At 49.0% G+C, this 1,084,988-nt stretch overlaps 341 protein-coding genes across 341 annotated transcripts; 155 read left to right on the forward strand and 186 right to left on the reverse strand.

The window, feature by feature from the left end:
- Window positions 1–1,933: 1,933 nt before the first annotated feature.
- T069G_08914 (uncharacterized protein) lies at window positions 1,934–3,944 on the reverse strand (the record flags this gene model as incomplete). The annotated part of the gene is made up of 2 exons (XM_056176124.1): window positions 1,934–3,619; window positions 3,702–3,944. The coding sequence occupies 2 exons, from the start codon at window positions 3,942–3,944 to the stop codon at window positions 1,934–1,936; spliced, it is 1,929 nt and encodes a 642-aa protein (XP_056024602.1).
- A 1,328-nt stretch (window positions 3,945–5,272) lies between these two features.
- T069G_08915 (cytochrome p450 domain-containing protein) lies at window positions 5,273–6,988 on the reverse strand (the record flags this gene model as incomplete). The annotated part of the gene is made up of 3 exons (XM_056176125.1): window positions 5,273–5,420; window positions 5,628–5,911; window positions 5,975–6,988. The coding sequence occupies 3 exons, from the start codon at window positions 6,986–6,988 to the stop codon at window positions 5,273–5,275; spliced, it is 1,446 nt and encodes a 481-aa protein (XP_056024603.1).
- Window positions 6,989–8,985: 1,997 nt separating this feature from the next.
- On the forward strand, window positions 8,986–10,466 carry T069G_08916 (uncharacterized protein; the record flags this gene model as incomplete). Its single annotated transcript, XM_056176126.1, has 7 exons — window positions 8,986–9,203; window positions 9,282–9,484; window positions 9,539–9,635; window positions 9,724–9,834; window positions 9,889–10,116; window positions 10,176–10,374; window positions 10,446–10,466. The coding sequence occupies 7 exons, from the start codon at window positions 8,986–8,988 to the stop codon at window positions 10,464–10,466; spliced, it is 1,077 nt and encodes a 358-aa protein (XP_056024604.1).
- A 518-nt stretch (window positions 10,467–10,984) lies between these two features.
- On the reverse strand, window positions 10,985–12,190 carry T069G_08917 (pyridine nucleotide-disulfide oxidoreductase domain-containing protein; the record flags this gene model as incomplete). The annotated part of the gene is made up of 1 exon (XM_056176127.1): window positions 10,985–12,190. The coding sequence occupies one exon, from the start codon at window positions 12,188–12,190 to the stop codon at window positions 10,985–10,987; it is 1,206 nt and encodes a 401-aa protein (XP_056024605.1).
- A 454-nt stretch (window positions 12,191–12,644) lies between these two features.
- Window positions 12,645–18,970, reverse strand: T069G_08918 (AMP-binding enzyme domain-containing protein; the record flags this gene model as incomplete). Its single annotated transcript, XM_056176128.1, has 2 exons — window positions 12,645–18,512; window positions 18,575–18,970. The coding sequence occupies 2 exons, from the start codon at window positions 18,968–18,970 to the stop codon at window positions 12,645–12,647; spliced, it is 6,264 nt and encodes a 2,087-aa protein (XP_056024606.1).
- Window positions 18,971–20,088: 1,118 nt separating this feature from the next.
- On the forward strand, window positions 20,089–21,199 carry T069G_08919 (uncharacterized protein; the record flags this gene model as incomplete). The annotated part of the gene is made up of 2 exons (XM_056176129.1): window positions 20,089–20,148; window positions 20,204–21,199. 2 exons carry the CDS (start codon window positions 20,089–20,091, stop codon window positions 21,197–21,199), a joined length of 1,056 nt encoding a protein of 351 aa, XP_056024607.1.
- A 100-nt stretch (window positions 21,200–21,299) lies between these two features.
- T069G_08920 (ABC transporter transmembrane region domain-containing protein) lies at window positions 21,300–25,343 on the reverse strand (the record flags this gene model as incomplete). Its single annotated transcript, XM_056176130.1, has 5 exons — window positions 21,300–22,031; window positions 22,089–23,194; window positions 23,249–23,788; window positions 23,888–24,352; window positions 24,410–25,343. The coding sequence occupies 5 exons, from the start codon at window positions 25,341–25,343 to the stop codon at window positions 21,300–21,302; spliced, it is 3,777 nt and encodes a 1,258-aa protein (XP_056024608.1).
- Window positions 25,344–26,296: 953 nt separating this feature from the next.
- T069G_08921 (acetyltransferase (GNAT) domain-containing protein) lies at window positions 26,297–27,730 on the reverse strand (the record flags this gene model as incomplete). Its single annotated transcript, XM_056176131.1, has 3 exons — window positions 26,297–26,668; window positions 26,765–27,124; window positions 27,170–27,730. 3 exons carry the CDS (start codon window positions 27,728–27,730, stop codon window positions 26,297–26,299), a joined length of 1,293 nt encoding a protein of 430 aa, XP_056024609.1.
- A 416-nt stretch (window positions 27,731–28,146) lies between these two features.
- On the forward strand, window positions 28,147–29,026 carry T069G_08922 (enoyl-CoA hydratase/isomerase domain-containing protein; the record flags this gene model as incomplete). The annotated part of the gene is made up of 2 exons (XM_056176132.1): window positions 28,147–28,375; window positions 28,437–29,026. The coding sequence occupies 2 exons, from the start codon at window positions 28,147–28,149 to the stop codon at window positions 29,024–29,026; spliced, it is 819 nt and encodes a 272-aa protein (XP_056024610.1).
- A 1,281-nt stretch (window positions 29,027–30,307) lies between these two features.
- Window positions 30,308–32,235, forward strand: T069G_08923 (major facilitator superfamily domain-containing protein; the record flags this gene model as incomplete). Its single annotated transcript, XM_056176133.1, has 6 exons — window positions 30,308–30,477; window positions 30,545–30,815; window positions 30,907–31,249; window positions 31,304–31,550; window positions 31,608–31,828; window positions 31,898–32,235. 6 exons carry the CDS (start codon window positions 30,308–30,310, stop codon window positions 32,233–32,235), a joined length of 1,590 nt encoding a protein of 529 aa, XP_056024611.1.
- A 401-nt stretch (window positions 32,236–32,636) lies between these two features.
- Window positions 32,637–33,478, reverse strand: T069G_08924 (uncharacterized protein; the record flags this gene model as incomplete). The annotated part of the gene is made up of 3 exons (XM_056176134.1): window positions 32,637–32,937; window positions 33,000–33,274; window positions 33,335–33,478. 3 exons carry the CDS (start codon window positions 33,476–33,478, stop codon window positions 32,637–32,639), a joined length of 720 nt encoding a protein of 239 aa, XP_056024612.1.
- Window positions 33,479–34,733: 1,255 nt separating this feature from the next.
- On the reverse strand, window positions 34,734–35,831 carry T069G_08925 (glyoxalase/Bleomycin resistance protein/Dioxygenase superfamily domain-containing protein; the record flags this gene model as incomplete). The annotated part of the gene is made up of 2 exons (XM_056176135.1): window positions 34,734–35,257; window positions 35,378–35,831. The coding sequence occupies 2 exons, from the start codon at window positions 35,829–35,831 to the stop codon at window positions 34,734–34,736; spliced, it is 978 nt and encodes a 325-aa protein (XP_056024613.1).
- A 656-nt stretch (window positions 35,832–36,487) lies between these two features.
- T069G_08926 (fumarylacetoacetate (FAA) hydrolase family domain-containing protein) lies at window positions 36,488–37,444 on the forward strand (the record flags this gene model as incomplete). The annotated part of the gene is made up of 2 exons (XM_056176136.1): window positions 36,488–37,029; window positions 37,096–37,444. The coding sequence occupies 2 exons, from the start codon at window positions 36,488–36,490 to the stop codon at window positions 37,442–37,444; spliced, it is 891 nt and encodes a 296-aa protein (XP_056024614.1).
- Window positions 37,445–37,449: 5 nt separating this feature from the next.
- On the reverse strand, window positions 37,450–39,354 carry T069G_08927 (uncharacterized protein; the record flags this gene model as incomplete). Its single annotated transcript, XM_056176137.1, has 6 exons — window positions 37,450–37,458; window positions 37,683–38,376; window positions 38,428–38,492; window positions 38,547–38,633; window positions 38,696–39,043; window positions 39,109–39,354. 6 exons carry the CDS (start codon window positions 39,352–39,354, stop codon window positions 37,450–37,452), a joined length of 1,449 nt encoding a protein of 482 aa, XP_056024615.1.
- A 720-nt stretch (window positions 39,355–40,074) lies between these two features.
- On the forward strand, window positions 40,075–41,895 carry T069G_08928 (x-Pro dipeptidyl-peptidase (S15 family) domain-containing protein; the record flags this gene model as incomplete). The annotated part of the gene is made up of 2 exons (XM_056176138.1): window positions 40,075–41,118; window positions 41,176–41,895. 2 exons carry the CDS (start codon window positions 40,075–40,077, stop codon window positions 41,893–41,895), a joined length of 1,764 nt encoding a protein of 587 aa, XP_056024616.1.
- A 453-nt stretch (window positions 41,896–42,348) lies between these two features.
- Window positions 42,349–44,826, reverse strand: T069G_08929 (FAD binding domain-containing protein; the record flags this gene model as incomplete). The annotated part of the gene is made up of 6 exons (XM_056176139.1): window positions 42,349–42,715; window positions 42,767–43,358; window positions 43,434–44,298; window positions 44,359–44,433; window positions 44,505–44,630; window positions 44,698–44,826. The coding sequence occupies 6 exons, from the start codon at window positions 44,824–44,826 to the stop codon at window positions 42,349–42,351; spliced, it is 2,154 nt and encodes a 717-aa protein (XP_056024617.1).
- Window positions 44,827–45,470: 644 nt separating this feature from the next.
- Window positions 45,471–46,037, forward strand: T069G_08930 (uncharacterized protein; the record flags this gene model as incomplete). The annotated part of the gene is made up of 1 exon (XM_056176140.1): window positions 45,471–46,037. The coding sequence occupies one exon, from the start codon at window positions 45,471–45,473 to the stop codon at window positions 46,035–46,037; it is 567 nt and encodes a 188-aa protein (XP_056024618.1).
- A 1,259-nt stretch (window positions 46,038–47,296) lies between these two features.
- On the forward strand, window positions 47,297–50,075 carry T069G_08931 (fungal zn(2)-Cys(6) binuclear cluster domain-containing protein; the record flags this gene model as incomplete). The annotated part of the gene is made up of 6 exons (XM_056176141.1): window positions 47,297–47,356; window positions 47,640–48,227; window positions 48,282–48,761; window positions 48,817–48,885; window positions 48,956–49,098; window positions 49,154–50,075. The coding sequence occupies 6 exons, from the start codon at window positions 47,297–47,299 to the stop codon at window positions 50,073–50,075; spliced, it is 2,262 nt and encodes a 753-aa protein (XP_056024619.1).
- A 732-nt stretch (window positions 50,076–50,807) lies between these two features.
- T069G_08932 (catalytic ligB subunit of aromatic ring-opening dioxygenase domain-containing protein) lies at window positions 50,808–51,795 on the reverse strand (the record flags this gene model as incomplete). Its single annotated transcript, XM_056176142.1, has 3 exons — window positions 50,808–50,873; window positions 50,928–51,596; window positions 51,646–51,795. The coding sequence occupies 3 exons, from the start codon at window positions 51,793–51,795 to the stop codon at window positions 50,808–50,810; spliced, it is 885 nt and encodes a 294-aa protein (XP_056024620.1).
- A 731-nt stretch (window positions 51,796–52,526) lies between these two features.
- On the forward strand, window positions 52,527–54,017 carry T069G_08933 (uncharacterized protein; the record flags this gene model as incomplete). The annotated part of the gene is made up of 3 exons (XM_056176143.1): window positions 52,527–52,925; window positions 52,973–53,657; window positions 53,704–54,017. 3 exons carry the CDS (start codon window positions 52,527–52,529, stop codon window positions 54,015–54,017), a joined length of 1,398 nt encoding a protein of 465 aa, XP_056024621.1.
- A 216-nt stretch (window positions 54,018–54,233) lies between these two features.
- On the reverse strand, window positions 54,234–55,169 carry T069G_08934 (ketopantoate reductase panE/ApbA domain-containing protein; the record flags this gene model as incomplete). Its single annotated transcript, XM_056176144.1, has 1 exon — window positions 54,234–55,169. The coding sequence occupies one exon, from the start codon at window positions 55,167–55,169 to the stop codon at window positions 54,234–54,236; it is 936 nt and encodes a 311-aa protein (XP_056024622.1).
- Window positions 55,170–55,448: 279 nt separating this feature from the next.
- Window positions 55,449–56,624, reverse strand: T069G_08935 (uncharacterized protein; the record flags this gene model as incomplete). Its single annotated transcript, XM_056176145.1, has 1 exon — window positions 55,449–56,624. The coding sequence occupies one exon, from the start codon at window positions 56,622–56,624 to the stop codon at window positions 55,449–55,451; it is 1,176 nt and encodes a 391-aa protein (XP_056024623.1).
- A 2,109-nt stretch (window positions 56,625–58,733) lies between these two features.
- Window positions 58,734–61,157, forward strand: T069G_08936 (fungal specific transcription factor domain-containing protein; the record flags this gene model as incomplete). The annotated part of the gene is made up of 1 exon (XM_056176146.1): window positions 58,734–61,157. One exon carries the CDS (start codon window positions 58,734–58,736, stop codon window positions 61,155–61,157), a length of 2,424 nt encoding a protein of 807 aa, XP_056024624.1.
- A 265-nt stretch (window positions 61,158–61,422) lies between these two features.
- Window positions 61,423–63,299, forward strand: T069G_08937 (x-Pro dipeptidyl-peptidase (S15 family) domain-containing protein; the record flags this gene model as incomplete). The annotated part of the gene is made up of 4 exons (XM_056176147.1): window positions 61,423–61,616; window positions 61,671–62,083; window positions 62,132–63,155; window positions 63,215–63,299. 4 exons carry the CDS (start codon window positions 61,423–61,425, stop codon window positions 63,297–63,299), a joined length of 1,716 nt encoding a protein of 571 aa, XP_056024625.1.
- A 752-nt stretch (window positions 63,300–64,051) lies between these two features.
- Window positions 64,052–65,809, forward strand: T069G_08938 (FAD binding domain-containing protein; the record flags this gene model as incomplete). Its single annotated transcript, XM_056176148.1, has 7 exons — window positions 64,052–64,225; window positions 64,301–64,412; window positions 64,488–64,780; window positions 64,844–65,034; window positions 65,104–65,351; window positions 65,426–65,647; window positions 65,709–65,809. The coding sequence occupies 7 exons, from the start codon at window positions 64,052–64,054 to the stop codon at window positions 65,807–65,809; spliced, it is 1,341 nt and encodes a 446-aa protein (XP_056024626.1).
- Window positions 65,810–66,035: 226 nt separating this feature from the next.
- Window positions 66,036–68,056, reverse strand: T069G_08939 (amidase domain-containing protein; the record flags this gene model as incomplete). Its single annotated transcript, XM_056176149.1, has 10 exons — window positions 66,036–66,211; window positions 66,260–66,451; window positions 66,507–66,626; window positions 66,672–66,765; window positions 66,853–67,251; window positions 67,305–67,401; window positions 67,457–67,473; window positions 67,531–67,575; window positions 67,632–67,733; window positions 67,787–68,056. The coding sequence occupies 10 exons, from the start codon at window positions 68,054–68,056 to the stop codon at window positions 66,036–66,038; spliced, it is 1,512 nt and encodes a 503-aa protein (XP_056024627.1).
- Window positions 68,057–69,987: 1,931 nt separating this feature from the next.
- Window positions 69,988–70,976, forward strand: T069G_08940 (lactonase, 7-bladed beta-propeller domain-containing protein; the record flags this gene model as incomplete). Its single annotated transcript, XM_056176150.1, has 2 exons — window positions 69,988–70,046; window positions 70,130–70,976. 2 exons carry the CDS (start codon window positions 69,988–69,990, stop codon window positions 70,974–70,976), a joined length of 906 nt encoding a protein of 301 aa, XP_056024628.1.
- A 1,484-nt stretch (window positions 70,977–72,460) lies between these two features.
- T069G_08941 (GDSL-like lipase/Acylhydrolase family domain-containing protein) lies at window positions 72,461–73,950 on the reverse strand (the record flags this gene model as incomplete). The annotated part of the gene is made up of 5 exons (XM_056176151.1): window positions 72,461–72,671; window positions 72,714–73,070; window positions 73,149–73,259; window positions 73,353–73,798; window positions 73,906–73,950. The coding sequence occupies 5 exons, from the start codon at window positions 73,948–73,950 to the stop codon at window positions 72,461–72,463; spliced, it is 1,170 nt and encodes a 389-aa protein (XP_056024629.1).
- Window positions 73,951–74,676: 726 nt separating this feature from the next.
- On the reverse strand, window positions 74,677–77,169 carry T069G_08942 (glycosyl hydrolase family 67 middle domain-containing protein; the record flags this gene model as incomplete). Its single annotated transcript, XM_056176152.1, has 1 exon — window positions 74,677–77,169. One exon carries the CDS (start codon window positions 77,167–77,169, stop codon window positions 74,677–74,679), a length of 2,493 nt encoding a protein of 830 aa, XP_056024630.1.
- Window positions 77,170–77,803: 634 nt separating this feature from the next.
- On the forward strand, window positions 77,804–79,326 carry T069G_08943 (o-Glycosyl hydrolase family 30 domain-containing protein; the record flags this gene model as incomplete). The annotated part of the gene is made up of 3 exons (XM_056176153.1): window positions 77,804–78,246; window positions 78,302–78,448; window positions 78,525–79,326. The coding sequence occupies 3 exons, from the start codon at window positions 77,804–77,806 to the stop codon at window positions 79,324–79,326; spliced, it is 1,392 nt and encodes a 463-aa protein (XP_056024631.1).
- Window positions 79,327–80,891: 1,565 nt separating this feature from the next.
- T069G_08944 (sugar transporter domain-containing protein) lies at window positions 80,892–82,502 on the reverse strand (the record flags this gene model as incomplete). Its single annotated transcript, XM_056176154.1, has 1 exon — window positions 80,892–82,502. One exon carries the CDS (start codon window positions 82,500–82,502, stop codon window positions 80,892–80,894), a length of 1,611 nt encoding a protein of 536 aa, XP_056024632.1.
- A 1,213-nt stretch (window positions 82,503–83,715) lies between these two features.
- Window positions 83,716–84,915, reverse strand: T069G_08945 (dienelactone hydrolase family domain-containing protein; the record flags this gene model as incomplete). The annotated part of the gene is made up of 3 exons (XM_056176155.1): window positions 83,716–84,054; window positions 84,196–84,583; window positions 84,866–84,915. The coding sequence occupies 3 exons, from the start codon at window positions 84,913–84,915 to the stop codon at window positions 83,716–83,718; spliced, it is 777 nt and encodes a 258-aa protein (XP_056024633.1).
- A 624-nt stretch (window positions 84,916–85,539) lies between these two features.
- On the forward strand, window positions 85,540–87,614 carry T069G_08946 (fungal specific transcription factor domain-containing protein; the record flags this gene model as incomplete). Its single annotated transcript, XM_056176156.1, has 5 exons — window positions 85,540–85,781; window positions 85,849–85,876; window positions 85,928–86,401; window positions 86,448–87,230; window positions 87,330–87,614. The coding sequence occupies 5 exons, from the start codon at window positions 85,540–85,542 to the stop codon at window positions 87,612–87,614; spliced, it is 1,812 nt and encodes a 603-aa protein (XP_056024634.1).
- A 258-nt stretch (window positions 87,615–87,872) lies between these two features.
- Window positions 87,873–89,554, reverse strand: T069G_08947 (uncharacterized protein; the record flags this gene model as incomplete). The annotated part of the gene is made up of 3 exons (XM_056176157.1): window positions 87,873–88,645; window positions 88,701–89,088; window positions 89,144–89,554. The coding sequence occupies 3 exons, from the start codon at window positions 89,552–89,554 to the stop codon at window positions 87,873–87,875; spliced, it is 1,572 nt and encodes a 523-aa protein (XP_056024635.1).
- A 946-nt stretch (window positions 89,555–90,500) lies between these two features.
- Window positions 90,501–94,906, reverse strand: T069G_08948 (ABC-2 type transporter domain-containing protein; the record flags this gene model as incomplete). The annotated part of the gene is made up of 4 exons (XM_056176158.1): window positions 90,501–93,026; window positions 93,081–93,763; window positions 93,823–94,086; window positions 94,144–94,906. 4 exons carry the CDS (start codon window positions 94,904–94,906, stop codon window positions 90,501–90,503), a joined length of 4,236 nt encoding a protein of 1,411 aa, XP_056024636.1.
- Window positions 94,907–96,951: 2,045 nt separating this feature from the next.
- On the reverse strand, window positions 96,952–97,648 carry T069G_08949 (uncharacterized protein; the record flags this gene model as incomplete). The annotated part of the gene is made up of 2 exons (XM_056176159.1): window positions 96,952–97,275; window positions 97,562–97,648. The coding sequence occupies 2 exons, from the start codon at window positions 97,646–97,648 to the stop codon at window positions 96,952–96,954; spliced, it is 411 nt and encodes a 136-aa protein (XP_056024637.1).
- A 1,722-nt stretch (window positions 97,649–99,370) lies between these two features.
- Window positions 99,371–101,256, forward strand: T069G_08950 (uncharacterized protein; the record flags this gene model as incomplete). The annotated part of the gene is made up of 9 exons (XM_056176160.1): window positions 99,371–99,638; window positions 99,729–99,960; window positions 100,044–100,212; window positions 100,293–100,403; window positions 100,490–100,564; window positions 100,648–100,710; window positions 100,784–100,876; window positions 100,953–101,060; window positions 101,140–101,256. 9 exons carry the CDS (start codon window positions 99,371–99,373, stop codon window positions 101,254–101,256), a joined length of 1,236 nt encoding a protein of 411 aa, XP_056024638.1.
- A 3,450-nt stretch (window positions 101,257–104,706) lies between these two features.
- T069G_08951 (galactosyl transferase GMA12/MNN10 family domain-containing protein) lies at window positions 104,707–105,715 on the forward strand (the record flags this gene model as incomplete). Its single annotated transcript, XM_056176161.1, has 2 exons — window positions 104,707–104,965; window positions 105,033–105,715. 2 exons carry the CDS (start codon window positions 104,707–104,709, stop codon window positions 105,713–105,715), a joined length of 942 nt encoding a protein of 313 aa, XP_056024639.1.
- A 195-nt stretch (window positions 105,716–105,910) lies between these two features.
- Window positions 105,911–107,245, reverse strand: T069G_08952 (arginase family domain-containing protein; the record flags this gene model as incomplete). The annotated part of the gene is made up of 4 exons (XM_056176162.1): window positions 105,911–106,494; window positions 106,552–106,884; window positions 106,936–107,062; window positions 107,117–107,245. 4 exons carry the CDS (start codon window positions 107,243–107,245, stop codon window positions 105,911–105,913), a joined length of 1,173 nt encoding a protein of 390 aa, XP_056024640.1.
- Window positions 107,246–107,755: 510 nt separating this feature from the next.
- T069G_08953 (amino acid permease domain-containing protein) lies at window positions 107,756–109,276 on the forward strand (the record flags this gene model as incomplete). Its single annotated transcript, XM_056176163.1, has 1 exon — window positions 107,756–109,276. One exon carries the CDS (start codon window positions 107,756–107,758, stop codon window positions 109,274–109,276), a length of 1,521 nt encoding a protein of 506 aa, XP_056024641.1.
- A 450-nt stretch (window positions 109,277–109,726) lies between these two features.
- T069G_08954 (fungal specific transcription factor domain-containing protein) lies at window positions 109,727–111,394 on the forward strand (the record flags this gene model as incomplete). The annotated part of the gene is made up of 3 exons (XM_056176164.1): window positions 109,727–110,207; window positions 110,268–110,862; window positions 110,944–111,394. The coding sequence occupies 3 exons, from the start codon at window positions 109,727–109,729 to the stop codon at window positions 111,392–111,394; spliced, it is 1,527 nt and encodes a 508-aa protein (XP_056024642.1).
- Window positions 111,395–111,876: 482 nt separating this feature from the next.
- Window positions 111,877–113,140, reverse strand: T069G_08955 (glycosyl hydrolase family 10 domain-containing protein; the record flags this gene model as incomplete). The annotated part of the gene is made up of 4 exons (XM_056176165.1): window positions 111,877–111,969; window positions 112,027–112,229; window positions 112,319–112,553; window positions 112,628–113,140. 4 exons carry the CDS (start codon window positions 113,138–113,140, stop codon window positions 111,877–111,879), a joined length of 1,044 nt encoding a protein of 347 aa, XP_056024643.1.
- Window positions 113,141–115,907: 2,767 nt separating this feature from the next.
- On the forward strand, window positions 115,908–117,627 carry T069G_08956 (uncharacterized protein; the record flags this gene model as incomplete). Its single annotated transcript, XM_056176166.1, has 3 exons — window positions 115,908–115,999; window positions 116,087–117,121; window positions 117,189–117,627. The coding sequence occupies 3 exons, from the start codon at window positions 115,908–115,910 to the stop codon at window positions 117,625–117,627; spliced, it is 1,566 nt and encodes a 521-aa protein (XP_056024644.1).
- Window positions 117,628–118,255: 628 nt separating this feature from the next.
- Window positions 118,256–138,881, reverse strand: T069G_08957 (AMP-binding enzyme domain-containing protein; the record flags this gene model as incomplete). The annotated part of the gene is made up of 9 exons (XM_056176167.1): window positions 118,256–118,432; window positions 118,484–118,639; window positions 118,723–118,900; window positions 118,967–121,881; window positions 121,947–125,303; window positions 125,425–130,014; window positions 130,079–130,894; window positions 130,937–133,432; window positions 133,488–138,881. The coding sequence occupies 9 exons, from the start codon at window positions 138,879–138,881 to the stop codon at window positions 118,256–118,258; spliced, it is 20,079 nt and encodes a 6,692-aa protein (XP_056024645.1).
- Window positions 138,882–142,594: 3,713 nt separating this feature from the next.
- On the forward strand, window positions 142,595–143,356 carry T069G_08958 (aflatoxin regulatory protein domain-containing protein; the record flags this gene model as incomplete). Its single annotated transcript, XM_056176168.1, has 1 exon — window positions 142,595–143,356. One exon carries the CDS (start codon window positions 142,595–142,597, stop codon window positions 143,354–143,356), a length of 762 nt encoding a protein of 253 aa, XP_056024646.1.
- A 1,943-nt stretch (window positions 143,357–145,299) lies between these two features.
- T069G_08959 (KR domain-containing protein) lies at window positions 145,300–153,284 on the forward strand (the record flags this gene model as incomplete). The annotated part of the gene is made up of 10 exons (XM_056176169.1): window positions 145,300–145,518; window positions 145,662–145,803; window positions 145,859–146,490; window positions 146,559–147,010; window positions 147,059–147,384; window positions 147,430–147,648; window positions 147,710–149,028; window positions 149,095–150,282; window positions 150,463–153,067; window positions 153,130–153,284. 10 exons carry the CDS (start codon window positions 145,300–145,302, stop codon window positions 153,282–153,284), a joined length of 7,257 nt encoding a protein of 2,418 aa, XP_056024647.1.
- Window positions 153,285–153,694: 410 nt separating this feature from the next.
- On the reverse strand, window positions 153,695–154,708 carry T069G_08960 (uncharacterized protein; the record flags this gene model as incomplete). The annotated part of the gene is made up of 3 exons (XM_056176170.1): window positions 153,695–154,090; window positions 154,143–154,264; window positions 154,336–154,708. 3 exons carry the CDS (start codon window positions 154,706–154,708, stop codon window positions 153,695–153,697), a joined length of 891 nt encoding a protein of 296 aa, XP_056024648.1.
- Window positions 154,709–155,793: 1,085 nt separating this feature from the next.
- T069G_08961 (uncharacterized protein) lies at window positions 155,794–156,408 on the forward strand (the record flags this gene model as incomplete). Its single annotated transcript, XM_056176171.1, has 1 exon — window positions 155,794–156,408. The coding sequence occupies one exon, from the start codon at window positions 155,794–155,796 to the stop codon at window positions 156,406–156,408; it is 615 nt and encodes a 204-aa protein (XP_056024649.1).
- Window positions 156,409–156,898: 490 nt separating this feature from the next.
- T069G_08962 (AMP-binding enzyme domain-containing protein) lies at window positions 156,899–177,084 on the reverse strand (the record flags this gene model as incomplete). The annotated part of the gene is made up of 12 exons (XM_056176172.1): window positions 156,899–158,202; window positions 158,271–158,456; window positions 158,523–159,402; window positions 159,469–160,361; window positions 160,413–160,461; window positions 160,513–160,596; window positions 160,654–163,167; window positions 163,237–167,227; window positions 167,393–173,136; window positions 173,227–175,629; window positions 175,760–176,103; window positions 176,175–177,084. 12 exons carry the CDS (start codon window positions 177,082–177,084, stop codon window positions 156,899–156,901), a joined length of 19,302 nt encoding a protein of 6,433 aa, XP_056024650.1.
- Window positions 177,085–178,788: 1,704 nt separating this feature from the next.
- Window positions 178,789–183,127, forward strand: T069G_08963 (ABC transporter domain-containing protein; the record flags this gene model as incomplete). The annotated part of the gene is made up of 7 exons (XM_056176173.1): window positions 178,789–179,097; window positions 179,187–179,571; window positions 179,644–179,861; window positions 179,937–181,260; window positions 181,328–181,640; window positions 181,753–182,726; window positions 182,850–183,127. The coding sequence occupies 7 exons, from the start codon at window positions 178,789–178,791 to the stop codon at window positions 183,125–183,127; spliced, it is 3,801 nt and encodes a 1,266-aa protein (XP_056024651.1).
- A 634-nt stretch (window positions 183,128–183,761) lies between these two features.
- On the reverse strand, window positions 183,762–189,249 carry T069G_08964 (ABC transporter domain-containing protein; the record flags this gene model as incomplete). The annotated part of the gene is made up of 17 exons (XM_056176174.1): window positions 183,762–183,981; window positions 184,099–184,557; window positions 184,653–185,271; window positions 185,330–185,451; window positions 185,506–185,556; window positions 185,638–185,709; window positions 185,773–185,896; window positions 185,961–186,347; window positions 186,417–186,579; window positions 186,644–187,078; window positions 187,127–187,374; window positions 187,448–187,681; window positions 187,755–187,794; window positions 187,849–188,034; window positions 188,094–188,314; window positions 188,398–188,935; window positions 189,028–189,249. The coding sequence occupies 17 exons, from the start codon at window positions 189,247–189,249 to the stop codon at window positions 183,762–183,764; spliced, it is 4,341 nt and encodes a 1,446-aa protein (XP_056024652.1).
- A 1,293-nt stretch (window positions 189,250–190,542) lies between these two features.
- On the forward strand, window positions 190,543–191,443 carry T069G_08965 (uncharacterized protein; the record flags this gene model as incomplete). The annotated part of the gene is made up of 4 exons (XM_056176175.1): window positions 190,543–190,659; window positions 190,720–190,839; window positions 190,889–191,336; window positions 191,397–191,443. 4 exons carry the CDS (start codon window positions 190,543–190,545, stop codon window positions 191,441–191,443), a joined length of 732 nt encoding a protein of 243 aa, XP_056024653.1.
- Window positions 191,444–193,920: 2,477 nt separating this feature from the next.
- Window positions 193,921–194,442, reverse strand: T069G_08966 (uncharacterized protein; the record flags this gene model as incomplete). Its single annotated transcript, XM_056176176.1, has 1 exon — window positions 193,921–194,442. The coding sequence occupies one exon, from the start codon at window positions 194,440–194,442 to the stop codon at window positions 193,921–193,923; it is 522 nt and encodes a 173-aa protein (XP_056024654.1).
- A 762-nt stretch (window positions 194,443–195,204) lies between these two features.
- T069G_08967 (uncharacterized protein) lies at window positions 195,205–195,580 on the reverse strand (the record flags this gene model as incomplete). The annotated part of the gene is made up of 2 exons (XM_056176177.1): window positions 195,205–195,395; window positions 195,466–195,580. 2 exons carry the CDS (start codon window positions 195,578–195,580, stop codon window positions 195,205–195,207), a joined length of 306 nt encoding a protein of 101 aa, XP_056024655.1.
- Window positions 195,581–198,305: 2,725 nt separating this feature from the next.
- T069G_08968 (TAP-like protein domain-containing protein) lies at window positions 198,306–200,189 on the forward strand (the record flags this gene model as incomplete). Its single annotated transcript, XM_056176178.1, has 4 exons — window positions 198,306–198,953; window positions 199,029–199,148; window positions 199,221–199,702; window positions 199,769–200,189. The coding sequence occupies 4 exons, from the start codon at window positions 198,306–198,308 to the stop codon at window positions 200,187–200,189; spliced, it is 1,671 nt and encodes a 556-aa protein (XP_056024656.1).
- Window positions 200,190–202,101: 1,912 nt separating this feature from the next.
- T069G_08969 (uncharacterized protein) lies at window positions 202,102–203,540 on the reverse strand (the record flags this gene model as incomplete). Its single annotated transcript, XM_056176179.1, has 3 exons — window positions 202,102–202,255; window positions 202,341–202,969; window positions 203,040–203,540. The coding sequence occupies 3 exons, from the start codon at window positions 203,538–203,540 to the stop codon at window positions 202,102–202,104; spliced, it is 1,284 nt and encodes a 427-aa protein (XP_056024657.1).
- Window positions 203,541–205,799: 2,259 nt separating this feature from the next.
- Window positions 205,800–206,809, forward strand: T069G_08970 (nmrA-like family domain-containing protein; the record flags this gene model as incomplete). The annotated part of the gene is made up of 3 exons (XM_056176180.1): window positions 205,800–205,835; window positions 205,887–206,297; window positions 206,366–206,809. 3 exons carry the CDS (start codon window positions 205,800–205,802, stop codon window positions 206,807–206,809), a joined length of 891 nt encoding a protein of 296 aa, XP_056024658.1.
- A 506-nt stretch (window positions 206,810–207,315) lies between these two features.
- On the reverse strand, window positions 207,316–210,236 carry T069G_08971 (subtilase family domain-containing protein; the record flags this gene model as incomplete). The annotated part of the gene is made up of 6 exons (XM_056176181.1): window positions 207,316–208,622; window positions 208,680–208,913; window positions 208,962–209,025; window positions 209,107–209,465; window positions 209,531–209,800; window positions 209,882–210,236. The coding sequence occupies 6 exons, from the start codon at window positions 210,234–210,236 to the stop codon at window positions 207,316–207,318; spliced, it is 2,589 nt and encodes an 862-aa protein (XP_056024659.1).
- Window positions 210,237–212,204: 1,968 nt separating this feature from the next.
- T069G_08972 (fungal specific transcription factor domain-containing protein) lies at window positions 212,205–212,897 on the forward strand (the record flags this gene model as incomplete). The annotated part of the gene is made up of 4 exons (XM_056176182.1): window positions 212,205–212,337; window positions 212,464–212,511; window positions 212,590–212,782; window positions 212,855–212,897. 4 exons carry the CDS (start codon window positions 212,205–212,207, stop codon window positions 212,895–212,897), a joined length of 417 nt encoding a protein of 138 aa, XP_056024660.1.
- A 1,284-nt stretch (window positions 212,898–214,181) lies between these two features.
- T069G_08973 (aldehyde dehydrogenase family domain-containing protein) lies at window positions 214,182–215,274 on the reverse strand (the record flags this gene model as incomplete). The annotated part of the gene is made up of 3 exons (XM_056176183.1): window positions 214,182–214,514; window positions 214,755–214,916; window positions 215,023–215,274. 3 exons carry the CDS (start codon window positions 215,272–215,274, stop codon window positions 214,182–214,184), a joined length of 747 nt encoding a protein of 248 aa, XP_056024661.1.
- A 4,166-nt stretch (window positions 215,275–219,440) lies between these two features.
- T069G_08974 (uncharacterized protein) lies at window positions 219,441–220,478 on the forward strand (the record flags this gene model as incomplete). The annotated part of the gene is made up of 1 exon (XM_056176184.1): window positions 219,441–220,478. The coding sequence occupies one exon, from the start codon at window positions 219,441–219,443 to the stop codon at window positions 220,476–220,478; it is 1,038 nt and encodes a 345-aa protein (XP_056024662.1).
- A 3,200-nt stretch (window positions 220,479–223,678) lies between these two features.
- T069G_08975 (AMP-binding enzyme domain-containing protein) lies at window positions 223,679–236,317 on the reverse strand (the record flags this gene model as incomplete). The annotated part of the gene is made up of 12 exons (XM_056176185.1): window positions 223,679–224,893; window positions 224,939–226,656; window positions 226,726–229,762; window positions 229,823–230,349; window positions 230,413–233,748; window positions 233,842–233,882; window positions 233,952–234,624; window positions 234,704–234,909; window positions 234,989–235,241; window positions 235,346–235,525; window positions 235,616–235,929; window positions 235,995–236,317. 12 exons carry the CDS (start codon window positions 236,315–236,317, stop codon window positions 223,679–223,681), a joined length of 11,823 nt encoding a protein of 3,940 aa, XP_056024663.1.
- Window positions 236,318–237,404: 1,087 nt separating this feature from the next.
- T069G_08976 (zinc-binding dehydrogenase domain-containing protein) lies at window positions 237,405–238,565 on the forward strand (the record flags this gene model as incomplete). The annotated part of the gene is made up of 1 exon (XM_056176186.1): window positions 237,405–238,565. One exon carries the CDS (start codon window positions 237,405–237,407, stop codon window positions 238,563–238,565), a length of 1,161 nt encoding a protein of 386 aa, XP_056024664.1.
- A 571-nt stretch (window positions 238,566–239,136) lies between these two features.
- On the reverse strand, window positions 239,137–240,082 carry T069G_08977 (hpcH/HpaI aldolase/citrate lyase family domain-containing protein; the record flags this gene model as incomplete). The annotated part of the gene is made up of 4 exons (XM_056176187.1): window positions 239,137–239,256; window positions 239,329–239,630; window positions 239,690–239,942; window positions 240,026–240,082. 4 exons carry the CDS (start codon window positions 240,080–240,082, stop codon window positions 239,137–239,139), a joined length of 732 nt encoding a protein of 243 aa, XP_056024665.1.
- A 2,051-nt stretch (window positions 240,083–242,133) lies between these two features.
- On the reverse strand, window positions 242,134–243,744 carry T069G_08978 (aminotransferase class I and II domain-containing protein; the record flags this gene model as incomplete). The annotated part of the gene is made up of 5 exons (XM_056176188.1): window positions 242,134–242,192; window positions 242,262–242,367; window positions 242,429–242,831; window positions 242,914–243,404; window positions 243,586–243,744. The coding sequence occupies 5 exons, from the start codon at window positions 243,742–243,744 to the stop codon at window positions 242,134–242,136; spliced, it is 1,218 nt and encodes a 405-aa protein (XP_056024666.1).
- A 752-nt stretch (window positions 243,745–244,496) lies between these two features.
- On the forward strand, window positions 244,497–245,618 carry T069G_08979 (o-methyltransferase domain-containing protein; the record flags this gene model as incomplete). The annotated part of the gene is made up of 1 exon (XM_056176189.1): window positions 244,497–245,618. The coding sequence occupies one exon, from the start codon at window positions 244,497–244,499 to the stop codon at window positions 245,616–245,618; it is 1,122 nt and encodes a 373-aa protein (XP_056024667.1).
- Window positions 245,619–246,172: 554 nt separating this feature from the next.
- Window positions 246,173–247,069, reverse strand: T069G_08980 (hpcH/HpaI aldolase/citrate lyase family domain-containing protein; the record flags this gene model as incomplete). Its single annotated transcript, XM_056176190.1, has 2 exons — window positions 246,173–246,928; window positions 247,013–247,069. The coding sequence occupies 2 exons, from the start codon at window positions 247,067–247,069 to the stop codon at window positions 246,173–246,175; spliced, it is 813 nt and encodes a 270-aa protein (XP_056024668.1).
- A 1,570-nt stretch (window positions 247,070–248,639) lies between these two features.
- T069G_08981 (fungal specific transcription factor domain-containing protein) lies at window positions 248,640–251,346 on the reverse strand (the record flags this gene model as incomplete). Its single annotated transcript, XM_056176191.1, has 5 exons — window positions 248,640–248,809; window positions 248,977–249,404; window positions 249,453–250,261; window positions 250,424–251,138; window positions 251,198–251,346. 5 exons carry the CDS (start codon window positions 251,344–251,346, stop codon window positions 248,640–248,642), a joined length of 2,271 nt encoding a protein of 756 aa, XP_056024669.1.
- An 819-nt stretch (window positions 251,347–252,165) lies between these two features.
- T069G_08982 (major facilitator superfamily domain-containing protein) lies at window positions 252,166–253,878 on the forward strand (the record flags this gene model as incomplete). Its single annotated transcript, XM_056176192.1, has 3 exons — window positions 252,166–252,843; window positions 252,907–252,984; window positions 253,063–253,878. The coding sequence occupies 3 exons, from the start codon at window positions 252,166–252,168 to the stop codon at window positions 253,876–253,878; spliced, it is 1,572 nt and encodes a 523-aa protein (XP_056024670.1).
- A 1,081-nt stretch (window positions 253,879–254,959) lies between these two features.
- On the forward strand, window positions 254,960–256,331 carry T069G_08983 (glutamine synthetase, catalytic domain-containing protein; the record flags this gene model as incomplete). Its single annotated transcript, XM_056176193.1, has 6 exons — window positions 254,960–254,980; window positions 255,034–255,126; window positions 255,187–255,521; window positions 255,591–255,673; window positions 255,731–255,817; window positions 255,892–256,331. The coding sequence occupies 6 exons, from the start codon at window positions 254,960–254,962 to the stop codon at window positions 256,329–256,331; spliced, it is 1,059 nt and encodes a 352-aa protein (XP_056024671.1).
- A 2,013-nt stretch (window positions 256,332–258,344) lies between these two features.
- T069G_08984 (pyridoxal-phosphate dependent enzyme domain-containing protein) lies at window positions 258,345–259,289 on the forward strand (the record flags this gene model as incomplete). The annotated part of the gene is made up of 1 exon (XM_056176194.1): window positions 258,345–259,289. The coding sequence occupies one exon, from the start codon at window positions 258,345–258,347 to the stop codon at window positions 259,287–259,289; it is 945 nt and encodes a 314-aa protein (XP_056024672.1).
- Window positions 259,290–260,919: 1,630 nt separating this feature from the next.
- T069G_08985 (FAD dependent oxidoreductase domain-containing protein) lies at window positions 260,920–261,402 on the forward strand (the record flags this gene model as incomplete). The annotated part of the gene is made up of 2 exons (XM_056176195.1): window positions 260,920–261,014; window positions 261,072–261,402. 2 exons carry the CDS (start codon window positions 260,920–260,922, stop codon window positions 261,400–261,402), a joined length of 426 nt encoding a protein of 141 aa, XP_056024673.1.
- Window positions 261,403–261,680: 278 nt separating this feature from the next.
- On the reverse strand, window positions 261,681–262,218 carry T069G_08986 (uncharacterized protein; the record flags this gene model as incomplete). Its single annotated transcript, XM_056176196.1, has 2 exons — window positions 261,681–261,982; window positions 262,047–262,218. The coding sequence occupies 2 exons, from the start codon at window positions 262,216–262,218 to the stop codon at window positions 261,681–261,683; spliced, it is 474 nt and encodes a 157-aa protein (XP_056024674.1).
- A 3,395-nt stretch (window positions 262,219–265,613) lies between these two features.
- Window positions 265,614–265,961, forward strand: T069G_08987 (uncharacterized protein; the record flags this gene model as incomplete). The annotated part of the gene is made up of 1 exon (XM_056176197.1): window positions 265,614–265,961. The coding sequence occupies one exon, from the start codon at window positions 265,614–265,616 to the stop codon at window positions 265,959–265,961; it is 348 nt and encodes a 115-aa protein (XP_056024675.1).
- A 1,072-nt stretch (window positions 265,962–267,033) lies between these two features.
- Window positions 267,034–268,763, forward strand: T069G_08988 (sulfatase domain-containing protein; the record flags this gene model as incomplete). Its single annotated transcript, XM_056176198.1, has 2 exons — window positions 267,034–268,667; window positions 268,721–268,763. The coding sequence occupies 2 exons, from the start codon at window positions 267,034–267,036 to the stop codon at window positions 268,761–268,763; spliced, it is 1,677 nt and encodes a 558-aa protein (XP_056024676.1).
- A 73-nt stretch (window positions 268,764–268,836) lies between these two features.
- On the reverse strand, window positions 268,837–270,438 carry T069G_08989 (glycosyl hydrolases family 28 domain-containing protein; the record flags this gene model as incomplete). The annotated part of the gene is made up of 8 exons (XM_056176199.1): window positions 268,837–269,159; window positions 269,221–269,326; window positions 269,386–269,436; window positions 269,494–269,556; window positions 269,612–269,670; window positions 269,730–269,812; window positions 269,868–270,124; window positions 270,175–270,438. The coding sequence occupies 8 exons, from the start codon at window positions 270,436–270,438 to the stop codon at window positions 268,837–268,839; spliced, it is 1,206 nt and encodes a 401-aa protein (XP_056024677.1).
- A 958-nt stretch (window positions 270,439–271,396) lies between these two features.
- Window positions 271,397–274,620, forward strand: T069G_08990 (alpha-L-rhamnosidase domain-containing protein; the record flags this gene model as incomplete). The annotated part of the gene is made up of 3 exons (XM_056176200.1): window positions 271,397–272,018; window positions 272,093–273,312; window positions 273,367–274,620. 3 exons carry the CDS (start codon window positions 271,397–271,399, stop codon window positions 274,618–274,620), a joined length of 3,096 nt encoding a protein of 1,031 aa, XP_056024678.1.
- Window positions 274,621–275,688: 1,068 nt separating this feature from the next.
- Window positions 275,689–277,426, forward strand: T069G_08991 (sugar transporter domain-containing protein; the record flags this gene model as incomplete). Its single annotated transcript, XM_056176201.1, has 4 exons — window positions 275,689–276,034; window positions 276,089–276,189; window positions 276,254–277,211; window positions 277,296–277,426. 4 exons carry the CDS (start codon window positions 275,689–275,691, stop codon window positions 277,424–277,426), a joined length of 1,536 nt encoding a protein of 511 aa, XP_056024679.1.
- An 814-nt stretch (window positions 277,427–278,240) lies between these two features.
- On the reverse strand, window positions 278,241–278,579 carry T069G_08992 (uncharacterized protein; the record flags this gene model as incomplete). Its single annotated transcript, XM_056176202.1, has 2 exons — window positions 278,241–278,344; window positions 278,396–278,579. 2 exons carry the CDS (start codon window positions 278,577–278,579, stop codon window positions 278,241–278,243), a joined length of 288 nt encoding a protein of 95 aa, XP_056024680.1.
- A 3,225-nt stretch (window positions 278,580–281,804) lies between these two features.
- On the forward strand, window positions 281,805–283,044 carry T069G_08993 (fungal specific transcription factor domain-containing protein; the record flags this gene model as incomplete). Its single annotated transcript, XM_056176203.1, has 2 exons — window positions 281,805–282,134; window positions 282,187–283,044. 2 exons carry the CDS (start codon window positions 281,805–281,807, stop codon window positions 283,042–283,044), a joined length of 1,188 nt encoding a protein of 395 aa, XP_056024681.1.
- Window positions 283,045–283,130: 86 nt separating this feature from the next.
- T069G_08994 (uncharacterized protein) lies at window positions 283,131–283,910 on the reverse strand (the record flags this gene model as incomplete). Its single annotated transcript, XM_056176204.1, has 1 exon — window positions 283,131–283,910. One exon carries the CDS (start codon window positions 283,908–283,910, stop codon window positions 283,131–283,133), a length of 780 nt encoding a protein of 259 aa, XP_056024682.1.
- A 1,805-nt stretch (window positions 283,911–285,715) lies between these two features.
- Window positions 285,716–286,753, forward strand: T069G_08995 (NAD(P)H-binding domain-containing protein; the record flags this gene model as incomplete). The annotated part of the gene is made up of 2 exons (XM_056176205.1): window positions 285,716–285,971; window positions 286,020–286,753. 2 exons carry the CDS (start codon window positions 285,716–285,718, stop codon window positions 286,751–286,753), a joined length of 990 nt encoding a protein of 329 aa, XP_056024683.1.
- Window positions 286,754–287,065: 312 nt separating this feature from the next.
- On the reverse strand, window positions 287,066–288,717 carry T069G_08996 (flavin-binding monooxygenase-like domain-containing protein; the record flags this gene model as incomplete). The annotated part of the gene is made up of 4 exons (XM_056176206.1): window positions 287,066–287,803; window positions 287,868–288,016; window positions 288,077–288,441; window positions 288,575–288,717. The coding sequence occupies 4 exons, from the start codon at window positions 288,715–288,717 to the stop codon at window positions 287,066–287,068; spliced, it is 1,395 nt and encodes a 464-aa protein (XP_056024684.1).
- Window positions 288,718–289,734: 1,017 nt separating this feature from the next.
- T069G_08997 (major facilitator superfamily domain-containing protein) lies at window positions 289,735–291,622 on the forward strand (the record flags this gene model as incomplete). Its single annotated transcript, XM_056176207.1, has 8 exons — window positions 289,735–289,868; window positions 289,926–290,080; window positions 290,130–290,483; window positions 290,567–290,621; window positions 290,667–290,873; window positions 290,941–291,252; window positions 291,312–291,383; window positions 291,466–291,622. The coding sequence occupies 8 exons, from the start codon at window positions 289,735–289,737 to the stop codon at window positions 291,620–291,622; spliced, it is 1,446 nt and encodes a 481-aa protein (XP_056024685.1).
- Window positions 291,623–292,256: 634 nt separating this feature from the next.
- T069G_08998 (major facilitator superfamily domain-containing protein) lies at window positions 292,257–293,858 on the forward strand (the record flags this gene model as incomplete). The annotated part of the gene is made up of 3 exons (XM_056176208.1): window positions 292,257–292,422; window positions 292,555–293,664; window positions 293,737–293,858. 3 exons carry the CDS (start codon window positions 292,257–292,259, stop codon window positions 293,856–293,858), a joined length of 1,398 nt encoding a protein of 465 aa, XP_056024686.1.
- Window positions 293,859–295,746: 1,888 nt separating this feature from the next.
- Window positions 295,747–297,279, forward strand: T069G_08999 (alpha galactosidase A domain-containing protein; the record flags this gene model as incomplete). The annotated part of the gene is made up of 2 exons (XM_056176209.1): window positions 295,747–296,297; window positions 296,346–297,279. The coding sequence occupies 2 exons, from the start codon at window positions 295,747–295,749 to the stop codon at window positions 297,277–297,279; spliced, it is 1,485 nt and encodes a 494-aa protein (XP_056024687.1).
- A 337-nt stretch (window positions 297,280–297,616) lies between these two features.
- Window positions 297,617–298,837, reverse strand: T069G_09000 (alginate lyase domain-containing protein; the record flags this gene model as incomplete). The annotated part of the gene is made up of 1 exon (XM_056176210.1): window positions 297,617–298,837. One exon carries the CDS (start codon window positions 298,835–298,837, stop codon window positions 297,617–297,619), a length of 1,221 nt encoding a protein of 406 aa, XP_056024688.1.
- Window positions 298,838–299,528: 691 nt separating this feature from the next.
- T069G_09001 (fungal specific transcription factor domain-containing protein) lies at window positions 299,529–302,376 on the reverse strand (the record flags this gene model as incomplete). The annotated part of the gene is made up of 7 exons (XM_056176211.1): window positions 299,529–300,633; window positions 300,689–301,063; window positions 301,113–301,133; window positions 301,188–301,393; window positions 301,444–302,039; window positions 302,092–302,169; window positions 302,235–302,376. 7 exons carry the CDS (start codon window positions 302,374–302,376, stop codon window positions 299,529–299,531), a joined length of 2,523 nt encoding a protein of 840 aa, XP_056024689.1.
- Window positions 302,377–302,924: 548 nt separating this feature from the next.
- On the reverse strand, window positions 302,925–304,607 carry T069G_09002 (sugar transporter domain-containing protein; the record flags this gene model as incomplete). The annotated part of the gene is made up of 3 exons (XM_056176212.1): window positions 302,925–304,044; window positions 304,100–304,325; window positions 304,385–304,607. The coding sequence occupies 3 exons, from the start codon at window positions 304,605–304,607 to the stop codon at window positions 302,925–302,927; spliced, it is 1,569 nt and encodes a 522-aa protein (XP_056024690.1).
- A 1,203-nt stretch (window positions 304,608–305,810) lies between these two features.
- T069G_09003 (uncharacterized protein) lies at window positions 305,811–307,697 on the reverse strand (the record flags this gene model as incomplete). Its single annotated transcript, XM_056176213.1, has 1 exon — window positions 305,811–307,697. The coding sequence occupies one exon, from the start codon at window positions 307,695–307,697 to the stop codon at window positions 305,811–305,813; it is 1,887 nt and encodes a 628-aa protein (XP_056024691.1).
- A 556-nt stretch (window positions 307,698–308,253) lies between these two features.
- Window positions 308,254–309,850, forward strand: T069G_09004 (glycosyl hydrolase family 88 domain-containing protein; the record flags this gene model as incomplete). The annotated part of the gene is made up of 4 exons (XM_056176214.1): window positions 308,254–308,484; window positions 308,558–309,032; window positions 309,086–309,290; window positions 309,343–309,850. 4 exons carry the CDS (start codon window positions 308,254–308,256, stop codon window positions 309,848–309,850), a joined length of 1,419 nt encoding a protein of 472 aa, XP_056024692.1.
- A 1,876-nt stretch (window positions 309,851–311,726) lies between these two features.
- On the reverse strand, window positions 311,727–313,167 carry T069G_09005 (polysaccharide pyruvyl transferase domain-containing protein; the record flags this gene model as incomplete). Its single annotated transcript, XM_056176215.1, has 3 exons — window positions 311,727–312,219; window positions 312,307–312,699; window positions 312,767–313,167. The coding sequence occupies 3 exons, from the start codon at window positions 313,165–313,167 to the stop codon at window positions 311,727–311,729; spliced, it is 1,287 nt and encodes a 428-aa protein (XP_056024693.1).
- A 683-nt stretch (window positions 313,168–313,850) lies between these two features.
- T069G_09006 (uncharacterized protein) lies at window positions 313,851–315,200 on the forward strand (the record flags this gene model as incomplete). Its single annotated transcript, XM_056176216.1, has 1 exon — window positions 313,851–315,200. One exon carries the CDS (start codon window positions 313,851–313,853, stop codon window positions 315,198–315,200), a length of 1,350 nt encoding a protein of 449 aa, XP_056024694.1.
- Window positions 315,201–316,613: 1,413 nt separating this feature from the next.
- Window positions 316,614–317,792, forward strand: T069G_09007 (triose-phosphate transporter family domain-containing protein; the record flags this gene model as incomplete). Its single annotated transcript, XM_056176217.1, has 2 exons — window positions 316,614–316,841; window positions 316,980–317,792. The coding sequence occupies 2 exons, from the start codon at window positions 316,614–316,616 to the stop codon at window positions 317,790–317,792; spliced, it is 1,041 nt and encodes a 346-aa protein (XP_056024695.1).
- Window positions 317,793–319,103: 1,311 nt separating this feature from the next.
- On the reverse strand, window positions 319,104–320,853 carry T069G_09008 (cytochrome p450 domain-containing protein; the record flags this gene model as incomplete). Its single annotated transcript, XM_056176218.1, has 5 exons — window positions 319,104–319,516; window positions 319,576–320,187; window positions 320,243–320,396; window positions 320,454–320,579; window positions 320,641–320,853. The coding sequence occupies 5 exons, from the start codon at window positions 320,851–320,853 to the stop codon at window positions 319,104–319,106; spliced, it is 1,518 nt and encodes a 505-aa protein (XP_056024696.1).
- A 981-nt stretch (window positions 320,854–321,834) lies between these two features.
- T069G_09009 (capsular polysaccharide synthesis protein domain-containing protein) lies at window positions 321,835–323,085 on the forward strand (the record flags this gene model as incomplete). Its single annotated transcript, XM_056176219.1, has 1 exon — window positions 321,835–323,085. The coding sequence occupies one exon, from the start codon at window positions 321,835–321,837 to the stop codon at window positions 323,083–323,085; it is 1,251 nt and encodes a 416-aa protein (XP_056024697.1).
- Window positions 323,086–324,243: 1,158 nt separating this feature from the next.
- On the forward strand, window positions 324,244–325,917 carry T069G_09010 (terpene synthase family, metal binding domain-containing protein; the record flags this gene model as incomplete). The annotated part of the gene is made up of 8 exons (XM_056176220.1): window positions 324,244–324,485; window positions 324,538–324,664; window positions 324,741–324,759; window positions 324,815–325,045; window positions 325,107–325,192; window positions 325,275–325,424; window positions 325,549–325,775; window positions 325,830–325,917. 8 exons carry the CDS (start codon window positions 324,244–324,246, stop codon window positions 325,915–325,917), a joined length of 1,170 nt encoding a protein of 389 aa, XP_056024698.1.
- Window positions 325,918–326,131: 214 nt separating this feature from the next.
- On the reverse strand, window positions 326,132–328,615 carry T069G_09011 (glycosyl hydrolases family 31 domain-containing protein; the record flags this gene model as incomplete). The annotated part of the gene is made up of 5 exons (XM_056176221.1): window positions 326,132–326,568; window positions 326,631–327,894; window positions 327,955–328,158; window positions 328,228–328,389; window positions 328,442–328,615. The coding sequence occupies 5 exons, from the start codon at window positions 328,613–328,615 to the stop codon at window positions 326,132–326,134; spliced, it is 2,241 nt and encodes a 746-aa protein (XP_056024699.1).
- A 2,148-nt stretch (window positions 328,616–330,763) lies between these two features.
- Window positions 330,764–332,666, forward strand: T069G_09012 (sugar transporter domain-containing protein; the record flags this gene model as incomplete). The annotated part of the gene is made up of 6 exons (XM_056176222.1): window positions 330,764–330,983; window positions 331,050–331,166; window positions 331,228–331,893; window positions 331,958–332,295; window positions 332,350–332,435; window positions 332,486–332,666. 6 exons carry the CDS (start codon window positions 330,764–330,766, stop codon window positions 332,664–332,666), a joined length of 1,608 nt encoding a protein of 535 aa, XP_056024700.1.
- A 632-nt stretch (window positions 332,667–333,298) lies between these two features.
- T069G_09013 (uncharacterized protein) lies at window positions 333,299–334,267 on the reverse strand (the record flags this gene model as incomplete). Its single annotated transcript, XM_056176223.1, has 3 exons — window positions 333,299–334,026; window positions 334,089–334,200; window positions 334,256–334,267. The coding sequence occupies 3 exons, from the start codon at window positions 334,265–334,267 to the stop codon at window positions 333,299–333,301; spliced, it is 852 nt and encodes a 283-aa protein (XP_056024701.1).
- A 2,374-nt stretch (window positions 334,268–336,641) lies between these two features.
- Window positions 336,642–337,669, reverse strand: T069G_09014 (alpha/beta hydrolase fold domain-containing protein; the record flags this gene model as incomplete). The annotated part of the gene is made up of 3 exons (XM_056176224.1): window positions 336,642–336,798; window positions 336,863–337,126; window positions 337,203–337,669. The coding sequence occupies 3 exons, from the start codon at window positions 337,667–337,669 to the stop codon at window positions 336,642–336,644; spliced, it is 888 nt and encodes a 295-aa protein (XP_056024702.1).
- A 3,971-nt stretch (window positions 337,670–341,640) lies between these two features.
- T069G_09015 (metal binding domain of ada domain-containing protein) lies at window positions 341,641–342,297 on the reverse strand (the record flags this gene model as incomplete). Its single annotated transcript, XM_056176225.1, has 1 exon — window positions 341,641–342,297. One exon carries the CDS (start codon window positions 342,295–342,297, stop codon window positions 341,641–341,643), a length of 657 nt encoding a protein of 218 aa, XP_056024703.1.
- Window positions 342,298–345,973: 3,676 nt separating this feature from the next.
- On the reverse strand, window positions 345,974–346,663 carry T069G_09016 (carbohydrate-binding family 9 domain-containing protein; the record flags this gene model as incomplete). The annotated part of the gene is made up of 1 exon (XM_056176226.1): window positions 345,974–346,663. One exon carries the CDS (start codon window positions 346,661–346,663, stop codon window positions 345,974–345,976), a length of 690 nt encoding a protein of 229 aa, XP_056024704.1.
- Window positions 346,664–347,798: 1,135 nt separating this feature from the next.
- T069G_09017 (nmrA-like family domain-containing protein) lies at window positions 347,799–348,954 on the reverse strand (the record flags this gene model as incomplete). The annotated part of the gene is made up of 2 exons (XM_056176227.1): window positions 347,799–348,502; window positions 348,567–348,954. 2 exons carry the CDS (start codon window positions 348,952–348,954, stop codon window positions 347,799–347,801), a joined length of 1,092 nt encoding a protein of 363 aa, XP_056024705.1.
- A 1,201-nt stretch (window positions 348,955–350,155) lies between these two features.
- Window positions 350,156–351,910, reverse strand: T069G_09018 (serine carboxypeptidase s28 domain-containing protein; the record flags this gene model as incomplete). The annotated part of the gene is made up of 2 exons (XM_056176228.1): window positions 350,156–350,633; window positions 350,691–351,910. The coding sequence occupies 2 exons, from the start codon at window positions 351,908–351,910 to the stop codon at window positions 350,156–350,158; spliced, it is 1,698 nt and encodes a 565-aa protein (XP_056024706.1).
- A 4,113-nt stretch (window positions 351,911–356,023) lies between these two features.
- On the forward strand, window positions 356,024–356,983 carry T069G_09019 (uncharacterized protein; the record flags this gene model as incomplete). The annotated part of the gene is made up of 2 exons (XM_056176229.1): window positions 356,024–356,502; window positions 356,578–356,983. The coding sequence occupies 2 exons, from the start codon at window positions 356,024–356,026 to the stop codon at window positions 356,981–356,983; spliced, it is 885 nt and encodes a 294-aa protein (XP_056024707.1).
- Window positions 356,984–357,596: 613 nt separating this feature from the next.
- On the reverse strand, window positions 357,597–358,133 carry T069G_09020 (uncharacterized protein; the record flags this gene model as incomplete). Its single annotated transcript, XM_056176230.1, has 1 exon — window positions 357,597–358,133. The coding sequence occupies one exon, from the start codon at window positions 358,131–358,133 to the stop codon at window positions 357,597–357,599; it is 537 nt and encodes a 178-aa protein (XP_056024708.1).
- A 787-nt stretch (window positions 358,134–358,920) lies between these two features.
- On the reverse strand, window positions 358,921–359,779 carry T069G_09021 (alpha/beta hydrolase fold domain-containing protein; the record flags this gene model as incomplete). Its single annotated transcript, XM_056176231.1, has 2 exons — window positions 358,921–359,076; window positions 359,150–359,779. The coding sequence occupies 2 exons, from the start codon at window positions 359,777–359,779 to the stop codon at window positions 358,921–358,923; spliced, it is 786 nt and encodes a 261-aa protein (XP_056024709.1).
- Window positions 359,780–360,537: 758 nt separating this feature from the next.
- Window positions 360,538–362,493, reverse strand: T069G_09022 (major facilitator superfamily domain-containing protein; the record flags this gene model as incomplete). Its single annotated transcript, XM_056176232.1, has 8 exons — window positions 360,538–361,087; window positions 361,151–361,379; window positions 361,431–361,498; window positions 361,552–361,645; window positions 361,699–361,786; window positions 361,840–362,004; window positions 362,066–362,167; window positions 362,224–362,493. 8 exons carry the CDS (start codon window positions 362,491–362,493, stop codon window positions 360,538–360,540), a joined length of 1,566 nt encoding a protein of 521 aa, XP_056024710.1.
- Window positions 362,494–363,136: 643 nt separating this feature from the next.
- T069G_09023 (2OG-Fe(II) oxygenase superfamily domain-containing protein) lies at window positions 363,137–364,418 on the forward strand (the record flags this gene model as incomplete). Its single annotated transcript, XM_056176233.1, has 4 exons — window positions 363,137–363,215; window positions 363,283–363,384; window positions 363,439–363,599; window positions 363,657–364,418. The coding sequence occupies 4 exons, from the start codon at window positions 363,137–363,139 to the stop codon at window positions 364,416–364,418; spliced, it is 1,104 nt and encodes a 367-aa protein (XP_056024711.1).
- Window positions 364,419–364,436: 18 nt separating this feature from the next.
- Window positions 364,437–365,592, reverse strand: T069G_09024 (2OG-Fe(II) oxygenase superfamily domain-containing protein; the record flags this gene model as incomplete). The annotated part of the gene is made up of 2 exons (XM_056176234.1): window positions 364,437–365,126; window positions 365,206–365,592. 2 exons carry the CDS (start codon window positions 365,590–365,592, stop codon window positions 364,437–364,439), a joined length of 1,077 nt encoding a protein of 358 aa, XP_056024712.1.
- A 3,704-nt stretch (window positions 365,593–369,296) lies between these two features.
- T069G_09025 (glycosyl hydrolases family 18 domain-containing protein) lies at window positions 369,297–370,829 on the forward strand (the record flags this gene model as incomplete). The annotated part of the gene is made up of 6 exons (XM_056176235.1): window positions 369,297–369,429; window positions 369,487–369,505; window positions 369,565–369,670; window positions 369,723–370,283; window positions 370,347–370,682; window positions 370,740–370,829. The coding sequence occupies 6 exons, from the start codon at window positions 369,297–369,299 to the stop codon at window positions 370,827–370,829; spliced, it is 1,245 nt and encodes a 414-aa protein (XP_056024713.1).
- Window positions 370,830–372,948: 2,119 nt separating this feature from the next.
- Window positions 372,949–373,335, reverse strand: T069G_09026 (uncharacterized protein; the record flags this gene model as incomplete). Its single annotated transcript, XM_056176236.1, has 1 exon — window positions 372,949–373,335. The coding sequence occupies one exon, from the start codon at window positions 373,333–373,335 to the stop codon at window positions 372,949–372,951; it is 387 nt and encodes a 128-aa protein (XP_056024714.1).
- A 174-nt stretch (window positions 373,336–373,509) lies between these two features.
- Window positions 373,510–374,094, reverse strand: T069G_09027 (uncharacterized protein; the record flags this gene model as incomplete). The annotated part of the gene is made up of 1 exon (XM_056176237.1): window positions 373,510–374,094. One exon carries the CDS (start codon window positions 374,092–374,094, stop codon window positions 373,510–373,512), a length of 585 nt encoding a protein of 194 aa, XP_056024715.1.
- Window positions 374,095–376,097: 2,003 nt separating this feature from the next.
- Window positions 376,098–377,093, reverse strand: T069G_09028 (AAA domain-containing protein; the record flags this gene model as incomplete). The annotated part of the gene is made up of 3 exons (XM_056176238.1): window positions 376,098–376,574; window positions 376,640–376,852; window positions 376,893–377,093. The coding sequence occupies 3 exons, from the start codon at window positions 377,091–377,093 to the stop codon at window positions 376,098–376,100; spliced, it is 891 nt and encodes a 296-aa protein (XP_056024716.1).
- Window positions 377,094–378,038: 945 nt separating this feature from the next.
- T069G_09029 (AAA domain-containing protein) lies at window positions 378,039–379,493 on the forward strand (the record flags this gene model as incomplete). The annotated part of the gene is made up of 4 exons (XM_056176239.1): window positions 378,039–378,480; window positions 378,931–378,987; window positions 379,043–379,238; window positions 379,307–379,493. 4 exons carry the CDS (start codon window positions 378,039–378,041, stop codon window positions 379,491–379,493), a joined length of 882 nt encoding a protein of 293 aa, XP_056024717.1.
- Window positions 379,494–379,964: 471 nt separating this feature from the next.
- Window positions 379,965–380,576, reverse strand: T069G_09030 (uncharacterized protein; the record flags this gene model as incomplete). Its single annotated transcript, XM_056176240.1, has 2 exons — window positions 379,965–380,219; window positions 380,277–380,576. 2 exons carry the CDS (start codon window positions 380,574–380,576, stop codon window positions 379,965–379,967), a joined length of 555 nt encoding a protein of 184 aa, XP_056024718.1.
- A 3,708-nt stretch (window positions 380,577–384,284) lies between these two features.
- T069G_09031 (uncharacterized protein) lies at window positions 384,285–386,343 on the forward strand (the record flags this gene model as incomplete). Its single annotated transcript, XM_056176241.1, has 3 exons — window positions 384,285–384,522; window positions 384,616–385,958; window positions 386,023–386,343. The coding sequence occupies 3 exons, from the start codon at window positions 384,285–384,287 to the stop codon at window positions 386,341–386,343; spliced, it is 1,902 nt and encodes a 633-aa protein (XP_056024719.1).
- A 96-nt stretch (window positions 386,344–386,439) lies between these two features.
- On the forward strand, window positions 386,440–387,633 carry T069G_09032 (AAA domain-containing protein; the record flags this gene model as incomplete). The annotated part of the gene is made up of 1 exon (XM_056176242.1): window positions 386,440–387,633. One exon carries the CDS (start codon window positions 386,440–386,442, stop codon window positions 387,631–387,633), a length of 1,194 nt encoding a protein of 397 aa, XP_056024720.1.
- A 466-nt stretch (window positions 387,634–388,099) lies between these two features.
- Window positions 388,100–389,167, reverse strand: T069G_09033 (uncharacterized protein; the record flags this gene model as incomplete). Its single annotated transcript, XM_056176243.1, has 1 exon — window positions 388,100–389,167. One exon carries the CDS (start codon window positions 389,165–389,167, stop codon window positions 388,100–388,102), a length of 1,068 nt encoding a protein of 355 aa, XP_056024721.1.
- Window positions 389,168–390,906: 1,739 nt separating this feature from the next.
- T069G_09034 (aldehyde dehydrogenase family domain-containing protein) lies at window positions 390,907–392,433 on the reverse strand (the record flags this gene model as incomplete). Its single annotated transcript, XM_056176244.1, has 1 exon — window positions 390,907–392,433. The coding sequence occupies one exon, from the start codon at window positions 392,431–392,433 to the stop codon at window positions 390,907–390,909; it is 1,527 nt and encodes a 508-aa protein (XP_056024722.1).
- Window positions 392,434–394,619: 2,186 nt separating this feature from the next.
- On the forward strand, window positions 394,620–396,251 carry T069G_09035 (GMC oxidoreductase domain-containing protein; the record flags this gene model as incomplete). Its single annotated transcript, XM_056176245.1, has 1 exon — window positions 394,620–396,251. The coding sequence occupies one exon, from the start codon at window positions 394,620–394,622 to the stop codon at window positions 396,249–396,251; it is 1,632 nt and encodes a 543-aa protein (XP_056024723.1).
- Window positions 396,252–396,583: 332 nt separating this feature from the next.
- Window positions 396,584–411,320, reverse strand: T069G_09036 (AMP-binding enzyme domain-containing protein; the record flags this gene model as incomplete). Its single annotated transcript, XM_056176246.1, has 3 exons — window positions 396,584–396,829; window positions 396,905–410,315; window positions 410,368–411,320. 3 exons carry the CDS (start codon window positions 411,318–411,320, stop codon window positions 396,584–396,586), a joined length of 14,610 nt encoding a protein of 4,869 aa, XP_056024724.1.
- Window positions 411,321–413,928: 2,608 nt separating this feature from the next.
- Window positions 413,929–415,670, forward strand: T069G_09037 (l-lysine 6-monooxygenase (NADPH-requiring) domain-containing protein; the record flags this gene model as incomplete). The annotated part of the gene is made up of 3 exons (XM_056176247.1): window positions 413,929–414,911; window positions 414,962–415,541; window positions 415,593–415,670. The coding sequence occupies 3 exons, from the start codon at window positions 413,929–413,931 to the stop codon at window positions 415,668–415,670; spliced, it is 1,641 nt and encodes a 546-aa protein (XP_056024725.1).
- A 3,001-nt stretch (window positions 415,671–418,671) lies between these two features.
- On the forward strand, window positions 418,672–420,927 carry T069G_09038 (fungal zn(2)-Cys(6) binuclear cluster domain-containing protein; the record flags this gene model as incomplete). The annotated part of the gene is made up of 4 exons (XM_056176248.1): window positions 418,672–418,781; window positions 418,832–419,664; window positions 419,839–420,010; window positions 420,066–420,927. The coding sequence occupies 4 exons, from the start codon at window positions 418,672–418,674 to the stop codon at window positions 420,925–420,927; spliced, it is 1,977 nt and encodes a 658-aa protein (XP_056024726.1).
- A 705-nt stretch (window positions 420,928–421,632) lies between these two features.
- Window positions 421,633–423,215, forward strand: T069G_09039 (initiation factor 2 subunit family domain-containing protein; the record flags this gene model as incomplete). The annotated part of the gene is made up of 2 exons (XM_056176249.1): window positions 421,633–421,754; window positions 421,844–423,215. The coding sequence occupies 2 exons, from the start codon at window positions 421,633–421,635 to the stop codon at window positions 423,213–423,215; spliced, it is 1,494 nt and encodes a 497-aa protein (XP_056024727.1).
- Window positions 423,216–423,310: 95 nt separating this feature from the next.
- T069G_09040 (WW domain-containing protein) lies at window positions 423,311–425,008 on the reverse strand (the record flags this gene model as incomplete). The annotated part of the gene is made up of 1 exon (XM_056176250.1): window positions 423,311–425,008. The coding sequence occupies one exon, from the start codon at window positions 425,006–425,008 to the stop codon at window positions 423,311–423,313; it is 1,698 nt and encodes a 565-aa protein (XP_056024728.1).
- Window positions 425,009–425,428: 420 nt separating this feature from the next.
- On the reverse strand, window positions 425,429–426,700 carry T069G_09041 (uncharacterized protein; the record flags this gene model as incomplete). The annotated part of the gene is made up of 1 exon (XM_056176251.1): window positions 425,429–426,700. The coding sequence occupies one exon, from the start codon at window positions 426,698–426,700 to the stop codon at window positions 425,429–425,431; it is 1,272 nt and encodes a 423-aa protein (XP_056024729.1).
- Window positions 426,701–427,125: 425 nt separating this feature from the next.
- T069G_09042 (phosphoenolpyruvate hydrolase-like domain-containing protein) lies at window positions 427,126–428,038 on the forward strand (the record flags this gene model as incomplete). The annotated part of the gene is made up of 2 exons (XM_056176252.1): window positions 427,126–427,359; window positions 427,433–428,038. 2 exons carry the CDS (start codon window positions 427,126–427,128, stop codon window positions 428,036–428,038), a joined length of 840 nt encoding a protein of 279 aa, XP_056024730.1.
- A 512-nt stretch (window positions 428,039–428,550) lies between these two features.
- T069G_09043 (PAP2 superfamily domain-containing protein) lies at window positions 428,551–429,690 on the forward strand (the record flags this gene model as incomplete). The annotated part of the gene is made up of 4 exons (XM_056176253.1): window positions 428,551–428,622; window positions 428,711–428,767; window positions 428,828–428,921; window positions 429,005–429,690. 4 exons carry the CDS (start codon window positions 428,551–428,553, stop codon window positions 429,688–429,690), a joined length of 909 nt encoding a protein of 302 aa, XP_056024731.1.
- Window positions 429,691–430,035: 345 nt separating this feature from the next.
- On the reverse strand, window positions 430,036–431,012 carry T069G_09044 (proteasome subunit domain-containing protein; the record flags this gene model as incomplete). Its single annotated transcript, XM_056176254.1, has 4 exons — window positions 430,036–430,163; window positions 430,227–430,645; window positions 430,728–430,912; window positions 430,989–431,012. 4 exons carry the CDS (start codon window positions 431,010–431,012, stop codon window positions 430,036–430,038), a joined length of 756 nt encoding a protein of 251 aa, XP_056024732.1.
- Window positions 431,013–432,526: 1,514 nt separating this feature from the next.
- T069G_09045 (SPOC domain-containing protein) lies at window positions 432,527–435,345 on the forward strand (the record flags this gene model as incomplete). The annotated part of the gene is made up of 3 exons (XM_056176255.1): window positions 432,527–433,210; window positions 433,288–434,941; window positions 435,005–435,345. The coding sequence occupies 3 exons, from the start codon at window positions 432,527–432,529 to the stop codon at window positions 435,343–435,345; spliced, it is 2,679 nt and encodes an 892-aa protein (XP_056024733.1).
- Window positions 435,346–436,144: 799 nt separating this feature from the next.
- On the reverse strand, window positions 436,145–436,973 carry T069G_09046 (MED7 protein domain-containing protein; the record flags this gene model as incomplete). Its single annotated transcript, XM_056176256.1, has 2 exons — window positions 436,145–436,660; window positions 436,734–436,973. 2 exons carry the CDS (start codon window positions 436,971–436,973, stop codon window positions 436,145–436,147), a joined length of 756 nt encoding a protein of 251 aa, XP_056024734.1.
- Window positions 436,974–437,653: 680 nt separating this feature from the next.
- Window positions 437,654–438,802, forward strand: T069G_09047 (uncharacterized protein; the record flags this gene model as incomplete). The annotated part of the gene is made up of 1 exon (XM_056176257.1): window positions 437,654–438,802. The coding sequence occupies one exon, from the start codon at window positions 437,654–437,656 to the stop codon at window positions 438,800–438,802; it is 1,149 nt and encodes a 382-aa protein (XP_056024735.1).
- A 452-nt stretch (window positions 438,803–439,254) lies between these two features.
- Window positions 439,255–440,274, reverse strand: T069G_09048 (f-box-like domain-containing protein; the record flags this gene model as incomplete). Its single annotated transcript, XM_056176258.1, has 2 exons — window positions 439,255–439,776; window positions 439,954–440,274. 2 exons carry the CDS (start codon window positions 440,272–440,274, stop codon window positions 439,255–439,257), a joined length of 843 nt encoding a protein of 280 aa, XP_056024736.1.
- Window positions 440,275–453,530: 13,256 nt separating this feature from the next.
- T069G_09049 (late endosomal/lysosomal adaptor and MAPK and MTOR activator domain-containing protein) lies at window positions 453,531–454,176 on the reverse strand (the record flags this gene model as incomplete). The annotated part of the gene is made up of 3 exons (XM_056176259.1): window positions 453,531–453,822; window positions 453,889–454,034; window positions 454,123–454,176. The coding sequence occupies 3 exons, from the start codon at window positions 454,174–454,176 to the stop codon at window positions 453,531–453,533; spliced, it is 492 nt and encodes a 163-aa protein (XP_056024737.1).
- Window positions 454,177–455,194: 1,018 nt separating this feature from the next.
- T069G_09050 (uncharacterized protein) lies at window positions 455,195–456,745 on the forward strand (the record flags this gene model as incomplete). The annotated part of the gene is made up of 1 exon (XM_056176260.1): window positions 455,195–456,745. One exon carries the CDS (start codon window positions 455,195–455,197, stop codon window positions 456,743–456,745), a length of 1,551 nt encoding a protein of 516 aa, XP_056024738.1.
- A 359-nt stretch (window positions 456,746–457,104) lies between these two features.
- On the reverse strand, window positions 457,105–457,786 carry T069G_09051 (hem-degrading domain-containing protein; the record flags this gene model as incomplete). Its single annotated transcript, XM_056176261.1, has 2 exons — window positions 457,105–457,590; window positions 457,658–457,786. The coding sequence occupies 2 exons, from the start codon at window positions 457,784–457,786 to the stop codon at window positions 457,105–457,107; spliced, it is 615 nt and encodes a 204-aa protein (XP_056024739.1).
- A 1,759-nt stretch (window positions 457,787–459,545) lies between these two features.
- On the forward strand, window positions 459,546–460,667 carry T069G_09052 (uncharacterized protein; the record flags this gene model as incomplete). The annotated part of the gene is made up of 1 exon (XM_056176262.1): window positions 459,546–460,667. One exon carries the CDS (start codon window positions 459,546–459,548, stop codon window positions 460,665–460,667), a length of 1,122 nt encoding a protein of 373 aa, XP_056024740.1.
- A 1,690-nt stretch (window positions 460,668–462,357) lies between these two features.
- T069G_09053 (dynamin family domain-containing protein) lies at window positions 462,358–465,379 on the reverse strand (the record flags this gene model as incomplete). The annotated part of the gene is made up of 3 exons (XM_056176263.1): window positions 462,358–463,840; window positions 463,906–465,112; window positions 465,199–465,379. The coding sequence occupies 3 exons, from the start codon at window positions 465,377–465,379 to the stop codon at window positions 462,358–462,360; spliced, it is 2,871 nt and encodes a 956-aa protein (XP_056024741.1).
- Window positions 465,380–466,996: 1,617 nt separating this feature from the next.
- Window positions 466,997–467,986, forward strand: T069G_09054 (RNA recognition motif domain-containing protein; the record flags this gene model as incomplete). The annotated part of the gene is made up of 3 exons (XM_056176264.1): window positions 466,997–467,048; window positions 467,105–467,582; window positions 467,653–467,986. 3 exons carry the CDS (start codon window positions 466,997–466,999, stop codon window positions 467,984–467,986), a joined length of 864 nt encoding a protein of 287 aa, XP_056024742.1.
- Window positions 467,987–468,774: 788 nt separating this feature from the next.
- On the forward strand, window positions 468,775–470,388 carry T069G_09055 (nucleotidyl transferase domain-containing protein; the record flags this gene model as incomplete). Its single annotated transcript, XM_056176265.1, has 4 exons — window positions 468,775–468,846; window positions 469,041–470,123; window positions 470,187–470,282; window positions 470,362–470,388. The coding sequence occupies 4 exons, from the start codon at window positions 468,775–468,777 to the stop codon at window positions 470,386–470,388; spliced, it is 1,278 nt and encodes a 425-aa protein (XP_056024743.1).
- A 667-nt stretch (window positions 470,389–471,055) lies between these two features.
- On the reverse strand, window positions 471,056–472,640 carry T069G_09056 (nucleotide-sugar transporter domain-containing protein; the record flags this gene model as incomplete). Its single annotated transcript, XM_056176266.1, has 4 exons — window positions 471,056–471,340; window positions 471,410–472,096; window positions 472,155–472,493; window positions 472,569–472,640. 4 exons carry the CDS (start codon window positions 472,638–472,640, stop codon window positions 471,056–471,058), a joined length of 1,383 nt encoding a protein of 460 aa, XP_056024744.1.
- A 1,291-nt stretch (window positions 472,641–473,931) lies between these two features.
- T069G_09057 (glycolipid 2-alpha-mannosyltransferase domain-containing protein) lies at window positions 473,932–474,441 on the reverse strand (the record flags this gene model as incomplete). Its single annotated transcript, XM_056176267.1, has 1 exon — window positions 473,932–474,441. The coding sequence occupies one exon, from the start codon at window positions 474,439–474,441 to the stop codon at window positions 473,932–473,934; it is 510 nt and encodes a 169-aa protein (XP_056024745.1).
- A 9-nt stretch (window positions 474,442–474,450) lies between these two features.
- T069G_09058 (glycolipid 2-alpha-mannosyltransferase domain-containing protein) lies at window positions 474,451–475,454 on the reverse strand (the record flags this gene model as incomplete). Its single annotated transcript, XM_056176268.1, has 3 exons — window positions 474,451–474,849; window positions 474,927–475,094; window positions 475,146–475,454. The coding sequence occupies 3 exons, from the start codon at window positions 475,452–475,454 to the stop codon at window positions 474,451–474,453; spliced, it is 876 nt and encodes a 291-aa protein (XP_056024746.1).
- A 1,336-nt stretch (window positions 475,455–476,790) lies between these two features.
- Window positions 476,791–477,915, reverse strand: T069G_09059 (uncharacterized protein; the record flags this gene model as incomplete). Its single annotated transcript, XM_056176269.1, has 2 exons — window positions 476,791–477,306; window positions 477,373–477,915. 2 exons carry the CDS (start codon window positions 477,913–477,915, stop codon window positions 476,791–476,793), a joined length of 1,059 nt encoding a protein of 352 aa, XP_056024747.1.
- Window positions 477,916–479,993: 2,078 nt separating this feature from the next.
- Window positions 479,994–480,464, forward strand: T069G_09060 (putative necrosis-inducing factor; the record flags this gene model as incomplete). Its single annotated transcript, XM_056176270.1, has 1 exon — window positions 479,994–480,464. One exon carries the CDS (start codon window positions 479,994–479,996, stop codon window positions 480,462–480,464), a length of 471 nt encoding a protein of 156 aa, XP_056024748.1.
- A 1,502-nt stretch (window positions 480,465–481,966) lies between these two features.
- On the forward strand, window positions 481,967–488,240 carry T069G_09061 (TPR/MLP1/MLP2-like protein domain-containing protein; the record flags this gene model as incomplete). The annotated part of the gene is made up of 5 exons (XM_056176271.1): window positions 481,967–482,258; window positions 482,332–486,521; window positions 486,615–486,708; window positions 486,781–487,629; window positions 487,687–488,240. 5 exons carry the CDS (start codon window positions 481,967–481,969, stop codon window positions 488,238–488,240), a joined length of 5,979 nt encoding a protein of 1,992 aa, XP_056024749.1.
- Window positions 488,241–488,817: 577 nt separating this feature from the next.
- T069G_09062 (DEAD/DEAH box helicase domain-containing protein) lies at window positions 488,818–491,247 on the forward strand (the record flags this gene model as incomplete). Its single annotated transcript, XM_056176272.1, has 3 exons — window positions 488,818–489,039; window positions 489,139–490,299; window positions 490,369–491,247. The coding sequence occupies 3 exons, from the start codon at window positions 488,818–488,820 to the stop codon at window positions 491,245–491,247; spliced, it is 2,262 nt and encodes a 753-aa protein (XP_056024750.1).
- A 342-nt stretch (window positions 491,248–491,589) lies between these two features.
- Window positions 491,590–493,340, reverse strand: T069G_09063 (cytochrome p450 domain-containing protein; the record flags this gene model as incomplete). The annotated part of the gene is made up of 3 exons (XM_056176273.1): window positions 491,590–491,761; window positions 491,816–493,056; window positions 493,119–493,340. 3 exons carry the CDS (start codon window positions 493,338–493,340, stop codon window positions 491,590–491,592), a joined length of 1,635 nt encoding a protein of 544 aa, XP_056024751.1.
- Window positions 493,341–494,323: 983 nt separating this feature from the next.
- Window positions 494,324–496,628, reverse strand: T069G_09064 (beta-lactamase superfamily domain-containing protein; the record flags this gene model as incomplete). Its single annotated transcript, XM_056176274.1, has 10 exons — window positions 494,324–494,558; window positions 494,715–494,838; window positions 494,900–495,249; window positions 495,304–495,671; window positions 495,721–495,909; window positions 495,985–496,025; window positions 496,079–496,184; window positions 496,243–496,369; window positions 496,423–496,528; window positions 496,583–496,628. The coding sequence occupies 10 exons, from the start codon at window positions 496,626–496,628 to the stop codon at window positions 494,324–494,326; spliced, it is 1,692 nt and encodes a 563-aa protein (XP_056024752.1).
- Window positions 496,629–497,273: 645 nt separating this feature from the next.
- T069G_09065 (pyoverdine/dityrosine biosynthesis protein domain-containing protein) lies at window positions 497,274–499,489 on the reverse strand (the record flags this gene model as incomplete). Its single annotated transcript, XM_056176275.1, has 4 exons — window positions 497,274–497,745; window positions 497,815–498,470; window positions 498,577–498,959; window positions 499,024–499,489. 4 exons carry the CDS (start codon window positions 499,487–499,489, stop codon window positions 497,274–497,276), a joined length of 1,977 nt encoding a protein of 658 aa, XP_056024753.1.
- A 557-nt stretch (window positions 499,490–500,046) lies between these two features.
- T069G_09066 (FAD binding domain-containing protein) lies at window positions 500,047–502,149 on the forward strand (the record flags this gene model as incomplete). Its single annotated transcript, XM_056176276.1, has 6 exons — window positions 500,047–500,098; window positions 500,171–500,236; window positions 500,299–500,418; window positions 500,483–501,037; window positions 501,258–501,593; window positions 501,740–502,149. 6 exons carry the CDS (start codon window positions 500,047–500,049, stop codon window positions 502,147–502,149), a joined length of 1,539 nt encoding a protein of 512 aa, XP_056024754.1.
- A 1,688-nt stretch (window positions 502,150–503,837) lies between these two features.
- Window positions 503,838–505,063, reverse strand: T069G_09067 (FR47-like protein domain-containing protein; the record flags this gene model as incomplete). Its single annotated transcript, XM_056176277.1, has 4 exons — window positions 503,838–503,883; window positions 503,960–504,132; window positions 504,224–504,332; window positions 504,444–505,063. The coding sequence occupies 4 exons, from the start codon at window positions 505,061–505,063 to the stop codon at window positions 503,838–503,840; spliced, it is 948 nt and encodes a 315-aa protein (XP_056024755.1).
- Window positions 505,064–506,406: 1,343 nt separating this feature from the next.
- On the forward strand, window positions 506,407–506,856 carry T069G_09068 (uncharacterized protein; the record flags this gene model as incomplete). The annotated part of the gene is made up of 1 exon (XM_056176278.1): window positions 506,407–506,856. The coding sequence occupies one exon, from the start codon at window positions 506,407–506,409 to the stop codon at window positions 506,854–506,856; it is 450 nt and encodes a 149-aa protein (XP_056024756.1).
- A 308-nt stretch (window positions 506,857–507,164) lies between these two features.
- Window positions 507,165–508,275, reverse strand: T069G_09069 (short chain dehydrogenase domain-containing protein; the record flags this gene model as incomplete). The annotated part of the gene is made up of 6 exons (XM_056176279.1): window positions 507,165–507,355; window positions 507,419–507,683; window positions 507,747–507,789; window positions 507,856–508,094; window positions 508,157–508,177; window positions 508,234–508,275. 6 exons carry the CDS (start codon window positions 508,273–508,275, stop codon window positions 507,165–507,167), a joined length of 801 nt encoding a protein of 266 aa, XP_056024757.1.
- Window positions 508,276–510,470: 2,195 nt separating this feature from the next.
- Window positions 510,471–511,364, forward strand: T069G_09070 (nmrA-like family domain-containing protein; the record flags this gene model as incomplete). The annotated part of the gene is made up of 1 exon (XM_056176280.1): window positions 510,471–511,364. The coding sequence occupies one exon, from the start codon at window positions 510,471–510,473 to the stop codon at window positions 511,362–511,364; it is 894 nt and encodes a 297-aa protein (XP_056024758.1).
- Window positions 511,365–511,816: 452 nt separating this feature from the next.
- Window positions 511,817–512,642, forward strand: T069G_09071 (short chain dehydrogenase domain-containing protein; the record flags this gene model as incomplete). The annotated part of the gene is made up of 3 exons (XM_056176281.1): window positions 511,817–512,054; window positions 512,114–512,384; window positions 512,444–512,642. 3 exons carry the CDS (start codon window positions 511,817–511,819, stop codon window positions 512,640–512,642), a joined length of 708 nt encoding a protein of 235 aa, XP_056024759.1.
- Window positions 512,643–512,827: 185 nt separating this feature from the next.
- On the reverse strand, window positions 512,828–514,414 carry T069G_09072 (major facilitator superfamily domain-containing protein; the record flags this gene model as incomplete). Its single annotated transcript, XM_056176282.1, has 1 exon — window positions 512,828–514,414. The coding sequence occupies one exon, from the start codon at window positions 514,412–514,414 to the stop codon at window positions 512,828–512,830; it is 1,587 nt and encodes a 528-aa protein (XP_056024760.1).
- Window positions 514,415–515,781: 1,367 nt separating this feature from the next.
- On the forward strand, window positions 515,782–516,794 carry T069G_09073 (nmrA-like family domain-containing protein; the record flags this gene model as incomplete). Its single annotated transcript, XM_056176283.1, has 2 exons — window positions 515,782–516,380; window positions 516,446–516,794. The coding sequence occupies 2 exons, from the start codon at window positions 515,782–515,784 to the stop codon at window positions 516,792–516,794; spliced, it is 948 nt and encodes a 315-aa protein (XP_056024761.1).
- A 4,013-nt stretch (window positions 516,795–520,807) lies between these two features.
- T069G_09074 (AMP-binding enzyme domain-containing protein) lies at window positions 520,808–524,033 on the forward strand (the record flags this gene model as incomplete). Its single annotated transcript, XM_056176284.1, has 2 exons — window positions 520,808–521,814; window positions 521,879–524,033. 2 exons carry the CDS (start codon window positions 520,808–520,810, stop codon window positions 524,031–524,033), a joined length of 3,162 nt encoding a protein of 1,053 aa, XP_056024762.1.
- A 1,649-nt stretch (window positions 524,034–525,682) lies between these two features.
- Window positions 525,683–527,938, forward strand: T069G_09075 (major facilitator superfamily domain-containing protein; the record flags this gene model as incomplete). Its single annotated transcript, XM_056176285.1, has 10 exons — window positions 525,683–525,992; window positions 526,062–526,082; window positions 526,153–526,216; window positions 526,272–526,396; window positions 526,450–526,486; window positions 526,559–526,689; window positions 526,746–526,789; window positions 526,841–526,889; window positions 526,943–527,548; window positions 527,604–527,938. The coding sequence occupies 10 exons, from the start codon at window positions 525,683–525,685 to the stop codon at window positions 527,936–527,938; spliced, it is 1,722 nt and encodes a 573-aa protein (XP_056024763.1).
- A 284-nt stretch (window positions 527,939–528,222) lies between these two features.
- T069G_09076 (major facilitator superfamily domain-containing protein) lies at window positions 528,223–530,259 on the reverse strand (the record flags this gene model as incomplete). Its single annotated transcript, XM_056176286.1, has 4 exons — window positions 528,223–528,668; window positions 528,737–528,882; window positions 528,949–529,298; window positions 529,369–530,259. The coding sequence occupies 4 exons, from the start codon at window positions 530,257–530,259 to the stop codon at window positions 528,223–528,225; spliced, it is 1,833 nt and encodes a 610-aa protein (XP_056024764.1).
- A 2,854-nt stretch (window positions 530,260–533,113) lies between these two features.
- Window positions 533,114–534,690, reverse strand: T069G_09077 (FAD binding domain-containing protein; the record flags this gene model as incomplete). Its single annotated transcript, XM_056176287.1, has 5 exons — window positions 533,114–533,471; window positions 533,553–534,002; window positions 534,099–534,275; window positions 534,331–534,488; window positions 534,547–534,690. The coding sequence occupies 5 exons, from the start codon at window positions 534,688–534,690 to the stop codon at window positions 533,114–533,116; spliced, it is 1,287 nt and encodes a 428-aa protein (XP_056024765.1).
- Window positions 534,691–535,936: 1,246 nt separating this feature from the next.
- On the forward strand, window positions 535,937–537,534 carry T069G_09078 (cytochrome b5-like heme/Steroid binding domain-containing protein; the record flags this gene model as incomplete). Its single annotated transcript, XM_056176288.1, has 4 exons — window positions 535,937–536,049; window positions 536,124–536,369; window positions 536,723–537,164; window positions 537,226–537,534. The coding sequence occupies 4 exons, from the start codon at window positions 535,937–535,939 to the stop codon at window positions 537,532–537,534; spliced, it is 1,110 nt and encodes a 369-aa protein (XP_056024766.1).
- Window positions 537,535–537,694: 160 nt separating this feature from the next.
- Window positions 537,695–538,678, reverse strand: T069G_09079 (amidohydrolase domain-containing protein; the record flags this gene model as incomplete). The annotated part of the gene is made up of 1 exon (XM_056176289.1): window positions 537,695–538,678. One exon carries the CDS (start codon window positions 538,676–538,678, stop codon window positions 537,695–537,697), a length of 984 nt encoding a protein of 327 aa, XP_056024767.1.
- A 1,376-nt stretch (window positions 538,679–540,054) lies between these two features.
- On the forward strand, window positions 540,055–541,197 carry T069G_09080 (aldo/keto reductase family domain-containing protein; the record flags this gene model as incomplete). Its single annotated transcript, XM_056176290.1, has 3 exons — window positions 540,055–540,474; window positions 540,547–540,722; window positions 540,945–541,197. The coding sequence occupies 3 exons, from the start codon at window positions 540,055–540,057 to the stop codon at window positions 541,195–541,197; spliced, it is 849 nt and encodes a 282-aa protein (XP_056024768.1).
- A 2,548-nt stretch (window positions 541,198–543,745) lies between these two features.
- On the forward strand, window positions 543,746–544,615 carry T069G_09081 (alpha/beta hydrolase fold domain-containing protein; the record flags this gene model as incomplete). The annotated part of the gene is made up of 1 exon (XM_056176291.1): window positions 543,746–544,615. One exon carries the CDS (start codon window positions 543,746–543,748, stop codon window positions 544,613–544,615), a length of 870 nt encoding a protein of 289 aa, XP_056024769.1.
- Window positions 544,616–545,644: 1,029 nt separating this feature from the next.
- T069G_09082 (NAD dependent epimerase/dehydratase family domain-containing protein) lies at window positions 545,645–546,697 on the forward strand (the record flags this gene model as incomplete). Its single annotated transcript, XM_056176292.1, has 1 exon — window positions 545,645–546,697. One exon carries the CDS (start codon window positions 545,645–545,647, stop codon window positions 546,695–546,697), a length of 1,053 nt encoding a protein of 350 aa, XP_056024770.1.
- Window positions 546,698–547,115: 418 nt separating this feature from the next.
- On the reverse strand, window positions 547,116–549,515 carry T069G_09083 (tetratricopeptide repeat domain-containing protein; the record flags this gene model as incomplete). Its single annotated transcript, XM_056176293.1, has 8 exons — window positions 547,116–547,283; window positions 547,337–547,581; window positions 547,647–547,993; window positions 548,057–548,316; window positions 548,367–548,517; window positions 548,578–548,625; window positions 548,678–549,034; window positions 549,085–549,515. The coding sequence occupies 8 exons, from the start codon at window positions 549,513–549,515 to the stop codon at window positions 547,116–547,118; spliced, it is 2,007 nt and encodes a 668-aa protein (XP_056024771.1).
- A 720-nt stretch (window positions 549,516–550,235) lies between these two features.
- On the reverse strand, window positions 550,236–551,751 carry T069G_09084 (uncharacterized protein; the record flags this gene model as incomplete). The annotated part of the gene is made up of 4 exons (XM_056176294.1): window positions 550,236–550,383; window positions 550,450–551,233; window positions 551,286–551,377; window positions 551,450–551,751. 4 exons carry the CDS (start codon window positions 551,749–551,751, stop codon window positions 550,236–550,238), a joined length of 1,326 nt encoding a protein of 441 aa, XP_056024772.1.
- A 918-nt stretch (window positions 551,752–552,669) lies between these two features.
- On the reverse strand, window positions 552,670–553,790 carry T069G_09085 (alcohol dehydrogenase groES-like domain-containing protein; the record flags this gene model as incomplete). Its single annotated transcript, XM_056176295.1, has 3 exons — window positions 552,670–552,924; window positions 552,986–553,446; window positions 553,508–553,790. 3 exons carry the CDS (start codon window positions 553,788–553,790, stop codon window positions 552,670–552,672), a joined length of 999 nt encoding a protein of 332 aa, XP_056024773.1.
- A 1,730-nt stretch (window positions 553,791–555,520) lies between these two features.
- Window positions 555,521–556,540, reverse strand: T069G_09086 (nmrA-like family domain-containing protein; the record flags this gene model as incomplete). The annotated part of the gene is made up of 3 exons (XM_056176296.1): window positions 555,521–555,863; window positions 555,935–556,283; window positions 556,342–556,540. The coding sequence occupies 3 exons, from the start codon at window positions 556,538–556,540 to the stop codon at window positions 555,521–555,523; spliced, it is 891 nt and encodes a 296-aa protein (XP_056024774.1).
- A 1,616-nt stretch (window positions 556,541–558,156) lies between these two features.
- Window positions 558,157–560,087, forward strand: T069G_09087 (uncharacterized protein; the record flags this gene model as incomplete). The annotated part of the gene is made up of 5 exons (XM_056176297.1): window positions 558,157–558,205; window positions 558,263–558,766; window positions 558,867–559,126; window positions 559,200–559,315; window positions 559,373–560,087. 5 exons carry the CDS (start codon window positions 558,157–558,159, stop codon window positions 560,085–560,087), a joined length of 1,644 nt encoding a protein of 547 aa, XP_056024775.1.
- Window positions 560,088–560,223: 136 nt separating this feature from the next.
- T069G_09088 (uncharacterized protein) lies at window positions 560,224–560,940 on the reverse strand (the record flags this gene model as incomplete). Its single annotated transcript, XM_056176298.1, has 1 exon — window positions 560,224–560,940. One exon carries the CDS (start codon window positions 560,938–560,940, stop codon window positions 560,224–560,226), a length of 717 nt encoding a protein of 238 aa, XP_056024776.1.
- A 1,364-nt stretch (window positions 560,941–562,304) lies between these two features.
- T069G_09089 (uncharacterized protein) lies at window positions 562,305–564,508 on the forward strand (the record flags this gene model as incomplete). The annotated part of the gene is made up of 6 exons (XM_056176299.1): window positions 562,305–562,408; window positions 562,469–562,540; window positions 562,625–563,155; window positions 563,213–563,398; window positions 563,453–563,730; window positions 563,781–564,508. 6 exons carry the CDS (start codon window positions 562,305–562,307, stop codon window positions 564,506–564,508), a joined length of 1,899 nt encoding a protein of 632 aa, XP_056024777.1.
- Window positions 564,509–564,605: 97 nt separating this feature from the next.
- On the reverse strand, window positions 564,606–565,817 carry T069G_09090 (nmrA-like family domain-containing protein; the record flags this gene model as incomplete). Its single annotated transcript, XM_056176300.1, has 5 exons — window positions 564,606–564,677; window positions 564,741–565,085; window positions 565,170–565,432; window positions 565,487–565,703; window positions 565,776–565,817. 5 exons carry the CDS (start codon window positions 565,815–565,817, stop codon window positions 564,606–564,608), a joined length of 939 nt encoding a protein of 312 aa, XP_056024778.1.
- Window positions 565,818–566,591: 774 nt separating this feature from the next.
- T069G_09091 (enoyl-(Acyl carrier protein) reductase domain-containing protein) lies at window positions 566,592–567,513 on the forward strand (the record flags this gene model as incomplete). Its single annotated transcript, XM_056176301.1, has 3 exons — window positions 566,592–566,892; window positions 566,954–567,201; window positions 567,268–567,513. 3 exons carry the CDS (start codon window positions 566,592–566,594, stop codon window positions 567,511–567,513), a joined length of 795 nt encoding a protein of 264 aa, XP_056024779.1.
- Window positions 567,514–568,297: 784 nt separating this feature from the next.
- Window positions 568,298–570,395, reverse strand: T069G_09092 (amidase domain-containing protein; the record flags this gene model as incomplete). Its single annotated transcript, XM_056176302.1, has 3 exons — window positions 568,298–569,331; window positions 569,410–569,837; window positions 570,127–570,395. The coding sequence occupies 3 exons, from the start codon at window positions 570,393–570,395 to the stop codon at window positions 568,298–568,300; spliced, it is 1,731 nt and encodes a 576-aa protein (XP_056024780.1).
- A 2,351-nt stretch (window positions 570,396–572,746) lies between these two features.
- T069G_09093 (uncharacterized protein) lies at window positions 572,747–574,099 on the reverse strand (the record flags this gene model as incomplete). Its single annotated transcript, XM_056176303.1, has 3 exons — window positions 572,747–573,209; window positions 573,302–573,810; window positions 573,884–574,099. 3 exons carry the CDS (start codon window positions 574,097–574,099, stop codon window positions 572,747–572,749), a joined length of 1,188 nt encoding a protein of 395 aa, XP_056024781.1.
- Window positions 574,100–579,070: 4,971 nt separating this feature from the next.
- On the reverse strand, window positions 579,071–583,860 carry T069G_09094 (ABC-2 type transporter domain-containing protein; the record flags this gene model as incomplete). The annotated part of the gene is made up of 7 exons (XM_056176304.1): window positions 579,071–579,844; window positions 579,911–580,460; window positions 580,536–580,815; window positions 580,878–581,943; window positions 582,013–582,679; window positions 582,735–583,006; window positions 583,084–583,860. The coding sequence occupies 7 exons, from the start codon at window positions 583,858–583,860 to the stop codon at window positions 579,071–579,073; spliced, it is 4,386 nt and encodes a 1,461-aa protein (XP_056024782.1).
- Window positions 583,861–585,502: 1,642 nt separating this feature from the next.
- T069G_09095 (heterokaryon incompatibility protein (HET) domain-containing protein) lies at window positions 585,503–587,687 on the forward strand (the record flags this gene model as incomplete). Its single annotated transcript, XM_056176305.1, has 3 exons — window positions 585,503–585,827; window positions 585,973–586,817; window positions 586,911–587,687. 3 exons carry the CDS (start codon window positions 585,503–585,505, stop codon window positions 587,685–587,687), a joined length of 1,947 nt encoding a protein of 648 aa, XP_056024783.1.
- Window positions 587,688–590,985: 3,298 nt separating this feature from the next.
- On the reverse strand, window positions 590,986–593,781 carry T069G_09096 (peroxidase domain-containing protein; the record flags this gene model as incomplete). The annotated part of the gene is made up of 7 exons (XM_056176306.1): window positions 590,986–591,470; window positions 591,542–591,731; window positions 591,797–592,122; window positions 592,191–592,433; window positions 592,499–593,083; window positions 593,160–593,387; window positions 593,457–593,781. The coding sequence occupies 7 exons, from the start codon at window positions 593,779–593,781 to the stop codon at window positions 590,986–590,988; spliced, it is 2,382 nt and encodes a 793-aa protein (XP_056024784.1).
- A 2,542-nt stretch (window positions 593,782–596,323) lies between these two features.
- On the reverse strand, window positions 596,324–596,680 carry T069G_09097 (uncharacterized protein; the record flags this gene model as incomplete). The annotated part of the gene is made up of 1 exon (XM_056176307.1): window positions 596,324–596,680. The coding sequence occupies one exon, from the start codon at window positions 596,678–596,680 to the stop codon at window positions 596,324–596,326; it is 357 nt and encodes a 118-aa protein (XP_056024785.1).
- Window positions 596,681–599,265: 2,585 nt separating this feature from the next.
- Window positions 599,266–600,216, reverse strand: T069G_09098 (uncharacterized protein; the record flags this gene model as incomplete). Its single annotated transcript, XM_056176308.1, has 1 exon — window positions 599,266–600,216. One exon carries the CDS (start codon window positions 600,214–600,216, stop codon window positions 599,266–599,268), a length of 951 nt encoding a protein of 316 aa, XP_056024786.1.
- Window positions 600,217–601,055: 839 nt separating this feature from the next.
- T069G_09099 (uncharacterized protein) lies at window positions 601,056–606,026 on the forward strand (the record flags this gene model as incomplete). The annotated part of the gene is made up of 2 exons (XM_056176309.1): window positions 601,056–604,306; window positions 604,415–606,026. The coding sequence occupies 2 exons, from the start codon at window positions 601,056–601,058 to the stop codon at window positions 606,024–606,026; spliced, it is 4,863 nt and encodes a 1,620-aa protein (XP_056024787.1).
- Window positions 606,027–606,722: 696 nt separating this feature from the next.
- T069G_09100 (heterokaryon incompatibility protein (HET) domain-containing protein) lies at window positions 606,723–608,786 on the reverse strand (the record flags this gene model as incomplete). Its single annotated transcript, XM_056176310.1, has 2 exons — window positions 606,723–608,287; window positions 608,378–608,786. The coding sequence occupies 2 exons, from the start codon at window positions 608,784–608,786 to the stop codon at window positions 606,723–606,725; spliced, it is 1,974 nt and encodes a 657-aa protein (XP_056024788.1).
- A 1,401-nt stretch (window positions 608,787–610,187) lies between these two features.
- T069G_09101 (uncharacterized protein) lies at window positions 610,188–610,703 on the forward strand (the record flags this gene model as incomplete). The annotated part of the gene is made up of 1 exon (XM_056176311.1): window positions 610,188–610,703. The coding sequence occupies one exon, from the start codon at window positions 610,188–610,190 to the stop codon at window positions 610,701–610,703; it is 516 nt and encodes a 171-aa protein (XP_056024789.1).
- A 510-nt stretch (window positions 610,704–611,213) lies between these two features.
- On the reverse strand, window positions 611,214–612,484 carry T069G_09102 (uncharacterized protein; the record flags this gene model as incomplete). The annotated part of the gene is made up of 3 exons (XM_056176312.1): window positions 611,214–611,459; window positions 611,523–612,004; window positions 612,070–612,484. The coding sequence occupies 3 exons, from the start codon at window positions 612,482–612,484 to the stop codon at window positions 611,214–611,216; spliced, it is 1,143 nt and encodes a 380-aa protein (XP_056024790.1).
- Window positions 612,485–613,335: 851 nt separating this feature from the next.
- T069G_09103 (uncharacterized protein) lies at window positions 613,336–615,135 on the reverse strand (the record flags this gene model as incomplete). The annotated part of the gene is made up of 1 exon (XM_056176313.1): window positions 613,336–615,135. One exon carries the CDS (start codon window positions 615,133–615,135, stop codon window positions 613,336–613,338), a length of 1,800 nt encoding a protein of 599 aa, XP_056024791.1.
- A 1,935-nt stretch (window positions 615,136–617,070) lies between these two features.
- Window positions 617,071–620,286, reverse strand: T069G_09104 (TUP1-like enhancer of split domain-containing protein; the record flags this gene model as incomplete). The annotated part of the gene is made up of 2 exons (XM_056176314.1): window positions 617,071–617,177; window positions 617,232–620,286. 2 exons carry the CDS (start codon window positions 620,284–620,286, stop codon window positions 617,071–617,073), a joined length of 3,162 nt encoding a protein of 1,053 aa, XP_056024792.1.
- Window positions 620,287–621,000: 714 nt separating this feature from the next.
- On the reverse strand, window positions 621,001–622,721 carry T069G_09105 (major facilitator superfamily domain-containing protein; the record flags this gene model as incomplete). The annotated part of the gene is made up of 3 exons (XM_056176315.1): window positions 621,001–622,412; window positions 622,491–622,536; window positions 622,632–622,721. The coding sequence occupies 3 exons, from the start codon at window positions 622,719–622,721 to the stop codon at window positions 621,001–621,003; spliced, it is 1,548 nt and encodes a 515-aa protein (XP_056024793.1).
- Window positions 622,722–623,790: 1,069 nt separating this feature from the next.
- On the reverse strand, window positions 623,791–625,122 carry T069G_09106 (ankyrin repeats (3 copies) domain-containing protein; the record flags this gene model as incomplete). The annotated part of the gene is made up of 1 exon (XM_056176316.1): window positions 623,791–625,122. One exon carries the CDS (start codon window positions 625,120–625,122, stop codon window positions 623,791–623,793), a length of 1,332 nt encoding a protein of 443 aa, XP_056024794.1.
- A 509-nt stretch (window positions 625,123–625,631) lies between these two features.
- T069G_09107 (oxidoreductase family, NAD-binding rossmann fold domain-containing protein) lies at window positions 625,632–626,829 on the reverse strand (the record flags this gene model as incomplete). The annotated part of the gene is made up of 2 exons (XM_056176317.1): window positions 625,632–626,173; window positions 626,235–626,829. 2 exons carry the CDS (start codon window positions 626,827–626,829, stop codon window positions 625,632–625,634), a joined length of 1,137 nt encoding a protein of 378 aa, XP_056024795.1.
- A 1,662-nt stretch (window positions 626,830–628,491) lies between these two features.
- Window positions 628,492–629,193, forward strand: T069G_09108 (heterokaryon incompatibility protein (HET) domain-containing protein; the record flags this gene model as incomplete). The annotated part of the gene is made up of 1 exon (XM_056176318.1): window positions 628,492–629,193. The coding sequence occupies one exon, from the start codon at window positions 628,492–628,494 to the stop codon at window positions 629,191–629,193; it is 702 nt and encodes a 233-aa protein (XP_056024796.1).
- A 536-nt stretch (window positions 629,194–629,729) lies between these two features.
- Window positions 629,730–630,926, forward strand: T069G_09109 (uncharacterized protein; the record flags this gene model as incomplete). Its single annotated transcript, XM_056176319.1, has 1 exon — window positions 629,730–630,926. One exon carries the CDS (start codon window positions 629,730–629,732, stop codon window positions 630,924–630,926), a length of 1,197 nt encoding a protein of 398 aa, XP_056024797.1.
- A 236-nt stretch (window positions 630,927–631,162) lies between these two features.
- Window positions 631,163–632,121, reverse strand: T069G_09110 (nmrA-like family domain-containing protein; the record flags this gene model as incomplete). The annotated part of the gene is made up of 2 exons (XM_056176320.1): window positions 631,163–631,511; window positions 631,571–632,121. The coding sequence occupies 2 exons, from the start codon at window positions 632,119–632,121 to the stop codon at window positions 631,163–631,165; spliced, it is 900 nt and encodes a 299-aa protein (XP_056024798.1).
- A 991-nt stretch (window positions 632,122–633,112) lies between these two features.
- On the reverse strand, window positions 633,113–636,154 carry T069G_09111 (AAA ATPase domain-containing protein; the record flags this gene model as incomplete). Its single annotated transcript, XM_056176321.1, has 2 exons — window positions 633,113–635,621; window positions 635,700–636,154. The coding sequence occupies 2 exons, from the start codon at window positions 636,152–636,154 to the stop codon at window positions 633,113–633,115; spliced, it is 2,964 nt and encodes a 987-aa protein (XP_056024799.1).
- A 499-nt stretch (window positions 636,155–636,653) lies between these two features.
- On the forward strand, window positions 636,654–637,736 carry T069G_09112 (asparaginase domain-containing protein; the record flags this gene model as incomplete). The annotated part of the gene is made up of 1 exon (XM_056176322.1): window positions 636,654–637,736. One exon carries the CDS (start codon window positions 636,654–636,656, stop codon window positions 637,734–637,736), a length of 1,083 nt encoding a protein of 360 aa, XP_056024800.1.
- A 507-nt stretch (window positions 637,737–638,243) lies between these two features.
- On the reverse strand, window positions 638,244–639,969 carry T069G_09113 (uncharacterized protein; the record flags this gene model as incomplete). The annotated part of the gene is made up of 2 exons (XM_056176323.1): window positions 638,244–639,740; window positions 639,898–639,969. The coding sequence occupies 2 exons, from the start codon at window positions 639,967–639,969 to the stop codon at window positions 638,244–638,246; spliced, it is 1,569 nt and encodes a 522-aa protein (XP_056024801.1).
- A 2,497-nt stretch (window positions 639,970–642,466) lies between these two features.
- T069G_09114 (f-box-like domain-containing protein) lies at window positions 642,467–645,742 on the reverse strand (the record flags this gene model as incomplete). Its single annotated transcript, XM_056176324.1, has 3 exons — window positions 642,467–642,574; window positions 642,644–645,310; window positions 645,383–645,742. The coding sequence occupies 3 exons, from the start codon at window positions 645,740–645,742 to the stop codon at window positions 642,467–642,469; spliced, it is 3,135 nt and encodes a 1,044-aa protein (XP_056024802.1).
- Window positions 645,743–649,242: 3,500 nt separating this feature from the next.
- Window positions 649,243–651,417, reverse strand: T069G_09115 (uncharacterized protein; the record flags this gene model as incomplete). The annotated part of the gene is made up of 2 exons (XM_056176325.1): window positions 649,243–650,273; window positions 650,343–651,417. 2 exons carry the CDS (start codon window positions 651,415–651,417, stop codon window positions 649,243–649,245), a joined length of 2,106 nt encoding a protein of 701 aa, XP_056024803.1.
- Window positions 651,418–654,346: 2,929 nt separating this feature from the next.
- T069G_09116 (o-methyltransferase domain-containing protein) lies at window positions 654,347–655,868 on the forward strand (the record flags this gene model as incomplete). Its single annotated transcript, XM_056176326.1, has 4 exons — window positions 654,347–654,622; window positions 654,712–655,062; window positions 655,118–655,297; window positions 655,359–655,868. The coding sequence occupies 4 exons, from the start codon at window positions 654,347–654,349 to the stop codon at window positions 655,866–655,868; spliced, it is 1,317 nt and encodes a 438-aa protein (XP_056024804.1).
- A 194-nt stretch (window positions 655,869–656,062) lies between these two features.
- On the reverse strand, window positions 656,063–657,154 carry T069G_09117 (thioesterase-like superfamily domain-containing protein; the record flags this gene model as incomplete). The annotated part of the gene is made up of 3 exons (XM_056176327.1): window positions 656,063–656,681; window positions 656,736–656,970; window positions 657,043–657,154. The coding sequence occupies 3 exons, from the start codon at window positions 657,152–657,154 to the stop codon at window positions 656,063–656,065; spliced, it is 966 nt and encodes a 321-aa protein (XP_056024805.1).
- An 801-nt stretch (window positions 657,155–657,955) lies between these two features.
- Window positions 657,956–659,631, reverse strand: T069G_09118 (major facilitator superfamily domain-containing protein; the record flags this gene model as incomplete). Its single annotated transcript, XM_056176328.1, has 4 exons — window positions 657,956–658,302; window positions 658,359–658,956; window positions 659,017–659,299; window positions 659,366–659,631. The coding sequence occupies 4 exons, from the start codon at window positions 659,629–659,631 to the stop codon at window positions 657,956–657,958; spliced, it is 1,494 nt and encodes a 497-aa protein (XP_056024806.1).
- Window positions 659,632–661,113: 1,482 nt separating this feature from the next.
- Window positions 661,114–662,390, reverse strand: T069G_09119 (uncharacterized protein; the record flags this gene model as incomplete). Its single annotated transcript, XM_056176329.1, has 3 exons — window positions 661,114–661,319; window positions 661,373–661,787; window positions 661,857–662,390. The coding sequence occupies 3 exons, from the start codon at window positions 662,388–662,390 to the stop codon at window positions 661,114–661,116; spliced, it is 1,155 nt and encodes a 384-aa protein (XP_056024807.1).
- A 537-nt stretch (window positions 662,391–662,927) lies between these two features.
- Window positions 662,928–665,733, reverse strand: T069G_09120 (peptidase family m20/M25/M40 domain-containing protein; the record flags this gene model as incomplete). Its single annotated transcript, XM_056176330.1, has 2 exons — window positions 662,928–664,625; window positions 664,708–665,733. The coding sequence occupies 2 exons, from the start codon at window positions 665,731–665,733 to the stop codon at window positions 662,928–662,930; spliced, it is 2,724 nt and encodes a 907-aa protein (XP_056024808.1).
- A 1,936-nt stretch (window positions 665,734–667,669) lies between these two features.
- Window positions 667,670–668,323, forward strand: T069G_09121 (uncharacterized protein; the record flags this gene model as incomplete). Its single annotated transcript, XM_056176331.1, has 2 exons — window positions 667,670–667,885; window positions 667,982–668,323. The coding sequence occupies 2 exons, from the start codon at window positions 667,670–667,672 to the stop codon at window positions 668,321–668,323; spliced, it is 558 nt and encodes a 185-aa protein (XP_056024809.1).
- Window positions 668,324–668,845: 522 nt separating this feature from the next.
- On the forward strand, window positions 668,846–670,333 carry T069G_09122 (uncharacterized protein; the record flags this gene model as incomplete). The annotated part of the gene is made up of 1 exon (XM_056176332.1): window positions 668,846–670,333. One exon carries the CDS (start codon window positions 668,846–668,848, stop codon window positions 670,331–670,333), a length of 1,488 nt encoding a protein of 495 aa, XP_056024810.1.
- Window positions 670,334–670,535: 202 nt separating this feature from the next.
- T069G_09123 (uncharacterized protein) lies at window positions 670,536–671,224 on the reverse strand (the record flags this gene model as incomplete). Its single annotated transcript, XM_056176333.1, has 3 exons — window positions 670,536–670,628; window positions 670,694–670,822; window positions 670,889–671,224. 3 exons carry the CDS (start codon window positions 671,222–671,224, stop codon window positions 670,536–670,538), a joined length of 558 nt encoding a protein of 185 aa, XP_056024811.1.
- An 863-nt stretch (window positions 671,225–672,087) lies between these two features.
- Window positions 672,088–672,585, forward strand: T069G_09124 (nucleoside 2-deoxyribosyltransferase like domain-containing protein; the record flags this gene model as incomplete). Its single annotated transcript, XM_056176334.1, has 1 exon — window positions 672,088–672,585. One exon carries the CDS (start codon window positions 672,088–672,090, stop codon window positions 672,583–672,585), a length of 498 nt encoding a protein of 165 aa, XP_056024812.1.
- Window positions 672,586–673,405: 820 nt separating this feature from the next.
- T069G_09125 (uncharacterized protein) lies at window positions 673,406–674,761 on the forward strand (the record flags this gene model as incomplete). The annotated part of the gene is made up of 1 exon (XM_056176335.1): window positions 673,406–674,761. One exon carries the CDS (start codon window positions 673,406–673,408, stop codon window positions 674,759–674,761), a length of 1,356 nt encoding a protein of 451 aa, XP_056024813.1.
- A 533-nt stretch (window positions 674,762–675,294) lies between these two features.
- On the reverse strand, window positions 675,295–676,175 carry T069G_09126 (uncharacterized protein; the record flags this gene model as incomplete). Its single annotated transcript, XM_056176336.1, has 2 exons — window positions 675,295–675,744; window positions 675,819–676,175. 2 exons carry the CDS (start codon window positions 676,173–676,175, stop codon window positions 675,295–675,297), a joined length of 807 nt encoding a protein of 268 aa, XP_056024814.1.
- A 453-nt stretch (window positions 676,176–676,628) lies between these two features.
- On the forward strand, window positions 676,629–678,500 carry T069G_09127 (gpi16 subunit, GPI transamidase component domain-containing protein; the record flags this gene model as incomplete). The annotated part of the gene is made up of 2 exons (XM_056176337.1): window positions 676,629–677,379; window positions 677,431–678,500. The coding sequence occupies 2 exons, from the start codon at window positions 676,629–676,631 to the stop codon at window positions 678,498–678,500; spliced, it is 1,821 nt and encodes a 606-aa protein (XP_056024815.1).
- Window positions 678,501–678,785: 285 nt separating this feature from the next.
- T069G_09128 (fungalysin metallopeptidase (M36) domain-containing protein) lies at window positions 678,786–680,868 on the reverse strand (the record flags this gene model as incomplete). The annotated part of the gene is made up of 3 exons (XM_056176338.1): window positions 678,786–679,390; window positions 679,483–680,431; window positions 680,506–680,868. 3 exons carry the CDS (start codon window positions 680,866–680,868, stop codon window positions 678,786–678,788), a joined length of 1,917 nt encoding a protein of 638 aa, XP_056024816.1.
- Window positions 680,869–684,184: 3,316 nt separating this feature from the next.
- On the reverse strand, window positions 684,185–685,424 carry T069G_09129 (uncharacterized protein; the record flags this gene model as incomplete). The annotated part of the gene is made up of 2 exons (XM_056176339.1): window positions 684,185–684,584; window positions 685,147–685,424. 2 exons carry the CDS (start codon window positions 685,422–685,424, stop codon window positions 684,185–684,187), a joined length of 678 nt encoding a protein of 225 aa, XP_056024817.1.
- Window positions 685,425–687,370: 1,946 nt separating this feature from the next.
- T069G_09130 (WD domain, g-beta repeat domain-containing protein) lies at window positions 687,371–691,666 on the reverse strand (the record flags this gene model as incomplete). Its single annotated transcript, XM_056176340.1, has 7 exons — window positions 687,371–687,417; window positions 687,551–689,356; window positions 689,417–689,546; window positions 689,607–689,884; window positions 690,155–690,841; window positions 690,914–691,203; window positions 691,254–691,666. The coding sequence occupies 7 exons, from the start codon at window positions 691,664–691,666 to the stop codon at window positions 687,371–687,373; spliced, it is 3,651 nt and encodes a 1,216-aa protein (XP_056024818.1).
- A 1,852-nt stretch (window positions 691,667–693,518) lies between these two features.
- On the forward strand, window positions 693,519–694,187 carry T069G_09131 (uncharacterized protein; the record flags this gene model as incomplete). The annotated part of the gene is made up of 4 exons (XM_056176341.1): window positions 693,519–693,684; window positions 693,744–693,944; window positions 694,001–694,065; window positions 694,116–694,187. 4 exons carry the CDS (start codon window positions 693,519–693,521, stop codon window positions 694,185–694,187), a joined length of 504 nt encoding a protein of 167 aa, XP_056024819.1.
- A 657-nt stretch (window positions 694,188–694,844) lies between these two features.
- Window positions 694,845–696,680, forward strand: T069G_09132 (heterokaryon incompatibility protein (HET) domain-containing protein; the record flags this gene model as incomplete). Its single annotated transcript, XM_056176342.1, has 3 exons — window positions 694,845–695,176; window positions 695,225–695,584; window positions 695,648–696,680. 3 exons carry the CDS (start codon window positions 694,845–694,847, stop codon window positions 696,678–696,680), a joined length of 1,725 nt encoding a protein of 574 aa, XP_056024820.1.
- Window positions 696,681–697,402: 722 nt separating this feature from the next.
- Window positions 697,403–698,534, forward strand: T069G_09133 (glycosyl hydrolases family 18 domain-containing protein; the record flags this gene model as incomplete). Its single annotated transcript, XM_056176343.1, has 3 exons — window positions 697,403–697,495; window positions 697,555–698,302; window positions 698,359–698,534. The coding sequence occupies 3 exons, from the start codon at window positions 697,403–697,405 to the stop codon at window positions 698,532–698,534; spliced, it is 1,017 nt and encodes a 338-aa protein (XP_056024821.1).
- A 381-nt stretch (window positions 698,535–698,915) lies between these two features.
- On the reverse strand, window positions 698,916–699,752 carry T069G_09134 (alpha/beta hydrolase fold domain-containing protein; the record flags this gene model as incomplete). Its single annotated transcript, XM_056176344.1, has 1 exon — window positions 698,916–699,752. The coding sequence occupies one exon, from the start codon at window positions 699,750–699,752 to the stop codon at window positions 698,916–698,918; it is 837 nt and encodes a 278-aa protein (XP_056024822.1).
- Window positions 699,753–701,704: 1,952 nt separating this feature from the next.
- On the forward strand, window positions 701,705–703,050 carry T069G_09135 (uncharacterized protein; the record flags this gene model as incomplete). Its single annotated transcript, XM_056176345.1, has 5 exons — window positions 701,705–701,712; window positions 701,790–702,136; window positions 702,207–702,511; window positions 702,740–702,827; window positions 702,893–703,050. 5 exons carry the CDS (start codon window positions 701,705–701,707, stop codon window positions 703,048–703,050), a joined length of 906 nt encoding a protein of 301 aa, XP_056024823.1.
- Window positions 703,051–705,316: 2,266 nt separating this feature from the next.
- Window positions 705,317–706,667, forward strand: T069G_09136 (uncharacterized protein; the record flags this gene model as incomplete). Its single annotated transcript, XM_056176346.1, has 4 exons — window positions 705,317–705,460; window positions 705,519–706,097; window positions 706,155–706,449; window positions 706,501–706,667. The coding sequence occupies 4 exons, from the start codon at window positions 705,317–705,319 to the stop codon at window positions 706,665–706,667; spliced, it is 1,185 nt and encodes a 394-aa protein (XP_056024824.1).
- Window positions 706,668–707,515: 848 nt separating this feature from the next.
- Window positions 707,516–708,010, forward strand: T069G_09137 (uncharacterized protein; the record flags this gene model as incomplete). Its single annotated transcript, XM_056176347.1, has 1 exon — window positions 707,516–708,010. One exon carries the CDS (start codon window positions 707,516–707,518, stop codon window positions 708,008–708,010), a length of 495 nt encoding a protein of 164 aa, XP_056024825.1.
- A 747-nt stretch (window positions 708,011–708,757) lies between these two features.
- T069G_09138 (dienelactone hydrolase family domain-containing protein) lies at window positions 708,758–709,881 on the forward strand (the record flags this gene model as incomplete). Its single annotated transcript, XM_056176348.1, has 3 exons — window positions 708,758–708,807; window positions 709,109–709,493; window positions 709,564–709,881. 3 exons carry the CDS (start codon window positions 708,758–708,760, stop codon window positions 709,879–709,881), a joined length of 753 nt encoding a protein of 250 aa, XP_056024826.1.
- A 471-nt stretch (window positions 709,882–710,352) lies between these two features.
- T069G_09139 (eukaryotic membrane protein family domain-containing protein) lies at window positions 710,353–713,347 on the forward strand (the record flags this gene model as incomplete). The annotated part of the gene is made up of 2 exons (XM_056176349.1): window positions 710,353–712,620; window positions 712,679–713,347. The coding sequence occupies 2 exons, from the start codon at window positions 710,353–710,355 to the stop codon at window positions 713,345–713,347; spliced, it is 2,937 nt and encodes a 978-aa protein (XP_056024827.1).
- A 588-nt stretch (window positions 713,348–713,935) lies between these two features.
- T069G_09140 (HEAT-like repeat domain-containing protein) lies at window positions 713,936–717,624 on the reverse strand (the record flags this gene model as incomplete). The annotated part of the gene is made up of 3 exons (XM_056176350.1): window positions 713,936–714,881; window positions 715,085–717,389; window positions 717,579–717,624. The coding sequence occupies 3 exons, from the start codon at window positions 717,622–717,624 to the stop codon at window positions 713,936–713,938; spliced, it is 3,297 nt and encodes a 1,098-aa protein (XP_056024828.1).
- A 583-nt stretch (window positions 717,625–718,207) lies between these two features.
- T069G_09141 (lysM domain-containing protein) lies at window positions 718,208–718,729 on the reverse strand (the record flags this gene model as incomplete). The annotated part of the gene is made up of 1 exon (XM_056176351.1): window positions 718,208–718,729. One exon carries the CDS (start codon window positions 718,727–718,729, stop codon window positions 718,208–718,210), a length of 522 nt encoding a protein of 173 aa, XP_056024829.1.
- A 1,049-nt stretch (window positions 718,730–719,778) lies between these two features.
- T069G_09142 (uncharacterized protein) lies at window positions 719,779–723,024 on the reverse strand (the record flags this gene model as incomplete). The annotated part of the gene is made up of 1 exon (XM_056176352.1): window positions 719,779–723,024. The coding sequence occupies one exon, from the start codon at window positions 723,022–723,024 to the stop codon at window positions 719,779–719,781; it is 3,246 nt and encodes a 1,081-aa protein (XP_056024830.1).
- Window positions 723,025–723,820: 796 nt separating this feature from the next.
- Window positions 723,821–724,960, reverse strand: T069G_09143 (short chain dehydrogenase domain-containing protein; the record flags this gene model as incomplete). The annotated part of the gene is made up of 4 exons (XM_056176353.1): window positions 723,821–724,454; window positions 724,539–724,707; window positions 724,785–724,837; window positions 724,926–724,960. The coding sequence occupies 4 exons, from the start codon at window positions 724,958–724,960 to the stop codon at window positions 723,821–723,823; spliced, it is 891 nt and encodes a 296-aa protein (XP_056024831.1).
- A 900-nt stretch (window positions 724,961–725,860) lies between these two features.
- T069G_09144 (uncharacterized protein) lies at window positions 725,861–726,820 on the reverse strand (the record flags this gene model as incomplete). The annotated part of the gene is made up of 1 exon (XM_056176354.1): window positions 725,861–726,820. The coding sequence occupies one exon, from the start codon at window positions 726,818–726,820 to the stop codon at window positions 725,861–725,863; it is 960 nt and encodes a 319-aa protein (XP_056024832.1).
- Window positions 726,821–728,872: 2,052 nt separating this feature from the next.
- On the reverse strand, window positions 728,873–730,609 carry T069G_09145 (c2H2 type zinc-finger (2 copies) domain-containing protein; the record flags this gene model as incomplete). The annotated part of the gene is made up of 2 exons (XM_056176355.1): window positions 728,873–730,385; window positions 730,485–730,609. 2 exons carry the CDS (start codon window positions 730,607–730,609, stop codon window positions 728,873–728,875), a joined length of 1,638 nt encoding a protein of 545 aa, XP_056024833.1.
- Window positions 730,610–731,498: 889 nt separating this feature from the next.
- On the forward strand, window positions 731,499–735,636 carry T069G_09146 (HECT-domain (ubiquitin-transferase) domain-containing protein; the record flags this gene model as incomplete). The annotated part of the gene is made up of 3 exons (XM_056176356.1): window positions 731,499–731,767; window positions 731,871–734,104; window positions 734,159–735,636. The coding sequence occupies 3 exons, from the start codon at window positions 731,499–731,501 to the stop codon at window positions 735,634–735,636; spliced, it is 3,981 nt and encodes a 1,326-aa protein (XP_056024834.1).
- Window positions 735,637–735,969: 333 nt separating this feature from the next.
- Window positions 735,970–737,123, reverse strand: T069G_09147 (2OG-Fe(II) oxygenase superfamily domain-containing protein; the record flags this gene model as incomplete). Its single annotated transcript, XM_056176357.1, has 2 exons — window positions 735,970–736,745; window positions 736,847–737,123. 2 exons carry the CDS (start codon window positions 737,121–737,123, stop codon window positions 735,970–735,972), a joined length of 1,053 nt encoding a protein of 350 aa, XP_056024835.1.
- Window positions 737,124–737,662: 539 nt separating this feature from the next.
- T069G_09148 (50S ribosome-binding GTPase domain-containing protein) lies at window positions 737,663–738,949 on the forward strand (the record flags this gene model as incomplete). Its single annotated transcript, XM_056176358.1, has 2 exons — window positions 737,663–737,711; window positions 737,925–738,949. 2 exons carry the CDS (start codon window positions 737,663–737,665, stop codon window positions 738,947–738,949), a joined length of 1,074 nt encoding a protein of 357 aa, XP_056024836.1.
- A 293-nt stretch (window positions 738,950–739,242) lies between these two features.
- On the reverse strand, window positions 739,243–740,806 carry T069G_09149 (c3HC zinc finger-like domain-containing protein; the record flags this gene model as incomplete). Its single annotated transcript, XM_056176359.1, has 3 exons — window positions 739,243–740,072; window positions 740,126–740,209; window positions 740,272–740,806. The coding sequence occupies 3 exons, from the start codon at window positions 740,804–740,806 to the stop codon at window positions 739,243–739,245; spliced, it is 1,449 nt and encodes a 482-aa protein (XP_056024837.1).
- A 796-nt stretch (window positions 740,807–741,602) lies between these two features.
- T069G_09150 (uncharacterized protein) lies at window positions 741,603–742,868 on the forward strand (the record flags this gene model as incomplete). Its single annotated transcript, XM_056176360.1, has 1 exon — window positions 741,603–742,868. One exon carries the CDS (start codon window positions 741,603–741,605, stop codon window positions 742,866–742,868), a length of 1,266 nt encoding a protein of 421 aa, XP_056024838.1.
- A 597-nt stretch (window positions 742,869–743,465) lies between these two features.
- T069G_09151 (uncharacterized protein) lies at window positions 743,466–745,046 on the reverse strand (the record flags this gene model as incomplete). Its single annotated transcript, XM_056176361.1, has 1 exon — window positions 743,466–745,046. The coding sequence occupies one exon, from the start codon at window positions 745,044–745,046 to the stop codon at window positions 743,466–743,468; it is 1,581 nt and encodes a 526-aa protein (XP_056024839.1).
- A 1,577-nt stretch (window positions 745,047–746,623) lies between these two features.
- Window positions 746,624–748,792, reverse strand: T069G_09152 (adenosine/AMP deaminase domain-containing protein; the record flags this gene model as incomplete). The annotated part of the gene is made up of 4 exons (XM_056176362.1): window positions 746,624–746,843; window positions 746,925–747,315; window positions 747,381–747,760; window positions 747,876–748,792. The coding sequence occupies 4 exons, from the start codon at window positions 748,790–748,792 to the stop codon at window positions 746,624–746,626; spliced, it is 1,908 nt and encodes a 635-aa protein (XP_056024840.1).
- Window positions 748,793–753,097: 4,305 nt separating this feature from the next.
- On the forward strand, window positions 753,098–755,572 carry T069G_09153 (uncharacterized protein; the record flags this gene model as incomplete). Its single annotated transcript, XM_056176363.1, has 5 exons — window positions 753,098–753,327; window positions 753,396–753,522; window positions 753,580–753,763; window positions 753,822–753,989; window positions 754,071–755,572. The coding sequence occupies 5 exons, from the start codon at window positions 753,098–753,100 to the stop codon at window positions 755,570–755,572; spliced, it is 2,211 nt and encodes a 736-aa protein (XP_056024841.1).
- Window positions 755,573–756,469: 897 nt separating this feature from the next.
- T069G_09154 (FAD binding domain-containing protein) lies at window positions 756,470–758,366 on the forward strand (the record flags this gene model as incomplete). The annotated part of the gene is made up of 2 exons (XM_056176364.1): window positions 756,470–756,556; window positions 756,648–758,366. 2 exons carry the CDS (start codon window positions 756,470–756,472, stop codon window positions 758,364–758,366), a joined length of 1,806 nt encoding a protein of 601 aa, XP_056024842.1.
- Window positions 758,367–758,744: 378 nt separating this feature from the next.
- T069G_09155 (uncharacterized protein) lies at window positions 758,745–759,898 on the reverse strand (the record flags this gene model as incomplete). The annotated part of the gene is made up of 4 exons (XM_056176365.1): window positions 758,745–758,805; window positions 758,876–759,353; window positions 759,403–759,663; window positions 759,859–759,898. 4 exons carry the CDS (start codon window positions 759,896–759,898, stop codon window positions 758,745–758,747), a joined length of 840 nt encoding a protein of 279 aa, XP_056024843.1.
- A 690-nt stretch (window positions 759,899–760,588) lies between these two features.
- On the reverse strand, window positions 760,589–762,490 carry T069G_09156 (uncharacterized protein; the record flags this gene model as incomplete). Its single annotated transcript, XM_056176366.1, has 2 exons — window positions 760,589–762,250; window positions 762,365–762,490. 2 exons carry the CDS (start codon window positions 762,488–762,490, stop codon window positions 760,589–760,591), a joined length of 1,788 nt encoding a protein of 595 aa, XP_056024844.1.
- Window positions 762,491–763,711: 1,221 nt separating this feature from the next.
- Window positions 763,712–767,966, forward strand: T069G_09157 (uncharacterized protein; the record flags this gene model as incomplete). The annotated part of the gene is made up of 4 exons (XM_056176367.1): window positions 763,712–764,964; window positions 765,020–765,738; window positions 765,796–766,494; window positions 766,552–767,966. The coding sequence occupies 4 exons, from the start codon at window positions 763,712–763,714 to the stop codon at window positions 767,964–767,966; spliced, it is 4,086 nt and encodes a 1,361-aa protein (XP_056024845.1).
- A 1,048-nt stretch (window positions 767,967–769,014) lies between these two features.
- On the reverse strand, window positions 769,015–775,033 carry T069G_09158 (proteasome-substrate-size regulator, mid region domain-containing protein; the record flags this gene model as incomplete). Its single annotated transcript, XM_056176368.1, has 4 exons — window positions 769,015–769,077; window positions 769,144–770,665; window positions 770,717–774,502; window positions 774,570–775,033. The coding sequence occupies 4 exons, from the start codon at window positions 775,031–775,033 to the stop codon at window positions 769,015–769,017; spliced, it is 5,835 nt and encodes a 1,944-aa protein (XP_056024846.1).
- A 1,508-nt stretch (window positions 775,034–776,541) lies between these two features.
- T069G_09159 (uncharacterized protein) lies at window positions 776,542–778,206 on the reverse strand (the record flags this gene model as incomplete). Its single annotated transcript, XM_056176369.1, has 1 exon — window positions 776,542–778,206. One exon carries the CDS (start codon window positions 778,204–778,206, stop codon window positions 776,542–776,544), a length of 1,665 nt encoding a protein of 554 aa, XP_056024847.1.
- Window positions 778,207–783,931: 5,725 nt separating this feature from the next.
- On the forward strand, window positions 783,932–785,161 carry T069G_09160 (complex 1 protein (LYR family) domain-containing protein; the record flags this gene model as incomplete). The annotated part of the gene is made up of 2 exons (XM_056176370.1): window positions 783,932–784,147; window positions 784,211–785,161. 2 exons carry the CDS (start codon window positions 783,932–783,934, stop codon window positions 785,159–785,161), a joined length of 1,167 nt encoding a protein of 388 aa, XP_056024848.1.
- Window positions 785,162–785,544: 383 nt separating this feature from the next.
- Window positions 785,545–787,957, reverse strand: T069G_09161 (protein kinase domain-containing protein; the record flags this gene model as incomplete). Its single annotated transcript, XM_056176371.1, has 2 exons — window positions 785,545–787,687; window positions 787,821–787,957. The coding sequence occupies 2 exons, from the start codon at window positions 787,955–787,957 to the stop codon at window positions 785,545–785,547; spliced, it is 2,280 nt and encodes a 759-aa protein (XP_056024849.1).
- Window positions 787,958–789,865: 1,908 nt separating this feature from the next.
- On the reverse strand, window positions 789,866–790,776 carry T069G_09162 (uncharacterized protein; the record flags this gene model as incomplete). Its single annotated transcript, XM_056176372.1, has 2 exons — window positions 789,866–790,107; window positions 790,176–790,776. 2 exons carry the CDS (start codon window positions 790,774–790,776, stop codon window positions 789,866–789,868), a joined length of 843 nt encoding a protein of 280 aa, XP_056024850.1.
- A 1,545-nt stretch (window positions 790,777–792,321) lies between these two features.
- T069G_09163 (uncharacterized protein) lies at window positions 792,322–792,900 on the reverse strand (the record flags this gene model as incomplete). Its single annotated transcript, XM_056176373.1, has 1 exon — window positions 792,322–792,900. One exon carries the CDS (start codon window positions 792,898–792,900, stop codon window positions 792,322–792,324), a length of 579 nt encoding a protein of 192 aa, XP_056024851.1.
- Window positions 792,901–801,973: 9,073 nt separating this feature from the next.
- Window positions 801,974–803,980, forward strand: T069G_09164 (bZIP transcription factor domain-containing protein; the record flags this gene model as incomplete). Its single annotated transcript, XM_056176374.1, has 3 exons — window positions 801,974–802,186; window positions 802,404–803,808; window positions 803,871–803,980. 3 exons carry the CDS (start codon window positions 801,974–801,976, stop codon window positions 803,978–803,980), a joined length of 1,728 nt encoding a protein of 575 aa, XP_056024852.1.
- A 927-nt stretch (window positions 803,981–804,907) lies between these two features.
- T069G_09165 (asparaginase domain-containing protein) lies at window positions 804,908–806,351 on the forward strand (the record flags this gene model as incomplete). Its single annotated transcript, XM_056176375.1, has 3 exons — window positions 804,908–805,054; window positions 805,140–805,451; window positions 805,524–806,351. The coding sequence occupies 3 exons, from the start codon at window positions 804,908–804,910 to the stop codon at window positions 806,349–806,351; spliced, it is 1,287 nt and encodes a 428-aa protein (XP_056024853.1).
- Window positions 806,352–807,006: 655 nt separating this feature from the next.
- T069G_09166 (tim17/Tim22/Tim23/Pmp24 family domain-containing protein) lies at window positions 807,007–807,668 on the reverse strand (the record flags this gene model as incomplete). Its single annotated transcript, XM_056176376.1, has 3 exons — window positions 807,007–807,199; window positions 807,272–807,474; window positions 807,600–807,668. The coding sequence occupies 3 exons, from the start codon at window positions 807,666–807,668 to the stop codon at window positions 807,007–807,009; spliced, it is 465 nt and encodes a 154-aa protein (XP_056024854.1).
- A 1,235-nt stretch (window positions 807,669–808,903) lies between these two features.
- On the forward strand, window positions 808,904–809,598 carry T069G_09167 (acetyltransferase (GNAT) family domain-containing protein; the record flags this gene model as incomplete). Its single annotated transcript, XM_056176377.1, has 2 exons — window positions 808,904–809,288; window positions 809,348–809,598. The coding sequence occupies 2 exons, from the start codon at window positions 808,904–808,906 to the stop codon at window positions 809,596–809,598; spliced, it is 636 nt and encodes a 211-aa protein (XP_056024855.1).
- A 565-nt stretch (window positions 809,599–810,163) lies between these two features.
- T069G_09168 (uncharacterized protein) lies at window positions 810,164–810,822 on the forward strand (the record flags this gene model as incomplete). Its single annotated transcript, XM_056176378.1, has 2 exons — window positions 810,164–810,303; window positions 810,378–810,822. 2 exons carry the CDS (start codon window positions 810,164–810,166, stop codon window positions 810,820–810,822), a joined length of 585 nt encoding a protein of 194 aa, XP_056024856.1.
- Window positions 810,823–811,322: 500 nt separating this feature from the next.
- T069G_09169 (tim44-like domain-containing protein) lies at window positions 811,323–813,001 on the reverse strand (the record flags this gene model as incomplete). The annotated part of the gene is made up of 3 exons (XM_056176379.1): window positions 811,323–811,998; window positions 812,064–812,801; window positions 812,898–813,001. The coding sequence occupies 3 exons, from the start codon at window positions 812,999–813,001 to the stop codon at window positions 811,323–811,325; spliced, it is 1,518 nt and encodes a 505-aa protein (XP_056024857.1).
- A 322-nt stretch (window positions 813,002–813,323) lies between these two features.
- On the forward strand, window positions 813,324–814,055 carry T069G_09170 (ribosomal protein s11 domain-containing protein; the record flags this gene model as incomplete). Its single annotated transcript, XM_056176380.1, has 1 exon — window positions 813,324–814,055. One exon carries the CDS (start codon window positions 813,324–813,326, stop codon window positions 814,053–814,055), a length of 732 nt encoding a protein of 243 aa, XP_056024858.1.
- A 336-nt stretch (window positions 814,056–814,391) lies between these two features.
- On the reverse strand, window positions 814,392–815,249 carry T069G_09171 (PPPDE putative peptidase domain-containing protein; the record flags this gene model as incomplete). The annotated part of the gene is made up of 2 exons (XM_056176381.1): window positions 814,392–815,027; window positions 815,142–815,249. The coding sequence occupies 2 exons, from the start codon at window positions 815,247–815,249 to the stop codon at window positions 814,392–814,394; spliced, it is 744 nt and encodes a 247-aa protein (XP_056024859.1).
- Window positions 815,250–816,133: 884 nt separating this feature from the next.
- Window positions 816,134–817,677, forward strand: T069G_09172 (50S ribosome-binding GTPase domain-containing protein; the record flags this gene model as incomplete). Its single annotated transcript, XM_056176382.1, has 4 exons — window positions 816,134–816,208; window positions 816,305–816,376; window positions 816,429–816,914; window positions 817,126–817,677. 4 exons carry the CDS (start codon window positions 816,134–816,136, stop codon window positions 817,675–817,677), a joined length of 1,185 nt encoding a protein of 394 aa, XP_056024860.1.
- A 567-nt stretch (window positions 817,678–818,244) lies between these two features.
- Window positions 818,245–820,136, reverse strand: T069G_09173 (uncharacterized protein; the record flags this gene model as incomplete). Its single annotated transcript, XM_056176383.1, has 2 exons — window positions 818,245–820,060; window positions 820,129–820,136. 2 exons carry the CDS (start codon window positions 820,134–820,136, stop codon window positions 818,245–818,247), a joined length of 1,824 nt encoding a protein of 607 aa, XP_056024861.1.
- Window positions 820,137–823,911: 3,775 nt separating this feature from the next.
- On the reverse strand, window positions 823,912–828,020 carry T069G_09174 (vacuolar sorting protein 9 (VPS9) domain-containing protein; the record flags this gene model as incomplete). Its single annotated transcript, XM_056176384.1, has 3 exons — window positions 823,912–824,582; window positions 824,665–827,625; window positions 827,690–828,020. The coding sequence occupies 3 exons, from the start codon at window positions 828,018–828,020 to the stop codon at window positions 823,912–823,914; spliced, it is 3,963 nt and encodes a 1,320-aa protein (XP_056024862.1).
- Window positions 828,021–828,907: 887 nt separating this feature from the next.
- Window positions 828,908–830,700, reverse strand: T069G_09175 (amino acid permease domain-containing protein; the record flags this gene model as incomplete). Its single annotated transcript, XM_056176385.1, has 4 exons — window positions 828,908–829,267; window positions 829,340–829,590; window positions 829,650–830,363; window positions 830,415–830,700. The coding sequence occupies 4 exons, from the start codon at window positions 830,698–830,700 to the stop codon at window positions 828,908–828,910; spliced, it is 1,611 nt and encodes a 536-aa protein (XP_056024863.1).
- A 4,036-nt stretch (window positions 830,701–834,736) lies between these two features.
- Window positions 834,737–837,107, forward strand: T069G_09176 (GMC oxidoreductase domain-containing protein; the record flags this gene model as incomplete). Its single annotated transcript, XM_056176386.1, has 8 exons — window positions 834,737–835,132; window positions 835,226–835,299; window positions 835,402–835,477; window positions 835,618–835,810; window positions 835,935–836,344; window positions 836,413–836,676; window positions 836,754–836,914; window positions 837,014–837,107. The coding sequence occupies 8 exons, from the start codon at window positions 834,737–834,739 to the stop codon at window positions 837,105–837,107; spliced, it is 1,668 nt and encodes a 555-aa protein (XP_056024864.1).
- A 1,843-nt stretch (window positions 837,108–838,950) lies between these two features.
- T069G_09177 (hemolysin-III related domain-containing protein) lies at window positions 838,951–840,052 on the reverse strand (the record flags this gene model as incomplete). Its single annotated transcript, XM_056176387.1, has 3 exons — window positions 838,951–839,112; window positions 839,171–839,401; window positions 839,465–840,052. The coding sequence occupies 3 exons, from the start codon at window positions 840,050–840,052 to the stop codon at window positions 838,951–838,953; spliced, it is 981 nt and encodes a 326-aa protein (XP_056024865.1).
- Window positions 840,053–841,355: 1,303 nt separating this feature from the next.
- On the forward strand, window positions 841,356–845,372 carry T069G_09178 (ankyrin repeats (3 copies) domain-containing protein; the record flags this gene model as incomplete). Its single annotated transcript, XM_056176388.1, has 3 exons — window positions 841,356–841,688; window positions 841,734–843,662; window positions 843,729–845,372. 3 exons carry the CDS (start codon window positions 841,356–841,358, stop codon window positions 845,370–845,372), a joined length of 3,906 nt encoding a protein of 1,301 aa, XP_056024866.1.
- Window positions 845,373–845,600: 228 nt separating this feature from the next.
- On the reverse strand, window positions 845,601–849,173 carry T069G_09179 (ankyrin repeats (3 copies) domain-containing protein; the record flags this gene model as incomplete). The annotated part of the gene is made up of 4 exons (XM_056176389.1): window positions 845,601–846,195; window positions 846,394–847,959; window positions 848,012–848,789; window positions 848,864–849,173. 4 exons carry the CDS (start codon window positions 849,171–849,173, stop codon window positions 845,601–845,603), a joined length of 3,249 nt encoding a protein of 1,082 aa, XP_056024867.1.
- Window positions 849,174–850,525: 1,352 nt separating this feature from the next.
- Window positions 850,526–851,356, forward strand: T069G_09180 (uncharacterized protein; the record flags this gene model as incomplete). The annotated part of the gene is made up of 1 exon (XM_056176390.1): window positions 850,526–851,356. One exon carries the CDS (start codon window positions 850,526–850,528, stop codon window positions 851,354–851,356), a length of 831 nt encoding a protein of 276 aa, XP_056024868.1.
- Window positions 851,357–851,445: 89 nt separating this feature from the next.
- Window positions 851,446–854,442, reverse strand: T069G_09181 (subtilase family domain-containing protein; the record flags this gene model as incomplete). Its single annotated transcript, XM_056176391.1, has 5 exons — window positions 851,446–852,066; window positions 852,127–852,484; window positions 852,537–853,643; window positions 853,695–854,128; window positions 854,197–854,442. The coding sequence occupies 5 exons, from the start codon at window positions 854,440–854,442 to the stop codon at window positions 851,446–851,448; spliced, it is 2,766 nt and encodes a 921-aa protein (XP_056024869.1).
- Window positions 854,443–855,355: 913 nt separating this feature from the next.
- Window positions 855,356–856,457, forward strand: T069G_09182 (hemolysin-III related domain-containing protein; the record flags this gene model as incomplete). The annotated part of the gene is made up of 3 exons (XM_056176392.1): window positions 855,356–855,901; window positions 855,995–856,225; window positions 856,287–856,457. 3 exons carry the CDS (start codon window positions 855,356–855,358, stop codon window positions 856,455–856,457), a joined length of 948 nt encoding a protein of 315 aa, XP_056024870.1.
- A 657-nt stretch (window positions 856,458–857,114) lies between these two features.
- On the reverse strand, window positions 857,115–858,515 carry T069G_09183 (ATPase family associated with various cellular activities (AAA) domain-containing protein; the record flags this gene model as incomplete). The annotated part of the gene is made up of 2 exons (XM_056176393.1): window positions 857,115–857,760; window positions 857,821–858,515. 2 exons carry the CDS (start codon window positions 858,513–858,515, stop codon window positions 857,115–857,117), a joined length of 1,341 nt encoding a protein of 446 aa, XP_056024871.1.
- A 1,264-nt stretch (window positions 858,516–859,779) lies between these two features.
- On the forward strand, window positions 859,780–862,017 carry T069G_09184 (amidase domain-containing protein; the record flags this gene model as incomplete). The annotated part of the gene is made up of 9 exons (XM_056176394.1): window positions 859,780–859,854; window positions 859,907–860,292; window positions 860,350–860,783; window positions 860,836–860,935; window positions 860,992–861,094; window positions 861,148–861,228; window positions 861,283–861,461; window positions 861,513–861,772; window positions 861,842–862,017. The coding sequence occupies 9 exons, from the start codon at window positions 859,780–859,782 to the stop codon at window positions 862,015–862,017; spliced, it is 1,794 nt and encodes a 597-aa protein (XP_056024872.1).
- A 215-nt stretch (window positions 862,018–862,232) lies between these two features.
- T069G_09185 (ankyrin repeats (3 copies) domain-containing protein) lies at window positions 862,233–867,367 on the reverse strand (the record flags this gene model as incomplete). The annotated part of the gene is made up of 5 exons (XM_056176395.1): window positions 862,233–864,387; window positions 864,436–865,884; window positions 865,960–866,548; window positions 866,780–867,180; window positions 867,258–867,367. 5 exons carry the CDS (start codon window positions 867,365–867,367, stop codon window positions 862,233–862,235), a joined length of 4,704 nt encoding a protein of 1,567 aa, XP_056024873.1.
- Window positions 867,368–868,764: 1,397 nt separating this feature from the next.
- On the reverse strand, window positions 868,765–869,250 carry T069G_09186 (uncharacterized protein; the record flags this gene model as incomplete). The annotated part of the gene is made up of 1 exon (XM_056176396.1): window positions 868,765–869,250. One exon carries the CDS (start codon window positions 869,248–869,250, stop codon window positions 868,765–868,767), a length of 486 nt encoding a protein of 161 aa, XP_056024874.1.
- A 575-nt stretch (window positions 869,251–869,825) lies between these two features.
- Window positions 869,826–870,833, reverse strand: T069G_09187 (peroxidase, family 2 domain-containing protein; the record flags this gene model as incomplete). The annotated part of the gene is made up of 4 exons (XM_056176397.1): window positions 869,826–869,939; window positions 869,989–870,286; window positions 870,353–870,638; window positions 870,698–870,833. 4 exons carry the CDS (start codon window positions 870,831–870,833, stop codon window positions 869,826–869,828), a joined length of 834 nt encoding a protein of 277 aa, XP_056024875.1.
- A 960-nt stretch (window positions 870,834–871,793) lies between these two features.
- On the reverse strand, window positions 871,794–873,301 carry T069G_09188 (phosphotransferase enzyme family domain-containing protein; the record flags this gene model as incomplete). The annotated part of the gene is made up of 2 exons (XM_056176398.1): window positions 871,794–873,050; window positions 873,167–873,301. The coding sequence occupies 2 exons, from the start codon at window positions 873,299–873,301 to the stop codon at window positions 871,794–871,796; spliced, it is 1,392 nt and encodes a 463-aa protein (XP_056024876.1).
- A 1,316-nt stretch (window positions 873,302–874,617) lies between these two features.
- Window positions 874,618–879,563, forward strand: T069G_09189 (uncharacterized protein; the record flags this gene model as incomplete). Its single annotated transcript, XM_056176399.1, has 4 exons — window positions 874,618–874,920; window positions 874,984–876,582; window positions 876,630–877,442; window positions 877,506–879,563. The coding sequence occupies 4 exons, from the start codon at window positions 874,618–874,620 to the stop codon at window positions 879,561–879,563; spliced, it is 4,773 nt and encodes a 1,590-aa protein (XP_056024877.1).
- A 684-nt stretch (window positions 879,564–880,247) lies between these two features.
- T069G_09190 (uncharacterized protein) lies at window positions 880,248–880,628 on the forward strand (the record flags this gene model as incomplete). Its single annotated transcript, XM_056176400.1, has 2 exons — window positions 880,248–880,353; window positions 880,429–880,628. The coding sequence occupies 2 exons, from the start codon at window positions 880,248–880,250 to the stop codon at window positions 880,626–880,628; spliced, it is 306 nt and encodes a 101-aa protein (XP_056024878.1).
- An 8,341-nt stretch (window positions 880,629–888,969) lies between these two features.
- T069G_09191 (uncharacterized protein) lies at window positions 888,970–889,415 on the forward strand (the record flags this gene model as incomplete). Its single annotated transcript, XM_056176401.1, has 2 exons — window positions 888,970–889,348; window positions 889,408–889,415. 2 exons carry the CDS (start codon window positions 888,970–888,972, stop codon window positions 889,413–889,415), a joined length of 387 nt encoding a protein of 128 aa, XP_056024879.1.
- Window positions 889,416–889,942: 527 nt separating this feature from the next.
- T069G_09192 (heterokaryon incompatibility protein (HET) domain-containing protein) lies at window positions 889,943–892,306 on the reverse strand (the record flags this gene model as incomplete). The annotated part of the gene is made up of 4 exons (XM_056176402.1): window positions 889,943–890,926; window positions 890,984–891,083; window positions 891,174–891,805; window positions 891,899–892,306. The coding sequence occupies 4 exons, from the start codon at window positions 892,304–892,306 to the stop codon at window positions 889,943–889,945; spliced, it is 2,124 nt and encodes a 707-aa protein (XP_056024880.1).
- Window positions 892,307–893,312: 1,006 nt separating this feature from the next.
- T069G_09193 (CFEM domain-containing protein) lies at window positions 893,313–894,305 on the forward strand (the record flags this gene model as incomplete). Its single annotated transcript, XM_056176403.1, has 2 exons — window positions 893,313–893,640; window positions 893,701–894,305. 2 exons carry the CDS (start codon window positions 893,313–893,315, stop codon window positions 894,303–894,305), a joined length of 933 nt encoding a protein of 310 aa, XP_056024881.1.
- Window positions 894,306–895,184: 879 nt separating this feature from the next.
- Window positions 895,185–896,899, reverse strand: T069G_09194 (diacylglycerol kinase catalytic domain-containing protein; the record flags this gene model as incomplete). The annotated part of the gene is made up of 3 exons (XM_056176404.1): window positions 895,185–895,529; window positions 895,592–896,586; window positions 896,764–896,899. The coding sequence occupies 3 exons, from the start codon at window positions 896,897–896,899 to the stop codon at window positions 895,185–895,187; spliced, it is 1,476 nt and encodes a 491-aa protein (XP_056024882.1).
- A 1,087-nt stretch (window positions 896,900–897,986) lies between these two features.
- Window positions 897,987–900,587, reverse strand: T069G_09195 (NMDA receptor-regulated protein 1 domain-containing protein; the record flags this gene model as incomplete). Its single annotated transcript, XM_056176405.1, has 3 exons — window positions 897,987–898,435; window positions 898,499–899,599; window positions 899,684–900,587. The coding sequence occupies 3 exons, from the start codon at window positions 900,585–900,587 to the stop codon at window positions 897,987–897,989; spliced, it is 2,454 nt and encodes an 817-aa protein (XP_056024883.1).
- Window positions 900,588–901,441: 854 nt separating this feature from the next.
- T069G_09196 (caffeine-induced death protein 2 domain-containing protein) lies at window positions 901,442–902,106 on the reverse strand (the record flags this gene model as incomplete). Its single annotated transcript, XM_056176406.1, has 2 exons — window positions 901,442–901,980; window positions 902,040–902,106. The coding sequence occupies 2 exons, from the start codon at window positions 902,104–902,106 to the stop codon at window positions 901,442–901,444; spliced, it is 606 nt and encodes a 201-aa protein (XP_056024884.1).
- Window positions 902,107–904,125: 2,019 nt separating this feature from the next.
- T069G_09197 (oxysterol-binding protein domain-containing protein) lies at window positions 904,126–905,427 on the forward strand (the record flags this gene model as incomplete). The annotated part of the gene is made up of 2 exons (XM_056176407.1): window positions 904,126–904,167; window positions 904,246–905,427. 2 exons carry the CDS (start codon window positions 904,126–904,128, stop codon window positions 905,425–905,427), a joined length of 1,224 nt encoding a protein of 407 aa, XP_056024885.1.
- A 558-nt stretch (window positions 905,428–905,985) lies between these two features.
- On the reverse strand, window positions 905,986–907,282 carry T069G_09198 (fructose-bisphosphate aldolase class-II domain-containing protein; the record flags this gene model as incomplete). Its single annotated transcript, XM_056176408.1, has 4 exons — window positions 905,986–906,075; window positions 906,141–906,914; window positions 906,993–907,103; window positions 907,175–907,282. The coding sequence occupies 4 exons, from the start codon at window positions 907,280–907,282 to the stop codon at window positions 905,986–905,988; spliced, it is 1,083 nt and encodes a 360-aa protein (XP_056024886.1).
- A 2,194-nt stretch (window positions 907,283–909,476) lies between these two features.
- On the forward strand, window positions 909,477–911,818 carry T069G_09199 (BTB/POZ domain-containing protein; the record flags this gene model as incomplete). Its single annotated transcript, XM_056176409.1, has 4 exons — window positions 909,477–909,583; window positions 909,651–910,445; window positions 910,858–910,998; window positions 911,158–911,818. 4 exons carry the CDS (start codon window positions 909,477–909,479, stop codon window positions 911,816–911,818), a joined length of 1,704 nt encoding a protein of 567 aa, XP_056024887.1.
- Window positions 911,819–912,520: 702 nt separating this feature from the next.
- T069G_09200 (uncharacterized protein) lies at window positions 912,521–912,934 on the reverse strand (the record flags this gene model as incomplete). Its single annotated transcript, XM_056176410.1, has 2 exons — window positions 912,521–912,722; window positions 912,834–912,934. The coding sequence occupies 2 exons, from the start codon at window positions 912,932–912,934 to the stop codon at window positions 912,521–912,523; spliced, it is 303 nt and encodes a 100-aa protein (XP_056024888.1).
- Window positions 912,935–914,195: 1,261 nt separating this feature from the next.
- T069G_09201 (uncharacterized protein) lies at window positions 914,196–915,269 on the reverse strand (the record flags this gene model as incomplete). Its single annotated transcript, XM_056176411.1, has 1 exon — window positions 914,196–915,269. The coding sequence occupies one exon, from the start codon at window positions 915,267–915,269 to the stop codon at window positions 914,196–914,198; it is 1,074 nt and encodes a 357-aa protein (XP_056024889.1).
- A 258-nt stretch (window positions 915,270–915,527) lies between these two features.
- T069G_09202 (SET domain-containing protein) lies at window positions 915,528–917,114 on the reverse strand (the record flags this gene model as incomplete). Its single annotated transcript, XM_056176412.1, has 5 exons — window positions 915,528–915,655; window positions 915,932–916,366; window positions 916,429–916,561; window positions 916,631–916,969; window positions 917,070–917,114. 5 exons carry the CDS (start codon window positions 917,112–917,114, stop codon window positions 915,528–915,530), a joined length of 1,080 nt encoding a protein of 359 aa, XP_056024890.1.
- Window positions 917,115–918,887: 1,773 nt separating this feature from the next.
- Window positions 918,888–919,931, forward strand: T069G_09203 (ubiquitin-binding domain-containing protein; the record flags this gene model as incomplete). Its single annotated transcript, XM_056176413.1, has 3 exons — window positions 918,888–918,890; window positions 918,961–919,734; window positions 919,809–919,931. 3 exons carry the CDS (start codon window positions 918,888–918,890, stop codon window positions 919,929–919,931), a joined length of 900 nt encoding a protein of 299 aa, XP_056024891.1.
- A 939-nt stretch (window positions 919,932–920,870) lies between these two features.
- On the reverse strand, window positions 920,871–923,962 carry T069G_09204 (coatomer beta subunit appendage platform domain-containing protein; the record flags this gene model as incomplete). The annotated part of the gene is made up of 4 exons (XM_056176414.1): window positions 920,871–921,019; window positions 921,101–923,099; window positions 923,152–923,572; window positions 923,658–923,962. The coding sequence occupies 4 exons, from the start codon at window positions 923,960–923,962 to the stop codon at window positions 920,871–920,873; spliced, it is 2,874 nt and encodes a 957-aa protein (XP_056024892.1).
- Window positions 923,963–924,492: 530 nt separating this feature from the next.
- T069G_09205 (mago nashi protein domain-containing protein) lies at window positions 924,493–925,256 on the forward strand (the record flags this gene model as incomplete). Its single annotated transcript, XM_056176415.1, has 5 exons — window positions 924,493–924,530; window positions 924,595–924,632; window positions 924,698–924,793; window positions 924,897–925,048; window positions 925,116–925,256. 5 exons carry the CDS (start codon window positions 924,493–924,495, stop codon window positions 925,254–925,256), a joined length of 465 nt encoding a protein of 154 aa, XP_056024893.1.
- Window positions 925,257–927,028: 1,772 nt separating this feature from the next.
- Window positions 927,029–928,328, forward strand: T069G_09206 (vacuolar import and degradation protein domain-containing protein; the record flags this gene model as incomplete). The annotated part of the gene is made up of 4 exons (XM_056176416.1): window positions 927,029–927,556; window positions 927,618–927,768; window positions 927,847–928,204; window positions 928,262–928,328. 4 exons carry the CDS (start codon window positions 927,029–927,031, stop codon window positions 928,326–928,328), a joined length of 1,104 nt encoding a protein of 367 aa, XP_056024894.1.
- Window positions 928,329–928,718: 390 nt separating this feature from the next.
- On the reverse strand, window positions 928,719–930,238 carry T069G_09207 (uncharacterized protein; the record flags this gene model as incomplete). The annotated part of the gene is made up of 4 exons (XM_056176417.1): window positions 928,719–928,891; window positions 928,942–929,147; window positions 929,210–930,057; window positions 930,125–930,238. The coding sequence occupies 4 exons, from the start codon at window positions 930,236–930,238 to the stop codon at window positions 928,719–928,721; spliced, it is 1,341 nt and encodes a 446-aa protein (XP_056024895.1).
- A 625-nt stretch (window positions 930,239–930,863) lies between these two features.
- Window positions 930,864–932,177, forward strand: T069G_09208 (ribonuclease P 40kDa (Rpp40) subunit domain-containing protein; the record flags this gene model as incomplete). The annotated part of the gene is made up of 5 exons (XM_056176418.1): window positions 930,864–930,944; window positions 931,024–931,165; window positions 931,236–931,400; window positions 931,460–931,588; window positions 931,681–932,177. 5 exons carry the CDS (start codon window positions 930,864–930,866, stop codon window positions 932,175–932,177), a joined length of 1,014 nt encoding a protein of 337 aa, XP_056024896.1.
- Window positions 932,178–932,191: 14 nt separating this feature from the next.
- Window positions 932,192–932,833, reverse strand: T069G_09209 (ankyrin repeats (many copies) domain-containing protein; the record flags this gene model as incomplete). The annotated part of the gene is made up of 1 exon (XM_056176419.1): window positions 932,192–932,833. The coding sequence occupies one exon, from the start codon at window positions 932,831–932,833 to the stop codon at window positions 932,192–932,194; it is 642 nt and encodes a 213-aa protein (XP_056024897.1).
- A 937-nt stretch (window positions 932,834–933,770) lies between these two features.
- T069G_09210 (RNA ligase domain-containing protein) lies at window positions 933,771–936,216 on the forward strand (the record flags this gene model as incomplete). Its single annotated transcript, XM_056176420.1, has 3 exons — window positions 933,771–935,690; window positions 935,748–935,909; window positions 935,968–936,216. 3 exons carry the CDS (start codon window positions 933,771–933,773, stop codon window positions 936,214–936,216), a joined length of 2,331 nt encoding a protein of 776 aa, XP_056024898.1.
- Window positions 936,217–936,679: 463 nt separating this feature from the next.
- On the reverse strand, window positions 936,680–937,465 carry T069G_09211 (uncharacterized protein; the record flags this gene model as incomplete). The annotated part of the gene is made up of 3 exons (XM_056176421.1): window positions 936,680–936,734; window positions 936,803–936,964; window positions 937,053–937,465. 3 exons carry the CDS (start codon window positions 937,463–937,465, stop codon window positions 936,680–936,682), a joined length of 630 nt encoding a protein of 209 aa, XP_056024899.1.
- Window positions 937,466–938,316: 851 nt separating this feature from the next.
- T069G_09212 (uncharacterized protein) lies at window positions 938,317–939,327 on the reverse strand (the record flags this gene model as incomplete). The annotated part of the gene is made up of 1 exon (XM_056176422.1): window positions 938,317–939,327. One exon carries the CDS (start codon window positions 939,325–939,327, stop codon window positions 938,317–938,319), a length of 1,011 nt encoding a protein of 336 aa, XP_056024900.1.
- A 543-nt stretch (window positions 939,328–939,870) lies between these two features.
- On the forward strand, window positions 939,871–941,504 carry T069G_09213 (ATPase family associated with various cellular activities (AAA) domain-containing protein; the record flags this gene model as incomplete). Its single annotated transcript, XM_056176423.1, has 4 exons — window positions 939,871–940,172; window positions 940,277–940,692; window positions 940,771–941,405; window positions 941,484–941,504. 4 exons carry the CDS (start codon window positions 939,871–939,873, stop codon window positions 941,502–941,504), a joined length of 1,374 nt encoding a protein of 457 aa, XP_056024901.1.
- A 1,145-nt stretch (window positions 941,505–942,649) lies between these two features.
- On the forward strand, window positions 942,650–944,445 carry T069G_09214 (putative stress-responsive nuclear envelope protein domain-containing protein; the record flags this gene model as incomplete). Its single annotated transcript, XM_056176424.1, has 4 exons — window positions 942,650–942,734; window positions 942,805–943,167; window positions 943,235–943,437; window positions 943,504–944,445. The coding sequence occupies 4 exons, from the start codon at window positions 942,650–942,652 to the stop codon at window positions 944,443–944,445; spliced, it is 1,593 nt and encodes a 530-aa protein (XP_056024902.1).
- Window positions 944,446–944,982: 537 nt separating this feature from the next.
- Window positions 944,983–947,355, reverse strand: T069G_09215 (uncharacterized protein; the record flags this gene model as incomplete). The annotated part of the gene is made up of 2 exons (XM_056176425.1): window positions 944,983–946,620; window positions 946,681–947,355. 2 exons carry the CDS (start codon window positions 947,353–947,355, stop codon window positions 944,983–944,985), a joined length of 2,313 nt encoding a protein of 770 aa, XP_056024903.1.
- Window positions 947,356–948,303: 948 nt separating this feature from the next.
- T069G_09216 (acetyltransferase (GNAT) family domain-containing protein) lies at window positions 948,304–948,837 on the forward strand (the record flags this gene model as incomplete). The annotated part of the gene is made up of 1 exon (XM_056176426.1): window positions 948,304–948,837. The coding sequence occupies one exon, from the start codon at window positions 948,304–948,306 to the stop codon at window positions 948,835–948,837; it is 534 nt and encodes a 177-aa protein (XP_056024904.1).
- Window positions 948,838–950,355: 1,518 nt separating this feature from the next.
- On the forward strand, window positions 950,356–952,839 carry T069G_09217 (uncharacterized protein; the record flags this gene model as incomplete). The annotated part of the gene is made up of 5 exons (XM_056176427.1): window positions 950,356–950,424; window positions 950,535–951,513; window positions 951,598–952,021; window positions 952,100–952,391; window positions 952,480–952,839. 5 exons carry the CDS (start codon window positions 950,356–950,358, stop codon window positions 952,837–952,839), a joined length of 2,124 nt encoding a protein of 707 aa, XP_056024905.1.
- Window positions 952,840–953,005: 166 nt separating this feature from the next.
- Window positions 953,006–956,302, reverse strand: T069G_09218 (uncharacterized protein; the record flags this gene model as incomplete). Its single annotated transcript, XM_056176428.1, has 3 exons — window positions 953,006–955,350; window positions 955,570–955,667; window positions 955,737–956,302. The coding sequence occupies 3 exons, from the start codon at window positions 956,300–956,302 to the stop codon at window positions 953,006–953,008; spliced, it is 3,009 nt and encodes a 1,002-aa protein (XP_056024906.1).
- Window positions 956,303–957,082: 780 nt separating this feature from the next.
- Window positions 957,083–958,366, forward strand: T069G_09219 (kinetochore complex sim4 subunit fta1 domain-containing protein; the record flags this gene model as incomplete). Its single annotated transcript, XM_056176429.1, has 1 exon — window positions 957,083–958,366. One exon carries the CDS (start codon window positions 957,083–957,085, stop codon window positions 958,364–958,366), a length of 1,284 nt encoding a protein of 427 aa, XP_056024907.1.
- Window positions 958,367–961,322: 2,956 nt separating this feature from the next.
- On the forward strand, window positions 961,323–962,132 carry T069G_09220 (NAD(P)H-binding domain-containing protein; the record flags this gene model as incomplete). The annotated part of the gene is made up of 2 exons (XM_056176430.1): window positions 961,323–961,543; window positions 961,679–962,132. 2 exons carry the CDS (start codon window positions 961,323–961,325, stop codon window positions 962,130–962,132), a joined length of 675 nt encoding a protein of 224 aa, XP_056024908.1.
- A 5,290-nt stretch (window positions 962,133–967,422) lies between these two features.
- Window positions 967,423–968,754, forward strand: T069G_09221 (fungal chitosanase of glycosyl hydrolase group 75 domain-containing protein; the record flags this gene model as incomplete). The annotated part of the gene is made up of 3 exons (XM_056176431.1): window positions 967,423–967,585; window positions 967,652–967,986; window positions 968,047–968,754. 3 exons carry the CDS (start codon window positions 967,423–967,425, stop codon window positions 968,752–968,754), a joined length of 1,206 nt encoding a protein of 401 aa, XP_056024909.1.
- Window positions 968,755–968,985: 231 nt separating this feature from the next.
- On the reverse strand, window positions 968,986–971,125 carry T069G_09222 (uncharacterized protein; the record flags this gene model as incomplete). Its single annotated transcript, XM_056176432.1, has 4 exons — window positions 968,986–969,542; window positions 969,600–970,659; window positions 970,725–970,780; window positions 970,843–971,125. 4 exons carry the CDS (start codon window positions 971,123–971,125, stop codon window positions 968,986–968,988), a joined length of 1,956 nt encoding a protein of 651 aa, XP_056024910.1.
- Window positions 971,126–972,222: 1,097 nt separating this feature from the next.
- T069G_09223 (major facilitator superfamily domain-containing protein) lies at window positions 972,223–973,943 on the reverse strand (the record flags this gene model as incomplete). Its single annotated transcript, XM_056176433.1, has 3 exons — window positions 972,223–972,351; window positions 972,425–973,708; window positions 973,794–973,943. 3 exons carry the CDS (start codon window positions 973,941–973,943, stop codon window positions 972,223–972,225), a joined length of 1,563 nt encoding a protein of 520 aa, XP_056024911.1.
- Window positions 973,944–976,461: 2,518 nt separating this feature from the next.
- T069G_09224 (polysaccharide lyase family 8, super-sandwich domain-containing protein) lies at window positions 976,462–979,251 on the reverse strand (the record flags this gene model as incomplete). Its single annotated transcript, XM_056176434.1, has 8 exons — window positions 976,462–977,829; window positions 977,886–978,035; window positions 978,095–978,190; window positions 978,245–978,343; window positions 978,406–978,579; window positions 978,640–978,682; window positions 978,747–978,942; window positions 979,032–979,251. The coding sequence occupies 8 exons, from the start codon at window positions 979,249–979,251 to the stop codon at window positions 976,462–976,464; spliced, it is 2,346 nt and encodes a 781-aa protein (XP_056024912.1).
- An 829-nt stretch (window positions 979,252–980,080) lies between these two features.
- Window positions 980,081–981,520, reverse strand: T069G_09225 (acetamidase/Formamidase family domain-containing protein; the record flags this gene model as incomplete). Its single annotated transcript, XM_056176435.1, has 4 exons — window positions 980,081–980,271; window positions 980,360–980,722; window positions 980,775–981,371; window positions 981,430–981,520. The coding sequence occupies 4 exons, from the start codon at window positions 981,518–981,520 to the stop codon at window positions 980,081–980,083; spliced, it is 1,242 nt and encodes a 413-aa protein (XP_056024913.1).
- Window positions 981,521–983,440: 1,920 nt separating this feature from the next.
- On the forward strand, window positions 983,441–984,515 carry T069G_09226 (uncharacterized protein; the record flags this gene model as incomplete). The annotated part of the gene is made up of 2 exons (XM_056176436.1): window positions 983,441–984,060; window positions 984,128–984,515. The coding sequence occupies 2 exons, from the start codon at window positions 983,441–983,443 to the stop codon at window positions 984,513–984,515; spliced, it is 1,008 nt and encodes a 335-aa protein (XP_056024914.1).
- Window positions 984,516–985,215: 700 nt separating this feature from the next.
- On the reverse strand, window positions 985,216–986,775 carry T069G_09227 (glycosyl transferases group 1 domain-containing protein; the record flags this gene model as incomplete). Its single annotated transcript, XM_056176437.1, has 1 exon — window positions 985,216–986,775. One exon carries the CDS (start codon window positions 986,773–986,775, stop codon window positions 985,216–985,218), a length of 1,560 nt encoding a protein of 519 aa, XP_056024915.1.
- A 4,451-nt stretch (window positions 986,776–991,226) lies between these two features.
- Window positions 991,227–992,204, forward strand: T069G_09228 (hpcH/HpaI aldolase/citrate lyase family domain-containing protein; the record flags this gene model as incomplete). The annotated part of the gene is made up of 2 exons (XM_056176438.1): window positions 991,227–991,286; window positions 991,353–992,204. 2 exons carry the CDS (start codon window positions 991,227–991,229, stop codon window positions 992,202–992,204), a joined length of 912 nt encoding a protein of 303 aa, XP_056024916.1.
- A 353-nt stretch (window positions 992,205–992,557) lies between these two features.
- T069G_09229 (amino acid permease domain-containing protein) lies at window positions 992,558–994,424 on the forward strand (the record flags this gene model as incomplete). The annotated part of the gene is made up of 8 exons (XM_056176439.1): window positions 992,558–992,739; window positions 992,806–992,927; window positions 992,981–993,108; window positions 993,163–993,350; window positions 993,407–993,517; window positions 993,569–993,876; window positions 993,935–994,135; window positions 994,192–994,424. 8 exons carry the CDS (start codon window positions 992,558–992,560, stop codon window positions 994,422–994,424), a joined length of 1,473 nt encoding a protein of 490 aa, XP_056024917.1.
- Window positions 994,425–995,020: 596 nt separating this feature from the next.
- Window positions 995,021–996,572, reverse strand: T069G_09230 (aminotransferase class I and II domain-containing protein; the record flags this gene model as incomplete). Its single annotated transcript, XM_056176440.1, has 7 exons — window positions 995,021–995,180; window positions 995,233–995,279; window positions 995,341–995,422; window positions 995,486–996,126; window positions 996,180–996,269; window positions 996,327–996,365; window positions 996,420–996,572. 7 exons carry the CDS (start codon window positions 996,570–996,572, stop codon window positions 995,021–995,023), a joined length of 1,212 nt encoding a protein of 403 aa, XP_056024918.1.
- A 968-nt stretch (window positions 996,573–997,540) lies between these two features.
- T069G_09231 (CFEM domain-containing protein) lies at window positions 997,541–997,860 on the reverse strand (the record flags this gene model as incomplete). Its single annotated transcript, XM_056176441.1, has 2 exons — window positions 997,541–997,584; window positions 997,641–997,860. 2 exons carry the CDS (start codon window positions 997,858–997,860, stop codon window positions 997,541–997,543), a joined length of 264 nt encoding a protein of 87 aa, XP_056024919.1.
- A 4,092-nt stretch (window positions 997,861–1,001,952) lies between these two features.
- Window positions 1,001,953–1,003,972, forward strand: T069G_09232 (UDP-glucose/GDP-mannose dehydrogenase family, NAD binding domain-containing protein; the record flags this gene model as incomplete). Its single annotated transcript, XM_056176442.1, has 3 exons — window positions 1,001,953–1,002,067; window positions 1,002,166–1,002,632; window positions 1,002,701–1,003,972. 3 exons carry the CDS (start codon window positions 1,001,953–1,001,955, stop codon window positions 1,003,970–1,003,972), a joined length of 1,854 nt encoding a protein of 617 aa, XP_056024920.1.
- A 567-nt stretch (window positions 1,003,973–1,004,539) lies between these two features.
- On the reverse strand, window positions 1,004,540–1,005,551 carry T069G_09233 (uncharacterized protein; the record flags this gene model as incomplete). Its single annotated transcript, XM_056176443.1, has 4 exons — window positions 1,004,540–1,004,806; window positions 1,004,878–1,005,133; window positions 1,005,206–1,005,341; window positions 1,005,410–1,005,551. The coding sequence occupies 4 exons, from the start codon at window positions 1,005,549–1,005,551 to the stop codon at window positions 1,004,540–1,004,542; spliced, it is 801 nt and encodes a 266-aa protein (XP_056024921.1).
- A 1,383-nt stretch (window positions 1,005,552–1,006,934) lies between these two features.
- T069G_09234 (interferon-inducible GTPase (IIGP) domain-containing protein) lies at window positions 1,006,935–1,007,942 on the reverse strand (the record flags this gene model as incomplete). Its single annotated transcript, XM_056176444.1, has 3 exons — window positions 1,006,935–1,007,294; window positions 1,007,351–1,007,711; window positions 1,007,773–1,007,942. The coding sequence occupies 3 exons, from the start codon at window positions 1,007,940–1,007,942 to the stop codon at window positions 1,006,935–1,006,937; spliced, it is 891 nt and encodes a 296-aa protein (XP_056024922.1).
- A 1,319-nt stretch (window positions 1,007,943–1,009,261) lies between these two features.
- T069G_09235 (uncharacterized protein) lies at window positions 1,009,262–1,010,337 on the forward strand (the record flags this gene model as incomplete). Its single annotated transcript, XM_056176445.1, has 3 exons — window positions 1,009,262–1,010,021; window positions 1,010,082–1,010,101; window positions 1,010,179–1,010,337. The coding sequence occupies 3 exons, from the start codon at window positions 1,009,262–1,009,264 to the stop codon at window positions 1,010,335–1,010,337; spliced, it is 939 nt and encodes a 312-aa protein (XP_056024923.1).
- A 2,257-nt stretch (window positions 1,010,338–1,012,594) lies between these two features.
- T069G_09236 (uncharacterized protein) lies at window positions 1,012,595–1,015,813 on the reverse strand (the record flags this gene model as incomplete). The annotated part of the gene is made up of 1 exon (XM_056176446.1): window positions 1,012,595–1,015,813. One exon carries the CDS (start codon window positions 1,015,811–1,015,813, stop codon window positions 1,012,595–1,012,597), a length of 3,219 nt encoding a protein of 1,072 aa, XP_056024924.1.
- A 1,901-nt stretch (window positions 1,015,814–1,017,714) lies between these two features.
- T069G_09237 (uncharacterized protein) lies at window positions 1,017,715–1,018,479 on the reverse strand (the record flags this gene model as incomplete). Its single annotated transcript, XM_056176447.1, has 1 exon — window positions 1,017,715–1,018,479. One exon carries the CDS (start codon window positions 1,018,477–1,018,479, stop codon window positions 1,017,715–1,017,717), a length of 765 nt encoding a protein of 254 aa, XP_056024925.1.
- Window positions 1,018,480–1,019,598: 1,119 nt separating this feature from the next.
- Window positions 1,019,599–1,021,612, forward strand: T069G_09238 (amidase domain-containing protein; the record flags this gene model as incomplete). Its single annotated transcript, XM_056176448.1, has 9 exons — window positions 1,019,599–1,019,952; window positions 1,020,011–1,020,055; window positions 1,020,114–1,020,130; window positions 1,020,196–1,020,298; window positions 1,020,371–1,020,763; window positions 1,020,826–1,020,952; window positions 1,021,014–1,021,133; window positions 1,021,196–1,021,387; window positions 1,021,455–1,021,612. 9 exons carry the CDS (start codon window positions 1,019,599–1,019,601, stop codon window positions 1,021,610–1,021,612), a joined length of 1,509 nt encoding a protein of 502 aa, XP_056024926.1.
- A 458-nt stretch (window positions 1,021,613–1,022,070) lies between these two features.
- On the reverse strand, window positions 1,022,071–1,023,538 carry T069G_09239 (amidase domain-containing protein; the record flags this gene model as incomplete). Its single annotated transcript, XM_056176449.1, has 3 exons — window positions 1,022,071–1,023,038; window positions 1,023,107–1,023,208; window positions 1,023,280–1,023,538. The coding sequence occupies 3 exons, from the start codon at window positions 1,023,536–1,023,538 to the stop codon at window positions 1,022,071–1,022,073; spliced, it is 1,329 nt and encodes a 442-aa protein (XP_056024927.1).
- A 4,640-nt stretch (window positions 1,023,539–1,028,178) lies between these two features.
- T069G_09240 (alpha/beta hydrolase fold domain-containing protein) lies at window positions 1,028,179–1,029,223 on the forward strand (the record flags this gene model as incomplete). Its single annotated transcript, XM_056176450.1, has 2 exons — window positions 1,028,179–1,028,343; window positions 1,028,414–1,029,223. The coding sequence occupies 2 exons, from the start codon at window positions 1,028,179–1,028,181 to the stop codon at window positions 1,029,221–1,029,223; spliced, it is 975 nt and encodes a 324-aa protein (XP_056024928.1).
- A 650-nt stretch (window positions 1,029,224–1,029,873) lies between these two features.
- T069G_09241 (cytidylyltransferase family domain-containing protein) lies at window positions 1,029,874–1,031,553 on the reverse strand (the record flags this gene model as incomplete). The annotated part of the gene is made up of 5 exons (XM_056176451.1): window positions 1,029,874–1,029,909; window positions 1,029,983–1,030,441; window positions 1,030,514–1,030,860; window positions 1,030,923–1,031,301; window positions 1,031,392–1,031,553. 5 exons carry the CDS (start codon window positions 1,031,551–1,031,553, stop codon window positions 1,029,874–1,029,876), a joined length of 1,383 nt encoding a protein of 460 aa, XP_056024929.1.
- A 1,461-nt stretch (window positions 1,031,554–1,033,014) lies between these two features.
- Window positions 1,033,015–1,035,390, forward strand: T069G_09242 (uncharacterized protein; the record flags this gene model as incomplete). The annotated part of the gene is made up of 2 exons (XM_056176452.1): window positions 1,033,015–1,034,076; window positions 1,034,137–1,035,390. The coding sequence occupies 2 exons, from the start codon at window positions 1,033,015–1,033,017 to the stop codon at window positions 1,035,388–1,035,390; spliced, it is 2,316 nt and encodes a 771-aa protein (XP_056024930.1).
- A 3,370-nt stretch (window positions 1,035,391–1,038,760) lies between these two features.
- T069G_09243 (uncharacterized protein) lies at window positions 1,038,761–1,040,143 on the forward strand (the record flags this gene model as incomplete). The annotated part of the gene is made up of 3 exons (XM_056176453.1): window positions 1,038,761–1,038,825; window positions 1,038,891–1,039,071; window positions 1,039,145–1,040,143. The coding sequence occupies 3 exons, from the start codon at window positions 1,038,761–1,038,763 to the stop codon at window positions 1,040,141–1,040,143; spliced, it is 1,245 nt and encodes a 414-aa protein (XP_056024931.1).
- A 1,313-nt stretch (window positions 1,040,144–1,041,456) lies between these two features.
- T069G_09244 (sulfate permease family domain-containing protein) lies at window positions 1,041,457–1,043,962 on the forward strand (the record flags this gene model as incomplete). The annotated part of the gene is made up of 4 exons (XM_056176454.1): window positions 1,041,457–1,041,902; window positions 1,041,978–1,042,610; window positions 1,042,682–1,043,192; window positions 1,043,261–1,043,962. 4 exons carry the CDS (start codon window positions 1,041,457–1,041,459, stop codon window positions 1,043,960–1,043,962), a joined length of 2,292 nt encoding a protein of 763 aa, XP_056024932.1.
- A 7,384-nt stretch (window positions 1,043,963–1,051,346) lies between these two features.
- T069G_09245 (transmembrane amino acid transporter protein domain-containing protein) lies at window positions 1,051,347–1,053,225 on the forward strand (the record flags this gene model as incomplete). The annotated part of the gene is made up of 2 exons (XM_056176455.1): window positions 1,051,347–1,052,661; window positions 1,052,720–1,053,225. The coding sequence occupies 2 exons, from the start codon at window positions 1,051,347–1,051,349 to the stop codon at window positions 1,053,223–1,053,225; spliced, it is 1,821 nt and encodes a 606-aa protein (XP_056024933.1).
- An 882-nt stretch (window positions 1,053,226–1,054,107) lies between these two features.
- T069G_09246 (uncharacterized protein) lies at window positions 1,054,108–1,056,405 on the reverse strand (the record flags this gene model as incomplete). The annotated part of the gene is made up of 1 exon (XM_056176456.1): window positions 1,054,108–1,056,405. One exon carries the CDS (start codon window positions 1,056,403–1,056,405, stop codon window positions 1,054,108–1,054,110), a length of 2,298 nt encoding a protein of 765 aa, XP_056024934.1.
- An 802-nt stretch (window positions 1,056,406–1,057,207) lies between these two features.
- T069G_09247 (ahpC/TSA family domain-containing protein) lies at window positions 1,057,208–1,057,858 on the forward strand (the record flags this gene model as incomplete). The annotated part of the gene is made up of 1 exon (XM_056176457.1): window positions 1,057,208–1,057,858. The coding sequence occupies one exon, from the start codon at window positions 1,057,208–1,057,210 to the stop codon at window positions 1,057,856–1,057,858; it is 651 nt and encodes a 216-aa protein (XP_056024935.1).
- Window positions 1,057,859–1,058,985: 1,127 nt separating this feature from the next.
- Window positions 1,058,986–1,060,008, forward strand: T069G_09248 (glycosyl hydrolase catalytic core domain-containing protein; the record flags this gene model as incomplete). Its single annotated transcript, XM_056176458.1, has 2 exons — window positions 1,058,986–1,059,602; window positions 1,059,660–1,060,008. The coding sequence occupies 2 exons, from the start codon at window positions 1,058,986–1,058,988 to the stop codon at window positions 1,060,006–1,060,008; spliced, it is 966 nt and encodes a 321-aa protein (XP_056024936.1).
- A 2,128-nt stretch (window positions 1,060,009–1,062,136) lies between these two features.
- T069G_09249 (heterokaryon incompatibility protein (HET) domain-containing protein) lies at window positions 1,062,137–1,063,620 on the reverse strand (the record flags this gene model as incomplete). The annotated part of the gene is made up of 2 exons (XM_056176459.1): window positions 1,062,137–1,063,521; window positions 1,063,596–1,063,620. The coding sequence occupies 2 exons, from the start codon at window positions 1,063,618–1,063,620 to the stop codon at window positions 1,062,137–1,062,139; spliced, it is 1,410 nt and encodes a 469-aa protein (XP_056024937.1).
- Window positions 1,063,621–1,065,870: 2,250 nt separating this feature from the next.
- T069G_09250 (e1-E2 ATPase domain-containing protein) lies at window positions 1,065,871–1,069,420 on the forward strand (the record flags this gene model as incomplete). The annotated part of the gene is made up of 6 exons (XM_056176460.1): window positions 1,065,871–1,066,071; window positions 1,066,138–1,066,337; window positions 1,066,394–1,067,002; window positions 1,067,059–1,067,245; window positions 1,067,303–1,067,895; window positions 1,067,938–1,069,420. The coding sequence occupies 6 exons, from the start codon at window positions 1,065,871–1,065,873 to the stop codon at window positions 1,069,418–1,069,420; spliced, it is 3,273 nt and encodes a 1,090-aa protein (XP_056024938.1).
- Window positions 1,069,421–1,070,459: 1,039 nt separating this feature from the next.
- On the reverse strand, window positions 1,070,460–1,071,341 carry T069G_09251 (carbonic anhydrase domain-containing protein; the record flags this gene model as incomplete). Its single annotated transcript, XM_056176461.1, has 1 exon — window positions 1,070,460–1,071,341. The coding sequence occupies one exon, from the start codon at window positions 1,071,339–1,071,341 to the stop codon at window positions 1,070,460–1,070,462; it is 882 nt and encodes a 293-aa protein (XP_056024939.1).
- Window positions 1,071,342–1,072,998: 1,657 nt separating this feature from the next.
- Window positions 1,072,999–1,073,641, reverse strand: T069G_09252 (uncharacterized protein; the record flags this gene model as incomplete). Its single annotated transcript, XM_056176462.1, has 2 exons — window positions 1,072,999–1,073,561; window positions 1,073,629–1,073,641. 2 exons carry the CDS (start codon window positions 1,073,639–1,073,641, stop codon window positions 1,072,999–1,073,001), a joined length of 576 nt encoding a protein of 191 aa, XP_056024940.1.
- Window positions 1,073,642–1,075,503: 1,862 nt separating this feature from the next.
- Window positions 1,075,504–1,077,938, reverse strand: T069G_09253 (beta-lactamase domain-containing protein; the record flags this gene model as incomplete). Its single annotated transcript, XM_056176463.1, has 3 exons — window positions 1,075,504–1,076,091; window positions 1,076,349–1,077,522; window positions 1,077,577–1,077,938. The coding sequence occupies 3 exons, from the start codon at window positions 1,077,936–1,077,938 to the stop codon at window positions 1,075,504–1,075,506; spliced, it is 2,124 nt and encodes a 707-aa protein (XP_056024941.1).
- Window positions 1,077,939–1,079,442: 1,504 nt separating this feature from the next.
- On the reverse strand, window positions 1,079,443–1,081,874 carry T069G_09254 (uncharacterized protein; the record flags this gene model as incomplete). Its single annotated transcript, XM_056176464.1, has 4 exons — window positions 1,079,443–1,079,764; window positions 1,079,810–1,081,409; window positions 1,081,466–1,081,649; window positions 1,081,830–1,081,874. 4 exons carry the CDS (start codon window positions 1,081,872–1,081,874, stop codon window positions 1,079,443–1,079,445), a joined length of 2,151 nt encoding a protein of 716 aa, XP_056024942.1.
- Window positions 1,081,875–1,084,988: the final 3,114 nt, after the last annotated feature.

The following is a 1,084,988-nucleotide window of genomic DNA, read 5'->3' on the forward strand; positions in this document are numbered from 1 at the left end:
TCCCTAACCCTAACCCTAACCCTAACCCTAACCCTAACCCTAACCCTAACCCTAACCCTAACCCTAACCCTAACCCTTAAAGGTAAAAGTAAGGTTAGTAATTAAGGTAACTTCTTTAATATTAATATTTAATTCTTTAGCTATAATAGTTTATTACTTAAAGGAACTTAGTATTTTTTTAAATAAACGTTATTAATATATAATGTTTTAATTTAATATTTAATAATATAAGGTAAGTTCTTAAGGTAATAAGCTAAGGTTAATTAGTTTATATTAGTAAAGAAAATAAAAAGTAACTTTAAGTAAGTATAATTATAAAGTAAATAAAATATAATAAAAATATAGTTTATATTTAATTTTAATACTTTATTAACTACTATTTATCTAAGTTATTTAAAAAGCGTAAGGAATAAAATCTTATATATTTAGTTATTCCCTTAGATTATTATTAAATTATAGTTTAATTAAATTATAATAAATTATAGTAGTGATTTATTAGGGGTATATTATATAAGTGATTTTTTTTTAATTAGCTCTTTAGTTTATACTTTAACTAAAGTATATACCTATGTTAGATTAGGTTATAATAAAAAATAAGCTATAATCTAAGATTACTAAAAAAAAAATACTTATAAAAAGTTACTATAGTACCTTTATTATAACTTTTTTTTTTTAAAATATATTATTAATAGTAAATAAATCTACTACTAAACTTATATTTACTCTCTTTCTCTATAGTAATATAATAAAAATAAAGTATTTTAATAGTCCCTGTAACTAACGTTTAATTAAATAAACCTTCTTAATTAATATTTACTTACTTTTACTTTTCCTTAATAAAATAAAAAATAGTATATACTTAAATATAAAAATAATACTTTATTAATATTTTATTAATATAATAATATAATAAAATAATAAAAAAAGTAAGTTATAATATACTTTATAATAAAAATAATATAAGTTATATATAAAATAAAAATATAATTACGCTAATATATAATTATTATAATTAACCTTAAAGATAAAATTAATAAAAAAAGAATATTATATTATAATTTAATATCTTATACTACCTTAGGAGGTATATACCCTTAAAAAAACTATAAATTAATATTTAATTAAATTAAATATTATTAAGAAGCTAACTTAAATATTAAGTTGCTTTTATATAAGACTAACCCTTAGTAATAGTTAACTTAGGTTACTTACGAAAATATAATTAAATATATAAAATTTAACTAAAATATTTATTAAATAGCTTAAATAGTTAGTTATTAATATAATAATAAAATTAATCTTTATATTTAACCTACTAGCTATATAATAAAATTACCTAATTTATATCCTACTACCTCTATTAATATAAACTGCAACTAGTTTATTACCTTAAGAACTACCTTATATTATTTAGTATAGACCGGTTTATTATAATAAACTTAAGTAAGCTTTATATAATATATTTATTTTATAATACTTATTTAAAATAATTAAATAATTAATTATAAATATAAAATAATACTTAATTATATTATAAATATATTATTTACTAATTATATAAATAAACCCTTTACTTTTGTTAATTACTTATTAATTTAGCCTAGCTTATTTACTAATATAAACCTAATATAAGGTTTATCCCTTAGGAATCCCTTTTATACTAACTTTATATAAGCTTAGTTTATTATATATTAAAAGAGTTTTATAAAATAGAATATAATTTATAATCTTTTAAAAATTTTAATGCATTTGCTATTTTGCATAATTGACTTAAAGTGGACTTCGTACTGTTCTTGCGGCAACTAGAAGTATATTGCTAAATAAAGTATTACATAGTTTTACTCTATACTAATAGTAGAATAGTATATTTAGGAAGAACTCTGCGTTAGTATTGTAATTATAAATGTTGGGTTGTAATAATTATAAATTTTCCCTAATAATACTTGCGGTCTTTTTGTTGTAAACTCCTACAGCTATTACCCTTGGTATTTTCAGCAATAGCAATAAAACCCACTGGCTGTTCTGAGTGTACATCCATAAGTCTTAAGCGTATTGAGCCATATACTCTGGCTCTCTCCGCACCACCCATTACGCTTTCCACTCCGCGCCCTGTATGAATATATTCTGAGTTTGCAACAGTTGTCGAAACATAACCCAGCACGTCCGGTCCACGGACTTTAAAGGTAAGGAACAAGCTCACCAGTGCACACAGCGCCATAGTAGCTGCTGTCACGACGAAGAGCGCTAGCCATTTCCAATGCACTGTATATCTGACATGCTCTATAGAGATAACAGCGGCTGCTGTTTGATTGGAAGCTGGTGCCGTGCCCGATACAAAGCCTCCCATGGTTGACGATGGATTAAAGCTGCCGTACCAATAGGTGTTGATGATTTGTTGTAGACGCGCGGGAACTTCATGCACATCGATATTGGTAAAGTCCAAGCCAGTGGAGCCTCCGAGGCCAGCTTGGTCTGGGTTGAGCAAAAACGCCTCCGTCGTGCTGCTCGAGCTTGCGTGTATACTTTGCCCAACCGACTTCGCCAGCGCCTTGCCAAAATCCAAAAAGGCATCGCCGAAGCTAAGCCCTGTGTAGTTGCTTTCCGGATGCGGCAACTTGGACGGTCGCATAGCCACAACCGTACAGTTTGTGCCGTTGCAAGAGATGGAAGATTCTACGTAGACGGTAGTGATGGGACATTGGGCAACCAGCTTAGCGGAAGCCGTATTTGGGAATGTCTGGAAAGACAGAGTGCGGGCAGGGAAGAAGAAGTCTGTACCGTTGCCAAACGAGGACACGCTGCCAAAGCCACCAAATTGTGTTACGTTGTAGAATCCATCCAGACAGATGTTGAAGCTGTTGGGCGTGGTTGCACAAATCGTCTGGTTGATCCAAGGTTGCGACACCTCAGCACTGGTCGAGACGGTTGAATTTGTGCCAAAGTTTGTTATTGGGAGCCTGCTGTCATTGATAGTGATGTTCTGACAGAACAGCGACAGATACGCTGTCTCAACGTGGAACGTTGTGTTAAGGGCTGCTTGAAGCCCAGAGATTGGAATGCCCAGTAGCGACGAATACACGATGCCGCTTGCGTTTCCTACAAGCAGCCAATCGTCATCTCCATTGGTAAGCTGCGACTTGACAATATCTGGTATCTTGACATTGCCCCAAAGATCGTTATTCGAATTTCGAGTCAGATTCGACTGAAGTAGACATGCATTGTACAGTCCATTCAACGAAGCCGCAAACGTAACCTCCGAATTACTCCCTATAAATGTAGTCCCGGAAGTGCCAGATATGCCGCTACTTGCATTTCTGATAATTGTGTCGAAATAGACCAGCTGGGTATGATTCGTAGCCGCAACTGGCTCGGTTGTGATCATGAGCAGCGCTGCTTGGCTACCCAGTGGCGACATTGCCCAAATGATGGCAAGAATAGCCGTTAGAATATTCAGAGCCTGCAGACTGTAGGTGGTCAACAGAGCACTCCCTAGGGTCAGGCTTCCCATCATCTGCTCAACAAATGCGAGCCGCGTGCCATGCTCGAGGCGCCATGCTGTAAAAGTCCTGATTGCCCGTCCGACGACAGCGGCAAACACGATCGGGAATATGGTGCCAAGCTGTGGAGATCAGCCATCTTGCAAACCTATTGGTAACACGAAGAAGGGAGCAAACCGAACAAGGCTTGCAAAATTTACTGACCTTGAGGGATATTCCATGGATGGTGTTCCATGTCGGCTGGTAGACGATCTGTTTGTCTTTGCGGGCAACAACTGCGCCAAAACCGAGAAGCAGAAGTGAGAAGCATATGAAGAATATGCTTGCTGAGATTCCCTCTAATAAAGCCTTTGTTCTCAAGATGGGAGTAGGGTTACGCCTCAATGGTGTGCCAGGCAAAGGATCCGGGGCTCGCATCTCCCCTCTCGAGTTGTTTCCCTTACCCATTTGCCAAGTCTTTGAGACCTTGGTCAAAATATGTGTCGTGTGTTGATTTTTCTATGACTGCTGATTAGATCATACAAAAGGTGTCCAGATATATATATGCATTACCTTCTCGCTACGAATGCTGATGGCGATCAGTCGTGTCTGCACCACACCTGCCATCGGTACATGTATTGCGTCGAGACAGTTCTAAGATCTAGAAGCGATATAAGGCTCCCCCGGCCCTGGTCCCGATGCAACCCACAGCTCCATTTAAGGGTCAAACGCCGCGAGAGGCTGCATGGCTCCTTCAAGCAAGGGGTAGGTACTTTAGCAATCCTTCCCCAGCACATACATCTGGGTCGCCCTTACGTGAAACGTATTGCCAATGCAGCTACGTATTAATCGACCGAGATACGACGGTTAACACTACGTTCAGCTCAGGAGGCTATGATCGCTGCCTCGCTTAGGATGTCAATCCCGTTGGTGACAACATTCACGGCGAAAAAGAGTCAAGTCCGCTATTAGCATCATAGTGGAGAGGCTGAGCCACAATAACAGGATGTCTATGTAGGCAGAGAAGGAAGTAAAGTAGACTTTGAATAAGTAATATAGTCTCAGTATGTTTTGGCATTCGAAGCTTTCTCTGAACATATTCGGAGTACTGTACATATTGATACAACTTTTGTTACTTTGGTGCTGGGCAGATATTGTTCCTTCCTCCTGCAGACAGGCTCATCAGATCTGTCCGTGCGGACATCAAGACTCAAGCCTAGCAATTGGTCCGGCTCCTACCTATAGTTTGTTATGTACCGATATAATAATACAATCTACCCCAGAGTATCACGCGCATAGAATAGCCGTCTGATGTTGTATTTCCAGCTGACACGTGCAAGGATGGCGAGCTTATGCAAGTCCTCGCTGATGTTGTCCCGATTCGGAGAACACTCTACCCACTCATCCCCGCCTATGACGCTTCCGTGAGTAGGATAGGCCACATTTCCAGCTATTTTGGGCTGTCGCTTGACATGGCATTAGCATACGATACTCGCGGGTTGTTTCATAACATGCAATAGGTTGCAAAAGCTATGAGAAATATGGAAATAGCATGCTTCGACGTCAAAGCTTTTCAGCATTCGTTATGTCCCATGACGAAACGCATTAGTCAATATGGCTAGTCTCTAGTATCACATTTCTTGCTTATTGCAGCATTTGCAATAGGATCTGTGTATTTTGCGTGCCGTGCCGAGGCTGAGCGCGTACCTTTTATTGGAAAAAAGTCATTTCCGTTTTCTTCCTTCTAGTAGCGGCGCTTCATCCTGTCACGTCTTAGTCCTTCTTGGATAAATACATCAAAATTGCGATGAGTCGAGATAAATAGCAGTGGAGTAATCAGGTAAGTCAAAGTCCTCCTGTAGTGTGCCGTTTCGCTGAGTAGCGCTCTCTAGGAACCTCTGTTCAACGTCGCCATGCTCAGTGACGATACCAATTTTGTAACTCCTAGAGATGAAGATTAGAATTCCCTAGTCTATAGGCTTATTTTCGAGATGATAAAAGCTGGTTTGTAACCCTGTTATAATAAAGTTCTATCCTCCAAGCTCTTCTATCGTTATTACATGTACTTAGTCAGAAACACTGTATGGATATCATTATTCACGCAAGTGTACCGCAAGATACAAAGGACCTTTTGCCCAAACAGTAAAAGACCGCTGGTCGTGATGCCATCCACTTTGTTCTGGACAAAGTTCGTAATCAAAGCGGAAAAAAAATCGCGCAACAATAAGCCTCATCTCTGCGTATGCGAGGTTCTTGCCAATGCAGTCTCGTGGACCGTTACTAAAAGGTTTGAAGGCCGATTTGTTATCATTGTTGAATTGGGCATCGTAGTGTGGATGAGCCGGAAGCAACCAACGCTCGGGCACATATGAAGATGCATCTTTGAAGTATTTGGGATTGCGATACGTAGCCCACTGGGAGACGGAGATGTGTGTCTGTCAAAGAACCATCTTGTTAGCATTTCTTTCCCACAATCGCGCGACTACTGATGCACATACTCCGGCAGGAACAAACTGGTCTAGAAGCATGTCGCCGGGGGATACTCGCCAAGGTGTCTCAGCAGCTGGAGGATATATGCGTAATGCTTCTTCGAGACAGGCCTGCAGATATGGCAGCGATGATGCACTACGCATGTTGATGTCATCCTCACTGTTGAAAGTTGAGCGGATTTCCTCCGTTAGTCGCCAGTACGCGGTTGGATTGGATGGCAAATAGAAGAAAAACCCCGAAAGCAGCGTGGCGGTTGTCTCGCTGCCTGCAGTCACAAGAACAGGCGCGGTGGCGAGAATTTCCTCTTGTGTCATTCCTTCTTCTCCTGTCCGTGTCTTGCGAAGCATGTATGTCATGAAGTCGCGACGTCCATCTGCGGGCTCGGGCCCCAAACTCATGCGAGCCAAGGCCTTTTCCACTGCAAGTTGTTGGTTGTATTGCGATATCTTTACCGTTTCATTGCTCGTGAATGTGCGCATCACCGTCTGCAGCGGGGGGTAGTTGGTGGCAAACCAGGTGTAGGAAGCAGCCTGGATGTTCTTGAAGATGTTTCGAACCCACGGATGATAGCCGCTATTTCGCAAACTGTCAAACGAATCCGCGAACGTTAAGTCCCCAATGATGTCAAAGGCCGCGAAATTCAACCAATCTACAATGTTGATCTTGGATCCCTTACCCGCCCGTTCGGACAGACGAGCCATGAGCAAATCAATGTATGAAGCGATGATCCCCTCTTGTTCGACCAAAGCTGACTCGCTAAAGGCGTGACTCAAGTGACGGCGAAGACGGCGATGAACATCACGAGGTGCGGCCAAGATACTCGTCTCATCGCCGTTGAAGAAAAAACCTCTCGGCTTAGGGTATTCGCTTTTACCTGCGCCTCGGTTGGCATAGATTTCAGTCCAGGCGACGGATCCGTCAACAGCTAGGTGATTTGGTCCAACGCGAACAATAGGGCCATATTGGACATGTAGTCTCTCGGCTGTCCGCATCCATTTACCCCGAATGCTGTACGTGTACATGAATGGAAAGTAAGAGACAGAAAGCAGGGATGGGCCAGGAAATCTGGCCAAAGGATGAAACCACAGGCGATAAATACTTATGCTGAGGCAGTACACGAAGATCTACACGGTTTAGTCACGCGAGAAGACACCCTGATCGACTCATTAGAGAGACGTACCAAGAAGAGAGAGAGCCCAACGGCGTCTTTAACGGGCACATGAGAAATGTTTTCCATTACACTCATCACAAAAGAAGTGTTCGTTGTCGGAGGCATGTCGGCATTGAGCATACGCTCTGCTTTTTTGCGCGAGTGGATTATGAAGTTTGGAGGTCAACGATCAAAGAGACAGGTGCCCTTTTCAAGTTCAGAGTCTCTGCTTTTTAATACAGTCAACATGAGTAGTAAATTGGTGGCCTGATGTTTGAGTTTCACTCGCTCGTGCCGCTCATTTAATCGCTGTCCCCTTTAGGCCACGCATCCCAGACCCCGGAGCCAAGAGTCGTGGCACTTTGCTCATCTGTATACAGGGAAGGAGGCATCTCCTTTATCCAGCATTCCGAAGCTCGTTCGGACTGAACGAAGACTGCGTTATCGCCATTGCTATATCATTGCGTTATTGTGTATACAGGAACACGGACTCATCCGGACTTTATGTATTCTAAGCCCGCCTGTCCGGCTAGCGGCATGTCCGCCAGGCATTGGCCGTCAGTTCTGCGGATGATTTTCACAAGTCATTGGCTACTGGTGCCAAAGCCCTTGTCCAGGCAGCTTGGTTGTAGATAGCGGAATCCAAAGTTGTGGCATTCCGTGGCAATCATCTTCTGGAATATCGCGAGCACTTAGTGCGGGTCGGGTCGTCTCTGTGGATAGCGGGTAGATCTACTAGAGCAAGTTCAGACTTCAGATTTACGGAATGCAGACACAGAAGGTAGGTGTGAAGCGCCCAGATATGCAGGGGAATCTGAAGGGGCAGCGGCGAATCGTCCAATAAACAACCTTGGAACCCAAACCTCAATTGTTCATCGACAGACGCCCGTAATATCTAAGCGAGCTCCGTCTAGTTTGAAGACAATACTATCATTTCTCTTGTGAGGGCGCACCTGTCATCACATGTCCGCACCGTGTCTCAACCAGTGATATCCAGCGCCTTGACTAAGAGCTACCTCCTTCGAAGGTGATGGATCCAACGAGAAGTGGCGCTACAAAATCCCTCCTTGCTTATCTTCTAATATGTCCAACGTAGAATCGGAAACGTACTTCCTTATACTATGCCCATCTTGCATACTTGACTCCGCTTGGAAACGACAACATTTGAAAATATCTTTTTGTGGAATCTGGATCTCGTGTAGATATCCTGTTTAAACATGAGCTGCTCAAGCTGTTTCAGGGTAGTACCGTATTCCCTCGCAAAAGTCGACTGTGGATCTCCCATAGTTATACCCAGTTTTGATCGAAAAAAGCAATAAGCTAACTTCCTCACGTTAGCATGTCACCCACTAAAAAACTGCTCACAATCCAGTTTTGCGAGGGGATACGGTAAGGGGAGAGCCGAAGCAGGAATAAGCCCCGGTTTTAATGCGGGTTGCGGACGCAAGGTGCGGACGCAAGGTGCGGATGCAAGGTGCGGGTGCAAGGTGCGGACCTAGATCGTGGAGAAAAGGATCTGACGCCATATACTCGTACATAAAGGTACACGCGGATCGCCCGGCAAGGAATGCAAGTTGCGGATGCACAAAGCGGTGAATTTCCTTATCGTCTCTCCTTGACCCAGCAACTATCATCGCTTGTATTCGTCAAGGCGCGGGGACACCGTTTCGTCACCTACTCAGACTGAGGTCTGCTTCGCGGAATGTTCATTAGCCCTATAACCTGTCTGGCAATGTAGAGACGATGAACCAACCACGAAGAGACTCTGTGAAGGCCCCCGTTGTCTGTCTCCCCTGCCGCAAGCAAAAGCGTAAGTGCGATAAGGCGCTCCCTAGGTGCTCGCTCTGCGTGAGGTAACGTTGGCCTGAAATGGCGTTGCCTCGGGATGAATTGCTAAACAAGCCATTACCTAGGCTCTGTCGAGAATGTAACTACACTGAGGCGGCACCCCCGAACTCTGAACATCTGACGCTATTACGCTCTTACCAGCTTACCCCATTCGCCCCAGCACTAATCCAGGAGAACATTAAGCAGCAGGCGTTTGGTCTTACCGGTGGAGAGAGCGGCTGCCGTGCTTGCTGCATAAAGTATTTCGAATCTATTCACCATTGGTTTCCCGTTTTGTCTAAACCGAAGTTTATGGGGAGACTACCAGAATTGTGTAGAGCTCCCAGTGCAGGGCAGAGCCTTCTTGTGCTGTGCATGCTTCTTCTCAACACTCCTCCGACTGAATCTGGAATATCGGGCCAAGCAAAGTCGCTCTACACTTTAGTAAAAAGCTCAATCGCTCTAATCCAAGCGGGATATGAGGCTTCACTTGAGCTGCTACAGTCTCAGGCACTTGTGAAGCTATTTGAAGTCAGCCACGGTATATATCCAGCGGCTCATGATACAAATATAGCAAACACGATAAGATCATTAGCGTCAACGAGCTATGTGTGGGAGAAGAATCATGAGGGCGGCTTAGTTACAACAGAAGAAGTTGCTCGAATCTGGCAGGCTGTTGTGATACTGAACAGGTCGGTAGATCCTTCTCCGTCACATCTTCTACAATTGAATCAGCTATAGATCAGAGTCTGTGAGTCCCTAAGATTAACATTTGGACAGGTATCTTGGTTTGCGGAACTCGCCAACCATATATCGAACAACAGAAGTACCATCACTCACTCAGTTGTTTGCTACCGATGACTTGAAGAGCGGTATGGTGGGAGCCACGAGGTATGATAAGCAGTTGTTCTTTAAATGAACCTGCACATTGACATCATTGCATAGCGCGGCCGATTTGTCTGCCAGTAAAACACCTCTTGCCAGCCTAGTCGAAGCTTCTCGTCTGCTCGAACAAGCCTTAACTCATGTCAATAATCCCACCATACGCCAGGACTTCAACGCGGCCGAAGCTATTCAATTGATAAAAACCGTCATTGCCTACAAACATGTTTTGACAGAGTCCGAAGTCACATCTCCTAGTCGACTTGCTAGCCAGGTCGATATCTGCAACAGGTAAGCATCTCCTAATACCTTCTCATATGGCGATCATGAAGTAATGTGGCATATCATAGTGCCCTCCTCTCCGTCTTCGAGCTTGGAAATCACCTCAAAATACCCCAGGATATCTCTTGTCACTTTTCTTCGGGATTGTTCCGAGATGCCCTGATAGACGAGGTTGTCAGCGCGGCTAAACAATTTGAGGGAAGCTTGGCGTCTACGAACCTCTCGGATCTCTGTCCATTTTCACTCCACCCGGTCCTCAAAGCGGCAGTAATACTTGCTTCCAGCTCAAGTAATTCTGATGAGTTTCATCGTCGTCAGTCTATAGAGTCTCTCAAAAGTGTCCTACATCACTCAAGTAAGAGGTGGTATATAGCAAGTAAGTTGGATTATCTTGGAGTCTAAACTGGGTGCGATCCGCTGACAATACCAGAGCACTACTTCATGGAATTACAAAGCGTAGACTCGGGAATAGTAACAACATAGTTGCATGCGTGCATCCTAAATCTTTCAAAGAAATCGGCCAAATATGAATGCAGTAAGTATACTTAGCATGCGGACATTATGTCAAACCACTTCTTCACATTGGTATACTTGTCCGTGATGTCCTTGTAGCCAATATCTCTAGCCACCTGGTTGTACGACAGGTGGAAAATGTCAGCAACAGTGAATTCATCACCGCCGATAAAAAAAAATCAAGCTTGGGAGGCCGCAGGTCGTGAAATGGAATGGCGTCGAACGGCGCGAAGTGCAAGCATCTGGAATTAAACGTAGCCCTGTCGAGATAAAAACGGAGCTCCGAGAACACGAGAACAACAGGGCTCTATGGTCTAACGCAAAAAGATAAATCAACAGATAAAACAAATCCGAAAGTACCGCATTAGCTGGGTATGGAGGATACATCGATGTTTGTATAGCTAGCGCCAGCGACATTGGCGGGCACCTTTTCAATGAAGAAGGTCCTCGACTTTGCAAGCCAAACCATGAAGCTTGGCACAGACCAACCAAACGCTGTTCCGACACCACCCTTTGGACCAATGGGAACAAACTGGAAGTCTCCAGGGTCCTGCTTGTATACCTTCTCGGTTAGGGGTGCTTTCACCTTGGCCTTCTTGGTCATGTCAGCCCAGAGCGAGTACCCGAGGGGGGCGATAGCTCGATGAACATCGAGGACGTTTCTCTTCGAGTACGATGCCACGTCGCCAATGGCATAAACGCCAGGTGGAGCACTTGTCACACGCAAGGTCTCAGGGTCGGTGATGACGGATCCCCGGGTATCAAGCCATTCGGCTGGCAAGAAGCTCGTATTAGGTGTACCACCCGTCGCGTCAATGTATAAATCAACCTCCCTGGTGGTGCCATTGTTCAATTCCACCAGCGTGGTACCATTCGCCGTCTTGGACGCAGAAGTAACCTTGGCCATATGCACTGTCTTAACCTTCAACCTGCGCAGGTGTGATTCCGCCGACGTTCCAACTCCCTTGTTCGATAAATTGGAGAGGAGGCGAGTGCTGCCGGAGAATAGGGTGATATCCTTGCCGTGCCAATGGTAGGCAATTTCGCCGGCTGTTTCGACGCCTGTGGGGCCACCGCCGGCGATTAGGATCGTATTTGCCTTGGAAATAGCTGCATTGGTGTCGCAAATAGCGTTGCTTGTGACTGTGTGTGGTCCTTGGAGAGTCCAAAGGGGACTGGCGCTTGTCATCCCTGTGGCGATAATAAGTGAGTCGTATGGGATCTGTATCCTGTTCTCATCGGTATCGGTGACACCCTTGACCGTGACTAGCTTCTTTGAAGGGTCAAGTGCTATGGCTTCGCCTTGGACAAATGCATATAGGTCGCCATAATCTTGAAACGCGCCCGCGAATGGCATTGAGACCTTGCTGACCAGTTCAGGCCGGGCAATGGCGCGAGGGGCACCGACTTTGAAGAAATAGTGAGTCGATGGCGATACAATAGTCAACTTGCACTTCTTGTCGGTGTTGCTCGCCACTGACGGTATAATGTGTCTCAGAATGTAATGACTGATAGCCAACCCGGCAAAGTTGCTGCCGAGAACTACGATGTGATGGGTTGACGAGGACATGATGATAGTGAAGGAAGGCAGATCAATGCATATAATGAGAGTAATGTGGAATTGAAATGCTGGATGGATAGCTATTTCGACAAAACAGCAATAGTAGAGTTGGTATTTATGCCAACGGCTTTGCCTGCCGAACCAACGCATCAGCCCTCCAACGACCCGTTGGTATGTCCCAAGCAGTGATGGTCCGAATTAGAGGTGCTTTGAAATGCTCTTGAGATTGAGAGTTTGTTCCAGAAGTATTAACGTACTGTAGATATCGGCAAACTAAGCCCGCACCCTGCATCCGCATTTTAGGTCCACCCCATGGTGGCGTCATCGCCGACAGTCGGTTGGCAAAGAGATACCACGCGTTACATAGAGATTACTTGTAGATTATTAATATTTAACAAGTAATGATAACCAAAGGGAACCCAAGGTTACAAATTTTATAATAGTGAGGTGGTTTTGATTACCATTATCCTTCAATACTAAATCCAAAATCAATGGCTTTCCCAACTAAAGTAGGGTTGACAAGCTCCTCGACAGCATTGACTAATTCTGTCAGTAAAGAGTCAATGAATGCTATATCTGCCTGATTTCCAACCAATCCAGCATTCAGTCTCCCCTGTCTAAGGAAAGAGACTGCCTTAAGGGGATAAGCCGCGTCACCGTGTGGATTGGAAATATCGACTCTGCAGCTTCCATTGGCAAAAGGCATATGATCAAAATCCTCAAAATCTTGATGGTGAACAATGGAGTCAAAAAAGTTTGCTCCCGAGGACCACTCTGCACACTGTTTAGCTATTTTTTGGAAGCCAACAAAGTCATGAGCAGCAGATTCGGCTGTTTGATTCTGAACGAATCGTAAGAGATCCATTGCGGACCATCCGGGTTTCAAGATGACTCTAATGGGTGCGAACTGATAGCATGGACCCATCACATTCTCTGTGTTCAGTTGGTCAATGTTTCGACCAGATGTTACCCCTCCAAAAGAGACGTCTGATTTGTGAAGTCTACGAGCTATCACCAGAGCAAATGCTGCAGTAAGCACACTAGCTGTGGTAATGCCCTCAGGTGCCTTGGAGACACTGGTTTGTCGTGACAAGAATACGGCTCTGTCTGTATTTGTTGTCGACTGGTCAGGAAGAATTGAAAGCATCGAGCCACTAAGAAGATTACTCCAGTAGTCCAACGATCTTTTTTGTAATCCCTTGTTCTGGATTCGTGCAACATAAGAGCTGAATGGTTCAAAGTTTACCACTTCTTCTCCAGCGTACAATATTTCCAAATCTCGAAGCAATCGAGGCAGGGATACTCCGTCGTATTGGGCATGAGATAAACCTAGGACAAGGCAACCTTTGCCATCTCGGGTTTGGATATAAAACATCCTGACGAAGGACGATCCAAGAAGAAAATCAGACTCGATATCATTAGTGCAAAGGTTCGTGACAAACTCATCGAGGTCTGCATCTGTTGTCTTCATCGTCACTGGAACGTTAATCTCGTCCAAGACAACCTGAAATAGAGTTGAGTTGTGCTCGACAAATACTGTGCGCAAAACCTCATGAGTTTTGACAAGATTTGCACAAGCACTCAGCAGTTTGCTTTGGTCTATTGAGCCCTGGTCGAAGTACAACATCGTGTACTGTATCGATGTGCGTGGCCTCTGAATGGTTGCTCTAACGTCTAATGCCTGTGAATCCGTCACGTTGAATACATCTTTGATGCTCCAGTTGGGATTAGCAAGCTTTGGGCGAATACATTCAGAGAGAAAGAGATCTATGTCGATAGATCCCAACATTGAAAATGGTCTGTAAGACCATGTGTCCTCTTTGAACAATTCGTTGACCTTTAAAACCGTGGCAGCGTCGCGAAGGCGCATGTGCCGAAATACATCTGCTACACTCATTCCATGTCCATTCTTGCGAAGGTTCGACGTCAGTTTCATAACTGATACTGAATCGCCGCCTAGGCGGAAGAAATTATCGTCAACGTCAATTTGATCCAAATTGACATTAAGCACTTCTGCCCACGCGGATCGCAGAATATCTTGCGACGCCGTAAGATTTGCCGGGCTCACGATTTTCGACCATTCTTTCGTGAGACTTTCGCGTAGCTGAGAAGTTATATTCTCAGAGATGTTGGACGCAAGCTGGTTAACTAAGCTGTGATCGACTTTGCCCTGTGTGATGGGCATTTTCTCTACAACGACGTACGCATAAGGCACCATATGCGACGGCAAAGAATTCCGAATGTGTTTGTCAAACCTCTTCAATACCCCAGCAAAGTTGGCAGATATAGTTGCACAGATAGCAGTTTCAAAAGGTTGTGAGCCAGGTACTGCACAACTCACTTTGCACCCTTTTGGTAGCAACTCAACATTGTCCTTATCCAAGGGCTGTTGTTCTATAAACACAATCAGCCCTTCATCTACAGGCTGCTTTTTCTCAATAGGTGACGGGTGGTATAAAGCCGCAGCAGCGATGACAGATGGGGACAGTAACTGAGCGAAATGCGCCTCAAAGTCTGTGATGTCCACCGAATGACCATTGACAGGTACAATGTTTTCAGTTCGACCCACAAACACTAATTTGCCATTGTCTTGTAGCTGAACTATGTCTCCTGTTGCTCGAACTTGACCTGATCGACCGGAAAACTGAGAGCTCCCAGCTAAGAGCCAGGCAGGAGACTCGATCGCTTCAGTGGTGAACAAATGTGGTCCTTCAAGCCAAAGTTCACCAGGGCAACCGATGGGTGATAAAAGGGATGGGTTTTGTGGAATGCACACCCAAGGAACTAGAAATGGAGGATATGTAGATCCTGGTTGTGTTTCTGCGCCTGCCCTAATCTTCCCAGACGCCTGATCGAGAGATACCGGTGGGAGTTGATTGAAGCCCCAAATATTATTCAATTCAGCTTCTGGGAGGCAAGATATCTGGTCGACCCTTTTCCCGAGATCGCTCATAAGGTGTGAACAAGCTGTCTCTAGTTGTGCCATCATTCGTTTCATTTGGCTGATATCTATCAGGCTGCTATCGAAGCTTGCACAGATCCTGAATCCATCAGGGTTCATACCACATGCTAGCATAACGGGATAAGGGTTGAAATATAACGCTTCTCGAACAACATCTCCGTGGGCAAAACCAAGATCGGTGCCGTCGTATTCCAATTCCGGTTGTATAACCAGACCTGTTCCTGCTTCACAAGCATGTTGGGCATCTGGGTGAACCTTTCTGATGTTTTGCATGCCCATGTGTTGATATGGAGTACGAGAGAGAATAGCTTGCTGGACAGCCTTCAAATAATCATTGACGGATTTTGTCCGGTCAATGCGTATTCGGATAGGGACAGTAGCAATCAATGGACCAATAACGCCCTCCACACCAAGCAGTGGAATGTCTCGACCCGTGAGTGTCTCTCCAAAGACGACATCATCGCTATGAGTAAACTGTGAAGCGACTAGGGCCCATGCGCCACGGATAACGGTTGCCAGAGTAAATGGAAAGCCGATAGTTGACTTTATGGTTATTTGATACTCGAAGATGGTGTCCGGGTTTGGTAAAAAGTCTCTGGAGGGTAGACGAGGGAATTGAGGGCCTATTGCACCATCAAGCTCTCTGCTCCAAAACTCTTGCATCGCAATCTGATCGGTGTCGCGAACATACTTGACAAAGTCTCGCATAGTTATGAGTGCTGGATGGTGAGGCAAAGCACTTCCGTGTTGTAATGCTTCGCGAACCTTTCCAAGTATGATCGGTTCTGACCATCCATCGTAGAGTACGTGATGCACAGTCCAAACCATATATTGTTTGCCATCCCCATTGTTATTCACAATAGCATATCGAGCCAGCCTTTGCCCGAGATCCATCCCAATGGCTCTATCGTCTACAAGATACTGATCAAGATCTGTGGGATGTTCCCACGATATCTTCTCTTTGAGAACAACTTGCTGAAGCCCAGGGTCTTGGAGTTGAGCTAAGCGTGTGCGTAAGATGGGGCTCACATCAACAACCGACTCCCATGCTTTTTTCCACTGTTCCAAGTTTACATTAGGCGGGATACAAGCAACACGCTGGGCGATATAAGGCTTCGTCGATTTGAGAGAAAACGTAAACAAAGATTCCTGAGTTGGTGTACAGGGGTAAATATCCTCAATAGCGGCCTCATTTATCCCACAAATGCGTGATGCCTCTAGTCGGGCACTGTCAGCAAGCTGAGATATCATAGAAAACTCCGGAACTGTGATGTTCGCGTCGTAATCGCATATGAAGACAGCATTTGCCATTTCCGAGAGGGTTGGATTGGCAAATGTTCCAGTCACGCTAAGATCCAACCCTCGATCTCTACATGTAGACACCAATCTCATGGCTGCCAGAGAATTGCCACCTAACGCAAAGAAATTGTCTTCCTGGGTGATTTCGTCTGGGTTCAACTTCAGGATGAAAGCCCAAGCCTGTCGTAGGCGTTGCTCAAGGTCACTAAGCGCCCGAGTTGCCGTGCTCTTCGCGTTTTTATCAAGCTGCTTCAAGTCCACTGTGGAACCAAATTCTCTCAGACGCTTTCGATCAATTTTTCCTGATATCAACGTTGGAATAAAGTTGATCGGTATGTATGCGGTTGGAATCATATACCGGGGCAATACTTTCGCCACATCGGTGTTGGCTTTCAACGTTGTTTCGCCCAAATCTCCAGAGAGGCAGGCCAATTCTAACTGGCGATTGTCCCTTGCCTTTCCGACGTGTTGTGTAATGAATACCACTAAAGTCGGTTGGGCCGCGGATCCGGCTGGCGTAATCACCTCAGATATCACGCTGATCTCCGAGGGGAGCCTAGCTTTCAGTTGGCTCTCTATTTCCCCCAACTCAACCCGCTGGCCACGCAACTTGACCTGAGTGTCTTTCCTGCCCATGAAGATGATCTCGCCAGAACTGTCAGGAGCATACTTTCCAAGGTCCCCAGTCTTGTACAGACGGCCTTGGCGGCCGCTATGTTGACCGTGGCCTGATACAAGCCATGACGGATCTTGAATGAACGCAGCGGCAGTCTTTTTGGGATCATTAAGATAGCCTTGCCCAACAATCGGGCCTTCCACAAGCAGCTCACCCACTGCGCCTACCGGCATTAGTGACTCGTGGTCATCTGGGTCCACAATCCAAATAGCGGCGCCATTGCCTGGCCCAATGGTGATGTAGTCCCGATTCGCAGCTGCATTGCTATTCACAGTACAGCCAATGGTGCATTCACAGGGGCCATATCCTATGATAATCCTAGCATACTGGCCCCAAAGCGCAACATCACTGACGGAAGCCGCTTCACCCCCAAGACCCAGTCCTTCGAGCGACGCAATGACGTCCAAGTCTAGTATTCGAGCAACTGAGGGGGTGAGACCCGCGTAGTTCACCTTCATACTTCGCATAGCTGTATTTATGTCGTTGAGTCTGTCTTCATCCGATGGAATGCAGAGACAGCCGCCGTTAGCCAATGTTAGTATCATACTGTCAATACTAACATCGAAGGCGTAGGACGCGAAATCGAGAACCCGGGAATTATTGTTGTAACCAACTGCTTTAGCCCGAGGGAAAGCACTGCTGGAATAGCTGCGGTGGGATACTTGAACTCCCTTGGGAGTGCCTGTACTTCCAGAAGTGAAGATGATGTACATGAGCGTTGATGGATGCACAACCGGTAGAGCGGGAAAGTTTACAAAGTCCTCAAAGCAAGCAAATGTCTCCGCCTCCAAAATAATAAATTCCCCATGTGGGAGGATGTCCGTAGCTAAATTATACTGGTTTCGAGAGACAACCATTGTCTTTGCATTAACTTGTTCTGCCATATTTCGCAAGCGGGCAATCGGAAGTGCTGGGTCCATAAGCACCATTGTTCCTCCGGCTTTCATTACAGCCAGCACAGCAACAACAGTCCATTTTGACTTTTCGAAGCACAGTGGAAGGAATTCGTGTGCTTCAACACCCCGTTCTCTGAGTAAAAGGGCCAGAAGAGACGAGAATCGATCAACTTCGGCGTAAGTCAAGCTGCCGTCCCAAGATAGAATTGCCACCTTGTCTGGAGATTCTTGAGCTCGCCCGGAAACTATATCATGCATGCAGCAGTCGTACGTCTGCGGAAGAGAATGATTCCACTGCCATATTTGATCCATATCGTGCGGGAATGGATGAAGAAAGTCCTCAATAACCGCATCATGATTCGAGATGCACATTCTGATGGTATGGCTCAATGCTTCGGCGTATTGCGTTATTACATATTGAGAAACATTTTCGGAGGTGCGTGCGGGGAGTATCCGGAGATGGCCGTTCATATAATATGTTTCGAGGTATAGGGTACTCTGTTCTCACTCGTGTTAGCTATATGAGATCTCTTTCAACTAGACGCAATTCATTGTCTTACATCATCTTTAGCCTTGTTATTTTCATTGAGCCGGTATTCTGTACTCAATAAGAGAGAAACGGGAGTCGAATATCTCTCAAGAGACTGTAATACGGCCCCAGTCATATACTTGGAGATGGCAATGGTGGCTTGGCCGACAGTACTTTTCAAGTTCCCCAATACTTTATTCGTTGAGAGTTCCCCTCTGGCCAATTCGCCCTCAATCTCAGGCTCTCGTGTTTGATATATCCAGCCACAGTTAGCTTGCCTATCTTCCTTCATCCTCAAAAGGACAATAAGCCATGATAGGACAAGGTATTCATCCTTCATCCCTGTCGGAGTTGATGACTCTTTCGCGGAAAGATTAGGAAGCGCAAAGCTCCCAGGTATGCAGACATTCTCTAAACTGGGCGGCATAATGTGCTTGTATGTCCAGTCTGTAGCTGGCTATAAAATTGTGAGGAAGTCAGATTAGAACAAAGTGATGAAAATGGAAAGAAACAAGCTAATATTCCCTTTAGAGTTATTAGTATAAGATGAATAAAAGATTGAAGTAATCCAGTTGCGCGCCATATAGTTGTGGCTTTGAGCGCGTCTCGCGGCTTTGGAAACAGGGTATTATTACCAAAGTAAACAAGCGGCTCAGCTGAGAACGGCCGAGTCTCTTTGCATACAGCTGCGAGTTGATTCTAGGCGAGCAATCAAAGAACGAAGAGTACAAGTGCCAGTGTTTCTCTCGTAACCATTAAAAAAATACCGCAGAAATACAGAATACATCGCATAGAGTTTCCAGATATACACCTTATACGCCTTACATGGTTGCCAAATAATTCTCACATTTATTCTGCCTTAGTATTTTGACTGATAAAATTCCACAGTACTGTACGCTATTGACACATAACATGGACATCGGCATATTCTTAGCGCTTGCTTTAGAAACTTGTTCTCATGGGAACGGAGCACGCATGTAACAACAGCCAATGTCGCCACACAGTTGATACTAAACTGTAGTATCCACAATGTTCACTAAAACACAGTATTCGGACATTCATCATGCCCCTCCTGCACTACGAGTACTTTGTATGTGCCGTTGGGTCACAGAACCAGACTCTGCGCTGGCTTTACCCGACTCTTGCCGGTAATCCGTGTGTTGGCGGCTTGGCGGGACACGAGATAATCTAATCAGATCCGCCGAGTCTCGTGTTCACGAAGCTAACCATTCCATCTTATCAGATGCAGTAGGCCGGCAATAGTTCCCAGGTTGCCAGGATTTATCACGCCAGCAGTAGTAGATTGCTGTTAGTTTCATCTAGCCATTTATTAACCGGTGAAAATTTTTCTCTAGAGGATCCCGTCCACGGAGCAGACAGATGCATGATGCGATGTCGGATTGTTGCAATGAACCTCGTAACGTATCGGAAACAAGACTGTACAAATTGACCTCTCACATTTCTTTGACACTTGAAAGGTGGAAATTGCAAACGAAAAAGCCCAGACAGTAGCACTCTAGCATTCGACATACTGTCTATTACAAGATGTACATGTACTCAAAATTCTGGTCCAAAGGGGGGCATTCTGGGATTTTACACCATTATGTAGGTATTCGTGCCTGATAAAGTAGCTATACAGGCTAATGGATGCGAATAACAGACAGAAACTCTCGTCACATTTGAATATACATCTAGTGCTACGCGCCAGCCTCATAGCATTCTGTTTGTTGGCGGCCTTGGAGATGGCCTTGCTACAACGTCCTACACCGCAGACATAGTGCGGGCGCTACAGCCAACTGAATGGTCATTCTTCACCCTGAATCTCACATCGTCCTACCAAGCATGGGGTCTTGGACATCTTGACAGAGACACCGATGAGATTGCTCAATGCATAAGATATATCAAGTCTTATAAGAATGCCAAATATGGGCATAGCAAGCTTATCCTTATGGGTCATTCAACGGGTAGTCAGTGTGTAATACACTACCTCAGCAAGCCAAATCCTCACACCTTTGAACCACCCTTTGATCCCGAACTTCAGCATGTCGAGCGCCTAGCTCTTGATGGAGCAATCATGCAGGCAGCAGTGTCTGATAGAGAAGCTATTCAATGGGTCTTGCATCATGGAATTGGCGGCAGGTCACCAAGCCAAGTTAAAGCTGTCTATGAGAAACTAGCAGCGATGGCTAAGGAAGCTGCCGTCAGCGACCCATCTTCTGATACCATGCTACCCATCTCGATGACTTCACAGATTGGATATCCGGCCAATACTCCTCTCAGCAGCCGAAGATTCCTGAGTCTTACCAGTCCGGAAAGTCCCAAGTCACCTAGCGACGACGATTTATTTAGTTCAGATTTGACTGATGAACAACTGGGGAAGACATTTGGAATGATCAACCAACGAGGGCTGTTGAAGCATAAGCTGATGGTCTTATTGTCTGGGGCTGATCAGTCAGTGCCGGATTGGATTAACAAGGAGGAACTGCTGGCTAGATGGAAGAAAGCCACTAATTTGAACAGTTCGGTGGAAATATGGGATGAAGAGCATAGTGGATTGATACCTGGAGCATCCCACGCCTTGAGCAATGATGACCAAGCAGAACCGCGAAAGTTCCTTGTTGGAAAGGTCCTTGGGTATTTGGAGACACTGAACTAAAAGTAAGGGGAAACGATAGTGAGAAAAAAGTTATTATTTGTACCTGAAAAGCTATCCATCCAACGTGAAATACCCATCTTTCTAGGAAACAAGCTCTATATTACTCGGCAACAGACTGGTGCATCACGTTCAACCTATACGTTGGTGATCTCTTGAACAGTTCTTCATGTAGCCCGTAATCGACACATTGACCTGACTCAATAAGGAAAATACGGTCTGCTTTTCTTATTGTGTATAAGCGATGCGCAATTGCGATCACGGTGATTCCTTTCGTTGCCTTCTCAAGACCATCTTGCAATAGCCTTTCTGATTCAGCATCAAGCGCACTCGTCGGCTCGTCTAAAATGAGAAGCTTAGGTTTACGAACGAGAGCCCTTGCGATCGAAAGCCTTTGTTTCTGACCACCCGAAAATTGGTTACCATTAGGTCCACAAAGAGTCTGGTAGCCATTGGGTAAATCTTGAATAACATCATGGATGTTGGCGAGTTTACACGCCTCTTCAATCTCCTTTGCCGAGACGACTTGTCCTGGTCTAGCGCCAAGAGCGATGTTGAACTCGATAGTTCCTTCAAACAGCACATTTTCTTGTGGCACCAAAGCGATTGTATCACGGAAGGATACACCACGGCTAGCTGTCACATCGAAGCCGTCTATTACAACGGATCCGGATTGCGGTGTGTACAAACGTTCGACCAGTGAAATTATTGTAGACTTGCCCGCTCCGCTTGGACCCACGAGAGCACAAAAACTACCGGCAGGAATTTCCATGCTCAATCCTCTCAGCACCTCGACATTTGGACGAGCAGGATATGAGAAGTGTACATTGCGAAACTGTACGGTCGAGGCGATATTGGAGCCTGATTGGATGCTATTCGCCTCAGTTATTGCCTCGAGATCTTTCTCTGCTGAGGGCCCCGTGCTTGACTGCATAAGTTGAGGATCCCCTTGCATTTTTGCCGATCCCATATTGATAAGGCTCAAAATCCTTGCCATTGCAGCCCTGCCACTAGAAAGCTCCGGAGCAAGGGCAAACATTTGACTCCATAGCATTGCGCTGACAAGAAGAGAGAAGACGACGATGAGGAATTGGGTTTGTGTATAGGTACCTGCGAGAATCTGTTTTGATCCCCACCAATAGGCCAATGCATTCACGCAGTTTCCAAGGAAGTAGGTAAGGGCTTGCCAAAAGCTTGCTTGCAGAGTGACTTTGAAGGTCTCTTGACGCGGGCCTTTGAGTGATCGCCGATAAACATTTAGCGTCTCGTGTTCAAGAGACAACGACGAGATTGTCTTTATGGATGCAATTGCTTCCGTGCCAATATCGACAGATTTGCTGTACGCGTTCTCGTGGCGCTCCTCAAAGTTGCCAAGAACGCGGAGCTCCATTAGGCCGGCTCCGAGAAGAAGAGGCACCAATGCTAGGCAAACAAGTGCAATTTTCCACGCAATAATATGCGTCAAGACGATTGCCGCGATGAGGTTAATCGTAATCGAAAATAGGGTGCCAATGACAGAGCCACTAAGTCCAGCTAATGCACTGCCATCCCTGGTAATATAGGAGAGAAGTAAAGCAGGTGTCCGCCCGTTAGATTGGTGCCACTGGAGATCTTGCTCGAACAGCGAGCGGAATGACAAAACTCGCGCTGAGTAAACAATTTGCTCAGAGACCCATCCAAATCCAGTCCAACTGACGATGTTGGCAAATAGCTCGATGATGGCGAGAACAAAGAACATCAGCCCATAAAAGTTGCCGCTTGATCGAATACTCGACGGGCTTTTGCAAATGTCCAAGCTACCCACAGTGTTTCCAAATATTACGGCCTCGCCAGAGAATGCACCACCGACGATAGTAGAGCCGACAAGTGCAGCTGCCACCATAAGAACGTGTGGCCTCAATGCCGGCGCGTATCCTTTGAGTAGTGCCCAGAAAGACATGGGTGGAGTTTCGGGTTCATCTTCTGTCCGGGGGGAAGAGGTTTCTGCATCCTGAGTACCTGAGAGCCGGGAGTCACCCACCTCGTCAAGATCATCGTTTGATACAGTTGCACCACCCTTTTCAGAGACGACATCGAGATCAGTGACTGATGTGCCATCCAGTTTGCCAGAATCGCCTCTTAAGCTGGCGGCTTCGTTCCCATCGGTTGTAGTTGCCAGTGTTTGCAGCTTAACCAGGTCGGCATAAGCGCCACTTTTCTCCATTAAGGCCGAATGGCTTCCCTCCTCCACAACTCGTCCCTTGTGCATGACTATGATGTTGTCTGCATTTTTAATAGTTGACAAGCGATGTGCAATGGTGAGTATGGTCCTGCCACCCGCAATCTTGGAAATAGCCTGTTGGATTTTCTGTTCGCTTCGTGAATCTAAAGCCGCGGTAGCCTCGTCCAAGATCAGAACAGCAGGGTCCTTGACAAGGGCTCTTGCTAGAGCTACTCTCTGTTTTTGGCCACCACTAATGAGTCGACCACTCGATCCCACAAGTGTAGCATATCCATATTGTAGCTTTTCGATGAATGAATCTGCATCTGCAAGGACTGCCGCGTTTCGAGCTAAGGCAACGATTTTGACAACTTGAGGGCCACGTTCCTCTGCTGCAGCCAACAAATCTTTGCCCTCTCTCACTTCGCTTGCAAGATCAGCAAGGCTGGAGCCAAGAAGTATCGACTTCAAATCTGAATGGTCGGATTTGCTGGAATTAACCAAGCCATGCGCAATGTTTTCTAAAATCGAACGATCAAGTAGGGATGGTTCCTGCTGGACCAGGCTTATGAAGCTTCTCATAGTGCGGGTATTGAGATCTTTAATGTTGTAGTTGTCAAGTAAGATCTCTCCTTCGGTAGGGTCAAACAATCTTGTCACGAGACTCGCAACTGTAGACTTGCCACTACCAGAAAGACCGACAATGGCTGTATGCTTCAGGGCGGGAACAGAGATGTTGACTTGGTCGAGGACGATAATCTCTGGCCTGGAAGGATAAGTGAACGATACATTCTTGAGTTCAAAATACCCCGCCACTTGGGTTGGTGTAAGACCGGAAGTGGAAGTGCCATCGATCAACGGTTCACGATCCATATCCTCACGAAGCTTCTCGAAAGAAGCAACAGCCGCCATGAAGAGGTGAACAAACGGCGCAACCTGACTCAAGAGTAATGTAGCTATGAATGCGTGTCAATATTTTCTTCCGCAGCGCCCTGTTAATGTTGATGACGAACCTTCGACTAGAATGAAAATCACTGTGAATGTGGAACCGACTGTGACACCGCCAGACTTGTGGCTGACCAAATCCGCGATACTTTTACTTCCCTGCCAAAAGGCCAAGGCATTTGCAGAATAAGCGACAAAATACAGCACTCCAGATTGAATTCCGATAGCCAGAGCCTTCTTCAAGCCTTCTCGTTTTGACGATTTAAGAGCATCGGAGAACTTCTCTTCCAGGCGGGCGTTGGCACCAAAAGCTTGCACAACGGTGATATTGGAAAGGGCCTCCGAGGCAATTGAAGCAGCTGTGGCGGCATAATCGGACATCAGCCCGGCGTATTTCTCGATGAAGTGGCTTCCAACAAAAGACATCAAGAAATACGCCGGAACTAGTGAGATCAACATGGCAGCCAGGTCATGGTCTTTGACAAAAGCAACGATGTATGCCGTTACAAAAAAGGATACACTCGCGAGACATATTCCCACCTTCTCAGATGTGCCTGAGCGTATTGTCTGGATATCTGCGCTTATTCGAGAGGCGACTTCTCCGGGAGGTAAATTGTCGAAATACGAAGGCTCTTGTCGAAGGAGGTTTTGGAGATAGCGTTCCCTAAGTCTTTGCGCCAACCGAGCACCGTACGTACTCCAACAGAAGAGATGGGCACCTATTAGGACAAATTGCGCAATTGCCAGATAGAATATTGTGAGTATCTTGCTATTGATCCCACCCTGGAGATCTGAGGCAGACCCAGACTCTTCAGTTTCGGCACACGTCGCTGCATTAAAGTCGTTGAGGAGTTGACCGAAGATAACCCCAATCAATGGGAACGGAACACCGGAGGCTATTGCGCACACTGTTCCACAGAAGAGCATCCCAGCATCAAGCCGTGTAGGATTTCCAGCCAATATGAGGCGAGGATAACCTCCAAGCTTGTGTATCAGCCCCATGGCGCCTAGAAGCGAACAATGGTCCCGTAAAACAGAGACTCTGCCACCATTCGCATTGAGCGTGAGCAAACAAAATCACTACTGAGAAAGTGATACAGGGTCAGTGATCAGATAGAACTCGATTATTTATGGAAGATTTTTCTCCTCAATACCTTTTGATTCGAGTCCACTATGCGTTGCGCTTCGAGAGTGATGACATCGCCTCAATAGCACTCCTAGATTCTGAGTTGGTTGTGAAATGTGACACCAGGCCAAGGATGTCAAGACATTAGAACGAGCTCGGAAATTCTTCAGTTATCAACCGATATCGGCTTCTCAAACCCCCTAATTAGATGTAGCAGCTCAACAAGTCAAGCCGCAAGAAAGCGTGAAGAGCTCGGTACTTCCGACGGAGTTCACATGTACGTAAATCGCGAATTTTAGATAGTGCCGCCAAGCAACTTCGTACAGGCCCACACCTCGCGTTAAATTACACCAGCACACGGGCAATGCTTGCTGCATTAGCCAAAATACAGTTGATCCACGCAGCGCGCGACAAGGGGCGAGGCGCATCAGGTTTTCTTCTAGCGCGCGAGTTAGTGGGCGGAGGCGAGACTTGGGTAGGAGAGCAACGTTATGATACCATGGCGAGTATGATGACCTAGGAACGGCGAAAGCGGAGGGTAGAACACGTCTCAGTAAACAAATGGCGGCAATGCCATTCAGTATCTAGCAATATTATAACACAGTTTTCTTCTCCTCTCTTTCTTCAAGGTCAAGACTACGACAGCTCATGAAATGGAGTCATATCATCTTGTGCAATATAACCACGTTGCTACAATACTTGATCAATAAAAAAGTAATTATTTTATTTTAGACAAAACATCTATAGAGTAGGTACGTCGGGGAAGAATGGGCATCGGAAGCAATGATCAGCCTCAGTGGTATGTACTATCCGTAGCGTAAACCTTCACTCAGAGCTTGGCATTCCACGCAGCACGATCAGCGGATTCAAGTGGCCGCTCACGTCCGTCCCAGAAGAGAGGACATAGCTGGAACCACTTCTCCCTACTGCATATAGAGTGCACCGATCGTTTGTGGCCAAGATCGACATATTTGCCAATAGTGAGGCCCTGAGAGTTTTCGTAAGATAAGATAGTCGAGCCAGTTGCTTTGGGTTCCCCAACAACGTTTTCTGTTCGTGGATCATCTAAAAAGCAGTAATGAATGCAACTGGAATACCACGCATTGACACGCTGGGCGCCGCGGAATGAAGCATCGCCAACAAGGGAGTGCCGTCCTCGATCATAGTCCCCCGCATCCCAATGGGCGCCGTAGTGATCCTCCTATAGAAATATGAGAAACGATGAAGAGAAAGATTGCCGGGGTTAATCATGGTCCAAGATAATTCAAATAACGAAAGTACAAAAAAGGATACTTACTTTTGCCCAATACAATTCGTAGTAAGCGAAGCGCGACTCGTCAAAGCGGCCGAATAAGCAAAGAACGTGAGGGTCAAAGTGCAATTTGCGTAGATACTCTCGGTGTTGCTCCAGCGTCCCCGTTTCATTCCATCCCTTGGCAACTCGGGGGTCGTTCTGCCATGTGTTGAAGAGCCTCAAATGTTCATCATCCTGCCAATTGACAGCTTCCAGAGAGAAATGGGCATCAATCTCTGGTATGTACCGACTATAGACTATTGAGCCCGGGCACGGCTTTGGTCGACGTGTCGGATGGCGAGTATAAACGGGCTCGCTTGGAAACTTATTCGTGATTTGGTAGTGCTCAGGCATAGGCGGGTACTGGGCCAAATTTATTCTCAAGGAATCATCAGTACGATCTCCTACAACCCAGATTGGTCGAGGGCCTGTCGGAGAGCCTGCGCCTTGCCAGAATGCACTTCGAAGAATCACTAGCTCGGTCAAAGATGCATTGTCCCCATCTACGCCAATCCGTGGCTTCGGGTGTTCTATTCCAAGACCGGTGTAAGCCAGCTCCCTCGACACCACTTCTTTCCCCTCTCCCAACAAGGTGAGCCTGAAGCATTCCAGTGTCGGATAGGCCAGAAAGATTGCGTGGATCACGTTCCAAATCTGGCCCAGAGTGGGAACTGTATCACCTTTCCACTGGAAGGTAGTCGCCGGACTTCGACGCGCTCTGGCCCATGGGCTGTTGTCGGAAGGGGGTGGGCACTGATCGTCAGGTATTCTTGTCAAGTCTACCCACGAGAGAGTAGCGAGATGCAGCGGTTGCGACAGCGGTTGGCCATTTGTGGGCTCATTATCCAGTATCAAGGCAAGCTCGGTTGGTGCTGTATCGCCAACTGATCGTACTCGGTATGTTGTTAAGAACGGATGCGGGAGTTTTATAAGAGGGTAATTGGTCTTTGCAACAGCAGGGGATGCCATGGCCACTGTTGAAGAGCTTTTGTGGTAGCTTGGTACAGTTTTGGTCCGGGAAAGTTCAACTGCAATAGCGAGGCAAGGTGTATATAAGTAAGGTAGGTACTCAAAGCTAGGTAGATAATGCTAGAGGCGGATACAGCAATGAGACAACGTTGATTATTGACGCCCCAACCAGCTAATTACAGTCAGTCTTTTGTAGAATGCCGGCCTTCTTTTCAATAGTCTTCCATTCGATACGGTGGCTTGGCACTAGTCGGTGACACCAACGATGGCACTAAGGGGCGTCGATTTGTTCGGAAATATAGGTACTGGAATACGAAAGAACATATAAAGTCAGGTAACGGCTGTATATATCTTGCAAAGTTGTATATTCTCCATGGATTGCATCTTTGTGGTCTGTTTAAGAAGATTTCTCTACAATGTCTCTCAAATCTAGGCTTCTGCGATTTGAATATTTTGAGGTCTCTTTTCCTGATGACCACATCATTCAAGTCACGATAAACAGGCCGGATAAACTGAATTGCATCAATAAGTCCACCAGCCAAGAGATTGCGGATATATGGCGGCAATTTGACCAAGATGAAACCTTATGGGTTGGCATCATTACGGGAAATGGAAGAGCCTTTTGCACCGGAGCCGATCTACAGGGTAAGCCTCTTCCATAACTTGCTCAGAGCATGAAGGGAAACTAATGATGGTTGTTGGTCAGAATGGAACGAGATGAACAAGAAAGGGATATTCAACAATATGGCTGCCCCCGGTCTTGCCGGCCTTCCACGTCGGGATGGGAAAAAACCCATCATAGCGGCTGTGAATGGCTTATGCATGGGAGGTGGGTTTGAAATGGTGGCAAACTGCGACATGGTGCTTGCTTCGTCTTCAGCAATATTCTCGCTGCCCGAAATAAAGCGAGGCATCGTCCCGGTCGCTGGATGTTTGCCGCGACTAACACGGACTCTTGGCCTGCAGCGAACCTTGGATCTTGTCCTGACCGGCAGAAGTGTGAGCGCCAAGACGCTGCATGAATGGGGTCTTGTCTCTCAGCTGGTGGATACATCAGAAGATGTGGCTCGTGCCGCGATCCGAGTTGCGCAAGAAATGTGCAAAAACAGCCCGGATTCTCTAATCATTGGCCGTCTAGGTGCTCGGCTAAGTTGGGAAGTGGGCAGCGTAGAGGAGGCTGTATCGATGCTGGCCAACGAGTGGTATCCTCGTCTGGTCAATGGTCCTAACTTTGCCGAAGGAATCCGGGCGTTTGTAGAGAAGCGGGAGCCAAAGTGGGTTGCGTCGAAGCTGTGAGGAGCTATCGTTTCATATTCCTTGATTTTTCCTTTGGACATTCTACTCGTGGAGAATACCTCCTCGTATTTCCGTTTTGCAATGGGATGATTTAGATCTGATAAGATGGAATAAAAGCGGTATATCTTATCAGATGCCCCGCTGCCCCGCCTCAGCAACATTGGCATTAGATCATATATACACCAGTTATGAAACTATTGAAAAGGCGCACGTTGCTAGCTTTATTTCAGTCTAGTACATTGAGACTTGACTGGCTGCGTTGTGTGTAGGCCCACGTTTTTCCGTTGGAAAATTTGCACAGTGAGCCCGAAGGCTTTTCACTGTGTGGCTAGCTCGCACAGTCTCTCACACAGTAACACTTGTTGTCGGGGCTACATTCAAATTGATCCCCACGACAGCGGATCTGATAATTCTTTTCCCTTACTACTGTTAGGTCTGGACCTTTTACGATGTATGAGTACGTAGCCGAGACAGCAGCCTTCCCTTGAGGCCCACCTATAGTATCTTTGCCACTTAATTTCACTCAAGTTAGACCATCACTTGGTTGAGCCAAACTTGCTTGTTCCTGTTGTACTAGCTCGAAAACATCAACTGATCAGATAATTGACGGAACTCAAGCGACGGCAAAAAACGGTGCAGCGTGGACCACACAAAAGGATTTTTCCCCCTCTGCCTCTAAGTCATGACTAACAGAAATTAGGTATTGTGACTCCATCCGGACTTACAGAATGACACGGCAGATGGACCATGGCAGAGGGTTCGTAGGAGTCACAACACGTATTTGTCCACAATTCCAAGCTAGGTGACCCATTTAGTGATGAAATGGTAAATTTTATGGTCATACGCACAAGAATGACGATATTTGCAAGAAGTGTTTACTCCAATGTGTTACCATTTGTCATTTAGAGGCTATATCGTTCAGAACATTCCGACGATCGGTCCTTCGGGGGCTACGTTTTATCACTTGCCAAGCCTCGGAGGAGATGGCCGAAGATTGACGAAAATTTGTATAGCGTCTAATTAGGAATGGAATCCTTCAAGGTCCGCAAAAAGTTCAGCTAGTAATTTATCACAAGCACTCTACGTACTATACTATTTCCTGGGCATGTTCTATGCTGTAAAAGGTTAAAGACCTGCATGCGCTATTTTCTCCGATTTGTGATTTCTGGTCGATGCTCCCTCATCTGAACCAACTTCAAAAACGTTGTTCCTAAGATCTCACACATACTCTCTATCCAATTAGGTACAACTGACAGCACAGACATCTGAGCTGCCACCAAGATGGATGACAAGAACGTCGCAGTCCTTGCGACTGACTCTGCGGCTACAAACAACGACAATGGCGATCCTCAACAAGACTTGCCGAATGAAGAAGCGCAACGAGGTGTTCAAGATGTCGAGGCTATGGCTCTCACTTGGTCGAAATTGACACTCATCGGTATCTTCCTCAAGTAAGCCTTCTTGAATCACTTTATTTAGGTCCTATAAAAACATAGCTAACATGTACGGCTGCTAAAGTATCTGGTTGCTCTACTTTGTCAATGCATTTCAGTCTACAATTCTCTCCAATCTGCTTCCCTACGCCACGAGCGCTTTCGAATCTCATTCGTTATTGAATGTTATCTATGTCGTAGCCGGTTCTATGTCTGCAGCCACTTATATGCCCCTGTCAAAGATTATGGACGTCTGGGGAAGAGCTGAAGGCTTTCTCATCATGACCGTCTTTGCTACCCTGGGCCTGATTCTCATGGCTGCAAGCAATGGCATCGCCACCTTCTGTGCAGCATATGTAAGACGAACCGATTTCACACTTCATATTAATTACCCACCTATAACATACGCCTTTGTGTGAACGAGTTCTAACAACCGACATGAAACAGGTGTTTTATAGCATTGGATTCGGTGGTATGACATACGCCGTAGATGTTATTACGGCCGATGCATCGCAGCTGAAGAATCGAGGGTTAGCTTACGCTTTCACATCTTCTCCTTACATCATCACCGCATTTGCCGGGGCCAAAGCATCAGAGGGTTTCTACAACGACATCAGCTGGCGATGGGGCTTTGGCGTCTTTGCCATCGTCTTTCCTATTGTGGCTGCTCCACTATACTTCATCTTGAAGATTAACCTTCGCAAGGCCGAGAGGCAAGGTCTATTGAATAAGGAGCCAAGCAACCGAACAATATTGCAAAGCATCTGGTATTACAGTGTAGAATTCGATGGTAGGTGATGCTTGATGCTTGAGACAAAGATAAGAAGTACTAATTTCGCAATAGCAATGGGAGTGTTTTTGTTCTCCGTCGGTCTCACGGTGTTTCTTCTTCCTTTCAACATTGCCGACTCTGCCCCTAATGGGTGGTCATCAGGATACATAATTGCCATGATTGTGGTTGGCTTCGTTATGCTTATTATCTTTACCGTATACGAGACCTTCCTAGCGCCAATTCCTCTACTCGACTGGAACCTCTTGATTGATCGGACTGTCATCGGCGCCTGTCTTCTCGATGCTACATATCAAATCTCGTATTACTGTTGGGCGAACTACTTCACCTCTTTCTTACAAGTGGTGAATGATCTAAGTCTAGCAGAAGCGGGATATGTCAACAATACCTTCAACGTGGTTTCGGGAGTACTCCTGTTGATTGTTGGCTTCCTGATCCGTAGGACTGGTCGGTTCAAGTGGCTTCTGTATATAGCCGTCCCGCTTTACATCTTTGCGCAGGGGTTGATGATCTATTTCCGCCGACCGAACCAAAACGTGGGCTATCTTGTCATGTGTCAAGTCTTCATATCGATTGGAGGTAGCATTTTCATTATTATCGAACAACTGGCTATTTTAGCTGCTGTTGATCATCAGCATATTGCTGCAGCCCTTGCATTGCTAAATGTGGTGGGTACGGTTGGAGACGCCATGGGCGCAACGATATCCGGAGCCATCTGGACAAACACGTTCCAGAAGGCGCTTGAGCGATATCTTCCGGAATCAGCGCTTCCGGATTTGGACGTCATTTATGAGGATTTGGACACGCAGCTGAGCTACCCTGTCGGAAGCGCCGTCAGGTTGGCAATCCAGAAAGCATATGCGTACTCACAAACCCGCATGCTTGCTGCCGGAACTGGTGTCATGGGCCTTGCGATAATTTGGATGCTTATGATTAGAAACATTAATCTTGCAAAGGTGGCTCAAGTAAAGGGCATGGTCTTCTAAGCTAGAAAGATATGGGGTAATAGAGAGTTGATATATGTGAGGCATGTATTCCTGGTTGGGGGACTTAGTCCACAACTGCAGAGTAAGTAACGTCTAAAATAAAAATTAAGTACACTAGTTTTTGTTTTATTCTAAACAAAAAAGTATTGTAACACTCGGACTCGGTCACATTATCTCGAATACCATAATATTGAAACTCATTTTCCCCAAAACTATTATTAAAGAGTATACTACTATCTTCTAGTGTTAGCAAGCCTAGTTTACATCATCTCCCTTTGCTTCGGCATTATGGAAAAGACCAACATATGATGTCTGTCTTAGATTCCTATACTGTAGTCCTAAATAAACAATAATTACATATGGAGTAAATGCTTGTTTCAATTACTATGGTAATAGTAATTTTATTTACCTATTTCTGGGTTCGTCCCTCCCTGCACTACGTTTTTCCACTCTGCCATATTTTGCGCGGCAGCAGCATATGTCAAGAGCGACTGAGGAACCAGGTCACCTTTGTTGATGTCCTTCAATCGGGCAATAAACGTAACCAAGTGTGCGTCGAGGGCAGTAGGCGTCTCCAAACCAAATAGCCACTTTTCTCCCTCCACTAGATGCTCGCTACACATCTCCAATATACTGACTGTACGCTTCGTCATTTCTTCTAAATCATCAAGTCCAACACAGTTTATCTTCTCTTTTCGTTGACTACAACACGTATTAGTGGCACTCATGGAGTCAATATGTGGCAAAAGGGTGAATTTACAGACATTTCAAGTTTATATTGTAGAGCCTCCTGATACTGGGGTGATACGTCGCTGTCTATAAGTCGTAGTATCCTCTCTTCAATGATATTGGCGACGCCTGATCTTCCCGTAAAAGTCAAGGTGAAAAAGTTAATGCTATGAAGTCTTTCGAGTAAAGAGGATATAATGGCCGCATGTGAAGGTGGCATAAGGCTTGGAAACAAGCGGGCAAGATAGTGCGTAATCTTCACGCTATCATAGATTGGTTCCGGAAGAGATGGGCTAGTCAGTGCTGGAACCTAATTATTGTCAGACTATCGATGGGGTGTAAGGAATCTCTTCTGACTAGGCTCAAGTACCTGTCCTTTAGGGTTGACGTAGCATAGATATTCCTCGGACAGCTGTTCCAATTTCGATGTAATGTCCATCTCGTGCTCGGAAAACTCGATCGCCAAGGTCTCGTCTTTGGGTTTTCCACGAATAGCTATGCAGTATCTTACCATTATTGAACAGATAGAGTACTGATAATGATAAAGCTTGTAGGTTTGAATAGCCATACTGTCGGATGATGAGCGGAGCTTTTGAGAAGTCAAATCAGGTCGATGTAGGTTGTTGAAAATTTCGATTTCAAGTATCACATGCCTTTAATAATATTGCGAAGATATAATCGTATCATGAGAAAAAAAAACGCGATGGTATTGTAGGGTTGAAAGTCAAACCCGGTTTAAATAACCTAAGCTCGACAAAATCTATGGACCCGGGTAGTAGGCTTTAACTTGTATTGCAAATTATTCACCATACTGGGTAGTTGCTGCGTCTCTTGATGGGACCATGGGGTAAATGAGATGCACTGAGTGCCCATCTCCAGCCTTTTACCCCAAAAGTGGTACCTGCTGTTTCACATCATGCTGCATTGCCGATATGCAGGCAGATTCTTAAGTTTCCGCATCAGGTCTAGCTAGAATGCTTCATGGGGTAAGCCGGGGTAGATGATGTAGCGCGCCACCCTACAGTACACACTTGTACCTCCGCCTCGTTTTCGTTTCCGATTCTTTCTCTCTGTTCTCTTCTTTTCAGACAAATATTAACTGAAATCTTGTTCCTGTTGTTAACATTGTATATGGGGATTATATATGCAGTTATTATCGTTGAGTGGCGATAATAAGTTCAGTATTCGTATTACACATATCTTTCTAATGACAGATTCCTAAAACTTATTAACATTCGACCTGTAGCTATTAGAGGAGAAGTTATATAAAAAGCATCATCTTCAACACGATGCGACGCTACCTTATGATCAGGACTCATCTACGGGGGTTTGCATTGCGAAAATACAAGAAATAGAAAACAGATTAACCTAGCATCAAAATTTGCATTGTTCTTCTCCGGACCTCACCATTATGGGGTTAGTCTTTTGCTAGCCACGACCGCCGGACCTTGAAGATGATCGGCCTCACAATAACTCAAACAGCGGTCGCCAAACCAAGACAAACTAGAAATGATTCGACCTATCCACGGCTCCTTATATAGTTACTATTGTCATATGTCAATATTATTTTCGTGACGTGTATGGTTGCTTGAACAGTCCTCGTTCTTATGAGTACAATCATTGAAAGCTTTGTAGCAGGACGAAACTTTAGGTTCGCAGACCTATTCAAAGACAGGATACTGAGCTATATATGGAGAAATTGAGTCAGAAAAGGCCAAAGATTATCATATACATTTACTTTGTAATACTAATTAAAACCAGAAGGATTCTTAATCCCATTTGGTAGGTAGTGGCGGACCCCAAATCGCGGCAGGAGTTCCGGCAGACCGAATGGTAGGGCATTCCTCATTGACCACGTCGCCATCTGAGTAGTGTTCAATTATGAAGCCCGTAGTATCATACCAATAGTCAAAGAGCTGTGATCCCATGACGTGCCTGCCAATTCCCCACATCGGTTTATACCCTTTGGACGCCAGCCACGAATGACCCATCATCTCGGTATCCAGGTCTTCCACCTCGAAAGATGAGTGGTGAATACTCGTGCCGCTGCCGCTACCGTGATGGGCTGCCACGAGAAGACAATGGTGGTCTGTATACTCTGCACCTAGGTCCACGTGAAAGAAGGACATAAATTCCGTTGAAGGGTCACCTTGCTTGTGGACAATGTCAGAAGCTTTGAAATTGAAGTTGCTGCTGTACCAGGAGCATGTTTTCGCGTAATTATCTGTCGTGTATCCGAAATGGCCGAGTTTGTGAACCTTGGAAGGACCGCTGGTCATGCGGTTGAAAACACCTTGTCGTTGTGCAACCTCTTGGTCAGCGAATGTGTCCGTCCATCTTGCAGGGCCATGACATAAAAGACGAAAAAAAAAGAAGAAAAAAATCATGGGAGCTCGTTCATTGGTATACTAACCTTTGCGCGTCTTCTGAACTGCCCCGTTTACCTGCGGCCTTCCACCAGCCACAACAGAGATGCCTTCTTGTGGAGCAAACCGCTCTTCCTGGCCATGCACAATCTCGACAACGTATCCATTAGGATCTGTTATGCGGACCATCTTGCCACCGCCGGGGCGGTGAGAGACGTCTACCAATTGCGCACCGGGGAAGTTGCAGGCTTTTTGAAAATCGATCGCTGAACGCGCGACAAACCCAGCCCCGTGAAACTTTGGGGCACTGCCAGAAGCGGGACGGGCCACATAGAGAAAAGGATCAGGCCCGTAACCACGGAAGAAGACTTCTTCGTTCTCTGACTTTGCTGCAAGTTCGAACCCAAAGTCTTCCGCAAAAGTCAAGAACTTTACAACATCAGGGTGCTCGTAGATGACATACGAGAGTCGCTGAAGCGAAATCTTTGACCCAATTGCCATGATGTATTCAGCGGAAAGAATTCAACGAACCCTAAATGGATATAGGTACACGATTTAGTAGCCGATTGAGAGGATTAAAAGCACAGGTAGCTATAATGTGATGGCAGTTCGTCTGTTGGATGTTTTTTTGGAAAGCTCTTGCAGTGTTGCTGACATACTTCAAAATCATGAAGCTCTTTTGTACTTCCACAACGAGACTAACTACACCATCCCCCTTACCTCCGCAGGCTCATTCAGTCTGGGGTAGAGCTTATACATCCGGACGGTCCGATCTGATCGTCGATGCTTGTCTAGTCTCTATGGAGTCCGAGCTGCATATGCATGCTGATTGCTCAATGGTGAGCAGTCATATACGCACCTGCAGGTGATGGTATAAGTTGCGTGGGACAGAGATGGGGTTCCGGCTGGAGAAGCCAGAATCACTGATTTCGTCGGAAAACCCCACCCAGGCCAACGCATGAGATCGGAATTCATCGGAAGACCCCACTCGCGCAGCAAACACAAACCATTCCGCATTCGAACATGGCTTTGGAATGGGAAACATTGAGATGTGAAACCCATACATCGAGACGAGCATCTTTACAAGAATCTTCATATTCGTTAGACACCGATGAAGATTTCCTCATCAGCTTTCCCGGCCCTCAAAGAACGCCAGCATGAAGTATCGTCGCCTCCAAGGACAAATTGTGGAGGTGAAAGATGGTGATTCCAGTGGCATCGTACCTACGGTACGTACTCCGTTGTTGAGTGTGTTGCAGGATAATCCTCCTGATCACTCTGATCCCTTGAAACGAGGGTTACCATTCCAACCACGCTCATATCGTGACTTCATGCTTTTCGAGAACCATTACTCTGCATCACTCGCAGGCTTCACTCAGATTCATCGTCCGGTGATTAGTTGGATTGCGGCGGCTTACACGGGCATCACCGGCTGGCGGTATCCTGGCTTCAAACCAGGCATACTATGGAGCCAGCAGCCAATCTTTTACCAGTCCAATCATCTGGCCTTCTATGCCGATGAAGCTCCGATACAATATCCGAAATATTGCAAATATCTGGATCTAGAGCTTGAGCTGGGTGTACTGCTCGGTGGCCACCTCTTCAACGCCACAGCCGAAGAAGCCAAATCTGCGATAGCAGGCTTTTGCGTTTTTAATGACTTCTCTGTGCGTAACGTACAAGTTGCGGAGATGAACAGGTAGCCCTTCGATTTGCCGAGGCATTTTCTCAAGTCGATTGCTGACTGCAAGCAAACACACTATAGTGGCTTCGGACCACAGCACTCGAAATGCTTCGCTAACAGCGTATCATCCACTGTCGTCTCCGCAGACGAGATCATGCCCAGAATCGAGAGACTCACTGGCCGCGTCATTATCAATGGGCAAGTTGTCCAGGAGTGCAGTACTGATCGGTGGCAATTCACAGTAGCTGAGGCTATTGCTCATGTATCACAAAGTACTCGACTCTACCCTGGAGAGTTTTTCGGCACAGGGACGTTTCCTCTGGGTGCTGGAATTGAGCATGCGAGATTCCAATTGAAGGTTGGAGATGTTGTGCGACTGGAAATTGACGGGATAGGCAGCGTGACGAACAAGATCATAGCGGACGAGTGAGGCAATCAATAGATCTGTTAAGCATTTAGTTAAAACAAAATACTACCTCGTCTTCAGGACGAATGATCCTTTTTTGTTGTTTGTCTTCTTGCATTATGCGCGCTAAAGTGGCCGACATCTCTCTGCAACAAGGCCATGGCATCTCGTCCAACTCTCTACAGAACGACGACAGGATCTTCAGTGAAGTGTACCGGCGACCCGCTGCTTCCACCCGTGAATGTACCATGCTGTGCCATACTATCAGAGCAGAGTAGAAGACGACGATGGGGAACCAGATTGAGCATTTGTCCTTCTGCGTGCGCACATTCACGTGGTCAAGCACCCTCCAAGCTGCATCTAGGGCTTCTTCTGTAATAGGTAAATCCTTGTCTTCACTTCTCTCCATATTATCCTCAGTTCGAAAGCGCCATGCGCCTTCGACCTGCGGAGTATATCCGGCAGACTCAGCAAGACGCCCCAAGTGCGGGTAAAATAGGCAAACCCTGCAGAAGAAATAGTAGGCCAAGATGTTGGACGACATCAGCTCGCCGAAATGTTCGTGCCATCGATCCAGAGCATATAGCAATGCCAATTTTTGACGATGATATTCACCGTCGGGCGAGAGAGTGGCATAGGGGTTGGATTTTCGCGGCATTTCAGCATGTCGGTGGCTGCTAGAGTTCTCAGAGACAGTGATGGAGGCTAAGTTTCTCTGTATAAATAAGGTGTCCGAGAGTATGGCCGTTAGCAAGAGAAGTCCATCTTCTGGGCTATGTACATCTTCCGGCAGAGTCGCGCTGGTGAATAGCCCGTCATAGACTGTTCTAAAACTGTGATTTGATGAGAGCATGGGAACCTTTAGGTCATTGCTTGAAAGACCCGGTGGTAGGTTAAAATGAAGTGCCGCTACAGTGTCGACCAGAAATCCAAAACGGAGAAGTATGGAGTAGTGACTGTGGACGAAAAGGGTCAGTAGGTTCTAAAGGTGACTCGATGAGCCATACCTTGTGGCAGTCTTGAAGAAGCCGCTCGGAATAACAGGAATTGCAGGCGCCAATCGTCTCGTAACCTTGAACTCATGTCAGGAGGCGTGAAGTATTCGTGAGGCAATGGGAAGAACTACCGCCGTGAAGAAGGCCAACATGTTCGTGGTAACTCTCCACTCTGATGGAGGGCCGGTTAACAGCCCATAAACCGCTAGCAGCACTGCCTTTACAATACATTGTTAGCTAGGACGTAACTAATGTTTGTTTCTTTACTCAATGGACTCACAGCCAGTGCTCCCTCAACTCTGCGTGCCTCTCGGTTGTCCAATTCAAGCGTCACAATGAACAACCTCACCGCAGTCATAAACAAAGAGTGGCCTCGAGAGTCATTTTTGTCCTCGGACATGAGACAGGTCAGGCCTGCGAGAGCGACGTCAAGATATGGTGGTGTAGCGGTGTTAGAACCCCAGAGCGTGTGTACGTCAAGCCGATCCAGGTAGATGTAGCTTTGAAGTGTGGAAGGAAACGTTGGGCGTAATTGGTCTAGCTCGGCTTCCAGATTGAGAGTACAGGCATCTGAGCTGCTGAGCACTGACTGCGGGTATGGAGTGGCAGATGGGCTCTCCGGCTGTGTCTATGTGGCTGCTATAAGCCTCCGATACGGAACAAATCAGAGCATTCCAAGCTGAGAGACCTTACGTGAAATGATTCATCGCTGCCGGGTTTGTTTGGCCAGCTGCCTTCGATGCCGCGCAGATTGAAGCTTAGCTGAGATTGGTCAACAACTCCCCTCGCTTCTTCACTGCGAAGCAACCTTTGCGTGAAATCATCAAGAAACTGCTTGTCGGGAATCCTGTTTGCTTCTGACGTTATCCACTTGGTTGGTTGACCTAGCGACAGTAGGACAGACTCTGACAAATTGTTATTTTGCTCCTCGTTCGCCATTGAGTCTTGCAGCTAAAGGACTGCCGGGGCATTGACAGGATGTGGGTCGGGGAAAGGTAGGATTTCAGGATTACAAACTGATGATGAAGAAGAATGAAGGTAGAGATCGTTTTTTGACACAAAAACTAATCACATATTTAAAAAAAGAAGAATGCCCAAGATGCTAGCTGTCAACCAAATTTTTTTGGAAGTCTTCAGCTAGAAGACAGCTCACGTGCATCCAGTGATTCAAATTCAATCCGACCGCCACTCCTTAGCGATAAAGTTCGAACGCAACAAGTGGGGCATACATTTGGCAATGCTGGGATGAGATAGAGACAAATGGGGTGGCAGTCCAATGAGACTTGGTAAAAAAACATTAGCGAGCAAGATTTTCTGAATGGGCCATTCACCTTCTGTAGAAGCCGTACCCTGCTGCCCAAATGGCACTTCGGGAGCCATGGCTCTTCTACAGACGACCCCATCTGACGTGGGGGAAGCCTTCATGCTGCTGTATGGGGTGATCCGGCCGGCCCTCCCAGACATCCGAGCTTACACCCAGATATCCCCAAACGGGAGATGCTCGCGTTTTCTCTGCATATTGCCAATGAAAACTTATATGAGCTCAGTGATGACATGAAAAACTGACTCCGGGTCTTGTGTTTCTGTTCTGCACATCCCATCTGTATAGCCAAGCAACTGTTCTCGACGCGTTCCTCGACATTTACCACAATATCCAGTATGGCCGCCAACCAAATCAGGGATATCCAAACGACCTTCCACGATGAAGAAAACAACCTTCTTTTCGAGAAGAATGTCAGCATTCCCATCCCCGATTCCGAATATCCTGTCCGATGCAACATCTATCGACCGTTGAGCTCCCTCACCGCGGCAAAGCCTGCCCTCCCGGTGATTATGACCTATGGGCCTTACGGAAAAGATATCGAATATAGCAAATTTCATCCACAGTCATTCTCAGAGGTAGATCCGGAACAGAAATCGAAATATTCCGCATGGGAAACGCCTGATCCCGTCTTCTGGACCTCACACGGCTATGCAGTTGTGCGTTGTGACGAGCGGGGATTTGGACAGTCTCCTGGTTTTCTTGATTCCATGTCTAAGGATACAGCCGCTGCTTTTTGCCATGCTATTGAGTGGGCGGCACAGCAGCCGTGGTCCAACGGCAGGGTTGGCCTCCTCGGCGTCAGTTACTTTGCTGGCACCCAATGGCGTGCCGCGGCTGCGCAACCACGCGGACTCTCTTGTATCATTCCCTGGGAGGGCATGTCCGACTATTATAGAGATCGCTGCCGACATGGTGGAATTCTCTCCGACGCATTCATCAGATTCTGGTGGGATCGTCAAGTCATCACAAACCAGTATGGGCGGCCAGGTAGGGCAGCAGCTGGGCGAGGTGATGATACCATCGAGGGGGATCTATCAGAGGAAGAGCGCCAGAGAAACCGGCGGGACCAGAATGTCGACAACGAAGTGCATCGTTTCCGGGACCAAGACTACTACAAGAGTCGCGACTTCAAGTTGGAAGGCATCCAGGTTCCCTTATTGTCGGTCGCCAATTTAGGCAATACCGGACTGCACCTGCGTGGAAACGTGCTGGGATACATGTTCTCCAGCTCAAAGTTCAAGTATCTACGATTTTTAGCCGGGAGACATGATTTGCCATTCTATTATAAAGATGAGGTGAAGCTTCAGCTGAGCTTCCTGGATGCGTGGCTCAAGGACCAAGACCAGGTTGGCTGGACCGTTCCTGGAAAGGTAGCCCCTGTCAGTGTTCTTTTACGTAAAGGCAACGTTGGGTATAACAATCCAGATGGAGAGAAGCTTTTCCAGCGTCGGGATGAACAGGAATGGCCGATTGCTCGCACGGAGTATGTGCGATACTATCTCAACCCTCAACATGAGCTCACGAACGACGGAAACGTGACGAGGCTTCCTGAATCGAAGGTCACTTACAAGGCACTGGGGTCACTTGACGATCCGCAATTCGTGACATTCTCGACTATATTTCCCAAGGAAACAGAAATCACTGGCCACATTGTGGCGCATCTGAACGTCTCCGTGGAGCCCTCGGTAGAGCAACAGCAGTCAAACCCAGTAGCGGAGGCAGACTTGGATCTGTTCGTGACATTACGACATCTTGACTCCCAAGGACAGGAGATCCTGTACACAGGTGCTGTTGGTGACCCAGTATCTCTCACCAAGGGCTGGCTGCGCTGTAGTTTGCGGAAAGTCGACGACAAACATCCTCAACATCGCAGCTATTTGCCCTACCGCCAATACTTCTCTACTGACGAAGAGCTTCTTACGCCTGGTATCATCTACGCGGTCGATGTCGAGATCTGGCCCACTAACGTCGTAATGAACGATGGCGACACTCTGGTTTTAGAGATTGCATCTGGTGACACTGCAGGTAGCGGGTTGTTTAGACATGAAAGTAAAGTAGACAGGGACCCGGCGCGGTTTGGTGGTTGGAACAACATTCATTTTGGCGGAGGGAAATCGAATTACCTTGAACTGCCCATCATACCTCAGAAATATTAGGTTTATAGTCATATGTATACTTTTCCATTTGTAAGGACTTAGCTAGTATAGGTAGGAATAACAAACTGGTCTGCATATCTCTCTATAAGACTACTCCGGTGTACCGTTCATCCTAAACTGCGTCTCTTAGGAGTGACGCTCATGATTCCCATTGTATAGTAGTACCTTTCAGAATATGTTGTGGTGGTTACTTGCACCAAATTTAGCCGCGGCAGGGACACAGGGCTCAGCTCGCTGCAGTACTGTGGTTGGGCTAGATTTGTGATGTACAGTGCTCTCAACAGTCTCTCTGAAGAGGGCTGAAATGTAGTGAATATGAGGATGAATTCGACTGATGTTGAAGCTAATGGATACTTATATCTACTGGATAATCATCTAATGATATGTAAGTTATGCATCTCGAGCAATGAATGTTAAAAATCAGTACTGCTGCTCATTGACAAGCTACCAGTCTCAATCGAGTCTTTTTGCTCCCATGAACTGATCCTGTCCGAGCACTTTCTTCACAGATGCTTCGACAATACTCAATATTGGTAGCTCTGATAATCGGTTGACCACATGGTGTAAAGTAGGGAGCTGCTTATTTGTCCGCTCTAGAATTTGAAAGCCAGCAGCTGACGCCTCCTGGCTCATCAAAACTTTGGGCTTGGTCGAATGAAACAAGACATCATAATCTGCGTCAGCCGCTTCTCTGCAAGGGGAGCCAGTGGTTGCTGGTATGTACTTGTGTACGAACAACGCATCCTCGCCGGAGGAACCAAAGCTCTGTACGGGTTCTTCACCAGCCCCAGATCCATTTGTGAGATTGCCACTGTTGACACTATTGACGCCAGCAGTATGGCTGGATCGTGGCGCATCATTTGCATCCAACCGGCCCCAAGAGAAGAAGGCCCACTTCACACCACCCCAAGAAAGCTCAACATCCAAGTTGCCCCCAACACTGGTATCGTTCTTGAACTTGATTTCGGAATACAATTTTGGCCAACCAAGGTCTTCGCGACCAGATATGATTGGATCAGCCAGATTTTCCAGAACAACGGGAATGTAAATACCCTGGCGAACGCTGCCGTCTTTACTACGGTGCTGCACCCCGTGAATTTGGAACACGACCAACTCGTATCCTCTACCTCCCAGCCAGCTCAAGTTTTGGATGGACTGAAATGTAAAGCTTGCCTCAGCAACCGTGTCAGTCTTAGCGAAGCTGTACGCAGTAGAAGGAAACATATTTCGCAATAGAGTCGCGCTTGTGCGAAATCGAACCGTGGCAGTCGTCGACACCGCGTCAGATAATCCGTCGGGGCGAGGACAAGAGAGAGCATCTTGTCTAGGACTATCCATTGGCCCGAATCCAAGTGGCTGTCGCCAATAGAGTCTCGGGGCCTTAGCCCACATATATTCTCGGAGGATCTGAGTTGAGTTATGCACTTCGTCGTGGCTGAAACCGTATGTGAGATAATCATGAACTGCGAAGGCATTCATATCAGCATCATACCATTCTCATAGCCTGTGTAAGATGGAGAGATTTCTCGGTTTCTTACCTTTCCATTCCTCCATTTCTGCGCTTGAATTTGATCGTGTGGGCTCATTACCCGTTACGCGGCTCATATCCTGGATCAGAGTCGCCCTTGTATATCGCGCTTTATTGAACAATCGTAGTCGTTCCGGTATGGTGTCCTTGGAGTCTAGGTAAGACAACATTACGCCGAGAGCCGCCGCATCTTCGATGGCTTGGGCGGCTCCTTGAGCTAGATGTGGCGTGAAGGGGTGTGCAGCATCTCCAATCACGGCCAGTCGGTCATTTGCAAAAGCAGGAAGGGTGTCCATGTCCAACAGCGGATAGATTCTCACGTCCTCATCGGCTACCTTAGCCATAACAGCTAAAAGGTCGGGCGAGAAACTTTGGTAGACGTCTAGCAAAGACGCCTTGGCAGCTTTGTGGTCATAGCCTTGAGAAAAGCTCTTACCACTAAGCGATGCAGGGTGGCAGCAAACGAAGTTGAGCGAAGTGCCGTGTTCACAGAGGTACATGACCACTTTGCGGTCATCCGCATAGTACATGTCCATAGAGTCTACAGTATCCAGGAAAGATGCTGTAGCTGGATCGTCTTGGATCTTCGCAATGGAGATCATGAAACGGAAAGCATTCTGTGTGGGTGCATCGGCAATATATTTCCTCTCTTCACATACTGATAAGCGAGCAACAGATCGGACCCCATCTGCGCCAATTATCACATCAGCTTGAATGACGTTGCCGTCGTCAAGTGTTATCGTAGCTTTGTGAGCATCGACAGACACTGTTCGAGACGAAGTGTGCAACTGAACGGGCATGCCCACAGCATAATTCGAAATGGCGGTCTCCTTGAGATGGCGGTGCAAATCCACCCGATAAGTTTGGAGCCATGGCTGACAAGGAGTAAGTAAACAATTAGAAGAACATCCTATAGCCGGTTATAATGGACTCACCTTCTGCCAGCGATGTCTCTGCTCCGTTACCGATATGCTCTTCAGCAGTTCTCCGGTATGCTTGTAGAATCGAACCTGGGTAACATCGTTAATCTCCTGGGTACACAAGACATCACTTTGAGGACGAAAGTCGCATCGTCACTTACCATACCTAAACAGCTTCCCCCACCGTCCTCATGGTCAATTCCAAGGTGGTGAAGGACGCTGTTTGCGTTCGGCGTGATGTGAATCGCAGCACCAACTTCGCTCAGGAACGCTGACTGTTCGTAAACCTAAGCAGCGCATAAACAAGACTGCAGTTTGAAACGTATATGACGTTTAAGTATTGTATTTGCTTACATGTACTTCGTGCCCAGCTTTGCGCAACGCAATAGCAGCTGCGAGTCCCCCTATGCCTCCGCCAACAATGGCGACTTTGCAGACAACATGGCGCTGCGAGATATTTGTCAAATTTACCAAGGATCCCATGTTGGAGTTCTTGAAGACGAGTTGTAACAGTTTAAAATCTCGACTTAGTGAGTCTTGTAAGAGTAAGGCAGGATAAAATGTATGTGTACATCTTCAGGCAGGTTAAAGCTTCTATTCATCTGTAGACTCAGAGCCATATATCTAGCCAAACTATGAGAGAGCGCCACTGCTGCTTTCCTTCAGCCTTCTGAGGAAATGACGGTAGTAACCAATGTGCCGAGGCCGGTAGCTCCATGCTGGTCACCGGTGTCTCCGGTTTAACTAACTACCATCATACGAGACACTCTACCAATCGGAATGGCTTCAAAAGAATGCTAACATCCCCATAAGGTCCGGCCTTAGGTGAGGCAAGACTCATGGGGCACGATGCTAGCAACGCCAACGCCACCACGTTATCGCTGATATTGAGATTTGGGGTTGAGAATCCGTCAAAATCCGGAGCATTTGGTGTATGATTTGAAATGGGAGCTCAGTGTCGGATGACCCCAATCCTGTAGGGACCTCCGAAGTTTATTCTGATGCGGGCATGGCCGATATAAAGTCTGGGAATGGGACCACGACACGTTGTCAGTTCTTTGCCATTCGGCTTCACAAGGTTAATACACAAAAACACCCTTTGCTCCTACCTTCACGACTAGTTCAAAATGGCGAGCGCCTCAGACACACAGCAGCTATCCCAAGGGCTGCCAGAGGTTCGTATCAACGTCACTGGGCATGACAAGTCGGGGAGAGAACTATTTTTGTCATCGGCTCCGGCGCAATGGAAGGCGTACCACAGCAACACGATGAGCTTTGCAGTTGTTTACACTACATCCGAAAGCCCTCCGTCTCTCAATAACGACGAAGATGTCAAAAAACACGACGATGTCATGAAAGGCAACAAGCTCGGCCTAGTGAACCCTGGAGGCAGCGTTTGTAGAATTGTTGATTTTGCTCCAGGGCCAGAGAGCATGATGCATCGTACGCAAAGCCTAGATTATGGAATCGTCATATTCGGCTGTGTGGAGGCAATTCTCGAGTCTGGAGACAAGAGAATAATGAATCCTGGAGACGTGTGCGTCCAACGGGGAACATCCCATGCGTGGAGAAACACGTCCAACACGGAATGGGCCCGAATGGCATTTGTGTTGCAGGACTGCCAGCCCCTTACATTTGACGGTGTAACACTGAAAGAGGACCTTGGAAACAATACAGACATTCCAGCGAGCTAAAACACCGCTGACGGAAATGTCGGCAGCCATGAGGCGAGGCGGAAATCTACGAGCATTGGCCCCCCTAACGACTGCAGCAAGCAAGATTGCTTTAGCTCTGGGGTTCCGAGGAGCCAACCCCATCGCACAAAGCATCCCGTTTTGGTTAGAAACTTCGGAACCGCTCCCGCGACTGTTGGCGTACAATAGTAATATAGTACATTAATACATCGCTTTCAACAGGTGCATGTGTTGTGCAGGACTGTTAGGTATCAGACAATCTTGTCGATAGAATGTTAGAAGTTCGATTTATTATGATTGACTGCTATCCAACGTGCTTGTTGGGGCAGCAGTAACCCAGAGTTTCAGGTGAAAATGGACATTTTGGGCAGAAAGAGCTCACAAGGCAGTTCGCGGTATGGTCAAGTTATCCTCACATCGATGTGCACAAGTAAAGCTCTCCATTAGCCAGTATGCGCGACAAAAATTTACAAGTAGCTGGTAGCTTCGGTACATCCAATGGAGATGGCATAACGAGGGAGCGCAACTCCTCGAAAAAAAAAAAGGCCTGTGGGACTCTTCAATTTTCGGCTTATTCGTCTATACTATTACTAGGTAGTTACCTACCTATTATTAGTTTTTAGGTATTCGTAAAAGGAGAATCACCAGGCGGAGGCTTATTTCTGGTGAATAGTGGTCCAAAGGCTGAAGAGACCCGCAGTCCCGTTCTTTGAGGGAATCAAGGGGTTTACAAATACTAGGACAAATGATCAGCACGCAGAAATACACAATCCGCACATATCTGCTGTGCTAAGCTCTTTGTAACAGTACTCTTATTACATCTTCATATCCACGTATTCGTTTTGCGGTATCTGTTTCTTTCGCAACTTGCTTGAGAATATACGCAAATACGTCCACTCCTAGACTTAGCAGTTACTGCCTCTGTCTCATACCAAGTATGGAATACACAATAATCGGACTGTGGAGTGCCACTGCCGAGGCAGCAAAACACTGTGCTGGGGGAATACGCTCCATATGCGGGGGTTAGCGTTCCATCTCGGCCCATGGCATACATGCATGTACATAATCTTTCCGGGGCCCCGTTACCATTTGCGAGACTATAAACACCTCGTCCTCCACGGCCGTAAGTCAAGAGATTCGTCGTTGCCTTGTCTTGGCGTCATGCCCTCGCCATACCTCTGTTCGGGTGGCAGAAACAAATCTGAAATGATCGTCCATTGCTAACGACATCCAAAAACCAGCTCTGTTTGCGAACGGAGATGCAGCCCAGCATTCCGGTCAGCACAGTCCAACCCACACACATTGTCAAAAACAAAACGGTACGGCACCACTCCATAGGTGTTCCTCACGCGTGTATCTTCGGAGCCGTCCATCAATACGTAGGCAAGCCATTGACAGTCCTGTAGTGCGATATCTGCCACGCACGCTTCGCGCGCTCTGAGCATTTACAACGGCACCGAAGAACCCGTATGTTTGTCAAGCTTATCGACTAGGGATAACAGTTCCAGCCATTAGGACTCTCTTGCTGACCGTTGCCTGTATATAATGTGATGTGTCGTAGACACCAATGAAAGGCCCTTCCGGTGCCCTTGCTGCGATCAGGCCTTCCGCCGTGCTGATGTGAGGAAGCTCCATCTGGAAGCTTGCCACGCCGACGATGAGCGCAGCCACGGCGACCTGCAAGCCTACGGCAGCATCCGTCGCAAGAAGGTGCGCGTGGCCTGCGACTCATGCCGCAAACGCAAGACTAGATGCAGCGGAAGCCAGCCGTGTCCATCTTGCAAAGCCATTGGCATGAGCTGTACGTATGAGCAGCCGAGGCATGAGGAGCCGCCCGCTCCCCCGACGCCGAAGAGCGCTTCATTAGATGATCAGAGTTCGCACTCTCCATCTTCCGCAGAAGCAGCTACTGCCTTCCAAGCAGATGCGGACCGACTATCTGCAAGAATTCAGCACGGCAACCAAAGTTTCCAGTGGTCTTCAATTAATCCAAGTCACCACTTAGGACTACCACTAGCACCCGCTGCCCAGCCTCTTCATGATGCTGTCGCCGAGCCACAGCGAGAGAGCGTTGGTTTGGGCTTTCAGCCCATTGAGGCCACTCCTCTCGACCCAGACCCGATGGTTATGTGGCTCGGTGACTCTGCCTTCGCTCCAGACTCATACTCGCATTACTTTCCTCTAAACTCTGTAAGACTGGCTCCTGAACCAATGGCGCTGACTTGTGTTCTGATCATCGAGTAGATCTCGGAGGCGTTCATGGATCATTCCGATCCCTACAACTTCACCCGCGACCCTTTATTGGACATCCTGGCGCCCGTACCTCCCTGTGTCCAGCTGACTTCCAACTTCGGCTCCCCGTCGCATCATGAGCTGCCATTTGACCACCAGCCCTTATTTTCCATGATACGCAAATACTTCAACCGTCGGTACAGCGCATCTGATCTAAACGAAATGGACGAGGCATTTGGACAGGTCTGGACCTCTGAGCTGCCGAGCTTGGCAATATACGATACTCAAGTCCTCGACGTGTTTATAGGCCTCGCCTTGAAACACTTACTGGCGACCTTTGATCTCTTCCATGAAGTATCTCTGGATAGGAACACTGATGCGTCATACATCTTGGCGCTAGCAGCCGTCGGGGGGCTGTTCAGCTCCGTGGAGGGCAGCTTCAAGTTGGCAATGGCCATTTATAACCATTCGAGGAAACTAGTTCTAAAGAGAGTATGTATCGTGCCATCTCTTTGATGCCGCGTGAGCCCTCCTAACCTCATCCCAGTTCAATTGCAGTATGAAAGACGACGAACTTTCTACTGACCCGGCAGAATGGTTGGTTGTTACCAAGACTGTACAATATGCCCCTCACCTCCTGACTATCGGGCCCCGTGGATGCTTTATCCTACTAACACGCGTCGCAGTTAATGCTTTTGGAGCTATACGGTTACTGCAGCGGAGACAGACGGAGTCACGAGCTTGCCGAGGCTTATCATGGCCAATTGCTCGAAGCGGTGCAGCACTATGCTATGTTCAGGAAATCGGCTCCTGCACAGATCGACTATCAGTCAGTTGTTCGCCTTCTAAAGAGTCATCGATGCTTGAATACTGACCGCGGCTAGATTGTTCAAAACGCTTGCTGTCCTTGACCTGTATCGCGTTCTCCTGTTAAGACGACCACCATCACTGTCATTGAGATATGTAGACATGCTGTGTCCGAAGCCGGCAGCTCTGCAAGATCAGTGTGAATCTCTGGCAGCCGGCTGGCCAGAAGTTTTGAGCTCCATGCTTACGCCTGGATGCAGCATCCCATCGGCATCTTCAAAGTCGGATTTGCTTGGTGGCCTAGCAGCGCTTAGCCCCTATGTGTGGCTCGTTATTTTCGAGTCCACGTCGCCTGCCACGCCAGGACCTACAATGCGGCGGCCTCGAGACTTCTTGAAACGCGACTATGTCACTTGTGCGAGTGACAAATGGTTAGAGGCCGAGATCCGACTAGATCCGGTCGCCCCATGCAACCTCATCCTATATCATTGCATGAATCTGGTGATACATGCGGATCTGGAGCTTTTGCACCGCTTCTTCTTACACAGCCCCGGGAATAGCACCTCGAGCAGCAGCAATCTGCTCCGTGACTTCTCAAAGGTGATGTGTAACGTGCAAGATTGGGTGGCAAGCAGCGACAGCTCCATCGCTTCGTGGCATGCTGCCTCTGTCATGACCCTAGTACGTTGGACATATGGGCAGGGAGCTGATCATCTGGATTCCATCTCGATCGACAGGGACATTCCTCACTCGTATCTATCTTCTCAGGATGGGCAGAGGATCAAGCTTGCATGCCAGCAAGCCATGGTGGAACCTCCTCATGTTGCTTACGCAGTCTTTTTCGCCACACTTGTTCTTTGGTGTAGGGATACCTTGCAGCCTAAAGGAGGCAGCGGTAAAGCAGCACTTCTCCTGTTACAAGGCAGCCAATTCCTCCTAGCTTTTCGCATAAGCGTGGCACACCGACTATACCAAATTCTCAATTACAGAACTAAATAAAGCCAATTGTTTTTTAGCACATAAAAAATTGCGTATGTTCAAGACTTCTGGGGCGGACGAAACTATCCTAGGCGCCGGTCGTGAACAATCACAGTAGGGAGGCTCGTCAAGAAATAACCCAGCGATATATTTCTATTGATCAAAACAGGAACTTCTTCCCACCATCCCTGAGCCCTGCCCACCTAGACACCCACCATCTCCAACCACGGCTATTATTTTGAAAGTCGGCAGAAGATAAACAAAAACAATCACGGTAGAAATCACTATGACTGGCAAGATGGACCGGTAGTAGAGGTTCATAAGCGTCATACTAAATAGCCAAGCTGGCACAAGGTACGATGGTTTCTAGTTGAATCAACGCATCAAAGTCCGCACCGCTTATCTCTGTTTTCTTGCTTGATATGGACGATTTAAGTGTATTCCAGCCAGCAACAAGTCTACGGATGAAGAAGAGCAAGCAAGATGGGTCTCCTCAGCAAAGACTCTATTCATGTATACCTGGGGAAAGCGTAAGTTCAACAACAGACACAGGGGCAGAGAAGACGCTGTATTCACTCTAAGTCGGGGAAATCTTGCCGGCCATCCAGTTTGTCGGCGAGTCGCTAGAGCCTAGGGACGTTACTATTACTTTTCGCTATTTTAGTCCATCGTCGAAAGACCATTTAATATTGTTTGCAGATATCCAGAGATGTCCTAAAAAATGTCGTCTACCTAGGAAGCTTATGGGCATACTTATAAGATTCGGATCGCAACATCTGGCCAATCTCCAATAGCAAACTGAGTTTCACCTTGGTTGCGCTATTGTAAATTAGCTATAATGTCCATTTTTACATCAGTGGCAAAAGGACTCACCAACTCCCAAACTTCAGCTCCCAATGTCGCAGGATCCCCACGGTCCTCCTCCTCGCCCACTATACCCGCCACAAAACAGGTGGGCATATAATGGTCATCAGTCCCATGAGCATCGCGGTAATTCGGATGCTTCATTAGACGAACAATTCCCCGCTTCAAATCAGGCCCTCCTCCATTCTTGCAAATGACATCCTCCAGTGCCTGTCGAAACTCGAGATGGGTTTCATCAGGCGGCCTTTCCTGCGCGAAGTTGTCTCTGTATGTGCGCATGTACTTCCAATCTGTGCGATATAGATTGTGCACGCCACCTCCAGATCCAATAAAAAGATAGCCCTCCTTTCGAAGCGGGCGCAACACTCTACCGATCTCAAGATGGTAGTGGGGATCAAAGTACTGGTTCTGCGATATAATTGTTACGGGTGGACAACCCTTAGGGAACATGCGGAGGAGTACGGGAAAGGTATCAATCAGCCAATTGAACTTGGGGTCTTCCTCTGAATCGAAGCCCGCAGCTCTGAGCATCTCAAGACATCGTTTTGCGGTCTTGACATCAGCGGTGCACTTGTAATCAACGTATTCTGACCGTCTCACGAGTGGAATATTCTGGGGTACAGGATTTGTGTTGGTGGCAACGCGCACTTTTCGTCCCCGAATATTCCAATGGGCCCCCTTGTCGTTTAATCAGACGGAGTTTTATGATCTTTGAAACCTAGCTCACCATGATGATGACACCTTTTATTCCATACTGGATGGCCTTGTCCCCGTGGGATAGCCAGTAATCACGGATATGGGATTGTTCCCCAGTGAGAAGGGTGGTGCCGTGGCTAAGGAGAAGAACGGGAGGCTGTTGCACTTGACTCATTGTCATAGTGTCTTGGCTATCTTGATTGGTTAACCAGTGCTTAACTTAGATTAGAATGAACCTGGGGTGACAGAAATTATGTATAGAGTATGTCGGGCAGTCCCAAAGCATCACTGTCATCGTCATCTCGCTCGGTTAACCGACTACACTCGGTTGACAGACCCCACTCGGAAGTGAAAGTGTCTTGAAGATGGATACACCTCGTTGAACATTCCCCATTACAACGACCAGTTGTTACTTTTCATAAAGCTAATTGCAATAAAGATGATGTATACTTGCGAACTAAATAAACTTCCTTCATTCGCCAATGCATACCGGGACTGTTTGCATGAGAAAAAGGCAGTAAAGAGACAAATCGAAGGGCGGCAACAGCGTTACGTTGCGAGAGACATTGTCTCTCCAGGTAAGTGCGTGTCCTTACCCGACCCAGCGGTTATGTCTGTTCTTCTAGCTTTCGACACCAAAAGGGCGGGCCCGGCTGTGTCGCGGGTTACTTCGGCAGCCGAGGGTGCAGAGAACGGTCGTTTGGTCGGTTCGGTAAGGTGGAGAGGCCATCGGAAAGCAAGCAAATCCATTAGAGGTAAATCAATGTTTACTTCCAAGTCCAAATACCTCGGAATGAATTAATATTATCAATTTATCAGCTAAAAAGCCCTTTCTGGCCATCACGGTAGTATTTTGGGACCTATCTATGTTAGACAACGTCCTCGTCCTTCCAGATATTCGCCTAATTGGTCATGACTTCTCGTATAATTGAATCAGTCCTTAGCGGGGTCTCAGACCGTCGTGCCACCGATTTTCGATACCGGCAGGGGCAATTCATCTCCCTACACTCGTGGATCGTAAACCATTTAGACGAGCTCCAAGAAGCTATTTGTGAGACCAATGCCGCATCTGTCGATGAAGCGAAATTTCTTATTACAGCAACACTGAACCATCTGCGAGCACTATACGAGAGCCTTGATCTCAAAGAAGAGCTTACTCTGGAATATAATGTTAAGAAAGGCCACAATAGCCCAGAGAGAAGAATTCCACGGGAACTGGCGTATCTCATTCCAGAGAGGTACACCGTATTCTCCAGTGTCATCAACACAGTTTGCTCATGTTTGACTGCTGGGTGTTGCTGTCTTGTGGAAGTAGGTCTCCTACGCCATTGTTTCTTGATATCGTACTCACAAAGTAGATACCCGACACTTTGACGGCAGAGACTACTATTTTGAAGAAATGCATCATCGAAGCACTAGATGGGGCAACCGTTGGAGTGGTCAGCTCACGACCAGGAGAAGAATTCCTCCAGAAGTGCTTCATAATAGATCAAACAGGACGTGCAGAGTTGGGAAGTGTTCCCGCTTTATGGTCCAGGCCTAATTTATGCGCGGTCGCCATTGTTGACCGTACCGCGGATGTCAATAAAGCTGCTGGGGAAATCTTTCACGCGAATACCTTCTTCTTGGGAAGAGGCCCATACGCACCTGACTTGATCCTGGTTAACGAGTTTGTTGGGGACGAGCTAATAAATCAACTGCACGCGCTCTCGCTTCAAAACAAACCGAAGACAGGTGGCAATTCCAAGGCCAATGGAAAACTAGATGCCAGGCCGAGAGCCGAGAAGCTGAGAGCCAGGATGTTTATTAGCGAGAAAATGTCTGCAAACTTCGACATCAAGTCGCCAGTACACAAGGAAGCCTCGACTATTCCAGTCCTAGCTGTTACAAGTCTCGATTGCGCAATTGACTTTCTTCTTCATGCTTATCCAAAGGGAATTAGTGCTCTTTACCTTTTCGGGACACCTGCTCAAACCAAATATCTTGGGCAGTTCATTCCGGCGCAAGTCAACTTCATTAACTACATTCCCGCAACTCTCTTAGGTTAGTTTTGTTCTCCAAAGCTGGATACGAGCTGATTGGAAAGCAGTTGGACCTACAGCTCCGGAAGGATATCCTTTACATCCAACGTTACGATATCGCCGTGAGATGATGGAGATTCCTAGCCCGCAGTTCTTCCAGGACAAAGAGAGTTCCATCACGAGTATCACCTCTGCTTGGAAGGCTGGAGATTCAACGTATGAAGAGGCGATACAGCCACTCAAACCAGATGGTCAGCCTATCGCCGGCGAGATCAACTTCTTTTTGCAGGGGTTCTTGGCCAGTTTTGTCGTCTATGTGGTGCCTTTGCTGACCGCTATTGTGGGCGGTGGTATCTATGCTGTAAAACTAACCCGATATTAATGACGGGAATCTTCCTATGATATATTATACTTTTACTATTGATACATTTTCTTGTGGCATTCAATGTTCATACATATCACTGCGTGATCTGTTTTTGTCAAATATCTTCTTACAATTGCCGATAACTACACGTCCTCATGATTCAGCGAGCCAATATGAACAAATCTGATCTCTTAATCCTTCAGAAATATTCTACAAAAGCCACACTCGTACGCCTCATTTCGATGTAGCCTCATCGAGCGCCCAATCCAACCCAACAAGCAAGACATGTAGAGCCTCAAGTCTAGGAATAGATACCTTATACTTGTGACCCAACCTTACCACCTCACCAATAACAGTCTGCACCTCCATTCTACGACCCATGCTCATATCCATCATCATAATTGGCCTCACACCTGGAGAAGTTCGCGATTCTGCCCGATTCATATGCATCTGCACGGTGTCAAGGCCGACGTGTCCCTCATAACCCATTGCGGCTGCCACCTCGACAACTTCCACCATTGCCTCTCTTACAAAGCCTCGAGAGTAATCGCTTGTCTTCAGAAACTGTAGGTCTGTACAACGTGTTAATGCGCATACAGGATTCCAAGCTGCATTCGCAACGAGTTTCTTCCAGCGCTCTGCCTGCACGTCCTCGTGCGCGACGGCCGTTCCCCCGCCTTTTGCGACCACTCGGACAAACTTGTCTGCAAGCTCTCTAGCTGAGGCATCTGATTGAGAAGGATATGTCCCGACGTGAATTATTCCAATTTCTTGGTGAAAGACCACGCCAGGTTCTGTCTCAACAGTAGGCATGTAGACGACTGCTGACAGAATGACATTTCCAGGGAAAGCCTTGTGATAGACCTCTTCTATGCCAATACCATTCTGCATGAGCACGAGTGCAGTCTTCTTGTCTTTCATGGCGGGAGAGATGGCTGATATGATTGCATCTGATGTATTGGGGAGCGACTTTGTGGCCAGGATGACAAAGTCAAAGGATTGGTCATCGTTGATAGCTTCAGACACCAACCGGACGATAGATGTGCGGAAAGTCTCCTTCCCGAAAATGGTTGATTCCACGTTGAATCCTCTCTGCTTGACTTCTGCATAGTTTGATCGACATACACACGTTACTTTGACGCCGGCACGGTGCAGAATCATGGCACACATGATGCCTATGCTGCCGGTTCCGAATATCAATACTCTTGTCATTTTTAGTAGTTGAGTTGACCGTATTGGGACAGAACTTTTCTTCAACGCATATAGCGTATTATATTAATCTATGACGACCAATCCAAGCAGTCTTGTCTCATTCTTGCTAATGTATATAAGTCTAGACAGATAGACTAACATGAAGAGTACCAATCATCCAGAAGTTTAAACGGTTTTGTCGCCCCTCATTCCCGAGCCTTCGGGAATGAATGTTTTACTAAAAGTGCACACTGATCTCTACTGATCCACTATAAATCCGTCCTCGTGCTTCCGCATAGTCAAAGGCTGTACAAGGGGAGGTCGAATATCACTCGCATTCGGCAACAAGTTGATGCCCAATCCAGGACCACTGGGGATCTCAACAAAGCCGTCCTTGACCTCTGGAACATAATCTACCACATTAGTCCCGAGGTGCTGGGCTGTGGACGAAAATATACCACCCTCAAAACCAGTCGAGTACTCTTGAATGGCAAAATTCGGAATACACGCGTCAAGCTGCAAACACGCCGCCAAGCCAATAGGTGATAACGAGTTATGAGGAACGACTTGCACGTTGTGCGCTTCGGCCATGGCAGCCACCTTTTTTGCACCAGTGATCCCCCCACATAACGCAACGTCGATACGCACGTACTCGACGGCTCGTCTAGATAATGCCGCCTGGAATTCATAGATAGTACAATACCGTTCCCCTGTTGCAATAGGCACCTCTATCTTTTCGGCCACACGAGCCATGGAGTCGATATTTTCTGGACGGATTGGATCTTCTATGAACATGGGGTGATCATCCTTAATCATATTGCCAAAAGTGATGGCTTCCGCGGGGGTCAGCCGGCGGTGCAGTTCAATGAGGAGATCAACCTTGTCTCCCACAACAGCACGCATGCGGTGCACATTCTCAGCAGCATCCTGCATCTTCTTGACGTGAGTCTTGAAATAAATCCTATCATGACCCTCGTCAAGGAAGGGATTGATATGTCCAAATGCCGTATATCCGAGATCCATCTTGTGCCTACATTCGGCGAGGACTCCTTCTATAGTCTTTTCGTAAATATGACCATAAACTCGTGCCTTCTGTCGACATGCACCACCCAGTAATTCGTGTATAGGTACGCCGAGAGCCTTTCCTTTGATATCCCACAAGGCGATATCAATGGCAGAAATGGCAGCGTTGATGACCGTGCCCTGGAAATAGCTGAACCGATGCATTGTATTCCAGTGGTGCTCTATTATGAATGCAGGTTGACCAGTCAAGTACTCGGCAAAGCGGTTGACAGTGGTGACGGCGGCTTCGATATGTCCCCAAACGCCGCCTTCTCCATAGCCAATGATGCCATTATCAGTTGTGATACGGACAAATAGGAATTGTCCGACATGAAGGGGTGTGACTTCTATGATAATGGGATTAAGGATCATGGTAGAATGGTCAGCTACACGGAAGTTACAGTAACGAGGGTACAGCGTGGTAACCGTTGTGTTGATTCGTGTAATTTGGACTTGTGTATTCCGTACCGTCGTTGGAACCTTTTATGCTATCTTGTAACTACAATAGAGCTAATTACTTACTTTGTCTGTCCGCGGAAAAATTTATTGTCTTCCTTTCGGTGTTCGGAAATGCAGGGTCTCCAGCCGCGTGAAGCCAGTTCGGGAATATGGAGGCAAGCTGCCGAGTTCAGTAAGCGAAACGGACGGAAGCGAGTTGTAATGAGGGCGTTACTGAAGTTTGCTTTGGTCGAGGCGTCTTAGTCTGCAATGTACGATCTCTCGAGTGAGGTCGTAGGTTAATCAAGTGTTCAGATATGGCGATAAACTTGAAGTAAGTGCTCATAATGGGTGAAATTTAAGCACGTTTATAATTTCTCTCTGTGTTGTCTAGGGTAACTGGATTCAATTGTTGACTACTCAAAGTGAATGCCACTGATGGCGGGGTTCTATACTGGCTTGCTAACCAGGTATCAACCTAGACCTGCTCAACGTCTATAACATTTGCAAGAAGCCGAGGTGTATCGATTTATTTCCGCACCCGCGATAATAAATGTTGTACCTGCTTCTTGAATGAGAACATTTCGGGTTGTTCGGTCATTGCCCCCCACTCCTATCCCTCCCCGGAGGTGAAAGCAGCAGAACTAAAAGGCATAGCTGCTAAAATCCACTTTCGCTTGCACTAAACCATTCACTCAAAAATAATAATAATAAACCTCGAAAGGTACTCAATTCTTATAAGTCACCCAGCTATTATTTAATAGTGAGTCTACCTGCAATTGAACTGCACTATCAGCAGATACTTCGCGTTTGGTTTGCATGTTCTTTCGTAGCTCTCATCACAACGACCCGATTCTGTCAAGGTGTGGCGGTGGAGCAAATGTGTGATACGTGGTTCACTTTCCGAACCTCTCCACCTTCCCGAGTCAAGTCGGATGGCCACACTGCTCCATATGCATGAGTTGCCTAATACATACTGTGATATCAGGCATGAAATCCATACACATAACTACATATTCTGTGGATGGCAATTTTGAGTCTCCACAAAACCTGCTATAGTCATCTCAAGCACGCACGTCAGTTTCAAGAATTTCCAAAATGTCCGCCACTACAAGCCCTACTGAACAATCGACATTGGCTGGGATCTCTCTTGCGGCTTCGCCTCCAAGTAATATCATCCCGGACAACAGCTTAGCCCGCACTGGTGTTCCATTAAGACCTCTTGTAAACGGAGACGACAACCTTCACAGGTCATCTAGCAACCCCTCATGGTGGAGAGTGAATCATCGACGAACACCGGATTTTCGAGCTGCTCGCTATCACTCAACATGGAGGGAGCTCACAGGATCCCTAAGAGAAGATGCTCTCGTGATTATGATGTTCAGTGGCTGCGAAATCCTGGTGGTCAGTCAGACGGCGAACTCCCAAGTCATGGATGTTTAGTTACTGAAACCATTTTAGAGAGTATCGGCAATTGGACGTTGGTTTGGAATGGACTATGACTACTTTTCGTATAGAATTGCTGGAGAGTGGTGAGATGACGAATGCACTTGGTATTATCTAGACGCAATATGATGTTGATCTAGATTCATTATTGGCATGCTTAGCAAATGCCAACTTAGTGGTCTGGTAGTTTTGGAAAAATCTAGTCAAACTTTAGGAACGGAACCTTGTTACGTTACCTGTCCTTTCCTTGCAACTTGGTAGAATACCGTACATCTGAGACTAAATACTAATTCCGTCATTAATCAACATCGACTGACTGGTGTAAATGAAAATTTTATGTAAGTTGTACCAACTCCATCTAGCGACGTCCAACTTTACACTGAACCTAGCCAGGTTGCCGTTCCACCAAACGCCACTGCCGCACCCCATGGGGATGTGACCCCGCCTTCTCCGGACACCCGAGGCTCTTCCTGGAGATAGCGGTAGCGGACCTTCTTTTATCACAACAGCTATGTAATCTCACCCTTCCATGATCGTTCTGCTAAGTTGGATTGTCTCAATAATCAGCGACGCTCTCTTCTGGAAACACGAGTTAGCATGCCAGATGCTACAGAGATTGGTATTTACCAATGCGGCTTCTGCAAAGCAGAGTACAAGCGGGCAGACCATCTTGTTCGCCATGTACGAAGCCACACAAAACAACGACCCTTTCTCTGTTTGGTGTGTGGCAAGGGCTTTAGTAGGCAAGATTTGCTGAAACGCCACGCCACAATTCATCATACACAAGTATTAGCAGGAGGAGAGCCCTCAAGGAGCGCTCGAAACGGCCCCCGTGTTCACCAGGCTTGTCGATCTTGCGCGGCCAAGAAGCTAAAATGCACTGATGAGAAGCCGTGCAAGCGATGCCGCGAGAGAGGCGTGTCCTGCAAGGAGCAAAGTGAGGAGACATCTGGAACCCTCCCGCCTGGACAGCCTGCCTTGTCGGACCCAACTACGCCGACGTCTGCCATGGAGTTTAACTTACAGACAGACATCCTAATACCCTCCGGGACTGATGATACAACCATTACAGAAACTTTATTAGCATCTAATTCTCAGAAACTGGCAGACATCATTCAAGATGTCTTAGGGGTCCCCGATGTCGGCCACTTTAGGCAGGATGATTCGGCGTTTCCCCCCTTCGACAATACGGATTTCTCATTCCTCGATGTCCTGGATATGTCAGACAAAGTGCCGTCCAACATTTCTCCATCCAGAATCCCCAGCGCTCCCGAGTCTAATATTGGAGTCGGGTCAGAAGCTTTCCAAAAGTCTTCTGTTATCTCTGGTTGGGATCCTCATGGGGAAGTTGACATTAGGTCTCCCCACGAGGATTTGGTCTTGCCGAACAACAGTATCAGACCAGAAGATCTGTCGTCTCCAGGCACAGTATCAGGGTTAGAGACTACAATTATGTCCTTGGCCACAAGAGATCAAATAATGCACATGATTCTGCGAAGAGCACCCAAGAATCTTGCTTCCTGTATAATAGAGACATTTCCGACTCCTGAAATTCTGACGAGCATCATCCTATATGGGTTGACTCACATGAGAGAAACCATGGCGTCTTCTTTTATCCATGAACCATCATTTGACATCAACAATGAGAGGCTTGAGTTACTGGGGGCTTTGATTGCTTATGGGTCTGTCTGTTCTCCATCACCTGCACTACGCCATTTTGGGTACGCTGTCCAGGATATGTTGCCAAGAGTCATCAATGATCTAGTCGAGGAGGACGATACGGCAAGGCGTGACCTTGGTGTTGCTCAAGCATTTTACATCCAGCTCTACCTCGCCTACTGGAGTGCTATATGTCGAAAAATCGAAGTCGCAGAGACAAGCACACTTTTGGGGGCTACATCTCTTCGCAGAGGCCACCATTTTCGCAATGAAAGCTATGAAGCCCCGGAAACTTACCTGTGCATGTCAGAACTATCCTTAGATCAGAAGTGGGCATGTTGGATAGCAAAGGAGTCAATGAAACGGCTTGCATACTTTGCCATGACACTCGATGCCAGTATGACCCTGGCGAGAAAGATGCCTCCTGTCTTTTCGTATGCGGAAATGTCTATTCCACTGCCTGCTTCGATGGATCTCTGGGCAGCAACTACGTGCCAGGAATGGCAGAAACTTCTTTTACAGAGAGACAATTTGAGATTGACTCAACCTCCTCCACTGTCTAGAATATTACGACATCCGTATGCGGTAGGAGAACACTTCGATATGGTGGATACCCAGTTCACCATTCACATCTTTCTGTCTGGCTTCTGGGCCTTGGTCCTAGAATACCAACAGTTAAGTTCTCTTTCTAAAGACGCAGGGATGCACGATTTTGTGCTCAATTCTAGACACTCCGAGCTGGTATCGACATTGGAACAGTTTAAAGCCGAAGTCAAGGCGCGGTCAATATTGTGTCCGCAAATGGAGATCCTTCGGGAACTATTCTGCCTGCACCTGCATGTCTCATTTGATAAGGTTGCCAGTTATGCGGGCCGAGGCAGTGAGGAGGATACTCGATCGGCCGTGCCATATGTGCAGCGATGGTTCGACAATCCCAAGGCTCGAGATTCATTGTGGCACGCGGGGCAGGTTTTCAACGCTGCTAAGAAGCACGCCAAAAAGCATTTGGCTGACATGGGTGTCGTTGCTCTGTATCATGCCGCGGTGGTTCTTTGGGTATGGGCGCTGTTACGGAAGACCCAACAACCGCACGACGAGGTCGCTTTGCCTCAGGTGGCCATCGATGGAGATGATAATCTAGCTCTGTTTAAACTACACAATGGCTGGCAAGGCCAGCTAGTATTAACGGATCGGGCAGGCCAATTGATTCCTCTGACCGAGCCTGCCCTGGTGACGGATCTTGCCCGGGATATTATCCTCTCCAATTGGGGTAATGAGCCGGTGCCAATCACAACCCAAGAAGTCCTATGTATCATGGAGCGATTTTCGGATATAACGAGAAAACGATTCAGCCATATCTAGGTTGCGTATTGACATTAAACTAGATGATAGCTCAGTAAATGGTAGATGCCCTAAGTCTTAGGAACTAAGATGATACACTCTACCGACTTCGTTCCCGAGAATCTCCACATCCCGAACAGCCCGATCATTCGGCGCCTACGGTAGGGGAGACATGAATTGAGCATCACGTTCAAATATATTTGTGATTCCACGATTTCTTTTTAATCTTCGTGATGAATGTTTCAACTCAGCTCAGCGTAATTTAAATCTTTGTCAAATCACCACAATGCCCAACCGAATTCGTGACCTGTACAAGGTTGACTCCACCTCTTTTCCTTACCTATATGAAGAAAATGTCACCATTACGCTTAAGAGCTTACAAGGGCTCGTCCGATGCAACATCTACCGGCCCAAGAGTGAGAACAAGGTGCCCGTGTTAGTGACATATGGTCCATATGGAAAGGATATCCCTTACGAACAGTAAGATCATCCGACACTACTCAAATATAATTTAATATCTGACCTCCAGTTAAGCTTTAGCGCCAAATCATTCGCAGACATTAACCCTAAACACAAGTCTGCACATTCCTCATGGGAAACACCTGACCCGGCATTCTGGACGGCCCATGGTTATGCAGTGCTACGAGCCGATGAAGTTGGCAGTGGTCAGTCTCCTGGTGTCCTAGATACCATGTCCAAGTCCACCACGGATGCCTTTGTGGATGTCATTGAATGGGCGGCCGAGCAGACATGGAGTAACGGAAAGGTAGGCCTGGTCGGCATCAGCTATTTTGGTGGAAGCCAATGGAGAGTCGCAGCTCGCCAGCCAAAAGGTCTAGCAGCCATGATTCCATGTGACGGGATGGCCGATTACTACCGTGACCGTTGTCGACATGGTGGGATTCTCACCGGGTTTCTGAAATGGTGGTTTAGCAACTCTGTGGCCAGTAACCAATAGGGCCTCCCAGGAAAGTCAAAACGGAATTGGGGACCAGATACAATCGAGGGTGATTTAGACGCTAACGAATTGGCTGAGAATTTGCGCGACCAGGCGGTGGATAACAGTCAACATTTCTTCCGCGACGATCCCTATTACGCATCGCGGGATTATAATTTGGAAGATATAGTCACTCCGTTGCTCTCTCTTGGGAATTGGGGGAGTATCATGATTCATTTGCGTGGTAATTACGAAGGATTCAGGCTTGCGAGCTCAGAAAAGAAGTTTCTCCGTATGAATGTCGGACGACATGATGTCCCATTTTACGAAGATGAAACAGTACAAGTACAGCTCAGCTTCTTGGATGCTTTCCTCAAGGGACAAGATAAAGGTGGCTGGATAGATGGTACTAGGCCCCCTGTTGACCTGATTCTGCGCAGAGGTAACGTGGGAGTCAATAATCCGGAAGCTGAAAAGGCATTTCAACGAAGATTCGAGACTGAGTGGCCATTGGCTAGAACGCAGTATACAAAGTACTATCTGACGCCAGAAGGAAATCTCATCACGACTATTCCTAGTATACACTACAACAGATTGTCGTATCCAGCTCTTGGAAACGTGGAAGATCCTCAGTTTGTTCACTTTTCAAGCTATCCATTTTCTCAAGATACAGAGATCACGGGGTATATTACGGCCCACCTCAATATCTCTGTTACGCCTCTTTCGGGTGGCCCAGTCCCAACAGATATCGACCTCTTTTTGACACTACGGCACTTTGGTCCCAATGGCAAGGAGATCCACTACACTGGCATCACTGGCGAGCCGGTGCCATTGTGCAAAGGTTGGCAGCGGGTAAGTCTTCGCAAGGTTAATGACAAGCACCCACGACACAGAGAATGGCTTCCATATAGAGATTATATCTCGTCGGATGTTTTGACCGTCATTCCAGGCGAGGTGTATCCCGTGGATGTTGAGGTTTGGGCCACCACTGTGATGGTTGAGAAGGGTGAGTACCTTGTTTTTGAGGTCAGCAGTGGCGATACTCAGGGAGGAGGTCTATTCAACCATGACTTGAATGAGAGGTAAGCTGAGACTGATCAACTGCCTATATGTTGATACAGCTGATGTCTAACAATTACAGGTCCTATGAGAGGTTTGCTGGAAACAACCATATTCATTTTAGCTCTGAGTTTATAAACTCTATTACCCTGCCAGTTATTCCCTAAGGCTAAATAATGGAATCAAAACTTTTTAAATCGAAGCATCTGAACCCAATAATAGTTTTGCGACAACATTTAGAAAGGGTGCCAATAGACGCAACAGATTAAACGATTTATTGATGCAAACAAGCTGTGCTAAGTGCTAGTCTTTTCAGCAGCGTATTATAGAATCCTGCCACAGTTATAGTATACATATTGCAACTTGGCCCTTTGTACATAACATGATGCTTGATATGTTCGGCTAGGTATTTTCAGTCGTCGCCGAGGTGTGCCCAACGAATGTTGTCCTTAAGCCTAGAGACTATAGAATGAGACGAGCGTGGTAAATGCTAGGCTTAGTAAACCTGTCTATTTTGGATATAGGTTTCGATATAACACCTATACTCTTTGTGCTTTGACTCTCCAAAATACTTCTCAAGAGGAGACCGTTTCGATGGTATGCCATTTACCTATCTACGTCTCTAGTCTCGGCCTTAAGGTTCTTGGTTCTCCATACTACCCGCAAACCGCCACCGGATAGGTTCTCCACCTTGCCGATATCACTACCACTATCCGCTGCTCGGACAGTGGGGGTTGCTTTGTTCCGGTGATCTCGAAGATGGGCGCGACAGTTATTCGGCTTTAGGCTCTACGCCGAAACAGGGGCCTTATTGTCACATCATGTATCTGTTCTAACAAGAATAGGTTTAAAACAATAAATATATAGTAAGGCTAAACATGTGCTTGAAAGTCATCTTGCTAATCCGAACTATCCGATCATGGCAATGACTTTACAGAACAAGGATGCAGACGGTGACCGTTTCTGGTTACCACACCGCCAAGACCTTGCGCCAAAGAAGGGAGCCAAATCACTCAATGTTGGAATCATAGGCGCCGGCATCGCCGGTTTGACGGCTGCTATTGCGATGAGCCAAAGTGGTCATGACGTTGAAGTCAGTGAACGAGCAGCCGGACGCGATGAAATAACCCAAGTATTGCGTCATCATGCTAATGACAATTGCCTTTAGATTTTCGAACGATCCGAATTTAAGAGTGAAATGGGTGCTGCCATATCTTGTCCACCAAATTCGTTTCGAATTCTTAAGTTCTATGGGATTGACGTCGCTTCAGCTAGAGGAGGTGAGTATGATAGTGTAAGTAGCATCTGTTAGCTGTGTATTAGGCAAGATGATTCTTCCCAAGCACTTTTCAAAGTCGTTAATCCCATACAGGCGGTATATTATGACTCCAAGGAACCGGGGACCAAAGATTACGTGGACTTTTCGGGCTACCGATCAAAATACCAAGCGCCTTGGGCATTTTTCCACAGGGTCGACTTGCACAATGAACTCAGGAGACTCGCAGTCCAGCCTCCGGATGGCGATCGTAAACCTTCAAAATTACGGCTCTCTTCCTCGGTCAAAGATGTGCAGCTTGATGGTATAATAGTGTTCCAGGACGGCAGAACCATAAAAAAAGATCTGGTTATTGCGGCAGACGGTATCCGCGTAGGTATCTCCAATTACATATCAACTATCATCTATCTAATACTAATTGTTTTCGATCCAAAGTCTGCCTTTTTATCGCAAGTGGTTGGACATGACGTCTACCCTGAGCACTACATGTCTATGATTCGATTCCTTATTCCCTCGCATGAGTTTCTGAGCTTGCCCGAAGCTCGCTGCCACTTTGAAAGCGGCATGACATCACTTAATATTGTCAAAGGTGGTAACAAGAGCATCGTGTTTTATCCTTGTAGGGAGTATGTCGCCGACAATTGCTCAGCATGAAGGTCGCTAGAGAATCCCCTGCGCTGACACTATAATTTTAGGGGAACACTTCTGAACGTTGGCGTTCTCACCCCACCGGAAGTGTGCAAGAGTGCTGACGGAGATGATCTGCCTCTAACCCAAGACCTAATCGACAATGCCACTGAAGATTTTCATAGCGTGTATAATGGGCTCTACAGGCTCAAGGATACATTTGGCCAGTGGAAGCTTTTCAGGAGAGCGCCACTGAGTATCCTAGCAAAGGGGAAAATCGTGCTAATTGGAGATGCTGCCCACCCTATGCCACCCTGTCAGTTTATCATCATCACTCAACATGGCTAACGGGTACAAATTAAAGACTAACTCTGTTCTTAAAAACAACAGTACGAGCACAAGGTGCAGCCGCTGCCATCGAGGATGCTGCGGCTCTGGGTGTACTCTTCTCCGACCTTGAATCCGCCAACGAAGTACCTGATCGACTGGAAGCTTTCAACAAGCTTCGCGTCCGAAGAGTTGGAGGAACTCAAGTTTTGTCATCATTGCACGAATGGGATCCGCTAAAACTTCCACAAGAGCACACAAAGTATTTTGATGGGAAAGTACCATGTTAGTCTCCTCTATTTTAACCCAACCGATACTCGCAATGGTTCATTAATACACCAGGCAGATACGCATCAGGAAATTGACGATTGGTTTTATGACTATAACCTCATTACCAAAGCCCTAGAAGTCTTACAAGAATGCCAGATATCTAAAGAGCCTAATTGATAAAAACAATGACAGTTTGAGGCACCGCGAAGGTCTGGCACCGACAACGTGTCAGTCTGGATCACAGGTTTTGGTACTCGGATATGGAAGAACAGGCTTAAGGAGCAACTGAATCATAAAATCGTGGGACTTACATATGGATTCTTTGTGCTAGCTGCGTAGTGATATGGTTATACATATAGCACCCCTCCACCTTAGAAGCCGTGCCTCTGATGTGATTTTGGGCTCATGCATGATCATCTTGAACGCGGGATGGAACAGCACGTGGTGGAAAGTGGGCTTCGAAAGCACTCATGAACTGTAACATCAAGTCCTCCCTACCAGTTTGCGCCATTATACCTAGTCCATATGGTCTCCCGTCTGCTTGGATGACTCCAGTGGGCATCGTTGCAATTGGGTACCCTATGAATCAATTAGAAGAGCCTTACGGGTTGCCTCGCTGAACCGTACCTGATGCAGCCGACATGAACACCATAAGGCTATCCATTGGAAATGCGAGTATATTCAAATTTTCCTCTCGAAATAGTTTGTCTATCCCGTTTTCTTTTGAGACTGTCTTAATCCGCTCCTTGACACCCTCATAAATCTCTCGCGTGGGGGGATCTCGGGTGGCCTTCAGCAGCTGGTTCTGGTCCGGGTGGCCTTCGATTTGTAATTGCTCGTCAGTATAGTACAAAAAGATTACGATAGTACATACCCGCGGGCAGTTCTTTCTGTCGATGGTCCAAGTTAAATTTAATGACGTCTTCTATCGTATTTAAACCTGAAACTTTAGCTTCGTCTAGCCAGGCCTCGAGTGCTTTTTTGCCTTCGTATGCTTTTAACAGTTAGCATTCAGTCATGGCTGTATCAATGTACCTACATGTAATCACGTCGATTGGATTTTGCCCTTCATACCACATGTTCGTGGCGAGTGGTATTTCGACCGGATAGGTCACGGATGCTTCGATAGCATGCTTTTTGATACGTTCGATAGCGGTGAAGTAGATGTCGTTTTTTACAAAGCTAAGTTTGGATTATACTAACGGAATTGAATAACTCACCATTTGCTTCAGTGTACCCTCGTCTAACTGTACAATGTCGGGATGAAGAGACAATTTGGTAGGGTCAAGAAAGCCTATCCGGAGTGAATCGAAAGTTTTGGTCAGGTATTTCCGATAGCCCTCTTTTGGCAAAAGTATTCGTTTCTCCTCTGTCAAAGCGGCCTCACTCAGAAGGGCCAAGTCTGATGTCGATCTGGCAAAGCCACTGACAACATCTAGCTCCACGGAGCTTTTGAAAACTCCGTCCATATTCACAGTATTAAGCGCAGGCTTGAGGGCATACAAACCGGCTCTGGAACCCGGCATGACTATAGATCCAATCGACTCAGTGCCCAAGGCTAATGGAGCATAGCCCGCTGAAACGCCCACCGCAGAGCCTGTCGAAGAACCACATAGGTCCTGACAAAGTATGTAGTCAGCTTGGAGCGTCAAAGGAGGATGAGAGATCGTACACTTTGCCCTAGGCCACATTCGTCAGGTTTACGAGCAATATAAGCAGATTGTGTTTGTCCTCCAATTGCCGACCATCCGTTCGAATTAGCATCGGCCCTGCGTGTAGGTCCTGTTAGACTTGTAGGAATACCGGGGCGTTGTGATAGCGCACTTGAAGTTGCAAAATTCCTAAATGTCTCACGTTAGCCAAACGTCCCACTTACGCAACGATATTACTTTTCTTACGTTCAAATTCGTTTTGCCTAACACGATGACGCCCATTTCTTCCAGCTGGGCATCGCGTCAGAGCTTCCAGCCCACTCCATGCGATACCTCCATTCACTGACCTTATCAACTATGCCCGCATTTTTGGTCATTATTGAATCCTTCAAGGCAAGACTACCCAATGTTGTTGCAAGTTCGAGCGAAGGTCTTGTTGCAATGGCATCCTGTATAAAGTTAATGATTTCAGATTGTAATGTAACGCCTCAGAACGACAGACTTTGATGAGTATTGGTATACCGTGGAACGGGCTCCGAATAAGACCTGCCGCTCGCTCACGGTCAAGCTGTGCTGAGCGCTCCATTAAAATGCGGTTTGGAACGATTGAGATCATGGCATTCAGTTTTGCGCCCTGCTGATCATGTTTGCTGATTTGTGCAAGACATGCCTGGACCAACTCGACGCTGGTGAGAAGACCAGCCTCAAACTTTTTCTGCAATCCTGCAGAGTCCAGACTTAGCAGTTCAGCGGTTGATAATCTTGCAGCCATCTTGACCATAAAGTTGAGTAATGGTGAAAGAAAACACCACGGGGTAAACTTAATGTTAAGTGAGCTTTTCAAGGTTGCGGGGTCGTAGATTTTTGAAGTCCGTACATGTAGATAGATGTATGCAGTCAAGCACAGATGCACTGGCCATTATGTTACGAAAACTCCAAATTTCCCCGAGCCTGCCAAGTTTTCCGACACAATGTCTTTGTCTACAGCTAGTGAATCACTGGTCCTCGTTCTCCCAACAAACGTCTCTCGCCAAATTGTTTGCAAAGTTGGCCAATAAGATAAAACCACGTTGAACGCCGCATGCCTCTCAATGGCGAGAATGAGTTGCGGGCGGGTGCAGCAAAGGCTCGTGCACAATTCACAACATGCCCTGATGGTGCCCAAAGCATCTGCGTAATGGAATGCTGCAGCTCTTTTCGAGGACGACCTTGAAACTTTTGCTGTTTTATCCCCCCCTCCCAAACTAGCAATCATACGCCTAACGCCATGACCATGGCGATCTAATTGTCTTTCTTTTCTCTTCAGCACGATGAGAAGTGGTATAAAGAAAAGTCTCATAGACCCTTGTGCAATCCCCTAGAGTTTTAGAAAAGAGCAACTTGAATCTAATAGCTAGCAAACGACTTTGTCGTGAGCGACGTTTGAGAGCTTGGCTCTACACCCACAATCGAGAAGAACAAGTTTACGCTGATTAAAACAGATCCTGTACTTTCAATATCTGAGGGGTTAGACGACAAGCAAAAAGTTGCAAGCCTTTTGCTCTACGAGCGGCTACCACTGTCAATGAAGCACTTGGTGCACATGGAATCCAGTTTTTAATACCACAGTACGCCAGCGACTTCTCTCGTAATCTTTTTGCGCAATCTACGCCAAGGATCGAAGACGACATCCTGAATCCCCTAATCACGCAGGAGAAAGCCCTGCTCGCCTACAGCTCACCTCAATCGATCACATTCGGTAAGAGATCATCCTGACCTGCATGGATTAAGCCTTTCAAACTTTACAGACGCAACTGAAGTTCATGTGGGGAGCAAAATGTTCAAGTGAGCCCTCGTGAGAGTGCTGAGCTGAGCAAAATAAAATAATAATGGTTCAAGTACGACGAGGGTGTGTTTTAGTCAAAGTATTGCGCTGCAAGGTTCTGATGCCGCGACTGTCGATATTCGTCATTTACCTTGCCGTGAGGCTGTGATGCAGGCGTTGCTATGGTAGACCTAAAAATGCGGCATAGAGAATGACGAGGCTTGCTAGCTTTTTTTACATTAGCGCCACAACGTACTGCTTGGCTCAATGACAGTTATTAGTATTAGAGTCGTAATCCTAGGGTGGCTCATTTCGACAGTGTCCCTATATCAGCGATCTTCCATAAGCGACTTTCGGCAAAAGAAGCGATTTGCGGCAAGGCTTAACTAAGTTGTAGCCTGTTGGTAAATATATAGGTTGTAGTTGGTAGTTATTATATCGTTTTCTAATTGAGTTTTCAGTCTGCAACATCAGACGCTTAACTATCTCATTGCCCTCAAAACTTCTATTTCCTGCTCACTTGTCATTTCGCCTCCCCATCACCAATGTTTCACATAATGTTTAACGTAGGCCTGCTGCTTCTTACTGTAGGCTCAGTCTTATCCGCCTCTATCAATCACCGGGAATTGTCGATGTTACGCATTGCTCACCAAGAGCGAGGCATCCTCACTTTCTCATTTGACCATAGCAAATCGTCATCCAGAAGTCTAGACCTTCTTGGCACAACCCAAGCCGGATTCAGACCAGGCTGGCTGCACTTGCGCGACAATCTGCTTTACTCTGTATCGAGAACGAGTTACCCTAATAATTGTTCAAGCTCTGGAGGGGTTTTTTCTTTCAATAAAAACACCGAAGACCCTGACGCCTTGAGTTTTGTTTTATCTCAGTCCTCGAATGGTATGGGAGGCGTTTTTTGCGATGTTGCCAGGGACGGTAGGACTTTATCTGTCGCAAACATGTGAGTATTATATTCTTCTGTCTAGCTAGGAAGAAGCTTTTTTCTTTCTTTCTTTTCTTGGACTCACTCGTTCGTTTATCTAGCGATGGTTCGACTGTATCTATCTATCCTTTGTCGTCGCATGGCATTATTGGCGACGCTACTTTTGTCTTCAAGTACAATCTCACCAATCCAGGGCCAGGAACAAACGAGTCGCAGATCCAGAGCAATCCACATGCTGCTGCTTTCGATCCTACTGGAGAATACATGATAGTACCGGACCGAGGCGCAGATCATGTCTACGTCTACCATATCGACGGACCAGAACGAGTAACTCAGATTAACAACATCACCCTCGAGCCAGGAACGGGACCTCGCCATGTCACATTCCGAAAGTTCAATCGTACGCGAACATTTATGTATCTTGTTAGCGAGCTGGATAACACGGTCAGAGTATTCGCTCTCGACGGCGTCAACAACGATAGCCGTGGCCCTCCACATTCGTCCTTGAGCATCACCCTGGTCCAAATTATCTCAACCCTTGGCCCTGGCTCAAACCGCTCAGAGCCAAACAATATCAACCTGGCCGCGGAAGTGGCCCTCTCGAACGATGGGATGTTTGCTTATGTGTCCAACCGTAATACAGTATCGTACAGCACAGACACACTGGCCATCTATTCAGTCCACCCGGATGAGTTGGAGCATCTGGTCTATATTGGGAGCACCCCAACCTACGGCAAAATTCCAAGACATTTCTCGCTTTCTCCCGAAAATCGGTTTATTGCAGTCGCCAACGAAGTATCCAACAATGTGATTATATTAGAACGCAACCAAACATCTGGACTTGTGAACTCAATGGTCGGGAACGTGACCCTGGGTGAGTTTGATGTTACACAAAACAATGGACCGATGGCTGTGGTTTGGGATAGCAACTTCAAAAACTATCTTTAATATGTTGAGGAATACATTTGCTATAACAAGTTGGGGTTTTGTAAGTTAGTATAGATACAACGTTCTCAGGAGATTAATGATAATTATATAATACGCTAGGATTTATTAACTTAATATAAATTTCTTGTCTCCATTATAGGAGACAACTTGGCGTTGCTTTGTAACTCACTCAACAATTCGCGTTATCGAAATCACCACTCCGACAACCTCCACAACGTTGACAATTGATCCTCACTCGTTTTTCTACACGGCGAAGTATTGCCTTTCCTCATCACCTCAGAGGCCTCGTATCACAACACGCGGGCAAAATTCCCTTCCCGTGGCCCTTGCCAGGCATCCAAGCTGGCTTGCGACAACTTACAGCAAGTATGAACCTGTTACTGAGACTCAAACCGTCCAAACCGATGCAAATATCGGTAGTTACACTTGGAGGAAAAGGGGAAATGCGACACTGGTGATCTGTGTGCAAATATTACTGAGAGATAAGACCACATCCGATATACATCGTTCACTCCAACTATTGCTATGTCGTTACTGACCCCCAAAGACCCTCCGCTGAGCCTTTTGACCCGGATATGAAAGTGGAAGGTATGATTACAAAGGCTCGCAAGTACTCAAATCCAGAATGCATATATATTCAGCTATACAACGATCTTTGATCACACTCTTCTCGCGCAGGCCGGCCGGTTATTTGTGATACCTTAGCTCATGGCCAGGATCAAGACAGCCACGGCGGGAACATTCTTTGTCGATCCAGTATCCCTATAGAATCAAGACGATGCAACAAACACATTGTCCGTAACTATCCTCACCTTGTTACTCGACCATCTAAACATTGAAGATCAAGAACACCTACCTTGCCCTAATGAGCGCTCTCGTGCAAATTTGTGTCATGACGGTCAAAGTTCGAGATAGATAGAAGTTCAGATCTTCGCTACGAAAAGAGGAAAAGTCGCACCACTATAGTTTGCCTCCTTCGCTACTCTTGTCCTTGATCCAAACCTCCAATACGCAATTGCTTTTGTTCTTATCAATTGCCTCTCACGTGGTTCTGGCGCCCTCAGCCACAGTTCCCTCTATTTCCCCGTCTACTGAGCACTCATCTACTGAATCACACCATTTTCATTAAAATGGGGAAAAGGTGCGCATCTGCTATTAAGATGACTTTAAGAGTTATTAATCTCGTTGTCATCAATGGTGGAAAGATGGGCTATGTGGCCGACGCTGATTCTTCCAGCGCCAGGGTGACGAGTGACATATCACACAATAATATCCAGTAGTCATACTTGACAGGCTAAATCTCTAAATTTTAATTTAATCAGCGGTTACCAATTTCATGCATCTGTGTATTGATTCTGGATTATGAATTGAAAGCTGGGACATAGCATCCCTCTAAACTGGTTACTACGGCTGTACAGGCTCTCTTATCTTAAGCATAAATGTAACCTCCAGGATGGAATAGATCGTAATATAACTCAGCATATTTAAAATAGTTTCTCGAAAATGTCGATCGGAAAAGAGTCTGCCATGGCGTAAAATGCGCTCTGATTAGGGTGTAATCCATCGCCTGAGTCATATTCTCTTTTTAGTAACGAATGGTGTGCTGGGTCCCGTAAGATCTCATCGAAGTCAATGACAGCGTCGAAGATACTGCTTGTGCGAATCCAGTTGTTGACAGCCTGTCTCGTTGACTCCCTAATTGGGTTCCAGTAAGAGTTTGGGGATGTATTCCCACACTCTTTAGGGTCCACTTGCGAAAGGCCAAAAGGCGTCAACGTCGCTACAAAGATTGCAATGCCCTGCGATCTTAGTCGGATAGCAATTTGCTTATACGATGCAATTAGCCGATTGCTAAGGGCCCCTTGACTACAGGAATCGGCGGGTTCCATGCCAATATCGTTTATGCCTTCAAATATCATAACGCAGCTGACACCAGAAAGAGATATAATGTCTCTATCAAGTCTACTCAGCACGCTGGGTCCAAGACCATCATCCATAACACGATTACCTCCGGCCGCTTGGTTCACTATCGCCAAGGAAGTATGTAATCCGGATGTACTGGCTTGTAGTCGCCTAAATAAGATATCCGGCCACCTTTATGTGTAGCGAGTCAGCACTCAAACAAATACAGTAAAGCTTTTTGGTTCGAGAGTATCGAGAGTATCAACACACCGGGTATCGCCATTCGTGATGCTGCATCTGCCGTCTGTAATGCTGTCTCCAATGAGGGCAAAGGCTCGCGTATCTCGAGGTGCAAACACTTCGACACCACTAATGTAGTACCTGTGTTAAGGTCAGAATATTTCAGAACAAGACGCAAAAGTGAATATTATATCTCTGAGTAGAATTCTTCAATCCACGAGAATCTTTACCTACCAGTGATCATTCTGCTTGACGGTAAGGTGATTGAAGTCACCCTCAGACACATGATTGCCTTTAGTGAAATACGAGGTAGTGCGACTACCTGGGTGCGTAACTATGCACTGTGCGTCATGACCAGTTTCAAAGAAGATACTGATACTCAATACAGTATTAGAGTTTAAGGGAAACCCAAAATTTACGGCGTCAGAAACCATAAGCGCTCCGGCTGGAATAATAGAAGATTCGCTTCCGCCAAATCTGACGCTCTGTATGGTTTCGGAATGAATCTCTGTGGTCCCCGACTTATCCTTGGTCGCTAGTGCCAGCGTTGTTTGTGATAAGGTAATGGGCTTAGACCCAAACGCATTCGATAGCCTGACTCGCAAGAATTTCTCGGTTCCAATTGATAGTCGTACGGTTTGACGAATAGTGGTGTTACAAAAGGCCACACCATCTTGTATCTGCGACGGAGGTTTTATTGTGAGTTTGTGTAGGGTATTTAGAAAGGCGCTCAAACTTGATGCGGTTGGAAGTTACAGCTTTTGCCAAACTACAGTGTTATACTCACAAAGTCATCTGGGGGAAGGTTATCACTATCTGCAAGCATTGGCATACTAGCCCAGGTGTGAACCCAATGCCCTTGGCTGTTTGAAGTTGAACTCATAGTAGCTGGACTGTCGTAGTTAGGAGCGATAATTCACGAGTACTTGCTATGGTTGATCTGTAGTAGTAGGAAAATACTGGCTTAAACAGCCTTTCATAGGGACACATGAAGACTTGGTGCTCTACCGGGTAAATTTGCAAACAAATGTGCCCACCAATCATCAACCTAGTAATCTGAGTAGCCTAAATGCAGAGGGGGTAACGGACCACAGAAGTCAGAAGTTCTTTTAGCAGGTAGTGGGTTTACTTTCAAAGAAGGAAACAGGGAGGCTTATGCTGAACCTATTGAACAGTGTCTCAACCTATTACTATTGAAGCTTCTGATTGCAACTAGGGCTCTTCGCTCTCTAAGTTTTCCTTGCATTGTGAGCACACATCTTCTCTACTTGACGTTATTTACAGTCTACATGAACTATTAAAAACTGTAGAGTGTGGCTGTACCTATGCGCGCAAAAGTAGAGGCAAAAACTTTTTCACGGAATACAGTCCTCCGGCCAGAACGATTCCGAAATGTGTTCCGTTCAAAGCCTGAGACCAATACCAATGATCCAATGACGACTCATGAATCAGATGTAGCATTAATATATATGTATTTTTGTCTTCAAAACCTAGAAATGCGTCTTCGGATGCTTCTATCTATATTTCCATGTAACCTTTTCTAACCAGCTGAACTGCTCTAGTCCACCACACCTCGTGGCAAGAATGAAACGTAGTCTACCGGGGCGAGTTCGTTCCCATCTGGCTTACCAACGATCTTCAGTGAATCGCCTTTTTCGACATTCACACTATTGAAGGTGACTCGAGTAGCAGAATGACCGTCAATACGATCCGAGAAGTCATGGCTCAGTTTGTCCTGAAGATCACCTGTCCAAGCACCAACTAACTTTTCATTCAAAAAGACTTGATATTGAGATCTGCCACCCAGATGATCGTAGTAGTTAATTGCAACGTCGTAAACCCCAGAGGGAAAAGTAACAGTACACTGTGCAGTACCGATATTCGCCCCTGGGATCGTCGCGATCGCTTTTCCTCCAGAGGCAGCCTCGAATGGCGTGACAGGAACCACTGCATATCCTTCAAGCGTCATATCTTCCGCCTCAATTCTCCATGCATGGTTACCAACTCGGTTATGTTCGTCTTTAATGCCACACTTGGCGTAGTAGAAATTGTTGATGGAGTCTCGCCATACCAGTGCATGGCCTGCTTGATACCGTAAACGGAAAGCCACATGGTCAAATCGATCATTGTCTATCAATCCCCGCAAAGCTTCCCACTGCTGCGGAAATGTCTGGGCGACAAGAGCTCCGGCATAGTGGGAGTCATAGAAGTGCTGAATGACGGTTTTACCAGACTTCAGACGATGAGTGTACGGAACATGGTGAAACCATAAGAGAAGCTCATCGGGAGTGGTATCAATGCGCTCAAACCGCTCAGCAACAACTTGAGGATATTGCCCAGAATTTCCTGTTCCAGTGGCGACAGTTCGATCCATGCCAATCGAATGTGCATTAGCACGAGTCCACTGACCCCATCCATTGCCGTCCTGCGACGCTGGGCAGGGACCATAATGGCAATGTGTGACAATATCGCACAAAGTTTGAATGCCGAGATTGCCACTGTAATCCTCATATGTTGGCCATGAAGCCATGGAAATACTTGTTATGGTATCCACGATGGTTTTGTGTAAACCGAAGGTCAGCTGTGTCCAGCTTTGGATTATATCAATTTCGCTTTGCTGAGGGTCCCAAGTGCACAGTCCATATGCATACAGGTTAGCCATAGCAAGATGGCTTCCCAACCATGTAGGGTCGTTTCCTACATTAACCACAGCCGCGTAACCACTTCTAGTCCAGTTGAAGCGTTGACCAGATACTATATCTCGGACCAAGGACTGCTGACCATCTACATGGAGATCAAAATTGAAAATGGTCTTCCAAAGCGGTGGTAAATACACAACGTGATCTTGTTGGCCAAGATACTCTTGTGTCACTTGCAATTCGAGAATAATAGGCGTTTTCCGCAGGTGAGCAAGAAGGGGCGACGGTGGTTCCCGGATCTGAAAATCAATGGGGCCGTATTTGATCTGAATAATGACATTATCTTCGAATTGAGTATCCAGCCCATCAAAGTACTCAACCGCAGCGTTCGCCCTGTCATTCTTCCAGTCAGATTCATCAAGGTGGTGGTTGTAGACGAAGGCCCGATACATGACGACGCCGTCACCGTGAGGCTGCAGGGCTCTGGCAAACATGTTCGCACCATCGGCAAGAGTGCGACCATATGTCAGTGGACCTGGCTGTCCTTCAGAATTCGCCTTGATCAGATACCCTAGCATATCAGGGACATGACGATATAGCTCAGACGTAATGCTCCCCCACCAAGCAATAACGTCGGGATCCAGAGGATCAGATGTGCGCAAACCTCCGAGGCCTTTTGGTGTATCAAAATACAGAGAGATGCCAATTCGAACTCCCCATGGTCTCATTATGTCCGCAATCCGAGCCAGTCCTTGCATATTTATGGGATTAAGAAGATTGTAATTGGAGTTGACGTTATTCACAATCAGGCCATTCAGCCCAACAGATGCCAGAAGCCGCGCATATTGTTGAACACGAGTCAGATCTTCGAGCACGTATCCGTCCGCAAAAAATATCGAAGGGCCTGCATATCCTCTCTCAATGGTACCGTCCAGGTTATCCCACTGATTTACCCACCGAATTGGAGCGCTGGGGTTGGATATATGCATATTGGGCAGCGGCTGGTTCCGGGACAGAAGCCTAAGGAACTCAAAAGCGCCGTATAGTGCACCTTGTTCGTTTTGGCCGATGATCTCTGTAGCCTTCCCATCTTTACAGATGAGACAGTATCCATCCTCTTTGAGAGACAGTGTATCAGGAGTGTCCCGGCCAGCAGATAAGAATGTTTTCACAGTTCCTACAACAATAGAGGAGACATCTGCGATTCCCGGGAGCTTCGTCTCCAGGTTGACACTCTGGCCCAATATTTTAGACAGACCGACTTGCAGCTCTCTTGCGGCAGTGAATACAGGACTGCTTTGGTTGCCCGTAAGGGAGATAATTGTTGAGTATCGGGAGCGTAGGTTGGCAAACTCGTCAGGAAGTGCGGCATACCGCAACCAGCCGTCGAGGCCAGTCTCAGACGGGAGCATACTCAGAATTTTGACCACGAAGGAAACAAAGGGAGAAATTCGGAATATTTCAGGCTGAAGATACAAATGTGAGCAGTAAGGTAAGCTTCATCGACTCTGTGGTCAAGTTTTGGGAGCTGCAAGACACTAAATAACCATGGATGCTACCAGCAACTGTTATCTAAGTAGCAACTCAATCCCCATGTTTATCCAACGCATTTTCGACAATGCCGATTACCATTAGACGGCAAATTCACTTCAGCCTGAGATACTCAATGTGCAAAGTTTTGTTCAATATGCGGGGTAGTTGCTCCGTAAAATCAGGGGAAATGCAGCAGTGGAGCAAGTAGTGATTGCTAAAGGGCCAAAATTGGTTTTGCCAATTTAACAGCCACTAACGACAAGTTGCGCAAGCTGAGATCAGCGTTAGGGATTGAAAATGCACCGGCTAATATGCTTGACAAGGTCTTGGGGACATGGCAGGCGTTATGTTTTCTGAGAATCGTATAATTATCCAGAATACCTATCTTTCAATCAAGCAGGGGGGATACACGTATGTATATAAGAACTTTAGTCCCTACTGTAAAACAAAAGACATTGTGCTTAGCAAATTATAGGAAGGTCTCTCTTGATAGTTACCCGACACAGAAAAGAGATGAAAGCGATCGCCCTTGTCACCGTGGGGCTCGTGGGGTCGATTGTGCCAACTGCCACAGCAGCCAAAATTAAGATCAATACCAGTTCAAAGCTGCAGCGCATTGACGGTTTTGGCTTCTCCCAGGCATTTGGGCGAGCTTCTGAATTTCAGGCTGCAGACCCTGAATTGCGAAAGAAGGCACTCGATCTTCTCTTTGACACAAAAACAGGTGCTGGATTCAGCATCATCCGAAATTGGATCCCTTCCACTACTGCGCTTTCCATTGAGCCAAACAGCCCTGGCTTGGCCTCCAATAAGCCCAATTACACGTGGGATGGCGACGATGAAGGCCAAGTTTGGTTCACCAAGCAGGCCGTCAGCTATGGTGTGAAGACTATTTATGCGGATGCATGGAGTGCACCTGGCTATATGAAGACTAACGGAGATGAGGCTACGCCTGGGTATGTATTGTTAGGCTCTTGGACGTAAAGGATCACAGCTAATAGCTTCTTCCAGATATCTCTGTGGAACAACTGGCCACACTTGCTCAACTGGTGACTGGAGGCAAGCTTTCGCCAACTACCTTGTTCAATACGTGAAGTTCTACAAGCAAGAAGGCCTTGACATCACCCATCTTGGATTCTTGAACGAACCAGACATCGAGTATGTGATTTCTTTGTCTTGCATACAGGCTCGTATCAAAATGTTCTTGCTGATGCTGATATTTACGTCTTCACAGGGTTGGATACTCGCAGATGCAGATTAGTCCCAACGCCCAAGAGGCCATCTCCTTCATCCCAACCCTCTACGAGACAGTCAAACGCGCACGATTGGATCTGAGGCTTACCTGCTGTGATGCAGTGGGCTGGGATTCCCAAGCCAATTATACTAATCATCTAATGGCCACCGGAATGCAGAAGTACCTCGACATTATATCTTCCCATATGTACTCAGGTGACGCTACATTTCCGATAAAGACGAACCTGCCCACCTGGCTCACAGAGGCAGGTGTTGAGACGAGTACTGCCCCCTTTACTACGACATGGTACGATAATGGTGCTCTGAATGAGGGTATGACGTGGGCGAACAAACTAGCAACAGGATTTGTCGATGCTGGACTTTCTGCATATTTGTTCTGGGAGGGCTTTGAGATTGGTCAGAACCAGTCCGCAAGCCATCTTGTCGATGTTCTTGGAGATGAACCCGAGCCCTCCAGCGTTTACTATGCTTTCACCATGTGGTCTCGATTCATTCGTCCCGGCGCAAACCGCATTGCCGTCAGCGGTGCCTTGCCAAATGTCATTATCGCAGCGTTCCAGAACATTGACAAATCTGTCATCGCCATTTTTACCAACAACGGCAGTTCGTCACAGCTTGCTGATATTGCTATTCCTGCCGGGAAGAAACCTAGTGCACAAGTCTGGTTGACCGATAACGATCACAAGGTGTCTGAAATCAACTTTAAGCGGCGGGGCTCGTCTATCGAGGTTGCAATTCCTCCCAACAGTGTCATTACCGTCAAGTTTATTTCGCGATTATAAGCGGTCTAACGACCCATGTGGCAGCACATCCGACTAGATAGCTGGCAATAATATTTATTGCAGATTAATTTTATTACTGCTTATTTGCAAATACTTTTGCCTTATTTCTGAGTAATGACTGTATTCTAGCAGGAACAAATTCTGTAACAACACCTAACTGACTTGTTTAGTTTGAGGGTAGTGACTAAAATATGCTACCGGGTCATTTCATCACTATTATTTGTAATTCCCAATTAGATCACCTAGGAGGAGAGGCTCTATCCAATTGCAGCACGCGTTACAATAATACCCTATACTTTGTGCACTTGGGTGCGCTTGTCCAGAGGCTCCTTTGGAAGCTGCTACATACCGCAACAACTATCTTTTTTGGCTAATGCTAGAATGTGGTTCCCAACTTCCCCCTCCCCACTCGTTAGTGTAAAGGATCCATCCCAGGGTCCCTTCCCCTCCTCTTCTGGAAATGGAAACGCGGGGAGGGGTTGCGACGCCTGGGATTCTACCCCAGATGCTAATCACGGCATCTTTCTTTTGTTTTTTTACGCTACGCTTAATGTCCTTTTGCTCTCACAAGGGTAAGAATCCTCAGCCTGTGGGCCCTGAATCATATCTTTCTCCATTTGAGCTTTTTCATTATGTCACTCCAGGAGCATACGTCCTATATTTCTGGTAAAGATAGGATTACAAAGTTATTGGTACAGCGATATTACTCAGTCAGGCCCCTCTCTCCTCAGCCATCAGCTTATAACACTATTATCGCACCATCTTGGCTTCCTCTTAACCGATCAGCTCGTTACAGTTTGTGGAATCCTCTGGTTAATTTTTCCGGCATCTGACGCCCTTCTCCATTCGAGACTAACCGTGCCGGTTCTCCGGAGGATAGGAAAGTCCAGGTCACTGGAGCATTTACCCTAAATTCAATGACGAGGGTGTCGACATCCAACACCAAAATGGTTTTGTCGCGACGTATCGCCAAAACGGCACTGAATGATTGGTCGGAAAAATACCTTGACGGGTAAATCCTTAAAATTTGTACCAAGCGGGCTCCTCTTTCGGTTCGCGAGACTGTGGAGTTGAAGGATCTTCTATAGCGTTGACGGGACAAAAGTCGCGAAGCTTGTTACAAATGGAATAGAATATAGTGAATAAATTACATATTGGGTATTCATAATATAATATCATTTGCTTGATCCACTATGGCCAAGAAAACGGCCCATTCTCATGATAAAACAAGAATAATATTGGAATACTGTAATATATTTTGATCAATTGGTTTAAAAATCGTTAGCTTGCAATATAAGTTTTGTTTCATAGTGGCACGTAGACTTTACTATGAGACTAGATATATTACACGCCAAGTGAAGCAATTGCTTTTGCAACAATACGATAAATTTATTTGTGTCGATTTTGCAGGGGAACCGGTTGCGAGCGATCACAAGAATTAGTATATGACGACTCAGCTTCAATTCAAACAGAGCATTATATTAGATCTGACCATGATAATAGTATTACTAGTTCCATACCTCCATTCAATACTCGGAGAGTTGGAATCACGTCAGGATGTGTGTTTAATGCTGTTTGTGAAATTCAGGCATATCCGTGCTGTCGACAACCGCATCTTTGAATTCCCGGGCTTTTATATTCTGGGAAAACAAGAGATCCAGTTCTTCGTAAGTCCTACCTTTGCTTTCTGGGAGGCGAAAATAGCCCCACAACAAACAAAGCAGAGCAAAAGCGGCTGCCAAAAAGGCAGTCTTGCCCTTCAAATTTCCCGCGGTAGGGTTCAGAGTATAGGGAGCCACAGTGGCGCTGAACACATTCGCAACGTTGTATGCGTTACGAGCCAGAGATATACTCTTGGACCGAAGGCGGGTGGAAGATATCTCGCCAACAACGATGAAGGCTGTCGGACCAATAGTCAACTGGTAGACGACATACCAGACAAGATACATAATTGCCTGGCCGTAACCCAATCCCGTGGTTTGGTGAGCAAGTGCTAAAAATCCAAGGATAAACATAGAACAAGACATGCCGGCATATCCACAGAGCATGATTCCACGTCGGCCAAATCGTGCAGTCACAAATACCGAAAGTAGAGTACACAAGAAATGGATGCCGCCTTGTCCAATGGTCATTTTATAAGCGTTTGCCGCCGGTAACCCAGCCTGCTCGTAAAAGTAGGACGAGTAATTAGCTATGGCAAAACCGCAGAGAACCTGAGACGCCCAAACGACGCATCCGATTTCGGTACGCCACAGGTTTGTTCCGCGAAAGCAGTCCCTGTATGAAGCACCTTCCGTCATGGCCATCTCTAGGTTGGTGGTTTGAACCATCAATGCAACGGATTGCTTGCTGGTTTCCGATCTCTTGGACGAAAGTCGCTTCATAGACTTCTCAGCTTCTTCGATACGACCTTTGCGAACAAGCCACCATGGAGACTCTGGAGCAAACAGGAGTGGGGGAATGACAATAACAGGCCAAATCCACTGGATGGCCAGCGGGATTCGCCAGGACCATTCGCCAGTGCGATTTACCAAGCCGTAGAGAACGCCATACGAAACGAATTGGCCAATTCCCCAGCAAAGGACAACGAAAGTCTCGAGGTATGCCCGAAGAGCTACTGGAGCAACCTCTGAGGCATATGCTGGAGCCAAAGTGGTGAAAACGCCCCACGCCAAGCCACACAGCAACTCGCCGGCAAAGAGCACTTCAATGGTCTTGGAAAAGAAGGGGATAAATAGAACCCCAGTGAGGAATACAAGCGTTCCCAAAACGGCTTTCTTGTGGCCAAACCACTCGGTAATAAGACCGTTGAGATAAATGCCAACGATATTACCCAGAGGGCTAGCCAGTCCTAAAGCAGTCTGCCATTTTGCCTCCAATTGGTATTTCCCTTGTCCTTGGGTATGCCCAAATTGCTGTTGAAAAGCGGGATAGGCGAACAGAGAGCCGATAAGAGCCGTGTCGTATCCGTCCATAATGACTACGATTGAGACAATCATGGACCACATGCATGCTTGCGGGTACATCTTGACTGCCTTGAGAAAAGTCAAGCTATGTTCTTCTTCCGTTGCATTGCGAGCATCTTCGGCGATGTTGGTCCAGCTGTCGGCTGTTTCGAAGGCTTCAACTTGCGGCATATGCTCCGCCGCTATTTTCTTGTTTGTCTCTTGAGACATCTCCAGAGATTGGGTATGAGCCATGTGCTCGTTTAACGTAAATGAACCGCTTGTAAGTGAAGAAGTAGTCAGATTCAGCGGCACTATGATGTTGAATATGAAATCTCGGTCCTTGAATTCTGCCAGTAATACCGTTGGCTTTATACCCCACGCTCTGCTACCTCTAACCAGATATTAACAGGGTTGGACGGTGAAAGCATTCATATCCCGTGTCTCTTTCGCTACCAATTTAGCCTACGATACACGATTCGCTATTTGTTAAGCTGAGAAACTTTACCCTACCAATCGGCTAAATCTCCCGATGACGGGTAAATCCTCTTAGAGTCAAGCAGGAATGTAGAAGTCATCAGAATCGTTGGATGAGAGAGCTAACCAACGGTCATAGGATTTCTACAGCCCGAATCTTTGAACGAGAACTGCCACATATCCATTTGGTGGCGATATGCGGGGTTGGAAAGCAGGGGAAAACTTAACCGTTGTTGGTGGTCGCTGATCTTGGAAGTGGGTTTACTGTAGCAGACATTAGGCGATTGACAGTCGATCAGCTGGGAAGAATATTCCGTCTGGGTCTGTGTTGCAATCGGCAACTGTGCTTCCCAACCTAGGTAAATCATGTTTTACAGGGTTCATGATTTCGATGTCGTAATCTAATGTAAAATTTAGGGTCTGTAGTGTAACAGCCATACACTGTAACAACGACTGGGGGTTTATATTTGACACTTGTTAATTATCGCAGCTGAAGAAATCGTCACGTTAAATGCCAAACGCGCAGCTCCTCTGGCAGGTGGGTGCTCTACCCTGCCTACGGCAATGACTATGCCATTTGTTTATGCAACGATTCTAAGTCCCCCTGCTACTATTACCACAGATACATAGCTCTAAAACATTATGGTTCTACAATTACGAGAGCTCATGGGAAAGGGGAAAAGGTGTAGCTCTCTTGGCGCAATTCATGTTAGGAAAGTATCCGGAGTCCGTGGTTATTCTTGTTATTCACTGCAATTATGGAAGGCCTTTGTTGGGAGAATCGATTTCTCAAAGCTTGGAACAAGTCTCACTGGATGAAATATATAGATATACACCTATATTACTTCCATAATGATTAAACCTAGCTGCCATAGGTTCAACGTACAGGTTCTATCTTCTACTAATTTAAGAATACATAAACCTCATGACATAGACTATATTTATCTAAATAGAAATCATTATCTATTTAGACGAGAGGACCTTTATTAAGATATTGATCAAACCAAGCAATAGCCTGGAAAAACGCTTGCTCCTTAGACCACTTGAAAACCGGATTACTCAAGTCACCACGAACACCAAAGCCATGTGAGACGCCGGAGAATAAATTGATTTGGTATGGAAAGCTTTTCGTCTTGAGAAGATTCTCCGTCTTGTAGCGCAGCTCTTGTGGGAAAAGGTCGTCATACTCAGCGGCCGCTATAGATAGAGGACCTTGAAAGCCTTTAATCTCATCGTCATCAACGTTGGAAGGGTGAGCCATATAGCCAACGTTAATCTTTTCTGCGCCAGAGTGACGAGCAACATACTGTACAACCGTGTTAGTGTACTGCTCTTGACGTCTTTCAGAAGGAATTTTTATAGGTAGTAGATGCTTCAAATAATGTGCAGAACATCTGCCGGTCTGGAGATCAGGAACAAAGCATCATAAAATAAACTCTCATGTTACCTTTGCTCCAAAACAATATCCAACTGCACCAATTGCAGTAATGTTTAGCTCAATCCTCATGTATTTTATTGCTTCTTCGACAGCGGGATCCACATATTCATTAGTATGAGGAGTGGAATCATTTCGGAAGCCACCCATCAACCATTTCATCCAGTCAAAGTTATGACCAGGGATCTCCGTCAATCCATCTCCGTTGAGAATGTCGATGATCAAAGTTGTGTAGCCATTTGCCGCATATTGATCAGCCAACAGCTGCGAATTGGTCCAGATGCCGAATACATCACTAAGATATAAAATACCGGCGCCTTGATGGTTATTGGTATCTTTAGGAGTTGCGAGATACGCATCGTAGTTGCCAATTTTGAAAGACTTTCCAGTAGTCTCGCCTCTAAGAAGACCAAATAGTTAGCATAGCAACCTTTGGAGTCCTGATAAAGGAAGTGAGTGGCGAGCCCTCCGCTGTTGGTAAGACACTGAACTAGAGCAGGATAGTATAACTCTTCACACAGAACAGAAGGGCTTGCAGAGACTACATAAGCTGCAGGTGGGCTGAGTTGTGTATTTGACTCAATTTTTGTTCATCTTGCTTTGGAAAGAAACAATTGAAAAGACTCTACTTCAGTTGTATCTGTTGCTATAGCTGTTGCGATAGACAATGTGATGTACTTACTCATGCTTGACACCCTTAAAGCAACAAGATGCAAGAGGACGAGAGGCCATTTTATAAGCTAAGAGTTGTTTCTCTGCGGCGCAAATATAGAAAATAGAACGATTTCCGAGTCTCCTTGATGTTGGAATGCCTCCATGTGTTCTGACTCGAAACCTTCCATCATACTTTATACTCTTGGGGATATTGTCTATTGTTGACGATAACCTGCACGCTCTCGGCTGCTCTAACGAATGGTCGGGACCGATATAGTTTCGGACGTTATAGAATGTCCGGAAATCACATGACTGATACTGCAATTAGCGCACGGCAATCTTCTCAAACTTGCGGACTCTTCACATCGTCCGGTTGTGAAGTTTGCGGCCTCTTATGCGCAAATTACAGGTCAATTTGGATGAAATCGGACATTTGAAGTTTTATTTCTTTCCATTTTTAACAGGCTATCGATGGATCGACAGGCTGAGAATATGGAAAAAGCGGAGCCGAAGCTGGATGGAGAGACACCGTCCACAGACGCGGGTCCAGGTGCGCCACTTAATGACACTCCATTCTCCCAGCAGTTCGTGAAGTCGCAGCGCATCCTCGCATGTGTACTTTGTCATCAGCGCAAGATCAAATGCAATCGAAAGTTCCCTTGCAATAATTGCATCAAAACTCAAGCGGATTGCGAGCCAGCCATGTTGGCCCCGCGCCGAAGACGCCGCAAAATCCCGCCGCCAGAGTTGGTGGATCAGCTACGCGTCTACGAGAGCCTGCTTCGGGCAAATAATATCAAATTCGATCACCTGCGCAAATATAGAATTCCAGGTGATGATTTCCCAGTTATAGACGATGCAGATTACTTATATCAGGAGAATGAGAGTCTGAGCAATGCGAACTCTGCAGCAAGAGCACATTCGGACATAGTTTACGAGGCAAAGTATGCTCTGCTCAAATTGGCCATATCGCAAATATGCTAACAACTATTTGGTGTGCACCATCGGCAGAAACTATTGGCATGCCGTGAACCGCAGCGTACGTTGGCCCTTCAACCAATCAATCCCATATGGCTACTTATGGGAATAGTATCGAGATAATGATAGCGATACATCATACGATGATGTACGTGATAACCCCATTAAAAATACATGGGATTTGATATACCACGAAAATGATCAACTTCTTTTTGGCGCACGGCAGGAGCCTGCTGATCTGTCCTCGCTGCATCCAAATGCCGTCCAAATCTTCAGGCTTTGTCATCTGTTTATTGAAAACGTCAATCCTCTCTTGCAGGTCGTACATGCTCCCAGTCTCCAGAGTCGCATCATAGAAGCGGCGGACAACATACCGAACATTGAACCAAACTTTGAAGCGCTCATGTTTAGCATCTACAGCATGGCCGTAGTAAGTTTGACAAATGAAGACTGTATTAAACTGTTTGGCACGACAAGGAGCATTCTTCTCCAGCAGTATCATCGTGGCTCCCAAGAAGCCCTTCTCAACGCTCGCTTTCTCAGGACAGATAATCGCAATTGTTTAACCGCTTTGTTTCTCCATCTGGTAGGATCTTGTCGCCCGTCATTGTTCGAATGCTGACCAATTTCAGCTCTCAATAAGACCAAAAATGGATCCTCGTTCTGTTTCGTCCATGCTTGGAATTGCACTACGCACGGCACAGCGCCTTGGGCTTGATAATGAATCGGATTTAGCCAAGTGCGATATTGTTGAGGCCGAGATGCGTCGACGTCTCTGGTGGGCTTTAGTTCTATTCGACACCCGCATTTGCGAATTGATTGACACTAAGAAGACTTCGCTGACTCCCACGTGGGATTGCCGCATACCTCTCAATGTCAATGACTCTGAGCTCCGAACCGGACTGAGAGATGGACCCAGAACTCAAACAGCGATCAGCGACTCCATTTTCGTCGTCGTGCGTGGTGTAATCGCAGATTTCATCAGACACTCCTCTTTCTATCTTAACTTTACCAACCCGGCCATGAACGCTGCAACGAAGAATCCTAGCACCAAGTCTGATGTCAAGGGTGGTGAGGTTGACACTCTCGAAAACGAGCTGGAGAACAAATATCTGCAGCTCTGCAGTCCAGAGATCCCGCTACAGTTCATGACCATATGGACTGCACGAGGCTATATCGCCAGATATCGCATCATAGAGCGGCTTTCAACGCTGGATGGTCTAGTTGGAGACACTCAGCGTGACGCTCTAGGCCTAATGGCGGTGGACATGATTGCTTGTGATAGTAGAATCATGACGTCGTCTATCGTAAAAGACTTTCTCTGGCTGATTCAAATGTATCATTTCCCATTTACTGCATATATACAGCTTTTGCAAGATCTGAAACGGCGCCCTACAAGCAGCATTGCGGCGCAGGCTTGGTCGAAAATCGACGAGAATTTTACAGCTCGCCTTCTCTTTCAAGAAAATGCAAAAAGCCCTTTCTACCAAATGGTATCTAAAATGATACTTCAGTCCTGGGATGCTCGACAAGTGATACCAAACGACCAAGTTGGGCTTGTGACAACACCGGGCATAGTGTCATATCTTAAAAACAACACTAACATACACCAAACAGAGAATCCGAAATCTCTTGACAATATACCCATATCAATGGCAAACTTTACCAGCTTGAACAACACTACGGCGGACAATCTTCCTCTTAAGATGCTAGAGATGGGTTTCGACGATATATACACATATCCTTTCATGGAACTCGACCCCAATCAGATACAGTGGCTGAGTAAAGATTGGGATTAGTTGAACACGCTATCTGGCGATATATTATACACTGCAAGCTTCGTAACGTTATTTCCGCATACTACAACTATCTCCTAAATCTGCAATAAACTTACATAGCTCTACCTGTATTACGTCTCTGCTCCAAGCAATAATTCGACTATTATCCTACCACTACTTTTGAATGACACAATGAAAAGAATTTGTAATGACCTGACTTGATTAAAAAACAATAAAGTATATACCAGTTTATTGAACTTATAAATAAATATACAGAAATTACCGACCCGTATATCTCTTCTCAAAAAACCTGCCTATGGTGTATACAAGAACCGTAATTACCGCGCTCATATATATACCCACATCACCTCCATCACCACCAAACTTGGCTGCAATCGGTCCCACGTACCACGTCTGGCTCATGCCAGGTACACCTCCCGCCAGATACCCTGCAAGTAAAGCTGTTACAGCCGCAACTCCCCAAGGGAGCAGATGTGGTTGGTCCCAAGCCTCAAGATCGTAGCCATCCTTGCGGCGAAAGACGCGATCCTCAAGTAGTAGTACCATGGTGAAACTAACAGTCCAATACCCCAGCAGCGATACGAAATTGTTGACGACATTGGACAGATTCTGCTGTCCTGCAATGGCTAGCACTGCCACTACAATGGCAAAAGCCAGGGACCAGATGAAGCGAGGCACGGCGTGGAAGTAATGGCCTAGAAGCTGCATACTTAGGCCAGACGAATAGTTGATGGCAATATTGTTGCCGAGGACTGAAAAGGTAAGCAGCACGAGGCAGAAACGGGACCAAGCCTGTGGGTGGTAGATTTCACTAATGAGGCCTCCCAAGCCATGGTTGGTGTAAGCATCGGCGTATGGGGGGTAGGCGACCGTAACAGCAGCGTTTCCAAGGCAGCAACCGATAGTGACGGAAAAGGTGGTGGGAATAACGATGCCCCAGAAGGTGAGGAAGAAAGTCTTCCAAGCCGGAGTACTAGCGGGGAAGTTGCAATAATAATCTGCAGCGATCGAACACCAACCCGATGCGTTCGCTAGCAATGCGGAGTTAGGATATGCGTAATGAGGGGATGGGGTTCAATAACTCACAAAAGTTGATCGCAACAATGGTTAAAAATGTTCCTGAGTATACTAGGCCTGAGTTGCCGTCTTCGCCCGGGAAGTCGGTTTTCACATGAGGCGCCGCCTGTCCGATGAGAACACAGATGAGGATAAACGTGTAGATCCACGAGTATTTTTCGAAAGTATGAATCAGTCTGAAGCCAAAGATGGACACCACATAAGATATGATGGCAATAATGACGATACCAACAGTGATACTCATGGTGTAGCCCGAGACAGCGCTAAGTATCTGGCCAACAACGACATAATTGACGACTGCAAAGCCACCACCCACGACGATGTTGAGAACGCTACACAGTTTGGCGCCCCAGAAACCAAAAGAGTATCGTGATGTGGCGATTTGTCTCATGCCGAGCTGCCTTTATTAGAGCTATATTCGGAGAACATGAACTGGATCGATCTTTTCTTACCTTTGGTCCCAATGTGCCCGTAGTGGCCGTCATCAATGCACCCAGTATAATGCCAATAATCGAGGCCGCGATTGACTGTTTCAGGGAGAGGCCAAACTCTGGTCCCAGCAACCCCAAGGGCAAAACGCCAACATGAATGTTGAGCGACCACCACATGAGGAAGATGTTCCATACCGACGGTGGACGCTTCTCCTCCTCTGGGATCCGATCCACACCCTGTGTCTCGACGCCTAGTTTACGATCGAGCCATGATTCGAAAGCGTTCAAGTACCGCAAGATAGCCCAGCGTGCTTGCAATTTGTGTACGCGATCTGCCGAGAGAACGATGGTTTGACCCGCTTCGACGTCGGATTGAATATTGCCTTCGGGAGTCGAAGGCCCCGATTCGAGGTCGCGCTTCTCAATCGACATGGTGATGAAATTGATGGCTCGGGCGGCTTAAAGGAAGGACAAAGCAACCAATACCAATATGGTTTCACATCACACGACAGCAACGCCGACGTGTGGACAAGGGGTCAAAGAGAAATAAAATCGTGCGCAACATATCTTTAAAGGGTTATTTCAATTTTTTTTTTCTTATCTCCTTTACATCATCTTATCAACAGTCAGTTTCCAGACGTAAAAAATCGATATGCCGTCTTTTCCGTCCATTCCAGTGTACGCAGATGAGTGATAAGAAATGGTGTTCTGTAATTGGCTCGCTTTAAGGACTGGGGTGGGTTAGCTTCCCGATATGGACATCCACCTTGCCCTTCTAGTGGCGATGTTCCGGGTTTATTGGAATCTTTGGGATTCTAGTCATGGCTTTCGGCCTTTGTATCTCGCAGGAGGGTGATGTAACCAGCTTATTAACGCTACTCTGCTACAATGTAGATAACTTTATGTATGTATCTAGCTTGTCCGAGAACTCGTGTGAGATACAGCTGAAGACTTAGCCTCATATTGGCTTATATGTATGCATCAAACATGTGAAACCATTGCCACAATCTATACCGAAGGACTCCACCAACCGCTAGTGTAGCCTACAATGCCTATCTATATGGTCCGTGCCATTCCCTGACAGAGTGTAGGAATACTCGCAAACTCGTTTCTCTTTAGGACCTTCCCAAAAATAGTTCTTTCAGCGATAGCCTTGGTTAGCTACCCTGGGGAAGAACGCAAGCCTCTCTGCATTCACATTAGATGCAGCTTACATGATGAAGTAAAAGATGAAGGGTTCATTGAGATACTATTTTACTGCCAGTCTATATGATTCTATGCCCAAAACTAAAGTGGTAACGTTCTAATTTGACCTCATTAATTGCGTAACACTTCGTATGTAAATTACCTCCCACACAACACTGCATTATTGACTCAGCTACTCAGCTTTCTTGGATGCCTTAGTTCGGAGCTTCATCATTCCAAATACCAGAGCATATCCGGAAATAGCGAAAATCACCGAGATTCCAATATCCCTCCAGCCGTAGAAATAGTGGTTAATGTTAAGCGTCGTCAAAAAGTCGCTGCCATTCTTAAACTCGCAAACTCGGCAGCCCGAGGTAGCATCCGGGTTTGTCAGGTTGATCCGCCAACCGTCTCCGGCAATGTAGTCCCGGAGGTATTCCGCACATGTCCCATTGGCCGGGTCAAAGATGGCAAATTCCTCTTCCTTGCAGGAAACCTTGGAACCCCAGATGCCGAAAGTCAACATGCCCGAGACAACGTAGTTGAAAGGGTTCAGCCAGTAAAGCCAGTACTTCCAGAAGACGTTCAACTGTCTATAAGGTACAAAGATTCCGCAAAACAGGGTAAGTATACTGATAATGAGGGGATTGACTAGAGCCGCGAACGTTGGGTTGGGTGCATAGGCGGCGACGAATTGACCGATTCCCGTGTAGATGAATTCGTATATCAGCATAATGAAGAAGACTGCACCTGAGCGGTTCGAATTATCATTCAGACGCGCGGTATAGTACCAGCAAGCGAAATAGAGAACTGCACACACGCAGAGATAGGGAAACTCAGACACAATGAGACCGACAACGAAAGAAACCCAGGAGTACATCTTTGACTTTTTCTCGCGTGCGTCATAAATATCGCGTCTTTGGATGAAAAGCGGTTGAAGCTGATTGATCACGCCAGGAGCAACGAAGACGAAGTTGAAAGTTGTGAACATCTTGAGCTCTAGGTCGGAAACGCTGTGGCCAACCCTCCAGAATGAGAATCCATTCAACAATGCAGAAATCACGTGCAATGAGAATTTATTATTGACGTAATTAGTGTTTCGGAATAGGGCAACATTCATTCTCTGTGTCACAATCTTGATTTGTTCCCATAATGGCATTGAGAATTCGTAGCCATCATCAACAGTCCCGGGCGGGCTGGAGGCAGCTTCAGAGATCATGTTGTCAAGTTCAGTCATCATTTGACCATATTCGGAAGATTCGAGCCAGGTTTGATGCCAGTCTGTATCTTTGACACTTTCAATGCCCCCAGTGACCACGTCAATCATGAACTCAGCAGGATTGGCCTCGATAGGGCATACAGCACCGTATTGTCCAAAATAGTTCTTGATAGTCTTTGCATTGTCACCGATGTCCCCAAAGTAGACGGTTTTCCCTCCGCGTGCTAGAAGTAGTAGAGTATCAAACTGGGCAAATAATTGAGCCGACGGCTGATGAATTGTTACCAGCACAGCTTGGCCAACATCGGCTAATTTGCGTAGGAAACGAACAGTGTTATATGCTGACTGTCCGTCTAGGCCAGACGTAGGTTCGTCAAGAAAAATTAAGATACTTGGCTTAGACACAAGTTCAACACCAATCGTAACACGCTTTCTCTGCTCCACACTGAGTCCATTTCCAACAGTGCCAATGAGCGTATCAGCCAAATCGTGGAGTTCCAGAAGATTAATGATAGTTTCGACATATCTGAGCTTTTCCTCCCTCGGAACAGTTCGGGGCTGGCGTAATAGGGCAGAAAATTCAAGAGCTTCACGGACTGTGGCAAAAGGCTCATGGACATCCAGTTGCTCACAATATCCAGCCATTCGTTGAAAGGACACAGGCAAAGGGCGGCCATCAACCAAAATACTACCTTTGATAGTGCCATCCGTTTTCCGCTGAGCGAGGACATCGAGCAAGGTAGTCTTACCTGCGCCAGAGGAACCCATCAGTGCTCCAAGCATACCCGGTTTTACCCATCCATGGATGTTATCCAAGAGCACACGATCGCCTGATGGTGTTTTGACGGTATAAGTGAGGTTCTTCCAGGTAAAGATGGATGTGTTGCGGACCAAATTGTCATCTGCCTGCTCCATTACATTCTCAGAGGCAGCGTCTTTAGCTCGCTCCGTGATTTGATTCTGTGATTCCTCGTCAAAAGAAGCATGATGCTTCTTGAGCTTTTCGCGAGGAATCAACAGCGAAGCGCCGCCGCCGCCGCCAGCTTTCCAAAAGCACGTGCAAACGATGGTGATGACAGCGAAAAACCCCCACCAGCCCCATACAACACCGTAGTTCCTCCAGAGCTGAGAATGCTTGTAATGCAGTGACAAAAGGTACTGGTCACCTGTCACAAAGTCCGCACCTGGTAAAGCACCGCCGACTCCAGTGCAGGCTCTGTTGGCGGAATCGACATTTTCGTACCCTGGTCCACTCGGAACGAGATTGTCTCCCACACAGGGAATATGCTGGTCGTGGAATTCGTTCGATAGGGCCGCTTGGAATGCATAGGCAAATGGGTTGACATAGTACAGCTCCAGGAACCAGTTTTTCATCTTGGGCTTCGGGATCATATATCCGGCGTACATGACGATTCCCTTGATGGCTGTACCCGAGATCTTAGAAGCGGCCTCAAAGGTACTGAATGCGGCGCCAATGCATCTAAATAAGGTCGTGACACACTTTGATTTATCAGTTAAAATTACTAAAAGTCGCTCGCAGTAGTTTTCACTCACCAGTGTAGTTATGAACAGAATGGCCCAGAAAGTAAAGAATGCTGCAGCGGTAGCCTTGAGTCCAGCCATCCAGTATATTACAACAGTGAAAATCGTGCACTGTAACAATAAGACTGGGAAATCCGCAGTAATCTGCGCCAGGCAAAAAGCTGCAGGATGATAGAATCCGAAGGACTTCTGTTTCACCAAGACAGGTCGTCCCTTGAATGACTCTGTGACTTCAGACATGGCAACAATGCAATTATATAGAAGGGAGAAGAAGACGGCGCCACCCTTGGTAAAAAGACCGGCAGAGGTAGCGGGGGAGTTATAGAAGCAGGCACCAGCGATCAAAGACATGGCGAGTGACAGGACCTGTTTGATCAAAAATGTCGACTTCTCACCCCATAGAATCTGATATTGGCGGACAGTGCACGCCTTGAGTTGGGCCATAAAGCTGGTCGTAAGGACAGTGTTTTTCGGTAAATGCTTATTTTTCTCAAAGGCGACGGATTCCTTGAATGATTGAGTTCGGTCGCGGGCAACATCGGTGTTTGGGTAGTTGTATTCTGACACCATAGAGCCATGGATTGAAGACTGGTTGTACTCCGCCAAAATGGCATCGGCGTTTCTTGGAAACTTATTTTCAAAGCTAGGTCGGATTTTTCGCTCAGTGGGAACCGTTACGCCCGTCAGGAAATCACCTTGACTTTGTCAGCATTGTCCTTACTATGAGCATCGACGGGGATAGGAAAGTAAGTACCAATGTTAGCGCCTTCGGCATACACAAACCCAAGGTCTTCCATGAACGGTTTGGCTGCGGTAGAAGGGCCATAGAATATCTGTTTTCCCTCGTCCAGGACCAAAACTTTATCAAAAAGATTATAGATGCCGTTTCCTGCCTGGTATAGGGTGACGACAGTCGCGAGGCCTTGGATGTTGGTCATGGCTCGAAGAGCCTTGGCCCACTCCAAGGCCGTGCTTGCATCAAGACCACGCGTACTGTTATCCCAGCAAAATATTGATCCTCGGGTAGCGAGGCATTCGATAATTGATACACGTTTCCGCTCGCCACCGGACACACCACGAACAAACTCATTTCCGACTTTCGTCTCAAATGTATGCGCAATTCCCATGGACTCCAAAAGAAATTGTTTTGTGTCGGCCACATAACCCTTTTCTGACTCAGTGCCGTCTGGGAGATGAGAAGGAACTTTAAGCTTTGTGGCGAAATCCATTGTCTGTCCGACAGTCAACCGTGGATAAAAGAGCTCCTCTTCTGTATTCATCACAATCTGGGCTCGATACTGAGCAGCTTCTTGCTCAGTCATGTTTCCGAACCGCACATCACCCTTAATTGTATGGTATCCTTCGCGACGGTTGGAAAGCATTTTGAGGAGGGTGGTACATCCGGATCCAGGGCGGCCTAGGACCAGTAGCATTTCTCCTGGCTTCACACAGCCATGACTGTCCTTCAAAATACATTTCATTGGTGGCTTCTGGCGCCTGTCTCTGATGAGTTGAGGTATGTTGTATTGAGAGAACTGATTCTCCTTGACGGACGCCGAAGCAGCGGGGACTTCCACGGTGAGGTTCTCCCAGGTGACACCGAGCTCGCGTTTCTTGAAGCCTGCTGCTGCTTCACGTTCTTGTTGTTGAATCAGTTGGGGTGTCATGCTCCATTCGGCGCCCTTGCTCGGAGGAGATGTGATTCCTGCATGGCGAAAAGCGAGAGTCTCTGCACTGGAGGCTTCTCGCATTTCGCGAAGACGAATAGGCGCGGCTTCATGTTCTTTTCCTTCTGGTAAACCAGGATCAGAGTCGTCGGTGAAATCGTTATATTCCATGGCGTTTGTATCTTCACTGACTTAAAAGATGTAAACAAACGACTCTTATGATCAATTAAAAGGACCTAATTGGGTAGGGGAATCAAGCATGTTATATCTTAATCCTCGACGGGGCCGGAATATCCGGTATATACTATGAGGTACGCTTTTATTTGGATCTTTCTTTGAGTCAAGTATCACGAGTGGAGTGAGATAGCCTCAGATAGGGGTGGATAGGGAGTTGTTATTTTTACTTTTTATTTAATCTCTCATACACATGCAAATGTATCCATCCATTGCCAGTCATTCATAGTCAGGGGGGATTCAATTGTTATCTGATGACGCAATAAAAGCTCCAGACCATCTTCTAAGCCCCCTATCGACGTTGGAGATTATTAGTAAAATCGCGGTCTTTCGGCATCCGCTTTCTTCGTACAGTTATGAAGTTGATGCACATCTACTGTACTCGTCATGAACTCAAGTAGAACACTTGCAAATTACAAATATTTGAATCAATCACATGAATCAAACTGATAACAGGAGAGAAATTATGCACGTATAGTTATATACCCAAGGACTGGGGCGTATCCTTCCTCTCAACCAGATATTACTGACCAATCCATAACATCGGATACATTGTGAGCCGAAATCCTAATGTATCCAGTTCTTCTCGTATTGTGTTTTTACCAATCCCTATCTCTGCGTTCCTCGGCTGCCCACTTATACGCTCCTCGGTATTTACAAGGTCGGCATTTGTGGGTACCAACTACACCGGGACGGCCGGGTGCAGATTTCCATGGACTCAAGCGGAACCGGACTAGGGACCTGATCGGTAATACTCCTCGGGAGCCATCAACGTTGGCCACAATTTGTTTGGTGAGATGACTACGGGTACCTGAAGAGATAGGGACGCTTTCTATCTTTAGATGGGGATTACTAATAGCAGCTGCATTTTTGTCTTAATTCAACCCTCATTAGTTTATGTATGTAGGTATATACTATCTCCTCCCTCATAGTATCCTCTTTCAGCAACTTCTTTTATATAACATGAAACTTATCTCTATCAATACACAATTTTTGGAATAAATCGAAACATTTATGACTATCAGCGCTTTGCGTTTTAACATCAACGACTCAGGGGAAAAGTTCCATAGGCTAGTGTACTCCATACCGTAAGAAAGTCTAAGGGGGAGCTGGTTGAAGCGCCGGAATCGGAATAAATTTCTCAAAACGCCGGAATCGGTTTTTTGTACGTACCCTGAACTGAAAACCCCTTATTTGCCAATTTACTCGCAGTTTATAAGGATGCGAACCCCCCATATAAACCAAGCTCCCTTGACACAACGGCATGGTCAGGCATCTGTGAAGGAGAGGATTACTCTAGATTATTATAGGTTAGTTTTCTCAGGGGATAAATTTTTATACTCAGATTTATATTGGTAGCACGGTTAGGTCGGTGGATAGCGGATAGGTATTATGTAGCTGACAAACTGGTATCTGAATTCCGCTGTGATTGTCAGTGTTATCGACCAGCTATCTCAGCTGTCTAAGCGAGTGACGTGAAAGGTACTTATAGACCTTGTTGGTCTGGAAGAAATCGGATGAAGCTAATTCGAGTGCATCTGATTGGATTGAAATGAGTCGAGTCGACCGAACGTGGATCAGGTTCTATGGGCCGGAACATCTGGGGTTTCTATGAGAATGTCTACCCTGAACGACCGTTCTCAAAGCAATAAGAGTTGGCACTTGTGCTTAGGTATCTGGTACAATAGGCAGCAAATACGCTGCTTTCGTATTTATTTGTATCTCTTCTTGTGGCTTGTGTGATCCTTCTTGTTGAGAAGATTCTCAAAGATAAGTAGGATAGTAAGAAAATGGAATATCTTTCATTGCAGACTTCCCCTACCTGCGTCCCCCATTCGACGTCTGAGCGGTTGGTATCCGACCAGCCCTTTGGTGTCAGTAGTGAGTCCTTGATATCCTCTTCCATACCATTCATTACTGGTCCGGCTATTTTTTTTTTCACGTATGGATCTCGAAATGGGACAAACGGCCAAATTGTAGCACTAAATCTCAGCGTACACACCCCTTTTTCTAGGAGTGCAAATAGCCCAGATGACGATTCCGGGTGCCGTCAGCTCCAGGACCCCAACGACAACCACTGCCCACCAAGCATAACGCATCTGTATACACATAGCAGAAAAGCTGCCTACTGTGTGTGTAAGAGTATCGTCGCTGGTGCGTGTGCAGACGTAAGACGGCATGTCGTAGTGCTCTAGCTCATTGAGGTCATCCACCTTGTACAAAATACCAGCCGTCAGCCAGAGGATAATAGCAATAGTAGAGACAATGACGGTGGCAATGTTGCCGACTTTTGTAACGTGGCGCACCTATGAAGTGTTAGAACCTCCTTTATCCAAAATGCGACTATAGCCCTGGCATATCGGTTCGAATGTCAGGCGGGAAAAACAGAGGAGGAGTTATGTGGGAGTAACCAGTGGGGGGGGGGAGCTGGGGGTTGGGGGTTGGGGGTGAGAAAATGGTACGCGGTAGGTGAAGAGCACTCATAGTAGATGAGAAACTGGCAGTGCAGAGAACTAGATTTAGAAAAGTCGCCGTTGCCGATACTCCGAGCAACACCAGCATCGGCTGCGATTTCAAGCCAGACGGCCAGACTCTCATCTTAAACCCACTGCGATCATCTGTCACGCTCATGTGCTGGGTTTTTAGGTACTTGGCGATGGCATATCCCAGTACAATCATGATAGAGGCAGTAAAAAGCAAAGAGAACACGCGGATGACAAGCCTCGTGCGTCCAACAACACGTTCAAGGTATGGATCTCGTGCCTTTCGTCCTCTCTTTGCCTCTCTTTTCTTACCAACATTCCTTAGGGGCGACGGTGCAAGTGGAGCCGATGCTGAAGGATCATATGTCGTGTAAACGGCGGGTAATAGCATAGGGGATCTGTCGGACGCTTTTTCATCCCGTAAATGCTCCATTGCAATTAGCAAGTTTTCTGCAAAGGATACAGCGATGCCAGGGAAAATGATAAAGAAACCAGAGAACAAGGAATGAATACGGCAAAAGAAAAGAAGGTTATGCAGAAGGGATAGAGAAAAATAAGATGGAGTCGTCGGGTCTGAGTCGAGTGTATGATTGAGATGAAAGGACATTGGCTAATGAGAATGACTCGATATTATATTGTCTACATAGGATCTGAGTAGATAATCTTGATATATAAACTTATACGGCATGACTTGATGGGTGCTTTGGCGCACACTTGCGACTTACTACTATTACTAACGTCCGGGGTCATCTTTTTTCATAGCACACAAGGACAGGGAGAGAAACAGGCCGGCCACTCGGGGTTCTGTGCTAGCTGTGCCCGAAACTTGCCTCACAGACGCCGGCCTCCAGCTGTCTCTGGCGGTTGTCGGCGCCAATCGCATAGACGCCCGGTAATGGGGAAGATGCGGTTGTCGGTTCCCGTTCTAATGGGCTTCTATCTTGAGACAGTGGAAGAGGGATAGCCCCGGAGAAAACGACGTCACCTGGGAATTAGGGAGACTTGGAGGGGATTTGGAATTCTTTAGTGCTCCTAGTGACTCTTTTCCTAAAGAGATTTCCCACTTTTTATAGAGTACTTTTGACAGGAAGGACCCTGGCGGCTGCTGTGTTTTTAGAACATCAGGGTATTGGCAGCAGACTAGCAACTTGCCCTAACAGCCGGATGTCTTTGCTCCCGTACTATACGATCAACTGTCTTTATATACGTAATATGGACACAGCCACTTGGGCAGTTTCTGTTGGGCTCAAACATGCGTGAAGATTGTCCTTAGGAAAATGCAGCTTACTGGCAAACATTGTCGGGGTAGCAACTTAGCAAGCTTAGATCAGCAGCCTGTTTCGTCTCTGCTCAGTGCTACTGGGTAGTACTATTAACTTGCCACACAAACCCTGAGAGTCAAACCCCAATACCTGGCAGCACTAAGATTAGTTTAATTATGCTTATATCAATGCACTAGAATGCTAGGTCTACGCACTATGTCGTATGGTCATGCTTAATCAATATGTAAGCTCACTGATAGAGTTTTGGACCCTTCAGTTATAATGGACCCCTTCCCAAATGCAAGGACCTCCTTACTAGCTTTTTTAGCTTGCATTAATAAGCCCTGTTTATTATAACCCCTCCATGCTTGAATTTAGCTTTGTGGTGGCTATTTGAGTCCTCCATGACTAACGTGAGCGTGTTATACTGATTTTACGGTCCGCTATGCCAAGAGGTGAAAACGGAGCTTTGAAGTTGAGAAAGACCCTCAAATGCCCTCGTTATATATGAAGTTGTCAGTTGGCAACAAGAGAGACTCATCATTCCAATCTCTTTATCCAGTCATTTCTTATTTTCCTACAGCCGACACTCTATCACCATTTTTATATCCCTTGCCCCTGGCGTTTAGTCTCTTCCACCACTTTTCTGCAGAACCATGGCTCGTTCCTTAGTGGCCGTCGTGCCACTGTTAGTTGGGTGTGTCATTTGCCAATCGCTCATCACAGATATTAGCAACGAGACATCCCTCGTCGAACGCGATGGTTTTGGTCCCGCCTTCACCGTTGATACTTCACAGAACGGCGTGTGCTCATCAATTCTACCAGCAGGAGGCATCAAGTCTGGAAATATTATTTGGGCCAATCAAGGTGTAGACCTGGCTATGATACAGGAACTGACTGCCTTTCCCGTCGGCAGCGGCGCTAGTGAGTAGCTCTTTAATCCCCAACTTACCTATGATTGAAGTGTTGTAGTTTGGCTAGTACCGTCAGTGTACTAACTAACTTGGCCCCAAGCGTTCATAGACGGTGGGTGGACACACGCTTTCCTCCAGGAGCGCGCTTCGGTCGTACCGGACCAAGCAGTGGATTGCCGGCGCACCGATACTTTCTGTACCGTCAGGAAGACTTGTGCCGACTATAAGAGCGTTCCATTCTTGTTGGCTGCGATATCGATTGAGAATATCCACCGGTCATTATCGGCGCAGATCAATGCTTATGATCGCGTCATTGCTCAACTCGACGCCGGGTCAGTGGCCCCTTGGCGGTCTCTCTTCCTGCTAATTAGCTCGGTTAACACACTCTACGGTAGCTTGCTAACTCAGACAATAGCAACCAAGCGAGTATCAGGGCTCTCCTTAGGGATATGTCATTCCCCAACACGAGGGGCTTCAGTTTCAGCGCTTTCCTCGATGGCTTCCTCCTTGGTGTAGACCTCATTGGCGGTATCTCGGAGACGTTGCTAAAGTCCATTGGGACAGCAATTAAAGAAGGAATCGAGGTAAGCAAGAATAATTTATCTTCCATCATACCATAAGCAGAGAGGTAAGCTGGAGGAGAAATGCTAACACTTGGATATAGGCAGCCATCGATTCCGCCATCCAGCCAGCAATTGATGCGAAACTCGACATTTTCACAGACGCCAGCCCAGTTGTTAATGGTTTACGAGATGTACAGAACTCTCTGAAGGCGGTACTCTTTAGCTGGAACGACCGCGGCGTTGACGACTCAAAATTGGACCGCGGCACCCCCGCAGAGACGGTGGCTTTTTCCAACAGGGTTCCTTTCTCGAGCCTCTCCCGAGTGATGAAGAGATGATTTCTACCGCAGCCGCCGACATCTTCAAGCAAACAGTAAGTCTCAAACACGCTGGTGGCCACCAAAGGCTGCGTGCGCAGTCCCAAGCCTCCTCAATTTACTGATTTGTTACCACCAGAAGGCTCGTCTCCTTGCCGGCTTGTGGATGAGCCAAGATGTTGAAATCATCATCAGCGAGCCCGTAAGTTGAAACCAGCCTGGACTTGGATGTAATTGTAATTGTGACCTATGACCGACACTGACGGTTACGGCAGGTGTTTTGCGACCGATCGAAAGGCACTGCAGGCGGTGGCAACTGTGCTACTAATGGCTGCAGTGAGATCAGATTCTTGGGCAACGTCAATGGTGTAAGCTTTTTCTTTTATCCTGTTTTTATCTTTTGAAAAAACAAGACCGTGTCATCTAATCTGTCGATAATATTAGAAGAGTCTATGTCTCGAAGTTGGCGCCGGCAAGGATCTTCCGCAGGCGCTGGTCTTTGGTGAGCTACAAAAGTTTGGTCTCAACATCCAAGACATTTCCCAGAATGCAGTGAGTCCCGGATCTATCATCAGATTCCTTCTTCCCTTTTTCAACCTATCTACAATAATTTGCTAATATATTGGCTCAGGCAGCATGTAATGATGCTGGCGGCTCAGGCATATTCCCACCTGCAGATAGTGACATCCTAGAATTCGGCTTTCCTCGTTGCACTTTCCCATTCAAGAAACTGGAGAATAGACAATAAGCTTACATCTTCCAAAATCAGTTACTCCCCTATCTCTTTTAGCTTCTTTAGCAATCAGTCAAGCGAACAGCATGCTCAAACCATGTAAAACATTTCGTATAATGTGTATCCTCGGTGGCATCCGAAACGTTTGGCCTATATTCTTCATTCTTGATACATATTGCATAACTGAACTCTTATTGCTGTTATTATTGCATTACACGTTGTGACTACCCTCTGTCTCCTCTTTACTCTCTTTTCTCTCCAGCGCTATACGTCACTTTATTTAGCAGCTGGACAATTAATCTCATCCCTTTTAACCCTCATTAAACCGTGATGTGCCTGCCCCACACCGCACCATCTTGGTTTCCATTCTCTCATGGTTTAGCAAAGTAGTTAATGTATAATAATTTCTGCAGATGCTGGCAATCTATCACGTAGTGTTATAACATCTAACTTATCTTTTAATAGTGTGTACTATGTAATAGTAGAAAATATCACATCAATCTACCATGATTGGATGTTTTTTTTTCCGCTGCATAAATGACCCAGCAAATTTTAATTATAGCCCGACTACGGCGGCCCCGTATCTTCCTTTTCCTGCGTCCAATAACGATGATGGGCCACTCTTATTTTTCAAGCCTGTTTCGGCTCTGTTATCTAGAGGCGGGAAATTGTGCAGTTTGTTATGAAATAATGTTTTAACATAGACTGAACTAGCAACGTGTTCTCGATAACACAAAGTCGAATATTGAGGTCACAGCTGTCAACGCTTAACAGCAAAGTTCACAACAGCGTGTACGTCGTCTCCAAAATGCAAAGAAAAAAAGCATACTATTATTAACCAGTGATTGGGAACTGAAGAATGACTAGTAATAAAGATGGCCAAGCGAAGAATGGCCAACCACCAAATAAGGAGAGAAGACACACAGAATATGGAAATACTATGATTGCTGTACAATTTTGGCAACACGCCAAATGTGATGGAAAGAAAGGAGGGGCTGTAACTACCATCAGAAGGTTGCTCAGGTGGTCTCAGGCTTTATATAGAACTGTTCTGGCATTGAGTGAGTAGTGTTCATACACTGCCAAGGATTACAAACACTGAATACACAAAGAAATATGTGGAATGATATATCAGCCAGTCTAAAAATAAGCTTCTATGAAAGTTTTTCCCGTGCTTCTTTAGCCGAAACGCGAAATGTTCAAGCGGCTCTGGCAGGAGAGGGTTGAACACGTCGGCACGGATATATCCCCCTGTCATACCCGGGAGCAGTACCCTCAACTACGACATCACGACATCAGCCTCCTTTACTCGCTTTTCCGTGTAGCTCCTATTAGTGAAGTTAATCCTGTGACTGACTCAAATCACGATTGTAGAATGATCAAATTTGGCAGTCGCCGGAAGCACTGGCGGTCTTTATTCATACTATCAAGCATTAAGAAGACGATGATGTTACAATAAGAACATAGATAGCAAATAACGAGCGATTGCAACATCTCCTGGAATGCGAGACAGAGACTACGTTGGTCCTTGATTATAGTGTATTACAGGGGTGTATCTGTCAAGGCGGTGACCCATGCTTAGGAGAGCACTTCTATATCATAAGCTTGTATGGATACAAAGCACCGTAAAACGACCAACGAGAAGCGACCAGACAAAGAGAGGCCACGTGGGAGCCATCCGGCTGCTGTACGCCAAGAGTAAATAAGGTGCAAATTTGGAGACCGGGAAACAAGACCCACAACGGGTTAGCCAACGGATTAGCTAGCCAGCGGCGTAGTGATTTTCGTATCGATGGAAAGCTGACACAGCAGAGATAGGCGGGTCTCTCGGTTACGGGAATTCTCGCTGTCCGGCCGGTGCCGAATTACGAAAGTAGAACTTATAGCTACTTCCAGAAAGGGGTTTTGGTGTAACAACCTCTCGTTGTTGACCCATCACTACATTGTGCAAAACTCCTACGTAGGTCGTATAACTGTCAGGTAAGCGTTTCTTGAAAGCAGAGTTGATGGCACTAGCTATAGCGACTCTACAAACAGGGTCCGACTAACATGTGATGCCACTTTATAGGTCTTTGATATGGCCAATGATATCTCCAGTTGATATCACTGCTACCCATTAGTCCTATTAACAGTGCTCGTATTACCGTTTACGACAAGGGACGATTCAAAAGATATAATAACGTGCTACTTACGAAATGCTGGTGGGTACGCCGTACTACCAATGGCTGTACGCGAGGATGGCACTAAGATTGATACGATAGACGGCAACGGGATGGCCGCATTAGGTGCTGCTGCTCACGAATATCTGGAATTGGTACATATTCTCTCACCCACCGTAAAGTTGGACTCAACCTAAAAGGTTGACCGGTTAATGCATTACTCTTTTATCACTACTTTGTCGGCTTCTTATTGATCTGATAATAGCTGTCGACTGTGGCAAAGTGCTCTAATGTAATTTGTCTACCAAGCTTTGTTAAGCATAACACCACCGCTTGTCACAATTCTAGCGCCTGCAGGGATCCCAGCCCTACTACAAAAGTCGTCACCCTCCACTCCATAACTGCATTGCATACCAGGTGAATACGAGAATTTTGATACTCCACTGCATATCCAAAAAGGTCCCAGCTCGCTTTTTGAGCGACATTTACAACTACGGCTTAGCAGTTACGAGTTTATCAGCCTACTACTATTTCACTCAACCAAGCGCTAACATCAATGTATCCCTAGTGGGAGAGAGCAAAGGCCACGGGCATTACGTTCTTAGTTACGTGTGCAAAAGAGGCGCAGACTTATTGGTGGATATTGTTGGTCCATATCTTTCATGTTGAAGTTATCACACCTTACTCGTATGTGTTGGTTGTGAAAGAGCAAGTTAGAAAAAAGGCTGTTGCAGGGTTGCAAGTAGCTGCTTCTTACCGACATTCCTCACTGCAGTTAATTGCTCCACCTACTCAAATGGTAAAATTGTATCTCGTATCTGCTTTGCAGCTGTTTCTAGAAAGGAAAGCCACTTTGGCTTATATATATAGTCTCTCGTAGAAATTGTCGAAAGATTATACTGTAAGAAATTTGCAAACCAGCAGCCAGTACGTCTCGAGAAGGAAAAAAAGAATTCAGGCAGCAAATTTTTCTTGACATGCGTGCCGGATGGACAGCAGCTGTAATAGAAGGACATGTCACTCGAGGGATCACCTTTTTCAAGTTTCCAGAGCGAGAACAGTGGCACCACAGATGGCGAAAGCTCAAAATACCGCTGGCGGTAGGAAGTTTCTTACTTGTGTACGGCATTATCGTTTATACAGCCACGCTCTACACAGCTGACGTGACTTTGCCATCACCGTGAGTCATCATTTTTTGGCTCTTAACGTCAGAGATGGGATGGTGATGCCAAATGAGCATGCAGCTGATTTACGATGCTAAATTAGATTGTGCTTCGGAGACGGAACGCCTGCAAATTGGACAGATATGTCGTACCTAGCGAAACACCTATGGAGACCATACTTGCACAACATTGCTTCCAAATCATTCATTGCCGACAATGGCGAGCATTACAAAATTCCGAGCGATTCATATCGATGGACAGAGACTTTTGGCAAGAAGCTCATTATCCTTGACGTCGATAGTCGGCCGAATACAAACACTGGCGAGATATTGAATGGGGAGAAGCCGGATCTGTCTAAGATTACAGGTCGGACTGCAGGATTTATGAGTCATTATCTCTATTGTATGGTATACCCAAGTTCCTTCTCTTTTATTCTCCAATCCATATTAACAAAGAGACTCCTCCGCAGCAATGATCCATGGATACGACTACCGACTCGTGCGAGCCCCTAATTACAACGATCGTCACGGCACCTGGGTGAAAGTCCCTATGATAAAAGAAGCTCTTAAATCCCATGATATTGTAGTTTTCCTCGACGCGGATGCTGAGTTCGTTCACCCTCATCTCCCACTTGAATGGTTGATGAGTTTTTGGAACATAACGCCACGGACGCTTGTCGCCATGGCTGAAGATCCTGACGAGAGCTACAACAAGGATGACAAGGGCCGACTGCTTTGGAATACCGGGTTCATTATTGCGCAACAGAGTAACCGTACACAAGAGATGTTCGATGCCTGGGAAAACTGTCCGACTGGCGATCGCTACCCCGGCTGTGATCGTTGGTTAAAAGAATGGGCGCATGAGCAAGCGGCATTCGGATATTACCTACGTTATAATTACAACGGACCAGAAGAATTACGCACCATACCCTGCGATCAAGGTAATGGAGCGCCATACATCGGTAACAACAAATGCCGCGGTGTGTTTGTCCGCCACCACTGGTGGGAGAAGGACCGTACGATTCGGAGTTTATATGACTCAATTCTCAATCTGTTTGTTCGGAGACTTTATGGACAATTTCATGGAGAAAAGAGCCGCTACTTTCTGGATGCCAGCAAATACCAGTATCCGATACATGATCTAGTTGTGTAGCATGTCTCTCGCGCTCTTTACACGTGGAGTAAACATGTGGATTCATTTGCATTTATATCCTATAGTTTATAGAGATCAGCTTGCAGTTTACTTTGTTTCATAATTATACTTGGCATGGTAATATTTGTTTTGTGGCAATAACATATTAGAAAAGCCTGTTTGTAATAGTAAAGTACATTCTAATTTCGCGTTTTGTTACAGCTCATCCTTTCCATTCCCTTCCTTTCCTTTAAACCCATTCTCCAACCCTTTCTTGACAATAGAGCTTAGAATCTCATAGACGACTTGTGCTGCTGCTAACGCAGTCTCCTCACCTCTTCCCTGGTACGCTGGACTGACTTCGACTATATCAGCACCAACAATATTCAAGCCCTCGATGCCTCTCAAAATCCTAATAAGCTCCCGGGTAGTCCAACCACCAGGCTCCGGAGTTCCAGTACCCGGTGCGAAAGCAACATCCAATACGTCGATGTCAACCGACAGATATACAGGGTCTTCAGTTCCTAACACCGACATAATACCATCAATGATACCTTTGGTGCCAATATCGTCAATCTCATCAGCCGCAAAGCGAACCCAATTCTGAGCGGTATCCGATTCATGATCTGCCCAATCCGTACCGCTGAGACGGGTTCGTAAACCAGCATGAACAGACTGGCCAGTTGATGAATTAGATAGCAGACCTTCTTGGTTAGCCATCCAGAACATTGAGCCATGGGTGAAGTGTGTTGAGCCCCAGGCGGATGGGTACGCAGCAGGATCCCAAGTGTCCAGATGAGCTGTCGTGATTTAGCCTTTTGCTCGTTTGTCTCAAAGTTTACGGGAGATACACATACCGTCAAAGTGAAGCACGCGAACAGGCCTACCATAAATCTCATTCAAGGACCTCAAAGCGGGAAGCGCCAAACTGTGATCACCACCAAGAGTAATGAGCTTCGGTTTACCTTGACTCAAGGAGCTTATAGGCCGAGCTCTGCCAAGATTCTTAAATGCCTGAGTCATTTGCTCTGTTGCAATATTGTTATCAAAGGGAGTTATAGGAATATCTCCGCAGTCAACAATCCTTGCCCAATTTTGGTACGGGTTGATGTTGGCGCGAGGGTTGAATGCGCGTAATGAAGTCTGGCGCGAAGACGCTTGTCTGATGGCTCTGGGGCCAAATCGGGCGCCTGAGAAAGAATGAGTAAGATTCATCGTCTGGACAATGCGAAAGCCCTTACCCGGTCTGAAAGAAACGGCGTTGTCAAACGGCGCTCCGATGATGGCAATGTCATATTTCTCTTGAGGATTGGTGAGACATTTGACATAATCTAGGTGAGCAAATGACCCGATGCCATTGAACGACCACTATATGTGTGAGTTATTAAAAGTTAATAACATCGATTTCAACTCAGTACATACCTCGTGCCCCCATTTCGCCTCCAACTCTGCTAATTCCTCACTACTCCATTCCTTTTCATCATGATGACCGCCACAGGCATACCCTGAGCCGATAAAAGACAGGAGGTGTAACAACGACACGAACTTCATTTCTAGATAAGACTTGCTCAAGAATGCTCGTAAAGAAAGGTATGATAGGAATGACCATATCCAGCACATTTGGCCTTTAACATCTCTATTATATAAGGCCGCTGTGTCTGAGTTTCCGGATTCGCCTCCCCCACAATCCCCACACCCGGCGTTAATGGCGGGGATGTTGTCTAAGTGAGATGCGTTTCAACAAAGCCCGAGATCGGCCAAGTAGAGCCGCCTAGTTCGACCCACCTCCAGGTTGTGCCGTTATCAGTACGTCGTATTCAGAGTATCAACTCTCACCGCGATGAGGGTTTCCCAGATATATAACACCTCCAAATACATGTCCGCCGCGCGATGTTATATAGGATGGCTCTCGCGGACTGTTTCTTGACATACCCAAGTCAGACCAGTTGTTGGTCATAACGCCCCCAACTTTTCGTCTTCTTTCTTCCCTTAACCCCAACTCTTTTCACCATTCTTCTTCTCAAATTTCTCGACGCCAAAGAGCGAAAGCCGTTTTTCGATATGGCTCCAGGCAAATCTGACATTCCGGACACCGCGTCCATTTCCCAGTCACATGTGGAAGACAAGTCACCATATATGCATCCCGACGAACACCTCAAGAAGCGCTTCACCCTCCTTTCGGTCATCGCATTCGGTTTCACCACCATGAATTCCTGGGTAGCATTCGCCTCTGGTGTCGCCGTCCCGCTTTCATGTGGTGGTGGCCCAGCCCTCATCTACGGCCTCATTGCCGCCGCAGTTGTTATGGTCATCATCAACATTGGCTTTGCAGAGCTTGCTTCTGCATTCCCATCTGCTGGTGGCCAATATCATATCGTCTACATGACTTTTCCGCCGTCTACACGTCGAGTCGCCGCGTTCTTTACAGGATGGATTTCTGTGATTTATATCATGGCAGCGACGGTGTCGTGCAATCTCTTTGTCGCCGGCTCTATCCTCGACGTCGTGAGTCTGTGGAACGAGGGATACGAAATACAGGCTTGGCATACATATCTATTGCATATTTTGCTCTGTATCATTGCCTTTGTTGTCACTTCTCGATTCCCAACCGCGATTGGCAAGCTGGGAGTGACCATTCTGGTACTTTCCCTTGTTGGATTCGTCGCCTCTCTTGTAACGTTGCTTGCTGTCAAAGACGTCAAACAAACCGCGGATTTTGTGTTCAGAGACTATCAGAATGTCAGCGGGTGGCCAGATGGATGGGCTATCTTCATTGGCATTACAGGCTGCTTATGGGCATATTCTGGAGTTGACGCCGCTACCCACGTCTCTGAAGAAGTACCTAACCCAAGCCGAAATGTCCCTATTGCCATCATTACCACCATGGTCTTGGGTGTCATCACGGTTCTTGCATGGAACATTGCGCTCATGTTTGTTATTACGGATCTTCAGGCCCTCATCGAGTCCGGGGTTCCGATTCTGGAGGTATACAACCAAGCGCTGAACTCAAAAGTGGCTACAACCATCTGGGCCGTGTATTATATGGTCATGTTCTACGATATCGTCCTCAATCTCTTCATTTTCGCAGGGCGAACAATTTGGTCTCTTTCTCGTGACGGCGGGGTGCCTTTCTCCAGCTTCATCTCTCGCCTCAACTGGGCAAGTCCTGTTCGCGCCACCGCGGTTATGCTCGTCCTGCAGATCATTATTGGAGTCCTCTATGTTGCGTCATCTACGGCCTACAGCAGTTTCATCAACCTCACTCTATTTGCGCTCAACATCACGGTCGCATTACCTCAGGCTGCTCTCTTGTTCCGAGGCCGCGGCATTCTCCCCGAGCGAGCCTTTTCTCTGGGCAAGTTTGGCTACATAACCAACGCAGTTGCCACCTTGTTTGTCATTTTCTTCTCAGTCTGTTTCTGCTTTCCCGTGGGTTATCCTGTCACAGCTAGCTCCATGAACTATCTGATTGTAGTTATGGCTGTCGGGCTAGCCGTTACAACGGTTGCATGGGTTGCCAAACTGCGGAAAACCTTTACTGGGCCTAGGTTGGACAACTATGAAGGCGAGTCCGTCCATTAACGTTTCGACTAGACGAACATTTCCTTCTATACGTTTTGGGCTAGATAATGCACTATTAATTCCCCTTATGGTTATTCATCTCTTCTCCGCGAGTGCTAGTTTGCCTCTCACAAACTATTTCCTACAACTTCCAAATCGCCCCCCCACGTTTGTGATTCCCCGCGCTCTTGGCCCACCCACATTTGCTCATGACTCGCTCCGCCTCTTTCCAGCCAATGGACGCTCAATTGCTATCTTCAATCATCCACTAGTAAGATAGCAATCTCGTGCCGCCATTGACGCCGTGCATGAACTCTTTCCGAGACTCTGGATCTCCGCTCTCTTACTACTTCACTTCCTTTTGAGCATCTCATCCCATCTATTCGCAGTGTATATTGTATTGCACAACGTCCCACATTGGAATCTCTTGCCGCCTGTAACGCCCATCACGCCGACATATGAGTTGTCACCATGTCAACTTTGGCCGTTCCGCTAGAGTCTTCTCCACAACCGCAGGTCACACAACGCAAATCGACGAAGAAGGGCGGCTACACGCGACAGCGTCGCGGTTGTTTGACCTGTCGCCAGCGCAAGAAGAAATGCGACCAGGGTTTGCCCATATGCGGGCACTGCTCACGACTTAACCTTGTTTGCAAGCATGAGAAGCCCCGGCAGCTGTCAAGTGCCTGGAGCGAGGATGCTGTGGAGGAGGATTCCGGGATGTCCCAGGCACAGCCATACTGGGCTTCTCAACGCTCTATTCTTTCGCAGAGCGATCATATCTCCGAAGTGTTGAGGCTGACTAAGATCCATGAGCCTCTGGATCTTGTGCGTCTTGACAGCCCCGCTGGTTATGATTGGAGCTCCAGTCGAAGGTCCATGATGCGGTATTACACTTCCACTCTCGCTATTATGCTATCCGCAACCGCGGAAAACAATTGTTTCTTATCCGGTTAGTTCACTTCAGTCATTCTTTTCATTTTCTAGAATTCCTTTTTAATAGTGGACCTAGTCTTATTGCCAATGGCATTCGATTGCCCTGCCCTCCTTGATGCAATGGCTGCATGGTCTTCGGCCCACCTTGCCCTTCGGGACCCCAATTTTCACGATGCGTCTCTGCAGTATCGTGGGCGGGTGCTTGCCAATCTTAGCGCTGCCCTTCAAGAAGGTAGTCTTAATGGGGAAATGTGTCTAGCTGTAGCTATGGCCATGTGCTCCATGGAGACCATATCCGATGCAACCAGCAGTAGTTGGGCACACCATCTCGCAGGTGCTGCGGCGGCCTTGCAGTCCAAGGGTTCCGATATGCAAGTAGGCCCGCTACAAACGTCGCGGTCTGTTTTGAGCGACTACTGGCTAAAATCGGTTGAAAGAAGGTGGCTCGTGAGGAACTTTGCCTATCATGACATCCTGATGAGTGTTTCCCTAGACAGGAGGCCACTGATCACGGGCGACTATTGGATGTCTGCAGACGATGCCATGGCAGATCCCTACTTTGCCTTTGCGTCTAGGATTATGATATTGATATCTGAAATCAGTGTTTTGAACGCAGACTGCGCAGAATACAAGGCGTCCATTGGCGGTGACTTGACTTTAGAAGAAGCCGAGTTTGCCCTCATCTTCGAAAAACTACCCTTGGATTGCAACTACCAAACACCACTTCAACGGGCTCACAATATCGCGTTTAGTCTTCGAGAATGGAAATGTCCAGCGTCTTCCGCCAACACGCCGCTTGCCTTCCTTAGCGAAACATATCGAAGTGCAGGCCTCATATACCTCGATCGTGTCGTACGCCAATACTTCCCACAGCGTGCGGTTGAGATATTGCCAGAAGGCATCTCGGTATATGTTGAGTCGGTATGCGACGTTGCACAAAAAGTACCAGAGGGATCTCTGGCTGAGTGCTCGTTGCTTTTCCCTCTTTTTATTGCTGGTGGGGAGGCAAAGGATGTAACGCATATCGAGTGTCTTAGGAACAGACTTTGCACCATGAACAAATGGAGGCAATTTAGAAATGTTAATGCTTGTAGGGAGGTCTTGGAAGATGTTTGGAAGAAGAGGGATGAATCCAGCGAGACAGAGAGGGTCGATTGGAGGGATATCGTTCGACAACGAGGCTGGCAGCTCGCACTGTCGTAAGGGGTGATGACTTGATGTGCTCTTATGAGGATCTACGAGCGTAATGGTATTTAACGAATCACGAATGAAGGCATAATTTCTCATGTTCCGGCCCTGGTGGTTGAGTTCAAGCCAGATGCTGAGGAAACAAAATATGAGAGACAAAGCTACGAGGTCTTGACCTTCATTTGTGGAAGAGAGTGATCAGTGTTTGACTTTTGGATTTGTGGTTCGCGCTTTGGAACGTCTAGAAAGTAGGGAATGCATCCCAAAGACACTTCAAAAGTTCGTATAGCGTGAACAGAGGCGAATGCCCCATGGGAGCCGAGAAATTGGAAGCAAAGCAATATAATAATATGTCATCTCGAAGGTACAAGTGTAGACCTATAGCTCATGTATATTTCTAAGCATTTACAATTGAACTGGTATTCCGCATCTGAGGTAATCCTTTTTATATTTCGAGCTTCTGAGGCACGCTTTTCCCTTCACCATATGCAGGGAGTTTATTGTAAAATGCTTACAATACTGTTGTACGCTGCTTTGGGATTGAAGTTGCTGTCGAATAGAAGGGGACTGGAGCCTGAACGCCACGAGTCCTATGGATACGTCAATGAGGTTCTCTGCTTAGAATGGTAAAAGCGCGATGTACTCACTTTGTCGCTAATACCCCACACGGTGATTCCCAAGCACTTAGGGACGTTCAAACATCCTCGAACAACTGCGCTGTAATCGTTCGACGGTGCGCCCACGATGTCAAGTTCAGTAATGGCCAATTCAGTGACTGGTGCTGTAGCTAGCTGCTGAAGTGCACTTTGTACAGAGGCACCTCCTCCAGCACCGATGTGGGTTTGAGTTCCTGTACAGAGCGTCTTATGTTAGTTCTAAATATTCTAAGCTATTAACCGCGGAAATGAGGTCAAAGGGGGTTAAGCATTGCTGGCTGACCGATGCCGTCAATGGGGACTCCTTGAGAGATCCATTTATCCACATAATATCTCATTAAGTTGACTTTACTAGACCCGGCAACATCGAGATTGTAATCGTTGATGTAGAGACGAGCAGACGGATCAGCTTCTCGAGCAGCACGGAAAGCAATCGAGACAAACTCTTCGCCTAGCAGTCTAGAAAACACAGAAGAGCGTAGTGTTCCATCCTCGTTGAAGATCTCGTTTACTACATCCTATTGGCATCAAAAAAATACATACATTTAGCAGCCCCCACCAAAAGGAACGAATTGAGATTTTCACAACTTACCCAAGCGCGAATCTTTCCTTTATATCTTCCGACAACAGTGAGAACATGAGTACGGATAACCTGGCGCAAAGTATCTGCATTATTGATGTTATTGACCCAATTAGGTAGCTGTGAGTGCCAAATCAGAGTATGTCCACGTATCGTCTTGCCGTTTTGTTGAGCGAAGTTGACGAGGTAATCTGCATCTCCCCAATTATACTGGTTTTGATTAGGCTCAAGGGACTGCCATTTCATGCTATTCTCTGGCGTCACTTGGCCAAGATTAGCCTGGATAATGGCCGCATTTCGTTCTCGTTGGAGTAAGCCACGGTCAGTCGCAGTTCCAAAATAAACTTTGCCTTTCCTTTTGAAGAGCTGATCAATGCTCACAGAGGCTTGTCGATCCTCCAAATCAGCCATTCTCTCAGTAATATTAACGCGGCGGGCGGCAAGTTCAGGCTCCAATTGAATGAATCCGGCCGGGAGAGCGGCTACCAGAGGCGCCAGAAGGCAAAACATTATATTTGCTTTCATATTTGCTGATGTTTACTGGTTCTATTTCAGAGAGTCAGCAACATCATGGAGAGCTTCAACACTGTAATTACCACAAAATATACCTGTTTTCTGTTCAAATCTTCGTACAACAATGGCACTCCACAAGCCGTCTTGGACTTTGATGTTCTCTTTACTTTTTCGAATAGAATCCAATAGTATAGCTTATCTCAACAGCGGGTATCGCAAGAATTTATAGTTGTAGGGCATTGGTAATCTTGATACAAAGCCTTATAATGAAATGTTATATGAATAACTCGCGGATACTTCATCATATTCGGATATGTGAGACTCTTCTATAGCCACCCCGGATAAAGATAAAATGTTACTGTAACTCTCCTATTGAAGAATGGAGCAAAGACTGAAGTATGTGCTCTGTAATAGCAGCAGTTTAACCCTGCCTTGGCAGAAGTAAAGGAATGCAAGTCTGGCCCCAGCAAAGATTGGCCGCAGTAAAGATTCTAAATGCTTATTCAAGCTTTCTGCCTATGAGCGCCCAGGGAAATATTTTGCCGTAATCAACCGCATAAAGAAAGCAATAGAGGAGAACTGAATTAACCGTTCTGCCAAGAGTATCTTTTGAAGATGCCATTCGCTAGGTATTACACTGTCGTGCTTTTTGCTTTTATTACCTTTGCGGGGTCACATAGCTTGGCATATCAATAAACAGCAGAGTATAAGTAGCTCGGAGATTTATTAACCATAAATACTAAGTGTTTTAAATACCCGGATTGAAATGGCAAAATTGCTCTCATTTTATAATAGCCTTATTGTAGCTTCAGTAAATTAATTGGCCTTGGACACCATATGTACGTAAAGCCTGAAGATGTGCAGGTCCCTACCAGCAGCTGCATAGACACCATCGTGAGATTATTGAATCCTTTTGTAAGCTGAGGGTTATGGACCAGATGGGCAGGATACTTAGGGATAGCAGAACAATAGGAATACCTTAAACGGGTGATAAAAAAATGTCAGCACACCGAGCGAAGTTATATGACATAAAAGCATTCGGATCCAAACTTGCGAGTGTTATGTATTGAATACTGACTACTTATGGGTAGTTTCATACCTTCTTCTACACTCTATTTCCTCCGATTTTCTTATTTCTTGATGTATAAACAGCGCACTAAGTAATAACTCCTTGATGTAGCGGCCTGTTCCATTCTACTCGCCACGAGGTCACATATGACCACTTAGGTATTATGCTAATGCTAAATGGAACACTACCTGTATAACCGGCTGGGCACGATTATTGAACACTTATGAATTTAATCAATAAACCCCTTTTTTAAGCACGTGAAATATTTACATATGGACTGTTACATCACGCCGTTATGTATTACAACAGCATATTACGGAGTAATACTGTCTTCATGTAATTGGTGTGCGCAGACACAAGCCACCCTACACTGCGAAGAGTGCAGCTTGCAAGTGACACATAAAGCGAGCGACAATAACATACATGGTGTATTGCCGCAATCTCTCGCACAAGGTCAGGCAGGGGATATCAGTCGAGCCAATAGGTAGCATTAAGCAAACAATTAGAGATTAAACTGGACCGACCTTAGGGGACAAAAGTAAGAGTACATACCTTATTCAATCTCCTAGATGCTCACAGAAGCAGAATGCGCTGGCCTCTCTCGCTAAACGTCTAGCCTGGACTGATAAGTCACGGGAACCAAAGATCGGCTACACATGCACCGTTTGTTCACACCGTCTCTTCGCTCAATTGCGCGCAAGTGACCAGGCTGCTCGAGGGATTTTGGACAAGACTGATACTGGTTAATGCCGAAGCGCCACGCTAACTGCGTCGCTCATGAGATACATTGCATCAGCGCTTCCTTTTGTGGATATTCTCGTCCCGTCTACGGTGAAGTAGGCCATGGCATACACTGTCGGATAGATCACATCTTAAGAATGTGTATTTGAAAGAGATTCCTCAAAAAACCGGACTGGATGCTGGAAGATCTGATTGGATCGGGATCAGCTGGTGATGCAAATTCCCTTCAGCAAGATTTCTTGGCACAAAGCAGTCGCATCATGAAATGAGAAAAAGTGATTAGTGGCTGGGCTTGCTGGTGTTGGCAAAGCTCATAGAAACTGCTACGGTAAAGATTACTAGCTCAAATCATCGTTCTATTGCCACCTAATAAGATACACAAAGGATTTCCCGTGTTTCACATGAAACAAGCTTGAATCCTCCTGAGGCATACTTCCACAGGGGCAAACGCCCACTCCATGATTGGTCCCCGCTTCTTGTAGCAGGTGCTGAAAGCGCTTCAAGGTTAAAGGCTACTTTAATTGTGCTACGGAGATGAACAGCTTTCCATTACATAGACGATCATGCAATTATTTTCATAGAACATCCTTCGATAAATCTGCACCGCCTCAGCAGGCTGATACTGCACTGTGCCTCTTCTCTATGCGATTTAGATGAATTGTCTGGACGAATTCGCCGCACGCTCCTCCGAAGATGGCGCTATTTAAGGCACACTGGGCCGTACCGAGCTCAATGATCGGTTGTCTTTTGTGCGGTATAGCTTTTGCGCTCGGCCACCATTTCTTCTACGCATCTCTGAATGCCAAAATTGTACGAAGCAACATCGAACAAGAATGGAACATTCGCATCGGAACTGGCATGGCTTTTCTAGTCAAAACTTGTCTGACAGCAGCTGCTGGATTTGCCTATACACAACTACTGTGGACAACCTTACGATCCCGTCATGCAACCTTGAAAGGAGTAGACGCCATGTTCAGCGTCACTACTAATGCGTGGGAATTTTTAACTCTAGAGCTCTGGCGAAAGGGGTTTGGGTTGGTGCTGATTGCTGGCATTTTATGGTGAGTTATTTGCCTTCTATGATCAATATCCCGATATCCTCAATGGCTTTATATTGGCTAATATGTCTGTATCTTCGTACCGAGTAGGGCGCTACCCATTGTTGCCGTTTTCACCCCCGCGGCGCTGACAGTTCAACCATCTAAGCAACTGAATGAGACAAAACACATTAAGCCCTTGCCCACAATAAACTCAACTAGCCCGTATGCGTTTGCGCAATGGGGCAACGAAGGTGGCGGCGGATATGTTGCCCCTTCCGTTGCGGTCGCCCGACTGGTCTCGTCTGTGGCATCTCAAGGAACTATTCTTCCCATACAGGCACCGTATGCGAATAGTTCATACTCTCTAGACTTTTACGGTCCTTCTCTATCATGCGGACCATTGGGGGGCAATTCTGCATTCCATGCCGCTTATGATGAAACTTTCCAAGAAGCATATGGATCAATCTGGGGAATGTCTAATCAAGTAGTTACATACTTCAGTTTTGTTCCCCAGACGGCACGAGATAACAAAACAGGAGATACCATCATCAACTGGGAGAATAGAACATTGAGTGGTTTGCGGGCAATTTTCGACCCCCAAACCATTCTTGACTTAAGTGGGAATTTGGCCACTATTGACGACACGGCGAGTTCCGCAGACCACCAAGCTCGCTGCCGATTTTTCGTTGGATTTCCAACATACGGCTCATTCGCAAATAGGACTATAGAATGCGGGCTCTATAATTCGTCTTACAGCGTCGATTTAGGATTCGAGAACGGCAAACAGACCATCAACATCCGCAACCTGACAAGGCTCAACCCTGTTAGTGTTGCCACCGTAGCGGGCCAAGGCGACCATACACTCCCTGAGGTCGCCTATGTATCTATTATGGACTCATTGGGCGGCATCCTAATGGGTAAAATTATCGCAACGCGTTATGGCTCCCTTCAACCAGTACGAACTCAAGTTCTGTCTACCGTACTCACCCAGGCTCACGATATGCAATATTTGCAAAATGGTTTCGGCCAGACAGGCATCCTGGGTGAGAAATCTGGGAACGGCACCAATCTCACCATGGCAGAGACGTTGGAACAACTTGTATCCAACATCACCTTGAGTCTCTTCAGCAACCCAGATCTACTGTAAATCTCATTTCCAACCATACAAGAGACGAACGACCCCCTACAAACAGTCACTGACAATAAACAGGCGTAGTCTTGATAACAGTACAACCGGAAATGTCACGGAGTGGACTTCTCTAAATGAATATTCCTATAACCCACGCAATCTTTACGCCGCATACGGGACTGGTATATTCGCTACTTTCGCAGTTGTGCTGGTTGGACTGGCATGCATAGGGGCATCATCCACTTCGTATAGGTCATCATTTTCCACCATACTACGAACAACCCGAAATGAAGAGCTGGACATGTTGGTGCCCCGTGGAGAGACAAGTGGCGCGGAGCCATTATCAAACCATTTAGCCAAGTCCAATCTCAGCTTTCAGTACCATGCCGCTGTTCAGGGTGCCAACTCATCTTTTGACGAAAAACCATCGGCAGCATTTATGGTTGTGAAGGGAGAACGTCCCAATTATGAGCAGTTAGACCAGATACAGAATCATTCTAGTTTACGAGTTGCCAGCTGAGTTTCAGGCAGACATACAAGAGATCTTAAAGACCTACCTATAATTGACATTGATGAAATATATATAAGAAGCAAATATTTTTTAAGAGGAATGATCAATTCTTTATCGATGCGCCCGACAGCTTTGTCAGCATTTTAAAGCCGCGATAGAGAGAGAGCTGATTTATCGCTGGCATCTCCAAAGATGGACCAGCAGAAATAACAAGGATCCATCTCTTACCTGGCTATCAAATGCTAAAAAGGATGATAATGACTGCATCATCATAATAAAGAGAAGGTGGGTATCAATCTTGGCTTGAGGTGCAGTTATCGTCAAGGCAACATTGAGATAATTACAGAATAGAACTAACTGAGCACAGGCCTATCATGAGTTATTTTGGATGGTCTTGGTTTCACATACAAAGTCTATGGCAAGACCTATACTATTTACACAGTCTACGAAGCGCGTATAGATAGATTGGCCCGGTGTCATATATACGTCAGTCACGTTGTGTGTCGATAACGTAGAAGTAGATCGCGACAAGTAATATTCTCGGGACATACAACTCAGTGAGTTAATGCCTTAATAACTAACTGTCCTATATTCATGCAACGACCGTGAACCTGGATTCCAACGACCCCTAATTTCATCACAACTTGAGACTCAGCGGACTATCCGTTGAGTCAGCAGCGAACAAGACATCTAGTGCTCGAAGTATAGCTTGGCCTATCATCTGGGCATCTTCATCCGTGAGAACCGATGTCCAATATGACAATTCCATGAATATGTCATCACCGACATCCGAAACGTAAACGGAGATAGCATACTATAACTGGTTAGCTTTGATGCGAGTTCTTGGATTTAGAGAACGGCTTACCTCGTCTGTCATAAACGCATCAACTTCATTGAATTGGACACTACTCTGAGAGCAAGGCGATTGTTTGGTCACGCGTTGCATATTCAGAAATGTGTTATACATCGGCCCGTCAATCCCAACGGCTGCGCGGATTTCTTCTAGAGAGCAATTTTGGCTCTTTTTCATGAGTTAGCATGCCATAAGGTTAAGAAAAGAATTGGTGCCTCTATTTGCACCGAAGTGATTGATTAGCCACTCACCATCAATGTTTCAGCATAGTTGGACTGCAAAGCCCGTAACATAGATTGCAGTGTCCGGTGGCCACTAGCTTTAACCGTGCAAGGTAGAAGGTTGATTAGGGGACCCAGGATGGTATCGACTTCGGGCAGGGGAGCATCGCGTCCGGAGAGCATGAATCCAAAATTCACATCGTCAGACCTGGTAAAATGGCGGAGTACAATAGCCCAAGCAGCCTGAAATAAGTTGGCAGTTGTAGCAGCCTGCTCTTTGCAAAATGCGCGAATCTTACTGGTCCGATTAATCGGGACAGCGATGCTATTAAATGATCCATGAAGAGGAGGATTCGACGTAGATGTTGTGCTTGTCATGTTGATGCCTCTATTTGATCGTTCATCGGGCAGGGATGGGAAAAAGCAGGGTGAAGTGCCCTCTAAGTGATTCTTCCAGAAGCTGACAGCGCTTGGCTTGGGCAGACCTTCAATGTAGGAAATGAAGGCACGATAAGGAGAAACAGGCATGCTGTCCAAAGCAACGCCGTCTCCTCGAAGACTTGAGTATGCCATTTGGAAATCGTGCCATAGCACTGATATACCCACAGCGTCATACAAGGCGTGGCTGATCTGCAGCTGAATGAAGACACGCTTCTCCGACATGGTCTCTGCAAGAACCATGCGATGTGGTGGCAGTCCATAGTCCGGAATATCAGGCGAAATATTGAAAATAGACGTGGGATCAGTTGATAAAGCATCCGTGATATAGGAAACAGGAGCTGTAAAGTCTTTCAGCACGATTTGGTATTGCCGACCGGTCTGCTTTCCAGCTCTGAAAGCTGTGCGAAGTACGGCGTGACGATTAACCACCATTTGCCACCCCATAGCGAGGTCCTCCATCTGAGTCGATCTGTGTTGAGATGGCAGTTCGGCCTCTACTATGAAGCTTGCAAACCATGCATTCTTTTGGGTTTCTTGGATTGCGAGAATACTGCTCTGCATAGGTGAGGAAGGGTAGACGGCTTCGATGTTTGACATGTCGTCAAAGTCGAGGTCCCCATGCTCAGCTTCAATGAGAGTTGTTTGCGGTATATAATCATCTGATATAGAGTTTGGTCCACCCACATCACGAGTACATCGAGGTGCCAGGGCTGCAATTGTTGTGTACTGGAAGATATCCCGCACTTTCACTGTCACACCTTCAGCACGACAGCGGGCCATGAGCTGCATAGCCAGCACAGAGTCGCCAGCAAGCGAGAAGAAACTTTGGTCTGTACTGATGCTCGTCGCATCGAGATGGAGGATATCTCCCCAGATTCTTTGAAGCATTGCTTCCATGTCGGACTTTGGCGGAACAACTCTCGACTGGGAAGACGTAGTCAGGTCTGCGTACAGCTGTTCGTCAATTTCATCCAGCCATTGGTTAATGAAGCGACGATTGGTCTTGCCAGAAGGGAGTTTGGGCACATCATGGACTGGTACCCAAAGGCTGGGTACCATGTGCCGTGGCAAACTCTTCTTCACCGATTCAATAATATCGGCAATTTCTGCCAATGATCTCGATTTAAGGTCAACATCGTCAATAACAGAAACTCCACCTCCTTGATGTAACTTCTGGTCGCCAAGAGACATAAGAGCTACCAGTCGCTGCTTCAGTCTGCCATCCTTGGGGACGGCCGCCACAACAGCCTTGAAAGCAGATCCTGCTTTCTCTGCGATGCGATACTCCACTTCGCCCAACTCAATCCTCTGTCCATGAATCTTGACCTGAACATCCTTACGTCCCAAATAGTGTATGCTGCCATCAGAAGTCCAACGAGCCAGATCTCCCGTCTTATAGAATCTGCCAGCGTTCGAGGAGGCGGTAGCCCATCGTGGCATTTCCATGAAAGCAGCTTTGGTCCTGTCGGGATTGTTTAGATAACCACGTCCCACAATTGGTCCATTGACTACCAGTTCACCAACGGCTCCTGGGGGAACCAGCAGTTGGTCGTTTTCGGGATCGACAATCCAGAGCCTCGACTGTAGAGGCTTTCCGATTACAGCGCCCCGAGCACCAGCCTTGAGCAAATCGCTCCCGGTCGAGTTGATCGCGCACTCACAGGGCCCATACGAGTTGAATAGTCGAACTTTGTCGGTCCATTTGTTAATAATGTCGTCTGTCAGAAGCTCACCAGCTGTCACTACCGTTTTCATGTACGGCAGTTCGCTCGGCTCCAAGGTGCGCACCACAGTTGGGGTCAACTGTGTAAATGTCGCTTGGAGTCTGTTTAATGCTGCCGTCAGGTCTCCAAGACGATCTTCCTCCGATATAATGCACACACATGCGCCGTGTGTCAGAGCGAGCATCGTCTCTCCGATGCTAACATCGAAAGCATAGGAGGAGAAATGGGCGACTCGGGATTCGCTGTTCATTCCAAACGTACCAAATCCTCTAGAGGATGCGTATAGGTTACGATGTTCAAGTATAGCACCCTTTGGAGTCCCCGTACTTCCAGAAGTGTAGACAATAAAGGCTTTGTTATCAGGCTTGACACCAGTGCTGGGAGCAGAGGCACAAGGAGGGAGCTTGTTGAGTGTCTCCTCTGTGACAACAACCGCCTGTAGACCGGTCTGTGCCACGAGAGGAGTTTGAAGTGAAGAGGAGAGCACAAATGGTGCCTCAGTATCCTTCAAAATTGTTTGCAGTCGCTCCAGGGGATGAGCGGGATCGAGAGCGGCGCATGCAGCACCTGCTTTCAACACACCCAACATGGCAACAATCGCCCAGATAGACTTCTCAAAGCAGCACGGGATAATAGTTTCAGGGCCTGCTCCTAATTGTTTGAGATGATGCGCAAGTTTGTTAGCCATGCTATCCAATTCCTGAAACGTAAGAGAGCCTTCGTCAGAGACCACAGCAACGGCCTCGGGTTTAGAAGCAACTTGCTCCTCGATAACTTCATGAAGACAACGCTCCTCCTCGACCAGTGGAGCATTGTTCCAGCTTTGCAAAAGAGATGCATCATTGCTCGTGCATAGCTCAAGCTGTCCGACAGTCTGCATCGGGTTGTCTAGAAGACTTTCAACAACGTCAAGAACAAGATCGATAAGCCGATCGGCTTGCTCCTCTGATAGAAGGGAAGTCCAGTAGTTCATCAAGATAGCAATTGAACTCTCAAAATTTTGAATGTCAATGCTCAATTCATACTACATTTGCAGAAGTTTATGTTAGCACTATACTTGTAAGCAGACGACAATTCGGGAAGACGTACCTCAGTAGGGTCATGGAAGATGCGACTACGAAGATCGATGGTCCGATGGGCTGTTGAGTCTTGTTCATCGGCAAAGAATGCAGTTACTCCCTTCTGCACATTCACAACTGTGTTGAAAAGGGCGGCAGATTGTCCAGGTCCCCGAACAGCGTGTAAAATCTCTTTGAGCGAGCATTGTTGATGTGGTAGTGCCTGGAGATACGAGTCATTTGCTTCTTTACAGAGTTCAATGAGGGACTTGGATTTATCAACATGGGCATAGAATACCAGCATATTGATGAGAGGTCCCATAATGTTGTGAACGTCCTTGATGGGAGCATCGCGACCTGAAGCAAGGTATCCGAAGCAAACAGAATCGGCGCCGACAAAAGAGCGCAAAACGATGGCCCAAACCGTCTTGAATACATCTGCAATCGTAATGTCGTGCTCTTCGCATAACCGAAGGAGAGAGCTTGCCTTGTCTCCTTCGATCCATCTCTCGACGATACCATCCTCAGTTGGATCAGCTGAGGCACGCGTCGTCAATGCCGGGAAGTGAGAGGTTGCAACCCCACCAAGATACGATTGCCAAAACTTGAGGCCAGCATCTTTAGACTGCCGCTGAATATATGAAATAAAATTGCTGTAGAGCGGTGGATCACCCGATGGGAGCAGGTCGTCATAAGACAGGCAAATATCTCGCAGCAGCGCGCGCATTGAAGAGCCATCATCCAGGGCATGAGTCATGGCTAAGTGGCAATAGACCACCCCAGATGGCAGTTTGCAGATGGAAAAGCGGTATGGGGGACCATCCTTGGCATATTGGTTCACCTCGATGGATTCGGTGAAGTCTTCGAGTTTTTCGCATTCCAGCTTCAATACTGGGACGGTGACTCGGTCCAACACAACTTGAAGCATGTTCTCTCCACCAAAAGATTCCTCTAAGAATACGGAGCGCAATGCCTGGTGTCGCTGAGCCACCTTAATCCAGGCTTGTTCAAGTCTGTCCACGTCGACTAATTCCGTAGACTGGACTAAGACCTCGAACAAAGCTCTAACATGATAGCGATCTGGTGACCTAGCCTGGCTGATTAAGATACCTTCTTGCATAGGAGAACAGGGGAAGATATCTTCGATACTAGCGCCAGTTCCATCGAGATGTAAAATTGATGCGCAGCTATTCACAAGTCGAGTAAGTTGTTGTGGTCCCTTGGTTGGCAGGAGTCCAAAACGGCCAGGCGTAGCGATGGGCTCGTCAACTCTTCCTGCCACACCAGCCTGTTCAGCCAATTTTCGGATTGTCTTTAGCCTGAAGATATCCTGAACAAAAATGTTCAAGCCAGCGGCGCGTGCCTTGGAAACCGCCTGCATTGCAGAAATAGAATCGCCTCCCAAGCCAAGGAAACTGACTGTCACGCCAATAGTCGAAGGTTTACACTTCAATACCTCGGACCAGACCTTTTGCAAAAGAAATTCGACGTCATTTTCAGGTGGCGATAATTGCGACACCGCATCCGAAGTTGACATTGCTTTTATTTGGCTGAAACTCTCTTCGTCCATCGAATCCAACCAAGCTTTAACGGTGCGCTTGTCCAGCTTGCCAGAGGAGAGCAAAGGCATCTTCTGAACAATAACCCACACAGTCGGTAACATATGCTTAGGCAGCTGTTTTTCTAACTCGGATCTGATCTGTCCAAGCTTGGTAGATACCTGCGGCATGTGGCGAGAGTCGCTGATAATCTTGAGAATTTGCTGAGGAGAACTAGCCAGGGGTCTGTCTTCTTTCAATGATGCTACTGCAACCAGACGACCTTCCAGTGGCCCTGAACGTGGAAGTTGAGCCATTGCATGTTCAATTAGCGGGATACGAGCCATATTATGATTAATATCGTCAAGTTCAATTCGGTGTCCGTGAACTTTGACCTGGGTATCCTTGCGGCCTTGAATAGAGAGGGATCCATCCAAGTTATAATACACAAGATCACCCGATTTGTAAAGTCGTTGCTCTGTACCACTGTCATCGGCGAACCAGGCTGGCGGTTGAATAAAAGCTGCATCTGTCTTGACTGGGTCGTGAAGGTAGCCTCTTGCCAGAGTTGGCCCACCAATGACCAGTTCACCTCGGGCGTACATTGGGAAAAGACGACGGTGATTGCGGGGATCAACTACCCATAATGAGCAGCCGAGTCGGCGCCCCAGGTTGGAAATATCTGACGTCGGTTTGACACCAACATTGGCATTTGTCCAGATAGAACACTCTGCTGGGCCGTAACTGTTGATGAGACATATGCCCGGCCTACCACCCCAGGTTGAGAAGTTGTTATGGGTCGCATGCTCTCCTCCAAGAACAAGAGTCCTCACTGTAGGGACTTGTTCGGGCGTCAGCAAAGCTGCTACAGTCGGTGTAAGGAACATCCATTCCACCTCCATTGAGTTAATGGCAGCGGCCAACCGATTCAATCTGTCATACTCAGAAGGCACGCAGATGCACCCGCCCACCATCAGTGTTGTGAAAGTCTCAGCGATGCTCAGATCATATGTGTAAGATGCGAATTGCAGGACCCTAGTACCGCTGTGTAGGCCCAAAATTGGGGCATGAGATCGGGCACTTGAACAAAAAGCACCATGTTCAACTACGATTCCTTTAGGAGTTCCTGTGCTCCCAGAAGTGAAGATAACAAAAGCTGGGTTGTTGTGATTTGCTGGGGAAACTGCTGCAGTAGGCTGAAGAGCCTTAGCGGAAACTTCAAGGTTGCGTAGAGATTCCTCCCCAACGAGGACGATATGGGGGACAATGTTGGCAAGCAGGTCCTTGTGCTGCGGTGCTACCAGTACCACTTTGGCTCCTGAAGCTTCGATAATGCTCCGAAGTCTTTCAATTGGCTGGTTCGGATCAAGGGCAACGCAAGCGCCGCCGGCTTTGAGAATCGCGATCATGGCTACCGGCGTCCATGGGGACTTATCCATGCAGAAAGGGACAAGAGACTCTGGTCCCACCCCAATCTCTCGCAGACAGGATGCCAGATTATCGGTCATAGAATCCAGTTGCTTATACGAGATCGATATCTTCGGATCACTGGAGCAGACGGCAGGAGCTTCTGGTTGCAGTTTTACCTGCCTCTCGAAGGCATGGTGGATACAGTCAAATACTGGCTCAGGGATATCCGCATTCCAAGACTGCATCATTTGAGTGTGGAAATCATCCACCAAATCCACAGCAGAAATACACTGTTCTGGCTTTTCGAGAACAGATGCAATCGCTGCCTGGATAGTATGCGAAAGGACGATGGCCTGTGCCTCAGAAAGGCAGCGATCCCAGTAACTAAGTGTGAGCCAGAATCCTTCGTCAGAGTCCAGAATGTTGAAAGCAATATCGTACTATAAAAGACGCAAGAATCAGTTAGCAATTTTCTATCAATTTTATTTTCATTTTCTTGCAAAGCAGTGGGACAGATAAATAATATTTTTCTGACGCGCGCATTAAAATCAGTAAACTAACCTCGCTGCGGCTCTGAACATTTTCAGGCACAAAGAGAATATCACCTGGCATGTCCTGGGGCTTTTTGAAGCCACCAGCATGGCCCAGGTTGACAATGGTATTAAAGAGCGGCGTACCACTAAGTCCCAAAGCGTGATGAATCTCGCCGAGGGAGCAGTGTTGATACGGCCAGCTTTTAATGAAGTCTTGCTGCATTTCCTCAATGAGGCCTAAGACTGTGGTTTCGGGGCTAACATTGACGTTGCGAATCAGCATGGTTATCATCGGACCCAGGATATCATCGACTCCGGGAAGTGCAATATCGCGACCCGATGCCAGGTAACCAAAAGTAGCCGTATCAGAAGACGCATCAGAGAAACATGGCAGAACCATTGCCCAGATTGCGGACATAAAGTTTGCCAACGTCGTGCTATGCAACTTGCAGAATTCTCGCACTTGGTCCTTTTGCTGAATAGAAAGCGGCACATCGGTGCTCCGGTGAATAGGTGAACTGCCAACCCCGGATTCGTTAAGCAGAGGGAAATGGCATGGTGTTGCGTCTTTGAGATTGTCTTGCCAAAACTGAAGCGTCAGTTCTCCGGACTGAGACTCAAGATGAGATATGTAGTTTCTGTAGGATGGTCCTGCTGGCAAGAGTTTATCATCGTAGGCCAGCAGAAGGTCCCGCATCAGAATTCCGGTTGAAACGCCATCAGAAAGCGCGTGGCTAATGTCGAGACGCAAATAAACGTCACCAGTTGCCAACTCGCATAGTGTAAAGATGTATGGAAGGATGCCTGCTTCGTGTAGTTGTGGCAGTGGCTGATGCGTCAAGTCATCAAAATCGTCAAAAGTCGCCAATTGAACTGGATGATTCACTGCTCGAAGAACAACTTGAAGGAAAGCTGAACGTCCGTGGTGAGCCTCAACGAAATGGGTCCTGAGTATATCGTGGCGGGTAATGACGCTTTCGCAGGCTGCTTTAAGCCTGAGTATGTCCAAGTCTGCGCTGGGAGATTTCGGGAGCACCTTCCAGAACTCTTGCCCATCGTAAATACTAGCTGATCGTAAAGTACTCAGTAAAATTCCTTCTTGCATTGGTGAGCAGGAATGAATAGATTCAATCAATGACATATCAGAGATCTGCGCCTGAGACTTGCAGCGCTCTACCAAATTGTCAAGAGACGCATAGTCCTCGACGTCCAAAAGAGGGAAATCGGATAGTGTAGGCACAGGATAAGCTTGAGCCAAGACCGAAGCAGAGGATCGAAGTAGATCTTCGAATGCTCGGATCCAGGCAAGGATGTCGCTTTGGCGTGCCATGTTCTCATGATAATGGAATCTGATATCTATTTGTCCATCAATGACTTCCGCAGATACCTCGAACAAAGATTTTCTTGTCTGGTGCTCAGAAATATCGTTGCCTTCGACACAAGGCATCTCCTGGAACAACGCGGTTTCAAGACACGATTTTTTAGTATAGGCCAAGAATACCTCCACATCTTCAAGTCCCGTAACGTTGTGATGGGCGAAGCGACGCTGGTCTTTGACGCATCTCAGAGTTTGAACTATCCGTGTTTCAAGATCGCTGCTGACAGGCGCTGTCGTGTAATTCTCTTCTGCGCATACAGCCGATATGGTCGTAAAACACCCAACAGCGCTAGAAATGTTACTGTCATCGGCTTCTCCATCTCTATCATTACTAGCACAGAACACCTTCGGTGGAGGGCGGTCAGTGAAGGTGTTTGTGAAGGAGTGACAGAGTGCAGCCAGTAGTATTTCAACAGCTTCTGTTCTCAGTGTCAGATTGGCTTTTCCGAGAAGAAGTGATGCTGTGTCGGGATCAATTGAGATGTCTGAGGTTTTGATACCACTGTGAGTATTGGGATGATGTTGCATGCCCCAGTAATCCATAAAATTAGTCTGAGCTGTGCCTAATATTGTAGCAAAGCTATTGTTAGAAAGCTTTCGCTGAGATTTATTGAACTGTGCAAGAGCCCAATCTTGGAATGACGTTGAGCTACAGCCAGCAGGTGCATGCAATAGCAGAGTTTCCAGATCTTCTAATATGACCCGTAATGATGCATCATCCGCGATAAGAGGGTGCATGGCCAGGATCAGTAATTGACTGCTCTCGGTGTTCACTGATTCAATGTCGACCAGACTTGCCGCCACAAGGGGGCCTTTCGCAATATCCAAATCAGGTTGCGTGGACAACAATAGCGACTGTGCCTCTTCAAGCGATGTCGCATGCAGATGGCCAAGCTCCAAGGGATTTCCTGGCGTGTCCACCAATCTTTGCGACCAAGCACCGCTCGAATCGCGCTCAAAGTGAGCAGTTAGCATGGGATGCCGCTCATTAAGTGTCTTGAAAGCAGCGTTCATTTCATCGAAATCTACTCTGCTTTTGAGTTTCGCGATTACTTTCTGAGCAACAGTGTTGGTCGTTCCGGCATGGCTTCTGAGCTGCATGAGCTGTGACGGCGTTAAAGGGAAGGGCTGGATTTTGCCAATGGCTCCAGCTAAATTGGGATTTCCACTGCTAATAAGTTCCGCCAGTGCTGACACGGTACGATGACGGAAAATATCATGAACAGCCAGATGTATACCCTGAGATCTCAGTTGCGATGCCACTCGTATGGCAGAGACACTGTCTCCTCCGAGGCTGAAGAAGGGCTGGTCAACATCAATCATGCTTTTGGGAAGGCCTAGTGCTTCTGACCAGACAGAGACTAGGAGTTTCTCGATGTCTGTAAGCTCAGAGGCCGGTTTGAGAGAGTTACCAAGCGCAAGAATGCGCTCGCAGGCTTCTTCGTCCAATCTCTCTAGCCACTGCCCAACCGCGCGACGGTCCAGCTTTCCATTTGGATTTAGGGGGAGAGCTTCAACTGGAACCCATACGCGAGGTAACATGTATCCGGGTAGGGCAATTTGTAGACCTTTTCGCAGTTCTGCCACGTGAGTTGCAACATCGTCATCCGTCATGACCTCGAGAATGCGCCCAGAGGCCGAGGAGGCATTGCTCTTTGAGAATACCACGACCAACTTCTTGGTAAAATGTCCATTTTTGGGAACCATTGCAGTTGACTGGCTCACTCCATGACTCGATAGGGCTGTCTCAACCTCACCCAAGTCAACTCGTTGTCCGTGGATTTTGACTTGGGAATCCATTCGTCCAAGGTAGATGATGGATCCGTCGGGCTCATATCGGGCCAAGTCACCTGTTTTGTATAATCGACGCTGATCACCAGCACCAGAGACAGGGCACATTTGCGTCCAAGAAGGATCAAATATGAAAGATTTCTCTGTCTGGTCCTTGTTGATATATCCACGCGCCAGCAGAGGTCCTTCTATAAGAATCTCGCCAGCGCAGCCAATAGGAACGAGCTTGTTGTGGTCATTGGCATCAACTATCCACATCAGGGTACCAGCAGGCTTTCCAAGAGTACCATTTTGGACATGATTCGGGTCAACTAGCATTCCGGAGCTGATGATGGAACACTCTGCAGGTCCATACGTAACAACCAAGTTTGTATGGGTCGCCCATTTGCTGGCCAACGTTTGGGGAACCACCTCACCAGCTATATCAACTGTCTTCAGCGGGAGCTCTTCTGGATTAAGTAACGACGCCACAGTAGGCGTCAAAGCAGCGAAATTGACACCATGAGCCTTGATGAACGCTGGCAACTCGTTCATTCTCTCGTACTCGGTTGGAACGCAAATTGTACCACCAAAGGCAAGGGTGGTAAATATCTCTTCCAAGCTGGCATCAAAGGTGTACGAAGAGAATTGGAGAACACGGCTAGATTCAGACATTTGAACTAGAGGTCCGTGGGCAAACATGCTGGTACTCATTGAAGCATGAGTCAAGATGATACCTTTGGGTGTTCCGGTGGAACCTGAAGTGAATGCTATAATAGCTGGGTGGTATGGCTGTGCCTGCGACGGAGTCTTGCTAGAAAGAGCTTCGAAGCGACTCATCATAGCACTGGCTGTAGAAACCGATGTGTCAATGGGTACCGCAGTTGGTATTAATGTTTGGAGCCTATCCACGTATTTTGAGTCGCAAAGAGCAAGCGTTGCCTCGGTAGCCTCAATCATATTAGTAAGTCTTGAATCAGGAAACTCTGGACTGAGGGCCACGCAAGAGCCGCCTGCTTTCAAGATGGCGTACATCACCACTATAGTCCAGGGTGATTTGTCGAAGAAGAAAGGCACCATCACCTCAGGTCTGACACCTAAGAAAGCAAGGTGGGCTGCAAGAAGAGAAGAGAGTCTCTCCAATTCGCCGTATGTGATGCTCAGACCCGATGTGACGATGGCGTCTACATCAGGTTGCATCTTAGCCCTTTTCTCCACGTGCTCATGGACACAAGAGTAGTTTGTCGGAGGCATCTCACTAGCCCACTGCATAATATGAGACCTATGAGCTTCGCTCAGTATATCGAGGTCGCCCACTCTGCCAGAGGCTCCCTGGACAAGACTTTCAAGAACATGTAACAAGGTTTGCTGCATGAGCTTGGCTTGTTCGTTCGATAGACAGCTTGTCCAATAGCTGAAACTCAAAGAGATGTTTGTATCCGTATGTACAACGTCTAAGGAAGCATCGTACTATGATTTAAAAAACCGACGTAAGTAAATAAGAATCGACTGTGCACACATGGGGGAAACTTACTTCAGTTGGACCGCTGGCGTCCATAACTTCAAGCTTGATGCTAGATGGCGATTCTTCAGCAGCTGCGACGTCACCTTTAAGCACGTTCACCACAGTATTGAACATTTTACCGCGTTGCCTGCCCTCATCAAAAGCTCGTTGTACTGCGGCGAGAGAAGTATGCTGGTGCTCTAATCCGTTTAGGAAACCATCGTGTATGCTGCGTATCATTTCCAGAATTGGCATCTCTGCATTCATATCGACTCGCGAGACCATCATAGTAATCAAGGGCCCGATGATGGATTCTGCTTGTGGTACCGGAATTGCTCGTCCAGATGTCAGTAAGCCAAAGCAAACTGTGTCCATGCCCACGTATGCCCGCAACACGAGTGCCCAAACAGCACTGATCACAGTGGCAATCGTGGTGTCATAGTTCCTACAAAATTGGAAGATCAATTCTGTAAGGTGTGGATCCAAGATTTCATCAATTTCATTGCACATATTTTGATCTTGCAAATTGTTAAGTGAGGGTAAGATGCAAGGCTCAAGGCCTCGTATAACAGAAGTCCAGTATTCCAGTGACTTCTCCGTCGAGAGTTGTTCAAGGTACTTGATGAAATCTCCGTAAAGTGGTGGGCTATGAGAGAGAGGTAGCTGCTCATCATATGCTAACAGAAGGTCTGTGATGAGGACTTTCATGGATTGTCCATCGATCAAGGCATGGTTGATCTCAAGTCTACCGTAAACGTCTCCCGTGGGTAAGACTTGACAGAGGACGAACCGGTAGCCAAGCCCATTTAGTGGAATGGAATCCACGACCACATCTTTAAAAGGCTCCTGTGAGTTAGAGGAACTAATGCAAACAACGGGAGCCTCTACCGTTCTCTTAACCACTTGCACATACGGGGTTGCATCGTCGCCTTCAACGAAGAAAGAACGAAGCGACTGATGCTGCGCTGTGACAAGGTCGATAGCACGGCGAAATCGCTCCAGGCTGACAGGCTCAGTGCTTGTGCAGGAGACGATTTTGAAATCGTTGATCAGATCGTAAAGGCCGTCCTGCCTAGCACGGCTAAACAAGATACCTTCTTGCATGGGTGAGCAGGGATAAATATCCTCGACACTGTCCATATTTGTGCCAACATCTTCGAGATTGGATGCAACCTTGGCCATTAACTTCTCAAACTGTGAATTGGATAAACGTCGCGATAGCAGTGAGAATAGTGCATCGGTTGCACCAACTTGTGCTTGAACGCCGCTGGGAGCCGAGCTGGCCCGTGTTGCTCTTTTGGCGATTTCGGCTAGGGTACGATAATGTAGAATATCATGCATGGATACTTGGATATCTTCGTTGAGCAATCTGGAAGATACCTTAATCGCGGAAATGGAATCTCCTCCAAGGCTGAAGAAACTTTGGTTGACACTAATTTGTCCCTCTGGAACATTGAGAACATGGCTCCATGCTTTGGCCAGACTCTCTTCCATTGGGCTCAGGGAGCCTGACGAGGCCAATGCATTTGTTTCGTCATCATTGTTGAGCGTCAGTATGCTCTCGTATGTGTCGTTATCCACAGATTCAAGCCATTGCAGAAGAACACGGCGGTTCAATTTGCCATTCAGCGTGACGGGAATCTTTTCCAGCAAAATCCACGACCGCGGCATCATGTAGCTCGGGACGCGATCCTCCAGCCAACGGCGAAGATCTGAGATTTTCTCACGCGCCTCTAGGCCATCCTGAAGGTTCAAAGGCTGATCAGCGAATCCCAATATGGCGTCTGCCAGATCCATAGAAGAGATGATTGCCGTCAATCTGTTAGCAAATAGACCTTTCTTCGCAACGAAGCATACCGCATGCTTGATCATATCGCTCGCGGTGATGTGATGGCTGACTTCTCCCAGATCAACTCTCTGGCCGTGAATTTTGGCCTGGGCATCTTCAGCTTTCCTGCCCAACATTGTCATTGATCCATCCTTGTTGAAGCGGACAATGTCTCCCGTCTTGTACATGCGTCGTCCAGCTTGTGCGATGCCAGACACTGGGAAATCTTTCGTCCAAGCTGGATCTACAATAAAAGTAGTCTTCGCCAAGGTCGCGTCCAAGTAGTCTCTACCCACCAGCGGTCCTTCAATGAGCAGTTCGCCAGGAGCTCCAAGAGGCACCAACTTATTATGGTCCACTGGATTGACGACCCAGAGAAGACCACCCGAGGCGGGACCGAGCTGTCCATTCCCGAAGCCACGCACTATGGATCGAGAGATGGCGATTGAACATTCAGAAGGACCATATGTCGCGACCAATGTGGCATTGTTTATCCACTTCGTCACCAGAGTATCAAGTACCGGCTCTCCGCCAAGGCAAATAGTCTTCAAACTTGGAACTTCCGATGGGTCAAGAAGACTCGCAACGGTGGGGGTAAGATAAGCCCAATTGACTTCGAGCTTGTTTATCGTAGCTGCCAAGCTGTTAAGGCGTTCATATTCGGTAGGTATGCAGAGGCAACCCCCAGAACAGAGGACCAACAGAATCTCAGCGAAACTCATGTCGAAAGTATAGGACGCAAAATGCAGACCCCGTGCTTGTCTACCCAGCGGGTCTATGACACGATGGTGCCAAAGAGCAGAGGCAATAGATTTATGCTCGAGAATATTTCCTTTTGGCACTCCGGTACTTCCAGAAGTGAAGTTGACGAAGGCGGGATCACTCGGTGTAACTGATGAGGTGCACCCGTCAACCTGTGGGATGCGATCCCAAAGGTCTGGGCTGACCGAAACTATCATTAGGTCTGGCAAACCTTCAAATAGCTCAGTATATTTGTCCTCACAGACGACTATTCTTGCTCCCGTTATTCTGATGATGTCTTTCAGTCGTTGGATCGGATAGGACGGATCAAGAGCTACACAAGCTCCTCCAGATTTGAGAATGGCAAGCATGCTAGCAACAGTCCATGGTGACCTGTCGAAGCAAAACGGCAAAGCCATTCCCGTTCCCACTCCACAAGTTTGAAGATGGGCAGCGAGTCTTGTCGAAACATCGTTTAGCTGCGCATAGGTCCAGTTTGCTTCTGCGCTTGTAGTACTAATTGCTGCAGCATCTGGGTGAATGGCAACTTGCTCTTCGAATAGTTGATGTAGACACGACTCCACGATGTGCGGGTTATGTGCGTTCCAAGAATGGAGCTGACGGCCGTGGCTTTCTGAAAATACTTGAATCTCACTGACCGTTGATTTGCCCGAGCTCTCTAAAAGAGAGCTTAGAGTCTGCAACAAAGTCGCTCGGAGATCTACGGCTTGCGCTTCAGAGATGCATGATGTCCAGAAAAGAAGATCGGCCATGATGCCCTCATCAGAGTCCACAACGCCGAAAATAACATCATACTACGGCTTATGTTAGGCAAAGCTTCTAGTAATATCTTGGGGGGCTTCATCTTACCTCAGCTGGGCCTCCCTCTCCAACAAGTTCCCAATTAATAGCAGGCAACGTGTCGGTCTCGTATACTGAAGAGACCTTTTGTACATTTACCAGTGTGTTGAAGAGACTTTGTCCTCCAAGGCCCAGGCCACTCTGAATCTTTGCCAACGAGCAATTTTGGTGCGGTAGGTTACCCACAATGCCATCGTAAACACTGCGGACAAGAGATGCGATTGTCGTAGACGGCTGAAGGTCGACTCTTTGGACAAGCATGTTCAGAAGAGGTCCCATCAATTCATGGACATAAGGTACCGGAACATCTCGACCAGACGCCATGTAACCGAAGCAGACTGTCTCTGTATCGTTTCCAATGTAGGTCTGAAGTACCAGGGCCCAGACGGTGTTCATAACGGCGGCAATAGTAACACCATGCTCTCTACAGAAGCTCCGCAGCGCAGCAACCTGGTCGTCAGGGATTGCAATGTCAAGCCTACCAGGTGTAGAGCCGGATTCATCAAAGTCATTCAGGCTTGGGAAGTGGGATGAACTTATTCCATCCAATCGATAGTTCCAATAAGCATATGACTCGTCGGTGGGGTTTGTTAATAAATAGTTAATGAAGCTGCTGAATAGAGGTGGCGTTGGTAGGGATATCTGGTCGTATACAAGTGACAACTCGCGTATCAAGACTCTCAGACAAGAGCCATCAAGCAAGGCATGATTGATGACGAACTTGCAAGAAACGCCATCAGGAGACTCGCAAACAGCCAAATGATAGGGAAACCTGGCGGGATCAACGACTTTGGGTGCTGGGATTGCGGTGTCGTAAGCCGAGAGATCCGACCTAGAGACTTGAATCTTGAGCGAGGCAGCATCTTTGAAGACAACCTGGACAAAGGGTACATGTTGTCCCCCGGCCTCGCAAAAGACTGTTCGCAATATTTGGTGTCGCTGGATGACAATACGACAGGCTGCCTCCAGTCTGCTAGGGTCCACAACCCTTCCATCAGACGGGGTAACTTTCCACGTAGTCTCGTGATTGTAAAGGTTTCTGTCGGGATGTCGAATCTGACTAATGATCATGCCCTCTTGGCAGGGTGAGCAAGGGTAAATGTCTTCGATCTCGTCCACGCCCAGGAGCTTCCATTGAGGCGCAACTTTCTGTATTACGTTGTCCAAAATCTCATAGTCGTATGGCAGAAGTGGATAATCGCTGAGGCATGCCAGCGGCTTTAGCGTACCGACTTGAGCGCACACTCGCGTCATAGACTCGAATTCTTCGATCCAGGTACGGATTTTCTCTTGATGAGCCATGTCAGGCGACCATTGAATGGTACATACAAGCTTGTCGCTCTCAACGATAACAGAAATGTGAACAAGCGATTGCCTGGAAGTAGTAGACCTGTTGTTCTCCTCTGACTTGTTCTCGCTAAGCATTCCACGGTATTTAAAGAGTATCTCCATCTCTTCGTTATCGTCATCGTGATAAGCAAGGCCTGTGCCATAATCGAGACTCTTGAGGAGTATTCGTCGAGCATCTTTAATTTTTCTGATCGTCTGCGAAATGTCAGTACAATCATCAGAGCTAACACTTACCTGGATTACTTCAGAAGAGCGATCGTCGCTCTGTCTCGCTGTTCTATCCTCTTCAGCAAATATAGTTGGTAAATCTCGGTCCGTGAAGGTGGCTTTAAAAGCATGCAGTAAAATTCCCATCAGAAGTTCTGCAGGCTCGGTACGAAGAACCTCGTTAGACGTTCCAAGAAGAGTTGATGTTGTCTCCTCATCCAGCTCAAAAGCTGTTGAAAGGGAATCACTCTGTAAATTTGGTCGACCAGTCATGTTCCAGTAGTCAAAGTCGGCATGATGTCGTTGATAAGCCGAAATAGAAGTGATATCTTGATGCGACTGTTCAATTCGTTTTTGAGCAGCTGGTGATTCAACGGACAACTGCTTTGTCTGAAGATGATCAACTATAGCGGAGATGGTGCGGTGCTGGAGAATCTCCTGAACGGTGACAAAAATGTCTTGAGCTCTAGCCTTCGCAACGACTTTCATTGCTGAAATAGAGTCTCCACCAACAGAGAGAAAAGCATTCGAAGCACCGATACTAGTTTCCGGAATATTGAGGGTTTCGCTCCAAATCTTCCGAAGTCGCCGGCCTGTTTCGTTTTCCTGAAAGAACGCCTCATCGTCTGTGTTTCTCTCGATACCACTGGTCTGAAACTCGACTGTGTCCTTCAGCACGTCTTCATCGACAGTAGTCAACCAAGTCCGTATCTGCCGCCTATCTAATTTACCAGAAGGCAGGAGAGGCATCTTCTGAACAGGCATCCAAACCGTTGGTACCATGTATGATGGCAACGCTGAGTGCAGCTTGTCCATCAGACGAATGCACATATCGGCTGCTGCATTCCAGCACTCTCTGTTGACGAATTGCAACTCCACGGCATCTTTATTCTCCTTTGGTCCTGTGAGGCCGTTGAGAGACAATACTGTTACCAAACGTCCCTGGAAAGGGCCAGATTTGGGTACTTCGGCGAGCGCGTGGATGGTGAAATCATCACTCAGCAGATGAGTTTCGACTTCCCCGAGTTCCAGTCTTTGTCCGTTCACTTTAGCCTGACTGTCTCCACGACCGCAGAACTTGAGTGAGCCATCACTGAGCTGTCGTACCAGATCGCCCGTCTTATAGAATGCAAATGTCTCTTTCGCAGCCCCTGCAAAGCGGGACACCCATGACGGTTGGGAGATGAAGGACTTTAATGTCTTTTCAGTATCCCCCAAATACCCCTTCGTAATATTGGGCCCTTCGATAACAAGTTCTCCCACAGCCCCAATTGGTGAGAGAATATCGTGATTAACAGGGTCTACAACCCAGGCTCTGCATCCAACTGGTTTACCGATGACGGTTGGGTCGGGCTCATAAGTCTGAGGAAACTGGCAGGCGACGCAGATGACAGTCGTCTCTGTAGGTCCGTAACCGTTGAATAGTCTAACTTTTCCGAGCCACGTATCCAAGCAGTCTTTGTCAACCGCCTCGCCAATGAGCACCAAAGTGTGAACTCCAGGAATTGAATCGGGGGCAAGTGTTCGGACGAATGTCGGCGTTAACATAACCCAGTTGACACCAACGCGTTCAATAAAGCTTGTCACGTTGTTCATACGCTCTTCATCAGAAGGAACGCAAACGCATCCACCGTGCACAAGCACTGTGAAAATTTCGGCAATGATGGAGTCAAACGTATAGGCACCAAATTGAAGTGCTCTGGTGTTTTCGTCGATCCCTGTGGCTGGTCCGTGGGCATACATACTGCAACAGAGAGACTGGTGAGGAACTACAACTCCTTTCGGCTTGCCCGTAGATCCTGAAGTAAAGAGAACATATGCTGTATCCTGAGATTGCGCAGATGTGTGGGTTCTGAGACCTGTGCTAGCAACATCCTCGTTCTCTTCAAGAGCCGCGACAAATGCCTCGTCGATGACGACGACATGTTGGCTTCTCTGTAGCTGGCTCATTCTTTGTGAAGTAGAAGTGGAGGCTATGACAATCTTGGCATTTGTATCCTCGAGGATGCCTTCAATGCGACTAGTGGGTGAAGCAGGATCTAGGGGAACGAAGGCTGCGCCAGCCTTCAGAACACCCAACATGGAGACAATTGCCCAAACAGACTTCTCCATGCACAGCGGGATCATAACACCTGGGCTTGCGCCTAAGGATCTCATGTGCGCGGCCAAGCGTGTGCTCAGCATACTTAACTGCGCGTAGGTAAAGTTGTTGTCGAGCGAGCATACTGCAATTTTTTCGGGGTGACGAGCAGCCTCGGCTTCAAAGAGGTCATGGGCGCATGCGTCGGTCACTGGAAGTTGATCCTGGTTCCACTGTAAGAGTTGATTACGGTGGTCCTTTGTGAATAGATCTAATTCCGCTATCCTGCGATGGGGGTTCTGCAGTATTTGATCGATGATCGATGTGAAGCAGCTGATGAGGTTTTCGGCATCGGCTTCTCCAAGAAGATTGGACTTGTAGTCAAGCACGAAAAGTAAGTCGTCGCCAGTATCCTCGATATTGACAACAATGTCATATTCAGCAACAGTGTGCACATGGGTGAGGTTTAGGCTGATCTCATCAGATGTGCGCCGAAGTTTTGGTCGCCTTTGGACGTCAACCAACGTGTTGAAGAATCCGCCGTTGATTTGCATTTTGCGCTGAATTGATGCCAGCGAGCATTGCTCGTGAGGCAAAGAATTGGCAATGTTCTTTCGGAGCTGGCTTGCAAGGTCGACCAGAGTTGTAGTTTCGTCCATTCGAGCTCGGGCTACCATCATGCTGATGTAGGTGCCGAGTGCCTCCTGGATTTCTGGCAACGGCACATTATGACGGCCTGAGGAAATATAGCCAAAAGCTACGTCGTCTCTCCCCAGATAGGCCCGTAGTAGTACTGACCAGGCAGCATGGAAAAGCACAGAAAAGCTAACTTTTGAGCTTTTCACCATATCCAAAATACCATCCCGGTCAAGGTTGACTTGTCGACGACATCTCTGTGGTAGTTCTTCATTCGTCCTGTTGACGCGAAGTTTGGGAAACATGGATGGCTGGGAGCCCTCCAGAAACGTTTGCCAGTATTTCAGTTTTTCTTCCTCAGAGTTGCTCTGGAGGTGTTGCACAAAGCTACGGAAAGGAACCCCCATAAGTTGGCGAGTTGGGTCATCGTAGAGACGCATGAGCTCGTGAAGAATTTTCATGCTGGAAATCGCGTCAGAGACGCCATGGTGTAGTTCAATCCTGAGACCCTCGGGCCCATTTAATGGCTTGCAGAATATTAAGCAGTGAGGGGCAACACGACCATTTTCCCATGATGGTTCCCTCGTTGCAATATCGTTGAGAGTCTCGGCTTGGATTTGCTGAATTCCTGTAGGTACATTTCTCAAAACAATCTGATGGAATAACCCATCTCCAGATGTTGATTGAACAAAGACTGTTCGTAGAGCAGCAGACTGTCGGACAATGCTGTCCCAAGATTTTTGAAGGCGCTCCAGATCAAAAGTGGCGCCATTTACTGAATGCAGTTCCATAGTGGCACGAATAATGTAATCCTCAGTGCCTTGCGTCTGACTCGTTAAAATGCCCTCTTGAAGAGGTGTGCAAGGATAGACATCCTCAATATCGTCGAGGCAGTATTCAGGGAACTTGACGAGAAATGCATTTTTGACATCAGTGCTTCCAAATTCAAGGTCTTCGGAGGTTGAGTCTGCTGATGTGATGCCTTCTGACATGGTATCTGTCTCTGTGGTCTCGTGAGACGCAACAGAGATTGGGCCGCCCTTTGCCTCCATTCCTTGAGGGCTACCGGAGATCATAGACCTTTCCACTTCGATTCGGCCTATGACCACAGTGTCAAAGTTTTCATTCATGGTGGATGAAGTGTTAAGAGATGATTGATGAATTTGGGTACAACGTTGGCTGTGCTAAGCAAACGTTGGTGTATATCGGGGTTGAGCGTGATTAAACACTGCTAACGATAGAGAAATATCGTAATTTGACTAAGAAGTAGCAAGCTACACTAATTTCAAACAACAAATACCCAACTGCTAGAATTGCAGTATGTGTGATCAATATCTGGATATATATCTACTACTCATTACATCCAGTTTTCGGAGGATATCTGGTGGCTAAGCAGTTTAATGAGACTGGAGAGTTAATTCTCAGATTCCTGACGCTCACTAGTCTTCCTGACGCTTACTAGTCTAATCAGGCCGTACTCCGTACGAGTATGCATACCCTTACCAGAGATTAGGAAATAGGATTCTGTATCCACAGCAATCGCTAGGAAGAAACGGCAAGCTGGGGTTGATTAACCGGAATCCGGATCTGGCATCCTCAATAGTGGCTAGCGTGAGCGAAAGCCACGACCGAGATCTGGAGAGATCAAGCAGGCACTGGAGTCCGAAAGTGTGGGCCTAAAAGCACCATGTTTCAGCCCATGAACGGCTCTAACTCAGCCGAGGCGGAATAAGTACGAGGAACGACTAAGACATCAAGTGTCCCTTGCTCAGCATCGACATAGGTTCCGGGCATTTCGATGGGATTATCAAGGTTCCCGCGAGTTAAAACGTTAGTGATAGGCTGAGTGGCGTGATGGCTAGGATAAGAGCTAGACCATGTGAGATGTTGGCTTGCGGCACTGGTGGAGAATTGCCAATCCTCCGAACAAAAGACCACAGTCGTTGGCCAACCAAGTCAGAAGCTACCCAAGCCACCAGACCGGGTGACAGCTTAATTGAGCCGGTCGCCTAGTAACCCCCACTGCTATCGTCGGACACCGAATCCAACGGGAAATATGCGCTCCTGGCCTCTACAAATGCTGGCGTGCTGACGAGAGCTCAAACATTCAAGAGCTTACGAATCGGCTGTTTGGTTGTTTTGTCCTCCTTTCATACAATGCAGGGTCCAAAGTGTTGATGGTTTGGGTTGCGGCCGAGGCTGATTCCCTGGTAAACACCTCGTGCTCCATCTCCACCTGGCACACGGCAAGTCACCTGCCATATTCAGCAAGGCTGGCTTTTTTAAGTTGTTTTTTAGCGATGTCTCCCCGATTCCGAAAACTCCACGTTGCTGATTGTCAATTATGTCTCTGAACTTGTGAATATCGGTATTATTCCGAATTACCGACTTTGACGACTTAGGCCGTCATATGAGCCCGTTCGATCTTATCGACCTTATTTTGCATACTATAATATTATTATTTCTTATCTCGGACTCTTCCAATATTAGGTAATTTTAGCTGCATCGTATCGTCATGATTCCACATAGTATATGGGTATTGCTATACTTTCATCAAGTCGGTGCGCGGTTTTTCGTGATGTGCTTTATCCTGTAGTCACTCTTCCAGTAACTCTCGGGGAGAACTTGCTGCATATTCGCAATTTTTTCAGCAATTGTATGTGAGACATGGTGTTGTAGTTAGTGGAGCCCAATACGAGACGAATAACCTACGCAGATCTGATTTGATAGATTCGCTAGCTTCGCAGACAACATCTACGAAGTATTAGGTACTTAATCCAAGGCCAAAATATTCGAGTAAGCAGTCTGCAAGTCAAAGACTATCCGTAAACCATAGACGAATTACTCAAAAAAGTCGATATATTGTGATGGTGATTGCTCGAACTCGACAAATTTCACGCGTAAAGCCATAAAAAGACATTTACTATGATAACCACGATGGTAAGAAAACTTCAAACGAATAGTGTCGATGATCGTACTTGAGATTCTACCACAGTTTGCGCGTTTGATGTATCGTATGGGTATGGAGTATATACGACGGTATGGGGGATGAGAATATCGCCGCAATCTTGCTAGCGTATGTAGGGTAGCCCACCAACACCACCACCACAAACACCAACTGCTCGCACATCACGAGATTCTGTGCATTTCTATATCATCAGCAAGCGAGAAAGAAAAAAAAATAAAAGTTCCAACATCTACATCGCGAAGGAAGTCCTGAATTGTGACACTCTGACATATCCCCGAGGCATCGTTCCCCTATAGACACTTGGGCGTAAAAGTTCTGTTGTGGGTGGTCAACAGCTTTCAAAGTAACCTGACTCGGTGCTTCTCCAGTCGGAGTGCGTTTGCTAATCAACCGAGGGTGCTGGGGGTGCTTAGGATCCGTGGGACTTTAGTATCTGTCGTGTACACGTTTGAATGTGTTGCAATTTGACGGTGGCGACTACTGGACAAGAGTCCCTCCGGGTTCATTGCACAACTTGGATCGCGATGTACATACACAACTGAAAGCTCAATTGAGCTTGTGCAGTTGAATTCACATGCCGTACTAATGTTTAGCTTCAATCTGATGGCATCATCTCAACCAACTAACTCCGCTTCTCGTTGCCAGATGTGCTTGCTAGCTGCGCATCAGTTGCCGGTTGGCAAGCCCGTGATTAACGCTACAGACACGGTTGCTTATTTTGTCTCACAAGCGCCCTGGGTTGATGAAGGATGCAATTCCTCGTAGAGCTAAATGAGGGGTATTTCGGATCTTGTGAGCTACGCTATACTAGTAGAGTACTAGCAGGCCATGGACGGGACATGCCACGCAGCAAGTGATACTGACAATAATACGAGTGGCGACATTGGAAAATTAAACAGACATGGAACTATTTTCCCACCGAGATGATAACACACCACATGTAACGAGTACTTGCAACGGAGTTCCTTCGGTACGTGGTGGTGGGATCACCAAAGCCCCACACGGCTTCAAATCTGTGCCTCGATTACTTTACCGCATTTTGGGCGAGTAACTTCCCAAATAGTTAACAATATTACATGGCGTTTATTCCGTAATTAATTAGGAACCTATCAAAAAAACAACTAGAAATAAAAGAGAACTAATTGGTACCTGTCTCAAGCCATTGGCCGCTGTCACGACCTGTATTATTACCCTAGTTGCCTAGGCATCTTAACTACCCTTAGGCGCCGCACGGGAATAAGTAAAATGATTGCTGCTAGGGGTGTTTTGTCAGGTACTTAGCTGCCCTTTGCAATTTAGTGAGGGAGGTACCCCCATACCTCGGAGCAATGGATGAGATCCCTTCATTGGACTGGAGAAATTGGAATCGTACTCCGTGCATATGCTGAATTAGTGCAAAGGTGGCCCTGGAGCCGTATCTCCAAAAATTCAAGGGTCCTTTTTCTCCTTCAGGCTGTGTGCGCTGCTGGCCCGACAAGGACTCTGCATGCCGTAGGATTTGGGTAGCGCATCCAACAGCCAGCGCGCATGCAAGCCGACAACTGCTTATTAAATAGCTACCCGACGTTCCTTTCTACCTTTCGCCCTCACCTTCGGCCTTGTTGAGTCTCGGTATTCGAACCCAATTGCACAAGACTGTTGTTGACAATGTCTGAACAACCGAAAACCCGCCAAAAGTTTCGCAGCAGTTGCACCAACTGTGCCACGGCCAAAGTCCGCTGCAGCACAACACGGCCTGAATGTGCCAGATGTGTGGAGCGAGGACTCGAGTGTTTATATGCTCCATCGAACCGCTATGGGAGACCCCCAGCTTCAGCGTGCAATCAGAAAGCAACATCATTACGGAGTCCGCAAGTAGATGGATGCGACTTGACCATGAACGATTATGCATCCGACAGTGCGACGTGGGACTTCAATTCCTGGGTGCCCGCGTCAGCGTGCAACCTAACCACGCGGGACGTCCACTGCGAGATCGATGCGTTCTCGGCGGCGGCATACTATGAGGAGTGGAACCTGGAGGACATACCACAGCTCGTGGCCGCGAGCAGCCACGGCGGCAGCTCCATGAACACCAACAGCCCGAAAAACAGCTCTAGCGGCGCCTCCGACGCGTCAGAGTCCGTCCACAGCTGCCTGGCCCAGGCGGCCGCCATCCTCGTCGATATCCGAAATGACAGCTGCACAACCGACTTGACCTGGGCTGCGGCCAACGTCGATGTGAAGACCATCGTGGGCGATGTTATCTTCGCAAACCGAAGGGCTACGGGCCAGGTGTCGAGAATCATGGAGTGTGCATGCCTAGCTGCAGATTATCAAATCTCCGTTGTGGTGTCATTGATCTGCTTCCACATGATTGACAGGTACGGCAAGGCAGTGGCTGCCGCAAGGGCGACGTTGGGGGGGAGTATGCTGGGAAAGAATCATGTCATTGGCTCTGTCCAGATTCTTCTCGACGAGCTACGCCGGATAATACCCTTGATTGGAAAATCAACGATGCGGATTGGGGAGCCTCCCGGATCAGCAGGGGCCATGGGGATTCCGGTGTCCGGTTTTGACCAGCTCCAGAGAGATCTGGAGCACCACTTGTTCGCCGTATTGGGAGACGCGGAGAGTTTCTTGCATCAAGCATCAGAGTGATCTAACCAATAACGGATCTTCGGAGAGCGTGGATTGGTCCGGAGTATGGGAGTCAATATAAGAGGGTGGTGTTGGTGGTCTACGGACTTCTATTAAAGCGGAACCATGGCTATTTGCAGGACTAGGCGGACATATATTTAGCTCAACGATAGCTTGGCGATTTTTGAATGACTGTTTATAATGAATTGGAATTAGGTTTTATGGAGTACACACATTTTAGATGCCATCTAAACCGATGGGTTAGGATATTGACAGTATATGTGGTTCTTAAGGGCGTAGCATCCAAGTAAGGATAGGCTGTATTACTCTAATGTATCACACTAGACACGCCAGATCACAATACAAGGTGATCATGGCATGAACTACGCTATAGCAACCAAGAGAATCACATTTATGTTATAATACAACTGAAGTTGAATCAATTCGACGCAAAACTCCATGACGTAATCGTCGTCGTGGTGATCTCGACCTTTTTTTGGATATCCACAGTTGAGATCCACGAGGAAATCGCTAGCGAAAAATGGAGATTTTGAGGGTCGATCTGGGGATTTTGGAGTGGGAATCGCAAACTACTGGGAAATCGGCCACGGATGGACCCCTGTCAAGCTCTGTCAAGGGAGTGGTCTTAGCTGTGATTTCGCTCTCCGATGTGGATCTGACGTGCGTCAGGCAGCTTCCGGTGCCGACGCCTGGGGTGCGGTTAAAGAATTTGGACTCCGAAGGAAGCAGCCTAGCCGGCTAGTCTTGATATCTGGATTGAGCAGAGTCCGTTAACCTCTCTGGGAGAGTATGTAGGTACCTATTGGTCGGTAGATCTCAGGAGATCCCTTTGCGTGATCGACATCCATATGAAAAAATCAATCAAACGGTTAGCTAAGTTTCTTGTGGGTGAGTGACTATGGTCCTGCTACTTGTCTTTTATTTGCAACCCATTTGTCAGAAAGGGTTCTATAGAGAATCCGTTATTGCGAAACATGTCAAAAATAGGAGCGCTTGATTACCCATCTGGACAGCTTATGGTAATTCGAGTAGGTACAAGCCCTTTGCCGCCTTTGAATCGTCGCTCTAAACTGACTATAGTATTATTCGGTGACCGATTTGAAGGCTTTGCACGGAGTACGGAGCTGATTTCTTTAGCACCTATTCAACGCCGGAGAGAACAAAGGGTCCTGGAATGTTTCTCGTCTGAAGCCTGTCCTGGACTGGGTCTCAGACGCGTCTTTCTGTGACACAGCAACGCACATCCTTGCCATAGAGTAACACGATTCAGAGATCATTCTATGAATGGGGTCATCTTGCTCCGGGAAGGATTATCAATCATCACAACGATGTCAGTAAACTTCTCCGGCTTCGGTATCCGAATTACTGAAGAGAAACAGCAAACGAATTCTACGGCTACTCCACTGTCTTCTGCTTGCCAGGTTTCTGATGGCCAACTCTTGGCAGGAAAAGGAGAGAGGTGTATCATTGTGTACGACGAGACTTTCTGGTTACCATGCTGATGTTATCATAGTGTTAGAACTGAGGTGTTGGAGTGATGTACCGAGATTGAGTGGAGTAACGTCGACGATACCAATGTTTTCAGCAAAAATAACAACAAAGGCATGTACCTACGACTTGGTTTCAGCATATTAGTACTAACAATTCCATTGTACAGCAAATGTAGTAAGGAGTAACGATACAATAATGTTCGGAATTGCGTTAACGCCTTGAGCATCAAGGGTTTACCCCCTAAGTGGCTACTGGACTTTGCTCGTGAGGTTCACGGAGCGGCTATGGTGATCAGAGAACCAGTATATAAGATGCAGAGCAGCTCTCACACGGCCATGGCAAATTTCACGACATTAGACAACAATTACGGAGCCGGAAGCGATTCGCAGCAACTTCAATCCTCGATAAAAACGTCCCAAGTTACATAATCATCTGCTTATCTATTATTCAAGATGGAACAAAATAAGGCCAACTCACAGCCAGACACTCTTACAAACCTGGACGATGGATCCATTGCGATCGTGGGCATGGCATGCCGCTTTGCCGACGTAGCATCTCCAACCCAGTTTTGGGATATGATCGAGAAGGGTCGGAGCGGCCATGGCAGAATACCTGAGCGGTGTTTTGATGCTGACGCCTGGTATCACCCTTCGAGAGGTCGACGTGGAGCGGTAAGTGTCTTTTATAAAACAGAAAAGAAAAAAGAAAACAGTTGCCCTTTGGATGTTACATTGATCAATCATTGCGAGTTCCTCTTCTTCTTTAGAGAGTATATCAATGATGTTGCAGTAATTAACATTTTCATCCTCACCAGGTCATCACCAAATCTGGATTCTTTCTTGACGATGTCTCACATTTTGATGCCCCCTTCTTTTCCATTACGGCAAGTGAAGCGGCCGCTATGGATCCAATGCAAAGGTTGGGGCTCGAAGTAGCATACGAGACGTTTGAAAACGGTATGTATCATTCACTCAGGGGATGCCTTTAGATCACTGACTGAACTCAACATAGCGGGTATTACAATGCAAAAGCTGTCAGGGAGCAGGACTGCGGTTTATAGCGGTGTCATGACTGCTGACTATCAGGAAATCGCCGAAGGGGATTTATTTTCTCTAGGAGATCATCCTGGGTCTGGAACTGCAAAGTCGATCTTGGCTAACCGTATATCATGGTTCTTTGATCTTCGTGGCCCTAGCCTGTCACTGGACACGGCTTGCTCTTCTGCTCTCTACAGTCTTCATCTTGCTTGCCAGGCAGTCCAAGCTGGAGAATGTGACCAGGCACTAGTAACTGGCACGAATCTCATCTTGCATCCTAATCTCATGGCCCAGTTTACTGCGATGCACATGATCACCCCTGATGGAATTAGCCACACATTTGATGAGTCGGCTAATGGATACGGTAGGGGTGAAGGAGTGGCTGCCGTGATGGTTAAGCCCCTCAAGGATGCCATTAGAGATGGAGATGTGGTTCGGGCTGTTATTCGTGCTACGGGCGCAAATTTCGACGGCAAGACTACCGGCATGACCGTTCCAAGCGGAGATGCCCAAGCTGAATTGATTCGTGAGACGTACAAGAAAGCTGGCATTTCCATGAATGACACTTGTTATTTCGAGGCACACGGTACTGGAACGCCACTAGGGGTACGTGAAACGCACTGGCATCTTCATCTCTTATTTATAAATAACTAACCCCGTTCATCTTTGTCTAGGATCCAATTGAGATGCAGGCTATCGCCCAAACCATTGGAGCCGAGCGAAAAGCCTCGAATAATGGCCCTCTCTATGTCGGCAGTGTCAAGCCCAATGTTGGCCATACAGAGGGTGCAGCTGGTCTGGCCGGCCTCATCAAAGCAGTACTGTGTCTCGAAGCTGGCATGATACCTGCCGTGACTCGCTTGAAAAAGCTGAATCCCAAGCTACACATGGACGACTGGAATCTGATTGCGCCGATGGAAAACGTATCGTGGCCCCAGGCGGGTGTTCGACGAGCCAGCGTGAATTCATTCGGCTTTGGTGGCGCAAATGCTCATGCGATTCTTGATGATGCATTGCATTATCTCTCCTCACGTGGGATTCATGGACGCCATATCACACATCCAATCCCTCTCCTGGGCCACTTGTCCATTAACCTGGAGCATGGATCATCCTCATCATCCGCAACGTCTTCCTCAGATTTTTCTTGTTCTGATAGCGAGGATAATTCTACTAGCATTGGAGATGACACCGCCAGCGAGGATACCCCAGATGTAGAGCAGCAAGACCATCTATTTGTTTTCTCCGCCCAAGACCAAGGTAGCTTGGACAAAGTTGCTTCAGGCTACGCAGAGTTTCTCAAAGATGAGCCCCAGAAAGACAACATTGCTACCATGCAGTCACTGAGTCACATTCTTTCAGAAAAGCGGACCAGACTGGATTTCCGAAGTTTTGTTGTGGCACATAGCTTGGCCGATCTAAGTGCCTCTCTTGAGGCAAACCAACTTCCCCGCGAGCGCTCGTCTCCCAAGGACAAAGCCATCTTCGTCTTCACCGGTCAAGGTGCTCAGCGAGCCGGCATGGCTCGTGAGCTATTCTCTGACCCAGTGTTTAGCGAGAGCATTCGGCGCAGTCAGAAGGTAGTGACAGCCTGCGGTGGTGATTGGGACATAGAACATATGCTCATGACGGGGTCGGCACAAGAGCTAGGAAACCCGCTGTACTCACAGCCTCTTTGTACAGCTATCCAGATTGGTTTGGTGGATATGCTATCTACTTGGAATGTACAGCCAGCTGCTGTTATTGGTCATTCATCCGGCGAAATAGGTATGCATCTCCCCCCTCCCTAAAAGTTGCTAATATGGCTAACGCCTTCACACTCGACCAGCTGCCGCCTATTCTTCAGGTGTTTTATCTCATGAAGATGCTATGTACGTGGCATACTACCGTGGCACACTTTCCAGCGTCGTCTCGTCACGAGCCGGAATTCAGGGCAGCATGCTGGCCGCAGGAATTTCCGAGTCTGAGGCCGCCAAATATATCGATGGCACGGATTCGGTCTCAATTGCCTGCATCAATAGCCCGTCTAGTGTAACACTCTCTGGCGAGAGCAGTGCAATTGCAGAAGTACATGATGCTTTGGTAAAGGATGGCAAGTTCTCTCGCCAGCTGCGGACGGGGGTGGCTTACCACTCTCATTACATGGCGGTCGTTTCTGAGGATAGCAAGCGCTTGTTAGCTGGCCTAGAAGATAGGCTGAGACCAGCGCGAGTGCCGATGTTCTCTTCTGTGACGGAGGAGCGCATTGAGGGCAGCAGACTCGGCGGAAATTACTGGATGGAGAATATGCTGTCCACCGTCCGATTTGCTGGAGCACTGCGCAATCTTGTAACTGGTGCGGATATCCATGGCGACGAACTGCTAGACACTGAATACAGCGCGATTATCGAGCTAGGACCCTCCAAAACGCTACAGGGCCCGATTAAGCAAATTTTAACTGCTATCAGCCCTCGATTAGCAAAGAAGCTGCCATATCGCTCCATGCTGGTGGCTGGGAGCCACGCGCGCAAGACATCACTCGAGGCCGCGGGATTCCTTTGGTCGACGGGACATTCAATTGACCTGGGAAAAGTCAACGGAATCTCAGCAACATCCGAGTTAGACCTGTGCATGCTCCCCCACCTCCCGAGTTACCCTTGGAATCATGAGAATAGCTTCTGGCACGAGCACCTAGCCAGCCACGCTGTCCGTGTCCGTAAAGAGCCCAGAACGGATCTTTTAGGAATGCCGGTTGATGGCCAGAATCCTTTCGAGCCTAGATGGCGCAACATTCTCAGCTTGGCCGAGAATCCATGGCTAGCGCATCATCGTGTGGCCTCGGCTTGTTTGTTTCCTGCTGCTGGATATCTTGTCATGGCTATTGAAGCCGTGTTGAAGTTGGCAGCAAAAGATGTACAGAAAGGTCGAGTACTCAAAGGTATTGAACTTACAGACGTGACCTTTGAGACGGGACTTGCTCTTCAAGACGATGGGTCGGCCACCGATATTTCTATAACTCTCAAACCGCATGCGGCTATGGACGCAGTGTATACTTTCAGCATTTACTCTGACTCTTTTGACCAGCCTGTACGCCGCCTTGTGGTTGGCTCTGTTGCTGCTACTTATGAGGGCCAACATCAACAAGAAGACCACGGGTTTGAACTGGAAGTACAAAAACAGGAGTGGGAGGCGACGAGAGTCAAGTTACTGAAGACACAAAGACTGGCCGTCCAGCCTGTTGATGTTAAAGAGTTCTATGCAAAACTTGCATCCATTGGGCTGGAATATGGCCCGACTTTCCAGGCTCTAGAAAGCATTGATACTGTTTCCTCAGAGAATGGAGCCTTGTCTGATGGTGCTGCCTGCGGTACTCTCAAGGTGCCTAACACCAAGTCAATTATGCCCATGGAATATGAGTTTCCGCATCTCTTGCATCCTGCGACGCTGGATTCTGCGTTCCATCTGGCCTTCGCTGCACTCGAGACCCAGGAGGAAATGCTGCGCCCAGCAGTACCAGTTTCTATTGAGCGTGTTTTCATCTCAGCTGATTTGCCTTCCAGTCCTGGTTCCAAGTTTCTCGGCATGGCCTCAACCAAACGCACCGGAAAAGCGTCGCTCGTCGCCGATATCCTCTTTGCCGATACGGAGGTTTGTGGTCCGCAGATTGTCATTGAATCGATGGGATTGAGCGACGTGGGAGAGGCATCCCAAGACGCTGGATATAATGCCACAAATTCAGTCGCCAGCAATCTGCGAACAGCTGACATCGTATGGAAAGAGGACATTGCCATGATGGAATTGCCCCCCAATACTAATATCCAAGATGGCCCATCACTGCTTACCTCATGGCTCGAATGCTACTTACACAAATATGCCAACGCGAATGTCTTATTTGCCGGAGCTGAAAAGGACATGGATCTTCTAGAAACTCTCCGGTCCACATTTGCATCACATCAGAGGGCTGGTGGCCGGGGTAAGATGTTTTCCTGCCCAATTCCGCAGTCGGACACAAGTGAGGACAACACTACACTCCCAGCATACATGCAAAAATCTCTTGCAAATGGCCCTTATGATGCAATCATACTGGTTGCTTACGGAGGCCGAGGAAACAGTCTCTTTTTGCATTCCATTCCACGCCTTCTTAACCCCGGTGGCCAAATAGTGAGGCTCGATGACAACGGCCGCATATATATGCAGAAGGGGGATGAGGTGAGTATTACTGTAGATGGCAGCGAAACTAGCCACTCTGGCATGGCCAACTCGAAACAGTCATCGTCAATGTTGTTGAGTACGTTAATGCCAGAGGGTGTGATCATACTCGAGCGCGGTGTCAACGACCAGAATCCGGAAGCCCTGCGGCTACGCGATGCTTTGACTGACATTCTAAGCCAATATGGAGTCCCAGTGACTATTCAGGGCATGGTAAGTGGCTTCTGTTCTCTATGGCCGATAGCAGTTTGTCGAGCTAAGCTTTTCCCTATTGCTGCCTTGCTTTGTGATATGAATATTATCGTCGATGAACCCAATCCCCTGATTCTTTTCTTCTTATTCCCAAGAAATGTGTGATTTGGATATTCACTAATAGTGATGTTCGATTTTTAGGGTCAAACTCCTATTGAAACCACCAATTCGTACATCATCTCGCTGGCAGAATATGGCCAAAGTCTTGTCTACGATTGGGGCAAAGAGGATTTGATCCAGTTCCAAAGTATGGTGGCCAGCGCACGCTATGTGCTTTGGTTGACTACAGGCGGCTTAATGGCTCCTGATGAAGACGGCCTGAGGTATAGCCTTACTCAAGGGTTGTTGCGTACGGTTCGAGCAGAGTACCCCCAGCTGGTGCTGCCGCATCTGGATATTTCACCGAACAGCTCAAGCCTTTGCGAAGGCGTGGCGTCTATTGTGACCAAGATTCTGAGTATGACTCTACCCGGCATTGACTCCGAGGTCTTTGTAGAGACTGAGTATGCTGAGCTGGACAACAAAATCTTCATTCCCCGTCTCGTTCGTAATGCGGCTATGGATGCTGAAATCGAATTGCTGGCGTCCAACACCACATCGATTGACATCGGGTTGAATGAGTGTTGCCAGCCCTTGAGATTATCCACGGCGGAAGGGTCTGTACAATGGACGCCATGCGAGCCTCACAGCTCCGTAGGCCCTGGCAAGGTTATGGTAGAGACCAGATACGTCGCTGGCTCAACTTTGGAAGCGGCTCCTATGCCGTGGGCCGTTGTCGGCATCGTCCGCAAGGTAGGAGCCTGCGTGTCCGATTATCACGCGGGCGACTTCGTTATACCCCTTGACGTCTCCATGGACCTTGATGTGAAAACTAGCTTCATTGCCAGTACTTCTGATCTTCTTAAAGTACCCGAAAATATCTCGGCTACGCAATTAGCATACTGGATAACCCCGTTCATTGTGGCGCACCAAGTTCTTATTAACCAGCAGCAAACAAATCCATCAGCTTCTTACGGATTGCTGTCTAATGCGAAGATGATGAACCAATTTACATCTGATCTGGGCAAGAAACTACAGCCAAATCTTACACCTCCAGACAGTGCAGGCCACTCGCCTCTCCGGAGTTCAACACCAGAACTCCCAGAGCGGCAACATGCCGATACCGGGGGTGTCTTAATTGATGTGGAAGATTCAGCTTTGAGAGCTGCTCTGGGACAAACCGCACATTGGCTTGGCCTAAATGTGTTTATCGTAGTACCCGAAGGTGAAAAGGTCGACGAGGACGAGCTTGCAGGTTGTACCATTCTGCATCAGATGACCCGTTCATTCAGCAGGATGATGCGAAACAAAACTGGTGCTTCGGGTATACAACTTGTATTGTCGTCGCTTCAGAATCCGGCAACTGTACAGCATCTGATGGCTAGTCTCGGGCCAGGTGGCCGCTTCGTGGCAGTCAACCCTTCAACTAACCGTGAGAACAACCTGAGAGCAGCTACGCCTCGTTTCGATGTTACGCTGGAGCGTCTCGATACTGCAGATATGGATACATCCAACATGCGGATTTCCATGCGCGCCGTATTCGCATTATTCTCTAGCAAGACTTTGACTCTCCCGCTGCTACCGCCCTCCAGCCAGAAGCCCATATCAGAGATTGGCCAATTTTTAGATCAAGCACAGGATCACCGACCCCTGGTCTTCTCACTGGGGCCTCAATCGTTCGTTCCAATGCTTGTATCTGGGCTCCCTACTCTGCAACAGAGTGGGCTGGATCCCAGTGGCACATACATCATTTCTGGTGGCATGGGTGCATTGGGTCTTGAGATGGCAGACTGGCTATGCGAACAAGGGGCCCGCCACATACTTCTTCTATCACGATCTGGGAAACCAAATGACTCTGCCCTCTCCGCAATCCATCGTCTTTCACAGCAGGGTTGTCGGTGTGATGTGGTACGCTGTGACATCATCTCGGCTACTGATGTAGAGTACGTGGCAAGTCAAGCGAAAAGGGAGAATTGGCGCATTCGTGGTATCATACAAGCTGCCATGGTGCTGGCTGATTCTCCGTTTGAGTCTATGACAAGCGAGCAATGGACTACAGCCACAGCACCGAAAGTCCAGGGTTCCTGGAACTTGCACCATGCTTTAGGCTGCCATAAGAATCTTGACTTCTTCATTCTGCTTTCATCTATTTCTGGAATCATCGGCAACAGCGCCCAGGCTAACTATAGTGCCGGCAATACGTTTGAAGATGCACTAGCTGCTCACAGACGCCATCGGGGTTTCCCTGCCACCAGTCTGAATCTGGGTCTTGTCAACATGGATACGGGCAACATCGGTTCAGTGGATGACTTCGTCAAGAAGTTTCCGCATCTTGCATCCGTTCTGGTCAGCAAGAAGGAAGTGAAGGCTGCATTGCAGCTTGCTATCCGTGGCATCGGCCTGAACGGTTTGCAAATCCCTAGCCAAGTGGTAGTGGGTATCTCGGGCTCTATCCAACTTGACGACAACGGAGGCAGCAGCTGGTCTACTGACCTTAAATTTGTCCATCGACTTGATCGACAGCTGCAAGGCGATACTGCAGGCGAAAAACAACAAAAGGTAAACTACGAAAAAGCCATCAAGAGTGCTAAAACAACCGAAGAAGCAAGATTAATTATCGAGGATGCATTGCGCGTCCATGTTGCTGCGGCTATGTCGTCTGATGCATCCAACATTGACGTGGATAAATCGGTGACAGCTTACGGAAGTAAGTGAAGAGTGTTCCATTACCCATGTCGCCAATGAAATGTACTAATCTGTATTTTACAGTTGATTCTCTTAAGGCTACAGAGGTGCGGAATTGGTTCTTGAAGGAGTTTGATAGCCGCTTGTCCATATTCGAGATTCTCAGCCCAATGCCCATCTCGCGTTTGGCGCTGAGTATTTTCAAGAACTCTTCATATAGCAATATGGCAACTAAATGAAGTGAAGCTTGGGATAAAAGTTGATTGTATAATTTGTTTTAGCTTAATTTTATTCATTTTATAAAAGTTCTCATATTACTCTTCGCAACTAACTCAAGATTACGAGACCTGAATACTTCTCCCCGAGAGTACGTAAAGTGTATCGAAGTGTCGACTAGGATTCCACCTTCCAAGCGATAGGCCAATCCTTCGATCTTACGGATTAATTTCAACTAGCAATTACCTTTCGTCTCATCAATCTTGAATGTGTAATCCAGCCAGAGAGAATCTCAAAATTGAGTAAAAGACTTCCAACTACGTCCGTGTCTTTTCACGAGTTCCACTTTGTGATGCTTATGCTATGGGATCACCTTACTATCTCATTAGAATCACACGCCAAGTTATAATCTCTATATTTCTATTTTAGAATGTCATGGATATGTCGGTATATCAAACTGCTGCGGTATTTCAACATCGTCGTCAAAATCCCACCGTATCTTGCGCTTTTTAGCCCAGTCACGGATACGGTCGAAATCGCGACACGTATGTAGAACAGTGAGCCAGGGCTTGTTTCTTACTGGGTTGGGAACAGAGTAGTCCCAGTGCCAAACGGCTGGAGTAATATCGGCGTGACACATGATCGATTGCCGTAGACTTTCGAGACAGTGACCGATGTGCCATGGGTTGATACTGTTTTTGACTCGATTTTCTTCAAACGCTTCATATGGATATGTTTTGGGAACCGTCCAATTCAAGGAAACTTCTGCATCTTTAACATATTCCCAATCTGAGAGATAAATAGGCGTGAAAGCTTTACGGAAGATATTCTAAAGGTCAGGTGTCAGTATTTCATTCATGTAGTATGATATGAGAACGTACAAGGCAGTGGAGTTGATGAAATACGTCAAGCTCAACGATATATTCGTCTTCGTGACCAGGTACTGGTGATGTATAGTTTGGGAGTAATTTTGCTTGAGCTTTAGGGATTGTAGATATACCAACTGATCGAGTATTAACGTTAGGTCATCAAACATGTGACATTGGAATATGGTATCATTTATGAGTGACTGACAATTAAACAAACCATCCCATGCCTTGTTCAGAGTTTCTGAAGGGCCTCCTTGAAATTCATCGGGGGCATCGACAATATTGGTATGGAATTTCGTTAATTTGTATTCAATCTCATGTTGGGCCGGAGAATAAGCTTGGTGTGAAGCGTATAGTTTGTGTTGGCGAAATCGATCCCAGCCGTTAGTTCTGTCGTATATAATGATGGTCGCAAGTATGAATGACAGAATCCATGGGAATATCTTGGCAACAGTTATTAAATATGATGATAGGGAGTTGCGCCGTGTGCTCCCATGAGAAAGACGAGAAGTATTTTCAAGGATGGTGTCCTCTCCATAGTCACCGGTCAACAAAGGATCGTACGAATCTTTATTCATGACGAAGATCCAGCAATGAGACGCAATAAATGAACATATGGAAGATGAGTCCGACAGAGGGGAGCCGTCAGTAGATACTGACGATTCAAATCGGCTGAGCTTATCGAATTCAATATAGAATTACAATAGACTCCCTCTTCGCAAAGTCTTTCCTCCTCTGGTCGGGCGGGTAGTTCGTATGCATCTTAGTGTCCCTATAGTTAGAGAGCATACAGCGAGAATTGCTATACGAACGAAATTTCTAGTGTAAGATAGGCAAATCACAAAAGTGGTTCCAACGCTGCATACTAGAACCCATACGTTATAAGCAGTAACTGAAAATGGATGACTGAGATAAAAGAATTGAAAAGAGCCACCTCCATGGACCCTTTTACGGAATTTCTATGTCAGCAGTAACTCCAAACGGCAGGTGTCTGAAGATTACCCCGCGAGATTGCAGTACTATCACGACGACTTTCTTCGTCTGGACCATTTTTAGATCCGAAAGAGGTGCGAAAAATTGCTACTTTATACTAATAAGAAACCAACATCCGTATTTATTTGGTTGAAGCTGGCCAGGGAAACCATACATTTTACGAGCTAAGAAAAAAGTCTTTGGCGTGATGGATGCCCCGCATGACGTATCACAGCCTAGGTTATCATAAGTTCGTGACAATTATCCCAAAGTGTACGATCGAGCGGTTTTTTCATTTGGAACTTTTGCACCACGATGTCTTTGTTCTAATTATGATGTGATAATAGTAAATGCTTCATAAGACGGTCTATTCTATTTCCTCGATATTATGACGGGAACGGAATAAACATTAAACTTGTTTCATAAAATTATATCTTATCTGGGCCGAAATGACAAAGCTACTCTTGAGAGCATCATTGATGTATTTCCAATCACAATGTGGATTGCGCGGATGCCAAGATGGGGTATCAAGGGGGAAATTGACTGGGCATGAAATGACGGAGCCTAGTATACGATATTCGAAAATATATAAAGTCCTCCTAGGCTTCTAGTCTTGACTCCTGTGATATCACGTCTTCTTTTACCTATAACCTACCAAGAACACACTTGTCACACTACTTATACTTTCAACATGAGGTTTGAAAACGTCTTTTACTTGGCAGTTGCCACTGTGGCTGCTGCCGCACCAGTAGAGCAGACAAAAAATGTTGTGGACCCTCACAACAGACTCTGGAAGGATAGTGAAGAGTCGGTCAACGTTGTTGATCCTCACAACAGGCTCTGGAAGAAGAGTGAAGAGTTGGTCAACGTTGTTGATCCCCACAACAGACTGTGGAAGGACAGCGAAGAATCAACAAATGTTGTGGACCCTCACAACAGACTGTGGAAGGACAGTGAAGAATCAGTCAATGTTGTTGATCCTCACAACAGACTGTGGAAGGATAGTGAAGAGTCGACCAACGTTGTGGACCCTCACAATAGACTGTGGAAGAAGAGTGAAGAGTTGGTCAACGTTGTTGATCCCCACAACAGACTGTGGAAGGACAGCGAAGAATCAACAAATGTTGTGGACCCTCACAACAGACTGTGGAAGGACAGTGAAGAATCAGTCAATGTTGTTGATCCTCACAACAGACTGTGGAAGGATAGTGAAGAGTCGACCAACGTTGTGGACCCTCACAATAGACTGTGGAAGGACAGCGAAGAATCCACCAATGTCGTCGATCCTCACAACAGACTCTGGTAAAGGTAAGAGAGTGTGGTTCTACTAAGTTGGCGAGCCTAAGATATCTAACTGTTTGGATCACATAGCATCACTCAAAAATTTTGGTGTCATTAGAGGATCCAGTGGGTTTAAAGAAACTTCAGTATAAAAGCGATACTTTACTTTTGCTACTTATAGAGTAAATAATGTCCATAAATGGAAGAAGCTGGATTACAATTAAATAAATATGCATTGTGTCTATATTTATATCCGCTCTTTTATTCAACCTGATTTATATTTTAGCGATATAATTGTATGAGATAGAAAATGTCTACAAGAGTAATCTCTTGTCTTATCTCGAGTAGGTTGTTGAAAGATTGTGCTGCTTCTTTGGGAAAGATTTGTTTTTTAATTCTGATTAAATTGTAGACAAAGAAAAGTATTGAATGCTATCTTAAGCCTCAGGTTTTACTAGCTCCACACCATTCTACCTGACAACGCCACTGTATTCTGCGCATATGCTCTCTATATATTAAAAACCAGCCATAAACTCCTCAATAAATTGTCCAACCTTGCGCAAAGACTGCTCTTCCTCCATGACGGCAAAATGGTCAGCTGCTATTACGGTCTGTACCTGTAAACGAGCCTGCGGTACGAATTCTGCGTAACCATTGGTTTCGTCACCATCCCAGCTCTCGCCTTGGTTTGGTAAGCGCGGAATAATGAGTGCGTTGCCGTTGAAGGGGCGTGGCACGTATTCGTTGTGCAGGGTTATGTTGTGGCGGATTTGGTTAAGAAGGCCTTGACGATACTCAACGACTTCGGGCCCAGCCGCTGTAGCTTCGAGAGTGGTTGGCACCTTGAAGAACTTTTCGCATTCGGCATCGGTTACACCACCAGGCCTCGTCGGAGCACGCTCTCTGGCGGCTGAGTCGATCAGGACCACACGAACATCGTGCTCCCCTAACTGGCGCAGCTCATTGGCCACTTCATACGCTAACTGGCCTGCAAATGAGAAGCCGGCCAGCAGATACGGTCCGGTGGGCTGTTGCCGCCGTATGAGCGCAGAGTGCTCTACTGCCATCGCCTGCAATGAATTGTAATAATCGGGTTGGTGAAAGAAGATATTCTCAACTCCAATGAGGTTGAATGAAGGCAAATAGGGCGCCAAGATGCTGTGCTGCTTCGACGTGCCAGTAATAGCGAAGAACGCGAAGATTTGGCGCCGCGGCTGCGTGCCCAATGGTGCCTTGGGGTTGAAGTACGGAAGCAAGTAGTCGCTCCAATCATCCTCGCGCAGCGACCAGTCAATGTCTTGTGGTCGCCCATGTTGTTGAGGCAGCACCTGTTGTTCATATGTTGACTTTTCCGGTGCTTGGGCCGTGGGTCGTAGTGTCAAAGCTGTTGCATCATGAACTGGAATGCTGCGCTGTGCTTTCCATTGTTTGTAGATTTCATGCAGCTTAAGCTGATCTACCTTGCTGTTACCCGTCAACGGTATTGCCGAAACAGGGACAAAACACTTTGGAATCATGAAACTTGGTAGCATCTGGTGGGCTTGGGCTTCCGTGCTTGCGAGTGTCTGAGCCATGTTGTCATTGAGCCCGCATCCAGCTGTACCATCTGGGTCCGTGAGCCCATCATTCGATGAATCCAGTTTGCAGCAGAAAGCAACAAGATTTGAATCCAGTAGAAGTACCACTACGCTGTGGTTTCGAGTTGTAAGAGTTCTCTCAATTTCTGAAAGCTCCAGACGGCGACCATTAACCTTGATCTGGCGATCTTTCCGCGCATGGTACATTATCTCCCCATTAGAGTCGTATGCTCCTAGATCTCCTATGCTCTCATTATAAATTAGCCAATGTTAATAATAAGGAATAAGGGAAGAGATTGGTTGTATTAACCTGTGTTATATATGAGACCAGGCCCATATGGGTTCTCTCGGAAGGCCTTTGTTGTTTCTTCCGGTCGACCGTAATAACCATCTGACAGTTGTCTTCCAGAGCACCAAATTGTCCCAATACTACCCATGGGAACACGGCGCATGTGGTCATCCAAGATGTGTATTTGTATTCCAATACTTGGGCGTCCTATGCATCGTGGGTCACTCGAAGCGGTGGCGTGTTTCCACGAGATTACAACGGCCTCAGTAGGACCGTACGCGTTGATGACTCTGACATATGGTGTCCATCTCTCATACACAGCCTTTGTAGCCATCTCACCTGCTAGGCAGAGAGATCGAATGCGAGGAAGGCTATCTGGGTATAGGAGAGAAGCAATAGAAGGCGTTGTGTTCAGGCTTGTGGTACCCGATTCTCTTAGCAGCGCTGGAAGCCTTGATACTGTCTCTGTTTGAGGAGCGAGAACCAGTGTAGCACCAGAATAGATGGCTCCGAATATGTCACTTTGCGAGACATCAAAGACGAGACGCGCAAAATTGAACACTCGATCGTCACTGCCATATCCAATGGCTTCTGCCATCATTATACCATAACCAACAACTTGACGGTGTGGCATTATCACAGCCTTGGGGGTCCCCGTAGTTCCACTTGTGAAAAGAATGGCTGCAACATCATCTGAAGTGGCCGTGGATGGAGGCAGGTAGTAGCTGTCGTTTGAAGATTGCGTAGCTGGGTTGAAGAGTTGTTCAGCTACTATGAAGGGGCATTTGTCATTCCCCAAGAATGTTTGTGGGAGCAACTTTAGAGTACCCTTTGAGCAGATAATGGCAGATGGGCTAATCTGCTCAAGTAGCAGTTTAGTACGAGCCTGTGGGTTGTCTATGTCCAGTGCCACATAGGCACAATCCGCTCGGTGTATGGCATGTATAGCGCAAATGAGTTCAGTGGATTTATCCAGAAAGATTGCAACCCGCGATTTTGGCTCTAGGTTAGCTCCAGCTCGGAGTCTCTTAGCACCTAGCTCGACGATGGTTGACAAAGCTTTGTAAGTCATGACGACCGGTTTCTGTCCCTTCTTTCGGTATAATTCCACAGCTGATTGATCTGGAGATCTGCTCACACGGCTATGAAGTAGCTGCGAACAGGTGAGGCCGTCATATTCGATGGGAAAGCGTGGACCAGAAACTAAGTCATCAATCACACGATGATGAGTGGTTTCGAGCAAGTCCATGCTTTGAAGCGGTCGGGTAGTATCGCGCCTGGCATCTGCAACATACTGGAGCACAATGCCCAGCGTCCCCATCATACGACAGAGTTGTTCTTCATCAATGTCTTCTCCATGCACACGCGCATCGACTACTATAGTACTTTCCTCACAAGACATATTCAGGAGCACAGGAACATCAGTCACCTCATCCATGTCTTTGAGGGTGAGATGAAATCCAGACTGAACGATGTTTTCTGATTTGAGTGGCGTGTTGGTAATCAGTGTTGAGTTGAAGAGAGTTTTCTTTCCAGAGAGGCCTTGAATCTGCTTTAAGGAAAGCAAATCTTCGTGCTCGGCCATGTCCAAGAAGATATCTGTAACGTGTTCGATAAATTGACACATGTTTTGGTTCCAGTCAACGCACACTCGCAGCGGGACAGTGTTGAGGCATGGTCCTACTACGTTTTGTATGCGCTCAATGTCTTCTCCACGACGGCCAGAGACGACACTACCAAGCACAACGTCTCGAGTAGATAGATAAGTGGATAGAGTGAGGGCCCAGGCAGCGTGGAACAGAATCGGAATTGTCGTATGATTGTAGTGGGCAGCATGTTTGAAGTGTTTGGGGCTTACAGGGAAACAGAATTGCTGGTGGCGGTCAATAAGAGTTTCGTGGATCGCCTTTTGCATCTCCGTTGGCACCTGGTCCGCTCTCAATGGATTAACCAGAATGCTTGGTTCAATATCACGCATCTGTGATTGCCAGAAGTCGTTGCTTGTTGGATCCTGGCGTGCCTTCTCATACCTGGATACGACGATGTCGCTGAATTGAGTAATTTGGGGCGCCAGTGCCTGACCATTATAGACACTGCGAACCTCATCTAACACTAGACGCATAGAGAAGCCATCTATGAGAGCGTGATGGCAAGTCCAGGTACAGATAACTTTCTCCGTGGTTGGGGATTTGTGGATGCGAAGTCTGCATAGCTGCTTTGCGAAACCTGGTTGCATGGGCTTCAACTTTTTGCCTGTTTGTACGAGAGGAGTAGGCAGCGCGGTTGCTTTGAGAATGACTTGCACCAACTGTATGTCGCTATGATGACTTTTCTCATTGTAGGTTGCCTGCGGGGAGAGCGGCATGAAAATTGTACGAAAGATGGAATGACGCCCCAAGACGACATCCCAAGCATGTTGTACTCGTTGAATGTCAGTATTTGTGTCACTCGCCTCATAGTTATATGAATGCATGTATGACCGAGATCCAAGGCTGGCTAGAAGCATCGCCGCCTGTCCATCAGTGGCAGGCGCCATTTTTTCGATGTCTTGGATGTTGAGCTTCCATGCTACAATGCTTTCTTCAATAGCGTCTTTTTGATCTTGCATGCACTCAGGAATGCTGTAGGTGCTATGATCAATAGGCGTCCCAAGACTCTCAGTAGGCGGCCCGGAAGTGCCACGACCTACGGCGATTCTCTGCACACCGGCAATATCAACCTGTGATTCATCAGCCACGCTGCGTATGCAGTAGGACCAAGAATCCAGCAGCTGGCGTATCTCATTGGCAGTGTGAATTGCAGTGCTGTAAAAAACGCCAATGTCCAGCTGACCCTCATGAGTCAAACTGCATTCAATGTCCAAGATGGAAAACCGTTGATTTGTGGGTGATTGGTACATGCCGAGATCCATCTCTACATTCTCAAAGGAGGTGTAGGACGATGTTCGCGCTCTCTGCCCCAGATAGTTGAACGTAACCATTCCATCTACAGGAGCTGTTTCAATTGCTGAAGCAAGATTGACGCTGGACATTGCATGTTTTCGCGTCTGCTGGACCATGGTAGTAAAGTCGTTCACAGATCCTTGTAATGGTACATTGAATGCAATAGGAATGATGCGAGTAAACCACCCAACCGTCCTGGTTAGGTCAAGCTCCTCCAGCTCCAAGTCGCGACCGTGTGATTCAAAGTGAAGCTCAACCTGATTCATCGGAGGTCTCCGTCTCTGCCAGGTGCTAAGCGCTAGAACTAGGCCGGCAAGCATCATGTCAACGGGCTCTGTATCTTCACGTCTCAGGTCGAGAGTAGAGACATCTACTTTGACATTCATAAAGCTGCCTGATGCTTCTGTATTTTCTGGAAGACGCTTCATCTGTTCCGTGGTAAGGAAGGAGTTATATTCGCGGGCGTGAATTTGAGCTGGAATCTGCCCAGCGATTTGACGCTTCTTGGACAAATATTCAGCCCACTCAGGGAAGGATGAGAACTCCGGTTCAATGGAGTCCCCCTGAAGTAGATCCTCTAGGTCGCTCCAAATGACGTGCCAAGAAACCACGTCCACGGCCAAATGGTGAGCAAATATCGCACAGTAGAGTTCGTCACCTATTTGAAACCCGCCAACGGCGCAAATCCGCCCGCTGGAGAGATTTAGGCACGACTGTAGCTTCGAAAACTCTTCAGGAAGCTCCTCCATAGACGATAAACGCTTTCTCAGGAAAAAGGTATGATTGGTGCTATCATTGGGTATACCGATGAATTTTCCATGTTCATGGGTGGCACTTTTCGACACCACTAAACGTAACATCGGGTGGGCTTCGACGATATTAGACCAAGCCCTCTGGAAGTCCTCGTATGTGTGCTTCTTGTTCAGCTTAATGATGTGACCTTGATTGAACCAATTTTCATTAGCTCTCTGGGAAGCAAAGAACCAATCAATGATTGGCGTGGGAGGGACAAGGTTGCTGACCATCTGACTCTTTGTCTTTGGCAATGACTGTACAGAGCTCTGCAACATACTGCCGTTGTCTGTACTATTCCTGGTAAACCTGCTTGGGTCTAAAAAATCTGCGAGCGCCGTGATGGTAGGGTTCTGATAAATATCTTTTACTTTAAGCGTAAATCCAGCCTTTGTGAGGACTGATCGAAGCCTAATAACAGATATAGAGTCACCGCCCATTGAGAAAAAACTGGCATCCATGGGGAACTGCCGATCTCCGAGGATTTCCTTAAAAGCGCCTTGTATCCTAGTCTCGGTTGTTGGTGCTGGTGTTGTAATAAGCGGCCGTTCTGTAGGGACCTGTGCTACAGTGCTACTCGAAGCGGATCTCCCTGTAGCGTCAATCCCATTAGGCGATTCTTGTGATATCGTCCCGCCAAAGAATAGAGTGAGGGCGCCAATTGTTGGATTTTGGTAGATGTCTTTCACCTTACACTTGAGTCCGGCTTTTGTAAAGGCTGAACGGAGTTTGATGACAGAAATTGAGTCACCGCCCATAGAAAAGAAATTGCTGTTGTTCTCTAGGGATTTGGTGCCAAGAACTGTATGGAACGCAGCACGGACAGCCATCCCGGTTTGGTCACAGGTATCCTGCTCTCTTTTCCCCGGAGCTTGCATCACAATATCTTGAGTTTGGACGCCGATCGTGTTGTCTCGAATGAGTTCACTCTGATCGACTCGCGATTGTTGAAAAGGCAATGAACTCGGCAATTCTCGACTTAGGTCGTCAATTTTATCAAGCTTCTCATCCGTTGCTGATTGGGGAAGGTAACCATCGAGAGCTTCTTCTGATAGTTCTCCGATAAGACTCTTGATCATTTTCCTGTCCAGTTTTCCATTGTTATTCATCGGGATATCGTTGACCGGAACCCATAAAGAGGGCATAAAATATGCTGGCAATTTATCCTTGACCGAGGCCTGTAACTTTTGTATGAGAGGGCGAAGACCGGCCAATGAAAGAGGTTTCAAGCTGCCTTTCGTTTGTAGACTTGCATCCGCAAAAATGGCTACAAGGCAATCGCCTGATGGCCGCTTAACCATGATGACAACACTTTTGCCCTGGTCGAGCACATTGTTCACGGCACTCTCAATGGCTCCCAGCTCAACTCGCAGGCCTCGCAAATTGACCATAGTATCCATACGGCCAAGACAAACTATGCTGCCGTCCGGTTCGAAACGCGCACAGTCTCCAGTTAGGTAAATGCGTCCATAATCCTTTGTGTCTACAAAAGCCGCGGCACCCGCCGGTGGCTTCAGATAACCGCGCGCAAGCTGATGGCCTCCTATAGCTAGTTGGCCAACCTCTCCTATGCCGACTTGCCTCAGTTTATCATCAAGAACATAGACGAAAACGTTCTCCAAAGGCCGGCCAATGTTTGATATGTCCGTATCGGGGAAGCATTGTCGACCAAGGACATCGACGGTGGCCTCTGTAGGGCCATAGATATTGAAAAGCGTGGCCTTGGAAGCCCACACATCTCGACACAGCTCTGTCATGGGCTCTCCGCCAATATCTAGACACTCAACGTCTGGAAGTGCATTTGCATCCAGAGCGCCAGCAATAGTGGGGGTAGTAGCAATGTGTGTGATTCTCAGCATGGCCATAGTGTCCTGAAGATCGTCCAGCATCCATGACTTGCGACCAATACAAAGAGTCGCTCCAACAGTCAAGGTGCCAAAAATATCAATGACGGAAACATCAAAAGTCCAAGGTGCCAGCTGTAGGAGCCGCTTGTTCGGAGCCAGACGGTATAACGGGCGTAATGAGACTGTAGCATTCCGAAGTGCATGATTTTGGATGGCTACTCCCTTCGGTTTTCCTGTAGAGCCGCTTGTGTACAGGACGTAGGCTAAATGTTCCGGTAGCCGTTTTGTGGTCAATTTGAATGGTTCCGATGACATTGGTAGCGGAGTATCGATATCAACACAGAGTATGCCCTTCGCCTTGAGTTGAGCTCTAAGCTGTGAAGCTTGTTCAACACGTAGGGGTTCCTTTTCTGGGATAAAAACTACAGCAGCTGGCTCACAGTCTGCTATGATGGTGAGGTTCCAGTCGATTGGATTGTTCAGTTCGATGGGTACGTAAGCACCACCAGCCGTCATAATCGCCAAGATTGTAATGATTCGTTCAATGGACGCATCGCCCACAATACAGATAGCTTGGTTCAGCATATTTTGAGGGCCAATACGCGTCGACAGGTAGCTAGCCAAGCCTGATATCATATCTACCATCTCCTTGTATGTTATCGAGATTTCATTCTCAAAAATCATGGCAGTGGCGGAAGGCCGGGCTTTAGCTTGGTCAAGGATTTGGACGTCGGCAAACGGGGTTGTTTCCACTATGGGATTAGGCATGCCATGGAACCAAGAAGGGACCTTTGAGACAGGCTGCAGTTCAGACCGAGAGTCTCTCTGAGTCACGCTGGTATCTTTGTGAGATTCACTCTCGCCAGTCGTTCCATTTGTGGCAACTGTAAGATGATTGAAGGTATTATTATTAGTATAAGCACCTTCAATATCGTTCAAGGAAGCATATGCTCCCAGCTTTTGGATATGACGCAAGAGGCATTCGTATTCCTTGCATATCTCCAAGACTTCGACTTCTGAGATGCGATCCGGATTGAACTCAACGCTCATGTCCAACTTTGACTTCCCATCTTTTGTCATTTCTCTTGTGATGGTGAAAGCCAACGGGAATTTTGCAGAGAGACCAGGTAGTACTTCTGGGAGAATTCCCTTGCAAGGTTCAACAGTTCTGGCTTTTTCTCGTGCTCCAACCGGTACATTATGATACGTGAAGATCGTATCGAAGTCGTTGGCACCCCAGCCTATGGACTCCAAAAGTCTCTCAAATGGGATACTGGAGTACTCAAGAACCTTGGCGAGGCAATCCTGAAAGTCTCGCAGAGTTTCGGTCATGGAGCATGTGCCCGCCAGTTTTGTGAATCTCACTGGAAGCGTGTTAATGAAGCATCCGTACAAGTTCTGCTCCCGAGGCCCTCGGCAAGTGGCGGGGATCAAAACTGATGACCCTTCGGTGCCTGACTTGAAACTGAGAAGAAGTTGGAAAGTAAACAGATAAGCAGCAAAAGGAGTCGATCCCGACTTGTAAGCCCACTGCACTGGATCGTAGTCGAAAATCGTGCTGCGGTTGATTGTAATAGCATCGGGATAGCTCTCTGTCTCTGGTCCTGGTCTCAGAAATAACCCATGCGAGTTTTCAGGACCAACTAGCAAATTCTGGAAGAATGTTTGAGCTTCTGCAAGCTTGTTGGATTTGAGCATCTCGTGGTGTCGAGTGGAAAAGTCGATGTACGAACCAGCGTCGACGTTAGCCGTCTCCTTGGAACAAGACTTGTCTGTCACAGCAGAACACAGCTCTTCCCAAACGCCGGTGATGGTTCGTTCATCGGCGACACAATGGTGAAAATTGATGATTATATACTGTTCACCGTTAGGGAGAATAATAGCAGTGCATCGCACAAGATGACCTTCGGCAAGGTTGAACTCGCGCATGCATTCTTCGTGGCTAATCCTCGTAACCTCTTCAGCGGCTGTCACATCGCTATGGCTGCTAATATCATGGATGGTATATTCCAAGCACTCTGTTTCATCAACGATTTGCAGTAGTTCACTTTCATCTGTGAAATCAAAATGTGTTCTGAAAATGTCGTGCTCAGTCACAATATCTTGGAGAGCCGCAATAACGCGAGATAAATGGACACCATGAACACGATATGCACTTGGCAGACTGTAAGTTGAGTCTCCGAGCTGTTCCTGGAGTAGATAGAATCTTTTTTGCATTGAGCTTGCCAAACCGTGTTGTGGACGTTGGAGCATGTCTTTTCCCAATGCCACATAGCTTCCGTCGTCAGACTTGTTGTCGCAAGTCTCTGACAAAGCTCTATGAGCGAAATGTTCCACAAGTAATTCCATCGTAGGGCAGCTCATAACGTCGCGCATGCTGACACTGATATCTGGCTCGTGCCTAATCATATAGGCCATGAATGCCATACATGAAAAAGAATCTAGGCCAAGTTCACGCAAGCTGCTTTGGCCGTCAATCGACGCGATGCCCAAAGATTTGCATAAAGACTCTCTTATTAATGACTCAAATCTCGCTCTGGCTTCATCATACTTGGACTGTGGGCCATCCTTTTGGACGAGAGTGTCAACTAGCAGTCGAACAGATGGGCATGCAGTAATGTCTCTCAGGCTGATTTCCAACTCTGGCTCGACGCGAAGTATGCTGGCGATAAATGACATTGCAGCGAATGAATCGAGACCAATTTCGCGGAGGTTTTGATCGAGGTCGACAACTGTAACGCCTAAAGCTCTACATAGCGAATCTGTGACGAGTGACTGCAGCTCTATAGCGCGCTGATTGAGCCCACCAGAGATGTCGATGGGCGTTGAAATGGCTCTATGTTCGTGGCTTGATGTAAGATCCGAAGGAGGTGGGACTTGAAGCTCGCATGCTTGCTTTGTCAACTTTGTGTTGGAATCAGTTTTCTTGAAAAGTGAGTCCTCGGGAATTATGGTAGATAATATCGAAGATATCGATTGACCACCCTGGCAATTGCTCTTGTCGATGACTTTCTCCCACGCCTGTACCAGAATTTTAATATCGTCTTTGGCATACTTCTGCTCATTGAATTCAACCAAGACATCCAAACAATCTTTGTGAGCGAAAACATGCCACATAAGGTCAAACATTGGTTTTTCTGAGGTGATGAGGTCCAAAGTCATATCAGTCATATCGGATGACATATCATCATATGACTGAGCATCGTGCATGATAAATTGAATCATGAAATTGGCTGTGTCCAGGCCACAAGCAGAAGCCACCTTGTTGATGGCCATGTCTGACTCCAAGGCAAAATCCACTCCTTCGCGGATCTGCTTTGTGAAGTCCTCAAGTGAATCTTCACTACCTAGCCGACTGCGTAGGAACGCTGTATGAGTGAGGTTGCCCAATACGCTCCTACAGAGATGGGGTGGTAACATCCCACGACTTGAAATGGGAATTATGGTGGTAACATCATCAGATTGTGTATAACGGTGAAGAATCGCGTGAAAGCAGCTGAGAAGATGTACAAATGACACATTGTCTTTCCCTCCTTCCACCGTCGGCAATGACAGAGCATACCTTAGTTGATCGTAAGAGCCCTCATAGTGAGATTCCGTATCAATTCCTATTGCTCCGGACATCCGCTGTTTCCATTCGCTAAGGTGGCTTTCGTCGTGGCAGTTTGTTGTTTGAGCAGCATGGAGAGCGATGGAAGAAGTGCCTTCAAAAGCACACGGGTCGGAACTGCCTCTACCGGCGCATCGGATGAGATTAAATAGCTGGATGCTAGTAAACTCATCCACAATAATGTGGTGTATTGTTGAGTGAAGGACAGTAGTCCTGCCATCAGCGATGAGATGGAATATGGCCAGAGGACCATGTCTTAGGTCAATTGTTGCACAGTTATGTGGTATAAACCTTGCTCGCAAGTCGTCTATATCGATATGTGAAATCCGAGAAATTTGTACCGCAACGAGAGTCTTATCATGAACGACTTGGTACAGCTTCCCTGCAGAGAGATCAAACTCGAATGTCGTCCTGAACATCTCAAGGCGGTGGATAACGTCTAGGAGTCCAGACAACAGGGCGTCTGCAGTGACATCTTCGAAGCGCCATACGCGCTGAACATTGTACGTCGTATCTTGTAAGCGTTCCTGAGCTACCCACATAGCCAATTGACTCGGAAGGGCCAAAAGTCTACCAGTACGCCTGATAGGTGTCTTCGTAGACTTTTCATCCAAGGCCCGGGTCGGCGACACATTTTCCACATCTGAAGCCACACTGACAACGTCGTGGTCAGATGAGACGGCCGACGGTGAAGCCGTGCCAACCAGATCAGCGATTCCGGCCGCCGTAGCGATGTTGCGTAGCTGACGATATGTTAAATCAGGAAGATGAAACTTGGTACATAGTGAATGCTTAAGTCGCATAAAACCGAGTGAATCCAAGCCCAAGTTTGCCAATGGCGCGTTTACATCGAGCACCTTTGTCCCAAGAACATTCTCAATAATCGCAGTAACTGCGGATATCTTTGCTGAATCATTTTGAGACACATTGCTTGAGCAACGGCCGCCAGGTTTCGATGCAATAACATTATCCAGAAGTGTTGACAGTCTTTTTCGATCAACTTTGCGGCTTGCTAAGAGAGGGATCTCTTTCACTTGGTGGATAACTGGGCGTAACCGTTCGGGGAGCCTTTCTCGACACAAAGTCATGAGCCGGTTCACATTGAGATTATTGTCCCGGCCAACGACCAGCGCGTCTATAGATCTCCCATAGCTCGCGACAACAGCAGAACATACAACATCCGGGTCTGCGTTCAGAACTTCCTCAATTTCTTCAGGCGCTATTCTCATGCCCGAAACCTTCATTTGATGGTCTACGCGGCCAAGGATGCGTATATGTGGCTTCCCATCTTCCCCTATATGAGAATAATAGGCGCGATCTCCTGTTTTGTAGAATTTGAAGTCACCAAATCCATGGACCGTCGTAAGAGCCGCCTGGGTGGCAAGGCTATTGCCTTCATACCCGACGAAAAGCTGTTTCCCTGCAATCACAATCTCACCAGGTTCATTGATATGGCAGATTTCGCGGCGTTCGTTGACAACCACTACCAAGTTTCCTGGAAGAGCTGTATAGGTAATTTCGTCGATAGGGTAACGACTCGGGCGGAAAGTGAGGACTTGGATTGCCGCTTCTGTTGGACCGTATGCAGCAACGATATCAACTTGCTTCGCCCAGATATTAAGAAGATCTGGAACCATCATTTCTCCTCCAAGGATGATAGTCTTGAGGCTGGGGACTTGATCCGGTGATACAGTTCGGAGGACTGTTGGAGTGAGATGAATCCAATTAATCCGGAGACGGTCTATGTGCCCAATGAGGTCCGATTTCAGTTCATCGTCGTGGAGAAGAAAGAGACAAGAACCGGAAGAGAGAGAGCCCCAGATATCGATCGCGCTAGCGTCAAAGACATAGTTTGCAAATAACAGGATGCGAGACGATGGTTCAAAGTTATACAGTAGCTGAACCGCTTGAACTGCGCTGGCGACAGCACCGTGTGTGAGTGTACACGCCTTTGGGCTACTAGTGCTTCCAGATGTGAACATAACGTAACATGCCATATCAGGATGTAATGTAGGCAGCAAGGATACCGCATCTTTAGAAGTACGAGTCTCAGCGTTAGCCAGCAGAGTTTGGATGTTGTCAATCACGAGTATTTGTGGATGACCCCAGGCGGATAGGCTCGCCAACTTTGGGAAACCGTTCTCGTTTGTGATTATTAGGCCTGCTCCGAGCCTCTTAATTGCGAAAGATATCCGGTGGCTTGGTGCGTCGAACTCAAGTGGGCAGTAGGCACGCCCACTCTTCAAGACTGCAAGCATGGCAATGACCATCCATGGACTCTTCTCAAGAACAATCGGAACAATTTTGGAATTGCTATCGTCTTGACGTGAGAGGTAGATAGCCAGTCGGTCGGTAAGATCATCCAACTCCGCAAAGGTCAACCATGACGAGTGAGTTGCTAAAGCTTTGCGTTGTCCATGTTTAGCAACACACTGGCGAAAAAGTGACACCAGGGTCTCCTGCGGTCCAGACTGCTGGCTCAAATTCACTGCTTGTTGTAAGACCAACTGCTTCTCTGAATAGTGATAATCGCAGCTTATACTAGACAGGCTGCATTCATCGAGAGTCGGATGTGAAACAATGTTGCTCAATATGGTGGAGAAACGATCAAGAACTCGTCTAACTGAGCCAGAGTGATGTCGTGCTTCATCAAACTTGGCAATAATCTTGACTTCAGTCTGTCCAGGCTCGACAACAACAACGAATGGAAGACTCGATACTTCTCGTCCATCCACTGAATTAAGCCGAATGTTGCTGCCGAAGTGGAGTTGTGGCTCGCTAGCATCTGGGTGATTCTCAAACACCAGGAGAGCGTCGATGTCGCATTCGGGCTTTTCGAAACAGCGCAAAATGTCTGTTGTAGAAACACAATCGTGCTCTGACATTTTGGTGAACATTCTATACGTAGCTTGGAGGCTTTTATGGACGCTAGTAGTCGAGGAAAGAGCCACAACGCATGGAATTGTGTTCAAGAAGTTTCCAATAGCGTTGATATCGTCTACTATTTGTGATCTTCCGCTGGTGACCGTCCAGAATCCGACACGAGTAGACGGCCTGTGACCAATCCAAGAGCCTTCAAGAGCAAGCGCAAAGGCCAATTGTACGATAGTAAAAGGGGTCACACCAAAAGCTTCAGCGCGTGCTTGAAACTCACTGCTCAAAATAGCAGTTTGAAGAGCCGCTTCTATCCTTTTGTGTGACGGCCTTTCCATAACGTGTTCTCGCTGTGGAAGCTGTGGCAACTGAACCCCTGCAAGGTATTGTCTCCATAGGTCCTCAGACGCACCCCTATCACGCGTCAATTGCTGCGTGAAGTATTCAGCATTCGATCTGCTGGTTTTCAGCGGCAAGGTTCCCGAATAGGCCTCGCCAAGCTGCTTCAACAGAGTAGTTGTGCTCCAACCATCGAAAACAGCGTGGTGACATGTAAAGATAAGTGTATACTCGCAAGGACCTCTCTCAACTAGGGTCATTTTGTGGATATTCGTAGTGGCTCCGATTCCTACTTTTCTATCATGATCCAGGAGGTCCTCAAACATTTCCGATGACGGGAGGGGAAGCTGACGGCTTTCGAACAAAGGAATGCGTGCGTTTTGCTTCAGCTCCACCGCCAAATATGCCACTCCGGGTACATGACCACGTTCCAAGGGCACAAAAATGGTGCGGAGTGAAGGATTTGCATTGCATACTGCACTCCATGCTTTTCTCAATTTCATCTCTTGTACTGGTCCTTCGAGGTGGAGGATAAGTTGACTATGGTATACGCCTGAATTGGAGTCTAGTAAAGACTGCTGAACCATGGATGACTGCATGGCAGTAGGCGGATATACAACGTCCACCTCGCTCTCGTTGATACCTGCTGCCGCAATCTCTTGTGATAGTTCTAAGGTATTCATAAAGGATTCCACGTGTCGAAATATGCCAGTAAATTCTTCATCATCAACATCAGTAGTGGAGACAGATTGTCCGGATATACTGAGAGCAGTGAATTCGGTAGCTCCAGGCAATTTCACAAATGAGGATCCTGAACTTGTTGGCGTAGAGGGCATCGAAGAGGGCGGCGTGAGACCGGAAGCTTCATCTGTCGGTTCGTCATCCGATGATAGCACGTTTGACAGCAGAGAAGAGTTATCATAAGCAAGGACATCGTGAAGTTGTGAGAGGCTGGGATTGGATCGCATCTTCGCCACAGTACAACCTCGAATGCCTAATTTCCGCGCTCGGGCACAGAAACGAATAGCCGACACGCTATCGCCGCCCGTCTTGAAGAATGACCTATGAATGTCAACTTGTGCCTCATCGATAGGTAAAATCTCCGTCCAGGCGATGATGAGGGATTGCATTAATTCATCGTTCAGTCTCTCTCTGTAGGATGAAACAGGTCCGCTAGCTGGATATTGTAGGCTTCGAGAGCTCTTAATGACTTCCTCGTCATCTCTAGCTTCATGGAGATGAGAAATTTGGGCGACGAGGCTGCTGTATGCTTCAATGTTTGTGCCGTGGCGATGAGCGGATGCCAATTCCTCATTTAATCGCCGCCTATCAATCTTTCCCGTACGAGACACGGGCAATTCCTTGACTGGGATCCAGTATCTGGGGATCATAGCAGTTGGAAGCGCTTCAGACACCCGATCACGCAGTGCGGCCAATTCTTCTCGTCGCGCATTGTTGAGCAACAGGATGATAGAGGCTGTTGTAGCGTGGCGCTCCGGTGGGTTTGTAATCGAACCATCTGTGTCAGAAAACTCGATGAAGCATGTTAGAGCTTTATTGCCAGGCTGAGTCTCAGAGATAACCACTGCACATCTCCGTCGAGCACCCACGAACACATCGATGGTCTTTTCAACATCGCCAATATTGAATCGAACTCCGGATATCTTAACCTGGTCATCAGTACGACCGATAAGGGTGAAAGCCCCTTGGAGGTCGTATCGTACGATGTCACCAGTGTCATAGAGCCTGCCCAATTTTGGATGGTCCACCAGACGCTTATTAGCAGAGAGCGGCGAGATATAACCAGAAGTTAGCTGATCATATTTACCATCTTCCGCTGCCCCAATGAATAAACGCCCTGGAATACCAGGAAGAACAGGGTTGTGTTGTGCATTTAGAACAAAGGCCCGCACGGATGGGGACGGTCTGCCGATATTGCAAGAATTGGTGGTCGGCTTGGTTGTAACGATGAAGTCGTGGGTAGCAATCGTTGTTTCAGCCGGCCCATACGAGATTCGAATGTCCACATTCCCCCACCATCGTTCGTACAAAACACTTGGGATCGGTTCTCCTCCAAGGATGATAGACTCTAACGAGGGGACTTCTGATGGTGAATCAATGGCAGCAAGCATCGTCGGCGTGGCGATCGCGTGAGTTACAGCCATATTCCTCAGCGTATCTGCCAGTGAAGTAATGAATTGATCGTGTGGAGCCACAACAAGTGTCGAACCCGCAACAAAGGTACAGAATATCTCCATTAAAGAAACATCAAACGCAAGGCTAGTCAGCATAGCCACCCTATGTCCGGTTGAGATATTAAGAGCCTCAACTTGGCTGCAGATAGAGGATGCCAGGGCGCGATGTGATATGCGAAAGCATTTTGGTTCAGCCGTAGAGCCAGAAGTAAAAGCAATGTATGCATCAGCTGACAGCTCTGTTGTGGATGTCTTTGCTTCGTGGACATTGTGATGAAGCTGGTCAACCTGAGGAGGGGTTGATATGGCGATGCGTCTAACTGATGACGCATCAAGTTTTCGATAATAGTTCTCATCTTCGTAAACAGTCCCATTTACATGTCGACGAGTAAGTATCAGTGTAGGGGCAAGGACGGCCAGCTTTGAGTTATTCACGGCCAGTGTGCTCGTAATATCGAGGGGGACAAAGCAAGCACCGATACGAATGAGAGCAAGTACGGAAACCAAGTATTCGACACTCTTATCCATAAATAAGACAACAACGTCGCCAGTCTTGACTCCTTCTCGGCGCAGCTTGCTTGCGACTCCTGATACCAGCTCAAGAAGTTGCCGATAAGTCACATTCCGCTCAGCTGTCGCAATTGCAATTGCGTTTTGGTTTACTGACGCGGTCATGTAAATATGGTCCATGATGTTGAGATTTTCGCCTCGTCTTCTGAGCTCTTGTAGCACGGGCCCAGCTTGTCTTGTTGAAGCTTCCACTGCAAATTGAAGAGCCTGAGACGGCGCTGTTGAGACAATTTCCCCGACTGAGCGCTGCTCATCGCTGCATGACAACTCAACCACCAACTCTGTAAAGGCCTGTGCCAAAGCTTCAATGAACTTTGTGCTGAATGACTCTGTTCGGTATTCAAATCCGACCCTAATAGAGGGCCCTGAGTTATCCAAATGCAGGATAAGATGATAGTGGCTCCCACCAGTCGCATCGGCAAGTTTCTTGTAGTGAAGCCCTGAATTTCCCAGGTCAAGAGACGAATCCAACGGGTCGTGATAAACGAACAGTGCGTCTACGTTGGCAGTATTTTCTGTCTGATTCTCCTCTACAAGCCAACTCAAGATGTCTTCAACTCGCTGATCGTGGGTGACGCATTGGCGATACTTTTCCAGCGTGGCTGCCTCGAATACCAGACTGTCTTGGTCCAAATCGAGAGAGACAGGGAGAACTGCAAGTGTCATACAATATCCCATAACACTAACAAAGCGAGGATCAACCGACCGAGTTGATGTTGGGACACCGAGCAAGTATTCCGTTTTTCCCGTCACCCGAGAAAGAAATAGCTGCGCAAGTGACAGCCAGGCACCAAAAGTATTGGCGGCGTTTCCCCTTCGCGCTGTCAGTCTAGTAGCCTCCCTTTGAGGCAATGTTTTCCAGTAAATGTCTGCTGCGACATCGTATCCGGATAAACGTTCGCTGTGATTTCCGATGGCATCTTGAAACAGCGGCTGCGGCCGGTAGCCTCGAAACACATCGCGCCACCAGTCGCCATCGGAAGTCCCACGCGACTCGAGTATGGCTCGGTAGATGGTGGCGTACTGGCTATAGTCTATTCGTTTGGTCGGAGTTATCATGGCTGTGGGGTTTTTTGCTTGATACAGATCTATGAGTTCAGACCAGAAGGTATTGCTCGAATACTCGTCAATCACCATATGGTGAAACGTTAGTATTACAAGCCATTGATTGGCGTCTTTATCAGTCTGATAAAGAGCAGCGCTTGCAACGGGTCCTTCTTCAATGTCCAAGTCTGTTTCTTGGCTCATTTCCCAGTCATATACAGCCTCCAGCAAAGAAACGCCAGTCGATGTAGCAGAAGAATGAGTACGACGCGACTGTTCGAAGGCAAAGAATGACACACGAGGTCTGTTGTAAGTATCTGGCTTCACTCGAGCAACGATATTTCCTTCTTTAAAGCCTGTTTCGTCTTCCACAAAAGACGTGTTGAATATCGCATGCTGGGCATATTTTTCCGTAAGGCAATCCAAAAATCGACTCGGATCTAAGCTTCCCGCAATCTCATAGGCAATTTTGCAGGTGTACACCTTGTTCCCGAAAACCTTTGTGGCTCGGAATAGACTATGTTGTCCTGGTGAAGCAACATACCAATCCCTTGGCATAGGCGTAGGCTCCCTGGCGTGAGAGGTGCGGACCACAGAAACTGATTCTATCTGGTTTGCAATCGACTCAATCGTGGGGTGGCTTAGCAGCTCGGTGATCGAAACTCGGTGGCCAGTCTTTTCATGCAATTCCTTGATAACCCAGACAGCGTCCATAGAATTAAATCCCCATTCTAGGAGGTCGTCCTTTGAAGGAACAAGCTGTTGCAGTCGCTTCCGGATGATACTGGCGACTTGGTGGCCATATTCCGACAGTTGCTCCGACTTGTCAAGCCTCATTTCGTCCAAAGTATGACGAGAGCTCAAGAAGGTCCGAATTTGGCTAACGTCGACCTTGCCGTTGACATTCCGAGGGAGCGACTTGACAATTATGACTTGTGGGACCATATAAGCAGGTAAGTTGGCTCTGCAAGAAGCAAAGATCTCCTTTCTAAGATTGCCATGTCCATCTGCTATCACAATCGTGTTTCCTGGCTGGCCAAATCCAGGATCGGTGGATACTACTGCATAGAGACCAGCACGCTGGTTAACAGTATGAGCAAGTACCACACAACGTCCGCAGCCGGGGATCCCATGGATGACCTGATGAATATCTCCAAGTTCGATGCGCTTGATTGATGAATTATACGTTAGTATCGTGTTTTTTCCATTTGAAGCCAAAAAGAAGGCTAAAAGAAGGCGACATAAGCCAGCGACGTATGTACTTCCAGCGAGACGGGTGCCATGAGACTTTTCTTACCTGTCCACTAATTTTTATTTGGTCATCCGCTCTTCCGCGCAGGTGCAGCTCTCCAATCTCATCGATCAGCCCGAAATCCCCAGTTGCATACCATCCACTTGATTGTGTCGCGCCCGTTGTAGAACGTACTGTGCGCGTAAATTTCTCCTGAACCTCGCCATTGAAGTATCCTTGGGAGACAGTCTCGCCATATGCTAGTACTTCGCCAACATGGTTTGGGGGAAGAGATTGTCCTTTCTCGTTGACCACAGCAATATTTGCATATGACGGAGGTTTTCCAACACAACTGGGTGAGGTTCCCGGTCGTAGCCTTTTAGTGCTCGTCGTAGGAGCTTCACAAGGGCCTTTTGAGAAAACACTGTATTAGCTCAGAGTCAAAAAGATCTAAATGGGTGGAGTTAAGCTCAAGAAATACCGTATATATTTAATAATACTATTCGGTTACCCCAGGTGTTGACAATCTCTTCCGTACACGCCTCTCCACAAGTCACCATGCATCTGATGGATGGAACGTTGTGTGGCTGCAGTGTCGAGATCACACTCGGGGTTAATTGAATAGTGTCTGAGTTGAAGCTCATAATTTGTCCTTCAAGATCTGATAAAATAGCGCTCTGAGACGCTTGATGGAGCTGTGCTCCTGAGAGGAGAGCCGACAGAATGTCAAGGAGATGAACGTCAAAAGAACAAGATGAGAACTGGAATACTGATCTTGAACTATCAAGACCCAACTCTCTCGCCAAGAATTTAGCTTGTGGAATCAAATTCTTGTGTGTTAGCTTGACGGCCTTGGGCTGCCCTGTGCTACCCGAAGTAAACAGAATTGTTGCAAGGTCGTCTGTTGTAATTCGTAGGCAATTCTTTGTGTCCCGGTGGCTGTTGGGGAATTTCAGCCTGGATTCATGTCCATATTTGCCGCTGAGCGTCAATGGCAGTACTTTGTGCGGCAATTGATGTTCAGTTTCCGCAAGGCAAATGGCAATTTCAATCGGCACCGAAGATATCAAGCTCCCAATCCGGGCTTTGGGTAGCTCTGGATTGATTGGAACATAAATAGCGCCCAGTTTGAGAATGGCTAGGATGGCGATCACTTGGGCCGGTGATCGTGGAAGAAGGACGGCGACGAGTTGTCCATGCGAAATATGATATTTGAGTTCGTCAGCGAGGAAGTCAACATATTTACTTACCTGTCTATAGGTCAGTCTATCCACATTTTCGAAGTTAATGGCCAGATTGTTGCCATATTGCGCTACAACGACAGTGAAAAGGCTGTTGATGCAGAGATCCGACGCCAAAGCTGCATTGTTGTCTATTATTGTTGAATACATTCTGAATGAATCTTTTTCTCAAACTCTAGACATGTGTGTTTTTGTCAGCTTTTGGTACAGGTCAAAGTTCGGCGAGAAATATTTTGCAATGCTCTAGTCGCGGTTGCACAACTTATCATCCAAAGAGAAGGCATAAAACTCATTTTACATTTTAAAGAAACTGACTTTTCTAATAACCTAATACTGAGGGATCTGTAGAGGCAATCTCCATAGGAAATTTGCTAATATTGGATACCGGAGCTCTCTACGCCTCGGTCCAACCGGAAGACATCTCCTCCGGATTCCCGGGGACCTTTCTAAGTTCGGTCCGCGCCTTTTTTTATTTGAATGGAGCGATATAAAGTGAATGGATTTACTACGCCGGATGCCGGGTTCCATAATAGCTTCGGTTAGTAGTACCCATCATGGGCCTGTTTGTAAACTGGGATATGCCCATCATATCTGATAAAGTAACGGGCACATACGAGTACATGGGCTCCTCCGGAGCTTATAGTCATCCGTATTGGTACAGGCATTATTGGTTACTGGCTTACCAACTACTGCTCTCTTGGCTCTACGTTCAGGATTCCGGAGTCCGGCTTGGAAGAGCCGTGCCCACGCCTCTTTCAAGCTGGTGCATTAATCTACGCTTTTCTTCCGATGGCACCCCCTGTTCATACTCTCCATAAAGCATACTACATAAGATTCGACCCCATATAAAGAACCCCGGGATGCAATCCAGATCTATTCCCAAGTACCGCAAGTGTGGCAGCTCATCCACTGACGGACACCGTCAATAGCCCAAAGCTGCTTACATCGGATGCGGCATGCGGCATAAGGTGCAAGGATAATGAAATCTGTGCGCCGCAAGACAGGGCTTCCTCGTGTAGTTAAACAAAAGTGGTTGCCGATGATCCTTCTGAATTTTAATCTCCTTGAGTGGTGGGATTCCGTATGAAGCTGCGAAGTAAGTCCATAGCCTGTAGTTCACATCCAAACTACCCGTGTATGAGGATGACGATGTGCGGTTATAGCGGCTGTGCTTACACCATACTCTCGGAGGAAAGTCCCAGGCAACACCAACTTTTCTTCTGACAGGTTTTCTTCCGTCTTTCGTGTAATTGGAATTAAATAAAAATGAATCAATGGATAAATCAATAGCAAAATCTGACCATAGAGAGTTTCTATATCCTAGATACTAATACACATGTATAAAATAAATGACCTCATTTCTTGTAGGGTAAGTTGTCCCTACCTACCAGGCATTGTTCGGCGGCAAGCGACCATGCAGCTGAATCTTGGTCAGATAAGCATACGCGTAGTTGGCGTGTGTCTAGTGTGGCGTCTCCCTATTCAGGGGTGATCCTGGTAGGTCCTTTTGTAGTAAACTCGCCCCAATTTTTACGGATTCCGATGCGGCCCACTCCGAGGACAACCTTGAAGCTTTGTTGATTTGTTGGTTCGTCGGTTCGTTGGTTCGTGTTGGTTCGTTCAAGATAGATTTGAGTCGCAGTAATGTAGCACAAAGTACCCTGAGGGTGTCTTTCTTCTGCAGTCATTTTTTAGCCGTAGGATTCATTCTTTCCTCAAACAAAATAATATTCAAGATCGAGCCTTTTAACCAGTTTCATTAAACAGCAGCTGGTTAGCGCCTTTTGCCTTCGCTGGTGCCGTCAACATCATTGACGCTCTGTAAACACCAGATTTTGGCACAAGTCTCTTATCATGGCGACTCAAAGCCAGGCGCCTAAGAGAGACGACTTGAATCTCCAAGGTCCTGTGCTTGGCGAGAGTGTCGCTACCGATCCGCTGCTTTACAGCATCTCCCCTGTCCAGCTGTGGATCGGTCGACTGGTGTCGCGAGTGTGCAAGGCCAAAACTCTGGAGGATGGATGGCTTCCCGTCTTCTCTTGCGCTTCAGCTCATTTACGCGGTGTAGCTGCGCCGCTATATGCGAAGCGCCCAGCAGCAGCACTGAGCTTCTTGATGCAAAAGGAAACAGGAGGCATGCTCTTCTGCGGAGCAATTTTGGAGGTTTGTATTGTCTTGTCTTGTAAACACCTGATTTCGGTAACCCCAAACCCCGCTTGAAGAATTCCAGTCGCTAATTTCATCACATCTAGGCATTATCTGCAGCGGCTACCATAGGATCGCCTCTACTGCTTCACAAGCTCTTAGAGAAGCCTCATGATGCGCCTCTCGCCTGGGGTCTAGTAATTGTGACCTTGGCTGCCACAGTATTTGGTCGCGCAAAAGATCAATTATGCAGGGTTCATTATGCGTGGATGGAGCTGATGCTCCGTGCGGCTATATTCGAAAAGAGCATCAAGCTATCACCACAAGCCCGCGTTGAGTATCCTCCTGAGCGCATCATTAACATGAGCTCCGTCGATGCGGACAACCTTGCAAACTATATGCTGAAGGTTCATGACGTATGGAGTGCGCCCTTGCAAATCGTTGGTATTGGTGCCCTCACTGTGACCATCATGGGGCCAACTGCGCTTTTTGGTAAGTAATCAGTTCATTTCTCATTGACGAGCTTCCTGTTGGGCAAACCTGACTGAATTCATTACAACTTAGGATTTGCACTTGTCCTGGTGGTATTTATATCTCAATCTTGGGCAAATAAAGGAATGCGAAATTCCCAAAGGGCTTATATTATGACTAATGACGGGCGTCTTGGTGCGTTACGAGAACTTCTCTATGGCATCGGCAGCGTCAAGGCTCTTGGCTATGAAATGGTGTTTAGGAAGCGAATTAGCCAATTTCGGGCCAAACAGGCTGGAGCGCTGCGGAACGTAAGCTCATGTCCCCTTTCTTGGTCGTGATGGCCGTTACCAAAGGCTAGACTTTACTGACCATCCAACTCTTAGTATCTCGTTCTTTGCTTCGGGTACTTCACAGCTGTTAACCAAGCTGTGAGTGGCTTTGCTGCTGGCGTGGCGTTTCTAGCCTACTTCCTCATGGGCCACGAATTGACGGCAGCAGTCGTATTCCCTGCATTGACGTATTTTGGGATGTTGTATCAACCGATATCCAACGCCTCTTTGGCCTTTACTAGACAGTTTGCTACTTGGCCAAGCTTTAGCAGGGTACAAGTATTCTTAACGGCAGACGAATCGGAGTTGGCTGAGGACACAAATAGTGAACAAGAGGCGTTGGTTACCTTCAAAGAGGCCTCCTTCTCGCACCCAGTTTCTGATCCAAACTCCTCATCAGCCAGCACTGGTCTCGAAGTAGGAAACCTCACTCTTCCTTCCCGCAGACTGACCATCGTCGTGGGGCCTACTGGATCTGGAAAGTCAACATTTTTGCGGGCTATTCTTGGGGATGTCACCACGACGTCGGGATCATGCAGCGTTCGGGGATCTGTGTCCTACTCTTCCCAAGATGCCTGGGTTTTCTCTGGTACGCTGCAGGAAAACATCGTATTTGCGGCCCCCTTTGATGCTGCTCGCTACCATACCGTCATGAGTGCCTGTGGCTTGTATCAAGATTTCCCAAGAGACAATACATCTATTGGCGAATCAGGAAACAACCTCAGTGGTGGTCAACGTGCGCGAATCGCATTAGCAAGGGCCCTCTATTCGGAATCTGACATACTGCTCCTTGATGATCCTTTTGCAGCTGTCGATGCTAAAACACGGGCATTGCTATTCGATACTATCCGAGCCCTAGAGAAAACTGTGGTTCTGGTGACCTTACATCACTCATATATTCCCAGGAGCGACAATGTTGTTGTTATTGAAGACAAAAAGATTGCCTGGGCTGGCACGAGTAGCGAATTTGCAGCTACTACCGAGCTATGCGAGAAATATCTGCAATCCGCCGATACACCCGATAGCGAGTCTGATTTCAGTGACGAAAGCGAGGAGAACCTCAGCACAGATGATAAGGCGCCGCCTGAAGTAGCAGTAACCAGCGTGGGCGAATCATCTTCTCCAGACGAGGACGTCTTTGAAGAAGAAGACCGGGCCGAGGGTACCGTGAGCTTCGCTGCACTGAAATTCTATGCTGCTTGTGCTGGCGGTCTTCTTGACGTTATAGCAATTGGCGCATTGGTCTGCCTCTTGACGGGTGCCAAGACAATGTCATCATATTGGTTCGTTTGGTGGATCGACGACGCATTCCATCTGCAAGGAAGCCAATATCTTGGAGCCTTTATAGGCTTGACCGTCTCTCCCGGTTTCATTGCGGGTAAGTAACTGTACTACTAGTACCACCAGGTTTTCACGTCCCTCAACTTAAGCTAACGGGCTTTCAGCTCTTCTTGGTATCGTATTGGTCTTTTCGAGTCTTCGTGCGAGCGACACCATCCACAGCACCATTGTAGACAACGTCCTCAGCGCTCCAATTGCCTATTTTTCTCGTCAGCCTGTTGGCAGAATCTTGAATAGGTTCACACATGACGTTATGTCGATGGATGTGTTCATTATGAATTCTGTTGATGGCATCATTGCCGCTGGAAGTGCATTGATTGCAGCCATTGCCCTTGTGGCAGCCGCTGCCCCTATCACCTTAGCTGCCGCCATTCCGTCTGTGTTGATCGCAGGCTGGTATCAGCTACAGTTTGCTGTGTATGTTTATTTCATTACCCATTCTCTCCATGAGAGCCTGTCTTTACGAATCCCGGAAATGAGTCGCCTGGGCAATGTCTATTTGCTCTTGCTAACTGATATATAATCACAGTGCTGCGAGAGAAGTGCAACGATCGGCTTCTATCTTACATTCACCAGTCCTAAGTATCGTCAGTGAAGCACTTCGAGGTATGAGCTCCATCCGGGCTTTTGGAGCACGCGACTTTATGAGCAGAAAACATGATCGAGCGCTTGATACTTACATGTCGGCCGTGATCTGTCGGAAATCTCTTGACACCTGGGTAACCTTTCGCGCCGAGTTGTCGACGATACTGCTTCTCTTGGTTACTGCCATGCTTGTGGTGTACACCGACCAAGACAGTAGCGTGGGCCTCTCCGGTACACAGGCTGGCTTGGCTCTCAGTAATGCTACAGCTATTTCTCAAAGCATTTACCTCTTCACCTGGTCCATTACTGAACTACAGATTGAAATGAACTCCATCGAACGACTGAAGAAATACTATGAAGGTATTCCGCGGGAGCCAAACCACTCAAATGATGCAGCACCCAAACCTCCGGTCGACTTCAATTCGATTGAGTACAAAAACGTCTCTGTTATTTACAAAAGACGGCAAAATCCTGCTCTTGATAGTGTCAACTTAGTGCTGTCTCGAGGTGAAAGGGTGGGCATCATTGGCCGAACAGGCAGTGGAAAGTCGACGCTGATATCCACATTGGCTCGACTTGTGGATGTAACCAGTGGCAGTATCTTGATAGGTGGTGCCGACATCTCGGAATTGGACCCCAAGAAGCTAAGAACGGATCTTGTGTGCACCCTATCGCAACAGCCTCTATTATTCAAAGGCACTTTTCGCGAGAACTTGGACCCCGCTGGCCGCCACAGTGACGAGAAGCTTCTCGAGACACTGAAGATATGTCAGCTGAGTCCATCATTGATCGGCTCAACAGAAGATTTGTCCAAGGAACTCACCTCTGAGGCATCGGACATTTCGGCTGGACAGCGGCAACTTCTTTGCGCAGCTCGTGTGCTATTAATGGAGCCTCAGATTTTGCTGGTTGATGAAGGTGAGTGATTATGTCAAAGCCCCCCCCCCCCCCCCCCCCCTCTATTACCATCTATTCTGTATCCATGAGCACAGATGAATTGTCCCTAGACATGCGAAACTGACATGAAATTTCTTGGAATAGCTTCGGCAAATGTTGATTTCACGGCTGAAGCAGCCCTTCAGGACGCGCTGGGAGCTTTACCTGCCGAGACAACTGTGGTATCCGTTGCTCATCGTGCTGCCACCCTCGCATGGATGGATCGCATCATCACAGTGGATGCTGGACGGATTGTTGAAAGTGGCGTACCAGAAGACCTGCTACGCCAGCAGGATAGCCACTTTTACCAAGCTATTGCTCGAGACGGAGAGGGAGCAATACGCTCTGCATTGGCTGCGGCGCGGAAACATAACAGGCGCTGACCTATTTCACCGTCAAAGGTAATTGTTACAACACCAGCCTGGTAACAAATATTTATTTAAAAAGAATTATGGCTACATTGCTATCGTCAAATTAGCCGTCGCCACGCGGCCTCATCAAGATCTTCGATCAAGAAGAGTTTCCTTCAAACACCAGGACAAACCACACATGACCAATAGTGGAAGTCACCTAGGAGGGATAGAACCTACTTCATATTTAGAGGCGACTTAAGGGAAACACTGTCTTCATTAGGTAGGCAATGCGAATTCTCCATCCTGGCTCATAAAAGACGGGCGAAGATATCGCGCCAGTAAAGTGAGCGCGGCTGAATGAAGGATATAGCTTGACCTTGTTGATATATACACATATATAAGAATAAGAAGAGCTTTTGATCCCTATGCTGGCAGTATTTCAACCGTGACTTGTGGAGTATGATTGGAGAGGAAAATACGACGAAAGTTAATGAATGTCTATTTCTAACACGCTTATATATATATGCTCCATTGTCCGGCGTATTTAACTGCCGCAATGTTGATACATCGTACTATTCTAATTGCGTATGACTCGAAACCGACGGGACAAGTGCCCCAATACCAGCACTGAGCAATTCTCTTACCACTATCTTTCCACTAGTCTCTATGTATGATTTCCAGAATGATACAGTTCTGCGAACCTCGAATTTCGAGATAATAAGGCTGTTGGCGTATCGAATTCAACCAAGACACCCGCATCGAGCACGGCCACTCGATCATAGCGCTGAATGTATCGTAGCCGATGCAAAACTGATAACACTGTATGAGTTGCAAACTCCGACTCTATGATATCTTGTATCGTTTCTTCAGTAGCGTTATCAACACTATAAATCCGTATAGAGCAGTTAGAAATCGTTTCTCAATGATAGATTCAACGGAGCAGGTTGCCGATGCCTGGAAAGAGCACGCCGCCTTCGCGTATGTGGTAAAGAAGACCTTACCTGCTAGTAGCTTCATCAAGTATAAGTACTTTCCCCCTCCGTACCATGGCACGCGCCAAGCATAGAAGCTGCCTTTGGCCAGCAGACCATGAAGTAGTCTTCAATGGCATATCGAGGCCGCCTTCGTTTTTCATCGAGTCCCAGAGCCCCAATCTCTGCAATGCTGCAACCATGGACTCATCTGATGCGTTTTGGAGCGGGTCAATGTTGAAACGGACGTCTCGAGGCATGATGAACGATTCCTGCGTGACAACATTCAATCTCTGCCGAATTTCGGCGCGGCTATGCATTGACAGATCGACTCCATCAATCTCAATGCTCCCTTGCTGAGTTTCGACCATTCGGAGAAGAGAAAGAGCTAATGTTGTTTTCCCACTACCTGATGGACCACATATAGCAATTTTCTCTCCAGGGTTGATGGACATTGTAAGACTTTTTAAGACGGGAGCCGAAGTCATCCTGTGCGGCATAGATTAGCATCCCAACCAATATACCATTGAATCTGCCACCTTATAAACTATCCGGTGTAGACAACACGTCCTGAATGAACTTACGAGTGACCCGCTTCGAGATGGGAAAGTTTGATCGATCCGGTGGAAGGCCATTCAGCAGGCAGTGGTTGCATGTCTTCAGCGATCTCCTCTGGCTTTGTTGTGGCCACATAGCTCTTAATTCGTGAAATGGCACCTATTGAAGTCTCCATAAGAGTCCAAAACCGGATAAGAAGCATCAAGTTGCTGTTAAAAGTCATGACCATGACTAACGCAACTCCGACAGATCCCGGATCGAATGAATCGCGCATAAAAACAACCATGGCCATTAGGGAAATAGTCACTACTGCCACCATCATGTCTAAGAAGAACTGAAGGCATTGTTGGATGCAATTAAGCAGATAGACAGGTCGCTGAGAGAAGTTGAGCAGCGATACACATGCATCATCGAAAGCGGCCTGCCAGCCGAAGGCTCGAACTGTCACCGCTCCGCTCACGAGTTCTAAGAAATGAGTATATAGAGGCGCCTTTGCTTCGATATCCAAAAGTCGCAACTGTCGCGAAGTCCTAAGATAAAACTTTTGCGTTATGTAGACAAGACAGGCGACAAAAGGGATGGTGATTGCCAAATATTTGGCATATACAGCCAGTATAACGATCTGGGCTGTACATGTACCAGTTGCTATCCCAACACACAGTTAGACCTGACATTAGGAACACTACCAACGATGAAAACGTACCGGCAACGAAATTTAGTGCCTGCATGGGGAGATCCATATCGATCAGGTCCATGTCTCGACTAAACCTAAAGTATCCAACATCCAAAGTCAGAGATTTGGAAAGACCAGTAAAGTGGAAGCAGCTATGAATGGAGCAACAATTTATGGAGAAAAATATGATTGTGAAGCTCTCTTACCTGTTAGTAATATTACCAATGTCGACAAGTTGGAAAAACTGAAAAGGTGCTCTGCGTCCTATGTTAGCTGGCCATCCTAGATATGAGCTGCAGGAAGCATGTCGTCATGAGTGAATGGAGAGGATAACCTACTTTAATGTCGCATGCAAAACATCCTCGTGTAGTCGTAATGAAGATTTCGATACCATGTTGATAAACATAAGCCTATGCTCGTAATCATCCAGGTTAGTGTATGTGACGTGAATATTGAGCAAGAAAACGACGAACCAGCAAGCGCAAGTCATGAAGACCACACCAATGACGCCGAGAAATGCGTATATACCCAGGTACATGCCGACTCCAGCCTCAGGGTTTCGTTCATTTGCTGCTGTCCACCAGTCTACCCATACAGCTACATATGAAATTAGTATGGCCCTAATCATAAGTAATAGAGACGATATCACCGCTAGACGTACTTGGGAATTGTCGACAGAAAGCCCAGAAAGCAACCGTTCCTAGGAAACCAACAACCACAGGAAAGCCTGTAGCTCTCAGGTAGTATATGTAGTCAGAGAAATCACCCTTCTGACGGGCGGTATCGTCCTCTGATAGCTCATTCAATGTTGATTCAGCTGAGTCCGGAACACTCTCTTCTTCTTCATCGACGCCAATAATATGAGAGAAGCCACGGGTTGAAGCTTTCTCGTCAGACGCCACGATCTCTTCGTTGCATGCAGAGGACGTTTTAACGTTCATGGCTTGAATGTAAGAACTGCTAGTTATTAGATCCTTTAGAGCACCTTTCTCAGAAACCCGACCGTCGGCCAAGACGACAATTTGATCTGCGTATGGAAGGAGAAGGCCTATCAAAAAGAGCGAGTCATTAGAGATTACACACATGTACTTCATTTTGGATGTAAACTTTTCCTTACTTGAGTGTGTTGTAAAAACAACGGTGGTTCTCATATTCCGAAAGAGTCCATTTGCTTCAAATAAACGTGAAGCGATCTTCTCCGTGGCTGTAGCATCAACCCCACTGAACACGTCGTCAAGAATAACAACTCTGCATCGTGAGTATAAAGCCCGCGCCAAGCTCTATTCAGCTTCAATTAGTGTCCGAGTCCAAAAACAAATAGTCAGACACTTGTTCCGAACTTACAATTCTTTGCTTCTGCCCACCACTCAATTTTAAACCGTTGCTGCCAACAGGTGTTTTATCACCCTGGGCAAGTCGTGATAGATCGTCTTCAATTCCGCATGCCCAGATCACTGTTTTGTACCAATCTTTGTCAAAATCCATGTTGCCAATAATATTCTCACGAACCGTATGGCTCTGAAGCCATGGTGTCTGCGAACAGTAGCCAATCGTGGCAAAATTCCTCTTTGTGGAACCTTCGGTAGCCAAAGACTCTCCAAGAATACTCTCCAGAAGAGTTGACTTTCCGCTGCCGACGGGACCGACGATGGCAGTAAAAGCCCCGTGCTTGATACTAAGATCGATGTTACGCAAAACAGGATTTTTGACATCTTTCCATCCAAAGTTTTGGTTGTGAAACTCCACGAGATCTTCATGTGGGTGTGATCCTATAGATACCTTCTCAAGGTCCACAGAGGGCCCGCCGAAAGATTCCGTACTATTTACCTGTAAATCAGAAACATCAGATGCGTATGGGACACTGCAATATTCTTGCATCCTATCGAAACATCCCATGCACTGGATTACGGCGGGTATTGATTGGATAAGCGTCAAAACAGGCGTCGTTAGCAGAGCCACCAATGACAACGATGTGAAAGCCTGGGCAGCGAGTAGAGAATTGTCCTTCCGAATCAACGCAATAACTACATATAAAGTGAAGGTCGCTATTGGAGCAAGATCAGTGGGAGATTGGGCTATTTACGGTCAGTTATTCCTGGCGATGGGTCCACCATGTTGGATAGATGGAGGTAATCGGGAAATGCTTACAGAGCACAATTCTCCAGATCAACAACTTGCGAAAAGCAGCAGAAGCCACTATTTCGGCGTGACGGAGCCCTTGAATTATAGACGACAACTTTTCAGAAAGTCCCAGCATCTTGACAGCCTTGATATTCTCTAGAACATGTGAGGTTAGGCGCAGCCGGTCTTCCACTTTTTCCACCCATAGTCGCTGCGCGGTGCTAGTAGAAGCAGAGAGTGGAAGAGTGGCACCGATGAAAACTGTATGATGCAGAAACGCAGAATTAGTTATGTCTTCCGAATTTCTCGAAAAGCTTTAGCAATCTTTACTTACCCAAGATGATGACAACAGGCATGACGCAAGCCACGCCGACCTGTCTCTCTAGAAGGTAGATTGCTATCGCGATATCGATGCAGCAAGCCCAAACTTCATGGATGTACCTGAAAGCAACTGTGATACGCTCTACATCTGTCCCCATCAAAGCGATTGCCGTGATATTGCCAAGATCCACGCTTCTGGCGCGGGCAGTTTGGCCATGGATGAGAGAGATTAGCCCACCACGCAATCGTATTACAAAACGGATCGTGCGATACTCATACAGGGCTGTCGATATCTGCGTGCTGGTCAGTATCTAATCCCAATGACTGCAGATTCTTTCTCGTGATAGCTTACAGCCATGCCAATGTAAGTGAGAGCGGTAGCTCCTATTAGGCCCTTACCAAAGGCCATGGAGGCATCCGCAGAGCCAACCCAAGTGACAATTGCGTTAATGAGAAAGGGCTGGCAGAAGGTGAAGGCAGTGAGGCAGAGGCGTGGTAACACTCCGGATAGGAAAGGGGCAAGGTATGCATTCAAGCATACTCGAAAGAGCGCATATTTCGCAGATTTGTCTCCTAGACATTATCTGTGTCAGCGTTTATGTTCATTATGTCTTCATGGCATAATGAAGCAACAAATATGTAGCCCTTTGACATACTGGTTTTGGCCCAAGTGTTTGCCAACTCCCTCCCGATAATGCCACTATCGAGTTTTGGATCTAAGTCTGGAAGGTCTTCTACGGAGAGTACCTGAGTATAGCCGCGGCGAAAAGTTGTAGCAAGCCAGGCAAATGTGGCTTGTTTCCAGAACCCGCTGAATGGTTCCGGAGTACCTGGCTTTTTAACTGATCCTATAAGGATATCATCCTTTTCCATTGACTCTGAGACCAATGCGATCAGAGTAAAAACGAGGCTCAGCGTGAGGACGATGCTCGAGTTCCTCGCTTCTGGGATCAGCCATAATGTTCTTACACGAACTATATCTGCTATGGTACGCGCCGATAAATACAGGACTAGTATTGTCGAGGGACGGATTGAACGGCAGTGGTTTATGTAGGACAAGACAAGGGCGCTGAATACTGTGAGAATCTGTAAAATATCTGCTGCGAGTGAGGCAGGGGCTCGGTCATGATGAGCGCCTGATGCCCTCAAGACGAGGAAAGCAATTTGGTATGCCAACAAACATCCGATGGTTACCTGAGCACAAGGGTACCGATAAGTCAGAGTGAATCGGAAGCGTATTTAAAGAAGCAGAGGATGTAAATTTAAGAGTCACTGGATAAACATACGAGCTTGACAAACAACAATGTAGATCTCTTAACACAACGATGCGCCTTCCATAACTGCCATGCAGGCAATGGAAGTAGAAGCAAGAATAATGATGATGGTAAGCAAGCTAGTACAATATCTTCAAATTGTATCGTAAAGTCGAAACCGCGACAGGCAGCATTCACTCGTGGACCGAAAGAGGCGTCGGCGCCGCTTGGACAGGTCGCTGTTATTAGGTCCATATCTCGACTGATTCAGCAAAAGTGTTGAAAGGGTCGACCCCAGATCAATTACATGTCTATCTATTTGACGTTGCAAATGAAGGACAGTCATTATAAAGCGAAGAACAATGCGGAACAGAGCCTGAATTAAGGCTTCTGACAGCACTTCGGTAGTATTTAATTTCGGAGTCCGAAATTCTATCTGAACCTGACATCTAATTGCATATTCACCTACATACCATTTTATATACATGAACTTCAGATACAAAAGCTATACAAAGATAAAAGGCGCAGAATAGATTCCGAATAAAGGCTTCTGATAACACTGTGGTGGCGCCTGATTTCGGAGTCCGAAATTGTGCTTCGGCCCACCCGGTGCTACTATTCTAGCTGGAGGGACAACCACGATCACTGCATGGGATTTCGAACACGCTAGACAAGTATTTAAGGAGAAACTCGACGGACTGAGATCAGGACAGACAGAGAAATGTGTTGAAACGTAAGAAAAAGGAGGGGATACTGACCAGTACTTAGAGTCGACTATCCAGCACCCGGCGACTGTGCGAAGTTTTAAGTCTTGGAACAGAATGTAAAGGGCGGCCTCTTATTGTTTTACCAAGTACTTCTTTTATTAGTACTAAACCCAGGTAGAACTCGTAAATACTCGCTAGTTTAGGTATCTGCTACTATCATTACTATCATTTACTGTTAATATTATAATTAAGTATCTGCTACTATTGGTATTACATTCTAGTATCTGCTACTATTTACATTTTCACCTAGTTTCTGCTACTAGTTGGTACTTTCTTCCAGCACCCGCTACTACCTACTAAGGTACCTAATGAGCTAACTGAGTGACCATATTGCTCAATGTACCTACCTTGCACTCATTCATTTTGCGGTCGCGCTTTTTCTCGTCTCTGCTTGCCAGGCACTTACCCAGCAGGTAGGCACGGTGGTTGTACCTGAGGCAGCCGGAATCTGCAGGTACCTCTGAATACATGTCAACCACTGTATCCAAGTACCTAACCAACGTACTGCATGTGCAAGCAGGATTGAGTAATCTGTACCTCTAGGATACTGAGACCGAGAACATCGTCCGGTGAAGAAATTCTGCCGTGTCACGAATGTCAAGTACTACCGAAGTCTGCGCAAAGTTTTTGCCAAGTTTTGTTTTCTCTTCTCCATCGCCATCATCACCCACCGTGCATACTCTCGTCGTCATGAATTATTCAGTGTCACCGATGGATGCCAGTCAGATTTTTCATCCAAATAACCTACCTCTCGACAGCTTGCCCTAAAGGCAATCCCGCCATGCGTAAGTTTGACGCACCCCACATGCTGCACATGCACATGGCCGACCCATTTCTTTCGGATCGCTTCCAGCCCTTGTTCCTGGATTTGCGACTACAGCCCGTCCGATCTCGTACGGTGCCTGTTTTAGGTTGTCCAATCAATCTTGTCTGGTTCCTGGCTGATCTTTGTCTTTAGCTCGTGCCGCTGCTGCTCCCACCCCTCGTGCCGTTCCCCTCGTCCACGCCGCCAACCGGCCGTAAGTCGAATGCTGTCCCACATACCCAGCACTTATGCGCCACGAAAGCTGACAATACGGTACAAGACCACCCGCTTCCAATAGATCTGTGCGACCCTAATGTTTTAGGGCTTCCTGCTGTTCTTGGCCTGGTTCTTCCAGGCGTTTTTCGACTACAAAGTCCGGCTTCGTGCCGCGACTGGCGTTTGCCCGGCCCCGGCCCCGGCCCCAGCCCCAGCCCCCGCCACCACCACCAACGTTGCCATCACCGATGGCGGTTCTGCCGGGCGCCTTTTGGCGGAGTTTTCTTTGTCCGTCCGTGGGCTTCTTGCCCAAAATGCTGCCCCCCCTGCTGCCGCCGAGAATGGCCCCCTCCTGCCCACCCCCCCCCCCCCCCCTGCCGCCGATACTGCTGTGGTGCCCTTTGGGGCGGTGATGGCCCCTTGTCTTGGGAGTGATGGCCTCGGCCATAAATGCCTTTGCCGGCGTAGGACGCCCCGTGGCCGAGAACCAGGTAAGGCTTGTCGGCCTTATGAATTTGATGTTCCCGAACGCTGGCCCCCTGGTGACGTTTGGCGTATGTACTCACTGCGTTTTTATTTATGTATCCTTTGTAATTGTACTAACTGTTTCATAGGCCCAAGCTTTTTATGTGTTGTTGTATGGGAGGGCCTAATGCCCTAGACGTTTCTTTGTTGTTTGACCTGGAGGGCAGTTTTTTTTTTTCGGGTTAATACATTGCTCTGTGTGGTTCGGTGTCAATCCATTCGTTTCTCAGATTTCAAGATGAATAGACCGGTAGTGATAATATCAGAACATACGGAGTACCTGTATTGAGAGAGCGGTGATAGTAGTATATACTACAGCAATATATCACTAGTAGCGGATACTAGAATATAATATAATAATAATAGTAGCAGATGCTATAGAAATATAAATATAGTATTAGTTATTAGAGAAATATAGCTATAGTAGCAGTTACTAAAAATAGAGATATAATAGCAGATACTTGAAAGAGAAAGTTGTATAATTCAACGCGTGGGTGTTTATCATCTTCTCGCCCTCGGTTTTTCTGTCCTCCGCCTGCCTGTATATCGATAACACGGATCCAAACATCGCCATTGCAATCTTTTGTCTCGGCTACGATATGAATTGTGAGGAGGAGAGGAATAGGTTTGCCTAAATGGTTCATGATGTATATACCCAACGTGAGGATCTTATTCAGCAATACTTGAGACTAATCCGTTATAGACCATCCAACCCGGCCATACTGCCAACATGGTCTTGGATTTCATCGACAATGGCGACGACGACAACTCCAGCCAACAATCTTTCCACACCGCCAACGACTACCTGGATGGCGACGACAATGGCAGCGAATATTTGTGGCATTCGGCTCTTACCCAGTAAGTTTGCTTCCTCCTACTTCAAGGTGTAGTGATGCTTACAGTCTAAAGGCAGGAGACCTCAGACCAGGAGAATGATGGGATCCAGGCACTTGGAATTTTGCCGTAAGTGTACCATTCCCTGTGTTTGGCGGGTAACTAACATAGAACCTAGTGTCGAAATGCCGAACCCTGATTCCCACCCCTTCTCTTCCCTCATCTTCCCCTTCTCTTCCCTCATCTTCCCCATCTTGTCATCTATGTGTTTCCTACCTCTGCCCTTGTAACACCCTCCCCCCTATCTATCTACTACACTGATTCTCTCCTACCTCTTCCCCTCCTTCCTTTCTCAGGTGGCCCTTGGCACACGTTATCGTGATAAGAAGTCATGGCATGTGATGTCCGTATTCCCTCCCCCATCCTCTCTCCAGTGGCCCCTGGCTTACGCTATCGTGATATATCATCATGGCGTGTGATGTCAGTATTCTCTCTTACCTTTCACATCCTCATCTCTGACCGCTGGCCAGCGTCTACGCGCGTTGAGTCAGTAGAGTTCCCTTTCCTTTCATCTCCCTCTGTCTTGATATATAGTGGTGGCGCGTGATGTCAATTGCTTTTCTCTTCTCGTATCACCCCCAATCTCCTCTACACCCTGGCTAAGGCTGTCTCGACTCTTTATCGCGGCGCGCAAAGCCAGCCCCCATATCAGCTACTAACAAGACACATAGGACGTAGATATCGAAACTAACCTCAAAGACTTCAATGGCGGGCAGATTTTTTGATGCCGATGTTGGGTGGAATGGCGTTCTATGTAGGCGGCGATAAAGGGTACGGGAGTTGTATCGGTATATGGGATACGCATTGTTTCCAGTGATAGCTATTGTAAGTGCGTGGTAGGGCCGTGTGTGTCTGAGATACCAATATTTATCTGTTCATCAAGCTATTATTGTGCCTTGATTATTACGATTGCTGCAAAGATCGACCAAGACCTCTGTAAATTTGTGTATCTAGATACCTCATATCTAAGACGCCGCAGCCCGCTTCCCTTTGTAGTCGGCACTGCCTCAGTACTTACATATATCTAGTACAAGTGCATCGTACAATATCTTTACCGATTGTAATGTCTTCAAGTTGCTCAATATCTACATTTTCTACGCATAGGAATCTATTGATAACCGGTGCTGCTGCACATATGTGCTGCAAGCATGATGCACGCAAGATGCAGGCAGGTACCGGGTATCACCAGAGGGTGAAATGGTAGATGGCGGTGGCCTCCCGCTTAGTGCTTCATAGCCTACGGAGCTTCCAAAAGCCCTGAGATGTCCGTTGCCATAATGAGTATTAGTTATTTCAGCTAAGGACGGGACTGTTCCAAGATGCGATATTCCGTTCAGCCGCATTAACTCAGGATCATCCAAGCCTTGGCGGTCACACTCGACTGAATCTCGCCCTCGTATCAATTTCGGAGACCGAAATTCTTGGGCACAAGTTAGAATAGCCTAGGAGGCATTCCGTATAAAGGTCTAATGGTACGCTAAATTTGCTGCACAGCAGTACTTTACTAAGTCCCCAAAATATGGGAGCAAAATTACATATAGACCGCGCAGGAGAATGCGGTAATACATACATGTAAGTAATCAAAGGTAGAGTATTAAATTACTTGAATGGTAGAATATGTACAATATGGACTCTTAAAAGTATGAATTGAACCTAATTTCTGAGCCATATTAATGACATATTAGCACAGTTGGACAGCTTATTTAGAGAAGAAGATACTCACAGTAGGGTCAGAGTGATATCTCCGTGGATCTTCGCCTTGAGTTCAATCTCTATATCGAGGTTTAGGTCCAGCCGCAACCTTAGTGCACTATTGTCATTGCCTTTCTTTGGCTCCGGCTGCTCGTCATGCTGCTGCCGTAACTGCTGCCGTCGCCGCCGCCGTGGAGGCGGAATCTCTTGCTGGCTCAAGGCCGTCTTTGCCCCAGAATTATCCTCTTGGGTCAAGATGTCATCATGGGATCTCTGTTCCCCTTCCCATGCCAGCACAGTGGACCGACTCTTGGTGGTTTGAGGCAATGCGGACCTAGCTTGGTCAGGGATCTCAGGCGGCTCGTCCTGGTTCTTCCCTCCATCTTCATCAGGGCTCAAATACTTGGGTCCTACATTGCTCTCGGCGCCTCCAGGATCGCTCTCTTCTCTGCCAACGCCTTTTTCCCTCTCTCTAGCTTTATCAGCTCGCGGCTGCGCTGTCTGGTCTGTATCCTGTAACAACGTGCGGTCTCTGTGTTTTTCCTCCATCTTATTGTAGTACTAACAGTCAGTCCAACGTGTGCGAGTAAGTTTCTACTTATAACTCTGACCTTGGGTGGCGTGGGTTGCTATGGGGGGTTTTTTTTTTTCCCCTTTGCAGAGGTGCTTGGGGCATGGGAGAATGTGGGAATGGTTCCTACCGGGATGCAACGATAACAAAGCGGGGGTGGCTTTCCACTCTATGAACCGCGTGTTGAGCGTACGCAATGGTGTCAGGCTAGAATCAAGGCCGATACACCTAACAAACGACGTCACCATTTAGCATCACTACGTATTAGTACTGTGTGCGGAGTAGCGAAGAAGCTGATCCTACAGCTACTTCGCCCTGCCCGCCCTATAATGCTCCTGTGCCTGAACCAGGCACCGACCCTCTCTTTTATCGCGCTCTTAAAAACGAGTCAACTTTGAACTTTGACCGCCATGTCAGTCGTTTTCCTCTTCGGCAGAATATAGTTTGGATCTACAAAGTAGCAAAATATGTATCCTCTGAGGCAGGATAGCATTTGGCCTAGCTGGCGTAATAAACTATATAATGTAAAGATTAAGAATTATTAAGATAGGCTAATATCATTCATTCCGTGTTCCTTGCAAAGTATTGTTCAATCTTGTCAAGATTCCTTATTTGCTCCTTCTCTGGCACTCCTCTTACTCTCTTACTCCTGTGAGGTTACCAACGTAGCCAACTACCTTTGGTGGCGGCCAGGCTAACCCTTCGACAGCCCTGGCGATGGTCTTGACTCCAGGAACACATCAATTTACGTATCCGCCCTGGTCGTCCTTTCCTTGGCGCTCAGCGCGAGTCAGACCATGTTTTGATACCAAGTCTCCAGCCGATTGCAAGAGACCACCCTGGCCAATCTGGGAAGCCCCAAGGTCGTTAACACTGTCTTGTAGGGAATCAACTTGCTCAATATTCGTGACTTTGGTCTTATCCAAGTTGCCTGAGTAGATATCAACGTTGGCGTGGGATCCATGTGCTGTTAGATGCAAGGTTTGCAGAATCCAACTCACTCTTGGTCGTGTAGCTGGCTTTATTGTCTTTCGTGAACCATCGAAGATAGATATCCTCTAGCCACGGTACCCACGACTCGTATTGCTCGTTGAATGTCTTCTTAGCCCACTCCATCGCGCCGATGGGAATTATTTTGGATGTGGCAGTTCTAAGATGTACTGATGTGGGAGATTATGGATTGTTTACGGATGATCCAAAGCAGGGCAGTTGACATGACATGTCGATTTCTGGTTTTATAAGTTTTTTTTAACGTCGGCAGTTTCGCCACGCCGTGTCGTCAGAGACTGGGAGTAAGCCCGCTTCACAGAACCATGTTTCTCAGAACCATAAGGTAATTAGCATCAATCCTGTACTCGTACGTCACCATCACCTAAAGCAGCGCATGTCTCCTTAGGTCGAGCCAATCACATCTAGTGGAGACTCTCCTCCGAGTCTCTGGTAAAGTGGAACGAACCCCTAGCTTCCTTAGTTCCCGAACGCTGCGCCTGCAGCCATTTCTCTGAGCACTCGTTCAACGTGCGTCATTGAGAACAGGGACCTGCAAAGCAAACCAAATGCCGTGTAAATGGTCACCTTTAGCTAATGACTTGGGCCAATCGGTGCAACTCCGAACAGCGTCTATGCCTTTGCCACTTGAGATTGCAAAACGCTTCGTGTATCGGATCATAATGTCCAAGGATTAAAACCTAGTGCAACTGCATGTGCGTGTCGCTTGTACGGCGCGTAGAATAACGATAAACGTTTGCTCTTCATTATCTGTCGTCTTGTTCCCACCTAGCTTTATACATATAATAGATCTCCATGCTGTGAACAGGGCAACGTGCACGAGACTTGGAGCTTCATGGCCAATCTATCTCTTGACATAACCAATACTCTGAGCAACCTCGACGCCCATAACGTGACGTGTGCCTCTCCCTCCTGGCCTCGGCGAGCGGCCCTCTCCATTTCAGATGTGCGGCCTTCTGTCAGTTCCCTTCTCTCCAACGACGACCTGTCCCTATGTGGCTCCTTTGATGGCCATACACATAGCGAGATCAGCCCCGATATGGCTGCGGCCACCTCGTATGAGACATGGCCGGTTTGCTGTTTGGCAAGCGACAAGAACCCTCTCCCCGCAATAGAGATAGAACTAGGCTGTGAGAAGGAAGGGAGGCTACAGGTGATGGAGAGATTTGGCACATGCGGGATATTCAAGATGAGACAAAAGGGCAAGATTACCTACATGCCACGCATAACAAAATAAGAGGAATTATGCCAGCTAAATGAAGATCGCATCCACGATAACGGCAGTAAAGACTCTTTTATATGCCAACGTCAGCCGGGATAATAGCGACAATGGCAGCGAAGATTCTTTTCCTTCTACCTACACCCAGTAATCTACCTCTAACTTTCTAAGCTACAGCAATACTTACAGTCTAAAACTAGGAGACCTCTAATTGATAAGAAGAAGGGATTCAATAGAGTACCTAACCCTATAGGCTTACCGTGGGATTGCCGTTCTATGTCTATGACAATAAAGCTAATTTATAGTTTAGTCTTGAAATGCCCAACCCTAATTCCCACCCCAGCTCCCTCTATTAATCTATAGCAGTCCCATCCTCTCCTCTACAGAACTCCAAAATGTCGCGAGAGATGCCCGTTATGATAATAGCCCTCTCAGCTAAGGGACTGTTGTTACACGCGATACTCTGTACTCAGTCAGACTAATTCATCCGTTTCTGACCAAAGAATCCCGACCAACCGACTATTCATCATCCGAGCCCCAACAGTGACACCCTCTAACAAAATCTCCACCGGCCGACCGAATCTCACCACTGGTAGTGAATGAAAGGGCCAACATCAATTTCGGAGTCCGAAATTCTTGAGCAGCCCCGCTCGAAATCGACCAACATCTCAAGCTGGAGATGCGAATCAGACCAATCAAATTGGATCTGACATGCTCCTGGGATATGGCTGTCGCTGCCCCAGCCTCAATGAAGCGCCTAATACTCCGTACAAAGTCGACTGGACTCAAGCCATTGGCGATCGTGCCCCGGTCCGAAAGCACTAAATTGTAATTGTTACAAGGCCACCAATCATTTGGTATCGCTGAAAATTCACCGTTCAGTCGTTATCACAAGCTTGCCTCAGACGAAAACGAACTTTTGGCACGCTCTTGTCTATGGCCTAGGCACGATGGCACGGTCTGGAATAGTTCGAGTGGCATGGATTGCATATAATGTGATGCACCATGATTCGCCACACAAAAGTACCTGACCGTGTTGCATGCCCAACACATGGTTGTCGCAAAATTACAGCTGGTGACTACAGGTACCTGCATTCGTACCGCACTAGGGAAAGTGGCCACGGGGTACTTATGTGAAGCAAGGTGCAACCAGATGAACCAAACCAAGAGCAGAAGAGAGGGATTTTTTTGTGCAAGAAAGAATTACAATATAAAGATTGATGGCTACTATCCAATAACGCAATCCATAGGTGGAAGCAATTTGGCGGAGGAAACGCCCATCATTGCTGGCAGGTTCTACCGTACCAGCATACATGGACGCACCTAAGTACAGGTACATGTACCAGGGGTCGGGTTGGTTTGGGCGTGCCGTCCCCTGTAGTGCGCTATCAAAAGTGGACCATCCGCGCTGTAACTCGAATCAGCTGCTGTCAACAGAAGATGGATCGAAGCCCAGATTGATGAGCCATTGGATCCCTCAAGCTCTCACCCCGCAACTTTCACGACTCGCAAGCCGTCGCGGATCTCGTCGTTCGTTATACGGTCTGTCAATTCGTTTTCCCTTTTCTTACTTTTCCCAACTTGCGGGAAGAGAAAGAGACTTGCACTGGAAGCATGCATCTTGCATCTCAATCAGTATTGATCGCCTTGTCCCTCGCTTTGGCCGATGCAGCAACTTTCGACTGGGATACCAAGCCGAGTCGTAATTTGGAATATCACGACTGTTATGATGGATATCAATGCGCACGCCTAGAAGTGCCTCTTGACTGGACCAATAACACCGACACTCGCACTGCCGTCATTGCCATTGCCAAACTGCCTGCTGTAGTCTCTGACGATGACCCCAGTTTTGGAGGAAGCATCTTTGTGAATCCGGGCGGTCCAGGGGCATCAGGTGTTTCTTTCGTTCTCTCGGATGGGCATGATTTGCAGCAATACGTCGATAAGCCTGGTCGCCGCCACTATGAGATTTTCTCATGGGATCCCCGTGGTATCGGCCGCACGACGCCAAGCTCCAACTGCTTCCGCTCCGACATCGTGTCTCGAAGTGCGTGGCAGCTGGAGGCTCGTGGAAATGGCGGGCTCGATAAGGGCATCGACTCAATCAAATATGGCCTCGCAATGTCAAAAGCTTTGTCTCAGCGATGCAAGGATTCAGAGAAACAGTGGGGAGATGCAATGGCGTTTGTGAATACCCCTAGCGTGGCTCGAGATATGGTCGAGATGGTGGATAAAGTCGATGAGTTGAGAAAACGCGAGGGCGTCAGTAAAGCACAGGATGACCCCCGTCAAGAGCTCAGGAAACGGACTGAGGAAGATGATGTACCGCGGCTGCAGTACATTGGATTTTCCTACGGCACGGCCCTCGGTAACTACTTTGCAAGTTTATATCCCGGCCGTGTTGGCAGGATGGTGCTCGATGGAGTGGTTCATGCAGATGATTATGCAAATGGTCCTGTAAGTTCATCGCGTTGTTTTCCGAGCTGCGGAATTTGATCAATTGCCATACATCAAACTAACCAATTCCAGGGCTGGCTTACGAATCTTCACGACACGGATGAAATCTTGGAGGAATTCTGGCGAGGCTGCCACCAAGCAGGTCCATCTATTTGCACCCTCGCCTCTGACTCAGACGCCTCGCCTTCTGAGATTAAAACCAGATTCTGGTCTTGGGTGGCTGACCTGGACGACATCCCAATACCCGCACTGTCTTCTTCAGGCACTATAGTTGTCATTACCGGCGACGATATCCGTAAACTTGTTGGCTCTTCCCTCTACAATCCCATTCGGACCTTTAAGCTCCTGGCAACAACGCTTCGCGAGGCCATGAAGGGCAATACGACCGAACTCGTCAGTAACTTGATGAAGTTTGGCCATGTGCCGAATCTGGACACCGTCTGCTCCGATAATAACAGCACCAAGCCCGCTGCTATTCTCCCCGAGTCTCAATCTGCTGTTATTTGCGGTGACGGTGACGATATTACTGACAAAGATGCTGGCTGGTGGTCCAAGTATGTCCAGCGCCAAATGAGCAAGTCGAAGCTGTTTGGAAGCTATTGGTCCAATATTCGCTTCAGCTGCTCCAGTTGGCCGTTTCGCCCCAACCTATCCTTCAAGGGCCCCTTCACAACCCCCAAAGCGCACCCCAATTTAGTTGCAGGGCATCCGGCTGCTCCTCTACTGTTTCTGAGTCCTCGTCTTGATCCAGTCACACCGCTGAACTCGGCCCGCGCAATGGCTGCTAACCACCCTGGCGCGGCAGTTGTTGTTCAAGGATCCATGGGTCATTGTGTCATTGGCACCGCTCCAAGTGATTGCACTAAAAGTATTGTGGCCGACTATTTTGAGTCTGGAACTGTTCCATCGGAGGAAGTGACATGCAAGACACAATGTGGGCCATGGGACGACAACTGCAGTGGCTATTCTCCCGCAGCCGCAAGCACCGGCGAGTCTGCAAGTTGGCAACTCCAGGGCAATCCGCTCCTCTTTAGACAGTGACTCAACATTTGAGAGATCTCCCGGCGTAACATAAAGAAAAAAAATTTCGTGCATCTGGTGCCGATTTCGCATCTTGGCATAGTGAACAATCGACGCCAACATGCAAACCAAGAGACATTTTCGAGTACTGGAGAGTTGGGAGACATGATACCAAAATTTGCAGTTAGTTCGAATAGAATCACAATTATGATAATCAGGCTATGCGTTTCCTTTTCTATTGTTATTTTCTTTAATTCTAGTTTGCGAATATGATCAAGCATTGCCGTCCTTCACACAAAGTTATTTCTATATGGCGAACAAGGGCGTGAAGTGAATCGGACCACTTAATCACTTCGTATTGAGAGAAGCCACAGTTAAATAATATACTAGGTGACAAGATAATTCTATTGCTGCAATACTATGGTAATAAAATATTCCATGAACTAAGAAAATGCCTCTCAACCGTCAAGGTAAGCGCATGTCATATAGCTGCCTTGCTATCAAAGCTAGCAAGAATGCATGCATACACGGTGTGAGGCGAAATCAGTTGAATTGAAGTTCAATTGAAGTTGAGAATTCGGAATACATTTACACCAAAATAGTTTTTTGTTCAATCTTGCTGTTTGTAACTCGTAAGATCCTCCGAGTAACACGATGATGCCGTCTTAGTGCAAGGTCGCGGAGGACTTCCGGACTGCGAAACTCGCCGCACTGGCAGGATAAATGCTTGTGAACTTTGATATCTATGGGAAACAACGGTTTTGGTAAGATTATAGAAATGGCAGTTATGTGTTGATGGATTCTAGATAAGCTACTTCCGGGCTCCGAAGAAGATGTCTTCCGGATTCCGAACATGTTCCTCCGTGATGACCTCTTTCCGGATTCCGGCCAAAATAATGTATGGATCAACGGCCACTGTTCGAGTACCTAGGCGTGTTAGAAGATATCCAACTTCAAACTCAAGAAGTAGATGATCAAGGTTTGATTGCGAATGGTTTGTGACGACTCAAGTATAAATATGAATCCAGCCTCCCGTTTATTTCAGATAAAATTCACTCAACAAGCTTCCATTGACAACTCGTTCAATAAAACAATACTCTACTTACTATATACATCACAATGGTGACCTCCAGTCTAATTGCTTGCCTCGTCGTGTTGGCGGGTGTCGCTGTGGCGTATCCAGGTAGGTTTCCAACCTTTGCAGCGCATCACTTTGCTAATACAACATGCTCCAAATCGCAGCTCCCCCGGTGGCTGAAAGCCACGCAGTTTTTCGACGATGTGGACCTCTTGAGGTATGCCCTGACTCAAAACTGTCAGGTGAGACTATTGTTACCGTATGGTTGAATTCAGCTGATCAATTGCTCATCTCCTTCAGCGGCGCAAGAACCTGCACCCGTTCGAAGGTGCGGACCTCTAGAGATTTGTAACGATGCAGAGCCAGTGGCTCCTGTTCGTAGGTGCGGACCTCTGGAGCTTTGTACCGATTCAGAGCCAGTGGCTCCCGTCCGAAAGAGGTGCGGACCTCTGGAGGTTTGTGTTGATTCAGAGTCAGCAGTGGAACAGTAAACGTGATACCGTATATAGAACAAGATATAGGCTAGGAAGTATTTGTTCTTGATATGGCACCAATTATGGACTGGGTTTTATTGTAGCGTAGCAGAGTTGAAGAGAGAAGGTATGGATGCAAAGTTGTGTTTGGAGATGTTGATATTTTTATAGCTTACAGAATGGACTATGATGGGGTAACTCTCTTGTTTTGTTCATGTTCGGCGACTTCCACAGGTGAAATACTGACTCCCCGAAACCAACCAAACACAACTACTTTCCGCATGCCTTCGTTCTTTTATTCAACTCCATAATGCCATTAAACTTTTAGTAAAAGTTATCGTTCAATCTTATTTAGGCGTAACTCCATCAATAATCTTCCCTTTCACCACAAACTCGCCCATGGTTGGTAGTCTTCAGCCTGCATCAGCTGTTGAAGCTGCCTCCGCCGAACTCCAATGTTACCACCATCAAAGAGTGAAAACACCGTCGCATCATTCAATAGTCTCGGAAACACTGTATCAGTTCGGTAAGATGTCCTATATGTGCATCAGCCTAATGACCTTATTGGAGGGGTAAATGGGTTGGAGAATTTGGACATCTTTCTCCCCGGGAATAACTCACATTCCCACCAACTGCATCGTGTCCCAGACAGCACTGACAGCCTGATCGGTGCAATAAATTTTGGCCTGCAAACAGGCTTCATATCGGCTGCTGTCATCTCCAGTTCCTTTTTCAACGCCATCGAGAGCCTTCCAAGCGAGGAGACGAGACGTATCAATCTTGATCTTAGCGTTGATCAACAAGTCGGCTGGGCTTTGCCTCTCTATAATCGGGACGGTGCCTCTGCGGCTGTCTTCTTTGGCAAACTTCAGGGCTGCTTCAAAGGCTGCCCGCATCGTCCCAACTGCCATAGCACCCGCTAACGCAGCGGACATGCTGAAGGCCCGCAGGATGATGGAAGCTCCAGTCCCTGGAGCCCCTAATACGTCTGCAGCCGGAACTTTGAAGTTAGTGTACCTGGTTAGTGGCCCAGAGGCCGCAGTATGACCCATAAGATTCGGTTCTGAAATCTTTTGATACGCATTGGGCTCATTCTGAGCTATCGTATCTCTTGTAACTAGAAAAACGATGATGTTTGACGCGGGATCATCGTTTGGGTCTTGAGGTCCACCATCCTCTGACAACCGGCAGCAAAGGCAGGCGAGCGCAGCACCTTTTCCGTCCCAACCAGCGCTGTTGGTAGTCCATAACTGCGCGTAGTTGCAAAGCATTAGTGAAACAAGGAACTAATTCATTAATGAATGGGTTGGACTTTCTTACTTTGTCGCCATTTATAATGTAGTAGTCACCCTCTTTTCGCGCAGTAGTTTCCAATCCTTGGCCACCCTTTTCAAGCCAATTGGCAGTACCACCCGGTTCGGAATGGGCCAAACTAGCAAGTGGTTCACCTTCGCAAGTGAGAAAAGGAGCAAGAAACTTCTTTTGCTGCTCCGGTGTGCCGCCTAGAATCAGGGGCATTAATCCAAGTCCAGTGCCGAGCACATGAAGCATAATGCTCGAATCGATTGCATAAAGCTCTTCCGCAACAATTGCGCCATCTATAAACGACTCATTGCTTCCACCGAGTGGGACTGGGACCTGAGCTTTTACAAAGCCAGCTTTCACAAGCTTTTGGTAAAATGGCAGAGTGGCTTGGAATCGGGATTCCTGGTCGCTGTATTGAGAATATATTTCTCTAGCAGGTAAAAGAATTTCTTGCCCGATCTTGGCAGCTCCCTCTCGAAGAGCCTTTTGTTTATCGGTTAAGCTAAATCCGATCATGTTGAATGTTGATCAAAGAAGGAGAAGCTGTGATATCGGTTCTCAATCAGTAGAAACCAGAGATATATGGCCTTGTGGTAGAGTGACACGACATAGTCGAAAACAGAGGGAGAGGCCCTAATTAGATGTTATATACTTAATAATACAAATAGTTCTTTGATCATTACATATGAGTGATTAATATTTTATAAGTGACTTCCCAACTTCGAAACATTACTGGGTAGCGATGTTCGAAGAGGGGCACTCTTTAAATCCTGCAGTGTTGCGGCCGCCCTCCACGAGTCAACGGTTGGGTCGGGCGGTTGGGTCGGATCATGTCGCTTATGCATCGGCTTATACACCATATTAAGAAGAATTTGCCGAAATATATTGCACTTAATATGGAAGATAGGATGTGTAGTTTGTTACTTAGTTCATGTACCAGCTATAAAACATACTGTCTTCATTTGCTTTTGTCAATTACCTTATGCAATGGATTATCGTGTTCTATTGGATTCAAGGTTGAATATAATTGCCTGATGAAGTCCTGCAGTTTCAGATAGTAGGCTACCTTAACTAACTCTACTGGGGAATTTGGCTTCCATTACCATACGGTCCTCTTGCCTGTCTATCTACAATTTCTTTCAGCTCAATACCCACTAAAGTAGTTGACATGCATCAGGTGAGTAGTGTGGGTGTTTCTTTGTGCTAATTACACTCTTAGTTCAACGCTATACTGACACGAACACATTAGCCACTTCGACCTGCATCTCTTGAATATCGTCTATTCAGTGCATCTGGATGGATAAGCGTAAAATTACTGACGTAGATTAAGTTGATCAAATAAATACACCATATAAAACTTTTATTCATGTGAAATACAGCATGAGACCTCATACATCAAAGACAGTGACTTTTAAGCATAGTCTTCAGAGCGTAAACTCGGACATACCAAACATCGTCAACCCCGCGGCTGACAACAATGAGCCAACTACGGAGTAGACCAGAGAGAGATATGCTGACCTGACCAGTGTTACCCACTGCTTACGAACATGTATAGTCACCACCATGTGGGGTTTTCCTACTCGGCAGATAATTACGCAGAAACGATTGGTGTTCCAACAAATAGTCATGGCCTGAAGGAATGATAGTCGTGAACAAATTGCCCATTAGCGTTGCTTTCTTCTAAAAATATGTGACGAGTGGGTTGCATTCTTGAAAGCTGATTAGTGATTTCGTAGGAACAGTTGCCCACCGCTCAGCACTGACTCGTGGGAATTTTACCCCTCAATGGGGAGATGTGAACACCACACCTAATCTCTAAGAGTCTCTCAGCCAGACTATTCTTCTAAACTACCGCAATCACATGCCATCACTACTTGGCTGTGAATGCTCCCCAGAGCGCATTTACATACTCAAGACGCTGAGTAAACATGTCATCTTCAGTAAAGAGAGGCTCGTTTATGACAAGAATATGATGATATTGCAACGTACTAACCATTCAGAGTATTGTCATACAATACAAATACTCTTGACTAGTAAGCTGGCGTTTGGTTATTTGCTGAACAGCAATGTCTTGATGAATTAATTTTATTGAATGTATCGTGGTTTACATCGTAAATTTGATCCGGGTTGCTTGCTATTAATACCTCATACCTTTCAATGTTATGGAAAACCCATTTCTGGTCCTTCAACCACAAGTAGACAGAATCAACAAGTAACTATTGTTTAGAAAATAATTGTCCACCAATAGGAATGAATGAAGGCGATATTAGTGCGAACTGTATCTCACTGTCCGTATTGATGCAATTGGGTTCGAATAGACGGAAACTCCCGATGTTAGATGGAAAATCCCAAACTCATCGGAATAGTACTAAGTAAAGAAATAAATCTGGTAGAGTTTGGCATTGAAAAGGCGGCGGGGAGCTTGAGAAGAGACAAACGGCCGGATCGGATTTTGGGGACTTTGCGGAACTTACCGCGGTAGTGAACGGCGATGTTATTTCGGCGTTTAGAGGTTCTTCAGGTTGCTGTGTCATCCACCCGCTAAAAAGTGCCGCATTGCCGTTTTGGGCATTGAATGAGATGACCATAGGCGGAAATCACGTGTGCATGGTGGTATCTCTGAATATGACCGATGTATTGCGCTGCATATGGTGTAGAACCCTCACTTGGTTGATATAAAGAGGACGTTGCCAATGGGATGATTAAATATGAAAGGAACGGATAACTACACCATATTCTACAAGAAGATTGGCACCGGCCTCATATCATCTTATAATGTCACAGATCTTGAAGAATGTTATGCTCGTAGGGGTAGGTTGATGCTCTTGACGAGATTGTTGTTTTGTAACTGACGTGAAATAGGCTGGGGGGAATCTCGGAACACACGTGCTGCAGTCCCTTCTTGAGGCAAAATTTAATGTCTCTGTAATGAGCCGAGCATCAAGCAAAGCTACCTTCCCCGAGAATGTACGAGTATACAAGACGGACTATTCAGAGTCATCACTTATAAGTGCACTCGAGGGACATGATGCGGTGGTGAGCACCATCAGTGGCAGCGGGCTGAAAGAGCAGCAAAAAATAATTGATGCCGCCATTCTTGCTGGAGTAAAAAGGTTCATTCCATCGGAATATGGCATTGACGTCTGCCATCCGAAAGCTATGGAAATTGTTCCCTTCTTCAACCAAAAGCAGCAAATCAATGCCTATTTGAGGAGCAAGGAATCTCAAGGCATTACGTGGACCAGCGTGGCCACAGGGCCTTTCCTGGATTGGGTGCGTTTATTAACACCATCTTTGAGAGCATTAACTTTACAGAGAAAGCTTTCTAACAAATTGAATAGGGCCTTGGCGCTGGGCTGTTTGGATTTGACTTGAAGAATCGGTCCGCCACTTTTGTTGACGAAGGCACTCAGCCATTTAGCACCACAATTCTTCCTACGGTCGGCAAAGCTATAGCGTCTGTTCTTACACACGCCTCTGACACCGAGAACAAAAGGATCTTCGTCCACTCATTCAGGACTACCCAAAAGCGGATATTGGAGATAGTAGAGAAGCAAACAGGTACACCATGGAAGGTACGACACGTACCGGCTGATGAAATGATATCTGCAGGCAGACAGAAGATGGCAAGTGGCCAAGGCGGTATATTTGAGCTTCTCCAGGCAGCAATGTTTAAGGGAGGCTGTGGATCCGATTTTGAGACTGAGTTTGAAGTGCATAATCAACTTTTGGGATTACATCCAGATAATCTTGAAGAGTCCATAGCCTCTATACTCAGCCTCTGATAGTAGTTGTAGCTGGGATGTACAACGGTTTTAACAATTGTTTCTTTTTATTTAAATTGCCCGGTTCGTACTAGTTATAAAAATATCGATGTCGAAAGGGTGGCAAGGAAAAAGGGAAATGAAAGCCATGGCTTTAACTGAACTATTTACGTTCCTCAGATTGCCATCACCCCCTTCTAGATATCTCGCTTTTGTTTCTCATTTACTATTGTTCAAATGGAAATATTAGATCATAGCCTTTGACTTGATCACGATCTCTCAGTGTTTCTCTTCTTCGTGTCTTTCTCAAATGCAGGGTCCACTACTGGGACATTGGCCTACCGAAACGCAACACCATCAACAGTGACATAATAATTCATGAATAGAGAAACATACCCAAAGGACTGAACAATAAATGTGAGTGCACATTTGTCCATGACACTATATATGGCCTCTTTAGATACATTCGATTGTGCCCCTCCATCTGATAAACCGTTATGAATGACCTAGCACACAATTACTCAACTTCAGCGACTGGGAAATACATCTGCAGGAATATTTGCCCTTATAACTGGTCCGAGATACGACTCGTAGTCATCAGGATTAGTCTCATTGCCATTCCACTTCAACGCGCGAGCAAGAGGTCGGTAATCTCCAGAGGTGAAGTTGTAAGTTACGCCATTGTTCGATAGCGTCGGAGTATGAAACATATAAAAGAAGCCAGTTGCAGAAGACCCTTCAACGTCAGTCAGATTATACTCCTGAATTGTGCCATACGTTGGTACACCAAGGAAGCCAGGCAAGATTGGCTGCGGTGTGTCTTGGTAGTCAATCTTGACGGAAGGATCAAAACCATAGATGGTTGGGACAAAAGTGGTGTTAGCGGGGACAAGTTCGTAGAGAATATGTGCTGACGGCAAGCCGATATCGATTCTTAAGAATGGGATAACAGAGTCTGACGCATTTGCTTTCCAAACATAAGTGTCGATGTTGGGTGTAGTTGCCTGAGCTGAGAAGACGTTTTGTTGATCACCTGGAATAGACAAGACTTGCGGACTAGCGTAAGGTATTGTCGTCGTGGCATTCTGAGTTATCGGGCCAACAGCGTCCCTGCTGTATGGCAAGCCCATATAGGGAATTGTGTAGACGTTATTATCGCTGGAAATCTTAATGAATCCGCTATAGACCGGCGTCGAGTACGGATATTTGTCCGGCTGAGGTGTGATATGCACTGTAATAGTGGTTGACTCGCCGGGCTGAAGAGTCAGCTTGGTCGTTGAGAATTGAGCAGACGCAGGGACAGAATGCGGAGTATAGGCGCTAATGGTGTCAAAGTTTGGTTCGCCGGCCAAGTAATTTTCATGGGCTCGAAGAAATGCAGCGGGGTCGTGGCTGAAAGTGTAGTGATTTGGTTTCTTTGAATCGTTTGTTATGGTTATCTTCTGCGGTGACGGATTCGGAGAGTCCCTTAAGCTAAATTCCGAAGGACTTATTGTTGAATCAGCCTTGACAGCAGCATAAACGTCCAGCATTCCACCTCCTTGGCGAAGTGTGGAAGTGAATGGTATCGTAGAGTTGTATTCTGGGAGCGGAGAAGCAGCAGTCTTGAGACGATCAAAGAGTTGTGCCACAGTTAGATGAGGGAATTGGCTCTTGAGAAGCGCATAGCTGGCAGCTGCGAGCGGCGTTGCCATGGATGTTCCCGATACAACGGCATAACCACCCGCGGCAAGAGGCCATGTTGATAGAATTGTGCCTCCGGGCGAAGCGACCTTCGGATGCAATGTCATCTCGATGGTAGGACCAAGGCTCGAGAATGAGGTCACAAAATTTCCTAGTGGGTCAGCAATAAGCTGCTGAGATTGTGAAGCTGTGGAAATGAATTGCAGGCCATATGTCTCGTTAGGTGATAAGCCTTGAATAGCTTCCACAATTGCTTTTGAGCTATCGTAGGTCAAATATAATGTGTCGGGGGAGCCGTCGTTTTCAGGTTCATCTAGCTCGACGAGCTGATCTTCGCTTGTGAGGTAAGCCATAATAGTTGTGACGCCCAAATCCTGAGCTTGAAACCAGCCAGTGCCGCAATTATCCGCCCAGGACACCAACAATATAGTTGTGTTCCAATCTATAGTTGCATTAGCCGCTGCATCCCATGCCGGCTGGTAACAGCCACTAGCGACAGTATCATTGATCGGTATTCCAAGCCCAGTTCCAAGCACGAAAATGTCCTGCTTGCTCTTTCCCGGAAAAGGCAGTACCGATATATAATCTAGCGATTTGCCTTTCTCGTCGTGAGCTTGGAAATGAGTCTGATATACCGAATTCTCCACGGCCCCTACACTGAGCGCGTCTTGGCAAATACCAGGAATCGATGCACTATAGATCCCAGGGCCAAAGTTGCCAATGGCTGCCACAACCGCTACTCCCTTCTGTGCGAGCTGGGTGACCACTGGGTCGAAAGGGTTGAGAGCTTCCCATAATTCGCCGATGATCCCAAGAGATATGGATAGCACGTCTGCGCCGTCTTCAGCGGCTCGAAGCATTGCGCTTATAATAATGTCGTTGGGTGTGCCAGAGCCTGGACAGCTCAAGACTCTGTAAGCTCCTATTGTCGCATCAGGAGCCCCTCCAACAAGGCCAAAGCCTACATCGTCGGGATCTTCCATAGCCAAAATTCCTGCCACGGCGTTAGTCTTAATGCCAATATAGTTTAGAGATTTATTACTCGTCGCCAATACTTACCAAGAGTGTGAGTGCCATGTCCACCTTCAGGACATGTTGCCAGTGGATCAGGGCTAGGCATGGGAGTATTGGTGCCGTCGTAATTATCACCCACGAAATCATAACCGAAAGCAATTTTGTGGCCAGGTCCGAAGCCTCCGCCAAGTGCGGGGTGACGATAATCGACACCAGAGTCAATGATGCCGATCTGGACCCCTTTGCCTCTGATGCCTTCGTCGTGAAGCTTCTGAATGTTGACAGAAAGTAGGGGCTGGTTCACTCCGCTAACACCTCGTAGGTTGGGCAAAGTCGTATTGCTGTTGCCAGCGGTCGATTGGCTACTGCCGCTGGCCGACTTGACTTTTGGAGTACCGTTTCTATAATATGGCTCCGGCGGAGGGACAATCGTCACATGCCAGGCGTTCTTCACTCCATTGGCCTTCCTGACAGACTCAAGGTCGACATCTGTGTGAAAGGAGACCGATATTCCTGAGAAGATATCCAAGGAATTGAATTCATGGCGAAGTTGGTAGCCCGCTTTGGTGCCTACAGGGGTTTGGGCAAAGCGTTGCTGAGGTTGCAAAGAGGGATGGAAATCTGGCTCAAACTCAATAATGTATGCATTGGGAACAATGGTGATGTTGGGCTTCTGTGCCGGTTGCACAGTTGAGAGCGATGCCGCGCTGCCAGTTACAGCCAGCAGGCTAAAGGCGGCCTTGACCTTCATTGTTCTAGGCCAATAGGAGGCTCAGGGGAATCCAATCAGGTGAAACTGAGTTGCAAGCGAGACAACTTAATGCCTTGTGGCTTAACAAATAAGCGCCCAGAGAAAATCAACTCTCGTTCGCTCTCATTTATATATAATATGGTACAAGAGAAAGATGGACGCGTCTAGTGACACATGCAGCGGATACTTTGGCAGAGATTTGTGATAGAATTTTGTGACACGACGCCGATCGAAATACGAGGTAGCATCACGTTTACGAGGCTCCCATTTTTGGGATCAAAATCCATCTCAGTATGTGCAAATCCACTTTTGATTGCGATGGGCGAGGTAAGTTGGGGGAAAAGTGGGCGTAATTCATGCCGGATTGATCTTCACTGTTACAGCAACTTATCATCTTCTCCCAGAGATCACACGAAGAAAATGATAAGGAATTACCAGGAGCTTGGCAGAATCGGTGAGTTTTCCGTATCCGAAAACAGTGGCAGCGTATCAAGACTTCAAATATAGCAACACATTGCGCGGTTTGGACTCCGGGGTTCCGGAATCACAAGCGTTTTACCCCAATATCGTCTCGTATCGGGCGCTAGCCTCATGCCGCTGACCGGCTGTTACGGTAAAATGACATTAGTCGAGTTCTGAGACTGGGATTGTGCATGATACGAAGCTTTGTACAGCTAGGATCGGAGGTATCGTCTTTTGTATCTGCTTTGGAATTAATGGAGTTATGAGATTCGAGGCTCGGGTACTTTTTTGGGATTGGATATAAACTTCACAGCCATGTATGAGCCTGCTATTTGGCTACGTGAACAATAACTACGGATGGAATGCTTCATTTTCAGCAACATAATTCATGTATTCATACAGCACAGGCTGTTGAAGTTTTCCTCCTCGAGCACTTGGTTTCTCTTCTGGAGTGGCCTCCTTACAGCCCCGATACCAACCCCATAGAACACGTCTGAAATCTACTTTGAATTACCTTTCAAACAATATAAATGGCTGGTTTTTCCTAGTTGTGTGGCTTGAGATAAATGTATGTGTATTTGTTATGTTTTAATTCCGGGTAGCCTCAAATTACGTTTGTGCACAGACTTTTGACACCCCACTGTGCTATTACTCAGGTTTCATGAAGAATGTGTTTTGATAGGGGAATTTGACGGGCCCGTGATCGGTAGCGGCTAGGATAGATGACTAAACCCTGCTCGGCCTTAGTAGTACATGTATAAAGGAGGAATATTTCCTCCAGCTAGATGAAAGAAACAAGACAAGTTATCTCAACGGAATGACCCCTACCTGTGACGGCGGCTTCGTTCTAGTTGGAACAAAGCTACGGAGTACAGTAGCCAGATCGAATGGTTCCTTGAGCTTATTCTCGCGCCGTGGTCCTCGTAGTGGCTAGACGAGCTAGGTTTCTTGTGATGTGTTTAGGTGTTATTGGCGAAGTTCAAATGTGTCTACTCGCAGCCGTCGTCCACGGGCCTCGCGGGAGGGGCATCGACATCCTCTGTCCAGGCGGCGGCCGGCAGCGTCACCGACAGGCTTTCGGCCATTAAAGAAACGCTGCAGCTGCTCCTCTGTCGGGCGCAGAATCTGCAGACGGGCCGGCTGCTGCCAACCATCATAGCCACGAGGACAGTCGCGGTGACGATGGCAGTCCCTCCATCGAGATCCCTCTACCGCCTGTCCATCACAACGGAGATGGCGAGGAATTGGCGACGCCGGACGAGACGCTGTCGGGAGATGTGGAAGGCGTCATAGACGGCCTAGGCACCATGGGCGGCTCTGAACCGCATGAGGCTGGCTTCTTTGTTCTTTGGGCCGTCGTCCAACATCACCTTCTTCCGAACCGTCTCTGAAGTCGCGTCTGCTCTTCTCCAGTCCAGTGGTTCCAGCACGCTGCCCAGCGGCATCACCTCTTCCACAGTCCAGCGCTCCTCCTCCACCACCGCTGCAGGCTGGTAATCAGCCAACATGTTTTCTCTGCCTCCTCGGAACAAATCTCTCCAGCTGATTATGCTCTTCTTCTCCGATGCCAGCATCATCTTCCCCAAGGTCGACCGTCCGTCTTTCATCCAAAGGTACCACGACGCGAAGCGCAACGAGCGTAAGGCCGTTCAGAGGCCGTGACTATGTCTCCTCAACATCATATTCGCAGTCGCATCCCACACATGTAAACCCGAGGCTTCGTCGGAGTAGAAAACCGAGTCAGAGCTGTTAATTTGGAGAGCAGAGAGTTTGTGGGAAGATACGGAACCGAGCGCTGCCAATCGGGAGTCTGGTGAGTGAGTACCTTGCATGCACATCCAGCACTCGCGTCCCAATATATCGTTGTACTGATTGATGGACTGCTGCCCAGTGCAATCCTTGCTGCTCATGACGCACTATAATCAAGGCGCCCAACAACCGGAGCGTGCGTGGAATGCACACGGTCTTGCCGTTCGAACAGCCTACAAGATCGGCTTGCATTCCAAGGCAGCCTTGGCCGATCTGATGCGGTCCGAGATGGAGGCGCTCAAACGCACATGGCACGGCTGTGTGGTCCTGGATCGGTGAGAGAGAGAGATACTGTCTGCATCTTTGTACCTGCTCCTTGCCAGGTGATTTAACATGCGCACGTCTAGGCTGCTCGCCATGACCCTCGGCCGACCTGGCAATTCCTCCTAACCTCGTCGATATGGATCTACCCGCCTGTCACCAGTTTCCGCCAGCAGCAGAAGCCATCAGAGATGGAGAGAGCACCTCCGATAGCATTTTCCTCTTCATCGAAACCATGTACGAGTCGGCATCGAGCGTCTGCAGTGCTACACTCATTTCTGACCTGGTTGTCTCCCGTCTTGGACAATGAGCAGACGACTATACGACATACTGGGTGACACAATCTCTGATGTGTACGGCTCAAATTTGAACAATGATATCCAACTCCTAATGTCGGACATGCTTGCTTGGATTGTAGTTCACGAACAGAGGCTCGCAGAGTGGAGGCATAGACTATCGCCTCAGCTTACATCGTAGACCGTGGGAGGCGACGGTCGATGATACAGACCCGAGGAACCTCGTCTTCGATAAGCTGAGCATCGTCATAATCTTACGATACTTCAACACTCGCATTCTTCTGCATCGACCCATTCTCAGCGCATCTCTCCATGGCATCCGCCAAGCGCAAGATTTCCCCCGGATTGTCAGGCGCCAGTGAGCCCACAGAGCAAACAGTGTCTTTTTTCTCTCGAACTGGCTGAGCTCAGCATCAAAACTTGCGAGCAGACTGCCTGCGAAATGATCAGCATCATTCACAAGACGCGCCATTCGCCGCAACGCTCGGCAACATGGTGGTTTGCTGCTTACTATGGTTCGGGAGCATGCTGCCACTTGCCATGTTATTTTGGGAGGAATTCATCCTCCCCAAAAACTCTCAGTTTCTAACCAATCCTTGGTTTGTGTAGCTTTTAATGCGTGTCTCGTTGTGTTTAGCTGTATTTTGCTCGAAGTCAACTCGTCTCAGAGGGCACCCGGCCCATCCGGAAACGAGTTGGCGAGATTGTCAAGTTAAGGTCGTACAGGAAGCTCGAGATGCTTAGGCATCTGCAAATAGCCGCAGGGGCTCTACATGAGATCAGTGATGGCACGAAATCAGCTGTCAGGGTGCGGGCCACACTAACCAAGTACATCCAAATGTGTATGACCCTTCTTAGGGACAATCCCTTGCGCTCTACTGGCGCCATCGCCGTGGAGAAGCTGCTCGAAAGGGCCACCTATTCAAGGGAGGAAGTCCCACATGCAGAGGACAGGAATGTGGTCATGGCAGACAAGCAGAGCAAGCCCAGGATGTATTCTCGTTCGCACTTAGTGATTCCTCTGGTGATGGCCACTATTATCTGACCACCGGGGCATGCATGTTCAATTTCTATGATGCTGACCTTCAATGGTTAAAAACGACTCATGACTATATGATCAGATCATTTCCTTGCTAGGTGGTATCGCAACCAGCAATGACACGACCGGTCCGAAGCATTCCTTGTAGTAGATGTCCATGTCCTTTCGGACGCCCATGATAATGGTTAGTCGCAGCTTAGAAGCAGACTCGATACCGTGGCCCATGTCGTCGGCTAAGAGTTGAGCGCCCTTGGACAGGGCATCAGTAATAAGCTTCTTATTATTGATAACGGCTACATCGCTGACCAGCTGAGCTACGTCCCAGCCTTGAGTGTCGGATGAGTCCTTCAAGGCAAGCAGGAGCGCCTTGCAGAACTCCTCAGCGACCTTGGAGTTGGCCGATGATGCGTTCTGTGGACATGTAAATCTGACCCGAGTTGATAAAGGCGCCATTGACACATCCCAAATCTCACATCGCCTCGCGGCCTTGGCGAGATCGACATCTTCACAGACAATGGCAGGGGCCTTGCCGCGGAATTCCATGGGGGTGGGATTCAGGTACTTGCCAAGCCTCGGCGGCAATGATGGATCCAACGCGGGTCGATCCGGTAAAATTGATCTTCTTGATGGCGGGGTGGGCAATCAGCTTACTGGTGATGATATGATGATACCAGTATCCTTTGGAACATGGTACAGGGTGTTGAGGCAGCCAGCCGGAAGGCCGGCATCGTGAAGAGCAGAGGCAATTCTCCACATGGTTCCAGGAGCAGCCTCGGGACCCCTGAGCACAACGGTATTACCCCTGCAGTGTCCCTGTTAGTGAACATGAGTTGGGCCTATGGGGACATATAGCAGGACGGAATAGGTACTAGTGGACATGGTGATGAAAAAATGCAGGAGTCGAGCCTTGCTTACTTACATAGCAAGCGGCTGCAGGCAAGCCCGTAGCGCCAGGACGTGGGGAATGTTCCGGGGAGAAGATACCCAACACGACACCGTACGGCTCCTTGACGACCAGGGCACTACGACCAGAGGCAGCAATAACAGGGCTTGTTGATGTGGTGACCACTTGGATGAGGTCGGCGATGCTGCGGCAGGCGCTGGCCACGCCATGCTCGTGGTTGAACACTTCTCTATTGACACCAATCTCAGTGTGGCTAAAGTAGAACATGTCGTCGGCTCTCTCTCTCCATTAGGTCGGCCTCACGGAGGAAGATGCCTCTCCGAAAGTCCGGCTTGGTCTGAGACTAGCTCTCCAAGGCCCTCTCGGCCGAGTTGCCAGCTCGTGTCGTATCCTCCTCTGTGACAGCAGACCTATTGTAGAGGACCTGGTGGGTGACGGGAGAGACGGCGTCAAAAGTCTTGGCCAGTGTGATCTGCTTACCAACCAGGAAAAGGGGCAGCGTGGAGGTTGGGTTGAAAGTCGGCTTTGGGTATCAGATGGATCCCATGGCAATGGTTGCTTAGATGCTCTTTAGAAAACAAAAGCTTGAGATACCAAATTGGGAGTTGGCGTATCTATGACTCAAAGAGCTAAGAAAGGGATCTTTTTGTTGAAGAAGGGTGCTTTTTTCAAAAGATATTTTGAGCAGAGTAGTTACGTATGTGTTGTGTTTTATCAAGCGATGTTGAATGATTGTGATATTTTCCGATGATGCTTGTTAAATGATGTTGGGAACTCCATCTAGTTCAACTTTGAGTTTCCAAGGGCACAAAGCTTACCCCTTTTATGTTAAAATCCCCCTATACATGGCAAATCTGCTGCATACCCGTTTGCAAACACGTAAATCAATCTTCTACAACAAGTAGCTTTTCCGGAGCCGAAGCTTTCCATCCCGTGTTGTGCCTTCCCCCGATGGATCTCTCCCACCGAAACGGAGGTTGTTTGATATCGTTTGGCCAAAGAGACTTGACGTGGATGGTAGAATGTCTAAGGGTGCTGGCGAGCCAAACAGAGGCGGCCGGTATTTTGGATGTCTGTTTTAAAGCTCCTTGATCTTTGTTGCAAAGAACAGACATAGATATAGTTTACAGACAAACTCTATTAAAGAGCATACTTAAAACAACCTCTTACAACGTTATTTAGTCTAGATCCTACAATAACAACTCATGAAGTTTATCCACCTATTCGTTCATCATAACAATCTTCTCGTCTCGCGCTTTCATTAGGTGATTTCTGCCAACTATGTCGTGGTGAATAAGCGAAAGGCCGAGGTTGACGATTTGGCCACCTCGGCTGACATGTCTGCATTATCTCTGTGGCCGACATGGTAAATGCAGCAAGACAATAAATTCAACTGCATCACAATGCACACGCATACGCATACGGAGTAAGGCGATAACAGGTAGGGACCTGGGACTAGGCGGCTTCAGAATACCAAATGCCTCCAAAAAGAGCATGTCGTGCGAATGCTCCATAGCGAGTGTCTCACACTGGCTCACGTGCCTCCATACAAGTAACGATTTCAGTCACATATTCCTTGCATGGCCTGGCTTCTACTGTATTATTCGCATGCAAGATAGAAAGTGGGAAATCAACCTGAGACACCAAATAATGCCAACTCTTCTACATGCTCAGTGCTGATGTGTTCTACAATATTCATCAATTTTATAAATGGACATGTCCGGCTACTGGTAAGGTCGGGTTCAATAACCAGGTAACAGCAAGACAAATTGAAGTACTCGGTGGATTCTGTCTGTAATGATACTAATCTAATTACCCAGGTAGGTAATTGTCTCGCCAGAAGATCGGCCGGAACTGGACAGCGTAATACGACGGGAGTATAAGAGCAAGCCTCCACTCCGGTGATAGTGCGATTACGTACCTGTACGGAGCACGGAGGTCGCCGTTAAACGTCTTGTCATGGCCGCCGACCACGAATGTAGCTATCCTAAAGAGTCTTTAGCGACCTCTGCGGAGTAGCTCCATGTCCCTTGTTGATACTATTATCGGGAGGTTGCCCTTGAAACTGTAGTGCTTATAGGTAGTTTACGTTCTTACCTACTAAGGTAGGAACTTATTGCGATATAATGCATCTGTACCTTACCTACCTAGTAGTATGCATCTGTATACAGGTACCCTTGTATATGCGATAGAGGAACCCTGTTAGCCTGGAGAAAACTTTAGTCGCGACCTCCGTAGTGCGAGATCACTATGTAAATACCGTATATTGCGTATTCCCTCGCAAAACTGGACTGTGGGTCTCTCCAGATATGACTCCCGGCGGCTATTAATTACTAGGGGTAGTCAAGTAATCGTCTAACTCTGTGCAGTTCATTAAGCGAAGAAAGCGGACAAATCCACAGTCCGGTTTTGTGAGGGATTACGATCTCCCACTCCATTTTGCCATATTCATACAGTAGTACACTTTGTTGATCAAGGTTCCAATTTTCTCAATGTGCTTGTATATCCTCATGTCATCCCTATGCTTCAGCGCAATTCTCCGATCCCTCACCTAGCCAATGCTTGGACCGGTGCCTGGTATGACGATAGTTCCCCGTTCAAGAATCGTACCTTGTGAAAGGAAGGAGATGATCGTCTTGATCCCTGGAGATCAAGGCTAGTGTAGCCGTTGGTGCTGACAAGCAGGATTCTGAGGCTTATGTACTTCGTGTTCGAATCATGCGCTGCCGCGCCATTAAGGATTCCTTGGATTACCAACTGCTCCGGGTGTCCGATAGCGCAAGGGTTGACCAACACTAGGCCGATGGGATCGAATTCCTTGGACAAAGACCACTGGTTCTTGAACTACTGCACTGGCGCAGACATCGTTACCGCAAGTGTTGCCTAGGACGGAGTCTTCTCTGATGTGGCGCCCATCCTTCGAGATCGCAAAGGTCATATTCGGCCTCATAATCGCCCGAGCCGTCCTGGGCAATCTTGGGAATTAATAATGGTGGGATGCGGGCCGCTTATCGATCTCCGCGGCGGAATTCGGAAAATAGTGGTGGTGTTAGTGTAAAATTCTCTCGTGTTAACATCAGGGCGTACATCGATTGAATGATCATATACATTAATTAGTGAGAGGTACAGCAAGTAGCCTCTGATGACCAGGAGGTTTCGGATCGCTCACTACTACCCCAGTTGTTATTATAGTAGGAACTTTTGCAGTTGGATCAAAGTTACGCTGTTGGACCAACGTTATACAGTTGGATCGAAGTCATCCAAGTGAATCAAAGTGATCTAGCCAGATCAAGTTCGTTGAGTTAGATCAAGTTCGTTGAGTTAGATCAAGTTCGTTGAGTTAGATCAAGTTCATTGAGTTGGATCAAAGTCATCTGGCTAGATCAAAGGCATCTAGCTAGAACAAGTTCATTGCGTTCGATCAAAGCCATCTAGTTGGATCAATGTCATCCATCTAGCTAGATCAATATTATCCGGCGAGACCAACACCACCTCATCCAATTAAGGCCATCGAGCCAGGTTATGCTTATTAAAAGAGAGATAACAAGAAAACAGTTTGTATTTTTACCAATAATTACTATGCAGGCACACCTTCCTAATGTGATTTAGCAGGGTAGTGGATTTTGACTTTGGGGTGTGGAAATCGAAGGCCCCGTTTGCCCAGGTTGCCCAAGGGAGGTCTGGATCGCAGCAATGCATCGCGCATCTGCATTCTAATTAGGCCAAGTCTCTGTTGTCAGCATCGATATTGTCAGCCGAGTATGAGTGCAATGGCCAAAAGAAGGATCAAGCGGCTGATGTTGAATACGACTGACATGTTGTCGAAGTAGGTAGGGGTATTAATTGCAACCATGGCACGCAATCTTGCCAAGAGTATATAGGTAGGAACCATTGCCTGCCATCGGCCATGGTATTACAAGAAATGGAACCTCGTGGGCGCCTTTATGTTTACAGCAATGATCAGAGTTCGTGACCCATCCACTGCTGCTATGGCATCGCCCCAAATGCTACCCAAAGTCAACATGCGTTACAGTAACAGCTCGCCTCTCTCTCTACGCATGTCGTGCGACCGCTGTCGCGTCCAGAAGCTTAAATGTTCTGTACCGGACGGAGCAAAAGCTTGCCAGCGGTGCATGCGGGCCAGAGTCTCTTGCGTGTTTGGACGACGGACGCCTTCGAAGCGCTCAAGCCGGACAGCAACACGCCCGCCAAGTCCGCCCAGCCCGCCCACACAACATGAACAACCGCCATCCAGCCCCCAACGGGCCGTTCCCCCGGCAGTAACCTCCGGGTTGATAGCGGCATCAGCATCGGCATCGTCATCATCCACATGCTCGTCACTATCGCCAACGATAGCGCCATCCGGCTGCCAGGCTGGGACTCCAGATACGGAGCTGGATACATGTACGCTCATACATGGAGTCTCTGAGCCCATGCCGTCGGCGGCCCCAGAGCCAGAGCTCGAGCCCAGATCGTGCGATGGTCTCCATCTCCATGCCTCGTGGGATGGCTCGGCTGTGGACCTGGACCTGTACGAGTACGGTTTCGCCTCCACCATTCCCCAGCGTGATAGCGACATGGACATGGCCGGTTACGACTGGCTGGAGCAGTCAGGATTTGCCTTGGATGACGGGAGCACGTTTGAAATGGGCCGATTGGACCTGGCGCCATGGTCCCATCTACCACCCCCGACAGCCGAGGCGAGACGGCCCCCTGACGACATGGCCGCGATCAATAACACCTTGGCCAGTCATATCATCAGGAGCAGCAACGCTGCCACTGCCACGACCGGCCAACGACTCACAGCCCTGGTATCCGAGATCCAGCAGCAGCTACGGAGATTGGAGGAGGGTCCGTGGCACACGGACAGCACCCACAGCCTGCACGACTACCCAGTTGGCACCATTCTCGAGCTCTCGCAGCAGTTCAGCGCCATCGCAGGGTCTATCCTAAGTAGCACCGTCTGCACCAGTGGTGGGATGGAGGAGGCCGTCAGCGACGAGGACAATGACAACAGCGAGAGGACGGCTGGCTGCGCCACTGCAGACACGCCGACGATGCTGCTCATCATGTGCGGCTACATTTGGCTGGTACGAATCTACGGCATCGTGATGGGCCACTTTCACAAGCACCTGGACCGAATGCCTACCGGCGATCCCCGCCATCTTATTAGGACAACTGCGGGTGTTATCAGCCCCATCGCCAGTGGTGTAAGCACCAAGCTTCGGCTAGGCGAACTCCCCTGTACAGATGTGGCCCTGAGTCTGCAGCAGATTCACACAGCGGTGCGCATGCTGCTTGACGTGCTACATGAGATCGAGGGCCACTTGGGGCGTGGGGCCGTAGCAGCTTGCGACATGGCCGTGGCGTTGCTGCTTAACTCTGGGAGGCCCCAAAATGGCAGCTCCCGCGGCCTGGGCATCAAGGCAGCCGCAGTGAAGAAGCTTCTGAGGGAGAAGATGGGTCTTTGAGGGAATATCGACCCACTACCATACTGCCCCGATACTACCTACGTGTATAGATGTCATGTTATTATAGAACCATACCTAGAGTGGCCTTGCACACCTTCCTATGGAGCGATTGTAAGCGGAGTTTACTATGTTCCAGATCTTTGAATAGAATCTTGCTATTACATTGAGTTATGAGTCAAGTTGGGGCCTGTTTATTTATTCTCCACGGTAGTGCATTTACTATTCTAAAAAGAGAGCCTTGTGGCTCTGTATGGCTAAATGTTTATTTTGGCTAAAGAGCAAGCAAGCATGTTATGTTATAGTAGTTTATATATTAAATTATAAAACGTTTTTCCCAAATAGAGTTATATTTTCATTAAATACCAACAGGCTATAATATTTATATAGTAAAAAGAATGTATTAAATTATAAATTTAAAATATAGTATCAATGTACACTATGTATCTTGGAGGAAGCGGTAGTTGGAAGAACACTAGCCTAGCTTGAGTCCTAGTCAGGTACTCCTTCGTACAGTACGTGACGCTGCCGACACAACCGATCCTCGTCCATGTTGGGAATAATGTACGAGAGCAATCACCGTCGCAGATTATCAAGCCCCACAAACGTGGCATGTCTTATGGTCTTATACTATGGAACCCCAAAGTCCCTAGGCTACCATTTGCCGTAAGATAGTAGGGATCTGCAGGTCCTGCCGAGTTTGCCGTGTCGGGCCGCTCGGCAGCAATCCCGGGGTTGCGGCAACGGAGCAGTCGACGGAGCAATCGACGGCGCAGTTGACGGAGCAAATCGAGGGACGTCCGGAGATATTGTTGCTCAAGCATCCAGATCCAGTTCCCTGCCGGGGGACGTGGAGACAATGACTCGCGAGGCTCGTACAACCACGTGTTGGCCCCTCCTTGAGTGGCAACCTTCCGACAACTTGGCAGAAGCTTTCGGCCGAAAAGGACATGGAGTCTGCAGTTTTTTGTCCGTTGATAGCAGTCCGTAACCTTTTTGCCTCATGCAGTAAGCTCAACCAGCCGAAGCCCACACCCCCAAGCCCCCCTTTCTCAACTGGGAGCAAGGATAAGGATCCATGCAGGACGTTGAATCCCGCACTAATATGCACATGGCGTACGCCGAGACCTGCCAGAAAGCTTAGCTAGCCAAATCCTTAGCGGGCGCCAGTCACAGTCAGGGTCAGGAACACGCATTTTTGCAGCTGTTTAATTGGTGGGGGATACGGTGGTGGCATTTGTGGCGAAAGGTGGTATACCGCTTGACGTGATCTGATTCCGCAAAATGGCCTCAAGGACATCCGCCATACTGGAGTTGCACTTTGGACATATCCAACGATCGCAACAGCGTTCAACTCTGGTCGTTATTTTTCTTGCTGGCGAGCCGAGAGTGAACTCCTGCCTCTTTTCCATTCTCACCTACCGTTAGTCGTCTTTGTGCCTCTAGCTAGCGATTCATCTCACCATAACAGGTAACCCCCCTTGACTGCTTCGTCACCGATAGGTGTATGGGTAGCGCCTTGTTGTTGTTTCGAACAACTTTTGAATGAGACGGAGATGGATTGCAAGTTACCAGAGTACGACACGGAGAAGTGGAAGCCGGGAGGCCGTTATTTATAGGCTCATGGCTGGTGAAGACTCTCTGATGGATTTGGGGTCATGTGTACTCGTCTCGTCTGTGGGTGTGCAATACTACCACGCCAATATTTGAAATGCCGCCGTTAGCCACACTAATAATAGAATGATGCGACCAACTTCACCAGTTTCGCCCGCTTCGCAGCTGAGAACCCATAGAAGATCCAAGAACCCGGACCCAGCAAACAAGCTCTCGTCACATCTACCAAACTCCCGGCCCGATTCTGCGCCTGCTGGTAGAGATGCCATGTATTTTGCGTCGAAATAACCGAAATCAGAGTGGTTAGAGGAGACCTTTCAATGGTTATCTAACGGCAAAGGTCTAAATCTCTGGAATCCGGTTTCTGGCTACCCAGAAGGTGATAGACTTCGGTTTAGAGGGCTAGCTGGTTTTGAAATTCACGATCCAAGAGACGATATGAATATTATTCAATACCTTTTATTCCTCCATCAAAGGATGGAAACTGACAGCAGCGGGTACGGCGCATAGTCAATGCTCCGGCACTCATCCGCTGAAGGCAGCGGTGTAAAAGCCGAGCCGAGCCGAGCCAGCCTCCTACTGCTCCTGTCTGATTGTTTCCTGGAGATCTTCTCATCGCGGGGAGTGGCACCGGCACTATGTGCCGTGACTCCTCTCCACGATTCCACCCCATCTGCATCGGTTACGGTGCCGAGGCAAATCCGACGCAACTCCGTACAGGATTGCCCACTTGGAGGTGTGTGATTCTGCACGAACCATACACGAATAGGTACGTAGCGTTGTGGCAGGATACGTCCTCGGGTATACTCAGAAATGCCCGAGCCGAGAATGCCTGAATAGGGCCAAAGATGAAGTTGGTGATTCATATCCGCGGAGCATCGGGGGAGGTACGGACTTTTAGGAGGTTTTGCTATATAGAGGGAAGAATTTCACACGGGGTTTGCCCATCGTTAAGCACTTAAAAGCAAGTGGGCCTCGGTTGTAGCTGAAGAAAGCCGTATCTGAACTTCATAATGTTACTCTCTTTGACAGCTATCCCTCCAACATGCCTGACATCGAAGCAGGTATTATGGGAGAAATACATGTAGACAACACCATGTAGACCGTCTGCTTTTCTTTTTGGTCATGATCAGGATTATAAGGAGAGGCCTAAAACATACTGGCTAGCAGATGTCAACAAGTCAGTGGTACAGCATCCCTTTGAGTGGCATAAGGTGCCACTTATGTACCACATCCACTTATCTTCTATATTGAGGGGAGAATCTCCAATTTCTGACTCTTTGATTGGGTACGGCTGTTAATAGTACTTAGTTGGCACCTTATGGCGCTGAAAGGGATAGTAAAACAGATCTCGAATACACTCTTGTTACTACAATTTGACATTAACATGGATGACCAAAAGAAGCAACTAGAACAAGTAACAAGTAGATACACGGTGAGTGATGTAAATGGTATTAAAATATTGAAATAATTTTGCTCCGAGGGAGCCTATATATCTGTCCCTTGCCCGTTCCTACCCTGCATCAAGTCTCTATTCTATTTATTTAATTCTTTTTTTTCTTATGTAGCTGCTAACCTTCCAGACTAAACTACCGCTTTGAAACAACTCTTCGCCCCTCGTCATCAGCTACTACCAATTCCTGAGAGGTAATAAACCACTCAAACAGTCCAGCGCGTTTCGCCATACCAACCCAGTGCAACGCCGGGACGGTTGGCAGCTTCAGCACAGCCTCATTCTCAGGTCTCCTAAACAACTCCTCCGCATGCGCCGAAGTGACGTCAGTTCGAAGGGTCGCTGTGCCAGGGTAGCTGATAAAGCGTAGCGCCTTCTCTTCCGACTTCTCGTGATGACCTGCGGTGACGGCGGCAGCTACAGCGGCAGCCACGTCGTTGACCGGCGCAACGTGAAATGTGCCGCCGAGTTTGGCAAAATCGGGTCGTACACCGAGACGCAGCGAGTTGACAAGATAGGCGCGAACCAGAGCGTCTTCGCCCGGCGTCAGCTGGTCGACCGGTGCATCACCAGCGGAGGGAGCCGGTGTGGGCCGATGCGCCGTGACCCGCAGACCGGCCCGGCGCGCCGCATCGGCGAGGTACCGCTCGGCCACCCACTTGGACGCGACGTAGCCGTGGGCAGGGTCCGGACGTGGTAGGCCACTACTGTCGCCGTCAGCCTCATAATCCGCCAGGGCACCTGAGCTCAAGACGTGCAGCGTGGCGCCAGTGCGGAGGGCCAGCTTCGCGAGCGCCTTGGCAGAGTTCACGTTGACGGCTTTGAGAGCACCGTAGCCGTCCCAGAAATTGCGGTCGGCGGCCATGTGAAGGATGACATCGATCTCTTCCAGCTCTGAGGCGTCATCAACAGGCAAAGACGGCAGCTCGGCTTCCACCACACGTATTTTGCTCGAGAGGCCGGGGAAGAGGTTTGTCAGGTCCCTACCCTCGGCAGGCCGAGCTAGAACCAAGATCTGTGCGACGCGCTCATCAGCTACTAAATGAGGGACTACGCTCTTCCCCAGAGATCCCGTTGCGCCGGTGACCAGGACGCGGAGTCCGTGACCGGCGCTGTTTGAATCGCCTGTCCGCTGCACCGTTGCTCCGACATCATCATCTAACAAGTCCAACGCAATCTCTTTGTCCCAATCAGGGGCGGACCCTTGGCTCTCCAGCAGTGTCGCCATGCTGCCAAGCTCAGACGCTTTCATGAGTAAGCCTAGGCGCGGTGCGTCACCAAACACGCGCTTAATGACGGATTGCAGTTTGACCAGCAGCAACGAGTTGCCGCCGACGCGGAAGAAGTCGGACTGCGACGACAGCGGCTCGGCCGCCAAAGAAAGCTGCGGGAGCACCTCAGTCCAAAGGTCAGCAAGGCGGCGCTCGGCGGGTGTGAAGTTCTTCTGCTGCTCTTGCTGTTCAGCGCTGGACGTCTTAATCTCTGGGAGAGGGAGAGCCTGCACGGCCTTGCGGTCGACCTTGCCGTGGGCAGTAAGGGGAACCTCGTCAACAGGTACGATGATGGCTGGGACCATGTAGTTCGGGAGGGAGTTGGACAGTTGCGTGCGGAGCTGGTTAATCGTCTTGGTAACTTGCGTCTCGCCCATGCCCTTGTTCTCGAGCACCACATGCGCAACAAGGAGTCCATCATGGTCGCCCTCGCCAGCACGCAGAGTCACCACGGCGTGGGCAAACGTGCCGGCAGCTTCCCTCATGATGATTCCCTCAATCTCTGCCAGCTCAATGCGGAATCCGCGGACCTTGACCTGGGCGTCACCGGCGACGCGGCCCTCGATGGCGATGTAGCCGCGGGTGTCAAGCCGCCCATAATCGCCAGTAAAGTACATGCGGCCCCAACCGGTGGCCTTTTTATCCTGGGGTGCGAACGGGTCCGCGTGGAACTGCTTCGCCGTCACGTCCGGCCTGCCAAGGTATTCATTCTGGCCAACACCGGCGCCGCCGATGACAATCTCTCCCGGCACACCGATCGGCACGGGTCGCGATTCCTCGTCCATAATGTAGACGGCGTAGTTGGGCAGGATGCGACCCGGGATGGGAACGGTCAGGTTAGGATCATGTACATCGGCAACGCCCTTCATGGTAGACACGGTCGCCTCCGTAGGCCCGTATGTGGTATAGAAGCGCAGATTCGGCAGCACACGGCTCAAGCCGCGGAACGAGTCCAGGAGACTCTGGGGCGAGCGTTCGCCGCCAAACCAGGCAGAAGTCCAGGCCGTGCAACGGCGCAGACCATCTGGCGCAAAGCGGAACCACATGCTGTACTCGGAAGGCGTTGCTACGGTCATGGTCACGCCGTGCTCGGCCATCAGACGTGTCAGCTCGGCCGGGTCGCCGCGGGCGTCGGCGGGAGCGACAACAAGGCAGCCGCCCGTAGCGATGGCGGAGAAGATCTGCTTCAACGAGCCATCAGAGGTCAAGGCAAACTGCTGGAGCACGACGCGGCCAAGGGTGGCAATGTCCCACTCTCGCACGAAGCCCTCAACCATGGTGCGGATGCTGGCATGCTTGACAGCGATGCCCTTGGGTTCGCCGGTCGACCCGCTGGTGAAGATGATGTAGGCAGTGCGATCCTGACGGGCTACCGTTGCGATTCTCTCCGAGCTCTCATGAGCCGTGGCGGGGAGATCAGATATGTTGATGACAGCTACCCCGTCTTCAGCTCCAACCCCAATCTCCGGCGTGCGTGCTGCCGTGTCACTGTCGGACAGGATGACCGCCGGCCGCGCCGTTTTGACGTAGCCCTTCAGGCGCGGGATGGAGACTTTCAGATCCAATGGCAGATAGACGGCACCGACACGAAGGATAGCAATCATGGAAGCAATCCAGTCGGCAGATGGAGTCTGGAACACGCCAACAACGGACTGTTCGTTGCTTTGATCAGGCAGCTTCTCAACAAGGGCACGCGCAATGCTTTCAACCCGCTCATCCAACGCAGCGTAGGTATATACATGGCCAAAGCCATCTTTAACAGCGACGCTATCGCGGTTCTGGGCGATGACCTGGTCAAGACGGTGGGCGATGGTGACAGGCCATTCGAGTGGCATGTCAGTGCCTATGTATCGAAGAAAGTTAGCCAGATGATCAAATTAGAGACGAAGAAAAAAAAAATACATATACATACCCTTGCCGAGTGTCAACGCCTTCTTCACATCAGCCTTGTCCCATTTGTCCACCTTTGCTATGTCGCCGCCCTGCTTCACAAACTCTCTCAAGACATTAACATAGCTTCGCAGGAACAAGTCCGTGGCCTCCTGGCTGTACAGAGCCCCTTGCATATGCAAAGCCAGCAAGGCTCCCTCGCCGTCATCGACAATCTCTAGTGCAATGTCGTATGGGCCTCTCGCCGCATGCCACTGGTGCTCGCCGACCCTGCATCCAGCCCAGGGCATCTCCGCCTGCTCTTTGGTAAATAGCTTATAGTCCATCAGCACTTGGAATACAGGTGGGTATGCATTGGAGCGCGGTGCGGCCAGCTCGTCCAGCAACAAATCAAAGGGTAGGGCCGAGTGTTCCAGCGCGCTGTACACGTTCTTGCGTGTCTCCTCGACGGCCTGCCCGAACGTCTGGCCGCCGGGGCTACGATTGAACACCAGGGGGAGCACGTTCAAGAAATTCCCGATGCTGCCCATGAAGTTGCTGTCGAGCCGGTTGGCGTCAGCGACACCTATGACAATTTTGTCCGTTGTCTCAGCGGGCAGCAGCCGGAACAGAAGTGCCTGTAGAATGGTCAAGTAGCCATGAAACGACGTGGCCTTGCTGCTCCGCGTGAGCTGCTTCAACTTGGCGACTGTCTGGGCGTCGAGACGGATCCGAGCAATGTTGATCTTGTAATCCTGGAGCGGCTGGCGAACTTGGGAGCGAGCAAAGGAGAGTAGCTCGATGGGACGTGCGAGGTCTACGGCCTGGAGTGTACGGCGGAAGTAATCGATGGCTGGCTGGAGCTTGCCGGTCTTGTACGCGAGGAGTTGCTGCTTGCCAAAGGAACGGGCCTGTGAGGCATCGGGCAGCGGTGCCAACGGTCGGCCGCGGTTGCTGTAGACTTGGTTGATGTCGAGCATCAGCATGTTCATGCTGTGACCGTCCATCGAGATGTGGTGTGTTCCCATGAGCAGGTAATGCCGTGTGTCAGAGAGCGAGAGCAGTCGTAGTCGAAGCTGGCCCCAATCGCCGAGATCCCACTTGTGGTCACGCATGGCGTCGAGCTCCTCGGCCGCCTGGGCCTCTGAATGGATCGTGGCTGTCTCCAGACGCACAAAGGATTTCGACAGGATACCCTGCATGGGCGTCCTGCTGTCGTCGTCGGACCAGAAGAAACGCGTGCGCAGGGCCTCGTGCCTCTGCGCTACCGACTCGACGGCCTTGGCGAGATCGTCGATGCGGATGCGGCCTGTGAGCTTGAATTGGTAGGCAATATTGAACGTAGTGGGATCATCAATATAGTGGCTCAGGAACCAGAAGCGCTTCTGCCCAAACGTCATGGGCTCGGTGTGTTCCGGCAGCTTGATGGAGGCGATGATCTTTTCGCGCCTCGCTTCTTCAAGCTGTCTCTCCAGTGACTGGGCCGTAGGTTTCTTATGGTCGACATCGTCTCCCAGAGGTGTCTCCAGAGGCGTGTCAAGCGGCGATCGGGGCGTCGAAGTGGCTGGCAGACTACCTGACTCTGAACTATACGAGGTCTCCGTCGATTTCTTGGTGGGTGGGAAAGACGCTTTAGCTGGAGCTGGAGCAGGAACAGGAACAAGAACAGGAGCAGGAGTAGGGGCAGCAGCGGTAGCAACAGGAGGATTGCCGCCGTCACTGCCCACCTTTTCTAAGTCCAGGATGTCGGCGGGGATGCCGCTGACCGCATCATCAAGTATAGACTCGAGAGTCGACCCAGCGCCCAGAATCTTGAGCACAGGAAGGTCGATGCTGAACTCCTGAAGGAACCAGGTGCGGACCTCAACCGCCATGATGGAGTCCACTCCCTGTTCCACGAGCGTCACCATCTCGTTGACGCTCTCGCCTTGAGGGATCATGAGGATGCGCTTCAACCGCTCGATAAAGGCTTCTCTGATGATGCTCTTTGCCTCAGTAGCAGACTTGGCAGCAGCAAGACGGGCGCGTGGACGCTCCGTCTTGCCAGCACCACCACCACGCCCGCCCCGGATGGCAGCGGCGTCGTGTAGCAGGAGATGGCTGAAGCAGGGGTTGGCGAGCAATGTGGCGCCCTCGCGGAAGGGCGACACGCCGGTGCACACCTCGGAGCCGCCCTTCTGACCTGGCCGGCCGGCGAGGATGCCCTCGGCGAAGAGCCCGAGGAAGTCCTGCTCAGAAACGTTGCGGTAGCCTATACGCGTGAAGTGGTCCTTGTCCAGGTGGTTGGCGTGCTCGAAATAGCCCAGGCCCTGGATGGAGCTGATGGCAATGTCAGAGCCCGCGACGCCTCTCACATTGCGCCTCTGGGCTGCGAGCGCGGCCATGAACTGGTTGGCCATGATGTAGGCCGACTGGCCCGTGTTACCAACGACGTTGGCCAGCGAGGTGAATAGGATGAAGAAGTCGAGCGGCGTGTCATAAAAGAACTCGTCTAGGACTACGGAGCCTTCAATCTTGGGCGGGGCTGTCCTCTGTAGGGACTCGAATTTCATGTCGTCAAACAGGGCGTCGTCGATCATCATGGCGCCGTTGGCGACGCCGATGATGGTCGGCAACTCGGCGCGGATCTCGTCAAGAGCCTGGCGTAGAGACTCGCGGCGTGTCACATCAATCGACATGACCTTGATAGTCGCTCCCTCAGCCGCGCACGAGTCCATAAACCGCTGGCTCACCTTGGGCCGCCGGCTAGAGAGTACCAGGTTCCGCGCCCCATGGGCTACCATCCAAGCGCACAGCGACTGGCCTAACTCGCCGGTCAGGCCGACAAGCAAGTAAGTGCCATCAGCGCGGAAGATGGTGCCATGGTCGATGGGCCGTACAAGAGCTCGCACCGATGAGGTCGTGGCCCAGTAGACGACGCTGAGCTTGGTGTGCACGGCAGGTGAGGAGGCGACATCCTGGAGTGCCAATACGGGAACCTGCTCGTTTGTCGATGATGATCCTCCCTTCTTCCAAGCCTCCTTGAGCGCTCGACCGACCTGCTCCACGTCGTCTGCGTCTGCGTGGGGAGACAGGCCGGGCTGCGTACGCAAAAAGTCAACTGCCTTGGCCTTGGCTGTGTGCGGCGGGAGAGATCGGACCAAAAGGTCAGAACTGGCAGACGCAGGCTCGGGAGACAGGTCGATCAGGAGAGAGACATTGCGCGGCAAAAGCGTGCGTACCAGCCGCGTAGGGAGCTTCTCATGGATAAAAATGTACGGTGAGGAACCATTGGCATCTGCGTGATTCTTCGTCGCTGTTGTAAAGACAACTTGCAGGTCCTGTCTGGCTGCCTCTTTGACCAGGGCGTCCTTGAGGAGCTGGTCGGCCTCATGCACCAGCACAGTTCCGGAGCGTGGTGCGGTGGCGAGGATGGTCTGCGCAAGGAGATATGCGGCAACACCGCCGAGAGAGGTGCTACTATTAATATTCCCATTCTTGCTAGCCGGTAGAGGCACCGTCCATTCGGTGGGCACACGTACTCGGGACTCGACAGCAGTGTCGGCCAGCGCGAGGAGCCGTTGACCCGTCTCGGCCTCGGTGCCGACAAACAAGGTGAAATAGCCAACCTCGCGGATCTTGAGGACTTGTAGCAGCGACTGCTCGACTCGGAGAGTAACGGTATTGCCTGTAGTTGGAGGTGTGGGCAGTACACGCAGCGGCGACACGGTGGCAAGCTCGAATGACATGCCGTCAGCTGCTGGCTCGAGCACCATGGTCGTCTCGCGCGGATCGAATTCATCATACACAGCGCGGCGGTAGGTGTTGTACCGGTTGTTGGCCTCTGTGTAAGGGAGCAGTCGCGGGATGAACAATTGGCCGTTGACGTAGTGGTACTCGGGCTCGATGGTCCAGAGGACATTGGTTTCCTCCTCCTTCTTGAAGCGTGCGCCCAACTCAAGGCGCAGCAGGGCATCGGCGAGAACCTCCGACGTTGGTTCCGTGGCGGCGTCGAAGTCGAGTAACTGCAGAGTGATGGTCGGATATTCGTGGCGGAGAACACGGGACACTCCGAGGATGATGGACGAGTATGGACGCTCAGCGCGGGCCTCACGTGTGGCCCAGAGGATAGCATGGCCGTTCCGCCAGAGTGTCTTTAGGCCCTCAATCTTGGGCTCGGTTCGAGTCTCGAGGAGCTGCTCCTCCAGCTCCGTCAGGCAGAGAACAGAGCTCCCAGAGGCCAGGTCGTACCCGTCGAGTTCTTCAATAGACTCGAGGAACGTGACGGCTGCGTAGCGCGGGCTAATCAGGGCACTTACACCCTTAGCCAGCTTGGCAATGGCTTCTGTGCGTCCGCCTACAATGACCAGCTGGCCGGTGCCCTGGGTCGGAGCGGGAGCGGCTAGGGGAGCACGCAGACTATTAACACGGTCATCGACGGCCTGGCTGGCAAAGGCGGAGAACCATTGCAGCTTGTTCTTGCTGCCGGTGGAAAAGGGGGTGGTCGTGTCGATGCCACTGAAGCCGTGTCGGCGTGTTAGTGAATCCCAATGATCCAATGGCAGAGATGGCCCATTGCTGTCGGCCCACCACCCGGGTAGACCGCCGAGAATGGTGCTTAGGCTCAGGGAGTCGTTGCTGTTGATCTCCAACGCAACTAGATAGCCGCCAGGCCTCAGGAGCTTCCTCACATTGGCAAGCGTCTCGTCCAAGTCGACGGCGGCATGCAGGGCTGCCGACGCCAGCACGACATCGAATGAGCCTTCCCCTAGTCCCTGCTCCGCTGGTGGTTGGTTAATATCGTATGTCGTGACCACCAAGCGATCGGCCAAGTCACGGAAACGGTGCTGGACGCCCTCCAAGGACTCGGCCGAGACGTCAGTGTAAGTGTAAGAGGAGAAGGCATCGCCAAGGGCGGGTAGGATCGAGGTAGTCGAACCACCTCCAGTTCCCGCTCCAATCTCGAGGATATGCATGCGCGGGAACCGGTGGGCGATCTGGGCGGCAACGCGGGCGTACCACACGTTTGCGTTCTCCTGTCCCGGCTGCGCCGTCAGCTGCTGGTAGAACCGGCTCAGCAGCTCGTCCTTGGCCAGGTGCTCCAGGATGCTGCCACCAGCGCGGATCTCATCAGCCAGATGGCTGCCCGCCACCTCCAACAGCCGCATGTAGTCGTGCTTGTGGTGCTTGGCGATGAGAGAGTTGACAAAAGCTGCCGTGTCCTTGAGCGCCTCCTGCGGCACGTAGGGATGATCCCCTCGCGAAACAGTTTCTACCGTGCGAGCAGCAAAGTCCAGCAAGTTCTGGTGATGGCCCAGGGCATCGGCCTTCTCCCACTGCGTCATAGTCTCGTGGAGGCGGCGTAGATAGAAGAAGCCCACACGCTCGGCTGCCAGCAAGGCTGTGTCGTTTTCAGATGATGACACTCCCTTATCGTCGCTCTCTTCGCCCTTCATGGCCACATTGGCATCAGGGGCAGCCAGGCGGTAGTCGTAGCGGGTGTAAATGACAGCATCGTCACGAGGTGTTGGCGCCGCAAACGGTTGGAGCTCAACCGACTCAAACTGAACAAACGGGTGCGCTTGTGCTGACCCGCCAGAGTACACGTCAATATCAACCATCATATGGCCCTCAGGCGTCGCACGAGTGGATGTCTGGTACTGTAGGGTGCGGTCACGAGCCTCGCTAGTGTTGCAAAAGTATGGGTTTATGACGATGGAGCGGAAGGTCGTTGGCACGCAGAGAGTAAAGAGACGGTTGTCGTGCGGGTGGCTGTAGGCGGCGAAGCCCGTCTGGATGGCCGAGTCGAGCCAGCCCGGGTGGACCAAGAGCTTATCCTCCCAGCCGTTGCCAGACTCGTCCTCGATCTCGCCCATGGCCCAGCCCATCTTGCGGTGGATCGCCCGCACACCTGTGAACGGCGAGCCGTAGGTATAGCCCAACTTGGTGAACTGTGAGTACAGGCGTTCGGGCTCCGCCTCCACCAGGTTGATCTCGTCATGGCGAACTGCAGGCAGCGTGTCTGACCCGGCTTCGAACAAGGTAGCCGTGATAGTAGCGCTGAAGTTGAGGGTTAACGGTGTGCCACTATCAAACGGCCGGCCAGAGTGGCAGGTAATGCGGCCGGAGAGTTCGTCGTCGGTGGACCGCACCAAGCTCAGTGTCACCTTGGTTTCCATGCCAGCACTTTCGTCATCAAACGAGAGAGCGCGGCCAATGACGGCGTTTTCAATGGAGATGAGCCCCAGCTTGCGGCCAGCAGCAGCAGCGGCGACGGCTTCTACGGCCAAGGAGACAAAGCCCATCGCGGGGAAGACACTTTGGCCCTGTAATGCGTGGCCCTGGAGCCAGCTGTTCTCGGAGGGACGCAGGACATTGCGCCATGAGACCTCGTCGGCCGTCTCCGTCTCTACCAACCGTCGCCCCAAGAGCGGGTGTGGCAGCGCATGTAGGTGTCGGTGGGCGCCCGAGAAGCGGGTGAGCGAGTAGAAAGAACGGGAGTGGTCAAAGGGATAGGTCGGGAGGTTGGTCAGGGGCTGCTTGGGCAACGACGCAGCACCAGAAATCAGCTTCTCAAACTCGTCAAAGTTCACCGACGAGGCACCCAGGTGCGTCCAAATGAAACCGACAGCCAATGCCAGAGTTTCTACGTCGTCCTTTTTCCGGGCTAGCAGTCCCGTATAGGGAATTTTGTGCCCGGTTGCATGCTCTATCGTATCGAGGGCCGGACCCTTGAGCGCGGGATGGGGACCGTACTCAATGGCCAAGTCCATCGGCCCGGCTTCAGTGACTGCCTGCGATACGGCCGGCTCGAACAAGACGGCGTTGGCCATATTTTCAACCCAGTACTGGGGAGACTGGACGTCCTCTTTAGTCATGACACGACCGCCCTCGACGACACTGGAGAACCACTTTGTGCCGTTGCCCTCCTCCACAGCGTAGCCAGCCCTTGCGAGGCCAGCGAGATAAGGCTCCGCACACGGCTTCATGTGGGCAGAGTGGTATGCCGTGTCGACTTGTAACCGGCGCGCAAACTTGCCTTCGTCCTTGAAGATGGCGACAGCCTCGTCGATGGCATCTTCGTCACCTGATAGGGTGATGCTGGTCAGGGAGTTGCGTGCGGCGACCTGGATCCCTCCAAGAAGTTCGCAGAGCTCTTGAGCATCTTCAAACGAAGTACCGGCAGCCATCATAGCACCAGGGCCTCCAGCGCGGGCCAGCCTGGCATAGAGGCCACGATAGTGAGCAACGCGGATCGCAGTGGCCGCCGACAGGAAGCCGGCGGCATACGCAGCGCCGATCTCGCCGGATGAGTGACCTACTACAGCACGCAACTGGATGCCCGCGGCCCTGAGTAGGTCCACGAGTACGATCTGTACGGCTGTGCATATCGGCTGAGATATGGTTGCTTCGGACATCCGAGAGGACTTGGGGTTGGCAAGGAGTTGCCCGCTCAGCGTCCAGTCGGGTCGGTCGCCATCGGGGAGCGTGGCCAGGGCTCGCTGAAGCTCGGCAATGCGCTGGGCAGCAAACGGCGATTCCTCTATGAGCCTTGCTCCCATTCGCGCCCACTGGGCTCCTTGGCCAGTGAACACGCCGAGAATAGAGGGCTTGGATACGTCGAAATAACGAGTAGTCAGTTCGCTACCGCCGGCATCGGCGTCGGCGAGCAGCCCATTAATCCTCTTGACGGCCTCGTTAATGTCAGCAGCAAAGATGGGCTTGCGGAAAGGGAGCGTCGACCGGCGTGTCTGTAGTGTGTAAGCCAAGTCGCGCATGTTAGTGTCCGGATTCCCCTGGAGGTAGGTCCGTAGGTCATCGAGAGTGGCGCGGATGGTAGACGAAGAAGCAGCCGAAATGGTGAGTGGCGTAAATGCTGGCACAGCAGCAGCAGCGGCCTTGTTGTTCGGTGTTTGAGGCTCATAGTACTCGAGAATGGCATGTGCATTGGTGCCACCGAACCCTGCCACGGCATAACATAAGCCGGTCAGTTCCATAACAACTCTCAACTCGCCTTTAGCTTTTATCAATCTTGGACTCACCGAAACTGTTGACACTAACTCGGCGCGGCTGGCCGGGAAGCGTACTCGGCCAGGGCGTGGCGGAGGTAGGAATCTTGAGGTTATCGTAGAACGGGGCGACTTTGTCACTTAGCCTCTTGAAATGAAGATTGGGGGGGATGATGCCATGCTGCATGGCCATGACAGAGCCGATCACACTGGCAAGGCCGGCGGCACCCTCGGTGTGTCTGTGCGAGCCCAAGGGCCAAAGTGTCAGTACATGGTGAGACGAACAGTCTTGGAGGCAAACAGTCACTTGGGACGTACCCGACAACGGTCTTGATAGAGCCCACATATAGCGTATCAGTCGGCTTGCCATGCCCGAACAAGGATCGCGCGATGGCTTCCGATTCCTGCGGGTCACCGGCTTGCGTACCAGTGCCGTGCGCGTGGAAGAACTGGGGGCGATCTTTCGGATCGTTGATGTCAAGCCCGGCACGGGCATAGGTATCCCGGATGAGCTGTGCCTGAGCGATGTTGCTGGGCATCGTCATACCTGCCGTCTTACCGTCCTGGTTTACTGTGGTGATCGAGGTGTATTTAGTACCGCGATCAAGTACATTGACAATAAATGCATTAAAGAAAAAGAAAGAAACATGATGACAGAGGAGAAGAGAAACTTACCAGCTGTCCCGCGAATCACGCAGTCAATGTGGTCGCCGTCTCTCAGTGCCGCACTAAGCGGCTTCATCACAACGGCCGCAATACCCTCACCGCGAGCATAGCCGTCAGCTGCAGCATCCCACATCTTGCTGGTGCCCGTTGGTGACAGCATGCGAAGGCTGCTCTCTTTGATAAACATGCCTATGGTGGACAAAGTCCAGCCGTGTCAGCATCAACCAGTTCCGCCTCTCGAGAATAGCATTGTGCGTAGCAATGCTGCCAGAAACTCACCAGGAGCCACGATCAGGTTGGCGCCGGCCGCAATGGCGATCGGGCATTCGCCATTTCGCAGGGCTGTCACACCCTGGTGAACTGCCACCAACGAGGACGAGCAGGCCGTGTCAATCGTCATGCTAGGTCCGTGCCAGTCGAAGAAGTAGGAGACCCGATTTGAGATGATGGCACGGCTGTCACCCGTGGCAGCATATGTCGGGGCCAGGTCCCAGTCCCGATTAACGATCTGAGCCCAGTCGTCACACATCATGCCAACATACACGGCTGTGTTAGATCCCCGAAGACCTTCAATGGTTTGGCCACCGGCGCACCTAGAGATGGGGGGCCAAATGGGTCAGCTAGCACAAAGAAACACTAAAAAGACAAAGCAACGTACAGAGAGTCGTAAACAGTCTCCATGACTAGGCGCTGCTGTGGGTCGATAGCCTCGGCCTCTGCTGGTTGGATGTTGAAGAAGGTGTTGTCAAACCGGGTCACGTCTTCTTCGATGAAGTACGCGTTTGGCGCGTTCAAGGCGCCGTGTTGGGAGCCATTGGTGTGGAAGAATCCGGTTGCATCGAAACGGTCAGCAGGAACACGCTTGGAGAGGTCGCGTGGCGACTGGATCAAGTCCCATAGCTTCGAGGGTGAGTCTGAGCCGCCTGGGAAGCGGCATGCCATGCCAATGATGGCGATAGGCTCCTGTTCTGACACTGCCATTTTGGGTGTGTAGGGTGGACGGTGCCTCAGTTGCGTACTATCTACGACAGGATGAGAGGGATGAAGCACCAGGAGAAGTGGTGAGAGGTCGAGGCTGAACCAGAGTCAAGTGAAAAGCCTTTGAGTGTTGAAGCCTTGTTGTGCTTAAGTGTTGAAGAAACGTGCCTCGACACTGGGCTGCAAGGATCACGGAAGCACTAACATTCGATGCTAGCTTTGACAAGCTGTCTGTCCAATCTTGGATTGGTTGGAGAGTTAAAGTTATGATTGCAAGAGCTGGGGATGTTGATATATTGGCAACTCCAGCACGACCACTTAAAGTTAGTGATTAGATTCTGCCTGACATATTGAATCGATTGGCCTGTGGGTCATCTTCTTCCATCGGCTGTAAGACGAGACGTTGGCAGCGATCTCGGTGCTTCCCTCGTGAGCAAAATGGGCTGAGTGGAAAGGCCACGACCTGATTTCGGATACAGCTGAGATTAACGATGATAGATCAGACGCCTACTTTTCTCGATATTTTCCGTCTTACACATGGCGGAGTGGCCTTGTGTGCCTGAACTGAACACTGGCCCTTGGCTGCTATTCGTTGGCTCGGAAAATCCTAATACCAACGCCAACCCGATTAACACCGAGTTTAAAATACCATAGTCGGGAAGGCCTGGACAGCCCATATACCGGTTCACTTCTCTGCCTTGCCTCTGAATTCTTCTCGGTGTGGCTAGAGCAGAATCGATGCAGCAGGCGAAGGAAGCCATCAGCCGGAGTGTTTCGGAGCTTTTCGGCCAACGCGGTAAGCTTGCGTTAACAACGGCATTCTCTTGAGAACAGCACGAAGAATACCTCAGTATGCATTCAATCATTTTCGTTATATGATGTAGTAAGATTTCTATGCTTGCTAGCGTTCGGTAATATTGATTAGACAGACGCAGGGTGTCGCTGAACCCATTCCCAGCAGGATGCTTCGTACTCACTAGTAGTTTATATACCGATTTTTTAATGAATACTCGACGGAAGAAGCAACTATAGAATTTTCAACGGTTTCGACGGTGTGTTTGGACACTCAGCTGGACCATTTACAAGCAAAATGGCGGCCACATCTACGACGCAGACGGCCTTGGTCGGTGGTCCCAAAGGCGACATCATCCTTTCCAACTCGGCTCCGCTCCCACAGGGACCGCTCCAAGACCATGAGCTGGCCGTGGCCGTCAAGGCCATCTCAATCAACCCAGTCGACACGAAAATGACGGGTCCCTACCACACCGAAGGTGCCATTCTGGGATGCGACTTTGCCGGGCTGGTAACGGCCGTGGGGCCGATTGCCGCGGAATGGGGCTTCCGGGAGGGAGACCGGGTCGCCGGCACCGTCATCGGGCTCAACTCATTGAGGCCTAGCGTCGGGGCCTTTGCAGAGAACACAGTGTGCTCGGCGTGGGGAGCTCTTAAGATCCCCGCCGACTGGACCTTTGCGCAGGCGGCGGGCGGCATGGGAGGACTCGCGTGGATCACGACGTCGTGGGCGCTGTTCCACGCCATGGGCTTGCCGGCCGGGCCTCAGCTGGAGCCTCTCAACGGCCGCCTCCCGCCGCCTCAGCTGGAGCCCAAGATCAACATTGTCACAGCTCACAGCTCTGGTGATGACACCTCGAAGCCGGTGACGACGGTGCTGGTCAGCGGCGGGGCCAGTTATACAGGCACAGCGGCCATCCAGTTGCTCAAGCTGGCCGGATTCACCGTCATCGCGACGTGCTCTGCACGCAGCTTCGAGTTGGTGCGCTCGTTCGGGGCCGATGCCACCTTTGATTATGCCTCGCCAACAGCCGCCGAGGAGATACGCGCCTACACAGGCAACTTGCTGCGCCTGGCCATCGACTGCGTCACCACCCCCGAGTCGTCGCGCCTCTGCTATGCTGCCATGAGCCGCCTTGGTGGCCGCTATGTGGCGCTCGATCCCTACAGCGACGCCGTGGCAGCGACACGCGCCGTTGTTCGTCCTAGCTGGGTTTTTGGCCTCGAACCCCTAGGCGACGAGATCGCCTGGCCAGAGCCGCATACCAGGAAGCCAAACCGCATCGCCCAGGACTTTCTCGAGGTTTGGAGTCGCACAATGCAGGGCCTCGTGGATCGTAAGCTCATCCGTTTCCACCCACAGCTGGTGCGCGATGACGGATTGGCTGGTGCATTGGAGGGTTTGGATGATATTCGGACTGGGAGAGTCTCAGGCAAGAAGCTGCTCTACAACTTGTGAGAAGAATGAGGTTGAGATGGAGAGTGTGGAGGAAGGAGCAACGGGCAGCTCAGCGGTGGGAGAGAGAGATTGGTAACTACCTAGGTACATGTACCTATAAATGTGCAGGGTAGGTAGTCAAGTGGTGGACAGTAAAACAGGGACTAAAAAGTAAATCAACACACACAAAATTGTCCCTGTTTTACTGTCGCCCACTTGATAGCTTAGGAACAGTCGATCTAGTAACGTATGTAGATAGGTAGATATCATGGCCAATAACTGCGGTATCTAGCGTCGTAAAATGTAATTCTACAGGTGTATGTATCTCGGCGTAATGCCAAATTCCAAGCTGGTAGCCAAGAGATAACCATCTAGCCTGCGCGGGGCTCCATCCAAGGCTTTGCCAATTTACAACTTCTAACTGACATGTAAAACATCGAGAGGTTCCAAACGAATCTCATAGGCCACCACTAAGGAACATATCGGAAATATGTGGTTTCCTGTCAGCTGCATAGTGCGTGGTATTGTGCATCTTTGCCAAAGGCTACTGAGAATTTCTACAACCCAAAAAAAACCCGTACAAAGCATTCCCTTATCTCTCTTTTTCGACGTCGGGCAGTGCAGCAATACATCTTGTAGCGCCGCTGGCAATGAGGCTCGAGTCTATTGCGCAAAGCATGTATCTGACTTGTAGCGTGTTGATGGCCCAATTCTGGATTTCGTAATTGTCATATAACCCAGCCAATCCCATTGTCTTACCATGTCGCCTACAAGCCTTACTGACCGATTCCAAAGCAGAGCGAAAAGCAGGCGTCTGGAAGCCTCCTGGAACACCTAATTCGATAGAGAGGTCGTTAGATCCGACCAGGAGCACGTCGACGCCCTCGACTGCCGCGATCTCGTCGACATTCTCAACGGCATCTTTCGTCTCTATCATCACGATGACTGACGAAGCGGATGTGTTGCTTTCCTCAATGACTCGGTCTTGCGGCATCGGTCTGAGCGAAAATACCGGCAGCTGGCCGGTCATCGATCGGCAACCCGCCGGTGGGTACTTGGAAATAGAAACGGCAGCTTTCGCGTCCTCTGGACATGGCGGTATTAGAGCTCCGAAGCCATGGTGCGGGGGATCTGGGGATACTTACGAGATGAGTGTATATGTGGGAATATCACGCCCATCGCACCGCCATCCAGGACTCTCTGGACGAAGCCATTGCCACACTGGTGTGGGACTCGGACAAAAGGGGTGATGCCTGCGAGCAGCCCAGCAACAGACAACTGGCTTACATCGTCAATGGACAGCGTCGAGTGCTCCAAATCGATGAAAAGCGAATCGAACCCGGCATTCTTTGCTAGCTGAACGACTTGTGGGTTCGTATTAAACTTGATGCCAAAGGCCTAGGAGAACAGGTTAGAATTGATGGATGAAGAGCTGCTGTGAGAGTTCCTGTGCCTCATTTGGCTGGGCGTTCAAGGCATACCTTGCAAAGCTGCCCGGCAGCAACCTTGGTGGCCAAGGTATTGACGCAAGAAGCCATTGTAAGCACCGGCAAGACTACTATTTCGACTTACAGACACTCATCGCAGTCAACAGAAGAATAAACCAACTCGAAGTCTTTTCAATGGCTTCTTTTCCAATACTGCCGCTGCTGACTGCCGTTTTTCCGTGCTGGCGCCGGGGCCCATGTTAGAAACTGTAATCGCAGTTTATCGGTGATACTCGCAACTTGTCGCTCTCCGATAGTTATCCACCGTTTCCCACGTTTCGGGCCTCGATTTTCCTATATAAACCGTTTCCTTTGTTCCTTTGATGAAGGACATTGTATGCCCGTTTTATTTTCCCCCTTGAGAGAAGCTGTTACCTGACCCTAACAACTTTCAGCTTTGTGACACTCTCAATTAACGCTATTCCTCACACCTTGTCATGATGCTCCGCTCCGCCAAGACCAGCCTCGCCGTGAGGAGGACTAGCTCGCAATGCCACTCATGTCTCCCAAGCTCATCGGCCGCCTTAGCCGCGACTTCAGCTCTCAAGACGACACAGAGAGCATATTTAAATATCACGGCCCAGGGCAAATCTGCAGTAACTGAGTCGCCCGCACAGTGAGTTATAGAGGATCGAGTAGTACACACCCCTGCCTGCTAACGGTGTTCCCACCAAATCCTAGCCGGCCATTCAATGTAAGCTCCGAAGACAAAGTCCAGCCATCTGCAAACACTCGCCCCAACGAAACGAACGAATCGTACGTTGACCACCACCACAGCCGCCGTCATATATGGCAAGACTAACGGTGCCAGTATAGACTCATCGGGAAGACTGGGGGTGAGAGCTCCAACAATAGCATGCCAAAGAACATTAATAGGAGTTTGGGTGTAAGCGAAAGCGTTGAGGGTCAGGTCGCCAACACCTTCAGGCGCCTTTCACCACATGTTAGGGCCAGATCTATTAGGGATCGGGAGGCATGGCTGGCTCGAGTTAACTCACAGAGAAAGCAGTGGCCTTTTGCGGACTAAGACTAAGGAATAGAGTAAACTAATAATTTTTTTTTAAAAAAAAGTTCATAAAACTACTATAATAATTTAATACATATATATATCAACCTTTCAATCTTCATTTTACTTGTAGGATATGTAACAGCGTAGTACTTGTATAATCTCTTAGGCATTATGGCAGTTACTTTGGTATCACCCCTGTAGCACTCGATGTCACATGCTCTGGTTGGTGGTATCTTAGATGGTGTTATGGCTTGTTATGGCTTGTTATGTCTTGGTACATTAGCAAGTTACCCTACGATATAGGTTCCTGGGTTTGTCAGATCATGCATCTGCAATAGCATCCATTTTCCCTGTCCTATGCGATGTGATGTTGTGAATGGAGGACTACTGCAACTAGCGCTGCATCTAATACGCTCTGGACTACCTAAGTAATTGAAGAAGAGAAGAAAGTGATGGACGCAATTTGGGCAGGCTGATAATGAAAGTAGGTCAGGATCTCTCCCCTTACAATCGGGACCAAAACGGGTTATAGATTGCATGAGAAGAGATAGACAATACTGAGCAATGCTTCCACAATAGCTGCGACAGGTAAGGAGGGACCCAGGATAGCTTCAACAGCGTCTATTAGTGGGCAATTCGAATGCTGTTTTTTTTTCGGCTCTGGGTTTTGATGCTGTGATCAGCATCCAGGCAATACTTTCTCGCTCGAAAAACCATGACAATCCCGATGGAAGAGCGGACACGATCTCTAGGCTGCCAACATGCCCCATGGACACTACATCAAGGGCCTAGATCGAGCTCCTACACATGAATACACCCGGGTTTACTAATGCTAGCGCAGTGCATAGGACCGACGTGGAGGCGGGTTGTTGGAATTTACAGCCATACAGTACCAGGCTCTAAAGGAGTCATGTTCTATTGACGAAGTAGTCTTTTTTAAGAGCCCAATCACGAAGAGTAAAACACAACATCTACACCAAAGAGACATTTCGCAGAAACCCAAAACCGGATGCCGTACTTTGTCTCTTTATAAGAACTGGTATTTCCTCCCACACACGCGTACCAAACGGCTGCTGATGACATTTGTTGGTCTCTACAACGTTAAAACTCGATGGATGGACTCTGCCACATATTCAACGTTTCCGGTTGTCACTTGAGATAACTAACTGTCAGCCGAGATAGACCGAAAGAAAGAAATAGTCTCAATGCGTTGTCACTTACAGCCTGTGAACGAAAGCCGACCAGTAGGAAGAAGGTAAACATGGAACATGTCTTTAAGGGTTGCCACTTGCTCTTGAGATAATCCTGTCATGGAGAACATGCCAATCTTTTCGTAGTTGCCAGTTAGCCTTGCATAAATCGATACTTGAAGACCCATGGATGCTTACATCGGTCAAGAGATGCCGCCAGTTACCAGGTGTGTCTCTCATGGTTAACTCGTCGTGCAGTCGTTTTCGCATGTCCCTCAACCGACCGCTCATGGTATTCAGGTCTTGCTGCCATTGCTTCCTCAGTTCTGGGTTTTGAACGATGGTAGCGACGACCTTGGCCCCGAAGCCAGGCGTGGAAGTAATCTCGGCGCGTGAGATCTGTTTTAATGTTGCCTCCACTTTGGCTGCGGTGTCGTGGTTGCGTGTCACAACGTGCAGAGCACCGATTCGCTCTCCATAGAGACCAAAGTTCTTGGAGAACGATTGGGCCACCGCAAACTCAATGGCGCCGTTCGAGCGGGTGGCAAAGTGACGCAGCACCCAACCGTCATTGTCGATGTCTCCCGTTGCAAAGCCTTGACTGTCAAATGCAGGACAAGTTAGTTATCGAGCTGGCTCCCATGAGATCGCTCGTCTCATCAAATGTGGTGTGACAGACGAACTAAGCTGAATCAAGAATAGGGAACAAGCCCTTTTCCTCGCATACATTTGCGATGGCCTCCCACTGTTCCCTTGAAGGGTCCAAACCGGTTGGGTTGTGCGCGCACGCCTGGAGGACTATAACATCCCCTCTTGATGCTTGCTCCTTCATCGTTGAGATCATGCCTTCAATATCTAGCGTGGATGTTTTGTAGTCATAATAAGGGTATAAACGCTGTTCTATGGCGGGGTTTGTGTGTCTCCAGATCTTCGGGTGGTTCTCCCAGGTAGGGTTGGACAGCCATACGGTTTTGGGTTGAGCGACGTAAGTCAGGAAACGTGCAATCAGGTAGTTGGCGCCAGTGCCTGCGATCGTCTGCATCGAGGTAATACTCCGGCTACCCAACGTATCCCCAAAGGTGATCTGCCGCGCAACGGAGACCAGATCTGGGTATCCCATCTGAGGTGAGATATCATGGTTGAGATGCGGGTCTGCCTGGAGGATTTCTCTCGCCTGAGGGAGGTCAGTGTCGTGTGACCTAGCCCATCGAACTCACAAGGCGAGATAAAGAGAAGGATAGTCTGGATTATTGGGTAATTGCAAAGGAGTAGAGGAATTCGCACGCAGGAAATCTTTCCAAGCAATCTTGGGCTTGAAGATCTGGACAGTTCTGTGATCAAGGGGGATTAATTACCTTTTTTACGGAAGGTAGAACCCATGTTTTTGCATTGTCATCGCGGTAAATACCAGGGCTTAGGTTTACTTTCTTCTTCTCAGTATCGGCTTTAAATGCTTCGATTAAGACAAACGTGTTATCGGGCACAGCAGCTGGAATCTGTTCGAGTAATGCCATAATCAAAGCAGAGAGATATGCTGAAAGCCCACAAGAAGAGTAAACAAAGTGATGGATGATGCTGTCAGAATATGGGATAGATTGCACTACTCTAAGCCTAGATGGACGTAAGATCCTTACTTATGCGGAATACATACAGAGCCGCGCTAGGTCGCAGGGTGTGCCCTGACCTAGGCATGACCCTCCATGCCTGTACTCTATTTTCATCAGTGGGAGCTCGATATCGGGCAAAAAGTGATAATGGATGTGCATTGCAAGATTGTGAGTAGGTGAGGATTAACTCGGCATTTCGGCATGGCCATGGCCGGACTATTTCGGTAGCGGCGCAGGTATTACTTATCACCGTGCATATTCCGATCTTATCTGGCAAGCTGTTTTAGGAAATTGACGACTGTAGTAGACTCGTATCAACAACACAAGGTTGGCACATAGTAGGAAAATGGTTATGAACCAATACACCGCCGGGCTTCTGAGTCGCACCGAGCAAAGACCATGAATTTTCTCTGTCAGCAGCTACAACGGGCGTGTTCCATGAATGAATCTCCGATCAAATATTGCCGGAACCGGTACCGTTTGGGTTGCATGCGAATATCTCTCCACCGAAAAGCCCCGAGCTACGACTGTAAAGAGGGTTGAGAGTTGAGAGATATTAATTACAGAAGCAGTACTCATCGTCTCCACAAGATCACATCATTTCCTCTCCGCTATCCAAGAAGAAGTCAAACACAAAGAAAACACAAACATCAGAAAAAATGGGATCAAACACAGAAGATGCTCGTGCCCGCGTTCAACGGGCGTACCACGACATCGGCGACCCAGTCTTCTCTGCCGCTGAGTTCACACTCATCAAGGTCTTCATCGACTACAAGGGCTTCGATGCCATCCCGGATGAGGGTGACATCTCTGTGGCCGACTTGGCCGCCAAAATCGGTGGCACGCACGAAGTGATCGACCGTATGACCACCTTCTTCATCTCCGGCAAGGTCCTCGCATCTACAGGCCCTGGCCGCGTCGCTCACACGGAAAGGTCTCGTCTTTACAAGTACGACGAGCCTACCGCCTGGCTCTACATTCACATGTTCAACAATGTGTTCCGCTCCTTCGCCCAGATGCCAAACTTCTTCCAGAAGAATGGTTTAGCTTCGCCTCAGAGTGCCAGTGTCACACCTCTTGGCCTTAGCCACGGTTTCGAAAACCGGCCAGCTTACGAGATCCTTGTTGAAAACAAAGTCGTGCACAAGGGATTCAATGAAGCGCTGAAGGCGCTCGGAGTCATGTACTCACTGAAGGGCATCTACGATTTCGGCTGGCTGCGGGAGCCTCTTGCTGCTGGGCCGTCACGAGCGGCTATCGTGGATATCGGTGGGAGCCACGGTCTCGCCCTGCGCGATGCAATCCGCAACAACAACTTTCTCCCCGCCGAGCGCTGCGTTCTCTTCGATCTCCCACAAGTTATTGAGAACACCAAGAAAAATGTCGAGAAGGAACAGGACGAGGACCTGCAGAAGATCCAGATGATTAGCGGAAGCATGTTCGAGCCGTATCCCGAAAGCGTCAAGGGTGCCCTTATCTACCAGTTCCGCCGGATCCTCAACGATTTCCCCGATGAGGACGTCCTGCGGGCCTTCCATAATGTGCGAAAGGCAGTGGCTCCCGATTCACGCATTCTTATTATTGAGGAGATGCTCAATCCAAAGCGTATCCCCATGAATGTCGGGTTGGACATCTGTCTTATGTGCGCTGCCGGCAAGAGGCGAAACGCCGCCATGTTCAGCGAATTGGCTGCGCAAGCTGGTTTCAAGCTCAATGCAGAATTCCAGCAAATTGCGGGCGAATTTGATGACTTTGGTGTGCTTGAGTTTGTGTTGGCCTGAGAGGCTCTATGAGTATACACATGTTGCGTGGTCCTGTACCTAACCCCAAGCTCGTGTATCAACATATAGAGTATAAAGAGCAACAGAGGAAACAGAAGAGCTGGATTAGACCTGACAAGGTTAGCATTGAGTTAGCCAGAGTTTTTGGCCCTCTTTAGAATAGTTAGGCAAGATGTTCCAAACATAGGTAGCTCCAATTAATGCAGTTCAGGCTCTGATGTTACAATGTCCAAGGTGAAATATGAAATCTTTTATAAAAAGTTGAGGGCATGCAAGTTAGTACACGATAATATCAAAGCATTTGATCTCTTGATGTAATTGTAATTGTGCACATGAGTGAGACATGTACTACCGAATAATGGGCCGCTGCTCCGGCATAAAGACAAAGGGGGGGGAATTGCATGATCACAACAAGCAGAGGAGTTCTCAAGGCCCAGCGTTGAATAAAGTCTACCTTTGTTCAATTTTCTCTCTATCTTACGAATATCTAACATGTAACGAAAACTCCTATTTCTATAACAAATGAACCCATGAATCCACCCACAATCGATTTCCTAGTTATGCACAACGGTTCGATCAATGGAGGATATCCTCTCTGCACATTCCATGGCGCCGACCGAGATAAGGTTCGAGTCCACGTGAGCCAGTATCAGACGAACCCCCAAAGTGTTAATGACCCAGTCCTGGAAATCGAGGTCCTTATAGTTACCAGCCAGTCCGAAGACCTTGTTGTGGCGCTTGCATGCCATGCTGACGGCCTTGAGCGCAGCCTTGAACTTGGGTGCATCAACTTGGCCGGGGATACCCATATCACTCGACAGGTCGATGCAGCCGACTATGAGAACGTCGACGCCATCAACCGCCGCAATGGCGTCGACGTTTATAATGCTCTCTTCGGCCTCGATCATGACGCCTACAGCCGACGCCATTGAGTTGACCTCGTCGGCCATCATCTGCATCGGCATGGTGCGGAGACCCACGGCAGCCTGCTGGAGCCACAGCGACCGCTTCCCATACGGTGGGAACTTGCACATCTTGACGGCTTCCTTAGCCTCCGCAGCCGAGACTATGTGTGGGAAGACAACCATCATGGCCCCAGAGTCCAGGACCTGCTGGACGTAACCCATGCCGCACTGGTACGGCACGCGAACAATGGGCGTCATGCCGGCCATCATGGCCGCGCTCGCGAGCATGCTGGCTTCAGTAATGGAGTAGGTCGAGTGCTCCATCTCAACCCACACAACGTCGAAGCCGGCGTTTCTAACAAACTGGACGACGAGGGGGTTCGTCACCAGTCTGAGGACCATAGCCTGTGGTGACATTTAGCCACTTCTCTATCACCTGATCCAGGCCAATCAATGAGATGACGTTGGGATGGTCTCCAACCTGCCTACCTTACATAACTGTCCGGCGCTAGCCTTGGTGTATATAACATTCTCGCAGAGAACCATTTTCGACAGTTAAGTGGTTCTGTTATAACTTAGGTGATTGAATTGTATGCGTTGCCTGCTTGACAACGGGCCTTTTATTCGTCTGTTGAAGTGAATATGGCAATGATGTGGTTGGCCCGAAACGGGGAATAGTGTAGAAGAAAAGATGGGATTTTGGTCTGGAGATTGGATATTTACATGAAAATGAGAGGCAGTAAACTTTTCGATCACGATCTAGCTGCGGTGTTGCCGTTCCGACATGCCGGAGGATGTACGCCGCTTTGCATGGCACTATGTTGCAATCACGTTACGCTTACCAGCCAACTTTGAGTTGCATTACAGGGGCTTTGACCGGAGAAGTTCGGAGGAGGAGGATTTCGGCTGACGCTCCGATACGGATACATGGCTGTTGACAACAACTCATTTACAGATTATTGACTAGAAATTCGGAAGTATGGCATCATCAGCTGCTTTCAGGGGCAGCGCTGAGTCGATCCTTTCATTGCCTGGCCAGTGGTCCTTGTCACGTCGGCACTATTAGGATGAATGAACGGGAGGAGACTACCCGTGTGATGTCGAACGACTCATCTTAACTGCGTATTGCATTTTTAACCGATTTTAAACTCCCGCTGCAACGTTATTCTAGAATTCCGAAGAACTTTGAAAAATCGCGAAAATCACGCCGAGGCTCTAATGCAATTCACCCGAATACCTTTCAGCCGGCTGATTTACATTGCATAAAGGGACGAGACGGCTTGAACAGTATCCGGCGTAGCATCACTACTAGTCCCACCTTTTGGAGATACTGCGCAAGCCACGAGGGATTGGGTACTTACTTGCCTACCTAAAGGCTGTCCCTTGCATGTACTACTGCGCTAGCAAGGGGCTCGTAAATGCCTGTAATTACATGTAGTCGTGTACTGGTTGGCCTCGTAGAAATCTGCTCACCTTGGGCTGTAACAGGTGAAAAATACTATACGAATGCGTTTATGGTTCTTTTCAGCCGCAACTATAAATCTTTTTTTTAAGGAAAATACGAATCGAGCTTGGTCACAATATTGGTAATTACTTGTTATCTTCTCATAAGGCTACTCGATAAAAACAACTTTGTTTTGGCTGCTTTTTGAAAAATACCTGAAATTATAGGGTACCTAGGTAAAATCAACAACACAGAATCAGCTCTACAGCCGCCACAACCCCTGTAACACAACAAACAGCACATAGCAAAATTGGTTGCTATAGCTTTCTAATTACAGTGATTTCTTCTCTTCTTTCTAGCTAGTTATTCACATTTTCTTATTTGTATATAATAGCCGCGAAATAACTCGTAGAAACGCATGCCGCTTTCCGTGGTGTTTCACAGGTTTTGTGACCAATAATGTGACTTCTACATACGTGCTGGTGAACATGCTTGCGACTGCGCCAATGGAGCCATATAAAAACAGATAGTTGCAAAGCTGGTTGTTGTTTGTTTTTTCTCGTCCATAGGCCATGTTCCCTCCGACTGTGTAATAGAATGTAAGCACAAGGCTGAGTATGGCCTAGTGACAGATAATGTGTCGCTTTCCAATACCTACCAGGATCCTACCATTCATGGCCTAAAGGCTCCTCTGTCCATCCAGCCGCCCGACTCTGGGGTGTTCAGATTCATTGACAAAAGATCTGCTGTAGAGATGCTCGTTGATGAAGAGGAGCCGGGCAGGCTCGGCCCCATAAATTCGCCACCGAAAGCTGTCGTTGCTGGGAAACTAGCGATACACTCTGGAAAAAAGGTCAGTCCCTGAGGCAGAACGTGTTGGTATTTGGGGCTGATGGCGAGGCACATATTAGGGTAAAAGGTTGGTAGATACCAAGGGAAAGAAGGGAACAGGACGGGCATTGGGCAATACCGCCAGGGATCATTTGGTAGTAGTAGTTCGGCAGCTTACCTTCGTATGCGTCCCAAGTGAACTGGTCAAGCGACATATCCGTGCCCTGAGGCGTGGCAGTGGCAGAGCCAGTGAGAGGCGTGCCGATATCTTGTTCCTGCAGCCCCAACATGAGACTCAGGTGGTCAATCGCCCGCCGGGCTTCCCGAGATACGGTGGGCGAGTGCAGCCAGAGGGGATACGCGTTGCGAAGCAGATTGTGAATCTTGGTGCCCGTGGCCTGGTCCAGGGAAACGTCCGGTCGGGACTTGGCCAGCTGTATATAGTAGCAGAGGATGCTTACGCCCAGCAAGAAGACGGCCCGCGGCCGCGAGGACAGGAGCATCCACCGCGCCCACCTCGCGGGATACAGCAGCCCATCTCCCTGTGTTTCCTCCATCACTATCTGCTGGAACTCTAGGATCTTGATGGCCGCCTGGACGCAAGCGCTACGTGAGTATTGGTAGCGCGGCTGGGTATAGGGCGGCGCGAGGTACTTGCGGTGAAGCCAAATTGTCAGCCTCTGTATGGCGAGCTGGAGCAACACGCGGTGCATGACGACCTGGGGTGCCACCATGAAGGATTGGCTGAGAGGCTGCCATCGGAAGATTGGTGGCAGTGAGGCCTCGGCCTCTTGTAGCTTCCGGTCCAGCTCCATAATCTCCGTGTACGGGTGCTCCTGGGTGTCGTTAACGACGTCGTTGACTAGCCCCATCATCTTGTCTACCCTGCTCTTGGCCAAGCTGTAGAGCACGGGCGTGACCTCAGTCTCGGGACGCGATGGGGGCAGCTCGACGGTAGTATCATCGAAATCTGTGTCCAGCAAGTTCCGCGGCTCAGCTGTGTCGTACTGCTGCAACTTGAGTACGGATGGCAGCGCCAACTGGCTTGAAAGACGAAGATCCATCTGCACGATGATGGCCCACACCCGCCGCCGCATCTCACCGGCAAATGGGGAAATGCTGGGGAACTTCTCGGGTTCTCGGTGGTAGCCCTGAGTCAGGGCAAGCTGCACGATGATGCCTTGTACAAGCCAGAGCCCGATCTCAGTATCCTGGGCTATAAACGACTCACAAATGAGATAGTTGATCATTGTTTCAAGCACGTATTCCCCGCCCCTGGTGTATTGGCCTAGGATTAGGCTGTGCAGAGTCTGTTCCCGAAACACGCGCACGCGTTCTGGAGTTTCCGGATCTGCCGGGTCTTCAATCGACTGTTGGTATAATGTGGCGACGCACATTACGCTAAATAAGAGTCCAATCCAGATGCACGACATGGCAGCTGGCTCCTGCCAGAACTTTTCGTACTATCAAGGTGATCCATACTGTCAGCCAACGAGGAGAAGAAGCAGAAGAAGCAGAAGCAGAAGCAGGGGGGTAAGGAAAGGAAGAGATGGGATGGCACTGGGAAGGAGATGTATGCACATGGATAGTAGGGATTGCACTCCAGCATGCAGCAAGCACCGTACCTCTCGGAGAAAATGTCCACTGTGAAGTATTGCCGGCACGACCCCTTCTGCGTTGAAGTACCGTGCGACCATGCGGTCCAGTACGGGCCGGGCCGGGATTGAAGCAAGAAGATGGGCTTTTGTGGCTTGGATGGGCTCGTATAGCAGTCGGGGGCCAGGGCTTTGGAGAAGCACATGGTCGCTGGTGGCCAGCATCCGGGCCTCCTCTTCCTCCTCGTAGTGGTCTCTGAGCTCCGAGATACTGTCGAGGACGGCGGCCCAATGAACGCTCCCGACGTAGCTGGCACCAACACCATGCGAGTGCAGACGCATGCTGCCCGGCTCCGAGGGTGCGGGGGAGCCGGCACGGTCCCGGTCACGATCTCTGCTCCGCGATATGGACGCATGACTCTGGGCCGGTACGAGCGCGTCCTTGTCGACCGATGATGCCAGCGGGGTCGTTGGGACACTCTGCGGCGACGCGGTCGGCGAGGCCTGGAACGAATGCTCCGAAACGTCTCGGACGAGGCCATCGGCATCGGATTGTGCGGCCGGCGTCTGCTGTTGCTGCTGCTGCCCGACCAGGGAGCGCACGAGGTCCTCGAGCTGCTGGATACGATCACCGACGCTGACTTTGCTCTTGCCCTTGCGTGACCCGCCCAACTCATAGGTGCAGGACAAGCCGATTCCCCTGTTCGTGCAGGTCTTGCATGGTAGCTGACGGTCACACCGCACCCTGGGGGCTGTCCGTCAGTCTCATAGCCGTTGAGAGGGCGACGGGCGAGTGATTTTTACTTGCGACTCCTGCAAAAGGTACATGACAGAAGCGGCTTCTCACGCCGGCGATCTCGCAGTTGCGGCAGCGAATCTACGGCGGCGGTGCCGGGCTGCTGATGGGGCAGGCTCGGCGGTTCTGTGTAGGCGGGTGGCTCCAGATGGTCCATCGACGGCAAGCTTCTTCTGCTGAGAGGGGTATAGCTTTGTCTTTGCTTGGCCAAGGGAGGTTGTATCCCGGACGACTTTTACCCAGTATTAGGTATCTGATATGAAGAAGAAGAGCCCTTGCCGGGTTGCGGGCGGAAGTGGAAGCTGGCAGATGGGGCAGTGGACGGAGCAATTGACGGAGCAATCAACGGAGCAATCGACGGAGCAAGTCGGCGGGGACGGTGCGAACGTACGCCGCGGGGCAAACACGTGGCTTATGTGCCTCATCAGAAGGTGGCCGAGCAACGGACGGTCAAGTGGGCCAGATAGGAGGCCGTATCTGCCCAAGATCGGGGATCGGGGATAACGGCAAGGTCCATGTGCTTGGTTGGGGAGCGTCAAACAATACGGCCGCTGTACTCGCCGCCTCAGCAGGAATGGGCTGGAAATTGCAGGCCTCAATATTCATAGGGGTCAATGACACTTGCGGCGGGAAGTGTCCGTTCTTGTATCCATTTCTTCTCCTGGCGACGGAGCAAATCCGGGGCAAAGCAGTTGAGGGCGTCCCCAGCATGGCCAACCCCAACCACTACCCTTGGTCTTAAGACCACCACAAAGGCTTCATTTCGTCTATCCTGTCATTGTAGCTTTCATCTTTCATCTTTCATCTTTCATTTTCCAATGAGGCAATAGACCAAAACTTGGCAAACAACGCAGCTTATTTCTTTGCCCACCAGCCTCAACCACCAAACCACACGCAACTGTGGGTGAACTGACAAGAGATGGAGGAAAGTCGAGCCGAGAGCGATCACACCGCCTGCGAGAACGAAACAAGCACCATGGCCAGCTTCGATGCTACAGCTCAGGGTGATTTCGGCCGCGAAAAGGGTTCGACTACCGACATTATCGACAAACAAGGGGACTCAGCCGCGGGTGAAACGAACTCTGACCATAACGAGGTTGCAAACTCGAGCGAGGATGCCGAGAAGGGTGCCCCGGCAAGTAGCGAGGAAGCTCCTGCGCCAGACCCGAACATTGTCGACTGGGACGGCCCCGACGATCCTGCAAACCCGCGCAACTGGTCCAAGGCGTACAAGCTGGCCAACGTGGTCGTGGTCAGCTTGTCCGTGCTATACACCAATCTCGCAACCACCATGTTCGCCCCCGGCGCCACCATTATGGAGCAGGAATTCGGCTACAAGAGCAGCACGGTGGAGGTCTTGACTATCACCATGGCGTCGCTCGGCTTCGCCATCGGCCAGTTATTTGTTCCCCCAATGTCCGAGGTCTTTGGCCGCATGCCCATCTACCGCGCGAGCTCCATCTTCTACCTCGGATTCACCGCTGGCTGTTCGCGTAGCACTAATGTCGCCGAATTTCTGGTGTTCCGCTTGTTGACCGGCTTGGCTGCTGCCTCATACATGTCGACAGGCGGCGGCACCGTCGCCGACCTCTTGCCAAAAGAAGAGAGAGGCGTTGCCATGGCTATTTTTACTGCCGGGCCACTCTTTGGTCCTGTATGTTTAAGCCCCTTTGAGTATCGTATCTTGAAGGATTCAGCGAGCTAATGTTGAGGCTAGGTCCTGGGTCCCATCGTGGGAGGATTTGTTGTTGAGAACCTGGGATGGAGATGGTGCTTCTATCTCATCTTGATGCTTGTGAGCATGGTCCCGTTTACATTTACTCCCTCTTCGTCTCGTCCAGCTCAAGCTAATAACAGATCGTGTTCTCACTAGGCCGGCGCAGTCACCATTATTACCTTTGTGTTCATGCACGAGACGAGTGCCGTCAATATACTCAAATCCAAGGCCGCTCGACTTCGCAAAGAGACGGGCAATCCGAACCTGGTCGCCGCCGGCGATAAGCAGACCCCAGTCAAGCAGCTCGTGCTACACGCCATGGCCCGCCCTATGAAATTCCTCTTCACATCGCCCATCGTTGCTCTCATCGCACTCTACATCGCCTTCAACTTCGGCGTAACCATGCTCCTCTTCGCCACCTTTCCGACCGTTTACGAGAACACCTACCACTGGAGCGTTGATCTTTCCGGTCTGGCGTACGTCGGCGTCGGCATCGGCTGCGCCATAGGTGTCGTCACCTTTGCCAAGCTCAGCGATCGCCTGCTGAAAGCTGAGGGAGGGAGCTACCGCCCAGAACGGCGCCTGATCATGATGATGTTTGTCTCCCCAATGTTCCCAATCGGCCTGTTCATCTACGGCTGGACGACGGAGTACAAAGTGCACTGGGTTGTACCTATCATCGGCACCGCCATCTGCGGACCCGGAGCCGTCATCATCAATTCGTCGTCGCAGACGTACATTATCGACATCTTCGGGCCTCAAGGAGCCGCATCCGCTCTTGCCGCCGTTACACTGCTTCGCAACCTGACGGGAGCTTTTCTGCCCCTTGCCGCCCCGACGCTCTACGCCAACCTAGGTCTGGGCTGGGGAAATAGTGTGTTGGCCTTCATCACGATTGGGTTTATACCTGTGCCGATTTTCTTTTACTTGCGCGGCGAAGCCCTTCGTAAGAGGTTCCCCGTCGAAATCTGAAGAGAAGAGATTGTGCCACGCAACCTTGATTGGCAATCTTATATCATCCGCCCGCTGAGAAGGGCATCATGCTTCTTCATTAATCACCTGTTTCAAAGGGTGGTTTCCTATTTCTTTGAGAGTAATGTATTTACATACTCTCTGCTATATCTCTCTTCTTATTAGACTGTACCATAGTAGAACCGACCTCGAGCCTGTGACTGTGCTGGTTTATTTTTGATACGTTCCAAATGCTTTACGGTTGTTTAGTTAATATATGCCTGGATTATTTAAAAATTTCATCAATAAAAAAGAAGTTGAAATACATTATATATCAATTTATATGGGGTTTGTGTAAGGTGTTTCGTTAACGACAAGTGACTCATTTAAAGTAACGCTCCACAATAGAGTAATGAAGCACTCATAGAAATTGTTATATCTGGCTCTCACGCCCTTCGCAATATCGCCTTAAGAAAGTTAGGTAATTGAACGCTTAGAAAGTGGCTCATCTACATTTCCAAAACTGGGTCACGCTGCGACTTGCGGATACAATCGGATATACTTCGACCAGTCACTAAGCTGCCGCTTATCTCTGCGGCATATGAAGTATTAATCAGAATATTTTTCATCAGAATATTTGAGTCAATAGGCTACAACAGCGGGCCTTTCGTATCAAAAACTTCGAATCGAATGATGAATAAAGATAAGTTGGCAATAGTTTATCCAATGAAATGCCGCGGATTAGGGCCATGGCAAGAGATGAACAATGAATCATGACAAATGAAAGTGATCAAAGCCCCCTATGCCGACTTCCCAAAATCTCCATACACTTTAATAACTGGCATTAAGCTTGAGAGCTCATATAATAATGACTCAGACCATACAGAGAGGAATAGGCCCTTGTTTTATAAAAGGCACGGACACTTCTGCTGGACAACGGATCACAAATTCCCCCCAAGACCAAGACTTTCAACGAATCGAAGTTGACATAGGTATTTTTGACACCATTTTAAGATTTTTTTGCTGCCACTGATACCATCATATAAGTTCTTTGACAAGCTAACAAACCATTTCGATCACCAGGCACACTACGGAGACTATCATGGCATCCAAGAAGACCGCTGTAAGAGGCAAAAACCCACAAAATCAGCAGAGGAGATGACTAATAGAATATAGACCGAAAGATATATGCATCTCGACCAACGTGGACGAATAATTGCAGAATATGTTTGGATCGATGCAGCCGGCGAGACGCGTTCAAAATCGAGGGTAAGCCTCCGCTTTATCCTCCCTTCCATCGATGTGCAGCCCTCATGCTCATTATCACAGACTCTTGAAGAAGGAACCTACACTCCTGACAATCTCCCAATTTGGAACTTTGATGGATCTTCAACGAAGCAAGCACCAATCAATAATACGGACGTATATCTACGCCCCTGCGCTGTGTTCGCTGACCCGATACGCCGCTCCCCAAACATCATGGTTTTAGCGGAATGTTGGAATGCCGATGGAACACCAAACAAATTCAACTTCCGTCATGATTGTGCCAAGGTAATGGATGCATATGCCAAACATGAGCCATGGTTTGGACTTGAACAAGAATACACTCTGATTGGTAACGATGGGCGACCTTTCGGGTGGCCAACTGGAGGATTTCCGGCACCGTGAGTTACTCTCAACCCTTACTATTGGCATCCCGTAGGGATTATGTGCTAACAAATATTGCTATACAGACAGGGCGATTATTATTGCGGAGTGGGATATGGGAAAATAGTCATGCGTGATATCGTTGATTCGCATTACAAAGCATGTTTATGTAGGTGTGTGCGTAAACACTTGAGCCAAAAGTCCATAACTAAGATAAAAATGCCAGATGCGGGTGTGAAGATTTCCGGAACCAATGCCGAAGCCATGCTGGGACAGTGGGAGTTTCAGGTTGGGCCGTGCGAAGGGATCGAAAGTAAGTGTATTCTGCCCAGTCTCACCAACTTATTTCACTACTGGCCTGTGCAATGATGGCTAATGAATTGACAGTGGGTGATCATTTATGGATAGCCCGATTCCTTCTCACCAAGATAGCGGAAGATCATGGGGTCAAAGTATCATGGCACCCTAAGCCAGTTGAAGGTGACTGGAACGGTCAAGGCCTGCACACTAATTTTTCGACCAAGGGAATTAGGGCTTCAGAAGGGATGAAACTTATTGAACAAGCAATGGAGAGACTGGGCCCTTACCACTCGCAGTGTATCGAAGAATATGGCGACGATAACGACAAACGCCTTACTGGTCGTCACGAGACAGGCCACATCGATATGTTTAGCTGGGGGGTCGCTGATCGCAGTCGTTCTATTCGGATCCCCAGAGAAACAGCAACTAGAGGTTGTGGCTACTTTGAGGACAGACGACCGGCGTCAAATGCAGATCCGTATCGCGTAACCAAAATCTTGATCACTGCTGCTCTTGGCGGAGCATAGCGCCTTATTCGGCTTATATAGTATGAAAAAATATACATCGATTTATTTAAGGAGCCCTTTTATGGCGAAATTGTTACCATGAATGACTCTGTGTATTTTCGGGTATATCCAAACAGCTGATGCATAATACTTTCCGTAAGCGCTGTGAGAATGAGGGAAGATTATATTTGAGAATCGAGGTACAGCAAAGTCAAGTTGAGAGTACAAGGAAGCTCTTTATTCTCAGTCTACAGTCCCCCATTTACCTTTTCTGATACAAAGTTTAACTTGAAAAGCTGATGAAGTACCTCCAAATGATCAGAAAATGTAGAGTTTGATTCCGCCCAGCTCTTTTGGAATATGCAGCTTGAGGGTTGACAAATATCCGAGGCACCGCAGCACTGGCAGTTTTCCACACTAGGAGATGGGAAAAGGCTGGTCGGTAATTCTCTTGACGTCTTCAGTGCATATGCTACTGGATTGTTAATTATGGTAAGCTCTGTAGGATACGAAGTAATACCTGAGACCGACGCTTCCGTGTGAAAAGGCATAGCGCTTGCAAATGAAGAAAAGCCCAACGGTTCATCAAGATTATAACTATCATCATTAGGGCTCTCTGAGATGATTTTAGGCTGGGATTGCACAACTTTGTTGGCAACATCATGGCTGGATGGATTGGGATTCAATGCACGAGATACCGAATCATTGAGTAGTTGAGTGTTGACAGCAAATCGAGACAATTGCGTTTGGACTTCAACAAGTTGCATCCGGAGATTTCGATTCTCCTCTTCTAGCCTGGCGATCGTCTCATTCTGGGGCTTATAGCTGGAGTTTAAACGATCTTGGAGTGTTTTGAGATTCTCCGCGCGTCGTCGTCGAAACGCCTGCTGAGACAGACGGTTCCTGACTTTCCTTGAAATCTGTTCAGATAAAGTTTACAAGACCTACTTGAATGCCAATACTTACTTTTTATCATGGAAGTCATTTTTGTTTTGACTACTCCCTCCTTGGCCGTGAGAACGCATGTGAATCTGGTGACAATTCTTTCTCTTTTATTCTATATATCGAAAATATTAAGTATATTGTAAGTAAGAAAGAAGAAAGTCGAAAAAGAACAGGAAAAAAAAATACGATCGACCGTCGCGTGCCTTGCATTTGACAGTTATTGTAATTATACGCATCTCATCCAGTGGTAGCGGCCAGCATTTAGTACACAGATGCGCCGGAGATTTAGAAAATTCCACTAATTTAGCCTCTGATTCAGAGTCACAACTGCCTTTACCCACTGCTGATTTATACTGGTTAGCAATAGAAAATAGTCGCTCACGCAGCTTAAGGTTAACGTCGGCTGGGGCTGATTCCCCATATAAACGTGTAAGAATTTAGCTCGGATCAGCGACTAGCGGGACGGACATCGATTGGTCTTCCAATGTGCTCAACGAAATGTCCATTGATCTCATCAAGATGCCAGTGAAATCCCCAGCGGAGCCGGTGAGCCGTCACGTTTCGGCATTTTGCGAGTCTGTGTCTGATTGCCTTGCCAAGTGACGGGAGAATATTCCACGATTGCGGGCCTTTGCTGTGTAAGATTTTAACCTGTGCTAGTTTGTAGCCTATATTATGGATCATGATACTCCAAGTTCACGCCCTGCGTCGGATGAGCAAGAGATGCTGCGTCAAGCACGGAGTTTGCTCTGGGAATATGGGTAACTATCAAATAATGAAGAATCAATCATCAACATAATCATTCAGGCGATGCCTAGCGCAGCATAGGAGAATCCACAGTCAACGTGTCGCTTATTTCTGGCTACGCGTGTGCAAAAGCCACGAAGTCAACAGATTGAGGCGTCCCTCACTGCTCCGCATCTAATAAGTCGTGTAAAAGTTTTGGCGCTGCGAGAGAGCGGCCTGAATAGGATGTAACGGCATAGTGAGCGAATATATATACTACTGACTCTTCTTCTATTCTCAGCTATACAGGATTACTCATGTACATCAATATTAGAGAACTCATATTTTCCAACAGAAATCACCATGGCTTCGACACCACCTGTAGCCACGAGCATCCTCGACGCAATCGGCAACACACCAGTTATCAAATTGAATCACATCGTTCCTGATAGATCTGCAGACGTCTACATCAAACTCGAATTTTATAACCCAACAGGGTGCTACAAAGATCGGATGGCGTGGTCCATGATTGACCAAGCAGAACAACGTGGAGATTTAAAGCCAGGCATGACAGTTGTAGAAGCCACTGGTGGTAGCACCGGATCTTCACTTGCATTCATCTGCGCTTTAAAGGGCTATAAGTTTGAAGTGGTGTGTTCCGATGCTTTTTCAGTTGAGAAACTGCGTACAATCACCACACTTGGGGCGAAGCTTGATATCATACACAGCCCTACCGGCAAGGTTACCGCCGACCTGATGCCGTCTATGATACAGCGTGCAAAGGAAATTGGTGAAAAAGAAGGATATTACTACACGAACCAGTTCAATAACCGGGATGCTCTTATTGGATACGAAGGCATTGGTCATGAACTGGTCAAACAATTTCCTAACGGCATTGACGCATTTTGCGGCGCCATTGGCACAGCTGGGATGGCGATGGGTACTGCACGGGTGTTTAGATCGAAATTGCCCTCTACGAAAATTGTCATTTTGGAACCAGCCTCAGCGCCACACATCACCAAAGGCCAAACCGGAGCACACAGTGTTGAAGGCATTGCGGTTGTCAGCCGTCCGCCTCATCTCGACGAGGCGTTGTATGACGAAGCTCGCGGTATTGAAGAAGATAAAGCGCGCGCCATGTGCCGCCTCCTCGCCCGAAAGGAAGGGTTACTTGTCGGCACATCCACAGGAATAAACGTTGTCGCGGCCCTAAAACTTGCAAAAGAATTGGGCCCTGGCAAGACAGTGGTTACTGTTGCCGTTGATACCGGTTTAAAATACTTGAATGGCAATTTGTTCCAGGAATAACCGGAGGAGATCGGTGTTCTCTGCATATAGAAACATGCCTACATATCCTGTATCAAGCAAAACAATACGGAGCTCGTGAGAAATCTAAATTGTGCTATAGTGGAACTTCTTTTTGTTTCGTAAGGTTTAGTTCTCATAGGCGAGGAATTTAGAAAGTATGTGAATGGGAGTCATTCCTTTGGGAGATGCCATGCATGACACCCCGTCTTTCCTCCCTACACCCTACATACTAGAGTTACGTATTATTGCTTTCTAGGCCTAGTGGTTTTTCTTTTTTTTTGGTCTCACGTTAAATAAAATTGCAGAGTGCGGTTGTATTGTCGGAAATACGATTCATCACGTAATGAAGAGACTCATGTACACGGCAACAGCTCATCTGACGGCTTCGGTGAGCCTTGATCAAGAAGGCCAATAATGCATTCATCGCACTGTTCAATAGAGCAAGAGAGTTCCCCAATTTTCGTGTAAGAAATTAGCGACAAATTATAAGTTTCCTCCAATCAATGTTATTCGTCGTCGCTAATGGCCAAAATCTCATCCCTCTCTGGGTTCAATACATTCACTAGTCAAGATAAACTTGTTCTATATTACAAGGTATTGGATTACGCGAATTGCACACACAGCATTAAGTCAAGTTACATGTCAATCTGCTACCTTTTTCCAATATAATAGGTTGAAACATATAAAAAGTCTCTTTCTCGGTCTCAGCTCGTCATTTGCATCACTAACAATATCGCGCATAACGCACTTACAGCTACGCCATGATACCCACAATTGTATCTCAACAAGAAGAGAGCTTATCTGCCAATAATAGCATTGTTATCATAGCGTAACTACAACCTCGCCTAATTTTGGTCATTATCTCTACAATGTTGGGCCTTATTAATATAGTCGTCCAGAGCAGGCATAATCGGCTTAGATGTTGCTTTTGCCCTTTCTAAGCGTGGATTTGTCCTTCCATTACCGTCATTGCGGAATATCTGCCTGGGGACATCTCCCCTCTGTATACATCACTATGGTAAAATATCTCGGCTCTTTGTTTTGATCAATTTTTGAGCTTATAATGCTTTTATATGGTAGGGTGGGCTGTAACTATTCCGGGGTATCTGGCTCATCCGAATATCAGCTACGATAGGATCGATTGGGCTATTCACATCTTGCCAAGCTGGCAGCAGAGAAAGGTGACGAGGCTTACGTTGCCCGAACACCAAGTATCGAATTCTGGGACGAAGGTACCTCTGGTAACAAACTTGATGATATTAGAGATTACCTCGAGGATGTAAGTGATCATATAAATAACTACATGACACTGATAGAGATCTACTTTACGGTCCTCCTGACAGAAAGCCTTCCCGATGGAGTTAAATCCGGTATATCTTTCACAACCTTGACCATTAATGCGCCGAAACACTTAGACTTTCTCGTTCAGTCACTGAAAACCCTTGGTGTGACATTTGTACGACAGAAACTTCCACATATACATGCGCCTTTCGGGAATAAAGAAACAAAGCTGGTTTTTAATTGTACTGGCAATACATCCCAACAACTTCTGGTTGTAGGAGACTCTAAATGTTATCCAACACGCGGACAAGTGGTCCATGTTAAGGCACCACACATCAAGTACAACATCATGAGGCATGGCAAAGACTATTCCACTCATGTTATTCCACGGCCAATGTCCGACGGCACTGTGATTCTGGGAGGCTCCAGGCATTCTGCTAATAGGCAAGCGGAGGAACTTGTTATCTAATTATCTAAAGATGTGTCTGCTTACAATACCAGTGATACTAACGCTTACTCGAACGAAACTGAATCTATCCTCGCACGTACACGACAACTGTGTAAAGAGCTCAACCAACAACCATTCGAGGTGCTTGGTGCTTTTGCAGGCCTCCGTCCATCAAGACCAGGAGGGCCCCGAATCGAGCGCGAAGAAATAATCGTAAACGATGTTAAGCGTCTTCTCATCCACAACTATGGGGCAGATGGTACAGGATTCCAGGCCGGATACGGCATGGCGACTGACGCCGTTAATAAAGCCGAGGATATGTTAAGTGAGATTCTAGCTACTACCAGTAGCATTATCGGTGATCCTATGAAAGATGATCACTGATTGAAGCATAGATAGCAATCTACTTAGCCGTTAAAAGTCTTTGTGAGGGGTATCACAAGTTAACCAAACTCTATGCGGAGTATCGCTGTTAGAATAGTTCTCAGGAGCATACACATTGTCGTATGTGTATGCCGATTCCAAAATATGATCGAGGCCAAGGGTAGTAAGAAGCGTAAGAAGTGGGTAGGGGGAGATTTCCTCCTAAATAACCCCGACTTTTCTTTCTTCACGACTTAATGGGTGATAAATGTTTTCGCTTCAAAATTGCAGCCTCTTCATCATCCTTGCTGGATATTTGGCACATGATCGATCTTGCAAATGGTATAGGCAGTTGTTACCACTGGAGCAAGAGGCGGAACCAAGGGTATCCCATTTGACGATGGAGCAGTGCATGCTTGATAGGCGAATGTCTGTGATTGTATAGTAATATGATGGAAAGTGGCCCTGTCATTGATCTCCTGTGTCAAAGGCAGATCAACATTGTCTTTACTGTCGCAAGAGATATTATGTCGAGCGCTTTCTGCTGAATACGAGGTGCCACTGCCATCGAGGCTCTTCTTTTTATGTTTCATTTTATTACCTGTGAGTTTTGTGTATGAGCGAATTGTATCGTCGTTTTACATAGCCGTTGCAATATGACTCACGGTAATTTCTTTGAGCGATTCGATTCTGGACTCTCCGACGGGCTGCCAGGTCCGAAAGCTTTGTCCAATCTTCATCGGGGTGAGCCAGTTTGCCAAAAGCACTGCAAGCTCCAGTCGAGGCATATTGGCTTAGAGCAGGCTGTTGATCGCTCACAAAACGTTTCTGAGACATTGTAGCCAGTGAAAATTGCTGTTCAATATTCTCTCCCAAGAGGGCGCCGCTTCTTGTTATATAAACGATTTTGACGAGGGGTTTCAATGTTCCGAGACCGGACGCCACCCCCCACAGAAACCATTATGCAGGTGATTGTTGGCTCGCGGAGTGTCTGTAAAGTAGACTGTAGGGCCATCTATTATCTAGTTAGCCCATACAGAACAAGAAGCCTGATATCCAAGGGCAGTTACAAAACTTAGGATACGCTAATGGCATAAATACCGGTACAGTACTTGGTAAAAGCGTCTCAAAGTAAGCCATATAACGCTGCTAAGTATGGAGTAATACTCCAATCAATTGTCATATGGCTAGCACCATGTCATCTACATTCATCAAATACTGACGGGAAAATATGTGTCCTTATATCCATTGTCTTCCTTGTGCGGTCCAAGCAACTGGTATATCTCCACGGCTCGAAGTGGGAAACGCATCATTTGATCAAAACTGTGGAATGCATGGCAAACAGCACATGTGAACCAAGACTCTCTTTCCATCTTCTTGCTAATCTCAAGGATACCTTTTACTCGCATTGAGGCAAGAAAAGGGTAGTCGATCTCGGGCAGCGCCACGGCCAGGGTGATAACAACCGCATACATATGTGCCAGAAAGAGGAATAAGAGCGGTTCTCTGTTGCTGAGATCTATAAACGATGCAGCTGAGTTTTTCGTGAACCACGCCGTAAATGGATAAATTAAACGATATTGATCCTTAGCTGGGATGTCCATTTGGTGCCGCTCGTAAGCAACTGTAAGAACATCTCGCAGTTGCCGGGTTACTGCTGCGATATTTTGATTATTCTGGAAACACGTTGTCAGTTTATTAATCGCATTAATGCCCTCGCCAAAGAGCTCTCTAGCAAAGGCGTGGCAATTTTTGTTCTCCTCAGGTCGATCTAGCTGGTGACGCGCCGGTGTCATCTCTATTTCTCTAACGTTGTAGCAGTGATCGTGCTCAAATAAGCCACAGAAAACTGATTCTTTGGACCAAGTACGCATTTGGTATGTAGTCTGCCCTATCGTTAGACTTCCTGTCGAGTATACAAGCAGGGCAGATTACTCATACCTGGGAAATACAGTCGACAATTGCCATTAATGAACGGCTGGAGTCCAATTAGCAATGCAAGGTAAGTTTCCATGGGCGCCACAAACCAGTCTGGCATCTGATATGAACAACCCAGTGCCGTAGCCAGAATTGCATCCGCATTGCTTCTTGAAAAAGATTGCATTGCTTGCCTAAGTCCTTTCAGAGCAAGAGTGTGATAACGATACGCATCTACAGATGCTTCATGTGATTTAGCTCGTATTGCAAGGCGTTCGGCAGAAGCCGCTGCTAGCATATGAGCTACAAAGTCGAATGCAGTTGCGAGCTGAAACATCCTGCCTCGGTTGATCAGCATAAGTATGACGGCCGAGCGGGAAGACGTACGTTCGAAATTCGCCCAATAATAGACACATATCACTAGTGCCGCTAAGATCAAGCACACTAACCGCCAAAGCTGTTTGGTAGAGATACCGCAAATCAGCCAGAGGCATATTGTGCCAACCCAGAGACGTAGCGATCTGTAAGGTCGGAAACGGAGGCTTTCCAGTTTCCTTCCATTGTATACAAGACTTCTCAATGTGTGTAGGCCACCACAAGGAGTCGGGTGCATCAGTAACCTGTGTTACAGGTGACTTATAGTATTCACACTCTGATCCTGTAAATACACACCTGCGACTATTATTGAGTAACATTAATACATCTGATATGCACGCTCTCGGAGATGATAACCAACCATATTGGCCGAAACTCATCACATTTAACACGCTTTCGTTTGCAGGTTTGACATCCGTTCCTCGATTTTACATGGCTTCTTCGAATGACAGTCTTTACTGTTTCCATGGTGTTTATATGTGCTTCCAATCTTTTTTTTTAGGTGTGAGTCAGAAGGCTTGGCATTAAGACTCAGATAACAACAGCCGCAAAACAGGCATCATAAATATAAATCGAGTTTGGCATGAGATCGGAAAGTAGCGAATAATTTGAATCAGTTATCTGACAAGGCATTATCGCCAAGAAGACATTGAGGACATAAAACTTTGCTGTGAATGCTGCGCAAATACTGCCAGCCACTTACACAAAATCAAGTCTCCAAAACTTGAGTCGGAGGGAAGTTGGTTCAAGTCATGATGTATCCGAAGTTTACGCGGATGGCAAAATTCCTTCCCGGGTAGCATTTGGTCCACTTGTTTTGTTTATTCTTTGTCTCATACCCAAATGGCCCTGCCACGAATATTCATGCTAGTTTGTTTCTATCTCTAAAAACATTGAATAATATCTCCAAGCGACATATGATTTGCGAGAAGTCGATGATTGTAGAGATTTTAGCCATCAGACTCCTATCAAAGATTGTACCGAACCTCCTAAGGTCAGAGCACTCTATTTTTCATCCCGCCATTATGCGTGAGAGTGTCTACGTATACCCACCTACGTTTCTGAAATATTGGTTGGCACATACTGTGACCGAATCCTTATACCTGTTGCATCACAAGAACTTTCTTCGTAAGTTACAAGATTCTTATAGTTTTTATCATCCTCGAATACCCAAAGTTGTAGACCACATTGGTGTTCAACTGTATCAATCTCGAGTAATTCGGCAGGCGGCCTAGCCCCAAAACAAACCGTGTAAGATTTTAGCGTGCCGCGAAACTGTCCAATAGCGACCTCTGAAATATCAGTAGTTTCTCGCAAACTAGCCTATGTTGTCCAATTGGCTGTGTCTCAGCCAAAACATTCCAAGAAATAACATCCCGGTGTTGCTGCGTTGATGGTTGCTGTTCATGCAGTTGTCTGAAGGCAAAGGGTCACACTAAAGATGAAAATTTGCTCATCTGATACTTAATGACATATAATCAGAAAGAGTGCATGGATCGGGTACAACTTACCCGCGGGATTGCGCCCTCCAGACAGTCTCAAGCCTCATATGAGCAAGTTTATCTGAATAGAACATATCCGTATCAAGAAGATGGTACCTTTTGATGACGCAACTCTCGACAAACATCATCCTTCATTTCTTAAGCCAATACAGCTTTAGGAAGGAAGTGCATCTCTGGGATGGAATCTTTTTCTTTCTCCGCTTCAGATACTGCTTCTTGGGCTCTACTTGCTGGTATATATATATCAACCTTAAGTCGAAGAAACGTATTGGTTTTGGCAAATGTGTTTCTAATAGAGCTTGACCATTGAGTCTGGGCATCAATTTCGCAGTTGCATTAAGCCGCAGATCCCAGATCGAATGAGAAGGCATAGTTGAATTACACAACGACCGCTCTTCTGCTTCCTACACCCCGCCTTTGAAGGAGAAAGTGAAAGAAATGTCCACCCTCGCCCTCTATCGCGCCAATGGCGTTAGCTCTTTTATTCCTCATGTTCTTTTAAAGGAATTAATGATCCCTTTTACCTCAGTGATCATGCAGCCTGGGCCCAATGGATGGGAAGCTGCTGACGGCAGCCTCAATAACACCAGCTATCGCAATATCCACCCCCAAGGCTATGTTCCAGCATTGCAAGTGGATGGTGTAATAATCACAGAGCTTCCGGCAATAATTACGTACATAGCATCATCATCTACCGGCAAGGCCAACCTTCTTGGTAACGACAAAATTGAGCGCGCTAAGGTCGCCGAATGGATGGCCTGGCTCTCTGGCACTGTTCATGCTTAGGGCGTTTCTATGTACTTTCGACCAGAGCGATTCACGGATGATTTATCTCAATATGAGTCAGTTCGTTCGAAGGGGAAAGCAGCAGTCTTGAAAGGGCTGCGAAGAATTGATCAGAATCTGGATGGGAACGTGCATCCAGTTGGTGTCAATGAGACTGTGATCGACTTCATTCTTCCAATGTTTTGGTATTGGTCAGTGAGAATTGGCATTCCAAACTTGCAGGAGGCTTTCCCGCACTTCAGCAATTTAGTCAAGAAGATGGAGAAAAAGGCATCGTTGAGAGAAGCGGCAGAGTTGGAAGGATTGAAGCTTTATTTCAGGTAATTTAGCGAAACACATTATCAATATTCGGTTAGAATAGAGCTGAGAGTCAACATTGTACTTTCTGAAACGAATTAAAAGTGAAGGTAACTACCAGCTGATGAAGCATCTAAGAGTATTTGAGGATGCAATACAAACGATCAACATCCTACTATACACCAAGTGTCCTTTATACAATAGGATAGACGATGCACTAATACGAGTAATCAGATGGTCATAATGTGTCTAATCAAGAAAATTAGAACACGAGTTCTGTCAAGTGGTGTCAGCTTTTAATCTTTTACTTATTATTTCCTCCTGGAGCATGAAAATATGGGTTCCTGGCCCTACGTTGATTCCTCATGGCATAGCAAGGCCGATGGGCACAGGAAGCATAACACGCTTGAAAGAACATACGGTAGCTACCTGTCCGTAGTCTTCTTCCCACAGTGGAGAAATACTACGCACTAGAATTCCGTAGATACCAGATCAAAGTGAGTAATAATTCTGCGTGATAAAGTGGGAGGGTTATAATAGCCGGTATTCCCACTTCTGAATTAGCGTATCACGGCATCTTCATGCTGCTTTAAGCCGCAACTCATATCATATCCAGCCCACATAATCGCATCATTGCGCAAGTGCCAATATAAATAGCCAATTCATTCGTTCCCATTAGGATGCCGTCCATCGTCGCCCAGCTCACCATTTCGTGTGTCAAATATTGCATACGGTCGATAATTGACGTCGAGATCAATACTTACAGCTCGTGATCATGGCTACGACCAAGCGACCCAACTTCCTTCTCATCGTCGCTGATGACCTGGGGTTTTCAGATGTTGGTGCCTTTGGCGGCGAGATTCAAACGCCTAATCTTGATCATTTGGCTTACGCACCCTCAGGAGTGCGCATGACCAACTTTCACACGGCTTCCATGTGTTCACCTACACGATCTATGCTTCTCTCGGGCACTGATAATCACATTGCCGGCCTCGGCCAGATGGAGTTTTGGGGTCGTGGACGAGACCCACCGGTTCCATGGTCTGAACGACCTGGATATGAGGGCTACCTGAATTTCCGCGTGGCTGCTCTACCAGAGATTCTCCAGGACGCGGGATATTATACTTGTATGAGTGGCAAGTGGCACTTGGGCCTTACAAAGGAGCGCACACCACATGCGCGAGGCTTTGATCGCTCATTTGCCCTTTTGCCGGGAGGCTCGAGCCATTATGCATACGAACCCAAGAAACCGGACGGAACGCCTGTTTTTGCGCATTGGGCCAGTCTGTACTATGAAGATGATCAAAGAGTTGAAACGAAAGACTTTCCCAAAGACTTTTATTCCTCAGACCACTTTTCAAAAAAGCTCGTCGACTTTTTGAGTGAAAGAGAGACTAATGCTTCCGTCAAGGAGAAGCCGTTTTTCGCATTTCTGCCATTTACGGCCCCGCATTGGCCTTTGCAAGCACCGGAGTCCAACATTAAAAAGTATCAGGGGAAATATGACGATGGTCCAGATGTTCTACGAGACAGAAGACTGAAACGACAAATTGAACTCGGTCTCTTGCCCGCGGATGTGGAGGCGCATCCGGTCATCTCCTCAACTAAAGACTGGGATGAGATGTCATCGGAGGAGAAAGCGTGGTCAGCGAAAACGATGGAAGTATTCGCTGGTATGGTCGATAGGATGGATGAGAATATCGGCAAAGTTATCAACAAAATTAAGGAAATCGGTGAGTGGGACAACACTTTTGTCATCTTCATGTCCGACAATGGTGCCGAAGGAGCGATTGTCGAGGCAATTCCCATGACTGGAGATGTGATAAAAAAGTCAATTAATAAACATTACAACAACGACTATGAGAACCTTGGCAATCGAGATTCATTCATTTGGTATGGTCCTCAGTGGGCGCAAGCCTCAACGGCACCTAGTAGGATGCACAAGGGGTATGTCACAGAAGGTGGCATCCGCTGTCCGGCTATTATCCATTACCCAGGATTTGCTGAAACTCCAAACGGGCATATTACTGATTCATTCACTACTGTTATGGACATCCTGCCTACGATATTGGACCTTGCGGGGATTGAGCTACCAGGCCCGAACTTTCGAGGGCGTCAAGTTGTTCCGGTAAAAGGCAGATCCTGGATCCCACACCTGCTGAGGAAATCTCCCCGCGTTCATGACGAAGACCACGTCACTGGCTGGGAACTCTTCTTTCATCAAGCTATCCGCAAGGGTAAATGGAAGGCTGTATTCATTCCCAAGCCTAAAGGCCCAGAGAAATGGCAATTGTACAACATGGACAAAGATATGGGCGAAATTCACGATTTAGCAGAAGAAGAGCCAGAAATTTTGGAAGAACTGATCAAGTATTGGATGGCATATGTGGCTGAGTTCGGTGTGTTTTTGTAAGTCAGCCTACTTCATCCTCGGTCGTATTGCTACTCTAACAATGCATTAGGAGAGAGGAGCTGGAGGAGGGCTATGTCCTCCCAAAGGCTTAAGAAGCAGCCAAATAGATGGAAACGGATATGGCGAGCTTAGTTTGATATCTCAACTATAGTTATCTATCTATGCCTAGTTGGTTTTTTGGCAAGCTGAGTTATAGCCTACCACATTGGTGCAAGAATAGGTGCCATTCGCCCCGGTTGACGACTTGACGTTAATATCCTTGAAGGAAAAGCCTTCACATGTTGCAAGTGGGGAACAGGTCCAGCTAATCGCCTTTGTGCCTACTTTTTCGTTCATATATCCCGTGAAGTTGGACCAGGAAATATTCGAGAAGAATCCCGTGGGAGGTGTGTCGGCACATGCTGGCACATTATATCCTGCCCAGTGAGTACACTGCTGGATTAATACGGGCGAAGCGGTGATGTTTTCGATGTGGAAGTTCTTGAAGACTAGTGAATATGTTAGCATATTAGGTCGATATCCATGAAAGAATTGAGCGGATAAACGCACCGACATTGCGGACATAGCCATTGCCGCCGCCGCCACCCTGCGGAGGCCAATAGGTCCGCTTGCCCACGTAAGTCTTGATGTAAGCGCCATTGCGACTTCCGTATAGCTGTGTGATATGTGATTAGCTTGTTTACAACATGGGTTTATGGTAGTGGTAAACATTACAGAAACATCTTCTGCCGTGATATTCTCAACTACGTCTCTCACTCCCTCATACTGTCCAAGACTGCCGATTGCGATGCCCGCGCTGTTGTAGCATGTCAAATTTTTGACGTGAATGTTTGTCGAGCCAGGTTTAAAGCTGACACAATCGTCTCCAACGTTTGCCCAGCTATTCTATAGGAATTATTAGTCATGGCTTAGTAGAATGATAGGGACCCCAAATTCCGACCTGAATAGTAATGTTGTTACTGTTGATCGTGTCGAAGCCATCCGTATTGCCGAGATTACCTGGATTTGCCTTCATTTCGCTGTTAGATTTGTTCTCTGGAGCAACTTCAACAGTATACACTGTACCTGGAAATCGTCGGAAGTGGATGATAGGGTAATATTGTCCACAAGAACGTTTTGAGATTCCAACATCACGAAATTCCTATCCTGAGATTAGTATAGACTGTCCAAGTGAGTTGTTAGGCTGAAAGACTTGCCATTTGCCAGATTGAACAATTTGGAAATTCTTCGCCACCGCATTCTTGACATTTCGCAGACAAAATGGGATGGGACGTCCGTATAATCCGCCAACGCCCAGGGCCAGATCATACCACACTTGCCCTTGTCCGTCAATCGTGCCGGATCCATGCCCATCAATCGTGATGTCTTCGCCTGAGAATTCCATCGCGATGGAAATGTTTTGGAAGTAGTAATACGACCCATGCAGAATCCAGTACCGCACATCCGTTGAATACTGCGTTTGTCAATAACACTGGGCTACCAAGAAAGTGCAGCTTTCCATACCTCAAGGGTGCCGAACAGGTCAACTTGGACGTTCTTCAAGTTATGTAATTGAAGAGCCGTCTGAACACTGTACGTGGTGTCTTTTTGAAAGACAACCTTGCCGTTATTTCCACATTTGCTAAACGCCTCGCGGATCGCAGGAGCATCGTCACGTCCATCCTTCAAGGCGGGAATCACACAAGTGTGTTGCGGTGATGGAAGACTGTGCGCATTGGCCACAAATGCGGTCGTCAATGCCCATAATACAGGGCGAAGAAGCTTCATGATGGCCGTCGCAATGGAACCGGACGAATACGCTGATCTTGCTCTACCAGTGAAGACTGCTGATTGCCCATCTTATTTAATATGAACAGAACTTGGCACTTGACTAATCATCATCCTTAGATTCAGGCATTAATCCAGCTTGCTTCTACCACTTGCTCACCGATCATCGGAGATTGCTTCATCTTGCATTACCTTCGCCATCAGTGTAACGATGGCGTTTCTGAATGCACACTACCGGGGAGATAGCGGTGGAGCTTCTCATCGGCCCGTCGGCATTGTTTCTCTCTCATAATTCTGAAAGGACCATGCTTTTGGCTAAAAAGAAGGTCATCGAGACTTTTGCAAACTGGACAATGAATGGCGCTATCACGTTTACATCAGTGAGAAAACGGGGTAGACAGGGCCAAGTTAAGCGACTACGAGTGTAGCTTCTGAAGATTGGCAAATCGGAACATTCTATTTTGCCTCCACGCATTCTCACCGACGTGTAAAGTCATAATGATGAGCCCAGGTTTCCCTTGTTCAAGGCTTTTATCACTCAATTTCATCATCGCGGCCATCTCCAGCAGGGGAGGTTATAGGTCAGCATAAAGCGGCAAGACAAAGTCATCTCCGCTTAACCATGTTAGGTGTGGAGATGATCTCACATTTCTGCCTTCGGTGTGCTTTAACCCGTACTTTGACCCGGTAGCGAGATGCTGAATACTACCAAACTCCCGGACTATCGACGAAGAGATGATGCAGGGCTACGATGATGCGATGAAGTTCGCCGATGAATTGACCCGTCTCCTTCTGCCAACCCACGTGGTGATGTTGCCTTGGGTAGGGTCGTAGTTGTAGATGTTATTGCCACCAATTAACTTACATACCAGCCAACACCTGCCCATTCTTTCCATGTCCATGTGCCAGACAATTGTTTTCTTGACCTCCTACTTGCTGTAGGAGCGATAAGGTTACGATGAAGGTGTCATCGTTATTATCCGGAATTGCTGTTCTCAGCACTTCTGCTGCGGCTACCGAGAAGAGCGGGGGATTCGGCAGTCGGCCAGCCCCATGGATCAAATACGATGTCCCTCAAGACTTTTCTAATCCCAAAGGGCTGGCTCGTCCGGCCTTCCGATACTGGGTTCCAGATGCAGATGTGGAAGATGCTGTCCTGTATGCAGATCTACAAGAGATCAAGCAAGCAGGATGGGGCGGAGTTGAAGTCATCTGCTTAGAAAATTATGGCATTGAACTGGCTGTGGTAGATCCAGCAATTTATGGCTATGGGGGTGACAGATGGCGACAAAAGTTCAATACCATGCTGCGTGCTTCTAAAGACTTGGATCTCCTCGTGGACTTTGCTTTAGGGCCAACACAGGGCGCTTCCATCCCAATTCTAGACCCTGACTCTCCGGGAATGAATACCGAGCTGGCATATGGCATTGTCAACTTGAGTTCCGGTCAAGCCTTTAGCGGAGATATTCCACCCCCAAGCCGTACAAATGCGGGATATGCCAACAAGCCGGATTTCGATGCGCCTTTCACCAACTATACAAACAAATTTGTTGCAGCTGTTGTTGCACGTAAAAGCAAAGGTGTGTAAGACATTTACCAACTAGACCATTAATACTCAGAATTGCCTGCTAATTGCTCTTTTCTTATATCAAAGTGCCTTCCGAGGATGTACGAGTAACCCAACTCGACTTTGACGGTGTTGATGATATCACCCACTTAATCGAAGATGGCAAATTGACTTACACCGCGCCGACTGACGGAAATGAATACGTCCTATTTGCATTTTATCAGCGTCGTACTGGTTATTTAGCTGCACAAGGAGCGTTCAACAATGCCACCGACCCAAAAAACCCAGCTTCTTGGTTTGCTTATGTTGTTGATCACTTCAGCCAAGAAGGAACCGATATCTGGACTGGCTTTACCGAGCAGTACGTCATGAATGGCGAGAATGGTGATCTTCTTAGACAACTCGGCTTGTATGCATGGGAAGACTCAGCCGAGTTCCGCGCTACATTGTTCTGGACAGATGAGTTGAGGTCATACTTCCATAAAACACGCGGATATGATATTACAACCGCCCTACCGGCTCTGTTCGGCACAAGCGGCCTTCCGCCAAGCACACTGGCAAACAGTTACTTCTACTACGCCTTTAATAACCATGAAAATGGAACGGATATCAGCTGGAAGTTACGAAATGACTACTATCAGTGTCTCCAAGAAATGTACGAGCAGTATCACCTTGATGGCCTCTCGAAATGGACAAGCAAATGGGGTCTTCAAGGAAGTTTACAACCATATGCCACCGCACCGAACGCGGCGCCGCCTTGGGACATGAACTCGGCAGCTGCGCACATTGACGCTCCTGAAACAGAGTCTAATTACTTTGATGGAGTCATTGATGCATTCCGTGCAATGGGTGGCGGAGCCATGATGGGCAAAAAGCAAATCTTTTCCAGTGAACTTGGGGCACACCGTTATTTCTCGTACGCTGCCACATGGCCACTGATCCTCAATGATTGCAAGATCAATTATGCAGGTGGAGTTAACCGAATTGTTTCTCATGGCTTCCCGTACTCCGGGCTTCGACCACAGGTCGAGTGGCCCGGATTGACAACATTCGAATGGTTATACTCTGAGATGTGGGGACCACGGCAGCCCAGTTGGTCATACGTCAAGGAGATGGGAGATTGGATTGCTAGGACTCAACTTATTCTCCAAACTGGTGTGCCGAGGATAGATATTGGCATATATCGCCACAAGTATCTCTCTGTTGACATAAAACATTACAACATGGGAGAGAACATATTCTGGGATCAATCGCTCCAGGATGCTGGGTACTCCTACGTTTCTGTGAGCCCTTCACTCCTGAAACTGGTACGTTTTCCCCGAGTCCATTATTGCCCATAATACCCTAACAATTGCAAACAGGATAACGCAGTCATTTCAAACGGATTGCTTGCAGAAAATGGCCCCGGTTTCTCTGCCTTTATTGTAGACAATTCAACCAACATCACGTCTGAAGCTGTCGATCGATTTCTGGAGTATGCCAACCATGGGTTTCCTATCCTTTTCGTGGGCGGGGTTCCGGAGACAACCCCTTACTATTGCGATTCATGCGATCAGCATGTTAAACAAGAGATACAAAAGTTGACCAAATATTCCTCGGTCAAGGTCCTTCAATCAGAGAGCGAAGTTGTGGGCGCTTTGGCAGCTCTCGATGTACAACCTGCCGCAAAGAATCTCTCTCCAACTCCCATCTTATACGTCCATAGAATCGACGAGGATAATCATGTTGATTACTATTGGGTGTATAACTCAGATATATACGAAGATCATGCCACAGAGGCTTCCATCAGAGGCAGTGGCATTCCGTATACACTAGACGCTTGGACAGGTGCCATCACGCCCATTGTCAACTACACAATATCTGGGGATAGATTCAATGTCTGGATCGAGCTTCGATCAAATCAGTCTACAATCCTGGCGTTTGCTCCCCGTGGATTCTTCCCTCACGTTTCAGTCCCGGATATCCATGTTACTAAGACAGATGTTGAATATCTCAACTATTCGGCTAGTAGCCACTCTATCATCGCTCGGTCTGCCTCAAAGGAGAACAAAAAAATAACGCTGAGTGATGGCCGAGTCTTCACATTGAGCGGCCTCGATCAGCACTCTAATCCAGCAGCACTTGGTCCATGGAATGTCACCATTCAGGATTGGCTTCCTAACCCAGACAAATTCAACAACTATACGTCTGTATATCAATATCACAATCTTCAGTTGGACGAGCTTATTCCCTGGTACAACATCTCAGGGCTTAGCAGCACATCTGGTATTGGTACTTATAAAACTCAGTTTACTTGGAATCCTAATGGCAAAGTCAACGGGGCTTTGTTAGACTTGGGACCAGTATTCAATACTATCCGGCTCTGGGTCAATAACCACTGGACTGGCCCTATTGATATCACAGATGCAGTTGTCGACATCACGCCATTCTTGAAATCGGGTCTTAACGACGTGCAAATTGAGGTTTCATCTACTCTCAGAAACAGGTTGCTTCAAGTCAACGTCACAGAATCATGGGAGCAATCACAATACGCGAGTAGCTACGGTGGCCAGCCATATGGTCTTGCAGCACCTGTTCAGCTAATCCCGTTTGCTGAGAAAGTAATTAAGCTATAATGAGCTTTGCCTATCAATAGATTAAATTACCACATTTTGAATAAGCGCCGTAGCCAGTAACTTAGTCCACACATGAAAACTTAATTCGTAGTGTTATGTCCGATATGTAGTATCTGCTTCCAAAACGTCAGACTCCTTGATATCAAGACTACAACACATAGCGTGAATTGCATCATTTCAATCGCGCTAACTATCCCAGTCTGAAGATAGCATATCAGCAGTAACGCAATTCTAATTGTCTATACACCACATCACGTCCGTAGTTATCCTGACAGTCAGGGCAATAGTCTGGTGCCGAAAAGCCGCTGCCAAGGATTTTTTGTTTTGCGATGTTCCGTCTTGCTAGATAATTAGCGTAGTTGTGATGGAGTCAACAAGCTTCTTTCGGGCTTAAAGACGTAGCTAATAGCAGAACTAATGTCAGGTTGGTGCTGCCAAGACTTGTAGGCTCGATTTTGCAAGTGTCATTCGCTCCTCGGCCGAGACACAATGTCGGATGTCGCTGTCAAATCCCGCTTTGGGCTAATAAACCCTTGAAAATCGCCAGATAGTGAGACGGCGACAGATGTCGTGATAGATGGTATATATGTCGCGACAATCCTAGGAAGCCCGGAGCGGGAATAACCCCGGTTTTCACGGAAACCTGGTGCCGAAGATGTCGTTAACATTGAGAATACAGGCTGAGAAACCCCACATCTCGCCGCTTTAATATGCCCCATGCTCGTTATGGTCTATGTATAAGCTTGTGTGTTAAGCTAGGCATGCAGGATAAGGTGAACGTCATTCAAGCTTTCGGTGTTCAGAGAGGTATATTCAGGCTGTTTGTAGCGAGGAGTAACTGGCCGACGACCCTTTTGCAAATTTTTAGCTTTAATTTCCCTTTCTTTGCTTTCCTTTTTAACGTGAAAAGATATCACATGCTCGTTATTGCGGCGGTATCGGCGGTTGGAATTTCTCTTATATTGTTATTTCTCCCCCCATTGGCATTAAATGCATGCAATACTATTCTGACGGTCTTCATACCTCTACGTGCAACTTTACCAGTTGCACTTGGTAAATCTCTTCGAGATGGCTTACAAGATCAGCAACATCTATGTCATCACGGCCTTCCTTGTCATTGGAGGGCTGCTGCAAGGTTTTGACATATCATCTCTTTCAGCGATCCTGAGTACCAAGCCATTCAAAGAAGAGTTTGACAGCCCGACAGCTGATCAACAGGGCGGTATAACTGCCAGCATTTCTGGCGGATCATTCTTAGGATGCCTTGTCAATATGTTTGTAGTCGATAGATTCGGCCGCAGATATACTATGATGGCAGGATGCATTATATTTGTCATCGGCGCCGTAATATGTACGGCTAGCGTTGATATCGCGATGTTAATAGTCGGCAGGCTTCTCTGTGGTGGAGCAGTTGGTAATTTTATTTGACGTTTGCTACACAATGATACTAAGGCTGACTTCGGTATAGGCATGTTCACATCTACAGGGCCGCTATTCTTGGCCGAATTGTCCCGGCCTGAGACTAGAGGTCGCATCTTGAGTTTCCAACAATGGAGTATCACTTGGGGAGTAAGTGGACACCGGCCGAAATTCTTGAGCATCTAATAGTCGGAACAGAAGCTCACTATTATAGGCCCTTATCATGTATTACATCACTTTCGGCACCCAATACACAAAGACTGAGGCAGTGTTCCGTGTGCCTTGGGCTGTACAAATGTTTCCTGCTCTCGTCCTGTTCGTTGCTTTATTTTTCATACCTGAATCACCCCGCTGGCTCGCCTCTCAAGACAGATGGGAGGAGGCTCTCGAGGTACTTGCCAGCGTTCATGGACAAGGCAATCAACAAGCCCCAATTGTACAAGCCCAATATGCGGAAATTCGAGAATCAATGGCCGTTTCGGAATCACAGGGCGAAGTGAAGTGGGCTGAGTTGATCCATCCTGACAACATCCATCGCATTTCGAACGGAATATTTGTCCATATCTGGACGCAACTGAGTGGCAATAATGCCTTGCTATACTACATTGTCTACATCTTCCAGATGGCTGGCCTTACTGGAAATGTCAAACTTATTGCATCTAGTGTTCAGTACATCATCAACGTCGTCTTTACTCTGCCGGCCATTTTGTTTCTCGACCGAATTGGCCGGCGCCCTGCACTTATCGGAGGGGCGTTTTTCATGATGATATGGTTGTACTCTACCGCTGGCGTTATGGCACAGTATGGTCACTATGTCCCCGGCGGCTTTGATGGATCAAGTGCGGTGACTTGGACGATGAATGATGACGCGAAATCAGCCAAGGCGGCCGTCATTGCATTTACTTATCTTCTTGTTGCAACATATAGCTTCACCTGGGCCCCCATTTCGTGGTGCTATCCGTCCGAAATTTATCCCATACGCTTGAGAGGCAAGGCCGTTTCTATCGCGACTTCTGCCAACTGGATTTTGGGTTTCGCCAACAATTACTACACTCCTCCGGCATTTCAAAACATCCAGTGGAAGACATTCATCATTTTCGGCACTTTCAATGTTGTCGCATGTCTCCACGCGTTCTTTTTCTTCCCGGAGACCAAAAGGAGAAGTCTTGAAGGTGAGAGATATCCCGCGAAAATTTCCTTGAAGGTTACTTTTCAGCAAAATATTATGGCAAATCGCTAACAATATGCATTTCTAGACATTGACGAACTTTTTGCCAGTGGAGTTAAGCCTTGGAAGTCTAGTACTCTGCCAAAAGCTGATAGGCTGCACGAGTTAGTGGAGGAAGCTGACAAAGGCAAGCTACAATACGAAGTGAATGAAGTTTAACAAAAGCATACTTACTCTTAAGATAATAGTAATGATATTGTAGTTGGTTGGATGAGAAAGTCTTAAAAATTGATCCTTATCGATGGCTTATTTGGGTAGATGCCGAAATGAATGGCTCACCTGATACGACGTCACATGAAACATGTGATTATTATAGCAAAACTAATGAGTATTGGTCACACACTCCTTTTTGAATGAATATACTAATTCTGAGGCATCCCAATAAGAAAACAGACTTCTGTTAATAATCCCGACTGTAGCAACTCAACGATGGGCAAATATCCCCTACCAAAATGGAATAACTGAGAGTATCCAGAACAAGCATCTCAATCTAGTCATCAATTTTGCCACTGTGTAACCTCTACATTCCATGTTATGAACTGCTCCGTTCAGAAGTACACCAGCGGTATAAGCTACGTCCAAGGCGTGATTTGGTTGGTGAGATTCACTTGGCACGGTAGCATAATTCTTCGTAAGATGGCGCTAACCACCTTGACAGCCGCCCCTCATAATAGAACCACCGTTTGGTCTTCAACCTTACCATATAGCACACTAAGAGGATTGGCAACTGCTGATCTCTCATTTCTTTGCCGCTATATCAAGAGTTAAAGTGAATTCTACTGTTGAATGTCGAAAAATGGAGAGTAACGATAGTTGACAGCACGTAAGTCTTTCAAGAATGAAGCACAGTGATGTATTGGCAGCTATTTATGCGCTGTAGACTCTATATAGCCCCTTTGCTTCTTTGATCTCCCAGATTCTCATCTTCGACGCAGTGCACAATCTTAGTAGCGTCGTTAATACTTGCTTCAGCTTAGCAGTCGTAAGAGAAAGAGCCCAGGATCGGTGCAGCAACGCAGCTGTCAAGACCAACAGTAGTGGCGAAGTCGCTGCAGTTGGGGTCAGTGTAGACAGAGACTAAACACATTAGACACAGTTTATGACAGTTATCGGCATAATTCGACTTACAGCTACATCCACCATCAACTTGGGTTGCTTTGGCACTGGAAATACCGCCAAGCTGGTGGCAAGCTCCGTCGCCGGCAGGGCTTTGGAAGCTGCAGCTGCCACCGCAATCTTGCTGGTTGCAAAAGAGGATTTGGCCGGCCATAGCAGAGCTGGCAAAGAGAAGACCAAGGGCGAAGAACTTCATGTTGATTTTGGGGGTTTGTTTCGTTTAAGTTTGAGTGTGGTAATTGAGCTTGTTGAGAAGACTGTTGTTATTCTGAGATTGACCATTATTCCAACCGGACGTCGACGCCTCTTTATACTTTTTACCTCGCCATAGACTTGTACATCATTTCCATTCTGGTTTGATCATTGCCCGCGTTATGTTGGTTTGTTGTGTCCGTTGGATGGGCTTACATTCTGGTGTTACAACATTGAGAGTGAGATACGAGAACTCTCTTGTCCTAACAGGTCATAAACAGCAATTAAACCGAGTCATTTCATGCATTACGTATTATGACTCCTTGGCATAATCTTTGCAACGTATCAAATGGCAAGGTCTTTGCTCCAAGGTGCGCTGATTATTCAACTTGTATCATGTGTTACCAATGAAATGTCTCAGGATGGAAAGACGGAAAGACGGTATGTACACACGGGTTTCTTAGGTATGTAGCTGTCACAAATAGCCGAGAGTTCAATTCTTACGAACAAGTTAATCCTCGAGTTTAGAATCTACTCAATACCATTATGGTGTCAGTGATATTATGAATACTGTTAACACTTTTCTAATAGCCCGTTTCACTGCGCCTAAGAACAGCGAGACTATGATAACATTTCATTGACTCAAATATACCGAAGTTACATGATTCAAACAACCCATTTGACATTGTGTAATGCCAATAATGATCTACAATAAGCATACTAATTCGGACTCCAAGATGCAGTTAAGTTTTCTGATCTGTCAACTAAGGAACGGCCGATCGCCCGACAATATGAGCCGTCCTTCTATATAAAGCCATAATAATCATAGAATACTTAAATCTTAGTTGCATCGTTTACGCCCTGCTTGAAATAAGCGCTAGATCTAATACACAGAGATCGGCAGCGGCAGAAGTCAGCCTTCCAGGTACAAGGATTTTACAGGATCCGAACATCCATCAATTGAGCATTACATAATGTGTAGGGTCTGTTAAATAAATATAGCTGAGCATGAATTCTTGTTGAGATTGTAACAGCACATGATAAAAATGATGCCTGTCAGAAGCGTCAGCTTAATACGTCACCTTGGTGTTAAGTGTCGAGAAAGTCAGCTCATAAATTACGTATCAGTTTCAGTAATCCTCCTCCTCATCCAATGGACTAATTAATGACACGCAACTTTACAATGCCTATATTTTAACGGTTGCCACTGGTCCCATAGTAGACAAACCACAAGGTAGGTTTCTAGGACCTACAGCTAGTTGCTGCTTTGTCTAACTTTGGGTTCCCTCCAGTATAGAGCTCATGATGTTCGCAGGCTTTGAAGTCCGTGTTCAATTTTTTCCGACTGTATCAAAAGGAAATGCCAACCGTTTCAAAACTCAAAAGTTCATGGTCATAGTTAATGATTGTATGGACTTGGATTCGGCCAGAAGGGTATAATCCTGGCATTAAGGGTAATCCATATTCATTGCAACCATCACACAGTAGTACCCAAATAATGAGACTTAATACAAGCGTAGACAATTGAAGCCTAAAATTATCGATGATGATAACATGTGGATGGTAACTGACTTGTAATCGTGTTGGTGGAGACAGAAAAGAGTTTCAGAAGTGAAATAGTAGAAATATCAAGGTATTCGCGACAAGAGCAATTGGAGATATTCGGAGGTGACTAGTCAATCTAGACCGATAACATACACTAGATAGGAGTCGGAGCCATGAAGATTTTCAGATATCTGTTTAATCGAATAGGAAATTTACAGGCCAGTCCTCTGTGTCGATCAAAAGGGTGTGAAGATCGATCACTGACTTTTAATCTCCGGTTACCTACTCCGTACAGAGCCTAAAACTGCCGATTCGAATGTTGCGCTACGCGTCTAGTGGATTCACGTCCCACAACCTCATGTAACCAGCTGCTCATCTCGTCGGCTGAACGCCTACTTTTTCTCCAATGGTTCATCAATGTACATTTAAAGCCAAAGCGCATGCGAATAACAGCCTCCAAGAACGGTTGTCCAAGAACGGTTGTTCTTGGATATCTAGCATGGCGAGCAATGCTAAACTTTACCACGTTCGCGCATGCTTCATCTCACTCACTGTACATAGGTGCCCCGCAACCTAAACTCCTCTGCCCGTGTGGCTAGTTTAAAGATTCAATGTTCGATGCCACATATCTTTCACTTGGTTTAGAATCTTTCACTCCTTCCCTCTCTTTTCTTACGTATGATTTATCTACTATTGAACCTCTAAAGCCGCTTTGGATTTCTGCCTGGCAAGTAGACCGTCTCACTCCTTAGTTTATTAATCTACCAGACGCCGATAGACTCCTCTAGCTTATATCCACCCACTATAAAAGCCACTGTACGAGTATGGAAGACGGGCCACGCGATGCAAATTTGCTGGGTGGGTACATACACCCTGCAGATGGGACTGGCCGAATGTGTCACTGTGCACGGCGTACATACTGTAACCCTCAGTGCCTATCTACTCCGTATCTAGCGGGCATATCCGGCGGGGTTGCAACCCGCCAGTCTCAAGACGAGTTCTACCTTTTCTTCCTTGTCACGCTCTCATACATCAGCCGGCATCTTCAGTAGCTTTCAATACCTATTCGACATCGCGTCGCCAAGTCTCTCAAACCTTGTATAGAGAACCAAATCGGAGTGAAGAGTATGCTACTGCCACTTATACGATGACACGAGCCCGGAAGCAAGTCACCAGATCATTCTCCGCCTGCTGGACCTGTCGCCGGCGGCGTGTCAAGTGTAATGGCATTGGCCCGCCATGTAACCCGTGCAAAAAGCACAAGATTCAGTGCGAAGGCTACGGAATCGAATTGGTTTGGGTAGATCCCAAAACAGGCACGTACCCGCCATATTGTCGCCGGAGCATGGATTTCGAACAAACATGGCGTGGCAGGCCAAACCTAAACGAAGGGCAACTGCAGCGCTTGATCGACGAAATGGACGACATTGATCCGGCATTTTCCCAGCGCAAGGCGTCCTCAAGTCCATTCACAGTATTCAAAATTTCCCAATCAAATGAATGCCCGGTATCGGACAGTCCTGCTACGGACATATCGTCGTTGAGCTGTCGATCTGTTGAGTCCCTATCGCCATTTTCTGCATCGAAGAGGTTCTCATCACCTTTTACTGAAAGTGACATTTCCCTATCACCATCACTGACACCCACAATCACTGCATTTTTGTCGATGCCGAAAGATGAAGCCATGATGTTTTACCACTACGTGACGTGGATAGCACCTCTGATGATTCCTGTGGACAGCACCGAGAATCCTTGGAAATCAGTGTATCCCTCCACAGCGCTTCAGGATACTTCTCCGGCTTCACGCGCTTTGTATCATGCGATACTAGCTCAGTCAGCTTTTAACATATCCAATCTACAAAAAGGCAACCCGGAATCCCATCGCCAAAGAGAATCTGTCGCTTTGAAGCATTATGGAGCTTCATTAAGAGAGCTGAGTAAGAGCTTGAATGCCACAAAGGAAACGGAATATGATGCCTGCGCTGCTACTTTATATACGCTTATGATATCCGAGGTGAGTCTCCTACTAATTCGTAATAATAGAGTTAACTTATTTTCCTGGCCAGGGCAATGCGCGTGGCTCAGTGGCTTGGAGGAATCACTTTGACGGTGTCGGAGGCTTCGTCACCCACTTTGTTCAGCAAAAGCCATGGACCCGATCCACGCACTCTTGGGTAATATCCCAAAGCCTTGCGCTCTCATTCGAAATATCACAGACAGTCAATGTCAAACCCTACGGTCGATCGTCGATAACAGATGTTCTGTTAGACAGCGTCGCATCGCACCAAAATTTCGGGTACACCATAGGTGCAAGCTGCGATGTTTTAAGAACCATTTCATCAATAAGACTTTTTGCGGAGAAAATCGCACTCGGCGATATCCCTGATAATCTCGGTATTTTGATTCAGTCATGCCTCGTCGAGTTATCACCTCTCAATAATAGCAACTTCGATATGGATCTCGATATACCAGAGCGCGATAGTGTTCTGGAGTCGCTGCCGGAAACGCAGCAGCACAAGTTTCTAGACTGTCTACATCTCCGCCTTTTTCGCACCGCAACACTCATATATCTACACCAAGCTATTCTTAAAGTTCCCCCGCGAGGCGTTCGAAAATATGTCAAATCGGTCCTTGAAGATGCTATGACATTCATCCACATGCGAGGAGGCTCGATATCCATGTGGCCAATCTTCATTGCTGCCACTGAAGCTACTGAAGAGGAGGATCAATTGATGGTCGAACAGTGGCTAGCGATATCGAGCCGACTTGGAATGCAAAATCGCTTGATAGCTAGAAAACTCCTTCATCAAATATGGTACGAACGGTCTGAAGAAGCAGCTGCCAATGGCCTGGATCCAAATCAAGTGATAATTGACTGGAAGGCAGTTCAACGAAGATTAGGGTTTGACCTTTTACTTTTGTAAATCGGAATTCTTCTTCTTTTGTCCATAGAAATTCATGGTAAAGCGGTTGTATAGATAGCATTTCTTATTCGAATACGCCACCTAATTTAATTCTTTATTTTACTAAAAGCTGCCTCAACAGCTGTTGCCATGTCTCCCAAGGTTTCATACGTTGCCCCAATGTTGACCTTGTCCTTTACAGCCTCCAGGTCACCCATGCCCATACTACCACCTCCACGTGAGATCCAAACCCCAGAGCGAAAGCCCAGAGATGCGACTGGGATGAGATCAAATGTGAGACTCTGGGCCGTATGGCAGATATCACTTTTCTCGATGCCGAAATCTTGGCGGGCATGTTCGACAAGATAGTTGAAGTTGTTTGGGTCTGGCTTATAGGTGCCAATATCCTCAGCGACATAGATGGCATCGAAATTGACCCCGTTTAAGCCATTCTTCAAAGTATTTCCAAAGGATACTTTATCAACATTGCTTAGCGCAATTAATTTATAGTATTTGCCCAGCTTCTGCATGGCTGCCACAGTGTCCGCGAAAGCTGGCCATTGCCCGATGGCTCCGCCAAATGCTTCCGCTTCCTCCCGGGTTACAGATATTCCTATATCTGCAGCAACATTTTCATATACTTTGCTCAGCAAGATTGAATATTTTTCGTCTGGATACTGAACTTCCAGCTTATGTTCATGGATCGAATATTGTTTGAGTAGATGGGCTCGGAGATCAACCAGGCTTTTGTCCCACAGTGGATGGTCCTTGGGGAGTTTCCCCAGCAATGGAAGAAATTGTTGAAAGATTCCAGATTCCCAGTCAATTAGAGTTGCATATATGTCGAATGACAGGGCTTTGTACGATGTGAGGTCAAAAGAGGCCATTTTGAGATGTTCTTCGAGGGCGCAAGAGTTTTTGGTCTCTCAGTGGAAAGAAGGCGGGATTCTCATGTCTATTATATAGAGAAAAATGCGGAGACCATCTACTAAGAATTATCTGTACTTTTCGATACTATATACTAATTCATACTGCTCCAAACTTCGTCGTAGGTAATTCTGGACGGCTTACGAGGTGCAGATAAGTTATTCACAGACTTATCGTCTACGGATCTAGACAACAATACTCCGTCCTTGGCATATTCTTCCGGTTAGACTGTCTTGGTGTAATCTAGAAAGTGGAGGCCAGAATCCTCTCTCCAACAAAAAGGGCAGCCTACGACGAGATCCAGTCCAAATATGCCGGACGCTAATGCACAACCACCCCCGCTTTCTGTGTTATTAGTCGTAGTCTCCCAGCACGGTATGTATGTATAATGTCATACAGTGTGGTGGATTTGGTCTATATGTACTTGCGAGGCAGCCTCAGCGGATATCCCTCTTGGTTGTAGTAGGAATCGTTACCCAGAGAGGATATCCGAGTATAAATCCTTATAGTCAATACTCTGTAAAATTATCCCAATCAGCATGGCATGAGTCAGCAGCTAATACGCCAAGTTCTATATCTCCACTTTAAAAGATTCCAAGGCTGAAGTATGAGTAGACCAAGACGCATATTTGCCCATGGAATAGTCAGCAGCGTCGTTCAATTCATCTCTACGAAGTAAGTCTCTATAATCATAGAGCATCTAACATAGCTACAAGCCAGATTGGTACACATCACATTTCTGTTAGTCATGTAGCAAGAGCCAAAAGCGCAGCGCAGTGGTGCTGGTCTATGTGCCTATATGATTCAGGTTAATCTACGTGTAACGTGGGACAGCTTTGATTCACCCTTGATGGTAAACCAATAGAAGCAGAGGTGCCGATTTTGGAATTGGCCAGAAGCCAACCTCCGGCAATCAGATAACCTAGGTGTGGCAAGTGTGTCTAATAAGTGAACTATTATCGGCAGAATCCGATGAAGGATCCAGTAAAGAATGCTCGAAGAAGTGAGCAAGCCACGTGGAATGAAATTGACAGGTAATATGCCTAAATCAACGTCATAGGAGCCCTGGTGGGCGCGGTCAGAGTTATCCTCTTTCCGCGCAACGAAATGGTCGACCCATCATTATGCCCGAAGGAATTGCGAACCGCCTGCCAACTGATACTTTTAAGCTAAATTTGACTAAAATATGCTGATAAGATGCAGAAGTGACCATTAGGCCTCCATTTCCATGATTAACTCTATATAAATTGGCAACTATGCCCGCGTTTTCTACCCCGCATGAAGCATCACAGTTTGGGCGACTAGGGCGATATCTCTTTGGTCATTGTTACGGAACATCCAGTTGATGCCAAAGATCAATTCGACTTGGTCTTTTAGAGAAGGTGGTCAACATAAACCGGGCAAAGAAAGGGGATTAATAATTCAACATTCTCGTAAAATGAATCGTTGACGTAAGTTCATCTTTTAAAGAGGCTCAATTGCAACGTTCACGGTCAGGAGAGCGTTTGAAGAAAGTTCTTGCGTCACTCATGCTCATGATGCTGTGTGGTTCCGAACTTTCCTATTGGGTTCTCTACGAACTAAAAACTTAGTGGAATTCTGTGCGGGGAGAGAAGCTCTGTCTATATATCGGGTACCTGAAGGGTATATAATGGTGGCCTTTTCCCTCGACATTACCATGAAGCACTCGAGCTACATATTCTGATTCAAATTCCTTGCATTCAATAAACCAATTCAGACCCGTCTTTTCATCGAATATCCAATCATGTCACACCTGGACGTCGAACCTTCTATTCCCGTTGGCTCTACTGTTGTAGTGTCGGGGGCAAACGGAAACATAGCGAGCCACATCGTGGACCAACTGATCAAAGCGGGCTACATCGTTCGTGGCACCGTTCGTGACGTGAAAAAGAACAGCTGGCTAATTGATCACTTCTCCAATATCTATGGCCCCGGAAAAATTGAGCTGGTTGAAGTACCAGATATGTCAGCCAGCGGTGGTTTTGACGAAGCTGTCAAGGGTGCCTCTGGGTTTATTCACACAGCCACGCCAGTGATGGAGAATGCAGATCCCAATGCTGCGATACCGGTTGTTATTCAAGGGACTGTAGGCGCTCTCCAGTCTGCTGCTAAAGAACCTAAAATGAAGCGCTTCATTCTCACTTCCTCATCCGGAGCCTGCACGGCTCCAAAGCCAGGAAAAGTATTTACAATCGACTCTAATACTTGGAACGAAGAGGCCATATCTGCAGCGTGGGCGCCACCACCATATGAAGGGTTTGAACGCCTCCTAGACGTCTACTATGCCAGTAAGACTCAAGGAGAAAAAGAGGCATGGAAATGGGTTCGCGAAAACAACCCAAAATTTGTTCTCAACACTGTCTTACCGAACGCCAACTTCGGTCCTGTTGTCGACAAACACCACCAGAAATATCACAGTACCTTGGGCTGGATCCGTGCCCTCTGGAATGGATTTGATGGTGAAGAAGGCGTGCGAAGCCAGCCACCACAGTACTACATCAATATTGTGGACGACGCCATTGTTCATGTTGCAGCGCTGTTGTACAAGGACGTGAACAACGAGCGGCTCTTTACCTTCGCATATCCATATAACTGGAATGACATTTTGGCCGCCTTTAGGAAGCTCTATCCAAGCAAGAAATTTATAGACGACATTCCGAATCTGCAGCGCGATCTAAGCGTCGTGACCAATGGGCGGGCAGAAGACCTGCTTAAGCGGTTTGCTGGACATGGTTGGACCAATCTTGAAGAAACTATTAAAAGTACTGTAGCAGACTATTAAATCATCAAATACCGAAACGTTATTCTCTTACTCTACTGTCATCTGTAAAGATAGCGATCTCAAACATTAAGGCGAGCAACCTGCTGTGAAGAAACAGTATGGTCGGATTCGCTTGAGCAGGATATGAACAAGCAGCGTGACTGCAAAATAACGTGGTATCGATTGTCGATATTCCACTTAGCAATACGACTTCTTTGTATACCTTTCTACCCATTTTCTTAATGGCCAACTCCGGTTATGTAGATCTTTAGACCAAAAGAGAGTTGGTCCGACTTCTCTAATCCAAGTACATGATGTGCGTAATTAATAGCTTTAGAGCCGCGCTTTCTCGAAGTTGACTTCTTTGGTAGCGCTCAATTCTTTTTGAGCCTTTTCATTTAGTCGTTTCCACATGGCCTTTCGTCGTTCATGTCCATCGAGAAAGGCTCTTACCCATTCTCTCTGAAACTTTGGAAGCTTACGCCCTTTCCCTTCCTCTCCTTCTCCAGCTAACTCTCTTAGTGTTTCAAAATAGTCTTCGAAGTCAGGGAATATCAGTGTGAACTTGACGCCATCTCCGCGCACTTTGATCCTCTCGGTTTCCCATCTTCGCATCTTCTCAATTGGTGGTAGCGTAGCTCGTCCTGCGAGGAGTCGTGCTGCTAGAACTGCTTGCCATTCGAATACTTTAAATGTCAAACCCGCTGCGACGGCTCCGACGAAAAGCAAGGTTGGGTCATTTTGCCAAACAACATGCTGGTATAGATCTGGCACCCGATTATTGCGGACCGGAACATCGGGGAGGAAAGGCATAGACCAGCTGTAGCCTGTGCTGAAAACGATGTAATCCACATTGGCAATCGAGTTTCCATCCACCAAATGAACAGTTCTGCCTTCGACTCGAGCAATTGACGGATAGTTCCTTATTTTGGGATGATTAAAAGCCTCTCCTCCAAAATATCCATTGATGGTGTGTCCAATCGTGATAGCGTGTACCGGGGCTTGTGCCGTATTGACAAGATCGAAGGCGATATCAGCTCCAGAGACGGATGCTCCGACGACAACGACGCGCTGGAGAGAAAGCTTTAGACTCTCTTTCGACGATAATTCTACTCTTGGATAGCTTATGACTTACCTTGCCTATAAAGGGCTCCCGGCCGCGAAAGTGTTTACTATGGATTACACTCCCGGGCCTTGCCTTCTCGAATGCCTCCAATCCTTCAATGGGAGGAATATAGGGTACCCAGAAATGCCCGCTCGCGACAACGACGGCATCAAACCATTCTACCCACCAGTAATCGCTGCGTTGCCCACTCTTGCGCAATACAACTTTCCACTCTGTACCAATCTTTTCTACTTTCTCCACGGTGGTGTTGTAAGAAACGAAATCACGATAGCCCCTTCTATCAACAAGACTTTGAACATATCTCTGAATGACATCCCACTTTCTAAATGGAGTATCTGGTCCGTGATTAGATATTGAGAGCTCACTACGCTCCTCTGGAATTGGCTCTTGACTAAATTCCATAGGCAGATGGTCAATGTTAGTCTCAAGATACGGATAGACTGATGACTCTGAAAACCGAGGCTGGCTTGATATCTGCGTTTGGGCTGGGAGTGTCTTTGGAATAGTCAATGGAGTATCTGCTGTACGGCTTGCCAACGCACTGAAGTTGGACAGCGTAGGAGGCCGTGTTGCATCATCTATCCTAACATGAAGTTAACATTTATAAATAATAATCTTTTCCGCCTATCTGAAAACTTCACCCTGTTGGGGGTTGCATTTTCTCTAGGGGGAAACAACTATATTTGCTGAGAGACAGATAACTATTATTAACGTACCAGCATCCTCCAGCACGTTCTCGGCGTTCGAAGACACGAATGATATCGAATGCCTTCTCCTGAGCCAGGGCATCAATGGCAATAGCACCTGCTGGCCCGGCGCCAATGACGGCCACTCGTCGCACTGGAACACTGCCCGTCATTATAGCTAGAGGTGATTTACCAAGTTGGAGACTGTAGGATTTTGCATCTAGATCTCAATTTAAAAAGAATGAAAAATGACAAGTCTTCAACTGCCACACAGCGAAGAAGCTGGGGTAATTGATGATTTAGATTCCACGGTGGATTATGGCATGTAATAAAGTTAATAACATTTTCGGTTATCTCCAACCTGCCGCATATGCCGCACGCGCCGCAATGAGTCTAATTACTGAACCAACTGATTCCAGGGCCTAGATTTGCTTGTTTTGCTTGTTGCGCGGGTCGATCTGCCGGCATTGCGCAAATGGTGGGTTCCATCACGCAATCTGATAGCCTCTTAGCTGGAGCTCACTAGTGCTCGGCATTGAGATGCAACGATCAACAGAGAGATGCTCCCCCACGAGACAGGCTTGGTACGAATTTTTTGGTAGTAGGAATTCTGCTAACCAGGACAAGCAGATGAATATAAACAAAACAATAAATAGTATATGCATCGGCTGACCCAGTAATTGCCTACCGAAGAAATTGCCTTTCTTTATCATGGAGGGGTGGAAAACCTTATCACAGATGAGGCTGACAAGAGAGTCTTCAGATATCCAGACTGAATGGCTTCACCATTTACTAAACTATGACAAATGTAATAAAGAACATCTAGATGGTCTTGAGTGCCATCCCGAAGATGTTTCGCCAGCCCACCATTATCCTAAAGGTCACTAGTGAGATCTCCATCATCACACCTTGGCCATCTAGAGAGAATCGGGTATATCTTCTAGCACGCCATATTTGGCGATTACACAAAGAGACGCTACGCCGTTATTGGTGACGATTGAATATTGGATGCTCAGTGTCATGGCCTTGGAACTATGTTCGCCTTTTTAACTATGTATGTTCTTAAATAGATGCGAGATCATCATGCATATGCTCGTACCTACATGTGTTTGCCCCCATGGTAGCATTCTACCTAGCTACTTTATGTAACATCGCTTTTCTGCAGTCGTTTGTAAACCGTGGCAGCGAAAATGAGTGAAAAACGAGAAGAGAAGCAGCAAGGCAGCTTCGCAAACAATACGCTACAAGAAGATTCCGATGTTTCGCTTAGAGGAGAAGACCAGCCAGAATGGAACTTGGCTGAAGAGCTGAGAGTCCGTACAAAGTACATCGAATATATCCTCCCTTGGGTGATTTGAAGGACCTTCTAACTTTGTACAAGAGTAGACATGACCGTGTTGCCACTTCTTTTCCTCGGCTTGCTGGTTTTCCAACTTGATCGCATGAACATTGCAAGCGCCTTGACGGGAGGCTTTGCAACAGATATCCATGTCACTCAGTCTACAATTAACTTGGGAAATCAGCTTATGTTCATGGGTCAGTTTATACTCTTTATTTTTTCAAAGCCTTTTATTAAATTATAAAGCTATTGTCATTTTTGAGATTCCATGCAACATGGCACTCCAGCGCGTCGGCCCACGCAAGTGGATATCTGCCCAAGTATTTGCATTTGGTTTCATCGCAATCATGCAAGTATTTATCAAGAATCGAGGAGGATTTCTCGCTACTCGCCTTCTTCTCGGATTTGCTGAAGCCGGCTACATTCCTGGAGCATGTTATACCTTATCGACCTGGTACAACAGGCGAGAGCTGGCGAAAAGAGTAGCTATCTTCTTCTTCGGCATGTTTGGGGGTAACGCAATCAGCCCCCTACTGGCTTCAGGTATATTGCTGCTGGATGGCCACCGGGGCCTCCGAGGATGGCAATGGCTCTTTCTACGTAAGACAAATGGAAACTCTTCTGATCTCGGCGTCTCTTTTATCCATTCTATGCGTTGCTTGATAACTGATGCCAGCGTTTAGTCGAGGGCCTTTTTACAATCTGTGTTTCCATAGTCCTCTTGGTTTTCCTTCCAGGGTCGCCCTCTCATCCAAAGCCTCTATTAAGCTCGGGATTAATAAGATTCTCAGAGTCTGAATCAAAGATATTGCTAAAGCGCCTTGAAAAGGATGGCGAAGAGGATCGAAGCGGACAGGGTCTCAAAAAGATTCCTCTCTCAGTTGTGTGGAGCACAGTATCTCACTACCGCCGGTGGCCACATTTCGTCTCAACTTTCGTTGTCTTCTCAACTTGGAGTCCTTTGACCACATATACGCCATCAATCATCATGTAAGTCCTTGTCACTGAATGGCGTTAAATTCTTGTTCTTATTCTGACTCGCGGTATATCTTATCAGGTCATTAGGTTTTGACAGAACAAGGGCAAATGCTTTGGCTGCAGTCGGCGCATTTCTTGCCCTTGCCGTTGTCTTCATGTTTGCATTTATAAGCGACCGCACCAATCAGCGAGGTGCTTCTGTGATTGCAGCCCAGACATGCTACTTAATCACATTGATTGTAGCTCGCTCACTTCAGCCTCATGTGGGCAAGTGGTCGCGATGGGGTTTGTGGACGGCTGTTAACAGCTTCGCCGTTGGCTACCATCCTGTTCACAATTCGTGGGTTCAGCTCAACTGCAACGACCCCAGAGAGAGGAGCATTAGCATTGCGTAAGTTTTTCACGTCATGTCCTTCCAATGAGACACTTGTTGATGTTGATATACTACAGCATGTGGGTCATGTCTGCTATTAGTGGTCTTATGGCCGGAGCGCAATACTTTCAAGCAGATGATAAGCCGCTGTGAGTTGAATCATTGTGAAGACAGAATGGCCTTTTTTGGCGCAAATACAGTGAGAGATAAGCTAACTGTAACACGTCCCAGCTATTCAAAGGGCTTGCGCATCATGATCATTATGGTCTCAATAGGAATCGCCAGTGCCATAGTGCAGCTTGTTGTCTACATACGACACAACCAAAGAGTTGCTGAAGGAAAGAGTCAGCGCGAGGCGGGATTAAGCCCCAGAGTATATGTACCATGAAGCGACCCGACGCTGCACAAGACCCAATAGGAAGCATTCAGAAAATGTATCGGCGTATTGCCTCCTCTTTCATCCTTCAGTCAACTCAACGTTTGGTCTCCAGCGTTGAAAGTCACTTCCAGTAAATGCAGCAGCCTTGCGTCCATTGGGGCGATATATTGGCTAATTGTGTTGTTATCGGTCGCCTTTTAGCCAGCCGCGAGCCCCATGTGAATATCCATCATCTTTGTCATAGAAATGCACACTGAACGGTACTAATGCCGTCGAAAAGCGGTAAGATGCGCGGCACTTCTTGTTCTTTAGATGAAAAACTCCATTTATCGCGTTTACACGAATCATGATGCCGGTACTTTATTGGTTGATGGATCCACATTGTCTTCTCACGCCATTTTCAAAAAGAATGAGCATTCTGCAAATTTATATGTTGAAAGCCCAAGAATAAGGCATTTGTTCCTTGATTATGTTCATTATGTTCCCTGTATCTGAAGCGCATGTCGCTTTGTCCTGCTAAAATGGCCCCATATTGTAGATAGAACACGGCACTTAAATAGAAGATCAACCCCCTCACACGAGATCCAAATTGTATGCATTTTACTCAACAGAAATCCAAGCTGCTGCAAAATAGCACAGTACCATGGCTGATATAGAGGCTGACGTCGCCAAAAATGGCTCCGAGGAGCACGTTACCCCTCTGTCGACCCAGAAGCCGCAATGGTACCGCAGTACGCTATTCAACGCATGTGTCATTGGAGGCGTTGGTTTTCTAGCTCCAGGTCTCTGGAATGCCATGAATTCTCTAGGTACGCATTTATACCACTCTAATTCTCTTTTTGGTGTTGTGTTTTGGTACCCGTTGGATCCACCCTTCGTGATCCAACTCGGAGGAAAACCCACCCCACGGACAACCCTCATCTAATGCTTCACCTCAATAGGCGCTGGAGGAGCTGAATCACCATATCTAATTAACGGGGGGAACAGCCTTGTCTTCGGATTAATGGGCTTCTTTTGTCTGTTTGGGGGGCCAATTGCCAATACAATCGGACTCTCATATACCCTCTTACTCGGCGCCATCGGCTACCCTCTTTATTCGGCTGCACTCTATACTAACAACCGTTTTGGCAATGAATGGTTTGTCTTCGTCGGTGCCGTCGCCTGTGGTATATCTGCCGGTCTCTTTTGGGCGAGCGAGGGAGCCATCGCTCTTGGATACCCAGAGCCTACCAAGCGTGCCAGATATCTCAACATCTGGGTATGGTTTAGAACCCTTGGACCAATTGTTGGTGGCGCGATTGTGCTGGGTCTGAATGTGAAGACCTCGCACAAGGGAAAGGTCGGCTATGTTACCTACATTGTCTTCATCGTCTTGCAGTGCCTAGCGGCTCCCCTTGCCTTGGCTCTGTCGCCGCCGGAGAAGGTCCAGAGAAGTGATGGGTCCCGAGTTATCGTCATGGGAGAAAAGTCTATAATCGCCGAGTTCAAGGCTTTGTATAACACCTCCAAAAAGCGCAATGTCCTTCTCCTCCTTCCCATATTCTGGGCTGCCTATTTCAACCAGTACAGCGGCAACTTTCAAGCATATTATTTTAGTTTGAGAGGAAGGGCGCTCATAGGGTTTGTCAGCAACTTCGCGACGCTCTTTTCTTCACAGATTCTCAGTCTGTGGCTTGACTGGTCTCGTTTCTCTGTTAGAAAGCGATTGGAATATGGGTACTATTATGTCGTTGCTACTCATATTCTCTCCTGGGTCTATGGCTGGGTAGTATCGGAACAATACACGTCCAACCCCCCCTTGTTGGACTGGAGTACCCCTGGCTTTGTCAAAGGCTTCTTTGTTCTCTTCCTGTGGAGCTTTTCACAGCAGGCGGCCCAGAGCTGGCTATACTATCTTGTAGCTACCATGACAGATAACGTTTCGGAGCTCACTCGATTGACAGGTATTTTGCGTGGCCAGGAGAGCTTTGCCCAGGCTGTGTCTTATGGTCTCAATACGAAGAACTGGTACGGGGGACGAGTGCCGCTGGCTGTAAACACAATTCTTCTTGGTAAGTCAAGCTAAATGATGTCTGAACTTGAGGAAAGCACAACGAATTTCTAACTTGGCACTTTGAATGTAGGATTGGCCGTTGTTCCCACTTATCTTGTCGTTCGTAGTCACAATCCTGACGAGACTGATGCCGATCGAGCAGGGAAGTCGCCACAAGCAAGCGATGAACTACTGGAAACAGAGAAACAATAGGCCGGTATAGATATCGAGATCTGTATGTTAGAAAACGGGATGGCCAAAAATCGAAGGGAGAGTGGCATGAAAAAATGAGAAGAGAGCTCAGACCTTTCACAGTCAGCATTCATCCATCTATAGTACGCTATTCAAGGTCTTCTGATCTTTAATGAGATACCCACTTAAAGCTATAATGTATTCTTGATATTTGCATCATGCAGCGTAATAAAGCGCATTAAAATTTCTCCAAATCGACCAACTCTAATTGAGATGACGAAGTATGCAGAATGTATAGCGCACCGATACACAAAGAGGTGCATAACACCTGTCGATCGTCGAAGCGTACTCTACATTTGATTCATTGGCAATTCGATATAAATTATTCCAACATGACTATGCAGACAAGCAAAGGTCAGAAAAAGCGAAACGGCAAAGTGAATGCGTACATACATCCAGTAATTTGAGCACCGGCTTAGTACTCAACTCATCGAGGAGTGCTTTTGTAGGGGAATGCCAATTTAGCTAACACCTGGATTTTAATACATATATAAAGTAGTAGTTACTAAATAAATATAGACATAATAGCAACTACTAGAGAAATGTATATATAGTAGCAGTTACTGGAGAAATATATATATAGTAGCACTCACTAGAGAAATGTAGATATAGTAGGTATGCCCTTTGTACGTGTATGGTTCAACTTGTGTGTGCTCGAAATCGTCTCGGTCTCGGTTTTCTGTCCTCCGCTTGGCGGAGTTATCATATGTAATGATTCTTCATGGGGGATGTGTATCAAAACGTACTTATATAAATTCTAGACCCCGTGGCGTGTTGTGTAAAAGATTGGATCTCTGTAGTCAAGTGGGAAGTAGAAGTGCAATGAATAAATGAATAGTTTGTAGGACAACCAGCCCTCCAAAAGCGATACAAGTATAGGGTATTGATTCGTTCAATTTTGCTTCCAGCCCGCGCCCATCAACGATCCAAGCCATCCATCCGGCCAATCCGCTAACTGCCAAGCTCCCTCCAGTATAGCAGCGTCAGCTGGTGGAGCGCGTCATATGCGGTGAGATCTAGTGGGGTATTAGTGTTATAATATCGCTAAATGTGTATGCGCTTGCTAATTAACTGACTTTTTGAAGGCCTCAAGCCGGCAGTTAATAATGGAGATGAAGGAGACCGACTTAGCAAAAGAAAGGCTTGCTATTACCTCAGGTTACTGGAAAAGTCCTGCTGGTACTTGAGGCCGCTAAAAAAAAGATACAGAAGAGTATGCAAACAGACATAAGCGAAAAATATATTTCTCATACCTAGGTAGTAGTAAATACTATAAAAAATACATCTAGTCTACAACCTTGACAATATCTATAGTCTAGCAACATCTGCAAACCTAAGGGCCATGTTCCACCTGATAGGCTTAACCAATTCTCCTTGAGTTGCTCATCAAATCATTACCACAGAGTAAAGAAGCTAGTGAGCAAGAGAAGCGCGATGCCGTATCGACTGATCGTAGAACGCTGACGCTTGGCAACTTGAAAAGGGAGGTAACAGAAAAGCCCACATACACGAATCAACCATTAAACTGCCAGATCGAGTCTATGTAATTGAAACAGTAGGCACCATCATCCCTAATCTCCAAAAGGAAGCTGTTAACTAAGCCAAGCATCATACGAAGGCAGATCTCTGCCATTTCAGCCGTCTTACACTAGTATTATTTGTCTTGTTTGTCTTGCACCGAATATAACCCCTTATGCTATTGACCGGAGTTCCGAGACACCATGTGCCACTTTTAGTCTGTAAAAGACCGATGATGCGATATATTAAGGCCGTTTCCCCTCGTTATTGATGCGGGCACTTGCACAGATAACCATTATACATTTCCACAGCAGGCAGAAGAACCAACAAAATGCGGGACAAACACAGCCCTTCGCTCCTCACAGTTCCGCTGATACTGGCGACAGCAACAACAGCCGCGAGCCAACTCTTCATTCCTTTCTACGGAACAAGTGCTAACGGGTTCAATGCGCCTCCTCGCGGATGGAACTCTTTTGGCATGCAAGCCCGAGGAGGCAACACGTTCACTCTCAATCAAGCCAATGTGCAAACTCAATGCGATCTTTTGAATGCCACTGCAGGATACACCCTGTGCAGTATAGACTCGGGCTGGTCGGGAAACGGAGGCGATCAGTTTGGTCGTCTTGTGCCAGACACTTCTGTATTCCCAAACTTGACAGCATTGGCCAATCGGCTGCACTCGCAAGGAAAGCTTCTCGGTATATATGCACTTCCAGGAGCATTGTCGGCCGACGCAGGCGTTACTGTTCAAGGAACCAACATCAAGCTGGGGACGTTGTTTGACACGAGCCAGCCAAGTTACAATCTAAGGCAGACATTTGATTTCAGCAAGAACGGCGTTCAACAATGGCATAACTCTGTGGTTAACAATTGGGCTGCAATGTATGATCTCAAAGTCAGTCTTTAGATGCCGCTAACACGATGCAATAGGGGAGTGGATTACATCAAGCTTGATTTCATGACTCCTGGAAGCCCCCAGGCCAACGAAGATCTGCCCGCCAATAACTCTCTAGCTGCTGTGGCGTATCATAAGGCAATCCAACAAGCCAGTCGCCCGATGAGATTAGATCTCTCGTGGAAACTGGACCGGAATTCAGCAGCAGACTTCTTCCTTTGGCGTGGTAATGCAGATGGCTTGCGCCTAGACCAGGACATCAACAACGCTGGGGCAAGCCAATTCTTGGGGTTCAATACGGTCCAGCGCGCAATTGAGCAGTACCGAAGCTTCATTAATCAACAAGAGGAAGACCCTGCGCGCCAAGGTACCCCAATAATGATTCGACCTGATATGGATAACGTGTACACGGGTAACGCCCAATCACTCACTGGCCTCTCAAACGTCCAGAGGTACACAGTTGCGATTCATTGGGTCGGCGCAGGCGCAAACTTGATCACTGGTTCGGATTTAACGCAGCTTGACACGCTTGGGCGGGAGTTGCTTTATGACCCCGAATTTCTCTCGGTTGCTGATTTCACAGCTCAGTTTCCGATGCAGCCAAAGAATCCATTCGGAACCTCCAATCCTGGATCTCAAGCATCTGAACAGCTCCAAGCTTGGATTGCTGGGCCCAACGCAGGCAACAAGAACGCCGTCGTCGTTCTAGCCAACTACGGTCCAGACCTTGGGCAAGGAGGTTTCAATAAAAATCTCCAAGGAGTCCAATTGGTGAACATCTCACTATCACTCTTGGGAATAGCAAACGGCCAACCCAACGGAGCTCCGGGTTGGAGCGTGCGCAGGGTTCTCGGAGGTGGCGGTTCTGGGGGCGAGGATCATAGTGATCTTGGTGTAGCAACATCTGTCATTGCCTCAAATCTGGGCCCTGGTGAAAGTGTTCTCTACTATCTCACTGCCACCAACTAAGTCGAAACAATAACTCTCACACAATCGAGCTATTCTACAAGAAGCATAACAAAGCGGTCAACAAATGTTAATAGCGTTGGAAATTATTTCGGTATAAATATGTAAATAAAGCCATCTTACAGAAACATATTAAATACGATATACTCCGCAAAAGGTGGCATGCAAAGAATATAGGTGATATTGAGACGGCATCGCCGGCAAACACACTGTTGAGGCCACCATATGAGGATGTGCATGATTACTTGAGTATTACTTAAGAGAAGATGGAGGTTACGATGATCGTGATTGCATAGATACTTTTTATTGTCCTCGTAGTTACATGTAATTGGATATAGAGCTATGCTGTGAGATGCTTCGGACTTACCTTCACAGGCTCAAGTTGCTCAGGTGCAGGTCTCAAAGGCCACAAATCTACCACAGGTGTTTCAATCTTGCCAATCGCCTGCTGCGACTGTTCGTGACCGGCATCAGCGGCGGCGCGAATAACATCTGCAGCAGCGTATCGTTCAAAATGAAACTCCTCATATGACCATGCCGCGTCCCCAGTTGCGGCAGGTATTATATACTCAATAGCCTTGGTGATTCCTTGTCCTTGTGGCCCCTTATAGTTCCAAAGATCCACGCCAGCTTTCTTGGCCACCATGGCGAGTCGAGTCAGCGCCAATAGAGTAAAGTTGGAGTAATGCCAACTTCGAGTTCGCCGAAGTTCTTCGGGCAGGGCTCCGTCAGGCCTGATTGTCTCATCAATATCCGCTTGGATGTTTGCGGCTTCCTGCTTGACAAGCTCCTTGTTGTCGACGAAAAGAGAAATAGCAGACACGAGCATACAGGTAAAACTTCCATGATTATTCTTTTCTGCTCGCTCAGCCTTGCCAAACTCGCTCTCGGTTAACCATTTTAGGAATTCTCGATTCCACTGACGGAACCCGTCCATATCTTCGACTTGCCAGCCAGGCGCTGACCCGCCAGACGGACTACCGCTATCTAGAATGACGGCGATGTCGAGGAGTGTAGTGTACCATTGAGAAAAGTCAATGATCCCAATATGACGCCCTGTGTTGAGAAACGGGATAAGCTGTGCATGGTTGAGATTCGGATTCATGCGGGTTTGTGGATTTATGAACCATGTCCTGATGATATTCGCAGCATGTCTGGCATAGGCCTCATTGCCAGTGTAAAACCATGCAAGGCCAAGAGCCGATGATGAACCAAAGACTTTTTCAACATTCACGCGATCGCTGTAATTGAGAACCTCGGGGTTCCTTTCGCCATCTCTCTGCACGTATGGATTTCCATCTGGCGTTGGTGATGGCCACCAATAAGGTGCTTGGCTAGTGTAATCGTGCATGTCGCCGCTTGGGGGAGCTTTCTTCTTCTCCATCACGGACCATGGGCCTTGTGTAAGCCATCCGTCCGCTTTGCCTTTCAAAGCTTCCAGAGACCTCTGTAGAGCGGCATCATTACCGCCCTGCAACCGGTTTCTAGCCTCAATGAGCCGCTCGCCATCAAGAACAATAGTCTTGAGACTCGGGGAACCGGTACTTTGAGGGGTCGTCATGGTGAGATCCAATGCTTGCGTTGAGGGTAATGGACTGTCACATTAATTTGAGTTGGAATTACTTCCTGTTATTTTAAGCTTCCCCACCAACATATATTGACTTGTTAATTTCTTACTACCTTCATTTCTTCGTTCACTTCCCTCTCATTACGTTGTTAATCCACTGAATATCTCCTCATTGTGGTGGTAGTGGGATAAATTGATCGCAGTTGGACTGGTTCTAATTGGCTCTTTACGTTCTGTAACCGTCCGCAGTGGCTAATCGGCCTTCGGCACAACGGCCATCGGGGTAATGCCTCTCCGCTGACGTGTCTGCAATATGCCGTTGGCCGATCATCCGACTTCCGCTTCGAAACAGTGAAGATGGAAATTGTTCGTTTCAGTATTATTACACTTCCTAATTCAAGCCCGTAGAGTGGCGAAATCTGATAGAGTGATCAAGCAGGACTTGAATGTACCTTTTAGATATGTTACGAGTATGTCCTCCGCCACACCAAATGCCCTCGGAGGTGAAGCTTCATAGAGCAAAAGGCATATATGGAGGATGGATAAAATAGTGCGATTGGAGGCAACAATGACGTTTGGTATCCTGTCTTGTGTTATCTCCTCATTCACGTTATGTCCTTGAACACACACTCTTGCGCAACTACTATATTCCAAATTCGAGACTCCATTATATCCTGTGTTCGCCTTAGCCAGAGAGGCCTACTCCTCTTGTAGAATCGAATGCAAAGAAATCAGCGCCCTGCAGCGAAATGACACGATCCATTTCCAAGAACTGATTTCCCAATAACATATTCGACATAGTTGTCAGTTCGTCCTCCTCCGCCATCATTGACTGGTTATGGGGGAAACTATTGGCGGCATTCATATCGTTCATCAAAGCGATAGAAGGACCATTTATGTTCCTCAAGTTTGCATTGGCTGATGACGCTGCCAATGGTGATTGCCCTACTCCTGATTGGGAGCTCATGTCGTCTTGAGGCTGTGGAACCTCCCGGACGCCATAAGTAGCCGAATGTCTTGTGCGAGCGGGTGATCTGTGTGACTGATAATTGGAACGCATATCAGACGCCCTTGTGGGAGATGGGACGCCAGCCCTTTGGTATGCTTCAAACCCTGATGAATAGCGTCTGTGTGATTGGCCGTTATGATTCCTGTAATCAGTGCCGCTGGGCGATATGACTGAGTTGGGTTGTACTGTTGCTTCGATGAAGCCATACAGGCTCGCATCGCCCAGGGTCTCTATGAGGTCGATTGTTGAGAATGTCACATCGTTTAGACAGCGGGAGTGCAGACTTTCGAGCTGCTCTGCGTATCTTCCAGCCAAGTCTAGGGGTCGTTGTCGATCGGGAGCACTGCCAAAGGTGCTCCCATATGTGTAGTATCCGTGCCATTTGTCAGACATATCTTTTAAGCTCTGCAAGAGGTTGAAAAACTCGGTCTCCAAGGTATGGGTTTCACTGGAGTGCCAGTGGATGAGCAATATCCTAGCGGCGACAAAAGCGCAAAATGCGAATTGGGCATTAACAATGCCCCCCATAAACCTCAGATATTTTTGCACAATTGACGATGTTTCAACTGCGGCAAGGTGGCATGTCTCAGCGCTGCATGAGCTAGGTAGCTTGACCACGTTTTTCCAGCGCGCAGGTGGATACGCAATATGTTGATGGAGTAGTATCATTGAAGTGTTGTGAGATACATGTGCCAATGTTAGGTTTGGATCAAGCTTTAATATTAGCACATCTCGAGAGACGTTTGAGTCTTGCCATTGCTTCGGCAAGAACATCTTCCAACTAATGAAGAAATAAGTCAGTGCGAAATAATAGAGTGGATTGAGGGAGGCCATACTGAACTAGACGAAGGTCCAGTTCCTTGAACCTTGTTAACCAGTTCTTGACTTCATCCCGGTTCCCAAAATTCACACTCTGCTGCAAGAAGAATGAGGTGACCTGGCTGAGATTTTCCGTTGCTTCGATACAATACGCAAAGGCCCCAAGTTTTGAGACGTCTACATCCCCATTGGACCCAGGGCTGGGGTGGTCAATCGCCACCTTTGGTGATACATAGATTGTAGGTGCACTCGATATTGAATTGCCGATTTTCGCTGTCGATTTATCCCATATTCCAAAATATGGCGTCGAAACGGGCTCTGCTCTCGCCCACATTGCTCCACCGCAAGGGAGGCGCCGATGAACGTCGTCAGATGTGAGACTCGTATGCCATCTACATAAATCAGTCTATAGTTACCACATCCGTGGTCGCAAGCCCTTACCCAGTAGTGACAGAGCATATTCTATAATATTTGATCAGTTGCTTGATTACCACATATGTAGGACAGCTGATTTACCTGTCTAGAAGAAAAACACTCCAGAAAAGTCTTCGGCGTGCTTCGGAATCTGTCCAGTCCAGTGGTTTTTCCAAGACGGTCAAAGATCTTAATAGAGGCTGCTTCGGTGAGTCTTCGTCTGGCTCTACCGTTAGCTGTAGGTAGTCAACAACCCTCGTTAAAGATGCAATTATAGGCCATGCTCTTTGAACGTGACCGCTTCCCATCTATAAAACTGTTAGTACTCCCTCAGAACCAAGGAATAGATGTCGCCTACATAGTCAAAAGCAATTATCACCAACGCTTGGGTGTTCTCAATGGAAAGTGACTCCATCGCATTTTCCATCACCGTGCTTCGAGAGATGCGAATCTGCCTTGTGACGTCCTGAATACTCATTCCAAAGGCCGTACAGTCGACATATTTAATTCCAGCGGAAAGTAAAGCGTGAAGGAGCACGGTAAGCCTTTGCCTCTGGGCGGGGTCTTTAAATTTGGCTCGAAATCTTGTTTCGTGGAGGATCGGTATCCAGTGATGCACTGTCTGGAAATGAGCTTCCACTACCGCTTCTAACAATGGATATTGTGGCAATGGCGTAATCCAAGCATCATCATTTGTATCGCAGTATCGGTCCTGTTCATCGCCAATGCGTTGTCGTTTCCTGCGGTGATGGTCTGATTGAGGGGCCGTTTCGGCCAGTGAATCTTGATCTGCATATCGAGATGCACCATACGGTCCCTGCTGCCTTTCCATCGAAGGAGATGTCGTGGGTGAGAGTTCGTTTCTCATAGGTCTCTCAAGATCCCCATTCAACAAAGCAACTAGTCTCGCCTTTGTGTTGCCAGAAGTGTCCAGAAGAATCTGCTCCAATGTTTCTGCTCTAGTTAGTAAATTGTAGAAACTTCAGGCGGATAAACGTTAACCTACCGAGTCGTCGACTGAGACTATCGACAGCCCCAGCCTTGATACCAGGCTTTTGCTTTACAACATACTGACATTCAGCGCCTAGGAGCACATTTTGTTACCACCTATCCATAAAGATAATGTCAAGGATGCTAGGGCTGGATTACCTATCTTGAGACACTGTGCGCAACTCGGTCTCTCACGGGAGCATCGAGACTTTCTTCTCCTGCATGAGAGGCACGCAGGCAACTCATCAGGGTGTGGTGAACCTTCGTCTTCTCCACCCGCCGACCGTGCTGGGCTTCTCATATTGCGCGAAACCTGGTCCATCTTACAGTCTCTGCTCTCAACTACAAGACGACGGAGATGGTCTTGATGGATCGCATTCCTAATTACGCTTAAGCGCAGATATGTCCATACAAGGCATGAGACGATGCTGATATCGCTGCGCTGTACGCACGTCGCGTGTTCCTGGCTGCACCAAGAAACAGGGTGACGCAGGGTCTGCTCACCCCAGTTAACCAGCTGTCTAGGTTGGTCAGCTGTTTGCGGGGGCTTCTCCAATACCACTAACCATGGATCGATTGTTAGTCTTTACAGCACTATTACCACTAGCACTCACACTTTAGGAAAAAGCGGCAAATCTCAGCTGCTGGGCGGGTCTGTCGTTGGAGGAATTTCCACCACTGAGCTTGCTGATAACTGACTTCAATTACAACATTCGATACATACTTGTGCGTGTTAGAGGTAGTAAATTCCATATATTACGCGTAAAACTATGTACTAAATAGTATACTTTGTTAAGAGAGTAGGTCCAAAATTCAGATTGTCATACAACAACATTACATCAACACAACTCATCCAACATGAACCGCAGTCGTAGCCTCGTTGATCTCGCCTCTTTTCTCGTCAACTTCCTCGGCGCCTTCATGAAGCTTTGCCTCGACAGAGTTGGGGCCGTCGAAGAGTTGCGCAACTTCCTCTAGCGAGAGGTTCTTGGTCTCAGGGTAAAAGAAGTAAATGATGCAAAAGTTGCTGACAAGAACACAACACCAAACAATATAGTACTTCCAACCTATCTTCCCGAGCCCAATTGGATTAGTGTACCCCGAGAAGATGTTTGCCGCTGCATCGCCAAAGCTAGAAATGACAAAAGCCTTCGCACGCAGATCAAAGGGCGCCACCTCAGCAACGTACGAGTTGAGCATACAGCCAGGCATTTTGTAAAAGACGCCAAAGAGGAAAATGGTAAAAATGGTGGCACGGCCAAGAGCATGGTTTTCGTAATTGATGCTTGTGTTGACTCCCGTGAATACGGTGAGCAATAAGAATGCGACAAACATCCCACTCATACCAATCAGCCACATCGGGCGGCGGCCTATTTTGTCGATGAAGAGCGAGAACAGATTGCCCCAAACCCAACCGTTGATAGTAATACCGCCATTGAGAAGGAGTTGTTGTTTGCTGTTGGTAATACCGATAGAGTTGAAGACGAGATGAATGTAGTATGAGAGTAAGGCATTGCCACACCATTGGATGATGAAACCGGATGTCACAATGATGAAGAGTCGGTATCGATTAGCGGCAGTTCGGAACCATCCCATCCATGAAGACAATGCTTGCACCTTCTCTGCCTCGATCGCGGCTTCGATTTCCGCCATCTCATATTGTAACAGTTGTGAAGACTCGTCACCTTCAGCATGATACTTGGCCAGAATCTCGTATGCCTCTTTGCTGCGATTCTGATAGACAAGCCATCTGGGCGACTCAGGAATGAAGAAGGACATGACCAATTGGAAGCAGGACGATAATGCTTGAAGAAGTGAAGGAAGTCGCCATGACCAAGATCCAACGATGAATGAAGTGCCATAAGTGATCCATGCGGCCATGATCTGGCCTAGAGAGCCAGTTGTATTTTGAATACCAATGATCTGTGTCCTCTGAAATGGATGAGCCAGCTCGCTCGCCAAGATTGGGCTGCATGGATAGTTAGCCAACGCTGTACTACTATTATGGTTTTCCACCAACTCACCATGCTGTATTCTGGATCGTATTTCCGAAGCCAATCAGACACCTAGCGAACACGAACATGGCGTAATTTTGGGCACTGGCCTGAAGTGCAACTCCGATGAGCAGAAGAAGAGAGCCAATTGTAATAGGACGTCGAGGTCCAAGCCATTGAATCAAGGGGGCAGCGATGAGGAGAGCGGCAAGTTGTCCATATCTCGTGCCGTTAGAAATCGTACCGAGACGAGTACCTGAAATTTTGATTAGGATTGAACGTTTATATGAGCGTGATCGGAGATGCCACTCATACCTGTCGGATGATCCAAGGCCTCTTGCCATGACGGGAGCGATTGAAGACCATTCAGCATAGAGCCATCATATCCATTGGTCATATCACAAACAATACAGCCAAGTAAAAGAAAGTTGAGGCTGCGAAGACCAGGATAATGCCACCAAAAGCGGTCGCGCTTGTCGGTCTCGCGGAGGGTGTGACCCTCAACACCGCGGACCGAAGCCTTGTTGACGTGAAACATTGCACAAGCTGGCGAATGCCGAAGACTTGCTTGAGTTTATTCAGTAGATGAGAGCTGCAGATCAATGAAGATAGCAGATGTGGGTTAAAACATTGCTGGTTTCACAAAGGAGGTCGTGACCTATTAATGGCTGGCAGACAAACACCCAGCAACGCAACATGGGACGCAAGCAAGGCTCTCAGACGGGCCGAACCAATTCAATGGCTAGCTTCCCTTATAACGCTGACCGGTAAGCCTTCCTCCCGCTTGCCGCCACTCGGCAAGGAAGCAAGTGTGTCCTGGGGAATGCGGGATGAACTTTGGGGATGGTGTCTGTCTTCCCCATGGGGTAAAAGTTTGATCAAGGAAAAGGGTTGGAGTGGGGCATGTGATTGAAGCCATTGTCTGTAACTGTCTAGAAGACTAATGAAGTCTTGTGAACAGAACAGCTAAGATCTCTCGTGGACTGATCAGTAGTGCCAACACTCCGGCGTGCGGAGTAGTGCGATGCCGATGCACCGGGGGGCTGTCCGAAGGTAGGGATCCGATGCCGAAGACCCGAAGCTGAGACCCGATTTACGGGGGAGGGAGGGGGCTAGCGTAGCCACAAGTTGTGAGACGGGGAAACCCTCGAGCGTCTAGAGAACTGAGAGGTAACGTTCTTCATAGTCCCGGTTCATTAAATTGTGAATTAGCGGCGGTAGATTCAAGATCGGGGGTGCCAATGTCTAGCACGCAAAGCGAATCAAAGGCAACCACTATCAGCGAGGCACATAATAGTCCAACTGGGGTCGACGTTGGGAATAATTGTTAACTAGCTATCATATAGAGTTGTAGTGCTCACAATTATAATGTCAGTTACGAACCGATAGTAAGGTTAGAGCACAAAGAGTAATATGTAGGATAATTATTTGGATATATTTTATTGGCGATGTCTATAAACGGTGGCAACACCGCTCTTGATACCTATGTTCTAGTTTACAGGGTAGTACGCGGTCCCAAAGAGAGGTTGAAATTCTACAAACAATGTAATAAGCGCAAATATAATGTATATACTTCTAAGTAGCTATGATTTGCATTACACTGATAAACTATTTTCCCACATGAGTATAGGATGAAGACCCGGCTGCTTGTGAGGCACTATAGATATGCATTATTCGAAATGCACCCAACATGTTGATGGATTGGCGCGCCGTAAAACTGTGCCATATTCCGAGCACTACGCTAGTTTCCTGAGCGAGAATAATGCTTGACAATCTCTATATCGATTCCATCGCTTTTGAATATTTTTTCAACTTCATCGAGTGCTGGAACTGCGGGTGGCTGTGACCACCGGTCTTTGGCCGATGGACCAGCAAGAACCGCGCAAGCAAAAACCCGAGTCTCATTTGCCTCAACTGTTCCCTTGAGCTGGGGAACAAGTGTGCGTGGGAACATAAGGCTGGTATTTCCGTGAGGCTTGGTGACTCTCGCAACTCGCTTTGGTAACGGTGAGGCATCCAGTATACCACTGAAGTCGCCAGTCGTAGATATCGCATAAGCGGCGCCGTCATCTTCTTGAGTCTTATCCGCGTTGAAATCAGTTCTTGGTGCTGCAAATCCACCTTCGATAGTGGTAAGTCTCCGTGGCGATTGAATGCGATGAATGCGGATATGCCAGTCGGGGTATGGAATGAGCCAAGTTTCGACCACAACGTCGGACCACGGACGCCACGATGAGTAGATCTTGCTTCCCGCCATCCTAGCAGTTTCACAATGTTCTCGAACTCTATAGTGTATGCCATCGTCGCTCAGTGCAATCATGCTATCGAAGGCACCGACGTCAAATGCTCGACTATCGCTCTCCACGGAGAAGCCGTACCGAGTTGAATAGGCGAACTTAAGATATTTCTCTGGTACAAAGCGCATCGCCTTATTTGAATCCGGCCCAGAGTTAAGCATAATCGTATGACCCGGCGTATGCATGAAAGTAAGACCTGGTACTGGAAATGCAGCTACTGAGGGACGTTGAGGCATGGGAAGCTCCTCCGCCGTCCAGAATGGGTGATCTGCCGGCAGGCTCAATGGACTAAAAGCTTTCATGGCCCAGTATGGTGAACCAGTCGATAGATATCGCTCCGCCATGAATGGGTTTGGGTACGCATAACCAAGCGTCAAGATACCATCGCGTCGAGAGATGGGCTGGGCTGCCCACCATCGAAGATTGCGTAGATATATGCCCTTGATGACACCCCAAGGCAATGCCTCGACACCAGCCACTGCCAGGTATCCCCAGTAAGCGGCAACACATTGTCTATATGACAAGCTCCGGCCGTAGGGAATGTTTGAGCCTGAATCTGCAAACCAATGCATGAAGACAGGAGCAAATTCTCGCGCCCTCTCCTTGAACCGGTCGCCACGGGCCTTGTCTGACGGCCGATGGACGGCATAAAATAATCCGTAGTAGTGCATTGCAAAGGGATTATAATAATCAATACGACGTGTATCGCCTTCGTCTTCTCCGTCGCGATACCATCCATCTGATATGTAGAGACTCTCCATGTCGTCCAAGTACTCATTTGTTCCAGCAGTATCAACTTCGACACCGACACTCTCCAGGGCAAGATCGACCATTATTCGGAAATATTTATGGTTATTTGATCCATGCTCTCCATTGCGGCTCGACAGTAACCATTTACTAACATTGCTCTTCACTGTATCATCGAGTGGCTTCCAATACTGATCGGGAGCGAGCAAGATGGCATATGCGAGTGCAGCTGCCTCCACATGTCTTTGATCCATTGATGGTACAGGTCCCCAATACTCTGGATGCTGCGGATCTGTGCCATTCTTGAGTCCCTCTCTGTACCTGTCCCAATGATCAAACTTTCCTCCGCCAGCAACCAACGGCGCAATTCCGAATAACGGTCTGGCGTAACCCTCCAAGTCGCATGCTGCGCGGTCCCATGTAGACGTGGACGCATCGATTTGAACACGAGCATTTCCTTCAGAGAAAGCAGGCAACAAAGGTTCAAATAGTGAAATAACTGCCTTCGCAACATCATCTCTCGTTTTAAATGGGTTCCCATGAAGGGGATTGAATCTGGAATCTCCGTTTACAAGAGCTGCCATGATGTGTGTTGATTGGTTCGAGAGTTGTCACACGTAATTGCTGCCAAAATTGGACTGGAGGTTCGTTCGAGGGTGTCTCGCGAAGTAGTTCATAAGCCGCCTAGAGAGAGACACCTGCCATTTTTACTCATGGCGATATTCAGAGAACGATATCATCAAGGACCTTGTAGTATGCCGCTAGCATGAGGCCGATGCCCATTTACCCCGGGACTAAGTAGACCATGCTAGCTGGATGACACCACCATCGGCGCGTCGGGCCAAGTGTCGGAGAACAAATCCGGAGCGGAAAGCCGGAGTAATCGAGCGCGAAGATACATCAAACAAGCAACATGGGCGATTAACGCAATGACCATGGCCTTTGCAGCTTATCCACGGTGTTTTGACCGAGAAGAGATGGGTCTAGGTGTCCACCACAAATTGTTCTCGAATACATACATGTCAAAGAGGGACTGGATATTCCGAACTTAAACTTCTCCTGGATTAGATAGACCTGCTCCTGACTTTCTCATAATTTGTACTTTGGAATAGTTGAGAATCGGCATTATAGGTGGCAAAAATGGCTTCATCAACAGACTCTTCACGAGGAAGCCCGCGAGAAGGGCTGTCTCGTCACGATAGTCAAGACAGCCTACCCACATCACCCTCTGTATTGTCGATGGATGATTCGAAATCGCACATTAGCAAGATATTATCTCCTAATCATTTAGCAACTCGACTTGCTGGACTGTATTCCGAAGCCATCGGTGCAAAATTGTGGAAAGTCGCATCGGAGCGCTTGGAAGACGGTGTAAGCTATTCGCATAATTTCTCTAGTGCTCTCAATATGGAATTGGGAAAAGAAGTTCTAACATCGTGAGTAGAAAGCGCCTGCTGAATACCCTGAATGGGCGCCTGAAGACGGCGAGACACCAGGGCTGTACAACACTAAAGAAGTCAATTTCTGGACGTGCGGCTTCTTCCCGGGAAATCTGTACTGCATCCTAGAGAGATGTGTCAGGTATCCCATGTATCAGCCATTACCGGGAGTAGACCGCTCTGCTTTTCATGCTGAGTTGCTCAAGCTGTGTCGGGCTTGGTCCGCTCCTCTCCACCAGATGGCCAAGAGAACTAATACCCACGACCTTGGCTTCATCACCCAACCTGCTTTGCGGCAGGATTGGGAGTTGACGGGAAACTATGAGAGTCTTGCTTCTGTGGTAACGGCCGCTAGGAACTTGGCATCTCGCTACGATGAGAGAATGAAAGCTGTCAGAAGTTGGGACAAATCTATCAGCAAGAGGTACAACATCACTGACAAGGAGACTAATTTCCTTGTGATTGTGGACAGCATGTGCAGTAAGTCAAGCGTAATAAGATGGGAAATTCATTACAGGTCTAACTGGAAGAAGACATGGATCTTTTATTCTACGCAGGACATCAAACGTCGGACCAGCGTCTTATTGACATTGCGACAAACCATGCCCATTTTGTTCGAAAGAATTTGATCCGAGAGGACGACTCAACATGGCATGTAGTCAATATCGATCCTCGTGATGGATCTCTGAAAACAAAGCACACTCACCAGGGCTACAGTGACGATTCAACCTGGTCAAGGTAGGACTCATATATATAACTACTGGGACTATGCTAACGGATCCCTCAATAGAGGTCAAGCATGGACAATTCTAGGCTTTACACAGACTTACATCTGGACCAAGGACCAAGTTTTCCTAGAAACCGCCATTCGCCTGTCTGAACATTTTCTCGAGCGCCTGCGGGGCGCAAAGCACAAGTATCCTTATGTGCCTTTATGGGACTTTGATGCGCCTGTTGGTGATGAGCCATTGCGCGACTCTTCTGCGGGCATGATTGCTGCCAACGGTCTTTTGCTCTTACATCAGATCCTGGGAGACAGATCAAAATACCTAGACGACGCGTTACGCATCGCAAGGGAGACGATAGACATGTGTCAAGCAACTGAACCAGCGCGACTGGTCGCCGATGCGGAATCTAACATTAGAGCGGAGGGAGTTACTTTTGATTGCATCTTGAAGCATGCCACAGCGAACAATAACGAATACGCGCTTGTGAGATACAGTGACCACGGTTTGGTATACGCTGACTATTACTTTCTGGAGTTTGGCAACAAGCTATTAAGAATGGGTATGGTGTAAACGGAACAAGCCTCATTTCTATCTCTGGAGCAATAATAGAGTCTTCATCTAGTTGTATTGGGGAAGAATGTGGATGGAATTTAATGTATCTGCGATCGTGAGTACTAGAGATGGCTTTGAGGGGGATAGATGATGCTGTTTAATCTGCCTTCAATGTTCTTTGGTGGACATAGAGATATTGTTGGAAACTCACGCCTTTTCAAGATTAAGCAAATATTGCCAACCTTTTCAAGTTGTTATCGCCTGGTACATTAATAGACACCCCGTTCTCTAACCATCTCTGTTGTTGCTACTTTGTCCTACTATCGCTACCTTTTTCTACTATCGCTACTTTCTTCGACTGGGAACTTAAACTCCAATTGAATCGAGACGGGCGCGTGTAAATTGGTTTAATGGCTGATGGAAGGAGTGTATGCTCTTGCAAAGTTTATACCGGAACTCCCTGCGCCTCGCATACTATACAGCTACTCGCACCCAAGAAGATCAAGTTCGAAATGTATGCCACATACGACATTGGCACAATTAAGGCACGGAGACAGGTGGCGGGAGTGGACGACAATTTCGTCTTGGAACTGCATGACGCCCTGTGTGAGTTGCAAGATAGCGTGCGTAGACAGTGGAAATTTGTTCACAATGGGAAAGCCCTGATGGTGAACCAACAAGAAATAGCCTCAGGCGGCTGGTTAGCTCTGTCAGAAAGGCACTCTTGTGGTTATGTACTAACCCCGTTCATGGACTTGTTTAATTCGCTGTTACTACTATTACACTGGCATGGGACCATGCTTGGCCAATCTCAAGTTTCAGATCCAACACGGAAAGTTAGCCCATACCAGTGGTACCTAAGTTGGTATATGAGGGTCAAAACAATTCTTCAACCTCTTTCTTCAACAATCTCTGACTTCGACAACTTGCCCTGTTGCCCTGGTCCGAGTGGAAGCTAATACTAGTCGCATTTGTGCCTAGTGTAGTCTGTAGCGAGGCGTGGAGTTTCCCAATTTCCCCCCGCTGATAGCTGGGTGTTATGGGGTTGTATGGAGTACTTGAAGACTCATTTGAAGCGGGGGACGACTTGCCCTTGGCGTCTGTGATGCCAAGAGAAAAAAGGGGGAAATAAGTCCTCTTGCTAATCTTTGTAGTCTCCTGCTCTTTGAGGCATATTGCAGTAGTCACCCCCAAAATGACCCAGCAACTTGAACTACTTGTATAGTTATCTACTCCATAGTATTTTGGTGTACTCACAAGTTTGTGTCCCTTCGTAATCGGATAATAAGTCGCATCTAAGTTTTAAGTGGCCAGTGCATAAGGCTGGACGAGTAATACGAGACAGGTACAGGTACGACATTCCATCTTGCTCAGAGATTATTAGCAGCCACGCTTCCGATATTGGGAACACAATTTGGCCCACTGGATCATTACCCTACCCTAGCCCGGCTAATGTGTCTTGGATCTCTGAAGAACAGGGCTAACGATGTCAACTGCGCTGGTGCAACCCGCTCAAATATCCTAGCGTGAAGACGCCACAGCCCACTCCCCTCGCTACCGGAGATTTTGTTGATTTAGGTAGTACTGGTGAAACAGAAGAGGTTCACGCGACCGATTGCGCTCAAGGGCTGTGAACTATGTAGCGGTATGTAGCAGTGGCGGTATTGTCTCAGACACAGAGTATGGATAACAGATGCTGAAAGAATATATTGTAGTGAAGCACGTACGCCAATTATTCATTAATTCCCCAATCAAAGTCTCTCCGACATTATGGTACAAGAACAAGATGAAAAGAGAAACAAGCAAAAACCAGCCACTTGTGGCCGTACAAGATTTTAGTGCCCTGCTCTATGTTTACCCATGCATGACTCTGATTAACGTAAAAAAAGACGGGCTAATGCTGCGGCTGCTCAATCTTCTCCTTCTCAAAATACAAGCGTGCGACGTCTAATGCCTCTTGGATGGAAAAGGCAATCCTTGTGCATTCGCAGTCGCGTGTCCAGGTGTTGTGGAAGTTGAGGTTCTTGCCCAGCTTGCTGTCCATGAGAACATGGGGAACTCCGATAAGTGTGGACAGAATGTGGCCGTGAAGACGGTCGGTGATGACGAAGCGAGCAGATCCCAGGAGTTCGAATCCGGCAATGGCCTTGGCCCAGGCACGCTGGTTTTTGCCATTCTCTCGCTTGGGTGCCGGTGTGCCGTTGGCTTCATCACGGGCCTTTGGCGGGTCGATGTCCGGCGTGTGGGTGAATTTCCAGTCGACTTTCTGGTAGGTGACCTTGCCGATGCTTCCGCCGAGGTCCATTTCGCCTTCTCCAAATTCAATATTGGACGAATCGCCATCGGAAATTTCCGCATCCTTTCGAGCGAGGATGAGAATATCGTGTCTGTAAGGTTGAAGAAGGCGATGGTCAGAATACGTCAAAAGTAATGTATGTACTAAGCCCGCGGCGCAACGGGGATAAGATACTCACGTCTTCTTTCCATTGACTCGGAAGTCGGATCGGTTCCCCCACATGAATGCAATGTCTGGCACGAGATGGCTGTCGATTCCCTCCGTCTTGCCAAACGTCTTGTCGAGCCAGTCGTAGCTGGGCTGGTCGCGTGCGGCAAGCTGCAGATCTTTGTGCTTCCCAAAAGCCTCTTCGGTCGCCTTGATGCGCTCCGGGTTGGTCATGTAAACGCTCTGAGGGAATGCTCGAATAGAAACGTTGGTAAAGGTCTCAATCATCTTCATACGCGAAGGCTGGTCCTCCCAGTAGTAGTCGTTGAAGTTGCCGCCACCTGCCATGATAATGGCCGAATGAGGGCGGTGCTCTTCGAGGACTTTGCGAAATTTCCCAATGTCGCAGTCTCTGTCAACGAACCTGTATCGTGGAGAGAATAGATTAGGATGACGAATGATTCACGATTGATTCTGGCGTCGAGTCTTACCGGCATGCCTCCATCATCTCAATACCGAGCATGCTCATGAGAATCTGCTGGGCGGACCAAATGGCGGCATCGCCCTTGTTCTCTGTTTCCAGATAACCCCAGATGTTTGCATATCGAACACCCTTCAGACTCTTTGTATATGCTTGGATGAGTCGTTGTTGGAGATCGTTGACAATGTCCTCACATCCGACCGAAGGTGGTGTCGTTAGGTCATAAGAAATGTTCCTCCTGCTCTCGCCCAAAGACGCCGCAGAGCACTCCTTAGCCGGCCATATTGACGTGGAGCTAGGGAGATGTGATCTCAGGTCGGCACTCTGAGCCAGTATCACCAAGAGCAACGATATCAGAAGGGTGCCCCCAGCGATAATCGTGGCCCGGCCAAACCGATTCGCAAGAAGCATGGTGAGAAGCGTGCACCGTAGCTATGCTCTTTCAATGCTGACAGTGACACCTGCGTTCGGTTGTACAGGTGTCACGGGTATGAAGGTTGTCATAAGACAAAATTCGCCTGAGATAAAACCACAGTGGGACGTGTTAAAAGCGTCGCAAATAGCGAGGCTAGCGGCAATACGCCTGGCAAAGCTGAACAAGTAGCTGGTACTTTGTTTCATTCTATTCTTGACCCATGTCTACATGCTCGAGGCTGCCCCTAATTCTGGTTCAAAGCAGGACGGTAGTGTCAGCTACCAGGATCTGCCAGTTTATCATCCCCACCAGGCGGCCGGCTAGCCTGCTTCAGGGTTCTTGATACTAGTGACCAAGCTGGTATGACAACGTCTCCAGAGTTGGGCTCATTAAAGGAAAGGAGTGTGAGCTGCCTGGACAGCGGTAAATATTGATCAGCCTCCGCTATGTACACATGAGGAAAGTGGCGGCCGGGGCATGCTGGGGTTCTTGAATCAATAGAAGAGACTCCCGGATTTTAAACTATGGTCCGGGGCAATTCCTTCGTGTCAATCTTGACCTTTCCGTAACCTTTTTCCGCCTCTGGCCCTCTTCTTTTTACGTGCCACAGTGGAAGGGCATGATGTTTTTGTTTCTGTTATCTTTATGACTGTATTATTTCTAACTAAACATGATCAAGATGGTTTTCACCGCCTACTATAGGCGATTACGCTCATTCTACCTATTCTTTATTCTTCTTGCTATTGCATTACTTTTCCTCAGCAGCCGTGAGAGTACCAGGTCTATGCTACTTGGTAAAGACTGGCAGAACCTTTTCACCACGGATGACGACCTATTATGGTGGAATGACCGTTTCCCATGTGAGAAGCATGAGCCGATACGTATCGCTATTGTCGAGTCTGCCGGTGTCCACGATGAAGTGACGGCAGCGTTGGTATACGCATTTGGTGGACACCCGAACGCAGAGCTGAGACTCTACTTTGCCAAACAGCGCTACCAGTCTGATGTTATCGTCAACGACCTGGAGCTGGAAACGCCCATTATGTCGGTCAACAGCTCCAACTACTTCAAGAGGGACGTCGCGAATCTTCCTCCTCCCCACTTTGTTGTCTCAACGACTTGCGAACTGGACCTTGAGAAGCCAGAGTCCGTAGTAGCTCCTCTCCGACACCTTTTGTTCAACGAGACAACGCATTTGTTCTGCCTGGTACACCACGCCGACTACTGGAACAAAGGCAAACATGTCGATGTTGTTAGAGAATGGGTCGACCGGGAGCGAGTTGATTTCATCGGCCTCAGCCAGCACACGGTTGATTATCTTCTGCAAAAATCAGTACCCCAGTGGCAAAACTTGCAGGCAAGTGTCACGGCACGAACATTTCCCCCAATTTTCCCAGTCAACCAGACACACAACGAAACTTTGCGGGAGATTTCACTTGCTATGCAAGGCGATTATGCTCCCGAGCGCCGAGACTACAACCGAATCTTTGGCAGCCTGGACAACGTCGTGAAGAAGATTAACGAAAGTGCTGCTACAAACAGCGAGCACGTTGATGAGACGGTCAAACTACACTTGATCGGACATGGTCCACACGTCAAGGTGCCTGAAAACATCCAGAGCAATGTTGCATTTGACGAGGATCTTTCATATCCCGACTTTTACAGACTACTGTCACAATCATACGCAGTTATTCCTGCATTTGCATCTGACACCTACCTCGACCGCAAGGCCTCCTCTACAGTCCCCGCCTCACTTATTGCGGGAGTTCCTTTGGTGGCGAGCGAAAAGCTTCTCGCCTCCTATTCATATTTGCCGCGTGAGGCAGCCTGGCTTTCAGAGCCAGACGAAAGGGAGATGGAAACAGTCGAAAGGGTGGTTGGCGATAGGAAAGCCTTCTTGGAGAAGAAAGAGGCCGTCAAGGAGGCTGCCAAGAAAATAATGAAACAGAACCGGTTGAACGTGAGGAAGTGGATGGATGAGGATTTCCGAAAGAGTGGGATTGTCCCGGCGGATGTTGGCTCGGCATGATGACGGCCCTACAAGCGATTTCTACAGCATTACATTTTCGATAATTTCGGTCTTTGGGGTGGGTTTTTCTTATCATGTACGGATTACGTAGCATTTTTTGGCATTAGACTTACGAGAGATGGCCTCTCTGGTTTTTTTTTCTTTTCTTTTCTCTTCGATACTTATTTCATATGAAGCCACTTCTTCTAGCTCCGCAAAACTATGGGAGCAGGAATAGTCTCTCTTTGGTTTTTATTCCCTCTGTATTTGCTGCAGACCCTCGTCATTATTACAAGGATAAAGCCAACAATGAGCCCTGAGTACCTGGTACAAAGAGGTCACTTGGGGTGGTATCGGAATAGGCGGCATTCGCCTTAAGAGTTGTCAAGTCTTGGCAACTATACCATCTCAACGGCTCTTCAATATACGCGGCTATGAGTGGCTGGCTGATGTTCTCTAGCTCCCTCATATTATTATTAGCGGAGTCTGCCAAGTCTTTAGCGTGATGGAGGCGACGTAATCAGGGATTGCACCTGAGCGCCGTTGCGCGCCTACTGGTGGTACGAGTCAATGGGAGAGCTGTGCTTATTGGACCGAGTAGCAGTATCATCAGCCGCAAATTTCTATCATCCTTGGATGTGCCTTGTTTGCTTGAACTTTGCTGCTAGTAGTAGCTCCGTGCCTGTATGTAGGGGAAAGGGGCGGCCGCGTAAGTGGATGATCGCCGAAACGGACATTCGCAAAGTTCTCCGTTCTGAATGTCAACGCAAGCACACGGAAAATCGGATGCGTTATTAGAAGACTATTACTCGTACGGAGTCGCTCGGGAAAGTCTCATAAAATAGCCTTTTATTATACGAGTATATACTGCTAAGGCATGCCGCCTACTTGACGGTACTCATACAGTAAACCAGTACAGTATAAATATGTCAGTTGTAGATATATCTCTATGGAATTCCATACAGTACGGCTCTTTATAAAATTACAGTACAAGCATTTTTCCGTCAACGACTTGGTGGGCCGTGTCCGATAAGATGATCCCCACTACAGAATTTACCACTCCATGCTACTGAGCCTTGTTGAGGATCTTCGTTAGCCATGGTGGTAATACTGAACTCCGTACTCCGTATTGTCCGTAGTGCCTGTAATAATGTACTCGGATGGTGTGAGAGCCGCATGGAATAATCTTTCCTGGGCAAATCACTAGCTTGCCCCTTTACTTACTAGTGCTAGCATTTGGAAACCTGTGCATTTCCGTTGCCTACTCGTACCGTACAAGCACCTAGAGATTTTGACTCTGTAACCAAAGTGCGAAGTAGTCGTTTTGTATGTTCCTTTCGTCGTCGTGTTTACGGAATAATATTCCAGCCATTCGTTTATTCCTTTTCCAGTCACTCGCTCAGACCATTTATTACGAAATAGTATCGCTCCAATATGAGTGAAGCTCCAGAGGCCCGTCCGCCGCCCTCCAGGCGCCGAATCGCCTTGGTTGTGCTCTTCCACTCGACGTGCGCCATCTTGAGTACAATCCTTTCCAAATCTGCGTTAAACGGCATCGACGCTCCCGTGACATTGCTGGCTTTCCAGACCACCGTACAAGTTGTGCTCCTCACAACCATCGGCTACTTTACAAAATGGATTACACTGTCAAGACCCGTTTCGGTATGTTCCTGTCGTGATAACTGGCACTGCTTATCTGTCCCACGATCAAGTTGCGATCATCGTGGAACCGACGATATCGATGCTACGACGCCGCGCATTCGTGTGACAGCTACTAATATGGGATGGTACTTACTATAGGCTTGGATTGCACTTCTCCCACTCACTGCTGCCCGACTTGTCGGCATTCTCGCAAAGACATACTGCTTGGCTTCCGTTAATGCATCGGTCTACCAAATCGCTCGAGGACTTCTACTCCCATTCACCCTCATGCTGTCGCTTCTCGTCCTCCGACCACGCCCTTACTACCCGCCGTTGTCTCTTGGTGGATGCGCCATGGTCATGGCTGGTTTTGGCGCCGGAATGGCATCGGATTACAGCCAGATGCTTACCAGTGGCAAGGGTGTATTGCTCGGAGTCATCTCTAGTTTCACCACAGCCGTCGAGTCCGTTGTCGTCAAGCGTTTTCTTGGCAAGAGCAGCGAAGGAATGTGGCAGATGGTCTGGATGTCGAATGTCATGGCCGTTGGATTTTACATGCCGCTGCTTGTCTTGTCTGGCGAACTGGGCACTACTGCAGCTCTTTTCAGCTCGACAGCCACAGCTGAAGTGTCTGCCACTGCTCGCCAGTTCCTAGGCACAGCAGTGCTTACTGGCGTGGCCGGATTCTTGCTCACGATAGCAACCTTCATGCAAATCGAAGTCACTAGTCCAACCACTCACATGATTGTGACAGCCGCACGAGGTGTGGCCCAAAGCGCCATCGCCGTTGTGACTCTTGGAGAGCCAATCACTGCCAATCGTGCAGGCAGCATGGCTCTCATTCTAAGTGGAAGTGCCCTATACGGTTGGGCCAAAGACCGTTATGCGCATAGCAAAAAGGGAAGCTATTTGCCCGTTGCTCAAGAGGCTCAAGAGTCTCAACTCGATACATTAAACAAAGAAGGCCGATAGAGTCACATAATCGCCTGCGATGTTACGCACATTCTCTAAACTTATACTATACTAGAATTTGTATATTTTACTTATACTGCATTTGTGTTGGTCAAAATTAGCGATTGGCATTTTACGAGTTCTATGCTTCGATGGAGAGGCAGCGATGTGGTGGTCTGGTATACGGTACATATGTAGATAGGGTAATAAATAGATGCGAAGCCATTTTGCCATGTTGCGTATCTTTTTATAAAAGCTATGTCGAGTAGCTCGTCGTTAGGCAGCTGGTATTATCCTAACTTCGGCCTGTATATATAACTTTTGCTCTCGCAATCCTGATACATGTACGGAGTATGGCGGAGACATAAGAGGTTCGTATTGCTATGACGTATAGCTGCTGGGAATATCTCGTATGCCGATACGGGGTAGATCTTTAAAAATGATTGGCTTCGCTTAAAACTAGGATACTATTCCCGCTGAGGTCTGTTCCAGTTTTACGAACCAGCTCTAAGCCCTATGAATCGAGGCGCAGCACAGCATGCCACTCCATACTGATAACTTTAGATCGTATAGGGTGGGACTGCGGATTATGGATGTCAATTAACAGAAGTTTGAGATCCTGTCCTCTACTACTACCTCCAGTCTCATTACACATAGTAACACCCTCTCAAAATCTTCTTGAAATATTAAGAGGAGGAGGATTTCAGTTACACGCTTATCCGGCCTCTTCATCGATCTGTGTTTTATGTAATGGTTATCTTGGGTATGTTGTTTTGTCCTTTCTTTCTCTTTAACTGCCCTCTATGCGACCATGCCGAAACTCGTCTTGACATGGCACTACCCAATGAATGAACAACTATCGTAGATCTCAAAGTTTTCTTTTCTATGAGTAAAAGTATTTGTTGAAAATAGGGGCACCGACTTAGTAGAAGTAGCGGTACTTGGTTAAGCAGGGGTCAGTCTAGGTCACAGGCATAAGCAGGCGGTCTCTCCCAGTAGGCTAGAGCAATATACTATGGCCAATTGACATACATTTCAATAGTATTATCCTAGGCCCCGATTCAGCCATGGTAGTAACAGATACTAGGTGAACGTAGCGGTAGTAGAGTCTCATCATGATATTAGCATATACTAGACCAAAATAGCGATGGTAGAAGGCTCATAAATGCAACAAATACTCAAATAGGCATTACTTCAATGGATGAATTGTATTTCTTCTACATGTTGCTGTGACATTTGGATTGCAAGCAGTCGATGGGCTATTGGATGACCGCTCCATATTTTTGATAATTCTTTTTTGCTTCTAAACTATAGATGATTGAAGTTCCTTATTTATAATTTCTTAAATAACACCTTTACCGTGGGGTCTGCCAAAACATTGACCTCGAACATAAAGTTCTTTGGCCGTCCCTTTACTGAATCTTCAAATTTGATGTCATAATTTGAAAGGATGTAGGACAGGATAATCTTGATCTGGTTGCTAGCAAAAAACCGACCAGGGCATGCGTCATTGCCGAAACCGAACTGCATGCTATCGTATGATGGACTCGCAAACTGAAACCTGTTGGTGTCTTCAGGATTCTCTCGCAGACGGTAAAATCTGAAACCGTCAAACTCATGTGGCGCGCCCCATGCAGCTGGCGTTTCATCGAGAATGTTGGTATTACACTGCACAATTGTTCCTTTAGGGATGTGAAAGCCGTTAGATAGATCAATTGGAATCATGGCTTTTCGCTGGTAAGTAGCTGTAACCTATGTTAGTCTTGACGAAAAGGTTGAATGGTTCTTAAATGAGGAAACTCACCAACAGACGGAGGACTATGTCTTTGAGACTCCTTCATGAAGCTGTCAAGCTTTCTCATCTGTGTCAAGTGCTGTTTTTGTAGAACACCGTTGGTGTCTCTGGTTACCTCTCTGATTTCTTCTCTAAGAGGTGCTATGTATTCAGGACGGGCTGCAATGTCGTACAGGGCATGAATGATAGCTAATCTGGTTGTGTGAATGGCTGCTGTTGCTGTAAGCATTTGCAAATTCGCCAATTCTTTGTAGTCAAATGACTTGTCTCCAAGCTTTTGAGCTCTCTGTTGCATCCACTGTATCATATCTTGTCGAGGCGGCTCATCAGGGTGTCTTGTTTCTGTGGCTCTCTTCTTCAACTCCGGCATCAGCAGATCAAGCGCACGCTGATGATCGCCCCTGATCCGTCTCATCTCTGGGATCCAGTATTGGGCGAATGGACGAAGCCATGGGTGCCACAGTTTTAATTTTTCACCACCAGTCATGACATCTAATGCGAATTTGGTGCTACACTCAAGCCACTCATCATTTCGGCACATTGGATAACCGACAAAGATACGAGCAGAAGCTTGGGCTACAATTCGAAGCAGTGTCTCGTGGAGATCAACTGGGGTCCATTCTGCAGCTTGTGTGAGATAGAGAAGATTATTAGCTGGACACTGAGAAGGACATACCTTCGCAAGAGGGGAATTTGGTCTTGAAGCAGTGGGCAACTTCTTGTTCCACATCCCCGACAAACAAGCCTAAGTTCCTGTTCAAATCAATCTTGATAGCTCCAAGCATCACGTCGCTTTCATGATCAATTGTGGTGTAATGGCCAAGATGACGCTAGACTATTAGTTTAGATATATGAACTTTATGTATGAGTGCAGATATGTGACATACGTCAGCTAGAGCCTTCATTCCGCTGGCTTCATGCCGCTTAAATGGCTTCAACTCATTGGCAAATTTTCTTGGTAGAAAAAGTCTTGGGCCATCTGGTGTAAGAACTTGGAAAATGGTATTTTTGAACTATGTTGAAATAGTTGTTAGAAGTTGTGAAGCAATCTGACTTGTTGCCAGATACACTTACCTTTTCATATCCCTCTCGAAGAAGGACGTCGGCTTCTTGCACATATCGCATCTGAGAATCTTCACCAAGCGTAGGAACATTGAAGCCTTTTGGTGATTTCCGGTAACCAGAAAACAGAGCTACGAGTATGACGGCCACAGCTGTTAGGGCAGGCGATACCCACGCCAGCGTAGGGAGTGACTCCATGTCTACCAGCAACTCTGAGAGTGCCATGTCAACAGATTGACCTTCTCAGAGTAAACTGTGAAAGAAAATCGAAACAAGCTGTCAGCACGAAGAGAGAGCACTAGACCAATATTGTAAGCTTCAGTCGTCTTATATCCTACGGTGGAAACCCCAAAAGATTGCTAGTTCCTCACAGGGGCCTGAAAAACATATATGGGACTTTGTCAATGGGGAAACAGAACATGCATGCATAAGCAGGAGGAATGTAACCTACGTTTAGGCTGTGTAAGTTGATGTGTCCAGTTCAATCAGCCATTGAAGATGCATTGATTGGTAAACGGGCCAATGGAAAGAAAATCGGAGAGTTAATTGGCTAGCATTGGAAAAGGAATGATAACTCACTATCGTGTTTCCCTTTTAGACTAAGCCAACAAGCTATTAATACACGAGTCAAATATGTTATCGTCAAAATATTTTCAAGAGTAGCAGGGTGTTGCTGCACGGTATTAGAGCAAAGCCAAGCAATCTGCAAGCGCTAAAAAGATCGACATGGGTAGGCGGAGTCTATGAATTACTGCACATGCTCGTAAATGCCGTTCTGTCTTACAGAGGCATTGCAACGTGACATCGCCAATTCACCATTATCTTATCACTCACACCGCAGTGTCAGCAATGAAAGACCGAGCTAAGTGAATCGTAGGTTTCTTTCCTTGAATCCTACCTCTTTTATCAGATGAACCATCTCGTATTCAATATCGGCCGCTTTCCGATCGTGAAAAAATTGGATTCTTTTGGTCTTTGCACCATGACATGACGGTAGAGCGCGAGATGCTGCATTGGCGTGAAATCGCCACCTTCCGTCTCTGGGAGACGCGGATATGCTTCATTAGCCTTCAACATCATGTCCTTTTAAGATGGGGCGTCATCATTCCATTTTTCTCAATCCTTGCTTATCTGCTGTTGCCATACAAGGCTCTCGTGCATATTCATTTTGTCTATATCGATTCTGAGACGTGAAGAACAAGAGAAATGGCCCCTTCCAAGGTTGAAGAAGTATCCCACCATACGAGCACGGCCAAGCCAGAGGTCCCTGATGGTTTGAAGCTCATACCAGCAGAAAAGCTGGACCTTCGTTCAGATGAAGAGATTGCAGCATGGCTTCAACTTCGACATCCGGTCACGTCAGATAAGAATGTTTGGGCATTCTGGCACTCTGGCTACAGCAACATGGCCCCATGGGTTCAGCGGAATGTCATCAATTGGGTTCGCCGTCTCGGTCCCGAATGGACAGTACACCTTCTCGACCGGGTGCCCAATTCCGAGACCAACATCTACCACTTTGTCGAGGAATCATTTTTTCCCGATGCGTTTAATAACAATACTATGGATGGACCTCACGTCGGCCCTCATCAAGGAGATCTTATCAGGCTTCCACTGTTGTGGAAATATGGCGGTGTTTGGATGGACGCCGGCTCATTCTTGTTTCGACATATAGATGATATCTGCTGGAAAGAGATTGAGGACCCTGCCTCGCCTTATGAGATGGCCGGTTTCGTTATCGAGATACGCCCTGAATGCCTCACTATGCTCAATGGATTTATTGCGGCCAAACGCAATAACCCATTTATTAAGCGCTGGCATGATATCTATTTAGCACTTTGGGAAGGGAAGACAAACTCTCATGGCTTCCACAAGTCTCCTCTTCTCAAGCATTTGCCTCTTCTCTGCCCACCTGTGGACAAGATGAACTGTCCAGATCTTGGTGTAATGATGGAAGGCTTCAGCGATTACCTTTCGCACTTTATGGCCTTTGAGCGTCTAAGGAAGATCATAGATCCATCAGATGGGTTCAATGGTCCAGAATACTATGCCAAGCATATGTTTCTGGCTTCCGCCCTTCAGGAAACATTTTACTTTCAGCAAGTGACGGGCTGGTCTGGCACACGCCAATTTGAGCTTCTTACGAAACAACGCGTGGGCGAAGGTGTTGTCAAGGATGAAACTTGGCAAGCTGCAGAGGATTTTGTCAAAGATGCACTTGCCAATACATCTACCATGAAGCTCTCTCACGGCCCACCCGGAGCTTTGGATTCCTTTTTGGCAGACCTTTGGGATTCTGAAGAACACCATGATAAGGATAACATAGAAGGAACATTTGCAGCCTATCTGCGATACGGAAGCGTGCATTTCGATCAGACGCGCAAGTTGAAGCCACTTGAGTTTGACATTACGAAGGAAGAGATACTCCACCTCGGAGTTTTAGAGCCAAAGAAGGATTAGAAGGATTGGTTACGGAGTATATGCTCCATAGTTGTGCTTGAATGAAACGTTTGACCCAAACAATGCTTGCCTCTTTATTGCAATAATGTTCTGTTTTATACGGTGCATTGCGTTATCTGACAAGCATTCCATTCCACAGTTATCCGTCTATCACAAACCCCACTTACACTGCAGTAGTTGTAGGCAAACGGATATGCAGGCTCTGTCAAGTGATATAAGATTTTGAGGTCAACGCAGACAAGCTCGATTGACGGCGGTAGTGCTGAGGTGAGAAACTCCCCGATCGCGGCTTTGCCACAAGCGCTGGGATTACAGCTGCTATTAAAGGCTAGTCAATACGCGGGGATTGACAATGAACCCACCAGACGGTCCGAACTAACTGTACTACTGGACACGAGAGGCATTATCTAGATTATCTCTGCAGATTTATTGAGCCATGGGTTATATGAAAGGAACAGACCTTACGGAAAAGAAGTAGCTGCCGAGGATGACGGGAGCTATTGAATATCCGGTCAGATTCTTCAAACATGAAACGATGCATGATGCTTGCTGCATATCAACCTAGGGATTATTAGTGGTGTTACATTCCCAGTACGGCATATGCCAATTATATCTTCGGACGCTGAGAGTTACTTTTGGTCAAGAAGCGCTTGACAAACTAATCAGCAACGAGTATGGTTTGCACAAGACTCAAGTTTGCAAGGATCTGCTAATGGGATCTTTCGTCCAATGTTGCCTGCATGCACATCACGTAATTTGTGTAACACGAAGCTCCACTGCACTCCGACCGCAGCATCCTTCGCCTCGTCTTAGCTTTGTCGGGCGGACGTATCCAAGGTTCCCCGGATAGCCTACAAGTGATGATTATGGAGTTCTCGTAAATCGTAGGATATCGATTTAGTCATCGTTACATATCTATTATGAGCTCCTTTGAACGGCTTCGGGCCTCGTAACGTTAATGCGTTCCTTTGAGGGGCTATTGACAACTGATTCATGTTACATTGGTATCAGGGGATGGATTTGATAAGATCTTGGCTCAAGAGATATCCGTACATCCGCAAAGCCCATTTGAAGAATGTTAAATATCCTGCTAATACAGCGGGATCCAAGAGCCCGTCGCCTGGAACAAGACGGCATTATTTGGACTAATCTGATATCATGGATCAACTCAGGAGTCTCGTCTTTTTTATACGTGATGTTGCTTTGAAGCACACACTTGGTACTAGCCATACCAAGAATGATACCACCGAGATATTTGATGAACGTAAAGAAGTCATAAAGAGAGTGTTGAATAAGAAAGTTCTCGTGCCGGATATTCTTGCTCTCATGCCTGGCTGGCTTAGCGAATTCCAACCAGATATTGATGAAATCAACTTGGAAATTGACGAATGGCTGAAAACGTGAGTCTCAAGTTGCTCATATTGACAATACTAAACTGATTCGTGTTCAAAGCGTCAATGTGGCAGAGGAGAAGAAAGCTAAGCACCGAGCCCGTGGCAACTATACCCTCCTAACGGGTATTTACTACCCTCACTGCACAAAGGATAAGATGCTGGTGCTTTCACAGTTTCTTTATTGGGTATGCACAGATATATAGTCCCATTTCATGACACTCCCATGACACCTTCATGATATCAAGCTAATATGTGATGCAGATATTCTTTTGGGACGACGGTACAAAACGCTACAGCTAATTTTCGACATTTTTGACGCTGACTTTGTCCAATAGAGATTGACACTGGGGGTGAGCTCACCCACGACAGAGAAGGCACGCTACAGTGTTGCGCTGAGACAAACAAGTGTGTTGACGATTGTCTTGGTCCTAATCCCAATTACACACCTCCACCAGGTTCCCGAGGTACTGTGGAGATATTATATCCTATCCTCAGAGATCTCCGAAAGGGCCTTGGACCTAGTTCCATAGAACGCCTCAGAAAGGAGCTGCACGACTACATCAATGGTAAGCTTATATTATATATATATATATATTCTATATAATAGCTAATCAGGAACATACATAGGTGCCAGCACACAACAGGCTGTGAGAGAGGCAGATCATCTTCCTGATCCATGGGATCACTTCAATAATCGTGCAAATGACGTTGGTGTAAGTAGTTTTTATTTAGCACTCTCTTTTTTTTTTAATACTATTTTCAAAAGTTTAAAATAATAAACTTATTTATTTTTAGGCCATCCCTTCTATCACGCAAAACGAATTTGCAATGGAATTTGAGCTCCCAGAGTGGGTACGCAGGCATGAAGCCATGGAGGAGATTGTCTTGGAGTGTACCAAGTTGACGATTCTTGTCAACGAAGTTCAAAGCTCCCAGAAAGAATTTGTGAGTCACCATCTCTATTTAACATTCACATGTGTTGAACATTCATTTCTGTTCAATATTCACTTGTGTTGAATATTCACTTGTGTTCACGTACAAAGGCGTTTGGTGGTTAACCCCCTCTCAGCGCGTTTCACAACTCGAGAACCTTTGCTTCCTTTTCATGAACACCAACAACCTATCGATTGAAGAGGCCATAGACAAAGTTCTTGGTATTTTGAAAGAGCATTATGAGATTTGTGTGGCTGCGGAGGCCAGGCTTCCTTGGAGCAAAACTGACGAGAAATTTAACGAGGACCTCCGCGAGTATGTACGCGGATGTCAAAGACTAGCGACGGGCACTGCATGCTGGAGGTAAGTTTAACATTCACATGTAAATTATGTTATTCCAAGATCGCTGACATGCAGACATAGCTACAATTGTGAGAGATATTTTAAGCTGAGCCAGGTGAATGACAAGCGAGAGCTATTGTTGGATTACTCATACCAAAAATAGAAGGATTACTGCAAGACGATAAAATAATAGAAGCTTTAGAAATATTCCTACACACTGATCTCAAGAATACGGGTATACATTAGGTAGACTATTAGACAATTTGATCAGGGAGTTAAAAAAAAAAAAAAAAAAACTTAGCAACAATTTATTGAGAAGACTGATCTTTCTCGCGTAAATGATAGCATCAAACCACTCGTAAATATTCTTTTTTGACTTATTTAGATATAATCTGAATACTCGGATTGCCTTGGAGAAGATTTTGACCTGCAATAGCATTGTTGGCATCGATTGTTAACGTGCCTTTTTCGTTGCCCTCGCTATCCACCAGCTTATGAACAGCCCCAGTGCTGACTTGATACAAACGAACTTCAACGTCCTCAAGATAGTTGTATACCGTCCGCCGCTCGCCTTCTTTGCCTAAAACTAATATCGTGTTCTCGCGGACGTAAAGTGGCAGTGTATCAAAGTCGTGCTTCTCTTTCACCCACCTAGGTCCGGATTTCACTTCCCCAGTGAAAAAGTTCGTCCATCGACCTTCGGGCAAGTAGAATTCAACTTCTCCAGTCTCTTCAAAAATTGGAGCCACCAGTAATTTGGATCCAAGCATGAACTGGCGGTCAAGATACCACGAGGTTGGGTCTTCCGGAAACTCTGGAAACAAACGTTAGCGACTGGCTCGCATACTGCTCACACTTCATGCGAATGGATCATACCTAAGCACATGGCGCGAACACTTAGCGGAAGACCGCCTGCAATAGATTCCGCCGCTTGCGCATATAAATAAGGCATGAGGCGGGCCTTTAAAGCAGTCCATCTTGCCAACGTCTTCGCGCAGCTCTGTTCTCCCGGGTCGTCATTGTCAATCGTCCACGGAACACGGTAGCTGTTACTACCATGAAGACGGCTATGTGATGTTAATAAGCCAAAGGCAACCCATCGTTTGTATATCCACGGTGATGGGTAGCCCTCAAAGCCTCCAATATCCACGCTCCAAAAAGAGAAGCCACATAGACCAAGAGACAGGCCGCCGCGGAGTGACTCAGCCATTGCTTCAGGAGTCGACTCGCAATCTCCGCCCCATTGTAGAGGAAATCTTTGGCAACCTGCTGTCGATGCTCTTGCAAAGACAACGGCCTCAGATTTGCCGTGGCGCCTCTGTAGAGCTTCATACACCACCTTGTTGTAGATGAAGGAGTAGTAATTATGCATCTTTGAGGGGTCCACGTTTGGGTCATGCCACTGTATATCCTCATTGACCGGGATTCTTTCGCCAAAGTCCGTCTTAATAGCAGAGACACCGGTGTCGAAGAGAGCTTCCATGCAGCCAACAAACCACTTTGTAGCTTCAGGGTTCGTAAAATCCACAATTCCCATTCCCGCTTGCCACAGATCCGTCTGCCAGACATCACCATTCTTTCTCTTTAATAGATAGCCTTTCTCTGCTGCCATCTTGAAAACAGGCGAAGCCTGGCCGAGATATGGATTCGTCCAGACGCATACCTTGTTGACCAGACCGCTAGCCTTGAGGCGGCTTACCATGTTTGCAGGCTCTGGAAACATTTCCGTATCAAAAACAAAATCGCACCAGTGGAATGCTTTGAGCCAGAAGCAATCATAGTGAAACACCTCGACCGGAATATCGCGAGCTGCCATGCCCTCGAGAAATGAACTGACGGTCTTTTCATCGTAACTAGTTGTGAATGATGTAGAAAGCCAGAGACCGAAGCTCCAGGCCGGGACTCTTCCCGCCCTACCAGTCAAAGTGGTGTATTTATACAGAACCTCCTTTGGCGAGGGCCCGTAAATCAGATACCATTTGAGACGCTGACCTTTGACGCTGGTTTGTACCCGGCATGAGCGTTCGCTTCCAACTTCCAGGTCAACTTTGTCTGGAGTATCGATGAAGACGCCATATCCCCGACTGCTAAGCCAGAACGATACGTTCTTGTAGGCCTGTTCAGAACTTGTGCCACCATCCTGCTACTGGTTAGCATGTCAAGCATATCAGTAGAAGACGTGATAGGTGCCAAGGCGTACCGAATTCCATAGAGTGACGCTCTGACCCACTTTGTTGAATGCGCCAAACCGTTCACCAAGTCCGTGTACAGTCTCCCCCACGCTAAGTGTTGTTTGCGTGAACATATAGTGATCAAAGTTTCTCATATCATCAAGCTGAAGAGGGGTGCTAGGCGCTGGACCATAAGCAAACCCCACGCTGCGGTTTTGTAGTGATGTTAAGGCCTGAGATCCATCTGTTGCATGGAAACGGATATCAAACGTATGTTGGTCAGGATGAATCGTAGCGCTCACAGATCCTGACGCAATTGTCGTCCCTTTGCCTGACACAGAAATACTAGCATCGTCCTGAGGCTTTCCTTGAGGGAAAAGATCGAAGTCAGGCCCCTTCTTTGCAGCTCCAGACCAGTGAGTGGCTTCGACAGAAATCACGCCATCAAAAACAGCTTCAATGTCCTAAAAGGATCAACATCTAAACCCATGTACCTAAAATTTGAGATATACTTACAAGTGTCACAGTAGGCAGGTTTAGAGTATCACCCCGCGAACGAACCTGCTTCGTCGGACATAGTAATGATAGCGCTCGACCATCCGCCCGCTTCGTGATGGTATATACATCCTCTGCATATTCCGTCCTCTTCCCCTCTATGGGAAGCCACATGCCATCTCTAAACTTTGTCATTATACCTTTTTGCGCAATTGCGCCTCTCTCGTTTGGCGGTTATTACGACCAACTGACCGGTATAGCTGTTATACCTGTGGAAGCGGCCACGGAAATAAGTAAAATGTCTCTGCTTAGTTGCTAATAAGAGGGCTTCTATGGTTTGATGTTTCTCAGGTGGTAATGATCAGTTGGATGCTTCTTGCGTTTAGGCTAAAATCTCGGCTGTCGCTGAAGCGCTCTAATAATGATCAAGATCTTGAGCTCCGTAATGATCCCAGAATGGGGCCTTCGGAGAAGTCAACGAGCGCTAAGAAGACATTTTGCCGATGTCGAGTGTTATACCGAGTTCCACCAATCGTGCCACTCAACAGAATGATATGGGGTTTGCATATAAAGTACGGAGTTTAATACCACTCCGTGCTTAGCGGGGCCATCTGATAAAGCTGAGACGTTGACCCGTATGGTGGCGTCGAGAGCTCGGGGTCAATGACCCGAGTGCGAGCATGCATGCTCGGTATACATTGATGCGAAGACCGTAATGGAGGGAAACTGTACCGAGTATCTGGAGCACATTAGATCTCAAACTCTATCATAACTTAGATCGTGGAGCTGGCGACTTGTAGTAGTTCTTGCAACCATCGTCTTGAAGACGGTAGTCTAGAAGGACTTTATGATGGCGTTTACATAACTGTGAAAAATACTATTTATGATGCGAGGCTCACCTACTGGCAGAGAGATTATGACCGACAAGCAATTTCCGAATTCCTGAGGCATTTAGAATGATGCTATTCTTTACAAAACCACATGATTATTTTCCAATAGCTTTATGGGTCAAGCTGCGCCCTTTCGTGAGCATCTAGTCGTTATGATCTAGCTGGTGTGAATATTTCCCACAAGTTTCGGCCAACTTGAAGGGTCTAGTGTTATAGTAACGCCGTCGGAGCAAAGCTTTGTAGCGCTCCCAAAAGTCTTTGTGCTAGCTTGGCTGATATTACAATAAAAGTAAATATAAGGGATACTGGTATCAGCATCAATCTTACCAACACCGCAGGCCGGCTTAAGATGGGATAATGAACATGCGGCATTAGAGGCAGTCCTACTTCGCACGGAGTCTCATTAGCTGGGATATCACCCCACCGCATCTTGACCGACAAAGTCGGAGTCTTAGCAGCAGCTTCGGAGTAGTTATTTTGCACTGGCATGCGATCTCGTAACGCCACAGTCTATCCCCGCGTTCCAGGATGCAGAAAGTCCGAAGTGTGTGTTTGGTCGTGCCATGTTCTGAGCGAGGATGATTAGTAGAAGACCCCGGTAGAGGGTCAACTGGCTGATGATCATAAGCGAACTGCAACCCGAAATCTGGATGGCCAGCTCCCGAGATAAGATCTAATTTGCCATTGTTTCCGATGAGGTCCATCTAAAGCTTCTTGAGGGTGATGAATTGCACACAGTACTACGTATTCACGTGGTACGGCTGAGTCGTAAAACATAGCGACAGCCGGCTGGAGAGGCATCCCCAAAGAAACGAACATTCCAACCGCCCGTATATCCCTGTGGACTTTGCGGAGTAGAAGCCTCAAGTCATCAGCGTAAATGCCGTTAGTTGCCTGTCCAGCCACGGAACGTAATCATCCGCGTCCAAACTTACATGCACTCCGTACACTAGGAATGCCAACCATGTTAGCATTGTTCGGGTAAAAGAGGGGCAAACGTGGGGTTGAGCAGCGTTTGAAGCCATCTCAAAAGCATCAGTCGATATGCCCATCAATCATCGAAAGCTAAAGGCTTACCGAGACGCGCATGGATTCGATGGCTTGTAATATCGATATGAGCACTACTGCGAGTATAGGCTAATACTGATTAACCGTGTGGATAATTGCTATAATGTTCCAGAAATGACAGACACAGGGCGATCTGGTGCGGTCTGGGCTCTTTCTATTCCTAGACATGCTGTTTGGCGCTCCAATTACCTTTGATCCCGAGAGTGGTACGAGCTAATGATGCCAGCTGACCGGAACTCGCCCAATTCTCATGCCTTTCCAATTCGTATAAGACTCGGTACATGTCCAAAATTGTGGCCCTCGAGTTATAGCCTTTGTAATCTGCTCTGGTGTATTCATGACCTAAATTCGGTGGTTGGATAGCCTTCCATATTACATTGCTGCCATGGCAGAAGTACACATTACAAAGGCGGCGGCCACTCATCTTGAGGAGACTCTCGGTGAAGGGGCGATCGTCGATGCCAAGCATGCCTCCGACGAAGAACATTCCCAGACCTTGTTGCAGGCCTTGAAAAGCAACCGCAAGGCTGTATTCTGGTCCATGATGATCTCTATGAGTATCATTATGGAGGGCTACGACACAATTCTCATGGGCAATTTCTTTGGTAAGTTACATATGCCCTTGACTTGACTAAAACTGGGACTCTGACATTGAGGTGCGACGCATGAAGGATATCCCGAGTTCGCAAAGAAATATGGAACGGATCATGGAGGGACTGTGGGGTACCAGGTCTCAGCACCTTGGCAGTCTGGCTTGAATATGGGCTCGACAGTTGGAGCAATTTTTGGTATTGACCCTACTCATACTTGTGGCTGCTCTGTGTTACTGATAGGTACGGGAAATCTCAGGCGGTATTTTAAACGGATATCTCGTGTCTCAGCTCGGTTACCGATACGTGATGATTGGAGCATTGTTCTTTATGAATGCTTTCGTCTTCATCGTGTTTTTCGCCAACTCCGCAGCGGTACTACTGGTTGGTCAAATCCTCTGCGGCCTAAGTTGGGGTGTTTTTGCAGTCGCCAGTCCATCGTATGCGTCAGAGGTGTGCCCAACAAACTTGAGAGGTTACCTCACGACCTATGTCAACCTGTGCTGGGCAATCGGCCAGTTCATCGCAGCAGGTGTGCTTGAGGGACTCATCCACCGCCAGGATCAATGGGCATACCGTATTCCATTTGCCATCCAATGGATATGGCCTGTCCCGCTCATGATAGTTTGCTTCTTTGCGCCCGAAAGTCCTTGGTTCCTCGTGCGCAAAGACCGGGTAGACGATGCCAAGAAGAGCCTACGACGTCTAGGAGGAGAGAAAACTGAGGACCAAATCAATGGCCAGCTTGCTATGATGATACACACCGTCAACATCGAAGAGACTCAAGCGAAAGAAAGCAAATCTTACATCGAGTGCTTCAAAGGCACTGACCTTCGTCGCACAGAAATTTGCTGCGTGGCCTTTTTCGGGCAGATTCTTTCTGGAAGCTCATTTGCGTACTCTCCTAGTTATTTCTTTACCACAGGTAAGATCGCGAAAGTCAAAACGAAAGCATTCCAGTAGTAACTATACTAACATATCTCGTACAGCTGGCATGAGCCCAGATCACGCATATCAGCTCAACTTGGGTGGAACGGCAATTGCTTTCCTGGGAACAGTATTTTCCTGGTTCTTGATCACCCATTTCGGCCGCAGAACCTTATACGTAACGGGCCAAGGTATCCTATGTACCACGCTCCTCGTTATCGGAATCATTAACGCTGCGACCTCCGCGAAGAACGCCATCTGGGCAGAGGCGGCATTATGCATCTTTTGGCTTCTCGTATATGCGTTAACAGTCGGCCCTCTTGCATACGCAATCGTATCCGAGACATCGTCAATCAGGCTGCGCCCACTTACGGTGTCTTTGGCCAGAACAGCCTATCAGGTATTATCGAACACCAGTCTTCCTTTTACACATACACTACTGACACCATTTTAGATCATAAATATTGTTTCACAGGTCCTTGAGCCCTATTTCATGAACCCTACTGCTTGGAACGCATCTGGAAAGACAGGGTTCTTCTGGTAAGCTAAATAACAACATCAGAAGCGAATCAGCTAACATTTGTCATCAGGGGAGGCACAGCTCTATTGACGTTCATCTGGGCTTACTTTCGCCTACCAGAGACCAAAGGCAGGACATACGAAGAACTCGATATTTTGTTTGCAAAGAAGGTGTCTGCTCGGAAATTTGCATCGGAAGAGGTCGACGCATATGAAACGCATATTCAGTCAGAAGTGGTGGAAAAGAAGTGAAAGAATGCTTTCTCTTCTTTCCGTTTCATTTTACCACATATAAGATAATCTAAATTGTTGTATCTCTTCAAGCGAAGGTCAGAAAAAGCAAGACCGCAAGATGAATACGTACATATATTCAGTAATCTGAGTACTGAACCCGCTCGTAGATCATGTATTCAGCCAATTCGAACTTTATTGTAAAGATATAATAGTAGTTATTAAGAATACATAAATATAGTAGCAGTTACTAAAGAAATATAAATATAGTAGTAGTTACTGGAGAAATATATATATAGCATCGTATAGTTTAACTCGTGGGTGTTCAAGACCTGACACCCTATTATCGCGTTAGATTGTCAAGTGATTTTATAGATCATTTCGTTACGCGATTTAGACCATTTAGTCTGCCTATGTTATGTTGGTGAGCCACCTGGAAAGACCGGTTGGCAAATGCAATGTTGAAGCGCGTCACTCATTGGTTATTAGCTGTAACAGTTTCGGTATAAGACAGAGGTATAGGTATTGGATAAAGTGCCTTATAAATACAATCTCGTATGTGTTAACTTTTGACAAGCAGCCCATGGTTGATGGGTCTCCCAGCAAAAGCTGGGCCAATTTCTATCACGCCGAGCCAAATCGACGACAATGACTCAATGCAAGACTGGATACACCTTTTTGAACGCCTCTGTCTTCGCCACGTTTGACCACCACTGCTTCGTCTTCGGACCAATCTTGAAATCTGGCACAGTCTTTTGGATCAACCTCTCCAAAGGACCAAAGTCTTGAATTGCTGTCACCGGCGTCTCCGCTCCCATCATGGCATGTGCGAGCCACGGAACCGTGTTGTAGTCGGCCTCACTGACTCGAGAGCCAGCCGCAAATGGTAATGCAATCAGACTTTCCAGCTTATCGAGGCCTGCAGCCATGGTGCGGTACATCTCGTCTGTCATATGATAGAGACCCTCATGTTCGGGCCCAACCTTGGCGCGATACAATGATGTAATGCCAAGATTCTCCGCAGTTTTCGAGACATAAAACGGATGTTCAGGTTGTGCGGCAAGTTCCTTCTCTAGGCGCGTCTGGCGCCCCTCGAGGAATCCATTCCAGAAGCTATTTTTCTTGGCTTCCATCTCAGCAGGATCCCGTGCCTGAAACAGGATGAGATTTGTAGTCATTGAAGGAGAATGCATAAGTTCGAGAATTTCTTTGGAACGTTTTTCGTCCTCGGGTACAAGTGTCTTGGTCCCACGAGAGTCGATCCATCTCAAAATATCGGCGCTTTCAATGATAGGCTTGCTGAGCGATGGAGCAGTAAGAGAAGGTACTGTGCCATTGGGATTGATGGCGATATATTCCGGCGCGAAATTGTCGCCAGTTGCTAATGCAGAGACTTGTTAGAACCGTCCGTGGCGTGGATAATATGATGATTTTAAGACTTACACAGTGTGATCTCTTTCACATCGTAATCTACATCTGCTTTGAGGCCCTTCTCTTCAAGCGCAAGAAGCATGACCCCAACCCATTGGCTCTGCACCGACGAATAAATAGTAAACTGAACAATTAAATGTTAGTGTGAAGTTGATTTTCATTGCATGCGTTGTAGCTACCTTTTCGGCCATTGTGGGCAATCAAGATGATATCAACTAAAGTGGAAATAGAGTTCGGAAGTACTATTGGATGTAGCGATGAACTGTGATTCTGTTTTATTGTTGTTTCTGAAGTTTCTTTTCGAAAACAAGCATCTCTCTATGTGTTTATATATCCCTACACTTTCTCAATATCTCCATGCCAATGGAATCAACAAATGAACGCCAAGAAGCCATATGGAATCGAATCCTGATCACCGCCCACTGGTGTAATTCTCCCAGCAGACTCGGGCACAGCTATGAAACCTAATTACGTAGGTTACCACGGACGAAAAAAAGTTTGTCAGCCATTGAGAGTAATTTTTCGCGCCGCATGAGACAAGTTAGTGGCCAAGCTAGTTACGAAAGATACACTGTGGGTAGATTGAGCGTAGACAATTCGGTAGATGTGTTGCACTCTTAGAATGCTGAGCTGGCACAAGTGCATTTTATTCAGCCGCCCGAGTTCGTCCGGAAGCGAAGTCTTGCTGCATGCGCTGTTACCAATCAAAATACGGACGACTTGACATGCATAGGCATGTTTTATGTCTTTAAAGTATGAAATCATCCGACAGTTGAGAAACGGGATTGGCAAGCATTGACTCTTTGCAATGCTGCCGCTGACATCACACAACTCCGTGCTGAAGTCATTGCCATTAGAACAAACCACGGACAAGCATCTCGCTGTTTTTGCCCAATAACCATGATGACTAAGAACACAACCACAACAGCATAGCAACGACGGATTCAGTCACTTGCATTATCCACAAGTGGGCTAGGCGGTCATAGTGGGCATGGTTCGCCTGCTACAATTGTTGCTTTGGAACTGCGATAAAGTGCGGAAGCTTCTTTGTGGAGCCCTCATAGGTTTCCAGATGGAATCTTTTTCTCAGCACGAAGTGGCAATCTCCCTGTTGGCTTTCTGAGCATCTAACGGCGGCCCCCACCATCCACGCCAACATGAGCTTGTCTGTCGCCATGGCTTCTGCCAATGTGGTGTTACCCCAAACGCCACAATCGACAGCTCGAGGAATATCCAGCCTAGCCGAAGAGCTCTTGATTGATTTGCCCCCGTAGGGCTATGAGGTGTTTTACTACTAGTGCTGGCTCTATCCTCGCCAAAACATAACGCCCATCACCTCAGCATCAAACTAGAGTTGATCGTCATTGAGGATTGCTTTGTAGACATACCGTACTAACGGTAAATGGCTATAGTATAGGCGAGCAGTGTTTTTCACTGCTCCAGATACTATCCTGAAGCGATAGAGCAACTTGTCGGAAGTAACTCTATGCAAGCCACTGTAAGTGAGTATAGACCGTCTCAAATTGGCGAATGGCCGGAAGTTGGTCCCGCACATTTCCACGATGAATGACCCTTTACTGTATGAGTGTTGATAAAGCGTTTACGCGTGATAGTTTTGTGACGGCTATGTAACATATCGGCAGCCCGAGTTCTGAACAAGAAGCTAGATATATTTAGATATGTATTTCATCAACGGCAATGTTAGGTAGCATATGCTTGCAGAAATTCGAGCAACAGAAGCTGGGATGCGTAATGCCAGCGGGAGGTGTACCAAGAGTGTTGTAAAAGTTATGCACTCTTAGGTGGGAATATGGAACTGATTAACCCTGTAGACCTACATAGGTTCCTTGTATTCGATTTTGTGTTAAAACTTTATAGATGAACTATCTTGCTATTATGACATTTCATGGTATTGCTGAGTGTTACATTCCTGTACCGCGAACACACCTACAAATGGTGACACGTATCTACCGGAACGTCTAATATTGAGACGCCAACACCCGTCTTCAAATTATCATTATGGTAATTACTTTTGTCCTCAATATCACACAGTTGGCAACTGGAGTAGGTGCTATGAAAGAAGAAGATGTGGGATGGTGAGAGTTTTGCGTGCCACTTTCATCAGCAAAATCACTTGCCCCAGATAACACGAGTCTCACCTCGCTTACAGTACGACTAGACATGTAGAACATGTAAGCCCCTGTATGCAAGATGACGCGACATGAGTCTGGACGGGGTTTCTCCGCGGCCTAAAACCCCTGCAGGGGCAAAGGCGGATGTTAGCCCAACAAATTCGGTCACTTTCAAGTCTCTTATGTTCCAAGTAAGCACTGGTTTGTCTTGGGAATAATTAATAAACTCTCTGGGAGAAAGCATTTTGGTGGACCATGATAGATTCTCGAGCAGTTTACAAGTCGAATGTCTTTGTTTAAGGCCGCAAGTACAACGATTAGGATTTCTCATTTACAATGTGAAGTATTACAATTGAGAACTATGTACTCGGATATATAATTTATCACACTCCTTTCCTCTTTTTTGGCACAATGCCTTAGATGTAATATCTTACTAACATCCTTTGCCAAGATGTTTGGCAAGGAACGGGAGTATATATCCCACCATCTGATCTAGGTTGCTGATCAATGTAAAATGTCCAGCATCGAGCAGATGAATCTCAGCCTTGGGCAAGTCGCGCTTGAAAGCGTTGGCTCCAGGTGGAATAAAACTAAATATACGTATTAGTCAGTTTGCATCGACTGAGACCGGAAAACTCGGTTGTCTTCTCTTACATCGTATCTTTCTCGCCCCACACAGCAAGTAGTGGCACCTGAGACTTGCGAAAGTATTCTTGGAACTCTGGATACTGCTTGACATTGTTTCGGTAGTCATAGAACAGGTCGAGTTGATAATCATCGTTGCCTGGCCTGTTTGCCATGAGAGTCCAGTCAAGCCACCATGATTCAGGCTCCAGAGCGGCAACGTCCGTAGTTCCACCGGTGTATTGCCCCTCTGTAGTGTTAAATGAGAGAACTCCTTCCAAAGCCTCACGGTCACTAGGTTATGCGTGTTGTGTTAGTAATCATTGTATTCCGCCCACATACAACCCGTGAATACATGGGAGTTTCTTACGTCTTGCTTCCCGATGCCCAGTATTTTTTCACGGGATCCCAAAATGGCCCTAGACCCTCATCGTACGCGTTGCCGTTTTGCGAAATTATAGCCGTTACGCTTTTGGGGTTTCGTACAGCAAGCTTCAAGCCAACAGGGGCACCGTAGTCAAATATATAAAGGGCATACTTCGAAATATGGAGAGCTTCCAAGAATTTTTCGGTAACAGTAGCAAGGTTATCGAATGTATGAGGAAATTTGGAAGGAACTGTTGTGAATCCAAATCCCGGATAGTCCAAGGCAATTACATGATAGCTCACTGCGAGGATCGGGATCAGGTGGCGAAACATGAATGAAGACGTGGGAAACCCATGAAGCAGTAGGATTGTGGGAGCATCGGCTAGACCAGCTTCTCGGTAGAAGACATTATAATCTCCAACCGCAAGATGTTTGACGGCCGGTATAATAGCCGAGGTGATGTTTGCCATTTTCAGATTTAACTTGGAAACAATTCAGATGGTTACCAAAGAGATGTTGAAGAAAGCTACAGAGCATAACATGATTGGGTTGACAATGAGACATATATTTATACTTTTCAAGTTTAACTTTTGGGCTTGCAATGAGGTAAACGTTGTCTCCAAAGTTGTCAACTAAGCTCCTGGTCCCAACAACGCATAATAGGCGGCTGTAAGACATCCGCCGCCCAGTTAGTATTATTATGGTGCTGACATGCATACCATTAGATCTGCTAGTCGGCAGCCTTGTCCCTTTCTGTCTCTCAAGAACGGTCCAATTACGGTGGTCGTTCATTGAATTTGTCTATTCAAATGACGACATGTCTTTAATCTCCGTTGATGAACATGCTGAGTAAGTTTTTATAGAGCGCTGACCTAAAGCATGGTCCGATTTCGTGGGTTTGTACCTGCAGCAAGCTCAAAGGAGGTTTGCCGCGCTACTCGAAAATAGCTTCTGCCAGAACTAGTCGTGCGCTCGTTTCCTAGGTATTTTCTCCAAAGTCATGCCATAGTGTTTAAGCAAATTGAGTGCCACGGTTCCGTTTTAGGAATCATGCTGGAATCAGTGGTGTTGATGGTGCGGCAAGTGATTTTAATTGGCGGCAGAGTTGTGCCAGTGGCAAAAGAGTGGCCAAGTTTGGACACAGTTAAGTTGCCATACGTTATGTGGGCAACAGTTTGCGAGTATAGACCCATTGATGTATAAAATGAACGATCTCTCTATCAGCCGCATTCAAATGCCGTCTTTCAGGCTCATGGTAATCAATAATGAATCGCATCATCAACGAGTGCTTTTTAATACAGATTTAATAAAACAGAACCATTGGGAATGCCGACAATGCCGCTGTGCCGCACTTCACACACTACGAGCTGACTAGTCTCAGCCGTATCACAACATCGCTTGGTTTTTCTCACTGCAGGTATGAAGTATATAAAGAATTGGATTCAGAATTGTACTCGAATAGAGGCAAATAAGAAGGCTACTCCAGTTTATAGAGAGTGCGCACTCTGTTCCGTCGTTGCAAGTTGTTTGTAGTACGATCATGACGATGATAAAATTGCTTAGCAAGGATCAGGGGCATGCCGTGTACAGCCACTTTTGCTTCATACATAAACAACGCGGTCCAAGCATGGGAATTGCTCCTCCATAGAAGGGAATGCCGTATTTAGACTTAGTCCGTCGCTACTCACACAGTTTTGAGTCAACGTCCCCTATCAGCGTCCTACTTTCTCGAGAGCTCTCGTTCAAAGTTCATGCACGAAGAATAGAAATCCCATGGAAAGTCCATCGCTACCAGCGGCAGAATGGAGTATCCGTTCTTCTACCTACAACAAACTTCCACCAAAGCCGGGCGTAATTTAGAACCTATCAAAAGGGGGATCATGCGTGAATTTTAGTATCTCACCCAGAGGCTCGGCAATGCGACCAGCGTATTTCGCCATACGCGACGAAGGGCAGCTCAGTGTAACTGAAATTTTGTGAATGGAAAATAACAACGCGTTTTCAATGATATTCTTTGGAATCTTTCATGCCCGTTGCTGTTGCTTTTGATGTGTATCGCGACGATTCGCGCCCAAGTTTCTTGCGAGTCATTCCTCGCCACTGTGCGTGATTGCAGCAACGGTAAGAATCAGGTTACATGCTATCGAATACATTGATGATCTCGTAGGAGTGAATCTATCAGAATGGGCTTCTTTTGCTATTTCAACAGCCTAATGGAAGACGATGGATGTTCTTCCGGTCTAGTAGACACAATCTGCGAGCCTATCAAATCTTGTGAAGATGCCTCGATAATGACGGGCTGGATTTTACTTTCTTCTACCACGAGTGTATTGGCATTTCCCATTGGCTCCTGAAAGATGAACACGGGTCATTGCGAGGGGCAGAGGAAAAATTTATCAATAGCTAGGATATCTCCCTGGCGCCAACTACGAGTAGTGGCAAACCATCTCTCGGATTCTCTACCCCTCTCCTCGCCGATGAGAAAGGAAAGGAGACTGAATATGTGATAACAACAATCATACAGCATCGTATACGGTAAACACACATGCTGTTTAGTCTTTGTGACACTTTATTGACGTTCTTCGTCGCCATATATGGCCAACACGCGCGTCCGGGTACAATGGATATTCAAACGGCTTGGAACAGTGACTGCGCTAATTTATCCAGTACAGACAATATGATACCACGAACATGTACTCGTAGCCCCTAAATCTCTAGAAGAGCAAACCCACAAGCTTAACACACCCCTCTCCCTTTGGCGAATGACGTGTAGCATTCATGAGGACGCCACACAGCTCACAACACGGCAGTTGACGCGTAATTTACGTGGAATTTTGTGAAAAAATGCGAACATTCCCGGCCGCTCTACCTTAGTATCTAAGCCATCGGCAAAAGGAATCCCTCGAGAAGCATCGGGAGAAGTGGTTCCTCCAGGAGCATCGTAGAAGTGGGTTCTTCGAGTAACATTGGCAGAAGTGGGTTCCTCGAGGAGCATCGGTAAGAGTCTAGAGAGATGTACAGCACCATGCCCCTGTGAAGATGTATTATGCTACGCTTATACAGACGTTTTATGAAAATTCGTCGCGCCCAGACCTTTACTACCATTTCAACACGGTCTAGCTCGGTTCAGTAAGCAGAAAGTAATATACCAAGTGGTAATAGTACTTGTAAGACATCATTTTCCCATTTTCAATCGTGCTACATTCTATTGAAGCCAAGTCTGAGATGAAATTTCACAACTCGTCGTGCGTCAGGGTATGAGTTCCGTTGTATCTTGTATTTACCACAGATTGAGTGAGAGCTAATGTAACACTCGTAGAGTTTGATATGCAGCACGCCCCCACAAAACCTTTGAAGTCATTGACGATGACGTTGATCCGTGCCCCGGCAGTATGTTTCTTTAATTCTTTCATGTTACCCAGATCTGAAGAGGCTTTCGTGACTGGACGATTAATATGCACTATCATTACGCCTATGGTCGGCTAACTTTTTGGGCAAAGGCTGCAAGTGAGTGGTTGGCTGTAGGGCGCAAATAGTTACTAGTCATGACAAATCTCACGCCGCCTTCCCAATGAGAATAGTTATGAAAACACAGGTGTGTCGTAAAACCGGGGAGATAAATCTTAGCCGACGCGAGGCGTTGCTCAGGCGGGTGGCGTTGGATCGGGCGTTGAATCAGGATACAGAAGGGCTCACATGCTAGGTCAGGAAGCAACGCCGCGAGTGAGCTTTGGTGTGAGACTTTGACCAAAGAGGTTAAGTATCAACGTTGGCCAACCCCAGCCTGTCTGCAAAGAATTTGGCTGCCTTGCAATCCTTGACCGTCAGACTCCCTGTGGTACGAGGGCCAACTGGGCGCCATCCCAAATCCGACGCTAAGCAGTACCTTGTTGGGATGATTGAAACACATGTGATTTGCTAGCTCAGGTGTTTGTAGGATATAAACTGGGTGTCGGTTCGCTAACCCTAAGAAATCGCTGCTATTCTTCTTCATGCTAGCATTAGCGTTACATGGCGTTACTGTGAGAACAGCCGGGATGATAATACCGCTGAGCCTCTTCCTTTCCAGGATGTGCACCAAAACCGTTCAAGTGTGTTGCCGGAGATCGACGAAGAGCGAGAGCCGCCGCCCTGTTGAGTGAGGTCCGCCCCTAATTCCGCTACTCAAATCCGAACACGTGGAATGCACTCATCTTTCTCAAATTGTCGTGCCCATCCGAATACAATCGGATGTAACACTCTATGATTCAATCATGAATCTTCTCTCATGGACATTTTCAATTGCTTTTACCTGGCTGTTGACTGCTTATTTCTATAAGGACGGAGAAAGTGGACAAGGCGGTTGTGGTGATGAAGCTCCACATCAGAACTTTTATTTCAACAACAAACGACGATTTCTCTGTTCTGCCATTCTTCGTATTACCTCGTCGCACCATATGTACTAATTATGGAAATAAAAATCCCCACCAACGGCTAGACTGCCTTCATCGGGGATCTTGAAAGGGTTTTCCGTAACTGGATTCTCTGTATCCGCAAACTTATCCGTCAGATGCAGCCAATCGACTGGACCATCAGCTAGTTGATCCAGCCAGTTCATATCCTGATTTTGCCCCTGTACCGTGTTCCGACACATCCTCAGATACTGGACTGGAGTCACTCCAACAAACTTCTTAAAGACTCTATGAAAGTACCATTTCGAAACGTTGGCCTGCTTCGCCATCTGGCTCAGGCTTAACTGGCTAGGACCAGTGTTACTGACTGCTGCTCTCTCCCACTCCTGTAGTAGTTCCCGAATCTTCTGAACGGCGGGATCTTCTGGCATACAGCCATCGAGTTCCGGTTTACAGCGTTTGCAGGGGCGAAAACCTGCTAATTGTGCTTGTTGTCCCGTTACGAAGAATAGCACATTGCAGCGGCGAGGGTGTCTGGATTTGCAGACCGGTCGACAGTAGACTTTGGTGCTGCGCACAGCAGTAACAAACATTCCATCAGCACGAATATTACGCTCTTGGACAGCCTGCCAGCGGGAATCATCGTCTTCGAAGCTGGCTGAAGTCGTAGGCTGGAGAGAGTCTGGCGAGTAGAAGATGTTTTCCATGACCCTAACGAGTCAATCCAAAATTATTGGAGGGCAAGGCAAGAAAAAGTAGAATTAATTGGCAATCAACAGCCTTTGGGATTAGCTGCAAGTATGTAGAACAACTACTGACAGATGGAGACCGGTGGGAGGCAGCTACTTAGTTATATGCCGACCCCTTCTTTGACCAAGTTAGTAGCAGCCCTGCAGGAGATCCAAATACGGCAACATAGCCCAAAACCGGGTCAGCGGCTAAGAGAGCGACAGCTTACGGGCGGCACGCGAGCGGCGAGGAAGTTTAATTTACATCCAATGGTAATTTGTCCACAATTTTGACAGCCTCCCACGCGAGCCCTACTAAACTACCATGTAATGTAGTTACTAATAAGCCTATCCGTCCCGGATCTCGATTGTCAAAGATAGGAAAGCTAGTGTAGTAGGTCCTCACCTTTCCTGCCTTTCCTGCCTGTCCTGCCTGTCCTGCCTGTCCTGCCTGTCCTGCCTGTCCTGCCTCTATTACTTTTCTAACAACAATCTCTGCTATGGTTACTGCATTTATTACTGCCTTCATGGCTTCTGCTATGTCCGTTGCTATATAGTTCAGTTGGCGTAAACCGTCGTGATCAGTAAGGAAGGTCGCAATGAAAGACCCAGTCTTGTTCTCTGCCTGGGGTAAGAATTGTCAATTAAGTTTCTTATGCCCTTCAAGTCGTGGGTTCTGATTCAAACAGCGGAGAGAAGACACCCCCTTGGTAAGTCTTGTCTTTACAAAGATGTATGCAGACACTACCGTACCGACGTGAATTGTGGAGTGATGCCCGATTTTACACGACACATCAAGACGAACCGGTATTAACTTTCTAGGTGAATTGATTCTCTGTGACATGGCTTAGTTGCATCGCATATTGGGACTAAAGCTCATACACGAAATCAAGGGGTAGTTGCCGTAACTTCGGCATCAGGAGTGCCAAGAGGCCAGTCAGTTTTCTCGAAACACCCCCCTTATCTTGAGGGCTAAAATTAGAAGATTCCTTAGCAAAAGCCAATGATGATCCCCCAATATACTTCATGGCTGTCGATACGTGCCAGTTTATTTTTATCGTAGGCAGTTTCTGTAACAAGCCTACGGTCATAAGCAATATTCCATCCTCTGGTTTAGTGTCGGCATCAGCTTTTCTCTGCCTCTTCCACAGCATCATTAGATTCATGACTATATGATCAGCTGTCACTATGCAGCTGTATTAAGGTTTTGTCCATTGTTCAGAATAGTCAATAATAAAAACAAAGACATATTATATTAGATCTAATCAGGTGGTCGCGGACGCGGACGCTTCACTACTGTCGATGTCTGTGACCTTGTCTACTTTGAAGTGTTTTAATGGCAACCTCAAGCCTCTTGAAGCTTACCAAGGCTGAAGGACTATTGTCAGGGATAAGTTGGGCTCGGTAGACGAAACCGGCGACTTAAGCCTTACCGGAAAATCGACGGCATATGGAGGCACAGGGCACGGCGTTTCCTGGGAACGGACTTTTGCAGGATATCTACATCTGTTCTTCATGCAACACTACTTCAATGGTGCTGATACGATACGTGGACGCACTCTAACTCTTCAAACACGGCCTGGTTGTCAGCTTCGTCATTGCTGACCAGGAAGTCGCAACATGGCATGGCATCCGCAGACAGGGTGCTTTTCCTTCAACCACTGGTTTGTTTAGCCTATGTATCGGATAAGATCAAAAGACGACTCATAGATGCTTTAAATAGTCATGAAAGTTGTATCTCCGTCAGGAGACCAGCTGATATCTCAGCCGCTCTGATGCGCAGCTAAGCGCATAGCCCCGCCTCTGCAGAGCCGCTTCAATCTCCATCTCTGTTTCTCCGCATTCAGTTTAATGAACTCGCAAGTCGTTTCACTGGCGTTTGTGAGTCATTGATGGGCAGGAATAGCGCTGAGTGGCGAAGGGGAAGGCATTACAAGCACTGAAGATCTTGATGAGTACAAAGACGCCAGAGAGTGGCGTGACTGAACCATTACAAAGAGAAGGAGAATAAACCACAACCACCTTGGAGAATATGGTGAACTAAGCTAAGATTATCTGTTTCAGAATAAAACCTATCGTGGAGACAGGAAAACAGTGATACGCGATTCGGACGAAGCGATTCGGACGAAACTACCTATGTATTCGGACGAAACTATCAGACGGAAAAATTAATTCCGAAAATAACAGTCAGCTAGTAACAAGACGGAACAAAGGAGCTAAAGTATCTCTAGAGTGGTTATCTAAACGGCTGCCTAGTTATACGAGGCGGAACGTGCTGAACGACGATAATTTTGGCTGCGGAGTTCGGCCAACAACAGCACAGGACAGCACAGGGGGGTTCGTCGTCTTCGACGTATATTTCGATCTAATAGCTAGAAGTGATGATGGCAGATGAGGGGCGAGGATAGATAGAAATCATCTTTAAACTATCTGAATACCAATACTATTAGATATTAGAACTAAGTAGAAAATATTCTGTTCGTACGCTATCTTCTTCCATCCCTACAAAAGGATTCAACTATCCAGCTTCTATTTCTAGAACGCGATACTCCATTCGTTCCTTATGCTAGGGTATCAAGGCAACAGATATCGCCAAATTCGTCAAAGCTTTGTCCCATCTATTCTTTTCCGCCTCCGGAAATACATATCGTCGAACCCACCTCGCGAGTTCCGCCATGGCATTCATTCGTATTACCGGTCATATCTCGCAAGTCAGCTAAGCCAAACACGATTCCCCACCGGCGTCTTAACCGGGAAGACGGACATGCAGAAATTCTCCGGATGGCTAGTCACGTCTAGCTCGGCAGCGTGTTCCTATGGAACACTGATCGCCAGTAGGGGTGTCAGAGTCAGAAAATGGCGAGAAAACTCAGCCTTAAGAGAGGCTGACTTTCAAGGCTGATCCTTTATAGTTGAGTCCTCATATCCAGCAGTGACTGCCCTTAGTGGGCCGCTGCAACTTATCATGGTGTTTTGCATGATGATTGGTGAAAACAAACAGATGATATTTGCTACAGCCGGCAAAACCCTCGTGTGCATCGAGAAAATTTCGGGATGTGTAATGCAATACAGAAGAGCTATGCGAAGAGCTCCATAACACTTCAGTCACATTTTTACCCGCTCCATGATGCTGATGTGGTAAGCACGATTGAGCTCTGATCATCAATTGATGCGAGAGTTACTGTTTAAGCTTGTTTTTTTCTTTCTCGATCTAGTAATTCAGTCGCTATTGCGTTGTCAGCAATCACATGCATTAATTTGTCTTGGGGGCTGCTGCTTCTTGGCAAAATCTTTTATTCCAACTCACAAAATAATGTTGCTGTGCAAAGTATTCCTTTGCAGTGGAATCTCTTTCCTCCAGACAGATGTTTTCATCGTGTTGAACGGACACAGCCGCCCAGACAAAAAATCACCAATGATCAGATTCATGCAGCATACCACGGCACTACGATAGATTCCAGAGCAACGGTCCGGCCATTTCATCGCCAATTGAGGCCAAAGAAGCAAAGCAGAAGCGCAATATTCAAGTCAAAATACGTCAGGGCATTCGTCATAAACAATTACATTAGATCAGGCAGGCCGCATTATATACATATGCTTTTGTAATTCCGCTTTACGGCTCGCAGACATCAATCGTAAACCCAAATCCTCCTGCTCAAATAAATTTGACATGACCAAAGAACTTTGTAATATGGAAGCTTGCCTGGTCTGGCGGCGACCATCCACCAAGAGTCTGGTTAGGGTAAATCTCGGGGCTAACGACAGTTCGGAAGAAGTTCATCCTCCAAGATGTGCCCTTGGCCTTGCCGACGTCGACGTTGAAGATGCCCAGAGGAACGGTGACAGTGCTCTTCCAAGTCTTTGCGGGCTTGTTGAGGACCGTCTTCGCGCTGAAGCCGTCCGTAGCGGGATCCGAAACGAAAAAGTGGTCGAAAGGTGCGCCGACCGCGCGATTCTTTGAGGGATTGTAAACAAACGCCTGGTATGTGACGTTGTTGGGGTTGACCTCGAGCTCGACGTATGTCTGAGGGTCTTCGGTGCCCTTGTAAAGGAAGGCCTCCATGACTTCGTACTCCCAGATGTCGTCGTTTGTGCCCTGCGAGGCGTTGAAGAAGTAATTGACTTCGTCGTAGGCAATGAATGAGAGCTCGAGGCTCTTGTCCGTGTAGCACAGGTTGACCTGCGTGAGCGGGAAGGGCGTCAGGTCGGGCACTGACTTGCTGTAGCTAATTGTGCCGACGCGAGGACATGAGGGCACATTGACACTGGGAAGCTTCGAGTAGGTAGCTGAGGCCGTCGCGAGGAGGCCAGCAGCAGCGCCGAGAGTGAGAAGGTGATGATGCATCTTGGAGGTTTTTCTTGCCCTGTTGTTCTTGCTCTTGGATTCCTTCTTGTCCTATTCCTCTAGTGCGGAGCTCTCCCTCTTTCTGCGAGTTTGAGGAGCTTCGTACTTATATCTCGATCTCGTCCGCGTCACACGAAAGCTTGTGGCAGACCAAAAGCTCGCCATGTGCAGGCTTCAGGTTCAGCTGTGCTACTCATATGTAAATGGCGGAGTGGATGTGACGTTACAAGATAGCCTTTAACCCGGCTAGGCATCTCAAAAGGACCAACTGTAATCGTTCTCGGCCATTGCTGTGAGCTAAGTTCAGCCACTTGCATTTTCCAGCCGCTGCATCGCGTGCGAAAGGAATTAATCCTAACCTTGCTGCCGCGTCGGAGTGGTTACCTTTTGTCGAATCAATCCTTGGGCATGTGCGATGTATCCAATCGGATGCGGACGCTGCTATGCAGGACAAGGGACTGAGGAGGATGAGGCCCCCATACCGTACGAGTATGCTGCGGGGATCCGAGCCGTCACTATTCTGTGTGCGAATCAGGGACTATTTTGTACTCACTATCCCGTGCATATTACAGTACGAGTAATCCTTCGGGGCTCATCCTGCGTAGGAATGCCGGGGATAGGCAATTAATAGGGTACAGCTTGTAGACTAAATATGTAGGGAGGACAGAGTAAATACGGAGCATGTCCTATTACACGTGCTATTACCCCAACAATTGGAGAAATAATGCGGAGTGCAAAGGGTGTAGTAGCGCGATTGCGACTCCGTATCGACCAGGGCATCTGCAATTATTGGCCGAAGAGATGTGATGTGAGGTAACATTGACGATAGGATAGTGGCCTGAGCCCAATGGCTTCTAGTGTCAAATACGCCAATCGCTGTTACATTGCATTCAATCACTAGAAAACACGCACGGCAAGGGACGGGAAGTCATTTTGGAGAGGCAATATCCACTTTGTGGGCGCCGTGTTCTAGGCGTATTCAGCTCATTCGAATCACATGAAGGGCGTTGAATCAATGTCCTCGGTCAATTGACACTTTGTAACACTTTGCATAGTGAATTGGCTCAGCAATCTATAGAATTTCTAACAAAAAAAAAAAGCTCTCGGCATCCATTCTAGAACCAATGGACCCTGTCTATAGACGGCCTTTTCGTCCATCTTCTGCGATCTTCAAGACAGGCTTCAGGTTGGTGGCTCGCTCCCAGACGCTAGGCAAGCCCTGCTCCTTGCTCTTCTTCTCCTCTCGCACAAACCACTCTTCAACAGACTTGATACGATTGGGATGAATCTCATCCAGCAGAGCAAAATCACGCTTGATGACACCGCGGTTTCCAGTGCGCGTGTACTTCCACATGTTCCAGAACCCGGTAAAGTTGTCTCGCACGTTCATTGTGCTCGGGTCTGAGAGGTCGGCGTTATAGCCAGCAGCAGTCTGCCCAGAGCCAAAGGGTCCTGATGTCCAGTACGTATCCAAGTCGACGTCAACATACTTTGCAGGCTTGCCGGTGACCTTTGTGAAAGCCTTTGCCATTTCGTGGTAATCCACAAGCTCAATGGCGACTTCAAGATCCAGACCGTTGGAGCGATACTGGTGATCAAACAGCCAGCGAACGTAGTACTCGCAGTCGTCGAGATCAACATGAGCCACGGCGCCTTCTCCAAGAGGCACCTTCCAGGTAACCACTCCGTCTTCGACCACGGGAGACATTGGCGTGCGCATGCCGAGCGCCATTTGGATGTAAGGGCCGGTGGTGAAGATTGCGGCACCCATCCGCTTAGCAATCTCGGGGTCCTTGTTTTGCTGGAGGATCCATTCGGCGATGCGGCCCTTTCCATCATCTGTCTCACAGGTTAACGTCTCATTCGTTATCACGCAAATCAGCAGACAAATTATTTCACTGACAATGGCCGGTTCTGAACTTGGGATCGAATCCGCTCTTCTTGTACACGTAATCCAGGTTGCCATACACGAAAAACTTGATGCCTTCTTCCAACGCAAGTTCGTATGACCGGATAGCCCAGAACATCTCAGTCTTCTCGCCGCTGTTGAACCCGTCAATGTTCACAAAGGCGTACTGGGCACCCCGAAATCCCTTGCGGAGATCGGCCTCGCTCGCAAAGCTACCCTCTTGAGCTTCAACGTTTCCCAGAGAGAGGAGTAGCTTCGATCTGGCCGAGGTTGCGTCTCTGGTCAGGAATCGCACCGAATAGGCACCATCCTTGACGAGACCGCGGATGACGGGAATGCCCTGGGCTCCTGTTCCGCCAACGACAAACACGAGGGGTGCCATCTTGGAGTGAGGTCGAGTTGTGATGAGTGTTTAGTGTTTGGGGATGAGATGCACTGCGGGTTTAGTTTCACAGCTGATCGTGTTTCTGGCTTCTTCATCTATTCAGGTGCCGGAGAGCAGGATATTTATATCGGCCATTGCTTCCTCATTATCTCTTCCATGACCTTCGTTCTTTGATGCCGAGGCGCCAACTGATATCATATTACTGATCATCGTGTCACGCTGTCAGAACGCGCCCTTGAACGCTCTCTTTCTTAGTATAAAGCGATGGCTTTCCGTGGCTTTGAGTCTATCTCCAGCCGGTGGGATGGCTGTTCAACCGGCATTCCGTAGCGATTCACAAGGAACGGGATCCGAGAAGACGGTGCGACTAGGCCCAATTTGGTGTCCATCGCCTCGTTTTCTAGTACGACAGAGACATCTGAGGCGGAGATCAGTAATCAGTAATTCGGAGGTATTCGATTACTGATCGCGCAGGGTCACCAATTGCCGTTTTCTTGCGCGGCAAGATCTGCCCTCCCTATTTGTAACAACAGAAGCTTTATCTCCCGGGACTTATCAAGTAATTACTCCGAATATCCGTTCCAAAGCATCTCATTCACAAAAGTATAAATAAATGGTAGAAATCGCCACGACCTTTCGAGCTTTGTCAACCGATGGCAAAGATTTTAAATACACTGCATTCATAATCCATAGACGGCGATGACGACGGGTGAATCACCAACTTCGCGATGCGGCGTCAAGCAGATGAGAATAAGACAGATTGCGAAAGAGATCCGTGCCAGTAAGATCTTAATCTTCTCAGATCTGGCGGATAGAGGTAGATCTAGTAGACGGTCGAGTATAATAGATGCACATAGTTGATGTAGCTACAGCGAAAGGTTAAACCTTCTTTACTACCTGGAGGACATCGCTGTTCCACTTGAGAATATGCACTACTGGGGGATTTATCCAAGCAACCAAGACTTGGGGGTGTGGATAAGCCGTTCCAGTCTGCCGGTGACACTCTAAGCGTGTGGGAGGGTCTTTGCGTTAAAATAACAAGGTTATAAGTCGTGGTCAGCATGGATGACCTTCATCACACCACTCACATGAATAGCACATGCTTGTAGATACGAAGGAGGAATCCGATTGGCACAGTAGTTGCTACTATGACGAGAGAAAATAGGCGTGATAATCATTCATGAGACCGTACTCTATCCTACAGCTCCTCCATCGTCTCGTCTTCTTCATTCGGTTGCCGACTAGAGCTTCCCTTTTCCTCCTCCCACTCCTTCAACCAGGCCTGGACAAACTCAATCTCCGCCTTGTGTGCTTCTGTAACTTGAGGTGGCGGCAGACCTGGGACGTGCGTATCCTCAGACAGGCCAAACTCATCCCAGTGGTGCACGCCCCAGTCAATCAGCATAAACGGCTCACTGGTAGTTGACTTTCGGTCGGGAAGGCCGGTCGCGTGTGGTGTAGCAGATCGCCATGGGTCCTGCAATCCATCTATAATCGCCAGGCGAGGGTAGCTGAAGTTGAAGCCTCCTAGCTTGTTGATGGACTCTACATCCGGAGAAGAGGTGATGTTGAAGAGTATTTCGCAGTGCGACGAAGCCGATTTGAGGGTAACGGCTCGAGAAATCATAGGAAGCTGGTCTTTCGGGGTGCCTGAACCAGTCACAAAATATCCCCATCTGGGAAGATTTCAAGTTAGCAATACGAAAAGGGCGTAAAGATATGACGATACTTACTGTGTGCAAACTTGGTAGCTCCAGCTGCGCAGCCATCCAGCTTCAAGGCTAGAATCAGTAGAAATATACTTTGAAGAGAAACATTCCACGACGGATTTGCCTTTGCAGCTCGAAGATTTGAGATTACGTTTAACGAAATCTCTGACATAACCGATGTAGTTGAGCATGCGGACAGAAAGGACCTCGGCTTGGGATTCAAAGCCTGCTTGGGCGACGAGATTTTGCACTGTTGGGATGAGGTGAGTCGTGCTGGCAAACAGCTGAGCGTTTGAGGTGATGACTGCGCAGTAAATTCCGAGGGAAGACACGTCCTCTTCTGGGTCCCAGTTCGTCGACTGCAGCCCACTGAGACCGCGGGAGATGGTAGAAGCAAAGTCATCGTCGTCGAGATCCCCTAGGCCAAACAGGTCTTTGAAGCTACGCACATTGGTCCTGTCGTCACTGAAGAGAACGGAATCAACGACATGGGTGAGCTTTTGCGTCGTGGGTCCGCAGTCTCCTGGTGCATATTGTCGCGCCGCTTCATAATATTGCCATAGATCCTCAACCGCGGCTGTCACACCAGATGATGAGATGGCGCCCCAATAGACATCAGGATAGAGTTTGCGCGTAAAGGCAGCAAAGGCGCCGGCATAAGAGCCTCCGTATATGATCCACGGAGCTGCAGAAGCTGTCAGATCCAGGTGTTCTAGACCGGGGAACTCAATATGCTGGGCAAAATAGGCAGTATCGGCTAGAGCCTGCTCCGTTGTGAGAAAGCGCAAGTTCTCATTCGTCAAGTCGGGAACGGGGAAGCTGGTGCCGTAGTATCGATGTTCCATAACAAGACCGACGCCTCCCGTTGCCTTTGTCAGAATAGGCACAATGCCATGCTGGAGATACGGCAGTCGCCCATCGCTGTCAAATTCGCCGGAGTGAAGGACGATGACGGGACCTCCAGGCTTGTAGTTGGACGTGTCGAGCCAGTATCGTAGCGGAAATGAATCACTCGAATGCGGCTCGTATCTCGATTCGTTGTGGAAATGGTCGATCGGGACCGACAAGTTGTAGGCCTTGATGTTGGGGTATTTGTCCTCGAGCTGCTTGACCGAGACGCGCTCCTCATGATCGTGGAGATTTTTGGAGTGCCATGCGAGATTGATGGGCACCAGAGCAGCGGCCTGGCCTGCTGCTATGACGCCGACGGCGCCATATTTGGCGAAGCAATTGAGCAACACCATTTTCGGCCGTTATCGCCAAGCTAGAAGCTCCAGCTATGGCAGTAAGACGATGGTTAAGGATACTGTAGAGAATGATTGGCGGTTAGTTGGAGATGCCAAAGCACATGGTCAATGGGGAGCACGTGAGGGAGGATATGTATGGGCAGTGGTGCTACCAACCATATGTACCTTGAGAGGTTGTTATGTCACCGGAGATTCGCAGCTCCGGGCTGGACCTTTTGTATCCGGCATCTTGGCGTTGAGCTGCGATAGCGCGATGGCGGGGAAGGTGATCGAGCTCCATTAGTCTGATGGAGTCTGGTAGCATCACTATGGGGTGTCAATGAATATGAACCCCGGATCGGTGCGTGAATCCTGGCGCGCCTGGAAATCACCCTACCCGGCACCAAGCAAGAAAAAAACAAATAGCGAGCAGCAGCGCTGCGAACGCAATAGAAAGATTGCCATTGAGATGACTCGACGCGAATTCCTTTCAGGCTTTCGATTGCCAACGGCAACAGATGGTTTATCCTCCCTTGGGGTGAAGTGTTGAATATAGCTTCGGCGGATGTTGATGCCAGACGAGTATGAACAGCATGTGATGGTAAATGTCTACTACCAGTAATACAGTAATCGTGAGGTTCTCTGAGCTTAATAAGTGTTAAAATGCGACTCGGATGAAACCAAACTTTACTGCCACAAACATTGACGATGTACACTGCGGCGCAAACTTGAAGATTAGCCATGATTGTGCAGAATAATAGCATCCGGTCATTCTCAGGTCGGCGGGGAGATCCACGGAAACAGACGGTACAAAATTGATAAGCTTGACAACTGCTATCTAGCGGGGTATCTATGTCTGATATGCAATGATGAGACACTTTGCCCACCAATCGAGTAATGTGAATCATCTACTTATCCCTGCGGACAAAAAAATGTAAAGAAATGCACTCTTCAACAATGTGACGACGAAGCATGTTTTGAATGTTGGATGCGGCCGTCATGTGGAGTGAATGACTGATTAGGTGTGATTGTTACTTAGTCCGAATTATCCTACACAATGTCATCATCGGATCATCAGGCAGAGTGGCTGAGTGGTCTAAAGCGTTAGACTTGAATTAACACGATTCTCGCTATCTAATACCTTCGGGTGCGCAGGTTCGAACCCTGCCTCTGTCGTTGCTTTTTGCAATTTTCTCAATCTGATTTTTGTCTGTTTACAATTCTTTTTGTCCCTCTTCTTCATTTTTGTTCCTTCTGTCTCCATGAGTGAGGCAGGCATCGATTCACAAGTTACGCGTCTATATTATTGGAATATGTCGGCGCCTGCAAACGTCGTCACTTCATCGGGTGCTCTCAGGTGTATAATGCCCAAACTGCGATTACATTCTGCGTGAGCAGTGCATACGACCGCCTCCAGACTAACGGATAACATCGTTTCGATGGCAAATGCATTATGCATTCATATGACGACAGCATCGTCGGTTCCCTTTCTGGTCCTTCTTGGGGAACGCCTATTCAGCACCCCAATTATCCTATCCAGCATCCTGCAAAGCATGTAGTACCGAATAGTAGACGATTATAGGTACAGTACACGAAAACTGTAGCTATAGTAGTAGAAAATAGTAATGGCAGTAGATGCTTTAAGAATTGGGCATCTACTACCTAATACTTACTTTACCTACCTAGTAGGTAAATGCCCGCAGTAGTAGATTAACGGCTTTCTTTCACATCGTGTTTCGATGCTCAAACTCCAAGTAGTCGCAAGGGCGCTTAATAGCCACTCCCTTCTTTTGTTGCCCTAGGCCGGATCCTGTTGAATTCCGCCATGCGCAGCGTCAAGAAACTAGCCAATGATCAGGCATCAACGCTCGGTTCCCAACATGGCACGAGATCCAGTGCTTCCTACCAGGGAACAACAACTGGTGAGATATTTCTCGTCATTTATCACTTCCAAATACCTCCATATCCTCATTTATCACACTATTTCCCTGGCTCCCACTCCAGAGAGAGACTCACAATTGATACAGGAACGGCGCTAATAAGCACAAGCTGCTAGAGACAGCTACGTCTGCAGCAACACTGGCCCTAGAAAAGGGCAACCGAAGGCCAACACAACTTCTCGCGAAAATGAAACGACAAGCTCCAAATTTGAGCCGCCCACAAGAGCCAAGCCAGTATTGAATACTAAATCCTCACCGCTGCATTCATCTCGGGCAGCTTCTACAAAGACACAAGACTTGACATCTTCTACGTCTGCTGTTGCTTCTAAGCTTGTTCAACCACATAACGAAGCTCCCACAACCCCAGCCCTCACAATCATCGTCTTCGGCAGTGATGTATGCGGCAAGCTAGGTCTGAGTCTGAAGAAGAAAGCGACTTTCATTGGGCGGGTAAATTTTTTTCTCGATCCCCATGGAAAGGGCAAGACCCAGGTCATCCAGATTGCCTGTGGTGGCATGCATGTCGTTGTTTCAAAGGCAGATAACATGTTCATAACACGGGAAGTTGACAACGACAAACGCACTCTGAAGAGACACCAAGTGGGATAGTGGACGAGACATAGGATCGGATGATGACGATTACGATGATCTGAACTCTCACGACTACCCCCGCAGCAGCTTGCGATGATCATGTCCCGCCCAACACCCAATTTACGCGAGTCGCTGCAGGTGATGATTGCAGCTTTGTGCTTACCTACCAACACTGGCTTGGTGTACGGAAGGGGTTGTTTTCATGTGGGTTCTTGCCCCAACCACGCAGCTCTATTTAGTTGCATGTACTAATTCATGGCCCAGAATTCTCAAGGAGATATGCGACTTTGCTTCGACCACACTGGAACACTCGTCAGATCTTAAGACAGGCCAATACTCGTCCCTGGTTTGAAAGGCATCACCCATATTATATACGGAGCGAATCGCGTTCTCGCCCTTGACAAGTCGAGCACAAGATGTGATCTGGGGTCGCCTTGATGGAGGACAGCTCGGATCCAATTCTCAGCACAGCAACTTCGAGACGAGTTGCTGGTTCGTCAAGACGACAATGGCCGATTGCACATCTGTCTTCGACCTACTGCAGTTCTGAACCTCGGTCGGATCAACCACATCGCTTGTGGAGCAGACCGCACAATTTTCATGGATGAGAAAGGACACGGAGATGCCACCCGGTTTGGCTCATCTGGGCAGCTCGGGCTCGGTGAAGATCAACCTGTTCCTCAAAGACCACACGGAAAGACGATGGATGAGCGCAACTTGGTATGGACAGATGCCGGAAGGCAGTTTTCTGTTGTCGCGCACTTGTTCGTTGACGAGTCGCTTACGGTGTTGCTGCTGTGTTGTGGATCTTCTTGTCCAACAGTTTCTCTCTTCTTCTCTGTGTGTGTTTTATACCAGTTTGACCCACTGGGCAGGTATGTCTCTCATAAATTGCCAACGTCAAGCTGTTTTAGCGGCTAACGGAAAAATGGAGTTTTTCTAGATCATCTCCATCGATGGAGAGAGGCTCTCGGTTACGGTCGATCGAATCCACCGCGGGATGAATACGACCTGCTTGATTACTGGAGATTACCATCACGTTTGCAAGATTGAGCGATGTCATTGGTGGCCCGCAACGCCGGTGGCCAAGCCTCTGGCGTACAGATTACTCGTGTTAGATGCTTACGGGCTTCTAAACGGCATTGACAAGGCGCGTGCTTAATTTCTGTCTGTGCGCACTGGGCTCCGTCTTGTGTTATTAGCCGGCTCCTGGCAGTTGATGAATCGCGGCATTCTGGACTGCTTTCGGAACACTAATATCGGCTCTAAGCGGATTCAACGTCGCACTATCGAATTCTTTGCACGAACTGACAGGGTCTCGCCACGTGATGGAGCCGAGCAGGGGAAATTAGCCCAAGACGTCAGAGATGACATTTCCCATTGTCATTTAAAACAAAAGGAGCTCCCTGTCAAACGGAGGCAAGCTGAGGCGTTGCTGGGTTGAGATTCCATCCCAAGCCTTATTTGAGCGGCGATAGGCTGGGCTTCGACGATACGGTCGGCGGGGGCTGATGCTAAGAGGATAGAAACAGCAAGAAACTGATTACTGGAGACGGATTTGGGGCGCGTTGATCGCGAAGCACTTTGGCGGAGGAGTTCAATGGGGAATCAATCCCAGTACAGCCTTGACGGACGAGGAGGAGATAACGAGGGGCAGCGTAGCCGTTCAACCACCGCCACGAGAAGCGAAATCGATTCCGAATATTACCGTGACAGCAGAGGCAGAGGCAGAGGCTACTCCAACCGAACAGGCCGGGACCGCACTTCCGTATTCCAGCCATCCGGACCTACCTTTCTCAGAGATTCCTCGAGAAGTCCTCCTCCACCTCAAACCAGAGATACCAACCTCGACGCATCGAGCACCACCAACATACTCCAGAAGGCGGGAGAGTTTTACGATTTTCGGTACGATCATGTTGCTCCGCCAGCTCCCATCCCAACCGCCACGATTTGCGGACTAAGACCCCGGATATTTTGGCTTGTACTGGGAGCTGTTGTGCTGCTTGTGGCGGTTGCAGTAGGGGTTGGTGTTGGCGTTGGACTTGGAGCGCAGAAACACAAGTCAAGTACGCAACCAAGGTACGTTGAAGCTGGCTGTTTTTCTCAAGTTCACATCATTGGATGTTTGTACTAACAACAATCTCTCTACGACAGCCCTGCAACGACGTCTACCGGGTTATCACACTCTTCGACTTCGATTCCGACCGCGACCTCGACTTCAAAGACGCCCTCTGCAACCAAGTCTCCCTCGTCTGATGTACTCTCCTGCCCAACTAGCAACGGCACTCAATTTAATGTCCCCGACTCCCAAAAGACATTTTTACTCATCTGCGGGATAGATTACAGCGGTGCGGATGAGGCCGAAGACTTGACAAGCGTATATACCGTTGGCATGGAAGATTGCATCACGAGCTGCGCCAACTATCCTGGTTGCACGGGATGTGGCTGGGGTATCCTTCCAGGCGACGGCAGTTTGCATCGCTGTTGGCTGAAAGGATCTCTGAAGAAGACACACAAGGAGAAGACAGGTTGGTACTTTGCGACTTTGGAAGGGACATGATGAATAAAGTTCTTTTTATTTGCGATTTTAGCCTGCCATACAATAGAGGAATAATGTTTAATGCTCTTCATGGGAGTGGATTCGTCGTGGCTATGCTGTTTCGCGTCTGTTATACCGTTTCCTCCCAATAGCCAATGGCTGTATGTAAGTATGTCAGGAGTAAATGCCTAACGAGAGGGTGGGATACTTGTTAACCACTTGCATTATATGGATCTGGATCTTGGATAGGCAACACAGGTCTCATTACCTACTCATCTCACATGGATCAAACGACCGACGGCCTCTTATCAAATTCCAATCTTCCATACAAGCTGCCATTTACCGCATCAACTATCAACTTGCTTTTAGTTTGGTCACATCACTAAAATTTGCTTCGATACTGCTGGATCATCATCTCACGGAACTTATCAATCGTTCTTATTATATAACTGAACCCTAAATCTGCAAACGAGCTCTATATCAGAGCTCTATAAGAATGAAATCTTCAACCACGTCCCCTGTTTTAAACCTCTTATCAGGTCTATTCTCGACATCATCTTCCGGAATCTTCCAAATAATGTCCCTCGTACAATAGTCGACACTAATGACATTTCCCGGCACGTAAAGCAAACTATCACTGGCTCTTTCCACCATCAGTCGTAGATTTCAAAGGGGCCGGCAATGGAAAGAGTGGGTTGGGGTTTGGTGAATCCCCAGTCACGAATTCAATCACATCCCAGTGTTCCACAATACAAGTGCCTTGAAATCTCCAAAAGTCGACAAACGCTGCGGTAGTGCCATTTGCCAAAACTCCCATCTCAACACTGATGCCAATGTCATTCTGCAAAAACGTGTTCCAGACGTTGAAAGCGGTATCATGGAACCAAGGAACAACAAGAGCAAGGACCTCAGCTTTGCTGGCACCGTGGTATGAATCGTGGTCCACATATTCAGGATCAGCAAGCAGGTGAATGCCGTATGCTTTGGTGATGTTGCGTTCTGTGAACATGATTTCAACGAACTCGGCGAAAATCTTTTGCTGCGTCGCAAAGGTAGCAGCTACAGGGGGGCAATATGAAATGGTAGAAGGTGCTGGCTGATTCCCCGTGGGAGCAGCGTGAGTGTTTGTAAAGAGGAGAGAAAGAGCTCCAAGGATGTACTTTGCAGACATGATGAGAATCGTGTGAAATGATGAGAGTGGTTTGTGTTCTGAAGATGAATGTAAGTTGAATGGTTGATATCTCTTCCAAAGTCTCACATCATGATGGCTTATATAGAAAATGAGGCCATCTCTTCTCGTCTCTACTCCTTACGTCTCGATGTTCTCCTGAATGATTGATTCCACATCTACCGCCGTGATGCCTTAGAGAGACACTCATTTACCATGATTCTTCGGCGGCATCTATCGTCTCAAAGCTTCAACTCTCGCGCGGCTCTGGATACCGAGTATTCAGATCGTAATCTCCACACCCTTTTGCAGATCCATGATCAGAGATTCGGCGCGCGCTTGATAACGTGGGAGCCTAGAAAGATGCCATAATCACTGATTTTGTGGATCTTTCTAGAAGTTCCGCTTAATAAGGACGCGCTGGTGAGGGTCTTGATGGTCTCCAAGCTCTGGCCCTGGTATGTGGATGCCAGTCTATCGAATGAAGCAAGACATATTACAAAGTGGAACACACTTGTTACTGGAAATGGAAATACACTGATGCTTCAGACAGGATCGATTACAATTTTGTGCACTCATACTCACTGGGTAAGGTTCGGTCTTGGTTTAGCTGCTGGTGACTTGTATGCTAAGGGTTCTTATGTGGTATGTATGCTGAGGCATTGACTATTTAATAATATCGCTGGATACATGTCTGGCATATGTTTGACAATAACCTGACCATATCTTCATTGAAGCCAAAATATACCCTCAGTCGCACTGGGACCGCTGAGGTGATGAAGCCGAACAGCTAGTAGGATTGCAAAAAGTCGAGCACGTGGCGGGCAAACAGGTTCGCATATTGGTAAAGATGGCCATGGCCGCTGTCTGGATAAAGGATCAACTGCGCATTTGGCAATCTTTGCTGAAGAGTAAAGCTGTTGGGAGTGGGGATCATGAAGTCGTTCTAAGCAAATCATCAGTGTTAGCGCGCGGGTGGGCCATATATTATGCCGGGTTTAAGCTTGAGGGATCCTTACATTTCCGTTGGTGATGAGAACTGGCGTCTTCAGTCCAGGGAGTCTATCATACGACCCGTTGTGACCTCTCGTCTCATTCACAAGAAGCCACGATGAGGCCAGATTCGTTTGGGCTTCTACTCCCTTTCCGCCGTCCGTGAAGTTGAAACTAAGCCAGTTGGATCGTTGTTCGCCGCTCGTTGACACATTTCTCTCGTAAATTCGGTCGAACCACGAGTTCAGGGCTGCTCCGCCGCGTAGGTCGTGAGGGAAGAACAAAGTTGCAAAGTCGTCCCGCGTTAGATCGCGACCACCGGCCAAAGTGTTGACCTGGTCTTGATGAGATGGAGAATTGATGACGGTATCAGGGCCGCCACTCGGGCCTGTTCCGGCAATAACAAGCTTCCTCACGGTGATATCCTCAGGGGCATTCAGAGCAACCATGGGAGCAATGTAGCCGCCGATGCTGAAGCCGAGGAGATCAACTTCTTTCTCACCAAGGAGGCTCAAAAATTGCAAAACATCATCCGCGGAATCTGCAACCGTCGAGGCCACCCTTCCAGTGCTGAAACCGACGCCCGAATAGTCCATCAGAATCACAGGGCGATGTTCCGCAAGCCCGTTGACCACCAACGGATCCCAAAAGTCCATTGTGCCTCGATAATGAATCAGCATTAGAAGTGGGATACCCCAAGTGGCTCCTAGCCGTCGGAATGCGAATCTATCGCCATTGGGCCGCTTGAGAAATTGCGTTTTCGCTGTCTGATGAGTCGACATGTCTTCTTATTTCCGGGGTTTTCTCCTGTGATAGAAGTGATGATGCTGACGCTGGAGATGAGATTGATGGTTGTGATGATGAGGAGATCGTGATACATCAATAGCGCCGATATTTATATTCCAAGACTACCATAACGAAGATGTTCTCGCATGCCAACGGCTCTGAGGCATTCTCGGATGGCTTTGCCTCTGCTTCGGGTTGTTCCGTGCTTCATCATCATTGCTCGTGGTCATGATGTAGGATTGCAGCCGTTTGGGGATACAACATGATGAGATTATTAAATGGTCCTGGACAATAATATAGGAGTGAGGAATCAAAAGTGATGCCGCTGATATTTATCATGACACTATTACTCAACAACGCTTGAACGAAGGTTGTTAATAAGTCTAGTTGAACGTGTACTGACCATAATAGGAAACTGCCTTTTTGGGCGATTATCTCGTGCCTGACATTGAGCTGGGAAGCGTTGCAGTACAGGCTATAACCTTTGTGTGAAGAATCTCACCGTCGGAGCAATCCAACCGAGCGATTATGTCAAAAATCCCGATGCAGCCATTACTAAGAGCCCTTCTTTTACTATCGCTACACTCTTCTATTGACAAAACTCCCCTATTTGAAGATATGCTCAAGACTAGTGCAAGTCTCTATCAACTACATCTTCCAAGACCGTTTCATTCCTGGCTTCCGCAGCTTTGCGAGCCAGCTTTAGCCTTCTCGTGTCTCTCTCGGTATGTCGCGTAACCCACCACGTAAAAGTGGTAACGACAAAACACCCAGCAACCAAAGACATGGCCACAGCAAAAGGAACCGTGTAATGAGGCGCATACTTGCTTCTAAAGATTTGAGGCCCAATGGCACCTCCAATCTGGCCATAGGAATTAACAAAGCCGATGGAAAATGCAGAACCCGTGGCTCTACTCGTGGTTTGGACTCGCCAGGGCCACATAAGGGGATACCAGCTGGCTGCGAAGGCGTTGCCAATCAACGTAGCTGTATAAACCCCTGCGTTATTGGGATATGCAACCAACACAGCATAACAGGCGATGATAACTAATAAGCACCCGAGAGGATACAGCGGTCTCGGATATCGGCCGCTGTCAGCAAATACACCGGAGACGCCAATCACAATCAAGGAAGTAGCCGTAATCGGAATATTGAGAATTTGCGCAGTAGCGATGTTCCTAATTTTATTTGTTAGCCATCTTAACTATGGAATTGTACTAGGCATGTGCGAGTAATCTTACGTGAAGCCCAAATTTGCAATCACAGTTGACTGGTAGAAGCGCACGCCATTGGTACCGATGGTATAGATGGCCCAAATCAACGTGAATAACCAAAGCCGCACATCTTTAAGCGAGTCAACGATTTCGCTGAACTTGAAGTTTTGTTCTTTGGCTCGTGGTGCATTTGCCGGTAATCGAGCTTGTATAAAGGCTTTTTCTCTGTCTGTCAACCAGCTGGCGGTTTCCGGGACTGACAATCTCATGTTAGCCTAGTGATGTCTATTGGGTAGAAACGACTCACAATCTGGGAGAAGAAACCACACAGCAATGCCAAAAGCAACCGTAATCGCACCCTCCGTTAAGAAGAGCCTGGGTAGTATTAGCAAGGCATGATGCCTAGTGTATGGAGATGAAGGGCATACCATTGCCACCCTGAAAGTCCGTGTGAGCCTGATGCATGATCAAAGGCAAAAGCCAACAGGCCACCTATGATACCCGAACAGTTTCCACAGATATCTGCATACTTGTAAGCCCAATTCACAAATCAGTGGTGTCGGCAATATTCTTACAGAAGTACAATAGTCTCAATGACATTTCATCTGGCCGATACCAATAACACATCTGTAGAAGAATACCTGCAAATTGGCCAGACTCCGCCTGGGGGTATTAGTAAGGATGCAAGTCCATAAAGAACAGATTGAATAACGTACAAGGCCGAGCAGAAACCGTGTGGCATACAAGCCGCCCTTGTTGTGAACTGCTGCGTGTAGCATCAGACAAATGCCCCATGTGATGATGATTCGGGATTGCCATTTTGATGGCGTAAAGTGTTTGAGCAGTAGATTTGACGGCGCTTCGCCAACAATATATGGAATCTGGTGAGCAGTTAGGAATGGTTATGCATGGGCGAATGAAAGCAACATTATGACAGCATACATAGTATAATACTGTTACTAGATTGTATTCATCGGATGTCATGCCAAGCTGAGTCATGATATTTTGATGAGTTCCTTGGTTCATGATTCGTGCATTTGAGACCTGAAGGATCACAACGTTAACCGGTGATGTGACACACATGCGGAGTAGTTGCCTACATTGTCAGAGTCCAAGTTTTTAAACAAGAAGATAAGTGAGCACAAAGGCATCAAATGCCAATCCACACGTCTTAATAGTTTTTTCTCTTCCTCAGCTGTGAGAAGAGTTCTCCCAGCCATATCTGACCGGAAGCCATCAATGGTGTCTTCCTGAGGAAGATTGGAAATCTCTTCTCCTCGTTTTGCATAATGAACTTGAAGACTTTCATCTGATTCAATTGAAACAGTACTGGTTTGGATCTCTTCATCAGAACCTTTGCTGCCCGACATTTTGTGTACTTGTCAAGAAGTCGTACAACAGATACCGCGCAATGATTAAACAGTTATCCGTCCCAATTATGTACCATTTACTATTTAAAGATTTACACATACTTTCAATCTTCTAAAAAAAGAGAGAAGCACTACTGATTATGCCAGAAACCCCTGTAAGCACGTACTGCAGAGCTAGTTTGCAATACACAGCGATCGCGGACAACAGTCTACAATATTCCCAGCGATCGCGGACAAGACAGTTTGATATCGGCAGTTGACAATTATTCGTATCAGACTTCAGCCGTTTTGACGTTATATCCGGTGCATCTATGCATATCATGCGCGCTCATCTGTCAGATCTCAACCCCTCTTCGGGGTAAGTGAGCTCGCCATCTTCGTGCATGATCACGCAAGATCTATGATCTCAAGTAACCAAACTTACAAATCGTACGAAAACTTAGCGGGGGAGATGAAACGAGGATGGGGAACACAAGCGCTGCAATTGCTATCATGAGCGCATGATGGATATTATAAGTATCTGAGGATGCCCCCACCTGAGATGCCCTCAATGGGATGCAGTTGTTGAGTCGTAAATGAAACGCTGAAACGCACGGCAGAATTATACATTATCTCTGATCTTTTTAAGTGACTTTAAATCACGATGGCAGCAGTAGCAACCCCGGTCCTGGGATCCAATGATATCCCGACGTATCACCAGATACCGGAAACAAAATATGAACGTAAGAAACTGGCTTGAGTCCTTCTGCAGAACAAAACAAAAGATCTGTTGCTTATTTATTTTGAAAGTGGAATGGGCCGACCTAGTTACTCTCGATCTCTCCCAGTTTGAGAAACCAGGTGGTAAAGAGCGCCTTGCGAAGCAGCTTCATGACGCCATTCAGAAGATTGGTAGGCTGTCTAACCCCCATCTCTACCTTTCCTGGTGCTGATTATCTGGCGAAGGATTCTTTTACATTACCAACTTTGGATTGAGCCAGGAAGCTGTCGATCGACAATTTGCTATTGGCAAAGAAGTGTTTAACCTCCCCATGGAGGAAAAACTCCAGTACCGTGCTGAACTAGAGAAAGGAGGTTACAACGGCTATAAGCCATTGGGATTGCGAGTAAGAACAACATGTCAGTTACCTTTTTACTCTTTTTACTGATGAATGTATGTGTAGGAAGTCGCTCCTGGAATTTTTGACAATACAGAGATCTACAACATACCAAAGTTTATACCAGCGTATGAACGCCCTCAACCAGAGATCATCAACCAACACCGCGATGAAATCGAGCAGTTTGCTCGACACATTCATAATAATATTGCGGGAAAGCTTTTAGTCCTCTGCGCAATTGTACTGGAGCTACCAGAGGATTACTTTCTCAACTGCCATCGCTATGAAGAAAAGTCTGATTGTCATCTGCGGTATATGAAATACCATTCGCGGTCGGCAGAAGAGAACCAGGCTTTGGATAACGTCTGGGTAAAGGGACACACAGACTTTGGAAGCCTGACGTTGTTGTTCCGTCAACCTGTTTCTGCTCTCCAGGTCAGAACACCAGAAGGTAATTGGCGATGGGTCCGCCCTTACCCAGAGAGTATTACTGTCAATCTCGCCGACTCATTGGACTTTTTAACAAACGGATTCTTGAAAAGTTCCATTCATAGGGTTGTCCGTCCACCTCCTGATCAGCAAGAGGTAGACAGACTTGGTGTGTTGTATTTTGTCCGACCAGAAGACAGCACCGAATTGAAGCCCGTAGCTAGCACAGTTTTGGAACGACTGGGTTATGACAAGGTCACAGACACTAACGCTGTTGGAATCACAGCTGGAGAATGGGTCAAGGCAAGAGTAGCCAAGGGAGTGGCCAAAGACCAGCCAAGAAGCGAAGTCGGAGAGCAGACGATTGTCGGTGGACTTACAGCCAAATATTATGATTAGATACATTACATAGTACATCTAAGCATCATCTTCGACGTATTTTTTGTACACTTGAGGGTAAAACTTTTGTCCGTTGGACCGATGGCTCCGAATCTTGGTTCTCAGCTGGCTTTCCCCCCACGTATCGTATTTGCCTCGCAAGAATGGAGAATCCACGGCTCTTCCAACATCTGATTCAGTGCCTGCATCTGGTTCAAAAGAAGAGAAGTGTTCTCGAAAAGACTCAATAGCCTCTTTCTTGGTGAGATTTCGTCGTACGCCTTGGAAAAAGGGGATGCTGTATCGTTCATCGTGGGTTGCGAGTACTCTGTGGATGGTGGCTTTGCAAGTGCGGTGTGTCAATACTTCAAAAGCCTGACCAACGTTTACCACGAACGTGTCTGGAAGCACAGGGACATCAATCCAATCGCCAGTCTTGTTGAGAACTTGCAGTCCTCTAACATGCTTTTCTGACGCTTGAAGTAGAAACGTCCACCACCCAGAAGAGTCTGTGTGCGGACCAACGCCTTGAGTGATGCCCGAATCAGGGGCAGCAGCAGGATAATGTACAGCCTTGAGTCGGTGCTGATCCGAGAGAAACGAGTGAAATATTTCTTTGGGTAAATCCAGTGCTTGCGCAACAAGAGCAAGGAATCTCTCTCCAAGTAGAGTCAACTCGGTAATGTATTTCTCCACGACAGGTCTGAGTTCCGGTATTTCAGATGGCCACTACACAGCACTGAGTTAGCGTTTAAACGGACTTTGCATGAGATAACATCCGACATCGGTGGGTTTGACTACTACTCACCTGATTGGGGCCTCTTAGACTCTCGTATAGAGGAGCATCCGGATCAGACACTGCAGTCAACTCTGTTGCAAATTCCACTTGCTCCCTTGCGTCGGTCTTTGCCGCCGTAGTTTCGCTGCCCACAGCACTGTAACCGAGAAAATGCTTGGAGTTTTCCAGAGCGATTTTGCTTTTTGCGCCATCAGGTAGGCTAAATAGTTTTGGAAGAATGTCCACAAGATCTTGAATCACTTGGGGAGGCACCCTGTGGTTCGAGACATAGAGAAATCCTATGTCTATTAATGCGACGCGGAGAGCGCTGAGAAGGGCTGGAAGCGTCTTGGGGTCATCTGCCAGGGCCAGGTCGATTACGGGAATCTCTTGGAAGTTATTGGTAGAGGCCGTCATTGTTTCGGGATATTTGACGGGGCGTTTCCGTCATGAGAAGAGTCAAAGTTTCGTCAGATTTCAGGATCAAAACTTGAGATTCAAGACAATAAAGTGAAGCTTCGTAGAAACTGAGTTAGCTTGCATATAATCGGCTGTTGTGAAGTTGACGGACGCTCTACGTAAGATGGCGTGCTTTGCTTATGTAAATCCGGTACGGACCGTGTTGATCTTTTACCCGGGAGTTTGTCATTATAGTTGAGCCGTTGAACCTCTTCTTGGTCAAAGAGAAGGCATGTTTGACGGACAGATGATCAGTTTTATAGAGATACAATAAACATATCTATCCGTTGATACCATAGTTGCACTGTTACTTACCTAGTACCTACTACAAGAAGCTTCATTCGTTTACAGGTCATGTACTCCGTAGTCGATGCGCAACTCAATCTCAGCACACCAAATCTCCTTACTCCTCCAGCCGGTATACTACATTTTAAAATAAAATATTAATTATTTTCAATACGGGCAGCGCCATAACTCAACCTGTTGTCAGCGACAGTTTTTGCATCTGCTGCATGCTGGTGAGCGATGGCGCTGGCACCTGCGGAGTTGAGGCTGGCAGCCGGCTGTTTTAATCTGGTTCACTATAGCGCTCGACCTCTTATAACCAGCATATCCCGTCACTCTAATTGCTCCAGCTGCCATTATTTGGTCCAATCCATTGTCCTGTTAGTGTAACGGTATGACAGATCCCAACATTATTACCATCAAACCGGATCATCCGACCGTTCATCATCCATCGGGATAGCCCTATTGCTTAAATAGAGACCTAGCTTCAGATTAGGCAAGTTCCTACTCTTTGTTGTTACAACCGGGTTGTGCAACATGGTAAATAACGTGTACCGGCTGATGGTCAGATATCCTCTACTAGATCACCTTCTTATCCGGAGTTTAGTGTCAATTTCCAGTGTAGATGACTTTGCATGAGCTCTTCACTTCGAAATGCTGAAACAACTCCCTGTCTGGGCTGAGTAAGACAAACAAGACACTTGGACGAACAGGCTGTCATTCTTCCCGCACGCTTCTCATCAATGATCAGTGAACTAAAGCGAATTTAGAAGCTATTCTGTCCTGAGCCAACTTTTGTAACTTGATTCCATTTCACTCGGTGCCTCCCCCTCAGTATGGGAGAGTTTGATCACGAAAACCTCTCTTGCTAGTTGCCAATTTGGGCATGTCAAAACATATTTAGGCTTACACATCTCCGTAAGCTACCGATAGAACGTTGTAATCCTGGGGATCATTGAAGCGCCCGTCGGTCGGCCGGAGTCCTCGAAAGAAGAAAGGCGCGCGTACTATCATTATACGCACAGCACTCTGTCCTGTTCTTTGAGAGAATACGCAAGACTCTATATTCACTATGAGGCAGATAAACCACGTTCCCCCACATAACATAGCCTACAGTTACTTTGACTCCATATTGATGCAAGGGCAAGACAAGCATGGGTTGCTGCAAGGATATCAGTTATCTATGCCAGACATGGCATGCTGTAAAGAGCAGCGTCATTATTCCCGATGCGCCGAGACAGCTAGACATTCCCTATCAGTATTCGGTATACCCAGAGTAGAGTGTGTGCATGTCACCATCCCAAAATGCTGGGACTGTGATCCATAGACGTCAAACACATGCACTTGCTTGACATGGTCGCTGTGCCGTTATCAGCTGTGGCTCGCTGCATGCAAGCCGCGCTGCGTGTGATGCTGCCGCAGGTCACAGGCCCATGCATTCCTACCACCTCTGTTTCTGTGACCATGTGCCGGCTTGACTTGGTGCTTGGTGATGATATGGATGTAACATCACAAGGCTCGCGCCGGGGCGGATAATATTCATCGGCCAAGACAGAAGCCGCACGAGCCAAAACTCCGTACCAATAATAAGCCGCTCTCTCTAATCAGCCTGCTAACGAGAGACGAATCCTGCCCCATGTCTTCGTGGGGTGTCTTAACCGGGGACCCTGGAGCGATGCTCCGTTAGTCTAATAAACCTCCCACCAAGAGATACCCATGGGCCTCTATCACATTCATTCCAGTCGAGTCGTTACATGACCATCAATAGCTGCTTTTTAAACGTCACAAATCAGTGTCGCTTGAAGGGAAGTAATGTGCAGACTCGTCCGAAGCTTCATATAGACAGTATATTGATGCCTTGTGGTTTTTGTAGAGAATGCCGGGTTTACCGTGTCGCGGTATGGAGAGCATTTCTCTTCTAATTACACTGCTATGCCGTCTAAACAATTCGGGCCTTCCTAATGGATGCCTAAGCGCCTCATCAGCTGGTGTCGCGAAAGCCAAAGAGCAGCTCGACAAACTAATGATTGCTAGCGTCCGAACCCAGCTCTCGCATCGGCCCAGGGATTGGAGCATGCTGTAAATATGCAATTACAGTAGCTGATTCAGATCCTAATAGCACTTAATAGTCTATCTGTGATAATCTGTGCTCTGTAGATTTGGTCGATATACAGCAAGCCACAGCACATTCGACGTGGTGTCAGCTAGTCATCTCCCTTGTCAGAATGGTCGACAAGATACTAACACAGCCAGCCGGCCCTTGTACCGTAAGATTTGCTCCGAAACCGACATCAACTATCACGATTGTAGAAACTCTGGCGATTTGAGTCTGATGGGTCCCACAAAGCCTCTGAAAGGAGTGAGAAAAAAAAGTAACCCGGCTCGCGATACACTGCACACCCACAGCCCATGTAACTTGAGACGTTTCCCACGAGGCACAAAGCACCCCGGATTTCGTTTCTGAGCCATCCTGCACGAGCCGTTACCCATGCACAGCAGCCACAGCAGCGACCCAGCGTGACATTTGATGTGGTAGCACGAGGTGCGCAGAAGACCATCGTGTTTGCTTCCTCAGGACCGTTGTAACCCCAGATGTGAATATGCCGCATCGATCCCGTGCACGCGCTTGGATGCATAGAGGTAGAGTAAAGAATGAGAAATACTCAGAGTGACTGATAACGGGCATGAGTTACTGAACTGAACTGGTCGCATGAGAGGAATCTATCAAGCCCCTCTAACCCTCTGGGGGCGTGAGACAGGCAACGGGTTTGGCACTCCTACCTTACAAAAGCAGCGTGGCCTCAAACGCCTCACGATGCTAGAGCTCCCTGATTGAGTCTAGACTGCTGGTCTTGGTAGCCGAATTACCGATCCGTGTAGCAGCAATCCAGGAACGCGAGATCCACGCAGCCAATCGCCTTCGTCGCCAGTTCTTCATTGAGAAGCTGAGTCGGCTCTCCCATTCTCTGTGTCGACGACGGGTGGTCCGTCACTTGATCCTTCATCTGCTTCTAGCGGGATGCCGTCCACGCGATTGAGGGCCGACATGTAACGTCTCACTTCCCCCATTGGATGCAGCGCCCAGATTAGACAAGGCATTTTGGAATGATGAGGAAACGGGGAGTGAGGCCATCATAAAACGAATTTGGACGAGTTTCCCGATTCATTATGCTCTTTGATGATGTTTAAATACACCGTGCCATTCCCTCTGTCGATGGTTTCTTCCTTGAGTCTCAACAGGAGCTTCTTCACCACCACAACATCCACCACGGATATCGCAAGATCCTAGACGGGTCTGTCCTTTCCTTCTGCTCGATATTATTATTTTCTTCGTATATATACTATATTTTTTGTGTACATATCGCTATACATACAACATGTTCTTCTCAAAGGTCGCATGTGGCGCTGGCCTCCTTGCCAGCCTCGTCTCGGCAGCTCCCAGCCCAATCGCTCGCCGACAAGCACCAGGTGCTAAAAACGTCGTTTACTGGGGGCAGAACGGGGGCGGCAGTGCGTTTTTTCTATTTAAACCGTTCTCTGTAATGAATTGAGCTGACAGACATCTAGCGGTTGAGAATAACGATCTGTGAGTTGTGTCAAGACGTAGCTGCGGCTGCTGGATGTTGTCTAACCACCACTACTTAGATCTGCTTACTGTACTCCTACCTCTGGAATTGACATTATTGTCCTTTCTTTCCTTTACCAATGGGGAAATGGAGCATCAGCATTGGGTGGTACCATCGGTCAATCTGTGAGACACCTCGTTCGCCGTCCAGTCACGACACATACTGATCAGATTATAGTGTGGAATTACTACCTCCGGTCAGCCTCAAAACTGTGATGCTTTGACTGCGGCTATTACCAAGTGCAAGAGTGTCGGTGTCAAGATGATTCTGTCTCTGGGCGGTGCCAGCGCTTTCTCTTCATTCACAAGTGCCGACCAGGCCTCACAGGCCGGTCAGTACCTGTGGAATGCTTACGGAGGAGGCTCCGGTGTCACTAGACCTCTTGGAAACAATATTATGGACGGATTCGACTTGGATATCGAGAGCAACCCCGGTGGAAACAACATTTTCTACGCCTCTCTTGTCAACACCCTTCGATCCAACTTTGCCAGCGATCCCGCCCACCAATATGTCATCACCGGTGCTCCCCAGTGCCCTCTCCCCGAACCCAACATGGGAGATATCATCTCTAATGCTCAATTCGATTATTTATGGGTCCAGTTCTACAACAACAACGACTACGCGCCCGATCCTTGCTCTCTTGGTCTCCCTGGCGATGCACCATTCAACTACAACAACTGGACCTCCTTCCTCGAGACTACTCCATCCAAGAACGCTAAGCTGTTCGTTGGTGTTCCTGTAAGTCATGATTGCGTTTTTTAATATGTCTATATGTCGAAAAAGATCTGACAAAATATCCAGGCTGCTCCTCTGGCGGCAAACGGTGGTCCGGGTGGTGCCGTCTACTACGCCTCTCCTTCACAGTTGGCTACCATCGTCAACGACGTCAAGGGCAACTCGAACTTTGGAGGTGTTATGATGTGGAGCGCTGGTTTCTCTGATTCCAACGTCAACGACGGCTGCACCTATGCTCAGGAGGTCAAGAACATCTTGGTCAAGGGAACTCCTTGCTCTGGCGGACCCATCTCCGTTTCTCAGTCAGCAACGCCCCCAGCAACCGTAACCTCCAGCAACCCACCTGGAACCTCCGCGACTCCTCCTCCTTCAGGTGGTGGCTCCGTCCCTCAATGGGGTCAGGTAAGTTTTGTACCTGCTTACGATCAAGGTTGAGCGGCTTAACTAACATGGACATAGTGCGGCGGTCAAGGATACACCGGACCTACCCAGTGTGTTTCACCCTTCAAGTGCGTTGCTACCTCTGAGTGGTGGTCTCAGTGCGAGTAATTGGAAAATGGAAGTGTATTACTTTCGACAAAGTGTGATTTATCCGATTGCGGATTGGGGGGGAATTTCTTCACTTACATGTACATATTTTCACGAGAATTCTGATTGCCGGCACGACTATGCCCACAAAAATACGTGGCTGCTTAGTTATCTGTATATAAAACGGTGAATTTCTTTTTCTCAAAAGAATGAGAGAGACATATCTACGTTCCATGTTTCTTTATGTTGTCAACCACCGGGACCATATCTTGGCCAACAGTCTAATACGAATACAGTCTCGTTGCATACAAATTGAATTCGAAATCGAGGAATTGACTTCCCAGTAATGTCAATTTCGTCGATAGGCACCTGATGATGGGTTTGTCGAGCAAGCTTGGGCAATTATGGCTGATACTGCCGGTATGCAGTGCCGTATGGCGTTTGGGCTCAGAAGGCCGAGACACACTTCAGAACTTTGTGTCCATGAGCAGACACTTCACCTACCCAATCGTCCAGTTGCGACGCTTGAAGGTTTCAGAAGGAAAGGCTGAGCTCTTCCTTTGCTGACCGAGAACCGGCCTTGCTGACTTCCAAGTCAATGTCGTCGCACTGCGATTTGATGCCTTCGTAATCTCTATGAGACGAACGCAAGCCGGGATGGTGTTGAATGGAGAACCAGCCATCATTCATTAGCACAACACCAAAAACAGCCAGATGAAGCAGACTTGCAATGGAATGGTGAAAACCGCCTCTTGATAGAATAATTAAAAGACTCCAATCAAACACCATCTCGCCAGAGAACGGGTTATAACACTACCAGAAAAACACCGCCTCCTGAGAGAACGGGCCGTGGCCGCAGGAAACTGGCCGTCTCTTAAGAGAACGGCGCTCCGATGGCGAAAGACGAACGCTGGTAGAAGTCGGCAATACCGACATGACGGGCGCAAAAGAGAGAGACGGAAAGCGTAATTACCCGGAGGTAGTCCGTTGCTGGTATTTTCGGGGCGGCCTTCAAGGGTTGTCAAGCGTTCATGCAGGCAACGCCAAATATAATGTCTGCGCTCCTTAGTGCCATCAAAATGTCGAACACATCATCAACCATTCTGAGTCGTCTGCTTTTTCAAATACTGGTGGCAGTGGTTTTTCGATTACAGCATTGATCTGTCCTTCCCCTTTGTCGCGCTCAACAGAAGCTCCCAACTGAACAGAAGCTCCCAACTGAACAGAAGCTCCTAACTGAGAGCGCGTGACGGGAGGAGCTGCCATCACTGTTATAGAACCTTCTGCATTCAAAGTAATAGAAAACCCCGGGCCAACATGCAGAGCTCCAAGTTCGATAGCACGAGTCAAATGCTGATACTGGTGATACCAGTACGTACTTGCCGCAATTGGATTCAGATTATCTATCAGGCTCCAATGCGGGTTGAGAAGGTCAGGAAGCGGTGCCCGGTCATTGGGATTATCAAATAGATGCGAGGCCAACGCGGTGTTTTGGGCTCACACCGGCCCCCCCTTGCAAAATGGTGCCGTGATAAGACTGAGATCATTTGATGGATCCAAGAGCTTGTTTAATTCGCATAGGGTGCCTTTCAACGGCTTCGAGTTGCCGATGAAAGACGTTTCCATCAGACGCTTTGGAACGCCAACTTGAACTAATGGTGTGTCCTCGATTGGCGTTAAATGGGCGGCATATGTCGGCAATCCGTAGAGGTATACGGATGTTAGCCCTATCATTGCCAGAGCTGCCTTGGTAGGGAACTTATACGGCTCAATGTTGATCATTTTTGGCATCCGCGAACCAGGCATCATATGTGGGAGGAGGAGCATCCTGGAAGAGGAGGTGATTCCCTTGTCCCTGGAGGGCATGGCCAGTCTGGATCTCGTAAACGCCAAGCAGATATCAGAAGAATATGGCGATAGTATCAGATACTGGAAGATAGTACTAGAAGAAAGTAGCGACAGTAGCAGATGCTAGAAGAAGGTAGTGGTAATAGCAGATACTAGAAGAATATGGCTATACTATCAGATACTAGAAGATAGTAGTAACAATAGCAAATACTAGAAGATAGTAGTAACAATGGCAGATACCAGAAGAAAGTAGTGGCAGTAGCAAGTGCTCAAGGAATTGGAGATCTAATGGTCAGGCGAAAGTCCCCATGCGAACAACGGACACTGCGTCTACGCATTTACGGACAAACTCAAACACAGCTGACGCATTACGGGAAACACAAGCACTTACTGCCGTGATGGCGCCAAGTCCAAGACGTCGTTCACTGAGGTACTTGACAAACCGCTGTCGGTCAGCGGAGAGAGCCTCTTCGATGAGGGCGTTAAGATGCTCCTGAGGAAGGTCGATGAGGTCGATCACCGGGAGGCGTTTGGGAAGCAGGAGCTCTCCCATGTCGGTGACCCCAATGTCGAGGTTCGAATTGGCCAGCTGGTCGGCAAGCTGGTCGACCTCATCGGCTGATGGGACGAGGACATCGTAAAAGCCGTTGCCTCGGAGAAGAGCTCGATGGAGAGCCATTTTGAACTTGGCCTCCTCGGGGATCGGGACCCGTTACCCGCCGGCATCCTTTTGGCCTGGCATTCCGCAGGTGATGGGATTAAAAGGCCTGGCATTAGGCAAGAATGCGCAAGTCGCTTCGGCCTTGAGCCTGTAGTCCGTAACCTGGTCGGGGAACTCCAAGAAAACGCAATTCTATTGCTCCTTGTTGTTCTGCAGAGCCACGGTGGCCGACGTGCGATCTCTACAAACTTTGACCGAGATTGGATCGCGTTTCAGGTCCTGGTTACGGGGCCTTCGGACGTATAGCACGAGGTCATTAACGTCCACCGGGTAACAGTCGAGAGCATCTATGCCCCGCATGGCCTCCTGGATGCTTGCGGTCCATGGCACAGGAACCTCATCCTGCTTGTCATCCCAGAGGTTGAGGGTGAGCAACGGATCCTTGGTCAGGCGGCGCCAAGCTTCCTTGTACTTCTCCAGGAAAGCCCTACCAAGTGGCACAATAGCGTAGAAGAGCTTGCACTCATATACGGGGCCGTCTCTGGCTGGGACGAAATAAGCCCGGAGGGGAATCTCGGCAATCTCGAGTGCAGCCTTGTGCACCCACATGATATCTTGGACTTGAGACTGCGTAAGAGCCGCCACATGCTCGTTGTCATTGTCAAAGGTGAGGGCTAGAGGGAATTGTTTGCCCTTTGTCTCAGGCAGCATCTCGTCGTACCGAGCGTCGTTCCAAGAATGCTCTTCGCCGTAAGAGTATCCGAACGGGACAGGCATCTCTTGGGCCCAATGCTTCTCAAGGATTTGGTCGGGGGCGGCGACAACAAAGTGGAAGATCTCTTGCTGAAGGATATCGACCAACGGTTTGCCGTCGATGCCAGCGTCGTGGTTGATGAACCCTTCGCTTTGGTGGTGAGGCAAGTGGAGGTCAGAAAAAGCAAGACCGCAAAATGAATAAGGATATATATTCAGTAATATGAGTAGTGAATTAACTTGCTAAGTACCACTTTTATCAAGGAATATTTATTTAACCAGGACCTAAGTTTAACTATATAATTATAGTAGAGGTTACTATAAAAATATAGATAGAGTAGCAGTTACTATAAAAATATAAATATCATAGCAGCTACTATAAAGATATAGATATAGTAACGGTTAGTATAAAAATATAAATATAGTAGCAGTTACTATAAAAATACAAATATAATAGAAGCTACTAAAGAAATATAGATACAATAGCAGATATTTAAAGAACAGGTGCTCGTAATCCTCTCGGTCTCGTGGTCAGCAAAGCGCATGTCGAATCCCTTGATGTAGCAAGACATCCTCATGGAGAGTGAAATGCTTAAGAAGGTTTGGTTTCTTCTTTCGACCCGGCGCTTCCTGGAAAAACTTGGTCACGTCGTACAGAGTCCTTCCGCGAGGTAGGACGGCAATCATATCCCATTGCTCTTCGTCTAATGTCACAGTCCCATCTTCAGCCAGCTTGGTTAGGTCATCCCCATTCTCCTCACCAATAGTAATGTATGGTGGTCAGTAGAATTAGGTCTGAGCAACCAAGAGTGATCCGCCCTGACAGTGAGTTTGACGGCCCTCCACGTCGAGGTAGATGATGGTGGCAGATTGCCCTCCCTGAGATTCAACCGAACATATAAGGTAGTTCCTGTCGGTATTGGCCGGCCTTACCAGCATTTTCTCACCTAGCTTCACGATGATGGTCATCGAGTCCAGAGGGAAAGAGGTTGTAATCCTATAATGAACGACGGATATGCCCTTTGAACCCGTTTCTTGAGTGCAATCAAGTTTCCTGGCATAGTCACCAGATAGTGAGGGATCGTCTGGCGCCTAGTAATGCTTCCACCAGGCTCAACTTTGAACTCCGTGCCCTCAAAGTTGGCGTGTCCAACCTGAAGTCTCGCATTCAGGGTAGCACCTCCCGGGCGATCACTACAGGGCGATTCAGACTGTAATGGATTCATTTGTACATACATGTACCAATGTACTTAGCCCATGATAAGGGTGTCTCTTATCTTCTACCTTCTACCCCTTATAAGGAAGAATAATTCACCATCTGTCGCCGGCCGGCACGGGATCCCCGTCTCCCAGTGAGCGGGTTGTCTACCTGTGTTACTCGTCTCCCCGTGAGCGAGTTGTGGCCGGCTTTTCCTTTTTGCAGAGGTCGCAACTTCGAATCGTGTCAATGTTATCTTTTTTTTGTTTCGTCTTTTCTTCGTTCTTTCCCCCTTTGCTCACCTGTTCATCTCGCTCTTGTTCATCTTCACTACCTAGGGCCATAGTCGATGGCTTGCCAGCATCAAGCACCTACATTTTGCACTCTCTCTTCTTCGGTCCTCTATTAGGCCATGTTCATCGACGAACTAGATGCCGCTGCTCGCCTCGAATACACTGCCGACAGTCAAGACGAAAGCCACCGACCGGCCCCTTTTTGCAGAGCGCAGAGGCCGAGATCACGTGTATTGCGAACGTTGAAGCATCCTGAGCTTCACATTGTCCTGCTACCGACAGTAACGATGTCGAAACTTGTGTCTACAAAGTGCGTTTGACCACGTCTAGCATTGTTGTTACGACGACTGTAGCACAACCTCGGTGTCCTTTGTACGACCGTTACTTTTCAGACATTTGCAACAGCTACGACAAGCAATCAAGACGGCCACTAGATACGAGTATTTAAAGCAGCCTTTGGCGAAAAATTGTTTGGGATCTGGAGAACGACATCGGGTGCCAAATACGTGGCTATTCTATTGTCACAATATGGCATGTCACCCGTGGGCTGGATGCACTGGCTCTTCTACAGCCGCCAGTGCTTGGACCTCGAAGACGATCTTGGAGTCGACCTCATGAAGAGCGGCGACAATCTTCTCGTCGCAAATTCGCAGCGCCTTGAGGAGCCAATAGGTCAGAGACAAGCGAAGCTTCCAGTGGGCATCGGGCATCCATCTGCGGTAGGCGGCTGCTTCATCGCCGATGCTTGGATCGCGCAATATATTCAAGAATGAGCCGTATTCCTCTGAGGGCAGATAGTCGCGGATGACAAGGGCTCGCCGGGCTCGCGTGGTGTCTCCATTCGCCTTGCCCTGGTTGAGGCGCTGGGTCACCCTCTTTGAGATAAGGTCGAGGCGCTCAGCAAAGTTGTCTGTGGCAACGTGCGTGGGGGCGGTGCCATATATTTGGCCGAGAGTCGCTGTCATCGCTAGAGTGCCAGCCGCCAGCTCCGTCGTCTTGCCGGAGCCAGGTCTCTATATTCGTCTTTATGCTGGTAAATTCATCCTTCTTAAAGACCTTCCGTTGAACAGGTACTTACCGCCGTGATGCAACCCAGGCCAAGGGGTCTTTCGCTCATGTACTTGACGAACCGTTTTCGGTTGGCAGGCAGAACTTCTTCCAGTATAGGACTAAGGTGCTCTGCAGGCAGTATAATAAGATCGCTCACGGGGAGACGATCAGGAAGAAGCATCTTGGACCGCTCGGCGATGTCGGTGTTCGTGTCGGCGTTGAGGCGAGCCATTGCCAATGCCTGCCTCCGCAAGCTGGTCCACCTCGTCAGGAGAACGCACGAGGACATCCCAGAAGCCGGTGCCGCAAAAAAGGGCCCGTTGGAGGTCCATCCTGAATTGAATGTCCTCGGGGATTGGCACCCTTGTTATTCCGTCGGCCTCCTTCTCATCAGGAGGCATCCCCCAGACCTCAGGATTTGTGGGCCTGGCATTGGGGCGGAACTGCCACACAGCATCGACCTTGCTCTCGTAGTCGGCCATCTGGTTCGGGAACTTCAATGAGACACGATTCTATTGCTCCTCATTGTCACCCAGGTTGGCCGTTCTGCGGTCCTCAAAAACTTTGACCGGAACGTCGGGCCCTTTGAGATCCTGTGGGCGGGGTCTCCGAACATGGAGAACAAGGTCGTTGACATCCGTTGGGTGGCTATCCAGGACGGTAATGCCCCGTGACGCTTCTCGGATGCGCGCGTCCCACGGTACTGGCTCATTATCCCCATGGACCATCAGCGTCAGGAGCCCAGTCTTGGTAAGGCGACGCCATTGCTCTTCATAGCGCGTCAAAAACGCCTTGCCAAGTGGTACCATGACATAGACCTGGTTTGGAAATTCCAAGAAAACACAAATTTATTGTTCCTGGTCTTCTGAAGCTCCATATTGGCCGCACTGCGGTCGCCGATACCCTTGGCCGGGTTCTCATCGCACTTCAAGTATCGTGAGTTTCTTCTACTATCAGTTACCATCGCTATATCCCTCTACCATCCGCTACTATCTCTATATTCTTCTACCATCCGCTAATATTGTCAAGTTTCTCTAGTGTTTTATATTATCGGTACATTCTTTTAGCATCTGCTCCTTTCTCAACACTCCTCTACTATCTGCGATTATTTCTGGATCTTAAACATAGCATTACTGCCATGCAAAGACAACCTCGAGCAATGGAAGAATGAACTAGCCAAAGGCATTGCGGTGGACGAGACAGGCAACATTAGTCGCCCCTGCCTATATCGTGTATGGGGCAACACCCTGCTCCCTTGTCTCTTGGGCGGCGATAATATGCAGCTGCCACCAACGGTCATGACAAAGGAGGACCGAGATAGCGATGGCCACCACCGCAACCTCCAGGCGCAAGATGGCACAATGTCTGCCCTCGAATTCTTCAGAGCGTCCGGATGGCCCATCTACCGCCTCTAGACCCAGCTACGTATGGCCAAGGGCCTCTTCGACACCTGCCATCGTGAGGTGTACAGCGACGTGCCCTTCCTTTACGGCTCCCAGGGCGCCCTCGTCAATCACGCCTCTGGCGTCAACCTGGAGAAACACCTAAAAGGTAGATTCCCCAGGTTGACCGCGGCCGCCGCAGGGACCCTCAGCGAGGTGTTTATACACTGCGAGGGGGCCCAAACTATCGTCGATCCGGTCACCCACTCGAAGAAGAATCCCGATCAAGTCGCCAACGCCCTGGACTTCCTGACGGACATGGTAAAAACGACCCGAATCAGCGCCGCGGACATCGCTATAATTACGCCATATGCCGCCAACGTGGAGCTGATCAGCCGCCGGCGAACGAGGGCCGAGCACGAGGTCCTCTCGGCCATACCCCCGGCCGCCACTGTCGACTCTTTCCAGGGCCAGGAGGCCGACATCAGTAAGTAACTGGGTCTCTCTTTGAACTTGATTAGGTTGCTAACTCTATAAACTGGTGGTCGTCATCATGGGCACAACTGAAGAAGTTGGCCCTGGCTTTACTACGGACCAAAATCGGCTTAACGTCATGTTCAGTCGGCAGAAGAGCGGTCTCCTTGTGTTCGGAGACATGTACGTTATGGGACGACCGGAGTTAGCTCACAGCCCTCTTATCTTTCTTTTACGGAATTGCTATTTGCTTCCCGTATTTCCTTTTTGGCGCCCCCTCCCGTTTTTTTCACGGTGCTGCGGTTTCCCTGATCCGTTCTCTTTCGAGGCGGTGCCCTTCTTTTTATATTCGTTATTCCTTCGTTGTCCCAACTGTTCTCTTTCGAGGCAGTGTGGTGTTATCCGATCTCTCTCGAGTCGGCGATTATTCTGTTAACGTCCGAACTGTTCTCTTTCGAGGCAGTGATCCATTATTCCGGTCTCTTTCGAGTCGGTATCTACCAGTTTACCCCATTCAACCGTAAGTTTCCCGTCATACCACGTTTCTCAGAATACCAACATTAACAATTATATAGCCTATAGTCGACAAAATGGTCTTTTCACAGCTAGAGAAGGTGTCATTGCCTGCTGTGAGCGTATACGACAATGCGTTACAGCATGCTCCGCCGCCGAGCTACAGGCAGACCCTCGCCTGCGAGAGGAACTCAAGACAGCAGAGGCAAAGGTCGGCCTTCAAGCACAGACGGAGCTTCTCCAGCTAGTTAAATCATCGTATGTTACTCTTAATTGATGTTATGTACGAAGACACTAAATGGAATCAGGGGATGGTCCACAACTAGGCTCTCTGTGACAAAAGCCCTCTGGGAGACCTTTCCTGTCGGCCCGGAGGATGCTGATACTCAGCGCCGGTTTGAAGTTGACCGAACGGTGTCGATTTCTCGAGCTGGGAAGTTGACTGGAGCCGAAAATCCCAATGGCAAGTCCCGTCTTATAGCAGGACGGTCTCTGTACGGTATGGGACACTAGCCCCCCCTTTTTTCAGCTTTTAGATTCCCTGGCAGACAGATTAGAAGACGGACCCAGGCCCCGTCACCAGGACCCCAACTTTGGCGTTTACCCCAAAGCACAGTCTGCCGCAGTTGGATACGCCGACTCCAAAGAGACCACGGGGAGATGAGCCTACAACACCCGGTCTGCCAACACCCACGAGTGCTCCCAAGCAGTCAACTCGTCTCTGAACTCTCCCTGTGGTCGATTACTCGCTTCCCTCCCCTGCTAAGGTCAACACTGAAGCCTGTGAGTCTGATGAAACTTTTGTAGACTCAGAAGAGGAGCCAGAGTCCGATGTAGAGTTCGATGATTTAGAAGAGAGGCTGCTCGACAACGAAAGTGATACGGAGGACCTACCAGCAGATGAGTCGGCCCTAGCCAGATGACGCTGATGCTCAGCGTCGGTTGGAAGTCGACTGTACGGCGTCGATTTCTCGAGTTGGGAACTTATTTGGAGTCGAAAATCCCCATGGTAATTCTCGTAATAGGAAAATCTCTATGCGAGATGTAAATACTAACCCTGCTTATATGCCAGCGAAGATTGCTAAGCGTCTCGAAGACTTTACTACACTTGTCGCACGTCCCATCAATCTCTTCTTCTGGACGGGCGTCTTTCCGGTGCAAAACAAGCGCCTCTTTGCGCTTGGATGATTTGTCGCAGTCTTGGCATGGGAAGGGCTTTTCATCAGTATGGACCCACGTCTGGTGATACCTTAAATTGTCGATTAATTTAAAGTCCTTCCCACAAATCTCACATACCCACGGCCTATCATCCTTATACCAAGCTTTGTGGCGCTCGAAATGGCCGCTGTCACTAAACCTGTAGTCACATTCAGTGCAGACGTATCTATCCCAGTATGCCATGACAGCAGCGTCTTGCTCTTGGCCATTGGCGTTTTTTGCCTCGGGGAGGTCTTTCTTGCTGTGCTGAAGTCGGCAGTGGTCCACAAGGTATCTAGCGGTATGAAAAGTCGCTGCGCATTCTTCGCATTCATATAAGGCAGCGGCATCATCTTGGCCGAAACTTGAAACCCACGGCTCAATAGGGGCCAGACGCATATTGAATGATGGCGATGGCGGGATGGGCGTAATTCTCATGTCTGATTTACCCTTTCATATCTCATTACCGACTGAAAGGTCAGACAAAGCGGACTCCTCTCCGATGCTCCTGCAGGAACAGAGATGCCTTGGTCCGTCTCATATGAAGACTAGGCATTGTGACGATCGGGTTAACCATAGAGAGCCTTCGTGGTTTCGACGGACCTCTGTCATATCCCTTACAGGGTGTAGGGTCCGTTACTGAACAAGGCGGAGAAGGTCCTAGTGTTGTTGACCCTTGACTCGATCAGATTTCCTTGGATGGGCATGGTGTAGTGTAGGACCTTCTGTTGGCCGGTGACGCTTCTCTCTGGTTCGACCTTATTATCCCTCAAAGCTGCACTCTCCATATGTAGTAGGACTTCTGCTGTGGTCTCACCCGGTCGCACCTTTTTCTGTGAAGGCAAAGCCATGTTCACATGAGAACCATCCCGTGAAAGCGCCTCATATCTTTGGGTCCTGTTCTCCTTCATCGGTGCTCTGGGTCCTTCGCGAGCTCCTTCGGCCAACTTACATTTGGGGTTTCACATTGTAGCGATTACCGACACAAACACACCAAACCCTTTTTATCGAGAGATTCGCTAGTCTTCGGGAATTTTGGCCGGCTGCAAAACGTAAATCGCGATTCTTCGATGACGCGGCGTCATGACGATATAGCCCAGTGGCTATAGGGCTTCGTTATGCGGGAAAGGTACATGTATCGATCGATCGAGTCGGCTTCTGAAATGTCAAGAGTCTAAACACATCAAGCACAGATAAAGTCAGCCATCTCTTTGCCCAGTCTCCAGCTTCAAATGCCCTCAGAAGCTCAGCAAATCTGGCGGAATAAAACATTGCGCTTACCGAAGCAAGGGGGGCCTAGAACATAAAATGGCCACAGGCGGTGCCCAGGCAGAAAGACCTGATGATGACGGAAGAACTGGAAGTGAAAAGCAAATGGGAGCATGATGATAACAGGGCAAGGAAAGAGGTGGTTTTGATAAAAGAGAAAAATATTTCTTTGTGCAACAGTTGCCACTAGCCCGTCGATTCACTGTATTCACCACTTGTGCTATATTCCAGTCAAGGCCTCGTAAAGCTTCCACAAACCACAACCACAACCTTTTCATTAGTCCTCCATCATGATGATAATAACAAAAAGAGAAGAAAAATATTACAAGCAACGATTTGGCAAGATGGGAAAAAATAGACTAAAAAAGAGCAAAAAAAAAGGAAAGGGGTCAGTTTAACGTCATGACCCAGGACGGAGTTGATGACCAGTCTCATTGAGAGAACCGGTAGCACCGCCTCGAAAGAGAGCGGTGACCACTCGACCATGCAGATGCATTGCCTCGTGGCGGTAGATTGATAGATAATTTCCCCTATAGCTTAATAGCAGTAGCACAGGCCAAGTTACCTTGGTACTACAGATGCCGCTGAGACTTTCAACATGCAAACAGCGCTGGTACAGTCATCTTCTCGCGTCACCAGAAGACGCATCACTTTGGCCTCGTGCAGCGTATTTGTCTCCATTTTCCATCGTCATCGCCGTCAGCTCGTCCCACGTGCCCGTTCCTGGTTGTATCACCACTTGCTTTGTCTACTCCAGCTCGGGTCTTCGACCCAGAAGCATGCGGCTACCGCGAAGCCGCCGGTTAGAATCTCCATTCTGCCATCTTCAAGCTGCCTCCAGTTAAGTCATCATTCCCATCTTTCGACTCACCATCTATACACGAGAGCCTCACTAATCCCCTTTCGATATCACAGCTGGGAATTGCTAACTTCGTTGTGCTAGATGTCTGACTTTTTTGCAGAGCCCTTACCCCTGAAGTTTGAAACGATCCTTCCACGGCGCGCCATTCCAGATTCCAGAGCAGAATGGCGAGTTGCTACAAGCATGAGCCTTGCGACAGTATCTCCAATCTCTGAGATCTTCCATTACCTAGCACAACTTCCAATAACATCGTCTCTAGATGAAGTCCTTCAACACCGAGTACCGACAGTACAGACCATCAAGCCATTTCCACCCCCTGCCTTAAGCTGAGAAGCATCGTTTTCTTCAAAACTTTCGGCTGTTTGGAGTCCTCAGACTTCTGGTGGAAGAAGCAAGAGTCTCTCTCTATAAGGCTTTATTCGGCTGCTAATGAGGGACTGGAAGTGCTGGGTTTCGCGCTCAAATTTGCTCTTGACATTATGATCCATGTCTAATTTTGAGATTCCCCGGCAGGTAGATTAAAAGACGCACCTGGGTCTCTACTCCCATCGCTAAGACCCCAACATTGGCGTTTGCCTCAAAGCATATCTGTAGTCCGCCGCAATTAGACACGTCAATTCTGAAGAGACCCCGGGAATGTGAGCCCAAAACGGTCGGTCTGCCAATACCAACGAGTGTTCCCAAGCAGTCAACTCGTATCTAAAACCTCTCCTGAGTGTTGGTTTGAGTTCAAAGTTGCGCTTCGCTGCGACTATACAGGCGTCGAGATGCCCTGGGCAACTGGACCGCAATCTTGGTCCATCGTGGCCACTTACCCATACATCGCGTCAAACAGATGCATCACAGAATGTCGTCTCAGTATTGGTAAGCCCCAATCGCGTTAAAGCGCAAGGAGCCACGGTTCTATTGCCTCTTGTTGCCACCCAGTTCAATACCATGATGACTCGACTATTGGTTTTGAAGAGCGCAAGGGAAATGTGGTCCTGGGCATTCAACGCCGTGACAGACGAGAGTCTTATCGCGGGTTCCTACGCCGCTTGCGAACAAATGACTTGCTATACGTATAAACACATGTAAAATATGTAGACTTTGGCATCGCTGTGACACTATGTGTTGTCTGTAATTGTGTTGAGCACCGATTATTTGGAAGTTGGGCTACTTGGTTAAATAGTCGCTGGGCGTAGAGAAGGGTATTACCGGTCAGCATGCCAATATTCTTCTCTACAATAGAAATGTTTGGTGGGAAATTAACTTGGAGGATAGAGCAATGAGATGTATTCATGCGTATATCGCGGGTATCGCGGTCCTTCGAGCCATAGCATAAGAAAACAGAACAACTCCAGTCTCAGACCTTGGCTTTTAAACCACTGGATCCAAATATCCCCAAAATGTCACAATCATTGGCTGAACGCAGTTATATTTGATTGAATCTCTAAATGTACTGTAGGTTAGCCAAAATTCCCAGTAGAAAGCGAGAGAAAAGTGAGCAGCATGTGAATCACTGCGCGATGCCTAGTGACGCGTCAGGCTGGCCATCAGTTGGCAACGCACCCAAGCAAAATACCTGAATCTCGATCAAGCCACTTCGCCTTGCTCTTCCTCTCATTCATCATCGTAGTCTTTTTTTTTTTTCGTGAGAACTCCAGCTCGCCGTCTCCAACGTCACCTTTGCCTGGCCGTCTCTTTCGAGCGGTCATTTTTTTATTCGTTTCGCGATATCGCCATCTTTTTCTCCCCTCTCCTTTTTCTCTTGTCTCTCTGTGCAAGATTTCCCCCAACATCCTCGTTACGAGGTGTTGTCATTCGCTGTTTGTTTCGCAACATTCAGTCCCTCTTTTCCCCCCCTCCCCCCCGCCTCCTAGTGAGCGGGTGTCTACAAACGCTCTCGTAAGAGGCGTTGTTTATTCATTGTTTGTTTCGCAGCACTCAACCTCTTCTTTCTCCTCCTTCCTTCATCGGTCTGATCAGAGTCCAACATGTCTCAATCAACTGCTCCCGGAACTCGCGCCCCCCCTCCTCCTCACTTTTGGAAACCGTGTGTCCTTCTCGTCGACGATGGATTCTTCGGTGGCAAAAGTTTGGGACTAGAATCCGAATTCACCACGACTCTTCAAGTCCACAGAGAGACGGACAAGTCCTCCTGGATGGGCTTCACGATTCAAGTCCCATTCGGAACCAACAATGAGGATGATGGCTTTGGCAAGTGTCATGAACGTAAGTCAAGCAACATTTCGTGATCTAGTCAGCTTCTTTGATCCAAGCTGTGATAACCTGTACAAAACTTGGCTAACCTTGTTCTTGGTGCAGAAAATCGGTCACTCAAATCGACCAGACCAGCTCAAGAGTACAAGATGACAGTAGAATTCCCGATGGAAACCGACTACTTCATTCGAGATGTCGAGCTGAGTTTGCTGGCAGCGCTCCCCGAGACCACCAAAACAATGTCTCGACTTGACGTTTACCTGAAGGAGGGCACACGAGTGGTAGTCAAGGGATACGGTAAGCCTTTCGCCAACCCTGGTCATCCAAGCCATGGATGGATGAACCACAACGAACCAGTTGTGGGAGATTTGACGATGATCGACATCATCGAGCAGAGAAACTTCTCCTTTGTGGTTACAACTCCGTCAAACGCTCTAGAAAAACACTGGTCTCAGGAGCTGCCTGGACCATTCCGTTATCCCTACGGTGATGAACACTCTTGGTCCCTCGAACGATACGATGAGCAGCTCTCCAGAAACCGTGGTCCTCAGTTTGTTCCTGCGTTTTCCTTTGACAATGACAATGAGCATCTCGCCGCGATGACTCAGTCCCAAGTCCAGGACGTCATGTGGATACATAAAGCGGCCCAAGACATTGCAGGCATCCGATTCCGCGCATATTTCATCAGTGCGAACGACAGCGCACGGTCCGACGAATTCTACGTGGTTGTCCTTCTCGATGATGGCTTCATGCTTCGCTTCAAAGACACATGGCAACACTTGGTGAAAGGCGAGTTCCTCCAGCTCAAGATGTTCGACGGTCCCAACGATGAGACCCCAGCCAGCTGGGATGCCATGATCATAGACCATCCCAGAGGACTCCCCGCGATGGCTGGCCACCAGACGGACAAGGATGACTTCGTTCTTCGTGTTCGTAGGCCACTGCAAAACCAGCCTCAACGCCGCCCCGACTTCGACATCTGCATTTTCAGCGATCGCAAATCCGCCAACAGGTCGTTTGGACGGACCCAATACAGCTGGAATTCTGTTTCTTTGGAGTTTAACCCCCATCTCAAAGAGTGCAAGAGAAACGTCGACGCTGTTTGCATGTTCCATCCGCAGGCTCAGCCTTCGAACCTTGCTGCGGTCTCTCAAGACGTCAGGTTCAAGATGGCTCTTCATCGAGCTTTGTTACGCGGCAACGGTTTTTACGACGTTCTTGTGCGCGGGACTGACGACGGACCGTATGATGTCGACAACCTTGCCAGCGGCTTTGAGCACGCCCATCTAGGCGACAATCGGGCTCTGCGGTCCCTCCCTGTTGTAAATCTCCTCGATCTCGATTACGACCACCTCACCGCCCTTCTCCAGGATATCTTGCCTGAGGACCGCCAGCGCTTCTACAACTATATGGCCGAGAGACCTCTTGGTCTTGGCTGCATCTCTGCTGTAAGCATTCATTCCTTCAAACTCCCTTTCAAATAGCTGATTTCTAACCTTTTGTTCGATCTAGGGTCCCGGCTTTGGAAAGACGACCGTGATCTCCGTTGCCACCATTGGCATGAACGCAACTTTGGGCAAGATTTACGCCGTCGCACCGTCACACGTCGCCGTCGATACCTTTGCCGAGCGACTTGCCCGTATCTCGCAAAACGTGGCTGCTCGATGCAACAGAGACAAGGAACGAGGCGATAGATCACGCACACGGCGTGTTTTGGTCCTCCGCGGCTACAAGTTTGGCGACGAATACGATGCGTTCATGGTCTTTCTACGCAACCCTCGCAGTGGCGATACCGCGGCGTCCAGCCGACGTTGGAAAGCAGATTCGAGCTAGACTCTCAATCTCTCTCCCAGTTTCTGGCTCCTGATGGTCCTTCGCTCGCCTGCCGTTCGCGAGCTTCACGAAGATGATCCCGAATGCATCTAGCAGATGCAGAGGGACATGGACTCACGGCCAGAGTTTGGCCGTTTTTGCGCCGTCGCCACGGGAAGCATCACTTGGGAAGAGTACCAACGCGGTGAGACAGTCCCTCAGGGCTTCGTCACTGGCATGTTCCTCCACCTCGTCAAGCAAGCAGATATCCTCTGCACAACACCGGCGCTGTCATGTACTCTACCGTACAGGACCTGGAAAGAGGAGTCCGCAAAGGGCATCGCCGTTGATGAAGCCGGAAACATCTCTCGACCGGACCTTTATACTGCCTGGGGCAACACCCTCCTGCCTTGCCTCCTGAGTGGCGATGAAAAACAGCTTCGCCCGAGCATCATGACGCTGATTGACCACGATGCCGACCACAATGCCATCAACCGCTTTGCTCCAGACGGCCTCATATCGCCACTCGAATTCTTGACAGCCACAGGGTGGCCGATATATCGTCTTCGCGTCCAATTACGCATGGCCCGAGGCCTTTTCGACATGTGCCACCGCGAGGTTTACAACGACCTCCCTTTCACGTACGGCGTTGGCAGCAATATAGCGAGGCACGGGGTCGGCGTCACCTTGGAGAACTATCTCGTCAGAAGATTCCCGGGCCTGGCTCCGCCACCGCGTGGCATGCTGAGCGAGGTCTTTGTGCACTGTCAAGGGACCGTCTGCAGCGTTCACGGACTCACCAAGTCAAAGAGGAATATGGACCAGGTTGACAATGCCCTGGATTTCCTCCGTGATTTCGTACAGACCACCGCCATCGACGCGTCCAGGCTGGCCATCATCACGCCATATAAAGCCAACGTGGAGTACATTGCTCGTCGTCGTAGGGGCCCTCGATATGCCATTCTCGCCGACATGCGCCCTGCGGCGACCGTAGACTCGAGCCAAGGTAGCGAAGCTGACATTATTGTCGCCATTTTCGGGACCACCAGCGCTGTCGGACCAGGCTTCACGGTGGACGAGCATCGACTCAACGTCATGCTCAGTCGCCAGAAGAGTGGTCTGCTCATCTTTGGCGACATCAACGTGATGGGACAACCGAATGTGCCTATTAGAGGCAAGACGGTACGTTTGCCCAGAGGGCCCGATGGAGAAGAGCGACTTATGCATGCCGGAATGCTGGCCAAGGTGTTGCGCGACCTGTATAATCGTGGCCGGGTCGTGACTCTGCCTCCGAGGAGAGGTTCTAGGTAGTTTCGTGGGATGGCTTGGCTTGGGCCAATTTTAGGTAGCAGAGAGTAATTACTATTTAATTCATTGCGTGTGCATTTGACTTGCGACGAGCACAATGGCGATAGCTTGACCTTGCTACGTCCAGACTACATATAGGATCTTCCAATTTCAACGCTCGTTTCTTAACCTGGTAGAGCCAATGGCCCGAAAACGCAATGCCTCTGACGTAGCCATCACAATTATTCTTTTCTCTCCATGGTCACATCATATCAAAGGAAGAAGCCATGCAGTGGATTCTCATCAGTCAGCATGTCATTTGGAAATTGTAACGTAACTTCCCGAAGCATCTATGCCCAGTGATTTTAATCTAGATCGGATGATACCCATATCATGCTAGAACCCATATCATACTAGAGATCCCAAGTATTCTCCATCTCTCCCATTATTCCTGTCTTCTCCATCGTTTTCCCATATCCCATATCCCATATTACTTCTTCAGCTCCTTGATTTCCTCCTTGAGGTCTTCAATCTCCGTCTTCATAGAGGTCACAACGTTCGCCGTAGCCTTCATAAACATGAGCTTCTGTTGACGGATCTTGGCCATCTCCTCCTTCAAGTCGGCAAGTTCCTTTTCCACATCGACTTTATTCAACGCGCTGCTGGGAACCCCTGGCAACGTCATTTGCATCAAAACGCTGTCGAACTCGAAATTTTCTTCACGCGTGGAAGATCGCTTGATCGGGGTCTCGGTAGTCGAATCGGCCGCGGGACGTTTCTTACCATTCGAGATTGAGGCTTGAGGAGCAACTGTCTCTGGCTTCGTCTTCACCGTTGACTCAGCCGCAGTTTCGTTGGGCTGTTTGCTGTTGGACTGCTTGTCGTTCTTGGCTCGCGACTTTCGGTAGATGGTGGGAGTGTTCTTCAGCCTTGGCCACATCTCTCTGTACTCTCTGCCCTTTCTTGTATCCGTGTCGAAGATTCGGGGTCGGATAGTGCTGGGATATGAGGTGAAGTAATCGTCGGTATGGTCCTCCGGATTGGTAACAAATCCCTTTGCGCGGACTTTGCGCATGTAGGAGCGTGGCAGATCCTTGTACATTGCCTTGAGCATCAAGAAGATGGGCCACGTATTCATCTCATCCTTCCCCATCGCCCCACGATACAACCGATGCTTGCAAATGCTTTGGCGTGAGGATAGAGTATGGACAAATTGCTTGCTAATGATGAGGTGTCTCATTTGCTCCTGCGTGTTTGTGTTCATATGCGATGCTTGTTCCCAGTATGCTTGTACGCATGCAATACCATCTGCGAAATCTTCATCGTCTTTCCCGAGGTCTAGACTCGCGATGGTCAACTCTTGAGGCTCGTCGGCATCTGATAAGCTTTCATCCACGCTTTCTTCCAAATCGAAGCCCGTCGTAAGACTGGTCTCACGGGAGTTGAGCATCGTCTCTGCTGTGGCAGCGTTGAGTAAGCCTTCGTCGTCGTCGTCATCAATCTCCGGCTTCAAGCTCGTAATGCTGGGCTCACGGGAAACGAATCCGGCGTCCGCCATGACGGCGTTGGTATGTGGCGCGAGGTGTTTGAGAGAGAAGAGAGGCGAGAAAAGAAAAAGAAAAGGTTGGAGTTATTGTTCTCACGCGTAGGGCACACGTCAAAGAGTTTGTGGTGAGCACCGGCAGAATTTGAACTGTTGGGCAGCTGCCAAATTACTGAACAGAGAGGTGACCAAGAAGAACAAGAAGAAGAAGATTTTGACAGCGACTACAATGCCTTTCGGAACGTCTTGTCTTGACGCAAAAGAGCTGGATCCTCGGAATATGCTGCCTCCAAGAGGATGGAGATTGGCGGAGCGGGTGTTCATCTTCGACTCAAACACAGGGGCTTGCCGTCATATATCGTGGCACGGCTGTGTCTCTGTGTCTATCAGCTTTGAATTGACTCAAACTAAGAGAGTCGAAATGCATGACAACTGATTTCTTACCCACATAACCAAGTCGCTCAAATATTTGCAGCTACTCGCACACATCGAGTAGCTTTCGGTTATCGTCGCCTATGATCCCCCTTTCTTGGTAGTACCGACTTTCAAATTCCACAACCACAACTTTCAAATAGTCGTTTTCGAATATAATAACAAATGGCAAAAGAAAAAAAAGAAAAAATCACAGGGGAACGATTAAGTGAGATAGAAAAAGAAGGGCAAAAAAAAGGAAAGGGTCAGTTTAACGTCGTAGCCTAGGACGGATTCGAAGACCCGTCTCTTACGAGGACAGGTAACACCGCCTCGTTGAGAACGGTGACCACTCGGCCATGCAGATGCATTGCCTCGTGGCGGTAGGACGAGAGTTATTTCCCCCTATAAAGGACGATGATTGAGGGGGAAGGAACACCTATTCAGCCAGCACCCAAACTTTATCATATAACTATAGCAGCATTTATTAGGGAAATGTAGATATAGCAGCTACTCCCTTTGTAGGCGTATTGTTTAACTCGTGGGTGTTCGAAATCTGCCCAGTCTCAGGTTTTAATGTCCTCCGCTTGCTAGGGACCCTGAAGGCGCTTCGGGAAGTTGCGTTACAATTTCCAAATTACATGCTGACTGATGAGGGCCTACGGCATAGCTTCTCTCTTTGGGATGATGTGACCATGGACACTGTAATGGATCAGGAAAGGTCCATCTCAGAAGTGAGAAAGGGCGCCAAGAGGGAGTCACACGCCTGGACCGTCCAGGTAGCTGATGAAGATTACATCTCAAGTTCTTGGACTCACCCCACAGACAAGATTCTAGATGCTCCCACATATGATGCCTAGAAGCCAAATGCCAACAACAGTCAATGCGGAGCCTGATACTTCTACAAAAGCCAAGCTTGCGATGATGGGTCTTAGCTCTGTGTATCTGAAGGGTCTACGCTGCTACAGTGGGCATGTGACTCCTTTGGAAGAGACCCCTCTGGCGATACCCTGTGTCCCAACTTCCCTGGCCAGAAACTCCTTTATAAAGGAATGTTTTCTGTTCGAGGGTCCCTTGGAGATGCTACTCAGCGTCAAAGCGTTGGGACCATCCCAAGTCTGACCACATCACGAAACATCAGCCTTTTAATGGACCTACTGTTGAGGGGCAATACATTTCGATACACACCATAACAGTTAATATTTTGCTTGTTTGAGAAGTTAGAGGAATATCAAAGTGGGCTGTAACGAAATCGCTTGTCTAATGTATTGCTATGTGCTCCCAATTTTTACATCCTTGGCCCATGATAACGCCGTCTCGTGAAAATGATTTCCAAGATCAAGTTACAGCTTGGCAAACAGACCCTTTGTTGCCCCCTTGCCCAGTTGAACCAAGGTACTCTTAACCCGCATATACGCCATGATGCCCTCGAATCCATTTTCCACGCCCACGCCGCTCATTTTCCACCCGCCCACGGGCATCTCGGCCGGAGACTCGCCCCAGGTATTGATCCAGGTAATGCCGGCTTGCAATTCTCGAATGACATTTTGCGCCAGACTCAGGTCTGTAGCGACGACGCCGGCTGCGAGACCCATCTTGGTGTCGTTTGCGCGGCGAATCAGCTCAGGTAGCCACTCCTCCTGGGATTTGCCTTGTGTCTTGTACGGTAGGACGGCCATGACGGGGCCGAAGATTTCTTCGCGCACGATGCGCATATCGTCGGTGCAGTTGGTGAAGATGACTGGCGGGACCCAGTATCCGTCGGGTGTCGGCTTGTTCTTCTGCGCGTCGACAGCGCCATCGTACAAAACTTTGGCCTTGTCGGTTTCTTTGCCGTGGCGGATGTACATGTTGACCTTATCCCGCTGAGCAGCGCTGACGACAGGGCCGTAATTCGTCGTTTCGTCTTGGGGCAAACCCATGCGGATGCCCTCGCGGCAGCGTTTAACGAGAGCCTCTTCCACACGTGGCAGCAGTGTATCGGGGACAAAGACACGGGTGCCATTTGTGCAGACTTGGCCGGTGGAAAAGAAGTTGGCTGCCATGGCAATGTCGGCGGCTTCTTCGACGTCGGCGTCGGGGAGGACGACGAGCGGGCTCTTGCCACCAAGCTCCATGGTGATGCCCTTCATGCCCTTGGCAGCCTCGCTGGCTACCTTGCTGCCTGTGCTGACCTGGCCTGTGAAGCTGACTTTGGCGATGCCTTCGTGGGCGACGAGGGGAGCTCCCACGCTGGCGCCGTCACCGTAGACGACGTTGAATACTCCAGGTGGAAGGCCAGCTTCGACGTAGATTTCGGCCAATGTGTTTCCGTGGAGAGGTGTCACTTCGCTTGGCTTGTAGACCATGCAGTTACCAGCCGCGAGACAGGCAGCAGACTTCCACAGAGCGATCTGAATGGGATAGTTCCAGGCGCCAATGCCGGCGCAAACCCCTAGAGGCTCGTGGCTAGTGAGGACGTAGGCATCTGGCCGCAGGGTAGTGTGCTGTCCGGGCTGGCTATTGGCAATAAAGTGTGCGTAGTACTCGAGGACATCAGCCCCAGTGACCACATCAACGGTCGAAGTCTCGGACCAAGCCTTGCCCGTGTCCAGCATCTCTGTGCGGGCGAGCGCATCGTTTCGCTCCCTCAGGATGGCGGCAGCGCGAAGGAGAATGGCAGCGCGTTTAGGAGCGGGTGTCTGCGACCATGTTGGGAATGCCTTGTGAGCAGAAGAAACGGCGTCATTGAGCTGCGATGGTGTTGTGGTGTAGATTGTCGCCAGTGGTTTGGCGGTGCTGGGATCGAGAGACTGGAAGGTGTGTGACCCTGAGGATTGCGGTTGGGGTTTTCCAGAGTGGAAGGTGTGAATCTCTTTTGAAAAGGTCATGGTGGACTCGATATTCTGTCACAGGCTGTGATTGATTGACGCCTTGAAGCTTCAAGTTTCGTGGTGTTGATGTCGAGTTGAAGTTGGAGCTGGACAGTGACGTCGATCTTGGCTCCAATCGGTACCAGCACAGGAACGGGGAACTCCGTTGGTGGAAGAACGTTTTACAAGTACGAGTATGTACATGTACCAACCGCTCCACCGCCACAACGGCGATTGTTCTTCTACGAGTACTAGCTCAGGACATGACAAGTCAGGTTGGCCATTGTTGGTGCCATTACCAATTGAATGGGTTCGAGACGAGACGGAATCAACACTGTATTCGCCGCTGTCTCACCTGTCAGGGACGCCGTTTGCATTACAGGCCGTTGTGGGGAGGCATACGGGGCTTCAGCGTCGTTGTCTGGGGCTCAGCGACTGCTAAGACACGCTACTGTCGGCCATGAGAGCATTTACCTGCATCCGGCAACTAGTCGTAAGATACGGAGTACGGAGTAGATGGGGACGAAATAGCAGGAGAAGAAAAAAGAGACAGGAGAATCCGCCATACGTCACTGATGGATCCTAAAAAGTGAGGGATGCTAAACATCCCCGTCCGGCGGTGGGGGCTCCGAGTTGATTGTGCCGGCTCGGCTTGGCAAAGATGCGAGTGGATGCACGATCGGTCAGGAGAGGCCGAGGTGCCTTTTGACACATACGAGAAGGAGAGGAGAATCATGAGATCGTAAATATATATATGTGTGTGTCTATGTATAATATTACGATGAATCAAGAATATATCAGTCCAATCTGGATACCAAACAGGAACATTATCGTGGTGATGATCTAGGGTGGCTCGGATCCGGGGGCTCGTATTGATCAACGAAATACATCAACACCGTGGATTCAGCTGAAGAAAACAACAGACCGCCTGAAGCCACACTATTACTAAAGAATAGGCCATATTCTGCTAGTACAGCCCGGCTACGCTTGTAAAAAAAAAAATTATGCAGCCACCGTAACAATAATTGTTCCGATCAGAAGCCAAAAAACTTCGATGCAAGCAAATGGCTTTTCGATGTAGAACAAAGTTCAGATTTCAAGGTACATGGATACGTACTCACGTCAAGTGGGACACCCCAGTACGAGTAGCCCCGCTTTTCCACTCCAATCGCTACAGATATCCCGGTCCTAGCCAATCAACTCCCGTTTTTTTGCCCGGATCAACTTAGCCCCGTCTCTCGTTCCACGCTCCACTCCGCCCTCCTGCATCAATCAGCTAAGCCTGGCCTCAAACGCCTCAAAATAGTCATGATCTTCACCAACCAACGCTCGAAAAGGCTTCTAAACAGCACAACCACCAGCCTCTTCCCCCCCGCAACGGATTTCCGACAAGTCCCATCTTCTGCTTGCCCATCCAGAGCCCACGCAAATGTCACTCTTGGCACTCTGTGAACCAGGAATCCTCGGCCCAGTGGTGGGAATACTAGCAGCATCCAGCATCCCTTGACGTCATTCCAGCACAACAGACACACTGTGCGGAAAGACGCCATGCCACAGCCAAGCCAGAAACCATGGCGCCGAACCAGCGGCTCTTTTTGACAGGAGCCCTGAAGATCGATTCGATTGGGCGAGGTGGGAGTAAGCTTCTTCTTTTTTTTCTCGCGTGCTTCTGTTGGCTGCGTTGGATGAGGCAACGACTCCGTGTCCGTCCGCCTCAGCCCACTCGCTCACTCTCATCCTGATTGCAGACTCCACCGCAAACATGCGAAAACAAGCCAATCCAAAGCCTCTCTGTGACGAGTCCGTTGCCAGCCATGCCCGTTAGCGTCCATGGTGACTTTGTATCTGCTCGTACCGCGGAGGTGGCTTTGGCTGGAGGTGTACGAGTTTGAGGCTGACTCTGACTCGCCTGTTCCATTGTGCTCATAAATATCGCCGTCTTCCTGTCACACTGTCCGCCTGATCTCGAGGCTACTGTTTCTGCAGGATACAGACATCCTTTCCATCGCAGCCTTGCCCTATCAAATAGACAACAACAGAAGTCTGTTTCAAGCCCAGTTGACTCTGTGAACCCAGATCTGGATTTGGCTTCATGCGTGCGTTTTATACTTTAAGGAGAAAGCCGCAACAAGAGTAGACTATAAAGACTTGTTCTTCCCCCAAGACATCCTTCTTCATCCATCTTTTCCAACCTTTACGACACCATGACTACCCGCTCCCTTCCTAGCAATGGCAGCTCTGCCTTTGATTACATCATCGTTGGTGGAGGCACTGCAGGCTGTGTGATTGCCTCCAGACTCTCCAGCTATCTCCCTGAGCGCCGCGTTCTCCTCATCGAGGCTGGCCCCTCCGACTTTAACCTCAACCACGTCCTCAATTTGAGAGAATGGCTGAGCCTGCTGGGCGGCGAGCTAGACTACGACTACGGCACGACAGAGCAGCCCATGGGTAACAGCCATATCCGCCATTCTCGTGCCAAGGTTCTTGGAGGATGCTCGTCACACAACACGCTTATTTCCTTCCGTCCTTTCCGTCACGACATGGACCGCTGGGTTGCTCAGGGCTGCAAAGGCTGGACCTTTGAGAATGTCACTCGTCACATTGACAACCTTCGCAACACGTTCCAGCCTGTCCACGCCCGTCACCGCAACCAGCTGTGCAAGGATTGGGTCCAGGCCTGTGCCTCTGCTCTCGACATTCCCGTCATTGACGACTTCAACACCGAAATTCGTGAAAAGGGCCAGCTCACACAGGGTGCGGGCTTCTTCAACGTCTCGTACAACCCAGACAACGGTCGCCGAAGCAGCGCCTCTGTCGCTTATATCCACCCCATCTTGCGTGGGGAGGAGCGGCGACCAAACCTGACTATCCTGACCGAGGCTCACGTCTCCAAGGTCTTGGTGGAGAATGATGTTGCCAGTGGTATTGTTCTGCACTTGGCGTCGGGTGAGAAAACGGTGTTGAAGCCCCGCAAGGAGATTATCCTTTGCGCTGGTGCTGTTGACACGCCTCGCCTGATGCTTCACTCTGGTCTTGGGCCTCGCTCGCAACTCGAGGGTCTGGGACTTCCCGTTGTAAAGGATATTCCCGGTGTTGGCGAGAACCTGCTTGATCACCCGGAGACGATTATCATGTGGGAGCTCAATACGCCAGTTCCTGCCAACCAGACTACCATGGACTCGGATGCCGGTGTCTTTATCCGTCGAGAACCCACCAACGCTGCTGGCAAGGACGGAGATGCTGCCGACATTATGATGCACTGCTACCAGATTCCTTTTACACTCAACACTGAGCGGCTGGGTTATCCAAGGATCCGCGACGGCTATGCGTTCTGTATGACTCCCAACATTCCTCGGCCTCGATCTCGCGGCCGCATCTATCTGACGTCCGCCGATCCGGCAGTGAAGCCTGCTCTGGATTTCCGGTACTTTACCGACCCCGAAGGCTACGATGCCGCTACTTTTGTCGCTGGAATCAAGGCTGCTCGTAAAGTTGCCGAGCAAAGCCCTTTCAAGGAGTGGCTCAAGGAAGAGGTCGCCCCCGGCCCCAAGGTGCAGACCGACGAACAGATTAGCGAATACGCTCGCCGTGCTGCCCACACTGTCTACCACCCTGCCGGTACTACCAAGATGGGCGATGTGACCAAGGATGAGACAGCTGTCGTGGACCACGAGCTCAAGGTCCGAGGGATCAAGAAGCTCCGCATTGCCGACGCCGGCGTGTTCCCAGAGATGCCCTCCATCAACCCCATGCTTACCGTGCTGGCCATTGGTGAGCGGGCGGCCGAGCTGATTGCCATGGAAGAGGGCTGGAAGCCCAAGACGTCGAGACTGTAGATGAATCTACATATTTCATTGGACGGAGTACAACCGGAGTTGGCACATAGATTTATTTACTAGATGGTAGATTAAAAAGGGACGAGCAGCGCTTGTGGTATTTGACCTACTGCGCGAGATTCGTCGCCACCTGTATTTGTTTCTCTGGCGTCTTACGATAACGATATCCCTAGGTAGAAGAAAAGAAATAAGAAAATATTGTCTCAATTGTATTGAATGTACTTTGTTCCAGAGCCGTCAAGTTGACATTATCACTGTTGGCTGATGATGACAAAAATGTTGCTCTCTATCCGTATGTGTATCCCATAATGCTTCCACCCATGCATATGAAATCATTTCTTTTTGCTGTTGCCAGTCACCCAAGTCGATGCCCATGCTTCCATCTCTGAGCCGTCTTCGCCATTCTCTGCGCTGTCTTCGCCATTCTCTGCGCTTTCTTCGCCATTCAGTTCCTCCAAATATGAAACAATCTCGTCAACCAGATGAATCGCGCCTTGGTCGGATAGGCGTTGACGAGACCCGAATACTCCAATATCGAGACTTTTCCCTTGTATTGATGCTTCAATGTCTATTGCAGCCTATATTACGTAAAGTTAGAATTAGCAGTCTATAAAATATGTGGTAAATTGGGCGAGTGCCGTGGAAATACTCACAGGAAACGCGTCTTTTACGGGATTCTTCTGCAGACATGGGTGAAACACTACTTCTTCTTCCGTTTCTTGAGCAAACTCTTCGTCTTGTACTTGAATCAGTTCGATGTTTGTTGAATTGCCGTTTGATGTTTCGGAGATGGCTTCGGGAAGGCTGAGAAAATTGACAAACGAAGTAATCTTGACTCCGGTCCAAGCTGCAACTTCCCATAGACCGACATCGGCACGGCCTTCAGCAGCAATAAGGTGAATGTCGTTCTGTATCATGTGGGCAATTTCGAGAATGCTGTCGTCGGGTGCCAGTTGAACTCTCAAAGGAACGAGATTGAGTGTCGGGAAAGTCAGAGGAAGAGCTTCATCTGTTCGATTGGCAAGATAAATCCCAAACACGACAATCTTCTTTCCGTCATCACTTGGCACTCTAGTATTTCCTGCTGCAAGGATTTTGGCATATGCTGCAAAGAAGAGTGCTTGCAGGCTGATGCCTTTGTCTTTGGCCGCTGTTAGAAGGTACGCGATATTCGATACTGCGGACCGTCGTAAATGCGATACTCGGCGCTTGCCAGCCATAATAGAGGCAGAAGAGTCGCCATCTGAGGAGCAGCCTTGTAGATATGATGTCCAAAAGGCTCTGCGAGACTGCCGGGAATCTTCAAGTGATGGCTGAATGGTATATCTTGACCATTCTTCAATTCCTTGCTCAACCGCGAGAGCGTTTCCATTGAGCAGCTCTGACAAACGTTTTATTAATACTGGGATACTGACGCCGTCGTAGAGTGCGTGGTGAATCTTTAGCTTGATTGCTATTTTGCCCTCGTCTCTTCTCACAGCATCGAGGCTCACCATTGGCTTGACGGCAGAATCATCAACGGACTGGTGACTGGTCTTGAGAATGGCCTGTAAGAATGGTTGCTGGGGAGAGTTTGTTGCAATGAAGACAGTGCACAGAATTGGGGTCTGAGCAACAAGTGACTGCCAAGCCAACTGCACGTCTTCAACACTGGCAATTCCCTCGACTAGATACCGAAATTCAGGGTAAAAGACGTTGCCCTCTGCATTCTGCCACGCACTGATCATGTAGACCTGCATAGGCAACGCTGGCAGAATCGCCTCGACATTGTCCTTGGAAATATGCGCTCTGTTAAAAAGTTCATCAACATCAATGCCTTCAGGGGACCACGCCGTTTCTTTCGGGTGAACAGTGTTGCCGTTTGTCTGCAGAGGCGTCGCAAGTTGCGCCATTTGGCCGATGCTCGTCGCTCTGATGAAATCTCTGGGGTTGAGATAGAGACCTTCTTTGCGCAAGAGAGAAGACAGCTTGATGGCACTGATAGAGTCTAGGCCGAGATGATAGAGATTACTCTGGGGCCTGATGGACTCTTCTGGAATATCTGACACGTAACTGAGGATTTTCCGAATCGCCAGCGCAGTCTCATCAAGCTCTTCCGCTGTTTGTTCAGTAGCTGGGCTTTGCCCTTCACCATTAGTCAGAGGCACATCCCCAGCCAGCGAAATGAACGACAATCCAGCTATCGAAACGCGATTTTCCTCGAATGAGAGTATCTCGAGTTCTTTCGAGTGTGTCAGATACCCCAAAACTCGGTCCAAATCTTCCAACAACTGTTCAGCCCCATCTTCGGAAATAAACTGCGACTGGCAAGCGACTCGCCAAACGAGATGATCGCCAACAGCTTCGGCTTCGACGCTCACAGGATAGTCAACTGCCGAAGTACCATCGACGGACTTTAGCAGTGGATTTGCAGATGAGCTGTATGGAAACTTTTGTAGCATAAACAGCGTGTTGAACAGTTCACCGCTGGACAACTGCACCGCATTCTGGATCTTTCTCAGAGGGTACGATTGATGATCCCGTATATCTGCCATGCTTGCCTCAAGGTATCGTAAAAAGGACATAGAGGTTCCATGAAGAATACACCTGAGCGCTACCGTATTGATTGTAGCAAACATCAAATCCTCAGCTCCTTCAAAATCGCGCCCGGACATGACAACGCCAAACGTTACATCCAAGGCCTTGATCCGATGAGCAAGCACAAGAGCCCAACAAGCCTGGCACAGCACTTGCAGACTGATGCCCTGTTTCTTGCAGAAGGAAGAGATTTCGGACATTCGTTTGCTTGCAGGATATTCTGTGCGATACAGAGCTTTGTTGATGCCATCCTCCGGCTGTTTAGGGAGAATCGATGGCACAACACCGTCGAGATAACCAGCCCAGAATCGACTGGCATCATCGGTGGCCGAGGCAAGTATTCTTTTGAGAAATGGCTTTGCAGATGTTCTCGCCTGCAACTCGCCGTGGTACGCCGTTTCTAAATCTCGATAAAGCAGACTCAGCGACCATCCATCATACAAAGCATGCGCAATCGACACAAGAACAAACGTCTTGTCTTTGCACGTCACGAATTTGAGCTGAAATAGAGCATCAACTCCGCTGTTTGCCCTAGCGATCTGTTTTGCCTCTTCAATGAGAGCGCTCATCTCACCCAAGACTTTCACTTGAACACTCTCAATCTTCTGGCTCCAGTGCTTACGCACAACCTGGCAGTATGCCATCTCGAGCTGCAAATCATCCACTTCAAGGAATCCCGTTCGAAGAATCGGCGATCGGTCGATGACGACAAAGAATGCTTCTCGGAGTTTCTCAACGTCGATCTCTGATGAAACTTCAAGAACATCGTGATTAAAATACCACTCAAAGTCAGAGTGTATCATCCCCGCAGCCATAGATTCTTGAAGAGGCGTTGGCGGTAGCACATCTTCTACACCACTTGTGTTCAACCCGACCTTTTTGACGTATGACCAGAGCTTCTGCTCAAGTTCGTCGAATTTCTTGTCAGTATCGTCATTGGATAGTTCTCCAGAGTGCTGTGTCTCAATAGATGCCACCATCTTTGCAATTGTCTGCTGACGCATGATTTGAGAAGCTGGCAACAGGATGCCTTTTTGCTTGAGCCTCGCGGAAAGCTGGATGACATCAATACTATCCAGGCCAAGTTCGAGAATCGTCTTTGCAGCCGAAATCTCGGCATCATCCAGGCCGGAAAGCGAGGCGATTGCATCTCTGATGCCAAGAGCCTGATCGGTCCACTCGAAGGTTTTGTCATTCTCGTCATCCGCCGACTTGAACCCATTTTGCTCGACTGAAAGTGGTATTCCGTCCTCTTCAGCAGACTTTGGGAATGGGACATCAGCAACCATGAGTCGAATATTCTCTTCAAGCTCATCTAGCATTTCTTGGAGCTTTGACTCATCCGCCACGTATCGCTGTGCAACAAGAGTAAGCTGGACATTGCCATTCAACAACCATTTTGCTTCTAATGCTAGCGGATAATCTGGATTCAAAGGCCCATCCTCTATTTGCCAAAGATTTGGGAACCGATCCCTTGTCTTCCGTTCCACCTCAAACACAAAGAGGTTATCGAATAATTGCCGACCGCCAGCACACCACTTTTGGATACTCTTGAGCGGAACGTGTTGAAACGGCAATATGCTTGTGCTAAACTCGCTGCATTTCCGTATGAGTGACGCCCAGCTTTGGCCACTCAGCGTCTTGTTGAAGAAGGGCATAGTGTTAAAGAGCGGACCTATTGTATTTTCGACTCCAGGAAGATCTATTGATCTGCCAGAGACAATCAGGCCCACGGTTAACCCATCAGGGTAATATTTCTGAAGAACAGATGTCCACAGTGCCATGATGACTGGTTGCAAAGTGACTTTTTGTTTCCTTCGAGCATCCTCCAAAGGACTCCCATCAATGATTCGAGTTACCGAGGCAGCACGATCGTGTGGAGATGAAAGCTGAAGGGTCGAAAAACTCGTCCAGCCCTGGAGATGGCTTTCCCAATACTTGCGGCAGTCATCGTGTCTCCATAATGGGCCATGAGACAGCGCTTCCATAAATGATGGAGATGGTATCGTAAATCTCCCAGCATAGATAGACTTTAGCCGTTTCAGCATCAAGTCGAAACTATTCCCGTCGTATATTGCATGGAAAATGTGGATGACTAGTTTCTTGAAGCTAGGTCCCTTTATTAGAATCGCCCCAAGCGGCGCAATAATATGTTCACTGTTTTGCTGGACCCATTGCTGCCACTGGTTGTCCAAGAACGCTTTGGTATCCTTGTCGTTCTGCACAGTCTGTTCAATCCAGCGTAAATCCTGATTCTTCAATGCGACTTGAACGTAGCCCTCCGTGGTGTTGACAAATGCCGTTCGCAAAATAGACTCAGAAGCTATTAGCTCTGTCCAAGCTGCCTTTATTCGGTCTTCTGAAGCATCATCGCTCAAATTCAGTACAAACGTGTTAAAGTAGGTACCTCGAATCTCATAAGTAACAGACTTGGAAATGATTCCCTGCTGCAGTGCCGAACATGGCGCAATGTACTCGATATCTTCTCCTTGAAGATGTAAGACGCTGCACGCAAGGGCGCGGTATCGATGGTGATATGCCTGAATCAATTGCTGTGACTCTTTCACGCGGCTGTCCTTGTGAGATGAAGAGCGCTGTTCAGAGAGCGCTGCAACAAGGTCTGCGACAATGGGATTTCGTAGTAGAATAGCCGGCGAGCATGCTACAAACTCTCGTTCCTTAAAGAGCGTAGATAGTGATAAAGCGCTGATAGAGTCCACTCCAAGGTCAAAGATGCTTGTTTCGCCATCAATAGTCTCTAAGGCGACACCCGTAAAATCAGACAGAATCTGTATCACTTTATGGCCTGTTTCGCCATTGACAGATCGAGGAGCAGCCTTTGGTGCCGTCAGATCCATCAATTGCTCATGCGACAAGCCGTTGAACAATTTCTTCAACTCTTTCGCCTCAACCTTGTTATTGGGAGACAGCGGGATATACGGAAGGGCCAAGAAATACGTGGGAATCATGTAACCCGGAAGCTTTGCTCGGCATGCCTCTTTGGCCTTTGCGCCCAGATTCGCCTCGTCCGTCAACGGAGCCAGTACAGCTTTGGGCTGCTGCTCGCCTACGAGAAACGAGACGAGAACATCTTTCCCGCTGGATGCATGCTTGATGACAATTGTCGCGACATCTTTAATCTCGGACACACCAGTGCGAATGACGTGGTTAATCTCGCCAATCTCCAAACGTTGTCCACGGAGCTTGACTTGATCATCCGCGCGACCAAGAAAGTCAAAGCAGCCATCATGGAGGATACGGACAAGATCGCCAGTCCTATAAATCCTTTCCCCAAATTCTGAAAGCGTCGGGAATCGCTCTTCAGTAAGTTCCTTGCGGTTCAGGTATCCTTTACCGACCAATCTTCCAGAAACACAGAGTTCTCCAACGGCGCCTCGCAAGACAGGAATCTCGGTTCCTTTGCGGAAAACATAGGATCCCACGTTGAGAAACTGTTTTCCAATGTTGCTGGGTCTTCCATTAATGGGCACTCTCTGGTACATTGTCACGCCGATCGTCGCCTCTGTTGGGCCATATGCATTGTAAATAACTGCCTTTGGTCCCCAGGCATCCAGGATTTCTTGCTTGAGCTGCTCGCCACCCGTGATAAACACACCTCTACACAGGCCTGGCACCTCATCTGGATGAGTAAGGCGAGCCAAACTTGGCGTCAAGTCAATGTGTGTAATCTCCAGGCTGTTGATGGATGCAATCAAGTCATCCAGGATCAGATCCCTTGGAGCCGCAACAACCGTAATGCCGACCGACCAACTCCAGTATTGCTCCAAGACAGAGACATCGAAATGAAGGGCGGCAAACTGAAGCCATCTAGAATCATCGCTCCAGTGCCCTTTGAAGAGCTCTTGGAAAGCCATCATTGCCTGCACACAGTTGTCGTGTGTGATTTCGCATCCTTTTGGAGTTCCCGTCGTGCCCGATGTATACAGGCAATAGCATGTCGCATCAGGAGTGAAAGCACCACGCAGGTCGCGTGGCTGATCAGAAATCGGTTCAATATCTTCAAGATCAATACGTACAACGTTGACGTCTGTATCAAAATCGATGTTACCATCGTTAGTTGCCAACAAGCAAGGTGCCAGTGAGTCTTTGAGAATAAACTCCTTTCTATCGCTAGGAGCACTGGGATCAAGCGCAACAAAGGCACATCCAGCCTTGAGAATTCCGAGAATAGAAATGTACGCCTCTGGGCACTTGTCAAAGTGAATCGCAATGATGCTCCCTATGGGAGCAACCTGCATTAGCAAGTTGGCCATCTTATTGCCCATCGCATCGAATTCAGCATAAGACCACACCTGCTTCACCGGACGGGAGCCATCAAATCTGCTAACAAACTCGAGAGCGACATCATCAGGATGTGATATGGCTCTTTCTTCGACAAACTGATGCAGGAACTGCACAGGAGCACGCAGCTCGGGTGAGACGGGAGGTGTTATTGCAAAAAGATCCGGCTTCAATCGGTAGATGCCATCCTCGTCGCCGTCAGGCTCGGTAGCAATGTGTGTCATCATTGCATCGAATTGTCTGACGAGCAACTCTGCTTGTTCTCTTGGTAGTATATCGCTGAAGAATGTGATGCAAATCTGGATCTCGTCATTATGCGGCTTAACCTCCAATGACACTGGATAGTCAACAGTTGCATCGTCATTCACAAGCTTCCAACATTTCGTGATGCCAGACTCAGTCTCCAGCTTTTGGTAAACTAAAAGTGTATCAAACACAGGTGTTGCAGGGTGGCCCAGCCATTTTTGAACTTGAGTTAGAGGAGTGTGCTGATGCCTATGTGCGTTGGCGTTGTAATCCATCATATAACGAGTCAACTCGGTATTCGACGGCTGATTCACCGCAATGACGGGAATGGTGTTCATGCAAGGAAACGGCGCATCCCGTGTCTCTTCCATGCCACGGCCAGAGAGAATGACGCCAAACACAACAGACTCTTCGCCCAAGTACGAGGAAAGAATTCGTGTCCACGCAGCCTGGATGACTGCCTGGATAGAGACTCCTTGTTTCGTGGTTGCCATTTGCAAGGATGAAAGCGTCATAGAAGCTTTGATTTCGTGAGAAACCATCGTTCTCTCATCCTCTCGCAGAGGTGTCATAATGGGAAAAGTGTTTACCACTGCCATTTCGGCCTTTTCTTTCCAGAATTCTTGCGCAGCGCCTTCATCATTGAGGCTTCTGGATAGAATAACATTCAATGCAGGCTCAATAGATTGTTGATCGATCTTTTGCCCAGCCAAAAGCCTTGATAAGTCACCCATCATCTGATCAAGAGATTGAGCATCGTAGAGAGCATGGTGTACCAGGACGTTCATCATGAGGCCGCCATCAGTCTTGGCCAGTGAGATCCTCCAAGGCGGGAGATGGAGATTGCTTAAGATTGCCGTTGCTTCCTTTTCTTTCCACTCTTGAAGCTTATCCTGTGATTCCAGACAGAATATGTGATTGACTGTCTTCATAGATTCTGATGTATCGGAATACCTCAACATTGCGAATGAGCTATGTCGATGCTGGACTGCAGTAAATCCTGTCCGAAGCATAGGATAGTGAATTCGAAGGGTTTTCCAGGCATTGATCAGATCGTCCTCTGAAATAGTATTGTCCACTGCATACGATAAAAGATTGAGGTAATTTTGCCCTCGAGACTGGATAAACGACACCAGCATTGCGCACTGAAGGGGCGTGCTTGGAAGAACCGCCTCTATGGTCGCAGTATCAGACACCTTGTCTTGAATCTGAGCCGAAATCTCCTGGGAAAATTCGTCAAAGTTGTATCCAGATGCGTCTTTGCCGTCTTTGGGGACTGCAGATATCCTCTCTGCCAATTTAACACAAGTCTGGCATTCAATGACATCGGAGGCAGACACCTTGAAGCCCTCTCGCCGTAGCATGGCAGCCACTTGCACTGCATTTATACTATCCAGCCCCAGCCTGAAAATGCTCGTTTCAGGATGAATCTTCTGGATTGGTACTCCAGAGAGACTTGAAAGAACTTGGCGAATCTGTTTCTGCAACTCTGTCCATTCCGCGTCATTCAGCTCAAGTTCCTCTGATGCCACAAGAGTATTCCTCTTTGCAGTAATAATATTTAACACAGACAGATGAGCAGGCTGCAGATGGCTTCTATCGGGTAGAGCAGCAGAAGGATGATCCAAAATAGTTTGGAAAAAGTTTTTGAACATCTCGGCAAGCGTTGATGCGACATCCCGATTGAGAGCACCCTCGTCGTAATGCATATTGATGGCGATAGAGTCTGAGCTGGAATTTGGAACAACTTCGCAGACAACTGGGATATCCATATCTCCATTATCCTCTTCAAGTGTCCATATCCCAGCATCCATGTCCTGCAAGGGGCTCTGAAGCAGCAGCAGCGTATCAAAGAGCCTACGGCCCTCTTTTGCGCCAAGTTTCTGAATCAATCGTAGAGGCGAGAATTGATACCTTTGAACATCAGAGTTGAGACGCTGAAACGACTTGGCAAGATCGATATTGCGAGAAGAAGTAGAAACATCTTTTCGTATGGCAATCGTGTTGAAGCAGGGAGCAACCAATCTGTCGAGACCTTCAATATCCAATGTGCGGCCATTCATGACGAGTCCGAAACAGACGTCGGTGGAAGTTGAACAGACTGCAAGAGTATCTGCCCAAGCTGCCTGACATACTGAGAGTAATGACACCCCAAGAGATCTCAGCCGGGTTTTAACTTCGCCATACGATACCTCCAGAGTCTCCCGATGTGTACATTGAATGATCTGGCTTCCTGAAGGCCTCGTGAATAGATTCAAGGGATCATAGCCTCGGAAATGATTGTTCCAAAAGCTCTCAACATCATCAGGCAGACACAGCGCTTCTTGTAGAAAGGGGCTGTAAGAGACGGGAGGAAGTAACTGTTCTCTATGCGCCAGTGCTTCTACTTCTCTCCAAAGATTTTCCATTGCCACTCCATCATAGAGGGCATGATGGCATATAAAGGATAAAAAGATAGAGTCATCTTGCTGTATAATGGCAAAAGAGAGAGGCGGCACTTGTGTGTCCAAGGGTTCAGATACGGTAGCCAAATGTTGATGGACAGCTTCATTGAGAGAGGTAGCAACAGTAAACTCCTTCCACTGAATGATCCAGTTATCCAGAATAACTTGGGCAATTGGAAATTTAACATCATCAGTAGTGACGAAGCATGTTCTGAGAATACTATGCCGCTTCGTCATCTCATCCCAGTAGCTCTTCATGTCATCACCAGGGCGATGAAGGCGCAAAAGAATTCTGTTATAATAGCTGCCTTGAGATAGCATTGCTTCTTGCAGGGGAGAGCATGGTAGTATTTGACCGATCGAATACGGCTGCTGCGCAAAAGATTTGTGGACTTGCTCAGTGAAGGAGTCGGAGAAAAAGACTACGTGCTTTGCAGGGCCATTTCCTCTCATATCATCTTGCACAAAGCGCGCAAGCTGTGCGACAGACGAGTGCTGTAAAATTGCCGAAATAGGAACCCGATGCTCCAGCTGAGAATTGAGGCTGCGAGAGACACTAATTGCCGATATCGAGTCCAAGCCGATTGTTGCAAATGGCGTCCACCGACCAATGTCAGATCGGGGCACGCCCAAGGACCGTGAAATAGCCTCTGCAATCTTTGTTTCCGATTCGCTCCACTCTGCGTCATCCTGTGTTGTTACAGTGCTGGAAATGGTTTCAAGATACTCTTGAGGGAGAGTCTCGAAACAAGACTGTAGTTTTCGCCGATCAACCTTGCCGCTAGATGTAAGGGGTATTCGAGAGACTGGTATCAGATACGAAGGCACCATATACAACGGTAATTTTGACAACAAAGTGGCGTATAAAGAACGATGAGATTCGGTGTCAGGATCCAGTGTCTTGAACACTTCGTCGGCTGCTCCTTGGGAGAACGTATAGAATGAAGCAAGTTGATCCGCCGCACCATTTTCTCGTCTAACCAACGTGGTCACCGCAGCATGGATCGATGAATTAGTAGTTATCACGCTATTAACTTCCCCAGCTTCAATTCGTTGGCCTTTGAGCTTAAGTTGATCATCGATACGGCCAATTATAAGAAGCGATTTATCCGGAAGCATCCTTCCCATATCACCAGAGCGGTAAATGAGACCATAATCCGGGTGATTGATAAACTTTTCCGCCGTCAGCTCTGGCATATTCAGATAGCCATCAGCGACCTGCTCTCCACCAAAGCAAAACTCGCCTATCCAGCCGATGGGAACAGTGGAGAGGCCGTCTGGATAAAGCACAAAGATTGATGTGTTGGGGAAGCACCAGCCGAGATGCTCGATATACTCGCCCGGCTTCATTCGCTTAACGCTGCAAATATTTGTCGTCTCCGAGGGCCCATATCCCTGCCACAGCAAGTCTCCCCAAGTATCGAGAACAGACAGAGTCATGGGTTCTCCCGCTGTAACCAGAAACTCAACGTCGGGTACATTCTTGGGATCAATTAGTGACGCCACTGTGGGCGTCAAACTGAGGTGTGTAATCTGGAACTGGCGGATCGAATGCTCCAGATCTTCAAACAAGTCATCATTGACAGCAGCACAAAGACACATCCCAGCGTGCCAAGTAAAGAAAATCTCAAAGACGGATACATCAAATGCCTGTGAGCAGGCTTGTAATAGTCGACCGGCCTTTCTCTGAGCGCTGGGGTATACCGACGCAAGGTATGTAACATTGTTTACAATGTTTTTCTGACTCACGGCCACACCTTTTGGCACGCCTGTAGTGCCCGAGGTGTAAATCACATAAGCCAGCCTCGACGTATCCACCGTCATGTCCAAGTTATTGTTTGCAAAGCCATCCAACGGAGCTGATTCAACGTCCAAGAACTGGACATCAGCTATATCTCGAAGCGTTTGTATGGAGGCAATGTCTACCACGCAATGCCTAATGTTTCCTGATCCAAAGATGTCCTTCACTCTCTCAATCGGTGTAGACGGGAGAAGAGGCAGGTATGCACATCTTGCCTTGACGATTCCAAGAATCGAAGCGTAAAGAAGGGGCGACTTTTGCATAACGATGGCGATGACTTGACCTGGCTCGACTCCTGGATCCAACAGGAAGCGAGCAATCTGGTTGGAGAGTTGGTTCAGAGATTCGTATGACATGGTATCCGTAATCATAGGAACTTCTGAGGGTGATTTGCTAAAACAGATGGCATCCGCCTCAGGGGTTTTTGCAGCCACGGCCTCGAATAAAGTAGCAAGATCAACTTCGTCTTGTAGTTTCTCAGGGCGAGTATTTGCGACAGATGCCTCTATGGTAATGGCTTCTCTCACCGTCCGAACCAATTCATCAGGATGCTGGATGATGTATTGGAAAACCGCCTTGACTTGCTCCACCAGTATTTCTACCATGGTCGACGGAAACCAATCAGTATGATATGTAGCCTGTATCGAGAATCCAGCATCATTCGGCTCCACTTCCAACAGCAGTTTTGTTTCCAGGCGGTCCAAGTGTCGAATTTCTCTAATAGCCGCCTCCTTGCGACTCTTTGTATACAGCGATTCTTGGTAGACGAATAACACGTCGTATAGACTTTCAGTCGCCTGCAATTTTGACAGCTTCCGAATTTCTGACAGCGGCAACAGGCAATGCTCCATGATTTTTCGATTACTCTCGTTGATACTCCGCAAGACATCAAAAATCGCAGCAGCGTTGTCGATATCTACCCGGAGAGGGAGTGATGCGATACTTGGCCCAACAATTTCCTCAATATATTTTACCGGAATGGTTCGGCCAGATGTCACCGAACCCAGCAAAACATCCGACGTGCCCAAGATGCTGCCCCATATGAGAGCCAAAGCCGCTTGAAAATAGACTTGAGCGCCATATTTTGTATTCGTAATAGCATCTTTAGCTACCTCTGAAGAGATGTCAAGCTGTGACTTGAGAGATAACGTCTCATCCAATTCGACTGGCCTGGCATTCAGCTTCGGACGACCTGGCTTATTCCAATCAACGAGATACTCAGCCCAAAATGACCTTGCATTGTCCAATTCATCTCTTGGAATATTGCTGGTATATGCAAGCAGGTTTGAAAACTGTGGTCGATGAGGCAATGGCCTTTCGCAAATTATATCAGTTAGATCCGAGAGTATAATATCCATAGACCAGCCATCGTAAATGGCATGATGGATGTTAATTAGAACGCGTGGACCTGCGTCGGCTCTAGCCTGCTGTATCTGTATTCGAAGCGGACGGAGTAGTCCTTCCTCTCCAGAAAACTCAGGCCGACGAAATTCTTCGACAATCTCTATCTGATCAAATCGTAATGATGCGAATATTGGTGATACAAAGCTGCCATCCCAGCTAACAAAGCCTGCTCGTAAAATATCCCTTTCCTGCGCAAGCAGATGAAATGCGTCATGTATTGTCGTCGCAGTAATTCTAGGAGTGGTCTCGAGCTCTATCTCATTCCAGTAAGCTTCCGGACGTTGCGCCGTCTCTGATAACATGGCCACTTGAAGTGGACTGCACACCAGCACATCTTCAACGAGCTCCAAGTCGTTTTGCAGAGCAGTATTGCTCTCTTCAATTAGAGCCCACTTATCCACGAGATGGATGTCAACCAATGGGGCCTCATTGTGGACGGGAGATGACAGAGGTCGTACTGTAGAGCATAGCTGCGCAATTGTCTGCATGCTCAACAGCTCCGCAACACTCACGCTGAACCCCGACGAACGAAGTGCCGATGCCAACTTGATGGCAACGAGAGAATCGATTCCTGCGGAAGCCAGAGTCATATCATAATGTGCTTCAGCTCCCAGGGTATCCGATATGACTCGCAGGATAGTCTTTTCAATGTCAGACAGGCCAATCAAGGAATTACCCTGACCTTTTCCAGCCTTTTGCTCAATAAACTCCTCTTTGAGCCTCTTGGTGTCGACTTTACCACTCGGCAGCCGAGGGAATTCGTCCATTAGCACCAGCTCTCCGGGCATCATGAACTGTGGAAGCCAGCTCCGGCAATGGTTCATGATCAAGTCTTCCGTGACGCCAGTATCCGCAACGCAAAATACAACCAGGATGGAATCAATGACAGCTCCAACGGCCAAGTGGCATCCAGGGGTTTTTAACACAGCAGACTGAACTTCTCCCAGTTCCAGCCGCTGACCGCGAAGCTTTACCTGGCCCTCGGATAAGCGCCCAAAAATCTCTATGGTCCCATCACCGGTGATGCGCGCTTTGTCTCCGGTCCTGTAGATTAAGCCATAAGGTGAAGGTATAAAAGAGGAAGCCGTCTGCTCCTGTCGGTTGAGATACCCATCGGCAAGCTGGTATCCTCCAACTGCAAGCTCTCCAACTTCTCCTTTGGGGAGAATCTTGACGTCTCTACTCGTTTCTGCAGATTCTGCAGGCTCAATTATGAAGCACGATACGGTGGGTAGCGGTACGCCAATATTTCTTATTGAAGACGTAGAGGTGAATTCTTCTTGTACAGTACTATAAGGCCTGTCAGATAATACGAACCCAATGTGAACTTCAATACACTTACCAGTGAATGGTGGCTTCTGTTGGCCCATACATGGCCCATAGCAGACTCTTCCTATCTTGGCTTCCGCCAAATTCTCGTATTACAGGCTCATTGAGCATCTCACCAATCGTCAATAGCAGCCGTAGCGTTGGGACATTTTCTCTTTTCCGCAAAAGGCTTGCCGCTACCGTCGGTGTAAGTTCGCAAGCATCCACGCCCATCTCCGAAATGACGGCTGGCAGGTCGTTCAACATCTCCTTTCGATCGACGCTAACCAACGTGCTCCCCCGAAACAGCGGAAAGAAGATTTCAAACACCGAGACATCAAATGTCGGGGCGGCAAACTGGAGGAAGCGAGAAAACGTTGGCACATGCTGATCATGGGCTAGCAGTGCCTGTGTTACTGCAGCGTGCGAGATGCCAACGCCTTTGGGAACTCCGGTTGAACCAGATGTATACATGACATACGCCAAGTCCCTTGTGCTGGGGGCACGACAGTCGACAGAGTCTCTATCTAGGCATGGCTCCTCTTCATCTTCAACTATAAGCACCTTTACCGCGCTTTGCGAAGGTATACGGGAGGCCAGCTCCGCGGATGCCACGACCACGGCCGCAGACACATCGTTCAATATAAAGTTGACTCGGTCCGGGGGCGCATCTACATTGAGCGGGCAGAATGCGCCTCCTGCCTTAAGAATAGCTAACAAGGCTATGTATAAGTGTGGCGACTGGTGAACCAGAACTGGAACCACAAACTCATCTCTGGATTCACCAAATGCACGACATATCCTGGCCGCCAGGGCATCTGCAGCATCATGGAGCTGGCGATAGGAGAATGACACGCGCTTATTCCTGCCGAGGTAGTCCAAGGCTATTGAGTCGTCCGGCTGTCTGATAAGATGATGGAGGAGATCCGGGCCGGGTAATAGTGTCGGGTGTGGGTTAAGCACAGATAAGTCAGCGGGCGCCTCCATCGTGCACCGTCTTGTGTGTGTGTGTGGCCGTGTGCGTGTATGTTTTTCAAAATGTCTCTCAAGACTGTCAGAAAACCCTGGCCAGAATAGCCTTTTTCGCCAACCAAGTGCTGATTTCCACAATCACGGCCATGAAATGCTCAGAGACATCAAGACGCAATCTACCTACGAGAAAATGTTTGCATCACGTTCGGCCCGTCCCATATGCGAAATACCCTCACGTTCGTTGGTCACTCAAATTGCACTGCCCGCGCGCCATTTAGCCAAGACTGAGCCACGCGACGTGTAGAAAGAGAGTGTGAGACAAGTTATCGACGAATTGGCATGTCGATGATTCGCCGATGAAGCTTCCGGGGCTCGTGATTCCTGCCGTCAACGGTAATGCGTCTAGATCGTGCATGAGCTGGGGCTGAAACGAGCCTCTCAGAGCAGCGCAATTAATCAGCAAGGCGTAAGGAGATGCGGCCGCCACCAATCGAATCGTCAGTTTGCGACACTGTCGTAGCCGCTCGCTGTCATGCTGGTGCACAGATGGGAAATGTCGGTTGATATAGTTCGTCCGAATGGTTCTTTACCATGCAGCTTTAGCCTTATTGCAAAGCAGGGCCCGGAGTTCGGCTGCCACACGCACGCGCGTTATGCTTCGCTTAGCTCGAAAGGTTAGGTTTCGCTCTCAGAGGGTAACGATGGCGTCACGGGTGTCAATGAGAGAAATGATTTTCGGACCAGGTACAAGCAAGGAAGAGCAAGAGACGGTGAAGAACGGTGAGAGTGAGGAAGCGAAAAGTCAGCGTCACAAAAGACAGGCATCCGACGAGGTCAGAGAAGAGCCTTATGAATAAAAAGCAAGGCAAAGCAAAGCAAAGCCACCGCCAGGCACTCACTCACTCGCTAGCCAGTCCCGTGGGTTACACAGCATCTGGCCCCGAAGAGGGGCGGCCGCCTTGTCTGACATGAGCAACCACTAGCTGTGCGTTTGCTGGCGATCCGCCGTCCGGAGGCTTCAACAGTCTCCAACAAGCCGAGAGAATCCTCCTCGTTAATACGCATGTGGGGCTCGGTCTTTTCCAATTCACAAAGAGCAATACAACGATCCCCCTCTTTTGACGATTGCGTGCCCTGTTTTGTGTCCTTCGGATATATGCACTGCGCCCAGGTTCCATGCAAGGGGAGACGCGCTGCGTTCCGTTGAGTGTGTGCAACGGGGCGGTGATTCACTTTTGGCCCTCGGGCGGAGCAGTGAGGGGTATACTAAGAGAAAACTCGTGAAAAACGGCTCGCGATGTTCGGACGGCCTGTTGAAGAAAGAAGAAAAAATTTTCCACGGCGGCAGCGCGCAGGGCCCTTGGATTGCGACGGATGGATGCGGATCCAACCACGGGCCTTGATCTTATCAGATCCGGTTTTTATCAGATGATCAGATAATTCCCTCAGTCCAATCTCCACCACGCTTTGTTCTTATGGGGCCTGCCTCCGTCCTCGCAGCGGCTTCATCCACTGATGGCCTAGACGCACATGATTTTAAATGAGTCCTGGTTGTCGCAAACTCGTCGTCGGTCCATAGATCGGCCTTTATGCGGAGGGTTCGAGGCATTGGATTGGTTCATCGAGTTTTGATCGCCTCATCGAAACCTGGACCGGCTTGTGAGGGCGTATAAAACAAAATTGCATCAGCCCACGCTATCGTTGCCAAGAAGAGCCGGATTTTCCTGAGGACTCGTTTAAGAAGGTCCAGATCTGCACAAGAGACAAGCCGTCGGCTTGCCGTAGGATAAACGAGAGAGGGTGGAGAGCGAGCGTATCTACAGTCTATTGAAAAGTAAAGGCTCTGAATTGTATCCCAAGGACCATAGATCATCATGATTGAGGCATTGTATTCAGCAAACATATCACCGATGGAGTCGGGGCCAATTCCTGGTTTGTTGCGTAATGAGAGATCCGGCCGACTGGGGACAAACTGCCGTGATCATCACCAAGACCCATGTGCAAATAGTAGTCACAGAAACCATCCCACCGTCGAGCTGGACAGGGTGTCAAATGGGCCCATGCATCCATGATTTGTACATGCCTGCTTGCGCTAGCTCGCAAGCTACACTGTGTACGGAGCGATGCCAACCCGGCATTGGACCATGTTCATGTGTGCTTCTCCGCAAGACTCCATTGGGCGGCTGGTCTCGGGTCTCCTGCGATTCTCCAGCACGGAATCCGAGTTGATATAGGCGAGACTAAAAGGTTGTTCCTCGAGCCAGGCACCAGAGCGGAAAGTATAACTCCAGGCCCGTCCCACGGCTGAGCGACTCGAACGGCCCCTCCCACTTTCACAAGCTTTCCAGCAGCTCTGCCCTAGCGTCGTCAGTCAGACAGACAGCCACCACTAACAAGCAGCTTTGCTGTGTATAATCTCAAGGGCATACAACACGAAAATTGAGAAATCGAGTCACTCTTTCTCTCCCTGTATTCACCTTTTTCTTTTTTTCCTTAATTTTCATTCTCTTCCTGCTCCTCTTCCATCCCCTGACGGAAGCGTTGCTCAATTGCCGTCAGTCTTCACCAGAAACGTCACCGTTCTTTCACCCAAAGCGGAAACATTACCTTTTTCGACGTCACCATGTCTCCCCACAGCGAAGTTACGCTCAATGAGACGCCAAACGGCAGCGAGCCAGCCACGCCAAACGGCAGTGAACAAGCTCACCACGGCGGCTTCGACAGCTCTTCGCCATACATCATTGGTGCGACTGAGCAGAGCAACAGAAGCCCCGCGCCGTTGACCAACGGACATCAGTCTGGACGCAAGATGCACAAGAACAAGTCGCCATTCCTAGTTCAATCGGCCTCGGATTCCGAGTTTGACCTCATCTGTGTCGGATTTGGCCCCGCCAGTCTTGCTGTAGCTGTCGCTCTTCATGATGCGGTGGCTTCGGGCCAGCAGCTACTGCCCGGTGGCTCAACCCCCAAGGTCCTATTCATCGAGAAGCAGAACCGCTTCGCCTGGCATGCGGGCATGCTCCTCCCCGGTGCAAAGATGCAAATCTCCTTCATCAAGGATCTAGCCTCCCTGCGGGATCCGCGGTCAGAGTTTACGTTTCTCAATTACCTGCACCGCAATGGACGGCTGGTAGACTTTACCAACCTGGACACCTTCCTGCCAGCACGCGTAGAGTACGAAGACTATCTCCGCTGGTGTGCATCATATTTTGAGCACTTGGTTCAGTATGGCCAAGAGGTGGTGTCTGTTTCTCCCGAGTTGAAAAAGGGAGACGCGGTCCGCACATTTGCGGTGCAGTCGCGAAATTCAAAGACTGGTGAGACGCTGACCTTCCGAGGCCGCAACGTTCTCATTGCCGCCGGTGGACAGCCAAATTTCCCAAAGAGCTTCCCTTCCAAGCATCCCAGGATCATTCACTCCTCCCAATATGCCTACATGGTACCAGAAATCCTTTCCAAGAAGGATGCTCCCTATCGTGTCGCCGTTCTCGGTGCGGGCCAAAGCGCTGCAGAGATCTTCCACAACATCCAGACGTTGTATCCAAACTCAAAGACAGCGCTGGTGATGCGACCCGAGTTCCTAAGGCCCAGTGATGACTCTCCTTTGTAAGTTTACCGTGGTAAAGCCCAGGCTAGGATGCTAACATTCTTCGCAGTGTCAACTCAGTCTTCAATCCCGAATACATTGACACGATCTTCCCCAAGTCAGCAAGGCACCGCAACAACTTCTTGGCTGAGGCTCGGGCTACCAACTATGGTGTTGTCAGACTAAATCTCATTGAGGAGATGTATGAGCGTCAGTACGAACAAAAGCGAGACCTCGGCACGGATGAGAAGAAGTGGCCTCATAGAATCATGGGTGGCCGTCAGATCACTAGCATTGAGCCGCGGGAGGATACCTTGGAGCTCAAGGTTCAGCACGTCTCAGACAGCGAGTTTGAAGGCTTTGTCGACCTTGTCGATGAAGAGACTCTCGAGGTGGATCTACTCATTGCTGCTACCGGCTACCAGCGCAATGCGCATGTCGAGATTCTCCGCGGTACCTGGGATATGCTGCCCAAGGCTTCGCCAATTGGCCAAGAGTATAACAAGGGCATCACCGGATGGAAGGTCGAGACCGACCAGGGCGAGCGCAAGCTGTCAGTTGGCCGAGACTACCAAGTCAAGTACAAGCCCGGATCAGTAGCAAAGGAGTCGGGCGTCTGGCTTCAGGGATGCTGCGAAGGCACCCACGGGGTAAGTCGAGTTTATGTTCTTAGTGAAAGAAGCAGTGCTAACGGCAAGCAGCTGAGCGATACTCTCCTGTCGGTGCTGGCAACACGGTCGGCAGAGATTGTAAACTCCATCTTTCCCAGCAACCAATGATGGATAAAAAATGAAAACGGACGCGGAACACATTAGATACCCACGAGAACGACCTTGGACAAAGTCAAGTGTTGAGATGGCTGGGGGTGAAATGTAGGTGGTTGAGGTTATGGCAGATTGAGTTTTTCCTTGGCGGCGTAAAATCATTTTGTGACGGTAGGCTGCGATTTGTTAGCATCACATCACACATGTAGAGATTATGGCTTTTGGTCTATACAAACAGCAATAAGACTTTGTTTTCTCTGGCACAGATGGCCGTCACTTGGAACGAGAGCGTGAGAAATGGTGATTTTTGCCTCAATTCTAGGGTAGGGCAGAGACGAATGATGACGGATTCGAGGTCAGGATTGAATTGAGATTGTAGTTTGCTGCGTATTGCGTATTGCGTATTTGAGTGGGTTGTAGGATGTGAATCGAAAGATTTTCCACAGTAACTTTTGTAATCCAGATAATTAGCACCTCTTGGCAGCTGTTTTGCTCTTTCCGGTGGCGGTTTCCTTTCAACTGAGGGCTGCTCACATGATTTCCAGCTTCCTACGATGTACTACGATACCTGTACTTGGATGAACTTGTACAGCTACCCTAAATATAAACCACCAAAATTGCTTTTACACACAACACAACAGGTATTACCTCATACAGCTGCAAAGAAAAGCAGCATTGTTTTCCTATCATCCAGTACGAAATCGAAAACGCAGCTGGCCGATGGCAACATCATTTACAGTGGCGTTCCGAGCCGGTGCCAAGCAACGCCGCCAGCGGTTGGCGGTTGAAGAAGTGGCACAAGCCAGCATCGGTTCTGCCGTCAAGACTCGGGGCACAAGAAAATACTCAAGTTTTTGCTAGTTGGTCATGGAATTCAATGTTTATTTTTGTCACAGACGCCTTTTCTTTTTCTGGAGCTTAGTGAGAAAAGACTCGAGCGCTGTCCGCGGAGTTTTGCAAAACAGCGCAGCGCGATTAGAATGGCCGCATGCCCGTGCTGTAATCAGGACGATGACCGAGATGGACGCGCAATATGGTGGATGCTTGGCTGCATGGTGACGCGAGTGCCCGTCTGGGAGACGTAATTCACCGTAGCCCTTGCGTGGGCAGCTGACAAAATAATCGTATAGGAGGATGAGGGAAAAAAAGACGCTGTGAAGCTGGGATTTTGGGATTTTGGGAGCAAACGGTTGGATTCCAGACAAAGAAGCATCGGCGTTGCCTTATATGTATAATTCATGTATGTGTAGGTGCATGTATGTTGCGGTTCTCTCACATTAGCAGCTCTGCCTAGCAGTGGCTGAGCAGGTACAGATTCCGTGCCAAGTGCATGCAAGATCCGAGGCTGTGCTTCCCGCAGAGCCCTATTGATCGCATGAGACGGTGCCTGACAGCTTGTCTCCAGTTGGAGAGCCATGATGTTCAATTCCAATCCAAAAAGGGTAACCAGCGAGTGCTCCCACACGGCTCCATCTCGAGACCCAAATCGGGCAGGTTGGGCAGATGGATGCGGGTGAGGCCGCGAAGACACTTGCGTAGCTAGATAGAGTGCATTCGTCACCGGGCGCTGAAAATAGTCATGGAATCAAAGAGAGAGGGGTCCGCTAAGAAGAAAAAAATTGAACAATCCATGCTAATGGAACCCCTGTCAGATTTGACGTACAGTAGTACGAGCAGCACTCAGCTTGTTAGTGTAAACCGCATTGACGACTCTAGACAGTAGAGCATCAACAACAAGATGCAGCCAATCGAGGCCCAAGGGAGTCTCCGGTAGCCGCTGGACTCGGGTGGGGGAACTGACGACACCCTGGACAGGAGCTGAGCCCTATCGGAATAATGAGCAGTTGCTGCTAGTCCCTGTGAGGTCAGAATGGAACGGTGCAGTTGCTGTCTGCCATTCTGGGCACATATTATATGGGCACATACACGTATTGGGGTGGGAGAGGCTGGCTGTTGTCCCGATATTCAAGGGTTCAGTACCCAGATAGGAGGAGGAGTACCTTTACGTTCAACTGGTGCTGAGGCTGCGATGCTGCTTGATACTCCAGGCTGTTGCTTTCTTTGTAGAATTATGAACAATATAGAGTCAATAATAAAATAATAACAATCAACATCAAAAGTACCGTGTAATTTCCACAGACTCCGTAGCCCAGCCCCAGCACAGCACAGCACAGCCCGTTGATACGAGCAATCCGTGGTCATCCAGTCCAATGTCCCCTAAAACGAATCCAAGTGCCACTGAAACTCTGCCACTGATGCCACTGAATGCCAGGCCCGGGCTGCCACTAACAACCTAACTCACCAAGCTTACGCACTCTATCGCTAGCCACCGGATCCTGTTCCCATATCGCCCACTTTTTAGCCTCTCCCCGCGCTCGACGTCAAACACGAGCAGAGCCAAGATCAGATCAAAAGAACCAGGACCCCAGCCTTGCGACGTGCGAGGCGGCTTTCGCATGACGATGAGACACAGACCAGACCAGCCTCTTCCCTGGGCGGTGACGGAGATGGAGACGGGCTGCGAATCGCTCGCTATGAATCATCATCAAATCAACGCCGTCGGCCAATCCATCCCCATCCAATCTGACAGTCTCCAATCGAGATACTGCCCGGCGAATCTCGTGTCCGGCCGGATGTGACCAAGGGCGGGTCGGCCGAATGTTGCTACTGCTATTCCTGGCTGCTCGGCTGCTCTTCCTCCCCTTGACCTTGAACCTGGTGAGGCCATCGTGATTGTGATTGACCGAATCGACAAGCGCACATACGCACGCATACGTACGTCCCACGTACTGCCGTCGCGGGCCGCCGCCAGGCCCACCAGCCTCGCGCCGCGACTAAGAACTTCGGGACAAGGCCAGAGAGGCATATAGCCGGGCGTATATGTCTGTTGCTTTGCTGAGTCTGAGTCTGGGTGGCTAGCATAAACACTCCTGGCTGGATCCAGAGCATCTCTCTCTCCCTCTCCCCTGATCTCACACTGTCGTTATCACCACCACCATCATCATCATCACCAACTATGCAACTCGACAGTGGCAGTGACAGCAGACGGCCCTCGAGCCAGCGGCTGCCCGTCAACCCTCGCCGTCACAAAGTGGCCCCCGAGCACCGCAAACGAGTTGCCACTGCGTACTTCTGCCTTTCTCCTGAAATCCAGCGTCTTTGCTAACCCAACCCAGATGCAACAGCTGCAATGTTCGAAGGGTCAAGTGTTCTGGCGGAACCCCCTGTTCGCAGTGCTCCGCCTCCAACCGCGAGTGCGTTTACCCCGTTCCCGTCGAAAAAGTCAACGTCCCGCGCGCCGAGCTGGAAGAGTTGCGGAAAAAGGTTGAGCTCTATGAGCGGGCGCTTCAGGAGGCCATTCCCGACCCCTCTAGACGACAGGAGCTCATCAGTCTCGCCTCTGCCACGCCAGAGGGCCTGTCGCCATCTCCCAGCGCCAGTGCCTTTAGCCCCAGCCAGTCCTTTCCATCTGAGGGCAGCAGCCATCTCCAGGGTGTCCCTTCCGTCAAGCCTGAGCCTGAAGACGAACAGACACCCGGTCATCTTGTCCAGGATCCCAACGACACAGTGGGCTACCTTGGAGAGACCAGCGGCGCTACATTTCTCGATCACTTAAAGGAGCTCCTTGGGGCTGTGCTGCCTCTCACACAGGTGGAACCGCAGCTGTCTCAGGGGCAGGACGGAAGTACCCTCTTGTCCAGTCTGGGGAGATACTACACCGCAGACTCTCGCCCGCTGGTCGATCGAGACTCAAAGCCAATATCGTTGCCCTCCAGCGAGGACCTTGCCGCTCTATTGTCCAAGCTCAGATATCTGATCCAGGACGGAAATGGCGAATGGCCCAGCGGCGGCATCTACTGGTTTGGAGAGCTCGACATCCTTCCCACTCAGGCCGCCTCTCCGTCATCCGCTCCAGAGGCGGACATGAATGAATTCCGTCACTTGGCATTCTACCACGCCGCTCTGGCTAACATTATCCGGGCCGGCACCTCATCAAAAGAGGCGCTCAGTGCGTCGACGCCCTCACTTAGTGAAGCGTACTTTGCCGGTGCTGCCATACTCGTGGGCAATCCCCTGGACGTAACACGGTGTTGTACAATTGGCGATGTTGCCACTCTCTGTCTCATGTCAGCCTATCTGATTGAGATGAATAGACGAGATGCCGCCTATATGCATGTCGCAGCCGCCATGCACATTTGTATCATGCTAGGCATCCATCGAGGGGTCGCTGATGAAAGGGGGAAGCGAGTGTTTTGGACCGTATATATTCTGGACCGGTGGTTGAGCTGTCTGATGGGACGGCCACACATAATCATGGACGGTGCCATCCGGATCCAGTTGCCTGCCGATGCTCCGTGAGTTGCGAATCAATTTCTTTCCCAAAGGCCGCTTGCTAACTTGCTGTTATAGGTCGATGCCGCCCGCTGCGGGACTCAGGGCTCACGTCGAGCTTTCGCGAATTTCCGGTTATGTCGTTTGTAACACGTATCGCATCGCTCCGTGGGAAGCAGTCAGAGGAGGAATGCCCACACAGCCTGACAAGGCCATTTGGATGTTACAACAGTGGCAGTTGACTCTTCCACCTCGTCTGCAACTCTCTCCTGACGGGCTGAGCAATGATCCTGCCTGCTGCCTCCTCCACATGAGGTACAACATGCTTCTCATTCTGGCCATCCGGCCGCTATTCCTCGGTGCTGTCAAGAGGTCGATAGCCAAGCGTCTCATGGTGCAGACAACCGAGACTAACATGATGTACTCGGAGCATCTGACGCTGTGCATCACGGCTGCGCGCCGCAACATTCGTCTTGGACGACAACTGGCAGCGCTCAACCTCAGCCGAAAGTCGCCGCTGCACGCTGAACAGCATTATTCGTTCAATGCCACCGTGTGCCTCATTCTGGAGGACCTGATATCCGATGAAGAAGTGTCGGAGGAGGAAAGAGAGGCAAGAAGCAACGACATTATGTTTGGGATCCAGCTGGAAGAAGACGGCATCACCAACTTTGGCCAGGCTTCGTCAAACTCTCTGCGGCATCTCTGGGCCCTAGCACGGAGGTTGATGGACTCGATGGTGCAGACTCAGGAGTTGAACAATGCCGGGCTAGCTGGGCAGAGATTTGCCCCGCCGATGATGACGACGCCTACGGACTACTCCATGCCGGTCCTGCAAACCGGCGAAGACCATGCCCTTTACGACGAGCTGGTGGCCTGGGTGGACGATGAGTGGCCGCCCATGTACAATACAGGCCTGTTTAGTGGATTCATGCAGTGATGGGAAGACGGGAGGAAGTTTTTTTTATTTTTTATTTTCCCTCGCAGGGCTGATCTATGTGATCGATCGAGGATGGTGCATGGCGATGATGACTTTTCTATACCACCACGGCAGTTTTTTATGTTTTTTCTTTTGTTTTAAAAGCATTCAATGGTAGATACAGACTACATTCAAAAGGATAAACAATGAATAAAAGTGAAAATAAGGAAACTGGTGGATGTGCATAAGCGTGCAGGTTAATGACTACTGTTTCGGTGTTTCGGGGAATTTCCGTAAATATCACCACCAGTTCGGAGATTGTGTTTCTGCCCCTGCATTTTCAGCCAGCGAAATCACATTCCAATACGCGGAGCTGAAAGTTGTATCCTTTTGCAGTTTACTGCCACTTTATGACTTTACACGTTATTGCTAAGGTAATTTGAGTCGAATCCAAATGCGATGAATATATAGATTGTTGAATAATATAAATAATCTTTTTATTTAAGTAGATAATTTCCCATGGTTCTCATGCCTTATGGCAGACGGATGAAAACCATTAATATTACCTTTTGTATAAAGTATGTTGTGCTTCAACGTGATGTCATGTCATGCCACTCCTCACTAAACTCCAACCGTCAACTACTGCATTGAAAGCTTTACAACTCAACTCTTTCAATGCCTTTTCCAATATCCAGATTCCAAACAATTTTGCACAAGAAAATAACCATGTCGCAGTTGGCCAAAAAAGCTGTGGCAGTCAGCTTCATCTTTCAGTTTCCAGACGGCAATGATTCGAATAAGCCGCGGGTGGCTTTGTTTCGTAGGAGCGGGGAGGTGAATACATATCAGTATGACATTTCCCACTCAATGAGTTCACATCAAATCCCTATTCTTCATGAATATATTTCAGCTTATATTAACCATGTTTCATAAATAGGCATAAATACGCCCCCATCTCAGGCGGCGTCGAAGTCTCAGACGCTTCCCCCCTCGCAACCGCCTGGCGCGAACTCCACGAGGAAACCACCCTCACAGCGTCTTCTCTACGGCTCTTCCGACAGGGCAAACCGTATTCCTTTACGGACCCCTCAGTAGGCCGCATATGGACCATCAATCCCTTTGCATTTATCCTGAAACCCGCTGGCGAAGAGGGCATCACGATTGATTGGGAGCATGAGGGGTACAAGTGGTTTGACCCCGATGAAGTCACTGACGATGAGTCTTTTCAAGGAGTGCCTCGGCTTAAGGAAAGTTTGAGGAGGGTGTGGTTTGACATTGATCTGGGTAAAGATGCTGGTGGTTTTTTGGCAGCTGGACTGAAAACACTGCAAGAGGACCATGAGAGCGGCGCGAGACAATTGGCGTCTACAGCACTGAACATATATCTCGACGTGATTCCCCGAATCGACACAAGCAATCGAGAAACATGGTGGAAGAACATCCAGTTCACAGGCTGGCATCTATGGAAGAACGGTAGAGAAAGCATGGGAGCACCCATCCTCAGCGTCGTCCTCTCCAGCCTCTCCCTCATCGAACAACATCTCCAATCCACCACCCAAAGCTCCCTCTCAAAAGAACTCATCAAAGAAATCTGCGCTGCAATCAAACACCTCGCTCAGCAAAGACACCAATCGGGAACCAAAATCGCAACTGCATTCTCCTCATTCCTCGATAAAACTTTCCCCTTCCCACCCACCAAGCCCCTCAAAATCGTCACTCTGTCATCCAGCTCGACAATCACAGCGTCAATCTCGCTCATTCTTAAATCAGCTTCTCGCCCTCTTGACATACACATCCTCGAATCCCGCCCCCTCTTCGAAGGCGTCACCGCCGCACGCCGCTTCTCCTCCCTCAACGCCGAAAACAAAAGCAGCATCACCATTCACACAGACGCAAGCGCCGCCCTCGCCTCCAAAGACGCACACGTCCTCCTCCTCGGCGCAGACCTCATCGACAAGACCGGCAACGTGAGCAACAAAACCGGTTCCCTCCCCGCCGTGCTCGCCGCCAAACACGTCTCTCCAGAGGTTAAAGTCGTCGTGCTGTCAGAAAAGGAAAAAGTGCTGCCGTTTGATCCTCCAGGCCATGAGGAAAACGACAGCGAGGAGCTCATTCGCGGCTGGAAGGGGATATTAGGTCCGGAGGTGGGATTACAGGGCGTGAGTGTCACAAATGTGTATTTCGAGTGGGTGCCTGCGAGGCTGGTGGATGTCTATTTGACAGAGGATGGCGCCGAGGGCACGGAACATGTTGAAGCATGGGCGCGGGAGGTGCAGCAAAAGGCTGGCCGGTTCTTTGACCATCTTTGAACTGATATATGTATACAGAATGTGTATATACATATGTGTATGGGTTCTTTTCCAGGTGACCAACCATCAGCATCATCAAACCAGCTATGTACAGCCTATGATGGCTCCCCCTCGCCTCCCTCTTGCTGCTTCACGCTCATGCTCGCCAACTGGCTCTGTAACCCTCGTTTGCCAACCCTCATAGCAAACTCCAGTTCCCTCTCTTCCTCTCTCAACCGCGCCTTGCTCGCCGCCACGTCCCTCTCCCTTCTCCTCCTCTGCTCCTCCACCATCCGATTCCGCTCCTCCAACGCCTTCTCACGCCTCTCCTTCGCCTCACGCGCTTTCTTCTGCTCCTCGTCCTCCGCCGCAGAGCTAGGGTCCTGAGGAGGCGGTGGCAGAGTCTGTACATACGCCTCGACCAAAGGATCGCGAATCTTGGGCTCGAGGGATATATACCGTAGATCCGTCAGAACTTGCGCAGGCAGTCCGTTTGCAAGCGACTTGTTGTTAAGTAGATGCACCGGCTGCGCTCTAAGCAAAGCAGTAAGATCCGACTTGAGCGTAGCCTGAGGCATCTTTAGCCGATTAATGTGTTCTCTGTACGCCTTCTCACGATCCTTGTCCGACAGCTTCATGTCCTTCATGGGATCCTCCTTTTTGTACTTTCTCTTAAACTCGGGCCAGTACAGCTTCGGCGAAGCTTTTTCCTGCAAAAACGCCATAAATGCAATCTTGGGGTCCTTCTTCTCCTGCTTGGCCCTCTGTTCCTTGAGCTCAGCAATCCTTGCCCGCGTCCATTCGTCCCAGCATTCTTTCCGCGCCTTTGTTGTGCTGAGCGCCGTGTAGCGCGGGTCCTCGACCATTTTGCCGTCCTCTAGCAGCTTCTCCCACGAGCTGTAAGGATTGACGTTGAGGTCGATCAGCATATCCTGAAACAAGAATTTGGCGTCCTCTTCTGAGAATTCCACACCCTCTGCGCCTTCGGGCCAGTCCTCCATGTTGCCGTCGTCGTAGTCTCCCGGTTCAAGGCCATAATCTTCGCCCATGGCTTGCAGTTGAGCCGCAATATCCGCTTCTGTAAACTCGAGGGGGCCCTGGTCTTGTTCGTCCATAATCTCGGTACGCTGTCGCTTCGATGGGTGCTCACTCTCGTCCTCGTCGCCGTCTTCGCCCTGGCCCTCGTCATCGGTGACCTCGACCTCAACCTCTTCGTATTCATCGCTATCAAAGTCTGGGCCCTGAGCAGGTGTCTCCTCAACAGCCTTGCTCTCCTCTCCCTTGGGTTCGCCATCCTCTGGTTCGCCTCCCTTCTCCTCGTCTGCAGACTTGTTCTGTATTCGCTTCTTGTCCATTTCCAAGATGGCGGGCATGAGCTTCTCGGGTATGCGCCAGTAGCTCGCATTCTTGACCGGGTTGTAGACGAAGCGCCGCGAGTATTTTGTATACACCAGAATCCACGGCTCGCAGCCCGGAATAGCTTCTTTTCTCCTCGGCTTGTCCACGGGCTGAGGCCGCGGCCGGTTCTCGAAACCACCTCGGCCGCCAAAGCCGCCCCTTTGTGCCTGGGGTGGCGGTTGGTTGAACTGCGCCATGTATGCATTTGCGACATTGGGATCGGATAGATTGGGTACGGCAGCGTATGGAGAGTAGGATGGCTCTGGTGCAGGCTGAGGCGGCTGGCCGGGTCGTTTATACGTGGATTCTTTGGTTTCGGCATTGTAGTAGTACGAGTGGCCAGTCGGGGCCTTGTGTTCGGTCCAGCCCGGCGGCAGGGGCGCCAATTGCGCTGGCTTGTGAGTTGATTTGAGCATCTTGGCGATGCTGTTGAGTATGTTGTAGGCGCAGAGGTGGTGGTGGATGTCGTTGGATATGGATTTGGAAAAGGAAGAAGAAGAAAAAGTTGATGCCGGAGCTGGAGATGCAGCAGCAGCGCCTGTCGGGACGAGTTCCGCGTTTTAGCGCTATTCCAGAAGCCAGAGCTCCCTAGCGCGTTCAGTTACTGGGGGCTTGACGCGCTGGGGGCACTGCAGGCGTCTATTGTTAGGCGGGGCAGCCCTTGTAAGTGAGCTCTCATGCAACCAAATTGAGTAAACCGCCAAAACTTGTTCCATGAAATCGTCATCAAACACCGCAGTCTACATTAGACGACTACATATGACGGATTTCAATGCTATGTTCCCGTGGAATTTGGTGTTTAAGTCATATTAGCTCTTTCAAAGTAAATAGAGTCATCAACTCTTCTGCAGTCCCAGCTTTGCAACTAATGCCTCTGCGATGTCCTTTGCAAATCCTTCATCATTCACATGCCTCTCATCCTCAACAATCTTGATCCCGCTCCCGCTCAATCCTGACTTGACCGCCTCAAACAGCGCCTTATCTGCCTGTTCATCTTCAAACGGCCCTCCAGGAACAGCAATCATACTGACTCCCCCCTTGGGAATCCATACTTCAATCATATCCGGCCTCTTAGTCTTGCTGAGCTTCCGAGCAATAAACGCTCCAATCTCACGACACTCATCCGGCGAAGTCCTCAGCAGCGTAATAGTTGGATTGTGCTCATATATGACTCTCCCCTCGTGCTTCTCTGGCATCGTATTTCTCGGCCCAAAATTGACCATGTCGAGCGCCCCCAGAGACACAATATTCGGCAAACCAGTCTCAACGGCAGCGTCCAATCTCCCCTCTCCGGCCGACAACACGCCGCCAACCAAGTGGTCGCAAATCTCCGTGGTGGTGAGATCAATGACTGCGTCGAGCTGGCCCTCGCGAATGAGCCGCTCCATTGCTCGTCCTCCGGTGCCGACGGCGTGGAAAACATATGTTTCGACGGGGTAGTTTGACTCGAGGTGCGCGCGAATGGCATCAACGCCCGGCGTTGTCACACCAAACATTGTGATGCCCACCCGCCACTTCTTCATACTCGTAGACTCTTCCGCTGCATCTTTTGTTTTTCTGTCGCGCCTGGCAGCGTAAGAGAGGGCAGCGTTTGCAATCGACGCCCCGGCATTGCTGAGAATGTCTCGCAGAATGGGATTCAGGCCGGCAACATCGACAACAGAATGCATCAGCATAATGTCCGTCTCGCCTACAACGGGTCTGGTATCGCCGCTCGCCATTGTCGAAACGATGAGCTTGGGGAATCCAACAGGAAGCACATCGCGCATGACGGCAGCGGAGAGCGCCGTGCCATTGGAACCTCCGGCGGAAATAATGCCATCGATGAGGCCCTGCTGGTATAGTTTCCGCACAGCTTGAGAGGCACACTCAGACATGAGCGTTACGAATTCTCCTCTGGTCAAATCTGATATACTGGTATCCTTGCCGTTGCCATATTTGGACAAAAGCTCGGCCTGGGAAATGACAATGGCATCGTGAGTACACGGATCCCGTCCGACGTCGATGAGAATTGTTTTGACTCTGGCGGTTTCTTCCACCCTATCGCGAAGAAAGAGAAGCTCCCGCAGCTTGGTATCGCAGCTCCCGATGATTGCTACCGAGGCCATTTTGATAGTAGAAATAATGAATGGTGAGATGGATTTACTTGCAGCAAGAGAAGATGCGGGGTATGCATGAGCTTTACGGCATGTTATAAGATCAAAGTCCAATGTCTCAGATCCGAGGTGTTTTGTGCTTCCTCAATCCCATAAACTAACCCATGATGCTCACAATCTCGATAAAAGGCACAGTGGCAATGAGTGACGGTCACTTGAGTTTCGGTTGGTGGAGACCTGATCTGACATCAACAAGCTCAAGCTCACGACTACTATTCCCTGCTAGTCCCCGCCGAGTTCCAGTTCCGGCCAAGGGCTGCTGTGATATGACGATACGGATTCATGGATCCAACAAGCGGTGGTCTTTTCAAGCTGGAGCCGGACAATTCACAGCTGTCTGTTTGATTCACCCTCATCTTCATCTTCATATCTAGACTATGGCTCCCCCCACAGACAGAGACAAGATCCTCGCCGGCCTCAGGGCCCGAATCGCCGCCGGCAAGTCCATCGTCGGAGCCGGCGCCGGCATTGGCCTGTCCGCCAAATTCATCGAGGCCGGCGGCGGTGACCTCATCATCATCTACAACAGCGGGCGCTTCCGCATGGCCGGCCGCGGCTCGCTGTCCGGCCTGATGCCCTACGGAGACGCCAACGGAATCGTGGTGGAAATGGTATGTACGGATGCTTCACACCCTCGCTCTTCTTTCATGTGATAAGATACATGCATGTGCTTACAATGAAAAGGCCAATGAAGTTCTCCCCGTGGTCAAGCACACGCCCGTCATCGCCGGCGTCTGCGGCACAGATCCCTTCCGCAACATGCCCACGTTTCTCAAGCAGCTCCGCGACCTGGGCTTCGCCGGTGTCCAAAACTTCCCCACCGTCGGCCTCATCGACGGGCAGTTCAGGGCCAATCTCGAAGAGACGGGCATGGGGTACGATCTGGAGGTCGACATGATCCGGGAAGCTCATTCTCTCAACTTGCTCACCACGCCGTACGTGTTCAACGTCGAGGAGAGCAGGAAGATGGCTCGTGCCGGGGCTGATATCCTCGTTGCGCACATGGGCCTCACGACGAGCGGGTCTATCGGTGCTACGACGGGTAAGACGCTGGATGAGTGCGTGAAGCTGATTCAGGAGATTCGCGATGCGGCTGTTGAGATTAACCCGAATATCATTGTGTTGTGTCACGGAGGTCCGATTGCAGCGCCCAAGGACGCCGAGTATGTTCTCGGCCGGACAAAGGGAGTTCACGGGTTTTACGGAGCGAGCTCGATGGAGAGATTGCCGGTCGAGACGGCGATTACAGAGATTACAAAGAGCTTCAAGGCTCTGAAGCCCAAGTTGTGAGCTCCGGGTGGCAGAGTAATACTTTGCTTGTATATCTGGTGGCCATAGGGCGTATACATCGAAACGTGGGGTTATTGGCCACAGATCCTCCAGCTACATAATCTGCTTCAACTATAATAAAATGAAATGCAAATCATGTTCTTCTTGAAATCTTATTCTCCATTTAATTATAATAAATCCATACAGCCGGGCACAGTTACATGCACATCAATATCGACTCCATCCCAATTACGCGTCCCTCGGACACTTCACCGAAGCCGCTCATCCCGCCTACCCTGCACTTCCGCCCCAACAAACCGTGCAATTTACGCAACATCGCCAAATCGCAACTCAGCCTCAATCTTCAAATCTCATCCCCCATAACTCTCCCACTCACTCTCACTACAACAACCCCTTTTCAACTTCATTCTACATCTATTCCACAGCGCTTCTCATTCATGGACAAGCTACTCCTAATATAACGAATTCCCTCATCGCTCTCATCTCATCTCATTCCCAGGCGCAACGTCAATATGCCTTCTGTGCGCACCGCCAACGCAGGCGACTCGACGGCTTCAATGGGGCCTCTGGCTAGGTTCTGGAGAGTGAGTTGAGACCTCCTTCGTCTTACTCTTCTTATTTTGCTCTGTATGGCTGACTTGGTTCTTCTTCTTCCTGTTTTGGCGCATATAGACGACTCATGCGCCGGACTACATCGGCTTCACAATACTTCTCGCAGGATGGATCTTGGTGAGTCCTCAAACACGATCACCTGTCTTTTTCCCTCATCAAACTAAACAATTATTCCAGATTATCCTCCTCGTCAATCCCTTCCACCGCATGTTCTTCATCAACGACCTGCGCATCTCATACCCCCACGCCGAACATGAGCGAGTCACCGTCCGTACGTCTCTTCTCCCCATCCCCAACTTCATCCTCCCTTCTCTAACACGATGAATCTCTTTCTCTCCGTTTCCCCCTAAACAGCTCTCAACTTCCTCTACGCCCTCTTCATCCCTCTAGGCGTCCTCATCGCCTACAACATCGTCACCCGCGCCTCCACCCACAAACACGAAGCCACATATCTCTCCCTCGGCATCTCCATCGTCCTCTCCTCCTTCATCACAGACATTGTCAAAAACGCCGTCGGCCGCCCCCGCCCGGACCTCCTCGCCCGCTGCCAGCCCTCCGCCGACATCAAACCAAACATCCTCGTCACAATCGCCGTCTGCACCGCCCCCGACGGCCACACCCTCCAGGACGGCTGGCGATCCTTTCCCTCCGGCCACTCGTCCTTCTCCTTCGCCGGCCTCGGTTTCCTCAGCCTCTTCCTCGCCGGCCAGCTCCACATCTTCAATTATTATACTGGCGGCCGCGACCTCAGCCGCGCCCTCATCTGTCTTTCTCCCCTCATCGGAGCCGCCCTGGTCGCCATCTCGCGGTGCGAAGACTACCGCCACGACGTTTATGATGTATGCGTCGGGTCGGCGCTCGGCATGACGGTCGCGTACTGGAGCTACAGGCGGCATTTCCCCAAGCTGACGAGCCCCAACTGCGACGAGCCTCATCCTCACCCGGCCGTCGAGGCTCAGCAGCAAGGGTGGCAGCGCGTGCGGGACGAAGAAGAGCAAGGTAGTGAATTAGCCTTCCCACTAGGAACTCGACGAAGCTGAGACGGCTTGAGGCTAATGCTGAGATTTCATATTGCGCAATGTAGTGTACTCATAGCGGGAAGAGCTTGTCTTTGTGTAAATAGCTGCAACTCTGCCAACTACCGTCGTGTCCCTCCAAGAGAAATGGGGCCATCAAAAGTATATAGGATTTCTTTTTTCTTTTCTTCTTCCTCTTCTTGTTACTTTTTGGATAATGCGGCATGCTTACATCACAGGAATACCTGTAGTCAAGTCAAACTCATCTTGGGACATGTCGTATTGTTACAAGGGCCAATTGTCCTTTTTTGTGTCATTAAGCGCCCATTCTCAGTCTACTTGTTGAAAACATTCACCCGCTCTATTCGTTTATTTCTCTTCCGTGTCCTCGCTCTTGGCCAAGTCATGCTCCTTTAGCAGCGCCGTGATCTCGTCGGCGCTCCACAGCCTGTGGTAGATTTTGCCATCCTCTGTCTGTCCCACCGTTGCAAACTCGACTATAGGTGCATGTTAGCTATCCGATCAATGATATATGAAACCGACAGAGAACGAAAACTCACTCTTTTCACTGCTCAGCTTGGTAGAGTCCATGGTCTTGCTAAGAACCTTGACAGCCACACCGCAGGCCTCCTGAAGCGAGCAGTCCTCCTTGTAGTCCTGCTTCAACAGACTCTGCGCACTGGCATTGTTGGCGCCCGCGCTGGTGGCCTTCCATCCGCCGTAGTTTCCTGAGGGATTGCTGAGGTATAGCTGGAATTGTCTCCGGGGATCCCAGCCGGCGTAGATGAAGGAGACGCCAAACGGCCGCAGACCACCGTGCTGTGTGTAGCCCTGCTTCAGATCGCACAGCTTACGCACCAGCTGCTCGCAGGGGATGTCTTCGTTGTAGGTGAGGAGGTATCGCTGGGCGGCCTGGCGGGCGTAGTTGATGAGGATGTTGGCGTCGGCGGTCATGCCTGCTACTGCGCAAATCATGTTGCTGCAACGAGGCGCGCAAGGTGTCAGCAGGGATGATCATCATGTACATATACACAAAAACAGGCGAAAAGAAAGTAGCATACTCGTTCAGCACGTAGAGCTTCTCTGCTGAGGTGTCCTGCTCCAACAGCTTTGAAGTCACCTTTCGCTCGGCCGCCAGCACAATTCCATCCTTGGCGAGGATGCCGATGGCGGTACCGGCGTGGGAAATGGCTTCCAGTGCATATTCGACCTGGTACAGCCGGCCTTCGGGGGAGAAGATGGTGGTCTATGGGCACGCGGTTAGCCTGGGTATCGAGTCTGATGGCGGATGTGCTCGCCCTTGGAGCTCAGGCTGGACGTACTCGGGAATCGTAACGGCGGGACATGGTGGAGGGGCAATCTCTGTTTGACGGTGCAAGGGATGGATGAACTGAATTTCCGGAGAGAAATTGATTCGATTAGATTTGCGCAAATGCAGATGCAGGGCAAATCTCCGGGGCGGAACAGAGGATCTGGATTGGAGAGAGATTGAGATGTTGGTTTGGAGTATGGAGGGGAACAAGGCCGGCGTCACTTGTAGAGCTCCAGGCACGACCGCCGCGTAGGTGCTGCTGAAGCTGTGGCAGATACCCTGGAGCTCTAGCATTGAGCGGGCTGAGTCAGCAGACAGAGATCAAGTAAATTAATGCCTGAGGCAGCAATTGGACAAGGCTGAGACATGATCCAACATTTTCAACGGGAATTCCCAACGGCAGTTTAACCGAGGCTGTGCCGTTACAGTACAGCAATCTTCATGACCAGCATTTCGTTTGCCCCTCATGACTAAGCCCCCCGTCATCCCATCATGGTCGAGAATCAGCCACTGCATTGCTTGGGCATTCACTTTGGCCGCCAAGATTCCAAACTTCCAATTGCCACTGCTTTTCTGGACCATCAGCTGCAGCTCAGGCTTTCTTCTTCTTTAGCATTCTTCCTTCTTCTGCTTCTTATTGCGCGCTTCTTTACCCCTGCTGCAGCTTGTCAAGACGCTGTTCTGCTCTGCTGCATCACCGCTTTGCGACACTCAGCATTTCAACTCATCCCAGCTCATCTCAGCTCATCTGATCGTGTCTCATCCAGCTCACCGTCATCGGAGGCTGAACCCTTGACACGCTGTCTGTTACCTCGACTCTCTATCAAGGCCCAGGCATCGTCTAGAGGCTGGAAGAGTTGCGCTGCTCAACACTCAGCACTCAATATTCAACTCTCGACTCTTGATATTCATCCTTCATCTAACCCATTTCATCCCCCCAGCTGCCTCCATCTGCCACCAGCTGTCAAAAAACGCTTCCGGCAAAGCCAAAGCCACAGCCAAAAGGCAAAAAGACGCGCGCCACCCGCTTCGTCCTTTCTATTTGTATCCACTCCAAGGGGCTCCCGGAACCCCACGCAAGCTGCCGTCATCACCAACACAAGCTCGATATTTTTTTTCCCTGGACATTGACAAGCTAAAATCGGCACGCGCTGCCTCTGTAGCAGCTTCACACGCCGCTCGCCATCTCATAGCTACCCAAGAAGAGCTGGTCGCTGGATTGGCACCTCGCGCTGAACTTAGGCCTTATTTTCTTTTCTTTTCTCTTCAGGTTTTTTCTTGCCGAGGGGAGGAATTGTTGTTTAGCTGTCTGTGACTACCTACTAGTTGCTGTCCTTGCCTGTTTTGTAAATCTCCAATGCCCGCCTGAAGCGAACCGCAAGAATTTTTTCTTCCATCTCGCGTTCGCTTCCACAGTAGAATTTGCATCGCATTTAGTTGGATCTGCGGCGACGCCTTTGCGCGTGCTCCATTGCCATGTCCGGTAAGCTAAAAAAACAAACCACAAGAGCCGGCGATTCCCCTCAATCGATCAAGACGGGCGCAGAGATGCGACTCATTGAGGCTGGTTGCGCAAGAGATGCGCCGTCGAGAGACGAGACAAGACGAGAGACTTTGCTAACAGAAGCCGTCGCTACAGGAGAAGCCGAACCTCGACGCTCCGTCAGAGCCACCAAGGGCCAGCACACAAAGGCCTTTGACGAGCTGGAGCCTGCCGCGCCGAAACGTCGACAGACCAAGAAGAACAAGAAGGCGGAGAAGGAGAAGGAGCAGTCGCAAGACCCCGAGGAAGTCATCCGCTGCGTCTGCGGTGCCACCGAGCAGGACGAAGACTCGGGCGAGGCCTGGATCTCGTGCGAGACGTGCTTCGTGTGGCAGCACAATGTCTGCGTGGGCGTGAGCTCGTACGAAGACGAGATTCCCGACAACTACTGGTGCGAAGAGTGCAAGCCGGAGAACCACAAGGAGCTGCTGGACGCCATTGCCCGCGGCGAGAAGCTGTGGGAGGAGCGGCGAAAGGCGCACGAGGAGGAGGCCGAAAGAAAGAAGAAGCGCGGCGGGCGCAAGAGAGGGAAGCGAGGCAGCGATTTCAAAGAAGAGCTCGAAAAGGATGCCCAGGCAAAGGCATCGCCTACTCCAGATGCCGTGTCGAGAGAGAAGAAGGACGTGACATCCGTGCTCAAGCAGGGCAAGCGAAAGGCGAGAGAGGACTCGCAGGATGCAGACGGAAAGGTATGCTATTGTCTTGATGAATCTATATCTACTTGTTCTCAATTGATGATTGATGCTAACACAAATTCTCCATCTAGACAACAAAGATGCGCCGCGTTTCGGAGGACGAAGCTGTTGCCTCTGCTTCCGCTTCTGCGTCCGCTTCCGTCTCGGCTGCAGCCTCTCCCTTGGTCAAGTATGTGCCACCCGAGGACTTGACTGCATCCATCCAGGATCTCCCTGGCACGCGAATCGGCCCTGCCAAGGCGCTGAAGAAGTCGTTGGTTCACGTTATTGGGTCTCTAGCCAAGAGCAACCACATCCAGCTACCTGAAGATGAAACTGCGGAATCCCTCGCCGACAAGTATGCGCTTCAGATTGAGCGCGCCGTCTTCGACACACACCCGCTCTCCAAAGGCCAGAAGGAGTACAGCCAGCAGATAAAGTCGCTGTCGTTCAACCTCAAGAACAACCCCGAGTTGTTCCAGGGCCTTTGGGCGCACGAGCACTCGCCCATGACGCTCGCCGTCATGACATCGGAGCAACTTGCCTCGGCTGAGCTGCAGAGGCAGACGGCCGAGATGAAGGCGAGAGCAGAGAAACAGTCCATCCTGTACACCTCAGAGACGGGCCCTCGTGTTAGGCGCACGCACAAGGGTGAAGAAATCGTCGAGGACGAGGGCTTGGTTACCAGTGAGGCGCCCATGCCATCCGCTGGAGGCCCTCGTCCAGGAGGAGAGGAGAGGCAGGAGCAAGAGCAGAGGCAGCAGCAGCCACAGCAACACGTTAAGCGCGAGTCGATAGGAGGAAACGAGTTGGGCGATGCTGGTCTAAGCCAGCGGTCCCCAAGCCAGTCGAATTTCGATATTGGCAAGGTCTTCTCCGCTGTGAAATCTCCCACTGCAGCTCATCGTCGCCGGCCTTCTGCACCGGTCTTGAACACACACGGCCCCGGATTCGACCCCGACGTCGACCGGATGCTGCAGGACGAGACCGAATCACCGCCTTACTCGCCTACGGAAGAGGCCACGGATCCCGATGTCATCTGGCGCGGCTCGCTGGCGATGAGCTCCATTGCCGACTTCCAGGCCACGGCCAAGCACATTGGAGGCGCCAATTTTGCCTCGTTTGGCCCCTGGACCAAGCTGATCCCGCGACAGATGACCGTGGCCGGTCGGATCCCGCAGCAGAGCGCCATCGAGTACCTTTGCAGCCTGCGATACAGCAATTTGACCGACATCATCGTCGTCAACATCACGCCCACGTCGCCAGACGCAAAGCAAGAGTTCAACAACCTCATCAACTACTTTGTCAGCAAGAACAGGTATGGCGTCGTCGGCAATAAGGTGGCCGGTAACGTCAGGGACACGTACCTGGTGCCTGTCCCTGCCGGCGAGGACGGCCACCCCGAGTTTATGCTGAACCTGGTGGACAACTACATCCCCAAGTCCCGGACCGAGCCCCTGCTGCTGGCCGTCTTTGTCTACCGCAACGAGCCGGATCAGCTGAAGCAGATGCTGCACAACGAGGCGACGAATGCCGCTGCCTCATCGGCAAGCCCGAGCCCGATTACGACTCAATCTTCTGCTCCTCCTCCAGCTGGATATAGTCAGCGAAGCAACTCGACTTCTGGCCCGGCCTTTTCACCCGCCACGCCCCAAATTGCATCCTCTCCGTTCCCCAATGCTCCTCCAAATGGCCACGGACAATCCGCCACGCCGGTTCCCATCCCCCAGCTGCCGCACCTCAACCGTCCTGCTCCACCAGTACAACCGTCTCAAGCTTCACCCCCTGGACAACACTCACAGGGACCAGACGACCAGAGGAAACAAGCACAGCAAGATGCCGGCGTCATCACCGCGAGAGAAGTCCTAGGGCCCCTTATCAGCGTGCCCACGGTACAATTCATTCTCCCGCAGGCATATCAGATGACCCGACGAGAATGGGAGGTGATTAAGACCATCATTGAGCGAGACGTCCGTGCCAGAGACGACTTGAAGTACTTGGCAGATCTGCTGGAGAAGGAAGGCACCGGAGGGAATGGGAATGGAAACGATAACGGCCAGGGCGCAGCAGCAGCAGCAGCAGCGACGCCGTTACCACAGGTGGTGGCTGGTGTTGTTGGAGGAGGGCCTCCGCCGGTGAGAAAAGCTTAGGCGTTTTAAGGGGGGGAAGAAATGAATTGTACGAGTTTGTATGAGTTTTTTTTTCTTTTTATCATTATGTGATCCTATTATCTAGTCTAGATATAGTTAGGGAATATTGCCATGTAATGCATGATACCTATTTCTGTTTCTACGTATCTTTTGGCTATGTGTATGTATGCGCGTGAATTCCATGAGAAACGGCTACTATTATATGATTGGCACAGTTTTGGTGTTGATAGTATTCAATGTTATTTGTTTGTTTCATCTAGGTGAATAGTCCTATTTCAAGGTGTATGTATGTGAGTGAATTCTGTGAGAAACGGCTACTGTTATGCAATTGACACAGTTTTGGTGTTGATAGTATTCAATGTTATTTGTTTGTTTTATCTAGGTGAATAGTACTAATTCTGTGTCTATCCCCTCTCTCCTCTTTCTCCGTGATATACCAATGAATCTTGATGCCGTCAATAAAAGATATTTCAGCAACACTCTTTCAATCCCCCCCAATGTCGTAATCCATCATTATTCGTCAACGATATGTTGGCATCCTGAATTAATAATAACGATGCCCACTGCAATAACGGCAAACCAACGCCATACCTCATCATAACCGTTTTCTTTTCGTCTTTCCGTCCGTTGTAATTATTATATTCCTCCATCGAAACAGCTTCCACATCCCTTTCATCCTGCCTCTGGCTCTCTCTCTCCGCCTGCATCTGGCCGTGCATTTACATCCCAGCTTCGGGCTCGGCCATGAAATCACCCACTTCATCTCGTGGTATTCCAACATGTCCTCCGTCGTCTTCCACTATTCGATAACCGCATCAGCCATAGCCCACACCTTGGCCTCTCTCAGCGTCTTCTCAGTTAAGAGATTCTCCTCGTCCGTCCACGTTGCCGTCGGATCCTCCACCGGAATTTGTTCCTTTGGAATCGCCGACAAGTCCAAGCTACCCAGGCCTTCAAGAACTTTCCTCGCCTTGTCGACCTGCGTGCGAATGGCGGCCGTTTCGGTGCGTGTACGATCAAGATGGTCCTGCATCATCTCAATGGCCGATTCGCGAGCCTGATGCGGGCGGTACTCGTTGAGGATGTGGTGAATGTTAATCAATATAGTGCGTAAGTCGGCAATCTTGGCCTCGGCGTCGCTGGCATTGCGCGCCAGGGTGCCGACCATCTCGAGGAAGTTGAGTAGTAGAGATTTGGTCAGGCGCTTGAGCTCAAAGGCGCGATCGTAGTGCTTGGCGTCTTTGGCGCTGGAGGAGGCTGTTGCGGGCAGGTTTTCGATGCCCTGCTCCTCGAGAGTCGGGAGTTTGTCGTCGAGCTAGAGATGAAAAGCACAGAGTTAGAGAGACGACATGGGATACCACTCATGACTCAGTTTCATAAAGCCATACCATGTACTGGTCGCCAAAGACTCGCCACCGTCCATCTGCCGGTTCAGGCGGCGGCTGCAGAGCCCTCAGATGCTCAGGCAGATTCGGGATCTGCACACTGTCCACGTCCTCGCCATCGGCGGCCTGAGCCCGTCGCAGCTCTATAATCTCTGCGATTCTCTCTGGTGTGAATTCCTTCCAGAAATCCGGCGGGTTTGGAAACGTCGACGCCAGCGAGTGCGGCTCCTGCTGCTCGTCCATTGTTGCTCAGTTCCTTCTTCTCGTCCTTTGTCGTCCTTGTCCTTTGTCTTGCTCGAAGTGCACGTAACCCCTCCCCGCGCGTTGTGTAAGAGTCGATGAGTATCAGCTCATTGGAGTTTCATAAAAGGACAAATCAAAGAAGAAGCGATACTACTGAACTGGAACAAGAGACGCGAAAGAATATCGAGAGTATTTGGTGATGGTGTATCATATGATATGAATGATAGAATCAGATTCTGGGGAAGCAGCAGCTGGTCGCAGAAAGTACCTACTGGAGCTGCGCCGGATAAACAGCGGCTCCGGCGAGCTTCAGCGGATTGAGTGACGTCGAGAAAGAAGCTGAACCTTGTCCCAGAAAAATTAAGCTGGTGCTAATAGCAGCATGGAGGTCAGTTTTATTATACGAGCTCCATCCATCGACCTGCAATTACAGCCATCAGGCAAAAGAGCCGCCATCGTCTGATTCATTCATTCTCGACCAATTCGTCAACTCAATTCGCCAATTGCCTCCATTGTCCTCCTCTAAAGCATGTACAGCCTTTAGGACGTACGAGTAGAATCATCAACGGCCTATTCGAATCCCGTTCGACAAAAGCTCAGCTCAGCTCTTCTCATCCAATACTTCTCCCTATTCTACCTACTGTCGTATATTATATATATCACACCACCAAATTCCAGCCATGGCCGACGTCCGAGCGCTTCTCCGCCAGCAACGAGCAGCCCGTCGCATCAACCACCCGTACGCCCTGTATTCAGACGCAGGAAAGCTTCTCTGCACCCTCTGCCGCGATCACATCCGAGCCGAATCCCACTGGGACGCCCATCTCCAGAGCGACAAGCACAAGAAGCGGCTGTCTGCCCTAAACCAGAGCATCGTTGACGATGCCAATGCCGAGGTAGAAGACGAGGACCCAGAGGAGGATGAACATGAAGCAGGAGAAGAAGAAGATGCCGAGGATCATGATGCCTTGGCAGCGCAAAAGCGGAAACTCGACCAACTAGGTCCAGAAGAAAAAGACACAGACCTCGACGACGAAGACGAAGCGCGGAGGAAACGCAGCAGACCCGCAACAGCATCCGAAGACGACCCCAATCGCAACAAGAAGCCCCTCATGCCAACACAAGGCGTCCAAGTCCAGATAGCCTCACGATCATCGACTCCCTCGCAGCCAGCAGTGCCCAAGCTGGCAACTTCTCTCCCCTCCCGCCAGGCCAGCAATCTCGCCACTCCCGCATCCTCTTCATCCATGAGCATCAGCATCCAGCCCCAATCCTCAACCGCCAGCCTCTCACAGTCGCAACAGCCAGCACAACCTGCACAGCAGGTCGACGAAGATGAATGGGCGGCCTTCGAAGCCGACATCGCCGCCACGTCCGCCGCCCAAGACTACGACGACGACGCCGTAATCTCCCGCCCAGCCATGACCGCCGAAGAAGCCGCCGCCGCAGCAAAAGAAACTGAAGAAGACGCCGTCCAGAACCCAGAGTCCCGCAAGTCCAAGGCCGACGCCGAAATCGAGGATGAGCGCGAGGAAGCCACCCGCGCCCTCGAGGATGAATTCGAAGAGATGCAGGAGCTCGAGGCGCGTGTCCAGCGTTTAAAGGAGAAGCGCGAAGCGTTGATGCGCAAGAGGAGCGAGACTCTCACTCAAGACCAAGCTGATGATATCCAGACGGCAGTGAAAGCTGTTTCTGATCCGCAAGACGAAGGGAAAGAGAATGTCCACACGACTGGCGATGCTACCAAGCCAGACGCCGATGATGATGACGAGGACGATGAAGATGAAGAAGATGACTGGGATGGCTTCCGCTTCCGAACAGGGCGGTAGAAACGAGCAAGCGAAGAATGAGGGGGCCCACGAACAACGTTGGCATGGGATGAATGCATAAAGCCATGTTAATATTCTCTTCTTTTCTGCTTGCCATCTTTTTTTCGTATATACCTAGACCGTTAATGCATGGATCCGGCGCACATGTCACTTTTGAATAGATGCCAGCATCTATTACTTTCATAGCCAAGAAAAAAGCAATCAATATCAGCTATGTACCTAGGTCTACCCAGGTCTTCAAAACTACCACTCCAATAGCTGCTTGAAAAATAGTCGAGAGATGATGCCAGATCAGACCAAAAATAAAGAGACAAACAAATCGACCGGGTATATATATATAAAGAAGCCAAACTTGTCAAGAAAGAACAAGCACTCAAAAACGCCACCTAGTCCAGCACGAAAACAAAAGGGCCAAAAAGGACAGGAAAAGCACACGATTGACGAACCATTTATTACCAGCTTCTGCCCCCATGAGCTGGCAACTCGCCACGGCTCATCCTCTCCCAGAAGCGGCGTAGCTTCCACACACGACCGACGCCCAGGATCTCGTCTGACCTCCGCGCGTCTTCCGCCCGCTCACTCACTTGACGCTTCCACTTGACGGAAATCCACCGCCTCAGGCCGTCCTTGATGCGCTCCTTCTCAATGCTCTTGCGCTTGGCCACCAGGCCGGGGGCAACGTGCACAGGGAACATGCCCGGCACACATTCCTGAGGCAGTACGCATCGCTGGACAAGGTCCCTGGCGGAAAGCCGCGAGGCAAGACGACGCGAGAGGCGGATGGAGATGAGGGACCGTGCCAGACGCCGCGATATGATGGTGTTTTGGGTCAAGAAGATGGATCGGGACATGAGGTCACCGAGAGACGGGCGGAACGGAGAATTGAGAAACAAGGTCAAGACAAACCGGGCGTTGCGGAGGCGGTAGTGGTGGAGGACAGGGTCAAGAGAGATTGCACGAAGGCGACGGCACGTCTATGCTAGCTCGTCAGCAAACGGAACACTTCCCCAACATGCCAGATGACGGCAATCACAGGGATAGGGATAAGATGTTGGGACTAGCCATGCCTCCTGTGAATATAACGTGTGTGTTGTGTAGCGAGTGTTCCGGGGTCAGTCCGTCAGCACGGCACGACACGGCAAAGTACTTACACGAGACGCACGCAACAAGTCATCGACATCAAGAAAGCTCGCAATGTGAGCCAAGACCTCGCTTGGCAAAGTCTCTAGACGTGGCGGTGACGAGCCGCTACTGAAGATGGTGAGGGCGGATGAAAGCTCGGATAGCGACGAGAACACGTCTCGAGATCCACCGGCATATGTGGCGACCTCACAGCTATCGACAGTCGTATGAGCTACCGGTGCAACGGTAGAGCTGGCACCATCCACGTAGGCACTGTCAGGGGTTGACAATCTCGAGAGGAGCTGGGCCTGGGCCGTAAACCGGGCCTCCTGGGCCGTTGAGTTGGCCATTGTAGCGGCTATTTGGGAGTCGGGATGACAGTTTCGGCGTCAGTGCTGGGGAGGAGCTGCAGTGTTAGCAAAGATACACGCCTCCTCTGGGGTCCTTTTGGTATCTAGCCGGCCAGGAAGACCAAGGATGTATGTAATCGTGCTGATAGAAGGTATGTATGTGTGCCTGTATGCATGTATGCATGCACGAGTACGTGTGTAGGTAGGATTTTCAAGCGAATCTCAGCGATAGGCTAGCAGCCGAGCATCACATCAACACGGGCGAATCAATAACGAATGGTTTCAGGGGAGCTGGTTCATTTCTCCGCCCCTTTGCTGGCGTGTCTGCTGCCGGAGTGCCCAGCCCGTCTGGTCTGGTTGGCTAATTCATCAAACCCAGTCTCGGTATTGGCCTGTTGTTTCTCGCCACAATGTAGTGAAAGATGACAAGTACACGCCTGTATCAAGATTTCGACTACTGCAGCTGGATGCTGGTGGCAACTTGGTATCTTGTTGCAGGTGGATGGCAGAAGAGAGAAAACGGGACAAAAAGAGAGAGAGAACAACACGTTTCAATGTTTCACCAAGGTCTTGCAGCCCCCCTGATGTCTTTTTTCTTTCTCTTCGAAAAGCACGAGTTTGATCGAGCGCATCTATCTGGAATGGTACAAGGAAAAGGCAAAACAAGACGAGAGGAGATAGCACGGGAGAGCGAGAAAGAAGCGAGGTAACTATTGTCGTGGTATCTTGGCGAAATCACACTTCTTGTGATACACGAGCCTGGACTACAGGACCTGGCCTGTCTCAAGCACCAAACAGGTGACTTTGGTAGTAGATGAGTAAAGGGAGGCCACGATCTCTCGCACTTGCGTGTAAGCCATAAAATGAGTACGAATAGCGTCTGTGTAAGATGGCTTGTCGTGTGATATGCTTGGTGCCAGTACACTGTACTTGGACGGTACAAGCGGGCACAAGACAACAGTCTGCAGTAGTTTCCGGACCAAGAACACGCTTGTCGGAAGCAGCCGGACTGTACCTAAGACAAATGAAGTTGTCGCCGTGTAATCGAATCGGCGTCAAGTTGCCAAGTCTGACTGCTGCTTTTGCTTTGCCGAAGCTGCCAGCGGACGTCTAGACCAGTTCTGGTGCCGCAGATGCCGCGGATGCTGATTCTGAGGCCTGTAGCACTTCTGCTGCTGGTTGCTGCTACCGTCGGTCCTGCTGGTGAGCAGGCAGAGGAACCTGAAAGAGCTCTATGCTGGATGCAAGTCTCATGTAGGCGTTGATGCGGTGTCGCTTCAGACTTGCAGCGACGATGCAGAGACAACAGCGCTGTCCGAGTCGTCTGCTTGTCTGCTGTCGTCGACGGCCTTGTCTAGCGTGGCTCTTCTGCTTCTGCCGGGTCTGCTAGCGGCCTGCCGTTTGCTGCTTGGCTAGTAATAGTACGGAGGACTCAATACTATGTATTCTCGCGCCTGCGCCTGCGTCTGCTTCTGCGTCTGCCTCGCTTCTGCGTGTGCGTGTGTGCGTTTCTGCGAGATGACGAAAGCGACAACAAGCCGCAGCCGGGCCCGATGTTGAGGCCCAAAGCCCGGGGAAAACGGGGACAAATGGACAAGAAGACGAGGAGGCAAGAGGACGAGGTGAAGAGAGAAGCCGCTGTACAAGGGTTGCTGAGCTGAGCAGTAGACTCCGTCGGTCTTTAGGTGAAGTTGAAGCAGATGAGATTGTTAGCCTTGCGTTCCAGTAGAGGTTGTCAATTGGAAGCAGTCTGGAGAAGTGCACGCCTTGTGGCTCAGTCAGGCGTTGCTGCCTCGTCACTGCGCTGTAATAGTGCTGTTAGTGCCTGTTAGCACTGATGCTAGCACTCCAGCGCTGATTCATCGCCTGTGAACTTCGCTATAGCAGCCCTTGAACCCGTGGACCAAGGTACAGGAACGTCCAAACGTCTTACGAACTTTGCCCTCACCTTGTTGGAATAAATCAACCAACTACAGCTTGATGCGGTGCGGGGACAAGTTGCGTCAGAACGATCCAAGGTACTGGATGGTAACTGTACGAAATCCCGCCCTGTGCCCAGTACCACTGGACCACATGCCCCGACCGATCAAATCAACGTCAGGTCTCTCTGTCAAAGTACCCGATACCTTTTCTCCTATGCGCGTCCGATGGCGGGGGTACCTGGCATCGATCAGTGGAGCTCGCTCCAACACGCAGCCGCCGTGCCAAAGCCGCTAGCGATGGTGAGATAGCGCTCCGGTGGGCTCCGCTAGGCGCTCCGTCTAGCGGATCAATGAATGCTACTGTGCCCCCCAAGTATCGTGCCATCCAGACGCCGGCGCGGATCAAGTACCGAGTACTCAGATCATGCCACTGCCCCGAAGCTCTCAAGGGGAATCGTACATTAGTAGAGAGTGTGAGATGAAGAGCCGAGCACCTTGGCCCGGTCCAAGTAGAGTAAACGGAGAATTGTAACGCAAAGGGAGAAGAAAACACCGTACTTGAGAGGGATCATCCTTGTAAGTCATCGCACTCCATGCCTAAACGCGGCCGGCCATCGTACCAGACCTCGACGGCTGGGCCACTTACACGGCCTCAGTCTCGTCAGAGGGCAGCAAAATCTGTCCACAAGCAGCCAAAAATCCCTCCATCAAGGACTCAACTGATCTTGAGATGCTCCATGGGTCGTTTGATCATGTAGAATCATGAAACCATACAAAGGAGAGCTGATCTTGTCGCCCACGGCCAGAATCAACCCAAAATGAGGCCCGAGGCTGACGAGACGAAACCACGGCCCCATCCCCATCAGGCGGATCGAAACAACACGAAAGCATAGCATCTCTCCGTACCGGTACACCGTATAGAGAAAAGGTACAAGCAACGGTGGGCATCAGTTCAACCCATCACACCGCCAGGGCTTCCATGTCTGTACGAGTACAAAACTGCCAGCGAGGCTGTGACGAACAAAGGTGCGGAGCAGCGACATCCCTGCAAACCACCGCCGTCACATTTGGCGCCGCCAACGTTGAGCACTAACCGTTTGATGCTCTCCACGTATCCACGTAGTCGCAACTAGTCCAATCTGCATCTGTGTATGTCCGAGTAGACATGTCGCTTCGAGATGATCGTCGCCGCGAGAGTGTCTACCGTATCAAATCCGCTCCGGTTCGGTTCGGTTCTTAGCGAGACCGAAGAAGTATCGTCTCCAGGACATCTCCAACCTCATCTGTCCCTGTTAAACTCACCCCTGATGATCAGTTCCAACAGAGATGAGGGGGAAGAAAAAAAAAAGACAAGACAGAAACAAAGAGACACAACAGCAAATCTCACCTTTGCAACAATCCTTCCGTGTCGGCCCTCCAACTGCAACCCCATAACCCGCCTCCTCCGCGCCGCCCCGGTTTCCCTTCGGCCCCCTCTCCCGTCCCTCCTCATCCTCATCCTCTTCCCCCAACTCATTCCATGACGTGGCCAAGAACTCGGAAAAACACCATAGCCTCTTCCAACTAACACCGTCCCACGCCCTCATCTCCGTATCTCGACCTTGTACTCGTAGGCAGCCATTTCTGACCATCCTCACCAGATACACAATCCATACCCCCGAACTACCCCGGTCCATGTCGTTTTCAAGTGGAAAGTGGAAACATGGCCTCCATTTTGGTCCATCTAGCGCAATTACACACCACCCGGCCAAATCACTCACATCGCACTTATGCGCCCTGCAATGCTATGCCACGCACACGTGCCGCCATCTGTATGCATCGTCCTTACCTCGTCGCCGCCTGCCTGCGCCAAACAGCTCCGTTCACCTTCGCCCTATATCGCGACTCGACCGTCTGGGAGAGCAGAAACGCCGTCCTAAAATCTGGCTAGTTTGAGCCGCATCTCCGGTTAGCGGGCGAAACGATCATTCGTGCCGATGTGTGTGCGTCGGCATCCAAATTTTCTTAGGCCAGAAAAACCCCCAACCCAGACGTAATCCCCCTCGTCTATCTGACCCTAGTCGTTCCCATTGGGCTTCAATTCTCCGGGTTCCCAATCCGTGTTCATCAGGCTTCTAGACTTCCCTTTCCCCTTCGCCTCGGCTATGCCTGTCTTTAGACCCGGCTGCCACAAGAGGCTGTCCTAGACGGGGGGCCCCAACAAGCAAAATGTATGTATGACCGTTGCTTCGCTGGCAAGGCTAGCTGGGAGCGGTAGGACATGCGTTCTCTCATCGTTGCTTGCCAGCTCACACAAAGTCCACACAAGGATGGTCGATGACAGAGGAGCAAGGTGTAGTTCCTTCGTATTTTGTAAGCCAAGCCCAACGATTCCCAAAACGATGGACCTTCGCAGCATCGTGCTCTGCTCTTATTCCCTTTCCGGTCTCGCGAAGATGCCGGTGGTTATTTTTGACCCCAGACGGTTCATGGCCGCCTTGCCACTTGCATGAAAACACTGATGAGCTGGCCATCTCCATTAAACGCACCTCGACACCGGAACTCTAGCCGTATCTCGTGATCCACGATGTCCTTCCCCATTTGGCTACTCCTGATGAATGTATCAGAAGAAAAAGCTCTTCATCAAACAGACACACTCCCTCCTCAATCTTCCTCGAGAGCCCGGCTCCACCATCCGAGTCCACGCCAATAGCCGCTGGTTGATGTCACACAGGGGATCCTTTCCTTCACAACAACTACTAGCAGGACTAGCATGGAGTGCGTATGTCCTTTGAGCCTCCGGCACGGCGGAGCCTTAGATCCGCTGGGCTTAATTATCTGGCCAGCCTTAGCGCGAACGCCCTGTGTTAGTTGTTGCACACCCGTCTCAACCAACACCAGTCCATCTCATCTCCTATCACTGCAAGCAAAAAGCCGTCATCGTCGACGTCACCGGTGGTGTAGAGAGAAAATGAGACCTGTATATCCGGTAATCCACTTAAGCGTCTCGGAAAATTGCTTCATCTGTCGGGCGTCGCACCGTCCTTTGCCTCTTCCAGTCAGCTCAGATGCAAAATTGGCACCGCCATCGGGGTTTGGTAAGATGCGCCCGCTTTCGCCGGTCCAATGCAGGCACCGACGCGACTTAAACACAAAAAACCATCCATCCTTCACACCTTCATACCTTCACACCACAGGGCTAGGCGGTTCGTCCCAGTCCCAGATCCGACCTAAACAGCTTTAGTCCACCCCATTAGCCAGAATGAGATGGCAGACGAACCATAGCAGACGGTCCTGGATTGGCTTGTCCGTGTGGTTCCCTCACTGGCAAAAGTCGGCCGCCGATAAAAAAAGAAGCTGCCGTGTCTGACCGAGAAAACGAGATCCGCTCGTCTCATTGGACCGCCGGCTTCGATCTGCTAACAGCCGCCTGTCGCCCCTAGTCGGCCAGTCGCGTCTCCTGCGCAGCATTTGTGCGAGCCGTGATTCGCAGCTCCCCAGCAATTTGGTTCGTCCAAATGTACATCATTTTCGACGAGTCGCGGGCCCGGGATTCCTGCTCCAAGGACCCACAGATGGGCTAAGCGTGGTGGAAATTCAAAGGCGTGATGCAAGTGTGAGTTTGCCAACATCAGATCATGGTGTAAGTCAACCATGGCCTCTTACACGGCCTGCCTCAACGCGTCTCTTCATCTCGATGGGCGGTTACGGTTGGCGTTAAGGAGACCCGTTTTGACTTGCAAATTTTTCTTTTCCTCTTCCTTTGGCATTGGACTTGGATTTTTTTTTCTTTTACCTCTTTGGGTTCCTCGGCGCCAGGCTATGGGCCCATGCCATGTCACCCACTTAGCACGAGCAAGCCTCATCCTAGACCCGGCCAGCCATGAGGCCCTCGCTCAGTTTCGCCCGGAGGACCAAACCGTGGTTAAACTCGCTCGGTAAAGCGAATCTTGACCGTCCCAAATCCGTAGCTCGATCCTTTGTTCCCTCCCCCTTTTCTCTTCACCTCTCTTCTCTTTGTCATCACCTCTCTCAGCACGTTCAAGACGGAACGGGCCGGCATGATCCAGATCACGGCCCGTGGCGAGGGGGCACCAACACTCGGTCACCCAGGGGGTGGTTCCACTTGCTGGCTTGGCGCCTTGTTGCGCCGGTGTGCGTGTCAAGTCTGTGTGTGCGTGCGAACATGTACGTAAAGTACTGTGTGCAATCTGTATGTGGCATGGACAAGTCTCTGTACCGTCCACGACCCTTGTCTCTGAGGCTGGGACCCGGCACCCCATAACCTACCTCAACACCAAGCTTGGCCACCAAAAGCGGCCGACCACAGCCTGAGCGATGCCGCAATGCAAGATTGGTTGTCATTTTTGTAGACAGACTTTCGGCGCCTGGCGCGCATGCTCTCGGCCGCCTCTGGCCTCTATGTCGGCATTGTCGATTCACGGAATCTCCCCCAGTGCTGATTGAACCGCTTGAGGCGTATCTTGACACGCAGAGCCCAACTTGTACCCAATGCAACGGGGGACGTGGTCCTCTCTCCTCTCCTCCTCCTCCCTCTTTACCCGTCCACGTCAAAGCCTCTAGCAACCACGACAACGAGCTTGAAAAAGGGCCATGGGAGATGCAGGCTGTTCCCAATGCAGAAGGCCAGCTCATCATTGCGGCTTCTCCGGCCTGTGCTCCACGGTCTCATGGCTCTCACCGTCACTTAGACGCAGTTCTCTCCATAGATTTGTTTGCAGTACTCGAGACCGGTGACGGAATCTCCAGTCCGCTAATGTCGCCCGTGCTTTCAGCCACTCGTGTTCCTGAGACCCATATCACTGACACTGACACAGAAAAAAAGGACCCAGCCTTTTGCTGCTTCATGTGAGTTGTTTGCGCTAGTCCATCTTGTCACAGGCACTCCTGCAGCGATGTGGATGATCGGCGATTCAGTCCGAGCTTCATTCTTATCCTCTAATCTGCACATGCCATGCTGGGCGTATAGCTAGGTCGTTCCGTCCTAAAGGGTGCTGACCCTGCGTCCGTCAACGCCACAATCCTAGTTCAAAGCGTCTGGCGTCGCACCAGCTTCAGCCGCGTCGAGGGGCGCGTGGCAAGCTGGCCAGCTGTACCGTCTCGCTGTTCGCAAAGTATAGCATGCTTTCCAGCATGTTAAGATGAAGTTATGGCTCGGTTCCGGCTTGTGGTTCGGTCCCGGGCTCAATATGGTCTGGTGGATGGCCTGTTGATCGGCGTGGTGTCTTGCCGGGGAAGCAACGATACACTTTCCGATTCAGTGGGCGACAAGGTCGTCTGTCCGATTCACACAACCTTGACGCAGTGCTTCCCAACCAGCCTGTCTTGGGTTCTCTTGGTTTTTGGTTCCGAACGCTGTGCCGCCCACCCAAACCCACCAGTCACCCTTCAGGAGGCTGTGTCGAACCCATCCCCCTTCCTCTAGCCTCCTATAACGCCACAGTAGCGATCCCCGGAGAATAGAGCCGCGACAGGGGCTTCGATTCGTTCGTGATAGCCTGTGGGCTGTCTGTATACATCATTAATATAGATGGGGTCAGCTCATGGGAGCCACTCAGTTGAACGAACCCCCCTCCCCCCTTCCTGGCTCCCCCCCTAAGCGTCAACCCTGAATTGAATGCTGATGCAGTTTGCCATGCAGTTTGTAAATGGCCACCCCGGGACAAGGCTGCTTGCGTCCAGACGAGTGATGCCACGTTGGCCAGATTAACACAGCTCTCCTGGCTTTGCCCCCGCTATCGAGCCTCTGTGCTGACGGCCATACGTCAAGAGACGTGCAAGTACAGAAACAATCTCCATCTAGATATCAGAGGGTCTGGTCTGGTACCAGAGGGGCCAATCATCTCACCTTCTCGGGCATCCGGGATATTCATGTGAGTCGTGAGGTATGCATAGGTACCATGCATGCCCATATGTGAAGGCATCGTCGTGTACGGTTCTAATAGGACGTGATGAAAGGGAGAAGAAAACTAAACGCAGCAGGTGAAGTGGTAGTCCCGGATATGTCCCTTAAAATAGGTAACTACCCTTGAGATGCTCCATCCTCGCGGTGGAGATATGTTGTTGAGGCAGCCACGATGCCCTGACTCTGATAGCCGCGGTCCAACTCTCCAGTCCACGACTAATGCATCTTGTCCAACCCCGTTTGAGCGAAGAGAGCGAGCGAGTGAAAGAAGGACATCGAAGCAGTGGCATGTGGGGATCCCATAAAGAGCCGCATTCACAAATGCTGTGTGACCACCGGAGCCTGTTGTCCTTGCTGTTGTCGGCCGCACCTCCAGATTATTCTTCTCAGGGTATTATATGAGATGGCGCATCCAACGCAAGCAACATGACCGTAAATGGGAGCTTGTCGACCCCAGAGAATGGGTGTGACGATATGGAGGCAGGACCAGAGGTACCGCCCACAAGTGAAATCCCGCGTGGCGTCGATTAAATATATCTCTACAACCGTTTTCAGCTTGTAGTGGCCAATTGTGGCTCCATTGTTTTTCTTATAAAAGGGACAAAGCTGGATATCGCCTCGTCCCCCCTTTTTTGACAGGGCACGGGAGCTATCCATATCAAGAGATAGCATATCTGCTGGATGGTATTCCGGTCGTGGAAGGCTAGAATGCTGCCATTGTAGTTGATCACATATGTGTGTACTCACAGATAAGTCAAAGAGCTATCCCGTCCAGCTTTGGCGACATGCTCGGTGCTGGTGGCATCCAAAGTTCTGCTACTATGGCCACTATGGCCACTACAGCCATGCGGGACGAACCATGACCCTAGCATTCACCGAAATCGACACTTAGAACCACATACTAAGCGGTCAGGATCCATCCCCCTGTTCCATGACACTTGTCCATCCTCGGGACGAACCATAAGAGAGACCCACAGTGGCCGCAGATCGAGTCGCCCACTACTTGTGGTGGAAAGACAGAGTAGGGCCCGAAAGCCAGGGCCTCTTGTGGCAAGGACACATCTTTTCTAGCAGTAGCATGCGTGAGCAGACGTCGGTGCTCCATTTGGTGTATCAACCGTCAACCTGCAGTGATGATGTTAACAAAGGAGACTAGAGAGATCGGGGATGATATGAAAATGCCAACTTTTGTCCAATTGACAAGAGTCAGGCCCAGCTGAACGAAGCAGACAGCAAGCACCCAGACTCACAAGCCCGAATGTGGCAAACCCATCGTCAACGCACCCCTCCTTGATTCTTCGAGATGCGTCATCGCCGTCTTGAAATCTTGCTTCTTGTTCCTTTCCTGCTCTCTCTATTCGCCATGGTGTGGACAAGCTTAAACCCCCCCAGATGGGAACCGAACTTTGAGCTTTGGAACGGAGTACTTTTACAGATAAAATGTGCCGGTACGCCTGTGTGTAGCATGTTAAAACAAAACGCGGGGACTCTGGTATGGGTTTTCTCTACTGCCAGCCTATGAGGCTGGACCAACGTGGCAAAGCACTCTGCAGGCTCACGAGCACACCACCGGAGGAACCCCCCTCCCCAAAGCGGCCAAGTGGAGGGAAAAGGTAAAAGGGGATATGGATATGGGGAACCCAAATCGCATATGTCGACCTAAAGCCGATGCAGCAAAGGAATTGGGCCAGTTGAAGGGAAGCTTCTCTCATCAAAGCTGAATCAGTTAGTCGAGATTTGAGTGTATGTGTGCCTGTAGCGCCATGACAGCGGTGGCATTGGCGAAAGCAAAGACAAGGGACAAGGTATGTGGCAGTCATGGTGGTGTTCTGCATCGAGGCTACCTCCACATCGACCCCCCACACGCACACACGCACAATTTCACTCCCACCCCTCCCCCCTACCTTGGAAGCCAGGAACGTGCTACAGGATACGCCATCACACGGCAGCAGGGGTGTGCCAATGGGTGAAAATAAGGGGTGTGTGGGAGTAGGGCAACTGGCATGTTGGTATAGGGCAAAAAGTACGGATACCCAATCCACGTATCAAAGCATCTTTTTTTTTATCCCGCAGGAAGCAGGACGATAATGACGAAGTTTGTTGGCCCGTGTAAAGGAAGGTGCTTGTTGGTCGCTGTGAGTCCCACCGAGGATTGGGTTGTAAAGGCGCTGGATGGTAAAAGGATAGGACGAGGGCCGAATGGACAGCAGTTGTTCTGACTTCAGGCGAGTATAAGTTAGCTTGGCCGTCCCCAATGCTGAAGCAAAGCAGCCAGACTTACCAGCCCAGACTCGGGAACAGACGACGAGCCCAAAACCGCTCAATTCGACGTTGAAACAATCCTCGCCAGCCGAATATACAAGCGAGTCCCGACAAGACTAAACGGGGTGCCCTGCATCGAACGATTCCGGCGCTAGTCTGGAAATTGCTTCCTCCCGGTCGTCTTTGTCTATTGTAGGTGCCAGCTTGAGCAATTCTTCACTTCACATCATCACTTTCCTCCAAGCATGGAGCAAAGAGAGGGAATCTTTCGTTATGCCTGAGGGAGTAGAATTGGCTTTGAAGGATGCCCATTGCTTGGCAATGTCCATTTGCTGATATTCTTGATTCGTGATGCAGTTCTCCTCCTCTTCTCTACCGCCTCCTTCTTCCCCTCCTCCTCGGCATTACCCCCTTCTCGATCGACGCCATCCACCGAACGAATTGACCATGTGTTATTTCGAACAGACTCGTTGGAGTTGTGGTTACTGGCGCTGGGGCCACTTCCGCCAGCAGTGCAATAAGGAATATCGAATGGGAGAGACGTGCGGGCTGAAGCTGATCTATGAAACAAAACCTGATCCCGACGTCTGTAAGCTATGTCACGATACGGAGAAGAAACGACGACGCCTGGCCAAGATGACTCTGGATGTGGAGCGTTGGAAGGTTGAGGGCAATCGGACAGCCACCATCGAAAGGACGGAGGAGGAAATGGCAGCTGTCAGTGCCCAAATCGCGGTAATGGATGAAGATCATTTGCGCAGGCTACAAACGCTTGCTCAGGTATGAGAATAGCCCCCCACCTTGCCTTGTCGAGACACGGCATGCAAAACACAAAAAAAGTCGGACACAAGAAAACCACCGTGGCACAAGCGGCATCTCTGTGGCTAACATTTTCCTGTGCTTCAGTAACGATGGCAGGGGGGGAAAGTCAGCTTACAGAAGACACGGCCACAAAGTCAAAGGTTAGCCAGCGGATATCAGAGACTAGGCACAGCACACAGCATTGGTTCAACTCGGAGCGAATAGAAAAAAGGGAGAGAAAAAGGGTCCTGGTCTTGTTGGAAGAAATTTTTTATTGAAGGCTGCTAAGCCACGGAAGTCGTTCGCTGTTTTTCGGGTTATCTTTCATCTTTGCATTTTCAGCATGGTCCCGGGCACATGACAAAAAAAGCGTTTTTTTTTTTTCATGAGTCGGTCAAAAAGACTCGATTTTGGTCGACTTCATTGTATAATCGGTTTGATGGATTTCAAGGACGTTTGGTTGGATTTTTTCTTTTCTTTGCCCTTGGGCTCCGGTAGCGAATTGGGTCGTCTCGCACTCCTTTTGTTTTAATTAGATACCTAGGTACTGGGATCCCGAAATGACACGCTCCATACTTCGTTCTTTGTCGACCTTGAGAGGCGCGGCTTCCGGGGGCCTGGATTTAGCACCACACAGATTTCATTTGGTGGTGGGCTGGATGAGTTTTGTGGGTGGGCCAAGTTGCTGCTACTGCAAACGACTGGGGGTAGTTCCTTGTGACGAAAACTCCTTGGCGGGGTGAGGGTTGAATGTGTCCAATGTCCATCGACTGCTTGATGTGATGGAGGCGGGCTAGTACTGGAATAGCGTTGAGGAGCAGACGTCACCAACAATTAGTACGAGGTATTCCGGTAAATCCCCTTGATGCGTCTGCTCGTACAGTAGCTGTAGAGGCTGTGGCAGCGGGGGGCTCGATCTGTACAAGTACTAGCTGTACGAGTGTTCGTATGCGTGGGATCCTCGCGCCAGCAGACAGGCGACGTATCGCACTTTGACGAATGAGTCCCTCGCTTATCGCGTTTGTGACCAGGCTAAGGTCATGACGCACGCTTACTGGTACCAGGGAGCTGACATGAAGTGTCGGGGGTGGGTTGGGATTAATCACATGGATGTATATCGCAAAAGAGGACCGCACCCATGGGTTGAATGCGTTGCGAATCGATTTCCGCCGCGGAATGCCCAAGCAGGACCAGTCTGCCGGGATTTCCTTGACGAGTATGGACCATCTCCGCAGAAATGTCATCGTTTCTCCTTCGATCCCCGCGCCAGTGGACAGTGGACAATCGAACAGCCCGGGATGCCGTCCAGGGCCAAAAGCCACTGCCGTCTGTAGCGGCTGACCGTAACGAATGGAAGCCATACAGTAGCAATTGACAACATGAAGCTACTCTCTGCTGTCACCCCTCCTGTCGCTTACGGGCATGATGCCATGGCTTCTCTAGCCTCTTGTGTCGCTCCCATTCGGCTGCTGGGGTTCACGAGCCGGGGGTGGCTGGCCTCGTCGTCTCGTCCTGACAGCCCACCGAGCTGGACTGCGCTTCACCACCATTTACCGACAAATTGGTTCCCTCAACAGGCACAATCCCGATGACTTGGATGTGCCCCCGAACCCTGCCCACCCCTCAAAACGGAAGCCGTGGGAACTAAAACGGCGGTGCGAGCCGAGGCCGACGAAGAACCAAGCTAAAAGACGGAATCCGACGGCTAGCTAGACGGCCAGTCCTTGATATTCTGGCACTAGACGGATCCACTGGTCGACCGTGCACGTGTCTGACGCTCAATGGGCACCTTGCGGTGAAGCATCTTCGCGGGCTTGCTTTTTACTCGACAACAATAATAGCCCAATGCTTCCGTACCGTAGGCTGGCGAGAGACTTTTCTCTAATCATCTTAATTCACATTCTTTTTTGGCTTCATGCTTCCAATCACAATGGCCCAATTGGCTTTGGTGCCAAACGCCAATCGATGGGTGGATGCTTGTTGAACGGCAACATAAAATATGGATTTTTTTTTTCGGTTCTTTTTGGTGAAGACCTCTTGTTGGTACAAGCGCTTGCCACCCCTGGTCATGCGCTCTTTTTTTTCCTAAGGAGAAAAAAAGGGAGTGTGGTTCCGGGAAATTGGTAAATCTCGGTTCAAGAGGCAACTCGCTTGAGATGCCGTCGCTCTGGAAGACTTCTAGCGTTTTGACAGAGCCCGGGGTATCGAAAAAAAGATACTATTGAGAAGATGAAGAAAAAAGAAAAGAAAAAAGAAACAAGAAAAACGATTGTGAGTGCTGAATATATCATTGTCCCTCCTGACACCACGCTGCACCATTTTTTACCCGCCACGCCTCTTTGGCAAAGGAAAACGAGGAATCACTATTACTTCATGGCCGCGGCCGCATCCGCAAAAGTACCAACAAGTGCCGCATCGTCATCGTCGAGTGTTCTTAGGCTGGCTGGGCGCTCGCCATGTAGTTCGCCGGCATCCTCGTCGGCAAGCCAGTCAACTTTGATACCGGCGGGAGGGCTATCCTCTTGTGTGCTGAGTTTCGATACGAGATGGTGGTAGCGCGCCACCCGAGCACCTTGGCCAGCGTAAGCAAAGAGCGTCGTCGTCGAGGTTCGGCCGATGGGGTCCTGCGGAGCGATTTCGAAGATGTCGACCATGTTGCTGCAGCCCAAGTCAGTGTCTCAGTTGCAAAGAAGAAGCCAATCACGTAATCTGGAGAGGACCAACTTGGATGTCTTTGCGACTACTCTCTGCAGCGCCTCGTTCTCTCGCTGGGCCTCTGCAGTGTCGCCTTCTCCATTGAGCGCGGCGTCGCCAAAGCTGCCGTACTGCATCCCATTTCCGTCATCGTACAGGAGCCGGTTCTCCTCGCTCTGCGCAGGGGGAAACTACCCGTCAGCCTCGTTCTCATACCAATCGCATAGCGCTCGCAAATAGCCATCATCGTAGTCTCGAGCGCACCTCATCGTAGACGTCCTTCTGTCGCCGTCCTAGGCATGATTGGCAGAGCCCCATGATCTCGGGTTGCGGTTGCGCGATCGGCGCGGGTTGAGTGACGCGTTTATCGGATGCAGAAAAATCGCCGCCGTATTCATATCATGTTTCCAGAGCACGCAGCAAAAGTCTCGAGCAACGTGCGGTGTTTTTGTCGCCCCAAACCCCCTGTCTGCGATGCTTGTCGTCCGTTAGTCATTGAAGGTTGAAGCTCTTGCCTTTGGGGGGCTCACGAGCTCTCGCCCGGGTAAATTTCGGGCCGCCCAACATCATTGATCCCATTTCGGCAGCTCCTGCCATTCAGCTCAACTAACATGAATGCGATCAACTTCAACGCTTAACAATGAGCGATTGATGTTTTTCTTTCTTCTTTCTTTCTTTCTTTCTTTCTTTCTTTCTTTTCTCATTGACCTCCTTCTTCTTCTTCTCTTCTCTCATTGGGTCTGGGTTATGGAATGTGCTCACCAATTGGTAATTTTCAGTGCATCACTCCCTACACACTAACCCCTCGCAACCGCTATAGATGGATTTATACGGCATCTATTCATACCAGGGTCTCCCTTGAGACGGACAACTTGGCTGTTCCCTGGAGGTTCAATCCCTTGAATTCAATATATAGAAATACTTTTACCCTCGAATTCTGATCCCCTTTTCAATTACCTATCGATTAAGCACCCCCAATGCCAAGGGACGCAGTGTATCTTCAGCCCATAGCTCTAGCTGTGGTCATTACCTCAGCCGGCTAAGGGCCATAAGGGGAGTCAAAAGGTCTCCTTTATATCGACATCCCATTCTTGCCGCATTTATTACTTTCTCAAATTCAGCTAGCCTGCATCCAATTTCTCTTCAAACTAAGTTTTCATACCATTTCCAAAAAGATATAAGAAACCATGGCGGTCGCCTCTTCAGTCAGTTGTTCTCATCATCATCACCACCATCATCATCACAATCACCACCACACCTCTCTTATTTTCTCTCTTCTCAACTTTGGTAATTTTTTAATTTCTCCTTCATCAATTCCCTTCGTCCATTCACCACCATGCTCAGCGTATTGCCTTGGGCCTTGATGGCTCTTGCTCCACTGGCAGAGGCCCGTTTTGGTCCCAGGCCAAGATCAGCCGACGATGATTCGCTCCGATGCTGCCCTTGTCTTCCAACAAGCCTCGGCCCACAGGATATGACTGTCACTATTACGGCCACAAATAGCAAAGAAACCGTGACCATCGATCATACAATCGTTGTGCCAGCAACCACCGTCTTTGTCACTCATACTCTTACTCCTAGCTCGCCTGCCACTGTCACCCAAGAGGTGACAGTTCATCCAGAATTACCAGCTAAGGTAGAGACGGCGCTGGTCACCATTTCCAGCTCAGAGTCCTCAGCACAGACAGTTACGATGACGGTACAGGCAGGAGGTGACCAACCCGAGTCGCCCAAGACTGTGACAGTGACAATCAACCCAGACGAACCAACAACATCTGTCAGTGCGACGGCCACTTCTGCTGTGACTGTTACCGTCACTCAACAGACGCCAGATAGCTCATCAGCTGAACCATCACATTCGAGCAGTAGTCAGGGAGTCGACGCAAACACTGTCACCGTCACTAATGCCCAAGCATCTCAGACTGCGGAATCAAACCCAAGTACCAAGACTGTGACTGTTGTGCAGAAACCACCTGCGCCGAGCTCAAGTGCCGAGACAGTGACATTTGTGGAGAGTCCAGCAGGCCCCAGCACTACGACCGTAACACTTACAAACAATCCTTCAAAGGCAATCTCTGCGAACTCTACCGTTGAGACGGTCACCTTTGTGGAAAACCAGGCAACCTCAAGCACTGCAGCAACCGCCTCGGAGAGTGCTCCAGCAAACTCAACCACCGAGACGGTGACGTTTGTGGAAAACTCAGCAAGCCTAAGCACTGCGACAGTTACTCTCACAAGCAACTCTGCTATGCAAAGCTCTACAACAGCGACTTCGGCAAGCAACCCGTCGAACGAAACAGTAACAGTTGTGGAACACCCTGCCAGCGCAACCACTGCGACTATGGCCCTCTCAAGCAGCTCTTCACAACCAACAACTTCCAACACAACCGCCGAGACTGTACCCTTTGTACAGAATCCTCCAACGCCAACCGCTACTCCACTGGTAGTGTCACCCAAGAGTTCATCAAGTCTAGGTACAGGTATCCAGACGGCTACTTCTGTGGCCAAACCGGCAATGATCACAGGCCCACCACAAGCTGGAACAATCTCGCCTATCGTTGACCAATTCACCACTATGACGCAAACTGTTACCTCCTCCGGGGGAGACGTCAACATGGAAATCAACATCATCAACATCTTCACCGGAGAGGTCATTTGCAAAAAGGAGGGCAGTGATGAGCCCTGTGACCCCAAGCCGTCACCCTGCTTGACAACTGGCATCTTCACACAGACGGCGACAGCATTCAACACTGTCATTGTCACTGTGAGTCCCGGTATGTGGACGAATGGCACATCTGCCACTGGAGTTGCGCCGCCGCTTGGTACAGGTACCGGCAGCCCTGTGCTTCGAAGGGGTAGGTTGCCTATGATTAGGAAGCGACTGTAAAGCAGTATGCTGAGAAGGTGGCTGTGGTAATGTCGAAGGGCGTGGATGTAACGATATGAGCAGTGTGGTATTGTACAATGAGGTGTAATGGGTATCTATGGTATATCTAGACCTGACGGGACTAATGTGGGTTTGCTTGTTTTGTGTTGGATATCTCTGTTTGGGACTAATATGGGTTTGCTTGTTTTGTGCTTGATATCTCCATTTGTTCTGAATCACTTATAGTCAGACAATTGTCACTAAGAGGAGGAGGCTGTTACATGTAGTTTGATAGTGTTTTCGTTTTTAGGGCTTAATTTCCAATATATCGTAACAATTTCATCAAATGCAGTTCCAAACATCAAGCATTTCAACCCAACTTACACCCAGTTCTCCCGAATCACCTCGGCAATCACACCGTGATCCTCATGCTGCTTCAGTCCACTCACAACAACCACTCCCACAACTCCCTCCACGCCCGCGACCCGGATGGGCACACCACCTCCATGGATCGCATACCCTCCCGCCTCACTCGGTCCCAGCGAAAACTTCGCCGCAAACGCCGCCTCGTTGCCAGCGTACTTTTGTCCCAGATACCACGAGCTCGTGCCGAACCGCAGCACCGCGGCCGTCTTTCGCTTCACCCAGCTCTCGTTGTCGGGCGTCACGCCGCTGCCCGTAGCGACTTGGTACAGCGTCTGAGATCCAGCGCCCGCGCTGATGGAGATGAGTGTGGCACGACCTTCCCGGGCATAGGGGAGGAGGCGGGCGTAGAGGAGGTTGCCGAGCTCGACGGCATCGTCGGCTGTGAAGGAGGAGAGGACGAAGCCATCGGCGCCGACATCAGCGTCGACCAAAGCTTGAAGCTATTCACAAGTTTTAATATTAATGGCCAAAGATTATTCGTTTTGATGTTATCAAGGTGAGACTCACCTCTTGTGCAGAGCTCCCGCCTGGAGGGCTCTGAATAGGAGCTGGAGCAGCAGAGCTTCGAGCTGCATTTAGAGCCTTTTCGAGACCATGTCCCGCAGCAAAGGTGCGTTGCCAAACCTTTCGAGTCATGTTAACAGTGTGTATTGATTAAACCTTTTGAAAATGAATTGGAAAAAATGAAAGTGAGAAGACGAGTGAGGATTAAGTAGCTATAAATAATATGTCAAACATCTCGACTTAAGTTTTAAACTTAAAATGGCTCCGATCAAATGAAGGCTGCACTAAACATCGGGCCGACTAATCATCTTTCAGCGTTGGGAAACGGACATTCTTGCCAGTCTTCGGGATTTATCAGGATTTGCTAGTGGATCGGATGAATCGCAGCTGTTGATAGGCGGCGTGAAAATTGGGGGCAGTTTCTATGGCGAGTCGTGATTTAATTTGGAGCTGTGGAGAAGCTATTACGACTCCATTATTCAGTTGACTTGTGAGATGAGCGACTCAATCAACGTGGCAGAGTGATGCGTCTGTTACGCAATGATAAGACAAAATATCATTACCAGCCTCCACGTTCAGACCAAAGAAGCAGGGGAAAATATGCAAAGAGCGAAACAGCGGATGGCGGACACTTTTATACTATCTCACCTCGTATACGACTAAAACTTACTAGTACAAGACCCATTGCTACAGTGTACGGGTATGCAGCTCAACTTGGCATGTTATTCCTTTGCATGTATGTATCATCTCTGATAAGTTATAGACAGTTCATGTTCCCGAATGTTTGCTGTTGGTAACGTGTCGACATTGAAGGACGGCAAGTTCTGTAGCTCGAAATAGAATAAGCCGACGCAATTGGCGCACGTTCGCTCATGCTGTCAGGTAGGAATAATCACTAGTTTAAAGGCACTCCATGAACCGGCTCAAACGTTGTTGGAGTACTCGTTGCCGGAGCCGATCATGATATCCGCCTCATGCGTGACTGGAGGCGGAGGCGGCGACGGAGGATGGACCGGAGGTGGCAGGATGCAGATCGGGGTGGGGGTACACGGGCAGCCGTAGAAGTTGCCGGTGTAGATGGCAATTTCGCTTGAGGTTACGGCGCCGATGTAGCCATTGAGAGTACATATTTTGCTCCTGGTCACAATTGTACTGAATTATGAAAGTTAGCTGGATAAAGACTCTCAGTGGGTAGTATGGAGTAGAGCAATGACTTACTACGAAGGAAACACGGACACGACTTTATTTTTATAGAAATAACTTCTGTGAAAACTACAAGGTCTACAGAAACTACAACTTCTACGTCAGCTGCAGCTTCTTAATACTCTTACAGATAGATTTACTACATTAAACCTTGACTATAACTATTGCAACTGCTATTCAAGGATTCTATTTTGTGCTATGTCAACATCACCCATGTCCTCTAACATCATTCTAACTCTGTTTATAGCACGCTTGTGTCAAGGCGTCGACTCCAACTACCCAATACTCATTCAAAACCGATGGAATAAGCATCAGATACATCGTTGCATTTCAGCTGCTATACTACCAGGCGGGGTAGCTGGCGGGGTCATCTTCGTGGCTGGCTGAGATGTGAGATTTGAATGGGCCATGAAACGAGGCCGCCTATCAAACATTATTTCGTGGTATCGTGTGTGCTAAGCATCTTCATTGCCTTTGTTTGGCCACTAAAAATGGGCCTCACAAACATACGATCGGGCTTAAATAGAGTATGCTGACACTACTATATACGATTTTTGTGTGCTGTTCTTGATTTAAAGATGTCGGAATATAAACCCTGGCCTCGCGGTACGTGATATGAAAGAGTCACACGGAGTTGTTATTCTGTTCTTCAAGAAGACATCAGTCCCGTGCATCGTGCATCTATACCATGGCACCTCAATCTAGCCCAGGGCCTTATACCAAGGTAGTAAACGACACTGGTCTTGATCATGGAGATATTGCGCCCGCCATCATCTCTGTGACGATTCAAAAAAGCGGCAACAAAAGGAGAGGCACCAACAAGGGCATGGCAGGTGCTGGTCTCTACGCAGCTCTTCTGGGAACCGCGGGCTTTGCTTTGCCGCCATCGTTGAGCTCAACAAGCTGGACAATTGGAATTATAGGACTGCTTCTCGCCGGTCAATCAACACATGACATATCCCAAACGGACGACAGCAAGTCTCACTCCAGGGTGCTTTACCTAGGAGACGCCGCATCCCTTGGTGTTGATGAGCGAAATACTAATGAAATTATCATGTATCGAGCTTACATGGATGAAAATATACTCAAGATTACCGAATACTTTGTGCCCAATGTCGGGTCTTTCTTGTACAACGTTAGTGATATCATCAAAGGATGTGCGCACGGGGGTACAATGGACAGAGAGGTGAAGGAGTTGTTTACTTTCACTTTTCCAGAACCTCAGGTCATTAATCTGTACCGTTATATTTCCATTCGTGGGTTGAGTCCCACGCCAAGCTTTGGGACGGATGGTTCCGAGCTCCCCTCCAATGGTCTTCCGAAGCAAGGCTCATTGGTTTGGTACGACGCCGATGGGAAATTTCTGGCGCAGTGGGATGGCGATAAACAAGAAGAGATAGTCGATCGCTTTGGAGCCGGATGGTTCGACTCCAACAACAAGGCCATCCGCCGAAACCTAGTGTCGTTTATTCAAGAGATGAAGCCTCAGTTGAGCTCCAATATGACCATCCTCCACCTGAGCGATAAGTTCAACACCCCAGTGCTTGTTTTGAACAACTGGAAGGTCAGTGATACAGGTGATCGGGCAGCAAACGTGGCAACACAAGAGGAGGTCATGCGCTTTATCAAGACTGATCAAAGGAACTGGGATTGGGGGTACCAGTGGGATAGCAACGGCGATATCTACCCCTGCAGCTCGCCCTATTACTACCGAGTAGACTACATGACTCGAAGCGAGGATTCTCACCTATTCTTTCCCCTTACTGATAAGGATTGGACATATACGACAATGATTGTGAAGAAATTTTAATGACGCATAACAACAAACGAAGAAGCTTTGAGTCCCATTTCATCAAAGTCTCTTGATGAAGTAATGGATAAGGAGAAATAGCTAGTTCTTTGACGGACCGCTGTTGGTTTGACAAGAGCCGGTGGTACAGTATGTAATGGAAGTTGCTCCAGCTAAAAGAAACTGGGCGGCAAGAAAAGAAGCAACAGAAGCAATGTTGAGCTGCATGGTGCTTTGGTGCTGGCGTTGTAAGACTGGTTTGGCAATTGTAGGAGGTCAAGTATCTTGTAAAGATAATTGGCAGGTGTGTAATTCTTGAAGTCTAACTGTTCAGTGGGATATTGTGAGAAAGGGGAAGAAAAAGAGCTTTATATATCCGTATTCCAACACATCACAGACGAAGCCCCTGAGATGTATACTGAATCTTTTGAAGGATGGCGGAGTTAGAAATACGACGTATCGGAATTTCCAGGATACTTCTACTTGCTGTAGTTTGGCAGTTAATATTTTTCTTAGATATATTATAACTCAATGCGTTTAGAGTATAACTCTACTGCTATGTTTTATAGACAACATATGTGAAGGCATCAACACGGGTTTTAATGTGGATATAGCCTCCATCAGAATGCGGGCCGTTGTCCAAAGGAAGCCAGACCGCCGGGCCGCCTGGCTAACGGGAGCTAATCGGTTTAACCTTGATTTTCACAAAGATTAGGGGACCGAGAGCCGTCAAATAATATGTCCGACCGAGCGGCATGGCCCGCTTGATAGAACCAACGATGAGTCCGTTGGCAGAGACGAGCCGCGATCGACTAGCCTCTCTAGATACGAGACTGACTGATCCTCCCGTGGCTGAGCATGCGAGAAGCTTGAAACCTCCAGTATCTATCAAGCATTACTGGAGCCATCATAATAAAGTCCTCCACAAGTAACTCCGTGCAACCGCTTGGCCCAATAGACACTGTATTAACCCTGTCGTTCTGTTGAGCCTAGAACAAGCTGTATGGATCAGGCTGGAGGAAAGTATTCTTACTCAGGTATTACTGACACGAAACATGGAAAATGGAAAAGGCGAGAGAGAATAGAGACGATATTTCAGATACCAGATAGCATTGTTGCCATCCCAGTCTAGAACTCGTAAGAATACAGTCAACTGTACTCTTGATATCTAGCCCCCATATCTTTGGGTGTTGTGTTCCTTTCATCATTACCACTGCATTTAGATGTTCATTTTATATCGCAAGATGTAAGAAATAAAAGAAATATGGATGGTGGTCAGACGTCTACGCTCAGGATCCATCCTTTACACACCCCTCAGATGCCATCGTCCCTCTGACGGAGGGCTCAAGTTATCAAGAGCGATAAGAAGTATCCCGTCGACGAATTGGGCCAAGGGGCTGACTTACAGACAGAGGAACGTATACGGCCATTGAGGGATATTTGCAGTTGCAAGAGCACAAAGACAACAATAATGATGGAGGGTAGTAGATGAGATGGCATCATCAATCTTGGTCAACTTTACATAGGTATGTAGAACCTTGCCCCTATGACAATCTGGTTTCCGTTGGAGCCCAATTCAGGTGATCTTAAGAAGTCTTTGTTGATGACACTGAATTAAATTGACAGCTACCTAGGTAAATTACTAACTCAAGGTCTATCTACTGCAATAAAAACAGACACAGATTGTCTCACAAAAACTCAACACCAAACCCTACGCCTCATCATTATCATAGTGAACATCATTCTCCATCGTCGCATCAGACTCGCGTCGAGGCAGCACAAGTTCAGTCTGCATGCCGCCGCCGCCGCCATACTCAATCACACTCGCCGTGTCCGACAGCTTCCCCGACTCAAGGTCCTCTATGCTCTGCAGCGCCTGGATAAACTTGCCCTGCTCGCTCTTGAGCTCCTCGCGCTTATTCGCCGTCGCCGCGTCCTCATCCATGAGCTTCTCGTAGACACTCACCGAGTTTGAACCGCGCACGCCAAGCTTGTCGTCGAGATAGTTGCGAAGCTGTCGTCGGATCGCGGGAATCATGCGGCAGACGATGCGCTGCGTCACGGCGTCGGAGTATCGTAGGGCAGCTAGTTTATAGTATCCCCTAACATACGCAACAACCTCAACCTCTCGCTCGAAATCATCCGGCTTCAGTTTGGTTTGCTCCGCTTCCCGTCGCTTGACCTCCAGGATCTGCTTTTCCTCCGTTAACACTTCCCACGGCACGAGGTTCTTTTGTGCGTAGCCCGCTCCCTTCATTCTCATATAATGTCGGAACCGAGTCAGCACGGCTCGCTCGCTTTTGAGACACTGATCAAATGCTTCCGTGTTGTATGTCATGACTCTTTCTGCCTCATCACTGTAGAGCGCCTCGAGTTCTTTTTGCGTCGTTTTCCAGTGCTCATCCAGGCAGCTCTTGAGGTGCCGCTTAGCTTCTGTGTATATGAACCGCTTCTTGAGATTCTCGAGGGACTGATTCAGCGCCGAATCGAGCTCGGCTTGAAGCTGCCGAATTACTTCTCTCAGATACACGCTGGTGGGCCGATTCCACGGTCTGATGGACTCCATGGCCAAATCGTTGTACACATCCGGTGGGATGATGCTCGGCATGCCTGCCTTCATCTTGGCCTGGATCTCCTCCTTTACTTCTCGCAGTGTACGGAATGCCCGACCAACATCACTGAATTCCGTAAATGGTTCCGGGAGAAGTTGCTTCTGTGGCGGCGGTGCAGGATGAGGAGGGCCAAAGCTGTTGCCATTAGCAAAGCCGGCTTCCTCGGGCTTGACCGAGCTCGGTGTCCCGTTGACTGGATAATCCGTTCTCGTCCGCTTATTCGATGGCGTTGCTTGCGGTGCTGTATTTCGTCGCTTCGAGGGAGTGACGAAGCTTGTTGTGGCAGTGCCGACAGAGGCCGCATCGGACTCATCATCGTCCATAAGCTCCACCACTTGAATATCGGTGCGATCCTTGAGAATAAACTTGGGTTTAATCTCCAAGAGGCAGTCTCGAAAGTTGGTTGGCAAGCTGTTTATACGAGCTGCAAACTCGTCAATCTTGAGCCGCGCACTATCAGCAAAGCTGTTGAGGCATGTCTGAATCTCTAGCTCAACATTGTGGGGGAGCTCAGGAAGGTTGGCCAGCTGTCGGGTGACTTTGTCGAGATGGTATTTGACTTTGTGTTTGATGTTTGGCAAACTAGAGGTGTCAACGTTAGCAGCCAGATACCAAATTTGAGTTCTTGTGAATTGATTCATTCTTACCTCTTCGCAAATTCCTCGCCAAGCCGCTCTGAGAGAAAAGCCTTGAGCCTTTCCACGCCACAGCGGTCGACAAATGCATGGAATGCACCGGGCCATTTATCTACAGACTCGTCCTCGAACATCCTTTCCTCCCACTTTTTCAATTCATCCAAGTCCTTACCCTGGGGGCGGGAGGTTATGAAATACCCTAAGCCGGTTGAGTGAGCTTGCCCCTTCATGATTTCGAGCCACTGGGTATGATTTCCACCGTCAGGTAAGAGATCTGCCTTGGTCAGCACGCCAATGGTCCTGTCCTTAGCTTGCAACCTGCGGGTGAGGCCGAAGGTTGCCGAATTCTCAGCGTCACTATTCATAGGCATGGCACAAATAATGATGGCAGAGGGGTGCTGGATGTAGGCGCTCGAGAGGTTTCGAACTACGTTGACCAGGTACTCGTCGTTGGCATCGGCGGGATTCTGGAAAATGCCCGGCATGTCGTAAAAGGACAAATCAGGCAAGTCAGGGCCCTTTATCTCCAGAGAAACAACGTTGGGGGAGAACTTCGCCAAAGTCTCCTCTGCTGCCTTGTCGATGGGCGTATTCATGGCAATGGAGCCTCGTCCGGGGACAAAGAGAACGGGAGGCTTGTCATCATTCAAGATGGCAATCTGAGCCCAGCGCAAGACCTCTTCGATTTCGCTCTTGTCGTGCATAGTTTTGAACTCCAAAACAGCAGTGCTAGGTAGCTTTCTCCAGGGAAAGAAGGGGTCATGCTTCGTGACATCAGATTCATGAATGGGGCGGTTGGGGGTTGGCCCATACGAGTATTCTTTGCGGAGCCAAACTCGACAGGACCATTCGGAATTGCGGGAAACGCGAATGTGCAGAGGGCATCGAGTGCATGCGCCCTCGCTCCGAGGCAGATCTAGGTTGGCGAGGCCTGACATGAGACTGGACTTGCCCGCCGACTGATCGCCGACAAGGACAAGCTCGGGGAGTTGCACATCATGAGAGACGCCAAGCTGCTGGAGCTCTCCCAAGGTGTCATTGCAAGCTTTGAGTTTCTTGCCAATGTCCTGAAACGAAGTGTGGAAGAAGCTCTCGTCCATGTTTCTGGGACTGCCTGCAACAGGCACAGTGGTAGTTGCCACCACGGTTCTGGCTCTAACTTCTCTGAAGATGGGCTCTGTGGTATGTTCTGACGCTACGGTACGCTCACTAGGCGCAGCTAGGAGATGAAAAAGTCAGCATGATATGATACGATATGATATGATGAAAGGGATTCTCATGATGGGCATCCACAATGAGACTCACGAGCATTAGATCTGTTTCCACGACCAGCCTTGGACAACTGATGAAACTCGGGGTGATCCACGGCATCGTCACCATTTGTGCCGAAATCAGTGACGCTGTTGGCATACGAGTTTGGCATTGGCTCAGGCTTCACCCGGATTGATGTCTGGGCTGGTGCTCTGCGAACACGGCGGCTTGCCATGATGATGAGATCCTCAGAGGAGTCCTAGTCCGTCTTGGAAATTTGAGTTTCGTCAGACATTGACGAGATTCGGCTTCGCTGATGGGAAACGCTTGATTCAGATGATGATTCAGATGGTCGTTGGTGACATGTGGAAGATGGCCAAGGTGAATCCAGATGGCGATGGGAGCGTAGAGGAAGGAAAGAAGGTGAAGAAGGGAAAGGAAAAGAAAGGAAGTGATTAGGCAAAGGATACGGCGATAAATGGGTATTAAAAGAAGAAAGAATAAGAAAACGAAGTGAAATTAATGAGCAAACGGCCCAAGACGAGATGAAAGTGAAGGCGAAAGTGAATGAATGACCTTGAGCTCAGACGTGGAAAAACGTTGATGCTGATGCTGATGTTGGCAACTGATATCAATTCACCTAGCCAACGAATTGATGGCGTTTTGTTGCTGCCCCATCGGCCTACAGGGGTTGGTGTGAATGTTAATGCTTGATAGAGGCAGCGGTGCCTGGTTCAACCGTCAGCCAGCTGTAGATGGTACAAGGAACAAATGAAGGTACAAAACAGGCCATTGACTCCTGTTAGAGACACGGACAAAAAAAGAAGCGAGACTCACTAATAAATTGACGGATTTCTGAGCTCTGTAGCGTCGCCGTGCTAACAGAAGTGAATGCCGTCTGAAGCTCAAACATGAAAGCTAAAGTACAAGAGAGAGAGAGAGCTTGAGCCTTTGCCCAAAAAAGGGGGGCTGGGCTCGAAGCTTCAGGTACAAGTACAAAGTACAGAATACTTGGGGCCACGTGACCTGCGTTTCACCACTTGCTGTACTTTACTGATCAAGCCTTGGATTCTGCCTGTCTATAGGATACCCTGTAATAGCTTGTATGACTTTGAGTCGTTAAGCTGTTGTGCTGTGACAATGACAGCTCAATATCAACTGATGTGATTGATGTAAATCTACCTACCTAGTCAGGCACATAAACACAGCTACTAGTCCACCTTAGTATTGTGAGGCTTTTCAGCAGCTGCCCCTGACAAGAAGCAATTGAGGCTCCATTGCCGCCCACAAAGCTTTTACTGAGAAGCGCCTAGTGCTGTGGCCAGTGGATCTTGTGCTCTGCCTTTGCTCCGTTAGTACCTCGACTCTGCGTGCCGTGTAATTTTCAGTGGCCGCCATACGGAGTACCAAGTACATGTACCTCGATCACAAGACAAATCCTGCGATGCTTAAGAGATGATCATCCACCGGTTGGGCCGCTGTCTTCATGTTCAATGATGTATTGTGACAGTCTTTATTGTAGTTTCTGCAATTTTGAACAAGTTTACAATCTCAATTTCCCTAAATCTGCCTTTCCCACTGCGCAATCCCTACTGCAACTCCAGTTCCAGCGTAGCACTCAGCAAGGCTACTGAAGTACTCTTGTACCTGCACCACCGCCTTGGGGAAGAAAAAAAAAAAAAAAAAAAAAAACTGATCCAAGAGAAATTAGTCTTCAGCCATCGGCTCTTAGCTCAACCCAACCGTAGACTTTACAGCCTCATAGGAGTAGCCAGTAGCAATACCTTGAGGTTCTCCTTTCTGTCTTGTCATCTCATCTCCCGGTTACTTAGGCTCAGAATACCACATCATCATGGACGCTGCAGGGAACGACGCCTTGGCTGAGGGCCGGCGCATCTACTTAGGCGCGGCAACTCTCTCTCGATCTGATGGACCCCCAATACTGACTGACCGGTAACAGGCAATCTCCACTACGTCCTCAAGTCGCAGGACATTGAGGAGTTTCTGCTCCAGAATGGCTTCGACGACATTGAGAACATCCACGTCTCTGTCGACCCCGTCAGCGCTCGCAACCCGGGCTACTGCTTTGTGGACTTTGCCGAGCGGGCCACCGCTGAGCGAGCTCTGACTGATCTCAGGGCAAGTCTCCGTGGCCGTGAGGTCAAGGTCGGTCCATGCGAGCCTAGGAAGAAGCGCAATGGAGACGGCCGGTCTACCTTCCAGCGCGGGGGTGACTGGAGATCCCCCTCTGGCGACGATGGCCAGCAGCAGTTCCAGAGCGAGCCTAGGGAGCAGAGGCCCCGAAGAGACTTCAACCGCTCCGACGAGGTGGCCGATGAGTCTCAGGGAAAGCGACTGTACGTTGGAGGACTGGCCAAGAACCTGGACCAGGAGCAGAACAACCAGGAGGTTATGGACATTTTCACTGGATTCAACCCGTACGTCACTCACTCACCCACCAACTCACTCACTCAGCGTTTATTTCATTATAGCTAATGATGAGAACAGCTCATACATTGGCAAGCGCATCACCCCCCATGAGAGCACTCGCAGCCCCGCTGGAACCTACTACTACTGCTTCGTGGACTTTGAGACCAAAGAAGAGGCCGAGGCCGCCATGCAGGCCCTGGATGGTGCCCAGTACGACGGAGGCGTGCTCAAGGTCTCCCTGGCCAAGAGGACGGACAGACAGTCCACCCGCCCCAATGCGACATCAGACCGCAACAACGGCGGCCAGGGACGCGGATGGCGATCCTCCAACACCCCCCGAACTGAGGGCGGAGCACCGCCACCGGCCAGAGCCATGGGATCCAACAACTGGCGCCAGAGGACCGCCGAGTAGGTAGCGGACTGGTTGAGTTGAGCGACTGCAGTACGACTGAAATTTGGAAAATTGGAAAAGGGGAGACTGGCTACCTATGGACAAGGCCACACACAGTAATGCTGATTGATACATGATGTCTGAATTCTCTTCTTCTGATGTATTTGTTTCTTATCTATAACAACGAACGAACACAACAACAAAAGGTGGAAAAGAGGGAGACGGCCTGTCTTGTCTCGTCTCATGCCTCTCGTATTATAGCAGCAGCGAAAGAAAACACGACGATGCCACTGCAGCCCTTCTTTGTGACTGATGATGATGCTGATGCCCTCGGTTGTATTATCTAATATTACGAAGCACAGTAATAAGAGAGTTCAAACCATTTGCATCCTTAGCTTCAGGAACCGGCCACCACGTGCGGCATTCTCTTGTCCCGCCATGCTGGTCTGGCTTGGAATTTGGACCCTTTTCCCGCCCCTCAACTCGTTTAATTGCATATCCCGCCTCTCCTCCAACCATTGATCTTCACCCCTGTCATCCCAGCAAATCGTGACCACGAGAAAGTCAGTCGTGCAGCAGCCGCTCCACCGCCTTGCCTCCCGCCAATTCGCCGGCCCAAAGATTCCCTCTCTCTGCATTGTGGACGAGCGACTTGGTGTTATTTCTTTCTCCTCATTTGTCTGGCGCTGCTGCTCTGTTCTGCGCTTCTTTGCAGCTGTTCTGAAGCTGAAGCTCATAATCTCATCCCGCCAATATCAGTGATACCCCTCCCCCTCTCTCTCCCGCTCCAAGCTCCAAACCTCCCAACAATGTCTCTCCACGTCCCCTTGCCGCATCGTTCTGCCACTCCGGTGGGCGCTGCCACCAAGGCTGTGATCTTGGTAAAGAATAACCCTTTTTCTTTTTGTTTTCTTTTTCCAATTCCTATCCCTACTCCTGTCTAGATGCTCCTGTTTGTTGCGCTTCAATGAGCTCTGGACAGCTGGCTCTAAGCGCACACCGCCGTGCAACCTCACTATTTCGCATTACAAACAACAACAGCTAACATATTCCCTTCTTTTTTTCTCCTGTCTAGGTCGGTGGTCCTTCTCGCGGCACTCGATTCCGCCCTTTGTCTCTCGACCTCCCCAAGCCGCTCTTCGACGTTGCTGGCCACCCCATCATCTGGCACTGCCTCGACGCCGTTGCGCGCGTCAAGCAGATCCAGGAGGTCTACATCATCGGCTACTACGATGAGTCTGTCTTCCGCGACTTCATCAAGGACTCGGCCCGGGAGTTCCCCGGCATCAACCTGCGATACCTGCGCGAGTACGAGGCCCTAGGCACCGCGGGCGGCCTGTACCACTTCCGCGATGCCATCCTAAAGGGCCGCCCCGAGCGCCTCTTCGTCCTCAACGCCGACGTGTGCTGCTCGTTCCCTCTCGAGGAGATGCTCAAGCTCTTCATGGAGCGAGATGCTGAGGCCGTCATCCTGGGCACCCGCGTCAGCAACGAGGCCGCCTCCAACTTTGGCTGCATCGTCTCCGACTCGCACACCCGCCGCGTGCTGCACTACGTCGAGAAGCCCGAGTCGCACATCAGCAACCTCATCAACTGCGGCGTCTACCTCTTCTCCACCGACGCAATCTTCCCCTCCATCCGATCCGCCATCAAGCGCCGCACCGACCGGCCCCGCCTCGTCTCGTACCCGTCCTCGGACAACCTCGACCACTTCAGGATGCCCCGCGCCGTGGCCGACGACGACGACGACGAGGACAAGAAGGAGGTCATCCGCCTCGAGCAGGACATTCTCGGCGACATGGCCGACAGCAAGCAGTTCTACGTGTACGAGACCAAGGACTTTTGGCGCCAGATCAAGACGGCTGGCTCGGCCGTGCCCGCCAACGCCCTGTACCTGCAAAAGGCCTGGCAGACCGGCAGCGAGGAGCTTGCCCCCGCCAGCGCCAACATCGTTCCCCCCGTCTTCATCCACCCAACCGCCGACGTCCACCCCACGGCCAAGCTCGGCCCCAACGTCAGCATCGGACCCCGAGTCGTCGTCGGCGCCGGTGCCCGTGTCAAGGAGAGCATCGTGCTCGAGGACTCTGAGATTAAGCACGACGCCTGCGTGCTCTACTCCATCATCGGCTGGGGCAGCCGTGTCGGCGCCTGGGCTCGTGTCGAGGGTTCACCTACCCCTGCCGGCAGCCACTCCACCAGCATCATCAAGAACGGCGTCAAGGTCCAGAGCATCTCCATCCTGGGCAAGGACTGCGGTGTTGGCGACGAGGTCCGCGTGCAGAACTGCGTCTGCCTGCCATACAAGGAGCTGAAGCGGGTAAGTTTCTTTTTCTTCGAACCCCCTTTATCCCAACTCAGCGAGTGATTCATACTGACCCTCCTTTCCCCCTATTTAGGACGTCACCAACGAAGTCATCATGTAAAGAGCGTTTCCAAGAAGTTAGCGTGTGATAGACAACAGCAACAAGCATGTCTGCGATTGAATTTTTTTTCACGGGATATAAAAAAGGGGGTCGGGGGAAGGGGGACTTCTTAACACCAAAGAAATAATCCAAAAAAAAAAAACAAAGTGATTCCCTAACTGTAATGATGTTATGCATTCTATTCCTAGGCCTCACGCAGGTGGGCAGGTGTTTGGGACAACGCCATAGAATATTAATGTTGAAGAGAGACCGGTGTTATTCGTATGATCGAGTATCGTTACAAGACATCACAAAATATGCTAAGGGGAGCGGTAATGGGGAGTGGAGTGCCTTAAGGTGAATTGGTGTTTTTCATTGCTGTTTCATATATGCATCATGTCGACCCAGGTACCATCCTCAACACTCGCCCCCATGTACAAAAAAGGGGGTTGGGTATATTTGCAATCTAATGCATTTTTCAAATGTCCTCTTCTAAGATCCTCCATCGCTTCCATGTGCCAAGAGCGGCCTGCTTTTCAAAGCCTCAAATGATCCCCTTCTATATGCACCATATCCGTAGCCTAATTCCTGCTTAATACACCCAAAAAAGAGAAGAAAGAAAAGTATGTCACTAGCCCAAAAAAACAAGAAATATTCGTTGTGAAGAACAGCCAAATTGTCGGATACATCACAGCTCCTTTTGCGAAGCCAGACGACTCGCCGGCCGGGCAAACATAGGACTACTGGGCCTGCTGGACGTCGAACCCAAGCCCTTGACATCAAACGGCTCGACGGATTTAAAGTGTTTCGAGGGCCCCAAGCGGGGTGTGCCCACCGGTGTTAGAAGGCGTTCGATGGCGGGCTTCTCAAAGGTTGCGACGCGGATCGCGGGCGGGCGGTTTCGAGCGAATTTCTCCTCTGATACGCTATACAAGTACGTTGCGAGCAGCACAAGCATCGTGCCCAGAAGAAACTGCAAAATTCATTCTTTGTTAGCAAAACTTGTAATCCAACCTCGGGATTCGAAGGGGGGCAAACGTACCGTGAGTGTCACTTTGAATTCAAAGACCCACACGCTGACGAGAAAGCTCAGTATAATGCTAATACTCGTCGCAAAATTCTTGATAATGTTGTCGGCATCGCGAATGACCAGGCTGGCCAGCAAGCCTCCAGCCGCCTGCAACACGACCGTCGCCCACACAACCGCATTGTAGCCCTCGAAAAAGCCATGCTCGCGAATCCCAGCGCCGTCCTGCCACATGACACCGCCAATAAGAGCAGCAATCATGGAATAGAAGCTCAGCTGTAGATTGCGCACCCACACGCTAGCTTGAGAGGGACTCTCCTTGAGCAGCTTCTCGAAATAGACGCCCGTAAGCCCAGAAACCGCCGCCGCGACGAGAACTGCAGTCACGCCGAGGGAGTAGTTCATGGAGGGCTCGACGGGGTGAAGATCGTTATCGATGCCTTGGTAAGTGGCAGAGCGGCGAGTGAGATGCGCTGCTGCGTCGTCGACGACGGCGTGGCCCAGCTCATGGCCAGATCGAGGGAAGAAGTGGTCCGGCATGCCGTGAAGTAGGGGGCTGGAGCTGGAGGCACTGCCAATGGCGGTCGATCCAGGTAGAGAGACGATGGAGACGCCGAGTGTAAGGACAACAAGCGAGAGCCAGCGCTTGAGGCCGAGGGGGCGGCTCAGTAGATAGACGCTGAATAGCGCCGTTGTAAGGATCTGTGGTTAGTTGGGTCAGTATTCAGCATTCAGCATGGCAAAGCGCCACCATTCTCACCTTGAGCTGGTACAGAACCTGAAAATGCACAGCATCCAGGTTCTCAATGGCCACATACTGCAGGATATTCTGCAGCGTGTAAAACACGCCCGGCACAATCAGCTTCCACCCATCGCCCGCAAACATGGCATTGTAGATCTGCTCAAACAGCACCGTGGCAGGCGTGCTGGGCGCCAGCGTCTTGGAGCCTTCGTACAAGGCCAGCGTCAGGGAAACGGCAAGCTTGATGAGTTCGTGGAGGAAGACGGCGGTCGAGGGAAAGTATCGGTGGTCGCCCGGAGGGGGCATGATGCGCGAGTAGTGCATGATGAGGATAAAGGCCGAGTTTTGGACAGTCAGCTAGTGAGAGAGTGTCAGTCAGCATCATAAGGTCTTCAAAGGAACATGGAAAGCAAAGAGAAGGGGAATTCGCACCAGGATCAGCGAGATTGGCTTGCCAGAGCTGCCAGCTCTGATTGCTGAGCCTCCGCCGTCGAGCACCGCCATGGCGGGCAGAGTCGCAACTGCAATGTTTGTCTGTTTGTCTGTGTGTGTGTGTGTGACTGTATTGTGTCGATGCGACGGATCAATTGCTTCCAGAAGGTTAGCCTGAGCGAAGCCTATGTAGGAGCTGTCTGTTGAGAAGCTTTGAGAGCAGCTAATTGTGTAGTGTTGAAGATGTCAGAAGACGGGAGGTTGGAATGGAAAGCTGGTAGAGGTTCCGGTAGAGCTGGTTAGCGGTGGTTTGTTTCGGCCAGTGGCCACGCGACACCCCTCTCAGCCCTCTATGACGCTGGGCTGCTAAAAGTGACGGGAAGCTCAGCTCAGCTCAGCTCAGCTCAGCTAATGAAATCTTAGTATTCAGTACTGTAGTGTACTGTAGATGCTCAGATCTAGACAGAAGATGCCCAAAAAGAAAGGGTTCAAGAAAACATTCAATTGTGATTTTTCTCATGACATCGTCTCTTCTCCACGTGCGATCCGTCCACCGATCCATGACTCAATGCAACACAAACCGCATCAACGATCCATTCCCTCCCCCGCCCCTGAAATGGCCCCTCAAGCCCCTGTACAGCTTACAGCTCACAGCTCCAAAGCCCCCAGAGCACCCCCCAAAGCCCACTAAAAAACCAGCGCAAGTCAGTGGCTCCAACGGGGCCGAATTGCCACCTCGATGCGGATCGGCGGGGCCCAAAAGGCTTGAATGTTGATCCATTGGGGTCTTTGGTCCCCTCTTTTTGCCGCCTGGCCTTGTTTAGTGAAAGTGGTTTGGATGGATGGAGCTTGAGCATCATTTTCTTGGCCGTCTTGATGCCCAACCAGGGGCAGCTAAGGAAATAATACGAGCAGGTGCTATAAGATCTGATGCAGCGATTATGGGCTGCATTGCCAGCGTATCAGACAGACATGCAGCGTTAATGCCCGCCTACATGTATATGCTGAGACACCAGGGGAAGGGGAAGGTAAGTTGGTAAGGTAGAATAATGGAAACGAACAGAAAGACAAGAATGATTCCCCGGAATAAAGAGCACATGCAGATTGCAATTGAACTGAAATGAATCTCTGGGTATATTCTCCGCACCTATCATGTCTTGACAGCATCACGCAACGCACCTAGATACAGACCACCCAGTTTCGTCCGAAAAAGAAGAAAAAAGTTTGACCTTACAATCCTCACTCCAAATCCCCTGTTCTCATGCCTTATGACCAAGTTCCCATACGCAATTCCCTAGCCGTGACCCAATTGTTTCATCACCTTTGCCATAGCTCTCGTCCAAGAAGAAAAGAATGCAAAAGACTAGCCAGTCGACTTTTTGGAGCCCAGTGAAAAATTCCTCTCGTCAATCACCGTGTTGCCAGACTGCAAGCCAGGGATAGCATCCTGTCTACTGAGATCTTGAGCCATGAGGTTCCAGAGCACAAAGTACTCGGCCATGCTCTCGTGAGGGTTCCTCTCTTGTTCCCGGATGCTATCCCGACTCTGCGGTCCAACCATCCGGTTCCGCCCTCTGAGATTGAACCCCAACTTGTGCTCAAACACTTTCAGTTTCGGCTTTTGCGTGTGTTCGGGAGGACTCGGCCGGTATGCATGCCGCGCATCCCTTTTGCGATAGTTCCAAACGCTCTTCTGGGGAAGAAACATGCTGGCACTGATGGTGGGCACGGCCATGTCTCGCAGCGGTTGGCTGGTAAGGTCGCCAGCGGCATCCAGGTGATTAAACAAATCTTGGTGGCTTTGGCTTCGAAAGAATGATAGAGACCCAATGTCAAACGTCGGTGACATTCCTTCCAGCCCCGTCTTGCACATGTTGCCCAACTAGGACGCAAATGCTTCGGCAGGGGATCCCACTTCATCGGCGTCACTATCGTAGTTCTTGTCCTGTTGCCCGTCAGCAATACCGTAGTCGGGACGACTGAGACTGCCCTGCATCATCAAGCTGATCAAGTCAGCCCACCAGTTGCCAATACGATGGCGGCCCCCAGACTCGTTGCCCCGAATATTCGCAGCAGTCGACCCATCGTTGTAGTCCAAGAGCCACGACAAATCCGCGTCTGCGTGCAGCAAATCTGGGTGTTTGTCGATGAAGGAAATCACTGGCCGTGAATGAGTCCGTATCTCGTCCTTGTCCAGCAAGGCCTCGTTAAAGCCGTAAGCAATCTCGTGGTCTCGCATAAAGCGGAACACGTCAAACGTAATGTCGTGGGTAAACTGAGCCTGTGTGCGCCCGTTCATAAGCATGAAGAAGACAAGTCGTTCATAGATGATGGCAGGTCATGGACCGCATGACTTACGCCTGGCTCAATTCTCCAAATCCAGTCGTAATCTCTCAACCGATTTTCACTGGCAAATGGTCCCGAGTTCCAGCGAGATATCTGGTCAAGGGACTGCACCTGTCGGCCAATTTCGGAGACATACTGGCCACCAGTCTGAGCCGGCGATAGCGTGTTGAATGCCGCTGGCTGTTTTGGAGATGCCAATCTATCTTCGGAAATGACTTCGTAGAAGCAAACGGCACCGGTTGCATTCGAAGTCTGCTGCCTGAACTCTTCGCTCAGGGGCTGGGTGCTGAAGAAGATCCAGTGGTATTGGTATCGGTGATTGAAAGTCTCTTCCAGTTGGGAGATGGAAGAAAGGAGCGCAGACAGATCGTTCTCATGGGCGAGGGAGACGAAAGCTGCTCTGGGTTTTTGATCAGTAGCGGAAGAGATGGCGAGGCCATGCACGAACGATGACATCTGGACCAAGAGAAAGATCCAAGCCAGGGTAATTGGCATGTACCAACAGGGCGACGAGGCAGTCGTAGTGCGTTTCTTGGCCATGCTGAGTCGTGCGGCCAATAAGAGGGAGGAGATATGGCAGCTTGAAAGTCGAAATGGAACTTGGCAAGTTGGTTGTCTGGCTCGATGCAGGGTTGTGATGAAAGAGAAGAGAAGGGTAAACAGGAACACAAGGTTGGTAGAAATGAAAGAAATCAGAAAAAGAGTAGAAAAATCCTCAGGTGACAGAAATTCAAGAAGTGAGCTGAGGAACGAAAAGAAGAATGGCGAAGAGAAAGTGAACGACAGTTGATCAGGTGGCAATCCAAGGAGCAGGAGGTCGAATCTGAAACAATGATTGAGAAAAGTTGAAGAAAGGTGGAAGAAGAGAAGAAGAGAAAGAAGAAGAAAGTTGAGAGGAGATGGCAGAAAAGAACGGTGAAGGGCACGTAGCTGGTGAGGTGCAAAGGCAGCAGGAGGAGTGCTGGCAGTTGGCAGAGGAGTGGCCAGTACAATTGACCCTGAAAGTCATTTTACAGGCCTCCAAGAGAGAAGATTATAGCACCATTCTATTGCTGTTTTATTTCCGCTATTTTTTGTGCAAGACTTTTTTTTTAAAAAAAAAAAAAAAAAAAAAAAAAAAAAACATATAGCTGTTGCTCTCTTGGTAATTGATGGCTCTCATCATCAGGAGGAGTAGAGACGACGGTACCTATGGATGCCAAGAAATTGCTACGGATAAGGAACATTGAGCCCATTAATAGATCTCTTGGCACTAACGTATTCATTCGCAGCATACAGGAAACCGCCAGCATCTCTAGATATACCAACCTCTACCCAAACCACGATTGCATTTACTCTGCTCTCCTGCTACAAATCTCACTACAGTACAATTTCCGTTACTAGCCGCCGGGTTCATTGGGCAGAGCCGGAACAAGTTTAATGCGGCCGGTCCCAAGATCGTGAGATGCGGGCAAGGATCTTTTTGAGATGTGCATCGGAAAGATTTCGAGCTATGACATCATGCAGCGGTCCCCTAGAAAATGAATAGGGTCCCGTCCCCATTGAGGATCATCACGATGGTCTACCTATGGGCAAGCTATGGGGTCATTCTCCTCATTCAACTACTGCCCAATAGGTTGATACAAAATAGTAAGCAAGAAGTTGGTTTACATACTGTATTCTTCTTCCCAGTGCAGGCCAAGCACGCACTGCCATGTGTCGCATCACCATGAGATAATGCACCAGGATAATGCACCAGCGAAAAACAACAGCTTCATCATCATGACTCGTGAGTATACATTACAGTAACGCTAGTAATACCAAGATACGTAAAAATAACATCGCTTTTGTCTAAATCATGCAAGTGATTATTTTTCCTCATCCAAATCAAGATTCCTCACACCCTCACCGTCGACGGCTTCATTCCCGGCATGCCGTCTGCCGAGTGGCTCGCGTCCAGCGGAAAGGGCGCACTCGAACTCGATCCATCAGCAGCAAACGGACACGGCCCCTCGTCCTTTGCGTCCAGCTTCAGATCCTCGTTATATCGCCGGATGGTCTCTGCAACTCTCCTGTCGATGTAGGTCACAATCAGATTACCGATTTCGACGTCGAGCTCCTCAATCTCGCGCACCATAGCTCCCAACTTGTGCCACCCGACAACGTTTTTCGCGGCATTGTTCCAGCTGCTGGCCGCTGCGCATACGCAATTCATTTCGAATTCGAGGACCTTGCGGTATAATTTGAGTAGTCGCTCTCTTGTTCGGTCGCGCTGCTCGAGAAAGTCGGCATCGCTCTTCCATGCGCTAGCCATAATCAGTTCTGATAGGTGCATGTACCATGGGATGCGTCCAAGAACATGCAAGGCACCGCGCTTCATATCTTCAATTGCTATTGTCGCACCAAGAAGAAGCTACCAATGAGAATAATTGATTAGCCAACCGTTCAGACTAGTAGATAGGTAACAGGGTAATCCTACCGGTGTCAGTATGCAGATGCCTGACCAGGCCACTGCGGTAGATGGATAGTCTGCCCATACAGACTTGATGATCTTCCTGGAAGCCCGAATCAAGGCCTTGGCCTGGTCGTCTGCTTGAGATTTGGTCCGGCACTTTTTCAAGCCCGCTTCGGTGATGGTGATCAAAGTTCTTAACCTGTCGTCATCGGATCGTGGGAGGGACTGGTTGATTCCGCCAATGGACTGGCCATGTGGCAGTTCCTGGCATAAGATCGACTCGTAGACAGTCACCAGGCCAGCTGTACTTAGACCATCGCGGAGGGAGTTGTAAGCTGAATTCCAGAGTTCGAGGGAGATGCCTGTGTCCCGGCCATACGGCTTTGGGGCGGAGAAACTGGAGTTTGCCGAGGCTGGTACTTTGTAGGAACCCAGCCATTTAGGTGTCGCGATGCCACTGTCGGCATCAGAGTCGTCTGGGCTCGTATCGTGAGGATTGGAGTGATGGAGCAGCCGGCTAACCAGCTTCTTGATGCGGCCGCTCTGGGGGTCGTGAGATTTTGTCATTTTGCGGGAACTGGTGGGGGTATCGATGGAGGAGAAAAAAAAGTTTTTTGTTTCAAAGAGACAAGTGCAGGCTGGGTTACTAATATTCATAAACGTTCATGTGGTATCACAGTCTGCAGACAAGGAACCATGGCGATGGCAGCATACAAGGGCTATGGTGTTGACAAAAAGTGGGCGGTGACTTATAGATATTCAATTTTTTTTCGCATGAGCATGAGGGACCGGCAGACCGGCTCGAGTGACGTTTTGCTTTGCTTCTTCTCAGCCCACTCCAGCTCCGGCTGAGAGCCGGATTCGGTGTTCGGCCAGGCGGCAATCGGCATAAGCACAGCGCCTAAGCATGATGGCATCATGATCCGGTCCCGACGGCGAGAGGTGGCTGAAGCCCTTGGCCCCAATTGTCCAATCACCCCGGATTCTGGGTGGGCGCAGGCCTCGTGGTTGGATCGCCGCGAGCTCGGCTTTTGGGGACGGATTGCGATGTACGGAGCTGGGTATAAGAGATGGGGATGTGTGTAAATCCCCGTGCTATTCGCGTCAGCCATCCAGCTTCAGCTTCAGAGCTAGTTGTTAGAAGGGCTGCTAACCAGCCACGATGGGTCGGAGATGGCGCAATGCGCGGGGCCGGAGTTGATGGAGAGAGGCAAAAAGTACGAGTATCGGACCGCTTTCCATTTGCCATGAACTATGAATAAACATGGCCGCGGCGATACAGAACCGAGGACCTGAAACAATGCCAATCAAAGGCCAGGCTTCTGTCTGACACATGCCACTTTTGGGCGAAGCATCACATCATACTGGGTTTTGTACATGTAGTTTCTTCGCCTCAACTGCTTGCGCGGTCAACTAAACTCTCACCTTACAAACCTACGCGGTGGAAGTAGCAGTAGATATCCGTTATTTCCATGGCCTTCCAAGGAGGTTGTTCATCTTTTTTCTAGGCATCCAGATATTCCCGTTTTAGCTCCCTTCTCCGCGGCTACTGAATCGCGAAGCGTCCGGCGCGACAATCTTTGCTTGATTTGGCCCCATCTTTGGTAAAAAGCCTAAACCCATCACGAACCATCAGGTTTCGGGACCAGGCATGCGATCGTCAATCCGCAGCACTTTCATAAGAGCACAGGCGAATGGGCTGCTGCAGATGATCAGCAGGTTACCGTTACATAACCCAAGTGAGGTTATCCCCGCGGCCCTTTAATTTCCACTCCCGTGTCGCTCAAGCACTGCTGCAGAGGCAGAGCAGAGGAGCCTATGAATGAATTTCCATTGTTACGGATATGCAGGCGGATGACACGATGCGGAAGAATTTTAGATGGAAGAGGTAAAGAGATTGAGACTTTGACGCGCCCTATTCTTTGAGTATCTGCTGCCATCACTACTTTCTGCTACAATGGCTATATTCTTCCAATAATTGGCATTGTCACTCACTAATTGATAATGTTGCGCCGGGGGTTGCTGAATAGGCATTCCCTTGATCAACACATCTACGTTACAAGCCTCCGGGTCCCTGCATGAATGGCATCTGCGGGCCAGTACATGAAAAGGCCCCATCCTGGGTCCCAAGTCTCAATCTGAGGCTATCGTATTCTCACTCGTACCAACGCAAAATAGAGCCAAATCAGACTGCTTCAAGGGCCCATGTGCGATCCGTCCGTACTCGAGACTTGAGCCGGCCACCACTCGCCACTCGCCAACTCACCCCGGCACGGTATTTAACAGGTCCGCTACTCTGTACCTTGTCCGCGATCGCCGGCTGATACCATGTTTCATTCAACAATTGCCTTGTTCGTCCTATTGTCCGGTTGACAGAGGGTGTGGACTCGGAATTCTGCCGCAACCCTCGTCCTCACCGCATGCAAACGAAACAAAACGAACTGCCGATCTTGCTACCTTATTTTCTCTTTTCTCCTCTCCTCTCCTCTGCTCTTCTCCTCTTTAGCTCTTCCCCCTTTCCGCAACCACGTGCAGCCTGCAATCCAAACTCAGTCTTCTCAACTTTAAGTAACGACTCGATCATCTCAGCCCATATCATTAACGCTGTATTGCTTAACTCCAAGCGAAGAGAGAAAACCATCATCATGAAGTCCATCTCCATCTTGGCCGGCCTGACTGCTGCTGCAGTTGTGGCTGCTGCCCCTGCTGAATTCCAGAACAGCACGGACGTTACTTGGACCCCGTCCCCGTCGGATCAGACAACCTGCGATCCATCCAGCTTCTCCCAAGCTCCCATCGCCGGTGCCGCCGACTGGCGCTATTGCGCTGCTCTCTCGAGCGCCTGGGCCAACGAGAACGGAACATTCAGCATCCACGACGTCTCCGGCAGTGCCTTTATCCCCGTCCTCAAGACCGAAGGCTGCGTCTTGGGCGTCAAGGCCTCTGAGCAGGGCCAGGGACCCTACACCATAGGAGACCAGGACGTCAAGGCCATCCTCAGAATCGCGCTTGAGGACTACTCGGAAGGAACCGACCTCTCTGTTGAGGGCAGCGTCAAGTGCAACGTTGCCAGTGGCGGCCGATCCGACCTCCAATGGCAAATCGCCGGCCAGTAAACACCAGTCTGGAACCTGGATGAATTGCTACTCTTTGCTCTGCCGAGGTAGCATACCCTTTCTAATAAGCATTTATGGTACGCCTTGGTTTGATGAACGTGTCTGGTATGTATTGTGGCCAAGCTAATCTCTTTACAGGATTCGTTCACGGTGTTGCGGCTTCGACGATTCTTTCTAGCAGTGGCGTTATGGGAGACGAAGGCATTGATGGATACGGATGAACTCGCTCGACAAGGGCCGAGTGTTGCATTTAGCGAAGACGGGCAGAATATACGCGTCTCCAGCATTTTCAAGGAGCATTGAAGCATTTCTAACTGCGAGATTCCACTCAACCGTGACACCTTGGTGAGATGCTGTGACATGATGAAACTCATTGCTATTTCTAGCGTGTGCATAGAGGAGCATTGTAGGTAAAGTTTCCGGCAAGGTGAAAAAGGAGAGACATTGGTGCAGGTATCCGAGACAAGATTTCATATGCACGACATCCGTTGACTCAAGCCGCGCTTTCTCGCCATCAATCACACTACTTTGCAGAGTGCAAAAGCTACGTGTAGATTTTATTAGCGGTCATTTAGTGATTCTAAGTTTAGCGACCGCCCGTATGGAACAATCACGGTTCATTATCTAGACTTTACTGTTTAGATTTGGAGTGGCTTTGCGAGCATACTGTTAACCTCGATGTTATTTGGACTTGCGGGGATGATCAACTCTGATGGCAAGTCGTTCTACCGCGATGAAAGTACAATATATATCTATATTTATATGTTCTGAAACCTCTATAGCCAATTGAAATAACATTACTTATTTATCTGAAGCTGCCTCCATGACTATTGTGTTGAAGTTTCCACAAACTTGCTTCATGATGGCCAATCCAGGGTAGCAACTCGATGTATCTGCAGGCAAACGTGCCGTTGAGCGTTGAGCAGTGACTCTCGCCTGCAGAGCTCCAGCGCTGCCATTGGGCAAACAAGGCGCTGGGCTTTAGTGACTGCTGGGCACTGAAGCCACTAAACAGCTGGCAAAAAGTGGTCTGTGCGCAACGCCGTCACGCTGCAGGCACCAAAAAGCCAAAAGCCTTGCCGCCCAACTGGGACTAGGCCCGTTCAAGGCCAGTGCAGTCTCTTTGCTATTTTGCTGCGGCTTCTCGATGCGCGCCGGAGCTCGTCGTTTTTGTCTTTGTTCCATCAAGCTCTGCGGCCCTCAATTTCCCAATCCCCGAGCCTCGCCCTTTTTCATTCTTGATCATCTCGTCGCGGGCACTGAAAGCCGTCGATGAGATTCAGGCTCTGCGACTGCTTTGATTAATTCGCCCCATTTCATCCAGTCATTCCCTTTTCTTCCCTTTCCCTGTTCTTTGTTCCTTTCTTTTCCTTTTCTTTCCTTTCTCATCACGCCGCGTTCGACATCCATCAGCCCCCGATATCGCCTCCCCTCTCGACTGAGTAATGACGAGACTCGCGCTGTCATTGCCATTGTCGACCTAAGTTCAAGGGCACAACACAATGGCGGCGGTCGATGTCGACGTCGGCTACATCGCAGGCCACCTGGGCCTTGACCAGCCTGTGGTGGCTACTCTGACGACGCAGCCCACCATTGATCTAGTCACTACTCTGCTGCAGGCCGTGGCTGCCAAGGCACACGAGTTCGAGACTCTCTACGCCGAGAAGCTCCAGACCGACATTGAACTGGAGAATGCAGTTCGAAACTCCGAGACCAAGTCCCAGACCTTCAAGGGTACCGCCGAAAAGGCTCTCAAGGATGTGGAAGAAGCCCGACAGCGCCTCAAGGAAGAGGGTACGTGTTTTTCAACTCTCAGTGGCTCTAATGCCGCGTCATAATTTCCATCTAACCGTTGTGCGCACCTTAGAAACGAAACGACAGTCCTTAGAGAACGAGCTTCAAAGTCTGAAAGCCAAGTACTCCGATCACGATGCCGAAGTCAAGGCCCTCAACGACAAGATTGAGACTCTCCAATCTTCCAACCGAACGAACCTCAGCATCATCGAATCCAATAACAAGCGCGACCAGACCTTGACCGAGGAACTCACCAAGCAGCACCAGCGAAATGTTGAGCTCGCCCGAGAAGTAACCACTCTTCAGCAGTCGGAGCAAAATGCCAAGGGACAGCTGAACAGCGCCAAGTATCGACAGGATGCACTCCAACAGCAACTTGATTTGGCACGTCAGAATGCCGAATGGCTCGAGACGGAGCTGAAAACCAAGAGCGACGAGGCCCTCAAGTACCGCAAGGAAAAGGGCTCCAGGATTGCCGAGCTCCAGAGACAGAACGAAGACGCCAAGGCCCAGGTTGACGCTCTGAAACGCTCTGAGCAGCAGCTCCGCGAGCGACTTGATGCTATGCAGGCCAAGGCTGACGATGCTCTTGTCAAATTGCAAAAGCAGGAGGGCTCCTTTGCGGCCACTGTCGAGAGCTACAAGCAAGAATTGGACGCCCAACGACGCCTTGTTGAAATGTCCGAGCAGCTCAGCAAGAAACACCAGGACCGTGTGCGAGAGTTGGAGTCTGAGAAGGAGCGCCTCAAAGATAATTACGAAAACGAACTTCGGCGTGTTCGCTTAGAGCTGGAATCGGAACGCCGTGTTACCACCGAGATGGAGGAGCGAATTCAACGACTTGAGAGCGACCTGGACGAAACCCGTGTCCGCATGGAGCACGCTGCTCCTGCGTCATCGTTACCGCAGACCCCCCAGCTGAATGGTTCAACTTTTGCGCGGGCCAACTCTCCCTTTGGAACCCCTGGCTCTGGACGAAACAAGTCGACCATCACTGCCACCCAAGCGATTGAGCAGCTTTACCAGGTCAAGGGTCAGCTTGCCAGCGAGAAGCGGCGAAACCAGCAGCTCGCCGAAGAGCTCGATGGCATGATTGCTGCTTTGGAAGCTAAAACACCAGAAATCCAGGAGCTTCAGTCCGAAGCCGAGACTCTTCGAAATGAGATTGCACACATGTCTGAGCTGTCACAGCAGAGTTTCGAAGAGCGGGATGCGGCGAGAAAGGCGGCGAGGAAGGCAGAAAGCACGCTTGCTACTGCACAGTCTGAGAGCAAGATTCTACGTACTCAACTGAGAGATTTGGGCACACAGATTCAGATGCTCGTCTTCAACATCTATGCCATGGAAAGGGGCATGGATCAGCTAACTGAGGAGGAAAAGTACCGCCTACAGCAGCTTGAGAAGGGCGAGATCACCGAGGAGGCCCTGTCCGACATGTCGGATACTCACCAGTTTATTACTCAGAAGTTGGTGGTTTTCAAGGACATCAAGTCTTTACAGGCCAAGAATGAGGACCTCCTGCGCATCACCCGCGAACTCGCCGAGCAGATGGAAAGCGAAGAGGCCTTGGCTGCCAAGCATCAGGCCAAGGAGGACCACGACTTGGTTGAGAAGCTGCAGCAGGACCTCACCCATATGATGGAGGAGATCAAGTCTGCTAAAATCACTATGGAAAGCTACAAGATGGAGCGTGATATGTTCCGACGCCTTCTTCAGCAACGTGGCGCCGGCGATGATCCTTCTTCCCACATGCGCCATTCTATCGGTGGTCAGATGCCAATCGGCAGCATTGAGACCGGAGAGCAGACTGAGACTCTGACAGAAGCCCTGCGTAAGATCCAGGCAGAGTACGACAGCTTCCGGGACGCTCAGGATGGTGTACGAAAGGACTTTAGAGATCAAATCGATCATCTGTCATCAGAGAAGAACGCACTCCAGACTGCCAACATCAAGCTACAGGGCGAGGCTAGGCTAGAGTTTGAACGACGGGAGATGCTTCAGAGCAACTACGTTGCCCTTCAGAATGAAAATTCTGAGCTCCAGAAGAGGACCCAGATTCTTTCCGAGACCGCCGCTAAGCAGGACATTAGGGTTCAACAAGTGGCGGAAGAACTTATCGAAGTCAAGGGCCTCCTGGACAGTATGCGAAACGAGACAGCCAATCTCAAGGCGGAGAAGAAGCTTTGGAAGGATATTCAAGAGCGCATGAGCAAGGACAATGACTCATTGATTGAGGAGAAGAATAGGCTGGGCAACCTCTTGACGGCTCAACAATCCCTGGAAAACGAACGCAACATTACCGAATCCGAGGCTCGCCGCAAAGCTCAAACCAAGATTGAAACGTTGGAGCTTGAGTTGAGCACTGCGCAGAAGAAGCTTTCCCAAGCCGTAGAGGACTCTCAGCACCTGCAACAGAGGAAGGAATACGAGGCAAAGGAGTCTCAGAAGCGGATTGATGATCTCATGGCCAGCCTGAGCCAACTCCGAGAGGAGCACATCAGCATCAAGACGTCCCGCGACCACCTTCAAGCTCGCGTTGATGAGTTGACTGTAGAACTCCGAAGTGCCGAAGAGCGCGCTGGTCGCCTACAGCCTCGTCCCACGCCTCGACCAGGCCTCATGACAGATAGCAACGTGCGCCAGCAAGAGCTTGAAGCCGAGATTCAGGATCTCAACAATGATATTTCTGACCTCAAGCGCGACCTCGACATGGCCAACACGCAGTTGGAAAACGCAAAGGCTCAGGCCGAGCAGTACAAGGAGCTGAGTCAGGGCAACGAGGAGGCTTTGGAAGATTTGCGAGCCTCACAGGACGAGTACCGACAGGAGATGGAGAGTCTTATTCAACAAAAGGATGCGAGAATCAAGGAGCTGGGTCAGCAGATTGAAGATTTGTCTGCTGAACTGTCGCGATCCAACACCGAACTGTCCACCATTCGGGACTCCCAGGGAGAAATTGCACGCAAGTACGAAGATGAGAAGACAATACTAGAGGAGGAGATTAAGCGGCTCAAGGAAGAAAGCAGTCGACACATTGAAGCTGCTCGATATCATCAGCAGGATCTTCGTGCTCAGGCTGAGATTGCTTCGAAAGCCCAGCAGGACTACGAGAAGGAGCTTGTTAAGCATGCTGAAGCCGCCAAGCTGGTTCAGGAATTGCGCAACGAGTATAACGAGTACAAGCGAGAGTCTGCATCACTGCGCGCGGAAGCAGAATCCGCCAAGGTCACGCTCGCGCAAAGTGAGAGCTCTTGGGAAGACCGAAGACTACAGCTGGAGCAGGAGATGGCTGAACTCAAACAAAGGCGTGAGGATGCCAACGCGCAGAACAAGCTTCTGCATCAGCAACTCGAAAGCTTGACCGGCCAGATTGCAGCTATGCAGCAAAACCGCAGCAACATCGCTGATGCGGATGAGGCCATATCACCCGTTGGCATGGGCGATGCCATCGAGGGCATGCGAGAGTTGAATGGATACCTGCGTCGCGAAAAAGAGATTCTGGAAGTTCAGTACGATATGAAGATGAACGAATCGAAGCGGCTGCAGCAACAAGTCGAGTATTTGCAGTCACAGCTGGATGAGACTCGTCTGAAGCTCGATCAAGAGCGCCAGGCTTCGCAAAGCGGCAACACTTCCATGGCTCACAAGGATCTGATGGAGAAGCTGCACGAGCTTAACCTCTACCGCGAGAGCAGCATGGCTCTTCGGACGGAGAATAACCAACTCAAGGATCAGATCACCGAGAAGAACAAGAAGGTCGACGAGATGACGCAGAAGATTCAGCCTCTTGAGAGCGAGATTGACAACCTAAACACTCAAAAGTCGTTCTTGGAAGAAGAGATTAAGCAAATTCAGGAGGATCGCGATCGCTGGCAGAAGAGGACCGAGGGCATCCTGACCAAGTATGGTCGTGTTGACCCAGCCGAGATGGAGCAGCTGAAACAGACAATTGCCGACCTCGAAAAGGAGCGGGATGCTCTCAAAGAGGGCGAACAGCCACTGCAGGCCAAGGTCGCTGAACTTGAGTCGACTCTCGAAACCGAACGGACCAACTGGTCAAATACACGAGCCAGGCTCGCAGAGCAGTTCAAAGAACGTTCCCGAAAGCTCACTGGCGAAAAGAACGAAGCTAGCCAGCGAGCTAACAGCCTACAAGAGCAGCTTGACGAGGCTAATGCTGCCAAGCAGAAGCAAGCGGAGCAGTTCAATGAGGAGAGGGCGGAATATCTGAAGCAACTCCATGCTTTCCAGCAGCAGGTCGAGGTACAGTCAGTCTCTCAGCAGCAACAACCTGATGCCTCTGCATCGTCAGAAGTTGTTACTGTACTAGAGCAGCGTCTCGCCGATGCCCAAAAGGAGCTAGAGGCAGTCAATGCCCAGAAACTAGGAGCACAGCAGCAGCTCGAGAGACTCCGGAGCGAATTACAGACGGCTACCTCGGAGCGCGACAGCGCGTTGCAGAAGCTGCAAGAAGCCAATGCCGCAGCGTCATCTAATTCTACTGAGGCTGTACCTACCGCAGCGCCGGAGGCTGGAGAGGGTCAAGCAGCTGTGAATGGCTTGTCAGATGCCGAGAGGAAACAGTTGGAAAGCAAACTTGCTGCCGCCGAGGCAAAGGCTGCCGAATTTGAGCAGAAGGCAAACGAAGTTGAAGCCAAGATCCAGCAAACGATTAAGGAACGATCGGACAGAATGAAGGACACGCTGAACAACAAACTCAAGGAGAGCCGTGCCAAGTTGGAGGAAGAGTTCAAGAAGAAAGATGATGATCTCAAGCTCCACTTCGAGCAAGAGAAACGAATCTGGCAGATCGAGAACGCATCCCAAGCAGCGCCTGCAAAGGAAACCTCGGCTGCCGAGCAGCAACCGCCAAGCACCCCAGCCAAGGTTGAAGCACCCTCAGTACCACCAACTCCAGCTCCAAGCGGGCCACCTGATCTCTCGCAATTAGACGATTCCTCCATTCGACAGTTCTTGGCTTCTAACGCTACCGTCAAGAATATCATAGCGGCCAACATTCGCAAGAAGATGGATGCGGAAAGCGCCAAAATCAAGTCTGAGTATGAAGGCAAAATCACAGCCGCGCGTGACCAAGCTCAACTCATGGAGTCTAAGAAGTCCACTCTCCGGATCAATATGGCGGAGAACAAGCTTAGACATGCGACCGCGAAACTTGGCGTAGTTGAGACAGCCGCGAACGAGACGCCACAGAAGCCTGTGGTTGAAGTCTGGGAGGTTGCCAAAGCGACCCAGGCTCCTCCTCCGGCACCAGCAGCAGCCAAACCCCCGGCTCCAGCCTCAGCTACGACCACGCCAGTAAGGCAACCGTCCATCTCTGGCAGCACACCTGCTTCAACTGCCGCTCCTCCTGGTGCGGCTGCTCAGCCTGCCACCGGCGGCCCGAGGCCTGCACTGGCACCTTTGGTAGCGACAACTCCTTCACAAGCCGCTACTCAACCTCCTCCAGAGCCCAAGGCAGCAGACTCGGCTGCACCTGCGGGCGGAAACATCCAACCTCCCCAGGCTTCAAATCCGTTCGCAGTGCCTACGACGGGTGGCTCTGCTGCTCCCAACCCATTTGTGCAGACGGATGCTGCCGCTGCCCCAGCGGCCCAACCTGCCCAGCCACAACAAGGCTTGCCACAAGCACAACAACCAACTCAAGCACCACAGCCATCACAACTTCCTCAAATCCCACCTCAACCCCAGCAGCAGGGACAGATGCCAGTGCGGTCTGGCATCCCAATGCCTCGCGGCGGCGGGCGTGGACGTGGAGGAGCATACGTGCCTCCTAGCCAAAGAGGAGCGGCCGGTAACGAAGCTGGACAGGGCCATGCTGGCCGTGGCGGACGCGGAGGTGCACGAGGAGGTCGCGGCGGCATGAATGCGGCTGCATCTGAGTTCCAGCCGGGAGCGAAGCGTCCCAGAGGCGACTCAGAAGCCGCCGGTGCTGGAGCAAAGAGAGCAAGAGGAGCTCACTAAGCTTAACGAGCGAATGGCAACGAGAGTAGATTATTGGGATAAGGCTTGCAATGTATAATGACAGGGAGGATAGACTCTCAATCTATCTAAGCAATGATTGCTGTGTTATTGGAGGGAAAAGATTTTAAGGGGATATAAAATGGATATGGAGAGGATGTTGGGGGTGCATTGCTGTATTCATAGCATTATTACTAGTTAAACTTGGACGCTTTTTTCTTTTCTTTTCCTTTACAAACACCGATTTATAGTACCTATATATTGTGATGGAATCTCCATATCATGGTTGTGACTTTGATTGATCTTGATGAGTTGAAGAGCCTTGTTAAACATGATGTGTACTCTGTACATGATTTTCCGTTCGTTATATGGAAGAGAACCAAGTATCCAGTACTAAGCCACTAATATCGGTGGATCGGAGCTAGTGCGGCCGGACTTTGCTGCTAAGATAAGTGCAGCAGAAAGAAAAAAAAAAACTTTTGAAAGCTTCACTGCGATAAGAAAGTCTTGCGACAACTTCCACCTCCCAGTGACATTGGGATTTCAGCAAAAGCCATCACTTCACCAGAATCAATTCCCGATGGTGCCTCCGTCCAAGAAACGAAAGCTTCCGTCCGTCGCTGCACCGGCTGCGAAGCGCACCAAGAATTCGGCCAAGGGCGCTGTTTCGAAGACAAACCCCAAGGCCGGCAGCAAAACCAAAGCAAAGCCTGCGAGACGCCTGGTCGAGGCTACTTCTCTGGCCTGGCAATCAGTCGGGGAGGAATTTGGCGGACTCGAGGTGATTGAGGGAGTTGATGTGGTAAGAAATGGTGGGACTGTGCAGTTTTTAGTGGCGGAGCAGCAGCAGCAGCAGCAACAGCAGCAGAACCCCGACTCTTCCGATTCAACAACACGACAGGGGGCAGAAGAGACTCAAGATGCCGTCGGTGAACCTGCTGAAGGGCCTGGCGACGGCGCTGTGGAAGGCGAGGATGTCGATTCCGGCAAAGCTGGCGATTCTCAAGGTGGCGTGGAGGGCAAGGGGAGTAAAAACAAAGCTGCAAGAAAAGACAAAAACAGGGCCAAGGAGCAAAAGAAGGAAGCAGACAACAAGCTCAAGTCTCGGGGCGACAAGCTGGCGCCGGCCAAGAAAGAGCTACAAAAGCCCGCTTCACACAAGCAGCAGCAGCAACAGAAGGGCAACTCCTTCGACGCCCTCATGGCCGTGGACGACGCCGCCGAAGAAGAAGCAGACATGGGTGCCTGGGTGGAGCTGAACCTGTCGACGCGCACCGTGTCTGCGATTGCGAAGCTGGGATTCGCGAAGCCGACGCTCATCCAGCAGAAGACGATCCCTGAGATCCTGGCGGGCGACGACGTGATTGGAAAGGCGCAGACGGGATCGGGAAAGACGCTGGCGTTTGGCATCCCGATCGTGGAGAAGTGGCTGGAGCTGTATGTGGACAAGACGAACGTCAAGCGGGAGGGCCCGACGGCGGTTGTTCTCAGCCCGACGAGAGAGTTGGCGAAGCAGATCTCGGACCATATCAAGGCGCTGTGCGATGGATTGCCGACTGCGCCGTACGTTTGTACGGTTACGGGTGGTTTGAGCATTCAGAAGCAGCAGAGGCAGTTGGAAAAGGCTGACATTGTCATTGCGACACCGGGTCGTCTCTGGGAGGTCCTGGACGGCGACATGAGTTTGCAGGATTCATTCACCAAGATCAAGTTTCTGGTTGTTGATGAAGCGGATAGACTATTCAAGGCTGGACAGTTTAAGGAGGCGGAAGACATTATTGGTGCGTTGGATCGACGAGACCCCGAAGCCGACGACGAAGATGACGATGAACTTCCCCCGCGACAGACGCTTGTTTTCTCGGCTACTTTTGATAAGAACCTGCAGTCGAAATTGGCGGGCAGAGGCAAGGGTTCTAAGACGGGGAGTGATGAGGAAAAGATGGAGTATTTGATGAAGTGTCTCAAGTTCCGGGGCGAGCCCAAGTTTATCGATGTCAACCCGGTGTCGCAGATGGCTGATGGCCTGAAGGAGGGCTTGATTGAATGCGGTGCCATGGAAAAGGTAAGTTGCAAGATAACATCTAACTTTTCATGCTTCTTTGGGTCAATGTTGCTAATATTGATAAATCAGGATCTCTACTTGTACACCGTTCTTGTCCTCAACCCCGGCCGTCGCACTCTCGTCTTTACAAACTCCATCTCAGCCGTTCGCCGTCTCACTCCTCTCCTCCAGAACCTCGGCCTCTCAGCACTCCCCTTACACTCTCAAATGATTCAAAAAGCGCGTCTGCGATCCATTGAGCGCTTCGCTGCTGCAAGCAACTCCATCCTCGTCGCAACAGATGTGGCCGCCCGAGGTCTAGATATCAAAGAAGTCGATCAAGTTTTGCATTACCACGTGCCTCGCCAGGCGGACACTTATATCCATCGATCTGGTCGAACTGCTCGTGGCGATCGTTCTGGTATCAGTGTTATTCTGTGTTCTCCGGAGGAAGTTTTGCCTACTCGTCGTCTGGCTAGCAAAGTCCATTCCGAACGAGAGGGTGGCGGAGGCGTCAAGCGTGAGCATTTCATCGAGACGCTCGCTATTGATAGGAAAATCGCTGCGCGCCTCAAGTCTCGCGTTGATCTTGCCAAGCGCATTGCTGATGCTGTTTTGGCTAAAGAAAAGGGCCACAGCGAAGATACATGGCTGCGAAATGCCGCTGAGGAACTTGGTGTGGACTATGATTCGGAGGAATTCGATGGTACGGCACCGGGGAACTGGGGTGGCAGGGGAGGAGGACGTAAGAAGAAGGAGAAGGAGGCTCGTCAGCTGAGCAAAGCGGAGATGGGAGCGCTGAGGGCACAGTTGCGTGAGGAGCTGAGCAGGAGGGTGAATCTGGGTGTGAGCGAGAAGTACATTACGGGAGGGAGGGTTGATGTCGGTGCGTTGCTGAGGGAGAGGGAGAAGGGGTCTGTTGGAGGGCTGTTTTTGGGAGGGGATGGGCTTATGGGGCTGAATATATAGATTTGTTTTTTTAAATAATGTTTCCGCGGCTTGAGGAGAGTTGAGCGGAGAAAGATCGAGGCCTAACTGTTCATGATGCATTTATTAGATCTAGCGAGAGAGGATCAACCTTCTATTAGTGAATATTGACTCTTGCTTTCTCCAATGTTGCTTGCTCTGAGATGTTGGGTGAAATAATCCAACCAAGACTTGTGGCTATGCTCCCCGACCCTGTGTATTTCAATAGCCTTCCTTTGATATCCATACACAGAACAGAACAATTAAATTCAAGTGAACACTTCAAAACGCCTCATCGAACAATCCAGTAATTTTTTTCATCATTGCGTGTTATACCCTTTCACATCACGCCGACACTTTCTTTCGTCGGACCTGAATCTCTGCTTTCAGATGCGGAATGATGGTGCCGCCTATCCATTGTTTCTCAGGAACTTTGCCAACTAATTTGATGTCGTAATTGAGCAGTATATGAATCATAATTAGCTTCAATTCGTGCGCGACAAAGAATCGCCCGGGGCTACTCCATACATTAGTACACATCTAAATGTGTCAATCTTGAAAAAACACTCACCAAGCGTGTCTGCCATGGCCAAAAGCCAAATGCTGGGGACTCGTAGTCACCATTCCAAGGCCCCGTATTCTCGTACCCTCTTCAGGTTCGCTCTTCTTCTCTTCGTCTGATTTCGCGTCCCAAGCTTCTCTGACCTGGGAATAGCGGAGAGGGTTGTACGAGTGAGGGTCTTTGTAGAGGTCCTGATCGTGGTGCGTCCCTTCGAGATTGACGGTGACGAAACTGCCCTTTGGAAGAGTCCAGCCTAGCTCTGGGTTGTACAGGCCGTTGTCGGCGACGACCTTGCGTTCGATCATCGTGACGGCGAAGTTGCTGACTCGCTGGGACTCGCGAATGGAAGAATCGAGGCGGACGAGGTTCGAGATGGCAGCCTTTGTCCAGGGGCCGGATTCGGGTTTGTTGGCGATTATTTCCTCTCGGAGGATGTTTAGGATGCCAGTTTCGGGATCGGAGGTGAGCAGGTCTTGCATCCACAGCTGGCCTGTCAAGACTGTGGTGTGGATTGCGGCAAACTCGATGGGAAGAAGTCGTTTAGAAATAACAATGGGGTCTAGCTCGAATGTCTTTCCATCTGCAAGTGCTTGTCGGATTAACCAGGTGATGAAGTCTTCGGGAGGCGTAAAGTCCTTATACTCGGGATCGCCCGCGGCTTTCTTCAACATGGCATTGAGGCGCTTTTCAATGATGGGCTGGGCTGGAGCGTTGGCTGAGCGCCAATGGAGATAGTTGAACATGCCAAAGATGCGGCCAAAGATGGGATGAAGGACCTTTGGGATGACTTGGAGTAGGAAGCCGTTGCGGACAACGTCGTTTGTAAAGTTGACCATTCCATCGATGAATTGCCTGTTGCGGCAGATCTCGGGCCCGATGAGCAATCTGTTGGTGACGTGCGGTACGATTTCAAGCCAGAGGTTCCAGAGCTTGAATGACTTCCAGTTTTCTGTATCGTCTCCGAGTGTTGTGTTTATTGCGTGCTGAATCTCGTCGTCGACGTTGGGGATAACGGTAGATAGATGCCGCGCTATATACTTGTGCATTACGCGATTAGGGAATGGATCATAGGCCAAGCGGCGGCCGAGAAAGTTGTACTCGGAATACAGGACGGCATTGTGGGCATCATAGGTCGAGAGGATGTGATCAGGCTGATCCATCATCCAGCCAATCTGATTGCGAGGGATGACGACCTCTGAAGGGCGAGATAACGGGGATCGCACGACAAACGGCAGGCCTTTTTTGCCAAACTGCGAAAGCTCTGGTTAATCACTTTGAGTAGTACTTTGCTTGTAAGGGTGCTGCTGCTCACTTTGACGTAGCCATCGCTGACCCAGCGGTGGTAGTTTGTGAGGTAACGGAAGCTGTCAAGTAAAGCGTTGAGCATTCCGTGGCCCTTGCCCATAACAGGAATCTGGCTTGGATATTGCGGGTGACTGGCGAAGTCGACAATGAATGACAAAATCAGAAAAAGAGCGCCGAAGCTCCAAAGCTGGCTCGAGGTCACAGACCCCAGCAGCTCGGGAATAGCCATGCTGAATGTGAATGTGAGTGTGTCTAAGCTGAGACGGTTGCTATTTGCTTTCCTACAACTCCAGCGGGTGCGCCATCCATCACATATGAGCACCCGTCGTTTCGGAGCGATCTGGTCAGATCAGAAAGAATCAATGTTTTGAAACAAAAGATCGGATGGACAGATGCACGGAAGAAATTATGAGAGGGGGAACGAAATCATCTTGAGCGGATGACATTGCGTCGCAGCGGGAGGCTATGTGCTTATGCGAAACTGAGCTATAAAAATAGCCGTCAGGAACGAGAATTACATCACCACGGCAGCGGGGGGATTGCTGATAGCTCACCGGAGCTACTCCAACCGATGATGTCGGGCTAATGGCGTCGAAAGGGTTGCTCTTAGCGTTGTCTTACCCAGTGATGTTGCATCTCTGTTATTAGAGGCTTAGAAGTGACGAGTCGAAACTTGTCTGACGGTGACTTCGTGGTTCCCGTGTTCCCGATGCTGACGGAGAATCTGAAAGTCATAATTCCGATGAGACAAGATTCATGGTTTGGCGCTGCGTTTCATGGTTGATTAATTTTGCCTCCAAAAAGTGTTGCAGAAGCTCCTTTTCTTTGGAGCTATGGAGTACATAGATGTGTGTTGCAGCTGTCTGCCCGGGGGGTCTGAAACCCCGAATCCACTTAGCGTCGGAAGGATTCATATCAAACATGTCCTCGTTTTCTGGACACTGCCATTGGCTACGGGAACAAAGAGCGACATGATTGTTGCAGAGCTCGAGGGCTTCCCATTGGTTGCTCCGAAATGGTTGCTGCTGCAGTTGATAAGCACTATGGGGTGCAGGATTGAAAGAAACGAGCAAAGGAACAAATTGCAATAGGATTTGGCATGTGGAACGAGATTGTGCCTGAGTCTCAATCTGTTGGATAGTTAGCTTGGTTAGTTAGGATGTTATATAGTATGTACTGCTGGGGCTGACTTGCTGTGATGTCCACACTTGTCTAGAGCTCTGTTTCTTCAACGCTGTGGTTGCAGCCGACGGATATAAGTTCGATTGAATTCCAGCCAATGCCGTAGTAGTTTTGGAGCATCCGATCATATGCGTCGCATCTCACAGAAGAATGATGTGTGGAAAGTACTGAAGTGAAGGATGCGTTGGTTTCTTGCGACTCATTTTCACCTGTACCATCGTCATCTTCAGAAGCCAAGAGTTCAAGTGGCTTTTGTGCAGATGCTCTTTTTGTCATCAACTCTTGTGGTTCATGACATTCTTTGTGCCCTGGCCTCTCACGTTCGGTGATGGTAATGGCGTCTATGTGTCCACCGACATGGAGGGCCTTCGGCGACACTTGAGCCGTGGGTGAAGCCGAATTCGATCTGTAGCTTTCTAACCCCTGAGAGTTTTGCTCTTCGTGAATATGCCGTTTCATTTCTTTCACAAGATTGTTGATCCTCATGTCGTGTGCGAAAATGCTGCCACTGCAATATTTCCCAAAGAGCGACTTGATGGACATTGCTATTGGAAATGCGTCAGCTTTTGAGAGGCATATATCCATGAGCTCGTTCGAATGACCTACCATTATTCTGCCAAGTCTCTAGATGGAATGTGCAGGGCCAAATATCCTTTGGCTTAAATACATTCACTAGATTGCAAAGCTCGGCATAGGACGAATGTCGTGAATATGGAAATCGGATAACATTTGGGAGATTTGTTTCGCTGCGCCGTTCGACCTTAGTACGGGCGGGAATTGCCATCAGCTGACTATTGATGATAGAAAGCATGGCTCTTTGTAAGTCGGTTGAGTGAGTGTCTTCAGTAGATGAACTCATGTTGAGCTGCAAATCGCGCCCACTGGCCAGTGCGTTTGTCAGAGCACGAGCGCATTCGCCTCGCGCTTCTGCCGTCGTGTTCTTCAGCGCATCTATTCTGCAAGGAATTAGCTCCAAATACCCATTCACTGTATGTCCTGTGGGTACGTACATTTTAAGGAAAATTTCGAGATCGCTTTGGTTGGAAATCCCGAGCTCCATCTCGCGCTCCAAGTCTTCGCCTCCTCCTCCTATTCCAGCTTCTTGGATAACGCCGCCATCAGGAAATGATGCAACAACAGGTTGGATTCGGATGACAGAAGATTGTTTCGCAATCGGACACATGTTGCCGCTCTCACAGCTGTGGAGGCGGACATTGTGATCCGAGGTAAGGCAGCCGGACTGGGGCGTATTTCCACACATGAAGCCGGTCAGGGCAGCAGCGATTGGAGTTAATTGAGCACTCGAGCTAGGTCGCATCTCCGATGATGAAGTGTTCAAGGAATTGTAAATACGGAGTTTGTAATCGTCGACGTGAATCTTTACTGTTGTTAGCAGAGGACAACGTGTTTCTGATGAATAGACTTACAGGAGAATTGAGAGCTTTGGACAGCGCAATCCAGACGTCTTCGTAGCCATACGTCCAAGCTTGAATGTAAAAGACTGTATCTTTTGGATATCTAGTGACCTTGTGTAGTAACTGTGCAATTCCTTCAGCTTTCGTCTGGAACGGAATGTCGTCTACGAAAGACGTGTCGAGATATATGGTGTCTATGGTCTTGATGCCGCATGTATACTCGATGAGAGCTGGGCTTCTTGTGATGGCGTTGACGAACCACGGCTCGCATCTCACGTCCCCAGTATAAAGTATCGCTTTACCCTGACCCTCAATCACTGGAGAATTGTTAGCTAAGGACGGTACTATCCAAGACGAATTCACCACTTACAGAACATGACAGAGCCAGGGCAGTGGTTCGCATCAAACAGCGTCACTTGAATGCAGTTTCCAGGCCGGAGTTCGATTGTGGTTGGAGATTCCAGTGGAAGCGGTTTCTGCTCGAGAATCAGCTGCGAGTGTTCACATCCTTGTGTTGGTAGCAGTCTTACGCACAATAACCTTACTTAGATGCTTGTAAGTCTGCTGCCGCGCCTCCAGAATGCCCCTGGAATAGTTGATGCGACAGGGGTATCGCTCCAGCCGCAGTAAGATCTCCCTGGTCGCTGCAGAGCAGTAGACACTAGCAAGTTAGCAGCCAACCCTAGCATGATGATGTTTTCCATGCAGACCTACAAGGGAGATCGGAGACTTTCCAGCCCGGAAAGATGATCGCTGTGGACATGGCTGAGAAAGCACGCCAGCGGTGGTGATGCATCAACGTGGTGTCTGAAGAAATCGACTATCAACCAGTTAGCACAGAGTATTTTTTGGCACCAGAATGGAGGAGCCGAACTTCTTATGTCTGGAAACTCGGAGACGAGGCCATTGAAGGTCGACATGGCGATTACATGGGAATGGACAGAGTGTTGGACCTGGTGATGGCAAAATGATTTGCATCATTCGTGAATTTTAGTGGAAGCTGATGTTGAGATGCTGGTGCTAAAGGCCGCTGCAAAATGAGCAAACTTTAGGCATCGGCGTCATTCCGCACTGTAGAGTCAGTGCACATTCACACAACCACCAGCCCTGTGCAGCTGAGATGGCCACTAAATGGCTCCTGGGCTTAGGACAGAGTGCACAGTGTCAACCCAACAACTAACACCATAATCCACTTCCCTTCTTGCCTTCCCTTCACCCCATCCAATCTTACAACGTCAATAGCAATCTCCTACAACTTGAACTTGATATCACAGCTATCAACAACATCTCAACTCCAGATCTCCGTCTCTATGAAACTGACACGTCAACCTCAGCGCATTCACGGCGTCTTCATTGCCGTATTCACGCCGTTCAACACACCTCTTGGAAAGGACAGACTACCAGTCATGTCTAGGTTTACGTATTCGGAACAGTACTGGTAATGCAATCGTATTGAGACTTGCTATGGATGGTAAATTAACCTAGAATCAAAGTGCTAACACCAATGCGATACAGACAAACCATCTGCCTGTGGAAAAAACAATTAATGCACCAAACATCCTCACTTAGTCAAAATGGATCCGCCAGAGCTCCCGATCACTTCCGGAGTTAAAGTCACTCCGCGTGTGCATCATCAGGATATTGTCGCTCACCACAATGTCTCCCTTGTCCCAGACATGATAGTAGGCCACTCTTCTGTCGTGAAGGACTGAGTCGATGGCCTCGCAGATCGCCGAACTGTCAGCAGCTTTTAGCCCGTCAATGGTGACGTTTGTGGGCTCGAACTGGGTCTTAGATTGAGGCCACGGCTCGTGATACCTGAGACACGGCTTTCCTGTCGTTGGGTGGGACACGATCATTGGAAGACCTTTGAGCACGGTTGCGTTAAAGGAGGCTGTTGAAACCGTCCAAGTCATCTCCGACAGTGCTCCGAGCCTCAGCCAGTCTGGAAGATACTTGAGGAAAAGTGTAGACGACGCAAAGAGCGTAAATCCCGTATCACGGGGGCTCGAAGTAGCTCCAACAAAGATCTGGAATCTAGAGGAGGAAAAAGTTGTCAGTACAGCTATTACCATCACGCCCCCAGCCACAGACACGGACACTTACCGAGGTGGTGTTGAGACAAGAGTCTCCTCACCGTTCTCATCCACTTGCTTGACGGTTTTGAACAAACCATCATAGTGCCAAGGCATCCACTCGCGAGAGAGCACATTATTAAGACCCGAGCTGTTCGTTCCTTGATCCTTGACTTCCAGGATGAGGCCAAACTTCCAAGCTGTGGGTTTGCCAAACTCTTCTGACTTCTTGGCGAATTGTTCCTTGTTCGGCTTCTTAATGAAACCACGAAGGATTACAGGAGAGTTGATCTCCGATAATAGGCGAACCTTCTTGGCATCCACGTCGTCCATTGTCATGCTATATGGACCCCTTGCAGGCTTGGCGAGGAATCCAGATGGGTACAGCGGCTCAAAGACAACGCCACCCTTCTCGGCGCCCCACGAAAATAGATCTGACTTCTCGCGGTAATAGCTGGGCCGGCCGTTTTCGTAGACGAGTTCGAATGACTCGTCATTCTCGAAATCGGACCGCATGCCGGTAGTCGTGGTGCCGTCTAGTCTATATGCGACCGCGCAATGCCAAGGTGTAGTGTACGTGGTGTCAGTGGGTAATAAGCTGATGGACAGCTTGGTTGCCCCAGTAGATGGATGTATCGACAGTCGGACCGAGTCTTTGTATTTTTGTCGAACTGCGCTTGCAAATGCCTAAATCCTCAAAGTCAGCGGTGATGGACACGGAGGCGGTCTTCAAGTGGGAGAGGCGGTCTTCAGGTGGGAGAGGCGGTCTTCAGGTGGGAGGCTGAGGACTTACATCGCCACGGGCCATCATCTGCTTGGCAATGTATTCGATGCCTCGCTTATACTTGGTCTTGCTGCGCTCATCCCCAATTGGATACACAGTCTCAAGATCCGTCTCCAAGAACTTGATGTATCCTCTATACGTCAAGCAGACATCGTCACTCTGGCTAACGGTCTTCCATTCCCAGTCAGGTCGGCTGAAAGTATTGAGTAGTGCTCGTCGAAAGTTCGATGCGTTTGCGACATATGTCATTTCGTCAAGCTGCTCAGGCAACTGAATTGTTACAAGGTCTCGAAGACGTGAGAACGAAATATGTTTGTACCCCTTTGCTGCGGCTAGAGCTCTCAGTGTTTCGCCGTAGTTCCACACATCTTTGTCTGGGACGCCGAGCAGATCTGAATGCTTCGATTTAGTATCTCTCTGAAAACAATTAAAGAGAAGGCTTCTGATGTAGCATACCATTGTATACCAGGCCATCTGAGATGATGGTGAGGTTTGCCCCTGGAGGGTAGATGTCTTGAATAGCTAGACAAAGGCCGTTGAGATGTGCCAGAGCTAGCTCCTCTGCTCGATCAGGCAGCTTGCCCAACACTTTGGACTGAGAGTTTGGCGACTTGAAGGGAAAGGCGGGCAGGCACATGGGTACGACATCGCCGGCTTTGACATGAGTGTAAATGAGGGCGAGAAACTTCAAGGCTCCCTCATCAGCTTTGGCAGCGGTGTCTACCGACCGTTTCAGATGATACCGGTCTATGATGTGAAGAATCTTGGACGCTGTCTGAAGAGCGGCTGCATCCACGCCAGTGGTGAGAGAAACTGAAGGAACAGTAACAGGAAGAGGAGGGGTGGAAGAGATCGAGTTCAGCTTGACCTGGGTCTCAGGGACCTCAACGGCCAGCGATTCAAGTTCCACAGCAGACGGCATGATGGCTTCACTTGGAGATGGAGAAAGAATAGTTGTGGTGATCCAATTCTTGCCGATTCTCAAAAAATCGGTCGGCGAATCTGGATCCTTTTATCAGATGGAAGCTCTTCATCTGGATATACATAACATAGCCTCTAGAGCTTCATGGCCCACCAACTGCCAGTGATAGCCGTCGATGCTGTGCCACCTTCTCTATACGGTTTGGACCCCCGAGGGGGCGTGCGACAACCTGCCATGCGGTTCACCTAGAACTTGGATACCTCTATGGTTTCATCCAGAGCGTTGACAGGCTTCAAACTTTTTCATTAGATCGCAAATGTGGAATCTTGGTGGAGTCGTTGGCAACCTAGTATCTCGACCCCTGTTGACGAGGGTTGTATGCCGCCGAGGATTGAGTATCACGGCTGTTGGTATGTGATTATAGGTAACAGGACCCCATGGCCATCCTCGAATTTTCGGATCACATTTCATCACTGCTATTCTGTCTTTCCATCTCTCTTCTGATACGGGCTCCCCCAAAAAAGACTACGACAAAATTTCGTCAGAGGTTTACCAATATGGGCACTTTAAACAGCGAAGTCGAGGTCGTTGATGTGGCTATTGTTGGTGGTATGTTTGCAGAATACACAACAGACAGTACCATTGGTCGATATTGAAGTGCTGATGAAAACCTCATGATAGGAGGCCCTACTGGGTTGCTTACCGGTCTGCTTTTACATCGCCTCGGAGTTTCCGTCAGCATATTGGGTAGGAACATTTGCATATGCCTCTCAAAATATTGAATACGGACTGATTTTGGCCACTGGCAGATGCCAAACCTCAAAGTTTGGACCTTGGGCGTGCAGATGCGTTGAACGCGCGAACACAGCAGTACTTGACAGTTGTTGGCATTCTAGATGAACTGCTGCCACAGGGTTTAAAATGCAACAGTAAGTGGGCATTTCGATTCTTCTATTTCACTGAATGGGGACTTTGACTTACTGGCTTCTGCAGCGAGCTCGACATTCGGCGAAGGAGACTTCATTTCTCGCCAGAACCAGTGGTGGGTGAGCCTTGAGAACACTCTTCATAAGAATTTCCTCATGATTGGCCAACCTGTTGTGGAGAAGATCCTGAGCACCCATTTGGACGGTCTCGTCCATTATGGTGAACAGGTAGAATCCCTCATCGAAAGCAATGAGTTTGTCGAGATAGTGACGAAGAATGGACGGACAATCCGATCCAAATATGCCCTGGGATCAGATGGAGCCAGGTCAACAGTACGATCAGCCATTGGGGCGACCTTTACTGGAAGCAAACCGGAAATGCTCTGGGCGGTGCTGGATACCTTCATCGATACAGACTTCCCCACATGCCCAGAAATTATCACTTTCCAGTTGAACGGGCAGTCCAGAGTGTCCTGGATCCCGAGAGAGAGAGGGCTGTGTCGATTCTACGTGCTTCTTGAAGGAGAAGTGACGCAAGAGCGTGCTGAGGAGTCCATCAAGAAACACTTGGCCCCATATCGGACCGACTTTGTCAAGACTGAGTGGTATAGCACGTTTGATGGTAAGTGGACTTTTGACAATGTTTACCTGAACTTTTGTTTGCCGACTTTCCCCTTGTCCGTTTGCCTTATCTTGTTTTACAACTCCCTTATTCCGTGTCAGGTAGGCATGCCGCTTGGTCTAGGGAGCCGGCATGGACCTTGCTACTAGCCCGGCAACTACTCCTTAGTGGCAAAAGCATAAAGAGATAAAACGTCGGCGAAGCTAACAATTGGCTTTAGTCAAGGAAAGGATCGCATCTTCGTTCATCTCCAAGGATGGTGCGGGCCGTGTCTTCTTGGCTGGTGATGCAGCCCACGTCCATTCGGTCAACGGGGGTCAAGGGCTGAACACAGGCATTGCCGATGCGTTCAGTCTTGCTTGGCGTCTGGCCCTTGTCCTCAAAAGCCCCCGTCTGCAGGAGGGCGCTGCAGGCAAGATTCTCCGTAGCTATGACATCGAGCGCAGGCAAACTGCACAGGGTGTCATTGACGTCGCGGCGGCATTGGTTCGGGACACTGTCCATACCGCCAAGCAGTATGTTGGTACCATTGAACGCAACGCGGGGTATATCACAGGTCAGTGGATTTTCCCGTCAAGTAATTTCAAGGAGTTTACACCACCTCCCTGATGCAGCTTGGACACCCCCCTGTCACTGTGGTTGGGTGTGATGTGTTGAGCAAGAGCAAGACGCGCAACGGTTGGCTAACATGAAGACCAATAGGAATGGGCGTTGCATACGACGGCATGGGATCACCAACTGTGGAAGAATCTGAGCACGGAATCTGGAAGGCCGGCAAGAGATGCCCTGATGTTGTTTTGTCCACGCCAGACAGTGATGTCGATATTCGGCTGTACTCCCAGGTTACCTATGGCAAGTATCTGATCTTGGCCATTGGTAACCATCCAGAACAGGCTCTTGCTCACGAGGATGTTGCCGTACTGTTCAGCATCATCCCCTCATCGGCGACCGCCGAGAGCGTAGTCACGTCAAAAGCAAGAACTTTTACTGCTGACTGGACCGAAGCGGGCGAATCCTACGCCGTGGTGGTTCGTCCTGATATGTATATTGGATACGTGGGAGCGGACATCGAGAGCTGCCAGCGATACCTGGATAGGCTCTTCATCCGATGATGGCGCAAGGATTAGGTCGATCAACAAGCTGATCGCAGGTATAATCAAGGATAGTTACAAGAATTAAGTTGCCGTTCCAGAAGAAGACGAAGAAGGACCACCTGCCCACCGAAGCAAGGGCCTGCCCACCTACATGATCCGTTTCATGTGCTTTGACATACATACAGCTATGTGGTTCGTGGAATGCTACTTCATCGAGCACCCCTGCTAGCTGGCTTGGCTGGGCCCTATGGATCCAAACCTTGACAGACGGCTATCCCATTGATCGACCGGTATTGCATCCCACCGGCGGGGAAATTTTGCTCCAGTTGCTTGAACTTCGTTGCAATGTTGTTTTGATGCTTACCCAACGCAGCAGCCGGGCACGATCGGCCCTAACCGTTTTATTATTAGCAGTCAATGGAGCAGTTCATCGCCCTTTCTCACGACGCAACGCTAGCATGAATCAGGAGCAGCGTCATCCCAGCTGGTGGTCTGAATCGGGAAGTTGAGCTTCATGTTGTGCATTTGTTTCATAGAAAATGTTATGGTTAAATCCCGTCATCCCGGATGCTTAACGGCTCGTGCCTTTTTCGGCATACGGAGCCGATGATTGATAACACATAGGAGAGCGCGCGCTTACAAGTTGTTGGGAGTGGGATATACTATTCGTGTGTTTGTCTATACGAGTACGTTGGAAAAGAGTTCGCCGTAGTGTTAGTGTGTAAGGGGGGTGCGACTACTAACGGCTAACTTCCTGTTGGAAATGTCAAGAGGCAAACAGAAATGTGACAAAGCAAGGATCATATACAAGGTGGTGCCTGGAGCGACTCATGTTATCCCACTTCATTAATCATCATCATAATCGAGGTTTTCAATTGCGGATTCCAAGGCAACACGCTGCTTTTGGAAATGTCCTTGTGTTTCGAGGACGTTTCCTTCAAACGGTTGCCCCGGTTGGAATGCAGAAGATGCTCGATTTAGCAGCTCGTGACCGGCTCTTGATTTTCCAGAGTTGCACATAGCATGTCAGTCAGTTACAGTATGGATCATCCATGGATGCTTGGCTGGTTTGGGCAGGACAGGACCTGGTCCGGAGCGGAGTGCAGAATCGGACTTTTTAGCGCTGTGCAAGGATAGGAGATAGATGTGGATGGGCATGTGGGATGCGATTAGGTGGGAATACGACTGTAGAGATTTTTCTCGTTTTTCATTTCGGTGAGTCTGCATGATTACAAAAGACGTTGAATGATTTACGGCATGTGAAAGCTAGATGACTCGCCGAGACGAACTATTTTCCATCAAGGGATCGATGGTGTTAGTTCTGATTCAGCAACGGCTTCTTCGATGACTTTCATTCCTTGTCACGGCGAGTTTCGATAATACGGGTTATGAGTAAGCCGATATTTGAAAATGCCGATATACTGTAAGTGTTGAATGCCGACTGTGCATCGGAGCACCCCCAGCACCTCGAACAGTCACATAACAAATCAAGCTAAAATAAAAAGAGAAATCAAGATGGCGTACAAAAAAACGCCATCACATGCAATCCTTGCTCTATCTGTCTATCTCCCAAGGAAGGTCTATAAGCCGGGCGAATACACGTACTACTCGTATGGGCAAACCACATGAATCCCTACAGATGCAGTGATTTTCTTCGCTTACCTCGCTCATCGTGTCGCAAATTAATTTTCCGTTCAACTTGCCTGCTAGGGCTTTGCGGCCTCCCCGGCCTCGGACAGGATTAGACAGATCCTATATTGGACGAGGGTAATGTCAGTGCGTGGCATTGATATCAGGCAAGGCTAAAAATAGAGAAGATGTTCCTCACCATGAAGTCACCCAGTCGGGCTTGCCATTGAGAGACTTGCACATGGCTCGGGAGCTCACGTTTGAGGGACTGACATCGGCGCAGAGCCAGCCATCGTCTCCGAAGCGTGTAGCCTTTTCTCGCAACAGCTTCACGGCTAGCTTCTTCGCCAGGCCTTGCCGTCTATAAGGCTCCTAGGTTGTTTGTTCAGTATAAGTGCATGCTATGCTCATCATGACGAATATTCTCCGGGGTTCAAGATGCCTGTCATTTTTAGGAACTTACTTCCACATGCACACTGATTAGGGATCCATCAGTTCCCAGCAGTGCCCACGCGATTGGTGTCTTATCTTGTCGTTTAATCATCAGATTCGGCAGGTTAACAAGCGTCTGACTGCGGTCATGCCGATTAGTTTCCGAGATGAATGCGGCCTTAGTAACCAATAGCACAGCACTGATCTGACCAAAGAAGGTTTCGGGAATGGGATTTTTCTAATACACGTACGCGGTACGGGGGATGTCAGTCCGGGACACAACTAGCTGGCAATCATCCAGATTGGCGCTATCCCAATACATGCCAGGAGGGAGATTTTCGTCCAGGAGAGGCAGCTCTTCTCTCCTCATGAGCCACTTATCATACATGCCTGATGGCCGAGGCTCGACACGGCCTTCGAATTTCTCCAGGATGGAACGAATGTCCGAGTGCAGGGACCCTATCAGGATGCGATCCGGGTTTGTGAAGAGCAATTCTTGCTTGTATTCGTTGCGCAACCGGATGACTTCTTTCACCAATTCCACCAATTGCGGCTCATATAAGTGTCTGTTACTGGCGTCGTCTCTGTTGCGCGGGTGTTCTAGGGTTGAGTAGATGTACATTTGAGTTTCCGGCTTAGAAAAGTCTAAATAGGCCGCGGTGTATGCCTTGGACTGATATTGATCAAATTGTTCTTCTGAAGACAATTCGGTATCGGAGACAAAGACAATGCGCGCATGAGGAGAGGTTCCATGGTTGAACCTTGTAGACTGTAACCGCCTCAGCAAAGGCAGAGAATAGGGCAGATCGGGAGTCAGCAGTTCTACCAGCTTTGCTGGCACTGAAGTGAATGTAACTGCGTGACTGGCCATTTTGAGTCTAGGAACCTCGTCTATCGTGTTGAGATCGAAGCAGAGTCAGGACCGCAACTGAATGGGATAATATAATTGCACGGCGAATGACTCGAATCGGCCACATTTTCGGAATAGCAACTTGTCAATGGCGGTCACGTGCATTTGTGGGATAGCGATTTCGCGATCAATGGCATGAAATGAGTCATTGACTCAGATAAACTGACATCTTTCTGTTCTTTGCTTTCTTGTTGTTTTTTGACGTTTTATCAACTCATGGATGCATCGACCAGGTTTTGATAATTACTCTTGTCTCTTTAGGAAGGTTCACGGTTCACTGGTCTGTGCACCTTGAGCCAACTGAATCATGTCTCATGTGGATAAGACGCCGAAGCCTCGGCTTGATTGATTACTCATGGCATCGGGAATTGAGCAAGGGCGATATCGCCTGAGAGTTTCTAGGTTAGCTAGCAAATGAGATACTTGCGTTGAAGAATGCATCTATCTAACTTTGTTTCGTAAACGATTCATAGCATTACATTGTTCAGGGTCGGGAATTCAGAAACATGCTTTCGAACGTAAAAAGAACAACTAGCTTCTGTATAGCAGCATTCATAAGTTTTGCAACACTCTTTAGCAGTAAGGAAGCAAAATTATCTCTTTCTATAATTATAGAAATATCCTTGTTAAATTCACGTAATTCCTCTACGCCTGAGTTTATAGCATCAATCCTTGAAATTAAACTTAATACCTGTCTGAAGGTCTTGGAGGAGGTGGCTTACATAGCTGAAAATCAACGCTGGCCGTGGTTATTAAGCTTCAACAGCCACTAGTGATACAAGCAGCCCTTGAGAATATGTGAACGTCACGTACTCAACTAAGACGCCGCTTGAGACTCAGAGACACATGGGGCGCATATGCTTCCTTCACATTGGATGAGCTGGTTAGAAAGGGCAAAGAAAAGAGGAGATCTGGCCGATGCAAGACACGACGTCATATCGCTTGACATGGCTTTTCGCACAGGAATGTTATTCAGCCCTTTCCCCGAATATTTCCAATCGTCTTCACATTTTTTTGGGATCTAGATTCACCTCTTGTAGTTAAAAAGTTGGCTGAAAAGTCTTGGCAGAGCATCTTAATGATCACATGTCTTATGAGGCTGCTTGCGGTTCGTAGTCCACCAAGTATAACTTAAGAGATTCTCAGTCCACTCATGCAGGTACAACAAATTAGCTTTCCAACATATTCAAAACTAAATTTATGTATGACGTAGTTGAACAAATATAAGTAACATTATAATCCTCTCAAAGATTCTTCAAGCTGCACATTATTTTATATCCAAACAAAATATTTAATTATAAATCATGACTGGATTCTCGTTCAAGACTCATGGGAATGCGGCAGTTCTTCCCGCTGATAGCACCCTGACTATCTCACATCCTGAATGGGGTGCCCATATAAGGTCCAGGGTCACCGCAGATACCCAAGGCTGGGTACAAGTTCCCATGGGATTTCAAATCCCAACCGATGGAAAGAGACTCGAACTCAAGTCAGTCGAGGTTACCTACGCCACAGGCTGGAAAACTATATTTGATGGTATTCAGGTCTATATGGGACAAAAGAAAATCCTGAACAAGGTTGATTTCGGTTATTCGACTGATAAAGAAACTACCGTCAAGTTTGACATCCCTGGATCTTGGCCAATCAATCAAGGAATTTCAGTTTCGTTACTTATTACGATACCTAGCGGGACAGATGAACATGGACGCTGGGCGACAATTTCATCAGTTGGGGCCTACTTCGCACATGCTTAGTGTATAGTTTACTGGACAATGTTGTTATGTAGCTGCAATAATAAGCAGAGGGACTGCTATATTCCCATCTGATTGCATTGTTTGATCGTGTGATAGCAACTGGCTATCTAAGTCATCCAAAGGAGTGTGGTGATGTGAACTCAACCTCAACCTTGGAAGCTTTCTTTATACTGAAGTCTTGGAAACGTAATATCGCAATTAGCCTCTTTTTTATATGTGCATGTTATTCTTTGCCTATAGGGACTAGATAACTATCAAGGGTGTTAAATAGCCATTTCCCTCAAAACATTGTCCAATGCTACCACAACCTAGAACCATTCGAGGTTGCCTTTGTGAGATAGGAATTTGCCGCTGATACTCTCATCGAGACCCTTGATAACAGAAAGCATGGATTCCACCGATTCCTTTGGTGAAATCATTCCTTTAACATTCGGATCATATTTCCTCAGAGTAGAAAGAATCGCCTCAAATGCTCCAGGGGCGGTTACCATATCCTTTGCTGCAAATGTTTTATTTAGTAGCTTTTCTGGCATTTTGTCTCTCAGAAACCGAATTCACGTACCTGCGTCGGTTTCAACCCAGCCCGGCGAGATGGATAGAGCCCGGATACCCTCCGATTTTAGCTCAGCCGCATACTTGGTCATGACTATTGACCCTGCAGCCTTGCTTACTGAGTAACCCATTGCAGTAGGTATCTCGCTGACTCGGGTCAATTCGAGATCTGCGCTAGGGGAAGAAATGTAGACAATCTTCTTCTCCGTTCCCTGCTTGATCAAAGGGAGAAAGGCGTTGACGGTGTGGATGAGATGCAATGCGTTCACCTTGAGCTATCCAGCCGCCGCTTTTAGTTTCATTTCCACCATCCATATACCAAGTCCAGTGCGACTTACCGGTTCGAAGAAATGGTTTTCTAGTTCTTCTTCTCTTCCAGCACTGGATTGGAGTAAGCGCGCTGTCATTCCTTTTTATATTGGACATTAATTCGAGCGCGTTACTTACAATGCACTTGGACTAAGCTCTGCTGAGTCCCCATGGAAAAATGCATTGTAAACTAGAACATCTAGCTTGCCGCCACCGATGTTGCCAATTTCTCCTGCAGTCTCCTTCAACTTTTCAGGATTGCCTATATTCGTCTCAAGTACATGTATGTTCTTTCGAGATGCAGCCAGCTCGTTTAGCGGCCCAGCAGTCTTTTGACTCCTGATCAAAGCAAAGACTTCATTCTGCGTGTCAGATGACTGATTGTTTCGGTAAGTATAAGAGGATGTCAAAGCTTTCGTGATTGACGTCTGGCACATACTAGCTGATTCACGTATTCAAACTGGTATGGTATAAGTCAGAGATGCCAATATCATGTGTAGATCACAATATGCTTACACCTATTCCCCGTGTTGCTCCTACGATAGCCCAGGACAGCATTTTGACTGAGTCTGATGCTAGAAGATGACAAAAAAGTTTGAGGACGTGATCCCAGATAATGCTGCACAGTTATAGTGCTTCTTCAGGCCCTGATACTGGCATGATGGCGTGGAGTGCAGAAGAGAAATATTTATATCTAGAGGAATCGTATCTTAGATACCATGTACGCGAGATTGTTCGCTGTAACATACTCCCTCCACAAGATCGGATTTATATGCGGACTTTGTCTGACGCAATAGGGGGAGATTTGCATTCGAGGTAGTCTTCGGAATAACGATTGAGGATGTGAGCGTAGTTGAGGGTAGTTGAGCGTATTGATCGTATTTTGTCGTATTTGATCGTATTACTTCTCAATTCTGCTTTTTGGCGGACGAAGAAATAAGTGAGTTTAGATGAAGTAAGCTGAACCAAGGACCACTGTGTATAGAATAATGATCAAATCATTGGTGTCTTAGAGGAAGGCTTGTCCACCACCAACAGAGGCTGGACCCCATCATACTCGGCATTGGCTGTTGCAACTACTTGGCTAAATCTATATTTGATACTGGTATATGGACTCATAATCACACCTAGTTGTTTAATCACCGGTGAATATGGCTGGGTGCGGCGTTTTACTGTTTGGTGATGGACGCCGAGGCAACGATGATAACGCGGAATTAGACATTAGGTCTATATCTCAAAGAAGAATTTCTGGCTGACACGGAGTCTTGAGGCGGGCCGATTCCGCCTGCGACGGAATTACACTCGAAAAGGATTTACATAGAGGTTCTATCTGCGAAAATAGAACTGTAGATCTTAGTACAGTCAGGATGATTAATGTTTAGTCACCCATCTTGTAAGCTACAAGTGCATCTTAACTGGATATATTCACGACAAGGCGATTGATACCATCTGGATAGCTCTTGTATATGACTTGGTTTAAACCTAGCCCCAATATTGACTAGCCTACACATGCTGAGGTGATGAACATTTACGGAAAATTATATGATGGCAAAGCTGTATGTACTGCAATTTTTGCGTGTAGCCTGACGTCCTTCAAGTGACAGATACTTGATACGCTGTTAGAGGCTGATTGACAAGTTGGTTCGAACTCTAGACAATTGCCAAGATGCGCCTCCTGAAACGGAGATACGGAGTTGGCGGAATTAGGAATTATAGGGCAACGCGATGGTCCCAATCAATGGTTGCTTAGAGAATGATTACCGCGAATATGCTTCCACAATGCGGTGCCGTTGTGAGCGTTGGTCCAATTCTGTCCCTTGGATCGAAGGATATGCGAGATGCACTTTCAGGTTAGGATAATTCGTGAAGCTGCCTCATGTACAATGCGCTTTTGTTCTACACTCCCACAGCATCTATCGATGTCCGAAATGCAGCACTCGAGGTGATAAAATGCGCTCTTAAAAGCACCATCCACGATATGAAATAGGAAACGAGTCCGGGGCTGAGAGATAGTTTGAGTACCAATGCGAGGATTCAGAGCCAAAAGTACCCTCGCCATCAAATGAGCCAGGTTTATGACCATACCGGTGCCAAGACAGGTGAGCACGAGCACGAGCACGACATTCATTGCCTTCAATTCAGTGCCTGACCAGTTCGTAGTCCATTTCTGGCGAGAACAGCCCATCGTTGTCTTCATGCAATCGCTCATTTTGGAGGCCCTCTCCGTTATATAATGTCAATTCTCTTGGAGACATCAATCGTATTCAGTGGACCGCCGAGATCCGGCTTTGCTCCACACTCGTTGGCAGTTGGTTGTGTAAGATGGTTCAAGAATTTCCGAAGGATTTCTAGCCATCTTAAGCCACACGAGTGGGGATTTTGGCGATCCTCGCTGCCGCCCGTGTCTCGATAGTGGCTACTTCACGATTAAACGAGAAATAGAATGAGTTGTGAGGTGACTTCTTGTATGAATGGACCCAAATAGTCATGCTGACACATGTTGAACCAAGACCCTATTTTGGAACAATGGCAACTTGTTCCGAGCTGAGTTCTGAAGAGTTGCCAGAACATGTCTATATAATGAGAGAAGATTCAGCAATGTTGAGTATTTGCAAAACAACCGTCTTGGGTTTCTACGACTCATCTCTTATTGCATTGAGCATTTGAGCTATTGGTTGACATTGAACATCGACAACGGCACGATATCCTAACTTGAGAAGCTTATTCTTCACGTTGGGGCCTATCTTGAAGCAATGGCTGCAGGCAAGATTCTGGTCACGGGCGCAGGAGGGCACCTCGGTGGTATAACGCTTGATCTGCTCCTCGAAAAACTGCCAGCTTCGCAGCTTGCCGCCATTTCGCGAGACCCTACTAATAAGCTCAAGCGCTTTGCCGACAAGGGAGTTGCGACATATAAGGCTGACTATAATGACTATGATGCGCTTCTCGCCGCGTTCCAGGGCATTGAAAAGGTCATGATGATTGGTGCGCATGCTTTCACTGATCGCATCCGACAGCACTATAATGTAGTCACCGCTGCAAGGCAAGCCGGCGTCAGGCACATCGTTTACACCTCGGTGCAGCGCCAGGAGGGGGCTGGCATCGCGATGTGGGATGTCACAGAGAGTGATACGTTTACTGAGCAGGCAATCAAAGCCAGTGGAATGGACTACACTATCATGATGCAGCCGCCCTTTCTGGAGACCTTTTTTCTTTATATCGGCGCCAACGCCCTCGAAGAAGGAATCAACGTTCCCTTTGGCAAAAGCAAGTTTGCGCCCGTGACGCGCGACGACCTCGCGGCGGCCAATGTCACCGTGCTGACGGTGGAGGGACATGCGAATAAGACGTATAAGCTGAGTGGCAACGAGGCGTTTTCTTTTGCGAAGATTGCCGAAATCCTGGGCCAAGCCAAGGGCCAGAAAGTGTCTTCCAAGAACATTAGCGAGGAAGAGTATCTCAAGTGGAAAGGGTTCGAGGGCCAACCTGAGCAATTGCCACAATTCCGACTGGCTTGGGTTCGGGCGATGAATGCTGGCAATTTCGAGGAGATAACGGGCGACTTGGAGAGATTGATTGGTCGCAAGCCAACAGAGTTCCGCGATTACGTGAGATCGAATTATCCTCCTACAAAGGGACTCTTTTGACGACTAAAGTTGGAAGGATTCTCAGTTTGCAGATGACCCTTTGGAGAGTCAGTTGAGTTGGGGCGTCAGCAAAGATAGCAAATTACTTATCACAACTCATTCTTTTCTTATTCAACACAGAATAATACAACTCATTACAGAACTGTATGGGTGGTTTACAAGCCACAGTTGGGCAACTCTAATCCAGGCTATCGCAAGCCATGAGAACGCCATGCCTGCGGGGAGCTCTGTTCAGCTTACACGTCCGCGGACTTGCTCGTGTCACTCTTTACAATGGCTTTGATGTAAGCCAATAGAATAAATAGCATAACTTAGTTGTATGTAATCAACAAATAAATACTTCTATATAAACCGAGGGGCTTTGTACGCGTACGATGTATACGGTCGAGATTCTTTACTCATATTGAAGCCAAATAGAGATATTCTTCAACGCATTTCGACTCCTCGCTAAGATGTCTTCAAAAATTGTCCTCATTTTGGGCTATGGACAGCGAATTGGTGCTGCCGTAGCTCGTGCTTTTGCCAGCCGCGGCTACAAAGTGGCGGTTGTCTGCCGCTCAGATAAAGTAGCGGATACTCCCGATGACTATCTCTCAATTAAAGCCGATTTATCGAACGCGTACAATGTTGAGGATGTGTTTACTCAAGTTAGAAGCAAGCTAGGGATTCCAAGCGTCGTTGTGTATAACGGTAAGGAAGTCTTTCACTCATCAACCCAAAGGATTTAAGCTGAAGTATCTTGTGGCTAGCCTTTGTACTTTCCATTCAAGGATTTGATCAGCCCTTGTCAAGTGTAATAACAGATGCGCACGTTAACACCTTTTCTGCTTATGCTGCCGCCCAACAGGCAGTCAAGGGTTTTGCGGAATTACCTTCGGATGCATCAAAAACGTTTATTTATACCAGCAATAAGCTACATATCATGACTTTGGAGCCTCTAATTTCGATGGGCATGGGAAAATCAGCAAGTGCTCATATGATTCATTATCTGTCTGAAGTTTACAATAGCTCTGGCTACAAGTATGTGCGTGCGTTCCCGGCAAGATGTGATGATGCTGACAATGATGTGCACAATGCAGGTTCTATCACACAGATGAGCGGGAGTCAAATGGAGAGCCAGCATATGATAAGCTAGATGCTGAGGCTCATGCAGACTTCTATATTGAATTGGCCGAAAAAAAGGATCAAGGGCCCTGGAACGCAACTTTCGTGAAAGGAAAAGGGTATGTAAAGTTTGATGAGAAACCAATCCATGGCGGCCGTTTTCCCGGCGCATGATTGTGTGAGGGCGGGCTTTTTTCTTTGCTATGGACTTGCGACTTGCAGCAATACTCTTCTTTGTTATTCGAGAGAGCTAGCACGGTGCTGCCTGATATTAGAGCAGTAATACCCTTGGAGGAAATTTAAGACTTCTTCATCCGCATCTCCGAACAATGTATTGTCATATCATCAGAAGTATCCAGTTAATCCATCTTAACACCAAGTTTACCCACACTTCGGAGACCCCAAAGGCTTACCAAGACCGATGCAAAACCCAGCCCACAGTTATATATCCAACCAGCCTTGTAACCCCGTAACACGGCTTCATTCATATTGTGAATTTGTGAAGATGCGGTAACTTGCTGCGCAATCACTGCAGTTGTTGCAATTCCCACACTCTTTCCGATCTGAGAAAGCATCTGGAAGACGGCACCCGCCAAAGCTTGTGTCTTTGTGGGAAACGCGGACGTTACCACGAGATTGGCAATGGTATAAATGAGATCCGCTCCTAAGGGATTCATAGCCATTGCTTGAAATACTGCCCGCCAGTAATTTGGGCCATCTACACCACACAGTGTGGCTAACAGTAGCGGAGCGATGCCGCTTACAAGGCAGCCAGCCGGAACGGCAAACGAAGGCCTCAGATACGGGAGCAAGATGCCAATAGCAACATTCATCAATGCGCCGCAAATTGGTGCCGGTAAGAAATAGAGCGACGAGGTCAAAGGCGAAAAGCCGCGTACTTCCTGCAAATACAATGCCGTAAACTGCTCGCTGGCATTGAGAGATCCCCAGATTAAGAAGACAGTTACGCAGACGGTAGTGAAGGGCAAGTTCTTCCAAATGTCATTAGGGATCAAAGCTGGTCGCCCGCGTTGTTTCTGGTGATTCATCCACGCTGCAAAGGCAGGCATAAGTGCAACCCCAGCGCAGAGCATGACCAAGTTTGCCGGCTCACGTATTCTCTCGCTCGCATCAGACCCTGACAGAACAGCCAGCTCATACGACAGGAGTGCGAGTGCCATGCTAATAAGAGTACAGCCAATCCAATCAATGTCTCGTGCAAGATGATGGAGAGTCTCCCGACCCAGAGCAACACCATCTATACCTGCTGGCAATGCCCACACAGCCACCAGCAGCACGGCAACATTGAGAATCGCTGTGATGTAGAATCCCCAACGCCAGCCAATCGTACCGCTGAAGACGCCACCCAATACCAGTCCTAGTCCAAAACCCACCGCTTGGCCGCTGCCCATAGCAGCGAATGCGGCGCTGCGGCTTCGAGGGCTACTCGCAGCGGGAAAAGCGCGAGCTGCGATTCCAACAGCGCTGGGTAAACAGAAAGATGCTGCTACTCCCGCAATAGCTCGAAGAGCAATCAATTGCGAAGGACTATTTGACAATCCGGCACCTAATGCGCTTGCAGATTGCAAAAGGGCGCCGACTAGGCAAACGCGTCGACATCCGACGACATCAGCGGCACTGGCACAGAGAAGAAGCGTGCAACCGCATGCTAGAGCAAAGGCCGAGGCCGGCCAAAGCTGAAGCTCTGGAGGAAAGTTCAGGTCTGCTGCAATTACCGGAATGCAAACCGTCAATAACCCAGCCAAGAGATTGCTGATGCCACTAATGCATGTGATGCAGAAGATGATGGCAACTGTTCGGCTCTTTGAGACAAGGATTTGGGGCTCGGCGTGTTCAATTGGCTGAGAGAGCTCGCTGAATATAGTCGCAGTAGGGTTTGGAGCTGTGTTCAGCTCGATAGCTGAAGTCACTGGTGAGGGCGACATGATTGCTGTAGTTTGTGTGAAGACTCAACAAAGGGTCTTCGGTGTCTTTGCCTGGCTTATTCGTGTAGGCCTGAGGACATAATTACGGCGACTCCTGGCTATGCCATTTATATTTCGAGAGCGAGTCTTTGTTGAACGCTCATTCTGGCAATTGATAGAATACGTGGTCAGTTGAGTCGACGCGTGGTCAGGACAGATTGACGATCCACGCTTACCTTCGTATAAGGACGAGAGACTCAAGCATGTGATTGAGCTGCGCTAGTCTCGTCCTCTTTATTACAAATACACTTCCTGTTTTTACTTAGAAGTTGAGTCATTATGTAAGTTATAAGCTTTGGGATAGGATAGATGGCAAACTTCGGGGTGTGTAAGTAGGCTAAATGCATTCCGACATCGGATTCAAGATTGGCCGCATCATCTATGGCGATGTAATGACGGATTGTATCCCATTGAAAACATTAATCAACAATTCTCATCTAGCAATCAATTACAATCGTTAATCGTTCGAGAGGCCCAACCGTTTGTTGCTGGGGTGGTTCTGATACGGAGAGCGAAGTGAAACGCTCACAATGCCACCAAAGAATCATTACACGGAAAATATTTAGGACCCACAATAAGCTAGCTCAGAGTGCTCAATGACCAAAGCACCCCCCCAAGCATAAATCCCAATACTGGCGATTAAGTCAGTATGATTGGCAAGATGCTGACACGGGTAAGCAACCGGCCGGAACCTGGTGCCGAAATGTAGCCTGCTCGCTGAAACTAATCAAGTTACGAATTGGCAATTGGTAAGCCCGTGGCTCCAGGTGTTGTTCAAGTTAGTTGGGAATGTGGACATTTCCTATTATGAACTGGTTGTCTCCAGCTAGAATCGCTGCTAACCGTCGAAATTGCATAACTGTAATGGAACTCCGAAATTAACTAGAGTGTGTGACACTGGTAACAGCACAGAAGCAATGGCATTTGGTAAGGCAGATGACTCCTCTGGAAAGCAGAAAGGGTCAATGATGATGCAGTTGGCAAATGAGCATTATCCCTTCTCGTCCTAGAATGTGGGGGAATGCTGGGCGAGCGTTTACTAGTCTCCGCCTAGCTCATAGATGTAGTCGATTCTTACAGCTGCTTAGCCATCTTCCAAGTCATCTGGGCGAAGCATTGCTTGTGATTCCACACGTATCATTGAGTTGGACTTTCAAAAATGCAATGATCTGGTCTTAAAAATACATACAGTGCATCATCATGGCCATATTCTATGCTGACTATATATTGACGACGTACCGCTTCTCATGCAGTGTTATCTTAACAAGAAACCCCCCTCATATACTTGATCTCTTTAGAATATCCAGTTACACGTACAATCCACGACCATGACCAGTTTTCAGCCTTCTCATATTCTAGTTCTTGGCCCGACCGGTAATGTCGGTAAAGCGATTATGGATGCCATTGTGAATGCCAACCCAGCATTCCCCAGGGTCTCCATTCTTACTTCAAAGGAGACGGCTGCAAATAAGTCCGATCTAATCGATGGCTGGAAATCGTATGGTGTGTCTGTCGTGCTGGGAGATGTCACGAATCCCCAGGACATTAAAACGGCATACAGCGGAGTGGATACAGTTATCAGCTGTCTTGGAAGAGGAGCGCTCGAGGCACAGAAGGAGCTTATCCGACTGGCTGAAGAGTCCCCAACTGTACGCTGGTTTTTCCCTTCAGAGTTTGGTACAGATCCGGAACATAATGAACGGAGCGCACAAGAGAAGCCGCATCAAACAAAGCTAGCAATTCGGAAGTTTATCCGCGAAAACACGAAGCAGCTAAATGTGACCTACTTGATCGTGGGGCCGTATTTTGACATGTGGGTAGACCAGCGAAAGTGGAGCGACGGACTTGGAGGAGTTGATGTGGTGGCAAGAGAGGCAATCTTGACTGGAGATGGAGACACCAAGATTGGCTTCACAACTTTGAAAGAGTGAGTGACACCTAGCTTCTATAGAAGACAATGTGCGGAATAAGGGCTAATACATGTTTCATCAGTGCGGGAACAGCAGTGGTCGCAGCGTTACGCCATCCAGAAGAGTCTCACAATGCAGTTTTGAGAGTGGCATCCTTTGTCAAGACTTCAAACGAGGTATTGAGTGAGTATGAGAAGCAGCTTGGGGTCAAATTTAGTGCAAAGTACATCTCTCTGGCCGATCACGAGGCCACAGAAGGGAGCATGTGGGAAAAGGGAAGTCCATGGGCGGTGGTGGCAGCCTTGCGTCGTATCTGGGCAACCGGTGGTGCCATGTATGACCACTTTTCAAACGAAGATATTGGTTTGGGTAACGGTGGAATGGAGAGTCTTGAAGAGGCAGTTCGAAAACATATCAACAGTTATAAGTAATGGTGGGATGCGAATATCAGGTTATATATTATGAGCCCACACGAGAGACTCTTGGAGGTACTGGGTGGAATTGACGTGTTATTTGTTATCCAATAACCCTATGGCAATACTTATTTGTCTTTCTATTGATATGAACCTTAATGTATGCGTAATTCTTGGGACTGTCTGTGGCACGCACTTGCTCAGCGACGCCACACTGGGCATATGCAACTTCCAAGTTACATGTGAACTTCCATCCCGTCACGAGACGGAGGTATGCATGTCTTCATCTTCATAATATCTATCACTCGTGAGATTCCCGAAAAATGGCAGACATAGTGCCTTCTGACGCACTGGATTATGAGGCTTATCGCTTATCATCAATTACGCTCCAAACCGACGGTGAAACCCCCGTCGCTACCAAAGGCATCTGCAACCTGAAGCGAAAGACAGAAGAAGGTGAAGTTGAAGACGACACTGATACACAGATATCCAAGAAGCAGCGCGCTCTCCATCACCATGACGCGTCATCTCCGGGCCTCTCTCCATGTCTTATTGCCTTGATTCGTCCACCCGAGCCATCGTCCATAAATGGCATTCTTCGACAACACTGCCGAAAGAGCCTCTACGTGAAGCCGTTGTATTAGAAACTACAGCACTTAGAGCTGTTGGGCTGTCAATTTCATGCTAAGATCGACAAAGAGCAGATTGCCCGTCATGCTGAAAACGCCGGAGGCTTCCAAGGACAGTCCCAAGGAGAGATCGGGAGAGACCAAGTCCCAAGGAATACCACAGAATTACCTCCTGACATCATTATTCGACGTGCTGTAAAGGAATTTTCCAGGTTTACATTCCCTTTAATCCTATCCAACGTCATGCGAGACATTCTCAGAAAATGTGGCATGACCCGTGACAAGCAGCAAGTATCCCCTCAACATGACCTGGCGGCGATGAATAATTGCTGACCAAGGCAAATCACAATTCAGCTCTGGCCTCGATTTTTACTTCAACGGCCGTCATGTTACCAATCTCTATACCTATGGTATTTTCTCGCGCACTTCATACGAAGCCGACGGGCCCAGTCTTGCGTTTCTCAGTCTTCGCGACGTCAGCCAACAACGCGACATGTCGATTAGGTTCCCTTGGCATGTCGAGAGAAGCTCACCAGAGTATAGAATTGCAGAGAAGAAAAGGAACAGCGTGCGGCCTGTCAACAGGTCGAAGATCCATATATTGCGGCTGTTTTAATAGCCTTGGCTCAGAAGCAGCAGCGTCGACAGCACGCCGTTGCAGGGACACAAGCGGATACGCCGAACAGGGAAGACGCATCAGATGGCGAATCAAAGGCTCACAGAGTTTTCCTCCTTGCACATACGGCAATGGATAAGCCATGCCTTTACTTTTACACTGCCAGGGTACCTTCCTCGTTCCTCGATCGATTAGACTATCCGTCGGAAAATATCCCAAGTCGTCCATTTCGCATCAAGTATCATCAAATTTCGTTCTCATCCCTTGATGCAATGAAAATGGATCTGAAGTTTGCAATCTCTGTGATGCACGGCGAGGAATACGTCTTCTAATTGACGTTGCTTCACTCAACTCCACGATCAATGTGTATCTTTGCCTCGCAAACGAATATCATGCACTTCCACATTTACCTACAGTAATCCAAATTAATTTGGGACTTCTGAGCCATCGCTGATTTTTCTTCGAATTCGGGTGGGGCATAGCATCCTCCAGATCACAGCGGGAAACGTCGCCTACACGGGCACCATTAAACAACAATCCACGTGTCTCTCAATCGCAAGTTTTGCCTTTGCAACTATTCGCAACCAGGTACTCGACTGTTTCTTTTTCCGTCGGGATGCTCCGCTGCAGAGACAGTGTCACTTTCTTTTTCGGCGAATTGGTCTTCAGATGAGATCTCTCGGATGTAGTAAATGGAATGGCTATTTGGCGTGGTCTTTCTCTCAGCGAGCGCTGTATTTGCATCACGAACTGTAATAAGTTCCCCAGCCTTTGAACCTTTTTTTTTTTTTTTTTTTTTTTTTTCAGCGAAGCATAGTCGGATAAACTCTGGAAGCACCGTAGATACCCCAAGATATCCATCTATGTTATAGCCTTATGGTTACAATAAAGCGTCGTTCATATCATTGGTTTGCGATGTAGACGTTACGATGGGCTTTTATTAAAACTCATTTACAGCCCACTTGATAAAGAGATGAATTTTAGCCTCTACTAACTGTTTACAATATCCACCGAAGTATTATATTTATATCAGTGGGGAAGAAGCGACTGGTTGTTGTCATTACAGGGTGAGACACAATCTTACTCTCACAATAGAATAATTTCTAAGCTTAAACTGATAGTATCGCGTTTCCCCTTCTGTCTACCCTGAAAAGGCTTTCCAACACATGTCTGTGCTCGAAAGTACGATTACGGAGAGAAAATATTAGGAAAATGCGACATTACACGCGCCTCCACAGAATCCTAGAATGTGTTTCACCACGCTAAGATGTGCAAATTTGTATTTTTGGAAGGCTGAATAACAAGTTTCAGTGTAATTTATAAGTGGCCTATTTAAGGATAATTCCGAAGAATCCTTGTCATCGCCCAGACTTGATAAACTCTTGTTTAGAGCATGTTGACAACTAGGAAATCCACAAATGATCTCACGATTCACTTTTGCCATTGACGGAAAGTTCCGTCTGGATACAACCTGTCTGAGCTTTCACCCCTTCCCGATCATACATGGTTTCTCTTATGCAGACGGGTTTTGACCGCTTTAACATGATAATTGCCGCATAAATCCGCAACAGCCCGCGGATCCCGCTGCCCGGCACGGATGCACAACGGCGGCCGAACCGATTTCTTCTGGCGCTTCGTATTCGTCCTTGTCCCCCATTTAAGTGAACCCCCCGTGTAGATCTGCAAAGCTTGTGCCTATGGCCCCATATATACCCTGCTTATTTCTGTGTCAACACGCGTACGGAGAATCTCTTGTCTAGATCGCGTTCGGCATGTATTCGGAACGGGCCTTGAGCGCCACACGATCTATATATTCCTTAAATCTCTCATGGCCCCCAAAAATTTCACGCTGCTAATGATATCATTGCCGCAGAAGCCGCTCTGAAGAGGGGGCTTTGCTGTTCTAGAAAAAGTCCGCGGATGGAGCAGTTTATAAACATAGGGGCCATGGAAAACTTGAGTCGACATCCCGCCGTTCTCCGAGACAACAAACTTCCAAGAACTAGTGTTGCTTCATCTTCATCATTGCAAGCTTGAATTTGTTGGAATATGGAAACGCGTTATGTGTCACCACTTATTTGTCATTTCGCCACGCAAAATGTTCAACGTTGTGCGTCGAGGCATTTACCGCTTTGGTCTTCGGAAGACCTAAATGTGCAGTGAATCATAGGTAGGCTATGCGGAGTATTTTCAGGTGGTGTACAGGTAGAGTTATAAGCAGCCTTCGGATAGAGTGAATCTACTTGGCATCCAGCTTTTCAATGCTGGATTATTCATAGGATCGTCATAGTTCAGTATTCATAAATATATTCAAGATGTCAACTTGCCATCTACGTCCCATTGACTTCCCCAAAGAAAACATGGTGGGACGCTGCGCAGTGGGTATAGAACTCCGATTGGATAGGGCCGGAGACATCCCTCAACTATGTCCGCGGTAATGCCCCTGAATAATACCTGGCTATAGTGGACTCTCCACGGACCAGTGGCTATGGATAGGTCACATTCTGGAATAATGCAACCCTTATACTCAACCTAGATCTCGTATAGCATATCATACAGTAAGGGTAGCCCTGGGTGAAAGCCGGTGGGATAGATATCTCGGTATTGCGTCTGCAATGCCTCGGTAGGCACTTTGGCGACTCTGATAGAATAGATATACACGACATACAGCATTCAAATAGGAGAGTTCAAAAACATATATATTGGTGGTCTTTGCCAGTTAAATCTAAACATATACTTCTCCTCGGTACAAACAAAGTTGTACAAGCAAATCAGTTACAATCAAGATGGGTTCAGTCGTTGAAACTCAAGAGACACGCTCGCTCATCAATATCATTGACGATGATGCTGCAAAAGAGCCAAATCGTCCGTTCATTTTCATCCCACGATCTAATCAACCTCAAGATGGCTGGGAGCCAGTCACCTATGGACAGATGGCTAATGCTGTCAACCATGTCGCCCACACCATCAAAGAGATGGCCGCCAACCATATACAGGAAGACAACTTCCCAACTATTGCCTACATTGGACCAAATGATGTACGATACATTATCATCATGCTTGCCTGTATAAAAGCCAAGTGCAAAGCGTTTTTCACTTCGCCTCGAAACACCATCGAGGGTCAGCTGTCTCTTTTGGAAGCTACCGATTGTCACTATTTTCTCTACGGAGAAGGCTATCAACCAGTGATTAAGAAGGTACTTGCACAGAGACAGATGCACGCGTCTCAAGTGCCGAGTGTCAAGGAATGGATTACAGCCAAGTCAGACTACTTTCCTTATGAACACACGGCATACGGGTCCCGATGGCATCCTTGGATCGCTATTCATACGAGCGGTTCAACTGGGATGCCAAAGCCGATTGTGATAAACCAGGCCAATATTCAACTCTGTGGTGCCCTTCGGCACTATCGTGACGAACGAAATAACCCTTCTCTGTACGAAGGATGGGCTTCTCGAGCGTCACGATTGTTTTGCCCGATGCCTCTGTTCCATGGTGTTGGAATCGCTGCCTCCACAATGTTTACTGTCTATTACCGCTTGCCTTGCGCATTAGGTATTCCTGAGAGGCCATTGAGCGAAGATTTGGTCAAAGAATGCCTGGCTAACTCTGGTGCGGACGCGGCTCTATTGCCGCCATCCATTATTGACGGCATGTCACAGACAGAAGACGGCCTCAAAGCGATAACAAAGCTCAATTTTATCAGCTATAGTGGAGGCAACCTCTCAGGCGCCGTGGGGGACAAACTCGTGGCCAATGGTGCGTTCATCATCAACATGCTAGGATCCAGCGAGTAAGTTTACAGCCCGATAATTGTCAATCCGTTAAATAATGAGCATGAGCTAACAGCATCTTAGGGCTTTCCCTATGGCGCTACAATTTCAGTCCGATCCTAAGCTTTGGCAATACTTTATCTTTAACACCGAAGTTATGGGGGCAAAATTCACCCCTACAATGTGGGATGGGATTTACGGGCTTACGATTCAGCGTCAAGACCCCTTGGACCCAGGCCTACAGCCTACATTCTATAATTTTCCGGACAAACAAGAGTTCGTCACGGGTGACTTATTCCAGGTTCACGATACCCTACCTGATCACTACAAATATTACGGACGAAACGACAACGTCATTGTCTTCTCCAACGGAGAAAAGCTCAATCCTGTGACCATCGAAGACATTGTCGTCAGTCATCCTTCTGTCAAGAATGTCCTTGTGGTTGGCCAGGAAAGATTCCAGCCGGCAATGATCCTTGAACCTAAAGGTCTGCCAAAAGACGATGCCGAGGCGGAGGCACTGATTGATGACGTTTGGCCCCTTATTCAGAAAGCAAACGAGCACACCGTGGCGCATGGTCAGATTGTACGGGAGCTGGTTGCACTCTCTGACCCAAATATGCCATTCTTCATCGCAGGCAAAGGCACTGTGCAAAGAGTTCAAACAGTCAACTTGTATAAAGAGTACATCGACGGCATCTATGATCGCGCTGAAGCCACTTTGAGCAACGTCACCCTCGATATCACCAGTCGAGAAGGATTAGCGTCTTCGATCCATGAATTGCTGAGAGACAAGCTCGGTATTGAGCAGCTTGAGCGAGATGCTGACTTTTTCGCTATCGGTATTGATTCTCTGCAAGTCATGACTATCAGCAAGTTGTTAAGAGGCGGCTTGAAGAGGTCTGAAGTCGAATTCGACGAGGGTATCATCGCCACTCGCGTCATCTACTCTAACCCTTCGGTCGATCGCCTCGCAACATTTATCTTTCGATCCATATCTCCGTCTGATGAACAGGAGGTTTCTGAAAGCTATCATGCGCAACAGATCAAAGAAATGCAGGATATGGTCGCCAAGTACACCCAAGACTTGCCAGAGCGCAACGTGGGCCAGACGAACCCCAACGATGATGATCAAACAGTCATTGTAACTGGATCAACCGGATCTCTGGGCTCGTACATACTGGACCAACTCATCTCGTCATCACGCGTCAGTAAAATATACGCACTCAACCGTGGCGGTGATGGAGGCTTTTCTCGGCAATGTGTCGTGAGCGCAAGCCGCAGCCTTTCGCTTGACTTTTCCAAGGTCGAATTCCTCGGTGTGGATGTCTCCAAGCCAAAATTTGGACTCGACGCTGCAAAATACGCACAATTGCTCTCTTCGACTGATAGAATTATTCACAACGCTTGGCCAGTCAACTTCAACATGAGCATTGCTTCATTTGAGCCGTACATTCGCGGAGTTCGTCACTTTGTAGACTTTGCTGGCGCATCCTCCAAGAAAGTAGCTTTGGTCTTTGTATCAAGTATTGGTACTGCGATCAACTGGACGGCTAGTGAGCCTGTGCCTGAGCGACGTCTCGAAGACCCAACGTTGGCGGATCTGGGTTACGGAATATCCAAGCTGGCTAGTGGCTGGATCCTGGATGCAGCGGCGGAAAAGTCTGGCTTGGCCGCTGCATCTGTGAGGGTTGGTCAAATTGCAGGACCCAAAGAAGGAAATGGCATTTGGAATCCGCAAGAGTTTGTCCCCAGCTTGATTGCTAGTTCGCTATACCTTGGTGCTCTTCCCCAGAGACTCGGTATATACCAAAATGTCGACTGGGTTGCAACTGAGGATGTCGCTGGCATTCTTATTGATCTTGCCGGAATATCGAAGCCTGTCCCTCTCTCCGAGATCAGCGGCTACTTTCATGCCCAGAACCCTACAAAGGTGCAATGGCCCGAAATGGTTGAAGTCTTGCGAGACTTTTACGGAGATCGCATCAAGGAAGTCGTCAGCCTCGACAAATGGGTATCATTACTCGAAGCATCGGCCGCAGAAGGAGGAAATGTCGACAAGAATCCAGGTGTCAAACTTATCGACACATATCGAGGCTTGAGCGAAGTGGACAAGACCGGTGTGGCTCCCCTCAGCTTTGCCATGACGCGTACAGCCTCCAAAAGCAAGACGGCTGCTGCCTTGCAACCTATTACGCCTGAGCTAATGCGAAAATGGTGTGAAGGTTGGAACTTTTGAGAATAGGGGGAGTTGGGTGTGGATGATGTAGTACCAGAATATCACTGGCTTGTGAGATTTGTTTCCCTGTGTATAATATTACCTTAAGCATTAATAGATTGGCAATTATAGTCTTGGATTCTACCATTATTATTATGAAATGACTTCTTCAATGGTGATTGAGACTATCTCGATGTGCCACTGATACGACTTCTTAACTTAATAGTGATGAGAATGTGAGACTATCTAAACTATCAATAACCCAATAGTAGAAAAATCCATTATTGACATCTATTTACACATTCTCATACCAATTGTTTTGATTTCAGCGTTGCAAGTCGTCCGTCTCGGGGCCGGCAGGTAGGTTACGACCAGCGCCATGCTGATGTACCATGGCATATCTTGGATACCAGCGACCGATAACCCCAGTCAATGGCCGGAGACTTTTGAGTTTGACGTGATTTATGCCTCAACATCTGGGATGCATCACCTTCCAAAGTTTACAACATTGCCATGCAGCTCGTCCGGCACGATTCCATCGGGCCCTCGATCGTCGATCTTCTTCTTCTTACATTAGTAAAGACTTTGAACGGAATCCATACTAATTTCAGCGGTCACTAAAAGTCAGCTTTTGTCGGTCTCTGGTATTACAGTATACCTGTATTCTTCACGGATACGGAGTACTAAGCCAGGCTCGAGGTGGATACTGCTGCCAATACGGCCAATATGGCCAGTAAGCCAGTGTGAGGAAAACTAACATTGGGCGGCATATGGGTAAATTAAGCTCACTGTCGGTATTTCATCGCCTGAAACAATCATTGGTCTACTTGAAGGATCGTGGAACCATTGGTCCATTTTTAATCGTACTGAAGTAATGGATCAAGCAGATTTAGGTTACCGCTTACCTAGTACCTCTGTCTCTTGGCACCGGCTGAGATAGCGGCATCTCTTCTGCTTGTGTCTACTGGTGGCCAGATCTACCTCTATTTACTTTACAACGTGTTTCCGGTCATCGGAAAGCAATACCTGATAATATTTTACGGAGCATATTCGTTACAATCCTAATTGTTTTGTTTACAGCTTGCCACGCCTCGGCTGCACAGAGGGTACCTTTGCAGGTCCAGCTAATCATGATGCTGCCTCAGTCAAAGTTGGAATCTGTGTATTACTCACAATAGCCTAGAATTGGCAACAGCTAACCAGACATCTCTATAGAAGAGAAGAAAAAAAAGTCACCGAGGGAGATTGATTACCATATGAGTTTGAGCTTTTGACACGTCGATCCATAAAATATACTTGGGACTAAGGCAATCAGTGAGAAAGGGGCCGAAGCTGACAAGTGGAAACTAACAGAGGCTGGGCAACGCCCTGGACAGTCCGGTGTAGACCATCATCCTAATCGGGCAATTTTGGGCATTGCGCTAAAATCATGGTCGTGACGCTGGACACACGATGTCCACCATATTCTTCTTTCGTAATAAAGTGTGGTCGTCGCAGGCATCATGGGCTTACAAATTTAGGTTTGAAAGAGATGGAAGAACAAAGTGAAAGAAGAAAATTTATAAGCCGGCGTACCCGTCAGCTCGATGAGGAGGACATATAAAGAACCATGGACTCTTGTTACAATGGGGTTGCGGTCCCATGCTAAGCAACCAAAACACTTTCCCACAATGTACGGAATGGTACGTGACTCGCCCTTTGGGCAGATTGTCCGATTCGTCACCAAGAATACGTATTTCCGATATCCCGAAGAACAAGAAGGGTTTACGCACCCCTACTACACCTCCGATCCTTTCCCAAAGGAGGCCGAGGCAGAACAATCTACGACTTCGAATGCCGGCCTAGAGGATACTGCCACCCTTGGTTCTGGCAAACAAGGCGATCGAGATTCTACAGGAGATCTTCCGATCTCTGGATCTGATGAAGATTTGGAGAATAACAACACGGAGAACCCTATTGAAAGGGTGGTTACGATCCAAAGTCAGCATGAGGCGCATAGAACGGAGAGCCGCGCTATTAAGCCGACGCAAACAAGCGACGGGATGATAGTGGTCGATTGGTACACTACTGGTATTACATTTCTTTCTTACTCAACATGGTTTTGTTTTATTTTGGACATAATTGAATGACCGTGTCTTAGATGATCCTGAGAACCCGCAAAATTGGAGTGCCTTTCAAAAAGGCTTTATCGCTTTCCAGATTTGGTAAATAAACATTAGCGAATTGGTTACAATGGATTAACACGCTGACTGGTCAAAGCATTTATTCCTTTGCCGTGTACTTTGGTTCCTCCATCTACGTCGGCGCCGTTCCCGAGGTTGTCCAGCGATTCGGCGTCAGCATCGAAGTGGCCTCATTAGCCCTCTGTCTATATGTCTTTGGGTGTAAGTGAAGGCCATCTTTCCCTAGGATTCTCAATAGCTGACTTTACAAATAGACGGCCTTGGTGCCATGTTATTCTCCCCACTCAGCGAGTAAGGCTCCCCGACTCAGATCTGCTCAACCGCGCTTTAGGCTCAGGTACAGTGAGACTAACAGGTGTCAAGGATCGCCGCTATTGGGAGAAATCCCCCATATATCATCACGCTATTCATTTTTACCATTCTATGGGTTCCGGCATCCGTTGTGGATAACTTCCCCGGATTTGTGGTCCTTCGGTTCTTGACTGGCTTTTTCGGTACTTGCATGACCACCCCCATGATAACACATCATTGATACTAATGGAACTAATAGGTGCTCCATGCCTTGCAACTGGAGGTGCTTCACTGAGCGATGTTGTATGTACCTCTAAGCGTATGACCATCAACTCTCGGCTGATTCAATCTTAGTACCCGCTTATCCATGTCCCGTATCTGTTGATCATCTGGGGCGCAGCCAGTATGTCTCTTCTCGAGAATGGCAATCGAGTTCGAATGCTAATATTTGTCCAGCTGTTTTCGGTCCTGCTCTGGCGCCAGTCGTCTCAAACTTTAGTGCTCCCGTCAAAGGATGGCATTGGGTATCTTGGGAGATGCTGTGGCTCAGTGCCCCGATTCTCATCAGCTTCTTCTTCCTCGTACCCGAGACATCATCGGCCACTATTCTGTACCACCGAGCAAAGCGATTACGAAGAATTACCGGAAACGACAGATACCGTTCACAAGTCGAGATTGATCAAGCTAAGCAGCACCTGACGATGAAGGATATCCTATACAACGCCATCATCAAGCCGGTCGAAATCAACGCTCTTGATCCTTCAGTGCTTTTCTCAACCGTCTACACCAGTCTTGTCTACGCCATCTTTTATTCCTTCTTCGAAGCCTTTCCCATTGTGTTCTCGGAAACGTACCACTTTGACTTTTCTGTCTCCGGACTCCCGTTCTTGGGCGTATTGCCAGGATTGTTCGTTGCGTGCACCTTGTGTGTCTTGGGTTGGCACTACCAAGTCGTCAAACCGTTTCAAACCGAAGGGTTCAAGGCATTTGGAATACCAGAGAACCGTCTTGTACCGGCATTGTTTGCATGCTTTTGGCTTCCGGCAGGCCTATTTCTTTTCGGTACGTGACTTTGACAAGCAAGATTAAGTAGTAATGTGCTAACACGTACCAACAGCATGGACGGCTCGCCCAAGCGTTCACTGGATTGCTTCCATCATAGGCTTATCGATGTCTATTATCGGTACATTCACAATTATTGCGTGTATCTTTCAGTATCTGGCCTTCACCTACCCAAAGTACTCGGCGTCTTTGTTTGCGGCAAACGACTTTGCCCGGTCGACGCTCGCAGCCGCCGCCATCATGTTCTCGCGACCAATGTTTGTTCACCTGGGGATACACTGGGGAGTGTCTTTGCTTGCATTTTTGGACATCATTTGCTGCATTTTACTGTTTGGACTCTGGAAATTCGGGCCCAAGCTGCGAGCCCGCAGTCGCTTCGCTGAGTCATAAAAGCATTCATTAAACTAGAAATACGCATGGCGATACATTTTGCAGATTGTAGTATAATTTTTATTCTTATTTTACGTTTTATCATCGAAGCATAGTACACAGTAGCTATCAAGCCAACTCTTCTGGTTTCATAGCTTATAGCAAATATACAAGTTTTCTACACGTTTAGCTCTGTAGTAGCAGTCTTCTCGATGATAGCCTTGTACGACTGGATCTTCTTTGCCACTGCCCTTTTATGGCCACAATACCGTTCAACAATCTCTACACTACGGCCGATGTATAGTTCAGGAACATATGAGCTTGTGACCCTCCCATGTCGTCGCTTCGTACGACGTTGCCATTGCTGTATGTATAAATAGGCCTCTCAATGCATCATCTAGTACTGTTTGTTCGGTATCGTGGTCTCCTACCAATGGTGCACTGGGTATACCAAAACAGCCAAGCAAGCAGAGTGCCATGAGTGGAACCTCCAAGGCAAAAACCGCTTGGAACCCCTTAAACTTGGCGTCCAATATGTCTTGGTCCCGAGCGGATTGCGATACTCCTTTCGCCACTTGCGAGAGAACTGTATTCGGGACATTATCAGGTAGAGCCGATTGGGTGATCGCAGTCTGCAAAGCAGTTGCGATTGTCATACCAATAACAGATCCAAGCATTCGGAAGAGATTCCGTGTCGAGGTCGCAACCGCTCGATCCTTAGGTGGGCAATGTGCTTGGAGGGCAACGAGACCTAAATGCGGTGAGCAATCGCGATAAACTCATCACACTGAAGCAGATATATGACCGAATCGACTATACCTGGCTGAAATACGCATCCAATGCCCCAGCCTTCAACTAGTAAGGCACCCAAGTAGACCCCAACGCTGGTGTTTTGGCGAAACAACATTTTCAGGCCAGCACCCAACAGCCACAAGGCTATGCCAGGGTGGTAGACGTAGTCATAACTATTCTCTATCAGCCTCATTCATATACTCAACATAAACGACTTGAATGTTAATCGTCTAGCTTGCCTTCCAAAGATAGTCATGGCCGGTCCGGACAAAACACCAGAGACGCTTGAAAACAACAGTATAGGCAACATCAGCGCAGAAGCCTGCAGGGGACTATATCCTCGAACATCTTGGAAATATGCCGGTAAAAAATACATGTCTACCTGCCATACAATATTGTAGAAAGCGCTCTGGACGAGGAGAATGGCAGTGGCCCTGTTGGTGAAGAGCCGAAGAGGTATGAGAGGAATGCGGGCATATCTCTTCTCGATGATGGTAAACGCAGCGACTGCAAAGCCGCCAACAATCATAAGGGAGATTACTTCAGGACTGCGCCATGGCCAAGAAGTTCCGCCCAGATTGAGAGGTATCTAATAGTACGAAATTGTGTTCGTCAGCAGGCATCTATTGCAGCCAGTGTGATAATATTGTTCCACGCACCAGAATGCAAAGAAGCGCGACCAGAGACGCTGCGAGACCCATCCAATCGATTTGTCTCGCCTTGGCCCTCCAGCTTCCCGTAACAGACGTCAGTGGTAGAAAAGCCATGGCAGCCACTGCAGAAACACATGCTAGGATTGGGGGAATGTAGAAGATCCATCTCCAACTCGCAGCCCCCGCAATTTTGGTCTTTCGTATCAGACTTGCCGCCATGAATGGTCCTACAGCCGATCCAGCACCAATCGAAGCGTTAAGCATTCCCTGGTATTTGCCTCTGTCTTTAAGACTCACGAGATCGCTGACAATGATTGCTATGATGGAGCTGATGCCACCACCACCAATGCCACTTATGGCACGACACGCGTAGAGCCAAGCAGGGTTGTGGGCATTGGCGCACAGAATGTCGCCAAATACGAGGAACCCGACGGAGAGCATCAAGAGCGGTTTGCGACCGAAAATATCGGATAGTCGACCGTACAGAGGCTGGAAAGCGGCCTGACCCATCAAGTACGCCGTTCCGGCCCAGGTAATGCTGCTACCAGCGCCGAGGTCATTGGCGATATTTGGCAGGGCCAGAGCAACTGAATTGATGTCCAGCGAAGAAGTAAAGTAGATGATTGAGAGACACAGATACGCAGGAATCAGGCGCCGAAGCGGTAGCCGAGACGATTGGTCATGTATCTCATCGCTGGAACTATCGATCGTGTGGGCTGTTCTAGACCGAACAGTATGCAGGCGTTCGATTTGGGTAGTTGCTGTAGTTATCGCTTCATGCTGGTTCGGTAGAAGCGAGACATCGCCGATTATCTGAGCCTGAGTTGAGACGCGGTTAGTATTTTGATGATGATGGCGTTGATTGTTGGTTAGTTCAAGCACGGCGGTGGCGGACATGGTATCAACAGTGTAAAAAAAGGACTGTATGGTGATGATTATATGGATGAGTGATTAACGAACAAGAGTTCACGGCAAGGTAGGTTATGAGAAAAAGAATTAATTGACGCCGAAAGTCGGTCACTAGGTATGACTCCATCGCGTCTTCAAAGGGCGCAATCTCGGAATTAACATTGGTTAACCTTAACAAAGATGCCGCTCGTACCTAGTTCAGGCTAAGCGACCATTATGTAAACTACTCGAACTATCGCATCAACTCTCCCATTTGACATTGTCTATCATAGATCTTCACGTTTTTGAGATACGATGTAAATATCGATAAAATAATACACTATCGATGATTCGCTAATAATCACCCATAAACTGCTAATCCTCCGATCAGAGATTTGCCTATTGGGGAGCCAACTAAGCATCGGCTTGTCCACCACGTATAGTTGTACGAATCTACAGTACCACCATCTTAGTTAAGTAATAAGAGCTGCAACACACATACTCAAGTTGAAACTCTCAACTAAATCCGGTGATTTGTATTGTCCTTCTATCGAAGAAGTATTGACGAATTACAGTGTAAGAGAGGGAGCGACAGGCCATCAATTGGAATTACACGTACCAAAGTCCTAACCTGTAATCTCGAGCGGTGAGGTGAAGCCTAAACGCTTCAAAAGAGAACCAGCTAATTAGTCTTCAATACAGGGGAAATTGTACGTGTCACCGATTTAGCTGGGGCCTGACTGGTTGGAGTATTTGGTCCGTTGCCAAACCTACATGTATCCAGTCCACAGCGACCTGCGTACAGGATCAAGTGGGCCATTTTGTATGGTCTCGGCACTCGGCACATAGCTGTGTTACGTTGTGTTCCTAGGAAGGATCGGAGTGCCACCCATATCTTTAACCGCATCTTCTACTTTGTATCCGAACTATAACTATCCATTCAGACCTTCGTTTTCGTAAAACTTCTAGGATGAGGTCGCCATTGTCATGCAAAACCTGCCGAGCGCGCAAGAAGAAATGTGACCGGGGGTTTCCAATTTGCCACTACTGTCTAAGGCAAGTGTTGTAGTCACTGGATTTTCTTCCTTTCAACTCAGGCTTTCAAGTGAACCTGGATCCGCTAATTGGGATAAAGAATCCATGCTCAGTGTTCGTACCAGTTTGGTCAGCCTTATGGCACTGACAGCAAACCCGCCGGATCAGTTTCACCTGTGGTTAACAATAGCCCATCTTGGCTGTCCGTTCCCGCTATTATCAACTTTCTCGACTACAATACTCTAGAAAAAGCATCACCCGAAGCCCCTGCTCGCATCGTTGTCGGTCCAGAGTTACGTCGATTTGTCTTTGATGACCAGCTTTTGGCTCAACATATTGAAACCTATCTAAACACAGTTAATCGTTGGCTGCCATTTATTCCACGCAGCAATCTGAAAAAATGGGCATCAGCCGCGACAAGCCAATTCAATGGAGAAGAAGTGCTTCTTCTTGCATGCATGAAAAATTTAGTTCTCGCGCCTCCCGGCAGTGACCCAGCAACAAAGCAATATTTGACTATAAAATCAGCATTTATTGGAGCCGAGCTTAGTGGACCTGTTACAGTTACGGTCGTTCAAGCCTACCTCCTGCTTCTTCTTTATGAATTTGGACATGGAATCTACCCTGGTGCATATATCACTTTGGGGACCTGTATTCGACACCTTGGTGTCTTGAGCATGAACGGCACAAGCTGTCCCTCTTATCAAACAGACACTTGGATAGCCCTTGAAACTGAGAGACGCCTTTGGTGGACTGTTTTCACGATGGAACGGTGAGGGATTCAGCAAAGTGCTCAGTGTGATACCTCGAAGACTTATATGAGGATAGCGCAATAGCTCTCGGGTGTCCGCAGCGGCCATTATTTATAAAGGAGCCACACGAGAATATGGAGCTTCCTTCAGACGAGAGATCATGGGAACAAGAGGTGAGTGTTTCGAAGACCTCTGTAAAGCAGTGGCTTAACCTTACTCTCAGGTTCCACCATCTGAGCCAAATCTTACTCTAGCTTCGCCAGCGTTGTCGAATATGGGGAATCTGAGACTTTTGGCTCATGCTTCGTATCTTCTTGGCCGAGTTTTGCAATACGTGTCAAGCAAAAGGTTGCCAGAAAAAGATAAAACAGATCAGCTACACCGAACAATTTGCGCTCTAGTTAATGTTCTTGAGGTAGAAAACCAGTTTGGAATAGTGTCAGTTGGCGTGCCGCGAAGTTTACTGAACAGGTTGGCCAACTTACCTTCAAGTCCGCATTATACCGGCTAATAACGTAGTGCCATATTTGTTTTGTACTCATCAACTGGGCCATTGCAGGTTGGCTTCTTGTCCCCTCTTCAAGATCCGCGATACTCGGCAGCCTCGAATTTTCTTGACAGGGTCAGAACATACTTCAAAGGAGAATTAGGCTCCCTAGAAGCAGCAGCCCCCTTTTTACTACACTGGGGCTTTCAAACTTTCCGGTTATATCATCAACTATATCAGCAAAGAAAGACCACTGATGAAATAAAGCCCTTGAAGGAGCTAGGCGAAACGTTTCATGAGCTGGATAAAAGATGGAAAGTTGCAGGTAAGACAAGCCTTGTTATAATCATGCCCGCCCTTTGCTCAGTGTTTCGATTTGGTCTGATTATGAGTAATAGGTGTTTATGCCTGTATTTTAAACATGTATCAGTTTATATAAGCTAGTTGTACACATCAGCCAGCGGCTGATACGTTTTGGGCAGATACAACGTGTTTTGTAAAATATAAATGAACGAATGCAGGCCTTCGGTGAATTCTGAGTAAAAGTATCATACCTCAGCCAGCTTCGATCTACATACCAAAGTTATATTTACAAGCCTCTGCCATACCTTTTGTAGTCTTCTTCGTCAAGCTCCCTAGACCCATTGTGTTCATTAACGGGAATGTAGAGATCGATCCCATTATTATGCACGTATCCCCACCACTTGTCACTTAATCCCTTAGCCAAGGAACTATACTCATCTACTTCCCCCTTTTCCTGGAGGTAATCGCAAACGGCATTGTCCGCTTCTCCTTCAGCATCGTGAAAATAGACTCCTGGCACTGTATAGGGGTTGAAGGCTAGTTCCCAAGAACGATATGCTGGCGGCATAGGCGTCACAACGCTGCCGTTGGAATCATAGGCTTTAACCTCTGCAGTCGTTGCCTTGCTGCGGTCGCCTCTCTGGCTGGCATCCATAATCAGATGGCCAGACACTAAAGAAACTTGCTGTTTGGTCCATGCCCGGGGAATACGTTGCTTTTCATACAGATCAACAGCCTCGGGCAGTGTAAGGACACCGCGAACGACTTCATTCAATAGACGTCCGAGACACGCCGAATCTTCAATGGCTGTCGCAGCTCCTTGCCCCATATGATTCTGCATGCAATGCGCAGCATCTCCGAGAAGTACGAGATTCTTCTTTTCGTTTGACCAAGTTTTCATACGAGGCATCTGCAGCAGAGGCCATCGCTTCGTATAGGCGGCTATGTCGATAATTTTGCGAATAACGGGATGGAAATCTTTGTAATATCCTCGAAACTCGTCGATATCGACATCTTCCATTCGAGTCACGTATTCCTCTTTGCAGAATGAGGTAACAAGATTCATCTCTTTGCCACCGGCAATGGGGTATGTCAGAATATAGCCATTCGGACCGGCCCATATGTCCATTGAATCATGGAGATAAGTGCGTGCCTCCGGGACAGCCTCAAATATCCTGTCATAGGATAAGACCATTCGGTATGCTGCCGATTTGGAGGGCGCAACCGGCATGACGCCAGGATGGATATGGTTCCGTATGATGGATTTCAACCCATCAGCCCCTACGACAAAGTCAAAGGAGAATTTTCGTCCATCTTCTGAGGTTACAGCAACTCCTTTGCCGCCGTCATCAATTTCAACGATCCTAGTCGCAATGATAACTTCCGCGCCGTGTTTCTCCGCAGATTCTTTGAGAGCACTGAGCAAATGGTCTCGGCGCACGACCCACCTAAAAAAATTCAGCACGGCGGTTTCTTATTCAACTCAATTTGAGCATCACTCACCATGGGAAACCAGTGGCCTTCACCATCCATTGAGGGTCAGAGTGAGCAACAAGCTCTGAGCCAAACCAAGTGTTACAGTACTTATGAGTAACAAGCTGGCTGCCTAGTATATCACTGACACCCCATCGGATGAGGAAGCGCGAAATGTTTGGATACATCTTTGTGTGACAAACATTAGAAGCCTGAATGGGTATTAGGTATGAACTCTCAACTTACCTGTATACCTGCCCCAATCTCTCCCAATTCCTTCGCCGCCTCCAGGAGGGTAACTTTTGCGCCGGATCTTGCTATGGCAATAGCTGCTGCTAAGCCTCCGATTCCACCGCCAATGATACCAACATGAAGTGGTGCTGTAGACATAATGAGGTTTCAAATTGAAAAAGAAGTGATTGTATAATTCAGCTCCGTGAGGACAATAGAATGTTGATTGAGTTAAAGAAAGAAGCGAAAAGGCCAGCATGATAGAACTCTTTTATAAACCGAAGTTGAGCTGTCCCTGTCATCTTTCGAAACTACTCTTTTCACAAGTCTCCAGTATCTAACTCAATAATTCTACCATAGTCTCCTGATTTACGAGTTTACTACCTGATTCATCTCTAGGACCATCAGCAAAGCCATCACAGCCGAAACACTTTAACCCATTCGTGCTAGGAATGTGAATATTCAGGCGTTGGGTTGCATGAGGTAGGGGTGACGATGAGAAACGTGACAAAGGTACAACACGGGATACCAACATCACTGTGATGTTGAGTAGTTTCTTCTGTTCCTTCAAGTACTTTTCTTATTTTTTACTATAGGAAAGGTACCTTCTTTACCTCAGTGCATAATATATGCAGTCATTGAAGTCCAAATGCAACGAAACAGGTACTTGAGAGGCAAACGGTGAGACGCTGTCTTTGGAATATGTGACATTTGAAAAGCGTTTGGTATCATTGGCTGCTACAAACTTCGTTACTACCCACGTACTCAACTTCCCGGCAAAAGGTTGCCGAGCCCGCGGTGAATCAGCTGGTATCCATTCCGTGTAATTCGCAGATGAAAATAGCCATTGCCGCTTTGTTTCCGAATCATCACTACTTGCCGACATCAGGTTGAATAAGATGGGTCAAAGTGCTTAAATCCGCGGAGCAAATTTTCGGAATACTACCGTAGCATTTTCGATGATACACGAATACACTGACTCAGATTCGACATTGAAGCGAGATTTGATGTTACTTTCTATGCAAGTTGTGGAGCCCCGACTTGAATCGACATCGGCATTTAGCGCCAAAACTTGTAATTTTGAACTAAATGCCGCTTCTCGATGCTGATCTACATGTGTGGGTTCATCTGCAACAAACGTAGGGGGTTATCTGACCTATGAATCCTCTCATATTGCGCGGATGGTGATGTGCCAAAATCCATGCATCATAGACCTTCAACCTGGAGCGCTGTCGACTTTGACACCGCCGGGAATTGTCCATGAGAAAAGGAGAGAGGCAAAGAATGCCTCCAGGAAAACCACAAAAGGAGACGATAAGGTGTAAGAAAATGTAATTTTTGTTCTAGTAGCATTTTATTTCGACTTTGCTCTGTTAATCCAGTCCAAATATTCGCTTTCTTAATCATGTCCAAGTTATTCAGCGTTGACGAAGTTGCTAAGCATGCGTCCAAGGCAAATCTATACATGATCATTCATAAAAAGGTTTACGATGTTTCGACTTTTATAGAAAAGCATCCGTAAGTGATATAAGAGCTTCTTTTAAGGTTCATCCCCATTTCGCGCAGGGCACTGATAAGTAAATAATAATCAGCGGCGGAGAAGAGATTTTAACTGATGTTGGTGGCCGCGACGCCACGGAGGAATATGATGATGCTGGCCATTCAGAGAAGGCGGACCGACTTCTTAAAAAGCTTTATATAGGGGAAGTTGACTACTCAGCCGCCTCACAACTTGTGGAAAGGCCACTGAAGAGAGATTCTGAGAGGAGCGGATACGTCACTAGCACACGCAGCTTGGGTTTCATTTTGGCATTCCTCGCCGCAGCGTTGGCATTAGTGTTAGTACACTATACTCAAAGCTATTATGTAAATTAGTGTTTGCTTGAGTATACAAGTTTCTCATAAGTCTGACCTATTTTCTAGCCTAGTTTAATTATAAAGCATGCTGTGTGTTTTGCCATAGGGTTGGCTATGCTGCTCTGGCCGGTCCAAGTATCGTTTCCATGAAGTCTAGGCTGCTATTATGGACAAATTAATAAGACTATGCGAGAGGAATTACAGAGTAGCATGCAAATCCCCGAATTTGCCATTGGGTTACATACCTATGTAGAAGAATGTACACCTGTGAGCATCTAAAGAGTATTTAATAACCCATATCCCCCACCGCAACATCCCCTTCTACCTCATCAAGTTCCCTTGTTACTATTCAGTCTTTCGCTGCTACATGGAAAATATTAGACATGGTTCACTACTACGAATCTCTTCCCGATGATCTCAGAGAATGGGCATTGCAGCAGAAAGTTTTCTTTACAGCATCGGCTCCCCTCAGAGGTCGTCACGTCAATGTTTCCCCGAAAGGCCTCTTAGATGCGACTTTTCACATCTTTGATCCCAACCACGCGGCATACATGGACTCTGCCGGCACAGGGATCGAGACGATTTCCCATGTATATGAGAACAAGAGAATTACCCTTATGTTTTGTAGTCTGGATGAAAAGCCTCGAATAATGCGACTCTTTTGTACTGGTACTGTTATCGAACGAACGGATCCGAAATTCCCAGGCGTCATTGAATCCATGGGCAAGAAGGGATTTCCTGGAATAAGAGCAGTCATCATGCTTGACATACTGAAAGTCAGTACATCTCTGGGTGCTCTACTCTAGTACAAGAAAAGTGTTAACTTTTCGGCACCAGGTTCAAACCTCTTGCGGCTACGGCGTGCCTCTCCTCGAGCGCGTCAACCACTCAGAGCACTTGGGAGAACGATCGGAAAATTGCAAATGCTACAAAGACCGACCGACTTTAGAAAAGATGCTGGGCACAATTGTGAAGAAGGGCAAGCTGGACCCATTTCTGCAGGAATCAAATGCTCGAAGCATAGACGGCTTGCTGGGTTTGCGTGAAGCAAGAAAAATGAGAGGGGAATGGTTATTCGTTTACGATATTGGTGCATGGATACGCCGACAGCTTCTCCAAGGCCCTGCTATCACTTTGGTGTCTTGATCGGCTTTTTCCTTTTTTCCTATGGAATTGCGATTTTAACATACACCGTTGATCTCACGTTTAAATTGTACAGAATGACTGCTAGGTTCGAATGAATTGATGAAACCTTTTTGGCATCGATTGACTCCCGAAACTATCCTGTCTGCATAATTCCGGTTCGTTACATCTTGAAGTTAAGGAGTCTCTCGGCGTTTTTAAACGCAATCTTGGAATACCCCTCCTCTGTGACCAGACCGCTTTCTCGAAGCTCTTCCATGAAAGCCTTACCTTGTTCTGTAGTTGAGTATGGGTAGTCCACACTATACAAGATCCTGTCGATACTTGTGCTTCGCAGCAGACATGCCATCGGTGGCATTGTAAACATTCCGCTGGTGGTCACCCAGATGTTTCTCTCCCAGACCTCCTTGAAACTCAGTTCGGCTTCCAGCCAAATTTGTCCCACTTTCTCATCAATGCGGTCCAGCATATATGGCAACATTTCACCCATATGCCCTACTACCACTTTCAGATTTGGGAACTTCCAGAAGATGCCCGCAGCGTACATTCGCAACACAGATAATGCTGTATCGCAATGCCATCCCCAGCCGGCTATTCCAAGCGCAGCTCCAACCTCTTTGTCGTAGTTTCCATCATAAAGTGCCACCTGGACATCTTCAACTGGTGTGGTGGGATGTATATAAATTGGGACGTCTAGTTCTTGGGCTTTAGCAAAAGCATCCAAAGCAACCTCATCGTCGTAATATCGGCCATCATCAAGATGACTGTCAATGAGCGCACCAACCATCCCCAGCTGTTCGACACATCGTTCAAGTTCGGCTGCAGCAGCTTTACCATGTTTCATAGGCAAAGCCGCAAAGCCTCTAAAGCGTGGTTCGGCTTCACACGCCTTTGCTAATTCATCATTAGCTGCTGCAACAACTTCCGGCGCCAATGAAGTGATGCCAAAAGAATTAGAAAGCACTTGGATGCCAATGTGTCCGCTATTCATGGCTTTGATGCGGGAACCATTTGGGCTAATGTCGGAGAGCTGTTCAGCCCACGCGGGCTTTACTTTGGTGTAAAATTTGCTTTGAGAAGATGGTAAAGCTGCGATTGCATTACTAGAAAGGAAATGCTCTTCAAGAGTAATAGTAGGATACGACATTTTGTTGGTAGGTGTCGGTTAAGTGGCTAATAAGCTGAGTGTATGTATAGAATTTTGGGCTGCTTAACGAACTCAAAGTAGACGCATGTCTTAAGCCGACTTTTGGATACTATTTATATGTTCCATTACTCGTCGATTCTGAGCGGCTTTCTATTTCTCTCGATGGTCTTGATCATCTTCTCAATTGACTGAGATCGTGTTCGTCGGGGGTTAAGTCCGGGCGGCGAACGCACAACCTTACCTCCGCCGCCTCAAGGGGTGGCAGTCCACATTCGACACTCCATCCGAGATCTGTAAAACACATCTATAATTGGATCTGTACTAGTATTTCAACCTAAAGTAGTCCGGATGCGCGGAATGAGAAAAATTTCTCTTTAACTCATCTTATCACGAGCCAGTGATACTAAAGCAGTACTAAACTTCCCGTAGGTATATGTAATCGCAGTATTCAGTATATATATCACAGAGCGCGCCCTGCCATCACTTGTGAAGTCACCCCTAGCAACTTCACATAAACAATTTTGTTTATGCATTACTCCACAGAGTATAGCATCTGCATCTGGATATTTTAATTGCGATACTTCTTAAGAACTTTTACTCTAGAAATTTGTTTTGTGTGGGATCTAACAGAAGAACTTGACGAAAGCCTCACCTTTAGAAGCGATTACCTAACTAAATATATTGACAAAGCTAGTAACAAGATGACATTTCTGACCCTTGCATATGTCGTAGGTGTCGACTGAACCCCATGATGCAATGTTGACCCTGTAAACCACTTCTTACCAAATAACGAACCCTGCCACCCCCATATCTGCCGCGTTACTCTGCCGAGATTCGCAACAGCTGCACCAGCCATAACGGGTCTCGTGAGAGCCTCTATAAGCTCCTCTCCACGGTGGCCTATGTCGCCCGCACCAATACAAGTCCCTACATAAATCTCATTGGATTTGACTGAATCAAGTCAACAATGCCCAAGTTGACTTCTGGATGACATGAAGACACCAGATGACAAAGTTAATAGTTTCTGAAGAGAACCCCCACTGCTCCTGCATGGCAAAAGACTATCCAACAGGGTTCATTCCGCTGGTATTTCTAGTAGTAGCCATCTGATAATTCCGGTTCGGAAATACGGAGTAGGGATATGCCCAAAATGGACATTAATAATTCTTCATTCCCTGCATAACCATTTGGAATAGGCCCTGCCAATCCTATTACACTGGAACCTCACATTTAGAACTATGAGTTACACCGAGCCCGTGATTGTAAGACCGTGCGACGGAATAGTACGTAGAGGTAGACGTATAAATTAGGGGCGATCTTTCAAGTAACTTCTAGTCGCTTCAACAAATAATTTAACACTTCAAAGATCTTTAACCATGCCAGCTCATCTCATATTCGGTGCCGGTGGTGTTGGCCATACGAAAGACTCCTTCACCTTCACGTGGGATACTCCCGAGAAGGTCTCGGAGCTCCTCTCATCACTCAAGAGACTTAACCTTCCAGAATTGGACTCTGCGGCCGTATATCCTCCTGGTAACCCTGGGCACACAGAAATCCTGCTAGGGCAGGCGAAGGCCGCTGACCAAGGCTTCACCATCGATAGCAAAGTTTTCATTCGTGAGCCAGGAAAGAATCTCACAGACGCAAATATCAGTTCCAGTATAGATAATACCCTGGCCTCAATTGGAACAGATCACGTTCGGACATTGTATGCACATTTTCCGGATTCCGGGACACCGCTAGAGGTAACAGCAGCTGCATTCGATAAACAGTATAAGGCGGGGAAATACAAGCAAGTAAGTTAATACCGAGCACAGGGGCGAAAATTTGGATTGCCTGTTTCACAAACACCGATACTAATTGAACAGCTTGGGCTATCCAACTTTTCTTTCGAGGACGTGGTAAAATATTTTCAGATTTGTGAAGAGAAGGGGTATATTAAGCCATCCGTCTACCAAGGGCATTATAATGCCTTGGCTCGCTCTGATGAGAAAGATCTTATCCCTTTTCTCCGGAAACATGACTGCGTTTATAATGCTTACAGGTATCTACTTCTCCCAATTTCTTACACTCTTGATTATTCCATGTAAACCTTTCATTCAAACCATATCAAAAAATTTCCCAATTTATATGAACTTGCTAACAATAAAGTCAGCCCTGTCGCTGGTGGGTTTTTAACCGGAAAAGTCACATTTGGTGACAATCTCTACCGTACGCGATGGAGGGATCAAAGTGCTATGGACCAGTACGTCTCACAGTACGACAGACCCGCCATGCATGACGCCATTCGCAAACTGAAAGCAGCTTGCGATTCTACCTCGCCGCCATTGACGCTTCAGGAAGCGGCGTTGCGCTGGATTGTCAATCACTCGGCACTGGGTGATGGTGATGGAGTCATTGTTGGTGCTAAGCGTGTTGACCAACTGGAGTCGAACGTCAAGGATGCTCGAGCTGGATCCTTACCAGAACATGTACGAGAGACAATTGAAGGACTCTGGTCAGAGGTGGACATAGATTAGCTTGTGGAAACTGAATTTCTTCATCGTGGCTATAGCGCAAGTCCGATTTACAGATATCGATGTCCTGAAGCTAGCTATGAATACCTATGTACTTGCACACCTATAAGGGTCTTTTTGCAAAGAGGCCTTGATATACACTCATTGAGTAGCATGATTACTTAAAAAGGTCGGCGGCAGCTACAGGCAGCATAACTTCCCCATGTGTGCTAATTTTTGCGCCACTACATCGTCTTTGGTTCCATGAACGCTCTTACCCTCACCAGCGTTGCTGAACCATTCTACGCAAAAACACAATTGAGATAACTACATGATACGACATATGACATAAGCTGGAGGGAAAAAAAACAAGAATAGAAAAATTAGTAGTTTTTGTCAGGAAAGCTCTGAGATTATGGCTTAGAAAGCTGAGCTAGATGAGGAAGGGCGGGCCTGGGTAACATTATATAGTCACCGCTGACAATTCGATCGTGTTTTCGCATACCGTTAGATTTGTGTGAATTCAAAGATAACACGTTTGCCAACGACATATTGCTTTCCTACTCCCAGATAAGTGAACGAGGGTGCTGCGGTTCAGGGAATTTTGTTGGAAAGCTTTGAAAGGTCGCCAAACCTGTGACTTTGCAAGGCGTATAGCATACATACTCGCCCTATACATGCGGCCCTGAGCGAGAATAATTTGCTCCGTAGCCCCTTCGCAGGACGAGAGAACGATTTTTGTGAAGAGCATCAGAGGACTAACTAAACGGAACATGCGTTGTTCACTTCACCGACAAATCCACCATTGAGCAGCACCTGTTCACTTTTACGGACGGTACATCGTCTTGGTAAGTGAAAGGATGGTGGAAACTTTTTTTCGCTTTATTATGCGTAGAAGATCAAACAATGGTAAAGATCTTATCATAGAACTTGGCTAATTACCACAAAACGAATTAATATGACTCTTATGAAAGACATTGTGTAAGAAAAGCTGGAGTATGGCCCAAATTACTCACTCCTCGTAGACATACGTTCCAGAGTCGTGTGTGTTGAAATATAAGCCTCAATAGTCCTCTAGGATTTAACATTTTTGTTTTCAACCGTGTGTTTTCGACATATCAGCTTGCATAGATAGGTATGAGGATAATTGGACTTGTTGTCATAGTGTTGGACACGTCTACTGCCACATCTTTGTATTTGCTCTTGACACCGGTGACTCGCTCTGTCTTAGGTCCAAGGCATCGAGCATACGTTATCAGCGTTGCCTTCCACTCTTCTCGTATTTACGGTCGAGGCTCGCTGAGGATTACAAAGTGAATAGACAACCCGATTTCTCATTAAGCGAAGCGGGTATTTTCGAACCAGAGAGAAGGATGCAGAAAATTTCGTAATGCCGTATTCAATGACTTGTGAATATTTGTCACAATGGAGCTCTTTGCGCTGATTAACTCCATACATATAATTACCATTATCAGATATTGAGGTTATTCGTGTGGAGCAATAGGCTGATTACACAGCTGAAGACATCAAGTATACGGATTCGCCTTTCGCTAACACCCGCAACCGGGCCCGCCTACTCAAATACAGCTAAACGCAGCTAATCGTAGTTGCCGAACAGCTGGCTAATGCAGTGTGCCAGACACCTATTACCCGTTCAGGCCTGGAGCCCAAGCAGAGATGCCAGACACCTACTTCCTGTTGAGATGTAGGGCTAGATGCAGAGGAGCAACCGAATTAGGAAATATTAAACTCGCAAGCCGCCCTACTTTAGTTGGCGATCGTTCAGCTCTAGTCTTGTGAGGCTCTGAAGGTTCTGGGTCGGGCGCAGACAAGGCTCAGAAATACAATGCTGACAGTATTCAGTTAAAAAGCCTATCAAGATGAAGAAGCGACAACATGTAACTCTTGAATCAATTGGTTGAGGTCATTCCGACAAGGCAATAGTTCGGCAGGAGTTGAGAGGGGCTCCCATCGCGGTCGACGGTGCTTTTGGTCTTTGCTTACTCCAACGTCAAAGTCGTGCGATGCTTTAGCAGCACAAAATCATCGTGACGACAACTTTGCATTATCTATAACGATCATTTCTTCAAGCTCTGAGGCAGTCCTCGGTTTCAAGACGACGAAATTACTAAAGTCAAAGACGAAATGGACTTTGTCGGCCTCTCGGAGCTGCCTTGTGGTGACCTGTCAAAACTATTTTAGCGCTTGTGAAAAGAGGAAATCTCACAGTACTAGCGCTGAGGAGGATCGCGCCACTGCAGTTGCGCATTTGCTAGAACTGGAGAGTTCAGTACGAATAGCTTTGTCATGGGGGTCTTTAGCTCGGTTGGTAAGCGCTGTGATGGTGGTGAATAGTATCGAATAGAGGCTCGCGGTATAGACTTGTGTATTGATAATTGTTGTATCGTGTAAAGGCTGAAGGTTATAAGATGTCGAGCATCCCCCACCGAGTACAATCATCACAATTCATTCTACAGGCAAACTTCATTAAGCATTGAGCTACCTTTGTTCAAGGCCAACCACATTGTTCTTATATCGTCCATCCATATTATATAACTACATCAACAACGAGATGGCATCTTACGCAACTGCTGAGCCTCAATTCATCGAGGCGAACGGCACGCGATTTGCTTATCTTCGCTTTGGCTCACCTGCCAAAGACACCACTCCTCTAGTGTTCCTCCAGCACTTTCGAGGCACATTCGATCACTGGGACCCTGAATTGGTTGATCCCATTGCGGCTAGCCGCGAAGTCATTCTTCTGGACAATTCCGGTGTTGGCAAGAGCAGTGGCACAGTCCCTGGCATTTACGCCGGATGGGGTGATAACGTGGCCCACGTTGTCAAGGCGCTTGGCATCCCTCAGATTGACCTACTGGGCTTCTCCATGGGCGGCTTTGCAGCTCAGATGGTGGCGCTCAACCATCCCACTCTTGTTCGCAAGCTTATTCTGGCCGGAACTGGACCTAGTGCCGGTGAAGGCATCGAGGGTGGTGATCCGGTCATATTTGGGCGTCTTGCTTCAGCCTCAAACGACGCAGAAGAACAGAGCGGCTTCTTGGAGGGCTTTTACTCTCTGACTGCCAAGAAGCAATCCCAAGGCGGGGACTGGTGGAAGCGTATGACAACAGCTCGCCAAAACAGATCTGACTATCTTGGACCTGAGGGCACCAAGGCTCAGATTGACGCAGTTCTTCGTTGGACGAACCCCGAGTATGTATCTGAGGGCTCGTACAACCGCCTAAGCGAGATCAAGATCCCCGTCCTCGTGGCCAACGGCGACAATGACATCATTATCCCCACAGTCAACAGCTGGATCATGTTCAAGAGACTGACCAACGCTGATGCCCATCTCCACTTATACCCGGATGTGGGACATGGGTTCTTGAACGAGTATGCAGGCCAGTTCTCTGGCCTAGTCAACCAGTTCCTGGACGCTTGAATGTGAAGCAGGGGTTCTTTGAAGGCACGGGTCTATTGATGTATTGGTTGTGTGGTTTCTGTTGGGTCTGGGTTATGTATAGGCTTCATAGCTAAATTTACTTTCTTATCTACAACTTCGTATGCTTCTAAATGGTTTGTCCTTTATCCTTTAATAGTAATGTAGTTCTTCTTTTAACACGGGGATAAAACATGGTCTAAACAATTGCGTACATGTCTCATTTGATACCGCAATACATCAAGTTGGAACAAATTCCTGATGCGTATACCTATTAGAATGCAACTGTTGTATTATTGATAGTAATTTTGGAACGTTACCAAGGAGCGGAGTTGCAAACGAGCGCTCCATGTGTAGTTACTAAGAGGGAATTTACTGATAGAATCACCAATTCAATTAGATATCTTGAAGGATTCATTTCCTAGAAGCAACCTAATGGACTAGTTTTGATGATATGCAACTTCATGAGAAGTAGGTATAGTAAATGACATCTCTTTCAACCCGAATTAGGCCATTGGTGCTAGTTCAAAGCAACTTCGCCCGACTGCAGACCTTTGGAGCTATTTGGCCTAGTCTAGCGGGATCCAACCCCCCTGTAGAGACTTTAGCTGCCATGCGACGCGGTTTCTCAATCAGGCAATTTTTTCAAGTTGATCCACTGATCCTTCGCGCCACAAGCGTCGTCTTTGTATGTCAGCACTCAAGCACTAGCTGGATGTTAATGTTACTTGGATGAAGACTGCGATCTGGAATGACCCTGACAAATGTGATAGATAGCTAACTATACAGCGGAATGGAATCAATTTAGTAAAGCTTCTAGGCTGATTAATTTGACGATAGACTCTCTCCCACGGCATTTCAAATCACGGTGATGAAAGACTTCAGTCGTGACAGGAAATTGATAAATACTGCTATGAGTCCCGACAATGGAGAGAGAGAAAACCACTTCATCACACACATCATCTACAAAGCACTTAATTACAACATTAAAAACAATCATTTCTGATATATTCACCCCTTTTATCATAAGCAATGGCTGCCAATAACCTTATTGCCCTTACCGGTTCCACTGGTTTCCTGGGATTCAGAGTCCTCGTCCTTGCTCTCAAGGCTGGCTACAATGTCCGCATCGTGGTCCGATCCGAAAGCAAGGCCAACAAGGTTCTCAACTCGCCATCTATCAAGGCTTTGAGCCCCAGCCAAGAAAGGCTCTCCGTCGTCGTTGTTGAGGATATGGAAGCCCCAGGCGCCTTCGATGAGGCAGTCAAGGGAGCAACTTATGTGATCCACTGTGCATCTCCCATTCCCACCTTCGGCGGCGAAGCTCCTCCTACCCCCGAGCAATATGACGAGTTCTTCGTTCAGGCTGCTCGCCGATCAACAATTGGTCTCCTCGAAAGCAGCCGCAAGGCCGGCACTATTAAGCGTGTTGTTATTACCAGCTCTATTGTCGCTAACACTCCCTTCCATTACTACCTCGGCCAGGGAGACGACAAGATCTTCGACGCTGACTTCCGCATTCCCGTCGACCAAGGTCCTTATGGGTTCGAGTTCCAGGCTTACAGCGCCAGCAAGGCTGCTGCGTTGAACGACTCTGAGGCTTGGGTCAAGGAAAACAAGCCCGGTTTTGACCTGATCAGCATCCTTCCTGGATGGATCTTCGGCGCTGATGAGCTAGCTACCACTGTTAAGGATTTCGAGTCCAGCTCTACCAACTCAGTCCTGTTGAACTTCCTTCGCGGTGGCCAGTCCGATGTTCCATCAAACAGCAACTCAGTACTTGTCGATGATGCCGCCCAAATTCACGTCTTGGCTCTTGATCCTAAGATCCCCGGCAACCAAGCATTCGTGGCTGCAGGAGATGGACTTGATGGTATGGTTTGGGAGAATGGCCTCAAGGTGATTCAGGAATCTTTCCCTGAAGCGATTTCTCAAGGACTTCTTAAGACAACTGGAAAGCAGCCGACCCTTACTATTCGCCTTGATGCTAAGAAGACTGAGGAGACCTTTGGTATTAAGTTGGCTGGGTTTGACGAGCAAGTTAAGAGCTTGGTGAACCAGTATGTCCAGGTTGCCAAGGCTTAAAGAAGAAACCACCTAGAACTACATTAGATTAACTGTTTTCTCAATCATAACTTGGAATTTGCTTTAATCTTTACTGCCATGTTTGATGTGATGTTACCAAACTGCGAGTTGTTTTTTACCTGAAAGATCCATAAACTCATATTAGAGAACCTACAAAGTATCTAATTACCAGCTAGCATTCATCATATCGTTACAATCGTTGCCCAGCACCTAAGCAGTACCGTGGCCAATAGTTTCTTACCGTGAAATGATCCCTTAATATCTAACTTGCTCTTTGATATGCTGTCATCTGCTAGTTGAATGGTGCATCTCTATTCTATCTTGCTCTTTATTCATTATTCTTCGCGTATATAATTCGATTGAGTACAATTTCAGCGCCACCAATATTGTCTGATTCATCGACCGTCGCCATTAGGCCTCACTGCAGCATATTTTTAATTTTGTAATCATCAGATACATTTTTTTCGCCATTTTGAAACGAAGCCAGAACATCAAACCGCGCCTGGACATCTGGTAAGTCCGGATTCAGTTCTAAGCATTTCTCAAAGCCCTCGTATGCATCTCTAGTCCGATTACACGTATCGTACTGTTTTTTCCTATAAGCACTGTAGAATGCAAAGCATGAATGATATCACCTACCAAGACGCCTATATTATACCACGACTGGTAAATGAACGGATTGAGCCGTATAGAGCGCATGATAGCCTCGAGGGCCTCTTCGAATTGGTTGATATGATAATACAGGGCTGCAATCGATATCCAAATTTGTGGAGACCATGAGTTCCTGAAGACGGCTTGTTGAAAGTAATCGTAAGCTTGTATATAGTCCTGCCGGAGCATAGATATCTCTGCGAGAAGATACCAGGGGTCGATAGCGGTACTGTCTGCAAATAGGATATTAGGTGAGTGTCCTCGAGTTAAAGATATTTATTATCTTTGAATCACATACCTGAAGAAATAGCAATCTCCAAATGTCTTATGGATGTTTCAAGTGACGCCAGAGTTCCAGAGTCTTGTGCTTCCTGAATTAGTCGGAGAGCAAGAAAGGTATTAGCGGCCGCGTCCATTGAGTCTGTCTTCAATATGGCTTTGGCAGTATTGATATCGTCAATTGGCTCTGAGCGCTCGCGTATTTGGACCCGACGGAAGTGCTGCAAATCTTCATCCAGTTTCATAGGGGGCAGCTCTGGAACTAACGGGAATGTTCCGTCCGGCAGCGTGTCTGCTCTACCCAGTAGTCTTACAACCGGCTCGACAATGCGCCTGTGTCTGCCTACCCACCGCCCGCAGGTGGAACTATTTGGAAAGCCATTAGTTCCTCCGTAATAGCACGAGCATTAACTTACAATATATGCTTACCACGGCTTGTCATGATGTTTTGCTGGTGTCCTTGAATTTACACCACTGCATTCGAGACAAGTCTCTATAGAAGCACCAGCCCTGGTAACTACCATCGCCTGCTCAATGTGAATTCCTGGCTTGATGACCCTCTCCCAATTGAGTTCTCCAAGCTCTGTTCCGTCTTTTGCCATAGTGAGGGCAAATTGCATCGCATCAATTCGATTCGCCCCTGGTCGATCCTTTGTGTAGACTACAGTTGAAAGCAAATTATAGAAGGACTTGTTGCATCAGTACCCTTACGTGGAGTTGACAGTGTCATGTCACTAACCTCCCAGCTTTGACAGGCTTGTATTGGCAAAGCCCAACTCTCACCTAACGCATCATCTAGTCGCATAATGTCAAGGGTAAGATGAAGTGGAATAGCCTCGATAGCACGGATGATTCGCTTCATCTGGGAGGCTATATTGAGTAATGCACGGCTGCATCAAGTCAGCGATGGGGTATGTTCAAACGTGAAGCTGAGAGGCGACTTGACCTACGTATTTTGACCTACAGCCTCAAGAATGTCCCTAGAATAGGCTACCAAGCTAGGGCATGAGTTAGTGAATTGGAACACTGAATAGTTTGTTGTCACATTACAGAACAAAGAGCTCCTTGATATCCCGCATCAAAGACAATAATCTCTTGACAGAGCGTCTCATAGAAGCCGTGTGCAGAGAGAATGTACCAGAAACTTTGGCGCCAATTTGAGAAAGAGAGCCGACATGAGATGTAACAACTGCTAACCCATACTCCAGCATCTGTGCTTGCTCTGATTGCTTCTTCTCATTCATGATCGTTGTGAGCTTCAGGTCAGCGATTGTGTCTGGCATTGTCGACACTAGGTTCAATATTGTGGAGGTTTGCTTGATAAGGGCATCAGAATGGGTTTTTATAAGCGTTGATTGGGCATCTCCGATACCCTGAACGCAATCCGTAAGCTGTCTTATTTGAGCTCTGCCATAATATCAGCTTGCATTTGACCACGTATGGATGAACGTTCGTACAATGACTGGGCAATAAGGAGCATGTTGATGGCCACTGTTTCTGACGTTATAGTAATGCGAACCTCGTCAATATCTTGCTTGGCTATCATTGACCAATGAATTCGAGTCCCAATGTGGCTCAAACTCTTCGATGTGCGAAAGTGTCCCAGGCTGGATTCCTTGGTCCGCATTTTATTAATCAGCGCTTGTAGAGGTGTCAGGCAGTGCATAACAATGGCTCTGACGCGTTCGAGGGTTTCGCGATGAGCGTCATTTTGTGGAATCAGGCGAAGGGCATGCCTCATCGCATTTTGCAGAAGATCAATTTCTGCACCGAGTTGTTGGAAATGCGCCGGTGCATTCTTAAAGTTCCGCAATTCGATTGCTATTCGTTCGAAGAGACCCAGTACAGCAATGATATCGCTGACAGCGTACCCGTACGCATATGACATCGTGGAATCTATAGGATACCTGGGCAATGGTTCAGCTGGTCCTCGAACGAACAAATCCAAATGTCTAGAGAGGCATTAAACATGTGATAAAAGGTTGCTCATAGGCCGTTGCAGCAAGACATAGCTATAGACCTGTTCCTTGCTAGTGCCGATCGGAGAAGATACACTCCAACACAGGGAGCCTTGTATGATGGACGGAACGGCGCAACCCGCAGAAACTGAGCAATTTGAGGTTGTGGTATTATTGAGCTACAGAAACAGCCGGTGGGCGATAGATGCAGGCGGCTGTGAGGCTGATTCTGGCGTGTTAGAATCTGTCGCGGCTGCGGGGAATCTGCCTTGGCTAAGAATGAGGGGGAACCAATTGGGTACAATGAGGCTGTGAGCTTCTACATGCAGCCAGTCATTAGCTCAAAGTCAACAATCTTCATCCTTTTCCTTCAACGCTACGTTACTTTTGCGTCTGCTGTCAATTTTTGTTTTAATTGAATACATTGATGTGGGTTGGATGGTGCAGTCGTGAATTGAGAGCTAATCCAGTGTTGAAATTGAAGCGATCGTTTGAAACCGGGTATTCGATTTATTTGGGCAAGTTTATTAACCGGGACAGTGTACTCTATTCAGTCTCAGGAGATCAAATTCTATATAAAGCTGACAACAAACTCCATGATATCATCTTCAAATCATACTCTCATCCATCTTTCCATCATTAATGGATACCTAATAGCCATAGTACTTGACCTCGATGGCTTTTGGTCTCTGGAAAGGTGGGATCATCTTCAGAGCCGCCAACTCCTCAAAAGTCTTAAAGATCAACTCTTGAGTGTCAACGAATCCATTCCATCCCAGCTTTCGACTCTTGTTCATACTGTACAAAAATGAATTGTTAGCCTTTTTGCATCTTCTAGATGATGTATTATTGGACATCTCTTACCTCAAGCTCCTTCCCCACGGTCCAAGCATTTCACCATCCAACAAGCCAAATATGTCTTGCACCTTGTCAAATGGATCGGGCTTCGGCGTCAAATTGTGTCGTGCCTTCAATGTCTCCCATGCCTTTCTGACTTCGGGCTTGTGCGCCCACGCCTCGAAGCTTCGGGCGATTCTAATCCTGCCTGCGGGTCCAAAGCCTCTCGGGGGAGGGGAGATGGGCATGTCGACAATCTGAAACTTGGCGTCATCGACCTCTGCAATTCCATATGGAATACCGTAAGCAGCAGCAAGCACAGGCCAAAACTTGCCGTAGCTGAAAGAGCCGCCATCGGAAATATTCAGAGCCTCGTTGGCAGTGGATGGCGTAAGAACCGTCCACTCAGCGTGGTAGCTGATCAAAAGCGCAGATGACAAGGGCTTCTCAGCGTCCCAGGCTGAGGTATCACCAGGGAACTCAAGCGGCTGTCCAAGCTCCTTCTGAATTGCAGCATACAGAGCCAATCCATTGGCAATGTTCATTGCTGCATCGGGCACGGCACCGATGATGAACAAAGGGCGAGTGACATTCCACTCAGTGCCATTTTCATGCGACCATTTCCAGAGGAGGTCTTCCTGGGGATAATAGAAGTTAGGTTTGGCAAGGAAACGAGGATCTGACTCCTCCATTGGATTTAGAGGCGGTCCAAGGTGTACGGAATAATGCTTAGCACCTGTCTGGAGAAGGAATCGCTTCGGGATTTTTTGAGACAGAGTCAATGCAGACAGAAAGTTCGACAAAAGAAGCACTGGTGTTGTTAGACTGGTTGAATCCGGTGGTGGGTTAGAAGATGTACTTACTGTTTAGTCGCTCCATCTCTGCATCGTCAGACCAGACACCCTCACCTTCCTTAGGAGGGGCCTGAATGTAAGAAGCAAAGAACACATAATCTCTACCGCGAACAGTCAGTCACTGCTTATGATCTTGTTCTCAAATTCTGAAGGGATTTTAAGCATTTACTTACACTTTGGGTACCTGCTCTTTCAGCTGTTGCGCAATTTCTTCGGAAGGCGCAAGAAAGTCAATGGCCAGATACTTGACGTTTCCTGGGATGCGGACACTCGGAGGCTTTCGGCTTAGAGCATAGATGGTTCCCCAGCGCTCTGGAGCCTCGGCCAGGACTCGGAGCATATGAGCTCCAGTAATGCCGTTGGCACCAGTAACGATGGCAGAGTACTTTTTGCCCTCGGCCTCGGGGAAAGTTGGGAGTCCATAGAATTCCTCTTTCGAGGTGACGCTATAAGTCTTGATGCCGGCGGAACCCATTTTGAATGTTTTCTGGGCAACTGTTTGAGCGAACGTAGGTGATGATAAAAATTAATGATGCAATATTGGTGCAACCGCCCGGAATACAGATACTTATACGTTTAGACAAAGTGAAGAGGCATGAGGGGAAAAAAATACACTTGCTTAGCAATGATGCAATTTCTAAGCTGGAGAGAAGTACAATGTTCAAATTACGAATTGTAATACAAGTGGATTAGATATTAACAATCTGGAAGCTCATGTACCGTGATTGCTAACAACCACCCACATGGCGTATCTAGAAGCCATACTGTAGGATTCATGACGCCCTACTCCGCACATGCTGTCTTTCATTTCTCAGTTCAGTAAATGCCTTACCACTAGCGCATGAAAGGTGCCAGATCTAACTGCAACCGGCACAGCTCACCTTCAATTAGTCTGCAGCATTCCAGCACACCATCACGGCGCAAAGACAACCCGGAGCTCCCGTCCCAGTTGCGAAGACAGTGTTTGGACACTAGGAAACGGCTATTTGGCCACGTTGTAACCAACTGGAAGCTTCAGGGGTGTCATTATCGCAACTGAACTTTACCAGACACACAAGAACTGAAAGCGGGCCAAGTGGCACATACGTGTAAGACATTGTGTTGAGAATGGCGGGGTACTTCTGGACATGTATTTTGTGGCCACCAACTTGCACAAATATGCCTACAGGCCATTACAGGTGTTAAGGTGCGGAAGACTTCAAAAGTACAAGGATGGTTGTTGTAGGCACATGCATCAATAGTTGACTTCTTAGTTCTTTAATATGGATAGTTTATTCTAGTTTTACAATGTTGTATTAGGATCAAAGTGATCAATTGAGTATTCAAGTAGCTTCATCGTGTATTAAACCGCTTAATGACAACCATCTAATAGATTCTATTTGCTGTAAACATTTTACTCCTCGGCCACCAAGACGCCACGGTACCTCATCTTTCCCTCCCGCAGCGCCTTCATTGCATCCTCTACACCATGTGTGTTCAGTGGCCACTTCATGATAACAGGCTTAATTCCGTGCTGTACTGAAAAGTCAAGCATTTTCCGGATTTCAGCTCGGGGCGCGCCACCCGAGCCCTGGATGCTGATGCCTTTCACCAGCATGGGCAGCATTGGCACGGGAGATGCGTCAAAGCTGACAATTAGGTTGTAAATCTTGCCGCCAACAGCAGTGAGCTGAATCATTCTGTATCTATTTGTTAGTAAAACCTCATACCGATTTTCTTAGTGTTATGTCTAGAACGTACCGGGCAAAGTCTGGCTGGGCGTTTCCGCAGAGGAGCATATGCTTGACGGGCTCAATTCCCTCCAGAGAAGAATCCGCAGTCAGAACGTGATATTCACTGGCACCAAGCTTCATCGCATCCTCCCTCTTGGACTCGCTGCTAGAGAAGACAACCACTTTGCAGCCCATCTTGGCTCCGAATTGGATCGCCAAGTGTCCAAGGCCACCGACACCAAGGATGCCGACACGGTCAGTTGGTTTGATGCCATAGAGAGCAAAAGGTGACCAAACTGTAGCACCACCACACATAAGTGGAGCGGCGTCAGCGCTGTCAAGACCCTCGGGGATCTTGTGCAGTGAGTCGGCATCCCAGACGGCATGGCTAGCAAAAGAGCCAACATCATGGTCGTGAGTGCCATACTCTGTCTTTTCGGCGCAATAAAAATCCATTCCTGCGCATTCAATTAGTTATTCTTGAACAATTTTGCGAAGAGGGAAGTATGAAATACTCACCAGTAAGGCAGGCCTCACAGTGGCCGCAAGTCTTGTGAACCCATCCAAATCCGACACGGTCGCCAACCTTGACGGCAGTGACATCTGGGCCAACAGCTTGAATGATACCAACGCCCTCATGGCCTAGGGCCAAACCGGCGTGGAGGTAATGTTCATCTGTGCCACACAAGCCAGAGTGCGTGATCTTGAGATAGGCTTCGTTGCGACCGAGTTGACGGTTGCTGGTGTCTTGGACAATCTTTCCGCTTTTGGAACCACGCTGGACGGTGAATGTGACGCTCATATTGATGATGATATATAGCAAATTTCTCTTATAAAAAGTATAAGATTGTCTAATACAGGATATGTGATGCTGAAGAGACTTGTATTGATGAGAAGAACTAAGGAACCATGATGCGAGGGAATGTGAAGAGTTGATATACTAATACAAGGCTAAGAAGAAGTTGAAGATTCAGCTTTCAACTGAGGCAAATAGTCCATCACAGCTTTGCTGATAGCTAATGCTTCACAACTCGATACATTTCTAATGAGGTTGAGCATTTACGATATTAGGAGAAGTTGGAGGAACTCGGCGTCATGGCTGCCGCAGAAGCAGCAGCTAGCAAATCCTTCAATATTTGATTTACAAAGACGCCCTATTCATGGCGTGAAATGTCAGTTGGAAGTTAAAATTGTAGTTAAACAGAAGAGACTGAGAAACTAATGGAACAACGACTGGGTTGCTTCCTTTGTAAACGTGTTCTTGGATGCTGAGTTTGACCGGCAACTAGCGATGATCCGGTGGGGATCGTGGCAAAAGTCCAGGCGCCATAGCATAGCGTTATCTCGATGGGGAAAACTTGGAGATGGCTGTGGAGCAAGGCTAATGCGTAGCGGTTTCTGAAAGAGGAAATGTTTTGAAGACCCGTGCTAATGCATGGCGTCGCCCTAGTCGGGTAGGTCGTGAGAGTTGCTTGTCAGCTTCCACTAGTGAACGGTAGAAACCGAGGACATCGCCTTATTGTTGTGGAACGGATTAGACCTGTAGAAGAATTCACGTAATCAAGGGGCCAGTAAGCAGTAATGAAGAGTGTAGCTTCCCACAGAGCAAGCGAATTTGTCAGAAACGATGTGAAACGAGATCTTGGTAACAAGTGATACTGTAGATGCAAAAGCAGACTGCCCTATCCGCTTTAGACCCACCGATCCGTATTCACAGCATTTCCAATTTTGTAATTGAATCCGGTTCCACTCGAGATCAAGTTACAAAGGCCGTGGAACGGAATATCCCGTCAATCATAATGATTCTCCTTACAGAAACTGTCTCTTCTCTCTCTCCTTATGGTGGGCAGCAAATTATCACAATACTAATTGTGATCCTCTATGGTACGTCGGCGGAATTGGTCGTGCCGTGCTTGACACCATCGTGTAACATGAGCTCCTTTAGCTCACAAGTTCTCCGCATTGAGCTGAAATGGTCATCCAAGGTCCAAAAACGAAATAGGAGTTGGTATTCAAATTCATGAGAACTGGGATTCAAATCCATAGGAACACCTTTACGGGACCCGAAACTCTCGTCCACGGTTTTGGTGAAACTTCTGTGCTCTTCCTCGTATCGCATTCATCTGTCGGCGAACAGATATACATTCTTTTTTCCGAAATACTGTTGAATGCTAAAAGTCTAGTGATGATAACAAGGATGTTGCATATTGCAAGCAACACAAGAGATCACCTCCTGGGTAGGAAGGTTTCCTGCCCGATCAGGAGTCATCTCGCGCCCAGTTAGCTCAGGAGAAAGTGGTGTTATTGGCCCAGCTCTTGAGAACTTGCTAGACTAGAAGATGATACTATGAAAGATTTGGCAAATCCTCTGTTGTCATCGGAGCCAATTGAGTTGCATACGCCTGATGTTAATGTATATGCTTGAAATAGTATTTTGTGTATCTAATATAGGATGCACTACCCAATCTACATGCATGCATATCATTCCTCGTAACTCGTTTATGGACTATCTATCTACTATAATACCGCCTTTTAACCATAGACGCGCTTGAAGGTCTCCTTAACAGACTCCGGCCGGAATGAAAATTTGTCATTGTCCAGCTCTCCAGGTACGATTCCGTTTCCGGAGGCAGCCAGGGGCTTGACTGACCACATCAGCTCGGCGACCTCGTCACCACTCTTTCGGGCTTCGTCTTGCTTTACAGCAGCCTCGGCAGGATCCAGATATGTGCACTTATACTTGGCTCCCTGAACCTCGCCCAAGTCATCGATGAACTTTTGCCAGGTAGTCCGCTCTCCAGTTACTCTGATCTCGCGTTTTTGAACTCTGGGAGTAAGGGGCAGCAGGATAGACTCGACAGTGTATCTAGCAATGCTAAAGTAAAGAATCCACCGGTTAATAAGATTTATTCTATGTGAACTGCGCTGTAGCCGAGTTAAACTTACTCAGGAATTGAAGTCACGGAGATTTGCGCATCTGGGCGTCCATATGTGTTCGCAACATGAGCCTTGACATCCACACCGTAGAATGGATCTGCAGCCCACTCGGTGAAGATGCCGGTCAGCATGAGCGTGTAGTAAAAGTCCGGGTTCTCCTTGGCCTTGGCCGCCAGATGATCGCGAGTCACTCGCTTATCACGAAAATAGCGGAACGTCTTGAGACTGTCCTGACCAACGTCTGATCCAAATTCCGACGGATAAAAGTGACGAACTCCGCCTGCGATGGCGGATTCGATCATCGCCGGCTGTAGTCTCATGATAGCATTGCCTGCCAGAGACACAACGACTTCAAAGCCTAATTATCTGTCAATCCACTACGTCCCCTTAAACTGATGTATCTAGTAATAACACACCTTCATAGGATTTGGGGTCTAGAAAGGAGCCAGCCACAACTTCAATACCTTGAGCTGCGGCGTCGGAAAACTTGGACACTTTTGCGGGATCCGCCAGGATGCCAACTCTGGAAAAGTGAGATTTTTGTTTGATGAACTCTTCCACCAGAGGCCTTCCGAATGCGCCACCGGCGCCAATGATAAGAACTGAGGGGGCCATTGCTGTCGTCTTGTTGACTTGAAAAAAGAGGTTGTGTCGCGACAAAGAAATAATTGAGATGGACGATATGCTTGTTTATATCTTTGGTTTGAACTATGAAGAATGGAGATTCTGGATCGCCTCTACCTTGTCTCTATCTAAATACTCCAATGGATACACTATCCACATACTACCATTTTCCTATTGTGACAACTTTCCATGATGAACGGGATCATTGCCAAACCAAGGCGCCGCTTTGCTCACTAATGAGATGCTGAGAAATTTAGACTTCGGCCTGCCAGCTCAACTCGCATGGCTTCGATCACGGCCGGGATTTGAGCTCCCGAATTAATCAGCGGCTGTCCCGCCAAGAGACATGCAAACACACCACCCCATTTAGCCCGGACTAGTGTTGGCTTCTGCTTATCGACTAAATTGCTGCAGGGTTTGGATCACCCAGCATTAGCATTGTTCGAATTGGGCCGTGTTTTTGAGACTTCTAGAACTCAAAAGTTCTCTTCTTAACAATCATCTGCCGGAAGAGCGCGACTCAGCCCAATGGAGTCGAGCACTTAGTGCTTAGGGGAATAGCACATCGCCGAAGACGTGACAATAAACGCCGACGGACTGGTTGCAGTCGCCCTGCTCAAGTGAAATGCCTCAGGTGACGCCATTGAGAATGGCTGAATCCTTCCCTGCGAAAGGTCGCAAATAGAGCTGAAGCTACGGAGTACAATTGGCTATCCTAGCCGCAAAGCTGAATTCTTAGCTCTGTCTCATTCTGACACAACCACTCTTTTTTATTTGTCTTTCCTATTTTGGGTCGCAAGGATAAATACGAAGCTCTCTACGGAGGATGCATATGTCTATGCGGTTTTGACTTGTGCGGACTCGCTATTGATGCCGGTGATCATTCGAGAAGCCTTTAATTGGTCTCATCGTTTCATAAGTGCATGTATATTCACTAGATAACGCCCCGCTGCTGTGCTTGCTGGGCGAGTAATACACAGGTAACAAAGTGACAAGCTGCTTGTGATCCGTAGTTTAGTGTGTCCGTCTCTTTCGTCCCCCTTTAGGCTCACTCAGCTGCCTTGGACCTTATGTTTCTCGGACACTTACACGTACTTCAATACTCCGGGTCCAACATTACGCATACTGTAATCGGCCCCCAGTAATTTTACCTCCCCTGCCTGTATCGGAAGGAATTCTCCCATGGGCAGTTCCCAACTGTTAATATTCTACCGATACACCGAGGCTCTATCGTATTCAGACATCAAGATTCATACGAAAGGCTATCGTATAGTCTACTAACTAATTCTCTGAATCCTGCCAAAACTATTTTAGGGCGCTGTGGTTTTTACTAAGCAAGCAAGCGCCAAAACGAGAGGGAGGGGCAAATGATGAGACTAGACACAACCTCAGATTAGGATCTAGACATTAATAATGTGCATCCTCCATAGTAATTTATCATACCCGCATAGAGCATTTAACTATCTGGGTAATAAGAAACTCGAGTCTTCCCATCTCTTGCATCAATCTCCATCTATCTTCCCCATTGTCAACTCACTATACCGCCTCTTCAACCCTGATCCCGACTTCTGTCAACTGCCAAGTACAGCTTACCTGAAAGCCTGAATATGAGTGGAGAGAAAATTTACGGGGTTTCCGGATTCGTCCACAACAATGGTAGATCTCTCTCCTGTGCATTAGTTGCTGGTACTGGATGTTAACCGGATACCCTAGTTGTAGTAAATCTCCCGTCCAGGCCACACGACGAGAGATTTACCTACACCGATGAATTCGATGTACAGCCGCTGGAGTTTATCACAATTACTGGATCGTCAACGGATAGGCCGGACAGAAATGTTTCGCGAATCGTTCGCAGCCAGGCGATGCGGAATTATGTCTGGAGACAAAACCACCCCACACTGACGGACGAGATGGCTGCTGCAGCTGCCGTCCCCATGAAGGAGAAGCCTCAGCGAATCTTTGAGGGAAAGTTCAGAGTTGGCTCCCGATCACGGAAACAAAAGAAACCTTCCAAAGCAAAGCGTCCTACGACAGGGCTAGGGAAGGACAGGGATCAAGATTCGGCAAATGAGGTCCAACTGATGAACACCCACTGGCTAATTCGCCAGAGCCTCATGCCTGACAAGAACCTTTTGATGAGAGGTGGTGCATTTGCAGATCCATATGATTCATTCCAATTTCCACTGGGGCCTGAGAGTCAGAAGTTCATATTCTACTGTGAGTCTTGTTTACCGATCTCTTATCCTACTATTCCTATCTCTGCCATCAGTGTACTGTCATGGAGCAAGATGCTAATCAACTTAATCTCGAGTGGCAGACCAACAAGTATATGCCGTCAACTGCATCGCCCTCAATCTCTCACCAGATTGCTTCTATTACGTCAGAGAAGAGCTTGCCATGTTTCATGCTGTTATGTATCTTGTCAGCCTGGATCATAATCTGAAATACGGCTTGACAGATTCTCCTGGTAGCCTGTACCATGGAAGAGAAGCCTTCCGTTTGATAAACGAGGGTCTCGAGGCAGGCGTGATAAGAGACACTCTCATTGCAGCTGTAGCAATAGTAATATCTCGAGAGGTAAGACTTACCTGAACACACTTCTTCATTCGCGTCTTTCGTATGTTTCATTGCTAATAATCCCCTCGCTCAGAATCTCGCCGGCCAATTTGAAGATGCCAGAATCCACATGAAGGGTCTTGAACTCATGGTGAAGGCCCGAGGAGGTATAGAAGGTGTCGTACCTGCACACAGAGGAGTGGTTACTTGGTAAGTCTGCATTATGTACTCACAATATTCCAGCCATATTAACTCATGCCTACCTAGGGCCGATTTATCCTATTCTAATGTTTGGAAGTGCAAGCCGTCTTTCTCGCAGCTCACCTACAAAGCCACAAAGGGCGATGCAGAATTGCCCGCCAAGTTGAAAAACAAGGTGATCTCTACTGAAGGCGCCTTTGGGGTGACCTCGCCAACAAATTCCATCTTTCGATCTCTGAGGCGAATATCTGCAGCTCTCAGCCCAGAGTACGAGGCTCCCTTGGACAGGGCACCAATGAGCCATCAAATTTATGGAGCGGAATTCAATCTTCTTAATCTTCAAAATGAATACACCGATGCTCTAAATCCGGTTGAGTATCTTTCGTCTAGTTCTGTTCTGATGAACACCGCTGCATACGCCTACCTCTACCTCATTCTGAGAGAGCTTCCAACCAAGTCTAAGCTGCTTCTCAAGCTATCTCAACAGCTGCGAGATGGTCTCGAGATGCAAGATGAAGGGTGGTGGAACGCTAATCCAGAGAGACAACGATGGTTACTATGGGTACTGTTTATGGGATATGGAGCTGCATCAGAATGGCCCGAAAAATGGTGGTTTGTGGAAAAGATGGAGCCACTAGGCGCATCACTCATGGTTTGGAGAAAGGATGAACTTGAGTCAGCATTGAAAGGGATCGTTTGGGAAAAGTCGTGCGGGGAATTCTTGGAGAAATTATGGAAAGATATATCCCAACGGGATAGGTTTGAGTTGGAGTTATATTGATGCTCAATTTAATGATTACGAATTCATCAAACAGGTACAGGCAGGAATGTTTACTATTACAGGCGAAGTGGTATACATCATCGCCACGCTCCAATCAGAGAGAAAATAAACTCCATACTTTCAACTATTCTATACCTTAACTTTGTTCTTTGAGATAAAATTGCCGATGAAATGCAAACATATCGTCAAAATGGCAAAATTCCGGCGCACCAAGCTCAAACTCATGAGGAATAGCCTCGTACCCCTTCTGAAGCAGCATCGTGAGAGCCTCGCCATCTTCTTTGCTAACAGGAACGATTCTATATGCCAGAGCCAGATGGAAAACGTACCTCTCGTGGCCTGGAGCCCGAATTTGTAGCAGGTCAGACAGTCGATCACGGAGTCCTCTTAGGCGCTTCTCTTCAGCGTCGTCAACAGCAGCCAAGTCAAGGCGAATGCCGGCCTTGCTCATGACCAGTCCTATAACAGACAATTTCAGGGGAGGCTGAATGCCGAGGTCAAATGTGGAAAGTTTATCGCGAAAGAGATCATGGCAGCTTTGCAGCGGTGCATCGAGTGGCAACTCCTGGGGCCACACCTCACGCTTGCGGCGCGTATCGCAAACACCCTCAAAGACGGTCATATGCCAGCTCGGCGGTGGAAGAAGAGTGTAAAATTTGGTGAACCTGCTCTTCTGGAGTATTTCATGAATTGGTAAAAGTGCTTTGTATAGTTCACTGTCCTGTGGGAGATGGCAGATAATGGTGTTGCCTGGAAAGGGCAGCACATTACCCTTGTCGTCAAACTTCTCGCCAGTCCATTTTGCGGCTCCAGCGTGGATGTTTTCTGTGCCGCTTTTGGATTTAGAGGCCATTGTTGCAAAAAATAGTATTGAGTATGAGCTTTGGATGAGAAGTAGCGATATACCGCAGATACATATAGCAATGATGTACCTCAACTGCAGATGCATGTATGAGCAATATGCTGTGTTGGATGCAACTCGCTAGTTATATGACGATGAGGAGAATGAGTAAAAGCTGAACAAGATGATGATTACGCAGAAGCAGGTATATATGCCTATATTAATATCTGTCGTCCATACATCGTCGAGTAAATACATGAGGATGCGTCCAAAGGCGTTGTCAGATTGGCCCAATCGCGTGTTGTGAAGCTTATCTCTTGCCGATGGCTATCTCCAACCGAGCATCGCCTGTTGTCTCACGCCAAAGAAAATAGTCGATAGCCGACATCGAATCGGAATTTATTAACTTGAATCCCATGTTGTTCCCCAGAGTCCAATCGCATCGCACCTGTTCTGGAATGTTTCCATGCCATACTCAAACAACAGCGTACTTTTCTCTCAAAGAGGCACATGTATATTTCGCGTGGTAGCGTGGAATTTGACACTTCTGCCGTTCCTAGCAGCACTGAACCCGCGAAACCACCATTGATACGGCTACATATGGCAAAATAAACCGATACATTGAGAAAGTCGCCGATATTAGAGGGTGCAAGTGCTCAATCTCGAAAAGGACGAGCTTGTCGCACAGGTCACAAAGCGAGGCGCACGCAACATAAGCTCCTAGAGGCCCAATCGCATTCCATTGCGACGTGCATCTTGTTGCTGTTAGTTAAACCGTGAACACAAGGGCCGCCATTAATGAGAGGCATCCCTTTTGAAGCGGCTTGAGCTCTTCTCTGTTAATAGATTTATAGACAGATTATGACCTGTAAGAAGAGTAAGCTGATGGCAGCTCGGAATATTTCATCGGAGTATTTCATGGCGCAATTGGATGCTGTCCAGTAGGCCCGAAGCGATATCCGCACTTTAAGACCGACGGCATGCAAACAGGCACAGAAAACCGCTTTTAAATGCTAAGAACAAGGAGATATGAGTAACCATCAATTACAGGGCGCTGATTAATTGTTCAGCAGTTCTCAATCAATTTACACTTGTATAAACCACAAACGACCGCCTAGAGTTGGTGCCCTAACAGCACAGGCTATATCCGAAACCCACCCGGATATAGTCTACATGCTAGAGCCAACAACCAACAGCAATCTCTAGGTCAGCCACACATGTGACGGATTCCCGCGTCTTCACCAACGACAGCGCATCTTTTACCTCAAGAGTCTCTCTTTCAGAACTTTACGTCAACAGCCCGTTCACGAAACAGCCCATCTATCAACCATTCCCAGTCAGGGGTCTCGGACATAGCCATACTAGGCACCGTCGCAATGGAGAGAGGTTCAGCTCCGAAGCGGAACGCGACCGCCTGCGAGCACTGTCGCACAGCAAAGGCAAAGTGCCAGCCCAGTGAGCAGCCTGGAGTGTGTGGGAAGTGAGCGGAAACAAAACTGCATTCATGTTAGCTTGTTCTTTTATGCTTATCATCTGTTAGATGTCTTGCCTCGAGGAGAGAGTGCGTGTCTCGCACCAAAGCGCGGCCCCGCAGGTCACGTCGAGCACTGTCGTAAGGCCCCATGCCATATAACCTAGAATCACTCCTCTCCCCTACTATCAAGATATTCTAATGCCTTCTTTGCTGTGAATATAGCACCGCAGAGACGGGCCAGTCACCAGCTGGTCAACCTAGTACCTTTAGCATTGACTATCTAGTTCCCATCAGGTCGCACGTCGAAGATGATTTTGAGACTTTACGGGAGTTGCACAATTCTGCCCTTGATACTGTCCTAGATACAGATGGGCCCATCGACTTTTTACCAACACCGAGTCAATCTGCCAGTCAGTCAAGCTCGTCGACCCAGTCCCAGTCTCGCTCCGTTTTCGAGAGTTGGCGGAAACCCCAGTTCAACATGGCTTCAGCTGAGAGCCTATTACGCAACTTTAGCTCCATGCTCGAGTACATTCCTTTCATAGTGCTGCCCGCTGATTCTACCGTAACCCAAGTGGCTGCCACGAAGCCCTTCATTCTACTGGCCATCTTAACCGTGTCTTCAAGGTCGAGGCCGGTTCAGAAACACTCGCTGTATGACGAGGAATTTCTTAGGGTCTTGGGGCTCAAGTATGTGTCTGGCGGAGAAAGAAGTCTTCAACTGCTACAAGGCCTCTTAATATACTGTTCATGGTACGTCAACCTTCCCCACTGAATTCTATGCATCGTCAACTCACGCGTCGCTCTCAGGTATCCTTTTCATCTAAAACCCAAAAGCTCACGGCTGGTTCAATGCATGCGAATGGCTGCAGACATAGTCCATGATCTATCCTTGGATGAAGATTTCCTCTCATCTGACCCATGGGGACGGGGAGTGACGAGCGAAGAGCTGGACATGATCCGGGCATACCTCGCCTACGTATATCTTGTTTCCACGTGAGCCAAGTCTAGATTTCTCCTTATGCCATACATGATGCTAACGTTCCCCAGATACGTCGCTGTGTGGAAGGGAGATAGATGTGTACATACCCGCCTCCCGCCTTGGGCAGGGACAGCCATCGACATTCTGGAGCAGAATGCCCAGGTTGAAGGCGATCGCACACTCGCGGCCCTGGTCCGCCTATCAAGATTGAGCTCCGATGCGGGAGACGCCATTAACGACAGAGACGGTCAGACTGTACGAAACAGCCAGCTGACCCTACTAGGACTCGAACAACAGTATCAACAAATAAGAAACAACATATTAGCTACATCTCCCAATCTCCTCGGTACGTCAAGCTGACTCGGTATGAAGACGTGATGAGTGCTTACTATAAAGAAGCGAAAGAACCTGTTCGGTTACAAATGATGTTTCTCGACATATATCTCGACACGGGGAGCTTACTCGCCCTCCCCGTTGCCAAAACCTCGTTATCCGCCAAACTCACACGCTTTCCACCACCGATATCCAAAATCTACAGCGGCACAAGGAAAATACGAGCTTGTTTGGACTACGTAGGCGGGCTAAGCGACAAGGCGATACTATCCTTTACTGTCAACGACTGGACGCGGCTCATAACGATCTTTACACTAGCGTTTCGGCTGTCGTTTCCTCTCAAGGAATGCCCTGACTTTGACTGGGAGTGGGCCAATTCGGAAATCCAGCTGGATCAATTCCTATCCAAGATTTCGCGTGAAGGAGATACCACGGTTGCTTCAAACGGCGTTCTTTCGGCAAATCGTGCTGTGCTCGGCGTGCTAAAGGCAAAGTACAATCGTCGGCTGAGCTCGCTCAGCGAACAGCCAGCACGTGAAGTGAGCAAGACATTTGGATGTCCAATGATGAGCGGTGGCACATTAATAGCTGAGGCGAATTGGAACTCGGGCCTTACCCAGGCGTCAGCACAGTCGACGATCGTTGATATGCCTGAGGTGCTTCCAGGGTTTCACGATGACTGGGCAACGCTGGCCGCAGAATGGCACAATATCGAGGAGATGACTTGGGAATCGTTCGACGACCAATTTACCAACAGCATGGGTACAACCGAGAGCAGTTGGTCACTGTAAAGGAGGGTTGGGCTCTGATATAAAGTTGTTCGACACCTAATATCGGTTATATATTATGTTGTAATAATCTGTAGATACAAAGAACAGGTATGCTCTATCATTTGTTCAGTGCAGCAGAGAAATCGCTCTTTTCGCAATACTCCCTAAACGATGTCATTCTAATTCCGTACTGGATAAAACAAGTCAGCTCCAAATCTCATCTCATGGCATCAGCCCATGTATATTTGCCTACCTTTCCAGGTCCAACAATCCCCGGTTCTGTACCCTCATATCCAAAGTCAAATGCAAACAAGACGTTGAGTCCAAACTCGTGACCGAGGCCGCCCGGTAGTAGTTCGTTGATCTCCTCGTAGGAAAGCTCGTCAAACCCTCCGTACTTGACGCCCTGCGTCTCGCAGACAATGCGGAGATAGTCTGTCCAAGAGAGGTATTCACCCACGGCGAAAAGGTTCGTGTTGGGCGGTGCCTGTTCGACAAGAGCTTTAACACAGGGACCAAGATCAGTTCGCACATTTCCGAACGGAATTGGCTTGTGGCCTGCACCAGGCCCAATCATTCGATATGTACCGTCTGGTTGCTAATCACATCGATTTGTAAGCTGAAAGGATTCAAGAGCCGCAGGAGTTAAGGAAATAGACGCCGAGTGTTTGTTATTTGTTACCTTCTTTGGCGTGATTGGTAGCCCCCACTCCGTTCCAACTTGGAAATAGACTGGAGCTTGAACCTGAGAGAACTTGTCTTTGAGAGCTGGAAGACTCTGTGCGTATGTAGCAGCACGAGCCTTTGAGTCCATGTGATACAGCTTTGTGTACTTTCCGCCGCTCGACTTCGTTGCATCGGCCATGGAACTGAAAACATATCTTTCCAGAGTTGAAGCCGCCGAAGCTGCAGCATCAGCAAGATTTTTCCCATGCCGCAGCTCAACTTCATAACAGTACTCAACAAGCTCCTGGTTAGGCTTCTTTAATTCCTGGCTACGTGGGTTTCCCCAGATGTTCCAGAAATCAGTAACACCGAAGATGACATTGGCGCCCTGAAAAGCTCGCTCAAGAGACTTGACATCATCAAATTCGCCTTGAACAATCTCAACACCTTTAGTTACCCATGCCTTGGCAGCTTCGGACTCGGGATTGCGAGTCACACCGCGGATGGTGTATGCTGGGTCTTGAAGAAAGGTATCAGCGACGGAGCTGCCCTGAAGAGTCGGAGATGTTAATAATAAGTAAATGCGTTACAGATGACAAATTCACCAGCGGAAAAAGCTTACCTGAACGCCAGTTATGCCGGTGACAACAACAAGTTTCGCCATTTTTTTCGAACAACAGATACCTATACTCGAATAGGCTGTAGGTGTCGAATGCGGAGTTGTAGGCCAAGGTTTATGTTACACGTAACAAATGAATTGCGCGCTGGAGACTAATGGGTTGCATGCGACATTGCGGAATTGGATTCTGGGAGGGGGTTGATATATGTGTTTCCATTGTGCTTGCTACTCATTGTATAGTAATTAAAAAAAACTACTTGAATCTGGTAAATGGAATCTTCCTAAACCGAAACACTGTTGCTGCCAAAGTCTCAACCACAAATTGTATGTATATTCAAGTGAAGGAGATTTGTAAGATTTTGGCGCCAGCTCGGTAGAACTTGCCATACCTTAGGTACTTTGTGAAGCAGCGTATGACAGGGAAGACCAATGTCCAAAATGGGAATACGGCGGTTATTCAATCCTCTCTTATCCTGTTTCGGAATTAGACTTGAAATATGTCCGCCGCGCTAGTTTTCCACTTAGTCGATGATTGGACAATCCAAGCCATGATACTTCAAGGTTATGAATGAGGTTATCATAAAGGATTTGGATTAATGATTCAATGAGACGAGTTCTGTAGTATCTCGGAGTTTTGTATCAAGATGCTTCGAGAACATTTGTAATGCAATAGTTGTGGATGAAGAAGAGAAGTAACAAATGTTACCTATATAAACTATGCCGTTGAACGCACAGTATAGCTTGCAGTCCATCAAGCAAAACAATCTGTCTCAATATAAAAAACTATCCTTTCAAGCCTACCGTCCTAAATCATTCAAAATGACCGTCGACAGTCTTTCTCTGGCAGGCAAAGTCGCCATCATCACCGGCTCCGGTAGAGAAAACGGCATTGGTGCTGGCATCGCCCTTACTCTTGCCAAAGCCGGAGCTCGCGTTGTCATCAACTATGTATCCAACTCCACGGCTTCGCGCGCAGAAGTTGTCCGTGAGAAAATTGATGCTGCTGCTGGCAAGAACAGCGCCATCGTGGTGCAGGCCGACGTTTCTACCGCAGAAGGCTGCAAGAAGATTGTTGGAGAAACATTGACCCGATTTGGCGTCAACCACATCGACATTATTGGTATAACAACTTGTTTCGTATTAAACAACAGAGAAAAAGACATACTAACATATGAGTATAGTGAACAATGCAACATACGTCACCATGGGCCCTGTTCTTCAAAGCAAGCCAGAAGACATTCAGACCGCATTCGCAGTTTCAGTCGTTGGCCCCATCCTCTTGCTCCAAGAAGCTTATCCTCACATGCCCAAATTCTCTCGTGTCATCAACATCGGCAGTGTATCTTCCAAGATGGGATTCAACCCCCTGCCCATCTATGCAGCTGCCAAGGCTGCCATGGATCAGTTGACCTTTAGCTTGGCCCGCGAGGTAACTATTGACTCATCCTCCCTACTATCACTTCATAAGGAGGTTAATAATGTTTTTTTTTCTTAGATTGGTCGAGACGGCAAGCACATTACGATCAATACTCTCGCTCCTGGCCCCGTTGAGACGGACAACTTACCGCCGACCCCTGAGTCTGCACCCTTGAGAGACTTTCTTGTTGATTTGACTCGTAGCGAGGGTAGGGTCGGAACAGTGGAGGATGTAGCTGACGCAGTCCTGCTGTTGTCGAGTGAGAAGAGTCGCTGGATTACTGGACAGTTTATTTCTGTTAGCGGTGGCATCAACGGAGGCTAAATTCTGCATATCCAGTATGTAGGAAAACACATGTACTTCGAATCATGTGTAATTTATTAGCTACAAAAATAGAAACAATGTTTGATGCTACCTGTGTTCAAATTCTTCATCCAGTAACAAGTCCAGCTCAGTTAACCAGACGAGGAAGAATTTCACTCAACTGCAGTAACTGCTTCTTCAAGACCCCAACTTTGCAGAAGTTAATTCTACTGATAAGGTCAAGAAAGTAATGGATAGCAATGTCTTGAGTTAAAATGGTAACTCATGATGGAAATATGTGAATTCTCAGATTTTTAGTCATGTGCAGTAACGCTCCTCGTTCTTTAATGCTTCAATGTGGATGAACCAAGTGGATCTTACCTCTTAATGTTGTCAATGCCGCACTGAGATATAAACAGCCTCACAATTTAGATAAGCCACTATAATCTACTAAATCCGTTTACTAAAGTAATTAATTCTCGGCGACATACATGTACATGTCGCATGTGTAAAGAGAAAAAGAGACTGTAACTGGATAATCTGTCTTCGTTGTACCAACTACCGGGTAGTTTCAGCAGCAAGAGGCGTGGATGAGACAATGAGAATATGACGCGCATCACTTAGTCACAAAATCACATTACATCTGAGCGGCATATGAAAAGCTTGACATTAATTAATAATACTCATTATCTATGTAGGTATGTGTATATTTGTATAGCTATATACAAATGCATGCATCATTACGACATGGCTCTTTTTGTCTTTTTTTAATTCTTTCCTCAGGGCTCCCCTTCTCTACCAACATTTACAGAGGGACGGCAAGGTTCCTCTCGAGGTAGCCGCGCCAGGTGGGTAGGGTTCGCTTGTAGGGAGTGTTGCTGTGCTTCTGCAGGTCCTCAATGGCGCTAGCATACTTGATCAGCTTGGCCTCGCCAAAGGCGGTCTGCAGGATAGCCAAGCCAAAGGGCATGCCAGAGTCGGAGTGGATGCCAGCGGGAATGGTGATGGCAGGGTAACCGGCCTGGGCGGGGATCTGGATGCTCTGGGCGACATCGGGAGGGACCAGGAGACCGTCCAGCTTCTTGCCCTTGTAGGTGAGAGCATCGTTGATACCATTGCGGGTGGAAGACTGGCAGAACTCGAGGGCCTCCCAGTAGGTCTTGTCCTTGATGCCCTTGGTCTCGAGAGAAGCGAGGAAACCGTCCTGGCCGGACCAGAAAGCAGGAGTGCCGTTGGGCATGGGGTAACCACCCTCAGTTCCGGTGTACTTGTTGTTGTATTCGACAATGTCCTCGAGAGAGCGGATCTTGGTGTTGTTGAGCTCGGAAAGGTAAGTCTTGATGTTGTTGTAGAAATCAACCTTGATGTAGGTGTACTCGGACTCGTTGGGGAAACCACGGGTGGTGCCGTAGTCCCAGTTCCAGCCGTCGGGGCTGACGAGGGTCTGGTAGTTGGTGATCTCGGTGTTGTTGATGATGGTGGCGCCAGCAGACTTAATGAGGGTCAGGATGCTGGTCAGGATCTTCTGCTGCTCGGGATCGGCGTAGACCCAGAAGCTGTTCCAGGGGATACCGAAGGTGGCGCCCTTAAGAGCAGTGCGGTTGGAGAGGAACTGAGCATATCCGCCCTTGGGGGTCAGGCCCTTCTGAGCCAGGGTGTAGTTATCTCTGGTGTCAATACCGTAAATAGCATCGAGAGCATAGGTAGCATCGCGAACAGTGCGGCCAAAGGTACCGACGGAATCCTGGTGCTCGGACTCGGGAATGACACCGTTGCGGGATGTCAGACCAACGGTGGGCTTGATGCCGACAATGGCGTTACGCTGGGCAGGGTTGATGACTGTTGTACAAATGTCAGTCAGCACACAAAACACAATGAAAGAAGCTTATTTCTTGTAGCGCGCCACACTCTACTCACCACTGCCGTCGGTCTCAGTGCCCAGAGCAAAGGCAATGACGTTGGCTCCAACACCGACACCGCTGCCTGAACTACTGCCACCAGGGTTGACAGTCAGGTTGTAGGCGCTTCGGCACTGGCCACCACGGCCAGAGTAACCCTCGGAGTAGTTGTTGCTTCGCATGTCGGCCCACTCAGACAGCGCAGCCTTGCCGAAGAGAACGGCACCGGCATCACGCAGCTTCTTGACGACAAAGGCATCGCGGGGCACGATGTTGCCGAGGAGAGCCCAACTGCCAGAGCAGGTCTCCAGGTTGTCCTTGCTGGCGATGTTGTCCTTGACAATGAAGGGAATACCGTGCAGAGGGCCTCGGACCTTGCCAGCCTTGCGCTCAGCATCGCGCTGGGAGGCAATGGCGAAGAGGTCGGGGTTGATCTGGATGATGGCACTGGAGGAAGATGATGTTAGTCATGAATGAGTTTAATAATATGAAGCTTGAAACTTGAAAGACACGTGAGTCCAAGTAAAAGGGTGTATGGGAGATCTTCGTCTTGATGTCGCACCACTTTGCGCCACCAAGGCGAAGCGAAGTTAAAGCCAAGCCATAGCCCAGCCCCCCGGGAAAATTATGATCGACGCGAGTCAAGATCGATCCGATTGCGATCATCCAAAGAAATAGATGAATGAACGAATGGAAACAAGCAAACAAAGATAGACAGATTAATTGAGATTCTTACTTGAGATACTGCTGGGTCTGGAGCTGGCGCGTCAGGTAGCAGCTGACCAGCTGGACCGACGACAGATTGCCGTGGGTCATTGCGGCCTGCATCTGGTCGATGGTGGCCTCGTGCAGCTTGAAGCCGAAGCAGTCGGCCATGGGGAACAAATTGTCCGAGCCGGCATTCTTCTGCAGAGGGATCAGGTTGGGCGTCATGGGGAACACCTGCGACACGTCGAGCGCGGCCGCACCCGCAACGAGGGCGGACAGGGTGAGTTGGTACTTCATGGCGGCGACGGGGATTGTCAAGATGCCAAAGAAGAAGAGAGAAGATGATATCAAGAAGAGAGATTTCAAGATATCAAAGAGAAAGAGAGAAAGGGAGGAGGTGAGGAGGGAGAGGTGAGAGGAATGAAAGAGGTTTCGGAGACGGCGAGCGACTGCCCAGGGTATTAAAAGAAAACAAACCCAAGACGACTAGGCACAAGCAGGCAATCAATTGCGGACTCCATCGCTATAATACTAGTATAGAGCAGACCGCTCGCTCACCTCGAGATTGATTGATCGGATAGACGGCTGCGGCTAACCTGAGCTTCACGCCTGGCTAGCAAGATGCAAGATGGAGCTCCCCGAACGAACGACACCGCTCCAAGATGAGAAATTGCCTGCAATGGCGAAAAAGAGACGTCCACGGGTCGCCAAACCTTCGCCTCACCTCGCCTTCAGCGCGCCCTCCAGCGGCTGCAGCGCCGCCGCCGCGCATCCTTAGCGACCTCCTACAAGGGCCCTTCCCTGCTGGCCACGCACCAGATGGGGCGCCTCAGCCCGCTAGCTGTTGCGGTAGCGGCACCGCAACCTGACCGAGGGAGGGCCCCAGAATGTCATTCGCCGGCCATCCAATCAACGCATTGCGGCCTCTCGTTCGCTCCCGCTGGGGCATTAAGGACATGAATTAATCAGGAAATCCGTTCTAACCACGGATGGCATCACCCAAGGGCCGCTGTCTAGAGAGAAAGCAGGAAGAGAAATGAGGGAGGCTGTCCTAATACGGAGCGTGACGAGACGCTAGAGGACTAAGTCTCTTGACGGCAGGCAAACTAATACGACATTTCATATGCTGGTTGACCCGGATAACCCCCCCATGTTAAGTGAGCCAATATACTGGTAACTCGTAGATTTTGTAAAGAACCATGACGAGGAGGGCGAGCAGAGCGAAATGACCCGATCCAATCGGAGGTATATCGTATACAGGCCCAAATACCACCTAACCAAGCGAGAGAAGCGCCAGACATGGGCAAAAGACTCAGATGGACAGCCATGGCATGACGAACTACAATCCCTGCGCCCCCAGTTCCCCATTCTTCAGGCAAAGGAAAGAAAAAAAAATTAACAAGTGAGAAAAAAGATCCCAGCCTGCTCTGCTCAGCCTACAGCACAGGAAACGAACAAAGGTGGGCTCCAATAAAGCTCCGGCCCAGCCGGCGAAATTGCAACGCAGCGCAGCGCAATGCAATGCGGCATACCTGATCTGACCTGTCTGTGCGAACGATTCAGCTCAGTTTGCAGCTGTCGGAGCAAAAGCTTGGGTCACCGAGGGCCGGCATCGATGACATCTTGACTCTTGACGGGTGGGCCTCTGCATCAATAGTCGATGCATCATGCAAGGGAAAAAGGAGCCCCCAAATATGCAGGGTTCTGCTGTAGAGACAAGAAGGGAAGAAGGAATAGATAGAAGAAAAAGAAAAGCGACAGACGAAATCCCACGGCATCAGCTCCCGAGCACGGCCTGTGGTTGGCCGTTCCACCTTGTCAGACTCACCAAAACAACTCAATGATCCATATCTGCTGCGTCCTGCTTGTGCGTATCCAGACTAGTTTGCGTCTGTTAGTCCTTTCAACCTCTTATTCTCTCGGCACGGAATGCTCGTGGAATCTTCTCTTCTCCACGTCCCCCTTTGTCCCCCCTCCAGCTTCTGCATGCAGCTGCAGGGCCTCGTGCATTCTCGACTGACTCGGCCCACGTGGAGACTTGGACTCTTTTCGTTAGTCATTATCGTCAGATGAAGATTGAGGACCCTTTTGTCCCTTTAGTTCGCCGAAACTTCGTATAATTGCTGGCCGCACGTCACTTCACAAAAAGCACCTGCAGCCTTCAAGGCGGGGAACTGCACCATCTGTTGTTGAAATTTCGTTTTCCATTTCATTCATTTCTGCCATCAGTTCGTCTTTTTATCCAAATTTGAGAATTCTATGAATAAAAAACACAAGAACAGAGAACCAGCCCATTTCGGGGGTATCAACACTGGCTGGCTTGGTTTGCGCAAAAAAAAAAAAAAAAAAAAAAAACAGAGCTAACAACAGGCAGAGGCTCCAACCCACACCGAGCCGAACAAGCTCATCATAATCAGTGCTTTTTTTTTTCGCACTCTCATTCATGATTGCAGGGCAATTGATATATGAATCATTAGAAGTATATGAGCCGTGACACAAAAAAAAATCGGAACAAGAAGAATCGCAAATCGTAACTCGGAAAAAAAGAAATAGATGTACAGCGCGAACAAAGGGCAGATGAGAGAAAGGAACAGTGTAAATCAGAAATCGCTAATTCCGCCCAATTTTTATTATTTCTTTTTCTTCTTTCACCGGCTATCCAGGCTCGCAGTCGTATTCGTATTGAGCCGAGCTTCTTTCAGTTCAAAGTCCATCTGTACGTAGATGCCGTCTTGATCGTTGGCACGCCTGCTGCCGGTGGTTGCCACGGCCTCGGGGCCGTATTTGCCGCCCTCGTTTCCATCCTCCTGGCTTCCCAGTATGCTGTGCTGGCTGCCTGACTGGTGCCTCAGCGAGCTAAGAGCAGTCCCTCGAGACCGAAAAGTGTTGGTCTTGCGGCCATAATGCGATGCACCGCTTGTCTGGCTATCGTCCTTCTTGAAGAATACCTTGTCAAAAAGCGGCTTGGCTCCTGGCACAGACAGAGCAATCAGCGTGGCTCCAATCTCGGATGCTTCCACACCAAGCATGGGATCGTATGACCAAGACTCGTCACTCTCCCACTGGCCGAGGATGACGAGGACAAGTCGAGTAATCGAAATGGCAATGACCCTGTGTAAACCAACCAGTCAGTAAACGCTACACAACCACCAAAGCTGGCAGCCTTGGTTCGACGACTCGCCGATAGAATGGGTGACACTTACGCAACACCGGGCAGTAGAATTCCGGCCAACTGGATCTTTCGCTTCCGAGACATCTCCAACGTTCGCAACATGGCAATTGGAATGCCAAACAAGAGCAGGTCGCAGAGAAGCGAGACAGAAGAGTTGACACTATAAACCACACCCCACTGCAGGCAAGTATACCGGGGAGCAACGGGCTCCCAACCGTACGGCCAGTAGCCCGTGACCGGTTTACAATGGAAGATGAGCAAGAAGATCTGAGGTAGAAACCCGGCAACCAGAATGCCAAACACAATCTTGATTGCGAGCTGGAAGTTGTTGTGCTGTCCACAGACTCTCTGGTAGAACGCGAGACCCGATACACGACATAGGAGTAGGGCTGTCGTGTAGATGATATGCGCGACGAAATCTAACACCTGCGTCCGGAGGACCGTGGGGACGTCCATGATGTATTCGATGAAGGCAAAGTGTCTCCCAGACCCCAAGTTGATCAGTTCAATGCTTAATCCAACAAAGCATATCAACAGAGCCTAGCAGGGCACAAATGAAGCAAGTCAGCAAGGGGAGTAATGCGAATGAGAAGAAGTCGTGTTGGTGGCGTACTAATGACAAGGTAGCCAGTGCATCATCAATGCCGACGCGCCGCACGATGCATGATCGTGATATCAATCGCGTGCAAACGACCACAAAGGTCAGCGCTGTGACGAAAACGATGCCGATAATCGACGGCCCATCGCGAGATTCGCTCAGGTATTCAGCAGTAATACCATCCGGAACCGTGCCGTTGGCGATTGCCTGCTGAATACGGGGGTCGACCATCGTCCTAAAGATGAACAGAGACGACTACTTCTGCTGTTGGTCGATAGTGAGGACGGGGGCTGTGCTGTTGGACGTAGGAAACGTCGCCCGGGCCTCCCGTATGGCTTGTGCGTGATACAACAGGCACAGCTCCTACATATAAACAGTCATCCACAACGGAGCGGCACTGCCGAAAAAGAAAAGAAACTGTTGACATTTAAGAGATCGATCGAGCGGGTGGCGAGGGCCTTACATGTACAAGTACTGTACGAGTATGTGAGCACTCAATCTATGGCTTGTGCCGGGAGGCTCCGTCCGTCCTTGCTGCCCACAAAATTCTCTGCGTCAAAGCATCTGCGCCGCCGCTAGAGCCGGGATCATGCTGGGAAAAGAAGCTCGGCCAAGGAAGGGCTTGGTTCCAGAAAACCTGATGGGGGTGGTGTGGCTGCGACATGGGACGGCCATAGACATCGCTCACATCGGCCCAAACCCGGCGGACGAGCTCAGCTTGCTCCTCGCACATGAGAACAAGTGCTGGGAGGGATGGGGGGAAACTCTGGTGCCCACCACAATGAAATCTCCCATTTGCTCACTCGGTCTGGCCAAGCACTGTGGTGTGTGCCTTTACTCGTTCCGGCACATCTCAACCTTAGTTCTGTAAAACCGCCAGCAGTGGGGAGTTGTTGCAGACAGTGTGTCCAACACGCACAAGGGGGTACCAGAATTACCAAACCCGGCTGGCTGGGACACGCCACGAAGAGAGCCGATAGGCTAACGAGGGCCCCTCTCAAATCTCAAAACGAATCAAAGCCAGCCAGCGGCGCCACTTAATCACAGGCGTTGCTTCGGACGCTTCAGCAGGCCCGTATCGACCACTTTTGTGGGCAACTCCGTTGAAGATTTCTCAAGTTTTTTAATGCGGAGAATCGGTTTGTCATGTCGAAGAACTTTGACCTTGAGGGCCAACCTAAGCGAGCCCTCGACAGTAACAAGAACAGTGCCTATCCATAGCTCGCCTCGCGGTCAATTAATATTTGGACGCGAGGCATGCAGCGCGGAAGGTCCCGAAACAGCCGCGTGTGCCCGGTGGGATAATATCAGTACCAATACGAAGCATACTGCACTGTACTCGTACGTTCGTCTGAAGCACGAGGTTGCCGGCAAACGTTCCAGGCCATCTTGTCCCCGTCACGTCAAGCAAGGATTGATGATTGATGAGGGGCTGCCAGGGACTGCATGTTTTTGCTTGACAAGCACGTAGCCCAATATGGCATTGTGGATGGCTGATTGACGCGGAAAGGAGGCCGGTTTAGAACTTGACGCGGGTTGTCGAGCCGTCGATAGCGCCGTCACTTTTGCTTCGTGGGCCCTGAGCATCACCAACGGCGGCTCGATTAGCTTGAGCCTTTTTTTCGTGACACGTCGTCTCGTGTTCTGCGCTTGCATCACTCGCTTCTCGCTTGAATCTGATGCCTCAATTCATGCTTGATCAATGCGGCAGAATGCTTGATGCCCTTGGCCGGCCTGGACGCTGTCAAATTTCATCATGCCACCTGCACGATAAAGGGCCACCCTTGTTACGCAGCGATAGGTCACAAAACCACTGATGAGAGAGAAAACTACCGTTCATGCAGCCGTTAGCCTGGGACCCATCGGACTTCAGAAAGGCCCAGCCCAGCGCACGCCACACCTCGCCCTTTGCACCTGAACGAGTACTTGCCACAGGTACTGCGAGCTGCTTGATTGCCTCCCCTTTCGCACCTAGCAAAATCCACGGCCGCGTCTATGATCCGACCAGGGGAAGTGCAGAAGCTTCAAGCGCTATTATTCCAAGGCAGAGAGGCATGCATGGAGCAGGCCCTGGTTATTGGAAAATGATGACAGCTTCACATGTGGCGACCTCAACCCCCTGGCAAAGCTGAATCGTTGACAGAAGCACTATTGATTCGATCCCCTGAGGCCGCTTACTGTACTGTATCGACAGCCAGCGTTGTTTGCCGATGGCACAGCCATGAACTGTAGGTGGCATCAGAATCTCCAGATGGTGGGTGACAGCCTGCCCCTGGACTATTCTCCGGCTGGAATGGCAGAGTAGCAGTGCTACTGCAAATGCAACCCCATCGCTCAAGTGCCGTTTCCAAGAACTGCAGGTCCAGGGCCAAGGCCAAGGCCAAGCACGCACGAACCAACCGTCGAGTCGTGAGTACGCCCGTAGCTTGCGTTCAGCGCAATACGAGCACATAAACACTCGTCAGGCCTCTCGGTATCCCATTTCCCTGCCGATGGCCATCGAATCCTCCAACTACCTAGCTGAACACGAGTCAGTTTTGCACTCAATTTGTGCAGGGCCGGGCCACTGACAGACGGACCGTCCATCGGCATGATCAGCCCGTAAACGCGAAAATCAGGATGCCTAGAGTAGTCCCGATCCTGCCTAGTAGCGCCTCTTGCGACTCGCGCGTCCACTTTGCACTTGGCAGTGGGTTTTGGGGCCATTTTGCATTTGGCGTGGCGGCGACGCTTGGGAAAAGTTGGACAAGTTTGCGAATCTCATCTCTCGCTTGTACTGAGCCATAGAAGCACCGTCGCTACCAGAGCGACTTAGTCATCCGTCGAAACAGAACACTGGCGGAAAGCGCAACCGACCGATGGCACTCTGTAGATTGGCAGGAACGATTCCGTCGCTGACACTTTTAGGCCGATGCAAAGCACTCAGGTGGCCCTAGCCAGATTCGGCTTAGATGCTTCTTTCGGCGGTACCTGGGCGTTGTACTGGAGTACGTACATCCCCGTCTCAGCCAGCATCATCCAGCTTTGGTGCAGCATCGCCCAAAGCACCAAGATTTCGATGCCTCTCTCCCCATACTCCGTACTCCGTACAGTATCACCATCCACCATCCATCTCATATTCCCTCCAAGCTTCCTGCAGCCACGTTTCATTGCATTGCAACGTCCAGCCCCGGCAACCGAAGCGAAGGCCCAGAACTGGAGCTGGTGATAAGAGCTTGATGCCACTGTGGACACGCTCGTATGAATCAGCAACTGAACCATCAACTGAACCAGATCCTTCGTTCCAAAATCCCAGGGCCGGCGTTTTGGCGCTCGGATCAGATTCATGCCACAGCAGCATTCGCTGACCCCTGTCTGTTGTGCTGCCAAATAAACAGTTGGCCGGGGCCCTTGACTTATACGCTCTTACAAGCACCACGTGCAAGTTCGTGGAGAAATAACAGTCCTGCATATCGTATGAAACCCATTCTCTCCACACATTCATCTCGACAGCTGATAAAGGCCCCAAAACCTGATCCATGATTGAAGAGACGAGCATCATCTCTCTATCTTCCCCTTACCACTTGCATGAATTTCACAGTATGATGCCCTTCTGAATAACACTGTGGCGATGTTACAGTCAGCCAAACACTAGGTGCCTTGGAATGCCAAATTAGCCGAAAATCGAACGTCGTGTCTGGCATCGCCATCCGCCTCTCTCCGTCTGACAAGCTAGCCCACGCCCTTGTGCAAAAAGGATATTGAACTGCGTAGCCAGGCACTAACTGACCATCCGGCGTCTTCTTAGCACTTCTCCTAAGTCAAGAAGGGGTAACTTCACGCCAGCAGAGCCACACGCTGATACGGTATCCAAAACACCAAAACAGACTGTTCAATATTCAATGTTTATCGATTGCGTGCCAAGTTCATCAGCCGCCCCCAAGCTGTGCCTACCGGCATCAATTCCGTAGAACTGCACTATCCATTTACTAGTACAATATTTCTGACCAACTAACCATCAGCCGCTTTCATCTCCACCACCTCGGAGACGCTCTCCGATGCTCAAACATGTCCTCCAATCCTTCGGATAATCCATCCCGATCACGGTATATTCTTCCAACGTCGCTTCTCGGTGCTGGGGTCAAATCTCCGACAGAAGCGACTGTTGGCGGCAAGGTGGCTGGCGTTTACCATATCCAGTAACTTTACAAGGAAGCAAACTTGCAGGCCAACACCCATAACAGGTATGCCAAGGAAACTGCATCAATATGCTAAGCCAAAAGTTTCCCTGGTGCAACGAGTTTCCGCGTGGCTTGCCTCACCAAGTATCTGCGACAAATTATTGTTATGCTCCTTTCGCCGCTTGCTAAGCATTTAGCCGCAGGAACAGCTGCAGGCTGTGCGTGAACCCCCTTTTTGGACATGCATGCAGCTCGTAGTAAAAGTCCGACGCATGTTGGGTGCACATATTATTTGTCCAATTTGATTGCTAAACGCTTACTCTGTAGAAGGGTCTCCCATGCACGTCCTTCTGCAGATATCAACCACATACTAGGTAGCACCCTGCCATGCGAAATCCGCCGGGAGCTGCCATGCCGCGGCCCTCGCTCTCCGGCATTTGCTTTGGCATTTAATTTGCATCTCTGTTTGTGACGAAGCTTATTCTGAAACCCCAGCTTTTACGATAATAATCCAGACATCCCACCCACCTCTAAATCCTGAATGATAGACGTCCATCCGGATCCCACGATGCCGAGGAGGGTAGCAACCTATCTCTTCATACTTCTCAACATCTCTCGGGGAATCTCTTCTCTTCACATTAGCAGCTCCGTGGAAGGTTGCATTACGGAGTACCTATTCCGCATAAGGAGGCCTAACTATTCTTAATTTCACATGCTGTTACGCTAGATTGAAAACGAGTAGTTCATCAATAGCTGCTTGGCGGGAGCTGCAGAGCCGATACGAGCATCGTGGTAGATACGACAAATGCGGAGCACTAACGACTCGAATTATTCTAAAACACTATGAAAAATCTACTTGAGAGAAAATGGAACCGACGCTCCCCGGATTAGTACTACCGTGTAACCGAGATGCAGCGTCTGTACGAAAGAAAATTCAAAGATGCCCAGCTTCGGCTACTAAACACACAACGATAAACAAGGAAATAACCAATAGGAATTTAGAACACGGATATTCGAGCCCATTCTGGTGCTCCTTTCGCATTTACTGCTTGGAGGCCTTTTTCCAAGGAAGTCGGAAGTGAAGGTTGTTCCATTTCTTGACCCGGAAGAGATAGTACAGGGTAATGGCCGTGAAGATGTTGAAGACAATATACGCCCAAACAATGCCGTAGTTGCGCCATCTGTCGCTCCAGAAGATCTCTGACCCGGCAAGATATTGGTCCGCATTGCTAAGCTGGCAGTATGCACACTGAGTTGTGGACGAAGGATTCTGCAGTTGTCCTGGTGCCTGCTGGAGGAACGGTGCCAGGTACTCGCCGCAAGTCTGGCCGGAGGGCGGGTTGAAGATGGACAACTCGCTCTGGGAACAAATAATTTGTCGTCCGTGCAGCTCCGTTGCAACGATACCCGCAACCCAGTAGGTAAAGACTGAGACACGCCACATAAATAGCCAGAACCCCGGGAGCGCACTAGGCACCTGCAACACTCCGTTGAAGAGCGTGCTCATCAAGACCAGGAAGGTTACAATGGCGGAAGCCGTCTGCGCATCCGGCATAGCCACAATAATCATGTGAGCGAACGAGCTTGCGAAGATGAAGAGCTGCATGATGAACAAGAGGACTAGAATCTGCCGGATGGAACTCTGGATGCCGACAACGGGGTAGTAGAAGCAGGCGAAGACTAGGATGCCCATGATGATCTGATACGGTATCTCGACGAATACGTTTGCAAGAATGAAAGCCTTCCACGAGTAAGCTTTGCTTGGGCGCTCTCGGACCTCGTACAACGATCTCTGGGTGACAAAAAGGGGTTGAATCTGAAGGTATATCACGTTAGCTTACACTTGAACTTGAACTCGCATACTAGACAAGAGCCATCTTACCTGCTGCACAATGGTGGAAAATATGGTGGTAACCATGAAGACAGAGAAAATCACATTCTGCATTCCCGCCAACGACGAATTGGCGTTGAAAAACGAAAACCCAATGAACAGGCCTGCAGCAATACCGAGCAAAAACTTGGCGAAGATGTAGCTGGGTAAACGCCAATACTGTTGAAAGATTCGGTAGGTGACTTCCCAAAGCTGAGTTGCGAAAGGCGTGGCAAACTCCGATTGGGAAGACGCATCTTCTACATTCGAGCCCTCAGCTAGCTTCTCTTCGTGGAGGCGATCAAGTTCTGTTTGGACTGCCTCGAACTCAGAGCTAGACTTCCACACCGAGGGCCAATCTTCACCCTTGTCATTAACTCCGTTGTTTACAATTTCGAGCATGTACTCGGCTGGGTTCTCTTCATCGCCGCATTTGCGAGCTCCGTGTTCCTCAAAGTAGTTCAAAAGCGTATGGGAGTTGTCACCAATATTACCAAAATACACCGTCTTCCCGCCCTTGGCTAAGAAAAGCAAGCGATCAAAAGTCTGGAATAGGATCGCACTGGGTTGATGGACGGTACAGAGAATCGCTTGACCAGAATCGGCAAGCTTGCGAAGGAACGAGCAAATGGCCCACGAACTCTGAGAGTCGAGACCACTGGTAGGTTCGTCGAGAAAGAGCAGTAGCTTCGGCTTAGCTGCGAGTTCTACTCCAATAGTAAGGAGCTTTCGCTGTTCCACGTTGAGACCTTCGCCCGGAACACCGACAACGGCATTGGCGAACTCCTCCATGTTGAGCATCTTGATGACTTCTTCAACGAATGCGTATTTCTCGGCCTTGGGGACAGATTTGGGCTGGCGCAGCATGGCACTGAACCGCAAACTCTCGCGGACAGTAGCAGTTTCCAGATGCAGATCTAATCTTTCGTTTAGTACTCGACTCACAAATAAAAGTGGTTTTCTTCTCTTGTAGACTTACCCTGTTGTTGGACATAGCCCGTTTTCCTTTGGAAGCTAAGATCTCGCGGCCTGCCATTGACAAGCATATCGCCGGTAATAACGCCCATGGTAGTTCGCTGAGCGAGCACATCGAGGAGAGTCGTCTTTCCTGCGCCACTAACACCCATGAGTGCAGTCAATGTGCCTGGCTTAACCCAACCCGAGACATGATCCAGAAGTCTGCGGTCTTCGCTCTTAATCTTGATGTCGTAAACAACATTTCTCCATGTGAAAAGATCCGTCTGAGGCTCCAGTCCGTTAATATTGGCGTTAGTATTGACAACATGGAGACCTTTCTCATCAACCCCATCATCGGTTCTAGCAGGACCGCTTTCGCCCTTCATAATGTGGGCAGGGACGTGGCCTCTCCGGAAAACAAGAGCTTCGGCAGTGCTTGAGGTTGACGAGTTCAGTTCCGTAGCAATAAAATACACGGCCATGAAGAAGAAGAGAAAGCCCATCAAAATACCAAAGTTACGCCACACGTGAGAATAATAATACTCATAGTTGGTCGCAATGAAGGCGTCGCCACTGACGGTCGTGCTACCCGCAACAGCGCCTGCAACGGGGCAGATGAAAGAATCGCCGACAGTCGGGTTATACGGTGGCACAAAACTACTACCGCAAGGGAAATCCTGACCATGGAATTCGTTTGCGACCAGAATTTCAAAGGCGTAGTAAATGGGGTTGATCCATCTAATCCAGCTGAACCAAGGATGCATTGTTGGTACCGTAATGGTAAATCCCGTATAAATGACAAGCGCGAGGACTAAAATTCCAGCAAGCGACATGGCCTGCGAAACTGTCCTGGTGATTGCAGCCATCGTTCTGAAAATGGCACTCATGACGAATATGGAGACATAACCAATAAGATAATAGATGAAGAACTGCGATGGCGTTCTCCTCAAGCCAGACATGAAATAGAGGATAATGTTGAAGACCGAGGCAGTGATGAACTTGATGGGGATATCGGCAGCGATACCCGCAGCTGCTTCGGTGGCCGGATGATAGAATGCATACGAAGCATGTTTTTCAACAATTGGTCGCTGTGCATACAAACTATTGATTTCCGATATCGCGGTCAATGCATTGAGCAGGATGGCTACGAACAAAACTGAACCTTTGGCGTAGAATCCGTCTGTATTATTAGGGGTGTCGAAGAATATGGAGCCGATGATGAGAGCCATGACGATTTGGACCACGGTGGATGCCATTGTTGCGTAGATATCATTCCATATGCGCTGATAGGCTCGTTTGGTATTGAACTTGACTTGCATTGGGATGCTGATGATGTACGGCGACTTGGGTCGCATTCTCTTAGCCTGCCTCAAGTTCTTCTGTTGGCGGAAATGCGCAAGACTCTCGCCTTGGCGCTCGCCGCCAAATTGCTCTTCGTACCGATCGAGATCTTTCTGCAGAGCGCGGAACTCAGGCGATTCTAGCCAAAGCCGCTCAAAGTCTTCTGGAGTTCGGGGTACTTTCATCTCCATTCCCTGACGAGCTTGACGCTCCACCGGGTTGGTAACAGAAGTCAAGAAATCGCCGGTGGTTTGGCGTGGGGGGCAGTACCAGCCCTGTCTCTCGAAATAGGCCTTTGCTTTGCTCGCTGGTCCAAAGTAGATCTGACGGCCGTCGTATAATACGGTCGCTTTGTCGAAAAGATCGTAGATGGCTTGACTGGCCTGGTAGATGGCAACGGCATTCGCAAGATTGCCCAGATCAGCAGCATTTCGAAGTGCTTTGACGAATTTGAACGCTGTTGCTGAGTCGAGACCTCGAGTGCTGCGAATCCAGTTAAATAACCAATCGCTGAATAGACGAGTGATTTTGGACAAACCTGTTATCCCAAGCCGAAAATGGTGATCCAGCCAGAACCATCTCTGCAATACTGACGCGCTTTCTTTCACCTCCAGATACGCCGCGAATGAAGTCATCGCCAACTTTGGTATTGTAGGTGTGCGAGAGGCCAAATGCCGCCATGACTACTTTGGCGATATAGCGACAGTATTCAGCGCGAGGCATGTTATGGGCTCGGTGGGATGGCGTTCGAACTGAGGCGGCGAATTCAAGGGTCTGCCCAACAGTAAGGTGAGGAAAGTGTCTGTCGACCTGGGGTTTAAATTAGTATTTAGTTATAAGGAGTTTTCATGCAGGAAACCCGCTTTGATGCTGGATGCGGGACATACCTCTTGATTGTAAATTGCTTCACCTCTGAATTCCTTCTTCATCTGCTTTTGCGGGATGCCGTTGTAGCTGATGGCCGACTTCTCTCCAATGTTCAGACCATGTAACTCGCCACAAATCGATTTCAGGAGCGTGCTACAGCCAGAACCTGGGCGTCCCAGTACAACTAAGAGCTCTCCACTCTTAACGAGTCCATTGAAGTTGTGAAGAATATGCTTTGGCTCCTTTTTGCCAAAGCTAAAGAACTCTCCAAGCCTCAGTGGTGCGGTGAGAACAGAGCCTACAGTATTTTGAAGCTGAATTGCACTACCAGAACCGAAAACGTCAAGGTTTCGAAACGAGACACCTATTTGCCGGTCTGCGAGACCCTTTTCGTTGAGTTCGCGGATGAATCGAAGCAACCATTTCGAAAGATCGAATTCGCGACGGTCAGGATCAAGAGTGGCATCATACTCGTCAACAGTGCCAAGACCCGTTGATTGACGGCGAGCAGGCGCTGCAACTTGGGATTGCCGGCGAGAAAGCGCAGTTGCAATTCGTTTGAGCTCGGTCTTGTCCTCTTGCTCCATTGATTCTTCGTCGTATGTATTGGTGCGACTCAGAGCCGAGGGGAAAGTGCTGGCGTCATTGTCGGAATCTCTCGAGTGTGTTTCGCGTGGGTCTCTCTCTATTGGTGATTTACTCCTCTCATCATCTTCCATGACGGTAGAAAACGGGCGGTGCGTTGAGATGTCCAAGCCCTCGTCGACAACTTCCTTTCCATCTTCGTGATGAGCCATTGTCACTTGAAGAATGACTTACCATGGACCAAAAGGTACCAAAAGAAAACGCCAAAAGTAACGAGACGAGAGTTTGTATAAGTAGTCGGTCGATGACATACCATCTATACCTTAAACCGGTGCCATCTTGGCGTAGTCCGGACCCGGGTTCGCGGAGTCGCAGGCCATGCCTAGGGCCGGCAGCTAGCTAAAACCTTGTATGGAGTCGAGAGCTTGACTGTCTCAGCGCGGTGGTTTCATACCGTGCGCATCTGGAAACAGATGGAAAACCCAATGCCAATGGTAATGCACATAGATTAAACGATTGACATCAGATTGTCATTGATTGTCGGGTTGGCGGATTTTACAGAGCCCGCCATGGCAAGCCCGCCGAATTCCCGGGCAAGACGGAGGTTCACCAGTGTTTATTCCGTCATGGCCTCCGTGGGACCGGAGCAGGGGTGACATGGCAGTCCGTTTGCCCCATCCGCTGCTTGGAAAAGCTGAGCAGAGCGTACGGAGTTCTGTGCGCCGTAGATGCGGAAAAAATCTACGACCATCGTCATTGTGGATTTTACAGGATGGCGGAGTCTCAAAGCCAATGCTTGGCTAGTGTCTACCGATGACAGACGCGTGCATTGACGGCGGGCTTCACATGATTCTCGGGCAATCAGTTAAACTACGGCAAGTCTCAGCTGAGAGCTCTCAACTTTTCTCTTCGTACACTGGAGAGAAAGAGAATCTCAGCTAGGCGATTTCCAGAGATGCAGCCCGTGTGGCTTTCCGATGGTGATGAACGGCGCTGACTCTGTTTGATGTTCAGCTCCCAGCCCAGACCCTTGGATTGGTCCCTTGAGATTGAGTTTGGGCCTCATCGCGTTGTCGATGCATCCGGCGTGTGGACCCATGTTAGCCGCCGGTCCCCATTCCAACTCTGTAATTGTGTTTGTACGAGTGCCTTGACGAGTGCCCTTTGCCGCGCGGGCCATCTTGGAATGAACTGATCCAGATCCCAGCTCGTGCTTGGCATTGCACATGCAAACGGTCTCAGCGGTCGGCATCCAGGCCGAACAATGGAGTAGTCTAGATTGTCCAAGTACCGAAGGCGCCTCGGATCTCTGGGCCGCGGTACTACTCGTCTGCTGTGCCTCAGTACCATTGTGGCGAAAATGGCGTCTCGGTATGGCACGAGCGAACACCAAGCCAGTACTCCGTATTTCATTGTGAGAAGTAGCTGCAAAGCCACGAACTGGTGGGGTTTAGAGGCCATTCGCATGCTCGCACCGCAATCAAATACAACAGTCTTTACATGAGCCTATGAGCAGTTCAGTACGACTACACTGACATTTACAACCATCTACAAGTTCACAACTCTTCACAACGCACATGACAACTTCTCTTGATTCAACCGGCATTTGTATTGCATCTCAGCAAAAACGAACCAGATCCGTGTGGCGCCCCTAATGCTAGCGGACTCGCCGGTTTAGCCCTACCAGGCGGGGGCTGAATTGCGGCGAAGCATCGGGTCCGGGATCTTGACCCCTCCTAAGTTGAATCGCCCGAGACCCCGATCCTGCACAATGACGATATCCGCAGCTCTGTGGTGGGAATTCGTACAACACAAGTTGCGACGACACACTGTTTATCGAATGTAAAGCAGAAAATGTCGCTCTCTAGTCCCAAGTCCGCACCCGAATCCCGGCCATGCCCGTCGTGCCATCATCCACCAAGTCGCGGCAGACCGACTGCGGCTCTTTCGAGCCTTGACAGTCTGCTTAAAGGTGCTGAATCTGGCTGTCTTTCTTGCTCAGTCTTAAGTGCTGGCATCAAGAGTGTCATTGGCGATGATGTATCCCCGGATACTCGGTCTCAAGACTCTGGCGAGTGGTTCCGCATGGACATGGGCATGGGGGTTTCGGGCCAGAGTCTCAACTTAACCCTCTTCAAACGCGAGCTGGAAATATCCGTATTTGCTCCACCACAATCTAGTGAGATTTCATTCCCTGTGAAGGGCCAATGCAATTATATAGGGGTTAGGGGCTGCACATAGAGTAGATCTAAGGTTCTGGGGATGCTCTTGGGTAAATTGCACGGTGTGCTATATATCAGTGCTAACACACTTTATTCCGCCAGAAACCCCTGAATTTGAATGCTTATTTCCAACTATTCCAGTCGGAGATTTAAACCTCCCCAACAGGACAGACTCTGAAGCTAGCCTCGAATGGGTGTTAGAGAAGCTCAGACACTGTGACAACAGCCACGAATGCCGCCAGAAGAACTCTGATTCAAAGGGGGCACGGCCACAACGAATTCTCTATATTGGCTCTACGAACAACGATTACGTCCGACTGAAAGCATTTGACACTGATGATGTCGCGATACCCAAATATGCTTGTTTAAGCCACTGCTGGGGCGCGTCAAAACCTTCGAGTACCACGACAGCCAATCTTGCTTCACACGAACAAGGAATCCCCCGGAGTACACTACCTCCCTTGTTTCAAGATACGATAAAATACGTGCGGAGATTAGGCATCTCTCTGTTGTGGATTGATAGCCTTTGCATTATCCAAGATGATAAAGAAGACTGGAGAAAGGAGGCCGCTAAGATGGCATCAGTCTACCAAAACGCATATCTAGTAATCTCCGCATCCAAGTCTTCTGGTTCTGGAGATAGCTTATTTGGTGAGGTCGACGAACAGCTGAAACCCAGCATCATTCCTGTCCCATCTCTAGGTCAAGGATCCGCTGTATGCTTTCGCAAGTCATTGACTCATATGCCTGGGTATATGGATCAAAAATTCGCTAAGCCGTCTCCTCTTCCAACATTCAACCGTGGATGGATATTCCAGGAGCGTCTTTTGTCTTCTAGAATACTTCATTTTGGACCACAAGAGCTCTCGTGGGAATGTCTACAGGAATCTGCCTGCCAGTGCACGGGACATTATGCTCCCTCGGCCACCGTTGACCCTGTTGATATGGTACATACAATGGCTGCACTCCGAATGCTAAACCCGAAAGCTGTTTTCAACCAAAGTTATTGGCAGAAACTATACGGAACCCAACAAGTCAAGGCCTGGCATATGATAGTGGAAGACTATACGAGACTTCATCTTACTTTCGAAACTGATGTTTTCCCAGCGATATCTGGTATTGCTAAAAGGTTCCAATCTTCGTTAGGATCCGAGTACGTTGCTGGCTTGTGGACAAAATCTCTGATTGACGACCTTGCGTGGCATAAAGAAAACACGACCGGTGACTCCACAAAGCAAATCGAATGGCAGCAACGTCCTAAGGCATGGCGAGCTCCGACGTGGTCATGGGGAGCAGTACGAGGTCACGTTGAATTCCTCGATATAGGAACCGGTACGAGCGCTTTATGTAAAGTTGAAGAGGTGAAATGCTCTACTTACCAGTCGGATCCAACTGGTGAACTTAAGAATGGCCATCTACTACTGCGTGGCTATCTCATACCAACATCGATTCAGTATAAAGCATCTGTAAAGCCAAACGAAAGGAAGCCATTTGACTTATTCGAACTCGACATTATGCAAGGTCAGGTGGGCAATGTGTGGGCAGACTACGACTCGTCAACACCAGGAGATGCCTACATTGCTCCTGGTACAACTGTGAAATGTTTCGTACTTTCCACTAGGCTTGACTCGGGATCATTGGTTCTTCTTATACTGAAGGAAGCCGGATATGATGAAACGAGATGCTGCGCGGTATGGCAGCGGCTGGGGCTGGTCCAACTGTCAAGGCCACCCACCGTCCTCGCAGAAGCGAAAGATTACTGGTTCGACGTGTTCAAAGGACGATTAAGTGACGAAACATTAGTGAAGATTATATAGCGTATTGTCACTTGTGTGAGATACTTTCATCACACGTTAGTTAACTGTGGGAGTGGGGTCAGTAATGAATGACTTGGCGAAAAGAGTTCACCTTCAATTTGATGATATGGAGCCCATTCTACTGCATCTAGAGACTTCGCTTGCGAGACTTTCGACTGAAGAATGTTCAGTATCTCACAGAGTATTAGCTACATGAGGCAATTCGGTCTCAACAGGTTAGTAAATCTTGAGTCAATTAATTTAGACTTCTAGAGCGGCCAACTGAGATGACTTTCACAAATTATATCTAGATTCGCGCATTTGACTTCCTACACAAAGCCTGCTTGTATAATTATTAAACCTTTCTCATGGAAAACTCTAATTCAATCTTTCATCGATACCCTGATGGCCAAAAAATTAGATACGAAAGTGACGACTATGAATAGATTGTAAGGGCAGAAGATTGGCAAACCTCAGGCCCAGACAGTCTCCTCAAGACCGATATTGTCCTCCCTTGTATATGAGCACCAAGCTCGAAAATGCCAATGTTTGACGCAATAAGCCACGAATAGAAAGAGATGTACTCGGTATGTAATATTGCTGATCCATACCGTAAGATGGTAGCAATCACTCTCAATTGAATCTATATTATAAAACTACAGGTTAAGTAGGCTAGAAACTCCCAGTTCTACATAGCGTTCAAACCGTTAGGCTGCAACAGAGTTATTCCAGTTAAGCTTAAACGGGACTTTTCGCTAACAACTCGGTGGAAAGCTGGCCAACCTGTGAGAATATCTGTGGCTGTTACAAGTCATCGTTAACATAGCTAATAGGTTACGCGACGAATACTCTAGTGATACGAAGACATCAAAAGAGGAAAAATCTCGGATTTCACTATCGGTTACTGGATTACAAGATTGGCAGATGGATACAGATACCCTGAAGTAAGTTGTGACTATAAAAGTACCTACATACTGCTACCCTATGAGCCATAAGAAGGAATCGGGAAGCTTTTAGGTTCCAAGAGTTGAAATTTTATTCCCAATACTTCTGTATAACACTCATAACTCTTTGAGACAGTCACACTCTACCTCCTCTGTGTCGTCTTATGCAAACCTTTGAACATATCGATGATTTCAACCTCGACGGCTACACATGGAACGGCTAAGCATGGAACGGCTACAAATGGGACGGCTACGTATGGAACGGCTATGCATGGGAATCATTGCGATTGGCGAAACATTATGCATGGAGATCCTCGGCAAATCTTCACGTATTTGCTATAAGACTGCTTACACTTATGTTTACCCGCAAGTGGATTACACTTCTTCAAATTACTCCGCGATAACCATGTGCAGTTATACATACTCCTTTATTTTGACCCTTGTACGATAATCAATAGCCTTGATATCCTGGGGCATTGATCCTGGGGCGTTGACCCTGGGGTTGCGGACCGTACCTAGCTTTTCTCCACATATTCAGCAATTGTAAAATGAGGTTTATTGCATGGTTTCCCATGGCCTATGCTATCTATTCACTGAGTTGCAAGATAGTTGGCCAACATTTCTTTTGCAAGAAACATTAATGCATACACGGCTTATTTACTAATAAGCCAACAGAGTATACCAACTGCGACAGTTTTGATTATTATTCTTTTCATGTAAGTTTTATTAATTTTATTCATAAAGGAATATGACAATCAAGAATATAGTGATGCTAGGCATAGCGGGCAAATACAACTATCCGTCACCAAAACGCTTAGGCAACTACCGTTATTTGGAATGTTATACCTACTTAGTTGAGCTAGTTGTTTATTAATTCCGCCGGTATAGCGCCTAGGAGAGATATTCGGGAAGGGCCCCATGTGCTAGAAATATCACGGGGAGGGCCGTGGTTCTTGTCAGAAATTAGTCCCTGTCTGTCGCATGCGCCATAGGCTTCTTTTGGAGCTCACGGAGCATCATCTGGCCGACCGCCCCCAAAGCTGCAAGGTAGAAGTGCAAGATGATTTGCAACTGCGTAAATTAGGTCACAATGTGCGAGTACTCACATACATTTTGGTGAGATGTAAGAAGGTTCAATATCGATTCTACTCCACGATCATCCTTGTTTAACGTTTTTCGGGAACGGTCCGAATCACACCTTGGTGGGACTACATCTTGTCGTGCTTGAAGATCTATTATTAGCCCTACTAAATGGTATAGGACTAGACATAATTTGGTCTGATATTTCAATAAGGTGAATCTCGAATGACTGCGGTGGTTTTTCAATGTCCAAAGCTCCATTGGTCGAAATAGCCCGATGAAACAACCTTGTTCCGATAAAAGGCAACAACACCGAGCTGCAATTTGAGGCTTATGGCAGATCCACAGCATAACAGTAGTCGTCGGTGTCTCGGACAATGGAGATAGGTGGTGAGGACAAAGCATGTAAGACAACAGATACAAAAAGTCCCATCGTCAGCTGAATTAATATAAGAGATAAATTGCATGCAAGACAGTTGTTCTGATACAACACAACACGGAAAGCGGCATGAATTCGCCTCTGGTGCCAATTTCCAATGGAAAAACATAGAGCCGCCATGGTGAAGCGGTCTGTAAGTATAACCGCCGATGGATACACCACGGTACTGTATGACCGCATGACACTATTTTGAGCCTGTGTAAACCCCGAGGCGGAGTTTCAAGTCCATGGAAGAATAAAAGTTCCATCGCAAAGTGTTGCCGAGCGGAGGGTTTTGGTGCTACCCCATGTTTGTTGGTTACATAACGTGGGACAGGAAATCGCCTATACAAGATAGTGTGGCCCACCGTCTCATGTAGGAGAAAAACTCTCCGTAGGTTATACTACGTACAAGTCGTCATAATGGACCAATGAGAAGACAAACAAAGGACAATTGGGTTGCATCAGTACGGAGAATTACTCCTTTTCTGTGTAATGCACGTGCGTAGAACGTTAGGCTGCAAAATCAGTGTGTGATTCCACAACGCTGGGCGTTGATCTAGTGGAGAAATACCACCAAGTGACAAATTAACCTGTGAAGAGCCGTGTCTTGTCTTTCAGGCCGGCAATGAGTGAGGCTTACCATGTGCCGGGGACGTTACATGTCGTATGGAGCAGTGGTGGGAAGCTGAGACTGCTTCCTGTATGGGACAAAAGTGGTAGCAAATGCTGCCCGAGGATTACAGCAACAATCAACTAGTTGGAAGAAGCATAAAAGTAATTGATGAAGAATTTGAATTTAAATCATGTATCTGAGTGGCAGTTATGCCCTATCTGTCTTATATATACATTATTGAGAAAGCGTTAAGAACATTATTTAGTAAGGGCCAGAGTGTCCCTTGACATCATAACGGTCAAGATCCATGACCTTGGACCAAGCAGCAATGAAGTCGGTAACGAACTTGCTCTGTCCATCGGAAGAGCCGTAGACCTCAGAGATGGCACGGAGCTCGGGGTGGGAGCCGAAGATGAGATCAGCACGGGAAGCAGTCCACTGAACCTTGCCGGCAGAGTTGGTGCTCTGGAAGAGCTCCTCGTTGGTGCCGTTGACAACGGACCAGGTGGCGTATGAGCCCAAGAGGTTGACGAAGAAGTCGTTGGTGAGGGTGCCGGGGCGAGAGGTGAGGATACCAGTGGAGGAGCCGTCGAAGTTGGCAGAGAGGGCACGGAAACCACCAATGAGGACAGTCAGCTCAGGAGGGCTCAGGGTCAGGAGAGCGGCCTTGTCAACCAGAAGCTCCTCAGTGAGGGATGAAGCAGTGCCGTGACCGAAGTTACGGAAACCATCAGCCTGGGGTTGGACTATAGCACAAAAATGGTCAGCATCCAATCATGCAGGCAACGTTATGATTACCGTAAGAGGATAGACTTACGGAAAGCGAAAGTGGAGACATCGGTCTGATCTTGGGTGGCATCAACACGACCAGGGGTGAAAGGCACGGTGACAGTGACCCCGGCAGCCTTGGCGGCCTTCTCAATGGCAGCAGCACCACCGAGAACGATGAGATCAGCCAGAGAAACCTTCTTGCCGCTAGACTGGAACTTAGTCTGGACTCCCTTGAGCTGTAGGTATAATTGTATTAGCAAACTGCTTGTTCATCATCGACAGAAATAGTATCTTCACTTACAGCCTTGATGACAGCAGCCAGACGAGTGGGGTTGTTGGCGGCGAAAGAGGCCTGGGGCTGGAGAGCAATGCGAGCTCCGTTGGCACCACCGCGCTTGTCAGAAATACGGAAGGTGGAAGCAGATCCCCAAGCAGTGGTGACAAGGTTGGAGATGTTGAGGCCGGGAGCAGCGAGAATCTGCGACTTCAGGGATGAGACATCAGAGGCGGCCAGAGTGGTGTAAGCGGGAGCGGGAAGAGGATCCTGCCAGATGAGAGGAGCCTTCTTAGGGATCTCAGGGCCAAGGTAGCGGGAGATGGGGCCCATATCACGGTGGAGAAGCTTGTCTATATCGAACTCAGTTAGGCCTCCTGTCATTTCCCCAGATATGTCACCAGGGAGATTAGTCACTTACACCAGGCAAGACCGAACTTCTCGGTGAAGTAGTCAAAGTCGTTGAGGAAGGTCTTGGAGATGTTGTTGTAGACGGGGTCATCACGGAGACCAAGATCACTGGTAAGCATCGTAGGACGACGGAACTTGCCAGGGATGAAGGGGTCGGGGTAGGATGCGTTGGCATCGAGAGCCTCCCACTGAGGAGCACCATCGGGGGACTTGGTCAGGGTGAAGTTGTTGTTGAGCAGGGAGAAGAGGAACTCTGTTAGAATCATTAGCGTGTGTCCTAGTTGTCGATCACCAGAAGGGATGCTGCAAAAAACTCACCGTTGGCCCACTTGGTGGGAGTACGAGACCAGATGACTTCCAGACCAGAGGTGTAGGCATCATCAGCGTTACCAGTGCCAAAGCTGTTCTTCCAGCCAAGACCCTGGAGCTCAATGCCAGCGGCGTTGGGCTCGGGGCCGATGTTGGATCCAGCAACGGCACCGTGGGTCTTGCCGAAGGCGTGACCACCAGCAATCAGAGCAACGGTCTCTTCATCATCCATACCCATGCGGCCGAAGGTCTCACGGATATCAAGGGCAGAGGCCTTGGTGTCAGGGGTACCGTTGGGTCCGCGGGGGTCAACGTAGATGAGACCCATGCTGACGGCTCCAAGCGGGCTCTCGAGTTCATCCGCACGAGTAGTGAAGTCAGTGCTTCCATTGTAACGGACCACGTTGTTGAGAGCCTCAGGGAACATCTCCTGCTCGCCACCCCAGTAGATGCCCTCGTCGGACTGCCAGGTATCCACACGTCCAAAGCCGAAGCCATACGTGGGGAAGCCCATGTTCTCCATGGCAGTGTTACCGGCGAAGACAAACAGATCAGCCCAAGAGAGAGCAGCGCCATACTTTTGCTTGATGGGCCCTATACTTGGTTAGTACTATTGCTCAATTCGATCATTGCGTGCCGTTTCTGGCTTTAGCGTTGGGGATCAACTTACAAAGCAGGCGGCGAGCCTTGTCAAGGTTGGCATTGTCAGGCCAGCTGTTGAGGGGAGCAAAACGCTGCTGGCCCTGACCGGCACCTCCACGTCCATCAACGGCGCGGTAGGTACCAGCGTTGTGCCAAGCAAGACGGATGAAGAAGGGACCATAGTTGCCAAAGTCGGCGGGCCACCAGTCCTGAGAGGTGGTCTGGACGGCGGTGATGTCCTTCTTCAGTTGGTTGACTGTCCGTATATCAGCATGAGCACTAACGACCTAGTAAAGTTAAGCATTGAAAGGAGCAATAAACTCACCATCAATCTTGGAGAAGGCACTAGCATAGTCAAAGTCTGAGCCAAAGGGGTTGGACTTCTCAGAGAACTGGCGAAGAACAGCCAAGTTCAGTTCGCAAGGCCACCACTGCCTGCTTCGAGTGCCACCACCAGCAACAGTGCTCTTGCGGGGGCAAGTTCCGAAGTCAGGTCCATCGGGGCTGAATCTCGTCTCCAAGATGGACTCGGGGTGTTGAAAGCCACTGCGGGCAACGTGAACGTTGCTGTTGCCGTTGATGTGAGGGCAGCCGGCGGCAGAGGCCAGCGGCAGAGCGCCGACAATGGCCAAGATGTTCTTGAGAGGCATTGTCTAGATGGAGAGAAGCAGAGCAGCCAAGATTGTTGGTCTGGTGAGTGAGTTGTGTTTAGTCGTGCCGATCATGTCCATATATATTTTTTTTCTCTTCTCCTTGCTTGCCCACTTTGTTCTGCTTGCCATGTCCTCGTCCGTCTCTGCCCTTCGCCGTTGTCCTCGCCGAGGTATCCATACAAACGCATGACAAGGGCATGATTGCTGGCCCATTGGACTCATGCGGGCTTAAGGCGTCCGTGCCTGGCATCATGCAGCTCGATGTGACACCATCACCCACGACCCTGGGCTGTAAGATTACACGCCAGGCCACCCTGCGTGGTGCTAGAAGATTGACAAACTCGTGCAGAGATCCCCCCTCGATCTCACCCGAATTCTCCTTCCTAAACCATACCTTTGGCACCGTCACAGCTACAAACTAACACGCCGTTTCCGTGGCTCTACGGAAAGCGGTTCTCCGTCACTCCGCCACCTCCGCTAAGTGCCGGAATCTGCCAGATTTTTCGGCCGTGGACGATGACTTTTCACAAAGACTAAGGGCGGAGATGTGTCCCTACCAGGCAAGTGGGCTCGGCTTTTCCTCCGCTACCCTGATTATCTGCTCTGCTTACCTTACCTTGCACCAAGACTATCTTGTCTACGGACTAGAGAGTTACACGGCTCCGTACATACTCGCACCTGTCCCATCTCGTTTTGGCTGTGCGAGGCCAAGCTGGCTGCCTTGCCGCCTCTTTTTTCTGACCTACCCTGTCAACTGTTTCTGTCCCAAGCCAGGATCAGGTAACCCCTCGCCCTGCATGTTTGGCTCGATGTTACGGTGCCAGTCATCGCTCTTATATGCCAGCACGCGGAAAGTTTGCCCGCGCCGGCGGGTGAACCAAGCTGCCGCAGGCCCAATAAGAGCCCGCGGATTACATTCAATCACGCAGCACCGCAAATTTTCGTGGCATTGGGTTAGAGAGGGCCTCTTCTCAGCCGGCATTGAGACGCCTATTTTTAGCTTTTGGTGTTGCTTAACCGAAAAGCAAGTGCCTATCACATCCTAGTTGCGCCAGAATGGAACGTGCACGATTCCCATTCGAGTATCAAGACCCAGTGAGGTGCCGAGGACAAGGGGGCTGGAAGGTATAACTTGACTAGCGGTATAGAAAAGGAACAATGGAATTTTGTCGTGGTATCCGTTATGGTGTCATCTGTGCAAACCGTCTCCGAGTTATGCATCTTACATTCGCCTGTTCCGAGTCGAATATCTTGTGTGTTTGTACTTTGATAGAAACTCCAACTTTGACATCAATTGACTCGATTGATTCCATCTGATCATGTTTGCGGGCGTCGGAATTAAATATCAGCTCATAGTCGTGCAACCGGGCAACATGAATCGTGAAGAAAGCCGGCCGGCTAGCTCGCCCGACTAGCCGACGAAATCATGCCTTTTGTTTGTTAGTACATTCACGGGAGTTACCACTGAGCCAAGAACTGGAACTCTGTGCATCAATGAAAATGAATGCCGAACCCTCCGCAGAGCCATTGTGCCATGATCCGCACCCGTTATGTAAATAGACTCCACTGATTGGCCTTTGGGGGCTTGGGGGACGATAATTGCGGATGATGCTAATTGACTAATAGCATGATTTATCTCCGACATTTGCGGGTGCACTGAAGAGTTAGGGGGAAATGTACAAGGATCCAATTGGGAAAAGAAAAAGAGAAGACCCAGATATACTTGCTGTAGTCGTACCGCACACAAAGAGAGCCAAGAGTAAGGCCAAGACCACACAAAGTGACAGCGAAAACAACGCAGGTAAAGATGAAAAGTTTACGGAGACTTTACGCAGAAATCATCTATATAACACCGAGGTGACAACGAAGCACTATAGGGGCTGAATCCTATATGCAGCTCTGGCAGCTCTCGGCGGCGCTTAGATATGGTGATGTGATAGCATATGCGACACGTTATTGGCCACACGAGGTGAGATCTACCTGCGTGGGTGCAAATAAGGTTGTCGATTCGATTGCGCTGGTGCACTTCGCTTCGTATTGACTGTGACATACAACAGCCATACGAAATGATCCTTGATGATGCATACCATAAATTACACTCCACCACGCCTGACACCCAACGGCATGGCCAAGAACAAATACTGGCGGTTCCAAAGTAACCAAATTCTTCAAGGTTAAATTAATGTCATGTTAATGGCTCATATTTTAACTAACAAATTGTAGTAGACAATCCACTTCTGTCGCTGTATCTATAGAAGAGACGAGGATTAACCCATAGTTTCGTCTATACACAACTGCTTTCTCAATACTTGATAACAAATATGCAACCTCAATTCATCTCATCATTGATTCATTAATCTAGTATACAAAAATAGTAAAAGAACAACGAAATTTGACCCCAGATATGCCAGTTCAACCCCAACACATATTCCTTGACCACGATAAAGAAAGCCAACATGACGATCTAAACGGAAAAGAAATGCAAATCAAGAAACACGAATAACCAGGAAAAAGTGAAGCCCATATACTTGAGAAGCCACTATAACTCCTCCTCGCACAGAACCTTGACCATCTCATCCAAATCACGGTGTTGAAGCGGCGGTCTGTTCCGCTCAAACCGGCCGCGATGCCTCATCATCCAGCCAGCATTAAAACCTGCCTTGATCTGGAGCCAGTGGAGGAAATGGAACACTGTGTTTTGTCTCAAGGCGTCCCAATCGCACTCTTCCATGCCTCGCACCTCGACGTATCGCTTGTTAAGGCCCTGGAATACCAATGGCTTTGGCTTCTCTTGTTCGTCGGCAGTGTCGTCCTCGGAATGCATGAACGTGGCCCATGGCTTGTCTCTCCTCTGAATGTTACGGTCGATGATCCAAATTTGGCAACCAGGGGGCATCTTCCCCTCTGCCACTGCCCAGAGAGTCCGGATGAAACACCCCCGGGGGCTGTTCTCCAAGTATGGCACGACACTACCAGTTTCCCATGGGATCAACCAATTTGTATCGTATTCTATCGCCGTATTCGTGAGTTGTGTTACACTCAAACTCCCTGGGAGCCTATAAAAGGGTATTATGTACCATGTACATGGATCCCGAGCCCGGTCTAGCTGTATGCAAAAGAGATCTTGCGCTGGTGAGACCTTAAACTGACATTCTTCCATATCCCGTGTGAAATGGCAAGAAACAAATTGACTTCTTTTGATTGGTCCCGAATTTGTATTCATACGTTCGTCAAGTCGTTTATATCGTTTAGTTATGATGTCGCGAGATTCCCAGCACATTGTCCAGAGACCGACATCTTTGACATACGCCGATGGGTTACCCACAAGCCAATCTTGAGCGGAACTCGGGCTAGCTTGGGATTTGGGTGCCGTAAGATCGAACCCATAGACATCCTCGATATCGAGAGTAGAGTGACCCATAATGCGGCCATTTCTTCTGGGGCCCTTGGAAATTGCAAAGAAGTGGGCACCTCTCTGGAAATCTCGAATGGTGGCTTCTTGAATCTTGATTCTGAGTTCGGGAGGGAGTCGAATGAATGGAAAAGAGGTATCAAGATGGCCCTCGGTACCATCTTTGGTCGAGATGGAAGTATTGTTAGACATTGTCAGATGTATTCTATAGGCGTCATTAGTACAAAACAAGTTTATGACGGGAGAGAAACACTAGTAATTAAACAATCACATGAGAAGCACTCACTGGATATCGAGAATAGAATAGACAAGTATAGATTGCAAGCGTTGCGGTGCAGTACAATGGGATTTAGGACCTGTCTAAGAAGATTATTAGTACTTTTTCATTGTTCTCATAGGTAGAATGCTTCATAATAGTACGTACCTGTACTGAAATAGAGAGTAAAATAATATCCACTGACAACAATGTGTAAGGTAGATGTAAATAAACAGTGAGTAACAGTTCAAAGATGGCTGGTCTGGGAGAAGTTGAAAGATGGACATCTGAGATTTTCGAAGAACGGTACTCCCGTGGATTTATATACCTAGTAGATATAATAGAAGCCTTATACCTTATAATAGAAGCCTTATACTTTACATGATTGACTTCAAAACCAGATAAACAACATATATGGCCAAGGCTTGGCTGATACTTTCCATGGTGTACCCTCTTTGGATGCTGAGGAAATTTCCGAACGGTTGCTTGAGAGACAAGCCACCATATTGATAAACTCTACAATGTCGCCAAAACAACTTACCTTATACTTTAAGAACATCGGGTGTGTCTACTAAACGTACCACTGTCTTGGACCGTTCGAAACATTTAGATGTAGATTTGATCTGCATTTTCTTAAGGTTATACATATTTCAGGGAAAACATCCATGTATCGTGACAACTATACCTCCATTGATGTGTTCAACCATTCTATCCAAATCTACCCAATTCAAGTGCAGGCCTCGACCACAAGGCCAACATGTATCTAGCCAAGAAAAGCAAAAAACGTTAAGAAACCGCATTATGAATCAGATGGCAGGAAGAGGGAGCGAGAAATACCAATGCCTTTATCGGACCATTCATCTCGGCGAAAGGCTGTGATAAGCACATGCAGTCGTAAGTTTTTGAGCCAGCAGATACGTCAGCCTTGTCGAACATGTGCTTGGATATATCGAGAAACATATCAAATTTGTTTTTGGTATGCCTCTTTACTTGTAATCTTACGCCGCCGTAAACATCAAATACGGCTGCCAGTTTAGCGACTGCCTTAAATTTGGACAATAGGAACACCAAGAGCCGCGATTATCGCATCTAGCTCATTAAACGCGCAGGCTTCTAGAGAAGTAGCATGAACATGCCGTAATCAAAACTGCAGCAGCATCAATTAGATAACTGGGGCCCTTTGGCAGACTCCTGAAGCTTATCAAGTAAGGCTTGAGATCACGCATCAACATCAATGCATCTCCTGCCTGTAATCGGCCAATAACATGCAATACTTGCGGCTTTGCGTGGGGGAGCAGCCTTTACTGAAAATTTCTTGATTGTCGACAAAATAAATTTTGAACGTTATTCACGTATCTACTACTACTCCAATCTGTGGCGCGTGATATCCGATTTCGTGTTTGCCAAAAGTTTTCAAACCACCAAGGTTGACAACGCGCTCTACTTTGCATTTTTACACTATTAGATATCAAAACTCCCGTGTTAATGTGAATACGGACGCGTCAATCACGTTTCCATCCCAACGTTTCGAAAACTACGCGATGCAAAGCACTTCACCACGACCATCGCCCAATTGCGGCTCAGATGACTTGGGGTTGACTCTCAGCACGAGTCATCAAGTTCATACAGAGCTACCGGGACGTCATAGACCGGTGTTGCATAATATGTATGTATGGCTCCTTGTTGCACAACGTTATTACAATCAAGGACATATAGTGGAACAGGACGCTTTTCTAAAGAAAAGAGACAGATGAGAATGTTACAGGTGCATTAGGTACCAAGCTGAAAACGCAACAAATCAAGATCAGATATATTAGTAATCTGGTTTGCCTTTGCTTAATTGCAAAGTATTCCCATCATCAACCCATTTTGGGTAAAAAACACATGAATTACCATATTGATCGTACACAGTAAATTTGGCTTCCCATCTGCGGTGTGTATTCCATATCTTAGGACCATCGATTAATAAGCGCGTCAGGCACGCCGCATCCTTTTGCTGATTGACGGTAATTTTAACGTTAACATCTCGGCAGCCTGCGGTCACCTCTGATGTTGGGCCTACGGGCCACCAGTACCAAATATAGCACGAGAATACATGTATGTTTGAGGAGAAGAAGGTGATAGAGCGATACAGGTAAGGGTCAGATGAGCCACCGTCGAAGCCAGTGCAATCAAGAAACCGGACATGTCGATTGTTCTTGATTGTTAGGTAGTAATTGTCCTGATCATAGGTATAGCCAGACCCTATGTCTCCGTTGGCTGTGTTTTTGTCTTGCCAAAGATCCAAGTCTTCAAAGAGGACATCAACTGGTGGTCTGCCGGTTATGTTCACTGTCGACTTGAAGGTCCCACTGCCGCTAGTATCGACCACAGAGCCGTCTTGCGCCTTGATGGAGGCGCCTATATCTTTGGCTTCGGCCGTCGCCGTGGATACCCAGTACCGTTGTAATTGTTTTGGGGAGTCTAGGTCAACGGCCACCGTCTCTTCCGCGGTGGGGGGGCCGATAGTGTGATCGTAGCGATTCTCAGTGGTTGAGTAAGTCCAGCCATCAGAGAGGTCGGATGGAGGACCATCACAGTCTATGAGCTTGAGCGAACTGAGCTCATCATCGGTCAATATGTGAGCAGTGTTGTCATCATTGACCGCGCTGACTGTCACGACCACCAACACCTGCATCGTGCCATTGGCATAAAGGACATCTTGATCACCCCCTGGGGTGGTAGTCGCCACCGTAAAGGTATCCAGTGTCCAATTTTTAGACATGGTACTTGTTCTTTGGATTTATATAGATGGTAAATAGATTGGATTAATCGTAGAGAAAACAAAATCGATTTACCAAGCTTAAGGGCGGAGTGTTTATATAGATCCTTCGAAGGGGATGGCAGCAGCCGTGGACCCCTATCCGATGGTTGTGCATCGCAGCCTGACAGGGCCTTGCTTGGGTCGTTACCCTGGCGCCCACGTCACCTAAAACATATGCAAGGAGTGGAAGAGATGACTTCTAAGCATCGGATAAGGTTACATGTACTTTAAAGTTGTGCGGATGAAAGTTCAACTCATTGCATGTACTTAACGTACTCAATTTAAGAAGTGACGTGAATAGCATTCCCAATGAGGTAGGCTAATATTTTTTATGGTGGGACATAAATAACTTTCAGCAAGTTACATATACCTATGTTATGCCAACAAAAGTCTTTTGCCCCTTGCATATCATCTTTGAGAGTATTCGTAAACGTGTCCTTGATGGCGTAGGAGCACAGATTCACAAATGACTTGATTCAATGACTACGTGGCAGAATGTATGCCGTGGCGCCAGATATCCCTGACTACCTACGTGGCAGAATATTCGTTGCGGCACGAGATTTCCTTGTGTGACCGTAATACCGACTCATGACGAGAGACAACAATGACACCAGCACACTAGATATAATCTTGATGAATAAGAATCTATATGAGTGCGACGAGAACCCGTAATTTCTCCTCGATTCATAAGAAACAAAGAAAGAAATAAAGAAAGAAAGTGATGTCAACATTCAAAGAATAAATCAAGTAAAGATATAAAACAGAGAAAATAAAAAAACGACTAGAGACAGAGAAAGAAAATGTCGGGCTGCCAAAGTAGCGTTTATTCGCAAGGTTTCAACTTTGAAAGTTTTCTCCAGAAAGGCGTGGATCCTCGTACAGGACAATATACCTGCACCGTCAACATCTATGATACTCCCACGCACGCTCGTAATGTTGCGACCTTTGCCCTCTCCATCTCTTTTAATCCACTCAACACCCAGGATGTTGGCTTGGGCATTGGATGGGCTTTCAATCTGTCCTCCTACGATCACCGCGACCGCAAGACTCTCTCACTGTCGACGGGAGAATGTTACCAAGCCACCGAGACCACTACTGGGTTACTACAGATCAAGGATCAGAAGCTAAAAAGCTTTGTTGCGACAAAATTAGGATCCGACTATCAAATAGCGTATAAGTCGGGACAAAGTGAGGTTCTCTCCAATGCAAACAACGCCTACAACCTATCTGTTCCAATAACCATCACCGCAGCAAACGGTCGGGCCTTGGATCTTGTCTGGGTTCGAAATGGAGACCAGCCTCGCCTGAGCAAGCTCCAAGACAACGGCGAAGACCTGGTGGCCATTGAATATTCCAGTGCCCAGGTTACCATCACACGAGCACCCAACACCTCCGATGAGAGCACATTCACCCTCGTTCGGAGAAATGATCAATTAAGTAGCATCCAACTCCCGACAGACACTGATGGCACAACTGCTGCGTGGCAATTTATCTACGAGCCTTTTAGCAACGGCTTCCTAGCCTTGAACCAAGTCACAAGCCCTACAGGTTTGATCGAGCAAATGGAATATCAACCAGAGGGTCATCGCCTCCCTAAAGGAGCTCCGTATTCCACTATACCCTACGTGATCTCTTATGTGGTGCGCCCCGGCCGGCAGCAACCCGCCATCATCAACAAATATAGCTATTCGGCACGCAACTTCTTGGGTTATGATGGAACCCAAGACTGGAGCCAGGAGGGCGATACCCTCTATCTTGCGCCGGCTGAGTATGAGTACACCTCGACAGTACAAGCAGATGGAGGTGCAACCACCATTTACCATTACAACAAATTCCATCTGACGACACAAATTGTGAGGCAGCAGAATACAAAGACAATAATGCAGACCATCACGTACTATGCCGCCCTAAACACAGAGTTTGATCTGCAGCCTCCCCAGTACCAGTTGCCCAAGAGTGTGGTCATCACGTACGCGGACAAAGCCTCAGCGGCCAGCCGGACAGAGACGACGACAACCGAGTTCGACGACTGGGGCAATCCTATACACGAGATCAAGCCGGACGGGCTGAGCGTAACGCGCACATACTATCCCCCTGATGGACAAGGGGACGACTGCCCGGCCGACCAGCAAGGGTTTCAACGCCATCTCAAGACCGAGACGGTAACACCAGCTGCAAGTGACTTCACAGCACCCACTCGCGTGGAGCAATTTACCTATCTGTCGCTGGCAACGGCCCAGGAGGCCCCTGTGAACGACTTGGTTCTTATCAAACAACGCACCACTGCGGTGGAGGTGGCGGCTACCACGCTGAGCACGGCGCAATATACCTATGTTGATGAGCCCAAGACGCGGGACCATGGGCGTGTACAGCAGTTAAAGACCTGGGTCTCTACGGAAGAGACTGCCACTACACAAACTTGGGCCTACGCATATGTCGCCGCCAAAGGCGTCTTCCAAACGACTCTGACCACTACCAGTTATGATAACATCACCGCCATCGACGAAAGCGAGCATCTCCTGTCGTCAGGGTTGTTAGTGGGACAGATTGATTACGCCGGGGTGCAAGATGCCTTCCAGTACGACAAGCTCGGCCGGTGCGTCCGGGCCACAACCGCCGTAGGGACGCCGCAGGAAGCGGCCCGCTGCATCAACTATGCCATCAATGGGGACGACACGGGATATCAGGTCACCCTGACAGATGCGAAAGGCGTACAGACTCAATATCTCACCGACGGGCTGGAGCGGGTTTGCCAAGTGCGGCGACAGGATGACGATGGCGACTGGGATGCCACGGGCAACGTCTACTCGGGAACCTTGCGGGCCGTGAGAGAGTATTCGTACAACGCACAGGGCCAGACGAGCGAGATGGTTGACATAGACTGGCTGCGCGCATCAAGCGAGAATGCGCCGCCAGCCGAGCAACGCAGCAGCAAGCAGATGGAATACGATGACTGGGGACAGATCTGTAAGACCACTGACGCCGGCACTGGGGTAGTCAGCCTCTCGGTGACAGACCAGATTGCCCTGACCCGGACCGTAGGGATACAGGGGGAGGGCCAGACCCGGACGACACTCAGCCTGTCCGGGGTGCCGACGCAGATCGAGCTTCTGTTTAAAGACGGGACACCATACAGCCAAGTCAAGTATCGCTACGATGGCCTGGGGCGCCTGGCGGAGGAAGAAGATGCCTCTGGGAACAAGACTGTGTATGAATCTGACGCCTTGGACCGGGTCTGCAACATGACCTGGCCTAACGGCCGAGTCGTGGAGGTCCAGTATGCAACCCAAAGCGCCGCAGCTTTGCCAACATCCGTCCGGCTCAACGGGTTCACTGTCGGCGAGCAGACCTTTGACGGGCTGGATCGTCTGGTGCAGAAAAGCGAGGGCGGGCGTACGATGAGGCAAGCCTATCAAAGCAGCAGTCCTGACCCGGTGCAGATCACGACGCAGAATAGCGATGGCTTTGCTCTTCAATACGAACCAGGTTTACCCCATCTACTCGCCAAATCGGTTGGCACAGATGGAGAGGATGATTACAGCTACGACCCCAGCACTGGAGTGCCGCTCCAGCTTAAAAGCCCAACCTGCAGCCTGGATCGTCGGTGCTTCCCCTCAGGTCTCTTAAAGGCAGAGGAGACTAGCATCAGTCCCGATGTCTCGTTTGTCTCCCAAGCAACGTACTCAATGAAGGGCAAGCTGCAGACTTATAAAGATGTCAACGCACAGGAATACTGCCACGAGTACGATGCCGCGGGTCGATTAAGCACGCTCACCCTGGGAACGGTTCAACTGTCCTACTCCTATGGTCCAGGGAGCCGCGTGACCGGTACGGTAGTTACCGATACCGAGCACAACACCAGCTTGGCCACGGCCCTCACCTACGATGATTTCGGTCGTGAGGTGGAGCGCGTTGTGAGCCAAGGCGACCAGCCGCTGTTCCGGCTGACCCAGTCCTACGGCAGGACTGGCCTTGTTATTACGCGTGATCTAGAGGATGAGAATGGAACAACTGTCCTACACGAAAGCTTCGAATACGATGTCCACAGCCGGTTGGTGACGTTTACTTGCACGGGTAACGAGTCTCACTTCCCAGCTGACGAGAACGGGCATCGGATTCAGTCGTAGCAGTTTAACTTGGACGACTACGACAATATCAGATCCGTGGCTACCACCTTCAGTGACGGCACGCAAGATACAGCAACATATGCATATAACAATGATGACGATTGCACTCAAGTGACCCAAATAAACCACACTCTCCCCCCGTCCCAAATCGTCCTGGCATACAACGCCAACGGCTGCCTGACACAGGACGAAAAGGGCCAGACCCTCGTCTATGATAGTGCCAGCCGCCTAAAGAGTGTCCACAACAGCAACGGAAAAACCATCAGTCAATACGACTACGATGCGGCCGGGCGGCTGATCCGTCAGTCCATCCCCGACCAGCCTGACACCTACCTCTTCTACCGGGAAGACCGACTCATTGGCACGCAGGCTGGTGACACGCAAACGAGTTACCTGGCTGACAGCATGGGCTATTGGGGCCAGATCTCGAGATCAAATAACACGACGCAGGTGCAGCTTTGGGCGGTCGACGGCCATGGCTCGGTTCTCAGCTGCATGAAGCCCAATCAGTCCAACGAAATCCATCAGCAAGCCTACACCCCCTACGGATATTCCCCGCTAGACGCCGACGACGCCTCCATCGCCTTCAACGGCCAGCGGCGCGACCCCGTTACCGGATGGTACCACCTGGGCAACGGCTACAGAGTGTATAACCCGGTGCTGAGGCGCTTTCACGTCCCGGACCCTGGTAGCCCCTTTTCCACCGGCGAGATCAACCCCTATGCCTACTGCGCGGGAGATCCAATCAACCGTATCGACCCAAGCGGCCAATTCAGCTTCTTTGGCCTCGAGTTCGACTGGGGAGATCTAGTGAGAGCCATCGTGGGCCTCGTCGTCAGTGTCATTGTGGGCGTCCTAACCGCCGGCGCCGGCGCCGCGATCGAAGTTGGCGTAGGCATTATCGCAGACGTTGCCGCAAACGCTGCTACCAGTCCCTTGGTCGATCTTGCGGCAGGACGCAAGCCAACCTGGAAGTCCGTTGCCATCTCCGCGCTTAACGGATTGGTCGATGGTGCCCTGGGTGAGGTCGGCGGGCGCCTTCTGAGCGCAGGATTCAAGGCCGTGAGCCAGTTCAAGACACTGATAGGACATGCCGGATCGTACACTGTCAACGCCACCGTCGACCATTCCTTGGGAGCGACCTTTAGGCACGCCGTCAAGGATGCTTTGCCCAGTGAATTGTCTAGTCACATTGCCGAGGGTTTATTTGAGATTGATCCGTTCCCCAGGTCCGACAGTAAATCTCCATCTCTTTCCGCTAACCACCACTACCACCACCAGCTCAACGTATCTGCCAAGCAGCAACACTCCGTCCTTGGCCGAGAGGCGTCCCTAGCCAGAGACCAAATTCGTCTGACGCTGCGACATGGTCAGTCGACACTCTCTAGGGGTCATCGCTTTGGGCAGTCCAGGCCAGCCAAGGGGTTGCGGTTTGGCTCGGGGGACAACGGCCGGGCTGTTATCCCGCAGTCAGTTGCAGTAATTCTAAACAGGCCGCTACAATGCACATTCGGGCCAGTGGGCTCTTCTCAGGGGAAGCGACAAACAACAGGCAGCGGGGCGTTGGAAGCGCTGGAAAAGAAACGTCAGATGGATAATGCCCTGCGGAATTTGATTCGGCAGCCAGCTATCGGTAACTTCTAATTAAATCCTGCAACTGAGATGATCTTGTCACCCGCTTCAACTTGCACCTCAGTGAGACAATGGACGAATTCGCAACGAAAATTAGTGGACTTATTAGCGCAAAGGAAGGCAGCTTGTATACGGCATAACTCTGAAAACCGAGGGGCGACTCACATAACCTGGTGTAAACGTGACCTCTGAAAGAGTCACTATATGGGCAGCCGCTCTACGTGAACTATTACGTGAATGCGTCAAGTTCTGTGGGGAGGACGATTGCCATGATGTTGAGGGATGAACGAGAACTGTGATAAGAAATAGATAGTCTAAGTATCTATTTATCCGACAATAGACTGTGTAAAGGATATATTTCGTGCACAAACAGGAGGGTCAAATGTCCTCTTTACATACTACCCTATCTAGAGAGCTTTAACATGGTCCACGTATCAAAAAGCATCAAAGTCTCCGTTATAGCACTGACAGTCGTATACTTGATGTAAGTACTGACAGCAAAACTTCGAACTAGATGAGATTCATTATCAAGATATTATTCTTTTGAGCGAAGTTTCGACTTCTAGTTACTACCTAGGTACTTGAACAACATGCTTCAACCCGCATGTTGTGGTGTTTTGTTACGCTGGTATGTCAGTGCTCCTCATATTTTATTTTTTCAAGTAATCGTCAATCTATGGCATGATAAATGTGCCTTGTTCGATATGTCTAAATAATTTCAACGGCTTGACACAACGACTGATCCCATGCCTCCCCATACATGATTCCATGGACATAGCACGGCCCTACCAATTGCTTTGGGCCCTGCCCTGTTCTAGTACGGACAACAAAAGGAAACTTGCCGCCCTCATATAAGCTGATCTGATCCCCCACTCTACTCTGGCTCGGAACAACAGCCAGATAACCCTTCTTGGTCCTCGCCAAGCGACGATACAATGTTTTTTCAGTCCCTGTTGCGTACACCCTATCGTCGGCGGTACTCATACCTGAGCCTATGCTCGCTGCTGCGACAAGCGACTTGTAAAACCCACCTTTCATACCCAAGTATTTGAAACCAGACATGAGTCGAGGCCCACGAAGAGACTTTTGCCATTTCCTGAACCTCTTTACTGCAAGCTCGGGGCTCTCGACGTTGCCAGTACACATTGTTATGGCGAACACCATCTCCTGGGTTTCGCCAGTCGGGTAAGCTGCGTATCTTTTGGACATTGCAAGCTGCTCCCACTTGACTAGTGTATCAAAATAGGTGCCGAGACCCAACAAAAATGATTTCCAGAAGTTCTTGAAATCAGCCACTGACGAGGTCATGCTGGCAAGATCCACTTGGTCTATCCGGGGGACGGTAAGGATGTCCTCTAGCTCCACGATCTGATCAAAGTCATATCCCGATAAACAAAGTGTCCCGCCGTCGTCTTTGAGAACAGGGATCCACCGTTGAGACTTTGAGGCGTTGATGGGCACTGGTTCTTTCATCTTTTCCGAGTCCAGGGCAAAGATGACGGGAGCAGGAGATGGCAAATGACTCCAGTCTGGGACCCAGGACGGCAACTTCAGAGGCGACGATGTTGCGTGATCGAGAACAAGAGCATCCAGATTCTCCGTTTGAGACATGACTGCCATGGCAGCCTTCTTATAGCATTCTTCCACCGACAAGGTATAGTCGGGCGTTATGCCATATTCCTGTGCTACGTCACCTTTGACAAGACCAAGAATTGAGTATATTTTGTCTCGCGGGTCTGTTGCATTGAGCGGCAGCACCTTTCGAAGAAGCCAAAGTAGATCTACTCCCTGCTGTGTCGGATCCGCAAACAACATCTCGCCTTTGACCATCATAATCGAGACCAAGCCGCCCCTGAGAATTCGATCGGGTCTTCCCTCAAGCCCCTTTGTCCCCATGATAATAGATAGTATGAACCCCATGTAGAACTCAGGCCAGCCAATGGACTTGTTGCCGCACTGCACCGAAGCTTCTTGGGCCAGACAGGCTTCTTGTACCACCCAGCAGCGGCTAAACCAAGGGCGCAATAGCAGTCGGAAAAAAGCGGTGATCTCTTTAGAAGTAGCATCCGATTTGTCGTCTGCTTCTGCACCGTCGGTTACGTCCACTCGCCTGTGAGATGCTGCTGGAGACTGCACGGTCGTGCCAGATATGGCGGCATCGCTGTTGACTTCACCGATGCCCATCGTACTTTTAGCCAGTTCATGGCGCCTCTTGGCTGCTGCAAGCCTCTGATTCATCAGCTTCTTCTTATTGGGACCGTAGAGGTCTTCGCCTTTGAGCGGGGCATCGTCAAACTTGAGAATATCCAGTCTCTTCTCAATCATGCGCTCGCACAGTGGGAAAACCAAGTCACTATCTTCACCTGCATCTCCTAGCCAGATCACGACATGACGAGCCTTTCGATATATGTCTTTCATGATGCTGACTTGGTAGTTTCGTTCAGGAATATTGTCCTGATTGATGCAGATCGCATCGATCCACAAAGTTCGCTCATCCTCGGTCTGGCGCAGATGGCGCAGCGCAGACTCCAAGTTCTTGGTGACGGGGAAGGGCACTCCATTACAAAAGATGAGCAACTTGTCCGTGGCGTCTCCCCAGCAGTAAGACAGCGCTTCAAAGGACGGATCATCATTGAGCTTGGCAACTGACAAGCTGATGTGGATAGGCTCAGAGGGATCTTGGCTAGGCGTCAAAGTCAAAGTTCGGATACGGTGATCGTCCCCTTGACTATCTACTGCTTCATACGTGATGCCAAACGCTGAATGAGCCATGGCATCGATGTTAATTGAGAGTTGCGGGGAAGACGTCGGTGCCTGGCGAGTGCAGGGACAAGGTGCGTGCTAGCAGCTTTTATCATGAATCCTTCGAGCATGGTGGCACAGCCATTGACATGCATTTTCCTGTCAAAGCCTTCTGCGTACAGCCTCACTTCATCGTCCAATAGCAGGCGATCCTACCAAACAGCCTTGTCTGTAGACATACAATTTTACAGCCTACCATGATGACTCCGTTCCCACATCATTTTTTATAACGTCGAGTAAGGTAGCCGGACCACTGGCATGAGGCTCTTGGGCTTACATAGATCTACTCGAAAGCTCTATAGGCACCATTCGCTCCGTGCAGTTTTAAAATGCCCGAGATTGCTGTTATCAAGGGACTCTGTGTATGTGATACTATTCACGTGTGTTGCGGCTTGGTGAAGTCGAGACCAGAAGCGGTGGCGAAACTCGCTGATGCATGGGAATTCACAATGTAATTTTCACTTCATACCTTTGAATCAATCGTATATATTTGGGATATACTTGCCCAAGTTTTAAAGTAACACGCAGCTAAAAACTGACAATGGCTGCAGGTACAAGGAGAAAAGGTACATGTATCTCCTTCTTGGCTCCTTCCACTCCTTATAGCATATACAGCACAGATCATGCACAGATCAAAGCTACTACTGAGTACTAGAAACCAGGGCAATATGCCGGACAGCTGATGTCATTAAGAGAGTTTTGTGTATTTGGGCTCTTCTCAACACCATTGCCTTTCTCTCAGCCTTTATGTACTCAAAATCGCGACGGATTTAAGAAAAATATGGAATTGGAGAGTGCAGATTAGGCAGATGTTGCAGGCTGCAGCTTTACATCATGGAATTGCGGCCCGCATCCGGCCTTTAACCTGATCATCTGAGGGTACGCATTGAAGGGGCATTGGTTCTAGTTCAGCCAGCCATTGTATATTGCTCAGCCAGCCACTCAATGTTCTCTAGAGGGTCGTTAACAGCCGCAGCTTGACTGACCTTGAGACAATGACCTAAGTGTAACCATTCAGCTTCAAGATATATGCCGCCGTTACATTTGATCGACAAAACATCTCCCATTGCAGACGATGTAAGCCAATCAGCGTTCGCCCTCGGCCGCTCTCACAGGTAGGGATATGGGACATTGGCTGAGACAAAAGACTTCGAGTTACGTATGTGACATTTTTTACGTCAAATGGACTTACAACGGTAAGTGATGTCTTGCTGTTCCGTCCTGAGTAATAGTTTCGATTCTGCCGTAATAGCAAACCTCTGCAAATATAAATGTATATATACCGGACCAAACCTTCATCAAGGAACAGAAACTAACAATTTCTACACTGTTAAAAACATCTTCTCAAAGCGTCTCAATTTCATATAAATCATGCATTTCAACAACCTCTTCACTTCCATTGGGGTAATGGCTTTACTGCCAGCCTTTGCTCTGGTGATGGCCGACAACTGCCAGATAACGCCATCAACTGAGAACTTTACCATCCCACTCGACTTTTGTTTTTTCCACGACTTTGGCATAGTCGATGTCCGAGTCGAGATACCAGGAGCCAATCTCAGACCCAAAGACAAGGCCGATCACCTGGAGCTTCCCGCTCACGTCAAGGCAAATGCTAGCCCCATTCATCTGGATGAGACGTATGGAGTCAACATTTACTTTAAAAACGACTGGACGAATGCCCATCGTTGGGAAGTAAATGTTCCTCTTATCGTGTCACTCTACGTTGATCTACAGACGCGAATTGATCGGTCAAATTGCAAGCTTGGGTTGAAACTTCACTTGACAGGCTCGGGTGCCTTGGGAGCTCTGGATGAAAGTATCCCCCTAACCGAAATTGACAATGACGGAATTAAGTTTCTCGCACAGAGCATGGGGCTGTGTTCTTAAGATAGAACGCATCTCGGAGTATTAAAGGGGTTCACTTCCATCCGAAAGTGCCCAGTTGAAGGAGAGGGTTTGGGAACCTGAATTAAGGTTCATCGGGATTTTGGTGAGCGGGTATTCAACATACCACGCTATTCTGCTTTATACATCTTGTTTAAATTGACCGAATTCACCCATATAGGCCGCACTTCTCTGTAATAGTGTTCATGAACCACACCATCTGCAAGGGTAACAGTCTGAGACAATGTAATCCAGTTTCGTCCTTGCTCCAGCTCAGTTGTACTGAGAACAGATCAACCTAGACGCTTGTCTAGCTAACGATGACATCTTTTATAAGTACTTATATACGAGTCATTTTCGTTCTTCAGTGTTTGTTCACGTAGTGTGTTTTTTTAAATTGGGGAAACTTTGTCATTATTTATGTCGGTGGAGCACTCTTCATCTTCCTGTTTTTGGCACCGTTTAATATACCTCAGTATGTAGCTACGTTTAGCCTCGGATCGTTCATGCTATTTAGCACCATTTCTTAGGCTTCCAATTTGGGATAACAACACTTCCATCATTCTGAAGCATATTCAGGGTGCCTTGCTGCCTCCACGCATGGATAAAGTATGCCGTGTTGTGCTCCTTTAGAAATGCGCAATTTGCGTCCACCGTCTTCCAGAACTTGGTATAATCAGCAACGCTCACTTCTGCAACGGCAAAACCGGTGATGTAGCCGCCAGCATGCAAAACATTGTAGCCTGTAGCCCACATCATCTGTAAAAGCGAAATGCAATTAGCTTTCTGCAATAACTTCGCCACAGCAATGCCTGTAATTACCTCTGAGATGATGAGTGGAAACTGAGGGAGGTATTTCTTATACCACAAGACCTGATTGGCGGTATAAGTCCAAGCATCATCGACCTGGATGTTATGGTAATAAGCCATAACATGGGCGTGGATAAAGTCCAACACTGGTTCAAGCGCCTTTCCTACAACGCCCAATCCAACACCCAATCCATCAGAACCAGGTGCACCGCTCATCAAATTTGGTCTATCCCAATCTTCACTAATTCCCGCTGGAATACCATGCTTGTTCATCTCCTTGCGGAAGTTGGACATGCCCATAGTCAAATTCGTCAGGCTGGCTGGCGCAGATGCATTGCCAGTGCTACCAGCCGCACACATGTCGCAATCTCCAACTGGTTCATTGAGATATTCGGCGGCATAGATGACATACGGTGCAATTTTTGAATATTTGCTGTTTGATAAAGTTTCGAAGAGTGTCGTTTCCAGTACTTTTTCCCAAGAGAGCTGTGACCCTGGTTAGCCGAAACTTGAAGAGACGCATAAAACTCATTGGTATTGAAGAGACTTGCATCATTACCACTAATTGGGAATGCCACTTGGACCACAACTCCCATGTTGTTCAAAATAGCAGCCTCGAGCACATTCTCCCACAGCTGCGTGGTGTAGCTTTCCGGAATGTACATGCGAATCATTGTGGCGCCAAATTGGCGCTTCATCTGCTGCATGTGAGAGCTAATACTTGCAACCTCAAAGTCTTCATTGGTGAACTGAAAGGGGAATGAAAAGCCGAGAAATCCATAGAAATCAGATTGCGGACACCACCATTCTTCTCTCGAAACGTGCGGAGGCTGCAGATCTGCATTGAGTCTCGCCTGGCTGCCGAATGGAAAACAATTCGGATTAGGCGCTGAGCGCTGGGATACACGAGCAAGGCCGCTTACTCCAGACAGGAGCGCTGCGAGAGAGGCGAAGCTCAGCGAAACAGGCTTCATGGTGTTGTGCACTGGATATTGGAGTAGGTGGAGATGTCCTTTGCTGCTAACATTTCACTAAGAAACTCCATTGCGAGAGAGGGTGACTTGGACTTTTATGTTCTCTGCGGATTCGTGTACGAACAAGGCAAATGCACGAGAGTGGAAACGGTGAGGCCATCGGCACGACGACGATACGTTACTTGGTATGGCTCCATTGGTCAGTTAGTTATCCAGTGCCATTCAATCGCATGACAAGATCTCTATCCCCAGATTTTCGTATCGTAGAGGCATTGGCTCTATTAAATTCTGTAGAATCTGGGGACCCCATATTTGGGCGTTCTTAATACTCGGCATCTCGGCATCGTCTTCGGCCCTACTCACTTTAGTTCACATATAACCCCTGCTTTGCCTTCATTTTCTCTTCAATTTGTCTAAACATCCCAATTAGCGCTACTTGAGCATATGGAGGAGATGATGATCTTGTGTCCAATGCGGAGAGGAGACCGTGAAAAGCATGAGTTCACCTTGTTTGCAGTTCTAACCAGCAGGCCGTTGCCTTCTATTTAGCATCATTCTCGTAACTACATGTATGGAGTTTTCGTTCAATCTCATAGATAGAGATATTGAAACATGTAAACAGAATACCAGACGGGGTTTCGGAAGCGGTGAGAGAAGTCAACAGAAAAATGCTCTACTTACATAACCCAGCGCAACAACCCACGCCAATTCACGCCATGAGCTGCCGAAACAAAGACAAAAATATGAAATAATACTCAGTTCTAAGCTATGAAAAGAAAATAAATAAAAAAAACGCTCTGTTGGTATATATGAATAAAGATAACCTTCATCTCCGCCCCTTCAAAACTCCTTTAGTAATGCACCCCAAGTCTCACAGGCTGCACCTGGTCCACGACAGCAAGACCCAACGTTTTCCTCGTGTTCAAGCTCAATTCAGTGCTCTGAGCTTGAAGGGGGCCTATGGCGATGTCTGGGTCACTGCTGTCAACTCTGGTATATCCATTCTTGGGCACCACAGTCTCTCCCGAAACCTTTGGCTCTCCATCAACCAGCTCGCCATACTTCACCTTCCTGCTACCGAGAAGATCCAAGATCTGGTCCGCCGAACTATTCGAAGATCCGTGATTCAGCAGCGGCGCTCCCATAGCTTTTGCAATCTCAAAAGGGTCCAGCGAAACCTCTCTGCCCAACTTCTGCCAGCCCCAGATAAGGTACAGGATAATCAACAGCTGGAAGGCCATGCATCCAACCGCAATGCCAAAGAAGTTCCAGTGTGCCCTGTAGACTATTCCGACTCTCGACACGAGGGCATCTGTTGGCTTGATCGGGAGCGGCCCCGCGTTGGGCAAGTGTATCGCGGCAAGGGCGCTGCGGAACATGAGCTCGCGGACGTTGTTGATCATGTCTTCCCTAGGATCTGACCATGACATGGTACAGTTGCCGTAGTCTTCAATCTCCGATGAAAGAAATGTGCTTGCAGCCTGTCCAAACGCAGTCACCAAATACGGTATGGCGCTCATGCCTCCGATGGCGAGCGTCGTGTTGGAGTTGTACTGCGCTTGCAAAACAGAAGCGATGCCGCCAAACATGGTCAAGAATCCTCCAGCCCCAACGCTGCCCGAACCCAGTTGTTGCCAGTCGGTAAACTTGGTGATGCTAATCGTGGTGTTCTGATCGATACTCCAAGGCTGAAGCGTGACACTTCCGTTTGTAATAGTAACTGTGTAATCGACGGCGGCGGCTCGTAGAGTGCAATTATGCTGCGTCAATTTTCCTTTGCACGTGGGTTCGGGCTTATACAGGACGGAGAGGTTCATATGATTGAGGGCATTCACATCCTGCGATGGATTCCAATCGACACTCGTTCGAAACGTCGTGAGCTTGTCACCCCTGGCTGACGCAAAGGTGCTAAAGTCGTAGTCGAATGTGCTGTCTTTGCAGTCGACATCGAAGCCCGGCGCAGCGATATGGAACTCGCAAGTCTTGTTGATACAGCTAGATGGCATCGTGATAATGCTATGGTTCGAATACTCCTTGAATACCTTTGCAAATGCCGGCATCAGCAACGCAGTTTGTGTTCCACCACCTGCCCAGCCGCTAAAGTTGGACGGCAGCGTCGTGTTGAGTACGGGTATATCGACCTGATCCCGGTACGGCCCAATCGTCTTGCTCGTCGTGTCCGAAGCCTTTTGCAGCACAGCACCGACGGCGATGCTCACTATAAGAGCGACGAGGGATGAAATGGTAATCATGTTGAACAGGGTCGGTCTGAAGATGCCGACCAGCAGGTTACCTTTGACCTCGAGGTCATAGTGAAGCTCCTTGATCTTCGTCCCTCGGAGAGCCTTGAGCCACCACGAGATGGCGAATCCTTCCGAGTTTGCCACCGACAGGAACAGAACAGCGATAGCGCCCATAAGAGAGAGTAAAACGGGAACGGTAAAGTATTTGTTGTGCGTCGGCCACTGGTTTGTTTCTTGATCTTCAGACAGGGCGAGAACGAGGGCCATCATGCCACACGTCACCATGAATCCTATGACGGAGCCGACCGTCCTCCATGGGATTCTCTTCCACACGCCCGGCTGCCATTGAATTCCGTCGATCGACATTGTGGGATCCGTTCTCGAATATGCGTAGTGCGTGTCAGCCATGATGGAAGAGCGAGACTCGCGGCATGTCAACCTATGTATACACGCAAGTGAAAGAGGCCTGTATCAGGGGTCGGGCTTTCAGCTGATATCTATCACTATTCAAAAAAGAAGGAAGAGAAAACAGAAACAGGCCTGTTAGAGAGGGAGATCCATTATTAGGACTCCAGCTGCCACATGGGAAGACTCCCGGTTTAGGCCTCAGAGCCTCAACAGGTCCTCTTGGCAGTATCGGAACCCAATGTGTGCATGGGGCCAAGGTCAAACTACATCTCCATGCAGTCTAGCCGGACGAACAATGTGCCAGTTTCTCTGACCATCAGCTTATATTCGCCTAGACGAGTTCTATTAATATGTTACTAGAAACGACCGGGTTTTCCGCCTATCCGCTTTGCAAGTCTCCAACGGAGCAGATCATGTTGATTGTCCAATGATAAGCAGTTTTCTTGTTAGCATATCCGTGCATTCGCAACGACTAGCCGTCACAACCCCTGTCAAAGTAAGCATCCCACCAAGGCCGATTGCATATTCCCAGACAAATTTTTCCTAGGTTTGAAGGAATTGGTTGTCTATCGGAAATCCTCCTATCCGGCGCGGCAAGATAGTACTGCATGTGGCGCGATTTCATGTTATCTGTCTGTACTAGACTGCTACTCAGTTTTGAGACAAGAAGAACGATTGTACCTTAAGTTACGACAAAAATAATAGCGATAATAGCGGTGACAACTAGATGATCAGCACATGTGAACAAGTAATTATCCCGAGCCATCTATTAATGCCTACGCAGTCAGCCTCGCCGGTTACTAATAAAGAAATGCAAAGATGGAGACAAAGGGGGTCGTGATTCAGCCAACCAAACCTCACTAGATTACCTGATTAGTGAATAGGTCAGGAGCACAACACACCAGCTAAGATATTTCCAAAGCTGACATTGACTTGTATCCCGAAAACCTCTCAAGTTCCACATCAAACTTGTAGGCATAATTTCCGGAAATAGTAGGGTATTTGCGAGTAAAAATTAGATTTGATGACTATCATGATCATCAGCGATGTTGATATTCAAGAGGCATCATCTTATGTCTATTTCAAGAAAGCAAGCAGCAGCAAGGGTCTAATTTCCGGCGTCGCGCAAACTACTCAAACTGGCACTCGATGCGGAGACTCCGAATCCCTCCATTTTCAACGTCGTCTCACTAAACCCCCGTTGTCAGCTTAATCATTTCCTTCTAAGACCTCTGTTGCTTGTAAAAACTCCATTTAAGCATAATCTAGCCGCGCATTGCCGCGGGATCCGGGATACGCTTGTCGCTCTCGTTCAACCTCGGTAGCAAGATACGAATTTTATTTTATATAGCTCGGCTTTTACCCTGGTTCATTCGCGGTGATAACACATTCCTCCTTTTGTACGCAAGGACGGCGGATAAGGTTCTCACTGAATGCAATCTGTTGTTGTGACTGTTTGGACTACTGCAGTATGTACGCCCTGAGACGCTTCGTTATTATAGCTGAAGGAGCAAGTGGAATTATGCTCCAGGGTCGGAGTTTAGACGGGGACAAATTAATAAACAGCTCCCATATCCTTAAATCACAGGCCCAGGTTAAGCATATTGCGATTCTCTCCCCTCACAGGAATCCATCTAATAATATTCTACATCTTGGTGCTCTACACGTATTCATGCGGGTGATAGATTGAGTTTACTTATAAGCCTTGGTTTGACATTCATTCTGTGCATGGAACTAGTAATCACAGCTGGAGATCAATTATAGAAGCCGTAGACACTAGCCGATAACAGACTCAACTTGCAGCTACTCTATCCATGCCCATGAGCTAATCGAATCGACGTTTTAATGAAAATATTCATTATTACAATTACACAGCAGGTTCCGTCTTAATATACAGGTAGGTGTACACATATTGTTTCTGTGTAACTAAGTAGTCTACGCCTCAACATCCATGGTATCAACATCTGCCGAGCCATCATCCAAGTTCAAGTCTATCAATCTCGCGTATTGGGCCGTGAGGCGCTGTAGCTCGCGATATTTGCCTGTTGTTATGTTAGCTCGAATCCAAAAGGAAAGGATAGCCAGGATTGACATACCAAGAATAAGAACCACTCCCTTTAAGAGTTCTTTCCGATCCCATCCACAGAGCTGCTCATCCCGACTATACCAGCCGCGGCCATCGGCCTTCTCCGAGTCTTTCTCTTCAAGTACACCGCCCAGCAAGCTATTGAGAAGCTCTTCGACCTTACCTCTGGCACCCTCGGCACCCAAACGCTTGGCGTACATGAACAAGTATAATCTGAACTCGTCGCTTGCCCCTAGCTGCAAGGCACCAGCGATGCGATTCTCCAAATGGGCAATGCTGACGCTGCTCTCCAGGCCTTCGGCCTCGGACTTCTGCATAACCATCTTAATGATTCGCTGCAGTGCGTAAGCCCTCCCCTTAAGAAGAAACTCGTTGGTTGTATGTCGCTCAAGGAATGGAATGATGCCCGATGATACGGTGACGGCTTGGCTGCCTTTGTCCTTGTCATCCTTCGAGTTGGGCCCAACAGCGGTAGATTGCAGGGCTGAGATGGATGAATCGTTCGAGTTCCAGTACTGAGAACCCACAGCCCACCATGCCTCGCTCAGCCGCTGCCAGGTGTACATGTCTCGCGCGTAGAAGTAGCCGTCGCCGTTTGTCAAGGTCACGATGATATGGCCAGTAGAATTGAGGTGGGCGGATGTGATGCCCGGCCCAGGGGTAGCAGAATGCTGATTTAGTGATGCGGTCGCAATATCCAGTATGGGGCCAACGGACACAGGGGGGTGGGGAGAAGACTGTGTTTTGAGATCCCAAACATGGACCAATCCGACCGCTGTGATGGTCATCAGCCAATAATCTCTGCATTCGAGGATGACAGGCTGTGACTCCAAGATGATGGGGTTCAGAAGACGTCTGCCGGCACGAGTCCAAACGTGTAGCGAGCCATCTTCACAGGCCACAGCCCAGAAGTACTTGCTAGCAGTTACCAAGATGACAGCTCGTGGCAAGAATTCCTGCCATATTAAGACTCCTCTCTGCGTAACAAGGACGTGGGCTGGATCACGCGGGTTGACATCATTTTTAGCCTCGAGGATGATGTTTTCTGGAAGCTTGGATGCGTCTTCTAGTGAGGCAGCGTCGGGTTGTAGCACGCCTCGCTCAAGAGGCCGCAAGATATGTGATCGTATCTTGGGGACAGCCAGGCGGACCTGGGCATATGAAATGGACGGATTCAGCACGGCTGGCCGTAGAAATTCGGGAGTGGGAATAACGCCATGCTCAACAGGAACAAGCGCAGCGTGCTCGACACCATCGGCTCCGTTGGTCACAACAGCCGTTGGGCCACCAGTCACCCGCTTAGCCGCAGGCTCCTCATCCTCATCGAGATCGGTAGTGGCAGCCCGGCGCTTGTTTCCAAGTAGCATGGCGACAATCCCCCCCTTTGGCAATCCGTCAAAGGGTTTTGAAAGATCCAGTATCGTCTGTGGGGCCTCATTTTGTGTGTTCTTCGTCGCCGTTGATCCGACAAGCTGGCTCTGGGGTAGAGATGACTGCCCTGTGCCAGACGACGAGACCAAGAGCGGAGCCACGCGCTTCCTCCCATCCTTTCCGACAGTAACCCGAGACTTTAATTCACGAACCCGTTCGGCCGTCTTGTCTGCAGCCTCTTCTGGCTTTTCACTAGTCTCTTTGTCTTTGTCTTTGTCTTTGTCTTTATCCTTTTCCTTGTCCGAGTCTGCACCTCCATTAGCAGTCGACTTTTCCGGGACCGACGCAGAGGATTCGGCCTTGCTTGCTGGAGTAGACTCCTTTGCGGACTCGGGCTGGAAGTCGCCCATGAGAGCACCCATTCTAGACTGCACGGCCCTTGACTCTCCGGCTTTTGCATGCTCTTCCAGCATCAACCCATCCACATCTTCAGCGATGCCCATGCCCTTTCTCGAGCCACCGTATTTCTGCAATGCCTTGGCATTCTCCTCCTGCTGAGCCACCCACCCCAGCTCGCCCTCATCAAACTTGGCGACAACTACGCTGCCGTCCAAGCTAGATGCAAACAGGGTCTGGCCGTCTGGTGTCCACGCCAGATCAGAAATAGACTTACCCGCAATGTCCTGCAAAATGACAACAGGGCGGGAAGTGTTGGTATTCCAGATACTCAATGTCTTGTCCTGACCAGCCGACGCAATAACGGTGACAAGCTGGCCACCGTGGCCATTGGCCGCGCCGTTCTGGCCGGGTTTCACAGTATGAAAGAGTCGAGGCGAGAACATGCACACCTCGGTTGGCGCCTCGTGTCCGATCAGGTTGATCTCGCTATCCCACCTCGTGCGCTCGATGATAGCGACGGAGCTAACGGGGCCATTGACTGCATTGGCGGCAGCAATGTGATTCCCATCCGGAGACCAAGAACACCGTCGGAAATATGTAGTCAGGGGGGAACTCTTGAACGGGGAGCTGATAGTGGCGTCGAGGACAAAATTGTTTATCATGTCATGCTGGGTCGCATTCGGCGCGGGCGGGGTGAAGCGGAAGATTTTGATTGTTCGGTCGTCGCTGGCAGTGGCGAAGAATTTGTTGGCAGGATCAAAGGTGATGCCCTTGACGTGGCTCTGGTGCGCGGGAATCGACTTGAGCTTCTCAAACGTGTGGCCCGACCAGACAACGACCTTGGAGTCGAGCCCGACAGACACGAGCAGCGAGGAATCATAAGACCAGGCCAGGTCCTGCACATCGTTCTCGTGCCCAATCAGGCGCTTGTACGTCTTCCAGTTCTCGACGGGCGGCGGCTCGTTGGTGCCAAAGGTCGGTGCTGGCGGCCCCTTGTCCAGATGATACACGCAGATGAGCTTGTCGTCGGCGCCGCTGGCCAGGTAGCGGCCATTGGGCGAGAAGCGCACGGAATGAATCGTGCCCAGATGGTGGCTCATGTGGCACAGCTGGCGAGGCTTCTTGTAGTCGCCATCGTTGGCGTGATAGACGGCGTCGGTGGACCAGATGCGCACATGGCCGTCGCCGCCCGCCGTCGCGATTCGCTTGCCGTCGGGCGAGACGTGGCAGCTGTAGACCTCGAAATCCTTCTGCTCGCCGCTGTGGCTCAGCCACGAGGGCTTGATGATGCGCATGTCGGGGGAGGCGCGGGCATTCGGGAGGCGACGATGGTGGATGATGTTGGTGTTTTGGCGATGGTGATGCTGGGGGCGATGATGTTTGGATTTGGATGGTGTTTTGGCGATGCTTGGTTTCGTGCCAATGGAGGCTGTTAGTGGCAGATGCCTGGATACCTTGGGTGGGCTAGTAGCTAAGCGTGCCAGGTTAGTACTGATACTGGTCTCCCTATCAGCGAAGCTTGTAGCGCAGGTACCTGTACCAGATCAGGACTTTATTAGGTCGTCGAGGTATGAAGCGCGTAAAGCAGCTGACTGGACGCGCAGGCGCGTTTAATTTTGCCAGGGAGCTACAGGGTAGCACTTTAGGCCAGTATTGGCAGCACAACTCGATCAATTCTATGTCTTCCTTTCGTCTTTCTTCTTTCTTTCTTTTATCTTTATTCTTTTTTATCTTTCCCTTTTAATTATCTACATCGTGTATCCATCTATCAGACCAAATACCTGCAGTGATGGAACGGTTCATCTAGCTTCTGAATTTTATAATGGTGCAACAACTTAATGCATCTTTGTACACAATCGCGCTTTACAAGACTAACTCACATTATGCCACGCCATGAACTTGTTATATCATTTACTACACGAATTACCCAATAGATCTGAATTCAACCTGCTAAGTGCTAACCACTAAAACTCCATCGCGCTCAAATCGCACAATCAAAGAACATTCACTCACAGCTCGATGGGGAACCGTTGCCTCATCCATTTGCCGTACTTGTATATCAGGACCGGAAGGGGAATCAACGATATCGCAATAAACCCAAGCAGAGAATTTCCCCAGCCCACTCCCAAGCTCTTATACAACTGAGGCCCAGCCAAGGGCAAGAAGGCAGCTATCGTATTTCGCAAGACGGCAAATCCAGCAAGGCCACTCGCTGCATATTCCGGATATGCATCGACAATGTATGTCTGAATGGGCAACAAAACTCCTACGATGCCAATTCCAAACGGCGCAATACCAATGATGGGCACAATCCAGTGAACGGCCTTGTCAGCGCTCCATCCATACCAGAAAAAGGTGGTAGGCAGAATGAGGGCAAACCAGATGCAATCCGGGAGACGCATTTCGGGCTCGTAAACACCGTCGTTGGCAGCAGTCATACGGATAACTGTGCTGTCAGAGAGAAGAGCAAACGACAGCAGGCCGATTCCATACCCGACAAGCAGCGTGAGATACACCAGGCCTGTGATACCCAGAGTCCAGCCATAGCTGCCCTCGAATGTGGTTGGGATGGTGTTGTAGAGGAGATACAGGCATCCATACGCAAAGGCAATGTACAGCGACAGCCCAAAGATGTTTGGCGAACGAAAAAGCATCTTCATTGGCCGAATCAGTCCAAGCGTCAGGATCTGTCTCTTGCTTAGGACAGGGGCATCGGGGTCAGTGTAGCAACTCCGGAGCTCGGGCTGGCTGAGCTCCTTTTGAAGCCTCTTTGTCTTTCGTTCAATCAACACTCGATGATTTGTCTCACGGTTCAAGAAGATCATGGCTACCACCACGATAGCAGCGGGTATAAAGGACAGCCAATTGACCCAACGCCAGCCGATGGTCTCAGACACAAAGCCACCAATGACAGGCGCAACGGTAGGGCCGACAACGGGACCCAGCATCCAGATAGTCATTGCCTTTCCACGTTCAGTTATAGGAAACATGTCGCCGATAATACCACCGCCAATGGTTTGACATCCTGAGCCGCCAACACCTGACATGAACCGGAAGAATATGAGTGTATTGAGCGTTGGAGCAAGCGCACAGCCCACGAGCCAGATGCAGAACCAGGCGCATGCGGCTATAAGTATCACATTTCGACCGTAAATCTCGGACAAGGGCGACAGAAACAGAGGTCCAATTGCATATCCTAGCAGAAATATGCTGACGGGCATCGATCCCAAGGTAACATCGTCCACGCCGTAATCTTTCTCCAAGGCCGCCAGCGAAGGTGCAAGGATGGACGAAGCAAAAGGCGTCATAAACGTAATGGCTGATAACAAGATTGTGATGAACCACTTGCGGCTACGAGAAAAGTTGAGTGGCATATCGGGATCGTGCTGACTGTCCCATCCGACAATGCCCTTTTCAAGGTCTGTGACAGGGATTATTACCGGCGGAGAATCTGTTTCCTGCTTCCTTTTGCGCGCTGATGATAACCTCCTGAACAGGCCAGACCGCGTTGAGCTGTTATCTGCTGCTTCGACATCGACATCATTCTAGTTGACGGGCATCTGTTAGTAACGGGAGACAAGTTGGAATGGTCTGGCATCTTTTCACTTGCCGCTTCATTTTCATTTGCCTTTTCGAAAACCTCGCTTTCTAGAGTTTCTTTTTTGGGTGAGTCTTGCCATTGCTGTGGCTCTGAAGCGGTCAAAGAACCCGACGAGGAATCGCCGACCATGGCGCTTGGTGTTTTTATCTTGTCGGCCAATTCCCGACTGTTACTCGGCGAAATTTGCGACTATCTGGGTTACAATGCTTATTCCCGTGTAAAGATGATAAATCAAGAAGTCTTAAATACCGGTCAAAATCCCAAAATTTTCAGCGAAAATGCAAAAGAGGGGAAGATGAATTGTATTAATGTATTCCATCAGCCACCGTATGGGATATATACTCTGTCCAACAAAGGAGGAGACCATCAGCAGTCGGCGAATAGGAAATAAACAGGCATTCCCGGTCAAAGTCCGAAAATCAGGACACTAAGGGGAGGGATCTTAATCTATGGAGCAGGCCAACCAATGATTCGGTGTATTGATCTCCGATTGGGATCCGGATATGCATGTTGCTTTCATCAGCGACTTCAATGTCCACTTCTTCATTTACGCAACGCCTACATAAATTATGAATGAATCCAAACATAATACTACTTAATATTTGATTTAAAAGAGATTTATCATCATCACAATGATATCTTCTCATAGGTATTTCTTGTGTGGACGTTGACAATACGACTCGTCTGCAGTGGGCCAGCTTAGAAGGCCTTGTCCGCCAGACCTCGAAACTGAACGAGATCGGAGGGTGCATCCCATCCCCCAGCACACTAATATTACCAACCAAGCAGATAAAAATGGATTTGTAACGATCTGACAGATTATTTGGACAATCATTGCTGGAATAATTGACCTGGGTTGCAATGAGAATCCCGCTCGTAGCCGTCCAAAGCCGTTGCTGAGCGAGCTGAAGTTGGAGACGTTGCCCTGTTTCTATGTCGCCATCAAGTGGCACTCATTCCACTTATCAGAAGCCTGTAAATTTTCTCTCGTATTTTTTGATCTCAAATTCCTCAAAGGTTAATAATACAGTAAGATTTATGGCGGTGAAATGGCCATAATACCGAGCTAATCTGCATCCTCTCTTCTAATGTACATACACGCAGAAAGAAAATATCAAAACGCCACAACCCCTTGCCAAAAAACAAATAACCCCATACATCCCCATCTGAAGAGACAATTACACCTCTCCTCTTTCTATTACATCCTCTTTGGATTTATCCATACCAACAACTCCTCTACTCCCTTCCCGATCGAAACTCCACAGGCCACGAGCATCTGCCAGATCTTCGTAGGAAGCCAGCGAAGCAGCAAGAATACCAGAGCAAAGGCATAGAAAATTCCCTTTCCAAAGGAGCCCAGCACGTACCCCAGCACTTTAAGACTTGTCTTTCCAAAAGTCGTGGCAAAGTATGCAGCAGCTTTTGGAAAATCGATGAATATCGCCCGGAGAATGGCCCGGAAACCATTGGCAATATCATGCAGGGTGATGGCCCGAAAGAATCCCACCACAGCTTGAATCGTTGTATGAATCAAGGAAGCTATTTGCTTTAGGATATTAAAAACTGCGGCGCCAACCTTGCCAAGCCCTTCGCCGATCCATGATATAATTGTCCATAAAGCTCCAGGAATGCGCTTTAAGATCTGCCATATCTTTCCCGGCACCTTTTGGATGGCTTTCCCTGCGCCTTTCATCCCCTCACCGGCAAGTTTGGCCGCTTTCTTCACGCGGCTGGGAAACTTGGTGATTTGCCGCTTGACAAAAGGCCCAATCTTGTGCCGACGTTGCCAAATTTCCTTTGGCATAGTCACAAAAATAGCCTTGGGCACAGTCGTAACGATATGCTTCGGAACTGTCCAGAGAAGAAACTTGGGGACAGCCCAGAAGAGAAACTTGAAGACCGAACCAATCTTCTCCAAGATACGGCGGATGCGCCGCATCTGTTTCTCGTGCGTCACTTTCCATCTTTTCCAAGCACCGCCGCGTCGAGTTGGGAGAAGATCAACTACTTCTCGATGGCCATTTTCAGCAGCTAATCGAAGGGCCATTGCACCATCTGGAGCGATGAGCGAGTCGTCGGCACCGAGCTCGCGCAGTATCTTGACTATGCCAAGCTTGCCTTCAGCGGCTGCAACTTGGAGAGGAGTTCGCTGAACTTTTGTCTGATGGTCCTCTTCATCATGAAAGTAGGAGCCGTATCCATCGATTGTTGCTCCAAGAGACACCAGAAGGCGTACCATGGCTGCGTCATTGTTGCTGACGGCTTTTATGAGGGGTGTTTCGCCTCGATCATTTGGTGTATCCGGAGAGACAAATCCATTGGCAATGATGTTCGATACCACATCAACTTGTTTTTCGGCGATATAATGGAAGAAGTTTGCAACAATCTCTTGATCGGTTGAGTCGCTTCTCTCGGCTATTGCATCGCTACTCTCAGCCGGTTCCTCGTTACTTTCAACTGGTGCGTCGCTGTTTTGAAGTAGCTTGTTGTCGTTGAACATTATGGGGTTTTCCGTAGTATCGGATGCCATAATGTCAATCGTTGTATAAGATATATTCCGTTAACAGTGTGTGTTTGCATCAATAAGTCTGATGGGTGGTTTATTATTTACGATGATGGATGACGTTGAGGTTGGGATTGGATATCTTAAAATGAGCATGTGAAAGTAGAATTTCTTGATAAATTTATATAAGAATTTTTTCCCAACAAAAACAACAATATGATGGGATCTATAAGTCAACAACGGCCTAAATGAGGCAGATCGTGAGGCAGCTTCGTGCTAATTGCCTGCGCCTCCGCCTCACCTCGGCCCATGTTTTCAGCTCTGCAGCTGAATTTCATGTGCAACTGGGCGCCAACGTTTCCTAACTGAAAGGCGCAAATAACATAATTTTGCTTTGAATGATGGTAATTTCAACTCAGATGATATTTTATTGTATTTATCGTATTTAATTGAAGTGTATAGGTATCGTATTATCTCCAGTCCCTCTCATAGCATACTGCACACCATGTAGAAGCTGTGAGAAACGGCGAGTCTCATTAAGCCTTGTAGGGGTAATTAGCCGCCGCCGCAATCTTATCTAGCAGCTGATGAAGTTTCAAAGCGTCGTCAAAGTTGGCGACTTCGGTTGGGGCCGCCACATACTTCTCGCAGAGTCTAGATGTGTTTTGGCCCATAGCAGGGACGCTCTTAACATATGCTAGCTCTTGGGCATCAGTAAAGTCAATGTCTTGTGTCACTCCAACCGAATTGTCAACCAGACGCAGCTGCTTCTTGGCTATATCCATCTGGAAGTTGGGCCCGTCAATCGTAATCTCCAGCTCTCCCTTGGTGCCCGAGATGAGCCATCGCAAGCCTTTGCCATCAACTGTCTTGGTCACCTTGCGGAAAGAAAGGCTGGCAACCGCGCCGCTTTCCAGCTTGCCGTTAATAAATATGTGATCCGGGCTCGTCTTTTTACGAGCAGGGTCAGTGACTTCGCCCGTCGCGAAATCAATAAGCTTCACGGTAGGATACTGGATATCCAAAACCGACTGCAGGCTGGCAAAGTCACCGACAATATACCTAAACGAGTCCAGGACTGTTTTGTTGTTAGCAAATTATTACAGTGTATTTGTTTTGGTTCACAGAAAGTAGCTTACAATGAGCGAATGAAATGGTATACTCATTAGCGCCTCCTTGAAAGTTGAGGAAATAATCTGCCTTTGCGTTCCAGGTATCGGCCGGATAGTTATTGAAGCATCCCGTAGCAGTGGTGCTCGTTACCTGACCGATAGCACCACTGTCGACCAGCTGTTTGGCCTTGGTAATTAGAGGATCTGCACGAAACTGCAACCCCGTCACGACCTTTAAGCCTTTGGCTAGTTGTGCCATTTCCTCTGCCTCTGCTGTAGTAGCACCAAGAGGCCATTCGCAAAAGACTTGTTTCTTTGCTTTCATGGCAGGCAAAGCGAGCAAATGGTGCGTAGAGACATGGACGGAGACGACGACTAGGTCAACATCTGGGTCGTTGGCGATGTCCTCGGGGCTGCCATAGGCTTTAGTAGTAGCTGGTAGCTTGTGATGCGCGATTGACTGTTTTGCCGCATCAACAGAAGAATTGCAAAGAGCAACTATTTCGTAGTTTGGGGAGTTGGTGTAAGTCGGCAGATGGGCTGCGATGCCCCAAGCCCCGTTTCCTAGCGATTTACCATCTCCAACCGTAAGTCCAATCAGTCCGACGCGAATAGGAGCCATGATGAAACAACACAATGTATTATTTTAAAGAAAAATTGATGAGTAGATAGATAGATTTCTTGCCGTCGCGAAGAGCTGTTATAGTTGATGTTGTAGCTTCAACACTACGCTGTCCGGTGGGCGATGATTATTTGTCAAAGCTAGACAAATTAATTCTTTTATACTTGGGAGAACAAATATTAGTCAAGGCGGCGTAGAGATACTCCATGATTTGGTTAGCGACTGTCAACGATGGATTTGTTCACGTTATTGAATCGGAACTTCCGAAGTCCGCGAATCTCCGCCGAATAGACATGTCAGAGGTGAAGCGGAGTTTGAGGTTAGTTAGCTGGTTGGTATATCCCTATATTCATAGAAGCAAGAATGATTAGTATAGTAATTCACGAAATTCAACGTGATTGGTCGAAATTAGTATTCACTGTTACAAAGCATTATCTATTTCCGAGTGCATCGGAGGAATATCCCACCCGTCGCCTGAGTAGCCCATGTGGGATAGATATCAAAACACACTACTCGATTGTTAATATCGCAGTATTCTAAGCTTTCTAACTTCTAACTTCTGAATGTAGTGAATAATAAAATGACAGGAAATTAAATAAAGTGGGAGAAGGCCGTGTTCCCTATCCCTATGGCTTCTTGTTAGACCATGCAACTGCCCGAAAAGAAAATACTTTGCTCCCTCTGGCTAGAGCCTCTTAACAAAGAGTAGACATTCAGAGCTGAGGCAGAGTTTGAAACGAGTTTGTAGCTATTTAAAAAGTAGTCATATTGCTATATATTTTGAAGAAAGCATGATTAGTACACGGGTTGCTCTACGGAGTCTAGACCAGTTTCTCACGGTAATGAGCCTAGACCAAGTTTTTGTTAGTGGATAGGATAGGACGTAAAGTAATGAGAAATATTATAACGTAGCTCCTAGATTGAATTGTATTTTCAAAATCATATTCAATCCGAATAGTATGTGAATAGCTAGCCGTCTCAAATAATTGCGATGAAACGAATATACTTGATTGGGCCACGGTGGCTCACGATGGTGATTCGTCAGGGCTCGCACGTAGGAGCCATCTTTCTCTAATTGGCTACCTATGCAAGGAGTCGGTCCGTCATCTTTCCTTATTTCGTACTACGAGGCCAATTGTTGCGGCCATAAATGGTCGGCTTGTATTGCCTTTGCCCAACGTAGGTCACAACTTTAAAACACCTGACATATATCAGCCCATAACAATCTGCCCGAGGGTTTTAATTATCATTCAATTTTCAGTGCTTCGTTATTTACCCCGCAGGATCATTATGAGTGATATAACCCACCTCGCTGCACCCAACGCTGCAAGTGAACCATCTGGAGTCAGCAAACAACGGAGCCTTTGCTCTGAATGCCGAGAGCTAAATTTTTCAGCCTCGGAATTCTTCTTACCACAGGGCAAGGGGAACAAAAGTCCAGTTACACTGTATACACGCCCGTGGAGTCTGATCAGAGATGCAACTGACTGCTCTCTTTGCCAACTCGTCGTCTTTGCAGTTCGGGCAGCTTCAGAAGAGCGGTTGATCCAAGAGGCTCCTTGGCAGTGTCAGTTGATATCTTGCATACTACCAACAACACACAACCTTGTGGGTGAGTTAAGTTTCGATAACTACGTGCCCGAAGATGAGGTCATGGCAATAATGTTTGTTGCACAATACAGCTGGACGTCTGTTAGTGACTTCCTGATACCTGTTCAGTCTGAAGACTGTCCTAAGGCGTTTCCCGGACGAGTAATTCGACCAGGTCAAATTGATGTTGAACAAGTCCATCAATGGCTGCAACAATGCAACACAGAACACGCGGGAACATGCCGACATCTCAATACACCAGACTCAAACAAGCTTGGGAATATACTGGTTATTGATGTTGACGCTCAATGCTTGAGATTACTGCCAAACAACGGCCGATTTATCGCCCTCAGCTATGTGTGGGGAGGTGTTGAGCAAGTCGAGACAACAATGAGCAATTTGGAAGATTTTTGTGTTCCTGGTGCCTTTGGCCAAATTGCACGTGGCATTCCGAAAACAATCAGAGACGCTATGGAGTTTGTGAAGCAACTCGGGGAAAAGTTCCTTTGGGTTGATGCTCTCTGCATCATCCAAGACGACTCAAGCACAAAGCAGCGAATGATTGATCATATGAATGTTATTTACGCGAATGCATATGCTACCCTATTCGCCGCGTCTGGAGACAACGCTCATGCCGGTCTACCGGGAGTTTCGCCGTCCTCTAGAACTATTGATCAGCCCATGGCTACGGTAGCTGATGGGCTGACTTTCCTTTATCCAACTTCCTCTAAAGAATTAAAGAAGTCAGCTTGGGCAACACGAGGCTGGACATAAGTTTGTCACCGTCTGATTATTCTCCGTTTCTACCCCCCTATCTGTCTCCTAGCAAATTTATGAGGAAATAATCGCATCTCTACATTATGGTAACCATCTGCAGTTATCAAGAATATTTTTGCTCTCCTAGACGTCTCATTTTTACCGCCAGACAACTCATCTATCGATGTAATACGATTCAATGGCAGGAAGACCTGGCCATGGAACATATGGATCCATTCCTGGCAAATGCTCTAATTAGCCATGGTAGAAAAGGTCTGAATTGGGAGCCTCCCAATTACCCCTTCACATGGGCTTATCATAATTACACGACATATGTAACAGCATATCTTAACCGAAATCTTACTCATGACAGTGATATTTTGAACGCTTTTGCCGGGATTATTAACGTTGCTAGAGACAATGAATTGATCACATTGAACGGTCTTTTAACGCAATCTTTTGGTCCTGACATGCTCTGGAAACACTCCAGATGGGCCTCTCGTCGCCCTGGATTTCCAAGCTGGTCTTGGGCGGGGTGGAAGGGGACCGTCATCATGCAGAACTATAGTCCTTTCTCCGGTGGACCATGGCTGAAGAAAAAGTCCTGGATTCATTGGTATATCTATGACGAGAAGAAGGCAAACTTTGTCTTGTTCACTTCTGGACATGTAGCGGCATTACAAGAGATACTATCCAAAGGAGACAATAGCCTGGACACGTCGAGCAAGGCAATAAATGATAATCGCCAAGGGCCAAGGGCTTCTGCTTCTTCTGACACTACGACATGGAACAGCACCGTCGTTCTCCTCTTGTCTCAGCTGAGTCTGAATTCTGCCGAAGAAGCACTAACACCTCGCCTTACTCCATCTCCGGCATCCTCTATCCCAAATTTGGATAGTTCTACGTTACTCTTTCGCACCCTGACTGCCTACCTGACGATATCCGCCCTAAAACCAAATGGTCAGAAGCCGTACACTCCTCATAACGACCCTTCGCCACTTCCTGCGACACCAAGCCTCTATCTCTATACAACGAGCGGACTTCATGTAGGAACTGCATGGGTTTCCTCTGAGGATACGTACAACGAAATCTTGAGAAACGATGAACAATATAATGATCGCCCCTCTATCGAAGTGATTGTGCTGTTAGGCGCAGTCAGAGGAGATTGGCGAAGCAGAAACGAGAATTTAACAAGGAATGAGTACATGGACGAGCTCTTGAGAGCAGGATTTGATAACAAAGATTGGAAAGATCAGTATGAGACTAGGATGGAATACGAGTCGCTGATTGGTGATCTTTACGATCGTATGATTAAAGAGGGAACGAGTGGTGCCACGAAGGATCTAAGTGCTCAATTTCTACCAGATTTCTGGGAGCTTCTTGCGACTCGAGCCAGCCTTGAGATTGCAGAGAGCGGCAAATTTCCAGGTCATACCGCGGCAGACTTACAACACGCCATTGACGCCTTGAAAGCGGGCAAATTTCTCGGTAGTCGCTTCGCATATATACGACGAAGGCGCTCGGCACATATAAAACGCATGAGAGATGGCTTAGAAGTGGAAGTGGGTGGTCATGGAACGTTGGAGAACCTTTCTGGCCAGTTCTTGCAGATCCTACTCATTGGCAAACTTGGAGTTCCAGACCATAATGGCAGCGCTGAAGTAAAGGAAAGGATTGGCGTTGGTGAGATACGTGAAGATAGACTATCATTCATTGATGGGCTTGCTCTTCGGGATGTTTTGTTGAGATAGAAGTCAAGAAGGGTAGGATTTTCCAACCTAGAGAGTGTTGTAGCCTTAGAGGCTAGTAAATCTTGAATAGTATTAGCTACTTCCTACCATTATAGAAAAGAGGAATAGAAAAACTGACTGGAGCCTCGTTTTGTAATTAACACCTAAGAAGGGAAAGATGGTCTTACTTATGAATTGTATTCTCATATGTTCGTATTCGAGTGTCGGGTACGGTTTTTGCAACGCTCAATCTATATCTAGCCACGAAGGATTCTCTCAAAGGTCTCCTTCACAGTCTCAGCCGGAGCAGGATCCAATCTCTTGTTATCATACGGCCCATCTACAATAGCATTGCCACTGTTCAGCAATCCTCTTGCGCTCCATTCCAGCTCTGACTCTTCATCTTCAGCCTTTCGAGCCGCATCCATCTTTTCCAGAGCGCCTTCGATTGGCACGTAGACAGTCTCATATTCGCAGCCCTCGATCTCCGCGAGCGTATCGATAATGCGCTGGAAAGTTGTTCTTTCACCGACGACTCGAATCTCTCGCTTTTGCTGGCCCTCTGCAAAGGGAAGTAGAGTGGAGGCCACGGTATAACGGACGGTACTGCGGTAATCCGATCAGACTTGCATAACTACAGATGCCATAAAGGGGGGTGCACATACTCTTTCAGGCTAGTTACATCCATCGGCATATCCTTGATGCCGTAGGCGACAACCTTTTTGGCAGTTCTATCCACACCATGAAACGGCAGGATAGTCCACTCAGTAAAGGGTGCAGTCAGCATATACGTATACTTGAACTGAGGGTGCAGCTTGGCCGTTGCCACACAGTGATATCTCGTCATCCGCTTGTCTTGGAAGTAACGAAAGTCCTTCAACGCGTCCAGGGCTGTATCAGAGCCAAACTCGGACGGATAAAAGTGAGTCACTCCACCGGCCACAGCAGCATCGATCATAGCTGGTTGGAGGCGCATGATGGTGTTTCCGGCGAGACTAATGGCAATGTCGTATCCGCGGTAGCAAGCGGGATCGGCAAAGGATCCAACAACGACGTCAACGTCACGAGCCTTTTCATTCTCAAACTTGTGAGCTGATGAGGGAGAGGATAAGACGCCGATCTTGGAAAACTTGTCGGCCTCACTGAGGAACCTGTCGACAAGCGGGCGGCCGACGCTTCCAGATGCGCCGATGATGATGACGGATGGCTTCGACATTTTGAATAGATGGTTTGAACTGATGTTCAGTTATTATTGAGTTAATGGTGATGAAGAGGAAAGGCTAAATTTCTATTACACTTTAACAGCTTTATATACTTGAGCCTCTCCTTACACCCCCAGAAGGTCTCGCAAAAACTATCACTCTGAAGGGCGAAACAGCGATTGGGTTACACTGGAAGAATCCACAGCAACCAATTACAAATACTGTCATTTGATTCAATTGCTCACATAGCAAACATCATTCATGCCGCTGGCGATTTGACATTCATCAACTCTTTAGCTCCTTTCAACAACGTTGAGGATCCAATTAAACCCCCGTCCAAAGGTGCCAGATTCCCCAATCCGGCATTAGTGCCAATCTGGTTATGCTAGTTCTCAGATAGAGAGCAACTTTTTGCGCACTCTGTGAATGTGTGGGAGCCACCGTCAAGTTGTGGCGTAACTTTGCGATCAACAACCAATGAGCCGGCGCAGAATCACACGACTCTCATCAGCGTCAATGATATCGAATCAATATGAGGATTAACGTCTTAGTACCTAAGAGACGAAACACATTTACTGTCTTTGAATCCATTATGGTCTGTCCGCGGAATTTGAATCTCCGCAGCTATATATCAGGGGCTATTATTCGACAGCCTACAATGGACCTAAAGGGGGGTATATGCAAGTAAAGCGATGATCGGAGATTCCGAGCTGGTTGTGCTGTAGAAGAAGAGTTAGATATAGGGTGGTGTGTTAACTATACGACGATTACATATGTTCTACTTCACAGGCCCAAGTGCCCATCATCCCTTCCTCGCATGGGGATCAGGCCTCATTTTCGTGAATGACTACAACAAGATACTCTCGAATATAGAGAAAGCAAATATCAACTAATAAATTTTTTTTAGATATGCATAAGAAATCTACACACACACGTATCTTGCTCCCCACGACATCTCTACAAGCCGCCTCTTCAAGCTATCCGGTTACTCATCATCATCCTACTTCAGTCCTCCCTCAACCTCACCATCATCTCCACCAACTCCCTCATTTCAACAGCCCGATACGTCCCCTCCAACAACTCCAACACTCCCACAGCCGTAATCTCAGGATCGAAGCTATCCCTGACAACAACCGCCTCCCGATCCGCTCCGCCAACCTCCACAAACAATCTCACAATCTCCGCCCACCTCGCCGTGCCCTGAGGATCAACATCGTAGTACTCGATCCATCCCCTTCGGCGCGCATCCCGCAAATGCCGTAACAACGTGATCCACGGCGTCCGCGGCGCGTTGGTCCAAAAGTCGGTATATCCATGATTCGGGCCTGGGTTGATGCGGCACTGGTTGCGGAGGAGAAATTCCACCAGGCGAGGATCCGACAGCGGGAAGATGGTCTTGTTGCGTGAGCAAGGGAATTCAGTGGCGTAAGCAAGTAGAGGCGTCGATTCTGCCGTCTGAAGTTCCTTCTTTTCGTCCGAAATTTCGTCTTCTGCGGCGTTACGAGCGAGAACTTCCTCGCAAACGTAGCTTGTGAGACCAAATCTCGTGGCCAAGCACAGAAATGGCTGCCATAGCGGTGCGGCAACCTTGAAGATTCGATATGGTCCGAGTCCGTATCTCGCCCAGTGATCATATGGATCCTCAGGCTTGCTCAGCCAGTACCAGGAAATCGTCCTGTCCACTTCATTCACCATTGCCCGCTGCAGATGCTGCGAGTCGTTTCGCACGTATCTCGCATGTGTCATGGCAAGTGCAATACCGGGCCACCATTCGTCCAGCTGACGATGATGTTCAATCTCCTCGAGAGCATTCTTCATCTGAAGCACATACGATCGCAGCAGCCGCAGGTGAGGATCAAAGTCGAGCGGCGTCTTCTCCACAAGACGAGCCATGACGCCAGGTTCCTCCATGAACCAGTCACGGACTGTGCGATGAATATAAGTGACTCGCCGTGCCGCTGCGTCAATGGCCTCACTCATATCGCCGCCCTTGCCAGCAAATCGGAGACCGCGGCCACTGCCCTGTTCACGGCTAGCATGGACGCCGAGAAGGCCGGAAAACCGACTCATGATAAGTTGAATGGTAGTTCCGCAGCGATCATAGGCCATTTCTGTAGAAGCCTGCTTTACATCCTCCGATATAGCAGCTTCATCGTCATCGCTGCCCCTGAGAGCAAACGCAAGCTCCCACACGGTAAGTGCATTTGCAGAATCATTGTTAATGAAGTCAGCCGCAAACTCGCGTGCGTTCATCAGACCGAATATAACAGCCGCTTCAGCCAGTTGATCTTCGTCCTGGTTCTCAAAGAAGAACAAATGAAACAATTCATTGAGTTCCGTCGGCAAGGCCTGCAAGACTACAGACAATCCCACGAGCCCCGTGCTCTGATCAAACTTGCGAATCATTTCGTTGAGCGCGAGCCTCACCCAGAGAAACACTCCATCCGCTTTCTGTACCGCATTCTGAATCAGCTCCTCTCCAGCAGCGGCCTCATGCTTCAGAAGACGCCGAATATAAACGTTCTCCCGCAACCTGTCCTTTGTATAACGATGCATATCGCCATACGTGAGATCTTGAAGCCTCAGATTCGGCACCGCATACTCAAACGCATCCTGGAAAACCGCCCACGGCCGCGACGACAGGCAAATCTTGATCGATCTCCCCTTATCCCCCAAACACAGATTCTTGAAAAAGTCAATAATGGCGGTATGATCGCCTTCAAACTCATCCAGCCCATCAATAAACAAGCAAACATTCATCTTCTGCACAGCTTCATCCATGACCCCCTGAAACGCCTCCAACAGGTCCGCAACGGACCAATCCAAATGCAGCGCAACTCGCTCTTTTGTCGACAACTTTTTGAGTTTCTTCCACAGCTGCGGAAATGCTGCCGTAGTGAGTTCTGGGTGTGCTGAAAGAATTTGATGGAGCAGAGAGCGAAGCAATCCTGTTTGCGAGCGCTGTTCACGAGAGCCGCTGGTCCAGAAGAAGAATCCTACCGTCAAGACCGGCTTGTCGACAGCCCAGACATTCAAGCGCTCCATGGTAGCTTCATGATCAAAGAGGAATCGTATAAACGTCGATTTTCCCGATCCAGGCTTTCCAGTGATCCAATAAATAGGACCGAGCTCATCACCTCGAAGCCATGTCGAGAATGGATGCTCTGCGCCTTTCTTTTCTGGGTCTTGAGCATCAGTAGGCAATGATGGGAGAAACACCCATTCAAAGGTTTTGCTATGAGCCTTTGCTACTTCCTGTTCTCGAAAGTACATGCTTTTATAAGAGAGAACGTCGAGGATGTAGTCGTGCACAATGGAGTCTGGAGTTGGTCGGTGTCTGACAGGGACTTCAATGTAGACGTTGTCGCCGGGAACAATGTTGATGCGCCTCATCTTTTGCTTTCCTTTGTCTGATTCTTCCTCTTCTTCTTTCGGTGGTGCATCTCTATCGTCTTCGGCTTCGTCTTTCTTTTGATCCAACGGAGTAAGATCAGGCACCGGCAGTCGGCGAGTTCTAGGTAACGTATAAGCGAAATTCAATGAATCAGATGTTATATCGACAGAAACACATGTCTATGAATAGGCAACTTACACAAATGTAGAATCAACATCATCATGAAATCGCTGGCTCAGCTCCTGAAGTCGAGCACCAAGAGTCGCAATGTCACGAGTGGACCAGACATCACCAAACTTGGTCTGCGATTCATGGTCCTGGGTATTGGCACTCTTATCAAAATGCAGCATCAAGTCTTGTCCAATCTTGTAACACGCGCCAGGCAGAGTACTCAATGGATGAGGGGCATCAACACCAGCAGCGACGTGATGGACGGACTTGAGCGCGCTCAGGGAGTCTCCAACCAGGGCAGTATGGGCAGCCAGGCGTTGATCTGGCGAAGAGGGACTCTCATCCGGAATGGAATCATCACCATCAGCATCACCGTGCAAAGTGAGCACATCATGGTAAAGCGCGACGGCACGCTGCAAGAAGCCACGAACAGCAGACGCTGAGTCCGGATCAAGCACAGGAATGGAGGACACTGCTGCCATTTTATAGCATGTAATGGTCGCAGCGTCTATGGAATTGTTCTATCTAAATGTCTACGATGCTTTTTATTCACTCGTTGGAAGTAAAGCAAGTTTACGGAAGTGAAGAAGAAAAGGGGATGAAAGAGGAGCTGGGGGAACGGACTTGAGGGGAATTAGTAGGATCGCATCCCCGCTTCTAGCATAGGATTCGGGCTGTGTAAGTGCATTAGCTCCGGAGATGAGGTTGTTTTGATGCATAATATTGGACAACGAGGTATTATTGGCTGGAGGGGGATGAAGCTGCTCCGCGGCGGGATGCAAGTAGCATGTGAGATGGCCTCATGTTTGTAAAGAAGAAGAAATGAGCGAGCGTTGATGAGAAGCCATTAGCAATTGATTGATACAGTATTGCATCACTGTGCATGTAAATCATTCTATTCCAATTACAACCTCATCTTATCTTATCTCATTCCATCTTACACATCTCAGCTACGCACTGTCTATAATCAACATCAACACAATGGCTCCTCACAAACCCCCCTCATCAAGCCTCACCACTCTCCTCACCCTTACTCTCGCCCTCACCCGCCCTACAAATGCCATCTTCTCCTCTCCTCCCCTCGTCATAAACACCTGGTCCGGCCCCTTCACAGCCGCAACAAACGCCGCCTTCCTCTCCCTCTCAAACTCCTCCTCCACCACCCTCGACGCCGTCCAAGCAGGCTGCCAAGCATGCCAAACCAACCAATGCGACAACACCGTCGGCTTCGGCGGCTCCCCCGATGAATCCTGCGAAACCACCCTCGACGCACTCATAATGGACGGCCAGACGCTCAACGCCGGCGCCGTAGCAAACCTTCGGCGCGTTAAAGATGCCGTGGGCGTGGCGAGGCATGTGCTCGACTATACGCAACACACTCTCCTTGCAGGTGACCAAGCAACGCAATTCGCCCTGCAAAACGGCTTCGAAGAAGAAAGCCTAGCAACAGAAGATTCACTCCGGGTATGTCACGAATGGCGCTCAAACAACTGCCAGCCAAACTACCGCTCCAACGTCCTCCCCAACCCCTTGTCCTCCTGCGGCCCATACTCCCCCTCCAGCAACATGAACTCTCTCACACATCTCACCCCCAACTCCTCCAACGACGACCTTTCCCACGACACCCTCTCCCTCCTCGCCCTCTCCCCCTCCGGCTCCATGGCAGCATGCACCACCACAAACGGCGCATCCCACAAAATCCCCGGCCGCGTCGGCGACGGCCCCATCCCGGGCAGCGGCTCCTACGTCGACTCCACCGCCGGCGCCTGCGGCGCCACCGGCGACGGCGACCTGATGATGCGCCTGCTGCCGTGCTACCAGGCCGTCGAGAGTCTCCGCCGCGGGCTGTCGGCCCAGGAAGCCGCCAACGACGCCGTCCGGAGGATCATCGCTCGGTATCCGGAGGCGAGGACGGGGATCGTCGTGTTGGACAATAGGGGGGAGCATGCTGCTGCGGCGAGCGGGTGGGAGTTTACGTATTCTTATCGAGGGGCGGGGATGGATAATGCAGAGGTTGTTGTTGTTAAAGCTTTGAATGAGATATCAGAGAGATTAGAGCTATAATGTTGGTCGTGACATAGACATAGAATAGAAGTCATAGAGAAAATGGTATATAAAAGAAGTAGTCATTTGCATGACGAAATGCTTGCTATGCTAAACCAACCACCACAGATATATATATACATAACGCGCGTATATGATGTATATGTGTAGATGCTCCCCTCCAAGGCTGCATATCCAAACTGGCCTTTCACTGTTGCCGGCCATATTTTTTTCTATAGTAAGTGAAAGATAAAAAATTCAACGCCCCCAAGAACCCAAAACCAATAACAAGAAACTGAAACTTTCCCCCTTGTCCCATCAACTGTTGTCCATATATATGTCCTTATATCTGCAATTTCCATCTCTTGCTGTACCCAAAATAAAGGGGAAGCCCTTTGCCGATTGAAAAGAAAAAAGTAATGCATCATTCGCTTGCTTCATTCCCCATGTTCAGCCCCAAACAGAAAAAAGAAGACCCTCAGTCATTTACTCATCCTGCATTGAATGCATCTTTGCTGTCGTCGTCGTCTAGGTAGCAACAGTCTGTCTGTGCTCCTTGCTCTTAAACAGAGCCTTGAGCATATTCGTCTGCTTCTTAGTCCTCAGCGGCAACTCCTCGCTCTTGATACCAGTCTGATCAATCTGCTTCTTCCTGCTAGCAATTGACTTTTTGATCAAAGCCATAGAGCCAACACTGCTAGTATCGTCGCTCTTCTTGCTACTGCCGCTGCTGCTACTGCTCTTCTTATCCGACGAATCCTTCTCATGCCTCGACTTGTGAGACTTGTGAGAAGAAGAAGAAGTCGACTGCGAAGACGAGTGCGTCTTGGACGAAGAAGATCTGTGCGACTTGGAGCCCTTTCGAGAGAAATAGTCCTCCGAACCGGCCTTGGAACTCCGCCTCACGCGCTCAGCCGCAGGCGTCATCAGCTCCTGGTCAGCGCTCTCGTAGCCAAGGTCCACGATGCCGCGCCTCCACGTGTCGATGCTGCTAATGTCCACCTCGACCGACTCCAGAACGATGGCCTCGTCGATGCCGCTCTCCGGCAGTGCTGGCAGATTAGGTACCGGTGCTGCTGCTGCCTCGTAGGCCAAGGGCTTCTTGGCAAACGAGTTCTGCGTAGCTCTCTGGATAATCTTCCAGCCGCCAAACATGACGACCGTGACGCCGACGGCGATGCCCGTACCAATGAGGAACTGCGGCGAGGCGAGCAGCGCAAAGATGGCGGGCGAAGTGCCCTTGAGGATGGCCGCGAAGCCAGGCGACAGCTTGGTGATGATGCCCGACAACTCGGCCAATGTCAGGGCAACAGCAGCAGCCGCATCAGGGCGCTCCTGGAGATGCGTGATGATGGCCGTGGCAGAATGCTGAGCGCAGCTTGCCTCATCTAGAAGATTCTCAATCTTGTGAATCAGCTGCTCGGCCTGCTCGCGCTCGTCCTCGACATGCACATCGTGCAAATCGACATGCGGCGGCGCGGTGTGCACATCCAAGTCCACTCTATCAGCCAAATCCGGGGGGATGTCGCCGTACGCCAAGTGCAAATCGCTCCCCATGCTCATCCTCTTCATAGCCTCAGCTTCCGTGTCTGTCCGCGTACGAACCAGCGGCCTTGGCTGCGCCGTCTGCAGTGCCATTTTTGGCGGATCGACGCGCGAGAAGCCGCTCTTGACCAGCATCGCGTCGCCATACGAGCCCTGATATGACGATGGAGGCTTTGACGGCGCAACGCTCGACACCTCGGACAGCTTCTCGAGGTTTCCCTCCGTCAGAGCCAGCTGATTGGGAACGGGAGGCAGCTGCTTCTTGGCGATGGAGCTCTTGAATGTCCGGTGAGAGCTGGCCACACTCAACTCGTCATATTGCCTGTGAGGAATGCTGCGGCTCGTATCGAATGTCTGGGCGCGCTTGATGGGAACGGGAGGCGGCTTTGCTCGCTCTTGAGCTCGCTCCTGGCTGAGCTCGTCCTTCTTCTGTTGGTAAGAAGTCTGAGCCGTCTTCCATATCGAGAGCAGCTGCTTGCCCTATAGGCGGGCACATGTCAAGTTAGCATGCAGTGCAACCCCACGGTGTTACGGAAGCAACTGATTGGATGCTGAGAAATGGAGAGGGAGGGAGGTGTGTGTATGCGTATGTGTATGTGTATGTGTGTGTGTAGGGAGAGGAGGGACCCAAACATACGGTGCTGATGAGCTTGCCGGAGTTGTTGACAATGGTAATGGTCGCATCCAGCGGTAAGCCGGAATTGCTCATCCTGGCTTCGTTTCTTTTTCTTCTTTCTTTGATGTTGTAGTGTTTCTTGTCTTTGAGCTCGAGCCCGCGACCTTGCGTAACAAACAATCTCCAATGTCTCGTTTCAATGTCTGAGAGGAGAAGAAAAAGAAGGATAAAGGAAGCAGCGGTAGGGCTCTAGTTAATATTCCAGAGACGGAATGGAATGTCACGACCTGGCTCAAAACCCCCACTAAGCTATCAATGCTTCTCAATGTCGGTGAAGATCTCCCGGCTGGCCTTTTTTTCTAGGATCCCTGAACGGCCGCCCCGCCAGTCTAGTTGTTAGTCGGACGCGCGCAGCTCAGGAGAACGGCCGTGAAGGAGAAGAAGAGAAAAAATTGGTTCAGCTTTGTGATGGTGATGATGAAGAGATGGTGGTGGATGTCTTGTCTTTTGTTGTCTTGATTCTTTCTCGGCTTCTTTTTTGTATTCTTTTCCCGTTTGCTGATTCCAAATGTTCTTGTTCGTCTTAAACACAAGTGTAAGCGAGAACTATGTAAGAGTATTAAATGGGGTGGCTGGCGTTTAAAGAGCCAAACCAAACCAAACGCCAGCAACGACAACGAACAACGATCAACCACACAACGATGCCCAAGACGCTGCGACGGACCTATCGCGAGCAAACAGCATCGCCGTACATGGGACGGCTCAGACACCAGCGCCTCCGATTGCGCCTCTGGCCTGGGCTTCTGCTGTCCTGTCTCCACGCATCCCTCGCGCAGTGAATGATGACAAGGCAATGCAGTCCCGGCAAACATGACATGAGACCCGGAACCGCTGGCTGCTGGTGCTGGTGTGATTGAGTCACACCCCACGAAAATGGGCTTCACTTCATCCAACCAGCCAGCAAGCCTCTCTCTCTCTCTCCCTCCCTTGCCTCCTCTCCTCCCGTCTCCCAACTCGCATAACTGTCCCGTGTTCCCCTTGTCTGCAGCGCCGCAAACCCTGGGCGCCAAAAAAAGAGCAAAAAGGCCTAAAGCTGTTCGTCTCTCCTCTCCTGGCCGCACAAAGCAGCGCTGCACTCCGTCTGCCGCCCGGAGGCTCCGCCCAACGTCCCCCGATTTGCTCCCGCAGTCAGGCGCCTTTGCATTTGCATTTGCATTTGCATGACGGGCCACCCTTGGCAACTAACCCACTGGGCATTGCATTGCATTGGCAGTACAGTAGTAAATCCTCTTCCCATTGCCCTTTTATCCTTCATATCATATCATATTCTCATCCCTATCACGCCCTCGTACTGTACAAACCATACTAGGTACTAGCCCCCAGACCAGACAGCGCACGCCTCTCCTCCCGCAGCCACCCAGTAGCACCGTCTTGGCCCATCTCCTCGTTGGACCGGGGGTGTCTCGACTCGACTCAAAATGCCCCAGTTGGCGTGACAAGTGGTAGATGTGCTGTCCTATCACTTTTTATGGGGCGCTTGCCAGCGTGTAAAGCTCCGTACGGACTGCATCAAATCGCTCCAGTGCTAGGTTTTGTTTCGTTTGCAACCTCGTCTAGCGCCCGCGCCCCCTTCCTGCAGGCCATTGATGACGATGCCCCGTATTTGTACTTTTTTTGTTTTTTTAAAATCTTCTGTAGTAGTTACGGAGTAGTATATCCGTAAACCCGGGACAGCGAATGGATTGCATTGCATCATTCGAGGGCCCAAGGCGAGTTCTGAACCCGACAGGGTGGTGTTTCAGAAGATATGGAACGACGAAAAGGGAAATGCCGTGGAAAACATGAGGCAAAGTGGTTGCTGGTTGCTCGCCGCTGAGTCAGCAAGCATCAAGCATCAAGCGGCCAGCGTCCATCGTGACTTAGACTACGAGATGGCCATTTACGTCTACACAAGTCACAGCACAAGACTACTGCCTCTCTAGGAGCGCAAAAAGGTCAATTCGTGGGGGTAATATCTCATACGACATGTATAACAGTAGTATTCTCTTTATACAAAGTCAACATAAACACATCCGTGCATGTGCCCATTTCCACCATCTCCAGCGTTCTCACACTCTGAGTTGGTCTCAATATGCCCTCCCATCCGAGCATCGCTTTCCACGTTGTCGACGAAATAAAAGCCTTGAAAAGAAGAAACAAGTCCCGTGTGCCACCCCCATAACCACCCCAATTGTCGCTGAACAAAACACCCGAAAAAAGAGCAAGAAAGAAATGAAAAGGAAAAAAGATGAAAAAAAAGGAGAAAAACATAGAGCCCAAACGCCTTGCCTCACAACCCCTTCTGAATCCGTAATGCTGACATGGTTTTCTGACAGCGTATGTACTATAACAACAGAACGCCGAGGGCAGAGTCGTATCGCCCTTCAGATGCGGGTTTCCATATCCATACCAAATGCTTATTATATATATGCATTCTCTGTTCCGTTCGCTTTTCGTCTTCGGTAACGCTTTTCTTTTTTTGGAGTAAAAGAGCACAAGAAAAGAGAGAGGGAAGGGAATCCCCTTCCAAGCTTCAACTGAAAAGAAACACCTAGGCTTCTTCCTCAATCATGGCACGAACTTCTGGTTCATTCAACAGAATACGGCGCCCCAGTTCTTCGGGCGGATGTCCGTCTCGGACGGCACCAAAGTCGAGAATCTAACGAGTCCAAGTCAGTCATATTTCTTGTTGGGAGAACGGATTAATTCAACGGGGATCAAATCTCACCTCCACATAAGTCAAGTTGTCCCTCTGAACAGCTGCAACGCATCGCCTTCCGTCAAACTTGACTTGCCAGACCCCAGACAGATCTGTCAGGAGGTCTTGCACGCACTCTCCCGTCCTAACGTCCCACATCTTGACAGTCTTCTCACTGCCACTGATAACCTTTCGGCCGTCGTGCTGAAAGCAAGTAATGGCACCCGTGTGAGCCATTAGAGTGTTCTTGCACTTGCCAGTTTGGGGATCCCAAATCCGGAGTGTCGAGTCTGCGGCAGCCGACACGAGGCGGTCGTCGCGGAGGTCCAGCAGGCCAACCAAAAGGCTGTGGCCTTCCAGCGTGTAGAGACAAGCGCCCGTGGCGAGGTCCCAGATCTTGACCAGCGAGTCCATGGAGCCCGAGATGCATCGGTTACGCTCGTGGTCGAGCACCACCGAGTAAACCTTTTGTGTGTGTCCATGGAGCACATGCAGGGAGTCGCCGGTGCTGATCCGCCAAACTCGGACTGTGCTGTCGTAAGATCCGCTGACCAAGATGTCACCGTGGGCCGAGATGGCGCGGACCGAGTGGGTGTGCCCGGTCAGGACGCGGATGAAGTAGGGGCAGTCGGACTCCTGGGCCGGGGGACCCGTCTGGATGTACCGCCGCGATCCAACCTCGGGGAGACGCCAGACACGCAGCTGGCTGTCTCTGGAACCCGTGATGATCAGCGGCTTCTCCGGCTGCATGATGGGAGTGCCGTCCGTCGCCATACCAGTCTCCGTCGGCATGAGAATCTGCAGGCAGCGAACCGTGCTAGTGTGTCCGTAAAACACTTGTTGGCAAAGGCCGCGCTCAATATCCCAGACTCGCACCGACCTGTCTGTCGAGCCCGAGACCAGGATATTACCCTCATACTGAAGAGCCCACACGCCGCCCTCGTGGCCCTCAAGCTTCTTGCGGAGTTTGCCCGTCTTGGTGTCGTAGATGTGGATGAGAGTGTCGTCGCTGCCGGTGATGATCTTGTCGTCGTCAAACTGGAGGCAGGTGATGACATGTCGAGGATGGGCGGCAAACGCTACATGGCTGGGCTTGGTCGCGCCGTTAGTCCAGCTATGGCGAATCATGTAGTGACGGCGATAGAGCGACTTGTACAGATGAAGTTGTCGCAAACTCGATAGGCCCAGTTGGGGGTCGGGCACGGCTTGCATCGCCGCGTGAGCCGCAGAGAGAGGACCAGCCGACTTGTGCTGCTTAACCTCGCCCTGAGCCCTGTCGTCGCGGTTGGCAACCACTTCCTGGGTGCTAGCCCGCCGTTTCGATCGCTCCGACGTGGAGGCATAGAGACCACGCTTGCGCTTCGAGCTTCGCACCCTCGGCGTGACTTCTTGCTTCACGGCCTGGGTGAGCTCCTTTTCTGAAGAGGTCAACCGGTTCTGCATGCTCAAATCCTGCTCGTAGCCGTTGACGCCGACGGGATCCTGCCATCCCCACCCCTGAATGATAGCCTTGTTCAATTCGCCCGGAGGGAGAGTAAAGCCATCCCTGTCAAACAGCTCCTTCCACCCAGTCTCATTCCGGTCAACAATGTTGCGCCATTGTTTTGATACTTGGGCACAATGGCTGAGGTCGCGGAAGTCGAGATACGATAGAATGTGGTAGCTCAGCTCGAGGGGCAGTTGCTGCAAAAAGTCACACTTGAGGGCGGGATTCACTGCATCGGCAACGATGCGGAGAGTGGGTCGAGGGCATCGACGGAGGAACTGGTACATCATAAAAGTCTTCATCTCCGTCTTCATCGAGTCAAACGCCTCCAGTAGGGTCTGGGGGTCAACAATGACGGGCTGGTCGTATTGCCGCATCAGGCCTCGCTTGCCATGGGACGGGTGCTCATATGACACCATGTCAGTATATCCGTCAGTACCTTGGGAATCGGCCATCCATGTGTCTGACTGATCAGTCTTGAAACTGGACTGTGCGTTCTCGTCGGGTTCGGCAGAGTGCAGCTGGGCAGCGGCCAAGGTGGGAGATAATCTCGGACTAGGAAGACTGGCATCCTGCGCGGCAATAACATCGATTGCGGGTCGATGCTGCGGGCGGACCGAAGGTTCAAGGGACTCGTCGGTATCATCGGCGAACGATTCCGGGTCGGCATCGGTAACTGGCGGCGTCGCTACGGTGCTGCTAAAAGTGTGGGCATCGCTGCCGGCGGGACTCGACGCCTCGTACGGAGGAGACTTTGAACGGCCTCGAAGCAGGTCTTGAGAATTAAGTGAATAATCGAGGTGCAAAGGCCGTCGTTGTAACGAACGGCCCTGGAGTGAATCGGCCGTCTCGGTAATGTCGGGCGTGGCGAGAATGCCAATGGAGGCATTTCTGGCGGCTCTATCGCCAGTGTCAAGACGCAAAGTGCTGCTGCTGCCGTCGCTGTTACTGCCGGTAGCGCTGCTTCCCTGTATGACGGAGCGGCGCAGTCTATTTGAAACAGCATGAAGGTTTGAGCGGGCAAGTCGTTGTGAAGACCTGGTGGCTGCAGCGGTAGGGGACTCTGCAGCGGCTATTCTATGACTCCGGCGAGAGTAGGGCTCGGATGGCGAGGCTGAAGGGATGCGGCTCAAAGGCTCTGGTGTTTGTACTTCGCTGGCTGTAGGTTCCTGTTTGATCAGGGCTGGGACTAAGCTTTGGCTTCTCTTAACCTGTTATTATTGTGTTAGCAGGGCAAAGGCGGAAAAAATCATCACGGCCCATTGAACCGAAAGCCCACTTACCAGTTGACCATCGACATGGTCATCAGCGTCCTCGATCTTCCTGGCATCGGAATCCTCCTCTTCAGCGCCAAAACTGTAGGAAAAGTCGACCAGCTCGGGAGGCGTCGGCTTCATGGCCAAGGGATACTCCTTGGAGTCAAGAGTGTCGAGTGGGGCGGGGTCGCGGATGAAGACTTGGGGAAACTTCCTCGTCAGGCGAGTCGTGGTGGTGACGGTCCTTGTCTCGACACACTCGCTGACATGCAGTTGGAAGCGGCGGCCGCTGGGGGGGGTGCTCTCGGCGATGTTGACCGAGACGGTCTGCGTGTGGGCGCTTCTCGGCCGCCGTGGCTCAAGGCCTTGGGATGGCGAGGGCGTCATTGTGTGGTGTCGGGAAAACCCCCGGCGGCTGGATCTGGGGCTTCCGACGATTGCTGTCCTGTTGCCGCTGGAGTCTCTGCTGCTGGAATCCCGTCGATGGTGATGTTCCAGCGGGAGAGAGGAGCGGCTCTGGCTGGGCTGGTGGCAGAGGGATCGAGAGTTTGCCTGGTGCGAGTGCGAGTCTCTCGGGCGAAGGAGGGTTTTGCAGGACACGAGGCTGGTGCGCGTGCGCCAGGCGTGGCTTGCTGTTGCTGCACTTCCGCGTGAGGGGACGACGAGGACAACCCAAGAACAAATCTGGAGAAAACAACACAACAAAGCAAACAGACTGTGAAGCGTAAGTGCAGGAACACGCTCGAGTTTTCTTCTTCCTCTTCTTCTTCTTTTGTTGTCTGGCGGATCAAAGGGCGAGAGACGGCGTGTCCGGCCGTGAGAATCCGGCTGTCTCCTTTTGTGGCGGATGATATTAGATAAGGCAGCGGAGGTACCTGGAACAATGGTGGTAACAAAACAAGGCCGGCTGTGTTCAACCGCTAATTCGCTAGCGGGCTGGCGCTGTACAGTTGGCTGCTTAGCGGCCATGGATGGGGTCGTTGGGTACAATCGAGCGGCTCCCTAGAGGCCTTTCACCGGTAATTGGACAGGACACGAATCGCCACTAAAGGCGCTCCGTACGGTAGCCACTACCAGTATGGGGAACGGCAGTGTGCCGCTGCACTTGTACTCCGTGCGCTGAGGAGCGCCTCCAAGGTACATGAACCTGCTAGAGCGGCAGTACCCCGGACCGTCGACGGAATGGATTTGGATGACATACATGAAAAGCCACTCGAACCTCGGCCACCGACAGACGCAAAATTTTGATCAATTTCTACAGGTACATGGACCGCTAGGCAGCTGTGCAGTGTGAGAGTCTCTGGATGACAAAGCATCTCATGTATCCCAACCTGTCGCTGTTTCTTCATGGCGGCCAGCCGGACGTATCTTTTAGCTGCCGTGCGGGCGGGCTCTATCTTGGTGTACCTACTGCAGCCCTGCGATTCCATCAATCGATACAGGTAGTTTAGGTACATGATTGATCCAAGAGGCATGTACCTGTCCAGTAGGTCAAGGTGAAATTGTACGCCAGACCGATGCCTTGCATGTACCTAGTGTCTGCATTGGACAGCGATAGCCCAGCCCGTACAAAACAGCACAGGGGAGTCTAGAACTGCACCAGATCACAATGGACATGGACCTTATGTCGAGGCACGATACACATCACATCTCCAACTTCTCGCCATCGTAAGACAAACGAGAGCCACTCCAGTGGACACTATTGCCTCTACCCCGTTTCTCTGTCTTTTTCCCGCTCTCTTCAATTTCAAGGGTCCTAGCCGAAGCATGGAGGTCAATAACGCTGCATCCCTCATCACATCAGCACATCCATCACCAACACGCCAGACCTAGCCAGCGGCAACATCTTGGGCTCCCCTCTCCCCATCTGGAGGACAAGAGGCACAATTTTTTAATGAAAGATGCCCAAGTCGTCATTGACGTGTAATTGCAATCTATACTTGCATTTTGGCTTCCTCCTCTGCGTAATCAGGTGGCCTTTCCCCTCTTTCGACTTGCTGCGCGACATCTGCACGACCAGCGTTATCGAGGGGCTCCTCTGTGGAGGGTAGCAACAGATGCATCAATAATGAATACCTGTACATATATACAGGTGCCAACTGCAGTGCTAATGCAAACCCCAAAGGAAAAATATCTGCTTGATACCTAATACTACATTGATCTACTGCTGAGCTATTTTAGCACACGGTGAGCAAGATATGCTGAGCGAATGTACGGAGTATCTTTGAGCACTTGCAAGCCACATCTACCAAGTTAAGGTACTAATAGCCCTGTTCCTTTTCGAACAGGGTATCGATGTTCCGCACATTGGTCACATATGCAGCTAGCAGAAAGAGAGAGAGGACACCGTAATGAGCACCAATGATGGCGTGCGTCCTTTTGATTCTGACTGCAGCCCGGTTCGTCGCACTTCGGCGGCAAGATACATACTTTACTTGTGCTTCATCATCGTTCCCGTGCTTGTCCTTGTCCTTGTCCCGGTGCACTCCCCACAAAACTGCGGCTTTTGATCCATTAACATCTCCTCTCTCTGTGGGAGACAAGTAGGTATCAAAAGACCCTGCTGTGAGGATTGGAAGCTGGATTGATGCCAATGCAGTACGGCATCCGGTGTATGTTGGGCTGTACAAAACCGGAATACAAAGCGGAACACTTACTTATCCAGACTAATCCCAAGCATATGCAACATGTGCTACCATATCTCACTGCTCTCTTGGTACTAAGATGACCCTAGAAGAAAAACAAACGTTATTTTCCAGTCAACCATACGATATCCCCCGTCGTCTCGTCATCAATCGTCTCACCCAACAAACCAACCCCCATCACCTGTGCAATAACCCCAATCCAATCCGCCCGCCTAACAAAACCCCCAGACCATCCAGACATTCCCCCCATTCAGCCGTCTCGTCTCCGCAAAACCGTCACATTTTCGTCTGTTCCTTTCCTCTCACCTAGAATACTAAACGAACGCCACATCAGGCTGCCAACGCATAACAATGCGCCGCCCCCCTAAAAAAATTTCAGTGCCAAAGCTTCGGCCGATATCCCAAAGCGGTACTCGTTCTTGCTTACTACATGCCAAGTTTCGGGTACCTGGTACGGGTCCCGAGACCTCCGTACTGCCGGTCCGGAAGCCTTGAAGCGAGGTTGAAAAGAGCCGATAGATTGTTCAATGTGAAAAAGCCATGGTAAAAGGAATAAGACTGATGAAATATAATGAAATATCCCAATTCTAAGCCTTGAGTATTCTCAAACGAGATAGGCTATCACGTTACGTAGCCTGCGCACAAAAGAAGAGTATACAATACTCGAGTCACCAGCGCAGAAAGCCTATCCGCACTTCTCAGGCCAGGGAACTTGAGGCGGCTTCGCGAGTCAGGTGAAAGGTGGCAGCTGCAGCAGGTTCTACTCTTGCTTGCTAATGTCTGCCCTGGATGGAGCAGCGGGATTAGGCTCATGGCAGCTTATTTTCCCGTTACTCCTGCTGTTATGATATTGTAATTGATGACGTAGAGTCAGATCTGACGCCTTGCGTGTCTTAGCACTGGGGCTGATGAACGTGATATCTGACGCGTTACAAATATTTATTTTTGGGCTGCCACTTCATTGACATGACCGATATTCCGAAGAAATCCTTTCCTCTTCCATTATGTAAAGTAAAATATTGACAAGTTAGTAATCATCCAAAGCCATCTCGCTTCAAGACACGCTCAAATACTCTAACATGCAATACCATTCCTGAAATCTAACAAATGTTGGCTCCGTATAACCCTTCTCTAAATATATCCAAAAAGCCCAAAAACTAATGCTATGCATGCTCCCGTAGAATTCACGTAACCAAGAATCTCGCTTATACATAAATGATATATGAAAGAGAATTCTGTTTCTCATGAGATGTAAACCGGCATTCGGCTGCCTAAAAGCTCGCTCTTAGGCAACTGTACGTCCTTCTTATTAAAGTTGTGCAGCATCAGCCAACAGACCATGCGGAAAACAAGAGTGCACCAGACATCATCGTGGGTAACGTCCAAGTCAGCGAGCGAGACACCGCTGAGGTTGTCTTCTGATTCCGCAGCGTTTCTCACCGTGATGGAAATCTCTCGCTGACCTTCAAGATGCAGAGCCATCTCCCTCGTCGAATGCTCTCCGCCCTTGACAATGGATTCACTAGTGGGACTTTTAGGCGGGAGAAGCGAGGTGTTCGACCGGATACTTGGAGGGGCTCCAACAAGGCTGTTTCTTCGATCGGTTGTGCGAAAGGCAGTCGACACCACATGAGGCCGGATAACATCGAAATACACGTCCATTAAAATGTCTTGCCGATCGTCCGGTCCAGCAGCGTCCATGTCCTCAAACCGCTGAAGCGGCGGCCGTGGTCGGGACTTCTCTGAAGGGGCCGGCACTTCTGGGTGGAGAGAGAGGGAATCTGAATTTTGGTCTTCTTGTTGGTTGAGAAGCCTAATCACCTCCTGGATGTGGTGTCTCAGGACATCCTGAACAATTTCCCGCCGACGCATGTGCCTCTCCGCGCTAGAAGTACCGTCTTGAGGCTTATCTGAAGCCTCCTCAGCGTCGTGGCTAGTCTGCCTTTCTAACTTTGTCCTCGCAGTGAGGACATCATCTGTGTCATCCAATGCCGCATGGAGCGACCTCAAAAGGAGCCATCTATCAAGGCTCTTATCGTCATCCAGATGCTCCCTTATTTGCTCAATATGCTGCCTGAAGCGTGCAATCACCATAGAGTGTTGCTTTATTCCCATAGAGTCGAATTGAGCCTTTAAATAAAATGCATCAAGTATTTTGGGTAGGGAGACTGATGAATTATCCCAGCTGTCTGGTGTGGGATTAGGGAGGTATGTGAAACTGCTGTTTTCTATGTGAAAAATCCGGCTCACCATGCCCAGAATCTCGAACGATACTAGCAAGAGGTGTCAGTTCCGGAATGGCAGTAACAGGTATTCGTAACAATGGGGGAGAGAAGACATACTGGGAAAGAGGTGAGACATTCGCGTTCCACTATCCAAGCACATTCGAGTCGTGACATTGTTGCAGCCTATCGAGGTCAAAGTTTCTGAAATCTCGCGCAAGTTACCCATCAAGAGGGTGCTCAGATTTTGCTGCTCCTCGCCAGGGCCCTTCAACCGCCGCTTATCGTCCTTCTCACGGTAGATGGTGGGCACATAACCAAAGCACAGCTCCTTGATCTCGTCAACGGGGATGACACGATTGCGCTTAAAGGTGCACTGGCCATTGACTTGAAAAGAGAACATGAGTCCGGGATCACTGATTCTCTCGCCCAAGATCATGAAGCCATTGCCTTCTCCCCAATAACGGTCACGCTTACGGTCAAATTCTTTCCAATACACACCGACCGCAGCCATCATTTCTATCAAGTGGCACATGGTGGTGGTGGCGTAGGGCTTGGTGATGGATGGAGGCATAGTATCCCAGCTCTTGCGTTTCCGCTGCACAGCAATAGTCAGAGTATGGTGATCCACCAATGTTGGTGGCTTTGATGGAATGCCATGCAAGTTTGCCGGAGGCCCAAAATCCTTGTATTGCTTCTCCTGCCACTCCCGCGATTCCAGCTCCATGCGCTGGGCGGCGAAGAGCAGCACATACCAGGCAGCTTTTTCATTGTCCGAAGTGTGAATCTTTTCCTTTGCGGATTTCTCTTTGTATTCCTTGCGCAGATCCAATGTCGAGGTTGAGTGTGTATCGTCCTGGGACTTTTGAGTGCCGTCGAGATAGTAGATGGGGGCATCTGCTACTGGTCCGTTGGGGTTCGTAGGCGGCGACACGAAAATGACGGGCACGTCGAATTGGACCTCGAATCGCAGCTCGTCCAATCGAAACTGTCTCGTCTTGGTCAAGGCCCAGCCGCCCATGACTTTTTCGTTGCATTGAGAGTATCCTTGAGCAGACGCATAATACTGCTGCAACACTTGCATAAACGTGGCTAGCAGCGCCACGACAGACACCACCAAAGCCACGATGGCCGTGATGAAATCGGAATTGTCATTGCCGCCATTGTTGCCGTTGTTGCTAGCCGTGCTGTTCATCGTAGATCGAGGCTGACTCAACTCTCGGTTGAGATCGTGCTAGGGAGCAACAGCTGCTTCGCTCGATCGAGGGATTCGTTGGGGTTTTGCTGGATCGTGGAGAGCACATGTAGCATATGGCATCGGCAAGGCGTTTTTCATCGGCCGCATCAATTAGGCCGCGGAGGCAAAGTCGACGTCGAGTTGTGGCACAGATTGATTGGCAGGACAGCCCATGATCTGCCTGTTGCCTCTGCCTCTTCTGCAGTCGGCTGCCCAAGGCTCGAGGCTCTGCCAGTGGTCGCCTTTCCTGTCGATTTCCAGGAGTCGAGTCAGCCCAAGAGACGAGGCGCGCGGGACGGTGCGGCGCGACCAGGCTGGCGCCATTGGCCCAGCCCCCAAGCCACTTGTGCTTTTCGACTGTTCCATGGGCCAATTGGTTAGTGTAATGTAGTGAGATTGCACGTCCAAATGGTCAGAGGCGTTGGTTAGACCAGGGGTCCCCCGCGACCCGCATCGTGGTGAGTTGCGTATAGCAGCGGATTAGTGGTGTAGAGTAACAATCAACAGCGTTTGTAGAGAGCTGAGATGAAATGAGGCGAGAGTGCCCTGAAACAGAGACAGATCAGAAACAAGGCAGATTCTGCCACGAGACGAGCAAAGGGACCGAACAGGGCGGATGACGCAGTTTGGAATGGATGATTTGATGGTGGATGTTTGATGCCAAGAAATCTGGAGGAGGGCTGTGGCGCTATCCTTCGACGTGGACAGCTCTCTAGCGCCCTACAATGGAGCGCTCTAGCGCCAAGGTCCCCTGTATGCCTCCACTGTAACTTGGTCCATTAGCGATTGATCTGCCTACATGAACCTCCATACATGTACCCAGACATCTATCATCGTGCTTACCCTGAGGCATCAACTCAATTTCAACATCACCGCATCAAGGCAACAAGATGCAACACCAGCTCTGGAAGAAATTAGGCAACCATACCGAATCGTCAAGAAAACGAAAGTGAAGAAATACAGCGGGTTGGATTTATCCCCAACAATGCTCGTAGCCGCTTGGTCACAATTACTATCAACGTACATAATCCGCTTCACTCAGCTCGACTCAACCAACAACAGCAAATAGCCTTGATTCGCCTCGTCTCATTGCAAGCGCCGCCAAGCTGCTCGTCCACGTCTCATCGCATCAGGTCCCTGCTAGTCAGAATGTCGTTTCGGTATTCCTCTGCTGTTCCGGCGCCTCTACATCCCTTTGGACTAACAGAATGTTTCATCCTGGCTTGATGGCGAGGTTTCCGTCCAGTGAGAGGCTGAGAAAGATCACCGAGACACAAACGCCACTGTCACGCCTCAGGTTCGCATTTCGCCTCACCGCTCCTCTGGCATAACAATTTGTATCACCCTTCACTAAACAGACGGTAACAGGCAAGTATCATATACGAGCTCTCTTGTTTCCTCAATACTTGATCTACTGGTACGACTGCCTGCGAGTGGGGAAACACAGCCTCGTGCGGTCTATCAGTGTCAATCGCCTATTAGGCTATGCTTGTCATCCTAGAACAACTGGTTAATGTCTTTGTTGGTTTCCGAGAGCTGCTTTGCTGGGAAAGGCTTTCCAAGTGAATCAGCTTTATCGTCTATTGGCCACTCTTCAACCAAATCGCGAATCTGCTGTGGATACATGTATGGTCTCCATCTCAATCGCCACCTTCTGCAACAGCTGGGATCAGACGACGGCCCTTCCCTTGGTCGTCCAAAATACTTGTTTCATTGGTATGTATGGAGCAGGGGAGAAAGAGAATTGAGTCAAGTGTTGACATGTTTATGAACTTTATTGCTATGGTCATTCTCTCGGCCAATTGAACTAGAATGATTACTTATCATTGTTCTCAGCACTGCTGCGTAACGGAATATTACAACGAAAAGCCTTGCAGGAGAAGTATAGCAACCGCCTGGCCTATATCAGGAACTGTCTCTGCCGTTGCGGTACCAATGTACACGTGTACGTCTACCAGGAGGGTTCCATATCGTGACGGCTTGCGTTTGTGCTTTTTCTTGATCTCGGTCTCGCTGCTCGATCCGGTACGCCCGCGTCCAAGGCTATAAATGCGTTGGGCTGTTCGATTTGAAGAAGTCAAACAAAAGTGCCATAAGGTGGAGAGTAAAAATAGTGTCGCTTTTGTCCGTTTGCCCGTGTCTCGTATGTCAATCCCGCGGCGTTTGTTGCTGTGCATTCGCGCAGTCTGATAACCGAGTGCGACGGGCGGCAATTCGATGCAGGGTGTCTCTACCCACATCACGGCACAAACAGCTAGCTTCCGCGGATGGACTCTCGAACAAGGCGAGGCTATCAAAAGCACTCCTGGACAAGATACAACACTAGCACTTACGACAAGATACTGCAACGTAATGCTGTCAGATTCTACTATATGATGCATCTCACCCTTCCTTCAAAGGCCAAGGGAAAAAGAAAGCCGCCCTCAGATCCCAAGACATCGGTGTTAAGATCTGTGGAGCAGCCATACTTCCCTTCCCGCTAGTTATTTGAACGCGACCAACAACAAACTCATCTGGCCAATAATTCATCTCTCCATGACAAGGAACAGTGGAGCATGCAGTGTGATACAGACGTGCGGTTCCGCGGGTCATCGCGAAGATGTGCTCATTGTAAGCAATATTGGAAACGGTGTTGGTCGCCCGATGCAGACAATAGCGAGTCTAAGAAAATGAGGTGGAGGAGGAAGCCGGCCCTTGCCCCGACAGCTCCATTGAAGACTTTCCATCTTATAAATATTCAATAACCTTTAATAACGGAAGAAACTTTGGCTCTCTCCTTTCATCCGTTTCCCATTCGTTGTGACTCTCTGCTCCAAGAGAACTTCGATTCCCCTTCTGCTCGTGCTTAACCTGAACACTCGTGAATTCAGAATCAAGTCTATGAAACATGGGGTCGCTAGCAAAGGCAACTGCTGAATCATCCGTTGACCGGTTGACGATATTGTCGAAAGCAATTGATGAGAAGACGCGAATCTTGGCCAATAAATTGCGAGCAAAAGGCCTTGGAGCTCCTTCTTTCCAAGCAGATGGCCTTTCAGATTTCCCTCTCAACGAAGTAGATGATGAAGCCATCAAGGTTAGGCAAGAGATTATAGCGCTGACCAAAGAGCTTCATGATCTTGTCTTGGGTCCTCGCGAATGGCTAAAGACCATGGCCTGGGACGTAAGTTGCGATTCCCAGTACTTTGACTCATGAATATGCCAGAAACTTCTGGACATGGATTGGGAAGCTTTATTAACTGTTTCTTTTAGGCCGTCAGCTACATTCCTTTGCATGCGATATGCGAGTTCAAGATCGCAGAGGCCGTGCCATTGACAGGGTCAATCACGTATGAAGAACTCGCGGTTGAAGTACACCGTATAAGTGGCGCTACCATCATACCGTCAGATCTGCGGCGTCTGCTGCGCCTTGCTATCACCAATAACATGTTTCACGAGCCAAAGATTGGATCGGTTGCTCATAACCGGACATCTTTGCTTCTCTTGGATGATACAGCATTAGCCAACTGGGCAGCCTTTTTCACAATGGATATGATGGGTCCTGTGGCCAACACAGTTACAGCTATGAAGAAGTGGCCCGGATCCCAAGAGGCCAACGAGACGGTACGTAGAAAGACAGCGAGCAAAGTGAACACATGCTAATCCAATGGTACTACAGGGAGTCAACATTACGTTTAACCATAATGACAGCTTTTTCGACCACTTACAGGCGGACGAGGCACTAGCGAGGCGGTATGCTACAATGCTGCAGTCTCATGGTAGTCGAGAAGGATACGACATATCGTATACCGTTTCAGGGTATCCGTGGGCGAGGCTTGGTTCCTCAACTGTTGTCGATGTAAGTATTAGTTGTCTCTTTCTACTTCTCCAGAAACCCACTTGCTTACCCACGAAACTAGATGGGTGGGAGCGAAGGAGTTGTGTCATTTGCCGTGGCGGAACAATTTCCCCAGCTGCGGTTCATTGTGCAAGATTTGGCCGGCATGCGTACACCTGAAGCCATAGACAAGATACCCAAGAATCTCACCGACCGGGTATCCCTGACCACGCACGACTTTTTCCAGCCTCAGACAGAAAGCGCAGATGCATACTTGTTTCGACACATCTTTCATGCGTTCTCGGACAAGTACGCCATTGATATCCTTCGCGCGCTGGTTCCTGCTCTACGGCCAGGAGCTCGCGTCATCATTAACGATATTGTTTTGCCAGCTCCGGGCTTACTCTCACAGCTAGAGGAGAAGAGTATTCGGACGATGGATGTGCTGATGAAGGCTGTTTGTAATTCCCGGGAGCGGGAGGTGGATGACTGGAGGAGCCTGTTTGAGCAGGCGGATAAGCGGTTTCGATGGCAGGGCGCCTGGAAGTCGAGTGGCAAGCTGTGGTTTATAGAGAGTACATGGGAGCCCTAGGTTCGTGTTGTGGAGCTGATAATTCTACACGTAGCATAGTCAGCCAGCATGTGGATGATGCTTGTGCGATTGTTTGAATAGATATTCTATGTCGTGTTCTGTATTAAATTCCGTTTCTAGGATAAAATGTAGTCTTCTGTACAAAAAGGGCCATTGAACAATAAAGAATTACCAACTTAATATACCCGCGCTCTTCACATCTTGTATGTAATTCCCGCCAACGGAGCCCTTTTGGCTGTGTTCTTTTCAGAGTTGACCAACATGGCCACATGATGACTCAAAGCAACCAAATCACCCGCTCTATCAAAGACAATAACCTCGACGTCAAACCGACCGTTGTAAATCTGCTTCGCCGATGTTCGCACAAACAGCCACCGCTCGCCCTCCGCCGGCAACGCCTTTTTCACCTCTAGGTTCATAGCCAATGTAGGATACCACAACGCAGTCTTGCGCGTGAATTCGCCTCCCGCAACGGGAGGATCGTCCTTGGATCGAGGACGGTGTAGCTCGGGGATGAAAGCCGCCGTGCAGTCGACGACGAAGCCGAGGGATGTAGCCTTCAATGGCTCGCCGTTGCTGGTACACATCCACAGGTCAAAAGAAGAGTCAGTTCCTGATTTCGCAAAAGCTGCGCGGTTGTAAAAGAAGCGAAGCTGCTGTACGGCCGTAACTCTCCGCTGAATCACAAGATCCAGGGCTCCCCATTCCGGATCCTTGTTGGCGAGCATCTTGTCAAAGTCAGCCGGCGGCGACAACCGAGGCTGCAGCGACCATCCCGTGGGCAGGCTGATGCCGTTTTCCGCGGCGATGCTCCTGTTTGTCAAATACGCGGCGACGACTCTCTCCGACTTTGGCGTTCCGGATTGCGAGCCCGTCGATATCCATGGCGCTTGGGATAGTGGATTGCCTTGGTAGAGCGTAATGTGCAGCACGGAGATGGAGCGGCCTGGCTTTACTTCCTCGACGACGAGAACGGCTGGGCCGGAGATGGTGCGGTTGAGAAACTCCCAGTGGGCGGTGATTGTGTCTGTGAGGTTCTTGTGTGCGAGATATTCTTTTGCTACACGCAGGAAGACGGAGGCAACGTAGCCGCCATTGGGGACTGAGGTGATGGACGTGTTAGCTTTCATGTGATGGTAACGAATATGAGGGCATTGTATCATCATGTACTTACCGGCGCCTATGCAGAAGCTGGGCGAGAGATTGGCTGCAAATGTCCTTTCGTCAAGCCTTCGGATGGCGGTTTCTTCCTCCAGAGAGGCGGGAATCTTTGCCTCGGCAGTCATGTCGCCGGTTCGTTTTATGATCGACTCAACCCTCAAGTTATGGATGAATGTAAGTTGTCAATTAATACCCGACGGCAGAATCACTTCCGATTTTCATCACTGATTGTCCCGTTGTGTTTCGGTGTAACCGTCACAGCCTTACCGACACCGACAAAGACAAAATTAATCACGAGTTTCCAGCTTTTGAATGCCCTCGCACCCCGTGCATATCGCCGGTCCGTTCCCGAACCGAGGCAACCCCACCCCCAGCGTTGGCGATAGTATCGGCTTGTTTACTAACCAGCTGAAACTGGAATATGCCTGTTTCGATGTAGATTGAATGCTGAGTGGCTTCTTTAGCGGCTTAGGAGTTTGTTTCCAGAAGGGGAAACGAACGGCTGTAGTGGATTCTGCTTGTAGATTGAATATTACATGTGCTAACGCTTTGATTTTGCGGGGAAATCCTGGTGAAATTGGGGTAAAAGAAAGGCCGACATAATTGATACCCGGGAATGCATCCAGCACATTAACACTCAATAAGGTTGAGGTACACATCTCAAACGCAATTATACTATAATAATTCAGTTCTAGTTGTTTTTGAAGATAATCGTCGACCATAAACTGTCTTGCTTTAATTGCTGTCTATTACACCCTTTGCTCTTTATCCCGTAATTCCCTGCCAACGGAGTTCCAAATATCCACTGAACAAGGGTGCATGCCAAAATTATAATTATATGTTCACTTTCGAAGTGATTTATTATCTTCTAAATGTATTAGTTTGATACATACATGCGCGTCATGCTAACTCGCTGGTCTGCACTTTTATGCTCTAGTCTCTTTGTTTGCTTGTGGTCTCTCATCGTCTACTGGCGCAAACTTGGACATCTTTCTCAAAGTAACGCCATACTTCATAAACAAAAATGGCACCGGAATGGCAATGACCGCAACTCCTCCCAACAAAGACATTGCGGGCCCGACTCCCAAGTTATTAAACATTGGCGTGGCTGCCAGGGGAAATGAAGCAGCCAATGCGCTTCTTAGGAGTGTGTTGGCGGATGTCGCACTTGCGGCGTATAGGCGGTACGTGTCGACGAGGAAGTTGATGCATTGTTGGAAGATGATGTTGAAGCCGGCTCCGATAAATACAGCTGCCAATACGGGCACAACCCCTGACACTCATGTTAACATAATCGGATGATGGAGTCTAGCAGCGTCACAAACTCACAGTGTATCTTTGGATTGGCCGTCCATCCAAACCAGAACAAGCCAATGGCAAAGACGATGCCACCGACCGCCATTGGAGCGCAACGGGCCTCTGGCACGGGCTTCCCTCCCGCAGCGTCGACGAGTCGTGCGTATCGTGGTTGATTCGCCAGGTTGACGAGCATGGCACAGCCCACACCGGTCAAAAGTGCCAGGAATGGCAACGAGCTTGTTACCAGACCCCATCCCCGGTGTTGTGCAAAGATAATGGGAAACACCTCCAAGGTCATGTACAGCAGGCCGTAGACAAAAGATGCGTATAACGCTATACACGTTACCATGGGCTCCGTAAATAACATGCGAAGAGGGCGAGAGAGATGCTTGGTAACGATGATTTTGGGCGAAAGCTTGGTCATTTCGTGAGGGTGATAGTATGCCTGGTTTCCAGTCTCCTTACGCAGGCGCTCTGCTTTTCTCTTTAACAGTACAGGGGCATAAGTCTCTGGCAAGAAGATTAAAATTATAGTGGTGACCGTAAATGTCCAGATGGCCTGGATGTACTGGGTCCAACGCCAGCCAAGGTGAGGATTTACCGTCAAGGATGCGCCGATAACAGGACCCTGGAAGCTTCAATGTTAAGGCGAGTTTGATCAGCGACACATTACAGGGATGAATCATACCAGAGTAGGACCGCCGACAACAGCAAGGGCGTAAAACACCACTGCAGTGCCGCGAACTTTCGGGGGCCAGATGTCGCCCATAATTGCTCCCACGTTGCTCACCGGCGACGAAGCAAACAGCCCAGCGAAATACCGTGTTATCAGAACCGACTGGATGTTTTGACTTGTTGCCGCGCCTATCGAGAATAATCCGACTGCCATCATTGGGAAAATTAAAGAAACTCGCCGACCCCATAGCTCCGAGATTGGCGCCCAGCAAAGCGGCCCAAACGCGAATCCCAGGCTAATCAGTATCGCGGTTAACTCATACAGTTTCTCTGAACGGATTTGGTGAGGGGCATTGACTAACATGTAAAGCGATATGCAGAGGACCGAAACCTCGTGGCCGATGTGAAAGACCTTCTGAAGCGTCGGTTCAGTGGGAGCCATTATGCTTGATCCCACACTGGCTGCCATGGCAATTAATCCCAATTGCAGGGTGATGAAAGCCCTGTACGGCGTGGACCAGTTGAATGGATTGGCCGGCTCATTTTCATCCCACTTGACCAGAATCGGGGTTGGGGTTGCTTCATCTTCTGCTGGCGAAGTGCTTTCTTCATGCAACAAGGTGGTCATGAGTGATCTGTGTTGTTGGATAAAAGACGCGTCTTGGATAAGAAATAAGAGGCAACCAGCTCAGAGTTTCAATGTACTGTGTAGCCTAGAAGATTAAAAGAGAGTTTTAGAAGTAAAGCGAGAGGTGTGGCAAGCAGCATCTAAGAAGAGCTAGCTACAATCAATCGAAGATTTTCATACACTAAGAAAGGGTGTGTGTCAGATGAAACATGAATCTAGAAGTTATCCAGGGTGAATGAAACAAAAGAATCTTTTCCACAAGTTGTGGTAGAGAGATTGATAACTCTTCATATTTTTTCCATCCGCGTCTCTTTGCGGGACTACCCAACCGGCCGGAATGGATTTCCGACGCAGGGGCAAAAGCCGTGACTGAGGACCTTTATAGCGTCATACGTTTTGTAGGGCACGGCAGTTTTGGTTCCGAGATATCCGCAGTAGCCGCTGGCTATTCGCAATAAGGATGTTGAGTTTACAAGATGTTACAAGACAAATTAACGTGTTCAGTGGTCAATTGTTGCTTTATTGCGATCTAAATAGAATTATAGTTGGAAAATCTCCAGCAGACATTTGAATTTGATTGTTAACTGCTCGCCTGTCGCGGCGTATTATAAGACTGATGTAGTGAGGCAACTGACAAATCTATGTGACTTGGTTTTCCTGTGTTGGCAGAGACAACAAAGTATAATGATCAGTCTCAATGAGATGCAATGGAATAGTAGCTGAATCAACAGCGTGATCGAGATATTCCCCCCTTAGATGTAACACTTTTAGATCGCTTTCTCATGACGATAGTAGCGAAATATCGAGATCTCAGCTACGGTATAGGGCTCTCTGTGTTGATGGTCACTGTAATTCTCCTAGAGAGAAGAACAAAAAGTTAAACAAAGAGCCGGAAGTTTACGCTATTATTTTAAGGTTGGATGAGTATTTCCTTTTTATAATCACTTCATAACCCTTCTTTTTGGCCATTGCAAAAGTGAAGCTTTTGCGGCTAATGCGGATATTGCGGAGCATAATCAACGCCCAGCCGGAACGCCCAGCCGGAAAGGTGGGTAAACGCCCCCCGAAGCCGTGAACCATCCCCGATCATAAGCAGATCAGATAAGCCAGAAGAGATTATCTACTCTAACCTGCTCATGGACCGTTGAAAGAAACGAACCATAATTGAATCTGAAGCACTATACAAGATGAGACTGGAAAGCACGACAATTCTGAAGACAATTGGTCTTCTTTGGGGGGGATTGGTCTGTTGATGCAAATAGTTCTAAGACATTCAACCGTTTCTGGCTAAATGATGAACGGAGACGACGAAAACCAATTGTCTGCACACCATCTGACACCATTAGTTTGATTGAAGATACCATCTATTCCTTGAAATCTGGGCTTCAAAGTACTGATCTACCTGGTATCTATCATGAACGGATAAGCAAAACAAAGTCTTAGACGTTTGATCCCCAATCTACCCATAACCCAAGACCGCGCTCACTCAAACGTCACCCGAATCACCTGAATATGGTTATTGTTCGTATACGCAATCGTCAGCGTCTTGCCCGTCTCATCCAAAAACGGATACGCAACCCCGGCATACACAAACCCGCCATCAATAGGCTCTGCTTCAAACACTTCTCGGTCTTCGCTCCACGGCCCTTCCAATTTCGCCGCCGTTCGCAATGCCACCTTTGGGCCATCTAGATAAAGCGTCAGCTCAGTCCCCTCACAAGCATATCTGTATACCACTTACTCAAATGGACATAGATATAACACTTGAACCACTCGCTATACACAACCTGCCCCTGTCCAGCTCCCCACATCACCGCCGTCTCGGGATTATGCTCGTTCAACATCTCGCTCCGCCATCCCCTTTCTCTCCCCCACCAGTACTCATACTTCTCTAGGTCAAATACTTCTGTCGCCTTGACCCGAGTCTGGTATATATACTCCGTCGCCGGCCACTCTGTTATGGTCTTGGGTGGATGGCCCCATGCATAGATGTACTCGCTGTTGACGTCTCTGTAGGTAGCAATGTCGCCGTACTTGGCCGTCGTGGAGCAATCCCACCACCAGCCGTGTTCTCCAAGGCGCTTGGTGGTAGTGGGAACGCCGTCTATAACTTCTACACGGGCGATGCCAGCATGACGATAGTTTTCATGCTCGTTCTTGGGGTATACTTGTGTCAGTAGATACCAAACTGATCACATCAAACCCATCCGCTCTTCGTAACTCACAATCAAATAATAGACTGCTCCAACGCCTTCCCCATAGCCATCAACCTCCACAAGACTCGTCCCCCCAAACCCAAACAAATTCGTCTCCCCCCACCGCTCCTCAAACGGCGTAAACTGCAACGGATGCGCCACCGGCTCGTCATCATTCAGATGCACAAACCTAACCACCAGCGGATCATCCGTCAACACTGCCACCGAGTTCCGCACCATGCCGTGGAACCCTTCCGGATCCGGGTCCAAATCCGGGTCCGTCACCCCGGGGCTACACCACAGCGTGTCGCCGTACACGCCGAACCACTGGCCGCCGATGTGGCCCGCGAAGCCGAGGTCCCGGCGGACGGCCGTGTTGCTGGACTTCTGCTCGCCGAGATATTCGGTGGAGAAGCCGTGGATGGGGTTCTCGCCTGCTGGTTGGGTGTTGTCGATGCCGGACCAAGGTTTGGGCTGAGGAGGTTGGGGTTGTTCTTCGGGTTGAGTGGCATCGTCGCTCTTTTTCCCGGTTAGAGTCTGGAGTAGTTTCTTGAAGCCCGCCATGGTGGTGTTGAGAGTTGTAAATATATGGTGTCCGGGGCAAATACGCAATCGAAATATGAAAAGGAGTGGGAAGTAAAGTATCCCCAAACTAAAACGACTTTGCTGAAGTATCAATCATCTATAACCGAAATCAAGGTGATTGATAGGCCTTATAAGAACATTGAGCTCCGTAACGGCCATGCTTCCCCACACCGGCGACGTCATCAGCCGTCTGATCTAGGAACCGGAATATTCTGGCATGTGAAGTGGAGGCTGGCGGAACGGCTTCTAGTGTCCGGTCAAATAGCGATCCATCGCGGAAGCTTCCGGACGGCTAGCGTCTCATGTGGTATAAACAGGGGATTCATTCTTAGCAATATTCAAAATTCTCTATTTTTGGGGGGTATCTATCAAAGACTGCTATGCTCCGCGCATGTTAATGCTAATGGTAATGATAATGAGGACCAAATCCTGCTTTTTAAACAACAGCCTTCTCCAACAGTCGTAAACATCGTCTCATGTCGTCCAGCAAAGGATATCAACAGGAATAGCGTGACCTTAGAGCCGAACAAACACCTTTCCGAAAATCTCCCTCGCCTTGACTAGGTTGATAAGACTCATTCGCTCATTATCCAAATGTGCCGAGTCGCTGGCACGTCCGCAAGGCAAGTGGGCTGCCGGCGCTCCGAATTCCTTTTCGAGGAAGCGGATGGCTGGGATGGAACCACCTTCACGAATGTACAGCGGCTTCTTTGGCTTGCACATGGAGGTGCACGTAGAGGGATCGGGCGACTCCTGGTGAGGTGCCTTGCTGTCACCGTTTTCGCCTTGACTCGGCTTTTGGGCGACTCCTTGGCGTGGCTCAAAGCGTTCAGGCCAAGCCTCCACGATCGCATCACACAAGGTGCGGAAAATATCGTTGGTCGGGTCACCTAGCCACGGCTCGGCTTTGTTGTCAATGCAAATCTTCATTCGATTCTCTGACTCGAGACCTGCAAATTCTCGTTGTAGGAAGCTTGTAAGAGCCGTCGCCACTACATCCACTTCTTGCCCTGGCACCAGTCGCATGCTGATATGCGCATTGGCATGGCTGCTGACTAGACTGCCATCCGGCCCGGAGACGTTGTACCGATGAATTGTCAAGTTTGGTTCCCGCCATCTCGCCAAGAGTGATCTCTTGATATCTGCCTCTGAGACAGCCTCTGTGCTGCGGCGCAGCAGGATGGAAGCAATGTCATCGTAGCGAGCCTCTTCCTCCTTTGTCACTGGTGGAATACCGTCATAAAAGCCCGGGATCAAGACTCGATTGCCGCGGCCCTTTAGTCTTGACAGGACTGTTGTGAGGTCTGAAAGGGGCTCGTCATTCATATGGGAACCATCGACACCAGAGTGTGAATCGGGGCGCGATGAATCAACGCAGACGGTAGCGTGAAGGACGCCGCGCAGTCCATACGTCAGACATGGAACCTCGTCATCTAGCCAGTAACTGTTGGCCAGCAGGATGTAGTCCACGGGTCCAACACGCTCCTTGTTCATCTGGATGACTTTTTCGAATCCCCTCGACCCGCATTCCTCTTCTCCTTCAATCAAGAAGATGACGTCGTTTTCCAGCTTCTGCGCCTGCATCAGATCCGTTACGGCGAACAGTGCGGCGAGAATAGGGCCTTTGTTGTCGCTGATACCGCGTCCATAGAGAAATCCATTAGTTCCGTGGACGGTAAAGGGATCAGTTGCCCATTTACTCTTGTCGTTATCAGCTGACACCACATCATAATGCCCATAAAACAGAATTCGCTTCCGTTTGTCGACAGCCTCCTTCTTCCCGGAAAACTTTGCTAATACGACAGGATTGTGCGACTCTCCCGTGCTGAGCATTTCAACATATCCGCCCATGCGCTTAAATAGTGCGCCGAGATATGTGGCGCCTTTGCGACAGTCTTCTGCAAATTCGGGCCGGGACGAGACGGTCTTGTACGAGACAAACTCCGTCAGGGCGGAGAGAAGGACGTCGTCTTCGGCTTGGCTCTTGGAACTTGACTGGGCATCCGCTTCATCCTTGATATTCCATACACAGATATCATTGTCGTTGGCTCCCGTGATGTAATAGCGTTCGTTCTTGTAGGTTGAGCAAGCAGATGCTAAGATTTTGCTTTTTTCTTTGCCGTTGTGCGCTTTCCACTGATGGAGACACTTGTATTTTTCGGTAACATTCCTTGAGACATGCTGGTAATTTCCATAATGCGCTGTGCTGAATTTCTGTAGAGCATGTTGTCAGTGGATGTTTTGGAGAAGGGGAGATCCAAATGGAGGGGTTTGATGTAACAAGAAAGGAACTCACATTGGCCCAACCGTCCGCAGAAGTAGTCCAAAGGTATCCCCAGCCCATCTGCAGTGACATGATGTCGTGGTTCTGCGCCTTTATCACCCTCAGTCTCTGCGCAGTGTCCAGATCCCAGAGCTCTACGATGCCGTCAAGCTTGCCAGCATATAAAAAGGAGCCATCCAGTGCCAGAGACAGCACCGACTCGCCATCATCAGAACCAAGGGACATAATCTCTCGAATACCGCTGCGCTGGGGATCGTCCACGTCGCTTCTGCCGGGTTCACCAAGGCACCAAAGCTTGATTGTGCCATCTCCACCACCCGAGATCAGCACCTCTTCCTCGGGGCCAGCCTCCACAGTAGGTCCCTTTGCAATGAGCATGCAGTATACGTATCCGTAGTGCGCGAACTTGCGAACCGCACCGCTGTCGATTTCTAGGGTACATTTGGCTTGGGGAATCAGGCCCCATTTATCCTCGCTCCGTCTCGGGGTGCTTGTTCCGCCAATGGCCTTGGAGTCAAAGAACCGATGGCTTCTTCGATCGGGATGTCGCTGGGAGTCAGGAGTCGACTTTGTTGTCGGATCGCTCAGACTGACCCATTGGATCGTCATGTTCTGCGCACCAATGTATAGTGTGTCGTGTTGTGGGCTGTATGCCGTCGAGAAAATGTCACCAACATCGTGGTTGCCGTAGATTTCGTAGAGGCGACGGAGGGATTTGGGGCACCACACATTGATGATGGGATCGCAAGCACTCGAGAACAAGTAGTTGCCGTCGGGTGAGAGAGACAGCGACATGACACTCCGCTTATGCGCCTGGATTTGCTGGACCTGGTGAAAGGTAGACAACGACCAGACGACAATCTCGCCATCTTGCGTTCCAGCATAGATTGAGTCGTGTTCGGGGCTGACGGCGAGAGCAAGCACGCTGCTGTTGTGCTTGAGGCTGTGAAGCAGCTCTGGCGGTGATTCCGGGCATTCGGAGGCTTCAAGCGTCGGCAGAACTGCCATGGCGGCCGGATCGGCCATGAGGGAAGGCATCGTGGCTGGAGTTTAATGATTAGAATTTCCTCGCGAAGCAACTGGCAGTCTTGAAGGTTTGACTGGAATTTGAGGATGGCGGGGCACGCGAGCGGCTGCAGCGAATCATAACATGAAGAGCGACTGAAGGATGGGAATAGGAGGGAATTGGATTTTGCAGCGAGGCCGAGTCACACGCGTTCTGAGGTGAGATATTAGAAGAAGCGCGCGGATCGCGAATTGGCAGTTGCTGGATGTTGAATGGGGAAAAAAGACTTTGCCTCTATTGTTGCTGAGGTGAGGGCATGACTCTGACGATGACGTGCTTAGCGCGGTATCGGCGCCATCCCAGCGACCTTACAGCGAGGGAGGAACATGTGGGAGTCAACTGAAGCTCCCTGTAACCCAGACCTTGTCAGGGGTAACGCAGTGCAGCCCTCCCTGAGCAGCTGGAATCCAGATCGTCCCATTTCCTCTCGGCTGTATCATGAATGACGAGATCACTTCCTCTTCTTCGTGATTGAGGCTCTGTCTTTTGTCTTCGGTCTTTCCGTCGCAGTGCTACCCTGCTGACAGTACATCTGCACAGTGCCTGCTCCAGATCGCACCGCTTGCTGCTTCTGCTGGATGCAACACTGTGTGCATCATGGGATTGGGTGGATGTTTTGTGTATGATATGATTGAAGATTGGAATGTCGTGCAAGTTTCAATTCGACTCACTAATGATTCTTTGCAACAGACTACCAGTACACTGCTTCATGAACTGATCCTTGACTGCCATGCTGTCGCATTTAAGACATGCTGCAGGCGGCCGTACTTTCGCCATCTGGTAAGTGTCGTCTGTCAAAACATATAGGACAAGGTGGTGCTTTTTGCTATATGATGCAGAACAACAGATGAGAGAAATGAGGTGTGAGCAAGTATATTTATGTTTCGATAAAAACCAAATGAATAATCAAAATAATCACAAGAATAATCAATAAAATAAATGAACAGCCACAGAGCTCCATGACCGTCCGTCGCCGTCCGTTAATGGCCATTGCTCGCGGCTGATCTGAGCGCCTCCTAAGCACACTATTTCTGCTTACCGTCGTGTTGGCTCTGCATCTCTGTAGGCTTATGCACGCAGTTGAAACCTTGATCGTTAGAATGTTCTTTTTAACTTTGTTGGCCACGTATACACGTAGTCATGGATGCTTTTTTGCCCGGGTAGATACGGGAAAGACGAAACACTAGTTGAGAGCAAGGGGCCATTTCGAGAGCTGAGAGCTGATCAACGGCCTCCCTTATGACCGCGACGGGCATGTTGTTGGTCTCATGAACAGAGCTTTTTCTCGCATATGAGCCGTGTAGAGAATGAGCCATGACCACCACCATAATCCATGGATGGAATGTATGAAAAATTCGGCCAGCGCATACGCTCGTGATGGGACAAATCAGTCAACGCTTAGCTACCTATGCGGTTACCATTTTGGCTCTGCTTTGGCTTCAAAATTGTATACAACAATGAGCCCTGCATCATGGCGGCACGTGTAGGAACGGCCTCTATAGACATGGAACCCAGACTTTGGATAAGATGCTCCCTTTCGCGTCCTATTTCCCCTTCCAACTTTCCGCCACCAAGATATCCTGCTACAGGTGTGTCACAGCAGCTTCCCATAACTTTAGTAATGTCTTGTGTTGCAGCATCGAATAATCAACTAAAGCAAGAATAGTCGAGAAATCATGCCATGGAGGCAACTGTGGGTGAGAATTGTTGCAAGTCGAAACATGGTCGAGGCTTCTTCAAGATCGGAAAAGGGGGGATATCACATAGAGGAGATGAGAGGCTCAACATCTGCGCTGCATAAAAAGCGCATTGCAACTTCAAACCCCACAGAATCATCAAGTCAATCATAATTCACATTCAAAAAGGCAACGCGGACAAAATGCACATCTTCGCCTTCTCACGCAGCTCATGGGCCTCACCAGCGTCGTCGCCGCAAAGAGCTACTTTACCCTCACGCTTCATGCGCCTCAATATGCAGTTCTCAACGGCAAAACCATCAATGCTCGGGACAGGTCCTTCATCATTGGAGCCCAAAGCCCCAGCACACGCTGCGACCTCAAAGTTTTTGCTCAGTGTCCGGCTGGCGATAGTACACTCGTCAATGATGATATGTCGTTTCTTGCCGTAAGTCCAGCCACGTGCGGCCCTTTGAGCAATCCCAACGTTGCATAGATCAGAGTAGAGTATTATACTAATACAATCCATTTTACGTGTCCATAGTCGGCGGCTCCTGGTGGCCAGTTCATCTACGTCGCTCCGGATGGCTCCATCAGCTACCCCCCGGCTCACTCATCATTGCGTCCTCCAGGCGCCCAAGTCGGCGGCTTTCACCCGCATCTAGTCCCAATTGATAATGGAGAATCCGTACATGTTCTCAACTGGCGGTCGAATGATGGTACGGCTGGCTTATGGGCGTGCCCCGTTTCCCCAGGAGCACCTATTGCTTACCAGGCAGTGCTCAAGGCGGCAACCGCGCGATTCAATGGCCTGGGATGTCTAGCTGTTGATGGTATCCGGATCCAACTAGCTGGGAGTGACTTTGGGGCCTGGGAGTATACATGAAAATCCTGCTGGTTGAGATGGCATTGATGTCGTGCTCGAAAACATCCGAAAACTGTGCGCGTAAGCGCCAGCACGGTCCAGATATTAATGCAGGGAGCGATGGCAACCGTCATGAGCTGTAGTGTTCTAGTATGCTCAGTTGCTATCAATAAATCGCTAAGATTCTATCCGTTAGCCTACATTTAATTACATGTAGCCTTGATGCTTAGGATTCGCCGCCACCATATGCACATAGCCGCTCGTCCCTAGTAGACATGGAGCTGGATTGTCAATGCACACTCAGCCAGGCATCATGAGATACGCGTGGGACGAATCAGGCGTTGTAGTTTACCTGGCAATGTTTTCACAAAGTATTTTAAGAACCTTGGCAGCTGAGTTTCATTACTTGACAGGATTTGAAGCCAGCCCGTCACAACAATATTAACTATATAAAGTTGTTCATCATCGAAACCATTTCTTGAGAAGCACTCAGGTCATCTACTGCAACTTCCGAGGCAAGAGATACTAGAGAATCACCACAAGATGACTTCATACGACTCAATACCGGATGATAATGAGAATCCCGAGGACCTATGTGAAGAGACTTCACCGATCGTACATAACTGGGACGGCCTTGTCCAGCCGCCACCTAATCAGGTAGACGACAAATTACAAACCCTGATGTACAAGCTTCTCAATCAGCTCGACTCAGATAATTGTAATCACACATTCATTGAGACGGATCACTACTGTCATCCCAGTGATGCAGCAGTCCGAACCTACGTTAACCAGATGAGAATTGGCCTCGAAGCTCTCCTAGGACACGGCCCAATCACACGCAAGCAGAGTTGGTCAGATGCTGTGGCATACGCCCGTGCTGTAATACAAGAGCCTCAAGACTCTGTGCAACGCTCAAAAGCCACGTGGGCCAGATCATGCTCAATCATTCATCGAGAACTGATGAAGCGGTTTGGCCAACAAGTGAAATCAATGGCTTCTCAGGGGTGTACTCAGCTAGTATCTGACCATTACCTTGGTAAGAGGCTCAGTGTGTCACACGTGGATAAAGAGGCGAGCTTTCGCCAGCACTTCCGCAGGTTGAAGCCGAGCCTCGCATACTATCCCAATAGCAGCCCCTTGGCGGTCGGAACTTATGAAAGTGCCTTTCTTTCCTGCTCTCTGGTGGCATCGGCCTGGCTCTCTCACGAGAATGCTTTGAAATACGCAACCATATGCCATTTATCGGTATGTGATGACTATTGGAACTTTACCGGTACAGAAACCGAAGTTCGAGTCCGATTGGTCGCTCAGTCAGTTGGGGCTGCTTTCGACTTTGGTGACAGAGCAATCAATGTTCTTATTGATGGTACTGCATTACAAGCCGTCGGGTCCAGTGACGAGGTGTCTCTGCAGTCTGCTATGTCTTGGAGGGCAGCAAGTGGCGGGGCTACGGCGTACAATGGCCATACACTTGGGAATGATACTCTCGAAGACGGCCTTGTTGCGCCTCAAGTGATACTTGCAGTTCACGATTTGTTCGATTGGAGAACCGACATCGCAGCTGGAAACTCTGAAAATGGCTTCTTCGTTGCGTATGGGCTTGGGATTACCGATCCATTTCACGCATATCTAGAGGCTGCGTTGCTCCTTGCGTGTTCACACGCGAGATCTGGCGCCTACGCAATTGCTTCCATCACAATAGCAGCTTTTATTTCTTGTCGATATTCGTCATATAAATATTTGGCTGTAGACATGGAGCTTCCAGGGCCATGTCCCAGATGTGTTGAACTTCTTCAAGAACTGACGGAAAAGGCAGGCTTTGGCTGGGCACCGAAGTCGCCCCCAAACAGTTTTGAAGAAGGAGAGCAAGTTCGTCGACTGTGCCAGCTTTGGGCTGATCGATGCGAAGACAACGGTCTGGTGCAAGAGGGACTTTGTTGGTTTCAGAGCCTCGTGGCTACTGGCACGATACGGATATTTGATGCACTGCTCAAGATTCCTGAGATTGACAAGGCTGCGGGCTGGGTTTAGGGCAAAGCTGCCTACATGCAATATGTTTTATTGTGAGGTGGTATCATTTCTCCCGGTACTATTCCAACGATCAGCAAAACACTGTTTATGCCCAGTAAAACTGGTGTCCAGCCAATTTGGCAGCTTCAAGATACAGATGACAAAACTCATGGAGCGACACCATTTCCAATAGCCGTCCAAGGAAGATAGCCTCCATCCATCTTCAATTCTCGCCCGATTCCATCCCATGAGACTGGGCTCTGTACTTGAAAAAAGTCTGGCGAACGCTCGCAGTGGTTCTGTTGGAAAATGCCTTCTACACCCGAGTCTCGTTAGATGTCTGATAGCAAGGCCCCTTGTGAGGAAATAGGACCATCTTACCGCAATCAACACCCAGCTCATCTTGTCCTCTCTCATTCTAATAAGACTTTCAATCTCATCTGGCTTCCACTTCTTTCTCTGAATTCTGTGATGAATAATGGGTGCTATTGTCACGAACGCGCGTGCGTCCTGTTTCTTCGGCCGGGCCTTAGATTTCTTTGTCTTTGTATTACTGTTACTGGTGTGGGGACGTACTTTGCCTTTCGCGGTCTGCTTCTGTTCTTGCGCGGGGGGTTGTTCAACTTCGGTTTCTTGGGAGTCATATGATGATTCACGGATTGTTCTGCCAGAGTCGGCGATATGCATTCCGTGTGTCTTGATCGGTGGCCTAGAACAGGGCAACGGAGTCCTTCCAGCAGCCAAAGCCCTCAGCACCCAGATAGGTACCGACGAATCGTCGGATTCATCTTGGAGATTTGAAGCAGTGGATTCTGAAGCTGGACTGCTGATTTCATCCGTGCTAGTGAGATTATCGGATTTGTCCTGGAGAGGCGATGCCTCTTTCTTAAGAACTGGGCTCTCGCTATCCATGATGGGCTTAGTAGTGGAAGCAAGTTGTGGGAAATATTTTCTGGGGGAATAAAGAGAGAAGGATAAAAGGGGAGGATGAATTAGAAAGAAATCGGAATTATTGAGAAAAGTTATGTATGTTGTGAGCAGCTGGTGAATCACTTCTGAAGGACCGCTTACGGCTGGCGTTTGCCTTGTTGGATTGGAGTGTGCCAAGACTACAGGAGCTGCTATGTGTATTAAGGGAAGAGGAAGAACAGAATAAGCATACGTATTGTATGGAAGGCATATCTAATCAGAAATGTATAATCTTTTGCGCGGCATCTGGCGGTATTATACTTTTGTATGAATGCACCTGAATAGCTGCGCAAGAATGATATCGTTTATTGTGATAAATCAGCCGTAGCTACCAGAAAACCTAATCCCGCCCTTTTCCTGAAGGCAAAAAAAATGATCTATCCTACAGTATTACAAAATGGTGAAATACGACGAATCTCGCCATTTGTCTTGAGTGTGTTCATAGTAGTGGAGATATGGTGATTTTGAATATGAACAGCCAAAGCACACGCACGGTGTCTGGGGCTAGTAATTACTCGTAAACACCGCGCTCTCTTTATTATACAAGAAATCAATTCGTGATACACCATAAATTCTATATGACTATGTTGAGGCTGCAGAAACGATACATGTACATACGAAGCCCGATGGAAGAGCTTCGATTGTACCCATGCGTGATATGGCCACCCCGCCTCTCAAAAGAGTCAAAAGCCGGAAGAGCATGTGCACAGCCGCATCTTTTACTTCCCCATCATCTAGCTACCTATTTTTCTACTGTCTTGAAACCTGATAGCGGCTCAATTAGCCTTTATCCGAAGAATCGACTGATGAGCGCGACTGTGGTTATGGCGCCTGGTCGTCCGGCGCCGCACTTGGCTTCTCTTCCCAGCGTCTTTCTCGCCGGGACCACCAGTGACACGGGTGAAGCCGACTGGAGACAAACCCTCACAGATGCGCTATCTGGGCTCTCCATCACAATATACAACCCCTACCGCCCTGACTGGGATGCCACCTGGAGAGAAGACATCTCCGACAACCGCTGGGTGGAGCAGGTGCACTGGGAGCTCGAGATGCAAGACAAGGCGGACATCGTCGTTGTCTTCTTCCACGGAGTCAGCCTGGCACCCATCAGTATGTTGGAGCTGGGCATGTGCATTCGATTCGGAAAAGCCATTGCATGTGCCATGCCAGATTACCCTAAGAGAGGCAATGTGGAGGCTGTTTGCCGGCGATATGGGGCCAAGTTTGTGAGCTCTGAACAAGATCTGAAGGATGCTGTGACAGAGAGGCTGAATACAATGATTGCGGCACGGCTTGGTGGATGAGGCAATGATTTCGATATGAAGTTCTATTTCATGGTTCATTCTTGGGATCGGCTACATTTATTCAATTTCATCGAGTGCATGTTCATTGAACTCGACATGTCCAAGTCATTGATGGAACATATCTACACATCTAAAATAACCTAGAGTTTGGTGCTTTAATAAGGGTATAAAGTCAGCGAATATTCAAAATTTTGCGGCTCAACAATAACTTTGCATGTCATGTTCGATGTTCAATACTGGGACTCTGTGGAGCGTATTCAAGGCCGTGATGAACTGCTGAAGAGAGAAGGGAATCTTCGATAGCATCCGTCACTCTGTCACCACAACATCTATCCATACCTGAAGTAGGTACTTGTAGGAGGCAGATCATGAGCGTGCTGCACTCATACAATTCCATCTGCTTCATCAAATAGATATATAGAGTGAATAGTAAACTCACACTTCAGTAAATATGTAACATATACTTTCTACCCGACTCATTATGCTTCAATATTTCCCATCTCGTTCACCATGACAACAAGCCACCAGCACCAGCCTCTTGTTTTGTCTTGCGCCACATGGTTCCTCGTTTTTAGCAGCCAAAAGAGAGCTGCAGATGCGCCGGGAGCTGAGCCCCACACCCCACACTGTGGCGGGGCTGCGTTCAGCGCTTTCTGTCGCATTCTTTCGCCTTCATGTACTTGCAATGTTGTTGCCCTGATCTCGTCTCTGTTGTCGCGTCTTCAACCGCTGCATAAACCGGCGCAGTTTTACTTCTTCATCTTTTCCTATCTATTCATTGCTCCCATTTAGCTAATTATCACGCCTAAACATCATCGCCATGGACGACCAGTTCGGTGGCCGCACAGACGACGATCTGTTCTACGACGACTTCGAGCCGGTCGAGTCTGAGGCTGTTTTGATACAGGAGGACCATCATTATCAGCCTGAACCCGAACCCGTACCTATTCCAGCCTCAATACCGGCTTCAGTCCCTGCTCCAGCTCCAGCTGCTCCATCTCAAGCCCAAGCTCCTGCTCCTGCGCAACAAGTTGCTCCGCAGCCAGTGTCAGCACCGCGGCAGAGCCAAGCTGCCCCATCTCCAAAACCCTCACCCGCTCCCGCTGCGGCGAAAAACAAGAAGCCGCTTCAGCCAGGCAAAGGTCTCTCATCCTCCCGGTTCGCCGACAAGCCTGCTCCAAAGCCATCGCCAGCACCGGCAAAGGCTCAGGCTCCTACACAGGCCCCGAAGCCAGCTCCTGCACCAGCTGCCACAGAAGCACCTATCCAAGCTCCCGAGGAAGCGCCCGAACAGTCTCCCCCTCCTTCCAATGCAGCCACCGGCCCCAAAGAGAAGCCTCAACGCTCGTCACCGTCGCAAAACACCGCTGTCAGCGCCGAGATTCGTGCCAAATCTGGCTCTAACCCGCGTCAGAAGCTCACCGAAGATGAACTCACTGCAAAGATGGAGAAAATGAAGCTTCTGTCGGCTGAAAAAGCACGCAAGTTTGAAATGGCAGAGCAGGATGAGAAGCAGCATGCAGCGGCTTACGCGCGAGGGATGGAGGAGGCTCGCAAGAGAAGAGCCGAGGACGCAGAGAGGAGGAAACGTGGCGAGGAGGAGAGGCGCAAGCTGGAGGACGAGCGGGCAAAGAACCGAGAGAGGAAACTTAAGGCCATGAACATCAAGGAGAATAGTTGGGACGAAGGCAAGCAGGCTTTAGCTGACGAAGAAGCCAGGCAGGGCTTCCGCGGCGCAAACGGTGGCATTAGAGGAGCCAAGACTCGCGGACTTGGTGGGAGTCGGTTCGCCAGAGATGACGAGGCACCGGATGTCGATCGCTTCTTGGACGATCGCTATCGCGGTGGCGGTGGTCGGGGGCGAGGAGACCGTGGAAGAGGCGCCAATGGCAACGGTAGAGGTCGCGGCCGAGGTCGTGGTTCATATGATGGGCCAGTTGGCGACTCTCGCCCTGCGAAACAACAACAAGTCCCTGCTGCAGACGACTTCCCTTCACTGCCTTCAGACAACGCCAAGGCCAAGGCAGAACCGGAACAGAACAACAGTGCAGCATCAAAGCCTACCATGGCACAGGCGGCGGCAGCCCCTCCCCCACCTTTGCCTATCGTCCTGGGCGGCGGCAAATGGGACGATGAGATGGAGGAACTCGACGCTTTGAATCAAGCTCAGTCATAGGATGAACGCAGGATATCAAAGAAATGTGAGAACTTTATGGGCGGGAAACGGCGGTCGTTTTGATTTGGGTAGCTTTGTGTCAACGCTCATTGAGGAAATTGTCAGAAAGCGTTGTAGGGCCTAGTCTTGTGATATTGAAATTGAGTTGGATATACGATGATATGACAGGAAAGGAATTGCAGAAAAAAAAAAGCGTCTGTACCAGGAGAAGGACTACCACGGGGTCCCTTGGATATTATTATCAGTCACATTGCTTACTAGTTACTGCTACTCGAAGCGTAATATATTTAGAGACAATCATGTCCAAAACGCCCTTCGATTGCGACTATGGTGAGCGACTTCCAGAATTTGAAGGGGGTATATCACTCCGTATTCCGAATCCTATATACGTCTTTTTTATCTCGTCCAATAAAGTAAAACACCCCTAAACACAAATAAATATACCCTGATTATCTTCCGAAGAGTTCCAATAACGTTCCCTGACGCCGAGCTGCAATGCAAAGATATTAAGATGCCACGGTAGCTGACAGACGTTACCACCCGCCGCGGTAACCTCTTCCTCCCCCCCTCCGATACCCCCCGGGCCCTCTCGGCCCCCTGGGTCCTCCTCCCGGGCCGTCGTCATCCATGGCGGGCCGTGACCTGCCCTTCATCTCCTTGGGGAACGCGTCGTACGTCTTTCGCATCTGCGCATACCCCAAATGCATCTTGCCGTAAAAGTGGTCGGCCAACCGGCGGTCGTTGTCGAGCCTGCTGAGGTAGGCGCCGCAGACGTCGCAGACCTGCAGCTTCTGGTGGCCGGACGGGCCCGACGTGTCGGACAGGGCCTTGAGTTCCTTTTCGCGCTCGGCTTTTTGCTGGCCGGCTTGGCGCACGCGGAAGAGCTCGTCCTGGGCGCGAGAGACTTCGCCTAGGGAGCCGAGGATTTCGACTTCGAGGAGGCCGCTGTTGATGGACGCTGTGAGGTCGGAGATGGTTTTGAGCTGGTTGCAGAGAAAAGATGTCAGCTATGGTTCTTTTGACCAGGGGATTCCAATTGGGCAACAAGATGTCTTACCAAAGCATTGGTTTGCCGGATCTCGTCCGGAGTCTTCTCGAGACGCCTCTGCGCCGCATCGATTCGGCGATTGCATTCGTCAATGTACTTTTGCAGGTCGCGCATGTAATCGTACTCGAAGCCGTATTTGTGCTTTTCTCGGTCCGACAGGCCCTCGTACTCCGTCTTGAGGCTCTCGGCATGCACCTTGGGACACTGGCCGATATCCTGCTTGGTGTTTGTGAAGAGATCGTGCGGACACGTGCCGACGATGTACGATCGGCAGACTTTGGGGTCGTTGAGCGAGAGCTGGGCGGCGCGCGACGACGATGACGCGCCCATGAGCTGCTCGAGCAGCTTTCTCTGTTCAGCTGCCATGGCGTGGTGCGCTTGGAGGGTTCTAGGCTGCTGGATTGTTGGTGAGAGCCGAGTTGATGAGCGTTTGTATGGTGTACTTTTTTAGATTCGAGATGACGGATTGAACTGTGGCTGGTGGATTCTTCAGCCACTAGCTCGGAGCTGGGATACTTGCAGCTCACAGCATGTTGCAGCCTGTGGAGACGCTGAAAGGGTGCTGAACTAGTGGAGGGAATCGGGGATTTCACTGCCAAGGTGCCCTGGACGTCTCCCACCATCTTGTGGCGCATGTGCCTAGCCAGTGTGGCTGCACCTATCCCAACGGTACGTACCGAGTCGCAAGGGAACGGCCCAGCTCCAATCTGGCAATATCAAGTCCAACTTCAAGAGATGTAAATCTCGCCCGAATCGCGCCTGCGACTCGCGTATCCCCTCCTTTTCTCCTCACTCTCTTTTTCTTTTCCTCCTTTCACGATGCGCAGCCTTTTGTCATTCCTACCACTAATTATCCCCAGCGTCCTGGTATCAGCGACCGAGTACCACGAGCAGCTGAATCTACGGCCGCTGCCACTGTCGGCACTCCTCGCGAGCTTCAACTTTCGAGCCAACACCTCAATTGCCGACTTTGAGGCGCAGAATTTTCGACTCTTTCCGCGGTCTCTGGGCCAGATCCTGCAGTATGCGGGCACACGAGAGCTTCATCTGAGATTCACGCTGGGACGATGGGATGCGGAGAGCTGGGGAACTCGGCCCTGGGACGGAACCAAAGAGGGCGGCACTGGAGTGGAACTATGGGCGTGGCTGGATGCTGAGACGGACCAAGAGGCGGACGAGAAGTGGTTGACGCTGACCAATGCGCTCTCCGGATTGTTCTGCGCCAGTCTCAACTTCATTGACGGGACCAGGACCATTCGACCGGTTGTGTCGTTCCAGCCCGAGGGCGATCATCCCAACACGACGCTGGACAATACGAGGCTGCTGCATGGAGTGCTGCCCCATGAAGTAGTTTGCACGGAGAACTTAACGCCGTTTTTGAAGATGCTGCCATGCAAGGGAAAGGCCGGAATTGCGAGCTTGCTGGATGGACACAAACTGTTTGATGCATCGTTTCAGAGCATGGCCATTGATGTGCGGCCCATCTGCCCCTCAGAGGGGGAATGCGTTCTCCAGCTTGAACAAACGGTCGACATGGTCTTGGATGTTGATCGATCCAAGAGACCTCATGGTACGGTTTCTACTGTTATAACGATGCTCGGGGCTAGCTAACACCATCCAGACAACCCCATCCCAAGACCTCCCCCTGGCCGTGATCTAATCTGCGATACTTCAAAGCCCTACCATAACCCAGACGATTCTTGCTTTCCTGTGGATCATCTTCGCGGCCAGGAGTGGACGCTATCCCAAATCTTTGGGCGAACAATGAAAGGCACATGCCCCTTGACAGACTCCGAAACTCCCCCGGTCTGTGTTCATATCCCATCAACTCGCGACATCTTCTCCTCGGAAGGTGCTCATGAAATCAAGTACCCCAACAACGACTCTCTACGATGCTACCATATCGACCAAGAGAAGGAATTCACCCTCATCTTGACTAAGCCCGAGGTCCCTGCTGACGGAGAAGCTGCCTCTCTCGGCATTGTCAAGCCAGAAACACCTGTGCTGTACGCCGAGCGAAGTTTCACCGGCCATGGACAGGAACATGGTGGCGTGCAAGCCATTCTCACGAATCCAGGCGATGACACGGTGGAGTTTGTCTACATGGAATCTCTCCCCTGGTTCATGCGCGTCTATCTGCATACTCTTTCTGCGCGCATCTCCGGATCGTCACCCAACACCAATACTACCACCGAAATCGTCAAGCAGATCTACTACCGCCCGGCCCTTGACCGCGCTCGCGGCACACAGCTCGAGCTCCTCGTCAGCATCCCTCCACACTGCACCGTCTTCCTCACCTATGATTTTGAAAAGTCCATTTTGCGATACACCGAGTATCCCCCAGACGCAAACCGCGGCTTCGACGTCGCAGCCGCTGTCATCACCACACTGGAGCCCAAGGCCATGAACATCCGCACCACGAGCTTGCTTCTCTACCTTCCCACTCCTGATTTCAGTATGCCTTACAACGTCATCATCTTTACATCAACAACCATTGCGCTTGCCTTTGGCGGCTTGTACAACATCCTCGTCAGGCGCATGGTCGGCGCAAACGAGGCTCCGTCCGGAGCCATCAAGGACAAAGTATTAGGCTTCATTGAGAAGCTGAAGAAGAAGAAGAAGACGGCGGTAGCTACAGTGGCAGCAGGAGGAAGTGCAACGTCGGCCACAGGGAAAACTGAGGCAAAGTGATTTTCTTTTCATATTTCTTGTTGTTAGAAATTGCATACATAAATACAGAACATTTAGACTGCATCTTGGGATATTTTGACATCACCGAAACAGCGGCACAGGGAGACTTTTTTTCTTCTTTCACTTTATTTTACTTATTTGATATGGTAACAGGTTACCTAACTGCTTACATGATTCGAGAGACCAGCCTCCATTGTTTCCCTCCTTCAGCAGAATTTGACTTCTCACATCCACGCTTCAAAAACACCTCTCATCCAAAAGTTTGTTTCTCACAAAGAAGGATATTTAGCAGACACCAGAGGGGATGGTGAAGCTCTCAGTTCGGGCGGAAGCAGAGTACCTGGCTCCGGATCCAAGACCGCGCTTGGCAAAGGCAGTCCACAGCTCGCACAAGTTCTCGCCACCAGTCAGAGAGCGGTCGGCGTCGAGGATGGCGTCACGGGCAGAGACGAAAGTGGGCGTGCAGGGCTGGAGGGCGAGGCCGTTGAGGACGAGCTTGAGGGCGAGGAACTTGCCGTCGGTGGGCACGCCCTGGGAGTCAAAGGTCGGGAACTCGGCGTCGTTCTTGCCGTGCTTGTCGATGAGGTTCCAGAGGACCTCGTAGAGGATGGAGGCCCAGGTGGTGCCGGAGGAGTGGACCTCGTTCTGGGAGTTGACGGACTTGTAGGTGAGCGGGTTGGTGGTCAGGCTGGTGGAGTAGGGGTACTGGCGGATGCCCTTGGGGTTGTTGTCGGCCCAGGCGCCCATGGGGTAGTCGGTGGCGCGGGTGTCGCCGGCCTTGAGGCGGATGGCCGTGGCATAGAAGTCGCCCCAGCCTTCGCCCATGCCGCCGGCCTCGACGCCGGACAGGCAGCCGGAGTTGGCAGGGCCACCGGTGAGACGTGTGGACACTGGTGATGTCCGAGTTAGTTAGAGGACAGACGATAGAGGGCAGACAGAGGGAGAGAGGCAAGGGAGAAAGGGAGAGTCGATCAAAACTTACGTCCGTGAGTGTATTCGTGGATGACGATGCCCTCCTCGAGAGAGCCGTCACGTCGGGGTGTGGACACAGTCCAGATGTACATCCTCATGCGGCCATTGCTGCCGTCGGCGGGAGTGGCAAAGTTGGCGTTGTTGGTGCCAGAGCCGTCTTGGGCGTTCAGGATGACAAAGTCATTGCCCTTGCCGCCCTTGCCGTTGTTGTTGGCCTGGAAGTTGCCGGCAACCTCGTTGAAACCGAGGACGTACAGCAAGTCGTGGTACTTGTTAGCAGTGTAGAACAACTGGGTGATGGAGGCATCACGGTAGTCCGTGGGGTTGGTCTGGGTCAGCGAGAAGGGGTACTCAAAGGCCCGGGTTGCGCTGGTCGGGCGGTAGTTGTTGAGGTAGTCGTTGCCTCCGTTGGGGTTGACCTGGGCAATGGCGTTGTTACCGCGCGTGGTGGTGTAGTTGGTGGTTCCGTCGCCGAACCAGGTGAAGGGGGAGGCATCGACTCTCCATGGGTCAGTGAAGGTTTTGCGGTCACCCTCCGTGGGGTCGTTGAGGCCCCAGGGGAACACCTCGACGGTGGCAAAGTCGCTGACGTAGTCGACGACACCGTGGACCTCCTTGTTGGTGGCAGCATCGATGTATGTGAGCAGCCAGTTGTCCACGACGTCGGTCTCAACTCGCCAGGTCAGAGACAGAGTTCCGTCCTCCTTGGCAAGGTAGACCAGGCGGGCCTCGGGGTCGCTGACAGCACCAGAGGTGCCCTTGAGAGTGTACTTCTCAGTTCCCTCCTGGGCCTCGGCGGTGGCACCTTCGGCCTGGATGGGGAGACCCAAGATGTCGACAGCACCCTTGAGCGCATTCGTGGGGTCGGAGAAGTCACGCTTCGTCAGGGGGCTCTCTGCGGGAATCTTGCCGGCGAAGAAGCTGTTTCCGTGAGAAAAGACTCTGCCATTTCGGCCAATCTGAAGCAAGGCATTGATAAGTAAGCTTCCATCCAGTTGGATCAGGGGAAGGAGTTCTTATTCATGTTACTTACGTTGACCTTGAAGTCAGCATTATCAATGTCAATGCCGTGGGCTGTCTGCTTGAAGTGGACGTGGCCAATGCCGTCGACGTCGACGTAGTGGTCGGGAACGACACGGAATTCCGCGTTGGGAGCAGCTCGCTTGACAGCTCGGGTAGCAGTGGCGACGTAGTCGCGCTTGAAACCCTCAGCCTGGATAGAAGCCTCCTCCTCGACGTGTGTCGAGGGAGTGTAGTCAGACAAGCTAGGCAGGCTGTACTTGCTGATATCAATGCCGCGCTTGGCCAAGCCAGAGGCGGTCTCCAGCTTCGGGGCGGGATGAGCGTGCACGTTGGCAGCAAGGCCAGTGAGGCCAAGAAGGATAGCAGACTTCATGGTGACAGTTGAGAGGCGATCAGAGTTATACAAGCTGGAGAGGCACCAGAGCGAGGATCGAGTGATCGACCTTGTGAAGCAACCTGCTGGCTCATCTATTGGAATAATGAGGAGCCATTGGACCCTTTTATGCTCAGGATTTTCGACAGCATCTCGACCATCTCGCAAGATGTTTCCTTCGGAGTTCCTTATCAGTATACAAAATCCGGATGTTACACTCGAAGTAGAATGTGATCACGTCTCTCAGTCGAGATTTACAGCATCGTGAGTCTTGGCGACTAATTCACGCAAAGGCGACGAGGAAAAAAGGAAGGTGTTGTGAATCCATTCTGTTCAACACCAAGAGTTTTGTTGAGAACTTTTGCAACTATGGGAATTCCACATCGCCAAGGCCCTTAGGGTGAACAAAAGTCCATGTTCAATGGCACGCAACGACATGATCCACGGCCAGGTTCGGCAGATTCGGGGAGCAAATGAACAGCGGGAAGCGAAGGCGAAATATCACCCAAGAGATTGCCCAATGGAGTGGTATCAAAGGGCCAAATGCTCTTATCGACGATCCTATACGAACTGAGAAACTCCTGGCGTTGACCAAGTTGTGGGCGATGTAACTATATCCCACGCAATGGATTTGGGCAACAGAAGTTGGTCAGCTGCCTATAACTTGGAATCACATCGTTTTAGTCACTCTATAGGTCCATCAGATGAGCAAAGCAAAGCAAAAAACTAATCGACGGCTCTAGTCTGCGGCATCTGTTAAAGCAACTTCTTTCTCGGGCCTAGGCGATTCGCGACCCCTCAGCCATCGGGCATATTCTGTCGAATTGCCTTTGAGCAGCGGGGGGCAAGTTTAGCATTTGACGGTAACTATACGTGTTAAGCTTAACAAAGCGGCGCATGAATTTTCCACTCGTTTCCGGAGCCAGGATTCCTTATGGGTCGCTTAAAACAACGCGCATTATCAGAGGGCCAAGAAAGCGACGCTACGGTATCGTGGGAGCGTGTATTGACCTGCCAGATCGGGGCGGGATTCCGGGGTTGCGTTCCGATCGGCTGCAATGATGCCATTCACCGAGCTTATAGGAGAGGAAAGTTACTATTACGAATGCCGGGATTTAGGTTTTGCTCCGAAGTAGGTTAAATTATGGTTTTGAGTCAATAAAGAGAGTGGTGGGGATGTGATATAGTATTCAGGGACAAGTTGTCTAGGACACTATAGTATATGCAAATAGTATTTGCACAACCACTTGTCTAGTTTATCTAATCTACAAATGAATCTACATCTGAAACGATGGCTTAAGCAAGATGCCGTAGTGTGCTAATATAGATAGCAGCTCCAAATGAACCATTTTCATGCAAAGGGAAGAGGACATCCAATAACGTAGCTGCGGCCGTATGAGTTGGGCCGACTAGGCTTTTTCAATGCAACGGTTCCATTATCCATATCAATGATTTATTTAAGAGTCTATCTAGACCATCGCTTTCACTTTCCATTCTGCACTTGGTGAAGGATGCATGTAACCCCTTAGCATCGTATTCTCTTGGCACAATGGCGCCTAAACACGGCTTTCCCTGCCAGGAACGTGTGGCTGGGCGCGGATATCCAAGGAATGAGACGGATTCTCATGCAGAATATCCGAAGGTTATATTAAAAGCCCCCGGCAGTTGTGGCGATGATCTCGTGAAGATGTGGATGGTGTTGTTGAACATCTCGTGTTTTCGGGTTGATAGGATGTCCGCTTAAGAAGCAACATTGGGCCGATTGGTTGGAAAGGAGAGATTCCGATTGAATACTAGATGTTAAAATAGATGAATAGGGGGATTAATTTGTAGATGATTATCAAGCTAGAGGATGTGAACCATCCATCACGTTGTCTTTGTGTAGTGCAGGGTAGTAAACGGATCGATTGTCGTACGAGGCATCTGTGATATCTGAGGTTGAAGCATTGTGATTCGTCTCCTCTACACGCATTATTGTTCAATTATTTTGTCTTGCTACAACTCAATTTGATCATCGGATGACGAAACAATATCGTAGCATCTTGGCAGTGGAAGAGGCATCCCGCAACAGCGCGTAATACTACTCTCAGCAAATATGCAAATTTCTCTATGGCCTATATCATTTCTTTCCGCATATTAATCTTGCATAAGCCAGGCTGATATCAAATTCAACATACAATTCTCAAAGGCAATACAGCTTTCAGTCAGTATACACAGTCATAAATAAAGAAACAACGCACTATCTATTAAGATTCTAGGACCCATAGAGAAGGGAGATGAAAAAAGTAATCAAATGGTATCTTAGGTACTATTATTTAACTACGGTATATAATAAAGATAGCATTTATCTCTGATCTCGTGTGATAAAGATAGATATCTTCTTTTTTTAATCTAGTTCCGTTAAAGTTATATAGTATAACTTAAATTCAACTGCCTTTTTTAACTATCATGATACGAGGCCCCTAGTACAGCTGATATGTTTTAAAATTATAGAAATCAATACAAATATACTGTTATTCCAGCAGAATTTAGCTGGCGCGTGCCAAAACATAGAAAATTATTGTTATATTCCGAGGCGAAAAGACATGTAAAGGGTCGTTGTGTTCTTCTTTCATGATAGAAGTAGATAGTTTATGCTTCATTAGCTCATAAACGTGTTTCTTAAAAGTAAAATGATATCATCTCGCTGTGAAACCTGCGTGGTCTTTAAATAATAGTTTAATCCGTGTAGTAATTTCTCTGAATCTCTTGAACAAAATCTGAACAGCTTGAGATTACTCGTGGCTGTGGTACGCAGCGCTTTGAGCCCAAATTTACCCGTTTCCATCCAACGTCGCTTCAACCCCCTCAACAAGAGAATAGCCGAAGTCACTAGTGATTGTTCGTTTCCCAGTCTCTCGTGCAAGATTCAAAGTGTTGAAGATACTCAGTAGCATTCACGGTTAGGGGATGGTCTGGTCCTAACTATAGCGGTTATACTCTGCTACACCAACGCAACTCCATCCTCATTGCGGCTCAACCTATGCCAACTCCAAGCAAGGCTGTACATGGCCAGAATTATGTTTGGGTGATTATCTCCAAATATCTCTCATTGTCCACTTGAACGTTAGGAGGTTCTGCCTCGCTATTCCGGCCTTGTGCATGGTATAATGTTACAAGCCATTCCTTAGCTCGGATTTCATTTGGATCCTCAGCATCTCCTTCCTAGGCTTCATAAATCTGAATAGAAATAGGCTCCATCTCGCCATAGAAGCCTTGTCTGAATCATGTTATAAAAGGCTTCCCATGGCTGAGATTGTGTCTGGATGATGATCTCCTAGCCTTCCTTTCCTGAGTTCCAGTATTCTTTAATCCAAACGCTCTTTTGCTCTCCATTGCCCACCATGATGAAGCAACTCAGCTGCTCTTCAAGTAGCTGCGTCGTCTCAATCTGCTTCTTGTTCACATCTGCCCACTCTCCGATTTGCAATACACGTGCTAAGAATTTCCCGCATTGTTTCCAGGTATCTCGTTGTGAATCAGGGAAAAGGTCTGCTGCAGCTTGTGGAGCGATACTCGAGAAATATTTTTCGCCGTCCAAGTGCTCATCGTTGCTCATGCCCGTTGATTCGATAGGCTGGGTGTGTCGGCTTACTTGCATCTCGGTCTCCTTCCCAGAGACATGTCCGAGGATGATATTCTTTTCGTTGATTATGCTTGACTTCCCCATATTCAGGCTGTGTCGTATAGCCTCTTGTACAAGTTATACATTTCATAATTCCGTCCATCGCCATCTATTTTACATATAGCAATAAAGGAGAACTCTTTCAACTGTGTGATAATGTTAACAGTCTCAGATTCTAGTTCCTTTATATCATCTCTTAGACAGTTGTTAAGGTGTTTGAGCGCGGTTGTTATTATTTCTTCCGCAATATTTTTTGATACTAACGTATGCGATAGTATAAATAATATTACGTAGGTTTTCAGCCTTTTATCTAATATAAATAACCGAAATAAACTATATTCTAAATATGTTAATAGGCGCATTGCATCTTTCATGCCTTACGCACAGCCTCGAGAAAAGCCCTGTCGCTTAGGCTGTTTTTGTTAATCTAAAGCTTCTGCGCTATTGTTCTATAATCATGTGAAAATATTGCCTTGGTATCAGCGTGCACTTATAAGATAGAGTAAGTGACATCGGTGCACCGCCGGTATACATAGTTGAGCGCGATTTATGTCTTTCTAAGCCAGCCAGCTCTTCTCTTGATCTTCTTTTGCAATGTGAAAATTTGTACTTACCCAGAGCCGCCCAGACCCCAGAGCGCAGCACTGTGAGATATCGCTGATGGGTATGGCAAGAGTGTATTGAGCTTATCCACGAGATCAGGATGATGGATGAGATCCTCGTTGCGTGGATATGGGGTGAGACGAATGGCGGCTCGGGCCGGTCGGTGGGTCAGATGGAGATTGAGTGTGGTATTGTTGTGTCTCTGGTGTATCCTGGTCTCATCGTGAAACTGATTATTTATAAACTGGCTCTTTGCAGCCTCTTCAGGAGAGACAGTTGGTTGTTCCATTTTGTTGTCGATGCTCTATGTGATGTGTGGTAGTAAGAGTGTTGATTCTGACAAGTATGTAGAGGCAGTTACTCTAGATCTACTTGATGCCCAATCGTGTATTAAGGCTGGAAACCATGCGGCTTCTACTGGTTGGCTGGAGTTCAGAGCTGCACATTTCGGTTTATGCGTTGCTTGTTGTATGCATGAATACCTTATACATGGAACAATGCACTTTTGAGATATGTTGACAATTCTTCATTCAAACACTAGAGTAAAGGAAAGCTAAGTTTAATTAAGCAAATCCTCCCTCGTGCCCAGTTTCCTCGAGCAAACACTAGACACACCTTCCTCTTGTGAAGCATGCAGCTTTGGTCACGTCATTTGGTCCACGTGCTCTTTGCCATGAAGAATCTCTCCCGCTTCGAAGCGGGGGTTTCAATAGTCTCTTATGGACACAATGTAACATTGTAGTATTAGACTTGGCCCCCAAGGCTATGCGACAAGGCTACGCTCCAAAGCCACAATACCCAACCAGAATCTTTCTTCTTTCCTTCTCTTCAAAGCCTTCGGGAAATAACCGCTCTGAAAGAAGGTAAAAAAAGAACTATTGTTATATAATATTAATGGTTTGGTCCAAAGACCTCTTTGCGCGGCAAGATAATGGCGGCTCTGTGCCCGCTGGGTGCTTCGATAAGTGCAGTACGTCGTGAAGTATTTATTAATGGATTGCATTGGAGGTTCCACCGGTTTTAGAGCTAATATACTATCATTAGGCGATGCTTTGGCAATTGCTCAAGCTCAAGGATTGAAGAGTCAGCTATGCGCTCCTAATTCTGCCTTCATTGAGGCCGTTGACTCTTGTAGCGCTTGCATCAAGACGCAGGGCCCCAATCCTAGGGGTGGCATATCGAGTATCTTACCTTTGCTTCCAGCCCTTGAGTTCTGCCATCTACTTTCGTATTCAACGTTGATGTATACGTCAACCAATGGCCAAATAACGACAATTGTGTATCTTCTACCGACAAACAATGCGGCAACTGACACTTCATCATCATCAAGAACAATTACAACAGACAAGAAGACGTCAAGAGCTACAACACCTAGTAGAACTTCTACTTTGGCAATTCCGACATCTCTTGCTCCCCAGAATGCGGCTTCGAGCCCATCTGTTTCAGGTATACACTATTTGTGGAAATCCTCTGGCGTTTTCGCATTTATATCTGATATATATAATGTTGCAGCTACACCACCAAGCCACGCCTGGATAGCAGGTCCTGTTGTCGGCTCCATCGTCGGACTCGCCATCGTATTTGGCGTTTTATTCTATTTGTGGCGGCGGCGGTATAGACACTCCAAGCCTGATAATTTTGATCCAGCTCAGTTGCATTCCGATTGTATACCTAAGCCCGAGCTTGACGCGCAAACGAACATGATTCATGAATTAGATGCGCAGCCGGTATCACCAAGAGCTGAAATGCCGGAAAAATGAGGCTACTCTACTGCAGCAGAGTTGCAGACGGAAAATGACGCAGAGTCGGTAGCTGCTGCTGTGTCACGACACTAAGCCTGCAATGTCGCTAGTTCAGCTGTGTGTGAAACCAGCAGTAGATCGAATGCGAAAGCAATAACTCGCAAACCGCTTCAAAATCGATAACTAGTAGCGCATGCCGCTAAGTGAGAATGTATGAGCTATTGATTAATTTATAATTGCAAAGAGATCATTAAAAATGACGCAGCTTTTACTGAGTGTAAACAGTCATAGATAGACAGATATCCCACTGCATTTCGAGAATCTGGGACATAGAAGAGCGATGAAGTCAAAGAGGCGAATGAATAATATTTTTATTACTGCCATCCAGCTGAAAACAATATTTATCTCTGAATCTTAAATAGTATATCCATATCTGAGACACGTATGAAGATAACGCGTCCGGAGTCGCACCCAATGGCAAGTGTTGATGCTCTTACAGCTGACACTCTCGGCCGATAAGCTGGTGGTAGCCATAAGATCCTGTGTGAATCCCAAGTAACCCATGTTTGATTGTAGACTCCAATATCCTGACGGTGGACGATTGGTGATACAGAAGAGAGTCCCTGGACAGGAGGCTTTCGCATTGGCGATTGTGGCGATGGATAACTCTCACGCGACCATCTGGGTTGACCAATGCTCAATCCCGTGCCAATTAGATCACAGGCAATGCTGCCGTCCATTGTGAAGTTGATTGCGCCTACCCAGCTGCCATAACCCTTAAGCGTTGCCGTGCAGATGCCTGTTGCTATATCCCAGAATTTAATTGTATCGTCACCCGATGCTGATACTAGCTGGCCATTTGGTGCAAAAGTCATTGCGCTTACCCAAAAACTATGGCCCTCGAGTTTCATGATACAATCATGTGTCGTCATATCCCAGATTTTAACTGTGTAATCCCCATATGCTGAAGCTAGCAATTGGCCATTTGGTGAGACGGTGATCGCGCTTATTCCATATACGCGCTCTTCACTGGGAAGTGTTGCTGTGCAATTGCCAGTGGATAAATCCCAAAGCTTGATTGTATGATCTGATAATGTTGATACTAGCTCTTGGCTATTTGGTGAAAAGGCAATTGATAATATGGATTCGCGATTGCAATCAAGCTCTGCTGTGCAGCGGCCTGTTGTTATATCCCAGAGCTTAGTTATATAACCCGACACTGATGCTAGCTGCTGGCTATTTGGCGCAAAAGTGATTTGTGATATGTAACCATCAGTCTGAAGTGTTGCCACACAGTGGCCTGTTGTTATATCCCAGAGCTTGATTGTTTTATCATATTCGGATGCTGAAGCTAGCTGACGGCCATCTGGTGCGAAGGTAACTGCTGTAACTGATTGGCTATGGCCTTTGAACGTTGTTATGCAGCGGCCAGTTGCTGTATCCCAGAGTTTAACTGTATGATCGTCTGATGCTGAAGCTAGCTGCCTGCCATCTGGGGTGAAACTAATGGCTGTTACTTTATGACTATGGATATCAGTTGTTGACGGACTGCGGCTTATCGTAGTATCCCAGAGCTTAATTGTAGAATCATGTGATGCTGAAGCCAGTTGCCAGTTATCTGGCGCGAAGTTGACTGCTGTAACCGATTGGCTATGACCTTTAAATGTTGCGGTGCAGAGACCTGTTTCTATATCCCAGAGCTTAACGGTACGATCATGTGATGCTGAAGCCAGCCACCGGCTGTCTGGCGTAAAGCAGATTGCATTTATACCCTCGTCATGGCCAACAAGCGTTGCTATACAGCTGCCTATTGCTGTATCCCAGAGCTTGATTGTCGAATCATCTGATGCTGAAGCTAGCCACCGGCCATCTGGCGTAAAGCGAATTGTATTAATTCGGTCTTCATGGCCAGTAAATTCTATTATACGACTGCCCGCAACGGTATCCCAGAGCTTAATATTGTGGTCATATGATTCCACATAACCATTCGAGATGCTCTCTTTGTTTGCCACTGATGCCAACCGCCGGTTGTCTGGCGCAAAGCTGACTCCTTCTAAGAAGCCATTATGGCCCACAAATGTTCTTATACAATCGCCTGTTTCTGTATCCCAGAGCTTAACGGTACGATCATGTGATGCTGAAGCCAGCCGTCGGCCATCTGGAGCAAAACTAATGTCTGTTATCCTGGTGTAATGGCCATCAAGCGTTATTATGCAACGGCCTGTGATTGCATTCCAGAGTTTAATTTGTTTCATTTCTGCTGACGCCAGCCGCTGACTATCTGGTGAAAAGCAGACTGCGGAAATGCCGCCACTCACAAGCGTTGCTGTGCAGCGACCAGTTGCTGGATCCCAAAGCTTAATTGTACCACCAGATGCTGCTGACGCCAGCTGCCGGCCGTCTGGAGAGAAGCTGACTGCTCTTGTCCAGTCGTTGTGGCCTTCAAGTGTTGCTAAGCAGGCATCCCAGTTACTTTCAACTTGGGGCAGCAAAGATATCCAAGGAGGGATCTGATCTCTAAACATGTTCCGAATCACACTCTGCTCTGGTGCGAATAGAAGAGCTGAAGAATAGATTTGGAGTGGTGCCTCATCAATGGACCAGCGATTGATAAGAATAATTCGCTTAATATCGCGGATAATGGCTGATGTCTCAACACCGTCTTCTGACTATTCGTAGTATTAGCAAACTGATTTAGCTGATTAGGAAACGGTACGGCTTCCACTTACATCAATCGTACCTAATAGGTTGTCCAACATACCAGAACTCTCTGAGATACGACCAATAAGACTTAAAGCCTCGATCCAGTGCAGTAGGTGGCGGATCAGGAAGTCATAGACCTGATCATGATCACGGACTATTACTCCGCTCTCCTTTAGGTGGTGGACCCAGTAGAGGCACGCGTATTGTATCTCCGGTGGAAAGCGAATATCTATTGTCTCTTGTTCGATGTCTAACCGTAGTGTTCCTGGTCTCCGTAGGTCGCAGATATCTTTTCGAAGGTTGTCTGTAGATAGCAGCTTAAGACAGCGTACCATGACCATTTGATGGGTTTCCTGCTCATTTACCCAGAAAGAGTTTATATCGAAATTTTCCTTATCGATGAGAAAGTCCCGAAAAGAGAGGTGGAAGAGCCGTATCGGCTCATCCGGGTTCAAAGGTATATTCAAAACCGAGTGGAGCATGTCCAGTTGGTTATCGATCTTCTCGGTATCAACTGCCAAAAGATTCGCAAGAGAAGTTATTGAGAGTGGGCTAGCGAGAAGCACGATAGTACCGACGATCTCTTTGAATTTGGTTATAACAGCTCTCTTTTCGCCACCTTTGAGATCTCTTGTCAGCTGCTCTAGGACAGGTAGATATGTCGCATCAAGATTAGATTTTGGGTTTCGATGGGAGTTGAAAAATATTTCCAGTTGCTCCTTTGGCCCACCAAGCCTGCGATCGCTGATAAATCGACAAGCAGTCGCAGCATAGATAAACAAAGGGATGGCCATGTCAACAAGCCTCTCGGTATCTTTGCTACCGGGCCACTGCGATGGTAGTTGCCGTCTTGTTTCAACCGACATGTTATAGTGCTGCACAATAGCTTTCAACTGATCCTCTAGATATACGGCAATGTCGTTTTTTATATCAGGCTTGGGGATTTCGTGAAGAGCCAGTTCCTTATAGGAGTCGCCGATGCTTTTAAAGCCGAGACGTATTGGGAGTTCTGGTCGGCTGGTAATGAAGAAACGCAGGCGAACGGATGTCACGTCCATAGCTCTAGCGAGCAAAAGGACCATAAGTCTGACGTCTTCTTCCAGATCACACTCATCAAGGGCATCAATCACTATAGACACTATAGTGGATTGTTGGTCCTCGCACTTGTCAAGCGGCTCTAGAATAAGTTTCTCAAACTGTTCACTCTTGGTCTTATCGGAAATGTTCATGTCCGCCTCAATTGCAGCCCTCACGTGCGGGACTATACATGGCAGTTGTTGAACAAGCTGAGCTGCAATCGTAGTGAACAACAAGGCAGCTCCGCCACGGTCACCTTCGCCCTTCTTGAAGAAGAAACTTGCACAAGGGATGTTCTTTTCTGTAAGATATTCTGCTACTGTCCGAGAAATCGTGGACTTGCCAGTACCAGCCATACCGCACAGCCAGTATATGCACTTTCCATGCGGGTCTTCGAACCAGTTATATATTCCAGCGAGGACGTTGAGCCGAGTTCTAGGATGGCACCGGGGAACATACTCGTTCGCTTGAGAGTTGAAAGCGGCACCCTTTGCGACAGGCAACTTTGATAGATCAATTTTGTGGTTGATAGTGAGGACTTCAGCCCTAGTATAATGTTAACATTACAGAAATGAGATGGATAAATTGTAACGTACGTTTGATCGATTTGCATGGCGACTACCATGGTATTCTGGTGCTGCTCCAAGCCTGCCATGATGTTCTCCAGTTTCTTGCTTTCGAAGGGCCATTTTAGGGCCCGCAACCCAAAAGCTCTCATTGTCCTCTGCTTTCGACCTCCATTTAACTTGTTCTCAAGCGTTGTAGCAATGGAGTCCAGGAGCAAGCGGGAATTATTAAGAGCATCGTGTAGCTTCTGCGACGTCCTAAGTCGGGCCCCGTGGGAGCTTTCGAGAAGTTCCATTACATCCTTCAGCGTTGTCTCTAGGCTGCTAATACGCTCTCGAAGGCTCTGGATGTCGTGGCTAGCATTCTTGACAGCAGAAGAGTACTCAGCGCAGAGAGAAGCAATCTTCACCGTAAGCTCGACCGCCGTCCCAAGTCCCTCCATCGTGTGTAAATATCCAATAGAGGAGATGAAGCACTACAGAGTGAGATGTTGATGAGAACAACAACACAAATACGCTAGTCAGCAGCTGCAACTCTGCATTGAGACCCAATCAAGGCTGACTGCAGCCTATCAGCGGTCTCACGGGTTGCCTACCACTGGATCGGCGCCTGAGTGCAAGAGACATGAAAAATGGCACCTTTGATACAAGACTCACTGTAGACTAATGAGACTATGATCCGACCATAATCGAAAGGTCAGGATGTCGAAGTCTAAGCATATATTCTAAGTACTTCAATCAAATGATCAAATTCTCTGCAAGGTTGTTGAAGACACAACCGTTTAAACCCGCAGATCCGTCATGGACGAGCTCCGTCATAGATGGCCCTTTCTTCTCCGCGAGACGCCAGATTACCTCCCGAAATCTGAGTCATGGCCTGTCGACTTCGACATTCCAAGTAAATTATCGCAGTTATTGGCGATCAGCCAGCTACGTGGAAACTTGTAGTTTAAGACTGACGGAAGCCTTGAATCGGTGGGGCTCGGTGTATCGGCATTATGGCAAAACCACGTGTGAGAGCCAAGGTAGCTTGCTTCCTGACTTTAGAGCTCTGGAGACCATATTCAAAACCCTTGATATCTAGATCATGAGCCAGCTTCTCTTTGTCTCTATAGATTTTCTCGGTAGAGCCGCCAAGATCCATGAGTCTCCCTTTGCTTTCTTTTCTCTACATGGTATGACACGTTGCATTATAAAAGAGTCGTCCACTCTTGATTTTATCAGTACTGTTTCTATGAGCACAAACATAATTTTCTGGTGGTATGTCTGAGACCTGGCTTCTCCGGGTCCATTCGTGATGATACCAACCAGTTCTATGGCTGTTTTCGAACCGCCCTTCATCCCAAATAATTACTCCTAAGCCATCTTTATAGGCTTTATGACGTGTAATAACGCGGAATAATGTAATTTCTTTAAAGTTGGCGTTTATGTAGACTTATTTTTATAGTTTTAAGATTAACCTTGATATATAGAGTTATATGCAGCTAAGTCTTGCATCCTGTAGCAAGATATTCATACAATTGGCTCAGACTGGCAGGTAGGAAGCCGAGAGATTTCATTAACTCATAGTCTAGATCAGTCAGTAAAGTCTATAGTTTTCAGGAACAGGATAAGTGAAAAGCTTAAAAGAGCGGATGAGGTAACAAAATAAAAGCTTGGGTATATAGGTAGAGTAGTATGGTATTGTATGGCTATAAGGAACAGCCGAGATTTTGGCACATTTAACCGGTACCGTGACAAGGGTAGTTTGAAAGTTTACAGGTGATGCATAAATTTAGAATTCAAGTTAGGCGAAGCTGTAGAGGCGTTAAACAACATCAATTCCAACACGCGACCATTCAGGCCGCGTACTAGTTATGCATTGTTTACGTGCACAATTCAAAGTGTTCAACAATCTTTCAACGTTGATCAACCAATATTAGGTTTTCAACAATTTCGTAATATTTATGAGCCACCGTTTGTGGCTTTTAACTCATGCTTTGGACCTGCATGAGCCTAGTAGAGATTAGTGACTCGTCGTGTTATTGATCCTGCAACGACTACTAGCTCTCTGCAGATCCAGGAACCGTCGTTATTGTTAGGTCTCTTCTTTGTCTACGTAGTATTAGAACCCAAAAATAGTAGGTTACAGCAAAGAATCTTTTGTATAAATAGACTTGTTTTCTCCCTCTTATCCCTCAAGTTACTCAACAGCTCAAACCTTTCCAGATCTTCTTTCGCTATCTTACATCTTTGCAAAATCTGCTACTTCTCCTCAATAGTGCCAACTCCATCACTACTTTTTACACTTCCATCATGTACGCCTCCGTTATCATTTACGCACTCGTCACCCTTGGTGGTGTCATGTCATCCCCGGCCCAAGAGCCTGGTATTGAACCTCGAGCTATTGAGCGTCGTGTGCCTACTATGGCAGATATCCCGTTTCCGAGGTTCCCAACCCGCAACTATAACCACAATGATGGTAGGTTTTGACAACTATCTAAGCATCTTAAGTTCAAATTGGATTCTAATTGACACTAGGAGGCAAAGGAGGCAAAAGTGGCAAAGATGGTAAAGATGGTAAAGGCCATGATGGTAAAGGCCATGATGGCAAGGATCATGATGGCAAAGATCATGGTGGCAAAGATGATGACGGCAAAGGCTGCAGCAGTGACATTAACACTCAGGTAAATGCCTGCTCTGGGGGTAATCCATATTGCTGTAGCAGCAATGGGAAGGGTGGTAAGTGATATTTTGGTTCCCCTGTCATATCTAGGACGAGTTTTAACATGTTACAGGCCATGCATGCAAGAACACCACGGCATGCGAAGAGACCATCATTTGCTGCAACAACAACAACGGCGTAAGTTAACATCATATTCATTGCATTCATAATCTCACAAATATGTTTAGTTCCAAATCTGCATTGGTGATATTGATTTCAACGTGCCAATCACTATCAATATCTATGAGGATGACGATTAAAAGGGTATTTGAGAGAGGCTTTTCAAGAGGCGATGGCGACTAGGGCATGGATTCCGTAAAGCCTAGCTTAGCCCCTGGTAGAGGGATCAATTCTCTTGAGCTACAAAATACAAGCCTATTTTAAATGTGGGCAACAGCCTATATATCCTCTCGCGTTGCGACCCAATCAAGGCCGGCTGCAGCCTATCAGCGGCCTCACAAGTCGCCAACTACTGCATTGGTGCCTGAGTATAATAGACATGAGATGAAGTCTCACTAAATATAGTTGCAGCAACAGTTGAATTTGACAGCAAAGACCAATACTGCACTGACATATGCCTGCACCACGCAGAGACGCATAGGAGCACAACTTTACATGCAGACAACCAACCTCATTCGTTACAACTTCTGTTCCCTTACAACCATCGGTTTTAAAACTAGCCATTACTACCGAATAAGGGCTGAAAAGGAACGGGGGGGATGCAAGGCCGTGTTCATATGTGAATATATGGAGAGCCACCTGCATGTCATGTCACATGATGGTTAGGCTACCACTGAAGGATGAATCCTCAGCACTTCAAAGCCACATTCTTTATTCATCGCAGGTTTAGAGGGTCCAATTTTGATTTTAACAATTTTTTCTTGCCCCGAGACAAATCTTTGTAGGTCTTGACGAACATGAGGCTAATCAATACAAGAACCTTGAAGCTCCAACAGTTCCTTGGCAAGCCGCCACCTTATGCCATTTTATCCCATACTTGGGGCCAAGAGGAGGTGTCTTTTCAAGATTTCCAATCACCAGAACGGCGAGAAAGGCTAGCTGGATTCTCTAAAATTAATGCAACTTGCAAGAAAGCATATAGTCATGGCCTGGACTACGCTTGGGTTGATACATGCTGCATCGATAAAACCAGCAGTGCAGAGCTTAGCGAATCAATTAATTCCATGTTCAAGTGGTACAAAAACTCAGCAATCGCCTACGCATTCTTAGAAGATTACCCATCTCCAAAGTCTAAGAAACCTACTCTCAATACAACATCTGTTGGGTTTGGCCATAGCCGATGGTTTACTCGAGGCTGGACTTTGCAGGAGCTCATTGCACCCGAGCAACTTGAATTCTATAATAGGTCATGGGATAAGGTTGCAGAAAAGACAGCCATTGCAAAGGAACTTGCGGTGATCACGGGGATTGATGCTTTTGTTCTCGACGGCTCGGCCCCCCTGCAACAGGTCAGCGTAGGACGGCGTCTAAGTTGGGCTGCCAATAGAGAAACAACTCGGGAGGAAGATCTTGCATATTGCCTATTCGGACTCTTTGATGTTAATATGCCTCTAATCTACGGGGAAGGGGGGAAGGCTTTTCTTCGACTACAGGAACATATTCTTCAACAATCTGACGATCATACCATCTTCGCCTGGCGAGCCGCAACCCCTTCGATAGATGCAGATATGCCACATGGATTGTTTGCAAAGTCTCCAAGGGATTTTCACAATTTTGCGAATGGATCATGGCGCGGGGGACTGCCGGAATACAAAATTCACTCCAGATTCGACAGGTTGGTCCGTGTCTGGGGATCCAACGTACCGCAAGATCCGATCACGATGTCCAACAAAGGGATTCATATTACTTCTCTCGTCAAAGACCTTCGACAACCTTGGGCTTCTGGGGACCTTGTGATATTACTGCTCAACTGTTGTTTTGACGCAAATCCCTCAGCTACTGCAGGCATATATCTCAAGCGCCTCGGCTCAGACCGATATGCTCGAGTCCGAGGAAGTGAACTAGCTAGAGTCCATTCCGACTCTAATACTACGCTGGCTTCTATATGCGGAATTAAAAGCACCTCGGATATCGCTGGGCTCTATTTTGAAGAGCCTTGCACTACGACGGCAAGAGTGATCGAGGAGTACCTTGAGGAAGAGAAATCTCAAATGGGATCTGGATCAGTCAGAAAACGCTATCAAAATGCTTTTTATTTGAAACGAAACCTTCTTCAAGGCAGCGGACTGTTCCAAGGATCCCAGCTTCGTCAGATGCTGATTATGGATTCACAGAAGATCTGGCGCTCATTTCGATTCGACGCCAAAAGGCACGATGGCGATCTTGTCATTAAAACACACCCAAACTTCAAAGCGATGTTGGTGTTTGAGTCTCATAGACACAAGACATCATTTGTTCTCTTTTTGGTAACTAGAATAAACAACGGGAATTACGAATATGACGTTGATGCAGTCTCCCTCACTCTCAAGGATGCGAGAGAGTGGCACCAGAATCTCTCCACAGTGGAAGAGTTTATACAGACAAAGATAAGGTTTCAAGCTCGTCAGACGACCCCAAACATCAAAGTATCGCTGTCTCCAGTCAATATATATGGAGTCAATATGCAAAGTATCGAAATACCACAGCCGTCATTCATTGCCTTTCGTGGTCGGCCATCTGGAAATATCTTTAAAGCTGTCTATCTAGTTTCATTACTTGTCTTCCCCATCGGAATGTTTAACATGGTTTTTTAAAAGCGACAATTCATCAAGATGACAAGCAAAAATGGTTATGGGAATGAGAGGGCTGAGTGAAGATGAGGGAGAATTAGAAAAGGTGTGACATAGACAATAGTAGGACATCATGACACTCCCAAACACTCGGGTATAAGGGCGCAACTCTTATCCTCAAGGCGTGTAGAAGGGACTATTTTTGATGAAGATAACAGGCGGATAAATCAGAGATACTTTGACTAGGATGTGACAAGTTGACGGAGATATATAAGCCAGTGAACCGGTTGCCGGTAATATTACCAGGTATTGACCCCCCCGTAACTGGACGGCAATTCATATCCGGGCGGAGACTGTTCAACGAAAGGCTCCCCGGAACTAGCTATTAGCTACCTTACTGTTTCATTCTAGGCTGGTTGCATCCCCCGCTCAGTGCCTGGCTATGGTAGCATTTCAGTCAAGGTTCGCTATCAACATCGATTCAATTGACAGTGTACCGGGCCGAAGCTGACGTGAAGTATGCGGGCGCTAATCCAGGGACGCGAAGAGCTAATGCGATCTGACCGACAACTGATACGTATGATGGGATGGGATGAGAGATGAGACTAGGTGAAGAGCTGCGCGACCTAGGTAATGAATTGGTTGTGATAAATACCATGGGCCTGCTCAGATAGTTCGAGCGATGGGCCGAAGAGAGCTTTCCGTAGCATCCCATCTGTCAATTCCACCAGCAGCATCGTGCCATCATGTTGTCGCGCCTTTCTCTCGTGTCATTGGGCCTCCTCGGCTTTTCTGCATCTGCCGTCGCAGAATTAGCACCAGAGTTGGTTGTGTATTGGGTATGATGATTGCTTCACATAATTTCATTGACCAGTCAACTCATAATTTCTGTACGCAGGGCCAATCGCCATCGGAACGACCTCTCGCCGATTACTGCAAACCGGGTGCTGGACCTGATATCATCCCATTGGCCTTCTTCTCCTCCTACCCATCCACCGACTGGTTTGGCAATGTCGACTCTTGTAACCTCACCACCAGCACCACACAGTCTTCCGAGTGCAAGACCGTGGAGGAGGACATCAAGTACTGCCAATCGCAGGGCAAGAAGATCATGCTCTCCATAGGAGGTGGAGGCGGATCGGTCCAATTCGACAATATGACCTCCATCCAAGACTTGGCGAACCAACTCTGGGGTATGTTTGGACCTGTACAGGCTAACTACACCGGTTCGCGACCTTTTGGAACCGCAGTGCTCGACGGATTCGACATGGACATTGAGAACCCAGACAGCGCCTTCTCGTACGCTTTCTTTGTCCAGGAGATGAACCAGCTCTTTGAGACAGATCATAGCAAGAAGTACTACATGACGGGCGCGCCGCAGTGTATTGTTCCTGACGCCAACATGGGAGACATGATGTTCAACGGAAAATTCGACCTCCTGTACATCCAATTCTACAACACTCCGCAATGCTCGGCTCGTGGTGCCATTAGTGGTTACAACCCCAAGGATGGATCGCTGCAATACTTCTCCTACGATGCCTTCCAGGAATTCATCACGGTATCCTTCTCGCAGAGCAAGGGGGCAAAGCTGTACATTGGCTTGCCTGCTAGCCCCGACGCGGCTGACAATGATGAGAACTACTTCTGTATGTCTAACCCTTCATCCTCCATTGAGTGCAGCCTACTAACCCAGCGATTGCAGTGACCCCAGATGAGGCGGCAAAACTCATCAACGAATACAGATACCATCCCGGTTTTGGAGGCATTATGCTCTGGGACGCTGGCTCGAGCGATCAGGCGGTGACCAATGGCTGCACTTACAGCCAGGAAATCCAGTCCATATTGAAAACTGGAAGAGTCTGTCCTAAGAAGTACTAATAGAACGGTAGATTCCATAGTTGTTCAATGTAAAAAATCTCGATCAATATCGGTTCTTCGCAACGTGAAGTACTAAGGAAGCCAGAGCGTAAAATTGTGATTCTGCATTCTACGCCGACCAATAATGCATGGATGATGGGTCTTCCCTTATCTTGTGTGTGAGCGCTTTACAGACAATTATGGCCTACGGCCTGATGCGAAATCACGAGATAGGGACGGAGCAGTGCAATAAGAGAACAAAATGAGAAAAACACAAGGCTCACAGCAACAACTGTAATATAGTGTAAGAGCTAATGGGTGCGTAAATCTCGTGATGCCAACGCATCTAGTTGCTTTGTGCGCATCGCAAGACGATGCCAGCACGCACCACCCACCGGACCTTTATTGAGATAGCCACTGATCCAGTGCTTTGTTGAATCCCTCCGGATCTTGCAATGGCGCAAAGTGACTGACATCAGGCAACGCCAAGTAGACTGCTCCTTGAATCATGTCTGCAATCCTTTGAGCGACCCAGCCCTGGATCAATTCTTCCGAGTCTCCAGTAACAATCCACACAAGAGGGCCTTGATGAGCATTTGTAGAATTTGTGTTGATTTTGGAAAAGTCTTCTTCGGTCCACATTGGTGAATATTCCTGCATTGCCACGACCTTTGCCTTGAAGCTATCGAATTTCTCCGGAGTAGGTGAAATAGCTTCGTACTCTTCCTTCATCCGATTCATAAGATCAGAGACAAATGGCACTGTCTCGCCTGCATAAGGTATCGCCTGGTCTGGCCTGTAGTTTGGGCCGAAGGAAAATATGCGCTTTACCATCTGCTTGTGTCTCATTGCCAATGAAAGACAGGTATTGGCGCCATCCGACCAACCGACGAAGTTGGCACAGGGCACTTGAAGATGGTCGAGTAAGGCCACAACATCGTCGGCGAAGAGATCATACGAAAGGGCGACTTTGGGATCATCAGTTGATCGGCCGTGTGCCCGGGTATCCATTGCAATGATTGGGTGTCCTGCACCAGCAACATGTCGAATCTGATGTGCCCACCAACGAGAGCTAATCTTACCGCCGTGTAAGAATACCGTTGGGGTCTGATGAGGGCTCAATGGTGCACCATAAAGCGCATACCATATCTCTATATTGTTGATGCTGATACAGCCTGACACGACGGCATCGGGTAAAATGGGCGTTGGTGGTAAGGTCTTGGAGCGCGGCAAAGACATTTTCTGTTGTATTTTTGCCTCACCAGCGGCCATAAGTTGAAAAATAGACTGAAAGTGATGATAGTGGATTATATGTGATGTTGTGTTGACTTGGATAGATATTTAACACTAGTTCGGTGGGACATTACTTTCTTAATATACTATATCTCATATACGATATGTGATAGCCAATCTTTCGCAGAAATGTTAACTCCGAACTTGAACTATACAGAAACTTACCAGAATCAAATAGTCTACACTAGTACCGGAAGCCCGAGTGCTAGTTCTTATGTGAGGTAAGCCGAGTTATGTCTAATTGGACTTCCCTCAAGCTAGTGACAAGTTGATGGAGACATTCGTAGGAATGACACGACCCCTCTACATTGCTTCTTTTTTTTTCTACCGCCCCCAAAAGTTCATCTCTGCCTGCGAGTATAGCAGTCTACTTGGATGCGACGGCATTAATCTTTGAGTTGCGTGGCCAGTCGGCAAAGTCCTTGGCATACTCCTCTTCTGGATGTTGCTGTTCTATGCATCGGAGCCGGATTTGTCGATCTTGCTCCGCAGACAGTGTCCACGAATTCGGTCGCCAACTAAGACAGCGAAGCAGCAAGTATTGGAGCAATTATATACCTATATCTCAACTCTCACTACTCTTTAACACAGGGATGTGGATATAGCTAGAAATCTTCGAGTAATATGCGTTGGCGTTGGCTCCTAAACTCCACGAGTTCCCTAAACTAATTTCGTCATCGCGCGTGCTCTTAGCCTTCGACTCTTTATACATCAAAATTTAAAGAGTTTTAGTACTGTCTCTCCTCTTCGTGAAACCATTTTTCAATACCTCTCTATTTTAAAAACACTCTCTCGATACCATCAACGCTTCATTAATTGCAGGTCAAGTATCTCACCATTTACCTACAACTTCCTATCACAGCCCATACGTTGTGCGACTAGAAGAAACGTTTCGCAACGAAGGCCTCTAAGTTATCAGCAAGGTTAGTAGTGTCAAGTTTACGCCTGAGAACCCAAAGTATGATGGTAGTACCTGGGAACGTGAAGGTCAATTGAACGAGCACATTGTAGCTTCGGTTGTGTATGCTTACGATGTCCATAATGTGAGCGATAGTCAAATTGCATTCCGCCAGGAAACGCTTATATACTCAAAGTTTTATCAATACCGGCCAGGCCTCCATCGGCCCCAAAAAGAGGGCAACATGTGGAATATTTCAGCAGACTAATACAACAAGTCTTCGAGAGAACATAAAGCCATTGGAGAGATTTTTGGGTTCACATGGGAAGAGTTATTCAGAGACAATTTTAATTACAGCCTACCTTTCCAGGAGATCGGCAGCATCACAATGCTACAAGGGCAATTCTACAAGCGACAGCTCGAGAGATCAAAGATCATTAAGAGAAACGACAGGCCAATGAACCATTTGGACGCGGATGCCTTTAGACGAGATATGATGAAAGAACACAAATGGATGCAATTGGCAAGGTATTTTTTAATGTGCCCTTATAGCTTTGCCTGAGGATTATTTTAAAAAATGAGGAAGACTCAACGAGGTCTTGAAAAGCATCAACCGCTGTTCTCACGCCAGCCATATGGAGTACATGTAGTAATCCATCACATTTCGACCGCCTCGGTCTAGCGTTATGCGAGTTGTTGTTGTTGGTCGCGGCCACCTATGAGAGGCTACCACGGCCCCCCATAACGAAGGCATCAGGTGAGTGGATGCGACGAGAGACAGGAGAGGCATACAAGGCTCATTGGGTAGACGTTAATGCCTAATATATTCGGTATGCGACACGGGATGCTTCCCCGCCTATTATACGACAAGAAATCAACGTACATTTCAAGACGCGTCTGTCATCGACACGGTCTCGTCTTTCAGCGTATTTGGTCTTCAACATTTTGATATTGCCTGTTACCAGTGCCTTGCAGCGACAATTAGTCACCACAAGAGGAGATGGCAGAGTAAGCCATGACTTTATTCACGCTTACTCATTAATTATTGTGAGGCAGCTTATGCTCAACTGACAATCTCAAATCAGGGAACTTACGTATGGCTCCTACACAGTGGGATGGATTTGTGTGCTTCCCTCTGAGCTTTGCGCAGCAAGGGCACTGCTAGACGAGGAGCACGAGCCGCTTCCTCCAATGGAGATTGACGACAATAACTATTTCCTCGGCAAAATGGCGAATCATAATGTCGTTATTGTCTTCCCTGGATCATATGGCATAAGAGCTACCGCTCAAGCAGCTCGCACTTTTCCTAATATTAGGTTTGCACTGATGGTTGGGGTCGGCATTGGTCTTCCAAAGTTACCAAACTCCGATCCACGAAAGGATATTAGACTTGGAGACGTCGTAGTGGGCGCTGCCCCTGTGAACGGAGTTGGTAAAGCTACCTACCCTTTACTGGTTTAGAATGAAAAGCGTCTGTATAGTTCTAACTGAGAATGGTTCAGGCGGTGTTATGAAGAATGATGTGGTCAGAGTGGCAGGTGAACCCCCTAACCTTAGGGTTAGGGGTTGCCGCTACAATCCTCCCCAGTTGTTACTTAAAGCGACAAGGCGCCTACAGCTAGATCATGACTTCGGTAAAGGCAAAATGTGGACGGACATTGACCAAGTTGTTAGTCTAGGCGTGCCGGCATTGGAAGATGCTGGATATCCCGGAGTGGAACGTGATCAGCTGTTCAAGCTCGATTATAAGCATTCTGCTGGGGAAGATTGCTCATCTTGCGACGTGACTCAAATAGAAGAAAGACGTGTAAGAAAAACCACCCGTTCAGTCGTTCATCTAGGCTTTATAGGCTCTACAGATGCGAAGCTGCGTGCTGCCATACATCGACATTGTCGAAATCCGCCATCAGGCTCCGGCGTCGAGAACGTCGTTTGTTTTGATACTGAGGTTGCAGGCTTGATGGATACATTCCCATTCCTTCTTATTAAAGGGGTATGTGATTACGCGGATAGCCATAAAAACAAAATCTGGCAGCCATATGCAGCTATAGCAGCCGCAGCGTACGCAAAGGACCTCTTGAGAGTCATCCATCCCAAGGAAGTTGCAATAACACCTCTGCCAAGTAAGTCACTCTGAAATAATGAATTGATCTTCAAGAGCCTTAGAGTGTTAACTACTATCACATAGAAAATACCGAACCTCTAAGAGCGAGCCAAGTTACCGGTGATACTCAGGCCATGGGTAACGGAGCTGGTGCCGTTTCATCGCTTGGGGCCAATAGACTGCAAATAAAGAACGAGAATACACAAGCAGATGTCAAGATATTACGTGCTGAGAGCATTTGACATTTAGTGGTCTGTTGGCTATCAGGCGATACGGATGCTGCCCGGGCTATTCATGATAACAAGGGACCATTTGGCTTCATTTGTCCAGCGCCTGAAGGTTACCAGAATACTCAAGGACTTTTTTTTGTCGTCTTTTTTGCCCCCACGCCCCTCATATTTCTTTCAACCTTGATTAGCTGTTGTAAAATGAGAGGCGAAGTGCCGGGAAAGAATTTAGGCTCTGCATACATACATACTCTATAACCTGAGGGGCAAAGAGATTCGTCATTGACTACATACCCAGCTGTGAAAATCTCCCTGAGTCAACAACAACAACAAGTTTCGGCCGTTTCCGTACTTGATCGCATGGCTTGGGCTGCATTTGGTAAGAGTCAGGCACATGCGGAGCAGCTGAAGGCGAATCTGGGGAAGAAAACCAAGGTCATGGGAAACGTTGTGAGACGGATTGAAACTTAGTCTCAAAGTACAGTAGCTAATAACTCGAAGTCTCTTTGAGTTGCCACCTTGTTTCCACGCTGGTATCGACGGATATGGACAAGAGCTTTAAATAAATTTTCTTGTTAAAAGAACCAGCTGATTGGTGTTTAACGAGCTGAGGCTTCCGCTTCCGGCCTGGTGACGGTGTTCCCCGTACTCGTATATCCCACACCGAGAGTATCCGCTCCGGAAGCGTCCATGATCTCATAGAATCGAAACTAGAACATCGCCGATTGCTCTGCCGGACTCTTCGCGTCGAGCTTGATTGCGCGGCTATTGGAAACACGAGACGCACCTACATTACCGTTAGTCAACAAAGCCAACATAGAACGGAAGACGATTTATAGAAGCGACGCTACAGCAAGCCAAGGTGAACATCGAAGACCGATTGGCCAAAATTCTCCAATTGAGTTTTCCCAATACGAGCTCCTCTTTACCCGCTAGGCACCACCCATTCAGTCATAGATTGATTGATTGACGAGGCCTTCGTCGGCAAGCCGGAAGGAGGACCTGCACAAGGGCGGCGCTAGTGCCTCGGCGGATCGAGAGATCGACAGTCAACGAACCATGTGCAAAGGTTCGCAGAGTTTGCTCTCAAACAGAAACAGCGTCACGAGTTGTTGGTCTGCTTGTTTGCTATGACAGCACTTACATCATCACAAAAATAACCAACAGTAGTAAAACTATCAACCTCTTATTCGGAAATAAACAATTTGATGAAAGCATCCTCGGCATAACTGGGGGTGGAGGGACGGCGAGGTATTTGTTCGGAGCGTCTCTTCCCTTGAGGGGTAAGTGATAAACTGTGAGACATGACGCTTCGTCCATGCTTGGTAGGGAGCTTCATGTGCCGTCCACACATGAAGCTACTAAAGCATGCCTCGTCTTTAACCGGGGAAACTTTCGTTGGCTAGCCGGGTCGTATATGTGGGCGTTGCGCGGTGGCTAGCAACTAGTGTCGATGGCTGTATGCTTGTATCTGGCTCATCGGCGCCGTCAGTTCCCATGCCCCTGAATAAATACACACTGCATAGATATGTGAATGCTTCCATTCTCCCAGGGCCGGAGTAATTGATCGGCATGGTCATTCACATTCGCGCGCGGGGTGCGTTCCTGATACCGCTGGAGTAACATCGCAGTATACTAGCCGCAGAAATAAAGACCTTATCAGTCAACAGACGAGGACGACGTTGATGAAAGCGAATTGGGTGTTTCAAGACAAGGGCCGATGCAAATAGCAACTTACGATGTCATATATTGGAAATCTGACATCACTCCCCTCGTCTCAGCTCTCGAAAAGCTCCCGTGGCCTGTGTCCAAGTGGACCAACACCCACTTTGGGTTCGCCATTCTATCCACACTATGCGATGTAGCTTCGTGGCTTGCCTATACACTACTGTACAGCTCATCGAAGGTGGAACGATCGTCTGTTGATCGCGGGCCAGAATGTGACTTGGAAAGTCCGTATGACATGTCTCGCCAGCCGTAAACGATTATATGAACCCAACTTCTTCCCGTCGCCTAGGGAAGTGTGCTTGTTCTGAAAGACTTCCTGGGATAATTCGGTGCGGTTGGTTCATCGGACATTCTTTATTTGTTCTTTCATTCTACCCATAGTTTGAGGGGAGAATAAGACCTTCGTTTAGTAAGCCTCTCGTTCTGAAACATACTACATCTACAGTGGTCAACAAACTTCACAAGGTAAGAGTCTATATATATAAGCTTATTATATATCCATCATCGGATGCTTGCGCCGACTTACAGCTAACAATCACTCCAAATAGCAACCATGAAGTGGACTCTGGCAGCTCTTGCTCTTCTGGGGTCGGCCTCCGCCAATCCTCTCATCTCTCCCCGCGATGATAGCTGTGCTTCCTCATATAATGGCCAATTCGAAGTCACAATTGCCAAGGTCAACAAGCGGGATATCCAGGTTAGTATCAGATGACATCCATCTATGTTCTTGAGCCGTGCTGATATCTCTCACATAGAAACGATCCTGTGATAACGCTGACGCCCTGCTACTGACACTTGAGGGTGGAATTCTCAAAGATGCCAAGGGTCGTACCGGCTATATCGCTTCCAACTACCAGTTCCAGTTCGATAACCCACCCCAGGCTGGAACCATAGTCGCCAGCGGCTTCGCTGTCTGTCAGGACGGTTCATTGGCGCTGCAAGGAAAGACTACCTGGTATCAATGCCAGTCTGGAAACTTCTACAACTTGTACGACCGCAAGTGGGCACCACATTGCCAGGCGGTCGAGATCACTATAATCCCTTGCAGTGGCGGTAGCTCTGGTGGCAGCTCCGGTGGAGGCAGCGGTGGCGGTAGTAACAACAACGGTAATGGAGGCAGCGGTGGCAGTGGAGGAGAGACCACTGTTGGCACCAAGGTTGTCCAGACCACTATTGTCACAGCCATTTCCGATGGCCAGCCGCAAGTCCACACTACCACTGTTGCCATCCCCATCTGCCAGATCGGTGACGGACAGGTCCAAGGTCACACGACTCCATGCGGCGGCGGCGGTGGTAAATCCCCTGTCACTCAGATCAGTGATGGACAACCTCAGGTGCCTCCCGTCACCCAAGTCAGCGATGGTCAGCCCCAAGCTCCTCCTGTCACTCAGATCAGCGATGGACAACCTCAAGCCCCAACAGGATCTGCCAAACAGCCAGTTACCCAGATCAGTGATGGACAGCCTCAAGCCCCTCCTGCTGTCACCCAGATTAGCGATGGACAACCCCAGGCTCCTCCTGTCACTCAAATCAGCGATGGTCAGCCTCAGGCCCCAACTCAATCTGCCAAACAGCCTCAACCCCCTGCTGTCACCCAGATCAGCGATGGCCAGCCTCAAGCTCCTCCCGTTACTCAAATCAGTGACGGACAACCCCAGGCTCCTCCCGTCACTCAGATCAGCGACGGTCAGCCTCAGGCCCCAACACAATCTGCCAAGCAGCCAGAATCTCCTCCAGTCACTCAGATTTCCGATGGCCAGCCCCAGGCACCCGTCGGAACTGGTACTGCTGCTCCTCCTCCCCCCGCTGCTACTACCCAACCTCCCATCAGCGGTGGATCCAGAGTTCTCCCTGGTCTCTCCATTGCCCTCGCCATCGCCCTGGTTGGTGTTGTTGCTTTGTAGGCGCTGTGGATGCTGTAAAGGACAATAAATCAAGTCCTGAAAGAAGAATCTCTTTTTTTCCAATTTCAATTATTTTTCCAACTTAATGCGGTACATGGTTGAATCTTGTGTGGCATGGTATATCGGTAATATTGAACATGATGGAAGCTCACGAGGAAGTAATATGATATGGATTATTGCGCATATTATGTATTCTTGCAAATAAAAATAGCAGGGAGTCTGAAAATAAAAACAAATCAAATGTTGGCATCTGAAGCACATAAATTGCATGCAGTTATGATCTTAGAGTAGGATGAGCGTAAGTTGGAGGTTGTAAGCTTTCAGTTGTGAAGCCAGCGAGCGAAGCCTAGGACCTTGTACTGTACTGTACAAAAATACCGATTACATAATCCAACGTACTGCTCTGCCTTGTGCAGAGCTGCCGCGCCTTTGCATCTGATTTCTGCATACACACGCGACAGCTTGCCAATCTTCAGCAGAACAACAACCACAAGACGAAAATGTCGGAATACTGGAAATCTACGCCAAAATATTGGTGCAAGCACTGTTCGTGCTACGTGCGCGACACCAAACTCGAAAAAGCAAACCACGAAGCCACTGCAAAGCATCAAGGCGCCTTGAAGCGCTCGCTACGAGATCTACACCGCAACCACGAAAGAGAAGAGCGCGAAAAGGAAAGGGCAAAACAAGAAATTGCCAGGCTCAATGGCGTTGTCGGCGGATCGTCATCGTCTGGTCCTTCGGGATCTACAAACAAGGCTTCAGGGCCGTCAGAGTCCCAGCTGAAGTCCCAGCGAGAGCAGCTGGCGGCCTTGGGGGTTGCAATCCCAACCGATTTCCGACCCGAGATGGCGATTCCCGGCGAATGGACGGTGACCAAAACGACTGTTATTGAAGAAAAAGACGAGGCGGATGCTGAGACAAAGACTGAGGCCAAGGCAACTGGTGTCAGGAAACGCGAGGAGACGGAAGAGCAGAAGGAAGAGGAGGAGGCTATGCGAGGACTTTTAAAGAAGCCAAGGAGATGGGGCCGCGACTCCAAGACCATGCCGGACGACGAAGACGAAGACCTAGATGCGCTGCTGAGTACAACAATGCCACTTAAGACAGAAACAGCCGAGAATAAGAGCGCAGTGAAGAAGGAAGAAGTTGCCGAAGATGACCAATCATCCGAGGCAAGAATACCCAAAGAGGAAAACGTTTCGATCAAAGCAGATCCCGATACTTCAGAGCCATCCATCAAAAGGGAACCTGTGATCAAGCCCGAGGAGTCAGAGGAGCCAAGTGGCATAACGCCGGTGGTCTTCAAGAAGCGCAAACCAAAGGGAATCCGGAGCAAGTGAAGGAACTCGGGGATTAGCCATGTGTCAGATCTGAATCATGTCAATGCTGCAAGCCATACAATGATGCTCTTATCAGTTGCTGCGTCTTGAGATAGCAGCCAACAAACGCATTAGCGGGCGCGGATTGAATTGCCGGCTGATTAATCGCGACAAGTCTTAGTCCTGAGTCCAGGCGAGTTGCAACTCCACAGCGCCTCAACGATCCGGAATACCCCCTCGATACCCAGTTCCGGTTCGGAATTAGGAGATAGGTGGGGTTTATCGGAAGTTATCTTTTCTGTTGACCCAAATCTATGGAAAAACACGAGTTGAAACTATTGCAAAACGGATAGTTCCTAGGCTTTTAAAGTAAGCATTCCGGCAAAGCGGACGGTTCCTAAGATCTTTAAAGTGAGAATTCCGGTGCCGAGCGCAACACCCGCTAGTGAAATCGCTCAGGTTCGCGTATCTTGCCCAAAATAGCCCAGTCTCGGCGCTTCTCAGAGAACAGAGGCTTGCTCCTCTTTTTTCCTGTTTGACAGATTATTTCCTAATTTCGACTCGACGAAACCCGAACCCCGCGAGGATGGAGCTCAAGAATTGCGTCACGGCGAGCGTTGGTCAAGCAATCAGTTGAGCCATTCTCCGCTACCCCACCAGGGCGGTTCAGGAACCTGCAAGACTTCAAATATCTGACAAAGCGCGCTATTTTGTCTTGTCCAACAACTTCATTTCCAGTCAGAATTGTCAAGGATCAAGACTATCAAGATGGCTTCAGGGCATATTGACAAATGCTGCGTTGTCGGCACCCTTCACGAGTGAGTTTTGAATGTTTCCTTTGTAGATTTGATCTCAGATCTCATCTTGCAGCGGTTCGTAGCCCGTCTCCTCTTTTTTTTTCTTGCATTGCCCCGCAGACAGACAGAGAGAGCGCAAGAGAGAGCGCGCAAGAGAGAAAAAGAAAGAGAGAGCGCGCAAGAGAGAAAAAGAAAGAGACGTTGGCAAAGACTCAAGAGCTGAATTACCATCCATGATCAAAAAAAAAAATTTCATGGATAATCATCTGAAGAATGAGAAACTAAACATGAAGAGAATCTCAGACCACTGACCGTCACATAGAGGTGAGACTACCGGCAAGGACATCAAGATCGAAGGCAACATTGACGCCTACTTGGCCACCCCCCTTACGGGCAATGCTCGTGTTGGCCAAGGTATCCTCTTCATTCCCGATGTCATTGGCATCTGGCAGAACAGCAAGCTGCTGGCCGACAACTTTGCCGCTCAGGGCTACACTGTCTTGCTCCCAGACATCTTCAACGGCGATGCCCTCTCACTGAACCGAACTGGCGACTTTGACTTTGCGGCCTGGATCACCAAGGGCTCGACTGGCGACAACCCTCACACTCCCCCTGCCGTCGACCCAATCATCGTCAACGCCATCAAGACGCTCAAGGATCTGGGCATTCACAGAATCGGAGCCGTTGGCTACTGCTTCGGCGCAAAGGTAAGCGACTAGCATCAGCTCACCTCACCTCACCTCACCATTACGCACATCAACTCATCATGATTGGTAGTACGTGGTTCGCCACTACAAGGACGGCATTGACGTCGGCTACGTCGCCCATCCCACCATGGTGGAAGAGGACGAGCTGGCCGCCATCACTGGCCCCCTGTCCATTGCCGCCGCCCAGACAGACCACATCTTCCCTGCCGAGAAGCGCCACAAGTCGGAGGAGATTCTCATCAAGACCGGCCAGCCTTTTCAGATCAACCTGTACTCGGGCGTTGTGCACGGCTTTGCTGTCCGCTGCGATACCAGCGTCAAGATTGAGAAGTGGTCCAAGGAGCAGGCCTTTTTCCAGGCCTTGACTTGGTTCGAAGAGCATCTGTAGGGGTTTATCGTGGTTTGAATGCAAGAAGAAAAGTTATCGAGAAGCACATTACTATGCTGGCGCTCAGTTCAGCTTAGTTTTCGTATATAGAATGAATTCAACTATGCTGGACTGCTCTTTGAACTTTGAGATATTGATTTGGAACCCATATAAATCATTGAAGATACCTAACCCAAGAATCTTATACGCGGGTGCTGGCTGTCCTCCGTAGTAGCCCGTGCTTTAGCGCCTGGAGCTAAGCGGCAGCGCCTGTAGCAGCCCCCACAGCGCCTAGCCGACAAGCCACTTTTGGCCACATGGACCTCAATTCGAGCCACTGATCTTGCGACCATCTTGCATCTATCCATGGCCAGACACTGTCTCTCTCTCTTCACAACTGCAACCGCGCTGTTGTCATGCTCGTTTGGGCACCGACTCGTCTCACCATCAACATAGACGGCAGCAGCATGATCAACTAGAGCATCTTCCGGCATGGCCGTGACCGCAGACCCGATGAGCCCGGCGATGGCCTTTTCGGCGTCGTCGAGGAAGAACTCGTCCAACAGCCTCGCCGGGCATTACGACACAAGGGAGGAGGCGGCGCCAATGGCCTACAACGGGGGCTGGGAGAATGGAAACGGAAATGGGAATGGGCATGGACTTGGGATCGGGTATGAGCATGGCAACGGGCACGAACATGGAAATGGAAGTGGAAATGGACACGCAGATGGGCATCGAAACGGACACCGAAACGGCAGCGCAAATGGCAACGGCAGTCCCAGCCCTGTTATAAACCAGAGATCGAGCTCAAGGCAAAAAGACATCGACATGCAGAGGCAGCGCAGCGGAAGCGGCACCATGAAGAAGGCCCCGAGCCACGACAATGTCCAGAAACTGACGGCAGCCGAGATACAGCAGCTGACCAACGAGCCCAAGTCTCTGCCCGTAGCACCAGCGCCTGCGCCCAGCTTTGTCGACGAGCGCGAGGCGATCCGACAGGCGCTCATGAGACCGCCGGATATGCGTCCAGACGAGGCATTCCGCCAGCTTCACGGCTATACCGCAGTGCCCAGGGAAGCCCGCACGCCCATGCGACGATCCGTGTCCGCTTCGAGGACCGTCTCGACGCCGCCGACGAGCCGAGATGGCCATGTTGTGGTGGTGCAACCTTCCGCGTCCCCTCGACGGTTATCCTTTGCTCAAGGCCTGCAGCTGAATCTCGACGGCGTCAATGGCGGTGCAAACGGCAGCGTGGTATCGCCGCCCATCAAGACCGGACCACCAGCCTTTGCGACGCAACAGCCTGTCCAGCCTCCCAACCCTGGCGTCCGGCCACCGTCTCCGATTCCTCCCATTATTCCTCTCCCTCCAATGTCGATTCCCACCCATCTACAGCTCGAACTCGCCCAGCAACGCCCTAGCCCTCTCTATATACACCAATCTTACACAAACGACGTTCCGTACGAGTCCCACGCCGTCAAGTTCGAGCGTCTCAAGAATGTCCTCTTGATCCCTCCGTTCCTAGAGCGTACGCTCTACTTTGGTGCGCTTGCCTGTCTAGATGCCTGGCTACATACATTCACCATCTTGCCCATCAGGTTCACCATGGCCCTCGCTGTTTTGGTGCGGTGGTGGATCTACGTCATCTTCAAGGAGGTCAAATGGCTGGTTGGCTTCGTCTGGTACGGCCTCGGCCGACTATGGAGACGAGCGCGAGCGGTTCGGGGCCGCAGGATTAGTGATGCCTCCGACAGTGGCCGATCGCGTAGCTGTAGCAGAGCCAGCGAGGTCTCTGTTGATGGCATGTCGCCCAGCATACGGCAACGTCCGAACGGGGTCCGAGCAGATTCGCGAGCCCGCGGCGGCGACACTCCCACGCCCAAGGCCCCGTCGCTTTCGGCCCGTCGTCCGGGGCCAAAGTCCGGCTCGTTCCGCCATCGGCGGACCAAATCGATGCCGTCCAACCTCTCGTCGTTTCACAAGGCCGATCTGCTGCAGGGCGCCGTCATCATATGCAGCTCACTTGTGCTGATGAATCTGGACGCCAGCAGGATGTACCATCTTATCCGCGCACAGTCAGCCATTAAGCTGTACGTCGTGTATAACATCCTAGAAGTTGGAGACAAGCTACTATCGGCCCTGGGTCAGGACATCCTCGAATGTCTGTTCAGCTCCGAGACGCTATCCCGCAACTCGTCGGGTCGGTCCAAGGTCCTCTTGCCCCTGGGAATGTTTGTTCTCGCCCTGATATACTGCGTCCTCCATTCCATCGCCCTGTACTATCAAGTCATCACCCTCAACGTCGCCGTCAACTCTTACTCCAACGCTCTCCTCACTCTCCTCCTGTCCAATCAGTTTGTCGAAATCAAAAGCACCGTCTTCAAACGCTTCGAAAAGGACAGCCTCTTCCAGCTGACCTGCGCCGACATCGTGGAGCGCTTCCAGCTCTGGGTCATGCTCCTCATCATCGGCATGCGCAACATTGTCGAGGTCGGCGGCCTTTCGGTTCCAGGAGCCGGTATGAACGATGCTCCCACCAAAGCAGCGCCCCTCCATTCGCCTAGCATTCTCCCGCATAGCTTCACCGTTTTGCCGTCTTGGGTCATGTCGGGAGAGGTCCTGTCGCCGTTCCTCATTGTTGTGGGCAGCGAGATGCTGGTAGACACCATCAAGCATGCGTATGTGACCAAGTTCAACAACATGAAGCCCAAGTTTTACAGCAGGATCCTCGACATCTTGTGCAAGGATTACTACACCAATGTAAGCCATATACACCATCTTGCCTATTATATACCACAAAAAGCTAACACTCTCCAAGGCCTTTACAGCTCCATCCCTCACCAGGCGTCTCGGCCTCGCCGTCATCCCCCTATCCTGCCTCTTCATCCGCGCCTCCATCCAGACATACCACATGCTCCTCTCCGCCCACATCCCCATGCCCCTCCCCATATCCACGCAGACTTCTCTCACGGAAGCCTCCGCGACGCCCTCGTCGCCCGCCATGATCGCCGCCCTCAACCGCTTCGACTCCCTCCTTCGTGACTCCCTCGGCCGCGCTACCTACGGCTATCCGTTTGACCACCCGCTCAACTCTCGCCCTTGGTACATATGGACCTCTGACGACGTCATCGCCGCCGTTACCATGGTCGTTGTCTTCTTCATCATCTTTCTTGTCCTGCTTATACTTAAGCTTCTGCTGGGTATGGTTCTTCTCAAGTACGCGCGTAATCGCTACGCAAAGATGAAGCATAAAGAAGCCCTCGTCGCAGCAGGCAAGGCGGAAATAGACAACTACAAAGCTAATGGCGTTCGCGTCGGTGGTTTCGGCGAGGTCGAGGTCACGGAGGACAAGAGGCGCTGGATCAACGCCGATGTCAACGAGGGCTTGAAGAAGAGGAAGAAGGGGGATGATAAGAAGGCTGCTGCTCCGGAGGGGGATTATCAGGGTGTGTTTCGATATGACATGGTTGAGAAGAGGATTTGGTAAAAGGGGTGTAACAGTTTTACTTTTCTTTTCTCATTATCGGTTTGGTTTGCTATGGTTTCGTTTTTAGGGGGTAAAAACTTCATGGGTTGGTGTAACGCTTTCAACTTATCCATCCATATTTGCATCGTCATCAGCATTTAGTACATAGGCATAGCATTGAACATACATATTATCTTCACATGACAAAGACCATTAAGCAAGCATGTTTCCAAGAGTGATATTCATCATCGTATTGTCATTTTGGATTTTCGACTTTCGTTTTCTACTCATCTTGTAGCTCACCAGAACCAATTTGTGCTATCCCATCAAAACCAGCCTCCCAAAAAGTTCAACATATATATATATATTCTATGCTGTCCGAGTCAACCCTCAAGCCAACCCTTCTATTAAACGCTTCCCAATTTTGTTGTTGTTGTTGTTTCCCTAGTATACCCTCCTTCATCCCATCAACATATTTTTGTGTGTAACTCATCAAAAGGGGTATAGGTCATGTCTTCATGTCTTCATCGTCCAAATCGCCATTTGCTTTTTCCGCATTCTTTTTTTCATTTCTCTCATCCACATTGCATGGCCATCACTACTCATGCTCTACTGAGATGCACTGGCCAGCTGCAGCAGGTTGGGGTTGTTGGCAAACAGCTCCGGCTTAGCTCCGTACAGAGCCTGCACGGTTCGGCTGAGGAGCTGGCGAGTCTCAGGCTCGAGCTGGTCCTCAGGGGGTGAGAGGACCTTCTCGAAGATGCCAATCAGCTGAGGAGTCAGCTGCTGGACGGTCTCGTTGGACTGGTCGTAGAGAGCGTGGATGGCCTGGTAGATGGGCTCGTTCTCCTCGTACTCCTCCTGGAGAGGCAGGATGTTGACAATCGCAGGGAGAGCCTGGGCAACAAAGCCAGCGTCGGCATGCTTGATCATCATGCGAGAGAGAGCACCGGCGACGTTGTCGGTGATGCGCATCTCCTGGATGGCCAGCATGGGCTCAAGCTTCTCCCAAAGCTGGGGGTAGATGGGGATAGTCTTGGCGGTGTCGGTGGAGTGGAAGACCAACAGACCAACAGCGTAGGCGGCGTTGGACTTGGTCAGGGCATCAGGGTCCGAGAGACGGCGCATGAGGGCCTGTCCAATAGACTCGGTGTAGGGGGTGACGGCCTGGCCAGTGTACTTGATGATCTCAGCAATGGTGCCGATGGCAGTGGAGCGCTGGAGATCCTCAGTTGAGCTGGCCATCTTGAAAATTGCCTTCTCAAAGATCTGCCACAGCTCGCCAAAGTCAGGGCCCAGAGAAGCAGCAAGACCAACAATGACATCAAGAGCAGTGTCAATGGCCAGCCAGTCGTACTCGGAAGATCCGGCATCCTCAACCTCCTGCTCCTCGTCCTCGTCGCCGAGATCCAGCTGGCAAGGGTGAGAGCGGGTGATGAGAAGAGTGACGACTGAGACAACCTCCTGCAGCATACCGTCCTTGGAAGCAAGGACAGCAGGACCGCAGGCCTTGAGGGTGGCAGCAACGTTGCGGCTGATGTCAGTAACAACAGACCTAGTTTGCTTCGGTTAGCAAAGACACTCGAATTTCAAGATTTAGAAATAATAGTGTGATAGAATAGGAGCAAGATCAGAAGTAGATTACACGCGTTCTCAGCAATTGCATTTTGCATCTGAGTGAGCTGGGTATAACGCAATGTTGTCATCATGCAAATGGTGGGGTGATAAAAAATAGAAATAAGGCAGAGGGAAACATACCGGTCGCTGTCATTGGCCCAGATGGTCATGGTAGACTCGTGGAGAGTCTGGCCAATCTTGACAATGGACTCAGGGGGGGTAGGCTTGGGGGGAATGCCAGGCTGCCACTTGGAACCAGAGCCCTCTTCCCAAACCTGGAAGACGCGGGCATAGATTCGCCAGAGAGTAGAAATGGCAGTCTTACGGCAGCCCTCGTAGTCGTGGTCGGTGAAGGGAACAACCTTCTCGATAGTCTTCTCGACGTAAGTCTCGAGGTTGCTCATGTTGCAAGAGTTGGAGATGACGTCTCCGAGAACGTCAAGGGCAATCTCCTGCTCCATGGCAACAGCGGTGGTGCCACCAGCGAGGTCTGCGAGATCCTCAATGTCATCCCACTCGTCCTCGCCGCCACTAGCAATGGCAAGGTCCTCCTCGCTGTGAGCCTTGACCTTGATGCGCTTTCCTCCCACAATGAGGTGGCCATCCTCGAGCTGGCTGGCGTCGAGGCCAGGGATATCCAGCTCTTCGTCCTCCAGCTCCAGGGAGGAAAAGATGCCCTTGAAGACACCCTCAAGGAAGTGGTCAAACTGCTCGTGGTAGACCTTGGACAGGTTAGACCAGAGGATAAAGCTGGTCTCCTTGAGTCTGGGGTTGTCGAGGCTAAGAGCCTCCTCGCTGGCCTTCATGAGGTCCATGACGTAGGGCTGGAAGGCCTCGGGGCCAACAGCCAGGGCAATACGGCCCAAGCTGTCGCAGGTGGAGCTTCGGAGGTTCATGGCATCCTCGCTGTCCTTGATCATGACAAAGTTGCCAAGAGACTTCATGACGTTCTCAAAGTAGGGCTGGAAGTCCTTCTCCATGGAAGCGGCAATGGCACCGAGAGCAGAGGCGGCGGCAGCCTTGACGCCAAAGTCCTCGTGGTCAAGCAGCTTGACCATGGGGCCAATCAGGGTAGGGCCGTACTGAGCCATGATCTTGGTGTCGATGCCGTCGCCAAAGGTGTCGAGGGCACCACAGGCGCATCGGATGATGCTGATGTTGGTCTTGTCGGAAGGACCCTGAGAAGCAGACTCCAGGTTCTTCAGGACAGCCTCAATGATCTGCTGGTGGTGGGAAATCATCTCATCGGCCATCTCCTCAGCAAGGTGGATGAGGCCAACGAGAGCGGCGTGTCTGACCTTGAGCTCGGAGTCGAGCAGCAGGTTGATGATGGTGGGGAGGAGAGGCTGGAGCTGGGTGGAGATGAAGTCAGGAGCACCCTCTGCAGCGTTGCCGAGGGCCAGCATGGCAGCCATACGGAAGCGCGGGTCCTGGTTGGTGGCGAAGAGAGGGAACTGCTCAAGGAGAGGCACAATAACCTGGCGAGGAGGGAGCTCGTTGGCCAGCTGGTCAATCAGGCTGATGGCGACTCTGGCAGGAGACATGTCCTCCTCATCCTCGGAGTCCAGGTCAATGACGATGTGCATAGCCTTGATCATGAGCTCAGCGCCAACATCCTTCATGGCTTGAATTTTCATGCGACGGTAAGACACGACCTGGATGAGGAAGCCAAGGGCTTGGGAACGAGGATCGTCCTCGGCGTTGGTGTTGCCGGCCAGTTCAATCATGAACATGAGCAGGTCGCGCAGGTGGAGGGAGAGGAGGGCAGAGTCGTAGGCAATAAAAGAGTGGAAGACGTCAAAGACGGTGCCGTAGCTCTCCTCGTCGCCAGCCTCGACGGTAGCCTTGAGGATGTTGACCAGGCTAGGGACAAAGCCCTGCATGATCTTGAGGGCATTAGGGTCCTCCTCGGGGTCGATGAGCATGAGGATGGCGCCAATGGCGCGAACAATGTTCATGCGGACCTCCTTGCTCTCATCGTTGATGCGAGACTGGAACAACTGGAGCAGCTGATCAGTGTGGTCACCAAAGTGAGTAGGCTCATCCTCCAGCATAGCATAGAGAACGAAAGAGCCGACCTCACGGTGGACGACGTTATCGCTGGTGTTGAGAGGCAGGAGCTGCTTCAGGAAGTCCTCGCCATCGCCTGCCTCCATATCCTCGCCCACGATGCCAGCAACCAGGCGCGCCAGAGAGTGGCGGTTGGGAGCGGATGTCTCCTTCAGAGTACCCTCGAGAAGATGGGCGCGGACGAGAGGCTTCTGGTCCTGGGAAGTGGAAGACCAGAACTTGGAGACGAGGCGCAGAGCCTGGACGGAGGCCAGCTGTCGCACAGCATTCTCTGCGTGTGTAAGAGCGATCTCGATCAGAAGAAGAAGAGACTCGGGCTTGGAGTAGTAGTTCTTCTGGAGGTCGGCTGTGACGGCCTTGACCTGTTCCGTGTTGGCTGCGTAGGACAAGATGTCAGTAAAGGGTTTCCTTGGGTAGAATAGAGTAGAATAGAATCTCCATCCTCGTTTGCAAGTCTCATCTCTTCCACCGGTGTGCGCGTCCACGAGCAGAAGAGATCAAACTCCCGCGACGAGCAGGGAAAAAAGATGCGCAGAGATAAGAAAAGCGAGGCAAAGCAACTTACGAACTTGGCTGGCCTGCAGCAACTGGGTGAGCTTTTCCTTGTCCATCTTGACTATTCGCTTGGAAGCACCGCGACCAAGAGAAATGCAAAAGATGAAGAAAAAGAAGAAAAAGAAAAAAAAAAGTCCTGTGGACGAGGTGCGAAAAAAAAGATTTTATTTATTTTCGCCTAGAGGGGAAAAAAAAAATTAATATCCAGACTCCAACCAAGCAGGGACTTTTTTCCTGCCCCGCTTGGCCGAGGGGTCGAGTCCCCAGTTTCAAAATTGCGACCAGGCCAAGGCCAGGCGGCAGCGACATTTTCACAGCCGTGAATGGCCAGTTCAAGAGCTATTGCGCCGAATTATAGCCGCCGTTATCTGGGGGTTTGAAGCTGTTTGTTCTGTTGATGGAGATTTTGATGCTAAATAAGCGCTAGCTGTCTAGGTGTGTTTGACCTATTGAAGCTCGAGGAATGCAGCAGAGAGAATTCAAGGTGAGAGAGCGTGAGATAAGAGACGAAAGCCAAAAACTCCCAAACCGTGGTGAATCAGAAAAAGTGAAAAAAAAAGGACAAGAGAATGGAGAGCAAGCATGTCAGATTCCTGCAAGCTCATGCCAAATGATATCATCAGATTCCCCAAATCAAATTCACACCGAAAGACAAACCTCGTAGCCAACCGCAAGCTTGGTACAATCCAGCCCCGAATTCATCGCCACAATATCATCAACACTGATACCCTCCGCCTGAGCCAAGTCCCAGCACGAATCGCCCACCGCAGCCGTGACGCTGCGCCCGGGACACTTGACGACAACCTCCAGCGGCTCCTCCGGCGCCCGGCGGCCGATGAACCAGAAGAGCACCAGCAGCGACAGCCCGACCAGGACGCCAAAGTTGAGCAGCGGCATCATGTCGTGCCGCCACGACGTCTTGGGCATCGGCTTCGGCGTCTGCGACTCGAGGAACGGCTCCGAGTCGCTCGCATCGTCGTCGGCGGCTGGTGGCCCGGAGACTCGCGTCAGGCGTCCGTACTGGTTGCCCGGTGCGGATACCCAGAGGCTGCCGTCTACATCGCTGAAAGTGTAGACTTGAGTGTCGGCATCGTAGCCAACGCGGGTCATGCCCCCGGGGAGACGCTCTTCGTCGGAGTCGTAGTGGGAAAATCGAGACATGTTGTTCTGCTTTGCCAGCGACGTAACAGATGTAGTCGTAGGAATTGCAGGCCAGAAATGGCTGTCGTAAATACTAAAACAGGGGAGTGTTGAGTTTTATTAATAAGGCAACGGATATGTAGATGTTCTGATTCAATTCAAGTGCAAAACAAGTCGCGAATGCACAAGAGCTGTGTTCTACTCATGATGATGAAAGGAACAAGATCCGCATCGGCTCCCTCGGCCAGACCAGGAGCAATTTGAAGCAAGCACGCGAGGCGAAGCACACGACCAAGGCACAGCCCGAAACCGAATCCGTGTCAGCGACATGAAGCGCTCCAAAGAGCACGAGACTGTCTGTACCTTCTGTTAGCGAATTTGCTGCACAAAGACGTTATAACGCTATCAGCAGTGACCCGCCACCACGTAACTTTCCTGCAGGGATCTGTGAGGTGATGTAAGAGTGAGCAGGTACTCGCATGTATCTTGGTGGTAAATTGGGCACCAGAAATCTACCTACCTGAATGTTGAAAAAGAAGGATATAATGACGATAGAAGAGAGACTGTATATATCAAGCTATGAAACAATAATTCTCGGCTTCCTTTTTTTCTATAATAATAATTTTTGGTATTGCCATTGACAAAATACCATGAGATATACGGAGTACTTGGAGGGCGCTCGCATGTCACTTACAACAACCCTCGCGAGTGCAGGGTAGGGGTCTCTGTATCTCTCATCATTTTCGACATATCGACGATTATTACAGCCATTATAGATCCCTAATAAACAAGACGATAATTATAGGGTAATTTCAAGAACTTAGTATTGACTAGACACTTGAATATGATCTCTGTTGAAGATGAAGTAGAACTTGTTGTGGGCTAAGCATTTCAATGTGATCATTATTGAATTACACGTGCAAAGAAGCAAATCACCCTGAGATATCGAAATATCATCTCTCATCATTATCTGCAAACAACGCTAAGCTGTCAATAAAAGCATACTATAGTATCCTCATCAGGACACCCAACTACAAATATTCCATCCCGTCTTGACAACTGCTATGCACTCAGTCATCTCCCCAGTACAATCCCCCATGCTCCTCCTCCATATGATCATAAATCTTATCTTCATCACTCTTCTTCCCACACGCATAACACCAATGCGTCCCACAAGGACAAGTAATATGATCACACCCATACGTCTTCTCCGTTGCAACTCCACACTCAGGACATTTCCGAATATGCTTCTGCCCCCCTACCAAATACGGCGTGCACTCTTCACATATCCAATCAGCCACTTCAGCCGGCGCCCCTGCCGCACAAACTCGCTCGACGTACTTTCTCGCGAAGCCGCATTCCTTGCACCATGCGTAGATCCAAGAACCGCTCTCTTCGAGCGCAGCGCGGAGCTGGCCGACCTGGTGCAGGCGGAACTTGTTGATGGCCTTGGGAGCTGGTCGGCGGCGGCAAAAGGGGCAGTTGAGGGCGGGAATGTTGAGGATGCGGCCTGGGGCGTTGATGCCGTACCAGCTATCACGACAGTTGCTGCAGATGACCTGATGGCAACCGGAACGCCCGCACGCAGGGAGAGCGTCGTTCTTCCGAATGCTCGAGAAACACAAGCTACAAGTAGCAGACTCGGTTCGCCGGGAGCGTACCCAGTGCAACAGAGACGCCCTGAGCTCATCTGGATTGCGCACAAGCTTCCCACGGATGGTGAAGCTGCTCTCGGCAGTAGCTGGAAGAATCTCCACCTTGGTGTCCATATCAGCGAGATTGCAGTTCGAGGCCGTATAAAAGACCGTCCTGCCGTTAAAGGGCTGCTGGATAGTCTTATCCTCATTCTTCAAAAGCCAATCCCAGTTGTTCTCGCTGCTCAGCTTTCGTGCCGTGGTCTCTTCCCCGACAATAGTCTTCTTGCCGGCAGTACACGCGGGACACCGATATTTGGATAAGTCGAGGCCATCAGGCCGGTACTCTTCTGGCCAGATAATTCGGCCCAGACACGTGGAACACTCGACTGTAGGTGCCTTTCCCACATCCCTCCGGTAACTATTCTCGGCATTCTTGGAGCTTCGGTTGGTGTGTCGACAAAAGAAGCACTTGGGGCGCACCCGAAGATCATTAGGGTTGTAGACTACATACTGAGCTCTGCACGAAGTCTGTCCGCATTCGACCCAGTACGCTTCCGATGACTCTGTCTGATCAGTAGAGACGTTGGTCTTGAGGCGTTCCTCGTGTTCTGGTACTGTGCTGCACGCTGAACACGAGCAGTCACTGCCCTCGATATCACACATGCCACATACGCCTCCATGGGCCATGATGGTAACGGATCGCGGAAGCTGGCACTTTTTGCATATGACGAGTGGGCCCAGGGCTACCTTTGTCTTCTCTGGAGTCCAGGTAATCTGTGCCTCAAGGGCAGTATCGAGGTTCAGCTCAAGCATCTTGTAATCCACGAGTGCCCTGAAGGTATCTCGATCTTTGATGGAGAGTATTCGAGCCTCGTCAGAAGGGCGGACAGTCACGCCATCGACAATCCTCTTCTCGTAGTCCTTATCAGCATCTAGCAAGAGGTTGAGGCAACCCATGTTCCACGTTTCCGGGATATCCAGCGTATTCCAGTTTCCACTGAATGCCAGCAACTCCCTGTCTGCTGCCTCTCGCAGGGGAGCGATGCCCATGCGAAGGGCGAGCGCGGCCAACAGGCAGGCGGGACGGGCCCCCAGCTTTGTTCCCGGGAGGACGGCATGCAAGAGTATTTTCCAGAACTCACGGTTGTATTCCGTCTTTGCCAGGGCGAGAGGCACGCAAGACACAGCGCTCTTGGGATCCATGGTCTGGATGTGATGGGGAAGCTCATCCTTGGTACCAACAAATGTCAGGCGGGTCAAGACCTTGCCCAGACGCCGAAGAATCTTGTAGTCACACGATCTTCCAATCTCAAGCAACTCGGACCGAGTAAAGTCCTGCAACCGCCGCTTCTCGCCCTCAGTATCCTCCACAAATCCAAAGTCTGCCGTGGGATCCAGGAATAGCATCGGGAAGCGATCTTCAGGGGCCACGGCCTCGATCAGTGCGTTGATCTCATCAGCATAGTTGTACGACTCAGCAAGCCACGCCTTCATCCGTGCCTTTTCATCAGGGTCCGAGATTCTGTCCACGTGAAGGCCAAAGAGTGGAATGAGCTCATCCCGCGCAGGGTTGAGCCGATCATTACAGACCACCCGCCACAGACTTCCAAATATGGGATTCAATGAGATGGCCGACACGTTGCTCTCAATGATGGTTCTGAGCTGCCGAATGGCCATTTCCTTGTAGTTCGCATCATTGGTGTACCTTTCAGCGAAGCTCTCGACCTTGGGACCGCGGGTCTTGATGAGGCCTGGCACAACACCAAGGGTGACAGGCTGGGTCTCAGTATTGTCGCTGCATATGCGTATAGCCGGGGTTCGTCCATAATTGCCCTTGGCAACGTACTTCTCCATGAGCTTATCCTCTTCATTGGTGGCTGTTAGGATATCCGTGGTCGACTTGTATTTTGTCAAGTACCCAAGCTGCGTGTTAGAGTCGGCGACTGCTTTTCCAAGTCTCATCCAGGTAAGTAAAACACCAATCGTCAACTGGGAGATTTTGTCGGACTTCATGTGCTCAATCTCAAACAAATGGCCCCCGGTGACTGTGGATAGATACAGGTAGGGCGAGAGTGCGTTGACGCTAATCTGCTGGATCATGCTAAACACGACAGCCTTCTTTGGTCCAGACCGAAGTGTCTTGGCTGCTGACGTCCAGTCTATGAATAGCTTTCCATCGTCCCCCCACAGCTTCGAGTTTGCAAGTGCCGTGCGCTCCATGTTAAAGTTGTCCCTGTCAGATATCTCCTTGAAATGAGGAGGAGCATCCGCGTACAGCAAGATGATTGTCGTTGCCTCTGATCTCATGACGCTGTGTGCCTTTGCGAGACCTGTCTTTGTAGCCTCTGGCCAATCACCGCCGCCATAGGGTTCCATCTTGCGAGCCATTTCAAGTACAACTTCCTGCGATACAACATCTTCTCCCTGGACCTTTCCCGCGGGCGAGCACCAGCCCGACCACGCGGTAAGCTTGTCCTTACCGTCACAGTAGTCGCGGTAGGCGAGGACGCCTATTCTCTCAAAGCATCCTGTCAGTGCTGATATGCTGATAACTTCTGGAAGAGACTTGTTGAGGGCATCGATAAAGGTGCTCATGGACGAGGTGGCATCCATTAGCAATAGGAGGTCAAAGGGGCCCTTGGGCGCATCCTTTGATGTTGATGCTGATGCTGATGACATCTTGGCGAATCTGGTCCTTCTGAGTCCAAGTCACAAGGAAAATGACCTTGAAGTTGGAACGAGAAGAGAGCTGGTTTAGATGATTCATTGTGTGTGAACACGGCATATATATACATGTATATATGCCGTTATGAGTAAACAAATAAAAGCTTATTTGCCAGAGGCGAGCCTCCCGGCAGGCGCTCCGGTTGAGTCACACCGTTCCGAACAAAGGCCATTGGGTAGATTTGGCCGTTGAGTCAGTGCCGAACTTGCTTATGGGGAAGAGCACGGGGAAGAAAGAGAGTAATCCAAAATGGTCGAAATTGAAGTTGAGGCTGCCTTGAGTGTTGCCTGAGGCGGTGCTTTGCTTCAGCCCCTAAGCTAGTGGTACGATGAGTTAGGTCAGCCGCTATAGCAGGGATGACTGGTGTTGAAATGAACAGTATTCTGTCAGCTGAAAAGAGAATGCTATACAGTGCAATATATTCATTGAATTGTCTATTGACATTTATGTGGCTATGAACTTTTATTGATTCTCAGACTGCGGCGAACCAAGCATCATTTACGGTGGTGCAGCAAGGGATTTCCTGGTTACCATATAAGGAAATCCCCGAGCTGTGATAGGTGCATTAGCCATCATCCAATGACAAGGGCACTCTCCAACAATACAATACGAAATGAGCAGCGATCCTACGAAATTCAATGGTGACTCATGATATTAAATAATAAAGAAGTCCCTACATCGGACCTCCCAAACAAAAGGCCCGCTTAGAACCATCCGTATCGAGCACTCTCATAACCCTCATCCCCAAGTCTAATTCTGCTTCAGACGAGCCTGAGTGATCGTCCTCTTCAAGCTGGCAATTCCAAAAAAGACGCCCATAGCCCACTCAGAAACCCAAGCTGGCACCATCGAAAGCAGCCAAACCTGCGTCGAGAATCCTCCGGCCCAGAACCAATCCGGCGAGCCCCCAATCAACCCCCCAAGATAACCCTCTCCCTTGAGCGCCGAAGCCACGAGCTTCCTCGCAAACACTTCAGTCGGCACCGTGGCGTTGTTCTGGCTAAAGACCAGGCGGCGCTGGAAGAAGTCGTTGATGGGCATGTAGAGCGACGTGCTGGGCAGCGCGCGGTGCTGGTGGCTGGCGATCTGGGACCGCACGGTGCCGGCCATGGCGACCATGACGCGGACGTTGAAGGGCTTGAGCTCCAGGCGGAGCACACGCGAGTAGCTGTTGATGGCGCCCTTAGTAGAGGCGTAGACGGAGCCGAAGATGTAAGGACTGATGGAGCTGATGGAGGAGACGTTGACGACGAGGCCTCGCGCGGCGATGAGGAGCTCGGCGAATTCCTTGGTCGTGAACATGGGGCCAAAGACGTTGGTCTCATACGTCTGCCGGACATCGTCTATCTCAATGTCCAGAGCTGGGATGGTGTGAGTCCGCCCGCTACCAAGTACGTTGTCAGTGATTGCGAATAACATAAGAGACGGCGTGTACATCAACGCTCAGAAGAACAGCAAGGCTGCTTACGCATTGTTGACAAGAACATCAAGCTTGCCGCCGGTGATGTTGGCAACCTCGGCCTTGCAAGCCCTGATGCTGTCGCCGTTGGTGACGTCCAGCTGGACGGCGCTCATGCCCATGGCCGCCAAATCCTTGAGCACATCGGGATTACGTGCTGTAGCAATGACATGACAACCTATAAGTTCCCCAAAGCATCCTCAAAGTCAGCAATTTGGAAAAGCACATGTTGAGATATAAATGCGGTTGACGAACCTTTGCGATGGAACTCCAAGGCTAGAGCATGGCCAATGCCTCCGGGCGTACATCTATAATCATGTCAATGCCTATTAGAGACGCCCAAACACGCAAGAAGTAAATGAAATAGATAAAATCAGCTGTAATTAAGATGCATACCCCGTAATGAGGACGGATTTCTTTTCTGAAGCCATCTCTGATGCTCGAATGCTGGAACGGAGACGGAGCAGAAAAAAGCTCCAGATGCGGGGGGAGAGGAATTGGGCTTGAAGCTCTGGAGTTGTTTATCACCCAATGCCGGTCGGCTTGCACATGCTAATTCCTGCAATCGATTCCGATCCATCCAATCAGGGCCCCATTCTAGCGGAATTGGCTTGTACATGAGGTACCTGTATTTTGGAGCTCCATGTCCTGCTGCAGTTTGGATAGAAGCTATTTTATAAGTTGTAGAAGAAGGATCTCACCTTGATATGTTGATTACATGTGAACACAGCATCAATCTTTAGGTTACACTGCATGAGGCGTGCAGCTAGATGGCACTGAATGATTATTAAATTCTTCGCATTGGAATGAAGCTGTATTGCATATTTTTTCTCTCCCAATTCCCACCATTTTCTTGGCTCTTGATCTGATCTGTGCGTTGAGATCGTCAATCTCATCTAGGAACCCCATCTCTTGGCATCCACAGCCTTGCCCATCTCACTCAGCAACACAAGTAAGCCATCCCATAGCCACAGTATTACTCATAATCAACAGCAAAAACGGCACTTCTTTTTCACTACACGCTTCTACCAAAATCAATCGATGGTGCGAGAGTTGTCCAACTAACTCCCCAGCCGCTCAGATTCCATTCCACGCAATGCACTCCGTATTCAGAGTAGAATAATAAAAAGTAAGACAAAGAGAAAAAACAACGCCACCAGCCTTTGGCCGTATATTCTTCCAGAATCAATATGTACCCTCCTCGCAGCAATGACTCCCGGCTAACATGTAAAAATATAGAAACGAAAACCGCAAACCGGAATAAACCGCATACATACACAGCCAGCAAAAAAGAAGAAGCACTGACTCGTCTCAGCGAAACATCATGGAAATCACCTCCTCCCGTGGTCTGTAAAGGGCACATCCCCCTGTATCTCAACCGGCCCCGACGACTGCTGCGACGTTGTAGCATCCATCTCAAACACCATGCCCGACGTACTACTCGCAACACTCGCCGTCTGAGGCGGCAACTCCACGGCGCCCTCCGGAGGCGCATACGGCCCCTTGTACGCGCCCTGCGTCGCATCCCACGTCGCCGCTGAGTACCGGTACGGGTCGGGGCTCTGCAGCGGCGACACCCACGACGCCCGCTTCGCCTCGGAGAAGGTGCTCGCGATGCCCGGCGACGGCGTCGGTTCGGATAGTGGCGGCTGGCTGCTGAAGCGGGCTTCCTCGTTGGAATTGGGCAGTAGCATGGGGTTGTACTCCTCGCCTTGGTTCTTGGAGCGGCGGAGCAGGTAGTAGACGAGCCCTGCGATGGCGCCCACACCGCCAAACGACGCGCCGAGTGCGATGCCGATTGTCGCGCCCGTCGACAGGTTCTCACTGACGGGCGCCGCGGTGCTCGTGCTTGTCGAAGTTGCACTGGTTGTCGTCGCCGTGGTCGTCGCGCTCGTCGTCGTCGTCGACGTCGTCATTGTTGTTGCCGCCGAGGTCGTCGTCGTGACCTGGCCATTGACAGCTCCGTAGAAGACATTCGGAGCCACGTTCAGCGGCGTATTGGAATCCGCACACGCAGAGACCATCGTCTTATACACCGGCACCGCATCCGCCTTGTCGTTCTTGCCAATGCATATGGCCGCCAGAATCACAAAGTTTCCCCAATTGCCACACAGACAAGTGTTGAGGTCCATGACGGTGTTGCCGTCGCATTTTGACGTTGTGGCAGCTTGGCTGAGACAGCTCTGGGCGCCGACGGGATAGAAGGAGAAGTCGGCGTGGACCTCGGCGGCGAGCGCTGGGGCGAGGAGGAAGAAAAGAGAGGTGAAGGCCCATAGTCGTCTGCGAGGCATTGCGGCTGTGATTTTGGGGGTTTGTTTTTTTTGTTTTTTGTTTCTCGTAGGATCCAACCTCTCTCCCCGCTGTCCTGGAGAGTGATAGTTATCGACAGCCTGCCGGGTTGGGTTGTATTGCGTTGGTCTGTCTGTTTTGCCGTTTGTTGGTCCACCCTTGTCTATTTTTGTTTGTATGTCGTATCTGTATGCAGCAGCTCCAATGCCCGTCGTTGCAATCGTAGAGTCAATGTTTCGTCACGATAAGCTCAGTAGAAGACAAAATAATTGAATATGCAAAAGGATAAAAACAAAAAAAGAAAAGTCTCCTAAAATTCTGGGCGAGGTTCGTATGTATGGAGTGGATTGGATTGGGCGCAGGTCAAACACGAGGGAGGCGGTCGCACAGACGGTCCGTGGGACGTCAGATCCAGATTTAGAGTCGTATTACAGGGCAAGAAAACAACCAAGGAGGGTGGATCGCAGATGGAGCCCAGCGGAAAGTGAAAGTGAAATGAGTGAGAGAGACGGATAAAACAAAAGAGGGATGGAGAGAAGAGAGAGAGAAGAGCCGCAACAGAACAGGGTCAAGGTGGGCGGGAACACTTCATCAAAAACACCAGACCAGACACGGGACACCGCATAGACTGTGATCCGGCTATATCAATTCCCTCCTGTTACTGTACTTTCCCTTCCCCCATATGCATATGACGGCCAGTTCCCACATTGCCCTGTGGCTGGGGGGACACCTTCGACTTGCCTCTCGCGAATGCCCTCGTCTGCGTTTGCCAATCACGCGGCGAGCCGCCCAAATTGCAGCCCAGGCTAAGCAAGAAAAGAAGCATGAGCATGAGCACTAAAGGCAACTTTTTCCTCTCCTCTATCCAGAGTATGCAGGGATCGTCAGCCGCAGCCCGACGGGGCGCAGGCTCACCCCAGGTCCAGTCAGAGGCCAGAGAAGAGATACGGAGCAAAAAGACAAGGAATAAGAGTAGTAGAGTGCCAATTTTAGCACCATTGGGCTGCTTCTGCTTGCTGCTTGTCCACTTTCTTTCTGGGAACAACCCAAGCCGAACGAAATGTTCCGCACCTTGTGCACCCTTCCTTCTCCTTTTGTTTATTTTCCGCCATCTGCGCCGTCTCTGATCTCCTCGATGATTTCTTCAATTCATTTTCTTCTTCATTTACACTGCTATTTGATTGAATGTTGACTGAGTAGCCATCTAGTGTACTATGTGACCTCGACTTATACAACCACTTACAGAATGAACAACAAACATGTGATTCACAAAAAAAGGAGCTACTCTGCTCTGCTCTGCTCTGCTCTGTAAGATCTCCAGCAACCCATCTATTAATACACTCGGCACGGAGTGGTTCCTCTCGGAAACAACCACACCCAGCAAACCCCCTGCCCTACCCTGCTACTGCTAGTCTTAGCTCGCCGCCTTGTTCTGGAGCTGTCAGCATTCTGATGTGATCCAAAACGGGGGTCGCCAACCCCGCCAATTTCGACAAAAGGTCTTACTGAGCCACCTGGAAGACAACAGAGCCGTTCTTACTGAGCCACTTGGAAAAAACCGTTCTGGTAAAGTTTGTGGCGAGTGTTGCCTTGATCGCTAGTTGCCATATATAGACCGCTCATCCATTACCAAGTTAGTTGTAAAAGGATCGAGGCAAAACACACCCCATTCGCATCATAGACTTAAAAAACACAAAAATCATGTTTATTTTTAAATTACTCAGCTTGCAGGAACTGAACTGGATTAAGAAAAGAAAACCAACGTGTCATCTGACATCAGCACTCTTTCAAATCCAACAAAGAGCCCAAAATTCTTGTTTATGCGTTTCAGTCCCATAATTTCCCTTCTAGATGAGAGGTGGAACCTGTTCTGGGGTTCACACTCATGCCGGCTACATCAAAATGCCGTAGAGTCACAGCGAGTCACACTTTGTCACACAATTTTCTTCAGGTTTATTGATTGGCGCAAGGATGCGCAGGAAACAAACAAAAGTTACATCGCCAACATCAAGCAGAAACGTGAAACTCGTTAAATTCAGATAAACTACTATCGTCTAACCACCCGCCAAGTCGCGGTAATAGTAGTGCTTCTGGTTGTTCATCTTCTTACCATATGAGTACTCCGTCTTCCTAGCCCGGTAGTGCTCCAGGTCTCGGTTGCGCTGCATGTCCTTGCGTGCCACGCGCTTCTTCTCGTCAGAGACGCCAGCCATGCCAATAGCACCACGAGGCGCCATCTCACGTCTGCGGTTCTTGATGAGGGCGACTTGGTTCTCGCTGTTGGGCTCGACACCCTCCTCGTTCCGCGCGGCTTCAAGCAGCAACTGCTCTGAACGCTCTTCCTCCGAAGGGTGGTTGTACAGGTTCTGGCGGTAGTATTTGTTGAGGGAACGGTGACCGACGGATCTGCCCGACGGCAGATGCAGCTCGTACTCGTCGTAGAAGGCTGCGTGGGTGTGCTTGTGAGCCTTGGAGTGCCATCCGTCTGCTTGGTGGTGATTTCGAGGGTCGTTTGTGCTGTGGTGAGAATGTTTGCTCAACCGCTCATACTGGTGGATGTGACCTTCCGCGGGGACGGCAGTCAAGTCTTCAGAGTCAAGGGAAGAAGCTGAGCTGTCAGTCTCCCAGCCATCTCCATCTTCTCCCTCCTCCAGCTCCTCTCCCTCAGGGCCAGTGGCCTTGGTCTCTCGTCGTGCGCCCAGCTTGGCCCCACCATTGCCGTCTTCGGTTGAGGCGCTGTCCGACTCTTCGTCGTCGTCCTCTCCATCTGAGTAGGTACTTCTGAAATCGTAGTAGTCGCCAATTGCAAGTTGATCCTCCTCTGTGTCGTACGGAATCTTGCAGTGGCCCTTGTCTCTCATGTGGGTCTGCACAGCAAAGAGGTTGTTCTTGAACTTGCCACAGCTGATACACTGATGGTCCTCTCCAATTCTTTCTTGTAGATACCCGATGAGGCCCTCCAAGTTGACCATGTATGTCTTTTCTGGAATAAACATTCCGTGGAAGCGTTCCATGTGCTGTACGTTGAGAGGAGGTGAGGCGGATTCGTAGTTGCAGAAAACACATGTTCCCAAAGTCCAGACTCGCTCAGATCCAGACTGTACCGGGGTAGGTGTAGATTCGGTGCCAGTAGTTTCGCTCTCAGAAGCGGGGTGGGGAACTGCTGGTCTCTTGACGGGCGAGGGTCGCTGTTCAGTCACCTTTGCCTTTTGGAGACCTTCAATCACTTGGTTGAACTCATCCTCGGCGGCAGAGTCCACATCCTCATCCTCGTCAGCAGCAGAGGCCGGCTCTCCGAGAGAAAATGTCGAGCTCATGACAGAAGTTGTTTCGTCATCATGTTTCTTGGCCGGGTTGGCCTTGTTTTGCTTGTGTTTCTGGCTCAGCAAGTGATTCCGGTAGGCGTTTTCGCTGTAATATGTCTTGCCACACGGTTCACAGGCACGCTCAAACATGGCCTTGTCAGCTTCGGCAGTGGTGTCAGCACGAGCCTGGAGGACTTTTTCGGTGAAGATTTCGGCGGTGATGGGAGGCAAAGAGGCAACTCGTCGCTTCAGGTTGTATCGGCTAAAATTGTCATGTCAGAGACGGAGAAACAAGACAGCAGGAGCAGCAACAGCAGAGGTCTCCCTCCGCCGGCTCCTCCGGAACCAGAACCGCACTCACTGCCAGTCACTCTTCATGTGAGCTTTTTGAAGGTCGATATTGCGATAGGCGACCTGACAAGAGTTGCACGTGTAAGGATGCGAACTCGAGGTCTGCCCCGCGGCGGCGGGCTGGACGCTCGCCATGATGGAAAAAAAATTCGGTAGGACCAGTCGCGATAGGTTTCTTAACAGATCGAGTCTGCTATATCGGTGGAATAGGGAGTCGAAGCCCTTATAAAGCCCGGGGAAGCCAGCATGCGTGACTCGACGGCCGGCGATGTTTTGCAAGAATTATTAATTCTGGTGGAAGTTTTTGAGTGGCGGGGGCATCTGACGTATTATCTTGCGAGCGCTTGCCAAGGGTGGGTCGTGCCCTGCATCTGCATTTTTCTGCAGGCGATGTGATACGGCAAAGCAAAATTCCTGGTTGGCGCTGCAAGCGGGTACTCGAGCGGTACTTTGCACGCCTGTGGTCATGGGGGGCGCTTCCCTCGAAGCCCACGGCGGCCGTTGACGTGACGCCCTAACAGCGCCCCAGCATGCCATCTGCCGGGTGCAGATAGCGCTGGCGGTATTGCTGTCGTGCGCTGAAACTCAGATCCAGGCCTGGGGGTGGGCTGTGGCGGCCCAACTAGGACGGAGTACCTTGGCAGTACCTGGTAGCAGCGAGGTAGTGTATACTTCAGATAGCAACAGACTCGGCGAGCAAAACAGTGCAAAACAATTCGATACGAGACGTCTCATGAGGTAGCCGGTACTCGTGCCGCAGCTCTCCGGGGGCGCAGCTAAGCAACTGGCCGTGCTCCCTCCCCACTGCCGTCACTTTCAGCCTTGCTCATCTCCGTCCGTTGTCAAACCAGCCGCCACCAACCTGGAACCTTTGCCTCTCCATCCCTACGCGCATCATATCCATCGTCTCCTGCTCCAAAATCATCGTCCAACGCCGCATCGTGTCGCCTTCAGCCTCGCCAGCGATTCCTCTCAAAGCATGGGCTGTTGATTTGCTCTCACCACAGCGGCTCCCTCGTCAGCCATGAGCATGAGCGCGCCGCAAAAGACGTCCTCGTCAGCAAGGGGCCTCGAGCCCGGCCATGCCGCCGAAGCCCGCCTCCGGGGCCCCTCCGAAGCAAACGGGGAGCTGGATCTGCTTGCCGGGCTCTGGCAGGTGGCTCCATTCCCTCGCCTTCCAGCCGATGCACCGGCCGAGCTCAACGACTATGTCCAGCATGTCGAGAATCCCCGTCGCGTCTATGCCATCCATCGAGCCAGCCGTCGTCACGACTTCCAGCATCTCGTCGACAAGTATGTCTTGTCACTGTCCCTCTGATGCCCTTCTATTTGGTCCCGTTTGGTTCTGTTTGCGCCGTCACAGATATGCTAACGTCCTGTCTTTGTTATAACGCAGATACATCTCCCAACTGCGAAGTGGCTGTGGTTCATCGAATTGCTCGACGGCTACCTGCTTCACCTGCCGCAAGCGCCTCGCTGGCAAGGCACCCATCCGCAGATATAATCCGACAAGTGCCAGAACACTAGCAGTGTACCTTGCCAGTCAAGATAATCCAGAGGCCGGCCTCTGTCCCTATCTCGGCTCACCCAGAGAGATCCCTCCTGCTCTCAATAGCCTCATCTTTTCTACTCGGCCTTCACCATCCCAGCACAACACCCGCAGGCCTTCCGACAGCCAGACAGCATCCCGGCGGAAACCAAGCGTTGGGGTTGCTACTAAGTCTCCCGTTTCTCCTACCACAACAAGATCCCGCTCGTCGTCTTTAGATAAGCAACACTCGAGCAATCAGCACAGCGAAACTAAGAATGACGATGCTGCTACGCGGCCCGGGCAGCTACCGGCCTCTCATATCAGTGTTACAGAAAAGGCAACCCAAAAAGACTACAGGTCGTTTGCAGTGGCTACCTTTGGCACTGTCGCATTCAAGATGCTGGAATGGCTTACACCGCAGGCGATTGAGGCCATGACGGACAAGTTCTCCGAGCTGGGTGGTCTTCGACAGAATACTAACAGTACTACCACTGATACTATTGCTGCTGCTGCCACTGCCGGCTCAGCCAGCACTGAGCAGGCTACAAGTTCGCAGACACGCCACTCCCAAACGCATCAGGCCGTACCTCCACCAGCCGCTCAACCTAAACGAAACAAGACTTCAAAGCCAGCTAGAACCTCGAGCCAAGATATAGTCGAACCACCAACACCGGCGAAGGATGTGTCATCCAGACCTAAGAGAAATTCCAAGCCGACTCTTCGTTCTTCTCCATCCAAATCCAACAACAGGAGGGCCATGGATCCTGTCGCCATTTCAGCAGGAAGCGAAGAGGCTAAGCCAACCTCACGACCTCCAAGTTTGAATGGCTTCTACCCCGACAAGTTGGCTCGCGCTGGCAAGACCTCGCCTGCCATCATTACTCGTGGTGTTCCAGAAATACCATCGAAGCCTGCCTTTTTTGAAAATTTGTCTGCTCCCACTCCCACTGCCCCATCGACCACGGTGGAAGATGTCGAATCAGGATCCTCTGATACGGAGACTATTGATGAGAGAGAGACGCCGAGTAGCACTCCTCCGGCCATCAAAAGTGAACATGTCGACACACAGACTAAGCCGAGGCCCATATCGCCGCTTCCGGAGGTAGATTTCCCCTCGGCCAAGTTTCTACTACCTCAATCTCTATCGGCTTTGAATGTCGAGCTTGTCGATTTTATATGTGATGTTTTTCAAGAGGATAATACATACGAACGCCATTTTTTCGGGCCTTTGGAATCTCATGCCTCATATCCCGTCCCCCAGAATCCATCAAGAAAGTTGGCTAGACGGCGATCAATATCCCGTACCACCTCCCCTAGTCAGTGGAAGGCCTTCAACGAACAGGCCCTCTTCACCGTCCTGAGTGACCCTCACTCCCTCGTTCGGTCCTTCTCCCGAGATGGCAAGCTGTATGACTCGCAGACGCTATTCTACTGCATGCTTCGGATGACTCGTGCTGCGCCAACCCTCGTCCTTCACAGCCTTTGGATGGCAGCCGAGTCTTTATTCACAACACCAAGGTCTTTTCAAGCCTCACAATCTCGTCCCTCGAGGACACTGCCAAAAGGCCGAAAACCGCTATCGGATTTCGAAGCCGGCTGCGTCGTATCAGTCTGTCTCCATGCTCTCGTTGCTGTGGCACCTTTCGTCTCAGACTCTAAGACTCTGTACGACATGTCGCGCATACGATCTACGGGGCTAACACTGGGCGGCAACAGCCTCTCCGCAAGGCAGCCGCAGGCCATATGTCTCGAGTATGAGGATGTCTTTTCAAACGACAACGCCATCAGACTGGCACGCCGTGTCTTCTCTGCCGTGTCTGCTCGTCGATCCCTAGCTACTTTGATGCGCATGGATGGCAAGACCAAGACCGGTCAGTTGGACATACTCCAGCCACTTCTCGGCCAGCTCGACCTTGTGCACTCAGGACCACTCCGAATTTTGGAGTTTGCGCAAGCCGAGCGTCTGTTGCACGAGACCCGCGTTCCTACTCTCTTGCTGGACTGGGCGAGGACGGTCCTCTATCACGAGTGGGATGGAAACCCCGAGGTTCTATGCGGCGGTGCCTTTCACGGGGCGCTGTCTTTAATTTCCACCATGTGTAAGTCATTTTTGTCATCCCCAGAGTCTCTTATGCACGCTAACAAGAACACAGACCAAAACAGATCCAGACTCCTCCTGGGAGACATTCAATTCCGGGCCGACTATTTCTCAGAACGCCTAGACACCATGGAGATGCCGGTAACATGGGCTGAATCCGACTCCCCGCGGAATAAGGGACACATGCTCGACTACCCCTATCTCTTCAGCCCGGAATGTCTCGTCACCTTCTTTAGATCCATCAACTTTGCAAAGATGAGCCGGATGTTCGAAGAGAGTAGCTCGCTCAAGACGAGAATGAGCGCTATTGTCGACCCTGGTAGTCTTGTTGCCAACCCTCACCATAAGATAGTGTTGCAGGATATGTTGAGGGTGGCATCGTCCAAGTACCTTGTGCTGGATATTGGTCGTGACAATGTCTTGAGAGATGCCTTTGATCAGCTGTGGAGGCGAGAACGACGCGAGCTTCTGCGTCCTCTCAAGGTCCACCTCGGCGAGCAGAGCGGAGAAGAAGGATTCGATTCGGGTGGCGTACAGCAGGAATTCTTCCGTGTAGCCATTGCCGAGTGTATGGACCCCAAATACGGTGCTTTCTCCATCGATGACCGAACGCGCATGGCATGGTTCGTTCCCGGCTCGGTTGTGGAGGAGTGGAAGTTTGAGTTGATGGGCGTTCTCGTATCCCTGGCGGTATACAACGGCCTTACACTTCCCGTCACCTTCCCCAGAGCTCTATACCGGAAATTACTAGGCGAGCCGGTGGAAGAGCTCTACCACATTGCAGACGGTTGGCCTGCACTAGCCAGTGGGTTAATGAGTCTCTTGGAGTGGAACGAGAAAGATGGCGCGGTGGAAGACATCTTTGCGCGGACTTATGAGTTCTCCGTGTCCAACATTGGGGGCAATGTAACACGAGAAATGACCAAGGATATGGTCCAGTGGCCGCAGAATCTCGACTGGCAAATGCGCGTCAACATTCCCGAAGAATCAGTCGACGAGCGAGAGGCGCCGCTCGTGACCAACGAAAACCGCGACCAGTATGTGAGCGACTACATCCGCTACCTAACTGACGTGTCTGTCAGACCGCAGTACGAGGCATTTGAGCGTGGCTTCAATAGCTGTCTCGAGTACAAGTCGCTCTCCCTGTTGAGCCCCCAGATTCTGCAGTCCCTTGTCGAGGGCGTGCAGGAGATTGACATTTCGGAGCTTCGACGATATACTCGTTACGTTGGGTGGGATGCATCCCACCACACGGTTCGAGACTTCTGGTCCATTGTTAAGCGCTATGATGATAGGATGAAGCGCAAGCTTTTGGAATTTGTCACCGCTTCGGACCGCGTCCCCGTCGGGGGCATGCGCAACCTGCAGTTTGTGGTGCAGAGAAACGGTGATGGTGAAGATAGTGGGAATCGTTTGCCCACGGCGTACACATGTTACGGGACGCTCCTTTTACCGGATTATAGGGATAAGGACATGTTGAGGCAGCGACTTAATATGGCGCTGGAAAATGCCCAGGGATTCGGCTTTGCATAAAAGGGGGGCAAGCCTCGACTCTTTTTTCATTTGTTTCAAGCGGGCTTTTCATTGCTGTTACTTTTATCTATACAAGCGTTCAAGTTTGGCAATTGGGATTAAAGCGATCATGAGGGTTTAGAATTTGTGCTGGAAGCAAGTTTATTGATTGCATTGGGTACTCGCGAGCTTCTATCTATACCTATCTATTATATACTCATTTGTATATATATACGCAGCCGGTCTGAGAAATATTCTTTTGTTCTTCTTTTTTTGGAAACGCTCTTTGCCGCTTACATGGACCAGACTGCACAATTTTTGTAATGTAACCAAACATATGACATTCTATTCACCTCATCTCATCTGTCTCACGTTTAGGTTGATTCTCTTGTTTTCCATCCAGCCCTTCCACTGATCAAACTCGCCATCTTCTCCGGCGGGCCAATTTGCTAGATAGTCGGGACATGTGCCCTTCATGACCTTTGGCACGCCGTGCCATGCGTAGCGCGACTCCTTGGTCATGTAGATGGCGTCTCCGGAGCGAAGTCTTAGTAGAAGATATTTCTTCTTCTCTTCGTCTTTGTCTTGTTCTGATTCGTGGTCTTGGTCTTGTTCGTCGTTGGCGCTGCGGCTGGGGGCAATCATGAAGAGACAGTCGCATCCAAAGCTTAAACTGACGAGACCTTTGTCAATCTCTTCACTGACGTCTCTATGCATCATCATCGTATCCCCCGGCGTGTAAAAATTGACAATAGCAGCCTGAGCAAGCGTCTCCGGAAACAAAGCCTTTAAAAACGAAGCCAAATCATCTGGGAAGCCAGGTGGAGGGGCTTCTGGATACACACGATTCGTCCAGTCATACTGTCCGCCAAGAGTGACCCAATGGAGACGCCGCTGGAGAACTTGCTTGATGGAAAGGGGGTTGTGGACGGCGGGATCCTTGGGGAGGAATGTTGGTGGAGAGTCTGGGGATAGGGAGAAGAAGGAGGATGAGGGGGGAGGGTAGGGGAGGGAGTAGTGGAGGTGGAGGTTTGTTTGGTGGGTTGGGTTGCTGAGGTCGCGGTGGATCATTGTGTTGAGGAGGTGGGTTTGGATGGAGGGGGGGAGGAGGGAGGGGAGGATGAGGAGGCCTGGGAATGAGTTTGTTAGTTTATTACAGTGGATGAATAGATGAGTTTGGAGGTATTGTAAATGTAAATCATGACTCGAGTAGTGCAGTAGAGAGACAAACCTGGAAGCAAAGGATGATATAAGATAGGAGCATCGCCATCATTAGCGGCCTCTTTCGCAAACTCGGGTCCCAAGTGAGAAAACGCCTCTGATATCTGCGATCGCGGGATATGTCCCGACACACAGAATCCGCTCTGCTCGATAGGAAGCCGGGGATCGTCGAGCGGTATCTCTTTGAGGAGGACGTTTTGGTCGAGGCGCGAAAAGTATTTCCATTCGGCCTTCATTTGGTTCGAGGGCTGCTCGTGGGCGTCGAGGTCGAGGGCGCCCGGGGCCATGATTTATATTTTGTGGAGGTTGTTGGTGTAAGTGCGTCTTGTGTGAAGATGATGGATGAGATGTGGGAGTGAGCGGGTGGGTGAGTGAGATTTGGAATGAGTTTGACTCTCACTCATGTGTTGAATGAATGAACATGATCTGATGCATTCATTTTGCCTACCCTAGGCGGATTTTTTGCTGTACCAGTTAGGTTAGTGTCTTGTGCTGATTTATTCGACACTGTGTTGGGCTAAATGGTACCCCATAGAATCATGATATTATCCCCAATGCTCTCTTTAAATTATTATAATACTGCAAACAGAAGTCTGAAAACTCTTGGAAATAAATGCCAGTATCTCATTTTATCAACTATATATCTATATTTGGTTCAAGCTATTATCTTGTTGACCTTCAATTCTTTATTCCGGTTCAGACAAGTCATAGTGGGGCCACCCTGTATTTTCACGCACACAGTCAAATAACTTCCAGGTTGCTTCAACCTCATCTCTCAAACAAGCTCAACGTCACTAAACAAACTCACACCAAACATTATTTTACAATGCCTCCATTAAAGCCAGCATCTTTACAGCGTATCTCACACTCACCTCGTCTCATCTTATATCCTCACTCTCAAGCATGTTTCAGCACATCTGTCCCACGATGGCCTCGCCTGCGACCTAGTGCAAGACCATCTCGCATCCTCGCCACCAGCAATGATACTCACATCAAAGAACTTGACTCAACACCATCACCATCACCATTAGCAACATCAGCACCTCTAAAAGCATCAAACACTACATCAACAACTTCTAAAACAACAGCACCTCATAAACCTACCCAACCAACCAAAACAACACCCACAATCCCAACCCCCCAAGAACCATCGCCATCACCATCATCCTCAAAACGCTCCGCCCCTCCCAACACAAAACCCCACAAAGAAACCCTCTTCACAAACACCCTCATCCGCCAATCCCCCTCCTCCCCCCTCATCACAACATCCACCACAAAACCCCAAGACGCCCAAATCGCCTCCGCTGCATCCTTCTTCCAACAGGGCTTCCAGTTCCTCTACTCCGCCGAATCCCTCCGCCACCACCCCAAAAACGAACACATCCCCGAAATCATCATCCTCGGCGCCTCAAACGTCGGAAAGTCCTCCTTCCTCAACGCCCTCGTCGGCAGGCCCGGCGCGGCGAGAGTCAGCGCCCGCCCAGGCAAAACCACGCTCATGAACGCTTTTGGTCTGGGCCCCCTCCCAAATATCCCAAAGGGTCTCGTCCGGCAGGGCGAGAAGCTTCCGCGGTATAGTCTTGTTCTCGTGGATACGCCGGGGTATGGCTTCAAGAGTCAGGCTAGCTGGGGGGATGCCGTGTGGAAGTACATCAAGGCACGGAAAATGCTGCGCGGTGCCGTAGTGCTGCTTTCTTCTGAAAAGAGGTTAATGGAGCAGGATAAGTGGCTGCTAAGGACACTGGCCGAGGCAAATACCAGAACGTTGGTGGTCTTGACAAAGGCTGACAAGGGGGGCGGCTCGTGGACTCAGCGATGCGGCGATATGGCCACACTAGTACGACAAGAGTTGCGGAAAATGTCACAATCTGTGGGTAATGGATGGGAAGAAGGATCGGGCTGGAACCCAGATATACACATCACTGCGGCGGGAATGGACAATGTGCCCAAGCTAGGGAGCGGAGGGGGCGTAGGAGGTGTCCGGACGAGTATCCTAGAAATGGCAGGCTTCGACTTTGATCTCAAAGAGAAAGAAGTGAAGAAGAAGGATGAGACGGTCACATACGGAGGACCAGTGGTTTCATTTGATGATATTAAATGGAAGACGGGGTGACTATGTATGACTATGGATGGCATGGGAGGTATCGAGTGTATTAGAAATTTGTACGCACATCAGCAAATATGATGCAAGGAAAATTTTGAGTTAAAAAGACGGGGTATGATGAGGGAATGGGGTAGATGGAGATGAAATAACGAAAAGAAGCCTCCCCAGATAACAATAATGGAACCCCAAGCTTGGTGATGGATGTAGCCAAAATACATAATGAAATAAAACGAAAAAGGGTGAACGGAAGAAAAGTTTAAAAAAGAAGAAGAAGAATATCCCAGCCATCACACAGATCGTCATCAATCTCCCTTAATCGACCTTGATGACTTGTTGGATTTGATTGACGCTGCGCCTGAGCGAGATTTTTTCAGCTTCTTCGTATCAAACAAGCTCTTGACCTTGCGCAGCCTCGCCCATCGTTCCTTGTCCTTTGCATCCCGCGTAGCTTCGTCATCCTCGTCATCGATGGCGGTCGAATCAATAGAGATATTCGGTGTGTGGTGCGCACGGGATGTCTGCTTGGCAGGCGTAGATGGATCTGTAGCTGCGCCTGCGGTTGGTTTCGCCTTTGGCTTGACTTGGCCTTCATATACTTTTCGCAGATCCGATTCATTCTTGATTGACTGTAGCAATATCTTCCATGCTGGCATATCGGCTGTATCGTTGCTCTGCGTGCTGTGCCCCCTACTCTGAGCGGCAGGATTCTTCCAGGGGCAGAAAAAGCGATGTTCTCGCTCGGGATCAAGATAGTCCATTGGTGCCGGCACAATAACCATTCCACTTTCGTCCACCTCTTTACTCTTAAACATCCATAGACCCAATCGTCGCTGACAGGTGTGACATGACGCGGTGTTGGGAACAGCGCCGATGCGTGTGTTGGTCAGGCCCTGCCAGCCCATAAGCGCCAGAGCAAGCGCAGGTCTATTGGGTGCATCTGTAGAAGCCTTCTCTCCAGTGAAAAAGTCGGGTGGGAGCTGTTCAATGACATTGCCCAAATTCATGTCTTCTGGAAGGTGAAGGTTGAATTCATATGGCAGAAATGTCTGCCGGACACAGAGCTCCTCATATCGCTTCTTCAGAGCTTCGATGGCGCCCTTTGCGCTCATGAATGACAGCCGAAGTAAGGAATCTTGGTAAAGCGATTAGTAAAAAGGACTGGCATAATGAACACAATAAGCTTACCATCACATCCCCGTCTCTTCCAGAGGCAATCTGACTGATGCGCACTAACGATCAACTCTGCATACTTGTCGACCAAAGCGGCTTCTGTTCATCACAAGTCAACTCCCGCTCTCATCAGAATTCAACATTAACATAACAAAACTCACCAACTTCAGCGGCCGTCAGCGCATCTCCCTCAGTTTCTCCGGCCTCCTTCTTCAACTTCACCACCAGCTCCTTGTGACACAGCAAACACCGCACCCTCTCCTTGCCCTGACATATCCATCCCCTCTTAGCCCACTCCACCTCGTTGATCTTATCAGGCTTTGGAGTCCAGTCGGTAATTTCCTGAAACGTCGCCAGCCTCTTCAGCAGCTCCTCCCTATCACCAGGAGAGTACCTCGCGGGCCCGTCCCTCCGAACTTTCGGAGTCGTGGCGTCAGATACCGTCCGCCTTATGGAGCTAGCCAGACTTGTGAGCCCCGATGAAACAGTGTTGTCCAGGCGCGGTGCGGTTGATTCGGGAAACCCCAGGCGGCGGCGCTTCTGAAGCAGCGCATCATAATCCAAGGGCTTGTGGCTGCCGCTGGCCACACGGTTTCCAAACATGGTTGCTGGAGAGTCGCCGTCTGTACTGGGTCGCGGACTACTTAGGCCCTGGAGCAAGGCGTTGAACTTGCGTTTGGTAGAATTTGTGCTCATGGTTGGTGAGCTTGGTGAGAATCGAGTGAGTGGTGAGTGACTCTGTGTGCGTTTGCGCTGCGCCAGGCCCGGTGCACCCAGCGATCCCGATGAAAACGCCAAGAAACAGTAAAGGAGATGTCCCAGGTAAGAAAAACGAGAGGCTGAGTCGATATTCCGTCTGCGGTTGAAGTTCTGCCCAGGGTCCGTCCCCTGATAGAAAACGGATGGGTATGAGAGAGAACCGAGCTCCTGGACGCGCTAGAGAAAACAAAAGAAATAAGGCGGATCCAAGGGGACGAGATTCGAACTATTGAAAGAAGAAAAAAAGAAAAGCAATAGAGAACCCCCAAATCCGTCAGCAAAAAGTGAAGCGCGCTCTCACGTGCGGAAATGCGCGGGGGTGTTGAAGGGCTCGAGATGCCCGTTGTTGTTTTGTTATCAATATCAAAATCCACCACAATCTGCGCTTTGACATCACTGAGGCCGTTGCGAACGTCAACAATTGTGCTGACTAACGGAGCGCGGCGCATCGTTAATCCCGCTTTGATCCCTGATAAGCGATAAGCTCCTCCACACCGCCCGTGCCCTTTTTGGCTTCCTGTTCCTGGGCGCGTGGCAGAAACTTGCGGCTAAATAATTTTTTTTTTTTCGACGGCTTCAAAGTTCTGCATAGAACAAAAGGCGAAAGTCGATAGCGATAGACGGAGCAATTAGACATTGCTTTTATTTTTTGCCCTGAAGTTCTGATTATCGCGATATTTAGTCTCAATCGAGATTTTACGATTGTGTGACGAATTATTCGGCTCTTTCTCACATGTCCAGCGCATCTGCAAAACCACCTGCCTGGCTCTTCTCCAACAACACCAACAACAACCCTACCGACAAGGGCCTCACAAGCACCTCTTCCGCAACCACCAGCACAAACGACGAAATGGTCAAGTCAAAACCTTCTGCCAGCAATGGCGTCGAGTCTCAATCTCAGCCTCCTGCGCAGCTGCTCGACCTCGTAGAGCAGTTCCTCTCCGATAATGCCTTCACCAGCGCCCTTAGCGCCTTCAAGAAGCAGCGATCCAAGAAGGGTTGGGGTGAGGCTTCTGAGGCCAGCAGTGGAAACACTCTTGTGAGTGTCTTCCAGTCCTGGGAGAACGCCGCCAAGGCCCCCGCCGACCGAGACGTCGACATGGAGGACTCGAGCAGCTCCAGCTCCAGCTCCAGCTCAGACAGCTCCAGCTCCAGCGAAAGCAGCGACAGCGAGAGTGAGGATGAAAAGCCTTCTTTCCGCGCAAAGTCTCCTCCCAAGGGCAACAAGAACTTGAAGCGCAAGGCTCCCCCAAGCTCCAGCTCCAGCTCCAGCTCCAGCTCCAGCTCCGACTCCTCGTCTGATTCCAGCTCCGATTCCAGCTCGGAGGACGAGAAGCCCAGCCCCAAGAAGCAAAAGGTCGCCGCTCCTCCCCCCGCCAAGAAGCAAAAGGTTGCCTCTCCTGCCAGCTCCGAGTCCGAGTCCGACTCTGACTCCTCCGACTCGAGCTCCGAGTCCAGCTCCGAGTCCAGCTCCTCAGATGAGAGCTCCAGCTCCGACGAAAGCTCCGACAGCGAGTCTGAAGTCGACGCCGCAGAGGCCGCCAAGGTGCCCCTCCCTGAATCCGACTCCGACTCCTCTTCATCTTCCTCCTCCTCAGACTCCGACTCGGATTCCGACGACGACAAGAAGAAGAAGACCACGAAGAAGACGAAGCCCGTCAACGGCGTCGTCAAGAAGGAACAATCCACCGACGAGTCCTCCCCCTCCGACTCCTCCGTCACAATCGACTCCCTGCCCAACCCCCCCTTGCCACCCAACCCGCGCGACAAGAAGGTCAAGGCCGAGCCCTTCTCGCGCATCCCCAAGGATATCAAGGTCGACCCCAAGTTTGCTTCCAACGAGTACGTCTCCATGAGCTACTCCCAGCGCGCCCACGAGGACCTCATTGTGACAAAGGGCAAGGGCTTCACCAAGGAGAAGAACAAGAAGAAGAGGGGCAACTTCCGCGCCGGTGTTATTGACATTGGCGAGAAGAAGAGCATCTACTTTGACGACTGATTGGGAAGAGAATGAGGGAAAAGTAAAGAAATGCGTAAATAGGACCTAGAAGATCTAGGTTGGGGGAAAAAGAGAAATTTGAGTCTCTGGGGGGTGCATTCAACAGCCGGTGTTTAAGGGCGGCGCCTTTGTCTGTTTTTCAAAAAGTCGTTTTTTTTTTATATTTTTAGTTATTCCATTTTCTAGATTCTCTTTTTATATAAATATTGTTAGAATATGCTTCATTTCCCTCTCATGGCCAGTTCGTTGTATTTTCCAAGTTTCTTGAATAGTAGAGGTATTCTGTATATAATCTCTTGCTATGATGATGATATATCAAGTCTGTTTATTTGCTCGCTTATTTCGTAATATGTCTATATAGACTGTATCCGTTGTATCCAATTCCAATACCCAATGCCTGCTAAGTGGTATATAACAATCGTAACGCCATTAGTTTATCCAGTACCTCGTCACGTAAATCCATCCTCTTTCGTGTAGACTCAATGTAATGCCAAAATCTCAAAGCCCGCCAAGATAATTAAAACGCAATAAAGCCAACCATATATGATCATTTCCTTCAAAACATAGCAGATTCCGTCGACTGCGAAATGCTTCTCTTTAAAACGTCGCCCTCGTCGTTCCCGTGCCCGTTCCAGCAACCTGAACCTCAGTTGCAGGCGCTCTCTGCGTTGCAGGGTCTCCTCCCTCTTTGCTCGCCTGCGTCATAATCTCATTCTTCCTTCTGACGGCCTCCCAGCCTCGATTACCTATCTTTGCATTATGCAGCGCCTCGCCGAGCCACTGCTGCCACTGAGGCGTGCCCGGTGCGGCACCGCTGCGCTCGACCCAGCCAATGGCTTTTGTCTCGCGTATAGCATACCATAAGGTCCGTGTGAAGCTCGGATGGCCCTCACGTTCATCATCCCGATCGGTAACGGAATCGGCATTCTGGCCGTCTTCCTCGGTGACGTCGTCCCAAGTATATCGCGACAGGTCCCAGAAATATGTCCGAGGAATCATGCCCAGACCCCAGTACAGCCCGTTGAGGACAATGTACGACCCTCCTATGAAGATTTGCGAGTTCCAAGTGCAGTTTCCGAGGAGCACGACACTAAACATGAGAAGAATCGTGCCGAGCGCCATGAAGAACCTGTAGGCTCTCTCGCCGACATAGTACTCGCACTCTTCAGTTCCAGAGTAAAGCTCGCGAGCAACGTCTTCCGGACAGCGAACTAGAACAAAGGCTCCTTCTCGGGTGCGTATCATGACATCGCCACGGGGTACGTCATTAGTGTGCCTGCGTTGCATGAGGATTGGCCGCCAGGAGGAAGCATAGCCGACGACGGTGGATGCCGAGGAGATGAGGGTGATGGCGATGATTGCAGTGCCGTCCTGCCATATGACGGCGGCAACGAGAATGGCGATGCTGAGAAAGAAGGAAAAGGCGGAGAGGATATGGAGAGGCGAGAGAAGTTTTGGAGGGACAATGGGCCGACCACCCGTCACGGCCATGGTTCCAGTCGAAAGCAGATCCTGAAATTTCTCGGTGGTGCGTCGGCGAAGCGGTGCAGGGTGACCGTTGATTTCAACCTCGGAGTTGAATCTCACCGTCGGAGTTCTTGACTGGGATTCAATGTCGACTTCGTGTGGCGGTCCGGCGATCTTTGGCGGCGTGACCCGACGATCCAACGCCTTTTCCGTCTCTTTGGCCCTGGAAAGGCCCCCCAAAGAAGCGTCTGGCACGCTCCGTTTATGAGCCCAAGGCACGTATCTACTAATGAAGCCCCGAAGACCATCTTGGTCCTGATGCTGGTGGTGATGCTGGTTCGCATTGGTAATCGGCGGCGGCACAGACGGCGCGTGCTGAATGTCCAGCACCATGAAGCTATACGGAGGCAAAGCATCCAGCGGCGTAATAATGTTGGCGAAGAATCCCACCGAATCCAGGATGGTGCCGCTGTAGACGCCTGCCATCTTGGCGTGAGTCTCGGGGAGTCGAGTTGGCCGCGATGGCTTCAGCAGGGCCTGGGGGGCGGGCAGCAGACGGGGCAGCATGCAGAGCAGCGAGGCGGTGATTGTCTGGGAGTGCTCAGCGATGGCGGACTCTCCGATGACGGCGAGAAGCGTGACGACGTCGAGGCGCCATGAGGGCTTGTCGTTGGGGAACCATTTCCAGCCGGGGTCGCCTGGATTGGACATTTGGCGGTGATGGTTCTGTTGGAGATGGGACGAAAATGAAGATGGTGATGGAGATAAAGAGGAAGATGTAGCTAATTGGTGAGATGAGATTGGATGCGACAGAAACTGGCGATGCTAGAACTAAATGATAATTATACGAGACGCAAATCAGACGAAGAAATCGACGATGCTTAGACGGGAAAAAAGACGATGACACGAGATGAAAGTGAGATGAACAAGGACAAGTTTATTTTTTCTCCGTCTGTGGTTCTATGTTGAAGAAAGCAAAGAAGCATGGATCAAGACCCTTGAAGGTAATGTTCGACAGGGCCATGTGATAGGCCATTCTTCAGCTGGCCGTTTTACCTAATGCTGCATGTTGCGAGCCGCACAGCTTTAGAGCGTGCAGGAGGGCTATGCTAGTGCAATAGTCTGGCTGGGACGGGCGGGCTGAGGCGAGACGCGTCATTATTTGATCGGCATTCTGGGGAATAAAATCGAATTAATATGTCTTGTATGTATGTAGTAAGATAGAGATGGACGAGAATAGATGTATGGATAGGTATAGAGTATAAAGTTGAGGTTTCAGGTTCAAGATAGAGTTGAGTCTATCACCAACTTTGGCAGGTAACTTTATTTTTCTTCTACAGGCGCTTCTAACTGACAACTTGCTAGACTATCCGTCCCGTACTTGACTATATTTAGAGGAGGTGGGCTCCCTCTAGGTATGTGTTAGTTCTTCAGTCTGTCAATCAATCAGAACTCAACTGCCAAGCCTCTCCCTTGACGAATTTGCCACAATCTGTGTGGATGGCAATCAATCCAGCTGTCAACCAACTACTACCGCTAGGACTCTATCATAACCTTCAAAGGGCCTCCATATCGATTTCTGCAAGGTGCTGACAATTACTTAGGTTGCTTTCTAAACCTTTTCGGTATAGCGCTTAGTTGGTCGGTTTGTTTCCGTCGGCCATGTTAATAATCTTTAATTGAAGAGTTGGCTACCTCCATGCTTTGCCTGCTACGGAGCACTTACCTGTATGTATATACATGGAGACACCAAAATATGCGGGCAGACACCGCTCCAAGATATTACTCAACACTTGCTTCCATCCAATTGCGCCCTAATCAAGTAGCGCTCCTCAACTTACCGCCATTATCCCCATTCCAAGCATGGACATGGACCATATGCATCTTTACCAAGCGGGCGTAAAGTACCGAACCTACTAGGTAGTTGTTGTTGCCTATGCACGCTGACAGACATACAAGTACAAACATATCCCAGCAAACATCAAATCATCAATCGTATCGTGTCATCCATCTGATAGTATACATATGTATGTGCAAAAAAAAGCAAGCAAATCTGATATCAACAAGCACAGAGTATCATGTCTACATAAAAAGCAACGAGCCCGACCTTCATCTCTTCGTAAACCGTCTAACCGGCTGGATGACCAGCAAACGCCTCTGCCTGCCATGCGACTCCCGGCATAGCCCCCTTTAGTCTTCAAACGGCAAGACAAATCCGCTCTAGAAACCGACCAAATCAACCAAAACGCCGCAATTCCCCCGCCCTTCTGCAAATGACAATCACGTAGTCAAATCTTGGCCACGTCCTTAATGAGGTCGCCATATGTTGTCTTTACCCACTTGAGGAACTCATTCCACTGTTGGCTCCACTCGTACTTCATATTCTCTCTCTCTTCTTCGTTTAAACACGCATGGTCGATGCTCCACATGGCAAGCTGCTTCCATCCAAACAACCCCATGTCTGCCTTGCCCACCATGACTTGGTAGAAGTCGTGTGAGAGCGAGGACCTGTTGTTTCCGTTAGCTGGACGTCTCATAAAACACACACATATATGAAGAAAGAAGAGTCGTGGCGTTGTGACAGCGTACCTGAAAAGCGCCCCATTATCAGAACTGACGGTGCAGTGCACGTTATTCGCCAGCAACTGATACATGGCATGCCCACCCACTCGCGGTGTAAGTCCCAGGATCTCGTTGGAAATTGGGCATAGTTCTAGGCATATTCCTTTGGCCTTCATTTGCTGCATCACATAGGGGTGTTTTGCCAGGGCGAAGCCATGGCCAATGCGCTTCGATCCCAGCAATAGAGCGTCAACCAGATTGCCGTCCGTGTCGGTGCCCATGTCCAGCGTTTCACCGCAGTGGAAAAGGAAGGGGATATCGAGGTTCTGCGCAGCGCACTGCCTTTTGAACTCTAGCAGCTCAGGAACAAATTCCTTGATCGGATGGCCCTTTGCCTCTTCGCCGACAAGGTCAAAGCCTGGAGGAAAAAAGAAATATGAGCGCTGCGTTCAGGAGTGAGGGTTGAACTCTCCAAATACTTACCTGCAATCCACTGTGGCCACCTCTTCTTAAACTCTATGCACTCTTTCAGAGCCACTACCACATTTTCCCGGTCCATTGAGCGCGGCGTGCAGTATATAACTTTGAGTCCTCCAAAGAACTGGCCCTTTTGAGCAACCTCTTTTTGAAACTCTTCCACCGCACTGATGATGATTTTCATGATGCCCTCGTTATTGATCATACCTTCGCCGTCGTCGGTATAGAGTTGATTTGTCTGCATGAAATTAGGCCGTATCTCGGCGTATTGGATATTATCTCGAACAAAATCTGCGAGGCACAATTTTGTATATTCGCGATACGCTGTCTGATAGTTGAAAAGACCCTTCATCATGCGTGTTCTGCCGTTGAACTTTTCCCAAGCACTGTACATGGAGGCGAAAAGCTGTTAGTCCAAAGAAAGAGGGAGAAGATGGGGGTGTCGAATCACACGAGAGTGACATGATAAACCAAGAATAAAGGGGGAGGCATAAAACTCACCCAGAAGCTGTCTGAAGGGGATGGTGGGTCTCTTGCTCCTCGAACAGGAGCTTATGCAGCAACCATTCATCAACAGTAGCCTTGTTATAATGGCTTGAGAACTGATTTCTAAAGTCTGAAAACTTCATCATATGGCCGCGGATATAGTCGACGGAAAATAGATTGCCGAGCTTATTATCCAATCTTTTCTGATTCATGATGGAAAACTGTATCTCGCACTTGTCAAAATTTTCATACTCATCCTCGTCCCCAGCCTTGTGGATAAGGGGAAGAGTACTTGAAACGAACATGCGATCCATGCCATTTGCAATGCCAAGCAGCACGTTGGGTGGCAAGCAGGCATTGAAGTGTATGTGCAGGTGGGCGCCCTTTGGTATCTTGGAGGCGATCTTGAACAGGTGTGTCTTGTTGATAACGTCGACGTTGCCGAGGAAGTGATCGCCTGCGAAGCGCTCATGCATCTGGCCTTGATACCCCCTTCTTTTGGGTTGGGAAGCGTAGATTTCTCTGTCGTCTCGCTCTCGTATCTTTCGAATAATGGCATCAACATCCATTTCCAGTTCACTGGCGCGAGAGCGGCACCGGGCATCAAACGATAGTTCCTGCTCTACGGCGAAGACGTGTTTTCGCAATTCGTTGTATTCCTCTGCACTCGGTACCGGTACTCTCTTTTCGGCGCCGGTAGTGTCGAGGTCCAGGGGCAGGCCGAGAGAGCCATTTTCGGCCCCGAGACGGCTCGTCTCAACTCCGCTCCGGCGCCTGTCAACTTCGGAGTCATGCGCCTTGATCAGCTCAAGCGCAGCGGCCTTGTCAAAGTCGCCGTCACTCTCGGAAGCATCACCTTTCTCGGGGGCGCCCCGTTGCCGAGGGTGCCCATCAGCGAGGTGCTTCGCGGTTTTGCTTTTTGGTGAGAACATGGTTAATCGTTTGCGACCCCGAACCCTGAGACGAATGCTGGAAAACTTGGAGCCCATGGACGAAGCCAGCGATGTCGGACAATTCGAAGAATCGCCGAAGCAAGAGCAATATAAAGGTGAGGAGGGATAGCGGGTGGTCAGGCTGGAAGCAGGGCTGAACTCTGGCATGAGGGGAACCATATGGTGAAATTGCCGGATCGTGTGTGGTGGGACAGGTGAACGGGGTAGCGAGCAGGCAGAGACCCCCTTTGTGATGGATGTCGCCTGGATCCTTTGTCCGTGATGAGCTTCACTGCCACGCTGCTTTGTTCTGCTTGGCTCCAGCGTCCTTTGTTCACGAGATGGAAGCGCTGGGGCTATATATCTCTGTTGCCTTTGATCTGTCTGACGCTGAAGAGAGTTAAGTCAGCTCGGGCAAGAGACGCCTATAATTAAACCCAAAAACCCAAGAACCCAATAATAAAAGCGAAACCCCAATCGCCTAACCGCCAGCACAACCCTCTGGCAGCCTAAAGAGAACAAAAGCCTCGAGAACACGAGGCTGAGGTAAGAAGCGAAAAGCAAAAGCAGCCAGCCCTCCAGGCTAAGAGCCGTCCAAATGCGCGTTGGTCACAGCCGGCGCTTGCAATGTCACGGGCCCAGCACTAAAGAGGCACGGATTCAGTCTTTCGGCCAGCGGACAAAGGCAAAGCCACAGCGCTGGGGCCCCGCTGACCTGACCTTTAACGGGCCTAGGCGCGCAGCACGGCAAAAGGCACAGCAGAGCACATGAAAGAAAAGGGCAAATTGACGTTGACATACCAGGTCTGAATTATCGGTGAATGAAATGAATGCGCTGGATCAACTTGGCGCAAGCCACTCGTCTGCCTGTCTGTTTGTTTGTCTGACCGTCTGTCTGTGCGCAGCTGAAAGAACCTTGGAAATGAAAGCTTCCAATGTTCTTTGTCTTGCTTGTCTGATTGGCCCCGGGCCAAGACCGCTCAGCTGCTTGGCTGTCGTCAGTCGAAACGAAATGGAAATCCAGGTGGAAACTCGTCTAACTACCTGGTAGACAATCTCAAGCGCTACTAGACCGAGTTACCGGGAAGCCGAGGCGGTGCGTGCAAGGGTTTGTCGGGGATCTGGCGGAGGAGAAGGAGGAGTCGAAGAATCATGGATGTTTTGTTGATGTTGCATCTCAGTCGCAGCAGAACTCTTTGTCGCGAACCGGCACCAGCACAGGCACGAGGCGCCAGGTACCTACTGCAACTGCCCAAATCGTGTCTGGTGACGTCTTTCGTCCTCGTACCTGGTACCTGCTAGGCGCCACTGTACCTGCGCGCGTGCACACCCGCGGCCACGGTGCCCATAGTGGCCATATGGCGACCCGCCGCTAAAACACCCCAGCCATCTTCTGCAGCGCTCAGGTCCTCAACCTTTTAGGCCTCCAGGGCGCTAACGGCCACCCGTCCCGTCCTGGTCCCTTGCAGCCTGAGCCTGAGCCCGGCGGTACCAGCTACATGTGCTTCATGCTGTACATGCAACCACTCCAGTCCTCTTCCAGTTATCGGAAACAGCCTTGCAAGCAGCCTGAATCCTCTATCGCTCCAACTGCCCCAAATTGCAATCTGCCAACATTCAACACCATGAGATCCGGCTGCAGGCTTCCGACTGGGCTTTTTCTTTTTCCCCAGTCTTATTTCCTTCTCCCGCCGTGGATGAATGTTCCGGCGATTGCCAATTCCGGCTACTTGGTCCTTCGCTGCGCCAATCTAGACGCCTGGATGAAACTTCCATGATGGGGGTACCTTGCATGCCAACAACATGCCAACAACCTGCCAGCATGCAATCATACATACCTACATACCCCATGCTGCCAATCCTACTAACCCATATACACTTAGTCTTCAATGTTGGCATTAATGTATTTAGACGGATGACAGCAGCCCATCATGGTGATACTCACCGGGTGATACCAGCAGCTCGGAACAGCCACTCGCGTAGGACTTGGCTGTTCACAGCCACGACTTAGTAGTATATCCATTTCCCCTTTCACCTTCACCGCTTACACCGTCTCTCCTTACATGGACTCACGCTGTCATAGTGTCATAGTATCAGCGTCCTGCGAGGCTAAATAAGGGGCTCCAAAAGCCTGATGTGTTGTCCCTCCGAGTGGTGATGGCTTCACGAGACTGCCCCGTCTCATGATCGAGAACTAGGTACGTGGGCAATGGATTCACCAGGTGTTCCCTCACAGGTGCCTGACCGAGGTGTAATAGCTTGTACACCTGTCACTTCACCAAGCTTGCCAACGCATCTCCTTCCCATTTCAACTCCTGGTGAATTCTCGTCCACTTATCACTTAGTTCAACTCATTGCCTAGCCTTTTAGTGCCCTTGGGCAGCTTGGCTAGTCCAATATCACCAAATCTGCACGCCCATCTTACATCCTCGGCATTAATTCCCAATGTTCCGCCCCTGTCATCCAAGATGATCAAAAAAAGAGAAAAATAAGGACCCCAGGATTATAATCAGAGCATCACTCATTTCCATCTTTATCTTACAACCAACCAACAACAAAAAATGCATTAAAAGCAAAAAAGATAGTAGGGTCTTCGCCCGAGGGGGGGGTCGAACCCCCAACCTTGCGGTTAAAAGCCGCACGCTCTAGCCAATTGAGCTACCCGGGCACTACTGGCGGATTCATGGCCATCAAGCCAATTATCAACCCCCCAATTCATCCCGCATGACTTGCACATCCAACGTAACTCCTTCACACGATTTCGTCATTTCACAGCATTCAACGTTCTCATGTTCTTCTTCCTTTTAGGCAACACCCGCGCATGAACAAGAAATACCCACTAGATTAAAGCAACCCAGATTACATAGCCTCGCTCTTTTGGACACTCTCAAAAATGACCCCATCTATCCCCCCCTTTCTAGGCAGAGGTCCCATATGGATCTTATTGTGTGGCTTATACACGAGGGCCCCAGTCAGCCAAGGCTTTGGCGCATAGATTAGATGAGTGAAGGACTTCCCTTTTTGGGGGCTTTCTAACAACATTTGCAATGTATCAAATACAATTTATTGATTGGGCTATCAATATCATAAGTAGGCATAGATTGAAGGCATAAGCAGGATTAGTGGCTTTGCTCTTCATTGTTCCTCAGATCAATACAGATAGCATAGGGATTGCTCTTGCGCTTCACGCGGCTGTGCTAAAGCTTCTCACAAATTTTAGCCAACGGCGATTGGCTCATCATCGCAAGATATGTAATTTTTCAACATGTCATATCACTGCGCTACCCCAGATATGAGAGGGCGATGAAGCTCGGGTTGGCGGAAAGCCGAGCAGTCTCTATGCCCAATCCGATGTCAATATCTCTTTTTACGGGATACGGTGTTAATGAACGAATAGGATCTATATCTTGCAACGGATAATTTTTTTGCGATGCCATTATTGGGCGAAGAATATAATTTGGCATGGTCCACAGCCTGAGATGTTAGCTCAGCTATATCAAGTTTCTTCGCCCTGACTTTCTCCAGCGAGTCGCGCATGTCACTCTCATCTTCACATTGATATGGTGACATGGAAAGTGCTGAGTGTCAGTCGACTGGAGCTAGGCGTTAATAATAGGCGCCATGCAGACGTGAGCCTCAGAGGCTGATTAGATGCTACATAAGCAACGAGTTGGGCGTGAAAAGAGCTAATATGATCTCACTGGTGGCTTTCAAAACCAAATATATATTAATGACTACGGTTTGATTCAAATAGCCGATCAAGGTCACGTCGTCCTTGTTCGAGCGTATTGATATCCTTGAGAAGTTTTGCTTGTAAAATAGACGGCTCGCAAAATATCCCTAACACTTCCGTTCGAGACACCATCTCCATGGAACTGGATAATGAGGCTATTCCTGCCTAGCTATCCACGACCCCAGGAATATTCTTCCTTGAGGTTCTTATTACTGTCTATTGGGTGCCCAAATTCATTGTTATGAAGCTGCCACCGAATTGTCACCGAAATGCAACTGCATGAATGTAGCGCCCAATGAATAGGCGACACATGCTTTGTTATTCGTCTTGTGATGTTTGATTAACTAGATTGATGCCCAACTTTGAAACCCAATATGCGGATGAGGGCTGCCTGTTCCGGCCAGTTACTATATACATGTATTTTTGGAGGCGGCGTAGGTACGCATTTCTTGACAATATGTATCCTATATGTAATTGCGACGCACCCCGAGAACTTGAAAGGGGATTTTTGAGGATATTTTAACTCTTTCTTCTGGCATGTCATTCTTTTTTGTTTCATCTATGTTGCTTACATGGCTAAAGTTGTGAAGGCCAGTGAAGTCGCCGTTGCCCGGCGCGAGGCTGCAAGACGCCTGCAGCAAGATCTCAAACTAAGCCTGGGCCAAGGTCAGAGCCTTCCCGATATGCTGATGATGGCGCCGCTAGCCATCAATCTGCTCGGACAGATCAAGCTTCTAGCTTTCTCAGATAAAGCATTGTGCATCCACTTGGAGGAGCCTAGGAGTGGTTTTCAACATTTACAGTAAACATGACCGCCCTAATCCACGGTCTCTTGCATTCACTCGTCAATATTGCTAACGCTTTTCTTAGACGAAAAATCCTCTCAAGTGCCATGATCCAAATTGTTGATCAATCTGCCGACGCATTTGACTCCGCGGAGAAGAACATGCGCGCCATCAGAATGCAGACAAATGTCATGTTCGGGAAGACTGGCCATGTGAGCAAGCGTTTGGAGACTTGCATTTAGCCGCCATGACTGACTTCGTTATTGTAGGTCCAAACAATTCTTATGTGTCTACAAGATCCGCGATTGGCTAAGAGAAACCTTCTCAATACCATGAGCAGATTTCAAGAAGATATGGAGACATGCGCCAAACGGGCACAAGACACCGAGGCAAAATTTGACGCCCTTGTCAAATGTGCTGGCGAACTCAGCTTAGCTATGGCAGATGGGATGGGTACGAACTCTCCAAGCCTTGTCCTAAGATGTACGTTTACTTACCAGCTGGCTTTCAGCAATGGCGGAATTGGAAAAGGTCAGGATAGCACAGAAGGAAATGGCAGCCAACGCACTAAAGGAGTGTCAGAATAGCTGCCTCGCTCTTCTCGAGGCTCAAATTCAAGATGCTCAATCCGAGTTTACGCAAGCCAGAGGCCAATATCAAAAGACTGCTGCTAAAGGTGGTAAGTGCTAGCCTCAACGCTTCTCACTCGGCCACATCCTATTCCAAATACTTCAAATGCTGAAACACACAGATTTCATAGAAATCTCGGCTCTGGCCATGGAAGTTGCCATTGGCAGTGGGAGTAGTGTCAACGGTCTCGTCAACGCAACTATAAATATTTTCAAGGAGACACCGAAAGTCGCCATTGAGACCGTGAAAGCCGCTAGTGAGGCTGTGAAAACCGTTACTCAATGGACTCCTATCAAAATCTACAATACGCCACCAGCAGCCGCGTCAATCCCTACAACTGCGAGGCCGATCGAACAGAATGCGGTCCCTAGCCAGCAACCAGCTACTCTGGGAATTGACCCCGCTCTCTTTGCAGCTGAGCAGATCGAAACGCAGTTACTTAACCTCGATAGGCTACTAAACGAAGACCTGCTAGCCATCGTTGAAGATGGTGGATTTGAGATTACAGCCTGTGCTCAACGGCTTGGCGATTTGAAGACAGGGCTGGGAGAATTCCCTAGCAAACACACGTTGAGCGCCCGAGCCATCTTAAATGAAGCACTCGATGTCACGACGGCAATCTTAGCAAAAGGCAAGACAGATAAGTCGAGGGGGGACCACGACGAATGGAGTAAGAAGATTAATTTCTGGAATAATACCACGAGCTCCCTCTTGAACAGAGCAACGAAACTTCGATCATTCGCAGCCTCCCAGCCCGGTCAAGGATTTGGAGGCTCCATGGACTCGGCAGCCCTGAACGTACCACCGAGCAATTCGAATTACTCAAAGTTCCTCCGCCAACGGCACCAGAAACTCCTCATAACCAGAGCCGCTATGAACGAAGCTCGTAACAATCTCGAAAGGGCGGTTCAGAAGCAACTTCAAGTAACAAATCGAACCACCGAGAACGCGCGGGCGCTGAAGGAGCTCGAATTCAAGGAAGCCACAATGGAGGATACGAAGAAGATTCTGCGCAAGTCGATTGATATCATGACAGCAATGCAAGACCAAGTACGACAGTTGACGGGCTTCTTCAACGCGCTGGCCAATATCATCTCCATTGTCTGCAAGGGCCACGCTGAGCAGTACCTCCAGACGATCAAAGCGGGTATCACAAAGCCAGGAGACCAGTTTACCCTTGCTTATAGTGAGGCGCAGCTTCAGATGATCCGCGAGAGTGTCATCACTCTGCGTGGCCACTTCAGCTTTGTGGTGCACTCGGTCGATATGTACCAGGAGATTGCTACGACACATATCAACCCTTGCATCCGCCTAGTTGCCAACCTACCTTTGAGTGCCGACTCTAACGAGCAGAAAAAAGCAAAAACATTTCTCGAGAAGAGAACAGAGGAGAGCTCCAAGGCCATACAGAAGCTCGCCAAGCAGGAGCTAGAAGCTTACCATCGAGACTTTGAGAAACGAATACAAGAGATCGAGGAAGAGATGGCGGCCCTTGGCCTTCCGGCTGCAGTAGAAGACGAAGAGAATCTCAAGGCAATTGAAGACGGCGTGAAAGAGTCAGGGGAGAAGATTTCAGAAGATCTTGAAGAGATGGATAACCTTTTAAACATGGAAATTTTAGACGATCTCTAGGTCAATGAAAATCCAATTGTCGTTGAGGATGCTTCTATGAGTTATATATACGTGGATGCTGAGGTCTAAACCACCGAATAGAACTGCAAGTATATAATAAACCGCCTAATGTATTTTTTTCTCCCATCTGAAGTCTCTGCCCATGAGCTCGATAAAGGTTCGGTCTTAAAAGTGGCACTGAGCTGCCAACAACTCCATAGTTCGATACTGGGGTGTAAGCAGTGAAACATACATACACAAATTTAATGAATATTATGGAATGCTGGATGTAGGTTATCGGCTAACAGCAACCCTAACCTATTCACATGGGGCAAATACTGCTTTTGATAACATGCTTACATGTATTTACGTATGACTAGAAGAAGCCGAAGTCAGTGAAATACTATACGTATGTACTATTGAGAAAGGGGTACCCGGCAATTGACGGTCAGAGTATCATCAAATCTGGGGCACGGTGGATGCAGAACGTTACAGTACCATGAGGCAAGAACGCTAGTTCCATTCGGTAAAAACCCTGCAAATACCTGATCTGTCTTAGAATCTCGCTCCCATCGCTGTTCAGCGAGCGAAATGTACGGAATATTCTCACTCTATTCCCTGTATTACTGGGAGCCCTTGCATTACCAGTGCTTCTAGAATCTGGATCAGCCAATGTCTAGTCTTTAACCCAGGTAATGAATCATAATGATTCCCGGCATATGGTAGAGTTTGTGCAGCATCTAACTTTATCTGTGAGAGATCTTATATGTGATAGGAATAGTAATAATAACTTTTGCGTAAACTAGGGGATCTTGAAATATCTATATAAATGAATGATGTGTCTCTTTTTCCATCTGCTCTCTCTGTCATTACACACATCAATTCGTTCATTCGTTCATATTTCATCCACGGTTTACGATGGTCGCTCGTAAGAATCTCTTCACGTCACTTGGAGCTGCCGTTCTGGCAGGCTTAGTACAGAATGCTGAGGCAGATTGCAAATGTGTAAGTGCATATCTTGTTCACTCATCTCCCTGTGTGAATCGATATATTCGGTTGAGAAGCTTCAATGCCTAATTTGGTGCGCTACATCTAGTTTCCTGGTGATTCTTGCTGGCCATCTGATGCGGCGTGGGCGGCTTTGAACAAGACGACTTCGGGGAATCTGATTAGGAATGTTCCAGTCGCCGCACCATGCTACCCAGGCGCCCATCAAGACGATGCTGCTTGCACCGATATCAAGGCAAACTGGGCCAACTCGGTCTTCCAGGCCAAATTCCCCACGGGATATGACTTCCCCCACACATGGGCTTGCGATCTCCCTGGGCGAAACTCGTCATCATGCTCGATGGGCGAGTCTGCGACCTACAGCATCAATGCCACCACCCCCGAAGCCATCAGCGCTGGGTTGAAATTTGCCAAAGAGTACAACATCCGCGTTACGATTAAGAACACGGGGCACGATTTTCTCGGTCGATCCGCCGGGGCCGGCAGTCTGGAAATCTGGACCCGTTACCTACGCCCTTCCATCCAACCTCCTATTGTCTTCCACGATGTCTATACTCCAACGCAGTCTTGTGCAGCTGTCCAGAAGGGCGGCAGTTCTTACTGGGGCGGCAGCTCAGTGCAGCTTGATGGTATGGTCACATTTGACGACGTCTACCCGCAGGCACACCAGAAAGGTGTCGTGGTCGTTGGCGGGACCTGCCACTCTGTTGGAATGACGGGTGGTTATCTCCAGGGCGGCGGACATGGTGCTGCTATGCATCAGTACGGCCTGGGTACAGACCAGGTCCTGGAATATAACGTGGTTCTTGCCAATGGCTCTCAAGTCCTGGCAAGTCCTTGCTCCAACCCAGACCTGTTCCAAGCTCTCCGCGGCGGCGGGCCAGGCACGTATGGCGTTGTCACAAGCGCTACTGTGCGGACTTACCCCGACACGCCCATGGTTGGTGTTGTGCTGCTCATGTCGCCACAAACGGGCGTGGATGACGTGGAGACGTTTCTCGACGCCGTGACAGTCTGGTATCAGCAGACGCCGGCCCTCCTCGCCGGTGGTGTGCAAGGCTACGCAGCCTGGGTGGCGTGGGATGGCAAGTCGTCCCTGGCGCCGCCATCACGCATGCTGGAGATGATTACTGGTGTTTTCAACCAAACCGTGGAGCAAGTGCAGTCGACGATGGCCCCAGTTATGGCTAATCTAGCCCCGTATAAGTCGCGAGGCCTCGACGTTACTCTGCAGCTTATTCCTTTCCCTGATTACTTTAGCTACACATCGGCATTGCAGAACAACTCCATGGCAATCGGCGGGGGCATTCTCATGTCATCGCGATTCTACGAGCAAAAGCATCTCACTGCTGCCAATACAGCCGCGATCCGACAGATGGTCAATGCTACCGCAGGTCTCCCTGGCCAGAACACCTCCGTTGTTGTTGATATCACCGGTGGTGGTGCTGTGGTCAACGCTCCGCCGCTCACAGGCGTGAACCCTGCCTACCGCCGCGCGCTCCTTACTAATATTGTGGCCCGTAACTGGGATGATGTTACGCCGTATGCAGATATCGCTGAGGCGCGGGACGACATTACATTTAATAAAGGCAAAGCTCAGGAGGTTTTTGCGCCGAGCACGGGCTCGTACATGAACGAGGGCAACTATCTCGATCCCAACTATCTATCTAATTTCTATGGAGACGCGCTGCCTACGCTTGCGGCTATCAAGCAAAAGTACGATCCGACAGGCTTGTTTTACTGTCAGACATGTGTTGGGTCTGATAGTTGGGCTCAGCAGCCAGATGGACATCTTTGCAGAGCTTAGACGCCAAATATTGGTATTTTAGACAATGTGGCAATGGAAATTATAGACATAGACAGAGATATAATGGAAAGGGATGTTTCTACCTGTTCAAGTTAGGTACTATAGGTAGGACTTTTGTTACGTTCTATCAAGTGTAGTTTATTACCTTACACTATTTAATATAAATCAGTTCGTTACACCCTTCGGCATGGTGCACCAAATTCACTGTACAAAGGGGACATGGCAATTCAATCAATAGCATCCTTTGGTCTGTGCGCTTAAAAGTCCTCAACTATATCCCTTTTGTCTTTGCGGGCTATGAATAAGTAATCACCTCAACTACACTATTTCAATTTTGTTTCATCAAGGGGTTTAAGATAACAAACAAATACGGCTCAATCAGTAGTAATTCGACCCTCCGCCTGTGCCTGAAATAAAAACAACCAAGACAGTGGTATATCTACATCCCAATGTTATCCTTATGAATCATGTGTAGCCATGAGCAAGTGAATTGGGACAAGAGAACTCACGTTGCGCCAGCTATGATCAAGTCAATAGCTCTGATTTTAATAAGACAAGATAGAGCGGCGATAAACCCAGTTGTCGTAAAGACAACAATAACCAACCTAGCCGTCAAATCGTCTATAAAGTTGCAGATAATAACGGGAGTGAGAAGGAGGACTGTGACGAGAGGCACTAGAAAGACTCGCACTGCTCTCTGTATTAATGATGGCGGGAAGATGTATATGTCTGATTCTTGCGAGTTTTCAGCCTTGGCGAACCATTTGTTGCAGTAAAGGGCGATATATTCCGCCAAAGTCTCTAGCCATGAAGTTATATCATCCTCTGGTGCAGCCAGAGAGAAAATATCTTCCTGATGCTCCAAATAAGCCGTTTCAGCCCGTGCTATCGAGCCTTTGCTTTCGACCCAGTTACAGAGATTTGACACAGGGCGGGACGGGGCGGTGCTGAGAGTTAGAGCTCGCTGGTGTCGTTCTAAAAATGCGTCTATGAAGCTGTCAGTCATCTTAATGAGCCTTGAGAGAGCAGTAAGTACCGTAGTCGGCCAGAGCATTGTCGATCTCTGTGAGGACCTCCCGTCTGTCTTCGTTTTTATCCACCCGGCAGCTGCCTAATGATAACATGGCTTTCTCATTGCGATCAATTTTCTCCAGTTGGCGTTCGAGGAGAGTTAGCCTGTCTTGCTTAAGGAGAAGCAAGCGTGTGCGCAACGTGGAAAATCGGCGGCAGATGTGGAATGAATCGTGAGAGGCGACCAGGGCCGAGAACTGAGGGTATCCTGGGGGAAAATCTTCGACTATGGATAGTCAGTCATATCGCAGGTATCTTGATCGCCGGAATTCTATACTCTGCCTGGTCGTCTGCCTTGGAGTCATCTCGCAGGCGTCTTTGGTGGCAGTGCCAGCCTTGGTCCATGTTTTGATCCATGATGATAGCCAATTGAAGTACCTAATGTGTCTATTTGGCCTGGAGGACGGTCCGCCTCGCTCACTTTGTTCGCCTAGTTCAGGGTCTCTTTTGGATGATTCCATGGCGGTTTCAAATGGATGAGTAAAGCGCAAAACATTGCCTGGGGCAGATGCTTCAGGCAGCAGGCGTTGGGAGATATAAGGCACGGATATATAAAGTGGGACGGGCAGTGCCTTGCATACTGCCGCCCAACTGCCTTTGCTACTTCTCAATTTTTCATCTCGAGCACTACAGCAGCTTATAGGATCTGCAGTTGTATTAGCTAGCAGTTACCATGAACTCAACCAAAGAGTAAGACTACAGGTATCCTGCATAGGCTAAGCACTAGCCTAACATTCTTTGCAGATCGATTTCTGTTCCTGAGTTTACATTCCCTCACGATGGCGGTCGCCCATTCATTAAGAAGTCCTCCTCTGTAAGAAAAACTACTTGAATTTCTATATCACGCTCCGTATATCCCTAACCAGGAGAAGCCACCTAAATTCCGACCAAATGATCAAGTCCTCCTTTATAATTCCAAACTCAAAGAGTGGACTGGTCCCTATCTGGTAGCTCATCTTGAACACAGAATGTATAAACTCTGCAATGAGCAGCAGCAAGAAGTGAATGATGGCCAGTGGGTTGCAGAAGCAGCCCTGAAGCTGTTTGAATAGAGAGTCCATGTACCTGTATGTAGCCTGCTAGGTACCACGATGAATAGGAACAGCACAAAAGTTACTTGAATCCATAAAATCAACATTTCCAGCAAGTTTTTAAGTCATTCTTGTTTTGATGATGAAGTTTTGTGTAGCCCATCTCTCATACCCCGTATTATGGCCGCTTGGGGATCCTGTTAAGCCTGTGTTAAGCGCTAATAATCCATCGCGAGCCTCGTCGTGTTGTCCACGATAGTGTGATCTATAAAGAGGAATCTCAGGTAGTATCATGGACGGAAAAGATGTTGCCTTGCTAGTGATAAAGACCTTGATTATATCTTCGCAGCACCGCGTGCCTTTTATTTGAAGAAGTTCGGGGACCTTCATAACTAGCGGCAGAACCGCCTTACTGTTAGGCTCCAGAACCCAAAAGCCATTGTGGCCCAACTCTGAGAGAAGGTTTTTGATTTTCCATGATGGAGTGAAATTGAAAAGAGTAAAGTATAAGGCAGTCTTGCCTTTATTCTCAATCTCAAGCTGCCAGGTACCACCATGTTCAACGTCAAAGACACTTGAGATGCTCGGCTCTTCGTCGCAGACGTAGGAAACAAGCGAGAACAGCATTTCAAAGGAGGTATCGGGTGTCCGATTCTCGATACCCTCGGCATACTTGAACTTGGAAAGGTGCTGTAGGGTGTCCATCAGTCGCTGTTCCGCCCCTTGAGCACCGGCCGGTATGGATGGTAGATTGGCAATGGTCCCTCCTAATCCGTCGAGTATTTCATAGTGTCCTTGATCATTGAAGACAACGTTAAACATGCATGCCTCGCCGTCGTCATCGGAGATGCATAAGTGCAGGTAGCTCTGGTCTTCCAGGGTTTTCGCCTGGTGGACTCGATCATAGACGTTTGCCGGCAGCCGTACTGAAATCTTGCGCTGCGAGAGAGATGTGAGTAGTTTCGCGTGCCAGCCCGTACCGATCTCTTTCTTGGTTGTTTCCGGTTCGACATTCGTCAAATCCGAGGTCAGGCAGCGGACGGTGTCGACTCGGGCCGTGACTGATGTGTCACCCACCTGGTTAGCAGAGTCTCCCAGCCACTCAGGCGGGTGTAGCTTATAAATATCACCCGTGTGAACGCCGTGGGCCTCTCCCGCATCCAAGCATAAGCTATTATTCTTTGTGTACACGTAGGCGAACGGTCTGCTAGATGCAATAGCAGGACCGCCGAAAAACGAAAAGTTTTTATTTCCATAGCGCATTGGCGTTTGGCGTGGCCAAGAAGCGTGGAATCTGATCCGCATGTACTCGTAGATAGACTCGTGGTTAATATCTACGCCACGTTTCCTTAGGGCAGATAGCGCTTCCACGAGGAAGTAGCTGAGAGCTCCTCTTCGTTCTCCGGTGCTGAGTTCGAGCTCGTGTGCGATTTCGTGAGGGCCACACGCAGATAGGATCGTATAGTCTTTCGGATCAACAAGCCACTGATTTAGTAATGTATAGCTGCGAAGAGGATAGTCTCCATCGTGAGAACCGAAGTCGTCCTGATGTTCTGGCGAAGTGGCAGCTTCGACAGTAGGGTTGTACTTGACAGACCGAATACCTACCCCTCGAACGTTGCCGGTTCTCAAGATGCTTCCCGAGAAGCAGCAGTCCAGAACGACGGTGACAATGAGTCCCCGGTCGGCCATCTTCTTAAAGCAGCTAGCCAGAATATCTCCTTTAAAATAACTTGTGCCATGCTCATTATTCTCGAAGAGAACTAGGGCCAAGTCCTCCGACTGATTAGCAGATTTAGCACTGCTATTTTGACGCATACCATGCCCTGAATAATGTATATAAACAAGGTCGCCTTTTTTTCCGGAGTCAATCACTCTCTTCAGGCTCTTAATTACGTTCGACCGTGTTGGCCAGGAGTCTTGAGCCTCTGAGGGAAGTTGAGAAGATGAATCGAGAGATGCTGACGCAGTGAGCATCGTAATGTCTACAGGGTCAAGCCCTGACTCTAGATACTCCTTCATCTTCGATACATCTCTTACACAACCCCGAAGGCATTCTCCTTGTCTATAATAGTCAAGCCCGACTAAAATAGCCCAGCGCTTCGTGGGAAAAGATAGGATATGTGCCATATTTAACAGCCGTTAAACAGATTAAGAATGTGATAAAATATGGCTGGTAGGCACTGTAGACTGCTTAATATATAGAATTTTCTATTGTGTGAGTATGTTAATGAAAGTTGCCAAGGGTCTAGTTGAAGGTAGCATGGGACGTCATATATGTAGCGGAGTGGGAGGTATAGCAATCCGCCTTGTTGGGCATTGATAGAATGCCTACTAGGTACCTATCTACATTTACATGTAGTGAAGCTCACAAAAGCATGCATGTACATGTACATATATGGCGGAGGGGAAGGCACAGTGCAGCTTCGCCTCGTTGGGCATTAATAGAACATCCAATTAAGCCCGCAGAAGCATACCATATGATATGCAGCTGGGGCAGCCTCGCCTTCATGCTGCTAGACATTGATAAAACAGCCTATAAGACTCGTAGGAGTACATTAGTTGCAGGCGGTAAAGAGATTCGACTTGCTGGGGTGGCTCTTAGGCAGTAGCGCTGCCGCGGTGTAACCTCAATGTAAATGTCCTTATAGCGGGGGATTCGCAGTTTCCATCCTTCTCATCTCTCAACGCTGTAGTATTTTTATTATTATGGAGGAATTTCGCATCGATGCCAAGTTGCTATCCTCCCTTCATGGAGCGAGCGAGGAAGACCTCCAGGCCCTTGCAGAGGCTCATGCTGCTCTTTCGGATGATGACCAGATCGAGCTATATATCTACCTTTGCTTCTTGATCTTCCGGAAATCACACAATGCACGAAGCCTTAAACACGCACTACAACGAGCTGAGAGATGGGTCTCGGCGACAGCTACAAGGCATCCAGATTACAAGCGGCGATGTAGCATCTTGAAAAAAGTAGCTGTCTGTGCAGAGGAAGGTATCGAAGCCGTATTAAATGCTACAAACTTGTAAGTTGTATTGCGTTGAGCCTACGGCACTCAACATAGGGAAAATATAGGCAAAACACTAACACACTGCAGAAATAGTGAAGCAATAAAACTAGTAACAGATTTTCATCGCACCGGCCGCTTTGAATATTTAAATGGAGCTATTAAGAGTATGGATCTGGCAATCAGTAAGGCGGGGAAACATAGAACATCTTCCATGTTGAATAATTTTGGAAATATGCTTGGTATGCGATATAAGCAGACGGCATCAATGGGTGACCTCGATCGAGCAGTTAGCATTACCAGCGAGGCGGTTGATGCTACGCCTTCCAATCATCCGGAGCGCGCCGCCTATTTAATCGACCTTGGACATATGCTTAGCATGCGATATAAGCAGACGGCATCAATGGATGACCTAAATCGAGCAGTTAGCATTGCCAGAGTTGCAGTGGATGCTACACCTCCCAACCATCCGGGTCGCGCTGGTCGTTTAAGCAACCTTGGAAATATGCTTAGTATGCGATATAAGCAGACAGCATCAATGAATGACCTAAATCGAGCAGTTAGCATTGCCAGAGAGGCAGTTGCTGCTACGCCTTCAAACCATCCGGGTCTCCATGTCCGTTTAAGCAACCTTCAAGATATGCTTAGAAAGCGACCTGAGCAAATAAGACCAATAGACGACCCCAATCGCGCAGCTAGCATTGCCGTGAACAGGCACCTCCGCTTACTGGGCACGCCGGCAACAACAAGAAAGTGGCGGGGAAGTATGAAATACCTTGATACCCGAACGAGAAACGTCAATGACGTGGAAAGCCTCATCTCTGGAGCTCCTGTGGACGATGTAGGATCTGGGAAATACGACTCTGGGGGCTGGGATGTGGATTCGGAAAAGAGTGAAAAGGGTGCCGACTTCGAAGAAACAGACTTGGAAAGAAAGCCCGATCAGCTCGATGCGATCGAATTGGAAGCTGAAAACGTTGATTGGGATAGAAATACCGTGGAGACCACTCAGTCTTTGACTTTCGACCATGATCTTCGGAGCGGGGGAACATGGCCATCTACAGTACCCACTTCACATCCGGGAATGAAAGGTCAAAGACCACGCCAAGTGTCTGCAATCCCGGAAGCCGAGGAGCTGGAGATAAAAAATCGAAGGGAGGTTGAATCCACTAACGCTGAGAGATTGCTCAACTCATACCCTTTAGCTGAAGAAGAAACAGAAGAGCAACAGCATGTTACAGATGACTGTGATGTCGGAACTACCTACTCTGTTGACACGCTCCTAGATGAGCCGAAGTTGCGTTACCTACAAGCCTTTGCAGAGCAACTTGCCAAGGACATGAAGCAAATTTCTGACGAATTTTGCTTCGGTAGTATTGAGGCAGAATGCCTTGTTCCTATGCTGAGGGAATTCGCATGGAAATTACATAGCGAGTCCTCAAACCCGTTCCAATGGGAAGCATCAGTTATTATCCATAAAAAGCTGAAGTAAGTGTAATGACATGATTATTCCAGAAAAGCCTTGCTGTTGACAATTGCATAGGAATATCATCGAACTTCTAGTTCCCCGTCCACTGGATCACGACGTTATTGGAAGTCAAGATAGCGAAAGCAAACTGAGTGAGGATGAGGATCAAGATGAGTTTTCATATCGAGCAATATTCAGGAAATCCAGGACAACGGTTATGCAATGGGTTTGCGACGTTGGAACATTGCCCTATGCAGGCGAAGAATTGGGCCTGGCCACAGAGGACGGCTCTGTTCAGGACGATATTGAGCATGAACATGGCTCGAAAGAGCCATTGCTTCGGCAGGCGCATAGTCTTGAGATCCTCCCTCAACTACCGGACTACGAGCAATTCATCCGAGTGTCCGACGCGTACCAATGGCTTCTAACCAAGATTCGACAGCACGGCCTTCTCACCTTTCAAGCACCAAATACCATGCTGGAGATAGGAACTAAGATTCGAAACCTGCTGCGTGGACAAGAACCCCTGCGCAAAATGAGCAGTCGAAAGCCATTATCTATGGTGAAGATGACGTTCTATTTTGATTGGAACCTGTATTGTTCAATGCGTGATGCACACTCTGCTTCCCCATGTGAAGACGCTCTGGGAAGAATGGTCTGCTTGACGGGGTCGTGGAACGAAGCGCAGGCCACGATCATGAAGGACTACATGGATCAAACATGGCCTCGGTCTGGCGCTCTAATCGCTCTGATGCAAACCCTCCTATCAACTCCCGAGGGGCAAGAATGTTCTTGTGAGATTCGAAGCCGGATTATTATAATATCATTTATAGATGCTGACGTGTTCTCAGACCAAGTTCATGAATCCATTTCATCCAAACACAAGAGTGGCGCCGGAGCGGCACGACTTACAGCCTGTGTCCAATCTCCATCCGTGTGCTGCATTTCAGTGACTGGAAGCCTATACTTTGTATCTGAGATTAGCGAACAAATTGGATGGTTAGCCTCAGTCCTGCAATCTTCTTCGGATCATCACTGCCCAGTCGCATGCACACCTAGTGTCAATGATCTGCGGGTGAACATCCAGGATGAAGGGTCCCATGGACCGATGGTAGTCGGGTCATGCTACCTATCTTTGAACTTGGAAACAGCAGATATATCAGAACTAAGTCCTGGATTCTGTTGGAGCCGCCTATTCCATAACCCTGTCTTAGTGCGCGGCTATCCAATTCTTCGAAGGACGCAGCCAAACACGGGCCTCGAGATGTCCCTAGCCAACATGGCCGCCATTATTGGCTCTCAGCAAGTAGTGCGGTGGGGTGAGCGGATGATTATCAAAGGTTTCAACATGCTCATGATTGCGACACTGGCAGCGGCCGATATCATCGTATGGCATCTCCTTGTCAGTGAACAGCCGGAAGAGCGGATTTCATATATCGACCCCCGACTTGATGCTCTGGGTAGCGGGGCTGCAAAGGGGATCCCTCTTAGAATGCTTGAAGAAAGACGTCATGTTATTGGATGGTGCTCCAAAGTCACTGATTTATGTGGTATGAGACTTCTTTACAGTATCCTTTCGGTCCCAGACTTTTGATAACAGAGAATAGGCGATGCAACTGCAAATCTGAATATTAAATCTTCGGGATTACGGGAGCCACCAGCATCTATTGTTATTGACCGCCTATATATTGAAGCAAGAGCCGATTTCGGTGCTGGTTTAAACATGAGCTTTAACCAGAAAGAGAAGCCATTTTGGCTTATGCGAGAGAATGACTATCCCAGCCTTCTCAAATGGGTTGGTATTCAGCCTATTGTTTTCTACGACGTAGCAGATCGCCGGGCTTGGCTCACCGACGGTGCCTCTGCATTACTTCATCTTGTTCGAGTATCCCTATACCTAGACGAAAATGATCCAGAATCGGTGTACGATTGGGTCTTCGACGCTACGCAACTCAAAGACAAGTGGCATGGGTTTACCGGACGCCAAGCAGCCTTGAAGACCCTAAAGAGTTGGGACAATCTCAATCTCAACGTCTATGTTGTTTGCAAGCAACGTCGCAGTGAAGGCGGATTCGAGACCGAATATGCCACCCTCGAAACACGGGTTAAGAAGATATTGCACTCTATTGAGATACTGATTGACAAGCAAGCCATGAATAGCTCACAGGATGGTATTCGGATTCCGCAAACATTGGACATTCGTCGCGATATCATTGGGTATGATATCCAAGACATCATTGACCCATGTAGTGCTATACGTTCTCGCATCAAGCACATAGATTCATGGGGTCATGGATGGGTTGATTTAATCCCTTCTATCGGCACGACCACCATTTTTGGCCGGGGTTTTGGTGATCTGATTAGCCCTGAAGAACCGCACGCGCTGTGCAGCGAATGGAAATCCGTACCCAAAGGGAGAGATTACATGGCTTCTTCTGTTGCAACGTTGCAGATGCTGTATAAACAGCGCCTGCTTAGGGAGGAACCTGGTTTGAGTCCGGGAGAGATGACGAGCAAGATCGTTTGGGTCTCGCCGAATCACCCGTTCAAATCTTGTGAATGCTTGCAGAGAAGCACCAGCAATACCGAAGATGGAGATTTCCACACCGATTCTGTACAATTTCTCATCGCCAAAAAATCATTCAGGTCACGCCTCATGCTTCGCGGGTCGGCACCTGTAGACGTAATGGCACTCGACGAGAAAGGGGCTGTAGTTTTCGGGCACATTGCATTCTTGAGCCGCAAGAGCGAGGGCAAATTTGCTGTTGAACAGCAAGACGAGGACCTAGACGCAGCATCCAGTGTCGCGCTGAGCAGTCGCGAAACATTGCGGTCGTCTTTGGCGAGTCCGGCCACCAGCGAGTCGATTAGATCTGCAGGGTCAACAACTATCACATCGCCGAGTTTGAAGGCATCTCTGAGTGTCGAAATTCGGGGCGAGAGCAATTCGCCGAGTGATAGCAACGACAAAAGCGATAAAAAGGGTAAAGGATGGATGGGTTTCATGAAATTTTTGAGGTAAATCAGTTTCCTAGTCCAAGAAATAGGATATCGAAGGGCCGCGATGAAGGACGTCGTGGTGTACTAAGACGCCTAAATTGGTAATCCATCAGTATAAAGCTGCTGCTTAGCGGGCGAGCGAGGATGGAGTTCCAAATGGTTGAGACTATTGTCAACGTATCGGGACATTTAAGGTATAAGACCAGGTCTTTGTATCAATAGCATCACTACCATAAATCTGCTCTACCATCCAGAATTTTTCAGCAGAGTTCTTGAGTGTGCCGATACTGCCTTGAGTTACTACATTTGCTCAATGTTACATCTAGGACCTGCTGAGGGGCTGTCCGTCCTTGATCTTTTGTTCGCCAAACTTCTTGAGGCGGATAACCTGAATAGCAATGAAGCCAGTTGTATCCATGGGAGAAAAGCCTTCAAGAAAATCCATGGAAGCATCCTACTGAGAGGTTTGATGCGTCGCTGGAGCGGCCAGGAGCCTAAGCATCACCCTTGAAAGCAGCCAACTTTACCAATTCACCACCCAACTTCGCCTCAACGAGGCCGCCGCACAAACTCAGTTCATGCATATATAAGCATCCCCGAAAGAATAAAGAGCAACAAGAAGAATAGACAACCCACACATTCTACAATGCTTTCATACAACTACCTAAACAACTAAACAACCAACCCCCTCCATTAGTCATATCCCACCATCCCTCCAATCTCCCCAAAATACTCATCCCATTCCCCACCAATCCCTCACCAAACAACCGCCCTCCACCAAGGCGAAATCAAATATTAACAAAAAGAGCGGAGAGAACTTCCCATCCTCCCCTCTGTACCCAAGTGCGAAAACCTTCCCCCGCGTCCTGTAGTGTCCACCCGCACTATACTCGTTATACCATATCCCGAATCCTAGAGCCCCCCCTTCATCCAAAGACCAAATGCCGATGCCTGAATGCCTGATGCCGAATCTGCAGTATATTTGCGTCTACAATTCCTAACGACCCCCCTCTACATGCAAATTTTTTTTTCCGAACTGAAAACATGGACAAGAATAACAAAAAGTGCAATCAAGCAAAGTAGCTCTTCCACAGGACTCCTTCCAAGTCCTCTAGTTGCTCCTGAGTGAAGTACTATTAAAGCTTAGTTAGCATCTCTTCTCTATTTGCATTCAACGTGCGAATGTTAGGCAATCTCACCTTTTGATCAACGGTCCAGCTATCCTGCCTCGTCTTCTTGAACTCACTAAGAATTCCCTTGGCGGCCTTACCAACAACTCCTGGATCACCCGCAGCTCGTCGAGCCACAGTCGCCAGAACCTCTGGCATCCACATAGGAGGCGGCGTCGCATATGGGAAGGCCTCGATGAGAGCACCAAGACCCAAGACGGCGGCGTGTCTCCTGTTGATTTGCTTGTGCACGTCGACAGGAGTCTCCGTTCCGGGGAGCTTGGGTCCACGCTTAGGCATGGGGTTTTGGTCCAGCTCAGTCTCGAAGCGACGCTTGAGGCGCACAATCATGGGGTCGCGGATGCGGCTAGGAGAGCAGCGAATCATTCCGGCAAGCGTTGTCGCTGCACACGCTCGAACTTCCAGCTGAGGGTCGCCGAGCATGTCCGACACAGTGGTGAACAATAGGTCGCGCTGGGGCTCTTCCGTCAGGAAAATGCGGCGGAAGTAAATGACCTGCATATTGACAAGCGCGCGTAGCCGTTGATGCCAGCTAGCCGCGGTTCTGCCAATTCTGACAAGTCCATCGATGAATTGAGCATCTTCTCCGTCACGGAAAGGGATATTTGGGAGGTGGCGGTATACATGATACGCCAACTTCATGAGTTCCGGATCTTCCTTTACGTCCATCATGTGAAGCAGCTGGTCCATGAATGGGGTTGCAAAGAATGGTACCAGCTGACTGCACTCGTGAGACGACAATGTACAATCTAGCCACACCAGCACAGTCTTGGATCCGGACGTGTATTGAGACTGTTCCTGCTGTCCTGGGGTTCGCTCAAGGCGCCACTTCTCGAGCCGGTCAAACGTGTTCATGATTGTAGCCGTAAAGTCCTCCGAGGCTTTGTATGGCCGCAGACCAGTCGATGACGCCTTCTTGTTGGCTTCTAGCAGTGCCGGCACATTCTCAAACGCTTCGTAATACCTCGTCTTATAGATGATAGATATAACACGAGCAATAGCCTCACGCACGGCCTTGTAAGGATGGTCAATGTGAGCCAAGAAATCGTCCAAAAGCGGCTTTTCCTGGCGGAAATGCCATCCGGCATCAGCTATCGAAAACTCGAGCAACTGAATCTTGGAAGACTCCTTGAAGGCGGCATTAGAGTTCATGTCGAGACGGAACGACTTGAGGGCATCCACAATCTCATGAGCCCGACGCGGGTCCTTGGAGTCAAGGATGAGATGAATGCAAGTCAGCCAGTATTGCAAATTCTCCGGGGTCAAATCATTCTCAAAGATCTTCAAAATAAAGGGCGCGGCAAACTCCCAGACCTTGTTTCGAATCTCCGGCGGATCATCGCTGGATCCGGCAAGTAACGCACCAAGAATCTCCGACGTAGCACGGTGCTGATGCTTATCGTTACCATCCCCGTAGAGCTCTGTAGTGAGCTCTTTGACGTCTTCCAGAGTGACGACCGTCCGACCATAATGCATAAGGTCAAAGACGTGCATGAGAAGGTAAACCTCATGCATGCGGAATCTGTCCGTACTGGAATCCCGAGGCTCCTGTTTGAGATACTCAAAGCACTGAGATACCCACTCCTTGGTCAGAATCTTGCCAATGTGGTCACGCACCGCTCGCTCTGTATCATCGTAGTTGTCAAAGTACTTGGGACGAGCTCGGAACGCGGTAAAGGTTTTACCCCAGACCAACCATCCGGGGTGGTCAGCATCCACCATGTATTCGGCCTCTTCGAGAGGTGACTCAAATGCATCCAGGAACTTTTGGGTAAACTCAGCGTCGCCCTTTTCTACAGGCACCTGGATTTTGTTCCTATAATCCACTTCCTTTTCAAGCAGATAGTTGTTGAAATCGTGATCATAAACCGCTCGCATATCAATGGTCGAGAAGAGTGTAGTAAAGGCAGAGAGATAATAGTTTCTCAGGCCTGGATGCGGATCGTTCGTACCGTACGCAACCAAGTCCACGAATTCCATGGGGGCGATTGTGTCGAAGCGGAGGCAAAGGTTGGTTGCAAAAATGGCACACCGGGATGCTATCTTCCAGTGCGCTCCCTTGGCCAACTTGATCAGCCACAGTCCGAGTTCTGCCTTGGAGGCTTCCACCTTGTCTCGCCTCTGCAGAATGAACTGGTTGCGAGTGCGAATTGGCGATGAGACGTCCTCATCGGGTTTGATGGTGTCTACCAAGGAGGTGTCGATCAAGACAGTCTTCTCAAAAGGCTTCCCAAATTCTATCAGCGAATAGATGACGGATGTCCCAAGGGTTTGTATTGAGGGCTTGTCGATGCCAGCAGTCTCGATATAGAGACGCAAGGCTTCGGGGGCAAATCTCCAGTCTCTGATAAGCGTCCTCAGCAGCGACGTGAAGAACAGGGAATACATGGCTCCCTTGACTCGATCGTGGTCGTTTGTGTCGATACTCTTTTTGAAACCCTCCAAGAGGACGGGGATAACCAATGGCTTGCCACCAATGAGCACCTTGAGCGACGAGTCTTGCGCACCCTGGGCAATACGACGGACGTCTGCGTACGAAGAAAGACATGACTGTGCAAGATCCAACAAAAGCCGCTTGTCCAATTCGCTCTTTTGCCGAGCCGATGCATTGTGCTTCATGCGCAGCATCTGATACGCCTCAGCGCGCTTGATGAGCAGAGGGCGGGGATAAACCTTTCTCAGGCCCTTGATCTTGAAGGCGGCAATATCGCATTTGTACAGTCGCAAATGCCTCTCCAATGGGTGCGCCGACCGTTCGATGCCAACGTCCGTGATCCATGTGCGGTAAGCAATGTACAAGGTAGTGAAGCATTCAACATCATCCTCCTCGTTTCGTGTGAGGAACGCGTGTGTCTTGGTCAGAAGTTCACCAAGCTGCTCGCGCAAATCATGGATGCGCTCATAGACAGGGTCACTTGGGCTCAGTAGGTATCCAGCCTTGTACCTGTACTGAGGACGCAGCTCTTCGTCTTCGGCGACCTCTGCAAGGGGGTCGTCATCTCCGACATCCCCAGATGCTTCTTCTACATCAATATCCATGTCGACATCGCCGCCACCAGCCTTCGTGGCAGTCTCTCCTGAAGCCCGCTTCGGGTCAAACATGGTGGCCATGCCGCTAATAACCAGGCGAATCTGCTGCATCAACCGGGATACTTCGTCGGACCACTCTTTGTTCTTGCCCTTTCGACTCACGGGCGGATTATCGCTTAGCAAAAGCTCCAGCTGGTCGGTCGCTGACTTGATTTGCGAAGCAAAAAGCTCCACAGCAAACTCAATCTCTGGCGGCGACGGCTGGTGCCATTTAATGGTAAGGTCAGCAGGCGTAGTAGTCTTGCCCCAGTCGGCGACATCAAGACCTCTCTCGAGAACATCGGGCTCGTACAGGGCATGGTCGATGGGGTAAGTGTGCGTCAGGTTGAGCAACAGATGATGGATGTAGTTGGAGACCAGAATAGTGGGCAAACCTCGGCACTTTTCTTGCATGTACTGCGCGATTCCGAGCAGCTCGTCCTTGTAGTTGAGGACCTCACGGCCAACGTGCACAACGGCCATGGCTAGCATGGTGACATACCACACCAGGGCTCGATCTCTGGGGAGATAGTCCGTACCGGTAGTACGGTCTGAAGCTGCGTGGTTGAGATCGATCTCGTTGCGAATATTGACCACAAGCATGGGGATAAACACCTTGAGGGTCTTCTCCGGGTTGACCTTGCAGAGGGCGTTGAGGATCCAAGCCATGGCATCACGGGCTTGGTGGACAACGTGCGATGAAACAAACGTCGCAATCTTTTCCAGAGTAATGTCGAAGAGATCCGCTGACATTGACGCGAACAGAGGAGAAAGAGCGGCGGGTAGGGCATTGACAACACTGTCCTCTGGTGTTCCTCCCCTCACCTGGTTAGCGTCAGGGAGGTTCTCCAGCAAAGTAAAGACTTTGCCCAGGAGCGTGATGATAAATTCGCCAAACCCTGCAGTCGAGGATCTCAATATCATGGCCTCGTCTTCGTCTGTGAGTTCAGAATTATAGTCAATCTTGACATTCTGCCCCTCAAGCTCCATGCGAGCCATCTCACCCTGTACCCATTCCATGGCCAAAGTCGTGTCATGGATGTGGCTCTCCCCGCTCGTCAGGGGAACGATGGGAATGCTGTAAGCGACAGCCTGGATGAAATGCAGGGTATACTGCGTCTTGTTCAAGTCGTTCGCGTCGATACCGGGGAGCGCCAGGGCCAAGAGAGCAGTAATGTGGCAACGGTAGCCCTTGAGCTTGGACATGACGTTGGCAATCATTTGTAGGCCGTTCAAACTGGAGGTGGTTCTGTGAACCTCGACCAAGCCCTGAAGACTCGGGTAGAAGCGCTGCAGTGCACCGGGAAGAACCAGGTCAGGCTCGAGGTAGGCCAGACCCTGTAGCGCATTATTATATATCTGCGCAACACGAGTGCTCTTGGAGAAGATTCCCATAAAAGTGACTTCTTTGAGAGTGCTGACGAAGCGCTTCTTCAAGGCGTCGTTGATCTTACGATCCTTGGGAACTTCTAGCTCCGAGCTCTGTTCGCGGTTCCACCGGGACACAAAGGCATCCGTGAGGTACAAAACCAGCTGGGCAAGCATACCCGACCAGGCACCCTGGTTGGAGGGGTGGAAGAAGGTATCGATAGACTCTATCAGGCCTTCTAGACTCGACATGATGGACTCGTCATGCTCGCAGCAGATGGGAGACAGAGAGCTCACAATGAGTCGGGCGATCATATAGGCAATCGGATACTTTTTCTTATCCTTTTCAAAGTACACGCCGGTTCCAGCCAGATAATCGAGGGGTGAATAGGGCGAATTGGCCTGGCCAACCGGGATCTGGGTGAGCCGCAGAATTGCCGTAAAGATGAGGTCGGATTGAGCCTTTGTGAAGATGCCATGCTCCCCAAAGGAAATGTAGGAGCAGTTGCTATGGTCTCTTGCTATCCGAGAGAACAAGTCTATAAAGGCCACGTCGACGACCTTGGATCTGTTGACCAAGGACCACAGGTGGAAGAGGGTCGGGAAGAAGTCGGCTGGGTGCGATCCCACGTCCGATTCCGGGGCGGGGTGGCTGGGCAGGAGGCTGTTGAGAGCTCCTATTACGACGAAGGCGTTCTGGAAGTCGTTGAGGCTGAAGAAGGGCAAAAACTCCTGCATCATCGCTAACCTCTCTCTGGGGTCGAAGTACGTGTGTGCATTGAGGGACAGCCTCAGGAGCTGCTTGGCGGCTCGTCTTCGGCTGGCCTGGTGAGCTGCCACCTCGGAGGGCAGCACATATGCTTTGACCTCATCCCAGAGGAGTCTCCAGTCGAGGGTCAGATCTTCGCCGGGCTTCAGATAATGATTCTTCCTAAGTTCAGAACAAGAGTTAGCTGATGCTGATTTGGCATCCCACTTGCCCGCACACCCCCACGCACCTCGTCAGATTGACAGCCATTCGGACAAATCTGTCAGCAACGTTGCTGTCTATGCCGGGAGCCAGAGCCAGCGAGTAGTAGAGCTTGGCCAGCTTGGCCCTCAGGTCTCTGGGCATCTCAAACTTGAGGTTCAGCCATCCCTGGAGCTCCCTAGTCCAGTGCAGCGCACCGGGCGAGAAGTCCTCGGCCTGGATGGATATGTACAGCTGCTTGAGGATGCCCTGGAGGGCAGCATCGCGCTGGGCCTCCTCCTCGACCTCAAAGGGCAGCTGGCGGAAGTATGCAAAGGTTCGCTGTCGGTATCGCCGCTTGTCGTCGTCGTCGGACTTGGAGAATGGCAGGCCAGGCGAGGTGGCACGCGAGATGGGCTCGTAGGCGGCGAAGCTGGTCATCAAGTGCGATGCCGCACTCGCAGACAGAGCGGCCGCGGGCCCTTCATGGCTGGGGCCGATGTTTTCGTCCATCGTGGGTTTCGTCGACGTTGTGCGAGGCTGAGAAATTGGCAGCGCAAGAGAGGGGTTCGCGGCTCAAGGGGGCTCGAGGGAGAGGCTGCGATTTTGCTCGAAGCCGAAGCTCTGGGCAACGACCGTTGGCGTTTCAAGGACGGCGATGGGCGCTGAGGCTACCCATGGGGGAATCCGCAGGACGGCGGACGCAAATACAAATAAAACGGAGGGAAAGGGGATAATGGAAATGGCAGAGGCCGGTTACAGATGCAAAACGAGGCCAGCAATGATGCTGATGCTAGTTGCAAGCAGGGGCAGGATTAAAGGCACGGCCAATGGATTTCCAATGGATGGATCAAATCAAAGTGGCATTACGACACAGGGTCGTGGGCCTAATCCGGTCGGTATGGGTACCTGTACATGTGCCCAGCTGTAGCAGCTGCTGCGAGTACCTCGACCTCGACCTTCTAGTGCTTTCAACGAACTGCTAACAGCTGCAACCCCAAGGCTTCAACAGCAGTCCAGCAATTTACAGGCAGCACAGCACTGATGCGTCAATGCTTCCAGCGGGAAGAGCCCAGAGCGGGCACATTAGCGGCCGCGTTAGCAGGCATCTTAGCTCCAGTGCCACCTGTGAAGCCCCGGAGCGTTTAGGCAGTTTTGGGGGTACTTGTCACGGAGCACGCCAGGCCATACTCCAGGTCCGTACCTCCGCACCTCCGCACCTCCGTACGGCACTTGAGAATTGGGAACACGTCAGTTAGCGGCAGCCTGTCTCGCCGAACTGGACCCTTGCAGCTCCAAAATCACGGGGCGAGACAGGGCTTGGAGATCGAGGCATTTCGGGGGGGTTATGATGCTTGCATTTACAGGTATTTACTGGTCAGTGGGCAGATGCATACAAAATGCTTGAATAGCCACAGAAAAAGTAGTTGATTCGCGCTTTCAGCAGCGTTGAGTGTCCATGTTAGATTCACGCCTGCATGATTCAGTGTCCGCCTATTTTTGTCACTACAAGCTCATCACTTCAGCTCGGAATCACGGGCCACCCCGAACAAGCCGGCAGTGATTGAAAATTCAATGAATGACAAACAGGCATCAGGTGCACAGATCCTGGCTCAACATTACAGTAGAGATCCCTACAGGGTACTTGTAGGCTTACTGGGGTCTCAGCCAAGACGGACCATGCAGCTTCAACCGCGAAACATGCCCTGTCTCGTGCCATCTTGATGTTAGAGCCTCACACCAACATCAAGCATACGAGTGTCACCAGCTTCAAATGTACTACAAAACACGATACAATTTGAATTCAACGATATATCATTTGGTAATTGGAGAGTATATATTTGCAAGCCTACAAATCAGAGGCGTAAAACAAAGAAAACAACGCTGTTGATGCTAATGTCTGTGTCCCATTCACATTTGCCCTGACAAAAATATATACAAAGAACAAAACAATCCCTCATCCCTGCAGATTGCTACACAAAATGATGGAAGCGTCCGCCAAAAGATGATCACGGCAAATGTTATGAAACTCGTTGATTGCTCGAGTGGTGAAATACTCTCTGTGCCAGCCGCCGCACACGCGTCCGGCATGTCCCCGTTTGCTCCCTAATCTTGAGATCATCCGCATGTTTTTCGTCCGACTCTCTTTCCGTTATGCTAGACGTCGCTGACACTGCCGCCGCCTCACGCCTTTTTCTCATAAACTCGCTTCCCGAAGACATTGCTCGTCGAAGCTTGCCAGAGGTCATGTTGCGAGCAGCAGCCAACTCCTCGGGTGACGCATCAGCCAATGAAATGCGGGGATTCGCCTCTCCCGAGCTGCTGCTAACAATATCACATGCTTGGGCACGCCCTGAGCTGACGCGCTGGGATACGGCTCGGGGAATCTTGGGAGTGGCCGATGCAGGCCAGCCCCTCTGTCGGAGACTGATCCAGGTCGCTGTGGCCATCATGAGGGTCTTGTTATATTCGGAAACCTCCATCGACGGTCTCTCCTCTGCCGTGTTGGTTGCGTCTTCTGAGATGCCACTCATATCCGGTGTAATGGGAGAGTAGATGCCACTGGATGTGGACATGGTGGTATATGTATCGTAAATCTCTAAGCATGTAGAATCCAGGATTCCTTGTACCGGGTGTCTACGTGTTGACGGCTCGATGATGCTAAATGTCCACTTGCCGTCTGGGGTAGTGGGAGTAGTCGGTGATGAGGGAGTTGTGTTGGCAGTATGGGCAGATCCCCAGCTTGCCCTTGGTGAAAACAAGGGTCTCTTGATCCATCGAGCTTTGACGGCCTCCCCATGATCGTTGATATGGTTAAACTCATATGACCCATTGGCTCTAGCACTGGTAACCCAGCTTGTTCCATCCTGGAGAACAATCTTGGCGTAGTCATCGTCGTCAGATGTGCAGATGACAGCTAGGACATCCTTATGATCCAGACTGGTACTGCTATCATAAGCGTTGTCATGGCCATGACTGTCGTGCTTGTGAGCAAAGTCGTCCCTCCGGACCAAGAGAAGATCGTTCTGGCCAAGATGAGGCTTGGCATGGAACATGCGAGGGAACGCCTTGACCAATGCCGGGATAATCAGACTTCCCGCAATGAGACTTGATGGAACAACGTCAAACGCCGGAATCGCGCGCTTCTCCCCGAGCTTCTGAAGTTGCAGCAACACTCGTGGCCGGATCTGAAAAAATGCCCGCTGCTTGGTGCGCAAGCCAGGCGCCGGGAATGCCAGCGCATATCGCGATGACTTGCGCGGTCCACGCTTTCTCCTCTTGAGCCGAATTGAGGAGTCTGTCCGCTCGCTTGCTTCAGAACCAGAGACGGAATCTTCATCCTCACTGGGAACGTCGGACTGGCCGACAATATCGGAATGAGGCTCACGGAACCGGACAGTGGCGATATCAGACGTGGTGCGACGTCGACTTGCAAGAGAGGAACGAGGATTGCGAGTCTCGGCGACGGAAGCTGAGCGAGGTGGGAGAGTATCGTTGGAGTCGGGAACTGGTGAGGTAGGTGAAGCAGGTGAAGTAGGCTCTGGGAGCTCTGTGGGAGTTGTCGGTTCGGTGTCAAAGAGTGGTCGGAGAGCAGACAGAAAGGAGAAGCGGCTTGGCTGAGGTTGTTCTTCAGATGGTGTTGAGAATTCATGGCCGTGAAGGGCCGCTCCTGAGTGTACAATCATGGTGTCCACGGTTGTTTGTGTATGGATATGTGAAATAAATCTATAACACCGCCGTGGGACCAGGGATTGGAGAGCGAACGAACCAGGATGGTCGTTCTATGTTGTATTCTATAGGTGGCATACGAGTGGGTGAGGAATAAAGTGTGTGCAGTCGTGGTGGATATCAATCGTATATATGACAAAATGAAAAGAGGCGTCTATGTGGTGGGTTCGTATTCGTCGTCGGATATGTGAGAGCTGAGATTCAAGGAAATTGTACGCCGCGCTGTGGAAGCAAGAAAAATCGGGATAAGATGAGCTTTACTGTCGATGGCCGTCGTCTACGGGATCGGTAACAGGAATTGTAGGAGTCGAGTGGTGAAGATATCAATGACTGAGCGACGGTTGAGAGAAGATGAAGCGACCGGCGCTTATACGAGTAGCAAGTTGGTAAGATGTATAAGCGAGGGTTGAGTCCGTTGAGCAGTTGAGTTGGAAATCTGCCGTACTCCAGGTACCGGTGCGATGCGATGGATGAAGGAGAGATGGGTAAAAGAATGACGATGAGAGAGGAAGAAGAAGAAAGTCAATGTCGCTTTGTTGATGTGGCTTGTCGACAGAGGAACAGAAACAGAGTTGAGCCCTTCGAGAAGAGAGGCTGCACTGGGAGAGTCGGAGGTTACCGGTACATCAGTCCGCACGCGACCAGAGCCTTATTAGTGGGACGACAGCCGGGTGGGCATGTACCATGTACGGGGGTCCCTTCCCTGAACGGGTACGTAGGGGTGACAGAAAAGCCCGCGTCCGATTCAAAGCGGAGTTTGATGTGCGCGGCAGTCCGAGGAGGAAAATCCCAGATCGGGGGTTTTTTTTGTTTCGTCCCTTTTCTTGTTTTCTTTTCCTTTTTCCGTTTCTTCCCTTTTTTTCACAATCCTTTGCTCAAAATCCCCGAGTCCAATATTCGGAGGGAGCAGCAGCGAGAGTCAGTGCGAGACCAAGGAGGATTCGAGGATTCAAAACCTGAAACAGATTTCAAGTCGGGTCGAATAAGATGATGGACGGCACGCCGTATTAGTACACAGACATGATGTATGTACTCGTAAAAGTGTCCGAGGAGACCAGACCAGCTGCTAGATACAACTAGGTCTTAGTAGTATCGAGGTTAGCCGTCAGATGGGGCGCCGCAAGTGGCGATTGGAGTTGCACAGCTTTTCTGGCTTTTTCAGCACCCGAGGAAGGCTGTGGCGTGGGACATGTGGACTTATACCTCCATGTACCTGGCAAGTTTAATCTTAGCGCTCATTGGCTTTTGGGTTTTTTTCCTATTTTTTTTCAAGGAATGTCGCCACTTGGTCGGCAGACTGACAAGCAGATTCAGAACGTTGTCCGTGGAGCCGGGAGAGCCGCTCGGATCTGGGCGTACAGGGCATGTCCGGGCCATGTACCTGTGACCGGTGCGTCATTGAAGGAAGAGGAGAGTGAGACACGCATTTGGCTGCTTCGACAGGGCATCGACAGGCCCTCCCTTGCATTGTGCTGCTCTGTGAATGTACATATCACTACCTAGACGATACTTGGGATGACCAGTCCCCCCGATTGTTTACTTGTTATGGCAAGGCTTGTATATGCCCACTATCCTATATCCAGGCCACGGAACTGATGGTATTCCATTGCAAATGCTTACCTTGTCTACCTAGGCATCAAACTGGGTCTCTCTACTATATTAGCTCGTGCTAGAAGGAGATTTTCTTTGCTTTGCCGAGTGGAAACCCAGAAAGGAGTGCATGCTCAGACGATGCCCAGCCGGAAGACATGACATGTGCGGCATGCGCTTACTGTACAAGTTCCGCTACGCGCCTGTACTGCATATGAAGTACAAGTCGAGGCACATCCTGCCCAGTCAACCAGCAGCCGTCCATGGCTTAACGCGGAAGTAGAGAATACAATCAGATGTGATGAGGTGCAGGCGCCTAATGTACCGGTACCGGGTCGAATGTATCCTCCAGACCGACTTGAGCTTCTCGACTGTATAAGGTAGATTCTCCTTGGTTCATGCATTCAACCATCGTACCACGGCGTCGGACTCGCGTTTTCGTCTTGCTCCTGAGTCCTCCCCTTCTTCTGTTTTGCTTCCTTTTTTCCTTCGTCCTCCTTCAACACATCGGCGTATTCGGACTCGCCAGGCGCCGTGGCCAGTCGTGGGCGGGCCGCCGAGCAAAAAAGATAGTGCGTGCGTTGCCGGCGAATGGAGAATTTGGAGATCAGCCCCTACTTTTGGTCTTTGTTTCTGACAGGGATCAGCCCGCCTTTCCGAGGCAGGATAGAGGGAAAAGGCATCCTTGCAGGCCTGGAAGCCTTTGTCGTCCAATGGCTGGCCACCCACTTGTTTAATCCACCTGCCGAAGGATGGGCAGAAATGGAGGGAGCACATGCGCAGGAGGCAGATCCAAGCGTGGCACGTCGACGAGGTGGGATTCGAGGTCTTGTTTTAGGTCTGCCATGCATGAATCTGGGTTGCTCTCGCGCTCCGCGTCCCCGTTGGTCCAGTTCCGTCCAGTATCCGTCCAGTCCAGCATCGTAGCGAGGGAGAGAGACATCAGATCAGTCTGGCTCTGGTTCTGGCTCACCTCTCCACGAACACAATGGGGGCACCGTTGCCCGACATTGCCCTTGTGCCGTCCTTGGTCTCGCCCATCACTCATCACTCATACATGCTAACTACTAATTAGTCAATAAAGGACCTGCTTCTCTCTCGTTCCGAGGTGATACGGAGCACGTCCTGAATGCTTAATAGAGTATCACTAACCATCTGCGGCTCCCACACGGACCAGTCCCACCTCCGACCGTTCCGCCCTATTTAGAGCAAATGCTAGTCCGCGATGGACTCAAAAGCCAAAAATCGGGCTTTGTCGGGCCACACCTCACCGACTGTTTGCGGCTGAGAGACATCCGTCCAGTGGCTGGCCTGACCTGGTTTGCGCCCTGCATCATCACGGCCAGTAACAACAGCCGATGGTCAAGGACAAGATGCGACGATGCCTGGACTATCTGGCACCAGCAACCTCCATGCGCATATTGCTACTGCATACTGCATACCGCCGTCCAGCGGCTAGGGCGATGCGACGTACTCGTACAGTAACCCAAATCACGGACAAAACAAACGAATCCAGTTGAAGCCTATTCAAGACTCCTCTATCAAAACCTTAACCCGCTTATAGGCTCCGCCTTGCTGCGAGAAATTTCTCGCGCCAAGTCCAGCCCAGTCATATCCAAAGGAAATAGACCCAAGAGCACTGACGCTGTTGGAAGAAAACGGAGACTCGAAAAATGAAGAATCCTCGGCCGGGACCGAGTCCGCGGGCCCGATCTTCCGGGACGTGCTTTTTTGTTTCTGCGCTGCACAAGGCTAAACTGATGAAGCCGTCACGCTCCACCACGCTCGAAAAAATCCCCATTCTGCCTAGCCTCGGCCTTGTTACGCTTCCGAAATCCTTGACCCATCGTTGCCGTGAAGACCAAGAGGGAAAAGGGAAAAAAAATTGCTTCACTTTGGCCGGTGGATATTCCGCTTGGTAATGCTCACCGAAGACCTGGAATCATCGATCCCCAGTGGTTCAGCGGAAAGGGGATTGCGCGCTTACCAAGCGGCGGCAACTCACTCGTCTTCTAGTTTTTTTCTTTCTCTTTGGTTCTCAAGAAGGCTTTTTTACGACTAGGCCAATGACAGCTCGGCGCCCTCAAATCAGCCCTAGGCAATGACAGTTGTCTGCCTCTTTGTTCTCGGCACAGCTGTCGAAGGATCAATCCTTGCCAGGAGCCGGCTGGGCGTGCTGCCACGGCTTTTAGTCCCAGCGCCACGCTTCCCCAATCCAAGGCAATCAATGGATGCTCCCTACATGTTCTCCATAGAAGGCGTCCAAACGAGAGCGAGCTTGGTTGGACATGTAAGCTGCCGCGCGGGCACGGTACCCAAAGGGAAAGGACATGACGACGAGGCCTCGTAGGAGGATTACGTCTCTCTCTCAGATGCCCAAGTCAGCGTGCCCATTGGTTTCTTCTGTTGATCTTTGGCTGGCGGCATGTGCAAGTAAACCCTTTGAGATTGGCGTCGACTTGATCAGATGCCGCGTGGGTACGGCCAAGTGCTGATGTTTTTTTCCATCTCGTAAATGCCCGTTGCCCTATTTGGACCATCAGTGACGGTCACAATCCCGATGCTCTGGGCCAGGCTTGGCCTTTGAGATTTCCATGCTTGGCAGTATCCATAGTAACGGGTCGTAAGATTTTTCCTAAGTTGGCCGAAGTCAGCCATATCAGTGCATAGGTATGGGATGACGAGAGTTGCATTATCAAACCTTAAAAAACTCAAAACAGGATAGAGTTGGGAGATGAAGCTGTTCACCGTTCATCTCATGATGCAATGGTTCGTACGCTGGAGGACAGGCCATGGCGTGATTCTCGAACCGAGGCGTCTTCTCTCCCTTGCACGTTCGGCTCGGCTCATGAGCCCTGGACACATCTCGAGCTGATAACTACCTTACCTTACCCCACGGCTTCGGATCCTAGTCGTGGTGTTTTTAGCGAAACATACAGATCATATCTATCCGTGTGACTTGTCGGGAAGCCAATCAAGTCGGGTGGTGAATGCTATTGGCTCCTCAAAGCTGCCAATGGAAAATCGACAATGGGCAGCATGCACATGGCTTTGCTTGCTTGCCCTGCAGATGGCCAAACCCTCTTTCACATGCCATGACTCTAGGCGAACTCTGTTGATTCAATCTTCCCTTTTGCGTCTGATAAGCATCTGATCTGAGATGTGTAGTAGTGACATGCTTTTGGGCTAAAATATCATGACATGTAGGTTAAGGCCAAGAGCTAACAGGTGCTGACAGCTAAACGTGCCGCCACCCCGCGATAACATAACACACATCAGCCATAATTGGTATTAATAGCACATGCAAGCTTTCGGGAAAGGGACAGTGACCTAATCACCAAAGGAGAAACGAGACGGTGACCTAATGCCGAAGAGATGGTGATCGGGCTAATGCTAATACCTGATGACCACTGCACCTTTGTCCCGGTAAGGTACAGGTAAAGTATCCATCCATACATCTATCAGGCAGTAGATGAAAGAAGCACCTAGTGCTGCATCTTACCATATGATCATGACCAGTATTGGGAATCAATCTCGAGTACTCGTATTTATTTTTTGTTTAGTCTCGCATTCCTGCAGGATTTTCGAGATTGAGTTGAGCACATGGCCGGTTTTAGTCTTGTTCGACAATTGGTCTCGGATAAGCTTTTGCCTTCTTTTGCGAGTCCGAATACGAACAAGACTGGAAGTGAGACATGGCCAACGTGGAATGCGCCTCTTGTCTCACCTTGTGTGTTTTTAAAATCAGGCACATGGAAGATTTCAACAAAGACAATCGTCATAATAGAAACTGAGACAGGAGTTCTGTAGCGTGGTTCTTGTGACTCCATGTTTATCGTCTTAGTCAGGTCGGTGATGTGATGTGGTTTGACATCTGATGCCTCCACTGCACTGCCCAATGCGGAAAATCTACGGACCCCTCCATTTCAACCACAACCACTTTGCTGATAAGATAATGCTGCATCACCATCACCAAAGAGCTATGCAAATCTCAACTGCACTCTAACAAAGAATTCCCATGAATCACCCACGATAATACGTCCAATGGCTGTCCAAACAAGACTCGCACCCTGAGAACCCCTCGCACAAACCATGTCGCGATCGACATTTATCGCCGCCCGCAACTCGCGGCATCGCACAGCAGCTCTCGCCCTGTATCGCGCCCTCATCCGAATCGCGAGTCGCATCCCCGTACCGCAAGATGTTGCGCAGAAGCCGATCGCTCAGATTGTGAGGAGACGTTTTGAGAAGAATTCAGGGTATACGAGCTTCAGACTTGTATATGCGGCCATGGCGGCGGGTTACAAGGTCGGTTATCATCTCGTTATTCGATAAAAGAATGTTCTGAACTAAGAAGGACATTGAATACAGTTCTTGAACCTCCTCACGAAAGCTCAAACGCCCAATTCTCCTGAACACACCCAAATCATGCAACATCTCCAATCCGTCCGCGACACAGCCGCCGCATCCCGCGCAATCCCCCATCCTCCACAATATAAACCCATCCTTCCCCCCGAACCACTGATCATCAACACCGCCAAAGCCAACGACCCCCCAAAATACACTTCCAATATCCTCCCACGACCAAAAGACTCGCTCACGGGGCCTAGAAAAGTCCCCTCTGTGAGCGCCACTGCGGACGGCCAACCGTTTGTGCGATTGAAGAAACCCCAGCCACACGTCATGTCCAGGATGATTGGGCGCAAGAACCGCATTTTCGAGAGTCGGATTATGAATATCTTGGATATCGATGAGAGGGTTGTTCCGGAAGCTGCGTTGGAGGATGAGTGGGATCGCATGATGGACGAGTTATTAGCGGGCGAGGGGGCAAAAGGGGGCAAAAGAAAGCAGCAAGACTTGCGTCAGTCGGCGAGAGAGGATAGGTCCAAGATGGAGACGTTTGGCTGGAGCGTGCAGCTTTCCCGGCTATGGTGGGAACTGAAAATCGAAAAGACGTGGGAGGATTGGATTGCTAGGGGAGAAGCCCTTCACGAGCTCGTCGAACAGGAAAGATCACTGGACGAACAAGAACGGGGCAGAAGCGGTGCTACGAAGAGGAACAACAACAACCGTCGGGCTGCGTCGCGGAGGAATGAGCTGGATTACGACGATCCACCGCCTAATGTTGGACTTAGTCCTATTCCCGCGCTTCCTCTGTTGGAGGTGATACGAAGCACTATGCCCAGAGACGAGGGATTGGAAGAGGGTGAGGAAACGCAAGATCCGTTTTTATCACCGTCTTGGGCTGCATTGGTCAAGTCTCAGGAGGGCAGGATGTTGAAGTGGGCGGGGAAGAGAGTTATTGGCCAGCGAGGCGACTAACATGAGAAAGTTGGCTGCTGTTTACTCGTCTTTCTTGAGATGGAAAGGGGGAGCTTGCATAAATGACGAGATATGATTGTAACATTATGGTTGTACAATATCTATATACTACGATATACCACGGGGAGCCGGATTGAACCGTGCTGGGCGTTTTGGAGGAGTAAAAAAAATAGAATAACTATAGACGACAAATGTGTATTTTATTTCAATACATACAGTGGGTATTGTGATGGTAATGAATGATTTTAGGACATTCATATCGGATTGTACCGTCGCTATGCAAGTCATGTCCCTTCAAAATACGATAACGCAATGCTTTTTGGTATATACGCTCAAACACCAATTCCCCATAAAATGCACCATATTTTCTCTTGTCTTCTTACTCAATCCATCTCTTTTTGCAATCTCCTAAGTTGTTTGAACTCCTTCTTGGCTACTTCAGCCCAGCTCTTCATTGGCTGCAGCGTGGCAATCTTCCGTGGCCTCACAGTCACGTTTTGATCTCCGTCGTCTCCGTACAAAAGGTCAGCCCGCATTGCTGTAGGCGATGACATGACCGAAGAAGACAGCGACAAGCCCGGGCTCGGAGGAGGCGGAGGCGTCGAGGGTCTTCGTTCTCTCCGCTCTCTCTGGGCGGGAAGCGCCCCCCAGTGGACGTCTGGTTTGTCGTCGGGTTCTAATATTTTGCTCACGGCTGGGCTGTTTTGAGAGGGCGTCGGCACGGTATCCACGCTCTTCCTAGAAAAGATGGACGAAGCCATGCTGCTGTCTGTCAGGCTTTGTTCCTGGTTGAGGTTGGGGGTGCCTGATCGGCTGCCGGGAGTCACGGGAAGGGGCAGTTTGGATCCCGAACCCCTGGACCGCAGCGTGTATCCCGACAGACTCGTCGTACTCGGGGTCCTATTCGGCAGGCCGGGTGATATTTGCTGCACGGCTTTGATTGTTGAGGTGTTGCTGAATCGTGATAATGATTCCGTTGAACGAGACGGTGGGGTGGGCGTATGAAAGTTGGCCGAGGAGGCCCGAGGTGATGTCTGGTACCGAGGCTGGAGCGGTGGCCGCTGTGGGATACCTGACGGTGTCGACTTGGATTTTGTCAGGCCGAGACCGACGCCGCGAGAAGCTGGTGATGGAGAAGTGGGAGCATTGCGTGGTTTTGATCCTTGTCCCGGCTGGCGGTGCTGATGCTGGTGCTGGTTATGATGGTCACGATCATGATTTCTTCTGCGCCCTCCCTGGGCCTGCTCTAGCTGCTGGCATTTTTCCTCAGCGCTCTTCAATAGCGCTTGAAGTTTGGCGACATCATGCTCATGCGACTTACGCGCATTCTCTAGCCGTCTCTCGTACGTCTCATCTCTGCCGTGCAAGTCGGCAATCTTCTTTTTCAGGTCATCGTTTTCCGCCTTGAGACTCATTAGGGCGACGAATTTCTTGTCCCATTTATCTTCAACCCAGGACGCCGGGCGTTTGCAGCATTCGCCGTGATATATCTGATGAATACCTCCTATCATGGATAGCTTCTCGTCCACTTTGTCGGCCGGTAGTCGAGCACGGGGTGTGGGTGATATCATCTTGGTAATGAGATTCACAAGAGGTCGAGGCCTGACTGTTTCTTGGCCCTCATAAGTAAACATGAATTGCGGCGTCACCAAGGCATGGGAAGTGAGTTTTTCGAGGAGACGTTTGAGATTGTCTTCTCGAATTGCGAGCTTTTCGCTGCGGGATAGATCGGCTTGGTATTTCAGAGCGTCGTCAAATTCGGAGAGCCTGACGTTGTACAGCACCGTTGCGATGTTGAGATAGACCAGTCCCAGAGAATACATATCTGAGAGTTGCATACTAGAGCTATCCTGACTGTAGAGCTCCGGGGCTCGCCATTTTTCTGTCCCAGGATTGCCGTCGATGGTGGTCTGTTCCTGGCCACTGACATCCTTGGAAATACCAAAGTCGGCCAAATACACCCGGCCGGGCTTGAGTAAGATATTCGACGGCTTTATGTCGAGATGGCGGACGTCGTTGTGGTGGCAGTAAGCCATTGCGCGAGCCGCACAGCCAACAACGCCGCGGAGGAACTCATATGGGCACCTTGCAAGCGAGTCCATGTTTTGGGTCACAGTCGAGGGCTCAATTGCGCTCAAGTCGTTAATCTCCAGCGCATCGAGCCGTGCCAAGATGTCCTCGCGGTCTCCTGTGCCTGCGCGTATCGAGTCCAGATTGTCCAGCAGAGTGTCGAGGTCGCAGACGGCGGCGGGCCAGATGAGCAGGCATAGTTCGTGCGGTTTTGGCATGTAAGCCGCCACAAGCTTGACGACATGGCGATGGTCCAGCTTGCGCATCGTCAGCCCTTCCTGGCGCAAGTCTTCGATTGTCAGGCCACGGCGGCGCTGGATGCGCTTCCGAGCGAGGCAAACGGCATCATGTGTTACTTTGTCAACACGTCCAAAGGCACCGCCGCCAAGGTAGTCGAGATGGGTTAGACGGGAGTCGAATCGTTTTGCTTCAGGGCCGTTGAAGTTTGGTTTGTGTCTGGTGGAGGAGGAATTGTCCGAGTTAGCTTCCAACATTCATTTTTCTTTTTGTTTCCACATCTGCAGCTCCGATTCCAATTGCAAGTGCCAACTGCTTTGAACCCCGGCTGCATCTTGTTCGAATGACTCACACACTCGGCCACTGCTCGTCATGATCCCATGCCGCAATGGCCTCCCGCTCCCTCAACTCTTGTTCTGCCCATGTCGATTCGCCTTCAAGGACCAAGCGTCGGCCCACGGTGATCCATCCGTCGCCACGATCGCCCATGCTGGGGCGCAAAAATGGTCAGTCAGTCAGTGGCAGGCGGATTATAGTTGAGCTCCCAACTCCCGGCTTGCTCGCTCTCTATCTTGTCGTTTGTAGTTTCGACCAAGAGACAATGTGAATTGTGAATTGAAGAAGGTTTGAGGCTGAGGATAGCTGCGCCACTGCCGCAGTCAAGTTGCATTCAATCCAGGCTTACTAACCTGATCAAGCTTGTGTGGAGTCTACCACGGTCCATGTACCCCACAAGAATTTAGTACACCGGGAGGATAGGGTCTGGCGCTGAGGCGGCGGGGTTGCGTATAAGAGATTGTATAAGATATTACATTAAAGAGAACATGCAAGCCGGAGTCGTGGTAGCGGAACCAGAGAGGCAGTACTACCTGTCAGTAGTAGAGAGCGAAGGTGAGAATGGGGAGAAGGAGGTCAAGTGGCCCCAGAGAGAGGATCAAACGGCGAGTGTCTGGCAGTTGAAATCGCTCAGAGAGTAACGAACATAACAATGCAAAGGAGCTATAGAAGTGCCTGGCGTGAGTCGGAGATGAAAGAGGCAGCTGTGGCGAACCGGTATCTATAAGTTAGTATAGACTGTAATTCCCAAGGGACAAACCTGTGGTTCTAGATTTATGTTGGCGGAGCGGTCAGGTCGGTAGACGGGCAATCTTGTCACTTAGCGGTAGAATGAAGTGTCTGAGTGTTCAATCCGAATGCTATTGTGTTGATAACAACTGGCTATCTAAGTATTCTAATGAGTGACATGAAATGAACTTATATACCCAGTTGGCTGGGTTGGATCATTGAAGGATTTGATGATCCTGTCGTGGATCATCAACAATTCTGATGATCCGTTCCTGATTGGTCAGTCGGTCCGATGTTTATCCGGAACAGACTACCCTGTAGGCCCATTGTCGCGACCATAAGAGCCGGGTTGTGACAGCAGCATTAATTAGCTACATGTGTTATTAAATTCGGTCGCTTTAGCTGTTGTAAGGTCCTTTTAGTAGGGGCTTTGTTGTAGAGCTACGCTGTTTCCCACCTAACCTACCTATATTGTGCTGAGAGTAAATATTTCAAGCTGTACCACCAAAAACCTAGTGGTTAATGGAACAACATCATACTCAGTTATAACCGATGCTATTTAGAGCAGCGAAAGGCATAGACATCATCAGCCTGAGAGGCAACTTATTTCGGAGCCGTGAGGTTGACGCGGCAAAGCAAGTCGGTCGTATTCTCCTTGTTGCGCGCATTGGTTGCTGCGCTAGTGCAAGGCTGATATTTGAGAGGATTCAAGATGCACATGCATCCAAAATTGCGGCGATCATCTTCTTGACAATTATGTACCTAAATTCCAATCCTGTTTAGGAACCTTGGCCGGTGACACAACACTTACCTAGACTGGTGATGCATCCGACAACATTATAGCTCTCCCAAATCTAGCGTCAACTTACGAGCCAGTCTTGCATCATTACCCTTCTGAATAAATACTAATTGAACGAGAGCTATCAGGTGAGTTAATGCTTGTTTGGAATCTAATAATGAACACCCAATGAGAACATCTAACTGACGCATAGATCTCTGCATAGCAGCCTCGCTCGTCAGTGGACCACAGGTAAAAGAATAAATGTCGAGCACCTCTTATTCTGCATAGTAACAATGCCATCAGTGAGATATATGTTCTGGCCAACCATCTTAACCTAAGGCTGCCCAGCCACTTTTTGACGTTGTTAAGTGGCTGGATGCAATCGAGTGCCAGTCCTACGAAATTCTTGATCGATTAGACGGCTTCCATTAGCCGGCTACGAAACATGCCCAGTTTGCAGATGATACCAGAGTAGACTATAGTTCTCGGAGCATAAAAGATTGGGAGCAAGATATTATTATCTATTCTGAAACGAATTCAAGACTAACATCTTAGCATGAAACCGGATTTGTGCATCCAGTGAGCCACTGGGCCACTTTCTGGGCGTAACAGTTTGCGTTCAAAGATCCACCCACGTTGGGCGAGTACTCTCCTTGGTTGTACCACTCAGACGCAACGTAAAAGACCTGGGCGTCCTGGGCGCCCTGGGCCTCAGCTGCGTTGATGAGAAAGCTAAGACCGACTCCATTATCGGTACCCACGGCGCCCTCTCGAATCATGTTGGTGATTGTGTCTATAGCGATATGGTTAGTCTAGGACAAAAGATTGGAACAAAGAGTTGTTCGTGAAAGTTATACTTACCTGCTGGACACGGGTTGACCACACCACAGGTCTCACCGTACTCGTTGTACACGCCGTTGTAAGTATTGCAGTTGCAGGTGTAGTATCCATCAAAGTCTTGCAACAGGCCAGGGTTCCAGATGCCGGTCGCTGGACCACCCGTGGTGGGGACTCGGACACAGCCGGAAGACTCCGTCAAGATTTCGGCCAGAATGAAGCGATGGTCGATGTTGAACTGGTTGGCAATGTCGTTGATGCCGTTCTCTAGGTCGTTCATCTCGTCGTCGGAGAGATTGGGGACGCCGTACTGACTACACGAGTTCTGGATGCTGTTGTAGTTGACTTGCCAGATGTAGTTGAATGAGACCCATTGGCTGATGGACGGCCAGCCATCATTGGTGCTGCCGTCGCCGTAGTAGGCTCTGCATCCAAGACCGCCGTTGGCATTCTCATTGTCGTTGATTCCGTACACTGCGGCAGTGCCTGTAACAGCTGTATCGGTGGCTAAAGAAGCAAGGACTTTGAGAGTTCGGGTGCCAGGAGGAAGGGGAAGACTGCGGTTGACACCACCTGCAGCAGCAAGAGCCGCGCCGGCTAGGAGCAGTCCAATGTTGGCCACCATTTTATGTACTTGGCATGAATATATATACAAGTTGACTTTTATAAAATGCTGATGAGTCTATCATGGAGGTAACAACACAAGGCGGCCAGCGGGATATTTATATGCAGCTTCGAATAGCCTTCGTTCTCATCCATCTCCAATGTTGGGAGCCAATCTATTGCATTCCCACAGCGCGGAACTTCGGCACTCAAAGATGGAGATTCAGAGTCTCTCATAGTGAGTTTAGAGATGAAGTTTGGAATCACCAATACACACAATGTGCCGACATCACGGAACTTCGGCACTACAAGAGGGGTATATACAGTCTTGTTGATGTATTATAAAGACTTAAAGCCTCACTACACCTCCACAGGGCGCCCGTTTATGCTGCAAATGAATGGAAATTCTGTAGTGCTCTACAAACGAGGTCAGAAATCATGAATATATAAGAGGTGCCGATAACCGTGTGTGCAAACTATTGTGGAGCAGAAAACAATTAAATTCACATGGAATAGATCCGAGTTACCCTTTGCAGCATTGTGATGTGATCCTACAAACGTTACAGTAACTGAAACAAGAAGGTGAGGGCATAAGAGCTGCCGTATTGATACAGTGGTGGTTCAGGCTTACCAAGTCTGATAAGGCGTCGTGTAATATTATAAGGCGGAAAAATGCATGCGGCTACTGTTGTTCTCCACTCTATGCAATAAAGCTACCGGCTTCACATATTCAACCTAAAAGGGCAGTTGTAATACGTGGAAAATTCATAGTAATAAAAACTAATAAAAAAAAAAAAGATATATGTAACAAACTGTACACTAGATAGTTAGTAATACAAGGGATAAACCTAGAGTTTAGTCCTAGGTTCAGATTAGCGGATAAGTTAATGGTCTTTGGGTAATATAATTACATGTAATAGTAAATAAATTTCACTCGTATGACTCCTTCACGTTCTCCAACTTTAGGATGCAACCGCATGAACGAAAATGACCCTATAGTCCTGCGTGTAAGTTGATGGACCCTTTCTCACCGCCGACCCATCCGATCACACACCTTCATAATGCTCATTGCCGTGACCCCTCCAAAGGCCCGCCAATCCCTATCGGCCAGGGCGGAAGACAACATGTGATCAAGCTTCCGCCATTCTTCTGCTTCCGTCACGCTCTGCAGGCACTCCCAACGCTCACGGACCTCTTGGTTTGCAGGCTCGCCGGCGTCGCCATGATTCCACGGCGCATCCATCGGAGAAGGTGTGAACTGGTCCGGCAGCCCGGCCCCGGACCCTGCGGGGAAGCACCGGCGCCCCGGCAGCCACTGCTTGACTGCTCCGCCGGCGATCCGCGGGGTTCTCCCCGAAAACGTGGGATCTGCACTACGTCGGAGGGATGATTGGTTGGGTTCAACTCTTACAGCATAGTGGGATCAAAAACCCCCGACGTATAAAGCTGGAACATATCCATGTCCCCCACGCCAATACGCATAGTTTCTAACGAGTTAACAGCAGAAATAGAAGTACCCTGGCGGTCCAGCCACGGTCCAGCCAACGTCGAGTGATCCTCAAGGCGATTATTCTACGCATTTGTCGTAGCATCTGGGAAGTGTGTTAGCCGGGCCCCTATCACGGCGTGCACCAGCTCGATGGTATTTTGCGCTGAGCGTATGCATTCGTGGGCCTCCCTCCCCCATGGCAGGCTGGATGAGGTAGGGCGGATTTCCCCCAGACATATGGTCACCGCCAAATAGGTGGCGTATGGTGGTGCTGAGCAAGGGCCTGTGGATGAGGATGCTGAGATTGTAGTACCTCAAGGTGAGGATGACACGCAGTCGATCCGTTTGCGTGTTTTCGGATAGTATATTTGAGGTCAGCTCGCATAGGTATAGGCTTGGTGGCAGGCTGGCAGACCACAGGCGAAGGGCCTTCCGGAGCTCGCCAGACGCTTGAAGCGGAGCCATGTCGTCCGGCCTCGGGTCCGCATTCTCGACGTTGGCTGCGTACTGCTTGTTGAGAGATTTGCTCATCATCTGATAGAGCCGGAACGACACGGCAAGGAATTTGCCGGGGAGATCTAATTCGGCACGCAAGACGTCTGGGGCTGGCAAAGGCAGTTCAGATATTGGGTATCGGTTGACCACCTGGTCGTCCATAATGATTGTGGGCCCGCCACAAGCCGCACTCATAACCTTGTCCAGACAGTATATCATCACCCAGGTTCGTCGACGATACTCTGCTTAGCACGGATCAAGAGTTTCCCTGGTAGAAGCGTTGTGCAAGCCCAGCGCCATGGCTGAACGAACAAGAAGTCTATAAATGTTCCAAGCTTGCACTGTCCGCTGAGAGCCCTGACAGTGAATAACGTCTAGGAGGAGATAATGGATAATCTCGAGACTAATGGCAGGCTTCGTACGTGGTTTATGAAAGTCCCCTTGTCGCCCAGATATTAACACAGCGAGTTGTTGACGAGAAGCCGGACAATAGAAACCTTGTCATCTAGTTGCATTGCCATCTTTGGGATGGAGATGTATTTCTGCTATTTCACCCCGACACTTTCCTCTATACCGTCATGTCGTGACCGGCCACATCCTGGTAAATCCATGTTGCTGGGAGAAGGTTAAGAAGAACAAGGTAGTAAGCCAGGATGATCGATGCACGGCGACTTCCCTGTTGTACCATTTCGAGAAACTCATTGGGCACAACATCAAAAGCCCAAGCCTTGATCTTCTTCTCCAGCCATAATTGCTCGTGGGGTTCTCCCAAGATGGCAATGAGCGTCCCAAGGCTCGCCGTGACCTCGTAGAGAGTGCCTCGTTGCTCCCAATCGCAATCGCTTTCCTCCTTTGGGAGTATGTTTGAGAAACAAGGCTGCGATAGCCAAGTTGAATGATTCCTTATTTGCTTTTGCACCGTAGACCTTTATTATGGGAAGGCAAGCTAGATTACGGCTTTTGCATCTGGTGTTGTAAATAAAAACGAAGTTCTTCATGCATTCCTAAATTGTTAATGAAATAAGCATTAAGATGCTTTGTCAGGTGGGAGTTATAAGTAAAAAAAGAATGGCAGGCATATACCACTTATTCTATCCGTAGTGAAATATACTCAAAGATATCTTTCCGTTTGCTTCACCTCATTGTTTCTCAGTCCCGACATCACTTTGTTTATCCCAGCCCGGTTTTCTTATCCCTCAAAGCCAGCACATCTCCCACTGAAGCTCAACCTTTCCAGTAACTTCACGTTCAAAATGAATACAGCAAGAAAGAGCATTTGCCTGATAGCTATTGTAAAATCTGTCCCTTGAATGTGTCTTGCAGCCCCGGAAGAAGAATGTTGAGACGTTCAGAAGAAAACTCGTCGATGTTTTGCACGACACGCTTCCAAGAGCAAGATTGGCGAATATTCAGTTGTTAATAATATTTGCTTTGTGTGCTACATTTTCTATTTTGTTTGTATTTGACTGTCCGCTCCGTTGATCATCAGCAACGTAGAGTCTCTCATACTAGATGTGTCACGGCACCTTGCGGTCCTTTAGTTGACTAGATACGAAGCAATCAGGCAAATGGAATGACTGTTATCCATGATTTAGATGCATATACAGTACTCCCATTTGTTTCCGAATGGTCAGTCCCAAGTTAGGTCTCAGAGGGAGCAGCGTGTGAGTCTCCTTTCTGTAGCGCGAACTACATCGACGTTGACATATGTCGAATAACACAAGTCTTTTCAATTACTCTCACAGCTTTCAAAAGTACTTAAAACAAAGAGTATGGACTCCGAGTAAGCTTTCATTCTTCTTAATGACATTATGTGACTGAGTCTGCCCCTAGATAGAGCGTTATGGGCTTCTCTAAAACGGACAAGAGGAAGCCGAATATGCGAAGGAGATGATCTGTCTGATGATGTTATTTGTACTCATTAAGTTGGTCGGACTGAATATAACATTGTTTTCACCCTTCTTGGCAGGGAATGCTCTCTATGTGTGCGTTGCTTAGGTTCCCAACGCTGGGCAAGTAAGCACAACCAGCGGTTCCATCATGATGTTCCATCTCAAAGCACGGCAACCTATTACTATTTATATCGATTCATCTTTTCAATCATTTGATTGAGCTTGTGTAGAAAAATCTCGCTCATCTCTTTCTTCTTTGTTTCAGCTTTCGCTAGATTATTCAATTACTAAACACCCCCCTCTTCTCTCCATTTTATGTTTAGTAGTGATAAGTAACCCTACGCAGGTGAACACAAAACTTCAGTAATGAGTACCAAATATAATTCATGCCATGCAATTTAATCTATCCGAAAACTAAGTTGGATCTGAAGTTGAAGGTTATCGTGTATTGTTATGATAAGGTTGAAGATCCAACAATCCATCTGTTTTAGCCAAGCATCTCCAAGTTTACTAAACAGCCACACCCTGTTAGTTTCTGCGTCATAATTGATTCAAAATACCACCTCAATCGCGAATTTACTCGGAGAATCATTCGGCATGTTACATGAATGAAGCTCCAACTTCAGCCTCCAAAGTCAGCCTCCAAAGTCAGCCTCCAAACTCCAACTTCAGCCTCCAACCTCCAAATGCACTCTTACGCACTGGAGACTCCGAGCTGTGACCCACGGATGTCAGATTTGTACGGGTAACCATCCGGTTCCGGCGGCTATTGCGGCATACCTATTAGCACCAGCAATTGAGCGGAACAAGGGTGGAATCGGAACACAGAATAGAAACGGCAAAGGATTCTTGACCCCGTCTCTCTGTTGCCTCTTATTTCAGGGGTGTGGCCGGACCACAAAGCGATTGGAGAGAAATACGCTCAGAAGAGCAATAAGCGAGAAGAAGTGGGAATCCGACGCCCACAAGTCCATTCAAAAATGGAAATTCATGGCGACGAAAACCACCTTGTTATGCAAGCCGGGACGGAGATGAGCGAATGGAACGATGCTTTCGGGCACTATTTCGATGAGCCCAAGCAGGGTGTTGAGCTAAAACTGTGGGCTCAGCAGTGAATAAAGTGGTGGCGCCGCTCCGACTTCCACTATGTCTGACCGGCAGTCGCTGGAGCATCCCAGTAATTGCAGTTGCCTAATGGGAAGTGCTCTCTCCAATTCTTTCTTTCTTGTTGACATCCCACCGGCACGGTAGTGTCCCATTTTTTCTTGTCAGGGGTCGGCCGTTCCACTCCTGGTCATACTCCGTTACATGCGTTGAACGAACCGACCAGCACTTCTTGACTCCATTTACTTATGTAACAGCCTGTAATAGAACTCGTATGCTGGGGCCCGTATAATTGGAGGCTCAACATTGCGGAATTCCGCACCACAACGATAGGCGATTGAGCTTCTGCCCTTGCTCAAAGACAATTAACGCCGCGGCGATAAGGGTTGACAACGAGTTGAGTCGGATCGCGGTAGAAAGACGCGCGTATGTTGATCGGTTCCCGGAAGTACAATACACGTATTCATCTAAACTTATAACCAAGTTGGGAGAGTTGATGAGTTTGGACAGCTAATTGCCAAGACTTGCAAGGGTACAGTTGACTACTTGTATCGCTGGAGATGAAACCCTTTTAGTTCACTTGCAGATCCACCAAAAGGGGCGAATGTACTTTCTACGGAGTACTCATCTACTTGCAAACACTGGATAATACCTGCAGTTGTCATTTACATAGTTTTGATATCACTTGAGCTTGGGAAGAATGGGTGATGAAAGTGCTGTCTCGAACATTATAGGTTTCCACTCCTTGCAACTCGTGGCGTAGTTGATAAATCTAGTTGTAAATGCCTTCAACTACTGCAAGTTGAATCAACAAGTGAAAGAAACCAAGTCCTATCGATGACGATAGGTACCGCTAGACTCTCCATGCAGGCATGTGCAAAAATAAACTATATGACAGAGCATATTGAACTAGGGGATCGTGGCACTTTCGGCATGATTTCGAGGATGGCTGCATCTTGTACTCCATAGTCTTGTCAGAAAGCAAATTAGAGTTGCGGCACACTAGGCATCAGCAATACCCATCACGCCGATACTACTGGATTCAGAATACAAGAACTTCGTTGGCGGGTTGTGCATCTCCACGGGCGGAAGTGTTCTCCAACCCCCTTACAGCCTCCACACCGAGAGGCTCAACATCACTCCGATATAGGCAGTACGTATCTGCACTTCGACAGTAGGAGCTAGGTGTTTGTGCCAGAAAGAGAGTGGCGGCTGCTACATCTTGGCAGAAATTCAAACAGTATTCCCCTGAGGCACGGGGGTGGAAGTAAAACACCGACTGCTGACTTGGACGTATGAGCAAACAAAGCCATCACTATTCGGAATCACGGAGTGTAAAGATTCTCCTGAATCTGAGAGATGATGAGGCTACTGCACCACCAAATGCCCATCTATGTAGTAAACGACGGGGCTCATCGCCAAGAGCTCTCCCTGCAGCCGTTGCAGCTGTATAGGCTCATCTCCTGGAATGTCCTAAGCGTTTCGCCACATGAATCGAGCTTATACTGTACTACCACCATGGTTACATCTGAGCGAATGTCATTGCAGTAAGGGGAGAAGATGCCGATATTGGGAGCCGGCTTCATCTTGGACCACTGCGTTGATCGACGTGGCCACAAGCTTCAGTTTCACGCTAATGGCTCATCTTGTCGGTCAGAGAGAGTTGGACCAAATAGCCCTTGAGTATCATGTCAGACATGAAGATGAGCGTCACGATGATGATTCGTGGTGAGACGTACTGTAGAATATTATCATCACCCCGGTCGTTCCTATACGGTTGAATGACCTGATACCATTAGCTCTCAGCCTCCATATACACTATACATGGTAGTAAACTGAAAGTCGACATCACAACCTCGACGCAGATCAAAGCTTACATTGACATTGCCAAGCTTGAAACTCCGTCGGATGCTTCCAGAGTTAGAAGTAGGCTGAGCAGCCCCACATCACACCGGTCACTGTGACCATCTCGGAAGAGAACATCACCAGAAGTCCCCAATATGCGGAGCCTCAGGAGTAACTCGTAGGGATCTATGCCCATGTATCGACTTGTAGACAATGCTGTCGACTCCACTTGATCATCTCCATTGAAGTTTGGCGCAGTTGTAAGGTTTTCTTTTGTCACATGGAACGGGACAGAGGAGCAAACCTCCACTTGAGCCGCAAACTCTGCGTCTGCTTCATCACAGGCCTCCCTCTTTGCACACGGGATCATTATCGAGGCAGACTTTGTGCACCGTTATTTCAGATTTGGAGCATCTAGCCGTCAATCTGACCAAAAGCGGGCAATTTGATGCTGTGTCTCTCGTGATATTTCCTAAGAAGGCGTGCCTCAGAGACAAAGATAGTACATACGCGGACCTACTCGGACGAAATCGTACCAAATAAAGGCGTGAAATCTTGGTTTGAAGGCTACGGTACATGGGGCAGGGCTGAACACCTGCTACTAGCTGCATATCGGACGACTTACCTTGTTGTTGGCAGGATATCGGACATTAAGAGCCCTATTTCGGCGATAGCGCCTAAGGACCTCTCGCTTGGCAGGCACTCGTTCTTTGACATTGCATTTCATTAGTTTTATGCGAGATCATTTTTGATCTGTGAGAATTTGCGAATTGGTCTGCCAAGTGTCGAAAAAAGCCCGCCTTTTCTTTTGTGGTTGTCATCATTGTCACGACCCTCAACCAACCATGTGCCAGAGTTGAGATAATCAACCATGTCTCAAGTGGAGGCGAGCGGAATTCCACGGAAAATGCCCGTGTGCGTGGATACGAGTAGGAGGAGTGTGGGATATTTAGGACACACCTCTGCGTCTTTATCTAGCCCAATGGAGAAAGAGACAATGTATTCTCTCTCGTATATCGTACTTTCCAAGCACCTTGATAGAATGCCTAATCTACAGCTACCATTGGATAGAGCCTAAGTAAAAGAGATTTTTATCAAGATACAAACTGGCATGAGATGGAACGCCATTGTTGATATTCACCTCGTCAGAGCATTATCAGAGTCGGCATGTTGATACAGGGCCCGGGTCTTGTCAAAATTAACTCACGAAAATAGACAGGCATCAAGCCCCCCTTGACTGGTTGAATATAAATGCCTTTTTAGGTCAACAGTATGGGAGTAACAATAATGGAATAGCTGACGTCGTTCTTTTCACAAGGAACATGCTCCGTATTAGGCACCTTCAAGCAATTGCGAGGCAGAATTGAGTTGCATGGAGTCTACAAAGGGGCCTGTACAGTGTGCTTGCTTGAACTCTGCATCACCCCCCAGTAATAGTTGCAACTCGCCTCCTCGCCAATCATTTTTGCTCCGGTAAGCTGACTCGTATGACCCATTTAGCCGCGTATGGACCATGAGGCCCCTATCGGCCAGGACGACGCATCAAGCTGAACTATCTCGTCTCAAATCCGGAAGATGATGCCGGCAGAAATGGCCGGCGGTGTATCCACGCTACGAAACACAGGAACCCACGATTGTCTCGATGGCCTTGGAGAAAAAAGTGTGAGGGATTCAGTTTGCTGGAGAAGCATTAAATGAGGCGTCTGTGGACTGGGCCTATAATCGGGTCCAGATGATTCGGCCCAACGGCAAGATTGAACCTCATCTCACGGCAGCGGCATCGAGAATGGAGCCCAAGCCGCACAGATTTAGGCCCCAAAGGCACTTAGAAGAAGGTGATGTTATGCCACACCGCTGCAGAAAATCAAATGCACAGCGGCATGAAGCTAATGCGGGGAATGCGGCATGGAGACGATGGGCGTGTGCTCGTGGTATGTATCAGCAAGATTAGTGAGTGGCAGCCGGAATTCAAAGCAGCTAGTGTTTGTGGCATCACACAAAACCCATGGATGGTATTGTTAGTGACGCATAGGCTAAACCAAGCCGAAGCCGAAAGGGAATGATGGGCGCCGTGCCAAGCTGGAGCTACCAGAAACCAGTGGCTTTTGATAGGACCTGTCGTACCCGATGCCTGGACATCGACGAGGGTATATTCGTACGTACTGTGACCGTAGGGTTCGAGATTTGCAGCTGTGTAGTTCCGTCGGATATCGAGTTGCATCTCTTGCAGCACCGCGGACCCGTCTCTCATTTCCCACTGTTTGCCAGTGAGTATACCGTACATTCAGATGAGCTCCAGATATACTCAATTGTCACACTGCAGTAACCGAATGGATGATATAATCAAGGGCTTTGATTAGAAGTCTGGACGATCTCCGAGCTCTGACTCTCTTCAACACGCCCCAATGGAGCTGCGAGGTTGATTTTGCTTCTGTTGCGGCCGTCGGCCATGGATCGCAGCTGTTTCGGTACACCTTCTGAGAGGCGTCTAACGGGTCTGGGCAGGCGGTGGCAGAAGCTGGAGCCTACTTCTGGAAGGCGGTGGGTCCAAGGCAAAGAGTGGGACTGGCAGCCCTGTCTGGCGTCTGGAGCGTCTAGACCCCCCAAATAGCTCTGTGTTCTACGGTTCTGCAAGTACATACGGAGCACAGTGCTAATTAGGGGCTAGACCCGGAATTGGCAGCATTTTGCATTTGCTCCTTACGCGTACCTCGTTTGAGATTGGATGGACGCTGGTAAGAATCTTCGTTGGGAGGAAGATGCCGTTAATACCCCCCAGGAATCACGGAACTTGCTCCTTTCACTCCCCAAACAGGGTCGATATTATTCCCTTGAGCTACTCCCGCCAGACGAGATTTCGCCATGATCGGCTGGGATATGCCAACTTAGCCCACCAAGATCCAGTCCAGTTCCAGTTCCAAGGCATTACCTTGTAAGTCTACCTTTGGGCCCCCAAGCTGGTACGCCCTCTGGTCTACAATGATACCATACTGTGCATCGCCGTTACTTCCTAAACCAGATGTCCGGTCACAGCCAACCACAGCTCTCAATTGACATGACTAAGGCAAGTTGAGGCTTGAGCCGAAAGGCGCCCGGCACGGAAGTCGCAACTTTGCTCCACGCTAGGACCAGGGCTTGCCAGGCTACCGACTTCCTAAGACGGCTAGCCACATCTTGGACAGCTGTCGCGGAGCTTCTGCCCGCCTCGAACTGCTGATTAATTGCGCTTAGTTCGTCTGCATGTAGCCTAGCGACGCCGCATTATCTAATCACGCCGGCAAGCCCGTGGTCTGTGTACGAGTACCAGTATCAACGAGTGGCTGCCTGCGAGCAATGGGCAAATATGTACCAGCTACGAACACTGCTTAGAGTGGTGTGAAACTGGCTGATGGCTCTAACACGTGGCTGCTGGTTGAAGCGTGATTACATTGATGTACTACCGAGTAGTGTTCGCTTCGGTTGGTTTTTGGGGGCTGCTGAGTTAGTTACATTAGTGGTGATTGTTGAGAGACGACGTCAGAAACGGGCTGCTGCTTCGTAATCAATCCAGCTACGGTTAAGGCGCAATTCTGGCGGCTCAGCAGGTCAACAGCCGCCAGAGACGGGGATGGAGAAGAAAGGAAAACCGACTCCGTACCCCAAGTTTCTCAACATTCCACAGTCAGTTCAGTTGTTCCATTTGTTACCGACACAACACGGCACAACCTCACAACTTCACAATTCTTACGAGTTACTGTACTCGTTCATTCTCACAGTACAGCACTTGCAAGGGACCACCTTGCTCAAACAGCAGCTCCATTATCATCTGTACTGTACTGTAGGGCTGTTACCGAGTCCACGCGCCAAGCATCTGTCTGCACTTGGATTGTCCAGCTCCACGGCCCCTGACCTGACCTGCTTCTGCTTGGACCCCCCAGAAACGAAACCCTGCCTCGGATCCATCCATCCCTCATCCACCTTGTACTGTAAGCGCAAGCACAAGCACAAACCTGCGGCCTTCTTTGCGGTGCGGAGCGGTACGTGCGGCTCGTCAGCGAGATTCCGCCCTCTCCAACTAAACTGCAGCTGGGGCCTCTGCTTTACTCTGCCCTGCCACCCTCACCGAGCTTGTTACCTGTTACCGGACGAACGCGGATGAAATAGTCCTTGTCCGGGCTATACAAAATAGTATTACTATTAGTATATTCCTGTCTTGTGCCCCGCGCCTGTTTTCTGAACCCCGACGTCACGACCAATCTCTCCAATCTTGCCTTGTTTTCTCCGCTGGATTATTCTTTCACCACCATACATACTCCGGAGGCTCGACTAATCACCCACCCACGCACACGACGCCCGATTGCACCGCATAGCACAGCACCTCACAGCACAGCTCATAGCACAGCTCACAGCACAGCATGAGTCGCCTGTCTCGGGCTGAGGGCCGGTCCCCCTTGCCGTCGCTGCAGAGCGAAATCTCGATTCTCAATGCCGAAAAGTATGGCGAGGAGCCCAGACAAGTCAATGGCAAGCGCTCGCCAGAGTCGGATCATGACGAGGACGATGCCGTGCAGAAGAAGCGCTCCAGAGGCCGTCCGCGGCTCGACACCAAGGACGAGACAGCCGCCGATGTGAGTAACGAAGCTTGGCAGACATTTCCACAACCATCATGATTCATCATCACTACCGCCCTCACAAGCACGAGCACCAGCGCTATCACTATCACTATCAATGGCATTGTCTCTTTCTTCTTCTTCACGTCCTCTGTTGCTCCCTTCTCTCTCGGCATGCGTACTTTCAGGCACATGGAATGGTGCAATGTAGTCTAACCTCTTCACCTCACTGCAGCGTCGTCGAACCCAGATTCGCCTTGCTCAGCGAGCATACAGACACCGCAAAGACACCGCCATCACCACCCTCGAGCAAAAAGTCAAGGATCTCGAAGCCTCAAATGAGGCCATGAGCAAGGAGTTTACCAAATTTTACGACATTATCCTAGCCGAGGGCATCTTTGACATTGCCCCTCATGCCGCCCCTCGCCTCAGACTCATCGCCGACAGGCTCCTCCGCATCTCCAGCATGGTGGGAACCAGCAGCATCACTTCACCTGACAGCGATGAATCCATTGTGGCCAAACCTGGAGCCGGCCGCAAGGGAGCCAACGACATCGCCATGAGCCTCGGCTCCCAGAGCAGCATTCTCGAACCGGAGATCACGGCTTCTACCTTTTCTACCTCCCAGCACCAGCATCCGGCTGCTTTCAACTACGAAGTCATCGCCTCGGCCACGCCAAACAACGCCAGCTTCCCATTCTTCTCTCTCGATGCAACCTCCTCACAGCCCCAGAGCGGCAGCTATCTGGGCAACTCCATCGCCAGCCCTTCGCCTTACCCCCGACTCTCACCACCGGCGCCATTCGGCTTTAGCGAGCGCTCTTTTAGCAAGAGATTGCAGCGGACAACCCTGGAGCGCGGTCTCAGACTAGCCACAATGAAAAACCCGCCCCCTGAGCAGTATGCAACTGTTTTCGGCTTCTGCTTACTGTTTGAATCCCGAGAATCGATTATCCGGAGATTGGCCGCAGGGCTGAAAAAGGCTCAGAGCGAGGTTATGGACTGGAAGCTGTCGACATCTGATCAATTTGGATTCTTGGACAGTGCCTTTTCCTCGGGTGGCTCGGATGACTTGGGCCATGCGCTACTTTCTTTGGGCAAATCTAACAGTGCCTTTTCTGGCCTGACGTCGGCATTTAACCAACAGTCTTCAACTGGTTCTGATGAGCGAACAGAACAGCGGATACGGATGATTTGCCAAAACTTTGAGGGCGAGTTTTTCACAGCTGATGAAGTAGAGTTGTTCCTGCGCAGGCTCGGCTTGAGTATTCCTCCCAACGTCGACTATCTCGAAACAGAACTGGACCTCAACGACCTCCAAGCTGCCGACGATGCCAGCACAAAGAGCCACTTTGCCAGCATCGGACTATCTCCCGGCAGCTCAGGCCTGGGCAATGGGGGCGGCATCCACAGCAACATGTGGCAGATGAACGGCTCCTCGATTGGCGATTTCGCAAGTTCTCTACGAGGGGACTCATCAGAAGGTCAGAACAGTAAAATGACAGAGTTTGGAGACGAATCTGACCCGAATGGAGGATTAGTCGCGTTTATGAACAGTCACGATTTCGGCCAGATGTGGTCGACGGGATCTAGCTGGCCAAAGACTAAGGTTTCCGTCGACGTTCGCAGGCTGATAGAAGGTATGTTGATCGTTGCACCTAATTTCTTCATCTCTTGATTTCAGATTACTGACATGTATTAGAACTGGTCGGTCGGTCAGTCTGCCTTGGCAGGGTACCGGGTGTGCGGCCCAAGGACGTGATCAAATCCGTCAAGATTGCGGCGGGCCTCTCAACCTCTAGCGCACCGTGATCAACTCGAAACACCACATCTTGCCTTACGACGTGCGAAAACCATCATACTATCGGACCGGAAAAGAACATTTTAGAGAAAGAGGCTTTGTTACTGATTTTCACGGTAAATCAGGAGGGCGGGAAAACGCATCTAGGGCACTGATTCAGGCCCATTGATTGATACTTGGAGCAACGGGAGTTACAAAGGATATATACCACGGAAGTCCAGGGCTAACGGACTCCTTGTCTGCACCGGCGGAAAGCGTGTTGATATTTTTATTATCTTAATGGGGGAATCTACATGGCGGCATTCGTTTCATTTGACATGGGGATAAACCATCTTTCTGATCACTTGGTTCACGAAACACGAATATATAATGTTTGACATGGACATGAGCGTCCTGTTTTCCTTCTTTTTTCTCTGATGAGATATCTGTCTGATGTGCAATGATACAAGAACGGGCTCATGGGCCTGGCTGGTGCTGGACATGATTAAGATGAGCATCTGTTAAGATAAGCAATTGTTAAAATAAGAGGCCATATTCCACGGAAATTGGTCAAAACGGAAATTGGTCAGATTAATCAGACGATGAAAAACATGTCTTGATTTGGCGGGGGGGGAAGAAAAGGATTCCGAAGCCGAAGCCGGCTATCGCGGTGGGTTGAGTAAGGATGCCCGATTAGGCAGGTGATCCGCCCAGACGGTAGGATAATGTGGAGGCGGCATTTCAACTCCGCTTGTTCAACCTCTTATCAAGATGGTGTAGATGAGCGTCTTTTGCTTCAATTGTTGCATTAGATTTCATCTTAGATGTCAATTTTCTCCAGTGACATTTTCATCGTGTCTTTTCTTTACTCCGAGGCTACTCCTAAGATAATCTTCATTTGGATTCTCTCCGCTCTTGCATCCCCTACGCAAGTCTTATGTCGCTTTCTTTCTCTCATCATGGAGTACAAACAACAACACTCCGTCTCAGACTCCCAAGTCAAGATCCAGCCTCGCCTCATCATCCACGGCGGTGCGGGAAACATTCTTCGCAGCAACTTTCCCGCCGACAAATATGCCGCCTACCGATCCTCTCTTCTCTCAATCGTAAGTTTTCCCAATACCTCTCCAAATCAACCCCATACATTCTTTCATCCTCCAGCTTGAAAGCTAATATGATGAGATATAAAAGGTCTCCAAAACGCGAGATTACATGAACTCACCCACACACAGCGAAAAGAACGCAAGCAATCATCACCCCTCTGCACTAGAAATTGCCACCCATGCCGTCGCCCAACTAGAAGACAACCCGCTCTTCAACAGCGGTCACGGCGCAGTCTTCACGCGCGACGGCATCAACGAGCTAGAAGCCTCCGTAATGGTCTCGCGGGGCTTCAAGAAGCGCGGCGTAGGCGTCATGGGGCTGCGGAGAGTGCGCAATCCGATTCTTTTGGCGAGGAAGATGCTTGAGCATGGGGAGCGGGATCTTGCGCCTGCGGGATCTGTGCCTTCTTCTTCTCTGCTGCTGGATGTTGATGTTGATGGGAATGGGGGATTGAATGTGCCGTCTGCGCAGGGACATACACAGCTTCATGGCCAGACAGCAGAGCAATTAGCACAAATGTACGGCCTGGAAATGGTCGACCCGAAATACTTTTTCACGCAGCAGCGTTGGGACGAACATGTCCGTGCGTTGGAGCGCGAACAAAAGGGTTTGAGCTCCGGGACCTGGCATGCGGAGGAGTATCTCCCACAAGGAACCTGCGGAGCAGTTGCTCTGGATGCAGACGGCGTGATTTGCGCTGCCACGAGCACAGGCGGTATGACGAATAAGCTGACTGGCCGAATTGGCGACACGCCCGTCGTCGGGGCTGGATTCTGGGCTGAGGAATGGGATGAAGAGGGATTGGAGGGGCTTGTTGAGGGGGCGAGGCCTGGGGTGAGTTTTGTTGGGCCGTTGAAGGGGTTGCTTGCGGATTGTTTCCCTACGCCGTGGATGTATTCGCCTGCTGGTCAGTTTGTGCCCTCATCTTCGACACGATCCATGGGGTTTTCGGGGACGGGGAACGGAGATTCGTTTCTGCGTGTCAATGCTGTGCGTACAGTCGCTGCTATTGCGCGATACAAGCCTCTCGCTGGAAACAAGGCATTGGCGAGAGTTGCTGGTCCGGGGGGCGAGTTGCAGAAGAGTGCTGGAGATCGATGGGGCCGGACGGGAGAGGGCGAAGGCGGGATAATTGGTATCGAGTGCGTCTTGGAGCGGGATGAAGATGGTGGTGTTGTTGGTGTTAAGTCGGAAGTGCTGATGGAGTATAATTGCGGTGGCATGTATAGGGCTTGGATTGATGATGATGGGGAGGCGGTGATGAGTATCTGGTCGAATGGCTCTGCAGACGAGCTGTGAGTTTTGAAGATCAACATGTGCCCAGTAATATATATAGAGATTTAGATGAGATGCAATCAAGTGCAGTTATTCAAGGGGCCTCATAACCCCGAATTCATTTCATATTTGGATTACAGCATCCACCGGCCTTATTTCCAAAAGGCACAGCTATACACAGAGCAGCGTGTCCTCCACCACGCCGGCTCTTCTTTTTATATATTCGTACATTGTGAAAAAGACTCACAAACACCAGTTTCCCAGCACCACGCGTAGATGTTTTTCTTTTTCTTCGATTTCTCGTCTTTTTCGCGGACCCAGAGTTTCCCTCCTTTCCCTATATCTATAATTCACGGAAAACGCCAGTGCGATGCGGTTTGCAGATTATCCATAGATATTGGTAGATGTTTGGAGATTGATTCTCCCCTCCCTTTTTTCTCCCTTTCCCTCTTCGTTCGTGTTCGAGTAGAATTTTCTATCCTTGTAGAACTTCTGGCGCCGCAGAGTCAACATGGAGAGAAAAGTAATAATAATTGTGCGTTGAAAGTTCGAAAAAAGCCAAGACCAGTAAAGTGGAATAAAAGACAAGACTCAAGTAAAAAAAGGCAGAGTTGAGAGAGGCATAATATCGATTCGGGTTTTTCGTTTCGTTTCGGTCATCCTTTTTCTGCTATCCACCTCACAACGCCTGGACCTCAGAGTTGGGCGGCGGCTGGGGCATCTCCAGCTTGGTTGATCCAGACATCATCTTTCCAAAGGCAATACCGACACCCTCGATGACGGCCAGCAGGACGGCACAGCCAATGGCGTTGTTTCGGGCAGCCTTGACACCACCACGGAAGGCAAGGGAGCCGCCGGTGAAGAAGCCCGCACTGCACAAGGGTTTTGTTAGCAACTCCAGTTTCACCCATAGGCTCGCCGGTGTCAACGGATGCAATGCTCACATGATGGCGTTGTAAGGATCCTCCTTCTTGCGGATGCCCTTGACGGCGCAGTCAAAGGTCGAGAAGAGACCGCCCCAGACGCCAAAGTTGCCGCCCAGGACGGGAGCTCGCATCTTGACGGCGGTGATGGCACCGATGCGGCGCTCGCCGTAGGGAGAGTTTCGGAAGCCCTTGATGCCGTGCCAGATGGTTCCGCCAATGGCCTGTAGATCAAAACAATCAAAAACCAGTCAGCCCGCCATGATACCCAAAATCTTGCGTCGATGACAACCTGTGGTGCCAATGTGGGGGGAGGGAGGGGAGAGAGAGAGAGGCTTTATCAACGTACGCCCATGGCAAAGGCACCGCCAAAGTCATTGAGAATGACAAAGGGACAAGGGTCGCGTCCGTGATCCATGGCTGTGGGAGAGAATCGAGTCGAAGGAGGGGGTTGGGAGAATCGGGGTCGATGATGTCGTTGCTTTTGGTGGTGAGGAAAAAAAAGTCGGTTTGCACTGGCTGAGCCGGGATTTGGTTTTTTGGAAATCTAGAAATTTCGGGCCGCGGCGCCTGTTCCGTTTTCGCAAAGGCCAATGAATGGAGTGGCGGAATTTTGCGTTCCGTTTTGGTAACGGGGGTCACATGATCCGTTTGATACGGAGGAGGTATGCGTTTGGAACGGAGCTAAATCTCAGTACAAGTGACTTGATACCAAACAAGTTGCACTTCAGACACTTTTTCATGCATGCTGCAGAGGTGATTGAAGCAATCTAACCCATTGTCATGGCTATTCTCATGGTAACAGCTGCATAGGCAAGCTTGAAATTTGGAATCAACGCCATACAATGTAAGTACTGTGATGTTGCCTACTTGGGTAGGTCCATGTATACAAGTATCCTTTAGACCTTTCAAACTTTCACCCTCCATGATTTGCCACTATTATTGCCAACTTGGGGATCTCCCGTCTCACGGGTAGTACTAATGTACAAACTCCCTCCTCGTCAAACAAATGCAGCCCTATGCAGCTAAACCAGATCATTCAAATTGCCATCGAGACGCATCGTACAAATTCCTGCATGTGTCGCATCCATCCCCCCAAACTACCTAGCTGCAGAGCACCCTCCATCTCCAAAGAACTAACGGCTTCGGCTCTCCGCGCGGGCTTCGGCTTCAAAACTCCACACACTTATGGACTACTCACATCCCACATAGATAACACATCAAGATCCGAGCAAAGAAACAGTCCACGCAATTCAACGTGGCCATTTCGCGCTCATTAACCATCTTTGGCTCGCCGTTGGTTCGACTGCAAAGGGATTGCGAGTGGTTCTGGAGCCCATTTCCATCAATCATATGCTCCGTTGTACCGGATTTGGCATTTCGGTCCCAACGTGGGCCAACATGCGTGACGCCGGACATGCGCGGCGCCCCGGCAGTCTTTCCCGAATAGGGCTCGCCGGAGAAGACAAAGGATCCTCACGAAAAAAGGTCCAAAGTCGAATAGCTTCGATGGATTGCCATGTACGAGTAACGGACGGCATTAGTACCCGTAACTTGCATATAAGATAGTCGAAACCTCCTTGTAATTGTAGTCTTGCAGTCTCGCAGTCTTCATCTCAAATCCCAAAAGGTCATTCTGCTTGCTTGCCCATCATGCCTCTCACAGTCCGCCCCGCTGCGGAATCAGACCTGTCTCGCTCCATCGCCATCGAAAAGCGAGCCTATGGCCCCAACAAAACGTCTCCCATCTTCTTCCCCGGCGAGGGTATGAAGCCCGAGGACCGCATCGCCATCATGACGACGCGCATCAAGGAGGAGCCCGCCACCCAGTGCATCAAAGTCGTCGACACCGAGCTCGAGGCAAAGGGCGAGGAAGCCATGATTGCTTTTAGTATGTGGTTCATCTGGTCCGGAGATCTGAGACCAAGCTTTCCGAAGCGCCAGTGGGGAGCGGGCACCAACCTGGAGGCGTGCGAGGCGTTTTTCGGCGAGATGGACCGGAGATGGTGGGCGAGGTTTGAGGGGAAGCCGCATGTTTGTAAGTTGAACTATGCAATCCTTGTAAGACAAGACAACTCACTCATTGTGGCCGTTCAGATCTCAAACTTCTTCATACCGACCCCGACCACCAGAAACGGGGTGCCGGCGGCCAGTGTCTCAAGTGGGGAACCGCAGAGGCCGACAGGCTCGGGCTCGTGTCGTATCTCGAGGCGTCTGAGGAAGGGCGGCCGCTGTATGAAAAGTACGGCTTCAAGGAGGTGGGCAGGATTGTCGTGGACTTGACGAAATGGGGCGGCACTGAGCCTGCCATTGCATATTTGATGCTTCGCCAGCCGGTGCTGAACTAGAATTTTTGTTTATTTTTTGTTAATATTTACTAGTTTGGGTAGTATGATTTATGATATATTTATTTGTTGTTTTCTTATCACCTTGTGTTTTATTGTGGTTTGGGGAGTGAATTAACACTTACTCAGTCATCTGCCTTCAACACCACGCATTAATAGTCACCGCCATTATGAGTAACGGCATAATAACGATAAAGTTCAATTTTCCAGCTTTAATCGCTACTCTATCTTTCAATTATCGTGAATGCGCCACACCCTGCACATGCGACGCCAAAACAGCCGTGACTGCACACAACCGAAGGTTTCTCTCGCCGATGAGTCAGTGAGGCTGAATCTGGGGAAGTCACAGAACAACAGCGCGTAAAGCCACAACAGCGCACCTATCCAATGAAAGCCAACACAAAAAGAGATTCCGACGAATAAACTCAAGACGTGTAAAGTATAAGAGATGAACAGTCCAGGAGATATATAAAGCTTGAGGTTTTCTCTAGGATTGCTTTTGCTTTGTTCAGCACTCTCCCATCTTTCAACACCAAGCACAAGCAAGCACAAGCACAGCTCAGCAAAAATGACAGAACCATCAAAACAAACTCGACCTCTCTACTTTTGGAGAGAAACAGATCCCAAAACAGGCTGGCTCTCACAATGGTACTTTTGCCCCTTCAAAGACGACAAGAACCCAGCCATCATCTACGAAACCGCCGAACAGTAAGCATCATTATCATCATTATCATCAACCTCCACATCATCAAACAAATAGCTAATAGCTAACACACCTTTAGTTACATGATGTATCAAAAAGCAATCCTCTTCAACGACCAAGCCTCCGCAACCAAAATCCTCAAACGAGGCCTCCACCCACGTAAAATCAAAGCCCTCGGGCGTAAAGTCACGAATTTCTCTGAAGACACCTGGAACGCCAACCGCGAAGCCATCGTCCGACAAGGCAATTATCTGAAGTTCACCAATGCTGTAACAGAAGAAAGTTTTTGTCTTGGCCAGACGGGCGATTTACCGCTTGTTGGGGGCTCGTTGAGGGAGACGCTGTTGGCGACGGGGGAGAGGGAGCTTGTGGAGGCGAGTCCGTTCGATGCCGTTTGGGGAGTCGGGTTTAAGGAGGCGGATGCGGATGGGAGTAGGGAGTATTGGGGTTTGAATCTTTTGGGTAAGGCGTTGATGGAGGTGAGGGATATGCTTAGGGAGGAGAAGCAGGAGAACCGTGGTTAGATCTGACAGGACGAGGGGATTCATCAACCATTTGAGAAGTACGACGACTTACACTTTAAGCTTATGAAGACTAGATTGAATGACCAAAGATACAGGCAGATTCGAATAGACAGAAACATCTTTCCAATGCCTTGAATCGCCTTTTTGTCCATTTGATGATTATGTCTATATGTCTATATCCCAACCTCTCGCCCACCCTCCCCTCCTCATATCATCATCGTACATGTCAAAGCGCCTCCTCTAGGCGCCAATAATAGAGCGGTGTTTTCATCCTGGCATGCTGTTCCCATGCCCCCATATCCCTTTTTTCCCCCAAATTTTTTTTGTCTCGTTTGTCCCTTGGATATACATCTTCCACATGCTTCGATGACATAATAATACATAATTAACACAGATCAACAAGGCTCATTCGCCAAGGATCACTCCCATGCTCCCAGACGCCGTGAATCATACAAGAAACGAGTACAAGTCATGCTTTCTTTTTTTCTTTTTCTCTCTTCTTAGACCCAGTCTCTTCCACTCTTTTGCATCTCAATCAAACGCCAGCCCCTAGTCTCTGGGTTGTTGACGTCTTCCGGAACTCTGGTGATACCAATGGCGTATGTAACCTGCTGCACCTTGTCCTCCATACCGGCAGCCAGCTCGTTGGTCTTGGCATTGCGGTAAACGTGGACCTCTTGGGTTCGGCAGGTGATGATGAAGACGGGAATCTCACCAGGATCCAGCATGCGGGCCTTGAGAATGTCGACGTTCCTGATATCCAGGATACGGCCATCAGACTTCATGCCTGCCTGGAGGTATTGCTTCGTGAGAGCCTCGTAGACTGAGAATTGGGCGGCCGAGAGCCACTGCTTCAGCACCTCTGTGTCTCCCTTGACGTAGGCGTCCAGCACCTCGGGGAGAATGTACTCGCGCAGCTCCTGTAAGAAAGGCTCGCTCTGGAACATTGGGTCCATTTGACGGAACTTCTTGATGACCATGGCCGTCTCGTTCTCGGCAAAGAAGCCGCCAATCGTGTCGGTGATGCTTCGGGCCGTCGAGATGAGGGGGTTTTCTGACTCCTCGTATTTGCCCTTCATGCTGAAGACGCCCTGCACAAACTTGTTGCTGTCCCGGAAGTCTCTCCAGGCTTCCTTCCAAGCCGCATCCTTGTGCAAAGTAACGTTGGTGCCGGCGCTAGTGATGCGGTGATTAGAAACTTGGTTCGCTAGCTATAGGGGTTGGATGATAGTTAGACTTACTTGGGATCCTCCTGAAGGACTTCGTCTCCACCACGTTCTTTGGCCATCTGCTCTCTTCTTCTCTTACGCTCCTCCTTCTCGACCCAACCACCGTACCTAGAAGAGGAGCCATCGTCAATGACGTTCTTGACGTTCTTGTAGGCTTCGGTGTCTCGGATGGGCTTTGTGGCCTTGTCCACGGCGTCGCCAGTGACGTTGGCGGCCTTTCGCACACCCTTCATGACGGATGTGTCCCAGGTCCAGGCGGCGCCCTTTCCAATGGCTGTAGCGGTGGTCTTTGCGACTTTGGATGTGGTTTCTGAAATGGCGCCGGTGGATTTCTCGTAGGCCTCTCGAGCTCGTCGGACTGATTCGCTCTCGGCAAACTGGTTTGCGGACGCAGCAATCTGCTTGGTCGACTCGTTCCACTCTTGGGACTTTTGAAGCTCAGTGTTCATCGTCTCCATGAACACCTGCCAGGGAGTCTTGTCGCCATGCGGCGGGGGTGGAGGAAGATCCTCCTTCTTTTCCTTGTCCTTGCCGTCTTCCTTGCCGTCCTCCTTGGCTTCTTCCTTGCCGTCGGCCTTTTCTTCGGAATCCTTGGTCGGTTCTTCCTCAACCTTGGTTTTTGGCTCAGCCTTTTCCTCGGCGACCTTTGCCTCGGCCTTTGGCTTCTCCTCCTGGAGTCTCCGGCTGCTTACATGCAAGAGCCGGGATTGTGAGGCAACTGAAGGAATTCGCAGTTCGGCAGGAAGAAAGCTAGATCTCAACGGCATCGACAGCGCAGCGGGAAGCGCCGCACGCTCGAGGCTCGCGGCATTCCGGACAGGCTTCTGCGCAAGCTGAGAAACTAACCGAGTGTATGCGGCGGGACATCGGCCATAGGCGGGGGCAAAACGAACAGATGCCCTCGAGAGAGCATTTTCCGAATTGGCAGCGCTGCGGGCAAGAGAGTTCATTTTTCTGAGCAAGAGAAAAAATCACAAACAAAAAAAGAAAAAAAATCTGCAAGTGGCTGCAGCAGCACTTGGACAGAGCGGCGGGGAGAGGAGGATGGAAATGCGGGAGGATTTGGCTCATGTGCGGACTGGAAATTTTGGTTTCGCGATGTCGGCTGGCGGCGGAAAGGCAGGCGGACAGCCGGGTGAATGCCGGCACAATCCCACTTTGCCGCCACTACGGCCGCGGCCATTCCGATAGCGTACGAAAATTCGAGATGTTGTTGATTGAGCTGATTTGACGACAAGTTCAATTCGCAGCAACAAAAGCGGCGCAGACAGCATGAGCTCATCACTGAGGAGCTGCGTTGCGGCCCGGCCGCTGGCTCGCATTTCGCAGGCGGTCACATCACGGAACGGCATCCAGAGCGTCCGGTGTCTGTCCCAGACAAGCGCACGATGGGAGGATTCAAAAGATGCAAAGCCAGAACCACCCAAGGCGGTGCCTCCAAAGCCTCGAACCGAGTCGCTCCTCGACAGCATCTACAGCATTACTCAGGCGCCAAACAGCCGGTCCGCGCAATCCAACCCCATGGGAAGCCTCTCCCAAAGCATGGTCTTCCAGGCCCTCAGCAAATCCAACATCGACACCAGCGTCCTGTCAGGCGGTCCCTCGCAGGCGGCACAGAAGAAGGAGGATGAATTGGAGCCGTTCCATTTCCACGTCTACTCGCACAAGCACAACACTCACATTACATGCACAAAGCCCAATCGGGAACCCATCATCTCCATGTCATGCGGCAACATTGGCTTCAGGAAATCACGGCGGGGCACCTTCGACTCGGCCTACTCTTTGACAAAGTACGTTTTGGAGCGATTGATTCACACGGGATGGCCAATGAAGATCCAGCGCCTCGAGCTGGTCCTCCGAGGGTTCGGCCAGGGCAGAGAGGCCGCCGTCAAGGTGCTGATGAGCCCGGAAGGCAAGGTGTTGCGGGACAAGATTGTGCGGGTTGCGGATTCAACAAGGATCAAGTTTGCAGGAACAAGGAGCGAGAAGCCAAGACGCTTGTAGATGCTCGGTTGCATCAGCTATATGATGACATGCTGCCGAATGTACCATATCTTGTACAAACTATACCAAAGAAGAATGAACAAAAAAAAAAAAAAAGACAACAGAAATGCACCACCCAAACTAGGCTGCAGTCGCAAACCGTGACGACATCAAACTCATGACATGAAACTCCTGACCCTCATGAAATATAATGGTATCGTTCCGACCCAATAGCCTGCAAATGTTAGGAAAACGAAGGGAAAGGCCTGAGCCATAAACGCCAATCTGATCTGCCCATCAACAAAAATAAAAAGAAAAGATAACAACAAAGATAATGCTCCCTGGACAGAGCCATTATCACGGCCGAATAGCCCTCTCTGCGGCTGGAAGCTGTCTGCCTGATGTGTCCCGGAGGATCTGCTTCCCTTTGCCGTTTCCTCCTCTGCGGCGCTCGTCGTCGCTGTTCCACTCGTTGTCCCGTTCCGAAAGAAGATGCGGCCTCTGCTGCCCCAGCATGCGCGACCCCTCATCCGCATGCTCATCGTCGTCCTCATCATCGACAAGTTCACCATCTGCGCTTATGTACTCTGGAGGCTCGATCCAATCCCTCGGCACGACGCAAGGCAGTGCGACTCCAATGCTCGCGGCTCGATTCAGCCACCCGGGGCCCGCATCTCCCGTCAGCTTCTTGCACAGATATGACGTAAAATGGTTGCAGTTTTTTGTGAGCAGGTTGTACGAAGTCCCGAGGAACTCTTCCGAAGCGTCTCGCAGAGCAGCGTCGATTTCCTCCGACGTGGCAAGCGTGAAGCCGTGCAGAATCTCGCACTTGAAGGTGCCTCCCGGAGGTTCAGTCCTGGGCTTTGTCCAATACACTCCGGTGACTCCGCGCCTATCGTGGCCGCCATACGCGTATTCTCGACCGTTGATGACCACTCCCGAATGAAGCAGAGATGCCCCTATTGTCCACAAGACGGAAGCGACTCTTCCGGGCTATTGGAGTCGAGCATGTGTTAGCAATCGGAGCACTCGATGGCTTATCAAAGAGCAGAGTTGTTGCACAAAGAAGAGCTGTGGCGAAAAGCCGAGGCTTGGAGGTGTACTTACCGGCAAAAGGTCGTAGACATGGATTTTGATCTCCGTCTTTTGCAGCGACAGCGTCGACCTATGTCTGCTGGTGCGCTGGCCGGAGTGATGATGTTGTTGCGAAGGCATTGCGACTGTAGTTGTGGTTGCGATTGCGATCGTGATGCGGAGAGGGAAATGGAGGATGGAGGATGGAGGATGGAGATAGTCTGTGTCTCGCGTGTAAGTCGTGAAACAATGCGGGGATTCGGGTTTAAAGAGACAAGATAAAGAAGTGCAGTGACAAAGAACAGTGGCGAGAACAAGAGCAGCACGTTAAGAATGAAGACGGCGTAAGTGTTCCAATCTCAGCTTGGTGGTGATGATTGTGTCGAGGTGAGATTGAACAGTTGAGATGGATGAGATGGATCAAATTGCTTACGTCGGCTCCCCAGAGCTGGAGATGCCCTGTAAAGAAGAAACTCAGTACTACTCCATCCAGGCCCCGGGGCGGCCAATAGTGCCCGGTTCAATAGCTCTTCAATAGCGACGCAGCGCCTCTCAGCTCAATCGCTTCCGGCAGCGCCGCAATGCCGAACAGCTCCAGCAGTGGATTCTGCCTGCCCTATGACGCATGCCCTGACTAAGACCCGGGAAAATCTAGCGCCGAGCCCGACCTGAGCTTCAGCTAAAGCCCAATCAATGTGGGGTCAATGCTCAAATTTCATTCTCACCATCTCCCCTCCTCTCCAGGAAAAAAAAAATTATAAAAAAGAAGGCAAAAAAGGGCCAGCTTCCATCTGCGCCCCGTTGCTCTTCCAGCGTCCGATATTCTCTCGAATCGGTCGCTCCAGGCTTGCAATAGCCCGACGGCCACATTGGCGCCCTCCGTCGCGTCCTCAGCCTCGTTTTTGGCTTCTCTTCTCTTCGTTTCTCCATCGCGCGCAGCAAGGTCTGCAGCCCTTGGACCGTTTCCGCCCTCTCGACTCCTTGTCCCCTTTATCCCCTCCCGTCACTACGCAAAATCAAGAAAGATGCCTCCCAAGAAGGCCGTTGTCGAGGAGAAGATTCCTCTGGGAAGGCCTGGCAACAACTTGAAGAGTGGCATTGTGAGCAATTACTCTCTGGCCCAGCCCTAGTGGCTGCCTGCCCCTCCTCTGCTATGCGAGTGCTTCAGATTTCCTAACTCGTCGTCCGCTCTCCAGGTCGGCCTCGCCAACGTCGGCAAATCTACCCTCTTCCAGGCCATCACAAAGTGCAACCTTGGCAACCCAGCTGTATGAAGCCCCCCGCCCGTCTTTCTTCATCCGGGGTGCTGACAGCCTGAAGAACTTTCCCTATGCCACCATTGATCCCGAAGAAGCTCGTGTCATCGTCCCCGATGAGCGATTCGACTGGCTCGTTGAGAAATACAAGCCCAAGTCCGTCGTCCCCGCCAACTTGACCATCTATGATATTGCCGGTCTCACTCGCGGATCTTCTACCGGAGCTGGTCTTGGAAACGCTTTCCTTTCCCACATCCGCGCTGTCGATGCCATCTTCCAGGTCGTCCGATGCTTCGACGATGCTGAGATTATCCACGTCGAGGGTGATGTCAACCCTACCCGTGATCTGGACATTATCAGCGAGGAGCTAAGACTCAAGGATATTGAGTTTGTCGAGAAGGCTCTCGAGAACCAGAAGAAGAAGACTCGCATGGGTGGCCAGAGTCTTGAGCTGAAGAAGGCTAAGATTGAACAGGAGATAATTGAGAAGATCTTGGCCTGGCTTCAGGACGGCAAGGAAGTCCGCAAGGGTAACTGGGCTCCCAAGGAGGTAAGCAAACTGTCTTTTTTCTTTTCCGCGTCCAATTCCTGCAATTTCCCTGATGACAAAGGGCCTTGACGGCCTGACCAATATAAACCCAGCTCTTCGAATGTCCATGACATACTGAGAAGAAAAATATTCTGAACCCATTGCTTTGCAACTCTGTCGCGTTTACTTTAGCTTCTAAAGTGGTAGCCACAATGCTGACAGTTTCAATCAGATTGAGGTCATCAACCCTCTGTTCCTGTTGACAGCCAAGCCTGTCATCTACCTTGTCAACTTGTCTGAGAAGGACTATATCAGAAAGAAGAACAAGTACCTGCCCAAGGTTGCCGAGTGGATCAAGGAGCACGCCGAAGGCGACCCCATCATCCCCATCTCCGTCTCATTCGAGGAGCGCTTGACCCGCTTCGAGACTGAGGAGGAGGCCAAGGAGGAGCAGAAGAAGGTTGGCGCCGAGTCTGCTCTGCCCAAGCTGATTGTCCAGATGCGCAAGGCTCTGCAGCTGGGCAGCTTCTTCACAACCGGTGCCGACGAGGTCCGCCAGTGGACCATCCGCAACGGCACCAAGGCTCCCCAGGCTGCCGGTGTCATCCACGGCGACTTTGAGAAGACGTTTATCCAGGCCGTTGTCTACAACTACACCGCCATCAAGGAGCTCGGTGACGAAGCCGAGGTCAGGGCCAAGGGCAAGATTATGACCAAGGGCAAGGATTACGTCGTTGAGGATGGTGACATTATCCTCTTCAAGGCCGGTGCTGCCAAGGGTTAAATAGCGTCTCTACCGAGGAGTGTGTAGTGATTTCTTTTTATGTCCCTGGGTTAGGAAAATGAACAAAGTAAAATACCACCGCCTAAATTGTCGTGTTGTGCTTTGCTCGCTTGTGATGTTTTTGCCTGTGGCCCGTGAGTTGTTGGCTCGTATTACGGTATACTCGTAGCTCTGTATAATCATATTCACCAGAGATGATCTGTTTAAATTATTATTTCTTTTTTATAAAACAATGACTATGACAGTTGCTCTAGCTGTGCCCACACGCATTCATTCATTCACTCAGTAGTCCAAATCACGAGAGAACTATTTTTTGCCAGGTAAAACAAACTCATCTGGTATTGAATTATAGGAAAATCTTCAAAGAGTGTCTGATTAAGTAGCTATCTACATATATATATAGGAGTCATTTCATTCATAAAACCAAGAAAAACCACAAAAGAAAGAAAGAGAGAAAGGAGAAAAGATTACTGAAAATTACTAAAAACGGCGTCTTCACTCTGGAGGTTGCAACGAGGGGAGCAGAGTACGGAACCAGCCGCATAAAACATCTCTGCAGAACTCCCATCACAAGCCACCATACTTGACGCCCCTCTTGCCCATCTCCTTCCTCCCGACGGGATCCTCAGGCCACACCCAGCCACGACTCCGCTTGGCCTCGCGCTTCTCAGCCAGCTGGGGCTTGGGAATCCAGTTGTCGCGAGCCTTGGCTTTGCGCCGGGTGCCGTCGGCAGGAGCGCCAATCTCGGCCTTCCAGTGGGCGTGGCCGGCGGGCGTGTGGTCACTGGCGAGTTGGCAGAGACCCCAGAGAGCGAGACAGGCAGTCAGGGGAACGCTGTCCGACGAGTCTAGCTCGGCATCGGAAGCAGCTGCGTTGAGCTGGACGGAGGTGATTTCCAAGTCGCCGAAGAAGGGTGTTGACTCGGTGCCTGCGCGAACCAGGACAAGCTCGATCTCGGTGAGGATGAAGCCGTAGCGGCAACCGTGCTCGCGCATCGCGTAGTGCAGGGCGGCAAGGCCTCGCAGGTAGTCAACGCGCTTGATGTTACCCTCGGCGCGCATACCGGTGTTGAAGCGATCAAAGCTGCGGACCAGGCCGACCACTCTTGCCGTGGGCTTGCCACCAAAGATGGCGGCAGCGGTGGAAGACTCGCCCATGGCGTTGGCAACGAAGATGAGGTCGTTGACACCTGAGGCGGTCTTGGCTGGTACGGAGAGCTGCAGAGGGCGGTTGGAAGAGATGGCCAGTGCAGAGTTGAGCTTGGGGAGGTAGTACGAGGCATAAATGCTGTGCAGGGCAGCCTCATTCTCGGGGTGACGAGATGAGAAGGCGGGTGTCTGAAGCAGAGGAGCAGGCACAGGAGAGTGCAGCAGAGCAGATGCGCCCGGGAGAGACAGGATTGCCGAGGCATTGAAGCTTGACCATGAAGAGACGCTGCGAACATCCCACCAGAAGTGCTTGATTGAAGGATCCCGAAGAGGAAAGGAGATGGTGCGGACCAGAGACGCAGCAGGGTTGGAACATGTTAGATGATCCATGAGAGTGGTGGACGGTGCTGGCTCAGGAGTAGCAGCGGTGGCCAGACTCAAGGGTGATGGAGCACGGGGGAGGTAGGATGGGAACATGTAATCCGACTGCTGCGAGGCTGTGGTGGTGGCGGGCACAAAGGGCATCTGACGATAAGTGGGATAGCCATACTTGTCAATGGTGGCAGCGTCAAGGTTGAGACTCGTTCGGCGAGACGGCGGCAGGCTGTCATGGGCGAAGCTTGCAGGCGAAGCAAGAAGCGATGAAGGGAAAGCCGTGGGCTCATCCTGCGTCTGCGGGGGAGGCGTAGCAAAGGGTGAGATGTGAGCAAAGGCCATGTTGGCGACGGTCTCTGGGTTGGTGTAGCTCCGGGAGTGGCTTGTGCGGAAAGGCTTGGAAGCAGGGGGAGGCGGGGTGGATTGTTGATGGGCAAGCCTTGCTCTTGCTGAGCGAATGGAGCTGGAGCGAGAGTGTGATGCGCGAGCCATGTGAGGCTGGCTGATATCCTGGTCCTGGGAGCGAATCTTGGGCAGCAGAAGGGGGCCATGCTGGCGGACGGGCGGGCTTGCGCGAGGAGGAGTGGTGAAGCGAGAGCACACCGAGTCCGCTATTGAGTCTACCGCAGAGGCGGCAGCGGAGGCTGAAGAAACTGTTGAGTAGATGGATGAAGCCTTGGATACAGATCGAGCACGGCGGCTGTGAGAGTTGTATGGCAGCTGCAGGAGGCTTGATGGGTAGTGGTCGAGGCTGTAGGCTTCCATGAGAGGCACGCTCTCCATGGGAGGGGTTGTAGGATCTTCCAGTGAGGGCGATGGAGAGGGAAATGTGAAGTCGAAGGCGACGTCGGCTACCAGACTGTGTTTGGACATGTGTAAGCATAAGATGCACAAGAGGACCTCATAACAATGGAGAGTGTAACTCACGCTGACATGATGGCGGTTGTGGTGGTGTTGTGAGGGCGAAAGTGAAAAAGTAATTAAGTGACCGTATTAAGGCGATGAAGGAGACCGGCTCCAAGGTGTGGACAGGTGAGTTTGTTTTCTTTTCTTGTTTGTGAGAATGGTGTATATAAAACGAATCTCCAAGTGTTTGGAATATGTTCGGCCAGCGAGCAGGGATGTAATCTAAGTGAAAACTGTATGCGACGTTGGTTTGACAAAAAAACAAAGATGCAAGCACAAATCAAGAGAGGAAAGGAGAGGATATTATGGAGAGGAATGGACTGAGGCGAGAGAACGATTGGAAACCAAGGGACGAGGCCGTCTTCTTGTACTTGGTGCAGGCGTTGGGGGTATGAAGGGTCCGATGATGGTCGCCAGGCCACGGCCGTCGTTGGGGGGCGTGTGCGATGGCAAGCGGCCGAGGGCGTGTACTGTATGAGAGAGTGGAGCAGCCGAATTGGCAGCTTAGGAACAGGCCTCGAGTGGCATCGCATCGAAATATTTGCTAGGAGCACCCTCTCTCTCATCCATGTCGCAGCAGCCGTGTCTGTGTCTACCGCGAGAGTCGCCAGCGGCTCGTGGATCAGCGAGGCGGCGGCTTAGTTTGCTTAGCCCTTTGCCCACACCCTCGAACACCATCCGCGTCTGTCTGCCCACTTTGGCCTGTCTTGGGCATGATATAGTATCATGATGGCATGAAACGCGACCCGACGTGTACGGGGGGTTGAGAGTGAGACAGACAGAGTCGGTCATTGACGGGCCCGGACGCGCAACAAAGACGCTACCTGACCAGCATCATGATCGATTTGTTGTGTTGTACAAGAAGCTAGCTAGCAGTAGCAGCACCATAAGGCGTCAGTCAGTCGAATATGTTGAGGCTGGGGTTTGTTAGTAACGATGCCCATGCCCATGCCCATGCAATGCGGCCCAGAGCTTGGGATCCGGCTTCGTTGCCGCCCCCGCCCCAAAGTCCTAGGTATTCTCGCTCTGTTTTTCTCTCACCTTGAAAGACGCAAAAACGACGATGCAACCAGGATCTGCCCCAGCCTGCTGACCGTTGGCCGTCCATGCAGAATTGCCGGCAGACGAGGCCACGGCATTGCGGCTTCTAAGTGGATGGAAGCCCACCAAGGCGCACCCTGGACGCTTCTTTTCCTGGCCGACTTTTCAGGTGGGGGGTTGTGGGGCCCCTCTCTCTCGCACCACCCAGCAAGAATTGGATGAAAAAAAATGCGCTGTAAATAATTTGACACCCGCCTAAATACAGCGTAGGGCTCAGAAGGCTCTAGCGGGTGTCGGGGGCTTAGCGGGTTGCTGCAGGCGCCGACCCGGTGAGTGGCCAGCAGCTGCCCATGACTCATTTTAGCTTCAATTGGAGCCCTAGTGGTTATTTCGTGTGTGCACTCGACCGTGTCTTGAAAGCAGATCGATGTTGGTTCGTTGTTGGACGCGCGCGAGATGGGCGATCGCGCGGATCTCGTTGGATCTTGGCATTTGCAGGAATCGCGAAATTCTTAAATCACGTTCTTTTATACACTTTCGTTGTTCTTTGTGCGTGCCTTTGGTTACTGCACCAGTCTTTCTTTGTCTGTACTACTACTACCTACCTGTAATAGTGAGCCTGCCAAATGCAATGCATCCATCAACTTCTATTCGTATCGCGTTTCTGCTGCCGCGCCAAGCAAAGAGGCTCCTCCACTCACACGGGCTCTTTTGTCTTTTGGACCCCAGAAAATGGATCAATTATCATGCTCAAGGTATTACGGAGTACAGATGCTGTCTTCCGTACTCCGTACTAATACAGTATCATGTACCATGTACTATCCATCGCAAATAATCCATACCATCGTTGCCGCAGTACTGAATCAAATTGTAATAATAGAAATAATTAGACGCAGCTGCCTGGTCCCAGTCCGGCTCGTACCGAAAAAACCTGCTCTCTGCTCCGTACTCTGCTCTATTTTTGCTTACTTAAAATTGCCCTCCGCCGCAAATAGGCGCACGCAAGACAAAGAAGCCACCATGGGAGCGCCGTCTTCCGGGCGCTTAGAGCGGGGGTGAGGCCACAAAGCCGCCGGGCGCTTAAGCCCAGCAACAGCAGCTCATCTGCCCTGCCTGGTCTTGGTCTTGTCTTACACGCAGCAGCATTGTATGAACATAAAGACAACCTGCAAGACCAGCCCGTGATCCGAGCGTCCTGTCGCACCACCGATCGGATTGACGCTTTTTTTCCTCTCTCATATTACGGTTCCCTTCCGGATTACACCGTCCCACTACGGCGGCTGCGGAGATTCGCTTTGCTGAGCACTGTCCATGTCTTCGATTATACCCCGACCCAAGTTACATACAGTACCAGCACAGTAAATATACCAAGATTTAATATTAATATTTAATTCTTCAATGTTAATGCTTCGCCTACCTCCCCATCCAGGCGCGTATCCCCCAGCCAATAACCATCCGCAAAGCCTCCCTCATTGCGTGTATCTTGCCATTCGCCACAGCCGCCCGCGCGTCTGTCGCACAAAGCAAGATCCGTCTCCGTCCTACCGCACCACATTACAGATCGCGCATCTTCTTCTTTCTTTCTTTCTTCCCAGCCCAGCGAAACACGTGTAGTTGGTGTCCCAAAAAAGTATCAATCCATCTCTAACGCGCCTCTTCTTCTTCTTCCCCCGTCCATCGCGTCCATCCAATCGGCTTCTCGCACGCCTCTTCCGCGCACTGATTGGCTCTCCGTCTCTCGAATCGCCCGTTTTGTAGCCCACGCTAACATTTCTTTAGTTCCCCTCTGAACCTTGTCCCAGAATACTGTCCATACTCAAAATACTTTAGGTAGACACAGAATACGCACCCCACATGAGAGATTCGCCATGTGTGCGCTGTCTAGTCCCAAGCTCCAGGGTTCGTCATCAGCTTAGTTAGCTAGTTAGTTAGGCTTTCGGGTTCGGGATGCGTTTGGTGTTTCATCTTTTCCCACCGAACCCAACATTTTGCGATTTTTCGTTTCGAAACATGCCCGAAGCGGTGACGGCATTCGTAAGAACTCGCGAACCTGATGACTCTTCGTCTTAGTTTAGGCTGCGTGCATGCATCCCGTATGCACGATTTCCTTAGTATGGCTGAAGGTTTTTTTTTCCTCATCTAGCCTTGGATTCCACTCGTTACGAAAGATGTCGGGTATCAAACTGGTTTCACCGTCATTTAATCTATCTGGCGTACATACGGCCATGGTTCGGGTGGAGATGTAAAACCTCGTCTAGATATGCCAACTCATCAACGGCATCCACTACTTTAATTTTCCTCTTCTGAAGAGTCATAGCATACCTAGGGTAGCAAGCAATGTGCATCACATCTCTTATTCCCGGGTAAGGCATACTCGTCATCTCCATCACAGAGTGAATATGGTAAAACCATGTAAAAAAAAGATTCATCGCTGTCTTTTCTATCGTGATAATTAAAAGAGAGAGAAATAATAAGAGTATTGTAGCATAATCTTTTATCGATTCTTCCCCAACGCCCGGTGCCAAACCAAAGTTTTAGTCGTAAAAGAGGTATCCAGCACCAACAGACACATCATGCAGAAAACTAAGCCGTCCCATTCGCCCTTCTAGCCCCCTTCTTAGTCGAAGCCCAACTCTGCAAGTCCCTGGCCAACGATTTGTGCGCTGTCGCGTCTTTTCTGTGACGCGTCGTCGCTCGTCGCCTCACTTACACGCTGGCATGTGAGCAAAAGTTCGTCTCTCTTTCTTGTGACTCAGATCACAATCACTCCACTCCGCTTGTTTCGTTTCCTGTCGGCACCTCATCCCCGTCCTCGGTTTCTTGTTTCTGATCCGTTGGGGGCGATGGGGGTCGTCGCTGTGACATGGCATTCACCCCCCCTTGTTGGTAGTTCCCCAGTCGTACTATCCGCAACGCTCGCATCATGCCTTCGAGCCTTACCCGTTCTTGCACCACCATGCTTCGGGCGTACTCGCGAATGGCCCTGAGGCCCATTTGATCGTGCAGCTCCTGCCATCCAGCCAATTCGCTGGCTACTGTCTGTTGCGTGTATCGAAGCTCCCTGGACAGTTGCGACGCCTGCTCTCGTGATTGGCGTGCTCGCTTCTCCTTCTCCTCTTGGTGTCGCTGTCTCGAGTCGTCGAGCAAGCCTAGGGGCCATCTCGAAGGTCGCAGCGCGGAACTATCGTTTCTATCCGCCTCCCGTTTGGCTGCCGTGATCTGTCCAATAAGATTCGTCGGCCTAGCTAGCGAAGAGAGTAATGCCTGCACCGTGGATTGAATCGCTAGAAGCGTCGTGTGAAACACAGCTTGTGGGTTGTGCTGAACGGGCGCCATGGCCCGAACAAACACCTCCATGCCTACAATGTGCTGCGGGGGCAGATATTGAATGGTAAATACTGCCCGATACAGCAGCGCTGATGCATCGTAGAAATCTAGAAAGAGGGGAATTGTTTCATCGTTAGCCGTGTTCCCATTGTCCATGGGTGGTCGTCAAGGCTTAGTATTAGCACTCACCTGTAGCAACTTGGCCAACAGCATTCGCACGTCTCGTCACGCTCTTCGTGGAGTAACTAATGCTTCGGACCATCTCTCGCGCGTGGTTGACGAATTGCTCAACTTCCCGTACGTCCTCCATAGGTTCGTACTCTTCGCGGATCTTCTCTACCCTTGTTTCCGTTTTGAGTTTTGTTCTCTGCTCCATGGCTTCTAGTTGTAGTTCTGGTACGAGGAAGAATTCCCACAGCATCTCGTGAGTAGAAAGCGTGGGATGGCTCAACATGATTTTCAGAAACCAGTCCGTTCGTATCTGGATATCTCGCAGCGCCGCGCGAGATGGCCTCGAGGGTAGTTGGAACGGCCATCTGGTGTCTGATATCGAAGGTATCCATGACGCAGGATTCTCCTCGGCCAGCAAGCGTGCCAACTGCTCAAAATCAGTCAAAGACCGGCGACTCGTAGTAACCGTGTAACTGTCATGATCTGTTGGAGCTGCCGATTTTAGCACCAACCTAACTGTGCTGTCCTCGACGAAAAAGGCTCTGACGACTCCCGTTATCCGCCCGTCCCTTGCGGGTGGCATGCTGAAAAGACCAAGGTCGTCAATTCTATTTCTGACATCGTCGTCTTTGGCCAGCTCTACTGCCGTGAGACCTCGTAGTTCTTTAGCCCCAATGTCTACTCTAGGGTCAGCAAAAAGAGCCCTGACCATATCATATCGGCCGTATTTGCTGGCAACCATGAGCGCTGTAAACTTCTTCTCGTTCGTCGCGTTGACATCCACGTCACAATATTGCAGGATTCTCAACGCCAGTCTCGGGTCATTCATAATGTGCAGCAGAGTGTTTCCCTTTCCGTCTATATGCTCATCCACGTGCAGCGGCTGCCCGTCAAGCTGTGTTTGCTGCGCAGCCCTGATACCATCCTCAACCATGGTATAGTACTCCACATGATCGTAGCAGCGACACAATGCGAAAAGCGGCGTCTGCCCATTCTTGTCTCTTTGGCGCCAAGGGATCAGGGGTCCAATAACCCCTATCATCCAAGGCGCGTTGAACAGGTAGTGCCCAACACTTCGGCCCCAAATGTCTTGTATTGAAAAGTACTGGCCCAACTGTCCTGGGTTGGACTTGTCGAGCAGGTAGTCAAGGAATGAGTTAATCAGCTCTCGGTTACCTAGCTGAGTGGCAGCACTCAGTAGCGTGGTGTTTTCGTTATTCACGTCTCTCAGCACAATGTCAAACGGATAGTATCCAGACAAGGACAAGAGATAGCCCAACGTTTCTACACTTCCACTCTGCACGGCCATCATCAAAACGGATTCACCCAGGGCACTGCTGGTCTGTGCAAGCCTCTCCACAGAGATGTCACCTTCCAGCGCGCTTCCCAGTGTGCCGATGGTTGCTATTGAGTGGTACGAGAACTCGGATGCACTTGACAAGCTCCTAGTGTCCATAGCAACTCTCTTGGTTCTCTTGAGGGGTAGATCGAGTATTGACTCGTTTGCGCCATCGCCGCTGGCAATCTGAAAGGGGAATACGTGGCCAAGCCCAGTGCCGTGAGAGAATCGGTCCGAGGAGTTCAACACAAGCGATGATCGCCTTGACGAGCCATGCGCCAGCTTAAACGGAGGCTTGGGAGGGGTTCGATCGTCCACATCGTTGTCACTATCTTCGATGTCGTCGTCATTGCCAACTGCGCAAGGATTCGGTTCCATTATGTTCCTCAGTTCCTTCAGGTCTGCTCCCTTGGCGGCATCCCACAGAGCCTTGTTCTTCCTACTGGCGCGGCGTAAGCCCGCCGAATCTGTGAAAAGATATGCCAGAACAGCTTCGAAAGTGCTCAAGGCATATCCCATCTCCCCGCTGTCTACATCCTCGACAAAGATGAAATTCCTCACATAGGCAAGGCGAGCCTGTAGGTTTTTGGCTTGAGATCGAATCACGACGTACAACAACAGGGAAACCAAGGTATCGGCGTTCACAGTCATAATCGCCTTTTCGGATGATGGCAAATCTGTTCCAGAACCGCCAAGAGGCCTTGAGGTATCGGTAAGCTGAGAAGCGATCTTCATGGTCGATAGTAATAAATCCAGCATTTCCTGTGGGCTCATAGCGGTGGAAATCTTTCTGAATTCTTCGACGGCAGGGTTGAGCTGTGTAACAAGATCGTGTTTGGCTTTCATGCCCCCGTCGATGGCGATTCCTAATTGGGAGATGTCAATGAATTCCATTTTCCGAATCTTGGCTTCGAGTTCCAAATCATCTCGCCGCTTGATGGCGCTGAGCTTGCCAAAAAGCAGGCCATGGACGTTCTCAGCAATGTAACGCTCAATCAGCTTTTCCACAAGGGGACCCGTTAGATCTGTTGTAGCGCCTAGTAGCGACAGCTGTTGTTTATCCACTCCTTGGAAGATATCAATAGCAGCCGTAACAGCGCTCTCAAGGGCCGCGCGCATAATATCCTCATCATCCTCAACGAAAAAGTCCTCTACAACAGGTAGGCTATTATGATTGGCTTTGCCGCTCTTAACCGTCAGGCTGTCTGCCCTCGCCCTTTTAGCTGCGGTCGCAACAGGGCCGTCTGGCTTCGGATCTGGAATGTATGAGGCAGACGGCGGGGGTGGCAGCGGCTTCTGGAAGACTGTTGAGAATTCGATGAAGAGTTTCTCCAGCCCGGGTTGCATTTGGCGAGCAATCATGGGGAAGTGGTTGAGAAGATCATGGAAGCTCCTAATATCTTTCTTGCGCGGCAAGGCATTGTCCGCTGAGTCGCCGTTGGTCTGCTTCTTTTGCTGTTGCTCCGCAGCCGCGCGGCTCCTGGTGCCAGAGACGAGAACCGCGGGCTCGAGCCTGATCTCCTCCCACGTTCCAACAAGAGGTTTCGAGATGAAGTATACCAGCCATTGTCGAGGTTCGAAGACGTCGGGGTACCAGATGGTGTCGTTGAGGATCTGGGCTTGCGCAAGAGACTTGAAACCTGCGGCGATCCAGGTTAGCCGTGTTTCGGCTTGAAGAAGGATATAGTTTCGCTAGTAGTATACCTTTGTTACTGTAGATGAAAGAGTCCTTGACAATGACGCTCCTCCCGTTCAGCGTGTTGAACTGGCGAGCCTTGCCTCGCGCTTCGCGCAAGTTCTGCGTGCTGTCCTTGGCGCCCACAGGCCCGTCAGGCCCGGCGATGCGCAGCACATGGCTGGCTAGAAACTCCTCCGAGGCGACGACCTCGTGGGCCGGGGCGCCGCTCTCCGTCTCGCGATGGGTGAGAAGCACATCGGTCAAGGGAACCAGCAAGATGTGGTGGTGGACGGGGGTGCACTGCGCAACGACCTGGCTCTTGAAGAAGGCGGACAGAAAGGGGTTTAGTGGTTGCATTCACTCGACTTTGCTAGGGAAACGTCGTCGAGCCGTGTCGATCTCCTGGTGGGAGCGGGAACGGAAGCGGAAGCAGTTTGGTTGGGAAAGGCTGAAGCTGAGGTTGGAGTCGGAGATCGAGCTGGAGATCGAGGGGGGAATCGAGGGGGCGATCGAGGGGGTGACTGCGGAATGGTCGGCCAGCGAGAGACATGAAAAAACGATGGAATGTGCGTCGGGCGAGGTATCAATTCAACAGAATGCTATCGTAACGAAATCGGCATCGGATCATCGGCGGGTGCAGGGTCGAGGGTTTGCGCTGAGATGCGAAGGAAATGCTTGGGCTGAAGCTGTTTGCAAGGTCAAGATACGAGATAGCACAGGTGAGCTGCAGAAGATAATGGACTGGGCTGGACTGACCTCATCCCACGCGTTTCTGCTCCAGCGGGCTTAGACCAGCCTGGAATCCCTTGTACCTGGAAACCTTTTGTGCGCTAAGATGCGGGAGTGTGCACGGGCCCCTGGAGATTTTATTGTCCGATTTGCACTTTGGAAGAGTCAGTAGTTCCATGTGAGGATGAGATGGGCTACCCGGGAGCGAGAGGCTGATTTGATGTTTATGGTTCTCTCTCCATCATTACTCGATGAAAGATGGATATTCATAGGTATTTTACTGCATGTATTAATTATTCAAAGGGTTATCTCAACATCGTTGGGTTTGCAGCGGGAATAGAGTTAAACTTTGTTTGACAACCATTTAGCCTTAATCACTTATCACAGCCGTTGATAAGGCATCATACTGCAGAACCAATTCACGTGTCAATGATAAAACTCAAAATTCTTATCATCCATCACCCTCAACCATTAATTACTACTATACCATGCTCATCTATCCATTGGATATCGGTTTACAGAGACGACCAAATCTTTCTCCACAGCGGCACCCTCTTTGTCTGCTCCTCCTCCTCATACCCTCCTCCTCCTACCTCAATGCCGCTCTTATCAAGATCGTTCCTCCGTCCACTATCCAAATCAATATCCCAGCTCCTCTTGAAAGGATCCTCCCCTCTCCAGTACAGCTTGCACACCACGTATATAACGCCAAAGAGTGGCAGCAGAATATACGCATCCACAAATTTACCCGCAGTAAACGGAGACAGTGTTGTCCATCCCTGCACCAGCGCGAGGAAGACGTTGAAGAAGACTCCAAAGTAGGGACTGTAAGGGTAAAACATGCTCTTGAACGGCAAATCGCTTACTCGGCGCTGCTGTGTCGTCCAAGCGCGGCGGAAGCGGATGTGAATGAAGCTGATGCTTCCCCAGACCAGGAATGTGCTGACTCCAGCAAGATTGATGATGTAGCTGTAAGCCTTTGATGCTCCGGTTGAGACATTCATCATAGAAATGGCACCGACGGCATTGGTGAGGACAATGGCCCAGACGGGGACGCCTCGCTTGTTGACCCAGCCGAGGATCTTGGGTGCCTTTCCAGACTGCGCCATATATAAGATGGTACGAGAGCCAATATAGATGGATGAGTTGACAGCAGACAGACAGGTGATGAGGATGAAAGCATTGATGAGATGAACACCTAATACAACAGTGATTAGTACTTTTGCAAATGTTAATCAAGAAAATTCTCAAACAAACCTCCGTTCCAACCAGCATTCTGGATGGCTATCGTCATCGGGCTCTGCAACGCCTTGGCCCCTCCGTTGATCAGCTCGTCAGAATCAGCTGGGCAAGTGAGGCCAAAGAAGAAGGCAGATCCCATGTAGACAAAAATGATGCGGAAGAACACTTGACGGATAGCCCGCGGAACTGCAACACCCGGATTTCTCGTCTCCGTGGCGGCAACAGCAACAGACTCTACTCCAGCATAAAATGTAGAGCAAAAGACAAACACAGTGGCAACTCCTCGGAAGCCATGACCGTTGAAGGCTCCAGGATGATGCCAGTATCGAAATCCAATGGCCCCGTCCTGGCCAATGAGCCCGCCAGACGCATATACAATGGAAAAGATGAAGTAGGCTGTTAGACCAAGGATCTTTATGAGCGCCAGGATGTACTCTGCTTCTCCAAAGGCCGTGATGCCTCCAATGATTTGAAAGGCCAAGAATACGGTCCACAGAATAAGGAACCAGCCCCAGAGAGGAACCCCAGGTGCCCAGAAATTGAGAATGCTGCAGATGACGTTGTACTCGCTGGCCAAGACGGTGGCCCAGATGATGAAATAGTTCCAACCAACGGCCACGGAGAATGACTTGTCGACCATGCGCTCAGCTAGCGAGACAAAGGCGCCACCACCCGGGTACAGAGTGGTGATTTCACCCAGAGATTGCATGACTGAGAAAGCAATGATACCTGGACAGTTTTAGTTATAGAAGAGCTAGACTCTGATATCAACAAGCATACCGATAACACCAAATCCAATAATTAGAGACGCTGGCCCTCCGCTGTTCAACGCGCCTCCTGAGCCAACCAGCAAACCGGGACCAATGATACCGGCGAGTGCCATCATGGACAGATGGCGATTTTTCAACCCGCGCTTGACACCTGAATCTGGGTCGATCAAGCCTTGATCACTGTTGTCCACGCTGCGCACTCCATACTGCTGCTGATATGCCGGAGCGTCTTCGGCAGAGACATCATCCAGTCGCGGCTCGTCGTCAAACTTGCCGGACCTGTTGTGGCGAAACATGGCGATATCCCTTAGTTCACTCGTATTCTCTTTTTTCCTTCCCTCGAGTAGTCGCTATAGCAATTGTTACAAAGAGAGGAGAAGAGGTGCTGGCGGGGGAGGAGCAACGAGCTGTAAATAAGGCAGAGCTTCAATGAGACAAATCCCCAGCACGAGCCCGAAAAATCCAGAAAAGCGGAATAACCATCCAGCCACCGTGATGATGCAAGAATAGAGATTTCATGTAAGACGGCTCAAGTCCGAATACTTCTCTTATTTCGAGTCCCTGCGATTTGCGACGCACTAACGCACCTGGGCACAGCGCGAACCGTGATGTTGCGATGGTGGTTTTTTTCCTCTGTGACTTCTGCTCTGACTCGTTGACCTGCTAGTTAGCCGTGGTATTCGAGACCCTTGCTGGCGGCATCTAGCTTGCAATCACGTCACTTCACGTTTTTGCCTCCACATGGTGGATGTGGATGGAGAAAGCGTTTGCGGTGTGCGAGTGTGAGACATGCGAGGCTGGGTGGAAGAAGGAAAACTTGTGTGTGCTACGTATGCGAGATCGCTTCATGTGATCAATATTCCAATCTGCTTAAACTCACAGCTGATTTACTAAATTCGCCTAATTCTTTTTCTTCTTCTCATTTATTCGAGAATATTGCTCGCGAGCTGCGTCGCTGTCCAAGGCATCCATTCATAATCCCGGTCCTTGATATTGAGCTAAAAATGGCGCCGATCACGACATCGCCCTTGGACCCATAGTGGAGAGCCTTTCAATAGCCAAAGCGGCACAAGGCTGTCAAATGGTCAGAATATGGCCCAGTGACATTCAACATTATGTATGAGTATGCGCTGATGAGAAAACGAAGATTCGTTGGGCATTTGGTATTTATGAGGCAGTACCAGTGATGGAGTAGAGAAGTATATGTATTCGGCTTGGTTGCAGAGATTTGAATCTGTGTTGACCTGGGACCCAACACGGGACGGAATACACCATACAATCAGGGATTGGATTGCTTCAAGAACGAACTTAAATATTGTATCATATTAGCTATTGTCCTCTCATCCTCTAAGTTTTTACTCCCTGGCTCTTTCTCATTGCACAATCATATAACCAACAGTCTCAAGGGATGTATTTCTTGGGCTCAACCAACCAACCCGCGGCTGAGAGACTACTATTGTATTGACATATATGCGAAAATCTGTCGAGTTCTCTCTCAACCCAATACTGCTAGGGTGATATTTCATTAAGAGAAGCATGTTAATCACCAAAGATCTCGAGTGGAAATCTACACCCACGTAAATGAACGCCTCTGGTACAGTAAACAGACATAAACGGGGCTCGCCAGACAGCCAAGTCAGATAGCCTACGCATACATGAGTGCGCGTACTGATACATTTACACAGTTAGATCATGCGCCGAGGATCCGATCGGATCACCGGTGAAGCATCGAATCTCGTGAGCCGAGTTGGACCTGTATATTACGAGGGAAATTTCTGCTCCATTCTCGATACGACCACCCTGATGATATGAGACATGCCTATTTCGGAATTACTCATCATCGGAGATATGCGTATTATCAGCTAAATGCTAGGTTATGTGGTTATGACACCCTGAAAATATTTATTTCATTATCCATTTATCTAGGCTATTGTTTTTCTTCAGAAGACCACTTGTCAAGTAACTCAGTAATCTCCTTCTCTCACCGATGTGACGGTCTAAACGTCCTACAGCAAAACATGTTAGATGTGAGGAGCCGGTTCTGGTTTGTAAGTAAAAGACACAACTCGTCCGTCTGAAGAGCAACAATCCATCTCACCACAACTTACTCACACTCTCTGCAACTAACTTGAGATTCACACGTCTATCAATCTATTCCACTCTACTGGCAAACTCTGCTAAACATTTTGCCAGAGTGGGCTTGTAATCGTGTTATCTTCATGTTTGTTCTCGTCCCTGCGTTCTCGGTTAGAGAAGCGCATAAATGCTCAAGAGGGAATCTTGATAAAAAAATAGACCAAGGTTGTTGCAAGGAGCCTGGTGGAACTTCGAACAAAGACGAGACGAATCGTAATACCCTTCAAAGACTATTTAGCAATCGAGTGAGGTGCAGCAAACGGTTTGACGAGAAGTCGGACTCCAGCATGTGTGGATAAAGACAAGACAACAGATGTACATGCATATCCATGTAGGAACACCATAAACAACCACTTTTGATTCAAGGATAAAGATAGAATGAGACATGTAGCTCTAATACTCTCAGAAGTGTATTCAACCCACCTGAATTACTCCCAACAAAGGCGTTGATCGGATGGTGGATGGGCAAAGAGCAGGAAGCATTAGCATCGTAATGAGCCACTTGTAAGGGTAAATAGGTTATTGATTAGCAGGATTTAGATTCCATTGTGTTTGAATAGTGATTTTAAAGACCATAGTTGTTATCATATAAACCACAGCTTGGGCTGAAGCATATAACATCTCAAGATCTGTTATACTTGATAGGAAGTAAAAACATCTTTGCTTTGAACACGCTGTGTACTATATAACGCACTATTTGTCTTATACACGAGTTGTATGATTTGTATGATACAACAGACGAAGTCGTTTGTTTACCGAATAACCTTCGTAGAGAATACTCCTCTGGCATGGGAACCCTGAATGCTGTGTGACCCCGTACATCAGGCCACCTTATGATGTTACTAAAACAAGATAATCATAGGTTTCAGAAAATTTAGAGCCTACGTAAATTACTAAATAAGAAGAAGTTCCAATTCGTCCATGAAAGCCCTTGTGATTCTGCCGGAAACGCCCAATCGTAGACTCACTCCGAATAGCAGCTATCCTCGACCACCGATCAAATCCAACAAACTATTAAAACGAAGTCTTTCATTGCAAACCATTTTGTACTATTCATTGCAAAAATGTGGTCCAGTCTCGCTACCCTTGCTGTCGTTGCCTTGTCTTCCGCCACGGAAGCGTGCAAATGCCTGTCGCATGGGAAGCCTCTCACAGACATCGCCCGACCTTGCTGCGTGGCTTTTCACGGAAAATTGAACAAAGGACATGCCAACTGCTATGGCCTTGTTGGCGGTGCATTCGGCGAATTTGCTGATAGCTGTGAAAAAATATGGAGCTGCCAAGTCGGATTGTGACCCATTGGGATGATTTGGGTGGTTATGCGACTGCTGGGGCATCATAGATGATCTCGAGAGGAAATCTCATACATATACTCAAAGTCGATGCGTCAACATGGATATTATTGAGATAGAATAGGAATATCAGCAGTGTAGCGGTATGCGTCAATACATAAGGTGAACATACCATAGCCCTGTTCAAATGGTGACTTGAGTTGAGTCTGTACAGCTAGATGATACAGATTAACTCAAAGTCTTGCTTCATAGTTAGCATGTCAAATCACGTTAGACGTATTTAGGAGTTGCTTTGTAACGCCTCCCTCATTTCGTTGCATTAGTATCGAGACTGGACTGAGACTGCCAGACAAAAGAGTCGTAGGCCCTCAGCAACGTTGCTTTAGTGCACAGGTAGATGTGTTATTGGCCAAGTTCAAAGGTGCGTTCCCTAGCTGTTAATAAATTATATAGGCCAATAGTATTCAATACCCTAAAAGCAGCAAGTAAAAGAAGCTAACCAAATGATTAAAGCTTATCCTATGTACATAGTTAAGATCTAATAAGCTTATAAAGCAGTAACTGTCCCAGCGACTGCTAAGTTTATTCGCTTAGGGGAGAATGTATGGAGTAAGTCTGTCAGAGTTGTGAAGCTCCACAGCATGATTCAGCACTGGAGGGACCAATACTAGCAGAGCTTGGGTGAGATCGGTGTGCCAGTCAAAAGCAACCAAGAATTACAGTTTACGCCGACTGCTCTTAAAGTACTACATATATGCAAGCTCATCTTCCACGAAATGCCTAATCTTACGTCAGCTCTTTACACACTGTGATATATAACGACAGGGAGAGATGAAGCTTCCGCAACAATACTAATGATTATGATATCAATATATTCTCGTCATTTAGAATCTGGCTCATCATAATGGCAAAATCTCAATTCGATTTCATCGTCGTGGGTGGCGGAACATCCGGTAGCGTGGTGGCTTCTCGACTTGCCCGGACTCGAGCTCAGCCGTCGGTGCTTCTTCTGGAAGCTGGCGGTGCCAACTCAGGCCTGACTCATCGCTGTCCGGGCGAATCATCGTCATTTTACACCTCGGATGAGGCTGCACCTCTCAACTATCGTTATAGAGCTGATCTAGGTGACAGACTGAAGGGGAGGGAGCTGCAGTATGACCGCGGCCGTGGTCTCGGCGGCACCTCGTGTATCAACATAGGATTGTGGGATTATGGCAGCCCGGCAGAGATGGACGAGTGGGCTGCGTTGGTTGGTGACCAGGATTGGAGCTGGGCAGCTACGCAGGAGAGAATGCAAAAGGTAAATGGCCCCGTATCTGCTGGTGTCTCATCCTCTAAAAGTCTCTCTTGACGCCACGAAGATGCCCGCAACGCTGATTGTATGATGATATAGATAGAGAATGTTCACTACGTGGACGAAAATGGTGATGAGAGGGGTTTGAATGGGCAAACTTCAAAGCGGTTTGGGTCAGTTTACATGTTTTCTACTTACTGCCCTCGCTACGATCTTTCACGGCGGCTGTTTCGCTGGTCAAGTGAAAAATCACATCTGCTAACAAAATGAACCAGCCCTGTCGACGTGTCTCAACTTGTTTCCTATGCACCTACGCTAAAGATGATTTTAGAAGCAGCGAAAGAGGTAAACGTAAGTTAATGTCTCTCAATTACGTCCGCGACGAGTCTACCTTATAAACTTGTCATCAAGGTGGCTGTCCATTCCGCAGCGCTTACTCATTTGAAACATATACAATAGAATAGATTCTGAACTGATCAATTCTTTAATAGTGGCCTGTGATCCCAGATATCAGTCACGGGGCTCTGGGACTTTCTGTCCCACCCTTTGCGGTTTACAAGGGTCTTCGTATCACGGCGGCTTCAGCATATCTGTCTGACCTGCCGTGTAATCTTATTGTCAAGGTCGAGTCCATGGTTGCTCGTATTATCCTTGATGAAGGCATTGCTAAAGGAGTAGAGCTCGGTAGCGGCCAAAAATGTGCGGTTTCCCATTTTTGTTTCCCAGCTCCCCAGCACTCACCTCTTGGGATCTAATCTTTGTTGTACATGATGGATGCTAACCAAGTTTCATTTACTCGGCCATGCAGACTTTGCCTTCAAAGACGTGATTATTTGCGCTGGGACCTTTGACACCCCCAAAATTTTAATGTTGTCCGGAATCGGACCTCCTGAGGAGCTGGCTGAGCATGGGATTCCAGTTCAGGTGCCTCTGTCTGGAGTTGGTCAGAACCTTGCAGATCACCCATCACTCCGGTTATATACACGGGTCAATGTCGACGCAATCCCTTCTGATGGCAAACCTGGGGGCGACGTGTCGACGTGGCGAGACCAATGGTTGAAGGACCAAAAGGGCCCCCTAGCCATGGTACCAAACAAATTTACCAATGGCTATTTCAAGATTGGCAACTTGGAACATCTCTCTGGGTGGAAGCAGCTCAATGATCACACCAAGGACTATCTGATGCGGCCGCTTACATCAAATATCGAGTATGTTGCTGTAGGGATTCCCGTCGCTCACGGTTCTACCTAGATTCGTTTTAAACTAACGACCCTACTACTGGATAGACTATTATACCAGACCCGTCTCTGCTTCATACGGTGTTGAGGATTAGTGTTCTATTGATGAATGCCCAGTCCCGTGGGAAGGTCCATCTCAAAAGTTCGGATCAAGCAGAGCCTCCTCGAATTCTGCTCAATTACCTGCAGCATCCATTTGACTTGCAGGTCATGATTCAAGGTGTTAGAAAAGCCATGGGCTTTGCACAGTCTGCTGGCTTTGCGCATGGGTCGTTTGATGGACTGAAGAGCGGCTCGGATGATGATATAATGGTAAGCGACCCTTGTCCCTTTCTTTGTCCCGTATCTATAAAGTATCTCTTGTTCTAACAGGTTCATGTCTCGTGTAGGATTATACGCAAAAAAATCTGCAGGTTTCGTGGCATGCAATGGGCACGACCAAGATGGGAAAGCCAGCAGATGAGACCGCAGTCGTGGGGCCGGACTTGCGAGTGTTTGGAGTGCAAAAGTTGCGAGTTGCAGATTTAAGCGTCTGTCCAGTTATCCCGAGGTGAGCACACAACGCGTAATGGAGAATTCATTGTGGAAATTCGATAGACTGTTGCTATATGTGACATGTGCTGCGGACAGTTACTGACTTGCTTTGTAGTAACCACACACAATCTACAGCATATCTAATTGGCGAAGTTGCAGCAGAGAAACTTATTGCAGAGTACTCATTGGATTTATTAACTACAGGTTAACCCATAACTGAGTTAGTTTTATAAATTTCATGATAATATCTCAGCTAAGGTATTATGAATTTAAGCAGCACTGTATCCCTGATTGTAGAGATTGGCAATAAGAGAGGCTGTATAGCCATGGTGCTGGGGCAGCCAAAGACCCTAGCTTTATGTACAGTAGCAACCATCTACATTTTAGCACTGCAAAGGAAAAGACTCGACACGTCAGGCTCATTATAGATAAATTTCCCCAGTGTCTAATGGAGAAAAAAGTGGCTCTTTCAACTGACTTGAAATGAATCCTGTGTTCCAACTCGATACAACACCCTCATCGTCATCCAACAGAGGAAACTCGCTTCGACGGTTCCAGGACTGTGGCTTGCGAGAGGCAAACTCCGTCTCGACAGTTGACCAGGATATGGGAAATGTGAAATCCACGTGATCAATCGCGTCGGAGCAGTGCCACAATGCGGGCGGCCACGAAAGAGGCTGGGAGGCTGAAATGCCGTGAGAATCGGTATAGAATAACCCCGCTAGCCAGAATCCAAGCCCAATAAGCAAATGCCATATACCAAGGAATAACTACTTAGAAACATAAATTTGGTGTCGGGTCTTATTAGGCGTCTTCCTACTGAAGCAGTAGTTCCCCCCTATTTGAACAGTACCTGCGACTTTATCTTACTTGTGCTAATTGTCCAAATGAGAGTAATGGGCTACCCCAAAAAAATCCAATTTTATCTATCTTTATACAGACCTTTAACCTGTTCATTTTAATTAATAGAGCCAAGTGAGTCCTTATAAGAGGATTAAGGAGATCTCTCCCCTGCCAAGCTATGCGTCAAAGGGCCCAAGGCGAAGGTATTTTATGCACCTGCTCGTCTAGATTACGACGCTTTAAACACTACTTTCACGAAAATATTCACTATTAAAGACTGCGTCTTAATTTAATATATGCACTAATTCGCAGTGGGAATGTAGATGGGTAGAGTGTTTCCTTTATAGAGTGAATCGAGCCTTTTTAATTCGAGATAGAGCCCTCCCTTTTCTTGCTGGTCCTACGGCAAACGAGGAGGGGGAGATTGCTACATAGGCACTGGGTCTGTGCAGCACATCGACAATTTTTGTCGGCCAACTGTAGGGTCTCTCTCTCTCTCTCTCTCCATTGCATCTGGATGGTGTGTAGGGAGAAAGAGATGCATATGTGCATCTGCCTGATTCTGATCTGTGTCTGCAATGCAAGCTGTTGGCAAAATCATCAATGACTGTGACCTTAACAATAGTACACTACTATTATATAGTACATACACTTAAACGAATTACTTATATGCCCAGCAATATAAAATATAAAACAGGTGGATTAGTAGCTAAGCTTAATATTTAATTTATTAATTTTTTTTTTTCCCATACTTTTCTATTATACACTGACTAAGCTGTTATGACGTATCAATTGACGGTTGCCCTTTTCTTAAATAAGGTTATCTCTTCTTTTCTTACAAAGCAACCTTAAATGCCTTGTTCAGATCTGCTATAATGATTCTATTTTGATCCTAGCTAGTATTCATGTTTCATTTGGCTGATAATTACTCCACAAGCTTGGTATTTTTCCCTCGCTGAAGAGCGCCAATCGCTATGTAATCCAGGGTATTCCAACTGACTAACATTCCTGACTATGACGTTTGTACCGTCGGGTATGAAGATCAAAGAGCTGCTAGCTCTACAACTGCTATCTCGTCTATTATCTAGGTACTATGAGTCACCCGTGAAGTTCTCTCATACTCTATGCAACCAGCTCCATAGCAACGATATAATTCTACGACTCGAGACGAAGCCTCAGCTGATAACGACATCTTCTTTGACGCATGATTCAGGGAGCTGAGCATGTTCGGTGGGTGATGTTGTAGTCAAAGGCAGTCAGTATTCCAACCAACTGGGACACCGTGGCAAAGACTACTAGTATGTGGAAGAGTTGATGGGAAGAGCCGTAGATGTCGAATTTACCAGGATACCGGCTCTCGGGAAACTTGGTCTGTAGAATCATGGTGTTCAGCATCAATTTCCATCACATGCGAACTCTGGGGACCTACGACATAAATCAAGGCCCCAAGCAGAAGGCATCCTGCTTCGGCCAGATAATAGGGCAGTCCGGACTGCTTCATCATTTGCGACCAGCCGAACATGACGATTCCATGTATCAAGGGCGCAAAGCCGGATAGGCCTGTTCCTACGAACGCCAGTGCTCGGAAAACGCGGAACTCTTTGCCCTTGAACTTGGGATTTAACATGATGAAGATGGTAATCGATCCGAGAACCCCAATCTGTCAATCAAAGTAAGCGTTGGATATGAAACCAAAGAAAAAAAAAAAAGCATGGATTCTCACCATAGACCAGTAAATTTTGCGTTGTAAAGGTTCACACCAAAACACCATGTAGATTCCCGATACAAAGTCACCAAGCGTCAGGATAACTATGCCAACCAGATCAAACCGCAGCCAAAATTGTTCAACCTCGTGGGAGTGGTTCATAAGGGTATGATATGTCGCTGACAGTCCCATGCAAACAACACCAGTTAAGAGGAAGAAGGCAAAGATGAAGAAATCGGCGCCGGACATGTTATGGTGGTTGCTTGCAAGATACTGTAGAATATACCACTCGCCGAGAAGAAAAGCGACTGCCGGTATTAGGTGAGAAAAGATATTGACCGTCTCGTTGTGGATAAACGACCAGCTGCGCAATGAAACCTGAGCCGAGCCCGAGATTGGGCGATAGCCATGACGGATGAACTCATTATCCTGATGCCAATGTGGTAGCTCTTCAAACGAAAGAAGAACAGTGCGAGACTTTCCGGCCCTGGAGGTGGTGCTCAGAAGCCGTGGGCTGAGGGACATGGAATCGATCTTGGAGTCTCGGTGCGCCACTGGTACCTGCGGCATCGGGGACGAAAGGCGAAGACGGGGAGCAGATGTCATTGCTGTCGCGCGTCGCGGCTGAATAGGTATACGTTGAATGGAAAATGAAGAAAAAGGGACTTTACTCTGCGTCGGTATCTTTTCTTGTCGCTCTTAGGCGCCAGCCTCGCTCACACTGCAAAGGCTGGAATGTGCATGGAAGAGAGAAAAGCCCAAATTTCATTGTTTGCTTTGTCCCAGACCCTGCAAGGCCAATGAACCTGCGACACGGGCTGAGTGACTGACAGAATCCTCTGATACCTTTGGACCAACCACGTCACAGAGCCAACCGCCCACTTAGCAAGAGGGATGTGCAACGCCGATTTGCCATACAATCGCGTTGTCGGCTCAATACATGCTCCGTACGGAGTACTTGGCACAGAAAAAAAGCAAATACTACACCTCACTGGCGTCGGACTGCGCTGTGCTATTATACTATTATAGGAAGCCAGCCCGCTCAGCTGATGGGGGACGGAAATCCTTCTTATGCCGTTGACTTACGGATACACCACACCACATACTGCCTGCCTGTCACGGATATGCAACACGAGGCCACTCCACCTCGTGCTCGAGCATTCTCTCTATCAAATGAGAAATGATGAGCTCCAGTGTCGTGAGGCTCTGTTGTCCCCTGGTTTACAGCAAGTGTTCGCCCAATGGTAAAAATGCCTCACCCTAGAGATTGCGTGTTGTGCCTGTAAGAAAATTCGGTTGTCAGACCAATAAAAGACAGAGCTGTCCGCGGCATAGACGGCTGCGGGATGCGGTAGCTTCGGTAAGTGTAAATACCAAGGTAATTGCCATGCTGTTCAGTTGACAACTGAGGGAGGGGGGGTGTCAAACTGACAACCTGTGGGCGGAAACTTACCGATAACTTATTATGGAGGCGCTTATAATGCCTGTCAAGTACCCAAGCGGGGGATCTACTTGAGGATACATGGCAATTTCCACAGGGGTTCCGGGGCTGAAGCTGCCTACATGTATGTGCTAAGGTATTATTGGTATAGCAGCACTGGAGTTGAGGTCAAGGTACAGGATTGAGGTGATCCTCGCGTGTTCGCTGATGCACACTCCTTGTCTTACACATTTGGTTGTTTGACCGATGGATTCCTTTCCATGCCTTGCTTTTCTTTTCTCGCCCACATCAAACCCGAGCAATGTTTTACAAAATCAACCTCGTTGTCCCTTACATACCTTAGACAATAGACTGTCTAGATAACTTCCTACTTCTAAGATAGCGGATTGGCACTGAGATCCTAGAAGTTCCACTTCACTTCCACTTCTATTTTGTCGCTGTGGAGCTGTGCGCTTTACCTGCCCGAGGATGGCGTCCCGTGAGGACTACTTAGTTGGGTGGGTTTGCGCATTGCCGGTAGAGGTTGCGGCAGCCAAAGCGACGCTTGATCACATTCATGATAACCTGCCTTCATCACCTGAACACAACTTGGACGACAGCAACAACTATATTCTAGGCAGTCTTCAAGGTCACAATGTCGTGATCGCGTATCCAACTTCTGGCGTCTATGGCCAAGTGTCGGTGGCGAGCGTGGCCACCCAGCTGCTCGCCAGCTTCAAATCTATCCGGTTCACTCTGATGGTTGGCATTGCAGGAGGGGTTCCAGAAACCAAAGAGGATATTCGTCTTGGCGATGTCGTTGTAAGCAAATCGACGGCTGACTGGCCGGGTGTCATTCAATGCCAGTACGACGTAAACGGGGAGCAAGTCGATGATCAAAATCAGTTGGTTCGCGGCAGGGCATCAGATCAGCCGACACCATTACTTCTTACAGCTATGGGAAAGGCCGAGACAGCCGCCATCTTTGATGAAAGTCATATGTCTAAGTACATCTCTGAGATTGTGCAGAAAGATCCCGTGGCCTTTGCCCATCCTGGCCCAGGGCAAGACGTCCTCTTTGAACCAGACTATCATCACACAGCCATTGAGTCTGAAGAAGATGGATGCGAACATTGCAATCCAGATAGGATCCGGCCTCGGCAGCCACGGGAGACACAAGACCCCATAGTTCATTATGGGTTGATTGTCTCTGGGAATTCTCTGATACGCCACGGAGCGACCCGGGACCAGCTCGCGCAGAAGCAAGGCGCTCTCTGTTTGGAGACGGAGGTGAACGGCCTGAAAAATGCTGCCAAGTACTTGGTCATTCGAGGAATCTGCGACTATGCAGATTCGCATAGCTCCAAGCTCTGGCATGCCTACGCCGCCGCCGCAGCAGCAGCATATGCTAAAGAGATCCTTTCTTTCATACCAACGATTGTCAAGGCGACAACTCTGGCAACAAACACATATGCTGAGGCCGCGCCGGTCCTTGATGCTTTGCTACTAACCCGGCCCGAAGTTGACCGGAAATCCCTTATTGCTTTGAAAGGGCGCAGAGTTGATGGCACCTGCGAGTGGCTCGTACAGCACCCCAGCTATCAGGGGTGGCTGGCAGACGCCAACCAACCACTTCTCTGGATCTCAGGCGGCCCTGGAAAAGGGAAGACCATGCTGTCAATCTATATTACCGAAGTGCTACAGCCAATTGTTGACGTCGGTGAAAATGTTCTCCTTTATTATTTCTGTAGCAACCGCGATAAGAACCGCAACACCGCACTTACCATCATGAGAGGCATCATACATCAATGGATCAGCCGCCATTCACACTTGGCGCAACACGTCAGGAGTTCCTTCGAGGGCACTGAAACAACCAAATATACCGTCTCCAGCTTCGTCTCCTTGTGGAGGGTGTTTCTTACTCTGCTTCAGCAGAGCGGGTCTTCTCAGGTAGTCTGTGTGCTGGATGGTTTGGACGAATGCGAAAAGGAATCACTCGGGCAGCTTCTCGATGCCATTGGAACCTATCTATCGAAGTCTGAGGAAAAGGAGAGACCACGACTGAAGCTCATTCTTCTCTCTCGACCACAACCAGCCATTTTGGAGAGATCGCTTGGCCAATATGAACAGATCAAATTGGACGCTTCTGGTACAGAGATTTCGCGTGATATAGAGACATACATCTTCGCCAAAGTTGCCGAACTGGCATACGACCAAAACCTCTCGGAAGAACAGATTGCCCAAGTTCAAAAGGCATTGTTGGCTGGCGCTGATGGTACCTTTTTGTGGGTTGGATTCGTTGCCAATGAGCTTCAGGGCAGGAGTTGGGACAAAATGAATGAGATTCTCCATCGTGTTCCTAAAGGCCTTGGTGGTGTCTACCAACGGCTTCTTCAGCAAATTGAGGACAAGGATGCGCTGGTCCCTATTCTTCAATGGGTTGTTCTGGCTGCCCGGCCTCTCACACTGGATGAGTTGACGGCGGCCACCGGGATTAAGGGATCTGGGAACTTTTCGGCAACGGACGTGATTAGGAATCGGCTCAGACTCTGCGGACTAATGGTGAAAATCCAAGGAAATGTAGTCAACCTGGTCCACGAGTCGGCAAAGGAGTTTTTTCAGAGCAATCAAGTCAACATCAAAGGGATCAGCAGGTTCCGCATGAGCCACGACACTCATAGGAGTCTTATGCGAACCTGCCTAGAACACGTTGAACGTGGTTATGGAAGCCCCGGAAATATGAAAGAGAGATCTGCCAAATACCCTCTCTTGACTTATGCCAGCCAGTATTGGCCGGTGCATTTCCAGCACGCCATGGATGTAATTGATGCGTCGTCTGAGTTCTCGCGTCCGTTCTTCCAGGTTGAGTCTCCAATCCGGGACGATTGGTGGAAATTCTACTGGGAGCAGGAGAAGAATGGCAGAAATCCGCCCAAGTTCACGCTCTTGCATCTTGCTGCGTACCTTGGCAATGTATCTTGGGCCAAGTTGCTGATCAAAGAGAGTTCTCGTGCCATTTCGAGAAAGGACAATTACGGCCGGACGCCACTTTCCTGGGCCGTCAACAGAGGTCACCGAGACATGGTTGAATTGCTGCTTGACCATGGTGCTCGTATCAATGTCAAAGATCGGAGCGATTTGACAGCACTCCATGTAGCGGTTACTGGACAGCACAAGGAGATTGTGTCTGTGCTGATCGACCGGGGTGCCCGTCTCGAGAGTAAATCCGAGCATGGCGACACACCCCTGATTCGAGCCATTCAAGCGAACTCGAGGGAAATCATCCAGATTTTACTCGAGCGTGGAGCACGTGTGAACAAATTGCCAACTCCTCCAGGAGTTGCATCCCTGAGACCACCTACGGATCCAATGGAAGAGCGGGTAAAGGAGCTATTGACGCTTCAAGAACCAATTTTCCTTGCAAGATACAACAAAGCATCACGAAATGTTGGCATGGTCATGAAAGCCCTAGGCCTTTCGTTCCGCTTTCCCATCATTCTTCGGTTGATGACACTGTATTTGAAGTTTATAGCGTTTGACCGCTGGGAGCATATGTCTGTACTGCAGGAGCTCGTTGACGAGAACAGAACAGACGAACTGCGAGAATGGGCTGAACAGTATCGCGAGTTCTTCGTCCAGTTGGTTGTTGCCAGAAATCCTAGAAGATTAACGGCCATGACCGACTTGCCAACGCAGATATTCCGGGCCGTCGCTCCTGGAGATCTTCACGCATTGCTGGCAATCGCAGTTCTTGTCGGTTCGGAAACTAAACTCGCAGCCAATCGACAAGGATGGAGAGAAGGAGATTTCATCACAGCGAGGGCATTCTCACATTGGGCCGCCGTTGCCTATGACAGAGACGCAGAAGAGTACTTGCACTATGGTGTTCGCGAGTTCTTGAACGATTTCGATGCTTGTATTCAAAGTGGAAACCGAGAAGATAACGTGCATCGTTCGGCGTTACTCTTGACCTGCCAGTTTGGCATGCTCGATAACAAAGAGCCGAAACCGATCGATTACTTCGCTAGGGTCATTGCAGAATTCTACGAGGGATACATTGGCAGCAGCCATGAAGTTGACTTGTTCAGTGACTTGAACCAGGCATGCGCCAATGAGCTCATGGTCATCAGCCAAACCCAAGACTCTCACAGGCTATCTCTCTTCCTGACGAGCATTGTCCAATTTGCTCAGCGTTCTCAAGACAAGGGATTGGACCGCTTTCTCAACATACCCTCAGCATCATGCTTGATTCTCTGCCAAGAAAATGCCGCGGCTCACAGGTGGCTGATTGGCGAGGCAATCCCAGAAGCATTTAGTGCTTTGATAGCACAACAACCCGCCGGAGCGCTTCAGAAGAGGGCGTGCAAAACTCTTGTGGAGTGCTTGATCATTGCAAAGCAGTATGGGTTGGCATTGCCTGCGGCGGAACTGAAGCAAAGAGTGAAGCAGCACTTGCACGAATTGCCGGGAATCGAAAATATGATAAAGGGGATTATTGGTTTATGAAGTAATGAAGTGTAGCTGGGTCTGCGTTTGGAATCAATTTTGAGTATTATTGGGCAGATTGATACGACTTTTGAGCGTCCTTTTATGTTAATGATACCTGTATCTATCGTTTAGTTTTCGTCAATTAATCACAAGTAGTCATATAAAGCTCCACTCATTGCAGATGGTTTAATTATAGCTAAAAGTACATATATTTTAAAACAATCTCTCCTCTACGAGATGAACGTGCTATCCTATCAGCCGTTTCCAAAAGCCCGTTGCGCGCGACCGGACCGTCCTCGATTTGCGCTTATTGTCATTTGTCTGCGGTGCAGGCGCCGGCGATTCCACCGGCGTACTTGAAGCTGAATGATCCGGAACAGATGTCGTTGACGAAACCGGGACAGATGAGGACGATTGTTCTGGCTCAGTAGGGAAGGTAGGCCGCCACGACATTGGCGTGACTGACTCGACTTCCGGTGCGAATGAGACTGTTCGATCCGGAATAGAGAACTGACCCTTGGGTCTAAGTGCGCGTCGGATCTGGCCCTCCAACTCGGGGTCAGTATCTTGTCTTTGGTATCCAGCTTGGTGAAGCCTTTGTAAAACATCTTTATCTGAGATAAATTCTTCCCAGGTCTTGCGTCCTTGAGGGAGGATGTTGGGATCGGCACCGCTGTTGAGAAGCAGATCTATGATGGGAAGCATGCGCTTCTTTGCAGCGTAGTAGAGTGCAGTCCTTCTTCCAGAATCCCTCCTATTAACATGAGAAGCGTCTTTGATGAAGAGTCTAATTATAGGAATGTTGCCTATGACAACAGCTTGTCGTAACCCTGTGGCCGCCCTGCAACAGCGTGACTTGCTAAAAGCCAAGTTACTGGTCGCTTTGTAGGTATGACTTGCTGGCCCAAGATCCAGCCATTCTTCTGCAGTGAGGCCGCTCTCATCAAAGAGGGCCCGAGGCTCTGTAATGAGAGAGCTATCCATCAGAACATTGATAGTAGCCAGATCTCGATTATGAACGGCTAGATGAAGAACGGACCAGCCATGGTTATCCTGCTGAGAAACACTGGATCTTACGCGGTCGTCTCCTAAAAGCAATTGGACAACCTCAGGATGTCCCATGAATGCAGCGTGATGTAGTGCAGTCCAACCATGACATGTTGACTTGAGCGGGTCGGCTCCATATTCAAGAAGCAAGCTCACAACATGAGTATTTCCTCCATTTGCAGCACAGTGCAGTGGTGATGTGCCATAGGAGCTGACGGCGTTGACGTTGGCCCCCTTCTCCAGCAACAGTTTGACAACTCCATAGTAGCCCTCCTCTGCCGCCCAATGTATTGCAGACCAACCATCGCGATCGCGATAATTTGGATCCCCACCATGTTCGAGGAGCAATTTTACAATGTCGAGGCTACCAGAAGCTGCTGCTTCTTCCAGTGGCACACCCAGCGAATCTTGAGTCTTAGACATGCCAGTATATTGGTCCAGAAGCCTCAAAGCAATGCTATATCTGCCCAGACCGGCTGCCCAAGTCAGCACAGACCTTCCATCGCCACTTATGAAATTGACATCTGCGCCTGCGTGGAGTAAATGGATGACGACTGCTTCATTCCCGGCAACCACAGCCCAGAGGAGCGGAGAAAATCCATATCTGTCAGTGATGCTTATATCAGCGCCGATGTCGACCAAGATCTGAACGGCTTCCTCGTGGCCCAACCCTGCATAGTGATGCACCAATGTTTGGCCATTATCATCTTCTAGATTCAGGATGGCTTTACCGCCTGCGCCCAGGAGCAGCAGAAAAATTACATGAACACTTTGATGCCTTCCTAGGGGAGAATACCACAGCGCGGTCCTGCCGCTATTGTCTCTGCTGCTCCAATTCGCGCCTTCTTTGATCAGGGATTCAACCAAGTCCTGGTCGCCAGCCTGTACCGCGCGATGAAGCTTCGTCATGCCTGACTCGTCTTTGTCCTCCAAGTCGAGTCCTGATACCGATGCCCTGATATCTTCTTCACGGGGGTCCCCAGTGACATCTGCAACTTCAGAGTTGTCATGCTGGAAGTCTAGTTTTTCGTCATCCAGTAAACTGTACATGGATCTGCGAACGTTTGCAAACCCCTGCCCATCATCTTCTGATCCTTCGTCGCTTTTGATGCTTTTAGCATCATCATCGCTAGGCAGTTTTTGCAATGTAAGCAACGCAATCTCTTTTATATGAGCAGCGACGTGCAACTGGAGAGCATCACTTGAGAAGACGGCACTAGATTCGGCTTTTTCTGGGGGTTGAAAGTCGTCGCCAAATGGGCACTCCAGCAACTTATTAAGGGCTGGTCTTTGTGCTGCGCTGCTGAGCATCCCGGCAAGTTCTTTAGGCACGTCATGCTCTTCGATTGAATGCTTCTGATAGTCGAGCTCCTGATCAAAGGTTCTGGGAGGGTGAGAAGGGGCCCTGCACTCCCATGTATGTCCGTGAGCGTTCTGCATGTGGCCGATCCACGCTTTCGATGATTCAAATGTGAGCGGGCCGGTCTTGTTATGACCTGCCTCTAAACAGTGTGGGAAAACACAAATGAAAGGTTCCAGATCTCCGATGACATGGTTGCTAGAGCAGGTTAGCTATTGTGTTATCACGAGAATAGTCATCGGCTGCTTACTTCCACATCATTGTCTTGTTAGAGTTCTTAAACTCAATAATAACGCCGCAGTATGGGCACTCCGGTGTTGAGGGTAATGGAGGGAACGACAATTTGTTGTTCACCAGAACCGATTTAGCCCGAGGAACCTCAGTTACGGACTTGGCTAATAAAGCTCCAACAGCAGTCTGTCGAGCAGTTGTTGCAGTCGTTACCGGCACCACCGGGGCACCACCTTGTCCCGATGTTCTGTTGGTGGTCGCAGGCTTTGGTAACGCACTCGGAGCAAAATGTACAGCCGGAGCACTCTCCTTGATCTTGGGCAATTGAACTTCAGGCGGTTTAGTTTGAGGATTCTGAACCGTCAAGTCGATGCGCCTTCGGTGAGATCGCTGATAATACAGTCGTCGAAGTCGGAGCGCATTGGCTTCCATCATTGCCAAGCGAAGGGAATCAGGAGCCATAGGAAACCGGAATTTGATGTAGCAGTCTGTGTAGCGGGTTAATTCCTCTATCTTTTCGTTCGCCTCTTTATCGTCCGTATATCTTTCAATTTTCAGAGCCCGGTTAGTCTTTGCGGACTTTCGTACGGCATTGGATAGGCGAAAGAGTCGTGACACTGTCCCGCCGATTGTGTCGGTGATTTTCGAAAAGTTCTCTTCTGCTTGATCCACGTCGCTGTCTGAGTCGCTTGCGTCGTCGTCGTCCCTCCTCGTGAGTTTCGAATCGCTGTATTCTGATATACGCTGTCGTTTTCTGCTTGGAGTCTGCGGGGGCGGGTCGTTGTTGATCGGCTTCACTGTTGTCGCATTTCCCATTAGCATAGAATCCTTGATGTTGAGCCCGATCGAATTGGTGCGTTGAGTAACTTACAGGATGCCAAAGTATCGCAAATGACGTCTAGGAGCTGATGTATAATGTCTACAACTGTGGGACTGAATCGGAGTCTGTAGTCCAACGAAACATTGAGCGGTCCATAGACGTCCATATTTGATGTCCAGAGTGTAAAGCGCGCCAGCTGGTCGTCCATGACAGTAGGATCCGGCACAATGTCTGGCAGAACCATGTATTTACGGAAGAGCGAGTTGCATTGCGCTGCGTGTTCTGCGATGGTCGGGCGCAGGCCCTCTTGGAGAAAGACATCTTCTACAAGATCATCTTCCATGCGATCTAGACCTCTCATGGCGAAAAAGTTCGATACATGCGGTCGGCCAGTCTTCGTGATTGCGCCAAATATGAAGATGCAGGGAGCTGATGCCCGTCTTTACGTAGAAAGAGGCCGCCAAATGTCGTGAACAATGAGATGGGGATTAATAACGTCGTATGAATCTCTCAAGGTGTCAGAGAATGTGATGATGGATGTGTGTTGTATTGTATTGTATTGTCAATGCCAAATTGTGCCCAACCTCAGCTAATGTATGCCGTACAGTAGCGGCACAAAGGGTACATATTACCGCCGTGACAATCTGACAAAGGGCATGGACGTAATTGAGTAGCGGCTACGCCAGTGACATTTAGCGACTGACATCCATGCCAATTGGCTTGCGATTCTCGTTTAATCGTAATCTCTCGCTGCTCTCTCAGTCCGTCGTCTTTGTCTAGAAACACTTGCCCCGCTGAGCACTGGCATCAACTTTGACCCCAAGATCTTTTTTGCGGGTGTTTCAGAGGAAAGGTCAAAGCACGAAACATGTAGAGCCCTTGTTCGTGTGTCAAATCGCTTACGAACAGACAGAGGCTTTACCGGTTAGCGGCATGAAGGATCATCAATGCGTGGTACTAGAAATGTAGCTTGCGCCGAGCAAGGGGGTTTATCCGTGTGACAAGTGCAAAATGATAAAAAGTACAGTACATTCCTGTTTTCCATTCCATGATATTTTGGGGTCTGAAGAGCCATTCAAGGATGGATACTATGGGTCACGTCTTCGTGGTTTGGATTGACACGGAAAACCAAAATCAAAGGGGGCGTGAATGCAACAAGTGCAACAAGGCTCCCAGCCCACTTACCCAGCTTAGTAGGCATATGCGAGACTTTGCATATGTGTAGTCGTATGATAGAGAAGGCGCGCGATAGTTCGGTTGGTCCCGCGGTCCGGCTTGTTCACATTTCGCCATCGAATCAACGTGGCCGGAGGCGTTCTTGAGTTACCAGGATTAGAGCAGGGACAGGGGCAAGGACAGGTTGCTAGCCTAGTCCGCAACTCTGACGCCACAGAAGGATCACCAGGAAGCCTCACTATTTCCTCTCTTACTGGGGCCTATATTGTAAGAACTATCCCAACTACAGATATAACTACGTCGTTGTCCAAGCTATCCAAACACATGGAGAGTTGTTGAGCCTCTTTCACTCCACACCTTGCGGCTAGACTACTGCAGTCATTATGTAGCGTTTGGTTAGGCAATACCTGCTAATACTTAGTAGTTGGGAGTCCTGGTACTTACATATAACCTGGAAACTTGTCAAGTAAATAGGAAGTTGGACAGCTTGAAAACCCTAAGGAAACCCTTGCAACGTCTCAACCGAACCCTTGAGCCATGGCCTTTACAAAGACGTATTTCCTATGTCCGACGTCTGACTTCATCCATCCGCCACCCACCGGTCCGTTATGCCTCGGTTCTATAATTCGCTCCACGTCATCCCCGCAATACCCTCTGAATAGAGCCAAAACCGTCGCCGTTGCTGACGCGTTCCCGCCTGTTGTAGAGACGGACTGGAAGAAGACCGTTTCAACCGAAAAGGGCGTCGGTTTGGGTGTTTACGCACAGTTCTTACAGCTGGCTTCCGGCGGGTTGCCCGTCGGTCCCGAAGTCAACGTTGCACACTCGAACAAGACGAAGAGTATCTTTGCGTTTGATACGGTGACGACTTTGGCGTTTGAGCCGACACAAGAGTATGTGCAAGAAGCTGTCAAGGCACCCACCATACAGACATGGCTGAGGGAGCCCAAGCAAAAATTCGCACCCAGTGTCTCGCTCTACCTCGTCACGGGCATGAAGCTCGTCAAAGGCGCGAGAATCAAGTACTCGACTTCGCAGAGCACAAAGGTCTCTGGGAACATTGGTATTGATGTGCCTGCGCTGGCTACAACTTTTGGCCCAAAGGGTCGTTGGAACAGCACGAATGATGATGAGACTGAGATTAACCGTGAATCTGAATTTGTGTTTGCCTTCCGTGTCAAGAGGCTCAAGTTTGGGCGGAAACTCGCCGTTGAAGAGTATAACAAGGGCGCCTTTTTGGCTATTGGCGATGAAAAGGATGATGGTATATCTGTTCTGGTGGAGGATGTAGATGGGTCTGATATCAAGACCGCGATAGCCGTTCCCGATGTGGCCGAGAACGGCATTGTCTATTGCGTCCCTGCTTAAAGATAAAAGAATAAAAATAAATCGAATCATACTTGAGATCTCATGAATTGGGTATATTGTTGGAAGTGGAGTGTATCGTTATTACGTTTCTAGTCATACAAGTGTTTTCTGATACTCTTAATCTTGTTGTAAACCTCCTCCCTTGTCGACTTCCTATCAAAGAGTGTATGAGGCGTGATGTAGTCATAACCTTGCCCTCTCCTCTGCTTAACCATACTCTTCAAAACCTCATCCATTGAATGGACGTCTTTCAGCCACGGCCCTAGCAGGTCACCTCCCGGAGGCATGTGTTGTTCCTGCTGCCGGACAAAAGATAGGATCGATGCGGCAAGCCCAGCGGCAATCGGTGTCGCGACTGATGTGCCTGACATGACATTGACATGTTCAAAATGGCCATTCTTGCCAATTGGCCAGTGAGAAGAGACATTCTCTCCTAGTAAGCTGAAGTTGACATCTTTGTCATCTGCTGTTGGGTTGAACGTGGAGGGATTGCCGTTTCCATCCGTTGAGTGAATGCAAAAGACGCTGGGATATTTGGCCGGAAAAGCTCGCCCAAGATTTGCTCCGTCATTCGATGCCGCGGCGAAGAGCAGTGTCTGATTGGCTAGTGCCTTAGATATGGCCACTTGCATAGGCTTGTTGTATTCCCGAATCCCGAATGACATTGATATAATATCCACATTCCACACATCAACTGCGTGCTCAATGGCCTACACAAACAATTAGCTTCGTCTAAAAAAGAGTATGTTCTGTCATGCAGCCAGCCTTACCTTTGCAATGTCATCGTAAGTGCCACGATCTAGAGTCTCGCGACCTGCAACTCTGGCGACGTAGACCTCAGCGCATGTGGCAACTTTGAGCAGAAGTCCAAGAGCATGAGTGCCGTGCCCGATCTCGTCTCGAGTATCATTTTCTTTTCCGCTCACAAAACTTTGCCAGTTCCTGATTCGTGGATCTTGTCCCTGGTCGGTCATTAGAAGTGGATTTTCAGGGTCCCATCCAGAATCCAAGATGGCTATTCGCACGGGCTCGAACGTTCTGGTACCAGGCTCAAAGGCGTCGAAAGGATCAACGTGGGTATAAATCGAGGCGAGAAGGTTGTCCATCCATTGTATCGAAAGCGGACTCCTAGCGAATCATTAGTATGGCGAAGCTTTATAATGCTATGGAAACACTTTACTCTTGTCCATTGCCCGCCTGGTGACTTGCGTCAAAAAAGTACAGACTCTTCTCGACGAGCTGTGCACGAAATTGGGGGTTTGGAGAAGGTTGTCGCGACCCCGTCGCTCGTGGTACCGTATCGGGCGCGAGAGTTGTGTAGGCCGCGGGTGTGGCGTCAGACATCGAACGATATGGGATTGCCCGTGATCCGTTGTCAGAGATCTCGACCTTGGCTGTTTCATGACGGACAACTTCTTGACCAAAGGGACCCCAGCAGAGCTGATTTTGTTGAGGATCAAGTGAGCCCAAGTTCTCCATTCGAAGACCCCATGACTTGAATATCTCAGCTTCGAGTCGTTTAATGACGTTTTGATAGAAGAGCCGCTGAACGTCGTCAGATTCAAAGGCGGCATCCTGTCCAGGAGGGAGGTACTCCCACCGCAGGCATGCTCTCGTGGCGAGAAAGTAATCTCTGCCGGCGTCAGCTTCTAGATTGTTGAGCAATTTAAGGCAGGTATAATAATCGGAATTGACGTTCCTGGTCCCGTGCGGGTCATCTCCCATCAACTCTATAGGTGTGCAATAGTGAAGCTCACACAAGAGTATACCTAGCGCTAGCACACTCGCATTGGGATGAACATTGTGTTTAGAGCTGTCAGCATTGACTCCATTAGCTGCCCTGCCGGCTGCGATGATCGGAACGTGTTCCATGGCCAGAAAGGGCTTCGTGATGTCGGGGAGTTGTCCATCCTCCAGTGGATCAACAAATAGAATATGTGAGTGATTGAAGGAAGGCTGTATCCACGGCGTCTCCAAGAATGGGAGCAGCGCAGCAGCTAGTGTGACAGCTAATATTCGCTTCCCCTTGAGTGGTAATGCAGATTTACCACGTAATTCTTGCTGACGCTGGAACAGAGCCGACAAAGATACCGTTCGCGACATTTGATCGCCGCCAAAAGTCTTTGGCTGCGGACGAAGCCTCTGAAATATCCCACCCTCAAGAGCCAAGTGCAAGCAGTTTTGCTGACCGAGCGACTCTGTAATGCTTTGGCATAGGTGGACAAATTCGGGCGTGGTGCTAACTACGGGCTCAGACGCGCTTCTCATCCTGCTGTTGTGTATGTCTCTACCGCGGAATGTCAGTAGAAGTCATTGAACGAAGCTGCACAAAGCTCACTTGATCGTTATTTTTGCTTCTTGCAATGCAGTTTCACCTGGAGCCCGCACGCCGAAAAACACTTCGAAGCTCGTCTCAACGTTGAAATCTTTGTTCTGCTGTGGCAGCGAAAGTCTCACGCTCAACCCTGAGCATCTCTGGCAAACGCATACCCAGTGCTGCCGCAACGCATTGTCCAAGGACACTAGATGCTTCCTCATGCGCACGGCGAAATCAGCATCGGGGTCTTTGTCAAAATTGTCGATGGCATTCGGGTCTTCGCGAGGAGGTAGAACTCGGCGCATCTTTGCCCCCCGGTCCAAGTTCGAAAATTCCTCAAGGACGGCGTCACTTTCTCGTTTCCGTTTACTGGTACGAATGGGAGTGTTCGGGTTGGAAATCATCGCGTGAAGCTTGGGATACGACACATCCTGGCGTAAACCCTGCTCCGTAAGCTTGTGTTAGCGAGCTGGAGGTGAGTGGCCGAAAAGACTGAAGCTTGCCGTATAGCAGGATCACTTACAGAATCCGATTTCCCATCTGAGCTATATTGGACATACTGTTCAAATACGCGCAGCGCTCTTGCGATGTCCTCAGGCTCAGGCTCGTCGGATTCATTGGCGTCGCTCTGCAGAAATGCATCTGCGCGTACCCAGGCTGCGAGTGTTTGTGATTTTAATGATACGGGCTCCGCTGGTTTTTCCGGTGGTTTTCGAGAGAAATAATCGCACGCGGCCTTGAACAGACCGAGGTCCCCAATCACATTCATAATTATACGTCGAAAATTCGCAGATTCCGCGATGTCACTAAGACACAAATCAGGTGTGCCGTGTAAGGCTGCAAGAAAATGTTATAGGTATCGCACCTTGAGCTGATCAGGTAATCGCCGCCATTGTATGGATGCAAGGATAGAACCCCCTCGCCTCGCCTCGGGCTGTGTTCAACTTCAACTGCTTGTACTATACTGAATACGCACCCAAAGCCGTGATGAACCCAGCGTGCAGATCCTCCCGCCTATGAGCACGCCAGCCGTGTGTCTTTAGCCCACGCCTTCTGACAGGTCAGTTTCCTCAGTCCATGTCCCTTGAGGCTCAGCTACTGCACTTACAAGGGAGTAAGCTGGGAATTGTGGATATGAACGAGCATATTCGATGGAGCCACCCGCTGTAACCTGAGCACAGCGGTACCAAGCAGGTACTGCATGGGAATGAGAACTTGAAAACCGAACAGACAGCCGACCCTCCATCTCAAAGCTGAGGCGGCTACTGTACATGTATGTTGGGGGCCATGTGTCCACTTGCGTGTGGTCATAGGCGCGAAGGCACGCATTCCCTGCTCTGCTTGGCCTCCCAATGACCTCCATTGGCAACTCAGCGTAGTTGAAAGATGAGAAGTGAAACTATTATGTGCGCCTGTAATAATTGGTTCAAGTTGCCTGATAAATGATTCCAAGCCACACACTCTCTGCGCTGAAACACGTCGACAACCAGTTTGTTGGGAGCCTCGCGCGTCCGTGCCTCGCTATTTGCTGTTGCATCACACTTTTACCGTCTTTTGTGACATTTATATGACCCCCCCCCCCCCCCCCCCCCTGCCATTTATTTAAAAGTCTAGCACCTGGTATTGGTGGTCTTGTGCTTCATCGTCAGTCAGCGCGGCTCTGACTTCTCGTGAGAAGAATCATGTCAGAAACACAACTCAAGAAACGACAGGTGCCGCAAGTCAGCATGAACAGCACGAACAACCCCGCAAATCAGCCAAAGGCCAAAAAATCGCGAACCGTATCGTGGAACGAGGTTGCTGACTGGCAGTTTGACAACAAGTATATCCTCAGCGGGTATCGGCCAGAAAACGGAGACTATCTGGAAGTCCTTGCCAGCCTGACCTTTTTGCACAACGAGACTTGCAATGTGTACACTCATCTGATCGGGGCTCTGATCCTACCGATCTTGGCACCTCTCGTTCTTCGGGTGTTGTCCCAGCCTCAATTTCTCAATGTCTCGTCCATGGACTATGCGGCGTTTGGAGTCTACTTTTGGTGTGCGGAGATTTGTTTAATCTTGAGCTCGCTTTACCACCTGATACAGCCTCACTCGCATCGCGTAGACCTGTTCTGGCATGGAATGGATTTGCTTGGTATTGTCATTGTCACAGTGGGCACGTTCTCATCTGGCATCTTCTATGTGTTTTTCTGCGAAGCGGACTTGCAAAAACTGCATTGGGGTATTGTCAGTCTCTCCGAGCGACCATCGCCGCTCATACTCACTCACCCGGCAGCTGGGATAAACATCCAATAATTAGCACGCTAACATGAGTTTCAGATCTTATCCACGGGCACAATCACCGGTGTTCTCATCTCGAACCCCATTCTTAAAACGCCGCGCTGGCGGAAAGTGAAAGTGGGTGCCTTTGTTGTCTTTGGCGCTTCATCGTTCATCCCACTGCTACATGGAGTCCAACGATACGGCCTTGAATACATGCTCCAATACTCTGGAATGAAATGGTACTTGGTCGAGCTTACCTTCTATGGCACTGGAGTCAGCCTTTACGGGGTATGTCTCGCACGCTCACCTCACCGAAGGATGAGAATTCATACTAACGAATCGTCTGCAGTTCCGAATTCCGGAGCGTTTGTCGCCAGGTACATTTGATATCTTTGGAAGCGGACACCAGCTCTTTCATGTCGCCATCTTATGCGCAATGTACTCACATGTGACCGCTCTGCTGCAAGGTTTCACAACCTGTCATACCTTGGATGTGTGTCAACTTCAAGGTCTTCACTAAGCAAATCGAAGCTGTATAGAATGCTGGATTGCTCTGGCTCAGGCTGGGCAAGTAGCAAGGACTTGCATAGATATTCCCCTATTAGATCTAAGGATAAGAACAGGCAGGATTCTCTGTCTGCGGGGGAAAGCATTGAATACCCACTTTGTGTTTGGTATTTATGCTGTATTATATACCATACGGTCTCTTGGGATGTCAAAAATTATGTCAATCCTGATTGGATTGCGCTGGTGAAAGTTTTGGACGCCCCGTGACACTGACACTGGGCGAGGGCAAAAAGGGTAAAAAATTGGATGAGATAGAAGAGTTCAATATAAGCAAATTTGTTATTCGATTACAACAATTCCTGAGTGCATGTTAGACAACGCTTTGGTCTTCAGCAGTTGATCATTGAGAAGCCTTGTCTCTAGACTACTTCGACACACCCGGTCAATTGGCTTGCCTCGGACAACATATTCTTGTCTCAACCTACGTTGCAGCGCCGTGTTCTTATTTCCAAGCAAAGAGTTGAAATAGGTCAATCGCCACATTGTTCAACAAATTCGATGCACGGCCTAAATGGTCCAAGCCATCATCATAATATTTTTTTGTCTAACCGGGTATCCTTCAACATAATATACATGATTATTATACAAATAGTCTCCTGCCACACTATTCTCAGACTGGTGTCTTGATAGCTCCGTCAGGAGTTGGGTCTTCAGCCTCAAATTTCCTTGGAATCAGACCCTCAGCCATGTCGATGGCACCTTTCATATCGTTCTTGTTGAACAGGAACAATCCTTGAATAGCAGCAGCGCTTGTGTGCCGATTAGAAGCTTGCCCATCCTTGTATTGCCCAAATAAGCCGAGCTCTTCCAGTCGTTCCAAGAACCGTGCCCGACCAGAGTGGTCCTGGTCAACATCGCCATAAAAGCGATCCCACATCTGTGTAGCTTGGTACCTTGTGGCCTCGCCAATTTTGAGCATCATGTCCACTCGGCCTGGCCGGATCAACGCAGGATCTAGGCGCTCAATGTGGTTGGTCGTAAGGAATGCGATGCGCTCTTCTCCAGCTGCAACACCGTCCAGGGCGTTGAGAAGACCTGAGAAGGTGACATTGGCACCGCTGTATCCATCCGTGTCTCGCTGTCGGCGGTTGACAAAGGCGGCATCTGCATCTTCCAACAGAAGCAGACTTCTCTTGGGCAGTTTTGTGAGGAGGTATGCCAATTTATCATCTGTCATGCCCATTTCGCTTAGGTTGATCATGGCAACGCTGAAGTCAAGCTCTCCCGCCAACGCTTGGATGAAAGAACTTTTGCCACTTCCTGGGGGTCCAAACAAAAGGTATCCTCTCCGGTAAGGAATGCCTCGATCGACATACCACTGTTGCCTTGTCAAGAAATCTTTGACATCGCCAACTATGCTCTCCTTGATCCCCTCGTCCAATATGACTGAGCCGAGCGGCCTCTTCTTTCGAGGGTCTCCAAGTGGACTCCATTCAAGTCCGCGCGCAGAGTAAACTACCGTCTTTCCTTCGTTAGCCTTCGCGGCTAATTGGTGCGCCTCTCTAAAGAGGTCTTCAAACACATGTCGATGCGCCCAGAGGGTGGTTAACTGGACAATCTCATGCGGCTCTCCGGTATTCATGTTCGCCGTGTTGTGCTTCTCCCTGTTGACCGAAATGAAAGCCTTGCCAAACTTGACAATGTGGCGTCCATATCCAGGCTGAAGAAAGAAATGAGCGTTGATAGGCCCGCCTGCTCCTGGTCCTCTTGAAGCTGTCGCAGTCGCCACTGACAGGTTGTGAATTCTTGTGAGCCGCGAGGCAATAAAGCCCGGCGTCTCACGAGGCTGTGACAGCCATGCGAGGATCCAGGGATATGCCGGATCTTGTTTGCTTATCTCGACATTGACAAGAAGCCGGCGGCGAGCAGCTCCGAGGACGACAATTGATCCTTTGCGGGCAAACGCTGCGGCAGCGCCTAAGGAGGCGAGGCCGATACCTCCGGCGAACAGAGGATTATCGAAGAGCGCATTGAAGTTTAGCACTGATGCAGGCGATGGTGAAGTAGACATGCCGAAACCTGGCTGAGATGGAACATTTGTTAAATCTCGATGACCAGAAAAGAAGTCTTCGATATTCGGGATGACTAAGCAGCACGGTGCTAAAAGGTGCGAATCTGCACGAATTTGCCACCCTGCGAATATCTCTAAGGGAGAACGAAGACTTCTCTGGTCATGATGAGATAAGATATTCGGGCTAGAATTAAATAAAATTAATGAAAGGCTGATGATGTATGTAGATGATTAAGTCTCCAGCATTGCGCAATGAGAATATGAGAGGAAACTACCTGAGGTGGTACACTCTTGTGAAAACAGAACATGAAGGATGTCTTATATCAATGGTAATAATGATCCCAGTGTTCAATAATTCGGAGCCTCTCGGCTTCGAACCCGATAATTTCCTAAATCGGATGCGCTTCCGTAGCTCAGTTGGTTAGAGCTTCGTACTAATACTGGATTTAACCGTCTAGCCTTGGTAATGCGAAGGTCGCAGGTTCAAGCCCTGCCGGGAGCAAGATGCCCCAATGCGTTATCCGGAATTGGAAATGTCTTTTTTTGTCATCTTTTGACTGACAACTCTTTCTTTGGGATTTGTATAGCTCTTCATCATATCTACAACACCTAGCGAGGTAGCCAAATAGTCATTAGATCAAACATTCTCCCTCTGCCTTTTCTCTCTCTCTTTTTCACTTCATTACTATCTAGCCTGGTATCTAGTTTCTATTTTATTCTGCCATCTTCCTAGACAAGCTCCGGCCTCCATACCTCTCAAATTATTACACTCCTCTCCCCTACTGTTAGACAAACATCTTGTAGTCAATGCCTTTGTTCTTCATCCATGACCAACACACTTTCCCTGTTTCTTCCGAAGCCTTTGTTACTCGTTGTCCAAATGGTTCCTATGGGTCAGAAAACACAAAGAAAACTACATGCAAGTGCCCATGCATGCATTCCTATACGCACGGTCCGCCAACCTTGAGGGTTGCATCGTATAAATATACGTCAATCCATCCGTGGCATCAACACTAGATGAATCTACGTGCACCTAAGATAAAATCACTCAGAAGCCCACTGTGGCATATCCTCGCCACAGAATCTTAGTATCTTGGCTCTGTATATCGTTTCCAACTTGCACTCCATTCGTGTAGCTGCTGCAGCTGCTGATATCACTTTCCCCCTCCTTTGTCGCAAAGTCAACGTGAGACTTTGAGTCCATGAGATGGTCCTTTTGTCAATACTGTTCGGAGTAATATTCGCCATCTTCTACAGACAAGCCATGGCTGGAGGGATTGTGTCGACAGTTGTCCGAGTCGGCGACATATCTTACTACATGCACCCTTTAAATCTTTCTGTAAGGTCTAAATGCGTTGTGCAAGCATGAATCATTTGCTGATGATCCATAGGGCTCTCACATACCGATCTTTGGCCGCGATACGATTGGCGAAGCGTGTACCATTCTTACGGTTGATTGTCACTTTCCTAACGTGGCTGAGCTCCAAGCCATTTTGGATGATTTCAGGACCAAAGATGACGTCTGGTCGCGGGATTTCATTGGGACCATAATTGTCCAGACAACCGACATTGACCTTAAACTCACGGCAAACGACAAGGATATTCTTCGTAGCCTCGGGGCTAACGATACACGTCTAATCTACAATGACGCAGCGGACGTTCAGCTTCCTCAGGGTCCTTATTTTTTGCATCACGGTCAGCTTTACCAAGCCTATCGGTTGTACCCGGATACTGCAGATGCCTTTATAGTGGCCACAGTTCCAGATAATGGCGATGGGTGAGTATTGAACCTAAATTCTCTACTTTCTGTGGACAGAGCTAATCATTATTGAAGCTTTCGATCTCTTGATGCTTCTGCGTACGGAGAACAGTTTCCATCGGCTCTCACTGTCGCCGTACCCTCTCGCCTATACTATACCAAATCATGCGAGAAGCCGTACGTGGGCTTGCGCATAGCTATAAAAGACATTATAGACTTGAAAGGGCTCAAGACTGGAGCTTCCTCGCGTGCCTACACCGAGCTCTATCCACCCAAAACAGAAAGCGCGGAAACAGTCAAGCGGCTTATCGACTTGGGCTTTGTGATAGTTGGAAAGCTAAAGACTACACAATTTGCCGACTCAGAATGGCCAACAAGTGACTGGGTCGACTATCATGGGCCCTGGAATCCACACGGAGATGGCTATCTCACGCCCAGTGGAAGTAGTGCTGGAAGTGCTTCTGCCGTATCCACGTATAAGTGGCTTGACATGTCCTTGGGAACAGACAGTAAGATACATTATTACTGTATATCAATAGGCATTTGCTAACTATCTTCGAGCTTTGGGGAGTATCAGATCCCCTTCGGCGGCTCAGGGAATTTTCGGAATGAGGCCCACGCTTGGAGCCGCAAATACCACTGGCTTAGTGCCGTACAGCTCGTAAGTTTTCAGCGGATATCCATGAACTTATATTTGCTTACATATTTTTCACCTAGCAATTGGGATACGATTGGTGGATTTGCCCGCACGGCAACGGAGTTCAAGACTCTCGCACAAGCACTCTACGGCTCTGCGGAGACACATGACAAAGTTTACGAGGTATGCAGTTATCCATGGCTTCTTGTCAACCACTAACATATTACTTTGAATAGAAGCCAACAAAGCTTATCTACTTGACCGACTACTGGCCAGTCAACCATGAAGAAAGCCAAAAGGTCATGGAAAGTTTTATCGTACGCGTTGAGAACTTTTTGGGTGTAAATCGTACGAATATCAATCTCGAAGAGACTTGGAAAAGAACCCGTCCAGAAGGAACCGACGAATCCATCAGCGACTATTTTCATCACGCCTTCGACTGGTCTGCCAATCGTGATCAGTGGACAGGGCTTCTCAAACCGTTCATCGAAGAATACACGGATAAGATGGGTAAACCACCTATTCTCAACCCACAGGTTCGATTCAAAGTGTAAGTAGGATGGCTGCATGAAATTGATTAAAATATCTGACTGTTATGTAGGGGATATACACCGACTGTAACAGAAGAGCAAAAGGAAGAGGGTGAGAGACTTCTCGAAGTATACCACGACTGGTTCTATGAGCATGTCATGCCGCCTGCCAAAGATGGCTACTCTAGCAGCATCATCGTTCTCCCCTGGACAAATGGCGTGCCAAATTATCGGGATACGTATAAGGACGGGCCGCAAGAATTTACAGGCCAGGGGTTCTTTTTTTATAACGTCGGCCCTTATGCTCAATGTCCGGAGCTCATTGTTCCTAGTAAGTAACAATAACATGATCGATTTGTTCTTCGCTCTCTCCCATGCTTTACTAATCTATGATGTATAGTTGGTTCCACGCCATATGACTCAAATCTCACTCAACGGGAAGAACAACTTCCTGCCGCCGTTGGATTCATAGCTGCTAGAGGCAGCGACATTATGCTAGCTGATTTCGTTAGTAAACTCTTCGAAGATTCACATGCTATCATTGAATCAGAACAAGAACAAGCCCGTCTTGCTTAGTAGGGTAGACAGTTTTAGTACATCGCATGATGCTCAATAGCCCATAGGGCCGCCACTTGACTCAAAATTTCCGTAGGAATTTATAATACCTGTATTACAGGATCAAATATCTTTTGTCTTTCGGTTCCCTTCATTACCATGTTCTGTTGTTTCTGAACAAGTCTTCTTACCTAATTAATTACCTCCTAAATTATTATACTACCTGCCTCCTACCATCATTCAAGCATCTCATCGCTAATGCCCATATCCTTCTTCCAGATTAGGAATTCTTCCAATGTTTCCTCCGAACCTGACAATGCACCCTTTCTCACCAACGTGCATACGAAATTGCGATAATCTCCTGCTCTAGAAACTGCCAAATCTAACGGAGTTAATTGTTCACCATTCTTGGCGTTAATGTCAACCTCCAGGCTAACGCTTAAAAGTTCATCAAGCATTTTGAGCATGGTTTCTTCATCACTCTCCTGATAGGTCCATTGACACAAAGTGTGCATTGGAGTGTTGCCGTCTTTTCCCTTTTCTAAAACCGCTTTCACGCTTGCTTTCTTATCATGTGCAACAAAATCTTGCACAAGCTCAAGGTTACCGATATACAACGAGTGTTGTAACGGCGAAAAGTCGAGAGAGTTGTATAATGTGGTGCTGGCTCCCTTCTCGAGCAAGATCTTTACAATATCACTGTGTTTATTGCGAACAGCAATGTGTAATGGCGTTTGGTTACGATACTCACTAACAGCATCAATTTTCGCGCCCGCTTTTAACAACTGTTGGAGGATATTGACTTCGTTTTGAGAGACTGCAAGATGCAGTGGCGAATATCCATCTTCATCAACAGCATCAACATCGACCTTGGCTTTCAACAGTAGTTGCACAATTCTGTCGCTTCCTCCTGCAACTGCACCAAGTAGAGGTGCGTATCCCTCTCTTTCGTCAGCATCAACATTGGCACCAGCTTTGATCAGCAGTTCTGCAATCTCCCATTTCTTCTTGTAGATTGATATGAGCAACGGCGTTTGTCCGAAATCGTCCAGCGCGTCAACATCGGCTCCAAGTCGATGTAGCAACTCTATAGCTTCGGATGGGCCATGCTCTGCTGCTATGTGTAGTGGAGTTGCTTCGTCTTTGGCTTTAGCCCTGGCATAATCAGCGGCTTTAATTGAATCAGATTGAAGAAGTCTTTGTGCAATGCCGAATCCCTTTGACCCAAGACTAAGAGCCATATGTAGTGGCGTTCTCCCATCCTTTGCCGCTGTCGCAACGTTTGCACCCTCGTCCACCAAAAGTGTAGCAACTTCGATTGTACCATCTGCCAGGGATTGATAGAGTGGCGTCCGTCCTTCTAGATCAGTTGCTTCCTTATCAGCGCCACTTTTCAGAAGCAGCCGTACAGTTTCAATCTCTTTAACTGCGATGTGAAGCGGAGTTGAGCCATCTTTTGATTTGGCATCGAGTTGTGCACCAGCTTCGATTAGCAAAGGGATCGCCGGCAATGACTTGTTTTCGATTGCGAGATGCAGAGGTGTACGGGAATCATTGTCGCCGATGTTAATGTCTGCTCCGCAATCTTCAATGATGCATGTCAGTAAGTCCTTGTGTCCATATATCGCGGCTAGATGTAGACAGGTCCAACCGAATCGATCCTTGAGACTAATGTCGTCCTTTAGGAGCCAGACTGAGTCCACATCTCCCCTGACTGCAGCCCAGTGAATCGGATGTCTCTCGTTGCGATCCACGTGGACCACGCCCTTTCCAGTATATTTCTGGCGTCCTGATTTGACTTTATCGACCAGCATTTGCAGAATATCGGCATTTCCACTTCGAACAGCACAGTGCATTGGCGTAATCCCATCATATCCGGCAATCTGAATTGGAGCGTCGCGATCCAGTAGCATGTCCACTACTCTCTCGTTTCCTACGAGGCAAGCATGCTGTAAGGGCGTCCATCCCATAAAGTCTCGAAGGTTGAGAGCTTCTTTTTCCTTAGAAAAGACTATGCGCATGTTGTCGGCTTGTAAGTTGGCCGCGTAATGAAGCGGCGACCAACCAAAGGCGTCTGCCTTTTCGAGCTTTTCGAAGTCCCAGAAGTATAGAGTTTTCTCCGACTCGATTTCTTGCATAAACTGTTGATGATCATCGGTGATTTGGAAACTCTCCGGCAATGATCTTATGTTGTCAGGTGAAGGACCAATTATTGCATTGAAAGGCATCGCATAGTGCCATTCCTTCATTAGCAGCCTCGTCGGTATTGGGATATTAGCTTGCTTTGCGAACTTTTCGTCCTTTAATTTTGTTATTAGAATGTTCAATTGTTTGGTAAGCTCTTCCTCCTCCCGCCCTTCCGACTTCTGGAGCACTGCTTCGTGACGCAACCTGCTAAGAAACCCCAAGCATACAGCTATGGCCAATGGACCGGACGACTCCTTTGCTAGATCAAATTGTAGAGCCAAGTTAACGAGACAACAGCAACTATCAACTAGCTTTTCCCATTGGCATGCTCGTTCATATTTTTGTGCCTGCTTTGTGGCATCGTCAATGACGTTCTTGATGTTGCTTAGTTTCTGCTCGAGGCTTAAGGGCACAATAATATCGAAATATATATCCGATAGCGTCCCGAATCCGATCTTCTCAAGTTTCCTGGCCAAATTGGAAATAGTGTCGTTTTTAATCTTCAGCTCTTTCCAGTCTTCTGTCATCTTACTATAGTTCATCTGTTGTATGCTCGACGCGCTTGTGATGGTGACTTCAGGCATCTTTGCGACTGCGCGTAAAAATGAGAACAACAAGTCCCTGGAGAAAAGCCTTTCTTGCTTTTCTTGGCACTCGAGAACGAGATACTTTGAATCTTCCCCGTCTTTGTCTGTAGACTTGACGGGTCCTTCTTCTGAGGTGAACCCGACTACCGTCGTACCAGTCGTTTTCTTCTTGTCTATTTCAGCTTTGGGTTGCGTAGACATTTCAGCGATGACTTCTGGCATCCACCAATGAAGATCTCGGGACAAGCGGCCCTTGTGCTCACTTGATCCATACAGCCGCATCTGGTGAGACTGATTACCGCCAGAAAGTTTCCCAGGCGGGTTGGAGTACAGCCATAGAGAGAGAATTGCCTCGATTCTCTCGCTTCCATCTTTGATCTGCCATCTCATATCATTTTTCTTCTCAAGTTCTATATCGACATGTTCAACGACATGTTTATCTGATAACCCAGTATAAATTGCTGGAATGCTCCACACATAATTTCCTTCAGGCAATTGTTCTAGAAATGTTTGGGCAATGGTTTCAATCGCGGATGTTAAACGAGCAGCTTCTTCACGGGCCGGACTTTTCCACTTGGAAAGATTTCGCAGTTGCTGTCGCGCCACCATCATCTTATGGGCCATTGATGTTTTCTCAATCTGTTGGCTGTCATCGTCCTCTAGCCTCAGAGAGCGATACGCTTGCTTGTCTCCGGTGAGGACATGCCACCTGGGAGAACTGTCGTCTTTTGAAGCATCATTCTCTCTCCCCTTGCGAGGAATGCCATCAAGTATTGCCCAGGGAGCCGATTTAATATCTCCAAAGCTCAGAGCAAACCAATCCAGCTCAGATTTCGACTTCAACCGCGTTCGAATCGGAGATTTTCCGAGTCCACGTCGAACAATGACCCTTATAATTGTCACCACAATTGTGATGCCAAGCTGTAGGATTGATGCTGTCCAATTGAGTCCTCTCATTCCAATAAATTGTGCAATGAATCCAATGAGAGAAATGAGAGCGCCGATAAATGTAATATTCTCCAAAATTCTTTCCCGAGTCTGCTCATCCTTCTCCTTTGTATCTTCGGCATCCTTTTCGGTATGGCCAAAAATGGGACTCTCTTGCATATTTTCCCTGATATTTCGACGAGACATTGTGATATATTTTCGTTGCCTAGTTGGGTAGATTGCAAATGGCCTAAAGACTTGCTCGGCCACAGTATGATGCTTTTGCAACCATACGATAAAAATCTGATGTTTATCTGCTTTATAACACTTCTCTGCTGTGCTCTTTTCAACGACCCACGCGCACATGAAAAGACCGAGCACCAAGAGAAGGGTTCCTCCAGCGGCACATGGAAAAGCATAGTCGACGACTCTCTTGCCATCCTTCAAAAATTTGCCCTTGATAGGCTGATGATAGGTGATGAAGCCAAAATATACAAGGGCACCAAGCTGTAGTATCACGCCGATAGTGGCTGCAAGATAGATTTCGCCTCGTTCGACTCTATCGTGGCAATTGAGGAGAAGATTCGGTGCGCTCTCATCAGATTCAACAACAACAATCATTTCCTTCTTGTCTGTCTTGTCGGATTCCGAAAGCCCGGAATATGTGGTGCCGCTATCAGTCTTTCCAGAGTCAGTCTTTCCCGAGGTTGTCTTGCTAGAATCGGTCTTGGCAGTGTCTCTTTTTCGGATCACAGGAACACCGCTGATCACGGCAGGGTTCTTTGTGCTTTCAGGTGCAACAACCTCTATTTGAGTGCTGGTGCTGGATTCATTTTGCTGACTTCCGGATTCTAGATCCGTCTCGAAGGACGACATAGTTTGTTCTCTTTTTATCCGTGATCGATTTTGCGGAGATGAAGCGGAAGAACTCAGCAGCTTTCCGCAGCTACGCTTTACATTATTCGAAAATCGGGCTAGAATCTTTTTAAACGATCTCCAAGCATATCTTGGACCGGCAGTTTCTTCAATGTACCTATCTTAGCAGACAGCTGAGAAGTGGGTATGATAGCATGAACGCTTACCGATCTGCTGGAGAATCTTTTTACTCTCTACTTCCTCCAGTTTCTCATACCGAATATGAACGTCCTTTTGAGATAAAGAATCGGGATTACTCCCATTTGGCAGAAGGCAGATGAACTGATATATATCGGCCGATCCCGGACATCTAACCACGCTGTGCCCGTTCCAAAGCTCGCATGCCTCTTTGGACGTTGATGACATGACGTCGATCTCTGCCGCTGAGAGATTCTCTCTGGCTCTTCCAATAAACGACTTCAGCCATGCCGGCCCGGCCACTCGGATAGCGCTCACAACGGTTGTGATTGCGCCAATCGGGGCAACAGCCAAGAGGATGCAGTCGGCGATGCCCATGGCTTGGCTCATGAACTGCATGACGACCCGTTCGCCAAATAGCGCAATAATACTACACAGGTTCAATATTAGTTTAACATTTGAAAGCCGAATAGTAGCATGAGTTATTTGGAGAGGCCTTTTACTTACGGCCCTAGGTCTGAAGCTAGATTGTTCGCAAAATCATCCCCGCCATCGGCAGATGCACAACCTGCAAGCCATAGCATGAAAAAAATCGAGAAACCAATACCGTGAGCCATTTTGAGACGCTGAGTCGCGCCTGAACAGCGTCAAAACAATGCCGATTACGCGCTGGTTGATGGAGGATGAATATTGTCGCTATGAGGAAGCCATACTTGGGGGCAAATCGTGGCATCCAAAAGGTTGGGTTGCGTCAGTCGGGCTATATGCTATTCTGATCGCAACTTTGCTTTTTTCCTTTGGGAATCAGCCGCGGAGCCTGATCCAGCGTCCAGACACCCCCGACATGCATTACCAATGCAGGCCCGCCCTCGCACACCCATTTGCAAGCAGCTTCTTCGCGCTCATCCGATCCTACAGACATACCTTTGCCGACACACTTTTCGCCAGCTCAGGATAATTGAAATAGATGAAATGATAAGACCAAAGTGTTATCGGCCTTGTATGCCTCCATGTACTCCGTACGCCATCTTGTATGCTGACAGAGAAAAGAGCCTCCATCGCCTAGCCAGGGCACGCGATAATACCGCCCAGACACACTAAAGTAGCGATTACTACTCGAGTCGGCCCACGTGGAACTAGCAAGGGTGGAAGACAGACTCAACGGTGAAAACTTGATCAAAAGGCAATGATCCTCTAGGTAAAGAGGAGTAGATGGCCGTTCAGAGTTGATGGTTTAGGAACGTCATGTTGTTGGCCGTCTGTTTCTGTTCTGGTAGGTAGTCACCCGAAAGTTTATGGCCCTTGCCGCCCTAGTGGCACAGGCGCATATGTACGTGTATACAGGCGGCCAGCTTCCGTGTTTAAACTGGCCTGGCGGCAAGTTTTCGATGCTTTTGACTGGCTTGTTGCGTTGAGGTTGCCCACCCTCACTAGGTAAAGCTCTGCTGAACTTAGGCGCCAAGGATAAAACACTCCAACTGCGTACAAATAGATAAGTATGCAGGATTCTAGGCAACTTGAGGCTCTTGGACAGCGAAACTCAGCTACACAAGGGACGCTGCAAGGTGTGTCCATCGTGGGGGCGCCATCCTACCATTGGCCAAGCTGTTGATGGTGTACGGCAACTAACTGAGACAGTTCTAGCCTCTTCTGAATACGACGTGCCTCTGTAATCCTTTGTGAAGCCCCGCTCGGCTCTCCCCGCAACCTTAGCTGCGGCTTCTACCCGCTTCGTGTAAGTGGTGGAGGGCGATGCTACGTCTTGACCATTGCGAGAGTGACCAATCAGTTGCAACTACGAATTAAGTGAGAAGTACCTCAATTAGAGCTACATATCTAGGCTACTGAACCCGAAATTCCCAAAGCCGAACTATCACGAGACTCAAGTCTAGCTCTGCAAACACTTCGAATCCCCCTCTGAGATCTTGTGTGGGTTCTTTAGATGGCTCAGCAAAATGATTAATTGTTGGGAATATCGAGAGAGGCTCTTACAAAGTGATTGCAGCATTCATGGTTAGGACGTAGTGGGAGCATCTGTGGATGCCGCAACAGTGCTTGCAGAAATAAGCTCCCAGTGCTGCCCGCTATGGTTGCCGCCGGCGAGATGAGCAACAAGCGTATCCGAGTATACGTCCAAGTGCTTATCTTGTCCTGTAAAGGTATTGCTCAGGCGGTATGGATAACCCTGGCCGCCTGGAGTCCAGTTGTCGAATCTCCAAAACTGACCCGAGTAGTTACCAGTACCGGTCATGTGGAGATTGATGTTTTCCACTCCGTCATTAATAACGTCGAGCGACTGCTTCACGCCATTGGCAATTGTGTGAAGGCGATAGTAGTTGGTCATGGTTGTCGGGGTAAGGAGCCACAGGGCATTAGGACCAACGCTATGCGCGTCAATCATAGAGAGGGAGCCATCGCTTGAAGTCATAGCAAGTATTTTGTTCGTAGCTGTGTAGCTATTTTTAAGGACGTAGATCTTACTGGTATCGATTGCTGCCATCTCGGTTTTGGTTATATAAAATGCTACTCTCTCGTTGTGGTTTGTGTAGGTGGCTCTGTCTCCAACAACTCGATCAAAAAAGATTTCGACTCGGTTGCCTGATTTTATACGCGAGAAGGACAGAACATGTTTCACTTCAGCTCAAATGGTTGCCTAAAATCGGGCCATTTTAGAAACGCTAGGGAAACTACAACATTTATTTTCTGCAGAGCTAATGCGGCACAACCTAGCTTTCATAACCCGACTGGCTGAATTGATGAGGTTCTGGAATCTATGTGTTACAGACCCTCAGTTGTGAGGATACAGATTGGCGGGAATATCTAGCACCAGGAACTCGAAATTAGAGAACTATAATGACGTAAAACTATTATTCAGAGAGTCACGCCACCGAGGGATTGGGCAATATATTTATATAATAACGCGAAATATTTGGGCTATTCAATGAGCGTGTTCTTCGCGGGATCCAAACCGGGAGCATGCAACCAAAGAACTGTGTCACCAAGATGACCTCTCGTATAACGTAACCAACGCTTTAAACAACATACAACAGCTGCCAAACACTGTTTACGGCTTCTTCATGCTCCTGTCAAAAAAGATAGATCAACGGAAGGAAAGCCCGCCAAGCCAAGAACCTCCAGAATGTAAGTCAAATCATACTCTTTGACAGGGAACACCTCAGCCAAGAGATCCTACGTCTATATTAGCCAATGACTTCACAAGGAGATTTATTGGCCTTACCGCTGGAGTTTTAATGACTGTATTACCCAGGAGATACGTTAAATTGGGCTGAGACACGAGTGATGTCAGACCAACAGCGGTGATCCCGGCGAGATTGTTTAGTACGATAGGTTCAGGACGGAATCCGAGGTTGGTTGGGATTCTCTGCTGCTCAAATATGCTTCGAACCCATTCGAGTGGAGGTTTACCCCCAAGACTCTGTATCAGGAGACCGTTCTCCAAGGCGCCAACTGCAATAGAACGGGCGCCGCATTGTTGGTTGGGGTTGTGGGCAATATCAAATAGATCTCTTGCCGACCTAGCAGCTCCGATTGCTTAAGGGGTGATGGTAGTATAGTTCATAAGAACTTCTAAGGGGACAGACCAGATTGTTTCGTTAAAGTCATTGTTATTGCCATCTCCAAAGTCTGCTCTTGATAAACTGCAGTCATGCTCGACAAATCCATGGTTGGATAGCTCATGGAGGTCGAAGGCGGCCAGTCTGTATGACTTGATGAGCTCAGCTACGCCCACAGCGACAGAAGCCTCTGGCGAGAGACCAAGTCCCAAGTAGGTTCCGCGAACAATGTCGATTACGGTAATATTTTTGCCGCTGTGAGGTAAGAAACCATGGTTGGCAAGTGAATTGAGGCCGGGACAAGGTCCACGAGCTTTTATATGACTGTTAATTGAGATGACTCTAGTTAATTTCATGTCTTGTCTCACTTACAGTCATCGGGGCCTGCAGGCTGCCAGTCGTCGAACTTGGGGTCAAATGCATCGAAGATAGGAGGAAGGCCAAGAAGTTGAGCAGCTCCAATGTTGCTCAAAGTGGAAATTCCCACTAGAGAGAGAAGAAACTTCATCCTAAATTGAGTGTAATATGACTGAGTCTTAGATGCGGTGCTTTTACTCATGTTTACTAAAAGTTATTACTGGGGCATTAGCCTTTTTGTAGTTGGAAAGCAGCTCACGGTGTTGTAGAGGAAGTGTGAGCTCCAAAAACGGGTATTCGGCAAAGGCCCGAATCCCACGTTGGAGCTCATCACCGTTTTCTCTATCATGCACCAATGGTATTTACACATGCTCAAACCCCAGTTGGCGAGCTTCTTTGATGTGACCCAGAGAGTTCCGGGTGACATCGCTGCTGTAACATAAGGTGTTGTCGGATGAATTGCCGCAAGCGTGAGTGGACTACGGCAGATCTTATACGATGAACGGTCAAATATGCGACTCTGTGTGGAGACCGTTGATATACAAAATACGACGTTATAGTTAAACGAGATGTGTAAAGACATTTCCAAGTCATTTGATACGTGGAGTTTGGTTGCCGATTATTATTTACAATCCCATTTTGGACAGCTGCATAATCAGGATTCGGAAACTCAGGGATGTTGATTGTAGAATACGTTATAAGCGATGTCGTATTGTAATCTGCAACAGTCAAGTTGGGTCCTACGAAACAACTTACACCGGTCAATGAGAGCCCAGTTTAAGGTTCTCATTAGGACGTTTAGATCTTCACAGCTTGAGTGTGAAAGATGCATCTTATGCTTCTTGCTCATTCGTTTGGACACCTAAAGCCGCAATAAATCTGACATCTTGTGAATAAAGTAGGCGCAACTTATAGGGTTTTATTACAGTTGAGATATAATGATAAACTGATGTTGCAGTGAGCGGTATTTGCATGGTATGCTCACGATACCCAGTAATTCAACTGTATAGTACCAAGTATTGATACCTTTACACTGACGATCCCGCTTGGGTCAGCACATTCATGGAGAAGCCCCCCACAGCTGGAACGACAAAGAGGTGCGTATTGTAAATTATTTAGGTGTTGGCATGGCTGGATCCCCGTTGCCGATTTCAGGGATGACAATGCTCAACAAGGCACGTAGGCGCTCGTCACTTTCGTATTCCTTCAGTGCCATCTCTCTCCACTGTGCCCAATCTTGTCGGATCCCAAAGGCTTCTAGTATTGCAACTGCCAGAGGTAAGGCATTAGACCACTTGGTTTCCAAGGCCAGCCCCCAGAAGAACCTCCTGGCTTTCTCATCGACAGCGCGACGAGTTATCCAAGAGAGGCCCTTTTGCCGTAGAGCATCCGTCAAAGCAACATCGTCGTTACTGAGCGAAAATTTACCGGTCCACAATGCATTCATGTCGGCAGTAACAAGCGACGGACCAAAGGCTTCACGTGGTGGCACAACACGTGCCATCTGCCAGCCAATAATGCCTGTGATGTGAAGGTCATCGTCAACAAGTAAGTGGTCTCCTTTATCGTCAACGTGCTTTAAAAAGAATTTCTCTGGAGACTTCGCTTCTCCACCTTGTTCGACTAGCTGTGATACGTTGTCTTTCAGAAAGCGGTACACTAGGTACGCATCAACTGGAAACTCGGTGTAGAGTTGGCCGTCCGCAATCAGCTCCAGGTACTGCTCGGCGAAGGCAGTATAATATGCTGTAGAATTATGGAATGGCCCAGTAGGGGTGAGGACGCCGAATCTGTCGCTTGCTACAGCCGAAACTTCGATATAAGATGACTGAAAGCACAATGATCCAGCTTTAGGAAAGGGATGACGTTCTAGCTCAGTCAGTATCTCGGCAAGTTCACTCCAGATCTTTGCTTTCTCGTCGTCAGTAGCCACTGTACTCGACACGCCTTCGCCTGTCCAGGGTCTCCCTGGTAGCTCTTCCATAAGAAGAAAAGCCACACCGACACCATGGTCTGTCCCATCACTGCATATGCCGTAACTGAAGGCCCGAGGAGCTGGTACTGTAGTGGTTTCGAGAAACTTCAAGGTTGCGTACTCGCTGGCTATCAAATAGTCCGCTAATGGGACGGGAAGACCAACGGCAAAGCTCGTCACTCGAGGAACTCGGAGAAGCCACGAGGGAGAGCCGTCTTGGAAGCGTATGCGGGCATGATAGTTGGCGCTTCCCCAGAGGGCGTTCGGTCCAACCTTCGACGAGTGTTCAATTCTGCAACTCTGACCGCCATTCAGTCTGGACGCAAGTTGACATACAGCCGCGTCGTTGATACGAGAGCGGAGACGATCGATCTCGGCGGCAATGTTGTCCTCCTAAGTTGCATCATCCAAGACCTGTCACTCAACCACATTTAACACTGTACCTCAAAAGGATGTAATAAAAGCTACGTTGTTGTGGAAGAAGGGGAAGGGGAACTGATTTCTCGTACCTCGTCACACGTATGAAGAGAAGGAGACAAATGGGTGAGGCATAGATGGCGGTTACAGCTATCGCAACCACCGTTTGCTCTGACACTTGGCCTTTCACAACTAGGCACTGAGCAATTAAAGAATCTGGACACCATGGCGCGAATGACGTTGATATATAAGATCTCGGAATATGCAAAGTTTTGACACTGTGGATTTCGCGACTTGATAACAATTGTGGTGAATGCGATGAATGTTGAGCTGCGCTGTGATGAGGATTAGATGTACTCGTCTAACCCGGCTCGGCACAAAAAGGAAGGTCAAACCAGGGAAAATAAAGTATGAGTCTGATATATTACGCAAAGTTGGCCAGTGCAACCAGATACTGAAGTAAAAGACGAGTATACCTATACATGCACGTATACGCCCCCACGCATGTTTTCCTGAGCCTCTCTTACAATAATTTTCCTTTTCCAGAAAGAAACTGAAAAGATAAAAATGAAAATTTCCTCAAGACACCCTTGATTAAATCTTTTTGTTAGTCCCACATCATTTCAGCTGAGCCTTGTTCAGCTGTGATCATCAATGTCGGTGATTAAGCTGTTGGCAACCAGCGACACCCAACGCGAGGCTGTAAAAATTGGTGCGTCGCCAACTCTCATTTCTACCCTAATCGTAAATAAACATGCAATCACTAAACGCAATGTAGCCTTTCAACATATTCGTAACGATGTCTCCTTACCCTAGCACTTATATATTAGATCAAGATTCGGGCTTATTTGGGGGGTATAGTCATAACGTCGTGAACGTTAAGGGCGAAGGTTAGAGTGAAAAACAAAGTAATTTTGAGTTCAATTTGATATCCATAGGTCCTGAATTAGCCTTCTTAGTCGATACAAACATTGAATCCATCTCCAAGAAAGACATTCGACACAGAGTCATTAGCGATCAGCATCCTTTTCACACGTTCTCAGCACCTGTCAGCAACAAGGCGCTAATGAGTTGGAGGGTTCCATGATCACTTTTAGTTCTCCCATGAGATGAGGCTAACGTCTCTAGTTTGACGGATCGCTTAGGCCCGACCCGATGATCATGAGCATCTCACGAGACATGAAACGAGGGCGAATAGCCCTGGAGTCTTACCAAATTGGGTCATCAAATTGCAGGTATACGAAAACAGGGAGACTCGAAATATATACGTTATAGTATGCTCAAACCAATTGTTGCTAATCTCCAAGAATGTGAAGATGTTCTAATTGCCCATATAATCATGTAAACCCGCTAAGAAATGCTTCAATCTTGATCCTCCACGGCTGCCTATTCGTGATGGGGAAAAAAAAACACGGGCCTGCGGGGTAATGAGGCGGTGCTTTTCTATTCATCAGAGTCTTACTTCTTGGAATTTATCTGTGCTTACTTTTTTCTCATATGACATCTTGGCTACATTTGTTGGAGATTGTAAGTCTATCGCACAATGAAAAGCCAACAAATGCCAGACGATGCGCCGACTAAGAAGCCGCCTGAGGGGCAGCTGTCAATGAAGGAGATATGGGATGCGGCAGCCAAAGAATTCGAGGCAATATGCGGAGAGTCGCTGCAAAGAGGCCAAATCAAGAGTTTCGAGGATGTTCAAAAGAAAATCAAGAGCGCCAACCAGGTCTCAAATGGTGCCGACGAAGAACAGAATGTAAAGTGGGAAAAGGCAAAGAGTGTGGGCCTCCAGTCGCTCAAATATCTCAAGATGCTTGTCGGAGCTGCTTCTCAGGCCTCCTCATTTGTATATCAGACCACATAATTTGCCATATGGTAAATGCGCATATGCTAACAACATGAACTGTAGATACCAATTCCTGAGGCAGCGGCCAACATTACTGGCTCTGCACTCTGCTTTGTCTTTGACATACCCGAAACCATCAAAGGCTATAACGATGCCATCAACCAAGTCTTTGGTGAAGTGTCCTCAGCCTTGTCTCAGTTTCACATCTACCAGACGATAGACAATGCCGACCCCTTACTCATTCAACAGATCCATCTAGTCTTAGTCAGTTTCGTCAAGGTCTGCGCCTATGTCGTCAAGTACCGCCAAGGTCGCAAGAGGGATCGCTTCTTGAAGCAGTTCAAGTCTGTTTTTGATGATGACTCAGGTTTAGCCGACCAGATGGCAGAGTTTCGGAGCGCCTTGCAGCAGCAGCGTGATGTTGAAGGGACGGTCACACTGGCTGTGGTTGTCGAGACGAAACAAGACATTGCGCTCCTACTCGAACAGTCTATCGTTTTTGGCAACATTATTCAAGAGACGCACCAAGCGGTGCAGGAGACGCAGAAAGGAGTGCAAGCCCTCAGAGACGACGTTAACCGCATGAGGACCCTCATTAAGATCCGCGACACTCTGGGCGTGCCGTCAACTGTCCGTCTCGACACAAACACCACACAGACCTGTAGCGACATTGCCGACAGGTGTCTTAGTGGCATGGGATCTTGGATCTGGGCACACGAGGCATATACCGCTTGGACAGCCACCAAAGATAGAGACAAGGATGCGCAGCGCTTGTTAATCGTGTCTGGCCCTCCATCTTCTGGCAAGACATGTGCCACTGCCCTCATCACGAAGCGCCTGGAAGAGCAAAAAGGGCGCACATACGTCTCACATTACTTCTTCCCTTCTAGCACAAAGAAGGCCGACAGCGAAAAGAATTCGATTCAGTCGGCTCTAAAGTACATGGCCTTCCAGATTGCTCGTGTTGATGTAGCAGTTCAAAAGGTGCTAGGTAGGGCGTGCGAGGAAGAGCCCTCTGCATTCCGCCGCTCGGGGAGCCTCGATACCCTGGACAACCTCTGGGAGAAGCTGAAGATTGGAGCATCTGGATCGAATGCTGTATACTATCTCGTATTCGATGGTATTGAAAATCTACCTGACCAGCAGGTCAAGATGTTGTTAGACTTCGTCTTCAGCCCCAGAATGGCCAAGGAATCTTCCGAGCGCGTTCAGATTCTGTTGAGCGGAACGGATGATCAGTTCGCAAATTGGCAAGAGAGTAGGAACTCTCTAAAGATCCAGATGGAAAAGCACAATACACCAGACATGCGCATAGTAATCGAGGAGGCGCTCAATCAACGAGGAATGCTACAGAACACGAAGCCCGACTCGGACCAGCAAAGAGCCAGAGATAAAATCCTCGACAAGCTGCCACAGAATGTTGAGGGAAGCTATTCGAGACTCCAGTTTGGGCTGGACGATGTGATGCGCCTTCTGAGCACGCGCACTGCAATGCGCGAATTGGACCGGATGCTGGACCAGTCAATGAGTAGCCACGAAGCGGCTATTAAGAATTTGCAGAGGTCTTTGACGGCGGATGAGATTAGTGAGTTGAATGAACTACTGAAATGGGTTCTGTTTAGCAACGAGCCCATGACTCTGGAGAAACTTGAAGCCGCCATGGTATGTGCTTGTCATGTGTAAACTGGTGCTGGACTAACAGGCTCTAGTTCTTATACTCAGGGACAGAATCGCTTGCGTCTCTTGAATACATCATCAAAAATAAATACTCAGCTGTTCTGAAGCTCGATGATGGATGTGTTTTCGGTCAAGATGGCGTCAAAGAATACTTGCGCAAAGACATAGACTCATCCGGGAGGGCGTCAAATACCAAGGATCGCGCCACTATCAGCATGACCATTACCATCAATAATGTGGACCAGGAACTCTGCGGACACTTCCTCTGGGACCTTGCACACAAGGCAATTCGGGACAAATTCAACTTTAACCTTGATGGCGACGCCTCCAATGCTCTACACGGTGGCAGAGGTACCATTGCTGTAGACGAATTTGAGGCGCATCACACCATCGTTACACGAGCATTTGAATACTTGAGCAAGCCACCTAGGGAACAGACTGAGAATATTGGGCCATATCTTGTCACTTGGCTTCCATTTCACTTGTCTCGCCTCCGCCAGCTCGAAGACGATGACCAAGGATCCCTTATGCCGAGCGAGCAGTCCGAAATTGGACAGAACCTGTATAAACTGTTCAAAAACGATGAAGTTTTCTTGCGTCACAAGGAGAGTTTCCAGGATGCATGGTGGATAGTCAGCGAAATAGAGGATTTGCAAAAGTGGTTAATGGATTCAGCCATCATGCGAAGACTGGATAAAAGATGGCGCGATGAGGTGCAACTAGCAGCAAGTCCAACAAGAGGATATTTGAAGGAGCTTGTGAGGGTAATTATCCAGGGATTTCTCAGAGAAAGAAGCTGGAATATTTATTCTGCTTGCCAGTGGCTTCTTCAATTGATGAAGGCAGTAAGTGGCATTTCCTGGTCCGGTATTTCAAAGTATGATGCATGAACTGACGTTCTGAAACAGGACGAGAGAAAACTCGAGGTCCATACTGAGACCCCTGATGGCAATGCGGATGCCTTCGCTGAGATAGACTGGAACCGCATGAGCACCTGGTGTCAAGGTATTCTAGGTTTGCCTGATTCAGAGCTCAATTCGCTCTGGTACGAGCGCCTTGCTACAGCCGCAACTGACGATAGGGTCAATCCCGAGGTTGCCATATCCCTTTATCAGCGCGCCATAGAAGAGAAGAACCCCAGCTGGTTGTGCTACCAAGGATTGGGAACGGCATTTTCTAGGCAAAATCGAACTTTAGAGGCCGTGACTCAAGTGGAACTGGCGCTGAAGAGCGCTCAACAAGAAGATGCTACCCCCAAGCCGGAAACAAAAGACATTGTTGGGCTGTACTTAATGTTGGGCCAGTACGCCTATGAGGCAGGTGATGTGCATGATGCAGACAAGTACTACTCACTAGCATGTGAAGGAGGCGATGAATCCCAAATAAGAGACGGACAGTTGGGCCGTTTGAAGTCGAGACTGGGCTTCCCCGACACAGAGGCAATACAGGCGCTCAAGAGTACATTAGCTCAGGAGAATGGGAAAGCGGAGATGACGGCCGCCATGGAGATGATTGCGCTGGACACCGATCATGAAAATCTGATTGCAAGGATGTTCGCTGTGTTGAAGCAAGATCCTGATCTCCTGAAAGAAGTCCTGGATGCCATGGAGAAAGCAATATGGAACTTGACGCCAGGCAACACCTCCAAGGTGTTGACAGGGGACGAGCGTTTCACTGAGGATGAGGCTCGCAGCGTTCTCCTCTGCGATCGAGGTTTCGCAGCATACTTGTTCAAAGCCTCGTCTGACGGCCTCAAATCCGTCAACGAAGCCCTGCGGCTGTGGGAAGAGAGCCGTGATCTGGTCGCCAACGTCGGCGGCTCCAATGCTTTATTTACACGGCAGCGTGCCACGACGGCATTGGCAGCCCATTACTTCCAGAGTATTGCAGAAGGGCTACAGCTGAACTATTATGATGCTCTGGCCAAACTGACCAAGCTGGCCAATTCAGACTCTGACTACAACCTCTATGGAAGCGATGCTATCGGCCTCCTGGGCGCTGCTCATGTGCTTTGCGGCAAGAAGGAGTCGGCCAGAGAAGTGTTGATGAACCGGGTCAAACAAGGTCTGCAGATCCTCTCCGATGACATACTTGAAAATGACAATGTCGGGTTTTCTATCCTGGAGAAGGCGCTAGAACAATACCATGATTTCAAGAATTCAGTTGTCGCTCTGTCTCTGCTGGGACAGCCAGATCTTGTAACGGACGCCTTGTACTTTGAGACCAGCGACATCACGGAGGTTGACGACGAGCGAAAATCACAAGCATTGGACGTGGTCTCTAAGTTGGCTAAAGAAGTAGTTTGTGTCATCAATTCTCAGTTTCCAGATACCAAACTCCAATCTCAGCGCATTGAAGCGGCCAAGGCGTACGTCGACACTCTTTTAGCTACCGCTGAAGCCAAGACAGAGGTGAATGGCAACAGTGGGGACGGAACACCGAGAGTTTCCGACCTCACTGCCTACGCGCACCGCCTCCTCCAGTCTCGCATCTTGCCTCTTCACAAGGCACACACCCCCAGTATTGACAGAGGAGAACTTGCATGGTCCTGGAGTTGTGATGGCCGCACTTCAGACGGCAGGGTATGCAACAGTTGGAACAGTTTCGAGGACGACCTCTACCACTGTATCTACTGTTCGAACAAAGATTTTTGCGGCGACTGTTTTAAGCGACTTCGCAACCCAGAGTTTGGCGTAGATTTTATGGAGTGCAGCGCAAAACACAGGTGGCTGCAAATCCCACACCAGGGAAACAGCATGTATGTGAGCTTGAAAGCCAAGACCGTGCGTGTGCCGATAGATGTGAGGCCTCCAGACGAGGACGACAGAATATTGAAGGCTTATTATGCAGAGGATGGAAACGGAGAAGAGATTACAATAGATGAGTGGAAGGAGAGAGTTGCAACTGAATGGGGCATTTCGCTCAAGACCCTGAGCGAGACATCGAGCGAGGATGGGAAGAGTTAAACATATCAAGGATTACTATGAATATTGAGATGAGGCGTATTCGCAGCAAGATGGTGGTATATCTGAATACACTTGAAGTGGCTGTAAGAAAACGAGGTTTATTCGATTTATCTTAGCATTAATCTAACTGGATGATCCGTATCAATCATGTTGTTCTTCTTCAGATGCAGCGGATATGCATGTGGAGGGTATCGTTCACAGCCCCCGCCACCCATCAACATCTCCTTGGTGGTTTCTCTTCTCATTTTCAAATGTAACACAGTTTCTACGTCATTCAAACACATCTTACCTCAGGCTTATACTAATAAATTATATAAAGAACCTAAGTAGTACAAGAGAAGTTACCTAGTACATACTGAGAGCGGAGTAAATCTAAGACAATTTCATTACCCAGCCCCCTCTTCGTTGTAAACACTCAACAGTCTGAGTAATTTTCTTTTCTGGCTTACTGATGTCTTATATTGCTGCGTAACTATGACAAAGGTTTCAATGAGGTCTCATCTGATCCATTTTGCCACGCCGAATAAACCTGATTTGGTCCATCTCACCGCTCCGAAGTTTCACCCACACTATCCATATTAAGAATATGAAGCTTATTAGAACCCGTACTTTCCCACTTGGTCTCAAAGAAACTTTGGACAATCAGCTAAAGACTGTTCAACTATCCCAGCTCTTTTTGTCATAATGAAGGTCACTACTGTTCTCTCTATTCTCGCTGTTGCTTCCAGTGCAGCAGCTGCAGGTTGTGGGCGAGGATTAACTTACTGTGGAAGTAGTCTCCTTGCACATGGTATGCAACTACCTATAAGCTCATGATAGGGATTTGACAAGAGGATACGTATAAAGATGTTGACTCGTTCCACAGGCAACTACCATGAGCAGATCAACGAGGCCCTTAAGAGGGCAGGAAAGCCAACTGATAGCCATCATATTCTTGACTCGTTATTCTTCTGCACTAGTGACGAAGATTATGTTGTATGGGAGGCTATATGCAAACCCAGAGAGTGTTATGATGCGGGTCTTGGGAACTCTGATCATTGTATCGGCGACCCCGAAGAGGAGTAAGAGAATTGTCCCGAATGCTAGATCGTATCTAACAGTTATCAGGGCTAAAGAACTTTAATCGCCGACTCCAATGGACTGGGAGCTCAAAAATTCAAATCAAAACCACGATCTTGGGGTATGGAGCTCTGCAGTGTGCTCAATAACCGTCGGGGAAGAAATACGCGATTTTTTATGATGCCTTGTTTGACGACCGTCTTATTATAGGTTTTCCCCTATGTATTTAGGTTTTCCCTATATATTTATGTGAATACAAGGACGGTCTGCGAAACCTCACTGCCGAAGTCCTTAAGATGTAGTGGCCCATAGTTAAAGGTATCCTCAGGTATAATACCCATTCACTGACTGCTTCGACGAACCGGGATACCTCTCAGTGGCTAGCTATGTACAGCGAATCTACTGGTGTCATATCATTCGCGTGAGTATCTTGGCTAATGTCATTAATTAGAAGGGGCCATTAATCGAATAGATCTATGAAGCAAAGATACATCTTGGTCGCTGCATGTTACAGTGTCTTAATGGAAGCTACCCAAACTCTTAAATTTGAAGCTTCAACTGGACAACCAACATGAAGACAAATGAATCCAAGGGCCACGAAACTGAGAATGTAGGCTTCAAATAGATTTAAAAAAGAGGTCTCAATTCGTATATAGGTAAATAAGATGTCCAGCGAGGATGGGTAAAGTTGGATAGATCAGAGATCAGTACTACTTAAGATATCAGAAAAAAAAAAAAAAAGCCACCTCCCATTTTCTTTTTATATGGCCAGATTTTCTAAGTTATGAAATAGGACTTGTTGCACTTTTACAAATCCTATCGATGGCGCCGTTGTATCTACGCCTTTCCATAAGAATCTCCCTGATGAATATCCGAGTGGCCCCTTCCAATCGTTACCCCAAACTTATGATTGCCCCTATTTCCTAGTACTTGACCCCTGAAACCATTCGCAATGCGATCGCCCTGCTGTAACTTGACATTATCATCTACCTCTGTTCGTTCCCAACTATGGCCAGGGCCCATATTGCTCATAGCCTTTTGTAAAGTTTGCTCCAATAGATCGTCATGATTGGCGCGTGAAGCACCATGTAGTAGCTCCAGGACAACAGGAGGTTGACCATCCTGAATTTCTTCCACTTCCATGCGGCAAAGCTCACGTTGAGGCTGGGTGACTTGCTGCATCAACACCAGAAGATTCAAATTCTCAGTTATGTCTTCAAGAAGTCTGTCAAATTATTTCTTATCGCGCAAAGCCCATTTTGTCTTTTTCTGTAATGCCACGCCTTGAATACGCCGAGAAAATATTTTGGTTGTTATCGATTTTAAGGCTTGGGTTGGTGCATCGATTGGGTCCGGCTGCTTTCGGTGATCAGGAATTGTTTCTTGAAGAAAGCACTTGCTAATGAATAGGTACCATTGGATCCATTGCACTGGTGACCTTTGATTGATCACAGAATCTCCTGGATTTGTTCTCCAGCTCTCTAACATCTGCCAAGATAAGGTCAAGGAGCCTCTGGGCGGTCTCAACTATTTATGCATCGAAGTTAACGATTATTGACTTTCATGTGCGCAAGTCAGAGAGCACGGCATTAGAAATCCCCCCCATCTTGTGATTTATAATTTCCGTACTTCTAAACGGGCCTAACGCTTGTTAAAAGCTTCGCCGAAACGCTGACCAGGTTCCACATATTCAGAGCGTTTCACGATGGAAATAAATATCACTAGAAGCGAGGTTGCAAGCGATATAGCCCTAAGGACAGCTCCAGCTGAGTTGGCCATACAATGTATTAAATGCCTTTCGATATCGTTGTAATATAATATATAAATTCACACTAGATATGTATGCTGGACTAATAGAGAATCATTCGGCACGCTTACTTAGTTCAAGGAAACGGTTGATCCGGTACTTCATCGTACAGCAAAGCCGCAAAGATCTGCTTTAGTTACCTGCATAAGAATTACAACCAGTGTAGATAGACTGGCACCCAATAATGCCTGATCACACCAAACTTACCCCTCCCGAAGCCTCGCGTAATGTATCATAGTATATGTACTCTTTGATTAGATTCCTTGGCACATGAGCTCCTTGGCACATGAGCTATGGAAATTTATGGCAAGTGACAGAAACAGCCTATCAGATTCCGCCACGATATTTGCATCTACGCTGATGCCTAATGATCCCATCAGGCTGCGCTGAGCCTCCATCCCAACAACGGAAAATCATGGCAGACCAGTGGATTATATCGATAAAGCTCAGTACATAAATAGCAATTTCCAAGTATAATTACTGATTTCTTCTTACTTCTTGTTAATCCGACTTTAATTTGATCAGATCGCGTTCAACAGAAAGAAGTGAATACAGCTTGAGGCGAGATGGCATCCAACGGAGAGTCAAGCAGACAAGGGCATACATATGGCCCTACCACAGCATATGGCCAAGGAGATAATATTTACCTGAGAAATGAGGCACCCAAAAGTTTGTTCAATCGAACAGCATCTGTTTTGTTGCTATTCATACGCTAACCACGGTGAAAACAGTTGAATGTCGAGAAACCCTTCTACTCAAGGATCCATTCATTTATAAAGAGAACCTTAGAAACGACAATAGGGAAAGGGCAGACGAAAATTCAGACTTCTCAAAGACATTCTTCCAAAAGAAGGGCACACAGCTACTCCATGAAGCGTCAAACACCAATCGTGATACAATTTTTGGGGGAAGCCCCGAGAGAATCTATCAGCAATTGGAACCCTGGCCATAGTCGGGAACAACAAACTAAGATGGATGACAACGTCACGTTAGCACAAGGTGATCGCATTACGAAGGACAATGAAAGCGGCAATGGAAATATTTCGGCCAGCATGGCGCCGAATCGGTCAAAGTTTAACTACTCTTTAGCATCAACCCAATATAGGTTGCCGACCCTGTCGAAGCCGTCTTGGAGAAGCAACGCGTCATCCCAGGTTACCAGGACATCCATTACCATGCAGAAACATTATCTCCGGTTGCCGCATAGGCTATGTATGACTTTTAATGGCAATCTTACAGACATGACCAAGGATTGGAGCCAAGATGAGTGGGCTCACCATCGTCGAATAGTTATCTTTGAAAAAGTTCAAACTGGAGTAGATTTAAATATCAACTTTAAATCTATTCCTAGTAACGAAACACAATCAGATAATATCTACGTCTCATGTATTTGGTGGGCAGAGAAATCTGATTATTATATTACTTCTATTGATATTATTAATCTACTGGAGCAGCTTACGGCTGCGCCAAACCGATTTACCGTTGAGGAAAAGAATCGCATCCGCCGTAACCTGGAGGGGTTTCGTCCACATTTTATATCCAGGGCTAAACCGAGTACCGAGGAGTTCTTTAAAACTATTACGGCATTCCCTCACCCTAAACCTACAAGGCTTGGGAAAAACTTCCATGTACTGGCCTGGGATGTTCTCGAGCCAGTGCTTAAAAGGCTCATTGGTAAGTATAGCAGTAGACCAAAGAGCATCCTACCTACGCTACCTAGCTACATCGTGGAGTCAGAGCCCCAAGTATCTACTTCAATAAGCGATAGCGTACAAGAAGACTCCGAATATAGCTCCAGCATTCAAAGAGACCATGACGTTATGGTTTTTATCCATAAGGATCGCCAGTAAGTTGCGTATCTGCAAGGCTGCGGTTATGTTGGTTAACTGAGATCTAATAACTAGTGACATTTCTACATCTTCTCAGGAGAGAAATACGGAGTCAAACACTGCCTTGGACATACTAGCTTCTAGGGTTGACAGTGTACCGCTTGATGATTATGTTAAAACTTCGCTGAAAAGTCTTCATGATGATAAATCAGAGGTGGAGAGGCAATTGATGGAATATAGTAACGAGATTGCGACAGATAACAAAACCAACTCGACAGATGGTGGGATTGAATCAACAAGGAACAATGATAGTCAAATACGGCAAGAGATTCAAGAAATCACCAAGCCATGGCTTGACAACTAACTAGGAATTTATTCCCAAAATCGAGATTTAAAAATAGCTTGTGAATTGCTTATAAAGAGTGTTTCTCTTAGTCTCGGCGAAACTAAGTATTATAGATGCAGTCAGGCTTAAAATTTTATAGTTTTTACAGCTAGTGCATAGAGTTAGTAAGAAAGTATTTACAAAGACTTATAAATTATATAGAATAGTGAGAAAAGTAAAGTCCATATCATTCGTATATTTGCCCTGAGAGATTACTTAAGTCGAATTGTCTGGATCTCATCACCCCAGCCTCGCACATGATACTCATCATTTCTATACATAAGGCCGTAGCAATTAGGAGACTAAGACGGCACTCGAAGCTGCCGCTATGAGAGGACATCTAAGTGTCGTACAACTACTTCTTGCCAACGGTGCCGATCCTAAACTTCCAGGTAACGACAGAGCGCTGTATCGAGCTGCAGAAAACGGCCACGCGGCTATAGTCCAGTTGCTGCTTACTAGAGGCGCCGATTTTACATATAACTAGGCTACTACTCACGGTGGTGACCACATGTATGCAAGGACGCTGCTAGATCTAGCTGTTGGCAATGGCCACGAAGCTGTAGTACGGCTGCTACTCGAAAGTAGTGCTGATAGCAAAGGTGATACATCCAACAAGGCGCTGGCGGAGGCTGCTTGGGGTGGTCACGAGGCCATAGTGAGATTACTGCTCGCAAATGGCGCTCGTGCTATATAAAAGACAGTATGGCATTAATCTGTGCTGCTGCGATGGGGCATGAGCATATTCTGCAGATACTGCTTGAGAACGGCGCTGATATAAACGCAAGGCATCTAGATGATGGTATCTGGTACACAGCGCTAGAGATGGCTGCGTCAAGGGGACGCACTACTACAGCACGGTTTTTGCTTGCAAATGGTGGTGCTTGGAATGTAGGCACAAAGGATACGGAGGAGCCTAGCTGAACCGAACTAGAATGGGCCGTTCAAGAAGGGCATGAGGGCATAGTGCAAATGCTTCTTGTGAAAGGCGCCAGTCCCGCAGATTTAAGCAAGGCATTATGCCTGGAGTTGCTATTACCCGATATTGAAAACTTTTGGTGGATCTTAATAAACCAAAGCAACTATACATCAATTCTAGCTTCCCTTTAACATCTCCTACAGCATCAGTGTTATGAGAGGTGGAAAGTTATCGCGCTCTACGTTCAAGTCATGTTATCAGCCAACTTTCTGCTCCTGCTAGTGGGCTTCGAAAAGCAAACTCGCATCGTAGGTCCGGGACAGCAGATGCCTCGTCATTTTAGTTTTCGCACGTGTAGCCTCCCGAAACGAATCGAAGACATTGCGGCTTTTCTTCTCCGCATTTGACTCGACGCTTCCTATCATAATCATGTATCAGACATCTGAAATTTCGCCATTATATCACAGCGAAGCACTTGCTAGAGGCTCGTTAGCAAAAGCACAGACAGATAACCCATATCAATAAGGCTCAATACATGAGGAGGCCGTTTGAACTTTGGGCCGGCTTGCCCTCGTCCGTCGAGGCACCAGTGAAGTGTCAGTTTGGCTGCTGCATGGCCACCATTGAGCACATGCTCTCCCTCTCGCCATGGTGGGTTTTCTTCTGATGGAATGACGTGATTCTTTGTCTACTTCTAAGTAATGAATGACTTTCTCCGGGTTGAACAGACTAAGCAACTAAATGTAAAAGTGTCTTGTAAACACCAGGCGGTGATTAGAATACAATGTGTAGTCCTCCGTCAAAGAGGCCGCCACGATAGGTGGAGAAACTGGAGAGACGATAGTAATGGAACGCTGTTAGCACATTTAAGCTGCTTTTATGATATACCTCCTCCGATTCGCTGATTGAGTTGGGATAAATGCAATAAGTAAGCACTGCTGCTTGGCCAATCGGAAAAAACATATCGTAAACGTACCTGGAGCTTGCATATCTATGAGCACTACGGCGTTTATGGCGTAATGACTTTGAAAAGTCATTATGTTTGGTTTTTACTATCGCTACGTCTTTTGTCAAGGTTCGTATCAAGTTTCTCCAAAGTAGAGCGTGTACCTATACGCCATGTCCCGCAGAATCTCGCGCGTTCCAGCTGGTCTTCTATCAACATCTTTTAGGTTCACGATGAAGTGTTATACTAAGACACTATGACAGTGTATTGAATGAAAGGTTTAGGAAATCTGAAGAAATGGTGCACTGTAAATATAAAGGCACATTCCAGCTCAGTTGTTAGACAGCTAAATATCATAACAGTACTGGTTTGCTAATTATAGTTACTAAATTTTGCGCAGCCTCGAAATTTGATTTCAATTAGCAATTAGTACTACTACTCTATTCAGGAAAAAGATAAACTCCAGTAATACTGGATATCTTATTAAGCCCAGAAGATCTATTCAAGTGCTTCCACACCTCCTGAATGCAATGCTTTACATGTCCCTCATTGCTATACTTAGGACCCATAAGCGTACCCGTTGATGCTACCCTCGCGAGCTTCCACCACGTATATAAACAATGCGATAGGTGCCAGTCGATAGTGGTCCGAACAACACCGATGCCATCTTTAATCTCAACACCAACCCCTGCGAGGCTTGAGACCTCAGCGATGCTAAGCTCTTTGGTTACCTCGGGGTAATTAAAATATGTCCAGTTATGGCCATTGGCCAATTCTTCGAAAATCTTGGCTAGACCCTCATCGCGGCAGCGATTGGGGAGCCATGCTGCCGCCATATGATCATAGATGCAACCGCGGGAGGACGCTTCTGTGGGTGTTTTCCCGCAATAACAGGATGGTTGGCGGGCCATTAAGTGAGACCATGCTTGCTGGCATAGATTGAGCAAACCCCAAGCGGCTAGGATTACAACAAAAAGGCGCCAGATAAGAGAAAAGGCCTTTTTAGAACGTCTTTCGGGTTCATGGTCTCTCGAAATTTGTGGTGTTTCATCCATAGATGCTTCTAGTAGACGTGGAACTTTCTCGTACGGCGTCGCTCCGAGAAGCTGCAAAATTTTCGACCATGGTGAGTCAAACCACCTAGTTTGGGGTAAAATTCGCAGTCAGTATATTTATGTGTGTAAACGCTAATTGGTAAATCAACTCACATTTTCGTTCAACTTGGCTGCAGTAAATTCGACTTAGGTACTGGATACCGGAATTGTTGAGGCCTAGAGCAGGAAGTGTAAGACTTCAAGGGTCGGACTTCCATTCGTTATTTATAATAGAGGACTTGGGGGTAGCGGTTATATAGTTACTTGTAGTGGGATTCTGCCTCTCGAGTACTCAAAGAGAGTGTCATCTACAGTTATGACAGAAGTGAGATACTGTTACCTGAAATTCCGAGATAGATTATTAGAAAGAGGAAGAGTCTAATGCTTGTAATACTCTATAAAGATATCGGATTAAAAGCAGCTTCTGGCATACTCCTGTAGAGGCAGTAAACATAGCGGAATGTTGCCAAAGTCCATAGTGTGCTCGAATACAACCGGACTTTGTCAAAATATTAAAAGTAACCCCGTGTGTCCATTCTCATCTTTCGTCCCGTCGGAGTAGGCTCATCTTTCGGCCCGTCGGCGTCGGAATAGGCTAGCAGGGTCGTCCTGGCATATTTGATCACTACCTTTTGGGATATGTTATGACATCTCAGAATGCAAGATGTATGATAAATCAATATAGCTTCTGAAGCATATACAAAGGAGTTATAGATGTGTGTTTACCAGCTGGAACCAAGTCACGCTTTTAAGCCAAGCAAATTAATGTAGATGGATGCACAAGCAGGTGATGTGTACAGTAATTCCAAACTCTCTTCATGTTCAAAATTGTTCTTTTTGAGCGCCACTTCATCTTGCTCTTGTTGTGGAGCGGACAAGCTGCCTATATGGATAGGACAAGCTAGCATCACGACTGCCGCCAGCTCATCAATTCGGCTTCGCCACGTCGCCTGGGTATATCGAAATTTAACTCGATCCTTGATTAGCGTAGTAGATTTCACGGCAGCTGTAAGCGCTAGTCTTGGCATTTTATCTGAGAAATACAAATTATAGAAATACAAATTATTGTATAAGTGCCGTCTTAGCCGAACATGTTGTCCCTCGAATGGCTTTGAAGTGAGCCATAATAGCAAAGGTCTCTACTCAAAGAGGAGATTATGCCAATATGAGTAAAATCAATGTGTCAGTGTAGTTGTAGATATTTTGTTAAGCGGGCTTATTGCTGTCACCCGAAATAGTATAAATCACAGCATTACCACCAACTGTTAAAACAAGAAAAAAAATCATCCCCTTCGCTCGTCAATAAACCACAGTACAGCTATCAAGTCCAAGATTCAAAGTTCAACCCAGACTACCAAACCGCCAAAATGAGTCTCAGCCGATCCTATATCTCTTTCCTTGGCCTCATGGCCATGGGAACAGTTGCCACGGCTTTGCAAGTCAACATATACTCGGACCACAACTGCCAAAACTTCATTGGATCTTTTTTCCCTGGAGATTGCGATCCTTTACCCCAGCCCAATGGAGGCATCGGCAGCTGGCTTGTTGTTTGCCAAAACAACTTCGATGATAACTGCGAGAACATTACCTGGTTCAGCAGCAACGGAGGTGATTGCGCTGAGGAGCACGCTGTCAGCGCCCTCGGCTGCGGCTGCAACTCTGATCCTACGACTAACGATAACCTCCGATGCCAGAGCACGGTTGGTCTGGGAGCTCATTTCTGGGGTGAGCGTGATATCGAGAGCCGTAAGCATTCCATTTTACAACATCAACACTCAATAACTGACACTAACGCTTCTATCTAGAAAACTAATCTTTGGCTCTCACAAACGAGCTAGAGACACTGTTGATAATGTACTTCACTGCACTCGTTTTAGATAGTTTAGAAAGCCTGTTGCTAACGCAGCATTTACAATATACTTGGACAGGAGCCTGAAGGTCCTTCTTATCACTATTAACGTCTGCGTGTAAGATGACTCACTTCCAATCTGATCATCAGCCAACGTAAACTAGATGTTTGTTTGTTTGTCCATTTTATTTGACGCCCACTGAGTAAGCTAGTAAGTTACATAAGTCCTCATCTAATCACTAGGATAGTAGGAGGAGCTGTGTTCACGCGGTCGTTACGTTTCAAGTAGGCAAAGGAAAGGGGGTGGTGTTAATCTGTGATTGGGGAGGGGGAGGGGGGGAGTAAAGGCTTGTTCCCCCATTAGTTTCTGGAATTCTTTACATCTTTTATCTCCTATGAGGTAAGTGAGGTGTATTACTCCAATATATATTTTGCAGAGTAGTAAGAAGAAAATTAGAGTCCACATTAACCATATTTCCTGTTACCAATGATCACCTAAGTAGAATGGTCACGATCTTATCGCTCCAATCTCGCCTATGGTACTCATCATCTCTATACATAAGACCGTGTATCCAGCCTTTCCCAATAACAATGAAGTGATTGCCTTGCTTTCGTAAATACCACGGATTTCCAGAGCCAGCGAGAATAGCAACTACATCGCCAACCTCGACGCCAGGGAGCCCAGTTCCGAAGAATCCATGCTCTGTGATAATAAACTGTTTGGGCGCCCCAGCTTCAGTGGAGCTCCATACAGGATCATTCTCTTGATTGAGCAGTTCCTCGATGGTTTCCATAGGTACGTAATCCAATAATCCCGGAGGAAGTGAATATGGTTTTTCAGTTTGCTTATTTTTTGCTTTCATATCAGCGATCATAGGTCCCAGTGTCCGCCGAAACTTGAGTCGATGAGGCCAAATCTGTTGAAGCTTTTGGTAATTCTCCGAGCAGAGAGTTATCCACGAGCGCAGAGATTCAAGTTTTAAAGAAGCAAAGTCGTCACCATTGATGACCCTCATACCAATGGGGTTGTCTGCGACAATGGCTCGCCAAAACGCTTCAAATCGAGCTTCTTGGGAACCGTATCTTGTTCCAAGATTTTGCTCCACTACAATATTGTATAAATCAACCTCATTGTAAAAGTCTTCATCTTGTCCAATATCTATAGACATTGTTACTGTGTCGACAATGTGACCAGACAGAACGAGGTAGTCGCCTTCAACTTTTGCATCATACTCGATTAAAACATCGATCTGGGGATCGTCTTCAGCAAAGAGAACATTTGAAGCGCCTCTATTACAGGTCCAGTTCGGAATCCAGGTTGGGAGAGAGGTATCCTTAGATGGGTCAAATTTAACAAAGGAAAGGATATAATCCTTTCTCGGCTGGTTGTCAATTCGATGTTTAGGGTAGCTGTCAACAATATGTTTGGCCGCATTCTTAAACACAGCCTGAACATCTAGAGAGTAGTCGATGGACTTTTTAGCCCAGTGAAGTTGGGATGGAAGCTCTGAAAAATGTCGTAACAGCCCAACCAGACTAAAGATAAGATCTCTTGGGTCTGTGGCCAATTGTCCGCCAAAGACACCCATTAGATGTCCGAGAGTAAGATCGCGCATTTGTTTGGATTGTCTTCTTGCTCGATAAAATCCAATATGCGAAATCGTTTCCAGTAATGACATAAAGTTGATGGGTTTCTGGTCTGGCGGTTGTGTCATGACTTGCATGAGCATTTTCAATGATGATCGTACGTCAAATATACGCACGTCATCCAAAACGACATTTTTCACATCTAGCCCCATTGCGCGTCCGTATCCATAGACCGTACAAAATACATCAAAGTCGATTTCATGTTTTCCACAGACCAAGGTAGCCTTCTCGGAAACAATAGCCTCTTGGATGACCCAGGCTCGTCGCCAATATGGCCTAGATGCGATATAGTCCAAGCCATGCAGGAGTCCAACACATTGAGCATGCGTCAGATCAAATTCCGCGGGCTTTATAGCTTCTAACAGAAACGTGCAAAAGTCGGGAAGGCTTTCCTTTTCAGCTTTTTGAACGCGAGACTTGTCAAAGTCGAGAGCAAGAATAACATATTCGAGGCCACCGTGTGTTTCTCCCATTTCTCCCGTCTCCAAATCTCGATATGCCACGGTGACCATCTTAGGATCTGAATCGGGAGACCCATAGTGACGGCGAGCATCTTCAGATACCCACCGACTAGCATATCGATCCCGTACATTGGCCACAATCTTCATTGACTCCAAGTCATTGCTGTATAAATATACTGGCGTTTTCCCTCCTGGTAGTTCAATAATATGTTTGGATCTGGCATATTCATGCCGTGCCTTTGCCACCTTGAACAGCATTTCAAGGTTCGGATCGCCATCTTCGCCTAGCCACATGACGGTCTCTTCAGCCTTTGTGTATATCTCCAACATCATCCTCACTTGCTGGTTCCTCTCAGAAATGGAACTCTGATCGATGCAAAGTGCATCAATCCACCATGTTCGCGTTTCCGAGACATCGCGAAAGCGACAGAGAACATGGAAGAGATTGGCTGTCACACTCAGCTGCTCCGTGTCGCCTGAGTATATTGTCCGTCTATCGATTTCGGCATCTCCCCATACGTACGATAGTGCCGTATAAGGACCTGGATCTTCCAGCGAGATGGATTGTAGTTGGATCCGGATAGGATCGGGACCACTGCCCGGTAATAGCTTCAATAGACGGATGTAGCGATCGTCAAGTGGTTGATACAAAGGGGTATCAGATTCAGCCTGTCCACTGACCAAAGATATCGCGGCCACATCATTTTCTTTGCCGCCCAGATCATCTTCAGAATTCTCGAAGGACATATTCAGATTCTTTATTCTAGATATCGGCACCACAGTCTGTGTATTATTGATATGCTATGTCTACTGCATATAGATAATTATTGAGAGGGGTAGGTCTCATAGGATGCCTCTTGCGGGCCAAGGCAGATTTACCCCTAAGTCAAGGCTGTGCCTTTTTTTCGGTTAGATACATGCACGACGACGCGCTACGGTCCAACCTGAGAATGGTCTAGTCTTACTATAATATGCCTGCTGGCGACTAAGATCACGGTCCGACTGAGGCTGCATTTGAAGCTAGTGGGCTTGGCTCTGGACTACCTCTTCATGTCGGTTTCCCATATATGGTGATGTGGAAAGCTCTAACAATCGAACTGGTATGCCGTCTTGGCTAAATAAATATGGGTTTTCGTAAACTTACACGCACTCATACGGAGAGTCTCAATATCCACCCTGACGCACGAGATTCCTCTGTAAACCCCCTACCAAACGATGAACAATCCACATCTCTCTGTTTCTGCATTATAAGAGTTGCCACTGTACCATCCATAATACGTACGTGTCCATTCATTTCTCCAGGCGAATATGGAGAGTTTCGGTCTCTCTCGGTTCTACTGGCAATTTGCTCCCCGTGGCTCACAAAATAAGTTTCGAACTCGGTCACATGGTTCATAATAGGTACAAATACTTGTCTATACTTTGATATATACGGATAAAGAGCAATATTTTCACCAAAAAATTGACATATAATGTAACTCTAAGAGTCTCAGACTTTATTTATGGCATCACAGATCTCCAGTCGAGATATGGATACGGTTACAATGTAAAAGATGTCCACATTCTCAGTTTCGACGAACCTTTGATAGACTTTCGTCCAGTGCCGATCTCAAAGTTGTTTTCCCCTTCGCCAACTATAAAGGTGGCCTTTGGTCCTCCTATTTTTCATTTCTCTCTTTCCTTTCCAAACGTCACGCACCATCTCGCTGGACACTTCAGTCCCCCCAATACTACAATCCTTTATCAATACAAGATGAAGAACTTCTTCGCCCTCCTTCCCGCGTTTGCCTTACTGGCATCCGCCCATCCTTACTTCGACCCCAGATCTCTCAAGGATGTTACTCCATCCCATGTTGATCCATCCGACAATGATGTTTCCTTTGAACACCTTGTCAAAAATACCACCACTCCCGGCATCGACAGCCTGCCCTCCTGCGCTATTCCCTGCATCCAAATCGCCGTCAAGTCGGCATCCAACTGCCAGCTTGATGATCTCCCTTGCCTGTGCAAACAGCGCGCAAAGATTGCAGCGTCTGCCAAGAGTTGCATCCTTCACACATGTGGTGCCAAAAAGACCTTGAGTACGTATTTTATTCTTATTTCTCGCTACTATCAAAAACGTAAACTAATAATCTATATAGAAAAGGTCAGGCCCCAAGTGCAGGCCATGTGCAAAGAGTTAGATGCAAAGGAGGCAGAGAAAAGAAAAGCAGAAAAGAAGAAACTAAAGGAGCAGGAAAAAGCCAGAAAGAAGGCTGAAAAGGAACAAAAAGAAAGAGATAAGGCGCAGAAAGAAGCTGAAAAGAAGAAGAAAAAGGAAGAAGAGAAGAAACGAAAGGAAAAGGAAAAGGAAGAGAAGAGGAAGAAGAAGGAAGAAGCGAAGAAAAAGAAGGAAGAGCAAAAAGAGTTCGAAAAGCACCAGAAGGAAGAAGAGAAGAGACTGAAGGAAGAGGAAAAGAAGAGAAAGAAGCAAAAGGAAGAGGAAGAGAAGAACGGGGGACAGAGTGAGAAGAGGGGAGAGACCGATGAAATGTGTGAGGCAGAGGAAATGAAAAAGGCCGAGCATATTTGTGAGCACGGGGACTTGTGTAAGCACGGGGAATTGTGTGGGCACGTGGAAATGGGAGAGATCGAGGAAAGGGGGGAAATGAAAAAGGAGCCAACATTCACGCTCGAAAAGGTGAAGGCGGCGCACACTTGGTGGAAGATCGACAAGGAGCACCCTGTGAAAGGCGAGCCATTCTAATGGTTTGCGGTCTTTCTGGGGGCTTGTTTTGTCCCTCACCTTTACAAAGGTTTTTTTTTATCTCTTAGTTAATAATCCCAAAATCGAGTGTTAACTTGATATCATCGTCTCTATAAAACCGTCGATTGTCTTGAGTGGCTGCTTCTTGGAACATCATCGGTATCTCAATGATACAGATAGAGCAAGTAGATTCCCTAGAGAGATGCTCCTTCTTGAACACCATTATGGGTACATAAGGTATGGAGAAACAATATGGAACGAGAGGAACTCAAGACAATACGGAGAATTAGACAAAAATATATAAAACTTAATCTCGCCCTGGTACGCCCTGAAACACAAGTCCATATAACCCCCAAGCCACAACCAAATCCCACCCCATAAACTTTCCAAACCGTATCAAAATAGAGGAAAGTTCAAAAAGACCCATCTCCTCACAATCGCCAATATTCCACCACAGATACTTTTCCGATACTCCACGTCTGAAACACCCTCATTGCCATTACCCCGTATCCAGGAATCTCCCCTCATCTTAAGAATGGGCCAGCCTTGAACTTTGTCAAATCAATTTCAACATTTGTACCATTACGTGTAACCTAGGGGCAGACAAAGACGCCCTCTAACTGGGTATATACTATCCATCCTCGCAACATACAGCGAAGGCTTTAAAAAAATAATAGAAAGAAAGTAAGAAAAAAGAAGGGGGGAATATCCATCCGAGACCATCCCCATCCTCATTAAAGCCTCATCCGTTCTTAAATTGTAAACAACACATCCATCAATCAATCCGCTCGCCTGCTTGAATCCTCTGGTCATTCAGACCCAGCACCTTATTTTCGTTGAATAGACATGCTGTATTCACACCGTCCGGCAGAAAGCCTCCTATGCCTTCTCCCATCCGGCCGGGCCCTCTGCCTCATACACTCCCTTCTTCGAGATGACGCGCCCAAGACCCCTATGGATCTCCGCTTGGAACGGTTCGAAAGGAATGCGCTCTCCGTCGATGCTGATGTAGCCGCTCTGTTGGTTCCGAGGGGTGATGCGGTAAGCCGAGATCTTCTTGTACGTGACGTGAGGGTTATCGAAGAATTTGCCCGATTCAACAGCGAGAAGAGCCTTGGTGACGGCCACGGGTGAGATATCCGCAGGAATCATGACCAGATCCATAAGACCATCCGTGGGCACGGCAGCAGTGAAGAAGTTGGCGTCGGGTGACATGTAAGCCATCTATTACCATTGTGTTAGCATTACTCAGCTTCAGGAAAATATCTTTCTTCCTGCAGACTTACGTTTCCGACATAAAAGGTGCCGATATTGTCATGAGACGCTGTCTGCCAGTCTCCCGGAATCTCATCTTGGACCGTCCCGTACTTCAGCTTTGGCAAGCCCTCTTCCCCAGCCGCTGCAACCTCAGCATCCACGTTCAAAAGAGCGGAATCAGAAGCATATTTCTTGTAGTGCTGCTTGATCATCTCCTTGCCCTCAATCTCCAACTTGACAGACAAGTCGAAAGGATACGACTTCTTCTTGAAAACGCGCGTCGCCAAGCCAACTTCGAAACGCGTGTTGCCCATCCAGCGCATATTTTCCGTGCCCAGGTCGCTTTCGGCAATGAGCCCCAAAGCCTGGGACAGGAACGAGAGGATGCGTCGATCGCCTTGTGTGATGGACACAAGATCCAATGGCATCACCACGCCCTTTACAACCGCTAGGGCCGACAGTCCAGCATCATTGGTGCCGTTGCAGTTCAGCGAAAACGCATTGCCCGATCCGCAAGGAATGTGGCTCACAGCAATCTTAGCTAACGCCTTCGCAGCATCAGGTCTCTTCCCGAGCCCATTGAAGATTTCAAACGGCGTTCCATCTCCCGACAGCGCCATGATGGTATCGTACTTGTCAAGGTCCGCCTTCTCCGAAAGCTCCGTCGCCTCTCCGCCCCTGCTCAAGTTCACCACGTCCATTTCCATTCTAGCAGCGTCAAAGATTGGCTTGACATGCTTCTTCCACTTGCCCACCGCTCCTCCAGGGCCCGAGTTCGGGTTGATAAGCACATATGCACGCTTTCGCGGCTTCGCTTCACCATACGCGGCAGCAATGAGCGCCGACACAAACGTCTCAGGCGACGGACCGCCAGCCTCCACCTCTGCAGTCGGGAGTGCAAACGTCCACTTCTGCAACTTCAGCGACGACTTCCGCGGTGCCGCGTAGTCCACTACCAGAGAATCGTCACGCAATTCAGCCCACAGGACATTATACAGCGGAATCGTGTGTTTCCCCTTGCCATCTGCACCTCCGAGTGGTAAGCAATTGAAGCAGGAGAGGTCGTCGAGGAGCTGCTTGCCGGAAGAAGCCTTGCCATTGAATGACTTGTTGTGTTTCTTTCCATCGGGATCTATCGAATACACACTGTCAGCCCAAAATCGTAGCCAGAATCAACGCCATGTCGTTTTGCTTCCCATACCAAAAAGAACGAGATCCTTCTCGCCAATCGTCAGCGTCTTGTTTCCCCCAAGACCCAGGCGCATCCCAATTGCTTCAGAGGCCACCATCTTCTTTGCGCCGTTCTCAATACTCGCAAGTCGTACGGGGTCCTGCATTGAGGATTTTGGGGGGTTACGAATTCTCGGCGGCCGAGGTACCCGAGCGTCCGTGGATTTGGGAAATTGAAGCTCGCTAGCTAGCTTTCGCTAAACAAGGAGTGAATCTAAGATGCAAACGAAACAAAAGAGAAACTGTAGATAAAGGAGAGAGGGACAGGATGACGAGTAAAAAAGACGAATGTCAGCGAGCGTGAGATATTGGGCCAAGGAATGACAACTAGCTTGAGACAAGCCGGCGAAGCAGAAAAGGGAGAAGCTTCAAGCCCCTTCTCACGCGTAAGATCCAACTTGGCGATGCAGTGACTTGTAAACGGCCGCGGCAACTTGTGCTAGCAGCCCCGATAAGGGATAAGGCTCCTGGAGGATTGCGCTAAAGAAGAGCTCCAGCGCTCCACAGTGCTCCAGTCAGCCGCTATCCGGAGAATCGCGCCAGGATGAATCAGCATAAGCAAACGCTGTTCCCAGCATCACCCAACTTGAAAGTGAAGACAACAGAGCTTGACAGAATCTCAATTGTCGAGTAGAGATTTGTTATTTTATTGTAGTAGCGAGTAAGTACAAATATGGAGTAATATTGACTGGTTTTAACCCAAGAGGGATCCAATACAAATTAGCACTAGATAAGTACCTAAGCATTTGATAAATGTCCGTCATTCTGCAGCAAAACGCTCGCATCAACGCAATGCCTCTCTCACTGCTCACTCCTCCAAACGCACACGCAAAACATCTCTCGAATTTTTCCCCCCTTCTTCATCTTTCCGAATCTGCCACTCCACAAATGCCTACCAACTTTTATATAATGCATCCGTCCTCCCTTCCAAAATAAAACTCCCCAGAGAAAACCATTTCCATCCGCAGAAAGCCCGTCAACAGGCTCTCTACAGAATAGATTTGCATGATGCGTAAATGTGAAGCGTAACCCAGACCCCGTTATCTCAAAGTCCGCTTCCAAGCCAGTTTCATTCTCCTCTTTCAAAAAAGGGGCCTCTATCAGATTACCAAGCTGTAAACACCACATTCTCAATTTTCACCAATGCCCCTATTTTATCCATTTTTTGTTCAACTAGGTACCGCATTTGATAATCTACTCGGATAGTCTTGAAACGTTGGGCCATTTGGCAAGAGCTGCTGTTCTGAACGCGTCCGTTTCTTTGCTTCTCCAGCTCTTAAGTGTCTCCAGCGCAGCTACGGCATCTGTGAATGTCGCACTCGCGTGCTCAATGAGGCTAGAAATCTCCTTCTCGCACTTTGCCACATCGACACCCAGCAGCAGCCTGGCCTTGATGGCAGAGAGCACATGAAGGGGGCTAGCCTGGTGCTTTGCCTGGAAGGCTTCGTTGTATTTGCTCAGATCCGCAGTCTCGTCCACAGGCTTGAATTCGGCCTTGAGAGTTTCGAGAACCTTGGGAGGGAGGTCTGACGGCGCGTTGTCCAGCAGCTTTCGGAAGGCAACGACTTGCTCGTGTACCCTCGGGTTCTCGGCATCAATTCCCAGAGCTCGGTTGAGGCACTGCAGCGCAAGGACATATTTTTCTAAAACGGCGTGTTAGTATCCCTGATTCAAATGCATTCTTACTTCAAATAAGTGTTGCTTACGTCTGCGCATGTAAACCTCAAATCCAGCAATCTGAGCTTCAATGCTCTTCGGGCTCACTTGCAGCATGGGTCCTAGGAACTTCATTGCCTCGCCGAGGGGGTCTTTCGTCGCCGCCAAGGTTAAGCCAAGAGGGTCTTCGTCCTTCTTCTTCGCATCTTCTGCTTTGTCGCCCTTGTTGGGATTTTGCTTGGCCTGTCTCTCCGCCTCTTCTCTCTCGAGGCGCTGCTGCTCCTTTCTGGCCTTCTTGGCCGCCTTCTTCTTCTCGAGAGCATCCTCTTCATCTGTCCCGTTGGTTCCGTTGGCTGAGGGCTTCTCTGCCATTTTGAGGTAAAGGTTAATAGCATCAAGAGCCACTCGAGTGTAGACCGGGTGGTCCCGGAAATGGTCCTCCCAACGAACCATGTCGATATAAGCTCGGATTTGGCCTTTTCTTAGTGAAAAGCTGTGGAAGTCAAACTGATCATCCTGCCAAACCTCAAAGATGTTGTTCAAAGCGTGGAATCGCTTCAAAGCAAGGCCAGTGTTTCCTTGTCTAGCATAGGCCTCTCCATCCTCCGTCAAGAACCAGATGCACTGCATTTCCAAAAGGTCTGCAAGGGGGCCACCGACGGTCTCTGCTCGTGTGAATAGGCCAACGGTCTTGAGAGCTTTCTCGTTCTCGTTATTTCGAAGCTGATACTTGGCACACTTGCTGTTAATGTATCGATCCTTCAAGTCGAGTCTTCGCGCCTGGTTCATCATCTCGGCCGCCTCCTTGATGTTGCCCTCATGCTTCAATATCCTAGCCTTGGTCATGTGGAAATCGACACTCTTGGGATCCTTTTCAATGGCACGATCAACATACTCGCGAGCCTTTGCCAAATCCCGACTCATGTGGTAGTTGTAGTGCTGAGCCAGGTAGTAAAGTGCAGCAGCCTCTCCCTTGTCTTTGCTCTCAGAGTCGACATCTTGGGATGTAAGGTACTTCTCAACAAGCTCTCTCAAAGTATCCTTCTTGAAGGAATCGGAGTAAAGGTGCTTCAGGTTGGCAAAAAGAGAGGGGATGCCCTTGTTCAGCACAAGAGTCAGATATGATTCGGCAACCTGTCGAAACTCATCACCTACAAGAAACATTGTTAGAAAAACCCTTTCTTTCTCTCAAGCGTATCCATCAATCATCGTTTGAACCGGGCTCAGTTGCTTACCGCTGAGGAAGTCGAGTGGGACTCGTCGAGCAATGTCGCAACGAGGGTACTTCGCAGCGTACTCATCGTAAATAGCCTTTCGTGCGACCACATCGTCAGGAGACAGCTCCATAGCCTCTTCCAGCTTCTCATAGTAAAGAGTGTGCTCCGAGTTACGGTCGAGGAGGAGTCGGTAAGCCTTGACAGCATCCTCCTTGCGCCCCAGCTTGAGGAGGTAGTCGGCACGGCATTCCAGCACCGCCAGTCGATCCAGGTTGTGCCTGGCACCAGTCTCCAGGTGGTCCAGGGCTCGTTGGTAATCGCCCTGCTCGGCAATGATGGAGTTCTTGTACATGACTGCCTCGGAATGCTCAACGTCAAATCGAGAGGGGGGCGATTTCAGCGTCTCTTCATATGTGGTGAGAACCTTTTCTGCCTCCGTAAGGCTTCCAGCCAGATGGTGCGCAATAGCCAATGCCGTCCAGCTGGAGCGCAGCTGTGGCCTCGCCTGAAGCATAGCTGTCCGGCTCTGGATGTATCCCTGGTAGTCACGAACGTGCACCTGGAGAATGGCAAGGTCTCGCTGGATCTGGGCAGAGCTGGGATCGAGCTTGAGAGCAAACTTGTATGCCTTGATAGCCTCCTCAAAGTTCTTGACCGATCGATACAGGAGACCGTAGACGTGCCAGCAGATGTGGGACTTCATGTCGACCGTCAGGGCCTCCTTTGCCAGAGGGAACGCCTCGTCTGACTTTCCCTGGCTGTTGAGGATCAACGCCTTCATAGCCATCGTGTCTCCATGTTTGGGGTGCTTCTTGAGGATCAGCTCGGCCGTCTTCAAGCCTCGCTTGTACTGCTTGTCCTCGAAGCTGCGGATGATGGTTCGGAACTGCGCCGCTTCTTTCGGCGCCAGTGGTTGGGGCATCGTGACGAATTTGTCGGCAGTAGCTCGATGGAATGACTCGATGTTTTGTCGATAGTAGGTTCTGATTTCGACTCGAAATGCAGCCAATCAGGTAGCGACGGATGGTTGCCTGTCAAGGTCGAGGCGAGCCCAAAGGAAAGGTGGTTTGCTGTTGCTCTTGTCGCGTGGCTCGAGAGTCAAAAGGACAAATGGCCGCTCCCAAGTTGGCAATGCACGAGAATTCTTGTCCTCTGCACTAGTAAAGAAGTCGAATTTCGCCCCTCGTCAACAGCCGTCTCGAGCTTCGGTTGCGCGTTCTCGTCAGAGTTGTACGGATGCCTGCAGTGCTTGATTGGAGGCCAGAAATCGGCGCAGCAAGACTGGACGCTGCCGGCGGGACTTCGGAGTTGGGTTCCTCCACTCGAACGAGGCCAAATGCCAAATGCCCCACCATCTCGAGGCTCCAAAACCCGAGACAAAGAGACAGCTTTTGGCGGGGTAGCTGTGGGCTTGATTCGGAGGGGAATGATTCGGCTGCAGGGAGCCAGAGTTGATTCAATTAGACAAGGAGATGCTTGCAAAGACTCGATTGGGATAACATCAATGGTGTTACATGCTGTACGAGGGAAGAAATGCAAAAAACTTATAAAGTTGTTTAAGAGACACAGATGAAAAGGTAGGGGGGTTTCATATTGTACAGAGTGCACATTGACCTCGTCGTAATAGGTAGTACGAGTACACTTTTTGTTTTATATACAAGCTTGGCGTCTATATTCCAATCCATATGTTCGTTTTCACATTCAAAATCGTACAAGCACATGCTGCATCATTAGTCCATACTCCCAAAGCGGTGCTGGTTCTTGTCACGTCCCTTGTCATGATGAAGCCGGGTTGCCATCACCTTTGCTGAGCTTCTGTGCAGCCTCCCAATTGCTCATGGCATCTTGCCAGCTCTGGCTAGAGGTACCGCATCTTCCCTGTATGACATCCCAAGTCCTGCTGCGGACAATATTCTCTACGGCTCGTTCCTGTCGCATTAGGATGGCAAGGGACTGGGTGCGAGCTTCTCGGGGGAAGAATCGTCCTGAATACGGATCCAGCCTTTCGTCAACAATCCGCTCGCGGTCTCTCTGCTTTTCCAGTTCTAAAATGGTAGCCTCGGGGTCATCGGGGTCCGGGCTGGTGGCAACGATCCCGCAATAGCTGAGCACTTCGGCTCTAGCCTTCCACGAAGGAAACAAGACCTTCTCCTTGAACGACTGGCATGCTTCAGGGTCGATCGGCTCAGCAAATGATCGCGGGGCACGTTTTGAAGTTGAGCTAGGGTCGAAACCCGTCCGAGCCGGTGTTACCAGAGCATTGAGATTCTGAGTGATGGAGTCGTCTATTGATGATCGAGACAGCCGCAGGAAATCTGAACAACAGCAATAAGTACAGTGCCGAGCCACACTGCCACTCCGAGAGATCACATACCACGAAGCGTGCCAAAGGAGAAGCAGAACTGGGGTGAAAGGCGAGGCTGTCCGGGAGGCTGCGACATGATGGACTCGGGTTTACTGGAGCCACCCACAGCTTCCGCTGTTGGAGTGGCGCCTTTCCACAGGATTCCCGCCACTATGTGGGAAATGAAGACAACGGCCTAGGCAAAGCGTTTCAGGCGGTGACGCGGCTCGCTGGGCTGTGCGTCGTCGCAAATGTCACGGAGAATATGGCGAGGCTCGGTCGGAGAGTTGAGAGTGACGCGAGCATCTCGAAGGCGGATGGCATGATGGGGCCAAAGTTGAATGAGAAACGGCGCCGTGCCGGAACAACAGGGGCGATTTTCGGACCAACGTAGACCCGCCAGGGAGGGCCGCTGGGGTACTTGGTGGTACATGGGATTGAAGATGGATTTGTTCCGATAACATTTAGGATCAATACAGTATTGTCGATTATGGGGATTGTAGAATTCAGTGTGATTGTATTTATCCATGTGATTGCTCAAGTAGGATTGTTGTAACCCAGGCTCAATCACATTTTCTGTGCAGCCCGTCCCAGTTGCGTCCCTGCAGCAGCTGAGACAAGCTCACGCGAGCACCCTGAAAGCTCACGGGTACTAGCCGACCTAGCAGGCTGAGGTTACGTTGAAGTTTGAGAGTGCAGCTGCACCTTGGTTCTCAAGCCGGGGTGAATTCGAAATAGCATCGTTTATCAAGAAAGCACTGCCTTGTTATGAAATCACGTTGATTTGAGGCCTCAGCTGGCTTCTGCTGCGGTGTCAGAAGATGACCGAAACTGGGACCGAGTCTGCAAATTGTTGGCGCAGCTTTGGAACCTTGGAATCTTGGGAACAGGGGTCTGGCAGCTGTGAAATCATTCCCGCCAAGTCTTCCAAGTTCCTACTAGGTATTTGGAAAGCAGACATCGAGCTGAGGTACCACCAAGTACATGCATCCATCTCTAATTTGAAAAAAGAGGCAGCCTCAAACTGCCAACCAACGGGTCGGTCCTTGGCACAGTAATAAGCATCTTACCTCTCGCTCAGGGGTCCTTTGTCCAGCATGATCATCTCGTGTCATTCATAGCTGCAAAAGAACATTACATTGAATCCATTTACTAACCCATGCAAAATGTCCGGAGCCCCTCCCGGAGTAAACCAGCAGTCGAGCTGACACCAACTCCGAACCGCTCTCTCTCTCGTACTCGTATTCCACCCAGCCCAGCCCTGCCCCCCCAGCCAGCTGCACGCTTAGGGCCCTACGAGTTAGTCTACATGTCCACTAAACCCGCGCCCAATCGCAACTCGCTCCAGCGCTTGCCCTTGCCTTGCTGCGGTACGCACCCCACACGGCACGCACCCAGTCCGGTACATCGATCTCCCCTGATGACGATGGCGGCTTGTCGCGTGGCCAAAGTCAGTGACGTGCTGGAGCAGCGTTTTTCCAGGGCATTTGCAGCTTTCATGTTACTTCTCGCCGCCGTGGCCAATGATGTCGTTGCTAGATAGTGCCTTGCATTGAACGATACGCCTCTCAATGCACCAATGGAGGAATACGCATGCTCTCTAACGCCCCGAATCCTTGCTTTTACACGCCTGTAATTGTAATTCCATAGCCTAGATCCAAGCAGCTGCATGAACAGCATTGATCTCGAGTGTCATGTCAACCAAAAATATACAACGTACCCCAATCACTTGCTAGTCCCAAAACAGGCCTGTCTGCACACACCCGGATTGTGGGCTTGCCTCCTTTAATAATTCCAACCCCAACGAGCTCATCTCAAAACCTCTTGAGACAAAGTCCGCATTCCCTCTTCTCCCTTCTGGCTGCCTCTTTTTCCTTTCATCTCATCTATTTCTTGTATTTCTTCCTCTTGCTCCAGCTACCGAGTATTTTATCCTTTTTAGTCGCAATCATCAACTCCGCCTAGCGCTCAACTAGCTTTCCGTCTTTAAGCCTCCTGTGTCCAACCAACCGAAGACCCCACGCTGCACAGCCAACAACATCTTTCTCTCGACTTTTCCTCTCCTCCCATCTCCTCACCCTCGCAAAACCTCAACGAGAAACAGCATCATTTCAAAATGGCGGAAGCAAACAGTGGCAGCTGGTCGGCCTTCCTCAAGGTAACTACACAACTCCCCATCACACCCCCAATTGCGCAAACAAAAGAATCTCTCTCATCTAACCGTCGAAACCCGCAGTCCATCGCCTCCTTCAATGGCGATCTCTCCTCTCTGACCGCCCCTCCCTTCATCCTCTCGTCCCAGTCCCTCACCGAGTTCTCTTCCTACTGGGCCACCCACCCGCCCATCCTCACTGCCGCCGCAGCAGAGGCCGATCCCGCAAAGCGCGCCATGCTGGTCCTCAAGTGGTTCCTCTCCACCCTCAAGCACCAGTACGCCAGCCGCAGCGAGCAGTTTGGCAATGAGAAGAAGCCCCTGAACCCCTTCCTCGGCGAGCTCTTCCTCGGCAGCTGGAACGACGAGGCGGGCAAGACGACGCTCATCTCCGAGCAGGTCAGCCACCACCCGCCCGCGACGGCCTACTGCGTGCGCAACGACAAGACGGGCATCCAGCTCGAAGGGTACAACGCGCAAAAGGCCACGTTCAAGAGCACAATCATCGTCAAGCAGATTGGCCACGCCGTGCTCACCATCCCCGTCGGAGAGAACAAGGAGCAGCTGGAGCGCTACCTCATCACCCTGCCCTCCCTCCACATCGAGGGCCTCATCTTCGGCGCCCCCTTTGTCGAGCTCGACGGCTCAAGCACAATCGTCAGCTCCAGCGGCTACACCGCCAAGATCGACTACAGCGGAAAGGGCTGGCTGTCCGGTAAGAAGAACACAGTCATCGCCTCCGTCTTCCCCACCGGCGACGAAAAGGACGTCCTCTACAACGTCACCGGCCAGTGGACCAAGGAATTCGAAATCTACCAGGGCCCCGCCAAGAAGAACTCCAAATCCACCCTCGTGTCCACGTACGACGCCGCCGGCACCGAGCAGACCAAGCTCGCCCTCGCAGACCTCGACAAGCAGCACCCCCTCGAGTCCCGCCGCGCGTGGAGCAAGGTCGCCGAGGCCATCCAAAAGGGCGACATGGACGCCGTCTCCGTCGAGAAGACCAAGATCGAGCAGGCCCAGCGAACCCAGCGCTCCAAGGAGAACGCCGACGGTCAGCCCTGGGAGCGGAGGTACTTCAACAACGTCACAGAGGACGAGACCCTTGCGCTGCTGGGCAAGGCCGCCGGCGTGCCCCTGGACGGCGACAAGGACAAGACGGGCGGCCTTTGGAGATTTGACGCTGCCAAGGCGGCCAAGGCAGAGGCTGAGCAGCTCACCGACGAGCAGGTTGCGCAGATCGAAACAACGCTCTTGGGTCAGTAAACTCGACGTATGAGCAAAGGTACAATAGACGGCGCGTTTCGATTTCTATATATACTTATATATGAACCAAAAAAAGAGGGCATCAAACGGACAAAAAAAGGCAATGCGAGGGCTAAATCAAGAACCGAGCTGTCTTGGGCGAAATATTACGGGACCTTTTTGGATGGATGTGTTTTGTGTGAAGGGGGGAAGGGAATAAATGAGGCATGATGGATGGGTCACTAGCCACCTTTTTGAGTACACTACGGTTTTCACGGGAGAGTTAAACATTTTTAATGTAGAGATGAAGATTACTTTTTTTTTTCTTTTGGATTTTCAACCATTGAATTTCTGTCAACTTTTTTTGGTATCATTTCTTTCTTTCTTTTTTTCGTCATTTTCCCAACGCATAAAAGCCGGTTCGCGGTGCCCATTTTCCTTCTGAATAGACCAATAGGTACGTAGAGTATTCTAGAGGTGAAGGTAGGAATACTACAAAATATTTGGAACGCTTGGTTCGTCCTCACGATGTACTATCAGAGCCATGTCCCATTGTTAAGCAAAGCAAAACGACGACATTTACAGCTGGTTGGAAGTGTTGAAGTCCTTGAGAGCCTCGGCGACACGCTTGGACATGGTCTTCTCACCCTCACGGACCCAGACACGGGGCTAGATAACAGTTAGTCATTGGGCTCGACGAATTATCTCGCAGGCAACAGTGGATAATAACTTACGTCGAAGAACTTCTTGTTGGGCTTGTCATCACCATCGGGGTTGCCAATGGCAGTCAGGAGGTAGTCCTTCTTGTTGAGGACGTAGTCGCGGATACCAGACAGGTAGGCGAACTGCATGTCGGTGTCCATGTTGACCTTGACGACACCGTAGCTGATGGCCTCGAGGTACTCCTGCTTGGAGGAACCAGAGCCGCCGTGGAAGACGAAGAAGACGGGCTTGTCGTTCTCGGACTTGATGGCAGCCTTGACGTGGGCCTGGTGCTTGCCGAGCAGCTCGGGGTGGAGCTTGACGTTGCCGGGCTTGTAGACACCGTGGACGTTGCCGAAGCCAGCGGCGATGGAGAAGTAGGGGGAGATGGGGGAGAGGGTGTTGTAGATGTTGAGGATGTCCTCGGGCTGGGTGTAGAGGGAGTTGTTGTCGACATCCTCGTTGTTGACACCGTCCTCCTCACCACCAGTGATGCCAATCTCCATCTCGAGCCACTGCTTCATGGGAGCAGCGCGCTTCAGGTACTTGGCGGTGGTCTCAATGTTCCAGTCAACGGGCTCCTCGGACAGATCAATCATGTGAGAAGAGAAGAGGGGCTCGCCGGTAGCCTTGAAGTAGGCCTCATCAGCAGTGAGCATGCCATCGAGCCAAGGGAGAAGCTTCTTGGCGCAGTGGTCGGTGTGGAGGACGACGGGAATGCCGTAGGCGGGGGCAATGGATCGGATGTAGTTGGCACCGGCGATGGCACCGGCGATGGAGGCAGCCTGGTCAGCGTTGTCGACACCCTATTTGCGAGAGTTAGCGACTTTATCTTGGAGTGCGCGCAGCTGAAATCTAGCGGTTCAATGAGGTTTTTTCCATACCTTTCCGGCGAAGTAAGCGGCACCACCCTGGGACATTTGCAGGATGATGGGGGACTTGGCATCGCGGGCGGCCTCAAGAGAAGCAACGACGGTGGAGGAGGAGGTGACGTTCTGAATTAACGCTTGGTTAGCTGCAAATCCCTCTAAAAGAGAGCTAAAAAGAGGCTCGTTTTCCAACTTACGATGGCGGGGATGGCAAACTTGTGCTCGCGAGCGTACTCGAACAGTCTCAGGACGTCATCGCCGACGATGACACCAGTCTTGCGGCTCAGGACTTCGGTAGCACCCATTTTTGCGAGGTTTGGGAGTTAATTGAACTAAAGCAAGGTCGTAGGAGAGTAGAGGATTTGAGTTCTGCAAAGTTGCGGGAGGACAAAGTTAGCAATGGAGGCGTCCTAATAAATACGATTTGGTCGGTGAAGGATCAAATGAGAATGAAAGAGAAAAAAATGGAAGCGAATTGCTGAATGGTAATTGCTACTCGTAAGAGCGCGGGGTTTTTCAACCACAAGGCTCAGCGTAATTGACGGGCTGAGTTTATCGATAATGAGGGCCAAGGAGGGGCAGCTCCGTTGACGGATGGGACAAGCTGAGAGATTTGCTCCAAATGCCGGACCTGAGTGGCTCACGGCTCGTCGATAGCGCAATCAGCGTGTCACAGGTGGAGATATCATTGGCTGCGAGTTTCCATGCCATGCCATTTGATGTAATGTGCCTCGTGCGTGCTGTCGTCCAGTCCAGTTCAATTGCTATCTGGTCTGGCCATTGCAATCGCCATCACCAGGTCGTTGTCTCGGATTGACGATTGTGCTCCTTATCGCCCCTATTCCTCCTTCTCCCAGCTCGTCTCCATCATTCGATATCCTGTCGCACAACGGATGCTCTGCCGATTTTGCAGCTGCTGAGACAGACATCATGGTGGGGCTGATGCGCCGATGGAGGGGCAACGTGGGATGTGTGAGGGGCAAAAAAAGGGCAGAAAACAGGGCCGAAAACAGGGGCGGTCGTGAGAGAGAGACTTACAGGGGGCTGCTGCGATAAGCAATTGGGAGTCGTTGGTTCGGGCACTGAGGCTCAGGGGATGATGATGAAGGGAGAAGAAGAGAAGAGAAGAAAGAAGGTTGACGATGGCGATGGCAGATCTGATGTAGATGTAGAAACTAAGAGGGGACGGGCGGGGCGTTGGTAATAGCTCCAAATCGTGTGACCTCAGAGCTGCTCCTCTTTGCCGGCAGCTTCTTCCTGTCGTAGCCGAAGCTTCGGGGAGGGCCACGGAAACATGCGGGACGAGGCTGCTTATGGAGTGAATGGCGGCGGTTTCATTGGTTTGCTGTACTTTACTTTGTTGACCAGCCAGTCACTTGTTTTTAATTACATCAATGCTTATTTACCTACGGATGATGTCAATTGTTGGCATTGGTTTGTTCTAAGTTGAGCTCACCAGGACGCATTTGCTGTGTTGTGTCTACCTATTCACGCACGGCCACACATGTAGCAAAGCGCACAATTCGCATCATAAGTCATCTCAATAGCTTTTTCTTCTTCTTCTCCCTCTCCTTGTTCTCGTACTCCGCATGTCATCGCCATGATTGTGGATATTTGGGGTAGTCGATAATTTCGAGATGGGGCTCGCCGTCCCGATTTCTTCCAATGCAGGTACTTTTGAGCCGGCCCGGCGCGGGAGGCCATTCGGAACTGGACTCCTATAAGAGTGACCACATGGACCTGTGCACGGGGTGCGGGAATGGATACACCGCTTATTCAGACCATTACCCGTATTTGCGTCCGGAGATTGGAGTTTGATAATTTTTACAAACTTGTACATAATCCTGATGCGTTCAACCCTTGGTACTGATGGCAAAGCAGACATAGCCTCGGTCGACGATTTCGCCCCTGCAGTGGTTCTCTGCCGATGTTTCCCGCAGCTTCTTGGCAGTTGGGGTAATCCGATAATACGACGATGACATCTTTGCCTGTACGCCGAATTGGGGCCAAATAGACGGTATTCCGAGCATTTCATATTTAATAAGCTGCGCTGCATGTCAACCAACCTCTGGAATGATGTGAATGAGAAGCGCATGATGCATGGCATAGGTAGGCAATGGGCTAGTCTCTGGGAGATAGAGCCTCGTGTGTAAAAGTGGCACATTTATATTATCAAATTCCGCCATGAAAAAGAACAATATAAAATTGTATTTGTTCATTACATACCTATCTATGGTTTGTGTTTTGTCGCTTATTGTTTATTCCCCTGGCTCAGGCATGAAGTGTCGTGGTTGCTCTTGCACTCCAGCAGTATTAAACGCACGCCGATAAGATAAGCCCACTCACTGCCTGCAGCTGCCCTGGCGGGGAACTTCATCGCGCCTTGTTTTACTTGCACTTCTCACTCACAGTAAGCGACATCTACTGAGCCTTTGGTTTATTACTTGTGTTGTTCCCTCTGCAAATACATTACATGTTCATGTCCATGTCCATTTCATAATGCCAAATAGAGGTGGCAGGAATTCATCGGGCCCGTGGGGTCGCCTCAAGCCCGTGGAGCAAGACCCTCTGGAAAGCATCGGGCTCCCATCCAAGGGCGACACCAGGTGAATTCATTGATGGCTTATACGTGTGCTACCTTCCCAAGTCATGTTATTAACCGCTACATACCAGGTTACTGGACCTCAAGACTCAAGAGAACTACTACACCAAGATAGTGGAGCGCTACATGACGTTTTGCTCCGATGCAGGTCAGCGGGACGAACTGCTTCGGAGGTTCTCGTCACTGGAAATATCATCATCAAAACCAGCCTCTACTCCCGCTAGCTCTCGGCCTTTTCTACCCACAGTTGATCATGAAAAGCTTCAAAGCCCTGCCAACACCAAGGCTCTGTCCGATGTCATGGCGGCTCTACGAAAACTTAGAGAGGGCATTGTCGCCACGAAGCGGGCTGATGATTTCGCTGCACAAGCCTATCTTTTCTGCATTCGACTCTCCATATTAGTCAAACATCCCGAGTCCTATCACCCAGCTATTCTTCACTTGCTGCGTTCGATCCACCCGCAGCAGCCACTCACATCTGTCGAACTTCAAGAGGTGGTAGGCTATCTGGTACTGGATACCGCTTGTCGACGCGGGGAACTGGCAGAAGCCTTTGCACTGCGGCGGAGATATGAGTTAAAGGACTCTAAAGTAAACGCGGCACTAACAGCGTTGACGCACGACAACTATGTCGTGTTTCAGAAAGTGAAGCGGAGTGTAGATGGGCATCGGGCAAAGATTATGGAGTGGGCAGAAGGTGATGTGAGAATGCACACTCTCAAATGCTTTGGGAGAACGTACCTGTCGGTCGAATTGGACTTTTTGGAAAAGACAACGGGGTCAAAGTGGTTGGACCTGAAGCAGGCTGACGGGGTTGGCTGGGACCTGGAGGGAAGCAAGGTGGTGATTCGCAAAGTCAGGGCACGGTAATGGCAGAGCACACCAAGGAGGCCATGGTGCTCTGAAATGCGGTGTTTTTACCTAAACGCCCACGATACTATGTTGGAGATGTGTGTAAGCTGGCATGTTTCTCTGACACCTGTCAGCCAGCTGGCCCTCTCCGGAATGTCTCGATTGAAGCTCCAGCAAAAGGGGATTCACCCACTACCCCCCGTGGGGGGCCCATTATCAACCATTCACTTTACCCTCGTAACGGGGTAGTCAACGATGGCCGTTTGAGCTCCAAAACGCTCTGGCCACGGATTAAATATCTCCAGGCGGTTAAGAATTTACTCAGGCACACATCTCAGCTTTCACTCCCACCAGGGCTCACACCCACCACCCAAGAGTCACGCACCTCTCTCCACCACAAGCTATTCCATCTCTGCATCTCTATAGCAAATACCACCCCATCGATAGCATTTCACACCGTCTGCTCCTTTCTATGGCGCCGGCGAGAAAGAGGCCGAGAGCCGCGCAGTCCGATGATAGAACCACGTCGGTGCTCCTCGCTGATTATCGCACCGCCTGGCTCCTCGCGTACGTATCCGTTTCCATATCCCACCCGGCATCGTTTTGGTGACTCCGATACCGTTGTGCCCTTCCATTCCTCCTATCATCTGTCTTCAAAAGGAGCAGTCTTGTCTATGCCACTCTTTCCCAACTGTTAGCTAAAACTAACTAAAGAAATAAACACAGATCCGACGAGCCATCAGTTGAAATTATCTGCAAAAACGAAACTTTCAAGGTCCACACGAGCGTCCTCAAGCAGCATTCAGAATACTTTGAAACCTGCCTGAGCAAGCCATTTACCGAGTCGGATGGCGTAGTTCGCTTTGATGATATCGAGCCCCGGTACTTGGCATTTTACCTGGGCGTGGCATACAGCTACTCATCCATCATGCCGCACACGCCCCCAGCCCCCTCTATGAATCCCGAGGCCAAGGCACTGCGCACGCCTCTCCGGGACTATATAGAGGTGTACAAGCTATGTGATCGGTTTCTAAGCACCCAGATGGGCGAATTTATGCTCAAGTGCATCAAAACGAGCATCGGAGACGGTCACCGTGCCTTGTTTCGCTCGTTTGCGGATGAGGAACAACAAAAGGCGCTAATGAGAGATTTCGCGGATGGATACGAGGCGCTTGAGCACGGCCATGCGTTGCAAAAGGAGCTTTCGGAGTGGATTATTGAATATTTTGTCGAGGGCATCTCATACGAGGCTTGGGATGGCTATATGGAAGAGGTGATGCACAGACCCAAGTTTGTGGCGCAAGTTTCCAAGGGATTTGCGAGGAAGTTGTCGGAAGCCATGTCTGCGAGATCCAAGATGAAGCGCAAAGAGCTTGGCGGTCCATGAGAAGACGTTTTCTAGGAGAAGATGTTGGTTGGAGAGAACTTTGCTAAGGTGGTATGAGACGGTGAGTTTCATGTACCTAGGTATGTGTTGTTGCTCGCGGTGAATGCTGACAGTGGAGGCGGAGTGAAGTCTGAGGGGTTGAGGAGATGAAGCTGCGCTTTCTGCAGGGGGCTTGGCAAAGGACTATTATGATTTTCTGGCATGGAATGGCCAGCTTGGTTTGGTACGGCTGGGAGAGCCGCATTGACAACCGCTTTTACTGCTAGCAACGGTCGACAAAGAATAGCGGAACTTGCCCTCAAGTGCTAGGTTTGCGATGCACAGCGGGTGCAGCATCGTCTTTGTTTGTTATGTATCAATGAGAAAAGAAAATGTATGGGAAAATTCGCAGTCGAGGATGTGAAGCTGTAATGAGGTTGGCGATGAGGCCATATATGCCTTCAATTTCTCCGCCACAGCGGATGTGTATATGTATATATATGAATGCCAGGCTCGAAAACTCCATTCCCCAGTTCCCGTTCAGTCCATCAAACAAAAGAAATATAGCAATGCCCAGCCAGTGTATATAATAAAACTCCCATGAATGCTTCGCTCAAGGGCAGCCTCAGCCCTGATGCAAATCCCCCCAAATGCCTCGACGTTTTGTGTAGTAATATTTACTTTCAATTTTTTTCACTTTGTTGTTTTTTTCTTCCTCGGTGGTTACCGCTTGCCATACTCAGCAACGCCCTTTTCCAAATCCTCCAGGCTCTCCCGCCCGCCATACAAATTCTCCATCATGCGCTGCCTCTCGGCGGAGTCGTGCTCGAGGGCGAGGGCGGTTTCGCGGCGCTGGGCGCGGGTGGCGTCGAAGTAGGTCTTTGAGGCGTATCCGACGGCAGTGATGACGGCGGCAGTTTTTAGCCTTTTTGTTGAATTATTTATTAGCATTATTTATTTAATTTTTTTTTTGTTTTGTTGGTGTCTTTTTGTTGATATGGGATGTTGGTATGGGGGGACGTGAGAGAGTGCTTACCAGCGTCGGATCGGCGCTCGGCGCGGCGATGGGCGGAGATGTGGCAAAAAGGGCGGGTGCACTCTTGCGGCGGTTGAGAAGCCTCTGACTGTTGAATTCATATTTGTCGAAGTATGTGATTTAAGAAATGGAGGCGAGAGTGTTTTTTGCAACAGTTCGAGCCAGTATATTGCTCGTTTTATGTGGTGTTGTTGTGTTGCGTGTGGTATGTGTGTTGGTGATGGTTGCAGCAGCAGCTTCAGTGTGTAAAGAGAAGCTTCGTCTAAAACAACTCGAATTTATTTCGTAGCTTACGCCACCAGGTCTATATTCAAAAAAGGAGAGAGTGGCTCAGCTCCTTAACTACAAGCAAGAAAACAAGAAATCATGTGAGAAGTGCCCGGGGACTAAAACTGTGTCCATGTCCCCCAATTTCCCTTCCGTCACATTGGCGTGGCATGTGCGTTTCTTTTTGGTTTGGGTGGCCATACTCCGATGTAATAGTAGAGCCACTGGTCGAACCATTAGAGCGAGATGGGACAATTAGCCGCGGCGTCCGATTCGACGGGAGAACGCGGGGAGGGTGGCATTGATGGGCGGACCTGTGGGGTAAGGAGGGAGCCTTTGGAGCTTGGTCCGAGGTTATGAGAGGCTGTTTCATTTACGAGAGCAATATACAGGAGTTGTGTATGTTACATGGCCGGGTCTTAGTCGATGTCTGTACTAAGGTATGAAGAATGAGGGTGAGTATCTTAGTCGTAGTTGAAACTGGCTGCATGTATGCATCATGTGTTGTCACATCTTTTGAAAATCTCTCTCAAACTAAGGTAACTAACTCGCATATCTCTTCGGTACTTGCCCTTGTCCTCGTCGGCAGAGGCCGTCTCTTTTGTCTGCCGCTGCTTATTATTTGTGGTTGCACTGTTGCATACCCATCGCCTGATTTCCCCTGGCGGTGCGCCAACAATCGTGTGACCACCGATACCTAACACGCCGTAATCCCTTTTCCCGGCGTCCGAAATCTTACATGTCCTACAGGTTGCAGAATCTTTGTCTTCATGCAAACTGATAAAAGAATTTTCAAAATTGAAACGGTATTATTGTTGTTGTTATTATGCGTACAGTAGTGAGGCTCTGAATGCCGTCAATTACCGGCTGCCCGGATTTTACCGCTCTCAGTCAAGACACACAGACCACCGCAAACGGCACGGCTTTCCATGTTTCCAGTTCCTTTCGGCAATCCAAAAGTTCCCTCTTCCCTCATAGCCGAACACAGCCAGCGAAAACTAATGAAGCAGAAAAAAAAAAGGCTCACGATTCGCTAAATATATGCTCCGTACTCAAACACTAACTACTACAGCACAATAAGGCTCTCTCTCTCTCTCAATGCTGTGGCAGCCCGTCGTCTCCGTGCTTCTGCCTCGTATCCCTCCATAACGGACCTCTGGCTGCCGTTCCAACTCCTCCAACATATCCAACGTCCTTGTCCAGATCCAAACCTTTGATGAGGCCAATTGGTTTGGGCACCAGATCCGGGCTCTTCTTATTGTCGCCTTGATCCGGCTCATCATCTTCATCGTCATGACTCGAGTCTCCTCCCAGCAGCGGATACTTGTCCAGCCACTCCTGCCAAACCTCGTCACACTGCTCACTACCTCGGCAAGGCACCCTCTCGAAGCACTTCTCCCTGTCCAGCAGCCAGTAATGCAAAAGCACCGCTGAAAGCAACTCGGCCACGATCCACGGCTTCCACGCCCAGCCGCGTTGTCGCATGTGTCTCTCGTCGTGGCATCGCCAGAGCTCACTCGTCAGCAAGAACCGCATGACGCACCCTTCTTGCGTCCATGGCAGCGGCCTGTCCGTTTGTACCGCCTTGTCAGCCTGGTGAGGAGGCTGCAGTGTACGATGGACAACCAGCTCGGTGTAGTCGTCATCTAGTCTTGATGTATCCAACGTCTCGATGAGGCTGCGGAACCGAGGCATCGTCACCGAGAGCGTTTCTCGCAGGCGGGGCTCTATGGTGAAATTGAGGTCGTTCTTTTGGCAGAGGTATCGAAAGTCGAGATACGCTGCTCTCACGGGTGGCGAGGTAGCAAAGGCCTCAATCGACTGGGCTTTGAGCAGCACATCGCTCTGCTTTTCGATGGAGGGCCATATCCGTGTGGCTGCGAGGTACGCAAAATGCGTCTGGATGTCCTTTACTAAAATGTCATCCACGCTTCGTTCCTTGTCACCCAGCAGGTAGTCGGGCAGGTAGAAGCGGGTCGTCTTAAAGACGTTACAGCAGCGCAACACGCACTCTTCATTGCCGCATAGTTTCTGCGAGGGAAGAGGCCGGCCGTGCGAATACTGCTCTTCCCGGCGCCGTCTCTCGTCTCGTTCTCGACGGCGGAGTGTGAGAGCCACAGGGCTAGGAGGCGAAGAGGAGATGCGGTCGCTACTAGGTGGCGTGCTCATTGTGTAAGACTGTGTAAGAACTGTAGAGCTTTTGTACTCTGTATTTCCGTTTCCACATGTAAGTGAAGCTTCTCCTAGCTCACTTTATACTCCTGTAGAGAAACCGCCACATGGAGATGGATGTAGACATGGCGAGACCGCATCCGGCATATGCTCTACACCCTGCGTGTTCGGCAACGGTAAAGCACACAGACGCTTTGAACATGTAGCCCTGGCTGCAAACAAGACTCTGGGTCAAGATATGAAGCTGCCCGTTGTTCACTTTGAAGCTTGAAGGTGGTGAATAGTTGCGAAGAGGAGAAGTCGTAGGGAGGTGAGCTGTGTTGCGTTGCGTTGTGTTGAGGCCAACGGCGTACTAGAGCCGCCAAACAGGAACTCCCGCTTAACTTTAATTCCCATGGCGTGTGTCCCGTAACAAGAGTCTGCAAGTCGCCGATTTATTTGAACATCTGAGGATACGGACGGGATCTTATGCTGCTCTTGTTCGGCCTCATGTAGAACTTGATCGTGCCCTACGAGATGCATTCACCGCGTGTCTATACAGATGAAGAAGCTCATTGGCATTGACCCATGTATTTAGCTTGAACTGGAAAAGGATGGATAATTAAAAAAGAAAAAAGAACAGATTCACCACAAATATCCCCTACATTTCCGGCTCTTACACAAACACTTGGCCATATCCCCCGCACTCGCACCCTCCATCCCACCCCCATCCTCCGTAACCCCATCGACATAATCAAACGTCAACTCCTCCCCACGCGGAATATCGCGAATGGCAAACAGCGCAAGGTCGTGAATGTGCTTGTCAGCGTGGTCGCCGACGCGCGCAAAGATGCGCAGGTTGGGCTCGCACGAGTGGTTGATGAAGCGCGTCGGGCCCGAGAGGAACTCGCCGTCGACCTCGAGCGGCGGACCCTTGAGGCGCGGGTCCAGCGACTCCGGGTGGGTGAACTTGTCGAGGGCGAAGAGGTAGACGTCCTTGCGCTTGGAGACGGCCGAGGCGGCGCGGCGGCGGTCGGCTTCGGCGGAGGTGATGATTTCGCCGAGGTAGCGGTCGACGAACTGGCCCTTTTTGATGGCTACTTGGGTGCGGACTCCTGGTCAAGAGGTTAGCGAACATTCTCGGGGGGGATGCTGATGGATGACCATATCAACTCACCCCATCCTCTGTCGTCGGTACGAAAGATTTGCAGCGGAATGGTTCGCCCGCGTTCAACGACCCTGTTGGGGCAGTCTTTGGAGCATGAGCAGCCCGCGTGGCACTCGTATAGCGGCTCCTTGGAGTTGAGCATCTTGGACCGTAAAAGACCTGCTTTAGCCCCGTGGGTGTGATAGGCATACGCCTTTCTCTTCTGCCTGACCTTGTCCTTACGCCCTGCTTCTGGTCCATCGCCATTAGCTCCGTTCGCGTGAATGTCCTCATCTTCATTGCTACTGCTGTCCTCTTCCTCTCCCAGGTCGGCGAGGCAGAGACATCCCATGTACTGGCACTCGCTGTCGCTTTCACAGGAGCAGCCGCTGCGGAAACTATCCTCAGCTGGTTCAACGCCCTGGCCCAGGACCATGCGGTCTATAAAGCGGAAGTTGGGCGGGATGACGGCCTGGTCCTTGGCATTGACGATGGTGACGGGAGTGGTTTGGTGGATGGGAAAGGCGCGGAGTTGGCAGAAGTGGCAAGAGTCTTTTTCGGCAGCATGCTCCTATCTTGTTGGTTAGAATGTGCTTGGATGGTGGTTTCTCATAATAAATGGCAGAGAGATGATATTCTTGTCTCTTTTTTATGGCCATTGCGCGGCTTACCGGCTGGTCGTGGAAGAAAAAGTGTTGCCCTGTGACGGCCTCCATAGTTGTTAGGTCGTCCGGTTCTTCTCTTCACTTGATTGATATGCTTTGTGAAATCTCGTGTCTTGTCATGAAATGGATGAGTTGGTCATTGAGCATGACATCTGACTTGGGGCGGGAGGCGAATATGGTTTTAGAGATGCAGGTGGATGCTAAAACGAATGAATAAATGACGCTATCATGGATGACTGATGTTCAAGGCATTGGATGAAGATGAATGTTGCATTATCGAGTGAAGGTGTGTGGTATGGAGGATCGCCAGCAGATTGCCACAGTTCATTTTCGACCTAACCTGGAGCTCTCGGTGAGAACCTGAGGTACCCAAATCAATCACGGTGAGTGCACGAGCAAACGGGTTCGGTGACAAGGCCTTGCTTGCCGGTGGATCATTTTGCTTGAATTTTGCTTGGCTACTGATCCACCTGCAAGGGAGAGCAAGCGTCTGTGTTGTGCATGTCAATTACGCGCAGATGCTGTACTCGTACTGGATAGTCTAATCTGTCTGTCTGTGCAATGAGAATGGATGGATAGATGATGATTCCTAACGAACCCCCTACACTACATTAGCACTGCAACTAGTATGTAGATTAGTAGGCAACACCTCAATGATTGATACCAAGTAAACGCTCTCTTTGTGCCTGTAAGATGGAAGCAACTACGTCAACGCGGCCACCATGGAAGCTTTTATTATGGACATGCGCCGCCACCAGAACGCATGGAAGCATCATCATCATCAGCCTCTCATCAATGGCTTGCGTCCCTTGGCTGTCCTTTGATGAATCAGCAACTCAATACATGTACTCGTAATACATACGAAGCCTCTATCAGGTAGGCGATGGATGGAATCTGGCCGAGTAGCGCTGCGCCATCGCTCTGTTGGCCCTGAAGCTTCAGTGGATGCGTTCGGTTCGGTTCAGTGGGCGGATATGGCGGGTCTTCTCGCCTAGAGCTCGCTGACAAACGGGGCCCGGCTTGGAGCTTCAGCGGATCGATCCATTGATCTCATTTGTCGCATCCGCCAGCACGTGTAAATGGCCATCTTTGGTTCTCTCTCTCTTGTCTTGTCCTGTCCTGTCTTGTCTGCTCGTATTCACCAGCTCGTTTAATCATCTACCTTATCTACAGAGTTTTTAATTCAATCGCAATTTATTCATCAATTCATTAACACTGCACAGCTCCCTGCTGCAGATAACCCGGAGATACACTTCCTCGTCGGCGTTTAATACCTTGTCATTGTCACTCTCACCTCACTCTGTCATTCTCTCTTATTCCCCCGAACCCCGGTCCTGTCAGTTCTCCTCCAAAAACCTCACAACACACTTCGGCTCGACATCCATCCCAAAAAGCTTTTCCCCCACTGGCCTGGCCCAAAAAGATAGCCTTTTTTCCCTCCCTCACAGCCACAACAGAGTTGCGCTGGTGCAGCGCCAGTCAGCTGCGCCGTTTCCCGACAAGCTCCAACCTGGCCGGTCGTTTCGTTTGTCCCGCAGTTGGAACCAAGAACCAAAAGGCTTCAAAGAGGCTGAGGTTTCCCGTTTACCATCTCTCGGTCCTTTTGCCTTGGCTTCTTTTTCCTTATTTTTAATTTTATTTTGTTTCTATTCTTATTCCCCTCTGGCCAACTTGTGTGATTCTCTGGTGTCTGGCATCCGCAGCCAGATCTGGTATGGCGTTGGCCAGCTCTCCATCCACCCTCTCGTTGCGAAGCGTTGCGAGCTGAGACGCCACAAGCAAAGCAAAGCAAAGCTCAGCTAAACCACCACCCAAGGCGACATCATGGTGCGCAAAATATCCTCTTCTCTATTTGCTGCCTTCACTATAAATCACTAACTGCGATGCGCTCTTCCAGGGCTGTTGCTTCTCTCGTTCCGCGGGTCCAAACTCGCCCTATCCCGGAGGCGTCCCCGATGCCTCCTCTCGCGCCATCAACCCGCCGCCCTTGACCTTGCCAGAGGGAATCATATCCACCAACCCGCAGGCCGCTGCCCTGAGCCATCACCACCGCCGCCGTCGGGACCCTCGCCCTCTCGACCAGCACATCAACCGGCCGCTTCGCCGCCACCGATGGACGTCCACCCAGCGAGTGTGGACTCGCCGTGACCTCGTCAAGGAGCGCGCCGAGTTCTTCGACACCAGAGTCGTCTGCCGACCCGAGATCTGGCAGACGCTGCACGCCGCGCTGCAGGTCCTGTGGGAGGCCAACCCGGAGGATTCCCAGGACGAGGACAATGCCCTGGCCACGGCCCAGACCATTCTCACGGCCGCCGAGATCTCCCTGCCGACGGGCAATCTTGTGAATGGTGCGTACGACGCCCTGGGCAACTTGTATGCGCTGCCCGAGTGGGTCGTGGCAGACCCGGACAACCTGGCGGATGACCGAGACCCGGATGCCAAGGGCGACGCATCGACTGCGGGCGAAGAAACCGCCGGAGAGGATGACGACGACGCCGACTCGGAAGAGGCCGAGAGGAGGAGGGAAGAAAAGGGCAAGGGAGTGCTAGACGAGCGAGAGATGGTCACTTTCCGCGCACGGTTGAGCGAGACGGGCCGGGACATTAAAGTCACCATGGCCAAAACAGACAGCGTGCGGAGTGTTATCAAAAAGATTACAGAGCAGTCAACAGTGAGTTTCCTCTTTGCTTTGTCGCCGTGTTATTGTTTCTTATTGTATTGGTTGGCTAATATTTTCATCTGCAGCTTCCCCCAGACAAGAAAATTCGCCTGGCATACATGGGCAAGATGCTCAAGGAAAACTCTTCGCTCGAAGCCCAGGGCTGGCACGCCGGCCACGTCATAAACGCCTTGGTTTTCAACCGATGACCCCATCCTACTACTACTTCCTCCTCCTCCTAACCCTTCACATCCTTCCCGCCTCAGAATTCCCTAATCTCCTACTCACATATTCTATTTCCTTTGGCCTCGTCTGGATAATACCCCATATTTCTTCTTTCTTCTTCTTCTTCTTCTTCTTCTCAACGCTGCGAACTTGGAGTTCTAACGGAGTATTTATTTTATTTCCATTCATCATTTGCACAAGAACGTTCTTATTTATACCCACACAAAATACACTACACTCTGCCAAAGTACATATGACGACAACGGCAAGGAAGAGCAGCAGCGGACGACACAGACGAGAGAAATGGCACGGGCCTGTATCTAAAGAACTTTTTTTTTGGTCTGTCTGTTGGAGGGAAAGCATACAAGCTACTCATTACGGTTTATAACGCTACAAATACTATTTAATCGATATTTCGCTACCAATTTTCAAGGTAGTCATAAACTTTTAACACAAGAAACAAAACAAGATCTTTTTTAAATGCTGTCAAGATTTCCGCCTACATCAAAAACAGTACACGCAACTAAACCCGCATCTTCCCCATTCCCTCCCCTCCTTTTATATTCCCAGCTCTCCAGTAGAAGATCGAAATAGGCCAATTGAGATGCCTATCCACTATTGCAACTACTCCCAATCCCCGCCCACCATCTGAATCCCTTCTTTTGCCTCGTTAAAAGATATAAACAGAGTAAGTATAGGTAAAAAAAGCAAAGAAGACACCCCCGCACAAACCACCATCTAACCGGTTCTACAAACGAATAAAAGAAAGACAGCATTCCCTCATGAAAATACGCAAAGAATAAGAGAGAGAAAAAAATAATAAAAGGGGATTCGTAAGATTATCTAAATTTTTTTGGTGGTGTGTGCGTTGTGTGTATCTTTAAGTCTTCTTTCTTCCTTCCGGTATCGGGTTGTTCCTATGTCTAAGCCGTTGAGCCAATCTTATTCAGACCCTTTAGTGAGCCTAAGCTGAGGGCCAGGCCTTGTGATCTACTCCTTATGCGCACGAAGCCTGTGATGGGACCGTCCTCTCCTTCCTTTTCGATGCTCAAGTTGGCCAGCGCGTCCTCGCCTGCGGGGGGGAACAGTTAGTAAACGAGTCGTTTAGAGGGCATGTAGATATGATATCTAAAGGGGATGTAGCTGTACTTACCAAATACACTGCGAGCGTACAGATTTGCGCTCAAGAACTGGCAGTCTCCCTTCAGACTGGCCTCGGGCGTCAGGCAGTTCATGTTCGTGCAGGCCATGAGCTGATCCAGGAACTCGCGTAGTGACTTGGCCTTGGAGTTGATGTTGACCTTGTTCTCCCACTCAAACTCTGTCCACATGGTGCGGAACTGCGTCTCAGTGCAGGTAGCGGGCTGGATGTAGTCCATGATGTCGACGTGTAGGTCGTTCAGAATGACAACATTGGTGTCAGTAGAGTGCGCGCCGTCGTACACCACGTTGCCAAAGATGACGCCCGTGTCTGTTGACGAGACCTTGATGGTGCACTGGACATTGTGGAAGTCGTGGGGGCCCAGGTTCTGCGTGGTTGGTCGCTCAACAACCTTGAGGTCGCCCAGGGTTGCAAACTCAACAGACAGGTTCTGAAGGGTGTCGGTGGTCTGGTTGACCAGCAGAACGTCCAGGATAATGTCGAACTGGTGGACCTTGACATATGCCTCGGCATACACCGGATCGGAGAAACCAGTCAACTGGACAACACGGCTGAGCTTGGATGTGAGGTCCTCAGCGCCGCCCTCACCACCAGTTGCCCTCTCCAAGTCCATTTCGATTTCATCCAAGCCGTCAGAGGCGTTCTTCTTGGACAACTGACGAATGGGAATCACATCGTCGACCTGAATGGCAGTCTTGGCCTTCTCACGAGCCTCCTTGGCGGCACGCTTGGTCTCCTCGACCTGAACCATGGCTCGGAATGCCTTGCGGGTATCGTCGAGCCACACTGCTTCCAGCTCCTTCTTCTCCTTGAACTCGGCAAGGGAGCGCACACAGGCCATGATCCGGTCAACGGAATCCTCGTCAATGGGCGCCTTGACAAACTGAGACTGGCCAACACGGATGATGGAGATCATGATGAGCATGGCCTCGGCCTTGAGGGCGTTGGTTCGTGCCTGCTCGGCTGAGATTTCTGAGTGGCGCATGACCAGCTTCACCAGCGTTGAAGACAGAACCGTTGACAGGTAGTAGTCTCCGTCCAGGATGAGCTGTCTCAAGGGCGGCTTCTGGGCGGCCTTGACAGCCTCCAGCTTGGCGGCGGCGGACGACTGGCTAGTGAGCGCAGTCTCGGTCGCATATGTACCATCGGCCAGCACCTTGCGGGAGCCGGTTGGCGCAGAGGGCTTCGAATTGCCATTGATCTGGTCGTCCTTCTTCTCGTCGCCATCCTGCTCTTCCAGCAGCCTCTGTTCTGAAGCAACAATGGGGATCTCTCCCAAGCTTGCACGGATACCCTTCCAAGCATCTCGGATGTCCTTCTCCTCCAGAGAGTACTCTCCAATGATCCACAGAATACCACGATAGACCTTGCCAGCTCGCACCTCGCTAAGGGTTGATACAAGACGGCGCACAATGGTGGTTCGGAGCTCAGGGAACTTCTCGACGACCTCCTTGACGAAGTTGATGACATCAACAGCAGATGTGTTTGTGAAATCGGCGATAAAGTCCATGAGAAGCTCCACAACGCTGGCGGCAACTTCTGAGAATTTGATGGCGCATTGGTGGATGGAGTGGATTAGGAGGGATCGGTACTCGGTATTCTTCTCATACTCTTGGTCAACCGTCTTGGACAATTCCTTCTTCAACAGCAGGACCACCTCCTCGACATTCTTGCTAGAAACCATGGCCAGGGCCAGCTCGAGGGCCTTTTTGCGGACGTCAATGTCTGTGCTGCTGAGAACTCGCAGAATCTCCATGACAAGGTCGTCTAGGACACCCTCATTCTTCTGGCGCAACTGGTCGACCCGGTCAAGGACAATGAGCTTGACGTTGTTGTCGGCCTCCTTGATGCTTAGCTCGATAAACTTGGACGCCGCGGCCTTGACAGCGACGGGGTTGTTGGTCAAGGCTGTCAGCGATGACGCCGCCTCGTAGACGACAGTAGATGCGCCGGCTTCCAAGAGATCAAAGATTAATCGCAGATATCGAGCCTATCTCTGTTAGCTTAGGAGATCCTTATGAGTAGCTGCGTAGGGGTCGTACCTTGTTCTGAGAGTTCTGCACAGCGTCCTTGCGGATAAACTCCAATTCGACCAATTGCAGCAGTTCCTCGGCGTTGGGAATTCCGTCAAAGACGGAGCTGAGATATAGAAGGGCGGCATCGTGGTTGATGCTGGCGAGCGCTGCGAAAGCATTCCTCTTGCATGTGGCATCGGTCTCGCTCTCCAAAAAGGTTGCGATCAGCTCCGCGGCGTCGGGAATAAGAGATGGTGAGTGTTGGAAGATGGAGGCGACTGCAAAGACTGCATTCTTCCTGACGTAGGCGTGTCGGTGCTCAAGGCAGGATCGCGCTGAAGAAAGGAGAGGCTCAATGAGCTCTGCTTCTCTAAGCTTGCAAAGGAAACGGAGGGTGTTGCCTCGGATGTATTCGTTGGGGTGCTGCAAATCGTTTCGGATGCCATTGCTAACACCATGGTCAGTCAATTCGAGGTTGATTCCAATGGCTCATGACACTTGCCAATTGCAAGTAAAGGATGGGCTTGACTAACCAGACTAGAATCATCTCCTGCTTCAGCTTTCCAGCAGAGTCAAGCTTGGGGCATATCTCGTAGTAAAAATAGAGGAGCTTCTTGAGCGGCTTGTACTTGGAGGGCATGACGAATCGGATAATGTGCATGAGCAGTGACGGCATCGGGTCTCCGTTGAGCATGATGGTCAGGATACGCTTCATGGTGTCGACCTTGCTCTCGTCGGTGCCCTTCTCCAGCTGCATGCGCAGGTCGGAGAGGGAGGGCACGTCCGAGGCATTGTCCTGGTGCACCAGGCTGTAGGCATTTTCGAGGAACCCAGACATGGTGTATCCGGCTGTGTAATTGTATTGTACAGATCTGGCTCAGCAAGTCGAGTCGAGGCTGCGGGGAGGATAAGGGGCCTCAAGAGAGAGCGGGAGGAGCTTCGAATATCGCAGAGCTCACCAGAGCCATGTGCCGGAGAGTCGCAACAGCACCAATTCCAAGGCTCGAGCTGCCAGAGTCGCCGCGAAGAGTCTGGAGAGCGGGCGGGCGTCTGGAGGATGTTGTTGCTGTTAGGTGTTAGGCTGCGTCTGCTTCAGACAATCTGGCTCTTCACTGGCGATGGCTCGCTGGTTACAGGTGGCACTAAGCAGCACGTTGGAGGCGGGCGTGGGGGCTCACGTGATGGAGCTATTCCCTTGTACTCGTACGCATTGCAGTGCTTTCGTACCTGTCGTGGCTTCACCGCCCATTGATTTCTGCCGTGCCCCACCATCCAGTGACGGAGCTGTCCTATGGATTTGTTTCGCCGCAGCCTCGCGACTTTGGATCTAGCCCTGGCAACTCGACAAGGCCTCACTCAACAGCAGCTATGGCGGCCCCAAACGACCAATTTTACATCCGATACTAGTAGGTGATTTCCTGTGGACTGCGTCTGACCAGCTGTTGCTACAGTTACTGATTATGTGCGCAGCTCGGGCCACATGGGCCGTTTCGGCCACGAATTCTTGGGTACGATGACCACCTCAACAGCCATCCGCCGAGGCTCAACTTCTGGATACTAACAAGGACGATAGAATTCGACTTTCGCGTCGTCGGAGATGGCCGCAGCGCAGTCGCTAGATATGCAAACAACTCCAATTACAGAAACGACAGCTTGATTCGAAAAGAAAGTAAGGAAGCGCTATACCCTACACCAAATGGATTACCCCTTGTGGTTTTTGCTTGGTAGTATTGCCGATGGAAGAACTGGAAACACTAACGACACATCTGCAGTGTGTGTGAGCTCCGCAGTCATCGAGGAGATTAAGCGAATTGTCAAGCAGAGCGAGATTATCAAGGAAGACGATTCCAAGTGGCCGCAGAAGAACAAGGATGGCCGACAGGAGCTGGAAATCCGATTGGGAGGAGATCACATTTCATTCGAGGTTTGTTTTGCGTCAAGGTTTTTCGAATACTATGGCAGTGGCACCGAGACTGACTCCTCTGTTATAGACGGCCAAGATTGGATCATTGGTTGATGTCACCGAATCAGCCGACCCCGAGGGCCTCCGAGTCTTTTACTACCTCGTACAAGACCTGAAGGCGCTTGTTTTCAGCCTGATAGCCCTCCACTTTAAGATTAAACCAATCTGAGCCGGCATCGGCATGCTGGAGAGACGGGCAGCGCAGAGTTATGATACCCAGTCGCCTCAATGAGGCATCGGCGATGCGCATGATTGTCACAAGGTGTTCACGGCAACAACATGCATGGGAGAATTAATTCCAGGTCTAGGGTGGCGTATGGGGAAATGCAAAAGCAATTTCTTGATTCAATAGCAGGGCCATGCGGAAGCCATGTGGAAGCCATGGGTAATTGTATGAATCAGCATATCGGGAATATAGTCAGTATGGGTACCCTAGAACGGCCCTCCCATGGGGCATTTCAATCTTACAACTGTTAAAGTCTTTAATGTCTCGTCTCGGGAAAATGTCTCTTGTAACTTTTTCCCCCTCCACCCATCAAGACGCGGCTCTGTCTTATATTTGGTCAGCACTATTTGGGCTGGCATGATTCAGTTTCTACATAGGTGCCTATGGTACGATGTTCGCGTACAGATATCATGATGCTGTGTATGTATTGAAAAGAAAGAATTTGTTGGATGATTCACGCTCCATGATGTTAGTACGACACATTGACCCCTTGCTTTATTTTAAAATCATCTGCTGAATCTTGATCAAGCCATGATCTGATAACATGCGTGTTCGACACTCGAGTGGGACTGGCTGCACATGGTTCCGCCATTGATCCACACCCCTGCCTTGTGGCTTGGTAGCGATCAAGTACATACCGCTGCGTTGATGACAGTCAGAACGGTATTTTATTTCTGCCTGTTGTCAAATAATTGACTTTATTCAGTATGTGATATTAATCTGTTCATCAATATCTACTTGTATTCTGCAACCCCTTTTAGATGGCTGCATAAGCTGCCTAATGCGGAAGAACTTCAGCGTCCATCTGAAGTTTCCCCTGCTGCCCAACCCAGCCCGTGCTATTCAAGTACAGCATTAGTACCTACAGCGTTTCCCCGGCCGGCCACGCTGCAATGCCACTAGCACCTCCGCAAATCTCCATCTCACTTCTGTCATTGTGTGCAAGATACTTTGGTACATACGGAGCAAGGCATCACTCCAGCATGTGCTTTTGCGCCGAATTCTCTCAAACTTGACAAAAGTAACCATTGCCCTTCTCACCTGTACAGTATCTGGCACGCAGAATAACTTGCTTTGCGCTGGTACCCCTCATCGGCACCGCCGTATTCTAGTTGGGCGTAGAATCACATCCAAGTACTAAGGTCACCCGTACTGCAGCCATCCCAAGGGGGCGCCGCTTATTGACAGTACCGGGTACGTCCCGTCTTCAGCGATATCCAGCACGCCAAAGGCAAAAGCCCAACTTTGCCTCCCGAAGAAAAGCCATCCATCTCATCTTGTCCAGTGGCTTTTTCCATTCATTCCCCCATCACCTCTTGTGTCCGTTGATCCGCTTCTCGTCTTCCATCATCTCGACAATTCCCAGCGTGTGCCATTGCGAGATGCACGCTGCATCCCGTCCCTGAATCCCCCCTTCCCGGCCTCGTGCTACCTGTACTTGTGCTGCAATCTGGGACCATCACCGCCATCGCAGCTCGATCCGCTCTCGGACAACCCACAAACCCCCAGCACGGCGGCGCGGTTGAGACATCCTCGCTTATCGTCTAATCGTGGTAGACGAGCAGCCCGGAGGCCAAGATAACCGACCTGGTCTTTTTTTCCCTTTACTTCTTCTGCGGCGCACCGCTGCTCTTTCCTTCCATCGGCTCCCTGCACCAGCCTTGCCTGCCACGGACCGACTCGCTGTTTGTCGAGCACAATACACAATATTCACAATGCCGACTCCATCCTCCAATCCGCCTCCTGAACAAACATCTCCTCCTCCCTATAACTTTCCGACATGTCCTGAGGACCAGCCACACTCCTCTCGATCCCCCCGACCGGCACAGGACGCCACGCGACCGGCTTCAGATATGGAGAGTAGCCAGAGCTCGGCGACAAGCATTGCCTCTCCTACGGCGTATTCATCTGAATCATCTCGCGACGGCCCTGCGACAGAATACTCGGTGTTAATAGAAGGTCAGGCGTCTGCGGGAGCCTCGCCCATGGACACTACATCTCCCCGACCGCCATCTAGCGGCACCGTTGCCACATCTCCCATGTCAAGTGGACGTGACGATGATCTTAAGAACCAAGGAGCTGCCGCAACCGATCGCTTAAGCCGGGAGTCGTCCACCTTGTCTGCACATTTACAAGTCGAGAATCCGGGCTCCTTCCGACGTGAGCCCGACTCATTGGAAAGGCTCGAGGAGGAGGATGAATACGACTCGCCCCCCATGCCATCTGACTGCACGAACCTACGAGTAAGACTGCTGCCATTGCATTGATAATTCGGCGTATGTAGCGTGCTTACACTATGTGCAGAAAATCCCCATCTCACCATCATCATTCCTCCGACCCGGTAGCAAGTTTCGCGGCACGCAACAATCCGAAAGACAGGTCTACGAGGTCCAAGTCGAGATCAAACATGTTGACCTGCGCGAATCTTTCCTCTGCGGCTACCTGCGTATCCAAGGTTTGTTTCGCCCCAAGCACTGTCGGCGATTATTTTCCACATTGCGTCATAGCTAACCGTTTCGACCCCTGCTTATAGGATTGACCGAAGACCACCCAACACTCACCACCTACTTTGAGGGAGAAATCATCGGTACCAAGTATAACTTCTTTACCAAGCATGATGACTGGGGCGCCAATTCCAAAGTCGATCTCAGCCATTGGTCCAAGTTTAGCGCCTTTCGGCCTTACCAGAAGATGGCTCGAAAGGGCCCAGTGACCATCACTGACCTTGCGCAACGAGACCACATCTTTATGCGGTGGAAAGAGCATTTCTTGGTCCCTGACCACCGCGTTAGAACCATCACTGGGGCCTCTTTCGAAGGTTTCTACTACATCTGCTTCAACCAGGTCAAGGGAGAAATCAGCGGAATATATTTTCACTCCAAAAGCGAAAAGTAAGCCATCTACTCCAATGCACTTTGACGAGACTAAGACTAACGGCCTATGTGCAGGTTTCAACAGCTGGAGCTGAAGCATGTTCCTGATAGGGGGTGCTTCAGTGCCATGGAGTTTCGGTAATGCCACGGTAATGCCAAGCGAGGATATTCGTATTGTTGATTAATAGCGGATGTGATTTATGGGACTCATCAACAGGGAAGTCTTTCTTTTTATTGTCTTTGTTTTTACTCTCACATATTTTATTTTTGGGAGGATTCGATTATGGAAGCGGTGTTCTACGGGATACATAGCATGCGTGCAAGGAGCCTGGCTGTTTAGTATAGGTATGTCGGGATGCACTGCACGGGTTTGAAATGAATATCTAGCTGTCATGAGGTTGTGTGTTAGCTATAACGTAACGAAATACGAAATAGATGGGACCCAATGACATTTCAAGGAGGGAATAAGCTACGAGATGCGAGTTGTTCCAAGGGGGCAGCGTATAGTCTGGCAGATAATGTGTGTGTCTTATTATTCAGTCTCAAATTTTCTAAAATAACCTCGTCGGAATGGGTTGAGGTCGTCTGCTGTTGTGCCTGTGTGTGTGGCTGCCGCCTCCAGCCTTTTCTTCTCGTGTGCCTCTAGGTCAGTGCTTGATACTTGGGAGTCTGGCAGACGCCGGTAGGTTATCAACCTTCGTGACCCTAAAGAATTTGTTAGCAGAATGAAAAGCCAGGGATATGAAGTTGCATACATTTGTTAAAGACTTGAACGCAGACTACGACTACTTCGAGGCAGGGATGTGTAGGGACGGGGATTTCTTGCTCTTCGTCATTTGCTGTGGGCATCCAGAAAGCTAGACGGCCGTTGTCGACTAAGGTATCTGCGGCGAAAGCGAGAATGTCGTCGAGCATGGCTAGGAAGCTGTAGGGCTTCTTTGGAGGGACGTAGTCGGGTGATCTGCAAGACAATGTTAGGGCATCTCCATCTTCACTCTTGGTCTTGCAGGGGGAGACACTTACTCCCACTCGTTTATTCCGAGTTCGATCAGCCATGTGGCGTTTTCAGGATTCTTCAACCCCAGGACTTTTAGCCCTTCCCTCACACCGTATGGCGGATCACACACGATGCCATCCCAGGTCCTCCTCCGTCTGATGGGTGTGTTTGTCAAGTCTGCGGAGAAGAAGCCGCCTAGCTGGGGCTTGAGTCCGTACTGGGCGAAGTTTCCAGGCAAGCTCTTCTTCTTGTTACCTTCGCCGCGCATGCTACGGCCGTCAATGTCGCTGCCCCAGCCGATGGCGCCAAAGTGGGCGCAGGCAATGGGAAAGGACCCCGTGCCGACGAAGGGGTCATAGAAGAGCTTCCCTGGGCCGGCGAGGGCGATGTTTGCCGTGACGAGGGAGAGCTCGGCGTCCATGCTCGTGGTGGAGATGTATTCGCGCTTCTTGAGGTCATATCTGTGAACGATGTCGCGGGCCGAGGTAGCCACGAAGCGGCCCAGGCGAACGCTATCTGGATGCTGGATTTTCAGGGGGACGCTGTTAAAGGGCCAGAACTCGAAGAGAGTGAATGTGTCGTCTGGGTTGGACATGCGGATGGGCCCGTCAAAGGGGAGGTAGCTGAACGTGTCGATGAGGGCGAGGCGTTCCTTGTTGGTGTGCGCTCCCTGAAACGAGTCTACGACGAACTTGAACGAGGAGTCTTTGTATTTGGGCCAGAGGTGGGAGGTTTGCGATTTGACCACCTCGTGGAGGGCGTCAAGGGTGTTTGCGGTTCCCCATAGCTCGTGTATTGAGTGGGCGAGGACTGAGCGCCGGAGGAGCTTCTTTGCGTCGTCTACTGAGGGGAGTTGGACGACACAGAATGGAGACTGTAGAAGGAGAAATGAGGATGTATTTTTGATGAGAGGGTTTGTGTGATGGTGGATTTGGTCTTACCTCACGGTCGTATTCTTTGATTTTGAGATTTAGGTTTTCGATGATTGCGAGGGCTTCGATTTCGGGCACTCGGAAGGACTCGTGCTCGGAAGCAAACTTGATGAGGAAATCCATTGTGAAGTCTATATTGGGTATAATTTGACGTCTGATTTGTGTGAGTTTAACGGAATGTTTTTGATTTCAGGGTATCATGAATGAAGCCGGGATGTCTCTGTCTAGTATGCAGAAAAATGGAATGAAAATGGCAGTGTCTTATGACTTTTTTGTGCCCTCTTTAACACCAATGGAAGGATGAAATTTCTACAAATAAATAAGAGTTAGTGAGAGGGAACCATTTTGGTTCAGTCAGGAGATATTTACCACAAGTTTATCAAAATAAGAGAATGAATGAGATTTGTATTTATTTCATCGCCGAGTGTCTATGAAAATTGTAGCCCCGCTACCGTGGTGGAGGAAAAAAATTATGAATTTAGCATCGCTGCATCTTATCAGGCTGGATGCGGCAGCCACTTACTGGCTTTAGGCGGGTACTTTGTCGCTTGTACCTCCCATCTCACTCTTAGCTTCTGCCTCTAAAAATCGACTGTTGAAACCTCGATCACGCAGCTTTATAGAGCCGACTTTACTCTCCATATACGCATAATTCGTCCATTGAGCATCATATTTGATTGTAGAGGCAATGCTGCACCAGGCTCCGTCGATATACCAATCGCCAAAATGCTTCGTCACGTACGGCACGATGGGACACGTCGATCCTAAGCAAATTCCAAGTAAAGGCAAGCCTTGGACGGCCATATCAGATCTCGACTTTATCCACAAGGTCAGTCATTCCTTTGACATAGAGTCTGATATATCATATCATATGAGGTAGCGTTGCTAATAATAATAATAATTACCAGGTTGACTTGATCATTCCTCAGGACATCTATGAAATTGTTGCCCAGAAGATGGCTGAGCGTGAAGCCCCGGCATATTACAGAGTCATCATGACGCTGGGCCAGGTGCTTGAAACCAAGTTTCTCACTCAGTATATCAAGTTAGGTGAGTCTGTTTCTTTCGTCTTGAGTTAGCATCCCATCTACTTTCGCGCTCCAAAGCTGATCTGTCGTAGGAAACATCATGATGCTCTCCGAAGGCAAAACGACTATTGGGAATCTATTCACTCTTCGAGAGGGAAACCTGGACCTATATCTCGATAGAGAGACGTATGAACGCGCTGGTCTTGAAGGAAAGCCTTACGGTAAAAAGGGTGACCGAGGATCTAAGCCCAGATGGAGTACGTCAATGAACTTTCCGTTGCTCTTTATACACCCGGATGCTAATTCAGGCCTACAGAGGTATCATATAACCTCAGAGAGGAATCCATGCTACATGGGAGAAAAGGATTCGACAGACTGGTGTATACATGTAAAAATGTATTGAACCAGCCCATGGCATGGCTTGTCTGCAACGCCTCTAAGTCGGGTAAGTGCACATACAAGTACTCTTCATATTGTTCCATGTTGTTATTTGCCTATTTATATAAACTTCATCTATTGGATCTGACACACTACTAGCTATGAGCGTAGATTTATTGCAGGATCTGAACGCGACAGAAATGACATCTTCACCAACGCTATCCAAAGATACCGGAATCTATCAGATACCCCTCAGGATACCTTCCACAATCCTCGCCCAAGGAGACCGCGAGGCTCTCGAGTATTCTGCGACAGAGATGTACGAGTGGCTATCACTGGTCCGACTGGAAAGCCCTCGTGTTGTAGCTGGGGATGACATCGACCCTTATCTCTCACGATATGCGCCACCAGAGGCAGACAGCACCGCGGCCCAAGTGCAAGTCTGTAAGCTGAGTTGGCAAGGATTCCTATCCTCGAGCTGGTTGAGGACCCTATTCGTCGATATAGTCACCAACTGCCCCTCGCAATCTTGGTTTGCGCTTAGCGGCACGACCTTTTCTCGCAACATCCTTGGAGGATGCAACGAATTGAGTTTTCTTCGGCCCCCAGAGAGCTCGGGAGAATTTCTCATGTGGGAGACCAAAAGTCAGGACTGAGGAAAGATGGGAACTTAGGCTTGCTTAGACCGCACATTTCGCTCCTCAGACAATCCCTGGTCAAGAAGGGCCTCCTCCACCAGCTTGCGCAGATCCGCCTGGCCCTCAGCCGTATTGAAGTCTTCTCTCTGGGCCAACTCCTCGATTCTGCGGCGGAACTCGGGATCGAACTCGGCAGGGATGTCCTGCGTCTCGTCCATGGTGCCAACCGTGACCTTCATGCCTTCTGGGGCATTCTTCATGAACTCAGCTGCGCTGGCCTCGAGCTCCTTGCCAGCCTTTTCGGATTCAACGGTAGCTAGATAGACGGCAACTTCGGGGAAATCGCCCTCACCCTCAATCTTTTCTCTTGCTGTCAGCCCTTCCAAGCCTCTGTGCAAGACATCTACACCCAGCTCGACCAGGGCTTTGGCGGCGTCGGTAGTCTCGACGACGAACAGGGCAGTCTCGTTGTCTTCGTCCTTGAGGTTGACGTCGACCTTGAATTCCTGGATCAATGTTCGAAGCAGATCTAGGTGGTTGTAGCTGGCGGCGGCATGGACAAGCGAGTATCCGTGTTCGTCCTGGCCTGATGCCAACTCGGGCTTTTCTCGAAGAAGAGGCAGCAGCGCGGGGCTGTTGTCAGCTGCCAGGAGGAAAGGGTTTGACGACGCCATGAGGATCTTTGGGTCGAAGCTGGGGCGCGGTATTCGGTAATGGGGGTCTATCTGTGTAGCTTGATGAATGATTGAAGCTTTACTTGCGCAGATGATGTTTGTTGGTCGGTGCTTGGATTTGATTTGGCAGCTATGGGGTAGAATTTTTGTCCAGAAAAATTGAGCACCTCAGTCCAAAGTTGCCCCTCCCCCACCATGCAGGTGACATCCATCAATTCGACTACCCGGGCTGCCTAATGGCTGAAGTGTAGCCGCTGTAACTCAGGGCTAGGGGCCGTTGTAGCCGGCTTTTTTACTGAGCTCCATCGCTAGAGGCCAAGCGGCTCAGCAGGCACCAGGCGATCTACAAGCGTCGGGCACTTGCCCACTGACCCCACACAAAGAGCTAAAAGAATTCATCGTGTGTTGGAAAGAGATCAACACCTGAGGAACCCAGAAACTTTCACCTCTGCCACTATCCGATCCGATTCAAGGACTCAAAGCAGATCCCGGTCGATTCTCCCTCTGACCTCTGGTTGGTCAGTGCATGATATTAGCCTTTCGGTGAGGAGTAATTCTGTGCTTAGTCTGCGTCTGACTCACCAAACTTACAGGGCTGAGTAAAAAGAGGGCAGTGTTTGGTGCAACTAGCCGCCAGGATATTACTGCCAAGGGTAGCCGTGTGTGCCTTGTTTGCATCGAAGAGGGAGACGAGCTGAACCGGTATTAATACGACGGCATAGCTCTGGTAGAAAGTTGGATCATCAAGCATTTCTCGTTGTCGTGGATCAGCTCTAGAAGCTCAAGGTAGCCGGGGAAACAACAGTGTATGACCTTTGCACTACGATTTGGACATTCGTCTTACGGCTTCCTATCTCACAACTTCTCAATCCCCATCTACAACTACGTCATTCAAACAGCCTGGTTGATCAGCACAGACAAGTTCCAAAGAGCAAAAATGGCTGCTCCGTACGTGGAGCAGGATGTGTCGGCTGTCTCTCAGATGCTTTCAGCTCTGGAGGCAGCCCGAAAAGACAAACGACATGGTGGATTTTCCTGCAAAAAGACTACTTTCAAGATCAAGTCCTCTCGAGATGGCATCGAGGTCGACTCTTGGAGAATGCAGGACTGGGACTACAAGAAGAAGGGCCTTCCCACATATGCCCGCGGCCTCTTTACCACAAAAACCAGCAGAAACGTTCCAGAAATTGCAGTCAGAGGCTACGACAAATTCTTCAATGTCAACGAAGTGAACGAGACTAAATGGGACGTGGTTCTCAAGAATACAAAGGGGCCGTACGAGTTGACGCTCAAGGAGAACGGCTGCATCATCTTCGTAGCTGGCCTCGAAGACGACACCCTCCTCGTTTGCAGCAAGCATTCCACTGGTGACCGCAGCGATGTCGAGCTTAGCCATGCGCGTGCCGGAGAGATCCGACTAGAGAAGCAGCTGGCTGCCGTTGGCAAGACCAAGGAGGACTTGGCACGAGAGCTGCGTTCCCGAAACATCACTGCTGTAGCAGAGCTTTGCGACGACTCGTTTGAAGAGCATATTCTGGCCTATGAGAATGATAAAGCTGGACTTTACCTTCACGGCATTAACCTCAACCTTCCCGAGTTTGCAACCTACCCAAGCAACCTAGTCCAAGAATTTGCGGACCGATGGGGGTTCATCAAGACGGATCTGCTGGTGATGGAGGATGTGAACGAGGTAAAGACATTTTTGGAGGATGTGGCCAAGACGGGGTCATATTCAGGTCGTGATGTCGAGGGCTTCGTCATCCGATGCAAAATGTCCCGCAATCATACTGCACTGCCCTACCAAGACTGGTTTTTCAAGTTCAAGTTCGAGGAGCCTTATTTGATGTACAGACAGTGGCGCGAATGCACAAAGGCCATGATTTCTGGAAAACAACCCAAATTTAAGAAGCACATCAAAATCACCGAGGAATATCTCACCTATGCTAAAAAGCAGCTTGTCGCCAACCCGAATTTGTCCAAACTCTACAACCAAAACCACGGCATCATCAAGCTACGGGACGACTTCCTTGCATACAAGAACATCAAGGGATCAGATGCCGCCAACCTCGACCTTTTGGATCGTGTAGTGATGTCGGAAGTCACTAAGGATGTAATCCTGGCACCCATTGCCACCATTGGTTGCGGAAAGACTACCTTGGCGCTGGCTCTAAAGCATCTTTTTGGCTGGGGCCACATCCAGAACGACAACATTTCGGGCAAGGGACGGCCGCCGAGGTTTGTCAAGGCCCTAATGGATGAGTTGAAGGAGCACCCAGTTGTTTATGCAGACCGAAACAATGCACAGAGGCACGAGAGAAAGCAGCTTATCGGTGATGTCAAGGCACAGAATGTGGAATCACGAATCGTATGCTTGAATTTCCGACACGATGAAGAGACAATTGATGAGATCCGCCGGATCACTCAAGATCGTATCATTGAGCGAGGAGACAACCACCAGACGATCCATGCGGCGACTGATAAGGATAAATATTTAGACGTCATGGAGGGATTTATCAAGCGATTTGAAGAATGCAACCCCAATTCTCCCCCGGACGCAGGCTTCGACCTGGTCATTGATCTGGATCCCACGGCTGGCAGCAGAGTGAACTTGGAAACCCTTGTCAATGAACTTCATCTGTCTCTGCCAAATGTGGTCAAGGAAGTGCCAAGCCCCGAGAAGCTCGACGAGGCCATGGAATATGCGCTTGCATACGCTCCCGACTTTAAGCACACCATTCCCGACAGAGGTGGCAAGAAAGACGCCAAGCAAGGACAGCGACAGCAGCAGCCGGCACAACCAAAGAAGAAGGGACTCGAGTACATGTCTGTGCATGTGGGAAGAGATCAGATTGACAAGGTCCTTGACAAGGCATTCAAGGGGGTCGGTCCGGAAATATCGCGATTCTTCTGGCAGCTCAAGAATACAAGAAGAGTGCAGCGCCAGTTCCACGTCACGCTGATGCACAGGGCGACGGCGGCACAGTACCCGGAGTTGTGGAAACGATATACCGAGCTTCATGAAGCTGCAGGTGGTGGTGACGCTATCCTTGGCGAATGCGACGTGTTACTCGAACGGGTAAGTTGATATATATCATTGTGAAACTCAAGTCCATATAACTAACCCTTTTTGATAGGTTGTTTTCGATGATCGCATCATGGCTATTGTTGTCCGCCTTTTCGACGAGGAGAACAAGTGGGAGTGCGTGAATAAGGTTGCGCACATCACGGTGGGAACGCGAGATGCCGCGGTGAAGCCGAAGGAGAGCAACGATTTGCTGGCCAAGTGGTTGGAAGTTGGCGCCGGTAACGAGGGGATTCAGGAGGTGGTGTTTGCCGATAAACCGACGCTCAAGGGACAGGTCAAGGGAGTTACATCTCGGTGAGGGAAGATGAGCATAGCTGTATCATTGAGGCAGGCGTTTTGCAGTGGGAACAAGGAAAAAAGAAGGATGATAGAAAACGGCAAATGTATGCCGAATTGACATGATGATGCGCTTTATACTGTATGTATACCCACTCGACTGAGCGAGCCTAGAAATACTTTATATACATTTCATGTAAGAGGTAGCACTTTGTCCCATTAAGGGCAGACGGTGTAATTTTGAGGACCCTCGACACGTCTCAACATGTTTATATGCAAAGAGGGATAAGAAATATGACGGGGCAATTCAATTGGGCCATGCTCAGCTGGAGAGACCTTGAGAAAGGGGTATAAGTAGTAGGGACAGAACGTGTATCAAAACAGGGTCCAATAACATCAATACAATGAGAACCAAAAACCAAAACCAGCCATACCAAACCAAACCGCCAAACCAGAGAGAAAAAGGGAAATGTGTACACAATGTTTTACTCGTCGTCTAGGAATCTGCTAGCTATCCTTCCGAAGAAGGGAACCTCGAACCTGTGATTTGGGTTGTTAGCTTCGATGATTTTGGGGTCTTATTAGATGTTGACCGTTGGATCACTAACCTGTCTAGTATCTCTGCGTCTTGATATGCTTTGAAGGAGAGGAATCCAATCAGGACAAGGTCGGCAATGAAGATGAGCCAGCTTAGGAACGAAGACCAAGATAATAGGACGTGGAAGACCATGACGGCTGTGAAGAGGAGGGCAGACTGCCAGGCGTGGAATCTACATACAGACTCGGTGTTAGTCTCAATGCGCTCTTTCAAAGATAAAGATCAGAGCAAAGACAGCAGCATGTATATAATATACATACCTGACGTAGTCGCTATTCCTCTCCAAGATCAAGAGTATAACAGCCCCAACAGGCGGAAACGCCAAATACGCCAAGCAGGCCTCGTAATCCAGCCTCAAGCCCAGACTCGTATCGAACTCGCTAATCTCGGCGGGATATGCGCCCGGCATGGGCGTTCCCCCTCCAGCACTGCCGCTGCCGAAGCCCCAGAGCCCGCTGCCGGACAATGCGCCGTGAGCGCTGGCGGCGCCGTCGAGGTCGCCGCTCCAGGCGCGCTGGGGTTGAGGATGTTGGAGGGGAGGCGGGCTGCGGGCGGAAGAGGCGATTGCGGAGGGGGAGAAGGGGCGGCGGGAGATGTCGGCGGAGGCGCGCGGGGAGGAGATTGGGGAGCGGGCGTGCTCGGGGGGCGAGGATTGGTAGGGTGCGAAATCCATGGTTGTGGTTTTGGTTTGGTGATGTTGTTGTGTGGTGTTTTGAAGGGAGAGGAGAGATGTGTATGTCGAGAGGAGGCGGAGGGGAGCGAACGAGGAAAAGATAAGATGAATGGCTAGAACGATACGGCTACTATTATTGAGGCATGCGATCCTGTGGAAGATCTGTCGAGTGAGGGCTTTTGCTGGAACTGCGAGGGCACAGATGCCTTTTTTGGAGGAGAGGGACACGAGAGAGAGACGAATGCATATGCATGCTGTTTAGAGTGGAGGTTGGTTTTGGGCAAGGGCATCACATGAGCCTGTTGCGATTGGATGTTTTTTCGGGGTGCAAGGGTCGAGCTGCTACCTAAAACGGCGGGTCTGGGATGAGCTACAGCTATAGCTTACAGGGCTTGATGGGCGCTGGAGGTTGATTGTTGGTGGGGATGGGCCTAGCTTCAAGTGGGATTTGGTATGGAGCATTGGCGATTATACATTGAGGCCGGCTTACATGGGATAGAGTGGAGGGCTTATAAGTGTATGATGATCAAGAGTGAAGAAATAAACATTAAAGTGTGTATTCCCGCGTGAGAATCTTATTTGGAGCTCATCCCGGCGTCGATGCAACCTGTCGAGTGAAAGACAGCAACAAATAGAAGAGATCGCCCATGTAGTTTGGAATGTCCATGATCTCAATCTACATTCGCAATTCAGATAAACACACACACACATGTTTCAATGGCTTTCTTTGCTCATTTCTATGAATACATCCTCCATAGTGTACACGTATAATACTTTTTTACATCCCTTTATCCAAACCGCTGTCTTGTCTTTTTCTTTTTTAGTCTTGTTCGTTTCCATCATACACACATCTAAGAAGATGTAGGCGCGTCTCCCTTTGACTCTCCCTCCAACTGCTCCTTTCGTCCCTCCAAAGCCAGCCACAGACTGCGGCTGCCACCCTCCAGTGTAGATGTGATGCCCAAACCAGCGCCCTGCAAAATGGCCACGAGCTGGGCACGGAGACCATCAATGCCGCCTTCAATACCACCGACCCAGTGGACACCAGCCTGGTCAAAGACTTTGCCTTCGATGCGTCCTCCTATCAGCATCAGCTTCGCAAGGCCGTTCTGGAAAATGGGATCGTAGTATCCGGGGTTCTTCTTTCGTGTAGGCGCAGGGAATTTTCCGGGGACCGGAGCAAGGACGCTCAGTGCCGCTGCAACGTGCGCTGGAGACACGGCAGGAATGATGAGGCCGGCCAAGGGGCCAACCATGAGAGGCTCGATCTGGGCATAGGCGGACTCGGGTGAGATTTCAGCATTCTTGACTTGCTCATAAGCAGCCTCGGACAGATCGTGAACAATGGGGCCCTTGGATGTTCGTTTCGTAGATGTCGATGAGGCTGCGACCTCGGGATTGTAGAATTCCACCAATTTCAGTGCCACGTTCAACATGTTGGTCCTCAACACTTGCAGCTGTACTCTCGGAGACAAGTTCAGAGGTTCGGCACCCGGTGCGGCGGTCATCGGTGCAACTCCATCCAGGGCTTTTTTCAACTCTCTCCTTACAGCAGCCCATTCCACTGCTGTGAGATTGCTGTGCTGGAAGAACAGGATGAGGGGCGTGGTGCGGAGGAGTGAAGTGTAGGTTCGGATCATCTGACTCTTTCGGGTATCAATTGGTCGAGCGCTGGGCGGTTTCGTCGCGGGAGCAAAGTCAATTGGCGGCTGGGCGCCTTCGGGGACGGCTCGCAGGCCAGGCGATGCATGTTGAGCATCTGATGTCGAGAAGTTGTGAGCAAAAGCCCCTCGCACATGTGTCGCTTCTACGCTGAGCCGTCGCAGGCATGGCCGGGCCGCCCGGCTTAGTATTCTGGTCATTCTGCCTTGATCAGCTTCTGCTTGCAATCGATGCAGATTATGGCGAGGCAAACCTACTTGTGTAGATCTAGGTCGACTGCGACTCGATTTCGACCAGAATCTTGACATGCGAACATTGAACTTTCAATCAAGGTCCCACCCGAATGGGCTGGTCTCGGATCAACTCGCCGCCGCTCCGAGGGTGAAATTGTCATCAAAGTACCTGCATGTACAGAGGGGCACTCGGATGCGCAGCTGACTACTAAAAAATCCCCAGCAGGTACCCTGCAGTACTTTGCCGCATATGCTACCAGGCACCCAGACTGATTGCGCGCGACTCGACTTGCTTGCTGCCCTGCAGCTTCAACCTGTAAGCTGGCCAGCAACTACCGGAGCCACACTCCTTCTACTGCATTCTACACAGCGCCAACCCCGATATATCCATTGTTTACTTGTATTTCCAATCCTTCCTTTGCACGACTCCCCTGTCCATTCCCTCAATACTCTCGCAACCGCCGATCTATCCAGCTTAGACTCAGTTCCAGCTGAGGGCCTGCTGCCACCATGTCGACCCTCGAAGAGCTCGATGACCTCGACCGCCGGGAGAAGGAGGAGAAGAGAAGAGGAAACAATGGCAAGAAGGCCACCGTTACCGATGGGGACGACGAGATGAAGGATGCGGAGGAGAAGGACGACATTCTCGATGACGAAATCCTCAGCCTGAGCACACAAGACATCCAGACCCGAAAGCGATTACTCGAAAACGACTCTCGGATCATGAAGAGCGAGCTTTCGAGGTTAACACATGAGAAGGCTGCCATGGGCGAGAAGATCAAGGAGAATATGGATAAGATCGCAAACAACAGGCAAGTCTCCCAAGCAGCATGCAAAACATGGGGGAGCTGGCTTGGTTGCTTGCTTTGCCCCCAATCGATTTGTCATGTGGCTAACCCGTGATGGATGTGTGCAGGCAACTTCCTTATCTCGTAGGAAATGTTGTCGAGCTGCTAGACCTAGATCCCACTGCGGAATCTTCTGAGGAGGGTGCCAACATCGATCTCGATGCCACACGAGTGGGCAAGTCAGCCGTCATCAAGACCTCCACGAGACAGACCATCTTCCTGCCGCTGATCGGTCTCGTTGACTCGGATAAGCTCAAACCTGGTGACCTGATTGGTGTAAACAAAGACTCATACCTCGTTTTGGACACACTGCCCGCCGAGTATGACAGCCGAGTCAAGGCTATGGAGGTTGACGAGAAGCCAACAGAGCAGTACACCGATGTTGGAGGTCTGGACAAGCAGATTGAGGAGCTGGTGGAAGCTATTGTCTGGCCCATGAAGGAAGCAGAACGGTTCAAGAAGATTGGCATCAAGGCGCCCAAAGGTATGACATGTCAAGGAAGCCTTTGTTTGCACGGCTGCTCCTTTTTGGCGTGACACCAACTAACGCAAATCATGATAGGCGCTCTGATGTACGGCCCCCCCGGTACCGGAAAGACTCTAATGGCCAGAGCCTGCGCTGCTCAGACAGAGGCAACGTTTCTCAAGCTTGCAGGACCTCAGCTTGTGCAAATGTTCATTGGAGATGGTGCTAAGCTTGTTCGCGACTGTTTTGCCCTAGCAAAGGAAAAGGCCCCCGCAATCATCTTCATCGACGAGCTTGATGCTGTCGGTACCAAGCGATTCGACAGCGAGAAGAGCGGTGATCGAGAAGTCCAGCGAACCATGTTGGAGCTGCTTAACCAGCTTGATGGTTTCGCATCCGACGACCGCATCAAGGTTTTGGCTGCCACCAACCGAGTCGACGTGCTCGACCCTGCACTGCTACGATCTGGCCGTCTGGACCGAAAGATTGAGTTTCCCCTGCCGAACGAGGAGGCCCGAGCACAAATTCTCAAGATTCACTCACGCAAGATGAAGGTTGACCCCGGAGTCAACTGGGGCGAACTGGCCCGAAGCACGGATGAGTTTGGTGGCGCCATGTTGAAGGCCGTCTGTGTCGAGGCCGGCATGATTGCCCTGCGATCAGGGAAGAACCAGATTGGCCACGAGCACTACGTTGACGCCATTGCCGAGGTGCAGGCCAAGAAGAAGGATGTAAGTTTGTTCCCGTCACACGACAAGAGTTCCTGTCGGCATTTCATTGTTGCAGTTCACTAATGTTTATGTCTCCAGACTGTCAACTTTTACGCATAATCTACTTTTCATACTTGCGGCAGAGAATCATGGGATGGTAAAGCATGTCTGGTGCTGTGCTTGCACACAAGGATGCTCTGGGCGGCTGGCGTCTGACAAGGGCGTGATAATTGGCATAGAGGGACAAAAAGTCAAACCCTGGGAGGAAGCATGTGACGATATTCCTAGCGGAGGCGCGCCGTTCTCAGTAGATTAGGGACAGGTGCCTCTTTAGCAAAGCGAATAGAGTATTGCGAAATCAATTGACGAGTTCCATTCATGTTGGACTCCTTGTGTGTTGCATGCAGTATACGCTCAGTCTTAATTTAGAGTAGCCCTTTTGTAATGAGACGCAGGTACGGAGCTGGTTTGTAATAAATCACAAGAGTATTTTATGGTGTTGAGACAAATGGAATGTCCTGTACAACATGTTCTTCAAGATCGTTTCCCCTTACATAAAAGACCAACAATTAATTCGTTTTTTAACCTTAAACCAACCACTTTCAACTTGCTTGTGAATCCCATCCTTGTCCAGGGTAGCAGCTACACACACAGTGGCGGAGCTGATCCCGGACCGTTTTCTCCTTGTCGCTTCCTTCTTTGTTTCCCCACACTGCCATGCAAGCTATCACTACGTCATTGTGATCGCGATCAAAGTCAAGCTCTTGGACGCTAACTGGCCCGGATTATCTCGATCTCAACCTCGATCTTGCAAGCAGACAATTCAGGGAAACCTTAGTGCGAGTCTATCATGTATCGGGTGCCGTTGAGTACGCGTTTGTGTAGCCACAAGGAGCGCAATTGGCATGTACACAAGTGGTAACGGTACTTGCGGTTGCCAAAAGCTTGTGAATGTGCCTTCGTGGAGCTTTGGTGTCATGGAAGTGACGTGATGGAAGTGTCTGGCATTACCTCATCTTTTGCTCTTACAGCTGGCAGAACCTTGAGATTCCACCATTCACCCTCTTATTAACGTCATTGTTCTTCAACTCGATCTTTTCTCTGTTTTCTTCTTTCTTCCTTCTTCCCTTTGATACAACATACGATCAACACCTATAACCCTTTCAACCCTCGGAATATCAACGCCAACAGAACGCGTGCGCAGTTGAGCTGCAGATAAACTCATTACACATTGTGGACACCTCAAAGTTTCACTGGCTTGCATCATGTGGCGCCTTCGAGACGTCCTAATCGTGGGGCTGGCCGTGTCGGGAGCTGCAGCTAGCAACTGGTTCCCCGGCTCCAAGACAGGTAAGTTATTGTTTACGAACCGCGTTTGATGGATTTGCGTCTGACTTTAAGCTGACAATAGGGGACGCAGTCTACAACAAGTGGCACGAGACGGAGCTTGAGCGATGGCTCTCCGACCAGAACATCCCTTACCCGACTCCAGCTGACCGCAAGGATCTGGAGGATCTCGTTTCCAAGAACTGGAACAACTATGTTGTGGAGCCGTATAATAGCTGGGATACCTCTCAGCTAAGCGCATATCTGCAATCCAAGGGCAGTGATGTGGCCAAGGATGCTCAGAAGAATAAGGACAGCCTGATTTCCCAGGTGAAGGCCAACTGGTACGAGACTGAAGACTCTGCCAACTCAGCATGGACCAGTGTCAAGGATTGGATTCTTGATACCTGGACCGATTCTCAGCTCAAGTCTTTCTGTGACAAGAACGGCATTCCAGGTATGCAATCACCAATGACTGAAACAGTATGAATACATGTATGTACTAACCTTGGCTGGACTTGCAGTGCCTCAACCGCGTACTCGTGATACTCTGCTTCAGAAAGCCCGCGAGGGATACTCTACTCTCGCAGAAAAGGCCGGTGAAACCGCTGCCTATCCCGGCGACTGGCTGTACTCTACCTGGTCCACGTCTGATCTAAAGGAGTGGCTTGACACTCACGGCTTCCCTGCCCCTCAGCCAACTAACCGAGACAAGCTGATTGCTTCGGTTCGCCGCAACTCTCGCCTTGCCTACCTGAGGGCCCAGAACGAGGCTGATACTGCCACCGCCAAGATCCAGGCTGCCTACACATACCTCACTGACACAATTATTGAGGCTTGGGGCGAGTCTCAGCTCAAGGAGTTTTGCGACAAGAATGGAATCCCTGTTCCCCAAGGCACCAAACTCAATGAACTTCGAGCCCTCGTTCGGAAGCACCGCGCTGATATTCTCGGTGATACCGTTGGTGCTAGCGCCAAGGCTTACTTTGGTGCTGCTACCTCCAATGCTCAGAATCAATATGCTAGGGCGACTGACAGCGCTTCGCTTGCCGCCCAGGATGCTTTCAACCAGGCTGTTGACAAGTGGTCGGATAGCCGGCTCAAGTCTTATCTTGATGCCCGCGGTGTCCCTGTTCCCCAGGCCAGCAAGTCTGATGACCTCCGAGCTCTTGTTCGAAAACACGCACACAAAGCCTCCACTGGCTGGCAGGCGTGGAACTTTGATGACTACAGCTATGACAACCTGAAGAATTATCTCATCAACAACGGCAATGCCGCCGCAAAGTCCGCAGCTAAGAAGAAGGATGCCACCCGCGAGGACCTTGTTAGCGCTGCCCAATCTGCCTATTCATCTGCTTCAACTGCTGGCGGCGCCCAATACGCCTCTGCCACTAGCTACCTTGCCTCTGTGACGGCTGCTGCTAAGCACAACGCCTTTGACACGTGGTCGGAGAGCGAACTGAAGTCCTATCTCGACAGCTACGGAGTCCCCGTTCCCCAGGGATCTAAGATTGACGAACTCAGAGCAGAGGCACGCAAGCAATCTACCTACTTCAGATATGGATCTTCTTCTCCTGGAGGCACTGTCTTTGCTAAGCTCGGAGAAACGGCCAGGGATACATGGAGATGGGTCGCCGATCAGCTGCACATTGGCAGTGAGGTCGCTAGAGAAGAGGCTGCCAAGGCTGAGGCTGAAGCCAAGAAGAAGGGCGAGAAGCTTCGAAAGGAATTGTAAAGCGTTCTAGAAACGCACGTTTACATTTGCTGGAGAGGAAGGCAATGAAAGGTGGGATGACGAAGGAGGATGGCTCGTCAAGTGTACGATGTAGAGAGATAGCACGGAACTTTTCTTTTTTCTTTTTTTATGAATTAGGGGGAGGATAGGATTGGCACAAAAGGCGATCGAGGACCGCCAATGATGAATGGAATTCAGTTTGATGTTATGGTAATACGAATCGTATACATTCTTTTAATGCTTTATGAGGGTTCACTCAAGTGACATTTGACAACTCGATTGTAAGAAGAGATATAAAACAATTATTTTACTACTTGGGTGAACGCTTATGATGGGACATGGCATGACAGAGAGACGTGCCGTATTACTTGTCTAATATCTTAGCTCTCACTCTAGCACATATATTCACCCAAGTATAAATAAGCACAAGAAATCCCTTTTTAATAATGGTAGCAAATCTATGCACTTTTATTACCGCATTGCAACCCAAACTATATAACAAACAATGATATTCTCCATTATTCCCTTTTCTCTCCTTTACGCCCATAGTCTGCACGTCATATCGGCACCGGCACTGACAATCCAGGGGTGCTTTGGATGCCAGTCGACGTCCATGACACCCAGCTTCTTGTCGACCTTGTGGCCCCTGAGCATCTTGACGGGGACAATGGTGGCGTTCTCCATGAGATCGCCGACGACTTTGCCGTGGAAGATTTGCAGGGAGCCGTCGTCGCTGGCGTCGGCGAAGAGGGGCAGGCCGCGGTGGAACCTGACGGCGCGGATAGCCTCTGGGTGGAAGCGCATGGTCTTGTAGGGGCGGTTGGACAGGTCGAGGTCGTGCCAGAGCAGGCGGCGGTCGTAGGAGCCGACGATGAGGTTGTCGCCGCCCGGGTGGATGTCCATGGAGGAGATCCAGCGGGCGCCCGGTTGGATGACCTTGACGAGCTCCTGGCGCTGCAGGTCGTAGCAGCGGATCATGCGCTGGGTGGCGACGAAGAAGTAGGGGCGCGACGGGTGGAACTGGGCCGTCTGGGCGAGGCCGGGCAGCTTGCGGAAGGGCACCTGGCTGAGGTGCTTGGAGAGCGTGTGGATGATGACGGAGCTGCGCTGGCCGGTGGGGGAGACGGTGCACAGGAAGTCGCCGCGGCGGTGCCAGTTGATGGTCTTGATGGCGGAGCGGACGGCGAACTTGAGCAGCACGCCCTTTGCGACGAGGGACGCGCTGGGGCGAGACCACTTGGCCGGAGGTTCCTTCTTGGCGCCGTCGGCGGTGGTTGTAGCGGCGGCGGCGGAGGAGCCGTTGGTTGCGTAGCCGAAGCCGGCGTCGAGGACGTCGCGGCTGGCCTGCTCGGTGGCATCGCTGACGATGGGCGGGGCGATGAAGAAGAGGTCCTCGCCCGCGGCGGCGGCCAGGATGAAGGTGTCCTTGCTGGGCCGCCATCGCACCATGTTGACGGGCTCCGGCTCGTCGGCGGAGCTGAGCTGGGCGCTCCATTCCTGGTGGCCGTTGAGCGCCCAGATGCGGACGGTGCCGTCGTCGCTGCCGGAGGCGATCCACTCGCCGTCCGGGCTGAAGGCGACGGTGCGCACGCGGCTCGTGTGTCCCTTGAAGATGGTCTGGCACACCGTCGGGAACGGCCGCAGCTCCTCGGGGCGAGGCAGCTTGGGCAGCAGCGAGCTGGGGTCGATGTTGAGCCTGTTCTTGCGCACCCGCGGCGCGAGGTAGAGGTCGAGGCAGCGCTCGAACCGCTCCTTGACGAACTCGCCGTACGCGGGCACCTTGCGCAGGGCGTCAAACTTGCTGGGCAGGTACTCCTTCTCCCTCTCCTCCGGGTCGAGCTTCTCCCAGTTGTCCTTCTCCTCCGCGGTGGGCAGGTACTCGGGCGGAGGGTTGTAGCTGAGGTCGTAGCCCGGAGGCGCCAGCTTGGGCGCGGGGATGTGCATCACATGTCGTTCCTGGGGCTCCTCGTTGGCCCAGATGTCGTAGTACTTGTCCTCCTGCTCCGTCTCCGGCTCGGGTGGCCTGTAGGGCAGGATCTTGCCCTCCTTGATGGCGCGCACCAGCTTGGCTATCCTCTTGGCTTCGTGTTTTGAGGGGACGAATCGTCGCTTGGGTTCTGGGGCGGCACTGAGGGGCATCTTCTCCTCGATGCTGGTGAAATAGGGGATCATGTCCTGCGTGAGACTGTGTTAGTTGCTATCCATGAGAGTCTAGTAATGGTTGAGAAGACATACTTCGTAGGGATTGTAGTCGTCGCTGGGGACTTCGTTCATCTGCAGTTTCTTCAGAAGCTCCAGTTCCTCTTGACTGAGGTTCAGCGGCTTGCCAGTCTCGGGGTCGGTCAAACCAGTCCAGCCCTTGGGAAGCTCAATGCTGTCTAGCAAGGCATCGAGAGCCTCCCCAGTAGCGGGCCGCATGATTTTCTTGCCGTTGATGTCGTATCCAATGTGCGGGTAGGAGTCGTAAAAAGAGAGCGGGATGTTGCCAATGGTGTTGACCGGGCCCTGGGCATCTGAGTCGTCGCTGTCGTAGACTGGATCTATCTCTGCGTACTCGTAGCGGACGCCTCCATTGGCGTCCTTGACGACTCTGTAGTTGGGTTCATCGTCTGCCTCTCCGTCGACGTCTGGCTTGTTCTTGGAATTGGACTCGCCATTGATTCCCTCGCCCTCTTCGTCACCGCTTCGCACATCATCCTCTTCATCCTCGTCCTCATCCTCATCCTCATCCTCATCCTCGTCCTCGTCGAGTTCGGGCTCTTCGCCCTCTGATTGCGAATCCTCAACATCGTCGTCGTCGTCTTCGCTCTGCGACAAGATGCCTTCGAGCTCAGCGCCGTCGAATTCGTCGTCGGACTCGACAACTTCGGAAACTTCTTTCCGCTTCCGCGAGGGGAGTGAAGGACCCATTGGATCGGTATTATGTGGCTGTGGTGTTGGACGAATGGAAATGCGCTTTCAGCGATATCACAGACACTCGCAGCAATATGGTAGTGTAAGTTTTTTTTTTTCTGTTGGCGATAAGATAGCTCTGTCAAGGCGCGGAATTTTGCTGTTGGCGCGCCCCACCTTGCGGAACGGCCCCGCTGTGGTCTTGATCTCTCAGCATGAGAATTTCAGGAACTGCTGCAACGTGTTTCAACGTAAGGCGCATAAATGAAGGAGAAAAAAATATATATACAATAAACGCAGAATAAAGAACGCCAATCAATTATTTCTCATGTAAGTCATTTCCATTTCAATGATCTCACCTGGTCTAGTGGCCCACAAGTGAGTAGCCAAAATCCTTTGGATTCACACTTACATGAGCCGTGCACCGAGTACGAGTCGTTCATCTAACAGAATATTCGCCCTGCCGATCTAAGAAATAAAGAGTAAACGAGAATAAATGAGATCGATTTTTTTTTAGCCTCCTGGAGTCTCGGAATCTCCATATTTTGCGCCCCGGCTGTGGGTATCACGGAATACTAATCTCTCGGCTTGACTTTTAGTTGTATCCGAGCCTCAGTCCGAATCACAATCTGAACTCTCGGACTCCAGCAATACCTATATAAAATTTCATCTTGGCAATGCAAAATGCCAGCGCTTCACGATGAATGAAACAAAGGTGGGATCGGAGTTCCAGTTGTAGAAGTAATATCCAGCCCGGTCTGAGTCACTCACCGTTGGCGCAGAAATAGTTAATTATATGCCTATTTGCGGCTAGCCAACCAAGCTACCCATGCACCAGCGAGTCTACATACACAGCTGTTGATACACGTAGTTCCATGATGAATGGAACCTGATACCGCATATTTACTGAAAAAAAAATTGTTCGAAATTTAAGCTTAATCAAACAAGTCACATCGTGTTCACGCTATGGAAATACGACGAGCCACTAGACTTACAAAGGACGACGTTTCGGGCAGAGATTTCTCCTTTGAGATATCTGCCGAAGTGGCCAAACCCTACGAAGCCCTTGCCCTGGGCGCAGAGATTACCACTAATCCGATTGCCATTGCAAAAAAGGATTTCGGATTTGACGAGTCCGAGTTTGAGAATACCAAAGAGCCCGATGGTGTTCTCTTCGCTGTAGTCGAGGATGAAAGAGTTTACGGATACGTACATGCAGCAAAGTGTTGGAACAACATGGTCGAGGTTCGCTTTATCGTGCTGGATGTGAGCATACGAGGACATGGTTACGGTAGAAAGCTGCTTGATAAAGTGGTCGAGTGGGCTCGCCAGCTGGGAGTTGCTGGTATTCGGCTGGAATCACAATCGAACAACGTTGCCGCATGCTATTTCTATAGGCAATACGGATTCAAGTTTGGAGGCTATGATGAGTATTTGTACAAAGGGATCACGCAGAATAAGGATGAGACAGCGTTCTTTTGGTACTACATGTTGGAGTAAATGAAACAATAATGTATTGCGGTCACTAGGTAATTGATAACAAGATTAAAACAAAACAAAAGAACTTGACAACAAGATTAAAATAAAATAAAGGAACTTTTCTAAATCTCCGAAGGGTATCTATTCTAGCTATTTCTGTCAAAGTTTTCCCACACAAGTGTAGTTATCCTCCGTATTATATAGCAGAATTGTGTAGGGTAATCGGGTCCATGTCCAAATCAAACCAAACGCGCAACTATCGTAAGTCGTAATAAACCATTTGTAAACGGATGAAAAAGAATCGTCTTTCGATGTTTCTGAATCGCATTGTTATACTCAACGCATGGCATAGTGTTGAGCCTGTATTATGAGTTAGAAAGAACCCTGTAGAATGAGTAGCATGGGTAATTAAACAGACTACTTACCAGAACTGTCCAGCTCTGCTCCTTCCTGCAAGCTTCCTGGGCTTCCTTCCATGTCATTTTCTTTTCTTTGTTGGAGGGACCTATAGAAAGACTGGTGTAAGTCGTGTTGCCTTGTACCCTCTAGGCATGGAAATTGGGGCCTTTACCAGCTGCGGCTTGTTTTTCGGACATTGTATTTGACTCGCCGACCAAGGTCACTTCAGACGACATTGCTTCGGGCTTGGAAGCGACAGGAGTCGATTTCTTTGATGAGAGTCGGAGAGGCATGTTGTTTAGATGTGTGTGGTAGTCGCAAGGTTGGTAGAATCTTATGATTGTTGAAGGTGATTGATGAATTTCCCCGAGTTGTAGTGGTAGTTGAGACGGCGATTTATTCAAAACAGGATTTGTATGTATATTTATGTTGTTGGTGTGGAATCGAGGTAACAGGTCGAAGAGGTGGTTCGGTAAGGCTGAGTGAGACTTTGAATAATCGTTAAAGCTCGTTAAAGCTTGTTCGATGGTTTAAATGTAAGCTTATGTTGCTACTTGATGATGAGATTGAGATCAGTGGAAGAGGAAGGCCTACGTCTATATATATACACGTCTACATCCACAGCTGAACCCAGTCAGTTCGTCTAAGAAACCTTATTGAGTCCCAGACTCCAGGGATTCTCACACGTGTGGATTCTTTCAAGCCACGCAAGCTCGGTTTGACCACTCCGACTCCTGAGTCATCCACCGTCCATCACAAAGCATATTTGATATCTTACTCTAAAAATCATAGTCTTCGGACTTGTCGTATAAGTCGACCGGAGGTCATCATAGGGCCATTATCTTCCCGATTGGCTCGGTTTGACTATATTGATCCACTCATCACGCCCTTGTTATGGCTAAATTGAAGACTAGTGTTTCCGAGCTGACTGGTTTTCTCCAGCCGAGACCGAGCCCGAAGCCGGCTAGGAGATCCGACTTCTTGAATGACCTTCATACTCGCGAATTTGTTGCTTTTTTCAGCACAAATCTCTCCCGAAAACGGATATTGTGCATGGAAGAAATTTCGCTCGACATATATAACCCCCTAGCTGAATGGCTGCGTTGTCAGCATCGCCTCCGATGTCACTCCGCAGACCCAATGGGCGTCCTGTGGCTTGTGACAACTGCAGATCCCGGAAAGTGGCTTGTGACCACCGACAACCTGTTTGTAAGCGATGCATTGACAGAGGGCAAGAAGCAGAGTGTGTCTATACCTCTTCAGTCCCTAGGAAGCGGCCGTTATCAAATCAGGCAACAACACGCGCTCCCGTGAACCAGCATGGAGCTCCGAGGACGGCCGGTCCGTCGCCGGGTCATCGGCTTGGGTCCGCCGAGGACGACCGAGCTCTTCGCCGTGCAGAGTTCCGGCGGCAGGCTCACATTGATATTCACGGTAGCAGCACAAAGGTGTCGTCATCACCCCTGGAAACTCATCATCGCGTCTATTCCATTGAGTCACCTGTTGATCCTAATGGTCACCGTCACCAATCAATCAACCATGACTTCGCTCCTTCGGTGACGACGACTCCAGGGGGTCATCTGCCGTCGGATAGGGCATCTACGCCTTTGGACCAGGCATCAGGGTACCTGGGCTTCACCAGCTATTCGTCAGTCTTTGAAGAGACCGAGAATAGTCTTTCTATGCTTCAGGGGTTTCACGCATGGTTGCCCCAGCCAACAAACACTAGGCTAAGACAGAACCCCGATCAGATTCCAAGGTACCTCTGCTCGCCGACAAAGGAAATGTGCCTAGTTGTGCTTAGGGGCATACCATCTCCAAATACTGGCCAATTCGAGATTATCAAGGACTCTCCATTCTTCCGAGATGGTTGGCTCAGGGTGACGGCACAACGTGTGCTCTCGGATATACACGAAAGGTTCGGTTCATATCTCGGAAATTGCCGCGTGGATTCACAACTAGAAGACATTGCAGTTTTCTTGAGCGATAACACCACCAAGCCATTCATAGAGGGTGAACCAGATCCTGAGAAATGGATCGGTCAATTTACGGGGCCCAACTTGAGGTGGGAGTCACTTGGACTCATCTTTGGCTACGGTGAACTATCCTTTTCGTACATCAGCAGATCTCAGGAAGGATTTGACAACGCTTCAGCAAAAGAGGAATGGCTAGAGATATCTCGCGTCTGCCTCGGTCTTTGCATGGATTTGAGCAGGAGATTTGCGTCGGCGAACAGCCTGTTAGCCCAGCTTGCACAGCGGCGAAGCACGCTGGAATCCATCCACGCGGGAGATGCTAGTAAGTGGACTCCCTTATATTGATATTGTGATTTATGACTCCAAACCTCCGATATACGGTGCAAGCAGGCAGCTGACAGAGCAGGCTATTCCACATGGAGGAGCGGAGCAGAGTCGGTGGCTTTGGCGACATTCCTTGGGATGCATGCCGAGTCGAATTCTCCATCCTACGAGCCGTCATTGGCCTCTGAGTCTCGACGGCGCCTTTTCGCGCAGATGTTTGTCGGGGAAAAGCACGCAGTCTTGTTCACGGGTCGGCCACCCAGACTCTCTCATCGTTATGCATTTACACCCCTTCCCCTGGACTTGCGGGACGAGGATCTGCTCAAGGGGGGAGAGGCTCTTAGGGAGGCTGTGAAATCACTGGATGAGAACGGATGGAATACGAGCGGGAAGATGTATTCTGCTACTTTCACTCGAGCGAGATACATCATAGCGCTTATACAAGACGAGTTGGTTGAGATTGGAATAGGCAAAGTCAGACAGAAAGTTGCCGGCGCTCTTCTTCGGTAAGCACATACACACTCCCTCGGTACTCGCACTTCTATCCCGTCCTCAACCCCGCTGACCTATGATCATGTTTGCAGGGATCTCAAGGACCGGCACGTTGAGGCCGTGAAGGAATTCCCTGCGTCTTTAGCCTACAATCCCGCTGATTTTGCCGACCCCGATTCCAACGTGAATATGATCTTTGCGCGAATTTTGCTGCAGCTGGAGCAGCTACAAAACCTTTTCCTCATCGAGAGGATGCTATCGAAGCACGGAGAGGTGGATGAAGGTGGAATATTGCTCATTGCCTTTCAGCTTGTCTCGTTGACGCTACTGTTTTGGACTCACAAGGACCGCTTTGCACCTTTTAGGAATGACTTTGAGTGGCTGGTGAGACAAACAAGTTCCCCCTTTTCCACAACTCTTATTTCCAAGCCTAGACATATTTTACTTACACGCAGTTGTGTGGCGCTTTTAGGTCATGGCCTTTGCAACTCCCAGCGGTGGGATCCTCTGCATGGAGCTCCTCAACCCCACGTTCAAGGGAAGTCATCCGAAGAACCCCTCGATAACACGATCCAACATCATCCAGCATCTCAGCCTCCTCATCGGCTTTCTCGAGTGGATTGACCCGTCTAGGCCGAACGGCGATTTGTGTGCGACGGCCAGCGCCGTGATGAGGCGTGTGCTGGATCATGTCCTTAACGCGGCGAACGAGAACATGAGTTGGCGGCCGGAAGCGATGGAGGACATGCAGCTTGACCTCAGTCTTGAGCTTTTCGATACGTTTGATTGGATGAAACATGATGTGATGACGAGCCAAGTGATGGAGAACTGAGAGTTTATTGTTGCTAACGTTGAGGTGTTGCTTGTGTATGAACATGTTGAGATGAACATACCTACGTCTATCTATACTACCCACGGTAAACATTACCTAACCAGATACAAACCTTCCGAAATAACATAAGGAATAGCTAAATGCACAGTAAATCAAACAATACCTTTCACCCCTTCACATACCACTGCTGAATAAAGTCAAAAGTCAAACCTCTCTCACAGAATCTTCTTCCCCAATCCATTGCCTTCCCCTTGGCCGCCGCAGCATGCTCCCCCCGGTGTGTTCGCGCAATAATAACGTTCTCACCCTTTGGCAGCACATCATGCGGCCACCTACCGTTCTGTCTGACGAATCTCATGTGGCTCCCCCCGCTAGGATCCTCTTTATATCCCAATGCCACCATCGCAAGCTTGAGTTGAGCGTAGGACACGGCTGCATTTGCGCTGCCGTGAACGTTGTAGACTGCTTCTAGAGTGGCCCAGTCGCGTTTTTTAATAACACCTTTGGGTTGGCCGTCGGGAGCATTGGGGATTGGCTGGAGAGAAACGTTGGATAGAGCCTCGACCAGAGGGTCTACCAGAGCAGGCGGGATCTGGAATTGTTCGAGAGCAGAATGAAGTGACGTCGCCCATCGCGGATTGAACCTGCACATCTCCGCCATAGTATCCCTGTTCGCCCGTAACGCTTCGTTGAAGGCATCTCTTTGCTGTTGGCGCTCCCTCTCACGAGCCGCGACGTTGCGATAGTCCAGCGGCTGACTCACGAGCTGAACTTTTGCTCCCTTGCCTGAAATCTTTTCATCCAGGTTGATGGGCGTTTCTTTTACGCTGAAAACGTAGTCGGATCCAGATACGCCCATTGCCTTTTCGAGTCTGGAGATTGCTTCTTGGTTGGCCTTGAAGTCCTCCCCTTCGTCGTTCAGGGGGTATATGAACTTACAGAGCAGCGAGGCCCCAAACCTCTTGAGATCGCCTTTGGCATGCCCTATCGAGATTGATTCGTCCTTGAAGCCCTGAAGTTCATCGAAGAAGAGAAAAAGTCTTTTCAAGCGCTTCACAGGCATTTTCTTTTCAAAGTCAAAATCGTCAAAATCGAAAAAGTTGATGGAAATATCTTTGCAGCCCAAGTCATAATACTCTCGGCGGACGCTCTCCCTCACGGCTGCGCCGCCGACTTTGTCCATGGCGGGCCACAAACACTCCAGGTGGTCAGCAAGCGAGGACAGCAGATTGAGATTGTCGATTGTGTCGTCCATTAAGTCTGTGAAGATGTGTTTTGTGCTGTCCGGATCGTGGGCCCGGGACATTGCTTGGAGATAGCCTGCCGCCTCTGTGATTCCGCAGTTTGTGCAGTTCAAAGCATCGGATATGAAGTTGTCCATGCTGTTGAAGAAGAACATTCGAAGAATCTCATCTGCTGAGTATTCGTCAACGCGGAGCCATTGATTCCTGAATTTCGGCCAACAGTGCAGACTCCGCCCTCTATAGTGCCTCTTTTCTATGGTATTTTGGCGGCTTTGAGTTTCCTCCTGGGGTGGATCGACAGTAGCTACTTCAAACCCTGTATGATCGCCAGCATGAATAGCTTTCTTGCGAAACTCGTTGATGAAAAAGACGGCATCATACCGCAGTAAAACGACCAGAGACAGGTATTGTTCTGCCAGTACGGCGTGATCCCGTTTCGCCTTGTCAGAGAGAAAAATTGGAGGCCGCTGGAGCATTTTGGTTCCGTCTGTATCAGACTCGTCTTCTTTGCCGTAGTCTTCAAACGATTTTCTCATCGTGACTTGGAATTCCCGAATGCGGATGTAGATGGAGTGCCACATGTGGAATTCGAAGACTGATCGCCTCAGCACACCCCTTATGAGATCAAAATAGAGAATATGCCGGTAATCCTCCTCCACGTATTTCTCCACGTATATGGAAGCAGGGCTACGTTCATTGGCCTTTGTCTCGTCCCCCTGTATCTCGATATTTGCCCAATGGTGCTCTTTGAGTGTATGAATACAACCAAAGAAATACTCTGGGTCGCTGGAGAGCGCCTGGATATGTTTGTCAGCGACTTCCATCTTAAATTCGAGATCTTGCAAGTATCTTGGGGAAATTTGTATCGGCGGAGGGAGGAAAGCCTGCTGCTTAGTAAAATCGAACCAATTGGCCAAAGCCCTCTGTTTGATGACTTCGATTGAGGCTCTTGAACTGCGAAATTTGCGTTCTTGTTCTCCTGGTGTTTTGGGCGTCGTGATGGGGAGCTTTGCCTCGCAGCAGATAAATCCAAGGAGGTGCCTAAGGTAGTGATAATTAGCTCGCTGACTTTGGAGCATGATCCAAGCTTCGGATGCTCCAAACAACTGGCCTTGGTGCCAAAGACGATCATATTCTTCCTTGCTCTCACCCGAAATTTCAGCATTCGGACGACTAGCCCACCCTTTCCACAGTTTTGGACGATACCCCTTTTCAGAACCAGATCCGGAGACGTCAAAGCTGACCATGCGGTTTGGTAGCAAGGGGCCTGTCAGATGATTAGTTCGTCTGCCAATGAAAGTCATATTATTGTCCATTTTTGCAAACACAGACGGATGTAGCCGGCCTCGATAGTGGATGAAGGAAAGTAGACAATCAGGATCTTGCAACTCGCACGAGGCTATGTGAGGGGCCAAGAACAAGATCCGTTGTTTCTTATAAAACTCGCGTGACTCCTCATCATTGTATTGAACGCCCAGGCACTCACATTCGCACCGCTCAGGCTCCTCTTCATCTGGTTGGTCGTTGAAAAAGTTGTAACGATGGGAATAATGGGCAACATAGTGATCTCGGCCATCTTCCGGACTATGTATATACCCCATCAAGAAGTATTCGCACATGAAGGAAAAAGGGAGCCTTCGAGTCTTCTCATACTCAGGATAGTTAGGAACGTCAATCTCAAAATCGGATTCGATAGAGTCAGACTTCATAAACATCTTGATGTCGTCGGCACAGTCGTTGAATGTCTTGACAGTGCGTTTCCAACTTTGTTGTATGCCAGCATACAATATGTTGGTATCTCGAGTCTCTTGTTTCTCTATACCTAGAGAGAAGCGGAGGATCCAGTCGCGGATGGCATCCTCATGATTTCTGACTAAAGACTGGATTTCTTTCCAATTCTTGTATATGTCAGCAGTCATTGCATTCATGGACTTTTCGTAGTCTTGGAGACGTGGAACTGGGCCGCCTGGGGGCCATCGCGTGCATATACCCCAACCCCAGAGGACCATGACATCTTTTGTGAACTCTCGAGGTCCATCGGGCTCCTCTTCCATTTCGCGGGCAAGCTCCTCCTCTATTGTCCTCATTTCATGCTTCGTACGCATAGAGGCTGGGAAGAAGACTGGATCGGCAAGCCGGCGGTTTTTACCCAAGTAGATATCGTGGGCCTCAGACCGATAATTTGGGGGAGGTTCTTCTGGAGGAGGTTCAGCGGCCATGATGAAGTTGCTCAGACAAGTTGTATAGTGGTGAGAAGTGGTATTTGGCGACAAGCTGGGATTTGGTTTATGGGTAGCATTATGATAATAGAGCGGTAAGGAGACAGATATATATACTCATAGACTAACAAGGAAGTAGTAATGCTGGGCTGGTGAACGAAACGCAGCATCATTTGCGGTTAATGCCCGTCTCGGAGTTGTTCGTGTACACACCGAGGTAAGTGGTCATTAATCAGCACCGAACAGTTTTGGAGGCCAAAGTGAATCAAGCAATGTAGTCGTGAGATTAAGCTGTTAGATATTTTTATATCACTTTTGCATTCACTTTCTCTTCTGGCTGAGAGTGTTCATTCTGACATGTTAGTGAGACGAAAGGCAGTCCCAGAGTGGAGATGATGACTCGTCGGGAAGATGTACATTTCTGAGGAGAATTTGAAAAGAGCTATTGGATGAAAATAAAATCATTATTTCATATTCAACTGAGATTCAAAAAAGAAGTAATTCTCGAACAGTGCGAGAAGAATCCAAGTAGAAGAGCAAGTGCTCAATCTCAATCTTGCGTCGATGAGAAGTGCACGTGATTAGTCATCATCTCTCACTCACCCTTGGTTCAATCTTGGACCAGTGAATGAAGTGAGCTGCCCTTTGCTCACCTCACATTGAACCGCCTTTTCTCATATGAATGGCCAAGCAACGCGTTGAATAATGACGAACCGCCTCTAAGAATAGCTTCTACCTCATATTGAACCATTTTGCCTACATAAACGCGCGCTTCCAGACATGGCGCGCCAAAAGGCTCAAACTGCTGGGCCTGTTTCGGCTCAACAACAAACTGCATCTGAGCGAGCCCAGGACGGCGATTCTGTTCAACTTCAAGTCCCGCAGTTCTTCAACACGACTTTTTCAACTCACCGCGTGTCTCCGCTCTATATTGGCACTCAGAAGCTGGACCAAACTCGCCTTGACCGCCTTGCTCACCGGCTCCGTGACACGCTCGTTGGCGATGTGGTTCGCGGCGTTCAGATAGGGCTCGAGGCCACGGACACGCCAATGGGCCAGGTTGGACCGCTCAAGGCCGTGACTTTTCGTTGGTTTCAGGCGACGGATATTCTGGGTGACAAAAGTTCCGAGAGCTGGGGCGAGCTGTCAGATGAGCAGGCCAGGGGACTCTGGATCGAGCTGCGGCATGAGAATGCTGCCTATGTCGCACTGTTGCTGCCTGGATTCTCACAAAAACAAAAGGCTATCACCACTCCGGCTGCCTCAATGTGGAGCATGGACATAGATCAGCCTGAGATTGGCGAGGCTGACAGCAGCCAGTTCCTTCGCTTGCCTCTGTTGCTCCTTCGGATGCCCCAGCCTCTCAAGGCAGTCATCGGAGAATGGCTGTCAACAACGTTCGACTGCCGTGTCACTAAACTGAACTTGGGCACTCGAACTTTGGTTGGTGTACTAGAGGGCTGGATTCAAGAAACTGGACTACCTCGAGCAGAGTCCGATCTTGTGTTGACTCTAGCGTTCAATGTGCCAGTAACAGACAAAGGCAGAGAAGCCATACCTCCCCTAAGCGGGGATCTAGGCAACGACGACGAAGATGGAGATCAGGAGGCATCTGCTCCTGGACTACGGAGTATGGAAATATGCATCTCGGCATCGGATCTGCGTCGCTTCCTACGAGCTGGGAAGACGTTGCTGAAATCTAAGCGGACAAGTTCTAAAACATCTTCAAATACGCCATCATGGGAACATGACGACCGAGAACGGCGCAGGCTCGCCGGTCCGCACATGGACGACGGGTGGGGGTGGCTAAAAAATAAAGAAGGGCAGTCGTACCCGTTGATGGAAGCTTTGGCGAATCATTTAGACCATCACATGGCGCTGAATCTGTTCCATCCAGGGGTTCGCATCACTCAGGTCTCATGCGGAGGCTTTGTCCTCTCGCAGTCTCGGATCAAAATTGTAAAATCTGGTGATGTAACTGATGACCTCTCCAGAGCAGCCTGGATGTTTGTTACGTTGCTGGGAGAAAGGGTTCGGAGCGATGGGATTTCTTTGGTGACTTGATCATCGCGGCTGAGAAATGCAGGCTACTATGTCTGCATCACCCATATTTACCATCGAGTCGCATGAGAGCTTTGAAGCTCAATATTCATTACTCGGAGCATATGCAGATTGTTGTTGGTCATCTGAAGAGCTACGTGGCTAAACTGCATTTGTAGTCCAGGCAACGATGCCTGTAATCTGCCATAAGCGTGCCTAGAGCTAAGGAAGCTCAAGCATTGTTGAGACCGTGTCGAGCGGATCTGCATACAAACACCGTCTGAGTGGGTCGCTTCAGTCGGAATCTGGTCCATCTCTTGCGACATGACCGGAAATGATAGAGCAGCACAATACTGCCGTTTGAGAGATAGGAATTCGGTCGTTGTGCAGTCGAACTCGCGATACTCTTCTAAAGCTCGCAATGGTGTTGCTGGAAAAATGGCAACTTGGATGCCGGCTTGGCAAGGCAAATAGGAGAAATAGGTTTAGTGCTGAATCCTGGCTGGGGGAAACTTGGAAGCGTTGAACAAACAAACTCCATGCCTAGCTAGTCATCAATAGGGGAAGCAAGACGATAATACTGACATGTATAAATCAAGTTTTGGTACATAAGCAACACTTGTTATCTATTCTCGTTCGGAGTTGGTCCGTAACATGCCTGTAACCGTTCATCTATATGTTAGGCCGAATTCCGTGACCAAGCATGGGAGGCATCGAAAATTCTCTAGAATGGAACCGTCAGATGCAGCGACGGTTCATGGTGTGTTACATTTGACGCTAAACCGCCGCTCCTAATTAATGACTTGTCAGATAGATTTAGGGCAGGCAGTAGTGCTAATTGCTAGCATTAGTCCAGTAGTTTTTCCGAATCTGAGGGAAGAGACATGAATAGAAGAAGAGAGAAGAAAAGGGGAGTGGCAACATGAGGCTCTTCTGAGCTTCAACGTCTTCTTGTTCCCCTGGGCTGTGGTGGCATATACGAGAATAAGGGACCGGCTAAACGCCAAAGCACCCAGCAGGAGGATGGGCTTATTAGCCGTGGTGGTGATACATAGTGTGGCCATACATCAAGATGAATGGTCAACTGCAGCTACCGCCATCCAATGCCGTAGTACCCATGATGCCAATCTCACGATGCACTTGTGGTGTTTTGATTTTTGCAAAATTTCCTGCATGAAATTGCCAAGAAATCGAGACCAAGCCAAGACGCCAAGGCGGGAGGCCAAGCCTCTACTGCTGAATCCGCGGATCCCGTTGGCTCCAGCCTCGCTGCCAAGACCCCAGATTCAGAGCTCAGGAACGGCCCAGCGATCACACCTGCTCGATCCAGGGTTCAGGACTTTTGCAGCTTCCTCTCCTCAGGCATCGATCCCCTTTGCTTCTTCTTTTCACTCTCTCTCTTATTTGGAATACACATGTGAACAACTAGAACCTGCGGCGGAATCGTTGCCACCCCCGACAGCCGCAGATCCGTGTTATCTCCATCATCTGGCTTTCCCAGTGCCGTCCACGGAGTGCAACTGAGGGCCGCATGGAGGCAGACTTCAACGGAAATGCGGCATCACAGCATCGTCTGATAGGCTCATCGCGTCGGCCTACCCTCCCCCAAAACCGCCAGGGCTGTGAGAAATCGCACAGTACTAAAGCACTCGTATGGCAAAGCCGCAAGTCCAACCGACTCGAATTGCCTGGTACGGTACGCAGCACGGAGTACGGAGTACAGGCTGTCTAATCTCCACTGCTTCGTATTAGGTATTACTGCACTATCATCTACTCGGTGCATCGGTACCACATCGGCGTGTTTCTGTTGAGTTCTTTTCTCCTCTCTCCTTCTCGTCGCAGTCGCAGACAAATTGCAAGTCGAGATGAGGAGTTACACAAGCATCTCGCATCCTTGCACGGAGCAGATCGAGATACGCTCGAGCCGTGGGTTGAACAAGATGGAGCACAGGGAGTGAACGCCCCAAGAAAGGAGAGCGACAGAAATGGCAACAAACGCCAGGGTCTTGGTCGTGACACACACTCTTGGGCCAGAGTGGCTGCATTCTTTGGGCTAGGTGGCATGGATTACAGTTGGCGCCAGGCCAACTCCGCATGTCCAGTAGCTGCCTCACCTCACCTCTCGCCGGATGACGGAACCGAAGGCCGTAATCGCCTTGGAAAACCGTTAACCGACTGAATCATGACCGCCAACTAACGAGCCACTAACAACCAGAGCCAGTGTTTAATAATACTAGTCACGAGCCTCGAAGCAGATCCATCATGGAGGAAAATCCTCAGTGCGGAGTGCAATTAGCATCTCATTTCTCGACAGCGTCGGATTTGATGATCCAAGCTCCGACGCAGAGACGCGCCACGAAGCCGATGCCGCCATGGTCGTCACCACGCTTCGCGCCTATTTGCTGCCTTGGCTGACATTGTACCCTCCTGAGGCATCTTGAGAATACAAGCACGGGAACAGTAATAACGATAGGGACAAGACCCGGAATTCCAAGTTCTAGCAGCCCTAAACTCATGTTATGCACCAATACCATTGTGTCGACCCGACCCACCCCGGCATTGCTGCAGCCGGCTACACGGCTCGGCCCAACACTAGGACCCTTGCTCAGAAAGCTTCCTGAGGAAGAAATAGTAATTTCACGGTGCTAGTTGGTGGACTGTCAAGTACAAGATGATCTGCTGTCAACGACTAGACTAAAAGCCAAGCGAGCCCCGATTAGCCTGCCATCCATTCTCACCCTTCCTCTCCGTAGCTCAGAAATGATGCTGCTATTCCGATATAAATGAACTAGGTCCGCTGCCATACGGACTAGTTGGACGTTTGGACCAAAGTGTCGCAGGACTCGCGTTATACTTGATCATCGCCACCTCTCCTTTTGCCCGCCATCAACGACAAGCCGAGACCAAGGAGCTTGACAAAGTGCACCCCATACTAATATCAAGTCGCAAGCGAAGCCAGGAATAGTTCACTTACATCGCCATGAAAGTTCTTGTTTTTGGAGCGACTGGCAATGCCGGCAAGGAAATCGTCAACCATTGCTTTGCCGATGAGCGCATCACCAAGGTTGTCATCTTCACGAGGAAAGCGGTCCCGATAGATATCGAAAGCCACCCCAAAGCCGAGGTCGTCATGCACCAAGATTTTTCACAATATCCTGAGGATATGATGCGCAGACTGGAGGGTGCCGAAGTGTGCTTATGGTGAGGAATTTCCGAACGTGGAGAATGACACCTATAGCTATCAACATCGCAAATAAACGCTTCAGCTTGATCTTGTGTGCTAGGGCGTCTACTTCATTACTTGATCACCTCCTTTTACTAATACCGAAACCTTAGGGCCATTGGAGGGAGAATCAACCAGTTCAACAACGACAAAGAATTGTGCCGCAAAGTGAGCGTAGAGTTCACACTAGCGGCGGCAAATGCGATGCTGAAATACCTGGCCGACAAAGTTCCCACGGGCAAGAAATTCCGATTTGTCTTTTGCAGCGGCAAATACTCGGAATGGAACCAGAAGAGGCCCCTTTTGTTCATGGCAGACTCTCGTCGCATCAAAGGAGAGGTTGAGAAAGGCTTGTGCGACCTTGCTGATGCAAACGCCGACAAGTTCGAGACATGGATCCTGCGACCTTCCGGCTTCATCGAACCCAATGCACCACTCTCCAAAAGGCTTGTCGGCAACCTCTACGGCGCCATCACAACCACTCAAGTTGGCAAAACCATGGTCAAGGTGGCTTGCGAAGGTTGGAAGGACAGGATTATTGAGAACGACGCGCTTCTCAAGATGTAATTTGGCGTTGTGCCTCCTTGTTTTCCTTTTTTCTTTTTTTTAGAGAGAGATTTCCTTTCAGTTGGACAGAAACAGCATATGCTTTCAGATACCCATTTGTCATGAGAGAGGGATTTTGAGTACCGGATTATCAACAAAGATCTTCTTTGGAGTGATGAAATTGTGCCGGGGGCGCTCAATGGACATACGGACTGGAGTTATTCGAATCGGGAATTGGGTCAGCGTCGGGACATATTGTGTAACTACTGTCCAATTTGAGGTGGCCTGGATGTTCAATCCGGAAGATAACACATCTGGCCTTTCGCCGATCCAATCGCTGGATCATTATATAATACATTATCTTCGTATAATCGCTAAGACGTGTTATTCCAGGTGCTGGTGATATGTGATATTTTGGCACAGCTAGCCATGGACTTCGTGTCGCCCTCCATCGCGAACAGTCAGAAAGTTCTAGTGTCCTGTTATATAATTTTGTGATTATACATGGGCTCTTCATAGATCGATGTGTAATGATTGGCTCGAGTGTGTGGTAGATTTACGGACTGTACAAAATTTGAACCGTTCAAGAAGAAGTCTTTGTTAGAATTGTAAGATAGCCATTGGCAGTGACTTAGGGATTACAACGGCATGTCTTCAACCTGTATAATGATCGAATAATGGCCTGCTATATTACGAACTGCAATATTGATGTCTATTTTGGATCCTTTTAAAACATCCCAACTGCTTACTAGCTGTTTTGAGCAAAGAGAGGGCTCAACCATATGCAGCTATCGCGCCGCAATCAGGTATTTGCTCGCTGTTACAGCACTGATCATTCCCGAATCAACGACGGCTTCTTTGGTAGGTGAGATCAATGAGATCAGTGAGACCATGGATCTTTACTCTATCATTGCAAACAGCTTGCATTATTATCCGCGGCGTCCATTTCTATGGCTTTATAATGTTGGGAGTGAACACCACTGTCTGCTCGGTTCAAGTGGTTGCTTGTTTGACTTTGTTCACTCTTCATCCCCTGGCAATATTGCATGGATGTCAGCAAAAGTAGTCTTGTCTTCTTTCTCTCTTTCCATGTGTGTCATCACGTCGTCAACCAGACCACAGATAGGTAGAATTGGCAAACAGAGTATCGAGATGAAGTACCAGGGGTTGATGTATTCGTGTGCGACAATTTGTAATTCAAAACACAGAAAATTTGCAATGGAAGTAAAAAGGTATAGTTCTGGGGCGTAACCAGAGTCTTGGGCATTTCAACTCAAAGTCGTCCGTCAGTCTTCGCATGACGCCTCACATTGCAATCGCACTCATATTACCAGTGCTCCCATCCAAGCATCCTGGCCATGTTGCATATATTCGTGCCAAATGGAGAATAAGTCTACAAGCCTGTAGCCTACTTTACACGCTACACTACCTTTTGTATCAAGATGGAATGATGAGACTTGGATGCAAGATATCCAGCTAAGATCTCAGTTAGAACTAGCAACCTCTGAGCATATCAACAATTTCTCTTTGTTACTCCATCCCCTTTCGCGCAAAGTATCTCTCTTTTCGCTTCTCTAGTCTACATACTCACTTTAACACACGTTATATTTATAGCCAGGTAGAATGACCATGATCATACGAAATGAGAATCGTGCGTGTCATTTGAAGGCGGCATTTTACAGGATAACTCGTATATGCTTGGGCCACTCTAGAGAAAACCGGCACACGATGATTGTAATCGGATTGGAATATGCTCTATCTACACCACATCGAATAGTGTTAACATAATTGGTTGGCTTGAATGTGGTGTTGCTACAGGCATCAAGACATGAGAGGGTTGCATTCTCTCTCGGCCTTCGCCTATAAGTTGTATACTCTAAATTATGTCGCAGACTGTAGAGCGAAACAAGGCAATGCTGCTTTCTAAATAGTCGAATTTTCTTGATCCTTCTGGGAACTGACAACTAATGTAGCAGCATAATGCAGGATGCGCGGCCCGATCACCGCATTTCAAGCACCTCATGCAGGAATAGGCTACGTGGAAGTGCCGTCAGAAATATAGAATCCTTCGTATAAATTGTCGGTTGGAGAAAAGCCGAGGATTTCGGCTCCAAAACTCCACACACGTTTCGTTTTCATGTGTCTGCCCAGCCAATTGAAGAGAAGGACAGTATCTCATTACTTGCCTGCACTCAAAATTGCAGCACCATGTGTATGAGTCGGTGTAGGCCTACTCAGCAAAAGGAGTGTCAGAAATTGGGATTGAAGCCATTTCCTGGAGAGGGCCAGCTGTAATAAGTTTCCAGATGCATCAGCAGTTTATAATCTGGATGGGGGTCATCAGCTTACAGCTCAATTATTGGAGTGCTCGAAAATCCAAGTATTCATGAGATTCTCCCCTGAGCCTGACATACAAAGAGATATTCACGCATATAAATAGTAACCATTTTGTTTAATAATCTTGTCCACGTCTTTAGCATGTAATTTTCCATCTTTTTGTGCTCCGTCTCACCATTTACAGTACGAAGAGGATATCGTCGTCTATTCTTACTTAAACATGAATCTTAATTATGGCCTCCCCACCTCAAATCCTTTATTTGGCAGTAGGGTAACATTCCTTGTAAATTCAGCGCTTACATCTACTGGGATCATAATGTATGCGCCGTATCGTGACGACGGAATATCCGCTGGACAAGCTGATTCGCGAATCATCCTCGGTTATGTATTCTTATTGCTTTACCTTGGTAACAAGGTTACATTTACTCATAGTTCGGGTGTCAGATTACCGTTGAACCATAATCCTAACCCTACATACTATAGATCCTTGGTCAGACGATTCCCCGTGGCTACCAATCTGCTTGGCTGGTTCATTCACAGATGCGAAGCCAAGTTCTCGCTTGTGTGCATTGTATGATGCAAGTGTGCATGATCGATAGTATACCAAAAATCTCGTCCGGCACTTAGCTTAGGGTATAACTTGTGATGTGATATGGCGTTTAGGTATCGAGGATGGGTAGTAATATTATATAACTATTGAACGAACACTGGGCAGCGTCGACCATTTGCATCTGTATCTATGCCTGATCGTATTAATGACGGATGACTTACATCCGGACAGGAGCATGGGGGATGGAGTTTATACTACGTTCCATTCTTCGACGAATGAATCAAGTACCGCAAGGAACATACTATGAACTTTGAGCAGTTCCCCCAAGAAGCACGAAATGCCGGATCGACCAGCATCGTATAGCATACGGCGCATGCATTGTCGAAGGATCCGAGAACGAGTGTCTGTGAAATAACAGTCATGACGCTTAGAAAGCCGTTTTCTGACCACAAATTGGAAGTCTGCTTTACTCTAATCATGCACGGGGGCCATTATTCCTGGTTCACCCCCTGGATGCTGCGCGCGTCTAGGATTGCGCGCCTAAGTTCTTCATTTGGATAAAGCCTTGTATAAGCCAGCGCCCTCAGCCTAAGACAAAATATCGCAAAGAAGAACAAATCCGGAAGCTCAATTGTTTCCCAGCTGCCCACAACGGATCACTCGTAGTGAGATTATGGGGCCAGCCCGCATCGCCCTACTGGCTCCTATCGGGCAATTAGAGCTTGTTCATAGCCAACCGACAGAAGCCAAGCCGGTTGGTCGGCTGGCAAGTCAACTCGTCTGTGGTTTTAGTGGCAAATCATTGAGATATTTCCGCATCCGCCGGTATACGGTAAGGATGGTGAACAAGGAAGTGATTCATCCAGGGGGAAGCTGGCCCAGAGTCCCTTCAGCCTTCCTCTACTCTCCAGCATCACAGCGGTCGGCTCCGATGAATTGCGACTGATGCGATGTGATGCGTGCAGTGTAAACTGTTAATGGTTGGCTGGCGATCTGGGTGAACCGTATGATCGTCGGTTGCGTATGTCGTATCTGCCGCCCATAGCCCATCATCATCTCATCTCACATCAAGAAACCCAGATATCCATCTGTTTGTGGGTTCGCCGCCAAAACTTGCTGCAACGAGATGCGCGTAGGATCCCTGTTATGCTATCTGTTATGCGCTTCCTTAACCTTATGTAAACCCTGTCAAGTTGCTTGGTCTGAGTTAGGATGAACGCTAGTTATGCGTGTGAGACCGCCATGGCCGAGTAAAGACCCATATGAACATAATCTCCGTTATTAGACGGTTTAGACGGCGTTTCAGTTCTTTGCTGGCAAAGCACTTGCCTATCGCCGTGAAGTAAGAGACATATCGTGGGCTCTTGATCTTGAAGCTAGAAAGTATGAATCTTTCCTCATATCGTACTTCGGAAGCAAAAGATAACAAATGGAATCATTGCTCGAGATTTGAGAATACGAGCATCGTTAATTGTATCAGCAGTCCCTCAGCCCACATAGCGCGCCCACTCGGTGATAATTCCTGTAAACCCAGCGACTCAAAGAGGCAACTCATAAACAACGTGGAAACCATACGCGGGGGTTGCATCACACTGTCGTATCAATGACAGGAGCTGTGATTTTATTGTTGTCCCTATTCCCAAATGATGATTATTTACCTCCAAATTGGGATATTTTGTTTCTGGCAATCTTGATAGAAGAACGAGCCAAGAAGAAAATGTGATATTATTCCTTAGCATCTGTGCTTTGGCTATACAAAATCTTCAAAACCAAGTACAGCGACCAACTAAGCAGTATCTCAATGCCATCAAAAAGAGGTAGTTCATACAGAAAGGAGTTGAGTTGATGCTGCAAACGACTCTATTGCTTGATATTCCACATTCGCCGAAAGCCGCATATTGGAGGCATCCACGTACAGTTGCATACAATATCAAGGGCTTACGTCGGCAAATGTACATGTATTCCCGAACCACCGCCAGCCTCGTGTCATCCTTCGAAGCCAATCATCAAGACTAAGATTGCCATGCTCAAACAGGAGGAATCGTATGCAGCTGGTAATCGCATCTCCCCGGCCAGCACAGACCATACCATCTTCATTCGGCCACACTCACAGGGGTGGTGTGAGAAACTCCATACGGCTAGCATCGCTAACCGATCCTTTGGACCTCATTCCCGTTTGAGAGGGTTGAATCAAGGCTCACTCCAGGGATGAAGCCGATGAGCCGATGCTGAGGATCATCCTTCGGCAAAGGACCTACCGAGCTTATATGCTCTTTTACCGTCTATGACGCCGACCCTGGTCCACTGAAATACAAACTTATATATAAGCTAGTATCACTTCCCTTCAAATAAAGACACTATCCGCAAGATCCTCCACTGCTAAAGCATCCTTTCAACCAAAGGAGTCAACTCAAGTTGATCACCATGGCTTCCTTCAAGACTGCTGTCCTCGCTTCCCTTGCCGGTGCCGCTGCTGCCCGCTCGGTGCCCGCCAACGTCCAGAGCCTCTACAACTCCATCGTTTCCCAGGGCTCTTGCAGAAGCCCTCTCGCCACCGGCTTTTACAGCTCGGATGGTGATGGTGGTAGTAAGTGTCACTTCAACTCAATATCAACATCTAAAGAGTATGACTAACACATTTCCCTTCACATAGCCACTAGCTACTGTGGTGACCATCTTGCCGATTATGGTATCGTCTACCTTCAGGGCACCAACGGCAGACTTGCCAACATGGACATCGACTGTGATGGTATCCAGGGCGGCCCTGCTGATGATGGCCGCTGCGGCGACTCTGGTGATACCCAAGATGTCACCGCCTTCTCTGATACCGTCCGAGGCTATGGCACCGGCCAGAGGGATCTTGACGCCAATGCCCACCCCTATGTCGTTTTTGGTAACGAGGGTAGCGGAAACTGGGACACTTGGGATCCTCAATCCGTTGGCGTTGAGCCCCTCTCCGTCATGGCTGTTGTCTGCAACAACCAGCTGGTAGGAACTTGCCCCTACTCCCCCCTTGATGAGCTGCCCTGATTGATATACCTTTCTTAGATCTACGGTGTTTGGGGTGATACCAACGGTGACGACGGCGACTTCCCTGTCGTTGGCGAGGCCTCCATCTCTCTTGCTACCGCCTGTTTTGGCGAAAGCATAAACGGTAACAACGGCCACGACCAGACTGATGTTCTCTACATCGCCTTCACCGGCTCCAGCGCCGTCCCCGGTGCCAGAGGTGCTTCGTGGAACGCCCAGGACTACAACGACTTCGAGAACAGCATCAGCGCCCTCGGTGACAGCCTCGTTGCTCGTATCGGCACCACTGGTGGTGGCGACCCTGGCAACGGCGGCGGCGGTGATCCAGGCAACGGTGGTTCCGGTGGTGATTGTTCATGGGAGGGTCACTGCGCTGGCGCATCTTGCGGAAGTGATGATGACTGCTCTGATGACTTGACTTGCAGCAACGGATTCTGCGGCGGCAGCCCTCCTAGTGGCGGCAACGGTGGTGGTAATGGCGGCGGCAGTTCCGGTGATTGTTCATGGGAGGGCCACTGTGCTGGTGCCTCTTGCGGTAGCGACGACGACTGCTCTGACGATCTTACTTGCTCCAATGGCTTCTGCGGTGGTAGCTCTGGTGGTAACAGCGGCGGCGGCGGCAGTAACAACTGCTCTTGGGCCGGTCACTGCGCTGGCGCGTCTTGTGGCAGTGATGATGATTGCTCTGACGACCTCTTCTGCTCCAACGGCCGATGCACAAATTAAGAGGGCTAACAAAAGAAATTGTGGCGAGTGGGGAGCCAAGGTGGAATTCTCACATTCTTGTATATAATTTCAGCGTAGCAAGGGGGAGGTGGACGAGTCCAGGTATATAGGAGAAGTCAAGTATATAGGCGAGGTCAATAAATGGTGTATTGATCGGGAAACCAAGCTTTGATCAAGCGAAACCTAATGTATCTTCCTGTTTTAAAATGCGTGAAACCAGCTCCGAGTTGCTTATGATCCGACAATCTTGATACGCCCTTCGAGCACGGGTGCTATCACTCTCGTCCAGTCCACGGCACACTCGGCCTCTTTCAGGGAGTCGCAAACACAACCCTTAACACCTGCTTTATGAGCCCAGCGGCCCCAAAACTTTCTCATCAACAATATCTCAAGGTCAAGCTGGCTATCTGAATCGCTTCCCGAGTGGTCGCTCTCTGTACCGGCTTCAAAATGGGCGTCATCATCTTCATCATGAGGCTTCTTGCTGTAGCCCAGCCTTGATCGCAGGAACTTGCGCCAGGGATCCTTATCCCCGTTTTCTTTATGCTCGTGGAGGCCAAGCCGGCCCACCTGACTTTCACCCTTGAACACCTCGGATGGTAACTGAGTGTGACCACAATCCTTTACGATATGGTTCCAGTTGTCAGACAGTTTCTTCCACTGGCCGACTGTTCGGAGGGCCATAAAGTACTGGCGGAGCATAGCAGAAAGGAGGATTCCGCTCTCTTCATCGACAATCTCTTCTACCTCTCCTCCCTCTGACTTGACGAGCAGACTGGTGAAGCCGTCTAAGATTCCCATTAGTTAACAAGCATAGAGACACGTAAAGATTGTATCACACTTACCCTTTCCACGACCCATATAGCCCCTAGTCGCGAGAATATACAATTTCTCCGGCTCGTAAGTCTTACCGTTAATCTTGACTGACAAGATCCTCTGGCCAGACGGCTTTGATGGATCAAACTCATATTCAATGCCTGAAACCTGAGGGAATCTCCCTTCCAAAGCAGGATACAATGAAACGCCGTTTTCTAGCGCATCCCAGATCGCCTGCCCCTTGGCCTTTAGTAAAACAACAGGATCTTCAAAGGGAAAGCAAGAAGTGATGTCCTTGATGCGAATTGCTCCAGGAGGATAAATCTGATCACCACGAATCGTACCACCAGCCATAATGGCACAATCAGCATTATGATAGGAACGCATAATGTCACACACAAAGTTGCCCATGTTGGACTCCTTCAAGCGGGCGGTGATAAATCGAGCATCGAGGGGCATGGCTGTCCACCCAACTGGCCTTGCGAGTGACTTTTGTAGCTTGGACGTCAAGTTGTCCACTAGTTTGGCTGTGGGCTCATCCTCGGGTACCTCGGACGTAATGTCTCTCCTCCAAATGTCAAAATCCCATCGCTTGGAATCGTCTTGCTTTCGTCGCGCCTCGATGTAGCTGAGCTGCTTAAAGTCCGTTCCAGAACGGAGGACATGAGTTCCATTTCTGAAGCTGTGAGCATAGTAGTGGTCATGTCCACCGAGGATAATGTCGATGATACCATCTGTCTGATCGGCCAACTTGTTGTCGTTGGGCTCTCGCATATGGCTCAGGCAGATGACAATCTCAGCGCCTTCCTCTCGTAGCTTTGGTACGAGTTCCTTGGCAACGGCAGTGGCGGATTTGTAGATGAGATTTGGCGGAAGACTGTTGATGGTTGCGAGCCATTCCCTCTCACCCAGACCAATAAGGCCCACCTTGATGCCGTTGGAGGTTGTGAGCATATGAGTCCGCTTGGCGTTACCCAGCGGGACATCTTCTCCTAGGGCGGGATCTAAAACGTTGGCTAGGAGCCATGGGAATTCACACTTTTCAGCCAGGTGCTCAAACTGCTTGACTCCGAAATCCAGATCATGGTTCTAAATCAATGCAGAGGATTCGGTCAGTGGTTGTGGCTTGTGTCGAAATGAACAACATGACTTACTCCGACGCAACTGGCGTCTGTGCCAACAGCATTCAGGACGGAAACCATATGAGCTCCTATCAGCAGTAAGCATTGATTACTTTCATTAGCATTGATATCTTGAAATTGAGAAATATACCCTTGGTAACACTACTCTCCAAGCTGGGGTTGAAGGCATCACCCGAGAACAGGGTAAGCAGCCCAGGCTGGCCTTGATACTGCTCCCCATCCTTATACTCCTTGCAGAGCGTTATGAATCTCGCCAAACCTCCCACTGGCTCTGCACTGGCCTGGTCAACATGATAGACATCGTTGTAATGCAGAATACGCAAGTCTGGCGCTTCGGAACTGCCGCTGCTCCCAACTCGGCCTGATGAAAAGGTCACGCGAGGTTCCGCCGTAGGGGCAGTTTCTTCCCCCATGTTGAGATAGAGAGGGCCCTGTGCCAAAACAATGGATATAGCGGTTATAGTAGTTGGCTTTGAGATGATTGACCACGTTTCATAAGGCCAATTGGGCTGCTATTGTCGTGTCACCGCTTCGTCAGCTCGTGACCTGCAAGTCGAGCCCAGACGTTCCGAGGCTCACGTGATACCTGTTGCATGTTGAATACGAGTACATTGTTATCGATCGTGAGTCCATCAAGGAAGGCATTGAGCTTATATCAAATTTACAATTGAGTAGTTTAATGCAAATCATTTAAAGGAATTAATTAAACTCTGTATACTTTTTTTGAAAGTCAATTAGGTTGGATGCCTCCTTGTTGTCACCCGCGATACTCGACCGAGCCGTGCCAGGATGAATCTAGATCCAATCAAGTCCACTATTTAAAGTAGCCAATCAGCACCGGAACATTACAATGCCAACATGACAGCCAGCCAGCCACACAAACAACATTCCTGCAAAAAGTAAATGACAAGGAACAAACTTTACCGAGAACGCAAAAAAAGAAAAAGAAATCAGAAGCTCCGATACTGGGAATCGAACCCAGGGCTGCTCGGCGCTCGTGGATGAGAGCGAGCGATGTTAGCCACTACACCATATCGGATGTTAAGATGCTGACTAAGGAGCAAAATCTTATCATACACTCTCTCTCAGCGGATGGAGAGAAAAAATTCAGTGGAAGGAGCAAAAAGAGAAATTACTCTCCGATACTGGGAATCGAACCCAGGGCTGCTCGGTTCATTATTGAGAGCGAGCGATGTTAGCCACTACACCATATCGGATTGTGTGATGTTCTTGATGGCACAACTGTACGGAAACCATTACTTGAAGTCTACACAATAGCTTGGTACGAAATTTTGATAGCTCGGAGTGATTCAGTATGGATGGAATACCAAACGAACGAAAGAATCCCTTTCATCATTGCTGAAATTATGCCACATGAATTGTAACTATCCATTGAATAGAGACTACCTTGGGTATCACACTATCGTTACTCTTTTCCAACTTCGCTCCCAAGACCAAAACATCCTCTTTTGTTCTATATACAAACGAATGAATCGGCTCTCTAGACCCCTTACAGTGCTGCCTTTCCGCGTGATTCGAATGGTAGGAAAAGTGTAAGAACACCGGCAGCGATAAACAAGGCGCCACTGGTATAAACGGGCGCGGATGTCTCGAGGTTGGCAAACATGGCGATGATAGGCTGTAGTGTCCAAACAATTAGAGACGGTCACAAGAAGATTCACAGTTATATAAGGAGATTTCATGATACTTACAGCCATGATACCGAAAATTCGGTTAGCAGTAGCAGCAATGGCATTGCCAGTACCGCGCTGGGGCGTAGGGAAGATCTCAGGGGTGTAGCCATAGAGCACGGCATACATGACGTTGCTGCAGAAGTTGTAGGCACAGTTCCATCCAAGAAGCGATTCACTGCTCTTGGCAGTCGTGGAGCAGTACAAGAAGACACCGGTAAGAGCGGCAGAAAGAGCGAGCGTTCCCTTGCGGCCAATCCGAGGGAGCTCGACAAGCAGACCTCCGATCAAAGCTCCGGGAACACCAAGCACGGCAATGATCAAACTGTTGCGGTAAGTGAGATATGTGCTTCCATCACCAAAATCGACACCCTTGTTGGCCTGAATGAATGGCAGAAAGGCGTTGTAAAGAGGGAAACCGAGACCAATGAGAGCCCAAATAGCAGCGATGAGGCTGGTCGACAAGCCGAGCTTGAAGGTTGAGAACAAGGCTTTAACATGCGTAGTATCGATCTTTTGAACCAGGGTTCTCTTGACAGCAGTAGAAATATCTGCCTGGAAAACATAGCCTTCGGGTTCGCAAGCCTTGAGGTCTTCGATTGTGAGCGAGCTCGTCTTACCGTTGCGCTTGGCAACCTCGTGAACTACTCGGACGGCCTCTTCATCCAGGCCCTTGCCCATGAGGTACTTGGGCGACTCGTAAAGGGAGAAGAGCAAGAATCGAGCCAAGAACATGAGAAGCGTGATTCCACCCATGGTAATGAGAAAGTATCGCCAGCCCATGTTGTTGTGCTTGAGACATGGCTTCTCATCCTGAGCGCAAGTTAAGTTACCCAGAAGAGGCCAAGCAATCAAGTTGGCAACGACTTGAGCAATTGCCCAGTCCACAGACAAAATAGTCAACAGGTATTGGTGAGTCGCGGGCAAAAATTCGAGAAAGATGGCCGAGTCGACGGGCAGATTGCCACCAACACCAAAGGACCAGAAACAGTCAAAGATGCCAATGGCTGCAAAGTTGGGAGCACCAGCAGCCACCATTCCCCAGAGCGCAGTCAAGCCGAGGGTGAAGTTGAAGGCGATTTTCCGACCGAAGATGTCGCATCCGAAGCCCCAGAAGACAGCACCGGCCAAGAGACCAATGTTTTGGGCCAGAGTCAGGAGCGGCGGGCGGTTGGGGGAAAACTCATTGTTGATGGGTGTGAAGATGAGGGATGTGACAATCGGCCAAAGGTTATCAGAAGCCCAGCCAAAGCCGACGACGAAGAAGAGCTGCCATTGATACCATCCCATGCCAATGTCTTGAATCTGCATCGAGTTATGCGTTAGTCTGGCTGCATATATAAGTGGCAATGGAAGCGATAAGCAATTGGAAAACGAGGATGAGACTTACAGCGTGGTTCAGCACTTTGGCCTTTGCCTCGTATACAGGATCGAGGGCACCCTTGGGAATGACATCTTCATCACTGCCAGTGGAAATGCTCTGAGTCTCGACGGCATCTCGGGTCGGCGCCGTCTTGCCGTCGTCTGACGGGGAACCCATTGCAGCGATTACAAATAAGGACCGCGTATACAATTATATCAAAAGACAAGTCTACGCAGAGGCACAACACAATGGCCGCCCGCAACTTTTCTAGAAAAGAAGAGAAAAAGGAAGAGTCGTAGCACGGGGTAGATCCTTCGGCCGGTCGCCCAGTCGCAGAAAGCGCGGCACGGCCGTCATTATGTACGCGGCCAAGGTTTCCTACAATGCAACCTTAGCACACGACCTTCAGGATGCTGGTGCTACCAGCTGATGCGACATGACGCTAGGAATCTATCACCATTGCGGCTACGAGCTTCCTCGATCCTCACGCTACTCCTCCGCAGGCTACTTCGAAACGGATACGCGCGCGCCGAGGTTCCACGGGCGGAAAGCCATTTTTTTTCTTTTGCCATCCACCTTTTCTGTCAAAAGGGCGCGCGAGCTTGGATCGTATTCTGCAGTAATATCAAGAAACATTGTCCGTAGACTACGCTACAAGCAGAGGCTAAGAGGCAGCTGGACGGGGATGAGTGCTGTATAGCGACGATGGCGCAATATCTCGCAGCTTTTGGTGATTGGGCTTGCACGAATCACGATCGAGATGCCGCGCAGGGGACCACCAGAACAAGCTATGGGCAGTCGACAGGGCTGTTGGACGGCTCACAAGGCCTGATTGACGGGATCGGCATCGCTCACGGTGGCTTGCCGGAGAGTTGGAGGCGAGGCATCGGCCAGGCCGTGCTTGAATGAAGCTAGGATAACGGGAGTTGGTGTGTGAGTGAGAGTGTGAGTACCGGTATGCTAAGAGACGGCTCGCGGGGACACAAAGAATGATCTCTAGCTGATGAAGGCAACTTGGCGTCAGCCAGATAGATACACAGAATTAGTATACAATCGAGACAAATAGCATGTACAGATTCACGACTGCTACTCGAGGCAATGCAAAACAATGGGCATCATCTCAAGTTCTTGGCGACGGCAGTACAACAAGAAGACGTGGGGGCCTAACGTGAGCATAATTCCGCCCCAGCGCAGATCGCCAGGGCCCGAACAAGTCCAGAATCTCACTGCACAGTCGCTCGGAGTACGGACAAGTTAGAACGGAGCACACGATACATGGATCAAAACAGCCGTGCGCTCTGATTCCTCATCGGCCTTCCTCTCCGGTTCAGTTATCCGTGTTTCTCTGTGTCTTTTTTTCCTTTGTCTTCATCTCCCATCTTATGTACTAAGCTCCATCAAACCGCTACCCGGACGAGGATTCAATCGCGTCACCGAAGCCTTGCCAACTCAAGGCTACCCTCACCGGGATTGCCGCCAAGGGCTGACAGGGGCAAGCTCTTCCAAGCTTCTTTTTCTAAACGTTGCTGCCTCTGATGACACGCCCGCATGGCTTCAAGTAGCATTAGACGAGTCATCGAAACGGGACGAGGCGGTGGGAAATAGAAATGGTGGCTTGAGCCGGTGTGTGCTTGGCCGCTTGATGACCGGATTCGGCCGTGATTGACGCCGATTCGATAGAGTTTCTAGAGGCAGGTATTTTTGTTCAAGCCACCAATAGTGTCTTGTCCAATTGGACATTGACAATCGATTCTATACAAGAAGCAGTGCAATTCACATCTGGAGTGGTGGATACGCACCAAGAGCAACATGGATGGACCATATTCGAGAAATGGATTGGTGTGGAAAGCATCCGGACCTGCTCCACCCGTCAGTCTTGAATTAATATTTCATGTAACTCCCTGTCAATACGAGTACCAGCCATTATCTACTAGGAGCAATCAGCTCATGATGGTCCTGAGCTTTGATCTCGTAGCGAGAAACAACGCCACGGTCATACGTGACAGCCTCATTTGGCAGCCAGGTCAATCCACGACAACACTCCATACTGGCCGTATCAAGGAGAGCCCATGAATATTAGACAGCGAACATCAGTCTACTGACTCTACTCTCTACATACATGTACCTGTACTACGTACGTGCTGACGGCCCGTCTCGGCGCTGCATTCCACTAGATGTAGATCCACTGTCGCTTCGATAGCCTAGCGCATCACGCAATCGGTTCAATGACCTACAATTTATTGTCATCTACTGACAGGTTTCGAACTCATATACGGAGTAATTAGATGCTATGCTAAAGTCCGTGTGCTGAAGTAGCTAGATGTATAACGTGGCATTCATTAACAAAGCTGTTATAAAGACGAGGACATAGTCTGATTACATCTGGTAAACGTAGCGACCAAGAAAGGTCCAATACAGAAGAATGATGAGTGCCATATTTACTGAATGTCGGTAGATACATCCATGTTGAATCTGTTAGTATTCATGCCCCTTCTCGTATCAACAGCAGACACTTATTGGTGGAATTTCGCTTGTCGAACTTCTCAAGTTGAAGTTGGTCGCTTACATGAATGCCGCCCACCATGGGCTCTATTATCTCATTTATATTAGAAGTATAATAACCTGACCAAACAAATCAATGCGTCTCTCGTACAAATATTCGTCTCATCCCCATTCTTAGCGCACAAATCTCTTTCTAGTCCAACTCCAAGATAACTTCGCGGCTAACAGAGGATCCGGCAAGTCCTCCGGTAGGCAGTCTCACACCAAACCCAATGCCACCATCACCTCTCCTCTCAAGCCCCTCGCTCTTCTTTCCCATCTCCCTAACCTTGTGGCCCTGTCCCGAGATCTTAATCGAGTACGAAGCCACAGCGAGCTTCTGAGTGGGATCCGCCAAGGTCACAACCAGACGCATGCTCTTCTTGTCCTTGCACTGCGCACTGATGAGATACACCGCCGGCTGATCAGACGTAAAAGTCAGCGTGCCGGACTTGGCCCATCCGAGAGCCTTCAAGTCGAGCGCAACAGACTTGTCGCCGCCGGGCCAAAACGCCAGACTCGCCCTGTCTTTGCCGTAGATGCCCGAGATGCCCTTCTTGGTGATGGGGTTCCAGGTGGGCTTCTCAAGTTCCTTGTTGAGTTTCTTGGATGAAATGCCTGGGAAGTAACCGTATGTGAACTGGCTGCCCTTAATTGTAGTATAAGCAGAGAAGATGTCGGCCGTCTTGACGCCCTGAGTCGAGGTCGAAATCTCGGACCAGTTTCCGCTTCGCTTGCCCAAAGAGATGGTGAGCTCGAAGGGGGAGTCGTAGGCGAGAAAGCCATTGTTTGCGTAGTACAGAGTATCTGAGGTGGAGTGTTGATCACCGAGCTTAGAGAGGGGGCCATTCTTGAGCAATGGCTTTGTTGGTTCTGCTGCGCGGTTGTCAAGCACGGTTATGACGGGAGTGTTTCCAGCAGTGGAATTCTTCTTAATGTCGGTGGTGATAACAATGACACCTTCATCGACAAAGAACCAAGACTTGCGGTAAGATAGATTCTGAGTCAAGGGATCGAGATAGTCCTCAACAGCAGCGCCAAACTTGCCGTCGCTCACGACTCCGACAAAGTCTTTAAGACCATCGTATTTCACCTGAGTGGCCTGGAGCTTGGGCTGGTTGAGTAGGGTAGTCGTTCCGGGCACAAGATTCCAGTCCCACTGTGCCATAATGTCTTTGTACTCATTACCCTTGACGTAAGAGTACAGAGTGCCCTGGCCCATGTGGTAGGCATATGGATTGGCCCCATTCACACTCTCAGAGTTGGATGACCTAGTTGAAATCATCTTGTTTGTAAGGACGAAGCCGGGTCGGCGGTGAACCATGTAGTCGCTTGCCCAGAAGCCCTTGTTGCCCGTGAGCTTCTCGGTTCCATTGGAGAGAAGTCTGCGAATTGTGTCGTTGACGGCATACGATCCGGTAAAATCAGCCACCGCATTAGCAAGCTTGGAGACGTTGAAGTTGATATCTGCGCTGGCCTGCAAGTCAACAGTAGGGAAAGAAACAAAGCGGCCGATGGCATTCTATAGAGGCCTGGAGTTAGCTTCGGAAGTTTAGGTTCTGAAGAAAGAGTGCCTACAAAGTCCCAGTGCTCGGTCTTGGTGTCGGAGTCTGTGTAAATCATCCACTCGTCGCCTTTGATATAAGTGGACATGGCCTCTCGGGTACTATCGTCTGCAGCGAATGAAGTACCAATGGCCTCGCCTTCGAGCTGAATGAAAGCATTCAACTACATATCATGTCAGCACAAAGTATCATATCGGGATTTTAGAGGAAGATATGTCTTACCAAATCTTTTCCATAGTTGCCGTTGTACAAGAGACCGTCGTGCTGAAGGAACGTGCCATCTCGGTGGATGCCATCATCTCCAGGGGTATCAACAAACTACCTTCTAGTTAGCTCGATTCTGATATCCAAAATTACAAGTGGACTACTCACAGTCATTACAGACATGGCTCTAGTCATGGCATCCGACAAAATTGTGCTGTTATCCGTGAAAAGGGCCAAAGTGACTGAGTTTTGCATAACCAAGACCATCTAGATGACAAGCAATCAGCATAACGTACATGCCAGGGGGAAGGTCTCAAGGTTGAACTTACGTTGGCTCCAGTCATGCGGCCTCCGGTACCGTAAGTGCCATCTCGGAGAGCGTACGCTCGGTTCGGGATGCGCTCACAGCCAGCTCGCTGAGTCTCTGTGAGATTTGCATCTTTGACGAGAAGACACGCCGTCGAGCACAGCTGAGGAATCAGAATGGCCTGATCATACCAATTCTATTGCTCTTGTCAGCAAATCATCCCACATTGCCAATTTTTATAGTGATGGAGGCATACAGTGTTCCACAGACCCGGCGTATCGCAAGGACATCCCTTTGATCTAGGTTCATCATTAGCTTCACCGTCCCAGTACCAATAAAATTAACACTTCTCGCAATACGTACGCGTTTCCTCCATCTCCCATGCAGTCAGCCGGGGTATAGTCATTGCTAAACCAATAATCCAGACCTTTCTGAACCGCCGTCAGAAGCTTGGGATCCTTGGCCCAGGTACTTGACACGGCAGGATTCACACCACTCCACGCAGCACCAAAAGTAATCAGCCTATTCCAATGCTCCTGAATCGGCCAATTGGCACGTTCTTCAAAAGTAAATCCATTAGCACTGATCCCCAAAAAGTCATATGGGGCGTCCAGCTCTCAGCAAGACGTGGCGCGGTCTGTCACTTACGCGCAGGACATCCTGATGCATAGTTTACATCCGACCAAGTGCCATCCGCCTTTTGGGAAGACAGCCACGTATCAATTTTGGCAAACCATGTCGGGTCAGGGAATTGGGACAGATCCGCCGTCCTCCTCTTAGCAAAGAGCGCGAGTGAATCGTCCGAGGAAGCGGCTTGCGCAACACCAGCTGTCGCAGCGACCAAGCCCACCAAAGAATTGAGCTTCATGTTGCCGGGATATCGATTGCCAGAGCTCTAATCCAAGCAGCTAGGGAGAGCGGCAATGAAACACAAGATCAATTGATGCTGTGCCTACTCTTCAGATTCACTTTCTCGCAAGGGGTATTCCTCATTATATCTGTTGAAATAAAAGGAGATCTCCTTCCTAACGCGACTACACGCTGACAGGAAGCGGTCATCCCATTGGCGGACAAATGCTTCCATCGCATGATTGGCGGATATTTATCCATCATGCCGGAACTCCTCAAAGTCTGGGGTAAAATATGGGGAAGGTTGAATACTATGCTTAACGGCTGAAAGCAATATTCCCCCACACCTTATATAAAATCTTATTTAACACAGGTCTCGGTAAGTGCACTAACTGACGCTTGACAAGATCCGAGGACTAACGAATTGAACCATTGAATGAGCGTTGGGCAATGTCATAGAACGTTGCGCGGTTGGGGGCTCGGGAACATTTAGCTTCTGACAACCAGCTCCGCGAGGAGATTCTACACCAATGAGAGGCCAAAGTGTTTTGCCAAGAATACAGTAACTAATCATCCCGTCCAGGATACGAGTATGTACACGGCTGACTTAATCGGCTCCATCACCTGCAAAGGAATCCTATGGGCATGAGGCGAGGCTTAAGGATATAAGCAGGCGTAATTGAGCTGAATGGTCACTAGCCTTGTTTTGACACGAGGCAAAGTTGATATCCATGGCCATCAATATTAGCAATGCTACTTCATTTTTGTATGTGGTACAGAGGGCCAAGGCATTGAAAGCAACAGACAGCAATATACAGCTTCCTCTCTGGTACTAGTTTGCAGCTAAATTACACGCTTGAAATGGGGCAAGATCCAAGGTCTCGCTTCTTCGGCACGGCTTCAACAGAAATGTCAAAGTCAAATATGTCCATGGGAATCCCTAATGTTGTGCAGACATTCGGAACATCTACAATGCCCGCGATTGAGCCTTTGATCGGGGCGCACGATAACAGAAGATAGATTTGCTCTCCAGAATATCCTGTCACACAAAGTGGAGTGGTTAGCTGTTAGCTGCAGAATCTCTTTGGGGGAACATAGAACTCGAAGAAATCTATTCAAGGACGTACCGAATTGCTTGAGATACTCGATCGCGCGGAGACAAGCCTGTCGATAAGCTACGGTTGCATCCAGAAAGTGCTGCTTGCCATTCTCGTCGACGGAGAAGCCTTCAAACGTCAGATACCGGCCAGGGCCGAAATTAGGGGCTACATCGCCGGGCCGGAAAACGGGGCTCTTGATGGCTCGCGATTGGACGCCGTTCTTGATGAGGTCGAACTTGATGGTGATGGTTCCTGCGATTTCAATCGCGCCGCAGAAGCTAATCTCTCCATCGCCTTGGCTGAAATGGAGGTCGCCGACTGAGAATTTCGCGCCTGGGACGTGAACTGGGAGATATGTCGTCGATCCTCTTGAGATGTTGTTGATGTCCACTTTTGAGTTTTGTTAGAGTCCGCCACACATACTCTTTACTTGGTGACATACCGTTTCCTCCGTGCTCTGGCCGTCCAGGAATGGTCCTGGCTCCTTCACGAGCAATCTTGGCTTTGAGATCTCCAGTGGCTTGGCCGGCATGCGCATTCACTGCAAGCGGTGGCTGAGCAACTACTTTGTTGGGATGGCTATGGACGCATGCTGAGATGAGATCAGCTTCGCGGCGGTTCCATTCGGCCAAAACCTCGTGTGACGGAGCACAACCAAGAATCCCGGGGTGAATCAGGCCTGCGAACCGCACTCCGGGAATGTGTCTGCTGGTGCAGTATATGCCATCAAAGTCCCAGATCGCCTTGGCAGCGTTTGGGTAGTGCTCGTCAAGAAAACCGCCGCCATTTTTGCGGTCAAATATGCCTGTGAAACCCCATGGAGAGTCCTCAAATGGCTGGACATCGGTAATGTTTACAACCAAGAGGTCGCCTGGCTCGGCGCCTTTGATCTCGAATGGGCCAGTCAAGTAATGAATCTTGGTCAGATCCACGGTGCGTACATCCTCAGCACTGTCGTTATTCCCGATCTGGCCCCCGGTCCAGTCGACACACTCGATTTTGACAGTTTCTCCAGGCTCGATGCTGCCAATTGTAGGAACTACAAGGCAATTGATTAGCCCTAAATTCCTACCAGCAGACAGACAGCCAATACTTACCATCGGGGTGCCATCGATTATGCAATCCTGGTTGCTCTGCAGCCGGAATGTCAAGGGAGACGGTTTGTGCGGTTCGAATCTTGCCAGGCATGGTGCTTTCAGCTGTTTGCAACTCTTAAGAAATACCGAATAGTCCCAGTATTGGATGCGACCTATAGCAGATATATGTGCAGAGCTCTGCTATATCCTGTAATGCAACACACTTCAGCTGTAGGCAAGAACCGGCCGTTTATAGCCGGGTGGCTGAATGGGCGCGTGTGCATGCATGACGATCATCGAGATTTCGAGGAAATAGGCGTCGTCTCTACGAAGCATCACGGAATAGATTCCACATACCCATCCCCTGTCGTGATAAGTGATCACCCCGCATCTTAGGCATTGACATATCGGTCTCTCTTGATAATAGATAGCGAATATCCTGCTTCCTCTCGGATGTCCATCGGGATGTTAGTCGTATTGCTTACGATGATGCAGTTCATTGGCCCTTATCGGGTACCAAAAGACGAGATGGAGGGTGCCATGATAGCCATTTTCGGATCTCCGGTGCTCGTACAGAAACTTGGTGCTGTTTCCTATGCCAATCACAAAAGCTTCTCCGCATCTTAAATCGCGGGGAAGGATAAAGTCATGGTGGTGAGGTGGCTGTTGGCCGTTGTTCGCGAGAGTATGTCACGGCCAAATCGACACTGTAGAGAGGGGTTATCACTGGCGGCCATTGACTATAAGAGATGAGATAAGGACAGTGTTTCTACAGTGCGTCGTCAGGAGCTGCCAGATTGGGACGCCATGCTATCGCGGTTTATTTGAAGCCGCCATGGCCGCATCTTGCCGCATCCAAGGGACTGATCTGATAGCAGATAAGAATAGAATGACACAGCAAAGTACGAAATCCTTCAATATCTCAAAGTCATCAACAAAAGCTATCAGATACCAAATCGGCCTCTGGAAAAGAGCAGTGAAGGAAGAGTCGTCTGAAACGATCACGTTCAAGGACCTCCACGGAGGTACGCGCACGCTACAGTAAGCTACTACAGTTACGAGCATGGCGCCGGAGATTTGGTTTGAGCCGCCCCTGGTCTGAGACATGACAAGACCTTCAGGTATGGCTTGATGCTGATTATGGTAGTGCTTTGATGAAGAAAAATCCCAAAGAGAAGCATCGATTGCGTCTTATAACGGCTCACAGCTCTACAGGCTGGCAACTCTCTTACTAGGGAATTCTTTGCCATCACCATCGCGTGTCCAATATCCTCAATCTCTCATCCCAAGCCAATTGTCGCCTATTACGAGTATACAGGGAATCTCCGTCTGGTTTAGCGGGCGCTTAGTTGGGGAACTTGGACGCGTCCGACTGGCCCTCAACCCCCGATCCCCACCAAGCCGAGGCGGGAGCCACAACTCCCAAACACCCAGTGTAACATTACCAAAATTAGCGAAACAATGCGACCACTCAAGCTGGGAAATTCAATGGAAACCCCATGAATTCAGTGAACAGGGTCCAGCAGTATGGGCATGGGCTTTTATTTGTACTTTCTAGAGAAGCAACCCCTTGGAAACCCCCTTGATGCCTCACTAACGATGCCTGGAAACTCACCTGCAACGACCAGGGCGAGTTGACGACGTCTTGGCATGGTGGCTGTTCTTGTCAATGCTGTCGCGGCACTTGCAAGAATGGCCTGACTTGTTGCTGGGGATAGCGGGATCTGTATCGAAGGGGATCTGAGAAGCGGTTAGCGAGACTGTTCGTTTCACGCCGTGACCGACCGTGCTTCTCGGGGTGTCTTTTCTTCATCTCTTTCATATCCTCTCACTTTTTGTTTCCTTGTTTCTTGAACGATTGTAGGCGACGGCGTAATAAACGAGTGTTGAAGGACTTCTATTCTATACCACCGCTGGACGGGACCATCTTTAATAATAATCTTTTCTTATTTTTTTCGCTCTCGAATCTTTTCTGCTCGACAATTGCTCCGGGAGCTTCCACTCAAAAAAGACATCAAAAACTCCATTCAAAATGCTGGCCAAATTCAATCTCGCGGCATCTCTCCTCGCCGCCACCGCCCTCGCCCAAGTCCCTCACGCCGCCTCCGTCCTCCGAACCGACGATGTTCTCTCGACGCCATACGCCTCGCTCCTCGGCTTCGGCGACGACACCATGGCCGTAGCCCGCGGCCTGGACGAGAGAGCCACGGGAAACTCGAGTATCCCGTCTGACGTTAAGCTGCTGCCCGACGGATCGCTGGACTTTACTGCTTGGAATAACCTCACCAACGCGGCTTGTCAGGCGCGCCTTGCCTCGCTTACACGGACTTCGAATCCCTCGGGAGACTGCATCTGCTACAACTTGCCCATGCTGGATGTTACTACCGGCATGTTTGAGGCGGATCTCCGGCTGTATCGCGTTTCTGATCCGAGAGATGACTTTGTTGGTGTGCCGCCAAGTGAGATTCAGGTTGGCGTGGTTTACAAGGGCGCCAGCGTGACTCCTATGAAGCCAGTGACTTCGGGGTCAAGCTCCAGCCCGCCTGTCAATATCACCAAGAGAGACACCAGCTCCAACGCCCCGACTCTGCTGCAGTCGTACATGCTAGTCGGCCAAATCGACAAAGACCAGATGAAGAACAACTTGTCAATGTAAGTTATTTTGACTCCCCTCATATACAATATTTCTTTGCGCCATGTATCTAACAAGATAACCCAGTGCCGACCTCGAAGCTCTCGTGATGCCCACCCTCACCCTCTCCGCAGTAACCTCCACCGGCGCCCGCATCAGCTCCAACGTCTCCCTCAACGAAGCCGTCTTCCTCGTCGGCGTCTTCTCCAAGGACGTCATCCTCTCCGACTTCGCCGCCGCCCAACAGGCCGTATCACTACAGCAAGCCGGTCTCAAAAACGGCACCGTCGCCTTTGTTCTTCCAGGAGTCAACCTCATGATTTTCCCCACCGGCCTCGTTATCACTGGAACCTGGTTGCTCATTGGACTGGCCGTGTACGGATTCGGCACGTATGAGAGGATCCAGCATGTTACGGCCTATAAGCGAAGAGCTATGCATGCTACCAGGGATAACGCTGCCTACCGCACTTTTTAGAAAGATGGATGAATCGTTGGATGTAAGAAAGAGCATGGGCTGGATAAGTTGAGCTTTGAACAAAAGATTGGTTATTATGGGTGAGATGGTTTATGATTCCCCAAGCGTACTTTGCTGCCCCTTTTTATTATTTCACATGCGTATACATATACTGTAGCAAAACATTTCTTTGAAACTCACAATGTTAAACAACCGAATCGAACCAGGCAAAGGCGCACTTCAAAATTTGAGATATATATAAACTATACGTGATATCTAAGATAGCCATGAAATTCTATCTAACGTTACTTAAAATACGAAACAGGATTCGTAAAAGTCAGTCTTGTAGGGGTATATCCGGCAGCAGCTGTTCATTCGCCATGTAACCAAAAACATAAAGAGATAAAGGAGAGAAGAAGAAAAAGGCCATGAACCCGTCAACGTCATAAGATGTGCATCTTGCGCACATCTATCATAATCTCTCTACTCCATAAAACTGCAAATCTATATATAACAAGCAGATAAAGTCATGTCAAAAAAAGAACAAAGGGAGGTAAGAGGGGAAAAGAAGACAAATGAAAGATCATATCCCAATAGTATCACGACATGTAACGCGCCTTAACACCGGCTCCAATCCTATCAGACCCAGATATCTTCAAAAATGGAAAATCCATCAAAAAGTCATCTCATATTCTGCCATGAAAGTAGGAAAGTAAACCACTCATTTAGTCGGCGTGGCCTTGCGGAATCGGCCTTTGGCCCATAAAAGACCTTCGGTAAATACCACATATGCGCCAGTAATGACCCAGAAGCTGAGAATGACTCCCAAGCCACCCACTAGCCGAGCATCGACAACGCTACGAGTGACTGTTTCTCGGACAGCATTATTCATCATGAGCCAGCCGTAAACAGGCACCAGCTGTTGAGCCGTAGTTGTCACCGCGGGGGTTGGCTGAGGCGCCTTTCCTTTCTCCAGCTCGCGCTGAGCAATGGTATCGGCCATGCGCCAGGCGACCTTGTTGTTGATCTTTTCCCATGTGCATTCACATGCAGCAGCGCGAGCGTCCTTGGCCATCGTGAATCTTAGCTGGTGGTCTTCAGCAAGCTTAACAGCCTTGGCAACGAATCCGTCCAAGTCGTCGGGAGGAACTAGGTAGCCCGTCTGCTCGTGGGCGATAATGTCTGATGGGCCACCTTCATCACGAGCCACTACAGGAACACCGCTGGCCATGGACTCTAGTACAACCAGGCCAAAGGTTTCCGTGACGGAGCAGTGCAAGAAAACATCGCCACTGGCATAGTAAGTAGCGAGATCCTCTCCAACCTTGAAGCCGGCGAAAGTGACGGTACCCTTTTCTCTGAGGGGGTCAAATAGTTCTTGAACTTCCTTTTCGACGTCGGGGTTTCGGTTTCCTCCAACAATGACCATTTTGAACGACAGCCCCCTAGCATCCAGTTCCTTAGCAGCCTTGGCGAGGAAATCGAAGCCCTTTTCACCGGCAATTCGAGAAACGGTGACGAAGATGATTTCTCCGTTTGGCGCAATCTCCTTTCGCAGGGCCTCGCTCCTACGGCTTGGGTTGAACATGGTGGTGTTGACTCCTCTGGTCAAGACCTCGAGTTTGCTGGCCTGGACTTTCTGGCCTTCCAAATAACGTCTGACGAATCTGGAGGGGTAAAAGATGGTCTTGATGGACGAGTGCCTGAAAAGGTAGCTTTGCACAGCGTCAAAGGCAAAGACTGCCGCGTGACTGAGGGGCGCCGGGAAGAGGATGGAACAGTAGCCGGCCAAATCCGTCTGGAAGTTGCAAATAATGGGAATTTGCTTCTCCTTGGGCTGCTGCCTCAGCTGCAGCATGACTTGAAAACCCAGACTAGCCGGGGATGCGAGGTAGATGAGATCGGGTGGCGCATCATTGCCAAAGGTGCGAGAGTAGAGCGTTGAGTTGCGAACAGGATATACGATGGAGAGCTCAGGGTTAAAGGGCAAAGGATAACCAGTAACACGGACCTCGGGCTGCTTGTCCGCAGGAGAGAGGCTAGGAGACGGAGGTGGTGAAAAGGTGTTGTGGTTGGTGTGGTTATGAGGAGCGACAACGGCGACCTGGACACCATGATCGCGCAAGTGATTGACCAGCATGAGAGTTGTCCGGCTCACACCGTTGACCGGGCCAAATGATTCTGTGCACAGCAGAATTCGCTTGCCCTTGAGGGGGGCCGGGAACTCGGACAGATCATGATCGGGATACTGCCCCGATCCAACCAGCGATGTTGACGCCATGGCGGCCAAAGAGGGAGGCGTGCTGGCTCTGCGTTGAGGGACAGGCTACAGGATGAAGTGAAGAGATGCTATGAGGGATAATACACAGTCACAGAGCGAGTGTGCTTGCTTTTTGTCTTTTCAGACAGTTCAACAAGATGCCCAACGCTGTCCGAATAAGGCAGTCCCACGTGGATCAGGTTAATATGTTGCGCATGACGGGAGTGGCTTTAAGACAAGGAAAGCTGCAATAGGAATACATGAAAGTGGGCACGAGGAACGTACTCTGGACGCAGTTCGTCGAGAAAGAGTGACTAAATAACGTGAGGAGAAAGAGGCATATTCTCGTGTAATACTTGCCCAGATCTATACATGGTATGGCCGACCATCATGTGGCGAGGTAAGCGCCGGATGGATCGAAGTCAGTCAGGGCATCAGGGCCTTGTACTTTGCGAGCCTTTTGTCAGTTTTTTCTTTGTCTTATGCAAGACAATACTTTCAGCTCTGTAGATAGACAGGTTAAGCATCAACAAATTGGCAATGTTAGTGCTGAATGCTGGTGGTTGCCCACAGACGAATCGAGATCAAGAGTGTTATCAGCTGAAATGGGCTGTGCTGCCCTCTCTGCCCTTCGACCATCTCGCCCAAAAAAGATGCACTTACAGCCACATCTTGATCACTTGCACATCACCTTGTTTTCCCTCCAAGGCTGACCCTGCATCCATCTTCACTGAACCTTGCCCATTCTGTCCTGCGGTCCGGGTCAAGCGAAGACAAGCTTCGAGCGGCATAATTGCAAGATCTACGGAGCCCAGATGGACGAATCAGCAGCCGTAGCGCAACCACATTCCTAGCGCTGACCAATAGCAGCACGGCGCCCGTCCTGTATCTCGACTCTGCGAAAGCTGCGAATCGGGGCCTTGAGGACGACCCTCGTGCTTTATCTGGTTGGACGTGAGCGACTTTAAAGCAGTGGAAGAGCAAGAGCAGAGATTATCGCGGGATTTTTGTTGAGAGCAAAAAGTTATCCAAGCCGGGGTCACGTGTGATGTACTTGCCAAGTGACTGGCGTCTTGTGACAGAGAGGCTAGCCATGGAGTGCAGCATGTACGATTCGCGTGCCGGCGATGGACTAGGGTCCGATTCATTATCGTTTTATTGTTCTTTTGGTATTAGTTGGCGGAGAAAATAACAATTGGTGGTGTGTGTATGTAGTTGATCAAGGACGGCTTTAATATCGGCGGCGAGGGTCTCACCAGTGGCCCAGTATGGGGTAATCCCTCACTTCACTCATGTCTCTTATGGGGTGCATCGTGCTAAGCTTCTAGTCAACTTACAGGTTACTGGTATTAGCGGCACGTTGTCTCTGGTAAATACATGAATGGGTTATTGGTATTTCGGGTTGTGGCCCAACTTCTGTACTAAACATCAAGGTGCTAATATGCTGCTTTACATGATAGTCGGACATAAAGAGGCGAGGTTCCCTCTTCATTGCAAACAACTTTCAAGATTCTGAACAATAGATAGGTGTTTAACAAAATGCCATATTATGATATTTATTACTCCGTCATACGTGATATAAATTATAACCAAGCTGCCTCCAAGTCGCCGCCTTGGAACTCCATGATTGATTCCCAATCTAGCAATTCGGCAAGTGAGAGAATAAAATCCGGCGAGGATCTGTTGATCCGCACATTTGGAGGCTGCTGCTGTGTCTCCATGTCTGGTAATATTGATGCGTTTCCTGAGCGTAGCCTCCCATCTTGGTAAGAATGATTCAACTCTTCTGTAGAAGACTGGTGTTTAAAGATTGTATGGAGAGTTTCTAGCAGACTCTCGAGCTCTGCTTTTCGGTACTGAGCGATAACATAACCTCGCATAACCATCGAGTCGAGAACATCCAATGCAGCATTGATTGAAGGATTGCAATTGTGAGACACTGTCGGTATTGCTTGTATAAGAGCGAGCGAAATTGCAGCGGAAATCGTGCAATCTAGATCAAAAGGTAGAAAAGCCTCTACGTAGTTGTTAGTATCAACATTTAGAAGGCTATAAGGGTATTCAGAAAAAAGGTTACCCAGAAGATTTTGCCTTTGGAGGGCCACCAGAACATCGAGGGAGACTAATGCTGAATTATAGCAGGTATCTAGCAGCGCTTTGACTGGCTCCGCTAGAACTCTTACTTCTCCTCTTCTAGGGTAGAGTCCGGATTGTCCCAAGGTGCTGTGTATAAGTGATAGAAACAGTGGCCTAGTAGTCAGAACAATACACTGGGCGTGTAAGCTTGAATCCTCTAGAGCTTAGCATCATTGGCTATCCATCCAAAAATTCCTCACCTGGTGATAATATAGCATGAGTGTTGCAGATGCTCGAGAAATCGGAGCGGTACCCATTCTGGTAAAATCACAGTCCTGTCTAAATTCTTTACCCACCGCCGCCGTTTTTTTGAGGGCTTTTTGGGCATCTTTGACGTATGTGCTTTTGAGCCGACCTGTGACGGTATATACTGCTAGTTGAGATTTAGATTCAGGAGATGAGTAAAAAGGAGAGCACATGGTCAACTTACTACGAAGTACATCCGCTAACAGTCGGGTGAGACGAACGTGAAGCCCAAACATTTGACAATCCCCTTGATCGTTGTCGGGCTCAGGAAGTAAAACGGTTATTTCGTTGTCTTGAATGCAGTTGGGCGCACCCATCAGGGAAGAAAATCTCTTGTCCAAGATATAAAGCGTCCACCACGCACGCCGATGCCTGTGCAATTCCTTTACAGTGAGCGAAGCGCCGGTCAATTCACGGTGAAATCCTTGAGACAAGGCAATTCGAAGAGCCTGGCCAATCTACCATGATCATTAGACAGACTCAAAACTACAGCAACAATACATCACCTACGTAATTGTACGCTGCGTTTCGATGATCGATTGACTGCAGGTATAGGGAGAGGCAACACAGGATTTCGACTGATAGAATACTGTCGGTGTAATAACCGTGTACGTCAGGAAGGAGTTCTATGGCTCTTAGCACGTAATCGCAGCCCGTTGGTCTTTTCTCTGAAGAACCCGGCAAAATCAGAGCTTTGCCAAGCGCCATGATCAGCAAATACTGTATGAACCACAGCCTGCTGGGCCGAGAAGGTTCAACCCATGGCCCTGTGATATAAAAGTCATTCAATCGCTGCCGAAAAATATCTTCATCATATAAGTGATACATCGGTCCGAGATAAAATTTGACAGTGTCAGTAAGGTACAGTGCATAACTGAGAGACGGGAGTCGATCTATGGTGAGTGGTGTAGTAGGCGTAGTTTCAGAGGTTGACGGCCAATCTAAGACAAAGGCGCCTCCGTCCGAAGTTGCAGGCAGTTGTGGTGATGGTTGATCTTTGATAGAATGCTGTAAAATCGACATGGCTTGTTGAATGTATGCCCAGGTCGATGAAGGCCCAAGAAAACCTAAGGATATATCAGACTACGCGCACTTCACTGACTCGAATTGTTGATCAACTCACGTCTCCTCCCTTCAGTGTCTTCTATCACCTTGGAAGGGGTTGTGGCCAGTGGATTGCAGATTTCGGCTGCATCATCGATCCCGGCGGTTTCAGCGTCTGAGGTGGCACCCCCAGCTTCAGTGTCGTCCTCGCCTGGTAAATGGTCAAAACACACGAGTTTCACTGTCTGAATTACGTTTGTATACTAACCCTGTATTCCATCGTCTCCGCGAGGATCACTGCGAACGCGCTGACGTTTACTTGTGTGGCTAGGACTAGTATGGGGAAGATGGTTCGAAGAACGTTTGAGTTCATTAAGGAACCTATGCAAGGTTTATTATACATTGTAAGAATCTGAACCAGCATCATGCTCCTAGATCTCAAATATCCATAAGAAGTTACTTGCCTTTCCGATACAACTACTTTCTTATCTTCGGGATCAAAGGCACATTCGACAGAACGGCTTGAGCAGTTTTGACAAGGGAGAGAGCCGGAGCACTTGACTTTCCGTTCGCGACAGCGTATACATCTGCATAATATCCCAATCAGCCGCCTTGCATTTATTAGTCCCCTGTTTGATGCGAGCCTGCTAACGCTGTAATGGATCTTTTGCCTCGGGTCAGCGTGACCAGGGATTGATCACCCGAATCATCACGATGTGCTCTGTGTGGATTCATGACTTTGGCCTGTCGGATAATGAACCGTTCAGAATATTACTCCTCGCATCATACGAATACGCGGGGGAGGATGGGGGGGGGAAAGCTTTCCAAGATGTAGTGCAGCGTGAGAAGGCTGTGCCGCCATTCGGATAGCCGGCCCGAGGGTCCGATCTAGTACTCGGATGCCGAAGCCGAAGACCCTCTCCATACTGTGTAAGTCCTGACAAGCTGATGTATAGGAGCAGCACAAAAGCCTGAATTTAGATTTATCTGACGCCGTATTCAGCTACTGTACAACGGAATTGGATCAATCGTCCTTGCATCTCAACATGGCTGCGGTGATGGCAAATACATTCTTGAAGCAAACTGCTGCTGGCCGGCTGTGCAAGGTATGTACGATCAGTGGCGCCATACTCTGACATGTTCCAACATTTGGTTATTGACCATAATCCAAGGCATTCGGCATTCGGCTGGTAACCAACCCGCAAATTGTCCAACTTGCGCGAAATGCTGGCTTTGACTGTCTCTTTATCGACCTAGAGCACTCTACCCTCTCCATTGATGATTCGAGCAGGCTTTGCATCGCCGGGCTGAACACCGGCATTACTCCATTTGTGAGAGTGCCCCATCAGTGCGGTAATGGCTTTGTACAGCGTGTACAAGATGGGGGAGCAATGGGCATAATCTTTCCTCATATCCATGATAAAGGTAAAATTTCCAACCTAGGCATTCTACTAAAGAACCAGAGGTTCCGGCGTTTCACATGGAAGAATGCTATTAAAATTTCTTTATACCATGAACTGACTATTCCAATAGGAGATGCTCAAGCCGCAGTTTCAATAACCAAATATCCTCCCCAGGGTAAGAGGTCCATGACGGGACAGCTACCATTATTTTCCCTACAGCCGACACCGATCCCCGTTGTGGTTGATAAAACCAATTCGGAGGGTTCCACTGTCATTCTCATGATAGAAACTGTTGAGAGTATCAAAAATATTGATGAAATCGCGGGAACTGAGGGGGTCGATTTGTTACTGATAGGAGCCAATGACCTGTCGATTGAGTTGGGTGTCCCAGGTCAATTTGATAGCCAAGCTTTTAGAGGGGCGTTGGAGACAGTGAGCGGTGCATGTAAAAGACACAACAGAGTCATGGGTTTAGCCGGTATTTACGACAACTCTGCTTTTCAGCAGTGGGCAGTGGATGTGCTGGGAGTGCGATTCATTCTGGGACAGCAAGACTCAGGAATTCTTGCTAGGCATGCCAAAGGATGCTTGGAATCTCTGCAAGCTCTAGACCCAAAATAGGCATTTGTATCTACTTTAGTTATAACAAGTAGCATAAGTGCCGATTCTATTAAACAAAAGAAGTCGGGGAAAGTGCTGTACTGCTGATAAGTCAAAGATTCTGCTTTAGTACTCTTATTGGGATGATGCGGTGGCTAGCTCCATGTCATGTTCTTACTATCGCCAACCTACTATACTAGGGCCAAAGATTGCTAGTCTTATCATGATCGGATAGTTTGGGCTCGGGACGGCATCCCGAGCTGGATACTAATAGATAAACTACGAATTAAACAAGAGACCTCGCGCAATACAAGAACGCTTTCTATCCCCGTTGGCGATTCCATGCCCAATTGTTCAAAGATATCCTAGACATCATGGATCTCGAAAGAAACATGACTGATAAACAATCTATCGAACTCACCCATGTGCAGAGCACCCATGGGGGAGAGGTCAGAGAAGTTGAAGCAGGCGGAGGATTGAAGAAAAATCTGGAAAGCCGTCACATAACTATGATCGCTCTAGGCGGTGCTCTTGGAACAGGACTCCTTATTGGAACGTGAGTACTAGATGTGTCTGATTCATTACTACAAAAGTCTCATCATATTTGACTAACAATATGCAGTGGATCTGCACTTGTCGAAGCTGGCCCTGCAGGCGTGCTCATCGACTACTCCATCGTCGGATGTGTGGTATTCCTAGTCATGTCTGCTTTGGGAGAGATGGTGTCATACATGCCGCTACCTCGTGAGCTCTTCCATGTTTCTATCGTTCAAGTTATAATGTTCTGACGAGAAAAGACGGTTTCGGAGGCTTTGCTACCCGTTTTATTGATCCTGCATTAGGATTTGCGACGGGATATGTGTACTTTTTCAAATATCTTCTTGCTGCTCCCAATCAGCTTTCGGCATTTGCCCTTATTTTCCAGGTACGTGACTACTCATCATGCAATACTAAGAAGACGTTTTACTGATGTTGACAGTTTTGGGTTGGAGATCGTGTCAGCCCAGCGGTGTTTATCACGGTTGGCCTAGTCTTGATCTTGGTGATCAACAGCGTCAATGTTCGTGTCTTTGGAGAATTTGAATTCTGGCTCTCCTCTCTGAAGATAATCATCCTTTGTGGAGTCATTCTCTTAATGTTAATACTGGCCCTAGGAGGCGGTCCGACGTAAGATCTGAGCCATTCGTCGTCTTTTTGTTTCATTCTAACCGGACATGCTCTAGACACGACCGCACCGGCTTCCGATATTGGCACGACCCTGGTGCCTTTGTCGAATACAAGTTACATGGGAGCGCCGGTAAATTTGTTGGTGTCTGGAGTGCTTTGGTGCAGGCGTAAGTTGTCGAGTTTGGCGCTCGTTTACAAATGCTGACATGGCTCTCCAGAGTGTACGCGTTCACGGGCACCGAGCTGGTCGGAATGACCGTTGGAGAAGCGAAGCATCCCAGGCTAGCAATGCCACGGGCAGTCAAGATGACGTTCTTTCGGATTGTCTTCTTTTATGTGCTTTCGGTCTTTTTCCTGGGCATGGTGGTCCCGTCCAACAGCACGGAGCTCATATTTGCTACCAAGTCCTCTGCGAGCGCTGCGGCCTCACCGTTTGTCGTGGCAATTCGACTGGCAAAGATTCATGGTCTTGATCATGTTATAAACGGCTGCTTGATTGTGTTTGTATTTTCAGCTTCAACCTCAGGTACGATGTGAACACATGCCAGCCTTCCGTTGTACTTTACTAAGACAATGTGCAACAGATCTCTACATTGCCACTAGAACCTTGCACGCCATTGCGGTTGATAACAAAGCTCCTCAAATCTTTAAAAGAACGTCAAACCAAGGTGTACCATTCTATGCACTTGACTTTTGCGCCTTATTCTGCAGCTTGGGGTATTTGAGCGTCGGTGATGGGTCGAAAGTCGTGTTTGGCTATCTCACCAACGTGGTGACAGTCTTTGGTAAGTTGACTCTAGACCAACGATTATTTCCTTCCACTGATATTTTAATTCCATAGCACTTTTGACGTGGATTTCGATCCTGGTTACGCACATATTCTTCCGAAGAGCTTGTAAAGTCCAACAAATACCGCGCGACAGGATACCCTACACGGCGCCGTTGGGCATATATGGATCTTTCGCAGCTCTGATCTTTTTGGTGATTCTCACATTGACCAAGGGCTTCCAAGTGTTTATTGGGGGATTTGACTATAGAAGCTTCATCGTGCAGTATATTGGCATCCCAGTATAATTAATTTGCATATTCGGCTACAAATTGGTATACAAGACAAAGCGAGTCAGAAGCTCTCAGGCAGATTTGTTCACTGGAGTACCAACGGAGAGTCTTGCCGAAGAGAGAAGCCGGGTTGAAGCGGAGAAAGCACAGTTACAAGCGGGAGGGAAGGGATCAAAGGTTTCAATCCTGTACACCAAGGTACTATCATGGCTCTTCTAGGACATCTAATGTCAAACATAGTAAGAGATGTACGAGACTAGTTTGGAAATGCCAACATTCATTACAACTGTCAAATTAAGGCCAAACACAATCTGATACTAGTTTTCTGATTAATGTATTGAGTTATTCGCCACAAGTGACCCTATTTTTCGATGGGACAAGTTAGGTGATCTCCCATTCATATGGTATACATGTAGGTAGACAAGACAGACTCAATTCTACTTTTAGAATTTATTATATAGTAATAAGCGAAGGGAAGTACAATGGCGGGTTCAATCTCCTTGCTAAATTCGTATTTTGACTATTTGCCTCTCTCCACAACTGCAGCGCATCGCCCGACATTTTGTTCCGATAATATAGCCCCTTCTCTATTCCTTCATTCCTCTGGTTACTTATGCATCCGGGAGGCGAACGACATAATCAATTGCTCTCGCAACCCTTTCTATATTCGACTTGTTAAGGCCGGAAATATTGATACGGCCATTGGGTGGAAGGTAAATATGGAACTGCTGGATTAGGACCGAGCACTGTCGCGGCGATAGCTTGAGGAATCTATTGTCTGTTAATACATATAAAACCAAATCTCCCCTGCTGGGTAACCCACGAGAACAAGCCACATTCTTCGATAATGTGTCCCCAATGCCCAGGCGTCTTTCAATGTCAAATTAGCGGATATGCCTAGTTGATCTGACGGCTGTTTTCTGCTGCCTACCTTGAGAACTTTACTCAGCAAATTGTACAACTGTTGCCGCAGTTCGTACAGACGATGTCTCATTGCAGACAACTCCGTAACCCTTGAGAAGACTTTTAGCCTTTACGTGAAGATCAGGTTCGCTGCGAAGAGAGTAGTTGCTCACCACATCTGTTTTAAATACGCCGAGCTTTGGATAATGTTTACCAGACGGGAGCCGTAGGCTGGAGAAGAAGAAAATTCCCACCTTATTAAGCATCGCAGACGATCCTGCGTTGCGCTTGCTGCCTCTGCAGTGCCGCATAAGACGTGAAGAGCACCACATCGCTCACCATACAGACCAAAGTTTTTCGAAAAGGACTGACAAACAATCATGCTGAAGCCCAACTTGGCAAACAGTCGTACAGCGAATGAGTCCTCATCAAGTCCTCTTCCAAGTCCCTGGTAGGCCGAGTCGAAAAGCGGAATATGGTCACCAGCCCGAAGCGCCATTGCCAACTCGTGCCACTGCTCCTGCGATGGGTCTGCGCCAGTGGGATTGTGACAACAGCTCTGGAAGATGAATACACTATTGCGAGGGGCCGACGTAATGGTCCCAAGGATGGATGGAAAGTTGAGGGCGCGATTAGTTTCATCGTAATGCGAGTACTCGACCGTTAACAATCCTACCAAGTCGAGCATCGGTTTGTAATTGCCCCAGGATGGTGTGCCAATGAATACCTTTGGCTGCGGCACGATGCACTTGGCCAAAAGAAGTACAGCAAGATGGTTTGCCCCAGTACCGGAGATGGTTTGTACTGAAGCAACCTGGCATCGTTGTCAGCTCTTTGACCCCGTACAAGTCACAACATTGAACTGACGTGATTAGCCGCAAGGCGCAAGCAGTTTTCGCCAAAAATGAGCCGAGCTGCATGCTGCAGAAATTCCGGGTTTCCTGTGGTAACCTCGTACTATTCATGCATCATCATTAGAGCTGAAGATCATAATAGAAGATGGAGTTATCCTACATCATGGCCTAGATTCTGCTTTGAGAGCTCAACTTTGGCCTGAATGAATCCCATTAGAATTCAAACTTTGTGCGTTTATGATGATGGGCCTGCCTGTTTAATGCAATCCATTTCTTGATAAATGCCTGCCTCATTCCGATAAATACCAACACCGAGATCGGCTTTTTGATCGCACGTATCGCCGTCGGCCTGTTTTTTCAGCGTATACATTTCATCCAGAGGGCCAGCTTCAATGCCGTCCAGCATTGTATTGGTCCGTGATTTGGCCATCGCAACGCCACAATAAAAGAACAAAATAAATAAATGGAAAAGGGGTAAATTCAGAAAAGGGCTTTCAGGAATTGAGTCTTAACATTTTCGTTGGCTATAAAATAAATGCTTCCTTTGCCTCTGTTGGATGTTATTATGCGTTTCGGGATACGGGGCCGAGCCGGGTCATATTTCAACGCTAGTCAGGGCGACTCGGAACTCTAGTCCGAACCCAGCTTGAACTATTGCACACCCTGTCCTTACAAATCGTTCATCATGCTTGGCATCAGTATTTCTAAAAAAGTTTTGTTGACAGCTAGAAAACGCACCTCTGAAATGGCTTGACCAACGCCATTACTACATCCGGAACTTAGCCTGTCTAGTCGCTACAAGATTCACGGAGCGAGAATAGGGCAAGGAACCATTTGACCTGGCTGCCCTCATCTCGACTGGAAATCACTTCGTCACATAATAACTTATCTTGGTTCTTTTATCTGGCATGAAAAAGGCTTCCTATCTGTTATTAGGAAACTGAGCTGGTCTGAGATTAAATCCTAGTTGTAATGGATTATCAGATACCCTATGCTCCTACATATCAAATCACTCCAACTTCGGTCGTATGAAATACTATGTATGCAAGTTTGACATTACTCCACCTTTATTTTATATTTATTTATTTAACTGTTTTACAATTCGTCTTTGCTTCTTTGCTTAATACGTAATACATCTACGTTGGCATAAATGACATGGCTGTATCGGTAAGGTCGCCTCGGACATATAAGAACTTCTTTCGAAGAAGAATAATCAGTTACGACAGTCAAGCTACATATTACACACAGATATAAACAGAGCGATGCCAAGCAGTAATGCTGTTTATTCATTTACACCATTTAGCTATATACTTGTTTTGCCAATGTACAAGAGTACTGTCACCCATGTCATTTTCTCCCTCTTGATGGATGAGTTCACTGGTTGGCACAAAGAGCCTGGGTGGCAGGCAGAACTTGGTCTATAAATATACATAAGCATTTGAGACATAAATATCCTGGAGAGGGGAGCACATACTAATGGCGACATCAACGCCACAAGCAGCAATGACACAGCTAGTAGAGCCATTCTGAACAGCACTGAAATTTGCGCAAGCGCATGCGACGTCAGTTCCAGACGAGCAACCAGCGGCTAAAACAGCGTTTTCGATGCAAGTACGAGCACATTCGGGAATGTCATCGATGGTTTGACCGTAGACGACGGCGGCAAAGGTAGCAAGGACGAGAGTGAACTTCATCTTGAAGAGTCGGTAGTGAGAGATTGTTTAAGCAGGAAGGTCGTTGTAGTAGAATTGATGAAGAAGGCTGTTTGTTCCTTGAGATCTGGTTTGGAACGAAACGAAGAAAACGTACAGGCCGGAAACCCTCGACTTTATAGTCTGTGATGAAGCAGACAGCCGAGGAAGCGAGCCCTCTGGCCATAAGCATGTGCTCTTTCTTTGGCAGAAAGGATTCTCACTGGGACTGTATTTGCCCCCTCACATGTTTTGAATTGCAACTCTCCCCGCATTCTTAATTAGCATTAGGTACACACATGCACCCCAGACGGACATGATCACTGAAGTGGTAAGACTCACGGAGGATCAATCTATTTTGATCCTTGGAGTCGTATTGTGCCTTCCAAAGTGGCGAGGCCTGCCTCTTGTAAGCAAGGTATTCACGTAGGTTGTTTGCCATCAAATCACACGACGAACCGTATACAGGCTAGATGGTCAATTTGCCCGTCGGCTCGTCGGGGCTGAGCCGATGTCCCCGGACGAGAGGAATGAGAGCATTGAGACTTAATGAGAACCAAACATGCGTCGTTGATACATATATTCTGATAAAAACACAATTCGTACTCTTTTAGTGTTATTGAGTTGTTATGGAAACGCTGCAATGAGTTCAGGAGAAGCGAAGAGAACATTCAGCCAAGGCGGTTTGAGGCTACGGGTTAATTGCTGTCAAAATCTGCGATGGATTGCGGAGAAGCGCCAAGTAAGCTAAATTCGGCAGTTAAAGCAAGGGATGGAGATTTCAGGCACGTGAAAATACCAAGAGATTATACATGAATATTACTACAACATGTAAATTCAAGCATCCCATTTGTCGACCCCGCTCCCGTGATGATTACGACCTTCCCGATCAATGTCAATAATGTATGCATCAGGGAGATGACATCACACTCCAAGCATGAAGTCTGACCATGCTGCTACATGGATGAAACGTGGATGGTGAAGATGCGGGGTGATGAATACTTTCAGAGCTGAAATCGGGAAGAATTCAGCTTTGTTTCTGTAAGTGAATTTGTCCAATTGGTTGCTATTTCTAAACAACCTAATGTCATAAGCACTATATCTATGGGAAGGCGTATCGAAAAGTTGTCTAAATGAAGAAAATAACTCTACGACGGGGACATTAATTATTTGGGTTGAGCTTCTTCTGGTTCAAGGCATCGTAACGGAGGCAGATAATAATTTGAGTCGGAGTGAGAAAGACGTGTGGCAACACGTGATACCCTGCAGCATATCGAACTGCCCCCCTACCTCTGCCTTTCCTTTCTTTCTAGCCGGAAAGCCTCAATTGATTGCATGAGACTTCTAGCCATCACGAAATCTGTTGATCGATGATACGAAGAAGAATAACCTGGAACATATACCCCATGCATATACTTGGAACCACAAGCATCCTTGTGTGCCACTTGCCAAAACGCAAGTATTCGTGGCCTCTCTACCCGACTCGTGAGTATTTGCATCTATTGCATGGCATACCTATACAAAGTAGAGATTAGAATTCTCTATCGTACTAGAGAACTCCAACCGGCGACCGGAGTTTAAAACCCTGCTGGTGGTTTGTTGATCATAGCGCACCAATAGCCGTGTTTCTCGAGATCAAGCGAGACGCCATCCTCGCTTTTTACCGAGCCGTGTCATCAATGCTTGATCGACCTTTCTAGCCTCCGTGGGACACCGTAAATTCTTGCGGTGGACCCCTTTATTGCTTCTCGCCAGAGTCATAAAATACCATTCTACAGCTTCGCAGAGAAGCATCAACATGAGTGTACAATACGATTGAGTGCCGTCCAAGCAGCATCTCGAATCTGATACGGGACATTGGCGGCCAACGACGTAATCTCTGGCCCCTGACCAGCGCCAAGCCAAAGTTCAATGGCAAGGTTGAAATCTCCTCGAGTGCCGCTCTCATGCAACTCCTTTTACATGCGTGCGGAGGATTAGTATTTTCTCGCCTACCTCTATGCCGTCAGCTCTGCCCTTGTCAACGCAAGATCATCCAGCCCGAGAATCGTCTCATCCCAGTCCGGAAAAATCTCGTGTCGCGTGAGCGCCGTAGCGGCAATGCTAGCGGTAATAAGGCGCGTTCGTCTTCCCGTATACCTGCAGTCTTCAAGGCGCGCACGGTCGTTCCACTGGATGGCGTAACGGGATGGGGATTCAGCAGGGGCCGTCACGATGGTGTGGATAATATCGGACGGAGCGGGTATGTACTCCATAGTGCTTGGGATTAGTCGTTCGGAGTGCAGTAGAAACCGAAGAAGGTGTCCGGATTTTTGTCCTTGCATGGGCGTGTGGCTGATACAGTAGGAAACTGAGTATCGTAACAAGTGAATTTCGACTTCGTGCTTGATCCCCATCGTCAGCAGGTAACCATACTGTTTGGGCCATGTTCTCTTTTATTGAATGATTGATATGACGATTCGGATACTCAATTCATGGCTTGTTAACAAGTCAGAGTTTCGACGCCTCTTGAGAAGCTGTAGGCAGTTGGTCGACGACGACACTGTACTAGCCACATTACGCCACAAAACTCAGTCCGTTGCTCAGGTACCTGACCTATTTTAGTTCTTTTTGGAGTTTCATTGTGTTTCTGAAGCCTTCGTGTCGGGATGGTGCAAAACTTGGTTCCCCGTCGTCAATCATCAATTGTGGCATGTGTTCTCGTCATGCCCCTTTGCCTTAGCTAGATGCGCATGCTGGCATCCGTCACACATCTCGTCACACCTCATTTTGCAGGCCTGTCATGTTAGCGTCCGTGAAATAACGACCCCTCTATGGACCGAAAACGCGCAACAACCCTGAAAGCGGCGACGCAGGAACCACGTGTGTATTTACAGTGCTTGGCCGGGATTCGTATTGGTTGGCGGGAAATCGTCGAGGACCCTTCGGTCGCGAAACAAAATGACACGGCACTGTGTAAGAGGGAGAGTTAAAAAAAAAATATGTTGAGAGGACCCGAAATAGCCGTTCCGAGACGGGTTTGTAATGTGCAAGCAGAATGATGCATCTGATAAGGCACTTAGGCATGGACAAGGAAATGAATGGGATGGGGTCGGATATCGAAGTTGCATGTTGCAGGTCTTGGCAGTAACTCACCGCTTTGTTGTATTTTGGAGGCTCTGGTGTGTCTCTTCCTGTCTGCTGCGTGTCTTGCGTGGCGCAAGGCACCGGGTTGGGTACGTACAAGTTCTTGCTTTTACCAGTGATCCGTACCAGCTTCCATTGAATGCTAAGTATTCGTAAGTATCGATTTCTTCTCCTGATCAGACACGACGGCTTCAATCTATTGCTTGGCTTGGTTTATTGCCCCTCCATCCACCCCCTAGCGCGTGCCTGAAAGATCCGGACACGGCGGGGCAGAATTTGCACCTACTGGACGCTCTCGGCCAAGTACGGAGTACGCATCAGCGCCTTGTAATCTGCAGCGGACAAGAGTAGCAGCGACCACCGATGTTAGAGGCTGCGTAAGGCGCTACAAGTATACGCTAGAGCCCACCACTAAGCAGCGGGAGGATTTGGATAGGATAGGGGTCAATACTGCTTGCACTACAATTTGTAGGGTCTGGTGTCAACATTGAAGCCTCAACAGCATCAGGAGTGACAGTCACTTGATGCATCAACGACCTGGATAATCGCTCTCTGACTCAACTTTATCTCAACGTGCCAAAGTCAATTGCCTTGCCAAGCTACATCATTCGTCACATCATCCCTCCAACCCAGCATAGAAAAACCGGCGCTAGCAGCCCCAGGACCCTCCAAGGCTGCTTCCAGATAGCAGAATGGGCTGTTGACCAAAACAGGCCTAGACATGCGTGCATTTCCCGCGCTGCTGATTAAACGCAAATAGCCCTTTTCGCTCTCTTGCCAACTAACTCGACCTATCCCCAACTCCTTTCTTTTTGCCTGTGCCAGCTTTATATCTTCGTTTATATCTCGCAACCGGGCTCGATCCATATACCCTCATTCCAGGATCCCCATCCCCTCGTTGAAGCCACTACCTGCATTTGCTTGGATACACCGGTCACTCCTCTCTCTGGCCCGATCCACCTCGTAACCATGGCCTCACTTCTCGACTCGGTCAAGACCCTCAGCCTCAATGGCTCCGTAAAGGAGGTCAACGGCGACAAGATTGCCATTCGCAACATCTGCTGCGTTGGCGCTGGCTATGTCGGTATGTCACCCCTGCCTCTCGTTTATTTGTCTGTGTCTGTCGACCGACTCCGCTGTCGACTCTTAACCGGGACTCGAACCGAACTGACGGCTGGACAGGTGGCCCTACCGCCGCGGTCATTGCTTTCCAGAACCCTCACATCAAGGTCACCGTTGTCGACCGAGACGTGACCCGTATCCGCCGATGGAACTCGCGCCATCCTCCCATCTACGAGCCCGGCCTGCACGACATTGTCCGCATTGCCCGTGATGGCGGCCGCGAGACCGACATCTCTGGCCAGTCCTCCGAGGGAATCGCCTCCGAGAAGGGCGAGACCAAGGTTGCTCGCCGAGAGGGCAACCTCTTCTTCAGCACCGACGTCGCCGGCCACATTGCCGAGGCCGACATTGTCCTGGTGGCCGTCAACACCCCCACCAAGGAGCGCGGTGTTGGTGCCGGCAGCGCCACAGACATGACTGCTTTCGAGGCCGTCACTGGCTTCGTGGCCCAGTATGCGCGTGAGGGCGCCATCATTGTCGAGAAGAGCACTGTTCCCTGCCGAACTGCTCAGCTCGTGGCAGACACTGTAAGTAGCCTGTATCCACGTCATCCGGAAATGCCCAAGATTCAATTCTGACCTCCATTCTCTCATAGCTCGCCATGCACCGCCCCGGTGTCCACTTCGAGATCCTGTCCAACCCCGAGTTTTTGGCCGCCGGTACCGCCGTCAACGATTTGCTGTACCCCGACCGAATCCTCATCGGCTCCGCTCCCACTCCCTCCGGCAAGCGGGCCGCCGAGGCTCTGCTCGAGGTCTACGCCGCTTGGGTTCCTCGTGAGCGTATCCTGACTACCAACGTGTGGTCATCTGAGCTTGCCAAGCTGGTCGCCAACTCCATGCTGGCCCAGCGAATTTCCAGCATCAACTCCATCTCTGCCGTCTGCGAGCAGACTGGCGCTGATGTCGACGAGGTCGCCCGTGCCATCGGTGTCGATCCCCGTATCGGTAACAAGTTCTTGATGGCCGGTATTGGTTTCGGCGGCAGCTGCTTCAAGAAGGACGTTCTCAACCTCGTCTACCTGGCCGACACTATGGGCCTCCCTGAAGTTGGTGAATACTGGAGACAGGTTGTCAAGATGAACGAGTACGCTCGTGATCGATTCACCAACCGCGTGATCAAATGCCTCAACAACACCCTTGTTGGCAAAAAGGTCACCATCCTCGGCTACGCCTTCAAGAAGAACACCTCAGATACTCGTGAGGCTCCTGCTCTGGAGATGATCAAGACGCTCCTGGAGGAGCGACCCCGCGAGATCGCTGTCTTCGACCCTTGCTGCAACCCGTTTGTCGTCAAGAACGAGATCAAGGCCCTTCTCGGACCCGAAATCACAGCCAGCGTCCACGTCTACGGCAATGCCTACGACGCCTGCAAGGACAGCACAGCGGTCGTCATCGCTACCGAGTTCGACGAGTTCCGCAACCAGCCCATCCCCGTGGCTGCTCCCAAGCCCGTAGATCAGCCCGAGCCCAAGATGCTTGGCCGCAAGCCCAACCCCAAGGCAGACCCCAGACCGTTCAAGGAGTCGGCCCCCACAGAGAACGATCTCTTGGCGCTGCACAAGCACCTGGTGCAGCGCGACGGCCAGACTTCCGATGACCCTCTGGACCGATTCAACGTCGAGCCCGACTGCGACGAGAGCTGCCCCGACTGCATCCAGGCCAAGGAGAGCAAAGAGACGGGCTTTGCCACTGGCATGGGCAGCGCCGAAGAGTACAAGCCCAAGGAGCGACTGGACTGGGTGCGCATTGCCGAGACCATGGCCAAGCCCCGATGGGTGTTTGACGGCCGCGGTGTCATTGACTCTCGCGAGATGGTCAAGCTGGGAGTTCGCGTCGAGAGTGTCGGTCGCCAGCACCGCTTCTAGGTGCGTGATATAATGTCGGTGGTTTTTCTTCTTTGTTAAAGGGCGGCTGCGATACGACCTTTTACTCCTTTTTTGAGGCTGTGCATCGGTAATGCAGGTGGGCCTAGAACAAAACTACCTTATTGTTTTAATTAACCTTTGGATCCTTTGGATGACATTGTGCGGCGGCAGATGTGAGACATTCTGCATCACTTGGGAAAGAATTTGTTTGGTGGCTTGGGAAGAGGAAAAGAAAAGAGCGGTCACCATGCGAGACTTGGACGGGGGTGGTTTTGACCAGCCTCTAGATTAAATTGGATTAAGCAATCTAGAAACGAATACCTGATACAATATTTTAATTCTGAGTCATGAAGTGAAGACATGCGAATCCCGTGTTAGAAAATGAACAAATGTATATACCAACAATCTATATGCTTGCTAAGGGGTATCTGAAACAGTTTTCTATAAGACTTTCACATCTTGGTGTTGTCTTTTGCATTATTTACTGACATGCAGTTACACTCTACCAATTCATCTCCCACATCCTGCGCTACGTGGTCTATCGAGAAGGATCCAGGGCTAAGCCCCTTAGACGTTGCTTTTATCGGCGAGCTGTGTAACTCTCTCTGTCTCCACAGACGGGACGCCTCGGTCAGGTGGAATCGAGAAGCCGGTATAAATGTAAGTGAGCACGACAATGTACTCTGGGAGCAGAGCCATCAATCCAAAGGCCACGGCATTTCCCTCGATGGGATTAAAGGGCGAAGTGGCGCTGTCTTGAAGAGCGACTTCCAGGAGACCAAAGATTGTACGAATGATGAGGAATGGGGATGCGAGGAGACCGCCGCGCAAGACCTGAGGTGTTCACATTATCAGCATTCTCTCTTTCATACGTGTAAGTTTGCGAGAGGTGGGTTTTGACATACGATTTGGCTGCTGGGGAGGAGAGTGTGCTTCTTTCGCCAGAAAAAGGCCATCATGGAGATGAGCACGGCGAGCATGACGGCAAAAACAATGTAGCCGACGAGAGTAAGTGTGCGGCTGGTGTTCATCGCGGACGGGGTGCCGATGGAGCTGACGCCGCCGCCGGCGGAGAGGAGGCCGATGGCGACGAAGATGCAGAGACGCATGATGACGCCGATTTTGTTGGCTCGGGGGTTGGAGCTGTAGTTGTCGAGAAGGCTGTCGAATATTTCATCAATCTTTTATTCTTCTGGTGGTGGAAGGGGTTGATGGGGGAATGTAGAGACTTACACGATGCGGACGTAGCCGAGTGTAGCGATGATGAGAGGAACAACACCGACGTTGAGGAGGATGATGGCTGCGACGTAGAGTCCGATGCTGGGCTTTTGTTCGAGGGCGATGATGACTGGGCCGCCAGCGAGACGCACTATTCAAGCAAGATCAAGTCAGATTTTGTTGATGGATGATTTTTGATAGGGGATTGTAGAGATGTACTTAGACTAAAGGGAATCATGGGCCACCAGGCGAGGCGTGGGCGGATTCTGCCGTTGCGCTTCATGAGCCAGATGGCGGTTGGGACGATGGGCACGTAGAAGATGATTTGGGCGATGCCCAGGGACTCGTGGGAGTTGAGCATATTTGGAGGTTGCTTGTATCTATCCTGGGGAGGTTGTCACTTGTTGAATGGCGGACAGATGTCAAAGTTGTTGTCTGCACCAAGAGGCCGAATGTTCACAACTCACTGAAGAAGGCGGAAGCATCGAGACTTTTTAAATACATCCACCAAAGATCCCATCGCAACACAGCCGCCAACATGCATATAAACGCGCCCAATCCAAGCCCTTCCCATCTAAAAAGGCAGCCCCCAGGGCCAACAATGCCCCGAGATTATCCTCCTAGAGCTTGCCGGCTTCCGGGGCCGACGAATCACATCGAAGCGGCTCTGTTCAGCTGAGGGCGAATACACGTAAAACTCGGCGATCAGCTCGTGGCATGATGCTTCAAAGGGGATAAACCCGCCCCTCCTCCTCCAACCTTATTATCTCTAGGCGAAATGGGATGGGCTTTTTGGCTTGTGTTTAGCGGTTTGATGATCTTCACATAGTTATTTCGGCTTGATGCTTATTGGTGTTCCTTGATGGCTTGCTTTTTTCGTGGTATAAAGCCGTTTTGGGGTTAAGGCTGGACTGGTTTCTTTCTAGTGTGAGAGGCTGATTGGTTGGAGGCGAGATTGTGTTAGTTGTGAATAGCAAGAATCGAAGCTTGAAATACGCGAGAGATACGATACAATGCGACACGGCAACTGGAAGAGAATGCTACTAGTAAGACTTTTTGTACATGAGCCCCCTTGCGTCCTGCACGAGGTGCTTCGAGACAATCTTCGCTTCCCCCGAAAGTCTCAATTCATGAGCAAGTTGACGCAGGTGGCCCTAGTTACCTGACTTTCATTTCGTGCCATCATGCCGCTTTGGGGTTGGTTAAGTGCCTGAGCCACATTGGACGACGTGGGACGAATCCGACATGGCTGGTGCCACATGGCTTGGATCGTGTTAGGCTGCCGTGAGTTATAGCCTCTTTTTCTGTTCTGTTCTTCTTCTCTTCTCTTTCTGCTTTGGGGGCTTGCCGGTAGCTGGAGAGGCCGCCAAGATGCGATCAAGATGGAGGTGTCGGCAGTGCTCAATGAGGCTATGGATGCAGTTTTACGTCATGGTTGAGAGAGTTATGCTACCATACGCGTTGGAAGGGAGGCTGAATCTTGTAAGTGGAACTAAGTGCATACAGACACGCAATCAGAGAGGCTGTAAAGGCTACAGTCTACTAGAACTACATAAGAGCCATGCAAGAGTCGTATCTCGGAAATGGACGATATTGGCAAAGCAGATGACGACAGGATTATAACAAATGTATAGAGGATCAAGATATATGCTCTTCCCAGATTTAATAAGAGACCTGATCTTTATTGTTCACTAGTGTCTCACTTATATATTCACATCTTGATCAGTCGGCACACTCTCTGCTCTCAGTTGTCAACATTCACCACCAGAGCAGGAGACAAGGCAAACGCAAAATCCAACTCATCAATGTAAGCAGTAGCCGGGTCCTTGGGCGACGCATTTTGCCGCATGAAGCTCCTCATTGACCGCGAGGATACAACGTAATCCCTAACTTGGACTTCACGCTCCGGCCAAGAGGCAGCGATTTGCTCCTGGCAGCGCTCGATGTCTTCACGGACCTCACTGAGAAATATCTGCCTTGCTTCCTCCAAGTTGTTGCACTCTTTATCATACTCGTAGTTTCTTATATAGCTGTCGGATTTAGTTCGGACGGCTAGGCATTTTTGATTGGAAAGGATGCACATTTTGAGCAAGCGGATGTCGGCCTGGCGGATGTTAGCTATCAGAAGAGCACACAAGTAACGTTAGGAGGATAACGTACTTGGGTCAACGTGGTATCGTGGACAAGGACAACAGTATCAAAAGCATACAGCATTTGATCGTGGTAGTATTGGAATGCCGGCACATCCTGGGTTCCCGCGCCGGGAACGTCGTAGAGCAACATCTCTGGGTGGTTGGGAATCTCATGGCGAGTTATACCCATCGTAACTTGATTAGAGCCCACGCGGGCAGCACCATCATCGTTTCCGCCTTTATCGCAAAGAGAATTGATGAGTGATGATTTGCCAACATTGACGTTGCCGGCGAAGACAATATTTTGTTTGCCTGTGGCATAACCCACCGTCTCCTGAGCGCTGACTATAAGGTCTTCTGTGATCGTTGGCTGATCTGTATCATAGCCACTAGCATGAGGATTAATTAAATGTGCATCATTAACCTATTAATAAGATAAACATGACTTACAGCTCATTCAGAAGTGCTAGCCGTCTTTGCTCGCTTTCCCGTTCTTTTTCCTCCGACTCCCTGAGCTTCCGCTGGGCTTCGCGAGCTCTCCTTTGAGGACGTGCGACTATCTCCTCATAGCCCTTCCAGAGACCAGCCACTGCCCCTGGGATAAGAGGAATCCATGCCATATTTTCTTGATGACACAAAGCGGATGGTTGTTGTTAAGAAGACTGCGTTCCTTCTTGATGAACGAGGAGTAGACGGCACAACGAGGGGCATTTATAACCCGCGAACAAAGTGTATGAGAAGAATCCGATTCAAACGTCTTGACTTTCTCTCGAGTGCGGGGTAAGAAATGATACATTATTGCTTGTTGCGTTTTCCCTTGCATGAAGCCACATTCAGCCTCGCCAGGCAACAACAGACAAGTTCACCGAAAGCGGTGTTGATTCGTCAGTTACAGCAAGATGATCGTAGCATATCAAGGAAATGTATAAACAAACGTCTGCCAAGATTTATCTTCCTTTTCGTAATTGTACTTGACATCATAAGATTCAGTTATGTGTCCGGTTGCTTTGGCTAGTCATTTGAGCGTTCAGCAGTCTTCCTTGCCTGCGAAAGTGGTGCTCTCAAGATCTATGCAAACACAGCCAATCATCACGATCTATGATTCATCACCACGCCAATTCATGTTAAATAGCTGGTATAATTGATTCATCTCGTCTTTTCTGCATGCTTTTACAAACTATACACCGAAAGCCGCCATCTCGTACGGAATGACAGGCGGCTGCCGAAAGCGGATAAAAGGTCTCCACGATCTTGTTTCGCATTGCGTTTCGCGCTGTCACGGCTCTGCCCGCCTCGCAGAAGCACCGCAGCTAGATTGTTTCAGAGCCCGGTCAGGGAGTCACGGGTTGAACCTTGATGAATGTTGGAGTTGACAGCTGCCAAGCGGCATCGCGCATCTTTTCTGGGTGAATCAATGTCTGTGCATTGCTGTGCCGACAGCCAGATCGGCCGTGCTTCATCAAGGATCAATAATACATCCAAGAGTTTTATCCGCGAAAAAGATTCTTCATTCTTCAATCGCGCTTTATTGCCAAGTATATAATCCGTATGCTAGCTGACTTACTGATTCAACACTTTACAGGAGTAGATGGTCGTGTCAAGTTGATTCTCCTCGGTCGAGGGTGGCCACAGAACCCCTTTGCCACGTTTCAGCAAGAACTGCCTCCTGCCAAACTGACTAGCCGTGAGATTCTACGTAGTATATACATCCCCTACTTATCTTCTACTCATTAGTATGCAGTGTCCTGTAGATCTGATACTGTGGCACGAACCAAGCAAAATCGTAAACTTACATGATTGCACCATCTCTTACTCTTCCTCTCTGTTCCATTTAAGAAAAGATACCCGACTACAATCAACATCTCTGTGTAGCGTTCGATCTTTTCACATACTACAGCCGGCCTTTCGGAGTCGGGTAGGCAGTGAGTGGCTCCTCGACATGAAGGCCTGTCATCCCATCCTATTCGTCTTATTCGCCATCGCAGCCGGAGAAGCGCTCCCCCCTAATGCAGTTCCTGTCATGTGTGCCGCCATCTGCGGACCAATCGTGGAGCTGAGTTCCATGTGCAGCCCAAAGAGATCATTGGAAGGATCAGAAAGCGATCATTTGGACCTGAGGGCGCGCCTCAGACAGGTCAAGAGGCAAAACGAGAACCAATTTGACGAAAGGGCTCGAATTGAGAAGCGCTTCTCGGTCATTGTTCCAGCGCCGACAACATTTCCTCCTGATTTGCTAGCTGGACAATATCCAGCAGCCTCGTCCCCTATACCAGAGATAACAACACCATTGTCACAATCCCCGGCGCCTGTTCCTCCACAATATTACTCTCCTCCTGCTCAGTCTCCGCCAGCCGCCGCTCCAGCTCCAGCTCTTCCAACTACACCTAATTATCTACCTCCATCAACTCTTCAACCAGTACCTCAGTCTCCTACATCATCTGCAACATGGAGTGGTCAGCCCACCTCCATTTCCGCCCCGACTAGGACAGCAAAGAGTGCATCTACAACTTCCAAGCATCAAACATCTATGCATCCGACCATAATAGGCGCAAGTGGAGACGATGGCGATTTGACTGGTGGATGGGGAGAGACGGAAAATGCAGAAGAGAAATGCGTATGTTTAAACAATAGCTTTAATGTGGCAGAGATTGCTGGGTTATGCGCGAGTTGCATAAGTATGAAGGCGGATACGCAAAATAGTGAGCGTCATCGTCCGTCCCTCCATCGTTTCTCTTGCCATGACTAATAACGGGTTGTAGATATGGATGTAATCATGTCTGTATGTCAATTCTCTCCACAACAATATAGTCCAGACAAGGACAGCTTGGTGAGCAATATCTGGGTTAAGGCCGCCAGACCAACAGCTACAAGCAGGTCAAATGGAGCTTCTCGATCGACTGGATTTATACGTTTGGGATCGGTATTCAGTGCGATGAGTTTCGCCATCGCGGCATTAATGATGTTATGACACGACTTTATAACTCGGTGGAATGGCTTTGCGTACGGTTTCTGTAATGTGCTTCCTCGGTGGCGGATGGAAGTATGAGTGCAAGGAATGACAATGAAGGTCCTCAGAAGTGGCGAAGTCTAGATGGAAGTAGGCATAATAGAAGAAACTAGATAGATGTAGCGATAGTATCCGATATATGAAGGGCCGCATAATGCCCAATACTTATTGACTCCTGATACCCGTTGTACATGAATGCGCAAGGTAACCGCCGAGATTCCTAGTAGCTGGCCTGGACTCCCGCCGCCGCCGCTGCTGCTTCCGACGGTAACCCCCCTTATAAATGTTTCCCGCCGTAATTCACCGGCCTGGAGGCTCTCCGTAAAAGGGCAGTCCCTTTGATGTGGCCGAACTCGCCACAGTTGTGGCACCGTCCTCTGCAGGTCGTTGGCCAGGCAGCCGGTGAAGGGGGAATCACCATTGAGGAGGAGGCGGCGGCGACGTCGGAGGTGGTGATGTTGATGGTGGTGTCGGCGGCGGTCGTGGCAGCAGCTTGTGCCGCTGCCTGCTGCTCCAGAGTAGCAATATGATGCCGGAGCTCGGCGTTATGAGAGATTGTAACTACGGGCAGAGCCACCGATCCTACAGAATAAGTGCCATTAATTTACGAAATGAAACAAAACTTTTCTTCTTCGCCTCCTCAGCAAGCCGAGAAAGCAATGAAAAAAAAAAAAAAAAAAATCCTGACATAAGGTCAATCAGGGTCCAGACATAAGCTCAATCTGGGACTGGTCTTTCTCCAACTGTCCTGGCATAAGGTCAATCAGGACCCAGGCATTATCCAGCCTGCAATTGTCCTGACATATGGTCAATCAGGACAAACAACCATCATCAGCCACCTCAATCCAACTATCCTCGCTACAACCAATAAGGGACAACAAAACCTCTCTAAAGGTAGTGCCATCTACAACATGCCTAGCAAACATACACCTTAGCATCGCTAAGGTATATGTCAACATCAAAGAGAAAGGAAGACGGGGAAGACGAAGACGGGGAAGACGAAGACGGGGAAGACGAAGACGGGGAAGACGAAGACGGGGAAGACGAAGACGGGGTGGGGGGAAGGGAAATGGTGATGGGGATGGTGAGAGGAAGCTGAGAGAGGAAAAGTAGAAAAAGAGAAAGGAGGGGAGATGGAGGAGATGAAGCAGACTAACGAGCCCGCTTGGGAGGAGGAGGAGAAGAGGTGGAGAGGGGGTGGAAGAAGTGAAGGGGAAAGAGGAACAAGGAACAAGGACAGGAAGAGGATGGAAAGGAGTGAGGCACGGTGACGAGTGTTAGATCTCGACACTCTAGTTGTTCATGACAGAGGGGGCAGACATTGTGTGCGTGCGTGCTTGTGTGAAGAAGAAAAAAGAAAAAGAAAGCAGAACGAGAAACTCGACAGAAAATGTCCCACGCGTCGATTTCTCGCGTCTTAAAATAGAAGGAACGAGCTACCTGACGTAGGTAGGTTCCTTAGCTGTATCGATAGATAGCTAGATTAGCCGAATCGGGTCGAGGCATCGAAGTGATTGTGGTCTAACAGCTCATGAGTTAACACGCGGATGTGAGCCATGGTACCACTCCTTCTCCGAATATCACCAATAGCAGCAGGGCGAACAAGAAGCATTACAAGAGGCCGTTATTTGGGCACACTGCTGTTTCTCATATATCCGTGCATATTCGAAGAGACTTTCCAGCGACCAAGATGAACGTCTGGCCCCTCTCACTAGCCAATAAATGAAGCCTGAAGCCAGAGACAGCTTTACGTTGCAACTACGTGCTGGGAAGCTCTCTCTGCGTATGCAATTCTTGGGGGACTTTCATTCATATCCGAATTTTGATTGACATTGCTTATTGGAGCTGCTTGTAACACTACATACATGTATTCCGTAAGGCTTCACAATAGAGGTGGGGTGTAGAAGAAAAGACGTATATAGAAAAAACTACCCAAAACTAACTGCACATCCTACACAGGACATGATGCTGAGTACATGTACGACGTACGCCTCAGTTAATATCCCTGATCCGAAAATTTCAACCAGTGTTCCCTTCGTCCTATGGTTCCCTTTTTATTTCATCTCTTCCGCCTCCTCCCAATGCCCAATAATCCAAAGTCCTCTCTGAGAGAACTACACTAGATAAGCCTTTATTTTCTAATCAATCAGCCCAAGAGGCCCATCAAAGGCTCGGTGATAGTCGTGTTTATGTTTGTCGCCGTACCAGTGGTTATGGTGGTAGTATTTTTGACCGTTCCAATAGTCTTGGTTAAGCCAGTGTGTCTTAGCCCAACAAACCACCCAACAAACCACCCAAGAGACCTGTGCCAGTGGTTGTTGAATTCGTCCCTAGCAAACCGCCTAAAAGGCCAGATAAAAGTCCAGTTGAGTTCGTCGACCCTTCTGGAGTTGTGGAAGTCCCTAGCAAACCGCCTAAAAGGCCAGATAAAAGTCCGGTTGAGTTCGTCGACCCTGCTGGGGTTGTGGAAGTCCCTAGCAAACCGCCTAAAAGGCCAGATAAAAGCCCAGTACCATTTGACCCTGTCCCTAGCAAGCCGCCTAAAAGGCCAGAACCAGTTGATCCTGTGTCCATCGATCCAGTGCCTGTCGATCCAGTTCCGGTTGATGTGGTATTGGTTCCTCCAGTGCCTCCTCCACCCAAGAGACCACCCAAGAGGCCACCCAAGAGGCCACCTAAAAGCCCCGTGGAGTTGGTACCAGTAGTTGTGGCATTAGTCAAGCCAGTATTTGTTGTAGAACCACTACCTAATAAGCCGCCAAGGAGTCCCCCTGTTGAGTTTGTCGTCCTGATATTTGTCACTCCGGTACCCGTTGATCCTGTTCCACCAAAGAGTAGATTTCCTAAAGCGCCGCCAATCGTGTTCAAGAGGGAATCTGTCGAATTTATAAGAGCACCAAGAAAACCAATGCCGCCAGTCGTTGCGGTTGAATTAGTGCCACCAGCGCTGTCAGTGCTGCCATTCGTTATAGAGCCGTTTCCACCGCCGACGAGGTCGTTACTTCCAGTGCCGCCACTTTCAGTACCGCCAGTTGAGCCACTGCCTAATGTGCCATTTACCCCTGCTGATCTTGGGGTATTATCGATAGAACCTCCAATAGTAGCGGTTAGATTGAGGCCTCCTCCACCTGTCGTCGTGTTTTCAGGAGCCCCCAATAATTCTCCCAGGAGATCGCCACCAGTTGTTGTGTTCAAGGCCCCCCCCGGGCTCAACAAACCACCGGTCGCAGTGGAGTTGTCAGGAGTTCCCAACCCTTCTAATAATCCTGTTGTTGTATTGAGGAGGTTGTCGGTGCTATTTGTCAGGCTTCCAATGACTCCTCCTAGGGTGTCATTTCCAAGTAGGCCAGTGCTGTTTGTTTCGGGCGCTGAAGTTCCCAACAAGCCGCCCAAAAGATCTGTTCCGTTTGCTCCGCCGAGTAATCCTGTGCTGTTTGTGAGATCTCCAATGACTCCTCCTAGCGAACCCGTTAAATTGTCGGGAGATCCGCCGAGTAGACCGCCCGGAATACCCGTGCCATTGGCCACTCTAAGAGTATTATTGAGAAGACCTCTAAGATCTGTGCTGTTCAGGAGCCCTGTATCTAGATCGGTCCCGCCAAGTCCCGTTCCATTGAGAAGTCCGTCAACAGTACTTCCTAGATCGGTTCCGTTAAGAAGGCCTCCTAAAAGGCTGGGGTCAATGGTAGTGCCGTTACCAAGAAGACCGAGCAGCGTACCCAGCAAACTGGTATTATTGGCAGTTCCATTGCCGAACAACAAAGTTCCGAGGCCCGTGTTGTTTGTAGCAAGGCCGAGAGTATCGTTGAGAGCTTGCGAGACAAGGCCAGTGAGCGCGTCACCGAGCGCTGTGTTGTTGCCAGTTACGTTGAGTAGTGGAAGAAGTTGGCCAAGAATGCTGCCTGCAAGAAGTTGACCAATCAGACTGGGGTTGGCTGCAGTTCCGTTACCTCCAAGAAGCGAGCCGAGGCTAGCGTCGATAGTTCCATTGAGTCCGAGGAGAGATGATAGGAGGCCGGTACTGTTGGCTGTTTCATTGCTAAAGAGAACGGATCCGAGGCCAGTTGTATTGAGCACGAGTCCAAGGGTTTCACCGATAGCTTGTGCGAGAACCCCAGTAAGAATATCACCAGAAATGTTTGTGGCATTGCTAGTTCCGTTACCAAGGAGAGCATTGGCGAGACTGCCAAGGATACCGCCAGGTAGATTACCTCCAGGTAAAATAGCTCCCAGGCCCGTGGTATTCGTGCCATTGAGTCCGATGGCCTCATTCAGAGCCTGTGAAAGAATGGCATTAACGGCGTCACCAATGGCAGTATCATTCACAGCTCCATTAATTCCAAGCAATTCTCCAATGAGTCCTGTATTGTTCACAGTTCCATTGCCCAAGAGTAGTTGCCCGAGACCTGTGTCGTTACTAGCAAGTCCAAGGACTTCACTGAGAGCCTTTGAGAACACGGCGCCAATAGAGTCACCGAGAAAGTTGGTGAAGTTGTCAGTTCCATTAGGTCTGAGACTCGTGCCAATGAGCGCGCCGAGTCCCGTGTTGTTCCAGCTTTCTGTGCTATTGCCTAAGCCACCCGTCGTACCACTTCCAAGATTTGTTCCGTTGGTCAATCCTCCTAAGAGGCCAGGATCGATGGCCTTACTGTTTGTGAGACCTCCGAGCGTATAGTTCAAGAGAGAAGATTCAATAGACCAATCAGGGTCAGCCAGTCGATGAGGCTGACTATCTCTGTCTGTGTCGGCCCCGATGAGATGGTCATGAGGCAGATCGTCCAATTTACCTTCATTGCCGATAATCACAATTGGCACCGCGCTGGGCCGAGGCTTTCCGCGGTGGTCAGTAGGGAGAACCGTACGAGTTTCAGCTTTTGCCCCGTTATCATATCCATGAGCGGTAACCGTCCAGAGACGGTCGGTAAAGCCGTGAGTGCCGATAACAACTGTGTGGGGATCTTCCGGGCGCCTGGCCGGAATAGTGAATCTAGGGTCGTTGGGGCCAGCCCCTTCCCATGTATAAGTTGTAGGAAGTGGTTTCTGAGGACTCTTGGACTTGATGGGTTCATATATGATAGCAGTACCCTTGCAGCCATGGCAATTAGGATGAATAGTGGAGACATAAGGCTTGTCGTAATCGTATGCAGTTGACGTGATTGTAACATAGGGATCTTCGGTAGGTTCATAATGAAAGACAGTTCCGGTGCAGACCGGGCACTCGGGGTGTTTGGTTGAGGTAGCGTGCTCCGACTGGCAAGTCGGCAGAGTAAGCGTTACATACGGCGGCTTATTTTCAGCTGTCTTGAATGCATTCTTTGGATCGCAGGCATTGACACACGAACCAAGGTCGAGATAGGTTGTGACGACAACTTCAACGGTAACAACATCGTCGTTGTAGGCCCTCGCAGGGGCGGAAAGGAGTGAACCTAGGACGGCCAAAGCAGCCGTCCTAGATAAGGAATCGCTTGCACGACCGCCGGCCATCCTTGAAAGCCAGTCGCAGCGCAATAACGGTGTTTAGAAGCGCAGCCAAATTCTAAAGAAAGGCAAAAAAGAGTGAAAGTGGTTACCATTTCACAAGCAGACTAGAGGTCGGCCATCCCATGGTATAATATATCAGTTTGGGGCATAGAAAGGGTTGAAGAATTGCTCATCACATTTCAGCATCAGATTGAAAAGTTCCGAGGAATGTTCTTGTTGTTGGCTCTTGAAGTGGGAGAATAGCAAAGGATGGCTACCAGGAAACATTCGTGAATATGAGGCCATATCGCTCAACAATTAACTGAGTCAGACAGTCGTGCTGCATTCCAGAGTTTGTAACTTCAGCAAATATTCTCGACCCTCCCCCAAAAGCTCGGTCCTGTTGTCACGAGAATGATTGGGCATGATCCTGTGTGCTTTACGCGGTGGCAGAGCCATTCCATGGCCTGTGAACCGTGTTCGCGTCTCGAGGTGACTATCACCCTCCCGCAGTGTACTTTGGAGTGATACATGGCAATAAACTGCTGGCGTAATGCTCTACTCACAATGAGCAATCTGAATTTGAGCTTTAGCATCCCGGCCAAGAACAATATGTCTGAGATGAATGGAATCGATAAACAGCACATTGGTACCCCTTTGCTCGTGAGAACTGGTGGAGGGATTCTCCTTCATAGTCCATTAATTGCATCATCCCGTGCTCATATTAGCACAAGCCAAGCTAGAATAAATTTGTCCTGGCTCCGGCCGGTAGCCCAGCAGCAGCATATCGACAGATCGGACCATGGATGCCAGCCCTCAGGGCAGTGGCCGGGCAACAGGACATTGTGCTCGAGATGCCCCTCAGTCCCCATGGTAATAAATTGAACTCGACTCCGTTGAGGACACTGTTGTCGGGTGCGTTGGTCAGGGACGGCGCTTGAGACACGTTTGTGGATGGTGTCCTGCATGTACCCAACGGTTCCAGGGAGGAAAGAGGACAAGGATCGACAGGCAGTATTTTGAAGCAGCGGTATTCATAGGGGGGAAACCGTAGGGCATCTGGTTCATTTAATGCCAAGTGTGTGTGGCTAAAAGTTACATGTATGATCGCTGCTTCGAAGGGGTGAGTGAAGCAATGTGAAGTTCACGGGGGACGCACGTGTTCGCGGCTCTCCGCCCATATTTATTGTTTTCTGCCACAACATCAATCTATTATGTTCCATATAGCTTCGACTTTGTCCTTTTAGTGCGTGTTTCTGCTTCTATTTTAATGCTCATTAGCTTCTTCCTCTAAGCCTAGATGCAATACTAGCTGCTGTCGCAGACTAAGGACCAACGTGTTGTTTCTCTTCGCGACACAAACATACCAAATACTGTGACGAAACGCAGCTTGTATCTTCAAAATCACCCTTAGCGCTTGTACCGGCTCGGAATCCGCCCGGCCGAAAAGGGACCCTATGCTCAGTTGTGAGACAATTGCCTGCGTTATATTACAATGGGTCGCCGAAGCTGCTCCATGTCTCTGAGCGGCTTGCTAAAGTGATTCGCGTCTCGAATGCAGGTTTCGCGCATAGACGCGACTAAGACGGCATCTTTTGCCTCACTGAGTATTGCTCGAGGGAAAAAGTCAAAGTTTTTTGGGATAATTCTTACGTCAAGACATGGTTGAGACTCGGTCAATTGTGCAATCACGTCTTCCAATGAATCGATTGTGTTGTGTAGAGAATGTCAAAGTGGAAACGATATGCATGGTGGTGATTGTATAGACTAAATAAATAAGCTTAAATCTAGATCCTGTTCCGACAAAGTGAATAGCTAAAAATACAAAGGCCACTGCCCTCCATAGGTATATATCCTCAAAGCGTATGAGGTGCCAGCGACATCCAACGTTCTCCGATCGTGCGCCTTCTCCAGTCTTCAAATTCTTACCCCGACAACCCCATGATCCTCCTGAAACCGACATTTTCAACCACCCACGAGCCGCCCAGTTTAAATGCTCCTGGTCCCTCCAGCTGCGAATCCACTTTCCCCATGGCCATCCTGGTTAGGAAGTCTCCCAGGTGCTCTGTTGGCGAATGCATCCCCTTCATCAAGCCGATGAAGGGCGACAGCGCCGCAACGCTAACCTTGTATAGCGCTCCTGGGTCTGGAATATATGGCAGAATAGCCTTGTGCTCCCTTGGATCCACGAAAGCTGGTCGCACAGAATCCGCCTGGATGCTCGTCGGATTCGAAGCTGTCAAATTGCCCAACTCCGTCTCCGTTTCTCCTTTGACCCGAGCAAAGATGGCAGAAAAGCGGCCCGGCTTCTGCGTAGCGCCCTCGCCCGATACATAGATGAAGCGGAACGACTCTGATGGTGACGTTGTGAGCGTAGAAAAAGACTTTGCAGCGGCGAGGGTGTAATCCTTGGTGATTTTGACGTATTCTTGTGCATTGACCTTGGTCTGGCTAATACCGAGAGCCCAGACGCAAGCTTTTGCGCCTTGCAGCTGTTCTAGCACCTTTGAGTCGTACTTCTCAAAGTCTTGGTGGAGGATGACGTTGATTCGGGGATCTTTGGCGTCTTCAACCATGCGTATGGGCTTGCGGCTGAGAATGGAGATTTTGGTAATGTCTTTGGCCTTGATCATGGCGTCCAGGACGGAGCTGCCCACCAAGCCAGTGGCGCCTGTCAGGATGATGTGCATTTTGATAGAGATTGTGGGTTGTGTGTATATGTAGTTGGGTGGTTGTCGTCAAACGTAGTCAGTGCCACGTATAAGTCGAAATACTCTGTAAGAAGAAACCCCTTGAGTCTTATCGGACACAATAGTACTTGATGAAAAACAAGCAGAAGGATGAATTAAGATTAAGTTGGACAATGCTCTAAGAAAGAATCTACAAGACAGACAAACAGCTGTTGTTATATAAGGCAACACAAGTGCCGGGAGTGTCACCAGGCGGAATTATTAACTCCAGCCCAAAAGGTTCAGTTCCCGGACATAAGTGCCGCTACGCGTATGCTGACAAGCTATTTCCCTGATTGGGAGAAGCCTGGCTCGTCGGGAATCCACCAGGATGACGGAAAACTGGATCTCCGCATCTCCGCCTCAAGAAGCTCGGCTCGTGTACCGCGAGATCTCTTGCAATCTCCGTGTTGGTATCCTTAACGCGAAAAATTGATGATCTTGGCCATGTTATCATGACATTATAATTCTTCTAGACATAATCGTTCAATGATGTAAGCATATATGTAGAATGGCATTCATCACCATACCCATCTGACGTGATGTTTTTGGACTTTGTGTCTCGTCGGCTGATGCATCAACCCCGCGAATCCTACAAATCCCATCCTAATGCAAAGATATCATCTCATCCAAATGGCATTGGATATCTCAATCGGATAACTGATGAGCTCATCACAGTCACAGCTTCCGGCTGATGCGTCGCTCATCCGAAGGAGCTGACGTTACCCTGCAGGAGGAGCAAACTCAATAAGATGGACCCCATTTAACCCTTTACACTACGTATATTTGTAGGATTGCTTGCACTTGTTTTAGGAAACGCATTGAATTAATTGTAAAATCTCAAAGATGAAGGTTGTACAAAAGAAAGGATGCACGGGTGCTGGTTATCTTGGATTAATATTCACTGCTCCGGATATATGCATCGGATAACAGTACCCGCTCAGTTATCTCCCATCTTAAACTCGCTAGCGGACCTCAATTGAGCTCAATAAATAAGACACACTCTTTTTCGTATTTCGCATTCGATATACGTGTTGACTCTAACCCCTTGGAATATCCGCTGTTGCATCGCTTCCAGCCATGGCCCCAAATTTTGATATTCTGACCGCCACTGCTGATGACCTCCAACCGGAGCTAAGCTCTGGCGGCATAAACAGCAAGCAGCTAGTGAAGATATATCTCTCGCAGATTGAGCGCCACAACGACTACCTCAAAGCCGTAATCAGTACAGCTCCCGAGGCACTTCTATTAGAGAGAGCCGCAATTTTAGATGATGAAAGACAGAGCGGAAAGCTTCGAAGCCCCCTCCATGGAATCCCAATCCTCGTCAAGGATAATGTCGCAACGCATCCATCGACGGGTCTAGACACAACAGCTGGTAGTCTGGCGTTGGTTGATTCGAAGCCGAGGAGCAATGCGCCTATTATAGACCGAGTAGGTACTTGCGTAAAACTTGATTTTGTTGAGATGAGCTAAATCGGAGGCCATTAAGCTCCTGGAAGCTGGACTCATCATCATAGGCAAAGCCAGCTTGTCGGTAAGTGACTACCCAACAGTCAGAATTAATGTACACAATAAACTAATTCCCTATTCAGGAACTCTCATGGTGGAAGTCAGTAATGATTACAGATTTAACTGGCATTGTTCTTCAATACACTGACACAACTAATGGCGCAGGGGCACAAATCTTCTCTGTGGCTGGAACAGCATAAGCGGCCAAGCTCAATCCCCCTACGTCAAAGGAGGCCTTCTCATCGGTGATTCATTCGCAGGACACAGCGTAAGTGAAACAAAAGCAGTGCCCTGTATTATCCCTTCCCGAAACACTGATTCATCTGGCAACATTCCTTAGAACCCTGGTGGATCTTCATCTGGCTCTGCGATCGCCGTGGCAGCCGGATTCGCCCCCATCAGCATTGGAACCGAGACATTTGGCTCACTCATGCTGCCTGCGGGCCGAGCCGCCCTTTACTCACTCAAACCTGGCCGTGCGCTGATCTCCACTAGGGGCATTGTCCCCATTTCGAACTTCTCGGACCAACCCGGCCCTATGACAAAGACTACGAAGGATTTGGCGGTGTTGATGGACATTATTACAGATCCTGACAATGTTCCGTCTGGTGGCTACGCTTCGCGTGTAACGGGCTCATGGGAGGGCATCAAGATTGGCACATTGGACCCGGAAAAGTGGACGTATCCTCCTGAGATTCGAAAGGTCTTGGATGAAGGAATGGAAAAACAACTGGTGAGATTTGTACCTTTGCTTCGCTTTGTCAGTTTCATTCTTGGTTATACTAAGTTGACTAGAACGATCAAATTCGGGATGCATATGCAACTATTAAGCAACATGTGTCAGTTTTCAAGGACAATGTTCCATTGAGAACTGCAGACACTTTGACGATCAACGGCGAAGATGTATTGCTCAAGATCTTTGGTAAGTCTGCTGTGCGTCAATCTGAACATAAGACACACATGGCTGAGGTATCAGGGAGTAGAAAAGGACTTTAAAGAACAGTTTGAGGAGTATCTCCAACTTCTAGAAACGCCACAAATCAAGACCTTAGGCGAACTAATCGCTTTCAACAAGAAGAATGCCGATAGAGAGCTACCCCCAGGTAACTTAATGCCGCCTCTCGCAGAAATGCTTGAGAAGACTCCCAGATCTAACAACTCCTAGGCTATGATAACCAAGAGATCCTTGAACGTAGCGAAAACACGGACATAACGCCCGAAGACCGTGCAAACTATGTCGCCCACCTGAAGAAACTCGGTCGCGACGAAGGCATCGATAAGATATTTGACGAATATGGCATCAACGTCGTGATGGGACCGCTGGAGTCTCCATTGTACTATTTCGCTGCGGCCTGCGGTACAATCTCCCTTCTTCCCGCTTCACCTGGTTTAAAAACTTGTATGGCTAATACTTTTTCCTTTAGGATACCCCGTTGCCGCCATGCCGCTTGGCTACCTTGAGTACAACGGACGTCCGCACGGGCTAGGGGCTGTTGCGAAAGAGGAGGGCCTTCTTATCCAACTCCAGAGCGCATATGAAGCAGTTTTCCCGCCACGGAAGCCGCCAACTCTTTTCCGTTGAAACTGGATTTACAAGATTATCAAGATATAATGTCTGCCCGAGCCATGAGCTGATTGCGCAATAGCATGCAATCATTAACGACTTGTGTACTTAGCGATAAAAGACATAGGAAGCGGGTAGTGATAGTAGAACACACTGGATGAATGTGGCAGCCTACATCAATCTCAATCATGTTGAATAGTTGGAAGAAAAAAGATACTTGTCCCTCAGCCATGTGAAGCTGTCCTCATTGGCAATTACGAGGTCCAACTGATAAACAGGTATAAGCCTGTACAACAAGTTACTATCGACAGAAGGGAAAGATAAGGCCAAGCTAAGTGAAGCTTCTATTTCTACTCTCTCGTTACCCTTTTCTAACATTTTTGCTGTTTCTAATGTACTTACTTACTCGCAAGTAGGTAACAACTCATCTGCAAATCCCCTATTTGGAGCGTTTAAACAATAATGGTTTCAACTGGTTAATACAGGTTTCGCTTCCATCCACCTTCTGCTTCGAAAAGCTTACCCACTTCCTTCGCTACCTTGAGAAGATGGCGGTCGCGATATCTCGGAGCCACAAGCGAAACACCTATCGGCATGCCAGAGTGTCCCTGAAAGCCCGGGATGTTTACCACCGGTGTATGCAACGCGGACCAGCCAACGCAAAACGCCGAGTCGCCCGTGAACTCGAGCCCTACTGGAGCTTCGTCGACAACACTAGGAGTCAAAATAGCAGTATATTTGCCAGCAATCTCATCAATCTTGGGCCGCAACGCAGCGATACCATCAAAGGCCTTCAGCTGCTCACGGCGGTCGTACCCAGCTTTTCGCTCTACATAGCCGGCCAGCTGCGGTGAAAGCTGGTCCTTGGCAGTGCGATGTTCGGGAAGGAAAAAGGTCTCCCCTTCGGTCTGGAGGACAACGTTGTGCCAACGAGGCAGATTGTCAAACTCAGTCGGCAGATCGACTTCCTCTACTTCGGCACCATGAGCACGAAGGATTTCGACAGCGCGGGCAATCGCATTGCGAGTGCCTTCCCCTGCGATTGGCCAGACAACCGTCTTGCATAGAGCAAAGCGCGCGCCTTTGATGCCGTCAAAGTCACTAGGCTCGTCGTCACGCAGTGCGAACGCATCAGCGACGAGGTCCAGGTCATCAACGCCACGGGCGAAAATGCCAATGGTGTCCAACATTAGCGAGGAAATCTTCAGACCTTCGCGGGAAACGGCGTTCCAGGTGGGCTTGATTGAATAAACGCCGTTGAAAGAGCCGGGGCGGATGGTGGACCCGCCGGTCTGGGTGCCGAGCGCGACCGGGGCTTGCAAGTCTCCAACGGCGGCTCCAGAGCCGGAGGAGGAGCCGCCCGGGGTGCGGGACGGGTTGTGCGGGTTGCGTGTCGAGGCCGGTCCGGTATACGAGGCAGCGAACTCAGCCGTTGTAGTTTTGCCTGAGTTTGGACATGTCAACGAGGTTGTGGCTAAAGGAAAGGGAGGAGGGAGGAGTTTGAAAACTAACCAAGAAACAAAACGCCAGCGTGGCGGAGGAGGATAATAGATGCTGCGTCGAGCTTCGGAAAGTCGCCCTTGTAAATCGGCGAATTGTGAGCTGTCGGCATATCTAGACACACCCTACCCTTAGCTCTGCCAACACACACCTCCACAGGCCAGATGCAACACGGTACTACATACCCTTTGTATAAATGACATCCTTGACGGCAACGGGCATTCCATGAAGGGGACCTCTGTCTTGCATCGGCACTTTATCCAGAGCCCTCGCCTGCTGGAGGACGTAATCCCTATCGAGGTACGCCCAAGCTCCGACGTCGGCATCACGCACGTCTATGCGCCGCAGCAATGAGCGTGCATAACCCTCAATCGTCAGCTCACCAGCACGAATTCTGGCGAGAGCTTGGGTTGCCGTAAGCAAGTATGCGTCGTCGCTGCCCATATTGCCTCGCAAAGCCTTCCTGATCCTCCTGGGAAGAAATGAAAGTAAACAATCCAGCTTGACTGTTGGTAAGCGCACGAGGGCGTCTTCTCTAATAAAGATGTCTAGACGTCTTGGTCAGCTAATTACAGCCTACCAATCGGCCAATCAAGTATGCCTGTCAACTGTACCTTGACAGGCGGCTGCCGAGGCCTGGTTTTGTCTTGACAGCGGCTATTATTGGCTGACCTCGAACAGGTTTCGCCTGATGAGGCAATATGAAAAAGAAGAGCCAGAAAAGACAAGCCGAAGTTTTGTCTGAGATGAAGCAAGATTCCAAAGAATCTAAACAGAATAAAGAGCACACGAGTCCTCGTCCTTTGTAAGCAGCCAAAGAGACTCGCCTTGGGATGATCCACACAACCTGGAGCATGGGGTGAGCAAACGACTGTGCAGGGCTAAAAAAGAGGGTTTTGGATTCAGAATGGATCAAGGTGTAGTTTTTGCGAGCAGTGGACTGAGCCGACCTACCAGAATGCAGAATAAAATCTTGGCACTGTTTCTCTTTCAAAGAACGGCGTCACCAGAAAGATGCAGAACAAGAAAGCAGCGGCTATCATGGGGCATCTTCTATATATAGGGGCCAGAGGTCAAGGATATTGGCGTGTAGGGCCATTAGGCAAATTTAGGACGCCATTGAAAAGCTGGACTAGAAAGCAAACTGTGTAACTCGACATGGGCGCCTCGGATGTGACCCGCCACGCAACAGCCGGGAGAAGAAAAAAAGAAAAGGTAATTCTCAAGGCCCCTTGGGGTTGCGCGCGTTGATACTCTGGTCTCAGTTGCTCCGTCTGTCTGTGTGACAGGCCGAACCCGGCCCCTCTTTATTTCACCTTGCGATTCCATCTGCCCATGCCATCTCATCATTACCCACCCACTCGGCGAGGGCCTGCAGTATCTGCCAGCCCTGCAGCTCGTGATGCAGCTCTTTGAGGCTTCGTCCACGACCAAACAGGTAATCTGAGGCGAGGCGAGGCAAGGCAAGGGGCTGTACCCAGCACACCGGAGCCGGTGAACAGCTGAGAGTCACAGGTCGAAGCTGTGGCGGTCGGGCTGAACAGCAGCCGCCTCGAGACACGGTACAGGATGGTGTCGCAATAAGCAGATGTCTGCCATCGCATGCCTGTAAGCATAGTATCGGGCTGCATGGCGTGCTAGCGTGCAGCCGGTCAAGCAAGCAAGCAAGCAAGCAAGCAAGCAGGGGAGTGGAAAAGCACATCGTGCTATGCGTACATGTGCCCAGTCGGCTATCATTGGGCTGAAATCCTCGCAAGCCTGGCCTCAGATAGTGGCAGAGCTACAGCACAAACCAAATTGGTGGGGGAATGGCGTCGGGCCGTGCCCAGGGGCTGCCTGGCTGGCCTGAGACACGTGGACCGGCCTCGCAACAAGACCTCGAATGTGCATGTGCGGCCATTGTATTCGTAGGTGAGTGTATCTGTATCCTTGTCTTTGATGTCCCGAGGGCAGCCGGTCCAGGCTTATACTCCCTCTCTGTCTGGGTTTGCCTCGACTCGGTCATGGCGAGCTCTCAGAGAGTGGAGATGAGGAACCCCGCTACCGCCGTCAGCAATCACAGCCGGCTGTTGACAGTCGGAAGAGTTCTGTTCTGAAATACATGCAGTTGGTAAGCATGTCGGGTGTGGCTTGCAGCTGGGCGGGCAGAATAGAACAGCCCGTCTAAGAGGGACAACAGATGAAGTTTGGTGAGGGCAAACAACACTGTGCAAGCAATCCATGGATGGAGTTAGGTTGAGTTGAAAATCATTACGGGGAAGTGGCAGCTAGTGTAGGGCACTTAGCTTAGGGAAGGCGGGGGAGCTAGAGCAATAGCGGCAGAACTACTCCGTACTTCCTTCCTCTCTATCAGGTATCTCTCCCTCCTTAGTAGCCTCGATGGGTCTCGACAAAGCACCAGAGAGTATTAAAGCGCCTCTCTACTGCGGCAATCTGCCCTGAGTAAGGCCTGTTGTCATTTGTGACATCTCAATTTTACGCCTCCACTCACTGACCGATCTTCCCGATGTCGTCTATGCAAAATGCGGTTGCTTCCACACCTCACGGGCCTCCATGCAAGATGCAAGCCATGAAGTTCATGGTGTCCCTTGATGTAATGCCCCGACCGTTCAAAACGCAAAGAATCTTTGGTGCCAACGTATTCCGATGTTGCATTAGGTAACAGTATTAAGCGTCATAGAGCATGCAGAGGAAGCAATTATGGTCTCCATGTACTATCCATCAGCATCAAAGTGCAAGGGTTGACAAGTAACGCTCATACAGTACATGCACCTTGCAAGAACTCCTCATAGGTACGGCATGTATTGAAGAGCGTACTGTAATTTGAGACACGGGATGCTAGCCAACTACTACTTTATTCGGCTGTCTCTTCCACGGTGCGGCTGATCCATATCCCTGGGCCATCGTATTCACTAGCTGAGACAAGCAAAAAGCAAATCGGGACAGGCTTCCCTGTCCCATGGTGCCGGGTCATTTCCCTTGCCTCGCAGGATCGCAAAATACGCCTGAAATCTCCCTATTGTACTTCTTTTCTTTTCTTTTTCTTCTTATTTACTAGGCTGCGGCTGATTCATGGGCCTCTTAGAGAAACACTAGTTTTGTTTCCTCCTTGCTTGGAAACGAATCCAATTGGATCTCCTTTCTCAAGATGAGGAGCAGGCTTGTAAGTGAGAAAAAGCAAAACAAGGGCAGTTCGACTCTCGTTCGTAGAAGTCTTCCTACTCTTTCCGAAGTGGCTGGCCAATAGCCCTGTGTGCTTGTTTTCTCCCAGTGAAGCTACACTCCCTGCATAGCGCCACGATGGACGGCGATATAGTGATTGGATCTAAAGTTTCCTCGTAGTACGATAGCCGCAGGGCCTTGTATCCTTGTATAAATGAAGCTCGCCTGACCCCCTTAATACCGAACAGGGTATATGGGACGAATCACAATAAGCAACCTTAGAGAGGGCGCAAAGCCTAGAAGTGCCTCCTACATGATTGCATCATGGATATGTCTCCGGTTTGATCTGTCTCACATTATAGCATCATACATGTAGTCTTGTGGCCAATAGATGTTTGACTTGGAAAAAAGGAAGCGCTTGAATTGACTTCAAAATACCAAATTTCGTCTTAGCTGCCACATACGAGCAGGCAAATGTTCAGCTCTCGGTCAGTATCACACTAGCAAAGCCTCGTAGGATCATTGTGGAACATGGGATACATGGGTCATCAGACAAGCTTCAAAGGACGATGGAAGAGACTGTGTGAACATCATAACCATTTGACCGTGTTGTTGTCATACTGGACATAAGACGCTCGTCGGCAACGGCGGCAGTTGGAAACCAACACCGTCGATACCTTGATGGATCTGCACAGTTTTGAGCCGTCCATCTCTTTATCCCTAGACGGATCTGCCGTGTAAATTGAGTTTTCCGATTCCCGTTAGCAGCGGCATTGTACCCCCGCTCAAAGGAGGTCCCATGATGGACTGCATGCAGCGCATAAAGCCAAGTCGCCAATAGCCTGATCCCGTCAATCTGAGAGAACAAGCGGTGTCAAGATTGAGGTGATGAAGCAGTCAGTCGTTGGAGGCTTACCAACAGCAAGACGTAGTTTTTAACTCATAACAAAAGAACACATACCATTTAGCCCTTGACGCCTTGGAATGGGGAGTAGTAATGTTCACATCCATGTTTTGCTGATGGTGTTGGCTCTCTGTACAATAGATATACGGAATACATACATGCACATGCACCGATTTGCCAATGCCAAGCCCACTGCAAGGACAACATCACCTCAGCGGATACTTACGGCGTCTCTCATATTTCTCCTAGCCTGAAATACGTTGTGCCGTATCGCCAGTATCCCGTGACATGCCGGTTATGCATCTCAGCCTGCCATTGTCTGGTACTTTTGCGGTGGGCGGTATTACCTGTTTGGTGCACCATGGACGGTAACATTGAAGCTCAGCCAAATTTGATGGCCCTGCATATATGAGAACCTCCCAACCTGGTTGCAGACACCACAGTTTGATGACTCTAACACAACAGAAAAACGGAACAATTGCAACTCATGATAACATATATAGAAACAGCCGCCATGAATAATACTCCGCACCTGCATCGGACTTTAGCAAGAACCACTTCGGACCATCATCTATCGACCCCCACAAGCGCCAGATTCAGGCCCGTAAAAACCCTCAACTCGTGCATCTAGCCTTCGCTAGCACCAACGCTACGGGCATCACCCAAGCCCTGAACCACCCCCAAAAAAGGCGAGCTTCTCTACCAAGGACCCAAATTCGACCGAATGCTTACGCCCACGTGATGACGCGTTCTGTCGGCGATTGTGCTGTTCAATAGATCAAAGCGTGTGCTTGCGCGTTGCTCGTAGTTATCCGAAGGGCGTTAAAGTGCGTGGAAGGGCGCTGTGGGATCCTTGGTGCCTAGCAGCTCGTAGCAAGTAATCACTTATTGAATCAAAACCCCGCTCCGGGCTTTCAACATCCAATCCATATAATAATGCTCGAGTTCACAATGCTCTCCTTCATGAAAACAATCTTGTTGAATACATAGACAAACGAGTGTCAATTCACGGTTCATCATGGTTCAAAAGATAACGCAGGAATACGCCAATCACGGCCTCTCACTGAAATGCGACATCTACACTCAAGACGACTATCCAAAGACCAACCCCGTGTTTCTGTACTTTCACCCTGGAGGACTTGTCGACGGGAACCGTGATGTCATTGCGCCTTGGCTCGTACAGGTGAGAAGAAGCAAAAGGGCTGAAAAAAGGACACTTTATAGAGCATTTCCATTGACATGTAAAATTGTAGGTGTGCATTCGGCGGAAATGGCCTCTCATCTCCCCGAGTTATCGTCTTCTCCCTCAGGCGGGCGGACAGGGCCTCTTGGAAGACGCCACCGCAGCATATGAATTTGCGCAGAATTGGGACACTCCAGCTTCTTCCAAACGATTAGTTATTGTTGGAGGCGCCAGTGGAGGTTACTTCATGGCTACTCTCATCGCTCACCACTGCCAACCCAAACCTTTCGCCCTCTTCTCCATTCAGGGCATCAACACCTTCCACCATCCCTTCTTCAACTCATCCATCCAAACCGCCGGCGAGGAAATCCCCCATGCGTCAATGGAAAAGTACATCGCCGGTCCAATCCAAGTCGGCGAAATGCCCACTGACGAATCCACATTTGTCCTGGACAAACTAACTCCCGACGGCGCAAAGAATCCATCATTCACGCCTCCCGTACCCGCCGCGAGAACATCACCAGAGGATAGTAGCTTCCGGGGCATGCTCTACGACTACTACACCTTCAACAACTCCTTCCTCGGCATAGTCGACTTTGTCGACCTCGGATACCAATGGGCGAAACTTCCCGAGTCCAAGGACCGAGTCACACAGTGGCCTAAGACGGTCATCTTCCACGGCAACAAGGACCCTGATGTGGAGCTCAATGTGAGCGAGGACATGCGTGACTGCTTGGGGGAAGACAAGGTCACGTTGGTTGTCGCTGATGGCCAGCCTCATTTGTATGAGCTGGAGAAGTTTATCGAGGATGATGCTCCTGGAATGGATGCCGTGAGGGAGGCCGTAGCTCGGTTGGATGAGATTGTGGCCTCTGCGTAATGGAACGTAATGTGTTATCAGATATGATTACGACTTTATTTCAAAATTGCTTTCATTGGAGATAGCGTCTAGTGAGATAGATGCCACCTACGAAAAGTCTCACGATTGGGTGATTCTGAACCAAAGACTGATTCCAAGTCAGCACTCACGCAGGGAGATTCTTGAGGGATTGCTGGGATCAGAGTAAGCTGAGAGGATGTTGGAGTGAATGTTATTCGTAAATTCTAGTCAGCTATAAGAATGGCCTCTCCAACGAGACCTGTCCCTACCCGCTTCCAATTTTCTTCCCGCATTATGTATGCTCTGAAGATGGATGATTAACTACAATGACAAAATACATGTGAATAAGAAGAAAAAGGCAAAAAAAGAAAGACCGTTTACATCACGATCCCTTCCCACAATTTAAAACACGACTATGGCATGCTTTTTCACCAACCCACATCCATTATTCTTTCCTCCTTTTATTCAACACCCGTCACACCCCTTCTCCCCGGATGATCGATCCACGCAATCTTCATTCATTCTGCCGTCCCATGTTGGTCCACTAGTGAGATGAAATAATAGCAACGAGGGTTGCCTGGTCATTACGAAAGGTGTAGCTGGAGAGGTTTAGGGTTACATGAGAAAATGATTCCTGATCAAGTGTTTCATTATGAAGAAGTGGCTTTCTCGAGGCAGGCTTGAAGCTGTTTGTGGAGAAATCTCTGGTTAGTTGACATGACGAGCCGTCTCAGGTATATATAAAGGTGAAAGACGAACCTGTTCGGGCATAATGCCCTGGTTGCTCAGATATCGACACATGCTCTTGACTAGCTCGACTTGCTCCTCGGGGTTGAGGCTAGTAATGGCCGTCTCCAGGACGCTGCCAAGGGTGACTTTGTGGACCTCGATGAAGGTGTGGAAGTACATGTAGGCGAAGAAGCCCATAATGAACTGGCAGTCCATACGGTCCGTCATGCCGCCGTGTCCTGGGATAGAGTCGCCAAAGTCCTTAATCTTGAAGGTGCGCTTGAGACCGGAAGCGAAGAAACCGCCGAAAGGAGCGATGAGAGACGCAAAGGTGGCCAGTGCCAGGGCGTGCAGCTGCATCGGCGCAAACGTAAGAGAGAAGTTGGTGCCCGGGGGGAGGAAGAAGAATTGCGGGAGCTCGTAGGTGCGTGGGAGGAAAACGGGGTTTACGTCGCATTTGAGTCCAGTAAAGACATTGGCGCCAAGGTCCTGCAGGTTGGATTGATGTGAGTATTAGACAATCGAATTGGTAGGGGAAGGGGGGCCACTTGATTGACTTACGTTGACAGGGCAAATGAAATACTTAGAGCGCATCAAAATGTTGACGAGCAAAAAGGAGAAGAGAATGGTCATGATCCATGCGCCGACAAATCCTTCAACAGTCTTCTTCGGCGAAAGCTTGATGAGCTGTGTGCGGCCAAAGGCAATACCACAAATGTAAGCAAAGATGTCGTTGGTGATGACCAGAGCCGCTGGCAGGAAAAACCAAATCATTCCCTCAAAGATGTTGTTCATGACAAAGTGGGCCTGAACGACGATGAGATATAAAGCCATGTGAGTCCAAGCAAAGTTGGTAAACTGGAACTTGTAGTGTCCGGCCTGAAGCGAAGCGACAAAGTAGACGAATCCTGGGCCGGCGTTAGAAGAACCCGTCTAGAAGTCTCATTGCAACTAATGAGGATTTACTTACCAAAGACGTAGAGCACAAAGCTGATGAAGCGGTGATGGGTAGCCAAAGGCAGAAGAACCTTGTCTACGAGCACAATATGCTTGAAGTAATAGATGACGCTCTCGCCATACAGGAAGTACATGGTAGAGGCTAAGAAGTACCAATTCAAGCTCTTGGTGGAGCGCAGCGATCTGGCACGGCTAGGAACATTGGCGATGGCAATGACTTCCTTGAAAGAAATGATTTGGACAGCTGTAACAATGGCGATCATGTAGATGTGCCCCATGAACAGCGCGCCAAAGAAGCCACCGATCATGACCAGCGTCCAGAAGGTCCGTGTCCAGAAGTTGGCCTTTTTCTTTTCATACTCGGCCTGCTTCTCGGCGGCAGTCGCGGGTCTCTGTTTGTCGCATCATGTTAATTCCCGGTTTCTCTTCATCCTCGAGGCGAGAGACAATAAGTGCGAAAGAGAATGGCAGCTAGAGCTCACCTCTTGTACAGCCGCCAGCTTGGCTTGAGTCTGGGCCCTGGTTCTTGTTGGGGACCCCTCTTCGCTCTTGTCGCTGAAGCTAGACCGGCGGCCCTCGGAGCCGCTGAGCTGGCCATTTGCATTCTTCATTGGGGACTTGCCCCCTCTCTTTGATCTAGCCATGGCGTGTCTGGATAGGTGAAACGGTGGGACAGGACAGGAGTCGCGATTCAACGGAGTGCTCGGAGGAGGATCGTCGATGGTAGGAGCTTCGGCAGGCTGCGATGCGGTGCCTGAGTTAGTCCAGCGCACAGTCGCCGTCTTGAGTAGTTGGTTCTTCTCACCTTATGTACTCGACATTCCCAGCAGCGGTGGAGGGCGATTTAAATGTCGAGGTGGCCTTGCCCGATGGTGATGTGGGAAATCAGAAGCTACGTGGAGCTGACGAGTTTTGGTATCCCCATTATTACCGTGCTGCTGCGTGCGCCTGTAAATGCCTGGGGCTTGGCGCTAGCGAGCTGCTGGGATTGCTGAGGCTTTGGGCTAGGCGGGAGTTTCACTGAAACCAGCACTGGACCTCAAGAACTCTCCATGGGCGGAGCTTTTTCCAAGAAGTGTGTAATACATCCAAATAGTATAGCAGAATGCGCGGGCACTTTTCAAACGTTTGTCAGGTACAGTGCTATCTTCTATCTAGTAGCTGCTACTTCTTCTACATGCTACCAGAATCTTGAAGCCATCTCGTCCCTGTACTTGGAGGTCGCCAATGTTATGTAATTTAAATAATAAGGATGCCGCATGCTCAAATTAATGTCGGGGTCCTGCGACTCCCCGTGCGCCATGACCGCATTCGCTTGGGCTCCCCGCAAACGCATGTGACGGCCATTTTGTATGTTGAGCAGTACCTCTTCCTACCTGGCCTCAACAAACTTATGAAGCTGTTTGCTATGCATAACACAGTTAGGGGAATAGAAAATGGAAACTGAAAATATAATTTTTTCGCAAACAACATAAGATGTGTCTGAAAATATCGAATTACTTCAATCAGAGTCTTTAGAGGCAGCCTGCAATGCACAATCTCAGTCATGGCGCAACCAAAAGTCGTCTCTAAGCAGGGACGACGTCATGCGACATGATGCGTAGATCAGGGCTGAGGAGTTGCACCGCCTCTTCCGCTCATATTTGCTAAGCCTTGAATCCAGGGCATGGCGCTGCATGCCGTGCTGCGATGTATGCTCGCAATTGGCTATTCTTTTCGGTATTTAATGACGTATGCTCCGTATCAATGGAGTAAATCTCGTTTCTGGTCACAGCAAATATTGCGCCCGAGCTACGCTTGGCGGAGAACGTATGTAATCTGCGTAGCGTGTTGAACTACTACAATCTCAACCAAATAAGTCTTCAGCCACACTTTAAAGATTCAGCCACACAAAGGACGGACTTCGAGAAAAAAACGTGACTTCGTGTCGCGTCGATTCGCCCAGCATGTTAATAATCGTGGGGAAGCTGGACCGCGCACCAGCTTCTGGTTCTTTTTTGTCCCACCATGGCTGCATAATTAGCAAAGCAAGCAATAGCCGTGCCAAGTACGCCGCTCATAGCCGCCTGGAGCCATGAAGCAGATGGATTGACGATCCACGAATGATGGATCTCGACGAGTTTTCCGACGATGGCTTTGACGATCTCACCGACAATGTGCTCCAAGAGCTCGAGAATCACGCTCTCCAGTCCACCCAGGCCCGGCCTCAACATGCCTTGACGCAGCAATTCGACTATGCCTGGGAGCAGGAGGATGACGACCTGGACACCACCGAGGTGACCAACGATGTCGGGCTTCCTGTTGGCCGGCCCATTGTCGACAAGACATTGCGACAGCAGCCGCAGCAGAAACCACAGCAGAGACCTCCCGTGCCCAATCCTCGATGGAACCCCACGATCGACTCGGCCGCTGCCAGGCCTGGGGCTCCTCTTGCGGAGCGGACTCGAATGGCCAATGTCCGGCCATTGAACCAGCCTTTCATGAGCTCTCAGCGATTCCCGGATTCCTCGCAAAGTACTAGTCGACCTCAGACAGCACAACTTGCTGCTCTGCCAGTGGCTTCTCAAGGGCAATCGGGGACCATGGTGACGGCACTCCAGAAAAGAATTCGCGTTTTGGAAGCAGAGCTCAATGCCGCTCGTGGCGAAGCCTCTATTCTCCGTTCAAATTCGACAAAAGCGCAGCACAGCTACGACGAGCAGATCGCACGCCTACGGAAGCTGAATGCCGAGCAATTAAGCAAGCAGGAGAAAGCTATGGAGGCAGCCCTGGCGGCTGAGAAACATGCCAATGTGGAACTTCAGTTCATGCAACGCGATATGAAAGAAGCCAATGACCGAGCTCGGAAAAAAGAGCCCAATGCCAACAACACGGCGACTCCAAAGAAAGCCGCTAAAAGTTGGGGCTTTGCTGATGGCTTCGATGAGATGGACATCGCTCCAAGTCCAAGCAAAGGCCAGGGGAGAAGTAAGACGGCCGGATCCGTTGCTACCAATATTGGAGAGCGGACACCGAGCAAGGGGAAGCGAAAGCGCCAGATATCCGAGTCACCGATGAAGGCGCTTGATATACACATGGGCGACGCCGAGATGAGCGAGGCAAAGCCCATCTTTCAGCCAACATTGCAGCAGCCTGTCATCATTGCCGCGCCCACAGTCCCTTTTGATGTACGCAATTACTCACCAATTCAACTTCCGCTTGTTGATATACTGATCTGAATCTGTTAGTTTTTGCAAGTTGTACTTGACCACGGCTTTGCACAAGGCCAGCCCCCCACCTTTGACATACTCTCTCGCATCTCATTCCCTTCTGATCCAACAATCTCATTCTCAACCCTCATTTTCGAAAGACTCCCTCTGATGGGAAATCCCTATCAGCCAATGCAACTCTTGGTCGATTTCGCTGAACAAATCATCATCCTATGGACTCGGTGCTTTGAGGAGCAATTTTGGGAACCCATCAAATACCTTGTGTCGCTCATTTCCTTCACTTTTCAGCTCCACACCTCCTCTGTTGCACCCCTCATCATTTCCAGGCTTGTGCCCGTAGCACAAACAACAATATTCACCGTTGCAGAAGGACCCTCGCGTCTTTCAGACGGTACGGCGGCCAGCAATGACGAGCATGCCATTTTGGAACAGCAGATTGACACAACTCACATTCTCTCGCTGCTATACACGGCATCTTTGGCCTGTGCAACGATACCCACCGAGACTGAGGATGGCGCCAGATACACTTCCGCTGCATTTTGGAAACTCATTTCTCTTGACTTTACTCTTCTTCTTTTGATGCCAAAACAGAAAACTGTTGATATCATTGGAATGCTTGACTTGCTAGCCACCTCTTCGTTGCCCGATTCCATCGGCCCAATATCCGATGAAAAAGATGCGGTATCCGTAGCGCGAGCCGTCATCGAGCGAGTATCTGCTAAGCTGATGGAACATCCCCGCGCCACGACTACCCCGGCGCAAAAACGAAGTGTGCGGCTTGCTGCTCTTCGAACGCTGGTTACTTTTGCAAGACATGAATTTGGTGCCAAGCAGCTGGCATCTCACGACAACGCCCTTCCACGTCTGGTAGCTTGCTTAAGTACCTCCATCGACGAACTCTACGACCAACCAATTCCACCCAGCATTCTTCCTCCCCTTCCCGATGTCATGACATCTTCATCGCTAAAATTCGCCGAATCTACCACCTCGGCCGAACTCTACCGCATAATCTCCCAGTGTGTGACTCTCATCCACACCTTGGCCACGGACCCGTGGACGTCCAACCTAGCTGACATTACTCGAAAACTATCGCTTTCACATGGCGGAAGTCAACGCTACCTAATTGCACTTGGGAGGTTGACTTTTGCAGAAGAGGACCTTGTCATGGAGGCGGGAATTGAGGGAGAGATTGTTGAAGCGGCCCACGAGCTTTTGGAAATGGCTGTGACGCCGGATGAAGGAGAGATTGTGAGTGAAGCTTTTGGGGCTTAACTTATGATGAATGTGGCTTTGTGTGCGTTGACTTGATATCTTTTTTTTTCTTTGGAGCTATGAATTGTGTACTGTAGATAAATTTCCTATACATGTCCTGGATGGGTATTTGTGGCTTAGAAGCACCTTGGTGTGCTTGGTGTTCTGGGTAAAGGGGGGATACTTTATGGATAGCTCTGAATAGTATTCGTCAAAATGGCATCATCTTCATAGATAGCTCTGAATTACATTTGTCAAGATGATATTATCTTCACAGTCGACGCTTTGGGCCTGTTATCATGGTTGACATGGCTGCACGGATCATAATAGGGATGAATAAATAAACACATATCTTCTCGTTTGCTATAGGAGTGTTATCTAGCCATCTACCACGCAATATCAACGACTTTCAGTTGTCAGGCATCGTTAATTCTTCATCTTTCTCGCTTCAGTCTCCTGAACGCATTCGCGTACAGGTACTGCAGTACTTCAGGTACCTTCGCAGTGGTACACGCGAGGTCTCGTGACCAGCCTCGAGGTGCTACTGCCATTGTGCTCCTGCCAGCTGCTGAAATCTCTCCCTCTAGGCAACCATCGTCCTTCTGCCTAGCCTGAATTCACTTCATTTTTTTCCCTCACACAGCCATTTGGCTGTTGAGGCTACCATTTCCTTGATTCCTCTTCTCCCCGGATTTCATTTCTCCTTTTCCTTTCCGCTTCTTCTTGTCATCATCTTGTGTTCATGGCTAAGCTGACAGAGATATGCTGACAGAGATAGATTCACAGGCGTAAATTTTTTTTTTCTACTGGCATCATCATTGTCAAGTCACGATGATGATGGCCTAATGGCGCCCTTCTTCGAGATGGAGCGGCAGATTATATGCAATGAGGCAGGGAAAGTTACCGCAGTTCCGATAACGCCGCCGGCGTGACAGCAAGAGCAGATATTGTTGTTGATGCAGCACCAGCATCAGCGGCAATATGACGACATCAAGAACATTGACAACACCACGATTGCTTCAGAGCTGGCAATACGCAATCTCTGTGTTTTCATCTGTGCCTGCTAGTCATTTTACCGGTACGTTTCTCAGGTATTTGCTCTTATCACTGTCTTCTTCCATCTTCTGTTATGGCGGGAGAGTTGCTTGTAACTATGTCTAAAAATCGACTTTTAGGAGGACTCAGCTCACAGATGGAGTCATGACCCAATGACGGGAAAATCCTGTTTCCAGCCTGGGTGATAAGCTTGTCAATCTTCCTACTCTTCATTCATTGCAGTTGAGCATATGAGGATGGGGATAGAAGTTAGTTCTAACATGCCATATGAAGTCAGTCAATTGGTCCCTTGGTCCCTTGTTAGAGATGAGAACACTTCGGCCTTGAAAACAATCCTGAGTTACAGAAGGCCACAGTGCTTTTCAGTTGTGATCAGGTGATTGGAGGTGGGTGCCATGAGACAGAACGGTCACAAGAACAGACAAGAACGCGGCCGGACAGCGAAACCTTGGGGTTTTGAAGGTGGGCCATGAAGCTACGGGGATGCCGGTATGGAAGGCAACCGAAGCTGGACAACGCAAGCACGAGGAGTGTAACAGAAGACAGGTGCGTCGGGGCATCCAAGGGTAGGTGCCAAAGGGGTCTTGGGACACAACTCAGAGAACTTGAAGCTAACTTGAACACATCTTGCAGCTATTCTGAGAGTCGGCCACTCTAAGAGGAACGCAAACTGAGACGGGAATCTTTCAGCCGGTTCCAACCAAAGCCGCAGTGCCTACGAAAATCTTGCCCGCATAGATGAAGGGCTAGGAGTTGAAGCCGATGGTCTAGATGACGATGGCGATGACACGGACTCCGATGAGTCAAGGAGCGTAAGCAGCCAACTTAGCCTACGATCTTGAAGCTCCCGCCTTCGAAGCCGCTTTCTTGTATCTGCGTCAAAAACACCAAGAACGAAGAACGATCTTGTCGAGAAGCGTCGGTCGTGACTGTCGGTGCAGTGGCGATGTTCGTGTACCATCACGCAAAGTAAGACAAAGAATACGACCTTACAACAAGTATATCCAGAAAGAAGAACCGACATACGTCCTGTGGGATGTGTAACGCATTACTGCAGCCGGTGCAGAAAGTCGATGGGGCTTTGGCGCGCGTGGCGATTGAATGAAAGCATGTTGATGTTTGTCAATGACAATCCCATTCAGTCTTGAATGGGCTCCGTGTATAGGAGAGGAAATTCATTCGGTCTTGAATGGGCTCTGTGTATAGGAGGGAAAATCCCGATTCATCTTCCATGGGCTCCCTTTGCGGGAGATAGCCAGGTTGATGATGGCTTGGGCGGGCCTGGTCTTCCATGGGCTCCTGTTATAGGAGATAGCCAGGTTGGGGTTCGCTGGCAAGAAAATCCCGTTCGATCTTCCATGGGCTCCGTGTATAGGAGATAGCCAGGGTTTCGGCGGGTCCCGATGGTTTTCGGGACTCTAGTCTCATCTTCCATGGGCTCCTCTTGTAGGAGATAGCCAGGTTGGGGTTCGCTGGCAAGGGTTGTCGATCTTCCATGGGCTCCGTGTATAGGAGATTGCCAGGTGGTCGACGGATTCCCGATGGATTTCGGGATGTTTTTTTTTTTTTCATTGCTTTCTCGGTTTGCTGAGGAGGCGAAGAAGATGTCTTTCTATTTCACCGTCAGGGAAGCTTGTTATTCAATAGTCAGTACGCAAAGGCTGTTGCCATTCGGTTCGTCACGATATCGCTGCTTCCCGTACAGTCGAATAGCGGAGACCACATCCGCACTAACATAGACAACAGCATGGCCAACAATATAGGCATTGAATAGCAATTGACGGAGAATTCACGATTATAATATGTACGGTCATCACATACGCCGGGGAATAGTCTAAGGGATTACTACAAAATAAGATTCGGAGAATGATGGAGATATGTACGGAGTAGATATGGGGTACAGTAAGCAAACGTTGAACGAACAGGAAGCATGTGCCGCCACAGAGATGATGACATGAGCGCTCATATATCAAAGATATCTACCGGGCATCTCACATTTTCGTCAAGGTTCTCGCCTCTCTGGCGGCAAATATTAAAATATTATGCAGGTGTTCCGAGGCATCCCTGAGAGTTAATAAGCTTCCCCGCAAAGCTCGATCCCGTGAAGCAATCCCGAGTCAATGCTTCCAGGGCCTGGAATTGCCAGGGCTCGGTCCAACTTATGTAAGCTGCCGGTTGCCTCGGCTCAACCCCACAAACCCCGGCCGGCGACCATCCATAAAGCTCGTGGATCCCCAGATTGTCTGCAAGGGGCGACTTGATTGCTGCAAAGTGATACCGTCTTTACGTCGAATTGTTTCTTACGTCTTGCGGATACAGTACATCACATCACACCATGGCTGTCGAACGAATTGGCTCCATCATCAAGCACCTGGCCCCCGGGTCATCGCTGAACAACATGTAAGGAACCGGCTCTGGCGCGCTTGGGGATTATTTCACATGCTGACACACTATTCGTCTTGTAGCCAGTCCAAGAACCCCGACGACATCGTCATCACCTATGCCGCTCGAACACCGCTCACCAAGGCTGGCAAGGGTGGCCTCAAGGACACCAGTCTAGAGTACATGGTTTATGCTCTGCTGGAGAAGGTTCGCGAGAGGAGCGGTGTTGACCCTGCTCTCGTTGAGGACATCTGCCTCGGCAACGTATGTCATGTCCTGGATTGGTGAGATCTAGCCATATATCGAATTATAGTCCGCTAACAATTGTCTCTCGCAGGTGACCGATGCCCAAGCCGCCTACAAGGTCCGAACTGCTGCCCTCGCTGCCGGCTACCCCAACACCGCCGGTGCCAGCTCCGTCAACCGCTTCTGCTCCTCCGGTCTCAAGGCCATTGCCGACATTGCCCACTCCATCTCCAATGATTCCATCGCTGTGGGCATTGCCATGGGCGCCGAGAGCATGTCTCACGGCCGCCCTACCGAGGAATTTGACGAGGCCGTGTTGAAGAAGAGCCAGGAGGCCGACGACGCCGTTCAGCCCATGGGCTGGACGAGCGAGAACGTCAGCAAGGACTTTGGCATTGACCGAGTTACCATGGACAAGTACGCTGCGGAGAGCTTCCAGCGAGCCGAGAAGGCCCAGAAGGCCGGCCATTTCGACGACGAGATTGTCCCCATCACCACACAGGTCAAGGACAAGAACGGCGAGCTGAAGCAGGTGACGCTGACCCAGGACGACGGCATCCGCGCCGGCACCACCGCTGAGGGCCTGGCCAAGATTCGGGCTGCTTTCCCTCAGTGGGGACCTACCACTACCGGTGGTAACGCCTCCCAGGTTACCGACGGTGCTGCCGCCGTTGTCCTGATGAAGCGATCAACCGCCATCAAGCTGGGTCTGCCCATCATGGCCAAGTACGTTGGCTCCACTGTCGCCGGTGTTGCTCCCCGCATCATGGGCATCGGCCCCAGCGTCGCCATCCCCAAGCTTCTCTCCATCTACAACATCAACCTCAACGACATTGACGTCGTCGAGGTCAACGAGGCCTTTGCCTCCATGGCCGTCTACTGCCGCGACAAGCTCAGCCTGGACTGGTCCAAGATGAACCCCAAGGGAGGCGCCATCGCCCTGGGCCACCCTCTGGGAGCCACGGGTGCCCGACAGGTCGTGACTGGCCTGAGCGAGCTGCGGAGGACCAAGAAGAAGCTGTTGCTGACGAGCATGTGCATTGGTACCGGCCAGGGCATGGCTGGTCTGTTTGTCAACGAACAGGTGTAAAAAAATACCATTGGGATGGATGAGATATGGATCATTGATAATAGGGTCATGTATAGCTAGCTGCCTACTAGATGTCTCTTTTTTTTGTGTGTACTATGAAATACTAGCGGATCTTTTTTTTTTTCTTCAATGTCTGAGCAGCTCGAAGATTTCTCGTCTTTTGTTTTCCAATTGATTTTTCGAGAATCGCGATGTGTGACTTGAGCGCGGATCTCGGCAATGCAGTGTCTCGGCTGTTATGCTGATGGAATGTGGCTGGAATTGGACCTGGTGCTACCCTACAAAAGATGTACAACAATGCGCTGAATGCGTGAGGTATGTAAGCAGGATGAAATTGACGCGCTGTTCTGATATCGCTCCTTTTCCTTTTGGTTCTTCTCTTTGTATCCGTAATCTTTAATAATTACTGGGTGTCGCCTTATATGTGGGCAATGGTGTAAACATCTCTTTCCAATAATGAACTACATACAGATTTACCTATCTCTTATCTTATCAATCATCTCTGAACTGCCCAGTGGCGCTCTGACACCTCGGCATTTTGACCCTTTGGCAGTTTGATAGGTACCTTACTTTGACACTTGACACATTTGACAATGGGCCTCATATCCATAAAGCGATCAGCACATTGAAACCCTGTCCAAAAACAACATCACGCTCACCGAGACCGGCAGCAAACAATGCAGCCCGTCCCGCGACCACCTGCTCGCAGTGTCAGGTGCGCATCCTGTTAGTCAATCGCCGGCCTCTCATTGGTGTCTACCGGCCCTGGGCGGTCTGGCCCTGCACGTTCAGGCGCTGCCTCACCGCATTCGCCCCCCCAAACTTCCAGTGGAGCGGTGCTCTGTGGAGAAGGGTCTTCAGCGCTGTGTCGCACTGTTGTGCCCGCCCTATCCCCGCTGATGTCACCCGCGGCTTCGGCTTGGGAAACCGTCCATTCTGCCTGTATTGCATTGCAATTTTTTCGGTCGCCAAGACTCCATTCCATTGTACACAACTGCAATCCTCCTCCTCTTCTCTCCCCCAGACACTCTTTGGAAGCAACCGGCTGTCGGCGGCTGGGAAAAAGAAACGGGAGAGCTGCACCGCCTTGCTTGGCTTCAGCTTTTATGGAATCCTTGGGCGACGACTCGATCTTCCGCTAGTTAACTGTTTCGAAGCGGTGGATTTGGAGCGTTGGCCCTCGACTTGGACAGGTCGCCTCAAACATCACAACAAGCTCTCCAAAGCCCACAGCATTAACAGAGAACCATCTATAAACCGAGATCCCGAATGCACGATACGATCCCGAGCTCTACGACCCCGATTGTGTAAAAATGTCGGGACCTCCGCCGCCGCTGAACCGCGCGGACTCGTCGAAAGACCACCGCCCTTTGCAACCAAGCACTCTTCGACAAAGCCATACTCCTCCTAGCCGTCCAGGGAGCGGCGATAGCCAGAGCAGCGATGTGTATCCGTCTATCACGGCTATTGGCGACTCGTTTGCCAGCGAATCGACGCCCTTGATACTGGACGACCAGTCAGGGCCCCGCAGCCACGGCACCTTCGACCCTCAATCTTCTTCGCCCCCCAATGGCCTCTTTGGCGGAAGTACCGACGACGAGAGCGAATCGCAGGATCATGGGTCAAACGGTGGCTTCTTTTCGTCGCTCTCGGGGAATGATGACTGGAAAAGGTGGCTCTCAAGGAGGATGCGAACGACTAAGATGGGTCACAGCAGTGAGCTTGCTGAGCAAGCTGGTTTTCGGGATACCCCCTTCATGTGAGCTTGTTTCTTACCGGCGTGTTGCTATTATTGTCGAGACATAGTGACAGCCTAGACTGACTCGGCGGACAGGTATCTGGCATACTACATCCCGTGTCTGAATTGGATCCAACAGTACAAGTGGTCATACCTCCAGGGTGACTTCATTGCAGCCGTCACCATGGCCTCGTTTTACCTCCCGATGGCACTCTCGCTTGCGTCTAATCTGGCACACGTTCCGCCCATCTTCGGTCTCTATGGCTTCATCTTCAATCCCTTCGTATATGCGTTACTCGGATCCTCTCCGCAAATGGTTATCGGCCCTGAGGCAGCTGGATCTCTTCTCGTGGGCACCGTGGTGAAATCGAGGGTCGATTCTGGAGGTGGAGATTCAGAGGACAACGACATTCTGCATGCCCAAATTTGCGGCGTGGTTGGCGGTATGGCTGGCGCCATGGTCCTGATTGCGGGGCTGGCAAGATTGGGTTTCTTGGACAGCGTTTTGAGCAGACCCTTCTTGAGAGGCTTTATTTCAGCCATCGGATTTGTTATTGCAGTGGACCAGCTGATCCCCGAACTCGGCCTTGCTGCCCTTGCGGAAGAGGAGGGCGTAAATCACGGAAGCAGTGTCGACAAAATCGGATTCATTGTCAAAAACGTTGGCGAGACCCACAAGCTGACCTTTGCTGTTGCGGGTGTCAGCTTTGTGATTATTATGATATTCCGGTAAGTTGGAGAGAAGCAATTTTGGCGGACTGACAGGGCCAATTAATAGCTAACGCTTTCATTCTTTGTAGCGAACTAAAGCGTCGTTTGGAGAAGAGGTTTCCTGGAGTTGCCTTTTTCCCTGATCGATTCCTCGTTGTCGTCGTTTCGGCTGTCTTGTGCTGGCACCTTGACTGGGAAGATAAAGGAGTTGAGGTTCTGGGATCTGTTAAGGCTGCCTCTGGAGGCATCTTTGAATTCCGATGGCCTTTCCAGCTCGCCCATATGCAGCACATTCGCTCGGCCATGTCAACGTCTTTCCTCATTGCACTCCTCGGCTTTTTTGAGTCGTCGGTTGCGGCCAAGAGTCTGGGTGGTAGCTCGATCCCTGGCATCGAACTCAGTGCGAACCGAGAAATGATTGCCCTAGGAACCGCCAATCTCGTCGGCTCCATGTTCATGGCACTGCCTGCATTTGGCGGCTATGGACGAAGCAAGGTGAACAAGACGACTGGTGCAAAGACTCCGATGAGCTCCGTGTTTCTCAGTCTGATATCAGTGCTGTCCGTCTTGTTTCTGTTGCCGTATTTCTATTTCTTGCCGGTAAGCAAACAGTATCATGACCCCGATATACCTTTCATTACAGTAGGCTGACCAAACGCGCCTCGCAGAAACCCGTTCTTTCGTCAATGATTTCCGTCGTTGCATGGTCGCTGATAGAAGAGGCTCCTCACGATATTTCATTTTTCCTTAAGATTCGTGGCTGGACTGAGCTGGGTCTCATGGCGGCCATCTTCCTCTCCACCATCTTTTACTCCCTGACCCTTGGTATGGCTCTGGGCGTAGGAATCTCCCTGCTCCTGGTTATCAAGCACAGCACTCGTCCCCGCATCCAGATCCTGGGTCGTGTTCCCGGCACCAACCGATACGAGAACCCGGAATCCCTCGACTCTAGAATCGAGTTTATCGAGGGGTGTCTCATAGTCAAGATTCCAGAGCCTCTGACTTTTGCCAACACCGGCGAGCTCAAAGCACGTCTTCGGCGGTTGGAGTTTTATGGCACATCGCGAGCGCACCCCGCCCTACCGCGCATTCGCAGCCACGATTCAAACCGCAACATCATCTTCGACATCCATGGCGTGACATCCATGGATGGATCTGGCACGCAAGTGCTTGAGGAGATCGTGCGGGAGTACCGCGAGAGGGGCGTACGGGTCTTTTTCGCCCGCGCACCGCATCACCGGGATCACCCTGTGTGGCAACTCATGGACAAGAGCGGTATCGTCGACTTGTGCGGCGAGAGGCACTTTGTTAATGACGTCGACGCTGCACTGCGACTGACTGAATATGAAGACAGCGTGATGACGCAGTGAAGACGAAGACGAAGGCCATCGCAGGGTGGTTTGAATGAAGATTTTGGATGAAGCTACGAGGCTATGCATATCAGCGAATTCTCTGTTTCTTCCCCTTTTTTTTTTCTTTTCTTTTTTTTTTCTATTCTTTCTTTCGTTTTCTACTTTTTGCTTTTACACAGCGGTCATGCATGTATAAACCTAGACCTTGCAGCGTGAGAGGGATTATGTATTTGATACGGTAGCAGCTATTTTTAGAGATATCCAGGTGTTTGCTTATTACTTTTTCAGTCTAGGTATCTGTCGTAGCGGAATATTTCTACTTTTTTTATAGTGTCTACTTTCTTCATGTGTTTGTAATGTCTGGTTAGCCTTCACGAGGGTCTATTACTAAATTCTACCTGATCGATCTGGTAAACTACTTCTGTCAGAGGAACATACCCTGTATGTGAAATGGACTTGGCTGGCCACAGCCGTGAATAGCATACCTTTACTTTCCTTGTGACAAACCAGCTGCGTCAAATACCAAACTTCCCTTGTTTATATAGTATTATATTAAGACATATTTCTTGGCTTTGTTTTTATAGTATTATGTGAAGAAGTATTTCTCGGCTCTCGTCTTTCATATCAACGCGCAAAACAAGTACTTGTTATGTTCAATAATAGGATTCGTTGTTCCATGAATCTATCATTAGACAAGAGCTAAGCTTGTCTTTCCTTTTACCAGTATGTACAGGATTTTATAAGTGGTATCAAGTGTGTTACTCTTCTGATGCTGACACTCTTTATTTACACTTACCAGATTACTTTACGATTTCGCTCTAGGTTGCTTGAACCATAGTATACTGATATAAATCCGTAAGTAGGCGACCGCAAGAGAGTTGTTGTTGACATGGCCGAAGTCGATTTGCTAATATGGCGTCGTATTGTACACTATCATCGAAGGTTTGACTACGATTATACTCTTTCTGAGTTTCGGAAGACAGAAATAATTCAATTCGTTGCTCAAGATGAGCAAAGCCGTGTTTTTTTGACAAGATACTCAGAGGAGGCTGCGATGTTAACGCACTTGAATGGATTGCTCTCCACGATATTTGATTCTACATGGAGATATCGTGTCAAAAATGCCAACAGGCTTGAAGTACCAATATCACAGGATACTCCAATACTCCAATCTAGATAATTTCGGAAATCCGTAGAAACGCGGAGGATGCGATTTTTTTCGGGTTTTGCCCCGCATGGCGCCCGACACATGGAGAACACCTGGAGGTTTGCCGAAAGCTCGTATCATCGATCTGTTGGGGGTCACAGGCAAGGGAATTTCGATTAAGTCGTGGCAAACGTGGTTATGAGTGATCACGATCTCAATGAGTTGCGTCTCGTCAACACCCCATCTCAAAGGGTTATCGAATAGGCGACATTGGATGGATAAAAAAGTTAGAGTCACGCATGTTGCAAAGTAGTAACTGCTTTTGCCATGACAGAACGACGTGAGCCAGGTACGGGCCCCGTTGGGCCGGCTCACACGGGCATTTGACAAAGTCCGCGGCACCGCACCGTTGCAGTGATGCGAGAAAATTGGGTTGGATTCGGCGTGAATGGCAAGGACCTTTGTCCTCACAAGTCGGAATCGGACGGAGTATGTGTCATAATATCGGCGGAAGAGGAAATTTGGTTAGTGGACGTTGGTTGGTCCTCGATCATGGTTTTCTTTTGGAATGTAGGATCGAAGAGCAGCGGTTCAGTGAGCGCTTATACTCTCTTCGTCGTAGTATCAGCTCTGTTGGTCAATATTTGAGCGTCTGAAATAACAGCTCAATAGCATTTATTGTCACAATCGATAATAGATGTAGGTTTGCAGATAATGTCAGAAATTAGAAAGATGTAAATAAACTAAATGAACGTAGAGATGAGAAGAAGGGAAGTTGCTGAAAGGCAATACATCAACTAGATGATAACTGCCACAGTACCACATTGGTTACAAGTACCTAATGTATTAAAGTAAGTTCTTGCTCTCCATCAGACAAGCACGTAATTGTTACTGAAGTCATTAGCACATCTTATTTGTGTTGATATCTTCTTTGATTGCTGGAGATGATTACCCTTGCAGCAATCATGCAGATAAAAGGAGTCCCCATCAAGAGGGCCCCTTAAGTGGCAACCCTAAGCTTATTGTTTTCTAGTCTAAGACATTAGACTAGAGATGCTCTGTTGGGGAACATTTGAACAAGAGGACCTTTGTACCCACACCCCTAGTTTACGAGTACAGTAGTAGGCAGAAGAGTAGCAGCGGTGACGGGGCAGGACGGAGTCTACGGAATACGCCAGTTTAAAAATACGCAGTGAAAAAGTAGCCTTACTTTGTTTGAATAAGTTAAGGTTAGTTGATGTTGCTTTTCTTGTTGCTTTGGGATAGCTGGGTGGCCGGGGGGAATGAAGGGTGTGCGTCTCTGCATGAGGCATGTGAGAGCCAAGTGTGTGTTTTGACGGGGAGGCTGATGCCAAGTCGGAAGCTGCCAAGTCGAAAGCTGCCAAGTCGGAGGTTTTTTGAAAACTTCATCAGGCTATTGAACGGTGAGTTCTGTTCAAGTCTACGTAGTTGGCTCACTTGAGATATGAATTCGTTCTGTGATAGGCCCCTTGTGCAGAGAAGGAACTGTACATGGTCTGTTGAATGATATGTGGAATCACAAGTCTTGAAAATCAGGCTCTCGGCTCGAACCAGATGAGAAAAAATCTCATCACATCATTTCCTCAGACCGGGGTAGAAGGCAAGGGCGTGTTGGACAGATCCCGGAGGATAGCCATGTGTCCTGCGGAGGATTATCGATGTGGTAATGAGGTAGCATTAAGCCTCGGCAGGATAGCCGTATGGATTTTGCGGCTGATCCAGAGCAAGCATGAAGCCGACGGTTGGTTGTCTGATGCTGATCCAACGTGTAAGCTGCTGTAATGGTCAGATGAATATTGGACATGGAGACGGGCATTCCTCTCTAGTTGGAGCATTTCCACGAAAAGAAGCATGGATCAAGACCCTACGCCAACTTTGCCTACCCTCTTCGGTGGTATCTCTCCCGGCCTAGTATCCACAAACGCTGCTACAGGCCACATGGCATGCAAGCGCTATCTTACCTATGCACGCCCGATAACAAGGATTACCCTAAATTGGGGGTCATGCTTGTCCCCTTCGAGGATTCCAAGGCATTGGCCCTGTCAAAGATGCCAATGAAGTGAGCGCTTTTATTGGTGATAACAGCCCATCCAAGTAAGCCGACGTACTCCAAGTAAGAGAGGGTGTCTCATTGCCGCTAGTTGCTGCGAATTTCATATCCAGGGAATTCCAAATTGAGCTGCACTTCCGGGTGTTGATTACGGATCGTGACATGCTGAGGATGATTCTTGGCAAGACATTGCGACATCCCGTCGTAATCCTTCAGAGGCTACTTCGTACATGACAAGAGAGGGCTTGCAGTGAGGCAAAAGATAGCGTCGCGTTCTGTCCCGCTCTTCTCCACGAAATCTTGGGGTAACTGGAATTGAGTTTCAAGAGGCGAAGCGAAGCGAGTTGAACAAGTCTCGTTGGCCTTGACTCGAGGCGAAAAAGCCCACAGCCTCAGATGGGTAGGAGTTCTTGCTACGACTTAACAATGAGTTTGTGTCGCTGCGAAGTGGCACCCAAACGGAGCATCGGCATTAAGCGGGGAAATGAAGGTCACCAATGCCATCGCTCCATGAACTAGCGGCTTGCGGTAGTCGGTCGGGCTTTGCCAAGAACTGATACGATGGGCCGCGGACGTGGGTGTAGAGGTAGAGGAATGTACCCTTCATCGTCTCCGGCCGTAACCTGTCCTGCTCATTCGGATCCGGAACCTGTTTCCCTTGCCCGTAGAGGCTGTCGGCGGTGGCGAGTTGAGGCGGTGTTAGGCCATGGAACTGTTTTGGAATTTCTTCACTCGGTGGCGGAAGACGGATGAGACCGCAGACAAGCTAAAAAATTACGTGTATGGCTTTCCCGCCCGCGTACGAGTATTCGGGAGTCAGAAGTCTGTCTTCAAGGTTGATGTGGGCAAAAGTTTTCTTTACAGGATTCGTTTCAAGTCTCAGACAGCACGTCGCTTGCATTCCAGGACGCTGCGCAGTTTTGTTGGCTTTCATTTGAGAGCGCCTGATCCCGCCATTACGGAACATCTGCTCTTGGTAGGTGGTACTCAGATATACGAGATGTACGGAGTCGGTACGATCCATACGACCCCGTTATTTGCCCATGAGGCTGATCGTGAATGGCTGCGCTAAATAAGTAGCGGCCACCCCTGACCTAGGCCCCTGCCGGTCAGCAAGCAAATGTCCCCGGTCGCCGTCCGCGTTCTCAGCTAGGTATGTTAGATAAGACGGCCAAATGAAGAGTCTCATTGGACAGCTGCCATATTTTGGAGCGATTACCATAATATCCGGGGAAGTTGTGGGACAGTATGACAGGGGAGGCGTGCGACTAATCGGCTAAGGCGGGAATTTTTCTCCTGCTATTTGTCCGTAGGTCATTTTCCCCAAAGCCACAGAAAAAAGTACCGTAGGAAACGAAGGTAGCGCGTTTGGTCTCGCTGCTGGAGTTCCGCTGCTGGTATTCAGAGGGTTGCAGATTGTATGAATGGACAATCTCTACTGCTTTATCGGACTGGGAGCGCTGTGAGCGGCCAGGATTTGAGATGGGTGTCACCTCTTCAGTCCGAAGGAATGGTTGTAGTAGTAGTCGATTTTTTCTCTTGACGTTTCATCCGATCACGGCAGATGGCAGTTGAAGGCATCGACAAGTCTCTTGGCAACGCCATCATCGCAGATTCCCGAGAAAGCAGACACAAGCAAGTTCATGGGTCTCATTTGCCCCCGCCACAGTCTACCAATGATAACCCTGTGTTCCTGGATTGGGTATCAGCGCCGCCTTTGCCTCCAGTCTAGTTCTGTTAGTTCCTCATGCGCCTAGCTGTTGGCAGAGAAGACTATCGCTAGTACGCTCAAGTCGGGGACCGAAAGCAGCGCTCTAACAATGCACGCTCGCGGAGGATTTTACGAGTGGCGGCAGCACCTATTAACGCAAATGGAAATATAAGCCCGGAGCCAAGACGGGACGGGCGCCAAGCCGGCTCATAGACGATCGAGAGGCGCGATACGGTGCTTGCAGGAACTTCTGTTTCTATATTGGATGGGGTGCTTGCGCGGCAATATCGGTAGAAGTGGTGGTGACATCACTGGCTGCCTCCGTGCAGGTTTGAATCTGGTCGCTTGGCCACGGCTTTGTGATAGAGTTTTGTTGTTTGCAACCATATCACCAATAGTTTTGTTGATGGCTTTCGATCATCACCGAGTGTGGTTGTCGAGTTAATCTATCTCCATACCGCACCTGAGTTGAAATCTGTCACTGGAGGGCTTGCCACCAGAGCTCGTACGGGTCCGGGGAGATAAGTTTGTATGGAGAAGTATCGGCCTTTTGCCACGAGAATGGATACAGTAGCCGCCTGACAGGGTCCCTTTGCAATTGACTCGTTTCCGGAGAGATAGGACCCGGGGGGTGTTGCTTGAGACAAGGGAGCCGCCATTATGGGACGAAGAACAGGCCGCTGTCGCAGTCTTGTTATGCAGCGCAGCTGCACATGCACACTTTGGCGAGGCATAAGGTTGGGCCTATGCATCTTTCACAAGGGGCCTCTCTCGCCCAGCTCCTCGGTATGCTGCGCTTAGAATTGTCTCGCGCGCTTGTCTGCATGTGGTACTTGATTTGCATGGGCTGCCCTCATCTTTTGCACCTGGACAATGCACATTGTTAGCTTACAGCACCTGTATAGCATCAAGGCATCAGTGGGATGAGAGCACCTCGTCCTCGTCCTCATCTCCGATGCGGCTGCTGTCGTGTGTCAAATCTGGCGCTGCCAAGCTGTCAAGAAGGCGGTTCTCCACCAAGTCTCCGGTGCGAGTCAGGCCATTTGTCCGGCTCCTCCACTCCTGAGCCTGACGCGGATGAACTGAGATGGTGATGGTACAGCAATAATACTCGTAAATAAAGAGCAGCATTGAGTTCCCAACTCTCCGCAAAGAGGCCGGGAATAGCAGCGCCCGTCATCACGTGACAAGTATCGTGCCGCATTCAGCCAATCAGGTGGGCCTTTTGCTCTGGGCTTTCTCTAATCTACACTCCCCCCTCTCTTGTCTCTTGCATGTGCAATTTTGAGAGATGAGATGATGCACAGTAATCTGTGTGCCTGGTTCTTCAAGGCAAGTATCGGCTACTGTCGCTATTTCATTCGCGGAATACTGTATGTACAGCATTAACTGCTCCTGGTATTAATGTTAGTATCATCACCGCTAATACTGTCTGCAGCATCTGCCCTGATCATCAATGCTCGTACGGTATCACCACAGCAGGCTGGGGTGGCTATATTCAGCGAACCCTCTCCACCTTAAGCCCAAACCGTCTTGAAGCAATGGCTTGCCCCCCGTCGGTGCCACCAACCATCTCAAAGCAGAAACACACACCCCCTGCACCGTCGAGCCCATTGCAGATAATGGGCCCGGTTACCCGCCCAAGTCCACCGTACAGAGTTGTTCAGACGCCTCTACTGGTGTTATCAGGCTGGAAAAGTGCAAAAGAACCCGACTTATCCGTCCTCGAGCCTTCACAAATGCCCTGGACTAAGCCTGCGACACTGCGCTATTTGGGCTTCTGGGATCGGCACGGACTTCCAGAACAAACACTCCACACACGCCAGCCAAACTGGGATGGTATCAATTATTGTACTGGAGGGTGAAGAACTTTTGGTTTTCGCCTCCACGCACTCGTGCTTTGTCGTACCGGTCCCGTCTCTGGTGATAGCCTCTCTCCCCTATCGGCAGGGCCCTTTTGTTGGTCGCGGGGGCGGAGCCTCTAGCTAGCACCGCTGGGAGGCAATCACCGGATTGCCTCCTCTGTCGCATGGCATCGCCAGATAGCAAAGGCTTCCCCGGAATAAGCGGCCCGACTAACTTCATTCTCCGAATGGCTGAAGGATGGACAGAAGTTCTCAAACCACTGAGCTGAGCTAGCATTATCTTTTGATTTCAGCCAGGGCATTGCAAATCGTCGTATTTGGCTCGTGGTGGTGGAGTACCCCAGCCCTTGCTTAGATAGAGACGCACTCGTCGTACGAAAGTAGGAGGGTTGCATTGAGACACCAGCACCCCAGTCTTGTTGATAAAGACCTGTTCCTCCCACGTGTAACAATCCATTTTCTTCATTCCTCTGAACTCATCCCCTTCACCTTTTATACCCTTCCCTCCTCCCACCGCACCTCAACCTGTGTTGTCGTTGTGTGTGTTGTCTGGCCTACTCCTCTTTTCTCTATTGCCAGAACTAGGACACAAGTCCTTGACATCCGCCATGGCCAACATCATGCCCACTGCGGGCCTCCAGCCCATTGGCATGGACAACGACATTATCAACACCGCTGTTGACAAGGAGGCTGAGGAGCTCGAGAAGCCCCCTCAGATTCGCGAACGAGTCTGGGGTTTCGCTGCCCGTATCGATCCCACCGTCACCTTTGAGGAGTACCAATACTGGGCCAAGATTGAGCGAGAGGAAGAGTACCAAGCCAACCTCGAGTTCAAGGCTGAGCACGGCCCCAGAACCGTCAAGAGCGTCCTCCTGGGCCGTTTCTCAAAGGGTATCCACCACGAGAACAAGAAGAAGGCTGAGGCTGCTGCTGCTGAGAACAGCGGCACTGCCTCCCCCGATGAGAAGACTGGCGTTACTGCTACCAATGCCGGCCTCCCCACCGAGGCGGAGTGGAAGCAGGCTTCTCGTGCCATGAGAACTGCCAGTTGGGGTACCATGTTCTACCTCATCACCACCGATATTCTGGGTTGGTCGTCTACTCCTTTCGTCTTTGCCAGTGTCGGATTCGGCCCTGGTGTCGCTCTGTACATCATCTTCGGTGCTGCTGCCGCTTTCTCTGGTTACATTCTGTGGAAGGTCTTCCTTGGTCTCGACTCGTCTCGCTTCCCCATGGTCTCTTTCGGTGACACCTACTTCCGCGTTTACGGCCCATTTGCTCGTCACTTTATCAACGTTGCTCAAGCCATCCAGCAGTTCATGACAGTCGCTGTGTTGATCCTGGGAAGCGGTACAACCATCGCCCAGTTGTCCAGCGAGAAGATTTGCTACGTCGCCTGTCTCATCATCTTCATGGTGGTCGGCATGGTTTTCGGTAGCATCCGATCTCTGCAGCGCATTGGTTGGCTCGCTAACTTGTCCGTCTGGATCAACATCGTCTCTTTCATCATCATCATGGTTGCTTGCGCCAACTACCCCATCGACTACTCTGCCGTTACCAACTCCACACTCATCAAGTCTATTGAGCCCATCAAGCTGTTCGCTGGCCCCCCTCCTGACCAGTACCAGCAGCAGGCCACTGGCTTCGCTGGTCAGTTCAACGGTATTAACCAGATGGTGTACTCCTACGGCGGTGCTCTTCTGTTCATCGCTTTCCTCGCTGAGATGCGTCACCCTTGGGATTTCTGGAAGGGCATGCTTTGCGCCCAGACCTTCATCTGCGTCGTCTACATCTTCTTCGGTGCCTTCGTCTATGGCCACTACGGACAGTACTCTGCTTCCAACATCAACACCGTCATTCAGCCCTTCAGACTCCAGACCGCCAACAACGTCTTGGGTTTGATCACCGGAGCTATTGCTTGTCGTAAGTACTATCCTTGCGTACACAATTTTTGAATAAATATCTAACTCGATTTTCTTAGTCATGTACATGAACGTCGGCATGAAGACTGTCTACGTCGAAGTCTTCCAGGAGATTCTTGGTCTCCCCCCGATCACCACCCGCAAGGGCCGTTGGTTGTGGTACGCCCTGGGACCCCTTTACTGGGCCCTTGCTTTCGTCGTCGGTGCCGCCGTCCCTAACTTGAACGGTATCTCTGGTATTGTCGGCGCTCTTCTCATCCTCAACTTCACCTACACCTTCCCCGCCTTCCTGTACATCGGATACCGCGTCAAGACCGACGCTGCTCTGCCTGGTGAGGGCTTCGACCCCGTCACTGGTGTGACCACTCGCCACGACGCTGGCCTCAAGCGCTGGACCCGTGGATTCATGGTCAACTGGCACATCAACAGCATGAACATCATCTACTTCCTCGGTGGTCTTGTCTGCTCCGGTATGGGTTCCTGGGCTGCCATTGAGGGTCTCATCCAGGTCTTCGGACCCGGAGGCACTGTCGCCACATCATTTGGATGTGCGGCACCTGTGTAAATACTTTTTTAATCTTTTGCTCGTAAATAACTCTTGAGCCTATATACCACTACATTTTCTATTCTTGAATAAAAATCAAATCAAGTTAATAACGAAATCTTTTCTCGCTGTGCTTGCTATGTGTGCCTTGTGCCCAGGAACAAAGACAGGTGTATATTATCGTACTTCTAGTTCACCTGTCATCAATACTACCAGTTTGACAATTTAGTTATCCCAGAAACATATTTCACCTATTTGTCTCTTTTTGTAACTGCAATTGGGAGTCTCACAGGAGCGTTGGCGGCAGTCGTGAGTTTTGCACTCGATTTAGAGTCGGTTTGCAGATACGAAAAATACGAAGAGTTTATTCAGACGTTCTTGGCTGCTTTGTAAGGGTAAGCGCTTGCGTGTTTTGAGACAAGGGCCAGCCTGACATAATGGTTCTTTGGTGGGGTAGAGCTTTTTTGATTGATTGCAGGCTTATTTTGCAAGGAATTGGAACAGGGGTGAATATGGGTTGTTTTGTTTGTTGGATGCTTCATGCTTTCCTACCGGTGGTTGTGGCTTGTTGATGCCTGTGAGTTGTGGGTTCTCACAATTAGGTACAGAATGGATGCAGTGGGATGTAAGTGAGATTAGCCAAGTGCCGAGTGGGCACTGAAGGCTGTAATTTGCATTCATTTCCCTATGTGCGGATTAAACACAGAAATATTACGATTCATAAAGAAGATGAAACTCATAAAACGACACTTGAAGCAAAAATGAAGAGGATAAACCAAAACCACCTCAACTCCATTGCACGTTGTTAAAACTCCCATTTTGCCAACCAACTCCGCGTCCATAATTCGCCTATGCTCCTTCTACCAGAATCCTATGGTATTGGTGATTCGCCTATGCTCCCTTCTACTGGAATCCGATGTTATTGGTACTGAACATTTGGTTCCAGTCATAGACGCCCGTGTCAACAATGGTGCACCAGTCCTGGCTGAGGTCCATCTGAAAGTCAAAGTCGCTAAACGTGGTATTGAGGAACTCGTTGGAGCTGAACTCGATTGTGTTTGCCTGCTGGGGCATGTAGTACGGATCTCCGGGGACGGTTTTTTGCGGCGGCAGCGAGGATAATGAGACGGTGGACAGTTCGCTGGAGTCTATTAGTGAGGGTACATCTTGGATGCTGTTGGTATTGACGAGGCTGGTGTCTGGTTTGTTGTTGTTGTTGTTGTTGTTGCCTTGAGTGATGCGTAGACGTCCAAAGTATGGTACGACGAGCACAAAGTCTTCTTGGACGTTGTAGTTCCCGCAGCTGGCGGCTACGAGAGTCTCGAGCACTTCTGCGCTTTGTCTGGCGACGGTGCATTCTAGCAGGGCGTTTGTCTTTCGCAGTTCGCCAATGAGCCGGTTGATGAGTTGCCAATCCTCCGAGTAGCCCGTGAGCGCTGCCGGCGATGAATCTCCGGACCCAGATAGGATGCCGAGAATGAGGGCGATGGTGGAGCTGAAGATGATAAAGTCCATGATTTCACATTGTACAACTTCGGTCTTGGGCGAGCCACGCATGCGCAGGTAGGTCCTGAGGAGGCCGCGGCAGGCGTCCATGGCAGACAGGCGGCTGTGCTCGTAGCGGCGGTCAGTCTTGGCCTTGAGCATGTAGGGCAGGTGGATGTGCTTGAGAGTCGAGTAGAAGAAGATCTTGGCGCCCTCCTCGGAGTAGACGGAGTCAGTCGTGGCTCCGGGGGAAAGAAGTTCGGCACCATCGGGTGGGAGGCTGTTCTTGAGTTCTTCCATGTCTTGGTCCAGCTGCACGGTTGCGGCATACGAGGCCTTTGCTGGGTTCTGGTTGCGCTCGACGATGCGGCCCATGATGATGCATAGACGACGATGGATTAGCATATTGTTGTCTAGGACTTCTGTGGGATCTTCCTTGGTTCCTCGGTCGGTGACTGCGGAAGGGAAGCCCAGCATGATACACAGCTGTCGCTCCACCATCCACGTATTCGCCCACAGCGTCTTGCGCTGGAAGTTTGCGCTGGGCTCGAGTCTGTCGAGGCCGACGAGGGTGGCGGCGCTGATGGCCTGGCGGATAGCAACCCAGGCTCTCTGCGGACGACCCATGTTAACGAGGACCTTGTGCAGCATCACGTAGCACTGCACGACCAGGACGCTCTCTTCGCCCTCGACGGCCAGCAGCACCGCCACGAAGCGGATGTAGGCGTCAATGAGGACCTGGCGCGAGATGCTGGGGGAGACGATAATGTGCTTCCAGTTGCGCGGCAGCTGCTGGATGCAGAGGGTGAGGAAGAGCATGGCAGAGCAGAACTCGACGCCGCGGCCAAAGTTGAGGACCTGGTTGAAGTAGGCTTCGGCGTCGTCGATGCTGGTGTTTTGCATGGTGGCCGACTGGTCCGGCGCGAAGAAGAAGGGCGGCCAGATGGCCCAGAACTTGTGTGATTCCTCGAGAATCAGGCGCAGCGTTCCTGGGTCGGGGATGGGCGGTCTGAAGGAGCTGAGGGACTCCTTCATTAGGTACACCATGGATGGATCCTCGGGATCGTCGTACAGCTCGCCGTCGCCGTCGCGGATCAGGAGAGCATCCCGGAAGAGATGGATCAAAGGAGCGTCTACGGCTGAGACAGACTTGTCGATGAGATCGGGGGGGCTGCTGCCAAGATCTTGGTCGATGGATCCCGGCGAGAAGAAGGATGATGACGGCGGGCCGGAGGGGAGCAGCGTGCCGGGGTTGCTGAGGGCGGTGCCGAAGTTGTAGGGCTGGCCGTTGGGAGAAGCCTCCGCCTGTAAGAGGCCGTGATTACGCAGATTCTTGATGACCTGGATAGCCCGGGCGTTGACGTCGGTGGAAGTAGAAGCTGCGGAGGTCGAAGCAGCCCCCGAGGCGGGCGAGTCGCCGGTGGGCTCGAGGGCATCGCAGATGCTGCCGACGAGGCCCTCGAGCTCAACCACGCGCCGGCGCAGGGCCGCGTTGTCCTCGGCCAGCTGAGCATGTGATTGCGACTGCGGGATCGTCTGCAGGCTCGTCTCCCGGTCTCGCGGACGCGGCTGCTGGGCCCGACACGGCGTCTGATGGAGCTCGCAGCCGTGGCAGACGGAGCTGTTGGTCGGGAAGACGCACCGGACCTTCCGGCGACGGCATTCGGCGCACGACTTGGTCCCCAGCCGCATCCGCCTGGCGGGCCGGTCGTCCATATTGTGTGTGTCTGTTTCTGTATCTGGGAGTTTGCAGGCCAAACAAGGCAGCGTATCTCTCTCTTTCGTCCGGGTCTCGTCCACCGCTTGATTATTATTGGGCTGTATGTATGGGAGGGCAGCTATGTCCGGTTGCGCTGGCGTTCGTTTAGCCGGGGGGGAAGCAAGCAATCTAGGCCTACTCCATAAGCTCGACTGAGATTTGGCGTCGTTTCTTAGTAATATGCTCGAAGCTGGGGGAAGGTCTGACGTGATTGGTAGATGCTTGTCTTGCTCGTCGATCCTGGGGCGGACCAGTTCGGACGAAGACGCACGAGCTGGAATCTTTTGGCCATGGAGGTTTTGCCTTTTCCATCTACATAGTGTTTCGAACAGGCAATAGGTAACAGCGAATTCGCTCTGATTCGGCTTTCTATTCGGCTATGGGATTGGAAATCCTTACCGTGGAACTGACTCAGCTAGGATATGCCTATAGCTGTAGAGTGGGAGTAACCGAGCGAAGCGAGACAAGATCCTGAAGGAACCTGGAAACATTACAAAGCTCATTACCAAGTGGTTTACCAATGCGACATTGTTGGTAATGAATTGGAGGACTTGATTCATGAGGAATCATTGCTTTTCGTGTTATAAAATGTGGTGTAGTTGCCGGTCGAGAAATCTAGCATTCTCTAGACAGAGTCCTTCAATAGAATCATCATTCAGAACAGCAGCCTCTAGCCTTTGTGGTTAATCATTTCAATCAGAGAAACTCATAAATTTTTCTTTTTTTTAATAATCGAAAACAGCCAAAAACACCTACAAGATGGCTACTACTCTCGCTGCTGGGCTCCAAGAGACTGCACAAGCTGTTGGCGGACAAATGCCCGAAGCTGTCAAGGCCGTTATCTTTGAGGCCAAAACCAACGTCGAAAAGACATTTGACGCCAAATCCACAATTCAGCCTGGCGAAAAGCTGCCCGATTTCATCCTCTCCGACGCTCGCGGCGTGCCAGTCAGCAGCATTGACCTCTTGGCTAAGGGTCCTCTTCTCATCATGTTCTACCGCGGCGGCTGGTGTCCCTTTTGCAACCTCACCCTGAGGGCTTACCAGCAGCGCCTGAAGGATTTCGAGGCCCGCGGTGTAACATTCGTTGCGATTACGCCGGAGCAGCCTGACGCCTCGCTCACCACTGCGGAGAAGAATGAGCTTGCGTTTCCGGTTCTGACTGATGACGGGCTCGAGCTTGCGCGAAAGCTACACATTGTCTGGAAACAATCGGACGACCTTGTTGAGACTTTGAACAAGGTGGGTGCGGACCTGGAGAAGCGTCATGGCAACGACTCGCACGACATGGTGATTCCCACGACAATTCTGGTTGACGGGAAGGGCGTGGTGAGGAACATTTTCGCAGAGGCGGATTGGATGCAGAGACTCGAGCCGCAAGAGGCTGTCAACTGGGTGAATGCGCTGTAAAGATGGACCTGTGTTTGTTGAGCATGTTAGACAGCGTCTGGTCAGGGGTCGTGTTTCGCATCGATATAGACGATGCAGAATATGGAAATAGAACGACACAACAGAGAAATAGTATAAACCTTATTCTTTATTTGCTGATTAAGTGAGTGGGTTAGTAAGATAATAGGTAGGAAAATGAGTGAGTCTGTCAACATGTGATCGTGATTGAGTGAGTGGATTCACAACTCTTTTGCGTCACCGTAACGGTCGCAACGGGCGCCCTTCCGCCGGCTCTATTGGCAGAAGCCAAACCGTATCTCGTTCGGAATGGAGAATATTGGTTTGCCGTGCATCATTGTGCAGCATACGAAGCTTGGCGCGGCGAACATGGAATCCCGCCAAAGCACTAACACCAACAACACAACAAACACCAACGATTCCCATCATGATGCGCCATTTCCACGCAATCCAATCCCCTCATCCTTTGTACCGCCTGTTAGCGGCGATACGCTGGCCTCATCTGCACGCCAAGCAGGCTTAGATTAACCACCGTTGCATTATTGGACAATGCCTTGCGCTGACCCCTGACTATGGGCCGCGGATTGGTTGTGGTTGGGCGTGCCATGTCATCTTTTTTTATCCTTCCCGCGTCCACGGATCGGGCGATCCGGCGGCAAAGTTGGAATAGCTTTGGATAGCGTTCAGCTGCGCCCTGAAAAGCTGAGAGACGTGTGGTTACGTTTTGTTTTCTCAGCTCAATCCTGTTTTTCGTTTCTTTTTCTATTTCTTCTCCCCTACATTGTTCCTCTTTTTCTCTCTCGTTTGCGGTTCATTTATTTTTCTCTCGTTGTCTGCGTGCCAATTCGTGCTGCGTCCGCCGTCTTGTTCTTGGATTTTTCTCAATTAGATCGGCTAGAGATTCTCGCTTTTTGTTCAGCTTTGATGTCCACAATTGCGCAAGAATGATATTTCCTTGATCGCTTTGCTCCAATTACCCACAACGAAGATAGAGCCGCCGACGATCTTTACGACTTGGATTCAACACCGCTTCATCGCGAATCTCAAATTCCCAGGCGATCCGGCCCCACGTCAGCACCAATCTCACAAATCCCTGCTCTTTTGCCGATAAGAGAAGAAACGAAATCGTCATGACCAGACTTGCTCTTGCTCCCGTTCTGCTGCTCGCCGGCCTCGCCAGCGCTCAATCCTCTGATAAACGGGGCCTCGTATTCACGCCCAATGCCGATTGGCCCAGCGACAACCAGATTTGGGTGCAGAGTGGCAGTGATTTAACATGGTATTACAATTACCAGTCGCAGCCATCGCCGGATTACACCTCAATTTCGCAGGACCAGTTTGAGTTCGTGCCCATGATGTGGGGAGTTTCAGCCAACCTCAGTGACACGACATTCCTTTCACAGGTTCAGACTCTCATCAACCAGGGCACCAACATCACGCATGTGCTGGGTTTTAACGAGCCAGACGGCTCAACTAGCAACGGCGGGAGCGACATTCAGCCCAGAGATGCTGCTCAGGCCTGGGTGGCCAATTTTGAGCCTCTGGGCAAGATGGGCATCAAGCTGGGCTTGCCGGCGACTACTGGCGGACCCGACGGCATTCCATGGCTGAAGCAGTTTTTGGCGAATTGTTCTGATATTGTAAGCACTGGGAATCAGAAGAAGAATTGCACATTCGACTTTTTGCCTGTGCATTGGTATGACAACTTTGCCGGGCTGGCGTCACTTATTGGAGAGAGGAGGGCAACGTGAGTCTTTTGCCGTACATCAATGTAGATGCATATACTGACGTTTGTGATGAACAGATGGCCTAATACCAGCATTTGGGTGACGGAATACGCATTTGCGAACCAAGATCTACAGACGACGCAAGAGTTCTTCAACCAGACTCTCGATTACTTTGGCAAGTTGGATTACATTGCCCGGTACACTTACTTTGGTGCCTTCCGCTCCAAGGTGTCCAACGTTGGACCCAATGCGTCGTTTTTGAACAATGGTGGCCGGCTGACTGACATTGGATCTTGGTACCTTGGCTTCGGCGCGACGAATGTTAAGCCTACAAGTACCAATGCGGCCTCGTCGACAAGCATCGTGTCAATTTGGACTGTTTCTGCGATTGGATTGATGGTGGTATATATGAATGGACTGATTTAGACTTTAGACGGTTTGGCTTAGTACTGAACGATCAAGATATGATTGTAATGACATGGAAACGAAACTGGTATGGTATATTGGTATATTGCGGAGTTTATGCGGGCATCTAATGGTAATGTATGACACTGTTGAATGGCATTTGTTGAATGGCATTTGGAAAGCAAGCATTATCGCAAATCTATATATGAAGGAGGGCTGTATTTTTACTTAGACATGAGAAAATTGTTACTGTATTGAACTTTGAGACACTGGTCACGGCAGTTCACGTTGACTTGGGAAAAGAAGCAGGGCATACAGCTCACATTGACGTTAAAGAGCCAAAAAGATTTAGGTGAAAAATCACAACAAAAGTAAAAAAAAATATGGGATTTCCCCTTCGCTCTTCCTAGACGCGTATATGCACATACATTTTCCCCAGCTGCACAGCTCCTTCTCCTTCCACACACAACCATCACAAACCGTTTCCCAGACACGCCAGACCTAGGAACTTCCAAACAATCAATATTTATATGCCAATCAATATTCCTACACCAATCAACTGCTTCGCAATGCCGTCAATAACGTACAAGAATAGAGACGGCTACCTCAGGTATATTGAGGGAGACGGCCACTACGACAGAAATAATGAGGCAATGCCCACTATCTAGTTGAACCATGTTAGTTCTAGAGCCCAGCCCTAGCTGCTGTCTCGCAACATCTCTGCTAAGTTTCGTTTCCAGAAGGGCGAAGCCATCATCATGCCAGGAGAGCTTTTTTGCCGCTGGCGAGACGCGAACGGTGTTCTCTGTGACAGAGTATGGCATAACTTCTGCATCGTGGAAAAAACAACTACTAATCTAATCCGAGTATGAACCTTACTTTTGGCGAGACTCACTTCGATACCATTACCGATATATTCACGGACTCGATGTACCGATAAACGGAATAAAAGGCTTCACTACTGGATACCATAATCAACTTGATCGTAAGGTCGGCGTGGCTCTTGAGATTTTGGACATGGCTCTTGAGAATTTGGACATGGCTAAATGACTTCCTAGGTTGGTACACTGAAGTTGCGAATGGCGAAGATCCCAACTGGGTCCCCATAAATCCTGCTGATTTGACCTATGATGCTGCGATCGTAAGCGATTTGAAGTTATTTTCCGGGGTGTTTGCCTTCTAAATGTTAATTCTTGATAGAAAAACGCAGACGGTACTATGACGCTCACCCCCAAAAAGAAAATCTCCAAACAGAAGACCTCTAAACGGAAAACCGCCAAACGGAGAAGCCCCAAACGGAAAACCCGTAAACAGAAATAATTGTGAGCGAAGGCGTGGAATGTATACAGATGCGTGACGGATCCTCTAAAACGCCAGTCATGTAGAGGCTACCGTCAATCGCCCGTTTCCTCTTCATCTCGCACGTGGGGTACTCCAGCAGCAGCTCTCTCGATTATCCTTTGCGTTCTATCTCCAATATTAAGATATGCCATAATGTCAATGTGTAAAGAGGCTGAGAACACCTAGTTCGGCATATTTAACTGTTGGTATTACCACCTTTACGCCGGAGGGCTGTGGATGAGCGAGTAGGAGAGAAGCTGTTTGTGGAAGATTGACGAGACAGGTAGCAATATATCGAGAAGAATGAAGCGATGGGTTGGGGCCTAGCATAAGCATTCTTAATCTATATGAACTTTTAGTCAACGACCTTTCACCTGACTGCAGTGATTGTATTGCCAGTGACATGTATCTTGGACGGCGACGAGCTATTGGCATTCACCCGAAGACGGTAAAAATCTTGTACAGATATAACTTATATCTCTCTAACCCAGTGCGTAAAATTCATTCAAATGAGCTTCATAGTCTGGTGAACCGCTGACACCTCCTTGGTTTCTGGGCCTGGAATAACAAATCCCATACCCACTCGCTGGAAATAGCCATCTCTATCATCACTCGGTATCAGCAGCAAAACTGCATATGGCATCTTGACTGTTCGTTAGCTATTTCTCAACTGCCGTTCAACAATCAGTTTGTTCTCACCACATCTTTGCCGATCAATTTTTTTTGGTAAAGATCCTAAAGGTACTACAGAGATGCACAAATGAACCAAGTTAGTTTTCTCCTATCAATAGATAATGTTGTGCAAGGCTTACTCTTTATAGTCTCTCCATTGTTTTAGAAAAAGAATATGCACTTTTGTATAATGGTCTCTGTCAAAGGCTGCTATGCCGATAATTCGAGTATGTCTGGAAACGATTTGGATCCAGTGCAACGAATCTTCCCTAAAAAACCCGAACAGAGATAGTAGATCCTGAAATATTCGCTTGCGAGTACGAGTAACTTTTCTCGACTTGATGATAGAAGTTCTCGATTGTGCCATGAAACCATCGACTTTTATAACTCCAGAGGACTCGAAAACGGCTCGTGTGTGGTGTATTGGCTGCCATTTGTTGCCAATTGCGACCAAGAAAAATTTCGTCCCTCCTCTAGAAGCCCAGGACCAGTGAGGCACATCCGTCAAGTCTTCCGAAGCCTTTGCCATGCTCTCCATCATCCAGAGAAGCTGTTCTGAAATTCTTGATTCGAAGATACCGAGGCTATACTTGTCGTTGGTCCTCTTAAGATGCGCCTGAGCCAGTCCTTTCAAGGCCGCTAGGCGGTCTTTTTTGTAGGTGAAATTACGTAGGGAGTATTGCTCTAGTATTTCCTCCCACACATCACCGCACTGTCCCATACCATAGTCGTCTCTTTCACCAGACTCGAACATTTTGCATTTCCATGTCATGCCAACGGGCATGTAATGCAAAACTCTCCGTGCCAGAATCCACTCCTGGAAAGCCCATCCTCTTTTAAACAGTGGCCCCCAATCTGGCGATTCTCTGCCATAGATACGCATCGAAAGCTTTATAGAGCCAGCCGCCTGCCCTTCCGCTGAATAATATGGAACTTCTACAGCAGTTGGGCATCTGGATTCGGTCGAAAAGCAGCCTTCTTTTGGGCTTGCAGCTCCTGAAGCCGCTATCACCAGGAATGCGTTCTGGTAAATTTCTGCCATTGTGTCAGACTCTCTCTTCCAGTCGCTCTCGTCTCCTTGTATGATGCAAAGGCTGTCGATCCAGAGATAACGAATATCAAGCTCACGTGTAATAATGACGGCATCTTGGAAGGTCTTTGGCAGACTGCTGAATTGAATGCCTTTCCGATGATCTTTGATGGTATCCCTCGTCGTCATAAGAGTTTGTGTACCTTCTGGGCCCCAACAGTAGCTGAGCGCGCAGAATTCTCCTCGCTGGCCGTTGGTTTCAAAGAGAGAAACAGACTCATGATTTAGGAGCCCAACGTCCAATATTCGGGTAGGAAGTTTGGGACCCGCAACCTCATCTAGCCAGGACTTAGAGAATGTGCCTTTACATAAATCATGCTCTTGAGAGCATTTCTGAACCCAAGATCTGATGAAAGCGAACGCCTCCGGACAGCTGTCGCTTGGTAGAGGCGGCTCTGTGCAAAACTTTCCAGAGAGGGCAGCTGCTGAGCCTAACTGAAGTGTTAATACTGATGTAGACCTCTATCACTCAGGTAAGAAAGCATTTTGGCCGGAAGTTAGTTACCTTTATCGCTCCAAACGTCTATCATGGTTTGACACTGTTTACCGTTGGAAAGTCCCACGTAAGTAAGGGGGATGCTAAATGGCTTTTTATGGAACGGAACGGCCTGTAGAAGAGATTTGAATAGTGATATGGCACTGCTTTCTGGGCATCGGCGAATGTGTAATCATATATCATTTTACACAGGCAGCAGTTCTGCGATTCCGCCCGCAGCCTGTCGACATCCCAGAAAGCATCCAGGCCAGGCCATGAATTAAGTCTCTCAGAAATGGCCCGGGCAAAACCATGACAGTCACGACACAGATCCATTTTAGACGTAAATAGGATTCCCTTCCAATCAATCTTGGTAATGGTGGTAAGAGTGAATCAAACTTCTAATGAGCTACGCAAGATTAAATGGTGGTATTTTATAACCTGAGAAGGCATATTCCATATCCCAAGGCATAATGTCGTTAGGCACCGTTGCTGCCTGATAATTCACCGCTGAACCGCATCTTGGAGTGTGGCAATGCCTATTTGGTCGAAGGGCAGCATATTTAGTAGAGCCAATCCAACAACAACGGCACAAGGCTCGCCTTGTAAGCGAACTTCTCGCACTGTACTGCTCGCTGCCTCGCCATCCTGCCCAGTGGTAGAAAACGCAAGCGGGTAATGTACGTACATATAATGATAATTAAGGTGCCTAGTAAATAGATGATTTCTAGTAAAAATACTAACAAATTTAACCCGTAACTGTCGCTGGGAGCAAGTCAGGGAGTCTTCAAGTTCATCAGTCCGGACGATACTGCTACAGGGTATAAATCACCAAGTGCATCGAAAGGCATACTACAAGGCACACACATGGTCAAATTGGGGCAGATCTTGAGATGTCCCAGTAATGACGAGGCCAATAACCAAGTCAACGAAAAAGAACGACAAGTGTTGCCTATGTACTCAGCGCGTGGGACGTGGTTGCTCACTTTAATAGCTACTGGAGTTCGAAAAAGACAATGCGGCCCAAATAACTACATGTAGACGAGATACAAGGTTTACCGACCTAAATATCATCGATGTTTACAAGCTTGGAGGAGATATCATGCAGATGACAGTCATAAATAGATGTAGGTAAGTCTAGTAGATATAAGTAGGTAGAGTGAATGAATGAACAAAGAGTCCACTCTTTCCTTCATCCTCCGCTTACCTACGCCCAGAAAAGCATAAACTCTGCCTGCTGTATTCAATCCGTTATCACATTTATAAACAACCCGACGCCTTGGCGGATTCAAACTCGACCAACCACAGCCTCAAAAACTCAACGCCAGCCCCCCTCTTCCACAACGTCTTCCAGAAAGTCCAACCAAAATCAGACCGTTTCCCTTTTCGCCACTTCTGTCCGAATCGCCCCCCCAGCACGCCAAGATCCGCCCCAAAGTCAATACGGAATAGCAAAACCGACTTGGCGGCATGCCCCTCTCCCCTCATTGGCTAGAGGACGAATAGACTCGGACTAAACAACTTTAAATAACCACCCGGTGCTTGATAACCAGATCTTGGCTCTCATCCGCCAAGATTCGATGGCGAGGTGTCGTTATTTCTGCTTGTCGTTTTGCCTGGGAGAGTGGGTTTCTGGGGGTGTTTACGGGCTTGAAGACTGGGGAGTTACGCGGCGCCAAGGGTGGGGATGGGGGAATGAGGCTCTTGGCTTGTCTTGGAATCGGGATGATGTGATTTTTATCTCGTGCTGAAGTGAAACCACCTAGTCTAGTTCATGGTAAGGTAGTTGACGTCTTGAATGTCTGAGACAGCCTCGTGCTGAAGATGTATCACAGCAGCCTTCAGACATGACGCTGCGTAACAACCACTGCATTCATGATACACGATATATCGCCTATGCTGATGAATAGAGTCGTACATGAAAGGAACAACCCCTCAACACCATGCAAACCATCCTCCTCAAGCCTCCGCGCTCATCGACCCGACGCCAAGGACACTAGTTACCGGTCAGACCCGCCCTGATCAAAAGCCATGACACCAAAGTTCACTCATGATGGCAAGACTTTACGCTCGTGGCAAGCCTCTTGTCAAAAGCCAAGATCTTGTCCCCTCGCTCAAAGTACTTATACCCATTGATTCCCCGCATATTCGACACGTAGCCTTTCAAAAAGTCAGATTCTCTATTCATAAAGTTTACATACTTTGTCAGCTTGACTTTGTTCATAGTCAGCAACGCTCTCATCTATGTACAGCCATAGTATCATCATCTTCCACTTTATTGATAAGAGCCCCAGGCCCTGATCTGATGGCGGAGTTCCCCAAGCACCCATTCCTGCTCACCGTTGAAGAGACTGAACGGGCCCTCGGAACCAATGTCGATCGAGGATTGTTGTCGGAGCAGGTTTCTGACCTGCAGTCGAGATATGGCAAGAATGAACTCGACGTCGGCGGAACTATACCGTGGTATAGTATCCTCGCAAAACAAATACTCAATGCCATGATCATTGTAAGATGACGCCCCCGCCCCCCTCTTATTTCATCGTACTGGCTACTAACATGGCCTTGTATCTAGGTTCTCGTCTTTGCCATGGCCCTCAGCTTTGGTATCCAAGATTACATTGAAGGAGGTGTCCTCGCCTGCGTCATCCTCCTCAATGTCACCATAGGCTTCTGGCAGGAGTACCGCGCGGAAAAGCGCATGGACGCTCTCCGCGCTTTGTCTTCTCCCAGCGCCATGGTCCTTCGCGATGGCCACACTCAGGTCATTCCCAAGTAAGTTTTCTCAATCAATCATGATGGTTCAATTGGATACTAACCGGATGAAACAGCTCCGAAGTCGTCCCCGGAGACATTGTCCTCCTCAAAATGGGCGACACCGTCCCCGCAGACCTCCGCCTCTTCGAAGCCATGAACCTCGCCTGCGAAGAAGGCCAGCTCACCGGCGAATCCATCCCGGTCGAGAAAATCACTTCAAACCACATCACCGCCCACGGCTCCGAAACGGCCGCTACCTCTGAAGGTGAGGTCGGCATCGGTGACCGCATCAACATGGCCTACGCCACCACCGTCGTGCAAAAGGGTCGCGGCAGGGGCATCGTCGTCGCCACCGGTATGGCTACTGAAGTAGGCAAGATCGCTGCCTCGACGTCCAAGAAGAGCCGCAAGGCTGGGCGTTCGATGAATTGGCGCAAGTATGGTAAGAAGCAGCCTGTCGTTGGCTTGTCGAAGCGCATCTACGACTTTGTAGGCAAGTTCTTGGGCCTCACGGTGGGAACGCCGTTGCAGCGCAAGTTGTCGGCCCTGGCCTATCTTCTCTTTGGCTGTGCCGTGATTCTCGCCATGATTGTCTTTGGTGTTAATCACTTTAACATGCGACACGAAGTCATCATCTATGCAACCTCGTTAGGCATCGCTATCATCCCCGAGTCTCTTGTTGCGTGAGTCTCTCCCTCCCATCATCAAACATCATCATTCAACTAATTCTTTTCTCCAGTGTCCTGACAATCACAATGGTCGTCGCCGTCACAGTCATGCGCAAGGCCAACGTCGTCGTCCGCGATCTCTCGGCCCTCGAAGCCCTCGGCGGCGTCACCAACATCTGCTCCGATAAGACCGGAACATTAACCGAAGGCGCCATGATTGTGCGCCAGGCATGGATCCCTTCTTCTCACGTCTACACTGTACATGACTCTCAGAACCCTAGCGATCCTACAAAGGGGCGCGTCGTGTACACGCAGAGCAAAGACGAGACTCCGCAGGAGCCTGTGGAAGAGAAGACGCGCGACTTTGATAAGGAGCGCAGTGCTGCTGTGCTCAAGTTCGATGTCCCAGATGAGAAACTAAATATTTCGTCGTCGAAGCAGCCGCAAAGTCCGGAGCCGGAGACTAAGATGACAGACGAGCTGCGCGCGTTCCTACTCTCCTCTGCGCTTTGCAATCTTGCTACCGTGAGATTCGACCAGGAAGAGGAAAAGTGGCAGACTACTGGCGAACCAACTGAGATTGCGCTACAAGTCTTTGCCCATCGCTTCAACCACGGCAAGAAGACTCTTGAAGGAGAAGGATGGAGGCAAGTCGCCGAATTCCCCTTTGACAGCTCTATTAAGCGCATGTCGGTTATCTACAACGCCCCTGAAGCTGAAGGCAGTTTCATTGCTGGCTCGGAGAATAGCATCGTCTTTACGAAAGGTGCTGTGGAACGTATCCTTGACATGTGTGCCTTTGCCGGCATTGGCGAATCTCAGCAGCCCATGACAGACGAGCTCAAGGAATCTGTGCTCGGGCAGATGAACGCTCTCGCATCGCAGGGCCAACGCGTTCTTGCTGTGGCGTATCGCCCATGGGAGGGAAGATTTACATCGAAGCAATCTAGCTCGAGCTCTGCCGAGGAAGACGATAAACTACGCTCAACAGTCGAGCAAAACCTCGTCCTTCTCGGTCTTGCCGGCATCTACGATCCTCCTCGTAGGGAGACTAAGCCTTCTATTGCCGAGTGCTCTCAAGCTGGCATCAAAGTCCACATGCTTACTGGTGACCACCCGGAGACGGCCAAAGCCATTGCCAAAGAAGTCGGCATTATCCCTCGAAACCTCAATATCCTGCCCGAAAGCGTCGCGGCATCTGTCGTGGTCAAGGCTACGGAGTTTGATAAGATGACAGATGCCGAGATTGATGCGTTGGAGGAGCTTCCGCTAGTCATTGCGCGCTGTGCTCCGGATACCAAGACCCGCATGATTGAGGCCCTTCGTCGGCGTGGAGCCTTCATGGCCATGACGGGAGACGGCGTCAACGATGCGCCGTCCCTTTCTCGGGCAGATGTCGGCATCGCCATGGGCTCAGGCTCCGATGTAGCCAAGTCCGCGGCCAAGATTGTCCTCACCGACGACAAGTTCAACTCCATCGTGGCCGCTATCCGAGAGGGCCGCCGCATGTTTGACAACATCCAGAAGTTTGTGCTGCACCTGCTCACGTCAAACGTAGGCGAAGTGATTCTCCTCGTCGCGGGCCTCGGCTTCGTCGACGACATGGGCTTCTCCGTGTTCCCCGTGTCCCCCTTGCAAATCATCTGGATCAACATGGCCACGTCGTCGTTCCCGGCGTTTGGGCTGGGTCGCGAGGCCGCGGCCCAGGAGGTGATGCGCAAGCTGCCGCAGGACAAGAAGCGAGGCGTCTTCACCAACCAGATCATCGTCGACATGATTGTCTACGGCATCCTGATGGGGGCGTGCACGCTCTGCACGTTCTGCATCATCATCTACGGGGCCAACGGCGGGAACCTCGGTTACGACTGCAATACAAAGTTTTCCGACGCCTGCATCCCCGTGTTCCGCGCTCGAGCGGCGACGTTTGCGCTCCTGACGTGGCTCATCCTCATTTCCGCGTGGGAGTTCAAGAGCCTCCGCCGGTCCATGTTCCGCCTCAACCCCAACGACGACAGCTTCTTCCCCTTTTTCAGAGACATTTACAGCAACCGGTTTCTGTTTTGGTCCGTCATCATCGGCAGCTTGTCCGTGTTCCCCGTCGTCTACATCCCCTTCCTCAACACCCGCTTCTTCAAGCACACGGGCATCTCCTGGGAGTGGGCGCTCTCCGTGGGATTCACGCTGGTATTCGTGACGGGCATCGAGCTGTGGAAGCTCGCCAAGCGGCGCTTCCGGCTTCTGGAAGACGGTGCCGTGCAGAGGGGCCACTGGGGCCAAGGGGGTCCGGAAGACGACGGACCAAGATTCAAGAGGACGTTTTCCATGTCGAGCTTCAAGACATGGGTGTCGTTCTCGAGGAGGGAGACAGGGGATAGTGTCATGATGCGAGCGACTACTCAGCCTCGCGTAGCACATGTACCGGTACAGGTATGAGGGATATGCAGACCGCTGTCATCTCCTATCAAAGTCTTGTGTGTTTATTAATGAATCGATTGTCATGTGTCATGTGGCATGTTTGCCTTGTTATATAGATTTCGGTATTACCAAAGTAGTAACAGTCGTAGATAGAAGAAGAAGGTAGTGAGAATAACAGAATGTTAGCCAAAGGCAACGACAGTACGGTGGTCCGATTTGTCTGTTCACTTATCTATGGCTAATTTATTTAGCAGCATTAAAAACCCGAGTCATTCGGATAAAGCATCCGAGCATCAGAGCATATGAGACATGAAAGGATGCGCCCGGGCATCCGAAATCCGAAGAGGGATTTATTGTTATCGCATAGTTTTAAGGGGTTGAAGATGCAAAATGTACCCAGCAACGGCAAGGCAGCACGCACGAAGCGATCGTTTCCCTTTGCAGACAGATCCATGACAATTGTCAAAGCTTACCGTAGACGTATGCGCTGTAATAGACGTGTAATCGTATATGCCGTATCTACCTAGAAGAGAACAGTCAGCTGAGTGACATGCAACGCACCGTCATGTACCCCAAGAGTGTCATCTTTTGGCCATTTGCCAGTCATCCTGAGCAACAGGGCACGTGTGGTCCAGATCCGGCAGCCTTGCGAGATAAAAAAGGCGGTAATTTATTTCAGTGGGATGATCCCTGTTCAGTGTGGGCAGAGACGCGGGGGTGATGCAACAGTTGGGAATAATCACTCGCAGCGATTGGCTGGCCAGGACCGGAATGGACGGGTGATCTCTCTTTGGTGCTGGTTGTGGGCAAGACGGGGCAAAAAAGTCTCCATTTCCATCACCACCACCCCTGAGGCTATCATGGCCGTAATCTGCAAAATGCTATGCCAAAAAGTAACAAACAAAAAGTGTCCAACCATCGACTCCTGTCACCCACCCACCACAACGTCCACGCACGTCCAAATCCAAAACCTCAAGCTGCATCCTTATCCAAATCCAGAATAATACCAAAAAAAGAACCCATGTATAACAAGGAAATCCATGCAGTAGAGTCGCATTTACTCGGTCAAGTTGTAAATCTTCTGAATGTCTCCAAGAATCTTCTTCATGTCGACGCTCAAGTCGGTGATGCGGCCATCCTCAAAGTTAAAGACCCAGCCGTGAACAATGGGATATCGGTTCTCCTCGAACGAGTGCTGGACATCAGCCGTCTTGATGACGTTGCGGCACTGCTCGATGACGTTGAGCTCGACCAGGCGGTCGTATCGCTTCTTCTCATCCTTGATGGCATCAAGCTCCTTCTCGTAGAGCCTGTAGACGTCGCGAATGTTTCGCAGCCAGGGGTTGAGCAAGCCCATGTCCTTGGGAGTCATGGCGGCCTTGACACCTCCGCAGCTGTAGTGGCCGCAGACGACAATGTGCTTGACCTTGAGATGGCGCACAGCATAGTTGATGACGCTCATGACGTTGAGGTCGGTGCTGATGACCAAGTTGGCAATGTTGCGGTGGACAAAGGCCTCGCCAGCCTGGAGACCGGTGATGGCCTCGGCGGGGATTCGAGAATCACTGCATCCGATCCAGAGATACTCGGGCGACTGGCCAGCAGCCAGGTTGGTGAAGAACTCGGGGTCCTCCTTGAGCCGTTGGTCGGCCCACTGCTTGTTGTTCTCAAAGAGACGCTGGTGGTTTTCACGCAGGTAGCGCTCAACGTCGTGGTCGTTTTCAGCCATGCCGGGCAGACGAGCAGGAATCTTTGCGTTTGGAGCAGAACCAGAACCAGAGCCAGAAGCACCGGTAGAAGATGAAGATGAGACGTTTCGACTGCCTCCAGAAGCAGGGCGGCGAGCCGGCTTAAAGCTCGCGGCGGAGGGCCGGTAACCAGGATTAGGACGGGACGCGGCCAAGCGCAAATGCTGGCCTCCGACTCGAGAGGGAATCATGTCGTGTCGTTCGAAAGGGGCCTGGGGGCTGAGAAAGATGGCGAGACGAGGGCAGGGGGATTCGAATTGGGGGCCTGCTCGGAAGGGGTCGGACGAGTCCGCGGGCTTGGGAAGACGCCTTGATTTGGACGATGGAGTGTTTGTACCGGTACCAGCGCTTGCCGGAAGTGTACGAGCGAGTAGCTGCGCGAGGAGCTTGGAGGAGCGATAGAGCGATAGGGAAGACAAGGTACTTTGTAGCAGTAGTTGCAGGGGGGGTCCTTGGTAGAGCCAGTGAGGTGTTTGTTGTGACGGGGAACGGATGGTCAGGCTGCAGGTAATCTGTCAGATTTGCTGCAGGTGCATCTAGCAGAGGTTAAGATGGATGACAAACTGACAAGACAGAGCCAGAGTAGGCAGAGTCAGACCCAGAGCACGAGCACGAGACGATGGCCTTGGCTAGGTGCGAAAAAAAGAAGATGGAGGGGAACGCTTTGGGGTTTTGGGCTGCCCTCGGTGCTTTATCTGATAGCCGATCCGCTGGAGATTGGGGGCCACAGCGGGCTCCCGACGCCGTGGGAGGGGATCCAGCGGGTGGTTTTTAGGCTCTGCCTTGGTTCAATGCTTGGCCGCTTGCTTGGGCCGTTTGGGTCGTTGGGGCCGTTGGGGGAGGCCCTTATCGCAGATTCGGCTATCACAATCACAGATCCGCGAATAAGCGGCATTGAGATCTGGGCCGGTTTCGGTCAGCAGCGCAGATCGTATGGGGACTGCAAGCCCGATTCCAGGCTAGAGACTCGATCTTTTCGTCTCTAGGTAATTCTAGTGCTCGAAGCTGCTTGGACAGAGGAGAGGGCCGGTGTCATTACGATTGCTAATTAATGCTAATTAAGGGCCAGTTCGGCATCCATTGGGAATTTTGTTGAATGCGCTAGACTCAACTGCGCTGTCAAGCTCAACCTTAATCTGCATCCCGCGCACAAAACAAGATATAGCCAAACCCACAATGCACGAGACGTCATCGCTAGTGCTGAGTACAACCCTCCGTTTGACGTTACACGCGCCAAACGTCAAATATTTGACACAATTGAGTTTGGGTGAGGTTTAAATTGACATGTTTGACTGCTTACCGAGATAGAGCCGCGGCACAATAACATCTGGGCATGGATTTATCTCGGCAATATCGTGCATTCGAAGAGGCAAAGCAGAGAAGATTCATTAAGCTGCACTGCACTGCATCCCCTGTCTCAACCCCAAAATGTTGAGGCTGACCAAGCACGTACGCAGGCGAGCTTTGTAATGGCAGAAGCACAAAAGAAAGTCCATTTCTGTAGGATAAAGATATTAATGTGACAAATAAAGTCAGCCAGACCAGACACAACAATAGGCGCAAATGCAACCCGACCCCAAGTGAAGCCGTTCGGAAGAAAGTACATAAAAGAAATATTCCGTGTGCCAATTTCCTTAGCATATAACAAAGGAGCCTGCCTTATTAACCCCGCTTCCCTAAAGAGTTTGCCTTCATAACGCAGTTGGTGTCTCTCTAGGTTAGATGAATGCCTGTACATGCTCTGAGTGAATAAATGCTTCGTAGATGTCCAGCTTTCTGAATGGCTGAGTTGCGTCTTGAGAACCCATAGAAGGTAGCAGACATTGATAGAAACCCGCGGTTGAGTTCTTAAAGCTCCATGGTAACACCGTCAGATGTTACGTATCGGAGACTCCCCCAAAAATCCATGCCCTGGATGCGGTAGTGGCGCTCATGGCGACCACGGCGATGTCCTCGGCCCCGTCCTCGTCCTGGACCTCGACCCCATTCTTGTTCATGTGTAATGGTTAATAGTGGTGCTGCTTGCGTTGCTGCCGCTGATGCTGCCGCTTGTGCCACTGCTGGTGGCGGGGGAGGAGGCTGTTGCGGTTGGTTTGACGTCGGGGCAGGGCGAGGTGGCAAGAGCACTTCCCGGATAGACGATGGTAGTGTTGCCTGTCGTTGTTCGTCTTGCAGTATTTCCTGGAGAAACAGTGGTAGTGTTGTCTGCTCTTGCAACAGTTCTTGGAGCTGTTTCTCCAGCGCCTCGATACGCCGCTCCTGATTATGCCGCTCAATGTCCATTTGCATCTCATAAACCTGGTGTTGCCACTTCAGCACCTTGATGTGCTCCTGGTGTTCCTTTATTTGGGCTTCGAGGGCCGCCACCCTCTCCACGTATTGATGGGGCATCTCCATGACTTCATCCGATTCTATAGACAGTAATATTAGTCATTCGCACTGAAAGCATTGGCGTGATTGGAGTATGGTGTAACTTACCTTTGGAAGACATTTTACAATGATCCTAACTATTGAGTATATCAGCCAAGTGAATAAGCCAATAAATGGTAAGAAGAACAGAGAGTGGTTGAGAGGAATGGCTAATCACAAGATGTGAGGGATGGCAAAAGAGTAAGAGAGCAAGAAAATGAAGGATCAAAACACGTGTAGAGAGTGTGAGAAGGCAAGGAGAAGCAAGATGATAGAAGAGAATGAACATCGCGAGAAAAGAGCCCAGAGAGTGAGTTCATGCTTACCAACTCGATGTCTTTGCTCTGGATGATGATACGCTTTACGTAGATCGCGGACAGGCTGGTATCCTTGGGGAGAGAGAGACAAAAGAAATTTTGACAGGCTCCTAGAGAATGCTAATGGCAGATGATTAGGAATGGAGATCGCTCCTGAACCTCTGGGTTGTCTCGCGGATCTATTGCAACGCGTCAGTATTACGATGGGCGTTGTGTGGCGATGGCTTCACTTGCTTACCAGATGCTTGAAAAGAAGTTTGTGGATCAGAGGTGCGAAGAATCTCTTGGAGAGCTGCTGGAGAGAGAAAGAGAGAAGAAATGGGAGGGGGCCAAAAGAGAAATTTATGTTGCGCCGAATGCACGCAGCTGGTCGAGCAGAAGAGAGAGGAAATTATTGATTGCCTAGGAGTACCTCGAATTCAGTGTAATAATTGCCTGAGCTGCATGTACCTCGAAGCTATCTGGCCTGGGTTGAGGCGATTGTGCGCCCACTGCAGACCACAGCTGCCAGGTGACTGCCAGGTGACTGCCAGGTGGCCGTGAGCCGTAACCATTGCTGTACCAAGGGAGGATGGATGCAAGTGAGAAACGAGTGAAAACAAAGTGAAAAGAGAAGAAATTCCTCGATATCTGAGTAGTTGGGCATCTTTCTCTCCTGGGAACCAAAATAAAACTCTAGGTGAATGCTGCACTCAAGAGAAACAAGAACGCCATGCTAGAGTATATCCACATCACCTGCTCTAGACTTTCCAAGCAGTCTCTATTTCTCAGAGGTTTCCATTGCAATGGCAGCTATCAGAAGATCACATTGAGAAGATCAAATCCTTTGGGCCATGGACTTTGCGGGTTTATCGTCGGCCATGGCGGTATCGGCCTCAAAGTCGGGATCAGCGTCCTCGCCCTCGTCGATCCTTTGTTTTCTTCACTCTAGGCAAATTTAGAAAAGCAACAGCAAAACTTCATCCGATTCAAGACACCATCTGTCATAATTGGATTCAATTGCTGATTACTTCCCAGCTACATGTACCTAGGCAGTTGCTGTGCCGGCTTCAAGGTACACCTCGGCAATCAAGATGCGCTTTCTCCTCAATATTGATGCTACTGACAGGCAGGTGCCTTCAATGATACCATCAATCACTCGTCTCCCAAACAGGTTTTCTTTATTCTTGACAGCTTCTGCTATGTTCAACAATATAGATTCTACGAAGTTACCGATCCACAAGCTTCTCCTCCAACATCCAGTCATTACAGAAGCCACCAGCATCTTATCTTGCCTCTCATTTCTATTGCCAATGCGTTTCAGTGTTTCAGCAGATCTAGGACATTTCCGAGAGCGTCAAAAGATAACCTTCACTTCCGTCTTCTGCCACCAGCGCTTCACACGTCGTATCATCGCTGTCCAAACCAAAGGCACATAGCTCTCGTCGTCTGTCACCACCTCCGTGCCCCTGACAACAATGAGCTGTGAGTTTCAGTATCTATTTCGCCACGCCCCCGCGTCAACAACTGACCCTGTGAACTATAGCCGAGGAGATCAGACGACTCAAGCACCAAGTGGCCGTCTTGCAGGCGCAGGTCGGGGAACAACAGAGGATGATCTAGCAAATGCATCATGAGCTCCAACAACTCAAGCAAGTCCACAAATCCCAATTCGAGCTCCAGCAAGTCCAACATCAGCTCCAACAGACCCAGGTCCAACAAGTCCAACAACTCCAGCTCCAGCTCCAACAGACCCAGGTATAGCAGACATGGAGTCAGCAGAGCCAGCAACCACTCCAATATCAAGTCGACCTCGAATCTCAGCAAAGACAGCTGCAGCAGAGATGGGATCAGCAGAGCCAGACATGGGGTCAGCAGCAGCAGACGTGGGATCAACCGCGGCAGACGTGGGGCCAGTAGAGCTAGCAACCACTCCAACCTCAAGTCGACTTCGAATCTCAAAAAGAACAGCTGCAGCAGACATGGGGCCAGCAGAGCCATCTGAGCCAGCAACCACCCCAATCTCAAGTCGACCTCGAATCTCAACAAGGACAGCAGACATGGGGCCAGCACAGCCAGCACAGCCAGCACAGCCAACAGAGTCAGCACAGCCAGCAGAGTCGGCAGAGTCAGCAGAGTCAGCAGAGCCAGACGAGTCAACAGAGCCAGCGGAGTCGGCAACCATCCCAACCTCAAGTCGAACAAGAACAGCAGCAGCAGGAGGGAGATTCCGACTCTATTACCTCCATCAGGTGCTACAGATGTGGTGATGTCGGGCATGTCCGCAGAAACTGTCCTAGATGGAATGCAATGTTGCGGCGGCGCTCTCACTAGAGTCCGAAGCGCCAGTTTCTTCTTACAACTTCTATATCATAATGAAGTAGCTGTAGTTGCTCCCATATTTTAAAGCGGGTATGTATGGTAGATGTAACTCAGGATAGTTATCAATACCAATAGCGCGATTGGCATCAAGAAATACTAAGGTACAACAACCCTGTCGAACCAAATATAATCATCCAGTTCTTCTTCAAACATAATCCCAATCTTAACAGCAACGTCATTCTCAAACCGAAACTCGGCCCTCATCGCCGTCCCAACGCCTCCCACCACTTCCCTCATGACGGCAACATATTTCGTCTGCTCGCACACGTGCTGCAACTTCACCGTAAATACATACGACCGATCCGAGCAATCGATGAACAGCTCCCCATCCTTGACCTGAACCACGACGCCTCGCCATCCAGGGTTCCAGTACTCGCCCGTGTACGCAGTCAGCGGCATCTTTTGCGGTTCTGACTCTTTGATGCCGGGGCACAGCTTCTGGCGCTCTGCTTCTAGCTCTTCGGCCTCGGTTTCGGCGTCTTCGTTGGCGTTGGTGTCGTACTCGTCGTACTTTTTGCCCGTGTTCTTTTCGTAAAGGACTTTGTCCCAGGTAAGTCGTTGGTCTTGGGGTAAACCCAGAAGCTCGTCGATGAGTTCCTGCATTAGGACCTCGGCGACGAAGCTTGCGTCGTCAGAGTTTCCAAACATTGCGCCGCCGAAATTGAGATTGGGTACGAAGAAGTGGATTGTGGAGGATCCGGCGATGCCTCCATGGTGAGCGACGACCAAGTAGCCTCGGTAATGATGGACTTCCCAGCCAGCGGCATACAGTAACGGAGATGTAAAGGGGAGCAGCTTGTCGTAGTTTTGACTTATGATGGACCGCGGTCTGATGATTCCCTTGTACACATCCTCTGTAAATGGGCCCTCTTTGTTCATTATGGCCCGGACATACTTGACGTAGTCGTCCACACTGGTGATGATTGAACCTGCACCTTGAGCCTCCGGTGCGTCGGGGATGACAAAGGTGGAATACTGCTTGGCCTTTCTATCCCACCAGTATCCAGGGCTAATACGATCTCCCAGGCCCTTGGCACGAGCCCGCTCCGGCTGCAAGTTACTCGAAGTCATGCCCAGAGGCTGAAAGAAATGTTGGTCAAGAAAATCGGCGAAGCTGATGCCAGTCTTTTGCTCCACGAGATAGGTTGCCACGGTATACATCATGTTGCAGTACATGAACTTGGCCCTTATGGGAGCTGCAGTCCCTAGATTCCGTAAATTTCGCGTGATAGACTGCGCACTATCTGTATTCTTCGCTCTAGGGCCGAGATACGAGTTATCATTGCTATAAGAACCGCGTTAGTACCACATCAGCAAAAAGGCGGGCAATCATCCTCACGGCGCCAATCCGCTCCTATGACTCAGTATATCATCGACAGTAACGCCTTCATACCCCTCCCCAGGCATGACAAACTCGCCCGGTAGCAGTTTAGCCATCTCAGCATCATACTTGACGTCGGGAAACTTGTCGTCGGCAACCAGTAGTGCAACGGACGCCGCGGTGAGAGACTTGGACGCCGAAGCAATGTCAAACAAGGTATCAGTGGTCATTGGTCTCGGTGGCTCGAGGGAAGCCATGCCGAATGTTTTGGAGGCGGTGACATCTTTGTGGACGAGGGCGATGGCGAGGCCGGGGACGTGGAATTTCTTGATGAGGGCCTCTGCGCGGGCGGAAAAGGCGGGCGAGTTGAAGAGATCCATGGTTGATTGCTATTGAGGTCTTATTTACGGACTATGTTGAGACCATGTAAGAATACGACTGATAAAATGATTTATATACAAGACAAGGGCTGATTTGCGAATATTTCATGAGAATAAGTCTAGCATACAGCTAATATACAACTCAGAAGTCTCCAAGTGAGGAGTCGCTTTTGAAGCAGATCATCGCTCGGCATCGTACCACTTAGCCAACGAATCGGAGCAACCCCCAATTCGGAAATATGCCGCCCATCGTAAACATCTAATCGATCCTATAAAATGGGGTTGCTCAACTATAACTCACGGCGAATTGACTCATCATATGTGTCAACATGGGCGAAGGAATTAGAGGTGGGATTTTGGGGGCTTACGCCAAACCAAGAGGGGCAAACTGCGCCTCCAAGGTGGACAAGTTCTTACAGGTACGCGTCTCTGATGGGTATGTAAATCCATCAAGATTTAATTGAATCACCATCATGAAGAGGAAGATTAAGTCAAATAATTGTCATTATCAGCGCGCTATGAGACCATATGAGCCACGATAGCTCCATTAAACCATCATCCCTATACCCGATATACATACCTTAGGTAGGGTATATATATACACACACATTGATGCCATACATACTCCAAGACAAATGAAAAGCAAAACAAAAACCAACAAAGCAAAAGCAGGTGGTGTAGCCGTCCATTTCCATCCCGTTTCCCAAACCTATGTCCCCAGCCCTTCCTTTTAGGCCGTGACGTTCGTTCCGAGCCGAGATCCCATCCGGCTTTCCAACCATAAGCGTCCATTACCATATACTACCATGCCGACGGATTCCTACCATTGCATCGCCCAATAAATCCAGACACCTCTGCTCACAAAAGGGTATATAATGCCTACTTAAACAAAAGAAATAACAAAAGGCGACAGGGACGCGATAGAAAGTGCAAGTAGCGTTTTTCTATGCTCCCTGACGTTGACTGTGGTGACAAAGGGACTCCATCAGAAGAAGCCTTTAGCTATAATCTCATCGCCATGAGATTGCCAAACATTCCACAAAGATGGATAGAGCCTGGCCACGATCAGTGAGCCAGAGCATTGCATGTCGCAGTGGCACATCAGACAGGGCAGTCTGCACACGCAAACAAAGCCGACTGCAAATAGCAAAAACGAATCGGCACTTGCTAAAAGGGAACCTTAAGCTTTGTTCCCGGTAATGGCAGTTCGGACGCATCCAAAGCGCCACGACTCCATATTTGCGCTCTCGGGTAGCCGATTCCCGATTGGGCGGGAGATGGTGTAGCGGGACGGGCTGCTGATTGGAGTTGATGCAGCCACATGACTTAGACCCACGACGTCAAAACATGTTCATGGGATTCGATGACTCCAAGAATAAAAAAAGGCGACTTGCGACGATGATGACTTCTGATCACGAGAAATAAGGCTTGTGCTAAAGTCGTCATGCTTGGGACGAAAATCTGCTACAGCCATGACGAAGAGAGACGGGTTGCCCTCATCCTCTTACCCTCTCTGTGGGTTGTCACCATATGCAGAAGTGCCATACACTGATGATGCTCCAGGCGGTTGCTGGGAAGTAAGGCTTGCATAACCACTGTCGGTATAGGCAGCGGACGTAGTATCCCATCGAGGAGGCGTTGCGGCCGCAGGGTGGTGGCTGATCGGCGTGTGTAAGCCAGTGCTGCCATAAGGGCTGGCTGCTACTCCTCGACTGTCATAAGCCGATACAGCGGGCAGCTGTGCTGTGCTGGTGTTGATACGCATGGAAGGCGGCTGCTGAGGGCTGTGGTGGTTGCGAAGCGTAGGGCTGAGACCTCGAGCCGTGCTTGTGGAGTATACGGAAGATGGCGCCCAAGAGGACAACTGTGACCGAGGCGACGGAATCGCTTCGTGGGCAGCCGAGCCATAGGCAGAGTGCAGTGGGTACTGGCTATGAGGATCTGCATGCGCTGAAGAGAGGCCGTGTTGTGACCCAAGGCCGTGGTGACTGGGCGGCGTGGGCAATGTGGCGTATGACGAGGCGCTCGTGGTAGCAGGCGGGAGGATGCTGCTGGGGCTGGCACTGTATTTGCCGATGATCTTCTTGAGTGCTGGCTCGAGGGCCGTCCAAGGAAACACCTTGACATCCTTCTCGATGTTTCGAGGCTTGGGGTGAGGAAAAGCCATAATGATCTTAAAGAACTCTTCGCTATCTGCCTTGGCCTTGGAGACGGTAGATGGGTGGAATCCCTCCAGGTTGCGGCGGATGCGATTCTTTTCCTCAACACTGAACCGGTTTGGTGCAGCCACAAGCTGCTCAAGCAGATGAATGGTGTCCACCGAGGTCACGTAGCATTCAGACTTTTCTGCCCACCAGATGCACGAGATGCAGATGCTGTTGGTGGGTCTTTCGTTGACAGCGACGGGTTTGAAGCTCACGTTCAAGACTGCTCCGTTTTGAGTCTTTTTGAACATGACGATCCGGCGACGGTTCTCCCATTCATCTTGGTTCCAGTCTCTCGCCATCTCACTGAGCTTGCCGCGAATGTTCAAAACCGCCTTGGGAGTGTATAGAGACATGGAATGGTAGGGGCCATTTCCACCGCCGTTGGTGATGGTGCTAGTGCGCACTAGCTGAGGCGTTCCGCTACTCCCAGAAGACGGGATGGGAAGGTGGTGGTGTCCGGCAGATCTCCCGGATATCGCAATGGGATCATACGTAGACGAACTCCTCCCCACGGCCGCCAGCGTACTCCCATACGAACTCCCACTCAATCCATGGTGAGTACGCCGGGAGTGGTGATGGTAGTGCGGAGGGTCGGTAAAACTGGACGTTCGGTATGTGGTGATCATATCGGCATTTCCTTGGGCAAATGTGTTGCCATATTGGCCTTGCGCCGGCGGGTATTCATACGTATTTGTAGCCGCTGCAGACGGTACCTCATTCTTCGGTGAGGGACTCGCCTGATCCACCTCGGCAGCAGGTGTCGTTGTGTCATCTTTGGGCAACTTGTCTGCCCGCGTGATGTCATCCCCAGACCCTTCCATGTAATGGAAGGTCCCTATGCGCGAGATCTCTCCTCCTCCCGCAGGGGAGTCGAAACCAAGTGACAGAGACACGCTGCTATTACCACCTGACGGCGGCGCATCGACACTGCAAGAATAAACAAAGCCAGTGTTATCCTGGTTATCGCGTATAAGATTCACAGCGTACTTTGTGTCTCCAAACGTGATCAGTGGCTGTGTAGAGGGTAGGCTAAAGAGGTCATCTTGCGACGAGATCTTTATGCTGACAGCAGTTCCGCCAACTCCAGACGTAGGATGGAAAGAGACCACGGTGGGTCCTGCCGCCATGTAATGGGCAACGGTGTTGTTACTGGCAAAAGATTGCTGGTTCATCTGTGCATATTTGTCTGTCTGTGAGGTTGAGAATGGCTGAGTGGGATACGGTTCGAAAGCAGCCGCATCTTGGTATCGGGTGGCATCGTAGCCTATGGCCATCTTAGTATATTCCCCCCTTTCTACCTTGCCAACGTTGAAGACTTACCATTCATGGAAGGCAGCTGAGCTTTGCTGTAGGCCATGTTGAAATCGCTCGGTGGGGAGTCCCGGTTTGGATCCCCCCTTTGTGCTGCCTGAACAGCTTCCTCGTATCTAAGAGTCAGGGTTTCTGGCGAACCAAACTCGTCGTCGACGTCGACAATGATGGGTTTGTTTGGTAGAAAGCCCGGCTTCAAAGTATATCTTGTCAGCTTCTTCGTCAAGCAACTAAGGTTTCAATTTGTCCGCCTCTTGCCGTGTACAAAACAAGAGTAGCGTAAAAAGAATTGAATCAAAAGACTCTGAATCTTTTGCTCGTAGTGTATCTCCAACAAGACTGATATTGGAACAAAGTCTAGGATGCGACTCACCTCAAAGAGTCTGTAGGATGGAGACTGGAACTTGGCAGTAGACATGAAGATGTTGGAAGATGGAACAAAAGCGGAAGAGGGGGGACTGATCAAAGGAAAAGTAAAGTATGCAGGCCCTCTCTGTCTTAGCTAAGAGGCCCTGGATGACAGTAATGTTTTAAACTAGGTCTTTGACGAGATTTTATCCCGCGAGGATCATGGAGCCAGGATGGGGGCTCCCTTCCTTCGCGTAGCGTGGACTCGGAGATTTGATATGCGACAACCCCAGAGGCTAAGTTGAAGAAGGCCTATGCTTTTGGACTCTCAGTGACCCGTGAAAACTGATGCTGCCTTGTGAGTGACTTGTTGTTTTTTTCCCTGCCAAGGGGGTAGGGTGTAAGTGAGACACTCACTAGGTCCGAAGGAATCTTACTGGGGAGGCAGGAGGTGCTAGCAATGGCGGAGAAGTGTTCCGATCCTACACAGAATCACTTGCATTCCAAAGAGATAGCAATCGGGTATGCTGCGAGGGGGACGTTGCTTTCCCTCTTCCGCCGTATGCCTGTCAATCCAAACAGAGTCCGACGAGTGAGCGGCTGGTTATCGGCGATTAGGGAGAAGCCAAGAGTGGAGGAAAGAGCATCAAGTTTCCAAAATCGACAAGAAAAGAACTCTGCTGAGCACGGATAGCTGATGTCAACCCCAGAGCCTTGCAAAACGTGATTACTGGCGTGGAAGCTTCTGAACTAGTAGTGTACGACGAAGAATATCTCGTCATGAGGTTTCACTACAGACCGAATCAAGCAAGTTAGCATTCTTCGTATCCCAGTGCTAAGTCAATATCAGGTATTGACGATCAACATAAGCTGGGACATGCATAGCGATGCGCCAATGCAAGGGAGAATGACGCCGAAATTGGCCATCGGAACGATCAAAACATACAGGCAGTAACGTGTGAGTTGATAGAACCTGAGTACCGCTGCGTGTATCTAACAGCAGTGGAGTTATTGTGGCGAGATTCGCTGATGCGCACGGGGGCTGTTTGCCGTCAAGAAGATGAATATCAGTAGTGTTCTATAGCAGAACTCTGAGCGGTAGTCTAATCAATGCGGTGATAGTACCAGTCCGAAAGAGAACGAGAGGGAGGCGTGGGCATAAACACAGCAGAGCCAGCAAAACCAAGCAGATAGAAGAAGGGCGAGCCACATATGCAGGTGAGATTGGGGAGAGTCAAGGTCTCAGGCTTCCACTTAGATACTGCTGTCAAAGTGGGAAACGAGGGAGATGTAAGATGCGAGAGGCGTTTCTTTTTGAAGGCCAGATGGTACCTGCGAGCCGTCTTTTCGACGGCAGTTGATCGGCGCCAAACAGAGCCGGGTACCAAAAGGCAGGATGATTAGGGCGATGTGAGCGTGAACGGGGGGGCAAGGGAAGGGGAGTTGGGGGTTTTTGCGAGGTAGATGGGCCAATCAATGAGACCTTGGAGGGTCTGATTGCTCCCACAAGGGCAGTCTCCCTTGGGCGGGCACGTCAGAGAGAGGTGCCACCTCAGGGAGAGGATAGAAAGACTGACGGGGCTATAATTTCTTCCTCTTGTTCCCTTGTGGACGCTGGTTATCGCCAAGCCCATGTTCATAGGGGCCTGCGAACCGCAGCGGCAAGGGCAGGTCGCATTGAGCGGAGATGGCTCTGACGCCAACAGATAGATCAAGCCTGTCTGAAGATACACAGAACAGCTCGGATCGGATCTAACAGCATCGCATCTGGGCAGGGCACCTTGAACAGCGGCCGACCATGGGTGACTGTGGGTCTGAAAAAAGAAAAGAAGAAGCACGCGCATCTGGGGATAGCAGGGATAGAGGAGGGCCATGACCAAAAGCGACAGTAGCCTGTTCTCTTCGTCCTCTGTCCTTTGGTATGCCAGATTTGCACATCCAAAAGGGTGGAACCGGCAAGGATGAAAGAGCAATGGGCCAGAGCGGGCAATGGGAGGGGGTGTAGTGCACAAGGTGCCAGATGCGCGAAGCGGAGCTCGGCGATGATCTAGGAGAGGAGGGGACTCATACAAGCACGGTAGCCCTATGCCGACAGACACCACGAAGGTGTCGGACGGGAGAGGATGGCCAGCTATGGGCGGGTGCTCCATATGGGAACTGATCGCTGGGTCCCCTTCCGTAGGCGCGGTTGCATTAGAGGCTGTCATTATGCATTCACCTTTTTGCAACCCGCAATTTCATTTCCTCAAGCCTCTCCGACAGGCCTTGTAATGTCCGCTCGTATGCCAAGGTCGTGATAGGAGGTCGGGGCAGTGACAAGCAAAGACTCGGACAACCCCGGCAATGGCCGTGGCATTGCTATCCCTTGCTGCAAATACCAATACGCAGAACGCAATAACATTGTAATAAAGTTAAAAGTCACCAGCTCACCTCGGGCGTGCGGGCGCCAAGAGCTCTCTGGGCTCTGAATGTGGCCCTGTATCGGCCGTAGAATGCTGAATTTGCGTGTAAGTCGTGACGGCCGCTACTGCAATTAAGCTACTACCGGTCCAGGTATACACTGCGGGCTCTCTCGCTCTCGTGTCGTCTCGACTTGCCGGGTGTGGCTGTATCCGTCTATCCTAGCTCTCTCCTAGCCCTGTTGTGGTCAGCAAAGGCCAATGATTGGTGTTGGGTCGTGACACTCCAACAAGAGCACAACCAGAGCCAGAGCCACTTGGTCGGGCTTTGGCGGCGGGTCACCGGTAGCGGTGGGCCTCGGCAGCACCGCATTGCAGCATTGTAGCATTGCAGCACTGGCTGGGAAAGGGATCAACAGCCAGGAGATGCACTGAGATCAGAGCTGGGTAGTGCCCTCGCCAGGCCAAGCTTAGCGCCCATCTGCCACCTGAAGACCGGCTCAGCGGGCTACGAGAGCAGGGATCCGAAGATGTTCAAGCGCCTCAGCTGGACAAGGATGACCCTGGGCGCTCATCTGCTTGCTCAGGTCGCGGTAGGGCAGTACCTGTACGAGTAGTACGAAGTACCTGTACGAGCACCAGTACTGCTTTGGCACTGGATCCTCCGGAAGCTGAAGTGGATTATTCTCATCGAGAACTTGGTGTTTATGCGCATCGAGGCAAAAGAAGGGATTTAGGAAATGGCTCCAAGCCTCAATACCAAGGGAGAAAAGAAAGGCACTCAG

The sequence above is a fragment of the Trichoderma breve genome, chromosome 6 (assembly GCF_028502605.1).
Source record: "Trichoderma breve strain T069 chromosome 6, whole genome shotgun sequence".
NCBI classification, from domain to species: domain Eukaryota; kingdom Fungi; phylum Ascomycota; class Sordariomycetes; order Hypocreales; family Hypocreaceae; genus Trichoderma; species Trichoderma breve.